Genomic DNA, 1,032,902 nt, shown 5'->3' with positions numbered 1-1,032,902 from the left:
GGCGCTTGAATAATGCACCTGCAAAAACGCCGCGGTATATCGCTCGCAGGAATACGCGCCGGTTTTAGCACAATTTATAAAGTGTTATTATCCCCTTGATAAACTCATCGGTGCGATAATCCCTCGCGGGCGCCGGGACACGAATTCGCGCGATCGAAATTAAGTTATGCAGTAACGCGAACTCGCGATCCATGGTATAATCTCCGTCGCAATTTCAATTGACCCCCCACGAACCTGCCAGATGCGACCGCGGCGCGTGCCACGTCGAGATGAAAGATGAGTCCGCAAGCTCGAGCTGGGGATTCATTGTTCGGCGCAGATCTGGTTCTGTGTAAGGGTAACCATGTGCCTCTCTTTCTCCCCGTTCGAGAGGCGCGGAATAGTCTGTTTTTATTGCCGGCGCAGGTCCGTTCGACAAGCAGGTTGGATGAAACCCGGATAAAATGTATGCACCAGTGGCTCTCAAACTTGAACGTTGTACGGAATAATAAAAAAGAAACCTATATATTTGCAATTTATTTAATCGCATTACCTTTTGTTTTTCATTCCCTTTGTTCTCTACATGTATCAAATAAAAAAATCTATAATTTTTTTAAATATATTCCGATAAATTTGCATAAGTTCGTAGTTTCGATATAGCTTGATATGTAATGCGATTAATTCATAAATGCAAAAGAAGCGCGTAGAGTACCTAGCATTTCGTATCGTTTTAAATTTTCGAATCGAGGGAGAATCTGAAAAATGTTCCCCATACGTGAAAACCTAGATTCGCTCATGAGAGCCGATGTTGTACACCGGTTGCATGCGTAAATCGTAAAGCGAGACGAGGGGACACGCGCGCGTGTTTATTCGTCTCGTCGTCGTCTTTGTGCGTGTGGCCTTATAACGAGGAGCTACGAAGCCACTTGACTGGCAAGACCTAATCCCGGAGATTCTGCTGGGAAAAATTCGCGTGGAAAATAGTGCGGCGCCGCGGTGGAAATCCCGTGGCGCTCGCAAGGGAGAGAATCGACGTGGAGAGCGAACGAGAACCCTTTTACTTTCTGTGAGAATGAGCGTAAACGTTCGATAGGTTATACGAGCGTCCGAGGATTATCGCTATCGGATTTTTTTGCCGTTACCGAAATCTGTGGTGTAACGAGTTCGATCATCCGGTTTGAATATTCAAATTCTTCCGGATTTCCAAACCCGTTAATGCGCTATTTGCCAAACTGCATCGCGGCGCAGTTTACGCAAATATCAGATACGCGGCGGTCACTTGAAAAATCTTATAACGTCCGCTGTTTAGAAAACAAAAAGTAGAGGCTGATAATTAATATCGCGCGATGTAAAATATTAGGAAGTAAACGCGACGCGTGTAGCTTAAAAGTTGGCATTTCACTCCGGGTGTTTACGAGATTAAAAAAAAAACGAAAAAGCAACGTACGAAAAATTATACGCAGTCGAGCATACGGGGCGGGAAAAAGCGCGTAAATGAGATTCTTGCACGTCTCAGTGTTATCACGGTACGTATAGTTGATTACCGGTGTTATGACGCAATAGTTTGAAAAATTGCGAGACACGTAGCCCCGTCCGTCGTACCGAGATTGCTCTCCAGAGCTACAGACGGAAGCGACGAGATGGAAAACGCGTAATATCGAGAAGAGGAGGCCGCCTTCCTCGTCTCTACCCTTTTTCTCCATCTCGCTTCCGCGGCTCGATAAATTACGCTTTGTTAAGTAAGAGTCAGCCGAGTTTGCATAGAAAGAACCACTCGGGTTTCCAGGTGTATCCCCGAGGATTTAAATTGAGCGTCCGTTATAATTTCCCGGAGATACTACTTGGCTCGATTCTTGGAGACGTCTTTTGCACTATACGTACCTACAACGCCGCAGAATGTTTCAGGCATTACAAAAATGCTATTTTTCCATCAAAAACACCACGGCGACACTCTATTTTCCTTAGTCGAATTTTAATTAGACTTATTCTCCCTAGTTATTTTCCTTCTCGTAATTAAATTTCATCGTCAAACATTACACGTATATTCTGTTCTTTAATATTGACATATTTTACACAAACAGTCTTGTAACGTTCTACATTAAATCTCGATAATGAGATTGTAAATTTAATTATCTTTTGAAAGGCACAAAGTTCCCTCTTACACAATTAAATAATCTCTTGCTTGTCTTTTTCGTCGTACCGTTATCCGTGAACGTTTATTCGCGAAAAACTTCTTAATCTTTAACCGTCCGTGATTTAAAAGCTATTCGTATCTCGGCGTTTAAGAAACAAATATCTTTGCTATTTTTATTTATAAAACAGAGCAGATTCGCGACGTTTACGTCATCCGGTATATACGAATTAAATAAGACCGAGCAGACGTTCGACCCTTTTTTCCTTTTTTTTTATTGTCCGACTTCATCCGTTTCCTTTTTTGTCCCCCCTCCCCCCTCGTCCATTTGATTACGATCTCGTTCTTACCGTTGCCTTTAACATCGACCAGCCGTTCTCATCCTTCCGTTTCTTCTCGAGCTTGAATAGACTCGATGAAGCGGCACGTCACGACAGTCGCGACAGCGTAGGAGAGCTTTGAGCTTAAATTATTTATCGTCCAAGCGCGTTACGTGTCGTGCCTCGTCAATGTTTAAAAACTCCGAACGTACAGATTACATTACGCAAACTTTGATGTCGGGCTTTTCAAACGGGCCGGTGATTCTGTGACGTTTACGCTATACGAAATCGGCTCAAAAAGCACGATTCGGGAAACTTGGCAAAATATTACAAATGTATATATCTGCTCCGAAAGGGAACGGATTAAAAAATGAAATAGCTCTCGGCGGTTATCACGCGGCAAATGAAATATTCCGTTTATAACTTATAATAACAGTTTATATACTCGTCAAACGCGTTAATTATGCAAAAATTGCACGCGCAGTTAATGGGTCATAAACAAAGCCGGTAATATACTGCGCCCTCGGAAAATTTATCAATTATTCGTGAATAATCAACGACAAATCGCGGCTAACTAATTAATGAGAGACACTTAGTCAGGGTCGGCGAGCATCCCGGAGAACCGCGCGGTGCCAGATAATATACACGATAACCAGCCGATAGATCAGCTGAACGATGATAATAATTGCGCGCGGGGGCAGCAGACAGCCATTAAAATCCGAACACACGGAGAATTGCTGATGGGTGAATAGGACACGTCGGCGTGTAGCGGCCATGCTCGATAATTGACAACCTATCATTTTAATAAATCTAATCTAAATGGTATTCGATTCGCGAGCAATAATTCGACGACGCGCAGCCTTTCGACAGATATTTTTCTGTCCCGTTCACCGATACCCGATCTTCGCGATCGTGTCTGCGCGTTCAATGAGCGTTTGCGATCTTCGTTTATTCCGTCCATCCAAAATCCCTCGCTATTGTTGTGCCCTACTAGCCGCATTTAGCCGCCAGACAGACAAATCGCGAATAAAGCAGCTGCGGGCAATTAAAAATAATGGGGATCGATTTCATCTGGGGAGAAAATTGCGAAAATAGCCGCCAGTGAGGATGTAGCTTCGAAAGCCCGAAGCATTATTCAAATTGGACGCTCGGGCGACGAGGAGGGCGCGAACATTAAAACATAAAAATTTATTTCGACTGCCTCACTCTCGAAAACGAGACTCGCCCAACCAATCGAGATAAAGTAATTTATGAGATTTTATACGGTGGATGTAATTAACACGAACTAAAGCGCGTTATTACCGCCGCGGCCGGCTTTTTAAAGTTGGACGCGCGGGCGATTGCGCGCCAAATAAAAGCCGCGGCGATATGACATACAAGAGAAGCGGAATAAATATTCACTATGTGAGCGCTCTCGATAATCCCCAGTCGCTTCTGAAGCAGCTCGCGCGGGGGGCGAGGGCTCGTGCGTTTTGCGATTCCGCTCGGCTATATAGTTGCGACAATCGTGATGAATTACTAATCGATTGCACTCCAGAAGACCACGCTTTGCCACTCAATTTCGAAAGATATACCGCGTCCGCGTCGCGGCGTGTCCCGGAATGCGCGGCTCTCCGGAGTTCCGACTACGGATGGAATCAAGGCAATACGTATTCGTGAATCCCGATTCAATCAGGTATCATATCATTGGACCGGGGAAAATTGCTGAGTTATCGGTTTATACTATCCGGGCTTAATTGAAACTGAAAATATAACACGCTAGCCGGGTCCGGGATTATTTAACAGTCTGTATTTATCAGATTATATATCTGTCGTACTTATAATTATTATTATTATTACGCCCGCAGGCGGTAATTTAAATAACGAAAAATTATAATTTTCATATACCCTGTTGTCCGCTCGTTAACAGAACTTTTAACCCAGACGTGGATATAAATTGATCGGAGAATCGGCCCGAATCAAAGATGCGGTTTGATCCGTAATAACGTCGTTGCATCGTATCCGGCTGTCACGTTGTCAAATCTCGACGTCGCGGCACGTCCGTTCTTTAAGCACTACCCCGCGCGAATCCGAGTCTATTGTTTGGAAACTACCGGCGAAGGATTTGATCTCATTCCCAGTTGGAACATGCGCACCGACGCGCACGGCCGCGAATATCGCGCCGGATAATAGACTTTCGCGGAGAATCAGGAATGTGGTATTCAAGGCGCGAGTGTTCCCTATAAATCACATTGTCCGCTGGTGTAATATATGCTGGCTGGATCCGATACCGCCACGAAGGTGGGTAAGTCGGTCATCGGTATCGCGCGGATACTCGGGTATTACCTGTCCTCCCGAGGCGGCGAGCTGATTGCATTTGAAAGTATGATCTCTGTCGCCTCCCCTCCCCCTTCCCCCCTCCCGCCGCGAGGCTCTTTATCAGAGTTTCCTTATTTTAATAGTGAAATAATCTGATCGTGCGTTGACTCAACGAGGGCAGGGCGATGCACGGCAAGGAGCAGCATCTCACTCGACTTTTCCTCAGCGGAGAAAGAAGGGAGATATCCGTTATCGACGAATGAAAATGAATATTAATGGCTCCACGGGACGCGGATCTTAATATGCAAAAGAGGGATACCGGCGCCTCTAATAAACGAGATTTCCGGGACGGTGTGGCGTTGCGCCACGTAACACGGATATCGGTTAAATCTCGGTGCATTCAATAATTACACTGAATAATTGAATTCATGAAAATAACCGCGATAAATTAATGCGGCAACGCCACCGATGGCCGCTTACGCAACGATAAAGATCGCGTCCGGCCGGGCGCAATTTTCGCTCGTGTATTAATTAGATATGCAAGTAATATCCAATTACGCGTCGGCGCGACACGACGGCGATTTTTTTTCCTCCCCGCGTGTTTCCGTGTAAACGCGACGGCGGCGGTGCTTTTGTATTGATCGCAATAGCGCTAAGATGAACGCGTCGCTCGCGCCGTTGCACCTGGCTTATCCAATCCATCTTTATGGCCTTTCTCTTATTAATAGTTTTCTCACCCGCCTACCGGCATTAGTCCCATCGCGTTCTCACGACAAGACGTCGTTAACGTCGTCGACAATGTGCCCGGCGAGCCACGACAGCAGCGCGGTTCAAATCCGAGTTGTTTTGCGAGTCCTTTCAACCCCTCGGAACCTCTTTTCACGATCAATGACACGCCGCCGACGATGCTCCAGAGACTCCCAATGCTTCTTATCTTCGCCAATCGTTACGATCGACTTCGCCGACCTCGGGTTTACGGTAATCTGTGAATCATTCCTCGCCGCTGTGTAGGAGACTATTGCCCGGAGCATTATATTAATTTAATAAAATTTCAATGCGCCATACAGACGGTAATAACATCTTTACTTTCGATCGACTACTCAGGAAGCTATCGATAAAAAGGTCGCTCGGTGAAGTTGTCAAAGATGGCATGGTTAAACTTCTTTGAAATTTCCTCTGAATCTTCTTAATTCAGAGAAGACCCTCTTCAAGATAAACGGCACGCTTCAGCGACTCTCTATAAGCACCTCGGTTACTTTCTACATTTCAATCGACTACGGTTCTACTGCAATTTACGGATCGTTCGTTATCATTTTCATATCGAAGTTATTATTTTCGTTCCGAGATAAATCTGTGCGTCGGCATTAAATTCACTCCGGCTGGGAATTTTTGGCTGGCAGTGGCCTTAGCTGCGAGTGATATAAAATAAAATTAAATCGAACTGCACGAGGAACGTCGAAGAAATCGAAAGTCGTGAAGAAATCGAAAGACAAATTTTTTTTTTTCTTTCTCTCTCTCGTCTTTTCTTTTAAAGTTTTTAAACGATATCGGCGATCCATCAAAATCGCAAATGTGACGTAGTTTTCAAACGGATGTTAAACAAATTGCTGTAACATAGGTGAAGGGACATTTATCACGCGGTCTTTCAAAGTCGCCCTAGGCCGGACGACTTTTCATCGTGGTACGGGCGCGAACGTAAGTGCGTCGGCATCGATCATGCGGCGGCTTGTCGAAGATGTCACCGGAAAGAAGATAGAACATTTAATCAAGAGAAGCCTCTCTGGCCGGGACTTCCCTTCGCCGGAATGTGCAATTAGTTGGAGGCTCGCGGAGACCCGCGTGACATACGCCGCATACCGCCGCGCCGAGCGGCCGTGTTTTCCGAAAATGCCGGCTAACTGCGTTAACACGCGTCGGATATCGGCGCCATCGGATACAGCCACCGGATTGTTAATTCGATGTCGTACGCGCGCGTACGCCTCGTTAGAAAACAATCTCGCTAATTCGCGCGCACCCGCTTGTCCGCGCGCGACCCGTTAACAGCCCGGCATCCACCCCGCTGGACCGTTCGCCGATAAATCGGATAATCGGACCGTACGCCAGTTAACGCGGGCCCGCGGTTCAAAACGGGAAACAGCATCCACGGGCGGCGTGGTAGGAGCATCCGCGAGGTAATAATAGGCGCGATCGATCGGCGGGCCGTCGTTAAAATGCACTCGCGGGGTCTCGCGCACCGATCAGACGACAATTTTCGGTGTATACGAGCTATCTGCTCGGGGACTAATTAATTCGCGGACGCGCTCCTAGATAGGTCGACGCCGCGAACGAGAGGATCGGCGATTGCGCCGTGCCGCGCCGGAGAAAGGGAGACGATGCATAAACCGTTGCATAATGCACACTTCATCGCGCTGCCGCTCGTTTCCCGGACACGGTATCTCGCCAACGATCGCGCGCCGCCGACTTCGGCCCTCCACCTCCACCAGCCAGGACCATCATTGCTCAACGATATACTACCGTACGTCCCATCCATCTATCTCTCTGGCTCGTCCTCTCGTCCGTTTCGGATAAATATCTAGGAGGAGGATTTTACATACGCGGGCGTCTCTAATTTTCATTTCGCATCGATCGTCACGGGGATGTGTGCTCGCTGCGCGTCGCGTGTTGCAAGAACGCGGACGAGCTCTGCTGAATTTTCATCGACCGGTTGTTGCAACGAAATATATTATTTACCGAGGACCACGAGGTCTTTCATAAAACAAGAGCATTATAAGCCGGAAGCCGACATATTGCAACTGTTTGATAGAAACTCTCTCTCCAATATGGATTGTTAACGCGCTTAGCGGAAAAATACAGCATATACGATGTAAGTAGCGCTCGACAACATTCGTGAATTTATTAATCGAGCTTTATCGCGGTAAAGATAAAAGCGCGTTTACCCGAGCGCTCCGTGCAGAAATCAATAGCCCGGTTAAAAACTGTAACTCTCAGCGAAGGAAAGCACGACTTTAGAAATTCCCCAGGTATTGAACCAACTAAGTGACTGCGTATGTGCCCAATAATTAGCTAACCGACTCCGGTATAATCTAACTCCGCCCATGTAATGGCACACGTGTACGCCGTCGTACACACGCGGCGATGCGTGTCGGGCTCTACGAGAGAGCGTGCACCGCGACATTATGTACGCGCCATCCTCTGGTTGTGTAATAAGCAGCATCTCCTGTAATCTGTAGCCCCGTTACCACCCACGCTGTAATCGCCCCCCGTGATTCATCAACGTCTCGTTGTTACGTTCCGCCGAGTGTCTGCGGGCCCAAGACGCGCAATTTCGAAGTCGAATCGACCGAACACTCTTCCCTCCCTGTTTCGCTCGTTTCGTTCCTTCTCGCTCTCGTTAATACCGCGCGCGATTGCACCTCGCATTGTGCCGAACAACGTACGCGCTTTGTTCCCCCGCAAATATTATAAAGTTGACGAGCACCCAATTGTTTATACGACAAACATTTGCCCTGTTTGCGGCAGACTAATTCCGCGTTTTCCAAAATGAGTTTGACTTATTCGAGCGCGATGCTCACCCGCGGGCAAATTCAGCGCGAGTTAGGAATATCCGTTGAAAGGGAGCGAATTTGTTTATGCCCAGAACGACGCGCGTTGCGCGTGTGTTATTTCGTTACGAACGAATTAACGCCTCGATTATATAAACGAAATAGGTTCGTGCGATATAATTTAATAGCAAGGTGGATTCTCGCGGGCGGCGTGACGCGGGGAGGCGCGGGATGATTCATTCGATTGGACCGTTAAGAATCGCGCGATTCATCACGACTATTCATTAGGGGATCGTGAATTATTAAGAGACTCCCTCGACTTTAGTCCGCCTTGCCCTTACCCTCTCCCTTCCCTCCTCCTTTCCTAGTATAATCTGCATAATTCTAGACGGCGCGACTGCCCGTGTTTTATCTCCACTTACACAGAAACACGGAAGACGCCTTTTGAATGGCACGGTAATCGATCAGCACTCGTTCACATAAATTTTCTGTGAACGCTGAGATGCCGGCGCTCAAACGACGCGCTTGCACCGAATATCTCTTTAATAATTTCATCTGAGGCGCGCGGGCGAGCGCGAGCGTATTCGTATCTTTTCATCCTTTGGGACGATAATCCCTCGTGTCTGAGTAGACTCCGTTCGCGGCAAATGGGCCGGAATAGAGAGAATTTTATCAAGTGAGCTCTCAAATCCTTAAAAATACTGCCTTTATACGCGAATGAAGGCCACTTATGCAAGAAACTATTATTTGATCCTGTGTGAACAACGATTTTTCGAAGCTCCCCTTGACTTTTAATACGATACGCGAGTATAAGGTCTTCTTGTTTCTTTTTTTCATTTTTTACAATTATTCTTAAAATGTTTTCATCGCATATTATATTGCCCTTTTTTTTTTTTTTCGCGCGGTGTCTGTCGTAGACGGTTATCCTTTCTTATGTAGAAAGTACCATTACCGCGGGAGACGCAAGTTCGCGAAAAGAAACGGAAAAGGAGAGCCAAAAAAGAATGCGCAAACGGAAGGAAGATCTCGAAAACCAGGTAATTTGCGCTCCCAAACAAGAATTCCTCGTGAAACTTTCAATCCAGTTTCCGTGCTTTCTCGTAAGATACTCTGTATTTCTCTCATGTCGCTTTTGCGAGAATCTCTTCTCCGCGGAAACGGGATCCGACTAATTCATTCGTTGAATGTACTTGAGTTAATCTTTATTAAGAAAATCTCGGCGCACAGAAAAGGATGCATTAGTATTTGATTGCTGTTCGATTTACTCTTTAAAATGCTCGTAATAGTCACAAAAATATCGCAAAAAGTTTTCTGGATGATGAATAAATTATTATAGCCCGAGCTGCATAAAAGATCTTTATGTATTTTTATATAATTGCGTTTTACATTTCCGACGTCTGCGTGAAAAATTGAAACCTCTCGACTTCTCTGTCAAATATTATCTCAATTTTATTTCATTTAAAAATTACTGCCCATTTTCGAAAATACGCGTCGCGAAAGAAATAGACGTGGAACGTGCCCTACTAGCGTCCCTAAAAAATTATCAGCTGACTATGAAGACATCAATCGCCCCTCCGTATTTTCTTTCTCCTCGAAAGGGTACGGAAAATCGAATGCAAATACGCAAACACGGTTCGCTGTCCCTTTTCTCTCTTCTTTCCGGTCGAAGGGGAATAGTCATTTACAGTTTCGGCCACAGTTCGCTCGAAATCGTTGCTTCGAAATCGCCCTCGACGCTTTCGAATCGGGACACACGCGCGCGGCGCGGAAAAGCGGCGAAAAAAAAGAGAGTCCCGACGACAGAAAGGGGAGCAGGAAGAAACCGAAGCGCATTCGCGTGAGAGCAAAACGGACCGCTCCGCTGGCGCTGAGTCACACACAGACGGTCCCCATCAGAGTTGACTCTTTATTAATTCACCATGAGACTAAACGGAATTACTTTACACGCGCGCGGCTTAGCTGGGACGGTCGTTCGTGCTCTAAGTCGACGACAGTTTGCCGGGGCTTAGTTCGGCTTAGCGGCTGGTGGAGGCGAATCTGCGTTCCTGAGAGACGCACCCGCCCGCGATTTCGGCTGTCCCACCCGATTTCCGCGCGATCCCGCCGTAAAAGCGGAAAAGGTAACTCCAACTCGTTGCGCTGTGAAATGTATCAAGGCTCGCCTCGCACTTAAGCCCGTTTAATGAAAGAGAGGCGAAGTATCGGCCGAGATACGCGGGATGTCTGCGACGCGAAATTCATCGAAGTTAGATGCGTGTTCGTAAATCGTTCAAAGACCGTGAACGAGATTTTGATGAGAGAGGGCTGAAAATTGTGTAAACTATAAGACTCGCGAGCAGAGAGCTTTCCCGATCTAAAGAGAATGAATAAAGTCGCTGGGAAATCACGAGCTCGTTTTAAAATAACAAGACGACGATACGAATTTTGGAACGCGAGAAATTCGTCGGATTTGGTTCGTCATGCTCGTGCAGATTTTAATTCACCGTGATGCGGTCATTTCGAATCTTCTCCGCCTGCTTTTGCTTTCGCAACAACTCGCACGTGATTTATGGGAAAATTGTTCGAGTGAAAATTGAGCCTAATCGTTATCTAATGACTAGCTAGTCAATTCGTCTTAAATAAAAAAAACTTCTTTACAAATTGATATGTCGCAACGTTAAGTTATGAGTTAATCTAAACTTCTTTATATAATCCGCCGTAAGGGCAGACCGTGATTGAATTGCCGCGAAGGTCTTCCAGTATTGTTGTTGCCGCAAGAGCAGATCTAGCAACCTGTCGCAGTAAGATGATTTTGTTAACAAGAATCTAAATTCACTATTTTTACTATTTGCCGCAATGAAAGATCTTGCTCGGATTGCCGCGAGGACTTTCCGTCTTGATAATGCCGCAAGTGCATTTTTATCATCAAATGCTCGCAAGAGATATATAACTCTTATTATTATTTCAGTGAAAAACTTCATTGTCTACATTACTACAAATGAACAAAATCCAGATTATAAAATACAGATTTTTGATATTTATATTTTCAATAAAATTGGTTTAAATTAAATTCGCTGTTTTAATATTTTATACAGCACCTTTCTCAACGTTAAGAAATATATCTAATCCGCGCGATCTAACCGTTAGCTGCGAAATCAGAAAAGCTAGATGAATTTTCGGATAGTTTTCGTCGCGTACATCGCCGTGAGAACCATCGCGAAATGTATGCGGCAAACGGGAACGCGGCACACTCTCACGTATATACGTTAGGGGTACGCGTGCACGTCGGAACTCGAGGGAGGGGGGGGTGATGAGCGAAAAGGGGGCATCGTTCATTAATACGCAAAATCCAAAAGTATTCGGCATTCGGCATGGTCACGGTGGTGCCCGTTAGCAGACTAATTGGAATCCAATCAGCACGATTAATCGTTTAACATGCCGCGCGCACGTATCGGAGGACCGGCGGGAAGGGAAAGCTGACGTCCAGTTTAGGTATTTAACGGCGGCGAACCGCCGTCGATGCGTGGGCGTGTACCTCCGGCTATATTTTATGTTTAGTCCCGCTCTCTGCCGCATGCAGACAATCGCCTCCCGGCCTCTCGTAAGTCCTAGCCCGGAGAGAGATTCCCCGCGCGTTATCTTGGGGTGGTCCCGCTGCGAACGGACAAAGGGGAAAAACGGGGTGGCGGGCGCCCTTTTTATGGATGCGCCCCGGCCATTATTGAAGTCTCGACGGAGATGCGAATGCGTTATTGCTTAGACGTTACCACTGGCCCGATTAAGCCTCTCTCGCGTATAATAATACCCATAAATACAAAAAAAAAAAAAAAAACAATGTGCTCGTTTTTCCAAACGTAATAATTGAAAAATTTGCAACCGCTCGCGTTTGTTTTTTTTTTTAAATATTGTACTTTGCTTTTCAAGTAGTTCCTTTGAAGGAAAGGAACAGTAAAAGTCACGCGCAAAAGTAACAAATCATGTCGATATCTTATTTATTGTGCTTGTTCTTTATTGCCGTAAGAACGACCGACTGAAAACCGCGGCTTGAAAAATGACTTTCCGGTGCGGAAGCAGCGCGGAAGAAATCGTCGGCTAATCGTTAGTTCGTCTCGTTTCCGTTGTTTGACGAGAACGTCTTCCGGCCGGCGCGCTAAGTCCTAACTAACGAGACAAGTCGCGATTCCATTGCGACTTCTTCTTTTCTTGGTATCCGTCCCCTTTTTCCTGTAGACGCTATTAATTAAATCCACTCCAGCCCGGGCGTCGCTATGGCGCTCGCGATTATAATTTAAATGAAATCTCGTAATCTCGGAAGCAACCGGAATGGAAAGAAACACCGGGAGAGAAAAGTCAGCCCCGCCGGTGTCGGCCAGGTAAGTTTCCCACTTTCGAAACGGTCGAGCGGTTATACGGGGTGTCCCGGACAATATGCCGCTCCCGAAAACTAGCTGGGAAATTAAAATCGAAGACAAAAAAGTCACGTACAATTTTATAAAATTGTAGACCGTCGTCGAGGGGCCGTAGTTGGATATGATTTTATAAATATCGTCGCTGGGACATGTTTGTCTGGGACACCCTGTACACGCTATACATATTTCAAGAGGAAAATCGGAAAGAAAACGCAGATCTCGGGGTGGAGGATAGTCGCGGCGAAGTTTCCCGCGTCGTGGCGAGGGAAGCGGGGCGAACCCTGCAGTGGTGAGAGTAACTCTTTCTCCACCGCGCCGCCACCCTTCTCGCATAATCCGACCCGCGGAAGGAAAACGTCTAATCGAATCCGACAGCGGAGAATTACTAGGCACGAAGGACAGAAAAATAGTAAAACCACAGCGGCCGAGATATTTGAGAGATCTTTCCCGCTTCGATCTGTAACGCGATTAACGATCGACCGACGCGAACGGATCCAGAGTGCGAACAGGGCTTCGCCAACGACGGCGGTAAAAGCATTTACTGTCGCGTGAACCTTCTTTTATTTTTCGCTACTCGATCCGGCGATAAGCGAATCACCGGCGAATACAAATCGTCCCGATGATCGATCGCCGTCAGCGAGATTTGAAGATTAAAAACACAGCGAAGCGCGGAGCTTCCGAATAATACGCTGCATTCTCCTTATATGCAGATTTACATCTCGTGTTCCGGAAAAAGCATCCGCATAAGAGCAAACAAAAAAAAAAAAGTGCCGCGAACGCGCGACGGAAACTGTCAGACGATAGAAATAAATGCTGACATTTGTGTTATCGAAATCGTAAAAGCAAATGCACCGTGTAATTTAGCGCACACGAAAGAAAGAAAAGTTCAGAGTTTTAATCGAACAGAAGTATTCGATATGGAATTCACGTAATATCACCGACAATCGAATCGCGAAAGTCTTTATATTTTTACTACATTTTACAATGTCCTGTTCTCATAAAAATGATAATAATAATCTACTTGGACATATTGTATAAAAGAGATTATTACGTGCTCGAGAACCGGCGGCCTGATTCGTATAACGAGTCTCAGTTACGGAGAAACAATGGCGACGCAAATAGCAAAGAAAAATCACGAGTATGCTTCAAGGCGGACGTGTAATTACTACCGTTTTGTCTTCGTTGCGCCGTTAAACGAAGAATTTTCGCGACAAATCGCGGAGTTTTGACAGCAGCTCGAGAGTTTTCAACGTGTTACCGTTCTTCCTGCCAATCCGAATCCTTTCTCCGTCGCATGAATTTGATAAGGATTCGTTAACATCCTTTCGGACGGCAGCAACATAAAACTTCCGGCAACTCAATCGAGTCCTTGGAGAAAAAAAAAAAAAAAAAAACTTTACGCATCTGGCTCGCCCGGAGGTCTTGAAAACTTACGTTTACATCATTTATTCCGTAACTCGAGTAGGCGCGTGCCCTGCACGTGCGATGGCTTCCCCGTCAGCCGGGATAACTCAGATAATTTCATCATTTTTCGGAAGAGCCCATGAAGTCTTAACTCCACGTCCAACTAGGTTTCTCTTAGAAAATCACATTGCGGCGGAAAAGAATATTTATCGAGATTCTCGCGTGCCCCGAATCGCTTATCACTTACGAAACGTATAAGTATTAATTTATATACATTTTTACAAAAATTGACGTAATAAAGAGGGAATCGGGTTTTTATGTGCGTTAGCGGACAAAAAAGATTTACGCGTATCGCGTGGTATAAAAGCAAATGATATATCGAGGCAACATTACCCTCTCGCTATTGTCGATGAGAGTCTCCGATTCCAAGGTTTCGCCGGGCGGGCGAGAAAGAGAAAACGTCGAGAGTGGTTTTAAAGTAGACGTGGCGCTACGCGTAATATCGATTCGCGAAGGATGAAAGCCGGAGGATATCGCGCGAAGTGGAGAACGAGTCCTTTGTGTACGTGTGCGTGTGTGTACGTATGCGGGATGGCGAAAGGCTCCTTTTCTCGGCGCGGCACGTACCGCGGGGTACCGTTGCGAGATCCTCGAGGGTGACAATCCGGAGGAAAGTAGGCGAAAGGGGATGGAGGTTCGCGCGGAGGAGCAGGAGGACTGGGTACGGCGAGAGCGAGGGTACGTATCTGCATATAACCTGGTTTCTCACTCACGCGCTCAGGCACTCGGCCAGGTAGCGATAGATGGAACAGGCTCCCACGGGAAGTGGCCCGTTCCGTCGCCGGGTCTGCCGGATAGCCTTGTAGAAGACCGACCACTCTGCTGGGAGCGGACTAGTGCTTCTCAAACACTGACCGTGCCGGCCGCTCCATTCTTCATTATCTGGCTCCTCGTTCGTGTCCGCCATTCTACCGCGTGAAGACAATCTCGCGAGCGAGAAGTCCACGTGCCGCGCAAACATAAACGAAGAGCACCGAAGGCTCCAGCGCGCATAATAAAACGGTCACGCGACACTGAGAGATCACTCTTAATTCCGACAGGGGAAGCTACCTACTTGACCTTCGAGCGAAACAGACTGCGAGAAATAATTCGGTCGTTCGTGCCTTCGGTTAAAATACGCTGTGATTTAGAAATTTTATGGGAAAACCTCTTTTTTTTTTCTCTCCTCTCCCTCTCTCTTTCCTTATTTCTCTCGTGCGAGTCTGGCATAAAAAGAATCTTTTAAAAATAATCCTCTTTCATGTTCAAACTGGTTTGAAGACGTGAATACAGCTCGTCTAAACTCGATGCCTTATGGAAACACCTGGCAAGGCCGTCTAGGTTCGTCACGAAAGATTATTTTGCAAAAAAGTATCGGACAACTGAGCTCGGGAGGCATTGAGAGATGAGATTGTGACAGATGCGGAGCGCGGCAGAAGCCGGGAGAATGAGAGCAGGTGCTAAATTGCAGGCGAAACGTTCTCGTAGATTTTACAAAATAAATTAAAATTTCATTCAAAACGATTTTACAAAAGGAAAAATATTAAATGTATTTCGGAAATAATAAACATTACAAATTTTTTTTTTTTTTCAATTTAGCTACTGCAGCGGACAACAAAAAATATTTAAAGAAAATGTATTTTTCTATATTTTACTTTGAATTAAACTAAAAAATAATTCGTGCTTTACTTTTTTAATCATTTCATGTTGAATTAAAGGTTAAAGTGAATCCACGATAACAAGCGGGATCGAAACTCGTGCGATTTTCCGAGGTGAAACACGAATAATCTGTTTTGAAACTATAAAAGTAGTTGCAGTTATGCATATATGTAAAATACGTTGAATGAAACACTTTTAGCCACAAAGGCAACCCTCCGCGCGCTGATACCGCATTTCAACAAAATCTCGCCTACTTTATCCGACGGTAGACGCGTCGTACTCGTTGCCTCGTTAGCATTTCAATGAATATGTTATATTCATCGACCAAATATGTCATCGACGTGATCGCTTGCAGCTCGTGTGCATCGCAGCCAACGACTAATAAGTCACGGGTTAATGGAGGAAGTTTCGTCTCGCCTCGTAAAATCGTAAACGGGCATGCACTTTATTGATAGAAAATGCAGAAGAGAAAGAGAGAGACGAAGAGAGAGAAAGAGAAGAAAAAAAAAGGGATTTACATAGTGAGAATTAGATGGCGGAAGAGAGAACGAAAAGGGGCGAAAGGAAAGAGTAAGCGGTATCGATATGCACAGGGAATATCGGATATGAGAGAGCCGGTCCAGCAATATCGAGATGAGTTATTGTTCACCGAGCACAATGCACTCAAATACTGAATGAAGCCGGAAAATTGATACAAAAAAAAGAAAAAAAAAAAAGAACCCCGTGCAGCTCTGCAGAAGGTCCTATCAATATTCGGCATCACCTGCTTAGCTAAAGCCGAGGCCACCTTGCCACTTGAATGCGGGGGCTTGTAATAGTTGCTGAATAAGTCGTTGCTGAATAAAGATTTCACGTTGCGCGTGTCGATGCAAAGCGCACGGGCTATTCGAAAATATTGTCGGCTTTCGACAAACAGCGGTAATTGTCCAAATATTGCAATTCTTGTTTTGCCATCGTTAATTGTTTGCATTTTGAAGCAGAGTAAACACCAATTGTGTTATGCGCCGCACGAACCGCATGTGTATAACCGTAAATTGAGCTTAACGTATGAAAAATACAGGAAAATTTGCCGCATGCTGATCTGAGAAACATGCGATGCATATTAGCAAAACAATGGAAAAACAGCGAAATTGATGGGAAACCATTGTTACGCGAATCGTTGTTGCGGTATCGATATTTAGTGTAGTGTAATTTAATTCTATCATTCGGTCATAATTTCTTTCTCTCTTCCCTCTTTTACTTGTCCGCAATTATCGGCAAAATCTGCAGCTCTATTAGCTTCCGCTTTCTCCTTTTTCTCGTTTATTCAACGCACACGAACCTACCTCGAATCATCGTAGCCACGGAAAGAGCTTTTCTTCCTCTTAACGATTACTAACGTCGTTCCGCTTGACGTATAGAAACATTTACGAGTTATTTTAATCCGTCTCCGTCTCGGCATCGGAAACATCGGCCCCCGAATCCTTCTTTATGACCGCCTTTGTTCTTCGCTCGCCCGCGAGTCAAATCCATACTAAATCAGAGTACTCTGTACGAGAAACGTCCAAACGTCAAAGCATCCCGAATCCATTATCGAGGCGAGTGTTCCATCAAAACGGGGTCTAAATTAAGGGAATCCCCATTTCGCGTTTCGCGATCGATAGGGAGGGGAAAAGGGCGGCCGACGATGTAGAGCGGCCATAGTGCTGGCAACCGCAGGAAAACGCGACGACAAAGGGAAATGGACGTGGGAAGAATCAAGGGGGGTTCGGAATCGACGAAGCGTGCCTTCCGTCCTATCCTCCGGTCGTCTCCTCTCGTCCCGCGCCAACCCGGGCGATCCTTCCTTTTTCATCGGCCGCGAACATATAGACAAGAAAATCGGTCGGCGTGTATTGCCCGTCGTAAATCCATCGTAACGAGGTACTGGACACCGAACAATCGCGACGGCATCGAGCGCCGTCGTCTTTTTCTACCTTACAGAACCTTTGAAATAATTTCGCGGACAATCTGCGCATAATTTGTTTTACCTTACGTACGGCTTACTTTGCGCGCGTGCAACAAATGCATTAATTGTATTTTCTTAAATGAACGTTTATTAGCTCGTTTGTAGAAATCAGACGTGCCTCAATCGTTGATATTTCTTTTTCTTTTCTTTCTTTTTTTTTTTTTTTTAACGTTACAGCATCGTACAACGCGTTGATAAAATCTGATAATAAAATAACAGAACGCGACGTAATTCGTTATTTAACTGAAATAAGGGGACGATTCCTCGCGTAAAATCTTTATAAAATTCTTTATATTCTTTATAAAATCAAGCTCTTTCATTTTTTTTATTTTTAAATGTTTTTTTTTTTTTCCTTTTACTTTAGAAAGAAATGATAACGTAGAAAGATATAATCGTCTATGAATGTTTGCACGTGAAACAACTCAAATAATAAGACGGAAAAAGATAATTCCACCAGCTACAAAGTTTTAGAAAGATTTAGCAATCGTGGGCCCATTACACAGTTGAAAAAGATTTTTGCCGGCCGTCATTCCTCTGGGCTGAGAGCGCAAAGTAACCAAACGATTTCGCAGGTGTTTTTTCAAGTGTTGCCGGTAGGTGTTACGCGAGGAAAAAAATGTTGGAAAGTCAGCGAACTTAAATATCCGCACGTCGCACGTCGAATATTCACGGGACGGACAGCGCGGGCTCGACACACATTCGAGGTTTTCTTCCATACTCGTTAAATGGTTCTACGAGAATAGCCTTTTAGTCTAATTCGTCGTATAAAATCCCAATTAAACGCTTGGAGAATAGGGAACGCTCGGAGCCCCGGGAAAGCCAATAGAGAAACCACGTCCCCGTAATCCCTCCCGCGGAAGCTTTTTCGGATAAAGACCTTTATTGGCCGCGAAAGATTTGTAACGGAATAGACCTATCGCAAATTCCCGATCGAAAACGAGCGCCCGTGCGCAAATTCTCATATCCGGCGCTGCCATATATTAGCGTGTCCTTTGATCTCGGACAGAGGAGGCGGCACGAGCCTTCAGCGATATAAGAAAGTGCCTTGGAAATTGCTGTCGATATGAAGAAATATGAACGTGGCGAAACGATCGCGTTTAAGAACAATTTTTAATTTCTTGAACCATTTTCCGACTACTCGAACGTCGACTATAACGAGATCTCGTACAATAACTGTACGATTTTTATTAATTTTTGTATCATTAATTACACTTGAAACCAATTCTCTAAAAACTATTTAAAAAAAAAATAATAATAAGTTTGCTTATTTATGAGTTTTTAATAGATATAATAATTGCACGTGATTGTGCCAGGGTTAAACAACAACAAATCGCGGGCATACATCTTGCCTCTTACGTTTCAGTCTTCAATCTCTTCGACAAATTGTAAGTCGCAGGATCTTTCGAACAAAAAGCTGTCCGATCTCGCAGTAAGAAAGACTCAAGTGCACTCGCGCGTCGGTAGCGGCTCGTTTTTTTACCGAGACGCTCCATTAAACATCCTCAACTACTTCTACTTTTGCACATTTTTTAGAGCTCGTTTACCTCCTATTGTTTCGCGTCGGCTCTTCCTCCGATTCTACTTGTCAGGAAAAGCTTTTCTTCCCTCCGGCAATATTAATTGCAATTAATAAGTCAAAACAATTACGAAACAAAATGAAAGGCGCGAAATGCGTTCGCATCGCGGTCGCGTTCATTATTTTTCTAATTTCCGTCGTTAGTTCCACGACATTGTATTCTCTCTTTTTTTTTTTTTTTCTTTTTTCGTATTATTAGGAGCGAAGTCGCGTACACTTAATTTCTCGTGACTTCTGGGCAAAATATTTCCCGCGAGGGCCGCGCCGTCATTATTTTCTAAGAGAAGCCTGGCCTATCCTCGCGCAGAGCTGCATTACGGACAGACTATATTCCACACCACCTACTAACCGTCAGAGCGTGGCCGGGTTTTCTCCGCATTTAGCACCAAATTATTACGCCCCCCGAGCGTTCTCCATTCTCGCCATTTTACCTCTTCTCGCGTAATCTGTCGCACTGCCGAGCGGAACCGATGCCAAGGGACGCGGTGGCGCGAGGAGGAAAATGAAAATGTAAAGGTGAAACTGCTTCCTGGTTAAACGTCGCGTTTTTTTGACAAGTTTGCGGTTCTCGTGCACCATGCTGTCATTATTTTTCCACGTGGTGTCGTCGCTCTTTTCACGCGCGATCGAACACGAATCATATAGCTGGAATGCTTTGCTCGAATGATTCAACAACGGGTTAAAGGACCCCGAGATTGTACGTGACAATTTCAATAAAATTTTTAACTGCTCATCGTAAAATTGTATTGGACGCAAGAAACGCAGGGAATATTTCTCGGAGCGGCACGGAACGCAGCAATCTCATCTCCTCCTTTTTACGCGGATTAAATCAAAATAAATATAAATGTTCTCTTTTTAACCAAAATTTATTCCGCTCTCCGCGTTTGTCGTTTGAAAAGCGAAACGCCCGACAGGCGATGCATTAAATAAGTTTCTTATACGTATATCGACGTATAATTCGAAAAGATGAATTGCGAAATAAAAACTTTATCAAGAAATGATAAATCATACGTCACCGAGCTTCTATTTAACTTGAACAACTTAAGCTCGGTGATCGAAGAGTCGTTATTATTAATAAGATAAAAAAAAAAATAAAAAAAAAATAATAAAAAAACCGATACGTTAAAACACGTTTTAGTAGCCTGATGTTACCGATTTATCGTTGTCTGGTTTAAAATATTAATTTGACCGACGACGATGGAACTGAATTATAAATTCTTTTCGTATGGATTTTGCATGCAGAGACGTCAGCGGTACCTTCGTCTTTTTAACTCTCAATGCGCTCGCACTGTGCGCGCGTAACGTGCGTTGCGTGCGAGAAAACCCGAGAACGGCGTCGCTTATCGAAAATCTTTTCACGCACTGTACGCGCGAGGATGTCATGAAACTCGACTCATGCATCTTTGAGAAACCGCGAAGTCACTTTGCGCTCAAGAGCTCACGGCATCGATTACCCCGAGTTCTTGTTAGCTATGCTAACGACACTCAGCTACTTCCCGCGCACTTAAGTTCATAAATGTTCTCCAACTTTCGTAATTATTTTCTTTAATCCGTACCTTTATTGTAGATTATCGTCCTATCTGTCATTCGTTTCGTTTCCCCGTAGAACTAACGGCACCGACCGACCGACCGACCCGCTTTAACAGCTTGAACCATTAGGCAAGCCAATAGCTCGCGGAATGTGTTAACCGATGGCTCGCGCGTATCGGGAAATTTACGGTAAATAAAATTCGTATATAAAATATGGGATATACTATATAACATATCTCTTTATGCGTCGCGATGAAATACTTTCACAGAGAAATCATCCTACGTCATGCAATTTCGTTACGATTGTCTCCCTTCGCGAGACATTTGCGATCCACTTGCCGTTCGTATCGATGGGGAAAGTACAGACAACGACTTCTCGATGCGACATCAACCGGCCGAAATAGTCGACTTTTACGAGCGCCCGTGATACGAGACCGGCGTCGCGACGCGTCGCGTCATTCTTGAATTCGTGCGTCGAACTTCTTACTCGACAATCGCATATTCGATCAGAGGCACGTCACATCGAAATTTCGTTTCGACCGTACCTGACGGTCCTAAATGCAGCAGTAGAATTATTAATGAGCTATCCCGAAGGCGTCTTACGCACTGTTGTCAAGAACTTATAAATTCATAATTTATTTCTCTAATATTTTTAATGCAATGATTTTGTAGTCGCGAAGCTAGATAGCAATTTTTCACTCCGATGTAAAATTTTGGTCGATATTGAACATTTGACCCCATTCGTGTCTCCAATTTATAATTATTAATACGTAGTATAATGGAGCGTAAAGTGTTTTCGTGACGGGAAAGACTACGTCGTGGAATGCCTAAATGTTCCGTTTTTCAAGTTTTAAATCCGCCACCATCTGGTGCGGCGAAAAACGGGCGAGCACGTTAGCCGTCAACGCGCCAATCGAGAACGTGCCTGGAACGAGTCAGCGGCTTCGTCGCCGTCATCCGTTCTCTTCGAAGTTACGGTAGGTTAAGCTAGATGTTTTGTCTAGACGAAGGAAGAGGCAAATCGAGAGAGGAAACAAGGGGGAAAACGAGAGAGAGAGAGTAAGAAAGCGGAGGAGTCGAGAGCGAGTAAGACCGAGCGATTCGCCGAGCGTGATATTGGGATCTATTGTTCTAAAGTCGCGACGCCCATAGAGACGAGGAACTATTGTGTGAAGGGCCGGCCGCCCTTGTTGTGCCACATTCGCGGGCATCACAGCCCGGCTCGATTAAAAGGGTGTTAATTGATCCCTCGATCGACGCTTGGATGGCGAACGCTGCCCGAACGAATTCCTCATATCGCCAGCCGGGCGTTTACAAGCGACTTGTCCCGCATTCACCGGCGGTCTCGCGATCGAGATAATTGGCGTTTTTATGATTTTTATTAACGTTAAAAAGTACTGAGTCATGTAAAAGTCATAATAAATAAAAATAAAACCATAAACATAATCGAAGAGATTTAAATATTTCCTTCCTTCCTTAGACATTTGCCGTATAATAATATCGAATAAACTATTTTACTTTATATTACATTTTTTTCTACAAAAACGTAGGATTCTGAATAGACTCTTTGTCTAAAGGAAAATATGCAGCTCGAGGTTCATGATTTTATCCGACCAAATTTAAGCAAAATATCTATACAGCGTCACTTACGACGTAAAGGCGTGCTGCTGTATATGGTGAAAACGTGAGAAGATCTTCGAGATATTCTCTTCCGTAAGAATATTTCGGGGATCGTCTGGCGTAGCCACGTCCGGTTGGAACGTGGCGTTCTAGAGAAATGGCCACTGACCCGATCGCGCGTGTTGCAGAAAAGAACGATTCTGCGACTGCGGCGGTATCCTGGACGAACATATCGATCGATCCTGCTTAGGTCTTGAAATCGCGCGAAGCGTAGAAACGGCTTTTACGCTGCCGACAACCCGGCGTAATACCGCCGTCATTTCGAGAGCCCGCAGTTCCAACCAAAGTGCACGTCGCGACAGTCGTCAAAGTGCGAATAAAAGCAGATTTACATTAATCGCAGCGAGCCATTAATCATAATTATTTTCGAACGCGGCTTTGCCTCAGATCAGAAATAATTAATTAACGATAAATTAATTTGCGTCGCAACATAATGAGAAATTAATTCACACATATTACATGATTAAATATGTATTAAAAGATTTTTTTGATAAGATTTGTCATAAAGTAATTCAGTAAATTCCGAGATAAATAAATACAACATCCGACTTGTTCGAATTCGCTTTCTGTGGAATACGAAATATATATTCCGCCTTCTCTTTCGGCGCAGTTCGTCCAAGATACGGCCAGCGGAAGCGTAACACGTAAATTCGCCTTAAGTATATTCCCACTCGGGCGGACCCCAGAGTTAATAAGCAGCCGAAGTACCGACCAAATTTGTGGCCTCTAACCGTAACGCCACGTCCCGCACTACGTTCGCCCACTAATATGGCTCGCGTACGCGCTCACCTACACGCCACCCACTCAGCTTCCGCCGTGCCAAATCCCCATGCGATACGTTTATATCCTCTGTAGCGACGACGAGCGGCGGCGGTGGCGACGGCGACGACGACGACGGCGGCATGCCAGCCGGTTCGCCAAGACCGGTATATCCTCTTACGACCCTTCGAACTTCCTCAAGTAGGTACGTCTAAGTTTGCGCGGACGGTATCCCACCGGGCCGAGATATCATCCGTTATTAGGGCGTTAATCCGAAATATGCCGGTGCGCCGACACGATTGCAAATTACCTCTAAGGCTCGACGCGACGAGGCTCGCGATCATCTCGAATGTAGGTCGGAACCGTTGGCGTTCGATCCTGTTGCGCAATTAACTACATTAAAATTTAATAGGCTAGCGATCATTCGACTCTTACTCTCTCGGAATGAACGCGGGAGAAAATCGGACGACTCGCGCGTCGTTAGTGACAAAGGAGACGGCGATAACGAGTGTTACATGCAGCTGGTGTTACGGATATTATGCAAATTACGCAGTTACATATGCATTTTAACGCGGAGAAACATTCACGGGATAAATCTCGCCCGGTCTGCCGTAGCACGGGGCTACAATGATAATATTAAGGACACAAATCTAATAGAATGAGTCCACGCGGCATACTATATCAACGTACCAGTGGCGCTGAACACGCCGAGAGAGCCGTGATACATGGCCGTGCGAATCGAGTCTCGGATTATCTCAGGCGGTTTCTATCGCTAATGCACGGTTCGAAGAACCTGGATCCCGGAGACCAAGCCGGCGCGATAGAGCGTAATTAGAACGATCGTGACGCGATGCGAAATGCGTGACAAAGAGCCAAGTAGGCTCTAATCATTCACGTATGATGGAAAACACGACACCGTACGCGATCACATCCGCTGATACGAGCGAGTCACATCCAGCTCTTAAAGGTTCCCATACATTTTTACTCGCGTTATATTTTTTTTCGCCATGGACGATAACTCAGATTGAATATAATTTCGCGGCTATCAAATATTTAGTTTTTAAAATTGTGCAGGAAGAAAATTTGAATTAAGAGACAAAGTTTTTCCGTCGCCTACATTTAACATCACTAAAATGTAAATGAAATAAAAATCCGAGAACTGTGAATAATCCAGCGCGGCATTAATATAAAATTTTTAATCGATGCGTGATGTAACCTCCCGGTGCCGTCCGAATTTAAAGCAATGCGCTTACCGCGCTCTCACCGTTGCCGGCCTGTTTGTATCTGATATTCTTACATCATGGTCACGGTTAGATCAAACGATAAACGGTCGTTAGGGCACCTGCCAACCGCCACTTCGGTAACCCCGACGTCGACCGTCGTGTGCAATGGACACGGTGATGCACATGAAAACCGTTAAGCTCGTATCGCCCCTTAAGTTTTATCTTCCGGTCTATAAAGTGGAGCCACGACGATCAAAAGTTCTATACACGTTTAGAAATTCCGTAAATCAAATAAGCCAGAATAAATATTGGACGTAAATCATTTATGGGAGATAAAAATAAAAAAAAAAAGATTATGAAATATGTCGTTGACTGCGGTACTTAGCAATAATCTACAAGAAAAAAAAATTCCTTTCCACGTTAAAGTAAAAAAATTGATAAAACTGTCCTTTATAGTTTCAAACATGTGTTCGATGCATAAATAAATTTTATATATTCCTGATAGCGGAACTTTGCACGATGCCGTGATAATAATCACATTACATTAGACCCTTCAATTTTCGAATAGCTATTCGATACCTTGGCCGAATTGTTTCTCGAGATATGTCCCTACGTAGTCGAAGTCGTATCAATTATGCATCACACTGTCGACACCCAGACGTCGGAAATCATAAATTATCTAGCAGATAGGGATGTTGAACGAGAAAGCGAACTTGGTTAACGATACCCCGGTGAACCTTAGCAGGAAATCGACGGATTACCGCGTCGTCGCGTTACCATCGTCAGTTATATGCATATGTGATGAATTTCCATTTCAAATATTACTGTCTAATCTAAAATCGATGTAGCGATTTAAAAGAAAATTATTAGAAATCCCCGCGGAGAAAAGCCGTTCAATTTAATCAAGCGTACTTGTCGTGCGGATAATGTCGATTTGATATGAACGATCATCAGGCTAGACAATGCGTAAAGAAATAATCGCGCTATAATCGCGAAGGGTAAAACGCTTTCTTACACAAAGCGCGGAAACCGTGACGGTGCATGTTAATCGTAAGTGGGTACGTCAAGCGAGGCCGGTACGAGAACGAGATGGAGCTAGTCAATATCACCTGCGGCACCTCTTGCACGTTTACCTAATATCTGGCTTTCGTACTAACAATTTCGGTCGACGTCACGCTTTTCCGCTGTTACGAAATTTTGGAAACTTTAAGTAGATCTTCACCTTTTGAGGCACTTTTCGTTCGCCACAATTTTCTGCTACTAGAAAATTTAGGAAACTTTTTGACTATCTTTTTCTTAGAAGAAAAAGAAAAGAAAAAAAAAGAACTCTCTCTCTTTTTACTTTTTAATTATCATTATTCATTGAAACTTTGGCTCATTAAGAGAAAAGAAAAGAAAAATCGTGAGAAAAGAAAAAAAAAAAAACGGAAATATCTTAATGGGAAAGTTAAAATCAAAGGAGTAACATAACTGATGAGTGGGTGGTCAGCGCAGTGTTATATCTCTTTTCCTTATTTATAATCAGGGCGAGGAGACTCGATACGAATAATTCCGCAGGTCACGCTCGACCGCGAGCAGCTCACCGCTCGGGTTTCTCTCTCATTGTGCGTCCCGTACTTATTCTCTTACTCGCCGAGCGACCTCGCGGTCTACTCTTTATCTTTTCTGAACGTCTATGCCCGGCGCGATGCGATGCGTGCGTAGGCCGTGCGACCGGAAGCCTTCGTCACGGCTCGTCGAGCCACCGTTTCGTGGACTCCGTCGTGGAAGAGGACGATATACGCTCGCATGTGAATCGTTCCGAGTGGCGTGCCGTCCCGCGGTTAGATTAGAGAAATCGCAAAAAAGAAAAAAAAAAACTCGAGTAGAAAAGGCGCGTTGAAAAATGCGAAAGTTCTGACGGACTTCCGACGCCTGCGAAATATTTAACGCTCGATCGTGGGAGTTATTATATAATTCGACCGAGAGACCCCGATATAACGCGTATACATTATTATTCGACGTCGCCGAGTGTCGTATCGCGGCGTTACGACGCTTCGAAAGTGAGCGGAGACTCGTTATCTCGAGAAGAGGTCGACGACACTATCCGCTTTCGTTAGAATCGAAAAGTTCTTTCGAGTTGTTTTTTGCCTACACAAGCCTACGTAATAACGCCACTTTTCGTTAGCGTTATTATTACGCACGTAGTATTTTCATAATAAAGCATTTTGCCGCACGAATCTATAATACGGAGCGAGATTTTTCTCAGAGCGAGAGGGCTCGAAATAAAAATAGTGTCCGTTCAACAATAAACTGAAATATGACGCGCGCGTTTCAGTTATTATTCCGATAATATTGCGCGTGATAAAAATATGAACTTTTAATGATTGTTTTCAACGCGTAAATTACGAATGGTAACGTTACGCTGCGAAACAAAGGCAAGTTTTTAGAGACCGTAGGTAAGTGTCCAGCAGGGCGTGTATAAAATAACGTGTCTATCCGAGGATTAAAGTGAATATCACACATTTCTACCGTAACGTACAAAGCGATGCGGCCCGCGTACATTTCGCGCCTCGCATGGCTGAATCGTAATAAATACGGGCAACTGATCCATCACATCATAACGTTATTCACACTATTACGTCTCCCCTTATCTCACGTCCTTGACACACCTGCAACTGTCGCGTGACCGTAAAAAGAGCGGGGCTTCCAAGGAAATACCATAATTCGTATGTAAATCATATACATAATACGACAAATCGCTATCGAAATGGTGAGAATAATAGAATGTTTATTCGAGCGTCCGGATGGAAATGATAATATCCGTTGGTATATTCGAATCAATATGCATACGCAGGGCATCAAGTATAACGTTGCACTTGTATAATTTCACTCTTCTATCGGTCGGAACTTTCAACAACAAATAGGCAAATACAATATTTTAACAACGCTTTCTGCAAGTTAATTTGATTAGAAAAAACTTTCTACGCGAGTCGGTGACCTACTTTGAGTTACAAATGAAAAATTGATATCACCTAGGATTTTACTCGGATGAAAAATTGCGGTTAATCAATTTTTGCAATTTAAATTATATAAATTTTTTACCTCTTTTGTCTCGTTCGTTTTCTACTATCTTTTACATGTACAAATACGTGCGTTCCTAGCTATGAAATGATTGTGTTTAAAGTCCGATAACAAGAATAAACTTGTTGACACGTAATTGTTACGGCAAACGCAAAAGTATTAAATAATTAGTAAAATTTATTTTGTAAAATTTAAATAATAAACGTTTCGAAAAAACTGGACTGTATTAACTTTTGTAATATTAAAATTTTCTATATGATATTAAAGTATTATAACAATGAGGTAACACTATATTTTATACAAATTAAAATTATCTTTATTTAATATTTATTTTTCATGTACTTCTAAAATGTTATACAATAATTGTGTTTATTTTATACCATATAATTTCGATATTTAATACTTATTTTTAATTCTTTATTATAAACGTAAATAAATGGTTGAAACGCAAAATAAAAAAATATTGCGACTATGGCAAATTAAAATCTCTCTGTAGATGCTTATTCCGTCTATTGCTCAACTTCGACCATCGTGATAAATCGATAATTAAATCTGTGATAAAAACGTAGCAATTATAAATAATAGATCACCGATTTCATGGGCCATTTACGCCGCCCGCGCGTATTGAAAAGTTTTCGTAATCATTAACAATCAATTTCGCGCCATTAGGTTAGAAATCCAGAAGAGAACTGCGCGAAAGGAAGAAACGTGTTAAACTCCCCCGTCTTTGCCTCTTCACCGAGCTTCGAAGTGGCACCTCGAACAATTCTCCAATAACAGTAACTACGTGTGTTACTTCAGCAACGAAATTCAGCAAGACGATTACGGTTCACGAACCGCAACCCTTCTCGAGGAATTGTTTCGAACGACGCGGATACTTGATTTAGAGAGACTTCCGAAACACGATCCCACTCGATTCATCCTGCTCGGGAAAGGCTAGGCGGATGGCTACCGACAAAGCCAAATCCGATATCTGGCAACAACACCGGTATTGTCGGCCGTACGTTCGAATGAGACAGTATCGAAGCCGTGGTAAACTACAAAGCGAGAAAATCGCGTCTTGGAAAAGAGAGAGTGGCGCGCAGAAGAGAAGCCTGCCTTCTCTCATCTCTTTATTCTCTGGGCCTTCGTAATCGCCCGTTCCTTCCATTCTCTCATTCGCGCGCGATAAGAGTAAAGTAAGACGGGGAGAACTCGGCGCACGAAGAGATACAAAGTTTATCGGCTTATCTTTTAATTCCACCGCTACCGAAAAATCATTTCCAAGCATTCGAGGAATATTTATTGTAACACCGTCTGGTTTCGTTTGAAATGCTTCTTGAAGCAAAAAATTAATTTCTCGGTTAAAGTACGCTATCTGCTCGGTTCCTCACGGCAGATTAAATCGCCGCGGATCTATATCGATCGTTCGACCTGACATATCGCAACGAGATCGTTCGCAATTAGTCCTCCTATATCGCTTAACCCCACTCGGGCGGAAAATTATACGAGTTTCCGGGTGCCGCGCGGTTTAACGACTTGACTAATACGGATCGTTTGCGGTGTGCCGTGAGCTTAGAAATAAGGGCACACGTTCGCACGTGAGTAAGCAGCAAGATGTGTCCATGTGGGACCACGCGGGGGATACCGTGGACCCCGTAACGCCGCGAGACCACCCATTCTCATCGCGAATTCGAAACTTCGGCAACGCGCGAGCACGGCGGAATCGATTATCGTCGACTGTTACCGCTCGACGCGGAAATTGCGAGACGAAGCCGGGCAGTTTGACAAACGGAAGTCAACCGCGGGACACCAGCGGGATAAATCTTCATTCCTGTTTGCGACCGAGGCCGCGCAAAACCAAGGCGCGCGCATACGACAAAACATCCCGGCGGTAAAGAGAGCATGGACACAGGCAACGATGTTTCACCAGGGGATAGCCGGGAGAAAAAAGCGGAAAGTGGGTGGGCGAGGGAGAACTAGATCGATAAATAGATAGCTGGCTGGAATTACTTGTTTCGTCTTGGGATCAAGAGACCGGCTAGCGTATATAAGAGCTCATGTTCTTCCTCTCCGACCGTAAATACGTTCCACTTTGATCTGTCGGATTTAGGCCGAAGGATATTTGGAGTTTCAACGAAAAAGAGCGTCTTTCTGGATATTCGGTGGCTATCCCCTAAACTCAAATCTTACTAATTTCAGAGCCGAATTTTTTTTTTAAATATTTTAAACATATTAATCATTGATTATTTTTTTATTTCTTCGTTACTCGCACCTGTTCAGAAACCGAAAGGTGTGCAGTGTGGACAATTTGAACGAAAGTTCCGGCTGCTACATCGCTCTTCGTTATATCTTTTTTACGATGATCTTGGGAAGACCAAAAATGAAATAATGGGAAAAGAAGACCTACCCAGAAGTCGAGAATCGTTATTTCTTTTACGAGCGTAGTGAGACGTCGCACGAACGAAAACTCTAGCGGCGGGAGAATTCCCTAGGTTAGCGACTAATTTAAAAGCCATAATGAGCTTTCTTCGTGATGTATACCACATTAGCTCTGTGCTATTCGACCCACAATCGACGACAATAACCTCGTACATTCGCAAACCGCATCATATTGATTTTCCGATGCACGCCATATCTTTTTGATCGCCTCGAGGTTTTATTATTATTTTTATTAAATGCAATGTCATTCTTCAAATTAAGAAAAAATAAGAAATGTTAAAATAAGTTGCTGAAAACCACCGATTAATCTGTAAATTTTTCAATAAATCTCTCTTAGTTTTCTTAGAATTACTAACTTTCCAAGAAAATGCAAATTTTGCAGTTTTATCGTACTTGAGAAGTTTCCGTTTAAATCTTCAAAAAACGAGTGTTATTAAAAATTATGTAACGTACGTATTTAGCAGGCGTTATTTCAGTGCAGTTAAAAAAAAAAAATGATTATCATAATCTCCTTAATTATTGAACTGTACGAAGAAAATTTGGGTCAACGAAAAGAGAGCCGCGTCGATAAAATAAAGTAATTAACAATTAGATAAACCGACGATCTTTTCTATTTTTTCCGTCGCCTACATCATGTTTTTTTCAATTATTTCTCGACAGGGGCGGCGGTCTCTGTGTCCAGTATCCTCGTTCTCATTTCATTCGCTCTATTTGAGTCTCGTTCCGCGTATGTCAAAAAAAAAAAAAAAAAAAAAAAAAAAAAAGACCATCATTGAAGTAGAGGGAGAAACCGCGGTAGGTGAACTCTACCGCGAAGTCCAGCACCGGACTTTGATTAAAACTAAACAGCGAATAAAAATTCCTCGCACAGCACGTACACGACGCGTAAGTCTAGTAGAATTTCTTAGCTGTGACGTACGTCGGTGTTACACGCACGAGATGTCCGACGTCTCCCCCCCCCCTCCTCCCCGTCAAGACTACGGGCGCCGCAATTACGGTGAAAAAGAGCTTGAAGAAAAAGCGGAAGTGAAGCGATTTAATTTGTTTATTCCACCGTTCGCCACTCTCGCTCTTTCTCCTCTCGCTGCCCTTCGCCTACCTGCGCAAAAGTACACTTCTCACTCTTCTCCCGCATCTAACAACCGCCTCCGCGTTATTACGCAAACGAGGAATCTTTCGAGGTCGGCCCGACTAATGAAATGCTGTTTCGACTCGCGGTAGCTGATTCTCTTTGCCCGAAAGAGGATGTCGGCCAAAAGGCGGGATGATGAGAGAGGTTCATTCGTGACGCGCAACAAGAGCTCATAACTGTAGCCGTAGTTATACTTCTCTTTTCGGCCCTTACCAGCCACCGTGCACCACTCCCTGCCAGTACAATACACTCGTATCGACCATTTCACGAAAACAACCTTATGCCAAAAGTAGATCAAGCACATCAAGAGTGCAAAAAAAAAAATAAAAAAATAAAAATAAAATAAAATAAAATAAAATAAATAAATGAATAAAATTGTAAATTTAAATGTACAAAAGTCGATTCTATTGGCAACTCTATATACGATCGGACAAAGATATTCTAAAAAAAACAAATTATTCTGTATATTTTAAAATTTTAAACAATTGAAATCGGCATCGATCGTTTATACGCCGTATACCGCTTTTACAGTAATGCAATTTTTCGATTTCTGAAACTTTTTGTTATTATTCTAAATTAACACCAGCGGACCGTGAATGCGGAACGTCAATAGTTTGAAAGTCAAAAATAGCATTTGCAGCGTATTTCCTTTTACATACACACACGCATACATACTCAGCCTCCCTATCTTTCTTTCCTTTCTCTTTATGAATAATAAAAATAACGTATAAAAAGACTACAATATGGAGACAATGGAAACGAAAATTTCTCAATGTCTCCCGCGGCTGTCTTGAGAAAACCGGTAATAGCGGACGGCGGTTGACAGAAGTGCACGATTTTGTCATTACGAGCCGGTGAAGGAAGGGGTCCCCTGGCCGGACGAGGGCTGCGTTTGGCGCGGAATGAAACGCACCGAGAAAGAACCAACGAAAAGGGGAGAAGCGTAGGAGATGAGAAAGCGACAGTCAGGAGGGAACGAGGTGAGGGGGAGAGAACGATGAAGGCGAAGGTTGGTCTTCGCGGGAAGCAAAGAGACGGGTCCAGTAACGCGTAAAGCGCCATGATTACCCTTGCACCGTAGGCAAAAACTTCGAAGAAACGGGAGTAAATAGGCGGACGGACGTAGCGAAAAAGAAAACGAGAGAAGGTACGACGGGGCAATACTGCACGAGCTGACACGGGATGAAGAAGAGGACAACACGGTCGAGAAGGGGTCGCGCGGTCTTGACTGGAGTTCAACGTACTCCGCGTTGCATCTAAGTACTTTGGCGAATCTCTCTTTCTCTCGCTCTCGCTCTTTAGGTATATATACGTTCCCTCCCCATCTACCCGTCGTACATCTTTTTCCGTGCCTAACGTACGCTGCTTCTACGTACGTGCACAGAGAGGTCGGTATCGGGCTGGCTGGTTGCTCGGCTGGCTGCGAAGCGCCGGCCGGCGCATGTAACGGTAGCCTTAAGCGCGGTCCGCGAACGTGGCTTAGTCCGGAGGATAGATAAACGTATAGTAAGATGGATACTGTCTACGTGTTCCGAGATAGAGTCCCTCGGGCTCTAAACTACGACATGAGAGCGTGCATAAATATCCCTTTACCCGGCGGGAATTAAGGAAAATTTCGGCGATATCGATGGAAGTGTAATTTTTTAACGGAATATTTATTCCCGATTTTTCACAAAATATTTTGACGACGGTGTTATGTATTTTGTAAACAAATTATTATTTTAATTTAAAAGCGATGAGTAATTAAATCTTTTGGGATTACATTTCGTTAAAGCTTTCAAAACATGACAATCATTTGGCGAAAAGAAATTATAATGTATTATACGTTATCGTCGAACGAATCTATTAAAGTCGTACTTATAATTGCCGATTAAGCGAGTGTAATTACCTCTGGAGTATATCGAAGGTAGGGACAGGAACCCGGCGAGGAACAGAAGGGCTGAATAGTCGTTACGTCGTGTATACAAGAAATTGTAGCCCATGGCTGAGAACTAAGAGAAGACGATCCGTAGAGGTTTTCGTCATGAATAACGCACCCGCTGCAGTGTGTCCGCGAAAGCGTAAAGTTTCAAACATGCTTTTTTGATTTAGTAACGAGCAGATGGAACGGAGAGGCGACACATGCACCCGGCGCCGAGAAAAACTTATCGCAAATAACAGTCCAAATAGTTGTTCGTTACGCTGATGGCACGTTGACCGAACACCATATGGAAGTCCGCACCTCTTGCGATCGTACCGAAATGTTTCAGGACAATTGTAGAATCTCCCGTTCATTAATTTTTTAGCCGCTTTAACTCCGTTCCGTTAAATGGAAGGTTTATTTAACCTTTGAAACTCGGATAGTTTTACTTACAAACACGTGAATACTAATATTCGACACTTTGCAATTATTGATAAGAGACATGAGTTCACGAAAAAACAAAGGAAGATAAACGCGACGAAATATTTATACGTATAGTTAATTGGACAAAAACGTTGGAGAAAAAAATTCTAGAAAGTCAGCGGTATTAACGATAATTAAAAAACATTTTAGGTTTGTGGATAACGACACGTAAATGAAGACGATATAAAAAGAGAATCGACGCGCGACATGATATATGCTAAGACACTTTAATTCTTGCAAGAAAGTATTTATTAAATTATTATATTTCGACCTCTGTACGCGGGCAATCATTGGTCCGCAGCGGGCAGCCTATTTCGATAACAACTAAAATTGCCTTCCACGGAAATCAAATTTCCAGCGATACTCTATTTTACTCGCTTGAAAATAAATTACTATAGTTTAGAAAGTCAAATAATATCAGCAGTCTCAATTCTATAAGCTATAAAGTTAACTTTGAAATCAGATGCTGCTAATTCTGTAGAGTACAAAGTCCGTATTTTTGCTTTCGACAGTCTTCGAAGTTTAATCGCCATCAAAGATACGCCTATTTCTTGCTCGAAGAAAAGCAAGCGAAATGTCCAGACCGATAACGACAAAGTAGCGAGCCGGTCGGTTGATAAAAAAGAAAAAGGGAAAAAAAGAAAAAAAAAGTCGACGGATTGTGGGTGGACGATAGGGATCGTTTGAGAAGTAGGCCGCGAGCTTTATTGAAAAGCTGCCTAAGAGACTTTTTATCTCGACCTCTTGTCTTATCATCCGACTTTACCGCGACTTTACTCCGACTTTATCATTTCCCCTCGAAGAAAACGGAACAAATTTACGATATTAATAAATCTTGATCTTTTCGTACTTTTTCTTCGCGCAGCTGAAAAATATTTGTAATCTTAAATTATGCTGGAAAATATGATGCTCGTATAATCCACGAATAATGCAGAAGCAACACGAAAACAAATACTCGCAATGTCGCAGATATAATTATCGTTGCCGACTCACGTTCCCAGCCACTCTCAATCTACCTTGTCGGCTCCTACCGCCTTCTAGTCTAGTCCCCCCCTTTAGGGATTTCTTCAATTGAGTCGAGCATCTGCCGGCGGCAGAGACTCGAGAGAGTTAAATTAGAAGAAACAGGAAAAAAAAAAAAAAAGAGTGGCAAGCGCAGAAACGATGTGATTTCGTAGTTCCGAGCGCGACTTCGTTGAGAACCGACAAATCGCTTCTTGGATTTCCTCTCTTTACCTTCGACTCTTGTTCCCGCCGCGTTTCCGCATTTACCCCGTCGATTCCTGAATCGCGCGGGGCTTTCAATAGATCGCGATTTTTCGTCGGTGTTACCGCGAACGCAATTGACTTCCACGGCACGAAATCCGCGAGAAACCGCAGGAGAATCGCGCGGTTCATCGACCCGCGCTGTCAGATATTACCGAGTTGAGTTTTCGTTTGTTCCCCGATCTCGCTCGCGACGGGAGTTTGGCGCACTCGACAAAGAGCAAACATACGGCCTAGGGCGCGCGATCCCCGGACGAATGTTGACCCGGAGAAAAGCAGAGGGAAAGAGACAAATCGAGAGCGAGAGATAGGATAGAACGAAAGAGACTTACTCGAGCTCGTCGCAGCAACCCCCCGATTCGTTTCGGCCTCCGGCCCTTCCCTCCCCCTCTTCCCCCCCCTCCCCCGCATATCCGGCCCCATTCGCGGAAGCAATGCCGACTAAGCGAGACATCCACTGATTCGGAAACTGTAATCCCTTTTGTGTTCCCGACGACGAGACGAAACAGCGCGCATATCCGGAACGCCGCGCCGCGACGGTTTTCTCCTTTGTTCCCAGGGTGGCCCTCGCATCTGACGACGCAATGCGACGGAGAGGGTGGGTCCTACGCGCGCGAAGGGCTAAGTCTCGCGGATTCTTCGTCGTTAGCAAGGAGGCTCGAGTGCGCTCATAAAAACAGTATAAAAACCCCGCCCGTGGACGCGATTGTCGTAAAGTCGAGTGACGGCAGATCGTTCACTCACACGTAAGTGCGAGCTCTCCCCCCTCCCCCTCAATAATAACTTTTCTCTTCGTTCAATTGGGGAACGTGAGAATTCATGGTGATTAATATTTATACCTCATTTACCGCGAGATATCGCCGTTGTGTGATTCGCAATACCGAAATCTACGATAAAATAGCAAAGTAACGGCTCGTGCAATCGATAACGTCACAGTAATTAATGTATTCAGACAAGGAAAAGTTTATTTGTACACTCGATATTCTGTCTATATTAATTTCAAATTATATACGCTAAAAAATATTGGTTATTCTAATTACCACGGTATTAATATATCGAAGAGATGGCAGTTAATCCGTTTCGAAAGTAGGTTACGATTCTTGAATATAAATAAAACAAAATAAGCTAAAAGCATGTAATTCTGCGAAATTTACATATTAACTCACAAGCAGTAGCGATTTAATACAACACAATATGAATTTACATAGGTCGCATAATTCGCGAATTTCAATAAAGCATCAATTTAATAGCAAAACCTCGTTTCACTTGTCGTCATACGTAATCACCGTTGTGATTTTCGATTAATTAGTGACGCCGCTACCGTAAAATGGAAGCTAACGCCGATGTGTGATGTACATGAACGTGTCCACTCAAAGCTTAATATAAATGCGATGTATAATTAATATACGCATAATACGCAGTAACATCGAGATGCTTCCCTCCCAATTGTCACGAACGAAATGGAATGCATTGTGTCTATTTGATAATAGAATAATCTTATCGTATCATACAATTTTAACGCGTACTAAGAGAAATCATGAGCACGTTTCGCGTGCGCTATTTTTCGGGAAGTCCAAATTCGTGATTATGTAAAAAAATTATGCGACTCACCGATCAGCGTGAATTCAGCGGAGTTGTTGAGTTCAGCCGGTGTCTGTAACATAAAAAAATATATTAATGTAGATATGTAAATCAATTAATAAAATAATTAAAACAAAAATGATAAAAGTTTTTATTTCATAAAGATTTTATAAAAAAAATTTATATTTACCTAAGAGTTGCTCCGCCGATGCAGGATGCCCGTCCCGGGCCTGCTCCTCCTCTCAGACGCGTCGAGTCGTCCTTCGGTGCACAAGTAACTCGCGGAATATTCCATGGCACTCCCGTTATATTCCTCGATCGGCGGAATGAACGACGCCGAGAAGCGGCGTATGAGACCGGCCGCGACGTAATATTCCCCGCGTACTTTATCATTCTCGAACTCCTCAAAAGCATCGACTCGAAACGGGACGAGAACCACGACCGCGACGAAGGAGACGGGCGAGGTACAGATCTCATGCTCTCACAATGGCGATCGCCGGAATCCGTTGAACGACGCGGAAGGAGATGACGAATGAAGCGGGTCGGTAATGTCGGACACGCGGCGCAATTCACGTCGGATGCTCCGTTTTCTCCACCTGCCACGTAACTTTGCCGTCCCGAAGCACTTGTTCTACGCACGAAACGGAGCATAGCGATGAGTGGAGTAACAGAGGAGTGCGGAAAACTATTGTTCGTTCTCGCGTCGACGACGTCGTACGCGACACTATGCTGTCCGCGGTCAAAAGTACACGAGATCGCGGAGCGAATATCAACACGACCACGCACTCGAAGCTCCGCAATAAGACCGACCTTGAGAGATTTCGGCTCTTCGACAGAAAGATTTTGACGCTCATCGTATCGTCGCCCAACTACTGATACGCATAACGCACACAGATACTTCGATATCCGTCTCGAAAAGTGATGCTCTCTGCGTGGCGGATGAGTCTCGACTACGCACTGAGTCGCCTCAGGCCGCTAGGGATCAGGCGATACTTGGAGCGCTCTGATTGGTCGGCGCGCTAGGGACTTCTAATATGGCCGCCGATGTGGCGGCAATGAAAGCGGTATGACGCGGTAAAGCGCGGTAAGGGGATGGGAAGTCGCGAAGACCGTCTTTACCTGTAACATAATAAATTAAACATTAAAATTAAACTGAAACTGAAAATTGCCGATTTGATAATTGACACATTAATGCAATCATCATTATATTAATAATTATTAAAACCAAACGAGAGAACAAATATTATTTAAAATAATATTATTTAAAATAATATTTTATCAAAGAAAAGAAAAAAAAAATACGATCGATAAATTATGTATTTTCGAAATCGAAAACTCCAAGAGTATGCTAAATATGCGAAAGTCTGTGCAAATTAAGATAGTATAGAAACATAGTTGAACTATAATATCGCTGAAAATAATATCGGCAACAATAAAGTCATCCAAACTGTAATACGATGGAAATTTTCGTTTCAAACTTTCGAATGAATTTTCATTCATATGGAAGCTGTAATAGTTCGGGGTTTCTAATTACGTTACACGAAGTTACACTATGGTATACATTCTGCTTTAGTTTCGGAAAAAGAAAGACAATGGGTCGCTATCATTGCCGCGGCAATTGTTACGTCGATAATGACGCTGTATATAAGATTTTTCGCTACGACCGTTTTCGGGTTTTTGTTCTTTACGTGCCTAGCACTTCCACCTATTTCCTCGTTCTTACATCACGCGTGAACGTACACGTGCTGAGTACTCTCGCTGGGGCATCTCTTAACCGCTGATAAATAGAGCAAGTTTCGTGCAACGTGTTGCTTCGCTTTCCTCGTCTCGTTACTCCCAGCTCGCCTAAGTGCGCAAACTTTGGCCTGGATGTGCCGCCACGGGAATGCGGATAGGCAATGGCGCGCAACCAAGGTGTTCTGGGAACAACTTAAGGGGAAGCCGGTGCACTCGCAACGTGGGAGGACGGCGAGTGCGAGCGGAGAAGGAAGTGCGTATGCGCCGGCGATGCTAATGAGGGCAATCAACGATACGGGGCAGCGGGGTTAAGTTCCACGTCGAGGGTCGATGAAGCGCGGAGAAGAGGGACCGAAGTTGGACAGTTTTAACGAAATTTGTTTCCCCCCTCAGTCTTGAAAGTTTTAACATTTTGAGCCTAATCAGATTCAAGCCCTATCTTTCTATCTCTTAATTAAAATAATAACAATAAAAATATATTTTCCAGCACAGCTGCAGATACACGCGCTGTGACTTCGTCAAATCAATTTTTGTAGCGGCACTGGTTTCGGTTATGTAAAATGAGAATTTTGGTTTGAAGAAAAATGAGCCGCGTCGACGACGTAGAATAATTTACGATCAAATCGAAACAAATAGAAGAGATCGGAATTAGAAGTAGGAGCTCTTATGTAGATGGCTCGGTGCTAACGTTGAAAACGAGAAATCCCGAGTTCGAGACTATCTCCTCTATTTCTTCCGATCCTACATACATCATCAATTGAAATGTAAAAGATTTCGAGATAGTAATGAAGCGTGAACAGATGTTAAAGAGAAAAGAATGGGGCTATTACCAGAGAATAAAAAGAGAGGAATATTAACTTATTTTACTTTTCGACTCAAGTATCACAGAATTTCTTTCGAGACGTATCGACGATGTCGTCTGAAAAAATATAATGAATCATCTAACGACCTTTTAATTCTACTCTTCTTGCTTAACGAGCAAGTGAAAAGTACTCGACCGAAGGAAAAAACGGTCAGTGCGCCATAAAGACACTCTGTGACGAAGAACTTACCGTTGTTTTCATGTTAATATTAATCCGATAGTGATAACCTTATTATTCTCAATAATTAATAAATCGTGATAAATTGACTGAATATATTTAATTCAATAACTAATTATTAAAAGAGAATAATAGCCTTGTTTGTACTTATCAGAAACGCACTCAATTTACAAACCAAAACTGTAATATATGCAATTTAAATACAAACCTGATTTACAATCAATAGTTAATTTGCAAAAATATGGCATTTCATATTGTTATGAAAAGACGGTAAAAGTTGTTAAAACGCAAATTTAATCTGATTAAAATATAAATTTTCATTTGTGTGTTTTTCCCGCGTTTTATTTATTAAAAGTAACCTTATTTAATTATAGATAACCAATAACTGTGGAAAATTGTAAATTTTAGTTAACTAAGTGGTCAAGGATTAAAAAATAAAAGTACTTGTACGTTACTCGTCATTCCTCTAACACCTTGTTTCAAACATTCCCAAAAACACAACAGGTATTACTAAACGTACCACAGCGATAGCAAGAGAGCGTGGCGAACAATTTGCTTGACGTTTTAACGACCTTCCGTCGTTCCCAGCCCTTGTAAACGTAAACCGGACTCGATGGGAAACCGATCGTTGGTACAGTGCAACGGAAGTCCTTCCTCAACAACGTTTTCCGTTACATAGGACTCAAACACTTCGAATTACAATAACGTTCGTTCGATTAAAAAACGTTTGTTTTTTCTTAAATTTTCATGACAAAAGAAGCATATAAAAATGATTACATTTTATTTATTACATTTACGTATCCGAGAATTTTCTGAATGAAGTCTGATTCTTTCATAAAGCGTTTGTTCTATTTCTTCAAGAGCGCGAACGTAGCCTCTCTCGAAAGCGCAACAGTATATAAATATAATTAGAGAATCTGATCGAACTTTAGGTAAGTCTATTTAGGACTGCAGGTTTATGTAGAAATAATAGATATCGGCAATCTATTACATGGATAATCGGAGAAATTTAATAGGAGTTAGCACGGGAGAAGTTGGAATAATCTGTCTCTGACGTTTCCTCGCATACTGAATTATCCACTGAACAAATCCAATTTGATTGGGGGGACTTGTGTATTCGCAGTCACTGAGCACGCTCAGCCGATTCGGTCATCCTGTCTCCGCGTATAACAGCAATATCAGGTAAATACGTGCAGAAGGATTTTTGCTCTTGGCATCCGGCCAGGTCGGTTTGTGACCAGAGTCCGCACATAGTATAACTGTACAGACGAATCCGCGGGGGGAGGGGGAAAGGGGAGGTACACCGCGGCAAAGTCGGATAAAAGGAAAAAAGTCAAATAAGAAGAGAGGAAAAAAAAAAAGAGCCACAAAGGTTTTCGGTTGCAGCGACTAGCTGGCTTTTCGTAGCTTCGTAATAGCGTCCGCAACGATGCACGTCTCGCGATAATCAACGAGCGCGTATAATCTACTTGAGCACTTTCTGTCGCAAATCTTAACGTTCTCGACAGCGAATCCTCGTTATGACCCATAACTAAATATTTCTCTCAATTCTGTAACGGCGCATTTTTATTTTTTATTTTTTAATATTTTATCTAAAAGTCACGTTATACGTATAATAAACAATGCGTGTTGTAATATTGATCGTGAAATGCAATCTAATTCGCGCTGGATAAAATAGATATCTCATTATGTATATTTTGCATTATCTCGTATTATGTTATCGTATTCTCATGTAAAATGTTAATTTTAATCGGAATACTTGTGATATTGCAATATTTCCCAAAAAGCGCGATAGGTAATTACATCTCTAAATAATTATTATTTTAACATTTCACAATGCGATTGTTATTTATTGAAAAATCCCTTCGTGTTATGCAATTATTCTGTTTGACTTCAATACAAATTTCCCACGTAATTCGTCATCATTCCGCAATAGATCTCAACATGATAAGATTCGGAATACCCCGGTTTAAGGGATTGCGGGAAAGCTTTCGTTATCGCTCCGAGGGAATTAATCGTTTTAAAACTGCGCTCTACGTGCCGTGAAGCGTAATAAAAGTATCCCGCGAGTTGATACGCGAAAAGCGTAAACTCGCGCTGCCGCGCGCGCTCGTTGGATTTTCAGAAGGTTTTACCAGCCCGGTGAGGTGAATCGTTCCTCCGCGCAAGCTTGAACTCGTCGGGAAAATTTTAGTGCAACCTATGACGAGGTATAACTTTTAGCAGTGCCGCCGACCCGCCGGATGTCTGTTGGCATACAGGAGTTTCGCGAGCCGCTATCAAATACTCCGACAGGGCGAACGAGACTTCCACTTTTCAGTTTCGCAGCGACGCGAAGTGGAGCGGGTTTAACAAACGTTAAATTGGACAATACGATCGGCGGCGACGCGACTAAATCCCGCGGGTTTCTTCCGGCAAACCAGTTCGCGGAGATTTACAAGCCGCGCAGGAAATTATTGATGCGAGTCGAGCAAGCGGCAGTAAAAAGCAAGCACGATCTGTTCTACGCGTCATCGGGACGATAAACGTTCGGCGATTTCGAATTTTCCATTGTGCGCGGCGCGAGTAATCGAGAAATTCATTGATCTCCGAAATTTTTTTTTTTTATACGCAAATAAGCGGATCGTGAAATAGATATTTATTCATTCGGCGCGGCAGCACATAGCTGGATCATCGAAAGAATACGAGGGGATTAAAGATATAACAACACGAATGAAATTAGCTAAATATTTATTTTAGGAGCAATTATTGCGGAACACGTAACGACTTTATTTTACTTCGTACAGTTTATTTAATCGAGAGGATTAAATATACGGCGCACCCTGAAAAGCTTTTTTTCCGCGCGAATATCGCGACACTGCGGAATGTCGCAGCCACGTGTGTAACTCGACCTACAAACGAGTAACAAAAAAAAAATAAAAAATAAATAAAAAAAAAAATACACGAATCGCCGCACACGTTTAGCATTATTCTTTCGTTATAAACTGTTCCAAGGTGGAGTCTTTATCCGTATGTGCGATTGCAAGCGTGGATGATTTAAATGAAAGCGCTTATTACTTTTTAGTCCGCCGTTTACGGGGCAGTAATCTTCTTATAATTCCCGGTAGTTACTTTCAAAAACAATTTCACGTCGCTTTTACCGCGCGACATTGTTCCTCTACGGTCCATGCCCGATGCGAAAACCCGGAGGGCTATCAATTTTTTTCGAGAGCTCGTAGCACTTGAATCTCGCTGCTCTTTCGGTGGACCGAATTTTGATCCACTTTGTAGGCAACGGAAAAAATAGAGATAGAGGAGATAGTCAGTTTCGATTTCTGGATTCCTCGTCTTCAACGCTAGCCATCAAAGTTTCCACTACTAATTTCGATCGCTTCTATTTGTTTTCAAATAACTATAAATTACTCTGTGATATCGACGTGCCTCTTTTTCCCCTCTATATATTTATGTATGACGCAACATTAAAAAAAATATTATTTAATTTTGGATAACAACTGTCAATAATGTCGAAATATTTAAATAAGTTTGAATTAAATAATTTCTTGCACAGAAATTCATCAGAGCGTGGAATTTCTTTGAAAAATTTAATTTACTAAACTTCGATCGCTGTACCGCCGTATATCGCCATCACGAAGGATGATAAACATAAAACTGCGTTGCAGCCAAATTTACGCGAGTTAACTACGTTGCTTGTAATTACTGTCTAATGGTTGTGCAGCAAGAGACAATGCGATTAATCGCGAAACGCCCGGGACGTGGAAGACGAGAGGCACGCGATCCAGCAGCAACGCCAGCTTCTGCGCCGCTGTCATAAGCTCTAAACACTTTGTTCGAAAATGCCCTAAAAGCTTCCCGCACCTCTCTCTCTCGTTCGACAAATTGGAGCACCAGCCGGACAGTCGCGTCGTCGTTAAAGACTGCCGCGGCTCTCTTCGGGCGTGGCGCGCTTTGCCGCTCGTTAAATTGAAAAACTCGTTAAAAATTACCATTAGAGGTGCAAAGAGCGTGAGCACGAAGGGAAAAAAGGATTCCGTGAATAACGCGTGGGGGGAAATAAAAGAAAAAAAAAAAAAAAAGAAAAAGAAATAGAAAAAGGGCCGTGGACTTATAATCGTCACTGTTTAATGCTTCGTAATGAATGATACTCCCGCGATACTTATCGTCGCTTAAACTTTGTGCGAATTATTACAGCCAATATAATTAGCGGAATATGGCGAGGAGAATTTATTGAATCGTCGGATTAACGCGCTGATTTGAATATTTACTACTTCCGCTCGAGATCTTTATTGGAAACGTAAATTGGGATTATGGCAGAACGTAAACTAATCGGGGCGGGAGAGGTGACGGCGCAACAATCTTTCGATCACTATTCGATTGCGATAGACTGCTCGGCATAATTACCCATCGAAGCGCTGTCATTCGGTTACATTACGAACAGATGGGAAAGGGAAAGATAAATAGGCCGATAGACGTGGGGAGGCGAAACCGACCGAACGAGGGGAGGTATAGCCGATCGGGTGACGAGGAATGTGATTGGAACTGACCACCGGATACACGTGGTGGGTCAAGTTAATTAATCTTATCGCTAATTAATTTCACCTGGCGCGCGATAAGCCGCTTCCGAACGAATAACGTGGAAATCAGCTGCGATGTGACTCGCGGGGTGAGCACGCCCCCCGCGTGCGCGTGGCTATATCGCCGCGTCCGCCGTTTTGTTAGCACCGAAATAGATGCATATAATATATGCCCCTCGCAATGAGAGGACTCGGAATAACACTTTAAGCATTATACGGCTGCCACGCGATAATACTCGCCACCACATTAATGTCCGTACGAACGATAATTCCCATTTAATAATTACCGGTGGCATGATAGCGCGCGCGAAGCCCGGGGCCATAATTACTACGCATCGACGGAGTACATCCCTGCCAATAATGTCCACGAGCACTATGGGGGATTGCTTAAATACGACTATGGATAATATTTTCATTAGCTTCCCCATTACCGAATTAATTAACGGATATATGTCACCGAGGAGGAACCGGGCCGAGAGAAAACGGAATTGACAGTAAGATAAAAACTTTTTCGTTCTTTTTTATTACGCTAGCTTCACTTAAGATAATACCGAGGGTACTTAAGATTTCATATATTTAATATTCATAATTTAGCTTTAATATAATTAACAATAAGATTTTACAATAATGGACCGCGACGTTGCTAACTGATTGTTTATCACTGTCAGAGATTCGGAAATAAAGTAGCTGACCAAAAGTTTCACTCGCTAAGAAATTTAACGGCGGATATCGATTAAACGGTAAATGTCGGTCTTCCCCGGTGTTTTTCTCTGAAAATAAATTTATTTGCCTTTGAGTTTTTTCAAACAACATTTAGAGGATTACTGCCACTTTGTTCTATTAATTGTATTTTGGCATAAAAAAAATTTATAATTTAAATAAAATTCATATTATATTAATTACACGTGTGCGCGGTATACAACTAATCGGGTGGTATTATTAAAATGTAGAACCATGCTGTTCTTCCTATTGTAAATATGAAAAGGAAAACGTTGGTCGTGAGTTACCGCGGCATCACGAAATCACATCCGCGAAATACATTCAGCAGTACAGCCGTCACGTTTCGTCTCATAAACGTCGTACGTGCACACGTTTCAATTTCAACATTCTCGATTTTACGAAGACCCAATTTTACGAAGAGCTAAGAATACAATCGCCAATAAATGTGAAAACTTTTCTCGTTGTATACTCGCGATATCTCCGTGACATCTCGTTTTTCGTAGCGCGAGAAATCGGATTATTATCAGAAAAAAATATTAAATTCGAGCGCGTAGAAAATAACTATTTTCGAGCTAATCGATACAATTTTTTATTTATGCCAAATATATACATTTAATATTTTTTCATTCAATCTAAATTAAGAATCCATTTCTTCTTGTATTTCATTAAAAGTATAAATTGATAACTGACATGTAAATTTTATATTAACTTGAATATATTTAATGTGCCGTTCCAATGAGCGAGCATTTTACTGTGAGCTATTTCTTCGTCTTTTATTTAAATTACTAGAACAAATCATGCGGCGCGCTATTTTTCCAAAGATCCCAACTGCAAATTGAACTAAACCTCAAAACTTCCTTGACAGATAACGATTACTCCCGTTTGGCACGAAGCGAGTCCAGCGAGAGGACCAATCGGCGTCGCGAAAAAGAGGTAACAATGTTTTCAAGACAAAGAGGCAAAGTCAGTGAATTCGATTCTATTCTTGCCAAAAATTTTATTAGATTGCAATGAAACTTCTTCTCTATTATTCAATTTTGTATTTGAATTTATTTTAAGATTAACGCGGATATAATTTATACCGCTACGTGACAAGAGTGACAGAGATATCCGGATATTTTTATAATATCGCTGCGAGACTGACGCAAATTTAACGATGAGAGGAGCGGAAAGGTATCATTGCACTGTAAATATAACATCGAAAGCGATATCGTTTTCGCACTGCAGTGACACTTTCTGGATTGCAAATTCCATCTCTGGAGAGATGTCCAGGGCGAATCGTCTACCTATATCTCCCACACTTCCGCACGTTCACCTTTGCTCTTTCACCTTCTACCTTGGTTGCATCTTTCGCTACTCTTCTTGCGACCGGTGGCCTTTGTCGTGTACGTTATTACAATCGCGCGTCCGTTTCCCCCCTTCTCCTTTCTCTTTCGAGATACACGCAAACACGTGCGCGTCTAGACGCGTGTACGTGCATATATCAACCCGGGTGACGGGTTACCCGGTACTTGCCCGTAATACGTATGAATCACAGAGTTGCCGAGAAAGCGCTCGGAGGTCTGGGATTACGCATCCCTGCGTACTCTCCGCGTTTCTTACGCTGTCCCAAGAGTGTCGGCGCTGTATAATACACGAGCGGTGCCGTGAGCAAGCTAATAGACGGGCATACTACTCGCGTGAGAACGCACGAAGGTTATTTCGCCACCGTTCCCCCGTAGTCGTCAACTCCTCGTCGCGGATGGGAATTATAGCAGCGCGACATCCCGGAAAATTCAAGGACATGACTATCTCGTTTCTCGCGCAGCTACATGTGACGCGTAACTTCGCGACCGATCTCAACTCGAGGCGATCGTGACAAGCAATCGTATATAATCGTGCGAATATATGTAGCAGCTGAAACTTGCCTAAAGGATAAGAGAACCGAATTCTTTTCGTACGTTATTTGAATACTATACAATTATTTTTATATATGCATTAATTTTAGAAAAAAAAAAAAGAATTCTTTTGCGACAATGATATAAGTTATTTGAAAAAGCAAACAATGGTATTTGTGGTTTCAAATTAACAGTTCGAATCGATCATCTCAATGTATATATTTCTTTAACTTTAATGAAATTTATTAAATTTAAAGAAATTATTTTCTCAGTGAGTATATTCTGCAACGTATTTCATAACTGTCACTTTATCTTTAATTTGCGGTTTTATGAATTTAATATTAGTCGAAACGGTTCGCTAGCGTGAAATCGATAGTAACAGCAATGTATAATTGTTCGCAGTGCAAACGTATCAGATGTATAATTTTTTTGTGTGTAGATTCACACAGATTATAATCGGTTTAATTGTTTCGTTCTCCAAAAAAATATGCATACATAAAATTGTGAGTATTCAAAGGATTTACAAAAAATTCTTTTTAATTTTCAAGCATTCAAAAATATCTCTGGACACTTTTTTTCAACGGATGATTAAATAACTGTATTTAAAATAATATAATAAAAGTACAAAATTAGATTTTTTCACTATGCATTTTTCAGAAACAATTAAGAAAGCGAGAAATTATTTAACTACAAATTTATTGTAGGTGTATATTTTGCAGAAAGAAAATTTAGAACAAGGGAAAAATAGTCTCGTCGAGAACATAATAGAGTCGTTTACGATTAGATTAAAACAATAGAAGAAATGAAAATTAATAGTAGGAAGCTTTGATATAGCCAGGTGTTAGCGTTGAAGACATAAAATCCCGAGTTCAAGATCGATTATCTTTTCTATTTTTTCCGTCGCCTACAATGTTATCATTATTTAAAAAAGTTGCAATTTTTTCTCTTCAACAACGTTCGAAAATTGATTTAAAATGACGTGTGTAAGAAACCACATGCAGAATTATGTGTCACGCGCGATGCAATTTTGAAAACTTAGGGCGTCCTACGTTAAAGAATCAGCGGTTGAACCCAAGCGTTAATTTGTTCGCAATATGCGAAGTAAAAGCATAATGAACCATCTTCGCTTAGTAACAACGTATAACACGCGCGAGTCCGATTAAGAGGCAAACTTTTATTCCGCGAAACTGCGTTTCAGCCAACAGCTGCCGATCACCATATTGAATTTCCGATTCGCGCACGGCCGTCAAAGATGCAGATTAACGCGTAATGCAAAACGCAAATGCGTCAGCGCCGGAGGATATAGATCGCCAGCTTCAGTTTTGCATTTTTAGGATACGTTGCGATTCGCATTCGTGACACATGGATTTATACGCCAACGCTCAAACAATGATTGAAAGAACTCTACGGCCATAAATAAACGAAGAGCATTCGCCTACAAAAAGATTAGTCTTTAATAGAAATAATGATTTTTCGTTCTCTATAAAATATAACGTAAATTGTAGTAATTTGGAAAATAATTCTTTTAAGCACGATATACATATACATATATTCCCAACATTATGTTCATTTTAACGTGCAGATAAACATCTTTAATTAAAAATTACCTAACGTTACTTCGGATAACACTTAATTAAATTCAGCGAGCGTAATCCGAGGACTATACACACGCGTTAAAATAGGAAATTAATTTCAGTGAGTATCAAATCAAAGGCAGAAAATATTACGTATTGATGCTTTCGTTATAAATGCTGTAAGATACGTTTAGCTGTAACATCGATAATACTGAAAATTACTCTCGTTGGAATTATAACGGCATTTCAATCCGCGCATTCAAAACATACGCGAAATTCGCACTCGCATGTTTGTGTAACGGGATTACGCCGGAGTAATATCGCTGTCGATGCCTCGCAATAACGCCGAGACTTATTGTTCGCGATCCTAACACTATTTTGTGCGATAGACGGCGCGATTGAAAAAAAAAAAAAAAAAAAAAAAAAGCGATGAAAAATGTACGCGGAACAAGTTTAAAGCGCGGAGCGCTTTCCTGTAGTCGATGCAATTTGAGCACACGCATATTCGAGTGCGGGACTGTTTCTCGCTCCCTTGCCGCCTCTCTCAATTGCCTCGCCGAAATACACGGCGAAAAACGCAATTATTCCTACGTGCGCGGTTATCAACGGCACCTGCGATGCCACGCGTGATTGTAGACGAGAAAATGTTGTTTCGAGTTCGGTAATTCTATAATATCGTGTATCATCTATTAGTTCTGGCAGAAGCTGCATACACGCAGTACCTGATGTAATTAGTTATTATATGAAAATATTACAACATTCCTTAATACGTGTAGAAATATTAGTTTTTAACATATTTTTATTATATCGAAAATATCGTTAATCTATACTACTGAAATAAAAAAAGAATGTCGTTTATTCGCCTATGCGTCTACGTGAAAATATTACGCAAAAAATGTTAACTTTGCAGCGTAGAATTAACGTTTTTAAATATTTGGTACCTACTCGACACTCGTTCTTGTTATTCTTAATATTCTTTTACAGATGCGTATATACTTTGCGAACGAACAGTGATTGCGAACATTCACAAACATATCAATCGCTGCAAAAATAACACCAGCGGCCGAGGAATGTTCGCGCGCGGTCGCTGTGTTCGTTTGCAAAGTGTATACATACCTTTAGACGTACGGAAGATGCTGTTGATTTAGAAATGCAATAAAGGTTGTAACTATGGAAACCACGCGAAACTGGCGATTTTAGAAGATACCGTAAAAGGTAGCAAAGGGAGAAAGAACGGAGGAGAGATAGAACGGAGAAACGAGCTAGAGAAAGTGGAGAAAAGAAGAACAGAAGGAAGGAACAAAGCACAGAGGGAAGCAATTCCGACGGCAATTGTCCGTAAGCCGTGCAAAGATTGCGGACCAATTTCCGCCCCTCCGTGCGTGCGCGAATTTATTTCTTCTCTTCTTTCTACTTCTTCCTTCGTTCAGAACTTCTTCTGGCAGCCGCAATTTCTATGGCAGCCATAGTCTAGGACGAGAAGTCAACCACGAAAAGGGGGGAATCATTATATATTTTTTTATAAATATATTGCGGTAGTACACAATAATACCCAGCAATATACATAAAAAAAAAGAGGAATATATTAAAAATACTGAACGATATTGAGCTAATGAGCGACTGACAGTAAAATAAGAATACTGGGAACAATATTATCAATAATAAGAGAGCGACACAATGATAATACAGTAATAAAATGTACCGTACCGCAAAAAACGGCAATCACTTTATAATTTTTTAAGTAGTAGTTGACCCCTCGAACGTGTCCCAAAAAACTCGGGAAATTTCACTTTAAAATACGTAGCCATTGTGTAAGTGCACGTGTACGTATGCATAGTAGATGTATCACATCGACGGCCGTCCAATGACTATTCGATGTTTTAGCAGATTCCGAATCTAGCAAAGTTTCTCTCTCGCTCGCTCTGTCTCTCTCTTTCGCTCCCTCGTTCGCCCGGTAGTGACCAAGTTCCGATTAACACGGCAATCTCGATGTTCCAAGCCGGTCCCGGGCGTTAACTGAATATCCGAGCGTGCAAATACGTCGCCCGTCAACGCGTCGTGCAGCAGCGCAAAGTAGGTGCGGGATGTAGCGGGTTTGTGTCGATCTGAGGCCAGCCGATTCGCCGATGGCAATCACGAGCACGAAGAAATTCAATTTATCGGTACGGTCCTTGTCGCGGCGCAGACCGCCTCCATCGAAATTCCCTCGGGGCTCCTGTCATCGGACTTTAACCTCGAGATACATTCGCGTGCTGCGTTATTGCCGCACGTTTTCATTTACTTTTATTTATCTCCTGCCGGATTCGAGCCAATCGCGAGCGTAATTGTAACAGTTATGGAGCAAGAGTGCATCGAGGAAAGAATTAATCGAACAATCTCGTAATATCGCAGTAAAAGGATAAGCGGTCAAGTTCAGAAAATAACGGGGGGGGAAAAAAAAAGGAAAAAAAAAATTGAAAAAAAGTCTTCAATTAAGAAAGAGCCCGATGTGCCTTTCTTAAATATTATTGCAACGTAACATTTGCTGATAATAGCTAATTGAGAGTTCTCTCTCACCGGCTTTTAATTTCATGATATTTCTGATAGAGTTATCAACTAGATTTATTTTTCCAACAACAAAATATTACGGAATATTGAATATTGAAAAATATCTCTACGTGTCATGATTTTTTTTGTCTAGATTAATATATTGTATATATATTTTTTATACACAATATATAAATTCTTTCATTGTATCGAAGATTCGTATTTTTCGGGAAAAATACCTCAATCCGATAGCACTACAGCGTAGCGGCTTGATCTAGTTGATAGGGATGTATCGTTTCACGTACGACGATCACGCGGTGGGTACACGGCTATGTGATCGCAAGATCTATAAGCCGGCTGATCACGCTGATGCAGAGTAAATTCGACAGTCTGCGGAGACGGAATATTCGGCTGATCGGGATTACCGATGCGACGTCGGGGCGGGATGCAGAAACGGATCGAGATGACGTTAACGGCTACGGCAATCGCCACCGGTCGATATCGATTTATTCACAGATACCGGAATATGTCGGTCAGAATAGGTATGCCGCGTGATCCCGAAAGGTGTGTGTACAGTTCGCAAGCGAACAGCGAACGCGAAGATCTTTTTTTTCTTACGTCACTTTTCAAATAAGCGATTCGCACGAGATAATAAATAAATAACAGTATGCGATAAGTGTGATCAGAATGCATTTATGCAGCAATACGTCAAAATCGACGTATCGATTACACAAACGTTTCTAAAATAAATCTCTAGAGCGTTTTCTAATAATGTGAAGTATAAACGGCATTCGAATATTCGTCGTCCTCAATAAACTAACAATAAGATAATTAAAATTATATTAAAACATGTACGATATTTTTTTTCTTTTTTTTTTCCTGAGCTTTAGCAGAACTGTTTTCGCGTTATCGATCTTGGATTCGAAGTAGGTGTAGCCGACGGAAAAGTTACGCGTCGCAGAAGCAGTCTCTGGAAAGTCTTTTCTCAATCGCAACTAAACCTTCGGAATGAACGGTCGGGCCCTCTTAAAGAACCACCCCCAGAGATTGGCTTTAAAATTTCCAATGGTCATCCACAAAGGCGTGATTTTCGAATTTATGTCTCCCGCGGGATGTATCTTTATCGTCGCCACCGCTTCCGCGAAATTCACGAGGGTGCACTTGCATATGTACAACGCGGTCTCTCCGTTTATACGTATAAGGAGAAACTAGAGTTCGTATGACAGAATGTTCCTAGCAGCGAAGACTACTCTCCTCGTTTGCGTTAACATTAATTTAAAGTAGTTCTGAATGATACACTAACAGTGAAATTGCTCGTACTTAGAATCTATCGCACGGAGATCGTCATCGAGAGTGAACTATGTAAATTTCATTTCAGCAAACTCCCCCCCCCCTCTCCCTCCCCCTTTCTCCTCTCTCTCTCTCTCGCGGATCCGCTTTCCTCAATTGTTTATCTCGTATTTTCCCGTTCTCTCCTTCTCTTTCCCTATCTCTCGTTCTCTTGCTCTCTCTTTCAACAACCGTCCACTCGACGACTTCGCTCCGCAAATTGCCAACATTGTGCGAACTTCCGCTAATCCTAATCAACGTCGTCGGAGTCGACGTTGTAGCATCAATGTGGCCTCTCTCGAGTTTCTCCGAGTTTATCGATGCACCTGAGCAAGACTATGGCTTGTCCACACCACTCTTGCCCCAAGAGAACTCTCCTTTTGCACATTTCATTTCAACGGAAATTGCTAAATTTGGCCCGTGGCGGTCGTGGTTCGGATTATAAACGTTTACGTTAGCGAATATGCATAATGTGAATAAGCTCGTGGTAATAATTACAATGCATCGCGTTGTAATTGTAAGTTTCTCCGGTGAGAAATAGTAGCCCTGATCGAACGTGAGAAAGTCCGTTTGCTCAATGTGAATAGCGGTACACCGATGATCGTTCGCGAGAAATTTTTCTGAAGGAATTTTTTTTTTTTTTTTTTTTTTTTTACGATCTGAGTGCCTTTTGTATTGCACCTCTTTAGGGAAACGCGTCTTCGACGCGGGGTCTCGCGAAACGCCCGGTCGGACTAATGAATATCTCGTCAAAAAATGAACTGATTAATGATTATAATGGTTATAAATGAAAGGGTTCACCCACCGTTGAGCGGAAACCTGCAGAGAGGACACTTTGCTCAGCGGTGGACCGGCTTTCTTTGGTTTGCCTTTCCCAAACGTAGGGCACTTCCATTAGATATGTTCAGGGGCCGGCAGTCGACAGTGTGTCGGAGGCTGTCGGTACAGAGACGAGGAAACCGTAACTTTTTCGAGTAAACCTCGTATCCGAGATAAATGGGAATGAGAAAATTACGATCGCTACGACACGCGAGGGGATTTTTAATTACATTAAGTAATTGTTGTGTTGAAAATAGAAAACAAGCCGGCAAATCGAATTCCCAAGAAAGAGTACCCTGCTGCGAATTAATAATAAAACTTATCTTGTAAAAAAAAATTTCACGCAGTTTTCGCAGATCCGCTTAACCGTAATCCGGGGGTAATAATTAAATAACTCCGTAATCCTGTTGTGATGTCTCGACATTGAAACAGCCGGCACAACCAGCGGATGTGCGAAACACTGTATACGCTCACGGGATAGAATGTTCTTCACGTAATAACGAACTAACTGCATTATTCCTGTAACGTGATTTAATATCTTGGCACAACTGTACGTTGCCAGGAACGCAAAGACAATCCTATTACAATGCGCCTGGCAAGTTCCAGTTTCATGTATCAAGGTGAAACAATGGGATCGAGGATTTCGTGGGATCTTTATGTATTTGGTGCCGGGGCAAAATTCCCGTTGCATCCAGCAACTTATCGCCGAGAAGAAGGAAAACGGTTCGTGAGCTCGCGACACGATGCTTCACGGCGACTCCGCCTTCCTCGGACGCGGTACCGGTCATTAAAATCAAACGGGCAAACGTGCAGGCTCGGTTAAATTTATCCGCGAAATACTGAACATTCCCCGCCTCGTGGTGGAAAATGCAGAAGGTCGTACCGCGCTATACAGTCCGTTCGTGGTGCTCGTTTATAGGGCTCGTCGCCGCGTTATATTATCACGGTCGGAGAATTACGAGCATCGTCCGGTCGTGTGCCATTGTAGAAGCTCGTCGAGGCAACCTCAATTTCGATCAAAACAGAGCTGAAACTTTCTCCAAGTCGAAAATAATTTGTTTTCGAGGCTACAAAATTAGATTTAACGAAAGAAGTGACTCAAATATAAATATTTTATCGCGTTTATAGAGTAATAATAACGTATGATGAAATATGAATAAAATACGCTTTATTCATATTAAACTAAACAGTTTTCTAGTAAACGTGCGTTAACTGTTTTTACAAAATATTAATATTGAAAAAACACGATAATATTTTTACAAAATCTAAATTTTATTTTATTGAAAGCAAAACTCTATAGAAAAAAATTTTATTATGTTTTTAAGATTTCCATATAAAATATATTATTTCCAATTTCATTAACAATAACGGATTTATTTTAGGTTTATGTTGTGTTTTATTATTTTCTTTATTACTGTTCTATTTTTCATACGATACGTTTTTTTTTTTTTTTTTATAAAAAAAGCTTCTCGTTTTTTACGTTATATTAATTCATATTATTTTCTACCGTCCACAAAAGAGAGTGCTTTCTATTCCTTTTTCCTGCGAGACAGCTATCTTGTAAACTTTCTGACCGTTCCTCGGCATATAAGAGCAACGCGTATAAGACTCCCGACTTTCAAGGATTCTCAAAAACGCCAAGCGCGAAGGGTCTTTTTTATTATATTAAATTGAATGCCAAGATTCCTCGCGTTCCTCATATCGATCTCGGGGCGCGTCGCGGACACGTCTTCGAGTCGGACGTCCTTTGCCGGTGGTCGCGGAGTCCCTCGGCAAATTGTTCGGGAAAGTTTATTCGGGATCTCCGGGAAGTGCGGCGCGCCACGCTATCCTCCGGGGAACCGAACTTGACGCGCTTATCGCCGCTGGTTTTCCGGGGAGGAGGGGGGAGGGTAGGACGCCCGGGCGTCGGCGATTCCGGCGGTAGCGGGCAGTTTTTCTTTCCGGTCGGCAACTAGATGAGCCACCGTGACGGGCCCACTTTTCCCGGATCCGTTAAATAGACGTGGAGATCGACGTGCACACGGCGCGAATATAGTATATGCGTGGCCGCAAATATTTGCGGAGCGCTTTCGCCAAGTTGCCGCACAGCGAGGCAGTTTCTGCCCTCCTCCGCGGGAGGAATCCGTTTGCCTTTACCAAGTAATCATTGGTGTATCTCGCATCACTGGCGAATCGATCGATCGGCGCGGGGAAAATCGGCGCGAGGCGACTCCGCTCAAGTCCGCCGTCTCGACAAGTTTCACGCGAAAACGTGGAAAAGATACCGTTGCTTTATTGATATCGACCGGCGCGGCGCGCGAACCCCGCCGTTAAACGTTAACGTCGCCGAGGGCGACGCAACATTTAATTTTTACATAATGCAACTCGGCGTCTGAATTTTCGGGGAACGCTTTTAAGGAGGAACGCTCTTCCTTCCTTATTCTCTTCCTACTTCGAAATATCCTGCACGAATATACGGCTATTAGCATCCTTCCTTCGATATGAATAATGAACGAAGTACGGATACCTTTTTTTTTTTTCTGGATGCAGCGTCTTCGTACAGATCCGCCTTGCTCTCGCTGGCAGTGCAGAAAAATCGTGAAACGAGGAAAGGGTGGAGAAGAAAAAAAGCGCATAACGAAACGGGAAGGCACCGTACGACACTCCGGAGAATCGTTTTTCCTGCCGGATACGGAGTATACGCATTAAAGGCATTTTGATATTATGCAAATGCGATTAAGCGCGCGGAAGGTAACATGGCGCGTTGTCGTTCCCTATGGTCTCCTCACGGGATACTTTCAGAAAAAGCGTCGGCACCGCCGCCGTGCGACGCACCGTTATCGGCCCGGTATTCTACGGGTAAACGCCGGAGGATTGCACGGCGGTTCGCGTAGCTACGAGCATAAAATCGTTCCGGCGTATGGCGGCCGCCCGGAGATAGCCCACACGTAAAAATCGCCGCTCCGGATCTGCAAATCGTTTCCGCGATAATCCGTCCGGCGGTGTAAGGCAGGGACGAGGAGGAGGCTGCCCGGGCGAACTTTGATCTCTTTCGCGCTTGAACGTGCTTTCTATTTGCAAATCGCTCCAAACGGCGTAAGCAACGCGCGGTGGCTCGAGGAATTTAATTTCAAAGAAAAACGCACGGAATTCTATTGGAATAATGACATTTTAAAACTATTGGAAAGAACGACATTTCGCGACATGTATTTTCTCTGCTCTGTTTCTCCCTTTTGCACTCTTTTTTGTTTTGTTTTGATTTTTTTTTTTTTATTTATTTCAAAAAATAAAATTCTTCTATTTGCAAGTTCATGCACCTTCTATCTCCTCGAAATGTCACGGTGTAAAGATAACTGCGACTGGCAGCCTTTCAGACAACTACATCGGCGAACAATTACCGGCATGTAAACGAGTTCTCAACAGTCAACAAGTGCTAGCCTCAACTCTATTGGCCAACAACAAAGTTTGAGCGGAATTCTTTGTTACCCAACTAGGAACCGATGTAAATAGCGTACGGACGAACCCAAATGTTTAGATGCGCTTGGATATCCATTAACTGTATCATAATGTAATACAAGTCTACCTCTGCAAGTGAAGCTTCCCATGTACTATCCGCGTTAATACGCCGTTATATAAATGCAATTGATTTCCAAGAATACTTCTGTTACAAAGATTTTTTTTTTTTTTTTTTTTACATTTTCCTCCCATTTCTGTTCTTTTTCTTTTTACAAAATTCGCAGTCGTTGGATTAATACCATGCACATTACCGTCGAAGATACAGAAATAACGTACGTAACACTCTATTTCCCGAAACCGGGCTAATGGAACGACGATGGTATAATGTTTGGAATAACGCGTCAGAAAGCAGTTTAACAGTTACGGTAAGCGTGGAAACCTTTTGCCTCGGACTACCGCACGAATTTACCCGGGCAAAATATTATGCATATATATAAATATATTTATATATATATATATATATATATATATATATATATATATATATATATATATATATGTGCATGAACGTGCACGTGTACGCCGGAAGTGGATCCTGTAATGCGTTCGTATCGATCAACGGTACGTTATGGGACGCGTAGGATATTAGAATACTTCGCATAACGCTGGGGTTTATACGGAACGCCCTGTACGCGTCCACATACGAAACGCCAACATTCCATCGATGCCGAAATGTACCTATTACGACGACCACGAGCCCGCGGCTCGTGGCCGCAGCCATGGGGCTGGCGAATCGCGGGTCGAACGTGACCTAACCAGACGCTAACCTCGGGGTCAAAACGGGCCGAACGTCGAGCTGAAATAAACCTCGCGTTCGTACGCGCGTTATCGGATTTAGGAAAATGCGACCGCGGTCGTGCGCAATACAAAAATCAGCCGTGCCGGAGCCACGGAGCTCCCGAAGCGAGCTATGTCCAACACGTGCACGGTCTACTTTAAGTACGGCGCCGTATTTAGGGTGCACCTTGAAATTTATGGACCTCGCCGGCGCATTTCCGCTCCGAAATCCTCATACGTGGCACTGCGGGGGAGGGCGAAAATTTACCACAGCGAAATAGACGATTACGCCCTCGTGTATTTTTTTTTTCCTTTTTTTTTTCTTTTTTTTGACGGGAAAACGGAGCCTCTCGCCGACATGCGATTGTTCGCACGTGAAAATGTTCTCTATAGTTAATTACGTATGGAACTTGAGCCATTGTATCTCGAATTACATTTAATAAGCGTGGGGCTTTCATCTCGTCCCGAGTAAATCTCATTGTCTGAAATAAAATTCGGCGAACACGTTGATTCGATGGGAAAACTCTCGGGCGCGTTGCGAGGCCCGGCGACGATTTACACGGGAATAAAGTTACACGGTTCGTTACAGGCCGGGGCGCTACGGCGACGGCGTGTCTTAAAATACGACGCGACGCACGCTAAACCGTTAGATCGTAACTTGACACGTGCGACGGGGGTACGCGAGTTCAGCGGGAGATAAAGGTGGAAAATCTGACGGTGCGTTGCGGTTGCGAGCCAAACGTGTTTTCCCGTTCGTTCGCCGCTGCAACGCGCACGTGCGTTTGCCATATCACCGGGAACGAAAGCGGAATCACTTATACGTGCGAATCGCCAGCGAATTAATTGAAGACACGCTCAGGCGCAACTGGCGCAAGTCGAACCACGACCGCGCGTCAAACGTTCCGCGAAAATTATAACCGAGGCTCACACGTGCACATCCGGTTCGACGTCCGCGTGTTATTGTCGAGCACGCCGTCAATCAACGTTCTCGCAGCTGAAACGCGCCGGTTTACCGCGGCGCAAGGTTTATTCTATTTTCACTATACGCATCGGCGTTGCTTATGCGACGGCAGGTAAACGTACTGTAAAAGATATACAGAGGGGCCCCGTGTGTGTTCCGCGCGATAGCACGCGTGTTTAACTTTGGCGGAAAGCCCCCCGGCACCCCTCCCCCCTTTTGCGCGGAGCGCAAAGGTAAGTCGATGGAAGAACCGGCGGCGCGGCACCGTCGGCTGCATAAAGTCGGAGCAATAAAAATAGTTGTAAAAGTCGGGCGTATCTCGGCTCAATTTATGCTAATAGAGTTGGCCCTGGTCTGGTTGAAGATGCATTACGTTTATCGCGCCGTGCACGCTCCGTGGAAAACGGAGCCGCGAAGTCGCGCGCGCGTAGATGAGAAGACGCGAGCTTTGGTGACCGCGCGTCTCGCTTTTTCTCTCTCTTCCTCCTTCCGCGGGGCTAAATCGATCCGCGCCTCGTTCCACGCGAAATTCGCTTTCACCTTGTGCTCACATTCGCGTCGGCTTAATCTTCGAGCAGGTGCAATCGTACGCCGCTTTCTTCGCGCCGCGAGACCGTCTCTACGTCTTGAAAATCGGCAGGAAATATTCGCTTTTTTTTTTTTTTTTATTTTCGCGGAACGTCTTTTTCTTATCTACGCGCTCCAGTCTTTCCAGTCTCGTAGTTTTAAATTTGCGCGAGCTGAATATTTTGTAACGCGGAGCGTTAATTTTTCGTGTCGAGTAAAGTACATTTAATTTGCAACGAGATTTAATTTCGTTAATTATTCGAACGTGTCGCGTGTTTTCTTATATCTTTTTTTTCACTGGTTATTCCGTGTAATTGTCACGTTTCGAGCTTGCGTTAATCTCTATTTTTTCTCATTAAGAATGATCACGTCAATCTCATTTAAAATCGATATAATATCTCTACGTGGGCACGTTCGGTGCAGGGATACCTAACGGCTGAACTGCGCCGTTCGCGAAGATGTCGTTTCCGCGAAACTGCCCGCAAACGCTGTTGAGTTTTTCCATTGCCCTTCTCGGAGCGGTTGACCTAGATGTAAAGGCCCGCCGTAGCGTATGCCTGAAAGGGTGAGGTCGCAGAGGTGCGCACGTTTGGGATGTTGCATCGTAACAATAATTGTAATTGCAAGTGAATTGCGCTAATTTAAAACGTTTTTAGAATGTCGTCAAAATTTGCGAGCGAAAGAGAAAAAAATATAAAAAAATAGCAGCTCGCATTAAATCGAGGCAGCAATTACGAATAACTCGTCAAAAAAGCGTGAAAATTTTTTCTTAATCGGGATTTTACCGAGCGTTTGAAAGCGAATATGCATACTAAAAGCGGGTTTAATACCCTACGGAAAAAATATATGTTCGCATAATGTAATCGTCGCTCAAAATGGGAATAATGTTAATTCCAATGTTTATGGCGCAAATAACGGCGGATTAAAAACGGATGAGACGAGTGCCTTTCGTTCGTGGCAAAGTCGACCGAAGTGCATTGGCGCATCTGCGCGCAGAGAGAAAGAGTGCGCTAGACCAGGCAGAAGGATAAACGTGACGGAGAGGAACGGCGGGAGAGCGATGCGGTGATTTGTGTATCCGCGTTAGGCGCGGGATCGATGCGGCCATAATAATTTATCGTCGTAAAATATTGTCTCGCCGACGACACAAATGACGCGGAAAAGCCCGCGGTAAATCGGACGAGATCACGCGAGCGCGCGCAACCAGATATCGCGTGTCGATCGCGCTCGATTCGATTTGAATCTATTTGCCGCCGATTCGTTCGGCGCGTGACTTCGAGTACGTGCGCTGTGCGACATGGAAACTTATTGAAACACGTTCGACGGGTCCGAATAAAATACCGCTTATCGCGCGGGGAACTCCGTCGCTAGTGTCCCGCGGCTCGCCTGATCGAATCACGCCTGAAATTACGGGTGATCGCATGGCACCGCGTGTGCAATCTTAGCCCGTATAATAATTTAAAATAAACTTCGACTTCGGTCGATTTTAATTTGAATTTCACCGAAGGTGCACGTCGCGCAATAAAGATTTACAGAAATTGCTTTTGAAAATAGGAATTTGTTAGAATTCTATTCGCGGGAGTCGCGAGCGAATATACATAACAGTTAGAGCGCCCTATATATTTGCATTTATATGCAGCATGTATTATGTATTCATTATTTTAATTTAAAACAATATTCGTTCGTTAAAGTCTCTTTCTTCGCGGCGAAAATGTAAGTGAAACGTTATTAAATATCTTCCTCACTCGGAGCAATTCAAAGTCAATGAAAACGGCGGTAACGTTAGTGACGATAGTGACTTCTGTAACTCCTTCATTGTCAGAGGAGTTACGACAAACCGTACTGGCTGTGAGAACAATCGGAGAATTACCGTTGTCGCCCGTCTTGTGTCGACTATTCCTACAACCCACCCTTCCTTCTACTCTCTCCGTCTGTCTCTCTTTCTCCCCTTCATTTTCATCAATTTTCCTTTTTCTCTCCTTTACTTTTGGGCTAATAATTTCTCTATCGACACAACGTAAAAAATGTGCCGAATTATTCTGAAAAATTAACTCTCTCTAAAAATATTTACTTTACGAATGTCAATCCAGAAAGGTACAAATGTGTTCATTCTTATTTGCTCGGAGATGCTCCTGATCCGATAATTGACGCGATAAGAACAGCACGGACAGAATCGAGCGGCGCGTGGCAATAGACGAAAAGAGCGCGGTGCTCATTCTCATTTTCGCCCACTTACGATAAGACCGGTACTTCTGATAACGGTGGAAAAAAGATTCCGCCATTAGTATGCGCTCAGTTCTCTCGCAGTGGAAGGAAAAGAAAAAAAAAGAAAGAAAAGGGGGAGGGCGGGGGGAACAAACGTCGGCGCGAACGTGCACTTAGCAACGCGCCAAGCGTGTCGTAAAGCGATCGCCATAATGTCGTCTGAAATAGAGTTACGGACATTTACGCGCTTCTGCGCGCACGTTTCGTCGATATGAAAACGACTTATCAAAGAGTTACCTTCTTCTTTTATTTTTTTTTTTTTGGTAGGAAGAAAATTTGGATCAAAGGAAAAAGAGCCGCGTCGATAGCATAGAGTAATTTTCAATTAGATCATAAACAATAGAAGCGATCGGAATTAGCGATAGGAGCTCTGGTGTAGATGGTTAGGTGCTAGCGTCGAAGACGAGGGATCCCGAGTACGAAACCGGCGGACTGTTTCCGCTATTTTTTCTGTCGCGTATATAGTGGTTCATTAAAATTCATCACCGAATCGGATTCCGAAACTGAACCTGCACTCAAGATAAGTTCACATGAATCGATACAGAATATACCTATGCCATTCGTGTCACGAAATGTGCAAAAATGAAAATGCAGAGAGAGAGAGAGAGAGAAAATTCCAAAAATGCTGCACAATATAAATATATTTGGTATAAAATATCTGATCGTATGTCACTTTAGTTTAATCTACAAAATACCCGGTGGATTAACGCACTGAAATCAGCAATCGTTTATTAATATTTTAATTATTTTGAAAAGCAAATAAATCAATATTCATTAAATAGCTATACTAGTTATTTCAGATACTATATGTATGTTACATGAAGAATAATATAATATATAATTTTTTTTATATATAAGATTCTAATATAAAATTCCTAGTAGAAATTTGATTCAAAATATTTTAGCTTATTACAAAAATAAATAATAAATTTGTTACTTGTTATATTCCTCGCAAATAATTTTAATAATAAACGTCAATTAAATTTAGTGGCATTCAAAAATTCAGTGCTAAATTAATATAAAAAATTGTTTGCTTTAAGATTAATTACTTACAATTAAATGTATGCGAGAGCCCCGGCTGTTTTGCCGATATTTTTATCTATCGGCGCGCTCTCATATTCTCTGTTATGCAATTTTTGTAAGAATTTATATCTCGATTATTATTAGAAGTAACGCAAAAGGGCATGGAATTTTTTTGTTCGATTTATCAATATCTATCATTCCACGAGTGTCGTCGCAATAACCGTGGGACAACCTGTGTAATAATTGTAAGAATCAGATTTAAGACTATTTTATTCTTTTAACTATTGATAGCAACAACGATCGCGACGTCAACAGTGACGGTGATCGTCTCGGAATTAATCGTGGCACTCTGTCGAACCGTTTTTTCGGTGAAAAACCAACAGCGAGTCGTTCTATAAGAGTCCAGGTCCATCTCCGCGCGAGTTCAGTATCAGTTAGTTTCCGCGAGCACTACGAAGCGTGTATTCCGCGAGTTAACGTGTATTCCTATAACCTATTTTACCTTGCAAATGCAAAAGCGTTTTTCTATCCGTTCCACCGCATATATCGAGATTTTATTCGATTTAACTTCTTTCTTTTAATATCCCACGCCATACTTTAGCTCGCAAACGGCTGCGTTTTTCGCTACCCCTTTCTCACTTATTACGGTTACTAACCCGGCTATGTATAACGCTGTGCATTACGGTTAACACCGGTCCGCGCGGCACTTTACGAACAAATTACGACCACCCGGTAGTTTCTACTTTGCTCTAATCCTCTCCAACTTCCAATGCAGATTTTCCAGCGATGTCTCTCAGAAGGCAGAAAGATTCTCTTAATCCTTGCTAACGAGGAATTGGCCGTTGACTCTGTCACCGTTATAGAAAAATAATCGGAATAAAAATGGCATATTTTGATCACAATATTATTTAAACTTTGTAAAAGAGAGAAAGAGAGAGAGAAAAAAAAGGATTATTCTACGTATCGGCGGATATGATGTCAAGAGGATTTTTCTTTTGAACGGCGTCGAAACCTCGTTATCATTTAGAGAGCATTCTAACTCGAAAGTCAAGATTTCCCCTACGTCCAAGTGCGTTCTATTTTAGTATTATGCAATCGTATAACGCGCACGTCATATAATAAATGTGTTATGGACGCTACTTCGTTACTGCAAGAGAATATAGCCTGACGCAATCGCAATGGGGTGCAATACGGTATCTCGCGACGCGGTAAGTGCGCAAACTCGAGGGTTGCGATCCCAGCGTGATGCTCGATGATAGATAGAAGACCCTGAGGCAACGGCACCCTAATACAATGGCAGCTCGTATAAGCGTTGCCTCGGTACCCTATGGGAATAGTAAATGGAGCGCCGTGGGCAACGAAACGGCCCCGGCCATCCCGCGTTCGATCTTTGCGCGTTGGCCAGCGCTTTTTATTTTCGGCCAACAAGATCATCGCAATATTAAACTCTATTCCACCCCTGCGCGTTTTCCTCCTGTGTACAAATGCCCGATACTTTGTCACCGTTTTATGTACGATTCGAGACCCCCGCTGATCGCTCACCCGTACGATCGAAGAGATCCGAAAATATGCTTTGAAATAGCCGTATTAGGTACGCGATCGTCTATATGCGCGGTTTCATAACCAAAGTAGTCTTGTATTGCGAAAATGTACACGCGCGGGGTACCCAGGCCGAATTAAAATGAATACCTCGCTTTCGCAAAAACAGGAAAGCGCTGTAGTGGAAAAGAATATCCATTTCACAATCTCGACTAATTTCTCAACGAGAACTAAATCCCATTTCGGTTAAGGTACGGTTTCCGCGGTATTCTGTGTATAATATGCCTGTGGCTCTTCCCGAGTGTCAAGCTGCGTCCGCAGTCGCGGCCACGTGGTTATGTCGTGCGCGTTAAAACGTAACGGAGAACGGTATCAAACGTTAAAATGTCTCGGACAGGCGGTAATAACGTGCGCCTCGACACCGTGGACCGGCATACCGCCGACACGCGGACGCGCAACGTAAACGAACGGTACGGTAGGACAAAGGGGGACAGTGGTAGCGCGCGCTTAATGAAAGCCTGCCGTTATAGCCGGAAACTATACGCGAGATTACCGCGAGCCGCGTATCTGCACGGAAAACAGAGACTTGCGAGATTATCGGACGTATTAATATTGTGAAAGCAATTTCTACGTCGTTGCGCCTCGGACAAAGACGCCGCCGTTAGCGATGTTGTCGTTCGCACAGAGAGGGTAAGGGGATCAACCAACACGACCGGAAGATACGGGGACGCTGTCGCAGCGTTGATGGATAAATGGATCTAATGTGGCGCGTAACACCGTGCGCCACGCTATGCGTCACTATCTCCGGAAAAAAAAAAAAAGTATTACGGGAGTCGTCATTGATTTCTACTTTCCGTCGTTTAACGTTCTATCATTTTGCTTTTTTCAACCCCTCTTCCCACCCCCTCGTCGGGATTTGACCCTTATATTTCTTGGATTCTTTTGCTTTTAATAATATATTTAATGAAACGGTCTGCCCTATCAAAGGCCGGCATCGAGCCACGCTTGACTGGGGATTACTAAAGCGCAGAGGTCGGTGAGGTTTCGCCGTGAGCCTTTCTACTTCGGTAGCTTAAAATGCATTTGAGCCGGGTCACTTCTCCTGACAATGCGGATCGCGAAGTGGGCGGGCGGTTTTGTTTAAATTTGCCTACGCTGTACGCGTAAACAATTCCACCGTTTCGATATCGCCTAAACCAAGCCGGCTGGAAAAGCTCGTTTCAGACCTCGCGACAATTCGCACCTTGGTAACTATTGACCTGGCCAACGCTGGAAACTTCTCCGGCAGGCTTTTAGTGACGGCACGGGAGATTCGTAATTCCCAATCGTAGGAAAAATCGCGTCGACGTTATCCCGAATGCAATTCGTTATTCGACGGCAGCAGCGTGGGGAATTCCGTAGAAATTCCGCAGTCACTTCGCTCTACTTCCTGGAGAAATCGGTGTCTCCGTATATCCGCGTTGTTCTTCGAGAGATTTTTCCTTTTCTTTCCCCGGCACGAAACGAATCACCTCGAAGCACACCGCATCGCGGCGCGGCGCGGCGCATCGCATCGTAACGCTTACGGAAGTCGTACGGTGCACTCGAATCCACCCTTTGTACGCATCGAGATATCTCGCCAACGCTTCACAGTAGGTAAAAATATTCCGTATAAATCCCGCGGCAACATTGTGCACCGTGTATACCCGAAGCGACCTGCATAAATGCGACTTTCGATGCCACCCTCGTTTACATTGGCCGCCGCCGTATTCGCGATATTATCGGTATTCTATTCGTATTTACTGTATACATTTGATCGACTAAAACCGACTCTACCGCTTCGCGTTTAGGCTTCGTGAGTTTTCGCACAGTTTGAAATATACTTTTTTAAACAACAGTAAAATTAGTTACATTTGCAGTTGGGAAACAGTTTTTATTTTAACAAAGCGTAGTAAAATAAACGTTTATGTAATTATACGATAAATTTCCCGGCTTAAAACGTATGTTCTTTTCATAAATGTGCTAAAAAAAAAAAAAAAAAGAGTACGTCGACAGGTTAGAATAAAATAACTAAAAGTTTACCAGCGACTCCATAAATGCGTTAAGTCGTATAAATTTGTGAAATAAATGTCTAGAGAAAAAGAATTGACGAACTGAGTAAGATCTTCTGTAATATCTTTTTTACTTGTTTACTACTTCCTCGAGTAAGTTGTTTTGATACGGCCATTCGCGTAAACGAAATGTAATATAAAGGATGAAACTGTTTTACATTTTATCTTCGGTTCGTGAAAGATCCAAAAGAAACCGAAATAATCTTGTTTATGATGTAACGTTGTCAAACGTCAAATCAATATAACGAAAATATCTTTCCACGCTTAATTTGAGCTTTCGATCCCCGTTGTCAGATAGATAAAAGATAGAAGAACGAACATCATCAATATGAGAGAGCTTCCGTGTTTTTTATTTAACTGGTTTTTATACTACCCATCAAGTTCGAAATAAAGCGGATGCCAGTCGCTGACTGGTTTTCGCATAAATTATCGATCCTCGGTTCATATATTCGCACGACGCGAAAATGGATGTGAAATTCGAAAATATATCAGAGAAAAAATTTAGCATGTTATTTGGAAATATTTCCTATTATCGTTTTTTTTCAACAATTGTTTCGAGAAATTAAAAATATAAAGATGTAGGTATTTTTTATATAATTCAACCGAGAGACTAGTATAACTCGCACCTAAATATCGTTACTGGATATTGCCGGGGTGTCATCGCGTGTTAAGAAGCTTCGACGGCGAGCAAGATTCGTTGTCTCGTGGAGAGATCGACAACACTATCCGCATTCGTTAGAATCGGGAAGTGTTCGGGCATTTAAAACTATTGACCCGCTGTGAAAAAGAAGGAAGCACCAGAGGGAGACCAGATAAAAAGACCAACTCCGCGGAAAACGGGGCTATTTCTCTCTCGTGGAATCGTAAAATAAATAGAGACGTTACTAATTCGCACTTTGACCTAATTATTGCTACCTGACACAATTCAATCCGAGGTGAAAACCAAGTTCTTTCTTTCCTCGCCCACACATGAAAATGAAACATTTATTACGATCTCGACAAAGAGATTGCCGTCAGGCGATCATAAATGAAGAAACGAGGATGTAAACTCCGGGCGTGCATTTTAGATTTGTGAGTACGTCTCGGCGCGACCGGAAACAGGCGAGTGTCATAAATTTGGCTGCGGGCGGTGCGAATGGCTCACGTTTCTGGATTCTATACTGGCGAACACATCGTCCCGAACATAACACGTTGGTGTGCTCACTCATAAATGATTACGTCTTATATAAAAAAGTTCGCGTATAGAATGCTATTATCGTCATGGAAGCGCAGACAAATTCAAAAACTGGAAACGATGACGCGGTGAGTCGTCAAGAGCTTGGATAGAAGAGATGCAGTGCAAAAGTATCGGACAAGTTAAAAGACCGGACAAAAGAGAGAAATCGAAAAGCCGATGAAAGTGAAACGTATAAAATTCATGTGAATAAAGAAAGAAAACAACAAGTGAGACATCGGACAAAGCATATTACTTATATTGTAAAACAACGAAAATTGTAAAAAAAAAAAAAAGTTTATCGCGTAAAATTTATGATAAGTTGAATAAAAGAACAAGAGCCCTTCAAATTAATTGCTCTCGATTTTATGATACGTTGAAAGAGATGCAAATGTTAATTACAGTCGTGAAATTACCGAATAATTTTAACGAGAGATCATTCAGTTGACTTAACGGCTGAGATTTTTCTTTTTAATTAAAACTCAACATGTTAATAATTCTCGAATTAGCAGATATAATACTCCTGATTTTCTTTTAAGTCCTTACTCCATACCGTAATGAAAGCGTATTTGCTTTCAAATACGTTTTCCTCTTTGCATATGAAAAAAGTTACATCTTCGTCAACAGCGCGTTTCGCTGCTCTTACATTTCAAGAAACTTAATTCGAAATCACTATCGCATAAAGGTTTCTTGAATAGTGACCGTAATATTTCGCAGATTGAATTTGGGTTAAGTAAATCCAAACAGCTATTTTTATTTTAATTCGTTTTACTTTCGAAATGAGATAAGTGAATAATTAACGATTTTCATCATTTATTGCAAACGAATTATAAAATATTATAATTAACCCGCTGTTCATAATGTTTATTTCTTTTTATGTAATTAATTTTGCTACATTTCTGTAATATCGTGACTAGGTATTTTCCGCGCGTGATTTCTCTTTATCTCTCAATAATTTTCTTTTTACTACATTATTCGATACATTCCCGTTATTTCCGACCAAATTTGGCAAAAATATGTATCGTGAAACTTTCAAGTAAAGCGTTCATATGCGAAGAGTTCCTTGTATGAGCGCGTTTGTCATAAAGTCTTCTATTCACGGTAACTTTCGAGAGTCACTTTCGAAGCCGGACTCGTCCAAGACCTTTGCAAAGCTGAAACGTCTGCAGCAATCGTAAACAGATTTCTTGTCGCTACATTTATTATGCACGAGAGATGTTTGCCGACTGGTCCCGATCAAGATGTATCCAGTGCATTTCCGAGATATTGCAATGGAAAAGTTTCTCCTACGATTGCGCATAAAGACGTTTATTGAGCACCAAAACAGCCCAAACTGCAGAATCTTTTAGACAGTGCCATATTAAAAACGAGAGAAAGAGAGAGAGAGAGGCATGGCGCAGACTATTTTTTAATTATTATTCCGTTTTCACAGCTTTGTACATGTGTTCTATGCGTGTCGAGGTGAAATATCAAACTCACGCGGCAATCGAGGGTGGAACAAAGGGTAAGCGAGACTCGACGAGGGAGCTTCCAGCTTTCGGCGTTACCCCACTGCCGTTCGGTGTAAACATTTACCGATCGTACGCAAAGCCGGTGCCGGTGGCTGTAGGTTGAGCAAACTCCGCAAACTGAATATATATATACAATATATATGTATATATATATATATATATATATTGTATATAAATATACATATATATATATATATATATATATATATATATATATATATACAATATATATGTACATATATGTACATATACGATCGCGCATCGGTGGATTATCGAGGAATCGTCGTCCGGTGCATACGTAAGCGCCGTGATTTGGTAGCGTGTCCATTGTTATACCGCGAAATCGACCTTCTATCCACAGGGAGCGTCGAGGGTCGGCGAAATGAAATAAACCTACTGGCAAAACAAAGGGCCCTCGTACGTGCGTACGCGCGTCTCACTGGCGTAGAGTCGAAAAAATAATCTTGAAGGGTGCAATGGGAACCGCGTTTTTCTTATCGCAACAATTTTTTTCTTTTTTCTTTTCGCCTTTTTTAATATTTTAACGTTACACCTTTTCGTTTTCCATTTACATATCGGTAATAGAATTATACTTTAAGAATTTATTTCCCCCTTGCATTTGTTTTCTTAACTGCTTTGTGTACGTATCTGCGCGCAAATGCAAAGAGAACTTTGATAAGCTTTGCGCGTAATCCATAAAAAATAAGCACGGGGTGGCGGATGGGGAGGAAGTTAACATAGCGTTCTCTCACACGACGATACTTTCAATGTATTACCGCTTAAAGAAAAGTTTTAATAGGCGAGCACTTTTAAACATGACGGAGCCTTGCATTCTTAATAATGATGAAAAAAAAAAAAATCCCTATTGTTGCAACTTTCATACTTTATCGATGTGAAATACGAACGCTGTTTAAATAACGAGGCTACGTATAATAATCAAATTCTGAAATTGTTGTAAGCCTTCGAATGTGCCAACTAACTATTAAGTGATTAACGTTCAAGCTTTTAGCGGAGACTATTAGAACATAAAGTTCCATTTATCATTTATATCGCTCATCAGAGCATGATAGACCAGTTACATAGGCTATTTCAATTACTTAAAATTATCAGAATTTTTAACACGCCATTTTTATAGCTTTATGGAAAAATCTGTAATTTTCAGATAATATCTTGAAATGTTACAAGTTAAAAATGTAATACTTGATATCACCGTGAAAGAAAATTTTATATTAAAAAAACGCCGTCAGTGTTTCACTTATAAATACATACGTACTACAAGAAAAATAATTTAATATACTTGCTAAATGATTAATTTTGCGTCTTTACTTTTTGCAGGCAACGGAAAAAATAGAAGAGATAGTAGGTCTTGAGCTCGGGATCTCTCATTTTCAACGCTAGCATCTAACCATTTCTCGATATGCAGCCGACAATAATTTATTTAATTATTCGATATCACGTACGCGTTTAAATATTACCTCTGCTTTCGTCATATCGCAAGGAACTCGGAAAGGAACAACAGTGTCAGAAAAATTAAATAAAGAATAAGCGAAGGCCGTGCGATTGGTTAAGTCACGAATGTCCAGCTTTCCATTTCATTTGTCGCATCTGCGATAGTGTCGCGTGCGAAGTAGCGATCTCGCGACAAAAAAAAAAAAGTGCGGCGGAGTTGTAGCTTAACTACGAGAGTACCTATCGCTAGAGACACGATTGGATCGTTTCGAGGAAGCTCGCGCGTGGAAACCGTACGTTGAAGCGTGGACAAAATTGGCCGCATAAGTGGTCAGTAAGGAAGAAGGAGAGAAAGAGTGAAAGGTCCGTGCTTTTCACTTCCTGGCGACCTAAGTTCACGGCGCAGCACGTTTCTCTTCGTCGACCTGAAAAGAGAATGACAGAGGGGGCACGAAAGACAACCTCAAATTGCTCTTATCCACCTGCCGACGTTCAGCTCGGCCTTTACAAATGGACTGCTCTTATCCCATTTTGTCGAGTGCAACGCGCAACGGCCGAAGTATATCCGGAGATCGTGGCCGATGATCTATAGTATCGCGGGGATCCCACACCGCGGGATAATACAAATAGCTGCCGTCTTGCCTCTAAATCGTACGCATCTACTTCGTCCCGCCACGAGACACGATCAAGACTATATTTCGTCGCGACAAGTATTATATAACTTCGCGCGCGTTTGATTCTAATAGATAATAAATCGCAGGCACCGTGAAAGACTCGAGGCTACTATCGCTCTTGTAATAAAAATAAAAAAAATTTTTAGATTCAAAAAAAAGAAATTACGAGGAAAAGTATTAACTCCGGAACGATTAACCGACGTGTGACTGATAACACGAGACTTTTAAAGAATTTTATTTTACGTTCTATCTTTCGGATATACGAGATATTGAAAATGCTTCCTCGAAATTTGCCCGTATCGTTTTAACTCCGGTGATCGATTCGAGGCAATCGAGTCAGAAGTACTCTCAGAGAATAGTCCTGCAGTTACGGCACGCACGAGAGTCTGCGAAACTTGGTGCTTGAGACGATTCGAGCAGCCGCTGCAAAAGTGCCGAGATCACAATCAGACACTAGGTAGAGAAGGCGCTCTAAACTGGTATACTCGCCGTGGTACGAATTCTATTTACGACGGGCGTCGGGAAAACGCGGTCGATCCGTTTCCGCTTCATCGACGAAACCGGTCTGGGATTATTGACGACCCGGGAAAGAAGGAGAAGAATGACGGCTTCCTAAATTAAATTCATTAGGAAAAGTAATTGAAAGAGGTCGGCGAGGGCACCGATCGTTTCTCGATTTAGCCCTGCCAGTAAAACCGACTTCGAGTGCCACCGCTTCTCGAAGCTAGGACAATTTACTAGAAGGTTTCACTGCCGGTGCATTCGGTTTTCGCTCCGTCGCGCTGTTCGCCCGAATCCGCGAGATTTTCCAAGCCCAATTCGACGTACACAAGGTGTATGTACAAGCGCGCACATGCAGCAGGAAGTATCGCGATAGCGCGCCAGGTTTTTCTTCGAGACCCTGCGCTGCAATTTTACTACGCTTCCGAACGCTGTAACTTGTACCGTCCGCGAGATCAAGACTCTTCGAACGTTCCTCTCGAGTCGTTTGCAATAACGGATTCCGCTACACCGACGTCGAGCCTTCCGTTTCGCAGCAAGTGTATTGAACTATGACAATCGATGCGAGAATTTATTTTATATTCGCAAATATTTTTTTTCTCTTTTTTTTTTCTATTACATGTTGCAATAAATTACCGTTTTGTGCCGATGACATAAATAAATATATCAAAACATTTTTCTTTTTATTATCCTGCATTAATAAATCTAATTTGGTTTGCGGGCATCCTATTTTCAACCATGATAAAAATGACCATAATTAACTATGATTAACAGCCACGATTAAACGTCAAAATGTACAAGTGTCCGAATAATTTTCCGACCGACTGCACGTAATTTTCAGTTATAATTTTGTGAAATTAAACTTTCGGAAATTCACCACGATATTATTCCAATCGCAATTAAAAAATGAAAAAGAAACTAATAATAACACGTTAACGTATGTCTGAGTCAACTGGAAAGCAATAATCAATGATCAAATACTTTTATAACCTCGTTACAATTGTATTGAATTATCGGAAGCAAAAAATAACCTTCTTTTTTCAACATTTTAATTAATTTCTCCATATGCCATTGCGCAATTTGATTTGCGAAATAATACGTGGATGTAAATCTTCTTGACCTGTCGTAAAAGAGCGAGGCATTACAGTGCATTCAGAAACTGTTCGAAGAGATCTGAAATTATGCTCTAAAATAGTATTCACTGAATTATTAAACGGCATCCTTCGGACAACTCTTTCATTATATCTTTCGGTTCTCAACACTTTTCGAACAGTTTCTGGATGTAGGACTAACTGCGATGCCTCGCTCCTTTTGCAACATCGCGGCAACTTTTCGGGCAGTTCTTAAGTTTTTGTTAATCGCTTTAATACCACGTCGTCTATCGCGATTACTTGATATTCGTGGACGGCCACGAGAGTGATTTAAATCGATACGAACTTCGTTTCTTATTGCTTTACAATATTTTTAACTGAACTCTTTGCCATTCCAAATAAACTTGATCTCTCATAAATTGAATTTTACTTTTTCAGAATAAAATACCGTTAATAGCCGTATTTCGAAATTTGTATTCTTCCTTTTACGATTTATTTCGAACAAGTTTATACCCAAAATTGGTGTTAAATTGACGACACAAAACTCAGCGTGGGAAATTGTTTATAAACTGCATTCGTATTCGACAAAATCCCACGCTGGAAAATCTGGTGTCCGAATAATTTTGTGACATAAAAAATTCGTTATTTTATGGTTTTAATTTAATTTGTAGACAACAACAAATAATAATAAAAAGTTTCTTGTGGTATTATTATCTACATGTTTAATGCAATATTACATGACGTAGGAACATATGTCAAAAAATAGAGATTAAATGCCAAAATTTATAAACGTCCGAATAATTTTGTGACCGACTGTATATGACAAAATAAATAAATATAAATTGTTTAACTACTTTTTTCCGATAATTCGATTTAAATCATTTTATTGCCATCTTCAGCGTTTCGATGGGAAGGTAATATTTTTTTTACTCATTAATGTAATATTTAAAGTCTTGCGTTTTTTTTTACTATCAAAATAATAAATTACGTGCACAAAAGATTTAAAGGTAAGAGATGTCCGCGTGCACTCATTAGAAAAGTTTCGCACCGCGTTACTGTTTCGTGCCTCTGTAAACTACAGCTGCGCCATTAATCTTTCCAGCTAGGCAATTTGTCTGACAAGTTGTCAAAGCAAAAATCTCGATAAAAACTCTCATCATTTTTCAGTCAGATCGCCATTTTTTTTAAATCCGAACTACTATTAACGAGAGTAATACGTTAATACGTTACGCGAGAACAGCGTGTATAACAAACTGCGGCCGCAATATAAATGACAGGTAAAAGGATATGGTTCGCATTTAGACGTAAGATATATAACTGACTATAACTGACTGAGTTGAAATAGATGTTGGTATGAAATACGTGCACGCGCCGAGTCGCATGATAAGAGACTCCGCCAATCCGCTTTTCGGGAGAAGAATAGTTTCCAGCTGCTCGGCCGAGATATTGCTTAGCGACGAAGAAGATGTCGTGGATTGTAAAGGATTGCGACAGGGCTCCACTTGTTGAATCGTTTCGCTCTTCCGTTTTGAAAATTCGCCCGCGCGGTACGGTACGCTCTCACGGAAATTCCTTTATCCCGCGGTATATTCGTCGTAACGAGATCGCTTTGGATGGCGCACCGTCGTATGCATACGCCCTAATTTCGAATCGTTCGTGTCTTAGCCGAGTAAGGAGGGTATTCCCAGAAGAAGAGATTTCTACGGAAAAGCTATTCGCAGCCTCTGGTTATTTGACGAGTAACCATTACTTCAGAAACTTATGACTGTTCGTTATCCTATGAATACTCATTCCGAGAACTTGGAACGATCGTTAAATGATTTTTGACACGGAAATATCGATGCATTGATCACGCGTCGCTGTTTCGTGCCCTTCGACGTTAATTCTCCGACGGCGATGTCGTACGCGAAACAGAGAGGGAGCCGAAAAAGTTTGAAAAATATCGAGCATCCTAAATTATGAAGATAACGTTCAGGAAACTACGGCTACGTAAACTATATAAACTGTAAATTGGTGCTAAAATGCAGACGGTGAGACCGGGTAACAAGGTGCTCCCGTGTTGGGGCTACCAAATAGCGTTAATTGAAATTTATGAAAGTGGTCGCGGGAGACGGCCAAGCACGTACGCGACAAGTATAAAAATAAAAAGTATCACGAGGTTTTCATCCCTCACTCGCGTGAGAGCTCAAGCCGCGCTAGAACAATCTATCGCGAATTCTCCACTTTTTTTTTTTTTTGCGCCCTCGTTGTAAAATGCACCTGTTTCTCATCGGCGTGTATGTTCGAAAATAGCGTGGCGTCTAATATATCTCTTTCAGTAAAATTCGCGGTATCACGATAGATACCTTCATTATTCAAAATATATGAACAAAATGATATGTACGTTTATTACGTTAAAGTGACATGCACGAGGCGGTTTGGTGCTATTTAAAAAGAAAGTCTGTCAGTATCTTTTCTCAGTGTTGTTTAACGTATTTTTTTTTTCTTTCTTTATATATCGTATTTTGCTTGGCAAGCAACCTCATTAAATCTTTAGATAGTTTAGATGTATCCATAACGGTTGAATCGATGCTAATCAATCACTGTCGGCTTGCGCAACACACTATCGCCGTGGCAAAAACGACGAAGAATAATTAACCGCCGCTCGAAACATCCCTCGAACGTTTCGGAGATTAAGGTTTCATAGAGATCACGCTGTTAGGAGGAATATAGGCGAAGGTTAATGAGTGGTCGTCAAAGAAGACAAAGACAAAGGTGGAAGATCTGTTGATAGTGTGGCTAAACCGGGCGACAAGGACGGTAATTTAATCAAGCATTCTATGCGCGCTGAACGTGGACATAGTGTTATTGTTACACGGTAAGTGATGGAACATGAGCGTCAATTATGGAACTTAGACCAGATCTTAGACCAAAGTGCAGCATCGCAGAATGCTACGCTGATAAAACCCCAAAGGCAAAAATATATCGTTATTTGTGGCACCTATGGTGTTCCAGAAAATACTAAATCAATTAAAATTATTCTGATAAATTACGAAAAAAGGAAAAACATGAAATATTTAACGTCAGGATTGATCAATGTGCTCCTAGCGAAAATAAAGCCGCAAGATCTTTTCTATTTAAATTACAAGTTATAATTCTCATCCAAAACGAAATCAAACTTTATGCTATCTTGACGTTTTATTCTCTTAACCAATTAAGCCGATCAATATTGCAGCGAACACTCGGTTTAGCAAAGTGAAGACGGAGCGCGATAAATTGTACATTACATATTTGTCATCGGGTTTATAAGCTATACTTTACGCGAGCTAAGTTATTTTTTTTTTCTTACAGATTTATTTATCCTTGGACAAAATGCAAAAAAAAAAAAAAACCTCAAAAAGCCTTCTCTTCGACAGCTGACGTTAACAAAATAAACGGAGATATCAGTTTGCGCTTTAAAGTAATTATTCTCCCTGACACAATTCCATCTGCGGCCAAAACTATTTCTCTCCTACATAGGGATATATTACATTATAAAATATGAATTTCGATCTTAATAAAAACAAATATAATGCGTATTGCTTATTGGATAAAATAATAATTCCCTTGATTGTTACATTATTTAATTTATAGATATTAATTTAAAAGAAAATTTATATGTCTCTCTTTCTCTCTTTTAATTCTTTTTTCTGATAAAAGTTCTTGTTCAAAGCGATTAAAAGGATTGAAGTTGACAAAAACAAAAACAAAAAAAAATCACAAATTGGAACAGTTTAAACAATTTTAGTTATAATAAATTAATGATTGTAATTACGCGTGCAGGCGTTACTTTGCACAATTGTCGTATAATTATAATACGTCCCAGCTGTAAACATGTTATTTTTCAACCCGTATTATTGCTACGCGAGCTTTGCTTGCTCAGTTCATTTTTGTAATTTCACATTTCCACAATGCTACGAACCACCAGCTATGTAACTTCGGATCAAAGACGTAAGTCTAAACTACTCCAAGCGAAGATTTACGGGAACAATACGGGCTATTCAAAACGGTAGAACGATTTCTCTATCTCGTTAGAAACTTTGTTAGAGGGGAACTTCATTAACGCCGAAATATGTAGCAGTGCATGACTACGTTGAAACATTTTCTAATTAATCCGTCAACTGCATTTCTACGAGTTGAGCGTGAAATGTTTTGGTGCGTCAAAATAGTCGTCTCTTAAAACGTTTTTGAACCAGAACCGAAAGGGGAAACTCCGAGAGAGAACGTGTTAATATTTTACGCGTTGATGTTCGTTTGAATATTTTATTGGGCTGTCCGGTGCATGTGTTTGTAAACGTTTCAACGTATGACTGGCCTTAATTTTATACTATTTTACACATTGCCAATATGTGCAACGTGCGCGCAAGCGGCCGGTATATAAAAACCCTTTATATGTAAAATAACAAATAATCGTGAAAGCCTGTGGTTTTGACCTCTCGCGTGACGCCGCAGTATGCATCAGGGCGTAGATAAAACTTAAAGAATTCTAATGTAGATTCTAATGAAGATTATTATGCGACGGAAAATACGGCATGCCTGTATTTTTCAGATAGGAGCAAAGCGACGAATGTGCCGTTGCATACCTAAATGTGAAAGTTACGCAAAAGCGCGTAATTTTGTCTGATTGTGAGTGAAAAATGCATTCATTCTCCAGCGCTTCCCTCTTTTACATTACTGCATATTTTCTCTTTTCCTCTATTATTTCGTACACGTAGTTCGCATGTTGTTCCAAATATAAGAATGCGTCTTGAAGCGATATTTTCTGCGTTATAAAATCAACGAGAATTAAAATTAAGTTTCACAAATTCACACTTTCAACGTATCCCGTGAATCAAATCGCGCGTTTCTTTTCTTTCTTTTTTTTTTTTAAGATTACTAGAACAAATCATGTATGTGCGCGCTATCTCTCAGAATATTTTAATTGCTTTTCTTTTAAAAAATTAAATCGACGGTTTAATCTGTTACTTTACTTATAGAAGTAATCTAACGTCGATCACGATTATTCAAATATTGTCGCTAAAAGATTCAACATGTTAGTTTTGGATCGGATTTATATGAGATATAGACGAAAAAATTAGTTATTAATAGATTAATCAAAAAATTAAATCGACGGTCTAATCTGACATTTTACCTCAAAACCTTCTCCTTGACAGCTGACATTTACTCTCGCTTGGCACAAAGTGAGAGCCAAGCGAGAGAAGCAATCAGCGTCGTGGAAAGAGGCAACAATGAATTTAATTCTATTTTTGCCACAAATTATTTTAGATTTTTTTTTACTGTTTAGAATTTTAAATAGAAAATCGAAAAGACTGAAGTCGTACGCGTCGAGGTTTATCGAAATGAGGGACAAATTTACTAAGAGGTACGTCATATTTGCGTGAAATAACGAGACTAACGAGAGAAAAAGAGAGCGGCAAAAGAGCTTGCGAAGACAGGACTGATACGTATGTCCACGTCGTTCCACGACGCTCGTCCAGTGAAATCTCGTTTCGCGGATCGTAGCCGTTTCGGTACGGCGACGTGACGTACCCGGCAAGTTATGGTACTTTGCAGTAAAAAGGAAAAGATAATGGAAACTGGCAAATAAAGTTCGCGAACAGGACCAAAGAAAAAGAGTTAATCCGTATATTTCGTACGACAAGCATACGCGATTTTCAAAGTCGCACTTCCCGCGGCTTACACACGGCGTGGCACCCTTCGGAAGGAGACAGATCTTCGCTTTGTATTTCCCGAACATTAATTTAATTTATTTAGAAATCACGAGCATTTGTAGGAAGAAAATTAAAGTCGTGGGTAAAAATAACCGCGTCGATACCATAAATTGCTAGGTGCTAGCGATAAAGACGAGAGTTCCTAACCCGAAACCGATCGTCTCCTCCACTTTTTTCGTCGCCTACACCTGCGGATATGTTATATGCATCTAAAGTCAAACGTGAGAATTTTTTAATAGAAAAAAAAAAAAAAAAGAGAACTATTTCGCTTTATGTTGTTACAAAGGACGATTGAGCCGCCGACGTATCAACACAACGAGGAAACTGTTTACCGTCGTCGAAAACTTTGAATTGCATTTGTGCTACGATCTCGCTTCTGCAGACTCCGAGGCAGGCTATCAAACGGCAATGTCGCCGAATGAACGAAAAGTACCACAAAGGGGACGAACGGACGAAGCTCATCGATCAAGGGGGATCAAGGGGTCAACGACGATACGCCTTTGGCGCAAAAAGGACGTGCATCGTACAGCACGTTCACGTATCTCGGCGCCCCCTTCGTTCCGGGGAGAGATAAAACGCGCGAAAAGCCGAGTGCGGCACACTCACTTAATTGCGCACGCTACGCACACGTGTACGTACGCTAACGCATTATGCTAATCACTCGAGATTTATCGCGGAGACGTTTAAGAGTTAAGAGATTAAGTATGAAATACTGCCGCCTCTGCCGCCTCCGCCGTCTTCTAGAATATCATATGCGCGACGAACAGCACGAAAGTCTTGTAGGACAGGACTTAAATACGACGCGCTTAAAGCGCTCGTTGCAATTTTAACTCCCAATTTATTTTCCCGGGATTTGTCGAAGGAGAGGAAAGAAAGCGGGCTGAAAATTATTTATCAATTCAGAAAAAGCGCCGCGCTGTATAATTAAATGTGTAAGTCGCGTTAAAAAATGTAAACTACATTTTTGCCGTCACAGGGCATATCCATTTATTTGTACAGAACGTCTCTCCGCAAAGTGTAACCCACATTTTTTATTTTTCTATTATTTTTTTTTTCCCCTCCCGATTATTGAAAACGGCGAGTAAAAGTTGCGAGTCCAGCGTGAAAGCGCGAAGATTTCTTAGTCAAGCACCACGCGTTGATAGTAATCAGCGAACGAAGAAGAAGCGAAATAACGCGGTGACACGCGAGAAAAGGAAAAACGAAAAAAGGATGGTAAAATAGCGAGAGGCGCGGGGACGGGAGAGAAAAATGCGGGGTGCCCGCACGAGGGTTGTTATCGATATTAAACGAGCCGCGTGTCGCGCGCTGCGCGACTCCACCGTGGGTTCGTGTCGGCTTGCTATCGTAATAACACGCTGCCGTGAGCATACGCGATGGGGGTGGAGAACGGCGTCGAGCCGTGAGGAGAACGGGACCAACGACGGCAAGTAAACGAAGAAACAAGACTGCACGAGTGCGGGGCACGCGCTCCGTTTACGCACCGTAATTGACGCTGATTAATGCCCGCCGCAGTCGAGCTTTGATTTAATTCAATTTCACCGAAGCTTATCTGGTTGCGTCGCGAATAACTGTTGTGTCAATAATGGGTAAATGAGAACTAAAGAGATGAAAAAAAAAAAGTAACCGTAATTTCAAAAGCATTTTAAAGCTCCAGAACACTTTTTTTATTATACAAAAAGAACCGGGGAGGTAGCTAAGAAAGGCAAAATTTCGTTTTAAAGTTCCGATTAAAAGTTTTGATTAAAGTAATTTAAAGTAATTTCCAACGCGGCTCTATTAAGGATTAATATAATGCACTGGGCGAGATAAGAAGAGACAGTTTAACGTTTTAAAAATAGTGCAAGATATATGAAATAATTAGATGCTTTAAGAAAAAAACATTTAACGCCCGTAATGTTTTTAGTTTAAATATTTTTTGTGCCAATCACAGATTAATATTTATTATTGAACAGGATCGTGAAATTATAAATAAATTGCATTTCATTAGACGCAGTTCAATCTGTTCAGAGTTAAAATAACGGCGAGGAGAAACAGAATGGGGATGGTAGTCGAGAAGAGGAAGAACCGTAAGAGTTTAGAGACCGGCGAGATAGAGTATACACATTAGCCATTTACCGCTGATTAAATTTCCGGTCGGTGCGCGCACGACAAACAGTACGAGCGACGCGAAACGTTCAACGTTTGACAACGTCGTATAACGACAACGTTCGTCACTTAAAATCAATCACGGTCTAGCATTTCGCGCTGTCCAGTTTTAACGGGTCCCAAGCACTTGTAATATAACGGATAACGTAGCTAACAGTGATGCCGAGAACCGCAAACCTTTGTACCGGCTGTAACTACGGCATTTCAATTGCATACAATCGGTAATCGTTGGTTTTGAAGCATCACTAGTTTCGCGATTATAAACTTCCTTTACTGGAAAGTCGAGAACGAACGCTGCCCGTCGAGGGAGCACTTAATACCGCGCCGGTTCGTGCATCGAGGCGGTTTTTGTGCATTTGACGAGAGTCATCACCGAGTCTATTAATTTCGATGAAAATCGACAAATAAAAAGTAAGACGAAGGGATAAAACGTATAAAATCAACGAAATATACTGCATTGTTCAAGCACCGAGGTGCATCGCTACCTTTCTAATGCCCTGTTACCACGATCATAGCCGACACGATCGATTCCCGTCGTTCATTTTTCATGGTGAATGATAACATAAATGTTAACGCAAGGGTAATGAACTCAAATACGTCGGTCTAAACGTAAGCGATCGGCGTTTGCGAGTCGGCAAATCGACGGTCTGCATACACGAGTAAAACGCCCGACTCTACCTGAAAGATGCACCCGAAGGGAGAAAAGTTCGCAGGCAAATGGGGAGGGATAGATACCGTAATGGCTGGAATGCTTCTAGTAAACTGGCTCGCAAATTCGAATCTATTTGTAACGAAGAAAGAAAGAGGAACGAGAGGAGAGATAAAAAGAGGCGCATTTATTATTCTCCCGAGGGGCAAGCTTTTCTCAGAATTCAAGAAAATGCCGTGACAAAAGGCTTCACGTCAATACAATCTAAACTCACTTTAACGAAATTTAAAATGATTGCCGGGCAATATATTAAACGCGGAAACAAAGTGGAAGGAAGAGAACAAACCGCGAAGCGCATCTGCGCGGCGTTTGACGTTGAATATTAAATTAACATGTGATCTATGAGCGCCGCGCCATTATCATCGAGCGAATTTATCATCCTGATCGAGATACTGTAATCTGGCCGCACTAAATGCAAGAACCGCTACATTTATCAATGGATACCGCGACTGTCACGATGGTGTCCCGACGACACGTCAAATTATACGACCGCCGCAACATTTCGCGATCTCGCTAAGTGCTCAAGCACGCGTACACGACTCTCGAAAAGAAAAATCCGCATGGTAAGATATGTGCATATATCCGGGACATAAATATTTAGATTCGCCCGCGATTTCCATAGACGGACCACGCGGGCGATATATTCAACTGGCTCGAGAGCGGCGGTTACACCGCCGTAGCGTAATTTTTCTTCCTTCGCGAAAACGAAACGATCGTTGTTGCGCGTCGCGATGAGGAGGGAGAACAAGTAAGACGGAGGAGAATCCGATGAAAACACCACTCCGAGATAACGTTCTTTACGGTGCAATCTCGAGGTCGGCGGAAAAGAGGAGCGGCCTTGGTCATTATGGTGGAACAAAAGACCGAAGGAAACTATCGCGAAAACGTTAACCGGCGGAGACGACGACGTCGTCGTCGTTCCGTGATTCGCAAGATACACGGCGATGTGTACAAGCGAGAGCCAGTTGGCAGACATGTTCGCCGACAGACGAGCGTCTTTCTTGATAATTGACCCGTTATATGTTACAACACCCTACCGTAGGAAGAAAATTTGGGTCGAGGGAAAAAGAACCGCGTTAATCACATAAAATAATTTACGATTAGATCAAAATAAATAGAAGCGATCGGAATTCGAGACTGATTATATCTTTTCTATTTCTTCCGTCGCCTACCTACATCAATATTTGTATAAAAAGTTGTCATTTATTTCGGATTCCACGTTATTTTTCGCCAAGTATTACTAATTGTAATATAGTATATGTATATTAAACCCGACCTACGTAAGTAATTAATGTCGAAAATATTAATATGATCAAACAATTAACAAATAAATACTTTTTTTTATATAAAAGGTGGGATGATAAGTCGAAGGAGGAAACTTTTCTCCGCATATTTATGTCACAGATGCATAGTTAATTTTACGAGATACTTCGAGTGGGCCATTACATGGATATTGTTTAACATTCAAAAACAATTAGGTATCTAAACACGCGAATATCCTATTAATTAAAGCTCTCGATCTTTTATGTATCGCATTAAAAGCGTGGATATCTAATATATTTTATGCATATCGGTAATGTTTGACATATCGATTTGCGCTTATCAGCCTTTGTTTAAAACGTTGAGCTTGCATAGATACGGATAGAGGCTAAATGCGGCGCAAAAAAGTAATTGAACGCGGTGCGCTGTTCTCACTGGTCCCCAGACGCAATTAATCATCGAATATCGCGGATACGTTCCTGTGTTATTTATCGCCCCTTTGAAATGCACGCATTGAATAAATTTCTTATTCATGCGACATGAAAAATTGCCGCTTAATAATCTCACTCGGGCGCAATACTGACATAGTTTCTCAAGAGGATTCCTATACTCATTTGGCTCTAGCTTTGAGCAGCCTTAATTAAATTTTCTTCTAGATTTCTCGCGACAATAAAAGCCCGCATTTTTTTATTTATTGATTGAATTTAAATTAATTAGGTCTCAAGCTATCCTTTCATTTGATTACGTCTCGTGTATCTCCCGCAGGTCACGGATATGGAACCCATAAAAGGGAAATAACAATCATATGATACGCAGATGACGCAATTAATATCTCCAGAAATGAAGACAAATTGCAGACTGCTGCACCGATTTCACCTAACAGCCGAACGATTTAATAATAAAAATATCCGTAAAAAAAAACAAATACTTTTAAATACAGCAAAAGAGCTCATTACGATGAAAACTGGCTATCGACGATCAGATCAACAAGCATCTGAGCAGAAAATCTAAAACTCGCATCTATAAAATGTGCATCCGGCCTATCGTGACCTACGTCGCGAAAATTAGGGATGACACGCGTAAAACAAAAGTTGTAGCGCGCATCAATGAAATAAAAGTCCAGTGAACTATCAACGGAAATAGCCTGCGCGATAAAATGATACCCAACACGGAAATAAGAAAGAAGTGCGAAACACAAAATGTGGAGATGAATGAGAAAAAGTCGCAGAGAATAGAACGTGCATGTAGACCGCATAGACGACGACAGAATCGCAAAAATAACTCTGGATAGAAAACCAATACAATCTAGAATGCCACCAGAAAGATCACCGAAACGCTGAACGTCGACGTCTCAAGAGGCGAAGTAATAGAAAAACAAGCTACACACAAGCCTACATCAGGAGGAAGAATTAGAAGAAGAAAAAAAAGAAGAGTATCTCGCGCAAAGAGCAACAGGGATAAGTTCTTTAATTGAGTTTCACTTTAGCGTGACGTAAGTGTATCCATGTAACGTGAGGATAATCCCATTTTACTGTTAATGCTCGTTGAATAGTTTTGCCCCAACTTCGCGACGTCGCTATATAGAACGAACGAGGTGCGGAAGGGCAAAAAGATGGGAAAAAAGGAGCGAGGTGCAATCGTCGCGGTCGGTTTAAGAAGAATCGCTGGCGCCGGGCATTCCCGACGACGTCGAAGCGAGAATAGTGGCGAGGAAGGCGTAGAGGGACGAAAAGAGGTACGCGAGCAGGAAGTACGCCCTTTCCTCCAGATGGAGAAATATTACAGTCATTATCGCGGTGCCACGAAAGTTTGGCCGAGTCGGTCCTTTCCTAGCCGGTGAACGCGGGTGCGCGCGAGAAAAGCTGGCAGGGAAACTGTGTTTTATCAAGCGCGACTCACCCCTCCCGCACATAATATCCTGTCGATGTCTCGTCACCGTGTTACCGTCCGACAATCCATAAAAATAACTCAATTGCGCGAGCCCGTCGGTCTCGGGAGAAACAAAAGCTCGCAGCGAGCGAATTACCAATTCCGCCGGTTTATTGAAACTGTCGTTTAATGGAATGATTTTCTTTGCGCTATAAAACCTTGCGCAATTCCCACTAACGCGACTCTGCGCGATTGTATGAAAAAATTACCGTCGGATATTATCTCCCTAAACGCCGCGATTTTCATTAATTGGCGGCCGCAAATTCTAAATGTTCGCGCGTTGTTATTAATTTAAAAAAACCAGACACGCGGTTCTGATTAATGCGAGAGATTTAAGGCGTTCGAAAAGATGTTAAATTTATTTTAAACTTTAGAATAAAATTCTATGTTTTTAATTATCTTCATTTTATGTATGTGTATTTTAAATCGAAATGTACAACGCAAACGCAAGTGTGTATCTTGCAGGTGCACACATCGCCTATCAGATATTTGATATAGTGGATATACAAGTGTAGAATTATCCCAATTAAAAATATTCTCAATTTGTTTAAAAAAGCTCTCGTCCATTAAACGATTCGCCGCGAACGAAGAGCAAAATTGTTTCGAGCCGAAAGAATCCGTCAGAACAAATGTCATGTAACTTCGATTCTTTATTTTCCCGCTTCGTCATCTTTTACGTTAAAGTTTAATTTTTTTTATCACGTAAAACGCAATCGAATATACAATATGAATATGAAAATACCTGTTTTCAATACTGTTTTATTGTTGTAAATAGATTTGATTGTTAATATAGAAAAAATTATACACATGTATAATTGTTAAAGTATTATAAAATATGACAAATATTTTTGTGAAATAATTATCTCAGGTACATGACAAAATGTTCCGATCAGTTTCTAACGCAAAGTATAAGTAAAATACAAATATTGTGGCACAAGTAATACACATATATTTAAAAAACAAAATTGATAATAAGTAGAATGCGTTTGTGAGATTTCACACGATCCTAATTCGAAACACGATATTTCCCAGATAACAAAAATTTTCTTTAAAGCATACGCAATTATTCTTGCGTGATATAATTACCCGTACGTAATGTACATAAATGTATATATATATAGTTTTTAATTAAACAATATAACTACGTTCAATAATAATAATTAGTTCATTAACATAATAATAATTATACTAAATTTTTAATTACACGTAAAATAAATTTAACTTTGTAAAATCTCACACACTTTTGCATTCTAATGTGTTTGTAATGTTCAATGAATAATACTTCTTAATTTTGTCTAACATGCACTCGTTATTTTAAAATTATTATATGAACAATTTATAATTATATTTATACATAATTTAAGACCTTAGTTACGTAAAAAAATTTTTCATGAAATGTAGATTTCAATTTATTATTTATTTTTCTTTAATTATATGCGTACTTTTCAGAACAATGACATTTTATTCACGTACTAGTTTAAACATTTTTATAAAAGCGTATGTATGCATATGAATATGTTAATATAAAATTGAAGCTTGTGTGAATACATGTAAATACTAAAATTTTTAGCAAATCTAAAATACTACTTGAAATATATGTATATCATCTACATAAAAAATTACATTTAATAATACATTTAATAATACATTAAAAAATTAATATAAATCTACACGTATACATGTAACACCTAACAAAATGTTCATGACAAATATTATAAACGATAGAAACTGTATCGTACTAAATTAAAAAAAATATTTTTTACGTAACACGTCATAAAAATTAAATTTCGTAAATAAATTAAAAAAAAAATTTTAATTACTAGACTTTCATTGAACATTAATAAAGACTCATATGTATTAAACTCACCGGTAACGACGTGTAGCGGCGGAATTATGTCGATGTCACTGTAACATAAAGATAAAATTTCGATTAGTCTACTATTTAATTATTTCTGCAACTGTTATCAAGACAATAAAATAATCGGAATAAATAGGAAAAAAAAAAACTATTAAAAAAAAAAAATTATATTTACCTCAAGGTTGTTCCGCCGAGGCCTGAGTCCACCCTGGACCTCCGCCTCCTCTCAGGATGACACTGGACATTCACAATCCGATCACTTCCTTTCTTGCAGTATCGTACACTCGAAAAGTCCTGAGCTCTCGAAACATATCCTAAAACAAATCGTACGAAAATAGTCTTTTTTTCCACGAGAAAAGCCGTTACGCGAGAAGATAATTATTTCACTATTGTGGCGTAACGTTTTGCGTTTTCGTGTCTCGAACAAAAGCGTCAGTTACTAAAAAAAACCGCACGAAAGTCTTTATTCTAGGCATGGCAACGCGTGATATATTCAACTCGGGCTTATCCATGTGAATAAAATAAATAATAAATCAAACGTAACGAATTAATTACCAACACTTAATTCTGCTGATGCTCGATGCTCGTTAGTCCTGATTTTATTCTAGACGTTTCGGACTGTTTCTTCCCGGCACATTCACAATTCCTGCACAGAAAAATAAAGTTCTAAAGTCAGTTACAAACGAGGTTCACACTTTCCGTGGCTGCTTCTCTACGACACTTCCAATCTTAATCGCGAATCCTAGGAACAATGACGATATACTAATTGCCTTACTCGGTTGCGCACTCCCGATTTGATCTTCCTGGTACACGACGAGGATGCTGTTGCGTCGCGGTAAGGGCAAGTAATGCGAAAATTACAGATGGCGATACGTACCGGTGAACGAAACAAGCGATGCGGACGAGACTTCCAACGGCGAACGGAATCTCGGGATCGACGATGACGCTACACCTGTTGCACCACTTCCATCTACGTGCACTTGGCGTTTTACTCGACGGAGACGTCCTCGCGGTTCGTCGTCGTCTCAACTGCTCACGATGGCACGCTACGATTCGAAAAAGCATTGAGAAACGACGAAAGCGGCAGTGGACACTCGCGGGTCACGATATTCGCGAAGTAACGAATGCGGACGTCCCCGCACCAATCCCCTCTCCCCCCCCCTCGCCAACCGACTGATCGAATGCGCTGAATTATTCGTGGCTCGGCTCGAAAAGGGGTAATCATTGCACAAAAGTCATACTTGAGACCGCTGAGTGATAAATATTTTAAGTATATATTTACGCGTCCACTGCAATCGTTCTTACTTTAAAGAGTCGCGACGCCGCGGTTCCTTCCTGCCGGTTCTTTCCACGGCCATGTTCGTCACTCTAGAGTCTGGACGAAGAAACTCAGCCACCATTTTAGTCAAGTTGACGAACTACGACGAATTACAAATTGACGACTAACTACCGAAAGGTCGTCCGACGAAATATTTACTTGGAAAATCAAGCTACTCGCTTCCCGTGAATTACCAGATAATCAGCAAGCAGGCTTAAGTTCGATGAACGATCGACGCTGTTGCGTTTCAGTCGCTCGTTTGCGAGTGCGGGTCTCGTGCGTTCTCTCTCAATCATACTGCTCTCTCTGTCTTTTTGGCGGTCGCGGGACACGTACGTACTTCGTTGCTTCGACTTGACGCACACCACGACAAGGTCACCCACGCTAGCTGCGTCGTCGCAAAACGAACGCAATGTCAGCCGGTCAGTATACACTCAAAGGCAGATATGGCAATTGCTCCGACGACGGCGGCTAGCGTACGTGACCTTGCCGTGGTGTGCGTCGAATCTCACACGAAAAGCGTGCGTACATATGTCGCGGAGCGCCGATCACCGAGGACTGAGCGGGACTGGCCCCCACCGCTACCTCTCCCGTTCTCGGCGGTGAAGGGAGGGGATGAAGACGGAGAAAATCACATACGCAAGCCGCCGTCGTCGCAGCTGACGCCTTATCCGCCTTAACATGTACATGACGTCACCTTGAATTACGAACTGACCATTTCAAGTAAAACCAGCTGACTTCTCAAAGTTCTCAAGATCGTAATGTACCCCAGGCGTAGAAAGTTTTGACCGTAATATCCCGTTATGGAATAGGTGCCATAATTAATAAAGAAGAGGATATTGAAAGCTCGGAAGGACGTGTCGACCGAAAGCATCGTAGGACTGAGGTGAATAATTGACATATCGTTTTGCACCTTCCGCGCGAGGACCGACAGCGTACGTCGTATGTGCTCCAGCTCGGGACGAGGTGGGACGAAGGACGTGGCGGGTGCATTTATTTAGGCAGCAGTCAGCGCAGTTGCTGGTCTAGTTCAGAATTTATCTCTTTCTGTCTTAATGTGCAAGAAGAAATAACCTCTAAACTAGTGCACTAACTGCGCTGACTGCTGCATAAACGAATGCACCCAGTGCGTAGCCTAATCGGTTATCTCTGTAATGTACACCGGCCTCCCCCGCCCTTCGCCTAGCTTTAATTATTCACCCGAGCATCATCTTGACTGTATGCACAGCGCCCAGGATTCCACGGACGAGTCGCACTACGATACGTATGTATACATCGATAAAAATTCATCGCGAATCCAATTGGCGTCAGAGAGACTCGTTCAGAAGACCATCGCGATTCTGGATGGTTCTGAGCCCAGAGCAGGCTTCAATTTCAGTCACAATTGAACGAATCTTGCGATATACTCTGTAATTGTGTAGCTAATACGTTGAATTCTTAACATTAAATAGGAAGTTTGATATTTTTTGTTTCGAAAAAAATGGTAAATACATACATTTGTATTATTCCACAGATCAGTATGATGAGTTGCAGCTGAAAGATGAAGGTTTCAAAGGGATATTGATGAATCCGAACGTTAAAAAGACAAATATAGACAGTGTAAAGACTATATTTTATAGTTTTGTCTGATTGTTATGTCGACTTTTATTCTTAATATGTAAGTATATAAGTACATAATAATATTTGGCTTCAATAAGTTGGTTTTGATTCATTGCTTTACTTTTAATAAAAATTATTTTCTATTTCTATTAACTTAAATTAATTAATTTTTGAATTATATTAATTTTATTACAGAATCTTTTTTGTTTCAAATTTTTTTTACAATGTTAATTTTAATAACAAAATGTAAAATGAGAACTACCACGAGAACTACTTAGAGCTGCAGTTAATTACTGAAAAGTTAAATACAATTAGTTAATTAAAAACTATGTACTTTCAGAGAAATTAATCAAATAATGCACGATTAGCTTACACAAGATAAAGAAGCCACAGAAACATTTTACAAGATTTTTAATGAGTTTAGAATTAATTTTTTATTTGCGAAAATTTAATGAATCCTGTAGTATCAACGCTAATTCAATCTTTAAAACTGGACAACAATAATTTGAGATAATACAGTTAATAAAGCATGTAAACTTTTTGTTCTTTCTTTAACTTACTAAGTACACGAGAATTTAAACTTTTAGATCAACTAAATATAGCAATATCTTGTTAAATCTAATTTCATATATATTTTGTCGTTATGTACCTAGGTCAAATAAATCCTTAAGTAAATTAAATTTTTTTTTTTTTTTAACAGGAAAACCGTTTTCGTTTGCAGTGAAAACGAAGGAACAAAATAGTTTGTTTCCAGTCGCACCGTTACTCTTCTCTCTATTGCCGAAATGAGTAATCTCGCATCGCGAAACAGCAGGTCCGCCCCGGCGGCCACATACGAACCCCCTTTCAACTCTCAGACACGCTTTGTTGCCTTCAGGTCTAAAGAACCGCTCGTCCGCATAGCTCGAGAATGCGTCGTCTTAGACCGCGTTTCACGGGTTGAGAGAGACCCGACGTTGTGCCCGCCTAATTCGAAACTACATATTTAATCCTGGGCAAACTCTTCGAGGGTTGCCCGGGCAACCGGCAAACACAAAGAACCCGCCAGCCGCGAGAGACTCAAGAACTCGCGGTAGCGGTTGCCAGCAGCCCTGAGGAACTGCGTAAAGTAGAGTACGAAAGAGGCCCTCTGAACCAATGTGAATGACTAGCAACGGCAACATGAACTAAAGAAGCCTAGAAAAAAAAGCTAGGCTAGAGTACAAGCTATTGTCTTTTGATTCTCATCTGCGAGATAAAAATAAAACTTTGAATTTCTCGAACATCTCGAGGAATCTTAAAGATCGTCTTCAGGAATCTATACTTAATGCTCTTTCAATTTTAATAATAGTAAATATATATTTCCATACTTCTAACGTTATCAACATTATTTTTAAAGAAATTAGCAAACATTAATGTTCTGTGTTTTAGGACTTGCATATATGAGACTCGAGACACGAAGCACCTGTACGATAATGCACTATTGGCGAGCACACGCGCGGCGCCATGACTATGTCTCGAAAGTGTGAGAGAGGAAACGCTGATGGCGCGTGGCGAAGGGTAAGGAGCTAAAAGGGTTGCGAGCTATGCTGCTCTCTGGCGTAACCCTTTTCCCACATTACCCCGTTCTTAGACGAGATGCGCGAACCAGATGTCTGCTCGCTCCTTCGTACGTGAGCATGGTATAGCCACTTATACAAACACAAGTATGCACGTGTATGCACACATACGCGCTTATAACGATAAGACCTCATACATGCGTTTGCACTGACAGAGACTGCGAGGTTTAATCTCGGCCCGATGAGGGCTGCAATTTTGCGGAGATGACCGACGCCAGTGCAACCCTCTCAAGGTGGATTACAACGGGATGGATACCAGAAGACGCTTCGAGGAAAATAATATGTTGTCACATAATCTACGATCAGTTTAGACTCATAAAGCATCAGTTAACAAAAGTTAATAACGTAAACCGCAAAGAAAAAAACCGAAGAAAAGAATCTTCGCTGGAAATTACAGTGAGTGACTATTCACGAATGCTATTTTTAATCGACGGATAATTACAACATTTCTATGCAGTACTTTATATAATTATATTATATTAACTCTTAGTTTTAAAGAGTGCAAGAAACATTTACCTTTAAAATTTTTTCTTATGTCAAATCACAAAGTTTTCTTCAACATTTAATCTTAAATACATAAATAATACTTTAACTCTTTAACAGAATTTTAATTTGATAAGGTCTTTAATATTATAGTTTTCAACTCTATGCTTACGATATCTTGTTGCATAAACAATATAAATATTTTGTTATAGTGATAAATTATATTATGTATAACTTTTATTTAAATAAATAGAAAATTGAAATGTGCATCGGAGAGTTAAGGGCTGAAGCAACGGTTCGCAAAAGACGTCGCCCGCACGCAACAGTATAATTCCTTCCCAACGGAAATTCGTTGTCGTGATGCAAACAGCAGACGCCGCCACCACTGCGAAGTCCGATAATTGTTTCTACGGTATGGTATTGTCCCGAGTCCACCATATTTTCATAAAACTACCGTGCCCTGCCGTGAACTGCCATATATTTATTACTATTATTAGAGTACCTTACAATTAGCGGAGATGGCGGCAACTTTCCTGAGCTTGGCTCGGAAGGCTCCCGGCCCAATGATCATATATATAACATTGCAATATAATGTAACAAAGATCAGATTCAGTGCAAAATCAACACGAATATTCTCTCTTTTTTTTTTTCGATAACTTTAATATATGAATTGTTACTTGCAGATTATTGTATAATTAAAATTGTAATTTAAAATACGAAATTAATTTTGAATATAACTGAAAATAACCGCTATTTCACATTACTTTAATTACTTTAATTTCTTACATTAAAATAAATGTAATTTTAAATTTAAATCTAGATAACTCTTTCATAAACGGTGCAGAATATTTTATTATTATTCTGTTTTTTTTTTCTTTTTTGTTCATATTCTTTCTTAAATGCAGTGCTTTATTTTTAATAACACAGAGACTTTTAATATGCGTAACATAGAAATAAATAGTCTTTTTGTCAATTTGATTTTTGAGATCTATGATAAAGAGAGAAAAGGAAAGAGAAATATGCAATGTCTGATTGATATATATATTCATATATACATATATACGTACAAAATATTTATATATATATATATATATATATATATATATTTCAGCTTGGACATGGCTATGTGATTTTCACGCAACGATGCAGCACCCTGTGAGTGGAGGAATATTCTCATCCATCAGAGCAGGATACTACGTGTACGACATTAGCAGCACTTAACGTACACGGAGCGCTGATTCAGATGACGGAACAGTCCAATAACGAAATCTTCCATCACAGACGACACTAATGCCGCGAGAAATAATTGGATTCTCTGTAATTCTGTCGCCGATGGCCTAAACGACATCCCAAACGACGCACCGCAGAAACGGTTGCTGCCCTTCTTGATTAGGGAGGATCGACAACTTCTGAAAGCGTAGGATCAATAACGAGCAGCAGCGGAACGATAGTGTGGACCATCGGAAAAGACACATTCGTATCAACCTCGACGATTCTGCGAGATCTTCTAAGATGCTCGATTGGTGGGTAAATACGACCATTAGTCGCGGATAGGCTACACCGTTCGCGGGATCAGGGATTAGTGGAGACATTAGGAATAGATTGCCGATTTGCACGGATCCCTACGGTGCTCCCTTAGGATTAGAAAGGATTACGCGCGGGTTAGGCCTACGATCCGATCGAGATTCCGATGTTCGTGGAGAGATTGGGAGCGTATCAGGATAATGACCTCGACGTAGAGCATTCCGACACGGCGCCACATCTCTTTTCTCTTCCTCCTCCTGCTCCTCCCGGTTGGTTACTTCTTTTCCTTAGTATCTATTCGTGCGAATAAAAGAATTATGGGGTCGTTCAATTTCTTTTATACTATTTATTTAATCACATGACTTTCTGATTGCTATACATGCGCATTTTTGTTAGAAAAGTTTAATTATTGCGCTTATTATTTTACATTTAATCTTTAAGCGGCAGAATAATGAACCCAAGTAACCAATTTATATTTTTAAATATAAGTTAATTATAAAATCGAGTTATTATTAGACTGGAGGTATGGTTGGTTTTAACGTTACGATCCGGATTACCATGATGTATTCGCGGTGTCACTTTAAGACACATTGTAAAAGACACGCGACGATAAAAAATGTGGTAATGGCATAAAGTAGCATCGAGCAAAGGAAAATAAGTGCACGCGTAGCATACAGACGTTGGAAGCTGAGAACCCGCGTTCTACGGATCACTTTTAATATTTCCGGTGATATCTTTATCCTTATCTGCCTCCTCTTAGCTCGGCCGGTTGAACCTTCTTCTCTCGCACGGTGATCAGGTACGCTGGCGTCGTCGAAACTTTTCCAATCGGGCCGAAAGTTTGTTCCGGTAATTAAAGCCGCATGAATACTCGATGGGCTTACCTATGTCGGTTACTTTCGCCCTTGCTTACTTTTGGGATCCGTCGGAGCGAAGAATAGTTAAAGACGAATCGTCAATTTCGTTCGTGTCCCGTTTCTGACCCGGCTCACGACCATCTTTATCGCCGAGAAAAAGACGGGAGGAGGAGAGAAATCTCCGTTTCCGGCTCCACCGCGCTCGGCAGGCTGCAGATCCGGCCTTTCGTCACCGCCGACTATTTTATGAATCAGTAATGAGGAGTATAATTTGATGTAAATCCACGCCGCGTGTCGCTCGCTGTAACAATGCCATTTACAATTCGCTCGCTAATAGCTAAATAATGTAGTTTATTTGCCATTAATATTAATATTAATCAAATAAAACCAAATTTATTCGCGATTGATGGAGTTAAATCGAAAATTGATTGAGCTTTTTTATTGGTAGAAGAAGCTGACCGGAAAAAACATATCGAAATTGTATTAATTAAATCCGCTATCATTTCCGTTGTGTAATAATATTTGCTACGTAGGTTAATATTAATATATTGATAAATTAGTAATAACGGCTGCGAGCGTGTAAAAGAGCGAACGAGTTACGAGGATCAAACAGGTCGTATCGTATCAATATCGGCGGCCTTATCATCGCGACCGATATTTGTTCTTGCTCGTTGCCCCTTCACGATTACTTTCTTCCGAATGGGATTCGTTTCGCTTCTTTCTCCCCTTTTGCATGCGCGAGTTACCGCTATCGCGGCGCGGCAAAAGCTACGTTAGCTGCTCTCTCCGCTTCTCTCGGCGACCGCGGCAGTTAGATTAGGCGAAACTGCTTAAACTGCTCCCTAGACATCCCTTCATTAGATTCCGCGCAGCCGTTACAGTACCACGTGCTGCGAGAACCGAAGCTACGCCGTTTTGCTCTCTCCCGGTCGTCGTGTGCCGCTCGGTTGCATTTCGAATCTTCGATCGGTCGTCCTCTCCCTCGCGTCACGCTCTTCGCTTCCCGTGGCCGTCCCGAAGGATACGTCCGAGGATGTACGAGCAATTTGGACGCGTGCGCTCTATTTGGCCTGAACCATCGGGAACGAATCGTTAACTCTCAGATTCACGTTATTTCTTTCTTTACGTTGAAAGTAACGAAATGTTTGCGACTGCGGAATACGCGAATGCGCTACCGCTGCCAATAAATCGCGAGCAACGTACACAGATAAACATCTACTTTGTAAAAATAATGTACATTTCGGTATGGCATCGTATAAAAGGGGGAGGGAGAAAATAATTGAGCAAACCGGAATTTTGTGTTCGAACGTAAACGCTGATGATTCTAATTATTGGTAAAAACGGCGTGTTCAGTCGAAAAAATACATTTATATTCTTTCGGAGTTTTAATACGCTCGGATAAATCTGCGAAATTCATTTTCGCGTGTAGTACAAATGTCAACGAGCGTACTGTGAAAATGTGCACATTGATACATTTCTACGTGCACTTGTGGATTGTATATTGAGAAATTAATGGGCACAATGTGACTTTATTTACATATCTCTTGGTAACATTTGTCATCACGCATGACAAATATTACTGGGTGATTAATTAATAACTGGATACAGTAGAATTATAACGTTTTGAAAACATTCTGACTTACAAGCGGGGAAAGATTGCATCGGCGATGATACAGTTCGGTTAAAATAATTTTAATTTTTCATGTTTAGACGAACGAAAAGAATCACGCGATAAATAAAAGAACATTTTAATGTTGAATATTAAAGACTATTTAATTAACCGCCATCGTGTTCAGGCGTCACGAGCGCCACGTCGTCGAAGCTCAGCGACGGTCGCGGGGGGCGATAGATGACTCTAGCGCGCCGACCAATCAGAGCGCTCCGTGAATCGCCTGATCGCTCGCAGTATACGCGTCCCGTTCCGCAGTTGAGTCTCAACGGTCGCGTAGATCGTTCGTGATCAGGCGATCGATCGTGGTTCCGGGTGAGGCGCGAGAAAATCGCGAAGACCGGTCTTTACCTCGAACATAAAAATTAAATAATTATTATTATGGAACATAAAAATCAACTATTGAGATTCACCGGCCACGCAGAGAGCGTCACTTTTCGAGACGGATATCGAGGTATCTGCGTGCGTTATGCGTATCAGTAGTCGGGCGACGATACAGCGAGCGTCGAAATCTTTCTGTCGGTGAGCCGAAATCTCTCAAGGTCGGTCTTATTGCGGAGCTTCGAGTGCGTGGTCGTGTTGATATTCGCTCCGCGATCTCGTGTACTTTTGACCGCGGATAGCACAGTGTCGCGTATGATGTCGTCGACGCGAGAACGAACGATAGTTTTTCGCACTTTTCTGTTACTCCACTCATCGCTCTGTGCCCAGTTTCGTGCGTAGAACAAGTGCTCCGGGACGGCAAGGTTACGCGGCAGGTGGAGGAGCGTCCGACGTAAATTGCGCCGCGCGTCTGACATTACCGACCCGCTTCACTCGTCATCTCCTTCGGCGTCGTTCAACGGATTTCGGTGACCGCCATTGTGAGAGCTTGAACTCAGCACCTCGCGCGTCTTCTCCGTCGCGGCTGAGATTCGCAGCCAGTTTCAAGGAAGTGACTTTTTAGGAGCTCGAGGAAGACAAAGTGAGTGGGGAACACCTCATCGCGGCCCGTCTCATCCGCCGTTTCTCGGCGTCGTTCGTCCCCGCCGATGGAGGAACCAACGGGAGTGCCATGGAATATTCCGCGAGTTACTTGTGCACCGAAGGACGACTCGACGCGTCTGAGAGGAGGAGCAGGCCCGGGACGGGCATCCTGCATCGGCGGAGCAACTCTTAGGTGAATATAAATTTTTTTTATAAAATCTTTATGAAATAAAAACTTTTATCATTTTTGTTTTAATTATTTTATTAATTGATTTACGTGTCTACATTAATATATTTTTTTATGTTACAGTCACCGGCTGAACTCAACAACTCCGCTGACGCTCATGCAGATCGGTAAGTTGTTCTAGTATTTTTAAATTCGTACATGCATCGAGCTACTTTGTCCGTTTAAACCGTAATGCACAACTGTTATGTTATTATCGTGTAATTTCTATCAACGGAAATTATGAAAACGCTCTCTTCGCACATTACCTTCATTTTCATTCACAACATTATCTCCATATTTTTGAAAGTTTCGGAGTTGATCCAATTCTCCATCGCTACCGGCGTTAAACACTCCATTATTGCGCTTTTTATATACAATGGATTATGTTTGCTTTTATCGATAACTACACATTTTTTTTTTTTTTTTTTTTTTATTGAGTTATTCGACATTATGAAAGAGGTCGATATATTATCCAGGCAATTTTCCCCAAATGAGGTAATTTTCTGTTTTGCCGTGACCGAAATATTAATACAACATAAAACAAATGTCGAGGTGCATTTGCTGTTTCTCATCGACTATTCTAGCAATTAATATAATTTGATACATAATGCAAGCGTCCCCGGTTACTTTACGCCACTGTCGAATTTTTCGTCAGTTTCAATCTGCATGTTCATTTGTGTTTCTCTTAATTAACATACAATTATGTTTTTGTTTACAAACGCACGTACCAAATTCCCAAGTTATTTAGCTTCCAACGTTAATAACGATAGGTACATACATATGTATATATCAAAATAAGAAAATTACGTTTTATTCCATACATTATTTTCTGCTTCAATTTATTGTAAATTATTTCAACCATTTTTTTTTATTTAAATGAAAACAGCGTGCCCGTAATAAACCTTACTAGTTTTATAAAATCGATGTTACAACGTAACAAAGTGAAATAGCACAATTAAATCATTTATAACCTTTTCCACCACACGACCTGTTCACTGTCCGCGTGAATAATGATCCGTGTCAATGACGTATAACTCCGCGAAGTATGAATTATCGTAGACGAGCGGGTTTGAAACATACGTCGCATGAAATATACATATGTACGTAATAATAATAATAATAATACTTAAAGTCTTAATACTTATAATTCCCGAGCGGAAATAGGGTGGGCAAATTATCATTGTTAATACGTTAAGTAGCTAGAACTTCTTCGGTTACGGTCCGTAGGTTACATCGACGTAAAAATCCCTTTCTAGCGAAAGTTCCGAACACTCTTCGGGCACTTACCGCGATCGAAACTCTTCGACATCAACCGCGCCGATCCCGCGTCGATCGTACTTGCCGGGCGAAACGAGCGCGTCCGTGTTCCGCCGTAACTACGAATCGATTCTCGTTTTTCCTGGCTTCTCGACCGGAACGAAATCGGCTCGCCATCGTGCCGTGAACGCCCCATTGCATTTAGCCGAGAAGGAACCGCAAAGAGTACGACATCTCGCCGTCCCTCCAACATCCGGAAAAATCGGCGGCAATGGCGTAACTAGGTCCGCGTGACTATAAGACACTGAGCTATTTAAGAGCGTTCTCTTTTCTCCCCCCGCGCTCCCTTTTTGCAAGCCGCTCAAGTTTATTACGATTAAAACAACAACGTTAAGAAGCTAATTAATGCCTCGCCATACATATTGATGGGCGAATTAATTTCACTCTTCTAAAAGCCTTGCGTCCCAAGCGCCAGCAACTCTTTTCTCCCTTCGGTCCCATCTACGCCATTGAACGTCGGCTCTCTGGCGATGCGGAAAAAGTTGACGGCTCGTTTTGTCTACGTAGTTAGGTGTCTTCCGATGAGCAATCTTGCGGCCACGCATCGTTACGGCAACGTTTCTAGCTGCGGGACAATTGCACTCTTGCGGCGCGTGTAATGATCATGGCATAACTCGCTGTAGACGAACGCTCGCTCGACGTGCGAACAGCTCGAACGTGTGTGTAATCTCAGAAACGTAATATTAAATTAGCCGCGTATTTTTTAAATTTTGAATATAACTCAAGCTCGGAATACCTCGCGCCGAAATCTTTAGCCCATCCGAACGCCGTGGATACGAGATTTATTATGAATGACAAAAAAAAAAACATCTATTTGCAAAAATATAAAAATCTTTGGCACATCTCGATCGTGGGTAAGGAAATAGAAGGAGAATATGGCGCGTTGGTAAGTGGATTCGTTCCGAATACGGCATCTCGGAGATATATGTATGTATATGTAAAAACCATGAGCACGCTCCTCGAAAACCTTCGTGAGACACGTTACGAAGAAACTCGAAAATAGAAAGAGTTGCGCCGGGGGTAACGTCCAATAAACCGTGCCGTTTCTGACTCGCGAACGATGAATAGCCCATTTTTAGGGTATGCAAAGAATGAGATACAATCTGCTGTTGCATTTTCGAATGTAGATTTAATTAATAACATAACTCACACGTTGAATGTTGTCGGTAAATCTCTTTGTTTCACGGGCTACCGTACCGAGCGTTAAAACTGTGATTTCAGCGAATTAATCGCGTATCTCTATTTCGCGAATAATTGAAAAACGTAGGGCAGAAATTGTCAAGTTGGCGAGGATGTAGCGATATTGAATTTGGAGTATTGGCGAGACGGTGGGTCCTCATAGAAAGCAATACTTGGTGACAGCTTGACAAAGCATGCGAGGGAGGTTGATAAAGAAGCGACGTAAATATAATAAAAAGGGAATGATCGAAGGGAATTAAATTGGAATATAAATTTATGAAAATGACAATTTTGCCATGCGCATAAATAAAAAAATTGTAATTCGTTTTTTTTCTTTTTCCTTTTTTTTTTTTTTATTTTATTTAACATTGTGCCAGTTAATCGGTGATTTAATTTTTCGCATTGCGACTCCCAAATTCTCAATTTCCAGTTTATTTCAGTGAAAGAGAAAGAACCATTTTGCTGCATTATTTAACTATTTTAATCTGGGAAGCGCAGCACGCAATAAGCTAATGTGTTTTACTTAATCATTTCTAACTTTAATGGATATTCTCGGCGTAAAAGTTTTGGCGAAAATGGAGGGTTCCGAATAACACTTTACACTCGACGCCGTGTCAAAATATTTTGTATCGCGCGGGAAAGAGAGCATTGCGTATTGTCACGAGTTCGAGACTCTTTGTATACCGTCATATAACGTTAATGGAACGAGCGTCTCGCCCGTACACACGAATAAGGCGCATTGCAGATGATAGCGCACGCTACCACGCCGCTGCCAAGTACATGTAAAAAAAAAAAATAGTGGAAGCGAGCTAGATATCATTCTTTGATCTCTCAGTCTTCGCATCGCTGCCTTTGTAGAGAATCGTGATAAAGTTTTCGACGATTGCGCGCTACGTAGATCAGCCAGCTCCCTTTCTCACGTTTTTAGACGCCGTTGCTTTTATGTCGCAACGACCGCGCGGAATTGCGCGCCCGTGATGATAAAAATTTATGGAGATAGAAGTAAATTGACATCCCCCTCTGGTAGGCGGTGCCGTCGCTCTCTTTTCGAGGAATCGTTAACTTTCAAGCGGAATAAAAGGGTAACGCAACGATAAAGGTAATTGATGGGATCGGTAACGCGTCGAACATTAATTGGACGGAGATACGTCGAGGGAAGCGCGTCGGGTGCGAGAAATAGTTTTATATTTCTCAACTGGGCCGCGTGGCTACGTATTGCGTGAAATTCTATTGGGGTTGAGGAATATTACGCGACACTTGGTTCGCGGTTGGTTTGCTTTATTTCGAGCCGCGCATGCAGCAATGTGCACTCAGGGTTTAGTGGATGCAAATTTCTTGCGACGGTAGTTTTCGGTCAGCGGCACAACGTTACCTAGCTCTATACCTAAATCCGGCGTGCCGAGAACCTATCTAACTAGCTCATCAATTTCAGATACCCTCGGTCCAATGTGGCGTGCGCTAATTGCATTTGCTTCTGTGCCGATACCCCGTGCCAGTCTCCATCAGATTATTGTAATTATTGTTATTACGAATATCCCTCACGCGTAATTTACGGCGAAATAGTTTGAATTACGGAGGCCCACATCAATTATGTGTTACCGCGTCGCGGCGGCAACGCTCATTGGAAATTGAAAATTTTTAACGCAATGCTACGTCGACGTTATTTCGACATTAAATTATGTACGTCAATGCGTCGTCCACGCGGTGGTGTAGTTTATGCCCGCGCGGTCGGAACATTTCGATTAAATGATGTGGCACTTAATCGCCACTACCATTCTTCATTTCTCTTTAACGCTCATCTTTAAATATAAATATGCAGCAAATAACTCATGAATCTACTATATGTATATTTGATATTACGCAAGTGTTTCGTAAAATCTATTTACTTTTTAATTTAATCATGGACGCTTTCTTTAAACACTATTGTTATTACTGTCTGGAAAATTTCTTCAATTTAAAAAAAAAAAAAATGCTTTTTAGCACTGAAATTCAATGGATCGAGTTCGATTAAATTTTTTCATTAAATTAAAATAACGTAAAATCACATTATTCCCGATAGAAAATATTTCCATAATTAGATATTCCATAAAATAATCACAGAGGTAAAAATTGAATTCAAACCATTTAAAAAAAGCCGTAGTTGAAGGTAACCGCCGAGTTTTCGTATGTATGTATGCAGAGCTTTTTTCGCGTTGTCGTTGCGCATTAATAAAACTAATTTTCTTTTCGTTTATACGCGAAGCCCGAAACTCTCTTAAAGCGCGAGCACGTGTCGTCGGCGAAAATGTACAACAGAAAGGTCGCTTTCGCGTCGCAATCATTTCGCAATTTGTTTGAGGCGCACGGAGTCGGAATGTTTCCTTAATTGTCAAGTACACGGTATCCTCGACGTAATGTCTCACGTGGCAAGCCACCTGCGCGAATTTGCAGGCCCGTAAACCATCTAGCTACTATCGTCTTTGAGATGCTTTGAACCGATCTCACGGTAAGAGTATTGAATTTGCATGTTATTTGGTAGCGTGTAGTTCTACGGTCCTTGTGAGCCACACGACCGAGAGACTTCCTTCCTTCCTTCCTGCCTGCCTGCCTGCCTGTTGAAACGGCTTCTCGGACCGGATATTCAGGGCCCGCGGGATACCAGGGTATCCGCGCTACAATCCGCCGTTCCCCGACGCGACCCTGTCGCGGATGTGTTTCGTCCCGCTTCGTTCTATCCGTAAATCTCGCGCGTTCGACTCGCCTCTGTCCTACCCGCCTCGTTTGTGCCATTAACGAAACAACGAGGAGCATCGCGGTTCCGCTATATTTCCCTCGACGGCGATAGTCGTTGTGATTTAGTGTTCTACATCTTGTAGAACAGCGAGAGAAAGAGATAGAGACGGAAAGGGAAGCAAATGCCGCTAGACGAGTTCGTTCGCTCGTTTACTTTATTTCGACGAAACGGGCGCGTACACTTGCCGCCAACACTCGTTCGAACTCGTGAAAAGGATAAATCTAAATCGCAGCTACCGGGTATACGTTTCTCGATCGGAGTGTAAATTGTGCTCCATACGAATGCCGAGCGGTTTCTAAGTGCAGTTGCAATGTTACACACAATCTAAGCCGGCGGTGTATCGCGCACTCCGGTACTTTGCACCACGCCGTCGAAAGAGGTATGGCGATGCCGTTATTCGCCGAACAATAATGCCACGTAACCATCTCTCTCCCTCTCATTCTCTTTCTCGCATAATACATTTCCGCCAAAAGCTCCGTGATTGCACACCGAGTTCTGGTCACCATCGGTGTTCTATAATTACATTATTAAGCTCGTGACCTTTCTCCGCGACGTCGCTCACATTTTCAAATCCGCCAACTCTTTTTTCTCCGATCTGAGCACAGACAAGCTTGGCTTTATATTTCTAAAGCTTAACAATTATTTAAAATATTGAAATATCTTTTGTCTATTTTATTGCATCGTATTATAAATAATTCTTTTTCAGTAAAAAATTAAGAAACGCATTGGAATCAATCATGTAAGAAAGATTAACTAAACATAGATAAAGTACTTTTTAAAATATATTTTTGAAACTCTTAACAGAAGTCCTACAAATGCATTGTAATATATAAATATTACGAAAATGAAATATAAATTATATTAATAATATTTAAAGCGAATAGAGTGAGTTTTCTAAAGAAATGGTTGTTCCACAGTTTTTATTATAAATATTTTATGCATTTTGCATCTTTTTTGTTTTAGTATTTTTGTGCTTTATTATTTTTAATTTGATTTTAAAGTACACATCAAATGACATTTTTTTAAATTAAAAATTAATTTGTTTTTTTTGCATTTATTTGTTACTTCTCGTTGATGCATAATTTTTTCAAACTAAAACTCTTTTTTGGTTTCATATATAAATCACATTCTACGTTAAGAAAGTAACTTTGTGAAAGTTTAAAACTTCCTCACGTCTGTTTGCATTTGATCTTTGACTATTTCTAAATTATTCAAAAGATATTTCTATAATCGTCGCATATTGACAAGACGCGTTCTGTCTAATCAAAGATAAAAAATATATCCTAATCCATCCCGCGTTGCCCTCCTTTTTTTTTTTAAGATCATCTTCATCCATTCCGTTTTATAAAACTCTAAAACACGAAAATTCCAGTTGATAATCCTTTCCGTTCGTAAAGCCTGCTGATTTCTCCTCTCGCCCGTTGACGTTATTCTATGTGACCGAGCTTAACACATATTACGAAAGACTTATTCCGACTTTTGAAGTCCCTGAAATCGGCTTTGGGAGGGAACTCGCTCCGTCTCTCAGGTGCTCAATTATCGTCCGACGAATTCCGAGTCGCGGCTTGGTAGTGAAATTTTTAATAAATGTCACCCGTGAAATGATATGAATGAGGAAACCTGCGGGAACCACCGTCCGTAAACCGGTATAAAATCACCGGAGGTTTACCCAGCCCGGTACCCCGTACGTGGAACGCGCGCGTCGAGCAAACCGGTTCCTCGGACGATCGCCTATAGCTCTACGGATGTGTGACAGGAGTCAACGTCTTCGGGATGTCCCCTGCGCCCGTAATCTTCGTCGTCGTAGCGAGAAGAAGCGCACAAGCACGGCGCTTCTTCTCGCTACAGTGAATCTTCGGAAGGAGTGGCTGTGCAAAGAAAGTACGGCACGCCCAATTCGCCTTTATGCACGAAGGCTTCCTTAATGCCCGCTCCGAGTTCTTCATCGCGAGAAATACGCGTTGCATATAAGCGGCCGGATTACGAGGGGTACCGGAGAGCTTCACGTTTTGAATAGGCAAATAGGTTTACTAAATTCCGCGGGATTAAGCGGACACGAGTAAATGAAGCGAGAAGCTAAGTAAGGAAGCTATGTACACACAATTGTGTATGCTGCTAGATACGCAACCGCTGAATCCGCTTCATTAATTTACGCCACGTAACAATTAAACCTTCATAACTTTGCGGTACGTAAATTGCACGTGTATATAACGTAATTTTCATTCTATTAATTACCGAATAAACCTATATTTCTTCTCTAGTAGTCGTTATCAATAATAAGCACTTTCGAACGTTCGATATTAATCAAATAGCACCAAGCTCTCTTCAAGATTACCGGCTTCGGGTGGGATGTTATTTTATTTTCAAATAAAATGTTTCAACCGGCGCAAAAGGGATTCCGTTTCGTTCGATCGAAATGCCGGGGCGCATTTTACCTGTCAGCCTGTTCTCACAGTATCTTCGATGAAATATTGGGACGTAAACCTTTTTATAGGATAACTTAACCAAAGTGTCCTTTGAGCATCTATTTTTAAAGATATTTCAACCGCGCGATATATAAGGCGACAAGATTTTACAATAAAAAATCATCTCGTAATACATGTTACGTACATTCGGCTGAGCAGCCAGTTCTTTATTTCGAACCGAGTTATTAAATGTGCAAATAGCCAACGGCGGACAAATGGCGAACCGTACGATAAAAAAAAATAAATAAATAAATAAAAAGAATATAAAAAAAAAAAGGGAGAAGAAGAAGAGAGTAAAAACCCGGTAAATAAATTGAAAGTAGCGGTGGCGTCCGACCGAGAGAAAGAGATTTAACGTGTTTGGACAATAATTATTTTCCACGTCGACGTAATATCACGAACTGTCATCAACGATAGCAACGTTATGAAAGCGCAATTGCAAATTCGCGAAAGTTGCAATGGATGCAAAACGTAATACTGATCTTCGCCAGACTGTCGCGTAGAGTTTCCCCGCGACAACGTTATCGCAATCTTCATGACGTCGGAGGGAATTTATAATAAAGCGATTAATCCATATTTCATATTGCTACATCTCGGTCCGAGATTCGCGCACACATATCGGAATCACGGCGGAGCTTTGAAAAGTTTAATTACAAATTCTGATAGGAATATCCTACCCGACCGGCCGGCTCTGATGATATTTCGCGCGCCAACGAGCGCGGAAAAGTAAGCAAAGTAACCGGAGCCTGAAACACGCGTAACAGAGATTTTCCCCGTCGGAAATTTCGTAGCGCGAATTTTATGAAAGAAAATCCGGCGACCGTTTCCGCGGCGCGATTTGCATACGCTATTTTTTCGCGGACAAAAAAGCTATTTGACGTCTGAATCCGCGATTTGAATGTCGCCTTGACGTCAACACGACGTTACTATAATGTCACCGTCGTTTCACGAATGGACTGCATCGGTCATTTGCATTCCCGGCTGCCATCCGCGCATATTATTCCGCCGGCTTTTTGTCCCTCTTCCACCTTCGAAAAACCACGTATCTGCTTTCGTATTCGACATTAATTTAATACTCCTTTTCCACCAGCGGGGCAGCGTTGTCAAAACTTTACGTCGTAACACTCGTCATTCCGTTTTCAATATTCAGAAAATCCGCCCCTCGCGCGCGTAATTAACCAGCGGTGAAATTATCGGCCGTTTCGATTACGACTATTTAACTGTTAATTTCGCGGAAGGCGAACGAGTCCCGCGTGCTCGACATAAGTATATAAAACGCCGATGCGTGTGACAGGATATCCAATAAATACTCGGATAAACATGGAGAGAGAAAAGAGGAAAAAAAAAAAAAAAAGAGTCGATTAATTGGTTATTACGTTTACGCCAACATTTCTATCGCGAATATGGGCGCTCGGCATTGTTACTTCCTTTCATGCCTCGTGATGCCTCGAATTTATACGCGAATTTACGCGGGTGTCCATTAACTTCGACAATAGATGAGACTGTGTTCACCGCGCGGTAAGACCCTCGAGATTCACGGCCCATCGTAGTTCAGCACGTCAGACGCCGCGGTTTATAGTATTTATCGCCGCTTTCTACGACCCAACAGTCCGATCAAGATTACGGAACGTTTTTCCCCGCCGTCTTTCCGCGAGCCGGAGGAAGCGCAGCAGCTTCGGAAGATCGATGGTTATTGTCGTTGATTACGGTTGTGCGAAATGCAAAGGAATCGGGAAGGGGGAGGGATTCCGACGAAATCGCGCGTCGCGTTTTGCTACGGCGTGTTTACAGGTTGCGTCAAAAGTACGTACGTTTCTTCGCGGTGACTCCGGGTTTAAAATAATATATTTCCCGAAAGTTTTTTTCCCAGCGCAACATTATCTAAACGTTTTAATGTCCAAGGCAACTCGTTGAGTTAATGTCTGTTAACGCGAGTTAATTAAAATGGTCATTCAACTACGTGTACTCGCAAAAAAAACTTTTTTTTTTATTATTATTTTTTTTTTTAATTAAATCCAGAATTTATCAATCCAATACTGAAATATTTTCGCGTATACTCTTGTCACCTTAAGCTTTTATCGTTAACGATTGAAAACAATTCGAGGTTTTTGACGCGGCCTGTATGCATGAATATAGCGGACCCTTTATTACGTCCGGGCAGAGCGGCCTGTCGCGATGCAAAACCACCGGGTAATTAACGTAAAAGTCGCGAATACGGTTGCCTGTACGCTTCATGACGATCTGATACGCGGCTCGCTCGCGACGTCTCTATTTTCGCCGATTGCGGTTCGCGGCAAGAGGACGGCGATGCAAATTTCACGCCGCAGTTGCGTTAATTGGTGCAAGCGAAATCGACGAGTCATCGTCATACTGCGCGCGTGTCAAAGAATACTTGCGGGTATCTCTCTTTCCGTGCTTTTTTTTTTTTTTTCTTTTTTAAATACTTTCCGCCCCGCATCGCGTAACAACAACCCGGTTGCATTTCATTTGCGCTTCCGGCGCACTCTTTTTAATATCCACGCCGAGTTATTCGCGTGGCGCGGTTTTACAATTCATACGCAGGCGATGGTAACGGCGCGGCGGCAGCCCCCAGCGGGGAGCTCCAGGTTAATTAAATTTACCGACCTCTCTACCCTATCCCCCTGCCCTCCCCTTTCCCGTCACGGCACGGTTTCCGTCTCGTTAAGGTTACGACCTTCGCGTTTCATCTTGGCAAAGCGACAATCCGCGTGACAATTCGTTTCTCCCGTTCTACGGAAGTCGGCGCACCGAAACCCGCGCCCACCCCTGGGATCGCGAGCGCAAGTCGTTCTGCATTACAAAGCCGACCTTCTTTTTTTTTTTCTCCACTCCTTTCCATCCCTTTGCTCGCTGCAGTTTCCCATGCTCTCAGATATGCCCTCTTCCTTTCGGGAAATGCCTTTATGCGACTGTTGATAGGACGAAACGGTTTCTGTGATCGACCGACGTAAAATCGCGTTCTTCCGTTTGGTTTACTACTCGATAAGACGCTCTCCGGCCAAAAATAACCCCGTCGTTTTCCGTCGGTCGCTGAATAATTAAAGCGTCCACGGAGAGAGTATTAGAGTTCACTCGGCTACGATATTCTCGGGGAATAAACGGGGCATGATGTCAGGCGGTTTCTTAAGAGTTATTGTTCGCGCGTCGCGTGTGAATGGAGAGAAATATATATACATTTCTCGCGCGCGGGTATGCAATTGCTTCCGAGGATTAATGATGGAAAGTAAGCGGAAAATTATAAAGAACAACGCGCGAAATATTATTTGCAAGCGGTGTTTATCTTAAATTAACCGAGTATTAAAAACGGATAGTAATTGAGTCGCCGTTTCCGTACGATTTCTGTAGTAACGCGGTAGACAAAATTGCCGTTGATATTCCCGCTGATCGTCGGCCGAGTCGAGCAAGCAAACGAGTCAAATTATCGATCCAATCGACGGCAGGTTCGCATCCGAGGCGAGGTTTCCTCGATGACGAGGATATTATTAGCTCAACGGAGGTTCGGGGTGACGAGCTTGCGCCAAGGAGGCGGCTGCTTCCGCTCATCCGTAACGCTATCGCTCACACTTTTCTGTCCGGAGGAGCGGAAGCGCCCCGGAAGGGCGACCGGTGCCGGTGCATCCGGTATCAAGCGTCTTTCTTAGTCGTCGACGATTAGCGTCGCTTTGGGGATTGTTGTCGGAATTCATCCAGTCGAAACGCACTTATCTCGCTCGAAGAGTTCCAACGACTTCGTCGGGCAGCCTCGTTATCCGGATAATAATACAGAACGTCGAAGGAAAAGCCGGAGATATGTATTTACCGGCTATCGTAATGCGTCCTACCCTTTTGCTACCTTTGCTCAGAGTAGTGCCGCGTTTAAAAGTCAAGAATTTATGAAAAGTTGAAAATTTTCAGAAATTAAACTGCGAGGCTACGGGTGAATAACAAAATCTTATGCTTTAGATGAATTCCAATGAACTTCGGTGAACTTTTAATTCGAAAATTAGTTGCAAAGACAGTCCGAGTCTTAAAAATTGCGAGAAAGATGTTTAATTCCTTTTGAGAGAACTTGTTTTTTAATCGTTTAAGTACGCTGAGCTATCTTTTACATAAACGTATAAAAAATACGTTTTACATAAAATACTTCTCAATTATTCCTTCGATTTTTGAGTACATGGATTTATGCAAACAGTTTTCCAGCTTTTCCAAAAATACTCAATTAAGAAAATAGTATTATTTTACTATTATTTTTTTATATTACTTGCGCGATTCGATTGTATCCTTCGTTCAAATACCTGAAAATTAAGAAAAGAATAAATGAAAGCTTTGAAACGTATCGACATAGACAAACGCGTCAAGACCAAGGAAATGAAGGCCCTCGCGAGACTCCTATCGTCTATCTATTTCACCGGTGCCCCACAGGTATTCATTGCCGTTGCTTTTCTCGCATGGCAAACGGAGAAAGGAGAAGAGAAGAAAACTAAGAACGAGCGTTGTTTTCCGAAGTATGATGCGCGGTACAACAACGGCGAGTACGTCTTTGCGTTCATTCCGCGACCCGACGCCGTTATTGCTCCGGCAAACTCTTAAATACTCTGAGGAGCGGAACTTTTAAATTCCAATAAATATTTAAGTTCCTCAGCGTTCCAGCCCGCCAGCGGGGCAACGCTCAGACTCTCGTTTCGTTGTCCCTGAGTGCATGTGTCACGAACCGCTATATGTATATATACATATATATATGGTAATATGTATATAATATATATATATATATATATATATATATATATATATATATATATATATGCACATACATATATATTTGTACAAATGTGCATCGATATGCCGCGCCGGTACGCAAGCCTCCACGCCCGATGTATGGGATGTACATAGCACGTGAGTGTAAATAGAGACGTATATGGTTCATTGGTATTCGTCACCGAGCGTTTACTCCACCGCCAACGGTTACGCTGTTCGTATCGAGTCGTTGCTCGATGCATAAGCTTAACCGAGCGTTAATCCTTGAAATTCCGCGCTGGTTTCAATCTTGCCGTTGAAAACCCATTAATTGTGAAGCGCGTATTGCTAATGCATCTGCTTTCCTCAAAGGAGCGCGTCAACGATATAATAATGCGTCAGATATGTGCGCGCCTCGTTGGAAATTCGGATGTTTCGGAATTATCGGGTTCACTACGCTCGTGGAATTTTTTTTTTTTTTTTTTTTTTTTTAACCGCGCCTCGGGAAGAAAATCCTCGCGATTCAATATTCCGCGCCAGTTACCCTGACAATTTTGTGCTAATGGAGATATCCATCTTAATGAGAACGCTTGAATCTGATACATTTATAATTTAATTTGCTGGACGCATTTCAATAAACAGCTCACTTTAATTTTCTATAAATATTTCATCTGTTACTATCACGGTTAAATCCCCGGGCCCCTCCCCCTCTACCCCCGGACGTGTCTTCCAACGGCGGTGCTTTCGGAACGCTATGCGCATTCCGGGTGCGAATAAATAAAACGCGTGAGCGTATGCACGCGGCCGGGGCACACATGCAGACAGATAGACGCACGTAAAACGCCGGGGACGTTTATGCGAAAGAAGGGGGGTGGAAAATGCCGGGTACGCGACGCGCTCCCGCTTTCTCATACGGCAAAAGTCGCTGACCTTACCTGCAGTCACGCGCGGGAACAACGTTCTTCGAGGCATCGAACGTGCGCGCGTTTAACGCGTTCGAAGCCTAATGCTTCGTGGGTAGAATTGAATTTTAACGACGCATCTCTTCTTCCGCACCTGTTTGGAAACCCGGAGGACCTGAATCCACCGCGCACTTAAGCGGCTACGCGTTACCACGCGATTAATATTGCAGGACGCCCGACTCCTTACGCTTTAACGTAGCGATCTCGTGCTGACAAAACGAAATTCGAACCGCAAACACGCGCGGCGCTCGCCCGACCTGGACGACGCGAATTTAACGTCTTCGGGGAGAGTCAGCTCGCGCCGTCCGTTATTTTTCATCACTCGGCCGCTGATTATATGCAAATTTTCCCCCTTGTCCTATTCTCGGCGGGACAGCGCGATTTTTTCGCCTATTTATAACGATGCGTGCATTAGCGGGGCTCGGGATTTGTTACAGACTAAGTGGCATGTTGCTCTGTACACTTTGCATGCCTTTTATGAACGTAACGAGAATATTCGAACGAGTGGTTTGCGTGTTTCGCAATCGCTTTGTTTTTTCATTAACCTCGATTACTTCGTGCGCGAGCAATATTGTAAATCGTCCAACGTCGTAAAGGATTTCTAAAGAGATTGTTAATATTTTCGAATGTGCACCTTACAAACTCGTGAAATATCGCGATAAGCGCGACTTTCATTCCATCTATTTTCATTTCGTTATCCCCTCCACCCCCATCTGCTGCACTTTTCTTAAACTTGAATATACTATATGTATGTAAGAGCGAATAATCGTGCTCCTGTTTTTCATTGTCGGTTCGTACTTTGCCAAAATATTTCACGCGTATTTTTTTTTAATAATCAATATCCTGCAGTAACGTAAAGTAATTAATCGCGAAAAAAAAAAAAAGAAAAAAAAAAAGGGATTTAATAATTTTAACTTTAATAAACTTTACATGAAGCCGCGACGTGACAGAAATAATATATTTGCCGCATTGATTTTTATTTCCCTGCTATCGCGTACGGGCGTTTCCGTTAAATACGTATCTGCGCTGATATATTAGCCAGGATTCTTGATATTCAATGATTGCATTTAGTTGGATGACATTTGAGTATGACGATGCGGCGACCGATGTCGATAGTAATACCCCTATGATTTATACACCGATCGAATTTGCCTATTCGCCAGATGATACCGTTTATCCGCTGTCGCGGTACCTAAACGCTCGGGGAAAGCATCGAAGAAGCCGTGCGTTCTGTTACGGTTAACAAATCGTTGCCCTAGCCGTCGTTCTCTGTTTCTCTTCCGTGTTTCTTTTTTTTTTTTTGCGTCGCGTTGACCTCTCACAGGTGCAGCGGTTAAACAACCCTACGCTTTAATCGTCGACTTTCATCGAGTTTCCGGCCGCGAATGATTTTAAAATTTCCCGTATCGTGTACACTCGGCATGTATTTCGTGGCTTATCGGCCGTCCGAGCGAACAAGCGGCGTGATAGCGCGTGAACCAGCGCGAAACCTCGAACCAGGGGTCTCGTCTCTCTTTCTCTCGCTGAAACCGCGCGGGGGTTCGGGTTCCCCGATGACCGGCAATCTTTATTAATTACACCGTCGTAATTGGCAGGTACTTCCGTCGGTCCCTCTCGCGATCGGACAGCTAGTTCGACGCATCGCGTCGCGCCAACGAGATCTCGCGCCGAACACGCGGCGCTTTTTCCTTCCTTGTCTGCCCCACGTCCCCGACACGCCAGCTGTGTTCTCACCAGCATGGGTGTAACGACGGTCTTTAGCCCCCACATCCCTCCCGTTACCGCGCGATCGTTGCAACGAAACCTTACGGCTAGGGCCATTTAGGCACGTGAGCCTCCAACGACGTACCGTGCACCAACGTCGTCGCGTAATCACAATGGTTAGCGCGATTGCGATCGGCTAATGACTGAAAAAGTATACCCTCGTTAAGAAATACCGACACGATCGGCCGGCCGAGCACTCCTCGATCTTTATTCCGGCTCACGAACGTAAAAATCAATTTCGGTCTGCGAGATTCAGCCTCTCCCGCCGAAAGTCGACCGCTTATTATTAGATTCAACTAATACCTGCCGAGGATGAATCGTCGCTCATTACCGTTAAGCGGCGGCGCCGCTAAACAATTCCGGACAATAAATGCATTTTGCACGGCGGAATAATAAATTCCCGACGATCGTTATTAATCAAACGACGCGCGGAGAGCCCTTATGTCCGTTTGGTTGCGTTAGATTGCGAACGCCGCAATTTGCAAATTTTCATAGCTATTGATTATCCATAAATGAATTACGTTCGTGAATAATAATTGAAAAATACGATTCTACAAATGAAAATTTGCGCTTGTAAAACTTTTTATTGATATATACATTTATATTCGGATTAGCTTGAATTTCACAGTGATTTTCACAGCGCAACGGGAATTTCGCGCTTAACGATTCGTGTAATCCTCTTGAACTTAATTACATTTATTAGCGCTAATCACGATTAACCAAATTATATCTCGGGACGTACCGCGGGTAGTCTTGCACGGGCTAGAAAGAGATTAGCGTTAATCCAGAGGGTTAATTAACCTCGATTGGCCGCGATCGCGCCTTCACGTATTCGAAGATAACCTCCGGTTATTGTTATTTGGTATAACCCATTTTTCTCGCGATGACAATCGGTCTCTCGTGCTCGGCTCGCGACATTATATCCTCACTGCAAACATCGGCGCTTTTTGTTCCGTTGAACGCGACGATAAGCGTTCCCGGGCGCATTTTATCCACGAGTCGCGGTTAACCCCCCCCTTCCCTCGCGGAAACCCCCTCGCGACTCCACGTAACGTGTGCCAAACGCGTCGCGCGAAAAGTGCGGCTCACCGGACCCGCGTATCTGAAACAGAGGCTCGCGTCGAATAATTTCACTTTGCGGGCCGCGATAAGGACGCGAGTGCATGTTACCCTAGCCGGTATGATTGCGGAATCGCGTGATACGCCTCGCGCACCCGCAACCTTCTCCTTCGGCCGCGAGCTCCGCTCGTGACTCGGCCTTTTCGCAGTCGTTGAAAGCCGGGACGGAGTACGCGAAGAAAAAATGAAGAAAACGAACAATTCCGGGAACGCACGTCGTTATTTCCTCCATTTTTCCCCCCTTCCGCTCTTTTTTCTTTTTTTTCGTTTTCTTTTCATTTCATTTACTTTTTGACGACGACGACGAAAATCGCCGGTTTCGTTCCCCTGTCAGCTTCGCGTTTCGCGTACATTAATCGCGATCAATAAATTTCGCGGGCAACGTAAATCACAGATATGAGACAGCGCTATGAATTTTGAAATTAATGGAAAGGGAGCTTTGTACGACGTGAATGATGGCAACGACGAGGACGACGACCACTACGATGTCGAGGGCGATGTGAATAGTTTGTGCCAGGAGTTCGTTTGTTTCTTCCTACTTTGTTCCTCCCGTCCTATATCCTAGCGGCTCTTCGAGCGAGTTTCCTTGGGGCGAAGCCGCGAGGGATTTGTGAGTCTCGCGGCGTTTGCTCGCTGGCACACAGCGATTGAATTTCCGATGTAACTGGCTAACCGCAATCACCTTCCACCGGTTTGGACGGGAGAGCCTTTCCATCAAATATTTGCGAGTCGCAAGGCGATCCCTATATGGATAGCGATCTTCAGCAGTTCTCTCTCTCCCTTCATTACTCCGAACGGGATACTGTTGACTTTTTATTTCTTCCCTCTTACGGTTTTGCGGTTAATAATCTACATTCATTTCCGGGTAGAAGTTACTCGGCGAGCTCGCCCGAGATCATTTAATTCATACCGCCTAAAAAAATCATGTGTTCCGCGGAGAACGATTCCGCGGCGGTGTATCACACAGCCCCGAGGATCCCTGGGCGCTGTAAAGAACCGGTATCAGTCGTAATATCGCGCGCGATAGAATGGTAACGTCGCGGCGATAAAAGAACAAACGACCGACGTAAAGACGAAGGGGCGAGAAAGAAAGGCGGATCACGGGCGAATTCGGCGAGAGGAGTCTGAGCGGGAGGGAAAGAGAACCGAGGGCGCATTCGCGCGAGGCGGGCGCGATTTTTCAAGGCGTAACGCCGTAAATATTCGCAAGCCGAGACGAACGATACCATCGGTGGCAGAAGGGCGCGCGCGTATGCCGCGCCGCAGCCGGCATATTATTAGGGCGCGAACTATACGAGCCGAGGTATCGCGTAAAATACGCCCGATACCAATAAATCCGCGAATGGCGATCCATAAATACCTGACGGTACGTGCGAGGAGGCCCGCGAGCGAACGACGAACGGAAAACCGGCTAGTTGGCCGACGGCCAGCCGGATATTTTCGTACTCGCCCGCATCCCGGATTGCGACGTGGCGCGAAGGGTAAGGGGGTGCCTCCGGTGATGCATCCACCCTTCGCGCGTCTCTCTCGGCGCGGCGGAGAGAGAAGGAAAGATAGAGCATTGACTACTCGGTCACTACTTAAATCACTCGCGGAACGTATCTACCGCCCCGGCGAATCTAACTAGATTTCCGTGAAAAACCGCTGGCGCGCACGTGAGACTCGACGGCGGCGTCGTCGTCGTCTTTTCCACCGCGGAGATGAAAACCAAGGCTCGCGTGTCATGCAGTTACGCCGCCGCGCAGTTTATTCTTTTTCTCCTCTTTCCCCCCCGTCGTTCATCCGCGCCGGCAAGACTCGTATACGATGCGTGCACGCACGCACGTACGCGCGTACGCGCGTGTAAATTTCCGCGAGGCGAGGCTGCTGTACTTTCGCATCCGGCGGACGCGCGCTCGCGCGCGCGCGAGCTTTACGGAAAACGAGTTATCGTTTGGGAATTTTCCGAGCCGCGGCTTATGAAGCGTCTGGAGAAGGCGAGCGCCGCCTGAATTAAAGCGCAACGTCGTCTCGCGGCGAGAAAGCTTAAGGAAATTTTTATATAACATAGTGCCGAAAGAATTATTACGCTGGTTGCTTATAAAATAGAAGAGCAGACAAGGGATGTACAAAGGCAGATGATTGCATTCATTCTTGTTAGAAAACTTTCTGGGAGGAAACTTTTGCGAAATTTCAGATATAATTTTCGCGAAAAAAATAGCTCTTTAAATTCACGCTCTTTCTCTTCCGTCGGCGCTTTATGCGTAATACCATGGTTCACTGTTTGTCGAAGCAACGGTTTAAAAAGAACCGGCGCGACGGTTTAAAAAGAAATGCATCCGACTCTTCGCGCATGTTTGATACGGCCGCGAAGATTGCCACCGATATCGCGAAATTCTAATCTCCGATTAAATCCATTCGCAATAATCGCGGCCAGCCCGCGAGAGTCATCGAGAGGATAAGCGTTAGCCTTCTCTCACCCTCTTCCTTCCTCTTCCTCTCTCGTTTTCGTTCTCTCTCTTTCTCTCTCTCTCGTCAGAGGAGGACGACGACGGTTTACGATTCCAATTACGCGGGATCGAACGTGGATACCCCTCGTTCAATTAAGAAAAACTAATTTTCTCACTGCGAAATCCAAACGATTGTCGCAGCCTGCGCGTATGTTTTTTTCCTTTTAACCGGTAATTCGCACGGACGGCCGCTCTCGTCAGATTAAATTCGGCGCTTATCGTATTACTACGCGCATGGTTAATCTCTTAACACACTTGGAAAGAAGACGCGCGAGAGCAGCATTCGGCTGCTAAAGATCGTTTGAGCTCGTTCGCGCGACACCGCCGCGAAACTCTACGTAGAACTTTCCCAAATAATTCCGCGGCGACGAATAACGCGTCAAACAGTCGAAACCTGAAATATTAAATATTTGCAAAGTTTTCAGGTGAAAAATTTTTAATTTCCTTCTTCGATATCTAATCTAACTCTCGACCTACATTGAGAAAACTGCGCTAATTAAAATTCATATTCAACATGCGCCCGCAAGGTATATCGGATCGGCTTATAATAGCCAGTTAATTGCACGTTTTATCAAGCTTAAAGAATAATCTATGTTATATTAGCTTCGACACAACGACGCGTATGCTGTTGAACATTTATAGTTTAATCCCATAATGGAGACGGACGGATCCATTCTCGTGTATGGCGATCGGCCGAATTTCGGCCATGGCTCCAATTAAATGTCGCTCGGAGGAATAAGTTCGAACCGGTGGGAAAAAGGATAGGGGAAAAAAGGGTGAGAGAAACAAGTTGACCGTACTAAATCCGATATCCTGCGTCCAGCTACTCCACGGAGATACGTCGATATAAACGTATAGGATTTTTATCGGTATCCCGCTCAGGATTGGCACGGCTCTGGCCGATACGACGATCTGCCATTAGTTACGTCTGGGATACACGTCGAACGACGAAACGCGGAACTCCGGGCCCGACGATAAAAGTTCGTAACGTAAAAATACAATTTGGAGGAGAGTCACGGGGGCTTGCCCGGAGGATAAGAACTCCCGAATAAATTCTATCCCCGTGCGTTAGCGACCAAAAATGTCCGGGATACTGGCCACGTGTTCGGAGTATGTGACAGATTTATGTTGAGATTTATACCCTATTCCGCGATGCTAATCAGGTGAAGACGCGACTCGCCGATGTTTCAGATAGCAAGATTCACGTTTACGTCGGAGGAGTTATTCGCGTGTAGGGTCAGTAGATATTAGAACAAAACCTTAAAAGCATATCTATATATTAAATAGAATAACATTTTTTTTCTTAAACTATTGCGTGTTGAATATTATTTTTTGCTGCCATATTTTTAAAAAATAACAATGCTTATACGCCAAAAATTGAAAAATGCGATCGAGTGTAATTAAAGTAATCGTACCACAGAGACCAAACGTCATCCAATATTTATTGTATACAGTTTTGAATTACACGGTCGTATTTATATATCATTATTAACTCTTTTCTCTGATAAACTTGGACGCAAGGTATTAGCAACAATTATTCTGTTAAATGAGTTAAAGCAGATTTTGTAACTCTGACTACACCTGCGTTTGCTCATATGGTAGTCATATTCCATGAGAATCTCTCTCTGGCGGGAGCTATCTTCTAACTTAAACCACGACGCATTTGTAGATTAAAAGCAGCAAAAAATATGGAGGCCGATATTAGTCTTGCTTTTTTCGAGAGAAAAAGGAAGAAAGAAAACTCGCCTCAAGGCTGGTCCTCTCTATTCCAGTATTCTTTTCCACTCGCTTATATTACTACTCTTTTCTTGAATCTTTGCTTGGACTTGATACGATCCCTCTACATTCGCCAAACAAATTCTCGTTGTAAATCCATCGCGTTTCATCTATTTATATGTAAGTATAAAATTGTACGGTTTTTCACCGAGTTTTAACGTGAAATGAATGAATTAAATATATAATTTATGTAAAGAAAAATATAATAAATTTTTCAATCGTCTCGGTGCTATGAATAGCAGAAATTTATATTAACGCAAAATAACATTATTAAATTGCTATTTAATTATTAAAAATAATAACGTAAAATACTTGTCACGTATTTCTTCTTTATTAATTTCGCTTTAATCGGAAATATTGATTTAAGTTTTAACCGGTTGAAATGCATAACGATGAAGAGCGATCAGGTTGACCGTCTCGTTCGGAAAACTTTCCGGTACATCTGATGGGTTTGCAAATAAATAGCCCGATGCTCGAGCGAACCAGTTGACATAGCACATGTACGTGGACGTACCGGGGAAATCGATCTACCTCTCCGCGAACCTATATTGTTCCTTGCCTCTATCGTTCTGCCTCGAGGGTGGGGGAGAGGAGGTTTTTTTCCTCTTTTCACGATAGTCGCGTGTTGCTGTTTAGAATGAATGAAATGCGCGGAAACGTAGATGGAAAGGGGCGAGAGGAAGAAAAAATTAATGAAATGCAGTTCGAAACGCGCGGCTTTACGCCGCGATCGATCGCCGCCGAAAGAAATAGAAAAGAGAAACGGGGGAAGAGGAAACGTTTCACGCGACCAATCGCGATATTACGACGGCGCGAGAGATGAGCAGTCTTTTCGCGCAAAAGGCCCGCACAAAGGAATCGATCCTTTCCTCTTTATCTCGTAACGATCCTATCCAACCACTTGATTTCACCCTAAGAAGCAGTTACGAAACTATTTCAATTTCTTTTGCCAAAGGTCCTTCCGGCGCCGAGGATTTCTTCGATATTTCCCGTGGATTCGGCATTCTCTACGGACCACTTTATCTCGGCACCCTCGGCCCACCCTCTTCCTCCTTACCGCTTGTCCTCCCGCCCTTTTCACACCTCGAGCGACGCATATCGCCTCCAATCGAGTCGCGAGAAACTGGCGCGCCTGCTGCTCGATAACATGGACGTTCGCGTTACGAACGGATCGCCCAAAGAGCACCAATATCCAGATCATATTATTATTGCCCTAGTTTCACATCCTTCATGTTTCCGATACGATTCCATCAGAATTTTATTGGTTTTAAACAGTTGATTGACGCTACACGTTGCAACGATTCATTAGCCGGCAGAGTTTAATATAAACGTTCACAAGGATATAACCGAAAAATCGAGAGCGCAAAATCCTGCGCGGTCCTGTCATTTCCTCCCGTTCGGTGTTTTAAATATTAATCGACGCAACGTTTCACTAAGTTTAGATGAGGTTCCGAGAATAAATTACTTGACGAATTCGAGAACGGTATTTCTTTCACGACGATTCGTCCGAACGTTATATTTCCTCCCAGCCTTTGTATTTCCAACTTTAAATATTCTCGGCGACTAAGTTCGCAGCGAAGGCTCTCTTTGAAAATTTGCCAAAACCCTTTAGTTTAGAGTGTTAAATAAATCAGTATGCATGCCTCAATTTAAATTTTCGCGAAGAAAATCCGGCCAATATTCAGGAGCGCCGAAATTTCAGCATTATCGACGGTTTTATTTTAGCATTATGTTACTGAATAATTTATAGGATTAGTAGAGAAAAATATAAAAAACGCTACACCGGGGAGTGTTCTTCGAAAGGGCAACGAATTTCTTTCTGGGTGAGATAAATGATATTTTTTTGTACGCTCGTACTTGCTACAGTTTATTTCTTTGTTAACATCAAATCCACTTAAGATTCATTTAACGATAGCGCCGCGAACTATATCATTAAGAATATACTAGAATTATACTGACAGTTTAGTTAGTAGCAATTTAGGTCGAGAATATCTCTAGTTGTCGCGAAATACTTGCAGATCATCTACTATTCCGGTCGTGTACTGGTTATCGGAATACGATTAAGAGCGTGGTCCAATTTGCAGGGTGCAACCTGTGACGACGCCGCAATAGCCGAAAACGCGAACGTATCAAATGATACGTTCCGAAGTTTACGCAATGACGCTTATGGCTCTTATAAAAAGAGAGAACACCTAACGCATCGTTTCGGCCGCGGTAATCGGCCGTTTCCCGACTTCTTTCGAGGTGGACGCGAGACCAATTATCATTCACCCCTCCCTCCCCCTCTCCCCCCACGAATCTCCGCGGTCGGGCTGCGATTTATGATTTTCAATTTATACAAACGCGATCGCGCGCGGTTTAATGGGCCATTTGCCGCGTTTGCATCGACCGGCAAAACGTAATTAAGACCATCCTGAAATCCCAGCTAATAATACCGAGGGGTGGAACGCGGGTGGCAGGTGGGCCCGTCATTGCGAAATATTTGCCCGACCGGCTGTTTGCCCGTAACCGATATCGTCATCGACAGTCACGTTTTATCGCGTGCATTATTCGTTCGCGCGCAACGCGCGCGCACGCATGCAGGCGATTGTCCGGTGTTGGACGGCCGCAAAGTGCACCGCTTGCACCGTCGAAGTTAGTCCGAAAATAATGACGGTTATGAAATCGGGATTATACGGAGCGGTCAGGCGCGCGCTGTTACGCCGCGCGCCGTACTCGCGATACGAACGCACGCGAAATTAAGGTCGCTCTTCAAATTTAGCTCGTTGCTGAATTCACGCTCGGACAAAATGCCGTCTGCGCTCGTTCCCTGGCTAGTTACGCGTCTCTTTGATTTTTTTTTTTTTTTTTTTTTTTTTTTACCCCGATCGCCGCAGTCCACCGTGTTCAGAATAGTCGCGCCAGCTTTGTCAGAACGTTTTTCAACCTGTGCGAAAAAATCCGCTTAAAACCATGTTAATCCCGCGTGAACCGAACCCTCAATTGCGACGTGCGAATTACAGATGTGCCGGCTATAATCAAACCCTATCTATGGTGTCGTTCTCCTATTTCAAATCTCTCGTAGGGCAGCTTTCGATCTAGCGCGGAGATGCCCAGCTCGAGGCCGGAATTATGTTGTTATATCTCCGCGTGCCTTCGATTATAAAATTACGAGCACCCTCCTGCCGAGAGATGCACTCGGTGGCGACCGAGTCGTCGTCTACCGTTTGGACCGAACGTTATCTTCGACGTAGCATTGAACGTCGCGGCCAGCCCGGCCGGCCGCGTGACGTCCCGATTGCCGCAACGCGATTCCGACACGACGCAACCCGCTGTTGTTGCACGTCCCCCTATCGCCCGCGGCGCGTTCGCAATTTACGTAATGCATCGTTCTCCATAAATCCAACGGTGGAAAGAGGATCGACGGTGCGACGCGATGGACAACGCCGTCGCATGCATCACAGATTGAGAGCCGACCCGCGGAGATACGAATGGCCTTTTTTTTTCTCTTCTTTTTTTTCTCGTTTTGGTTTTTCTCATTTCGCTTCTCTCTGTCACTCTCTTGCCAAACAAACTGCTGATTTTTTTCGCAACCGACGATTTTTGGCGAGAGCGCCCGAGCAAATACGTCCATGCATTTGTTTCGCGAGTGTGCATTTTAGGCGAGACGTGTGAAGCACGTCGTCGGGAATTCATCAACAGTTTAACGGGCCGAGCTAACAGTTTTCATCTCAATTGGCGCACCGGTATATTAATCCTCTCGTTAATCTTTTCATTTCATCCTAAAGTGCATTTTAAAGCGTTCCATTTAAGGCATTATCTCTGCCGTAAAAAAAAGAAAGAGAATTACCGTAAAAAATTCTCGCACGCCGCCGACTGGCATTAACTTTTACGATACGTCTGATCGATAGTTCGCCGTTACGTGATAACGTGAAATCTGACATTTACTAAATTGTGCCGGCTGTTATCGACATGGGGGCGAATTGGTCGCGGCCATCTCGCGCTTCAACTTCGTAGGGATTAAAGGAGGAAAAACTCAACGGCGGCTTTTGTCCGCGTATATCTCGGAAACGCGCGTTCCCGCAAGACGGTCGCCCTTTAGAGCCGGTTATAGGGTCTATTTGACCAAGTCGACGTGTGTGGCACCGGACCGCGGGACAATCGGCCATCGAAAATGCAGCGCTCTGAGTGATACCCTCCCGTACTGTTTAAATATAAAACGCGCATATCCGGCGCAGTGACGCGGAGCGGCGTGAATCGCTTCATGGTTCACAGCATGCGGCTGTGTTCCCTTCCGCCGTTCGTTTCCGCCGAAAGCTAGCAATTCCGCTGGTCGGCGGGTGTGCAATACTCGTGGATCTTCGGCGTGAGTAGTTTGACTTCGCCGCGACGACCGCATTCCCAGCGGTGCATACGTAAAAGATTCACGAGGAATCGCGTGTTCGACAAAGTCGCGAATTATTGAGCGCGTTCACTGTCGAGAGAATCTAGGGAAGGAAACGAAAAACGATAAAGGAGCCTCCTCCCTGCCCTTCGTCGCGCGAGAAGGAAAATGAAAAACCTATCCGCGTGTTTTCTTCTTTTAATTTAAGCAATTTTTATTTTCAAAGGTAGCGTGAAATTGTTTTAAATCACCCAAGAACATTTCCCATTATTCAACGTTATCAAACGTAACGATTGACGTTGTAAAAAAAAAAAAATATATATATATATATATATATATATATATATATATATTTGGGCCTCACCGTTTCGACGCGAAGCAGCGCAGTTTCACGTAACCGTGACATAATAATTAGAAAACCGAATGTCGATATGAATGTTGAATTTCGAAAGTTTGCCTTTTATTCCAGATTTTAGTCGGAAATTGTTTCTAACTTGGATTGCATTCTATATACATATATTGTAATCGACAGTGTATTTGCATCGAGGCGACGTCGCGTGTAGCTTCTGATTATGGGTGAGTGGTTACATCGGTTCTGATTAAGAGCCGCTTACCGTTGCTCGCCGTCTGGAATACCGTACCATTCTAGTATTCTGCGAATCAAGCTATTTGTACTGATTCGGTACGCCTTCCTGTTGCGCGCTTATACCGCTTGTGCCTCGCTACGTAATTTGGTAGAGAACGTGAGGCGGGTACGTGGCACGTTGCCACGAAAGCGAAGCACTATACCCTTCCTCGACTTCTCGGATCTCCCTCTGCGCGTGGTGCTTTTGTCGTTATTCTAGCCCCTGAGTGTTATGCAATTCCACATCCGCAAAATTGCGCCGCATTAACTTATGGACAACTCTCTTTGTCATCGGCGACCGAACACGACGTGGCGATATTATTTTTTAAAGGTATTGCCTCTTAAACGTAGCTCCTCTCTCGCGTTTCGCCGCGAGACGAGCAGACGGGAATTAGTACTTTTAATGAATATTAATAATCGTGTGCGGTTATCTTCATAATTATTAGACGGCAACTCGAAGAGCCTCCGTTATTCCTTGACAACAACGCGCTCATCATTTTTCACCGTTAACTAGCGTACTTAAACGAGAACTCGTTAAATACTCGCGATAAAGTGATACATAAAAAAAAAAAGAAAAGACGTATATATCGCGTTATTGGAGGTAGAAGCATTTAGTCGGGATAGAAACAAAGGAAGAGCAAAGATGCGAAAAGAACCAACTGCGAGATAGAACTATTTAACGTAAAGTCACTTTGGCCAAAAAAATCTGCGAGTACTAAAACTCCATCAAAGATGAAATAAAGTACTGTCTTTGCTGGAAACGCGGAAGGAAAAGAGAGAGAGACTGAGGGAGGGAGGGAGGAAGAGCTAGCCGTAAGTCCTGCAAGTTCTTTGGCACTTGGACATTTTGGAATAGGTCGCGCTTTAATCCTTCAAGAGAGTTAAATCTGGAATTTTAAGAATTCGCGCGAATTCCGGCTCAGCAATCTCGACAACTGCAAGTCGCTTCTCTATCCATCGCCGTCCTCTTCCTTCTCCTCTTCGGTGAGCTTCCCATCCCCCCGTCACGATGATGCGGCGGTCCAGGCGTATCCTGGACAGGAAATTAAAAAGGACCACCCGCGGATGTTGGTTGCAATCTCACGAAATTCCGAGGCGAAAGCGATGATGCGAGGCGAGACTCATACTTTGTAGTACCGCCGGCTGCATCGGAAGACGCTTCTCTCATATATCGATGTATCGATTCGAATATGCTGGATAGGAGTGGTTATTGCCGAGGGAAGCTCTGCTTTCCTTTACGTCGCGCGAGCACGCGTTTCATTTTCCCCTTTTCTTTCTTTCTCGCTCAACGTATGATTGGTTATTTAACATTATATTCCGCGATTCCATTTATTTTTTTTTTTTTTATTACGGCACTTACATTCACGCTTCCACAATCGTACGAATAAATAGAGCATTTGCTTTTTTCCTTGCACCGTTGTCTAACTGAAAGAAATTATACCGGTTTTACTTCCTGTCCCGAGTCTCTGTAGCTCATATACATATAAGCACAAAGCCATCAATTTACGGATCTGCAGGTGCATCTGTCTTTTATCTATTACGTATCTCTATGTTTCTTTTTTTTTTTCCTTTTGACCATCGCGCTTCCTCGCAGGCGTTATAGAAGATACACACGGGTGAACGTATATCACGTTTCACGGCATTAGACACGTTTAAAATGCATTATTTAAAAAATAAAAAAAAAGTTAAGAAACGCTCAAGAAACTGACGATGCGAAAGATATGCCGTTCATGCACAGAGGATACCAATTACGAACGTTGAATATAATTATCGGAAAGATTTATTAGAAAGCATTTGCGGCGCGATATATGTATTAAGATTCAAACTTATATATTTCAAACACCCCAATAAGTTTCTTGTATAAAAATTTCCGCTTAACGTCTCGGACGATTTTATCACGCAGTTCGCGCGCGGATATAGAGCGCGGAAGTGTTAACGCACGGGTTTTGCGAATTGTTGGGCGCATATTTTAGCGTCTTTTTCGCCGCGGAGCCGGGCACACAGCAGACGTTCTCTTCTTCTCTCTTTGCGGCCACCGATCGCTGCATCTGCCGTGCAGATATCGTCAAGATGAGGGGGCGGGACCCGGCTGTTATTTCCAAGTCTTTTTGCGTAGGCGCTTTGCACGGTACCTACCATTATCTCGATGTCTTTGTCCGACCGGTTTCGCGACAGCCCCTCCGTCCTTGTTTCCCGGGTGTCTCTTGCAAAAAAATCTCGCACACGTGTTCCTTTATGATCATCTCCGGATTCGCCTGCCGAATCGTCAGACGAGTGCAGCCCGGGCGTAGAAAACGCGCGAATCGACCGCGTTAACTCTTCCCGGACGTACTTAAATAATATTATTTATCCTTTATCACGCCGGCGCTCGTTATAAAATTAGCCGGAAACGATATTCATTTAACACCGTGATACAGGTTTTTTTTATCGAGAAGTCTATTACAGCAATTATGTTTGTATAAATATGTTGCACTTTACGTTTGAAGTTTCAGTATGCGCTTGAGCGTATGATAGACAGATAGGCATTATAACGGGAAGGTAATAATACGTAGGCAGGCGTTATAATAGGAAGATAATAATAGCCGGAAGGGTATATTAATTCTGACTGATGCGATGAAGATGCAGAATGCCCTATTAACGCACGCTTGAACAAATTTGCGTCTAGCTCTGAAACAATCACCGGATACTCTTCCAATCTCGTCGAAGGGGCCGGGGGATTAGGGTAGCCTTTCGGTTGTTGATTGTCGTTCGAATCGTAGGCAAACGCCTTGGGCGTAGATCCTGGACCGGGACGCGTAACGATCGAAACGGGTGCATTACGTCGGAGGGGGATATCGGCGGGGGCAAGTAGGGGGCACCGCTAGGAACAGAGACAGGGGCCGAGGGCACGAGCAAACGGAATGCCATAAATCTCATGTAAATTCGGCCTGCTTGATTTGCAAGCACAATGCCAGACGATTCTACCGCCTCCGGCAACGCGCGGATACGCCGTCTACGTGCTCTCCTACATACTCCCCGATCGAGTTTCGCGATGACGACGACCACGTCGTTTCGGCCATACCGGGTGTCTCGTAACGCGTGCTCTCGGCTCGTCAATGCTTCGAATACGCGACCAAATGGCAATCACGGATATAGCGATGAATAATGAATTTTATTGTAAATGATACACGAGTTTACGAGAAATATGCTTATGAAAAGTACGATAATATTAAATATATTAAATTTAATAAAATTATTAACTCAATCGTCGCTGGTATATTAAATTATAAACGTCTATAATAAGATATAATTCGGGACAATGTTTAAATTATTAAATATATTCAATGAGGATTTTTATATTTTATTGAATACAGACGTACACGTACACGTATTGAGTTTAATATAAATTTATATTATTTAAAATGAAAAAGTTATTTGAATCGGACGGATTTCTAATAAAATTTTAGCAGTATTTGTCACGGTTTGATGCCAATATTTCATATTATTTTTACATTTATGATTTCACTCTTAAAATCATCTATATAAAAAAAAATGTAAGTGTTTGTTTGCTCATAGTCGCGAATCTTCGAAAGTTCTTCACCGATTTGCTTTGAAATTTTGACACGAGGTTGCATTTGAATACTTTCGTATTTCTATATACCTATTATACATATAAATGTCATATCTAAATCCACAGCAACAGCTAATAATATTAATTATAATATTATGTCACTCGCGAGTAATAAAATTGAATTAAGATGCATCACTGTCGTCAGAAAATCGTGCCGCGCTAAAACTTTATCTCGATAATTGTATGGCATATTTAAAAGTATTTATAGCCCGTATAATCGACTTTTGGAACTTCGCTTTTCGAATATCTTTGAATTACGTACGTGACGGCGTTATTCATAGCGTTGCCGTCGTCGATCTCGTTTCACGCCAGCGGGAAGCCAGGTTCGGACGTAATTATCGCGGCGAATCGCGCGAGCAACGGAACCGGCTGATAGCCACGAAATAGCGGCGCGTTAACGTGGAAACGACTCGTGCCGGACGGCGCGACGGCACGTGAAACGGCAGCGAAGCGTCGGGACGGAACGCGTCGCAGTATTTCACGTCGTTGCACCGCCACCCTGGGCTGAGGACGATCCTCGGGCGGTTAGGTTGGTGGGCATATTAACGATCGCCGACGCGACGTGGCAAGCACCCCGACGCGTTAAAAGGTCCAGGTTCGTCGACGAGCATAAAATCGACCAGTCTACTTCCCTGAAATATCGTCGTCGTCGTAGAACCAGGTAAGTTCACGGCGACGACGACGACGACGACGACGGCGGGCGTCGTCGCCACTTCCGCTTTTCTCGTCGTACTCAACCTGGCACGCGAGGCAAGGCTGACGACGAGCACAGACACGCCTCGCTTCCGTGCCGTTTACCGTGTCTCTACGCGTCGGTCACGGAGAGACGCCGCTCCCGAGGGACCGAACTGATCTTGCTTCGGCTTCCTCGTGTCGCACGCGCGCCACGCCGTTCTTCCGGTCCGTCACGTTCGCGGGAATACAATTTCAAGTGAGCTCCGCTTTCTCGTGCACCCCGGAATTTGTAGCACGAGGCCCCCAGGGGGGAGGAGGGGTCTCTCACGACGTATATACGAAGTGTCGCGGGGCAATTCGCATTCTCGTCTCATTTGGAATAGCTTTGTAACTTGAGCGCCGTAGAAGGAATAATTTCTCTGATTAACCAAGGTTTACGCCGGGACCGACCGAGAGTTAATTTGAAATGGATCTTTGCCTTTGCGGCAAACTTGTTAGTCCGCATTTAGTTTCGCCGAATATTTAGTAATGAGACGCAAGAGTGATAATAGCGGCCATGTAATAAATCGTCTCCGTAAAGGGATCGATCCGCTTGAATTAAAATAGTCCGAGGTGAAAAAATTTGCGGTGTCTTTAAAACGAAGTATAACAGTTATTAAAAAAAAAAAAAAATATCGCGTAAAATAAAATACATAAAATATCTAGAAATATATCGCTGACGGCATTACGATGTACAGACTCGAGACATGGCTTGGACATCAATATTTATTGGTGTACATACATGATTTTGGTCATTCGTTAACGCCTAGTAAAATATGATTAGATAAAAATAGGAAAAAAAAAGTCGACAGTCATGTGTGATCGAGTATAAGTCTGTTTGATAATAATTGAATTATTCGATGATACAGTTTCATTCGTTATACTCACAGTGTCGTATTACCGTCAGCATATAGAAGAAACCGCGGAAGAATACGTCGTGATAAATTTACGAGTCGCCTAGTTGGACGCCTAGATGCGGACACGGGCACCTGTAAAACGGCACCTGCGACACGTGTGCCCGCGATGAGTAGGTCGGGACGATCGATGAGATCGTTGGAAAAGAACATACATGTATGCGTCTTTCGGCCCGAGCAGGAAAGAGGAAGGGGAAAAAAAAGGGTGAAAGAAAAAGAGAGAGAGAGAGAGAGCGCATGGGACGGAAGGGTATTAGCTTGTATCCGCGAAGATACTCCACGTCGCGTCGCTCGGCCATCGAAGTCGACTGGAAATCGATAACGCGGATATCGAACGTCCGCCATGCAACTACGTAACAAGTTAATGAACTAACGTCGATGCAGCGGCGAGCGTTGAATTACGCGATTCGTGCTCGAGGACGTCGATATTATTGGAAAAGTGAATTTATTTCTTCTGACGCGCAACTTTTCTCGCGACCGTGCCGTGTCTCGGAAAATTCGCGGGCTCGAACGAGGGACTTCCCCTTTTTCCTCCTCCTTTTCCTCCCGCGGGCACGTATCGCGCTGATATTCCTCCGCGATCGTAGAGGATAGAACATTTTTCGTTTCCGCGGTGTTGGTAAATTTTTATGGAACGGACCGCAGATAGCTTGATCAACCGAGGTAATCAGCAGGTAATCTCTGAGGAAATAGTTCTTATCGGTTTCCGCGAGTTTCCCCCGTTCAAAAATATGAGATACCACTGTTAGAAAATCCGAACGGCAGCACGTTCGTTCTCACTTCGTGATCGCTCCTATTCCTACTGGTAAACAATTCTCCTTCGTTCTTATCGGCGCATCTTTCTCGAATCTCAAATTTCAGAATAACGTCAGCTAGCACGAAGAATGTGATTACGTCGCGGAAAATAAGCCGACGTGCGTGAATTTCCACCAAAGCTCTTGCCGGTGGAGCGTATGTGGAATAATCCCGTTGTCCCTCTCTCCGTTATTTTCGCGCTTCGTTTATCTTTAAAAGCTTTAAAAATATGGTGGAGTGACCGGGCGGCTGGTACTCAAGTGGCGTTCCTTTCGGGCGGAGATTGCACGGCGATTTGCCGAAATTGAAAGCAACGGCATTACACGCTCGATTACGGCACCTCGCTCGCTGTTAGAGTAAATGACAACGGGAGATAGTGCTATTTGTTCTCACTTGGCGCTGTAAAGTGTTCTTCAAGCATACGCCACGGTGGACCCTCGTTGAACGTTCCCGTGAGATATTGTCATAATTATCTCGTTTTCAACCGTGAGCGTGTGCTCGTCAAGTCTGTGTGCGCTCTCGCGCCAATTATCTCGACGGTCTCTCTGTAATCATCCGGAGTATACGCAACGATGATCAAGTGTCGCGCTACTGTTTCGATCGAAATCTTCGACGGGCACCATGCTGGTTCATTGTCCATTACGTACTAACCGACCGTAAATATCTCGCCAGCTGGCACGTCAATGAGTTCCGTAACCGTTGAAAATGCACGCGTTCGCCTTATGTCGCGACATTAGCCCGGGCGATTCTTCCAGGATGTTGCCTAACTTGCCGCGACACCTCGACGTCATGTCGGCGCCGATGTCCGATCCGCCGAGCAAGTTTCTCTCGTCCTACCGTGCCACCTTCGACCGACCAATTAACGTCGAAGCTGCCGCTGGGTATTTAAGGCCTCGTACCGGACTTGGCGTGACCGGAAGGACAAGTGACCGAGGTCGAATGGCATCGCGCGCCTACCGACTCCCAGACTTGCGTTGCCGCGGTCGACAAACCTTGCCTCTGTAATTATTCACCTCTCTTCTCGCATTCGGTATCGTTCGTTTATCTTAGAAATTAGCCGAGGCTCGTACACAGCGTATTTAAAACGTTTAAATTGTAAGTCGAAAGTGAGGACAGAAAATTTATCGTGTTTTTTTTTTCTTTGGTGGGAGGGAGAGAGGGGGTGGGCAAGTCTTGTCCCTTGCGCGTTAAAAATTTTTGTAGTTAGTCGCAAATCCAAGTTTTTCTCACCTTCGCGCGATAATAAGATGATATACTCTCGATGCTCAAAGACCGTTAAAAATTCAAAGCGAACCTAAGCATACAACCGGAAAGTGTCCCCTGATTTATGAAGAAGACAGAATCTCATTATCTAGTGTTATCACTGGCAACACCGTGAGAAGAGGAGAAGACGACGGCTCGTTTGGTTCGCGTCTTCTTCTCTCGTGTCTTTATATTATATCTGCACGGCGGACGTTGCTACGGAGAGAGAACGTCGTCTTGACGAACGTACGTCGGTGTACGTGACTCTAACGTTGTCGGCTTTATCTCAGGATAAGCCAACGTTCGCACCGTGAGACCGCGTATAAAAAAATCATTGCACCGATGTGACGAGCCGGTGTTTCAGTCTTCATCTCTCTCGAGAGTTTCTGAGGCCGAGAAAATATAGCACAGGCAACGCGCTGGAAAAAGAAAAGAAAAAAAAAAAGGAAAAAAAAGATAATTAGAACATTGCTTGTTAACGCATAGAAGAAGTATAACGGTCTGATCATTGATGGCTGCTGAGTTTACTTAATTTTAGTTAACCGGAATTAAAAGTAGAATTTCAAAAACCATAAAGTCGAAAAAGAAAAATAATGTACCTACGCGTAATTTTGCATTTTATTTCAGTTCATGTTTGACTTGAACCTGATTGCGAACTGTTATTTAGCGTAGCTTACAATTATAATTGTTCTTTTATACATTTTTATAATTTTATATATAAAATTTATAATAATTTTTATATTATCTGGAATATAAAAATTTAATGCCTTCAGTCAAAAAGGTGATTTTTAATGCTTTTATTCACGATTTTCAATGCATTTAAAAGGATTGCGGTGTAATACGAATCATGAGTGTTGTTGAAAAGTAACAATCGCGCAAACGTTAGCTTTTTTGAAAAGCATTAATTTTATAAAGTTTTTGTTAAGGTGGATTTTACCAAACATTTATTAAAATAAATGTTATATTATGTACAAACAAGAGGCTTTTACAGTAATAACTATGTAATACAAAAAACGTTAATATATCGTATACATATATTGAGAACACAAATTTATATGCTCTACTTAACTCGAATTTGTTAAATATATATTATTGAAATATCTGAAAACAGAAATGCAGTCGCTTGCAAAATGTAACAGTTACAAATCCGCGTAACGTATAATATTTTCCGTTATATAAATGTATAAAAACACAATAGCATATATAACAACTTCTTTTATTATTAAATTAGATACAGATTTTTACAAACAATATTGTATACGTTTCCTCTCATAGATGCTTTAAAGCTCGTTATTTGCGAAAAAAGAGAGATTATAATATTTGTTGATTTATAAAATATTTAAACCGTAATGCATTTAAATATTTTATACTATAAATTAGTTTTATTCATTTTTTATTCCTTTTTTTTTTTTTATTTGAGAAATTAACACTTCGAAATACGAGGCGACGTATAAACATCGCGAAAAGGAAATAATCAGCGCACCTGCAGAAGTGTACGATTCAAGTTCAATAATATTTTACGTAAGATTGGCGAATATGACGGATCGATATCAGTGCTGGCAAAATAATATAAATTTCCCATTAATCGATAACATGGCATTTGCTGGTGTAGTTTACACCGTATACAAAGCCATTATAAACATTATTTGAATTGTTTGAGAGTCAACAGGTTATAATGGCATTGTTCGTACAACGTATCTTTGCCGCGCGCATATTGGCCTTTATGCCAACTGGGACTGAATTATCAACGCGTAGCCATGCAGAAATTTATGTCATATACATACTGAAGGCATTATACTATCGGGAAGGTAAGATCGTTAGAGAAACTTTTACGCTACGCGTGAAAAATAATTTCACTCGAAGAAATCAGTTCTGAAATTAATGACTGAATATCAGTTGAAGGATACATTTTTTTTATCCGTATTTTTTTTTCTGCGGTAATTAATTTTTTAATCCCTTTTAATCGACGTTTTGAAAGAAAGGATTAATCCTTAAATATCGCAAAACGGAAATGAAGCGTGAAAGAGTATTCCGTATGGTTTCGTAATTAGTTAACGCGTATTAGCACTCAATTGCGTATCGAATAATGGAAAGCAATAATAAGCCGCTCGTATTATGACCGTCCAACGAAGCAGTGGTGTATCCTGTATTTCTTATGTTTTAAGGTGGGAGAAGTAAGTCGAGCAGAATTTATCTAATGTAAAATTTAATTATTTCGTTGCATTGTTCTTTACGGTTCTACGAAGAAAGTTAGTAGCGCCGAAATAATTGTCCACGAAAATGGTATAATATCCTAAAGTTATTTTTACCGGTTCACGCCGCAGTTCCGCGCAGTGGGCCAATTATCGTAATTTTGCCTTAAAGCGAGGCGCGCACGGGTGCATCCCGTGAATTCACGCAAATCTATAAAAACGATATGGCGCGCACGCGGTTAGGATAAGCTGAGTGAGCGAGGTGGGTGCCGAAATCGACGGGGGTGATGAGAGAGAAAGAGAGAGAAGGAAGTTTGAATAAGAGAAGATAGAGTTGGGTCCCAGCCAGGCCCGCGGGTATAGCTGACGATTACGACGTGGATTACGGCCGAGAGGATTCTTAGGTAACTTCCGCCCTAACGTTACCCCCCCACTCAAGCAGCGATACTCCCGATCCTGGATTTTCTCGATTACCCGAAGCCGAATTTCATCTCACGACGTTGTGCGCGCTTGCACGTCATGCGATAGGATCTCCGCAAAGCGATTTCACCCGTGTACATCTTATCCCGTGAAACGAGCCGCCGTAATTTCGCGGCGAATATGCAGCGCTCGTGAAATCGAGAGCCGAACGTGCCGTGGATCATCCGAGGATCTTCAACCTATCGTGGAAGTTCCTCGGGTTTTGTATTTATCGACTTTTTTTTTTTTTTCTAAAAGAATTTCTTATCGTTTGCAACTTTTCAGAATCCAAAAACTACTTTTTTTCTTTAATTTTTTTTTTCCGTGTAGATTGATAAAAAAAAAAAAAATGTTTAACTAGCACTGTTTAAAAGATACAAGATGATTTTATAACCGGTGACATTCGATATTTTGAGCTCCTTTTTTCAAGTCGATTGATCTCGAGAGTCGATGCCAAGTCCGTTGGGAATTTTTGATCTACTTTATTCGTGTCTCGAGATAAAGTGCATCGCGAGCAATCGTCTTCACATTGGCGAGATTGGCTGCATTTTAAAGTCCCACAAGAAGCGACTCGCCCATCGCGTCGGGCCAGCCAGCCAGCCAGGCAGCATTCGTCTCCGTTTTTCGTATTTTTCCTCGAGTTTCTTTGTCCATGCGGCTTAACGACACTGCTTTCAGGATAAACCCCGGCAAGCTAGTTCGTTTAAGACTAAAAAGCCCCTCCTTCGCGTACTAATTACCGCGAACCGTCCGGCTTAGTCTCTCGTTCCTACTCCCTTCCACCCCTCTTGCTCTCTCCGCTCCGGACAGTAAAATAAGAACACAGACTCCGCCCTTTGTAACGCTCGTTTGGACGAAATTCTGGGCTTTTCCGAGCGTGCCCCGCGAGCATACCTATTTCCTATGACTGCATTACAATGGGCTTAGGAATGAACAACGCGGAAAATGGCGGAATACTCTGATTGTCCAACGTAAAAAGTGCAATTCAGCGATCAAGCTGATTCCGCGAGCTGATTACATTTTCACGGATATTTCGACGGCTAGCAATGAAACGTGCATATTCTCTCGACCTCTCGCTCGCGAGACGGCTCGGCTTCGTCCCCGTGATTTCGAAATCACTCTCGCTCCACGCGAACGGCATAACGAGGGGGAATTGTCTCCCTTCCTCGAGAGCCGCTTTGTAATCGATCTTGTTCCCTCTTCGTAAGAGTTTCGACGGGCGTGTTTGACAATTCGTAAGAAACGAGCTTACCGAGGTATCCACGACCGTCCCGCAATCCTGCGGGCCGCAACGGCGAAAGGAAATCTCGCCAAGTGCACCGACGCACGCTCAATTCGTTGGTGCCGCATTCGCCCCGCGATTGCGCCCGGCATCGCTAAAGCGATTACGCTTACGCTTAATAAAACAACAGTCGGATGCATTTAACGAGAGACGCTCTGCTACTGGCGCGGTAATTTCCACGTAGCCCCTTCTCGCCCACCTCGTCCCAGCCACCGCGCCACTATCCGCAATACACTCGAAGGCGGATTTACACGATTCATTTTTCATGATCATCCCAACTGAATCGTTTAAAGTAAATAAAAAAAAAAATAAAATAAAGAAAAAAATAGCAACGGAGAGATATCGCGAACGGTAACTCGTAATGAGAAAGCGTCTCGTTGCGAGTAAGTCAACAGTCGAAACGAAAAAAAAAAAAAAAAGAAAAGTTGTAACTCGAATCGTACCGGAGGAGAAAATCATTTCGAAGTGAATTTCGAAATATTGAATAAAATTCCACTGTCGAGAGAAATGGAATAGAGTTTAATGGTCGCTTCGTGCATTAACTTGGCGCGATTTATTTGAGACGTTCGTCGAAATGATAAGCGTAAATTCGCCTTAACCGGTGTATTCCCCGAGTATCCTCCTTCATCCCTTCGCCGGTCCCTACTTCCGCAAATGGCACGTGCGTGCTCGAAAGCACTCTGTCGACCTCGTTTGGTAACGTCGCCGATACGCGGGCTCTTACGAGCCTGGCGCGGGCGTTTCTCACGAATGTCGTTCGGATATCAAATTAGTTGGCCTCGGCATCGGTTGTACGTACGCGCTCCGCGCTCGCATGGACAACGCGCGCCGATTTTCTCGATTATTCGAAGGGAATAAAACCTCGGGGCTGGCTTTCAAACTTTCCGCCGATATTTCACGGCAAATCGAGCCGCAAACGAATGAGGCACTCGTGGCGAAGTAATAAAATGGAGCTTTTGCGAAGAAATTTGCTTTATGCGGAGCGTAATTACGTGGCCGCGTATGCGAAACGCGTGCGCGCATGAATCGCGGGCAACATAACAAAAGTCAGGCTCTAATTATTGTAATTTAATTAATGTGAAAAGCGTCGCGGACATTCGATACATATTTCCCGAAACAAAGGCCATATAATTTTCGTAACGCGATACCAGCGAGTCGCGCTGAAAGCCGGGGCGAAATGCGTGGCTGCGCGAACGGGGAAAGAAAAATATCACGAGCTATCTATAAACTATAAACGCGTGACAGAGGCACGGCGTTGTTATCCCTTCGGGAGCTACGTCTTCAAACAGCATCCTCTTCCGCGTCTAAATATTAATACATCCGGGCTACATAGACGGTGGGTCGTGTAATTGCATAAATGTTACATTGTGTCTAAATATTGTCGACGCGACTCTTGTCTTTACACTAGAAATGCGCGTCGTCAAGTGTAACTGACCCCGTGCACTCCTTGGATTCCACGAGCACGATCGATCGCCTTTGACGACCCTTTCTTTCACCGCAGCTTTACATTGAGACAAAGAATTAGAGAATTAGAATAATGAGAGAGTGGGACGGGAAGAGGATTAAATGCACGCTCGTCCGCTCCCGAGAAAAAGCGACGAACAAAAAGAGCCGCGTATTTTTTTCCCCCTTTTTTTTTTTTTCTTGTCGAGTTACTGTAGGAGTGAATTAATGTTCGCACGTCGAGCATCGAAGGGTAAAATACAATCTTTTCTACTGTCGCACGCAATACTTGGTCCCGCGGCGTATCGCGCGTTGCGTCGTCCGTTCCATTCCGCCGTAGTGCATTGTGCCTCTCGTCGCCGGGGCTGCTTTCTCGCACGGAGAGAATGAAATTTCGTTTCCCCAATAGCGGGCCGCGAGCGAAGCAATATGGTAACCTCGAGAGATGCGTTAAAAGCCGTTCCGCGCCCCCCGGGATTATTTTCTTCGCTGTCAGGTAGCGGTTAATAAAATGATTGCGCACGTGGTCTGGAAAATATACGAGTATTATACCGGCTGAGCGGGAGCACTTCCTTGTCGCACCCGACAAAAGGCGTCACGGTGATATATCCTAAGGTTGCCTACACGTCGTCGCTCTTCCCTAAAGCGGCGGATGCTTTCGGAAGATGATTTCGTTAACCTCGACGATTTTATCTTGCGGCTCCATGTATTTCCGCGCGCCGTTTTAATTCGCGTCACCTTGCGAAAATTTCGCGAGCCAACGCGTATCGTTCTCTCGTCCGTGATCGATATAATTACATTTTACAATCAAATCCGCTGCGCATCTTTTCTTGCGAAATGAGACGAACATCGGGATCAGAGCGTCGCTCTCGTACTTATCATAGATAAAGGTGGAGTCGTTGCGAACGAAGGACCTCGTTGCGCGTTTAACGTATATGTATACAGATACGGTCGTACGCATCTCGTATCTCGTATTTACGTACACGTGCACGCGCGTTACCCGCCGCTATTAGACGAATAAAACTAAGAAACGAATAGCTTGAAGAACCGGGAGAGTGGCCGTTCTTGAATATCGCGGTGTTTGCTGGAGAATTTTGAGTTCTTCATATCTTTCAATAATACGAGTGGAAAAGTAAAACCGCGTCGTAACCGTAAAAGCAAGGGAGCAAACCGGGCGTGTTCTTGCGGCAACGAGATCGACGGTAGCGAAAGCCCAGCTTTATGCCGTCAGGAGGGGTTAAGAGCAAGAATAAACGTCGTTGAAGCTTGAACACAGTTGCGTAGAGCAGCGTAAACGCGACCGTTGGACAAACGCGGCGTCCCGAGGCAATGATCTATACGGAAGCGATAACTAAGGAATTCGTATTTTTCCGTCACCGTATCGCCGAGTCGTTAAACTCGTTAACTCTTCTAGCTCTCGCACACTGTTATATCAGCTCGCTCTTGTTTTTCCTCTTTCCCCCGATTTCTCAATCCTTTTACGAACGGTAAAGACCTAGAGACTTGATCGAATTCGAAAAGCGTAATATGAAATTGATTCTTCTTTCCGAGGTGCTAATTCAATTTCATTCTGATCGAAGGATATTCTTACTTTTGCATTATTAATTTAATTACGTTCGATATTAAAATCTAATCGATGTCCGTTCGGAAACTAAGTGTCAAATATTATTATATTAACGAAATTTAATTAAATATATTTTTAATATGTAATGCTCGATCGAACAAGTGTGAAGATAGAAAGATTTCTATATAAAAAAAAAAGAAAAAAAGAAATTGGTGTTACGCATAAATTGCTGTTAATGGATCGCTTTATTGCGTTACTATAATTCCGTGTGATTTAAGAAATACATTTTTAACAAACGGAAAAATATTCGGATTATTTTTGGGGCTTGCTCGAACAGCTGTTTTTTAACGACGACAATCTCGAAGTCGCGAAAACAGGTATTCGTGCGTCTAGACGATTGTTTTTGTTTTGGGAGAGACGCTTCGAGCTCGCCGAGCGCATCTGTTTACATTTTTTTTTACATTGACTCGTCGAGCTAAGTGCTTCTGAGAACTCAGCGCGAGAAGGACAGCGTTCGATTGACGATCGACTCTATCGCCCGTCTCGCTCTCTCACGTGGTTTTCTCTCTCCCTCCAAGGGCCGAAATCTTTGACGGCCATCTTAGTCTAGTTGCGGAGGCTTGGGCGCGCGGACGTGTTGCTAATCGCTCCGCAATTACGGGTATTTTTTGACCGCGGATAGCTTAGTGTCGCGTACAAGTAAGTGTCGACGTCGTAGACACGGGTACGAACGATCATTTTAGGTACGCCTGGGCTATCCTGCTCATCGTTTCGTGCTCCGTTTCGTGCGTCGAAAAAGTACTCCGGAACGGTAAGATTACGTCGCGAGCGGAGGGCACGAAGCGTCCGACGTGAATTGCACCGCGCGTTCGACATTACCAACTGCTTCACTCGTCATCTCCTTCAGCGGCATTCAAGAAATTCCGGCAACCGCCATTGTTAGATCATGAGATCTGCACCTCGCCCGTCATCTTCGTCGCGTTCGCGGTTCTCATTCCGTTTCGAGCCACTGCTTTTTGAGGAGCTTTTGGAGGATAAAATGCGCGGGGAACGTTGGATATCGCGGCTCGTCTCGTTCGCCGTTTAACGCCAATTCTTGGTACGCGTTCGTTCCGCCGACGACAATCGATCGATGCCTTCCGGCACGATGACTATAATTAAACTTTATATTTCTTTTTGTTACAGATGGAAGCAGTTGCACCCACCGTCGTCTACAAAAGCGTCGTCACCGCCGATTAATAATTATACGAACCGCAAGCCGGTTCGTCGGTCGTACCGCGAATTCCGTAAAATGTTCGGGCGGAATTTTTTGACCCGCGATTTTTATCTAAACGCGAGTGCCGAATGTGAAACGCGCGAGTAAAATCACGGTCGGGGTGTTCGCGAGTTACTTGTGCGCGGAGGGATGACTCGTCACGTCCCATCTGAGAGGAGGAGCAGGCCCGGGCAGGGTATCCTGCATCGGCGGAGCAACTTTTAAGTAAGTATAAATTAAAAAAAAAAAAAACAATATTTTTTTTAATTAATCTTATTATTTAACTGACATGACTACATTATTTTCTTTTTTATGTTACAGCCACCGGCAGAATTCCTCAACTCCGCTGAAGCTCATGCAGATTGGTGAGTGTTATAATTTTTTTTAACATTTAATAATTAGAGTTAAATAATATCTGAAAAAATTCTTACGCTTAAAAAATATTGCGCGCGTGGTTTTTTTTTTTTTTAAATTAAACAAATAATATCGTCCGCCGTTAGTAAAATTTAACGATAGCGTTGTGTCCGCTGTGGGTTTAACGGCGAGCGTTGCCGCGTTAAAAAGAAATGATAGCTCCGTGACTTGATCAATGACGCGTCTTGTCGTCGGCGCTCAAGCCCGCGATGGATGGATTCCTGTTCTCACTTCCGCCCCAGAGAATGTATTTTAGCGGAGTCGTGTGTGCCAAGGGATAATAGTTTCTTTTTGTATTCCGTCAAGCGTAGTTCGACTCTCCCCCCATTTTCGTCTGCCCAGAGACGATCAGACCGCGTTGCTCTGACAAATTGATCGTGCAATACGAGAGGGTGCATAACGATCCATGAACGGGGGACTATAAAATGCGCGAGCGCGAATTTTCTATCGATTCCCAGGCAGAAACGTCACGTTCGAGAACACTATCTACTCGTCACGTGTTTTTATTCGTAGCAACTGAGTGATCCCATTTATCATTTACGTGAATTTTGATCGAAATGCGTTTTAGAAGCCGCGCCGATAATTAAATCGCGCCGAGTATCGAAAATTTTATTTATCCCCGATTAATACATACAATAAAATCGATAGTCACGTGCGACCCTGCTGCTACGCGAGTATTAAATCTGTCCGGAGTTTATTCTATCCGACGTCAACCTCCTGGTCCTTTGTAGCAGCGGAATTTTCCAATTTAAACTCGGTCGCGAAAACTTTTTGAGTTTCTGTGCTAAATTACGGGTGCTCGATAATCCGCTCTTCGCTCTTCAACGGGACTGCGGAAGGAAATAGGCCAATTTTTATTCTTTTTTTTTTTTTTTTGCGATCTTCGGAAACGTACGAGCGGTAATAAAAGATTTCGAAATAGACGGAATGTACCGTGCATTACGAACATTTAGCGTGCATCATTTTGCGAACGTTAGAGCATGTCGTTCGCGAAATTTGCGTTTTTAATGGAACCGCGCACGAACGCGGAAGATTCCGAATGAATGAATGAATGAATGAATGCCTTCGTTCCGTGTATTTTATCGGTCGTTTTTCCTTTTATTTATTTATTCTTTTTTTTATTTTTATTTTTATTTTTTTTTTATTTTTTACTTTTTTTTTTTTTCCCCGGAACGTGACCATACGCGTTACGGCGAGTTACCGCTGATTGTAATTCCCCACTGACTTACATCGTGCATAATATGCGAATGAAGCGCAGGAACAAAAGAGTTCTCTCCTTCGGCCGGGATTTTTTTCTATCGCTCAACTTGACCTGTATTTACAACTCGCGTGTAATTTGTTACGATTTACTCGGATATTTCGAATTCTTGGCGCGGGTTTCCAGCGTGATTCCGCACAAGTCACTTCCGCCTCAACTTTTTCCCCCCGATTGATTTTTCCGCCGCGCTCACGGCCGATATTCCGACGTATTGTCCAGAGATTGAATCTTTCGCCGGCAGCTAACACATACGCGACATATGTTGTACTGGCCTCGGCGCACCGAACGTTACGGTTAACAGCGTTACTTGTCGTTCAGAAGTGACGTCATTAACGACTTTCTCCACCTCCGTCGATATGTGAATTTTTTTTTCCCCTCATTTTTTTTTTCGAGCGCAATTGTCGCGAGTACGACAATGTACTCGCGTCAATTTAGACGTCGGCTGTCGCTAATTAATCACGCCGCGATTATTTCGATCGAACCGTCCGTGATGGGCTTTCGAATTTCGCTACACCCCGTTCGTTCAATAATGAGATTATCAACGAGATAACACAACGGATTTATGCGGCATAAAAGATTCAGCGATGATAAAATATGGTGTCGTCGATTCGGCAACGATCTCGTAACTCTGACAGAAACCCGATGACACGGTGTGTTTCCAGTGAATAAAGATATCAAAGTCGTTACGCGTTATTGATATACGATCGGGAATTTTTTCCGTACGGCCGGTCGTTTGCGTAATTAATCGGCGAATCTCAAAAGCTGTCAAAATCAACATGTTTTTTTTTTTTTTTTTTTTCCTTCTCTAATTACGGAAATATTTCTTATGTACCGCGCAAGCTCGGTTAGCATCGGAGATCCTGGGGCGCGCATCGTCCATTACTCGCACCGATAATTTATGCGTGTGATGCTATGTAATAATTAACATAATAAGTTTCGGTTCTATTTACAACGCAAACCCACGCGGTGTTAATTGCGCCTGCACGATATTTCACGCCATAAATTTGCAGCCTGAACGATTTCGGAACGATGCATTTCACGCTTAATACCACTACAGCGCGTGAAAATCAAACGTGCGCGGATCGGGATGATAATTTCACTGCTAATGGCAGCTAAACGATACCTGGAAACACATCGACGGAAGCGACGCGATAAAATGTACGTTTGCGAAAAAATGTTAAACCGTCGGATAGTTTCTACATGTGCATGTAATTGCCGAGAAAAAAAAAAATACGCCCGTCGTGTTTTCATCTTCTCGGTGCATCGTTCTCTCACCGCCCCCGGCGGGCTTGGAAAAAAATCTATCACCGCTCGCGTGTCTATAAAGTCCAAATCTATATTCAGCGGAATTATATTCGATCCCGCGCCTCTTCTCTCGAGACACGAATCAATCTTCCGAAAGTTACCGCTGTCCGGAGCAATAGTTTCCAGCGCGATATCAATTCTCCCGGACAAGGTATCAATCCGTCGTAAGCTCGCGAAACTGATAAAGTATCGTTTGAATGAGACACCGGGTGAGAACGTTCATTCCCCCGTCGGCGTGACACGTGCAGCTCCAAACTAATACGCCCAAGTTATAATGAGAATATCGTGCACCGCCTAAAATACAAAATAGAACCGCCGCGGCCTTTTCCCCGTCGCCTCGACGCTCTTAGTTTCCCGCGATTGTGCGGGAAAACGCGCGAATAAAAGCGATTTACTTATTCGTCGCCGATTCGGGAGAAAAGCGAGGGAGAAACTTCCCTCTCTATGAACGTCGCCCTGACAAAGCCGCATTAACGTTAACGTTGAGAGAGAGAGCGAGAAGAGATTACGTAATGACGCGGCATCACCCCGGATATTTACTAGCGTATGAAAATTTCGCGTAAATTCTGACCTACATGCGTGAATGTAAAACTCTCCGGCGCCCGTCGTTCTCGCGAAACGATCCTTAGCGTTACCCTACTCACCTTCCACCGCCTTTTTCTCGGTGTTACTTTTCCCTCTTAGCATGCTCCGCTCGTGGCTTTACCGCCAACGACGTCGAAGAAACACGGTTAAGTGCGCCGGTCACAAAAGTGCCGGTGGCGGTGCGATTCGCTCACCGCGACGCGACGCGACGCGGCGGAAAGAAGACGCGCGGGCAAGTAACCTAATTCGAATCCGGAATAATAACGAGCATAAATGAGAAAGCGGCGATATCGGAGCGCGTAAACAAGCGAATTATTGACGGCCAGTTGTGAACTTACCGCGGATTTTTAATGCGTGTAAACACGACGATTACGCGGGGAGCTAATTGGCTCGAGTTTCGCGTTACATTAATCTCGGCCGGGTCCAAACTTGCGTTCGGCGTGTAATTCTATTTGTTTAAGCACCGCCCGCGTCCGCCGGACGAAAGTCCCGATCGATAATTACCATGCTATCTGGCGGCGTTTTCGTTTTCCGATTCTTTCTGGCGGCAAATTATCCGGAATTGCCCGGATAAAGGGCCCAGGTACGAGCGCGCGACACCGCGCTTGCCCGGTAATTACCGTACGATCGTATCTTCCACACCTTCCAATTTCATCTGAATCCCGACCGACAATCGTATTAGCGAGGCGAGCCGCACTGCGAGACCGATGGAAATCGCGCGTCCATCGATTCCGTCCGCGATGCGCGGTTTAATACGGACGATAGCCTAGCGGCGTACAACTTTATTACGGGCCGTAATAAAGTTACGGGGTGAGCTGACAGCGCGCGACGGCGAGAGAGGGTTGTTTCGTCACTGGCCGACATTAATCCGCGCGGATTCCGCATGCACAGGGTGACGCATAGTCGTTCTAATCACGAAATGCCTTTCCGCTCGAAGCGCATTCTAAAAAATGTACTTCGTTCGATAGATGACATTCTTTCTCGCAACGTGGAGATTTAATCAATTCTCTATCGATTATCGGCGTGTGCGCTTTAAAAAACATTCGGGATATCTACTAAATACACGTTCGACAAGTTACCGATCACCGTTCGTTTATTTTTTTTATTTATTTTTTTTCTCCCCTCCCTATTTTTCTATCGTTTATTTTGGCCTCGGCAAGTCGAAACGCGTCATCGCCTGTCGATATATTCGCCGGCACGGTCAACGCGCACGTAATTGCGAGGCACGAGGAAAGCGATCCTGTTATTGTGAATGGATTCACGGCGCGCTGATCATTCTTCGATACTACAAATACCGCTACATTTTACGCGTTTGTTTATTCGTGACCTAGATATACAAATAGATTCATCCACGGGAACACCTCCGAGTTTATGGCAATATTTTCCCGCAGTGAATCGAGCAACATCGCGAACAACTTTACCTCGCTACTTCGATTTCTCTGATTGTTTGGAAAACAAGCAGTCTCCTTTGCATCCTTAAAACAATGCTATAATTCAATTACGGCGATTAATTTTATGAGATTTCTCTCGCAAACAATCAGGCGCATTTAACAAATGATATATCACGCGGCAAATTACATTTATATAATTTATCGAGTCGCTTCGGGAGTCAATATTTCTATTTTCATAGATGGTTAATTTTTAAAATAATACAGACCTCGTTTGTCCAGTAGAATATATTTGAGCTGTCGTCGGCGTACGTGCGATTTTTATTCCGCTATATTTTCAAGCAATATTTATATAGACGCAAAAAGAAATTAAACTAATAACCTTTTCTGAAAATATTCTTATGCGCAATATTTTAATTTTATTTCAACTGTCCGTCCTGAACTTTGTTGTTCGCGATTGTAACCGTAAACATCTTTTTCACCGGGTGTTAAGACCACGTAGAGTGAATTTCTTATTTCTTCTTTTTGAACGGAGCGCGCTACCGCCTTTGGTACCCAGGTCGTTCTCTTGCCTTCGCACGACTGTCTCTGGGTTTTCGCATTTTCCGCTAGCGTAGCTATTGTTTGTTTATGAAATTATCCGCGACCCAATTGGCCCGGGCGGCTTCGTAGAGCGGCTGATCTTTTGGTCGGTTTACTGCAACCCCGCCAATGGTTGGCAATGTAACGCCGTCGTTTTGTAGCATTGCCAGAGACCCGGAGCATAGCTCGAAAGACAACGTAAAAGTGGAGAACACCTCGGCGAATGTATAAGGTGTATCGTGACCGTGAATCACGTTTAACTAGCATTTCGGGATGTATCTTTATTATACGTACATACATTATATATTACACACGGATAGATAATTCTTTTTTTTTTTTTATCCATTTCTATACGAGTTTATCTTCCACAATTTCGGATAGATTGTGCAATCAAAATATTTTAAAGTAAAAAAAAATTTAATTAACTTGTTAGAAAAATTAGCAATTTCTTGAAAATATAATGTTATAGACATCTGAAAGGTTCTTTTTTTTTTCTCGTCGTTTTTAAATAGTCTCGCTACATCAACGTTGTCCGTTTCTTCTCGATATACCAAAGTTTAATATATCTATAACCGCTTATCATATTTTTTAACCGTACACCGCGGAATAGAAGACGAAAAGTGGGTCCCATGCGAAAGTGGCTCTCGTGCATATTCTTGCCTGAGACAGAACGACAACATTTTTACCCTCTTGACGCTCGGTGCAGATATCGATTTGTATTTAATCCCCGCGATTGTAATGAGCAAATATAAGTCAGTTGCGACCATTACGTGATACGATCACGCTTATGTTCGTCCGCCTCTTTTTTTTTTTTTCTTTTTCCCCTCTTGACGTTACTTGCCGCGCGCACACGATGATACTTTTCCTCAGCGCAGAAGCCATCGGATATGGTTAACGAGTTCGCTCGACGCAAAGTCCGCGACTGAAAACTTTTGCATTGTAATATGAAGACGAGTCTGCTATCTACCTTGTCCGTCCCGATGCAGTCTCCTTCTATATCTCTCAAAGACTCTCGAGCGCATCTTCCTCCACGCTCGTCACCAGTGACGGATTTTCCGATATTTCTCTTTGGGACTTCCGTTACTATATCTCCTTTATTTTAAAGAGACACGCATTAATTATGAAAAAGGCATTAAGAGCAGGATATTTAATCTTGACGATGTGATAATCGTATTTTACTAAAATATTCCGTTTTTTTTTAGGCTTTTAATATTTTAATTTACGTAAGACTTTTTATGATATTAACAGGTATGACTAGTATTATGCCTTTTGAAAAATATAAGTCTTTAATTTTTTTTTTTAATTCTTTTTACTGACATTTTACGATTGAACGTTGCGTTAACTAAGTTCGCTACTGTTGACCTGCCGTCTCCTTTTCATCGCTGCCTTTACGCGCGCGGTGACGTAAGACACTCACGATAATTAGGCACGGCTCCCACCTCTCAGGTAAATACCGTTGAAAGTTCCGACATCGTAGGTTCAAATCTCAAGTAGATTCAGTGCGATACCTCTCTTAATCTCGCCCGAGTCTCCCGTTAATTTTCGAGTAGATGCTCCGGCGCGAGTTGCACGGCCGGGCGTCGTCGTTAAGCGTTCTTCAGGACGTAACGGCGTCAACTTGTACGCCTTTCTTGGATGATAGAACACGGACAGGCACGTTTTCCCTCTCCGTCCCGTCTCCCTTGCTCTCGCAGTTTCTATTATCCGTCCCATTCGTCATGAAGGCTTTGTCGCCCTGATGCGGGTGTGTCACTTGCGTGCGCGAGTCGTAAATCTCGCGCGAGGTGGTGTCAGCAACGGAATCTTCAAAGTTGTTCGTTGTCAATTCCAACTCTGTCCTAGACGAGCAAAACAGCACCTTCCGCCGCCGGGTTTTGTCGCAACAAAATGCAAGAATTGAAGTAATTGATGACGCGAGATCGAGAAACGCCAGACCGCCGCGCCGCGCCGAGGGGGAAGAAAAAAAAAAAAACGGAAAGCATCCAAGAACTCGTTGGCAACATTGCGCGCGTAAAATTACTTTTCGCGTATGAAATACAGGATTTATTAGTGCGCAGTAAGTTATAACCTCAGACGCGTTAACAGTATTAAATTTCGTTTGTTGATTAAAGTAAGTGTGTGGTTTATATTTGCGTGCGAAAGGTAAGCGACTGCTATGCACAGCCGTAAGCAATCTTAATTAATTAATTCAAGGGTGTGGACGTGTCACGGGATTGTCCTACTATTAGGTTGCCGCGTTTTAAGCGTACGAAGCTGCTTCTCAAGGAAACCGTTATTAAATCTTTTCCCGAGAAGATGAGATTTCTCTCTTGCTCGAGTATTAATAGACTTTTTAATGAAGACGCTCCTAACAGTTGGACGCTAATCCAGTTGCAGTTATATTCCCCATTAGCGTTCTATAAATACGGCGTATTGATAACGAACGGCCTTGAACGATGCGTCGTCCTGTGTAACGTAATGCAAAGGCCACGATACGGCGATGTTCGTTCACGCGATGCAGCATGCCCTTTAAAAGGCAAATATTTGTCAGATAGAGCAGAAGGTTCATCGATAAGACTTTAAGTATTAGCAAGCACGCGAAATACTCGGAAACGTCGGGACGATTCGTCGCGAGAAAATTCTAACGTCGTGAGACGTTAGTTGCGGAGAATCGATTTTCCCGCGACGGGCATACTTTGCGAGCTTTGTATTTTAACTTTGCTTCGTTGTGACCGATCGTACGGCACGGTCGTAATCGAATACGTATCGCGAGGAACGAGACCCACTTCGGCGAACGCGTGGAAGTAGTTCCGCGTGAACTGCAGCCCTCTGTACGAAGTTCTAAACAGCCGATAATAGCAATCTATTAATCGCATATGTAGTCGACGATCGATGGGACTGTAATCCGCGGATTACGGTCGGCTTGCAGTAACATATACGACCAATAAAACCCAGCTACACTGTTGTACAAAGATATCAATAACGGCGGCTAAGTGGCCATCTTAAAAGCATCTCACGTAGTTTTCCGTTTGTTAAATATCTCGGTGGGCAAATGCGCAAAATGGGAACAGTTTTCGTTGAGCGGGGTTTATGGAAACAATAAAAACGGCTCTTGTTACGGAGGTTTTTAATTTATTTCAGTTATATTTATCTCGATATATTTTTGAGCAAGGTTATGATTAATAAATTGCAATTTATTAATAATTACTTCGTGGAGAAATACATGCCTGACACGTCGGGGGGTTTTTTTTTTTTTACTGTGCTAATTTTAACGTAAAGGCGAAAAATAAAATTTTCTTTTTTTAAATTCGTTGACGAAAATAAAAAATAAATTATCTGGATTTTTTGTTACTATTTCTTTATTTCGGAAATACTTGAGTGCTACATTTATTTTTATAATATCGAATTTCTGTACTTTATTAATAGTATTTTATAAATATTTAATTACAGATTGCACATGCTAAAAATTCATATTTAGTAAATTAAAAGTGTCAGCAATATCTAGATTTAAACCAAATAATTGGCATGAATTTCGAAATTGAAAATAAAGCGGGAGTAATGGAAATGATTGAGAAAGGCAGTATATTACTATTAATTCTGCTATTAATTTAAAAAATTGGGACAACTGACCATGACGTTACAATTATCAACGGTATAATTTTACACAATAGAACTGCAACCAGACTTTTGCAATAGAATACGGTTACAAGTAGAACGTATTGTCTATATGTACATTCGCCAAATTTTCAAATATAGGCAATTATTAATATTAATTAATATGCATAAATATATTCGTTATAATAGAACCTTGTTTGTGCAGAAATAATAAAATAATTGCAATATGTCAAGTTAAAATTAAGCTATAAATATTATAAATAAAATCGTTACTTCGCCATTTGACTGTAGCTTAATAAGAGCAAATTATAAACGTTTCTTTTAATAGAGGCATCAAATTATCGATACGAGAAAATTCAAGTTTTTTTTTTTCTCATCTCACATTCGATTATATCTCGAGAGTTTCTTATAAAATCGAGGATTCTAGGAAGGCGGAAAGTAACGAGAGAACGACGAGTAGTTCAATAAGTAACTATAGACTATGAATCTCTCGATTCTATTGTTTTCGAGGAGCACGAGAGGCTCGAGCGCTCGTATGACCATTCAAGACTTTTGCGATTGTTTCCCCTTTTAGGAACAACCGGAGTGTACGTCATAATCCACGCTTAATGAATCGTACAATTATTCTAATTGCTGCTTAGTTAGCCATCGATTATTTTATTGTTATTAATGCATTTATGTCTGTTTATATCTCTCATCATTTAATCAGCCTATTATATGACATTTATATCGTTTAAACACGCCAATATAATATTCCAGAACAGTGATTCCCAAATTTTCCTTCGGCAAATTAGTTTTATTATACATATATTGTATATTGCTTTTATCGAGAGGAAAAAAATATTAAAAAAAAAAAAATTACGCGTAAAAAAAGGATATTAATTTTATTTTTCAAACTAAAATAAAAAACACGTGTATTTGGAGCAAACTTTTATTTTTACGTGAATTGAAATGTTGTACTTTATGGGTTTACGAATCACTGCCGAATACCTTTGTCTATGTCAGTTCATTTTCACGTTATAGCCAACTGAAACAAACCCGTTGACTAGCTTTATACTACTCGACCGCTAATTATTTCGGTGAAAACATATTGGCAGGAATGTATAACAAAGCGTATCATGCCGAGAATCGCTATCAAGGCGGGGTCGATTTCGGAACGTTATTACAAGAGAACAGTTGTCGGTGGCAATCGGATTTTTTTTTACGATTTTCTAACTGAATGGCGCAATCGCGCGCCGCGCGAATACTGATGAGGCCAGTAACAATAGAACTTGAAGGGAAAATTCTCCTTGCGAAAGCCGCGGGTCTCCAAAAGTCGGCGAATGCCGGGCAAACACGTTGGTAACCTTCAGCAATCGTTTGCGTTAAGTACACTTGAGTCGGGTGGAAGTTACTGCGAGAAGTCGCGATTCCACCTCGCGACAAGCTATTATTTATTGATCCACTCCGAGCGGGCGGCATACGGTTCTTTCTATTTATTTCATTCGAGTCAACAAGACTCCGCGGGATCCATCAGGGGGTTTCATCTACAAGAAAATAACTAGGAATATTTATACCGCATTCATTGGAAAGTCTACAATAATCCGCCGCGGTCTCGCAGCCTCGATTTCCTTTCCTTCCCTCGCGTAGACGGAATTGAATATCGTCGAATTAAAATACGGCTCGATACGTCGAATTAAGGAATGTTCGGGAGATAGCCCGAGCAAACGTTTTCGTCGCGATCTGTTTCCGCGCTGTGAGCGATTTTTGCAAGGAGGTGGATTCACCGTCTGTGATGCGGTTCAGTGACCGTCGTCGTTCAATCTCCAGGCAAATTGAATTTTTTCGGAGATCAAAGAACGCGATATATAACCGGCGGGACGAGGCAAAGGGAAAATATCCGCCCTTTAGGCTTACGGTACGGGACGATCCTCTTTTATGCGGAACGAAACTCTCGTCTCGTCGATGCACCGGAAGGAACACGAGACGCCACCAGAAACGTTCTGGTCCGTTGGCGGGTCCCCATCCAGATTATCTTGTCGAGGAACGCGCGCGCGACACTTGACATTCCCGATGAAAATAGCGATTTCAAGCCAAGCCGACGCCGACCGGGGGCGAGGACCAGGGACATTTGTTACGAAAATGGTCAAACAAATCGATATCCCAATTGTCGCGGCAATCATGCCGCGAGTTCGTCGCGCCGCGCCGTCGTGTCGATTTGTGTCGCCAAGCCGATTTCATAAAACGGGCTCTATGTTTATTAAACACGGTATCCCCGGGGAACGACGTAAAATTTTTCACGATTTTGTGCCGCGCGACCGCCGAAACGCGGTGCCATATATATACATTTTTACATTGGTTTTTAATAGTTATCGCGACGTTTTGGAGTTTCATCGAACAATAAATGGCATGGCACCGCATGCAATTTTATTCAAATACGTCAGGCATTGATTGTCAAGTGTTGATATTTTTTTTTTTTTTTTTTTCTCTTTATATTTTTAGCCTGTTTTTAAAATCTTTATCTACACGCGGACTGCTGTTCGGCAAAGCGAACGATAATAATTATGATTAAAATCTTTCCGGATAAAAGCGAACGAGTTGTTATCCGAGCAAATTCTACCGTTCTTACTTTTGCCTCGCGAATATACGCAGCTCGGTTTCCAGTACGCTACTTCTCATTACACGTTTCAACGAAGGCATATATAGGTATCCGCTCTCTATTCTCCCCTCAACCGAATAACGTTTGGTACCCGGTATCCCATTGAGTGGCGCACGGTGCAGCTTCCGATGCTGATACTATTGCCACCATTGTGAGCGCACCTGCCTGGGTCCCGCCGAAGATGCGAGAAAAGAGCAAAGCCGGGATATAGTCGGTAAATTTGCAGGACAGCGGCGCGAAAAATCGCCGTATTTCAACAACAAAAACGAAAAAAAAAAAAAGGAAAAAAAAAATATTGCACCGCTTGGCGATTACGCTAAATTCGCGAAAAATTAACGCTTTAGAAAACTGTTGGCAATTTTTATCACGATTTTTCTGCTCTTTTTTAAGCTACTGCTGCCTTCAGCGACACTTGACACGCGCAATATTTTTGATCACAATATTTTTCAAAAATTATTAAAAACTATGTCAGAAACACTCTTTATAATGGGGTCGCGTTTGAAATATTTTTATTCTAACCGAGGCAACACGCGTGTGCGAATTAATAAGACGCACGGATTGCCGGAGGTATTAATTATTATCGTCGAGAGTCGATAGTCAGATAAACAGGCACTTAGGTTTACGAGAAACGCAAGTCGACGCGGTAAAAAGTACGGGCGTAATGTTAACAGATAATTTCCGAAATTGGATTTTAAATATCACGTCCTAGGTTCCTTAACGTGATAATACCAACTTTTGACGTCACGTCGTGCTCGGCATATCGTTCGAGGATAAGTCCGCGATGCGACTAACAAAACGCGCCAGAAACTTATTCGCGATAAAAACTTATCGGGCCGCTACGCCACGGTGCACAAGTAAGTTGTTGCCGAATTCGGCGCGTTCTCAGAGAATTTCCTATGCCGCGAGTCGGCGGTGGCGCGGGCGGCGGCCTCCAAATCCCAAACCGAAGCCCCGAGAGAAGCTCGTTCAAGTATCGTGCAATTTGTAAAAGTGCATCGGTGCGCGAGTCCATCGTCCAAATGAAAAGCGAACGCTACGTGGCGCTCTTACACCGCCTTCCTACCATCTTCGCCTTTTACGCCGTTTGCTTCCTCGTGTACGGATCGAGTTAATTAAGGAATACCTTTCACGTCGAAGCTAATACTCCCCGCATAGATCGAAAACGGCGGTCTAAACGCCGCCTGCAGATGGGAACAGTCGGTATAATTTGTTAAGTAACAATAGAAGCGCTTAACGGTACTCGCCTTCTTATTTGATTGAGAACAGAAACTTTCATTTAAATATTCGTTACAAAGGCCACTTGACGCGAGATATCTTTGGACAGCTTTTTAAGGCGACTCCTCCTTGATGGAATTCATTAATCTCCTAGTAATTTAATTTTTGCACAATTATATATTAATATCGTTATTATTCTGATTCGCGAGTATATATTTTATTCACGCGCTTACCGTTGAAAATAATTCTTCAAGTTTACATAAACGCGCGAAATAAGGATTATTGATTAGATTATTACAAAGGGAGAAACGCACGTCTGTATATGAAATTTGCGAAAGGTGTAGGATTTGAAAATAAAATAATTAAATTACACAATATATTTTATTGAATTACATTAAAATTAAAAAAAAAAAAAATAAGAAAAGTAGATCTCGAGTCGGGACTTGATTGAAAACGAGAAGTGTCAGGGTTCGTGAAGATGCGAAAGCGAAAGCAGAGGACAATCAATGAGTCGCGCATAACAGCTCAGACCGGTTTCATCATTGCGCGCGGGAATAGTCATCTTTTCGCGACTTGCAGCTTGCGAAGGCAATTTCCAATTCTTCATTGTCGTGCACGATGGTGCCAGGGACGATGGGCTGGATCTTTGAACCTGTCCCATCACCCGGTCGTTAATGATCGGGTGCTGCGATGCTATTGTTCCTCGAGTGACGCTTTCTCGATGCAGAGGACGCGATAACAAGTGCCGACTGATGCGACTGGCGCGGGAGGATATAAAACAGACAAAGGAGGGAGGGGAAGTAGGAGAGGCGAATGGTAAAAAAGAAAAGGAAAAAAAGGGAAAAAAGGGGAGAAAATTGCAACGAGGCGACTTTGTAATCGCGCACTTCCTCCTACGATGCCATTAACCTAACCGGGCCGTTCTCACGGGCTATTAATACCGCGACTCACTATACGCGGAGCTGCGCTATTTAACGTGGCGCGGAAGGAAGCTATTGCGGAGTCGCGACGTACAAACATTGACCTTTACTCTTTAAAGCGCTCTCATTCAAGATATTTCTCTCAGCCACCGGGGATTATATTAGATCGTACATTTTCATTATTTTATTTATACCCCCACGATCGATAAATGACTATTTAGTTATTTAAATTTCAACCGTGAAATAAAAAAATTAATTTGACGTTTGAGATAGATTAAAGTTTTACATTCATCTTTATTTTCGTCGACGGATGCAATTGGACACAATCGCAAATTAAAAAAAAACATCGGCCCGTCGAGTTTCCTGTTTGTTCATCGAGAACGCCGTCAAGATGATCGCATGCGTGCGGAAACTCGTTCGCGTAAGCATAAGCACCGTCGCGATGACTCGCGGTATTTATCGTCGCTGAACGAGTAGGGTGCGAGCGGTAATTTTGCGAAATGACGGTCTCAGGCACGCTTCGTCCTTCCCTCCGTTCGTCCGTCGTACGTGTTTCGCACGACCAGCGAAACTGAGTTTTCTGATCATCCGGTGGAAATTCCCGGGATATCGCAAACGCAAGGGAAGCAGATAAATCGGTAGAAATATCTCTAAGATCTCTTAAACTTTGACGAATGTACTCGCCGATACCGAAATCCCCTTCCCCGAATATTCGAAACGTCTTCGTTTTCTAGGCGAGTCTCTCGCGCTGCGGAAAATTGCGAGACGCCGCGTCGACGCCGATGAGATACGCGGCGAGATAAAGGTGCTTCGTACGAAAAAATTCCGTGGGAAGAAAATTTTCTGTTTGCGCACAATGGTTTGCGTCGCGAATACTCGGATGAGAAGGCGAAGAATCTCGCGGAGCTCTCCTATTTCTCAGACGATACAAGCTGGGTAAGTGGAGTGCTGATACTCGATCGTCTCACATACCCTCCCGTGCACTCGACGATTCGCGCAGCCGGAACCCTATTCCGTGCACGTTTCATGAATCATAGATATCGACAAGGGTATCGACATTATCCCGCTAAATCATTTTACGATGGTGCCTCGCGCGAGATTGTACGGTATCGTCTTAATGAAGCGCTTATTCGTCTTGGCGCTTTCACCCTTTCTCCATCGATCACGTATCGTAAAGCCGAAGTGATCGAGGTACCGTCTAATCGCGCGCCGCAAACGACACCGAAAGCCCGAATTACCGGCGTTACCCTGCGCTCGCGCGCCCATAGATAACCGACTGGTGTTGCTTAATGAGGCTAGCCGACCAGATCTAGTTTCTAACCCGGATGCGGCTCATGTTCCATTGACCGCGACGTTATTGGCTTTCTAAAGACCCGGACGATTCCATAATTTTCATTAAACCACGGCTATTTTCGCAAGCGGGACGGGGATAAATTTAACGAGCGTCTGCCGCGATCGCCTATCCGGTTGCCGTTTCGTGCGCGTGCACGCTTCTCGTTCCTAGCCGGGCGAAGAAACAAGTTCGAAAATTCACGTCTCTATTTATGCAATCAGGGAGAGAGCCGTCCTGTGAGCGCACGACATTTTCTTGTCTTACCGCGGAATTGAAACGCACGCACGCTCGTCCCACGCAGGGCAAAGAATACGTTCGCTTCACTTAACTCACGTCAGAGCCGAAGTTACCGCTCCAGACGGGAATCTATATGCCGGCAGTTTGCGAGCCGCGCTGGTCTTGTAAACGCGATAGCATCGCCACGCGTCACGTCAGCGAGACAGCGTCTCTTTCCCTCGTCTTCTTCTCATTCTTTCATTCTTTTTCTTCCTTCCTCCCTCGCTATATTTGCCTCGCGATATCCGGTAGTTTGATCGGGCTACCTCGAATGTCAGAACTGTCGAAAGGAAAACAAACCGTATATCTGCGTCGTTCGAGTTTAATGCGCGCCAGTGGCATCGTCCGCCCAAGCACGCGACTATCGTATAGAGGGAGAGAAGAAACCGTCCGCGATAAGAATTCCTATGTATAGCACGTACTGCACGCGCGACGATGTCCACTCGGACTGTCCGATACACCTGGCTCTGTCGCCGGCCAAATTGAAGTAAACGGCGAAACGTTGCAGTGTCGGGAAATTAATTTATCTGTCTTCAATTCAATCCTATTATCTCGGCATATTTTGCACTTTCAACACGAAAAAAGAAAATTGATTTAAAATGCAGCTTGAGATAATTTTGCTCTTGGCTTGAAAATTTAATGACGAAACGACTTCGTCGTGGTTTTCTCTCTCTCTTTTTTTTATTTTTTATTTTTTTTTATATTTTTTTATTTTTTTTTTATTTTTTTATTTCTCACGTTATGCACAAACGAAATCCGTGAAAGTTTGTGGAAGTCAAAGGCCTCACGTCACTTTTAAATACCGTCAAGCTGGTTCGGCTTTCCGTCTATTGAACTTGTAAGCATGAATGTTAATGGCGTAACTAGGATGAAACTAGAATACGATGAAGTAATTCGATATTATGCACGATCATTAAATCGCGTTGTTCGTACACGATGTATAAAACGGAAATGGATATTTCGAATGAACAAACGACTGAAACGTAATTGACTGCCATTGTTTAGATATCTCCGGCAATGCTTCGCTTTAAATGTCACAAAGCAGTAATATATGTCCCTTTTAACGATCCCTGATGGGCACATATATTTCACGCGCGACCGCACACTTTTTTTTCTCTCTCCGGCCGCGATATCATTAGTGTTCATTTATAAATTTCTTCGACTTTTATTACTCCACCCTTGGAAAGGAATCGATACATAAAACAAACTGTATTCTTTATAACTATTTCCGGTGATTTTTGAACTAATTGAAAATGCTCGAACTTTCTCTGTAAATCCCGCAGCATTATGCGCGACGACGAAATAATAAACACGCGGAGTAGCGACGAAGAATAACGAAAGACGACGGTAAAAACAAACATAAATTATCCACCATTATTTCGCCGGATCTGCTCGTCGTATCTCGATGGCGCGTTTCAAACATGCGTGTGCAATCTAAAAATATCTTACGTCCAGCTCGTAGATATCCCAACGACCGCGGCGCAGGTCGAGGAGATCGAATTCGGTGTCAAATATCAAGTAGACTAACGTAGCTTTCAATTAATGCGGCCGCGTACGATGAACGGTCTCTCGCGTATGAAAAAACGACGAAGACACGGAGCGAGAAACGGGCGTTAAAGGGAAACGAAAGGAGATACCGCGCGAGACCGGCTGCGTTCGCGAATCGCTCGATTCGCGTATTCGCTGCGAAATCGAACTGCCATCGGCTTCGAATCGGCCGGCGCGAAACTCGACTGTAATTGGATTTCGCGCAAAAATTTGATCATCCAGGAATTATTTTGGGATGGACCGTTTATTTCTAGCGCAAAACGGAGTAAGCTATCTCGCGCCGGTTTTCAAGCGAACGGAACGAAACGAAAACGAAACGCTGTTTCATTAAAACAGATTTCCCATTTAACTCGCGTAAAGTTTTCATTTCGCCACTCCTAACTTATTTTCTTCCCGCGAAATTATATAACGATGTACAGCCGACTGGGTCTAGCTTAGACACTCTGGTTGATCGTGCAACCTACCGCGATGCAGGTTTCTATAAAGCCATTAACAAGCCGCGTGCCTATCAGAAACACTCTGCCCGAGAATTAACCGCATGCCTTAGCGCGGAATCAACAGGACCGGCTTGTTCGAACCGACATACTCTAGTATTTGCCACTATTGTTCGTGCATATATGCACACGCTGTGGGGTTCGGCCAGAGGCGCGAAAGGTTAATACCGACGCCACTCACAATAGGCCTCTATCAAGGCGTTCGATCTCGGAGATGCTCTTCGTGTTTGAAAAGTCAAAAGACCACGAGGCCGCATATCCTAAAAAAATAATGTAAGCCCGTGAGCGTCTTCGCAAATAATTCGCGTCTTCGCGTTTTAAGATTTTTCGTGAATCCGTAAATCCCTAAGACTACAAACTGTATTTTTGTATGCACAAACTGCAAGCTGAGCCTTTGAGATCCCGCGAGCCCAGATGTTTTTATTCATAACTCCGGTGAATCTATTTTCTTTTTTAATGAATTATTTTTTCCGGTATAATATTGGATATTGCAGAAAATATTTATAAAACTAATATTACGTTAAAAGAGAAAAAAAAAAAAAATGTTCAAGAATGCTACAAACGAATAAAATATTTCGCAAATTTATATCAACGCAGACGTATATTATTTTTGAGTTAGTAATGTAATTGATGAAAAGTTGCACATGCGAAACATTATTTTTGATACGACCGCACTAATATTAACTTGTTAAAACGTATTATTGCAATTGCATGTGTAAAATTGGAAAAGAATTTTTTGACGTTTCTTTTTAATCCTTCTCTCAAGTGACGCTTGTCTCACCGTTATTGAATAGCTGTTAAATTATTTTTAAAGATACCGCTTTAAAATAATTCATTAAATTTAATAAACTCGACGAGCTGGCTTTTCTTAATTCTCGTTGAGTTAATAGTTTATGATTATTTTATTTATTCCACTGGATAAATAAATCTTTTTAGTTATATGCAAAAAGTTTGATTAGCGGACAGTTTTGAGGTTTCGTCGTATATATAGTATATGCACTTCTATAGATAGCTCGTTCGTAATGCGATTTATCTAATTGTGTGTTCTATCTACGAAGAGGCAAGAAGGTTGGAAATAATGCTCGCGGCTTGCACTGCGCGCACAATACTCGAAGGAAATCACCGCCTGAGACTTTAATTCCTCGATTATCCTACATTGCCCCGTTAGAGGATATTGCTGGCGTTATGCAGCTTCTACAGGATAGCTTCTAACCTGCTTGTACAGCTTCTCCTTGGCGCAAGTCGCAAACGATTCGGTACATCTGATCGTGAGATATGTTTATGTCTCTGTCCCATTCGAGTAGGGTGCCAAATTCGCGTCGTTGAATAAAAACAAACGTATAAAATTCCATTTAAAGGAAATATATTTGTGATTGTGGATGTGCCTATGCATAAATTATAGAAAAATTGAAATATTAATGTCAACCAAAGCGGATTTTATACATCTCCCGTGTATTTCTTGCATTATGTATTTCGGAAACGATTATTTATAGATTGCAGTTGCAAAAGACTGAAATGTCATGTAATACGAGAAAAGCTAAAAGAGCCGGCAGATATTATACTACATTATTTGAAGATTCTCTCGCTATTCGTTTTACCAATCGCAGAAAAATAATCGTACTTCCTGTTAGCGAATCAACGTATGACGTTATCCCACGGGGCGTAGTATCGATAAAAAAAAAAAGAAAAAAAAGAATCGCTCAGAATTCGTAAAATCGCAAGACGATCTCGGCGAGGGTGGGAGCTTTCTTTACCCCCCCTCGTTTCTCGTCGGTCGTAACTACTTCCTCCATCTGCTTGTCGCGAGATTGCGTGTCTCGCGGCTAAACAAGTGCGACGCGTCGGCGTTATTATCTCTTCGAAACTTATTAATTACCTAACTTATTTCTGGATTAACTCGAATAGCGGTTTCTCTGGCGTTAGTCCGCCCGGTGCTACAACTCGTTCTGGAGCAAGATTGGCCCCATCCGGTCGGGGCGCTACGTATTGCGCGTATATAGCCGGGCGATTACCCGCGGCAGTGTCGCGTTTCCGGTACCGCGTCGTTTTTTTTTTTTTTTTTTTTTTTTTTCCTTTTTTTTCCTCTCTCTCATTCCCTGTTCCGAGTAATGGAAACGTTTGGGAGCAACGATTCGGTTCTATCTTTGCCGATTCGGATTGAATTGCCTTTCCGGTTATCGTTGGTATTACTATCGCAGTCGTTATCCCCGTCTTTCTCCTTTATCTCGTCGCTTTCCACCGTTCGCTCCATCTATACGTCGTTGCTCGTTGAGAACGCCTTGTTACTAGGTTCCCGGAAAATATTCCGACGTACGTAAGCCTTCCGGACCGAGGAGGCCGTACAACGTGCACACAGAAGACCTATAAAATGACGAAACAGCGCGCGTTACAACGCGGCGCACGCGACGAATGACGACTCGGTTCATATGAAACGGAAATCTTTTTCCAAACGAGTGGAGAAAAAAAAGAGAGTAAGAAATACTATTAGTAGTGTGCTATTAACGCAGTTGTTACAGAATCCTTAAAATAATCGTTACTGATACTTTTATCGCCGGTTATTCAATTCAATAATTTTAACCGAAAGCTCTTTTGCTTCTCCGGCTTACGAAAATTCAATACATCTATCTTGCGCTCGGATTTTTTTTTTTTACCTCCCTCCCGTTTACAAAAAATTCTTACCGGGGGCAAAAATGGATTTAAATATCCTTTACCCCCTCCACCCGCGTTTAAAAAACACTCGTGAATATACGTCGCGCGGGTACGTTTCATTACAAGAACCAGCGGGAGTTGTGCTCGGACATTTTTAGAGGTACTCCGCGCAATCCCGTCGACACGCGGACGTCCGCGCGCGCATTGTCAGCGTCTTGTTAATCCTCCCGCATCGTCAATCTTGTTCCGCCGATGCAGCTTCCCGTGCGCTCTCCTCACGGTAACACGATACGGGGAGCATCTCGCGTGCGCTGAAAGCGAGGTCCGCTTGGGAAAAATCGCGATACGCGGAGAGAAGAAGCGACCCGCGGTGAGGTAGCTACGGCAAAAAGACCGACGACTGTGCACCTCTGCCGGTTGCGGTGACATCGTACTTGACCGAGATACCGATACCGCATGCAGCTCTCCGCCATACTCTTGAATCTCATATGGGCGTTTCCCGGCCTCGTAACGCGGCCCGATACGCTCGCGTAGCGTCGAGTACCGCAGGAATACGCGGACAAAGCGATATTCGCGACTCAAGTCTCGCTCTCACGCTGGTTTCACAAATTGTAAAACACGAGTCGGGCGGAGATTTTTCTTCCTCGTCAGATTCTCCGGGGACGGAAAGTTTTAAATTAATTATTCGTAAATACGCTCGCGCCTCGAGCGATGTTAAACATATGTTAATGCGACGCTGTAACTCTGCTGTAAATTAAAGTGACCGGCACGTTAGCCGGCTGAAAAACGTGAAGCCAGCTATCTTTTTTCCTTTTTTTTTCTTTTTTTTTTCTTTTTTTTTCCACCCCTCTTTCGGTGGCACGGCACCATTATCTTTTTCTCTGCGCTCAAGTTATTTAAATGTAACAATTATTTGTGAATATGACAGCGAATATTCGTCCGCGTAATTGATATTTATACAAGAATTACATTCAATATTGCATTCATTGTTATCGAGGTATATTTCGAATGGGTCCGCGAGCAATAAAATTTCATCTCCATATCGTAATACATAATATTTGTCTGATCTCGACGCGCCATTGACATTCAAGCCGATGTTATCCCCGTTAAATACTTAATATCGAAACTTTTTGTCGGAGAATAGCCGCGAGAAATTGTGGCGATATTAAAATCACTGGTAACGAAAAGCCGATTTCAGGAATTAAGAGAGATCGTCGAGAGGTAAAAAATTCTCTTTCCAGTGAAAAGCATTTGTTATCACCCGATCATCGCTCCACGAGAATCGAACGCGATACTTCCTCGAGATCGAAAATACATCCGCGCGGTCTCTCGTCCGCGAAACAAACTCTTGGTTCGAGAGCGATAGTGCTTCAACAACGAGGCGTTAACGAATAATCGGAGGCTGCTTTTCATTTGGAGGCGATGCACATAGCGGCGCGGCGCGCTTAATTGGCACGACGGTGTCTCGTTCGCTCGCGGCTGCAAACCGGCGCGCGCTAATAAGCGAAGCGCGGCCGGGGGTGAGAAGCTCGCTTAGCACATCAATTTAATTTTTAATTTCCCCGAGCTCTTACCGTCGCCTTTTCTCTCTTTCTCTCCTTCTCCGGGGCGCCCTGGCCGCGTTCCCATCTGTCGCGCGCGATACACGGTCACCCATTCCGCATCCGTAATGACGTAACGACGGCCGCATCTAGTTGTCAATAACGCCGTATATATATCCGATAACTTAATTATTCCGCTATACGTTAGGCGCGGCCTCGAAACAGCCCGACGCTCTAAATCGATCGACGTCTCCCCCTCGAAACGGGAGGACGAATAAGTAAATTAGGTCTCTGTATGCAGAATCGCGAAGTATGGATCCGCGCGTGCATTACTCACCGACAGCGCCCGGCCGTTTGCACGCAAATAACGTAGTCTAACATGCGTACAACGTGTAAATTATCTGTCGCGTGACCGTAATACGCGCGGACATGATCTATCCGTGTAGCATCGAGATGTTCGAAATTCAAATAAACTTCAGGAGGGCCTTCATCGATATCGATCGCAGATCCGACCGCACGAGTAATTGCCGAGATTCGTTTAACCGTGGACTCGTAACTATTCGTTGTTAAAAAATAGAACGGTATTCTTTTTCTATAACGTACGTATAATGAATATGGACTTGTCCTAGGTGCGCAGGTGTACCTTAAGACGCGAGCGGTGAAAAATCTCGGTACCGTCTCGTAACCTATTTCCGTCAATATTAGTTAAGACTGATTGAAGTTTAATTGCGTTCCCTCCCTCTCTCATCTCGCTCTTTTTTTTTTTTTCTCCAGCGATATAAAAAAAAACCAGAAATCGTTTAAACTTTAATTAACTCTTTAAGCGCCACTGAGACGGTTCGATTGGAAAATAATTAATTACCGTAGAATGAACTGGGCGCGCGCAGCCGAGTCTGCTTCTGGGCGCGCGATATCGAAAGGTGGGTGTCAACTTTCGGACGGTAATAGTCGAATTTCGAGACTCATTGCTGACAATGATCGTCGCGTTCCGCGCATCTGCCGCTCACGAAATCGCATCTCGCCCGAGTGTAACGTCGCGCGGCATTCGCGATCGTTCGAACTTGAAGAAGTTTTATGCATCGGTATTCCGGTGCCCGGGCACTCCGCTCTTTTCACTCATTCGATCTTAAGAGCGCTTAAGAGTCGGAGACAGCTTAACGCTCGGGTTACAAGCTTCACGTGGAGCTCAATAGAAGCAAAAGGTTCGGGTCGAACAAAGCGCTCGTTCATCAGACCCTCCGGCAATGGCCACGTTGTCCGATGGTAAATAATCTGGTGGTAATAAATCTGGCAACAAAACGCGCGCGGGGAGGAAAATACTTTCGTTCCTTCTCTCCTCGCGACCGGCATTTTCTGTTTCAACCGGTTCTCAAAGAAAACCGCAAATATTTATCCTCCGTACACATGGGATTGAATATTTCGTCTAAAAATGCGCCTTGCGATATTTGCGTTAGATTTTGCGGAAAGGACAAAAGAACCGTCATTAACGTAAAGTTTTATAGTTTTATACCGCGGCACTCCCCCAGGTAAGGTAACACGCGCTCGAAGATGTTGAACTTTTGCAATCTTTCCGAAAAGATAACTCTTCCCCTCTGCCAGACATTTGTTTAAGAAATGCTTTTTGTAAAAATTGTTTTTATATTTCCCGTATATGACGAAGGTGCATTACGCTCCAACTAACGATCTCCCGAGGTGTCATCCGTCGCGTTCCGCTCTCCTTTTAACCGTGGCGAGTACGAAAAGTGAGGAAACAACGTCTGGGCAAAAATCGTCCCGCTGAGTTTATCTTCGCGATAAAAGTTTACCTTTCGTTAGACGGAAGTGCCTTGGTTTCAGAAGGCACTTACGTGCCGCGTATCCCGCGCGTTTCTTGCGCGCCCCTCCTCGTCCGTGATTCGCGAGAAAGTACGGTCGACAATGCGGTTCTCCCCGCGGAAAAGCGAGCAAAATCCGCGGAGCCAGCCCAGGGGATAGCTCCCTTGTCTCGGACAAAGTCAAATATCGGAGCGCGACGCCGGACCCGAGTTTTCCGCCGGCTCTCCCGTTACTTACCCCGGCCTCTAATTACAACGTAACTTCCCGACGACGACGACTTGGATGCCGACGAAAACGATGCGGGCCAGCGATTTATCGCGCTCGGCATATTGCCGAGATATTTTCTCGCCGAATCTGGCTTTCTCGGAAAGGCGGCGGCGACGGCGGCGTCGGCGGTAGGTAACTTCTCCCCGCTGTAAAATACGGCTTTGAGCGAAAGCTCCTCGGCGAAGAGTGTCCAGGGATCGGCGCGCTGCTTGTACCCTTCTCTCTTTTTCTCTCTTTTTCACCCCGCTTTCGCGAGTGAAGTCTACGCGGATCCTTCCCGCGCTAGGAAGCGAAATGCGAGTTTGCCAGGGCCCTCGGGAAAAATGAATGAAAAATATTGTCTTGGACACAATGGCCCCGAATCCGTGACGGGATATCCTGAGCGCCGGCGACCGACGCGGAGGGTAAGATCGGCCACTAAGATGAGGCGGGCCGGGGTGGAGGGGCCTCGACCGAGGGTGGGTAGGTGGTTGCGGCAGTAAGTTATAGGCTAGGATTACGAGATTGCCGCGAGGGGATTACGACGATGGGCTCCTGGGACGTCCAATCTCAAGGATAAACACTTTCTGACGTTCTTACGCTCAGCCGGGGCTCCCATCTCCCCCTGTTTAGCGCCGCACTTCGGCCGTTTCCCCCCCTCGGCGGGTATCGCCGGGCGCTCCCACGTCCTTTGTCCTCCGTCTCGCACCCACCATCACCTCGCTTTCCGCCTTCTGCTTATAAAGAGCTCTCGCGGGTAGCCGACTGCTTGCGAAAACTCATTTCCCCTGCGCCTTCGTCACCACCGCGCCTGGGCTCCTCCGTGTTTTTGACGTCAACAGGCGCATCTATCGAGAAAGGTTCGGAAAGGGCGCAAATGAAGACCTCTTTCGCGCTTTCGACCCCGAGCGAAGGGACGCGCTTTTTCGGTGAAGCGTTTGTCAAATATTCGCGTGACAAAGGCGAGGAGGAGGGACGTAGTGGGGTAAAGGGCGGACGTTGAATTTAGATCAGATTATTTCCAAGATAGTACTGGGATTTTGTGATTAAAATGCCTCGCGCAACAAACCGCGTTTCTCTCAACATACAAACGCTCTTCGGTAATGGAGCAATGTCCGAATTTATTATGTATTTGATTTCGTTCGCCCGCACGTCTGTTTCGAGTATTTCGCATTCGCTGCGCGAACAGATTGTTTGGTAGCTGATCCTCGCTAACGAATCAGAATCGATTTATTAATAATTTAGTTTCCGGCATCTCCGCGAAACATTCCGGGAGCTAATTAATCCATTCTGCGGAAATGTAATATTCCGTTGTACCTATGCGCTCTCGCGCGGCGAAGTAGATTACCGCGTAAACCGATGCATGCTAACCAATTAATATTACCGCATTTAACGATCACACCGTTCACTTAATATTTCATCAGATTTCAATCGAGTTACCGCGTAGTATGTATATTTCAACGACGATGATTTCTCGCGACGTCGCGTCGCCCATGAAATATATATGCGATCACAATTTACGGTAACGAACCGAACGGATTGAAATTAATTTTTCTCGGCGAAGGTGTTGGCGCGATTCCTCCTCCCCCCCCCTCCTCTCCCCCGAGACGATGCGGTAGAACTATCGTTAATTTGGCGCGGTAATTTCGCGAGCCATCGTTCACGACTTTCGGCGAGCAGAATGGGTGGAAAATGCGCTTTGACGGACTCGGGGATGAGGGGGAGGCCCAAACCAACCACCGCGACCAAAAACTTTCTTCCACCGCGAAGAACCATTTCCCACTACTTTTACTTCGGCTCCTTTAGCACCTCCGGCAGCACGTCTTCACCCCCAGCTCGCTCGCTCGCTTTTTCTCTTTCTCTCTCGACACCCTCGCCATTCTCGACGGAACTACAGAAGTTTAGGAGAGATGCGCCGGACCTACGAGTTGGCTCGTTCTCGACTTAACCGAGCTGCCGATATACCCAGGCATAATAATTTCCGCGCATTCGCGCTGGGCTTTTCCTACGGGGTCTTAGAGCGGTGAATTCATTAGGAAGTTTCCACGCGGGCGTGCATCCGGCGAGGCCGCGCGCGAGAATTTAAATTCAACGTTTAAAACTGGTATTTCTTATAAAACCCCGCGCGCGGCGCGAGGATATATATGAGGCGGAGGAGGAACGGTTGAGGCGCTGCGAAGTGCCGATGACGAGAGGGAGGAGAGAGAGAGAGAGACGAGGAGGGAAGGCGCAATTTATTATTCCACGGCAAAACTCCATCAGAGCAAGAATGCGCGTAGCGCGTATATAAATATGTCTGCAACGTATAATAAACGATTTTCACGGAAGAAATGGTTTACGCACGAAATTGGTATGAAATAAACAACAGTATAGATTACGTATAGTAATATATATTTCCATATTAACCAATGAACTTTTATAATATGTTATTGAGATTACAATAAAGAGGTGAGGCACACATAATCGATATTCTTCCACTCGTATAATTCTTCGAAAAAGAGTACAATCGATTCTGCTTTTTATCTTTTAGATTCTGGTTAAATTTAGGTGACGGTTTTGTACGCTGTAACGATTATAAAATATTTCTGCAGACAAAAAGTGAAAGCCACTAATAATGTTTTGTTGATTATTAATCTTCATTAGCTAAATTCAAGACGATACATAAAATACGAAGTCTACAACTAATTACAATTGCGGATATCTCATTATACATTTAATACATGGCAAAATATTTTATAACTCTTTTTTTTTTGGTTGCAAATTATTAAATCGTGAATAATTAACGTCGATTTTTGGTAAATTAAATAAAGCGTACTGTCGAATTTTAATCAAAGACCGATAGGTATATAATATATTCGTTATTTAAAACAAATGTATGCATAACAAACGAGAATAAAAGTTGAAAACGATTATATCGCAAACTCCCATAAAATCATTAGAGTTTTAAGACCGATGGCGAAGTTCGTCGAAATGGCAAGGCCGTAAAAACATTTGCACCGGGAAAACCATAGCGGTTATAAATTTTTCGAGTCGATACGGCGGCTTATTGACTTTATTATAAATATGACGGCGCGGGCGAACAGCGGCGCGGCAAGAAGACGCGGCGGAGAGAGAAACAAAAAGGAGGATGGCGAATCGCGGAAAAAAAGGGGAAAAAGAAAAGAAGAAAAAAAAAAAAGCGTGGCGAAGGAAGTAAGAGCGAAAGCAGAGAGTGTCGCGGAAAAATGAGGATGGACGGAGGGAAAAGCGCCGCGGCTAGAAAAAAAAGTTGGAGAGATCGGCCGCGCGCTTAGAGCCCGGCTCCGGTCTGGAAGACGCTATCGCGTAAGTTGCTCCGCTTGCAGCTGCGTAAACGCCAAGACTACGTAACGACGTAAACGCAATGCCTATAAATAAGGCGCTCGCGGCTAATAACCGGCAGCAGGCACAGCGGGCACCACGGCCGGGCAATCCGTTTAACTTCGCCGTTGGCGATCGTGCCGTAGCTTTATAAAACGATTCGCACCCCTTGGTGGGCGGCGGGTAACGTTGCCGACTTTCTCCCCGAGGAAAAGTCAGCGAGCGACAAATTATTAGTTACGAGAATTAAATCCACCGATACGGAGTTATATGCCGGGGAGAGAAAAGATTTTTCCCTTCCCTTTTTTTTCTCCCCCTCCGCCTTCCTTCTTCTCCGTTCCCTCTTGCTTCTCCTTATTCTTCTTATCTTCATTTATTTAGCGCCGTCCAATAATCTGTTGATTAAACTCCGAATTAAAATTTCGAAAAGATAAAGTTCATCTGAATTTGAATGAAGAGTAAAATCTTCCTCTTTACTTTTTTATCGAATCTCATTAACTTAGTTCACAAAGCTGTTGTATATCGGTCGCTTGTAATCCGAAAGTTGGAAATACCTCGACATTTTAATTAAGAAAAAAATTTGAATTAATTTAGAAAAAACGTGTTATTATAATTGATATGGAATTATATGTATGTATGTATATGTACGCGCGAAGTAAGCGACCAAGAATGCTTACGTGAATATTTTGTGTGGAGTTTGATTTCCACTCTTCCGAAAAAAAAAAAAAAAAAAAGCGAAAAGATATTGCAGATCGATTCGATAAAGACAATATGAATGAAGAATACTAGGGGGGGAAAAGCTGTATTTACGGTTGTCGCTTATCGGGCATATTTATCGTATGACGCTACATCCAATAGGATAGGGAAACGACTGCAGGATACAATAAAGCTGAGTAAACACGAGTAAACAAATGTAGTGCGCGATGTTTTATCTCGCACAGGTGACGAACGATCGTCGCCCGCCCGAGAGGCGGACGACGCGGGATCTTATTGCGTAACGCTAAAGCCACAAAAGATTAGCTCCCGCGAGCTCGGGGAAGGAGGTTCATCGTCCGCATTGATCGCGCGTCCGTATCAGCATTGCAAATCATATTAGCTTTGACCGCGAGATTTTCCCGCGCCGTTCCCTTGGCTTTTGCGCGAGGCTCTTTTTGTCTCGCGGCTCTCGCGGATCCTCAGGAAATAACGTATCTTACTTGCCGGTGCTAGAACCCGTCGAGACTTTTTCAATGTGCACACGGAAACGTTACCCGGGCGATGTCAAAGAGCGCGCGCAGGCACACATTAATACCGCGATTAATTGGAGCGGTCGTATCTCGGGTGACGGCAAGCGGAGGCTTTCGGCTCTTCATCCACTCAAATTAAATAAGGAGCCTCCTTTATACGCGCCGCTCTCTGTAAATGGCTCACTTAAGCCCTGATCATCCTTTTGTTATTGCCGACGTTGTAGTTTTCCGCCGTTAACGAACCCGATGTCGAATAATGACGAGAATCCAGATCCCGATCCGTTGTGGAGGCGGCTTTAAGCCTTGGCATGCTGAAACGCTGTAACCCGGCCCCCGTAGGTGTGTACATACGTGTGTACGTGATGTGAGTTGAATATGCTGCGGGATGCGGGAGGAAGAGAAAGGGAGATAGAAGAAGGTTGGAGGTAAAGACGGAGATAGAAAGGCCAGGGGCAGAGGGAACGGGGAACGGTCGAGAGACGAGAAGAGAGAGAGAGAGAGAGAGAGAAAAACAGCTGAACGTTAGGTAGGTAGGTAGGTAGGTTGGTTGGCGAGTGAAAAGATAGGAGGGAAGAGAGGTACCACGTAAGGGAAAGGAAGGCAAATGCGTTGGTAGGAGCGGTAACCGGCTCGACTGGAAGCCAATGGCGTGAAGCGAGCGATTTTCTTCTTCTTCTTCTTCAGGGTACAAGGCCGATCTTCTCTGCGCGTCGGCGTCGGCGTCGGCGTCGGTTTATTTGGACGCTCTATTCAAGTCAGCCCCGTAAAAAAGATTGTCGTATCGGCTCGTCGTCACGTCTCTCGAAATTTTCCCTACAGGTATCGGTGGAGGCTGCAGGTACATCTTCACAGCTGGAAAATTTTACAATCGCTCCTCTGTCTCTTTTTTTTTTTCTGCATTCTTTTGTCTCCGGAATGTCCGCATATTTATTTATACGCAGAGATACGCCCAGGTGTAGTTGATGCAAAACGCGCGCGTTATTTCCTTCTAAACTTTCATGAAACGGAAAAGAATGATTTTTAGTGCTCATTCGTTGCACGAATGGCGCACTATTCGTAAAGCAGAATGTGAAAGTAGGACTAATGCCCGACACGGGGGCACACGTGCGGGATACGTGTAAGCGGCGCGCGTGCCCTGGTCGGGTGTGCGCGCAATGCAACCGCGAATGTAATAACATCGCGCCGTTATTACGCTAAAGAGCGGGCGGATTAATATAAAGATGGTCTCATGACTCCGGACCGGACTTCCGGACAGTGGTGTGATTGCAAATGTAATGAAACGCGGAGTATGCCCCGCGCGCGCTATCAGAGAATCGGGCGTAAAAAGGGCGCGCGGGTGTCTGCGTGTACAAAAAGGCCACCTCCCCCGAGTCAAATAACTGTAGTCTTTGTAAAGGTGGTTCGTATTCGTCGCTGAGCAAATGAACGTGTCAGCCGCACGAATAGCGCGGAACGTACGGCGCTCACAAACACACTTTGTACGATGAATTTCGTAACAGTCGGGCAAAACGCGGTATTGAATGAAAATGTTCCGTGGCTCTTGCAAAGGACTTGTCGCGAATTGTAATTGGTCGAAAGTATTCGGCCACGTGCCGGTTCTGCACAACCGCGGTCGCCATACATCAAGATACGTATCGAAGGCAAGAGAAAGAATGGAAGTACGAAATAGCGGAAACAATTTTTTTTTCTTTTTTCTTTTACGTTTCCGCGAGAGCTCAACTCTTTTCAAACTAAACAAATAAAATTTAAATTAAATTAACTTTAAAGAACGCGACGAAACACAAAAGTTTTAATATAAATAATAATTAACGATCAGCTAACTATGAACATGAAAGTTAAAGTGTAACAACTTCTTTTTTTTTTAGTTGAAAATTAATTTTATATGGATAAACAAAGTTGAAAAGAAATGAAATGGAAATGTAAAATAAAAACTGGAGCGATAACGTTGTAGAAAATTAAAGCGAGAAAATACGCGTTAATTCTATAAAAGTATATGTGCGATATATCTATATTAATTAATAAATACGAGTCTTTTTTTATATATATAAAGATGCACGAGAGTTTCGCGCGCGTATAAAAAGACAGAAAGAGAAAATGTGAAAATCTCGTGTATTCTACGCCACTGAAAGAAGTGGGACCGGTGTGACTGGTTCGCAGATGCGAGACCCTCGCGGCCGCCATTCTCGACAACATGTGGTCGAAGCCAGTAGCCGATCGCTCCAAAGTTAAATTCCTCGTTATTATATCGTCTCGAGGAGGCGAGAGGCCCCGGAAAAAGGCTGTCGAGCTTCCTGGATAGGCCCTGCGTGACTTTTAAATAGAGAACGGTCCAAATACGTTCCGCGTTAGAGCGGATCCTACCTACCTCCAATTACTCGCCGTTATTTCTTTATTCTCGCGGGCGTTTATGCAACGTGCTCGCGTCTTAAATTAGACCAGGTTCGCGCGAGGCGTCGGTGCGCAAAAGCCGTCACGTTTGAACTTAACGATCGTCGAGCCGACAGATCGAACGATACGTCGGCGTTTCCGTTTTCCTCGCACGTACAACAGATATTTGTGTTTTTTAAATGGTTATTAGGTACGCCGATCACCGCCGCGGAGGACTTCCCCCCCCCTCTCCTCCTTCTCTTTCTCTCTCGCGACCATTGATATTTAAATGTTTCGCATTCATCCGAACGTTCAAGCGATATTCATTTCCTGGCTTCCGAAATTCAAACGCTGGAAAATATCACCTGTGTATCGCGCTATTTGTCGAAATGACGTGACGCCGACGGTATCGTTGCTCGCTCATCAATTTTTCGATATTTCCCGGGTGAGAAAATATTCGGTAAGCGTGTCACGCAAAATCCGATTCTACACTCATGGCACTCACGTGTGACGGAAAATCGGATATGTAAGATTATCTCGGTTCTCTTCGTCGGGATTGCTTTGAGGAAAAAAAAAAAAAAAAAAAATGACGCGAACGAACGTAAATAAAACCTGCTTTTAATTAGTCTGCACACTCGTGCCTTTTTTTAAAGCGCGTTATTTATTTATTTTTTATGTTTTATTTTATTTTATTTTTTTGCAAGGCAAAATCAGAATCGGCGTTGCGTTACAATAAAACAACACGACGTTCGCAATCTAAATGAACCTCAGTTTTTAGAAAAACATTATTGTGTTTTGACCAAACAGCCGAGCACGGCGGAATCGAGACAGCTCGGGCTAAATGCGATTCAGCAAACTTGCCTCTTTCTCCAGCCGCTTGTTTGTCTAGCGCAAAATCACGTCAAAGCCCGCTGTCGTTCCGCGTGCGTAAGCGTTAACGACGACGGTAACAATGCGATACGGCGGGTGTAATCGAATTTCGGCGACAAGGATTCGTGACCAACCTTCGACGTCGATATTTTTAACGGGCAATTATCCTTGTTTCTTTCGCGTATAAAAAGAACGAAAAAGGGAAAGGTAAAAAGCGTTCGAGATGTCCGGTCACGTAGAGGATCCACCGGCTGAATACACGTTGGAAAATAAATGCGGATCTCGGAAATAAATACGTAGTCGTGATGGCACGCACGTTTCGTGCTGTCGAATATCTCGAGGGCAGCGGGGAACGTGTTCTCTTGAGGCCGACAAAACCGAGAAGGTCGGGGTCGAGAGGTAAACCGAGAGCGACTAACTACGAGGGCTGGTCTATTCTCACGTTTCGCAGCTCCGGGGCGCGCGCGGTTGAGACATTCGAAATTCTCGATAACCTGGCGTGAGGGCGAATTTTACGGAGGCTTGAACCCTCGTTAGGATTGTAGCGCGATAGAGAAGCTTAGAATGGCAAACTTGGCGTACGAATTTCGCTTTGTTTCGCAAATCGCAAATCGCGGCGCGCAAGAACTCGAAGAAAAGGCGAGAGAGAGAGATTTCACGACCTCCGCCGCGGGGACGCGAGCTCGGCGGAAAAAGTTGCGATTCTGACAAACCATCGCGCGATTCGTCGCATCATCGTAGCCGTACGTGCAGCCGCGCGCGTATGTGCGTACACGAAGGGGGAGGGGGGGGCGGGAAGCGTGCCGGAAATCTGTGCAACAGGTGGCATCGACGGCCACTGCGGTACAGTTTCGTACAGTTTCGAAGGAGCATTCGATGGACGATGGCAAGGGCAGCTTCGATCCGCGCTGAATTAGGCGAGATTAAGCTAGTTCCGTTACGAGATCACGTCGCGGGAATGTAATCGTATCGAGAACGGATCCCTCTCGCGATTACGAAAGATATTGGCCGTCGCATACCGGCGTACCGCGATATTCCGACTGCGTAGCCGCGCAAGAATCGCGAGGACGGAAACCTTGAGGCGGAACGGCGAAACCGAGCGTGAAGCTGTCCGGCGCGGAATTATTGAACGTGAATCACGGGAACGGAGAAGCGCTTTTACGTAAGGCATTCTCTCGCGATTACGCGCACGGCGCAACGACAGGCGTCGTAAAAATTCCGAGGTCGCGCTGGAAGACCGATAGCTGTTTCGGATTCAACTAGCTCCCCTTCGCGAGCCGTTTACCGTGCCTTCGATCTAGATCGTCGCACGAGGACGCCGGCGTCGCATTTAATAACGGTCGCCTTTCACTTCCGCTCCAGGTTGGAGAGATCGGCGTTTATCTGTCTTGAGACGATTAAAATTGCGCGATAGCGAGTCACGGGCGGAAGCAAAATGATAAATTCTCGCCGATGAGCGTTATCTTCGCCGCGAGGCGAGAACCGGCGCGCGGGCTTCGAGCGCCCGTTCTCTCTTCACTTCCGCCCGTCTTCGTGCGTCCCTCCGTTCTTGGTTCTACGACCTAAAATCGCCGGTTTCTTTCGCGAGAGAAGAATGGAGAAGGGACGGGACGGCCGGGGCATCTGGCGTCGTCCGCGTATGAGTATGTCCCACGCTCTCGCCCATTGTTCGCGGGGATACGCGCCGTTCGAGAGGCGCGCGAGTATTTCCCTTCGAAGGAACGCTCTTCTGTGAAATACCGTCCGTCGAGAGAGGAGGCGGTTTTTAAGCTTTGGAAATCGCTGCGAGTGGCGGCCCGGCGGAAAGCTTTGACAAAAAGGGCCAGATCGGACACCCACTAGCCGATTGTGAGAACCGATCGCTCGCTCGCCCTACGGAACGCGGAGGGAACAGTGGGAAAATTTTTCTCATCGAGTTTGTGGGCGACGCCCGCTCGTAAACAACCCGTCCGCGTATACGTATAACGTCGGACTCACAATTAGTCGATCGGGGATAGTATCGCTCGAATTCGAATTTCATCCGCGCGACGATCTCTTTAAATTTAAAACGAGGGGCTTTTACACCGAGGAAAGTTTTCCCGGCATAGATCAACTTAGGAAAATATTAAATACAACGATAAATATTAATTACGGTATTATCACAAATTAAGTTACAAGAGCGTAGTAGTAAGGCAACGGCGAGACCTCCGAGTTAATTTCGAGCGAATTTAACTTGGACTGTGGAAGTTATTTAAGGAAATTTCCGTTTAATCTACGAGTCCCCACGTATTATTACCCGCGGCTCCCTGTGTCCGCGTGCAACGGCAGTCTTATTTCGAACGTCCGCAAATGATGGGAGGGAAAGCCCTCTTGTACTCTGCGGGGACGTCGTTCTCGCCGAAAAAGCACGCTGTCAATTCGCCCGTCGGCCCGTAAAAGGACAGGGCCGTCACGCGATTTATCAAAGTAAAGCGATGAGATTAAAGTTCGGACCGGCGTGGACGGGTGGCGAAGGGATGAGCGACGATAATGTAAAAGTGCAGGAGGAACGACGTCGTCGCCGTGTCGAAAGTTAGCCGGCGTCGCCGCGCGGGCAGCGACCCGCTCTCCGTCTCTCCTCCGGCTTCACCGCGTAGGAGAGTACCTTACCCGGCGCGCTCGTTTCGTTGAGAGAGACGGGAGAGAGAGCACGCGAGCGAGGCACGAACCAAGTAAGTAGAACACGGACGTAAAGTCGTTATCGAGCCGAGTAACCGGCGGAGAAGCGGGCGGGAAGGAGTTGGGCTTATCGCTCGCGGGCAGACTCTTTGACTTCTATCCTTGGCGGAGCGACTTGGCCGATTAGCGTGTCACGTTTCGACGACTCTAGATCCAATTATAAGGAGAGACGCGGAGGAATAGAGGAGCCGGGTTTCTAATTTCTCCATCCCTCCCGTCGATCCTATAATACTGTTCAGCGTGCGCCGGCTACGGGATACAATGCCTCTCGTTACAAAGGATTAACGTAAATTATTTCCCTCCCTCGATCCGGGTGAGGATTACGCCGGGTCCATCGATGTATCGCGCCCGAGGTTTGCGCCGATCGATCCCGCAAGAGAAAGTCCCTTCGGTCGGCGGTAGCCCGCAAAAATCGCGCGGCAATTTATTTGCAATTAACGATTTGCATTTCTCGGCGTGTCCGCCGTCAAAAGATGGAAATCCGTCGCGGTGAGAGGAACAATGCGCCGCCGGACGTGAATTGATGATCGCGCCCGTGCAACCGAGTGCAACGTCAATTGAACCGTCAACCCGAGACCCGTCCGGTCGTCACCGATCTTCGGTCACTCTCCGCGCCACGCCGCCTGCGACTCGAGGTATCGCGGTGTATATCGCTCCGTAATCCAAATCGACGGTGATTTTCACGGCCTTGAACGAGAGAAGCCGGATCGTGCGCCGCTATGACGCGGAGGCATGGTTAAATTTAGCCGCCAACGTCTCTTAGGAAACGTTGAACCCAAGACCTTTCCATCCCCACTCGCGGAGTCTGCCATCGTCCCCCTTTTCCGTCCTCTCTCCCTCGCGCCGTCGCGTCCAGCGTCTCATCGAGTTCCCGTATCCCCCGCGGTCCATTCTCGACTCCCCCGTTCCCGTCCCCGGCGAGCGAGGGTGGGCCATAGCGTTTTCTCGTCTAGTGTTTCTCTTTGCGTCCTCCTCCTCTCGCCCTTCGCCCGGCCGGCCGTCTACTCGACGAGCATCACGGATCCAGAAGCGTGCAGACTCCGCCGCTCTCTCCCGCCGTGAGATAAGCAGTTTGACGCACTCCTCGTGAACAAAGTGACGATAACGCGCAGCCGACGTCGCTCGCCTTTTTTCCGAAGGCGCGCACACGCTTGGGAGCTTCAATATTAAAGTTTTATAGTTTTGCGACGCGTAAGAGAGCGACTCTCCCTCGCACCTCCATCTGCATATCGGTCTCTTCTTCTCTCGCGATCAGGTTCCACCTCATCTCTTTTCCCATCTCGCTCGCCCCGTCTCTCTCAACTTTCGACCCGCTCTCGTTTTCCCCTCGCGTAACGCTCTCAGCCTCCGACCGTGTCTCCTCTTACTCAAGGGTGATGCATTTTTTTGTCGGCGACGTCTGCGCGACGCGGCGTGCCGCGCGGTCGCTCGAAATGCCGGGATGAAAGAACTCCTTGTTAGTTTCCGAGCTTTCGTTCCGCGGCGGCTGCGAGCCGCGCGTGTCCGGAATGCAGCGGCGTTTCGCGGAATATCGGTGGGCCGTTCGTCACGCTGACGCACGTTAGTCCGGCGGAAGCGGCCATCGTCGGGGTCGGCTGACACACGGTTGTTGGATTAGTGAAAGTCTCTATTTGCGAACTACGTTAACCGACTTGCTGCGAGCCTCCCGTTCTGCGCGATCACGCGTGCCCCCCGCACGCGAAATGCAGACGTGACGGTGCAGGACGCTTGAATTTTCCAATCCGCATAGTTACGCGGTACTTTACGTAACAAAATAAATCCCGCTAAAATATGACGATTGCGGAACGGCCGGGAAATTACTTCGAGTTCGCGAAAGTGAAATCCCAAGAAATAAAGCCGGATCACGGGGAAAAGTTATAAGAATGAGAATAGTTATGGGGAAATAAGTCCGAAGTGGCGGAATCGAAATATTTCTCGTTAGTAGCGAGATTGATAAGATCGACGACAATAAGATATAATACACCGCGAAATAACTCGTAGAAAAATATGAACGGAACCGGGAGGGGAATTATCTCGAGTTCGAAAAAACGAAATTTATCGGGGAAACAAGCCGGATCGTTGAATAAGATCCATAAGTCTGAAGTGTCAAACTGTCGATATCAAAATATTTCATTCCACCGGTTGAGAACGGGAATTAATAGCGTCCTTAAAATATGCGTAGATCTAATAGCAAAATAAAAATGTTCAAACTTCAAAACGTTCCGCCGCTCGCGACGCTTTCAATCTTATTACCGTGAAGAGTTTTATTTCAATTTTGCAGACGGGACCTAATTTTTTTTTTCAAAACTAGCGAAAGACGATTAATTATAAAGAGACAGATGTACCGCGCTTCTTGATCTATCCCGGCAAGTTTTCGGAAACAATAAGTTAAATAATTGAAGGAAAGCCGCGCGAACGTTAATGAATAACCCAGAGATGTCGAACGTCAAGAGAGAAATCGCATTTCCCAGACGAATTTCGGAATGTGATTTACGACGCCGTGATATAAGAGAACGTGCGAGTTTATACTCCCCCTTTTAGACTTGGAGAATATAACTCGGCTTTAATGAAGATGTATGGCCGAGGAGTCAAGAATTATCCGAAGGAAGCGATGATGCGATATAATACGTCGCATTAACCCACACCGTATTTTTCACATACAGCATGACGGTTTCGCGGTAGCTCTTCTGACAAATACCGTCAATCGAGTATTAATTATAAACAGAATTATAAACGAAATCCGTTCCCGTTGCATTTTTCACGTTTCTAATATTACTCATGTTTGCTCGCTACTCTCCTGCCTGTTTTTTTTCCCCTCCGTGATTCTTAATCATGTTGCACGCTACCATATACAATTATAGGAAATCAGAGATTAATTTTATCAATTAAAAAGTCGACGTATTCGCAATTCAATATGTATATTTATATATTTCGCGGACTAATCCTCTTTAAAATTCGTTGGAAAATATCTGAATATTATTGCGGTCAAAAAAAAAAAGAAATAGTACAGTGCCGTTATAATAAAATCAGCGGTTACCGTTCCGTCTTTTTCTCTGAAATTATAAAAACGTATCTTCGAAACCGGCACCTACGCCTTTCTTGTTTCCGTCGTTTATTAAAACGTCGAATAGCGAAACGTATTATTTGCGAACTTTTCGATCTCTGGGTCCAGTATTAAATTTATTTTCGACGGGGATAATTAGTATTGTCTCTCAGAAACGAATAAATCCCGATTGTAGAGACATCGAATAATTTTTGTTAAAAAAAAAAAAAAAGAAGAAACGGATTGGAATTATTATTCGAGGTTTGTGTCGTTAACGATTTTGTGCCACGGACGTAAAAATTTAAAGGGAAATAGCAGCACTCACGGTTCTCGCAGGTAAAATGGATCGCCTTCGTAGTAAATACGGGTACGAGCGAGCATAAGATGTAAAGGGGGCCCCTTACCCGGCCTTCCTCGCCTGGGGCCAAGACAATGCCAGCCAGCGTCAGAGGCTTAGCCGGTTCTTGACGCTTTGCCAGGAACGGCGCTAAACCTCTTCAGGTCCACGGTCGTCGGTATGTAAAACGAGCTCCGGCACATTCCAAAGAGCCTGCCGCGAGCAGCAAGCGCGGTATCGCTTGCCAAAACAATGACTTTGATGTAAGAGTTGCATAGACCCGAAGTTCTAGCGAAAGGCATTAATTGATCGCCGCTATTCGCAGCGACGTGAAAGCGAATCAGTTTCCAATTTCCGCCGGTTTCCTTTTTACCGCGAATGCCAAGTCGAGGCGATCCAAAGCAACGAATTTCGCGCCGCGAAACTAGTAAGCAATCTTCGCCTGAGGATATTACAAACGCTTTACTCGTGCATTACTTCGGAATATCGCGATTTCCCTCCTCCTTTGCGAATCACGATTTGACACGCGATAAGAGGCACTCCGCAGCGAATCGGCAGGGTTGAATGGGTGATATCAACGCCGCTTATAAAGCTTTGTAAATATGCAATTTACGATATATAATAGAAATGGCAGAAGTTGCGAGGAAGCCGGCCCTGATCGCAAGGCCCTAACGTCTGTAGCAGGACCCCGGTTGCGGTACGTCGCACAACGTTGCCGTGCATTCTTGAACAGCGGGTCAGTGAGGGAGATCGTGGAACGGCGAGGAGGGAACGGGCGAGAGCGGGGGTCGCTTCGCGCCAGGTAGGGTTCACGGCAACGCGTGGAGAACGGAGCCGTCGTATACGTGCCCGCGGGGCCCAGAGCCCGCTCGACGCGCGATGTTGCCGTCTTTCTGATGACGCCACGACGACGGGGCCCGCTAGATAGCCTCTCGTACGATCGGGGCCCGCGTGCTCGCGTCGCGATGCACAGCCATCGGCGACCATCTGCTGGCCCTCGGGGCTTTTGAATCGCCGATGGTTGGCGTGACTCGGCAGCCGCAGCCGCGGCCGCAGCCGGGGGACGAGATCGACAAGTTTCGTGCCGTGGCCGGGATGCTGCGCGTGGTTAGAAGCCATCTTGGGATCATCTCGACTCTCCTACCTCCTATCACGCTCTCTCTTTCTTTCTCTCTGTGTCCCTCTGCTTCTCTTTCTCTCTCGTTTTCGAACGCATCGCGAAGGGAAACGCACTACCATTTCCTGCGATCGATGGCGCGCTGTCATCAGGCGATGAACTTTGCCTTTTAACCCGTCCCTACTTGCGCCCATTTAAAACTTAGGCTTCGACGAAGCGATTAGACGCGCGACGTCATTAACCCGTCGAGCGCTCATAACCTGGGAGCCGTTTAAATTTTGATGGTACGAGGGTACTTCCCATCTCGAAATATCTCGGGTAATTACCATTGCGGCTCGATGTCGTCATTACTCCGGAAGACGTTACCTCTCGGTTCTTGTAATTTTTTTTCTCTCCCCGCTCCTCCCCTCTTTCCTTTGCCCTTTATGACACGCCGCGGCTATAGAAATGGCATCTTCGTGTCGCGATTATATTTATAACTAGATCGCACGGTTTGAGCGCCGTGTGTGCTCGCAGAAGACGAATACAGAGGCCTTAATCAGCCGTTAAGTATATCACGTTAAAAACACTGGGGAAGAAAAATAGGGTCATAGGAAGTACACCTGAGGCGCACGGCGCACGGCGCGGCCACCCCCTAAGATAAAAATGGAAATTGCACGACGGACGGCGCGATGATTTTCCGGCGGATAGTCGCTGATAAAAATAAGACGGTATAAACAACACGAAGAAAAACAGCGCGTTAGACCACCCTCCACGGCCTCTTATCTCATCCGCTCCGAGTTATGAAATTTTCTAGTGCTTCATCGCCGCGCTGTAACTCTCGCCGAGCGCATTGTCACTGTTTGCCGAGATAATATAATTTCGTGGCAGAGTGACTGGAATAACGGAGGAGAGGAGAAAGGCCGGGAGAACGAAAGGGCCGTGGGTGGGCGGGAGGGAGGACGAGAGACAGCTTCAAGGTATTATTCAGCAAAGATGACGCGGTCGGGCGCGACGCGTGGTCCGTCCGTGCGATTCGATACCGAGGAACTTTACGATGATTCGGCACAACTCGATCTTCGGACGGGTGTCGCCGCGGCCACGAAAATCGACGCATATGGCGATGCGTAAAAAGATACGGGTTCAGGTGTACCGTTACGTCGTTGAGGCGAGACGTGCTCGATACAAGTGTGCCATGCGCGTGGAGAAGGTCATCGCGTTCATCGTGTCGCTCTTATCGCGCGGATCAAAACTTTAGATAAATGCGAGGGATCCACCGCCGTTTTAAAGATATATTAGAAAGGCGAGATACGACGTCGTGAGGTAATATTCTGTTTCGCGAAGCTAATAATTTTTCTGCCCGGGTATCTTCCTGTTAACCGCAAACTTTTCCTTCGGACAGAAAAAAAAAAGAAAAGAAAAGAAAAAAAAAAAACTTTTCGCGATAGCTAGTCGGTCAAAAGTTGGAGCGGCTATTAAAGGCGGTTGTTTTAACAGCCGTATAAACAAGCGAGGCGCGAACAATGTGTCGGGGTGTGAGCAGAAAAAGAAATTTGTCGAACCTTAATTTTCTCGTGAGAGAATATTAATTTTGCATTAACATTCCCTCACGAGACTCTTGCAAGACGCATCGTTGTTAATATGTAAACAGCCTTTGGCAAGTCTTGCCACGCATGCTTCTAATTTATGTACAAGTTTGTACATGAAACATTGGGATAAGGCAAGGCTTAATTAGCAATCTAGAATACGTTATGGAAGCTCTCATTGGAGAGAATTTTGTCCAAAATCAGCACGTGTGCGTGCACGACGCGTTTGTCTTATTGATTCTTATTAACTTTTGCGCAATGTGCTTTTAATCTTCAAATGAGAACTTTTCATTTTATTATTATAGCGAAAAAGTGATTTAAAAGAATATTATTAGACTCAATACATCGCGGTTTAATAAAATAACTTTCGTGCTTTGATTTCTCGATATTTAATGCAATTAAAATAATATTTTATTATCTATAATTATTCCCGCCAATCATAACTTAATACTTTGAATAATGACTCGTATATTACCTCGTGTATTAACATATGCGAAAGCGCATGTACGAGAATATCATATCTTAATTTATATATGTAGGTATAAGGTAATGTTGAACTAGTCTTTTCGCTTAATTCACTTTTTTTTTTAGCTTGATTATTGACATTATCATATCCAGTGTAAACATAATAATGAACCTGATGCTAATGAGATGAAAATGAGATGAAAATGGAAAATGGTATTAAAATTGAGTTGTATAAATAGTCAGGAAAGAGACGATATTTAATGACATTAAATACTTGGTAGCGATATAATCGCGGTATTTTACAACGTTGCATATGAATTTCTTACTAAGCTTGCTTTTTGATGAAAATTATTTAAGTACATTTATTGCGTCATTGTTATAGCTCGTATTGTCCCAAATAATCAGCCATAAATATCGCGATTATTAAACTTTTTTTTTAAATATATTTCGAGCGAGAGTTAATTAAAAAAAAAAAATTTCGTCGATTGTGCGCCAACAAAATGCAGGGTTAATTAAAACGGGAATCTTACATATTTTGAAAACGCTGTGATCGATGTACCTATTTTGGTATCGCCGGTCGATATCTATAACAGTTAGAATAACCATCGTTCGCACCGGCGAGCGAATATATTTCGCGAGATTCGGCCGGCGCGGCGAATTCGTCGAGAGGTCATTGTTACTCGCGGCGAGTGCGAATCGAGCGATTGCGAAAGGAAGAACGGTAGCATTTGCGAATTCAAAGCCGAGCGCAGGATTCGCCCCGTCCAATACGCGAATCGGAACGCAATTGTTGCCGCCACAACTATGCCAACGATGCTTTCTCTCTCTTTCTATCAGAGGGTGCCTCCACTTTCTCATCGTATAGGAACCGTAGTAACGCGGGCAGATGCTTCATTAATACGCCGATCGTGAATTGTTACCATTTAATTAAATCGCATTTTCCGCGCGCTTTCCATGACTCCCGCGGATCAGGAGCAGAGACTGCTTCGGCGGTCCGTAATTAAAACTACGGCTCTTGTCCCTCGCCTCGTTTGTTCGGCCTCTGCGTCCTCCTCTCTCCTTCCCGCTCGCCGTCTCTCTCTCTCTCTCTCTTTCTCCCTTATCGCTCTCCCGCTCCCTTCCTCCCTTTCTTTATCTCTCCCGAACGACGATAATGAAGTCGCTGACATCAACATCGATCGATCCTCTGGACGGAAATGTCTATCCTGCCTGCAAAAAGTTACGAGATCACGGCTAGGCTTGACGCGCCCTAAATAAGCGTGATGCTCGGCTCCCAACGATGCAGGGCCTCCTCGTCTTCGTATTTCGCGCGGTACGTTTGCAAAACGTTTATGGACTTTTCAATATCGATAAAACTTGGACGTTTGTAAAGTGTTAACGGGAATTACGTTGGAAATATTCACCGGGAGGGAAAGCGACGGAAAAAAGAAAGACGGATAACCGCGAAAATCGCGGGAAGCATCGGCGCGCGGCCGAATTTCGGGGAAATTATACGTTTAAACTTTCCAAGAATACGGCCGCGATATTTCCGTAATTCGCGATCGAGCATAAAGGGATTTTGATAATGGTTGTACTAATGCCACGGACCCTTTTGAACTAGGCTGCTCTCCACGGAGAAATTTTTCGAGTTCAAAAGGCCGCGCGCACCGCGTTTGCAGCTCGCGGCGTATGTAAAGCCAAGAACCTCGTTCAAGGCCAGTGGAATGCATCCTTTTAGCCCGAAACTTTTCACTCACGAGAGTTCCGAACGCACGAGGTACGGCTAGCCGCTTTCGCGTGTAATATATGTTAACTCACGTAAAGACCCTTCGTCGTCGAAATATTTATCCCGCGATGCAAATGCGACGAGTCCGCGATATATATCTCGAGACTTATTACGAGTAACAAAATAAATTCTCCCCGCCGAGCTTTTTCGTGCCTTTGCCGCGGCGAATCTTCGATATAAACTTTTCAATATTCCCACCGTTTATTCTCTACGGACTTTTATAATATCGGTTTATGCAATATCGTCGCGGTGGAAAGCGCTTTCCTCGCGCTCGTGAGCAACCGCGCCCTTTCCTTACGTATTATCGGTTAAACCGGTTCGTAATAATAGATCGAAACTCTTGGACTCGACCGATCACGGCCACCTTCCTCGTGTACGACCCTTCCACCCTCCCCTCCCCCTCCGAACTTCGCGCGCCCTTTCGAAAATATATAGCGCGAATGTGACACGTTGACAATTTTATTTCCTGGATTTTATTTCCAGGAAGATGATGTATCGGAACTATCGATCGAGTGGCGAAGCGACTGGCGAAAAACGGTAAATGTCGCTCTCTCGCGCGTGCAGCCGTACGGATACGAGAGGACGGGAAAGAGGGGAAAAAGAGTCAGCGGAGAGACAAGACACGTGAAGACGGTCTTTTCGAGGAAGGAGGACGGAGGTGTGGGGAATCGCGCATTGCGCCGCACGCCCGGGTCAAAAGTACTCGGCGGGGTAACGAACCATCGTCGATGACGACCCGGAACGTATTATATTTGTGTGCCGATTGCATTGGCGCACTCGGCCGCTCGCAGTTATCTCTCTATCGTCACCGCGGCGCGGGGCTGACCTCGAAGAAATAAAGACTCGATTGTGCGACCCCGACAGACAGATCTCTCACAAATCCTCCTCCCGGCGCGACGTCTCGCGAGATACAACATCTCGACCGGAATCTTCGTACAATCGTGAGTATTCCGAAGAAAACTTGAGGCTACGAAGCCACGTATGAAATTCTCTTTAAAGCTTTTTACTGCAAATATATTCGCGAGCACCGCCAAATCTCGCGGAATGCGCTCCATTATAATCGTATCTGCCGGAACATCCTAAACGTAACGTTGGGATTAATTTTCTAAAAGTGCTGCGCGCCACCGCAACGCGCAATTTGCATCGCATGGATTTTTTCTTTTTTTTTTTTTTATTTTATTTTTGTCAATTAAGTGCGCATTTTTTTTTTTTGTTCCTTAACGGATGCTGTGTATTTAAGCCGAATAAATACGCGTCGTAGTTTCAGAGTCGTACGATAGATTGGACGTGCGAGCGCGTTGGAGGTTGGAGGCAATAACGGAGACCTCGGCGTCGACGTATTTCACGCGCGACAACGAAATATACTAATCCCTCGCGGTCGCAAATGGGCTTAAAACCGCGCTCGGATATTACGCGGCGCGATGCTCCGCGTGCAGCCGGCCCCGGCGAGTCGAGTTGCTGCAGTTAAGCGGGCAAAGGCGCGTCTGCCGATATTTAATCGCCCGCGAAATCGGCGCGACGGCCCGAAGCCGCGCCGGGCGAGCAAATGACACGTAATAGCCGGCGGTCGCCACTTCTGACAGGAGTCCAAAAATTGAAGCGCGTCAGCCGGCCCCCGAGCGAAAATCAAAACCCGTTCATCGAGCGGGTATTAGCGTAACTTCAAGTGGCGATAACGCTGCTTCAACTTTTCCCCGAACATTTTCCGGCGTATCGTTGATTATTGACCGATGCCAACGGCGCGGGTCAATGTAGCGCACGCAGACAGCCGCTCTCCGCGCGGCTGGACTCCCGCCAGATTGCAGCCGGGCTATCGACATTCGAATCGCGGCGTAACTTACAAACAAGGCAAATTATGGGCATACAATTATCGTCGAATTCGAGCCTCGACGAAAAGCGGCCGATCCACGCGTGTGCGAAACTTTCTTTTCATTCACTTGCGGTAATTTCTTAACAATTATTTCTTTACACGGAACGCGGGGGGAGGGCGGCCCGGTCGTTATCGCGTTACAGACGGCAAGTCAGGCACGCAATTATTCCGCCTTACGTTATTCTGTCTTATCCCTCGCGCGCGAATGTCGATCGGTCCGCCGCGCGGGAGACGCGGGGGAAGCGTGTTACCGCAGCTCGCAAATCCGTCCCGTGCGAGCAGCGGAGAGCGATAACAATGGCGAGAAACTGCGACGAGAAGTGCGCGCGCGGGGGAGCCGTCCTTTCTTTTCCTCTTCGCGCTCGTTCTTTCACCGCTTTTCCCGGCCCGCTTTAGCATGACAATCCGAACAAATTGGACGGCTCAATTTGAGCGAATTGCAACGGCAGGTTTCGGGCCCCCGGCTTCTGCCGCGCGCCGCGATCTGTCCTCCGTTCCGCGTCGACCCTCGAATACGATCTCGCCTCGCTGCCTCGAATCAAGCGAAACTTGCCCACCGCCGTGCAGGCGCGGTCCGAAAATCGGCATCGTTAAAACGAACGAACCGCACGCACTTCGTCACGCGCCAGGGCGCGCATAATCGGCCGCGATTGACTTTCTATGTACGCAGCTAATTACCGGGCGTTGATCAGCGAGAATTCGAAACGATACGCGCGCTCAGTTAAGCCCGCTCCCGATTCGAATCGTCACGAATAATACATCTCCCATTAGGCGAATTAGGATCCAGGGCGACTCGGTTAAAATCGCGAGTCGATATTTAGGCATTGATCATGAACACGTCACCCCACAAATTCGTACGAAGGTTATCGAGAATTACTTACATCGTTATTTATTGATATCTTATAATGTGCATCGTTACATTGTTATTATCTCGGTTGTCTTATCAATTACGCAGGACATTGATTCTTGTCAATTAATAACATATTGTACGATGAAATACGTCTGGGCTGGGACGTTAATTATTTATAATTAGAAACTATTTGCGTATATAATGAAGCGCGTTACTTTTACACGGGTTGGTAAAGAATTAAAAATTTTAATTATTGGAATTTTATAATGAATGCATTAGCGTTATACGGAAATCCGCTAATGGACGCAGGATTGAGGACTTACATTATGAAAATCCGGCGCGTCAGTCTGGCTTTAAAAAAAAAAAAAAAAAAAATTCGCTGGACGATATCGAATTCGATACCACGGGACGATGGTATCGAATTTGTTAGCTAATTGGGTGAATAAACAACACTATTCCATGAATGACTGTGATACATACTTTATCGCTGTCGAATCGAATCCGTTATTTGTCGAAATAGTTAATTATCTATCCCGGAATTGATTGACTGCCGCACGAAGCTCGAAGCTTCACGCTTTAGGGTTACGACGCCGCGACGGTCTTGTTTCGCGAAGCTTTTTGCCAAAAAGTGACGCTTTCTCTCGGAGCGCCGGTGCCGAGAGCATAAACGAAGCTGTAAATAAAAGTACCGAGTCTCTCGAGCAGCGTCCGCGAGTACCGCAACGTAGCTGACATAATTGCTGGCAACGTTTCGAAGATAAATTTTGTTGCCAAGAATATCCCACGTTGTCATACCGAATTTACTTCTATCGTTAACGAGACGTCGAGTTCACCGACGCCGCCGACGGTTTTCGGGTGATTCAATATTATATACACGTATTAAAAGCGAGGCTGATCGAATTAAAAGAATTATAACGCGATTTTGCGACGCGGGGAAATAAAAGTTGCGCCGGAAGCCCTCGACGGTGTTTTCAGCGCGCGGGTCATAACGCGCATCGATACAATCTTTTAAAGTAAACGGTGGAGAGGCGACAGTAAGAATACAAAAGTTTCCTCTCCCGCATTGTACGCAAACTGAGTTTCCAATTTTTCGGCAACTTTTCTTTGATGTTTATCGACCCCGCGACAGGGAGCAAATATTTGTTGGCGATAATGTTACCAGTACACACGCACGCACACACGTACACGCTCGCCGGCGTCGGGTGGTACTTTGCACATATTTGTGGACAGCGCATGCCAATGCACGTCGGTGTGAACATGATTGCGATGCTTTGCGCGACGTGCCCTCGGTGATGGAAACCTGCGGCGCTGATACTCCGGGCAGGCCCTTTCCATCGTTTGCGATCCGACAGGGCGTTTCACGAAACAAAGAGAAAGCTGGTTCCGCGCGGTGTCCGAAGATTCGGGCGGGCTAGCCGGGCAGGTAGGCGAAGGGCAGGTGGGCATCTCGGAGATTACACGGGGGCGTTAACGCTTGTGTTTTCAACGAAATACCAATTTCTGCGGCGTGGAGAATAGGAACACTGTATTTTTTTTTTTTATTCTTTTTTCCCCTTTTTTTTTTAAGACCCTATCTCTTTTTTTTCTCGCCTGCTTCTCGGGACCAAATTACGCATCCTTTGTTCGCGGAAGATAAATAACAACTCGTTTGTAACCCGAAAGATTAAACTCCACCACAGACTGGCGGTGATCAACGGAAGATGCGACGACGACACGCGGCGCTCTCGAACTACGACCCTAATAAACGCGGCGTTACGTAATAAACGCGTCCTCCGCATTCCACGGGCGCATTCCTCCAGGACGTGGTGCAACGTAAAATGGGATTGTCGCGTCGGTAGCGGCGGCGGCGCCTGTGCCCGGATTATTTTGAACACGTTTTCGAGCGCGAGCCTATCCCCGCGCATCGTAGTGCATTGTTTTATAATAACGTTGCTTTCTGCGGCGCGATGAAGAGGCAAAATTTTTATCGTCATTATTTCCTCATTAAGATTGTTTCGGCACCGTCCGAAATTTATCGGATCGGGGTTGAATTTACATGATCGCGACCACCGGCGTGATCGACATTCTATGATGAGCCCGCGCGGCCAATGCAAAATACAGTTTTAATCTCCGCGACGGTTTATCATTTACCAACGGCGAGACCCCGGTGCATCAAACGCTAATTTATGCTATCGCGCACGTCCGAATTCCGCGGCTACAATCGACAACGAAATAAGCTGCAATACAAACATAATACATATACGTATGCGTGTGCGTTTGTGTACGAAGAACCCATTTGGTTGGCCCCCGCCAAACCTCACCCCCGGGGTGTCGGCGCTATCTTTCCTCCGAATTGCGAATCTATGCAAATCATACCAGCGGAGTCTTCTATAAAGAGACGCTTTTATTTAAAATGGAAGGGGGGAGGAAAAAAAAAAAAGCGGGAGATTAATGCATAGAATCGGCGAACGAGCCGGCTGTATTTATAAAACTCTTTCGAGTTTCGAGATATACACGTATCTCGCGTCGAAATTGCAGCGGGACACGCAAAAATGCTAACCACGTCGCGGTGGTAATATCGAAATATCGTCGTTCCGCTACGTCGATACGTATTTTAAAAGCGTGCGGTATTTTCGCGGTTATCAAAACAAGCCCGGCGCGAAAAAGGAGAAGCGTTATTTCTTTCCGACCGGCGGCGACGTTTTCTTATACGCGCTGAGGAACGTCGCGATCTCTCCCGCTCTTTCGCGTCTCATTGTCGGAAGGTGGATATTCCGACTGCCGCGAATTCGCAAACGGCAGCGCGGGCTTTTATCGCGGTAGGCAGTGTTATTATGGGCGCGATCCATTAAAAAAACCCGAGGGGCGCCGTGCAATTCGGATGGGGCCGCAGCCCGTATGCGCTCGCAGCAGGTTCGCGCGCTGCCTCTCCGCGATGGTACAGACGGTCGGCCGAAAATGCTTGGTGGTCCCTCGAGTGGAGAAGCCCGCGGGAGAAAGAACCACCTGCCGTAGGGATCGGTGGGGGCAAACTGCCGTCGTGCACCTCTACCCTCGTCCCCGTCGCCCCTGCCCCCCTTATTCGCTCCTGCGCCCTCGACCTCGCACGAGATGGGGACCCAACGTTCACCGAACACCCTTCTGTCCCTTTCGTCCCTCCGCATGGGTATCCCCCACTATTTAACCGCCACCGCCACCGCCGCCGTCGACAGGGTTGGCTCGCGTTTCGTTCATACCCAGGGCAAGAGATATCTTTTACTCCGAGCGAAGTGAGTTTTAAACGTGAAAAAAGAGCCGAGAGTTTATTTGAAATTTTTATCAAGTACTGTGGGATGACAAGTTGAATTTTTTATATGCTTCTTGATTGAATATATTTTTTAGATGCCTCTAAAATTGTAGAGTTGCGCTTTGAAAGCGCGAAGTAAGACGGTTCGGGTGAAATAAAAGGAATTACGATTACTTCAATCACGTCTTCGAGAATTTTATTTCTTTTGGTACAGCTAGTGTATAATATATATAACATTAATAGTTGGTCGATGGTTGATACAATGTTAATATATCTTAATCTGATTATAATAGAATTAACGTAATTCGATTATAATACAGTTAACGAATGTAATTCATTCCGATAGTGCTGATTAGATAAACGCTGAAAGAGGATAACAGAAAATTGCGAGGAAGGGAAGTGTAGATATCGAGAAAGAAATAAAGCGAAGGGAAAACTTTTTGAAAAGCTTCGCGTATGAGCGCAGACAGCAGATAAGTCTATTATCCCATGTCGCTCAACTCTATACATGTATTAAGCAAAATTGGCCGGAGCGTCTATTACGTAATTAAAATAATTAAACTCGTTCAGTCGCAACGCAACCATATGGGTGCCGATTAGCGGACTTAAATTAGAGAATTATGTAAATTTCAACAAAATTGCCTTCTGCCAAAATTAGCATGTCCAAATGTAGACGTCGTTATTGCTAGCGTGTTACGTATTTCATTTATCGTGCAATTTCCTACCGCGCTCATACCGAACGATATTTTTAATTGACCGCGTCTTTATTAAAACTTGACCGCGTTAAACGTTACCTCGCGAGTGCGTCGCAAGCGCCTCGATCCCTTTTACTTTGCAGAGACCCGTTCGGATTGCTTGCATATTGATGCACGCATTAATTGTGAATTGATAAAATTAAATTATAATAACATTAACGTTTCCATCGCGACGGGATTAATTTATATTGCATAAAGTGCAGCGTTCTGCGAAAGGAAATTACTAAATTCGATCAATTAATTGTTGTGCTTTGACGTTCGGTTGTATAAGCATCGGTTTTCCTATTCCTGCAATAAGCAACGCCGGGTGTAATTGTGCAATCTCTCCGTGATATTGGACCCCTCGAGAAACATGCTTCGTACCGTGAAACGCGACCGGTCGTGGAAGGTTTACAAAAATTTACCGCCTTCATTAAATTTCAGCGTCGTTTCAAGAGGGCAAAACGTAATGCGCTCACTCATTCTCTCTCTCTCTCTTTCTCTCTTTAGATAGCCAGAATGCACTATTACGAGCGAGTTGAAGTAGTTCCTAGTGTCATCCAAGTACTTGACTCGCCGGTGCATATCTCAAGAGGGACCATATATGCGCAGCAGAGACCACATTTCCCCGAGGCCCTTATTTAAAGCCACTTTGTGACACAACGAGATTAAAACGCGACGGAATAACAACGCGGGGCTTGGGAAGAAATCGTACGCGACGGAAACGGCGGGGGAACTTCTTCTCCCCGACATCCGTTTTCTTTGTCGCTCCGGGAGGATTCGCGATTTCGTCAAAATTCTCAGTTGAAGTCGTGGTGCAGCGCGGTAGGACGGGACGGCGGAGTTAGCGCCTCTTGCACCTGCATTCTGGCAGCCGTGCATCCGGCTCTGGCCTGTTACCACCACCGTCTCCGCCGACGACGTTGCACTCGGGCCGCCACGGACGGTTGTAGTACGACGCGGCACACTATGCGTGGCGGCACGGGTGATGTGTGGAGGGGACCGAAGATTCTCAGGTGGGGGTAGCAAAAGGCGCGATGAGATCACAGGCTCAGTTGCAGTGCGACTGTCGAGAAACGCACTGGCGGTGTCGACGGGCTCGCGACGAGTTTCCCAGTTTCGGTTCCGCGCCAAGTTGGGTCATAAGGTTTTCGCCCTCGATTTCCGGCAACGGGAGCTCGCGAGAGGAAAATTAGCCGGCCCGTTTCGCCGGACGATAATCCTTCGTTGAGAGGAGGAAAAAAAAAAAAAAAGGAAAGGACAGAGGGAAAGGTAATTTCGCTCGACGGAAAACTATCCTCGATAAGGAACGAAGAGGAGAAGGAGGCGAAGAGTAGAGGCGCGGCGAGGGGAGGAGGAGGAGGCGGTGGACCCCGATTTAAATCTCCGACCGCAGAAAGCCATTAATACCGTCAGGTGCACGCGGTCCACGCATACGTACACGGGGTATCAACGTAGCAGCACGGACACACATCCGCCGCCTCGTGCGGGAATGGAGCTTCATCCCCGTGCGCGCAGTTGAGCGATGATCGCGCGCGAATCGGCCGCGAAGAGCGCGTCGCCGTGTCTTTCGCCTGATGCACCGTCGGGCCGCAGCGTCAACGCTGGCGTAAAACCGCCGCCGGCCGTGTCGCCGACGTGTACCTACTCGCGGACGACGGATTCCGGACGGTAGCGACCGACGACGGGAGGAAAAGGGGGCAAGAGAATCTCGACGTGGACGAGGAAATGACGATGCGGCGTGCGTGCCCGCCTGTGCTCGTCGTCGCGACATTTTTGCGTCACTGGTGAACGTCACTCGGATATGTTGTGCGCGGGTGGTGTCACGAGCCTGTGAGAAGTAGGTGCGTGAAGAAGGCCGCGTGATAAAAAAAAAAAAAAAAAAGAAAAAAAAAATACGTGATAAATTACTGACAGGTGCGTTTGTTGCTCGATCGCTGCCAATCGTTCCGGCACGATCGACGTGTTTCCCCGCCGCTTCAAAGAGGATATACGCCGTGCGCGGAGAAAAACACGAGTGTGTGAAATTGCTGTCCCGCGCGTGTCGAGTTACTCCGCGAACTCTTCATCTCTCCGGGGTATAGCCATGGATAGAAAGCCGAGGATCGTCAGCCGCCGCACGCGGATCGCGATAATGAACCTATTGCTGCTCTGCACCGGTGAGTATCCCCCGGACGTGGACGAGGTTTCCCTAACGAACGCGGACGCTATGATTAAAAACTAATTCCGTCGAAACACGGGGCGGCAGTTAATTAATCAACGATTCAGGCACCGCGGGCTCGTCCGAGCCGGTCAGCCTCGGCGCCGCTACCTCGTATAAATATATCGGATAAATTGATGATGCTGCGGCGCGCAGCGCAACACGTACGGTTTTGCGGGGCGAGGGGGGAAGCCAGGGGGAAACCGGATTCGTATGGATTGCGTGGGTCGCGGATTGTACGTACGTACAATCTACAACGGCGCGCCGCGCCGAGCCGCGCGATGCATCGAGACGTCGACGTCGGGCCACCCGTTTTGTTTCATCAAGATGCTGCACCCACGACGCGACGGTTCGCGAAACGTTATCATTCTTACGTGGATCGGCACGGCTACGGCATGTAAACGCTAGATCGAACGAAAAGCTGGGACTAAAAGTGCCTCGAGCGGCGGGTATAGAAGGGTAAGGTGGATGCGCGGAGGGGTGATTAGGGCGCGAACTTATCAGCTGTGCCCGACGACGTAACTCTTTCCGCGGAAACTACGGAAGATATCGGGAATTTCACCGTCGCTATCGAAACGAAACTAGCCCCAACTCGGGTGCCGCAAATCGATGGGGGACAAAGGCGAAACGACGTAGACCGCGCGAAAGGGAACAGACTGGATATAAAAATCATGAGCGGAGGGACCGCCAAGTGGCGAGTACGACGAGGGGGGGTATATCTCCCAGTCGTTAACCGCGTGGAGGAAATCTGACGGTTCGCGTTATAACCACATCGACTGCAGGATCGATTAGGAAACGCGCGGCGCGACAGAAATATCGTCGGGAGCACAAAAGAGCGCTTTTTCCCGTGTTTTCGCCGCTTCTTGCCTTTCCGCGCCGAGATATATGGCGGACTCTTAGATGGCGAGATCGACGTGAAATCGGCGCTCTGGAAACGCGGTGCCCGCGGGCGACTTTCGGAGATAATCTAGATCGCCTGCCGTGCAGCCAACCTCATTCCACTCGAATTGACGATCAAAGAAAGATCCTCGCCGACCGCCACGGCGGATTCTCAAAATACTTGGCGTTGCAAAAGTGGACGGAGAAAAATTTGTAATCCAAGGACGAGCCGCGGGTATGCGGTCACGCTGCCGATCTCCCGGCAGCAAGTAGTTTCACGGAAGACTGCCTCGGAACGCGCAACCAAGCAGCATCGGCATGACCGCGATCAGTCTTTGTCAGGAATAATGCAACTGAAAATAATAGCAATTTGTCCGTGTAAAATTTAAGGTTTAATCGGGCCGCTTAAAATACACTTATCGCCACTCGAGCTGCAGGCAAAATTTTTGCGATCCCTCTATCAGCTTTCGCTACTTTCATTTCCTTTCGGGCTCGTCTTACTCTCGTAAATGAGCTGCTCGTCTCTTTGACGGAATTAAATGTCCACGGTGATAAATCTTGGAAACGCTACCTTTAACCTATGTCGTCATCGATATTATGTAGCGGTGCAAAATCGCGTGTTAATACTGCATCAACGTTCTTAACTCTCGGACGTGCATCTTCCCTCCTCTGGGACCTTTAAGCTGCTTTCTCAGTCAGTTTCACTTTATTCGCTGCTCGAGCACATACGAAAAGCCGCATTTGCTACTTTGCGGGATTAAACGCAGACTCCAATCAATCGTCTTTGCAATTATGGGAAAACTTAAAAATACAAAAGCATCGAGCGTGGAATCCTGTTTGTAAATCTCACGGCTAAACATCGCGTGGGAATAAAGGGCAAGTTTGCTCGCGACTATACAACGCTCGTGGGTGCCAGAAATGCAGATGCGTCTTTGCCGTGCACATCGATGTAAGATGTTACACAAGATCGGCCCTTTGTGGCATGTCAAACGCGCGGTAACCCAAACAGCCGCCGGTTTCCGCTTTAATCACTTCGCTCTTGCCTCTCGGCTCATCGTGCGCGGTGGCTCGCAACGAGAATTCGCAATGTTACAACGGCAAAGTGAGTGGGGAGGGCTGATTTGCATACGCCCAAGGTTATGGGTCTCCGTACCCTGCAGGCGATAAACTTGAGTTTTTTCTCGCGGAATCCCGGCGGCGCGGCCCGCGAGCCAGGACGCCGATTTCGCGCTCGCGTTCGTGCCCGGTCGTATATGCAAGCGATCGCGAACCGCAGTCCCTTTTACCGCGATCCGGGCACAGTTCGCGTGGCCGCACACAGAGGTTTAATTAGCGAGGCGGGGGAGAGGGAGGGGAGAGGCGTAATTAGGTGCGGGGGCGTTGCATCGGAGCGCGGCGCAGTTACGGGCGATTACGTTGTTACGCGCGTTGTAACCGACAAACAAAGATCGAGGGTGGCGGCACTCTCGGCTAGACTCGGAGGGCTTGCGAGGCCGGCCCTCGGAAGGGTCGCGCGCCGCGCTAACGACGCCCGCCTGCGTCAAACGGCCGCTTCCCACGAAGAGATCCGCGATTCGAGCCGAGCATTATCGCGCCGCGGAATTATCGGAAAGTAATTAACCGCTAATCGGCCCCCGAGATGCGGGAGGGGATAGCAGCCGGGATTGGAAATCGCGATGCTCCTTCTTAACGCAGGTGATACATTTACCTCGCGAGGGAAGGGAGAACGAGTTGCGTTTCGAGTACGTTTACCTGCGTTTCGTCTGAAATACGATAGATTTAATCGCGCTGGTCACGCAGGCTGGTTTGCACAAGTGTCTTCGAAATAACATCTAAGGTGCTTTAAAAGTAGCGCCAGGGAAAAAAAAAACCGGAGAAAGAGAGAGAGAGAGAGAAGTTTATCAGATGAATGTCTCGCAGAGTATTACGCCGGTTAATTAAGGGAAAAAAAAGGCAAAGAGAGAGCTATTTGGTTGAAGACAGTCAGTTACTGGGAGATCGGCGGACATTTACCGGCGACAAGCGTTTATTTAAAGCGACGCGGCACCGAGTAATCGATCGACGTCTTTGCGGCGGACCTAATAAATTTCCCACTCTTATTGCCGCTGCTTTTCCCTGTCGTGCGCTTCTAAGCTGTCTGTCCACTCGATAAATTTCGACGACGCTTTTCTGCAGCAGCAGCAGCAGCAGTAGCAAGGCACGCGCGCGCGCGCGAGCGTTTCTTTAACGCGTCCGCGTTGCAACGCAGGTGCGAGAGCACCGTTACCGCTCCGTTGTTGCATTACGAAAAGAAGATTACGAGCGTCTCGGTGTTAATGGCACACAGGAGGGCGCCGACGTACCTCTTCTCCTCGCGCGCGCGAAATATAAGCGATTAATGGCCTTTGTAAACGACCCCCTTATTTCTTGTCGTCGCGGGAGTAACCCTGAGTTATACTCGCCGCGAACCGCGGGTCTCGGCTGAATCAAAAATTATTTACCCCGCGTACGCGGCGATTACGCGAAATATCGCCTCTTTATTGCGCCTTATCCATCTTTATTTTCAATTCCTGGGCGCGAAGGAGGGAAAATCGCGCTCGCAGGTGGATTTCACTTTAATGGAATTTTAATTCGAAGATAATCTCCCCGGGAAAGATTTTTAACGGCGAATATAAAAATGAAAATTACGACGAGTCGCCGCCCTTTTATTTTTTTTTTCTCTCCTCTCCCATTCAAACGTAGCAGTTTGAATTGATGGCTCTTCTAATTTCGCGCGTGAGCTCGCGGTACGAGGAAGACGAACGATTTCACTCAATCAGGATTAGGAACGATAACCGGCGATCGTTACTGATTAAGGGATGCCTCGGTGAAGACGCCCGCCGGCTATCGTTACGCAGGTATTATTCATCATGGATTTTCGGTATTCTGTCCGCCTTAGCGTTACTACAATTCCACTGTGCTATCTGTTCTCTCGGCTGATCCCGCGCCGGTGAGAGTCAAATATTTTCACTGTATAGCGAGGTCTACATTGATACGGCCGGCCCGGAGCGTTTTCTCTATCCCGAAAATGGTGGCGGAATTAATTCTTTATATTACTCGACGGAAGAAAGGCAGGAAGCGGAATGAATGTCGGGGCGAGAGAGCGCATTTGTCCGAGGTAAACGCGCACGCACGTACGGAGCATTATTTCGTTCGCGCTCGGGGGTCGAGACTGTTGCAAAAAAAAAAAAAAAAAAAAAAAAGAGAGAGAGAGAGAAAAATATTCCGTATCCGAGCCGTTTTCGAATCGTTTCGCACATCGCGCGCGTACACCGATAGCTGCTGGTCGGCTCGACGAGAGAGAACGGCTTGTAACTTTGGAGGTGAGGCGCAGTTTTCCCAACTTTCACCGTACGTTTCGCACGAGAAGATATTGCAAAGGTTGAATACTGCAGTATTGAGTAGGCTGTTCAACATCTGCGTTACTTCCCGCGGCGGGAAAAAGGCGAGCTTTGTCATACGATGCGTACCGAGCGCGCTCGGAAATCTCGTATTTTTCCGCGCGGAGTGCGCCGGGGGTACTTTAAAAGATTGGATATTAAAGCAAACTCTTTTGTCGCGTGGAATCGCAATTTTTGCCCTCGGAATTAAATTAAACGCGAGAACCGAATATTCGACCGGATGAAATAAAATTCTTTAATACCTCAGATTTAAAAAATGTTTTTCCCTCGATTATCCATTTACAATGTCCTTCTCTCTCTTTTTGTCCCTCCGTCGTGTCTATTTTTTTCGACTGGCATGCGAAATTAAAAAAGAAAAAAAAGAAAAAAAAAAAAAAAAAATCGTTAATCCAGTTCTCTCGAAATAGCTTATAGCATCTATGATTGATAGAAGGCAGGCGACTCATTCTATGACACTCTATACGTCTTGCTTTATACCTCACCCATATGGTCGATCCCGAAAGCCGATGAACGTGCTGGTATATCGCGTTTAAAGCATCAAAAGCGAGGGCCGGAGAAGGAGGGTAATATGTTTGGCCGTGTGTTCTTTCCGCCGAAGGGGTGTGCACGTTTTTCGCATGCGTTATGACTACGACTCTCATCGTCATATTGCTCGGACGTACGAGGGCCAATATCGCGCGGCCGCACGCGGTGCAGGAATGCCTACGGCGATGATATTCGACGCGGTGAAATAAGGTTCGGCTGCCGCTGGCCACGACGCAATGTTATTGTCGCGTCGCGAACATTAAACGATTCGCTTTGTTGTGTCGTGCCCACGGACGCTGTTGGGCGTGGATGAAACGCAGGGTATCGCGAAAATATGCTCTCGTCAAAGGAGATTGATTGTAGGTAACGAGACCGTTGCCTTTTCAAACGAAATTCGAAGGATATTTTTTTGGGCGGGTGGTCACAAATGCAAAGGCTCGGTATAATGCAGTTTATGCCGCGTAAGAAAAAAAAAAAAATAATAATAATAATGCTTGATCGTTAACTAGTCTGGTGAAATTATTGTATATATTTCTTTTGGTCACGAAATTAGTTAATGATCGGTATTGAAAATTAAAAATTTATTATGAAATTGTTTTCCGCTACATAGGTACATACGTATACAAATCGAGGAGCGGGTTAATATTGCATTTCAGATCAAAAACAAGAACGAGAGAAACTAGTCGAAATGTAGTTGCAATTATTTTAATCCGCGTAGAATATAAATAAATATTGCGCGTTATATTTGCAGGTTCTACCATTAAACGCGTGGATCCGTCTCGTGTTACTTTTCCAGCCTATAATGTCATACTAGTTTTAATTTCACACTACGTTATCATACTATGTTACTCAATACGTGGCGTCACATAATACTCTCGTTTGAATATTTCGTCGATATGAATACTTTACGTTCTTATTATTATATGACATTTTTTTTACAAGCACGAAAAAAATTTATGATTCATACTATCATTAATTTGTCGTATAATGCAACGTGGCTAAACTTGATCGCTCTTTAAATTTATTTTTTTTCTCCAAAAAAAAAAAAACGAAATCGAAGTATGGGCGGTGAGGTAGAAAAGTGAAAATACTCGAGGGCGATACGCGAAGAACCGTCACGTCGGAGAGACGGCCTGATCGACGTCAGTCACGTGAAGCTATCCGTTCAGCTACGGCCATCCGCGGAATAAACCCGATCTTATAAGCCGGGCTTTTCTAAATAACTAAAATCCATTAGCGGCGCACGTTCTGGCAAAGTGGAATAAATATGTGCGACTCGTCGCCTGGACGAGAGATCGCACAGAGGCCCGCGGTATTATCGAAGCGAGAAGTTTACCTTACGAGAGAACGATAGTCGCACGAAGGAAATTCCCTATATACATTTTCCGCGCGAGGGAGCACCCAAAGGCACGGTCACATTGCGGCGTGACATAACAGGCGGGTGGCACGGAAAAGACTGCGAGACCACGAGAATTTCGATATTCTTTCTCCTTTGTTTCTCGGAAACTTCCCGTTCGATTCTGTATCGCGGGGGCCGTTTCTCGCTCTTCAATCAACACACAAGCCCGAGATAAAAGGAGAAAAGGATTGTCGAGCGACTTGACGACCCGCGATTAAAATAAAAACTTTTCCCGCCCGCGTGCGCCGTCAATTTTAACGCAGAACCGATTAAAACGCCGTCGTAAACGTCTCGTTATGTTTCTCGTAAAAAATTTACTACGCTGACGGTAATGCGTATTGATTACTCGCGTTGCATGAGAAGATCTTTTCAGAGCGTCATGTGATAGTGCACAGTTGCCCGAGCCGAGCGTGCGAGGAACACCGGTACATAAACAATTGATTTCTGGCATCGATAATATCGATGAATAATATACCTCTCGAGGTATTTACCATGCGCGATGCCGACGTTCGTTCGTTCGTGCCCGTTTCGCGGCTCTTTGGCCTCGCGTTAAAGGCCGATCGGCACGTTTCGCGATTAATACTACAGGATGTTGCAGCACGCATCCTGCATCGTGTATCACGCACCGCGTTCGATACGGCGATCGACGCGACGAGCCGGTTACTCATTTAATTTGTTATTGCTCCCGACTGAAAAGAATGTATTAATGCGGCCCATTTAATTGCGTCAAAATAATTTCATATTTGTATCGCGCACGGCGCGCGCGCGGGGCGGTACGCCCCGCGCTCGGAGAGAAGCCCGTTTCTCGCAAACACGTCACACGAGCGAAACATATTATGTAGGTCGCGTTATGAAGGGGATGTATCGGTACAAGTTATTTTTTTCACGCCGCGAGATACACACGAAAAGTTCACCGGACAGAAGCCCAACTTGAAATCCAATTATTCTATGCCCTAGTCTCCTTGTACTTGTATGATGAAAAGAAAATTAAAACTTCCACGGTGGAACTTTATTTCCACCGGCTCGTAATATTCCAAGACGGAGGGGGCGAAAAAATTCTATTAAAATTAAAGTTGACGCTTAGTGCAAATATGTACAGGCGCGCGCGCGCGCGGAAATCGGGAGATTAATTCCGATCGTTAACGATCCCCGTATCGGCTGCGGTTCCGAAACCCCGGCGGCGAGCTGATTTATGGAGGGCTGCGTAAACCGCCGAAACGTAAGGACTCAGAAACGGCGACCGTGTGTAGTATTAATCTGGAACGGATCACGCCGGGCGCCCCACACCCGTGCACGGTCACACGTACGTGTACAGAGGCAACGACATTAATCCGTCGCGTGCCGCATGCGAAGCGACGTCTTGGATAAAAAAGTATATATCGCGTGCATTCATTAGCAGGCATATTAATGTGAAAAAATTGCCGTGCCCGCCCGGGCAATCGCTTATCGCCCCCTGCGTACGTAAACGAGCTTAAACCGGCGTAATCGTTGATCGAGATCGCGCGGTCGCTCGACTTTCCTCGCTTCGCGATTACGCTCGCTCTTGTTCTCAGACCGGCCGCGATTTATCGCGAATGTATCAGCCCCCCCCTCCCTCCCCCCGACTAAACCGTCGCGCGTTAATGGGCTTTACGAAATTGGCCGCCGCTTGGGTTGAGAGATGTTTCTCGATTTTGACACCCGCGACGAACTACCTCCGCAATCGAGCTGACGCCGACGCCGCTAATAATTGAGAGCGATTAATGGAGATTATCCACACGGCGCGATTGAATTAATAATGGAAATTTTGCCGGGATAATGGTCCCCTTTTTGGGCATTGCGAACAACTCGAAGACCGATTATAATTCGCGCGACAAATATCCGCGTTCATAGAAATCGTTCGAAAACTATAATCGCCTGTTAATTTGCATTACTGCAAATTACTGCTGGGAATTATTATCTAATAACCGGGCATTACCCGAATTAGTGTACATATTTTTGGTTTGCGGCTTACACGCTCCCCGCCTTTCCGTCCAAATATCCAATAATGATTTAATGCAATTAACGCAATGAGCAAACTACGCTGCAACGGCCGCGATTGCCGTTTTGTGTGACAGATTCGCCGGCGATAATTTTCTAGACGGTAGCGTGAGCCCCGCGAGCAAAAGGCTACCCTCCCCCCTGTCGTCGTCCGTCCCTCCCCTGGACCGTGTAATTCGTCATTGCGATAACGCTAATTTGTTTTCCCTGGCTCTCATTATACTTCCCGTCGCTTACTCAAACACATTTTGCCGTGTGTCTGATGGCGATTCCAGATATCCGGTAAGTATTTGGAAGTCCCCGGGATCGTCGCTGTCGATCGCCCGCCGTGTTTGCCATGCTCGTGTAGCGTCGTCGTCTCTCCCGTCCGCCCGCAGGCGGGAATAATATTCCTAGCGGAAAATTCATCGTGGTTCCCTGGCTCTCTCTCTTCCCCTCCCTCCCCAACCCCCCTTTTTCTTCTGCACGAAGGCGGTTTCCATCGGTGCGAGAAATGACTGTGAGAATTTCGAGTAACTTCGCCTCGCGCTCTCGAAAATTTCGAGAACGCGAGCGCGAGCTGCGGCCTTCGTTAAGGGCATCCCCAAGTAAATAAAGTGAAACGCCAAGTAATTTACTCCGCGATGTCGCACTCCTTTTACTCGTCATCTTCTACATTGCGCGGTGAGTAGGTTTACTTATTTTTGTCTGAAACGATATTTCGAGCGTCTCGCTTATTTTTATTTTTTTATTATTACTTTTTTTTTTTTTTATTCATTTTTTTGTGCCCCTTCCTCGGCAAAATTCACGCCTTACGACAACATCTGACACGGAAATCGCAGACGCACAGCTGATTTGTATGCACATTTGTTTTTCGAGGGCGACGCGAAAACAAATTTAAAAGACGGAGGAAACTCCTCTCGTGCGCCTTTTTACGCGACCGTTTCGCGTGGCGTAAGCTCAGGTGTAAAGTCGCAAAGTGACGAAACATCTTTTCTCACTTTAGAGGGGACACGTATATAGATTACGTCGATTGCGCGGCAGTCGCGAAGGAAAAAGACGCGCTGACAGTCACGTCGACGTCTGGCGAGGTGCGCGACTCCCTCGCTCTCTCCTCCTTTGTCTCGCGATCGCGAGTAACGGAGTATAGCTTCAGCGAGTTTACGTCGAGAGGCGTATACTCCTCTTCTTGCTCTTCGCGGAGCTCTCGTCTTGCCGCCGCCGTCTTCGTTCCGCCCCGACCCGCCTCGCGTCCCGATCTTTTGTCCGCCAGACCGTAAATCTGTCCGGAAAACAGTACCGCCGAGCGTACATCATGCCAGGCTTCCTTATTAGCGCAATGCACCACGGCATTGCCCAAGTCCCCGCGTATACCTCGCCGTTCGAGCGCCGCCGTCTTTTCTTTCCTCTCGCGTTGCGAAACTTAATTGCACCGGCGCGGGCGCAGCGCGTCCCGACGTCGCAACGCTCCCGACTTCCCCGGGCGCTTCGCGGTTTTCGCGCGACTCCCACCCAGCCGTCGAAAGACGCTTTCGTCTCTCGCCGCGGCTGCTTTTCGCGTGATTTAGTGCGACCAAGCTGCGGCACGCTCTCGCCGGAGACCGGCGCCGTTTCCCGGGCGGCATTGGGGAAGATAAATTTAGAAGGGGGGGATTCCGGAGTGTATTAAAACTCGATTAAATTAACCGACGTCGGGGATACAGTGCGCGAACGGAGAAAGGGAATTTAATTTCGGTATCGTCATATTTCACGAATCTATTAAACGTCTAGCGCAGCGTGTTTGTTTTGCTCTCGCATTGACGGTTATCTAATTATTGGATTTGGAAATTAATTATTAAATACCCAATATATTCAGAGACAATTAGAATAAAATTATGAGGCGCGGTATAGTCGAGCAAAGAGAGAAAGAAAGAGAGACGAGACAGCGTACCGAGTTATCAAGGCCGCGCCAATCGCAGCGACGTCAATATTATTGAAATTCCTCTTTTTTTTTTTTTTTTTTACGTCTTCCTCGTGATTTTCCGCAGGCCAGCCCGGCGCGGTGACTTTCCAGCGCAGGAAACGTTTCAACATTCGCTACGGTTTTAACCGTGCGACAATAAATCACAGTAGAATTGCGTTCGGAACACGACACCACGTGGCATTCCTTCGACAACGTGTTGAATTTCACTTCCTACGCGGGACAGGCGAATTTTGACCGTGGAAACAGTTTCTGTTAACGAGTGGAATATTGCTCTGCGCGAACCAAACGAAATTTCAGGTTGCGAAAGCTTCCCCTCTTCGGGTGAGCTCCCGGCTAATTTCTACGAGGAATTTAACGCGACCGGCAATGCTTTTAAAGAGAAAAAGAGAGAGAGAGAGAGAGAGAGAAAAAAGAACTAACTCTGCGTTTAAGAAGCTCGAGTGATTTCGATCGCAATTCGAAATTATCGATATCACGAGAAACCAATAATAAGATAAGTGCGAAGCAAATAACTCGTAACGCAATTTCACTCCCCTGCTAGGAGCAGAAAAGCTCAGCCGAGAAAAATACAAAGTATTGCGCGCAAGCTCTCTCCTTGTATTGTGCTTTAAGCTAAATACGAAAGATATTAAACTCCTCTTCTTCCCTTTTCCGCGCCAGCGCTTGGCGGATAACGCTCGTAAGATCGCTGTAAGTCACGTAAACGTCCGTTATCCGAAGTTCTATCTGCGCGTTCTTGTAGATCGCTTCCTTTATCGCCTGCCACGAGATAATGATTTCTACAACTTTTTCGCAGCCCGCCCCGAGTAACACGTCGCAGAAATTGCCTTCGCGTCGAAATTGCTCTGCCCAGAGGCTGCCGCGATGGCCGATCGATGCACACGACCGCTTTTACTTACGCCAATTGGCTAATCTTGTGTCCTTTTAATATTGCACGGTGTGTCGCTTGGAATATCGAGTCGCTTTAAAATCGCGCGCGGCGTCGTCTTGGAAATTCATATGCCGCTGGCGCAATCAGCGAAACGTTCGCGTTACACTCCAACCATTATATTGAGTCACCTGAACTTTGTGCGGCCTGATTTCAGAACTAATATACCGCACGCTACTTCCGAGATTAATTTTGAAATTTAACGCTCGGGGCGGGAAATTACACCGCATTTTTTGGCAGATTTTCCAGACCTTGGTACGAAAAAAAAAAAAAATAGAGAGAGAGAGAGAGAGAGAGAGAGAGAGAAAGAGAGATGGGAAATTAATTCCGAATATATGTATGAATGCAAATGCGAGCACCGCGAATCGAACAGCGATCCGAGCATTCCTCTATCGGATTTTTTTTTCGTTAATTCCTATAACTATATCGTGAATTAAAATTTTTATCTGTAAAGTAATTTTTTTCTCTCGCGTCTCATTACCATTCTCTCTGTGAAACGTTGGGACAATTTCTTTGGCGAGAGAACCGGACGAAGGGCCGCCGAAAAAATCTATCACGTACGCGGTGCGTTGTGTGTCGCCACGTCTTGCATTATGCAGTATTAACAGTTTCGCAATTGGCACACCGGTGAGTAAAGGTGTGCGCCCGTGCATGCACACGATCGAACACCCACGAGAGATCGGTACGATTGTTGTGTGTTAGCTGCATGACTAAGCTGTATTTACGCAAGTCCATATTGCGCGTAACCTCGTTATGCCACGTTATACAGGGTGTTCCAATCTCATAGAAAAAAAAAAAAAAGAGAAGGCGCAACGAAGTGTTTGCCTTTTTAACGGTGGATCTCTCGGGATAACGTTTCGCGATAATGACTACAACAACGAGCGGTCAATTAAAAAGATGTTGCGGGGAATAGCCGTCTCTCTCTCTCTCTCTTTCTCCTCTCTTTTTTTTTTTTCCAATTTTTGTTCGAGCGGTGCGGCGCGCGGCGGTTTTGGATCATCAGTGGCGTAAAGTTTCTGACGAGGACGCGCGGTGCGAAGATGAATCTCGCGACGGGAAGCGACGGGGACGTCGCGCGAGTTATCCGTTATGCATTACGCGCTGTCTTAATTACTCCCAGCCCTCAGGTGATATACGCGGCCGGCTTTGTTCATTTGTGCCGCGGCGCACGCAGCCATAAATATCGATTACCGGGATATAGCTTTGTGTCTATCGGGCCATTAATTTGTCGAAAGTTTGTTGTTCCGCAGCCACCGAGCGTCACGCGCCGCGCAAATTGTTTGCAATACCCCGCGAATTCTGTGCCCCGCGTAGAATCTGCGCACCGGCGGTTCGCGGGCGGCATGACGCATCGTAACAAGTCTCGCCGCCGTGACAGCACAACTAATAGAACGGCTCGTAATAATTTCCGTTACGGCCGAATTGATGAATTTAAGCGTGTTCTTTGGACCGTCCGTCGACAAAGGACGCCGAGAGGAAGAGCACGCCGCGGCGACTCCTCTCTATTATATTGATACTGGACCAATGTCAGGCCGCGACGTCGGGACACTACCGTCGGCGATATTACTTATACGACATCGATATTCGACGTACGAGAAATATACCGAGATAATTCTTTTACGTTTTGCATAACGCGAGGACGGTGTCGCGCGCCCGCACCGCGTGCCACGTGTGACGGTACGTTTATAATATTGTCGTATGCTTAGAAGTATATAGCGGGTCGTTCGCGCAGAAATGTAATGCTCTCGTATGTATACATAGTTCCCTACATAGCTCGTCATACTTTTGACGAGAGCGGACGCGCAGTTATGCGAATCGGCGTGCAATGCAACATGCGACCGTTCCTCGCGGTTAAGCATTCATTATGGAAGAAAGTTTTAGCAAAGGAGACGCTCGCGGAAAGGGGCAAAACCTTAATTTAGATCCGCCGTCGCGCAATTGACAAAAAGGCGGAAAGCCGCAAAGTAAGACTACAAAGGGACGATAACGAGAAAGGCGATTCCGGGGGCGGACTGGAATGAAGGGACGCCGACCGGAATCGGGGGTGGGAAAGAAGCGCGCAACAATAAGATATATTATAGGGGCTGGCGCCGGAGCTCCATCCACCCCGTTTCTCGCGGCACGCATAATCGCGGCATAAGCAGAAATCTCGGAATATACGAGACCGTCCTTTGGAACCATTTTCAGTCGCAGGCAGGTCAATTGTGATTTAAAGAATTTTTTTAAAAAAAACCAACCCGAGAGCCGTTTATTCCGAGAGTAAAAAAAAAAAAAACTTTGCAAAGTTTTTCCGCCGAACGGACGTAACGTTCGCCATTGGATTTCCGATCGTTTCAATCGCGTAGATATTTAATATTGATGATATAAGACGTTCCGATGTGGAAATCGACGATTGAAAAGGCCCGATAACTGCGACCGGTAGAAGTGACGAATGGTAAAGGCGCCGACACCCTTTGTAAGTCTTTGCTCCACTTCTTAGATCGATCCCGGTACGGTAAAAAAGATTAATGCGCCATTTTTAAACGGCCGTATCTTGTCGCGAAGAAATCGGTGCACGCAACGCGTAGCGCACGCAAAGCTCCGGGTACTTTCGACGAAACTTACTTAGAAATGGATTTAAGCAAAAGTAAGAGTCTCTTTGAAGAAAATGTAGAACAGAACGAAATAACCTGGCGAAGAAAGTTGATTCTGTCAGGCAACATAACTCACTCGTTCGCGGAGCACACTACGTCACGGTTTAAAGTCGCCCTGAAACCGTCTCGCGACGACAAATCATGGCAACACTTGCAACATATCGCGCGCGAGAGGACGAGTGGAAGATACGCGAGATATACAGAAATCATACGTACGAAAATATAATTCTCTGAAAAGCTCGGCGGAGTATCGATACGGAAAGAAATGAAAAAACCGGCCTCGCCATCTGGACTGCCGCGCGAAAAAAACAAAAAAATTGCCATTTTTTCGCCAGCTCGAGCCATTAGACATTTATATCAGTTCGATGGAGGGGATTTTTTGCCCTCGGTATTTTAGATCACATTGATTTTTCAAAGAACAACGTTAAATCCGAAAGATGATTAAATTTTGCGGAACTTCCTCTCTTGATCTTTCATATCCCATCTAACTTCCTTCATTTTTCTTCTTCAGCCTTCACAACTTTTAAAAACCCAAGGAAAAAAACTGCCGATACCGTTAAACTGGTTTAACGTTGCCTTAGTGATCAATACTCCTCCAATAATAATCCATTACTGGCTAATAATCGAAACTGTGACGTTCTATTTCGAAAGTAGACTCGCGTTATTTCAAGCTGCAATATTGATACAGTGCCAATGCTATTTAATGATACCATTTCTACGTGAAAAATTGAACACGATTTTTCACTTTTAATGTTGTAATCCAATATTGGTTATTGCATTAATAACAATGAGATAAAGCATTATTTTTCTCTTATTTTCGTTGCAAGATATGAGGAATTCAAACAAATTCTTCAAAAATACTTTTGCGCTGTAAATGTTTCAAGCTCTTCGACCGCGGTTAAAAATCGCTGGACCTTGCTCGGCGTTTAAAAGAATAACGTTGTAGTGGCGCGTTTTCGAGACGGCTACGAATTCGCGAGTATTAGCGAGGGCGAAAGAAGGAGGAAAGGTTCTGTTTGGACGGCGAGGCACGAAGAAGATCGGGGTAAAATAATAGGACAATACACATCACGATGAATAGATATACGAGCGAATTTGTCGGACGAGCGAACGGACGTGCGGACGGACGGACTGATAGGTGAATAGGTAAATGAACGAGTGAGCGGAGAATCAAATGGCTCGTAGACGAATAAATCGAAAAGAGGCAAGATAAACGTTGCTGCACGAAATACGAGTGGAAAAGAGAAGCGGCAGGATGCTCCAACGTGTTCAAACACAAAATGGCGCGCACGGCGGAAGAGGATGATCCTCAATAGCGTTGACGAGTCGAGTCGACCGGCGGTTTTACCGTTACGCGACCCAATGACGGGAGATACGTTCGCCGCGAGAAACGTGGCCGCTTCCACCATTCGACGCCGATAGCACCGGTATAACGTGAGCGCGTACTCCGCGAGCGTTGCCGCATCAAGTAGGCTCCGCCACGCATCGTACGAGTCGTAAAAGGTCAAGAGATTTATTTCGTCGAACGGCGTTTTCACCGAGGAATCCTCCGACGTAAAAATTTCTCCGAAAAGATTCGCGATTACGGGGAGCGAATTTCAGATTTAACGTTACTTCGTACTTCATTCGGTGCTAAGGTGATAAAGTTTAATTATTTATTACCCTGCGTCTTTATCTCGAGCTTATTTAAAACGTTTTAATTTCTCGAACTTGCCTATTTTTACTTCGCGATTCTGAATCACTCGTATTTTAAAGTTACCGTCTCGCTATCAATTATTAACATCGATATATCGGATACAGAGACGCAGTCTTGTTCGCGGTGAATCAGAAAATTCCAGCTTGAATGGGTGAGCTCGTGGGTGACTGCAGGGGCAGGGTAAGTCCGACAGGCAGATGTACAGCTGAACTCAACTGACTCGTAGGGTTCCTATTTGAATATACGAAGCCGTGACAAGACGTACGCCGCAACGCACGTCATAAGCTTCATTGTTGAATATCACGAGTTTCCTTTATGGGAGCAGTCGAGTAGACAACATCCCTCGGTTCTATTCAAACTTTGCCACACGTTTCCGTTTTTTTTTTTTGTTTTGTTTTTTTTTTTTTCTTTCTTTTTTTTTTCTTTTCGTCACGTAGTCGTCAATTATGATAGGGTGTTTAGTTAATTTTGGTTAACGGCGACCGACGTCAGATAGGTCCACCGTAAATATCGCGACATTTGGCGGTCAGGACATTGCGGCACTATTATAGTTTTCAACGTCACCGCGCTGTGGTATTCGATTTTCGCAGTGATTTGTGCCGACATTCGATGTTACGTTATGATAGCGAAACGCTGTACGCTGCGTCGTGTGTGAAAATCGATTTTTATAATGATAAACCTGCCTGCATGCAAAAATCATCTGATAGATATATGAAGACCGTTTCAAATTCGCGCATTTTCATTCGATTAATGTTTTCGTTGATGTTAATAAAACTTTGGCCTTTTTTTTTTTTTTGAGGGGAGGGAGGAAAATTATCACGAACAAATTGTTAATTCGAAGAAAACGCATGATTTAATTTACCTTTTAATATTATCCAACATTTATCGCTTAACGATCTCTTGAGTGGAAATAATTACGAACGGAAATATCAATGACGTTTTTGGAACAATATCTTTTTTGTTTTACGTCGCCGTTCTCGCTCTCAATTACAATTAAATTTTTTAATTAAAACTGAATTTTACGTACGTCTCTTTTTTAATTTATATTAAATATTATCAAAAATTCATATTTGATAATTTTTGCCATTTATATTCGCTGAACAAACGTAACGATGCGATGGGAGAAGTGGATGGGAATGACGTGTTGTTTCCACCGTTCCGCTATGAAACGTACAAACAGCGCTAGAATGCTGATATTTTTTTTTAATTTCTTCTAGAAAGATATAACAATCAAAACTTGTAAATACTTACGCGTACGGAACAAACGCTTTTTAAAAATAGAAGACATTTAATAACTATTTGCACTGTTAAATATGCGAATTTTTTTTCTTTTTTTTTTTTTTTTGTAAAAAGAGTTTTTTTCCTCTGTTATCGGTCGCCGTTTTTATATTATGATATTTTTTATCTTCTATTACAGTAACAGTAGATACAACACATATTGGTTATTCACGTGTACCTTCGTACGCAGTATATTTTTTATGAAATGTATTTTAGCACGAAATTTTGGAGAGAAGAGACAGAGAAAGAGAAAGATAGGAACGTGCTCGTTCAATGCTCGCGTTGAAGCGCACATTACAATGATGCGTCCCTACAGACGTACGCAGGGCATTAAAGTTGAATACGCATTCCATTGTAACGTGGACGAGTTAATACGAGTTATTTTGAAGTTATAAAAATTTCCGTGCCTTTCCCGACTCGCTTCTCTCTTCCTCTCTCGGAAGTTAATCTTTACGATCGTCATCCTTCACGCTTTAATTGGGTAGTTTTGGACGAAAACACGAACGAGGGTAAACCAATTTCTCTACGGAACGCCAGCGTCCCGGATATTCTCTAACGGTACTGCCGCCGCCGTCATCGTCGACGCCGTAAAGACAGGAATTCACGCAGACTCGCAGTGCGACTAACCGTAGCTGGCGACGAACCGTTTTCGCCCGTTCATTATTTCGTAAATGCGACACGGCGCGGAATATCCGACGCTTTTCGCGTCGCTAAATGCCGGCGTATTATTCCCCTCGCTTGCTTTAATCATGCTCGGTACGTACGGCCCTCGTCGACAATCGGTATTGTCAACGCTCCGGCGAAACGGCACGCAGCTCCGTTAATTGCGTAAAAGGTGAACTCGCAGCGGGGAGTCGGTGAACCCAAAAACTAGGTTGACTTCCGACAGGTAATTTGTATCGCCATTATCGCGGTCCCACGCACAACTGTTTGACGCTCGCCGGCTCGCGAATTTATTCCGTCTTAATGGAAAATGTGTGTACGAGCGAAGCCCGCGAAAGCTCCGTCGATGGAGAGGCCGATCGATTCTTACACATCGAGCGTCTCTCCCGCGGTCGATTTCCTCATCGGGTCACCGGGTTATCGGGTTACCGTCGGGTCGATCGATCGTTAATGCTGTCACCCCGCTCGTGGCTGTAGATAAAAAAAAAAGAAAAAAAGTTATTAAATATGAAATGCGCGCTTAAAACACGTACGTCTATCCGTTTTTTTTTTTCCGATAGAAATTTTCTGTGCGATATTAGTTTAGTCGATTTCGATGTCTGTCGTCGCTTTAACGAACTGAACACTTTTTTTTATTTTTATTCCAGCACCTGTCAGAGCGCGCGTCGACGAGACGCAGATGGACACGCACGAGGGCTCGACGGTGCAGTTGCAGTGCCGGTTCCCACCCCCGCGGGAGAACGTCACATGCTTCTGGCTGACCCACACGAATAACAATCTCGACAACGCGGCGATCGAGAACCGCTCGCTGTCGCCGAATTATAAGGTGTACATGAATCTGCAGGAAGGCCGCTACGATCTGCAGATCAGGAACGTGTCGTACGAGCGCGACAACGGCAAGTACGAGTGCCGGGTGAAAGTCAGCAGCACCGGGACCGATCTTCACCGCAAGTATATCACGTTGACGGTGCTGAGGGCGCCGGGACCACCGTCGATATCGCCGACCTCCGCGCCAGCCACGGAGGGTCAGAGGCTCGAGCTGGAGTGCAACACCTACGGTGGCAGCCCCGAGCCCGAAGTCAGGTGGTACCGCGGCAACAGCAGCGTGCTTCTGCACACCGGGAAGACCCTGGTGATCGAACCGACGCGGGAGGACGATCGGGCGCGCTTCCGGTGCGTCGTGAGAAATCGAGCGATGCGCGAGGGCGAAATCCTGGACGCTTCGGTGACGCTCGACGTAAACTATTTCCCGCGCGTTACCGTCGGCCCGGAGAACCCGCTCAAGGTCGAGGTGAACGGCACCGCGACCCTCAAGTGTCACGTGGACTCGAAGCCGAGGGTGGGCATGGTGCGCTGGTGGCGAGACGGGAGCTTCATCGCCACGAACTTCGAGCACGTGATACCGAAGGTGACGCTGCAGGACGTCGGCAAGTACACCTGCCAGGCGGACAACGGGCTCGCCAAGCGCGCCGACGCCTCCCTGGTCCTGGACGTCCTCTATCCGCCCACCGTGTCGATCGAAGGCGATAACGTGAGAGTCGCCGATGTGGAAGACAGCGTCACCGTTCACTGCAACGTATCCGCCAACCCGCTACCATCCGTGATCGAGTGGTTGCGAGACGGCCGGCCGGAGTTCAGGCAGGCCGGGTCGATTCTGCGACTGACTCGTGTCACCGCAGAGCACGCTGGCAATTACACATGTCGCGCGGTGAACACGATTCACCCTACGGGCGGCGAACGTAGGAACCACTCGGCCTTCTCCAGCGTAACGATTCGAGTACGGCACAAGCCCGGTCCGGCCAGAGTGACCCCGGACTCGCCGGTCGCCGTCGAAGGTTCGCGGGTGATTCTCACGTGCATGGCCAGTCCGGCCGGCTACCCCGAGCCGCAATACAAATGGTGGAAGGAAGGTGAGAGCGGTATGATCCCGATGCCGGCTCCGTCCGGCCCAAAGTACGAGATCGATTCGGTGCACCTCGGCAGCGAGGGTACCTACAAGTGTCACGCCATCAACGAGATCGGAATCGGCGAGGCCGCCTCTGTCAATCTGACTGTTCACCAGCCGCCGAAAATTCTTACCAAACTGCAGCCTCACGTCACGAGAAAGTAAGTAAAAAAAAAAATTAAAAAAAGAAAAAAAAACATTGTTCGTTCTTATCTCATTTTTTTAATTAAGAAAATATTTAAATTTTTATTTAAAAAATATTATTTTAAATAAAGACTGCGAATAAAAAAATAATACATTAAAAGATTGTTTTCTGAAATAAATATTTTTAGAGATATGTATTTCCTGCGCGCGCTTTGTACATTTCATTCGAGATACGACGAGAAATAGCAATTTATTCCCTCCCTGACAATTCGCTTTTTACAAGACTGTGACGTATTTTCTTCATTTCCTTTGCCCTTTAATTTTCAAGTCGTAAACGTTGTTGATGTAATTGCGCAAAGTCCACGAACTTAACGTTTACTTTTTTCTATATATTTCTTCCATAAACTATGCGCTCGGCGAATAAAATAGCTTTGCGGGTAAAACAAGATATATTTTCTGTCCTAATAATGTAACATCTTCTTGCTTATCGCAGGGTCGGCGAGTCGTCGTTCCAAGTATCCTGCGTAGCGCAGGGTAAACCGCGGCCTAGCGTGCGCTGGCTGAAGGACGATCAAGAATTAACGGCCGACGAGAGGCTCTACAAAGTAATTACGACGGCGTCGGAGGGCCACGGTAGCGTAATAACCGTAAATTCCACCCTGAGTTTTCTGGGTCATGCTCGTCCGCAGACCGACGAAATCGTGGCGGGCGATCGCGGAAAATACACCTGCGTCTTCGTGAACGAGGTGAAGAAAGCTGAGTCGACGATGATGCTCAAGGTGGAGCACGAGCCCATAGTTCTCCATCAGCACGGCAAGGTAGCTTATAATCTCCGGGAGACCGCCGAAGTGGCCTGCAAAGTCCAAGCTTGGCCGAAGCCCGAGTTCCAGTGGAGTTTTGGTACCAACGCCGCGACTCTTCAGGGCTCATCTAGCGACGGCCATTACGAAATCACCACGACGAGCGACAATTACGACGCGTACACGTCCGTTTTGAGGATGACGAATATTCGCGAGTCCGATTACGGCGATTACACCTGTCGCGCCGCGAACGCCCAAGGTAGCATCATGTCCACCATCAGGCTGCAACCGAAAGGAGCGCCGGAGAGGCCGACCAACATCACCGCCATGGAGGTTGGCCCCACCTACGTCGTCCTCTTGTGGCAATTGGGTTTCGACGGTGGCCTACCCATCACGAAGTACTTCGTTTCGTACAGAAGAGTCGCCGGTGGTGACGAGATAGTCGCGCCGGACTGCGCGCCTCCGCGAGGCCCGGCCGGTCAGTGGCTTGAACTCGATTGCCGGCGATCGAATCCGTGCAACGTGACCAATCTGGAACAACATCAGACTTATACTTTCAAGGTGAAGGTCTACAACACCAAGAATCATTCGGATTATTCCGACGAGGTGTCCGCCACGACTGCGGTGGCCAAGATACCTACGCCGCTTAGGGTGAGCTTCGATCCGGAAAGTAGCACCCTCGCTATTAACGTGGGTGCTACATGCTTGGCGCTGGTGGCTTCTATCGAAAAGTTTGACGGGGGCTCGGATAGTTCGTGGCGAATCGTTGACGAGTGGCCCCTTGAAGTTCTTGGAAGTGCACCTACTCAAAGAGAGGGAGTATTGGACGATCCCGAAGCGGCCGACTCGGAACCCCGACTGAGAGTTAGGTTGTGCCTCAAAGCTGACCGGCAGAAATGCGGCGAATACGCGGAAGCCGAAAGTAAGTTTGTTTTACATGTATAACGTAATTGTAGAAAGTATTTATTAAATGTAATTTTAAATATATAACTTCTTAATTATTGAATTATTTGAGAAAATGGAAAATTGTATTATTAATAAGTTTGAAATATGATAATTAATTTGCAGAGTTAATATCGCTTTAATATTGATCAACTGGAACAATATAATTTTGAGATACATATTTAATAGTTTAAGTATATGTTAAATAATATAAACTTATAAAGTCAGAACTTAATCACATTTATACGTAAATCTTTTAATAAGAGAAAGAAAAACATAACTTTCTTGACAATTTAATTTTTTTTTTTTTATTTAAACGTCAAGAATATTTTATTTGACATTTTTATTATATAAAATTTTCATCTGTTAATTATTATTTCTCTCGCAGTTTAAATACAAACCGTTTTAATGATTCAAAATAAATTTTGAAAGCAGATACATTTTTGTTTAATGAACGTTTGCGCCAGTTAAAAGTTATATTGCCCCTAGCTTATTAACAATGCAAACTTTTTTAATAATTAAAGAATTATATACTTTAGAAGGAAGGAATAATTTAATAAAAGCGTTTTTCTTCTGACAGTTATTTATGCGGCTCAGTGTTAAAACGAAAATTAGTTGAAACTAAGTTATTTTAGTATTGTATCTTAGCTGAGAATTTTTATCAATTCAAGTGTTCATTTCCTTTTTCTCGTAGTTGGACCATCCTACATCGCACAAGCCGGTTCTCTCGGAACGCCGACTTTAATCGCGCTGATAGTAAGCGGAGCAGTTTTTCTACTCTTCGCGGCTTTGTTGCTGCTGTTTTGCCGATGCCGGCGAAAACACGCGACGAAGGCAAAAGATTACGAAATGGACTCGAACGCGTACGTATTTGAAACTAAATGTTTGCCGTAAATGAAAAACGCTAGACATAAGCGAAAAGAAAAAAAAAAAAAAAGAAAATGCGCGTTGCTTTGCGTGGCTCGAATGTGAAGAAAGGCACGGCTTTATTGAATTCTTCCTTTTATTTTGTAGCGTCCGACCGAGCCTTGTGGCAGGTAACGGCCAACAAACCCAACCACCGCCACCGTATTATGCCGAGAACAAAGCACTGGAGCACAGCTTGGATCACGCCTTGGCTTTAGAAGATTCAAAGACGCCCGCTTATTCACAATCCGGATACGGTTACCATCAACCTAATCACAATATCAATGGTAATTACCGTCAAAAATAATTTTTTCCAATTAATCTCTTACTCGTCGTTATTTGTAAAAATTTATCGAGGTGCAAATACGTAACGTTTCACATTTTTCCAGGCGTAAATATGGGCTACATGGACAACAGCTATTCGAATTCCAATAACGGCGGCTCCGTCAATTCGCAAGATTCCATATGGCAGATGAAATCAGCCGCAGCAAACGGTGTTAACCAGCCGTACGACCTCGCCGGCTACGGTACCACGGAGTCTGATTACCCTACGCACCCTCATTATCTCCCGCAGCGAGAGGATTACAGGGAGAGCCATAACTTGAGCCGGCAGCAGTTCTGCACCGAGCCCTTCGCCACCGTCGTCAAGTCTCAGAAACACGTCGGTGAGTACTAGCCGGCCTTATGATCGTTTCACGTGACTCCCTTCGTCCAGCTTGCCTAGCTTCTAATGACAGCGCCTATATTGCCGGTGTGCGTGCCGTGTTGCGGCGTTATAGATTATATCATACGTTACATCGATCTTCCGCGCCTGCACCGCATTGTTCCGCGATACCTTCCCCGACTTCCAAAGAAGTGAGTTCGTTGTTCGTTCCTTCCCCTGCCACCGCCTCTGTTGTTCTCTTCTTCCGCGATCTCGTAATTCCGTCTATTAATCGTCTGTTGTATTTCTAACAGATTCGCCTTACGACGTGTCGGGCTTACCGTACCAGGAGACCTACGACGAGGATACGAAGCCGCCGCAACAGGCAAGCCTTTCGTACGACGAGAGCCTCGAGTCCGGCTATTCCACACCGAACAGGCGTAGAATCATCCGGGAAATAATCGTTTGAGACCTGCCTACCGGCTCACGAGCCGGAAACACGCGTACTACCTGGCTATAGCAGCAGGCCCCCGTTTGCCATACGGTAGCGCAGCAGCATCCGCATCACCTTTATCACCGCCATCGCCATCGTCACCGTATGGAGATTGTCCTCGAGAATCCCTCCGTGTCGCCGATCGCGACGGCCCCGGCGACGACTACGCAAATGGGTCTTCCGACGCGTCCGCCGCACCACTTTCCGTATCGCGCGGCATATGACGTAAGCTTAGGACGTAGTCCGTCGTCGTTGTTGCCTACAGAAGACTATTACGCAAGAAATCGTCACGCGTTAACGCCATATGGCGATGTAGACGGCTCGCCGGCACCGGTAACGGTCCGGCGAATCGACAAATCTGGATTGCTGGAGATCGCGGAAACGGATCTCGTTACGTGTCCCCGTCCCTGCGTACTCACCGGCGCGGAGGATGTGCGAGCCGTATCATTACGCGTCGATCGCTCTGGTCTGCTCGAGTCCGTTCCCGAAGCCGTCGATCAACTGGAGGAACAGAACGGCGGCGCGATAACGAAGATGCTTGACGAGGCCGCGGGGGTGTCGCAAGGGGAAACGTTAGAGGTGGACGCCGACGTGAATCCTTGCGTGTTCGAGAGTAGTTGCCTGCTAGAACGGCCGTCATCCTTGGAGGGTCAAGCCTGTCCGGATGAGGTCGATCTTAAAAGCCATTCTGCGGATTTCAAAGTGCTGGGTGAAAGCCCGCGAGCTCAACTCGACGTTTCCAAAGCCACGGAGAGGCTACCGCACTTGCCGTTCTCGCCTTCCCTGCACCGTCTACGGAACGATCCCTCGAGAAAATCCCCGTTGAATGCCCGTTACGTGGACGCGGATTTGGCCCGCGGATCACGGAATCAAAGATCTCCGGAGTTCACAGCTAAATGTACTGCTGTCAGTTCTATTTCCGGAAAGCCCGTCAACGCGTCGCAGAGTCCAACTACGCGCGAACGATCGCAAGCGGCATGCACAAAAAACAACGTTGATTCTGTGTCAATCGATTCGAACATTACAGTGGTTGACGCAAGCAAAACGCCTCGCGAATCGTTACTCGCAGGAGAAGACGCTGAGAAACGGGAAGACGATCCTCCGGGCGAGGAGAGGGCCGAGGCGGAAGGATGCGAGCACACGACCGTCGAGAGTCTCGAAGAGGCCAAGGTATCGTTCAAAGGGTCCAACAAACTTCTCGACAACGACAATGTTCAGACGCTTAGAGTGATCATTCTGTCGGAACAATTGTGAAAGTGCTCGAGTGCAATGGTTATAGGCAGTGATATCAGTACGTGCGCGAGTCCTGGCGTAGAAACCAACTGGAGGACATCAGGGATGCGGTCTCTACGAAATTTTTGACTATCGATTAGAAAGATAATGCATTCTGCGCGATGTATGGATGTTGTTAATTTGATTAACTAACTTCTGCCGATATTTGGCTCTAGGCAATTAAGACTTTAAAAACAAATTTATTGTTTAAAATATATGTATTTTCTTTTTTGTTGAATGTTAATCGCTGTCTCGAACAAATTTTCAAGAAGTCGATTTTTTATCATTGTGAAACGTAGGCTCGACTGCTTTTATGCCACTCTCGAGATTGATTATTTTACTATTAACCTTTGAATTCGGCTGTTTTATCAATATTTTACAATGTTGTTAATTCTAACAATTAACTGCCATTCCGGATTCAATGCGTTAATTGCTACACGTTTAATTAGTCAATCTCGACGAGTCGCACGAGGACGTTCCTCCATACGACATTATTACACGACATTATTTTGTTAAACTTTATTGATGATCACGAAACTCATTATTTTACTGCGTCTGATTGCAATGAATATTACGTTCTTGTGCGTCGTGACTGAATATTTTTTTCGCCGAGCATATTTATAAGAAATGCGTACACTTCTCGTGAGACTGTGTCCACGTGCGTTCTCCAAACATGGTGTTTAAAGTACCAGGACACGTCGATTTCCGGCCACTCACGTGAGAAAGAACGTCTTAAGTATAAATGAGAAAAGATATTTAAAGAACGAGGGCAAGTCGGACAGAATATCTCGCCAGTCGATGACGCGCGAGAACTGTCCGACTCTGCCTATCGTTGAAAGACGCGATGCGGCGTTCGATGCATTTTATACTTTTATATACACGAGTGTGAGGGTAACGCGCCGTTTCTGCGGACGACGAGCGATCACGGTTTACTGTGTCCGCGCCGATCTGAGTTTATTATATAAATATATCGGTTGAGCGGCGATTAACGCCGCCGGTTTTGTAAGTACTAGGAGTAGTAACAAGTAAGAGATGAGTTCTTTCGCGGGAGAGTTTTTTGGCCGAGATCAGGCCGGTCGGGCTGAAATCGGCGAGGCGATCATTTCGACGTTATCTACCTCGTGACGGAACAACCCGGCAAGCCCGAGCGAGCCCGAGTCGAACATCCAGAGAATGATTTCGATCCTTCGAACATCATTTCAGGTCTGTTCCTCCCGGACTCGCCCGTGTTAGCCGGCAGGACGACGGCGCATCGAGTTGTTTATCATTATAGCTGTAAATAATCGAGCGAGATCTCTAAGGTACTTAACGCGAACGTAAAAAGCCCACCCCCGCTCTATAATTATATTCGCGCCGCTCCGCGAGTCACGAGTTGGACGCGACGAAGGAGCGAACGAAATCTCGACGACAACGAATATTCGCTGTTTCAGCCCGCGATACTTCGGACTAACGATAGATAACTTAAATGTAGTACACATATTTTTTTTTTCTTTTTATTTTTACGTTCGTACGGATTCCACGCGCCACTCCGTTTTACAGTTGCACTCGGCGCGTGGAAATTACGTGCGCGGCGCCTTTTGTTAAATGTTTATCTCCTCCCCTTTCTCCCTTTATTTTTATATACGTATATCATCCCTTTTTTTTCGTACCGTCGATTGAACGCGCTGGTAAAGTTTCGTTTCCCTTCGCTTGCGCGACAAACGTGAAAATATAACGGAATGGAGCACAAACGCAGCTTTACTGGTGACCGTATTAAGATGATTGATTGTGACATTGTACGTGTCGGCATATGTTCCACTTTTTCGTCGTAGATTTTTGCGAACACTCCGTAGCGTAATAAATTGTAAAACGTCCGTCTCGGTCAGGCGTTGTCGCAGTTTAGGAAGCAACAAACAAACGTTTGGCTTTTCTTCGCCAAATTTCGCCGACTGCGCGTTTCCTGTACCAACCCCGCTCTCCCTATCCCCCCTTTCCCCCATTTTGTCATATCTTCTGTGGTCTCTTGCGAGGGACGGTAAACGCAGTGACTTGACCGCGCGTTCGTTCGCATATCGTTTGTGATCTCATTTACTTGTAAATGCAATTTCGGAGACATTTGCGGTCGGACGATCGCGTCTCGACGCGTCGCGATTGCGCGTTTCGCTTATTACGGATCGGCGTACAACACTGTGTCGGCTCTCCGTGGCCATTTAGTCTCGTGTACCACGACGTAGACGCAATTAGGAAAGAGAAAGGACACGTAAATACTTTAAGTATATTCCACCGAAAAACGATGTCGTGCTGCACGTACTACGCGATCGTAACGAGTCTTGTTGGACGTAATTTTCTTCGCTGATTACTTCGCTAATGAAATACGACGGTGTTTATCAAGTGTGAGGGACGGTCAAGGCATCGCTGCCCGCCCAGCGGTAATATTTCTATTTTTTTTTTTTTTGTTGCCATTCGTCCCGATTTTCCCCCTCTGATGTATCTTCTGCCGGAGAATTCGCTTCGCCGACACTAACGCGCTATCCAATATTGAAATGTTTCGTTTCATGCGCGGAAAAAAAAAAATTTTCATTTCTTTCTCTTCTTCTCTTTCCTCGCCCTTCGTTCAGTGTTTCCTTTTACAACTACATTTCGCTAATTGTATACGTTTTATCTCGTCCTAATCTCTTTTTCGTTTCGAGTTATCCGATTTAATTGCATTTGATTAGAATTTATTATTGATGTTACAAATATTTCTTTCATTTTCTCGCGTTGCGCTGTATATATATATTTTTTTTTCTTTTTTTTTTTTCATCGGCGCGCTCTAAGACACTTGTCACCAACGTTGAAAACACGCTGAAAATCTCCTACTTCCATGTCTTTCACAGAACGAAAGTTAAGCGCGAACGTTAGACTTCACGCTTCCTGAAACGCGCGTTTTCACATACAAAATATAACGGGATCTATTCGTTTCTCAGCACAATTACTTGAGCGATACGAACGACATTGCTCTCCTCCTCGAATACCACGTAAATCCTCGGCCGCGATGTACGAGAGTAAAAAAAAAATAGAGAGGAAGAGGGTCGTGGTTGCGGAATGCCGGAACGAACGGAAAAAGAACGGGGGGAAAAAGTAGTCGACATATTTTTGCACAACGAAAAATCGTAGAGGGTACGGGTACGTTAAACACGCGTATGTAAGGACTGATAAATTTCGGGAACGCCAACAAGACCGTGTTCGATCGATTTTCGCTACCTTACGCGCGAAGGAGAACAAGAATTACCCTGATATTTTGTACATAAGACATAGCGAAGAGAGTTACAGAATGCGAGAGAGAGAGAAAGAAATAAATGCGTGCATGTGAGCGTACAAGTATGCTTGTTACAATAAGGAAACAAAAAATACGAAAAGATAAAAAGAAAATGTTATACGTTATAAGAAGATGATGTAACGGAGACGAGCATCTAAGTTGTAGAGTTTTTCCCCTCCTCGAATAACGCGTCGCTCGCCGAAGTAGCTGTAAATATGAGGACGTACGTTTCTCTAAACTATTCAATAGACCCCTCGATGTGGAGCCGAAGACGATGTATCTCATTTCAAGTCGTCCACGCGCTCGACCCGGATGCGCGGTGGATAAGAGTATCCGGGAAACGAACGAAGGAGCGGGGAGAAAAAAAATAAAAAAAAAAAAGAGAAAAAAATTGGGAAAAAGAATGCCTACGAGTGCCGGATGCCAGTTAGGACGACGGCAGATCCTTGACGGAGGAGGCTTTATCGGCTCTCACCGGTGAAGCCGGTTTCACGAGAACCGCCGAGTCCTCGTGCGATGATCCTGGGTGCCGGCCCGCGTGCGCCATGTGCTCGCAAGGGCTGATCGACAGCGCGCGCAAATCCGCCCACGTGTCGCGCCGCGCGCACGTGCATGCACACGTTGCATCCACGAGAGACCCGTATATTAATACCCATTATAGTTACGATATTATAATGAATTATTATTTGTACAAATTTTATGTTGCAATATAAAATAAACGATGAAGCGACGATCTACTCGTGTTCTTGGTCTTTTTTCCTACCTCTCATGTTGTGTTCTCTTGCCTCGAGTCGGCGACTGCGAAATTATATTTTTTTTTTTACAGTAAAGACTTATCTTTCGATTTTTACTTTTTAATTGCAATATTTGTATCACGTTTTGCGTTTCAAACTGTGGATTTTCAGGCGAGCTTTATATCACGGAGGGATCGAACTATCGAAAGATGGTTGGTATAATCTCGTCGACCACCGGCGGGTCGAGACATCGACTTTGAGGGTGGTTCGATGGCGCGAGCTTGCGCCCTTCGTGGCTTCCACCCTCTAAGCGTGCTCGATAAAACGCTCTCTGAGGCTTTTCGCCCTGTGTGACAGCCCTTGTTTTCCCTTCGGTAACCAAGGCTGTATTTTACCAGTCGCGACGCGAAGCGGCCAGTGAAAAATGCTGCGCGAGGGCGGTTCGTTACCGAAAACAATCGATAAAGGATGAGATTGAGAGCCGGTGGCACGTGGATGCCGCGTAGTGAACGATATGCTGTCGAAATGCGAGAAAAAAAAAAAAAAAAAAGGAGGTAAGTAGATATTGCCGCACGCTACACGCTTCTATCCGTCGCGCCGAATTATGCAGCGCGCCTCCAACGTCACGAAATAGCCATTTCGACGGGCGTGAGGTTAAACCAAGCATACTCATGATCTTCGGAAGCTCGACAGTGATTCTAATTCGTTTCGACCGTAATAACGTTACGGAGCTAACTCTACGTGGCAACATTATCGAGCTTTCCCGCGTTCTCAGTCGAATCGCGGACACTGAGTATTATAAGTAATATTGGTGAACATACTGTACGTAACGCGAAATATATAATTCCATCCCGCGTTTCATCTAGACGCATTATTTCCGCGCGAATAAACTTTGTTTCTTTTACCTCGACGAGTGTAGAGGTAAAAAAAAATTTCAAGTTTAATATAAGCTTACGATAAACGCTTTGAAATAATTAATTAATAATTGAGAAGATAGAATCTTTCACTTTGTAATTTATCGATTGATTATTCAGTTTAATCGTCGTTTACTAGGAATGTTGTCGGTTTACTTACCGAAGAATGTCCGTGCTGTTTCTTGCCCTTGAGATATTCCCCCAAATTGATTTTCAGCGGCATAATAAGAGGCAACGCGACCAGGCACCGATGATCCGCGTTCTAGTAGCGTGACCGGCGTCACCACGTGGCACATCGTATCGCTGCTGCAAAGTCTTAATCTTGTGATTTGCGGCTCTAAAATCTATCGCTCGCCTATTTTTTGTGGCGAAAGACATTTATTCGCGCTATTATTTCCGTATGTGCGGTCAGTGAAGTTAATAACGACCCGAGGATATAAAAAAATACGGTGACTTCAAGAGGAAATCCTGGTAGCGATAAGACGCGAGACGAAAAGAAGCTATCTAACTCGTTAATCGATAAACTCGTCGATGAAACTGAAAGAAATGCAGCGTCGGAAGATATTTCTGAATTTTACCGATTGCAAGCCAAGCGTTAAATCGTGCCTTCAGCTTCGCGACGATGCTCGTACGAGTCGTCAAGAATTTTGATAAACGAATTTAAGATTCGCGAAACTTATTTTTATCTTTTTTTTTTTTCTGTTTTTTCCAACTGAAAGAGGCAACAATAATGAACGGATTCCAACCATATCCTGTGATCCGGACATGGTCGGTGGATCATATTTGTACGTATTCATATAAAATACTTTTTTTCGCTACGAAACCACACATCCTACTTTATTTTTTTCTTTTACTTAAATAATATCAATCACTAAATACATTTATATTGGGTCTATCCGTGTTAATTGCCGATAGATTTCGTAATCTTTTACCTCTGATTGTCTTGAATATTGCGTAAAAATCTCGTGTTATTTTCTCTCGTCGAGAAACTGCCGCGGCGGCGACGACGCTAATCCTTAAGAAAGTTTTCGCTGTTGCTTTTTTTTTTCTTTTTTTTTCTCTGCCGTAAAAAGATTGCGTGATCGATCTCGGGGGTAAGATAATAATAGTTGCCAATGACACTAACGTGTATAACATGCCCCAGTAATAAGAGATCGATGTCCTGGTATACAGGAATATATTCAGTTAGTACTGAAGTGCACGCCGTATCGCTTGGTTACCGCGTGTGACATAAGGTTATTAATATTGGCACTGTCAATATCCGATTACGCATACGATATCCGAGAAGTCTTCAGTTATCTAGAGATAATTTAGATCAATTTTGTAGTGTCACTTCATTATTTCCTTCGTATTCTCGCGTCAACGCCGCTTGAAAGTCAAGGTCCGTACTTCAACCGGTCATTTAACGTCAATTTATACAATCTTAATATCTATCGTATGTCTACAGTCAATATTAATGTTAAAAAATATATTATTCATCACCTCTGCATCGTTATAATTCGTAAACGGCTTGATTAAACTACTTACGTCTTTGATTTCAAGATATATCTTCCGCAATTATTTAAACGAATAGCAAAGTACGCAAAACGGTAGAACAAACTGACTGATCTTAATTAACTCTCTGCTTTCCTTCGATCGACCGATCGAATTTAATGCATTTCCAATGTAATCGATAAACAAATTTAATTACCTGCAGTCACTGCGGCGAATTAAATAGGTTTCGCTTGATTGAATCGACGTAAGTGGTCTCGGGCGCGTAATTATGCTACTCGAGTCGTCGAACGGGATTCGAATTAGCTTGCGAGGCGGTGATTGTTCTTGGTGTTTACTTTTGCAGCCGATGCGCGGCGAGAGCGTCTAAACAACGTGATCGCGAGTGCCGCAGCTCCCGATTATCGACCACGGATGCAGGCCCACCATGGTCAAGGCGCAGCCGCGACCCAGGCGCGGTCGCCGCGATCAAAGCTGTCGGATTTGCTCCACCTCTGGGTCAACAACATCCGACTGTTCTACTCCTGCAGGCTAGAAGACCTGCCGTCGCAATTGCCCGGCGCGATGGGTAATCTGCAGAGCGACAGCAAGAAGAAACAAAAGAAGAGGGAGGCCCCGCCGGTGCCAGCGTCCACGTCCGCGGACGTCGAGCCCGAGCCAGCTGAGAGCCAGAGGAAAGATAAGCGGGAGAAAGCGCCCAAGGCACCGGAGAAGCGCGACGAGCCCCAGGAGTCGATCAGGATCAGCTTCGAGAAGGTCCACACGCCGGGACACGTCAAGAGACCGGCACCACCGCCTCCACCGATCGTGGTGCTATCCCAGGTAAGCGATTATTGTCTTTGTTTTAGAAGTTATCGATTCGCATGCTTTTTTGTAGACGAGATTTTTGGTTATTTCGTTCAATTTTGTACGTTGAAGTATATATTGACGTACGAGTAAAGATATATCTCGCGAGGATGAGACTGGAAGGAGGAATGGCCTCGGTCGAACGATAGGAAAAAAAAGGAAAGAAAAAAACATTTTACGTCATTTTTTATTTTAACTTGAGTAACTGTTACAGCGTATAATAATGGTTTTGTAATTAGGACACGCAGGAAAGCGCGGAACCCGAATGTCGCAAGGATACCGCAATAACAACGAAGCCATGCGTGACGACGACGGAGTCTTTCCGGTCGAGTACGACGGCGTCGACGTCGACACCGGCCCAGACACCGACGACCCCGCAAACGACTCAGCTGCCTCCACTGCTGGTGACCGATTCCTGGCGCCTGGCGAACAAGGGCCTGGTCGTGACGGAAATGCCAACACCACCCAGTCAAGAGTCCTCGAGTGACAGCGTCTTCACTGATCCCGGCGAGCTCACCATGAGCCCGGTCACCGCGAACACGAAACCGGAGGTAGTTAAACGTAAACCGACCCCGGATACGATTGACAGCAAAGAAGACAAAGCTTCGTTTACGATTTCGAAGCACAAGAAGATCCATCTCACGGTGTTGAGTCCCCGAATAAGTGAGAATTATTTTGTTAATTTTGTAATTGCGTTTTTCTTTTTTTTTTTTTTTTTTTTTTTTGCTTTACTGAACAATCGTTAATTATTAAGAAACGAATTAATGATAGTTTGTGAATAAAGTTGCAAAAATATGTGTGGAAAAAATGTGATAGCGATTTAAAAACATATTCGCCTTTTCTCTAACAAATATGTTTCATTTTTAGGCGTAACATCGAGCGAGAAGAACGCGATATCGGAACCAATTCCGAGCATATTGAGACGACACAGCACCTATGAGTCTCCGATAAGTGAAGGCAGAGTATTGAGAAGAGTAGCCAGCTTAACTTTGGATCGGAATAGCGCTAAGAAAAAAAGGTGTTGCAGGAGCCTTACTTATCAGAAGACAGATTACCACAAGCAATTCGGAGGTGAGAAGAATGAAAGAAAGAAGCAGAGATTATTCAAGAGACACAAAATCATCGTTTCACGATTTAATAACGTTCTTATAAAAGCAAAAACACTTGTAAGACGTAGGCACCGGTTTTCGTGAATCTAAGACATAAAAAAATGAAGCACCGCCAAGAATAGAACTTTTATAAACTCGCGTAAGGTCACCGTACGACCTAGTATCCATCACTCACTGATGATTGTGAGTTTAATGCGAATCTTATCTCGTGACGGAAGAAAAGACGCGATAACGTTACGAAGAGTAAATACAACCGCGATGATATACCTTTTGCTCGTAATGACGTAATGCATCGAAGGCGTTAAAAAAAAAAAAAGAGTTGCGAAGCGTAGTAAAATCGGTAGATAAACTGATAATCGCAAACGCAATCGACAATTAAGCAGCATGCAACGATAAGCATAATCAGCTCTTTCATCGTTGGCGGCGTGGATTAGACGTTTTTAAACAGCCACCAAACAATCTGTATCATTTGTACTCGAGGTCGTAAAGAGTGATACGCGCGATACGCTTGCTTACCGATAAGTCTTATCGATAGGGCGGTTCGCAAGGTTCGGTTTGGATGCCCGTGCTTTCCCGTACCCGTCTGCGAACGAGATGAAGCAGTTTCTCGCGAAACGGCGTGGCAAAATATTTGCGGCCGAAATAAAATCTGTGAAACGGTCGCGATGTGAAAGAACGTTTAATAAAATTCTGACCCGAATGGACGCGAAATTGAGGTGTAACTACGGGAAGAAGAGGAGTGCTTGTGCGTTCATGCGTACATTTGCGGAAAAGTATAAAAAGATACCGGATTAAAACGGCGTAATCCTTTTAATCGTAATTGATGACGAGTACGGATGACATCGGCAGTTTCTCAAATGAGAGAGAACAGTAAGTTCTCTTGCAACGTAATCGCTGTTAAAAGGTTGAGCGTTTGCAAAAGTATCCACAATCGTACGATGTTTATTAATGTGATCTCTCAAAAATGTTCTCTTAGAAATTGCATTAGTGATAAAGTGATTAGAAGATAAGGTATATATAAAACAGTGATTTCTGAATATAAAACAAGATAAGAACTACACGTTGATAAAGAATTGCTCTCGTTGCTTTTATAACATGAATTGTTAATTAAGATAGATCGCAAGTTTGTAAAGATACAAGTGATAATACTCTACTCATATGAAGTTAAGAGAAAACTGTTGCTCGTCCAGAAATTTATTTCATATCTGTGAACACAGTTTATTAAGCGACAGTCAAGAGAACAAACATATTTTTATTTCTCGGGAAAGGGGGGATTGCTGAGTTACATCTCAGTAATAAAAAATTAATTTTATATTTCATATAATTAATGGAATTTTCAGAAGGAGGACTGCCAATTTCTTTGATCTCCGCATTATCAGACAAAAGAGCGAAGGAAAACTTGACATCTCTGGTAAGATTCTGATTTTATTCTGACAGTAATATCAAAGTATCTGTTACAATTACTTACTTTTGGAATTTTTTTATTTAATCAGATAGATCGGACAGACACCTGCGCAGATGAACTTTACTCGGTTAAAACTAAATCGAGCCAAATCTGTTGTGAACACTCCATGCTTAAAAATACTCATTTATACGAGGAAGAAGTGCAGAAGTTGAAAGATGAGATCAAACGATTACGCGAGACATCTGCGGACCGTCAACTAAATACAAGGGTCCAGTCTACTCAGACATCACCGAGGAACTTATCACCTGTTGAGAGAAACGCCGCAGATTTCGATCAAGTCAAGATGACTCTTGTGCTTTCCTCGAATGTCGATCAACCGTTGTCACATTGCAATCAAGCAAAGGCGCTGGATGAAAACTTAACGCCGTATCCAACACCATTGCCAGCGGAAATACTCTCGAAAAACAACTCTACCTCAATCTCGGCGTTTTACAGCTCGCCGCCGATTCCGTACACTTTTGCTACCGAACCAGTGCGTGATGGCGAAAGAACAGTTCTATCATCGTCGACAATATTGACGGACGTTCCTAGGATACCAACACCACCGCCGCCACCTTCCTTAGTGCAATTACCAAGTACATTTTCATCCTTGCCGCCTGCTCCGTCTCCGCCACCACCTACCCCGAGTATCACGAATACGATACCTATTCCTCCACCGCCGCCTATGCAAGTTATCATCAGTGCAATACCTCCACCGTCTCCTCTGCAAAACATGATACCACCGCCGCCGCCGCCGCCTCCTCCACCCTCGTTTTCGTTAAAGCCCGTGAGTATTGAGAGTGATATACATCCTCCGCCGCCGCCGCCACCGCCTATGCCTCATCAAAGTGCAACGTGCGAGATATCTTTACCTATGAAAATTCCCCCTCCACCACCGCCACCGTCTATGGCTATGTTGAACTCGTACGGGATACCTCCTCCGCCGACGTTACCTGGAATGACGCAAAGTGGTCCACCACCACCACCGCCGCCACCACCGCCGCCAGGTATGCCTATGCAGGGTGGCATACCTCCACCACCTCCGCCTCCCATCAGCGGTTCCGGTGCAGGTCCTCCACCGCCGCCTATGGCACCTCCGCCACCTCCGGGGGCAATGGGACCTTGTCCTCTACCCGCACCACCGGTCGGCGGGTGGAATTCGCCTAGCAGAGCCAGTAGGTATCACAATTTCAAAAGTACAGAGTACTCTCGATCGTTCCCCTTTGTTAATCGAGAGTACGCTGTACACTTTTTCGGCTTTAGGATTCTGATATTTGCACCGCGTAACACAAGTGCCTTGCTTTTGTAGTTATGCGAAAGCAACCTTTAAATCCTGACGTGCCTATGAAACCACTTTACTGGACGAGAATTTTAGTACCAGTTACTGCGACCGTTCAAACTTCAGTAGAGGCTTCAGATTTGTCACCCCAGGTAAGCGGAAAATAAAAATTATATAAAAATAAAGAATACATTCGAAAGCGGCCATGCACCGATTTTATTTCAACTTTGCAAGTAAGTTTTATTTGAATAAAAAAGAATTATTCTAAAAAAATTTTTTGCGGCTCAAAAGTTAAGCCTTTTTATTTAGTCATTCTTTATATACAGCTAAAAATAATTTTCTTTTTCTTATTTAGGTGCCTCTGTGGTTAGAACTTGCAGAAGAGGAAAATTTAAATATGAAAGAATTCGCTGACTTATTTTCGCGGCAGGTGAGAGAGAGAACTACAACAAAGAAAAATGAAGGAACGCCCAAAAGTTCTAAGATTCAACCAGCAAAAATATTAGACTCGAAGCGTTCAAAGATGGTAGGAATTCTCGAAAAAAGTTTACACATTGACTTCAGCGAGATCGAAAATGCGGCCTATAATTTAGATACAAGCGTAATTAGTTTAGAAGCGTTGCAACAGATCTACGAAATTGTAAGTAAATTTTAAAATAAAAATTAAATTAAAATTGCATAATATACCTAATTTTTTTTATATTTTTTTTATAAAGACATTCTTTTTTGTCAATTTTAATCACTCTGATATCTTTCGATTTATAGAAACCAACGCAAAAAGAAATAGAAGAAATTGCAGCTCACGAAGAATCTTATCCGGACGTTCCTCTCGATCAACCGGAATTATTTCTCAAACGATTAGGTGGGATAAAGCATTTTACCGAAAGAATAGCCTGCTTGATGTTGCAATCGGAATTCCAAGATGCAATATCATCAGTGTCATATAAATTGAACAATGTGCGAACTACCTGCGATTTTTTAATTAGTTCCGAACCTCTGAAGAAAGTAATGGCCATTATATTAACTTTGGGCAATTACATGAATGGCGGAAATATGATGCGCGGTCAAGCCGACGGTTTTGGCCTGGAGATTCTTGGCAAATTAAAAGATGTGAAGTCTAATGTACCTGGCGTCACTTTGTTGCACTACGTCGTTAATGTGAAACTGTCCCAAGAAAAAGATCACAACTTTGACGAACTATTGCCTTTACCTGTGCCCGAACCGGCTGATGTAGAAGCTGCATCCACAATAAAATTCGACGACATCGCTAAGGAACTAGATAGATTAGACAAAGAATTACAAGGTAAGTAACATTACGTATAATAGATGTACGCAAATAATTAAAATAAATTAATTTTTTTTTCAGCGTGTGCACAAATGTGTAATACAATCGTGGAGGCAGATCCGTCTACGTCCAAAATATTTAAGAAAAAAGTAGACGCGTTTATAAAGAGAGCGAATACTGAATTGACGAGTGAAAAGGAAGATCTACTGGAGGCTAAAAATAAATTTAAAGCTGTGATGAAATTCTATCAGTTTATTCCCAAAGGATCCACCCTCGACACTGCAGAACCTTATGATTTCTTTAATCTGTGGCTTGGTTTCTGTCGTGACTTTAAGGTACAACGCAACGTCTGAAATTACATACTAGCTTATGGTAAACGAGCAAATCATGACGGATTTTATTTTTTAGGATATCTGGAAGAGAGAACAGCAACGAATACGAAAGGAACGAATAGAGGAAGCTCGTAAGAAATTTAAAAACAAACCTGAAGTTGTGAGAGTAAAATTAAATCCTCATGGATTGAAAGCAAAGCTACAAAAACTTACACAAAAAAAACAGACTCAAAGATAGTCTTATTAAAATGTCCATAAATTGTTAACGATTGACGGTCGGTTTAATATGCAGTTTATACGTACATTCATACTCGCTAAATTTTCTATAAATAATGGAATTCTATAAGTAATTCTTTTAAACATTTCAGCAAAAGGAGTTTAATTGTATATTAATTCTGTAATATACATTTATTTATTATTTTCGACTTGAATCGAAAGTGATGACATCGCAAAGTGCGAACTTTGTATAATTTCAAAGCAAAAACGAGGCTGTTTTGCGCAAACTGTTACATTGGTTATTGTACAGAAACTGTTAAAAATTTATTTAAATTGATTAGAAAACTTTATATTTAAACTATTTATACCATGCGAGAAATTGCTTTTCAAATATAAATTTCGAGTTGCTCAAAAATAAAAAATAAAAACGAGGGTATTTAAATTAAAATTTATAATTTACCATTGCACAGAAATATTAAAAATACTTAAATTCACGCAACGAAATGCGATCGATTTTTATCCAAATATCATATGGATCGCGAGACGTCCTTATATAAGCAGCCAAGCGATAAAATTTTATGTTACACTATTATATTAAGCTACGAGTGCACTTTTGCATAACGCGTATGCGTAAAGAATACGATTGATTCAATTTCGTTATGCAGTAAATATATAAGAAATTGAACTAATCATATCTCTTATACATACGCGTTATGTGTTATGCAAAAGTGTGTGCTCGCGGTTTATAGTTGTTACAGACTGAAACGTTAATAGTGCACCAAAATGATATACTTAGACATGTTAATGAAATTTATTAATTATTAATATATTGATAATCCGGCGATAATTTTACGGGTATTAGTTATGAACTACTATTCCATCACAATGTCACTCCGATTGTGAGTGATTTAGCAAGAGCATATTATCATAAAATAATGTTCAATAAAAGAAAGGCGATAAACAAAGTCTGCTCTTTTTAACTGTATTTTCGTTGTTTGAATTCTATGTAACGTAGAAAAAAAAAAAGAGGAAACTACAAAAGATTGCAGGAAAAATTAAAGAGGATATATCTATATTATAAACGTCCATGATAATTCTAGAAAAGAGAAACTTTGTGGCTTTTTGTAATGCATATTTCTTTCATCACTTTTTCTATTATCGTCTAAAAAATATCGAAAAGGAATATTTGTTATAATAATCATCTTTGATTCTCGATAACTATTTATTTATTTATTTATTTATTCGTTTATGTTAATTTATACTGGATTATCATGGATTAATGAACAACAATGTATATAGTACGTTATACAAGTAATTATACAAATTATTGATGTTATTTAATAACAATTCTTTATAAAAAATAGAAAAAATATATCTTCATTAATATCTCATATTATATTTATTATATTGTGTCCCTAACAGCACATGATATCATTTAAACATTTTCTAGTCATACTGTGAATTTCTTTAACGGGATACACTCAAAGAGGAAGCATTTTCCAAAGAGACGCAACGAACTTTTCATAGGAACATTATTATTTAAGTAGACTTGCACTAGCAATAGAATCTAATATTTTTACGAGCGTGCTCGCAACAAGAGAGCATTTTTGTGATCAACATTGCGACTGAAGAACGTTGTTTTTTAAATGTAGTCGCGAGTAACAAAAAGAGGAACAATAAATATGATTACACGTGTGGTTTGACGTTGTATTGTACAATAAACATTTTTAGAATTATAAAGTGACATTATAAATTACACTCAAATAAATAAAATATCAAATAAACTCTAATTAAGGTGCAAATACACATCGTGTTGACACTGATTTATAAGACAATGTACCAAATATATTTTTATATTACTTTACATTACTTGAATATACCTATTTAATATTTATTAATTACTTGTATTACATTATTATATAATAGAGCTTTTGCATTGGTGGCCCATAGAAAATCCATGTGGTTAAAGAATTTATATGGAACTTCTTTCAGAAGAATAACGTTCGGTAGATGCCTATATGTTTCAAAGACATTCTGACAAATAAAAAGATATGAGAAACAATCAAATTAATAGTAATAACTTGCGGAGTCCACACGCGATTTATATATGTAATCTTACCGCTTTTGGAGCAAGCAAATCATTATTGCCGTAGAACAAACATAATGGTACAACAGTTTTGTTCAAGTCATACATTATTGGTGTCACCTGCTTGTATTGTTTGTAATTTCCGACGTATTTATAATCATAGCTTTGAAATTTATCTGCAGCAATCAATTAATCATTTAAATTTCGCTCTCCCTTTTCTCTCTTCCTCCTCCCTATCGTCTTTTTTCTTTATTATGCTATACTAGTTCACACCATTTATTTTTAAAAAGACAAAGGCTACTCACGTGTAACAAAATTCTGATAAAAATGATATAATGTTTGTACAGAAGCACCAGCTGGAAAATATGATAATATTTCTGGAAATGCGGTCTGTAACAAATAACTTAATTAAAAACAATTATATTGTATTTTAAAATATAAATTTTATTTTGTGCTTATACGAACTAATTATTTTTATTTTATTTATTTCACAAATTTTATTATTTAAAAAAAATGAATGCAGTGACAAATTTATAATTTATGAAAATGTAATAAATTAAAGATATTAAACATACAGTATTAAGTAGAACCGGATCAGATCCGAAGATTAAAAACATTAATGAAGCGCAGAAAGCTTGGGTAATTGCTTTATTTGCACAGAGTGATCTTCCCATCGTGATGCTCTTTGACGATAAAGGAAGTACTTCATATATTTTATTTGAATCTAGAAATTCCTAATAAATAAATATTAATAATATCTCGTTTATTAATTAAAGGTGTAATAATACTAAAATAATGCTAAAATTACTTTTTTATTAAGGCAAGGCTTTATATACCTTAATCTTCGGTATTTTATTACGAATGTGGTGCACTGCATAAGATACTTCTTTCCACATAGCAACTGGAGCAAGTAGAATGCCTAATTTTATTTTTGCATTATATTCTGGTTTCACAGATAACAAAATAAATAATGCAGTAGTTCCCATCGAATGACCGACATAATGCAGAGTTTTTTGTTTTGTGTAATTGAGTACATAATCGATCATGGCTGATAGATCTTTCGTTCCTAGCTCATGAAAACTAAATGATAAATGTAACTGTTATTTTTAATTCAAACAATATATTTTTTAAATAATTTAAAGAAATACAATTTTACCTAAATTGCCAAAATTTTTTATCTCGTGGAGATAGTTTTACATGTGACCTACAATAGGAATTTCCTCTGATATTTCCGAGCCATATGTCATACCCTTGATCAGCCAATAAAAATGCTATAACATAAAATTATCAAGTTCTTTATTCATATTATTAAATTATAATTATAATTATAATTTTATAATTATAATTTGGATAAAAGCAGTTGGATATGAACGTACCGATCAATCGATTGTGAAATATACATTAGCAAATGTCAATAATTAAATATCTTTTGTTTAAAAGACTATCTGCAAATATGAATATTTGTTTTATTCACTCAATTCATTCTTTTTAGCGACGTTATTGAGATAATAATTAAAATATATCTGTTCTCAAAACTCTTTTATTTTTTTGGTATTTATACCTTGCTTAATTTATTTACTACAAAAAACGTAATTATATTTTCTATTTTTTAAGTGTCCTAAGAAACATCATTTTTTGTATTTTGTAATTTTACTTTGCTGCTTAAATAATAAAATAATTTTGAATCTAATTAACAGTAGTACATTATTCGATTGCCACGTACCAAGATCTTTATTAGGACCGATCGTCACCCAAGAATCAGATGAACAAAAGAGCCCATGTTGAAAAAATACAACTTTTTTTTTTCGTTGATTATTAATAATTAAAGGACTTCCCGATATTCTGTGTATTACTAAATTATAACCATCTTCTGTTGTGACGTAATGTTCCTCTGCGGAATAATTGTATCTTTCTACCAAACCAATCTGCGCAAATATAGAAAAAGAATCTAACGTTTTTTAACACTTCTCTTCCAATATTTTTAATATTTTACATATATTAATATTTGTTACATAAAAAAAGAAATTTCTTTATACTAAAATATTTTTTACATTGCACGTATTAATTTATGTTATCAAAATAAAAATTGGTTCTTCTTCTCTGTTGCAAAAACTAATTTTGTAAATTTTTAATGAATATTTATTTTAATTTATTATACTTACTTAATTTAATGAATACTATTAAACATAAAAAAAAAAATATAATTAATAAATAAAAGATAATCTTGTTGCACTTACAAAATCCAATGTGGTTACATTATTTATTTCTGTTTTAACTTCAATCGATTTTCTTACTCTTATTAAACCCGGATCATTAAGAAAAAGATAGTTTATTATTGGTTTCCAAGGGGATGCAAAGTCTCTCCAAAAATTTAATTTTGCATCCACAAGCGCTTTACTTAGCATAAGTATGATAAAAATAAATTTCATATCCATTCTTATTTTTTAATTATAATTTTTACAAAGCACTAAAAACACACTTTTGCAATAACAAGATAATTCATTTTCAAAAACGACTTAAAATCTTTTGATTTTTATAATGTCTGGAAACGTTAACTGTTACATACAGTGAATAAAGTGAAACTGCGAGGAGCAGCTTCAGTTACACGTTATATATTTATATATATAGCAAGCATGCATATGTATGTGTGGCCTTATATAAATTCTAAAAAGCGTTAAATTTTTTATGATTATTTATAGACATTTTGACAATTAATCATGAAAGGTCAACGCGAAAGAGACGTGACACTCGATAATAGATTGCTGCTTCATTAATTATGGTTAAATATTAAAATAAAATTAAAAAATTCGTATTTAATATTTAATACTTAAATATTTGTATTTTTTTATCTTACTGTTTAATGAATATCTATAATTAATATATAACTCAATTATTTACAAATAATTTATTAATATTTTTTCTGCTGCATTCGTTAATGTAATTAAAATACCTAAATTTCTGTTAATAAAAAGAAAGATTAAAATAAAATTAATTATATAGGTTTTGCTATTACGATACTTTATAATCGCTATAAAATTTGGTATAGGTGTATTTGGGATATGCACTCATTAAAATAAATATGTGCTGTCGATGTATCAACGTTATCCGCAATATATCATTTGTTTTGCAATCTCTGAGGCTGCTTTGTGGCAATCGAATTGTGCAAATGTATTTTTGTGTCGTGAATAATTTTTCAAAGCATTGTTGGGTAATGCGTCGTCTGAATCTTTGCTTAGTTTCCTGTTATTATTTTATTACATTCGTGTTATTTAAATAAAGTAACATTATTACCATTTTTGCGAGTTACGGAGGTCGAGTCGCAGAAGAAAGCAAAGCAGTCATATGTTCTTGGCGCAAAAAGAGAGAACTAAGAATCAGAGAGCCCAACTCAGAGAGCCCAACTCGGAATCGCAGCTTCCACGCGTACAAATACAGAGGCTCGTCCGTGTGAAATCAGCGCTTCGGCTGCCGTCGGATAGAAGAAAAAGTCAGAGTCTGGCCTTTTCTTCTATCCGACGGCAACCAAAGCGCTGGCCTCACACGGACGAGCCTCTGTATTTGTCGCGTGGAAGCTGCGATTCCGAATTGGGCTCTCTGCTGAGAATATATGTCCGCGCTTTTCTTTTAGTCAACCCCGGCCGAAATCGTCGAAGAAAGAAGGGAAACTGACTCTGTACAATCACATTTTTAGGACACGGTGTGCTACCTAGCGACGCGGCCGCGAGGTATTCTTTGAATCGACGTTCGCGTATCTGTGTAATCTATGGCCGCGGTGTGCGTGTGTACCGCAACACATCCTTGTTCCGGCGGACTTGCTTGTTAGCGACCAGTATGGAGTGGTTATGCGTGTCATTGTTCATTGATGACAGTTCTCTCTTCGACATTTCTCTCTCTCTTTCCAAGATTATTATAATGACAATAGGATTAGTATAATGACAGGCGTAGAAATATAAATAGCACGACAAAATGTCAACGTGCTTTATACCCAACTATCCAATAGAGGTAAATCGTCCAAGTAAAATGTCATTTCGCACTGAACAGGTAATCGCTTTTTTTTCGCATATATTGTCGCAATGAATTAATTTTGGAAGAGAAACGATAAGTTTTTTTTATATTTTCTTTTGTCATACATACGTACATCGTGAATACGCATATACAATTTATTCAACTTGCGCTTGTTAGACATATAACTTATACCAATTTTGTTTTTTATAATATCGTGCTTCGTAGAATTTTTTTTGATATATTAATATGGTTTTACTAATTGCACGTTGTTTAAAATAGTATCACGAAACGAATTATTGTAGAGTCAGCATTGTACTGTTGGATTTAATTAACTTTTTTACGACTATAGAAATGCATAGGTTATGTTAAGTTAGAGGTAATACGAGTTTTTATGTATACATATTTTTGATCGTAATATGTTAATGATGTAGTAAATTTTTATTTAATTTCTACAATCTCTAAAAGTGTAGATAATTAGTAATTATATAAAATATAATATATATATGTCTATGTATATATACTTTAATATTAAGGATATTAAATAATTACAATAAACAGATTTTTTATTATTCTAGTGTGCAAGATACTATGAGTAGAAGTTTCTAATTGAAAGTGAAAATAACAGCATTATCATGGAGGAGAATGAGGTATACAATGCTACTGTCCCATCTTTCTTTGGGATTGAATCAGCATTTTGGAATTATTCTGATCATGTCATCTTGGATGATCTTAAAATGGATAGCAACTTTATATGGTTGCTATGTTCACTAGTATCTGCCATATCCTGGATTGTTTATATTGCTTATTATAACAGTAGAGTGGCTGGTTATATATTGACAAAGTTGTTAAATCGATTTGTTATTAGAGATGGATATGTTAAAGTTGGTAAGAAAATATAATTATTAAAAAAAATTGACTAATTATTTCTGAATATTAATTTTACTTTTGCTTTACTTTCAGGATCTGTTACACTAAGTGCTTTAAGTGGGAAAATAATGTTTAGGGATATAGTTTATATTACAGCAGATTACAGTTTGAGAATTCAGGATGGTTGGCTTATATTCAGATGGTGGAGAAGCTATGTCCCTAAGGATGTATCTGAAGGTAATTTTTTTTAAATATAATAATACAATAAGTTTTAATACAAAATAAAATAATGGTATATCTCATAAAATTTTTTATATTGCAGATCTTTCACATTCTGACACACGGCTATCAGTTATGTTAAATGGCTTTGAGTTACATGTTTACAATCGCTGTCAACTTTATGCACAATTAGAAAAATCTTTTGGTCTTTCGCCACAAATGTTTCCTGATGAGGAAAGTCATAATATAAATAGCGACGATTTAGATGGAGAATCTATAAATAACGCAGCTAATGAAACTCGTCATTCACAAATTAACGCAATGGATGTATCTCGCCATGTTGATAATATTAGAAAGAAAGAAGCGCATGTAATTGCACGTACTTGGAGAGATTTGATACCAGTCATTAAATTAGATATTTGTACAGTTAGTAACAAATTATTTTAATTTTACTTGGTATTTATTTATGAACTTATAAAATATAGCTGTAATGTGCTGCTTTTTTTTTTTAGGGAAGGCTGGTATTTGGTAATCGATTAGTACCAACGACATTATCAATAACAGTAGAAGAAGCACATTTTGTATATTCTACAAAACCAGCAGCATCTAGGCACGATCATTTTATGCATTTTACTAAATGCAAAGCTGAAAACTTTAAAGTTATTTTGGCACCTAGTCCTAAATATACTGGAATGGTTGATGATCCACCCAGATATATGGGAGAAGGTTTTGTTGTTTTAAGTTCAAATAATATGGAAGTTTATTATTATATGGATGAATCTGGTGTCGTGCCAGAACATCCTGAAATGATACAACTAGTTAATGGAGACATGGTTGAAGCAATGCCTCCCATATGGGGTATCGATATTAAATGTGGAAAGGGCACAGATTTCAGTTATGGCCCATGGGCTGATAGACAACGAGAGCATTTATTTAAATTTTTCTTTCCTAATGATTACCACCCATTGAAAATTACAAAATTGCCTAAACCAGGAGATAAAAGACAAGTTCAATCGTTTGACATTAGATTATCAACATTAAATGAGGCAACGATTGATATACTTTTTAGTAAAAACAGAGAAACGAATGCTGTTCACGTCAACGTAGGACCAGGTTCATATTTAGAAATTACAATGCCATGGATAGTATTACAAGATGGTTATACGACAAAGATAACGGGTCAACTTCTGCATTTGGAAGCTACAACTAGTCTACAATATCGGAGTCTAGTTGAAAGTGAGACCTTGGAATTTGGAGTAAAGTGTCATTATCCTATCAGATGGAACGATCATCAAGAATGGACGTTAAATTTAACTGGATGTAAAGCAACTGCTAATTTAGTTTATTCGCATAAAGATTTTTTTCAAGATATGATTAATGATTGGGCAAGTAAAGCGAGACCCGATATTTTACATTTTGTTCCATATACGTGGAAATTTAGTTTACTTTTAAAAGAATTTGAATTAATTACGCTTTGCAATGAGTACAATTGGATCGATTGTTCGTCTCAGAACCAAGAGAATGCGCACATCGCTTTTTGCGGAGAGCTTTTTGATCTCTCATTTGATCTTCCATTTATAGACTTTTTACCTGTCACGATACCCCTACGTTTTTGGATTCAAGGAGAAAGTGTTGATCTTTTGTTTTATTTGCCAGAAGTGAATACCAATCGAATTATTTTATTATCATTAGATAAAAATGCAAAGATTATGACACGTGATGGATCTCATAAGCATTTGCACGAATTAAATAGAGGAAAGAAATGGAGAAACTTTTGTCAAAAGGAGTCGGGATGGGTTGATTGCTGGTCTGTTCCAATCGTGGCATTAAGTATTAATTATATTTATCATCTATGTCCACCTTTAGGTCCCACTCCGCAAGCTAATATAACAACTCCGGAAAAAGAGGAAATTCTTTTGTCTCCTATGCGAATTCCTAAGTCTAGAAAATCACCGGGCTTGCAATGGGCAAGAAATGGTGCACAAAAGTTTGATCCACAATCCATAGCGCCTGATAAAGTCAGTGTTGAACTCGAAATTGGACCATCTACATTAATTTTATACGGATCTTTGTTAAAAAATTTTATGCACTTAAAGGAGAATTTATTTGGAGATTATCAAATGTTTACCGATATGCAACAAAGTAGAAATACTTCAACTGCAGAAAGAAATAAAGATAAAGATATACAAAATAGCAGTATTGAAGCATCCATGGAAGATGAAGAAATTAAATCTAAACCATTTGATCCGAGAGATTATAGACCGTTAGAAGTAACTGTTGGTGTTACTATGCACGACATTCAAGCTCATCTTATTAAAAATTGTAATGAAAACGATCCCCCGTGCCCGGTAATACTTCTGGAACGTTTTGGATTTGAAATGAGAAAAGGTTATCGAGAAACGCAACTTCAATTACTCCTTTCTCCTGCTATTGCTTTAGTTACAGATAACGTAACAAGATCAAATAAAGAACGTCATCTAAATCAGGGACATTTAATGTTAAGTGCATTACAAGTAAGAGGCCATGCTATGTTTAGCAACGAAGGAAGAAGTTTGGATCAGGAAACATTGGAGTACGCATGGTTGATCGAAGTGCAATTAGGCAAATTAAGCGGAAAAATTACTTCCCCTCAGTTACATCATTTTGTTGCATCATTAGAGACTTTCCTGTTAATGGCAAAAAATACCGAGAACAGTTTGCGCCCACCTAATTTACCTTTTCAATGCCATCATGGTCTTGCGCCACTTCAATGTCCAGAAAGTGATGTTGATAAGCATTATAGGTATAATTTTATTTTTTTAATAAAAGATAAACGTAAAAAAAAATGTTAATAATCTTCCCCGTTATTGCTATTAATTTCTATTATTAAATAAATTTTAAAATTACAGATGTCCAAGTTCCGAGGATATAAAATATAGAATGACTAGACTGTCTGTAGACGCTGTTGATTTATATCTACAAGAAGTGGGTACTGCCATACAATTTTGGATATCTCCAATTCGTGTTGCTACTTGTAATCTACACGGACATCAAGTGAAATCGGGCGTTACCGCTGTTTTACCTACAATATCTATTCGTCAATTTATGTCTGCAGCAGATTATTTTGCGAATACAAGTAATACTAACACAACTGGTAGTGGTAGATCTCATAATAATGCAAGCAGCCGAATGTCAGGTATTTTTTTTTATTGCTTAACATTAAGTTCTTTAATTTTTTAATAAAGAAAATTTTAATAAATTTTTTTTACATTATAGGAAATGGATCAGATATATGGCTTGAAGTAGGATCAATATCTTTAGGTCCAGTTGTTTTAGAAGCTGCAATTTCTCTTCCAACTCCAGAACATAATTTACATTTAGTACAAAATAAATATTTAAAAATGCACGATGAGGCAACGAAACGTTTGTGGTTTCTGTGGCCACAAGAAAGTGGAATAAAGGCAACGAAATGTGGTTGTATTGGAGGTTGCGTATTCTTTGGTAATAACCGGAATGGACCAAGATTTTTCAAACCAAGCTATCATGATTTTCAAGATGGTACTAACATTGCTGCCTATAGGTAAATGTTTATCTTTACATATATAAATATGTTTGACGATTTATTCAATAATTTTATCGTATTAGTACATTTTTTATTTTGAAAAAAATTATTTTTATTTATAGAATTCATGAACCTGGTAAAGAGAAAGGGTTTGGACAGTCTATTTTACACGATGGGCAATTGGTATTCCATACACCACCATACAGCTTGCAAGATATATCTTTGCAAGATGCAAGTATTCCTGTGACAGGATTAAAAGTAACTATCAGTCAAGATGAATCACACGCTCTGAAAAAAAATATTGAACGTCCAAGGTCTGTGACCGATCACGAAGAAGAAATCATTAGTACAAAGTTAAACGTTGCATCTACAAGTCCATTGATATCCAGCGGAGATAAAAAATCATTGGACAGAAGATTTTCTTATACATCGATGCGGTAATCTTTACAGAGATCTTTTTAATTATTTTCAGATTTTCAATTAATTTTTAATTAAATAACTAATTTTTTTTTACATTGCATGATTGTAACTTAAATTTGGACTTAAAAGTTATATATATATAAGTTATCTAAAATTATAATTTTATGAAAAATTTTATAAATATCTTATAATTATTTTTTGTAGTGGACCGAATACGAAAGATGTACCATACTCTCGTTTAATTGATGCTAGTCCTGTAGCACAGTTACCTCAAAAATTAGATTCTGATTCTAAACTCAATGCAGAACGTAGTAAATCTATTTTAAGTGTACCAGAAATTGAAACTGTACCCAAAAGTAGTGTATCCGATTCGAAATTGGCCGTAGATTATTTTACTGCGACAGAAAATGTAGAAATACTTGAATCAGGTAGTCCGCAATCTTTACCTACTGTTCCAACTGAATTTAATGTCTCTACACGTTCAAGAAACGGTGAAGGAGTGAATATATCGGATTCTCATCATTCATTATATGCTAGGACAAATTCAGAAGAACGATTAAAACAGGAGGTGAGATGTACGAGATATATCAAGCGCGTAAAAAAATTTTAATGATATTACAATTGTTCATTATTTATATTTTTAGGTACAACGTACAGTATCCATGTCGTCTGAAAATCACTCGGAAGCGTTTTATTCGGCCGATGAAGACATGAGTCACGGATTAAGCGGAAGTCGAACGTCCAGTCTACGTCAATCTATCGTCGGTTCTGGCTGTGTTTTAAACCGCAATGATAGTATTAAAAAGAAATTTTCGTCGGACTTGTCTATTGTCGAAAGCTCAGCCAATGTCAATATCTCGGTGACGGATAAAGCGCATACATTAGAAAGAGCAAAAACGCAAATATTAAATACAAAGAGAAGTCCCAGAATTAATAGAAACACTAGTTTCCAAAATGAAGTTGATCAAACTGAAAACGGCGGTCTGCAAGATTCATCAGATAGCCATTCAATATCATCTACAAGTTTTATTTCTGCCGTATCCTCGCAAGAAGATGTCACTCTCGTAAATTTACACATGCAAGTGAATAAACCGATCGTAGATTCACCGTTATTAATGTCAAGTTATGTCAGCCACTTGACACAGGTAATTTTGATTAAAATTAATTTAATTCTATATTAATGTTTTTACAAATGTTACTAGTCATATTAAAAAAAAAAAAAAAACATTTTTTATGCAGGTTCGTTGTTCAAACTGGAATCAATCGTCATTACCTTCGGGCGGTGATGCTTTTACTACTCCCGTATTTCAACGTGCAGAGGATGGCAGATTAGTTTACGTTGGTGGACGATATATACCTAAACTTGAAACTGTCACCGAAGGCTTTACATCATTGAAAATGATTACACGGTCCGATGGTTCACCTGTCGCAAGTTCATCGAACAAAACGCCTACGCATCCTTATATGTGGGATGATATATCGATAAATCGAACGGAAGGTACTGTATTATTATTATATATTTGAATATACTTTTAAGAAGTAAAATTTTTTTTACGTGCAATTAGGTGACGATCATGCAATGCATAACGAAGAAGAATTATTGGCGATATTACATGAAACCGGATTACGCACAACGGTTATTGTTAAATTTAAAGGAGATGTCGATATTATGCTAAGCCCTATGGTTCTGGAATCATTTCAACGATTTATTGACAGTATTATACCAACTTTAGCTAGTTTACATCCGTTGACAATTTTAAATCATCTTCACAACGAATGTATAAGCAAAGTAGAGGATGCTAATATTTTAAAACAGGATCAAAGCTTATCGTATTGGAGTCAAATTCAAACTAGTTCGAAACGATCCACAGCAGAAAGGAATCTTAAAAATGGTCAAGGTGATGATGAATGTTAGTTTTTACAATATATTTTCATACGCAAATTAAATTGATTTGTATTTATATGTTATTAATTTTTTTGCAGGCAAAATTGCACTACAAACGAACGTTTATGAGGAAAGTATTACGACACAAATACAAGGCAGTATTATTTTACCAAAGGTAATAATTTTACGTAATAATTATTAATTAATATACATATTCATATATATATATATATATATAATTTTTTAAGTTGCATTAAATTTTTTTTTAGTTGAATTTAACATTGTTACAAGCATCTGTCGTAGAAGAAATTATCTCGTTCTCCGCGTTAGAAAATATTCGGGACTTGACGTGTGTATCGCTATTTGCAATTTGTCTCGATGATGTCACTGCAAGATTCTACCTAGGAAAACAAGCTCGGGAAGTTGTTCAAACTTTTCATAAACCAGCTGCATTACCGAATCAGAAGAAAGTCAACAAAATCAGTAAAGCGTTTTTATCTGGACATCAAACTACATCAGTAGTGGCTGACGTGGGAGGAGAAACAGTATACATAGAAACGTCAGAAAAGCAACAAGAAGAAATTATAGTTACCTTAAATATTGGTAAAATAAATTAATAAAGTATAAGTCATTAATAAATACGTACATACATATATAAGATTAAAATTTTTTTTCTTTTTTAAAGGTAAAGCACATTCTCAATTAAGAAGGTTGAGAAATGAGTCTTCGATACTGAAAGATGCAGTAATAACTGCTATACCTGCACATTATTCGAAAGTACTATTTACTTGCACAAGAATTACATCGCCATTAAAATGTATTGATTATTATTTGCATTATCCGATGGACGAGAAAGAAAAGTTGAACGTATGTAGATTTATTTTTAAATATTATTTTAATAATTATTATATAAATATTATAATATTAATAATTATTAATATAAAACATACAACAACTTACATCTTTTAAAAACAGGTCGGGCCACCGCAAGCTACCGAAGAATTTACCATGGGAAGTGGAGAAGACAGATTAGGATTTATTATGTTTGAATGTGGTTTCGAAGGAATTAAATTAAAAATAGTAAAGAGATCTCAGTTTGAAAAAGGAGAAAACGGTGATAGCGATAAAAAGAACGAAGCTGAAGTATTTTGCGCAGACAGTGTTAAAAGCCAAGATGAATTAGATAATAATACTGCTGGTAAAAAAATACTATGATTCAATGATATTGCATTAATATTACGTTTACTTAGTTTATTCTGTTTTTAGCGTCTGCAGCAACTACTGCAGAGGCAGAAATAAAACCGATAAGTACGTCTGCTGGGACTCAAATGAATATAAGCGCTACGTGTACCAGTCTTACGTCTAAAGTGGCAAATGGTAATACTGTATCATGCGTCATTGAATTAAAAACGGTATGGTTCAATTTTGCTGCACCTCCACGTACCCCAATAACGAGAAAGATTGATTATACGAGATTAGATTGGAATTTGCTTAGTACGGCATCGCCAGCAATAAACGCGTGGATGAATCCTAGTAATAAATTCGCAATTCGTATCGTTCATATGTTTAGAACGATGTATCGAAGATCTACCGCAATTGTTGCCTGCCTTATGGCGGAAGCATTAGATGTACAAGGAATACATATGCCTTTAAAAGTATGTAATATGATTTAATACACTTATGATAAAATCTTATATGTATACGTACTGTATATGTATATATATATATATATAATTTTTTTTAAAATACTAATTTATTAATACTTGTTCTTTTATTCAGAGTCGTTACGGAAGATTAACACCTTTAGCGAAAACTTTGCAAGAAGATCCTTCTTGTCAATTATGTTCTATATTACAGAATTACGTATTATTATCTGAAATCGTAAATATTGAAGCAAGCTTAAAAGAATCTGATTTACCGCTTCTTTCTACACTTCGACAGGTAATAATGGTTAAAATAATTAGTAGATGATACTTATCTTTTATCTTTATCGAATCTAATTTATATGAAATTTGTGTACGTATTATTATAAATTTTAAATTTTCCTACATTATAGGGAGTCATTGTATTAAGCAGGCAATGGAAAAATGTACTTTATACGCCGTTATTACTGGAACATAATTACAAAACGAAACATGTTAAACCATTAAACGTTACGTTTGCAGTATCAGATCCTGATGAGGTAAATTATTTTTTTATACATAGATTAGAAAGGGTTATGACTGAAGTACATGTGTATGATATGAACCTTAATATTAATGTCGGATTTTTTTTAAATATTGGCAACAAAATAATCTATACAATTTTATATTATATTAATATTTTATACACAAAAGATATCCGAATAGAAAATTATAATAGAAAAAATCATAATTTGCTAGGAACTTCTTCTTTCAGCAAATAAGTAAAACAGATGTCGGGGAAGAAATCAATATAAAAAGGAGTAAGAATTGTTCATTAAAGAATATTTTTATAAGATTTGTATGTGACGCAAAAATATAACAAAAGTAGCTACATATTTTTAAAAATAAAACTTCAGACTAAATGCTTAAAAATTTTTCTGATAAAATTGTTATTAAATAATAGTTAAGAAATGCGTTATACATACATATAATTTTATCTATGTTTTTAACAAGTTGTAATATATGTCCAGTGCAGCAATTTTATGTTTTACATATATTTTGATACACATTCATACTTGGTGCAGGTTTAGCAATGTTTGCAAGTATATATATATATATGTGATTGTCTAAATAAGTAGCTATATATATATTTATATATATGGAATAGCTTTCAAAGAAGATTTTTAAATGCTTTTACATTTAAAAAAATCTTTAACCTTCTTCCATAATCGTATTTTATTATGCTATTTTATTGATCAGCTTTAAAATGCTTTTAAAACAATTTAAGTTGTTATAATGCCATAGAAAAAGAAAAAAAACTTTCCTGTTAACTACATGTTAAAATCAGTCGAACATATAATATGAATTTTATGTATAAACTTATAGATTTAGGCTTTGTTGAAGCTATTAAAAAACTATTTTGAGCTTTGGTTTTACTAATAATTATAGGAAAATCTATTGACGGATGGGGAGGGTAGTGCAGGAGATGTTGATGATCAAGAAGTGACAGATGAATGTGCTATGCTCATCCACACGGACCATATGCATAAACACATACATATCAAAGGTGGACAAGATAAAACTTCAGGTATTACAAATTACACAGTAAACATAGCATTATAAATTTTTGTTGGCAAGTTTGGGACAGAAAATTTTATTGCAATTAAAATATTAAAGTAACATGTATAATAAGTTTAATTACTTGTACATTTTTGTGCATATTATTTATTGGTATGTTTTATAAACTGTAATATAAAAATACTGTATAGTTTCTTTCTTTTTTTTTTTTTTAAAGATAAAATTTATAAATTGCAATATATGTATATATCCGTCATTACGATTTCCATCAGAAATTATTCTGCTTTCAATGCTTTCTATTAATCCTATGTATATAAGTGCTTATGTATGTTCGTCCAAATGTCTTTCGTCCTATTGCTCTAATAACTATATTAGTAACTGATTAGCTTGTTAATCCCGTAATAAACATATTATCTTATACAAATGCTTGGCTTTATATGGAAATGACTAGGTATGTGTGGTGATGGTTTGACGGTTCCTGTAAGCTCTCCTCGCGGGAAAGACACGACCCCCATAGCAACACCGGTTCCAGGTCCGGATTCATTTTCCTCTCCTTCTCCACCCGTAGCTCTTCCAAAGAGAGGAAAAACGTTGCAACCAACGCAAGTACCTGCTAGTACACGTGCAAGTATCGTTTTCCCCTTACTCACCAGCGGTGGGTTATTCAATCAAACACGAGAACCAAATAATATAAGTAAGTGAATGAGTTGTTTAATTTTCTTGGTAAATAGTAATTAGTAAATTAATTTCATTTTTTAGTAAAGCAGAACAATAATAACGATTAAGTTATTGTGCATGACCTTATTTTTTGCATATAATTATTATAATACAATTTTATTACACTTTTCTCTTTAATTAATGTGTTTCTAAAGTATTTTCTTTCGACATCTTATTACAGAAACCTTTCTTCATCTTTATTTATAATTATATTTGTAATTATTATTATTCATTAAATTTAATATGTAGACTTATAGTTATCGATTTAATATTAAATTAATTTTATTTCAGGCTACGGAACATTGAGAGAAGAAAAGACTCCGCAAATTCATATTTCACATTCACATCAACTCGGTTCTAATCCTAGTATTTATTCTGGAGGCATGGGCCATGGAAGTCAACACAGCACGGGAAGTTTAGACCAAATTACATCTCCTACAAGTCACTCTACTAAACCCATAAATACAGGGGAAGATCTATATAGCTGGATGGCAAAACAGCAAGAATTTATAAAAGATAATGATAAAGGAAATTTAAAGGGAAATTGGGTAAGTCTAATTATTATTAACATATGTTAAAAGCTCGCTTATCTTTGTTTCATTTTTACCTACATAGGTCTTTCGAACAGAGCAAAAATCTACAAAGGTATATTTAAAAGGCGCAATTCTCACTGTTTTATAATATAGATACTTTATTTTAATGCGAGATTCGTAAAAAAATTTTTTTTTTAGGATTCAAAAATTAATACTATGACTACCGACGACACCGAAGATTCCGATATACAAAGTGGTGCTTTTCTATATCCAATGAAAGATTCTCTAAGATTACTGGATGCACATTTGATTTTTGAACCGCTTTTATCGTCCTTATCCGTCATGCCGCAACAAATGCTATCAGTCATTGGATCAGGAAATGTAAATAATATGTCCTCCTTAGATTCATTAGGTTCAAATTTATCTCTGGTAGGCAGTATGGATACTATGCGTATTGATATAGTCGTGAGCGAATTTGGGAAAGTAACAGATAAGAAAAAAAGTAAGCTTTATTAAAATATTAAAACAAGATCTATAAGTATAGAACATATTATTTGTGAATGATAGATTTATCAATTAATTTAATATTTACAGATAACAAATGTCAACCAAGAAAAGGTACGAATGCAAAATTTTATCTCGACATATCACCGGAAACGCCAGCATTTTTATGCGAAAAAATTGGTGTGGATATCGATATTAAAAAAATGGCCGATATGACAGTAGACGACATGATACAGAAACAAAACGTTCTATATATATCCAGAGGCCAGTTAAAAAAGCATACTAGCACTGTGGTTAACATCAGTTTAAATATACGTTACATAAGTCAGCAAGTGAACATGCCTCTTCTCAGATTATTACATCAAATAAGTAATATGTATCAAAATGTTAAAGAGACACAGATGGAATTAAAAGAGCAACAGCCCGAAGGAAAACGCAATACTAATATAATCACTAATGATAATGTCGCAAAGAACGGCTCCTCATCGAGTAAATACATCTTACATATTATATTTTATATCTACAATTTACTTGGCAACTTATAAAACAACTTTTTTTTTTAGCATCCGATTTACAAGAACAATTTCTTACTGGTGGCAAAAAGACCGAAGCGCCGTTGCTTCGCAGCAGCTTTGAACCAAATCAGTCGAAAGCATTAGCGGGTGCAACCGTACGATCTCGACCGCAAAGTTTTGCACAAAAATTACGAAGTACTGGCAAAAGTGTGAAAGGCTACATTAATTTAAACGAAGGTGTTATTACACCCAGCTTCGGAGCGAGTCCCAGCGGATCTAATTTAGATAAATTCACGGATACAGGCAAAGATAGTGCACATTTAACGCCACGATGCTGGAAAACTATATATTATCTCTTAGATTTATACGCCACTCGCCCGGAAACTAAAACTATCACTCATCGATTTTCGATACCCGCTGATACGGCGGAAAATTATAAAAGCGGAAGAAAGTACGAGATCTTGAACGAAACTAAAGATGTTGATATTGAAAAGGGATTAAATGCGGAGAATAGTTCAACGCCGATTCCTCCCTCGAGAGAATTAAGTTAGTAAAAAACATTTTTTTTCTTTTTTTATGTCTTACTTATTCTTTAAGCTTCGATAACAATTTTATTTGCAGACATTGTGACAGGCGAAAGAACACGGCTGATAATTTTTGGGGTCGCACGAATTCACAGGACTAGATTATTGGCTACTTTAAGTGGCTTAAAACTTGAAGCAGAAATTACTAGTCTACACGCTAGTCTAACTTGTCGCAAGAAATCACGACCAGCGAGTTTAGAATGCAGTATGACTGGACAAATCGGAAGAACAATGATTGTTTTATTGGAAGGCGTTGCTCCTAGTCAGCAAACAGTTGTAAAAGTTACTGTCGGAAAATCACAAGCTCTTTATTCTAGCATTACAAGACGCCAAAAAGATAAGAATAGCGGTTTATTGACTGTTGGTGCTGTAAATATCGATATACCGCAACACCCTGTGGCGTTGCACGGAATGATGACGAGAGGCAGTAAACAATTATCGTCAACGTTACAAGTAAATTATTAATATTAATTTTACACTAATATTTAACATTATTAAGAGAAATGTGCGTAAAAGGGGAAATTATTTTGCAGGAATTAAGAGTTACTAGAACATCATCGAGAATGTCACGAGGCCAACAACAAGACGATGTAGATGCTGTTCCAGGCAGTCCGCATCATTACGCACCAGCTCCTTCAATAGGTATAGAGAAACCACAAGCTGTATCTGGTCTTTTAGAACCGATCGTTATGCAGTTTCACATAATACTACAAAGCTTAAGCATAACTGCGGCACTATTACCATCTCTCCAAGCGCAATATAAAATGGATCAAGTGAATAGTTCCGGCATAACAGGCAGCAAAGCTAAATTTACTATTGATTTACCTCATCATAGTTTGAGTTTCACGACAAAATTGCAAGTGACAGAAGCGAACTTGCCTTCCGAAGCAAGTATCGAATTACCGAAAGTGCACGTTTTAGCTGAATATGTTCAAGATGGAAGTAGTAACTTGAATGATAGCAAATTAGCAGGTAAATAATATATGACTCGTCTATTTTTAAATTTTAATTAATTTTTTTTTACACAAAATTATGATTGTTTTATCAGATGGTGTCGTATTGAGACAAGGTAGCTATCTGAGCGCAACTGCAGATATTGGAGTGTTCGAGCATTCTTTAACGACAGATCTTTTAAATCATTTGGTATTTGTGCAAAAAGTATTTATGAAGGAAGTGAATGAGGTAGTGCAAAAAGTCTACGGAGGTGAAAAGCCAGTACCTTTGTGGCTTGAAGAGGACGAATCAACTAGTTCTACTTTAAAACGAATTTTATTTTCACTAATTATACGTATTAAGGTAAGAAATTTTTTTTTTCTTTTTTTTGCAAAAGAAATCTTATTTTTATATATATGTATATGCTACTTTGTTAGAGATTTGCAATCGGTATGTGTAAATTTAATAATAATTTACACGTGCGATTTTAATTTATTTAAAATAATATCCACCATTATAAAAAGAATTTAATTTAATTTCAGAGAATTCAATTAACTGCAACAACTCCAACGAACTCAGCAGTGCGATTAGAGACCGGTGCAGTAGAATTTCAACTGTCTAATAGAGTGCAAAATGTTTCTGGAGCCACTCAACCTAATCCGTATATGAAATTATTTGGCAAAGCACAAGTTGATATTAATTTAAGCTTGGGACAATTACTAAAAAATGTATTATTTGAAGAAGCGGAGCCTGAATTTCAACAATTTGCTTTTTTCAATACTAGAATAGGATTACGAAATGCATTTCAAGAGGAAATGGCTCGAGGCGAAGACAAAGAAGTAGTTTTAATTACTCTTAAACGTCCATTGATTTATATACAGCCGATAGCTATTGATAAAGCTATACTCGTTTGGTTAAATTATAAAAATGCATATGAATATTGGAATGAAAAGCGATCTAATTTAAACAAAGAAGTGTTAACAGCTACTCAACAAGTATTCGAAAAAGTTCCATTCGGCCAATTAACAAGTCAGCTTAGCGCGCCTCATCTTGGAACGTTATTTTTGCAATTAACAGTCGATGATATGGGTATATGTATACCGCTTAATCCCTTACCACCAAGTAATTTGAGATTAAATAGAGGCCTTTACGACGGAGAATTACGAGGTGCCGTTGTGGTGACACTTGAAAATACGAGCATATCCGCGTGTAGTAGCGGTAGTTTAGTTAGTAAAGGAAGGTATGTATGTCTATATGTATACTATTATATATATATATATATTTTTTTTAATATATTTATATGTATTATATTTTAAATTATATTCTTTTTTTTTAATAGATTTGTAGGATTGTGTTTGAGATTTGCAGAAGACTTCGAAACTTCTTTAGACGATTGGAAACCAGATATGACCGACAGTAACATTATGAATTTATGTGTTGTATCAGAAGGCACGTACGAAGTGTGTAGTAGAACTATTGCTCAAAAACAAGATAAGTCTGGTATGATTTACAAACTTAATAAGAAAAAACAAGTGTTTAGAAATACCTAAAATAAAAATATTTAAGAATATATTCGATTTATTTTTTAGATAATGCTAAATGGATTTTAAACGTTCAATGGCAAATGGAAGGAGTAGATATTCATCTCGATGTCAATGTAGGCCAACAACTATCAGCTCTTGGACATACGTTAACAATGCTAACTGGTTCCGAAGAGGAAGATGATATTCACGTTCCTCCGGATTATGATAGCGACGATGGAGATCAACCAGAAAATAGCACTAGCCAGGTTAAAAAAAAAGTATGGTTTAATTATTTTATTTTTTTGCCATTTATACGCGTGGTATTTGTGCATTATGTTTAAGTAAGTAATGCATAATTAAAAAATATCTTACGTATATTATATGCATATATGTAGAACGGTACATAGCATTTAATTTAAATTTTGGTAGTAAACTGTAGTGTTCACAATTTCAAATCTTATCATTTCAAGATATTTTAATGCTAAATTAAAGTTCTATCTTTTATTTTAAAAAAAATGTACGCATTTACAGGAAAGCATATTAATGAAAAAATCGAAAAATTGGACGGACAGTCTCCCAGCATTTATTTTCGATCCTACACTCGATGCAAAGAAGAGGTCACAATTAATCGAAAAAGAAATGAACGAACAAGCGAAAATTATCAACGATTTGCGATCATTGGGCGCTTCACATGGCACAATTGAGCAAGAAATGAAACGCTTACATGAATTAGAAGCTATGGTATTCAAAGACTTTAGAAGGTATGCCATAAAATTATTTTATTTCTCGCAATTGCAAATTTTGATATGCGAAATATTTTTTCCAGAGATATGATTCAAAAGCTAAGAAGACAATCAGTGAAAGCTTCGGGTATTAAAGGCAAATTAGGACTTGGTAGCAAGCCAAATACCTATCGTTCAAGATCGTTTATTGTACCATCGCCCACGCCAGAGCATCATTTAGAAAGTCCAGAAGATATAAATATGGAAATTAATTCAGCAAACTCGGCTAGTTACGAAAGTAGCCCTAGGAGCGGTCCCAGTCGGTATGTATTTAACTTTAAAATGTATCTGTTTAAGCAATGCTTCTAATTTAATTTTTTTTGTAACTCAATTAAACAGGCATTTAACCTAATATATTATTTGAGAGTCGATTCATTAATTTAAATTTCTGATTATTATACAGATCGGCTTCCTTGCGAGTGAGGGGGCTGGGTGGACCACGAGTTACATTTAGCGATACACATACTATGTGCAGGTATGAATGCAGAAATTAAAATTGTGTTAATAATAACAAGTAAAAATAATTTATAATTTTTGTCAGGCAATCATCTTTACCCAGCGCAAGTTCTGACTTGAGTTTACCTGAAGGAGAATTAGAATGGCCAGAAACTATTGAGATAGAAGGAGAACGAGTTGAGTTACGAAAAAAGAATAGAGATATCAGTTGTACATCTAGTTACGATAGTATGGAGGGAAAGTATGTATTCTTAATACTTATAAAGTATAAGTGCTTATAAAATGTTTCAAGCATTTTCTATTATTATTTTTTTTTTACAGTGCACCATTACTGGATTCGTTTGGAAAAGAGCAAGCTTCATCAACATCATCTCCGTTTATGACATCGCAAAAAACCCAAGAACCTAATATAGATTTCGAACTTGACGTCAAAGTTTTAATTAACAGTGGAAAATGTGTATTGCATACAAAAGATTTAGGGAAAGAAGATGAAATTAAGCTGTAAGTATTTATAATAAATATAAATAAATTATTTTAATAATTACTCGAGATTATTGAGAGATTGGATTATACGGTTTCGAGTAATTAGTGAGTGGGAAATTAAATTCTTTACTATTGCATAGAAACGTCATGGAGGCAGATATCTCTCAAATTTAATTACGCGCGCTTAACATTATCGTATCAATCTCTCCGACAAGCTGTGTGAAAAATTCGAAATTCGGAGTTCGGAATTTGCCTGGTGTGACTAACCTTGCGATGCATTTGAGCAATTTGAGAATGTAGTCACTGAGCGGTCCTAAGCCGAGTTTTTTCGTCTTTTTCACGAGCTAACACTACAATTGCTGCTTTACTCACATTCATATTTACTGCACGAGAAGTCAACGAAGAATGCCGGTAGCAAAAAGCGGAACCGGCAACGAGAGGAATATGTTAAGATATGTCGATCAATCAGCGCTTTGATTTATCGACTTATCGATAGTTTTTACTTCTGAATTGCCGCAGGCAATTCAAAGCGCATTTTTTAAACATATACATATACATATTATACATATATCAATTTATTGTTCTATATTAATTTTAGACTTAAAAAAAAGTAAATACTGTTTGAAATAAAATTTTCATTAAATATATCTTATTTTCTTTTTAGCATGAGTAGAATGAAAAAAGAAAGATCGTGTTCTGGTGGTACATTCGAATTTCAACCCGGCAGTCCTAGTAGCAGCAGGAAACATTTGAACAGTAAAGAAAAGCCGTCAACAACTAGTACATCTCGATTGAAATATTTGCAGCATACTGTGCCTTTGGTAGATTTAACAATTTTTCATATTCCTGGTTTAGATGTTAAGGTAATTTTATTTATCAATGATTATTAAAAAGTTTTATTTTTTGTAAAACTGTTATATGAAGAAAATGGTATTTTACAGGTTCACTACGAATCTAAAACTCTTCCAGAAGAATCATTGTCTCCTCGTGTATCTGCTGAGAACAATTTACTAAATCCAATTACAATGACGATGCTTAGAAAATCTAGTACAAAAAAAGCCAGCCTGTTTGCTTGGATGACTCTTCAAAGCATTCCAGAAGAAACTATTATTAGTCCTCATATTCTCGAATTTTTAGAACAAACCTTAGAGCCAATTCCGAGCAAGAATAATTTTCAGAGTAATGTGCAAACAAACCCTGGCTTTTTGTTGGAAAATACAGAAAATACATCGTGGGCTGCTACTGCTGCAAACAGCAATTATGTCTATGCTAGTTTTCCCGTTGACGTTATAGTATATTTTCATATGCAGCCGTCTACATTCAGGTATATTGGGCATTATAATAAATTTTAATAAGTCAGACATTGATTTATTATTTTAATTAATAAATAATTATTAATAAATTAATATTTTTATAGATTTTCGTGTTTACCAGTTTCACGAGTGGAATGTATGCTACAACTACCATCTCTTGACATTGTATTTTCATCAAAACGTGCCGAGGAAGAATTAATAGAGTTTCGAGAAGCTAAGTCGCAAACATCGAACAAGGAGATAGGCGGATCAGCGATTGGGGGATTATCTGTCACAGGTTGCTTAGCGGATTTTTCCGTTTATATTTTTCATCCATATGGCGGAGGAAAGAAAACAGGATTAAAAGAAGCGCAATGGTCACCTTTATCAGATAGCGAAAGAAAAGATTCTTTGAGTATCAACGTCGAGTTCGTAAAGTTTCATTTGTCAAGAAGCAGAAAATTAAATTTTCAAAATGAACAGCTTAAGAAACTTTCGGACACTAGTCGTGCTGTCATACGATTTTCAAGTATGTAACTAATATATTGTTTATTCATTTATTTAGGTGTGCTTAAGAGACAATTATTTTAATAAATTGTATTTATATAATATTAATTTTCAGCAATTATTGATGTCGGATCTGCCTCATTTAAATACGACATGCGTAGATTGACAGAAATTTTAGCATTTCCAAAGGCTTGGTATCGACGTAGTATAGTACGACGTTTGTTTCTGGGAGATTTAAGTTCGATTGCTGCATATGCCGAAGGAGACGGAATTGCCCCGTTAAATCAAGAAGAAGCGGTGATGGGGAGCTCTTTATTGAAACATTACGAAAGGCATACATGTGATTCATTATCGAAAAGTGCACCAGAAAGAAGTCCCGTATTAAATAGAGAAAAATTGAAACTAACCTTGGAAAATGATATGCCAAGACCTGCGCGATTAAAAGGTATCTATGTGATTTACGTATTTAATAAAAATAAATTTTAAACTAATATTAAACGTTGCTACTTATCAGATATTGGAAGAGGTTGGAGCTTTACCACAGACAAGCAAATATCCTCCGAAATCAAATTAAGAGAAGCCGCGTGGGAGACACTGGTATTATTTGCAGTGAATTTTACGCGCTTAAATGTGCATATGAATATGGGTAATGTAATGGGCAATGTTAGCTGGATGACAAAAGATTTTAGATCGGATGGAAGACTGTCTATTGGCAGTACAGGACATAAAAATTTGTACATCGGCATTGGTTTAGGGGGGTCGAGTTTAGATGCGAAAGGTGGCATAGTCGGTGGAACAATTGAATTAAGCAGAATTGACACTTACAGTAAGTTTTTTAAATAATTAAATACTTATATTGAAAATTGATTACGGAATTTAATTCGCATATTTTTTTACGCAGTACATATTCGAGAAGAACCCGGAATAGAACCTGATCATACAGTGGGATTGAAATTATTTGCGTTAGAATTACGATTGGATTATATGGGAACAAGTGTACTAATGTCTCGAGTGTCTTCGTTAGATGTTACTCTTAGAGACGAATGGAAAATTAATCGCAGCAGTGGTGGTGATGCTTTTATGCCAACCCGAAGGTATGATTTAATCATAATAAAATAATCAAAAAAATATAATTTTTATCAAAGTTAAACGTTTAAAAAAATTTGAATATAATTTTTTAAAAATGTGTATTACAGGCCCGCGATTATTTTTATGCATGGTGATTTGGGTTGGGACCAATTACAAATTATGATCAGTAAATCAACAACTGCGGATTTGCTGAAAATGTTTTACAAACTGGATGAGTTTTTCAGTCAGCAGTTTAAGAGTAGCAAACGAGTATTTAGTTCATTACAGCCAAAGCATCAAAGAATGAATCACAGTAGTATGAAAAAAAGGCAGCAAAAGAAGAGATCTACCGTTGACGGTAAATTCAAACTATTATTCATTAACTATCGCAATGGAAATTTTGACGCTAATAAAATTTATTGTAGGTGGTCCGTGGAATTTAAATCAGACCGCAATATCAGATGCTAGACACCACAGACATTGGCAGAGAGTATTAACTCAAGTAGCTGGTCTTCAATTAGGAAGTCTAAGGTTTTCTTTGCCGTCAACTGGCACTGTTCTCGGGGGTACAATGGAACTTCATGGTTGTAATATCAGCTTAGCGTGTTTCCACGGAATTAATTTTAAAAGCAAAAGCTGGGCTTTGTTCTCATTAAAAGAACCCTGCATAAGTTTCGCTACAGAAGCTCAAGAAATTCCGAGTGTTGAAAGTAATTAATATCAAATAATTTACATTATTTCTATGTCAATGGCAAAAATAATAATTAATCGTTTTTTTTTTTCCTTTTACGCAGCACCTAACACGTATGATGTTCACGTTGTACAGACGTTAACTATCAGTTTAGGTCATCAACAAGAGCAACACGCAAGACATCATTCTATGGCAACTGTGTGCAGATTAAGTCGAAGCGTTTTATTTCCACCGCAATTTAAATCTCTACAGGAATGGTTTCATTACGCGTTTGCCAGTAGTGAAATTGATGGTATGCATAAATATAAAAAAGAATTATATTATTATTTAATTACTTTTGTAAAAGCGTTTAACTTATACTTTTAATTTTATAGCGGTGGATCGATTTCCATGTGTCGAGAGGGATAGAGCGGATAGTACATCTGACGGTAGTAATACATCGCGTGGAAGGAGCACGTCCGCAACATCTGGCAAATTACAAGAACACTCACACACACGGGAAGTGATATTTGCCTTACCTTCATTGCAATTACATCTAAAAACTGAACATTTACAAACCGCAAGAACACCAGACGTTATAGGTATGTATCTTAAATAATATTAATTTTTTAAAAAGATTATTCGATTAATTCTTTAAATATACGTTTCTATAACATTACTTATTTTTACACAAATAAAACGTTGATGTCATATTTTGAGATATAAAAATAAGTATTATAATATGTAATAAATGTGTTCTAATAATATAAACTAACACTAATACACTTTTAATGTTAATATCACGAAATTATATTAATGACTGTGTATCAGTATAAGTTTATGTTAAATCACATTAAGCACAAAGTAAAATATTACTTCCCCTTTCACTGTGGTAATTATCCTGCAATTGGTTTTTTCGTATATTTTTAGGACTTCCTAAGCATATTTTATATAGTAAGTATATGGAATGAAATATAAATTATATTTGGAATGACAAAGAATGATAGAAATTTAGTGTACTTTATATAATTAAATTGATGCTTTAGCGATGTTAGTACTGTCTTGTTTAGTGGTGATACATTTATCTATTAGACATTTGCTGTAATTATTACGTTCTATATATATTTCTATTTACAGGTGAAAAACCATTAGTCGAATGCAGCTTTATAACAGAATTTGAAGATCATATATTTGTTACCGTTGATGCCGAAGCCTTTTTCTTTCTACACGACCTTATTACATCATATGTAAAAGAAAAGGAAAAAGTGGTACGGATTTAATATAAAATATAACTGAAATAACGTTAATCTAATCTAGAAAGAAGTATCATTGTTATAAAATTTCTTATAGCACACAATACAGAATATGGGTGCTAGAGCGCACAGTCCTGAGACACAAGAAAGAAAGAATGTAAATACAGGCAACATGTCTAGCGTTTCCGTCACTTCCGAGGATGAGAAAAAGCGAAAGCAATTTGATCCGGCCGAAATGTTTATAAAAGATTGGCGATCATACAGATGTAAAACATGGCATTTAGAACCAACAGTAAGGTAAGACATTTTAAAATGTAATTTCTCTATTTTTTTTTTCTTTTAAAAAGAATAAAAATCTTTTCCTTTTCTTTTTTTTATTAACATTACTTAAAATAATATTAAATTTTTATCAAGGTTACTTTCATGGGCCGGCAAAAGTATAGAACCTTATGGAATTGATTATATACTTCAAAAATTAGGATTTTCTCATGCACGTACGACGATACCAAAATGGATACAACGAGGATTTATGGACCCTCTAGATAAACTGCTCGCTGTTCTTATGTTAAGAATGGTATTAGCTGTTCGTGAAGAATCATCGGATGAACAGAAAGAATATAAAAGAGAAAAATAATACCCAATTGACTTTTTCAAATAATATATATCTATGATCTCGTGATATGTATTACTTTGGTGCAATAACTGGTAAGGGAAATCTAATACAAGTACAGTGTTATTTACAGTGCACTAAAGTTTATGCATAAAGTCACAGTAAAGCCTATATATAAATTTTTTTTAATTATTTCTTTAAAGTAGGTAGATTTGGCAGTAGCTGATATAACTAATAACTGCAAAAGAACCATAGTGGTTGATAATAATCGTTCTTGATAAAGAACTATAAAACTTGTATTTGTAAAACTGATGTCCAAATGTATGTACAATATGTTTCAATAATATATATATATATATTTGTAAGTATAATTAATAAAATGTAACGACATATATCTAAGTAATTGTATATTACTAAAATAGTATATGCATGTATAATCGTTTTGGATATTGTTTTTTATTTTAAAAGAAAAAAATATTATTTTAATATGTCTTAACTACATTTTTGTAGAATATTTCAAAATTCTCCAAAAATGTGACGTCGTCAAATTAATCACTCATATGATTCGACTGTATTATTTTCTGAAATTTTAAATTAAAATATAATTTTATGCTCAATTTATAAAATGCAGGATGTATTTAGAAATAATTTTTGTGCGCAAATACGTAAAAGAATAATTTACTTTTCATTTCGAATACGTAGAACGTTGTAAAGCGGAATTCAGTATGATTGCGATATTTAATATTTCTTTATCATGCGTTGTTTATAATATGTACAAATTTATAAAATATATTCAATATTATGATATAAGTTGTATGTATGTATGTATGTACGTATGTATACATATATATACTTAAAGATTTAGACTGTAAAATGTGTGCAAGCTGTGATTTCTTTATATCTGTTTGATATGTTGTATATATGTTATTTATTATAATTTGTTTTCAAAGTTTGTGCTTGAAAATTATTTCTTAAAAAACTTTAAATATTTTTTATGCGTTTTCACGATCATTATCGACCATAAAAAGGTTCTCTGGAACAATTTATCACGTAAATAATAATTAAAAAAAAAAAAAAGTTTTATATTGATGTGTAAATACGTGAAAGTATTGAATTTATCCAGTACCATTGCACGAATATAAATATTCTGAAGATAAGTAAGCTTACAAATCCTTTTTAAGGATTTTAATATTTAATTAAAAAATTCAATAGATTGTTCCATGAAGAAATATTATATGCATTTTTGTATAACACATACTACACTCACTCGCAGAATATTTATGACACCTTAGCTAATATAAATCAAGAAATATCGCATCTTTGGAAATGTGAACTTTTCATTGCTTCACGATCAATAGTAATATGTATTGAACATGTATTTTGCTGATGCCCGGAATAAATGTGCGTTTATAAGTATTTTTATTGTTCCTTTTTTTTTATTTCTTTTTTATTTTTTTGCCTAACAGTGCCGCGAGTGGACGAAAGAAACGAATCTCGTGCCGCAAATGGCTAAGAAAGTCTAACTTGCGAATTAGCTACTTTTCTACTATTACTACTTTTATTTTTGCAGGCAACAAGTCTACAAGTAAGACGTAGGACCGGCAGGACTAGACTAGTGCACGTGGAACGCCTAATCGTGATGGGGAATGGGAGTCGTGTAGTTAGAGCAATTCGTTGACATACAGTGTACGATTCGGTGCACATTTGGCACGTCGCGACTTTTTTTTAATTCATCCTAGAACAAATCGTGCGCACGTTTTGTGTGCGCTATTTATCGAAAAATCCCGTTTCGTGCGCGTCATTATAATTGGGGACATTAAATAATTATAATAATTTCTATATGATGATTACATTATAATTAAGTAATCTATAGTCAACGACGTGTTATATGTTCAAGAGACCTATATATATACTGCAAAAAAAAAAGCTTGCGACTTACCAATCTGCATACAGCGGAGTTGTAAAATTCTGCCGGTGGCTGTAACATAAAGAGGAAAATATTAATGTAGATATGCTAGTTAGTTCGTAAGTTTAACAAAAAAAAAGTAAGTTTTTTTTTTAATTTAATTTAAAAAATTAATATTCACCTAAAAGTTGCTCCGCCGATGCAGGATGCTCGTCCCGAGCCTGCTCCTCCTCTCAGATGGGACGTGACGAGCCATCCTTCCGCGCACAAGTCACTCGCGAATGCACTCCCGTAAAAAAATAATTGTAAAAAAAACGCCCGAAAACTGCGAAACTCCCGACACGACCGACGAACCGGCTGCGGTTCGTATAATCACATATCGGCGTGCGGCAGTATTTCTCTAGCAGTACGCAGTAGTTGTCGAGTAATCCTTTCGCGCACTGGACACTCGCGAGATAGTCCACGATACTCCCGACCGTCTCAAATCCTCGAATTCGACACGAGAAACGGGCTACGACGCACGGATGCCTCGACGTTTTCGTTTCGAACTCGCACCGGGTGCTCGCCGTGACCTCTAGTAGTACGCAATAGAACGAGTCACGTAAGCTTGTTGCGAGCTCACGATCAGGCAATCGATGGAGCGCTGTGATTGGTCGGCGCGCTAGAGAAAACTTTCCACTAGCAAACCAGACGCTGCGTGCGCGCAATGTTTCAATTAAATGTTCATTTTTTCTATTAAAATTCTGTATCAAGTGTATCAAGTAAAAAATACATACATTCGTATAATAGTTTTTTGCTGAAAATTATCAAATGTAAAACAGCTTTCTTTAAGAAAAAAATTTAATAAATAAGAAATAACGCATACGCATTTTGTAGTGTCTAGTAAAATAATGAAAATAATAAATTACAATGTAATTATGAATATAAATTTATTATTCGCAGAATGCGCAAGTGAGAACTTAAAAATATTTTTACTTATGTATGAGATATTTCTTATTGCTATACATGATTTTATATAATACATCTATATCTATACTTTATAATAATATAGCTGCACAAATTGTAAAATACAAATATTGTAATAGAACAGCTTACATTAAAATTAATATATAATAATGATGTCCAGGTAAAGAATAAAAGAAAAGTTTAAAATACAGCAATACATGTAAACTGGAACTCACAGATTCTCACGTCATGTGATAATAATCTTTTCTATATCTTATCAACTTGCTTTCTTTATCATGCGCAAAGGTGTTGTAACATTTATATACCCTGTAAGATAATTAGCTAAAAGAATAAATTTAAAAAAAAATTACATATGCTTACGTAACAATATAATTTAAATTAATAAATTAAATTTGCAGATATTTAGCATTTTGTAGCAATACTATACTAATTTGTTATATTACCATTAAATGTATATTACTGTACAATTAAGTGTAATTATATATTACACAATTAATGATACATAATAATCATTTAAATTCCAATTTTTCTACAATACATATTGCAAGTTTGTGTACTGAGCTCTGAGTATATATATATATGTATAGTACAGATAATCAATCGATGAATTATCAAATTTTTCTATAAATTTTGCCTTTCGCTATACAGTATACATGTGGACGGGAAGAATGTTCATTATATATATCTATATACTTTTGGAAATTGCTCATGATACTTTTGAGAATACGTACGAATTAATTTTAATAATTAATAAAGTACACGTGTAGTATATAATAATCTGTAAATGCTTCCTAATAATTTTTCTTTTATTTAGATTATTATTGTGTAAATGTTTATCATTTTTAACACAAGTGTGGCAAAATATGTGCGTGTAAATAACTATCATTAACCATTTACTGTACAACATTTTTAGGAACTCGCACAATTCTATAATATTGTTTAGTATAAACAAATAGTATAGCAATTAAAAATGTTAAAACGTTCAGTTACTTCGATGATATCCATTACTGTGAAAAAGATATATTCAAATTAAAAATAATTTATTAAAAATTAACGATAAATTATCTTCTTAATTCAATAACAATATTATATAACAAATTCCAATATTAAATATTCAATGTTGTTTGTACATAATCATGAAATAAAATTATATTAATGTGCAGGTATGACTATTTACAATCTAAACTCTATAATGCTTTCTCTTTAATACAATATTGTAATAAACTTATTTAATTGCACAGATATCTAAAATGCTGTTAAAAATTAATAATTTCATACGTCACGTTTTATACAATGAGTTACCTGTAAATCAGTATCAGTATAAAAATTAAAACTTGACTTACGTAAAAGGTATGTGTTAGAAATAATAGTATGTGACTAAGATAATTTTGTGCGCGCGTGTGTGTTGTGTGTGTGTATCTATGTATATATACATATATTTGCTTCTGCGTGTCTGTATACCTACCTACCTTATTATCTAAAATTTTCTGCACAATAATGATACGTGTTATATTAACTATAGGTGTAAAGTTTAAATTAGTAAATAATCTATTATATATGCGATGATATACGTATAAAATTCAAGAGTACCGTGAACTATGAAAGCAAAAGACGAGTTACAAAGGCACAAAGGCTTTATATATAATAGAGAATTCTAACTTTTGTTAGACAATTAGAAACTTATAAAGTTTCTTATAAAGTGTGCTGTACAAGAAGGTAATATTCATTGTTCTTCGCAGTCTCGATAAAAGTACAATGTAAATTCCAAATAATCGACGTCATGCTTACTTTTGCAAATATTCTGTAAGAAATAATACGATAATTAAATCATAATCTCTTGTTAAAATAAAAACTGCAGGTAAAAAAATTTCTAAAGTAAATATTTTACGAAGAATATTTTATAAATTATTGTCTCCATTGAAATAATTACCTCTTGAGGTTGCATCATAGGTATTCGAAACTTCAAAGTTTTCCTAAGATAATGAGCGACATCCAGAGGAAAAGATTGATCACCAGGTTGATTATTACTTTCAACGTACTGAGATTGTTGCTGCATGGTATAACTCCAACCACATACCATTGTTTCGTCCATACCATACGGACATTGTTGCACAATTTGCCAATACCACGGCATACCGCTATAAAGAAAAATCATGATTACGACATAATATATCAGAAACTGAATATATATATTCACGAAATGTATATGGATAAAACTAAAAATACAAAAACTTACACAAAATGTAATGTTAAATGCGTATCTGGCATGTGTTTTGACAAAGGTACGATGCAACTAATATTGTTAGGTGTATCTGGCGACGATGGAGAACAATATCTTTGATCCAACGATGTATTGAAGTTTTTTGCTACTACAAATAATTGTGGTCTAGGTTCTGGTGGCAATGATCCTGCAGCGTTGCTCGCGACTTCTCCCCAATCTCCACCACCTGTTTCTCGCCTTGCCCGTTTATGCAAATATTTGTAATTTGTCTGCAAAATATACACTTAATTATATATTTGTCTTCTTTATAAACTATCAGATATGAAAATTTCTGAAAAGAAATCTATACCTCTTTCACAAGAGTCTGAGTGTTAGGATCGGATGGACTAATACCATTTTGGAAACCCTTACTTAATTTTCGTTTTTCTTCATGTGGCATACTTAATGGCTGTTCTAAATGGTCTGCTAAAAATAATAAAATAAAAATAACATAGAATTAAATTTTTTTTTAATAATAAAACGTCATAGATCGCTACAAGTATAAATAATTAGCATGTATACATTAATAAATTTAGAGTATAAGAAACTTACAAATAGACTTCTTCTCTGGTGGATGATCAGGTTGAGGATCTTCTAACTGATGAATTTCAGCAGTACAACAATATATCTAAAATGTTATATTTATTTCGTATTATTACAAATGTATTTTTCTTGTATGTGCAATTAAATAAACATCTGGCGTAACATTAAAATAATATGAATAATTTATTAAATACCTGACAAGGACTTTCGAGTTCAGTAAAATGTGCGGGACATTCTTCAGGTCTTCCTAAAGGAATTGGACCTTTATTAGCAGAAGAATCTATATCTGAGCTTTGATCGTTCTCGTCCACATTACTAGGAACAGCGCCTGCACCATTTCTACTAAGCCAATTCCCCGGAAATTCACTAAAATGTATATATAATTAATATAATATTTGTAACAAGCTTACGATAATATCATTATAAAAAAAAATTTTGTAATATACAAATTTGTAAAAAAAAAAAGTTATATCGTAGTATTATTATTTAAAAAAATTTGTTTTATTTCACTGACTTATTTTTTTCATGTTTAGGTTGAGGGCCCGGATGACTCATTGGATACCACGTTATTTCCTGAGAGTACAGTTGTTGCTTCGTGTGTGGAGGAGGTGTGGTAAGGGAATTACTTTTAACAGATAATCCTCCGTCTAATTCCCTCGTGTAAGATCCTTGTTTAGTATAGAAAGGAGATAATGTGCTATGTAATAAAGAATTATATCGATGTTCATAATTCGAAGTGGTGGACATTGCTGGAGGATGAGCAGGACCAATAGCCAACATTCCGTTGCTCGCCATAGCAGACCATTCAACGCTACTGCGTTTTTGATATTCTAAGAAATATAATGTTGCCATTGCAACTAAGCTGAAAGATGTATAATTAAATTATAATTAAACGTTAAAAAAAGATCGGATTAAAATAAAAAGAAAGTTAAAAAATTACCAAAATGCCATGATGAGTATAAGTATAACAATAATAATTTGAATAAATTTATTACTGCAGAGAAGTTCTTCTTCTCTTTCGAACCTTTTTGTCTTTCCGTGCAACGATGATTTATTATTAATAGATGATGAATATTTATTGCCTGATATACTAGATACTGTGCTAATAGAACTCTTTAAACTATCCCCCCTTTTCAATTTCGCTAATCGCTTATTTATTCTTTCTAGTTGGTCTATTCTCGTTTCTAGACTGTCTGTCACCTACGATAAATTAATTAAAATTAAGTAAAAGATTAAATTCTACATAAAATGTCGTATGAAAATTTATATAAAACTTTTACCTTGCATAATTCCTTGACTGCGCCGACATTCTCCATAAATATTCTCTCTTTATTTACCACTAAGAAGTTTTCAATTCTCTGACCATTCGGCAGAACTATATCACCTGCCGGTAGCACCGCTTCCGGTAGAATTTGTTGAACCTCTTGCGCTATGACGCCAGTATCTTCTTGTTTGATATCTAAACCCGAATGCTGCGCGAATTCCGGAGCATATCGATAACGAACAACACGTAGTTGTTGTACGTTTCGTAATTGTTCGCGCGTATCAACTTCTTGAACGCTTTGTTTCGCTCTTACATCGCTGGGTTGAACGATGTGACCGGTCACCTACGTAATAAATTTAACGTTACATTAATGTGCACATACACGATCCAATGTTACGTCCAATTAAATGTTTAATAATATAATAATACGTAATTAAAAAAAAAAAGTTGCGTACCTTCATATTACCATGTACAACAAGAGCTTCGTCTGGTCTATCGGTATTAATTCCAACTCTACCAGCATGATATACGCTATCTGGAGCTGCTCCTCTCTGCCATCCACCTTCAGCACCCACGCCAGTACCTTCTGATTCAAACTGTCCTGGATTACTCGCCTATAATGTAACGCATCAAAATTAAACTTTGGTTTAAAAATAATTTCATCATTAATTTTTACATACTCTGACAATTATACGTTCTGACGCATGAGCCACCACTTGATAACTGGCTTGATCTGCAGTATGAGCGTGCAATCCGACAACCAAATGAAAATACCTCTGGTCCGGATTCGGTTTTCCTTTCTTACGCATATTATTGCTTGTAGTTTCGCTAAAGTGCAAGCGGCCGACCGTGACTTTCGTTACACGTTCGGCACCTAATTCGAGTCTGTAATATGACATTAGTGGCCTGATTCAATTGTATCTATTTTTATCTAATTTATATCAAAGATTTATGTATTTCATCGATGTGTTAACTTACGTTACGGGATGAAATGGTTTTTTGCTTCTATCGCTTTGACTCTGTTCGACTCTGATCGTTTGCGATGGAGATTCTACTTTGACTCCGTAGAAATGTAATTGAAAACCGCTGATCTTCTTTAGCCCTTCGCCAGTCCTAACAAATACGGCCTCCCCTTGAAGCTGCGCGTGACATGTTATCTAAAGATACAATAGTTTTAAAAAATTATTAATTAAATAAAAATTTATATATAACTTTAATTAAAATTAAATTAAAATTCAAGAAAAAAAAAAAAAAAAGAGTGTTTTTAAGTATGCGATATACTTTGTTCTATTTTTACTTATCGCACATCACTTTTTTACCTGAAAATGATTCTTCTTTTGACATACAAACGCATCGTCCGAATTACTAAAATTAAATCCTTTGTCGGCGTCCACTCTGTAATGCGGCACCGGTAGTTCTTTGAGATTGTGATCGCAAAGAACGTGCCAAGATGTTTGTTGGAAAGGATGAAATCGAATACATTGATAACTGGCGTCGATGTAACTGCTGTCAGCGACTTCGTCGTTATCCAATACCGCGCTGCTACTGCTGCAGCTGTGTTCCACAGTGCCCAATTCGGGTTCCTGGGAAAAAAACAATCGTAAATAATCTAATCTAACAAGCCAAAGTAAAATAAAATAAAAAAAAAAAAAAAAAAAGAAGAGCGATCAAAATAACGAATAAAACGCAAAAGCAACCTGTTTGACATGAATAAGCCCATCTTGGCTGAGCTTCCTCTTTTTCGGTGCGGATTGTAGGGGTGAGTACAGCGTGTTAATACCAGCTGAATTATGTTCGTGCGACAACGGCACCAAAGGTGGTCCTATTTGATTTTGGGCCGGAAGATTCGATGCTCCCGACGTAAGATGGGACGTTAGAACCGGCGTTAACAATAGAGGATCCGTTGTCGTCGCAGGTAACGCTCTCGGAGAGGGTGGTAGCAAATTAGCAGGATACTGATTGTTTTGATGATGTAATAATATCTCTTGCAGAGCTGCCTTTTGATCTGTAATTATATTTGTATGAAATTGCACATTCAAACTTTCATGTAAAACGTTCTACTACGAAAGTACGTGAACTTACGTGGGGAATGCACGTGTTGAGTATCATTATGTCCTGGTGGTGAATACGGCGGCTCGCTTCCGCTGTCCGGTGGACTTTCCGGTAAAGCGTGTCTGAAATAATTGCGATATTCTATAACTTTTGTTTCCCCTGCGTTTACTTCGATAAATGCACAGCTTAAAATGTCTTAAAAGTCGAAATTGAAGAGCCAGTAATTCGTCAAGTTTAATTTCTTATTTTGCGGCTGATACACCGAAAGCTAAGCGTCACACCTATTAATTAATTTTTTGTTTTTTTTTTAGAAAAATCTTCGTTCCTTCTTCGACCCTTTCATCGTAGCGCTTATCATCAACCTTGGTTCGTAGAAGTTGGACTTACGGGTGGACGTACGCCTGCGGATCTTTGTAACCGCCGTTGTTGGGTACCGTCGTAGTACCGGAAGCGCATGCTATCGAAACTGGATGAGCCTGCGTCATCTGTGGCGAAGGTAATCGCGGTGGTGGCTGCTGTTGGGCAACCGGCTGCTGCGATGTGGGTGCCTCGATTCGGCCACCGTGGGACACCGTTCCACCAGCATTTTCGTTATGGGCAAGAGTATCCGCGAAATATCTAAACGCAGAAATTCACGATCTTTCATCCGACGTCTCGCAATATTACTTCGTTTATTTCTTCTTGCCGCGGTGCGCTTAGAATAGCATTTGGCATTTAGAAGTATCTGATATAAGGATGCAGAAGACATTTCGATGGAGATCGGCGATACGTACGCGCTACATTGACAGTCTCCTTTTTTTTTTCTTTTTTTTTTTCCTTTTTTTTTTTCCTTTATTGATCGTAAGAGAGCTGTGCACACCGAGACCGCGGTTGCACGTTAAATTTGCAAAACATGAGATATCGTTATCGTCTGAATCGCAGTTCGATATACGGCGGTAAATAATGCTTTGCATTCCGCGTCTACGTATTAAGTTTTCTCAACTTGCGGAATTCGCGAGAATTGCACGGCGCTATCAGCGCTATTATGCAGCTCTTGTCGATAGAAAAAAGAAAAAAAAAGAGAAAAATTCACATTGATGATCCGCGTCTATGAATTTTCCACGAATTCTCGATGAAAAGGCAATCAGGAACACTCGTTCGATAACCGTTCGCGATGTCTGTCGACCACGTTAAAAAGAGTCATGCAAAATACCTGTTCCGTTTCATTACATAAGCTTGTCGTAATTATATTGTCAATTGAATGGAAATTACTGATTCTTTAAATATAAATTATGATCCTTATCATTGTCTTCTCTGTTATTTTTTTAAGTACAGCTTTGTATCGCGATGCTCCGCGCGTTTATTTCACATTGTTCCATAATCAATACAACTGAGAAAAAAAGAAAAAAAAAAAAAAAAAGAAGACGAGCACTTCTGATTTATCTTCTCTTTCTCCGATCTACGAATTTCGTATAAAATAATTTCGCGTTCGCGTCGCTCCAACTATAAATTTTCTTATCTGTCCAACTAATGCATTTTTTAAATAACATATCTATTGCGTATATTGATCACGATGCATGCACGTGTATATGCACATCGAAATACAAAATCACACGAATAATAAACTGCCTGGGCAATTAAAAAAAAAAAAAAATTGTATACACATATTCAAGATAAAAATATCTGCATTTAGAAAAATGGGAAAAGTGACAGAAAAGTATCATAAAAAAAATTAATATTTCGCATTATAAGACCGACGGTTCTGATAAAGATTTAATACTGTTGGATAAACGGCTTGCGTATCATCCAGAAGAAAATAAAAATGTTTCTTTCTTTCTTTTTTTTTTCCTCGGTTGATCCGAGTCATTGTGCGACGAGCACCGGGAGCCTTTTAATGGAAGACGAGTGCTGGAAGTCGAATTAGTAGGGTTAACGCAGTGTGCTGTGATTCCATCAATTCCGTTCCGTCTGCCTCTGTCATTATATCATTACACCTCTGCGGTTGTTATCTGCGTGAATATCTGTCTGCGGGGACCGCGGCCTGCACGTACGCGCCCGTACGATCGTGTGCGTATAAAGAATGGCTGGATGCGTTTCCTGGTGTACGCGATTACGTCAATACGCGCGGGTCAGGTCTGGAATAAGACACTTTCATGCCCGAAGCCCGGCCGCGAGATGCTGAAATCATTCGAGAGCTTGCGGATCCAAGCGCGTTCTCGCTCGCCCGCCGAGCCGAGAGCTCGGCGACGCTTCGATTCTCCGCTTGTGAAATTTTTCAGCCGCGCGAACAAAAGTGACATTTTGCAGCGGCGCTAACAAATCGATTTATCATCACGATCCCAAGTCTGACGTAACAGACGGATACGATTCTATTGCAATTAATAATGCATGCGATCTCGCGGCTGGTTCGCGATCGAACGAACGAGAGCGTTTTCTGTTTTCTGAAATACGCGATTGACTGAGCGACGCAATCGCGAGTGTCTATTTAGCAGACGCTGAGATTTGTAACGTTATTAATACGTTATTGGCAGGTCAAAGTAACGAACTGAGAATTTATTTTTTAAGCTTCGTTGTAATTCTGAAAAGATCGCTTTATTTAATTGATAATTTTATAAGCCTCCCCCCGAAACGTGTTTACTTTTCGCGTCGATAAGAATTCACGCGACGGTCGCATCTCAAGCTTTCATAGACTGCTCTTACGTTTCTCTAGTTAAGTTGAATTTATCACGAATATTCCCTCTTATCGTTTACGCAAATCATTTCACGCGAATCATTTCACACATTTCTATCGGCGATAAAACAGAGAGCTGGGGAAAAAGACGCGTTTAGTTGTTATCTTTTTCGTTTTGTTTTACGTTTTGTAGAATGTGCTTTAAAAGCGTGGAGCTACATAAATATGTCGCGGAGCGTGTGAGTTAATAAAACATAAATGTTGTCAAAAGTAAACCATTCCTATGATAATCGTCGCTCTGTAGTGGCAGAGTAGCCTGGATACATGGTGTCGAGATGGAGCAATTTAGAAATTTAGCCTGATACATCGTGCCGTTCGCAGGAAACGCGTGCTCGTGCCGCTGGACAAAAGCGTATTATCTGAATTCGTTAATTATCATAATTTGAGAAGGCGCCTGTACGATACAAGCACGTATTATCCTCGCAGAACTTATCATTTTGTATTTTATGCACTCTTGGAACGTTTTACAACGATAATTTTCGAGAGCTTGCAGAAAATTCAGAATATTAAAAAAAATGAAAAATAAAGAAAAAAACAAATAAATAAAAAGCGCTATTAAATTTTAATGCGATTTATGTAACGCGCGAACAGTGCGAAGGTGGCTCGTCGCACATAAGTAAAAAGATTCATTAGTACCGATTCTAATCTAACGAATAGGTTTATCAACGTAAATTGATAAATTGGTATTCGGCATTCTGGGAAACAACAATTCGAGTATTGCGTTCATTGCGCTGGGCACACGCATTACGCACGTGTGACGAACACGCGCGATGTAGGCGTTAACCATGGCTTCCAACAAATGTGGTTAAACTTCATCACCAGATTGAACGCTTTGACGTTCAGGATCAAGTTTCTCATTTAATCATTTTTCTTTCCTTTTTTCTCTTTTTCTTTTTTTCTTTTAATTCTTTTTTTTTTTTCTGAAGCCAGCTTAACACGCGCGATAAAACAGATATGACGGACATGAAAATGACAGTGATACAAACAGAAAACAAAAACGAAGTTAATAATCTTTAAACTTACGTCGCAGGTTGTTCGCTATCGCTGTTGATGAAGTCTTCCAACTGCGAAAAATCCAAGGCTTCGTTGTCTATCCCCCCGACGAAATCACCGCGACCTAGAAAAATGATAAGAAACTTTATATTAACCATTTCAATGCTGCAAAAAAAAAAAAAAAATTATATAGATACGTGTATTCAAATGTATATGTTCTAATAAAAATCCATATTCCGTGACAAAGAAGTTCAAACAACAACACTGTCCTTACGAGTAATATCATCATTTTTGATCACAGCTGATCAAATGATAAGAGCCCATCCGTTTTAATATAACATATTGATGCTACAGTTCTATACAGGATGTAATTACACGAATATCACGCATACAAAACTTGCTATGCGCCTGTTTCGAACGCGCACGTACGCGCGCGCGCGCGAACGTCCGCTATTCTCATTTATTGCGTCACAAGTTGCAAGAGCTCGTGTGAGAGATGCATCTATGTGGGAAAGAGATTTCAAGTAAGAAACAATGCAATTTTATCGTTCCCGATAGTTTTTAGCGAGGGAGAAAGTTGATTTATTGAATAGACACGAACAAATTTCATGGATGATTGCGACTCGAAGATGAGGACGCAGTCGAATGAACAAAATGTCAATGAGTAGGGGAAAAATAGTCGCGGCGGATTTCTTGCAATGGGTTCTTTTTTTAAATTCCACGTTAAAATGCCCGTTTTTAGGCACAATCGCTGGAAATAATTTTTCAAATTTACGCGGATTCTCTCACGGCGATAAATCGCGCACGAGGAAGAAAGGCCAGATATTTTAGGCAACGTTTCGAAAATCTGAAAATACGCGAAACCCTCACGTAGGGCATCATCTGCCTGATCGACATCGATACTCTCGATTCTGTTTTGAAATGTAGAAACGTGGTCATGTACTTGATATACATATACTTAAGCGATTAGGACTACAAGCAAAGCGTTGTAATACGTTACTTCCGGTCAAACATTCATAAACGTTTAAGCGTTGGGAGTCGGAGAGTAAAGACACTTTTCAAGTGAATAACAAGATGTAACGTCGCATTGTATTGTCTCACCAAAAATTCTTTGAAGCAGTAAAGTCATCATAAATCGTCGTATTATTCGTCGTTATTACCGAGAATGCAGCTTTACAGAAATATTCTATTTTTTTCTACTACGAATTAATTAATAAATCGACATATAAATATTACAAGTTAATATTAATTGATAAAAAGAATAAAAAAAAAAATAACGTTTTCCTCGCAATTAAAAAAAAGTTTTTTTAATCAAACTTCTACTTATTTAAAAAGAATAATTTTCGAGCATTTCTTCCTTTTTTTCTTTTTTGCTATTAGCCGCAATAAAAGTTTGCATTTTGAAATAATCACGCAAATAAAGTCTAGAATGTGCATGGCGTCTAGCGTTTTACGGAAAAAGCTGGAGGGGTGATTTAGAAGGGTGGATGAGTCCGTTGCCAGCCAACCCTTTATCAAGATATCGACCAAACACCGCCCCCGTGAGCGTGGTTGGTCGTTTAAGCCTGAATATCATTACGCCAGATATGCACCGTACGCGTAGTTATAAGTTATCGAAAACCGTCGGCATATGCAAATTAAAATAATATTATTTCATGCAATATGAATTTTATCTTTTAAAAATATAATATAAAACGTTTGAGCTTCTATAAAATGCATATCGCTTCATTACCACTGGATATTAGAAACGCGCTAAAAATACGTCGGAATAAAATACCCATTTTATTCATAAATAAATGAGAATTAATTCGCATCAACGCGAAGAAATGTAACTTTCACTGAACGTAATTATATACATCTTTCCTCGTCGTGTAATGCATAGGAATGCTAATTCCAGTACGAAGCGGGCCTCCGATCGCGGAAAACAATCGTGAAATAATCGTGGCTACTCCAATCGAGCCTCGAATGATGTAAAAAGGCTTATGTGTAAAGATGTATGTGGGTTTTCGACCTCTCTGTCTATCGGCTGACGACCACTTTCTCCGGCAAAGCAAATAGAAATGCATCGCCGGCCGTGACTCGTTTATGAAAATTGGCCGGCTTTCATCCTTAGCAACATAATACAGATGAATATAGAAATGTTTATAATCTCGACCCGCGGTAATTCGCACGGCGATCGAAAACAATACCAATACGCTTATATTACTACGCAATTCGTGGTATCCCTGCGACACGTGTATCGCCGGGATCGCATAAACGCTTAAATGAAGGAAGTTAATCGAAACCCAGTTGTCGATTTCCTGGCACCCTTGTTGATCGCAGGGTTGATGCCAGCTGCCGTATCGTGTGCGCAGGGTAAATCCGGCGGAGGTTCCACCTGAGGTCTTAATGATTAGCAGGGTGCAGCATTCTTTTCCGTGGCTATTAAGAGGTTTTTCGAAAAGGGGGGTCCGAATAAGTTGCGGACAGGTGTTAAACTGCTGTTTACGATTACGAGCATGTGGATATTTGTCGCGCAACTTAAGCGAAAACTAGGCTCTTAGTTGAAAGTACCATTATAATGTTTAATTAATATGATCAAACGAATAAATTTTGATGAAGTTAGGATGTAGAATCATCCTCTCGAGTTGAAAATTTTTAATTAAAAAATTGTATTTTTTTATTTATTGTGGAGTTATTCGAAACCCGCGCGTTTTATAGTATAAAGCTGAGTTTCGAAAATAAAAAAGCAGAAAAAATCTATATGTTGCTTATAAACCTATATAAAATCGAGGACAATTAAAAAAAATTTAAGTTATCTTCTAATATCTTATAATAAAAATACTATAATCTATTTCCAAGACGAGTCAAGGAAATAAAAAGTGCGTAATAAATATCGTGCCTATGCTAAAAAAAAATGTAAAATATAAAAAGAACACTCGGTTATTTCACAAATTATCCATTAATGTTCGATTACCTGCCATGTTAAGCAATCGACGAGCGTTAACTTGATTGATAATATTAGCATCTTCGTGATGATCATTCGAATGATTTCGTCCATTTTGATCATTAGGTTGATGCTGAAGTGCCCACGAAAATTCCATGGCGAAAGTATTCAAATAAATCAGTATCACTCTCGAGAAATTGTCTGATGCGTAAGACCGAAATGACACTTCATTGCTACATAATTAATACTGCAAAAAAAAAAAAGAAAATAAAAAAAAATGAATAAACTTACGACGTTTAATTTACGAAATAAATTCCACTTCGCTTGTATACTTTTCGTTCAGGTGTTGCACGAATCTTTTACGTAGCACTTCATACTTTTTCGTCCGTAAAAAAAAAAATAAAAAAAAATTATACGACGGATTATTCGCTTATCACAAATTCGCGATAATGAACGACGACGGAATGGATTAACGAACGTTGTTGGATACAATCGTAATTAATGTAGCGTCAAACGTATCTTTTCCTCCCTTCGAGTCACTCGTAGCTCTGCTTTTCTAGTTGAGTAAACGAAATACAGTAGTCCACGATAGTTGACGTCTTAATCGCGAGTCTCCTCCATCGGAGGGCTCCAATACCTCCACCATGTTCCGAGTAGAGGGGATTTCCTCTTTGGTTGGAGGGCGGTGCTTACTTCGAACTGAAAGGGGTGGTTACACGCAACCCCTTTCTTCGATACGTACCCATCATATATAAAACGTCATGATATGAACTCGAAGATTAATGTTTTCTTATAAAATGTAATTAACGTCATCCTTTTCATACGTATAGTATAAATTTAAATGTGACCGAGAATTGATATTTGAATCACGTTCCCATCAATCTACACACAACTCGAAGCTTGCACATTATCTATAGATATGTTCCCTTAATTTTTGTGTAACTACAAAATATAACATACATCGATAAACTGGTTTTTCTTCTTTTTTTCTTTTTTTTTTCTATTTTTTTCACGATACGCGATGAATGGCAACGCTATCACCGTTATACAAACACAAGTCTGAATATCACGATCGTTTAGCGATGGTACAAAAAATGCATCAGTCCTACGTACGAAACATTAAACAATTAAAGTAAGCCTCGTAGGGGCAATTATTCTATCAGAATTGTTTCGGCAAACACCTGCTGTTTGCAGCACGCCCGTCACTTCTACACCGAGCGAGAGAGCGTGAATCCATTTCTCGTCGCGTGCGTAAATGTTCACGGGTGCGTGTAATCGGCATCACGCATTAAGTGCCCGGGCCGCGTTGTGCTATATGAACCCTCCGTTTATATTGCGATTAACATGACTGGGACCGGGTACACCAAGCGAGCATTTCCCAGGCTCGGTTTTGGTGCCCAGCGTGCTGGCTCGGAAAAAGGGCGACCGATGGTGGCAGACCGATAATATGTTAATGTTTGCTGCAGGTTAAACGGCCGTTTACTTATTCATCCGCTGCCCCCGGACCCTATGTTTACTCTCTGCCATTTCTCGTTTGCGATCCAAGACCAATTGCCTTCGATTTTTTTATATCCCTCGGTTCGACGAGCTAGCCTCACGGGACGGTTTTTCCCCCGCACAAAGACGATTTGTTGCAGCGCAACTTTTAAAGTTATGCACGGTATGCGGCGTGTGTATCACCTGCGAGCGTTGCGCTGTGATATGTAGAACGAGAGTGATCGGCCAGTTACGGTGTCGCTAACGATTAATTAGTCTTGGCTTATATGTAGTATACAGAATTGCAATGTGAATAACTCCTAGTGTCGCAAGGAGGTAAAAAAAAAAAAAATTAATGCGACAATCTGTGACATTGTTACCAAGTACAACTCGCTTGCACAATAAATACGTATTCCTTTTACCGTTAAAAAAAAATTAATAGCTACTACGATTCTTACTATTTAATTTACGTCACTTGGAGATACGAGCTTTTTCCTTTATGTGAAAATACGCTTCTGTAATTTTATCACGTCATCTCGTAGCGATGTTACAGAAACCTGCGAGGTCGTGCCAGACAACGTTTCATTATGACTTACAGAGTTGATGGAATTTGCATACAACCAGTATTGTTGGTTCTTCGTACGGATTCAATTGTTCACCTCGTCATTAGATTTTTATCAAGATTACAAATAATATAGCAATTTTTTTTTTGCGGTATTACGATTTATCGGAAGGTTAAAAAAAATACTCGCATCCTTAGACGCGTTGTCGCCGAAGGTGTTTAAATTAAAAGCAAGTAATAATGCACTTTACGTCGCCGGTGGTATAATTCTAGAAGCCGCGAGTTGTGCCGTTAGATGAATTCTTCATATTCTGTTACTCGCTGAATGCACGTAATTATTATTAATTAAACTGCGTCCGCACAAGGCGCAAGTTTTGCGCGCGCAATTATCATGGTCCGATTCAGGCAGGTATGGAGTAATTAACCGATGTAATGTGTCAAAATGATTTATAATACACGAGCACACGAAACGCCGACGACAAAAAAATAAATAAGAGGAGAAGAAACGCGGAAACTTTCTTTTTTTTTCAGTGGTGCCTTTAAACGATTATTCGGCTCACCTGATTTACGGTAAAATCGTCGGGCGTCGATATCGCTGTAGTTAAGCGTCTTCGCGATTATCAGAGATATCTGTACTACACGCGTGGATAAAAGCCATGATTTCTGAAGCACTAGTTACTCTCACGGCTCGCGTACTCGCCTATCGGTTCAAGGAGAATCGCGAAGGATAGTAAAAGTATGCGGCTGATGCTCCAGCGATCTAAACTGGCCTGAAACGCTTCGCCTCGCCGCCATTTGAATCTTTATAATTAACACCTACGAGTCTCTCATCGATTTCCTTCTTCGTTCCGCGTAAACAAGGCTTCAGCGCGCTAAAAGCGCTCTCAGCGTTTTATTTTTTAATTCGACGGAGCCCGTTAATGAATTAAAATTGTAATTAAAATATAAATTGTAAATAGAAATTAAATCATACAGATATCAAGAAATTTCTCGTTGAATAAAGCAGACCTAATTATATTTTTATTTTCGAGAAGCGTAGACGGTAACACCTGATCCGATAACGATTGTTTTCGAACGGCTACTTGATGCATACGTTCCGCATAAGTTCGCAGTCAGCCATTGATTTGATACTCCGCCGCGGCGATGCGAATTATCTAAAGTTTCACTTTAAATTTGTACAGTGAATTGTTACGTTAGCCACACCTATACCTTTCACCTGACACGTTAGCTTTGCGCGAATGAACGAAACTTGCGCGATTACACCCCGATACTCACTCGATCGCTTTCAGAGATTCGCGAATTACAAAGTGGCGATGCGACGTATTCCGAAGCCTCGAAGAACTCCTCCTCCCCTCGGTCGAATTAACAAATCGTTACTGAATCAAGTAAGTATCGTATTCCCGTTATTGTATAAATTTTTTTTTTATCGCGCGGCTTGAGAGAAAAAAAATTAATCTAATATTTATTATCACCGCGACGTACGATTTGCGTTCGAAATTTCTCGCGTGTGCTCGTGCATTTAACCCAAACGCCTGACCTCATCCACACATCGCTCATCCGTGACACGTTCGCCTACGAACGCAAATGTTATTGCTAAAGCAATAAATATGGTAATGCGTCCAACGTAGGCGTACGTACGTGTGTACATATCTGCGGAATAAAACACGCATGTCCAAGCGTTTAGATCGCCTAGAAGACTATTGGCTCGCGCGCGAGTGTACGTATATATGCGATATATATACGTATATTTGTAAATCGGCCTGTATCGCGGGGAGAGGAGGGCCGTGGACTGAGAACGGGGACGAGCGAGAAAAGTTAGCGTGACTCGGGCGGAAGACACGACATCGGGACATCAGCGGAAAACAGCCGGGGCCATGTTTCTCCCGTAATAGCCACGTTCCACGGTTTCCTACCTCGTCGTGATCGCGAGCATGTTGAACCGCGTCTCATTGTATGTCACTGATATCCGAACCCGTGGCGTATCGTTTTGTTACCGTGTAATAGTCTCCTTGGAGAATTCGCGAGCCTCGTCGCCGGAATCGATAAACTCGTTGGAATTTTTCCGTGCGATCGTAGACGCAAGACCCTCCAACCGCCCCGCGACAAAATGTCGAATGGGAGAAAAAAAAAAATATATATATATGTATCTAAAATAAAATGAAAAAAATTGGCCATGCCGCTTTTTAATGTCGCCACGGATAGTCGGCACCTTGTTTTCTTCGAGCGTAACGCGTTACACGACAGATATGTACGTCGAAACGTGCACCGAATAATTCAATTAAGTATTCATAATCTTCATCGCGCGGTGCGGAAAGAAAAGTCGCTTGATTCCCACAGTGATACGCCCCCTGAACTTTAGCTCATGGAATTCATCGGCTTTCACTAGTTGCGCCACTTTACAATGATACAAATATAAACGTTTTGATCGCAATTGACAATCGAATTTAATCCGAAAACTGCAGGCTCTTAACGAGATAATTTTTAGAAATTCCCGAACCTTTATTTCACGGGTAAACTTAATTTTCTAAATACTTCTAAGTTTCCCTCTTTTTTAAGAAATAGTTGGAAATTAATTTTAAAAATTGCGCGTACGAAATATCTGCCGATAAAAAAATAAATGTCAGAAAAGTATAACAAAAAGCAGACCGACTATTGCGAAAAACTATCTTAATGATTCAGATACTTTTCTCATTACTTGAATGATGCAGCGTTTAAAGGTCATTTTCGAGTAGAATTAAAAGGAAAAAGTTGCGAGTAGAAAGGATTACTTCCTCTAATGTTTTTTCTTCTTTTCTTTTTCTTTTTTTGTTCCTTTTTTTTTTTCCTTTTTTTATATAATCGGCTCGTTCTACATAGAACGTTTATACTTTGAATGAACGCGTCGGCAACGACGGCCCGTAAGTCGCAAAGTAGTTCATACATCCTCTCTCTTGCATTATAAACAATCTCCCATGAAAATCTAGAGCAGCCGGTAAAGTCCGCGGTGAGAGAAAGAGAGGGAATGCCTGAACGCATGCAGCGAGGCTCATTACACGTTACAAATGAAGACATCGCTGCGATTTGGGCTTACAACAGGTTAAACCGATCAATTTAACGAATATTTGACGAGGCTACAATTAACGATACCGGTTGCAAATAACAAAAAGCCGATATGAATTTGATGACTTAGAATCTGCTCTCAATTAAATAAAGGCGAGTGTTTGAGATCGTTAATTATTAGAAAACTATCGTTACGCAACTCTTAATTTACGAATTCTCGAAAAGGAATCTCGTGGAAATATAATTTGTCGGAATTATTAGTTTCTTCTTTTTTTTTTTTTTTCGTTAATTGCCGTAATTTTATGCTCGACAAAACTTTCAGCGATCGGATTCAACTTTCGCTTTTGGTGACAGCGCGATGCAAAAAGTGTATAATATCGGCAACAACTATTGCGGAAAATCGTTAAAATAGTACTCTTATTCGAGTCGGCGCAAGAAAGTACGAGGCAAGTTCGGTAAGAAGTCGAATTCAGGATAAAGATGAATAATATACTAATATTCACGGTACCATTAATCGCGTCGACAGCATTATTATTAACAAGAGAATTATTAATAATACCTGACAATAGTCGTATGTTATACGTACGCATTCTCGCTTCGTAATATCCGAAGAAAATGTATTCGAGTGATCGCGATTCGTGAGGTCTACCAGAATCAAAGGGTCTTGCCATCGATTAAACAAATCGCCCCATTATGCACGTGCCTATGTTTACGATGTTCGCGATATGTTTACTTCCCCTTTTAAAAAACCGCAATGTACGGCGTGGCTTGTACATTTTACGATCATCGTGCAGACATAACGCACGAGTACGTAATATTGCAACGTTTTTTTATTTATTTTTTTTTTATTTTTATTTTTATCAACGGTCGTTCTACTTGACACGAATTAATTAAATCTAAATAAATTCCATATAAATTTTCTTTATAAAAAGATTTGCATTATTAAAAGCCTCGTTTAAAGAGCGAAAAGAAAAGCGTGCATTTTCAGTTTGCTTTTAATTTTTTGTAATTAAAAAAAAAAAAGAAAAAGAAAAGCGCTCGCCGCTCAATTTAAATTCAACGTAGAATAATACGCCGAAAATGTTCTAAAAGATATTCATCTGACTTGCGAAGATCGCGGGGGTTGTACGACGCTTTGATAACACAGTACGCTTTAACAAAGACGAGAATAAAGTTTAGCCTTCTCCTGCTCGATGTTACGAGGAAAGCCCGCGCATGCTCGAGCTTTTCGCGAAAGGCGGACCCGCGAAGCTTTTCATCGGCCAATGCGCTTTCGTGGGTGGCGTAGGAGGTTCCGCAGCTTGCGCGCTGGCTTTCCAGAACGGCCATGCTATGCGCGATAAAATCCCATAACTCATCCGCACGGTTTCGACTATCACCGATAAGGCCGCGGCGATCGAACTCGGGGTTTTCATTATCGTTTTATTCAGGCTCGTTGCGAGCGTTCCTAGTCCAAAATAAATTTTAGGTCGCGATCGATGGCGAGGACTGGCCGGGGCTGCGAAAGTCTCCTCGATACAATCGCGGGGAATTCTAATAAAAAGACCGCGAACAGAACTCGGCCCCGGCAAAAGCGAATCATCGCGGGAGAGCAATTATCTCCGCGAAAGCTTTTCGAAAAAAAAAAAAAATTGCATCGACGAACGGAGGGAAGCAGCGAGACTTTTCGCGGCAAAACGTCAGGAAAACCTTCGCGCGTTCGCCTCGCCGTGGCGCAAGTAAGTAGCAAGTAGTAAATTGGTTCTCCCGGCAACACACCGTTTGTTGCAATTTGCACCCGCTATTATTATATCGAGTGTAATAAGCCACAACTTATAAACCGCTCGTTACTATTTATAAACGGATCGGATGAAATTGGAGCACTGTCTCCATTGTTTCTCATTCCGGAGTTCTCTCTCCGAGATGCGGGTGCCGAAGTGGACGGGACCCCGCGGTGGACCCGGCTGCCCCGGTTTAGCAAAGCGCGAACAAACGAAATTACACGCCGCTCGATTAATATTAATGTTATAACGCCAGGCAGGCCGGAATTAATTATTTATCGCCGTATGACGGCACTTAATGCGCGCGTTTCGTCATAGGTTGCTCCGCCCGAGAAAGAAGGAAAAAAAAAAAGAATAAAAATAAAAAAAAGAAATAAAAAAAAAATATCGAGCGAAACGTTTCGAAACGGCGGGAATGAAATCACGCCGCCGTTCCACATCTTTCTACTAGTCAATGACGCGTTTTATCGCGCTGTGTGCGTACGAGCGAGCGCGTACTACGCACGAGAAACGCGATGCCGTTTAAATATCTCGTGCAGCGTCTGCGAAACCCCGTAACAGCCTCCACCCCGCTCTCGTAAACCCTCTCGGCGAACGGTGCATTAATCTCCATTCGCTCGAAGGATAAATATTCCTAGCCGTCAGGCGCGTATTATCGAAGAACGGGGAAAAAGTAGCGCGGGTCTGAATAAGAGATACGCTTTTTCGTTAATCAGCGTCGGAGTAGAGTAGGATAGATAACTCAAAAAGAAAACGCTTAGCGGCGGCGTATTGTTCGCCCGGGTATAGGTTACCGTGAATTATCAAGCCATTAATTCCAAATAAACGGAAAAGCACGTTCTCCACGCGACTTTCACTATCTGTCTACGGCAGCAGAGAGAACAGTGGAATTGTCGGCAACGGTCAGAGGATAACGTTTCGCGAGAGAAAAAGAATAAAATCTAAACGCGACGGAGGCTTATTAAATAAAAAAAAATAAAATAAATAAAAAACAGAGAGAGAGAAAAGAAAAAAAATTCAGAATAAAAGACTCATCTTCGAGGCGGTGTTCCGTCATCGACGACGTTTCACAGAAAACGTTTTTCTAATTCGAATGTATATTTTTATATGTGTTTTCCATCTCGGATAATTCTTTTCTTTGTGCATACGTAACTTGTCCACTCAAACGTGTCCGTAAGACTTGGCAAGTCGGCGCCGTTGACGCCAGGAGCTTCCTCGTACCGTTGACGAAAGGATCAACGAGATAACGACGCTTTGTTCCCGGCTCGAGCTCGCGCTGGATGAGAGGACGCGTTCATCTTGAAGATCGGAGGAGACATTACACTACAACCTCCGACCTACATAAGGAACGCTACGCGCCGCACTCGTTACAGGTGAATGCACTCGGCGTGGAACGGGCCGCTAAATCGCCAGCGCGCACGAAGAAAACGTAAATATACGCGAGAGGAAACGTACAGCGACGAAGGTCCTTCCTGCCCCACGAGAGTAATCTCCTGCTTTTTAATCTGTCTGTTTATTTTAGTATTCCGCTGATCGCGACGGTCGGCAAGGTCCACGGCGCGACTAAACGCATATCGTTCGGTGAAGGAAAAGAAAGAAAGAACGAACGGAGAAAAATAAGGAAGAAAAAAAAGAAAAAAAAAAAAAAAAAAAAACAGTTGAGGCGCGATTTCAGCGCGATGCATCAAACTAAGAAACGCGTAACAGGTATGCTGAAGGCGGTTTTTCCGCGAGTGGGGAGAGAGCCGCAGTCAAGGCAAAAGTAGGATAGACGTGTCCACGTAAGCGGGCATGACTCTCCTCTTTTAACCCTCCGGAGTCTCTCGCTGGACTAGTACTTTCGAATTGCGATTTCAGTTTCGTATCGGAAGCTATGGTTCAACGGGACTTTCCGGGGCTCGTCGGCACGTATCCTCGACGACGGCCGAGCCACCGGGAAGCGAGAAACGGCCGAGGAGGCTAAGCGCGAGAGGCCGACGGACCCAAAAACCCGGCCTGTTTTTTCGTCCGTCGCTCGGATGATTCTCGTCCGTGACGTCGCGTCTCTCTTCGACGTCCGTCGAGCGACGAAGACGGAGTGGCGTCGCACACAGGTGAGAATTATCTGCGTGTGAGTGGACGGTGGCTTAAGAGCCTTTCGAGATACGCAGGATGCGCCAAGTATCCGAGTACTTTAGTACGAGTCGAGAACTCGTTTCGCGATAACGAAGGATTTCGTGAGCGTATCGCGCGCGTTTACGCCTACAAATACCGATTTTTTTTCTGTCGGCGTTGCGCTTATCATCGGCCTTAAACTTCCAGTACGTGCGTCGTCCGTCAAACATTTTTTTTTTTTTTTTTTTTGAATACGAGAGAAGCAGATTTTCGACCTTAGATATCGAGACGGAGAAATACGAATCTGAGGGAACCGATCTTCAGGGCTTTTACGTAAAGTCGAGAGGATCTATCAAGTGGAGCGACCTGGCATCCTGGCAGCACCGATCGGCTCTCGAGCTTCCTCTCCCACTCGTGAAGCTCCTGCCCGACGATGCGCCGCGTGTTTCGCACGGAAATTCCGCGAATTCGACTCGTGCGTCGGCGGATCGACGACGTTCGCTCGCACATCGAGGAGTAAAAAAACGATGCCCAGCTAAGGCCAGTTTTAAGGTCGTCGCTGAGCTGTCTAAGGGGAATCGTACAGCGGCCCGCAGGCCGGGATGGAAGAAAAAAAAAAAAGAAATACACGCGACATGCGACGTAACGGTATCGGTGTCGAATTCGCGACATTCCAGCACGGCCGCTGTCATCGTGGAACGACGCTTTTGATCCGCGCCTACTATTACGAGCGGAGTCGCGTTTAGAAGGATCTAGTACCGTTACGCGACACGCTCGAAAACGAGAAAACGCCGCGCGAGAGAGCCTACCGTCGCTTCGATCGCGCGAGCGCACGCTCTACGACGATGGGCGAGAGGCAGCAAAAGCTGACGGCGCCGTTCTGCCCCGCGGTGCGACGCTTTCGCAAAACCGTAAAACCGCCCGAGGAGAGGCGAAGAGAGGGCAGGAGGAGAAGGACTCACCGAGAATCGCCTGGAGGGTCTGCTCGTCCCCGTCTCCGATGACATCCATGCCGTCGATGATAGTCGTAGCCCGTAGCCGCTCTCTCGGAGCAGATCAGCGGACCCCATTCCGCGACGTTTGCGCCGCGACGAGGCCTCGCACCGTCGCGACGTTCCGCATAGCCGCTGTCGCTGTCGCCGCCGCCACCGCCGCCGCCGTCGTCGTCGTCGCCGACCTGATCCTGCGCCAATTCGCTTCCTCCTCTCCCTCTTCCGGGCAAAATACCTCGCACGAAAACTCCGTAGGCGCGCTCTCGCCTCGCTTCGCACGCACTACTTCCTTCCTCGGGAATACCGCGCGGGGCGGATCGAACCACCGACTTACGGGCACCGATGCGCGTTAGCGGCAGGTTGTCATCGCGCGTCGAATATACCGTATACGCGGATCGGTTTTCGCGGGTCTCGTCGAATGAACGCGCACTAGCGCAGACGCGCACGTTCCGCTCTTGCTCGCGACGCACGCGTAAGCGCGAATAACGACGGCGACGAGATCACGAAGTTGCACCGTCGTCGCCGCCACCCGCCAGTACGGAGCTATTCCGCGAGTCGCTCGAGTCGCGGTAATCCCGTGTCGCGAACTAACGCGAGATCGGAGAGCCTCCCTCCGCGCACGCTGTATGGCAGGTATAGCGTTTGCCGCGCCGACGGCGGCTACCGTTCGTCGCGTTAAAGTAGTGTGCGTCGAGTCTCACACGAAGCGCGCGCGTAGGTGTGTGTGGAGCACTGGTCACAGGGGTCTGAGGGGAAAGGAAGGCGATCTACACTACTCCCCCCGTACTTGGCGGCCGAGAGAAGGAGAAGTCACGTACGCCAGCCGCCGTCGCCGCTGATCGCAGCAAACACCATATTTGTCTTTTAATAAAAAAAAAAAGAAAAAAAGATTTATGAAGTTAGCTGAAAAAATATGTTAATAATTTTATCAAAGAATTTTGAACAAATATAAATGTAGTTTTTACTGAACTAATAAGATTAAAAAAAAATATTTAACGTTAATCTTTATAATTTATCTAATGTTAATTATATTATTGCAATATTTGAATATTTGTATTTTGTAATTTTTTAAACAAAAAACAATTGCTAGGAATAAAGTTGGAACACTTTGTTACATGAGGAACACAAAAATTAAAATAATTTTTGTACAATAAAGAGAGGATATATCTTTAATTATTTCGCATAATTAAATATAATATGTATGTGTGTGTGTGCGCGCTATGGCAAGTGCACACGCACAAATACACATATATGTGCACAATATTGCATAATTACCTAACATTCATCATTTTATGTTGTATAAAAACTGATTTTTTACATAAAAATACTTACATCATAGCATAAAATAAGATTAATGCAAACAAAAGTATTTTACACACGTGTTTATGTGTATGTTGCTCAATATTCAAGCAATTGCAATATAAAATATATTCATAAAGTATATTTCCGTGTCTAGATACTACATGTAATGCTATATGAAGATATACGTAATTTTTAACACATAACTATTTCAAGAGAAATATATTATTACTGATGTGTACCATACACAGTAATCAACAGTAAACAGTAATGTGAATATTTAGATGTAATTGTGCTTTTAGAATTATTATAAATTTTATATCTTGAATTTATCATTTTACACAGTTAATATACAATGTACTAAAATATTGTTTTCAACGCTGTTGCTACTACGTCTCTTTTTTTTGCTGACTGCGTTTTAGCAATTGTATGTTTGGTAATGAATAAAACTAGAAAAGTATACAGAATTCAAAATCTTATACGATTCAATACACATAACAGTTAAAATCTACCAATATTGGAAAAAGCAGCGAATAACGGTGTTCCAGTTGTTGTTGCAGGTGATGGCTGTTGATCGCCAATGTTCTTTAATAGATTACCTTGCAGAAGACTGTCAAGAGCTTTTTGAACTGTCGGATCGTTTAGAAGAGGAGAAGGTGTAACTCCTGTAGAAGAGGTTGCCGTGGATGACGTTACTGCATTTGATCCTATTAATGATATAATAAAATCAACTCTTACAGGTTACAAAACTATTATATACATTAGTTTTCTTATACAATACTACAATTTTAACACGAAATTTTACTTTTTAAAATATTTCCTACACACACATACACACACACATACATTATTACGATCGAAAAAGCATGTAATTTATACTAAATAATTTTTAATAATAATTTAATAATAATAAATAATTTTTATTAATATAATTGGAGGATTTTTAATTTTTACCTGTTCCCCAAGTAGCTGGTGGCACCGGTACCGGTGTTGGTGCTGAAGTCGGTGGTGGTACCGGACAGGGTTCTATTGTTGTCGGTGCATTTTTACTGCTATTTAAAATATTCAATATTCTCGTTTGCAATTCTGCCTGCTTTGGATCGTTAACTGGCGTGAGAGGTGTTTTTACTGGTAAATCTTTTGCATCGCCCAATTCAACTTGTACTTGCTCCTCGCGTTTCATCTCGAGGTACTTTATAACGCGATCATATTGCAGAACTGTGAGTTGATGATTGTCTGCTAGCATATTCAGAAGAACTTGTATAGCATCTGGATGACGCTCATTTGCAAGAGGCGTATTTAAGGGAACCGAGCGGCCACCGGCTTTATAATTTGCAAAGTCCCGTGAAATCAAATTTATAGCATCCTCAACGGGCATATTTCTGTGTTCTACAATATAACAATGCAAAGCCAGTCATATATTGTATAAGCATACTCAATTTCAATATGATCTGTGCTAAATGCAATATTACCTTGTGGCAAACCGTGTAGAATATTCAGAGTTAAAGAATGATGTTCTTGATTGACAGGTGTAACGACTACAGCATACAAGCAGCCCCGACTCGCTATATTTCCCAAAACACGACCTAAAGGAACATCTTCATTGGGAAATAGCAAATCTACCATTAAGCCAATTTGCTTCAAGCGTAATTCAATATCTTCTGCATATTTCCTGTACAATTAATAATTTATTTAATGGCGCATTTAAATGCTATAAGTAAATTTAACAGTATTTTTATAAGAATTGATCTTACGTCAGTGCTTTATTAACAACAATTATTTCACAATCATTCTTCTCAGCTGCGATGGCAAGATAATCCGACGAACTACTAGTATTCCTGTACAAAGAAACACATTTGGAAAAATTAAATATTTCTTTTACTGTTTTGCACTGTACTTAAAATTAAATTTAAGTATTTATTATTTACAAAATTATATACTTTACCCGAAATTTACATTAATTTCTCTAGATGCAGAACTTTTAAAATCATCAAAACGGTTTCCAGTTTCATTAAATGAATCTCTAACAAAATTATTGTTACGTAGCCTATCGCCTTGTTTAAGATCCCAGTCTCTATTTGTCTTGTCTTCCATTCGGTTAGTTCTGTTAACTGGACTTCGATCTCTAAAATTATTTATATTTGGATTGTTTGGATTGTTTTGATTATTTTTGTTTCTATTCTTTCCACCTCTTGACCCGCGAGGTCTGTGAACACCACTGCCTGTATTTTGGTTGCCTGGATTAGCTTGATTTCGATTTCCAGGCGCTCCCCCTGGCCTATTCTGATTTCCCATTTGGTTATTTCCAAACTGATTGTTAACGTTTCTATTTTGATTTCCATGGCCAGTAACAAACTGATCATTTCCACGATTTAAATTATTTATATTAAATTGATTATTTCCACGGTTTTGAACAGGATTATTAAAATGTTCATTATTATGTTTCCCATTAAATTGATCATTATCATTACTTCCAGCCTGATTTCCATCATCAAAATTATTTCCTCCAGCTCTAACATTTAAATCTTTTTGGTTGCTGCCAAAGGTATTGTCATTTCCAAAATTCTGATTTATTCCACCAAAACTTGGTTTGTTTCCACCAAATGGCTCATTTGCATTACCAAATTGATTATTCATAGAATTAAATTGATTCGATCCACTCATTTGTTTTGCATTTGGATTTCCTGAGTTTCCTCCCCCACTAGATTGATTATCCTTCTTTGCTGGCTTGACATCTGAAAGTTAACATTTAAAAGATAAGAATTGATTTATCTCAATATATATTTTTCTTTTTCAAGATTCAAACAGACATTGATTATTTAACTGGGATTTTCTATTAAAAAATTAAAATAAATAATTTACATTTATCTCAGTGCACTTGTATATTATACCTATACGTCTGCCTTTAAACAGAGATCCATTTTCATTTTGAATAGCCTTTTGTGCAGACTGTTCATCTTCAAACTGAACAAATCCAAAACCTCTATTTATTATCGACGCTATAATAGTGCCATATTTAGCGAAATGCTCTTCCAGTTCCAGTTTTGTAATATCATCAGTTTGTAAGTGGCCTACAAAGATGCGGCTGGATGCGGTAGCAGGATCTTTTAAAAGTCTGGCGCTCATCCTGATTTCATGTAAAAAAATCATTGTGGAGTTACCGACAAATTATTAAGAATCGACGCAAATGTAACATGTACAAAAATCTGCAACTCGTCATGACCGTCGTAACCCGAGGTATCACACGTCAAAACATATCAATTGACATTATTAAACTAACGTTCAATGTGTAAGTTGTAAGCGTTTATTGAATTAACGTAAGCGATCGACGTGACGAGATCAAATATGCATCATTATCGAAACTTACTTCAGGCGGTCTCTCCACAAAATTCGATCACCATAAAAATCTTCGTTGGCAATGTTTTGTGGAAAATATCGTTGCAAGAGAGTCGCGACTCATAACAGAGACATCTTGCCGAAACAACATCGGCGGTGCCAACTCTTAACCACGAATCAACGAGCGAAAAAACTAATGGATCGCGAACCGCGTAGGAAAATTCGTTGTCTAAAGCCGCGAGCATACTCTTCTGCATAAGAACCACCGCACACGAAGTGCATATGACGTGCGTGACAGGATATCCTTCTTTTTCATCAAATGTTGAACAAGAGTAGAATACGATGCATTCGGGCATTCGGGTGATGTTTCTGAATGCAGCCCAGTAGTTTCGTCGAAGAAATCGGGCATGAAGGTGAGTTTTTGAACGCGTTGGCTGCTCGTTATCCTTGAGAGTGCAAGAAGTGCAGACGACGAGTGGCCTCGAGAGGGTTTATCGATTGGTGGAGGCGCAGGAGCATTTCGTTCGTGACATCACGCATAATGGTAACAATGGACGCAATGGACGCCGTGACTTGTGAACGATCCGCTGTGGCTGCCGTCCGCGAGCGATTGTTTACCGCAGTCCAGTTGTCGCCGTCGAGATCTTTTTAAACGTCGCCGCGGCTTGGAGTTAAAAAAGCCGCGCGCGTTCCGGTGCTGTGCGCGAGCGAACACATCGAACAGTTTTCCCCCCGAGCGTGCTTCGTTGTGAAGTGTGTCAGTGAAGGGACAAAGGGTGTCACGTAAGTGTGTGCCGAGCCCTCGGGAGGACTCGCCAGAAAAAAAAAAAAAAGATATTGCGAGGACTTCGAGAAGTAAAGGGAAAGGCAGTGCTGTAAATCACAGCGAGAATTTACGTTTTTAGTGGCCCGAATCACCTTACGACGAACTTTTCTAGATAACTAAAGAGATTTTCGAAAAGAGGGGAAAAAAATCCAGTAGACAAAAGTCTCCCGATAGACTCTTGACACGTGGTTTTATGGGCAAGGGTTGTCACGCTGTAAGAAAAAAAAAATATAAAAAAAAAAAATAGGGGTTGTCACGCCGTAAGATCTGTCCTATAAGTAACCCCCTGCTTGCAGAAAAAGTGTGCGTAGAGGATAACTAACTAAGACCAGGCAATCCAGAAAAAATAAAAAAAAGTTTTCGTGCTTTCAGAGACTCCGTGCCAACGGGCCCCCCTCGTGCGAAAGCTCGCTACGTGCTAGTCGCGTAATTTCGAAGACTGTCCGTAAAACCGTATAGTTTGCATTCTGTCCACTGATCTTCGACCCGAGCCCTCGGCTTCCCCGGTCTCAGGCCAAAGCTGTCATGTGTCCCTGTCGATTTGTGTTAGGCGTAAGAGAGCCGAGTGCTGCCACGGCGCACGTAGGCGCTTTAAGAAAAAGTACTCGGGACAGTGTGGACTTTTCGTTCGATTCGGAATCCCCGAACTATCCTCGCTGTACGCTATATAGTCCCTTGCTACCACATTATTGTCGTAAGATGTACGAGAAACGTCACGATACGTCGTGCCTCTTGCCAAAGTGCCTCCGCTCGGTCTGCGACATAGTCATAAGCCATCATCTTCATTTGTACATTGCAGGACGACTGAACCGGCAGCGAGAGACAGCCCGGGTTAATCATGGGCAGCACCACAGATGGAGACAATCTAAATCTCAGTTGTGGTGAAAACGACAATGGTGATGAGCTGAGAATTGCCGCGGACGAGACGTATGACACTCGTAGCGAGGTTTCTTCCAGTAGTTCTAACTCGGACTCCAGCCATCCGACGATCAGTTCAGTCTCGAGCAAGTCCTCACGCGGCGACAATAAACGCAGCAGAAGAACACGAAACAAGCGAGGTAGATCCAGAGATTCCAAGTCGTCGAGTCCTGAGCCAAAGAGAGCCAGGTCCAAGGAGAGCAAGGGTACCACCAAGAGCTACGACTATGCCACCAAGTTGAATTACTTATTTAGAGATGCAAGGTTCGATGAGGACAATAAATAACTTATTGCATTTTTTGCATTATTAAAAATTGTTTAAGAATATTTAAAAATGTAACTTAATAATCTGTACAATTAATTTAATTTAATTATATGTACACCGAAGAGCAGATACGGCGTTTTCTACGGCGACAGCGGCTAGCGTACGTAACCCGTATGCGGCGGAGGCAGGGAATGAGAGAACGGAGGGAAATCGGTCATCGGCAATCCGGCCGGCGCGGTACATAAATGCGGCACGTGTGAAACTCGACGTACACGACTCTAAAGTCACGTTCGCTAGCTGTCGTCGGCGCAGCAAACGTCATATCTGCATTCCAGCGTGCAAATACTATACATTATCCTATTTTATTTAAATACATTAATTGTAAGATTATATAACATTGCATGCTTATAGAAAGCATGTTTTTTTTTTTTATATGATTTTTAAAGAGAATTATGTTTTTTAAATGTATATATTTTTAAACGATTGCCTAAACTTGGAATAAATATTTTTAAGTCTCCTTTGCCAGATTTTTCATCATCAAATCCAATAATGCGGAGAATGTGACATTATCTAAAGCTAAAGGAGTATGGAGCACGTTGCCGCAAAATGAAGCTAATCTAAATCAAGCGTACAGGGAATCCCGAAATGTGTTGCTAATATTTTCCGTGAAGGAATCGGGAAAATTTGCTGGCTTTGCAAGACTTAGCACAGAATCGAGAAGAGACGCTGGCTCAGTTTCGTGGGTACGCAAAACGAAATAAATAACGTAAAATAAGTATCATAGTTATGATTTATCTGAACACAATTTAATTGTTTTTTTTCCCCTTGTTAATTAAATCATTAAATATTTAAAAAAGAAGGAGCAATATAGCAAAAACACATTTTAGGTTTTACCTCCTGGACTGTCAGCAAAGGCTTTAGGTGGTGTATTTAAAGTTGATTGGATTTGCAGAAAGGAATTACCGTTTACAGCCACGTTACATTTGTACAATCCGTGGAATGACGGTAAGCAAGTAAAAATTGGCAGGGATGGACAGGAAATCGAGCCTAGAGTAGCTGAAGAATTATGCAGATTATTTTCAGAAGACGAAGGTTCGTTAGTTTGTTAATAAATAATATTATAATATTAAACAAATATTAAAATCTTATTTTATGTATTACGGATAAATTATGGATTAATGAATATAAATATTATTTGTGTTTAAAGGAATTGAAATGACGCCTATTTTGCGAAAATCGAAGGAAGCAGGAAAGCATATTGTAAAGTCATCTCGTTATCGAGACAAAAGACCTATAGGCAGTTCTAGATTTGTACGAAGAGGCGGACGGGGACGCAAGTTATTCTTAACTTCAAGATCACGTTTAGCATCACTGGCGAGAGGATCTCAAGATGTTACGGGAAATAGGAACTCTAGAGATCATTCTTACCGATATACGCCGTGGTTCAACCGAGGCGATTCACCTTACACAAAGTACAATTATTTAATATTGGTTACTTATAAAATTAAAAAAAAATGTACAATAAATATTTAATAAATTTTAAAATGACTAATGTAATAACAATAATTTCTTTCAGGGGTTATGGAACTGGATTGGGTGTTGCCGCGGTTGCAGAGGCTTACGTAGCAGATTATATGCGTACTATGCAACATCAGTTGCCTCCGTTACCGCCTTACGCTCCACATCCATACGATTCTCTGCCACCACCTCCCCCACCTCCAAGGTGAGAGTTTATTTAATGCTGTGTCAGAATCTATCACTATTTTTTAAGTATTTGATTCCTTTTTAAGGGGAAGCTAAGCCTTCCTGATAGTTTATTATATTATATATGCATATACGCACACATACATATATATATAATTAAAAGTTTTAAAATAATTTTTTAACATTAAACAGTTTATTTTATCCGATTAAAAAAATTCCCTTTTTTTTTCAGATATTACGACGGTCTACCACTCCCTCCAGATTACAATGCAACCGCATCGGCACTAGAAAAACGTAGCTATGAAAGGAGTGTTGACGAGTTCCTATGGAGAACAGCTAGTCGACACAGTCGACACAGCGATCACCGTTCTTCTCGCGATCATCACAGATATAGAGATCGCAGATAGGGATCTCAAACTTACCGTTATTTTTAAGAATCCGTTGATTCCCAAATCTAATTGACAATGGAATTGGAGATAAAATTCTATTAGAAAAAGTTAAGCTGACATATCATTTATATTTATTTAAAATAGAGTATTTTTGAAAAATGTAATACGAAAATGTTTAATTTATATACAATTAATATATAATACTGTAATACAGTATTAATCGTATATTTTATAATATGAATAATAATAAATATATATAATTTTTTTCTTTGTTATATATATTTATAAAATATGTGTAGTTTTTTAAACAATGTTATATTGAATTTATATCTAAATTAAGCAAAACAATCTTATTTAAATTCAATTGTAAAGTATTAAAATTTTACAGACACATGAATAATTCTGGGAATTGGCGGATTCCATCATATAATTATTATCGTGGCAATTTTGATTTATATCATTTAATTATTATTGATTCATTAATTATCAAACTGCGTGACCACAGCGCGATTCCAAACGTATCCTAATACTGTAAAATAATATAGATTAATTAAGTTTTGTACTGTTGAGTGTTAAAACTTGCAATTCTTTTACCGAGTATTCAACATCTCTGTAATCACGTAAACGAAATGCAATAATGAGATATTTCGCCAATTGAAAAAGAAGGAAAATAAATTGAAATTATATGATATCTGGTCTTTCGTCATTTCTTCGAAATTGCGTAGCTTCGATATAACGGAGAAAAATTTTAATTGCGGGTTCAGAGATATGCTTTGAACCCATTCGATCTTTTTTTTTACTTATTAGGTATTTAATTCGACACGTTCTAACTGAAAAAAGAAGTAGACCCGAGCATGTGTGTTCGTAAAATTAATAAAATTAAATCAGAGGCAACGAATCCGATGATGATTAACATGACTAAATTACCGCTCTTTTTTTTATCGTAATTGAGGAATATTATTTATGCGATTATTAATGTATTATTTTCTTAATTTAATGCATTTATTAACGCTCAATGTGATCCAGCCTCGGTGCTTTATCACGACGTTAATCGGAAAGTATAAAGTACGACTTCTCCGCAGTATACTTCTTCCTAATTCCCACTCTCCGCCTCCATAATCTGAATCTCAAATGTGGGGACGGTTAGCAAGAGTATACTATATGTAGGTATGCACGTATAATATATCATTCGTACAACTGCTCGCTGAAAGCGACACGCGATAATAAAACTCTTCGCTTATCGAGGTTAGTCAAGCTGGTCGGTCGGCATCACGCGATGGCAGATAAGAGAGGTATTAAATTACAAATTTTTTTTTGCATACCATATTTGACTTAATAATTTCGATCCGTATCGCGAAAGCGGCTCTTGTTTCACTTGACCGTTTGGAAATAATGGTACAGGATGTTCCGGTCCGGGTTACAAGAGTCCGAAAGCGGCGATGCTCGAAGGACCGCGCGAGAAACTCCTGTACGTTATCGGTATACACACGGACCCCGAGAAAGCTGATGTCCTCTGCACGGTGGACGTGGACCCCGATAGTTCTACGTACTGTCAGGTACCGCGTTCGTCGAGCGCTTGCAAAAGCTAAGACGGTTTCTCGTTCGGTGACGATGCTCACTTGAACTGCTTGATATCGCAGATCGTACACAGACTGAGAATGTTAGCGGCCGGCGACGAGCTGCATCATTCCGGCTGGAATATTTGCAGCAGCTGTCACGGGTCACCCGGTAAACGCGACACCCTGGTGCTGCCTTGTCTCATGTCGGACCGCGTATATTTCGTCGACGTCACCGATGAGAAGGAGCCCAGAATTAAAAAGGTAATACGCTCGCGTGCGCATTTATTAAGAGACAAAGAACGAGAATTTTTTCATTGAGCAACGTTACGTTTGTCGTTAAATAAATTCCGTTTCGCAAGGTTCTGGAATCCGAGGAGATGCACAAGCATGGGATATCTACGCCGCATACTTCTCATTGCTTGCCAACCGGTGAGATAATGATTTCTACCATGGGAAATCCTAGTGGTGACGGGCTGGGCGAATTTTTCTGCATCGACGCGAAGACGCTGCAAGCAAAAGGAACATGGACCAAGAGCCGCGATAAAGCGATGTTCGGATATGATTTTTGGTACCAGCCGTATCACGATACGCTCATCGCTACGGAATGGGGCGCGCCTAAGGTTTTTAAAAAAGGATTTATCCCAGAAGACGTTCACAATCCCCGTAAATACTTTTTAATTATCTAAATTTAAATGCTTAAGCTGGTCACGCCGATTAAATAAATTGATAATTCGTAGTGGTCTACGGCAGAAATTTAAACGTTTATTCATGGAGTGAACGAAAGCTGAAACAAGTTATTAAATTGGGAGATGACGGGATCGCACCTCTTGAAATAAGATTCCTCCACGATCCGTTGGCCGCAGAAGGATTCGTAGGGTGTGCCGTAACGTCTAACGTTTACCGATTTTACAAGACGGAGGACGATTCGTGGAAGGTTCAAAAGGTAATTCAGGTACCACCGAAAAAGGTTGAGGGATGGATCGCACCTCTGATGTCAGGTATTGCGATTAGGTGCTTGTTAATATGTTAACTTAAAATATAAACTTAAAAAGTTTTTGCAAACGGAAACTCGTCGACATACAAAATTGCAATTTTTTTTTTATTATTCTCTAACAAAAACCTTACGTTATTTTTCTTTTTGTCTCTAGGAATGATTACTGACATTTTGTTGAGTCTGGATGACAAGTATTTGTACTTGTCTAACTGGTTACACGGAGATGTTAGGCAATATGACGTCTCGGATACAAAAAATCCAAAATTAACGGGTCAAGTCTTTCTGGGAGGATCGATATTAAGCGACTCGAAGGTCAGAGTAACGCAAGACGAGGAAAGGACCACTCAGCCCGATCCCGTCTACGTGAAAGGACGTAGATTGTATGGCGCGCCGCAAATGTTGCAACTGAGTTTGGACGGACGCCGTTTGTATGTGACTACGTCGATCTTTAAACCATGGGACAGACAGTTTTATCCCGAACTCCTTAAGTAAGGTTTTCTTCCTTTTTTCATAAAGTAAAATAGAACAGAATATTTGCAATTTTTCCTATTTTCGTATATACGCTGCTATAATGTTCATCGCGTTATTCAGATACGGATCAACAATGGTGAAACTTGATATCGACGTCGAGAATGGTGGGATGCAGCTCGACGATCAATTTCTTGTTGATTTTGGTACCGATAAAAGCGATATCTTACTGGCGCATGAGATGAGGTAAAATATTTCATAATTTATTGCATTGGTTAAGGAAAAATTTCTATAAAAATTCTTATTTTATCATACCATTATTCTTCGTGCAGATATCCTGGTGGAGATTGTACCTCCGATATATGGCTGGCAGAGAAACTCTAACTTTGATAAATATACTGGTGTACATTTAAAGAGATATCTATTTATCTACGAAAGTAATGCAACAATTGAATTTGTAACATAATAATTGCGCACAAATATCTTTCATTGAAAATTATTAATACCTTTCTTTCTTTCTTTTGATCAGGATAAGGAAAAGATATATATTGATTATGGGTAAAAAAAGAATACTCATAAAACGCTCTCGTTTGTTTTCATATTATGGTGCTTATTAATTCTGGCATATTGCATCAAGTAATATAGCAGAAATTGTATATTGTATAAAATTATATATCATGCGGTAAATAATAAATTTTTGTTAACTTTTTTTCATTCAAATTTACACAAATAAAATCCATCTACGCTAATTTAATAATTATTCGTCGAAATATTACATAATATTAGAATTTAATTATAAATTGTGTAACCAGGTAAATTTCGTTGAATTTGTACAAAGTGCGTTGACAGATTTTATTTTTATTTTCATAATAAAGTTTTGTGCCATTTGCAATACTTCAATGAGTTACACAAACTTTAATGATTACTTCAAAATTTGCAATAAACATTAAATTAATTTAAAAAAAAATAAAATAAACCCAAATCCTCGTTTATTACTTCTGCAATATGTGAGAAAATGCTTATCACGCGACACAGCATTATTAAATATGTATTCCAGAGGAAAAAAAAAAAAAAAAGACAGGCGAAACATACAACGCCGGAGAGTAGCAAAGACCCATCGAGTGTCAATGTTGACTACGAAGCTGATGAGTTTTTTTTTCTTTCGCCTGGATCGTTTGATCTGCCGGGCACATTTTTAAAGCCACGCGTAGTACATATCCGTTCCAGAAATAATTTTGCCCCGTTAATTGGTAATCAATTGCGAAGTTGTTAACCCGCTCGATAAAATTATTCTTATTTATTTTTATTTATTTTATTTAGTTTCGTTTAGATGTGCATACGTATGGCACGCACGTCCAATTTTACGTATTATTTTTACGTACGCGCAGATTTTGAATATTTAATTGATATTACATATAACTCAATAATAACAGACTCTTCTTAATTCGTCTGTTAAAACGGATCTTCTATTTTTTGGTTTTTTTTTTTTTTTATCTCAATTAAAAGGTAATGCTGCAAGTAACGTGCGTCTATGTAATCTCGGGTCCTGAATTAATCGTCGAGTATACTCGCATGTATACCGCACGCATATCTAGAATTATAACGTTACATCGATGCAAACCGATCCAAATGTATTAATAAAATCGCCAGGCTTTCTTTTCCAAGCCAACACCATGTGCTGGCTTTATTACACAGCGACGGCAAGCTCGTGCCAGCCATCGTGCAATAAATGTTGACAGTGCGACCGTTTGTCGCAATAATTGTTATCGAGACTTTTATCATCATCGTCGTCGTTGTCGTCATCATTATTATCATCGTCGGACTTCCCGTCAATTTCACCGTCAGCCGAACTTCTTGCGACTACTCTGTTAACATATGGATACGTAGCCGATTCTACATTTCCCTAAAAAAAATTCGTGACTTTCAATAGAATTGTTGCTTGTCTCGCGCTCACGTGAATACTTAACATATTCGTAACTGTCTCCGTGAAAGAAAAGAAGAGAGATATTTGTTAATCCCAAGTTTAACAGACTGCAAGTGCATCCGACCGCGTTTTTGAGACAACTGTAGAATCGACACACGCAGCATAGTGGGTTTTCAATTGCCGCGTCGAAGGGATCGACCCGCGATCAAGATGTAAAACCGACTTGCTTCCCGAATAACATTTTTGCCAGACGCTCCACTACCTGATTTCGAGCGGAGCGACGTAGGGCGACGCAGATACGACGGTACGAATTTGAGTACCGTGTTAGACGAGTATCGATCCATCAAGGCGCGTGAGCGCCAGCCGCCGTCCGTTCAAACCCATGGTGTCCAGCCTTCATATAACAAGGCTAGATTATCGTTGCTCTGCGCTTCGCGTATCACGTATTCGACTTGCTCGGCCGTGGTGTACTTGCGCGACGGTTGTGGATCGCGGCCCTCCAGCTTCATACGTATACGGCGCCACACGTTCAGTGCATAAGCGTTTCGCTCTTGCACGGCTACGAAAAAAAAAATTTTTTAATAGAAAAATAAAATAATAGAAATTAATTACAATACATATTATAAATAAGTGATTTTCATATTTCGTAGGTGTCAACGAAAATGTGAATAGAAGACTATATACCTTTGCCTGTGGTCGGATCTCTAGTTAACGGTGTTCCTTTTCTCGGACTTAAGCATACACTGTCCTGCCGCATCAGTTTACCCTTCTTCCTTTTCTTCTTCTTCTTCGTCAGAGCGCCAGCAGGTTTCTCCACTCCTTTTGTCGAATTTATCTTACGCTCACTTGCAAACTCCAGCAATTGATTATACAAACTTGGCACTTTAATTGTCATCGCCTCCAATTCTTTCTTCATCATCGTACCGCGAGCTGAGTCAAAATTCTCCGCTTCCAATTCCTTCACTACCGCCGAAATGTTCTCCGTAAAGGATCGATAGGCAAATAGATAATTTTGCAGACCGTCAATGTTCTCCTGCTTGGCCATTGTCTTTAATAACGCTCTAACATCTGACACGAGTCGGTGATGCTCGGCGAGTACGTTTTGCAAATTCATTACTCGCTCTCTTAAATAGTCCTCGGTTGTAAAAAGTGCATCTTGCTTTTCTTGTAGCTTTCTTTGAATGTCGATGATCGCTTCGGACACAATTTTTTCAGCCTGCTTCAACCACGCAGGGTCCACGTTGTTTTCAAGCTGCAGCAATTGTACGAGGCTTTCCTCTGCCATGGTAACAGTAATGTTGAGGTTGGCCGTTAGCACGCAGCTCTCTTCCCAATGCTTGATCAGTTTAACCAGATTGGCGTCGTGCGTCACACTCTCCGACGTCCTAGTTCTTAAAGCTTCATAATGCAGTATAGAATTGCACGTGTTCACCACCATTGCGGCTAAATTGTGTTGCCTGGTTAATTTGTCGCACGACGATAAAACCGCGTTATCAAACGCGGACATGACTTCGCCCAGCGCTGGATTAGCACCGGCGGCCCACTTAAGACGTTGTATTGCACTCGAAACAAGATTCTGTTGTTGCTCGCGTGCTTCGCACACTTGTGATTGTAAGCTCGACAATTTCGCTGCTTTTTTTCGTAATTCCAGCATAAAAGTTGAGCGATCTAAAAAAGAAAAAAAAAAGATAAAATTACTTGAGGCTAAAACAATTAAAATAAGCATTGATAACACGCATATACATTATTATATATGTGCTAATTTAAATTTGTTTAAATAGAGAAACAAATAGATATCGATAAAATTTTATAAACGACATTAATTTACAATTAAAGGAAACTTACTTAGACGGTTCATAGGATGCATCGGATTCATTGGATTCATTGGATTCATTGGGCTCATATTCGGCCTCATCATTAGTACATCCTCGTGCAACCAGTGATAAGCTGTATGCTGAAGTTGAAGTCGCTGAAGACTAACTCTGGCTACCTCGGCGCTCTGCTGCGCCAATCTAGCAGCTTGCTTTCGCCGCCAGGCGTTTCCTAAAGTGCTGCTCAATGCATCCGCTTGCGTCAAAACCGAGCCGGAGAATAAACCTTTCTTCACGCAAAGATCTACCATCTTTCGACACAATTCTTCTAATGAGACTTTGCTCTCCGCTCCGATATCTCTCTGTTCGATCTCCGTAGTTACATTCAGGCCCATTCGTTGCAGTAAGAAACACAAGGTTAGCGCCAAAGTCTGTGACGTTACTCCGAGTAATTGTCTTGAAACATAATCGGCCGTGAATACTCTGACGGGTTTGTTAAGTCGTTCATCGTCGTATATGTTCGCCAATCCACCCTTAAACGTAGTGCCGATGTCTCTACACATCATAAAAAATTCTTGTATGGTGTGTAATCTTTTGATGAGAAATATGTCTTCAAGAACTTGCCGGGCCGCCTTGTTAAAAATAGGCGCGGACATCTCCTTTGCCTCGCGAATCTGATCGATCTTCTTCCAATTTATCGGAATATCCAAAGAGCTCAAGGTAGTGACCAAAACGTTACCTTCCATTTGCAATTTTTCAAATAAACCATTAAAACCCATCAGTAACATTTGACCGGGTGTCAAAGTTTCTTCCTGATTCAAATCTTGACCCTCTGCTTGTCGCGACAGTAATGCCTCGAATCGCAATCTCATGTTAGCTACTATATTCTGTATTATTGCGTGCGGACTTTCCATCTCCATTACGATGAATCTAAGATGCATTTCAAGCTGTGCCAGAATGTCACTGAGTGGTATTCCGGTCAGTAATATAATTTCACCAAGCTCGCTTATCATTCGCATGACGCTCGGCTCTTCTGTGATGATGGTTTTCATAGCTTCCGGTAATATAATAGTCTGGAAATTATAGTTGAGCTCCTGCAGACCCTTGTAGATATAATCGGCACTCTTCAAGCACTTGAGTATCAGCGCGATTTTAGGATCGTTATTCGTCTTGTGGTTTTCCGGTATTAGCGTGACAAACTCGGCAATCAACGATGACGTCAGACGCATTTCATCTAAAAACCAATCACCCTCGCGAGACGTAAGATCCACCAAGCAGTCTCCGGCGGATTTGGCGGCGCCTTCCATCATCAAGTATCGCTTGTTCAAGGTACATAACGCGGTAATATTGACACACTCAAATGCTCTTTCCGCGCCTTTCTCTCGTCGCAAAAATCCCGTAATTTGCACTCTCGACTCTGTATACGCCTTTTCGATTCTATTACCAGCTTCCGGCAAACCTTCGGATACCGTCCTTTCGTAAGCTTTCTTATATCTCTCACTGTAGTCGTTCAACATCGCTTCCATCTGATACGAGAAGGCTATTATCTGCTGGACCTGCGGATTACTCAGATTAATTGGACTTAAATTCGCCTCAAATCGTGCCATAACTTTATGACAAGCTTCAACGGTGCCCGAGATTAATAGCTCGTTCGCCCAAGTATGGTAAAGTACGACGCGATGTTGCGAGAGAATGCTGAGAGGATAGAGGCTGCAAATCGCGGAATATTGACTTAACAATTCTAAACATTTGCTTATGGAAAAGGCCTGATCGGTGGCCAATTGAGTCAATTCATTTTCCGACTGTTCGCATTGCACTATCATCTGACTTTGTCCGGCGTTCTGCAAAAACTCTTTCACAAGATCGAACACGACGTGATCTTGTTGATTGGTCAACGTTCCTAATTCTGACAGCCACTGTCCTAGTTGAGGTCCTCGCACCGCTGCCAACGCGATCTAAAGTGAAACAAAAATAATATAATAAAATTTTTTTTATAATAAAATAATATAATAATATGTAATTGGCCGAAGTATTAATAAATATATATAATAATATATAATTAATATCAATAAAATATAAAAGAGACGATAATCATTTACACACACAATTATATTCCGATGGACTTACATTATGCATATTAATCTGTTTCTCGCACTCTTCTATTTTCTCCTTTAGACCCGTCTTTGCCTTCTCGTGAGAGTCTCGAGCTCGCTTGAACGAATTGTATCGCTTCACTACCGAATATAACGCGTGATTTCGACCCATTGCCTGCGCCTCCTTCACTAACGCGAGCTGCTGATGCCGGTCTTGGAGCAAATCCTGACATTGGCGTGATGCTTCGGTCGCTTCGATCCAGCTATCCAAGTGATGGCACAGCAGCGGCAAAGTTTTGGCCAATTCATCTCTGCGATTTCATTAATTTATTCTAATTAAAAATTACAACACAAAACAAATGTTGTTGCAATTAAAATGTAATTTAATTTACCAAATTATAAACGAGATATTAATTAAAAAAAAAAAAAACCAAGCAGTTTAAAATTAAAGATTTTTTTGTTGACTAATTTTAACTCTTTACAGAAAAACCTCAGTAAGCGGATAATAAAAGAAAGCAAAAGAAGAAAAGAACAAATTAACGCGTGTATTTGAAACAGTAGAAACACTGTTCTTTTTTTAAGATGTAAATAATAGAGAAAGAAAAAGATTTCACTCTTCTATCGAGTGAAACTGTTTCCTTTACCGATTAGCCAGCCACTCAGCACGCATTTCCGCCGTTCTCACTGCAAACATCGCACGCGTAAGCTCCTGCTCCAGCTGTTTTCTTCCCACGCCAGTGCATCTCGCCCTGGCCTGGCAAGCGCCGTAACTCGCAATGCTGGTATCCGCACCTGCCCGCCAATCCACCAAAGGATCGTAGACGAACGCCTCGAGTAAGGTGAGTAGCGTCTCGCGGCCTCTACGCATCACTCTGAGAGTATGTTCAGAAGCGAACCTAAATATACCCTAAACACACAAATCACAATTTTTACTGTCACGTTCACGGCTTAGAAAATACAACGACTATTTAATCTCGAATTTTTCTTTCGACCGCGAACGAGCCGTCGATAGCGGCCGATAGGAGGGTCAGTTCTTTACCAGGGAAACCACCAGATGAGCAGATAAGTGAAAACACTCCCGAACAAATGGGTAGCAGCGTGTCGTATCTACAAAAACCTTTCGTATCGATTTAGGCTCTTGTCAAGCGTAAAAAGATATCGTAGTTGTTGCATTGCCATTGAGATAAACGTTCTCGCTCAACAAGTGAATAAAATATATATTCATGCTTTCGCATCTCTCGCGTATGTAAAAACATTAATTGAAGTTTTAAACGTTTCGTAGGCTTACGCAATCGTAGCTCAATGTGTACCTTGGCGTTTCGTGGAGTACCGTCGGAAACTCGTTTCTTTCTATGTGTACGTGCGTGCGTGTGCATGCGAAAGGTAAGTCGCATTAGCTAGTTAATTTTTTTTACATCTTTTCGATGCTACAGAAATTCCTCCGGATTTTATATCAGAGTTCACAATAGCGGCGTAGAGACGCCTTCGCAAGACGTAAATAGCTGCAAATATATATCTTCGGTCTCATTTCTCCGTAAATAGATATACCCGTGTGCTGATTTCTTACTCCTAAAAGAACTTAATTATTTTTATCTAGTGCTACAACGTCACGTTTACTCTTTTGACAATTTTTAAGTGCTCACGTTTTAGCTCGTTTAAGACATCAATAAGTTATACTGTCTAAATTCAAGCTTGAAGTCTTCAAAATTTCAGGCAATTTAAAGTTATATGCTGCTTATTGTATTATTATAAATATATTCTTTCTTTCAGAGTTTTTTTGCAGCGTCATGTTTCTGAGAGAAAACAATGTTGTTGAGGCGAAGGCGAATGCATCATCGCATGCACCGATTTGGTCGATATGCAGCACCGACACGCTGAATAATACCGCAAACCACGAGCAGAACAACCATGTGGTTTGGATCTTGATGGATTCCATTCTATTCGTTGCGATTGTTTTGGGAAATGTCCTGACGATACTGGCAATCGCATGGGCCCGTAGACTTCGAAACGTCGTTTCGAATTACTTTATCCTTAATCTGGCGGTGTCGGATCTCATGGTAGGCGTAACGCTTCCGTACCATTTAGCGTTTTACGTGAACGCGACGTTACACCACAACAAGTCGGTGTGCATCTCGCGCTTCGTCATGTTCTGCTTTGCGTGCGGTGGAAGCATATACAATCTCATAGTAATCGCCATAGACCGGTACATCGCTATTGTGCACCCGTTGAGCTATAACACGTACGCGACCAAGAAACGCGTCCTGCTGACCATAGTCGTCGCTTGGATATGCATCATGGGCATGTCATCGATCCCCATATATTGGAATTGCTTCGACATCTCGCAGATCTGCGAGCTGGAAACGGTATTGCCGAGGTACTGCAATCCCTTGCTATTCTCGTCTAGCTGACACGCCTCTTCGTTCTCTTTCGTATTCGTTTAAAATCTGTTCTGCGCGAAAACTGCGCGCGGCAATGTATTATTTCATCAGTTTTGTTATTTTACCGCAGCTTTACGTGCGACTGATTAATTGCCAGATTATACATCGTTGCTCTTTCGCAGGTATTACATAGTGGCAATACAGATGCCGGCATTTTTTCTCAGCTGGGTGGCAATGTTTATATTGTATTGGAAAATCTGGAGAGAGGCGTATATGCACGCGCGTCGCATGAACTCCGGTATCGTTCCGAATATCGCTGAAAAAAATGATCGCAAAAGTGTACAGGTATAATTTTGAACGATAAAATAAAAATTATAAGTGTAAACGATCAATAGCTACAAATGACAATAATAACTAATAATATTTTCTGATTTTTGAATCAGGTCGTGCTGCTGATACTGGGCTGCTTTTCGATCTGCTGGTTCCCTTACTTTGTCGTGGTTTGCATGCGAACCTTCGGCTGGCGAACGAAATCGATGGGGATATGGTACAAATCCACGTTCGCATTAGCTGTCGCCAACAGCGGAATGAATCCCTTCATATATGCATGGAAGAACACAAATATTCGCAAAGCCTTCCAAAAAATTTTGCATCTCAAATCGCCCAACAACAATTTAAATTCCAGCTTCAAAATGTATTTAGAAAAACAGCACGCCCTCAAAAACCAAACGGAACATGTGCAAGACGATCGTAATGCAAATGGAAACAATAATTTACACGAACATCTAGCTGATCATCCTCGACTCGATCCCGCAGAAGAAAATAGAACGGAAATATAATTTTGTAAATCCTATTTATGTTCAATAAAAATTTATCTAACAGAGAGAAAATTTAGAAAAGTTATTTCATTTTTTTTTTCTACATTTATGTACGTGTATATTTATTTTTAAAAAATTTCCGCGCCCGTAAATTTTTCTTTTCTCCAAAAACTAAAAAAAAAAAAAAATTAAAAATTGCTTAAAATGAAATATATACAAAAAATGCAAATTTATGCAACTAAAAATCGTTCATCGCGCTTCTCATTTCAAGATAATCGAAAATACTGACACGGAAGCGAGGAAAGAAGGATGAAAAATAATGTAATTTGATTGCGATAAATAACTTATTGAGATAAATATTCATTAAAATAAATCAACACTTACTTCAACTCCGGTTACTCCTAAAGCCGTTTTGATATTCGGCGTCATACGGAACGGCACTTTTTCCGGGACGCGTAAGGTTTTCCCTTTCTCGAAACAGACATTGTAATCGATGTGAACGACTTCGCCAGTGTTGAGATCGACGAGAACATTATCTAAGTGCCTGTCGCCTAAACCTATTATGTAGCCAATAATGGACATTACTGCAACAGAATACGAATAGTTCTTGGTAGCTTGCCACCAACTGCCGGCGTTAATACTGCTGCACCAGATCTCTCTAAAACAGACAATAAAAAAGATAAGAAAAAAAAAAAATTAATGTTATATATATGAATATAATATAACAATTACAAAATTAAAAAATATAAAAAAAGAAAACACAGAAAAGAGAAACTCCGATTAATTTAGCTCTCTGCAAGCAGTAAAAAAAAAAAAAAAAAAAAAAAAAAAAAAAAAAAAACGTTAAGTGCTAATTAAATGCTTTACTGTTATTAGCATCTAAATATTCGTTATTCAACAAGATTTCAAGATTAAAAAGTACAATAATTGAAACTAACTTGGCCAGCAGATCCTTCGGAGTCTCCCTCATTAACTCCTCCAACACTTTTTTCAGCACGTGGATAGGCCACTCTTTCCGGTTCTCCAAGCCAATTCCGCATTCTTTCAATAACGGTGTCAGCTTATTGTAAAACAGCTCCGACGGTCGCATGATCGTTGAATTGCCGCCAGTTTTGTTAATTACGGCGCACTCACGTTGCTGCCATCGCTTGTAAAGAATAAACAGCGGAGTCACTCCGTCGACCCATTGAATAAGGCCGGATCTGGGACCCAGCGGGATTACCGAGTAGTGCCGTGCTCTGTAGACCTTGGTATCACTGTTCTTCGACATCATAGTGTTACATATACTGAGAAATTGCATTATTCTCTCGTCCAGATGCAGATCCTCCAGCCCCTTAAACAGATACGTATAAACGTGACCGTCGGATCCGTGAAACATGAGCTTCTTAGGTTTTGTTTTCGTCGGTAGAATCTGAACGTTGTTGTCCACCGACATGATAGTAACGATCCTGTTGTCGATAGCAGCTACGCCCGGCATGGCGATGCAAGTGTCCTTCAGATTAGCTAGAACAGGACTGATATCCGTCATCGACAAAGAATAAGCGGCACGTCGGTGCACGCGCTGCGCCAGCTTGGTCTCCAAGTGCTTCAAGGCCAAGCTAGCCACCTGAGGCTTTGCCGGATTCTTGGGATTGTTGAGTCGATTTATAACTTCCTCTATAGACGCCCCGAACTTTTCTTGAAAGGCCCTCTCGTGCGGCGTCTCGGCCGGCACCGACGTCATAGCTAACAGATTTTCTAGTATAAACGTGATCGGTTTCAAAATGATCCTGTGCTTCTCCGCGATCAGTTTTTCCTTCTCTTCGGCGACGAGCCAGACGTTGTCCTGCACCCGTTGGATCTCGATCTCCAGCTGCTCGAACCGTTTGGTGATCTCCGTGTGATGTTGGCACAACGTCGCCAGCCACAATTCGTCCCACAGCAGCGTGATTCGTCTGAGTTCCTTCACGAGCACTTTCACTTGAACCACGGAGTTTTGAATGCGATTCGAGAGACAGTCGACCAGCTGCGAGAAATAAGAATCCATGAAGCTCTCGTGTTCGTCGTTGTAGACGTCGATCGCTTCCGTCGTCGCTTCTTCGTCGTCCTTTTCGTCGTCCTCGTCGTCTTCTTCTTCTTCCTCGGCTTCTCCCTGTCCTTCTTCTTCATCCTCTTCCTCCTCTTCCTGCTCTCTCTTCAGCTCTTCCGCAGAAACGTTCAAATCTATTGAATTGTCGTTCTGCAAGTTCGAATCGTTGTCCTCGGACTTCTCATAAACAACCTTGTCGTACATCTTTTTCTGGCCGGACACCGCGCCTACCACGGCCGGAAACGTAATTAAATGCGGCGAGTTTTCCGCTACGCGGCACAGCAGCTCGGAGACCTGAGTTCTGACATACGCCTCGGGATGGCTGAGCCTCGAGAACAGCTGCGGTATGATTTCCTTCCACGGCGGCGTTGGAGTCGTCGAGAGGCCGGCCTCGAGCACGTTCTGCAACTCCAAAGCGTGCTTCACCACGAGCCGCAATAACCTCAACGTCGCGGTGATGGTGTCGCATTCGTTACTGTCGATGTTCGCCAATTGCAGATACTTGAAGTACGCGTTCGCCGAAAGCTCGTAATACGAGTAAATTCTCTTCTGCGCCTGGCGCCAAATGTCGACGAGCATGCCGAGGTGTTCGTTGCTGGCGTGACTCAAGACCGACACGTTCCTCAGCTGGTTCTCTATCATGTCGGATGTATTTATATCGTTCGTGTCGATGTCACCCTCGTCCTCGGGTATGGTTTTGTTCTGGCTGAGTATAGAAAAAATGGTATTGAGATCGCCCTCGGCAATGTCCATCGGTAGCAAAGACTGTATATTTATCCGATCGGTATCCGTCAGTTGACCAGAATTCGAGTTGTCCACGATTTTTCGGCCCCACTTGTAGCACCAGGCGGCAAAGCTGGACCAGGCGCGCGGCAGATCTGGGCATTGATTCACACCAAGCTGCATTAATTTACCGATTATCATGTCCGACGTAGGAATCAAATCGATCGTTTCGCCGAACAGCTTGTCCATCAAGCCGTCGTTGTGCACGGCCTCGAATCTGAGCAGTTCTTCTAGCTGTGGATTCTCGTTTACGTTTGCATCTTGCTGTATCCACTTCCCCAGGGTGAGCAGAAGCTTGGTTCCCGTCTCTCGTAAATCAGAGGACTGTTCGCCACTGACGATCGCTCGCGAGATCCCCAAAGCGGTCGCGCAGCACATTCTCAGAGCCTCGCTCGTGTTCTCCATGTCGTAAAGTAATTTTGATAATTCTCTGAACGCGCGCATGCTGCTCTTGGCCCATTTCACGTCGATAGGACCGTCTAATATGCCGCTTGTAATCTCGGTGAAAGTGCAAGCGCTTGGATTCCTTAATCGAATTAGATTTTGCTCCGACTTCAAGTATTTAACCATCTCTCGTTTCGCTAAATTAAAGTTTCCTTCCTTTCTGGCCGTTCTGACGACATGCAGCCGCAGGCTATCCACCTCTGTGGAACCGCTGTCGCACGTTTGATTCAAGTACTCGGACCACCACAAAAATTGCGTTAAAACGTTCGAGTTGATGTCGTTGATTTTATCAATCTTATACAGCTCGAAAACGTTCTTGTCTTTCTTGCCGCGCGATAAATTCTTCAGCCCTGTCGCGGAATATTGGAGCAGTATAGCGTCACTGAGATACTCCGACGGTACGTTTCGCAATCCTTCCTGCATTATTTTAGCCGCGACTTTCTGGCATCCTTCGATAACGCTGTCGCAAGACGAATCGTCAAACGAGTCGTCGAATTCGTTGAGACGAATTCTCAGGGCGACGTTCGTTAAACTGTTGTTACACTCGACTAACGTCTTCGCGCAGCTCCAATTACTTTTTCTTTCCTCGTTCAGCAGGTTCCAATTCATCAACTCGTCCAGTGAGATTAACTCACCGTCCTCGAACTTTTTTAAACAATCCGCTTGCTGCGGAACAATATTCTCCGCGAGCTGCCTTTTCAGAGCGGAATAGTTGTCTTGCGTTAGTATTTCGGCCTCCCGTGACTTCCATTCCATTAATCCGGACCAGTCGCTGACTGCTTTGTAACAGTTGGTAAGTCTCTGCATGCAGAAGCCCAGCACTTGATTGTCGCTCTCAAATTTCGCACCACCCCGGCCACTTTCACTTTCGTCGTTGGTTTTAACGTTGCGAGTCTGCTCGTCGATTATTAGTTTGTACGCATCTACCGCTGACTCGTAACGTCCGGCGGCTTCTTCCATCGCCGCTTTCAGCCACAAGAACTGTTTGTCCTTTCCTTTGATGTACACGTAAAGTCCTTGCAAGGCCTCCGCTTCGCCGAGTGCGACCATCGCCTGTGCCGTCCACAACGTCGCTCTTTCGAACTCGATACCCTGAGTATTATCGGCATTGCTCAAGTCCTCCAATAATCTCTGGCCGTTTCGCAGCGCATTCGTTGCTAGACCTGAGTGTAACGACACCACGCACAAGGCCAGTCGTATGCGATTCAGCCATTCTCTGCACGTCGACTTGTTCGTATGAAAAAATGTTCTGACTGGCTTCGACAGTGGTAAAAGAGCCATCGCACAACCATCGGCCGCATTATGAATCACTCTTTCCAAATGTTCCAAAAACTCGACGAACAGCCGGACTCGAGTATGCTCGTGTAAAATTCGGTCTAAGCTCTGCTTCTCTTTTCTCGCTACGTCTGTGTTGTGGCACGAGATCTCACGTGCCAAAATCTTCAGGGCATTCTCGATCGACGTAAATGTCTCCTGCGGCTTTCCTAAAGAGGTGCGAAGTTTGTTGAGAACGCAGTGTTGCGCCGCCTCAAAACCGCTCCAGAAAAACAGGAACGAACAATTTGCCAGTGCCAGATCGTACATCTTCGCCGTAGTTCCATTCTCCGGTCTAAAGATACAGAAATCATTAGCTTTTCTTTCTTTCTTTAAAATTTAATTTTTGTATTTATTACACGTAATCATTATCGTATATTATTTCAAGAAATTAATATTATAAAAAAAAAAAAAAAGATACTTACATGGCTGGCCAGCATAAAGTAAATATTTCAGACAATGCAGATACGTCGAGGTAATGCTCTTGCAGTAGAAACGCCATGTACGTTTTGAAATGTTGCGCAAGCAATTCTCCGTTGTTGTTACCTCGCATGTGTAATCTTTGTGCGAGCACCAACGTATCAGTCGAGTAAGTCACAATCTGTCGTGCTTTCTGCAATATATTACAATAGACACGGCATAATTAAACATAAAATAAAAAATACAAATTTACGTACATTCAGCCGATAATCGATAAATCAAACGATATACATTGTATGTATAATATTCAAAAAAGTTGACACTTACCTTAGTATCTGAGAATAAATACTGTTTGTTCAATTTTGGTATAACAATATTAATAGGCATACACATTAGCAGCACGCCGTATTTTTCACGGATTGTTTTGTTGCAAGAAGTTAAATGCAATGTCGCTAAGTCGACGATACTCGAGTAAGTTTCTTGCTTCCACACCACATTCTTTGCGGTCATTAGCATTTCGAAGATATTGCATACCGCGATCGCGATATCGTCATTGGTTGTCGCGCCACAATTGATTAAACTCGCAATGATACTCTGGCACTCTTGGGTTACGCTCAAGATTCCAATATATTTCTCAGACTGCACGTAAATCTCTTGCAGCCAAGTGGATAAAAGAAGCAAGGTACACGCAGGCGTGTTCTTGTTGTACGTCTTCGCTATTAAGTTGAAAATTATAGACAAATGACCACTGGCTGGTGACGTGGTTGGCACGTCTAAATTCCCGGGAAACATGTCCATCGGGCGACAAGCGGTGGTGCCCGTTATTAAACTGGAGCTTGGAACAAAATGATTATACCTGTCGACAGTGCACGCGTGCACAAAAATTGACGTTAAAATTTTATATTTATTCATCCGATACGCATAATCAGCAGTAAATTAATATTTAATTTTACGTAAATTTTACCTGGAACAATGTGCATAAAGCAAGTACAGAATATTGTATTGCAAAAACGGGCTTGCTGTTGATAAAGTGGTATCGTACGGTTTTAACTTAACTGCGAGAAGCTCCAAAATGCTAGGCTTCAAAGCCCACATACCGATAATCGAATTACTTGCGTTTGCTGTAAAAATATAAAAATGCATTATCACACGGAACTTGTTTTCAATTATTAATTCAACTGACTTACCTATATCTGAAAGTGCACGTAGAATAAACGTAACTACAATTTCGACATCGCTCTTTGCATATTTCAAATCGTTTAATGGACTATCTATCACCAAAATATCCATGTCAGGAAGTATGAGTCTGTAAGCTATCTCCAAATCTGCTAGTATATAGCGATAAGATTCTTGCAATAATGGGATGTTCTTCAAACTCAGCAAACTGTGATATACTCCTAAACTCGCGTTTTGAATAAGAATAGAATTTCGGAATCTTAACTTTAGCAAGGCCGAATTCTTGCCGAGTAATGTGTGCACTAATTCCAACGGCAAGTTTGCCGATACCTCCTTTATTATCTTAGATATAATGGTTAACATTGAAATAATAGTATCGTCCCAAAAAATGTTAACTCTCTGTAATTGAAGATTGACAAATTTATAAAGAAGCTCGTGATTCTTTGTAACACGACTCTGGAGATAACCGAGAAGTAGGAAGGCGCATTCATTCGCAACTACGATTAACTCTTCCTTCTCTTCGGACAAATTTTCAATCTGTTTGACTTTTAATTCCATTGACCTCAGCACGCTCATTAATAATTGTTCTTTTTCCTTAGAAAATGGAACGTTTCCTTTGTCAGACGCCACCTTAGAATTTGTTCTTTCGTCTTTTTTATTTATAGCCAATATTCTCATTATTTTAATGAGATTTTCTTCGGTAAGTTCATCCTTACTAAAGTGCTTAGAAAGTGTCTCGACATGTTTTGCCGACGAGCTTATATTTCTTACATATTTCACCAAAATTTCGGAGTTATTGGATATTTCGATCCAAGTGTCAGTTTCGTCTTCCAATTCAATCGCTTTGACAACGGTCTTGAGCATCTTTGATAAGCAGTTCGTTAAAAATGACCATTGTACATTGGGAGATGCAAGATTTGGATTCAAATGCTCGGCTATGCTCTTAGTTACTGTATTAAATACAGATATTAGCGATGTAATTCGCAGAATACATTCCCTCGGTGTTGGTGATCCGTCGTCGCCGGGTGATATACGGCCAGATTCGGGCGAATTCAATTCTTCATCGTAACTTTCCATGTCCTCCAAGAATTGACCCAATAACGTCAAAGTAAACTGCAGATCCGCTATCCAGAATGAGCGTAACTTTTGTAAACATCGACTCGCATATACGACCACTGACTTTTGTTGTGTTGAATCAATGTGCCAACCAACAAGTATATCCACGGTATCGCGAAAATGATTCGTAAATGTTTCTGGATAGGAATCTATGATGAGTAATATAGCATCCACAGTCGCTACTAGTAAATCTGCTCTATCAACGTTTTCTAATATTGATTGTAACTGGGACATCATCGGCTGTAACCGGTTATTACATATTATGAATAACATTCATCGTTTATCTCGTACTGAAATACAAAAATAACTTTTTTTTTTTAATATAAGAGTTATTATTTACCATGGAGAATTCTTTCAATTTAGATATCTCGGAGTCCATCTTGAGTGTCTCGATAAGCGATGTCATTAATAAACATTTCACTTCATCTTTATGTTCCAACGAATATTTGTTGAAAATCCAGTCCATATATCTAAAAAAGTATAAAAATTCCGGCGTATTTGATATTGTTAAATTTTAAATACGTAAGAATATAATTAAAAAAATTTTTTTTACATATTTAAATATATTATTTATTTATATATACCTTTTAAAATCTTGTTCTACTACGTATCCAATTCGACCTAAACATTTTGCGACCTGTTGCTTTGCCTCTTGACCAGGGCCAGAATGCAAAAAATCCAACAAACCTTCGCAGATAGTCTCTAAATTCCGTCTTATGTATCGTTGATTTTCCGGTGCGACAATACCTTCCTGCACTTGCTTGCAAAGCGCCATAAGATAATCGTAATCATCTTCGCGGCACAATCGCCGCAAAAGTTTGGAAATTCTAGAGTCCTCTGAAACAAACAAACCTTTTTAAAATGCAAATTTAATACAAAAAAATACATAAATGCATAAGCACCACCACTCGCAATGTATTTGCAACATTACCATTTATTCTTTTATCGTCATAGTATTTTCCCTGTGCATTCTCATGATTTTTCAACGATTCTTGAAACTTGGATCTAGATGTAGGGTGATAGCTGGACTCTGAATTTGATTCACGATCATTCGTGAGAGTTTTCTTAAAAGATCTCCCACGTGTCCCACCCCTGATACGATCTGCGGAGCTACCACCGCGCGCCATTCGAAATTCATTTCTTGGAACACCAGTGAGTCTGTTGTTAATATTTCATTATAAATTCATTATAAATAAATTTATTACAATTCATAAAAAATATTATAATAAAGCACATCTCAAATGCAACCAAAACAAAGAATAAAAAAAGATACCTTGGCTTAAATCTACCAAAGCTGTGGTCTGAAGAGTAGTTGGAATTTCGCTGACAAATAACCAAGGTGTTTCGCGGTACATTAAAATCATTTACACTGTAACCACTTGTTACACCACTACCTTCTTTCTCTATCTCCCCTTCCTGATTTATAGACTCGTTCTGAGTCTCGGCACACTTGGAACCACGTAGCCTCGTGCTAGTATTAGAGTTCCCACAGCTATTCATTACATTACTCTGCAAGTGGTCTGCATGACCCACACTTTAGAAATGTATAACCTGTGGTTATCTAAAAAAAAAATTATTTATTATTACATATATATATTTAATTTATTTTTTATTCAAGATAAAAAATACATGACTTCTTTGTATTTGCCTTAAATAAGATGTTAATTAAATATACATATGTATGTGTGCTCCTTTTTTATCAAAATTCTTTTTTATTACATTTATCAATAAAAGTATGTCTAAAAGTATAGTGTCCTAAATGTTCCATACTTCTTATACTAAATGCCAAATTTAATTTTTACTACAAAATCAAACAATTCTTCAAAATTGGAACTAGCTGGGAAAAAAATTGTAGTATGATAAGCAACTTGTGCCATTAAATTCCTTTTTTCCCCTCTTGCTGTTTCCCTCTATTTCTATCTCGTAGCGATTGAAATTACGCGTGTATCGGTATCAAATATTTATCGTCGAATTTTCTGAAAAATTACGAGCCCCATGAAAGCATGCGGACTCACCGCTACCCCGCAGTAATAAAGAACTTAAAGGGCATTGATCGCTTTCTCAGCTACACGCATGTTGACGCAGCTTTTTCGCAAGCAGCATCTGTTGCTAATAACGTTACCCTCCTTCTCCTCACTCCTGAAACTCTTAGCCGAGCCTTTAGGTAGAATGAAAAATTACTTCTCACCGATCTCGAGGAAATCTCGTGTAAGTGAACGTTCGGCTGAGCAGAATCAAAGTATGATTATTAAACTTGTCACTTGATATTGCCTCGTGAAGATACAAGGGCAAAAATACGAATTCAGAGGTTATGAAAGGACACATCCAGTGTACCGCCTTGGATTTTTATCTCTCTAGATCGTCAGTGTGTAATACTGTGCTGTGCACGCCATGCTCAATGGCGCGAGTCATGTCATGTGTGTGTGTGTGTGGGTGGTGTACTGACCGTCAGGAATGGCGTTTGTGGTACTGCGACGGCGGCCGGCGTACATACGTGATCCTAGCGTGGTATGCTTCGCGCCACACGATGAAGCGCGTAAATGATCAAGATGATCGAGAGAATCGAGAAAATGGGGGGAAAAAGTATCGGGACGCAATTTGAAACGTGCGATAGAAAGAAAGCGCCATAGATTACGCGTTTTATAATTATATATATATAATATATATAATAATATATATTATATATAATTTATTTGGTATATGCTATGCCGGTGCGCGGTGTATGCGGATAGAACAGACCGCGCGCGGTGTATGCGAATAGGAACAGACTAAATGGTAGCGTTCGAGCCTTCATTGTGTGAAGCATGACGCACACTGCACTAGCACACGCATGCTAGCCGCCGGCGCCGCAAATTGAATGGCTTATACATACATATATATGTACAGAAACAGGCTAATGCCGAACGTAATTTTTTTTAAATGCAATGCATTAGTGTATACATTACATTTACACGTTAAATTTTATCAATTTATTGTGTAAATTTGTATACAAGTTCATGTATATAGAAAGATATTACAAATATATATATATATATATATATAAATATATATATACGATACAAAGCACACAAAATATCACTAAAGCTATGTGTATAAAGATGCTGCAAAATTGCTTCAATACTCCGGTAACATTGATTCTGAAAAGTGCAATTTCCAAGTAGATTTATGTGACGTATACAGTGGCTACTTTTAGCAGACACTTATCACAATGCACAATACAAAACATTGTGCAATCTTTTTTTTTTGCAACGACATCTTATATCTTTGAGCAATCGCTTTGTTATAACGTTCTTTAGATAAGATGTCCACATTGCAAAATACATTTTAATGGTAAACTGCATTTATCTTACTATACGAGGAACAATAAATGAGAACACGGTTCATAGTAGAAACTACCTGAATATAAAACGTCTAAATGTATATGTATATATATCATGTACGTCATGCATACGCTAGTAGTCTTACATAGTTTAATCATAGTTATCAAACAATCGTGTATAAGGCATATAAATTCCATTACTATCACTATGAAAGACTTTGTATCACGTTTCGCAAATTTCGTTACCGTTTCTCTTGCGAATACAGCAATTTCCTGCGTAACATTAGTTGTTCCGTTCCTCTTAAATCCTTATTTAGTATTATGATTATTAATTTAGCGACACAACGCATATCTGATGATCTCGGTATTTATAGACAAGGTACATGCAGTTAACAGTCTAATTACAAAACATTTTTTTAATGTTTTTTTTCTTTTTTTTTTCTGTAACATTTAAATATTGATCGTGGTTGCAATTTGTGACAAATTACAACTAATTTATTTTAGACAGATCATAGTTATGCATTGTAAAATTATATCTAGAACATTATTTTATATTATTTTATATGTTACATTATTACTAACTGCAAAGAATAAACACATTATTTTTACTGACTGTAAAATATATGTATATGTGTATGTATATGTTGTATGTGTAAGATATTTAAAATACAAGTTTTTTTTAAGTGCGTGTTATAGTAAAAAATATTTTAGATAAAAATTGTTTAGTATAAAAAGAATTATATAATAAAAAATTTTAGAGAAAGTTAATTTTTGAAAATTAATATAATTATATAAATAATAAATATAAATAAAATAATTAATTCAATAAATTATTATAATTATTTGCAGCTTTTGCATAACTTCTGTCTAAAACTTTTCTTTACTATATATTTTCATAGCAAAAAAGAGCTGTAACACGCTGAATACTCTATTCTGTACACATATAAACTCATACACACACACACACACGCACGCACGCACATACATACAATCATATATATATTATTCGCATCATATGCAATTAATAATCAATTTAAAAATATCCTGTGTGTCTATAACATCAATGTTATATGTATAAGACTATAAATAGCTAATCTTTTTTTATATGTACTTCATATTTATATGAATTATTGACGAAAAATATGATCAAGAATGTTGTATATTTATTTTGCAGTTAATAACCATATTATTTGTACTTATAATGTACCTTAAATGTATTAAATGAGAATTTCACAAACACTGGTCAGTAGGAAACCCTTAAAGTTTCCTTCAAATAAATTTGTTCGAACATTTTCTACTTTGATACTTATCTTAAATAATTATGCTAAATATAAAAAAAAAAAGTATTGAAATGCTATTTTTATCACAACACGTAATTGTTTTTTTGTGCAATATAAAAAAAATATAAATAAAAATTAAAAATGTGATAAAAAAATGATTTTGGCAGTTTAATGAACTATTTTCTGGTAAAAAGGAACAATAATGTGAGTAAAAAAACAGAAAACATTTGTAAAAAAAAAGCTGTAAAAAAACCTGTCATGTTTTAATTAAATTTTTTTAAGTTTAAATGCAATACTTTCACTAACTGTAAGACATAAACATTATTTTATAAAATTACTTTAATATGATAATATTAATGATATTAAATATATGAAATGCTAAGTCTTGCATATAATACGCGGTAATCATACTTTTGCACAAATTGCGGCGCGATAAAATTGATACTTGCACCATTTTTAGCTTTGCTAAACGATATGGTATCCAAATACCGTAAATAGATAAATGCAAAATAATTTTCTTTACCCTACAGGCTATACGACTCCATTCTTTGGAGATGGAAATTTTAACAGGCGAGTCAACATAGTGGTGATACATGGAATCTGCTTCTGCTGATGCATGGCTATGTTGTCGGGAGTATTTGATTCGAAATCCAGAGCTACGCGCTGGGACACAAATGTTAGCAAAGTCAGTATATCGTAACGTGTCCCGTTATCTCGTAATTCCGTGCACAATGCTTGCATGAACCATGACCCGCGACTGGTATTCCTCCAGGAATAATAACCTATCAATTATTAATACCATTTAATTATTTAATAAAAAAAAAAAAATTATACGATTTTTCTTCAGTAAAACATTAAATTTTTCGAATTATTTGATGTTGAAATAAGTAACAATACCTGGAACGGTTGAATAAGCAATAAGAAAATCTGCCTGAGCAGGAATACGGAATGTTGGAACGTTGTGGCCATCTGTTTCAGTACGTTCTTTAAGACTAATGCCTGGATCAAGTTTATCACCCTGGCAGGCTTGAATAAAAAACAGCTTAGGTTTGCCAGCAAGACTCTGGCATTTATCAGCCGTAAAATGGTTCCATAAAGAATCTGCTTTATATGCAGTATCATAAGCATATAATACCCCAAGCTCACCATGACTTAATACAGCTACTACCAGGCAATCATATTCAGAATGATCCATTTCTGCAGCTATAAAAATAATTATTTATTTATTATTATTTCTGGTAAAACTTTTAAAGCCTTAAATTTAACAAACAGACAAACAAGCCAAAAAAGTAAGTTACCTTTTTCCAATTGATTTAATACATCTTTAAAAGTCAAATTGTGAAAATCCTTCACATCAAAACTAAGATTTTTTAGAGAGTTTGACAAGTTTTCACAATCAACATTTGTTCCATAGCGAGGTTTAAGATGTGGAACAGTGAAAAATTCATGATTGAAGATGAAAGCCAAACCACGCTTGGAATGATTCATATTATAGTAAGTGGCATAACGCTGGGTAGGTGCTAATTGTGTTACAGTAGGAGTAGAAACTGTGCTCCTGTAAAAAGAATTTGGTTTCGTTCCACATATTGCAAGCAAAAATTTTGTTATATTAAATTCATAAATTATATATTTTATTTTTATTAATATATATATTTTTGGTATTCCTTGTATGTGTATAAAAAATACAGAAATTAAAAGATAGAAAATATAGAACATAGAAATATAGAAAAATGTAGAAGATAAAAAAAAGCAAAATTCAGTAGTGTCCAAATCATTATGTGAGTGATTGTATATGCCTTTGTATGATAACACGAAACGTGCATACGTGCATCTGATGACGCATGTAAATGATAGTAGACGCGGACGCTATTTTGTATTTACCTGTACGATCCCAAAGCATCGCCCACGTCCAAGCCGTTGTTTACGTTACTGCCGTCGTCGGAAAAATACATGATGTCTCAATTTCGCGTAGAGTGAATGAGATCACGAGAAGAAGCCCTTTTCTCGCTGCGCAATTTCTGCAAGCGTCCCGTCCAAATACCAAATGTTATGCTAGTGGCGCCACTTTCTTTACATATGCGAAAGAGAATGGCTGCCTCGCGACTAACGCAACGCTAGGCCAGTGGTCGCAGATTTTAGACGGGCAACATACGCACATTAGGCACAATGCCGTGTCCGTGTGTGCCCGTAGCGCCTGCTAATGCCTCGGACGCAGAGAGCCCAACTCGGAATCGCGGCTTCCACGCGTACAGATATAGAAGCTCGTCCGTGTGAAGCAAGCGTTTCGGCTGCCGTCGGATAAAAGAAAAGGCCAGAGCTATACAATGTCTGTCCTTTTCTTTTTTTAAAATAAAAAGATTTTGTAATAATTTTATAATTTACTAAAAGAATCCATGCGCGCGTTATTTTTTAAAAGCTCGCAATTACAAACTACGAAAAGAAAATCATGTCTTACCAATCTGTATGAGTTTCAGCGGAGTTCTAAAGTTCTGCCGGTGACTGTAATAACATAAAATAAAACATATTAATGTAAATATGTTAGCATTTAAATTAATGTAAAGATAAAGCTTTATTTTAATAAAGATTTTATAAAAAAGAATTAATTCTCACCTAAAAGTTGCTCCGCCGATGCATGATACCCTTCCTGGTCCTCCTTCTCTTCTCAGGATGTCTGCGGAATGTCGGGTCGGTCCTTCCTTCAATGTTAAAGTACTATCTGAAACAAAAAAATTACAATTAATATTCTGTTCTGTTCGATGTTTTATTAAGCTATCGATTTCTTGAATCAAAATCAAAAATTTAACGAGAAAAGCGGTAACGCGTTCTGAAGCGCGGTAGAAATAAAACGCGGGATAGTGAAATTATAATTAATATTCTGTTCTATTCGATAATTATTGAGCTATTGATTTCTCGAGTTGAAATTTAAAATTTAACGAAAAAGGTGGTTGCGTGTTTTGAATAACGGTAAAGATAAAAAGCGGGATAGTGAATACCCCCCGGTGGGGGTAACACAAGGGGGTAAAGAATATCCCGCGCGATAGTAGGGAAAACATTGAAGGGGTTGGGGGAAGTTTTCGCGGTCATTCTACCGACGACTTTTGACCGCGCAACAAGGTGACGTGGACCTCGCTTGAAGTGACAGTTAGATTCTTGTGTCGGGATTCAAGGTTAATAGGAAGTGTCGTGGACTATCCCGCGAGTGTCTACCGCGGTAGGAATATTTTATATCGCGGCGCGTTTTATACCGGTGCTTCGTGCAAGTTTTGTGTCGTTCGTTACACCGACCGAAGTATTAAAGTGACAGTTAGACCGCGCTTACGTCTCAGGGTCGTGTTTAAAGATTTAACGGAAGTGTCGTGAATATCCCGCGAGTGATCTAGTGCGCGGAGAACGTTATTTTATTATAAAACAAGGATGCTTTTTCGTGATCGGAATATTGTTTCGCGCTTTCGGAATAAAGTAATTCGCGTTTCAATTTATTTTTTAATTGATCGTCGTACAGCCGGAGTACGCGTTATCTCTTGCGGAGTGTCGATTTTCTGTCTGGTAAGACGTGCTAATAGTGTATAGTGACCGGCAATGATGACCTGACTCACTGTGGTGACAGCGGCTAACGCGCGTGAGCTAGGGTGGAGTGCGTTAGGCCTTACCGCGGATCGTGTACGTGAACCTTGGAGTATCGAGAGAAGCGAGAGAACGAGGGAAAAGTTGGAGGAAGGCATCTTCATGTTCTGTTCTGTTCGCGACCGTGCGTGTGAGAGAGAACGCATGAGTGATCGCTAAGAAATCATTATAGGCGCCTCTAATGATTTCTTAGCGATCACTCGTGCGTTCTCTCTCACATGCACGGTCGCGAACAGAGCAGAGCATGAAGATGCCTTCCTTCAACTTTTCCCTCGTTTTCTCGTTTCTTTCGGTACTTCAGGACTCACGTACGCGATCCGCGGTAAGGCCTGACGCACTTTACCCTAGCTTACGCGCGTTAGTCGCCGTTGCCGCAATGAGTCATGCCGTTATTAAAGGTCACTACTATTACATGCAATTCGGGAAACGGTATCTTCTGCTTGAGAAATTCGCGTTACGCCGGATTGTGCGATGCGTATTTTAGTAGTTTTAAATTTCTATTTAAACAATTTTTTCTTGTTTTATAATAATTTAAACTATGAGTCATAGTGTAATAAAGTGCGCGGTGAATATTAGTCATAGTGTTATGAAGTGCGCGGTGAATATTATGTGAGTGAGTGTGAGTGTGAGTGTACAGTGTCGCGTTTATGTATATAATACGGGATGCCGTGTTTAAGTTATTACAAAACAAGGTCGCTTTTCTCGTTATCGGAATATTGTTTCGCGCTTTCGGGATTTAGTAATTCGCGTTTTTAATTTATTTTTTAAGGGATCGTCGTACAGCCCGGAGTATTCGTCGGTCCCTCGCGGAGTGTCGTTTTCTGTTTCGTTAGACGTGACTGATAGTGCGTGCGCTACTGCACGCAATTCGGGAAATTGGCATCTGCTGCTTGAGAGATTCGCGTTACGTCGGATTGTGCGACGCGTATTTTAGTAGTTTTAAAGTCCTATTCGAACAATTTTTTCTTGTTTTATAATAATTTAAACTAGGTATGAGTGATAGTGTAATAAAGTGCGCGGTGAATATGAGTCATAGTGTTATGAAGTGCGCGGTGAATATTATGTGAGTGAGTGTGAGTGAGTGTGAGTGTACAGTTTCGCGTTTTTGTTTATAATACGGGGTGCCGTGTTTTAATAATAATTTAAACTGTGAGTGATAATGTAAACTAACGAGTGATAATTTAAATTATGAGTGATAGCGTTAGGGGTTAATGACAGTATTTCGCGAGAGTTTCCAGTGCGCGAAAAGATGACTCGACGACGACGACGACGACGACGACCTCCCATCTGAGAGGAGGAGCAGGCCCGGGGGGTATCCTGCATCGGCGGAGCAACTTTAAGGTAAGCATTAATTTTTAAATCAAAATCTTTATCAAAAAGAAACTAACATGTCTGAATTAATATTTTTCTATTTATGTTACAGTCACCGGCAACAACTCCGCTGAAACTCATGCAGATTCGTGAGTCGCATGCTTTTTTTTTTACAAATTTCTTATTTAATTGTCTTTATTTCTTTTTATTTTAATTGTTATATTACATATGTTTTAGGTATACTTATATATTTTTATATGCATATGCTTTAATATATATTACTTTCAGAGAAATAATGCTTTTTTCACAAATTCTTTATTTAATTGTCTTTATTTCTTTTTATTTTAATTGTTATATTACATATGTTTTAGGTATACTTATATATTTTTATATGCATATGCTTTAATATATATTATTTTCAGAGAAATAATGCTTTTTTTTTTACAAATTTTTTATTTAATGAATTAAATAAGACAGCTGTCTTATTTCCTTGAATTAAAATACAGGCGCGCGCCTGTATATATATATTAAATATATTTATTTGCACTAATATTAAATTGCTTTAAGTGAAATGATGTGTAGGATGCATCAAAAATTTTTAACCACACCGGTTGTATTTACAGAAAATATTAAAAATATGTACAACCGACAGTCCGCAGTCTGTTTAAGTGGGACGGAAAATTTTTGTTGCATTGCACATAAAAAATTTACATTAACACATTATACCTTGAACATTTCGGACCAAACACAATTCGGTGACTCGGATTTCGTACTAATTAAAATTTGTTAAGACTCGGCGGTGTTACAGAGAAGCGGATCTGCGATAACTACCGGCGACGCCGCGAAAGAACAGGACAGACAGTGTATAGGTCTGGCCTGTTCTTCTATCCGACGGCAGCCGAAACGCTGGCTTCACACGGACGAGCCTCTGTATCTGGACGCGTGGAAGCCGCGATTCCGAGTTCGGTTCTCTGCGTCCGAGGCATTAGCAGGCGCTACGGGCACACACGGACACGGCATTGTGCCTAGTGTGCGTATGTTGCTCGTCTAAAATCTGCGACCACTGCGCTAGGCCTGAAAACCCAGAGCTCTTATTGAATATTAGTTATCACATCCGGTGTGAAAGTCTATAGATCTTCTGTACACCAACGTGACTTTTCTCACGCACGACGCGCGATGAAGACTGCATTTTTTTAAAAGAAAGTGTTGGTGCAGCTTAGTGCAGCTAGCTCAACTAAAAAAAAAAAAGACCCTTTGTTTGTATTCCCTCTATCAACTCCATAACCTAACTTGAAACTTTACGCATGTAGACGATTTAAGTTTTTCAGATTACTTAAATTTTCCAAATAACTCTTCATGCACAATTCTACATTACGAATTTTCAAATGGTGCGTGATTAAATTTGGTGAAATCTTAGATTAACTTAACATAACCGAATTACAAATCTACTTGACGTTTTATAAATTTAAAGTCGTGTACAATATGTTGTAAAAAGGAAATGATATTTTATATATAACATTTTACGTAAATTTTTGCAGTACGATAATTACAGGCAATAATTTAGTACATGTTTTATTATTCTGATACTTCATTAATTTATTTATATCTCAGGTTTTACGAACCAAAGTTGTTGGGTACTGTGGCTAAAGTAACTTCTGTACATTCGTTGTTTATCAGACGTAAAATGCAAATAGCAATGTTGGACGATGAAAAGTTTAAGAATTTGAATGTTTCTGTGCAAGAAGAAATTAATTTGCTCTCTTGGTTACACACTGTAGCTCCTGCTTTTCCAGTAAATAGTTCAAAGGTAGGATTTATGCCTATAACATAATTGTAGATACATTTCAATAAAAATTTTTTTTTTATTTAGGTTATTATAATCCATGAGCCACAGGCGTTTTATAATACACTGTTAGAAAAATGCAAAAATGCCAAGGAAAGAATAACACTCGCGTCTCTGTATTTGGGCACTGGTACTTTGGAGACAAAATTGGTACAGAAATTAATGTGACATTTATAACATAAGTTTTGCAAAATTATTCTCAGTACAAAATTAAAAATAATTATAAATGTTAAAAGTATGAAAAAATAATTCGAGTTAGGGAAAGAAATATAATTAGTTTTGTTAACTATTTTTTTTTTTTTTTTTTTCCTTGAAAGTCATTTTTTTTTTCTCGAACAGGTGAATGTGATAAATCAAGCAATAAATACAAACGGTGGCAATTTGCAAGTTCGAATTTTGCTAGATTACATGAGAGCGTCTCGGGGTAAACAAAATTCCCGAAAAATGTTGGAACCATTGCTTAAAGGCAAATGTGAAAATAATTGCAAAGTTTTTCTTTATCACACGCCGAAGTTACGAGGTATAACAAAAGCAGTCATTCCAGATCGCTTTAATGAACTCATTGGCTTACAACATATGAAGCTATATATCATCGATAATGATTTAATTATTAGTGGGTAAGTTTATAGTCCTGACTGCTATAATTGAGGAATAAAATGCAAAAGATACATTTATATATCTATTATATATTTATAAAAATATCAAACAATTATTTTACATTAGAGCAAATCTCAGCAACGATTATTTCACAAACCGACAGGATCGGTACTTTGTTATAGAAAATTGCAAAGAGCTTTGTAATTTTTATAATGAATTGATTGGGAAAGTGACGGAATTTAGCTTTTTGTTACAACCAAACGGCAATACGAGTTTGAATCCTGCTACAAATTGTCATCCTTATAAAGGATCTGGCAAAGTATTTACCCAAGAAGCAGCTTCCAAGATACAAACATTCTTACAGGATAAAATAAAAAAGAATTCTGATCTCGACAATGGTATATCGATAATTATTTTATATGTTATTAAGTTAAAAAATGTTAAAAAATATTTTACCACCTAGACCAAAATGGGATGTTTATTTCAAAGTCTCAAATTATTTAATTACTGCAGATGCAGATACATGGATATTTCCACTGGTACAAATGGGGCAATTAAACGTCTATCACGATAGCGAAATAACATTAAAACTTTTAAAAACTGCTTCAGCAGGAACGACGCTCAAATTAGCGACTGGTTATTTTAATCTAACTTATGACTACAGTCAAGCTGTGCTCAAAGATTGCCAAGCGACGTGTCAATTATTGACAGCGCATCCTACTGCTAATGGGTTCTTTAGTATGACTTCATTACTATAAAATTTTTTTTTTAAGTCGACGCCTAGCGTTTAAATTGTGTGAACGAAAATTTATATACGATCGTTTGTTAATTTTTTTTTGTATAATTATAATTTATTTTTTATCTTAAAAATCTGGATAAATACAATTACAGAAGTTAATAACTACCTATTATTTAAAACATTTAAATTATCTTATTTTTTAAGATGCCAAAGGAATCGCTGGAGGGATACCAGCAGCATATACCAGAATAATGCAATCGTTTTACAATCTATGCGAGAAGATGAATCAACAAAATAGAATAACGTTATGGGAATTTGTCAAACCAGGTTGGACCTACCACGCGAAAGGTCTTTGGTATACCTTACCAAATCAACAAAAACCTTCATTGACTCTTATAGGTTCACCAAATTTCGGTAATAAATTATTTTTTTTTATTTTAGTCTTAAATAATGAGCTTACAATAAATCATCTCTCTAAAATTTTTAATAAGACTAAATTCAAATATGGATGATTCAGGTTATAGATCAGTGAATAAAGATCTCGAAACACAGATAGCTATAGTGACAAGAAACGAGAAGTTACAAAATGCGCTGCACGAGGAGCAAGCGCGATTGTTTTCCTGTGCTAAACCAGTCACGAGGAAGACTTTTTCACAGGAAAATAGAATACCGCCAGCCTGGATATGCGGAATTGTATTTTTCTTTCGCTATTATTTTTAAAATGTAAACGAATTTCGTATTCTAAACTTATTTAATTCTAGATGTAATATATTGTACACTCACCGTCAGAATTGACGTTTGTGGTGCTGCGACGGCGGCTAGCGTACGTGATTTTGGTGTGGTGTACGTCGAATCTCACACGAAGCACGTGCGTAGATATTCCACAGAGCACGGGTCACAGAGAAATGAGGGGAAAGGAACACGCACTACGCCAGCCGCCGACGCCGCAGCAAATGCCATATCTACCTTTCAGTGTACAATTGAGTACAAATTACATATTAATATTTAATCAATCTATAAACAATGAAATTATTTTCATGATTTATTACCTTCAAGTATTTTTCCAGATTAACAGTTGTTCAAAGAAATTTATTTGTCGTCAATCACGAACGTTTCTTCCTTGACGAAAAATTCAACAACTTCTTCCTCCATATTTTTCGAATCCGAGTCCAATTCATCGGTATCAATATCTAAAAATACACGCATGTAACAATTTGTCAAACTGCCAATAGTACTGTTTTTTCAGTATTAATAATGCAACAATTTGTTAATTACACATTTTCGTAAATATATTCACACATATCTGCGTTCATCGTACAGATGTACTACATCTATTTTTTTTTAAACCATAAATAATTACACACACACAATTATCTATAGTATTAAAAATGTATATACACTACTATTTTATGTAAACGTTTAAAAAGATACTGTATGATATGTATATATAATACTTACTGCAACGTAACTCGAGACGACGCTTCTTCTGATTGTTCCATTCATCGATACGTGTCGTACGATACTCTTCAAATGCTTTCATTAATAAGCAACGTTTCTCGATTAATTCCTAGAAAATAAATCGCACACAAAAATTAAATTTCGTAATATACTGGAAAATGGTAATTATTACAAAGCTATATGTATTAATGTTAGATGCTTATCGCATTTTAATTAAATGCACCTTTGAAGCACGCGTTAATCGCATACGATCTTTGCTTTCGAATTGTGCCGAGTATTTTTTCAAATTCTTTTTTATTTCTTTAATTTGCTCCGCCGTGAGCAGAGTCGGTGGTCGCGGCCGCCACAACAGTTGATTAAATGCGTTCAAGTTCACTCTCTTCAGAATACGACCTTGGAACGTCCATATCCAGTAACCATTATCGACACTGGTCTTCCAGCTGGATACTGCTGTGACGACGTATCTAATAAAATTAATTAAAATGAAGGAAAAGTTAACCTTTGACTATAACTATTTTTCTATACTCAATTTTTCTTATTATGCAATTGTTACTTCTTTTTTTTTGTATCTACCTGCCAGTTGGGTCCCATTCAACGTCGGAGGTTTGATAATGATCGGTAGAATTCATAATGGTGAAGTCGTTTGTATCAATAAACTCCAAAGCGCCAGCCATTGTTGTTAAACCAGCCAGAACAATAAATTGACCGGATGGCGACCAGAATAAATGATTACAAGCCTTTTTCTCTAATCTTTCTGTTAAAAAATTGTAATTTACAAATTTGCAAGTTATTAATTTAATCAGGTAAAAAAAAACGAATTTTTATTATGTGTAATTACTTACTAAGAAGTGCAGGTTGATGACCGTATCGAACTTCATAGAAACTAACATTCACAGTAGGTATTTCACCATGAATAATGGCAAATTTACTGCCAACTGGCTCCCATGCAAAAGCATGAATCGGCTCTTTTATTTCCACGCTATCTACTGGAATTTGTTTCTCCCTCATGTGAAAAATTTCGAAATTGTATGACATTCCCTGTAATGTAAAATATGTATAATTTTAAGTATACTTTAATTATATCGTAATTACAATTGAGCAATTACTAATAAAAACGTTCTACTCACTGTGTATTTTTGTTCCGTCTTTTCCTTGCGTTTAGCAAAACGATCGACTTTTACGCATAGGTAATCACCAGATTTTTGCCAAAAAATTTTGCAGTCAGCCACATTAAACAAGTTCTTATTTCTTATTTCATTCCGACTAAAAATTAAAAATTATTTTATTTTGTTTGTTAATTTACGATTTAAATAAATTAAAATAGATAAAATCGATAAAATAAATAAAAATTACGAAAAAAATTTAAGATTAAAGACTTACTTAGGAATTTCAAGTAAAGTTACTCTCGCGGGAACATCTTTGTCTTCTGGTACCCAGTATGCAAGAATATTGTCTGTTGGAGACCAACTAAAATCTCTGATGCCCGGAATCTTAATACTTTTCTTGTCCAATAAACCAAATGACTAAAAAATTAAATGCATAAATTAATAATAACTATCAAGTTAAAAACTTAAAATATTAATAATAATAAATAATTAATGTTAAAGTATAATCAATTTAAAGTTAACATGATTATAAAAAATACTCACTGGAGTTTCGTAGACACTGAGAATATCCTCTCCCATACGTGCTAAATATTTATCATCATGCGACCAACGAAATATTGGCCAGACAGAAGAACCATCTGGAAAGAACGATCGTTTTTCCTGGCCTGATAGAATGTCCCAAATCACAAGGCGTTTTTGATCTTGACCGAGATCAGTTCGTGGAGTATAGGTGACTAGGTAACGCTCATAAGGCGAGAAGTCAATGCATTCGACTCCTCGCTGGCTAAATCTGGCTTGTTGGGTGAACTGAGGACCACCCCATAAGGCAACACCTAGCTTATGGAAAGTAGATAAATATGTACCTAGTGGTGACCATTTTACATATGTTTCTGTCCAACGCTATAAACAAAAAAAATAATATTTTAGTAATAAATTTAACTTAAATTACAACATATAATTATATAAAAAATTGCATAATAAAATTTATATTACCAAAATTTTTTCTACTTACATTGCGTTCTTCAAGTAAAGTAGGTTCTGGTGCAGAATTTTGCCATATTTGCACTGACACACCTGCTCCATTACCACAAAGAACACAAAACTGATCATAAGCATCTGGTTCCAACAAATGATAATGCAAATCATTAGCAGCCTTAAAGGGTTGAGCTGTAGGTGGCTCCCAGTCCTCTGGAATATCTTCAAACTTCTTAAAATCCGTAAAAAGATTAACTTTAAATGTGTGTGATTTGTCAATTTTATAGTTGTTGGTAGACTTGACTGCAGTGAGAGCATTTAAGTGATTGTTGTATTCCAGAAAAATGTATCTGTCAAAAAAAAAAAGAAAATATTATAAAAGCTAATAAAACATAACTGTAAAATATCCTGTTACATATGTAGCTTTATAATTTATATATAAATTAAGAAATAATATAGACTAACCCTTTAGTTTTGCCATCACTCTCATTCATAGGATAATATTGATTAACTATTGTGCCAAACTTTCCTAGTACTTTATTGATAACAGACTGAAGCTTTTCTAATTTGTCAGGCTCTACACGTGGTACATTATCCACTACAATTACAGACTCTACACCATCTGTTTCTGAAGGTTTCTGCTTTAAAATATCACCAAGCAGATCTGCAAAAATCATGATACAAATATATATTCAATGTTCAATAAAAAATCCTTATTTTTCTAATAAATTTATTTATCTTATTAATATTTTTTAGTAGATTCTAAAACAAGATATCTTGTACTTAAACCCAAGCTGCGTTCGGATATTTATAGCCAGTATACGTCACGTATACCTCAAATATTCAGTACTGACAGTAAATATCGGAACACAGCCTTTATCATCGTTAACTATCTGCGCCCGCCGCTCACAGGGCCATGCGTTATCTTACTGTATCCACGTGTTAGAAAATAAGAGGTTGTGAAAGGAAAACTAGGCGAGACTTACCTTCGTCAGTAATATCATCGATAAAACCCTCGGGATCGCTGAAGTTAGGCTCTTCATCTTCGTTCATCGGATTATCGTTATTCTTAGCAGTTTCGTCGTTTTGCACCGTTTTCTCCGCTTGTGTTTTCTTCGCCATTTTGGATACTTCTGAACATGTTCTTTCACTGACTTTACTCGTACTCATGGCATCCACGCCGCACCATCAGTGGTGCCAAAATTAAAAATATTTTATACCAACTAAACGATAAAATACACTGATTGAGCACTCAATGAACTCTTGCATCTAATTAATATTTTTAGATCTGAAAAAATTTATCAATTGGATGCAAGTATTTATTTAAGATATTTGTAATACGAGAACAAACCATGCTCACGCTTCGCGTGCGCTATTTTTTGAAAGGTCCTAATTCGTGCGCGTTATTATAATTGGGGGCATTAATTAATTATAATTTTTATTTAATAATTACAATTAAGTAACCTATGATCGACGACGGGTTGCTGGTTCAAGAGACACAATTACGAACTACGAAAAAAAATTTTGCGACTAGTAACATAAAATTAAAAAACTTTAGAAGAGAAAGAAAAAATTAATTAGTATAATTTAAAAATCTGTTAAAAATTATAATATCCAAGTTTTTTTTTCATAAAAAGTCTTACACGTGACAATTTCAATTATACTCAACATTTAAAAAATTCGAGAAGTTAGGAAGATAAAAATAAATCTATTTTTGGATGGAATGCGATTTTTTACTAATATATACATGTTTTTATATAAAATAAAAAGCTGCAAACACGTCTCTATCGATCCTAATCATTAATTTGATTAGTTACTTAATTATTTGCCATTTAAAATATGAACAAACCCTGAGAACTAGAAATATACTTCGTATATTATCTTAAAAAACGATTCTGAAATTATGACTATGATAATTCTACCCGCATCTTATTATACCTTTTTATTTCCTCGTCGGTAACTGATGGTACTAAATTGCAGATAGCATCTGAGAAATGACTTAATTCTACAATAACATTGTTTTTAATTCCCGCATTATTTTCTTCCACAAGATAATCCTTATTGATTCGTTCATTTTCTTGATGTTTTGCAAGCATCTCGCGTACAGCGTTGAGCCACGCGTTGGACGAGACAGAATATAAGTCTGCACCGGTAACGTTTTTCGGTAATCGATCTACGACCTGTTCCAATTCCCGTCCGTTTTCTCGGAATTCGAATTTACGTGTCTGCGCTTCCAGCACGCTAAGTTTAGACACTCGATCGGAATGAATACCGACGTAAAGCATTTTATCGAATCTCCCTGGTCGAAGTAAAGCAGGATCTATGAGATCGGGCCTGTTCGTAGCTCCTATAATAAATATGCTGCCAGATTCCTCAAGACCGTCCATCTCGGCCAGTAACTGGGAAACCACGCGGTCCATTACGCCGCCGCTGTCTCCGCTTCTGCCTCGATTTGGTGCCAGCGAGTCCAGCTCATCGAAAAAGACGATACAAGGGGCTGCGGAGCGCGCGCGCTCGAAAACTGTAAGATGAATTAAAATTACTCGTTATTTTGCAATTTGATTAAAGCAAATAATTTTTTCTTACAAGCTTGTATAATAGCTTTTTTATAATTTTTACAAGTAACGTACTTTGTCTTACGTTCTTTTCGCTCTGACCGACATACATATTTAAGACTTCTGGACCTTTAATCGATAAAAAGTGCATTTTATATTCCGTTGCTACGGCTTTAGCGAGAAGAGTCTTCCCGGTACCAGGCGGGCCGTATAATAATAGACCAGATTGTCCAAAACCGAAGGCGTTCAATAAAGGCAACTGAATTCTGCGAGTAATCTCGCGTTTCAACTCTGCTAAACCGCCTATATCCTTCCAATGAACTTTCGGCACGCGTGGAGCACCTTTACTATCAGAATACATGGACTGCATATATTCTGAAAATATAGCTGTGTTATAAAATCCGCATGAAACGAAAATACATAAATAAGAGCCGCTTTTGACCTTACTAAAATTAATTATGAGATAATTGTACCATAAGCACGATCGAAATCTTCATGTTCCAGTGTAAGCGTGCATTTCTTATCATACGACGTTAATTTGCATCGAAATTTTGCTGCGTGCAATAATAACGCTAACAGATCGGCGAATTTAAAATCTGAGCAGAAATTAGCCACTTTTGATAAATCAGCGGCAGTCATTAGATTCCTATTAAACAGCAACCAAGATATTAATTCTGCTCGTGTACTTTGATTTAAATGCTTCACATAAATCGTCTCAATAAATATTCGTTGTAGTTCTGCGGGTACGTCAGTCTCATCCGACGAAGCTATTATAATCAGAGGAAATTCTCGATGTTTGCTGTACAGCGAAGTAACTTCTGCTGTAAAAGCGGATATAATCCTTTCATCTTTTTGCCCTTCGGCAGTTTTACCGAATACCTGCGAAAATAACATTATAACTTATAATTGAAAATCAATATAATTAAAAATAATGTTTTATCTTTTTAACATACTTGAATATTATTTAAATATAATACACAGGGCACGCATCGTTCCGCATTTTTTAACACTTTGCGAAGCTTAGCTTCGGTCTGCGCTGACGTTAAAGTTTGCACCTCTGCAAAGTCAATGTCGAGAAAGTTTAATCCCATTCTTTTAGATATTGCTCGAACCAATTCATGTTTACCGGAACCCCGTGGCCCTTTCACAAGAAACACTGGTCTCACGTTCAATTGGATGTCTGTAAGAATCACACAATAACAAAAAAAATAAGGAACATATCGACAGCAATTATAGTATTCAAATATTACTAATCTATAAGTGGACGCAAAGATTGTCGCTTACCTTTTTTTAAAAATGGCGTAATGCAAAATTCCAAATGTTTCATAGGTTCTGCTAGAGCTGATGGATAATTGTAATTAAGCAATTTTCGTGCATCTTCGTTTCGTCGTAAAAGTGCACTGTTGGGAAACGAGTAAACACGTCCCCGAGGAATATAATCGTGAACTTGCGCTTCCTGAATAAGCGTTGACTCTCCACGTACAACGTAGCAATTGTTAACGCTAATTTTACACCCGTTTCGATTCACTTTTAACGTTTTAACTATAAAATACGCCGTGTAGTTTACCGACGGGCCAGATGAGTAAAATTGACTCTCAGCGTATTCTTTCATGTCGATTTTGAACATATCGTTCACGTGCAAAAATCGGGGATACAAAAAGTAATTTTGCAACATGACGTCCAACGTTTCAGTCGCGTAATCGTATTGATTGGCGATTAAGGATATTCTTGCTTCGGTTGCAAATTCAATAATGTTGTCTTCCAATGGTACTAAAAACAAATCGTGTAAATCATTAATTATACATTATCATTATCCAATTACTTAACATTAATTATATATTTACAGTGTTACAGGTTTAATTTAAAAAAATATCTTTTTATTAAATTTACTTAATTAAGTAAAAAAAATGTGAACAATTTAAAATTAAAATTGAAAATCCGATAAGCCACAAATACTTACGTATGAAACATGAGGTCTCCAACTTTTCGCAGCGAAGAGCGTTTTGCAAATTGCGTTCTGTCGTCTCAGAGATTAAAATAGTGTTCTCATTGACATCCGGGACAAATGTAATCATTAGTTTATATTTCATTAGGGAAGCTATCGAGCATACATTGACCCAAGCGCAGCTCGAAGTGGAGTTCTCCGAGAGCTGTGTACTTGCTACTGCACAGGAATCACAATCAACATATTCATTCCACGTATCCGTAATCTTTGGGTCGTCTAATATACGTCTCAAAGCCGTATCCGGCAATACGATCCATTCGTGATTTAGATTGGACATTCTTTGAAATCTACGGTGCAGATATTCCAAGAAGATGCAGCTCATCACGTAGCGCGAATTTTTTCGCAGCAAAATTCTCGTTAGTCCTTTCACGAGTCTTTTATAATACAATAGCGTGGAAAGCATCTTCCGTTGTACCTCATGCATGACTCGCAAATTGGAATTCTTCGTGTAAACCGTCTAGATTTGCGACATCGTTTTGAGAATTTTTCGATAAAGGCATCGAATCTGAGATTAAAAAAAAAAAAGACAGAATTAAATAGCGAAAAATAACAAGTATATGACGACCTAAATTTGTTTCCCTATAAGTATCTATTATTTTCTATTTAACAGACTTACGTATATAATTATTTTATCTCGCATGCAAAGTGAGAATAGCGCAATTTGAATTTAAAATTTTTTTTTAATACAAAGCGAGATATCGTTCGAGAGATATTAACTTCGCGAGAGTCGTGAGGACAAAGTGCGCGGATTAATTTGGATTGTCATTCCGCGTTATTGTTTTATTTTTTCCGTTCGCGATTGTTAATGCGCGAATTGCAAATGATGCACTTTTTTTTTTCGAGAAACGTTGCGCAAGCGCGAGGATTTTTTATTCACTCTCTCTCCGCTCGTCCTTCTTCCCCAGTGGCACGTTACAAATCATTCAAAATGGCAGTCATTCAAAAATCTCATCCGCCCTACCCACCGAATGCGCCATGTAATGGGTCGGAACGGTATTGGAGGTTACGTTTAAATGTGTCATTTAAATCGCGGCGAGAGGGGACAAAGGCCGAGAGATAAAAAGACAGAGACGCGAATAGTCGATGGAGAAATCGAGAACCGGTCAACTGAAGCGTTATGAATAAGGGATTTCCGTCGCAGCGAACGTCATAAATTATATACGTTTCGCGTATCGTCGCGAACGACCGATCGCGGAAGCGATCGATCTCACGCACGGCGCAGTTGAGGTCCGCTCGGTACGGTTGAGAGCCACTGAACGTACCCAATTTCTGCACGATCTCTAACAGAGTTACTATAGGAACAGGAGCAGCGCGCAGAAGACTTGTCCTCGGCGGATTATCATGCGAGGGTGGCCCCCGTGGTGTTATCGGTAAATTTCGCGTGTTTTCCGGGTACAGGCACGACGGTACGTCGTCTGGTGGTGGTGGCTGACTTAGCTGCCCCCGTGATTGCACGTTGATCGGTGGCTCGATCCGCGGATCGAGACCTCGCCACTTGCCGGCGCGAGGCGACGCGACGTGAGACGCGCCGCAGGAGGCGCGGTGAGACGAGAGAGAAAGAGAGAGAGAGAGAGAGAAGAGGCGAGGCGCATCGAGTGCACCATTGTAGTTGAGGACAGTTAGAACCGTTGGCGGAGATCTCCCCTCCCCCTTTCTCGTCTCTTCCGCTAACGTTCCGAGCCGTTAAAGCGCGAACCTAACCTGATCCGCGGTCCGATAGCGTCCTTATTGGAGATTTCGGAGCAGAGTTTTGTTCGAATTTAAAGGCCCGGGCGACGAAACGCAGGGCCTGTTATGCCAAGCTGCGGTAAGCGAGGGTGTGCACGCGTGCTTGGGTTTGAAAGCGCGGGTTGATTCTCCGCAGCCCCCCCGTCGTCGTCGACGTCGACGAGTGTTGGTCGTTGCACGAGTCTCGGTGATCGTTGTCGCGGGCCCGACGACGCCTCGTCGGTCCCGCCGAGAGAATGATAATATCGTCCCCTATTCCCCACGTATCCGCGCATCCTGCCCCCCCTGTCCCTCGGTGTTCTAATGACAGTTTTAGAGTAAAGGATGTTTACATTTTTATACGTCTATAATCGTATGATCGATTGGGATGCTGCTGAATACTCTTTGGTACTGTTTGCGTTAATTGTGGAACTTTTTGTTGTTTTGTCAGTGTATAAAGAAGTCTCTGAGCGATAAAGGCAACAGAGTCAAAAATGGATCCGGCAACCGTGATTGCTCTTTGTAAGGAGAACATCCAGCCATTAAGGTATGGACGAAATGCTACACAATTGGGAACAGCATTGAGGGCACAGGAGGATGTGGATGCACAACATTTGTTGTTACAAGAGAAACAGTAAGAAATTGCAGGTTTATTGATATTTTTATATAGTTAATAATTATGTATTTTTATTTAGAATGTATGAGGATGCTATTAAGAACTATGAAGGTGAAGACCCTTTAGAGAATTGGTATGAGTACATTCTCTGGGTGGAACAAAGTTATCCAAAAAGTGGTCATGAATCCCACATTGGAAGACTCTTACAACAATGTTTAGCAACATTTGAGAAGGATGTAAGATATCATCAAGATCGAAGATATATACGTTTGTGGATTAATTATGTGAGTAATATCTTATGTACTATTTTACAATGAGTCAGTTGTATGTTATGTATTTATACTAACAGAAAGAACTTGTGGTTTTCAGATAAGTATGCAAAAGAATCCTTTAGAGCTGTACCAGCTGTTACACAGCAATGGTATTGGAACTAAAGTAGCAGACATGTACAGAGCATGGGCTTTTGAATTAGAGCAAATTGGAGATGATAAACGTGCTGATGAAGTTTATATGATGGGAATAGTCGTTCGTGCAGAACCATTTGAAGAAATAAGTCATGCTCATCAGTAAGAATTGTTTTTTATATGATAAAATATTTTAAAGTTAATTAATTTGTTGATTATTATGTAATAAAAAATATAATACTATCCTTTTACAGAAATTTTCAATTTGCCGTGGCGCGTAAAACACTTGGACGTATCGAGGAAAGAAGTGATATTTCTTTATATGAACAACGCCAAGCTTTTAGTTCATTAAAGGCAATAAGAACTGGCAAAAGAGTCGGCAGCATACGAACAGGACATCGCGTACGCGATTATTATCCTGGCACAGTACCTCAAATTTCAATGTCTATGCAGAATACAAAACCTAATTCTAAGATACAAATATATCAAGTAAGATACTTATATAAATAAAAATTATAATATTGTTTAAAACAAGTTCTAAAATATGAATTTGTAATTTAGGATGACATACCTGCAGAAATGAAAACTTCGAGTATATTAGATCATGTACCCATAGAGGATGCAGTGCATAAAGAGAATACCATCAAACCTGGACCATGGAATAGTGGAAGCAAGAGAGGTCCATTAATAGCTCCCACTGTAAAAGCGGGCTTTAAAAGTAAGAACGACAATAAGATATGTCAATTTAAAGCAAAAGATTATTGCAGAAAAGAGATTTATTATTTTATTTTATCTTATTCTTCTTAGTACATGAAGATCAGAGTGATGACCCTGACATGGATAAAATTAAATTATTTCCAAATCATGTACCTTTTTTCGATGGCAGTAAATATGACGGTTTAAGAGTGCCAGTATACGTAGCAGATTCGATAGATCCAAATATTGTACAAAAACCACATTATCCCAAAGAATTAGTTTATGCCGAAAATACTGATCGTAGTATGGAAGAAATTAGAGCACAGCTATATTTGGGAAGGTATTGTGCTTTTATAATATTTGAAAACAAAAATTCGATGTATATATATTGTGTAAAATTATTATTCTTATTATTATTTATTAGTACACTGTCACATATAATAATTATATAATCTGATTTTATATAGAAGAGTGCAAATTCTGGAAAATAAACATGAAATGTCAATGGTTTGTTTACGTGAGACGGATAGAGAATCTCAATCTCAGCTTAATAATTTCGAAAACATGTATCATCTACAAGAAATAGAAGAACAAAAGCTTAATCAGCAAAGAAGAGAAGCTGAGATTAGTAGACAACGACTGCAAGCCGAGCAACAAGAAATGCAAAGACAGCAGTATGAGATTGAGAATCGAGTTTTAGAGACTCAGCGACAGGAAGCTGAACAAAGAGAATTGGAAAGATTAGAAACCGAGAGAATTGAAGCCGAAAGACTCGAAGCGCAGCGAATAGAGGAACAATTAAATTCGCAACGAAAATTACAGTCGACAAACTTTATGCATCAGCATCACACTTCTTCTCTAGCCGTAGACACCGAGGAACATTTACTCGGGCAGAGTCTCACTGTAAATACAAAAGAAGCTATTTCAGTTGTGCAAGGTTTGTGGCAATCTCCAGATGCAGTCGCTACTGCTTCACGCTTTCGTAGTCCTCCTGTTGCACCCAGAATGATAGATTCAAGAAATAAGTTACCGTTTGATATACATATGGATAGCTCTATGACGCAACACGCAATGTCTAGTAACAAACATCATCAAGGGTACAATATGCAGGTTTATAACGATCAAGAAAATCATCAAAGTTATCATACACAGCATCAAAGTTATTCTGGGCAGGACCAACACATTGTTTATGGAAACCATAATTTGCAAAACAGTTATCATTATCAAATGCAGGTAAAAATATTATTATACATATATAAATAACAGATTTTTTTATTTTGCGTGTATATATTTAGATGTAACAAAATATTTAAATAACAGTGAAATGCTTCCGTTTAAACATGATTTAAAGCAATGCCAATTTGTTTTTTTTTATTACAGCAACATCACGAGCATCAAGTACAACAACCACATTCTCGGCAGCACCATTCTGAGCATCAACATCAGCAGCATCAACAACATCAGCAACAAATAATGCCATCCCATCAGCAAATGCACCCTGTGCATCATCAATCCCTTTCTCATCCACAACATTTACAATCGCCTCACAGTCAAATAGTACCACACCACCAACCACACATCCATCATCATCAATCTCCACATAATCATCACCAATCTCCCCATAATCATAATCAATCTCCCCTTAATCATCACCACCAATCTCCGCATAATCATCATCATCATCAGTCCCCGCATAATCACCACGTATCTCCACATAATCATCACCAGTCAGCACATAATCATCCCCATCAATCTCCGCATAATTCACATATTTTACATTCTCAGCAACCTCATCCTCAACCCGTTCACCAACATATGCAACATATGCAACATCCCGTTTACAATAATATGTTACCCAACGATATCGGCTATCAACAGTATCCTACATCAATGGAAGCTTCTATGCTACAACAGAATATAGAGCCACCAAAACATTTCTCTCCTTATACGGATCCTGATATTGAAACGAGCAAACCATACAGAATGCCACCTGAATTGCCCTACATTAAATCACCGGGAATGAATCGTAAAGATATCAAATATCTTGAAAGCGCAGAAGACAAAGAAAATGCTATTGTTGTGGATTATAATGGTCCATTAGAAGAAAATATGATACCCAAATCAGATGAAAATAATCTTTACATTGACGAAAGCTTGGGTATTTCTCCTCTCTCAACTAACGAGACATGTTTTACAGAAGCCTTTAATACTCCGTTAACAACCTCGACACCGATGACTAATCATTTTAAGCCAACTTACAGAATAAAAGATGACTCACAATTTTCAAATCAGAACACTGCGGTTCAACCGTATGTATTAATCTGCTTTTAATTTTTTTTAAATACATAATAAGACGTTTAAATTTTTATTTATATTGAACAGAGTTGCAGAAGCACCTAACGCTGAAGGTGGTGATAAATTAAGTGTAATATTGGAAACTACACGAGAATATGTATCAAGTAGTTCAGGAAGCGGTAATTATACTAAAACGGCTGGATTGGCTTTTGCGTTAACAAGAGAAGACATGATTCCTTTTAAAGAACCACCCGTGGATACAAGTATGTACAAGAGTTTTATTAAACATATAATATAGATATATTTTATATTTTATTTTATTTTTTATTTATTTTTATTAAAAAAAATTTTTTTTTTATTAATTTTTTTTTTTTGTTAAAATATATAAAAATTGTTTAATTTTACAATTATATATAGTTGTAGAAGAGGAATCAAATGAATCTCTGCTATCTGTGAATCAACTTTACGAACAGAAGCAATATGCGCAAATCCAAGCTATGCACGCTCAAAGTCCGCGTACAGTACAACGACATGTAGACCAAATCACATCTGAGATACAAAATAATTGTGATTTAAGAAAATCCATAAATTTAAAACTTGAAGAAGATAATGCAGAAAAAATTGACACTATGGAATGTGAAGAGCATGAACCTATGGAACAAATGGAAGAAGAGTGCTTTGAGCTCCCATCGAGAGATCTAAATCCATTTGATAAAAATTTAATAGCTGGCCTGTTGAAAAAAATAAAATTTCCACAACCCCAGCATGCAGACGGATATAAAAGAATAGATACCAACCTAAATAAATTTGTGCCTTCTATTATTACGCTCGGTCAGTATTTGCACTGCTTTGTTATTTAAGTATATTTCTGAACTTTTGTTTTTTACATTAATGTAATATTTACGCTTGCAATTCTGTAGACACCGAAACATATGATTTGGAAAAGTGCCTTGGAAAAGGAATGTATGGAACAGTTTTTAAAGCAATTAATGTGCAAACGGGCGAAACTGTAGCTCTTAAAACGCAAAGACCCGCTTGGGTTTGGGAATATTATATTGTACGAGAAATAAAAGCACGTCTTACAAATCCACATATGGTACAGCATAATACAAATATAATGTGTTGTTATATAAGTAAATCAATTTTTCTATAATGTAATTTAAATATATATATTTGTTCTTTTAGTTACGCGGTTTTATGGATGTGACAATGGCATATGTGGCTAATAATGGGAGTGTACTAGTTTCAGAATATTCTAAATATGGAACATTATTAGCAGTGACAAATCAGATAAAAATTGCTACTGGCAAACCTCTAGTGGAAAGTTTAACTATTTTCTTTACAATTGAGATGCTTCAAATTGTGGAGTACTTACATAAATGCCAAATAATACATGGGGACATAAAGCCAGATAATTTTTTATTAATGCGATTGTTTGTATTATATTTTTCTCTAATCACATTTTCTATCGGATAAACAATGCAATAATTACTTTATATATTTCTTAACAGACCTACGCAAGATGTGAGACCAACTATACAGCTGATAGATTTTGGATGCAGCATAGATATGAAACTGTTGCCAGAAAATACAACATTTACGCAAGTTATAAAAACGGAAGACTTTACTTGTATTGAAATGCAAACTGGAAGACCATGGACATATCAGACTGATTTATATTGTCTAGCGGCGACCAGTCATTGTTTATTATTTGGCAATTATATGAGAGTATCTAATGTAGGCGGCCGTTGGTTCATTGCATCGAAATTACCAAGGTATATGAATAATTAATATATAATTAGCCGAAAAGAGTCATATTATTTCATAAAATATTTTAATCCTGCGTATATTTTTGTATTTCAGGTACGCAAAGAAAGCTGCTTGGGAACAATTTTTTACAGAATTGTTAAATATTGAATCGTGTGAAAAAATGCCAGATCTAGCGAAATTAAGGAATATGCTAGAAGAGACGTTAGCGCAAATGCCAGAAACACATTCGAAACTTCGAAATTTTGTCAACATTCTCAACAAACGATAACGCTTGCTATATTTGATGATATGTTCCAATGTGTGCATGTATTTAGCAAAGAACCAACGTGTAATAAGAAACATTAATGTTATTGTGCTATTTATTATAAAAGAAGTTAATATTACAGTGAGATAAATATATGTATCTACACAGTTAATAACACACAAGAATGCACTTTACGGCCTGGTTTGTGGATATCTTTATCGATATTCGTTGCTTGCACACAACATTAATTAGGACCATTGTGAAACAAGTTTAATCTCTTGAAATTGTAAAAACTTATAAGATATGAGAAGATTTATGCAGTAGGCATTTTGGAAATATATTTCTTTTAAGCATTTATTTTTAGTTATCTTTCAAACACGTACGTACTCATTACAAGTTATGAAGAAATAATTGTACTATATATTTTTAAAAAATTTACAGAATATTTGAATTTAAAAATTAATAGTACATTACTTGTATGATACAGTATGGATTCAATTTGCAAAAATACTATGCAGAAATGCATGCATACTAAGTACGTAAGTACTTTGTACAGATAATTGATGTACATTTTATCATTGTATAATTACATTTAAACAATTTTTTTAGATGCTTGAGTCTATTATTAACAAATTTTATTCACTTTCTATTAATCTTTAAAAGATACGAGAATATACTATGTCAATAATATTAACTTATTATTCCGAGTATTTTTCTTAAATGTATATTATTATCTACGCAAAATGATAAAATTATTTTATTTCAGCGGTGACGTTATATAAGTGATACAGTCCTAATTTGGTTTTGTGCAAGCTTACTTCCGAGTGTCCACTAAACAGGCCTTTTATGTAGTATATATTTTTAAGTTAAGACTTCCTAAATACATGCGTATGTATATGATAAAAATGTCAAAGATTGCGTTTGATTTTAGATTTTAGATTTTATAACGACATACGAGAACTTTTGGTTGTCTCTGGAAACGTAAACCTTAACATAAATTGTATACATACACATCGGGACCAGTGTATGTGTATATTTAATTAATATATCCATAATGGACAACCTATTGTTCTTGTTTAAAAATTTATAAGAATATGCCTTATTTTAATGGTGTAACTTGAAAAAAAAAAAAAAAAAAAGTTTAGATAAGAGCCCGTACAAAGCTTTAAGATTAAAAACAGTTGACATTGTAAGATACATTTATTAAACTCGGTAACACTAAAATATATATTTATGTATAATTCACATTACCTTTCCCTACTGAAATTGCATGTTATGATATTAAATCTAATTGCATTCTTAACATATATTTTATAATTATCATACTAGATATTACGAAGCGCGCACGTTATATGTATTTGGTCCTATGTTATAAAAAATGTATATTTAATAATTTACGACAATGACTCATTACTATTTCGATTTGCCGTAGCGGTCAAATCTCAACGTAACCGTCTTTGTTCCTTCACTTACCGAATTCCTCCACGACGATATTAGGCGCATCTTGTAGCACGTCCGTTCCCACATGGTTCATAAATTGTCACTTTGGCGCCATGTACACTGAGAGGCAAGTATGGCTTGTGCTTCGGCGACGGTGGTAGCGTGTGTGACTTCGCCGTGGTGTGGGCCGAATCTCACACGAAGCACGTGTGTAGTATGTACGTATGCCGTAGTCAGTAGTGCGCCGGCGCCGAAGACTGGAGGGGAAAGGCGATCCACTACTATCATCGCAGCATACGTGTACGACGCACACCACACCAAGGTCACGTACGCTAGCCGCCGTCGTCGAAGCAAATGCTATAGTGTCTGTCTTTCAGTGTATACTACGAGCTGCGCATAGAAGTAGTACAGTAAACTTATCACGTCGTTATTTATGCGAGTGACTGGCTGCGACCAATGACGAGTCGGAAAGCATAACGCTGGGTCCACACCATAAACCATAACCTGAAAAAAAAAGTGCACCACGCGCGTTGACAAACTTGACAACGGGTAGTAGGATCGCTACGTTGATCGCGTCGAACTGTTACCGCGTCTGATTTAAAATAAATATACAAAAGTTATGACGGACTCTGGGAACGAGGACTCTGTGACTGAGCTCAACACTCAGTTAAATAAATCGATGGTGTTGATGGAGGATGCTGTGGACATGCCGTCTTCAAATCACAAGCGGAAATCGATCACGATAAACACGGAGGCACAACCGTCTAAAAAACCCAAGAGTCCCGCTAAATCGCGTAGGAGCATATTGAAAAAACCCAACAAATCGTTTGACGAAAATTCGACGGCTGACGAGGACGTGGAGATTAACGGCGATATCAACAGATCGACCGAGACAAAGTTCAATGAGTCGTCACAGTCCACTCGAATTTTGTCCAGACCACGCACTGTAAGTAGAACAATTATTTTCATTTTAATTTGGGTTTTTTTTTTACTGCTTGTATTATTTAATTCATATTTAAAATATTTGTTTCTATAAATAGGTATTTGTAAAAGATGTAGGTATACACACATTAAAAAAATACATTAATTTCTCTAAAAAAGTTTTTTGTAATGAAAAAGTTTAAATCTGTATTTTATTTATTTTTTAGCTTGAAGATATAGCTCAAAAGGAGACACTAAATGAGGAGAATGTATCCTCTACATTTAACTTGGAAGATTTATCTGATAGTGAAGAGTTTTGGATAATGGATATCCCTAGATTAGTAAGTGCAATCAATAAAATATTATGATTCTTCTTGATGTTTAAAATTTAATATTATATGTGTATGTACAGATAAATCCACAGGAGCTTTGTGGTCAAACTATAGTTTTTGATGATAAGGCAAAGTTCAAAATTAAAGATGAGCGATATTGCATAGCTTCACGGAATATAAACCATCATGTCACATGTATCTTTAACTCTAAGAAGGGTACTCCACAATATAAGACTGGTAAAAAAAATTTTTACTGAGAGATAAATTTTGTTTCTCTGTTATACAAATGTATTAATACTAATGCTTTCTGTACAGTGAACGTCAAGCCAGTTGGTTTCTTAACAGTTAGAAGAAAATTATCTGGAGCACCTGAAGTAAAGCCAGTTTCTACAGAAAGTACCAGTGTGCAATTTCCAAGTAATTTAAAAACAAGACATCCGCTGCTTGGTGTGATTCGTGAACGTAAAAGAAGATCGAAGAAATTCAAAGCATGTTAAAAATTATAAATATATTATTTGTAAAAGAAAAAAAAAAAAGAAAAAAAAACAAGACAGTTATAAATTCATAAAAATCTAAAAATTTGTGTCTTGTAATTGTAAATTTAATATATCTTTTTAGGAAGGTAACAATATTTAACATGCAAGTATGTGATATAATTCTTATAAATCTAAATATTTTATACTATTGAATTTATTTCGAAATATTAAAGGTATTAATTTTTAGGAGATGACTATGGTTTTGAACGACGGAAGTTTCAATGGTGAAATTATTTCTTTCTACTCAGCCGCGATATACAAACGCGAGCAACGCGGAATTACAAAACAAAACGTGAGACAGAGCCAGTGAATGATACGAATGAACGATCGCGAGTTCGCGTGAATTACAAGATGAAACGATTGATTACCAAGTGCGCCGTTGATCCTTTCCTTACTTACCTCGTGAGGCTCGCTGCTGTCGCCTCCTAGTTATCTCGAAGACTCCTAGAGGACAGGCCGCGGCGACGCGCGCGACATCCGGCCTATGCGCAGTTGCGGCCGCGCACCACCAACTACGGAATCCCGGGGACAGTGGAACACTATAGAAAAATTTCCCAGTAGAGAGAGAGATTGTTAGCGGAAAAGTCGTGAGTCGATGTAAGTAAATAAAGGGACCCGTGCGGGATACTGCGGGCGTTGTGTCGTGGCGACGCGCTGGTGATCGGACTTAGTCGGGCACCGACGGACGCGGCTCGCGTGCGCGAGCGTGAAATACGGACGCGCGACTTCGGATGGGTGTCCACGATCGACGAATTCGTTACGCCAACAAGCTCGGTCGTCGCGATTAAGGTTAAAGTGAGTCAGGGGGAGGTACATTGGCCCGTGGCTTCTCTCGGCCAGCAACCCCCCTAGCGGATAGATCGTAAAATCTCGCCTGTGACGTTCGACGATGCCCGCAGCGGAGCGCCTTCCTGGCGCACGTCGTCCCCGTCGCTCGTTCGCGTTTACATAAATGGGAGGCCTTTCGCTTGGCCAACCGGGGCGCGTCGTCGTAAATAAGATCCTCTCGTGGCCCAGCCTCGTGAGAAACGTGTCGCGCGCGAGAGAAAGAGAGAAAGAAAAACACGCGTGTAGCGCGAGAGAAAGGGAAAAAGATCGAGATCGGCGAATAAAGGACTTCGATGAAGAATCTTCCCTCAACGGTGTGATTCGATAGTACATAAAAGTAGTCCGTCTTCCTCACTCTCGCATCGTCGACACCGTGCGCCCTCCCTACTATCCCTCCCTGTGACCCTCCTCGCGTTCCACCCGCTCTCACCCCGTCCCTCTTCTCTCTCTATCTCTCTCTCTTTCTTTCTCTCTCGCCCACGCTGTCGCCCAAGTCGCGATTTTCCCCTCTTTCGCGAACTCCCGTCGCGAGACGCAGATCGTCGTCCTTGCGTACTCGTGGCCTAGGCTGCGAACGAAGGAGAAAGAAAGAAAGAGAGAGAGGCGGAATTTACGTGTCATGCCCCACCACGCGGCACGCCGGCCTCCACCGCGTTAGGAATCTTGCGTAGGTCTCTCTGTTATGGCGTAGCCAGCGTGCCCTCTCGCTCGCACCCGCTTGACGTTTCTCGCCGCTCTGCCCTCGCGCGCCGGACCTCTCGCGGACGCCATCAACAGCTGTTTCGTCCGATCGTCGCCCTCGCGCGTACGTACGACTGTGCGTTATCTGTCCTAGCGCGAGATAAAGGAAGCTGACTGAAACGTCACTTGAAACACGAGAAACAGAAAGCGTAAAGGAGAGAGAGAGTAAAGAGAGAAAAAACATTTTTTTAACGAGGAAACTGGCGATCCTCCGTACAGGATCTTTTCCCTTCCCCTCCTTTCAACCGATCGGTCGTCGACGACCTCGACGTCATAGTGAGAACAAACTCTCCTCTCCCTCCGCTCTCCTTGAGGCCTCGAGACGTCGACCCTCCGTGCGTAGGGCGTCGCGCGCGCGCGATTCTCAGCCCTCGTGCGTAATCGCGCGAGTATTCCGGTGTGCATGTCTCCTTTGTTCACAGTACCTCGCCATTCGTTCTCTTTCTCCCTACCTGCGCCTCCTCGCCCGTTCCCTCCCACTCTCTCGCCCTCCGTTTCCCCCTCGCGCGCGGTCTCTTTCTCTCGCGCGGATCTGACAGCTCCTGTCAAAACGGAACTCGCGGTTCGTGACCTGTCGTCGCCCTTTCGCTTCCGTAAGTTTACAAGTCCCTCTGCCCTGCTCCTGTTTTCTTTCTTTCTCTTTCTCTCTCCCCCTCCCCTTCCCCGCTCGCACCTGTTTCGACCTGATAAAACAGTGAGAAGCGCGTGGGAGTGCAGCTGAGGACGTTTTCCGACGACTCCGTTTAACGTCTGGCCTTTCTGCGTCGCGTAAAAATCGCACGCGCGTGTCCGCGTTTACGTTTCTGTCGCATCGCGCGCGTGTGGAACCTCTCCGATCGAGACGAGTCGCGTCTCGCGATTTACGGCGACGAAACAGAATTATCGTTTGCCCACTCGATCCCACGAAACGTAAATCGCAGATGGTAATAACGGTTGCGCCCATCTGTTTCAGATCAGACGAGAGTAGCAACGTGTAAAGTGAGGCACTGCGAGCACTGTCAATTACTCAATCACCAGCGAGGTGACGACTTTGTCATGTAAGTAGAACTAGGCGGCACCCTAAATTCGCAAAGTGGTTTAAAAGCCAGTGTATCGCGGCTGGTTGAATGGCAAGGAGATCCGATTGACGTTAATTCGAGTGTTAATTGTATTAGCTACGCATCTCGGCTTGATCTTGTGACTCATGTGCGCTTTCTTTACAGACTTTGACACTTAGATAAATATTCGTGATTTTGCTGTCTTGTGACATTCACGGGATCGGCGAACGAAAATGTCAGTATTGAATCAAAGTGGCGAGGATGCGGTGGAATGCCCTCTGTGTATGGAACCATTGGAGGTGGACGACTTGAATTTCTTCCCGTGCACCTGTGGATACCAGATATGCCGTTTTTGTTGGCACAGAATCCGTACCGACGAGAATGGCCTGTGTCCCGCGTGTCGAAAGGCCTATTCTGAAAATCCGGCTGATTTTAAACCCCTTACCAAGGAAGAAATAGCAAGGTGATCACCGAATTTATTATTTTCACGAATTAATACCCGTAACGATAAATTATTAATTATAAAAATGTATTGTTGGCTCAACCAATTCTACATTAATTTTTTTTTTATTAGATTAAAAGCTGAGAAAAGATTGAAGGATCAACAACGGAAGCAGAGAGTTACAGAAAATCGGAAACATCTAGCGAACGTGAGAGTAGTACAAAAAAATTTAGTGTTTGTAGTAGGATTACCAATGCGGCTAGCAGATGCTGATGTGAGTATTGCTAGCAACAAGGTTTTTTTTATAAGTGATGGACAATACAAAGTGCTCCGTTATGTGTAATATACATTTTAAAATAAGGACATTATGGACATATAACGTTTCGCATGCTTTAGGTTTTAAAGAAACACGAATATTTTGGGAAATTTGGGAAGATACACAAAGTCGTAATTAACCAGAGTACTTCCTATGCAGGGTCTCAAGGCCCCAGTGCTTCGGCTTATGTTACTTATCAAGTGAGTTAATTTACAACTGTCTTATTAAAATGGAATTTTTTCCATAAGTGTTCCCAAATGAGATAAACAAAAGTATTAAATTTGGTAAACGATGTTTCTTCGTGTTGTAATAGCGTCAAGAGGATGCGCTACGTGCTATAGAGGCTGTGAATAATATTGTTGTGGATGGACGGACAATAAAAACTTCGTTAGGAACGACGAAATATTGTTCGCACTTTATGCGTAATCAGGCCTGTCCGAAACCAGATTGCATGTACCTGCATGATCTTGGGGACCAGGAGGCGTCGTTTACGAAGGAGGAGATGCATCAGGGTAAACATCAGGAGTACGAGCGCAAGCTTGTGCAATCGTTACATGCACATGCGTCTTCAGTCCAACGGTATCACATTTATTTATTCATTTATTTATTTGTAAAAATGATAATTTTTCCGTTAAACGCATAAATCTAGTTTCGATCTATGTATTTATATAGAAAACCAACGCCGTCACCACCTGTAACGGGCAGTATTGTTAGGGAAAGTGGAACTGTAAATTCGCAAACTAAAGAAGCTTGGCCATCGTTGCAACCAGGACAAACAAATAGTGAGTGAATTTAACTGTCATATTTAAGTATTATTAGCATATTGAGTGTCACACTAATATTACGTGATATCTTCAAGAGGCCTATATGTTCTATAATGCATTTTAACTTTTTCTTAACATTGTAATAATAATAATATTGAAAAATTTTTTAATATTGACGTTTACTTGAGTTATATTTCTATTAATTTTAGCGTTGTTAGTTACTAATACCTCACGGCTCGACTTTACTACAGAATTGAGTGCCGATCACGAGTGATTTCCGTAGCACCTAATGCATTAAAATAGAAAAATTTTAAGAATTTTTGATGGTATGTAACATTTTGTTTTTAGGTTCACAAATCAGTTGTAAAGAAATATCACCACCTGCGCAAACAACTTCGCAACACAGCAACGTAACAAGCGGAAATGGCACAGTAGCTCAACAAAGTCACATGTCCTCTGGGGTGCCTACGCATCAACAGAATAACAACAATAAGGGTGAAAGTGGTGTTGGTGTACGGCGAGGTAAAAGTAATAGCGAAAGTAAAGCACAGGCAGCTCGTAACAAGCATAAAAATAGTCAAAATAAAGAGAAACATGGTACTCGTACGACGTCGCGATCTGAATCAAGCTCAATCAACACGCAAAGTAGTTCACAGCCTCAAATTACCGGACAAAAGGACGTTAGAAACTTTTCTGCTGATACAAACTGTGAAATGTTGCAAAAATTGGGTAACAAGTGTAAAATAGAACAACAATTGCAGCAGCAGCCACAGCCACAACAAATTAGCAACAAAACATCAAAATTAGTTCAATTACAGTCTCACGAAATTAATGTAAATGGTGCATTTCAAAACGGGGAACGTCGGCATTCAGACAGTGAAATGGATCAACAGCGTGAAGGTAGCACGCCAGCGAGTACAATTTCAAGTACAGAAGACTCGAATGTAAATCATCAAGCTGAACATTTAACTGAATCGAGCGAAGAAAACAGCGGTGCTATTCTTTTGGGTGAGTTATTTATCCTGATCACCATTGCTATATTTTTCGATCAATTGTTAAGAATGTTCTATACTATGTAAAATCTTATTGAACATTGTAAGAAAAAAAAAACAATTGTCTTGACTTAGTTTCAAAGCTTTTTGTTATGTTTTTACTTGACAACACATTTATAAGAATTTCATTAAATTAGGTATTTTGTCAATAATGTCATTATTAAAGAACTTTTTTTTTATTAATTTGGGTTTAAATAAATTGTTTTAATAAATTGTCGTAAAAATCAGAAAAATTGTAGCAACTACATGTGGCATATTAGGAGTAATATTTGTGATCAATTATAGTTTATTAAAAATATTAAAAACATTTACATACAATTTGGTAATGCAACAATTAAAAAATACAGAATATTTTTATATTTCAAATCATGTATAAACCAAATTACAAATATGTACGTGTCATAATTTGTGACTATATTTCAGTACTGTAGAATGAAACAAAACATTATTAAATACTTTTCTTGATATATGCCAAAATAAAGAGGATTCTTGAACAAAAATTAATAGTAGCTTTTTTTGTGTTTTTATGTGTTAAGTGTTATGTATTCCTTATTGATTCCAATAAGAAAAATATTTACTTGAACAAGTACTCTGACAAATAAACCCAACGTGTATTATTTTTATAATTATATTATTTATGTTTTAATAATTGCTTTATCTAAAAAAAATTAATTTTATTGTTTTATTTCATTCAATTTTATATAATTTGCATGTAAATATTTAAAGAAAGATTTAATTTAAATAGCTGTTTATTTTGGCATTGCAAGAGTATATAGAAATGATTTTGATCGCGTTGTGTAGTATAAAGATTTTTGCGTATCACATGTAGGTTCGTCTCCAGCTAGCACAAATTCATCACAAGGTGCCAATCAACCACCACCACCAGGATTACACAATGGATCTCAAATGCAACTCAACCACCGGTCGATTTTTCAGGCGGACAATAACAGTTTTTTCAGTTCAAATACCTTTCAGAAAATACCAGCCACCACCTCAATGCCACCAAATTCTCTCGCAGGTACATAACCTAGATATTTTTTTTTTTATTGCTGTTACTTTATTTTGTGTTTTTTTAAATATTTTTTATATGTAATTATTGTAAAAATTATTAATAAATTTGTATTTCCTGAATGTAGCAAATACAAATCTGGATTGGACAAGCACAGGAGTGGCAGCGATACCGGATTCCTTGCCAACAGTTCATTCTAGCGAAGATTGGCAAGCTGCTTTCGGCTTCCAGCCTGAATCATCTCGAACGAATCACATTATAACAAAACCTAGCCCAACTGATTCGCCGAGAGTAACATTTAATTCCGAGGGTTTCGTAGATGAGGAGGTTTATATAAATGCACCGTACACTGCTGCACTTACAGAACCATCATCTGGTACCTTCACATCAAACTTACTTGTAAATTCATCCACATCTAAGTTTATGACAGACTTTCAACAAAATTCATTACAACAAAGGCTTATTCAGGTGAGCAAATTAATAATCAATTTTTTTTTATTGTGTGTTAAAAAAAGGATAATAAAATATTCTTTCCTTTTTTATCGAAGAAACATAAATTTCTAAATTATTAATGTTAAAAATTAAATTTTTAAGGCGCCACAAACTCAAGAAAATTGCGAGTACGTAAAACAAAACGGCCACGCAACTATAGAAGAAATTCGAAATCATCGTGAAACGGGCTCGGACGTAAAAGCGGATGACGATTTAGGTTTCGATCCTTTCCACGAAACGCAAAAAGCATTAGCAGAACTTTTAGAGGATGAAATGCAGGTACAGCAGCAAAAGATGTTTCAACAGCAGCAACAACAGAGAGAACGAGAAGAGCAAACTAGGGTGCAGCATCATCAGACTCTCGCAAACCTTAACCAACAACATTTTCCACAAGTAAACATTTTTATTAAAATTGTAAAACAGAGAGTTTTTGTTTCTTTATTAGTTTAATTAATAAAATACATTAAGATTTTGTCGTGCAATTTAGTACATAAAATTAACTTATAAATTAAATAAAATTTACAAAATTTAATATTGTTTTAGGTTGCGCACATAACTCATTTACAGCAAGCTCAGCACTTACAAAATCTACAAGTGCTTCAATCGCATTCCCTCTTGTCTCGTCTTCCGCAAAATCTCTTACCAAGCGGTGCACAGAGCCCAGCACAGAGCACTGTTACAGCTAACAGTCTAGGACAACGCAGTCGACTCCCGCCACCAGGTTTTCCTGGTTCTACGCCAAATCACATGAACTCATTTGGTCTCGGTATACCACGACCAGCACCAACGAATAGTGCTCTCTCTGGTTAGTGTTCTTCCAATTTTTTCATCGGGGATCAGGAATCATAGTGCACAGTGCGTGAAGTTTACATACGTATACGATAATCTATCGTAGCCGTAGACACAAAATTAAATTGTCGATTCGCGGATTTTTGTAAAAAGATAAAAATGTAAAGATTTATCGGTCTATAAAGAATCACGAACGTGTAGATTTATATTTGTAAAATATTGCTATTTATAATTTATTGACATTTATTTAACGTTTTGTTTGCAGGAGCACAACCACCTCAGCAAAGTGCGTACCTTCCAAATGGAAGTCCGCTTCTCAACACACAAAGTAATTATTCTATTTTTATGTTTAAATATTTTAAATATATTTGTAATCTAATATTATGTAATTATCTTTTTCTCTACAGCTATCAGCAAGTGCACGGGTGACGCGGTTTATACGTTGAAAGATTGGTGTGAGATTAATAATCAACAGCAGCAGTTTCACCATCAAGCGTTGCACCAAAAAGGATGGAACAATTTCGGACCCATCGCAGATTGGACTTCGATTGATCCGGCTATTGTTACTTCGTCTAGACCTCTTCCATTCCAAACTACCAACGCTTGGCAGTTCTCTCACATTCATCCTTCTCATGTGGTGACTCATAATGCGCAACAGGTGCGAAATTTTGTATATTTTTATATTTTTTATAAACTTCTTTGTTACTTGTTATTATAAAATAGAAAAACATGGTTCTTATTTATTTCGTACGAAATGTATTTTATCTGGATGATGCATCTAAATGTAAAACTATACATGTTTCATGCGCAGGAGCAAAATGCACCTCAGCATTGGGCAATGCAACCACCTCCTGGTTTCGCTGCGCCCACAACTACAGGACAATTGAATAATCCGCAGCCGAGCGCCACCGCACAACCTCACACCAAGCTTATCTCTGCAGGGTCGGAAATCGAAAGTAAGTTGATCGCGATCAAGCTCCGTGCAAACTAATAAAAAGAACAAAAAAAAAAGATACCTTATAATGCGCGGTATCGAGATACATAGGCCGTCTATATTGCAGACCTATAAGTCTAATGCGTGAGGCGAACGAGTCGAGGCGTCATAATATTTCCGGACGTGGCAAGATCAAATCCAGCAAATAAAAAAAAAAAAAAAATAAATAAAGCGACAGTCGATAATGTACGTTTTCCTAACACTTCTATATCTCAACGTTTTATTTTCAATCTCCATTTATTTGTGCGAGTGTATACTCGAATAAAATATTGAAATAAAATATTAGTTAATGCGTACTCTTTTATGGAAACAAAGATTACGTCAATTATCTTTCTTATGATATTATTTTTTTGAAATGTAGCAAAATTTAACATATTTAAGTCTGACTACCGTTATAAATACAGTTTATGTAGGATATGAATTATTAAAATGCAAATGATTAAGATGTAAAGAAATGATCACAGTAATTGCAAGTACATTTCCTTTCTAATTTTTTCTTATTAATATACTATTTATCTTGGAAACAAAAACTGAAAACAAAAAAAAAACGTATTAAAATTGAAAATTAATCACCTACGTTCATAAACTTCATAAGACTAAAAAAGATATAGTAAAACATATATTACTAGAATGCAAATGTAATGAAACTTCCTAAAATATTGTCTAATTTTATATTCGTCATAGTTAAAAAATGTTTTAAATTAAAAGCTTTGTTATCGCATATATAAAAGCTTTATTGTTATATTGAAAGAATTGTTATATATATATACACATATATATACACACAATATATATATGTATATGTACCTAATAATACGGTACTACAAATACATATTTTGCTATTTTATAATATTGCTTTTATCGCGTTGAAATATGATTGGTATGTTTTATCCAATCGTTTTAAGAAACTAGAAGAATTCTTTTATTATTGAGCATAATATAACGGGATATAATTTTACTATCGTTTTAGTAAAATAACGTGGAGTTTTATTATCTTTGCACGCGCGAATTATTTTTGAGTGCGTCATTGACGTGCGTCACCATATATTGTGATACCCGCAGGACGCAAACTCGTTATTAAAAAAAAAATGAAAACAGACTAAGGATTAAGATCTCCTAATTTTAATTTTGGTAATCATTTTAGCGGACATTTTAAGTTACAAATCAATTTTAATAAATACACAAATTAAACAGATTAAGGATTATCTGTACCGATCGAAAAGAATAGCGATATTTCCCATCTCGCGACAAGATCAAGGTCAATGTATCAATATTGATTAAGGAAAACTACAGATGGCTGTTCGAAAAATTGACAACGCGACAATGTATTTTATTTATGAATGCGAAGTGAGAGAAGAAGAAAGAAAAACGAAGGGAATATATTAACACACAATGTGCGATAAACGATGCGAGAGAAATGTCTGAGCAATGTACTACGATGTTCACACGACGCGAATTACGTCGAACGAGAGCTATTCCTGTAGCAGACGATTATCGAAAGTATCTCTGCTATTTTAAAGCCGAATAACGAAAGAACGTCACATACACAAGAGAACGAATGAGATAATAAAAAAGTATAATTATTATAAAATTTAATTCAGTAAGATAATCGAGAAATATACGATAATGCGCAATGATATTATGTGTTGTATTTTCCCAAGTCAAATATCTTCTACATCTATCTTTCCACTAATAGGTATCGCTTCAAGAACTTTTGGAAAAAAAAAATTGATATGCTAGTCATACAGTTTATTGATTCATAATAGCCTAATTATACATTGTAAAGTTTTATTTTTAATTATAATGGCGTTTCAGAAATAAGCATTTTTGACAAATAAAATAGCTTGTTATTATTGCTGTTCGCAACTGAAAGTTTCTTGCGTACATTCGGGATTTTTAACGAATACGTAGTATCGTCCCTTTATGGGATTGTTACTGTCATATATTTTCTTGTTCACAAGAATACAATCTGTTGTGTTAGAACTGGGATAAGGAGGCTCCCTAAAAAAATGAAATAATATATAGCCACAAAATAGCACGAATAATCTCAAGTAGCGTTTTGTTCATACCTTGGAAATAGATCTAGTTTTCTGTATCTAAAAAAAAGGAATTAATTATGCATGCAATATGTCTTATACATTTGTATAATTTAATATAATAAGAAACTTTTCAGAAAAATGCATGAAAGTAACTAAGTTGAACCATACTGAAGGAAGGAACTTACTCTGTAGGAATACCAGGGAAACTGCAATTACTTTTCAATACATCTGTTAAATACTCAACAGATTTGCCATGTGAGCAAGAAACATCCGCAACTAAAATATAAATTTGTTTTATTTATAACTCTATATCGTTTTTTCCCAGTTGTTTCAGTAACACAACAAACTTGAATGGCATTGATTTCTTACTGTTACATCCTGGTTGCCATTTTCCATTATTGTACTGCAAGTCCACATGACCTACATCGTATGGTATCCCAAGAATCGATGTGTGAGCAACGACTATATGGTCAGCATCTGTTTTACAAAGTCTCTCATCGCATTTTCTTGTTCCGAACAATGGATCTGCAGGATCGGCGGCCAGGAGAAGTGGAATTGAAGCGTTTGTTAACTTTTTAATCTCTTTTGCAGCAAAGGCGGACACGTGTGCGCCAAGACTATGACCAATTAATGTGAAATTTTTCAAAGGAACTTTGCACTTATACGTTATTTTATAGATAATTCTGCAAGAGAAAATGCAATTAATTATGTGAATTATTTTGCATAACATATTAACTGTATTGTGTAAGTATTATGTAAGTTAATCTATTTTTAATTACTGCTTTAATTAATATTGAAATTTTTTTTTTTTAGGTGTTATACCTTGCTAAGAATTGACCTATCTCACGAGTATTGCGCACTGCACTAGGATATCCCACAAATTTAAAAATAGGTATCCCTTCAGTACAAGCTCCTTGAGACCAATCCGTCATAAATACCGAGTAGCCGGCCTGTAAAGGTAAAAATTTAGTTTAGCAGATTCTTCATCAAGAATCGTAGTTCGTTTTATTCCTTGCTATGTTTTACAATACTTTTGTATTATTTCATATTGATATAAGACTGTTGATTTTTTTAGGGCCGTTATTATTTCCATTCCAATTACTTACGCTAATATGTGATACTTACTTGCACTAATTCTGAAGTCATATTTTGAAAGGCAGTCGATTTTGGAGAACTGACAAAGCCATGAGTTACAAAAGCGATTTTTTCCGTTGAATCGAATTGTCTTGGATCATTGCAAATACTCTCGAGGCTGACATTTTCACCTTTTATATTACTAAAAATAAAACAAAATTATGGATATAACAAGCACAAGATTGATACACAGATCTTCACAATTTTTTACCTATTGTAAAAGTATGTCGATACCGAGTTAACGCCAAAAATGCAAGAGTCTGAATGAAGCATCTTGCCTACATTCTCTTTCATTCCTGGTCTAGGTTCAGCACGTAAATAAGCACATTGCACAAGAAAAATGACAAGTATTATAGCAACAGTCTTCATCATGCGAAAGGGAAGAATTAATAAACTGTTCGAGGGAAGGTAATAGACGCGGAATCAAGTCTAGCAATAATTAGTGAACTTTTATACCTGCATAAATACGCTTTATACTTTTGCACGCATCTGAGAACTGACATTTTCAACATTGCAACGGCAGCTGTACAAACTGTTCAGCGAACGTGAAAAATTTGCGGAAGTACATTTTACAATATCAATATTATGGCAACAAACGATCAACAATGTAAGTTGCCACCGTGAGCATCTCTTAATTTTACGGCTTGCTTTTATTTCTGACATTATGCTGCATTAAAAGATGACAAAGTACCGTACGGACATTTATTTTGACGTAATGATCTGCCCTTGATATTATTAAATTTATCGGCGTATTATGATGTACGACATGTATGAGGCAAACATGTCTAACTACAAGTTTAACTTACAATTACTTTCAGCTATTTATAAACTATTTGAATAATAATTATAATGTTAATTAATTATAAGTATAGTGGGAAGACACTTTCTTCCAAAATATTTAATTTAAATTCAACGCGCAGAAAATTATTTAACTAATTAGCGTGATTAAAAAAAAATCTGAATCAATCCGTGAGCACGTGCGAAAATTTAAATTTGTAAATGTATAATATACACATCGTGAATATGTCTACTTATAACGACAGTCGTAATAACAATTATTAGGTACTTGAAGTATATTTTCTCAGATATATATTTAAAAATTAAATGCAACCTTGTTATTTATCAATTTATAATTACCTCTCTCGTATCCCTCCTAAAGTCTAATGTCTTGATCTTCATTTTTAGACACCTCGTGCATACAAAATTCGGCGAGAAGCTATATCGATATGTTTTGAACAGAGTCGCAAATCGTCGATCCAGGCCTCGCTGCGAGATGTGCACTCGATCATACCTCGGTCGATAAGGGAGGAAAGGCGAAGCACGAACAGGTGACGACATCGTTGTCACACTCTCGTGATTTCATAACACGCCATTTTCTTTGTGTGAAGCGCTGGAGCGCGGAGGTGTTTTCGCAGGCTGTGTTCCCTGACAAGTTGGCCCCCAGGTAAACGAAAACTTCCGTGACGTCCCGGTCTCCGTTACGTCCTCTCGGCTCTTCTCGCCTGCGGTAATTATAATATTAGCTCGTCGTGCCGCGGTCGACGTGGCTCGCACCCGCCCGTCCGGGTATTATTATTATCGTCGGGCCCTGCGCCCGTGTAACCGAGTGCTACGGTTCTTTCTCTGCGTGTGACAGCTTTCGTCGAAGGCGTCAGGACGCGCGGCCGAGCAAACGTCTTTTCTCGCGCCGCGGCGTCTCGCCCATCTCCCTTATCGCTCTCGTTAAAACCCGATCCTCGCAGATTTTCAGAACGATTCGCTTGACGGATCAACCGCCAGGAGTCTCGGAGCAAAGTCGCCCGTTTGCTCGTTCTCTTTTTCTCTCTCTCTCTCTTTTGCTCTTACTCTCTCTTTCTCTTTCGCTTTAGCGTGGCTTTTTTTTTCTCCTCGGCGAGTGCGTCGCACGTCATTGCCACACGGAGAACTTTTCCTCGACGCCGTTGGATGATTCATACGATCGATCATTACTCCCGGACGCTTGAAGCTCAATTTCCTGGTCGCGTCATTTGGTGACTTTTGTTCGGTGCGCGATAATTATGTGAATAGCGGGGTAAAGGGCACGGGTATAGTGTAATGTCAGAGGCTGATCTCTCTGGTATTTACAGCGCGAGAGGCGATGCTGAATGCCTTTGACATTGGAGATTTTTTGTTTGATACAATAGAACTTTTTTTAAAAAAATTGTTATTTTTTTATTGTTAAAACAGTGGTGGTATTTTCAAATTTTTGAATATTGCAAATTATTGTTGAGTGTTGAATATTTTAATCGTTTTTAAGAATTTAGAAATATATATATATGAAAGATTTATATTGATATAAATTGTTTACGAAGTAATAAATAATAATTTCGCGTGTGCTCTTTGTTCATAAATTATTTACTTGATTAAAGAGGATTCTTACACTGCATCATAGTTAATACAGTTCTGTATTAATTGTTAAGGTTTTTATTTTTTAATTGCGTAATAATCTCTAATAATAAAGCATTTATGCATTTAAGAATAATTTAAAATTGTTTTTATTTTTTTTTATTTTTATTTTTATATATTTTTTTTAATTTGTAGCAAAGAATGGCGTCTCGCAAGAAAGTACTGCTGAAAGTGATTATCCTTGGGGATTCGGGAGTTGGAAAAACTTCTTTGATGAACCAGTATGTCAATAAGAAGTTTAGTAACCAATACAAAGCGACAATAGGAGCAGATTTTTTGACCAAGGAAGTGATGGTGGAGGATAGAATAGTCACTATGCAGGTAATCCTCGCAATTAATTCAGTTTTATTAAGAATTTTTTTCCGATTACATGTACATTTAACGGCGTTTTTTTTTATCCTAGATTTGGGACACCGCCGGGCAGGAAAGGTTTCAATCATTAGGAGTGGCTTTCTACAGAGGCGCAGACTGTTGCGTGTTGGTATTTGATGTGTCTGCTCCAACTAGCTTCAAATCCTTAGATTCATGGAGGGATGAATTTTTAATTCAAGCGTCGCCTCGAGATCCGGACAACTTTCCGTTTGTCGTGCTCGGGAATAAAGTAGATCTTGAATCAAGAGCGGTATGTAAAATAAATTTCGAACGTTTACGAATAATTTAATTTGTTTTTATAGTACTGAATTTAAATGTTGTACTGAATATTATATAAAAGCGTGATGTTTTTATGTAATTTATGATATGCTTAATTTTTATGATTTAGGTCTCAAGCAAGAGAGCACAACAGTGGTGTCAATCAAAGAACAATATTCCATATTTCGAAACTAGTGCAAAAGAGGCTATTAATGTCGAGCAAGCTTTCCAAACGATAGCTAAAAACGCTTTAGCTCAAGAAAGTGAAGTGAGTTTATTGAGTTGAATTAATTTTTTTTTCTTTTTTTTTAATTTACGTTACGTAATTATATTTTTGTCTATATAAATTATAGGTGGAACTTTACAATGAATTCCCGGATCAAATCAAATTGACCAATGACCAAAGAAGCAACGGCAGAGGTGATTCATGTGCTTGCTAGGTCTTGGAACAGTGGTAATATCTCAAATGACTAACAAAGAATGCACAGGTCAGATACATACACGTCACCTGCGCGTAAAGACGCGAAGAATATATTGCGATGAGCTTTATGTGTGCAGGAAGTCACAAAATTTTTTTTCTTTATCTTAATGTGTTTTACACGGTTTTCTTCAGTGTCCATGAAACAGAAATGAAACGTTTCAATATTCGCGAAATAATTTTGTTGAAACAGTTGCATTAGTGCACGTTAAAAAAAAAAATAGTAACAAGTTAAATCCATACGTAAAAGAATGTGTACAAATTATCTCGATATACATACATATAATATATACAATTGTTTTTATAAACGTGCGTGGGGAGTAAGATATATTTATCCGACTTCCTGACCTGATAATGTCGCAATTTTGAATTATGTACTCCCGCTGGACTTGACTTGTCATATATAGGTCCTCTATGTTATTTTTTAAGTAAAGAATTTACATCTCATTTTTAAGTATTGTAATATGCTCTCTTATCGGGTATGGCAAAACATATGAACTAGTTTTCTTTTTCTTTTTATCTACTGTCTTAATAGTTTGGTGTCGATTAATTTTCACCGAAATAATAATAGCTCGAGATTTTTAAACCATATGTAGGAGTCGTTGTTGCACCAGAGAGGATAATATATGGGTCGGGAACACAGTTAGCGGTACACTGTTAGTAAATTATAATAAAAGAATTTGCTCATAATTTGTTAAGTACAATTGCATTTACAGAGGAGCTCTAGTGCATATAGCTTATTATACTTAGACAGAACCGAATAATTGCTATCATTAAAAATGGTTCGTATGAAATAGAACGAAAAATAAGATAAAGTTACTAAGATACTTTGTAGTATTTCTCATAAGATGTTTTAACGAGTCTGAGATCCACGTGAATGGCATGGTGTAAACTCCTCAAACCTTTGTTTTCTATTCAAAAAAAAAAAAAAAAAAAGAAAGAAAAAAAAAACAAAAAAGATTCTCAATTGTTACATATATATATATTGAAATATAAAATTATATTATAAAGATTTTGGCTTGTTGCGCACGTATTATAATGCGAGACATGTTATTTTGTTCGTATAAATAATTATTTTAAACTTAGGGATGTTTGTGTGGCCATCCCGATTTAGGAAGAAGAGAATTCGTTGCAGACATTAAAAAAAAATTTGTTTTCGCTAGATGTTTTACAACACATTTTGCAAAAGAATACTTTTCGCGTTCCCAGACGTTTTGGCGAAGTCCTAAATTCTTCCTCTGAAGCGAGATTCCTCTTCTTGTACCGCGATGCACATCGATTTTTAAGATTTTTTACTGTACATAAAAACAGTAGGATTCCAAGTGCGCGGTGAGTTAATCGTCAATTGTGTGGTCTATCGAACAGTTCTACGCAGACTATATTTTGTAAATAAGACAGCATATATAATCCACTTAGAAAAATTTAATGTTATAAAAATGAATCTTTATATCCTGATAGCCATATCAATAAGTATGCGCTTGTAATATTTTAATTATACTTATAGTCCTCATTAGAGCAGTAATTAAATCTAACAGCGTGTGATATTTATTTCGATGGAGGGAGTGAGCTTTTACATAGTTGGTGCGAGATATGAGGAATATTCACATTAATGTATTTCAGATTTTTGTAGTAAAAAGAAAAAAAAAGGAAAAGAAAAGAATTGATTTGTGCGCTTATTAAGATGTGTTTGAATACTTTAAGGTTTAATCTTTTCTAGAAAAGAGAAAAAAAAAAGAATAGAGCAAGGTAAGCATGCTTTTTCGCAGTAGCAATGTAGCACGATAGTATTATGCATCGCGGTACCGGTAATTACCATCCACAAATTGCAAACCGCTCGTTTCTGTTAATCCTCGGTTGTTTGCCAGCCTCCAGATTATAATTAGACCTTGTAAAACTGCGACTTCGCCAGAGGCTTCTGATACACAATCCCTCTTTTCCTTCTTACGTACGTTTTGCTTAAATCGCACAGTCGTCAGCGGGCATGTTCGAATTAATTACTTTCTGTATGGATGAAATCTTTGACGATTGATTTAGCCAATTCACTGAAAGGTTCCTTGGTCAAGGAACAATCAAATTCAATTACTGATACAACGCCGTTTCTGGGCCACCCTGTGTACATGCAACATTCTAATAAAGTAAAAAAAAAATTTCGCCTGTAAAATATATATATACATATATGCGTACGTGGGGTGTTCCAAAAATCGCGCACGTCTACATTACTTGCCGAAGAATAACAATTGTACCGATAATCTTTCATTGCCCGATGATTAACTTTTAAATGGGGAAGGGGACTTTTGAACAAGGCCTCGAGGCATGCACACGAATGATAAAAGTGCAACAGATTTTGAATAATTAAAGGCGCATCTGGTCGAGATATTTGATATGCTGAGCGTGGTAGACGCGAAAGGCGAAGTCCAATCGAGCTTTCACTCACGGAGAATGGTGGTGGATTTTTAATTTGCCGATGAATTAATAGAAATGGTGTGCGATTTCTGAGACGCTCTGTATATATGACAGCGTAAAGTGTTCGCGCTGTCAGGTGTGCTTTCATGGGTGTCTACGCATATATACGTATGCACGTGTATATAAGTGAAGATAATCATGACCACGGCGATTATAATTAATGATATGTATAATTCTATCGAAGTATGTTAATGATAAATATAATTATAAATAATACTATTGTTATTATTGCTGCCGCTATTGCTATCGTTGCTGTTACTACTTCCACTTGTCCCATTAATTATACGTTGAAGGAAAAAAAAAAAACATTTTTAGTTCACAACGAATATGTAACGCTAATGCTGAAACAACTTTATATAATAATATATATAATCTTGTATTTGAGAAATCATAATTTATTTTAATATAAGTTTAAAAGATTTCTTCGTTATCGTTAAAACAATATAGATTATAACAAAACTATCTTTAATGCGGTAAAATATATGTATTATATGTATATGCATACACATTGAAACCGAGTACAATATGAAAATGGATGCATATCGAAACCGCGCGTTAAAATCAATTGATTTCAGATAAATTGGTTACTCGCTGGAGAAGCCGGACATCTCCGTTACGATGGGTATCGTCCAAGCGCTCATCAACAAACGCGACGAACTCTTCGTGGCATCGGACGATCCTAAAGTACCGTCGTGTGTTCCTTGCCTCGAGAAGATAGACAGGAAGCCCGGCAATCCCGGCAGCTTCGAGGATCTCCATGCGAAAACCAAGGAGCTCTATCCGCAGAATTTCGAGGGCGCGTACTTGTTGCTGAAAAAAATTCTCACCAAGCATTTCAACGTGACTTACAAGATGACCCTGAGCTCCGTGACGCCGTACGGCCTCAAGTTCGGCGTCAATTACGTCGGCAACAAACGAGTAGGACTTACGGAGAACTACCCAGTGATTTCGGGCGAGATCACGCCCAGCGGTAATATGACCGGCAACTTCGTACATACGCTTGGCTGCCGATACAGATTCAAGCTCGCAACGCAGATCGTCGACAAGAAGTACAAAGCATTCAGCTCTGGTCTGGAGTACCGCTCGGACGACTGCACCCTAGCACTCACTTTAGCGAATCCGGACTTCCCGAAGCTGCACGGCACGCTGGTGTTACATTATCTGCAGGCGATTACATCAAGGATCACTCTCGGTACGGAGATCGCGTGTCTTCGGGGCTCCCTGATACCTGGCGGCCAGCAGACAGTGATGTGCGCCGCGTTCAGATACAGCACAGGTCCTACTACGTTATCTGGCACGCTGGGCGAAGCCGGCATCCACGTCTGCTACCATCGGAAGGCGAGCGAGCAGCTGCAGCTCGGAGTTGAGATTGAAACGAACACGCGGATACACGAGTCCGTGGGCACGATCGTGTATCGCGTCGATATCCCGTACGCGGACTTCGTCTGCCGGGGATTCGTCAACTCAGAGACCAGTCTAGGCGCTGTTTTTGAGAAAAGGCTTCATCCGATACCCGGAGCTTCGTTGGTCATAAGCGGCTTTCTTAATCACAAGAAGCAGCAATTCCGCGTCGGCGTTGGTTTAAACGTCGGTTAACATTCTGATTTCTGATCAAGACACGATAAATTTTGACATTCTCTCAGAGATGTGGCCTGCTTCACAGAATGTTACAAGTCCGAAGATATTTTGCCCCCCTAACTCAGTTTTAAGAAAATCAATTTTTCTTTTTTAAGTCTGTTTGAATATTGAGACTTATTTTGTAAACGTAAGTATGTGTACTAGAACACAATTTTGATATCTTTACTTTACGTGACAAGAAACTTTCTACACGCAGAAATTACTAAATATATATATTATTAAATAATATGGAATGTAAATCTTTTTACAATTATATTAGACACAATTATATAATCTAATGAACTAATTTTTAATTTTATTCAGTGTTTTATAGAAAGTAATATTTTTTTTATACTGAATAAACCACGAACACTTTTATAACTGCGGTATTTAAACATTTTAAACAATAATGTTTTTGACGGCTTTTAACTAACGTGTGGAAACAAATAATTTTTTTCTAATCGTCTCCGTTAGCTATTCGCTCATCTAAATTATCCTCTTCCGCGTGCAAGGCCGTAGATTTCAGTTTATCGAAATTTGCTTCGAACTTGTCGTTCAAAAGTCCATTTTCATCGGCGTATTCTAAGATATCACAGATTAACGGTGATTCAACTCCTAAAACGTATTCACACGTTTTTGGTTCCAATAAAAATAGCGATACACTAGATGGACTTGCAGTATGGTTTTCCACGCACTTCAGTTTTACCTAAAAAAAAACGACAAGGGACAAACGTGCATAAAATGAACGAATTATTATGTTTAAGTAAAATTAATAAAACATACTTCGGTTTGCCTAGGAGTTCCAGTCTTATCACAGCTACTTCCGTCGCTGTAAAAGTGCGAAAGGTGTTTCCTTAGCTCTAATGGTCTGGGTTTCTTGTGCGGGTGCGCGGCAATCCATTCTAAATGCTTCTGTTTATCAAACCTACCGAGATTGACAATCGTCTTTGTCCCATCTCGTTCTATGTGATACTGAACGACAGATCGTCCATAACAAAACTCGTACTTCCACCAACCGTTGCCCTAATAATAAATTTGAAAAACACATTAAAAAAATATATTTAACAAAAATTAGAAAAAGAAAAAACTTAGAATTGATACTTACTCCGTGCAAACAATTTTTTCCACTAAGGAAATTCTGGACAGGACTAACTTCGGCAGGACTAATATTCTGATCAGTCTGCATTGCACTAATCGATTCGTCGATACCGGGATGCTTATCCGGAACATCCAGTGGATGTATCTCAACTCTTACTCTTGGCTCGCCATCCTATAACCAATTCATTACAAATAAATTCCACACCGCGAAATAATATGTTCAACATTTATAAAAAGCACCCCATTTCTTTTACTTCATTATGAAAAGGATCGTTACCGTGCATATGTACAATTAATATGTGAACTGCAATATGATAACAGAACTATTTCAATTACATACAAAGTATATATTACATATTATTATCACGTTTCTCATTCAATGCTTTTCTTTCTATGTAACGAAACGTTAATAACGACACATAAACTGTACAATGTATATAATACTAACGAGATATAAGGATAAGAAATTAAATTTTATATAACCATATAACTTTAAAAGGATAATTTAAACATTTGTAAATAACAGTGAACATGATAGAATATGTAGATAAAGAAGGGACAGAGTAAAAATAACATCTGCAAACTAATAATCCTACATAATGATCAACAAGCATTAATCCTGTTCCCATATATGCAAAATATTCTGACCTGGCCCTCCTTATCTACATGGAGGATTGCAAACACTTTCTGCTGCTTGTCATCCTGTGCAACAAATAAAACAGTAAATAAACAGTGAACGAAATAAAACGAAAAAAAAAGAAGAAATCAAATCTAATGTTAAAAATCAAAAAGTTAAAGAATGCTATTATTTATAAAAATTATTAAAGCTTGTATAAAAGCTTTATTTAAATACATCTAAATGTATGTAATCGTCTAAAGAGAAAAAGCAGTGTTCTTTACATTACTCCGTGAAGTTTTCAAATAAAAAATTATCTGCGCAACGCAAGTTACCGTTATTATTACATCATTATTTTTTATACCTCGTTCAATTGACGAAAATTAAAAGATACAACTACTAATAAATATTTAAAAATTATATAAATGTGTTAAATAATATCTCAAGGTAGAAAATAAAGAGAAGAAGACTGCAAATGTCAAATACTTCGCGATTTACCCTCGCTTGTTGATGCTGCAGTTTTAGACTCTCGAGCTCCATCATCATTAACGACTTTGGTTTTTTTGGTGCATTGTCCACAGGCTGGCATGTGATTTCATTTTCTCCAGTGTCTTGCGGCTTGTAATCAGGATGATTGCACAATATCGGCGATAACACGATTGCCTCGTATTCGCAAGACATGGTTTCCTTCAGCGAATATACGTCGTGCTTACCGTGCTTATAACAGACATACAGTACCTTGATAATTCTCGGTTTATTATTCAAATCGCACATACTGCCGTCAGTCATTTCGACTTCGACGTACGGCATATTAATCCCGTCTATTTTCTTAATAGGTATATTTAATTTTCTGTTCGGATTCTTCGCCTGATCGTCGTAATAGGCCGAGAGCTTCGTCTTTTGCGCCTTGTCCAAAGTGCCGAGGTAATATTCTTGCATCTTGATCTTCTTACCTTCTCTGTCTTCGTGATACTGCCGTACATATCTACCGTGGCACAACTCGTAAGTCCAGTATGACTCTAGCTATGGGGCAGAATAAAATCAAGATAATCGAACAGCGTCTATTAAAAATATATTATATACAAAAAGTAATTTCACGAATCTGTTACGTATGAAACGAGTGATTAATCTAATTCAACGATAACGAATGCGTATACCCTATAGGAGCAACTGTTGTGAGCAAATATTGGTTGCAGAAGCTGTATTGGATTCGGGCCGTCGTACGTCTCGCTGAACTCGTGCTCCTGCTCGGTCGTGTCCGGGATGACGCATCTGTACCGTTCGTTGTTCGCAGTGGTAATGAAATACGGCTCCGCGTTGGGATGGGGTTCCTGAAAGAGATAAACCAGACGGAGCACACGCACGAAGGAGATAAGAAGACAAACTACGGCCCCTGGTCGGGAGAAGACCGGGAGAGACGCGAAATCGTCGCAGTATTACTCACCAGCAATTCTACGTCGCTCTTGCCGGGCCAGTTTATCTTGAACAAGACCGTGTCGTCGAAGTGCCGAAAATCGTGCCCGCGGACGAGGGTGATCAACGCGCACAGCGCATTGCAGACGCCCCAGTAGTTTCCCCACATTTTTCCCTCGGTTATTCTATCATGTTTCGATTGCCGCGCATACGGTCATGTGCGTTGAACGTAAACGTGTAATTGACAGCCTCGCGCCTTCGTGTCCGCTCCGGATTGCTCGCGGCACTTGCGGCGGCGACGGCACGGCGGGCGAAGGGGACGCGCGTCAGCTGCTATCGTACACGATATTTCATGCGACATCTAGGGTCCTTGTTTTAAAAATAGATCTCTCTCGGGCTTAGGGTGAAACATTTCCGCGCACGCACACTCGCGAATCGTTCGATGGCAGCCTGCATGAGCGCGCTCGCGCGTTGACGCCAGCAGACGCCGAACTTGCGTTGTTGACACGCACGGTGTAGCAGAGTGGCGGATCAAGATTTTGTGCAATTTATGCTGATTGCGTTGACAAATGTTGCGTTTTATAAACTTCCCATTGTCGTTTTCCGCAAGATACGAAAAAAGGTAAGAGAGGCCGTCACTGTCTTCTCGTAAAGAGATTGATTTTTCGCAATTTGCACATGATCTTGTCTTTGTCTTTCTTACTACAGTGAGCTGTCAGGTGATGGATGCTTACTAGAATGTTTACGCTAGCGAGAAACTTGGGAAGGAGAAAAAATCGCTTCATCGTTTAATTTAAGACGAGGTATTATATAAGTTTTAAATTATAATAAAATTTTGATATATACGCAGGATTTCGATATATACGCGTATAAAAAATAAATGCATATCTTATTACTTTTGTATATTTTATTTTGTTTTAGGAAAGGCTTACAATGTCGCTCTCTTGTCCTTTATTCTACGATATCTGTTACGACAATATTCTTTATGATAACGATAATTATGCATATGCCGAGCAAGTGCCTGTAGACAAGGAAAGTCACATAGACTTTGTCCAACAATTTGTGAAGAATGTTCTTAGCTTTAGCTCTCAGTATGGTGGCAATAATAGCATATCCTATGCTGCTACTAATATAATTGGACCACCTAATCAGTTTCCAAAGTATGGAGATTTCGCGCTAACATTTTCTATGGTACATATATTATTTGTTGTATATGAAAAATTGTCACAACTTTTCTGGAATATGTATTTTTATATTCTGTTTATTAATATAGAGAACTTATGGACCTTGGTGGGATAAAGCACCTTCAAGATTAATTGACTATATGCCACAGAATAATACAGACGTTGTGAGCCAAGATTATATTAGTATGTAGCACACAAATTGAGAAAAAAAAACTGTTTATACAGATGCACTACATAGAATTAAAGATTATTAATTATATTTTTTATTTTGAAGCTATCGAGTATCAAGAAGCCGTATATCCAATTAGAGTTTCTATATACGAGGTATATAATCCCGGGAGTGTAATTCGAATTTGGGCCCGAGATTCCGACAATCGATGGTTTTTATTGTGGAACGGATTACCGCAAACGGTTCCTTTGATGCCACGGATTTTTTCTCCACCTTTACAATCGTGTGATTTTAAAACCAAAGTACTCAGGATAGAATTCAACCACAAATTACTGAAGTATTACACGCATCTCGATGCTGTGAAGCTTATCGGAACGTCGGAATTGATCCTTCCTAAAGATCAATTCCACAAACAGAGTTTAACAAATTTGTTGAAAAGCATCAACTGCAGGTATCCTTGCCACGAGGACATCCATAACTTAACACCGGATTACGAAAATGTACATTCGGACATAATCTATCTTGAGAAAACACTGAATGAACATTGTACTGTGTATAAAAGGTATTACAAAACTGTCATTAAATAATTTTCTTTTTACATTTTTAATAATAAACTTATATTAACGTTATTTCTAGCGATATAATAGCGAATTTTCACAAGAGCAAGTTAATAGGGCCACTTTATTATTATGTGCCGCCTCTTAAGGAAGGATCTAACAGCATGCAACATTTTTTATCAGTAGAACTTACAGAATTCATGAAAGATAAACTTCCTTCGGACGAATCCAAGAAGTCGTCGCATTGCAGTTTTTCTATGCTTTCGGTAAACTATAAAAAATATATTTTAATGATACTTATTATATTCTTTCAATTTATTAAAATTTTGTATTTTTTTTTGCAGGATGAAATAATAATAAAAATATTAAAAAACTTAGACTTGAAGTCGTTGTGTCGTATGAGCAGAGTGAATAAGCATTTTAACAACTTGGCGCAAGATCCTTTGCTCTACACACGTTTGAATCTAAAACCGTATTGGTATATCATTGATACAAAAGCCCTGCACTACTTAGCATTTAAATGTAAATATTTGCAACAATTAGATCTCTCGTGGTGCAGCAACTTTTCTGTTCCGGATCTCGAAAAGTTTCTTGATACTTGTGGCAGTCTTTTAACACACCTGCGATTAAACTGTTGTTCATGTATCGACGACTATGCCATGTTTAAAATTTCAAGGGGATGCAAAAGTTTGAAAGGTACGCATACCATCAATATATTGATGCGTGTATGTGTGTGTATAATTAATGTGTATTCTTTTTTTTCAGAATTAGGTTTACGTAATTGCGACTTAATACATGATAAAGGATTTTCGTATCTTGAAAGTCTTGAATTTTTGGAGTATTTAGATCTTTATAGAACGCATATAAAAACTCAAACTCTTTGCAAGATACTGCGAAAAAATCCACGGATGCGTCATTTGCACATAGGAGGTACGGACAAGAGCCTAAACGTGGACGAAGTCGCCATGGAATTGAAAAATTCGTGTCCAGATTTGGAAAGTATAGATTTATGGAAGGCACATACTCTTACGTCGCAAGGTATCGATGCTCTCGCTGATTGCAAGAATTTGCGAGAAATAGATTTTGGTTGGTGGTACGTATCCTATTGTTTTATTTAAATGCACATTTTATTGCATTTTATATAAATTACGAGTTTAAAATATGGTAGGATAAAAAATTGAAACTAAAACATTCCAGCTGCTGCTTTTATTAAAATTATGCATTTATTAATTTTATAAATATACATTTATATATTATACAATTATATTTTTTATTTGTCTCTGCATATTTTGAAACAATTAATTTTTTTTTTTTTTAATCGACAAGTTGTAATAATATAATTTTTTTTTTTTACAGTGGCAGTACAACCGGTCACGGTGATAGCTTCCGCAGATTACTTTCTTCCTGCGAACACCTGGAAAAGGTTGTCTTGGTTTCTTTTAGAGAGCTTACTGAACGTGATTTGAGAGCGCTGACGTTGTGCAAAAATTTGAAACAGCTAGACTTGCTGGGCACGTTGTCTTTAACGACCGAGATATGTTACCTGTATTTTATGAATTGTCCGAAACTGGAGATGATCGATCTGAACTTCTGCGACAACATAAGCGATTGCTCGATTCAGCAGTGGCAGCAAGAGTATTCGCATGTAGCCGTCAAAAGATTCAACAATACAATTAACGGTATTAGAATAGTAGAGTTTTAAGAATCGGTGAAAAATGCACTTTAAAAAAAAAATTTACATTTATAAAAAGTACTCTAAACGTACCTGTTGAAAGAACGAAAATATCGCGCGGCAAATGAGAAGTATGGAAACTTATACAAAGCTTTGACAGAGTAGTGACGTGTGTTGAATCGTTGTAAATCTATTGTAAATCTATTTTTTTAATAGAAAATCGTATAGGGAAAAGAAGAGATGGCCAGAGACGCGGTGAGAGAGAAAGGGAGAGAAGAAGGCACAGAGAGAAAGACATGGGAGATCCGAGATCCGGTGTAGATGCTGCGGCTCGCGTGCGTGCACCGCGCGCAAACACACGCACGCATGCACAATATTTATGAACCTGTTTTATTTTCTACGAAAATAAAAAGTACTAAGTACAAAGGAAGGCTGTGTGCGTGACGTAATTTAAATCACGTTTTTCGTATTCAATGAAACGTAATCAAATTGTACTTTGCATGTTTTATATTTTACTATAACGGATGTTGATGCTGCAATATCTTTAATTATGTTGTCTTAGGATTATATAAATTAGTTTGAAAAGTCATTCCAAGTATGCAAATCAATATAATTAATTGTTTCATATTTATTTGTGTTAATATTAACTTCAATCTTATTTTAATTTCTTAAATATGTTCTACATTAAAAAAGAAAATTTTATGTGTAACAATTAAGATATTGCGCACCGTCTTATTAATTTTTTTAGTTAAAACGCATAACGCTTCGAAAGTCAAGTTCCGCGGCATAAATTAACAAAAAAAAAATGGCGTTTAAAGGCCGAAGTTTAAGGCTTTCTCACATCGCTCGCGACGAACACCCAATAATCGCGCTGATTTTCTAAATTTTACGTCGTCGCAATGCAAAAGCAGAGCTCCCATTGGATGCCGTTCGTCATCGTCTCTCGTCGCGTCCAGTGTGGGAGAGCCCTGACCTCAGCGATAATTCTCGGTTCCTCTCGGTAGAGGGTCTCCAGGGTGTCGCGGCCATCGACGTCGCCTGGCGGCGACGGCGTAAACGTGAAACGAGAACGACGAGCTACCGATCAGCCTCGTGCGCATGTGTGCGCGGTTGCCGTGTACGTATGGAAGTGCGAGTACCGCGAGTGTGTGTCGTCGACTTCGACGGGACGGACGGGTGGACGTGTTAAGCGTGCGGAAAGTGACCGAGCGGAGAGAGTGCGCGAGGATCATCGGCGACGCCGTCGCGACACTACGTACGTTGGTCGTACCCGCGCGTACGTACGGGACGCACGCGACAGTCCGAGTGAATGGGGAGAAGAAACGCGGCGGCAGGAACAGGCACAGGTACGGAACACCATCATTGTTCCCTTCCTCTCTTCCCTCCCCCGCGAAATTAGGTTACCGTGGCGCGCGACCGGACGGCTGCTGCTCCGGATGGATGCTGCGGGATCGCGTCGAGTGCGTGCCGTGACCCCCGGCATGGTCGGGTGCCCCCGTGAGTTTCGCTCGTGCGTTTAATTCACGCTGCGATCCACGCGCTCGTGTGTGTGCGCTCACGCGCTTGTGCATGTCGGAGTGAGTGAGCGCGCGCGCCGTGGCGTCTGTGCTGGATCTTCGGTGTCTTTCTTTTTCCTCGTGTTTCCCCTCTCTCTTTCTCTTTTTCTTTCCTCGTCTTCCCTTTTCTCCGTGCGAATCTATGCGTGCGCGATCGCCTTCTCGGTACCGAGGGCTGGCAAGCGGTGACGATCGAAGGGGCCGTCGTCGCGTCGTGTCAACGTAACCCACGGCGGCACCCACCGCCAGCACCACCACCGACGCCTCTTCAGTAATTAAACCAAACAAAATGGACACCGAGATAACGATTGAGCGAACATTCGCGCGGTAACCCCCCTGCGTTGCCCCCCCCGCAATCTGTCTCATTTTCTTCCCCCCCCTCCTCCCTCTCTCCTTTTCATTATTCTTCTCCTCCCCCTTTCGTCCCTCCGCGTACCTGAGTGTCTTGTTTTCTTTTAGATGGACCTCGGAGTGAGAGATGGGATCATCGTTCGCACAATCGTGAGTTCTGCTCTCCATACCGATCATTAGTGCCGAAAGTATACCGCCGATTTTCACCTGCATTGTGATTTACGGCGCGACGTGCCGGCCGCATCAGTTTCCCTCGCGCCTGGCTACTTCTTTCCTGCTTTTTCACCTGTTCCTCTTTCTGGAAGGCTTTTCTCACCGCGACGTCTCCGGCGACGCGCTTTTTACTTCGATCGTGAGAAGTGTAACGCGATAGATTCAGAGCATTCGGAAGGCAGATCTTCCGAGAATTCGCGACCCGACACGCGATAATTCGCTTCTTTTTTTTTTTTTTTTAGTCCGTTTTGTTTGTCGGCACTTCCGTTTTCCGCGGAATCTTGGCAATTAAGTAACCGTGCAAAGATCGTGGGTTATCTCTTTTTCGTCCGAGTCGCGTGAAGTTTGTTAAAACTCGAAACGCCGAGGCATGATTAAATCGCTATTTTTTTTTGTCTTTTTTTATTTTATTTCCGCGAGTACTTGCAGAGTTTGTGCACCATCATGTTTACTTAGATACCCCGGAATCTTCCCGTTTCTTTTCGACGACGTTCCGATGCGCGCAATTCGAACGATTTTCAATTCGTCCCCGCGATCGTTTGTAAAAAAATAAAAATTAAGTTTGTACGAAAAACATTCTGGGCGCGATGCGTGACAAACGGGGATGCATTTCTAATAACCGACGGTCGGTGTGATTGTCCTCCGTCGCCTTGAAGTGTTTCCTTCTCAAAGAAAAAAGATAAAAAAAAAAAAAAAATTAAAAGAAAAGAAAAAGAAAAAAAAACAGAAAAAAGAAAAAAAAACTAGGGAAATAAATCGAGCCGAGTGCGGTAACGGTTTATCTCGCCGCTGGAGGCTGCCTGTTAAACTCTGAGGGATCGGTTCGACTTCCGGATTCGAGGACCGTCAGGAGGATCTCTTCCTCGACCCCCGTCGTTCCCGTAGCTCCGGCTGCCATTTGAGCGTGAATGCGCCGGGAGAGACGTATTCGAATCGATACCCGCGGAATACGATTGGTTAATCGAATATCCTACGCGCGGCTATCGGACTTTATAAGCTAAAATCTGATTGGTCCTCTTTCCTTGTGTAATTTCGACTCCTGTCTTGCCGCTACCAATTGCGCGGTGCGCCTTTACCCGCGATATTGAATACCCCGATGCGCGTTGCCAGCGCGGCTCGTCCGTAGCGTTGTTCTTCGTCGTCTTTCTCCCTCCGTCTCTCTCCCGCTCTTTTCCCCGTCTCTCTTTTTCACGATCTCTCTCTTTCTCTCTCTGTCTCTCCTTCTGTCTCCCGCACCGTTATTGCCTATCCTTTCACTAAATTCGCACGGCTCTCCGTGTACACGCACACATGCACGAGTGGATCCATAAATCTGTCCGCCGTAAAGAGAGCACGGGGCACTTTGCTAAGCTGGTTTCCATTTTTCTTCGCATTTCCGACAACAACGCCGTAATTAAAATCCCTCATCGGCGTATTCCAGATTCATTCGCGTCGTTGCTAGTTTGTCCGGCGGAATTGTTTAGGTATTGTTGCAATTATGACTTAGATAGTTGGAGAGTTCTGATCGGCAACGAATAAGGTGGCGTTGAAAATTCATTTTGGACAGGGATTAAGAATTCTAACATAATTTGTTGATATGAAAAAAGTATTAATCATAAGAACTTAAGTAAAATAGAAAAAGAAAAGAATTAATTTGTTCGTACTGAAGAGAAATCTTGGCGCTGTCTTTTTTTTTTTTTTTTTTTTTTTTTGTAATTGGTCCTTGTTTAATGACGACACGTTTCTTCATTTGATTTCAGTGAGAGATAAACTAAAAGACATTATAAAACAAGTAAAGATCCAGATTCGTTTAACAAATTGCAAAGTAAAAGAATCATTCAAACCGCTGACAGCTTGAAATTATTGCTGATTCTCACCATAAATATAGAACTATTGAAAATTATTCACCTTTTCGAGGATTTTTTTTTTTCTTTTTTCCAAAGCGAAGATCGAAGACAAACTGTTGTGAAATATCAATGAGAAAAACTGCGCTATCTCATCTCGTCCTCGTGGCCGGGATGTCCTCCTAGAAATTTATCTCGCGTTAAAAAAATAAACATCAATCAAAAAATTCTAAAATTAGCAGAACGTAACCTTGCAGAGATCTCTGAAAACTGAGTTCTTCTTCGGCGATATTCGTCCCCGGAACAAGTTAAATAAATCCAATTCTTTTTTTTTTTTGCGACGTCGTTAGATAATTAATCGGGCTCGAGGGTTCAAACGGATAACCACGGCTCGGTCGTGTTAACCTGACAGGTGATACCCGCGCATGCTGACGAAGGGAAAGAAAAAGCGTTGTTCGAAACAGCCGGCTTCATCTGACAAAAATCCCACTCGAAGTAGGCCTAAGGGACGATTTTCAATGCCGTCGGCCGATAGTCCCGGGCTGCCTCGGATTACGCGCGAGGGACGTCGGACGTTCTTCTTCGTCGAGGTATACCTGCCTGCAACATTATCGTACAATTAACGACGTGTGGCGATAAGAAAAGCGCGAGGAAGGGAACGGGCCCGCCCTTTTCGAGTCGGCATGTCGCGCTCTCGGAAGCGAGAACGAGTCGCGTAATTAGACGTTCGCGGCGTTTAAGGACCGGAGATCTGACCGTCGGGAGAAGTCCAAGGCGGAGAGGATCGCGGACCCGCGAAGATCGGTTCCCCGTTCGTTTCCTCGTTCCTGCGAAGCTTCGCTTCGCCGCCCCCCCGGTCCTTTCGCCCCTCGCGGTTCATTCTCAAATTCGAGAAGTGTCGGAAGGGGCGCAGGTAAATGCGGGGACGAGGAGCTAACGGACCCTGTCGAGCTGGTCCGTCCGTTTTGATCCGCGCTTCCTATATTCCGCCCTTCTCTCCCTCTCCCCCCCCCCTTCCTCGGGAGTGCGCAGAAAGATATATTCATTTCACTCCGAGTGCGGAATACGCAGGTAAAACGGACCTAAAACAATTTACGAGCCGAGTACGCTCCTCCGGTTGCCGTGTGTGCACGCGCGCGCACATGCGACGGCGACGGATACAGACATACGCTCAGACATGTATGCGCACAATACACCGGGCCGACCGTCGAGAGCCGGCGAGCGAACGACGCGATACCATTGCATGTCTCTGCACACAGCGGCGCGCGCGACGAAGAGCGAGAGGGAGAGACAGAGGGAGCGAGAAAGAGACGGGAGAAGAAGGAAAAAAAAAGAAAAAAAAAAAAGAAAAAAGAAGAGGTCGGGAGATGCGCACGCCGCCAGGTGGTGCGCCGAGCGAGAGCGGTGTGCGGCCTGGTGCCGTCGCCGCTCGTGTGCCCGCCTGCGCGCTAGAGGTGCTCGTTCTCCCGTCCGTAACACACCGGCGACGTTATTACTCCGGGAAGCGGACGCGTTTTACTTTGCGGGCGAAACAGTGGTGGTGCACAGTGCAAGAGCGTGGTATGGTGGCGGACTTCTCTGTCTCTCTCGTCGCGCTGGAACGGGACGACTGTACGGGGTAAGCGATGAGTACTCCGCGCGGCGGGGAGGGACGGGGCGAGCGAGTGAGTAAAGCTAGTCACTTATCGTGAACGTCAACGAGTGAGAGAGATGCATTCACAGACATACATACAGACGCATACGTACGACCGTGCGGCACGGCTGTCTACGGAACGATTTTCGAGCTCGGGGGCACGCGTCTCGGCGTATACGCTGGCCATCGCCGTGGAAATCGCGTGAACGTACGCATGACGTACGCACGCACGTACGCACGTACGTGTCTGCGGGTGTACGCGCGCGCGCGTGAACGGACTGACGGACAGACAGGGTGGTTTTCCGACGAAACGCCGCTGGCGGCGCGCGGCGGCGCGTCCTTTGGCCGCGAAACGGTGCGGGAGCGGTGCGCTCTCTCATCTGGCTCGCTCTCTCGCCGCCGCAAGAAAGTGCCACCGGTGGCGGAGAGGAGGATAAAAAAAAAAGCGGAATGCGGGAGCGCGACGCGACGTGACCACCGCGCGACCACTAATATTTTCGGTAGCGCACTTCTGCCCGCTATCGCAAATAATGATAATCACAGAGGCCCGCGCGATAACGACGAATTCTCTCTGCTCGCCGCGAACGGAAGTCTCTCTCCCGCTCTCTCTCCCCCGTGTCGGTTCTCTCCCTCTCTCTTTCGCAATAATGGCGTACTTTCCGTAGTCATCGGGCCCGTCGTTTCTCTCGTTCGCGCTCTATCTCTCTCTCTCTCTCCGTCTCATTCTTTCTTCCTCTGTCTACCGTTCGTCGTCGTCGTCGTCGTCGCTACCGCCGCCGTCATCGATGCGTCGACGGCGCGACTGACCCGACGCTCTTCCTCACGTGAGAGGGACTCGCCGCGACGCCGATCACGGCGTATGCCATAACCCCCGCCGACGACGGCTTCCTGCTTCGCCGCCGCAAAGACGCGCCGATGAAATACGGGCCGCGCGTGAACGGCCGCGGTGTGCGCGCGCGAGATAGAGAAAGAGAGAGAGAGAGAAAGTACGTAGAGCCTCTCCTTTTTTCTTACCGCCGTTCGTTCGATGCAGTTTCGACCGCTCGCTCATTCGTTCGTCGCTCGCTCTCTCTCTTTCTCGCGCCGTCTCGCTCGCTCGCATCGCGCACGCACACACCGAGTGAGTGTGTATTTTTGTTCGTTTTCCGACGAGACACCAGGAACGTTCTCCTCTTTCTCTCCTTTCTCCCGTTCCTCGCCTTCTCTCCCCCTCCTCCTCTGCCCGCGCGTCGCGCTTGTCAGTGTGTATCGGGCTTGTACGTTGCCCTAATTTTTTGTTTTATCCGTTTTATTCCCTCTCTCATTCCGCCCGGCGTTCTCTCCGCCACTTCGTTCGACGTTGTCTATCGATCGGCGACATCGCGCCGATTTTCGTCCGACGCCAGGGCAATGCCATATTGTTGCACGTAAGGAAGGTATTATTCGCAATTCCGTCGCCGTTTCGGTAAAAGTTGGGCGCCGCCGAGCGCGGTGATACCTCCCTCTTCTTTTTTTTCTTTTTTTTCAATTTTTTTTTTCTTCCACGGCGTCGCGCGTCTTCGATTTCAATCTCCTTTGCCCGGCACCGCGCTCGATAGATTTCATCGTGCGCTGTCACGCGGAGAGGAAAGGAAAACATTCTCGCTCGCGCCGAAAACGTGCGTGCCGTCCGGGAACGGTACGCTGTCAATTCGCTGGAACGTAATTACGAATCTGCGCGGATCCGCGGAGAATATTCTCAAGCGGCTCCGGCGATTTTTCGCGTCGCGTCGTTTCGTTTTATGTTAACGCTCAGTGATTCTATAGACCGCGACATTTAATTCGCTACGCCGGGTGTAGAGGAGGGGCCAGTGCGACTCTCCCGTCGGCACCAGCGATCCTAATTACGCCCTTTACTTCCCTTAGCCCGTCGTTTTTCCTCGGAAAACCACGATATTTCATTCATGACTTTCGCGGAAATTGTTATCGCCCTTCCCCCTCCCCTTTTCTCTGGCGATATCGAGTCGGGAATCGACGAGAGCCGTAACTGTTTTCTTAACAAATATATATCAAGTCACGATTTTTGTCGCGAAGCAGCAAAATGGCAGTTAAACTCTGCGACGCGCCGCCTCGAAATTCCACGATCGCTTTTACGTAATTTTGAATATCTTCTGCATGGTGGTAGTTCCTTCTCTCCCTCGGCGTCCCTACGTTCCCTGGTAAAACCCGTGAATGTTCTTCTCAGTATGCGAAATTATGACATATATATAATATGTAATTTGAAAGTTTCGATATAAAAGTACGGCCAGATGTTGCGGGCCGGGATATATTCCGAGGGGGAAAAGTTATGGCGATTATGAGGAATTGAACCATAAGCGTATAGCTTTTCCCCTTTGGCGTATGTCGCTCCAGCGGAATCGATAGTATTCTAATGTCGCATCGCGCATGCAAAAAAACGCGCGCAAAAAAAAAAAGAAAGAAAAAGAAAAAAAAATACTTGGAAGATATTAGTATACCGGGGTATATGAAATTCGTTTGATTGTTTCAGACAGCAAGAGCTTGAGTTTACCATGGGCACGTTACTGGCTATAAAAAAGATCGTACAATATTCTCCTAAGCCTGAAATGGGGACGAGGAGTCCTTCAGCGTAGACATGGACTACGATCTGTTTGGCGAAGATGTCAGTGGCTCGATGCTCGAGGCTCTTCCTGATCTCGGAGCGAACGATCACTTCGATCCTGCGCCTGCGAATAATTCCGTAGCGGTGTCCAGAGACGGTCTTAATTCCGGCCCTAATGGAGGAGGGAGTTACATTAGCCAATCCTACAACATTTCTCAAGAATCTCCAATCCAAAAATTGACCTCATTCGGCGGATCTGAATTTGGTGGCTCGAATCAATTGCAAAGTCCGTCGCAGCGCAGCATGTTCAACCAAAATCTCGGTACGTTCGATAATAGCGCGACACCTCAGCGTGCTATGGTGCCGGGCGCGTTTCAAAATCAGGCCCGCAACATTGCACCGCAGCAGCACAGGGGGCCTCATCCGGGTAGCGGCGGTCAGTATCCTAGCTACAATGACAATATGTATTCTATGGAACAGCAACACTCGATGGCCAGAGCCAACATGAGTATGGATCCCAGCCAACAAGGTTGGCCGGGTAACGGAAGTGGCTATCCACAAATGCAGAGGCATTACAATCAGATGGCTCCGCAACCTGCCACGTACAGGCAACACATGCCACCACAGTATTCTCATCAGCAAGACCAGGCCGGCGTTATCAATCAAAAAATGCAGCAGCAGCAGCAGCAACAACAGCAGCAGCAGCAGCAGCACTTTGGCCAGCAGGGAATGATAGGCAACATGGGCGTTCTGCATCAGCCGATGCAGCCTGGTACAACCGGCAGCGTCTACCAGCACATGGTCGGCCAGCAGCAGCATTATCAACAAGGCAACTCGGTCGCGGCGATGTATCAGACATCTCCCGGTTACCCCGGTTTTGCTTCGGCGATTCATCAGCAGCAGCAGGCTCAACAACCACCTCAGGCGAGAATGCCGCATCATCACCCGGCGCATCCCACTCATCAACCGCATCCATCGCATCCTCAGCAATATCCGCAGCATACCCCGCAGCATCCGAGCACCCCGCAGCAACCGACGATGGATCCTCAGTATCCCCATCATGCTACGTCGATGTTCAATCAGCCGCAGCATTCGGCGCCGCCACAGCAACAGTTCGGCACGGCGCCGGCCAAGCACTCTACGAGCCCGCAGTATCGCGCTGCGTTTCCGCAGTTGTCGCCGCAAATGTCGCCGCGGCCGCAAATGTCCCCGCGTCCGCCGGCAGTGCAGCAGCAGATGTCACCTCGGCCCATCATGTCGCCTGCCAAACCTTCTACTCTATCGCCGCATCCTCACGTTCAACTTCCTCATCAGCAGGGTAATCAGGCTGGCGCGATGTCAGTATCGCCCTCGTGTCCGCCTACATCTATGCAAATGAATCCAACGTCGCAGCAGCAACAGACTACCTTACAAGCTCTCGAGCAGATGGTGATGCCGGGAGTTTCCGTGTCGAACTCTAGCGTTCCTGCTCCGGATCAGTATAATCAATTTCAAGCACGCCCGCCAATGTCGCAAACGCCGAACGTTCTGCCGCAGCAGCCGACTGCGCAGAGTCCGATGCCGGGTCAGGTTGTGGGACCCAGAATGCCAATGCCCACGCAATGGCAATCACATCCGCAGCAGCCACCACCGCAGCAGCAGCAGCAGCAGCAGATTAGGCCGAATATCGGTGTTAACGAAGAAAGAGGCGGCATAACGGAGCAGTCTCAGGCGCCGATAGTATCCGAACAGAGCGCTCCGATGTTTTCCGTAGCAGGACCTGAGACTGCTGTTCAACATAACGTTGTAGAAACAGCAACAACGACAAGCACAACGACAACGAGAGAGCCGACGGCGGAGAACGTCGTACATCCGATTGAAACCCCGAAACAACCAGAGCCCGAGACCTCTTTGCATCAAACTCAACAGGCTCAACCACCGGACGCGACGGCGCAACTCGGTCCGCAAGTGGATACATCGGCACAAAATAATTCGCAGAACAATCTATCTTTAGATCACACATCTACGGTAGGAAATATACCTACGTCGGCGAGTATATCTTCGATTGAATCGGTGCAGTCTCTTCCTGCGTCCAGCACAAGTGGCAATATGGAGTGCACAAGCATGACTACGTCGTTACAGCAGCAACAGCAAACTACCGCGTCGATTCAAAATCCTGTTTCCGGAATGGAGAATCCGAGTGTGTGCGAGACGAAAACGCCGGAACAAAGTATAGAAGTACATCAATCGACATTGAATAGTACAACACATTCGCAACAAGCAATAGGACAGCAGCAGCCGCAGCCACAGCCGCAACATACTCAACAGCAATCTATCACTTGTCCTCCGCAAGCGCCAGTGCAACAATCTGTGCAACAACCGGTACAACAACCAATACAACAAACGGTGCAGCAAACGGTGTCGCAATCGGTACAGCAATCAGTGCAACAGCCAGTGCAACAGCTTCACATGGCACAGCCGCAGATAGTTCAACCTCAAGCAGCTATACCACCTCCTCAACCGCAGCTGCAATCGCCACAACAATCTCAAATGAGTCAGTCGCAGCCTGTTCAGCAATTGCAGCCACAGCAGCAAATACCTCAATCGCAGCCACCGTCGCAGCAGCAGCCGCAGCAGCAACAACAGATTACACCTGCGCCGCAACCACAGATTCCTCAGTCTCAGCAGCCCGTATTGAGCCAAGCGCAGCCGGTACCGCCTCAACAAATTTCACCGACGTCGCAGTCCCAACTGGGACAATCGCAGTCGCAGCTGGGACAAACTCAGCCTCAGTTGGGACAACCGCAGCCTCAATTAGGGCAGCCGCAGGCTCAATTAGCGCAGCCGCAATCTCAGCTAGCACAGCCGCAACAAGCCCAACTAACGCAGCCACAGCCGCAGTTGGCGCAACCGGTGGCTCAGCAGGGCCCGACCTGTGTCACGCAGCAGGCGCAGTCGACAACGACGACGCCACCGCAGACGCAGCCGCCTCATATTCAGCCTCAGCAGGTTGGCATAATGTCGCAGAGCACCGCGCTGATATCGCCTCAAATTCAACCGCAGATACAAGCGCAGCCGATACAAAATCCGACGTCCCAGATGCAGAATCAAAATTCTCAAGTGACGCCTGGCCATTTAAACGCACAACAAATACCCGCGGTCAGTCAAACTAGCGGAATGGTGTTGCCGTCGCATCAAGCTACGGTTCCCGTGCCAAACTCGCAAACACCGCATCAGGTACTACTAATATTATTGACGTAAAATTAAAATGTTTTATATAATTAATTGTAACAATATATTTTTCATTGATATCAATCTTTAATATTAATTTTTAATTAACAGTATCATTCTGGAGGCGATATGATTACCGGCAGCACGATGCCGAACATGTACAACATGCCGGCTAACCCTACGCAAACTCCAGCAGTCGCGTCTAGCGGTTTCGGCACGTCCTGTACACCACTTACACATCATCAAGAGCGAGCTGCATTACAACAACAATTACAGGAATTATTCTGTATGCCGCCGGGCTCTGAAAATCAAGAAAAGATTGTCGCTTTGCAGGAGAAGTTGCAGGCGTTGCAACAACACGAGACGAATGATCAATGTAACGGTGGTCCGCAATGTATATTACAAACTCCGATGTTTACCGCAGCTGTAGTCGATAGTCCACAGGTAAGTGATTAATTAACAATTCCACGCAGCATCAATTAAAAATTATCTTTTAATAATTTTTATATTAAAAGAATTAATCAATTTTATAAAAAAGCATTTTAAATTGTGACAAAAATATATATAATAAGTGCACGTTATGTTTAAATACAATATTTTCTTTTTGTAAATTTTATTTACGCATATATTTGGACTTTTACATGAAAATAATTATATATTATCTATTAAATATTATGTGATAATAGGTTTCTAGTACTACTGGACGCGGTCGCAGCAAAGGTACACCGCGAACAAAGAAGAGTCGTAAAAAAGCCGATAAAGAGGCATCTGCGCCTACCACTGCCACTCAGCAACCTGAGCAACCTTTGTCGGACAATAAAGTTACTCCAGGTGATAGCAGCAATATAGTAGATAGCGCTGCAGATTCGGAAGATATTAAGCCGTCTTCCGGTGACATGGAAGAGGAATGGACTAAGAGTAGAAAGTCACGATCACCTCGAAAGCCACGCAAACCGAAAGAACCTAAAGAGCCCAAAGAGCCGAAACCTAAGAAGGAGCCAAAACCACCTAAGGAACCGAAATCGCCGAAAGTGGCGAGAAAAAGGAATAAGGATAAAGACAAGGATTCCACAAAACGTAACAGAAAGTAAATACAAAAAATATATATCCTACAGAAAATATATTAATACTTACGTACATATACATATATTATAAAATATTTACTATTATTTTTGTAGAAAAACTAATCAATCTGAGTCCGCTGATGATGAAGTCGTACGCGAGAACGAAGAAACTACCGTTTCGGATTCCAGTGCTGTTAAAGACGCCGAGACGAAGGTCTGTGAGTCATCTATACAAGGTGATCAAGAGCAAGTGGATTCTTCCACCAATGAACCCCTTTTATCCGAGGTAAAGGAAGAGAGTAAAGAAAAAACTAGCACGGAAGACGTGACGGAAGGCGAAAAGAAAGAAGAAAACTCAGAGGCGACTACTGCGACTACCGAAAATACAAGTGGTGGTAGCAAAAAGAAATCTGCATCTAGAAAACGATCGAGTACCGGCGGAAAATCTGGCGGAGGCAAAAGTTCGAGGAGTTCTAAGTAAATAACAGCATTGTTTTATTGGTCATTAATGCTTTAAAATAATTAACGCATATACTATTAAACTTTATTGTTATTCACAGAAAACGCAAAAGTCGCATTGCTCCGGATTCTGATGGCGAGGAACTAGCGGCGACGCCTCCACCATCGCCAGAAGCTGGCGATGACGTAAATAAGCGGCGTTCAGCAAGAAACACTCATCGCAAGAAATATGTTGACGACGTGATGTTGCGATTCTCGGACGACGACGTTCCTATGCAAGAAGCTCAAGTCTCGAAAAAAGTGGGAGAGGGTGCAAACACTTCAAAACCCGCTGTTACTAAGAAGGAGGGTACGGAAGGAGGTGAAGTCGGCCCTAACAAACCTAACTTTGTATACATTGTATGTATTTTTAAACTTTAGTAACGAGTTTATAATTATTAATGCATTTTTTTTATTATTATATTTTATTTATTATTTTATAGAATACGACAGATGAAGATTCTATGGTTGTTCAACATATTTTATGCTCTCGAATGGGAAAAAGGGAAGTTAAACCTGTGGTACCTAAAGTAGAACCATCTCCCGAAAAAAGTGAAGATAAAGAAGAATCTGCAGATAACAAAGATGCGCCTGACGAAGCTGTGAAAAAAGAAGACGCAGAAGATACCGAAAAAGAAACGAAAACTGAAATTACACCCGAAGATGAGGAAAAGAGTGAGACTGATAGTGCAAAGAAAGAGGACGAAGTAAAACCGGAAGAATCTCCTACTGAGTCGAAAACAGTTGAGACTACTGCCGTTGTTGAAACAAAACCACAATTTATCGAAGTAGAAGAGTATTTCGTTAAATATCGAAACTTTTCGTATTTGCATTGCGAATGGAGAACGGAAGAGGAAATGTATAAAGGAGATAAACGTATTCAAGCTAAATTAAAGAGATTCAAGCAGAAACAGCAACAGAACACCAATATTTTTGAAAATGTACTTAGTGTTATATTAATGTGTAGTAATTGTATGTTAAAAATTAATATTAAAAATAATTTAATACTTTTTTTTTTTTAGACTGAGGATGATCCCTTCAATCCAGATTTTGTTGAAGTCGATCGAGTCTTGGATGAAGCAACTCATACAGATCCAACTACCGGAGAGACTGTTCGACACTTTTTGGTCAAATGGCGGTCTCTGCAATACGAAGACTCTACCTGGGAATTAGAAGAAGATGTTGATCCCGAAAAAATAGCTCAATTTGTAAGATTCAATAAGGTGCCACCAAAGGAACAGTGGAAGGTATATGATACATGTTCATTTTTATGCTCATTTTAAATAAAGTTTAAAAACTTTATTAAATTTATTATTTTATAAAATTAAAAATACGTGCAAACGTGAAACTTAAATTTATTATTTTTTTATTTTTGCATATATGTATAAGTTAATGTATAATTTATTAACGTATAATCTTTTTACTGTTTTAGCCGAAAAAAAAGCCAAATGCCACAGCCTGGGTGAAATTAGAAGAATCGCCAGTTTATAAGAGTAATAACATTTTAAGACCATATCAGTTAGAAGGATTGAACTGGTTGCTGTTTTCATGGTACAATGGACACAATTGTATTCTCGCCGATGAGATGGGTCTAGGAAAAACCATTCAGTCCTTGACTTTCGTGGATGCAGTATACAAATATGGTATTCGCGGGCCATTCTTGATTATAGCTCCGTTGTCGACTATTCCAAATTGGCAGCGAGAATTTGAGAGCTGGACCGACATGAACGTCGTCGTGTACCATGGATCGTAAGTATATTGAAACAATATTATTTACACAAGAATACGATTTGAATTTTTATTAATGTATAAATTTATATTACAGTGCGGCGAGTCGTACAATGCTTCAAGAATATGAAGTTTATTACAAGAATGAGAAAGGACAGCAAATTAAAGATTTAGTAAAATTTAATGTACTGATAACGACGTTTGAGATCATTATAACAGATTTTAATGAATTGCGTGGATATAATTGGAGGCTCTGCGTCATAGATGAAGCACATCGATTAAAAAATCGAAATTGTAAACTTCTCGAAGGTCTCAGACAACTAAATTTGGAACATAGGGTACTTTTATCTGGTACACCGTTACAAAACAACGTAAACGAGCTGTTTTCTTTATTGAATTTCCTCGAGCCGCAGCAGTTTGCAAGTAACGAAGCATTCCTGAAGGAATTCGGTAATCTGAGCAGCGAAGGGGAAGTTCAAAAGCTGCAATTATTATTGAAGCCGATGATGTTACGTCGCCTGAAGGAAGACGTCGAAAAGTCTTTGGCGCCGAAAGAGGAAACCGTCGTTGAAGTGGAATTGACTAATATACAGAAGAAATATTACCGTGGTATTCTCGAAAGAAATTTTTCGTTTCTTGCGAAAGGCACCACGTCCGCCAACATTCCGAATCTCATGAACACGATGATGGAATTGAGAAAGTGCTGCATCCATCCGTTTTTGCTGAACGGCGCCGAGGATCAAATACAGCTGGATTATAAAACCGGCGAGAAAGAAGATTCCGAAGCATATTATCATGCTCTGGTGAACAGTTCCGGAAAAATGGTCCTGATCGACAAACTGCTACCGAAATTGAAAGCCAGTGGCCATCGAGTCTTGATATTCAGTCAGATGGTAAAATGCCTGGATTTGCTGGAGGATTATCTGTTGTATAAGAAGTATCCGTATGAAAGAATCGACGGTCGAATCCGTGGAAATCTGCGACAGGCCGCCATCGATCGTTACAGCAAGCCCGATTCGGATCGATTTGTCTTCTTGCTCTGTACAAAAGCAGGTGGACTTGGCATTAATTTAACCGCCGCCGATACGGTTATTATTTACGATAGCGATTGGAATCCGCAAAATGATTTACAGGCGCAGGCTCGTTGTCATCGAATTGGGCAGCAGAAAATGGTCAAAGTATATCGTTTGCTATGTCGCAATACGTACGAGCGAGAAATGTTCGACAAAGCATCTCTGAAGTTAGGGCTCGACAAAGCGATTCTCCAATCCATGAATACCGCCCAGGGTGGCAAAGATCCCAGCAATAAACAATTAACGAAGAAAGAGATAGAAGATCTCCTGAAAAAAGGTGCTTATGGCGCTATCATGGACGACGACAATGCTGGCGACAAGTTCTGCGAGGAGGACATTGAACAGATACTTGAGCGAAGAACTCAAATTATCACTATCGAAGCGGAGAAGGGCTCTACGTTTTCAAAGGCCAGTTTTGCGTGCTCCTCGAACCGATCTGACATTAATATAGACGATCCTGACTTTTGGAAAAAGTGGGCTAAGAAGGCGGAAATTGACACTACAGAGAAGAAAGAGGAGGACGAGCTAGTAATATCTGAACCTCGACGAAGGACACAAATTAAGCGTTACGGTCACGATGAGTCGGTGGTGGATATGTCCGAACTCGATAGCTCGGACGAGAACAGCGACGACGACACGAGCATCGGCCTGTCCGGCAGAAGTAAAAAACGGCGCGATAAGTTCGGCAAGAAGTCGCGCAAGTTCTACGACGAGTACGTGCCACGCGAGGGCGAAGTGGTATACGGCAGCTGGGCGCGCAGCGAATGTTTCAAGGTCGAGCGCGGACTGCTGACGTTTGGCTGGGGCCGTTGGGAAGAGATCCTACAGCACAGCCAGTTCCGTCGCGGTTGGCGTGAGGTCGATGTTGAGGATTGCGCTCGCGTCATTCTGCTTTACTGCTTGCGCTATTATCGCGGCGACGAGAAGATCCGCAGCTTTATCTGGGATCTCATCACGCCCATCGAGAACGGCGAGAAGGTGAAGAACGTGTCGGTGAATACCACGAGCAGAAACAGCCGGCAAAAGAAGAAGAGCCGTGTTCGAGAAGGCAGAGAAACCCGCGGATCGGTCATCAACGGCGGGCCAAGTGACCCTAATCATTGGAGTAACGCGGAGAAGTTCGACGGAGACATCTTTCTCGAGAGCAACTACAGAAAGCACCTCAGCCGGCACGCCAATAAGTAAATGAACAGCTGTAAATTCTTAAAATGCGATAAAAAAAAACTCAAGTCGATTTACGTAAAACTTTTCTTTTAAATAACTATAGCGGGCGGATTTATGTATTGATTAGTAATATTCGTCTTTTGCCTTAATTATTTTCAGTATGAAATTCGTGTCTTCTTTTTAATCGTACGAATTAAAAATTATAGATAGTTATCTATTTAATATTTAATTTTTTTTTTAATATTTAATATTTAATCTTTTGATTATTTACATAGAAAACTTAATTAATTTTCTTTCACTTTACAGAGTACTGTTACGCGTACGGATGCTGTATTATATCAAACACGAGATTATCGGCGATTTGGTTCAACACATCTCCGACGGCGTTCACGTCAGGTAAGCCCACATCGCTCTCCTTCTCTCACGCTTTTTCATATCATAGACTACCATCTATCACGGATTCGTGTATACTCACATATGTGCTTACCACGGAGCTTAGCATAGTTGCATGTGCGATGTATTTGTTGAAACCCTGGGAGCTATACTTGTATGAGGAATGCTCATAGAGCCCGGATCGCGTTGATCCACGTAGCTCTGCGACTACCAAGTTCATTTTTATCATTATATATATATATTTTTTTTTTACATTTTATAATTTAAAAAAAATTTTTTTTATACATTTTTTTTATTTTTTTATTTTTTTTTTATTACCCTTTGCTACTAATACGAAGTCGTTTTTATCTCCCATCCTTGTATGCACGTATTCGATGCGATAACATATGTACACGTGCGACCGCGAATCGCTACGAGAGAGACACTTTTGCACACTTGGTAAAACTGTCGCGAGGATGATCGAATCTCTACAGCGGAGTGGTAAGCCATAGAATTTTGCTAAACAGTGCACTGTAAATCGAGAGGAAGACGATCGGAACCGTGTAGCTTTAAAGTAAAAAAAAAAAAAGAAGGAAAGACTACTTAATGTGTTACACCGCCCTTCTAAAATCTCGTGCGAGATGGGAATATCTCCCTTAATTAAATTAATAAATACTGGTATCGGCACGCAAGTGAATTGGCAAACATTGTAAATCGAAACCGCCCTGCAGTGCGTTGCCGATAGACCCTCCACAGTTGACGGAACGACCGGCGAAATGGTGGGACTCGACGGCAGATAAATCCTTAATAGTCGGCAGCTACAAACACGGCTATGAGAATTACGACCAGATGAGGACTGACCCCGCGCTTTCTTTCATTACAAGCTGTCCTCCCCCTTTCCAGAACTCTCAGAACAAGAGTGCCGCCGAGTGAGTACCTTAGCATATTTTTGTTTTCTTTATACCTCGTTACCTGTTCTCATCTCTCTCTCTTTCTCTCTCTCTATATCTCTTACTTTCGTCTACTTTACGCCCCGCCTAACTGTCCTAACACTTATACCGCTTGCACCGCTTTCTATATATTTACATATAATACTATATATACGCTTGTACGGTTATAGCTTTTTATTTTTCAGCAATAGACCGGCGTATATAACGTTCACTTAAGCTCTCGCTCTTTAACGTCTCTCAATACTTTCCTCGCGGAGTATTGCCGACCTGCGGATGCCGCGCGCACACCGCAAGGAATTAAAAAGACTGAGTCGGAACGATGTCGGGAACACGATATCGTTCTTCTCGAGACTTGTCTGTCAGAGATATTTTATCGCATATATGAAAAAGAGCCGTGCGCATTAAAATAGATCATCTAACTTCGCTGTCTACCTATTTATAGCCGACGTTACGAAACGTCGAGAGAGGAAACGATAAATTGAATCAATAGACGCTATCTTCTTTTTTTTCTGGTTCTTTTTACTTCACGGAATAAAATCTAGACGGGACATATCGCAAGATCAAGTTTCAAAGTTTATCACACGCATATACATGTATATGCAACGAACGAGCGTCCTATTTGTTTTGTTGAAGAAGAAGACCAAGAGGCACTATCCTCAATCTTTTTATTGTTTGCACGATTTCAGCAGCAGCAGCAGGGACGACAACAGTTTGGAAAATGACGTGGACGATGGCGAGTCCCCGGGAATGACCAAGGACTCTAAGGACTCCGACAAGTTTAGTCGAGAAACACCGGCGGATTCCCCCGCTATCTCGAGCAAAGCGGATACGCCGATACCGGAAGCCAGTAGCAGCCACGACGGCGACGGTCTTCTCCCGGACGACGAGAAGACTTGGCCGTCCGTTGTCGATCTTAATACACGGCTGCGCCGCGTAATATCTTCCTACCAGCGAAGTGTCAATAAGAAAGAGGACGTCAAAGTTATCCCGAAGCCCGGCAAGATGGGAATGGACAGCGACGTTATGAATCACACCAGCATGATGCACGAACCGCCTTTGAACATGCAGGGATGGGACCTACAACAATTAGCGATGTACCTTTTGGTTAGTATATTACTATTTTTATTTATATGAATAATTATTATTTTATTTAAAATATATTATTTATTATTAACAAGCAAAAAGATCTACCTCAGGCCACATAGTATGTAATTATCTGTAATGATTCTGTAATATTTGGACTTGGCGTCATGTTTATAGAAGATGGAGAAAAGAGAAAAAATGGAAGCGATTGTGAAGGAACGAGAACGCACTCGCATCGAGGAACAGAAAGCGAAGTGGACCCGTCGCGAGGAGAGCGAGTTCCTACGGGTGGTCTCCACGTATGGTGTCAATTACGACAGAAAGAAGGCCCAATACGACTGGACCAAGTTCAAAAGTATCGCCCGATTTGACAAGAAAACGGACAACGATCTCACGGATTACTATATGTCGTTTAGAGCGATGTGCAAGAAAGTTTGTAATGCAAAAATGAACGAAGAGGAAGGTGCGTTCTTTTTCAATTCTTGTTCTGTTTAATATAATATTAATTCAAAATCATATCATTTATTTTATATTATTTATATAAATAAATATCTTTTTATTTTGTGTGAAGTATTTTACTTAATTGACGTTACAGATTTTACAGATGTTCCAGTGGACCAGCTGAGTCCGGCCAAAGCGAGACAAATCCTTGATCGCGTCGATCTCCTGAGCAAAATCCGCGAGGAAATCCTGTCGCATCCACATCTCGAGGAACGCCTCTCACTGTGTCAGCCATCGGGAGATACGCCGGATTGGTGGCTGCCAGGGAAACACGACAAGGAATTATTACTCGGTGCGGCGAAGCACGGTCTCGGACGTACCGATATAACTATACTGAACGATCCAGACTTCTCGTTCCACAAACTTCTTACGAGAGCAATGTACGCGAGTACACAAACACCTAAAGTAATTGATAAATCCGAAAAAGCAATAAAGATCGAAAACAGAGAGGATATCTTAAAGTTCGACAAAGACGAGATACTCGTGAAATTAGAAAAAGGTGAGGGAACTTTAAAAATTGAAAAAGTTGGAGCGAAAAAAGACAAAGATCAGATTGCCGCCGATAAAAAGCCCGAGAACGCGGAGTCCGAAAAGAGCCAGGTAGAATTAACTATTGTAAAAACGGAAACCAAGCCCGAAGAAAAATCTATTGGTAGTTCGTTGACAATTACTACTGTTGCGAGAACATCGGACGTCGATAACGTCGTTGTGAAGAACGAGGAAAAAAGCGAGCTAGCAATAGAGCCAGTTAAATGCGACAGTACTAAAACCAATCAGACAAGTACTACCAAATCAGTCGAAGAAAATACGGCGAAGGAAATTAGCTCGGAGAGTGCGAAGAGTCCCGCCGTTGTCGAACTCGAAAAAGAAGACAAGGTTGAGGAAAAGGATGCCAAACAGGAAGCCGAACTCGCCGAGAAACCGAATGAGTCGCAAGCGCAAGACATTGCAACCGAAACGACCGAGAAAACTGAGACAGAAGTTAAGGAGAAAGCCGAGACTGTTGAGAAAAGCGCAGAGACTACTGAGGCCGTTATTGAAGATGAAAATAATAAGAACGTGAAGCCAGAAACCGCACCGGCTAAGGAAGAAATCGAGACACAGGAAACAAAGAGTTTAGACGTTACTAAGGAAAAGGCGAAGGCTCCTCAAGTTGAAGATAAATGTAGCGTTCAAGCCGCAGAGTTGAAGGCAATGTTCCCGGACCTAGAAGTGATACAACCGTTGTCGCGACTAACACAAATCGACACTTTTGTCTTACGAGACAAGCCGGTGGAATATAATAACGAGCCTACGGTGATGCAACTTTTGGCGCATGGCTGCACTAACACTAGTACATCGATAAAGTGGCCAAAGGTAAACTTCTTTTTTTAACTTGTTTTTTTATTTTATGTTATAAAGAATTAAATATAAAAAAATATACACTTTTTCTTTATTTAATTATTACTTGTATTGTATTTATTAATTTTACGTTACTTTTCTTTGCAGGAACACGCAATTGAAGCTCGTTTAATGCACATTGTACATGCGATAGAGCATAAGGAATGGCCGGTGTCTGTGAACTTCAGCGCTGGCGAAGAGCTGGAGCTCACGCAAAATGAAAAAGAATGTTCGGAGGTTATAACGATCACCACGGATCACGGGGTATCGAGATCTATAGCGAGCGGTAACAATATGTCCGCTTCGAAGAAACGTAAGAGGCATATCGCAATAGACGTAGAAACCGAGCGAGGTAATTTATATTAATTATATTAATAATTATTTTATTAATTTTTAATAATATTAATTATTATATTAATAATTATATTAATAAATATTTATTATATGTAATAATTAACTTTTCGTTTATTTCTAGCCAAACTTCACGCACTTCTCAACAGCAGTCACTTAAGTACGCCATCGCCCGCACCTCTCAGTAAACCAGTCGTTCTTTCTGGCTCGACTACCTGGGAGATCAACGACGAATCTCAATCTGAGGAATCACGACGTTCTACGCCGGTCCAGCCACCTCCGGCACACCAACAGACGCGAACACCAAATATACCATTCGACCTGAAATACACCGTTCCGGGAAAAACAACCGTCATACCTGGAACATCGAGCACTTTGACGCCAATCGATTTATCTGCCGGGTAACATTCGATAAGATGTCTAACGATATAATTAATATTGCGAATATATCTATAAAATTATAATAATCATTATTTTAGATATCCGAAACCAAGCTCTGACACTAACAAGGATATTATGAATGAAGTGCAAGACTTCTCTATGCCGAATAAAAATAAACAAGTTAGTAGCAATAAAGGGAAATTAGATAGTATGCTGGACAAACTTATGAAAAGAAAATCCTGCGTAAGTATATACTTCTTAAAGAAATTTTAATTTAATTTTTACTTGAAATTGTATATATAATTTTTTTTTAACAGCCGACGGAGGAACCAGTGGTTGGGAAGGAGAAAAAGCGTAGAAAGCTGGATGAAATAGTATTGGGATTGAGCGCCGCGAAGGAACAACAGAGCGGCCACTTTTTAGACCACAGCAAGAAAAATACAATTACGCCCAACGTGACCGTGACTCCGACGTCGGCGCCGATCGGTCTTCCCAATCCCCCGTCGAGTGTCCAGAAGCCGTTTTCTATTACCGTCACGTCAATTCCGTCTTCTCGAGCCTCGAGTTCCTCTTCGTCTGTTTTGCCACCGCCGTCATTGCACTCGCACAAAGATACCTTCTCCGCTTTGCTGGCTCAAGCCGAGCAACAGAATCGTGAACTAAAGAAACAACAGCAACATCAACAACAGCAGCAGCAGCAGCAACAGCAGCAGCAGCAGCAACAACAGCAGCAGCAGCAGCAGCAGCAGGCTTTCAATTCGGCGCATCCGTCTTCCTCGAGCAGCAGTCATCGAAAGAGTTACGAGGCAATGATCGCGGACATTAACAAAGTTGCCGAGTATTCGTCCAAGATCGGCTCATTTTCGCACGAGGCAAAAGTGAACAAGTGGTTGGCGGAACAGACAATGTCGGAACAACTAAGTGCAGAATATTTGAATGCTCCTCGACGACGCCGGCCACGTGTCGACCCTTCTTTGTTAGATTGGAAAAAACTCACTGGCGAAGAGAACGTTGCAGTTATAAATCGATTAACTGGCAAGAAGGTATGTTAATTTAATACATTTTTATTATTATAATCTTTTAAATATTTCTTAATATTGTACGTAATAATTGTACATAAACGTAAAAATTTATATCTATTATTAATTAATATTAAAAAATATTATATATAAAATTATATATAAAATAAAATAAAAATTATATATAAAAATTGATATCTATTATTAATTTATAAGGAAAAAAATTTCTGCTCTAAATACTAAAACTAAGAATTTATTCATCAGGTAACCGGAAGTAAAGCGCCCCAGTTGAAACGGCTCGGAACGTGGTTAATGGAAAATCCAATGTTTGACGTTGATCCGAAGTGGGCAGAACTCGTGAAAGAGCGCGGCAACCTTCCGCACGATTTACAGAAGAGATTATCGGGCAACGAACGCGGCGGCGTTAACAAAGGCAAAAGTCCCGGCAGACCACCTATGATGCCCAGTCCCACGAGCCAGCAGTCGGCGAACACTGCTAACTTAGCAGCCACGTCGATGGCATCCGGCCTCAACTTTCCGCTCGGCAATCTCAATAACTCTCTGCTGTCGGGCCTGTCGCTCGGCAACTTCGACCCGAAGAACCCGCTGCTGATGCCATTTGGCGGATTAACAAACCTGGGCGCGCTTGGCGGCCTGAGCAATCTCGGGAACTTGGGCAACATGAGTCTAACAAATTCGCTGTTTGCCAATTTGGCTGGACTAGGTTTGCCGTCGTTGGCGGGCATGGAGGCAGCATTGAACGCGCAAGCGGCAACCAACAGCGCGGCAGCGGCAGCGGCAGCAGCAGCCGCGGCGGACGCGAATAATCCAGTTGTTAGCTCGGCTGGCACCAGCAGTAGCGGCAAAAACACCGGTTCTTCGTCGAGCATGAGCGCCAGCGGTGGAGGCAATAGCGGCGGCGGTAGTAATAAATCACGTAGTAACAAATTAGATCAACCAACAACCAGTAGCAAGTCTTCGGCTGGTGGTCCATCGTCCTTGTCCGCTGTCTCGTCCGCGAGTCTGCCGACCCCCTCGCCATTCCCATTTCTCTTTACGAATCCCAGCCTTCTCTATACACCGTTGACACTAAGCGGCCTGAACCCGTTTTCCATGCAGTCTGGCGGTGTATCGTCGGCCTACGAGAGTCTCGCTCAATGCGGTTTGCTGAACCCACCGACGTCTAGCGCTTCCACGGTGCGCAAGCCTTCTTCGTCCAACAATTCCTCTAGGCAGCGCGAGACCGCGCCAGAATCTTCGACATCGTCGACGTCGTCGTCCTCGTCGACGACGAAGCGGAAAGAGCCTGAGAAAAAGTCGTCCAGATACTCGGTGGATCCAGCTGTGACTCTTCAACAGTATACAGACATGGCGGCGTTACACAGCGGTGAGGAAAGACGCCGCGTTGAGCAGCAACAACAGCAGCCGCAGCCGCAACACGAAAAGCGAGAAACTGTGGCGGAACCAGCCGACGTGGTGGCGGCAGATCTGTCGGAGAAAAAAACCGACCGAAAGAGCAAGGAGCAGGAAATGAAGGAAGCTTTAGAGCATCTAAGCAGGACCAGTGCCGAACTGGTCACAAGAAACATTGACGAAGCTCCGAGACCCGAAAAACCATCTAGTAAAAGTCGCAGCAGTACGGAAAGTAATCAGAGTTCCGATCAGCATCAGCAGCAGCGATCGACACCGTCTGTGCCGCCTCCGCTTGAGGTCACTCTCGAACCTGTCGCAAAAAAGATGCGCACAGAAATAGAGCCGTCTACCAAATCGTCCGCATTGAGCAGCGAAGTGCCGACAGTAGAGATTGAAGCGGTAACGAAACCGTCGTCAACAACTCCAACGAAGACGACGCAGCAACCGGTGCCTTCACAAGAGGAGGCGTGTAGCGTTGCATCCGCTGAAACGACGGCAAAGAAAGAGGTGAGCGAGGCGACAACACCGTCGTCGTCGTCGTCGTTGTCTTCATCCTCATCTGCGAACGTGACGTCCCCATCGGCGCAGAGTACTAGCGCGAAGAATGATAATAATAAACCCGTAGCTTCGGAAGTGGAGGAGGATGGTAAGAGCAGCGCTAAAGCGCCGAAAAAGGCTCGCAGTGGCAAACGGTTGAGCGTAGAGCCACCTCTGGAGCGAAAGAATCTTCGTTCTAGTGCTGGAAGGCAGGCTCGAGCAGCTGCGGAACGGCAGGCACGAATGGAAGGTGAGATGCAGCACTCCGAGCAACAGCAGCAGCAGCAAGACAGCAGCCACGTAGCCGGCGAGTGAGGAACGAGGTCCCGTAGGGCCGCGAGACGATAAAGTACGACTACCACAGAAGACATCGCCCTGAAAGGAATTCTGTGGGCGCGGTCCACGTTTTCTTTTTCTACTTTCTGACTCGACACTACTCGCACAACGAAGATCTGTAGATAATTCCCTGTTCGACGCTATAAGCGAGCGTGGAGGTGTTTTTTTCTAAACAAATCACGGTAAAAGACGCAAGTGCATCGATAAGGGGCTACGAACATTGGTAGAATCTACCGTGGCCTTTAAATCGGCTCGACTCCTTCGATAACGAAAACGTATGTGAATTAATTGGGGACTCCCTTTAATCTGTGGAAAACAGATAATCATACGTCGTTAGTAACCGAACAGTGTGTGACAGTGCACGTTTACTGAAATAAAACAAAAAAAAAACAAAAAAAAGAGAGCGAGATCTCTCAAATACGAAGGCTGCGATAGTATTTTATCACTCGATACTTTGTGTAGTAATTAATTTTTAATTGCGTAATTACGATACAACAATAAAGGTATAGTTTTGTTAAATTTATTATCTCTCTACTATCTCTTATTGGTTTTGACCAGGGACTGTTTTATATAAAAATATAAATACATATACATACATATGTATATATATATATATAAATATATATAAATATATATATATATATAATAAAAAATATATATATATAATATATATATGAATATACATATATATATATAAAATTAAATTGTGTACTCGCTACTGCGCATAAAGCAATTTACAAGGAACGTAAGACGGAATATAATCGTAATGTAGAGAAAAAAGTAACTACAGTAATAACTTAATAAAGAAAGGAAGGACAATGTAAATATTATATACAATTATGCCTATAGAGACAGTAAGCAATCGTGTACTTGGAAAAGAAAAATGTATATAACGCAGTGTACTTTTAATTACATTAGGTGAAATAATAAACAGCTTCTTTTGTTGTTTGCAAACCAAGGATTCGAATCTCTTATTTAATATCAGTCTACGAAGTATAGGAGAAGAAAGAGTTATTTATTAAAATAATTTTGTCTATTAAATCTTAAAAAAAAAATAGAGAAAATAATTTAAATAAAAAACGCAGAATATTATCATTATTTGGAGTAACAAAGGTGATAATGAACGGTTGACTTTATAAAATATTTATATATTTAACGCAAATTAAAAAATTTTTCATGTCATCACACATCAGTACCGCCTTGTGCGGCTTGAACCTTGTTTAAATCTCTTTCTTTTGTACGTAGAAGTTTTATTTTACGCATCTATGGGTTGCGGCACGATGCGCATATACGCTTTGCCGGAGGGCAGCATCACAGTCTTGATATTATTATAAGAAGCCTTAGCCTCGCTGTCCGACACGCTCGGATCGATCATCACGTCGTCTCCTTTCTGAAACACCGTGCGCACATGTAAAATACGTGTAAAGACCAACGCGATAAGTCGTTGATGACATGTTTCTCTCTCCGACATTCAATTATAAACAGCGGAAAAATCAATATCTCTGAGAACCTTTTGAGTGAATTTATTTTTCTTTCTCTCGAACCTACCCTCCAGTCTACAGGAGTCGCCACTTTGTACTTTTGCGTGAGCTGAAGAGATTCAATCACTCTTATTATTTCCCTGCAACGAAATAAGAAGTTTTAATAGATGTTACACAATAAATTGATATTTGCAAATTGATGTTTGACGATTATTACTCGAAATTCCGGCCGGTTGTGGCTGGGTATAGGATTGACAGTCGCATCTTTTTGGCCGGGTCAATTATGAACACAGCTCGCGCCGACATAGGCAGGCCAGTCTGACTGTCAACCTCTGCAGGATCTAGCATTCCCAACAATGTGGAGAGCTTCCTTGTCTGATCGTCTATAATTGGATATGGAAATTCTTCATCTACAACCTGGCCGAATTTCTTTATATCCTGGAAGCGTATAATTCGATTATTTTTAACAATTATAAGGTTTAACTCTACTGTAGGTGGATAAAATTGATCTATAAGCAACCTGTATCCATTTACGATGGGAGTCCACAGAATTGCAGGACAATGCAATGACTTTTACATTAAGTTTCTTAAATTCGGGCATCAGTCTCATAACCCGTGCGAGCTCAGTCGTGCAGACTGGTGTGAAGTCATTGGGATGAGAAAACAGGATACCCCACCTGAAAATTTGGACGTAGATATCAGACAGGTGGTTCAAACTTTTTAATCAATTTGTCTATCGGGAACAATCTCTATAAAATAATCAACGCTTAAAAAATCATACGTCAGTCTTTGTCTTTAAAAAAACAAAAAACAGATACACACGTTTAACACCTGATAGGTAAATCTACCAAGAAATTAAACAATCTACTATTACATTTAACAAATATATATACGCGAATATATTTGAGGTATCTTCCCAATATTTCAAGCATTTCCAGAACTATCGCGGAATACGTAACATCGACATGTTTCATTATTATCCCTTCTTATTTTTTTTTTAATCTCGCAATCACGTGGCAGGTATGTCTAGGTTACAAATAAAGTCGCAGGATATCTTACGAGTCGCCTAGCCACTCGTGAAACCGGATCGTGCCCATCTGGGTGTCCGCCGTGAAGTCCGGAAATACCTCGCCGAGTAGAATCATTATGTGTCTTTCGCGAAGAGCTCACAAGGTGACGAGCAGTGACAAGAGTGCAGTCCAGCAGCCCGTCGATTCCTCGCTAACGAGCGCGCCGTTCGTCGAGCATTGCAGCATCGAACGTTGCAGGACTTTGGAGGGGAAAATCTCGCGCCGACGCGGCGCGACATCTGCGATCTGATAGCCGAATAATTCCATAACTCCATTGAGCGATGCGAAGAAGAGCAGCTTGAGCGATGCCGGCGAATCGCGATTATTAAAACAGTCAGTAATTTAAGGAATTACAGCTGCGCGTAAGTTAACGCAAATTGCGCCAATTTACAAACCGTGAGAATTAATTTACTAGGTCTGCATGGATTTACAATAAAAATAAAACGTACAATATGCACGTTCTGTATTTGCACATTCAATATTGCGAATATTTTTTTATTTGTAACATTTTATTTTAATTAGACTGATTCTGCGTCATCCACGAAATTGATGAGAGTAGATCAGAGGATGTAGAACATATAAAAGTTCACAGCAGGCATTGTACATGCGTGTTTGTCCATATCGGTCTCTGGGCGCAGTATGAGTCTTCTCTATGTCAGTGAAGAAGGCTGGATCATATCCCACTTGAAATACCTCAACGAGATCTATAAGGAAGTCCGGACTCTGGAAAATGAACTCTGTAATCTAGGCTTTAACAAAATGATATTCGAAATAAATTCCCAGTACTTGAGGCAGAATCAGGTGGCCCAGACTATCCAAGAGCCTCACGACAGCGCCATGCACAGTAAAAAAAAGAGAAAACGATCCCAGCGACTGCCGCAGAAAGACTTAGATGAAGTAGGTTAAAAAATCCACCGTCTTTTTTTATTTTTTTTTTTTATTTGATTATTTTATTATTTGAAAATCGTTTGTGCAACAGGTTGATCGAGTTAAACAGGCCTTTGGTACAATGATGTCTGTTGCAAAGAACAGGGGACTTTTTTGCTGGAACAACTTCTTTGACAACAACGAAATAGCACGTTTAGCATCCATGAAATTTTATCAAGACACTTACTCGGACAAAGACGAGAATCTGTATGGGTCTAATGATATGGATAACGCCATTATATCTGAAGCTCACAATAAAAAATATGTATTTCCAAGAAAATGTATATTTTATTGCTATGACGTGAGAGATATTGAAAAAAAGATTGAACTGAACAATCAATACGATTTTATATTGTTGGATCCACCTTGGTGGAATAAGTCAATCCGAAGGAAAAAGATGAAGTGTGCAGAGGCCAGGTAATCTTCCACAATTTACAGATTAACAAATAGACATTTTAATTTAGAAAGAATACAACTAATGTATAAATTTAATTTGTTATTCATTAAATAAAATTTTGGGAGAAATAATTATGTGTTCTTTCAGTTACAAAATGATGTACAACGACGAATTGATCAAGATACCGATAAGAAAACTGTTACAATTGAATGGCATTGTAGCTGTATGGTGCACTAATTCGTCTAATCATTTAAATAGTATCGTCAACGAAATATTTCCATCCTGGGGCATTACTTACAGAGCTAAGTGGTATTGGATTAAGGTAAATGATGTCTCAGTATAACATTGAGACTGCAATGTAGTAAGCAATTAGATAACAATTGCCACTTTAGGTGACACAAACAGGTGATACAATATGTAATTTTAACTCAGCACCTGGGAAGCAACCTTACGAATTACTGATATTAGGATCCGCCCTGGAAAAGAACAAAGTGAACATTCCTGATGGCAAGTTAATGATCAGCGTACCCAGCGCGGTGCATTCTCATAAACCACCACTCACAGGTAATTAAATTTAAAAAATAAATATATTTCCAACAAACATTTATATTACGATATAAAAAAAAAAAAAAATTTGTCTACGTTTTTAGAAATCATAAAGGATTATCTTCCGTCCGATCCGAAGTGTCTAGAAATTTTTGCGAGATATCTATTGCCTGGATGGACAAGTTGGGGTTTAGAAATTTTGAAGTTTCAGCATTTGTCATTGTATGAAATTGTGGATGAATGTAAAAAGAATGAAAGGAACGTCGCCGATACAAGGAGTGAGCACGAGAGTGAAGGGCAGTTATAAAACGTAAGAGATCTGCAAACGTTATAATAAATATGTAAGTTACAAGACAACGCGTTGTCGATTCTTTATTATAAATTATTTGCATATCTTGCCGATACAAACTTTTTACGATTTGTTATTTAGGTGTTCAGTTCCGTTCTTTATCGGGATCCGATAGCCGTGAGGATTCATCGTCTGCCATCTCCAGAAGTCCTGACCTGCATCCGGCGTTTTATCATTAAATATAAGATTACTCAACCGCGTTCAAGGCGATATATGCTACTCACACATTTGCTCGACGTTGTATTTCGCTGTCCAGTCCAGTTCTTTTTTCGCCAAATCCGTGTTTGCGTACATGGATACTATATCACCCTCTCGCCGTTCTTTTATAACATACGGCACGGTCGTTCCGGTGACTCTCTCGAACGTTTTTATTAATTCCAACACTGTCACGCCATTGCCGGTACCCAAGTTATAAATCTTTAACCTTAGGTGTCGTTTGTGCAAAGCGTTTAATGCTGCCACGTGGCCGGCTGCTAAATCCATAACGTGGATATAATCGCGAACACCTAGAAGTTTAAAGCGTGAGTACAAATCTATTAATAAAGATGCAAATACTCTCTTATTATTATTAACATTATTATTATTAAAATCTTACCTGTACCGTCATCCGTAGGATAATCACCGCCAAATATAGTCAATTCAGGCTTGTGCCTTAAAGCGACTTGAGCGATGTACGGCATCAAATTTGTAAACGGCTTCGTTGGATCTTCGCCGATCAATCCTGATCGATGAGCGCCAACCGGGTTGAAGTATCTTAAGGATATAATGTTCCAGCTCTGTTACATAAAAGAATCGTGAATAAAAATACGTGGGTCGTATGAAGATTTCAGGTAAATTCCATATGTACAGTGGTTTCTTTACGAATACCTTTTCAGCTCTAGATATATCCTTGAGCATTTCCTCAATAAAGTACTTTGTTCGACCGTACACATTGGTGATATTGCCGGTCTCGTGCGTCTCTGTGATGGGCAGCTCTGTAGGCTCGCCGTAAACCGTGCAGGAGCTGCTAAATACAAGCTGAAAACAGCCAGCCGCTTTCATTACCTGCAAAAAAAAAAAAGGGACAAAGGATGACGTGCCGAGTTGCAAAATGATCGAAAGAGCACACGTTTCGCAACATAATCTTACCTCGAGCAGATTAATGGCCCCTATTATGTTGTTTCGATAGTAATGTAGCGGAACTTGCATCGATTCACCGACGGCTTTAATAGCCGCAAAATGTACAACGCAATCTATCTTGTGCTGAAAGTAAGAAATAACTTTTTTCATGGATCCGGATTTAAAAAAAACTCAACTCTAAGCTTTACGCATAACGTGAAAAGAGTAATAACGATCGTCGAAATGTATAATACGGAATCATTAGAGAATATTGTACCTGGTTAAATACTGTCTCGAGCTTCTCCTTATCGAGCAGATCGCAGTTGTAAAATGTGATTTTTTTCCCGGTTATTTGCTCGACTCTTTTAAGCGCGGCAGATTCGCCATCAGTTTCTGTCACGCTGTTCGCAAAGTTGTCTATGGCTACCACATCGTATCCGCACTCCAGAAGCTCGACGATGCAATGACTGCCGATGTAACCGGCGCCTCCTGTCACGAAAATTGTCTTCCAATCTTCCGACATCTTCCCTATTGTAGAAAATTTACTTTTTTTAAATATATTAATCATTCTAAATGTACGAGAAAATTATTAGCCCTCGTCTTTGTAAGATTCGAAACAAATTTAGTTTAACCGTTTAATTTAGTATCTTGTATATTGCTAATTATAAAACAATATAAGTTTTTTTAAAGAAAAATTTATTTATGGAATTGCCTTACAGCAAAATAAATTTTTGGAAAATAATTACTGGTCCGAATTTTGTTTGATAATATTTTTTATTCAATTTTCAACATACAAATTTCTTAGAGCATACTCTAACATCGAGATTTTAAACGCAGATGAGACTTTTATCCGCAGAGACGCACGTTTGTAAGTCGAGAAGTACAGGTGCCTAGGGCATTCACCTTCCTTCAAGTGAACGAAGAGTTCAAGGTCGCCGAAACACGTGGTAAATCAGCGAAATGCGAATGCGAATGCGACGTGCTCGTATCTCGACGAAGTTAAAAAGGAAAAACACATTATACGTAGCAAATATATAAAAAATATTTGTATAGATATAACAAAAAAAAAAAAAGTATCTAAGTACATAATCTAAATCGCATTAGAATTTAATTAAAAAATTGAGTTTTAATATTTTTACTTTTGATCATAGAAATTAAGCGCAGGCTCTTAACGAAGTATTAAACATAAAATAGAAATAATTGAGACCTTTAAACAAAATAAAATTCTTTAAAAAAAAATAACTATAATCAAATTTAAAGTATTAAAAATAAATGAAATAAATCCACAAATGTATACGTGATACAATTAATATCTTAAACTGTAAAAGAAACCAAATTAATGAACTTATTTAAACAATGCTTTTCACGTATGATTGTACGTAACTACACATTATCGTTCTTCGCGTAATACCTTGAACTATCTGTATGTGACACTCGTCATAAGCCATACCTGGTGTTGGCTCAAACAAGTCATCATTTACAAATCTTATGAACGCGTCTGTGGCCTGAGTATCATTCGTCAACGACTTGATCGATCGACGTATTCCATCATCTTTGATCGATGTTACTACTATCGGTTTGTTATTCCAATCCTGTGGTTTTGGAAATTCACGCATTACGTATGTTGCACTATTGCCTCTTATGGTTCGTGTCCACTGCTCAAGAATATCCATATCAATGTACCACCACTTTCGTGAGTCACTAGGTGCATATGCTGGCTGTGCGATATGATACACTATACCATTCGCCGGCGAGTGGAACGATCCTAGTTGATAGATCAAATCAGCTAGCGGAGCAGGCATTAATATGTTTCGGTCTATCCAAAAGTAGTGATCTGGTCTAATACAGCATTGGCGCTTGGTCACGTCTTGAACGCGTTTGAGAATAATCGTCTTCCACATGCGAATAAAATTCTGCCTCGTTATTGGCAGATCTTTGGTTGTTCGTTGTTGCATCTGATCGTAAACCATTCCAGAGAGCGTGTTTTGAGCTTCTACTCGTACGATTCTTGTGATAACGTGGTAGTCGCTGTCCAGCCTGCCAAATCTCTGAAAAGCTTGAGTTTTGAGAATATTTATCTGTGCCATCTGTAGAGCTGCGGGAACGTCGGCGAGGCTGGCGGTATCTGAGGATGTATCTTCCTTAATCTCTCTCTCATTCTGGACCATCTTTGGCCTGGGTAATTCCTACAGTAGGTGGTGGTTTATTAGAGTCACGATATATAATCTTGTGACGTCCATTAATGTTTAGACTTTACCTGTACTTCTTCCATGTTTTAGCATGCACATACAGCGTGATAAACGTCCGTGCGGTCGTCGTAGCTCTCTTTGACTATACTAACCGTCTAGTTGCGGGTAATCTGATGGTGCTCTCTTTTGTTTATCACGAACTATCCGATAGGGTGGCGCACTTAAGCGAATAACACTGACTCAGTAGTAAAAGATATTCGAATTCTTTCTGTTGAATGCCTACGTACTTTTACCCGTATAAAAATCGAGTGTATACAGGGCGCTTTGTTTCATATAATTAAGTTTTTAAGGATGGATTATTTCATAAAATTATTAACTGTTATTGAGATAAAAAAATTTAAATGTGTAGCGTAAAAGCGACAAGGAAGATGCGAGTGAGTGAGTGCGACAGGCGATGGTGCTATTCGCTTGTTGCGCTCATTCTTCCGCACCTTCTTCGTTACTCTTACGCTACACATTTTAGTTTTTATCTCAATAACAGTTGAGAATATTATGAAATAGTATGATTTTTCTATTTGTTTCTAAAGGATCTATTTATTCCTAAGAGCTTAATTATATGAAACGAAATACCATGTTCGTACATTCGTTGAAACTCGTCTTTACGATGTTCGATTTTTTTTTTAAGTCGCTAAATTCGAAACTTAATTCGATGATACTAAACGATATTCGAAACTGCACGGTTGGACGTTCATTTATTTAATGTTTTAAAATGTATTTCCAAATCCATAAACTTTGAATAAATGTATTCATCCAAAAACGATTTCTTTTTGCATTTTAATTAATGCTCGCCGTGCATTAAATTGTTTAATAGAAATTAATTGCAAATAAATCAAGATCTTAATCCATCCGCGTACTGAATTTAATTATCGTTTAGTTTGGAATGTGTTCTTGCAACAGCGATTACTCGGACACGAGAATCTCTCTCTACGAACCTTGACCTTTTCGAGAAATCAACATCCTTGAAAGGAATTTTTCTCATTAGGTCAAGAGAGAATGTTAATTAATATTCGAAAAGACTTCCTGTCATTCTAGTTTAAAACGAAACCGACGCATCGCTTTCAGTATGCTCTGCTCGTCTTATGCGAATTTTTTGCGGCATATATAAATATATAATTATCATTTTTCGTTAAAAAATCAGGCGAGTTAAAATTGTACAATAAAATAGAAGCTCTTACCTTGGTTCAGAATTAGGTATCAAGACAGTTCAGTGAGGAACGCGTTTGCTTTGGCTCCGAAGAACTTCCAGGCACTTTCGCACAGTATCTGACACTGACTACAGCTCTGTCTCGAGCACTAGCCACAGAAGAACGAAGGACTTTATGTCGTGGGACGCGCGAGACATCCCTTCCCCCGTGATGCCATACCGACACGCACACTATGCCCTTCCTGCCAGCCTTGTCTTGCTCCACTCCAGCCGTCCACTCTACGATTCTCATTTAAAGAGTTCCTTTTCTTCCTTTCACGTCTCGCGCCGTGCCGCTACCGCGGCGTGTACGAAATCAGAAGAGGGACGGAGCTCGTCGTCTTTTCGCGTGAACTCGCCGCTTGCAATACAACCGTTATCGGATTGGTAAAGGTAGCGGCTCATCCTCGGTGTCTCGATTGAGCAACGATCCAGCCTTTGGCCGCAGGAACCTGTTTCGAGCAGACTAATAACGTAATCGTGCGACGAAAAAAATTAAAAAACCAGCCGGGAGGTATATCTCGCTCGTCTCTCGAGGAATGTGTCCCGGTTTTCGGTTTCAACAGGCCACATAAGTCGCAGAAAGCGCTTATACCGGGAAGACAGTCGGGAGAAAAATGCATTTTGCGTACATAACAAACGTTGTTCTGTATTTACTGCGTCGATACTACTTGTATTAATTTATGTAACAGTTCTTTCTGTTCCGTATCGAAATAGGGATACAGTTCACTCTCGAGCTCCAGCACCGCTTGGTGGTCATGAGACTGGCATGCTAATACCAGCGATTGTAGCAGTAGTAATTCATCTTCACTCATATTGAGACCTGCAAAAAGAAAAGGCCATTTATTTCAATGTATTTTTTAATTAAAAAAATTTTTTTAATATATTTAGAAAAGAGCAATAATCTCTAATTTAAAAGTGTAATTTATACCGTTGTTCACATTTTCCTCCGCCCATGCGTATTTCTCCAGGACCTGGGCGAGAGATGGAGTCAACCTCTGCGGCGATGGTTGAAGAATGAGTAGTAGAAGTACTCGCGATACCTCGCACCTGTTTATAAATTTTTATATATTAATATTTTTGATTATATCAAATGTACTAATAAAAAAAAAAATTCTGCATTTAACGCAGCCATAAATTTTACAATTATTAATCATAAAGCCATTTTCAGAACAAGAAAAATTGCTTATTCGCATTTTTTTTTCGCTTACAAATTCAATATCTTTATAATAATACCTATGCAAGATAGCATTATAGTTTCCTCTGGCGCCAGCCACAACGCAAGCTTCCACAAATTCTACAAATTCATTAAGTATTTGTAGAGCAGCTATGTAATCTCCTGCAAGAAGAAAATAATATTAAGACATTGCATATTGAAGAGAATAATTATAAAAATTGACAAATAAGATTAAAAGTACTGACCCTGTCTTATATAGAACGACACCAGAGTGTTAATAGCTTTTGATGTGGGAAAAATATCGATTGCTTTGCGCAGTTGTTGGATACCAGCGGGGCCTGGACCCAGTGCTAAGGCTAATTCCACGGATAAACCTGCAGAAATTGTATTGAATCCTGGCTGACTGGTGCATTTGGTCATAGAATGACCAAAGCAACTCACGGCTGCCTAAAAACATACTTACAAGTTATGTTCAGTTCTTTCTTTACATTATTACTTTCTTTATTAAATTGATAATGTATAAAAGAATACTTGAATATTCTCCTGGCCGATGGAGGGACATCCTATATCGTTATCTTTTTTCTCAGCTATAAGAAACTGCCTTCCCGCTTTCACCAGAAGATTTATTTCTGAAGAAACATTTTCCAATGTGCCCTGGCACCTTGCTGCCGTAAACCAGCACAAGCCTGCATACTGCCATAACTCTTTCTGCTCACATTCTGTGGCTAAGGCATCTACAATATATGTATTTTTATTTTTTGAATATAACTAAAAATTAAATTATCATATAAATAACTACATGAGCCTTTTTAAAATAGAATAATTAATTGTAACAAGAAGAGGAACAGAAGATAGACTGAATCATAACAACAAGCCTCTAATATTAAATTCAGAAAGCTTTTAATACTCACTGAATTGATCATATGCTTCTGCAATGTTTGGTTTCCTCAAAAATCGTCTGAAAAATAAAAAATAAAAGTTGTAAGTTATTATTGATATACAATTACTTGTCAGAAATGTATTTAAGACTTACTTTTTCAACTTATTTGAGATATTGTGGAATCTTGTAATGAAGTCTACAGGCTCTCCAATTCCCTGGCCATGACTGACATGGGCCATTGTCTCCTTTTTATTTAATTAGAAACTACATCAGCCGAAAGTTGTAGGCCTCATACTTTCTGGTTCATATTTTCTGGTTACACATATTATAATACATTTAGTCTACCACAGTCTACCAACATCTGAGTTAATAATTAATTCATAATGTAGTCAAGTTAAATCAACTGCATTCATTATTGTGCAAAAAAATATTAATTTAAAAATAATGTAGTAATTATATTGCTTTGAGAAAATGAGAAAGAGAGCAAAATGAGAGCAAGCAAGAACAAGTAAAGGAAAAAAGGATGCAAACGAAAAGAAGTAGATGCAATCGCGTAGTTTTTAAGAATACTTATAAGTTGTTAATTGTAAACTTTGTAACTAAAAGGAACCAAATAAATTTATCTATCTATATTGCTTTGATTTGATGGCTTAAAGATATCTACCTCATTCTTCCTAACCTCAACAAATCCTTTCTTAGTATATATATGTTTCAAATAATTTACTTTATAGTTAAATTAATTTTTTAACTAGTTTCTGTTTTATACTCGTACTTACTGTGTTGCTGACTTTTAATTATTATTTCCTTATGTAATTGCACAAATATATCCAGCCTTGTTAGTTCTCTGGTCCTTCCATAGTCCCATGACAGAAACCAGAGCGCACATTTATTAAGCTTAATGTTATTATTTTATTATCACCTGTCGGTTTTAGAAAAAGCAAGCAGATTAATTTAATAAATTTTAATCTTACTTTACCATATTTCTCTTTATTTCATTTTTATTGTGCCGTATTTTTACTTAATTTTATTTTGCTTTATTTTATTTTTATTATACTGTATTTTACTTAGTTTTGTTTTACTCTATTTTAATTTTATTTTATTTTGCAGTATTTTATCTTATTTAATTTAATTTTATTTTATTTTATTTAAAAATTATTGATTCATTGTTTAGTTATATTACTGTAATCTCCGTCTAACCATGTACGATGGCATGTTTATTGGACTCATATTACCGATCGTCGAAGCGACAGTGGCGGGCTCGTAATGAACTTTTTGATAATTAACAAGAACGTCATCGTCACTTCTGATGATCAGTAGTACGGATCTACACGCTATCGTACATGGCAAAGGTAAAATTTCAGTAGTATAACCAAACGATAAAACATAAAATTTTTAATACACTTTTCCTTTACCGACATACTTCTATTTTAATTAAATGCATCTATTTTAATAATTTCAAGACATATCAATTTTAATTTTTTACAATGTCTATTAAGATAAATAAAACTGTTCATTTATCCATATAATATATAGTCTAACATATTGCAATATAAAATATTGAACATATATAATTAATAACTACATTAATAAAAAGTTTATGTAGATGCCATTTATTGACATTAATTATTATTAAACATTACTACTTAATAATAAATAAATTAGACGTACGTATAGATAAATAACTACTACTAGTAGTATTACCTTTGTATAAAAAAAAAAGAAAAGAGAATCATCGCGAAATAAACTAATTATGATATGATGAATAAGTAAAATACGAGAAGAGAATAATGGTAATAATCAGTCTTTGACAGAACGGTACGTAACTCATCTTCTTTCGCTTCATACGCGTGATATTCTACGTTACACCTTTTAGCACGTGTGACACAAATACATAAATAATCTGTAAACTACCAAAGGGACACGCTATATTTTACATAACCGAACGTTGGCACTGCGCCCGCAGTTTTGAAGATAAAACGAAATGCTGCGGACGATGACAAGAGGATATTATTCGGAGCAGCCGCTTTAAAAACCAGAAGCGGGATCCAGTAGACTGTCGTCTACAATTGGAGTTATTGCCACCGTCACCGAGTTATCGTAGTAGCCACTCGATAACAGCCGTACTGCCGTTATATCATACGCTACGAGCTCCTTTATATCTAAAATTGAAAAAAAAATTTAATTAATTAAAAAAAATTAATTAATTACTTAATTAAATTAATTAAATTAAAAAAATTTAATTAATTAAAAAAAAAAAGAACAATATCTTATTATATTGTACAGTGCTTTTTACTTCTATAAGTATTCCTCGTCATGAAACAGTCACGCGAAATGCGAATAAATATATAAATTCCAGACGACGTGTGAATACTTTTTTAAAATTAATGTTGCCCTATTTAGCAAGCCTTGATTACGTATATGAAAAGACATATTACCAGGTTTAGAGTCAATGCCGCAAATTGAGTCAATTACGTCGAGCTTCGTCGTGTCGAAACCACGAGTGCCTCCAATTTGCACTTGGTCTCGCGGGCTTCTCGCATCGCACTGAAAACGAATCGATCGCGAATAAATGAATGAAAAAGGAATTGTATCGGGGATACAGCTTTACCTTTGTTTGCCACGTGTCAAAGATAATAATATTGAGACACGTACGAGAGTAAAGATTACAAACTGTAACGCGAAGAAAAACATTACATTGTACAATTAGCTTTGCGTACTTTGCGTAAAGTGCCGGTTTCGGTCGGATGAACGCCGTGCGAGCTGCTGCTACCGATTCCGAGAGCAATTATTCGTACGGCACCGGGATAGACCGCCACGAAGGTGCAATTAATTCGTCTGCCATAATTACGAAGCGTGAATGGATCCGTCGTGCTGACTGACAAGACATTGCAGGCTGAAAAATCCGAAAATAAAGTAAAAAAAAAAAAATCCTCAAAAAGAATTTCTAGAAAATAATTCGAAAGAGAATCAGCTTTTTTTTCACGCAGAGTACGTTCTCGGATAATATTACTTACGTCGTGGATTTTTTGGATATCTTGCGGATACCACGAAGCCCTTCCCGCGTACAGGTATTCTATATTGCAGCAGCGCAGCGTTCTGCGAACTTGTAAAAGTCTTTCGGTACCATTTGTTCTTACCGCAGAACTCGCTCGTTCTCTCCTTCATCGATAACGAATGATCGCTCTCGCTCGGAAATACTTCACCATTCAATTCCCATCCGTCGATTACCTTTCAAATAACGATTGATACCAAATTTACATCCTCGAATTATTAAACGTTATCGCTTAATCGTTAGAAAGGGGCATACTTATTAATTTTAATTAATTATAAAATTTACCAGCTCTGTTTTACGTATAATATAAAATAATGAAGTAAATCCCACAATTAAATCTCTTATTCTTATCTTTCTAAATATCATAGAAACGTATTAAATTTTTTACAAATAATATCGAAGCTGAAAAGTCTAGTAAATATCCTATTTTTAAAAAATCGCGGTAGTGAGATTAAAAGTCATACACATTTAATAAAAAATAAAATTGAAATTACAGAAAAAGAATAAAAGGTAATCGTGAGAGTTCGAGCTACAATTCTGATCCATCCTGGAAAATTACAGACGCTACGAACAAAATACGCTTTTGGTCCTGTTAAAAGCTTTCTTCTCGCAGTATTAACTTCTGTGCACATTCGTGGCACATGACATACACCGCTATCGGAGGATTATCCGGGTTTACCCTACAGGAGTTTTCCATTAATAGCAACGGGGAGAACTGAAGTAAGAGTCGCGAGGAAGGGAAAGTTCGCGATTCGATTTTCCCTCCCCCGACACGTGCCTTGTAACAATTCGTTTATAGCATCGTTTACGTCGGTTTATTAAAATGACTTTCGCAATTTTTTGCCCATTTAATTAATGCCGCGAAGAAGCACGTTGCCTTTAGATAAAACCTTCTTTTAATAATTTTTAATAATTAATATAAACGATTACGCACTGCCAGAAGTCCACGATGATCGCAAGGAATGTCGAAGCTATCGAAATGTATTTCTACTACGCGATCGGGATCGGTTAGAAAATAAATTCCACAAACGGTGTCATCATCGGTCGGCGATATATAAGAAAACGGTCCGCTTTCTGAGGTAACGAACATACAATCTGTAACAGAATGATTAATTATCGCAGCAAAGGAGTTTTCACTGATAGAGATTAGACATATTTGCATATCCAATAATAAATTAAGTAATAAAGCGAGAGAAGAAAGGGAAATATACGAAAGTGCAGTCTTGTTTTATAAAATAAAATTTCAATAAAAATGTAGAAGATAAAAGAGCGTCGTACAAATTAAATTGAAAGCTTTACTTCGGCCTCTGCTTATATTTTAATCTTAATTAATTATTTGTTCGTTAAGTCTTGGTCGCATTCAAATTAGGGGATTACGCGGTTACTGTGTAATACCAAATATGCTGAAATTATACATCACGTTGATTTCTCTTGCGGGAACTATGTGGCCCGTCTAATAGTAATTCGATTTCGTGTTATAATGCAATTACCGTATCAAACGGCTCAATTACGAAGGTTACAAGCGATACGCTTTCGTCGCAAAACGCCTGGATCGTGTGCACGCGTAACCATTTTCAAGCGTCTTAAACTGGATTAACATGCTGCATACTTATTAAAATGGAAATTAAACAGCTTATTAAAATGAATTGATGTCCATTTGTATACATTATCCAATTAAGGAAGGTTTCAAAGACAGATTCTGAAAAAGCAAAGTTGAATAGCAAGATAATTTCTATAATCGCATTTAAAGATATATCTATAATCGTTTCTTTAAGATTAAATTTATTACTGTGGAGTAATATGTGAAATAAATAACACTTTTATATGCCGCGCTTAAACGTATCATTCGTACAGACAGTTATACGAGTGATCTGCTTGCATTTTGTATACGTAATTAAATTATTTTTCAAGCGATTGTTAGCAGCAAATTATTATCAAATATTGCTTCAAGTTTCAATTTTAAGTACAAGTCTTGCAATGCTTCTAGGCGTTTAAACAAATAATGATTTTAATGCAATTTATTTCTGCATACTGTAAAAGAAAATTAATTTCACCGATGCTCGTCATGTACGATTGTGTTGAAGTAACAAAAATGCGCGAGAGCCGAAATGATTTATCAAAAGTTTTATTTAAAATATCTAAAATATTATTTGATTACGTGTTACATTATAACATATAATTTATAATTAAATCGTTTACCTGAAACTGGCCGATAATGTTCGCGCGGTATTTCGAATGAAGCTTTCCCTCCCGTTTCATAAGCCAAGATATTGGCCACTGCTTCATTCGTTACCTGAAAGAAATTTCCAAAAAAAACGTACGTAATTATACAAGACACTAATTATTTTATATCAATTTAATTTGAAGGGTTTGCCCACCCTGACAATTTCTAAGATCAGCGATTCTTCAAGAATTTATTTTGAGAAAACTATCGCGTTATATTAATTAATATTTTCTGAAGGCAAGAATAGTCGAAAAAATTTTTTTTTTATTTTCTCTTGTTTATAAAGGAAAGGGTTATGGTGTAGAGTAGGATTTTTTGCATTTGAATAAGGAATTGTTAAGAATTGTCTTGCACAATTTCCAATTTCCGTGCGCATTTATATGACGTGCATAAAAAGGGCAAAGAAAAAATATATAGTAGTATATATAAGGTGTTTAATTCTCATAAGAAATACACCGGGACTTTTGTCTCTCCATAAACTTTCTATACAAAAAAATATATAGTAGTATGATTTTCCTTTTCAAGGAAATAACGGGAACGCGAGCGACGGCCGTATATCGTTATAGTTAAAGGAATCATTAATTCACGTATGGTCGACGGAATTTTCTTTGTCTCTAACAGCAGAGCTCTGCGCTCGCTCGTCTCCAGAAATATATCGTAGATATTTATGCTAGTTGCAGGCGCTATTAAAAAAAAAAGTAATAATTACGGGAATTTAAACCGCGCTTTTACAAAAGCGCAAATACAAAGATAGAATCCGACGGAAAAGTCGGTCAATAAAAAAAAAAAAGCCGCGACATCGCTCGTTGTTGCGTTTCGCTCGCGTGCATCTCGTCGATTCGCGCCGGTGCAAAAATCCCGTAAATTGCACTTTCCACCGCCGTGCTTAATTCATTCGCGCGTATGCGGAGTGAAAAAAAATCCGTTATTCAATTAACATTATTTCTCAACTGTCGCTAGCGGATGTGGGAGCCGCTACAGAAACCGCGTACCCACCTGCCAGATAAACCTGTCTCGAGAGTAATTGCCCAAGTCTCGTTTCTGAATGATAGTCCCGCTGCGAATCGCAATACGGGCGCATTTGTCGCTCGCGGGACGTAAAATAATTATCGCACATCGTTAATGTAACACGCGAGGCCTTTGCTAACGTAAAGTAGCTCGAAATTCTCGCTTGTTCCTTTTCTTCTCGAGTGGAACGGAAAAACTTGAGGACGCTGTTAAATAAACGCGCCGCGCGCGTTAGCTTGAATTTAATTTTTAATCCCATGCCTTTTGTTTAATACGTTAACTCGCTCAAAGTACGGAAATATTTTTTGATCGTAAGAATTAAATATAGAATGGTGTTGATTTTAAAAAAATTATCTCGCATGTGCGACCTTTGTGCTATGAAAAATTATATTAAGAACGCGTAAAAGAAATTTCTTCGTCATCAATTATAAAAATGTTACGGCAAACTTGACTAATTAAGTTTTCGTCTTTGATGCGGGAACTTGATATTTCTCTCTCCTTATCAAAGTATATTGTGTATATATATATTGTATTAAAAAAAATGTCCATTCTTTAATTAGTAAAAGTGACTTACTTGTAAGTAAGGGAATCAAAACTCATTATAAGTTTGCTAATGCCGATCGTCACTTGTACTACAATTAAAAAGTTTCTAATTCTTTTATAATTCCGAGAACCTTTATTTTCATCATTGAATTTATTGTTTAATACGATTTACTATTTTTATCCAGTTCATACATATTGATTTTGCTGAAATAATTGTAATTGCTTTTATTTAGAAATATTCCAATATGACATTTACATTAATTACACTTGTGTTGAATTTTATCTTTAATTCTGTCATCGTTAATTCAAGAACTATTTAAAAAAAATGCGAAATAGAATATATAAATGTAAAATATAGCGTGGCACAAAAAAAAAAAAACAGAATATTAAAATTTATATCGACAAGTAATACGTAGGCAATCATTGTTATAAAACTGTTAATTAAAGAAACCTCTTTAATTAAAAAGTTTGATTAATATACAGTTGAATAAATATTATAAAATTTTTTTATATAAATTCCAATTAAATCTTTCTAATAAAAAAAAAAAATATATATATATATGCTGCTTACTATCTTTTAGTTACAATATTAAAATTCCAAATTATTACCTCATGTAATTGTATTATTAATTTTACATCTTTTAATATTCTTATTGAGAGTGCATTACTCGAAAATATATCAATTTTTATCTACGTTTCAATTCTTTAATTCGAATATTTCCAGTCAAATTTTTTTTTTTAATATCACACATGTGCTTTAATAAGCAAAGATATATACATATTAATAGAGAAAAGAAAATTAATTAATGCATTTACCTGTTGTTGACGGTGTTCGTTGCCAATTGCTGCTTTCGCAGCGTGAAACGTCGCGCCGACGACGATGACGACGAGCAGAGAAACCGACATTGAAATCGACTTGGAGAACATCTTTCGCCGATCGTAAGATCAGGAAGCAAAGTGAAACCAGGCGGCAGCGGGTGCCGAATCAGAACTGGAGCTTCTTCCTCGCGGTTGGATTGGCCTCCCTTTCGATCGTGGTGGAGAGATCGAAGTGGCGGCGTAAGAGATCGTGGGGGTTGCGGCGAGCTCGAGCCGAGCGCGGCAGGTGTTCTGATGGCGTCGCGACGCACGGCGTCCCTCTTATAGCGGCTAGTCCGCACGTCGCACAGCCTCCTCGCGCTTCGTCCTGGCGCGTCCTGCGCGCAACCCCCGAACCTTATTGTTATGCGCTCCACGACGCTCTTCACTATTTGGAGGCGAGGACGGAACGGGCAATTTTTTTTTTTTCCCCCCCGATCTGCGACTAAGCCATTTCACACGAGCGTTTTCACGATTTTTTTAACGTTATTAAAAAAACAACTAACACTCTCAAAACTAATACTTGAAACATTTCCATCATTTATTTATCCTTTTAATTATTCTTTTCTTTTTTCTAATTTTTAAAAATAATCCTTCTTTGTAAATTCGTTAATTTGTTTAATGATTACAAATTTAGCCGGTTTCTTTTAATTAAGAGCTTCTTTCACTTTCGGGAGAAAGATTTCTTTTATAATCGATTTACATGTAATAGAAGATTTTGATAGTGCAATTATGCAACAACAAGTCTCAGTAAATAATTAAAAACTCGCATGGAAACGTTTCTTATTATTTCTCATCTCAGAAAGTTTATATCTGCTAAAATGTTAATTATACCAAGTACATAACGTATACTTGGGTGTATTATATAAGCTTATCACAAACGAATGTCAAAGGGAACAGAGATTATCGACAGATTCTTTCGCAGATGGAAATCACTATCGTAACGTTTCGCGTCAGCAGCTATATCGTATCGTTAGGGGAGTACAGGTTGACATTTTAAATGTTCTTCGTTATTAATGTTTACAACGATGCTCGTCATCGTGAGTGGCACGCGTGTATGCGTGTGTCATGTCAGGATATACGTTCATAGCGCGACGTTAACCGGCAGGAGCACAGGATGTGCACGTCATCCTGTCAGCAAGATAGACGTTAAACGATCGCTCGATTAGCGCACTTTGCCATACATACATACATACATATATATATATATATATATATATATATATATATATATATATATATATATATATATATATATATATATATATATATATATATATATATATATATATATATATATATATATATATATTATTCTAGATATATTGCATACACATGTCTTTCGTTCCGACTCGTCTAGCTTTAATCTCAAAGTTGTAATCGAGATCGATGACGGCGAGGAGTCGACGTCCGTCCCATGGGAACAACGTGACGCAAGGCAACGTTCGTAAGCTTTACAAATGATTTTCCCCGTAAACGAAAATACTAAGGGAAAGCGCATTATTACATTTTCTTTTTACGCTCGAGCTAGGAATATAATTGAGATGCAAACGGGGTCCGCGATGAAAACCGTTATAATTGTACGTGCGATTATTCGATCGATGAGAACTCTTAACAGAAAATCGAAACTAATGTTTTAAATAAGTGTATACGCCGCAAATTATAACTGTGCGCAATTGCAGGCCGTAAAAATATTACGTCGCGTCAACGTTTGACGTTGTAGCGGCGACCTAGATTGTACAAATGTATAAATTTTATGCAATGCCGTCGTTGAGGGCCGCTTAGTCGGTGTTCTTAAGAAATTCAAATAGCTCAAACATTTCTATAGAACGTAATAATTGAAAATCAAATATTGTTAAAGCAAATTTTCTAGTAATATATTATATTACTTTGTACAATCACAGAAAGAGCATTGATACGAGAAATTCAACTAATAATCGCTAATTTATTAATTAACAAATCTATTCTTTATAATATAACTAAAATAGAGAAATTAAACATAAAAGTTATAAATATTAATCGATATTTCAATGTAGACTTTAATTTTCTTATTTTTTTTTTTTTTAAACACACGATAGAACGAAGAAAGTCTATAGTTATGAAAATCACTCTGCTTGACGGTATCTATTTAGATGTAAATGATGGATATTGTGTAAGCGTGCTTTTTTCATAGAAGTTCAACACGAAATGCGACATATTTCGATGACATTGGTGAATAAATAACCGCACAATTTATCGCAACAACCGCGATCGTCACCACGATAAATTACAACGCAAAGTGCTGAAATATAATATGCAACTGATGTAACTATTCGAAATATCGTACTATGTAATATAGTTGCAGAATTTTACGAGCGAATCCGTGCGATACGTCAGTATTAATTGTTAGTATTATTATTTAATCGATGTCATTCGATGTGAATATTAATATTGATTTGTACTATGAGCATCGTCCATGTAAAACTGCAAAAGAATAATTCTAAAGCACGCGTATATGCACATGTGGCATGTATGTACGTTACTCGAAAGGCATTTCAAGTCGTGTACACGCGTACGTGCTTGTAGAAAATAGTAATCTTTTCTTTTCCCTTTTTTTTTTTTCCTTTTCAGATTTCAAAGTCAGACGACGTTCTTGTACGACGGACCGTCTCCTCGCAAGTCAGAATAAAGCGGAACGGTCGACCGGACCCTCATGTTTACGATTAAACGATGGTCATGTGAATAGAAACTGAACTACAAATAATACATTCTATTTATGGGTCTATCAGCAATACAATTTGCCAATTTGCAATTCTGCCCCGAGAGATAAATCAACATGCGGGTTCCGGCGACCTAAAAATCTACAAGCTCGGAAATATTTTTTTTCAGAAATATCAGTTCTCTGCGCTTCGCAAATGTCAACTTTTATAATTGATAACTTCAATTGTTAAATCCGTAAAGTTAAGCTTTGAATTTAATTAAAGTTTAAGATTGAAATTGGCGTAATTTAAAAATAAAGTTCACAAAGAAAAAGCGTTTCTCCGGAAAGTTAGTAAGCGGATAACCCGGTGTAGCGCGTACACCCTTTTAATATTTTATTCGTCAAACGACAAGTAGCGCACCAGGTGATGATTATAAAACGCTTTGCATGATTTCGAACAGTTTATGGCAAAATCGCGCACAAGGATGGCGTCTTAAAAGAAAAGTTTTAGCGAGTTGTAGTACGTGATTATTAATAAAATTCGAGGGCGCCGCTATGAATAATTCAATGTGAAGAAACAATCTCGATTCCGCCGCCTCGCTTCTATCCCCGCGGTATTGCGGATAAAAGTACAATGCGCGTCGCGTCGCGACTTTCTCGAGTGACTTGTACTTGAAGCGTTCCACTTGACGAGGAACTAAGGCCGCGGAGGCATGTACGCCGGATAATGTTCCTCCTCGTTGGGAAACACCTGATGGCTCCTGTCGTGCCAGCCGTCCGGAACGTGGTATAATCCGTAATTGATGCCACTGTGCGCGATCTTCTTCAGACCTTGTATGCTGGACAGTATAAGGGCCATTTTGGCGAGGATCAGCGCCTTGCCGCCCAGCACTGCCAGAAATTGGAAGCCCATCGGCACTAAGATCGAGCCCATCAGCAGCAGGCCCATCATCATCAGCGGGAACATGTAATTTTTACGACGGTAACGACGCTTTCGACCTGGGGGATGCAAATTCGCTAGGATAACGTTAACTCGAATAGAAAGCTGCAGCTGTAAATAGCACGTTTACTCACCCTGAACGATATCGTTGCGCGAGTTTCGCGCGGATGCGTTAGCGGCCGTGTTAAACATATGATCGATATCAATTTTGAAAGCGTGAGTCCGCAGGATGCGTGTCATTCGATTCCAAACAATCTCCGACCAGCTGGCATCCTCTTCTCCCGACCCATCGGAATTATCTCTGTTGAGAATCACTGCGCGTTTTATCATCACGAATATATATCATTTTACTCAAAGGATTTGCGATAATGCCGAGAATTCAGTAATATTGTACATTTATCAAACGAGTACATATAAATATGTTATACGTTAATATTTAATTTTTTCCTCTTTCTTTTACCTTTTTTTTTTTTTTCTTTTTTAGAACTTGTTTCGTAAAATTATCCTTGAGAAAAATACGCGAATGTGAATTTGCAATAACGTTGAATTGTAAATCAACATTATTATAAAGTTTAATGAATTACTCAAACGTATGTAATATTTCCCTCACGCCGTTCGACACTTTGTTGTTCCAAACCCTTCTTTAATTATAAATCGTATATCGTACGCGCGGTATTTCTTAATGTATGATATTCACTGCGTATTTTGCGTAATTTCGAAAAGGCAAAAGCCAGAGATATCTACGAATAATGCAGACGCTTCTTTCCTTTCCAATATTATCAGAGATGATTGGAAATTTTGAGCATAAGATCGAACTTGAAGCATGCGATGGATAACGCATTCTTCTGCAAAATTCAACGAATTCTGATATAACAAATTACAATCTTATTGTAGCGAGCTTCGATGAAATTCCAGCTGGCTTGACAATATCTCCCTGATTCGCATACCTTTAGCCTTATTAACCCTTTATCGGATGGAATTCTATTTCTGATCTACTTCCCTGTACACTGTGCCTATTTCTCTGCGCCTCTCTTTCTTTCTTTCTCACTCTTTCTTTCTTTTTCTCTCGCCCCTTTCCCTCCCTCTTTCTTCTACTTTAATTAAATAATTACAAATTAGAAGAATGAACTCACTTATATTCCGTATAGTTTTCATCGTTTGGATGAAGACGGATTAGATCAACACCGTCGAAAATCGTGATAACGTCATCTTCGAGTAGGCTGTCTAAGGTGTCGATGGCTCTTTGTTGCACGCATTTTCGAAAACTGTCCAACAATTCATCTTGCTCGGAGCTGTTCCGTGATAGCGACGGGCAATTCTTGATTATGGATCGCAATCCCGAATACCATTTTGTTTTATCGTCACAGCCGGACCTTACGACCGCAGCCAGCGCGAGGACAAGTACGTGCAAACCACGAGGGTGCATCTGTATTTAAACGCATACGACATCAATGTGGACACAGCTTTGACTACATTTTGTCTTTTCGCCGTATTCTTTTTCGCGTATCATTCTTGACTTAAAGTTTAACTTTATTCGTTCGTTTAAACAATACACTTTCGTTCATCTGAGGAAACAAATTCTGTAAATACTTTTCAGCATAAATCAGTAAGACAATAAAAAAGTTAATATTTAATTTTAAATACAATTTCATCTTTTATCAAAATTAACAAGTTTGTTATCATGATTTTGTCATTATTATTAATTAATCCTAATACTTTGTATCTATAAGTGACTATAAAAAAATTAATTTTGCATGTTTCTTTTCTCTTAGACTTTTTCAATTAAATTTTTATATATTTATATGTTCTGTGAAAGATATAAACTCGAACAAGTCGAAATTCACTTAAATGTGCCTGTGAACGGCTTTACCTGGGAAAATCTGCACTCCTCTAGAGACTTGTTCACAAACGGACACGTCGCGGTGCACTGCTAAAGACGGTCGTGCGGGTAGCGCATTGCGTACATTTATACGTGCAGAAAATAGACTATGGTGCCGTGCAGGTAGTCATTACGAGTCATCGAAGGGCATCAAGGTAGCGGTCAAAAGGCGGCCGGACTTTACGCTCGACCGACCATTCTCCGCAATCGCTGGCGAATCTATGTTAGTACTTACTGCTCACAATATGACCATCCGGGCATTGCTATTTCTTTTTTTTTTTCCTCGATAGATAGAATTTATTCATTTCCGTCAGGAAATATATTTGTATTTAAAAAATAATTAATATCTAAATAAAAAGAATATACATTTATAACTTTTCTGCGAACACTGTATGATATATTTCTGTTGTACTCACCAAATCCCGTAATCCTTTAATTTAAAAAGTAAAATTATTCTCACAAATTGCTTGCGACGAATTACCAACGCTTTTGCTCTATTAATTAGACGATACACCAAAGAATATCCGACTTAACTGCATATTTTCCGCACAACTGTAATTGCAATTTATCATTAATATTACACATTTGAAAATTATTTAAAACAAAAATAATTAATAATTTGTTATCGCAATTTTAAAATGCGATTGATTTACTTGTACAATTAATCAAAATTAAATAGAATAAATTTATATAAAGAATGCAGATGTATATAAAACCTTTTAAACAATTGCTGCAAGTATGATTAAGTTAAAAAGTAAAAAAATTAATTTTTATTAACTTACGAAAATGCTAGTTAGACCTATTGCAATAGATATTTGCGCAAATTTTATTTATAAAATATTTTTAATTACACATCTTAAATTCAAGTACGTACCTCTTTATCAATTAATGTACAAAAATATTCAGTCTTTTTTTTTTAAATAAAAAATATTTTATATACAAATTGTGCCAAAGACAGAGAAAGAGCAACTCTATCATGATACATGTAATATACACATATTACGTTTAGCAAATGTAAGAATTGTAACTGCACACAGAATAATTGTTTTCTGGCATCGGTTCACAATCATCACGAACGTTGAAGATTGCACTTTCGTTAAATTTATCTCCGCTAACGTGACACTTATTTCTAGATATATTGGAAGTAATACATCATTCCAATAAAGTCCATTCTTCTGAAGAAATCAGCGAGCCTTCTTCGTTGAGAGAATTTATTGAACTGTGGCGCGAAGGCATCGTGTTGGATTTCATTGCGTTATGATTTTTGCATGTATAATCGTCATCGTTTTGGATCCTACTGCAAATCGGCACGTATTTCATATCGCGGGACCGCATATACGAACTGTCGGGAAAATTACCGTTTTGGCTTTCCGAATAATGAAGTGGTGATCTTCGAGCACAATGCGGTGAATTGTTTATCCTGTCGCGCATACCGTTATCACAAGTTTTTAATGTCTGCCCAGAGGTCTGCGCTACATTACTGCTCATTGCTCTCTCAGGGAAGTAGTTAAAATTACCGGATACGTCTCTGACGAAACGTACATCCGTCGTGTTGATATTCACAGACTTATACGATGGTGAATACAGTGCGGCATTCCTGGGAGAGTGAGATTTATTTGTAAAGTAAGAAGTTGAGGGGATGGAAAAATTGCCTATGGCTTTCAAAGACGGTTCAGACTTTTTCGTTGCGGATGTTATCGTTGCAGACGGCATGGAATTTAATGCCTAAAAATTAATTTATATCATCATACATATATTTATACATTTATTCATAATAGAAAATTATTCAACTTACTTTTGGCATACCAGATCTAATACATTCATCTAACATAATATCTTCTTCCTCTTCAGAAAGTCCGACTTTGTCTTCGAAAGGTAAAAATTTTTTTATTACATTTTTCTTTTGCTCCATATACCTTGGTTGAAAAAATGTTGTTGTAGTAGAAGATGAATGTCTATTTATCGTTGTAGAATTTTCTGTGCTTTGTGTTAATGTTCCGATTGACAGAGATGAATTAAATCTTGCCTAAGAAAATAATTTATTTAATGAGAAATATATTTAATATTAATTAATTACTGCATGTGTATTCTACATTAACAGATATTTAAAAAATACTGAATTGTCTTGTTAGTTTTAAAGCAACCTTTGGCATTGCAGATTGTATGTGCTCCGACAAAATTGCCTCATCATCAGAATGATTGAGACTATCGTCTGACAATTCATCGAGGTGTCTTAATGACGCACTATTTGGTGATTTAGGACTCAATATTAAATTTTTATTTCCATGACTTGTTTCAACAGGAGAAGATGACGGTGTGCCGCATTTGTTAAATTTATGTAATAATGCTTCAGATTTTTTATTGAACAGAATACTATTTGTTGGTGGTGGAGTTATTTGCCTTGCCTGTAAAATTGAAATAATAATAAATTAGTTTTAGCAATATTTTTAAATCGGTTACAATACATGTGCACAAATACGAAATATACTTTTTCTTTTAACATTTCGATCTTATGGAAAAGATTAATAAAAATTTACATGTCTAAATTATGTGTTATAATTAATTCAAATTTAATTAAATTAAAAATTAAGTTTTCTCTAGTTTTCTAGTATAAGCAAGTAAGCCAGTTTATAATTATTCTGAAATTTCTGAATAAATATATAAAATAACGATTTAAAAAAAATGAATACCTTAGATATGCCAGATTGAATGCATTCGTCTAATATTTTCTCATCTTCGCCTGAAAGATTGGAATTTTCATCAAATAAATTATTTCTCTGACAACCAGTTTCGGGTAATTTATCTTGTTCACACACAATCTTCTCTATATCCTCCTGTACACTTGGCATTGAAAGTGCAGATAAATTGGATTGAGAGCCTACTGGAGATATATCTGCGGGCGTATCTTCTGTACAGTATACATGTACGGTATCTGAAGCAACAATTTCTATTGCAGTTCTAGTTTTTGAAGTACCAACAGATGTTTTATTAGGCGTTGTGTGCGATTCCAATCTAGTTGGAGAATTTCTCTGATACGGGATTAAAATATTAGGCGACTCCGATTTTTGAGAATTCAGAGATTGTCTGTATCTATAAGAATACACAAAAATATAGAAATATTTTATTTTTAATAACCTAATAAATTATTTTTCTGTATAATGCCTGTATATTACCTGTTGGTTTGCATTCCCACATTAATACAAGCAGCCAACATATCCTCGTCATCTTCATCGCCATCACTTACTTGTTCTCCTTTTATATTATTTTCCGAGGTATTTAGTTTCATATTAAGCATATCTTTTTCAAGCATGTGAATATTTTTATCATTTGTATCAAATTCTTGTTGCATCGTGTGATATGTCTTGGTGGGATTGGATATTTTAACTTCGTCGTCAATTGTAAGAGAGCTTAGACTAGTTGCACTAGAAAATTCAATTGGTGTGGATTCCTCTTTGAAAGTAGCAATGTCGTCTTCAAATACACTATTTCTAGTGATTTGCGGTTTAGAAAATACTGCAAGAAATAAAATTAACTTTCAGATAAATACTTACATTATTACAATTATTCATATGCTTATATTTATTAATATCGCTTACACAAGTGTCGAACTGATGGTCTTACTGTTTCCTCTTGTATCTTCGATATAAATTCTGCATTCTGGGTTTTATGACCGTTACGTGGACTAGGTAAAACTGTTTGTGTGGGCGAATCAGGCAATTCACTGGGCGAGACTACACCACTAGTTCTGCGGCTGAAACATAAATAAAAAATTGCATTACAGTTTGCATAACTAAATAATAAAAATATTAAATAAAAGAAAATTAGATATTTCCTTAAAAATATAAAATAACTAGAAATAAAATATTATAACATTAATACATTAAAATTACCTAAAGTCACTGATCACAGAACTACGATCATCATGAATAGAATATTGTTCAAAACCACTTAATGAACCAAGTGAACTACAGCGCGAAAACATTAAAGGAGTTTCTTCAGCATAATAATCTTGACCACCAAATGTTACCATTTTTCCTAGAATATATAAAGTATTTTTATGCTAAGCTAGGGTTAAAATATATTGTTACATGCAAAAATAATTTATAAAAAATTTATAAAAAAATAATTTATAATAAATAATTTATAAAAAACATATTTTCATATTTTTAATCAGTATAACATACACACCTTCTTTATCCAATACACGTGGACTGGTTTTATTCTCAAAAGAATTATCACTCACTAATGACAATTTGACTGGATCACTGTTCAACTTTCCTTCATCATGCTCATTATTTTCCAATTCTTCTTTATTTGCAGAAGGCAGTAGATCTTCCTTTGATGTAACTTTTGTAATATTATTTTGAGGAATTGTTGCACTATTCAGAGAACTAAATGAATTGACACGTGAAAAGCCACGAGATGTTTCTTCTTCTTCATAATAATTAACTAGCTTTTCTGGAGTTACTTGTCCTGGATTGAGAACTGTAGTATCCTTTGAATTCTCTTCTTCAAGTTCTTTAGTTATTAAATTGTCCTGCTCAGTACATCTAAGTGCTTCAGTTTGTTTAATAAAAGGTATTTTGCTAGGTACATCAATCGTCTTTTTCGATACTTTTTTCACAAGTACATTGTCTTTCACATCTTCCACTCGCAGATCCGACATAGAAGTAGCTGTGGAAAAATTAAAAGGAGTCTCATAGGGTGTTCCCTCTGTACAATAAGTCTTAACTGTGTCTTCTTGTTCACTGCCTGGAAAGTACTCATTGTTTTGCTTTTCTTCTTCGTCGGTGTCGTCTTCGGCATATCGCAGACTGTAATCCGTAGGCTGATCGAGATCGGTTTCCGCATAGTCGCTGAACAGATCGACCTTATTGTCGCGCTTGTCAAACTCTTTTTTCGAAACGCGGCTTCCCTGCGTCCTGTCGCTTGCCAGACGTTGATTCTGCGACACGGCATTTCTCTCGATGTACTTTTTGCTGTAATCGACTGGCTGATCGTTCACGTCCTCATCGTACGTTTCGGTCCCACTTACGTCCATGCTGACAGCAATTGTTTAACAGCGAGACTATTCAAGACACATTGTGAGGTTAAGTCTCCTGAAAGTAAACGATCACGAAAGTAAATTTATAGCAATTTAACTGCCACAACGAGTATCGCCCTGATAGCTTAGGGGCAAGATATCGATTTCAATTTTAACAATTATTAACTGTTAGTAATTAATCAAAAGCGTGTGCACACCGAAGAGCAGATGTGACGTTTTCTACGGCGACAGCGTCTAGCGTACGTAACTCTACGCGGCGGAGACAGGGAATGAGAGAACGGGAGGAAATCGGTTATCGGCAAATCCAGCCGGCGCGGTACATACACGCGGCACATGTGAAACTCGACGTACACGACTCTAAAATCACGTTCGCTAGCTGTCGTCAGCGCAGCAAAAGCCATATCTGTATTCCAGCGTACACTGCCTAGAAAGAGTATATAAATGAGTCGTTACTTTTTTTTAACAAAAACTCCTCTGTATTAATCAAATCGTAAGCACTGTCATACTACGCGGTTCGGAGTTTCTTCCGTATCACAGAGCGGGCAGTTAGGAGAATCCACTGTATTAAATCTGAAAAGACTTTGTCTTAAAAAAGTGTGGCCAGATCCAAGCCAACACATCTCTCTCGATGTATTGCAGAGCTGAAAGCGCCGGGAAGGTTTGGTAAGCGGATTATCTTGGAACTAACAAAATCGATGTAATACAATGTAATATTTTAAAATATTAATAATGTAATATAATTTTAAACAAAGTTAATAATGTGAAAGGCAACAAAAATTTTCCGTCCCACTTAAACAGACTGCGGACTGTCGGTTGTACATATTTTTAATATTTTCTGTAAGTACGACCGGTGTGGTTAAAAATTTTTGATGCATCCTACACATCATTTCACTTAAAGCAATTTAATATTAGTGCAAATAAATATATTTAATATATATATACAGGCGCGCGCCTGTATTTTAATTCAAGGAAATAAGACAGCTGTCTTATTTAATTCATTAAATAAAAAGTTTTTAAAAAAAAGCATTATTTCTCTGAAAATAATATATATTAAAGCATATGCATATAAAAATATAAAAATATATAAGTATAAAACATATGTAATATAACAATTAAAATAAAAAGAAATAAAGACAATTAAATAAAGAATTTGTAAAAAAAGCATTATTTCTCTGAAAGTAATATATATTAAAGCATATGCATATAAAAATATATAAGTATACCTAAAACATATGTAATATAACAATTAAAATAAAAAGAAATAAAGACAATTAAATAAAGAATTTGTAAAAAAAGCATTATTTCTCTGAAAGTAATATATATTAAAGCATATGCATATAAAAATATATAAGTATACCTAAAACATATGTAATATAACAATTAAAATAAAAAGAAATAAAGACAATTAAATAAAGAATTTGTAAAAAAAGCATTATTTCTCTGAAAGTAATATATATTAAAGCATATGCATATAAAAATATATAAGTATACCTAAAACATATGTAATATAACAATTAAAATAAAAAGAAATAAAGACAATTAAATAAAGAATTTGTAAAAAAAGCATTATTTCTCTGAAAGTAATATATATTAAAGCATATGCATATAAAAATATATAAGTATACTTAAAACATATGTAATATAACAATTAAAATAAAAAGAAATAAAGACAATTAAATAAAGAATTTGTAAAAAAAGCATTATTTCTCTGAAAGTAATATATATTAAAGCATATGCATATAAAAATATATAAGTATACCTAAAACATATGTAATATAACAATTAAAATAAAAAGAAATAATATTCACCGCGCACTTCATAACACTATGACTCATATTCACCGCGCACTTTATTACACTATCACTTATACCTAGTTTAAATTATTATAAAACAAGAAAAAATTGTTCGAATAGGACTTTAAAACTACTAAAATACGCGTCGCACAATCCGACGTAACGCGAATCTCTCAAGCAGCAGATGCCAATTTCCCGAATTGCGCGCAGTAGCGCACGCACTATCAGTCACGTCTAACGAAACAGAAAACGACACTCCGCGAAGGACCGACGAATACTCCGGGCTGTAAGACGATCCCTTAAAAAATAAATTAAAAACGCGAATTACTATATCCCGAAAGCGCGAAACAATATTCCGATTACGAGAAAAGCGACCTTGTTTTGTAATAACTTAAACGCGGCACCCCGTATTATAAACGAAAACGCGACACTGTACACTCACATTTACACTCACTCACATAATATTCACCGCGCACTTCATAACACTATGACTCATATTCACCGCGCACTTTATTACACTATCACTTATACCTAGTTTAAATTATTATAAAACAAGAAAAAATTGTTCGAATAGGACTTTAAAACTACTAAAATACGCGTCGCACAATCCGACGTAACGCGAATCTCTCAAGCAGCAGATGCCAATTTCCCGAATTGCGCGCAGTAGCGCACGCACTATCAGTCACGTCTAACGAAACAGAAAACGACACTCCGCGAAGGACCAACGAATACTCCGGGCTGTAAGACGATCCCTTAAAAAATAAATTAAAAACGCGAATTACTATATCCCGAAAGCGCGAAACAATATTCCGATTACGAGAAAAGCGACCTTGTTTTGTAATAACTTAAACGCGGCACCCCGTATTATATACAAAAACGCGACACTGTACACTCACACTCACTTACATAATATTCACCGCGCACTTCATAACACTATGACTCATATTCACCGCGCACTTCATAACACTATGACTTATATTCACCGCGCACTTTATTACACTATCACTCATACCTAGTTTAAATTATTATAAAACAAGGAAAAATTGTTCGAATAGGAATTTAAAACTACTAAAATACGCATCGCACAATCCGGCGTAACGCGAATCTCTCAAGCAGAAGATGCCGTTTCCCGAATTGCATGTAATAGTGACCGGCAATAATAGCATGACTCAATGCGGCAACGGCGACTAACGCGCGTAAGCTAGGGTGGAGTGCGTCAGGCCTTACCGCGGATCGCGTACGTGAGTCTTGAAGTACCGAAAGAAACGAGAAAACGAGGAAAAGTTGGAGGAAGGCATGCTCTGCTCTTCTGTTCGCGACCGTACAGAGAGAAACGTGATCGCTAAGAAATCATTAGAGGCGCCTATAATGATTTCTTAGCGATCACTCATGCGTTCTCTCTCACACGCACGGTCGTGAACAGAACAGAACATAAAGATGCCTTCCTCCAACTTTTCCCTCGTTCTCGCTTCTCTCGGTACTCCAAGGTTCACGCACACGATCCGCGGTAAGGCCTAACGCACTCCACCCTAGCTCACGCGCGTTAGCCGCCGTCGCCACAGTAAGTCAGGCCATTACTGTCGGTCACTGTCACACCAGCACGAAAAATCGACACCACCACTAAAGATCAACGCGTACGACGGCTGTGCGATAATCAATTTGAAAAAAAAAATATTAAAAACGCGAAAATTCTATTCCGAAAACACGAAACAATATTTCGATCACAAAAAACGACCTTGTTTTATGATAAAATAACGTTCTCCGCGCACTAGATCACTCGCGGGATATTCACGACACTTCCGTTAAATCTTTAAACACGACCCTGAGACGTAAACGCGGTCCAACTGTCACTTTTTGATTCTTCGATCGATTCCCGTCGGTGTAACGAACGATGTCCAGAGCTTGTACCAAGCGGAAAATGAGACGGGCCGCGATGAAATGTTCTCCGCGCATTAGATCGCTCACAGGATAGTCCACGACGCTTCCGTTAAATCCTCGATCTTGACAAAAGAAACTGTCTGTGACGCGCAGCGAGATCCAGCTGTTACTTCTTGATCCTTCGATCGATTCCCGTCGGTGTAACAAACGATATCCAGAGCTTGGGCCAAGCGGAAAATGAGACGGGCCGCGATGAAATGTTCTCCGCGCAGTTTATCTTCCTCAATTTATTAAAAGAATTGCTTGAATATGATGTATCTTGATGTATCTTGATGTATCTTGATGTATCGTCGATGAAACTTTTATTTAATTATTACTCCTCAAGGCGCTGACTCATCGAAGTGACCGTGAACTTAAACTTGAACTCCGGTAGAGAACAGTCATCCCCCCTTTACACATCCGTTCCCGACTACGTTTAGGCGCGAAATGAGGGTAGCGCGGTCGTGATAACGGTACTTATGTTGGGGGGGGTAATTATTTGGCGCACTAGGGAAAAAACGTTCCCACCTATCAGGTGATAAGAGAAGGGTTGTAATTGGTCGGCATGGGGATGATACCGCGAGTGTCCAATGAGTGTGAAAAATTTTGTATTGCGACCCGTTTATTTTTACCGTTATGCGCACCTTTTTGGCGCCGTTTATTCCGCTGACAACAAACTTTTTGAAAAATAGCGGATGCAAAGCATGCGCATGGTTTGTTTTAATATTAAAAAAAGAAAATAATTTAACCGGCTATGGACAATTTTTTTCCCGCGAAGCATACTCGTAAAGGCAATTATTTAGACATTTGTCGGTATAAGAAAAAGAGAGTTCGCAGTTTTACAATAAGTTAATCCGTAGAAAGCGAGAGTGATAACGTGCAAAAAAGCCACTCAATTATTTCGACGATTATTGTGAATAAAAATTAGACATGCCGCTTCTCATCCGCGATATCGTAAAGTCAAATAGAGCTTTAGTGACCAGCACGCGCGAGTGATTTTCACATACGCGGTGTAAGACAAACCCCGCCAATTAAATTATATGTAGAAATTTAATCCGCTCATTAACAATAAGCGATCCGATCGATGGCATTCGTTTTAATCTGGAAACGTAATTCTAAATCGAGATTGAGTATCGCATAATAGCTACGCGCATTAAAGCGCGTTTCACCGATGCACATATCGGCAAAAATCATAAATAAATTTATACTCGTTCGCGTTCGAAATCTTTCTCTTCAAGCGCCGAAATCTCTAATGGTCAGTTTAGCCGCGGAGCCTCAGCGTGCGGGTGTGTTGTTAATCGCTCCGCAATTACGCGTGTTATCGATCACAAATAGGACGTTTTCGCAGACTAATTAGTGTCGACGTCGTTGACTCGCGAACGAAGGATCATTTTTGTACTTCTGTTATATCATTCATCGTTCTGTGCTTCGTTTCGTGTCTCGAAAAAGTACATCGAAACGATAAGGTTACTTAGCGAGCGCAGCGCAGGAGGCGTCCGACCTGATATTAGCCGCGTACGTCCGCGACCAACATTACCGACCCGCTTCACTCGCCATCACCGACATTCAGCGAGTTTTGACGATCACCGGTGTCACAGCGTGAAATCTGATTATAAAAGATAAAAGAAGTGACGATAAAAGTAAAGCAGAGCAGTGTAATACAGCGTCAAGTGACGTGAAGTGCTACAACACGTTGGGTGCATTCGTTTACGCAGTAGTCAGCGTAGTTATTGCACTAGTTGAGAGGTTAACTTTGTTCTTCTACATTGAGAAAAAAAAAAAGAGTTAATCTCTGAACAAGTATAGTAACTGGTCTGACTGCTGCGTAAACGAATGCATCCGTCAGGATAATTCAGAAACTGCCAAGGAAGGAAGGAAGGAAGGACGGACGGACTGAAAATAACCTACTCTAAGTTAATCGAAAGCTACAAATGTAAGTAAACTGATAACACGCTGTCATGCGTAGATCATTTAATTGTAATTATCATAACGAATTTATTACAATTAATTAATGCACGTAGCACGCGCATAGTTTCTTCTAATGTATAGAAAAAGAATGAGAAATAATCAGTATTAATTTATGCTGTTTAATTTTACATCGCTGGTTTACATTATTGCATTATGTATAATATTATATTATTATCATTAATTATTTCATAAATTTTTTTGTCACACATAAGTTACACACAGCCTTTTAAGCTGTGTATTAAAAATTTAGCCTCGCGAATTCTTTTGTGGGAGACGAAAAGCAAAACGGAAGAGATGACATTATGAAAAGGTGGAAATTAAAACTCGTCTTCTAACTCGTAAGTAATAAATGCACAAAAATTCTCCTAAATATATGGATCGTTTAACTCAGCAGACTTTGTGATATTTTTATTTTATAGAAAGTACTTAAAGTAGAACGTCTAACAGTGAGCTATTATTACGAAAGAAGCGAAATTCAAGCAATTTTGTGAGAGCCGAATGTTTCCGCAGATTACAATATATCGAGTGGATGTGTTCACGCTGCGTAAGTACCTTAATTAATGAACCTTGCGATGAGTCGAGACGCATGTGTAACAATAATCCATCGGTTAATTTTTCAGGATCCAATAATTATCAGAACTCTTACGTCAAGGACTTTTCCCCATCGAATGCTGGCTACGTTTGCCGTAAGTTAACGCAAATTTCGTAATTTCCGTTCGCTTGTGAAAGCGCTCATCGCACAGTCTCTAAGCCAGCAAACCAACGGCGATCTGGTTCAAAATCATTTACTTCTAATTACATCGGTATTGAACGGAATAATTGAACGGTATGCGCCGAGTTTAATTAAATAAAATTTGATGCGTTCATTAGAAACGTTAAGATCATCGTTAAGTTTGTGAAATCTCGTGAAGCAATATTACGTATCCACATTTTGTAATAGAATTAATTCTTTCTTTCTTTTTTTTTTCTTTTAAACATGAATTTTATGATGCCTTATTATTTCTATAAAATAATGTAATACAAGACGTTTTATGAAAATAATTAATATAAGACTCTTTCTTCACGCAAGATACCGTAACAACAGTTCAGCCTTTCTTAAAACATTATTTTTGTTTTTGTTATTTAGACGACTACAGAGGACTCATTATCGCGTGCGCGTCTTTTTTTTTTATTTTTCGTAAATTACTGTTTTAATTATTTTAGTGTCTTTTGCATTTGGTTAACGACCGATACTTTCTACTCTCGCTCGTTGATTAGGCACTCCTTGCGAGATACAATTAGCACAGGTGTAACGGAGTTCGTGTCGACGTCCGTGAACGTGCTGTGAAAAAAGTCAGTCGCGCGTGTGCTTTCTTCCGCGTGGCGGAACGCGTCGCGGATCGTATCTAAATAGCTTGTACGGGAATACGGGCCGTGAGAACAAATTGGGTAAAGATTATAACGTTTAGAGAAGAGAGAAAAGGACTCCTCGGTTCTTAGGTGTAGAAATCTGTTATTACGTCGTCACGATTCTATCAGCGATATGCTCGTCGTTAGGCGATAACATCGCACGAATCAAAGTAATTGACGCGGTTCCGCGTTTCTTGCGATTCGTAAGACGAAGTTAACAGGCCAGCCAGAACGCCATGTATTTACGTTTCCATATGCACAAATTTTTCTAGTAATTTAAAGACTCTTTTTCTTCTATTAACTTGTTCACTATTATCCACTTTTTTTTTTTTTTTTTTTTTAACTTACTAAATCTATTTTCCGTAATTTATTTATATCCATTTATATAATTCGTGATAAGTATAATCTACGGTGAGGTTTTAATGCGAAAAGATGTGGACATCGCTAATTCTCCGTTAGGAAATTATTACTCTTACTTTATTCTGCATAGCGTTCGCAATATTGTTTATGTTCCTCTCAATTTTTGTAACTATCACGGGAGTAGTTTCGTAAGCCGCTCTATTTTCGAACTTTATGTGTAGACGACTTTCACTATCGGGGCTTACCTTTCTTGACCCGCGTCAATTCTCGCGATGTACAGTTAGTATTAAAAAAAAAGAAAACTTCTTTTTAATATAAAATCTGGCGCAAAAGAATTTTAATCGACATTTAAAATTAATACATGTATGTATAATATTTTAAATCCTTCATATAAACTTTTATTCATTTATAAAAGTGTGACAGATTCTTCATAGATTCATTTAATTAACAAATACCGCCAACGAAGACCGATAAGTATCCATCGGTCTTCAATTTACAATATTATACATTGCAGGTATTTAATATTTAGCAAATCAATTTTTTTAGATAGAATATCGATGCCATAGTAATTTATTCCGATTAACCGCGCGGGAAAATAATGAACGAATAACTTATATACATTTATATCAAAATTAACGCGAAATTAATTTATAATTTTAAATAATCGGCCAAGCCGATTAATGGCTTGATCGAAGCCAATTGTTTGTTCGATCCTTATCTCATTGTTTAATTTAAACGCGGGTTCAAAGCGAAGAGGAAGCCCCATGAGCGATAATTTTACTTTCGATTTACTTACAATTTCACAGCGAAGAAAGTCCCCAAGGTGCAGCTTCCCTTTCATGCTGTATCTGCTGCATATACATATACGCGAAGTTGCAAACAGGGTCATGTCGATGAAAGCCAATAATAATACTTGCGGCGGTCAAATACCACGGTCTTTCTGATTTGCATAAGCAAACGTTATTTCGCGGGTGCCACCGAACGTTAATAAATTTTCGCCTTTGACGAGCTCGAACGACCGACGGTCATCCTCGACGACGTTGTCCCTTTTCCGCGCCTCTCGCTGCCATTTAATTTACGATTATTTTATAGGATAAGAAAACCACCTCTTTCATAAAGATATTTTAATGTCTTCTGTTTCCCGCGGCTTAAACGTGTCGAGCATTATGTACGGCTGCTCGTTTAACTATCGCTACTTCGTCATATTCGACCTCGTTGATTGCACTCCCGTTGAACATGTCGCGGGTACAATATCCTGCGTAATTTATAATCCTTATATGTACAATAGTGCTTTTCCGACTGAATAAAAGACGGTAGGAGGAATACGTAAATGGTTTCTTTCTTTTTCGCAACGAGCACCATCATATTTCCCATATTTGACTTTAATATTTAATTAATTTAATTTACTTTTTTAAATTTTAAACTAATTTAATTTAATTTATTAACTTTAATATTTAATTAATTAATAAATTAAAAAAAACAAAATTATACGCAGGTTTTTTCTAATTCAATAATTAGATTAAAAGCGAGTGAATGTTACAGGTGCCATCGAATATCTCCTTGCGGTAAAAGTATTCCTGAGATTCCGCTTATTACGGAAATTAAGATAAAAGTTCCTCGAGAAAAGTTGATGCTGCGTAGACGACTTGGAATGCTATCGCAGATATAATGCGTACTACGAGGGCAAGATGTGACGCAAGAATAAATCTTTTTGTCGATCGTCGATGCCATTAGAGCGAACGCAACACGTGCGAACGTGGTACCGTTCTGCATGAAAGCGCGGTAACGGCGCATCGTAAATCGTTGTTGTAAGTCACTTGACGAAGATGAGAAGCAGCGAAAGGGACGAGAGCGAGCATAGCTGTTTCAGCAGCGTCCCGCCGTTGCACGCTGTTACGTGAGAATGCAACGCGTACCCACTGATCGGCTTCACGTAACGATTTTATTTTACGAAGGCAACGAATCCACAACGAAACGCTCCGAGTTTATTTTCTAATGAATAATTTCGACGTATTGCCATATATTAAAACTTATAGATTCGTTATCTACAGTAAAAATAGTGTAGAGAAGTAGCTTAGCCTGCAAGTGGGAGACTTTCTCGGCCACTTGCGGCACATTTTCGTTAAATTTTCGAACGGATTTAATTTAAAAATGTTGCTCTTTTTAATGGTTTTATATTATCTTTTAACGCGCCTGTTAATCTAAACTCGTCAACTTAAAGTTTTGCGACACGTTATATATATGTACTTGGTTTACTTGTCGGAGCGGACCGCTGACACGTGCAATATTTCGCGCACGTTGACGAAAGCAGGTTTTTAATTTTAATGTAATGGCTAGTGGCTTGTTACGCACGGATCCCTCCCTCCTGTCATAAAAACATTTAATTAAACAAAAATATTCGCCCAAGGGAAGCCACGTGAGTGTTCTTAATTAAGATACCGATCGCTGACCCGTTTAAAACAACGTTTATGCGAGCGAGCGGTCCTCGGCCTCGAAAAATGGCACGCACCAGGTGAAAATGGTCACCGTGCTGCTGCGAGGAAAGCCGATGGTGGGAGAGACGGGATCGTCGGTTATGCAAAAGGCGAAAACGATCACGTGTGTACGCCGCGAACCGCGGCAATGTCATCGAACTTATATAATGTGTCGCCTTACTTCGATTACACGCAGCCCTCCGTGCGTATCGGATTTAATCCCTCGCGGATGAATCTCCGCGGTACAACATCGCTTTCTACGTTTCAAGGACTTGGCTCTCCGAGGTATCGAGCGTAAAATGTCTGTGTTTGCATATTACCTACAATTTTGAGCACCGAAACGAGCAATTATTTGTCAAACTTTCATTTAGCAAAACTCGAGAGCTGGCCGAGGCCAATGACAACGGACGACGCGTATTAAAGATTAGACTTTCAGTTGCCCCGCATAATAAATTGGCTTAATTAGCTTCGGATCAGCCAAGTTGGAAATAAAAGAAGCGCGATCTATGCCAACGATACCATGCTAAACGAGATCGAGTCGTGTCGATTATCGCTTACACGGAGAGGTATGAATGATGGATTTTCCGCGCGCGGAAAGAGGCGCGACTCGCGAGGAATTCTTCTTTACGCGAGGGATGGCCCGCTCGTATTATAGATAGGCACAGGTGAGAGGGCTCCGCGAGAAGAAAGGTAAGAGGTCTCGCGGATCAGGGATCCCTACCCGCGCCGGCCGGCGAGGAGACGCGGCGATGGACGAGAGGAAGAGTCCGTCGAGAGCTGGCCGAGAGCTGAGTCGAGCCAAGCCGAGGTGCACAGTGCATCCGCCGTCACTTTTCACGGTGGACGAGCGTAATCGGGGACTTCGTCCCATCCGCCGCAAACCGCCCATGCGACACCGAAAATGCTGAAAATTGACCTAAGTATTCTGTGTAAGTGTCCGCATGTGGTCCACGCAACGTGGACTCACTTTGTACGTGGTAACGTGCTCCGCGATTAGCTATCATGTGCCGATTTACACGAGTGGATAGTGTTCGATCTCTCGCGTATCTCGTTTATTTTCATCACCTATCGTGTTAGCTTACCGCCGCAGGACAGGTAAAGACAACCGTGCCATGTGTGTGTTAATCGACGCGTATTTCGGGTCTTCATCGATCAGGATTAAATAACTTTTTAATGACTTATCGATCATAATCGGACACCAAGAGTGAAAAAAAGAAAGAAAAAAAAAGAGAAAAAAAGAAGAAACGAAAGCGAGCGCCAAAGATCGACTCTCTTTATAAAAATTTGATAATTTGCGGTTGACGATGAGACGAATTTAATTAGAGTAAATCAATTAAGGATACGAGTACTCGAAGATTTTTAAATTAAAGATAAATAATTAAAATAAAATATTCTGTCTCTTTAATTAAAACAATACTTTTTGTCTTTGCGCACAAGTCTTTAAAATAAAATAAAATAAAATTATTGATGCGCTCGAATAAATTATCAACGCCTAAGATTTCCGCGTTATTTCGCGATTCTCAAAAAATTTATAAATTGATTTATTAACGTGGCATTACATATTATCTGATTGTAGATAGTGTTTATATTACATGGATGCATACATCCAATAAGAAAATATTGCTAATTGCCGCGGATAGATTTTATCAGGCGTTATGACCGAAGACTAATCGCAAGAGAAAACCGAAGTCGTGAAATATTACTAGTATTGAATTGAAGGAGATTTAATTTATGAAGATCTTTGGCTCTACCCCTTTTCTCTCTATCCGTTACACTCGCGGATATTACGCAACGAGAGAACTCTCGGCCGTCTTACCGGTAGCGAACTCAATCAATCACCGATGAACAGCGGATCCGTCCGTGATCCAGTTATAATTAAGAAAATGCCGCTTATCCGCGTTTCGCTACGTCCATTCATACAAGCTCGATATATGACGTTCACGTAACGTTAGGAAAAACATCGAGGTAACGCGCTCATAAATTAAATCTCTTCATACCATTCAAGTGTTACGCATATAGAGATTATTACGCTTTTTTTTTCTTTTTTTTTTTTGTCGCGATTTCGATAATCCGACGTGCTCACGTGTAGTTAACAAATTTATACGCCGCGTAATTTGCAGCAATTGCTAGAATGATATATTTTTTGCTCTCATACTGAAACATGACGGTGATTTGATTCCACGTTAATGGACATGTATCTCGTGAACGGATGGTAATAATATCATATCACACGGACGCGTTGACTGCTCAATAAAACTTGGTAATTATAGGACATCTTTACGCGAATTTAATAGAAAAAGCTCCCCGCGGTCGGCAAAATGAATTGAATCGGACAATCGCTTTAAGTCGCGCCGTGAAATCCCGATTTGTCTCGGATCTCAGCGGCGATCCGAGTATTAAAACACCGTTGTTTGCGAGAAACACTTTCGCCGTCGGAAATTGACGCCACTAATTACTCGTCTCGTTTCACTGCAGTCGCAAGTTACGCGGCGTTTTCTTTCTCTTTCTCTCTCTCGTTGGTCGCATTGTTTTGCATGCATTTTCTGAATCGTCGCGTAATTAATTCCGCGTAATAAATTAGGCAGGAAAAATAATTCACGGACGGATTCTCGGAGATCAAGCGATTTGTAACACCGAATAAGCTCGCTCTATCACGACCACCGGTCTTCGTTGCGCTCATTCCTCGTGGCCTTTTAATGCCATTGAGAATGGCAGCCACAATGAGAGAGAGCACGTGCGTTTAAGAACATCACCCTATAAAGTGGATATTGTCGATCTTTCGAAAGATTTCACATAATGTTGACTACGGATAATGACAACGAAATTACGAACGACATCGAGCTCCGGCAGCTTTATATGGTAGATACTTATTATGCAGCAACGTCATTTATTGAGCCATACACAGCAATATTTAAAATATTTATAGTTTTCCCTGCGATTCTCCTAAATAACCAACTCTTTTAACGAAGAAAATCTTTATTATACGATCACAAAATAAAAAAAAAATTTTTTTCAAGATTAAAACATTTTTTAAAGGTATATTAATTTTCAATCTGAGTATAGTTTTAAATCTAATCCTCGCTCAAGGGTAGATAAAAGTAATTAACGTTTTAATTTTTTTCTTCTTCATTGCTTTGCTCTTAATGAGAACGATGAGGAGACAAAGAATGCACATTGTAGTCGGAGAAACGGCGTCATCTAAACGATCAGCAAGAGTCCTCGAATCATATTAACGTGCTATGTTGCATAATATTAAATAATGTTGTATAATTACGTAACTGCGTTATATAATGCGATGAGACAATTATCCCGACGTGCGCTCTTCGAAATGCCATGGAAAGAGTCTACTGTCGTCATTTCAAGGGGACAATCTTGATTATTTGCGAGGAACGTGTGATAATGCACGCGGCATGCAAGTGGCATCGGTCGATCTAAGCGCGAATATGAATTATGAGAAAGAAACGAAACTCTTTCATCGCGAAAGATAAATCGAGACTCGTGTTATAATCGACGAGGAAAAAATCCGGGCTTCTCGTGAATCGGCTGCCGAAGATCGTGACGACGGCGACGTTCGTTCATGGTCAATCGCGAATTAACAGCTACCTTGTCTAACCGATTGTAAACCGCGGGTTGAATTTTAGCGTGGCCTCAAAAGTACAATCGCGAGGATGTTCTATCCCGAGTGACCTTTCACGCCACGATCGCACGATTGCGAAATGGAAATCGAACGATATTCAGCGATCAGCGTGACTACATTGCTTCGCGAAGATGAATCGTAGAGTTGGAATTATATTGCTCGAGTACGAGGAACATAAGAATATTTTACGCCGAGATTAATAAGAAAACTTAATTCGGACTTGATTAAAACGTTCGGATTATAATCTGTTATCTCGACAAATTAATATTACTAAATTGCAATGTCAAACGATAATTAATATCCAAATTAAGCCAAAGAAATTAAAAAAATATATTGATTTTTATTTTGAAACATTTTAATCAAATTGCTAAATCCTTTCAATTGTTACGACTGTCACGTAACTTTCGTCGTTTTTTATAAACTCTTTCGTTCGTGCGTAACAGGTTTCATGACGATCTTGTGCATCGTTGAACGAAGTCATGAACATGAAATTCCTAGGAGAAGCTTTCTATCGCGCAGAGCTATCGATGGGACTAGAGGAAGGTTTGTTTTTTTTTACCAAGCGCCTTTTTCTCTAAAACGAATTCGGTTATACTTACGACTTAATTAAAACCACCGTTCGCCTTTTCAGAAAGTACTTCGATCCGAGCGAAGACGGTTCGTTCGACAGTTATGGATCTGCGGGCGGTCATTACGATCCATACGATCGTATAACGGGTGAGTTATTAACGTTATTATTAAGAATCTTAAAAGTCCTGAATGTCTTAAGAAATTTTTTAAGCCTTAGAAATATCTCTTTCTCACATGTTTAACTAATCGTGATTTATAAAGCGCTGCTTCTACTTGCGTTCTAATCATTAAGTGCCTGCCTTTCTTTTGCGACTGCCTTTTCATAGTTTCATACTTTCGACTAAGGTGGATACCGCCTCATTCATTTTCTCGTTATGTAATTATTTTCCCTTCACGCGCGGAATTCTTGCGGCGCAGGACGATAGTTATCTTTCAATTAATCCTACGCGCAGCGACGAATGAAGACGGTGATAATCAGAAGGCGCTCCGCCTGTGCCGCAGTTGACGATTTTAATATGAAAATCTGTTATTTGAACCTTTAATTGAATTTTCTTTGCTACTGTAAAATTACAGAGACATCGAAAGTCTTATTAATTCGCTGTAAATACGTATAAATGCGTATGATTAGTAATTTGTCGTCATTATCGAGTAAATAAACGGGTCGTCAGTCGCGTGAAAGGACTGCGACGTTTGTAAGAAAAAAAATTAATAAAAAAAAGGAAAAGAAACTCGTCACGGATAGCTTATGAAAAACTTTACTGATTATATAGATACAGCAAATTACAAGACGTTATCCATTTGAGCGCGAGCGATAACTGTGAAATCTTAAATATCACAGACGTAACGTGATCATCACGGCCTATTTTCCACAACCTTGATCGGTAATCAACGGTGAAACTCATTACGCGTACTTAACAAATTCTTTTTAACACAATGTTCCCTTCATTTTAATAACAATGTATTATTACGCTAATTACCAATTTTATTTAATTGTGACGATTATAAATTGATGCCTTTTTTGGAGATTTTTTAATTTACCTTTTTAATTTACAAGAGATTAAAAAAAATCGAAGGTATATTCGTGAAAGCTGTGCAAGCTCTACCGTTCTTTTAACAATGACGGAGCGCGAAGCTAGCTCGTTGCTAAATAGCTCGTTAACTTGAAAATAATTTCTAAATGGCATACTTGATTTGCTATAGGTAATGAATATGCTACCTCTCACTCTTTCTTTCTCTTTCAGATCTATCCGACATCAGAAAAAATGTGCCGGGTGAGCCGGGAATCGATTATCCTGCCTACACGACATTACCTCAGACAGGATTCACGTGCGAAGGACGTTCACGTGGTAAATATACATGAATAAATTATACAGTCGACTCATGCCATTTCGCTTATTATTATGCGTTATGACATACCCATAGTTTCGCTAAACGCAATATTTCTATTCTCTATGCATAAAATCCTTTTTTTTTTCTTTTTTTTTATCTTTTTAATTAAAAATGCGAAAATTTTATATTTTACATTGTAACATGTATTTACATATTCTTTAAATTTTAATATAATAGAAAGGGCCTGTGAAACACTAGAATACTCTGACTTGCAATTTAAAGTTTTTTTTTTTACAATTGTTTAAAGTAATAGAGAAATAAAAAAATTTAAACTAACAAAGTATTGGTCAGGGCTACAGATTGAATAAAATACTTTTTGCAAGAAATAATTAAGACATAAATAATAAAGTTATTTAAGTAACAATTTTTTGAAAGCATACTTCATAAAATTAATAATTAATAATCAGTAAATTCCGAGGAATATAAATAAAAGTCGCAATTAAAAAGTCTACCTGATTCCTCAATAGGATATTATGCCGATGAAGCAGCCGGCTGTCAGGTTTTTCACGTGTGTCACGACGTTCTGGTATCCTCCTTCCTGTGTCCGATCGGCTCGACTTTCAGCCAGAAGCTACTGACCTGCGACTGGTGGACCAAGGTTGACTGTTCCGCTACCAGAAGATATCTCGCTTTGAATCACGATAGTTATCAGATTGACGACGACGAAATGATTCGCAACGCGTACGCAATGATCAGTTTACAAGCTTCTGCGGAAGCCGTCACCAAAGATGGCTTGGTAGATCCCGACAGTGGTACGAGAATTATCGACTATTCCGCGCTCAGCGGCAGGACCGTCATGACCTACACGCCTGGATTTCGCAGAATCACGGATTACGCCGCAGTCGAGGCAACCGGAAACGACCTGCCCAGTGGATTTGAGGATTATTCTCAACAGGACGCTCGACAGATCCTCAATTACGATCGTGATTATCAGCAGAAAAGGGTGAACTCCGCTTACCCGGGCAAACCACATTTTATGGAGAACAAAGGGCGTTCGCCCTATCATGCGTCTGCGATAATTCGGCACGATTATCAGGACCGATCCGGCGATAACGAATTTCAGGACGACTATCGCACACCCGATAAGTTCACCAATGGATTACAGACGTCTTACGCGCCCACTGTTCCTACCGTCACCACCACTACTAGGAGATTTTATTCACCTACAGTCCCGACGACCTATCGACCTTCCACATTGGCTTACAGCAAGCTGGATCTGATGGTCGATAGTTCCGATTACCTTTATGCACATAGCAAGAGCCCGGTCACCCCTCCCACGATTACTCATCGGAATGACGACACGAGAAAGATTGATTTCAGAGAGAGTGAAACGAGACGCGACGATCTGAAGAAATCGGAGAATGCTTCGTCATCGAAAACGTATAAAGGTGATCAAAAAAGCGACGATGTTCGCTCCAAAAATGACAAAGTGCGTCCGGCTTTTGAGACGACGTCGGAGACGAGTTTCAGGATCAACGTAACCGATGCGATTGACGAGGATGAAGTATTTAGACAGCAGAACGACAGGCCGGTAATTCAGATTGATAACGAAGATAGCTTGGAATACATCGAGGCAAAAGACAGCATAGGAATTGCTCGGGCGCTCAACAATAATCCTCTCGGCAGAATTCTTATACAGAATCAGAATCTACATCGAGTATCGCAAAGCGAGAGAAAGGATTCAACTACTCCTGTTCTGGTGCAAACAGTTTCAACTTATTCGTCATCAAACTCGTACGATGAAGCAGACGATGTAAATTCAGATGCTGTAAAAGAAACGCACGTTTTCAATGAAACGAGTAATAATCAGTCGACGGAAGATTACGAGGACGTTTCGATCTTGACGACGAAAAGTTTCGGCTACAGAACGACTCCGTTGTTGAAACATTGGGAACAGAAAGACGTTACGCAAGCATCGACCGTACCAATGACTGTAACACCTGCAACGAGTACGACTGAGACAAACGCAGATGAGATTCATAGCGAAATCACCGCTCAGTCTTCGTCTAATAATACTCAAATAGAAGTCGAAGACCAGAATTCGTCGCCGACCGGATCAATCTCTAATTTCAACGACGAGTCTGTGCACAACATAAACCTTAGTTTTGAAGTTCCTCAACCATCACAATTTTTGAAACCTCCGATGGAACGTTTTCTTATTAATGTTCCTGAAGGAACAAGTTATACGTTAATTAATGAGAATTCTGAGACGACGACGACGACAACAGAGATTCCGCGATTTTCTAGCACGTTCAAAAATAACGAAGATCAATCGCCGATGTACGACGAAGTCGATTACACGGACGAAGGTTTTTCAGAGGCGTCTAATCCAGAAGTTCATTCAACCGCTGAAGGAATTACTACGCCAATTCCGTGGTTTGTTTCTACATGGCGCGATCGATCGTTCGTCAATATTCCTGTGACCGATATCGTTCCGCCCATCGTAGACTACAACGACGGCTTCGACGATTTTGTCCCGCCAAACGAACGATCGTACACGGCTCAATTCGATCGCACAGAATCTACAATAAATTCGCAGGAAACATACAATTCTTCGACGACGTCTAATAAAAATGACAGCGAGGCGAATGTCCTGATTCGGCACGACACAGAATCCCGTTTTACAATTAGAGACGCTGCTAGAATTCAGAAAGAATCGAAAACAAATTCTAGATGCCACTTTTTAAGGCAAAATTGCGAGACGAGTCCTGTCACACCTAAAATTGCGGTTTCCACGGCGAGTATAAATGAGAAGACAGTTTCGGTTGGTACGAAGGCGACCACGAGTATTCCAGAACATCTATCCGTTTCGAGTAGCACGGAGAAATTAAAACCGTCTGAAGAATCGGTGACATTTATTCCCGACGATTTTCTGACATCCACCGTGCAATCTCCTTCCAAGATTAATAGCGACATTGATATAGAAGATTCACACTTAAAAACTATTATACCAAAAGGCGTGATTAAAAGTTCCGAAGAGAAAATAAGAGAGACGGCAACTACGACGGCGAATAATTTATTCCACTCGATCCGTCCGGAATCTTTAAAACAAATCGATGAGGCGATTGATAAATATAACTCTCCATATGGAATATCAATTACGGTAAAGAAAAATGAGGATCTAGAAACAACTGCTGACGATTTTATCAGTCGGCTTATCGCTCAACACCAGCGATCGGATTCTACTGGAAAGGATGAACTGAATGATTTCGAGATCGTTAAATCTGTTGAACCGGAAACGGGGAGTATTTTGCAGACGCCAAAATTATCTAATATCAGTCGCGTACTTCCAGAAGATAATATTAACAGCAACAGTTACATCGCCGAAAATGATTCTGCCAATAAATTTAAAAAACCGGACTCAAACATGAGTATGGTGAGTCTTCTCGAATTAATGGCAGAGTTGTTGAAACTGGATCGACTACCACGACCATTTTCGGCGAAAGACTTGAGGAACGTAGACCTGAAAGATTCGTTTAATCTGGAACTCGATGAACCGTCGTACGATACAGAGAGTCCATTATTAAACCCGCAAACTAGAACGACGTACAACATCGTGAATACAGAGACGTCCACTTTCGACGCGTTAAAGACACCTGCTAAAATCGCTGAATCGAAGGCATCGCAGAACAGAAAACTACAACACGAAACATCATTGTCCACGGAGAGCCCCCAGCTGAATCCTTTCCAAATTAGAACGCCATCCGGAAATGCAGATTCTGTATCTTCCCTGGACAACGTATCTAATATTAACGTTGATCTCAACCCGTCCCTTGACGTTTCTTCAAGACTCAACGACAACGCTACGGAGCAGAAAACGAATCAATTGCAACGAAGAAGGATCGCACGACCGCATCGAAAAGAAAAAATTCTAGAACAATTGACAGAAAATTTCGGACAGCCTCTTTATCGCGAGGATTCAATTCGTCAACTGCCCGTCTTCGATTTGCCGCAAGTACAGCGAAGCTTGGACTTCGAGACCGGCTTGCCGATAGAAAATAGCGAAGATGTGACTAGTGAAACTGAAGAGGAAAGTTCAACGGCTACGACGATAATGACAACGACGCAGAAAACGACTACAACGACGGAAGACGTGAAGACTACTATCGAGACGGAATTCGTTCCTTCTCTGGGATTCTCTTTGGATACCAACGAAGGCCGTGAGGAGTACGTTCAAGCGGTCCTTGGAGGATTGATCGACGATGGCACTGGCGAAAGCAGTAGGAATGAATCCAGCATCGAACAAACTAAAATTGTAAAAAATGAAACAGAAGTTGACAGTTGAAGAGAGTTATAAGAAAAGGACGTTTAAGAAGTTTTAAGAAAAACGTATGCGTGTACTGTATGAAAGTTAATTTGATGTTGTAGAAGACTTTAAATTTTATAGAATAAATTACTATTTTATTATGTATTTAAATGTCGGATGAATATGAATATTCCGTTGCTCTTCGAGAACATTGTAACGAGACGTGTTAAAAAATATATTGATTCATTTATATTTTAATTACCGGATTAAAGTTAATTAATATAATAAAGAAAAAATTAGATATATTTTACGAATGTTTTCTCGTACTTGTGCACATAATTTCTTCTCGCACGTCAAAATGTCTTTTTTTTTTTAATGTGACGATATAGATGAGACATTATACGTTGTAAAATACACTTTACTTACAGCAATAGACTTCGACGAACACTCGTAATATTTTATAAAGCGGTCTTGTATAAAAGAACAATTAATTTCTTTAAAATTAAATTAATATAACCTCTTTATACGAATTTTACTGCGTAATCAATAAACGTTTCCTTACTCTTATAAATCTTATACACTCTTATAAATCCTATATATCTGTACAGGCTGCATACACTCCTACAAAAAATCTGTTTTTTTACCATGGCGACAACGATGGCCTCAACGCGTCACTCGCGTTAGTTTCTCACAGAGAGAAGTCTGACTTCTCTCTGGTTTCTCACCGAGCAGCGAACAGTATTTTTTAGAGATTCAACTAAAGCAAAAATATATCTATAGACCGTATACACTCCTACATAGAAACTGTTTATTCGCCATGGCAACGACGATGGCTTCGACGCGTCGCTCGCGTCAGTTTCTCACCGAGTAGCGAACAGTACTTTTTAGAGATTCAATCAAAGCAAAAATATATCTATAAGCCGTATACACTCATACATGGAATCTGTTATTTGCCATGGCAACGACGACGGTCTCAACCTGCCTCAACGCATCATTCGCGTCAATTTCTGCCAGTTTCTCACCGAGCAGCGAACAGTATTTTTTAGAGATTCAATCAAAGCAAGAAGAGAGAAGAATAAAACAGTGCCAATGTTTTTAAAATAATTTGTTTTTCCTTAATATAGTAACGTTATTGTTTAGAAAATATAAAAGGAATCGTGTAAAGTACAATACTTTATACTTGTCATATAAAAATATTAGAACCTATCGATGATATATACGTATTAAATATGAAAAGGAATATTTCTAAAGAAGAAAAGAAAGAAGACGATGAACAGAGGAGTTTAAGTGACAAAGATGACTACGATAAATTATCTGTTTCACACGTAGACTATCGGTATGTATTAATTATTAAAACAAACTATGTTTATTATTCAAAGCTCTTATATTATTCTCAAAATGTATTAAAAGTTATTATTTTATTAAAACAGAATCAAATGGATTCAAGATCGAGTTTTAAAGTTCCTTGGACTGACGGATCAGGAACACTTATTTGAAAAACTTATTAATGTAATTGTTTTTTTTATACGTAATTTAAAGATGAATTTAAATTAATATTTTTTTAAATTATTATTAGGCAAATAATCGATATTTTGAGGACAAACTACTCAACTTTCTTATATTGAATTTATTCGGAGTGACAGATTTAGAAAAAAAGCTAATCTTTTTCTATAAAACTTATGTCAATGAAGTATTTCAGGAGGAGGTTTTATTATGGGAAGAAAGTAAGTTAAAAAAAAATTTTTTGTAGTAAAAAAATTAATGCATATCACGTATAAAAAAATATACGTATTTTATTAATAAATCTTACTATTTTTAAAGTTTAATTGTTAATAATGTTAGGAAAAGTGGAAAAACGTGATGATGATGAGAAGAAAAAAGATAAAAGAAAGAAAAGTAAGAAGGGTAAAGCTAAAAGCAAAGCAGACACCAGTTCAATTGCTAGTCGTACAGCAATGAGTACTAGCACATTACATACATCCAGTGTACAAGACTCCAGTGAGGAAGAGGAAGAAGAGGAGGAAGATGAAGGAGAACAGAATGGCGGTGGCGATTTTATTTCTTATTCTAAAAGAAAAGGAGATTTGAAAACTGCATCTGGTTAGCTACATTTATAGCCTACAATTTCGATGTTTTGAAATTTTTTGACAAATTGATTTGATTTGTTTTTAAAAATAATGCATACGGTAATTAATTATTTTTAGATACAAGTTTTGTTGCTGCAACTGCACCACCGTTAGGAGAAGAGGACAAATACATTTTAACCAAGGTTAAATAAAAGCTAAAATAATACGTAATCTTAAAAGAAACATGATGTAGTTATTGAATGAAGTTGCAAATATTGGTATTAAGTAATTGATCGTAAATTATGTGATCTATCGATGTTGCAGAAAATGGTGGAAAAAGTTCGTCAAGTACCTGTGCTTCACATGATATGTGGCCAAATAGATAGCAATAAAACTGATCTACAGGACGTAACGTTCTTTTATTTTATGCGCACTAGCGACGAGAGTATACCTTCCTTCGACACTTACGAAGAATGTTTAAACGAGATTACGAATTATATAATTGTCGGCTCACTTGACAGACAAGTCTTGTCCTGTTTGAATAGAATTTTAGTCAGCGTAAGCATTATTTTATACAATTACGACCGATTGTGAGTCTATTAATAATTTGTCTTGTCTTAAAAATGCAAATGTAAAAATTAATTTTCAGGTATTTAAACCATTAGTGGAAAATCAATTTAGAGCTCCATATGTTGATGACAAAAAAGAGAAAAATACAAATGTAGAAACTGTAAGTAATATCGAAAAATTAACTTCTGTACTTACGTACGAGTGTTTGCTAGCGTTTATAATAAATTTTAATAAAATATTATTTATTTCAAAAGAACACGAATTTAGAAATACGATTTATCTGCTACTACAATATTTAAAACTTTATATAATTACAGCTATTTTAAAAATTTTTTTTTATACCAAATAACATTACTTTGGTTTAATCATGAAAATTAATCGATTAATAATAACAATATACATTTTTTTATGCAGTCAAAAGTGAGAAGACCATCTCAGTTTGTCACAGGGAACAACTTAATAGCCCAACAAGATCTAAATGCGGAAAAAGCAGATGATGAAGGAAACGCTACACTTTCTATGGTTACTTTGCAAGATGAGATCTCAAAGAGTCAAAAACAGAAATCAAGTTCCAAAGGTCTCAATAAAAAATCCGAATCCTCCATTTCTGAATCCAAGTCTAGCAAATCAATTAATTCGAGGGAAATAAAAAAACAGCCAATGGTCGAGCAAATCAAGAAAGATATTTTAGATTATCTTGACAATTTAATTGAGAAAACGACCTGGTTAGCGTTAATATGATTAATAAATATTTTATTTATTTTTTAATTATATATTATTATCTTTAATAAAACAATTTTGTATTTTAATTTTAATAATAGGACATTGGAACATATCGAAGGCGATATCTTACTGACGATGCCGAAGATTTCAGAACTGAATGACCCTGAATTTACAGATAATATGTTGCTAAAAAATGAAAATATTGTTAAAGAAATGAACGAAACAGTTACGTCGTGGGAAACACATATACAGAAGGTAAATAATTCACTTATTAAATAATATATATTTTTATATAATATGTTTATAATTTTAAATCATAATGCAGCGTATTTTAAATTGTTGAGAAACATAAAAATTGGTTGAAATAATTTTCCTTTAAAGAATCAAAGTTATAAATTAATCAGATATTACATTTCGTTATATTATCAATCAGATAATTGAATCAAACCAGAATAAAGTATTCTGGGGGAAAGGACCAATGGCGGAGCATCAATATTGGGAAAATTGCGAGATTAGATTAATAATGTTAGTTGAACAGTTAAAAACGCCTATTGTTAAAAGAATTCTTGCTCTTCTGGATCAAACACACTCACCTATCTCATCTAACTTCCATCATTATCAGATAGAACTCTGGAATCACTATGTAGAAGCCAGAGATAACAATAAATTTATTCAAACGTTATTGAGATATTTTAAGGTAATTGTATAATTATATATTTATTTTAACTAGAATAATAAACTAAATTAATACTAAAGATCAAATAAAATAAAATAAAGAATACGTTAACAGTTCATTATTTAATAAAAAATTATAATTGTTTAATAACATCACAGTTGATTACCGAATCGGATTCATTTGAATCCATATCGGAATGTATTCCATCACTAATGGAGGGGCTACGAATGCTCTGGGTGCTGTCAAGTTATTATTCTCGTGAAGAGAAAATAATGTCATTAATGGATCGAATATCGTGGCAGCTCTGCGAAAATGTCAGACAGAATTTAGCGATCAATCAGCTGTTTAAAAAATCTTTAGAAGAAATTTTACAGAAGACGAGCATGGCTAGCGCAATGCTGAAACAATGGAAGCGATCATACTTAAAGACCAGGCTGGATATCGAACTATCAGGAAAAGGAGATCGCTGGGAATTCGATCAAAAACGTCTTTTCCTAAATACAGAATACATCGCCGAAGTGTGCAATGATCTTTACAAGATCGCTGACGTCTTGCAAGACTTCTACAACATCTTTGGGCCTGATCTAAAGTCTATCATAAATGATCCGGCACAAATTGACGCTGTGATAAAACGAGTGGACGCGTTAATAGTGCCGATCGAAGGAGCCGACTTCGACATCTTCAATACATTTAACAGAGAAAACTGGGAGGCACTGACCGTATGGTTTTACGAACAAGTAACGTTCCTAGAAGATCAAGCCAAATTCTACATCGACGAATGCTTCACGGTGTTAATCAACGCTGAAAATGCATTGGAAATGTTGCTCAAATTTAAAAACATGAAGACTCGTGTCGCTATTCAGCAGCAATTACTTCGGAAATTTGATATCGTTATGCAACAGTTTACTAAGGAGATCAACACCGTGGAACATATATTTAATTGTGGCAAAGGAGCCCCACCGCTATTGACATATCATCCACCGATGGCTGGAGCCATTTTCTGGGTGAAACAGTTGTTTCAAAGACTACGTAAATCTGTGTTGATTTTTCAGGAAGTAGGCGAATTGAAGCACAGTAAATCTAAGTTAAATGCGTTCAGTCAATATATCGAGCTTGCAAAGCAACTGAAGGATTTTGAAAAAGCAAAATTAAACGCGTGGCTCGACAATGCACAGCTAACGGTAACTACCATTATGAAGAAAAGTGTGTTGAGAATAATACATGTAGAACGAGATTCTCCGGTAGCTTTAACTTTTTCAGACGAGGAACGTGTTGCGAAAGAATTGATTCACGCAATATCAAAAGTAAAGGGTAAAGATACAAGTTCTAATCTTTCGTCTCCGTGTGAATCTGTATTAAAAATAGACAATCTGATGTTGAAACCCAGCACAGAAATTGAAAATGTCGCTGCAGGCACTAAAATTATTCCTACGTTACAACGTCGGGAAGTAAAAGTTGATACTAAAATACCTTTAAAAGACGTTAAAATCGCAACTGTGCCCGACAAATGCGACGCTTGTGCGAAAATCACCTGGCCGGAATTTATGAGCGGAGCTATTTTAATAGAATGTCAACTACGCTTTGAGATTAATTTTGATTGGGAGGTATTCAAGGTTATCAGAGAAGCAGAAGTGATGGAACAATTAGGCTTTGAATTACCCGCAATTATAAGAGATGTTGGAATTCAGAAAAATCGACTAAGAGCGGATATCGACATTACCACAAAGATGATCAGTGAATACACAAACATCTTGGATATGTTGGACAAAGCAGATATACAACTTTTGAAAGAAACTCTACAGGACGTCGAAAAGCATATTCAGCCTGGAGTAACGCGGTTCAATTGGAATTCCCTCAGTATTTCGTATTATGCAACCGCTTGTCGTGGGATATTGAAAAACTTAAACTCTATCGTTCAGCAAGTCAAACAGATAAAGAAAGAGCTTGATAATCGAATCAAATCTGAATTACAATCATATCATCTATTTTCGATGAAAAAAGAAGTCGCCGAGTCAGGAAATCTCTTGCCATGTAAGGTACGTATGTGTAATCTCGAATTAAAATTTAAATTAATACGTATCGGTAAAGCAATTTTTTTTGTAATATAGTTAAACATTAATGCTTTTCCCATATAATATTTACGAAAACAATTTTTTTTAAATATGCTTTTATTTTAAATATTTTAAATAACGGAATCTATTTTATTGTTTAATATATTTAATTACTTTTTTTTATAGAACTACTTTATGGAAGTAAAAAGTCGACGATCTGAATTAGTATTTTCGATGTTAAAGACTTATCACTCGGTTAGTCCTATGCTTATAAAGCTGGAGAGTTTAGTGTTAAACACTTCTACTGGAGCAAGTCAAGCAATGCAGCTTTTATATGAAAAATATGAAAAGAAAATTTTTTCTGCCCTTATAATGTATATATTTTTTTATTAACAGAAAACATTTTTTTATTTAATTTTTTATTTTACGAAGTATTATTTATTTTATTTTCTAGATGTATGGTAAGAAACATGGAAGTTTTAAACAAAATATTAAACGATGCCAAGCCAATCTTTCAAGTGGACGCATTGTTAATAACATCTGAAGTAATATTGCGTCCATCGCCCAATGAAATCTGTAGCACCATTTGTCACGATATGCGAGATCTGCTCGAAAGACTAAAAGAATTTTCTAGATGGATGAATGGAACATGTTTAGAATGCAAACCGCAGAAAGGGGATCTTTTGGAAGATTCAGTTAATTTTAGTTTCTTCGAAGACGTGATGAGTATTCGAGTTGAGTAAAGATTTACATTTGGAATTTAATAAAAATTTAATAATAAATACCTATATTTAAGGTAATTTTATCAGTAAAAAAACTTAAGATTTAAAATTATTGCAGATAGTTAATGAACTCGTAAAAGTGGTTTACGACACAGCATGCAGAATTTCGATGGAATGCTCGCGATATCTGCATAGATGGAAAAAATACAGCAACTTATGGTCATTTGATAAAAATGTGATTTGCGAAAAATTTGCTTCGACAAAACCTACCCTTTTACAATATGACGAAAAATTTACGTTTTACGAAAACATTTTGGAGGAACTCAAAGATGTATCACCTTATTTTGATATAAACAGTATAAGGTAAAGTAATATCGATAATTTAATATTTCACATTTATGGAAATATAAAATCTAGCTTATTTTTAACAAATAAATTTTAAAATAAATAATTTATTAAAGTTAATTAAAGCTAATTTGTGGTTCTTTTTTTCAAAGGATCAACCTGAAACCGCTTTTATCAGAAATCGAGCGTCAAGCGAGAGAATGGAAACAGGTTTTAGGAAATTATCTTCTGTCAGATACCGTATTGGCTATGAGTCAATTAAAAACTCAAATCGAGACTTTTCGTGGCGAAATTGAACTGGTGATTACCGGACTGGATCGTTTTGTATCGATTATGCAGACGATTGCCGAAGTGAAAAATATGACGATCCAAGCCGAGGTGCAATTTCTTTGTTATCAGGAGTCCTTTCAAACCATGCGTACCCATGGAATTGTTTTTCCGTTAGAGGATGAAACAATGGCATACGAATTACAACACGATTGGGAATCATTATATCTCGAAGCGCTTTATAGAGCTTCGACTTTAGAAAGCACAAAAGAAAAGTTTTCAGAGATGACACAAGAACAGATTCAGCAGTTTTTAATTGAGATCGCGACGTATGCTGAAGATTTCGAAATGCACGGTCCCGGAAGCATCGGTGACAATCTTGAACTTGGATTAAAGAAAATAGATGTATGTAAAATTTAAAGAAGGCAAAAAAATGTTTTAATTCTAAATACTTTTTTATATTTTTGGAACAATATTATATTTTTTGGTTATTTTTATTTGTAGAAATATGGCAAGTTAATCAACGAGTTTGAGGAAAAACAATCGAGTTTGATGAAGTTAGAAAATTTGTTCGACCTACCGTCCACTGACTATTCAACTCTCGTTGAGATTCGAACGGAATACAAAGGCATGGAGGTGTTGTACAATTTGTACGAAGAGCAGAGAAACGCTCGAGAGGGTTGGGCGAAGACTTTGTGGGTGGATTTGAATCCCCAGCATCTTATCGAGGGTATGGAATATTTCTTAAAAGAATTCCAACGATTGCCGCAATCTATCAGAAGTATGAATGTCGGCCACGCATTTGAAACCAACATGAAGAACTTCAAGAATTCCGTGCCACTCTTCAGTGAGTTGAAAAACGAAGCTATGCGCGACAGACACTGGGAAGAATTGATGAGAAGAACCGGACAATATTTTGATATGGACCCAGACAGGTGTGCAGATGACGGATAATTAAACGAGTGCTATTATGCGTGCAAATAAAAAATAATCTCATAGGGATTTTAATTGCGAAAAAGAAATAATATAAAATAATATAGAAGAATAATTATTATAACGTGCGCAATGTGCAACGACTGTGAATGTTTTTGTATCTTTTATTATATCGAAATGTTTTAACTTGTATTATTTTTATTCGCGTAATTCAATTGCATTAATGTGCAATATTTTATGAATTTAAGGTATACGTATAAATTAAAAATATTAATATTTATAATATTACACATTGACGTTATAGGAGCAATTATGTTTTAGATTAATATTATGGTATGGAATTTGTGTATAATTTTTTATTTTATGTTAATAAGTATATATTATGTATTATTTTCTCAATTTTTATGACATAGTCTGTTTTAGATCGTGACGAGAGATACACTCGATCGTTAATGGCCAAAAATTTACTTAAATACATATAGTTTAGTATTTATGTTACAAAATTATATTGATACATAGACATTTGAAAATATTTTAAGTGGTTTAAACATGGCTAAAAAAAAACCCATTATAGAAGGGTAAGCTTTGTAACGTGCTTACTTACTCTTAAATATTTTAAGTACATGTATATTATAAAATTAAAATTTTAAAAATATATTAAATAATTAAATATTTCAGATTTACTTTAGAAGATATGTTTGCTATGGAATTGGAGAAGTATCAAGACGTCGCGCAAGATATTGTAATGTATGCTGTAAAGGAGCTCGCGATAGAAAGAGGCCTGAAAGAGTTAGCAGAAGTATGGAAATCGATACAATTTGATGTAATAAAACACTATAAAGGTATTTATTCAAAACCTAAATTGAATTACTTATTGATATTCTTATTAATGTTTAAGTATATGTATGATTTTAATTGAATTGCTATTAATAAAATAAACTTATGTTAATCACAAAAAAATAAATAATTAATTAATTTAAGAAAGACATATAATTTAACGATTGTATTTTTCAGGTACAGAAGATCGTGGTTTTATTTTGGGACCACTCGACGAATTGAATTTGGTGCTTGAAGACAACATGTTGACTGTGCACGGCATGGCAGCCTCGCAGTTTGTCGGACCATTCCTCAACGTCATTCAAAAATGGGAACGCACGATGCACACGATCTCCGAAGTTCTGGAAGTGTGGGTGGACCTTCAGCGAAAGTGGCTGTATCTCGAGGGCATTTTCGTGGGCGGCGACATTCGCTTGCAGTTGCCGGACGAAACGAAAAGATTCGATAACGTTGATCAAACCTTTCGAAAAATCATGACTGACACGTCGAAACGGCTTAATGTTTTAGAGTGTTGCACGATTTACGGTATTTATACAGATACAATTTGTATCTTAGTTATTAAAATTATTTTTTTTTTAATATTTATTATAAAAAAATACAGTAAACTAGAACAAATTAATTGCATACTTTAAACAAATATTTATTTGTTAAATCTTTAGGCCGGAAAGACGAGTTAGAAGCTATGGCGGCAGCTCTTGAAAAATGCCAAAAATCTTTGACGGAATATTTGCGGAATAAACGCCTTATATTTCCGAGATTTAATTTCATTAGTGACGACGAATTGCTGGGCATTCTCGGCAGTGGCAGCCCGATGGCAATTCAGGAGCACGTAGGAAAGATGTTCGATAATCTCGATAAATTTGAGTTGGTGTCAGATATGAACAGATTGATGGCTACGGCTCTCATATCTTGTGAAAGAGAAATTATGGATTTTAGAAATCCCGTGTTCACGGAAAATCAAATTGAAATCTGGATGGGCTTGGCCCTTGAAGAAATGAAGAATTCGAATCGATATCTAACGAAAAAGGCAGTGTACGACTATGGAAAGGTATATATTAAATTGTTTATTCCTTCGCACACAATCTTTCTAAAATAAAAATTTTTGATAATATTTTTTCTATTTTTCTGTTAATTTTTAATGTGTTACTCGAAGATAATTATTAATTTTATAAATTAACTTTTTTTTACAACATATACAGGATAAATCTTAATAGCTTAACGATTTACCATACCAGACGAGTTAACAGTAACAGTACAGTATAGTCGATAACTCGTCTCGTACGGTAAAACGTTTGAGTCATAAGATTTACTCTATATATTACAGTTTTTATAATTTTATATAATTGTAATTATAAATATAGATGCAGATGCCGAGAACTGAATGGATACTTAAGTTTCAAGGAATGATGATTCTCGTAGCTAATCAGATATGGTGGACTGCAGAAGTCGAGAATGTCTTTGACAAGATATCCGAGGGAGATAAACGCGCAATGAAAGAGGTAACGTAAGATGTAAAAATAAAGAATAAATAAATAGAAAAGTTAATTTTTTCTTGCCTACACAGTATTTACAGCAACTCAATACTCAACTAGACGAAGTGGTGACATTAATGGGCACCGGCACTCTTACAAATAACGACAGAAAAAAGATTGACATGGTTCTGACCATCGATGTTCACATTCGCGATATTATTGAAAGTTTTGTTAGAGACAGCATTGTGGTTCCTACTGAATTTGAATGGGAAAGTCAATTAAGGTAATATATTTTTGTTAAAAAATTTACGATGTATCAAGAAATTATATATATACATATTATATATTATACTTTCATAATTATTACCTATAACGAATTACTTTTTTCACACAGATTTTATTGGGATCATGATCTGGATAATGTATGGATAAACCAATGTACAGGCACTTTTAAATATGGTTATGAATATATGGGTCTTAATGGTAGACTAGTCATTACGCCTCTGACAGATAGGATATACCTCACCATCACACAAGCTCTCTCAATGCATTTGGGCGGTGCACCGGCAGGTATGTGAAGCAAATGCACGTGTCGGTTTAATTTATCGAGTATTAGTCAAATATAATAGCGACTTAATTGATCTTAAATGTGTCCCAAGTGTAATAAAACAATTTTATATATTTGTTACATATCATAATTATGAATAAATATTTTTTTTAATGAAGATATTAGGTCAAAATTAATATTTTCGAATTTATTCTCGTTTTAATTATTTATTAATTAGTAGCTGAAAGAAGTGCATCTTAAATTTTAAGGTCCTGCTGGAACTGGAAAGACCGAAACGGTTAAAGATTTAGCAAAAGCCTTGGGTCTCTTATGCATTGTAACTAACTGCGGCGAGGGAATGGATTATATCACAATCGGAAAGATTTTAAGTGGTCTTGCACAGTGTGGAGCATGGGGTTGCTTTGATGAGTTTAATCGTATCGACAGTTCTGTTCTCTCTGTTATTTCGACTCAATTACAAACTATACGCACAGCACTGCAAAATAAGGCTCAAAGATTCACGGTATGTATTCTACTAAAACTTAGAAAGCACGAACTTCTTTACATTAAAATACGAGTTATTTATCATAGTAAATTAACAAAATAACTTAACGAATAATAGAATATTCTATTTGAAATATTTAGTAAATTAAAATATATTAATTTTTATATTTTTTAATATTGCATAATGAATCGATTTTTATTTGTAATATATTTATATTATACTGTGTAATAACAAAAGTATATTTTATAAAAGTTTGAAGAACAAGATATCGCGTTGGACTCGAAAGTAGGGATCTTTATCACCATGAATCCAGGATACGCCGGTCGTACGGAGTTACCGGAATCTGTTAAAGCCCTATTTAGACCAGTAGTCTGCATAGTACCAGATAATGAGTTAATCTGCCAAATCAAGCTGTTCAGTGCCGGTTTCCTAACAGCAAAGCTACTCGCTAAAAAGATGACTGTTCTCTATAAAATGGCAAGCGCACAGCTTAGCAAACAAACGCATTACGATTTTGGTTTGAGAGCACTCAAATCTGTGCTTAATATGGCTGGTCAGCTAAAAAGAACTTCCGATAATTTGGCTGAAAATGTTGTGCTGATGAGAGCCCTCAGAGACATGAACATACCTAAATTTACATACGACGACGTGCCTCTTTTTCTGAGTTTGATTAGGGATCTCTTTCCTGACTTAGATTGTCCCAGAATGCGTTATCCAGATTTTAACGAAGCGGTTGAGGCCGTATTAAAAGAACATGGCTATATTGTTTTACCCGAGCAAGTAAGTTTTTTTTTAATCAAACTAAATTAAATATATCTACTCATTTATATAATAGATTTTAAATTAAAATAAATATTTAATAATACTGTCCGCAGATCGATAAAATAATTCAATTATATGAAGTAATGATGACCAGGCATTCAACAATGATTATCGGTCCTACCGGTGGTGGTAAGACAGTAATTATCGAAACGCTTTGCAAGGCACAGACGCACCTTGGTATACCCACGAAGCTACACATTTTAAATCCTAAAGTACTTATTAATTAATAATAGTGTTGTTAATTTTTGTCGTAAATTTTTTAAATTTATTATGTCTTTCAATCTTTTAATTTGATCAAGGCTTGCACCGTCGTTGAATTGTATGGAAAGCTAGAACCTACGACACGTGATTGGACGGATGGTCTCCTGAGCAGTACTTTTCGCGAAATAAATCGCCCACTAGATTCTGGCAAAGATGAACGAAGATACATACTTCTCGACGGAGATGTCGATGCATTGTGGATCGAAAACATGAATTCGGTAATGGATGACAACAAGCTGTTGACGTTAGCCAACCAAGAGAGAATCAAATTGCAGAATTATTGCAGTCTACTCTTTGAGGTAGCTTAATTTAGATATAATATTGAGTTTTATGTTGTGAAAGACAATTTATGTTTTAATCAAATTAATTATTAAGGTAGGTGACTTGCAGTACGCTTCACCTGCAACAGTTTCGAGAGCAGGTATGGTCTATGTAGATCCGAGGAACTTAGGCTACGAGCCGTATATGAAGAAATGGATACAAGCCCAAAGCAATTCTGACCAAGATTTTCTCCAAAGAATATGCGAGAAATACGTGCACGGTTTAATAAAGTTCATTAACGAAGGAATGTCAGGCCTTCAAGTGGTCGAACCACTTCGGACGATTGTACCTCAAACTGAACTCAATATGGTAACCGCTCGATTGACTTTATCAATTTATCGACAATTATAATTGTAGCGTTGTATTTCCTGTGTTATATTTGCAAAGGACGAGGAAAGAGCGAAAGTTATGTCTCAATTAAAAATTTTAGAAGTCGCTAATTCGCTTTTTTATCGTATTTTATAATTATCTTGTGTGATTTTTTAAGGTAATTCAATTCTGTTACGTATTTGATGGCTTACTGTCATTGTTAAAAGATGATTCGGCAATAAAAAAGTCAGAAGATGACCAAAAAAAAGAAGATGATTCGTTAATAAGCAAAGAAAGGCTTTGGGAAGCAATATGCATTCAAGCGTGTTATTGGTCGTTCGGCGCATCAATTATAAAAAAAGATCGCTTTAAATTTGATGAATATATAAAAAAAATATGTGGACTTATACCAGTGCAGGATACACTTGCTAAACCAGCTACTACTAGTAAGTTTGATAGAATGAACTAAAGTTAACATTAAATTTTTTGATTAATGCACTTTTCTTTTTTATTAATTGAAAAAGAAATATATATTTATATATGTATATTGCACGTTCACTCAGGATATATACCTGTGTCTTTTCCAACCATCTACGATTACACATTTGATATTAAAAAAAAAGTTTGGATAGCATGGAAGTGGTTGGTACCGAAATATTATCACGACAGAGAAAAAAACTTCTCGGACATTTTAGTGCAGACGATTGATACTTTGCGTACCACATGGTTTATAAATCTTATGAAGAATCTACAGAGACCGGTGTTATTGATTGGAGAAATTGGCACATCGAAAACGGCCATTATTCATGAGTTTCTAAGGAATTTAAATCCCGAAAAGCACGTGAGTATAAAAAATAATAATGAAAGTTTTAATAATTAATATAACACATATATAAGAAATATGTGTGATAAGGTGAAAACATTTTATACTTATTAACAATTTATTGCGACATTGAATAGGAACAACTCTTAATTAATTTTTCCTCAAGAACCACTTCGATAGACATACAAAGAATTCTCGAATCGGCAGTGGAGAAAAGATCGAGAGAAGTATTCGGAGCACCGCCTGGAAAGAAATTAGTAGTCTTTATCGACGATATGAATATGCCTATTGTGGATATTTATGGAACTCAACAACCCATCGCATTTCTTAAACTATTGTTTGAAAGAGGCGGTTTTTACGATCGTGGACGTGATCTTAATTGGAAGTATTTGAAAGACATTTGTAAGTATACGTAAAATATTTCTTAAATTTATTGCTTTTTTTTAAAAGCCAAAACATTAATTATAGAAAATTAATTGATATTTTACAATTGCACTTTTTATGCAGATTATTTAGCAGCCATGGGAAAACCCGGCGGCAGTAGAAACGAAGTTGACCCACGATTTATCTCGATGTTCTCAATTTATAACGTTATTTTTCCAACGAAGGAAACTCTCAATTACATTTATACTAGCATACTATCCGGACATCTGCAAATCTTTTCAGAGGTAGTTCAATCTATTGCGAACGGACTCGTACAATTGACGTTGGAGTTTTACGAGGTAATACTTGATAAGTTAAGGTATTATTCTTTCAAAAGATATTATTCTTTAAAAAGAAATATCAATAATGTAACACTATTCAGATAGTTAGAAAGGAATTACTGCCGACGCCGTCCAAGTTCCATTATATTTTTAACATGCGGGATCTCTCAAAAATTATGGCTGGATTGCTTCAAAGCCATCCAGACTATTTTCCAGACATAAAGCAATTTGTTAGACTTTGGAGAAATGAGATCACCAGGGTCATATGCGATCGTCTCGTTAGCAAGCAAGTAATAAATCTTTTTTTCTTTTTTTTAGTTTATTAAAGTTTCATTTTTAAATAGCTTTATTGTTCCAGGACGAGAATTTAATAATTGAGCAACTGAACAAACGAATACGAAATTACTGGGAACTAGAACCTGAAGTGATTCAATACACTTTAAGAGACCCGATGTTTTATGGCGATTTTAGAAATGCCTGCAACGAAGATGAACCTAGGTTTTACGAAGATTTATTGGATTATGAAGCAGTTTACAGCTTGTTTCAAGAGGTCATGCATTTTTTTTTAACATTTTTTAGTTTTAAGTTAATAATTTATTTAAAATACTATTCAAACAACATAAAAAATTTTACTGTTTAATCAATATGTTGAAAAATATTATATGTCTAATGAATATTTGTACTTATAGATTTTTGAAGAATATAACGAAAAAAATAGAACTAAGCTGCAAATGGTTCTATTCAATGATGCGCTTGAACATTTGACTAGAGTACACCGTGCACTTCGAATGCATCGAGGACACGTGCTAATTATCGGTATGGATGGAAGCGGCAAGAAATCTATAATAAAGTTGGCATCTTTTGCTGCCGGTTATCAGCTTTTCCAGATCGTCCTAAGTCGAGGATATAACGAATCGTCTTTTCGCGAAGACATGAAAAATCTATATAATATGGTCGGCTTAGAAAATAAAAAGATTATGTTTATGTTCACATCCGCCCACATTAAGAACGAAGGTTTTCTCGAGCTAGTGAACAACATGTTAACAACAGGCTTTGTACCGGCTCTTTTTAATGACGAGGAAAAAGACACGATTATCACTTTATGTAGAGATGCAGCAGTTAAATCAGGCTTTGATATTTCAAAGTGAGCCATTTTGTATTTTAATTTTGTTTTCGAGTTCTTAAAATACATATTTAATATATAATTTTTCAGAAAAAGCGTCTGGTCATATTTTGGTAAAATGTGCACCACGAATTTGCGGATAGCGCTAGCAATGAGTCCATTAGAAGATGCTCTACGAATACGATGCCGCAATTATCCTGGCTTAATTAACAACACTATCATAGACTGGATGTTTCCGTGGCCACAGCAAGCTTTAGTAGCAGTTGCAAATGTTTTTCTCAGAGATGTAAGCATAGATAAAACGACGAAGGAACGTTCAAACATTAAATAAGAGATATTTTTTTCTTCTAGAACCCGATTGTACTACAAAAATATAGAGAAGTGATCGTGAATCACATCGTGTATGTACATACATCTGTGTTGCAATATACAGTGGACTTTGCGACAAAGCTAAGACGACGAAATTATGTCACGCCAAAGCATTTCTTGGACTTTATTAATACTTATTTAAAATTGTTGACAGAAAAGAAAAATTTTATTAACTTCCGCTGCGCGCGTCTTTCCGGAGGTATCAGTTTTTGTAGAAACTTATTTTTTATTACATATTCCTTTATAAATAATACTCGTATTACGTTATAATATTTGTAAAAGTTATATTTTTTGCATTTTTTATTTTTATTCTACAAAAATTATAATTATACATTTTCCGATAAAATAAGCAATTCTTTATTTTTATATAATTTATTGTTTTATAGGTCTGCAAAAAATTATAGAAGCTTCGGAAACTCTGACGGAATTAAATCAAGTTTTAGCTGTACAAAGAATCAAAGTAGATGATCAGACGAAAAGCTGCGAACAGCTGCTCACATCTATTGGCGAAAGCACGAATGCCGTAATGGATAAGAAAAATCTAAGCGAAGAAAAGAGGATAGAAATTGAAGATAAGAAGAATATGATTTTCAAGGAGGAAACTGAAGCCAGACAGGTCTTAACTGAAGCACAACCAGCTCTCGATACGGCCAAACTTGCATTGGAAGAACTTGATAAAGCGGATATCACCGAAATAAGGTATACCATTTCATTAATTAACAACTAATTCGCCGCGTTACACTAATTTTTTAAAACAAGACTAGAAGAAATTATGCGCACGCTATTTTTTAAACGATCCCAATTACGAACTACGAAAAAAAAAAAATTATGAGACTCACCAAACTGCTTCAGCGGAGTCGTAGATTTCTGCCGGTGACTGTAACATAAAAAAGAAAATGTTACTGTAGACGTGCCAGTAAATTAATAAAATTAACAAAAAAAAACGTAACAATTTTTTTTAAATAAAGATTTAATTAAAAAAAATTAATGCTTACCTAAAAGTTGCTCCGCCGATGCCTGATGCCTATCCGAGGCCTGCTCCTCCTCTCAGATGGGACGTGTCGAGTCATCCTTCCGCGCACAAGTCACTCGCGAACACCCCGACCGTGATTTTACAATCAAAAAAATCATATCGCACTCGCGTTTAAAATAAAGCCACGCCAAAAAATTACGTCCGAATACTGTACGAAACTCCCGAAACGACCGACACGGCACAAACACGCAGTCGCTGCGTAGTGCGTACTTTAAAGAAAGGAGACGATCACACGTGCTCTCCTTACACGGATAATGTAGTTCTCGTATCCGCGAGGTTTTCGTCTAACGCAAATGCGAATTACTCCCGGTACGGACACACGTGGCTGCTGTGCAGTGCGTAGTATTACGTGTGGCTCGCGCGACCGCTGGAGAAGGACAGAGCGAGAGTGGGAGTGGTGGGGGAATATACCTTGCGCGCAACACGTATTCTCGCGCTCGCTCTCACCCCGTCCCCCTCCGGTCCCCCCGCCCCGCCCCGCGGCTATCTATTCGTTACTCTCGTTCGATTTAATTGTAATATTTAATTAGTATGTCCAGACAAAGACGGTACTTCTTCCACCAGGTCGTCCTCGATCTTGAAAATCGCGAAGACCGTCTTTGCCTGGACATATTAATTAAATATTAAAATTAAATCGAACCTCAAAATCGCCGACTCGACAGCTGTGAAACAAACCAAGCGAGAGAAAATTAATCAGCGTCGGTTTTAAGCGGTAACGATTAACATCTAATTTACGCGTCACACCAATTTTTTAAGATAGGATATAGATTATGATTATTGCATAAAAATTAGTTGTTTAAATTTCTAAAATGTACTTGTCAAATATTTAACATTAAATTTCAAAAAATTTGAGGAGAAAGATTTAATAGAATTTTAACTAGAAGACGTTAAAGCTAAAGTATGAATAATGATAATTTTAGATCCTTTGCCACTCCGCCTGAACCGGTACAGATTGTTTCGGAATGCATTGCAATACTTCGAGGCGTTAAGGACGTATCGTGGAAAGGAGCGAAAGGTATGATGAGCGATCCTTATTTCTTAAGACATTTGCAAGAGATGAACTGCGATCAGATCACTTTGCGACAACAACAAGCAGTGCGAGCGCATTTAAAAAGGACAGACAAATTAGATCAAATGCAAGCTATAAGTCAAGCGGGATACGGTTTATATAAATTTGTACTTGCTGTTTTGGATTATTGTGCTGTCTACAGAGAGGTATTAATAACACTTTAGTAATTTATCTATTAATTTTTGCTCTTAAAATATTGTTTCTTTTTTATTACAATCTAATCTCTTATATGTTGCGTAGACATTTCATTTAAAATTAAATAATTAATTATATATATATGTTGATAATTAATTTTTCGTTCAATTTAGGTGAAGCCAAAGATTGATAGAGTTCAAGCGCTTGAAACGGAATCTGAAAAAGCCAGACGTGCGTTAGAAAAAGAAGAACGAGAATTGAAGCGATTAGAACAATTAATTCAGGAATTGAACGCGAAATACGATGTCGCAATGTCTGAGCGACAGAATCTTCAGGCTGAAACAGATTTATTACAGCGACGTCTTTTGGCGGCTAATAAGCTTATTTCCGGATTATCCTCCGAAAATGAAAGGTGGCGAAAGGATCTTGAGGTTCTTCAAGACGACATGGAAAAAATAACGGGGAATTGTTTGCTCGGAGCATCTTTTTTGGCTTACAGTGGTCCCTTCTCCTATGAGTTTAGAAATGAAATGTATCGCGATTGGGAAAGAAGCATCTTGGAAAAAAACTTACCTTTATCTAAGCCATTCAATTTCGAAACACAACTAAGCGATGACATTGAAATTAGCAGGTAAATAAAATTGATATATTTATTCTTTTTTTTTATTTTTTTTTACTATAAATATATTTATCTAATTTAGCAAACATTAATCTGTAATATTTAAAATTTTACGATTTGCAGATGGAATTCAGAAGGTCTTCCACCGGACGAATTATCCATACAAAACGGCATATTGACTTTAAAAGCAATCAAATTTCCGGTTTGTATTGATCCTCAGCAACAAGCATTAAATTGGATTAGAAAGAGGGAACAGAAAAATAATTTAAAGATCCTTTCTTTTACTGATGCGGATTTCTTGAGGCAAATCGAATTGGCTATCAAATATGGTCTACCTGTTCTTGTCCAAGATGCCGACGAGGTTGATTCTATCTTAAATAACGTCTTATCGCGAAATATTCAGAGTAAGTTATAAAATTTAAAATTAATTTATAGATTAATAGAACTGCAATGCGCGAAAGCTTGGAAAATGTTTTAATTTTGTTGGTGCATCTATTGTAGCTATTGCAGGACGTACTTTTATTATTCTTGGCGATAAAGAAATAAATTACAATCCACGATTTCGAATATATTTAACAACGAAAGTGTCCAATCCTATGCTGAATCCTGCTTTATACGCCAAGGCAGTCGTTATTAATTATATAGTTACTACAGCAGTAAGTTAAATTTATGATACAATTATAATTACTTAATCATAACTTGTAATTATGATATGATGTATAATTATCATTAAACTAGTATTGTGTTTTATTTAGATAATTTTTTTTTTTTTAATTTAAAAGACTGTCAAGTTCTAAAATTAAAATTTTTATGAAATATTTTTCCACAGGGTTTAGAAAATCAACTTTTATCGGTGGTAGTAAGAACTGAAAGACCGGATATTGAGGAGCAACGTGAAACATTAATTTTCGAGACTAGTGAGAATAAGAATTTATTGCAACAGTTAGAAGACAGTCTTTTAATCGAGATTGCTGACGAACGCAGCATGGTAGATAACATCGAGCTGATTGAAACCTTGGAAAATATTAAATCTAATGCTGATGAGGTGATGAAGAAGCTGTCTCTCGCGAAAGTCACTTCGTTCGATATAAATAAACTTCGCGAAAACTATCGTCCGATAGCAGAACGAGGCGCAATTCTTTTTTCCGTACTGGTTGACATGGCCACCGTAAACGCTATGTATCAATACTCATTGACAAGTTATGTCAAAATATTTATTCACTCGTTACAAAGATCGTTACCAGATTCGGTAATTATCAAACGATTAGAAAACATTATTCCAACACTGACAAAGAACGTTTACGATTACGGCTGCACTGGCATCTTCGCGCGGCACAAGCTGCTCTTTTCTCTGCAAATTTGTGTAAAAATAGAGCAAGGTATAGGTAATATAAATCAAAAACAGTTGGACTTCTTTACTAAAGGCAGCACAGTACTGGAAAAATCGCTTAAACTGAACCCTACTAAATGGCTACCAGAATCAGGTTGGGAGGATATTCTCAGACTGGCAAATGATTTTCCAGAAAAGTTTGAACAGCTTCCCGAAGAGCTACGAGACTACGAAGATGAGTGGAAAAAGGTAAAAATTCAAATCTATTATTATTAATCACAAAATAATAAATTAATTAATGTAATTTAATCGTTTGTACCAATTTAATTTATACTACTGTAAAGATGATTATTATCATTATAAAGTATAAAATTAAGATAAATAATTGAATAATTATAAAACTAATTCTCTTTTTTAGTGGTACGATTCAGACATGCCGGAGCTGGAGCAAATTCCTTGTGACTATACAACGCGATTAACATATTTTGAGACGCTGTTGCTGATACGCTGTTTTCGCGTGGATCGTGTATATCGTGGTATAATTAATTATATTACAAAGATAATGGGTGAGCAATATATCATGCCGCCTCACATGAGCTTCGACATGATTTTCAAAGAAAGTACATCGACCATGCCTGTCGTTTTTATCCTAAGTGCGGGTTCAGATCCCACTTCAGAGTTAATAAAATTAGCCGATCGGCACGGCTACGGTGGAGGAAAGTTTAGATACCTTTCGCTGGGTCAAAATCAAGACAAGGTAAGATAAAAAATATAACATAGAAATTTGTTTTGAAAAAGTTATGACTTGCGGGTAAAATTTATTTATATAATAGATCGCGATGGAATTATTGAAAACGGCGATAACGAGGGGTCAATGGCTGATGCTCCAGAATTGTCATTTGTTACTATCTTTCACAAAGGATCTAGAAAAGATTGTGGAAAACTTAGAAAATCCTCATCCCGACTTTCGCTTGTGGCTCACTACAGAACCCACTTCTGAATTTCCAATTGGAATACTTCAACAATCTTTGAAAGGTATAGCAAAAAGATGTAGTTATACATACTTTATATTTTTTTATTAAAATTTATTTGCAGTGGTGACGGAACCACCGAGTGGATTAAAGCTGAATTTGCAGAGCACGTATTTGAACATGCGACCGCAGATTTTAGAAAGCTGCCCTCATCCTCTTTACAAGCATTTGATTTACGTTTTAACGTTTTATCACGCAGTTATTCAGGTAAGCGAATATTAAACGTCGATAAGCACGTTCGAGTTTCGAAACAGCTTTAATAAAATACTCTTAACGTCACAGGAGAGAAAAAAGTATAACAAAATTGGATGGAATGTGAAGTATGATTTCAACGAGTCCGATTTTAATGTGTGTGTTACTATCTTGGATACTTATTTAACGAAAGCGTTGACAATAAAGGAATCTAAAATGCCGTGGAATAATCTGAAATATTTAATTGGTGAAGTAAGTTTGAATTGCACATATTATACTTTTTTTTTTACCAGTACAATTTAATTAATATGTTCAAACGTTTTATAATTATTCTGAATTTTGTTGTATTACTTTTTAAATTTGAAAACTTACTGTGTGAATAAATATTTAAAAATAACCAGGTAATGTACGGCGGAAGAGTGATAGACAGTTACGATCGTCGCGTTTCTAATACGTACATGGATGAATATTTCGGTGATTTTCTCTTCGACGAGTTTCAACCGTTTCACTTTTACAAAGACGACTTTGTCGATTACGTGATACCGCCAGAAGGAGATCGCGATGATTATTTACGGTTTATTGACGAGCTGCCGCTAGTGAACAGTCCGGAAGTATTTGGATTGCATCCGAACGCAGAAATCGAACACTTTACGCAGGCAATTAAAAGAATATGGAGACATCTTATAGAACTTCAGCCGCAAACCGGTACGAATATATTATTCATTTTCTTCGGAATTTTATAGAATACTTTTTTACTTATATTGATCGTAGCGTTGTAATAAAATTACGATATATAATTTAAAAAAATATTTATAGCCCGCTTGGATAAAGAGAGTTAGTACTGCTGAGTTAATTTTATCTTTCAATAAAATACAAAAGCATTTTATATAAATAGTGTAAAATTTTTAGCCGTAAGCGTCACCGGTATCAACAAAGATGAATTTATCGATAATGTAGCAAAGGAAATCTTGGCAAGGATACCCATGCCATATGATATTAGTAAGGTGAAGAGAAATTTTGGTGTGGCCGTGACACCAACTGCGATCGTTCTGTTTCAAGAATTGGAGAGGTTTAACAAATTAATAGAAACGATTACAAGAACGTTGCACCAATTGAAAAAGGTTAATAGACCTTCAATATTTAAAAACTTTCGTCTATAATATGTAGATTTAATTTAAATACTTATATTTAATAGTTTCAGTACGTTAAAGTTTAGCAACTATTTTATAAATTAAATAATTTTCAATTACAGGCATTTGCCGGTGAGATTGGAATGGATTCAGTACTGGAGAACATTTCTGTGGCGCTTTATAACGGTACTCTGCCTGAAAAATGGGCCAGATTGGCGCCAGATACTCAAAAGAATCTTGCCGGCTGGATGGACCATTTTCAAAAAAGAATAGACCAATATACGAACTGGGTATGATTATGAAGCATTATAAACGTAATGTTATTCTGCGATTTTGCCAATGAGTTAATTTTCTTATATCGAAAAAGCGTGTCAGACCTTATTTAATTTGGACGAATTTTGTTACTTTTAACGAAACTATGTAAATATATTCATCTGTAGTATATTACTGAAAATATTAGTGAATGTAAAATAATTTTTTTTAAGAAAAAAAACCAGCAAGTGACGCGTGCGTTTTGTTGTTCCGTGTAATTAACAATTATATTTTTTTATTAGTCTGGTGCAAACGAACCCGTGGTACTCTGGCTGTCCGGCTTGCATGTCCCGGAAACTTATCTGGCAGCTCTAATGCAAATGGCTTGCCGCAAAAATAATTGGCCTCTCGATCGTTCCGTCATTTATACGACTGTGTCTAAATTCTTTAAGCCTGACGATGTGGAAGAAAGACCCGATCAAGTGAATGACATTTATTATATTAATATTAGTGCGTTATATTACAATATCACCTGTTTTATTATTCTCGTTTTAAACAGGGCTGCTACGTGTACGGATTGTATTTAGAAGGCGCCAGATGGGATATGAAAGAACATTGTTTAAAAAGATCGTATCCGAAAGTTTTGATTGAAGAACTGCCAATATTAACTATCATACCTACTGAAATTCATAGATTGAAGTTACAGGTATCAAATTCACGTATTTACTTTTACAATTGCTATTAAAAAAAATTTTTTTTTGTTTTAATGGTACAATTTACTTTAGACAGAAAGATTTAAGCTATTCATATTTTTAAGTATTTTTTTTTTAATTAATTAATTTACGGAATTAGAAAATACGTAATTATATTTTTTTTTTATGCAGAATACATTTAAAACTCCCGTATATACGACGTCGAATCGGCGAAACGCCCTTGGTGTTGGTTTAGTCTTGGAAGCGAATCTAGCAACTCGGGAACATATTTCACATTGGATATTTCAAGGAGTTTGTCTTGTTTTAAATACAGATTAAAATGCTCTCGAGTTCGACAAGAAGAATTGAGAATCGTTATATTTTACAGTATCTTTTATGTATTAATCAAATCTAATTATTTATTATTAATTCTATTAATGTAGTCAAGTGTGCATTCAACATTTTAATATTTAACAGCGTTATATAATTAGTTTTATATGAAAATTTTTTAAATTATTATTTTGTAAAAATAATCAAATTACTTATCGTTTAATCCGCGATATTTTAATTGCGGTAAACATAAATTGTAAAACGAGCTATCGTCAAACTCGTTTAAGTTTTGCCATTTTACCCACTGATCTTTTTGTAAGATTTCGGCATTTTTTGCCTTTCCAACAAAGTGGGGATCCACAATTAACAGGTATACACTTGGGTTTCCAATATGTAATCCTACTATACATTTGCTGGAGCAGTCTCTGTCTCCACCCATCATAATTGGACTGCCAAATTGCTCAAAGTGCCTTTTAATATTATCCACATGATTTATTAAGTCCTTTCCACTTGAAATGTGAATTATCTTGCTCAGAACATTGTAAAGTTGATTTAAAACAATGCACACCTACAATATATGTATAATCAAAATAATGTTTTGTTTAATTTAAAATTTATTACGTATAATAAAAGAATTAAACTGACTTCGAAACTTCCTATCCAGTCTCTTGATCCAATAAATGTTTTATCTTTATCCTCCACTGTGACAAGAGTCTTTTGTATTTCATTAATGCTTGGAACAATCTTTTCTAAGTTCTCATTACTTATGATCCATGAACAGATCGTTTGCAATGTTCTATATCCGCATCCCCAACCCTGAAAGTAAGTCGTATCTATTTTAATAATTTAGAAATTTTAATTTATCCCAATCAATGACTTACCCTGTCGTTAAAACCATCGCAATTGTAATGCCAGAATTCATAATCCCCTTGCACCAAAAATATTTTCCCATTAATTGGTAAGACAAAATTTTCGTGAACGTTTTTTAATAAATAACTTGAATAATTAACTGTCATTTTTATTCACGTATCATAAATTCGAACAAGTACAAATAAATTGTCATTTTGTTCAAATTGTTTCTAACCTTTCTCTCGGCTTTGCGGCGACGGTAGCGCCGGGAGCGTTTGGTAAGCGGCTTATTTCGAAACCACCAAAATTTATGTCATCGATCTTTCTAACCTTTCTCGATGTATTTGCGACGGTGGCTTAAGATTCGGGAATTGTAAATCGAGATCCGTATAAAAAGGAAGATCGTATTAAAGAAATCAGTTTCTACAAATTTTCTATAAATTTTCAATTTTATAAAATTTCTCGATCGAGCTTCTCAGACTCGATCGACTACTCGATCATTCTCGGATGATGATTTTAATTAATTTTCGCACATGCGTAATAAAGCGCCAATCAACCAAGGTCTAGCTGATCCATACTCTCTTATATCTCCACCATACTCTCCTCTCTCGTCGTGACGTCGTGTGTGAGGGAGCGGATCGGCGGCTGGTGTTCGTGCTGTTCGTGCGGGTGTCGCATTCCGGGCGTTCCACCACTTCCACCTAATCTCGAAGAAAAGCCACGGCCACGCTTTACTCGAGATCTAAGTTATCAAGAACGAACGACGGTTGCGATGCTCGCACGTGGTGCATAAACCGGCCCCACGTTTACCGCGTTCCTTGCGACTGAAAAGCGGATGCTCGTCTCTCGCACGTCGTGCGGGGTGTTGTACGAGCTCACCGGCTACGTGGCGGAGTCAACGACGACGACGACGACGACGACGGTCGTGGACGACGGCAGCCCGCCGATCCACGCCCCATCGATCTGACTGATTTTTGCGATCCGGTCACCGAAAACTTCCATCATTCCGTCAATAACCGTGTGCCGACCCGCAGGGTGGCGATTTTCCGATAAGGTACGTAGTCAATTTTACAACAGATGCTAGTCGACGCCGAGAGGCACGAGAGCGAGACAAGAGTCGATCACGTGGAAATGCTCATTCGCGAGCGATGACTCACGTCTCGTTCCTTCCTTTCTTCGTACTCCCCTTTTTATCGTGAAGGGATCTTTGCGATAGTTGCGTAACGATATGCAGGTCAAATCGCATAGAGTTTCATTTGCTGGCTCGTTCAGTTCAAAGTTCACTGATTACCATTGTTGTCTGGGTGGTCCTTGTGACTGCCAATATGTCTCACTTTGGAGCAAAGAAAGCCACCCTTTCTTACTGTATATGGCTCCTATCTCTATTTCTGTACTCAATTACATGTGTAACATTTTTTAATGATCATATATAACATGTATAATTTTTTATTAAACTATTAAAAGTATTTAAATATGATATAAATCCTCTATACTCATATATGGAAAATTATATAAAAAAAAAAAACTAGGAACAACTGCTGAGATATTTAAGCTTGCCATGTTCAAGATATTTTTTTATACTTTATGTAATGTTATCTGTGTACTCATTTAACTATTTATACATTTATATAACTAATGCATATGGTTAAAATTATTTGATTACAAAAGTTTACACTTTCCTGAATTTTGTGTTGTTGTAGAAAGAGTTTTTATACTTTTATTATAAAAATTGCTGCTATTGATTAACTTTCTTACCGCTTTGATAAGGCAATAAGAGGCTGAAGCTGCACATAGTAGCAAAGATAATTTCATTTTGCACCTTTTATAATGCATGCTACAAGGATTCTGAACTTGTAATTCTCATTTTGCTTATCACAGTTCAGATACGTTCAATTGGATTCAAATCCGCAAGTTAAGAAGAAGGGGATGATAAGCTGTATCATAAAGAAACATTCTTTAACAATGCAAGCAGGATGAAGTCGTTACTTTACAAACATTATTCCAAGTATAGCTTTTATCGAAATATTAGAATAAAATTTAATTATATTTATTGGAATACAATTTTTGTATCAAATATCCGTTTACACTTTAAGTGTTTTTTTTTTCTGTTTGATAATAAAATAACGAGCAAAAATTAATACCTGAAGAAATATTAAAGTTTGCTACTTTAATTTATGGTTTTTCACATTTATGTCTTTCAACAAACTAATTATTATTAATATTATTTTTACGACATATGTCAGAACTTTTATCTCTATAATGATGATAAGACATTTTTCAAATACTTCTGGCCATATTGCACCACATGTTTTAACATCAATGTCTGCAGAATGGCCAATAGCCATATTTACTCGTATCTCAAGACCTATATTATCTCACTCAGACCAACACTTCTTCTTTAAACCAATGAAAGCCATTGTTACGTTATATAAGAATTTCTTTATGTGAATTTATTTAATGAAACAAATATTAAATATTTCTAAGAATATATTTTGTATTCAAAATTCAATAAGACGCGTACATGTTTTGTACACGTATTCCGGCGTATTGTACTGTCTTAAGATATTTTTTTATTTTTTTTTTCGTCTGAAAAAAATATGTACCTAAATGTTTCGGATCGTGTTATTGATTTTTATATCGTTGAGTGATGATTTTCATTTTCTTGGAGGAATTTCCATGTTATTTTTAGCTCCGGATATTAAACAGTAATAATTTGATTTGTGATACGTCAATCTTTGATACAGCACTTCGGATAAATTAATCAATCATGCTACATAGATTAGTGGCGGTATTTCCCACCCCCCAAGTGGAATTTGACACTTGAGTAAGATTTATATTATCCTTCCGATCTAATTCGGTTTCCTGATGAACCATCTTGGTTGTCAGATAATTTTGTATAAGTAGTCTTAATACACCACGCAAAGACAGGCTGATACTACTTATCTTCTTCATATAAATAAAGGCCTAAATAGTAGTCTCGAGTGCAGTATCGTTCCGATTTTCTGTCCGTTCAGATCGCGTTAAACGAAACTTTTTTTTCAAGTATACGCATATAATATAATGCGTTCTACGTTCCAAGTTCGCGAATTATTTACAATTTACTCTCGCTTTGTACGCATATAAGAAACGCGATAGAAGTAGACGCGAAGAATTAGAAACGTTACCAAAACCACTCAACAGTGATATGTTTAATTATTCCAATTTGTGTGCATAAAAGAAACGAGAATTACTTCCCTTCAGGTAGGATCTAATCACATTTCACAATGTTCCACAAAGACAAAATAACTGTTCGTGTGAATGCATTTGTTAAAGCCCGTGTAAAAGAATGAGCTAATTAAATTTAAAACCTAAACTTTTTTTTTCTCGTTTAATCTACATGTCATTTTAATATCGCAGAAAATGTTGAGTTTTATTGACTCTGATAAAATTAAGATAACCGGATAAGATAAAACTTCAATCGATATGTAATAGAATTATTACATTATAATATAATTTATAAATATATGTTTAAACAGGCGTTTCTCGTTTTCTCAATAATAACGTTATGGAAAATTCGAACTGTTTTACACTTATATTCACTTTCTTTTTTTTAATCATATAACATATGGTAATATTGATACTTTCCATACGATAAACTTGATTAATATTTTATTTAATTCACTCGGAATATTTATTTTTCTCTTTTCAGGATTCAATCTGCGATAGACTGGTCGACCAGTCTGTTCGTGGGTGCTTGAATAACAGCAACAACTGGAAGTTGGCCTTGAATGCAGAGCCCCCGTGGCTTTGCTAGCACCCCTACAGTGATCTTGTTTTAATCTGCCTCCTCACGACTCATCCGATTAGCATTGACAGCTGCCTCGTACGTTTTTGTTATATCAAATTTATTTTGCATTATAAAATTTTAAGCTAATACTTATATCTAATTTTTAAACTTACAGTTTGCTGCCTAGCACCTTACAGAGTACTAATTAATTCAATTAAACTCAATCAACATGAAGGTAACAAATCTAGATGAACGTATTCACGTCTTGGACAACGAGTCCAATGTTACGACCGTTATCAAAGATATAGCAATGAGTGGTTTACAAGAAGACGCTTTTTACGTATTGGATATAGGAGATATTGTACAAAAACATCAAATCTGGAAAGAAAAAATGCCACGAGTCGAGCCCTATTATGGTAAATAATAAAACACTTGAAATTTTACGATTTTACGAATTTACATATACGATGCACAGTAACTTATACAAGTTTTTAAATTTTAGCTGTGAAATGTAACGATAATTTGATCGTCCTTGAAGTATTAGCAGCCCTTGGAACCAATTTTGATTGCGCATCTAAAGTAAGCATTATTAACTGTTAAAATTTGTATTACTACAGTGATAAAAATACGCTTTCGTTTAGTGACATTTTATATAAAAATATATAATGTATATTTTTACTTTGCAGAATGAGATAAATAAAGTCCTTAGCCTTGGTGTCGAGCCTTCAAGAATTATTTTTGCTAATCCGGCCAAGCCAGCTTCACATATTCGTCATGCTGCTGCAGTTGGAGTAGACACTATGACAGTGGATAATGAAAGCGAATTGCACAAGATTAAAAAACTTTTCCCAATGGCTAAGGTATACGTCAGATTTTTATACGTCGTATTTTTCAAACGGATGTTATTTTTTCTTAAAAGTATATCATACTAATGTAATTTCTCATTTATGCAGATTGTTTTGCGAATTCGTTGCGACGCCGAAGTAGCTCAGTGTCAGCTCGGCATGAAATTTGGTTGTGATCCGATACATGAAGCCCCTAATCTTTTACGCCTTGCTTATAACTTGGGCCTGAACCTTGTAGGCTTCAGTTTTCACGTTGGTTCTGGATGTCAAGATGCACCGGTATTTCTTCGCGCTATTCATCACTGCAAGATCCTGTTTGATATGGCTACCGAACTTGGTTTTAACCCGTATCTTTTGGATCTTGGTGGCGGTTATCCAGGTAATAAAGGCACGAGCATTGATAAAATCTCCGAAATTATTAATGAAGCTCTCGACGAATATTTCAACACTGACGCCGTGCATGTGATTGCTGAACCGGGTCGTTTTTATGTGGCATCTGCATTCACATTGGCAACAAGTATTCATAGCAAACGTGCTATACGCGGAGAAGAAAATACTAACGCTATTACGCACAACATGTATTATATCAACGATGGTGTTTACGGATCATTCAATTGTTTGCTGTACGATCACCAACATGTAACTCCTATTCCTCTGAAGAATGGTTGCGGAAAACTGATTCCTTCAAGCGTATGGGGTCCAACATGCGACGGACTCGATAAAATTGTTGAGAACATAATGTTACACGATCTAGAACTCGGCGAATGGATGATTTTCGAAAACATGGGGGCCTATACATTGCCTGTTGCTTCACCGTTTAATGGATTTCCTGTTCCTAAAGTTCATATTGTTGCTGACGAAGACATTTGGCTTTTATTAAAGGACGCTCTACCTTTAACTGAAGATCACTTTGTAATTGGCAACACACCAACTAATTTGCGACTCGGGCTAGATATCGGAGGGAATGATATCGATCCATGGAAGGATACTCGTTCAATAGAGTTAGCACCGCCAGAAATATTAACGGAAACTTCTAATGCCCCGGCACACTTTATTTTTGAGTATGTCGAAACGCCACTGAATTAATTTGAATATTTTATGAAAGTTTCATAAAATTGAAGATACATGTGTGTATTTCAAAGCGGATCTAATTATTTAATTAAAATAATTTTAATGTCTTTTAATGAAACGGAAACAAGTGAGTATGCAAACATAATTCACAAACATTATTTCTTGTTTATCTCTTTTGTTTTAATTTTTTTAAATATTGCGTATATATAAGATTTGTTCTCAGAAACTGCACCATTGAACCGGTGCGGTAAGTTAGAGTAAAAGAAAGTATATTTATTTTACTTTAACTTATTGCATTAGTAAGCAACAGTTTAGTAATGCAGCTACTGAAAACAAATCTATATAATTTTACAAACAGCTACGCATTGATTTTAAGATAGTTCGACATATAATCCATTTTTTTCAGATAATGCTTTAAAATTAAATCTTTTGTTTGCTTTTATTAAAGATACATCTATTTTATTAATTATTAAGAATTATAAACTAAGTAGAACGCTAAACGTATGCATGCGTGGCTCCTCCGACGTGACTATCAAAAATTAATATTCGTGAATTGCGCAAACAATTATGATAGATCTTTACATATTATGATATACGTGTTTTCATGTATATTATTAATGTAATAGTTTCTACGTAACGTATTTCGAATTATAAAAATCAGTGAAGAGAACTGCTCAGAAGAACCATCTTGCTCATTATCTTGTCTTCTTCAGAACTTTAGCGCATTTAACGCAAAGACAAATACTATAACTCGTCTTGGGCATATATTTATACACAAAGTAAATATGAATTTAATAATAGAAAGCTTTGTCATGCTTGCTGTATATGATAATTGAGGCGGTCATATATAAAGTGAACAATTTTTTTAAAAAGCTTGGTAGGATATATGTATTTTAATCAGGGCATGTTAACGCATATTTTAATTTCTTTTTCTTAATTGAAACACTATTAAGGAAAGGATTAAAAACATGGTTTTTTTTTTTTTTTTAAATTGACTGTATGTGTGTATCGTATCGTATACAAGACATATAAGTGCAGTTTATAAAATATTTGCATCAAATAAATATAAACTCTGTAGGGATTGCTAGGAACTTTTTTTGCGGCATTGAGGCAGCTGTCACAAGAATCTAAGAAAATTAATTTTTCATTATTACTCTATTATTATCATTATAATATTATTGTAATTATATAATTATTGTCAATCAAATATGATTAATCAATTAATAAATGTAATACATTGTAAAATCAGAATATACAATTCCAAGTATATTATACTTATTGTGTTTACCATTTCAACACATTTAGTGGGCATAAGTTAAAATGAAAAATATGTAAATATGCAAGAAGAATATAGAAAAACGATCCTCTCGTTCTCACTGACATCGAATCGAAAATATTACGATTGTACGATTCATTTTGCATGCTTGGTTGTAAGGAACATTTAATGAGTGATTATTTCCGGTTTTATCTCTGAAAGATATAAAGTTTTCCTCTTATCGTTTTCTCTTTTGTAAATATGCATGCTTAATTACTCTGTGTTTTTTTTTCTCCCTTTTTTTTATTCTTATTACTCGGAAATCAAGAGATATTACCAACAGTTAATTGGAAAAGATTGCGGTATTTTTAATAGAAAGAAATAGAAATAAAAAAGTAATCACACACGGTGCCTGTGCATAGTTTCGCGGTATGCCGCGTGTGCGTAGCGTGATTTTCAATTTAGCGTGGACGGGACGTTGGGCGCGAATAAAACGGGGAGGGAAATATGTGATGTTAACGTCACAGAATCATTTACAAGAACAATGATGCTTGAGCATCAGTATAATGTACTAGTACAACATATATGTTGCGATTCCGCGCAACAGAAAGATGACACATTGACCGCTCGATCACGCCACGTTGTGCTGCGCGAGATATTATGAGGATGTTCTCAGTACATTACGTATTGAGAACGTATATTCACAGAACGACTGGAGAATATTTGCACAATATCGTGTGCTGTTAGGCTTTTATTTCTAATCACTTAATAAAATTGTTTATATGTATATAAATCATGTAATCTTAGAAATTAAAAATCACAGAGGAAAAGAGAAGTATTATTTTTCCTAATAATTTTTTTTTAACGAGCAAATAAAATTCTATGACAAGTATTCTTTGAAAATTGGCATAAAAATACACTATGTTATTAATAAAAATGTTAATTCTTCCTATTAAAGGCAATTTATACGCGCTCTTAATTCTAAAATCTATTACAATCGAACTTTACTATTATTATTAATATCGGAATTAAATAAATTTCCTATTTTCAATTTTCTTCATCTCTGCTTGCTATCATAAGATATAACGTTTTGTGACAACATTTTGTTACAAGATAGAAATAAATATAATATTAATTATACGCTATTAACGAGTAATAGTAGGCATAATAATTAGATGTCGATATTTTATTTACATTTTAATTTTATAAAGTTCATATAAAGCATAGGATAAGATCATGAAATGCTCATGAAACTATTATAGAAATGGAAATTTAATGTGCCAGGTATAGAAGTGCTAAAAATAGGAAATTTAATTATACTGGTATCGCAATCTAATTTAAAAATCATTTAATTACAAGTTTAAGTATTATGCACATACGCAATATAAATATATTTTATATACATATTTATATTTAATAGGTGTATAAAACAATGTTTCGGATGTGCACACGTTCGCACATACACTCATGCCTACACATATGCATTCCCTTTGAAACAATTCCTCTCCTTTCTACATGTGTAAATCTGTACATGTACGTTTTAAAACAAATATTTAAATTGTTATTGTTTCCAGTAATCTCTCACGTGTCATTGCTTGTTCGATATTATTCACAGTCTACTTTTCGTTTCTTAATTAAAAAGAAAAAAAAAAATCACTACTTATATGACTAGAATCCGAAGAGACTTTTTAATATTAGATGTTTCTGGTAACGAGATAGCCCACTTTCTTAATCCTATTAACAAAACTGAGCTAGTGACTAGTATAGCCCCGCCTATAGAATATCGATTTGGTATTTCATTAAAAAAAAGTACTTGCCAAAAGAATGCAAAGACAATGTCTGTGGATCTTGCTATGGCCACTGGACCAGCTTGTTCAATTTGAAGAGCTAAGGTCAACAAAATTTGGCCTGCGAAACTAAATAATGCAAGTGCAACAACTAAGAGCCTATCGGTACCACATTGCGGAATACACAACGCACCAATTGCCCATGATATAAGAGTAGTTTGAATTAAAGCGAACGAACCGAAGTTTGTCATTATAACAGAAAAGTGGAGACCTTTCAATGCACGTAACAAAACATATGCATTTGCACCAAATAAAGTAGCTGAGAAAGCAGCCATAGCACCCCATAAGTCTGCATGTTCTGGTTTAACATGGCCATCCGAGAGAGATTTTACAGTATTACCAAAAATTAAAGGCGGCCGCGTTATCAATACCACGCCAATCAGAGTTAAGCATACAGTGAGAACGTTAAATAAACCGCAGGGCTCTTTCAAAAATATCCGGGCAAATATTGCGACAAACACAGGAACAGAAAATACAATAACTGACGCATCGGCCAGTGGCATATGTCTGAAGGCATAAAAGCTCAACATAAGCCCCGTAGTACCGATAAAACTTCTCAAAATAAGAATTAATCTACGTCCCTTTGGAAAAGGGTGTTCACCTTTATAAATCACAATTGGTATAGCTGGTAATAATACCCCCACAAATCTGAAGACTGCCATTTCTGTTGGATTTATCTCCACGAGACTCTTTACAATCACGCTACATAATGAGAAGAACAAAGACGAGAGTGTAGCTAATACCAGACCCATATAAGGACACGATTCGCATAATAAAATAGAATTTTTTTTTTTATGTTGATCCATTGTGGTACTTTCCACATCGGTATTTACTAAATGTTGCAATTCCACACGTTCCGACATATCTGTAAGAAACACAACTCACATTATAAAGAACATTCTCACATATTTACACATGTAATGCGACACACAAAAAATAAGAAACAATTTTTTTTTTACCACAGAAGATAATTTTGATAATAAACTATTCTTGCTTTTAACTTTCTTAATGCTATGACAAATGTTCTTTCAAGATTAATTTATGCTATAAAAAAGGATTTTGAGTATAAAGCGTTGTTGTACATAAATATAACTTTATTAAATGATTACACGAGAGAAATAATTAATATAAAAGAACTTATATTATATTCGAAATAAAATCTACTATTGGTGGTACATAGAAATCCATAGGTAACCTACAAAAGTAATCTGTGTAGAAAATAAATAAAAATTATAGATTAGAATGGTTATTAAAAAAATTATTAAAATAACTCAACAAACTCATGATACTTACTGTTACTGTCATTATAACTATTATATTTATTATACTATTACTTTCCTGCTATTTTAAAATTACTGTGACAATGATTGTAATTGTGCATCAACCCCCTCTTATTATTAATAATTTTTAAAAAAGCTCAAACCCATTCATTATTATTATAAATAAGTAAAAGGTAATGTGTTAAATGATAGAATTGTAAATTCTTCATACTTTGACATATAGAAAATCTCGTTGACACTCACCTATTAATGTTTGTATTTTGTCAAACACGTAATGTATAAACAATCATGAAATTATGTGACAAGTAACCATAAAATGTAGCCTAAATGGAGAAGCAAAAAAAAGAAAATAAGCAATCAGGATACGTTTGATAAATGTTCAGTATCATTAAATGCATGCTCATGTCTTATACTTAATTGCTAATTGTCATATTTCAGCAGTTTTGTCGTACTTTATGCAATTGGGTAAATGTCAGGCTCAAGAGCTGTGCTGTCAATGAAACTTTCGATAAAACTAGACCACGTTTTGTGCTCCTCGCAGGAGTCACGACCGCTATATATATTTTAGCAGCCACATGTGAATTATATACTAATGAAAAAAGTCAGCGATCGTTACTTCACATTCATAACTCACGATTACTTTACTTAAAAGCCTCTTTTGTGATATATTTCTATCTTTTAAGGTACTGTCTCGTACGTCGTCTTGTATGTATGTACGTGAAAAATGATAGTAGTAACTTTTGTTCACATTAATATTATTCATTAACACAATGATACTTTACCATTTAATAGCAAATTTATTTATTTTAATTGTACTTTCTCGCATTTTCTATCTTTGAGATAAATTTTTATACACTTTTCGGAGAAAGACAGAAGGAACAAGAAGAGCAGCTCTCTAAGTACAACAAGCTTGTCTCACTCAACTAAGGTATGTATGTGTTTTATGTACGTTACCGTCAGGAATAGCGTTCGTGGTGCTGCAAGGCGGCTAGCGTACGTGACCTTGGTGTGGTGTACGTTGAATCTCACACGAAGCACATGCGTAGATATTCCACAGAGCACCGATCACAGAGGAATGAGAGAGAAGGAGGGGGAACGCGCCTTACCACTATTTCCCTCTCTCTCGGTCACCGAGTGCGGGGGGGTGTAGTAGGCCGCGTTTCTTCTCCCTCATTCCTCTGTGACCGTTGCTCTGTGGAACATGTACGCACGTGCTTCGTGTGAGATTCGACGCACACAACGCCAAGGTCACGTACTCTAGCCGCCGTCGCAGCACCACGAACGCCATTCCTGACGGTAAGTGTCGAAGTATTGACCAATCCGATTGCACTTAGAGCATTGTGGTGCGTTCTTAAAGCTATTTGTTTTCGTTCATTCGTTGCTCAAGTTTCAGGGTTGCTCCATACGGTTTCTATGTGTATTTTACGATCAATTAATCACTTTATCAAATTTTAATATAAATTTTTGCTGGTATTCAAATAGAACGGTATAATTAGTCGGCGCAAGTTACGTTGAATTGAGATTAGCCGCCTTTCTTGCGTCTCAAGTTTTAGGTTAGGTTGAAGTCCCCGCACATTGAACATGACGAACGATATTTAATAAGAGGTCTTTTCTCTATCATGACTGATATAAAATTAAGAAATTAAAATAAATAATTTTTTTTAAATAAAGTACAGCTTGTACCTTCTAGGTATATTATATGTTATTACTGTATTTTATTATTTAATGTCGGGTTTTCCTTGAATTAATACATGCGTCAGTTATCACGCGTATTACGAAAAAATATAGAAGTTCGAAAACAGACATGAGACTGAAGCCAGCGAATAAACCAAGCAGACCACCGAATGATGCTGAAATATTATTACACATTAATTATTTTTTTACATAAAATTATATAAAAATTTATCTTACCGAAAATATTACGCCAATTATAATTAACTGACCGTCGATACTGAAAAGCGACCAAGTCGTTGAAATATATGTGCACTAGAGTATGATTGTGCATACTAATAGCGGTACCGTTACTGCAAAAGAATAATAATAATATTGCAATAACACATGTAACAGCATTATTGTTAAAATGACGGTATTAATTTAATATTTTATATTTACGACTAAATTACTTTTTTTTTTTTTTTTTTTTTTTTTTTTTACCGAGAATTCTTTGAGAAACGGCCATTATAATAGTAAGTTGTAGTGTCGATGTTTCCATAAGAACTTTCAAAAGGATAATAATACAAGGTACAATCTGGTATACACCCGCAAGGTGATTCATTTATGTTGTTTATCGTTTTCAATAGACTTATAACAGTTTCGTCCATCGATGGCCATGAAGTATCAAATAATGCTGTAAAATAAAATACATATTTATAAAACTCGATGATCAAAATCAGATTGATAATTTTAATTCACTGCTATATTATGTTACTCACATTTATATTTTGTCAAGCACTGAACATCCTTAAGATTGCATATTCTAGTACCTAAAATAATAATAATTTTATTATTAATTTTATAAATATTTAATATAAAATACATTAAGAAGCAAATTATTTTTTCTTAGTTATAAAATATACCAAGAAAAAGTAATCTCTGTCCTTAAAAGCTTTAAAACAAATTCCTCTTACATAATCCGCCAACTTACTGTTTTGTGGCACGAAATAAGGGATGCAACCGCATTTTGCTCTTATGATGGTAGCTCGACATTCAGCGAGACAATTGTGATACGAGTATGCCGAATAAGTTAAGTTTCTCTCTTTGACGTTTGCGTATAGAATTTTATCCGTTTCATCGTTGAGTATGCATTTTCTTGTAGAAACTGGCATATCTTTCATCTCACGTTTCGCATACGTTTCTGTGGGATTAAGGCTTATAAAATGTGTAGTATTTAATCTGACTAACTCAATTTCGGTATCAAAATCTGGGTAATCAAGTGCGTAATGTATCATGACCTGTAATAGCACATTATAATAAGTATTAATTATTAAATTTCTAATAAAAAAGAAAACCAATTATACCGGGGAATATAATACAAAATGTTGTTGCATGAAACTTTTTGTTGATCTGTTAAAATTTAATGTAATGTATTGTAAAAATTAGATTTTTTTATACGGGTGTTTGAATTACCTTTATTCCATATGCGCCAATAGTTGGAGCGTGATAATTATTTGGATCAACATTTATTACTATGCTCATACCAGATTCATATCCACAAGCGGCAGATCTTTCCACACTACAATAAAAATTCACATTAGATTGATTAAAAAAAAAAATGTATATATGTATAAAATATATATCGAATATTTGTATAATGCAGAATTGAATATTGATATTCACAAGCTTTTAGTACTTTTTACTTCGATATAAAAAAAAATAGAATATAATAATAAAAAAATTTTACATTTTTTGTGTAAAGCTTAAGAATTTCTCTTTTAACTCTGCAGAGATAATACTCATACTTGTCTAATGCTGGTGAATTTGGAAAAGTGTAGTAATTAAAACTGCAGCACAGGCCATTTCGTGATAAGCTTTGCTTAAAATATTTATCACATTGATCAGTTTTGCCTTTCCACTTGCACATTGTCAATAAAGTGCTGCAGTTTTGTGTTATCTAAAAGAAACGATTAATTTTATACATGCATATACATGATTAATGTTTTCTATACATACCAAATTCATTACATTAGGTATAGACAAATGGTTATTGTCTATAATGTCTTGTAAATAAGTTAGATTTTTCTGAACGTCGTATCCGAATATTCCTGGCAGTAATAATTCGTTCATCAGCCGCATTTCTTGAATTAAATAATTTTTCGAAACATTGGCTGGCGTTTCTCTGATGAAAAATACAATCGACATATATTAAAAAGAATAATTTATTTACACATAAAAAAAAAATATATTATCCTATCTAAAACTAGCTTGGCTTGCCATACCAAGTAGAAGTAAACGTCAGCTGTTAATGTTACAGCGTGCAATAAAAAAATTAAAAAAAAAAAAAAAAAAAAATATTCAGGCTATTAGATTATTTTTGTGGCTTAGTCGAACACGAGTTTTCTAACAACGACGACTTGGGGAGCTCGAAAGTAACGGTTGAGCTCGAGAATCGCGAAAAAACATGCTCGAACGTCGAGCACGACACTCTTCTACTTTGAGGGAACATACCTCAAGCTCAGCAAGTACGTAAAAAAAAAAAAAAAAAAAAAAACGTAAACAGATGATCTCGCCGTTGAACTCGACGCTTCGACAATTCCGCTCGGACTGTCCTCGCGAGATGGACAGCGTTCAATTGACGATCGAACTTATCGACTGTCTCACTTTTTTCGCGGTTCTCTCTTTCCCGCCAAGGGCCGAAATCTTTGACGGCCATTTTAGTCTAATTACGAAGACCCAGGCGCGAAGACGTGTCGTTAATTGCTCCGTGATTCGGAGAATTTTTGACCGCGGATAGGATAGTCTCGGGTACAAATAAGTGTCGACGTTGTCGACTAAGGAGCGGACAATCATTTTTTGCACTCCTGTGTCATTCCATTCGTCGTTCTGTACCTCGTTTGGTCGCTCGAAAAAGTGCTTCGGAAAGAGAAGGTTATGTCGAGGGTGCAGCGCGCGAAGCGTCTAACGCGAACGTCGCCGTTGTCCAGCGTTTCCGACTCGCTTCACTCGCCATCTCCTTCAGCGGCGTTCAGTGAGTTCCGGCGACCGCCATTACGAGAGCGTGAGGTGATTTCGCGCCTCGCAGTCTTCTTCGTCGCGGCCGAGATACTCATCCCGTTCCGAGCAGCTGATTATTGAAGAACTTGAGGAAAATTAAGTGCGCGGGGAACATTTTACGTCGCGGTCGTCTCGTTTGCTTGGCGCTAGTTATCGGTATCGTTCGCATTGCCGATATGAACTGATCGAAGAAGCAAAAGTGATCTCGCTGTACGTACATTACTTTAATCGTAAAAAATCGCCGCGGTAATCCACCGTCATTTTTTCAACTCGGTCGTTCGTCTCGCGAGTGACACAAAAAAAAAACAGAAGTGTTATATACTGTTAAGTGATTTTGAGTGCTACAAGACGTCAGGATCATCCAGAATACTGCCAAGTGCCACAGAAAGAAGGAAGGAAGGAAGGAAGGAAGGACGGACGGACGGAAGCATAAAAAACAACCTAACCTAACTGGAATACACAAATGTAAGTAAACCAGCACTAAATACTTACAAATTTTCCACAAACTGTTTCGTCAGATTGTAAGACATGCGATTGATATCGCATATCGTTATCGCGGGAAATGGGAAGTTCCATATTCCATGATGAGTTGTTTCGATGACAGTCAAAGTAGGATGGGTGGCAAAATAAAGCCAAGCCATTTTCATTAAAACGATAGCACAACCTAATGATACAAATACTATAATCGCCCAGATAATCCTATAATAAATAACGTTAATTAAATAAATTAAATATTTTAATTAAATTATATAAAATCAATTTTAATTCCAATAATTTTATATTCCAAGTCGTAAAAGAATGTTCGTAGAAATTGCTTTTCTTTTTTTTTTCTCTCTCTCTTTTCTTTGAAGATTTAATTTATTGTCGAACACTTTTATTCCACTCTTTCCAATCATGATACATACCGCTCTGTCATAGAACGTTCACTTTGACTAATGTACTTGTAGCCATGCAATCCGGTGTTTTGGCAAAACTCAGCTGCCTGTCTTTTCAAAATGCTCCAACATTTTGCGTTCACGTTCGATACACGTTGTCGAGATTGCGTCCTATCACTTTTCATTCTTAACACGATTAATTATTATAAATAAATGTTAATATTGCACAACAAACACAATTGGCAAACGTCATGCCAGACGATGACGCGGGAGAATAAGCGGAGAGACAGTCCGACACTTCTTCTTTCACAAATACACTGACGTGTTAACTGCTGTACGTACATTATCGGGCGAAGTTAATAACGAAAGTACTTAGTGCAATAGCACATGTGACGTGGCATAAAAAATTCATTCGACCTTCCGTCGATTGGCGCACGATAATTTTAACTTTTTCCAGTTGCGCTGATTTTATCTGTACAATTAATTATTAATAGATAAAAATGTCAAAGCAACAACTAATACGTACATTACAAATTCTCGTGCCAATTGTGATTATGTTCTCTCTTCTTTATTATCGTTTATTTATTTTTCCTTTCTTTTTTTTATTTTTTTTTTAATTGAAACGCTTCGTTTATATTTCGCTACAATAAATTGTTTCTCTAACATTGATAAGTATTAGCGATAACTCAGCAGGGAAAAATGATAACGTATACATTAAGCGCTATTAAGCACTACCGTTGTCAGTATCTACGCATATATGCTTTATATGATATGTGCTTTTATTCACAGTTTATTTTTCTGTCGGAAAAGGTAAATTTTTTTTTCCTTTTTTAAATAGAGCGACAAGGTTTCTCTCTCGAATATATGTGTAAAGTTTTAAATTGAAACTTATCAAACCACTTAAAATTAGGCTGCTACTCAAATCAGTTCGGGGATGTTTGAAACTATTTTAGATTTGAGACTATTCTCTCGTTCTGCATAAAAATTAAAAATTAAAAATTGAGATAAATTGTTTTTTTTTTTTTTTCGTAACGCAGTATGTCAATACTTGTCCCGTGTAATCACATAAATTGCGACTTGACATCGGTAAGCATACGTATCAATGAATCTTTATCGAATCTTAGCCAAGGTAATGATGTGTGCCTAAGCACACGGCATGCCCGGCGGTGTTTAGCACTTTATCTACCTCTTCGAAGTTATTAATGACTCTTGCTGAGTCAGGCGACAAAGCGAAACGCGAGCGACGCAATGACGATCTTCAAAGTTTAATATCCACGCGAGCGAAGAGTCGCTTCTAGTCGACTAGTTGCCGAGTTCTGCTACTCATGGGCTTCTTGCCGGGTGTATATTCATCTCGATATATTATTGAACCATTTTGTACCCAATATCTCTCGACGTGCCGAGGGAATCTTTATTTCGGCCGGATGTCAGAGACAAGTGGTTGAGTCATAAGAGAAATTTAAAAATCAATTTAAACGGAGACCGTAGCTTGGCAAAGTGGTGCGCTGGTAAACAAGTAGCTCGCGTTGAACGTATCGTTGAATTATATTTTACAATCGATAGGCAAAAATCGGTAAATAAACTCATCGGTGATTCAATAGATTTTTCAGGTCGATTCGAAACTAGTAACGCTAATAGGATAATTTTAATTATAAAACAATTTATTCCAGTGTCGGTTTTGTAGAGAAAATTACTGTTCCGGGAGAGAGTATAATGCTGATGAATGGCGTAACAATGTATTATGCGTTCCCCTGTCAACCCCCTCGTGCGTTAACCGCAAACCCTTTCTATTCACCCTTCTTCTGCTAACAATTCGTTAACTGCTATCGAATTGACTTCAACCGGTGGCTTCGGAGTTACGGTCATTAGAATGTAATGAACTTGTCATTTGTCGCTTAAATGATGATTGTCCTTTTCCGCGATGCATTTAGTTTAACAAAATTAATTAGTACAACAAAATATATCGTGCTTTAGTCTATAAATAATTATAAAATTTTTACGGAATAGTTGCATATTTTTTGTTTTTTTTTTTTTATAAAAAAAAAGAACTTATTTCTTTCTTTGTGGAAAAAGTTACGAATATTAATTTGAGAGGAACAAAAATAATTTTTATATTGCAAAGCTACGTACGCCGCGGGGTGATAATTTATTAGTAATAAAAGTAGATGCCTATGTTCGTTGAATGAGTCTCGCGCATTTTGGTGGAAGCATACTTTATTAGAATGCGTCTTAATCGAACGTTCTCACTTGATGTGACATTCGTATAGATGAGACCTCTTCGATTGCGAATACCTCGATAAAACCTCCTTTGCGTGGATTAGTTCGCTCAATCAGGAAATATACTCGGGAGGGGACTCCCCATAAAATCTTCCAGCCCATGCAAACCCCTATGTATGCCTACTATGTACACCCTTCTACCTTCTATGTGCTTCCCTTTCTTCATTCTTCGAACTGCACATACGTCGTCAGATAACATTTGACGATACTTTCTCTTCTCTCTTCTTCTCTTTCTTGTCCTCCCCCTCCGCCCTCTTTTTTTCTTTCTTTCTCTCTCTTGCGTATTGATATTGGCGAGTTATATTAAATATAAAAAATAAATAAAAAAAAAAAAAATTTTCTACATTTACGTGTAAGAAAAAGTCTTTAAGTATCTAACGATAGGTATAAGTTTTGAAAGAATTCTCGAGACATTGGAGACTGATTCAAATACGTAATCTAATAGTTAATTTTCTTGAATATGCTAGACTCACTGAGTCTCTCCTTTTTTTTTCTTCCCCCTTTTTTTTTCTTTCTTCAAGTTCTCGTATATATGTACGAAAATCTTGCCAAGAACTGAGAATCCGGGACATGGCCTGGGCGGGACCTCAGTACCGATCTTTTAATCGTAACTCGCAAAACTGGATACCACGTAGGGAGATCTATTTTACTATTCCCGCGGTAATACTACGGCGAGCTTCTAACGATTTAAAAAGTAACGAGCAGGGAGGGAAAATTTTTTAAGCACACGCGACACGCTGCATTTATAATATATCACGTCATTGATACACACTCCGCAAAATGCAAACTCGTCACCTAACGTCAGGTGCAAATAGCGCGGGATTACGGATTACATTATATACGAACGTTGTCGCGCATACACACCGAGATAACTCGCGATGTAAAATCGGACAAGGGATCGCTGTAAGCGGTATGGTCAGCCCGGCATAAGATCGGATAATGTGTGGACACTCGGTGTTCTCCGGGTTGCGCAACGGCAGCGAACAGGTCGCCGAAAACGCGAGCGACTAAAGAATGAATATTCAACAGTAAACATCGGTAATGCTTATGAAGGGTCCGGTCCAAAAAGGGTTCCGGCGCTGCTGAGCACTCGTTGACCCGACGCGGCGCAACGGCGGCGAGCCGACGCGGTACCCCGTGACTTGTGCGGACCTCGCTACCACCGACTGAGAGGGATGTTGTTTACGATATTACATCTATAATACCAGTCAAGTAGCCAGCGTCCGGCCAACATCGCCGTAATCTCCTCTGCGCCAGGACCCGCGGCTCTTGCCCAGATACAGCACGTCGCACTAGAATTATAATAATGTTCGGCGCGGTCATGTGCACTATCACATTAACCTTTTCTCAAGTGTTGTACAAACGAAATATCCTCACGTGCATATCCAAGCTTTTTCGGGCTCGTTAGAGTATGCTGTGCAAAGTAAAATATATATACTTTAGTTAAAAAAAAAAAAAAGAAATTATATAAGTTGTCTTTAATTTTACTTTGCGGTCGTTTAGTTGTATTTTGTAATTCTTTTATTTTATACGTTTTTGTTTTTGAGAGGGGGAAAAAAAATTGCGAATTATCTAGATTGATACTACGTATACGTTAATTTATATTTAATTAATGCAATGATATTACCAATGCCGGACTATCTCTTGCAGCAGTTGGTAGCCGAAGGACAAACATCTCGCTACGGAGGGTGGTCGGTGTTTTGATTCTGGCTGTTATAGGGAAGGCATATATCACCGATTCACCCCCATTGCTTATAGAAGGCAATAGTTAGGGTAGTAGAATGCCGGGAGGACCACGCGGACTTGCAGAATTTATTACTCTGCCCGATATATATGATTATTTAAATCTTTTTTTTTTTTCGGACCTCTTGTCGCATCGCTCAGTATTACGAGCGTTTCGAAATTATCACTCGGTTGAAACTCGCGACGAAACTGCGCGCGAAATTCCGAATGACATTCGATAAAATCGTCCAAGCCACGGGCTGAAACCAGAGACGCATTTTGTTCGTGACGAAAATATTTGAAGCACAGGGGAGTACATTTCACGCCTAATTTCTCGCGAATTCTATGCTGAATATTCCTCGTTTTCGATCTCATGCGGGGCCACGTATCATTTATTCCACAGGCGTCGGGAATTCTCATCACTCGCAGGTGGTCCTCGCTTCAATGTCAATGTTTTATATCGTTTTAACAAACGTTTTTATTAAATCTTAATTTTAGAGAACTTTAAAGAAAAATCTTGCAGCCTGAAAGTCTTAAAAAAAATAATACGTATACGTAGTATCAATCTAGATAATTCGGACATCAATTTTTTTTTTATTTAACTTGACGGACGGTAATTATTATGTAATTATAATTTCCGAATGCATTCAACGAAACGAGTTGAAACTTAAACATTGCTAAATGTAAAACAGTTTATATTCCCTGATATAATCAGTGCTAAGTATGCCCCTGACCGTCAGTGTAATTTACTGACTACATCTGAGATTTTTTCCACTGATTCACATTTAGAGAGTGTGTAAACAAATGCTTTTCGAGGTCACAATTGATTTTAATTTTTCGGGCGAGTATTTTTTTTCCTTTTTTTTTTTTTTCTTTATCGGTGTCGCACAGCACACGCACATACGCAACGGCGTGGTACGTGTGCATAAACGCGGGCCTAGAAATTCATTAGGGGTATCTGATATTTCTGGTGGGTGCTTCGCGCTGGAATAAATCATACGTGCGGGCGGTCGAAAGCGTTTTGCCTGTACGCCGAGCTTCTTTCTCAATGCACACGCGATCTATCCGTTTTATCTCGATCGTAACACGGGAAGGGATAGGATAGGGTGGCAGGATACGCAAGGGCGAGTGCGAGGATAGAAAAAAACTAAGGGGAAACGAGGAGAAGGGGAGGAGAGACAGAGGGTTAGAGAGAGAGAGACGAATGGGGGGGAAAAAAAAAGGGGGATGAAAAAGGAGAGAGGAAAATGCGTGTCCTCCAAGCAGCACGAGAACGAGAAAGAGGGTTAAACGTTCGAACGTGATCCCAACTTAAACCGATCGTGGACATCAAGCAAATCTCGTTACCGAACTCGATCGTCCCCTCCACAGCCTCTGCTACTCCTTACGCGTGGACATGTCGAGGGGCGGTTTATATACTCGACTTGAGCAGGAGAACCGTCTAAGGAGCTTCTCATTCCGTCGTTCGATCGACTCAATCTTAGCAGCATTCGTGATCAACGAAGCGTGCCGCGACTTCCTAATACCCCTATCTGTATAGATTTGAAATTAATTTTGATATATATCGCGTGATTGAAAACTCTACCGCGTTTGATCATAACTGCAAAGGCAACGGACGAGTCTTTTTCTTTTTCTTCTTTTTTTTTAAAAGAGAATCGAGGGAGAAAATCCGACTGTCGTACAAAAGGACTCTAATCTCGCGTATAAGATAATAGTGACTTAGTAATAAATTTAATATTTTTAATTTTAAACATGCGGATGTAAAGTCGCTTTTGGTAATTTTGAAAATAAAATTTCTCACGTCTAGATTAATTAAGTAAATTAAATGGGTAGCAAGGGTCGTCTAAAATATACACGGGGATGTGTATTTATGTGTGATTCACTCTATCGATGTGGATGTTATCAAAAATTGAGTTTACTTTCTTCTTTCTAAGCGGTAGATTATAATAGATAGAAGGCGCACGTCAAAAGTAGAGACAGTCGAGAATACGAAGTACGGCCGTCGACTATCCTCGATCGAGAAGAATATATTTTTCTTCTACTTCTCGCGGGGGTTGAAATAAAGGGAGAAAAGGGTGTTGCACACGTTAACGGGGAAAAGGCAAAATTTTGCGCAAAAGGCACGTCAAGCTGCGTTTCGTCGTTTCGTCATTGGGGCAGAGTCGGTCAGTTTAAAGGCAAAGGAAAGAAAGGTACGCGTGAAACGGTAGCATAAAGGGCCGTCTCGCAACAAGGCTAATCCGCATCCCATCTCAGCCCTTCTCAGATCGAACCATATCACGTAGCGTAGTATTCGTGCCTACAGGCACGATCCCGGTGAAAATTCGCATACTTATCATGCCTTTCATACCTCACCCACGTAAAGAACAAAGGTATACAAATTGTAATACTGTAATTGTAACAATAATATCAAATTATTTCGTGTCAATATTGAGCTTTAAAATTAAAAAAAAAAAAAAAAAAAATTATTATTCCTGAAAAAAGTAATAATAATGAAAAGTTAATACATTATAAAATATCTCGCAATTTATTAACAAAATTCCGTAAGAGTACAGTTACGAAATCGTCCGCGGCGGTCAGGTCATCGTTAATTACAACGCTCGTGTTACATATATTCATTTATCTATTTGATCGCTACTTGTAGAAGTAGAATCCCTGCACAGTTCGGAGCCAGTCGTCACTCGGTCAAGATTGCAGGAGACTCAATGACGACCGAATAGGGGTGTCCCTGGAGTGGCGGAAGGGTGGGAACGAGGACAGAAAGTAGGAGGTGAAAAGAGGGAGCGAGAGACTGTTAGAAGAGGGTGGACGCGAAAAGAGAAAGAGTGTGGCTAGTGATTGGATTACAGTCAGGGAGTCCCTGTGGACTCACCAAATGACCGGGACAAATTGCCCCTCGCCTTCGGGAATACTTATATATCCAGCGGTGATCTCAAGCTTCACGTGTCTTCGCGTAGTCTCGTGAGTGACTCTCTTCACGCACACGGTTCTACTTGCAGGCGTATTCAGTATCTAACGGCGACAGCGATAGATCGCTTTACACTTAACGCGGGCTATTAATACGGGCGATTAATATTGGATTGTCGCGAGAAATCTTTTGCCGATATTCACAGTTATTATTTTGAGTATTCTCAAGTTTATCTTCCGGTATTCTGCGGTTAGTGAAATTATTTATCAAGCATTTATGAAGCATTAGCTCTAAAGTACTTTTAATTACGTTATGATTATTTTTTTTTACGTTTAGGCGACTCTGGGTTTAGATTTAAGATGATGGGTAATAAATGTTATTATCCGGCAAAGTAACACGAAATAAATTACGATATTCTGTTATGTCTTACACGAAAAGAACACAATGAGGATTTGATTCTAAGACAATCGATAACGAGGCGCGGATAAAACGCGGTATATTCGAGTATAATAAAGGTACCAGCAGCGATTAGCTTGGCCATTAAAGAGAGCGAAGGCAAGAAAACGTTATTACTTGGCAAGAATCGGCCGTGTTATCTCTGCACTCAATTAGACCCGTAAAGAATAGCTCATTGGTCTTCTTTGGTTCTAGTATGCCGCGCGCGGTCGCGCACGATTATCTCTTTTAGACCTTTCTTTCTCAACGAACGCCGTCACGGATCGAGTCATTTTTTTTTTTTTTTTTTTTTGTAACGAACATCTCGCGTAAAGGCGTAACATTGATTTCGCAGGTGTAAACTATCATCAATTTGCAAACAATATGCATTACGTGCATACGAATACATATGCAAGGCTAATTATTTTATTAGTTCACTCGGTGAATTTCTATTCGTCCTAATTTCCGGGTCAGCGGCTTGACAAATCGTCGTTACTCAATCGATAGAGTATAGTATCTAGCTTCGGCAATTAAGTCGCAGTGTCCTTTTCCCGTGAGACACGCCGAAGGAGGTGGTGAGGGTAGAAGGATTTACTGCTGTTTAACCCCCGGAAACTTCTTCGATAAATAAGCCATACAAGCGTCGGCATCCGTTCGCAGGAGGGCGACGGAACAGTTTGTTGTCCCAACAGAGATCTGATTGCCCGTTAGTGGACTTAAGTTAGCGCCAGTTCTGACTTTCACGGATTCTCACGGGCGAAAGAGATTCGGAATACGAGACGGAGAGAGATTTTCAGAGAGAGAGAGAGTGAGAGAGGGGAGGGGGGAAGGGGATGGAAGAAGAGAGTAAAATCCCTTCTCGTTCGTAAGTGAAAGAACTGAATTTCGTTTCGAGGAGGAGAGGTGAGCGCAAACTTCTGATTAGCAGCCTTCTTTGTCCATTGGTCCTCGAGAGAACGGACAATCGTCTAATTTACCAGCCGATTCAATTTCTCCTCCTTAGTCACTTATTTTTCTGCTATCGCTCCCTCCACGAAGAGTCATCTCTTCCCCTTTCGTCTCGCAATCAATCCAATAATCATATCGCGTTTCTTCTCACATGGGACACGAGTTTTATACTTGTTTATTTTTATAAAGTTGTCTGATAATTATTTTAAAAAAAATCTAAGAGTGTAGAGGTAGAGCGAACCAAGTCGAGTCAAGTTTTATTTACCACTTCGTAACTTTTGCGATAATTAACGAATTATGAATCGTTTAAGATTAACAATTTCATATCGAGTCCATATCGTCAAGCGCGTTCAAGCGCGCGTCGAGATACAATCGTCCAGTCACTACCGCCGCCACTTTGTCGAATGTTATTATCAAAGATATTGCGGGACGCACGGAAAGATTTAGTTCAAGCTTGAAAAAAATATATTTAATGATTAAAAAATAAAATAAAAATAAAATATTAAAAAAGAAAAAAAGAACTAAGCTACGTTATGCATGTTTAATCTCTCCGCCATGTTATTCGTAGTTTATATAACATTTCATAACGATATTAGAGAATGCCAGACAAATAAGAGTGGAAATATGAGACGCATAGAAAACGCGCGTGTCCGTCGATATTCCAAGACTTCAGATTGAACCTGAAATATGTCTGCGGTAGTAAATCCTATCGGAAACGCTGTACCATTTTACCCCTTGGCAGTCCCGAATCGTATAACTATATAGGGGTTGACGTGATCTCTCAAAGAGGGGCCGAAATGTTGGAGCGTCGAGTGTATGCGAGATCTTAAAGTTGCACGATAGTCTTGAGACAGGTTTAATATGGTGGCAGTCACTTCCATATCGCTTATGAAATCCATACCTGATACCGTTTACGCTTTGGAAAAACAAACGTTTTGTCGGACAAAAATTTGTAGACTGACTTTGTCATTCTTAAAAGAAAAAAAAAAACTTTGCTGTTCGTGAAAAAAATTTTACACCTTTTAAAACGTCGATCTTTTTATTTATTACAATCGAATACATTGAAATAATTGTAATAACGATAGTCAGTTGTGAACAGTTTAAATATAAATTGAAATATTAATTCTTGAATTAATTTTAATATGAAAATAAATTTTGCTTCGTAAGTCGTCGAGTTTTCTTTTTTTTTAAATTGTTGAGGAGAACAATGATTCTAAATTGCTAATTGCATCTTTTGTTTTTGTCGTGAATAGAATTTACACATTCTTGTAAGCGTCCTCTCGATCATCACGTATGCGGCAGGTGTAGTAGAAAACAAAAGAGCAATACATCTCAACGAGTTTGATAGTATATTGTTGCTTGGTATGTATTGTCCTCGGCATGGCAGGTCCACTTGATCACGATCCAGCAGCACTTGAGTTTTGTTCGTACATCAGATAAGATGTCCATTAAAATTCATGCAGTTCACCACGATCGTCGCGTTATCGCCGACATTGTCGCCACACGACATTGTACTACGCTCCTTATATTGTTCCAAGTCGAATTTCGAAGTAAAATCAACATATCGCAATCCGATATGTTGATGCAATTTAGTAACAAACATTCGCCCACGTCTTCCGTTCGAATTAAACGCGTTTGAAGCACGATATATGATAAAACAGTACGATATTCCGTTTTGCGTCGAATTAAACGAAATAAAAATAAAATACGAAGCGCGCACGGCCGGAAAAATTAATTATTATATGTACAACGTAAATTTTTATTTTTTCTTCTAATTAAAATGGCACCAGCTCGGTACGTAAATGCCGAGCAGTGATAAGGCGATTTTACATCGGGTGTTATTTCTCGAAAAATCGATTAAAAGAAGAATAAAGTAGAGGCAAGACCGAGATAGAGATAGAGACAGAGAGAGACTCGATAGCGATAGCGAAAGAGCCCATCCCCGTCTTCGTCGTTACGACTATAAAGAGAGGTGGATCGGAAGATACGGTGATTTTCCCTTTCTTTCTTCTGTCCTTTCTTCCACATCTCCAAGGAGTAACTAACTGAACGAGAGTTCGGATAGGGGGTGTTAAGGTAATGCTCCATTAGTATGTGGCGCCCGTAGTAACACCATCATATAAGATAGTCGAGCTGCGGCTTGTTCTGGTCATCCCTTTTGCCCATACCTATCTGAAACACGCTCACATTCACGCGCCGTGACGGCGAGCGAGGACCTGTCAATAGCCGGCTTGTTACAGCGGCAATGATCGGCTTAACTAACGGGAAAGATCCGTCCAGACGCACTAGATTTTTTTTTTTTCTTCTTTTTTTTTCGGACGCTGGACACGCATGTCAACAGTGTCTTCCCTTTTATAAGGCTGCCCGTCGCACTCGTTCTAATTCCAGTCTCCTTCCTTCCCGAAATCTATTTCTCGCCGGGCGATACGAATTCTAAAAAGGAAAATCAATCTCCGTAAACGGTAGATTATTTACACGCGGCGCGGTTCGTTCTCAGCCGGCAATAATTGCATCTTTTCGTAGAATTTTTTTTTTTAATTTTAATTTTAAACTTTAAATTATGAAAAAGAAAATAATTACGTAATGATATAATAGAGTTTTCGGAATTAGAAACTTATTTATTGTATAATTTAATTATATTTGTTATATATATGTGTAATAATATATGAATATGATATCTCGTCTGTCATTATAGTCACTTAATACTTGATACAATATTGCACGATATAATTCGATTGAGAGTGATAAAAAAGATATTACAAGTGCTATACAGTTGCTTAAAGGTGACAAGGATTGAGTTCTAAACGGATCATATGAGACTTGTGCGTGACGAAAACCTGGGTTGCTTATCGCTCCGCGACATCGAGTATTGCAAGACCGCTCGTGATCGCCATCTCTGTCGCCTTTTTTCTAAGAATCATCCAGATAGCTACACTCATATTCTTGCATCATGTTGCTATAACAATCTTGACGGAAAGTATTCGTTTAGCTAATGAGATATCTTCTTGTTTTGGCTCAAGAATTGAAACGATTCATTTGGTAATTTTATATCATAAGACTTACATCGACACGGAGCGCCTCATTATTACTTAATAATTTTTTAACAAAAAGATCAAGCGGCATAAAAAAAAAAATTCGTAACACTCGGCATACTTATATCATTCTTCTTCTTCTTCTTCTTTATCATTTGAACTTGAAGCGTCGCTGAGAAAAAAGCGAAAAAGTTACGGTGTACTTAAAAAAAAAGTAATAAAAAAAAAAAGAAAAAAAGAGTAACAGCGAGAGAGAAAGAGAACGAGGGTGAGTGGAGTATCAATTCACTTATCTCGGTTCCAGCAATAAGGATGCAAGTCACCGGGCGGCAGCCCTCGGGCGCGGTAGGAAGACATTGATGTGAATTAATGGCAGCTTAAGTTATAGTTAGCGTCTCAATGTTCTGCGTGTGTAAAAGGGGAGAGAGGTAGGGGCGCCCACGGTTCCGGCGGTATTAATTAACACGACCCCAAAATCTCCTCTTAACCTCTGAACTCTCGCGTTTAAACGGTACTGTATCATGGATACCGTCTCCCTGTTAAGAAGCTGAGGGGGGCGAGAGAGAGAAAAAAAAAAAATAAAAGAAACGACGAGAGAAAGGGAGAGGAAAGGATGGCCTTATAAATATAATTTACTCATTCGCTCTAATATAAATTCGGGGTGTCTGTTGCGCAATGATAGACGATTACGGAGCAATTTGAAATCGCGCTCCGTCGCGTGAATATTTTATTGACCTGCTCTGATCCGATCAGCAGGATGCTCTCGATCTTTTTTTCGTTGCCACGCTTCTAACTAAAATTCTACTATTCGAACGTTAATTATTACAATGTTTTTGAATTTTCTAAATTAATATTATTACGCGATACTTGTGCTTTAATTCCGCATTAAGATAAGACGTAGGATGAAATTAATTAAATGAAGTCGAAAGTTTGACTACGGGGAGGGAAGGTTTTAAACGCGCAAGAACGCCTTCGAAAAATGAACAAGTTCGGCTGAATAAAAGCCGTTCATCTCTCATGCGAAGAAGACTGCTTCGCCGCTGGCCGGAGACAAAAAGCGAAATTTATAATCCGGAAAAACAATTATGGAGGTCGCGATCGAACGTCAGGGTCGCCGCACTGGCAAAAAGCGACTAATACCTATCTCTGGTTTGATTTATACGTTCGCGGGCAATGGATCGCGCGGCCGAATGCTGGAAGGGAAACGGATATTAAATAGAATATTAGAGATTTAGCGTGCAGGAGACAACAGAGCGTTCCCAAGCCCGGTCGATCCTAGTAGTCTGCAAAACGTGTCGCTGGATGCAGAGAAGTTATATAATATTGTACATACATGTATGTATATGTCTCTTATAAGTCTCTACATATGCGCGAAGGCCAAGATACGGTATCGGCGAAAGTCACGGTGGTAGGGGATGAAGGCAAGGACTGCCCATTTCAATAAACTGACCGCCATAAATCGTATGTGCTACATACCGTGGAGCACACATATACTTACATATATTTACATGTGCCACACGGCTGCCCACTTGCGACATTCGCATTCTACAAGTTGCATCCGCGACGCAAATCTAAAAAGCTCTTCGCATATGAAAAGCGCGATTGTTAATTTTCACGAGCCCTCCCCCTCCCGTCTCCTCTGTAATATATACGTATGATACATCAATTTATCTCGGCATTTATATCCGTGGTGATTTACAAATATATTAAATCGAATGGCGAAACGAGCAAATGAATAAGCAAACTATAAATTAAAATTTACAGAAAAACTCTTTGCATACATGGATATGCAAATTTCTTTTTAGCACCTTCCGGTTTTCGTTTCTATTATTTTTCCTTCTGTCGCGCGAGCCTCTTTGCGGTCAAGTAATAAAATCGGACTGCAGACAATTTCGTCCAGCCTGGACGAACGCCTTATTGCATGTAAAACATTTATGTACCCCTGATATTGGCCAACTCCTACATTGGCTCGGATTCAGCGCGCAACGTTTCCGCAATCTTGCAGATAATAACAATAATAATTGACAGATTGTTTATATAAATTTTATATTTAATAACGCGTGCGTAAATCAAAAATATAATTGATAAAAATAAAACAAAAACAAAATCGTGCAAAAAATCGAATCGTATAACGCAGCGTTCTGCGCTTGAAAGATTATTTAAGCTCTATTTAAAAATAACACTCGCCTTTTATGTTGCATTCAGCATCACAACGTATCGACGCATCAATATGACGTTTAATAATTGTATCGAATGTCGCAAAGCTCGACATTAATAACACGTCAGAAGTCAGAACGTGACATTACATGACGTCGCTCGATCTATGACAAGTGTATTAGCCTTGTTAAAGGGGGAGAATTGTGTAACTCGTTAAAAATAAAGGCGACTTTTCGGGATATTTTTAAAAAGAAATAACCCGATGTGTAAATTTTTTTTTCTGAAATGACATTATTCTATTAATGAACATTGTTACGTGCTCAACGTAGAACGTGATAATTTACACATATGAATGCAATGTGAAATCAATTTGAAAGATTAATTTACGAGTCTCTATAAAGTCAGTTATACATGATATGATTCGATTACGATGCACGCGGGCACATATACGCGTGAAATTATGATCACGCGTGTCGTTTCTCCCGCGACCCTCGGAAATGCTTCAAGATTGTGCTGAAAATTCGTTTCACTTTACGGACCCTATCTCCCTTCTCTCTAAAAAAAAAAAAAAAAAGAGAGAGAGAGAAGTAACTCGCCGCTCGTTCGGGGATCGTTTAAACGCCCTTTAGAGCCTACTTTAAACAACTCGCTAGTCTCGCTACCGCTTCACCGCAATAAATCAAAGAAACTCGATTGATACACGCTGCTAGTTCTAATCGACCCTCGTTCTTTTCCTCAAATTATATTAAACATACGAATCAGATTATTGCGCGGTTCCTACATATTCAACTATGTATAACCTGATTATAAAAGAAATTTTTTTACATTTACATTTATAAAAAAAAAAATATTTTAAGTCTGTAATATAAATCCAGTAGCTCAATTGCGAATGACACGGGCAAAACTTTTATCGTGTCTTTATGCTAATAAGAAACTTCCGCGGCAATCGAAACAATGACGGTTCGCCAGTTGTCTTCTAGCAGTGTCTTTCGGGTTTTTTTTTTCTTTCACCCTCTCTCTCGTCCATCCATCGGCCCATCAACCCCCCGGGGGTTGGCCACTACGGCGATCTCGCAATAATACTAAAAAGATAAGACCTCCGGGAAAGAGAAGGGGGCGCGATGGTGCTGTCCACCCTTCGCGAACTATTACTCCGAGGCTAGGTGGCCCATAAGCTACCGATCTTACGTCGATGGACCGTAGGGAAAGACGCGCACATGTATCCAAACACGGCTCCTCACAATGGAGCGATAGCGTGTACGACGGGGTCTACCCGCGTGTCGTTGTATGCTGCGCTAATAATGGGCGGACGAGCCGATCAGCCAGTTGACCGTGACTAGATAAAAAATACTGCCTGACAGCCGACCACCCTCGGGCTCGGACCCGCTCTCGCCGCTTACCCTACGCATATAACGCCGGAGACCGAAGTAACAAACTGTCGGGCTGACTCTCTAGGGCAGTTGTCATGCTAATCATGTGCAACTTTGTGGGATGCGCGTTAACGGCGGGGACAGTTTGTGCCGGAACCCCTGAAATTCCGAGAGAAGAGGCTGGGTTGTGCGAATCGTAAATTCGTTTCTTGGCAATGGCAGCAAGGAAAAAAAAAGAAAAAAAAAAGGACTGATCTCGTAATCGATACCGCGCAATCGTGCAAGGTATATGCCGATTTCGTGCACAGATTCTGCTGAGATCTGACGAAATACAAGTATTTTATTTTAATGTAAAAGATTATTCGACGTTCGTAAAATTGTTGGTTCTTAAATGTCGTCTTTTAGTTTTTTATTTCATTTTTTTTATATATATATATATATATTTTTTTTTTGGTTGTTATGTACAGTGCACGATCGAACGCACGTTGTTTACTACGCGGGATGCTATCAATCTGCTTGTATCACCAATCGAAGCGATCGGAAAATAGAATCGAACGAATAGAATAGAACGACTTCCGTGTGCAGATAACTTGCTCGGGACGCATTTATGTTGAGTTTGACTTATGAATTCTCCCGGACGGTGGACGATGGGCAGCCGCCTATCGATATAATAAAATAAACTGTCAGCGGCAGCTCGCATAAAAATGCTAAAGAGTCTCACCGTCCGCATTACCGTGCAGATGTTCTATAAAAGAAATTCGGAGACCATTGGGCATCTTCATCGATCGACTTGGAAAGCTTCGACGTTCATTTAATTAAAAAATAAATCTTTTATCCCAATTATTCCAATAAAACAATATCCATGAACTAAACTCCAATTTTTCAAAAATTATATAAATGTCAGTCACGTAAACGAAACTTGTCGATGAAGAATTAACGAAAAATAATAAAAATAGGGATACGTAGAAATAGAAAACTTCTCTGCTCCAACTGCTTTTTATAGAATCCGGCTTTATACTACATATATGTATAATCGGTATTTTTTATTAAAATATTTTTCCAATAGCAGCGACATTACATTACAGCAGCCACGTGCCTTTACGTGCGTTAGGATATGCTTAAAAGTGTTACAGCCGCAGCACTCACATGTGCATTGCACGATACGCGCCGGTCACTCCGCGGGACATCGTAGCGATGATAAACGCAACATCGATAATATCACCCACGCTTTTCCTGCCTCTGTAAATCATTGCCGAAACATTTAACCTTGGCGTCACACATGAGATTAAGTTCACGAACCGCAGCGTCGGTAATTTATGCAAATGTGCGGTGCCCGCGGTAAAAGAACAACAAGCGTAACAATATACTTAGTTATTTAATATATATCTTATCATTAAATTGCATTATTATCATACACACGGAACGTAATATACAATAACAGATGTGCAAGGAAGCCAATTTCTTTATATCGCACATATTACGTATCATATACGTATCATATTCTTATTTTACTTTTCACTTCTACATTTTGTTAAAACTACAACAAGCGACGGGTTTCAACTAAAACATTTCTTTTATATCGTAATTACGGCCTTTTAAAGAATTACTACTAACGAGATCCTTCGCGGTAGATCGCACGCGCCGTCATAAGGAAGGAAACGAGACGCGCGATGAGGGAAAGAGTCTTAAAACCGTTAACGATATCACTCGTCAATCACGCTGACGGTCGGTGACTGATGTACAGATGAAAGAGGCGAAGAAAAAGACAAAAAAAAAAAAAAGGAAGGAATTACACCGGCGTAATGCCGGAAAATGCGATCAACTCTACCGTCAGGCAAATACACGGAGGAGCCTTCCTGGCTCGCGATTCGCATGAACGATCGCGAATCAAATCACCGTCTACTTCTATCGTCGCGATGGCAAAAGCAATTCGATCTAGGCGAATGAGAGAGAGATTTCCGCGTTGCCTTCGCGAACGTATAATTCGAACGTCGAGTCAGATTCGAAATCTGAGTGCCAAGCATACGAAAAACGTACAAAGTATTCTTTTATTTTATATAAAACGCATTTAAATATACATCTGCAATATACAAATAATGCTTATAGAGAATAAAAATAGATTTCTTCGACTGTCTTCGAAAAATAAAGTTGCCAGTTAAAAAAAAAAAGAATATTAAAATTTGTCTAGCATCGGTCGTCTCGTGACTGTCCGGCGTGGATCATGTATTTAAATAGATGTATGAACGTTTTTCGCCGCGTACTAATCTACTATTGTGTTGTGTGCCGATCTTACGCAACGTTCGACTGCCGAATTCGTCGAGCAAAACCGGTTCTCGCCGCCCGCGCGTCCTTCGTCTTTGCGAACTTGGAGCACGAGGCCTGCAGGCCAGATGTTAACACACGCTCGCACTCAACACTACCGCGACGGTCAGCGGGCCCGGTCTCGGCAGTCGAACGCGCGTTAGATAGGTCAGGACGCGTAGTAAACTAGTACGCGGCGAGAAACGTTTAGATATCTAGCTTTTCTAGCTCGTTATTAGTCAGTAACAATTATTTAGTAATTTCCACTCGGGTGTATCGTTCCCGTTTAAACCGACGCTGATTGATTCTCTCTCGCTCGGCTCGTTTCACGCCAAGCGAGAAGTTAACGTCAGTCAAGTTCGAGATTTCAGATTCGATTTAATTTGCAACTAGGAGGAATCTTTTCGAAAAATAGCGCAACGCGAAGCGTGCGCAAGGTTTGTTTAAAATAAATTTTCGGTATGATATTCGATACGTTAATGAAAATAATATTTGGAGTATGCATCTTATATCTCGTTGAACTTGGTATCGAGGTATCGAGGTATCGAGATACAGGTATCGAGACAGGAACGTAGCGAATATACACAAACAATACAAACAATGGTCGGCCTTCGGCTACGCGCGCGGCTTAGGCTCACGCGACTTATTTCCCCGTCCTTACCACTTCAGTTCTTCTCTGTAGTCCGAAAAGATAACACCGCGCGTGATTTACCCCCCTTGTCCTGTACCACCCCAATTCTTTGCCGTAGCCCGAGCAGATCGCATAGCGCGCGGAATGCGCATATAGCGGAGCTCTATGCATGTGATCAAAGTAATTATATTCGATAGACGACGATGTCGCAGTTGTAAGTCAACTTCTACGTTCAATGATTCTTATGCGGGGTATATTTATAAAGATCGCACTTTGCACTGAATGCTTATTAATTGTAACGTAGCCATTTAATTCATGGTATCGCGTTTGCTCACTATTATATTGTAGTATATTAATCACTTGATTTTATAACGTTCTAAAGTAAGTTTTCTTTGGGTTTTTATCGCGGTAGATGAGCCCAGTGTTTCAGGATTGGTTTCTAATGAAAGTTATTTTTTTTGTTTCAGGTGGAATTTCGAAGGAACGCATTAAAGTCGCCGATGTTAGTGGTTGTTCGGATCGTAACGGATTCATCGGTTGTTTTTTCGTCTTTTTCTTTTTTTTTTCCCGAGAGTGCCATTTGTTCTCAAGCGAACGGTTTTAATTGATGTGCCTGTTTGTTAGCTTTCGCGAATTAAATTCACGTGGTCGCGATTTTCGCGAGTGTTCAATGTGTAAGGATGGGTCCATCTTCACGAACCAGACATTCTGAGAGAAGGAGGAGGCCTCGGAAAGGCATCAGGCCTCGACGGAGCAACGTTTTGGTGAGCACATTTTTTTTTTATTAATATAGAATCAATAAATATGCAATATTTATCGAGATTTCTTATAATTGAGAACTTAATAATAATTGGTAGAGAAAAAGGTTTTAAATTTTAAAAAGATTTGATTTTTTTCCTAATCGTGTTTGTACAATTAATTTAATTTTTTAATATCTGACTGAACAATTAATTGCGCCATTAAATGCACGTGAAATCTATCTGTTTAAAACAGTGAAGATTATTTTGAGAGCACCTTTAATATAATTTTTATATTTGTATGTTACAGTGTCATCAGAACTACGTTGCTGCATAACTCCGTCGCTGCGCATCGAAACGGTGAGTAAAAAATATTTTTGTATACTAACGCTACGGCAACAGCATTAAAATGTATAAAGCTATAAAAAATAATATTAATCCGTAACTTGTAACACGTTTAATGCGCGATATTAAATATTAAATATAATTAAAACGGTACTCCGAAAAATATTAAGCGACACGACAACCACATCGCTTTGCACTGTCAAACTATTATAATTCTTTGGCAACAGACATTTACTCTCGCGGTATGAAACGAGAACCAAGCGAAAGTATTGTATTAATCGACGTTTGCAGAAAAGCTTCCAACGCATTCAATTCTATCACGGTTTTTTTTTTTTTTTTAAGATAGGAAAAGGAATGCAAAGTAGAAAGAAAATTTACACAAATTATCGCTTCAATTTTCGGGTGGGAAATTTTTATTTATAAATAAGATAAGTAATAATATTTCTAAATGTAATATAATATATGCCTGCCTGCCTTCGGTATAAGTACAGCCTATTCATTATGACGTTCAACCAAACGTTAATGCAACACCGACATTTACGCGATCGAAAAACTAATTATAATTGTAACATGTAAATATAACAATTTGTTGTTCACTCAACAATAAAAACTTTAAATAAAATATATATGCAAAAATTATATATTTATATTAAAATGTAACATAAAGGTACTAAAATATGTAAAAACTTAAAAAGTTTAATCGAGAAACGAACATGTAAAGCAATAATGATCCGATTTTGTTTCTTCGCGTCATATTCTCTTCAATTAACTTTGCTATTACTACTGTAACAGTTTTGTTCGAATTAATCAGCAGTTCTGTTAGGAAACAGAATTAAAAATTAGAAAAAAAAAGAAAAAGAAAGAAAAAAAGAAACTAATTGTTAGACTTTTGTTATTTTCAAAAAATACATATGTCTATGCAAGTTCGCCGAGAGTGTAGTGAACCAATGATTGCAATATCGTTTGCAATATTGATATATCGCGCTGCTCTAGATTAAAAATACCAGTTTTGTTCTAATTAATTTGTATTCGTATCTTCGCTTTTATTAAAAACGTTTATATACAAACTTTACATCTAAATTAAAAAAAAAAAAAAAGAAAATAGAATAAGCAATTATATCTGATAAACTTATTTAATAATATATTACATTAAAGATTTTTGTATAAAACTAAGCTATAATAGTATTTAAAAAATTTAATTATTATCTTTAACAATTTTGGAGAAAACAACTTGATTATGTACAATAAATATATCGTTTAATATATTGTACACACAGGATGCACTTTTACACGCGCACGCAAGCATGCACACACGCACGCACGCAATAATCAGAGTATTCTAGAGTTCTCTTGCCCAACCATAAATGCAAATTTTTTGAAAATATTCGGTAAATAGGTATTTGATACATGGCTTCTCGATATGCAACCTAACTTTCTTTTTTTTATACCAAATGCCAAATTGATATGATGCGTGTATTAAAATAAATATCGAAATACTGGTATTGTTATCTAGATCGGTATTGCAATCATTATAAAGCTGCCTTCGGTATTGCAAGAAAAAACACAAGAAGCAACGAGCATAAATGAGCGAATAAAGTAATAAATAGCGGTTATAGTTTCTCTGACGCGTCTGGTAATTTTTTATTTTTTTTATTCTTTTTTATTTTTTTTTTTTTCTTCTCGAAGAAATCATCATTGTTACCCTACGAATGATTCACGCCCCGTCCCTTTTGGTCGTTTGCAAAAGCTGGTGTCGCCGATTTTCAGTTCCTCTTAACAGGAACGGAGAACGCGGCGCGGAAAAGCGAATGGCATCTCGGCACCCCGTGGCTGTTTGACTTAATTTTATGAGGGGTGGTCGCTCGGAACGACAAGGGCAGCATCGGAAGGGTGGAATGCGCGGTAACGACAGCGGTGGCGGTTTAGCAGATAAAAATTATTCGTTTAAAGTCGAGAGGGAAGCGCTATAAAAGTGCAGTTAAGAAGTTATCCGAAGGAGCGCTCGTAGATTCTTCTCCTGCGTTTATGCATGATAATAACTATAATTGAATAAATAATTGTGTTTTATACACCGAAATTCTGAGAAATTAAACTAACTTCTATACCGTGCGCATAATTTTAAGCTTCTTCTCTTGAAGAGACTTTATTTAATCGCAGTAAAGGGATGCAATGTTTTTGCATATAAAAAAAAAATTTTTTTTTGTAATTTTACTAAGCTATATCTTGAAGAAACAAATATAAGGGCTATAGACCAGATTTTTGTCTCAAAAAAATTGAAAGAAATCTGAGAAAAGAGCTAAATTAGCAAGAGAAATCGAACGTTGCCTCTTACTAGAGATCTTACTTTACTTGGAAAGGAAGTATATACATATAAGTGTATATGTATGCACGTGTGCATACCATGTGTACGTGTATTTCATGTACGAGCCGAAAAAAAAAAAACACCTGATATTTACGATCCAGCTGATCGGGCCGCTCCACTCGCAGATCAGATCTCACTAAATCACCAGTTGGTATACGCCTAGGAAGGAACTGGCCGCTTCTCCCCCATAACCCATAGGCGACCATAAGGTTACGATGTACACTGATGCGAATGACGAAGAATGGAGGAGGAAATCGATGAAAAGAAAAAGTTGACGTCTTATACTGCCTATCTTTGGCACGCCTTTCGAGAACGACGTATCATATCTGAAAAACTATCCACGAAATAAAGATCTGTGACATAATGCACGTGTTACAGTATACGTATAATTAACATTCTTCATAATGCACAATAATAAGCTTGCACGGTTCGAAAAAATTAAAACCATTTTCAGAGGTTCCCCGCGACGCGTTGAGAAAGTTATATCGAGAGTAACATTCGGTGTGCAAATTAAATCACGGTTTACACAATTTTATTTTATTTTTTTAATCGTTAGTCTGTCGAAAATTAAAGAATCAAATTGCGACGACGAGCTTGTCGATCGTAAAAATGTGTATGCTGTAAAGGGGAAATAGGGGTAGTTTGATCTGATTAGCAGGCATCGATCGTCTTTCGAGCCGATTATCCGACTAGGTCAGGGTGGCTTTCTTCTAGGTTGTGATATCCGAAATTATAATTGTATCCTTTCACGTAGGTACGGATAGCACGTTTCCCTCGTCTATTTTATTTATTCGTTCATGATCATACATACATGCGCTCACGTACACGCACACACATACTTATATTGCATGTCTCTACATGTGACCTACGTGCCACGTCATCAACCATCGCAAACCTACGTCGTCATCAGAAGTGAAAGATGCTGGCATCGCCGAATCTTTCCTTTCTCCACCTTCTATACGCAGTGAGAGTAAACGTGACGTCACCAACTTAAAGCTACCGAACGAAATGAACGTTATCGAATTATGTGTATTTTATACACTTGCAGTGGGACGTAGAAGCTAATCAAATTTTAATAAATTCTTTTCTTTTCCATATTAATTTTCTGTAACAGACATCGAGTTCGAAAGATATAATACTTTTGTACAGTATTTTAATTTTCGTATATTAATCCTTCACGAGAGGCGTCAAAAATTGAAACGTGAAAATGCACGCGGAGTGTAAATTACACCCCACATTATTATTAATTATAAACAATTAACTAATTGTTATTTTCTGCTTCTGATTTAATACTATTTATTGTTGTACACATTTTAAAATACACGAAATAAATTAAATTTTAAACTAGTAAAGGAAACTAAAGACACTGAAGGAAATTGCACTAAAGAAACATTTTTTTTTACATGCGATATTTAGAGAGAAAGAAAAAAATTGGGGTGTAAAAACGTTCCAGGTGCCCGCTGAAGGATTAATAATACTTTTTACATTTAAATTCATAATTTAGTAATAAATTTGTTAACAGATTGTATTTTTTTTTAAAAGATGACGTTTACCTCACGCGCGTATAGTCGGTTTTTTTTATTATTTATTGTTGCAAATTCAAATACTTGCGGGCAAGTGAATGCGTAAGAGGGAGGGGAATCATTGACAAAGAAAAAGAGGGAAATTTCTGAAGCAGAGGGGTCATTGTAGAAGATAGAGATAAGCCACGATGCCATAGCGTGACTTGACAATAAAGCTCATCTCACATCCGGTTCATTCTCGAGGTTCCTCTTCTCGTTAGTCCACCTGTTTCGACACTTGGACAAGATAGCTCACTAAAAATTTATCTCTTATAAAGAATTTAATTTACAATAATTATTACTAAGACACTTTTTGTAACAGAAACGATTAAAAAAAAAAAACAAATCTGTGATTGCAATAGAATTTACTAATGCTTTACTAATTTGCAATTAAATATCCATAAATGAGCATCATTTTCGGACAATAACACAGTTATTATTTAAAGTAATTTACATATTTAAAATTGAATTAAATAATTTTGAAATGTTTTAACACGAGGGTTTTTTAGAACCTTTGTAATTAAGCTTATCATAACGAGAGAGGCAGAGATCTGTTAAAATAGACGAACGGTCAATCTGTCAAGTTGACATGTGACATCTGCCACGGGGATTCTATAAGGGTCGAGTTATTGTCAAACGACCCTTGACAAGTCTATTAAATCCTCATTAGAACTTTATTCTTCTCCGTGTCTGACAATCGTCGAAATTTCATACATCTTTTGCATCTTGGCATTTAATTTAATATGTTACGTATTTTCTATGCAATCCTTGGATTTATTAAAAAAAAATTCTTTTTTCAAATTTTGATTCGTCATTTACAAGTAATAAAGCTAGCTATATTTACTGTCTTTTGTAAAAAAAAAAAAAGAAAAAAAATATTAACATAAAATAAAATATTTTAAGAACAAAAAAAATATTTTAATTCAGTATTTGTTAATGTACGTACATTAACGATTTAGAAGAAATATGCGATATCTAGAATTTCCCGTATGAACTTGTAAAGGGCGGGTTTTGGCAATCCTGGCTTTCTCTATCTTACTTTCAACCAGGCTGCGGGTTTCGGGAAAGAGGTGAACGTATTGTTTACCGACGTTCCATCCCGATGGTTTCATCGACGAGCAGCGATGTCAGCAGAAATGACGTTGCAAATAAAGTAAGGGAAGCGGGAAAGATCGACGGGTTCGTTCATGAAATCGCGCTCTGCGTGCTCGTATTTCCAAGTAGCAAAGCCGGTTGAACATTTGCGCAATCCAGAAATTCATTCGTTACTATATCACGATAACAATTTCGATTAGCCCATACCGATAATTTGCGTCGTACATTTCCAACATGCATAAATTCGTTTATTAATCTCGTAGCGAGTTTTATCCCTCGTTGGATATTAAATTGTTTATCTCAAATTGCAAAGACAAAAGACAAGAAAAATTTATTTTCGTAAAAAATACGGCGGACAGGATAGTACAAAAAAAAAAATAAAAAAAATAAAAATAAAGAAAGAAAAAAAGAAGAATCGAAACAAATTTTTGTTTCTTTCTAAATATAAGCAAGTTACACTGTGCATTATGACGTTACGGTCTACGTTTAATACTTACGGTAATAGAACAGGGTTGTTACTCACCAGGGGAAGAATTCATTGACACATCGAATGACTCTTCAAGTCCAACAAGCGCCTCCTCGGCGCTGTCGATGTCACAGATAGACTTCGGGGCTTGCTGGAGCTGGTTGGTGTTGCGGCTGTTGCTGCTGCTGCTGCTGCTGCTGCGAGTGCGACTGCTGGCTTTGGGTTTGATGTTGCTGCTGCTGCTGCGTCATCTGCTGCTGATGATGATTATGACTGTGATTGTGATGATGATTCTGTCGCGTTCTCAACATATCGTATCTTTGCTTGTAAAGGTCGCGCTCCTGCTGAATCCGCGTCAGTTCGATTTTCGTGCGCTGAAGTTCGTTCTGCAAGTTCCGATTAGTACTCTCGAGATCCTGCCGTTGCTGCAGCCTCTTGCTACGACAATTCTGAGCGTAACCGCGATTCTTTAATGTTCGACGTTTTTGTTTCAGCCGCACAACCTTCGCACACAATTGTAAATGTAATTAAAATACAGTTTTCTCTTTTCTTCTTCATATCCTTAATTTCTACGCGTGTAGCTTTGTTTAAATTCTAAGTTCTATGTGTGGTTTTGATTGAGAAATATTTCATCCTACGCTGTGTCGTGTTATAGTTTTATGCGTTCGCCAGGTGTTTACGTGTACACGAGCCGCTTATTTGCCGGATTAATCTCCGAAGGTGCGAGAACGTCTATCGTTGTGCGAATAGAAAATAAAAGATTCTTTTTTTTTTTTTTTATTTTTATTTTTACTCACCTGTTCTCGTGGGCAACCGTGAAGGCGTTTGTTGAGCTCGCGCACGGAAAGCGACATCAAAAGCTCGTCGTCCATGAGTTCGTCTTGAGGATTCGTGCCGTTGCAATTGGAGTACAGGCCGTTACCTGAGCGGTGAACTGGCGTAGGCCCACCGGCGCTGCACGAACTCACGGAGCACACGCTTAGCGGTCTGCCCGGCTGTATCGATAAGCCTTGCATGCTATCTTCCATCCCTTGCATCACACCACCCGCGGGAAGCATGCCTCCTCCCGGTCCCGGGCCATTATAATACTCTAAGTGACTCGACATCGTCAGATACCCTCCTGCAACAACAACAATTCACCCCGCAATTAAAAAAAACAAAAAAACAAATTATTTCGAAAGAGCAGCGATAAGCGACGGAATATCAAATAGATAAAAAACGACGTGAAAAATATATGTGCAACGCGCACGTGTTGAAAATTTGATCGCCGGAATTAGTACGGAATTAGAGCGATAGTTCCGTTCTCTAAAATCTCCGTCGACGGCGGAATTGCGCTTGACTCACCAGTGTGTCTGGTAGGTCGCGGCAAGTGCTGCAGTTCCTGAAAGTGATGGTGCGCCGGGGTGGTCGACCACGGCTCGTGATGGGGCTCCGGCTGCTCCTGGGGACAGTGGGGCCTGAGGTCCAGCGGCTCTTGTCTCAGGGACTGCGTCAACCAGCCCATGCCGCCGGTGCTCACTTGCATCTCCTCTTGCACCAGCGCTGACGGCTGCTGCAGCTGCAGCAGTATGCCGCCGCGGTCGCGAAGATCGCGGGCATCGCGGGAGGAGTCCCGGTCGCCGCGGTGAAGCTGCAACGGCGGCGGCGACGCCGACACCGGCGGGGTGTCCGGCGGCGTCCCCGGGTGCGAGAGCGTCGTGAGATGCGCCGCGGCGCCGGGGGGTGCCTTCACCAGGACGCCGTGCTGCACCTGAATGTGAGGCTGACCGTATAAGGGCTGCTCCAGCTCGTGCGCGGGCGGCGTCAACGGTGCCAAAGTTAAACCCTGCGACTGCACCTGTCCGGTGAGTTGCACCACACTACCATTTACCATCATCGTCGGCGAACCCATTCGTACCTATAAAACATTAATTTTCACCGATATCAACGTTATACAGAATAGTTAATTTTTTAATTACGTTGGTAAACCCCCGAAAATCGATAGACGGCACGGAAATATTTGAGATATACGTTTTATATTAAATGACGATATTTTTTATCGTACGATAGGAATTTTTATTTTGTAAGTTTAATGAGAAAGAGAGAGAGAGAGAGATTTTTTTAATAATTAAAAGTTATATACTTTTAAATTGTCGTCCAGTATAAAAATATGCAGTTTCGTTGTTGCGCGCAAATTTTAGGCGAAACACGGTCATAATTTCTCGCGGGAAGATAAAAAAAACCGGTCGTTTATTTTATTCCGTTGCAATGAGACGAAATTAATCATGTTGTTTTTAACATCACTTAAAAATTACAAATCGTGCGGAGCGCTTTCTCGCGAAAAACAATCGTGCATCAGCGTCACTCGCAAAAATCGTGATTTATTTACTCGTAGCTTACGCGCAATAGATTACAGAACACGTTTTGTTCAAACATGGCGCACATACTGCGCATTATCACATACTCCACTCTAGATGATAATGTAATAACAATATATTTATGCATAACATTAACATTTATTACTTTATTATTTTGTTCTCTTTTTAAAACAGTCAACATAATTAAAACAAAGTAACGAAACAATTAAACAGAAAATTCCAGACTTCACCGAACTCTTTCCCTACATTTAAATAAAGAAAAAAAAAACTTTGTCAAACCTAAGATAAATGCTTAAAAAAAAACAAAAAAAAGAAAAATCCTCATCTCTCTCTCAGACGATTTTAATTTCCAACGTAATATAAAATAAGTAGAAAAATACATTGGCTCCTTTCGCACTTGTAATTTTTCTACATCTTATACGTATAAAACATATTTTCTGTCGCATATTATAAAATTTCTTGCGTTTTATTCTTATTTTACTCGAACTTAGAAAGGAGCTTAGAAACATGAAATCTTCTTAAATACGCGCTGGGGGGAGGGTCCGTCGCGCGTCGAGATATTTTTGCTTACCTCTCGCTTGACATCGGCGGGGTCCAAATGATCGAGAACAAATTCCTGTACGTACTCCCTTGCTAGATGGTCCTCGGCTTCCATCTTAACCTCGTCAACCTCTACCTCCACCTCCTCTACCGTATCAGTCGCGGTCTCATACGTAAACGTCTCTTGTCCGTCGCCACTGCCACCGCCACCGCCACCACCACCATTACAACCTCCACCACTCGAACAATTCGTCACCGTTGTCTGTTGCGTTGTGACCACCTTTTTTGTTAACACTTTGACGAGCGAGTTTATCGAACACCCCGTCGATAGGAAAAACCTAGATCGAGAGACCGTCCCGTCTCACCGATCGGTGAACTTAGACAAGATTGTTTTCGACGAAAGCCAGCCGCGAAGAATCTGGCGCGGATGATATTAAATTAATTCACCGAGAGGAATTAAGAGGCTCCGATTTATTATTAATTCATGTCAGCCTCGTGATTTTATCATTGTGCGTAATTTTTCCGGCTCCGCTATCTTCATTCGACTTGACTTTCGAGGGATCTCGGGTTGATTTTTTTTATTAATTATCCTTTTTTTTTAATTATTTTTACTTGCTCGCTTAGGCTTGAATGCGAGGAATTCTGTCGATGCGAGGGAATCGGTTTATGTAATGTTGGTATTTGAAAAATCGTGCACATCAGCGGCTGCACGTATTCACAAATGAACTTGAGCTCTTCGGGGAGATAGAATGACGTTGTAACGACACCGTTGTCACTAGTTAAATAAGAAGTCGCTTTCTGCATGAGAAGACAGTCGATGTAAATGCGATTAGCAAACGTTCCTTAGAGTTTACCCTTTTGAGTGCGCACTAATTAATTAAAAAGACACCCCCGCGAGATGAAACAAATACCGCTTAATTTTCTCACAAATATAATTAAAAAAAAAAATTTTTCTCCGCGATTATTAGGATAAAACACTGTTAATTAATTTTCAACAACAGACGTTTCACTAGCAATCCCATACACCATCGGACTGTCGTGCACTGACACTTCGAACACTTTTCCCGCCTAAAAGACGTCCAAAAAGTTTTGGCACTTTTCACCAGAAAAAAAAAGTATCTCGCCTGTATCGTTATCGCACAATCGGCTAATCGTGATATTTACGTTTCCCTTCTGCAGCTCTCGGATGAGATTGAGGAAATCTTTCAATTAGCAAGACGTATCACATTACGGAATCGAAAGCCATCGACTCCACCCTCCAAAATCGATTCGCAGATCGAATAACGCCCTCTTTACTTTTGATCCCGCATGCTTATACACTATCACGCGTTTTTTCTTGTTGTTGTTTTTTTTTGTTTTTTTTTCTCCTTTTTTTTTCCCGAACTTGGCGCTTGTCAAACGAAATCAGCGAAAGCGCAATCAACGAATAAAGAGTAAGGGAGGAAGAAAGGAGGAGGGAAAAAGAGAGAGCGCTTTTCGCATGGAAGAAGAAAAAGAGATCGCGTAACTGACAGCAGTAGATACGCCGTCTGAGTGGTGACTGGTCGGCTGTACTCCGAGAATAAGAGCTGATCATGCTCTCGTGCGCAGGACAATCACGTCAGCCACGGAGGGCGTGACCGTCCTCTATTTGGCCCTCCACCTCGCACAGGGATTGGCGAGTCCTAGATTGCGTCGCCATTTGCACACTCCTCCCATGCGCCCCATGGACCGGCAGTAAATCTCCCTCCCTCGTCGCCGCGCCACATCGCGGATCCGGTCACTCGAGAAAGAGGTGTATCCCATTAATTTCTGAAATAATTATTATATATACGCGCGCGAGCTCTGCCTCCTCTCTCTCTCTCTCTCTCCTCCGTCCGCCATCTCACCCCCCCGTTCCTTTCTTTCTCTACCCTCCGTGTACCCGCCCCCCGGTGCAACCAAGTCCGCTCTCTCCTTCTTCCCTACCCTGGGACCCGGGAATACCGCGTATCGCGGTTTTTCTCCTCTTTCCTTTTGAATTTCAATTTACGATCGGTATGGGTGATCTTTTATCTAGCAACCGCGATTCTCGATCTAAACGCGGCACAATTTTCCGCACGGACCGTAGCCGAGGGGGCGGAGACGGGTCGTAGAATGTCACATCTACGTCACGTCAAAGAGAGGGAGGGGAAACGGGAGGAAGTGCAAGGGAGATAAAGGAGCCGAGTGTCGGATCGTTGATCGTGTCTGGTTAACGAGATATTGCCTCGCGTGCCTGGAAATCTCCGTGCATTCAGAAGAGAGCGTATTTCGTTCTCGTAGAATTTAAAGCGTTTGCTCAACGATTAAACGTCGCTGGAAATTATTTCAGGATTTCGAGTCATCTTCTACGATCCGCGCTGAATAATTCGGTATTCTGCTAATAAAGTCGTGTTGCTCAGCTTTAAACGCAATGGTTATAAAATACAATTAAAAATAATCGACACTAAAGTAGAATTAAAATTAAAGTACGTGATACTAAATTATTTTTTTACAACAAAACGTTACATTTTTATTTTTATTTCTTTTGTGTTTAATTTATAATTTATCACTGATTATTTCGGTGTTACGTACAAATTTGAGAACCATAATTCAGATTTACTGAGATATTCTATTATTTCTCGATCGATTTAAGTGGAAGGTTAAGCGCCTTAAAAAAAAAGAAAAAGAAAGAAAGAAGAAGAGAGAAAGAAGGTTTATGTGAAATGGGTGCAAATCATGAACTTCGCATCTAAATAGGTTTCCACGTTTACCAATCTATTTCCCTGCTTAACACAATTCGTTCTACATTTCGTACCCATTTCTGGAACACCACGACTTTAAAATGCTTCATGAATATCAAATTCTCTTCTTTTCCTACGCACCTTTTTATATCGCGACGATTTTTAACTTTCACAAAGTAAGAAACGTCGTATAGTATGAAATTTGCTTGATCCAAGTTGACAAAAATATTCCGTCGATTCCATAGAAATAACTTGTCTCTTTCAACGTTATTTTTATTTAAATTAATGTAAATGTAATTTAATATAAAATTTAATTTGAACAACAATAAGAAAAGATACGTAAAGAATTTTAATTTCTATATAAAAAAAAAATTCTAAATATTCGAAGCGAGAAATAAAAATCAAGAAGTCATGTGCAAAAAACTTCTTTTTTTTTTTTTAACTATAGACAAAGTCGAGCACTTTGCTAAAATAAATTATTAAATTATCAAGAAATATATTGTTAAAACACAAAGCAGAGAAATGATACATGTATGTAATTGAATGAATTATGCATTTTGATGACTAAAACTTAAAAAAAAAAATACAACAAGTTTGATCTCGAGCTTTAAGATCTATCTCTGCTTTAATTGTATGAAAAAGAAAAATGACAAAATTTCACGAGGCAGAATTTCGTAGATTTTGACTACAAAGCGTCATCGTCACCAACGTGATCAGTCGTCGAGTAAGAACTCGAAATAGTAACGAGCGAGTAACGATAACTTTGGCCATTTTGTTGAGCGCGAGGAATTTGTCGACGTTGCAATCCGACATCCTCTGCCCGCCGTTTCCTTTCCGTTCTGGCTTGGCCATTCGTTCGCACTCGATATATTCGCACACCATTCGACTTTTCAGTATAACGAGTGTCGGAAATTTTCCACTCACTGCGATGCACTAGTTGCGTAAAGCGTGAAGCATGGCGCGACCGCGGCATACGCTTTCTGCCTTAAATAAAATCTTACCGATATAGGGAAATTTATTATATACGAAAAAAATTAAACATAAAGCAATTAACGTTTTCGTCGGCGTCCCTTAATAAAACGGTTATCATTTATAATAATTTAATATTTAATGCCAACACTTGATATCGAATGCACGTGTCGAATTAAACAACACACAACATGGTGGAAAATATAATAAGCAAAAGGAACAACAATCTAATATATTTAATCGTAAAAAGAAAAAAAATACATAGACACACACACACAAATAGATGTGTATAAAAATAGTGTCGTTAATAATATAATATTTTAACGTAGATAAAAAAATAATTAGTATCCAACGTAGCTGTTACGCGGTATAATAGTAATGTTAACGAACGCTAAAGCACGTCAGTAATATCTGTATAAATAATGCTAAGCGAAATGAAACGGTCTAGTTGACTACAATCAGTATACCACTGTATTCTCCACCATCAGGCCCTTCCATTAATTACAACGCGGTCACGTGCGTACGCCCTGCGATTCGTTATGCCCGTTGAAGCGCATAATTGAAATTGCTAATAGCAGTGGTTTCCTTGGCGCAAAAAGTGTCATAATTTCTAATCGATCCGATCTAATAATCCGATCGTACATTCTAATAGTTTCACTGCTAATAATTTTTTTTAAACGTAACAACACATAATAAAGCACTAGTGCTTTTTCGAATGCACGCAATTAATGTAAATACAAAGAAAAAAAAAGAAAAAAAAAAAAAAGATGTAGAATTGCAATTTATCTAAATTTAATATCGATTTAATGTTAATTTGAGAGTAATCTTTCATTCATAAATTAAGCAGTCGCTAACTGTAGCTAGTTTTTGCGACTTTTAAGAAGGGTAACTTTAAGAAGGAATTTCGAGATGAGACTCGCAGGCGAGATTAAGGCTATAGCTACGGCTGTCGGAATCGGAAGTAAAGGTGGTGGAGGACGGGAGGCGGGAGAGAGGAGGTATGAGGGAGAGTGCTGAGCCAGCATAGCCCGCTTGCCAGCCTGCACATCGATACCAACCAGTCAGCCGGCAAACCAACCTATCTACCAATAAACCCACCTCTACAACCGACAGAAAAATTTTTCTTCCCGCAAAAAGCGCGTTGCCGTACGCATTGATCTAATCGTAAGTGCAATTGGAATTTTACACGTCATTCAATCGGCTCGTCGACGTCCTCTCGCCAAGTTACCCCGGTGCTTTTTAATAACGTAATAATTTTTCGAACATTTGCTCCTTCCTCCTGAGCGAAAATATCGGAATTATAACTTTAATTAAAGAAAAAAGAAAAAAGAAAGAAAATTTATCTTTGAATAAAAATGTTTAAACATGTATACGTATTAATAGAAAAAATTACAATTACGTAACGTCTTGTTAGGTCTATAATTATATCGTGCCATGTTTAGAGCAAGATACACGTGGCAAATATTTTCGGATTGATTTTTTTTGATATTCTCTATTTTTTCACTTACACTTTTTCCTGTTTTGTGATGAAGATCACCTTGTGCAGCTACGCCACGAGAGACCTAAGGTTATCGTTCGATAGCTACATTATCACACTTGACTGTCGCAATGGAACTTTTAAGCCTATTTTAGACGATCTATGAATTCGCAAATTCTCTCGTGAAATCTCTATTTCTAATTTGATATATTTTTTTGCTGCGTGTAATAAATTATTATATTTGATAATTATATAAAGTAAATTTGAAACTTTTGCTATCGTATAATTTATGTTGCAAATTATATTTATTAATATATTTTATTTAAATATTTTTTTTATCTAGAAGGTACGCTCTTTAGCTAAAAAATACAATAATAATAAGTATTTTTTTAATCCATAATGTATGCGAGAAATTATGCGTAGAATGATGTTCCCACTCGTTGAGACTTTTTTTTTTTAATTTTTACAGTAGAAAATGTTCACGCTGATCAGCCAGGCGACCTTGCATATACGCGCGTATGTCATGGCGCGAAACTGGGTAACGGCATCCAAGCACGTGTTAAATTTTTGCTTTAACAGCCGCGTTTATCGCGAGAAAAACAACTTGTTCGCCGAGCCAGCATTATTAGTCGTTACAACAATTGCTCTTTTTGTTAAATTATATATTAAATTCTCTCTCATTACCATTTGATACGAATTTTAATATCAAGTTAATATTTTTAGCGAGATTTTTAGCGGAAGTAAAAGTTAAGCTAAAATTTATCAATTTTAATTGTTTTTTTTTTTTAACGAGTTTCTTTACTTATTTTTTATACTTTTTTATTATCTTAAACAAGGCTTGAGCTAAATTGCTTCGTTTATTTTAATACAATATAAATAAAAGTTACTTAAAAAATTCCGTATTATAATTAAAATTGAACGGTTTGATTAAAATACAGCATTTCAAGCTAAAATAAATTACGTTACTTTAATTGAACTATTACTTAATTATTAGATACTTTTACACTTGATCGCGACGAAGTTCAGAACTACTTTAATTACAGTCGGAAAGATTTTTAATCATCGGCAGCGTAGATAACATTTGATTGCTCTCGGACTGATAACGATGATCCGGGAATAATTGAGGTACGAATGGCAAACAGATTCTGCACCCTTCTGAACATGGCACGATCTCTTCATTGTCATCTGTCATCGCGCTCAGAACAAATGATCGTCTCAACAGCGAACATACACATACATGTAGACAAATCACTCGAGGATTATCCGTCGGAGACGATAGACAGAGGAGATAGGGGTTGCGGTTCTCGAATGCCTCGACTAGATATTTGATCACTGTAAGATTTTCAGTATCATATAACTTATACGATCGCGTGGATACTCGCGACTGTTTATTAATTTATTTAATAATAATGAACGGGCCTGAGCCCTTTTAAAAAATAATAATATGAGAGAGGGTCGGCGCACAATTCCACTTGCAGTAATTCTAATGGTAGGTGCAACAAATGTAATCAGGGTGAGATGATTGCTCTAATAAGTAATTGTTCAAGCTAGTCGCAGTTGAGTGAAACTACAATATTTTTAATTATTCGCTCACGGCTCTCTTTGACGCAATTATTTGACTGAATAAAAAAAAAAAAAAAAAAATGGAACTGCCGAAATTGGGAGATTAAATTTTTTTTTTCTTTTTAAGAATAATTTTCAAAGTTATCGCAGATATTATTAACAATTTGTAAATGCGCGTAAATGTATATGACGCGAATTAAAAATTGTCGCAGGTAGAACGAACGTCCGAACGTTTATCAGAAATAAATCAGACCACGAAATCAGAGGCGTAAAAAAAAAGCGTCACCGTCCATTGACGATTTGACTGCTATTAAATTTAATAGTTGTAGAAAAGATGCATTCGATCGCTGGGTTCCCTACGAAAGCTCGTTCTTCACAGGGGGTAGCTTCACCCTCCTTTCCGCTCCCCCTCCCCCCTCTTTCTAAAACAATAAAATTGTGCCATTAATAATGACCAAGTGACAAATACGATGGAACTTCCGACGCCGGCCGGAAATAGCTAAATGCGTCGCTTTTCCAACCCGCAATTCCAATAAATGTGCTCCGCCGTTTTTCGATTTGCGAGATCCTATAGCATTCTATATTGTCCATCGTTTCCTTCCGTTCCTTCCTCTTTTGATATACGGCGCGTCTAACGGTTTACCGTAATCACTGGGGTGCGGGAGATTTGTATTAATTTATATATACATATACAACGCAGATATACCATACATATATTACATCTTTTCAAATACATATTCTTATTTCAAAATTAATTAAACGAATACAGCAACAGAATTCGGTTGCACGCGTCTTTACAATTGACTCTTACTACTGGATCGTACGCCCGTTCAAGCCGAGTCTCGTAACGAATCGTCGTAAATTAAAACGCGACACATATTCACGCGTATGTAATCGTATTAGAAGTACGACGAATAAAACGCGTTCTCGTGTAAAACACTGGTCCCGGGCAAAGATAGACGATGGTCTCGATGATACGCATGTGTACGTCGAGCCGTAGGAGTTACAGCCCTTCCAGCGATATCGATAATGATTCTCACTCCGCTACACGCATCGTGGAAGCAGAAACGTTTCCTGGTAACGGATTATTAATAACCGATGCTCGCAACGCGAGCTCTTGTAAGCCAATTGCTGATGCCACGTTGGTGCAACGAGAAACGTATCACGTCACGCGCATTGCGTCGCGCTGTATCGCGTTGCATCGCGGCGGATCGCATCGCGATAGCTTGAAAACGGCGACCTTCGTGCACCCGAGATTGCACGCGCGAGGACATTTTTGCGACGCTTTTCTTAACGCCCCGCGAATAGAGACGGGAGACGGGGGGGAACGGCGAAGCGAAAGGCGAAGGCGGGAAAAGAAGGAGCACGCGCTTTGATCTTCAACTTTGATCGCCCCTACTCATGCCTCCGCATGGTCCATCTATCCCGACGCGATGTAGAATTAACATACCACTTATATATTTTTTTAATTGCTAACAAATTTAATTACGTGTCTTTTGAACGCGCGTTATTATTATTTATTGCCAGCGTACGCCGCGCGCCTGTGAAATAATAAGATACCATTTGAACGTGAGGTACATAAATTGCTGAAACGTCGGGATATACATATAATATATATTTTTTTTTTTTTTTTTTAATTATATTAGTGGAGAATTTACTATAAATATGACATAAATATGGTAGGAAAGTTTTTTAAAAAAAGAACTGAGAGTCTTTTAAGGTCAATCCTTCTTGCGTCCAATCCAAATTTCTGTTGCGCAGAAAACCAAGTGACATCGCGGTAACGCGAGTGAATCACAGCGACAAGGCAGAACTCCCTGGGTGTCAGGTCGCATCTGGCATCCACAATCAACACTCCACGTAGCTTCAGTGACGCCACGTCCGGTCGTGTGTGCTGAATAAGCAGAAATCGCGTAACCGAACTCTATCCGCGGGGAACCATTTCAAAAAGAGGAGAGATATACCGAAAGGCACGAAGCACGTGTCAAATCGGAAGATACGCCGTGTCGGAACGCGAAATAGATCCACGCGAGACAAAAAAACAAAAGTATAAGCCGTATAATAATTTAGCTCTTTTAACAGGAGTCTAATCCGCTGGGTCGAAGAATCCTGGAATTATCCAATCTCGTATAAAAAAAGGAAAAAAAAAAAAAACATTCTTTCATAGCTGTAATTTTTCGCTGATTTATGCGACAAAAGAGTTCCTCGCGTTTGGAGGATCAGATTGAAATTATATTTTTCTTGATTTCAAAATATATCCTTCGGTTAAAGAAATTAATTCAAGATATTTTTCGAATTAATAATCAATCTTATAACTTTCTGCATTATTATCACTGTATGATGCAATAGGTTGCTATACGTGGGAATTCTAATCGTGTTTACGTTGCATGGTACGAATAAAAAAAAAAAAAAAAAAAGTATAACAGCGGTTATTATACGAGCGTGTATAAGGTCGAATTGATTACATTACTCGGGTCTTTAATCGCCTCTATAATATGACGTCATTTATTTCATCTCGGCTAATGAGATTGCATATGATCATTGAACTTCGCGCGTGCGAATCGGAACATTGTAACATATTTGAAGAGATAAAATTGCATATATCAAGAGGTTATCCTCTAACGAAAAGACTGAAAAGTAACTCTGACTTTTTGTATTTGTTATACACAACAATCTCGTAAACGGTCGTTTATCCTCGCAATTTTTAATCACGATCCGAGAGCTATTTATAAATGAGACAAGCACACAAAATACCCCAATCAGCTTTAAAGTATTCGTTTAATGCAAAATTAAATTATCTCGACGTTTGCGAGAAAAAAAAAAATTATTTTCCACAAAATGTAATACACAATACCAGCTAAAAATTCGGAAGCACCAAAAATCAATGTAAAAAATCGTTTAATTGACAAAATTAATAATTAAAAAGATTACTCTAAGCATACTTCGAACAGTTTAAACCCAAAAATTGTAAAAATAAAGAAATAAAAAAAAATCTCCGCTGCAAAAAAAATCTTTGATTCTAAAATAATCGTAAGATTATGCGATCGAATGAGTCTTAAGTTTTTAAAAATATGAAAAAAAAATTAAAAAAAAAAAAGAAATAAAATCCGAGCCTATTTCGATCATCTCCGTCGCGTATAAGGTCAAAAAGCAAGATTACGAACGGCATGAATCGAGATAGAGGCAAAAGGGTTAGGCGAGCAAACATTGTTAATTTGCACACGGAAAGCCGCTTCGACCCCGGGCAGAGGGTCAACATTACCGCGGTTACCGTGTATGCACGGTAAATAGTCTGCGCTCTTCTCTACACCCTTGTACACCCTGTACGCGCTCGGACCAGCGCTGAGTTTTCAGTCGTGCCTGCCCCCTTTAAAACCGACCTAATTGTCTAATTGGCAAATAAATCTCATTGTTTTCCAATTCGTGCAATCAATATGCACCACTTGGCTTAACGCGGCCGTTCTTTCAAGTATTTAGCGTAGCGCGAAATTTTTTTCTCGAGGATATCCCGAAACCGCTTTTGCCGGTTCAACGAATCAAAATAGATCAGCACGATCCGAGTGCTTGATGCCGCAAGTGTCAACGCACATGCATGCATAAGTATTGTTCGAGCGCCCGGCGCTCAAAGGGGCAAATGTCATTGAATGACACTCTCGAACTTGACTTTTGTTCGCTGCAAGCACATTCAAATGTGAGGTCAAACGCGAGATATTAAATATATTTAGTTGACGCGTACAAAACGCCTGTGAAACCATAATACTTTGAAATTGTCTTTGATATAATTTTTAATGTCCTTTTCGCGTATTTTAAAATTGAAATAATTGATATAAAAATTAAAATTAATTTTGATCTATTTCGCGCGTAAAAAGCTTTTGTAGAGAATGCTTCTAATACATCTTCCTGAAATCGGAATTCCTATATACAGCTTGGAAAATGAACTACTGGTATAGTAAACTGGATGGAGACGGAGTAGAACGATTATCGGACAATAGTTTGTTAGTGACGTTTACCTGTTATATTGTTCTCTGAGAAACGTGGATTCAGCTTTAGCGCGCCTATTATTCTGTTGCCTTCTGTTAATTACGTGGTATATCTAACTCATGAAATAGAAAAAAAAAATCACTTTACATCTTTTAATTTTAATTGTTCTAAACTATAATAATACATTAAAAAAAAAGTTTAATAATTTACATTTCCTTAGAAATTATTATAAAGATAAAAACGAAGAGTCGTCTGGTCAAAAACTACTTTTCCGCGATACCGTTTGATTCTCTCGTTTGGCATACGTCGCGTTACAAAAATAATCTTCAGCTTAATTTTTATTATTTTATAAGTTTTAATTACTACCCCGAATTTGCAACTAATGGATTTCTATGTATCATGTGTCTAACTTTGCGTCAAATTGATTTCTATTACTATCTCAATTTTTTTTTATTAAAGATAAAAAGGGGTACAGTAGTACAGGGGGTGGAATCTCGGGTACAACCCATTTGGTCCTGTATCGCTACCCCCTGATTTGCTGTCGACAATAGTGGGGTCGCGTTTTGGGATTTCTCGAAAATTAAAACAAAATTTTAATTTATCGCTCAAGTTTTTATGATACCTCGCAGGAAATTTTAATTTTATTTTAATTCCCGAAAAATAAGATGCTTAAAATAACATATAAAATACATAGGTCCGTAATGTTTTTTTTTAAGAAAGAAATAAGGATAAAACGCAAGCATCTCGCAGTGTCTAGTTAATATAATTTTTTGTTAATGTGAAAAGCTTGGAAAATCATGTTTTTAACATTATTATTTCAAGAAAATCATTGAATTGCTTTTTACTGATAAATATCTATCTCTAACTAATCATAATTCATTAAAAATACTCTTATTCGCGTAACGTTTTTTTCTCTTACTTATACTATTAATTTATATTGTTAAAAAATATTAACATATTATATTTTGAATACGACGTTTTCTATATATATACAATTAACTTTTTAATACAACATACCAAAGTAAATGTAAAGTTTTGCTGAATCAATAAATTAAATTATTGATCAATAGTTAGCCATTTATCTGTAATATTTTCAATTTGCTTAAAAAGAATTGGATTCCTAAGACGAATTTTCAATTCCAGTTTTCCTCCTGTTGGTTTTCTGCCATCCATAAGCTGAAATATCATAATTAATTCTTTCATTCTTGTTTGTACAAAAGATATTAATAACATCAATAGAAATTATGAATTTAATTACTGGAAAAGAATCGTGTAGGACGCATTGAGACTCTAGAGGTTGCAACTTAACCATTACTGTACCAAGCAAACTATCACTTCGAAAGAAACCTCTGCAACATAAAAAGAAATTTATATATAATATTTTTAGACATATACAAATAAGTATATCCTTTTAAATAAATATATAAAATATATTGCAAATGTCCAAGAAAAACATAATTAAACCTTATTAGATCTGATTGGATATAAACAAAATTGAGATCCGACTTAATCTAATTAGATTTAATCATTTTTTTCTCGAGTGCATAAACACAACATAATTAAAAAATTGTGTAGACATTTAAGTACACGTTGTTACAAATTGCTCGTGTAATACCACAGAATTCATAATATCATTTGATGTATGACAATAATTTCATATATAAACATGCACAGATGCACATAGAAATCATAGAAATCCACAAACATAATAATTCTCACATTTAGACATTTTCATTTATATGTATATTATAAATAACTACTGTATATAGTACTATTGCTGTTTTTAAAAAATAACAAAAATTTATATGTTATATTTTAAAAGCATTAAAATATTTCTGCTCGTATAACTGCATATTCTACAAAGATATAAGGTTGTCATACCTGGGATGAGTGCAACACAGGATGGGATTCAGCGAGCATCTGCAAACAACGTTCTACTTTTTGGATATAACATTCTCATATGATATAATAAATGTACATTCCTATATTATGTCATAAAATATTAGTGCATATATGTATATATTCGGGACAAAATCCTGAATTTTACGTGTGTGTATTAATTTCATATCTACTATAAATTAAGTTGTTAAATTTTAACTGTTCTCATCTATTATGTACAAAACGTTAATAATTTCTATTTTATTTAATACTAATTACAGGCGACATTATGTATATTTACTCTACAGATAATTATTAATCTATAAATCTAAAAAGATAATTTTTTATATATTTTACTAACATATACGATTAAATATACACAATGCACATGCAAACATTAATTCGTTTAAACATATAGATTGGAAAAAAGAAATTATATAATTACCCTTTCGCCCAAATTTCACATTTCAAAGCGTGGCGCTTAAATGCTCTCTGACATTGTCTAGAAGTGCGATTTATAATGCCATTTAACAAGAATACACTTTGGTATTCGGGATTGGTAGTATCTTTGATCGTCGAAGTTCTTTCCACAGGATGATTATCTGACGGAAATGGAAACTCACATATTACATACGTATCTGCCTCCCGAGAATAACTAATTCCTCTAATAATAGAAATTTCTATATCGCTCTCGTTTAGATCCGTGGAACTCCTAAAAAATAGTTTAAAAATTGTTAATCTTAATTAAATCCAAATATTATACACATTTGATAATATATAAATTTTCTGCAATATATAAAAACTTCTAGTACAATTAATTTTTTTTAACTCATATAAATATCTCAATGACGGTATATAAAAAATTAAATACTAACTGTACTATTTGGTAAGTTCTTGTTTCATAATGATGTTGTGGTGGTGGCAATGAGTCACGCTTTCGAACTCTCAACATATCTAAATCTCGTGTGTAACTCAATGCCAGCCGTTCCCATTTGTTGTATCCAGAAACATCTCCTAACGCTTTAGAATGATCTCGTGTAGACAAGCACCACTGTAAAATAATTTGTATTACAAAAAATGATAAATTGTATAATTATAAATTATAATTTTCGCAATTAAAAATATTTTAAATTAGTAGTAATATAGTATGCCAATTTTAAAGTATATAAATCTTTTTATTATATTAAATAAGTTTTTTTGTAGCTGTATATTATTTATTACCTTAATTTGTTTGACTAATTGTGTTTCAAGGTTTTCATAAATTTTATCATCCGTTCCATTCGAACCTTCCAAATCATCAGAAGACACTAATACGAAATTATCATCTTTTTCAGATGTACTGAGTTCTACTTTTTCAAGAGGCGACAATGGAATCGAAGTCATGTCGACAGGTAAGCCACCTTTGCTAGCTTCAATTAAAGGTTCTATCCCTTTCGCTTGTCTTAAATAGTCACGTGCTAAATCCATATTCCCATCCTTTTTCGCATTCAAAGCAGCTTGCTTTAATTCACGTTGCCGTAACTGTAATTGTAGCATTTGCTTTTCTGCACGTGATGTAATCCTTTGATTTGGTTTCTGTCCTAATAATAAAAAAATAATAATAAATGTAAAAACCTAACCGACGTATATCTCGGAGTTACTGTATATTATTATAGAAATACATTCTTATTATTTTTTTACCTGTTTGAGGAGGAGGAGGAGGAACGGTTGGTCTCGGTGGCTTGGGTTTGCTTACACTAGTATTATCAGGTAACTCTGGTTTAGATGCGGGTTGACCGGTATTGTCGTTATTTTGTGAATTCAATGATAACGGTGAGAAGCCTGGTGGAACAGGAAGCTCGTCTAGAGGTACCACTTTTCCTTGCATGTACATCTTAATAGCGTCTTCAAATTGTTTGCAAATTCTACCATATCGTCGTGCTTTAGATGTGTTACCCTCATCTTCGGCAGCTACTTTGGTTCTTTTATACATCTCAAGGCGCTCTTTAAGAGCACCTTCAATATTCTCGGGTCCATATTTTGCTGCACCATCTTCTAATATAAAAAATTATTTTATTAGGTTTTCCTTTTTTTTTCTTTTTAATAAAAACTTTAATCAATAAAGAACAAACCTGTTCTTATGTACAATTGCCTATTAGATTCCTAACTTACAGTATAATATCGAGGTCCATAAAAAAATATGTACCTGTAGAAGCTTGCTGTTGCATTTCACTTTCTTCTTTTGCAGCTGGTGTTACAATAGTTGTTGAAGGTAGAATCGGAGTAGGTGGCATATCTGATAAATCAAGCTTTTCACCTGCAGCGACTGCAGCAATAACTATATCAAATTGTTTTATCGTTTTCACATATTCTAGCGCTTGCTCTTTGTTGCCTGCCTTTTTCCAAGCAACTGCCGCAGTTTTATACTTCTGTTGCTGTGCTTTTAATTTATTCAAAGCTTCTTCATCAACTGTGACATTCGTTGTTGGTTCAGAAATAGTATTATCATCATTTAAAATTACATTTGATGTCTCAATTGCTTCATTATCTTTTATCGGTGGCGTTTCTTCTTCTAAAATATAATAAAAAATAAAAATTAAAGAAACTAAAAAAAAAATTATCGCAAAATAACGAGCATAAAAGAATATGTATTACCTATGTTTTTGACAATAGGTTCAGTAATAGCTGAAGAAGGCAAAACTGGAGGAATGTCAACTTCGTTTATACTTTGACCTGATTGTGCAGAGATTAACATCTCCTTTAACGTTTTTATACCTCTGTTATATCGTCTAGCTTTACTAGTTTCATCTTTTCTTTTTGCTATTTCCTCAGCTATTTCATAAATTTTTAGTCTCTCTTCCAACGTTTTGATCAGTTCTTGCATAGAATTATTTTCCTCTTTAGTTTCAGTGGATTTTTGTTCTGCTTCTTCTTCATTTTCTTTTATCATTAGCTCAGGTGTTTTTGCCTTTTCTGGTTCATTTCCTGTGAGCATATTTAATTCTTCCTAAAACACAAAAATAATGATTGATATAATCAAATTTTAAATTATATTAATTAAGAGTAACATAAAATTGTTTTATATTTCATGATATACCAATAATGCAGGATCATCTTCTTCAGATGGTTCTTCATCAGAATTGGTATCTTTCATACAATCAGCTACCATCTCGTCCAAATTCACATCAGCTTTGCGTGTAGCTATGTATAATATTTATATCATCATTAAATTATAAATATTACATTAATATACAGGATATTCCACTTTAAATAATTTATTTAAATTTCTCAAAAACACTGTTAAATAAAAATACAGTGAGACACCTTGTATGTACGCGTACACAATCGCATACATACATACTACAAATTAGCCACAATATTAATAATAATAATGCATATCACTGTTACATAAAATTAACAATTTATAAAGTAAACTTACCATTGCGTCTACTTTTATAACCTATATCATTACCAGCTGCTAATGCAGCCAATTCAGCTTCCAAACTTTCGTCATTATCATCATCATCCATCATACCACCATTAATGTTGCCAATATCAATATCAGGTACTTGAAAAATGCCATACTACATGAAACATTGTAAGATGCAAAATAAGAACAAATCACATTTATATACGTATATATATATTTCTAATGATCGACTTAAATTTATAATTTAAACTACAATCATAAATCAATACAAAACATTATACCGATTTAAAAAAAAAAAAAGAAAGAAAGAAACTTGTACAGTATATATATTCAACAACAAAAAAACTCATACCTGTTCCAAATCGCCGGCTGTCCTAGACTGTTTCGACGGGGTTTTTTTCTTACCGAACATCTTGGCTCGTTAATCGTTATGCAAATATTTAATTAACAGTATCGAAAGAAATGAAAGGGTCGAAGGCAAAATTTACTGCGATTGCTATGCTTTAAGTGCTGTACGTGTACGATAACGCGCGCTGACGCACATATAGACACGGATCACACGGACACAGTCATGTCATCACTATTATCATCTGATCAACGGCCACGTACAATAAGTGCATATAGTAAGGAGACCAGAGGCTCCACTTTGGTCAAGGTCCGATTAATTTGATCCGAGAACCGACTGAACTGGCATCCAATTGCACCCAATAGAAGTGAAGTTTCATGCGAAACGAGTCCTCCCGGTGGATCCTCCACGTAGTAAACCTAATTCTTTAATTACATTAATTGTTTTTACTGCCTCGAGCCACTTCCGCGATTGTGCACCTGCAGAACGATCTTCTTTTTTTTTTACGTGTTCTTTACCTACCTTTACGGCCTTTGCTTCTCCCCTTCTATTCTTTTGCTCGCGCGCGTGTGTGCGTGCGCGTGTGTGCATGTCACCACACGCACAAGAATGTGTACTACTGTGTAGGCAAAATCAGGTGAATTTAAATTGCGCAGTGAAATAGTAATAGTGCGGCAATAACATATGTGATATATAAATAAGTAGGTTGTATTAAGCACACGAGGATATTTCGGACCCGTCGGACGTGCGTCTTTCAATGGTGACAAATAATAATGGCAAAATCCTAAAAGAAGTATGCTAACCTTATCTATCTCGAGGGCGATAAAATCTTTTCGCGTACACATGTGTCATGGATTATCTTAACGAATATGTGATACACGTTATCGCGTTGTTCTTTCTGCGCCGTTTCGATATGTGTGCGATTAATGTATCAAAAGAAACGCCAGAGCCCGTTTTACATATCGGAGCACTTAGCCTGTGACGCGAACGTGATAGCCTCGATGCTGGCTGCGTGCTGCCAAGGATATTTTTTCGCTAAGGAACAATGAGTTGGATACCGAACGGCCATGTGCTGAAGAATTTCATCAAGCAGCGATCCCGAGACTCGCCGCCAAAGGATGTCGATCCGTCCGCATGCTACGACAGCTTTCGCAAACATTCGCAGCAGATTTTTGAAATCATTCAGCTGTCCTTAGTAAGAGCAATCACGCTTGGAGCTTTTGCTTTCTTTCGAGCCTTGTAGGTTTTTTATTATTTATTATTTGTATATTTTTTTTAGCCTCCTAAAGGGATACCTAGTCAAGATGATGTACTTGGGGTTGTTAATAATGTTGACCAGATGGTGACATTTCTGATGTTAGAACTGCAGGATTCAAATTTACATAATCATTATCAGCAGAATAGCACTGCAACGCATTCTCCATGCTTAGAGTATTTATTAAGTGAGAATTTGCTTGTTAAATTGTACGATTGGAGTATACATACAGGAAGGTGTGTTTTTTATTTTTATAGTATATTCTTTGTACTGCATATATTTTTTATTTATTTATTCGTATTTTATATTTAATGCTCTTTTATATTTAATTTTTTAAAAGTAAATTATATACATGTAGTTCTATGTAGTTATTATATAATTATTTTATACGTATGCATATATGATTATTTTACTCAAATTATTTTACAGATTTAATAATGCTGTAAGATTGGAACAAATAAAGTTATATGAGTTATTAGTTTCGCACAGTGGTGCTCTTCTTGCACACGAGCCAGTTACAAGGCCACTTCTACGATTGTTAGAAGAATGTGCAATTGACGTTATGCCATTAGAAGTAGAGAAAAAACTAGTTGTATTGTTGAATCAGCTATGTGTTGCTCTGATGCAAAATATGGCATTACTCGATTTGTTCTTCCATCCAACTGCAACTACAAAAAACAAGTAATACCTGTTTGTCGTAAATAACGTTCTACCGAAGTGTATAGTTCTTATAAATATAATTAACAATTTCAGATTTATTATATTTAATCTATTAATTCCCCACGTACATCGGGAAGGAGGTGTTGGTCAACAAGCGCGAGACGCTATGTTATTATGCATGTCACTGTCGAAAAAAAATGATGAAGTTGGATTGTACATTGCTGATCATTCTAATATATGCCCTGTAAGTAATACAATTAATATGTTTTTAAATGAGACATGTTTGCAAAGATATACACAAAATTTGTATAAAATAAAAATTTGTAAAATCGTCTGTATTTATCCAGGTATTAGCTACAGGATTAAGTGGCCTTTATTCTTTACTTCCAAGGAAACTTGACATTGAAACGGATGACTGGCATCAATTAACACCGGATGATGTGAATGACTTACCCGCACTCACGCAACTCATGAATTCCCTTGAATTTTGCAATGCAGTTGCACAGGTGGCACATCCAATGGTACAGAAACAGTTACTTGAATTTTTGTATCAGGGTTTTCTGATTCCCGTTATGGGTCCAGCATTGTTACAAGTGAGTACTCGGCTCGATAAAAAAAAATTAAAATACACTTAATAATTTCGCTTTACCGATATTTTATAAAATATACTTATTTTAATTTTTTGAAAAATAATTTTAGACGACCATGGAAGAATTGGTCACAGCAACAGCTTATTTTGATTTGTTTCTTCGATCTGTAACCGATCCCGGCTTACTACGATCACTTGTTAGATTTTTATTAGAAGATAATTACGATGACTGCAAAATATTGGATAATTTAATACAAAGGATTTCTTCTCGATCAAAGGTGAATAAAAAAACCGTTCCTTCTTACAATTTATTTCGTAGAGTATTTTATTAATATAATTTTGTTTCTAATGTGTTCTTTTTTTTCGTTTAGTTGTGCATAGTTACTCTGGCATTATTTGAAACCTTGGTTAATTTAAATTGCGAAGATGTTATGTTGGAATTATGCTTGGGTGCGTTAAATCCATGCTCACATGTAATGCTTTCTCAACGTAGCCGACTAAGAGATATAGATCCTTTTGGACGTGCAGCAGAAAAATTTTTATCTTTGACTCCGCGTTGCTGCATACTTACATCGTTGGAGTCACAACCGAATTCTTTACCTAGCGTCGCACCATCTATATTTGATAGACACACGTATACCACAAGTGATTCTATGACATCGTTACCAGCATCCATAAATTATGGTACTAAATTATCAGATAGTTTATATGGAAATTATCATGCATATCTCTGTGATGCCAGACAAAAAATCAAAGCTTGCCGTATTGCTTGTTCCAATTGGTCTTGCCAATATGATGGTAATTTACCTCAAAATAACGATACTAGTAGTGTAACTACATCGATGGATGCTAATGTTATGTCTGAACAATCGCGAAAAAAAGCAGAGGAAATTAAAACCTTACAAATGATTAAAAATTCAATAAGATCATGTAAAAATGATGAAGATGCATCATTAGATAACGTATTACTTAATATTCAATCTTTATTAGAGGGTAAAGATTTAAACAGCAATAAGCCTAATATTGAAGGTGATTTTAATTTAGACCTCGCATTATCTGACGATGAGCAGAAGCAATTAGATGCCGATATTGCGGAACTGTTAAACGAAAATATCGAAATCACAGACTATCCAGAGAAGACTTGTTTAGATAAGAAGGAACCCGATAACATAAACGATTCGACTACAGCTATGAATTCGTTTATGTCAGCGGGTGAGAGTAGCGGCTATGAAAGCATCGCATTCAAAGGATCGCCAGAATCTACACCTGATAACGAGATCAGCGAAGGTCGTATGAGTGAGCATGAAGAAGCGCACATTTTAATTAAGAAAGAGACTGATGATATCGCTATGCATAATATTAAGAAATCAAATATCTCAATAATTGTGGAAACACCATTGAAAAAATCAAATAAGGACTCTTTATACCGACAAGACGTGTTTAACGGAGAGCCAAATGTCGGCATATTTTTAGATGTAATTTTACGGAAACTCGAATGTATGACAAGCAATAACTTGTACGTCAATTTGCATCTTACGGGCCTCATTAGCAGATTGGCGATATATCCACAACCTTTATTGCAATCATTTTTGCTAAACCATTCTCTTGTATTTCAACCCAGCATTAGATCTTTATTTCAGGTATATATGCATTATATTATATATTATATTAAATATATATTGGCGATTTATAAAACAAAATAATTTTTTTTTTAATTTGTATTGCAGGTACTTGCTTCATTAAAGCATAAAATAGATCAATTTCTTTCGAAACATAACAACGTAGATTTATTAGTTGAACAAGCAAGATCATTTTTGATTAATCGGGAAAATAAATTAATAAATGCGAGGAAAAATGTCATAGAAGCTGCTGCCCAATCTTCATCTGTTAAAAGGCATTCTTTGGCTAATGAACCGTTCTCAAGAGGTATTATTTATTTCTTAAAAAAAAAAAAAGAAAAAAAAACGTAAAGTTTACGCGTAGTCGATAAATTGGTAAATATATTAATAAACTCTTTCATTTTCATTAATCATATTTTCAAATTTTACATGCTGCAAGTGTTCAAAAGATGTATGTATTAATATAAAATATTTTTTCATATATGTGACATAGATATAAAACCAAATTACTATATCAACGATATTTACAGGGGAACCAAAAAGAAAAAGTTTGACGTTGTCAATAACACAATTACTCAGACGAACTGGTAGTACAAGTTTGGGTCAATCAAATTCTATTACCCAGCCGTCCAGTATATCAGAAGATCAGCTACAAATAGTTGGATCTGGATCTAGGTAAACTATTTTAGATTTTTTATTCCTTGTTGCTTTGTTTTATTATATACAAATTTTCTTTTGATACAAAGATATAAAAATCAGTATGTAATATATGTGTATATGATATTGATTAAACTTAAACTCAATAGGTATAGAAAAACTTCATGGGAATCGCCAAATGATGTGAGCCCAGTACAAAATGTCGTACTATGTGCTGTTATATTAGATGAATGGGTTAAAGAATTAGCTGCAATCACTCAGGAGCATGCAATTATGTCCCTTACAGATGGTAATAGATTCAAATTTTAATATACAAATTCATAAAAGTATAAAATTTACAAACATTTGAATAAGTATTTACTTCTTACATATTAATCGTAATGCAAAAATTAATTTGGTTATACTTTATTATAAACGAAAGTGGTGAGATAACAAAATGTTTTAAATATAAATTTTATAATATTTTGCGTTTAATACGTTCACAATTCTACATTTGAAAGTATTACTTCACACTAATGTGTACCTTGAAAAGTTTACTTGTAGAAACCCTAATGTGATTAATTATATAAATTGTATATTGTATAAAGAAATGTATTATAATAATAATATATGATATATATACACGTTTGAAAACTTATAAAACCGTGAATTTTTGAAAATATATTTATCGTAATAATATATTATGTATTTTAATAAAGTTAATCTTATTATTAATTACTCTGTGCACATACATAAATACACTCATTTGATAATCAAATTTATTTTCGTTTAATGGGGTAGGTTTACAAACTAAGTTATTATGTCAAAATATACGTTACCGTAAATAATATATTTATTACAACAAATAATATATTGAAAAGTTTAAAGTTATTTTATCATATGAAAACACACATGTATACATAGATGTAACTTATATATTAATTATTCTCCATGTCCTGCAGCCCTTCGCAATAGCACATATATTTTTTCTTTAATCCAATCCTTATTGTAAGGAGCATAAGTGTTTGTTGATTTTTGATACACAAGGCATGATAAATCTGTTAATTGATCGACGAAATCGAAAAGCTGACTAATGTCATAAGTAATAGTTGGAGTGTTTGGATTTCGTCTCTTCAAATGTTCTTCATAAATTTTACAAACACCTAATAATAAACAAAAAATTGCAATTTCTTGTAATACATTATCTCTATTTTTTTTTTATTTCTTAAAATATAGAGTAAATTGATTTTATAATATTCATTACTGGCAACTAATATTCTTATCAAAAATTATGTGTATAATTTTCATTTTATAATTTAAAAACATTTTTCTTATTAGTTTCTAACTTGAATTTGTAATATAAAATATTATTGTAATGTAGCATTACCTTCCATACATTCATTGATACTTTCATAATCTGAATATGTTCTTGTTTCAGGTCTGACCCCTGGTTGTACTAGCAGTATTGTATGAGACTAAAATCAGGTAAAATTAAATTGAATAACATAAACTTTGTAAATACCATTTATTATAAATTATGTATGAATAGTAATTAAACTTATGCTTCCATTGGTATATTTATAAAATGAGAAAAAAAGAAATGAAAAACTTGTTCAATGTTACAAAGATATCAAGAGAAATTAATTACAGTTTTTCGTATAAATCAAAAGCTATACTTTCTCAACTTATCATAAGCCTATTTGTTTCCTCCTTTTATCTACGTTGTCTAACTGGCCATAATATTCAGTTGATCAGTGGACTAAATATAAAATTCCATACGAAACAAAAAACGTCTCGAGCATTCTAAAAAACTTTGCTTACCATTTTTCTATTTATGCTCCGCTGGCCGAGTATCAATCATAAAACCCTCAATCGGAATAATAAGATAGGATGTTTCCTTTGAAAAAAACGAATGCCTGAAATCTTCCGATATCGAAATGCCAAGAAGCAACACCGTTTCAAAGCTACAACCGTCAACACATAACACTTCGAGTCCTTTGAGATTCTTTGATAGTTTGTGTATTCTAGTAGTTTCGGTGTTGAAAAAAAAGAAGTATCTGATCCCCTTCTCTCTCTCTCTTTCAGCCTGCCATCTAAAGCAGTATTCGAAACTAAACAGAATGGCTCCTACACATGGAACGCGGAAACGTGCTCGTCGCGAGTGCGTTTCATGTGTAGGAGTCATGCTGTTTAGTTTTAAATATCCCACGTAGATGAACAAAGCTCAGTGAACTTTTGTATCTAATTGATGAATATTTTCAGATCTTAAAGAATATTCCAATCAGATGTAAGAATTCACTGAGCTATTGTTCGCTGAACGCATCCAGTGACGCGCAGTAGCCAATTAATTGACGCGACAGGCGACGAACCTGTCTAGTCTTGCTATAATATTACGTCTATGGTCCCGCGTAAAATAATACTTTCAATAGTGTCGCAGTGAAACGGATAGAAGTTATTCTGTAGAAAAAGAAGAAGAAGGACAGTGAAATATAACTTATCAAATAAGTATTATCTTTTTATCACATCAAATTTAGCGCATAAAAATATATTAATTAAGAAAGAAAAACAGAGTTTCTTCTATATATATATACATTATGGATAAAAGAAAACTGATTAAAAGTCGTTTGCACAAAGATGTACAATTAGTTAATCAGTCATTAGAGAGAACTAATTCTATTGATTATAAACAAACAACGCAGAAACAGAGCGAAGAAAAATTATCAAATATGAAACCGTCAACATTAAAATCCTTAAACATTTATTCCAGAGAAAATAGTTCTTCTGTTCAAAGGAAAAGAAGCTTTTGTGATTCTGAAAATGATCTGTCAGATCCAGATGAAATGACTAGTGCCCCTAAAGTTTTAAAGACTAACGCGACGATATCGAAACGTCAAAGCCAAGCATTGGCAAATATTTCTTCTACGTCAGATTCACAAGAAAATACACCTTTGTCAAAAAATCCTCTATCCATAACACAAAATAAATCTTCAGATACTGCAAACCCATATATGGAAAAATCAATTACACAAAAGCATAAAACTACAAGTCTTAATTTATTAAAGGAAACTTCCAATAGTAATGTTTCATACAATGAGCTTAGTGCTATGAGAAAGAAACAAACTAAAGCTACACTGGATAAAGATGTATCAAATCATATTACTCAAGATATTAATATCAGTCACAGCTCTTCTAGGAATGTATCTCAAGAATCACTTATGAAAATAATTACTCAATCTCATATTACTCAGAGAAAGAGAGATAAGCCCAAGGATGTTCAATCTATAGATTCAGAGAAGCATGTAGCCAACAATAAAGAATTAAAAAAATTGACAGCTAATCAGAAACATCTTTCAAGAAAGCAAAATTCCCATATGTTTATTAATTTTTTACAGAAATGTGGTATTATATTATCAACTGATAGCACACATACACTTAGTAAGTTTCTTTATTTTAAACATTTTTTTTATTTATTCTCTAATTAAAAATAAATTTGAAAATACATGTTGAAACTTTTGTTTGTAGATATTCCTCCATCTATTGTCAAATCAAAAATGAAAAAATTATTAAATACAAGTCAGTATCAAAAAAAAGATATAATTGACTGTATAGAGGAGTATGTAAAAAATGACGATAATTTTGAAAGAATGTTAAATGATATGGAAATATCTAGTGATCATAATTTTGGTGTTTTGAGCAAAATAACTCTTGCAAGAATTCTGTTAGAAGTTACAGAAATTCAAGCAGATGTATATAATATCTTCATGTCGAAACTTAATGAATCTATTCTTGTAGTGTAAGTAATAAATTATTAGGATAGTACAATAATTGATATTATATTAATTAAAGGGAAAACCTAAATTAGTAGACCAAAAACAAGATAATTTTTTAAGAATTTTTTATGATGAATTTATGATACAACTTCGATCTTTTTTACACTTTTGCAATTGTAATTTTTGTTTAAAACAAAAAACTAAAAAGATTTAGAGAATTTAAACATTTTTGTTCTAAAAAAACTATCGATTTATTAAATAAATAAAGCAAAAAAAGATTTTTTTGACCTTCTAATTAAGGTGTTTCTCCCTCCCTTAACAGTAATATTTTTACGAATGTATTTCATACTTACAGAGACACTTTAGAAGAAGTACCTTGGGCTGTACAATTATTACATCAATTTCGTTTTTTGGATACTATAACTGATATTGATATATTAAATACAAATATACAACAGTTGTTAGAAACATGTCCACAATGGTTTCAGCATGAATTAATTTTATTTTTACCCGACATTTTGTCAGACGCTCAGCATCAGATTATCACTGAAATTCTAACTAAGATATTAGAAGAAAATAGTGAGTTGATGAATGTAATTTTGAGTTGTATTGCGAGTTTTAACCTTAGCAAGGAATATTTGGAAGAATATAAAATTAAAGTATTACAATTGTTAAAAACGAATATAAAAATAGAACTTGTACCAAATGTTATCAGGTAATTTATAATTAATTTTAAATTTATTGTTTTATTTGTGCTCTTATTGCTAGTATTTTATAATAACGATTTTAATTATATTGCAGATTTCTTCTTAATGATCATGTATCTTCCGACATTGTTCAACAAATGTTACTCGTATTACGTAAAATAGAAATGCAACCTCTTGCTGGAGATAAAGCTGAAGACTGTTATAAAAATCAAGTACAGATAGTTAAAACGTTGAAAATGTGTATGCTATTAACTAAAGACGTAATAGATACAGCATTAACAGTAATAAAAGACATTAATAAAAATCCAAAACCATTGGATTTTATTATTTTATTTTTGATATGCTCTGGAACAATAAGACACAAAAATGCAGAAAATTTATTAAAGCAAAATATACGTTGTGGTTTTTACAGAATAAGTTTACTTCATACACTTTATGATGATTACAAAGAGGTTTGTACATATCATGCAAATCCAAAAATTTATGCACTCTAATTTTTTTTTTTTTTAATCTCACGATTTAAAAAAATTAACTATTAAATAAAAATAGAACACTATCTACATACATTCAATTTTCTTCAGGTTGTTCGAGAGCTACAATCGTCAATGTTGCAATTAGCGACAAGACTGTTAAAATCTGAAGAACATGTATATATTATTTTCGCAATAGAATGGTTTCGATTGCAATTTCTTAGTCAAAAAGAAACACCGTTCAAGCAACGTGAAATTATAAAGAATACTATTCTTCTTATGGGTAATAATGATCAAACTATGAAACATGCACTGACTGTACTTTGCAAAATGGCAGAGAATGCAACAGAAAGAGATTGTTTAGTAACACACTGTAATCATTTGAGAATTTTAGTAGAAAAAATAGATTGCTTTAGACTACAAGAAGTAGGAACTTTAAGCGATTTATTACATGGATTGTGTCTAACTGATGACTCTGCTTCAGAATCCTTACGAGAGGACTTATTTATATTGTTACAGAAACAATTATCTACTGCTAAACCTATGTAAGATATAACTTTTAATATAAAATTAATATAAAATTATATTTTTTAATTGTTTTATACTGTTAACGCTGAATTAATAAATTTCAGTACGAAATGTAAAGGTGTCATGGGAGCAGTAATGGCAATAAAACATTTAGCAGGGAAAACTGAAACATGTGATCAAGCTCTGAAATTATTTAGTACGTATTTATTTTACTTAATATTAAATTATATTTTACAGAGATAAAAGATTAAGAAATTTATATGACAAAATTTAATGTTCTTTAATATATTGAACATGACGCATTGGTAGATCACAAACTGTTTCTAAATAAATATACCAAAAATATATTTTTAAAATCGGTAATATAAATTTTTTTTACAGATAAAGTAATGAAAAGCGTTAAAAATTGCTGTAAATCGCAACCTTTATTTTACGATCAACTAGCACAAGTAATTGAACAAACTGAGTTTATCAATATTAATTTTGTCGAAAAAATTAATACTTGTATAGAAGATAATTTTGTTAATACATATATGACAGATAATTTAGAACCCAGGTAATCATATAATTTTATGTATAATAGTAAAATTTAAAAGAATGATAAATCTAAGTAAATAAATTTTTGTACGTATTAAAATTTTTTAACAGGGAAGATTTAGCACCTAAATTTGGATTAAATAAGGTGGAAGATGAACCTCAAAATTGCGTATTAAATTTTGGAGGTAAAAAAGATGGCCCTATTGCATCGATACTATTTCGACTTCTTAAGACATGTTGTATGAAGCTCAGTAACTATGAAGAATTGGAAGCTATAAATGTTCTTTTGGGATGTGGAATGTTAATGCCACAAAACTTTGATATACCAGAATCGTCAACATTAGATCTTATTATATGCGGTATTAATTGGTAACTATTTAACTTTCTTAAATGGTTCTTTTTATGGCGCATGCTTTCTGTATTTATAGTATTTTGTTAATCTTGTTAGGATTATAAATTACAAGAAATATATTACAGGTTGAGAGAAATAATCTCAGGCTTTGTAACACAAACAGATCCTTTAATGCGAAAACAAGTACTAAAACGTTTAGACACTTTAATATATTTACAAAGTGAATTTAATATGTTATTAACGTTATGTGATACCAAGTACCAACCACCACCATGTTACTTCCATTATTTTCCGTTGCCATCTTTTGTAAAAAGTGAAAAAAAAATTAGCAAAAAGGGAAAGAAGTCTAAAAAAGAAAACAAAATAAGTACTTATGTGGTAAATGAAGATGAATCTTGGGAGACAGGTTCCATATTGTGTTCTAAAAATCCAGCATACTTTAGAAAATTTGATGCAAAGGTACATTAAGAATTTTACATAATATATATAAAACATAAATGATTGGAAAATATTACATCGTGATATTATTTAGATAGCCTATCTCTTGGACGTTAAAATAGATTTACAATCTGAATCATCACAATCTAAAAACCAAGTTATATCAATAAAACAAATATGTTTTATTGTAACAGAACTTTTAGCAATATTCGAAAGCAAACCCTCTGAATATTTTGTGAAGGATTTAATACATTTGTTACCAAAAATCTGTTCAAAATTGGATGAAATTGTAATCAGATTAAGAGAAGATGACAATTACAATTTTCGAAAAGGCACGAAACTATTATTGCATCTTCTCACTAATATTTTTAATTGGAAAGGATTTTCGAGCGTAACATACAACACATTGTTACGAGGTATTTTTATTAGCTAATTCTGAGAACGAGAAATAATATTCATATTGTATTCATATATTAGTATATCTTTTTAGAGGGACTACGAACTTTGGCTCGACAAGTCGATGAAAAAAACGCTTTATTGCGGTCTTGTAAGGAACTTGTTGCAGAATCATATAAATATTTTGAATCATTGTCAGATATTTCTACTGAGATAACATTAGCTACTGCTCTCGTCAATATGTGCCAATCATTAATGAAACATTCCGAGACTTACACTCAAGAACATAAGAGTAAGCATGGTAAGTGATATAAAGAAAGTATGTATAAAAAATTTTATAAATTGTACAAATTTCTTATTATTCGTTATCGATTGATTTTAGCGAAATTAGCACATGGATTTCTTTGTTTGGAATGGCCTGAAGATATACACACTAGTTTCCAATATAAATTATCTATAATCCATTTGTTAAATAACTGGATAGATAATGAACCGTCACCGTTAGAAGTAGTAACAAAAATTTTGGAATGGTTGCCAGAAGAAATCTGTACTTCTGAAAAACCTGAAAACTCTTTAACAAGATTACCTTCTATAAAAAGAAAGAATTTTCACTTGTTATACAAAAAATTATTTGACGGTTTAATTAAAGGTATTAACGTATCATTATCAATAGCTGACTCGTAAGTGTTATTATTTACTTATGTAATACACATAAGAATTTTTGTCAAATTTACTAATTAAATTTTGTATTTTAGAGATCCAAAAAGAATCAAAGTATGGCACAATATCGCTTCAAATGTTCAAAAACTTGCACAAATTTGCAAAACTTTGAAAGTAAAAAATATCATACAACAATTTTTACGGTACATGCCACTAGTAATAAAACAATTTTTAATTACTGGTATGCCAATACTTGAACATAATCTGAAGTATCAAACAGACAACGTAACTAATATTTTAAAAATGATGCAAAGTAAGGAATATATTTCATTTATTTAATAATTTTTTTTCTCGATCCTATTATTACATACAGAGTGAATTATAATGAATGAAAATAAATCATTGCCGATCGAACGCTTCGTATATGTATAGAATTACACAGCGTTAACTATAGTTCAGTCGGCAACTGCTTCTATCAATTATGATTCATTCTGTATACTTGGTATGTTTTTAGGTGGTACACGGTACTTACATACAGTATGTTGCGATTGCTGCGAAAAAAAGAATTTACTACTGTCTAAATATGTTCCTGCAGCTAAATCTATAGTAGAAAAGTTACTTTATAGTGTCAAAGGAATGTTAGTCCTTAATGATAGTGCGACAGCATTTTGGATGGGAAATCTCGTTAATAAAAATTTAGATGGTCGAGAGATTCTTTCACAGGTTTTTTATTTAAATTTTGATTTATTTTTATCATTATATTGAAGAAAACAGAAGTTTATTAATAAAACTTATTATTTTTTTTAGACATCATCGGAAGAAACTCCTGTATTCGATATGAACAAAACCTCGGAAGAATTAACAAATGTATCGTCTGAAATTGTGGAGTCTGATTTAGATGAAAATCCAGTAGAAGATACAGACGATGAAAACGATGATGATTTATAATTCTACATTGGTGAGAAAAAGATAATACTCTATAAAAGTTAATTATATTAATATTACTTAACATTATGGAAATAGTTTGTGAGATAATATAAAATGACTTAAAGTCATTTAAACGTTAATACATGTTACATATTAATTTATTTTCAAATTGTTGTCGTTTCCACGTAAAATCAGGCATAAGAGTTTCTTCAACAAACGTTACATTGTTTGCACCATCAATTAATAATATAGAATGTGTCCTTGTGCCATAATCTTTTCCCGAAATAAAAATAGAACTAAGATTTTTATATGCCATCGGACATCTTCTTTGTAATTCGTCATCTGGTAGGCATCTGCAATATGATACATTATACGTATACACATAAGCATTAACTGTTGGTATTAAAATTTAATATAAATTTACTTTTTCTTTGATTTTAAGAAATAAATAAGTTTTTCAATTAAATCTTCTTGCTTAGATGTATCTGCATCTTGTATAATACATTTAAATTCTTCTTTTCCTGTTTCAACTTTTTTATAAGGGTGCTCTAATCCACCATTACCAATACCTATAATATCACTAGTACAAATTTTTTTAGGACCAGTAGATTTTGTACTGCTTAAATAATGCATATCGGTATTGCTGGAACAAAATTTTTTAAATAATTTTCCATTTTGCAATGTTTCCTTGTTAGTCACTACTGACTTTAAATTTTACATTTAACTAGTATTAGAATTTAATAAAAGCACATGAATATTGAAACTTATAATATTAACTATTATCTACTTACTTTAAATTGAAGAGAACCAAACAATAAGGATTATATGGTTTTTCATTAATATTTTCTTTATGCAAATCATTCAAGTATGATTCTATTGAATCATTGGAAGTAATAAAATTACTTATTAAGAATCCACGGCCCTTTTTTGATGCATCTGTTACAACTTCTCCATTAATATTTAAAATAACAGCAGCTTTTCCTTTCAGTGATAAAGCTAACCAGGTTCCACCTTCTCTTCCAGGTTCCATATCTGTACCTAATAATTTCAGATAATATGTAACAGTTACAATTACCTATGTAGCTTTATAAGAATGGAATCTTTGCTTTAAATTTAATAATATATCTAAAGTTATTGAATGTCTAAAAAATTTTAATAGCTACTTCGAATAAGTGATCGATATTTTTATAATACCTCCCAAACATTCAGGATATTGCTCCCAATAGTGAGCGGAGGATGCAGGACGCTTATACACTTCATCTCTATTTGATACAATTATCAATCGATAAGATGTAGCATCAGCACTTGGATTACGATAAACAAATAAGATGCACATAGCTAATCACATTCGTGCAGATACTTGTGCACTTGCTCTTTCCTTTCGATTCATAAATTTGATTCTGTTCTTAATTGAAAGACAACGATGTATTTTATTCGCTAAGAAATGCTGAATAACTCATATCCGATAAAGTATTTATATTGTTATGCTTTCGTTTTGCGGTACTGATAACGCTATCAGATATCTTGTTCATAAATTATGATAATGTTATATATCGCACTACCGTAGATGATTGTGCGGTAACGTATTTGCTTTGTTGTATTGTTAAAAAAAAAAAAGACATTATAAATCCCTCAGTATAGAGAGAAAGATAACCTCTGGAGTGAAGTATTAATGCAACAGATTTAGCTGCGATGAACAAACCTGTGATCTCGCTTATTCTTTTATCCCGCAACTAAACACGTTCTTTTTTTATTAATATTCACTCGAGAGGATATTTTTCTCTCTATGTATAAAAAAAAAATACATTTAGAATTAACGCAGGCAGTTCAGTTTATAAAGGAACGAGCCCGTAGCAGCTCGAAATCGACGGCTTTGATTTGTGTCGAGGATACCACGATGTCCGGCTGTAGTTCTAGAGAGACAGAGCTAGACATGGCATACGTCTGCACTCTTCTAGCAGCCGACGCCGGCCGAGGCTGGCGAGCGCACACGGACACAGCATCCTACTTCGTATGCGTACGTTGCTCGTCTAAAATCTGAGTTCTGTGACCGCTGGCTGCTGACACGACACCGTGACAGTGATCACGCCAACGCATCGGGTGCCGCTTTGCGTTATCCCCGAGCGAAAATCCTCGATGTGAGACACGCGACTCCGGACCAGCTTTCATCTCCCGCTTCGTCTTCCGAGGAGACTCCGCGATGACGATGGAAGTCCGGCGCAGGCGAGCGAAACCGCAAGAAAATAAACATGACGCCGACGCAACAGCGGATCAGCCGAGGACGGTTCAGAGGGACGAGGTGAGCCGCGACGTTTAAACCTGAGATGTTCTTTTTTTTTCTTGGTAGAAGTTTAAGAAAACCTAACTGCAACGTTGTTAATACCGATAATTTTGAAGTCACATTTGATTTGGAAAGTATCTAACTTAATTAAATCATTTGTATAATTTCACGTAAATGTAATAAATTAATTAACGGGAAAAATGTTTTTGAGAAATTAAATTCTCATACGTATATCTTATTATTTTGTTAATCAATCGAATTTTATGACGTTATGCCGATCTCTGTATTTATTTTCATTTATTGCAGGCGAATGGACAGACGGATCTAAACACTTCGATAGAGAGTGATAAAGCAAGTCTATCATATTCCAAGTCTAAGCAGTTTTTATCGAACAATACGGTGCGTGCTCGAATCAATATCAACTTGGAAATCGATTTAATAGCGACAATTTTACTTATCACTGGCATTTGTACTCGTCTCTATCGTCTCGAGGAACCACGCAGTATAGTGTACGTACGCATACATGGGTTTGCAAATGTTGTAATAATTCTCACTTTCTGTAATTTTAGCAGAATAATTGTTTACGATCAATTTCTATCGATATTTATCGGTTTAATACGTCTTTGTTTTTTTTTTCTTTCCAGTTTCGACGAACTACATTATGGCAAGTACGTTGGACTGTACATGAAGCGAACATTCTTCTTCGATTCCCATCCACCTTTAGGAAAGCAATTAGTCTCTGCAGCAGCCTATTTAGCGGGATTTGATGGGCAATTCAAATTCGATAAGATTGGAAGTCTTTACAGCGATGCAGTTCCTTTGTATGCGTTACGTTTAGTGCCGGCAATATGTGGCAGTTTACTGATTCCTACGGGATATTATCTCGTTTTGGAATTGGGCCTAAGACAATGGTCTGCAGCAATCGGCGGACTTTTACTTTTGCTTGGTAATATTTTGAATTAAAAAATACATTACACAGAAAATTATGCAACTAAGCTGACTGTTTTAATTTTTTCTTTTTTAATATTACTTTACAGACAATGCATTACTGACGCAATCGAGATTTATTTTGATGGAAAGTATTCTAATACATTTTTCGTTGCTGGGCTTGTTGTGCATCGTAAAATTTCGGAAAGTTATGGATCAACCGGCGTCTGCATCTTGGTGGATATGGCTGATATTAGGCATTGTAAATTTAACATGTGCACTATGGTATTATTTTTTTTTTTTTTTTATAATTTATTTTTGATTGAACGTAATTAATTAAAACATTTCTTTTCAGCGTGAAGTATGTTGGATTTTATTCTATGGCACTCGCACTCTTCTTGATCTCTCGTGATTATTGGTCTTTGCTCTCAAGAAAAACTTTGTCAAATACGATCTTATGGATTCATCTCTTGCTAAGATTCGTCGTCTTGATTGCCGTTATTGCGATCGTATACTTGAGTATTTTCTATGTTCATTTAGCAACACTTTCAAAAGCAGGACCGCATGATTCAGTGATGACAAGTGCGTTTCAAGCAAGTTTGGAAGGAGGACTTGCCAGTATTACAAAGGGGCAGCCTCTGGAAGTGACACACGGCTCGCAAATAACTCTTAGACATACGTACGGCAGAGCCTGTTGGTTGCACAGTCACAATCAAGTGTACCCGTTGCGGTATCCTGACGGTCGCGGGAGTTCTCATCAGCAACAAGTCACTTGTTATTCATTTAAGGATGTTAACAATTGGTGGATTGTCAAAAAGCCGGACAAGAACGATCTAGTGGTAACGAAACCCAGCGAGCCTATTCGGCACGGTGATGTAATTCAATTAGTTCATGGAATCACGAGCAGGGCGTTGAACTCGCACGATGTTGCGGCGCCAATGACGCCACAAAGTCAAGAAGTGTCATGTTATATTGATTACAACGTGTCTATGCCGGCTCAGAACTTGTGGCGGGTAGAAATAACGAATAAAGATAATTCCGGCGACGCGTGGCATGCAATTCAAAGCCAAGTACGATTGATACACGTGCATGCGAACGGTGCCGAGTTTGCGTTAAAGTTTAGCGGCAGACAATTGCCTGATTGGGGTTTCAATCAGCATGAAGTCGTGGCAGATCGACTAATGGACCAAACTAATTCTATATGGAATGTCGAGGAGCATCGGTATACTAAAAGTGACGATCAGAAACAACGGGAAAGGGAGCTGATTAGCGCGGAAATGATACCGTTACAGGCGACTACTTTGAGCTTCTGGGAGAAATTCGCAGAACTGCAAGTAAAAATGTTATTTGGCGGCCAAGAGGGTCAAAATAGTCACATGTATTCAAGCGGACCTCTGGAGTGGCCACTGATGTCCCGCGGGATTGCATATTGGGTGTCTGTCGACAGCAACGTGAGTTGGAATATTTTTTTATCTTAATTCAATTCAATTTTTTTTTTTTTTTTACTTTTGCTGGGTTTTATAAAATAAAATCTATTGTTTTAGGCACAAGTACACCTTTTAGGGAACATCGTAATTTGGTACTCTGGTACCATTTCTGTAATCATATATGTAACGTTATTAATATTTTATTTAATGAGAAGAAGAAGACAATGTTTCGACATTCCAGAGAAAGAGTGGGAAAAGTTTATTAATAACGCTTACGTACTGTTAGCTGGATATTTTCTTCATTTTTTACCTTTTTTATTTATTGAACGAACTTTGTTCTTGCATCATTACTTACCAGCTTTCATTTTCAAAGTTTTATTAACAGCAGCCACAATTGACCATCTATATTATTTAATTGGGTATGTTATGATTTTCATTAAGAATAAAATAAACTTAAATGCAATTTTTTTTATATATAAAATAATTACGAGTTTATATTTTTCATTTTAGCACTCATCGTCCAGCGTGGGGTATTTCATTGTATACCGTAACATGCGGTATCATCGTATGGATATTTTTTATTATTTACGTGTTTAAGAAATTTATTGTATTTAGTTATGGAACATCAGCTCTTACTGCCAAGGATGTGATAAAATTAAGATGGAAAGATACCTGGGATTTTATTGTACATAAAACGTGAAAAATAGCCAAGTTTTAAACATTATAAAATCTGCTACATGACATATTTTTAATTAGAACATTATGTATTGAAACACATGATGTTTACAAAACAAATATTATTAGTATATTTTTATGACAAGATTTATCAAATGTTATTATATAATACGCATATACGCATGTGAAAAAGTATTTTGTTACAGTGGAACAAAAACGTACCACGATCATGGAATAATGGTATAACGCGGGCGCGGTGAAGTATTTAATTATATTATAAAATGTTAAATATACAAATTTTTTAATAGACTGATTCCATTTTATAAAATGTTTTGTTATTATTGAACAGAATATGATATTATAGATATCACAATTTGTTAAAAAAAAAAAAAAAAAATTAAATATATTACATATTTTTTCTAATTATTAATTTAAAATATTTTAAATTTATAACAAATATAATTATAGCGTAGAATTGTAAGTGTAAAATTTTAAGTTATAAAGTTTTTCTTACTTCTTACAACATTGTATTTTTATATTGTTTACAAGAAAAATCGGAATATGAGAAAAATTTGTATGTAAGATAACATAATAAAAATATTTTAAATAGCGAAACTAAAATTTATCTTTTTGTAAAAGTATACACGTAATACAAAAAAAAAAAAATTTGTACATAACACATAAACTATATTTTTACAACTAGAATCAATGAGTATATTAATGCAATTATGCTGTTTTAAAATTTAGAATGAAAGACATCGATAAGCTTCTAAAAAAATCTATATTTTGTTTTATTACTATTATAAACTTAAGGGGAAGCTAAACTTTCATATTTTACCACTTATTCGTATTTCAAATCAATCTTCGGATTGGTTTTATGGAATTAAAAATCCTTTTCGAGGATTAGAAAACGTACACAAATTTATCTATCTAGCGTATTTTTAGCTTCCCCTTAAAACGTGTACATAATTTTTTTATCTGTTTTCTAATTCGTTGCGTTAATGATATGTGAAAACTATAGATCGAATAAGACCGTCGCGAATTGTATGTGCATCATTACCCACACCAAACGAGAAGAACACATTATCACAGGACATGTTTTGGGAGCAAACCCCTACTGGATACCATCCAGCCTTATTGAATACCACGCCAACGCGATAAATCTGTTAAAAAAATATCTTCATGACATGACATATAATTATATGTATAAAAAATTAAGGTAACGATTATTTGACAAAAAGAAATTTTTTTGTTTTATATAAAGTTTACTTAATGTTTAACTAAGTTTATGCAGTAAAAAAAGAAATAAATAACAAACCTCATGCCTCTGAATATAAACCGGTCGGTTGAAAGTAATTTCCACGAGAGCACCAAAATTCGCTTTGGTAGTAAAATGGGTATATGTCAATCGGGTATCGTCGCAATCGAGGAGATGAGCGTATAAAATTTCAGTATAAGATGTATCAGCGTCTATAGCGCGAGTGAAATTACTCGTCTACAAATAAAACAAAGAGATATACGCAATGGATATATGTGCACAGTTATAGATGAGTATAATTAATATATTAATATAATTATATAATGTTTAATTTCTAACTTACCGCTGCAATTTGCGTAGGAACCTGTACACCCACCACACATATATTTTTATCCACGCTGAACGTGACGGAACAATCCAACACATTAGTATTCAGACAATCGGTTTGCTGAACCACCTGTCTGAGACAATAATACTTTGGTCCCTCGCGTACGACTACCGAAGAGGTGTTGGGTAAATTTCCAGAATCTTTGTTTATACTTGCATCCACCAGTATCGGCGATGTGTTTCTCATAGCACTACTACTAGATTCCCCGTCATTCATAAAGCCAGAACGTAAGGGAATATTTAAACTACCGTACGGAGTAAATATGTGTCTCGAAGTCATCACCTAAAAAAGGTAATGTACTATAATGTAAAATTTAAAGAATATTAACTAATGAAAATACAAAAACTATATAAATGTAATAAATGTAAATAAGACTGTGTAAGAATAGCAATATATATGTGTATATAAAATCTTACAGGAAGTCCCAGACTCGTGGAGTGTCCCATACTTGCAGAATGCCCCATACTTGTAGAATGAATCTTGATTGGTTTTGCTCTGCTGTTCGAATTAGTACAAAAGCCTTCAGGCATGGGAGTTTTATTGCCAGTACACAGTATGTTCATTAATATAGCAAAAGCCTCGTCTTTTGTGAGCAATGGAGACATGCCGGGTCCTTCCGCGAATTCTTGTGGCGTCAAGCTTAGAAATCTTATTTTTAAAAAGGCATTTCCAATGACGGATTTTAGAGACTTTCCATTGGCCGGATCAAGAGTCTTTCTGGCACATTCTGATTTCGCCCACCGTTCCAGAGCAGTAAATAGTTCTATCTCGGAATTGATCTGTAAATCATCCTGCTCCAAGACCTTCAGAAGTGTTCCCAGTTCTACATCCTCCCAGCTAGATTCTTTCAGCACTTCATCCGTCTTAGTGCGTATGATTTGCAGGCATTTCTCCATTAATACAGGCTCCTCGAAAAGTTTAGCAAACTCATATGCCCTACATGCTTTCTTTGGTGAAAGGTCACACCACAAATACTTTGTGCACTCTTCCACCAAGGATGGCAGCATGTATTTCTTGGCGCAATAGCATAGTTCGCACGCCAGTTCGAAGGAGCCAAGCTCAACTTTATCTGTGTATATGTATTCCAGCAAGGCCTTGAACGCTTCCGGCTGAACGTCTCTTATCGGTATCGGATCGTTCTTTTCTGCCATGCCGCCGAAAAACATAGCTTCGAAGACCGGACTGGACATGGCCAGGAACAGCTTGTGCCCTTTGAGTATCTGCTGCTGGGGTTCCTGGCCGACGATAAAATTGCAGTCGGACCATAGTCCGGTCTCCAGCAGATGCTGTCCGCGCTCCGACAGCTTCTGCTTGCTGGTCTGCCAGTCGCAGGGTAGGCTCATCTTCGCGGCGGCCGTTACATGTACTCCAACCTGCAACGTAGAGACTAAGAGTTAAGCGGGGAACCGCCGAGGAATCACGTGCCAGGAAGCGGCCCGCTCGATGACGTTACATGCTCACCTATTTCTGTAGAACCCGCGTTAGCGCTATAAATACAACGCGCAACAATCAACAGGGGCGACGGGGAGAAGAGTAAAAGGCTGTTGCGGCCGGAGCGGAGGGTGCACGCGGGGGAGACGTGCCAGCCGGTTACCCACCCGATGGACGTCCTCGACACCGACCGAGCGCGCGTCCTCTCGTCTTTCCCGTCGCTCGCCGTCAGTTCCCAAGTGCTCGCGCGCGTCGTGGAAGTAGAGCCCGTAACGCTACGCCATCTTAGAAGACCGAGAGAGCTCCCACTAGCCGCGAATCGCGTTGCCACCACCACCCGGTGGTGACCACCGTGCCGCCACCTTTTCGAAGCTCGACTGCCAGTCTCCCCCCCCTGAGCCCCCCGCTTTCCTTAGTCGGTCGAGACGCTTTTCGAGGCGATTGACGCTTCTTGCCCCGTGCCGTCGCTGTTCCGTTCCTGACGATTCTCCGCGACGCGGCGACCGCGACGTTACTCGCGCACCCTTTCCCCCTCCGCCGTCCTCTCCACGGCGCCCAGCGGGTAACGGGTAACGCGCAAAGCTTCCTCCGGCTGATTTTCAGACCGAAAACGTTCACCGCGGCGATCGATAGTCTCGCGACGGCCGGAGAAAGGGTCGCGGAAGTGCCGTCGCGAAAACGTGGTGTTGCCCGGCCGTTTCTCGCGTCGCGACGTCGCCGTGAGGAGGCGTCCACGGCGCTGCATCGCCCGGAGGAGTCCACCGCTGACACGAAAAGAGGAAACAGACGGAGCGTGGTAGGAAGGCGGGGCGGAGAGAAGGACGAGGAACGCGAGGTAGATTCTTTATCGGTAGCTGAGGACGACCGTTGTGAACTGGCCGAATGGCGCACGCACGGCTCAGCTGGACGCGTACACCCACCGTGCGCCGCGCAAAGTAATGCGCCTGCCGCCCCGGGGACTCCTGCGCTTCGGATGACAGCGGCGCCCGTTCGACGACGGGACGTGGGCTGAGGTACGTTGGCACCGGTACCGGGCGCCTCGACGGCCCTACGAGGTGGACGCGAAGGGCGCCGAGCGTCCTAAGAGTCGAAGCGGGCGAGGCCCGTGCGCGCGCGCGCGTTTTGACACTCGCTCGCTGAAACCGTCACCGTTGACGTAACCTCTCCGAGCGCGCTGAAGCCTCCTCGGCTTCGGCCCCGAGGATCACCCCCGGCATGACGCAGGGATGCCCGCCGCTCTTTGTCGTTCTCGCTAGTTACGCGCGCGCCAGGCTGAGTCACTGCCCGTTTCAACGGGCACATACTTTTCCGCGTCTCGCCGCCGGGCCCCCGCGAGGCCACGTTCACGCAAACGTCCGCGCGAGTTCCACGAATATCTGCGCGGTTACGGGCCAGCGTGATTCCCGGCTGTTTGCTTTACCTTGGCGCTGTAACGCTGTGTTCTCCTCACGTACATATATACATGTATATATATTTTGCATTACATAAGAACCGAAAATATTGCCAGCCCGTATAAACGCGCGCTGTCCCCCGCTTTTGTATCTCCCGCGATGTTTATAAGATGTTCCTCTCGTCACTGTTAAAGAATAAGGAGAGCGACTCGCCTACGGTTTTTCGTAATTTCATTAGAGATCTTTCTGACGTTTGTACATATTTTTGTTTTTCTAGAAAGCATGGAGTGTCCATCGGGCGTCGTAGTTACATCTCGCCCGAGTCGATGCTGCATTTAGCCAGTTACGCTTTGATAATCTTTGATGCAACAGTACCAGTACATTTTTGAGGCACAGTAGTCCAAGCTCCTGTAAGGAGAGATGGATGCGGTGTGCGACGAGGACAGGCGGAGACGCCTGCGAGCTCTGGAGGAGCGCATAAAGGATCCCAGAAGTGTCACGAATATCGACTGCTTGCTGGACACGGTGCAGGCTCTGGTAACAGATTGCGACCACGCAAGTGTGAAGCGCATGAAAAATATAGAAGCCTACATGAACAGATGTACGTATCTTCTTACATGTGTGGGCTTATTGGAAAATATATTTGTCAATTAGAAGCTTCGACAATTGTGCTACATTATATTTATTTGTATCTTTGTAGATGACTCCGTAGCCCAGGAAATCTATAAAATGCGAATGCGCACAGACGACTTTACTTTGATAAAAGTAATCGGTCGTGGCGCGTTTGGAGAGGTGCAGCTAGTTAGACACAAATCCACGCAAAAAGTTTACGCCATGAAATTACTTAGTAAATTTGAAATGGTGAGGAGCTCGCTCGTTTTCATTTCCATTCATTTATCGTGTGTAAATATTTCCGTTTATCCAGTTTTTACCTTATCTGCTTAGATTAAGAGGTCGGACTCCGCATTCTTTTGGGAAGAGAGAGATATAATGGCTCATGCAAACTCACCGTGGATAGTTCAGCTCCATTTTGCGTTTCAAGATCAGAAGTACCTCTATATGGTGATGGATTACATGCCGGGTGGAGATCTGGTAAACCTGATGTCAAATTACGAGGTACCGGAGAAATGGGCAAAATTTTACTGCGCCGAAGTAGTCCTCGCATTGGACGCGATACATAATATGGGCTTTGTTCATCGAGATGTGAAACCGGACAACATGTTGCTTGACAGGCATGGTCACTTGAAACTCGCTGATTTTGGCACGTGTATGAGGATGGATGCTGTGAGTTTTCTATTTTACAGCTTATTTTAAACGTCACGCGAGAAAAAGCGATAAGATTTTAATAAGAAACTTTTTACAATTAAAAGATTTTAAGTTTAAAAAACAATTTTTTTTAAATATGTTTTTTTCTTCTAATTAATTTTTTTTTAACTATTTGATCGTTTATCTTATAGGATGGTTTAGTACGGTCAGATACCGCGGTTGGTACACCCGACTACATATCTCCAGAGGTTCTGCAGTCGCAAGGTGGAGAAGGAGTTTATGGCCGCGAATGCGACTGGTGGTCCGTAGGTGTTTTTCTATATGAGATGTTATTTGGAGATACGCCATTTTTTGCCGATTCTTTGGTTGGCACGTATTCGAAGATCATGGACCACAGGAACTCGCTATACTTTCCTCAAAACGTTGAGATATCTCATTCGGCAAAAAATTTGATATGCGGTTTTCTCACCGATAGAACGAAACGCCTGGGTCGCAATGGCGTTGACGAAATTAAAAGCCATCTGTTTTTCAAGAACGATCAGTGGACTTTTGACAATTTGCGAGAATGTGTACCGCCGGTAGTACCGGAACTTTCCGGAGACGATGATACCAGCAATTTCGATGATGTTGACAAAGAAGACGGACCAGAGGAGAGTTTTCCAGTACCTAAAGCTTTTTCTGGCAATCACCTGCCATTTATCGGGTTTACTTACTCAGGTGATTACCAATTAATGGTTTCTTGTGGTAAAGAATCTGTGGACGGCTTAGAGAATCACGTCAACAATGGTACTACTGACGATGTGAAGATCTCGCAGTTGGAAAATTTGCTCGAACGCGAGAGGCGGCAAGTAGAAACAATGGAGTCGAGGCAGAAAGCATTAAACGCGCAATTAGAGGCGATGGCATGTCGAGAGGTCGAGCTACGCGAAGAAGTTGGCAGAGCAGATAAGGAGCTGACATTACTTAGACATAATTATAAAGAGGCGCAACGCAGAGTGGAACACGAAACTGAGACTCGTCGTAAGGCGGAATCATTGCTTGTAGAAGTAAAGAAAAAATTTGATGAAGAGCAGACGAGGCGAGTGCGAGATGCCAGCAATTCGCAGCAAACGTCCGAACGGGTAACGTCGCTGGAGAAACAAATCAAAGAGATGCAATGCAAATTGGAGAGAGAAACGGAAACGGTTACGAGAATGCGCAAGCAAGCGACGGAGATCACTGTGGCGCGTCAAACCGCCGAGCAAATGGCAAATGAATTACAAGTTGCCAGAGCTCAATTGCAAGCACAGCGAGATAATTTGCAACAAGAAGTTGCAACTCTTCAGGTAAAATATAGTTTCTGCTTATTTTTTATTATTTATAAATAAAAATAATACATAAAATTTTAAATAAGAAATATATTTTAAAGATACATTTTTTTTACGCGAAATGCTTATTTTATTGTTTAGGGTCAACTTTCTAAAGAACGTAGTTCAAGATCTCAGGCGTCGTTACTGACGGCTGAATTGGAGACTCGTCTCTCTACTTTGCATCTGGAATTAGAACGTAGTCAAGAAAAAGAAGAAAAGGCGACTCTGGACAATAGACAACTGACCGAAAGAGTTTCCGCGTTGGAAAAAGAAGCTGCCAGCTTAACTTTAGAACTGAAAGCCGCACAAGCCAGGTATAATCAAGAAGTTGTAGCGCACCAAGAAACGGAGCGTTCACGCATTCTTTCCAAAGAAGAGGCCAATTTGGAAGTTGTTAAAGGTATTTGTTTGAAATTTTGCATAGTAATAAAGAGGCATTGTATTTTTGATGAAGTAAGTTTTATTTTATTCATGCAATGCAGGGCAAAAGAATGGAATTTTCGAAGGTAATTTACGTGAATCGCGAATTTACGCTTTTATCCTGCAGTATATTTAAATTATGTAATTTTATATGAATATATACTAACTTTTCCTTATATTAATTATTTATTCCTTTTTCTATTACTGCTGCTATTTTTATAATGACAGATTTACGTATGTATTTATTTTAATTTATATCTACGAATTTCAGAAAGTTTATTTCCACTATTATTTATATTTTGTTGATTTGTTAAATAGCTCTACAAGCAAAACTGAACGAGGAAAAAAGTGGAAGACAACGTGCGGAATTACTTGCGCAAGAAAAAGAACGTCAGACGTCAATGCTATCTGTCGATTACAGACAGATACAACAACGATTGCAAAAATTAGAGGGTGAGCACAGGCAAGAGATGGAGAAAGTCAAGGTATTGCAGGGCCAAGTTGAGCAGGAGCAACAGAAAAGGAATGTTCTACAAACTGAGCTAGGTCAACAAACGTCTGAAACCGGCAGGCTTCGTGCTCGCGAGCAACAGTTGGTCGGCGAAGTTGCTCAGTTGAGAGAAGCCAAACGGCAAATAGAAGAGGAGTTGCATCACTTGAAAACGCAAAGAAACATTGATCAGCTCCAAACGAAAGAATTGCAAGAACAATTGGAAGCTGAAGCTTATTTCTCGGTAAATAATTAAAATATGAATTATTATTCATATAATTTTTGATATAATTTCAATTATTAGTTTGAATTTTTAGAGAGTTAGTTTTTATCTTTTTTTTTTTTTCAGACTCTGTACAAAACACAAACGCAAGAGCTGCGCGAAGAGTTGGATGAGAAAATGAGATTGCAGCAGGAATTGGAAGAAGAACGTAGTTCTCTTGTTCATCAGCTCCAGTTGTCCTTGGCACGCGGTGATAGCGAGGCTCTAGCTAGATCCATAGCTGAGGAAACTGTAGCTGATTTGGAAAAAGAAAGGACTATGAAAGAGCTCGAATATAAAGACGGAGTAAGCAAGCATCATCAGGAACTCAGCGCAAAAGAACAAATTATAAACAGACTTAAAGAGAATGAAAGTGAGATCAAGAAATCGGTTGATCAGGCTCTAAAAGAGAAAGAAGATTTGAATAAACGGTATAAGGAAGTGCAAGATCAACTTAGTAAATCACAGTCCAACGTAGAGGAAATGGAGAAGCTGAGTAGCAAGTTAAAAACCGAGCAACTATTAAAGCAGCAAGCGGTTAATAAATTAGCTGAAATCATGAATCGAAAGGATCTTTCATCGAGCGGGAAAAATAAGAATAAAGCCTCCGCTGCAGATTTAAGGAAGAAGGAAAAAGATTGTAGACGCCTACAACAAGAACTCACTCAAGAGAGGGAGAAGTACTCTCAGTTGTCAGCTAAATGGCAGAAAGATTTGCAAGATATGCAAGTAAGTGGTATATTATTGTTTGCGTCAAAATTAAATAAAGATATATAGAATTTTTTAAGTGAGTAAAAAAATAATTTTTTTTTTTTTTTAGGCGCAACTCGTGGAAGAAAATCAAGCGAAGCTAAGACTGCAGATGGAACTTGACTCAAAAGACTCTGAAATAGAAACGTTGCAGATGAAAATTGCATCATTGAACTCAGAAACTGCAAGTGTCTCGTCTATTGAAAACGACGATGGTGAGGACTCGGTCTTGTCGGAACACGGTACGATGAGATTGGAGGGTTGGTTAAATGTGCCAAATAAACAGAATATTAAGCGGCACGGTTGGAAGAAGCAATACGTCGTTGTTTCTTCCAAAAAAATAATTTTTTACAACAGTGAGAACGATAAAATGAACGCCGATCCAGTTTTGATATTGGACTTGAATAAAGTTTTCCACGTTAGATCTGTTACTCAAGGTGATGTTATCCGAGCTAATGCCAAAGATATACCCAGAATATTTCAGGTATCTACATTTGTATTTCTTTCTTCTTTAAATTAGCAGAAATTTGAATACTTACAATTTATTTTTGAAAATAATTTAATATTTAATAGAGCCATTAATTCTACATTATTTAATAATTAATATCGTGTGCAGTTACTCTATGCTGGTGAAGGTGAAGCAAGGCGGCCCGGTGACGAAGGAAATACATTGCCGGGTGTGGATTTACCGCAGCTCACGGACAAGCCTGGAACTCAGTCGCTGAAAGGTCATGAATTTGTGTCAATATCTTATCACATGCCGACGACCTGCGAAGTTTGCTCGAAACAACTTTGGCACATGTTCCGGCCTTCACCGGCCCTAGAATGCCGAAGTACGTATTGTGCCTGTCGTAATTGTCATTTATAAATACATTGCTTTCGCGCTTTTGTGTGTAACGTAAAACATCGTTATGCATAGGGTGTCGCATTAAAGTTCATAAGGAACATTTGGATAAGAAAGAAGATGCCATAGCCCCGTGCAAATTGCACTACGATCCGAACAGTGCCCGCGAGCTACTCCTGCTCGCAGCGAATCCTGAGGACCAGAAGTACTGGGTCTCGCGGCTGTCCAGACGCGTCCAGAAATGCGGCTACAAAGCGAATTCGCACGTGGACGGCACGGGACAGCGTATTTCGCCAAGGTAGCGTAGCCGTGATGCTGCTCGACGTGAGCGGGGACTAAGTAGCTCTCTTATTTTGTGGCGTCGCATGATGTGGGTGTAGAGAGGTTAGACTCCTTTAATTTTTCTTTCAACTTTTATTTACATTTCTGACACTTTCCGCTTTCAATGATTGTGCAAAACTCGTTATATGCAAAACTGAAATATTAAAGTTACGGATGCAAGCACTGTTGCATCGTTATGTGATTATATTTGCCGTACAAAAATTAGAATTTTTTGACTAGAATAAAAAAAATTAATTGTTACTTTATAAAGTAATATTAATATTTTTTGTTATTAGTTATTGTATTTGTAGTTCGGATTTTCAAGATCATTTAAAGTAATGTCGTAAGATATTAATATAACTATGATTGATTTACATTTAAGTGGAGATCAACCTCCACTTAAAAAAAAATGTACAGTGATTGTTGTGTATTGTGAAATATTGTCACACGTTGCTACGTATTTCTAATGTATTGCACGTATTGTTAGTAATGCCTGTTTTATTGTTGTACAGCAATATATTTACAGAAAAATGTGCAATGATTCCCACCAGTGGTTGACCTCTCGATAAAAACGGACTGTGAATAGAATTTATTTTTCTTTAGTAATAAATTAAACATGATAAACTTGTTTTAAATTTAATCCAGTTTATTAGAAAACGTTCTGTGTTATAACTTATGTTATTGTGCATTGAATATAATGAAAAGTATTTTCCAGATTAGCGAATAATATACGTACGAAGACGTAAAATTCATCAGTTGGAAAGAAAGATAATTATTCCTATTATTCTTTGATTTTGTATATACATATTAGTATAATGCATGCCATTGATTTTTTATGTGTAATCATTAAAAATGATGGTGCGACGATATAAATTTGAAAAAAGGTGTTAAAAAAATGAAGTGTGAACTGTTTGAGACTAGCATGCACATCCACATTTAAATGTTTTACTGCACAAAATGTCGAAAAATTAGCTTTCTACATTTATCATGAAATAGATTAGCTTACACCTTTCAATCTGCATATCATTTAGTTATCTTACGCTTTCAATGCTTTTACGGCTTTAACTTTGCAAGAAATTTTTATTTGTGTCTTTTAATTCAGCTGTACTTGAACAACAATTACATAAAACAATTTTTTTTAGGGAATCCACAAGATCGACTTTAAAGCCATACTTATCGGTGCAACAACGATCAGCAACTTTGCCAGCAAACGCCAGTATGGGAAAATGATCCTGATTGATATTGGCGATTCTAAAAAGACTCCGCTCACAATCTGACGTCCCGCTAACGATACCTGCAAGGACGTCGGGCCATCGTAACAAACTACCACGTCGTCGCGTCTGGCGTATACGTAGATTGTCAGTAATTTCCTAGATCGAGGGTAATCTAAGTAACGACCGCAATCGTAACGTTACTGTTTGCAGCTAAGAATAAGTAAATTCAAGTTTGAGAACTGTTGGAGAAAACAGGGTTATTTATACACCGGGTGATAGATGAATATGATGGGATCGCTATGTGACCATCTCTACGCGTTATTGTCATTTAAGAACGATAACGCAAAATCACGCAGATATGGTTCTTCAGAATTGCCAGATTGTTTTATCGCGAGCGACGATAAAGTAATGTAATAGTTTTTGTACTTTTTGTACTTTGTTCTCGATATTCACGATAGACTGCGGAATGTTCCTTCGTAGGATCCAATTTCTGCGGTAATTTCCTAATTGGACTCAACTGTACGCACATTTTTTACTGCCTTTAATAACGACTAACGGCGGGTCTCGATGGAAACTTTTAGCTTAAGGCATTTTTTTCGATGCTTTAAATCGGAATTTCGAAAACTTATAGCAAAGGATATAGTATTTTGAAATTGTTTTATGTGTACATACATGTTCTCCGAAAATGTTCTTCATGAATGTGTGTATTTAGTAAGTATACACGCGGAGCTCTTGCTTTTAACGTAACTTGCGTTTTAGGGCAATGTTAGTTAACATTTTGATATTCAAGATGTTTTCGGGCAAAAATTATGTTTTTTTTGAGGGAGGTGTAAATAAACTGAACACGCGTTTAAGCATCAATGTGGGGTTTTTTAATTTTTTTTTTTTTTTTTCTTTTTTTTTAATCGAAATTTAGCATTTAACTCGGTTTTGCGGACACTGTAAGGAAGACACAATATTACAAGATTGACACGCATGTGGCGCGCATAAAAAGTATGCGAATACACAGCGGTAAATGCCAGCTTGTATAGTAGAGATAATGATTACGATTGTAAGAATTTTTATTACGACGATATAAAAACTATTGACGTCCGCTATATCGACAGAAAGAAATAAATGAAAAATGAGCGAGAGAGAGAGAGAAAGAGAGAAAGCGTGCAAAAAGGAAAGAGAGAGAGAGAGAAAGAAACACTGAAATAATGAATTAAGAAAATCATGCATAATTAAGAAGTTAGTTTCGTCGTGGTGCCATACAGTTTGGCCATTCTTGGCATCAAAAAGAGAGATGAGAAAGACAGCAAGAAAAATTAAAAACATCTTTTACAACCGTCTTAGATTTTTAATATTATCTGTGTTCTTTTCAAAGAATATCCACAGAACGTTATAGCATGTCAAGGATCGTCAGAATGAAAAGAACATACATCGATGTCAGTTAGCTAACTGTAGGTGACTACATACTCACTCTCCACAAATTAGAACTGTAAATATTACAATTGAATGATTCTTTTGTTTTTCTAGAAATTAAATCTAAGAAGATGTTCGTCTATATTTCTGAAAGGTTTTTTTCTAAAAAAAAAAATTGGTTTTCGTTTTTCAAGATCAATGTTTTAGTAATTAGTTAATTTTAATTTATGGATGATCTAGAAAAGAACACAGAATCAATGATCTGATTTGAGTTAAGCGATAGTGGAAATAAAAAACAATAGATGTACATTAATCAAATATTCATTACAGCGAACTTCGGTTAATATTCAATTTTAGTTATAATCCAGACAGAGAGAAGAGTTTGCTTATGTTCATTTATTAAAATATAATTAAACTGTGTTTCTCCATGAATTATGACTAAAATTTAAAAAAAAAATGAAGAATTGCGGAAGTTAATTAACGAAAACGCAGTCGGCGTTATGGCTCTAAGAATTCAGCGAGACGTTTCTCTAATGGTGCTCCTTTCAATTTCATTCATCCTTTTGGTTTAACGACGCAAAGAATGAGCGAAGAACTGTCGAAAGTTTCTTATTGCGGTAATAATTGAAAATTCAAAAATACAAGGGAGAGAAAAAGAAAGGTGCATATTGAAACCGAAAGAAAATACCATCCGATATACTGCCCTGTGCCTTCTTCATTATTTCGGTCCTCCATGAGGATGGATATAGAAGAAAACTGTCAATGAGAAAAAGAAAAAGATGAATGAGGATGAAATAAAAGTGCGAATATGTGTGTATGTGTAGTACGCGTGTGTGTGAAAGAAAGAGGAGAGGAAGAACTTGTTACAGCATATTTTATTATTGTTTAGTTATTTACAATCTGTATATTATTAATTAATATTACGATTAAAAGTATTTTGTAGATAATATGTGGCTCTATTCAGTGATACGTTTACAACCATCGACCGCATAACTTTGGAACTCTATTTTTTTTGTGAGAAACATGCTTTTAAACTTTTAAAGAATTTAATTATACTGCAAAGTAATTATACTACGATGGTCTTAACAGCTGCTTTTCTTCTGGATTCAACACGAGCGAACGAAGCTCATTTTGTAAAAATAATTAAAAGTCCTTTATGATTATACTGTCAATCTTAAAATGCAGTATTATCGTGATTGAGAATAACTTCTAAGGAAATGCCTTCAACACATGGTAAGAATTATATTTGTTTTTTATTTTAAAATATATTTCATTTATTACTTACACATATTATTGATGTCTGACCATTTGATTATTGGGACGTTGACTTGTATTACTTGAAGTTTTTTTGATGAAATAAAGGTGCTTTGTAATTTTCTAGCACATATTAGGTTATCTTAACTGTTTGTTTAAAAAAAAAAGCAAGCAGATTAATTTAATAACTTTTTTGCTATATTTTACTTTATTTTATTTTTAATTTGTTGCAATTTAACTTATTTTGCATTATTTTAATTGATTATATTTTTATTATGCCGTATTTTATCTTATTCAACTTTATTTTATTTTATTAAAAAATGTCTGATTTATCGTTCTTCACCCCGGGCTGTTACGACGTCGAATCGTCCGAAATCGTCGAAAAAGTATCAGGAAGCATTAGGATCATAGGAGGAGTAAGTTGGTGGCACGGAGAGAGTCATTTACCGCCCATTCTTGGTTGGTATTGACCAATCAAAAAATAGAAATTTAAAATATGAAATATTAATGAAATAAAATTAAATAAGATAAAATACGGCATAATAAAAATATAATAAGTTAAAATAATGCAAAATAAGTTGAATTGCAACAAATTAAAAATAAAATAAAGTAACATATGTCAAAAAAAGTTATTAAATTACTCTGCTTGCTTTTTTTTTAAACCAACAGTTAAGATAACTTAATATGTGCTAGAAAATTGTTAATGTACTTTTTAATAAACTAATCTCCTTAAAATAAAATTAAATCTTAACTAAGAGAGCTGAGGATTTAAAGAATAATGCCAGTTGCAGGTTAGATTCATTGAAATTTATTTTGGCTACATTCGAAGTCCTGCGTGTGAATGAGATCGCGTGAGACCAGCATGCAAAAACAATAAAACACGATGCAAGAACCGAATAATCCATGACGATCGATTTCAACTTTCGAAAATGTTTTCGTAACATTACGTACGAATATGTTTCCTGAATAATACGCTCGATCAAATATCTCTATTCGATTACGTTTTCATAAATTGCTCTATGTATGGACTAATCGCTTTTTGCATATTAGATGATCTATTTGGATATGTAACATGTTTTTCGTTTTCCACGGTCATTGCACTTTCTTCGCTTTCGTTAGCATTCGGTACCTTTTCGCTTTCCCTCGCGCACATTGTGTCATTTAAGAAAGTATGCATGTTGACTTTCTTCATCATTTGCGATAGATAAAAACTGGTTTATCGTTTTGCCGATATCTCGTGCGGCCAAGTCGTGGCGACGAATTTATGCACGTAGGATCTATTTAATCAACTTATTGCTTCTATTGGTGGATCTAGAGATCTACCGAAGCAAGGATATACACACTCGAGTATTTATGGAATCGTTGAATTAATAAATTCTACAGATAGATTTGTAAGTTACGGAAACTTTTGTCGTTCACAAATCGTCTCCGCATAAATAAATTAAACACAATCTTACGAAATGTTACCGTCACATTAACGCACGCGTGAATGACTTACATTGGACGACCAGAACAAAGCACTTTTTAAATAACAAGTATAATTCTAATACGGCAATAATATAAACCTTCGGTATATGTACAATAAAGAGAAAATCCGTTCTCGTGAATAATGCGTTAATGACACGCTATTATTTAAAGGCGAATAATCGATACACTCGTAGACACATGCATGCATGTCGTGGGACGTAATCAGAGCTTAGGGGCTGAAAGCGAGTACAGGGGAAATAGATAAAAGGAGATGGAGAATCTCAATGTGAGGGTACGTAGAATTGTTGCTTTGCACTCACTTGCACGGTATGCACGTACATAAAATTCTATTTCCACGGTAACGACGAAGCTGTAAAAACTCTTTGGAAAATCAGAGATAATATACTTGCTGTTCTCCTTATGCTGGAGAACGGTGGGAACGTCCCTAAAATCTGTGGCACTCCTTTTCGCTCGGAGTTTAATTTTCGACGAGACTACGCAGTCTCGTGACGAAGGATTATTTTCTTACGAGGGCAACCAGGCCGCGATTCAAATGCGTCAATTTTGGTTTCATCGACAGCTTCGTCGAAGCTGCGGAGGATTGCTGATGATTCCGATTTGCAGTTTGCTGCACGTTTTGTTGCTTCTTCTTTAATGATTCTTGCTTAGCACCTCTGTATAAGAAAATTGTTTATGTTTTAGTTCGTTTATTACATAAATCGCATAGCCAGGATATTAAATTTTACTTACAAATAACGAGTGAGATCTTCTACATCGACGAGCATCGAATCTTGCTCCATATGCAAATCATCTCTCCTTAATAATCCTTCAACGAGCGCTTCGTTTAATGCAGCAATCCTTGCGTGCAAGTCGTTTGCTACCACTTGCAGCTGTGCGACATTTAATTCCGTAAGAAGAACACGAGATAGCCTACGTCTGTCTTCTCCTAATTGTACACCGACCTAAAAATAGAAAATTAAAAAATGTATTTCTGTATAAAAAAAAAAAGTAAACGTTTTAAAGATTTTATTGTTTTTCAGGGATGCTGATAAAATTATTAGTGATTTTATCGAATAACAAAATAATGGATTAATAAATTAGAGATTCACTAACTTTTTCCAAACTGCATCGCACCATCTCAGTGATGGGACTCTGTTTCAACCTCTGCCTCTCCACTTCCATTTGCATGTGTGCCATTTCCTTGGCTTGTGCCAGAGCCATTCGTGCTTCGGTCTGCAGTCTGGCTTGCCGCGCGAAGAAATCAGCCTCATCGACCGGCGGTGTTGAATTAGCGCCCGTATCAAGTCTTAGAGACGGAAGACTCAACATCTGTGGTCTCGTTGGTGCCTGCTTTCCACCGAGTTGTTTCGAACCGAGAGACGTAGGCGTGGATCCGGAAAACGAATCATTTTCTGAACCAGGGGATTCAGTGTCCGATGATGTTTCATTCATGAAGCAGATCTGGAGGTTCATTCCTGTGGAGAACCAATTTTATTATTTGTTTTACGTGATATTATAAATAAAGTGAAAATAAGATCTTGTACAAACCGCTTTGAAGACGCGACTGGAGACTCGGTTTTCGTCCACGTTCGGCGCGCAAATCTTCAGCGTCAGGTCCCATCGCAAGTCTTCTCCTGATCTCCTCGCGATCGTTTCGTCGCTGCAAAAAACCAAGTTACGTTAGTTTTACACATTTATATGTAGATACCGATTCCAACTACGATAATAGTTAAACGCTATACATAATTGTTAAGTATATCGATAATGTGTACAATTTAAAAGTCGAAGGACGCAAGTACACGTGTTTGCACTTAAATACTAGTTTGAGAACTTTAGTTTTTAAAAAAATATGAGTCGAGATAAAAATCAGACAATATCATATAATATTAAAAATAAATTTAGATATCTCGTGACGTTTGATACATATTGGTGCTTTCGCTAAACTTTCTCACACGGTCCTTTAATACATTTGTCGAACTAATTCACACCTGTAGATCAAATTCGCCTCGCACAAGCCTGTCGAATCGCGTAATCAAATCTTCTCTTTCGCAGTCAGGCCTCTCTAAATTCTCTTCCTTTGTTTCATTCGCTTCTTCAGTTTCGACAATCGGTTCTGTGGATTTATCCATTTCCATGGTAGTTTTCCTTTCATCATCTTGACGCCACTTTCACAAATTAATACCTGTTACTTTCATGAAACGCGTGACATTGCTTTATTTTTTTTTTTCTTTTTTTTTTGCGAAAGGCGATAGACTTCCGTAAATTTAAATATAAATCGAATACGTGTTATAATAATCGGGAAACTGTTCAAGCAAATTTCTCAAAAGTTGTGAAATGCTACGTAAATCGATGTAACTTTTTACGTTTCGCAGATAAAACAATGTAAGATAATTGTAGAAGAACTTGCTTCTGCGCTAATAAAATTTGCTTCTTTATTAGCCCCGCGATTTCCGTGACCCACTTTCACGGCTTCGTCGGTCCGGAACCGTATCAAATAGTAATCAGGTTCGCCGAACCTTTCTGTTTCAGTAACAACGTAGACAGGAGTTTTGAATTGGTAAATTTGACATATGCGAGCCCGACAACCCAAATGCAATACCGCGGCCGCTCTTTGCACAAGTCGCATGCACACGGAACAAGCAAGCGATTGAGAAACGTAATGATTCCTTACATCTTGCAATTAAATTCAGACGTCTTATTATATTTTAAATTTTCCGAGATATAATGCCAATATTATTAAATTGTTCCGGCATGTAAAAAATATTTTTTAAACCGTAATTGACGCAACAAAACTCTTTTAAAGAACCGAAACTCTTAGGAGTGCTAGCGCGCTATCGCCCTTCGCTCTTCGCAACCCTTACACAATCCAAATCGTCGTCGTAAGTAAATGTGTAGAGATCCGCGACGAATCTCGAGTCTTTCTTGTAATGCTTCCGCGACTTGTTGCTGCTACCCATGATCGAGCACCGCCTTATTTCCGTAGGCCAGATCTTGCTTGAAAATTTCGATCCGCGTCTCTCTCAAAGACTATTATTTCATCCCTCTTAAGAAGCTCATCGTGCCGCTCTTCCTCTTCCGTTTACTTCGCCGATGAGTCTTCTTTCTTCCTATGCTGCCGCGAATAGAACTGTAATTTAGAAAAATAATCACTGATCGGATTTAATCGAGACCAAAACTGTCGAGCAAATCCGACGCCGAGGAACGTGCGACTTTGAACGCGCGTGTAACGAAGGCGAACCGAAACTGCAAGGCGAATCGAGAGAGATCCTTCGTTAAGGTTTGCTAGCCGCGGAGGAAGTGTTCAGCGGCGATGGTAGCGGTGGTGGTGGCGGCGATAGAGGTGGTCCCACGTATTCGTGCCTAGAAAGACTTCTCCGGGGATTCTTGGTGAAAGTGCCGGACAAGAGCGTGCGTTTGTCGGCCGTAGCTTCCGAGTTCCGGAAAATGGTTGTAGATTCGTATCCACTGCTCCGCATAACGCTTACGACAGTTCTCAGAACAAGCGGGACGCCGAGATGCATTCTCGCATTCAATGCGCTTCCGTTCAAAAGTAAAACTTTCAAACGTATAACATAAAAGGCGATGACGCAATATGTCGGTCTCGCAATTGATTGCATTTCGTTTTATACGCTGCGCGCGATACAGAAGCTATTTTGTAATAAATAAATATTATCCGGAGCTTATTGAAAACTTTTTATTCCACCTGGAAAGGGAATATCGTACGTAAAAGTACTTTAAACTTAATGCACTATGCAAAGTACATCGTCAGCCGCGTCGGCTGTAACAAAAGATCGTTAAATCATCTTCGGGGTGTCCTGCGTAAAATGTTTCAGTTGACTGATCATGCGTTACTTCTGTACCGTACGCGGTTCAGTATTCGGAGCACGATGCTTAATAATTTCCTCGATTTAGAAAAAAAGTCAGGAGCTATCATCGTTGAAAACAAGACAATGGAAAGTGCCTACGCACTGTAGGCGAAGGAATCGCACATTTTTCTCGTATTAATCGTAAAATAAGTACGCGTATTTAAACGAGCGATTTGTTTGTTATATTTTATCGTTGTACGCATTCACTGGAAGCCATCGAGTTTATCAAAGTTTATCAGTTGTGCGAAATAAATGATCACTCGACGTTAAATAATCAGACTTCTGTCTTTCAAACGTTGTCTTTAGTCAATTAGCTTTCTCGACAATTTTTGTAGATCAAAGTTTCACCAAAGCGGCCTTTAAAAAATATTTTAACTCTTGAATCTTTCCTTTCTCATTACGTGGGTCTGCTCAAAGTTCCCATAAATCAATCATATCAAATGTACAATATATGGCGTCCGCCTACTCGCAGATATTTATGTAAAACGTATTCGACTCTTCGGTAATTGCCGGATACATTCAAGAGTCCGCAATACCCAGACGAGATATTGAGATACGAAGACGTGTGTGAATGAACACGAGATTCATTTCATTGACCCGAGAGTTCTGGTTAATTTAAGAACTCCATTGTATAAGAAAAGAAATATTGGAAATCAATAGAATTACGTATCAAGGAGTAAATTAGTGGATAAATAAAATATTACAATTTTTTTTATAATATTATCTAAAAATGTATGATATGTAATGATTAAAAATAATTTTAGTTATATGTATAACACGTAAGGAGAAAGAAGTGATTTGGTATTCGTTTGAATTTGAAATATGAATTCATAATCGTGTTACAATTTTCAAGTGCCGTATAAAAAAAAATAATTGTTAATTAAAATGTGAGAAAGAATGTTGATTACTCACCCGACGTTCCTCCTCACGTGCAGCTCTGAGATGTGACTCAATCGCGTCTAGATCAATTTTTGGCATCGCTGTTTCGATATTGTAAACGTCGAAGCCACCTTTAAACAAATGTAAGAAGATGTTAAAAGTAATTATTTAAAAAGAATGACATTAATAGATTTATGTGAAAACATACTTGTAGTAATTACAAAATCGCAATCGTTGATAATGCAAGAGTAATTATGTTTTCAATTACTAAAATGCGAGTCAGTTAATTACCTGACTCGTCGTAGAACAGGCTATAAAAGGTATTGCTTCACGCCAAGCGAGAGTCAACGTCGGCTGTTGAGTCGAGGGATTTGAGGTTTAATTTAATTTTAATAATTAATTAATGTGTCCAGGCAAAGACGGTCTTCGCGATTTCCGAGATCGAGGACCTGATGGAAGTATCGTCTTTGTCTAGACATACCAATTAAATATTACAATTAAATCGAACGTGAGTAACGAATAGATTGGCGCGGGGGTCGGGGGAAGGCGGGGGAGCGAGGTGAGAGCGAGCGCGAGCATACGTGCCGCGCGCTAGGTATATTCCCCCACCACTCCCACTCTCGCTCTGTCCTTCACTAGCGGTCGCGCAATACACACGTACGTACTACGCGCTCACGGCAACCGCGTGCTCGTGCCGAAATTAATACGTATTTCCGTTTAACGAATACCGTCCGACACAAGAACTATCTTCTCGTCTTTATTATCCGTGTGAGGAGATTACGCGAGCACGTAATTAGAAGAGCACGTGCGATTCTCCGTGCGAGGAGAGCACGTGTCGCCGCCGGTTCGTCGGTCGTTTTCGGGAGTGCCGCTAATTATCGCGCGTTTTTTCTTACGATTATTTTTTTACGGGAGTGCGTTCGCGAGTTTCCAGTGCCGCGGAAGGATGGCTCGTCACGTCCCATCCGAGAGGATGAGCAGGCCCACCAGGAGGCATCCTGCATCGGCGGAGCAACTTTTAGGTAAGCATTAATTTATCTAATAGAATCTTTATTAAAAGAAGACCTTTGCTTTTTTTTTTATGAATTTTTTGAAACTAATATACTTGTCTACAATAATATATTTTATTTTATGTTACAGACACCGGCCGAATTCAACAACTCCGCTGTATGCAGATTGGGTAAGCCTGTAACCTGTCTTCTTTTTCAGGATTTTCTTTTTTCAGCAGTGCGAAAAAATAACGCGCGATATAGTGTTCAGTAAATTTCGCGACAGTAGAATCACGGTCGGGATGATTCGCGAGTGACTTGTGCGCGGAAGGAGGACTCGTCACGACGTCCAAACTGAGAGGAGGAGCAGGCCCGGGGGGCATCCTGCATCGGCGGAGCAACTTTTAGGTAAGCATAAATCTTTTAAAATTAAATCTTTATTAAAAAAAAAAATTGTTACGTTTTTTTTTCTTAATCTTATTAATTTACTGGCACGTCTACATTAATATTTTCCTTTTTATGTTACAGTCACCGGCAGAACTCTACGACTCCGCTGAAGCAGTTTGGTGAGTCTCATAATTTTTTTTTATTTCGTAGTTTATAACTGTCTTTTAAAAAATAGCGGGCGCTTGGTTTCTTTTAGTGTTCATTAAAAAGAGTATAACTTAATCATAAAAATGTTCATAAAAATTGTAGAAAAATGTACTGATAACGTATTTCGTTCTTCGAGAATTTCTGTTATACATTTTTCAAAATAGTAGAATAAAGAGAAAAACTTACCAGATCCATTATCGACGTCAACTCTGCGTTTGTCGGAGCGCCTTTGAGAATTAGAGTTTCGCGTTTGTTGTTGCTGCTGCTGCTGGCGGCGTTTAGCTTGGTTTTTGGCCATTTTTTCCTTCTTCCGGGCATCGGCGCTGGACGCCTCCGGAAGTTCACGATCCAACAATTTGTTAGTGTCCACGTGGTCCTTGGCGATCGAGGACGGTCGTAGTTGACGTATATTCTCAATCGACTCCATCGCGACCACGTCCGGTACCGATTGCGCGTATTTTTCGAGATCGACGCCGATATCACGGCCGATGCTCGACAGCAGATCGATTTCCTCCAGCTTCGTGTAGGTTGATCGCTCCTCGGCGAAGTCCTCGGAGTAGTCGCTGTTGCTTTCCGACTCGTCGTCGGCCGAGCCGCCCGTCGACGTCGTCGTCACCGGCTGACGGTTGCCTATTTTGGACCGATCTGGGTGAGGCAGCTCCTTTGCCTCGCGTATTAAATCGATGTGCTCCACTGCGACGTCCTCCGTCTGTGCGCCCACACCGAAATCATTTTCACGTTTAATCGACCGTACATGAAAGCGTCACAAGTCAAACAGGCGCGATACGCTCAATAACAGGAAGTAGAATTAGTCGCGGCAGTAATTGTTATGCAAATCAATAATGTCATACTAACGTTAATGAGATCTCGAACAGAGAAACAATAAGAATAATTAAATAACTATTTAAAAAATAACTTTAATTTATCTTAAATTTGTTAAGGTTGTTATTTCGTAACAATTACATTAAAAAAATAGAAAAAAAAGAAAAAAAAAAAGTTTAAATGCCGTAATTAAATTTAAACAAACTATTTGAGAGGATCACCTTAAGGCTCACCTCGCCGATCTCGCTGGTCTTTCCAGAGTCCAAGATCTCCTCAATTTCGGGAAATTGCAAACTTTCGTTTACGCTGGTGGTTAATTCTACCAGTTCAACTTCCACGGGCACCTCCTTTTCACGTTTATCTTCCAAAATTATTTGCGACAATTCAGGGGTATGTTGATTCACTTGGTTAGCCAGACCTTCCTCTCTCTCATCTAGAAGTGTTAGATGGGTTTCCGCTTCAACGACGTTGTTGACGACAATTTCCTCCGGTTCCGACGTAAGTGTCTTCTTCTCGGACTTCGAGACTTCCACGCTCTTCACGTAGTTGATACACTTTTCCGACGGCGGCACCACAGCCTCGTACAAAGAGGTCACAGTCTGGAATATGAAAGAGCAGTGATAATGCCCGAGAGGCAGCACGCTTGTAGGAGGATGCCCGATTATTTTTACGCGTTGATAACTCGCGCCGACTGTCGCTCGGCTTTCAGTGACAGGTTTAACTTATTCATTCCGAAACGAATACACATTGCTACGGCATGACTCGCGCAAGCCAAATTGGTCGAATTTTTTTATCAATAATGAGTGTCAACGTTAGAGAAGCAATTAGATTTTTTTTTTTTTCAATTAATAGAAACAGATAAAATTAAATATTTACTGACGATCCAATGTGCAAATGTTTGAAAACGAAACGTACGCTTCGGATGAACAAAATTTAATCGCAGATACACGTTTTCGTTAGCCGTTAAAAAGAATTTTTTAACTTTCACGTTTATAACACCATCGATCATCCTTGTGATCTTTCACGCAACAAGTATGGTAATACTTGTACAAACAACAAGTATTACCTGTATATTGAACTTTGGCTTCTCGTAAAAAATCTTGCGGTCATTACGCTGGCCGCAGAGATGATTGATGTCGTCGATATTGTTGTTGTACTCGTTATCGTCGTTTTCCGGCAACGGAGCTGTCTCGGCGTGTTGAAATGGTGGATAATCGGAACAGCTATCGTGCTCGTCCTCGGTTAGGTCGGTGTCCGACAGTAGGGAAGGCGCCAGGTGCTGGAAGCCAGGGTAGTTAGGGTTGACTATGCCGCGGCAACCCGTTGGCAAGTTTCCTTCCTCGGACCAGTCGGACCACTCGGATGGCGTCAGCTCGCGCGATGAGTTCTCGTGCGGAGAATTACGTCCTGTAACATTCCACAGTTGCGTTTGTCTCAGCTTTGACCGAATAATTGAGCGTTATAATCCGTGACTCATCGTCATCGCGTCGCGCTGGTCAACTTGCGGGACCATTGGTCATTTCTCGCAACCCAAACGTGACGATCCATACAATAAGACTCGTTATGCGCGCAGTTGCGACATAGCTTAAGTTCTAAATTATTATAACATTAATTCGGTTAATTATCGTTTGAAAATGCTTCGATTTTTGTTTCTTTCCCTCGAATATATTTCTCAAGTCGTAGAGTATAATATATTTAATATCTTTGATCAATAAAACCGTAATTATCGCGCGTTACAAGATAATTATCAAAAAAAGGGCGCGACATGGCCGAGCAAATGATTTTCATTGAACTAAAAATCTCTTGCGCTTTACGGGTAGTAGTTAATGTCAAGGATGTGTTATTAATGGCAGCCAATAGAAAATATCGAAGTTCGTCACACGTCGCTTGTCGCGCTTCTGCAACGAAACCTTCAGCCATCATTGTCTTCCAATAAAATCCCAGAGCATACTGGAAAAAGCGTTATTTAAAAGTAGACCAATCAATTCCTCAATAAAAGCAATAGTGGTAAACGGAATTAAAAAATCCAATGATTCGCGTGTGCCCGTTTATTATTCGATCTAGATATCTTTAAAAAAAAAAAAACCGTATATGCGACAAATATCAGCGTTTTACCGTATCACCTATCTCAGATTATTTTTTATCACATTGAATATTCCTTTACGGATTGCAGCGTAATTCAATCGCATTGAGAAGGCCTTTTATCTCTTTCCAACACGATTAAATTCTTCGTGAAACAATTGGAGAACGAAGGGAGCTCACCTTCGTAATCGGTGAGGCTCTCGACGGAGCTGCTGCTCTGTATCCTCAGCTCGGTTAGATTGTTGTTTACGTTGGCAGATTGTTCTTCGACCGTGCCTAACAACACAGGTCTTTTACTTATAAATCGTCATCTTTTCCTCGCTTTTCTAAATTCTTTTCTTCACAGCATAATTTCGATTCAGTATTCATAAGCAAAACAGAAAGGAAGAAAGAGAGAGAAAGAGGTTGCGCATTGTGTTGAAATGCATTTAAAGAGAATAATCGGCTCTTTAAATTGACATTCCCCTTCGCGCTCACAAAATGCGCTTACCTTCGTAATTAGCGAGACTCTCGGCGGAGCTGTTCCTTTGTATTCTCGGCTCGGTGAGATTATTGTTGACGTTGACGGATCGCTGTTGTGTCGACGGGCTGCTTTGCTGCACGTTGTCGCGTGCGATCGCTAAAGAGGACCACGTGGTGGTATCTTCGGCCAGCCGGAAGTCCGACGATTCGTCGTCGTTCGGATACCCCGGCGGGGAGTTAGCGGCCGGCTCCTGGCTCGCGTTCTCGTTGCGATTACCGATCTCGACGCTCCGGCTCGGGCTGTGCCTGCGGAGCTGGCTGCAAGGAGAGAGTAAGAAATGAGTCCAGGTGGATCGATACTAACGTCGGGTATACCGTTCGGGCTCGCAGATGCCGAGGCGGCATAGGCGGCAGCACGCCTACGGCCGTCTTCGAGACGGATCAGATGTTTATATTTAGCGTAACTTATGACAAGGAAATCATCAGGATACCTGACTTAGCAGAGATTGACTGACATTCGTAGTATGATCGGCGTAAAACAGCACGGTCCGTGAAAACTTATGTATATATCGCGTACATTAAATTGCCTGGCTCTAGATGAAACGTGTGAATAACAAAAAAATTAATTTTTAAATCAAGAAATAATTATCTAAATTCGTAAAAAAAAAATTTATTCTTTTATCTAATTCTAAGCATAGCGCATTGTAAAAGAAAGCGGTAGACGTGCAATTTTTTAATAACTAAAAGTCCTTACGGTAAAAGAGCATGTCGATAGCGGAAGTCGTTCAGAATGCCTTACGCTATAGAACAATTCTGATGTAACGGCTACAAAGCCGGCACTTCAGAAGCATATTACGTAATAACATGGGTCATAAAGCGATGGTTTTTCCCACCCGCGAGAATCGCAGTTTCGTTTCTCGGCGATTTGATACGAGGTATTATTATTCCCGTGTAGCAACGCGTGGCCACCGGTCCGGCGATTAATTCCTCCCCCGAGCGGTTTGTCCGAAGCTCCGTCCTGCCCCGAGGATACTTACTTGTTGTTCAGTCCACTGGGATGCAGCGGTACCGAGACAGACTCCCTGAGCCGCATGTCGATTGATCCTCGTCTGAAAAAGAATACGTGAGGCTGGCTTAATTCCATCGTCCTCTCAGACGGGGCCGGGCAAACGGACAGAGGGAGAAGGAGGCAAATTTCGCGCGCGCACTTCGACGCCGATCGCCGGCCGCCCCTCGCGAGCGTAAGAGAGACGGAGCAAGGGAAACCGCGCTGAGAATCGGATTTTCCACGCAAGGGACATCCGAGAAGGCTGCCAATCGAGCGGAGTCGCGAATCGATCGCACGACACGCGCTTAAACTCTCACCAGCCCCTTCGACAAGGGCTCGCCGAGGAAAAAAGGGACTCACCGTCTGCCATGTTGTCGCCGCGCGCAAGTGCTTACGTTCAGCCCCACGGTTTATCGACTCGCGCGACGACCGAACACCCCCTCTCCCCCCTTCCGCCGTCCCGCCCTGCCGTCCACCCGCCACCGTCGACAGGTTCGCCAACTCCCCCCCGCACGCTTCTGCTCAGAAACGGCTGGCATGCTGAGCGTTAATCGTCGGTCTAGTTAAGTTTGTTCGATATGCTTTGTAATAAATGTTTACGCACGTTATGAACGCTGAATTTTGCATTGCATTGCTGAGATTTTTGCGCGATCGACTGGGATTTTCTCAAAAAAAAAATATTTCTTTTTATATTCCCAGATTTAATTAATTTTTTTTTTATTCTTAATTTCGAATACCGCCTTTCTACAACTAGAACGACACTGTCGTTTGCGTATAACGTTATCTTCGTCCCGCACGTGTGCGATAATCCTTAGGTAGCCCCGAGGCTGCTAGTCTTCTTAATCGCTTTCATCTCGCTTTCCGATATTCCACCAAGTATTTATTCACACACGTGAAATAAAAAAATCGTACCACGCGCGATTCCATAAAGAAATTTCGCAGCGTTCTATTTTTCATATAAAAGCCGAACGCAAACAATTATTTAATTATTATTCTCTCGAAAAAATTTATCTTGGATCTACTTCGAGCTTCCTCGAAACCTTCGCTGCTTCTTTTTTTTAGATAATTCGGAACAAAGATTAAGCTCTAATTTAATTCGTAAATTTTCTTTTAATTTAGAACAACTATTTTTTTCTTTCTTGAATTAAAAGAAAAGAAATCTTAATTCGTTAGGTGGAGTTTATTTCCGAATTATATGAATAGTTGATTCGCTTCCAGCCTCGATTGATCTCGTCGGCGATGCGTTTCACTTGACGTAAGCGGCAGTCACGCGTCGATCGATCGATCCGCGTCGCGACGCGCGTCGTAACGACGCTGTTCCTTTCGTTCAGAACGAAAGGGCGCCGGCGACGCGTGCTTTGTCGCGAATTTTGCATGCGCGTTTTCGCTCACCGTTAAGATGCATCACGTCGCGCATGCATCACCGCGCTCCGTTCCGTTTCGAGGCCCCCGCCTCGTCGAGGAACGTACATGTTAAAATTCGATCGACTTTTGTACACGAGAGAGGGATAAAAACTAAATAAAAAATAATTTTAGCAAAAACCGAGGAAAAGAACACGGAAAAAAAATTCACAGATAAAGAAAAAGGATTCCGACCGAAAGAGAAAAATCAGAAAAACCAATATTTCCCTCTGATATCTGCATTTTTCATTACACACGTTAATAATTTAGAGATAACGCTGATTTATCTATAGAACATTTTCCTTCCCAAAAAATACGTTAGTTTTCTATTAAAAAAAAAATATATATATATATTTATATATAAAATAAAATAATGTATTTAATAAAAGATGACTCGTTGGTTTTTCGATCAATTTACTAGATGATATTCATGAGAATTTATCTAGGATGAACGAGAGAACTTTCCGCGAATAAAGACCTTCTCGTCAAATTTTATCGAATTTTCGTTAGATAGATAGGCGCGGCGCACGTGCTAAAGTATTATCAGTGCGATCACTTGGAACAATTGGAAATTAAGTATGTCGTTCGGCTTACTCACACTTTAGGGTCGATGAATTCAGCAGCAGCTTTCCTCCCGCAAAAAAGCTCTCTTCGATGTTCTTCGAACGTCGATTAACAGGTCCCTTAGCAGAAATGCCACTAAGTTTTGCTAAATTTACAGCATTCGGAGTAGACGCTAGCGACTTAGCTCATAGTAATACAAAAGGAAGCGCAACAACGGGTCCCCGTGCGCGAACGGAGACGAGACTGAGGCCACGGTGTCAGCGTTCAATGTTTCTCTCCTTTTCTCCTTCTCTCCCGTTCATTCTGCGATCACCGCTCTCTCGTTTCAACCAGAATCCTCGCCTCCGCCCTGCTTCTCACCCTCGCCGTCGTGCATCAGTTTTACCCCTCGCGACAGGAGATAGACGCACGCGCAAACCTGTCCTCGCCGCAAGGGTTGCCGACTCGATTTGTCCTCCCCTCCTTTCGACGCGATTTCACCCCTATGAGAAAGCGAGAGGCCACTCAAATTATCGACCCGATGGTCGATCTTGATTCGGGACCCTGGGAGTCGATGGCCGGCACTTTGTCGCGCCTATCATAATTTTACCTTCCAACAAAAAAGAAAAAAATATTGAAGAAACATGTCTAAGCATTCTAACAAAAATCAACTTCATATATATATACATTTTTTTTTAATATTAAAATAATACCTAAACTTAATTACAAAGTCGCTTGGGAATATTATAATGCGTGAGATAAAAAAATTTTTATTTACGATTTAAAACTAATATGCACGAATGTGCAATAAAGAAACGTTTAGATTTATTTTCTTTAATTTAAGACTTTATACTGTACAATTTATTTTTATTTAATCAAATTATAACTAACTTGAAGGAGGTCTTCAATACATATGTAATTTATGAATTACATTACATCCAATGTTACTTTGTTAGTATCACGTTATTTGCATTTTTTTATTTGCGTCTATTGCCACCACCAGCCATCATGGTCAGGACTCGTATAAAGATGTTCAATGTATCCAGGTAAATCGAAATTGCGCTACAAGAATAAAAACATCATTAGAATCTTATGCAACATATAAGATAATTTTTTTAATGTAATAAATATTTAGTGATACCACGCTTTTATATTTCGTAGATTATCTCCTTTTGTTTAACAATCAATTCATAATTATTTTATCCTTCTCTCTTTGATTACTTACTTGTTAATCGGATCGTATGGCCTATCGATATTGTACATCGGATAAATTTCCGCTTGTTTGATGATTTTCTGCGTGTCGTAAAGTAGGAAGCCAGAGAACAATAAAAGACCACCGTAAAGTGCTATGGAATATAATCCGGATCCAAGAACGGTCGTAGGCGGAAGAAACATAGAACCGATACTGCTGACAGCTACCACGCCAAGACCGATAGCCAGTGGGCCACCCATTGCCAGAAATTTATCGCTGGGTGCGCAAACGGCGACTGCTGACAAACCACCGACTATCCCAGCGGTATACCAAGCCGCTCGAAGAACCAACGGTCCACCTAGGAGAGTCAGAGGCGCCACGACTGCGCCTAAAATACCGGTGTGCACTAGCCAGGCTACATGTTTGCTGCTAAATCCTTCTTTATACGGTAGTCCCCTCACAACCATGCCACTGCCAATCATTGCTGCCATTGTTACACCTATGGCAATCCATCCCTGACGCATCATTAGATTCATCATAGCTGGAGATCGCAGGCACATAGCTGCGGATGCTGCACTAGCTGCAACGGACGCGCCAAAGTACGCATAGGTGGACTTTATTCTGTCTTTGACATATTGGGGCCATAAGCTGTACAAAGAAAAATTCCAAATTGTTTGTAAAAAGATAGGCAGTGTTTTATAATTAATTATGTAAAAATATTAAATTAGAAAAAAGCTGCTTACTGAGCGCGATCTATGGCGCCTGTTTGCGAAGAAAGACCTAATCCATAGTAACAAAGACCACCTAATCCAACCACTGCTCCTCCGGCAACCGCCGCTTTCCCAATATTGAATGCTGCAAAATATTAATCACATATCAAAATAATTTACGCAATTGTCATTTTTATTTCAGTAACTTTTTTTCTAATTAAATAATTATTAAATCTATCGAGGTATTGTATTTCTGTATGTATTTCTCGTATGTAAGAAAGAATATTTACCTGTTTCACCAGCTGGAGCCGCTGCTTGTTCGACCACGGTGGCTCTCCTCCTTGCGGATCTCGTGTAGGAACCGCGTCCATCGTTAACAAATAATCTCGTGATCTGGCCTTTGGACAATCGCGGCGTCGTCAGCACGACCGGAGCTCGGACGAGTGACGCCAATCCGGGTGAAACCCGGCAGAGCCTCGTCGCTAACATCCCGTTCTTTCAATTTCCTTCGAAGTTTCTAGATAGTTCTGTAAATCAAACAAACGTGTCAATGCGCCACGCGATCGTTTGTCATGTCGAATTTTGCGTTTACGTGAAGACGTCGCGGCGAAAATTTTGCAGATCCGAACGGACGGAAGGATCGATCGTCAGGGAAAGAAATATCGGTTGAAAAGTTTCATATTTACTCACATGATGCAACACGGATGTAATCCCAACGCGACTGTGCGTGACTGCTTCACGGCGTAGAACTTTGTAGAAATGACTGTCGCCGGTGTTCAGTGTGTTGCCAGATGTCGCCACGTACCGGTTGACTATAGAAAACCGGTCCACTTGCGTAGTATTGGTTGCACTGGTAGCGCTAATGGACTATTGTTTCGTAACGTTCATAGCGAAAACATTGAGAGATTTGGAAGCGTTTGAAAGCAGCAGCTGGACCGCACCAGAAATTGGCGCTAAATGTAACGCGGTGCGCGAGATCTTAATTTTTCTAACTTTTATACATTTAATGTAATACGTTGTTTGCGCTTACTAAAAGCAAAATTATATTTAAGATCTCGAGGTGATCGAAACCGACACGCGATGTCGATTTAGTCGATGGTGATGACGGTCCCGGAACAGTATTCGCAACGTGGATTCATTTACATCCAATGATGCACAAACAGAACAACGAAGTGGGGGAGAAGAAAGATGATTAGCACTCGAATTGAATGAGAAGGAGGAGATGTGACTTTATGGCATAACATTAGAGAGCTCGTCGCCAGTGTATTGAGTTTCCGATGCGTGAGCTCTGTTTACGAGAGATTAACGATGTCCGCGATAAGTAAAGTGAGTATTTTTATCGATTCTTAATCTCGCACAGTTTAATTTACTACATACTGATTGATTTTTTTTACTTCAAAATTTCAGGCAACAGGTGGGACCTGTTTGAAAATATACTTATCTTTTTTTAACTCATTGCCTCAGCTCATTTCTTTAATGTATTTATCTTAACATATGTTATTATTACCATTTCAGCTAGATAAAATTTATCTGATAGCTAGAGTTTACCAAGAAGTTGCAACAATCAGCCCTTAATCAAATATTTATTTATCTATAAACTTATTTGCTTACTTTTTATTGGTTGTTTTATAATTATTTTACATTTTATTTATTATACAATTTCTTATTTTATGTTACAATTTATTTTATTTTATTTTTCTTGTTTTACAGACAATACTTTACTCCTATTGGCGAAGTTCCTGCTCTTGGAGAGTAAGAATAGGTGAGTGAGATTAGAGTGAGGACTTAAATGTGTTTCTTTAATGTTAAAATATTTATTAATTTTAGTGTTTGATTTTTATTAATAGCACTGAATTTCAAAGAGGTATCATATGAAATAAGACCTATTGATATAGTGAAAGGCAATGGAGAACAACATTCTGATGAATTTTCTCAGATTAATCCAATGAAAAAAGTTCCTGCACTTCATATAGACAATCTTACTCTAATAGAGTCTGTTAGTAAATTTTATACTTCTATAGCTATTTATTATTGTGATTGTCTTTCAGAATTTATATTAATTAATTATTTTTATATTATAGATGAATATTTTGGAATATTTGGAGGAAACTAGACCGAATCCTCGATTGATGCCAACTGATCCTGTTAAGAGAGCTAGAGCGAGAGAGATTTGTGAAGTAATTGTTAGTGGCATACAACCGTTGCAAAATGTCAGTCTTCTGAAGCATATTGAAGACAAACGCAAACGAGAATGGCCGAAATATTGGATTACTAGAGGATTTACAGGTATTCCAGTGATAGGAAATACTAGGGTATAAAATAATAAAAAGGAAACTCGAAATTCTTTGAAATAAAAAACTGTATTTAACATTACGACAAACATGTAATTGTAGATGTACATATGAAATAACGACTTATGTATATATGACTGTACAAATATTGATAATATTTTTTTTCAGCCGTGGAGAAGTTGTTATCATCGAGCGCGGGCAAGTATTGCGTCGGCGACGAGATTACGTTGGCTGATTGTTGCTTGGTACCACAGATATATAATGCACGAAGGTTTAACGTTAATTTGGAGCCGTTTCCCACGATTCTGAAGGTAGACCATCATTTGGAAAATCATCCAGCTTTTACTGCAACTCATCCCCGTAATCAACCAGATTGTCCACCCGATATGAAGAACAAGTGAAGAACGACAGTCTTTTTCTTTAGCTTTTTACGTGAGTGAAAAGGATCGAAGGTGTGACATCAAGTGGTATAAAAATGTTTAAAAAACTTTGTTAAATCGAATCAAATTTATTATTAATATTTTTCCGCGATACAGGTCGATTCTTCTCGCTTGGCTTTGTCATGCGAGAGAAAATGTCAGTTTGGTTTTAATTACTTCATAAATTTTAATTATAATTATTTTTCTGCATAAAATAAACTTTTTTCTAAAACACTTCATAATTATGATCTTCGTGTAAAGATTGTTAATCGTAAAAGCTAATTCGCAGCAGTAGTTTTATTTATTAAATATATATAACAATTTTTTGGAACATGTGGATCTCTTCTGTGTATTATCTGTTTGACTATACATATATCGGCGAAAAAAAATGCGGGAGTTGTGATGTTAAGATCGAGTCAGTTGACTTCCAGTAACGAGAATGGCGGTTGAGTATTATTACTACCTCATTAATTAATTAAATTAATTTTTTTTGTTGATATAAGAAGTACAAAAGTGGTGATCACTGCCGCAAATTACCGACAGTGACAGCGGTGGCTCGTAGCGAATTTTCTCTGAAATTCCGCTACAAGTCGCCACCGATAAATTGAGATGGTGATGGGAGTAGATCGCCACCATCTCCATCGGCGAATCGAAGTAGTGATGGGAGTCAACTGACGCCAAGTCAGTCATTCTATGTTTTTAATTCGAATGTTCGAAATGTCGGTGTCAGTAGTGAGAAATTAATTCGAATGTGATTAAAGTTGCAGAGTTTAAACGACTGAGCGGGAATATCGTTAGCGATTAGGACGGAAAGCGGCCGATATACCTGCAAACGTGCGCCGAGAGAAATCGACGATTGGCCGCGCAACTCGCCGGCTTTAACGTAACGACGGACGGAGCTGACGGAGAGCGGGGTGAGGAACGGCTGGCAATCGAATAAAAAGGGGGAGGAGGTACGATTTCGCGCGTTCGCTGCAATTCTAAATTACTTCTGACGGATTCGGCGGCATAATACCGGAGTCGCCGGCCGGATAATCGAGTTGGACGAAAGGTGAACGCTGCCCGTGAATAGCCGACGATGTCCGTGATGGGTAAGGTGAGTGCTTGCTTCAGATTTAACCTTCTCTTGATGCAGCCAGGTAGACAAGTCGACGAGCGCTGGGGGGTAGAACGAGAAAGGAAGACGGGTCCGGACTAGCCCGCATTATGTGCCGGTAGCGCGTTATTTCTCCTCGATGTCTGGAACTAATTTTGACGTTCCGGAAAATTTCGGAGACGCATATCGTTACGTATAATCTCAATCAGGCTCTTAATAACCGCAGCCACGCGAAAGTAAACTACATTCATTTGTGACTGACGCGCGTCAGCGATTGTTGCTGGATGCAGGAACGCTACGAATCCAGTTTTGGTTTTCTGCTTAAAAAGAAAAAAAAAAAAACGACTCAACAAAGTTTATTTTTCATCGGGCTTTAGTAGCACATAATGCATCAAAGTTATGACAAATTGATAAGAATCTCTAGATTTTCTTTGAGGGTTTTGTTATTTATGAAAAATTGTACGAATAAATTTTGCAAATTTCGTGTACTCACGTTATCTTATTTTTCTAGCCTGTGCTTTACTCTTATTGGCGGAGTTCCTGCTCCTGGAGGGTAAGAATTGGTAAGTGAGAGTTTTAGTTTTAATTGTAATACAAAAGAAAAAAAAATTTCAGTGCTTCTGTGTTTTATAAACTACTTTACTGTTGCCAGAAGCAAAAACTTTCTGCCAAAATTAATCTTTTTGTAAAACACTTAAGAAAGAACTGTTTTAATTTAAATATTTTTGCAATTTAAAATGTTATTTCATAATTGGTACATTTTAAAATTATGTTTCTATTGTTCTTTGACAGCGTTAAATTTGAAGGAGATACCATACGATATAAAGCCCGTTAGTTTGGTGAAGAGTGGTGGAGAACAACATTCTAATGAATTTCGCGAGATTAATCCAATGGAGCAAGTTCCTGCGCTCCATATCGACAATCATACTCTGATAGAATCTGTGAGTTATAAATATATTTAGATATTTATTTTCTCAGCATTTATAATAACGATATAATATTATAAAACTATAGCTGAATATTCTACAATACTTGGAAGAGACTAGGCCGAATCGACCATTGATGCCGGCAGATCCTGTCAAAAGAGCTAGAGTGAGAGAGATTTGTGAGGTAATTGCCAGCGGTATACAACCCTTGCAAAATCTTGTTGTTTTAATTTACGTCGGAGAGGAACGTAAAAAGGAATGGGCGCAACATTGGATCACTAGAGGATTTACAGGTACTGTTTATTCTTACGAGTGTTGCAGTTTAAATGCTAGAAATATAGAAGTTATAAATAATTGCAATAATGTTGAATATCAAGATTGCCTAGGAAAACATTAGATAATAGCAAAACCGTCGATGGTATTAAAAAGAACGACACACCTAATCGTTAATATATGTATAATACGAAATAGCGATGTTGCAATAACAGGTTTAAATACATATGTATATAATTAACTATTAATGACACTGTTTTTCAGCTGTGGAGAAGCTGTTGTCGTCGAGCGCGGGTAAATATTGCGTTGGCGACGAGATTACATTAGCGGACTGTTGCCTGGTGCCACAGATATTCAATGCGCGAAGATTTCACGTTGATCTGAGACCGTTCCCCACGATTTTGAGGGTAGATCGTCATTTAGAACATCATCCGGCCTTCACTGCTGCTCATCCCAATAATCAGCCTGACTGTCCACCCGAGGCGACCAAGTAGCAAGCGAGGCAGACCACCCTTTTTCTCTTCTAATCTTTTAGAAGAACGGAAAGAGGTGGTCTGATATCATGCAGTTTCATAGTGATAAAAGGTGAACGAGTTTCGTTGCATTCATCTGCAATGCAAAGTTTTATTTTATATATATAAAAACGTAAGGTAGTAAAAAATCAGTCAAGTAACAAATAATCCGTCATAAAAATTGATTAACTGTATCTTTAATTATACGAATGGGTCCAATTGTTGGAATAATAATTATAAAAAAATTAACTTTTATTTATGCGTTAGTACACTGCATGAGTTACATTCTGATAAAAATATTTATGCAGTACAAAAAAAAAAATGAAAGAAAAAATTATTAGAGTAATACATTTTCACCTTTTGTCATTAATGAACTGTGTATTAGCACTGAAATGGCTAGCGGCGCTACAAAAACAAATATGTCAGGTAAGAATTTTGATTTAAACATCCTGTTGCAACGCAATGCCGCTTATTTTAAAACAAAGGTAAACGCCATTTCTATATTCATGAAAGAGCGAAAGGAAAGAGATATTATTGGCCTATTTTTTTATTTTGTTACGTTTTCTACGATTTTATATGATCGAAATTTATCTTTACGCGGTATTTCTACATGATATTTTGTAAAGATATATCGACCTATTCTAAATAGGTTCTGTTGAAATCAAAAGTTTAATTTTTATATACGTATTATAATTTTTTTTTTTTTTACTTTGTATTTGCTTATAGTATGTATTGCAAGGAGAACAAAAGATGTCGCTATTAAATTCTAGTGAATACCACGAAATCTTCGGTGGTATGTAGGATAATGTTTCGTATTTATGTGATACGAAGTACACGCAGACAAATTCAAAACGTGAAGTGATAAAATTCGAAGGGGAACGTGTAATAAGGGAATGCGCTCTGCTCAATATCTCCCAGAATACCAACCAAAAGTACAAATTGCATATTTCTTTTTATATCCCCAATTTTTAAATATATTAGATTTGTTCGTTTTATTTACACGCACATTTAATCTTGAGCATTACTTTATAAATATTTTATACTGAGGTATCCACGGCTTTCACTCTTTATAAATATATATTTCTTTGTATTCCAAAATAATTTAAAATGGAATAATAAATTAATTAAAAAAAATATATATATATTATGTTGAATCAAACCTAATAAAAACGCAAAAGATTGAGTTGCGTTATATACATTGTAACAAAACTTTAGAAAGTATAAGTGCAAGTGAAACGAACGAATCTTCTTTTACTACAGAAATTAATTTTTAAGTCCAAATAACATTCCTTTAGAAATGAACAGGTGTATACTAACGATGTAAATCATTTTTTTAAGTAAAAGAAAAAACTGTCTTATTGTGTAACTATAGTTAAATAATCTGTGATTTGTGTTGTGCGAAACTGAAATTGTTTCAGTAAACTGCTGCAGATGTTAGAATGTGCCATTGAGATACCGTTTTATAGTACAATCGCGAAAGATTCCAAACGCAGACGTGAAATGCGTGTCCGCGCAAACAGAATCAAAGTATATATTTATGCTCTACGAATAGTTTTCCAGTTTGAGCATAAAAATAAAAGATACTAATATTTTTCACGAATCTTTTTATAGGATCGCTCATTGTAAAGCAGTTGTTATACATAGTTCCCGTATGTGCTTCGAAAAACTTTTATACGCAATACGTATATTCGTCAAAACTCAAGTCAAATTATGTAGATATCGAACACGACTGATCTGAAACCAGGTAATCAAGTTTCACTTGGCATTCTTCCTTATTGCCGCGTTATCCCTCTCGTCCTATTTTATAAACAGCACATCACGATTGCATTTGTATACTCGGATAATTACCATTTTTACCGTAACATCTCGATGATTTCTCGTATATCGCGCACGTTGTGAACTGCCTTTTCGAGACTTCGATGAGTACTTCTTCCATGTAGCCTCCAGCCTTCGCAGTTATTTTTTTATAGGAGATATAATATCGTATAATGAAGGTATAACGCCTTCGCGCGCTTTCTGACGGAGGATATAAGGATTAAATATAAGAATATGTCGCAACTTGAAACCATTGTCCTACGTACAGTATACTCTTAGGACGGGTAAAAAAGAAAAAAAAGAAAGAAAAACATTCTTTTCATGTCTGCACATTCACACATAGAGGTATATATTGTAAACGGCCGAGTGAGTAGATAACATGTATATAATCTTTGTACGAAGCAGTTTTCTCTCATTTTCGCTCCATACAAATATCCGATAAGATTGTTGTTACGTAAATCAATCAAAATCATCGACAAGCGCTGCGTGTCTGCTTCATTTATCAGTATCTAATGTAGATTATGTGATTTGTAACAAAATTTCTACCAGCGACAAATAGTTATGTAAAAGCGGAAAAATTGATTTTATCGAAAACGAGCTGTGTTATTGTAGTTATCGGTAGCTCTTATATAATATTAGATATCTAACTCCGGAATATTACACCTCGTAAGATGCGATTCGACTTATAAATAAACGAAGAGAGAAATTCGCTCTTTAGTTGCAATCCCGAAGCTCGATTCACGAGAAGGGAGTTATAATTTATTAACTTATTGCGGCGTTATTCGGTTCGCAGGAATGTTTGTCTTCGATTTAAACGAGAAAATTATTCGTGATATTTTAATAGCAATAGCGAATTGTATCTTATATCTCTGCGCGAGAGGGAAAGTAATCCTTTCGCTCCCGCTGCTCTTCCTCGCTCTTCTCGCTTCGTAATTTTCTAGATTTGTAGATGTTTCGTTCGCATATTATCTTTTGTATCGGAATCTCGATTTGGTTGATTATTTGATTTTTATCTTTAATCATAGATAAGACCGTACTCGCTTCCGTTAGTCCTCCGTAATCCCATAGACTCCTCTTTATATAATAGGTCTTTTCTCGTTTCTCAACGAGCCGGCGTGTCGTCAATCATGCAATATGTGAGCGGGGTGTATAAAATAATTGTAACGATTCGAGTGAAACCAATTGTTAGTACCGAGTCCAAAGTAATTATATTATGCAAAATCAAAATTTTCTGTTAGGTTCTAAATAGGCTCTTAGATGGTATGTGACATTTTTGCTAGAGGACGAGCACAAGATCGTTTAAGCGAGAAAGGAAAAGTTGCATAAGGTGGTAACCCGGGACACGTCGATCTTGCGAAAGAGTACGGTGCGCGTAGGTATTTTGTAAGCGAGAAAAAAAGAAATGGGAAAAAGAAAAAAAGAGAAACGATCGCGCTATGCATGTTCACGCCGCTTATAGCGAATAAAAGATTTTGTGTCGATAGTGTATGTATAAGTACTTCGTAGTAGACTCGCGAACGAATAAAAAGAATAAGGAAAAAAAAAGAAAAAAAAAAGATCAAAACAGTAAGTGCATCCGTCGCTGTACACTTATTACTCGAATAAAGAACTGAGTTTTGTCTGTACCGACGGGCTATTTTACTGCGCATTTAATGCAACGAGAACTTGCAGTTATTTCTTTGATCTGGCGAAATTTTAGATTAAGAATTAGAATAAGATATTAGAATAAAGAATTAAAATTAAGAATTAAAAATCAGTTTAAAACTTACCCATTAAGAACTGCGTCGAACACGCTTTGTCTCGTTTCTTCGCTGCTCCGGAGTTTTCTTTTCGGGCAAAAAAAAAAAATAAAGAAATCTGATCAGGCAGATCAGTTAAAAGCATAATGACTCGCGACTACGGCGGAGATCCGCTAGATATACGCGCGCAAGAGCTCGAAATAAATTATTTGGGTCTGTGTTAATTATCCGTACAAAAATAGCTTTTTATTTGTTACTTTTTCATTTTACATTACATGTCGTTCTCTCTTTATCAGAAGCTCGATAATAAGATCATTCAAAATAGACCGATAATAGCTCGATCGCCGGCCCTCCGTCCGGCTAATATCACCTCATCTCCGTTTTATTTACAGATAATTCGTCGTGTAAAAAGAAATACAATCCTTCGTTTCTTTTTTTCTTTTTCCTTTTTGTCTTTTCTTCTTTTTTATTTTTTTTTTTTTTTTTACTGACTAGTTAGAATAGCATCTCTCATACGCTCGAGATTGCACGCCTAGCGGAATGTAAGAGAGAAAAAAGAAGAAAAAAAAGAAAAAAAAAAAAATTAAGATGCGCGTATATCAGCTAATTGTCGTTTGCGTGCTCTTCTTTACGAGGTTCGCACATCATGCGAGTGTACGTGTTATATACAAGAATACAGCTGTTCAAATATGAAAAGTCGCGTGTACGTGTGTGTGTGTACGTGTGTGTCTGATATGTGCGCCTGCCTGAACACTTTATCTCGTCGCATTTAGGCGATCGGGTTGAGCTTCCGCAAAGGCCCCGTCGTCCACGAACGGCGGGGGAGCTTTTATTTAGAAAAACGTCTAAATAAAATCCGATAATATTAATAATATCAATAACGAATTCGATACAACGTTTCCTTAATTACCTCTCTCTAGAAAGTCGAAACTGAAAACTCTTGATAAGCGCTACATTCTTTTCGGGAACGGTTTTCCTTTCCTTTCTCTCTCTCTCTCTCTTTCTTTTATTTTTAGATTTTTGTCAAAATTCGAAGAGGGTCGGTCGTCGCGAGTTTAACATTTGCCAACAGGTGATCCGCATTCGTAACGCGACAGAGAAGACTCGCGGCTGACCCTATGCGAATTTCCACAAAATTACAAATTGCGTTCCAAGCCGAACAGCACGTGAAAGGGAGACCAGAGAGATCCTGATGAATGAAGAACAATGAACGCGTATGACGTGATCATACTGCGACACTGAATGGATCAATGGATGGATGCTGGCCAGGTCATGAAATGAAGAACAACAGAATGCATTTAATGAGCGATTGTTTATTATGCTCTTATTATGGTCACTTTTTTATGTCATACAGGTAACGATGCTTCTCAATGAGTGAAAATAGTTAATATATCATGTTTGTCTGTCTGCTTCTACTTTCTCTCTCTCTTTCTCTCTCTTTCTTTCTTTCTCTCTCTCTCTCTCTTTCTCTCCTTTGCTCTGTTTTTTTAAATATAATTATTCAACATTTAATGGAATAAATTGATGATGAAAGAGAATAACAATTTATGGATGCAAATAAATGTGGTTAGAGTGTAAAGTAGTAATATTAAGTTTAGCCCTTCGGAAAAAAGAAAATGCCTGTGAACTAAATTATACTTCATCGATAACAATAAGTGGTGCCCAAAAGCGGTCACGTCAGGACAGCAGATAATTGATAAAACTTCATTGACGAGCGAAAGTGCAAAAGTAAAGCGCGTACCGTCGCTCCGTTCTATATATATATGTATATATATATATTTTTTTTACTTTTTCTTTTTTATTATTTTTTTTTTTTTGTTTTTTTTTGATCAACAAATAGAGGTCTCGTTATCGAAGCCTTTACGAGCCGTACGAATATGCGTATCTTGACAGTGTCGCGCTTTTGTCCGCTCACTGGCAAGATCGTGCCCTTCATTTTCCCTTCTTTTGTCCATTGTACATTTCCTCGCACACGATTCTTTGCAGGTATGTTAACATTTCTCTGCGAGAGCCGTCCGTGGTATCGTCGATCATTCGGCTTAATCACTTTCAAGCGCGAGCGCTACCGGCAAATCTCGCGGGAAACGGGACCGCGTGCGGCGATAAAACGTGGGCTAATGATTAACAATTGACACCCCGCACCGACGGGCTTCCTCTCGCGTGGTAGTCGGAACAATAATTCACCACGTGAGAATCGCCGACGGTGGTTCCCTTTCGTTAGATCGCAGCCACGGATCCGGGAGAGATCGCACGGGTGGGTGAAACGACGATGACATTTTTCTTTTTTTTTTTTTTTTTTTTTTCCGGCACCCGCGTCGAGCTCTCCCGATCGGCGTGGACCGTAGATCAACCGTATCACGGACGTTCTCCAGCCTATCGTGTACCAACGATAAACCGAATTACAATCTTTCGCCGCGTCCTTACGAGCTTCTCCGCTCACTCGTCTAAAATATATCCGTACCTTCCGTAGAGTTACGATTATTTTTTCACTACTTAAAACTTATCGTTAATATCGATAATCTTAGCTCTTTCTTATCTGAATCGCAATACCCTTTTTTTTTTTTTTTTCTCCCACCCCTCCCTGTTCGCCTCATCCTTTCTCGCGGTGAGGCTACAGGCGTACCTCGGAATATTTAAAAATACGCAATTTTGCCCATTGCTCGTAATGCACCGTAGTTCTCGTGTCGTGTCGACAAGAAAAAAATAAAAAGGGGGATAAAAAAAAAAGAAAACTAAAAAACAAAAAAAAACAAAAAAAATCAAACCATGTCCGTCGTGTGTACACAATTGCGGGACAACAGGATGTGTAATGAGTGACAATGGATCTAGTCGCGTGCGGCGTAAAACTTGGATAAAACGCAGGATGAGAAGAAACGCGCTGCCATGTGTGTGAGTATATGTAGGTGTGTATGCATGTCTCTGTATGTGTTCCTTAAATTACTTTATAGCCGAAGGAATGTAAGGTACAATACTTGATCGTGATTTCACCATCGGTGCGAGACGAATAAAATCTCTATGGTACCTTCGCAGCCAGCTGCACTCTCCTCTCTTCTTTCACCCTCATATATCTCGATTATATATATTTTTATGTATATATATATAATATATATATATATATGTATGTTATATCATGGAAGATAACGCTATTTTCTCCCTCTTTCTCTAATAATTCATCGAGTACATCGTAATTGCGACGCACGGAAACTTATCGTGAAGGTAAAACGCAAACGCGCGTTCTCTCTTTCTTTTCTTTTTTTTCTTTTCTTTCGTATCGGTCTGTAAAATTTCCTATTCGCGTGTAAGCATGCACTTTTGACATTCTACGATGTGTATGCGTTAGTGTGTGTGTATGTACGTGTACGTGTTCCATGTGTGAACGAATTGCGAATGTATGGGATGAGAGCACACGCGCATCCACGTGCACTTGCGATTCATATAGCAATGTACGACTACTTATACTCGACAAGGTACTCAATAGTCTCCTCTTCCTTCCTCTCTATCTCTCTTTCTCATTTCTCCCTCGCTACTTAATGTTATTTAACTGTGTTTCTTTTAACTCTCCATTTTAATCCCCGAGCTGCTATGTGCTACCGTCTACCTCGACAACAATGATCTCACGTTCTAGCGTCTCGTAATCCTTTCTTTTCTCGTGTGTGGCATTTTTTTTCATCTTTTTTTTTTTCTTTTTTACATTACGCTTACCCAAAAATAATATACCATATTAACAGCCTAACTCTATTAATATTCTCACTTCCGACAAAATAACATTACATACAATTTTGTACAACCCCCTTAATTATTTCGTAACGAACGCATTCTAGTGACCGCGGACATTGTAACGTTTTGTTACGTTTTCGATACATAATTTTCTTTTATATATATATATATATATAAGTATTATATTACTTTTTCTCTCTCTTTTTCTCAATCGAAGATGGCTTAACGCACTATCCCATGAGAATGTTACTGACAATTAAGAAAATGAAGATATCGTGATATGAGAATTATCTCGAATCGCGTTTAATCGAATGATTTCCGAGTTGCCTGTGTGATCTTCGATAACGTTATCTTTATATTTTCGTACTATATAAATAACATCGTCTCTGCTATTGTCAATCAATGCGATAGGATGCAATAAATAAACTCTTTTTTTTTTTTTTTTTTCTTCTTTTTCTTTTCTTTCTTTTGACATTCTCTATAGCGATATCTTAGTGTAACATGTCTCAACGTTATGCATATGTGCATGCAGACGCATATGTATAACGTTTTACATTAATTTTCTTGGCTCGACAAATCTTTGCTCTATTATTATTATTTTTTTTTTTAATTCTTTTTCTATATATTTAAATATTTGATTATAGCGAACAATTGCAAAACAGTGGCAGTAAACTAATAATTAGAGAAAAACTCTTTACAGAGATAAATGCAACATTCTTTCTGAATAAGCAATTATTAACGACTTTTTCAACAAGTTATTTATACGATACGTGCCTGTATGTTTTCTATTTTTCTTTTCCTCCCCCCTGTTATTAGTCAATCGTATATAGGCCTTCAATATAAAATTTTCAATACAACTTTTACCAAGATTTTTAATACCAATGCAAGTTTACTTAATGATCATTGAATTTGCCTAGCTTTTGAAGTAAAATGTAAGAACAATCAAACTTTTCCTCAACAGCAATCGCGCGCGACGCTTAGCTTCAACCCGAACATTTTTGCCAAATTATTACGCACGTACGTGAATCGGTTTGAACACTGCTGCATCTCTGACTTTAATTATCATAAGCCGCCGATCGGTATCAAATGTAAAATAATCCTCAAATTGGGCGTATGTGACCATGTAAAATCAGGAAACGCGAACGTGTAACGCAACAACGTTGGAATCGAAGTCTACGTTAAATAACATCTCTCTCTCAATTTGCAGCGGTCAGTGTATTACATGAAGCGTGGGCCGTTACTTTTTCCCGTATCAATATCTCTCGTCACTCTCGACTCTTTCATTCTTTCTCTCCCGTACCTCCTTGGCTACTATAAGAATCTGTATTTTCCACGTACTGCAAACTAAGAGCAGGTGTATAATAAAGTATTTCGTAACATGCTCCATAACGACGACATTCTTTAGTATATTGGCGTGAAATAAAACGATATAATCCGACTTTTACTGAAAACGACCTGCGTGTGTCGCGCAGAATATATACATCTTTAACAACACGTTCTCTACTATTAAACGTTAACAAGTGTAGGATGACCATTGGATCACAAGGGAGGGAAATGTGTAGGGAGGGATTAGGGAAAGTTCGATATGGCACTAAAGGGTGGAGTGCGGGTGACACGCAGAAAATCCTAATCTTTTTCTTTTTTTTTTCTTCTTTTTTTTTTTCTCTTTTTCTCTATGCTTGGCATAAAACGCGATTCCGAATGCGTTTTCCTCCATTTCTCTCTCCTTTCGCATCCGGATTTAATGGAGCTTTAATGTATGGAGTGTGAAATGGACCGATGAAAAGTACGATGGAACATGATTTTTACGATGTAGCCTAACACACACAGCCAAGTAACGTGACACGCGAGTCACCCTCCGCGCGGCGACGAGTGTCAATTTCAGTTAATAGTTACTGTAACAATAGTCATAATTAGAATTGAGGCGAGTCAATGCAATTCCTACAGTTCCCTGATTACTACGCTACACCTCCACGTTTTCTTTAGATATATATTATAATTTATATTTAATATTTAACTTTTTCTTCCTTAATTCATTCTGTATATTCTTATATATGTTCTCTAATATACGAGCGTACGCGCTGTATATATATATATACACATATGTACACACACATACACGTGTACATATGTATATATATACATATGTAATTATTTTCTTCTTCTTTCTTTCTTTCTTTTTTTTTTACCTCGGATAAAATCGCTCATTTATTGTTAAGTTATAATTTCATTAAAGAAGAGATTTAAGAAACTAGCTACACACAATCTACGCTTAACTGTGTCCTGCAGTTACAACTATCGACTGGCGACGCGATGTGTACACGTGTGTCGTTCATCGCGCCGCGGTCCTCGCGCTTAGCAGATTTGCGAACGGAGAAATATATCTTAAATCTGTACAAAACAAAGCGCTGAAAAAATAAGACTCTCCTAACAAGGGCGGGTGACTGCCGGTCTATTGTAACATCGTCCTCTCGCTTAAACAACTCGTAGGTAACATTGACTGGCCGACCAATACTGCTTTTGCCACCTTGTGCAGATGCAGCCGCTGCGTCGATATCGTTTCAGAAAATCCTCAACGATGCGCGTGCAAAACTTTCGTCCTTTCCGTTCCCGTGATCCCAATTGAAATCGAATCGTCCTATTCGTGACCGAGTATACGCCAATTTTCTCTGAAATGTAGCAAAAATAAGCGAAAAATATTTTCCACGTCTTCCTTCGACTACCGATCACGTAATGGTTGAATAAGAAATTTAAAGTGGAACGTTCTGTCAAAGGCGACTCTTTCCTTGGAATCGTTGGCTCGGAAAGGACTAAACCATCCTTATGGCGAATCAACATCACATTACATATGATTGAATAATTTTGTCACCAATACATGCCCGTAATTTTATATATATATATTTTTTTTAATATATTTTTTATAATACGTACAATGTATTGCAGCACGTCGATTACCGGCTTAATATTCGTGACAAAATTATCTGTTTTAATATTGACCGCACACGGGGACTGATTTCATGCAGCTTGAGTTTACACGCGAAACTGTGTACTTGTTGACGTTATCGTTAAACTCTCGGTACTATATAATATGTCAAAGATACATACACATTTACACACATATATGTATATATATATATATACATATATATAAATATATATATGTGTGCGTGTATATGCATATATATAACACATGCTAATGCACTAACACGCACATTTATGCTGTTAAGCAACATCGGAAAATTCTGTCGAAAGTGTTACTTCGATAACGATACTGCAATTTATGTTTCATTTAACTGCGTGGATATTATGGTACGTGATAAATCTCAGAAATAGGCCCGGCAACGTAATCACGCCTTGGAAAAACTTGCTGAGATTATTCTCGGATCTTGAAAAATATATCTATACCAAGCGCTTCGCGATCTGAGCTTCGAGGAATTGATGCTAAATCCAATCTATTGGAGATATTTCTGAGACGGTTTTCACTGCGTAAAATTAAACAGATTGCAAATTGCTAGTCAACGCTTTAACTGCTATCGAGGTAACAATTTCGACGTAACTCTGCAAACTCTACGCATAATAGCATCGATGTGATCACTAAAATGTAACAGACGGTACACTTTAAACAACGTTACAATAAGAATACTTATGTTAGACTGGCTGATTGCGCTATGGCCTCTATATAATAATCGTGTGCTTCTTTCATTTGTATTTGATTCTTACCCGGAATATTTGCAAGGAGATTCGTGTTCCACGAATTATACGCGCTTTACGTAGGAAGGGAATCGGCTTCTGATCTCCTGTCATCCCACATCACATTAACAATACGAACACATTATTGCACGCGCAAGTGTGCTCTGTAACATGCTTAACCAGGCATGTTAAATTTAATTGTGCGCCGACAAAGCTCTTGTTTCCTTCCTTGATCTCTCCTTGCCTCGGCCGTACTTTTTGCATGTCGTCGCAAGCACTTTATTTTACCTGCGCAAATAAATCCTACAATTGTATATTCTATCAAACGTAGCTCGTTTTGTGTCATCTTTCATGTATAGGTAGCTGGTATAATATACTCTTTTTTTTTTTTCTTTTTTTTTTGTTATTTTTTTTGTTTTCAGCTTTCCATCACAGCTAGTCTTATACATTATCTGCTCTACTACGGAATGTTTTAATATTAGATAACCCGTAACCCTATCCCTAGTTTAACGTGGATGCTACCTACAAGTTGTTCGCTAGAGAGAAACTTTTTTTTGCACCTTCCACCTCCTCCTCCTCGTCATTCATCTATTCCACTCGCTCGGGTATTGCGTTTCTACAAACATGTACGTTTTAATAACGTGTGTCATTTGTACCAACAGGCGATGTATATCACAAAATTAGTATGCACACTCCGCGTTAACGAAGATACGATACGATAGGATGCACCTACGATGATTGCTTCTTGCAAATTGTATCGTTTGAGCGGCGCTAGGATTTACTGCGTGACTATTGCGAATATACGGCAACGGTGAACGAGTTGGAGATCAATCATGATCGAGGACTCCAGTTCCAAATCGAAAAGAAGCGATCGCTCGTGCGAGTGATAATTTCTCTACGATCAGGAACGCAGTCGATGAGTGAACTTCAGATGAAAATTGATAAATTTGCCGTCCAATCTCGTTTACCTGATGTTATCGGATGAGGACTACACAGCTATTTCTCACAACTTCGACAATGAGAGAATATAAAATAAAAGTATTGATTCTCGGACGATAACTTTACAAATTCGCCACATCTATCTGCGAATAAATTAGATTATTAGAACGATAAATAATATATAATCGTGAATAAGAAGGACGAATAAATAATATTAAATCTAATATACAACGTACATATTTGTAGTAATGGCAATGTAAAACTTTGTCTGCATCCTACACATTAGCATCGTTCGTCCTACCGGCAGTCAGCCAGGTAATATTCGTAGCCAACTATAATAGAAGAAGATTTTTAACGCGAGAAACAGTGATAGCCAATCTAATTTGATGACCAGAGAATGCATGACGATGGTTATATTTCTATATATTAATCAATATGTAATCAAATATATTATGCTGCCGTTAGCATTAATAGCACGAAGGCCATTAGAACACACTAATCCATAAATTAAATTAACACTATATATATTTATATATACATATATATATATATATATATATATATATATATATATATATATATCTATTTATGTTTTCTTAAAATTTTAGAATTGATCTATCTACAGCAACCTAGTTAATTATTTCGTAATTTGGTAATTTTTTCAATGCTTGGGCAACACAGTGAAGTTCAATTGATAATAGTTCACATAGAATTTATGAACAAACATAAATCTGTTTCTTTTCTTCGCGGACGCAAATATTTTATCAACAATTTTTTTTAATATCATCTCGCATATGTGCATATGTACGTATATAAGCATACATACATACACACATATATGGATATACATATACATATATATATTATATTTATATATACATACATATACATATTATTTATAACTTATTTAACATTTTTCCTTTTTTAATAATCTATAATATTTTTTCTGTATTATTTCTGTATTATATATATATATATACATACATATATATATGTATATATATAGTGTATATGTATATATCTTTGCGTAATATATTATCGTAATTATCCCCGTAATATTTATAAATGTACAAGTCATTGTTTAAAGAACGGTGGGTCAACACCACCAGTTATGAGTTAAATATGTCTGTGTGTATACGTGTGTGCGTACGTCTGTATGTGTGCATACGCGAACGCATACACACACACACCCACACACGCACGCATACACTCATATATAATTATATATTTTATCAACGTTCTATGCAGCTAACATTTCAATAATCATTTTAACTAAACCCATTATTGATTACTACCTAGCTCGTATTACCTCTTTTTATGTTTTTGTTACCTACTCCCGCAAAAAAAAAAGAAATATTATAAAAATTTCTCATAACAAATACCTTTTCCTTCGATCAAACAACGAAAAAACATAGATATATCTGACAATTTGTTTAACCAATTCTAAAATCATTCAATGACCGACCGGCTCGTTTCTTTGTGAAAAAGCTTCCCGATTTATTAAAATTTTACGCTCGTCTCGCGTAAACAGATATTTTCCATATAAACGAAAATACACAACGTGGTTAATAATTAAGATCTTTTAAGATACTTTAATCGCGTATCAATACGTCAACGATAAAATATTCAACATCTTGGGCAAATCATTTAAAATGTACGAAACTACATATGTAAAAAAAACTCACGCGTAGCGAGGGAAAACGATTGAAGAAACACTCATAGAGCTATTCCTATCAACGAGGATTAACTTTAATCTCGATTTAACTTATCTTTACTTCTTTCTAATTGTAAGATTTAGCACAAGATAAAAAATAAGTTAAACGGAGATCAAACTTAATCTGCGTTGATAGAAATGGCTCATATACAAATAAAAGACTTCTGAAAAAGAGTTTTAAACGAACGAATGTTCACGTCACTTCAAGAAAGCAAACGCTCATACACACTACTTTCTCCCGAAAGGCACATAATAATAAATTCCAATGTCAAGTCCGATTAAACGAGATTAAAGTAAAAAAAATATATATATATATTATATAGATTTTAAGATAGTCAACTGACGATCGCCTTAGATAAAAGAGGAAATAATTAGACTAAAAGTTCTACATAAATAATGGAACAATTACGTAGATTATCATCTAATAATAATGTTATCTAACGTGATGCGTAAAAAGTATTGCTTAGTCTAGTGAATGCTAGCGCAAATAGATTTCCATTCCTTAGAAATATACGTTAAAAAATAACAACGGTTGACGTTAAAATCTATATATAGCTCTGTATATATATATATATATTAATCTCTTCTAAGCGCTACGAAAACTTAAATGAGGTTCGTTCTGAGATGAAGACTTAAACGCTTTGGAATTAAGAATATAACTTGGCAATAAGGAGTTATCCATTTTTTATTCAGCTGGACCAGCCAGCAGCACATTGTAAATATATAAATATATGTTTATATATATATATATAGAATAGCTCTCACTTTGGATATATATTAAACTTCCAGCCAAGATATTTCTGCATTATACGGGATGTTTCAGAAGAGATTTACACACTTCTAAGACTCGAAATTTGAAGTTTTAGAAATCTGTAATTCTTACTTCATGAAACATCCTGCATATATTAACTCTTTGGTTTTGCCAAGATATTACTCTATACCTGGTGAATGAAGTAAATAACGTATTTTGCAAAAGCGAGAAAAATCCATTAGTCTAAGTATTTCCTATCTCGAAAGACAATGCAGAATGTTGATCATGGAATTCCTGTCTCAACATTTCAGTTGACCAATCGACGATTGATTCAGATTTAAGTGCCGTTTTAAACATCGAGTTCTGTATGAGGTGATCTCTCGATTACGGTGAACGTGTCCCGTAAGAAAAACTTGAGGATGCAATTATTCAGACAAAAGTCTGTCTGTTGAGAAGAAGCCGTATTTCCGAGTGTAACGTAATGGTCGCTGTGAACATTTGTGTGACTAAGAGAGATGCCGTAATCCGTATATTCCAAATTCGATAACAATTATATAGTGAATTACCTCTATACGGTAATACGCTATAGATAATAACAATTAGTTACTCGTGGCAACTTTAATGCGATACGCGCGTGTCGTGTGTGATAAAGCCCCGTAATGTGGTGTATCACAGAACAATCGTAGTAGTTTATATATCGTACAACATACATAATATTCATATATGTATAATATATATCATAATAATCTTAAAAGATAGATAAATGTTGACGAGCCATGATGGATGTATGAACGTAAATGATGCGACAATGCAAGCGCTATAGTGACGACGCAGCGCGATAGATGACAACGGGCGGTAAATTGACGATAGACAAAAATATATATATATACATATGTATATATATATACATACACATATATATATACATATTTATATACATATGCATGTGTGTCAAAAGTATAAGAGGAGAGAAGAGAATCGCCATGTTCGGGCGTACTCTCTCTTCTCAGGGTGTGAAGAGGTGAACAACGGAGCTCAATAATGGGGATGAACAAGAGAAGTGCTGTACTTGAAATCAATGGATCATACTGGCGATGGCATTCTGACGCGCTCGCTTTGCCTCCTCTTCACTGATCCTCTGCTCGATCAAGTACTGAGCAGTGTTGATCGCATTGGGATAACCCGTGATAGTCACTATGCGGTTCCTGGTACCAGGAGCGAACATGCCCTTCTTAGAGATTTGTATGTTGGCGCCACTTAGGTGCTGAATCTCAATGAGGGCACGACCACCGGGTCCCAGAATAGCTCCCACTATAACCTCTGCAATTTCTATGTCTACTTTCTTGGTCTCCTTGGTGTTGGCGTCTACCTGTGTAGGACTCTTACTTACAAGTGATAACTGGTTAGTGCCCAGGCCAAACGAATTGTTGTTCAGATGTATCGCGCTGGCAGCGGTGTTGTTCTGTCGAAACGGATCAAACGGCTCGTACCGATCAAGGGTGTTGCGCGGTGTCGGCGAAGTAGATCCGATCGCAGGGACAGTCCCTATCGGTCCGAATACACCACCATTGTTGTTCGATCCGTTCGCGGTAGTCGTACTGTCCATTGGATTGCCCAAATAGCTCATACTCGACGGCATCCCGATCCCCATTCCGAGAATGTTGTACTTTGCGAGGGTCGCAATTGCCGCGAGGATCTCTGTGGCGGCAGGTTCGGAAAAACCTGTTGTACGTAGATTCAATTTTATGTGTTCTAGTAGCTGCGTCGTCACTGGTGCCGTTCCGGCAGTGATAGCCGCACCCAGGTTCAGATTAAGACTCAAACCCGCACCGTTCAAGAGACTCACTATAAAAAAGGGGCAACCACCGTAGTTACTAATTGAACATAATTAAACGACCGTATACATTTTTAATTTAAAAGATTTTTAATTTTTTATTTAGTTATATTTAATTTAATTTAATTAAAAAAAAAAATTAAGATTATAAACGTGCGTTTACAAATTTATATATATATATGAATATTATTATTGTTAAAAGACTCGTTAACTAACCTGTATTTAGACCAGCTGTAGATGTGTATGTAGGAGTGCTTGTAGGAGCTTGAGCGTATGGGCTGCCTGTAGGATTATAGTTGGCAACGGGACCACTTACGTCCGCATAACTGACATTAAGACAAGTTCCGCTTTGCGGATCGTCCGCCACTTTTGCTAAGATCATGTGTAACGCCCTATGATTATTTTCTTTCTCACCGATAACTGTTATACATCGCTCTTGAAGGGACAGGTCTTTAGCCTTTTGACTGATTTGAACGTATGAACCAGATTCTTCTTTAATTTGTTTTATATAATTTCCAGCTTTCCCTATTATCATTCCCGCAGTGCTGTTAGGCACTAAAATTTTGACCTGAAATAGCAGTTAAATCTAATGTCACTCACGCGTATATATATTATTTTTTTTTATAATTATTATCTTTTCACAAGAAAAATTACGAGTAATCAGTAACAAATTCGCATTCTGTTTAAAAATGTTTTAAATTTAATATTTAATTAACAAATTAAAAGATAAAATTAATAGAACTTGCATTTCGTAATACGTCTCAATAAAAAATACGACAAAAATGTTTTACAATGTCGATGACAAGATTTCAATCTTATACCTGTTTGTCTCTCTCCGCAGTGGCTTTACCAGAATCAAAATCAACCGTGGTTTTTGAAGTAAGATCAGGCTTCTCGCGTATTTTATCCATGATAAACTCCATGACCTCCATAATAGCATCTACGGTGCCCGTGATAAGACATACCCTCTCAGTAGTTCCTGTAACGATATGCAAGATATTAATCAGCGAGTCAGGGCGATTATATGAACGTGCGAAGTGTGCAAAATGCAATGCATACCCGGATAAAAATCATGAGATTTAGACATTTTCACCCTTGCCCCCGTATCCTTTTGAAGTTGAGCAATTGTATCTCCACCTTTCCCGATAATGGCCCCAGCCGCCACGCCGGGAACCAACACTTTAAGGTGATACGTTCCATCTCCTCCTGTAAAAAAAGCCCCCCCATTTTCTTACTCTTGGTCATAAAAATGGATAAAAAAAAACAGAAGTTTTTTTGAAATTATTTTAATTTTTATTTATTAATATCCGAGTACAATCGTTCTCCTGTTTTCAGAAGGTGCGCTGTCGCAATACGAAGAACGTCCAGGCGTTGCTCAGTTAATCCGGCCGAGCATCTTACTCGTCAATTAAAAATCACAGCAGCGTCGACTTTCTTGACCCGCGAAAATCAGGATTTCCGGTCCACGATAATTGTCAGACTCCGTGGCCTTGACTTCGCGTTCGCATGATCGAGATCGACCGAAGATGATTAAAGGAACTTGGGGGAAATCGCAGTCAAATGACGTCGGTGGCCGTTGGTCAATCCAGCGACGATAAAACAAAAATGCCCAGCCATGCAGAAACGAGCTTGTTTAATTAACCATTATCGATCAACGTTCCGCATCGAGGAAAGAGAGCTTTGCGATCGGCGCTAGCGTCAATTTATGCAGGCTGCAAGAACGCATTGACGGGAATTATGATAAAAAGAACGAGCGTGATGACTCCGATTAAGGATCGATTAAGAAGGTCGAACGCGGATAAGGCGTATCACGCGACTCTAATCACATCGGTAATTCCGATTAGGTAACTTGACTGGCTCCGCCGAGTTTGTACTTGTTTAAAGTTTTTGTACGGTGTTCGACTTAACGAGATCTTTTTCGCGGATACATTTTTCGACTTGCGAGCACGGTTATGTCATTTCGGTGTGAAAAACCGGTCGATCACGGTCAACGGCGGCGAACAATAAGTCAAAGGCGAGGGAAAGACTGATGGTTTTTAAGACGAGTTTCGTCACGCGACCGGGTAAGAAAAGAAAGAGGGATAATCACGGTCAGAGCTGCGAGCGAAGACGTTGGTTTTTCGAGGCCTTCTATCGACGTGGCCTGGCCCCCGAGGAGACGCGGAGACCCCGGGAGCGTTGCGGTTAGCCGAGCGAACTCGGCTGTGGGGGCTTTGTTTTCCAGAGTGGACGAACGGTAAACCGGGATCGATGCGACGGGGGTGAAAGGGACGAGGCGCAGCGGGAAGTTACGTGTGCGGAAGGCAAACAGCTGTTTGACAGATGGAGGCCCTGCGCGCTGCCTCGGTTCGGCTCGGCTCGGCCCCGCTCGCTCGCTCGTGCGCTAGCTGGCCCGGCGACCTTGACCCGCCAACCTCCTCCGCGGGTGGAGGGACGCGCGGGTGGGTGCGTGCGTGCGTGACAAACTCACTCACCGATGCGCCACATCCTAGTGGGCGCCGTGATTGTGCGCGCGGATGTCAGCGGCGGAGGCTTTCCGACGACGGCGACGACGACGACGACGACTGTGGCACCGCGTCACGGACCCGCGGCACGGAACGGAGCGGAAAGTGCCGTGACGGGCGCGCGCGTGCGACGCACGGCGGTGGCGACGATGACGATGCCGATGACGAGGACGTAGCGGCGCGGCGGGAACGTGCGCCGCTATTTCCGCGATGCTTGCGCGACAAAGTTGCAGAGTCACCGTAAGAGCAGCCACCGCCGTGGAAGCGGTTCTCCATTAACGACGTTCCGCAGGCCGACCGCCCACACGTAGCTGAGCAAGAGGGAGAGCGAGGGGGATGAGGGGAGAGGGAGGGGAGGAAGAGAAAAAGAAAGAGAGAAAGATAGGGCGGGCGGAACGTCAAAATTCAAAACACTACGTTTCCCGGTGGGTACGTCGTCGGCACTCGGACGCGTCCCAGGCGCGCGACTCCGCGGCTCGGAGAGGACGGAATGACCAAGGGAAAGAGAGAGGGAGAGAGGAAAAGGAAAAACGGGGCGACGAGGCAGGCGGAAGGAGACGTGGCACGGGCGAGGATGCGCGGCGCGAGGCGAGGCGAGGCAAGGCGAGGCGAGGCGAGGTGAGGCGAGGTGAAGCAAGGCGAGGCGCTGTGCACCGCGATGCTCGTCATACGTAGGCCCCCGCGAAGGTGGGAAACGAAAGGGAACGGATCCGTCGTGTCAACAGAGACGACGACATCGACGACTACGACGGGATTGTCAAAGGCGCGCGCGGCCGAGAAAGGGTGGGAGAAAGACGGAGGGAAGAAAAGGGTCGGAAGTTGCGTGTCGTCTAGCCCGCGAGGATGCGTGAGAGGGAAGGCTTTTCGGACGAACGTCGACGAGCGACCGAGTGAAGTAAGTCGCCGTCGCGGAGAGAGCGACGTCGTCGACGGGGAACGTTGACGGTTGACGCGCGACACCGACGGGGTCCGATCGTAATTACCTGATCCGTAGTGCGACCTCTTGGTCGCGCCGTTCTCCGCGTCGCAGTCGAGCGGCCGCTTTCTGGAGTCCGCAATCTCCGGGGAGGGACACGTCTCCATTCCTGAATCAGCGGCCATCTTGGTCTCGCTCGTTGCGCGCACGTAACTCACACACGCGCGCACCCGCGCACACACCCGCACGGCCCGCGCGCGTCCACACGCACGGCCACGGGGAGATGACGGGGAGCAGACGGCACACAATCAAGGCAAATGATGTACTCGCGCGCTCTCTCTCTCTCTCTCTCTTTCTTTCTTTCTTTCTTCTTGCCTGCTGATCGGTGGAGGGACGAGGTTGACGGGCGCGCGAAGAGAGAGAGAGAGAGGTGGAGGCGAAGAGCAGACGATGCTCGGTCAGCGGGGGCAGGTGTCGCGGACGAGGTGCCAGGCGCGGGACGTTCCGCGTTCCCGGAACACGGGCGATCTCGGCGACAGGTCGGGAAAGGAGAAGAGGGAGGCGAGAGTGGCGGCGGGCACTCACGCCACGGGATTCACGCGCGCACGCACGGACGGATGGACGAACGGGCGAACGTGCGGGCGAGCCAACGGACGACACACGCGCTCGCTGGGTGCCGCGTCTCACTGGCGACTGCTCGCGGCTCCCTTGCCAACCAGCTGGTTGATACTCGCGCAACTCGGTCTGCCCTCGCACACGTACACCTCCTCTCCGTCTAACCCGCGCTTGACCTACCGCTGCTCCGTCTTTCTCGGCCGCGCGCGCAGTTTCTCTCCTTTTTCCTCGCTCTTTGTCTCTTCCGTCGCTGGTCCTCAGCGCGGGCTCCGTTCGGCAGCGGCGGAGCGAGCCGAACGTAACCACGAGTCCCTCTTTACCGCCCCGTCGAGAGTTCGACCGACCGACCGACCGACCGACCGACTGATCGGACGGATGTTTCCGGCAGCCCTCGGTGTCCCACGAAGCCGAGCGTTGCAACGCAGCGTAACGCAACGCAACGCGAGCGTTACGTAAGCCCGTGTGCCGCGGGGGATATAACGGACGCGATAACCTGCTGGCGCGCTGCGTCGTCCTGCGCGCCTCCGCCGACGCGTCTTCGAGATCGAATTCACGGCGCGCGCACCCACCGCCGCCGTTCGTCCGCTTTTTTTAATTATTACCGGTGGCCTTACTCCGCCGTCCTCCTGCAATTTTATCGCTAACCTTCCCGATGCGACAAGCTAATCGCGCGGACCACGATCGGAAACTAGCGATACTACTCGATCGCACGACCGCGGCGTACTTCACTTGGCTGAACTCGCGACGAGCAATCTTCGCCGCGACCTTTGCGCCTTTTTTAAACGCGATAGCGTCGCTGGTTGCTGCATCGATGCGCGACACGGATCGCTCTCGCGATAGCGCTCGCTCTCTCGCAGATTCCTTATCCTTGGCGGTCTATTAATGTATCGCGGCAGATATACCTCGGCGGTGATTACGCGCGCTCCCGGTATCGGGAGCAAAGTTCTTTCACAAAGAGCGCTCGCTCGTTCTCTTTTTCAGTCCGAAGGATGCCAGGCGCCATAAATGTTCGCCTCGTCACAGATGCGCGATCCTCTCCCGGCTCTATACGTCGCGCGGCTCGTGTCTCGCCGACGACGTCTCGTCACGAACTTGAAAATCGCACTACTTTCTAAAGTAATAATTATTAATATATTTTTACAGGTACGCTCGCCTGCCACGTACATGATTGACGGGTGGAACGTTTAGATCCGCTGGGAATTTGGCAGCATCGGATGCCAAACTTTTCGACAAAGTGGCAAACTTCCATCAAGATCTAACGCGACGGTAAGAGTGGGTAAATAATAAATTTCATACGAAAATACATTCTTTCATCGTGCTTTATTATTTTCAGGCGGAATTCACATGCAAGGATTGCAGGTATGAGTGAGCTCTTTTAATTTCGCACAATGCAATGTGCGTCGCGGAGCTAAGTATCAGTTACCGATCATTATTAGCTATTTTTCTTCTTCGTTTTTTTTCTCACGATTAGTCACGATACGTGTATAGCACCTGAACGCAAGATGTTGACGTGAGAAGCCCTCGCACGCATCGACGCTGAAGAATGCTGTGACATTTTACGACGTTACTCATTGCTCGACGTGCACGCGAAGAAAAATGATTGCCGACTCTGACGATATTTTTAACGTCGGAAAAATGTAATTACTCGCAAGTAGTTTTGCACGTACGTCTGTATCCCCGGCTGATGGGCGACGTTGATGGGATAATCCAGAGCGATCCGGAAAATTGAAGCGCGAGTCGCGCACCAAAGTAGGGCAGGACGGTGTACCATTTTCAAGGTTTCCCCGCGAAGCGGGGAAAAAAAAAAAAGTGGAACGGCGAGAATCGGGCCTTTGGTTCATGCATACGTAATGTCGCGGCCGCGTATTATGCGTGTCTAAACGAGGGACTGGAGGGAACGAGAGAAGAGAAAAGGAATTCCTTGGTAAACGGACGGTGAATTGAACGAGCGACAATTCAACGCGCTCGCTCGAATCCAAAGCTGCGACAATCTTTTTTTTTCTCTTTTTTTTTTTTCTTTCTCTTTCGAAATGTCAAAGCGACTATTTACTTCGGTTTCATATCGAGCGATCGGTTCATTCGGCCGCGAGTTTGTAAGACGGAAGCATGCTCCTCGCGACATTCTACGACATATCACGACCTCCGAGTCGCGTTATCCATTAATTTTCTGTACCATTATTGGGCCATTAATTCTCCATTCAATAAAGTAACGCTTGTGAAACGTAACGAGGCTGATAACGCCGATAACGGCCGACCGTTAATGCATTTCGAACGAGGACGGCGAGAGAGAATATCTTCTACTCGAGGAGAAAGAACGCCTTTTCGTAAATGAACGCCGTGGTCGATTGAGCATTATTACTCATCGGCTCGGTGGTTAATAACGGATCGTCAGCAAAAGAAACCTTTTAATAACTTTTTTGAATCTTTTGCGCGATTGGCTAACGATTGTGGAATTTTTCTTTGGTTGCGTCACTTATACATCCGCTTAACACGAGATTCTCTTCGTTTATCATTCCCGATGTAACGTAATAACTCTGGCCAACCGGTTTAATTACTCGGATTTTCGATCCCATCAACGCAATCGGCTACACAGAAGCGAATAAACGTTAAACGTTTCTATTTAAAGAAAAAAATTTTCTCTTTCAGATTCACGCTTGAAATATTTAAATGAAAATCCAAATCGCGGACCGCCAGCTTGCATTGAATAACTAAATTCGTTCGAGCTACTCCGAAACTTGTCGAAGCAACACAAATTCGAGGAAGCGTTCATTGAAAATTCAATATCAAGGAAAAGGAAATTTAAAAGGTCTCTGCGGTATACCGATCGATAGCTTGACTCTTACGGCGCTGTGAACTCGAGATGATTGTATGTATGTACAACGAATTCCCGTCTCTTATCTAATCTCGCTGTTAGGCAAACTTCGAACCGAGTTACAATGTTTAATTATATTGAAACATTTAATATCCCTACGCTGAAGGGGACGCCGACAAATTTTCGCCATTAAAAATATTAATATTAAAACCTATGTTACTTAAATTAGTAATTTGTAAAAAATATAATATGTTTATATTTACTTTGCCTAATAGATATAATAGGCGTCCCAAGCTCGTCAAGATTCCCGCTCGTGGATACATCGGGATTTTAGATGCACGCCGCATGCGCAAAAGAACATCACCGACAACGAACTGCTTCGAAGGCTCCGAATGCTCCGCTCCGATACCCTCTCCCTGCGATACGTGTCGTCGTGTCGCAAGAAGCTTACAAGTATGTATACATGTCCCATGCATATCGTACGTCTCGCCTAAAACGAGATTAGGAACACCATGCTCGTTGCATGATAACATTGGAGTAGAACGCAGATAAGAATAATCGCAATTCTAATGATAATTATTCGTAGTGTACAACAAATCGTAGCGAGTGGAGACGTTCCTAAGCCCACGTGAGCTTAGACGAGAGGACGTTTTTAACGAAGGTTATGGGATAATTAATATCATCGCCGGGGTGTCTCATTCGCCAGGAGTATGGGAAACTTTGTGGGAGACATCGTGATATGGTACGTTCTTAATTTCGACTTTGCCAAATGCCAATTAGTTTTATTTTTATTAAATTGAAAAAATATAATATGTATATATTATCTTAATATTTTAATTTTAATTGTGCGCATAAGTTTCGTGTTTTCGTAACCGCATAATAATAAAAAGAATTTATTTTACAGCTTGCTGCTGTTACTTTCAGTCAGTATCATATTTGGAACTAGTGAAATTATTAAATTATTCACTAATAATGGAGAAGAAATCTATAAATCATCTACATATAACTGGGTGGTTCGATTATGTTTGAATCTCTTGGGATATTCCACTGTGCTGTTGCCAGGTTGCCTTATATACAAATATGTACGATATACAAAATATATTCAGAGGAGTGGTAAGAATCAATAAAAAAAAAAAAAAAAAAAAAAAAAGCACTTACATGGTATTTATGATATATTTTGATTTAAGAAAATTTATGCAGGGAAAGGCTGTATTTCCAGACTGGTGCATTCATGCTTTGTGGGACACTGTGAAACAGGTCTCTTAGATTCGCCAACTTATCCTAATGCTTCCAATCATATTCAGCGCACTTTTACTCAAGATGCTCTACTCCTGATGTATTGCTTCTTTGGATTACAAATTAGTTATTTAACATGGGGCTATTTGCAGGAAAAGATAATGACACAGGTGCCACGCGAATTTTTTTTCGTACAAGATAATTGAATGCAATGTAATTTCTCAATTAATTTGAGATAATTTGTTTGTTTTTGCAGGAATACGAAGACGCTTCTGGCAATAAAGCGCGATTTCAAGATTCGCAATTTTTGGTGTTTGTAAATCGCATTCTTGCTTTTCTGATGTCAGGATTATATTTACTTGTCCAACGTCAGCCACAACATAAGACGCCATTGTACAAGTATGCGTTTTGCTCTCTATCAAATATCATGAGTAGTTGGTGTCAGTATGAAGCTTTGAAATACGTCAGTTTTCCATCGCAGGTAAAAAATGATAATTGCATATACTTGACGGTTTAATGTCTCTATTTAATAATGCAAATCTTTAATAATATTATTATTTTATGTCTTTTTTTTACGTAGGTTCTCGCTAAAGCCTCCAAAATTATCCCAGTTATGATAATGGGAAAAATAATTTCACATACGACATATGAATATTACGAGTATGTTACCGCGATTCTTATTTCTATCGGAATGACGCTTTTCATGTTGGATAGTTCTGATCAGAAAAACGGTAAGTTTTATCAAATATACAATAAATTTTAGTTACATTCGATTAATAACTGATGGACAAACATCTTTAGATGGGGCTACAACACTCTCCGGTGTTATTTTACTGGGAGGTTACTTATTATTAGATAGTTTCACAAGTACCTGGCAGAATGCACTTTTTACAGATTATGGCGTGACTAGCGTACAAATGATGTGTGCAGTTAATATGTTCTCTTGTATGTTGACTGCGATGTCTCTATTTCAACAATCGAGTTTTCCATTGATATTTTCTTTCATGACAACATATCCTAGGTTTATAATTGACTGTTTGCTGATTTCGATTTGCTCAGCGAGTGGCCAGTTGTACATTTTTTACACCATTTCAAAATTCGGATCAATTACGTTCGTTATTATAATGACTATTCGTCAGGGTCTGGCGATATTGTTGTCATGCTTGATCTATCGTCACGAGATTACCGTTGTTGGAATATTCGGCATACTATTAGTATTCGGCTCGGTATTTTTACAAATTTACTGCAACAATCGATTACGTGCAATCAGAAGACGTAGAGCCGTGGCGAACAGTATAAAGCATTAAGAGCTGTATTATTTAGGTAGAAATGCAGTTTTAATTGTCATAGCGTTAGAGTTCTATCGACTGTTTACTGTAATTGTCATAGACTAGGATATATTCTGTCATAGTAGACATTGACTGTAATCGTGGACGCTAAATTGTAATCTTTTATTTATAATTAAGACTATCGTAATCTTTCCGTATACATCGATATGACATATACATATATATATATCTGATATAGTTTTGATTATATAAACTTTGAGAAATATTTATTATAAGTTTTATAGTCAATGTATGTCGCGTGTATTTGGAAAGGTAAGTACTTGATATATGTGATTTGAAAAAAGAAAACGGCATTATATTATTATACGGAGGAATGTGTGTTATGCCACATATATTACGGCGTAGTATTGTACTATTTATTTGAAAAATATTTATTTTGATATAAATGCGTATACACAACAAACATACGTGCGAGTGTCTTACCGATTTCGTCGAGCGTTGAAATACTTAGGCATAATAACATATAATTTTTTTTTTAGGACTTAAACATTAATTACCACTGAAATATGAGACTAGTTTCAAACGGCAGTGTTAACATTTTTGATTATATAAGTCGTAGTATAAAAATCTGATTGCCAGTCTTTATTCTTTATAAGTATCTGTGACAAAGATAGCGTGTAGAATTAGATCGATATCAAGCTTCAGAGAAAGCAGTGTGATACTTTCGCTTAGAATTATTTCTTACACATACGGATATATTAATAATAATAATAATAATCTTATACAACAAGAAGTCTTATTATGTGACAAAATAATGATAAGCACTTTTATTTTGACGAATTTACGACACACGGAATGAATTATTAAGCAAGTGTAAAACGTGGAGTCATTGGACGACTAGAATATTACAAGCGGACACCAGTCATTTCACAGGATTCGACGGTCGATAGATTGCTATAAGGCACATAATTGCGGTGAAGATCTCGGACGCTAGCAGGACCAACTGTATGCTGCAGAGGATCACCTCCAATCTGAGTACATAGTACTGAAAACGCAGGAAGTAGAGCGTCGCCAGTGCACTGGGAATGGTCAGGATAATTCCAATGAGGATCGGCAGCCCACGCTCGGTCAGGTTCCCTTTCCTTCCCAGATAAATCCTGCCGCTTTCGGTAAGGATTAAGAATAACAGCAACGCAAACTCCAGCAGGGTCTTGCCTCCGCCCGGCGACGGCAAGTTTATGGCCTTGAACATGCCCATGCACAGTTCACACACGGCGAACATGCCAAAGTAGAAGGAGTTGAGATACATGAGAATCTCGTAAGTCAGCGAGGAGTTCGCTACGGTAGGCATAGTCGCACCCGGGTTCTCCGGATCGCCGCGGGATAATTCGGAGGAAGCCGGCTCTACGAGTCAACGCACCGTTCAGCGTACGACATTGTTTGTGCACCTGGCACTCGACTATTAAAGTCGATACGACCCGTATCCCGAAAGCGGAGCAACGGGCAATTTTCTTCTAACGCTTCATCCCCTCGTCGCGCGCAACGCACCTCGTCTTAATATATCTTCGCCGTACTAGCTCGTTTGCACCGCAAGGGAAAGCGACGCGATTTCGCGGTACGTCCACGTTTATCTGTAAATTTATTTATATCACTGCGAGCGCGACGCTGCGCAAGCTCGGACGACGCGACGTTACCGTCATCAAGAAAAAGTCATTTCTTTTTAGGAAAAAAGAAAAAATTATATACATATCTAATCGCTGCAATTTTTGTAGTCATAATTAATAAATATTTATTTTTCAGAATTTTCATTCTGGAGGCAGGACTTGCAGTAGGTAAATTAACCTCCATTGGTGAAATTATCCAAGCGATGTACGAGTCGAACGCAAGAGGACGCGCGATACGTCGCGCATTTCAAGTCGAACCGCGTACGTCGCGTCGCGCGTTTCGTTCCCGCAGCGAGGACTCATTTCAAAGGGATTATTCCGCGCGAAACGTAGTTCCTGCCATTATCAAGCCTGCGGGACGCAATTGGAAACCGTAACTTTGAAAGATGAGTCGCTAGAAGTCGTGAGGCGCGACGATGTCGTCGCCGAATCTCAAGCGTTTTCTCACGGGTCTTCGTCGCCATCAATGGCGTCACCGTTCCGGAAGAGGACATCGCTCGCATCCGAAGACGACGCATTACGAGCATCCCAATCGGCCGGGTGTAATCAAGTACAATTTCGTCTCGGTCTTGGTCGGCTATAACCTTGGGGCGCGAATTCGCAAGCCGCGAACGGTGAAGGTTGTCTGCAAGAAGGAAGAGGGAGTAGAGCAGCGAGAGGGCGGCTTTCTCGCGGAAGCGCGAGATACGATGCTCGTCTTGGCGAGGCTTGCAACTGTAGCCTGGGTTATCACCGGCCTGCTGGCGATGTATCTGATAACGCGCCTGACCCACCCGAGCTCGTTTCCCACTGTTCTGCGCAAAGGTAAATCCAACATAAGCAAAAATGCCGTTGATACATTAGCCGATTGCCGACCAATTCGAGCGACAGATACTTTCGGTATCAACTGCGTCTGCAATGAAGCTCGTATTTTGCCAGCGGAGACTCGTCGGCATAATCTGATAATACGATGCCAGCAGAAATCGAATATAATCTGCTAACGTTCGATTTTTTTTAGATATATTTTGATTTATGTTTTTTTTTTAAATATTTTACATTATATATTGCGTCCGATAAGTGATTATCGGCTACGTGTAACGGCGGCGTATTATATTTTGCGGAAATCTGCTTTGGGGTGCGCGAAACGGGATATTTATTTCGTATGCGCAAAAGAATCTCGTTGCAAGAGACGATTTGGACTTAAATCGCATATTTTTACAGGTATCGAGTTTCTCGGCCCGATTTTCGTCAAGTTCGGCCAGTGGGTGTCGACGCGGCGGGACATCTTCCCGCGAGACGTCTGCGACGCACTCTCGCAATTGCAACGGAACGCGACGCCCCATCCCTGGTCGTTTACAGAGCGCCTGCTCGTCGAAACGTATGGATCTACCTGGCGTAAATTATTCCTGAGGTTTGACGACGCGGGACCGATCGGCTCCGGATGCTGCGCACAGGTATTTGGCTGTTAAGTAATTAATTTCACCGTAGAATAGAGACAAAATTGCGTCACGAACTTGCGCCGCATTTAACATTGTTTTTGAACCGATGGGCAGGTGTACAAAGCATGGGTCGACTCGAACGCAACGTTCACATCGAATTTTCAGACGTCGCATTTCATGGAAAGTAAGCTAGAAAGCGATTTCATCTTTCCCCTTGTCGCCGTGATAGAAATTGTGCAGGCTCGTGGTAAACGCAAGGTCGTTTTCGTTATCGTTTCGCACGGAGCGAAGCATTTACGTGGCAGACATTGGGCCTTTTTTTATAAATTTGCATAGCAGTATTAAATGAACCAGAGAAATCAAGCCGATCACAGGCCTAAAATAGATGTAGCGTAATATATTGTCGAATAGTCCATTTTTTAACATCTACGAATTTTTGTTTTTCTTTCTTTTTTTTTGTTTCTCATGGAAGTTTCAAACTTTCTTCGTCACGCTTTGCTAAAAGCCAGCACCGCATTTAGAAAAGAATAAAAAAAAAACTTATATAATATATCAAGGAAGTATTACATAGTTCAGTAATAAGAAAAAGAAACGGATAAAAATAGGTTCTGCTCTATGATTTCATAATCGCAATAACGTATAATCTCTTGAATTTATTCGAAAGTGGCGGAGCACAACTTGTCAATAGCCGTAGATGACGAAACGAGACGAGATATGTATTGATTATTTCAGACGAAATTTACGATAAAATCGATGACTTCGCGCCCGCCGGTCCGTGTGCCAGGAAATTGCAAGCCGTAGCGGTAAAAGTGTTGCATCCCGGAATCAAAGGCCAACTCAAGTACCTCCCCTTTGAAATATCGTGCAGATAATTCTTAGTGGTCTTTCCCGGCAGCGTTGAATTGCGTGGCCGATGAAAGCCGCGGACCGCGGATGTTTATTACTCGCGCTGCAAGTACCGGGTGTTTCGTTTAAACTTTTTACCTCAACGAGAGGATCGATCGATTTCGCAGATCTCAACTTAATCTTTAGAGAGCACAAAACTTGCAGCGGCGTTATCGATTCGTCGTAAAAGTTCTTTTTTTTATTTTTAATCGTTAATTATTCAGGAACTCTCGTGTTGACTTGGAAAAATGTTTAGCTTTTATCGAACGTGATTGACGTGGAAAACTATTCCGTGAAATATTAGCTTGGTAGCAACGCAATATATATTTGCTTCAGAAGAGACATCGCGGTAATGCGCGGGCTTTCCAAGTGCGCGACGTACCTTATTCCGAAACTGCACTGGCTCAGCCTCACGGATTGCGTCGATGAATTCGCCCGTCTAATGGAAAACCAAGTATACTTCCCACGATTAATTTTTGCCCGCAGTTGTAAAACGAGAGAGAGAGCGAAAACGTAGCTCGGATTTATTTTGATTTATACGAAGGTCGACATGCGGCTAGAAGCCTCCAATCTCGCGAGATTTTCGGCCAACTTTTTGAAGAGAAACGACGTCACGTTCCCACGTCCTTACGCGGGCTTGACCCATCGCGAGATACTCGTCGAGAGCTTTCACGAGGGTACGCCGATATCCGATTATCTCGAACACGACGACGCTGCGTTGCAGCGAAGGCTCGCCAAGATAGGGATCACGGCGGTCCTAAAAATGGCTAGTATAACTAACTCTTAACCGTCTGCGTCGAAACACGGATTCCTGAAGGACCACCGCGTCACAAATCAGACAAATCCAGATGTAATCGCCGGGTTTTATAGAGGCCCGACCGATTTCTCATAACGACCTGTTAGACCTAGTTTTGATCGAAAGCAATAATGCTCGCGGTCTGGCCGTAGGTATTTCGAGACAACTTTATTCACTGCGACCTGCACCCGGGCAACATTCTAGTCGAAAAAGCGGTCGTCCCGAAGGCGAGCCTGTTCAACACCTTTCGGCGGGTCATTACCCTCGATTACGTGGCGCATAACCCACGCCTGATCATACTGGACTGCGGCCTAGTCGTATCTCTGAATGATCGCTGCCGACAAAATCTCCGGGACGTTTTTTACTCGGTGTTAATGAGAAACGTAAGCCCGGGGAAGATAACGTTCACTTTTTATTCACGCACGCTTCCTGCTTGAGCTTTCTTAACGGGGAACTCTTAACGGAGAGCCGAAGAAGAACACGTTAATTCTTCTTTTTCTACTTCTTTTTTTTTTTTTTCTCTCTCTTTTTCTCTCTTTTTTCTTCTCGTTACCAAGGCATGCTTTCCTTGGTATTTTAATGGGGAACGTAAACCATAGGCGGGACGCCTATTTTTATTCGAAGCATATCCTTTCCGGTATCCAATTTTCTCTCGTGCATTTATTTTTTGATTTTACACGTAATTAATTTTGCTCGATTATTATGATGTTCTTCGTACGTTTTTACGTTTCTCGACCGACCAACGGAAGTTTTACCTTAAACAAAAAAAATAAATTAATGTGACGCAGGGAGAAATGGTGGCACAGCATATCCTGGACCATAGTTCGTACGCGACTCCCGATCCAGACGGCTTCAAATCCTCGATAAAGAACATCGTGGAGACTCATCTTCGCAATTCGTTTAGAAACGTTAGTAAAAGGTATATCCTCTCGGCAGCCAAAGCGACGGTGTCGTTCCTCGCGTATTTCCATTCACCGCTTCGTCCGTCGATCGATATTATCCCACGGATTGTTATTAATTTTTTCGTTTCGCCCGCCGTCGATTCGCATTGCTTCACGGAATCGATTTCCTATTTTTATTATTACTTAAACGACCGTGAGCGCGCGGGATCGTTGCGCGAAGTGCCGTTGGCGCTTCAGCCACATCGAGTCGTCGTAGCGCGAAGAAATAAATACAATAATAACAACACCGCGAATGCGAATGACGTGATTATATAGCGGGAGCTGTCGGATACGCGATTCAAGATCGCGCGGATTCCATCGAAATCAATCGGCCTCGAAGAATCGCGCTGAAGAACGACGACGCGTCTACAAGGCGCAATTACGAGGCGCGATCGCGAATATTAACACGTGCGAAGGGCGGACGAAGCCGGTTTCTCCTCCCGGTATCGCAGCGACGTTAATGGATAATCATTGCGATTTTAAAGACAGACGTTTGCCGCGGGAGTTAGGCCGCGAAAGGAAGCTCGGCGGGATTTGATCGTCGAAAGGGGCGGGCTTAATCTCGGAGGAATCGAACAAACGTGAGGTTTGCCCGCTTAAAGAAATAATTGCACGTCCGTCCGCAGGTGAACGTGAGTACCGTTGTGTCGGAATTATTCTCCGCGATGGTCCGTCACCGGGTGAAGCACGACGGGTCTTTCAGCAACGTGATTCTCAGCGTGATGGTGATCGAGGGCCTCGGCCGATGCCTGGACCCCGACGTCGATATGCTCGCGGAACTTCTGCCCTACGTCCTCGTCAACGGGGTGCGCGGCGAGTAAAGGACGATATATGCCCGAGTCGACTCTTCGCGATGTAATTTCGGGAAATATCCATAAAGCCAGCCGCTACTCGCACGCGGTTACGCAAATTTATTTCGCGTTCTCATTACTTCCTGACGCGATGTGCTGCGCGGGTAAACATCGTGTACATTAACCGTAGGGAATGAGGTACGGTTCCGGAACGAGAGGTGCGGGCGAATTCCATCTTTAATAATGCTAGCGGTCAGGCGTGATCCGCAAAGAGAGGAAGAGGAGAAAGGACATGAGAAGGAGAAGGGAAAACGCAGAAAGAATTCTCATAAAAAAAAAAAGAAAAAAGAAAAAAAAAATGAAAAAAACCACCGCGCCGTGTGATCGCGACCGACAGAATTCCGGCGAGTGATCGGCGCGTGATCACTTCCTGGTTGGTCAGCCAGGCTACTGGCGCGACGCAGTATACACGTGCACGCGTACACGTGCGCACACCTGTGCCGGCCGTTTTCTCTTTCCTTTTTCATTTATTGCGAGAAATTTTATTATTGCATTGTATTCCATGGCAACTCATGAATCAAGTGTACATTGGCTTTTTCGTTTATGTTCTTTTTCATGTTACACTTTATTTATATTCATATATTCTTCAGGCGTCTTCATCTTTTACTTTTTTTTTTGTTTTTTTGGGTGTTTTTTTTTCTTTTTTTGTTTGAAGGCCGGGGACAGGAACTTGATTAAATCGCGATTATTTCGGGATCTCGATTCTCCGTTTTGTAAATTCTATTTTTAGACGTATTCGACGTTTGTGCCTCGAAAAGAAGAAAGATGGACATGTAACGAAGGCAAAGCTGAAGAGTTAATTTTTTGCTTGTTTAAGATTATTCTCATTTACGTGAAGCGTTAGTTCGAATACGAAATGTCAAATAATCTTCTGTCTCCTTTCCCGAAGACGTAACGATAGAAAAGTACACTGGCACGCACGCACACTAATTGGGCAAATAATAAAAATTCCAAGCACCAAGGTGCGAGAAGTTAAATGTGATTTGTCGCAATAGAACAGAAGGCCAAGCGAAGGTCAGGTACAGATCTGTTCCCATTAGTTGCGCGATCTTTAAGCAGCTAAAACTAACCGTTTTAGTGCGGTCCATCTCTCTTTCACACGCGACTCGCTCAACAAATCCCGAACCTACGTCCTTCTTCGTAAAAGAAATAGGCTTCCTTTCGCCCCGTGGGACTCAAAACGGAACGTGATAATTAGACGCGGTTAAGCAACGCACATGGCCAACTTTGAAAACCAGTTTTTTTTTTTCCTTTTTTTTTCTTTTCCTTTTTTCCTTTCTTTTTTCTTTCCCTCTTTTATTTTTAGCAACAGCCTTTTCAGACGGGTGTCGCAGACGTGCCCGCGTCCCGCACGGTGAAATGTAACTTTAACGAGAGGGACGCTCGACAATTCGGTGTCCCGAGCAATTTCCAAGCGCCCCTGCCCAGTTGTTGCCGCTCGGTCTCGCGAATGATATATTTATACGGCCGTTTTAGACACCCCGCGAAATATCGCGTGACGCACGGGAGATCCTTGCGGGGAAGTGTTTTTCGTCTCGCGACTTTTTCGGGACGTCCGAATTGTGTGAGCAGCAAAGTTACGATTTTCGCAGCTTCACGTGAGACACGCACGGCTCGGCCCCGTCGTGGTTTATTTATGCGTGCAATTATTCCGCGCCGTAGGAACAGATGTTTACGTATATACAGGGTGTGCTTGGCCGAGTGTGCTTTTTACTCCTCTGTACGAGAGGACGAGTATTGTTTTTCATAATTGCATCGTTAGAGACGATCCTTTTGAATTCGAATTAATTTCCGCCTTTCTTCTCGCTCAAAAGTGGCAGAGAGTTGACAATTATTTTATGCTCGTCAGGAAAATATTAATAGTTTTCTGTAATTGCTGCGTAATTAATTTGAACGTGAAAATCAAATTGTCTTATTAGTTGTAGCAAGGTATACGTAAAAGAATATTCTCAGCTACAGCTGTCACGTCGAAACCGGCCAATCTGTTCGGTCAGAACACCCGATACTTTATCTTTTTTCTCCGCTCTAGAAGGGATTCCCTTGTCCTTATTCACGCTCGGAGCTAAAAATAGCCGCGTTCGTTAAAGCTGCAGGTCTGTGTAAATCTACCTAACTCATTGTGCTGCCCTTTGAGGCGCAGGATGATGCGACAGATGCATTCCTTTTTTTTTTCTTTTTTTTTTTTTTTTTTTTTAATGCAACTACATTAATGGCGCGAACTAACAGCGCGGCGCTTAGAAATCAGCAGCTACGTTAAGGAAAAATTTGCGCGTTTGTACAAAGTATATCGCACAGGGAGTAGGAGAGGAAATAATAGCAATTAAAATGTTTGAAAAGAATTAAAATCGGCTCTTCAGAAAAAGCGACAACGATTCTGGCGACAATAAAGTCTTTATTTTCATTTAAAACAGGGATGATTTCTGATAAGCTTAGAAATCGGATACGGTTTGTTAGTCCGCAAGGGAAATTTATCAGATTACATTTAGCGATAACGAGACGAGATAAAAAAAAAAAAAAAAAAAGGGCGTTAACGGGAAAGCAGGGGGTTAATTAAATCCGCAATTGCAAAACTTCCCCGGTCGGTTGGGCTGAATCAACGTTTAAAAAGGAGGTCGCGTTAGATCGTAGAAAATGATTGTGTCACTTATTAATATCGCCGGTTATTTTGCGTTCTGCGACGCATTTTTGTACCTACTTATGGAAATTTAGCTCCGGCCAGACATACGCAATCGAAGAAATACTGACGCGCGTTTCGCATTCGAAGATTAAAGTTCGCGCACGCCTGCTCGCCGATATTCGCCCGCGGTCCCTCGCGCCGGATCGAAATTCGCTCGAGGAGACAAGTAACTGGCAAAAAGAAAGGTACCGAAAGTTGATTGATATTTCAAGTAAAAGCGTGATCAACGGCATGGATAAGCTCTGCACGTGACGTCATATAGAAACGCGATGGACCTTCGTGTCCGGCAGCTTTACGGTAGTTTTTTTTTTTTCCGTTTTCTTCTTCTTTTGTTTTTTCTTTTATTTTTTTATAATAAGTACACGTTTCCCCGTATATCACATCCTCCGCGGATTGGTCCATGCCGTCTCGACGCTCGCTTTTACTTCGTTTTATTCCATTCGAATAGAAACGAGTTCCGATCGACGTTTCATTCCACGTATTCACGCCCTCTTATGCACGCGATAGAGCTACATCATTTCCCCCTGACCCGGTCTAGCCCGTTCTATGCGGCCGTCCACTCCGGACAGCGGTCTCGTGCTGTTACGAGCGACGGCGGACAAATATCTAACCCTTAAATAGAAAGAGGCTGTCCCGAAGTCCACCGTCCCTTCGGCCTCCTCAAACTATTCTTCAGGGATCAGTCGGAATAACTGCGTTTCTTAGTAAAAGCGCTCGAGCCCTCCGAAGAACGGCTTGAGACCGAAATTGCCGGCTTTCACGGGCTCCTTCGGCCGAGCTTCCCTTATCGTACCACTTTTATATTCCTTTCGGAGATGTTTTCTATGAATATTAATCTGCCGGTTATAAAAATTCATTTGGCAACTGTCCGTGAGACGCGCGGAGGGTCCTCATCTTCGGCCTCTCGTGAAGCCTCACGTTGGGCCGCGTTCTCCTTCCCTTACCGAATTACCGGATTTGTTCGCCGCCGATGGTTACCGGCTACTTCCAGTTTTTAGACCGTCCAGATAAGCCGTCTTCAGGTCTATTTTCTGCCCGGTATAAAGGACAGTTTGCTCTAATCTCTTGCTCCGGTTTCCAAGTCTTGCTCGGTCTTTAAATTCCGATCTCGCTTTAGTCCCTCTTGTCGGAGTTGTTTACGCCCTTCGTGGACACGACGCCGGTTGTTCGAGCCGGTTGACGGCCGTTACGCATGATCGCGCAAATTCATCGCCGAGACGGCGAGATCGATTTGAAGGCGTAAATTAGATGCCGTCTCGCGCGCGTCCGTGAGTTCTTATTCGAGAACGCGCGCATGTGGTGCTCCTTGATACACGGGAGAAACGTGTTGAGATTGATACTCGTTTCAGGGCTATCAAATCCATTTGCCAATTACCTGCAGACCTCCATTTCCAGAATACAATCTATTCGAGCACCACTCCGTGCGTTCTTGCGGCGCTATCTCGAAAGAAATGGATTTCGGCTCTCCGATTCGGGGAGAATCGGCGGTAAATGAAAGCTCGGATAGATCTGAATAGCAATAATGTAAAAAAAAAATGAAGAACCTTATTTGCGCTCTTGATAGACCTCGAGTCGTCCTGCTTCACTTTCTATAACGTTATCTTTCTATTCATGACTGTTACGGCTTATCTAATCGGCACAGCCTCAGATAATTGATTACATGAAGGGGTCAACAATACGTTGTTCGCCGCGATAGCTTCCCGACCCCGGCGAAAATTTTTACGTGCCGCCGTTTTCGTTATTTCTTCGCCGTTGTAATTAACCCTTTGATCCTGGAGCGAAAGAGATACGTTAGGAGGTCAGCTTTGAAAGTCCTATTTTAATTACGCAAATACAAGAGATGGAAAATACGGTATAGCGCGTAGACGAAGCAGAAATGTGAAGGTAAAGCCGCGCAGAGGCAAAGGCCTTTATTCGCGGATAGAAAGGACAAAAGAAATGGCGGAAGTTTAACGGTGAGAAGTTTAAATGGCCAGGCGGATGTACGCGGTGACCCGTTGGCTATTTCTGTCCAAGACAAGAACGGCAAAGGCAGAGGGGGGTGGTTACAGCATCCCATCTCGCGGCAACGGGATGCCGAGAATCTCCCCCGGCCGAAGGCGACTCGCATCCTCCTCGGGGAATGTTCAAACGCCATCTGCGATCCGTTCCGTCATCCGGAACCCCCACTGCGGGCATACGGGTTCCCACTGGATCCCATGGGGCCCCACCATCAGCGACAGCCAACCATGTCGGGGGAACGGGGTCCCATACTGGTCGTAGGACGACGGGGCACGTTTACAGAGAGAACAAGAAGATAAGAGAATCTGTCTCCAGAGACGTCACGAGATGGAGATGGACCAGCGGATATCGTCGGCCCACGGCTTCTCCGCGAAGAAGCAGAACGAGCGAGAGATAGAGAGACCGACCCCCCCGTCTTACCCCGTTTTCATTTTTTTTTTATTTTATTTTATTTTATTTTTTTTTAAAGGGGGTATCACGGATCGCGGCCATTCATAAATCCGATCGATTCAGCGAACAATGCGGCAATTAACCGCAATTAAAATTCCGCCGGACATACGCGCCTCCCTCTTTCTTCTTCTCTCTCCTCGCGGCAATCTCGCGGCATCTCTCCCCTTCGGCCTCCGTGGCTGCTGCCTCCTTCGTCTTGCGCCACTCTTCTCACTTGTACGTCCGGGTCGCGGGCTTGTTCCCCTCTCCCTGGGGCCCTCTCTCTTCCCTCTTTCTTCTTCTTCAATCTGTCTAGCTGTCCTCCTCCTCCTCTTCCTCCTCTTCATCCTTTGCTCACTCTTCTTCCACCTCCGTCTCTACCTCCACCTCCATTGCCGTCCAAGATCTCTTCCTCCTCCAACCCTGTCACGCTTTCGGAGTTTTTGGAAAATACGAGGGTTCCCGAGGAACTTTTTGGGATCAGTGCTGCTGTGGCTGTCCAACGAGTTGGTACACAATACCATTCACTGTCGTCATCGTTGTCGTGGCAGTTCCAGCGACGAGCCAGTGGCCGCTTGCCGACACCTCAGTTTCCTTGATTCGCTTCCGCCAAAAGTTCGCGCGCGGCCCTCACGTTCATCGCCGACGGTTACGACAATGCGCTTCAAGCCCGTAAGTTATTTCCAAGACATCACTCAATACCTTGCCCTAGCGTTAAAAGAAAGAAAAAAAAAAAAAAAAAAAAAAAAGTAGCTGCGATTTCTTTAAAGAATTGTTGTAAGCTTTAGCTGGGAATGTTAGACTCGAAACTACATGTCCTCTTAAGATTACTCCCGAGAGAATTAATTTTATATTCCTCTCTTTCTCTTTTTGTTATTTTATTTTTTCTCTCTGTGGAAAATTATATTTTTAATCAAACAGGAGTTTGAAGGATTAAATTTACATGCCTAGGAAAATGGTAAAAATTTCGTAAGAAATTTGTAGCACGAGATGATTATTGCGGACCTAGGTTAATCAATAACATTGTGTCAGATATTTAACACTTGCCAAGCAAGGCGGTTAACTGTAGAAATTTTGCATGTATGCGGCTAATGCACATGTTTGTGCCAATCGGTTCAATGATTATCTAGCGCAAATGCATTAGAATAATATATCGTATTAATAGTCTTACATTTAAATGTTAAGTGTGGCCATTTAATATATCCGTCGCTCCGTGTGAATTCTGTGAATCTGTATTGCATTTAAAAAGATTCGAAGATCGGGATAAGCTTTAATACCGGCAAGTTAGTCGCGTCAACAATTTTTTCAAGTCACATTACTTCAAGCCTTCTATTAATATCGAACACCGTCTCATTTCTTAATTAAATTTCTTATCGTGCGATCAATCAATATACAATTTTGAACTGAAGTTATAATTCAAATCTTCCAAAGGAAAAAAAAAGAAAAAAAAAAACAAGGAGAAAAACTAATCACCAAGCTAGAATATTAAATTTAACGAGGGCGTTGGAAATTTTAATGCATTTTGTCACTTGATCGCTTCAAGCTCCGATATTGTTGAACGCGTCGGAAACGACAATTAACTCTGATAGAGAGCTCGGGGAGGAGAAGAAGTGCGCGAGCGTCGATCGATCGAGGAAAAGAAAAAGAAAAGAAAAAAAAAAAAACACATTCCGATCAGCCTTTTTGCAAGAACACTAAGACGAACGGGCAACGTATTCGCGTGCTCGCAGTTCTGTTTTTACGCGCGTACATCGGAGAGCGAGCGTATCACGGCTACTACCACCTGTGGCACGAGCACGCGAGGCGTTCCGCGGATTTCCGGGTCCGGCGCGCGTACCGTGAAAGAGACCGCATATGATCGGTGCAAGTAGACCAGACCGGACCAGGCCAGACCGGACCAGAACGCGGTGAGCGAGAAGAGAGAATTCGGCGCGGATAAGTCGCGGCCGTCCGGGGGAGAGAGAGACTGGTGCGCGGCGCGACACTACGCGTACGTGTGCACGTATGTGCGTGAGCAAGTGCGACGACGTAGGCATGCCTGCGATTTGCTGATCGCGATTACTGCGAACGACGGGACGACGAAGCGGCACCGGAGGGCCGAGGGCGAGCTTTCGTTCGCGGCGCGAGCTCGCGCGCCATGGTAATCACGACTACGATCGCACGTCGCGCGGACTTGGGTGCCAAAAAGTCTAAATAGCGTCATCTCGGTGTTACGTTGACGAAGCCCCGACCGGGTCCACGTCACTTTCGCCAGCTCGCTTCGCGGACGCGACGCCGAATTGATATTATTTCGGCTTGTAGTTTTCTTGAGGAGCTTTCAACTTCCACCGGTTGAGAGTTTAACGCCGCAGACCGCGGTAGTGCGCGCGCGACTTGTTGACCTAGGGAACCCCGCGCGGTAAACGGAGGAAGAGAACGATGCGGCTCTGCGCGGACCCGGCGCGCCGTAATTTCGACAAGTTTGTGTTCTCCGGGAGCGGCGCGGTAACGAGCAACGCGCGTCCCACGTTTGTCCACGTGTAACCACGAGAACGCGACGGTGACTCTGACAGTTGACAGCTGATGCGAGGTAAGACACGTGCACGTGCCGGGAGTGCGAGCTCGTCGAAATTGCGCCGGCGTTCAGTTTGAGAAAAGAAAAAAAAAGAAAAAAAAGAAGAAAAAAAGAGAGAGAAAGAAAAAAAATGTTGAGAAAGTTGCAAGTGAAACTGCATCTTGTTGACATTTATTAACAATCCCCGATCAAATTGAGTGTCCGGTTGAGAAGCCTAATCAAAAATTATTTCTGACATTTGACACAACGGTGCGCGCGTGATTTCTTTTTTTTTTTTTTTTTAATCGAATACACCGAAATGCAATAATTATTCGTGGGCCTTATCGAGCGCAAAATATCGGCGCGAAGCCGCCGATCGTTGGAAAAGTGACAGAGGACGTTGGGTAAAAGATGTGTATAAACTTTTTCCACGCCAGTTGCGGGGTACATTACCCGCGTGTCCGAACAGCAAAGTCTTTGTTATTGCTAAGTGAGGTGTTAGACGGTGACTCCCCTGTTTATAAACTTTTCCGCTTATTGTATTCTCGTGAGCATCTCTCGCGATAATTGGTGGCATCCGGCTGCATTCTCGGCCGCCTTCTTACGTCACGAGCTTTTCCGCTTTCGCGCTGGGACAGAAGCGCTGATTGAAATCTTGAAAGAGGCCACCCCCGATGCATTCACCTCGATTATCTTTTAACACCCCCGGATGGAAGAGGAATTCCTTCCCGGTAGCCCTTCCTTTAATTGCGAGGGACGGTCGGTGGCGAGCTCGAGACGGTCCATCGTTTTATTTGCAAAACGTTAAGTGCCGCTGATAAACGGCGATAATTCGCTTGATGACCGTTCGCGGCGATTACGAAGATCGAGAGGGGTGGACCACGGCGAGTTTATTCCTCGTCGCAGCTGAGTGGCGAAAGTCATGGTGGCGACGGGGAGATTTGAACGAGCGACCTCCGCGCTTGCTCCAAGACACCGGGCGGAACCGCTTCCGCGTAAATACGCGCCTCCGCGAATTTCCGTCGTTTCCTATTTTTTAGCCGCGGTGAGAACGAAACGAAGTACGGGTCATCGGGTGAAAGTAAAATGATCACGTTTCCGATAAATAGGTCAATTAATTGGATAACGTTTTTCGCGACTTGCTACTTGGGCTGTGCGGTCGTCTGGAGTTCGCGTTCCTTCTGGTATTTCGACCGCGAGTTCGGGGTCGGGCTCTGTTCATTTCTCCTCGTGACAAACACTTGCTCGAACCGTCGGGGACGACCGGGCGAAAAGAACGGAAGGCTGGAAAAAAGGCGAGTTCGCGTAACATTGTCGCGCGCGACACGCTACTCGTCCGCGGTATCTCTCGGTAACGATAAGGCGCACTCGAGAACGACCGATTGGCGTTTCGCGAACCGTTAAAGAGCAAAGAGCCGCGTCGAGGAGCGCGATTGAAATCGCGGATGACACGGGGTTACGCGAGGCACGGTCGTCGCCGGCCGTGGCGGGAGCGTAATTAAACCCGTCTCGGCATCTCGAGATACGCAATTCTGTCCGCACGTGAGGAAAAAGTGCCGAGTAACGTTGAGCAATAATGCCCATGATTGAGCGGCGCTCCCGCGAAAGTGGATAATAGCCGTAACTGTATCATTAACGAGCCGCGCGGCGCGCACACGACCTTTTATCCATCTCTCGCGCGCTTAATTGACGGGTGCGGCGTTCCAGCGAAAAAGACGAAGAACGACGAAGCTGCGAGATCGCTTTGGGATTAACGCGACGTTCCGATGTTGGGACCAGCATGGGAGGAAAAAAAAAAGGGTCAAACGATGGATCGATTCTCCGCGCGGTCCCCGACCTGGCTCGTCTCGCTGACGAGACTTCGAAGGGAAGATCGTTACGTCACGGTCGCATTTGCTCGCGAGATTAGCCGAGAGGATATCCCGCGGCGGCTTTTCACGGTGAAATTCAAAATTGCATCTTTGAAAGAAAAAAAGAGATAAATCGCGTCTCGTCGCGATTATTTCTCTCGCTCTCCCTCGCGCCTCTTCTTTCTCGCCTGCTTCTCGCTCGCGCTCTCTCAATTGCTCCCCTCGGCAATAATCCTTTATTTACTCGTCGGTGGCGACACGCTGCCATTCCAAAGTCTTCGCACACAATCATCCGGCATTGTTATCATCTGCGATGCCGCGGAGGCTGCGCGACGGCGGCGCGACGACGGGGCGCGAAACTCGCTCAATCACCAGCAGGACGAAAACAGTTTGGTTGATTCTTATTAATTAATTAAACATCATCGCGTCGCGTACAAAGAAGCTGAGAAATCACGCGGCTCCGAGCTTGTTTAAGATCCATATCCGTTTAAGTCGCACGAGCGGGGCCTTCCTCGACGTTTAACTTTCTTCCCTTATCTTTTTTTTCTTTTCTTTTTTCTTTCTTTTTTTCTTTCACTTTTTTTTGTTTCTTTTTTTTCTTCGCTAAGATAACATTCCTGCGTTGTCACCGCGGAAAAAATCGAGATCCCGCGCGAGAAACGTGAAAGGGAAAAAGAGAACGAAATGAGCTTTCGACAGTCGCGACGAGCACTGTCTTCTTTCTTTTAGCGTGGGACTGGTTCCGCGAGGTATCCTTCGCTCCGCTCTTTATTATACCTTTATTAGAGCTTTGATCCAAAGCACGATCGTTGACTTAGCGAGCCGTGCGAGCTAAGAATAGCTCTATTCGTAAAGCCTGAGCGGGGGAACAGGTTTGACCGAGAAAAATAGGTGAATTAGATAACTGCGCGGAAAACAGACGTTCGCGAATAGACGAGGTGAAAACGGCGAAGGCGGAATGGTAGAAGCGGCCTCTCCTCGAATCGCACTCGCCGCTAATTGCGGTAATTCTTTCCGGCGGTTTTCCGCACTTCGCCGCGATAAAGAGGTCGGACCTTGCTCCGCGGAAGCCCCTCGACCTGTTTTACTACGCGCGAATGCAACGACGTGGAAGGTTCGTTGACGAATCAAATGTCGAATCGGCACTTAACGTGCCTGCCCTTTTTCCCATCGACTTTTTTCCCGAGGCGTTCGCGGCACGGAGCGACGCGGAATACACCCGGCGCGAAGTAAGAGGTAAATAAAGATCAGGATCGCGTTATTGGGAAGAATGCGGCCTCGTCAGAACGCGACGATCGCGTGCACCACGTTCTGCGTTCCTTGGCGGATACCGATCCTTGAGCGGCTCCGGCGACGAGGAGGGAATGGGCGTAACATCGTATCGGCGACGAAGACCGGCGTTCGCGTTAGCGGTCCGCTTAATTAAAGCCGTTAATAAGATGGGACAATAGCCGGCCGGAGGTACGTGTGTCCCGTTTATATGGAAACCGACGCAAGAAAACCGCCGTGGAATGCGGTTTCCCCGGGTGTTTTCCTCCCTCTCTTCCCTCCCCCGTTCTCGGCGAAAATGTCGTGTTTTTGCTCTCAGCTCTCTTTTTTTCTTTTTTTTTTTTTCTCCCCGTCCTTGGGAGACGAGTGACAAACGATTTATTGTAATTCTTCCAAAAGTAGCGTAATTATCTTAATCACGCTTTTTATTTACTCCGCGGCTGACAGGGAGACCGCGAAAGATACAGCGAGAGGTACGCGATAAGAGCGAGAGGAGGGGAAAAACGCGTGAGAATGCGCTTGAATAGATTCCACCGTAATTGCACGTTGAAGTATCGCTGGTCCACGGTGGGATTCGTTAAGTTCAGAACTGGTGCCGCGCCGTCGTGTTCCCCAGAGGTGGATCTCTCTCTCTTCTTCTTTTGCGCGGTATCGCAGTTGGTTGACGACTTCTGGACGCGCTAATGTCGAAACAGCGACGATATCTGCACGTGGACTTATCAGCCAGATCCTTCACCCTCGGATTCAGTACGGCACTGCGGTACTCGCACAGTTACACGGTTATCGTACACACTATGTTCTTCCCGATTCGTGTAACAGCTCTACGTCAGTGACTCAGAATCAGGAGGAGAGGAGAGGAAAAGTAAAGGAGAGAGAAGCAAGAGAGGGAGACCGAGGATCATCAGGGCAACACCGGGAGCGCGTTATCGGCGAATTGCAAATAGAAGAATCGCACGATCCGCAAATAACACTGGGGCACTCAGTCAGTCGCAAAAAGATTCATAAACGGTCGCTGTAACGCGCACCCTTTACCTCGTTTCAACTCGGTATTTATCTCCGTCTATTTCTCTCTTTCTCTTTTCCCTCCCTGCCTTCCTTTTATTTTTTTTTTCCTTTTTTTTTTTTTCCTCGATAAGAATCGCCGAGGGAGATACGCGATGCCCATTGTCGTCTTCGCGCCGCGCGCGGTTCTCCAGTGTTGATTCGAAGCGCGAACGGTACCCTCGGAACTGCGCGTGCAACAGGTCGGGAAGTGAAAGAATAAATAAAAAAAAAAAAATTAAAAAACAGTATAAAAATGCATTTCGCGCGAGCGGGCAACTCGAATTGGTCCCGCGTCGAGAACGAGAGCCCTTCCTCTTCTCTCTAATCCGTCTCGGTGCAGGGATTCGACTGGAGGATGCTGCTGTCCGGAGCGTGGTTCGAGACCATCGCAGCGGCGCTGCTCGCGATCTTGGTGCTGGCTACCGGCTACCGACCACCCTGGTGGTTCTGGACCAGGAATTGCAACGCGAGCGCCGGTAAGTTTGCAGACTCTTCCTCACTCGCGATATCGGTCAATGTCTATAATTGTACGTTATTCTTTTTTTTTTCTTTCTCTCTCTTTCTCTCTCTCTTTTTCTTGATTATTTTTTATCGTTATCAAAGTGTCATATTTACGTAGAATGATAAATTAAATTGTCTGAGAGATTAAACTGGGAAAGAACGGTCTGGAGCTCTCGATCGCTCTTCGAGCATGCCTTTTTCTTTTTTTTTTTCCTTTTTTTCTCGTTAAAAGCTAACTTGGTCCTTTGGCAATTTTTTTTCAGACACGGGCGACAACAGTAGAAAGTTCAAAACTGCACGCGATGTGCCGGGTCCGTTTGCTCTGCCGATTCTGGGTACCAGGTGGATATATTCCCGCTTCGGCTACTACAGCATGAATAAGATCCACGAGGCGTATAAAGGTAAGGAGTTTGACTTTTGCTCGCGTCAATAGGCAGCGTGTCACTCGTGTTAGATTGTTAGATCTCGCCTTTGGTACTGATAATACTTTATGGTTTGCAACCGAATGAAAGACGGGGAGATACAGAAAGAAAGAGAGAGAGAGAAGAAGAAGCATCCGCAGAAGAAGAAAGAAGTAACGCGTGAATACGTTCGTATTATATTGCTAATAAGTCTACTCGTTTCGCATAATAACGGATTAACCGTTCCGATTAACTGAGCCCGCGATTGCACGCGGGTCTGTAAAAAGAAGTCGCGATCAAACCGGGACGAGGGGGGAAAAGCGGACGTGTCTTTTTAGAGGGTCAGGGTCAGAGATACTCCAATCTTATCGCCGCGCAAGTTGCCGTAATTGCGAGGAACGTAGGAAAGCGAGCAGCTCCTGGCGAAATGTTGCTTATGTCATCGCGTTGAAAGTTAACTTACGTCACGTTGATAAAGCTCGCGCGGTGAAAATTAATTTTTTTTTCAAACGCCTCAGGAGGATAGCGAGCAGCCAGGAGGTCATAGCTGATGGGCGAAAACTCGCGCGCTTTATCTTCGCACGCGTTTCTCTTCGCGTATGAGAAAGCATAAACGCGTTGAACCGAGAGCTCTGCTTTCGGACGGCACATCCGGGCGGCATACGGTATTTTAACATGGCTCGTTATCCCGTGATTCAAGAGTAGATCTGAATCGGCGATACGGGCCGCTGTGCAAAGAGGAGGCGCTCTGGAACTGCCTCGTGGTCTCCGTGTTCTCCCGCCGCGACATCGAGGCTGTCCTCAAGCGGGGCTCGAGGTACCCGCTTCGTCCTCCGCAGGAGGTCATATCCCACTACCGGCGCTCTCGGCGTGATCGTTACACCAACCTTGGTCTGGTCAATGAGTGAGTAGCCGCGCTCCGCCGATTACGCGCCGCGGTATCGAGGTCAAGTTTAAGGTTGCGTCATATAATTTCGGCCCGCTTCGCCGAGCTCACCTGCTCCGCTCATCGGACCGGTAGACACTCATGTAACGCTACCATTAATTAATATTTATTTACACACGCTGATTTACATGTAATCAATTTTTTATTTTTTTTCTTTTTTTCTTGGCATTTTTCGAGTTTTAAATTTAAAAAATATATAAATAATAATAATTAAAGATAAAAATTACTACAGTTGTAAAAAAAACAAAAAAATTGGAGTAATGTTAATTGATTGATCGAAACCGCGGAGGATTTTTAGGACCGCGAGGACGATCGAATAATCAATGTTTAACTTCGACAGACAAGGCGCGACATGGCAGAAGCTCCGGGCAGCTTTAACGCCGGAGCTCACCGGTGCCGGTACTGTATTTGGCTTCTTCCCGGCGCTCAACATCGTCACCGACGGATTCATCAACCTAATCCGCGAACGCAGAGCAAGTCGCTTCACCGTGAAAGGTTTCGAGGAACTTGCCTACAAAATGGGACTCGAGAGTAAGTCGCCGTGTGGTTTCGCGGATTTTTAGAAAGCGCCGAAATAGCGATTTCTCAATTCGCGCGTACGTTTCACTTAATTTCATAGGTTCGCGAAACTTCAGATCTTCAAGTAAAAACAATCTGGCCGCAGGCATCTACTAGAAAGATATATCTTGTTTCTAATTTCTTTCCTTTTGTTCAATCGGTGAGAAGCAAAAAGCCAAGTACTTCTCTTACGCGTATCAAAGTTACAACTTTCGACTCGTATGAACCCACTGTCTTGATTTTTTTTCTTAGGTACGTGCACGCTGATCCTCGGACGTCACCTGGGCTTCCTAAAGCCGGATTCCAGCAGCACGCTCACGAAGAGATTAGCGGAAGCGGTCAGGATCCACTTCACGGCCTCGCGCGACGCCTTTTACGGCCTGCCGCTTTGGAAGTTGCTGCCGACATCCGCGTATAAGCAACTAATAGAGAGCGAGGACACTATATACAAGTACGTCATGCGTACATGCAGCCAGTGTCCTTGTCTTCTATTAATTATTGATTAAAATTAAATCAAAAGATCGAGTCGTCTCGTCGCGCGACGAAATAAATACTAAATTCTATAGCCAGGCCGCTGAACTTATTTTCATGACATTGCCTTACATTTTAGAATTTTAGATAGATAAAAAAGAAAAAAACATAGATTTGTTCGTATTTACAGCGACGAAGAATTTTATCTTCCGCGCCGAGATAAGTTAATAAATATATTTTTCCTGTTTGCGCCGAATCACATTTGATAGTTCGAGACGGATCTAAGAGATTAATAAAGTCAATAGTTAATAGTCATTCTCTTATCGTTTTTTTTTTTTTTCTTTGCTTAGCATTATCTCGGATCTCGTAGAGACGACCATGCTCGAGAAACAGGACGATGCCAGAGACGAGTCCGTCGAGGCGGTCTTTCTCTCCATTTTGCGGCAGAAAGATCTTGATATGCGAGATAAAAAGGCTGCTATAGTGGACTTTATAGCGGCAGGAATACACACAGTGAGAGAACCACATTGTACTAATTATACTTGCCGTGCGATTATTTTGAATTTATCGAGTTAAATTATGTTTAAGTGATATGTCGCACCCGAAACTTTAAAATTATTATATCTTTGAACCGTTAGATCGCGCAATTGTTAATGCAGTTAATTAGAGACAGAATCGTCGGACGTTTGCAGCTAGGCAACACGCTGGTATTTCTTTTCAACTTGATCGGCTGTAATCCTGAAGTACAAGAAGCTCTTTACAACGAGGCACGAACCTTGGCTCCTCCCGGCTGTGACCTCACGGTAGACGATTTGCGAAAGGCGAAGTACTTACGCGCATGCATCACAGAATCTTTCAGGTTTTTAATCGATAATATTTTTATCACGTTTTTTTTTTATCTGTATTTTTTCTGTCTAGATATAACATTACATGTACAAGCAAAAGAATATTAATATTAACTATATTAAATTTTCTAGAATCGTACCGACGACACCTTGCATAGCTCGTATATTAGACGAGCCAGTGGAGCTAGGAGGCTATCGCCTTGATTCCGGAGTGAGTTTTAAGATCTCTGTACTCAATCGCGAAGAAAATGCAGTTACTTACAATTTTTTTCCCTCTTAAAATTCTTTTATTTTTGTTTCTTTTTACAGACAGTGGTACTGTTGCATACATGGATAGCCGGACTGAGCGAGGATAATTTCAAAGACGCGGACAAGTGTCTACCGGAGAGATGGTTGAAGCCTATGGTACCTCATTCGCCGTTATTAGTGGCTCCTTTCGGAGCTGGCAGAAGAATATGCCCAGGAAAACGCTTCGTGGAGCTCGCGCTGCAGCTTATTCTAGCTAAGGTAAGTGAATCAAGTTAATGAAATATAAAAGAAATATAAAAATGAAAATTGTAATGAGCTATCAGGGTTGTCACAATTGTCCTCGCCAGATCGTTCGAGAGTTTGAGATTGTCGTCGAGGAAGATCTCGGTTTACAGTTCGAATTTATCTTAGCTCCGCAAAGTCCCGTGTCGCTCGGATTTCGGGATCGTGAATCGAGAGCTGAGATGACCTGAACGATTTTTATTTACGTTTCATCGGTGACTGTTCATCAAGCGGTGAATGTTAATCGAGTGAACGAATGATCGTTTGTCGAGTGAAGCACAGGTTTCACCTTTCTTTTTTTTTTTTCTTGTCTTTGGCTCGAAATGAACAGGTCCGAGCGTACTTTTTTCATCGATTGATTTCCGAGCATTATTATTTTATTTTTCGTATCCATTATCTGTAATATTTTCTTTTAATTCGTTGAAAGGAACTCCGTTCGTCCATTAAGGGTATACATCGGTTACTCTTGCTTGCGATATTTAGAATTATGGAAGCGTAAATAATTGGGATCTTCTTATTTTTTAAGACATTGACGCACATTGCTTGCAGTGCTCCGTATCCCTAGTTCCAATCTTTTTTGCAGTTATTGATAATAACATACTTACTATCCTCGTTTTTTTTTTATTATTATTATAGCAATAATATATATATTGCAATAAAATAAAGCTACATAGTCCGGAGTGTAATAAAGTATAGCATGTTCTATGTCCTTTATACTTCTGATAAATTAATTTAAGGAGATGCGGTAGCGATGCAATTGCAAATGTGTCTGTGAGTTCCTCGGCCACTCTATTTAGTTTTATTCTCATGATAACTAGCGATAATAGTTAATAAATTAATTTATGTATATACAGTCGAAAAAATGTTGATCTCGTGCTCGTTATATAGAAACGTTTGGTACATGGTGTAATGTTGATTTATTTATTAATGATTGTAATTTCGTTTTTCAAATTGTCATTCTATATAGCTCTAGCGAGATCGGCAGCCGGGGTGGCCGAATTAACTCGCGTCGAAATTATAGTAAATTACGGTCACGTTTACGGTGATTATACTTTGTCAACTAACAGCAAGTTTGATTATCATAATTTGTGGTTATTTATTTCGAAGCTGTGCAATTTTCATTCGTGATGAAAGTAAGACGATCCTGATACTATCTGTCTGTCGATTGCGCGCACCGGCTTGACTAGCCGTAGCTGGATATTATGTTTACATTATATTTACCGTAAAAAAGATTTATACGCAACGTAGTCCGCTGACAATCGAAAAAAAAGGTCGGTTTTTTTTCGAATTATCACGCTTCTTTTGTTTTTTTAGAAAGCGCCGGTGCCAAATTACATTTGAAGAATGATCTCATTAAATATCTGTCGGAAGCGCGACTTTTCTTTTTCGATACAATTTGAAAATGGATCGCTAATGAAAATGATAGTTGAATTATATTTTTGTAAATAAAATATGTAGATATTTCTTGTTGAATCTAATGCATAAAATATATTCCAAGTATATATATAGCGAAAAATAGTGCAATATGCGAATTATTTTTGTTTACGGTTATTCAACAAACTTGATTTACGTTCTCTTCTTTTTCGTAAAGTATATGTATAGTTAATTTAATATAATAAGTTAATTTAATAATGTCGCGCGATCTTTCGTATCGAATTTCGAATTGCATCGTTATGTAATATGTTAATTTATTTATCAGACATGTATTCTACAATATATTTATCTTTGTTAACGGTAATTATATAATATATCGTACATGCATTAGTCGAGTATGTTACATACACCTTATAAATACATTTACTAGGCTACTGAAAGGAAAAATCCCTTAATTTGGCGCCGGAGATAAAGGGATCGGGACGTTCCCTTCAAAGTTTCCTTGGTCATGTGGGTATATCGTGCGCGATACAGCTAAAGAGATTTGATTAATTTTCTCTTATTCGAGCACTTGCATTGTTTGGTGTGGTAATGGCGTGTAATTAGGCGATAGTCTTACTTATTTTGGTTTAACAATTGTGAGACGACGTAGTAAGCGAGAATAACAGTTTTCATTATCTAATCTTGCATTATCTCCCACTTTGCGATAACATTATCAACACCCTCGAGCTGTCCCGAACCATTTCGAAATCATTATCCTTGCGGCTTAATTGTGAGTTATCGGACTCTGAATTCTGCTAATCTTGCGTAATGAATTGTTAATTCTAACGCGATTGTTAATTTATTTTGACTTTAAATTCTTCGATACGATTCCTTTGTCAGCGAGGGTCATTACTTGACCATAACTTTGACGCTCTTCGGTAAATTTGGCGTAGAACCCTTATTTACGCTGGCGGCAGTCGGCCTCATGAAACTGTGATTCTTTGAACCGGCTCGCGGCTGCATCAATCTGCCCTTCGCCACGGATGCTTTATCACCGGAAAGAGCTCGACTTCCCAAAATTGATTGCTGACCGATACTGCTTCCGCTGCTGCTGCTGCGCGAGGATATCGGCCGTCCCCTTGTGACCTTTGGCATGCCAGTTACAACCTATCAATCAGTGATAAAAATTATGTTAAAAATTTCTAGGAAAGCAACAAGGATTTGGTTAAGAAGAAAGCGGAATTGGAATTATCTGTATCGATTAAATAATATCAACCTCGGGTGTTTTTCGAATGTTTCTCGCTGCTGGACCGACGCTACTTCCGCTGCTACTGCTTCTACTGGCGGGGATCCTGCTAACTCCGATCTGACGAGGATTTGGTCGTCTCTTGTCGACCGTATCTTTTGGGGGCGAGCCGTTCGACGGATTGCTCTTTCTCAGATCGTTGGTCAGCGCGCGAATAGCTGAGGTGTAGCTACGCAAATGCGCGTGATTCGCCGCTAGATTTCTCACCGTGTTGACGGACGTCGCGCTGTTTAGTGAACTTCGCGAGCTACGCAAGCTGCTCCTGGACCCGGAACGTTGCACTTCGCCCCTCGACATCCCCGCATCGCTCAGTAGGATGACGTTTGAGCTTCTTTTCAGGGACTCGGTTTTTCTTAATGCGGGAGATTCGCGCTTCACGCTCCCGGTACGCTTTGGTAGGAAACTCGACTTTTCCGACGCGTTTCTCGCGGCCATTTTTTTGTCAAACGCGTTATCGGAAGCTGGTTTCAGTAATTTGTCAACAGATGATCGTCGGGTGTCTAGATCGTCGTTCATCACCGTAATAGTGCTACGTTGGCGTTGCCCGCTACCGTATCCTCTCATTTCTGCCGGCGAGCATCGCGTCGAATCGTGCGTGTCGGTTTCGTAATTGCCCGAAGACGTTTCCTGGCTTAAGGTCTCCGAAACGAGGCTTTGCGTCTCTTCAAAGCCTTCGTCATTCAGTTCCTGATCTCTGCCTTTACCGGAAGACAGCGGCGATGACGTTACACTTATGTCGGGGATGAATCGGCTGCGGAACATGGGGCTCTGTCGAGTTACCGATCGTTCACGAGCATCGTCTGCAGTTTGGACATCTTTCAGTTCTTTCACATCTTGAATAGACTTCAAATCTGTGCGTTTCTCTTCTTCGATTTTGGGCGCGTCCTCCTGCTCGTTTTTTCGATCGCGCGACGAACTTGCGCCTCGCGGAAAACCGTTGGCAATTTCTTGGTCCTGATTTACTTGGCTAGGTGGATTGCTGGTTAAACGCACTGCCTCCTTCACCTGGCTTGGATCGATCATGCTTCGATGACGCTCGCGACTCGTCACCGCCCGCTCAGTGAGCATTGCAACCGGCTCACGCGGTCGTGACTCCTGCATCACCGGACTCAACACGGTGTTGGTCACCGCTACCACTGGCGGAGGCTGGCTGACTGGAAGCCGCGAGCCTCTGTGACCCATGGTCGTCGGTGTCGTCGTTGTTGTTGACACCGTACGTGATAGATGTTGGAGATCCTCGCCGGACCGTGCAATCTCTGCGAGCGCAGCATCGATATCGCGTGACAGTGATAAAGAAGCGGTATCACGCCGTTTCAGCTTGTTTTGCCAAACACGTAGCATGGCATCCGCGTCCTCGCGACGCACCTCTTCGTCAGCGAGAGCGAGAGTACTAGGTCGCTGCACTGTCAACTTGTCGTCGCAAATCAATTCGAGGCTTGAGACGTCTTTATCCGACTTGTCTTTGTCCCCCGCGGGCTCCTGAGCTTTCTTATACCTACGAGTTCGCCGCGTTGCTGAATATCTGTCGAAGTTACCTAAAAAGATCGAGATACATTATTTTAAAGCAGAAAGCAAGATATTAGAAATAATATATATTCTTTCAAAATTACCTTTTCTTTAAAAAAAAAAAAAAAAAAGATGTTAAGGGTACGCATTTAATTATTTATTAGTATATTACAACATAGTTACATGTATTAAAATACACGGTCGGTTTCGCTGCGTTTGACAAGCGAGACACTGCCGTGTCTTTTAATATATATTTTTTTAGATTTGTACTTACCATTACCAAGATCCGCGGTGGGGTCGATCGGCTTTGATATCACCGTCTTAGTTTCTCGATTTTGAATAGAACTGCTGCAACGTTCCCTCTTGCAGGGTTCCTTTTCCACGGGCTTTATCTCTTTCGGCGGGGTGAACAGCCGCCTAGTCGCCGGCGGCGTCTCGATGTTATCCGAATCGATCTCAATCTTGTCGCTAACTCGTTCCTCGTCCGAGGACTTTCTGCTGAGCTTGGAAAGTCGTCGGGTTGCGGGCATTTGCGTTCTAGTGTAGGGCTGCCGAAGATAAATCGTCAATTCATCGTGAGTATCCAAATTTATTGCGTCATTCATCTTGTTTTTCTTCCTGTCTTCTTCCCTGATTGCCTGTGAACGCATAATTTGGTTCTTTAAAATTTTAGAATTGTTTAAATACAGTTCGCTAGTCCTCTGCTTTTCTAGCTTTGCTCGATAAACTTCTGCTTAAACTTACTTGCAACGTGCTCGGCATGAGTGCGTTCTCCGCGTTGTGTCGCGATTTAAATCTACGGGAATAACGTGGATCAGTCTCCTCCGTACTATTTAATACGTTTAAGCTCGATTTTCGCCAGGGAGACTTATCTTGAGACGACAACGGTTGAACTTCTGAAATAGACGATGCCTGTTTAATTTTGTTATCCGAATTAATCGCCTGATGAATTATTATTCAGCTCGTTTAAAATTATTAAAATACATTTATCAATAAAAGCGCGAAAAATAAAATTACAATAAATTTATAATTTGTATGCACCTTCAATGGCTTCCATCGTACGCATCACATCCGTCTTCTCAACAGATGGTCGCCAATCATAAATTTCGGAGAACCCTCCTCTTTCAAGTCCGGCTTGGTCCTCCGCTAAGGTGTTCATTGTGCAGCTCTTGCCTTCACTTTCTGTAATTGAAAGCAAATTCTTATATTAGAAAGCCTTATTTGAAAATAAATTACGTTAATTTTTTAATTAAGCTTTTATTTCAAAAATTGTTTGTGAAAAATAAACTCGATCACCAGAGTCTTCGAATGATCGTCTGTTCGTTTGATGCAATTGCTTCGCTCGTTGTTGAAGCTGCTCGCCTGCACGATCCTCTTTCTCGTTCTCCGAGAGCCACGCCTCGATCTTCTGTCGCCAAGCCTTACTGATTTTTACAAACAAAAAGAATAAAATAAAAATTAAATATCACTAAAAATTTCTGTTCCTCAAATATTTCTGTCAAGTTTTTAGATATAAAAATAACTTCAAGAGTTATTTAATGAATACAAATTGTCGATATTGACTTACCCTGTTGGCTTCGCTTCCTCCTCTTGCAGAAACGGTTTATTTTCCGCGAGAGGCGATGGTGAACTCGGCCGTTCCCGATCTCCCGAAAAATCAGCGTTTAAGAGATCTCCTCTTCTCGATTGCCCGCGAGCTCTTCGCGCCCACGATCGATCTTCAATATTAAATAATAATTTTATTTTGTAATAATAACTGTAGTTGTACTAGAAAACACGTAATTAACATTATTAAGCACCTAAACTTCCCCATGATTTTCTCTCTCGTGCATTGTCCTGTCCGGACGTTCGTAAAAAGTCCATCAGATTTCCGTCGTCATCTTGACAGGGTATTCTACTCCTGCGCCGACGGAGCGTGCCATTAGGCGTGATATCTGTTAAATAAAATATAACACATGTTACAACTCTGCCGTCGAAATTAAAACCATACATGTATCAATAAATGCGAAACGCGATTCTATTGTTAACACTAATTTTTTATATTAGGATACAAAAATTATGTAAGAGACCTGGTGAATATGTGTCTTCTTTGGTAGGCTGTTGATCGGGACCGCCGGAACATGATCCTAAACGACGTCGGATACTGGGCGATCCAATGATCGAGACATCCTCGTCCGATGTGCCGCCGTTTTGCAATCTCCTTATCTAAAAGTATTAAAAATATCAGAAGTAAGTGTTGAATACTAAACGAATATATATTCGGTTTTACCTTGGCTTCGCCGCGATTATAATTCCTTTGAGGTAAACCTTGAAGATCAAAGAGTCCGTAATCCATCAAGTTAGACTCGGATTCCGAACCTGGTGTTTCTGCTTGACTGCTCACTGTACATTAAACGAATATTGAATAAAACTAATCTTATGCATTTGTCGATAGGCACGGGAGAGGGAAAAAATTTGACGCAAAATACGCGTACTCACACAGTCGTTTTCTCGCCATGAGTTGCTCCTCGCGTTGTTTGCGCCGCGCAAGGACTTGCTCTTCTTGGATGCGCCGTCTCTCGTTTTCCGCGATCGCCTGATTAAACTTTTGGCAGAACTGATGGAATATCTTGAAACACTCCTCAATTTTGAATGTGTTGGTGTCCTCGCAAAAAAATTCTGCGAGTGACCGTCTGACTCCCTCGAGCTCCTCCATGTCTCTCTTTAATTGAGCCATTTCCTGCTCGGCCATCTACAGATTTGAAAAAGAAATTTTATTCGTATTTTACCGCTTTCTGCTAAATATTTTTATCGCGCATATTTGATATCAGGTTTAATTCGTTACTTGAAGAAATTGCGCCATTTGTTCCTGTATATCACTTTCGGTTGAAGAGAGCTGAATCTGGTTCTTAATTTTCTTGATTTTCGTATCCAAACTATTAAATTCGTTGGTCAGTTGCTCGATCGTCGTTCTAATAAAAAAAAAAAAGAAATAATTATAAGAGTAACGTTTCTTTCGCCATTATTAAAGTATATGTAGTAATCCTTACTTCGTTGCTGCTTCGAGAGCAGTCATATCTTTTGCAAAACTTAATAAATCCTTCCGCTTTCTCTCGGCTTGCTAAAATATACACAATTTTAATTATAAAAGCATATGTTTCTCCAAGTTATCAAGCTGAAATATATACACATTCGATTTCACTCAGTCGCATAATTAATTAATAATATCGTACCAGTGCTACGTAGTGTATCAGATTCATTCCCGGTTTATTCGCGCGAATCTCTGTTAACTTCTGTAACGAGGAGAGTTTCACTCCCGCTGCATTTCCAGCGTAGCCACCCTGTAACAATCGACTTACGTTTATCTGTGTTAACTTAAAACGTGAACTAACAGTGACGAATAAACACGTACCGAGTTGAGAAAATTACCAGCAACCAGAACCATGTACAATACTTCTTGAAGAGGTTTATTCGTCATGAGGTCCTCACCAGCCAGTATCATCGAGTTAATACTGGGTTCCAAGTAGCTCATATTCGCCGCGAACTCTTCTTTTAGCAGCATACACTCGATACGTAATTTGTAACTACATGTGATCACGTCATTTTTAATTTATCGAAAGATATTAATTTTTCTTTAAATTTAGATATAATAAATCATTACTTTGGCACTTGAATAAGCTGCAGAAAGAACTTTTCGGCGTTGCCGAGCTTTGACCTGTCGCCGTCGAAGCTCTTAAGCATCTCGAGCTCGTCCACCTCCGGCAATATTTTCAGCAGACCACGTAACTTTTCTGCTCCGATGTCGTCGTGGCCACCTTCCCTGATCAGTTGAATTATGTCTTCGTTCGAACTGCAAAAAGAAACGTAGATAATAATAATAAAATTAAATATGTACTTTTAATAATTAAGATAATTATCCGTTGACTTTACGATACCTTCGAAACTGCTTCAGGAAAATGTTAACGTTAAGACTCCTTTTTCCGTCGAGTAATGCAATCTAAATTAAAAAGAAAAAACAATTATATGACATATATACATGTAAAATTCCCTCGTTCTTTACCGCGAAAAAGAATAAAACGAGCAACAACCTCCGTCGGTTCTCGACGACGTCTTTCGACGTCGATGCCGGTACCAAACGAAGTCGAATAGGTCGTCGGCGGTACCATCGGTGGCACCTGCTGGCAGAACAAACCCTCCATCTCGGCCCAATCCACATCCGCCATCGGGGAGTTCTGGTGTTCGTTCGCGACGAGCGACCAGATGTTCCGCTTGCCAATCACCTGCGAAACAATTAAGTAATTTAAAAAATCTTTAAAAGCATCAATAATATTTTTTTGAGTGACTATTACCTTGTGATTAGGTATCTTGTTCCAGTTGATGGTCTTCATCTTCGCTCGCGGGGTGGGAATTTCTTGCTGAGGCAACAATCTGGCGTGATTGTTGGGGGGCTCAGGGGTAGGTACGCGTGCCACGGGGGACACACGCAAAGGGGGTGGTAACGGTGGTTCCATCGGCGCGTCAGACGTAGCGGCATTAACGAAAAGCGGCGGCGGCGGCGGTGGTGGTAAAACAAATCCGCTCGGCGATGTTAGTCCAGGTGCCACCGGGATCGGGGGTGGTAACGGTGGCGGTAAGGGTGCCGTCGAGTTTCCGTTCGTTGGCAACGACGCTTTCCGCGACGTTCCGCACGTCTGATCGGCGCCGCGACAATGGCAGCATAGATTCGTCTAAAATGTCAAGTTATAGATTTTTATTCAATTACGAAAGAAGCGACAAGTATATTTCGTAGAATTAAAAGCGTCCGGTTAATTATCGTTCGCGAAACTGTATTTAATTGCATTTTGGAGACTCATCTGATGCTTATTGTTAGTAAAATTCACAATTGACGGAAGGAGCGCGGGTAAGTCAACATGCGCGGACGCGCGCATCGTGATTCATCGACGTGAAGCGTGGTACGGGTTTCTTCTTTTATGGACTCGCGTCTTTCGGTCAAGTACGGTCAGAAAGTAAAAGTACGTCGCGACTGTTACGTTAGCCGTGCGGTTGACATTGACGACGATACCGGCGATCCGCGGCCACGAGGTTTCAGCAGATCTGATGTAACGCGGGTGCCATCTCGAAGCGGGTTCCCTCCGTCGTCAAATATGTCACCGTCGATTACACAATCAGCGAAAGTCCGAGAAAAACAGTCGTAAGTTTAGAGCCATTGAATTTACATACTCTTGAGTGTCGCTCACGGGAAAGGATTGCGAAGTGATGATCCTCACATTAATAATTCTTAAAGAGATCAGAGATTAAAAAAAAAGAAAGAAAGAAAGAAAAAAAAAATGCTGGTATTTACTTGAAGACTAGGCGACCTCAGCAGTTTGGTAGCATCCTCGCGGCTCTCGAGCAGCGTGGCTCGATGCACCAGAGTCTCCGCAGTGTCCCATGCTAGATCGCTGGCGGCGTCTTTCGGGTCCAGGCGCAGCAGATGCTGCAAGACACTCAGAAAGGGTATTTCCTGCGGAGTGTCGGCGACCTGTGTGGAAGTGCTGCGTTTTATCAGACGTCTCTTACACCCTCACATCGATTAGAAAACTTGAAATAAATTCCGCAAAAATTGTACGGCAAAGAAGTTGAGTAGATGATCATTTAATAGCGCGACACGCGTAACCACGCGAGGAGAATTAATTTTTTTTTTTTCTAAGACTTATATTGAGGAAATAAGGAGAAAAAAGAAAGGTGCTCACTTGACCGAGGATGGCGTAAAAAACATCCACGTGAGAGGAGAGATCGATGCCGGGCGGTCCGTGGTTTGCAAGTTCCTCGTCGGTCTCTCGCTGATCGTCAAAAGCGTCCAGTTGCACCCTCACATCCGGCGCGTGACTCTTCCTGTAAGAAACAATCGCTGTCACTCTAAATTTGAAATACTTATTTTCTTCCTGGCATATCTTTTTTATTTACCGACTCGCGAAAATTCCTTGAAGATTCGATTTTTCAATCCAGTAATTTGCTTTCTCTTTCGTATTTTTTCCAACTAAACGATATGACGTATGAAATAAAGAGATCTTTGGGGCAAAAGTCTAAATGTTTGCATTCAAGAATAGTTAACAAGCCGCCGCGACAAATGCCGCGGGCGTCGAGTCCCGCACGCGAAGAAGTAGCGATCGCAAACCAAGAATCTACGAAGAACGCGCGCTTCACGAGTCGCGGAGCTTTCAAATAGTTGGCGTTCCGTGGGCGCTTGTGCGCCTTCGAACAGCACGGAAATAGTCGCCACGGATTTCATCGTTAATTCTCGAATCCAATAAATAGATCGGACTGCACCGACGAAGCATTCTAGGTGCGCTAAATCGTGACAGGGCAATCGTTCGCGACACCCGCGGTCCTTTAAGCCATTCGACAGTTCCTGCCGGTAAAGATAACGTGAAACCAACATCTAAAGAAAATCTATAGAAAAGTCTGATAAAGATTGAATATCGGAAAAGCAATGTACCAACTTGGTACCAGATCGTCACACCGAATAAACGCACTGCGCGGCATTTTTTTTTAATTTTAAGAACGTAGACACGCGGCACAAGAGACTCGAGCCCCGAGATAAGTCGAGCATCCAGAACGATCTGGGTAGCTTCCAGTTAGCGTCCTACCGAAAGAGCGTACCAAAATACTCCGGCGGTCCAATCCTGCCCATCGATCTTGACTAGCCACGAGCAAAACGGAGAAGTGGATGAGAGCACGAATGCGAGCACGGCAATGACTCACGGAAAAGCGATGTCGGCACGCTCAGCGTGAAGAGAAGCAAAGGAGGAGAAAATTTCTTTTTATTTTTCTATTTTTTTTCCCTTTTTTTTTCACGACGCTTTCTTCTCTCCCCTAAAATAATCGAAATCCTCACGTGCCGCTCGTAACAAAGCGGACATCTGCGAACTCGCGTCTCGTCGGGCTAAAATGCCACGACTTGGATCACGCGAACGGTTCGCGTCTACGAAGTATCCGAAGTGGTGAACGGGCACTTTAATTCCGAAAGCACACGCGAGGCATTCCGATTTCCCGAAGTGAGATAAGTCGCCGAAGTCGCTTGGGAAAGATCCGATAAATATTTCTCTGCTATTCCGCGGGAACACTCGTTGGTCTATTCTGTGCGAGACCTCGGCTACCATGTAGGTCAACGAAATCTACGAGTCCGTCGTTGAAGTTTCATGCTTTTTTCTTTTTCTCTCTCTCCCTCTCTCTTTTTTTTTTTTTTTTAGCTTACCGTTGATGAATGAAAGTTCCACGCAGGAAAAGAAGACGAAGAGGGAAGCATTCGCTGATTACCGAGATCCGAGAACCGGAGATAACGAGGAGAGCGCCGGCCGGCCGGCGCGTCGCGACGTCGAATGCATTTCTGGCTCCAGCGCGACGCGAGATGTGCTCGCAGGTGCATCAGCGCCGGTAAGAAGTTAAATCGGGATTCCCTCGTTTCCTCTTTCTCTCCGATGCTGCGACTCTTTCTTACCTCGTCTCTCTATCCATTTTCCTTCGTTCACTATTTTCTTTTTAATAATTCATTTCTTTCTTGTTTCTTTCTTTTTTTTTATTTCATCGACTACTTCATTAAAAAGCGAATTTTCAAGGAACTTTTAGAAGCGCCTGTTAAAGACGTTTCTTTGATCGGAATTATTTTAGTTTCGATTCGCTCTTTTGTATAGAACAAAATGCAAATCGCGGTATTGTAATAATTGCAAACGAATCTGATCGCTAATCTACTTCGCTCGCGTAAATCCTGTTAACGACTGTTTACTCAAAAGCGTCAGCTTCGATAAGTGGGCGAATAATAATCGCGATTACGGACGGGTTAGCTTTATCGGCGAGCTCGAGACACATTCTCGGAAAATATCGCTTCAAAAGAGGACGATTTAATTTTAAATTCGTGAAATAAATGAGAAAATTGAATTAATTATTTTACCGCAGCACTTTTGTATTAGACCATTATTTGGATTAGCGCATGCATAGTGAATCGGCGTTCGCCAATACCGCCGCGAGACGGGATCCTCCCTTCGTTAGTGAGCCAATCCTCCGTAATTACGTGATTATCCTCTCGTGAGGCATTAGATAGTACGCGAAGGAAGAGGTGTGGGTACAATAAAGCGTCCTTTCGTAACGTTCATTATTATTTATCATTCCACAGACGTTAAGGTGTTAATAAGTTAATACCGTGAATCCGGGTCGCTTTAGTGTACTCACCGCAGCTCATTCAGAATCGGCAGGAGCTTCAGGCCTGCAATGGAAATCACAATCGTGGCGTCAGTGCTGTTTCTAATCGATCTAACATATAGTGGACTCAAATCGCTCATTTCATTCTTGCGACTCTCGCCTTTTACGCACGACGATTAGAAAAAAAAAAATGGTATCAAAAACGTGCGCGCAAAAAAAAAGAAAAAAAAAAGGAACGGTGGGTTTAGCTGTCGAATTTCTCCAATTAAGTTGTCAATGTAAGGTACAAGAATCACGGATTTCAAATGTCGTGTCACGTTAAGTCGTTCCGTTGGTCGTTCGTGTAAAAGATCTTTTTGAGAGAAGGCGCGACTGTCAAGTAGTCAATCCCGAGGCGACGAGGAAGTTGCGCCTTAACGGCATCCGCCGTGAAGACTCGAGTGCCGCTCTCCTTCACTCACCGATGAACTCGTTGCGAATACGTATTCGGTCCTTGAGCACCGGCGTCGAGATGACCAAACAATTTATAAACGCCAGCAGAGCTGTCTGGTAATCCTCGGCCGTCGCTTTCTGTAGCTCGTCGACCACGACTCGCAATCGATAGCGCTCGCCCTTTCGCTCCTGCATTCGAACATGGGTTTAAGTTCGAGGTTTAGACCCGGAGTTATTAATAACGCGCCGCTTTACGATTCCAAGAAACGTTCGCGCATATCTCGAGATAACGACGCTTCCGTTAGCCGATAAAGGGAGGCCTTCTCTTGCCGCCTTGCCGGAATGGGAAACCCTTTTCTGATTTTTACGCAAAGGCCGAAATCAAAATTGATCGATTGAATGATCCGTGGCGCCCTTTTCCGGACGCGACCGCGAGAACCCCGATGATCATCTGTCGCCGGCATGCAAATCGCGCCGCGCGGCAAAAATGCGTTTCGCAACGCGGTGGGTTTGCGACGGGATTATACAATGGGCACGTTACGGCACGGCCTCTTGCGCACCGTAGCGCGTGCATCGGCTTTAACCAGGAGTATATTATTGCACCTTCGTCCTTTTGTTCACAGAGAGACCTTGAACCGTGACTTTTACCTAAGACGCAACGGTGATTTTACAGCACGGCCAGCTTCTTCGGCATTCGAAATGCCTGCTGGCGACGTCTCGCGTGTCGTATTGGCATTCGGCGTGTCGCCCGCAACCGCCCGATTGCAATCGAAATTGTAATCGGGCGCGGGAGAAAAGAGAATTTAAAATAAAATTTAAAAAAAAAGAGAAAAAAAAAACGCTTTCAGAAACGCTCACCTGATATATGTGAAGAGTGTCGATGGCTCTCTGTCTGCCGTCTTGGCTGTAAACGCACAGTGCCGACAGCAGCTCCACGACTTGCTTCTTCACGGACGAGCATGCCGTCTCCAACGCTGCAATCGTTCGGACATAGAGGCGTTAATACGCGGCATGATCACGCGCGATTACGGAATCGGGAACGTCGGGCAGTTTACCTGAGGCGAGCTTGACGCAATAATCGGGATTGTCCACGATGTAGTCGAGACCGACGTGGGAATCCATATTGGTCGCATCCGCGGATGCTGCGCTTCCAGTCTGCAACGATACAAAAAAGGAATTTTCACATGTTCGATCTCGCCGTATCTTTACCTTCATTATAATTTACAATTCTTTTTTCTTTCTTACTTTTTTTTTTCTTTTTCTTTTTTTTTTAATATTATTTTAATTTCTTTTTAATAAAAAAAAAAGTCGGTTTACTTTACAAATATTAACCGCCCAAAGTTGGACGGTATCTGACGATTTATAGCTCGTTTGCGATAAACGCTAATTACCTCGCGGTGGAGCGCTTGTAAAAGGAAACGGCGCTTTAGCGCACATAATTCTTCTTAATCCACTGTTAAAGCGAGACGCTACCGTGCTAGGATAATGCGCGTTGTAACACCAGTTAGGTTTCGCAATGGGCACTAAACTTACCGTAATTGATGCTCAATGACGTCCATAAAACGCCTCCTGGGTGTTTGCGTTAAGCTGCTCTCGAAGTTAATAATCCTTCAAGATTAATCCTATTTATTGCGTCGTAACGAAAATAAAGTTTTAACGGGGGAGAATGATTAAATTTTATTTTTCTATTTAACTGTGTTTAAAAATTGAAAGTGAAGCGATCAACAGTCGTTACGCTTCGTTCTTTTTTTACATTCATCGTAGTTGATTCTCGTCTTTAACGAGGCGATTAAAAAACGTTTGACGGATCGAGCCGAAAGCTCGCGATACCGAGTTAAAAGTGTAAACGCAAGAGCGGAGATATAGCGCCGGCCATCCGTCACGGTTCTAGACGACAGCCGGTCGGATTCGAGAGACAAGCCTCCTCTTTTTGCCTCTCGGACTGTGACTCAATCGCGCAAAAAGCACATTTCCTAGTCACTGTCTGAGGACTGTGATCGCTTTGTATTAAAGCGTGAAAACGCTTCATTAACGCCGCGAAGATTAATGATTCTCGGGATCGGTTTCGCCGTATCCTTCTCTCTCTCTCTCTTCCGTAGTAAAATTTACAGTGACACCCTAAGTGGCTCGAGGTCGCGAGGTCTAGGTTGAAGTTCAACCGTGTCAGAACTAATTGCCGATTATTATTAGAATTCCCGTAACAAAAAAATTCAACAGGTAGCTGTATATACGCGCGTACGTATATTGCGTGGCCACGTCGCGCCGGATGCGAACAGTTAACGGTAAGAAGCGAGAAAGTCGCTGACGCCAGCGGTGACGGAACGAAGGAGCGAGAGTGCGTAGGAAAACGGAGAAAGAGCCGCGAAGGAGCGGGCAATCGATAGCGATGGGTAGCGACAAGACTGACGCCCATTTTCACCGACTTGAACCAGCTTTAATCTCCTTTAAACCGGGCTTAAATCGCTGTACTCTTTTCTCGCAATTCTTGTGGCTAGAAGAAAAAAAAAAAGAGCCAAAAGGTAAATGAAACCGCGACTGAAAGCTGGTCCAAGTAATAGAAAATCTGAGCAGAAGGTAAACGCTGCGAATTTCAATCAACGCGACCTGATAAAGCGTCTCGTTTCCGGAAGGAGCCTCGGAAGAGCGGAACGTCGCGCTCAATCGGCCTCTTTTCGGCCAAAATAAATTGGTGAATTGAGAGGAAGGGACACCTCGGGGTGAGAGGAAATGCTAAGGGAAAGACCATAGGATTGCGTCATCACGCACGCGTGTGCCTCGTATCTCGCGCTAAGTCATGCTTAAATATAGATCGGTGGGACCCACGCGGGCACGAAGACGAGACCAGGCCGGGCCGAACGGAACGAAAACCTAGGCCGAATATAAATGCAGCCAGGTAAAGGCCCACGCAATGATTCACGCGAGTGCACCGTGTGTAGACTAGGCACGCGAGCGTGCCAGGTATACGCGTGCGGGAGAGCTTCCTGCGAGTCATATCGCTCCTCGGCGACCTCGAGGCGAATGAGCGAGCGAGCGAGCGAGCGAGTGCGTTTACGGGCGCTGTCCATCTTAGGAAGGCCGCGGTTTCGAAGTGCAAAAAAAAAAAAAGAGCCAGACACGGCGAACGGTCTAGTTTCGTTTTTTATCCGGATCGCGCTCAACGAACTCGAAGATGATTCTCGCAAATTGAATCGTGGACCAGAGAGTCTTGGACATCCCGATGAAGCTGAACGGTTCTAATCAACGATGCGTAAATTAAACATCGTCGAGGATTGTAATTAATTATAGATCTCGCGGTTTTTCTGAGTAAAATGTTTGCAAAAACGTTTCTCTAAGAAAAAAAAAAAAAAAAGAAAAAAAAAGAGAAGAAGGCGGGATTACTTGGGACGGATCGCGATCGGCAGGCGACTTGACGATAGCTGCTAATTGTGGGCAGCGTAGGAAGAGACGATCGAGCACACACTCGCAGGCTGTACGCACCGACGCCGTGCGTGTAAGTAAAATGGCACTCGCGGCGGTCGCAGGATACCATATCGGGCACCTGGTTGACCTCGTCTCTCCTCTCTCTCTTCTGTCTCGACGGTTCCCGACCACTCCGTCTCCCTGAGATCACACGTCGCGCTCCACCCCTCCCACGTCTTTCACTCGCGACAAAAGAGGTTTCGGCTGTCGCCAATGTCGTTCCCCGGCTTCGAGAGGAGCGCGATCGGCGCGATCTTGATTTGACTTATCTCGCGATCCCGTGAGAGCTCGATCGGCCCCACAGCCCGTTCTCCGGACGACATAGTCGCGAGATTTCGTGGCTCGAACGGCGAGCCGCTAGGAAAATTTATCCGCCGCCTGAACTAGTTTTCGTAAAAGGGAGGAGAAAGTTATCAGCTCTTTTGCATTACGACCTAATGTGAGACGAGTCGAATGGAAACGGCTGGAAAGTCCCTCGGAACACGCTCGTTATCTTGCTCGGGGATGTAATTGACTCGCGACGCGTTTGAAATTATCAAACTGGCACGTGGACAAACGTGCGGGACGATCATGAACGAATCGTTTGGTTCGCCAGCTCGCAGGAACTGGCCGGCGTTTTGTTGCGTTAGCGAGAAAAGGCGTACACCCCAGGCGGGTAAATGGATGGCCATGTACGGACGTCTTCACGCTCGATTTTCTGTTCTGTTCCCCTTGTTCGTCTCATTCCCACGTTTTTTTTTTTTTTTTTCGTGCGATCTAAACGCGTACGAGCCGCGGGTGATATTTATTTTCCAGTCCGAGATACGCGTTTATCGGTTCACGCGACAATCGGGAGGATCGGTCGAGGGCAGGCATCGACGTCTCCTTATAGGGCGCTAACCGGAGCCGGTGTAAGGCCTTTTAGATCCTAACCTGGGCCACTCGAAACCTCTTAAGGGGTGGCCTTGACCTCGCGATGAGTTTGGGAGAGCCCAAGGCTTAAAGTCGTGCTAGTTTCGACGACGTTAAACCGATCGCAAAATGACGAGTCGAATTCTTCCTTGCTTTTTTCAGCGTCTCGGCACAGGCGAGGAAAAACTGCCTAATTGTTCTACATTTAATCATATACATTTAATTACGCTAACAATAAGCAACGTGAAAAATAATGTGGATATAAAAAAAGCTTTACTGGAATCGTCTAAATAAATTTTTTCTTGCTCTGCGTTTCATTAGTAGTGCCGAATTCCATTTCGCGAGGTACAGTTTATGAAGCTGCAAATTAATTGAGACGAACCAAACGCTAGTTGGCAACGACTGGATGCCCCGGTAGTGCAACAGGTCGTCCCACGTGTTCAGGCTCGGAAAAGACGCGCGAAGAACAGTAAAAGAAAGACGGCGATCCTCGGAAATCCGAGAATTGTCATCGAAAACGATTCGTTGATCGCTGCGAAAGCCGACGGACGAAAGCCGACGATGGCATTACGCGATCGTCCTTGCCGGGAGCGAAATAAAATGCGCGATCGGGCATTCTAGATCGTCGGTATTTTTAATCGCGCACGTGGCGGCTTGTTAACGATATGAAAAACCCGAGCACTGCATCAGTAAACCCTTTGACCCGTCACGATCCGGATTTGACGATTAATTATGCGTCTTCCGCTGTTAAGTTTCTAAAATCGACATGCCAAGTCTAACGTCAAGACACTATTCGATCTAAAAAAAAAATAAACGTAATAAAGTTGTAACTTTTGAATCGCGTATTTTAATCTACATTTCCAATAATAATGAATTATTAAAAGATTAAACGATTCTACATTCTCACTTTGATCGTAATCACCTTGTCGTAACGTGGTCATGGTCTCCACCGATTGGGAATAATCGTCAGGATCGTCCCTTCTCCCCCTTCACTTTTACTCATTACTAATTTTATCTACGATTTATTAATTACTTGACTGATACGTCTTTGGCGACAGAGAAAAAAAAAAAAGGTCGAGCCGCCGCAAATCGGGCTGATAAATAAAATTGCTTATTATACCGTTATCGCTCGCGTTTCGATTACGTTTGTCCATTTCGATCCGTTGAATCGGCGCGTTTGATTGAGATACAAATCGCGATCGCACACGCCGATACGCGACGCTGAGTAATATATCACACGGGGAAAAATCCTCCGCCATTCCATAATTGTATGTCATTAAACGTGGATGCTGGGTGAGTAATTGACGTACGTTGACGTGCAAGACGTTTGCAATCGATGCCCAACGACAACGAGTAAAAGACCACTCGAAATTAAAAATAATTAAATTTAATTCGAGTCTATTCAATTCGGTTTAATTTACTTTAATTAAACTCATTGGTTTCTGTCTCCAATATAATTACTTTATAAAATTCTTGCATCCTTTTAGTTTTCCCAAACTATTGTCGAGTTTGCTAAAAAAAAAAGCAAGATTTATCGCGTTTTTTAAGAACGGTTCACTAAAACGTGCAACGTATTTTTTTTATTTCTTTTTTATTGCAGCTAGAGCTGCAACATATAGAGAAAGATAAGCAATTATTGCTTCGAGTTAATTCTTGTAGATCGCTGTGCGTTTAGGGCGTAGCATAAAGCTGCCGGCGTTTTCCCGTCGCGTTTACATTCTGCTTGCACGATTTTATTCCCTCGATCTAACGGACTCTCTCCTTCCCTCCCTCTTTCCAAAGGCAAAATAAAAGATCGGATGGGATCAAACCGATATATATCCACCGCGTCTCGCAATCGCCGGGCATGATTATCGCCGCGCGGCGCGCACTCGTTTCTAAATGCCACATTTGTTTACCGAGTGGCAGGGTCGGTTTCACTTTTAGAATTCAGCCATATAAAATTAAACGACGTGAGTTGCTGCGCTGCGAAGCAAATAAAATAATGCACTTCCGTGCATATATCAATGTTTCAGTCCGCGGTAATAAAAACGAAGACAAATGCGATTTGCCTATTCCGATACAATGCGATACGGCCTCAGCCAGAAACAGCTCGAGAGTTCAATCGCGCGCGGTAGAAACGTTCGAAAGACGTACGTATACCTTTACGTTACAATTAGAACTAACTAATTATTATTTCCACGTCAATCCAAACGATTTAAACGGAACGTTAATAAGATTTATGGCGTAATACGGAGCGCGACGTGAAAGTTATTTTACCACGATCTCCTCTTCGCGGCCAATCGAATATCCGCGATATCCTTGCGTGTTACATGCAGTTAAATAAAGAGAAAAAAAAAAATTATTACATGTTTTACCCGTGATCTTCTTCGACTGCGATCTCCATCGGCTCGAAATAAATCGGAGCGGCCCTGTTCACGGATCAGTACCAACGCCAGCGGCACTAATCGCTTATCGCTCGGTGAAACCGCACCTGTGCAACCACGGCGCAAACGTTGGCATTAATCTCCCTGGGAGAACTGTCCCGATACCACGAAAATCGCGGAGGTCCGAAAACGCGAGCGCGCGGAGAGGCAACACCTGTGCGCGCGGCCGTGGAGGCATTAAAATCACCGCGCGGCGAGAATGGCCAGGCTCGCTCGCGCTCACGCCGCACCCGAAATCGCGCGGCAAGTTTTCACTTTCCTTCGGCTGAAAATGCGATACCCGACGTGACCCTGCGTTCCATTTACCCGACCCGCCAAGTCCGTATCATTTAAAGACCAGAGAGCCGTTCAACACCGAGCGGGCGCAGCGGGAACGTGAATGTACCGTCTGTGTTACTAGGACGTCTCGCGGCAAATGTGATTACTCGCTCTTGAAAATAGTTAAGTTTCACTCTTAAAAAAAAAAAGGAAAAAAAAAAGAGAGAAAACCACGAGGCTGTTTTTTCAATCTTCCGAACGGTCTTGCATTTAATTCAGATGTAATAATAATTCTACTCACACGCGAAGTAATTATTATAGTTGCTTCTGATGATTGTGTTTAGAATCGGTGCTCTGTAGATCTATCTCGGATTATCCCGCAAACCTTATTCGGGTTTCTAAAACGTTCGTCAGGTTCAGATAGAATGGTTAAAATCAGGAAGTATAAGAATGCAGAAAAAAGGAACGTTGATGGAATCGGAGGTCTCACCTGGTTAGTTTTGTCATCGGAGCAACGCGAGGACTCCCGGGGCGACGGCGCATCGCCTTACTGGCATCCCGAACGACATCGGAGCGAGACGCATGCACGCACTTTTTTCGCCGAGCACTGATTCGCGGAAACTGCGTTTCAGAAGCCCGCGAGGACGCGAGGCCCGTCGCAATCGCAATCGCACGCGCGATTCCCGTCGCGCGCGTGCGCGTTAGATCCCCCTCCGCTGTTTAATCGACACCGGACTCCGATCGCTTTCCCTTCCCCTTCGTTCCATGCGCGATCAAGCCCTTCCTTTCGCTCTTCCACTGTCCGGCGTGCCACCTTTCCCGTTTTTGCGACCATCGGCAATGCTCTTAACGCTCGAAACTTCCTGAGGAAAGAGGAAAGGAATTAGGCGCGTAATAATCAGGGATATCGCTGATGAAAAACTGGAAAATGGAAATGGATGAAAAACAAGAGTAAAAGCGGACGTAGAAACACCCTCCGCATGTATATATATATGCATATATATATATAAATAAAGTTGTATTATCATACTTGTACGGAATATACACGGACTGGCCGCTTTGTTGACAGGATTAGTGAATTAAACCAATGCATTAGTGATAGTTTAAGTTCGGGCCTGATTCCGATCGGTCTAATTACGAGTCACAAAATTAGAAACGTTGATGGAAGTTCGACGGCTGCGTTGGCTGGGCCGTCGAATAAACCATGCCTGGTGGTTGCTGATGGGTCATCGCGTGGCTCTGGTGCTGATGGAACTCAGGAGCACCATGCGGCCCGTTCAGTCTCACCCGTTTCGCGTTCTGTCCGTGATTGTGATCACCGTTACCTTGCTGCTGTTGGTTCTGCTGTTGCTGTTTCACGAATACTCGGATGAGCGACAAGGCGACGTTCAAAAAATCAGTTCAATCCTCAACTACCATATAGCGACGGAGCTTAGACAGCGGCAAAGTGGGCTTCACTCGCCTTGCCACTGCGGCGGTCATACAGGGCCGTTTGAACAATCGAAACCATATTTTTTAAAAATGTAGAAGATATATAATTATAAATACATACTTATTTGGATATTACAAACTATGTCTGTATTAAAGTGGTTATCTTATTATAGTAGTTGCGGCTTAAACCATATAAAGTATATGATATAAATGCTCTCAATATATCTCGGAAGTAATTACCGTTTGCTGCTGATTTTGCCTCGCTTTATTTTCAGTTTTCTCTTCAGTGTCGTCATCCGTAAGAAATTCTCTCTTGGGATAAGGAATTGGGCATCCGGCAAATATGCTACGATTTCATATTAAATATAATTTAGCAAGATTATTGACCGACGAATATAAATTATTGCAATGTAAAAATATATTAATAAATTCGTACTCTTGTGTTGGCAGTGGCTCTTCTTGAAAGTAAGCATCTTGCATAGAATGCTCCGATGTGATACGCTTATTCGGATCCATCATTAAAAGTTTTTGTAACTAAAACAGCGAACACACAAGAAAATCACATTTTTCCGGGTTACTAATGAATTTCTATATTTCTTTTTTTAATATATCGTACCAAATTAAATGCCTTGCTATCAGGTTTAATTTTATGTCGATCCATATATTTAGTAAGTGAACAGTTTGCATAACTAAAAGTGAATAAGAGAATTATATTTAACACATAATTATTTGCAACAAAACAAGTACGTTGTGCTTTTTAAAACGACAAACTCACTTGGATCTTTTAAAATCTCTAAGTAACGTGGGATGCTCTGGCATCTTTTTGATATCCTCCCAATCTTTTTCCAATGGAAATCCCATGACATTGAATATCCTAAATGAAAGGTTGTTTGCGTCATTCTCTTTAATATAAAAAACAAGTGAAAAGTTGTTGCATTCTTACCTATCTAATTGATCGTGATGGTATGGATTACTAGTTTTAATGTCTTCTTGTCTACAATGAAATATGGGTTCGGATGTTAAAAGTTCCGCGAAAATGCAGCCGATAGCCCATATATCTGCAGTGGCAAAATTTAACGTTTACTCTTCATAAAAACAACTTTTGTACTAAAACGTAATAAAATATAATTTGGTATAGACAAACCTATAGCTTTCGTATAATGTCTGGCACCTAGAAGTAATTCCGGAGCTCTATACCAAAATGTAACTACAACAGGATCTAAATCTGCTAGAGGTTTTAAAGGAGCATTAAATAATCTAGCAAAGCCCATATCGGCAATTTTTACACGCCCCCGTTCATTTCCTTCACCCATTACTAAAATATTTGCTGGTTTCTAAAATAAAGAGGTAACATTATACCGTATGGGCTATGTGATGTTAATAAAAATAAAAGGAAAATATATCGTGACAATTACCAAATCTCTATGAAGTACCCAATTGGAATGTAAATAATGAATACCATCTAAAATTTGATATAATAAGGATTTGACCATGCCTTTTGGGACCATTACCGGCTTTTTATTAGCTTTCGCTGCTCTATGAAATTTAATTATATGCTGCAAATAATAATTTCTTTAAAATAGTGTGCGTTCGTTTTAAACATTTATGTCTTATTAGAATTACAAACATACCCATAAATCGTGTTCAGCAAAGTCGAACAGCAGCCAAACTTTACGGTCATTATGCGAGAGAAAAACACGAATAAGAGTAATAACATTAACGTGTTTTAATTCCCTGAGTAACTAAAATAGAAGTAAATAAGTAAAAATTTTCCTATCGTTCTTTGCTTTCGCATTGCTTAAAAAATGACGAAATAACTTACAGCAATTTCCCGACATGCTGACATCGAAAGTCCTGTACCCTCAATTTGCTTAAGGCCAAAGTCTTTTGTATCAGGCCGAGACTTAAGTTCACTGTCTGAAACTCTGTAGAAAAAATTAAAAAATATATAGATAGTACAATTGACTTAATCGGCATGCACATATCCAGATTAGATTAATTGGTATATGCAGATGTATAGAGATAATAACCGAATATCCTTGAAATCTTTAACAAAAAAATTAATTTAAATGTACAAAAATAATGTATATTTGCACTCATGTGCTACATTGCCCATTTGAAACTTAATGCAGCACATGAAAAAAAAAAAATGTGTCTTTATTTGGTGGCAATCTCTACATTGAGAACATGCTAAATCAAGAATCAGATAATTGTATTGAACGCCGAATGCAAATGCAGATAAGATAGACGAGAAATAAATACGCCTTCTCGGCATCGAGAAATCCTCACTAAACGTCGATTTCTAGGGGCAATGGGTGCTTTAAAACAAAAGAAATTCGGATACTGAGACGCTTGGGGGAACGAGTCAGTGTCTTGGATTACCCGAAGGATGCTGTGTTATTGAATGTGAAACGATTTACGTGAAAGGTAAAAAATTAATAAGGACTTTACAGGAAGATGGCCCAGAAAGAGAGTGAGAGAGAAAGAGAGAGAGTGATGTGAGTGAGTGAGTGAGTAAATGAGTGAGTGAGTGAGACAGACAGACAGACAGACAGAGAGAGAGAGAGAGGGGAGGGGGAAAGAAAAAGAAACTTACCCTTCTTTTCTCCGGGCCTTATATACGTGTCCGTAGGTTCCTCTCCCGACCTTACAACCCTCGAACTCGAACAGATCCTCGACCTTCGTGCGGTCTTTTTGCGTCTTCATCTTAAATTCGTAATCCATCATGATTAGCGTAATCGAGACAATTATCAACTATAAACAGACATTTTTTTATCACACGTGTGCATACACATGAGCCCCGAGAGCACACTACCGCACGACAAACACAATCAGTGTCGGAGTCATCGAGACGAAGACGTCTGAGTCATCGAGAATCGGAGGGACTCTTCGAAAAAATGGCAGCGCTGCCGTCGGCACGGTCGCTTCTCCTCGCGTTCTAAAACTCATCAAAATAATCTCTCGTAATCTACGCTCGCCGAAAGACCAAAAAGCATTTCCTCCACACTTTCCCACAAAAGAATTGTATTCCTACCTCCGCCTAGCTGCGCTTTTCTTTTCATTCCCTATTTCGCGTAATGCGCGAAATATACGCGCGACGAACGACCCACCGTGGGTTTCACTGCGTACGCCTGAAAACTTCCGGCGCTTCGATACGTTATCGTCCCTCCTAGGTCCCTCCGAATCCACCGTTGTCCACCGTCTAGCTCCTCCAACACCGTCGGTGGCTGCGAATCGATTATCAGCTGTTTATCACGGCCAGTCGCAGAACTTGTGCCGCTCGCGGACAGTTGTTCGTGGCCGGCCGAGTTGCATCGACGTTACGCCGCTAGTTTCACGACGATGTGCAAATTGCGCGCGCACGTACGCGCGAGCGGTTGACGGAGACGTAGCACTGCGCAATCGACACGGCGACCCGGCGTTTCTCCAAGTATCCTCGTCGGCTGCGGTTGCGGTAGCCACAGTGCCCGACGGCTCGCACAGCGGAATCCATGCACGCCTCGACCGACTCGCAAAGGCCGCCTTAATTATCACAACGACGCCGTCGGCAACGTGAGTCCCAGCGCAATCGCGCGTCTCGATTTTATCTCGCCTACCGATATCACGGCACTTCTCTCGAGAGCAGATAATCCCGCTGCGTACTACTGCACTTGACATTTGCGGTAATTACGAAGCAAAATCTCGCCCTCGCCCGAGGAGAACAGGTCAAAAGTTCTAAAATCCTCGTCGGAAAATTAATTAAGTTACTTCCTCGTAATTTGGCCAATTAAATTTTCCCTTTCTCCTCGGGCGTCTTTCATCTCGTAACGTGTATTTTAATTGTATTAGCAGCAATTAATTTTACTTTCGCGGTTAAATTAATGTTCCAAGCACACGTGCTTTCTTTTGTTGCTATTATTACACTCGTTGCGACGTGCGCGCATGAACATAATCTGACCTTTACATCATTAACATAAAAACCTTGTCTATTCGGTCTTACATTATTCCAGATAATAGCCGCTTGTGTAACAATGACTAACGCGCCAGTGTGCCTCCGTAAGCGGACGGAAGATTTATGATGGGATGAAAGATATATGTGCTTTCCCAACAAGTTTTCAAGAAGACAAAGTCGCGCAGAATCGCTCTTCACGTACGAGCTGTGATTTATATATCGTGTAAATTCTATACGCGATACGAAAAGCATCCGCATAAAAAAAAAGAAATAGATACGCAAAGTGCAATTCGAAAGACACGTTCACTTAGCGGCGACTGGCCTACTCGAAAGCTCGATGTTCGTGGCGCTATCATAATTACGTTGATAATTACCTCGTAGAACGAATGAGCGGAAATCAGTAAGCCGTTTGCGATCATTAAAGTCGTAAACTTTTTCTCTCCATACGTTTTCTTTCACGCTTTTCTCGAAATGTAAATTTGTCGGGTCTAAAATGTTTTTCATTCTCTCTTTTTTTTTTCTTGTAGCTTAAGAAAAGGAAAAAAAATAGAGCCGTATCTCAAAAACGTCAAGTCATATACCGCACGATGGATTTATCTTTGGAAAATTGTTACAGTCGCAGGAAACGTGGACGCCGCATATTTCGCGGAAACGATTAATAAGCGATGCTAATAGTCGCGGTAGTCACCTATCGCGCAAATAATTTTATGTAATCGTATATAAAAAGTCTCGCGTGGCGAGGAAAAAAAAAAAAAAAAAAAAAAGAAGCCTGCGGCCTGCGTTCGCGACGATCTCGCCGAGCGAGAAATATCGGAGTAGCAAGAAGTGGAAATCGTTCCTTAACATTGTTAACAGTTAATTGGCGAAATGTTTTTGCGCAGCGGCCGCTTCGTAGAGTCCCGCTTTCGTTTCGCGACGTGTGCCAGAAGACGGCGACCTAACGCAATCAATTAATACGCGCTTCGCAAGCTTTGCGTAACGTTATTGTTTCTCGGCGCATCTAATCTAAGCGGTGCTACGTGCAACGTACTAATTTGTCCGCAAGAATCAAGTCGAAGCATCTTTGTTGCAGGCCGCCAGTCGATCTGGATGAGGAATCTTATCCCTACCAGACTGTCCCGCCGATTAACATAACGTGCACGGAGTGAACATCCGGGAAGTGTGACCCCCGAGACCTAATGATCGAATCCGACAACCGGTGTTTTTTGTCGTTTGGTCTTTTCCATCAGTCGTGCGAACGACGAATCAATATGGATCGCACGTACGTCGACAAGGAGACCGGGGAGGATTTGATACATTCGTACTACGATTGTGATATTTGCCGTTCGACTGATTCGACGACGGTGAACGATGCGGAGACCGGCGAGCCGGAAGACAGCCTCGTGGACCATACGGCAGTAAGGTGTCACGTTAGAAAAGTCCCGTTTCAGGTACTTGAAAGATATTCTTTTCGCTTAAATATTTCCAGCTTGCACCTTCGAGTCGTGCTGCCTTACTCGCGCTTTTCATTATCTTCATTCTACCCAGGTGCATACATAATTCATTGCCATTTTCTGAAAACATTTATATATCTACATAAATCATATTTAAATATGTATTTCAAATACAAAATATAAGTTGCGTAGCATAAGTAAATCTATTTGAATGTCATAAATTATTAATTTATTTCAATGAATAAAATAAATAAGTTTCTTTGTAGATACCAAAAGAAGTAAAAGAAAAGGCGACGAAAAGACGCCATCATATGGAACTGGAACCGGTACCAACGGGTGCTTCTTTCGGCCAGATTAATCCTGTCTGTCTATTTCTACCGGCAATTATTTACTTTCGTTGGTTCCTCGCTCTATTGATGCTATTCGAGGTATATATTACTTATATTAAAATTAAACTTTATTATTCTGTGTAAAAATGCTCAGGCTTGACGTTTTATGCATTAAGGTCGTTCTGCATGTGTGGGCACATCATAAGAACAAGACTCTGAAAAACGCCAGTGTGTATTTTCGTTCACCATTTCACGACATATCGGCCGAATTCTGTGCCCTTTGCCAAAACGAAATGTGCATGAATCGCGTCGGAAAGATGCATCAGATTCGAATGCATAAATTTCTGCGGCAATGCAATTACATGAAAAGAGTTGTAACGTGACTGACGCAAAGCTAAGTATTTTCAGCGTCGTGTAACTGTTATATTTTACACAGCACAGTTATATATATGTAATTTGTTTTATATATCCATTGCGTTACATATATTGTTATATATATATATTACGATTGTTATATTTTTATTCTTCTTTATGGTGATATGTGACGATAAAATATTAAATATTTTTATAATTGTTTTAAGTTTTCTATTAAACATATAAAATTTAAAATATAAGCATATATGTTTAAAAACGTTTACAACATCTTTTTAGTCAAGATTCATAAATTATAAAATAGATTATTGTATATAGTTTGTTCTTTTTCGGTCATTTTAAATTTTTCTTACGATGGTTAGCGGAGAACTGTGTTAGTTTTTGTTTTGTCTTATATATTAAAATAAATGTTTATAATAAATTAGCATATCTTTATTCACATGTGATAATATAAATGATAAAACATACCTTCGTCGTCCGATTTAATGTAATAATGAAAACTTATTTTGATAAAAAAATAAAACTATATTTACCTTACAAAATCGGATTAAATGTAGCGTGTTAAATTTATTATTATTCAGTCTGTTATTGGATTCCGTAACGCTAGAATCTCCTTGGTTGCAATTTTGCAAATAGTATTGAAGTCTGATTCGATATAAACTCTCCAAAAACGACACTTGCTCCAAATCAGTGCAGGATAATTAGGACTTTGTATTCCCTGAAAGATACGAGCAACAGCACGACCTGTGAATTTAGTATCTCTGTAACGTAGTACCAAATTGCGAACATCACTTGCGATCTGTTGTTCGTTTGTCATTTTGTTCTGTGAAAAAAAAATAAAAAAGTAAATAGACCACTAATTTAAATTAAATTCAAACTGGAAATTATAAATAATTTACGATTGAAGTACATACTTGATAATTAATATCGAGATCACTTAAAGAAGAATCTGATTGGAAGTATTTTCTGATAGTAGTTTTAAGTTCCTCCGACTTTTTCATAATGTCGTCATCCGAGACTAAACAGTCTTTAATTGACGACATGCTGATTTTATTCAGCGCAGAGGATATTAATTCTAGTTGCTGCAAACACGAGGATTCTTGAGATTGAGTATGTGCGATCAATGCATCGAGTGCCTCATCTAATTCAATGTCAGTAAGATCGCCAGGTGCTCTCACGCGTAAACCGAGTTTATCGTACTGTACAGATATAGCTGAACGTTTCATTCTTCCATCAACTGTAAAACAAATTCGTGTAACATTTATACAAATGCTTTTGAAAAGAAAAAGAAAATTTCTCAAGTACTTTTACCTCCTGTTTGCCATTCTAAACTCTTGAGATGACTTTTTACCACGCCGCTGTCCCATCCGATAGCTGATGCAACATCGATCACTGGAAATTCTATAAGATTACTATTTTCATGTGAGATCCCGTTTTTCACGTCCAGCGCTATTGCCATCGCAAGCGGCGGAGACTAAAATCAAAATCATTTGTAATATTTTTTATATTATTCTTCTTTCGTCATTCTTTTTTTTTCTTTTTTAATTAATGTTAAAATTGCAATTTCGAAAAATCTTACAGATTGCGCGGCTAGCTTGAGAGCTTGTGGTCCTTTATAACTTGAAACACGCGCTCGAACGTATGCGGACGATAGCACAGTAACGAATTTCTTTGGATGTAATTCGAGATAGCATAATAACGTTGAAATTGTTTCCTGCGTAATGTCAAGAGCTTGAACGGTTTCGTCGATCGGAAGAGCAACTTCGTGACCAGGACATCTTTGACCATTTTTGTTCATCTTTGCACAAGAACAGGGAATAAAAATTCTTTGAAGTAGATGCCTAATCGTATGTCTGTCGACACCATTTGCGTGTATATGTCTGCGTAATTCCCATTTGTCACTGTTTTGCTGTTTCACACATAATAAATTAATGAATTAAATTAATATAGGATTAAAAAAATAGTACGACAAAAATTAATTAAATAGATTACCGTAGAATTCAAGAATAAATGGCAATGTGCTGTAAGATTATCCCTTCCAGCACGACCGACTTCTTGCACGTATCCTTCGAAGGTGCCAGGCATATTGTAATGAATGACGGCTCGAATGTCCGATTTATTAATACCCATTCCGAATGCAATAGTGGCAACCACAATTTTAATTTTCCCCTTCATAAACTCTTTCTGCACAAGCTTGCGTCTGTAAGCTGTCATACCAGCGTGATACGCCTCGGCTATTTTAGATATCCTCGAATTTGGCTCGGGATTTCGTGAATCCTGTCGGATAAAATATTTATATTTAATATAAAAATATTTCTTTAAAAAAAAAAAAAAAATACAATGGAATTTTAATCAAGTTTGGACGCTTACCTGTAGCGTTGTCCTTAACAGTCCTGCGACCCTTGCACACTCCTCTCTACGAATGCAGTACACTATCACAGAATCACATTCGCGGAATCTCTCGCTTCTCAATAGCGCGATCAAAGCTCGATCCTTGTTCTCATCTTTCGATACCGTTAAAACGAGATTCTTAGGCAAGGGTACGTCCGATATAACGCCGGCCATGCCATCGTGTATGTTTAAATGCTTTATTATACTTTCAGCTGTCGAGTTTGTGGCAGTAGCTGTGAGTCCCAGAACGGTTTTAACTTTTAACTTTTCTTTCAGGACCCGGCAAACCATCAAGTAAGAAGGTCGGAAATTGTGCGACCACTGAGAAATACAGTGAGCCTCGTCGATGCAGGCGAACGCAATTGGCGGTAGCTGCCTGAGCAAAGCGCCGAAGCCAGTGGATTTTTCGCCGGCTACCACTGCTTCTGGCGATACTAGCAGAATATTTACTTTACCATCTTTTACTAGCTGCATCACTTGTTCTCTTACTTTCGGCGTCTGGCTGGTATGTAGACACGCGGCGTACAGAAACGAAGGTACGCCGGTTACTTGGTCGTCCATCAAAGAGACTAGCGGTGAAATTACTAAAGTAATACAACCAGAACGTTGGGCGTACAAATACGCGGGCAGCTGATAACATAAAGACTTCCCAGAACCTGTCGATAGCGTTACCAGAGTAGACTGACCGGATAGGATTCTCATCACTGCCTTTTCTTGACCATCACGGAAACTCTTGTGACCAAACATACGTAATGCTTCAAAAACTTCCGGGGGAGTTTCGATTAGACTACCGTCTTCGTTCACGTTATACAATGGATCAATCGCTCCCACTTGAGGCTGTATTAATTTTGATAGCAATTCCTCAGGTACTTTATGTCTCGAAGTTAACGCAACGCTTTTTTCGTCGAAATCCGGAAAGTCGTCAGTAAATAATTCCGCCAAGTCTTCTTCGTCCTGCGAAGCCTTCTCAGTAAAGTAGGATGGTCTTTCGGGAAGCTGCTCAATTTTATGACTGTGAACGACAACCGCTTTCTCATTTGCCATCTTTTCAGCTTCCTCCAAGGTTGGAAAATTTGAGATCGAGTCATCGATTTCTTCCAAAGGTATGAGAGCATCGCCTTTGGAAGCCGAGCAGTTTTTGGAGAAATGCCCGGACTCACCGCATTTAAAGCATGCCATACCATTTTTTTCAATTAAATCAGCCGCGTCTAAGTTCCTCTCACTAGACGCCAGTTCCTTCTTCCTTTGTTTCCACTGGTTCTTTTTATATTTACCAAAGTTAAAGTTCTTCTTGCCTCGTACAAATACCTTTTTCTTCAGATTTATCCTGACGAAATTATCATTCATCGTTCCGGCAGCGATTTTTTTCTCTAGCTTTTCCTTTGCAGACATTTTCGTGCTCGATGTTGAGGGTCTCGAGGTATCTTTTTCCATCTCATCGATGCAAACAGATTTGGTAAATTGCGTGATAAGATTGCCAGTTCCAGTTGTAATCTCAAATCGAGGAATCGTTTCCAACGATTCGATGCCATATATCGGAATATTTTTCATTTCCGAGCCTGAATCTTGCTTTTCGTCTTCATTTAAATTTGATTTTCTTCTGGAAGATCTCCTTTTTACATTGGACTTTTTGTCATCATCTTCCCCTGTTTTCTTTTTATTTCGTTGGTTCGTAGATTTCGTAGTGGTACGTGTCCGTGTAATATTTTTTGCTCTGGCTTTAGTTTTTTTATCTTTCTCCTCTACGTAATCGGAATCCGAATCATCGGACAATACTTGCTTCACTTTTCGACGTAATACACGTTTTACGGATTTTTCATCAGACAAATCCTCTTCGTTTTCACCCGTCGATTTTAAAATGCCCGATTCAACATTCGTCGAATGTAAATTGCTTATGTCTTCATCAATCTTAACTGATTCGTTTATTACATTTATATTTGTTTGAATATTATTAATTACTTTGTCATTGTCAATTTTATTTTTCTCTCCATCTGTATGCAATACATTAAAACTCCTGTCGATACAGGAAGTCACCTTAGACATATCGCTATCGTTAGTAATATCGTTAGATTTAATTATGGTCGAATTGTAATCAGTACGAATACATTGCCGTTTTTGGGGAGGACCATCTTGGTCCCCCAGTCTCTTAAAGTTTCTAATACGTTTGTTTTTATTCTCTTCCTCAGACTCGCTATTACATATGAAATCTTCTTCATCGGATAAATGGTGCGGTGAAATAGAATGTGCAGCAGGAATCAAAGTTTTCGGAGAATAAATGCTAGATTCCATAGATTCTATTCCAGAATCGCTAGTACCTGAAAGTCTCTGAGAATTATGAGGGTTAAGTGTCGTCATGTCTAAATTTTCTTTCGCGCAACGCTCTAACCAGCCCGGATTTAAATTACGATTTACGCCAGTCACATGGCCGTCTGCTAGCTGTTGAACAGCACTAATGGAGTACGGAACAACCAGCTTACTTTTTTCAAAAGTTACTTTTACCGATTCGTCAAAAATAGATTTTGTTTCGTTGCTAACTGCGTTTGTATCGTCCTTGCTGTCAGTAGTCAATTTATCAGTGCTATCAGATTTGCTTTTTATCTTGGCAGATGACAAAGACTTTCTTGGATTTCGCTTGGTAAATGTTGAGCTCTCAAACTTGTTTCTAGATAATTGGAAAGAGGAAGACCGACCAACCAGCAAGGGTTTCCTTTTCGGTACCTCTTTATTCTTGTTCAGATGACTGCCCCAGGTTCCTTCAGAACTTGTTGAACTCAGCTGATTACAGGAATCTTCACTTTTATTTGGACATTTAATATCATAAGGATCTATGTTTTCTGTGTCTTTTGTAGCTTTGTTTGGACTTGAGTTCTTATCTTGCCTTGAGCTGTTAATCACCTTTCGAGGCGACTCATTCGAGATATTATCTTGTACATCGTCACAGAACGTGATATCGGTAAGAGTTTCCTCGAGTGCTCGTGTTTTTAATTTCCAATATATTTTATACGCCTCTTTGATGGATATATCTGCTTCCTTTATGTCATTCTAAAATTCACAGTAAAGAAAAATAATATATGTACGTCGCATGCGGAATATCCATCACTAAAGCAAGCGTGAATATAAATGCAAAAATACCAGATGGCTACATTTAACATCGATTACGATAAAATAAACAAGAACAAAAGAAAAACGTACCTTGTTAGGTTTGCGTCCGTATTTCTCCATAAAATCGCTCTCCCATCGCTTCACGCGAAGCTTATTCTTCAAGTACTTAGTTTTAAAAACGGGATCTTCGAAAAGCTCCATGTTATCGAAAAAGAGAGCCCGTACGGGCGTTCAGGTCCAAGCACTGCCAAGTGAGTTCGAGGTTAGATTTTACTCACCGAACGAGTCCTTCCCGCGTAAATGCAAGGCGCGAGACGACGAGTCAATGGTCGCGCAAAGTTAAACCGACAGTGGGACGAGGGTTTGAAGATTCCATGGAAAAACTCGGGAGGAAGAACCGCGGAGGAAGATAAAACGAAGATATTGAAAGTACCGGACGGTTGGTGTTAACGTATGCACCCGCGAAGGTATCGAAATAGCGCGGGTCGCGCGCGGGTCACCTGTTGGGAAATCAAGGTATCCGAAGATTTCGAGGAGCGTGCCGGGCGTGCGAGGGAGGTGGCGCCGCTTAGTGGCGCAGTTGCATAACTCAGTGGCAAGTAAGATGGCCGAACTGTGGTGACGGGTCGTGGTATGCACCGCTGGTGGATTCGCGATCACGGCGCAGCGCGGATGGCCTAGCGATGGCCGAGTACAACATCGACATCGGCAAGCTCCCGGAGGATGTGCGGGAGAAGCTCGCCGAGCTGGACCTCGAGCTGTCCGAAGGTGAGTGAGTTTTCTTTTGACTCGGCCGAACGCAATGCCGATCATCCGCCGCCCCTCGCGGCGCGAACTTGGCCCTCCGTCTCTCGATGTCTCTCTCTCTCTCTCTTTCTCCCTTGCTCTTTTCTCTTTCCGTCGCACCGTTCGCGTCTCTCTCGCTCTTTCTGACTCACCCCGTGCCACACGGAGATAGAATCCCCTAGAAACCCCCCGTTTGTTGATAAAATCGATAACACCTTACGGCCGTTGCCGTCTCCGTTCCCCGTGCAAGGACTCGGAAACCCCTTTTCCTCGGGAATGTCCCCGGCGACTCGCGGCGTCGTCCTCGCAGATCGATAACAGACAAGTGTTATTTAAATTCACTCGGTGGCACGGGCAAGAGGCGACGGATGAGTCGCGAGGGGGGAGGGGCTGGCCGAAAGGGAGGAATTTTTTAAACCTCGCTTACCGCATCGACGTCCCGCTCGCGGTCAGTCAAACGTTTCCGTTTTTCGGAAAAAAAATCACAATGGCCGTCCATCCCCTTTTGATTAACCGAGAAGTCCCCTTTCGTCGCGTTCGCGTTTTGATTCCAGCCGCTCCTTTATTCGCAGCTACGAACCGGCGTTCAGCGTACACGTTTCGTCACGCCGTGAAAAAGAATGGTCTCTGGCCCACGTCACGTCAGAAAATTACAACGCCGGCAGGTTTCGCCTCGCCGCGAGTGTGTAACTCACCGCGGGAACGCGGTTATTTGCATTCGTAGTTAGGACTGCTGTAAAGAGGAAGCGACCGGTTTCTTCGAGTCGCTTTCCCCTCCGTACGGCAGGTGTCCATCGGGAAATGTCGCCGTTTATCCGCGCGAGGCTCGCCGGTGACGCAACGGGTAATTAAAAGGGGCCAGTCGTCAGTTAAAACATGTCCTGTAAGTCATCCCGTCAATTACGCGCGCAATTAATTAGATTAGATCCGCGAGGTTTAGACTTGCTAGCTGATTGCACGCGCACTTATCCCTTTTACTGAGAAAAAAAAAAAGAAAAAAATAAAGAGAGAGAGAGAGAGAGAGAAAAAAAAAATATACCGAGCGGTCAAGCGAATGAGTCGTTAATTCGCTAAAATGTCACGCTTTTTTTTTTTTCGCTTTTTTTTTTTTCTTTTGTTATCGATTACGTTTGGTTGACTTGAAGACAAAAAAAGAAGAAAGGTGAAAAAGTTGTTTGGTTGTTATTTTCGCTCTCGGCTCTTCCGATTATCGATAGATACAACTCCGAATTCTCAAATCTCAAGCTTCTCATCGCGGTATCTGCGAACGTCACGTCAATTAATCATTAAGGTCATCATGCCCGGGCCGTAGTCGCTCGCGAGGCAGAGACAAGCTCGGCGATTGAACGGCCGAAGGAAAACGCAATTTCTTGGCCGAGTGCTTGGTCAGGCGAGCACGTGGCACGGGTGTAACGTAAGCGGCTTACGTCGTCCAGCTGTAAATAAGACCTGAAAGTCTACGTCAGCGTCGTGCATCCGCATTAATAAAGAAGAAACGCCTCCATCGCGCATGCTGCAAGACCCCAGCAGCCTTACACCGAGCTTCTCCGTTGCGGCAGATCGCGCGTCTGCCTCGGGGCAGTACATCACTCGCTTACCTGTTCGTCTGTCGGTGATATTGATTTTTCGGACCGAAAAAAGAAAGAATAAATAAATAAAGAAAAAAAAAAAAACGCCGCTTATACGACGTTTCAAATACCAAAGACGTCGTAGCTCGTTTACTCTCGAGATCGCGAGTGTTTTTTACTTCATTTTATTGGGTAAAAAGTATCGCGGAATTCAGGCTTTTATTCCTACCGAGAAAATGACTAATTCGTTTCGAAAGCATTTACCCACAAATGTAGATCGAGCGTTCGAACGTGGCACGGTACGATAAATAAATGTAACCGAGTGTAAGAATGCCTGGCTTGCATTCTTGATGAAAGCGAAAAGCGGTCGGGTCTTGCAGATGATTCGGTTTATTTTGTAACGGCGCATCGAGCACTCCTGGATTAAAGTGTCCCAGTTTAATTTAAGCCGTAATGCAACACTTATTTTAGAACTGAACCACATATTATCTACGGTTAAAGAAAACGACTTTGCAATTTATTAATTTTTTTTATAGTAATAAACCCGCAAATGCACTAACGTATCCCACTCTAAACCGTTCCCCGGTTCTCTTAAAAATTAAACGTGATTATTATATTTACAAAAATAAATATCTGAAAATAAATATCTCCTTCAGTCTCTCAAACGCTTTAAGATTAAGTCATCCAAAGTAATTTGAAAGCGGTCGTGCTCGCCGTGGCATTTTTTTCAGCTGGACTTACCGCGCGACGTGTTATTAAATCATTTAGTTCCCGGTGCGGAAACCGGAAATCGACTGCTCACCTAGTAAAATAATAGAAAGTGATAACCCACGGTCTCATAATTGCCGTGTCATTAAGCCAATTAAAAGCAACGCGCGCTCGCCTTGACGACCGTCGGTGATCTCGCGCGTCATTGCCGCTCGATTTCTGGTTTATGATTTTTCGAGATCGAGACGGCGGCGACGCGCAACGGAAGTGGAATCGCGAATCGGGAACGACTTGATTAATCCTCGCGACACTTGTTGCAGTTTCGTTACGCCGATGAACCGCGGGGGTCGGGACGAAGAGCCCGGAGTTGATTAGCCGCGACTCGATCGCACGCGACGCAGGTGCAGCAGCCGCGGCATCACCGGCCGCTCCCTCACGTATCGTTTGTAAGATCAAGGCCGCCGTTTCGTGGGTAAACGTCCTCGAATCGCCTTGAGAACCCAATCTGCTTCGTAGACTCTCCTTCGCGCTTATCGGCACCATTGTGTGGAGAAAGAGGAGAGTGTCCCTCCTCCGCGCGTCACTCCGACAATATACGATTGTACTTAATGGTCCACTCTGCCGCACAGGCACCCGGGACCCAGCGATATCAAGTATCCCCGGTATGCGAGGCCGTGATCCTCTACGAAGAATTTGTAACGGTTAGAATTTCGATCGTCTCGTGTGAGAACGGCGCTCCGCGCCGATTATAGAGAAACATCCCGGGTGAAATTATATTACGTAACCGAAGACGCGCGAGCTGGCGGAGCCACGCGGATGTATGTCCCGCGCGGCTTAAAGTATACCTTCAGGTTTTTTTTTTTTTTTTTTTTTTTTTTAATATCTTACGGCGATCGATTCGATCGCTGTTACGCGGGCTTCTTACGTCCGCGATGTTAATTTTAATTCTAACGTCACTCGTTTATTAATTTCTTATTTATAAAACGTAACTGACGCCAGCGTCTCGCGATGGATCTTATCGCAGAAATATGCCAAGTCCGGCTCAGAGAGAACTAGATAAGAAAGTACGAAAAATGTCGCGGTACAGCCGTTTCGCACCGCCTACGCGTTCGTGATCGAAGCCGTGGCTGAAACGTTCGGCTTGACAAGACGATTGAAACGTAGGCGTGTCACGAATATTATTCGCAAAAGGAGTAGTTCGGCGTCGCCGGGATACGTCGATTGCTCGAGAAATTGAGGAGCGGTGGATTTGCAAATTTACGCCTTTTACCACGAAGGGAAAACCGCGCCGAGTGACGGGCCTTTAGCTCGCATTCGACTCCTCCGTTGCATTCTTTCGCGATCGACGCGAAATGTACCGCGGGGAATATCCCTCCGCGGGGATTCGAGAATGAGAAAACGAGACCTGATATGGAAGGAAAGGATTCGCGGCGCGGTCGGAGAGCTCGCGAGCTGGAATAGGGAAAGGAGCGTGTAACGTGGCGATAATTATTTATCGGCATGCCCGCGCCGTATCGCCGCGGCTTTTATTAGCACCTCTGGACTGTAACAATCCCGCGAGAGGCCGAAACTCCGGTCGACCCTCGTAGTCCCACCTAAAGAATCTCTCCCGCGGAGGGAGGCGAGGATCGCGAGGAATGGAGAGTCGAGATCTCGAGTGGAGTTCGGGCGAGAGGCGGGAGAGTGGGATGCTGCGAGAAGCGGAGGGCAGGCGAGAGTGGACGGACGGCATGCCACCACCACTCCCATGGGTGCCTCTCCTGCTCGCTCTCACCTGATCTTCGCTCGCTCGTACCTGCACGCGCTCAATCCTCTCACCTACTCTTCCGTCTAGCAAGTTTTACACGCGCGAGCCGGCTTCCCACCCGTAGCTCAGTCTCTCTCTCTCTCTCTTTTTCTTCCTCCGAGGTCTCCCCGCGCGCGAAGAGAATCGCCGCGAGTTCAGCGAGTTGTAGAGTCCGCGAAATGCCAGTGATTCGACGCGACTTGGAGTACGCGCCTCGACGCCGCGCGAATTCGAACGCGCGGACGCGCGTCGAGCCGCCACGCGATCCCGAAGCGTGCTCGGTTTGTGCCCGTGGTATTGCCGTGCCCTGCCGAGAGAGAATTCCGTTTAATCGAAGCGATTCGCGTGGACGCGAGCTGGCTACCTTGCGTGTTCGCGGGACGAGTAAGAGGCTTGCCGATTGAAAGCGAGTAGAAAGGGTTTAGTGTGCTCGCGAGTGAGCGAGGATAGTGTATTTTGAGCGCGCGGAAATCTGCGAGCGAAGTGCCCGTTAAAATAAATTTTTTGTTAAAATTTGGTGACCCCTAGCTGCGGTATAAAAATTAACAATCGCGTGTGCTCGAGTTAAAATACAGAGCTTTAAAGTGCGCGTCGCTAAATGTAGATTTAATTCGTCCGGCGTATCTTCTCCGCCGACTAAACCGAACGATCGGTTCGATAAAAGCCTTTCCTCACACGAATTCTCATCCGACGTAGAGAATCGCGCTTGGATTATCGAGAGATCGCGTGGAGAACGGCGGAGGAGGAGAGGAAAAGGGGTGAGACCAGAACGCCGTAATCATCCGAGGGCGGAGAAAGTATCTGGCGAGGTTTCAAGGTGCTTTCGTGGCGGTTAAACCAGTGAGCGAGATGTCCGAAGGAAACCAACACACGGTCGACGAGATAAGAATCGATTAAGGAGCAAATAATAGCGCGCTTTAAGAGGAAAAACATCTGGGGCGTCTTGCCGAAGTAATCAAGCGATGATGTTTAACCGAACGACGAGTGGGTGATACTTGCGTCAATTAAAAATCGTACAGGTTCGCCTGAGAACGATCTCGCGTTATCCGTGCGAATGATATCCGACGGTAATAATATAATGTAAGAAAAAATAGCGATTACCGAACGAGTCTTCGCTTGCATGTGAGAGTAAATCACTTTCTCGGTACCGAGTGCATTGACTTTAAAGACGCTCGTGCGATTCGCGTTGAATCTTTTCGTATAGAATGATCATTCCGGTCGAACCGAGGGCGCAGAAGAAAAGGGAAGAGGAAGGCAATGAGGAAGAGGGAGGAGGAGCGGCGGTGGTGGCGGCGCAGCAGCACGGCGTCGAAAAAGGAAAGCCACGCTGATCATCCACGACTGGAAGACCTCGGCGTTGCACCTTAGCGGGCCTTAGTGCAACGGAGAGCAGAGGGAAAGAGAGAAAGAGAGAGGAAGAGGAGGATACGGATAGCGAAAGGGCAGGGAGGGCAAGAAGAAAAGAGAAACAAAGAGTAAAGGGACTGTAAGAGGGAGAAGTCAAGAGAAGAAAAGAGAATCCATAAACTCACTTTTCTTTCAACAAAACGCGCTGTTTCGTGAAATTAGAATTGCCCATCGACCGTACGAATTTTGCGGGCGTATCGATTAATTCGATAATCGATTGTTTTACCGCGCGGATGCATCCGATACAATTTGGCCGTGTAAATCTGTAGCAGATTCTGCTTCCGCGAGTCGCGCTACCCCATGAGGCCCCTCACCTTCGAGAATCTGAGAAGGCTCGTGAGCCGCAAGAAGGACCGCAATGAGCCCTCCTTCAAGCGCAGCGAGTCCTTCAAGAGGATTTCCATTAGGAAGAGCTACCTGGATCGGGGCAAACGGCGGAATCGTCTCCAAAAAAATCTGGAGCCTGTCGTCAATTCCCCACCGCCGGCAGTGGCGAACGAGAAAATCGTTTCCCAGCAAATTAAAGAGCAGGAATTAAAGAAGGATCAAGAGCGTTCTCTCAGCCGCGACTCCATTACCTACGACGAGTGGCTTCAAGGAGTCAGCTCCTCTTCCCGCGAGAAACTCCACGAGAATCATCTCGAGTCCCTTCAGCATTCGAAGTCGAAGAGCGGAAAGTTTTCGAGGCACACCGACACGGATTCGATCACCGAAGACTTGAAGATCCTCGAGCTCGATGCCTCGCCTATTTTAACGCCGAAGTCAAAATCTTTTGGAATCGTCGCGGAGCTGAGTCAAGACGAGACGACAGATGGTCACGATGCTATTTGGACTCAAGAATCCTCCGTCGAGGGATCTCTCAGTGTCAGCATCAGTCTCGGCAGGATATGGAGAGACGCAGTGCCGGTGCCGGTGTCAGTTCCGGTCTCTGTTTCGGTCCCGGTTCCGGTCCCGGTCCCGGTCCCGATATCGACAGCCTCGTACTCCTCTGTCTCGAACTCGTCGGTTCATCATTCTCTGGACAGTGCTCTGAAAGAGAAAAAACCGCAGCCAACCGTTGCGAGAACGGTTTCAGCGCCAGAGAAATCCGTCAGCAAGGAAACTTCATCATCTTCGTCCTTCGGTTTCTCTCTTAGAATTGCTAGATTCGCTGATTTTAGGCCAGGGTAATTAACTTGTTCTTTAACGATCGATCAGTGAAAGTGAAAAGATGACGTCTTCTTTTTGTTTAAAAATCTTTTAATTGTCGTTAATTAATTAATGATGACACTCGCAGTATTACAACACTTTCCTCTTATTATTTTAATAAATATTCTTTCCATTTAATTTGTAAATTACAAATAAATAGAAAAAAAAATCGTAATTATTAATTACATTGCTGTTGATGTTCGTGGCGAAATAAATATGTCACTCGTATTTTTGGAGCAACTTTCACTGATCGATCGAGTCGTGAATCGCGCTGTTCAAAGACCAGGCGATTGCAATCGAATACTGCTTTAGGGTTACGCGAAACGGTCTCTTTCGTCGGAAGACGCCAAAGCCATCGCCAAGTGTCAGCACCGAGGGTTACTTTAAACGAACGAGCGCATCTAGACATTCCAATTCTCGTCGTCGAAGTAGTAAAAGGACCTCTCAGCGCGCCGGCAAGAAGAGCCAACAGCCCGCGGCTCGCACCAGCAGTCCGGTGTGGTTTGTCCCGCCCGAGAGACGTCGTTCACGACGTCAGCGACGAGTATGGCGGGAAATCAGATACTTCCCCGACGAGGAGGGTCCGGTCCTCGAGAGAATTAATGACTGGTCGTCGAACGTGTCGGACGATCAGTTTGACGACCAGAAATTACTACTGTCGGGTGACTTCAACGAGCGTCGCGAGGACGACGCCTTCAACTCGATCGTTTCTTCATCCTTGGGCTCATTCTCGGCGACGTCGTCCTCCTCGTCGGCCTGTCCGGCTCCGAAAATCAGCGACTTCAACGAGGACAAGCTGTTCTCCGAGGAGTTGAGGACCAATGGCCTCCTGGTGCGCGGAGCTACGTGGAAACTTTCTTCGAAATCGACGGCGGCGATGATACCATCGATCTTGGCGCCGACGAGAACGATCGCTTCCGGAAATTATTTCGCCAGCAGTCAGTTTCTCACCTTTCTCGCCAAGGACGTCGTGGAGGAGAGGTCGAGAAACGAGAACTCTAGCGCGGGCTACAGATACCTCTCGTCCACCGACAGCGAAGACGACGTTCGCTTCAACGAGCGCAGAAAGAATTTGCCGCAGCATCGGCAGCAGTACTTAAAGAGACAAAAATCGGGACTCAGGAGGAGGCCGCTGCGCCGAAAATCGCAGTTGAAAAGAGCGTCCGGTCAGCCGGTGTTCCTCGTACGCAAGTGCTCGTCTTTGAGGAAACGTCCCAGTAAGACTTGATTTTTAATTCCGGAAGTTGTACAATCGTGTCGACGACTATTTGATTTTCTAACACAACAGGTTTTTCGTTCGCGGATTACATTTAGAAACAATACCTTGCCGTAGACTCGATAATCCATATACGATCTCGAATTCGCAGATCGTATTTAAAACTCTCTGAATAACAGGCGACGCAATTGAATCGCTGCGATTACGACCGTGCTGAATCTATTTATTCCCCGTTACCTCCACCGGCAGCGTTAATTACGCAACATATTTCCCGCGATCGGTTTCGATGAGCTCGTTGCACGAGCACGAGCCTGCACGCGTATCGTTCAACGTGACTCTTACTGCGGTTTCACGCTGCCTTGAAGGCTAAGCCTTGCCTGCAAACAGCGCAGAAATTCCTCGCAGCTTGTTTAACATTGAGTCGCAAAATAAATTCTCGTTCGATCGCGTACTGCGCTACGTATCGCCCGCGGCTCCATCCACTTTCGGTATTTAAATATATATGCAAGCGCACATGAAATTGAAGCGCGAATCGTACACGTGCCGTACGAAGTAAAAGCGTTACGGCCCGAAGCCGAGTGAAATTTTCCCTCGCGGGCCTCGCGTTAGTTTTATTATTAAATCGTTGACGTAAAGACAAATATGGACACGGGCCCGGACGCCGGGGAATCACTAACGCGCTGATTAGCATAATCGCGGTGGCCCGGTTTCGTTTCGCGAACGCGGAAAAATCCTGTCTCGGCCGTTAGGATCGATTCTTCGGCGTTTTCTCGAGTTACGAGGCGTGACGAAAGGCGAGTACGCTAACCAGTTTTACATCGGCCGAGCTGCATCAGCACCGGTCGCCGGCAGCCAAGCGTGCATCGATCTAAAATTCAATGCTGAAAACGTTCGTTCAATCCTTAATAGGAGTTATTCCCGTGCAGAATCCCACCTGAGCGCGTATCTGCGTCGCTGATCCAAGATGCCACCTTTAATAAATATCTTTATTATATCGGTTTGTCGTGTTTAATCGTTTTATCGTGAATGCGGCGGACATAATGACCGAAAGGTACGCGTGTTCCTCGTGCCGCAAGCAATTTGATAAGCCGAGCCGCAAAGTCGAATACCAACGATTTTGTCAATCGCGGGTATTGCGAGACGAGCTGCGGTGCAACGTCTAAATTAACGTTATTTCTCAAATCAGGTTACTAATTAAGCGCTTTCCGCTGTTGCAGGAGATATTACGCAGAAAGGCTATGAAAAGAAACGGACGCGTTTACTTCAGCCGTACGCCTCGAAGCAGATAGGTGAGTGTTTCGCTTTTCCAGAATTCATTAAGACCCCCGCGAGCAGAGGCAGCGCGAGATATCATCGCGCATTACTTCGCGAAGCGGACGAGGAGTCAGCGACGTGAAAATATTACTATCGGCCCACATGTTTAGCCTCACACACGGTCGATCCCGCGATGTATAAGTATATTACGTTTCAAAGCGAGACTTTCTGATAAGACTTTGAATTCCGATTGAAATAAAACCTCTGTTATAATTTGCTCGGCGACGGTTGCATTAATTATCCCGTGACATACGAGAGGAAAAAAAAAAAAATGAAATTATTCGCCGTGGTTTGATTGCTTTCCAAACGGAGAAAACGACTCGTCTGCTCCTGGCTCCGGCCTTTTTTATCTCCCGCCGCGCATCTCTCGGCTCGCGCGCCGGTTGCATCATCGGGACGCGCAACGGGCTCGCAATATCAATCGCGTTCCGATTCTCAGGAGACACGCGCCTCATTGTGCGCACAATGGCAAATGCAATCCGCGGAGGAGGAAGAGGCGAGACGCAATCCTCGCCGCGGCACGCGTCGCTTCAGCACCTTGCGGCGTGCGTATACCTGCTGCCGTCGTCTTGCGTCACGCGAGAAAATGGAGAGAAAATTGCGGCGTAACAAGAAAGACGCCGTCATCTCGACGTGATTTTATTCTGCTTAGATTTTTTTTTTTTTTTGTAATCTATTTGTTTTGCCTTTTTACGTCTGCCACCTTGAGCGGGATTACCTCGAGTCCCGCGAAAGTCGTACGAGAACAAATTGCGGCGCGGATCGTCGCGTTTTTCCGCATCGCTTATCACGGGCGCAAAGTGTAACGCGTTTCCGAGTCGCCGACCGTTACCGCGACTGTCGTGACCGCGAACGTAAAGACCCACGGTCTTATCGCCGCGAATTACCGGAGTCGGAACTGTCCGGGCACGTTACCACGCGTCATTTGCTGGTCCACAGCAGGCTGCATTCCGCGGACGCGTCTCTCGTCGATGCACCCCGTTGACCGTCAATTAAACCCTTTCGCCTATTTTTCTTTGCGTCCCTTCAATGATTTCGGTCGGAATTCAATACTTAAAGTAGCTCGAATTAATTTTTTTTTTTCATTTTTTTTTTTATCATTTTTGAAAAAAGTCAAATAACTTTCTATTAAAAATTGGAAAGATATCTCATTAAAGTTAGATTATCGTGGAGAACCGAGGAAGTGCACGGCGATTTCGGTAAAATTAATGAAAAGAAAAAATTTTTATAGACTTCCAAAGTCTCCGAAGCTAGTAATCTTCGCGATTCGAGTAATTTCGCGGTCTCCCTCGCGTCGATTTAAGATTTTCCCTACGCTGAGGCGAGGTCTTCAGTCGGAATTGATAGCCAACGTACAGCATTAGAGGATCTCGTGCATTTCCATGGAGTTACCCCGTATAGTTAGACGGACGCGCCTTTGCGCCCGCAGCTGCGATCGGCAGAACCGCTGCAATCGGCTTGCAGTTTAACTGTACCTGCACGCGGAAGAAGCGCTTCCGCGTTATCCGCTCGTTATATGCTACGTGCATCTGCCATTGTCGTGGACGCGAGTCGAACCAGCGACAGTTTTCTACTACCTGGTGCGGCCGTGCCGAGTAACGGCAACTCCTTTACAATATGCATATATAAATCATTCGGTGAAGCTCGCGGGAAAAAAAAAATACAATTAATATTCTTTTTATCTTCCTCTTTATTTATTTATTTATTTTTTTTTTTCCCTTCGAGATAACGTGAAACATGAGCGAAATTATTGCCTCCGTCGTTTAGCAGCGCGTCACTTCCGTCGCGATAACGACGCAAGGGTTTTCCACCGTACGTGGACTGCGAAAGATTATCGGTTATGAGCGACGAGTCGAGATAGAGCGATCGCAAGGTGGACATACGGGTGCTTAAGAGTCGGAACGCATTGTGCATACGCGCTTGTGTGGATCGCAGGGGCTGGAAATGGTGTTGGTGGAGGAGGTGGTGGAGACAGCGGCAGCGGCGGCGGCGGCATTGGTAGAGGGCTGGAGAGAACGGGTTACGGAAGCGGAGGAGGCGATGGTGGCTACAGCGGTGGCGGCCGACCGCAGCCACGTGCACGACGCACGCAACGGCGTGTCACGCACAACGAGAAGCGCTATCACTCAGGTAGCGCCATGCACCATGCAGCTCGCGAGCAGACGTTGACGCGATGTTATTGATTGTTTAATGCCGCAGTTCTGCTTTGATTTTCCAACTAGCCTGTCGCCTTTGTCGGCCAGTCGTAGAATTGCCTCGTAGAGAATCGTCCGATAGCTTTTTTTCTTTTTTTTTACTATTATTAATATTTTTCCTTCCTGACTAGACTAGAGCACGGTAGAGTTCGATGATCCACGCGGGATCTCATCCCTGCGTGCTGCTTCGTGCTTTCATCTCTGTATACGCACGCATGCGATTACGTGCACGCGACACGATTTTGGCTGCAAGAATGACGCAAGTTTCCTTTCCCTCGCACCCCTATGTTGAAACTGATCTCAGCGAGAAACTCCAACGACGATGACTTACCTTGCCCCAGTCTCTCGCCACGTTTTATCTGCGTGCTGTCGTTTTCGCCGAATTTTTTTTTTTTTTCTTTTTTTTACAGAAGTAGATATGAATTCTACGGAATGGTAACACTCTCCCCCGTTTTCTACGCACTATGGAAAACTATCAAGAGCAAACGAGTTTCATCCGTCGTGCCACTTGCATTTCTCTCTCTTTTTCTTTCTCTTCATGTGGCTTGCCTGCTTACTCCATGTCTCTCGCGTGTGTTGCCTCGAGACGCTTTTGCACCTTTAGATACCTTTGTAATTTGACATAGCCAGGCGGTAGCCGAGACCGGTTGTTCCACCTTCGGGTGACTCGAGATTGCAGCCAGCCGGCTGGTCTGCCATCCATCGGCATTCTCACTATTCAGCCGACTGCGTCGTGTTATCCGCGAGCGTGCAGCATTTCCATTTTTTCACGCGTCCCTCGTCGACGGAGAGATTTCTCGCGTAGATCACTCGAGGATCCCGCCGCATTTCGCGACGGAGATCTCCTCGGTCTCGCGATAACAGACTCCCGACGTCGATCAGGTATTTTATTTCTTTGCTTTTTTTTTCTGTTTTTTTTTTTTTTTAATTTTTTTTTTACATAAAACGCGGCCCAACCGCACTCGACATCGTTCGACATGTAGTGCGTGGATAATTGACGTAATAGTATCATCCGTACGACTCTTTTGAAATAACACCCGGCAATTATTCCAACTGAATCACGCCACCGAGCGGCTCTCCTCCTGCCTTCTACACCGAGCCACAGGTGATCGATACCACATTCACGAGAGACGCAGCATCCGATGGTGGAATGACCGACCAGCCGTCAATGGCGCAATTAGACGATTATCCCTCGCGTCCGGACAAAATGACGCCCTATCACGGCACGATAGATTCCGAGGAACGTGGCGGAGCTTCGGCAGCGCTTAATCGCTTGGAGCTTAATCCCTAGGAACCGCAAATGATCCCAGGCATCCTTCCTCCGCGCTTCGGTTCAAGGACGGTTCCGCGGGGTCTCGGTTCCCGGGGATCACGCGAAATGGTCGAGTGCTCTCGTTGCTCGATCTCGGAAAGTCGCTGAAACCGACTCGGTTGATCGGCGATAAGGTAAAAGAACAAGTGGACCACTTCGATGCGTTCCAAGGCGAATGGGGGACCAAACGACGAATCTCGCGGCGAGCCCAACCCTTCGTAGCCGTCCCTTCTTTGTCTATGTGCCGTTGTTGTTGTTGTGTTGCATGCAGGCGGCCGACTAGCACCCGGAGGAATCGCCAGTCCCCCGGGTTCTGGCGGCTCCACAGGGAACACCGGGAACTCGAACTCGAACTCGGCTGCTGCGGCGGCGGCAGCGGCGGCGGCGGCGGCAGCTAGACGCGGTAATCGCAGACTCACACGCAATGAGAGCCGTTATCATTCCGGTGAGTACGCCTTTGGCACTAGATATACAAAGATCGGGTAGCAACAGTGGGTATATTGGCAATTTATTAACTCTTTTGCCTCCCCCGCGCTATGCGAAAAAAATCATTCCACTTGCTCGAACGGCGGCGACAGACACACTTTCCTTCCCGTGGACATGCAGCGGATGTCGTTAAGACTATGAGGAGACTAGAAGGAGACGCTGCTTTAAACATTTATTTTATCTAAACGACGTTTGTTGCATGGAGAACCGTGATTTAGGCTTTCATCGTCTTGATTTGACTTTGTCGATTTTATCGCTCAGCTTTTGTAGTTTTTTTTTTTCTTTTTTTTTTTCTTTTTTTTTTTTAATTAAGTTTACGGAACTTGACGGCTTATTTGAAGACACCTCTCGCGCCTTAATCCCTAACGAAAATGAAAATGTCATTCCACTTGAGAGCGCGGAAGAAAAACTCGTTTCGTTTCCAAGTGCCGATAGAAAGGTTCATTTATCTTAACACAAAGTGCAGGCAATCTTCCACCTGGTGGCACCGTTACTAGTTGACGTCGACGGAGTGTATCTCGTGAAAGATAAACCGATTCAGGAACACGCGTCGATAGAGTCGTGTACGAGGCATCTCAAGGAAATATTTTAAAGAAACATTCACTTGGAAATAGAACTCGATGAGACAAATATATAGATGACGATTTTATCTAAATGACGATTATCAATTTTCTTTCTTTGATAACTGATGAATGAGGTATAAATTTTTATGTGCATTTTTCTGAGATGCCGGAGATTTTTCTGTTATGCCAAGATTTCGCATTGTTAATTTAAGTTTTATAGAAATAAATTAGATGACTAATATGAATAATGAACGAATAGAATGAATAGAATAGAAAATCGAGTAGCTACATGCGAGACACCCCGTATGGGTCGACATACGTGATGCGAGTACCAGCCTATAACGAGGCGCGTTGCATGATGTCGTAATAACGATATGGGTATGCCTCACCCGGAAATATGTGGTAGCCAACTCAATGGCCGAATGCTACCTGTGTTATATTGCAGTTTACGCGCTACGGCATCGGCCGCATGGATGCACCTATCGCAACCGGAAAATGTAATTCCATTTTAATCGCGAGTCCAGGCGTAAATAAGATTGTGTGAATCCGAGGAATCCAAATTGCTTAAAGATCCGCTAGGTTCTTAACTCTACAACAGAAATAAACTCCGAATCAAAATTAAAAATCTGATTAATATTTTATTTAAAACAAAACAAATAAAAAATTAAGTATTAAGTATATCGATAGTGTTCTAATTTTAGAAGAGTGCACGATATTTTGAAATAAAGTAATTAAAAAAGAAAAGAAAATTGTTCTCGGGCTAATGTTGAAATTTAAACGAGTCTGCGCTCACCTTGCTAATGGCAGCATGGCGAAATATATTTAATGTACCTTGATGTTTAGAATGCTAGATGAAAATTACGTGTGTCGTATTTGCAAGTGGTGTCTACTCGCTAACTTTAATTTGTCTGTTTAATATTTCCAAGCCTGAACACGTTTTATTCCACGAGTCTACACACATTCAGCATGCATCCTCGTCATAAGCACTATGTTAAATCGTCGGTCAGATAAAAACATACGCGACGTGTAATGAGCATGAATACGTCCGTATAAATAGCGTCGGGAGGTGACGAACGGATGACGATGCGGAAGCGAGACCATCGGGAATCTGCGGGTCTGCACACGCGTCACCCTCGTCGTTCTCCCTGTTGTGCATGTAAGTAATCAAGTCTTATGTGTTTAGAGGTGCGCCAGGAGGCGGTGCAGCAAGCTTTGGCGGCGATGCAAGGTCGGCCGAAGCCGTCCTTGCCGATGCCGTCTAAAAGGACCTCCGTCATGGCCAGGAGCCCCGATCGAGAGCGACGCGACAGCGGCGAGTCGAGCAGCGACGAGGACAGCGTCGTCACCGAAGAGAGCCCAGGCGCGGGTGGTCCAACTGGTAAAATTATCATTAGAGTCACGTAGACTGGTAGAATAGTGAAAACCGAGGTAACGTTTCTTGCTGCCCATTGCGCGCGTCTATTTCTATATAAAATACGTGAGGAGACTGTAAATAATTGGGATATTAATTTATGTCGATGAAAAGTAGATTAGCGAGCGCATAGAGTAAATAATTATAATGATTTTTTTAGTAAGAATTGCGCAATATGGCGAATATAATTTTATTTATCTGTTTAGAAGAAAATAATGAATGTAAGGAAACGATTCAGGTACCTTGTGTGCCACGGAGACTTCGTTAAATATTGCCATCGCGCGGCCTTGACTGTTTCCGCCGGACGACATGCCGATAATCAATACACATTATTTTTTTTCTCCATGTAGTGCTTCAAGATTCCGAACCTTTTATTCACCAACAGCCTGGTGGATGCAGTTCGTGCATGTGTGCGTGCCTTCCATCTGAGAAGCACCGGGTGGGACGGAAGGGTCGGAATCTTGTGGCATCACGTAAAAATTGAATATGTGACTGAATTGCGCTCTGAAACGTGAAGAGACTTACGTGCGCGTGACGTGATGGTGGCGCGAAATAAGTTGTTGAATAATTGCAAGTAATGAGTTGCTTTCGACCTTGATAGGCACCGGTCTTTCGGATACCAGCAGCACCGGTTCCGCTCGCGACACTCCACCGCCTCCGAGACCACCGGCTAGGAGGCCTCCTGGCGCGGATATCACTGACATCGCCGAGTACACACCGCACGCCTACTGCAACATTCAACCACCGGACGTTACTCATGTGACGAGCAGCACACCAGTTGGGCAGCAACAATCGGCGACGCGACGACCTGGCGCTGATCGGGTAAACCGTTACGCGCATGTGGTCGAGGATCAGAACAGTACTGGCACTACCGGTCGCTGGAAAGTTTCCGCGAAAATCCAACAGCTATTAAACACGCTGAAACGGCCAAAGCGGCGGCCGCTACCCGAGTTTTACGAAGACGACGACATTGAACTGGAGATCGCGGCGAACCCGAAAGATCCAAATGCACCGAAACCTGAAGGCGGCTCCATGACGTCGGCGGTCGGTGAGGCGCTGTCAGTGCCGTCGGGTCTGCCACGTTCTCTCGAAGCCGCGATTCAAAGGTGAGTAACTGTTTAATAAAAAATTTATTCCACGAAGACGTATATTTTAACAACTGACGAATCTATTTCTAATACTCAGGTACGGTTCGGCGACGTATAAAGCACCTGTGGCTACCGTTTTGGATCCTAACGGCAAACTTTGCGTAACGCTTACATATGGAAAACTGCTCAGTCGCTCTCACAAGATTGCCTATACCCTTCTGAATAAGGCTCTAAGTCGTGGTGGAGATTGCTGCTTGAAACCTGGCGACAGGATCGCCTTAGTTTATCCGAACAACGATCCGATCAGCTTTATGTGCGCCTTTTATGGCTGTTTACAGGCCGGTATCGTACCAGTGCCCATCGAAGTACCTCTGACCCGTCGTGACGCGGGTTCCCAACAGATCGGTTTTCTCTTGGGAAGCTGTGGAATTCAGGTAAATGGCGCACTACTTGCCTTGTTTGTCAAACAACATTTCTTGCCATATTTACATGTTTAATTAGCCGTGCGAGTTTTACAATTTGCATTACAATTTGCATTAATATGCAACGATAATATCGTATTTCACCTTGAAAATCAGTAATGTGTATTTTAACATCTTAATATTTTCAGGTGGCGTTAACTAGTGAAGCATGTTTGAAGGGTTTGCCGAAGACAGCAGCCGGCGAAGTGGTAGCTTTTAAAGGCTGGCCAAAGCTGCATTGGTTTGTTACCGAACATTTGGGTAAAACGCCCAAGGATTGGCTGCCACCACCACGGTTAACCGATGACACACCCGCGTATATCGAATATACTACCGACAAGGATGGCTCTGTGATGGGCGTGACTATTACCAGAGCGGCGATGATGTCCCACTGTCGCGCTCTCACGCAAGCCTGCGGCTACACCGAAGGGGAAAATGCCGTTTGCGTGCTGGACTTCAAGCGAGAAGTCGGCCTCTGGCACAGCACATTGACCAGTGTGCTAAATGGCATGCACGTCATTTTTATTCCTTATGCTCTTATGAAAGTCAATCCCGCTAGCTGGATGCAGATGATCACGAAACATCGTGCCAGCGTCGCTGTTGTAAAGTCGCGAGATCTTCATTGGGGTCTATTAGCAACTAAGGATCACAAAGACGTCTCTCTGGCGTCGTTGAGGCTGCTACTCGTTGCAGATGGTGCAAATCCTTGGTCTCTCTCATCCTGCGATCAATTTTTATCGGTATTTCAATCCAAAGGGCTCAGGCCGGACGCTGTTTGCCCTTGCGCTTCTTCGAGCGAAGTTCTCACGGTTTCTGTAAGGAGGCCAGGGCGTGCAGGAGTAAATGCGACTGGTCGTGGAGTTCTTTCCATGTCCGGTTTAAGTTACGGAGTTGTTAGAGTAGATCAAGAAAATTCTCTTACGTCATTGACGCTGCAAGATTGTGGACAAGTTATGCCCGGAAGTAAGTATTTCGTTATATATTAATTATTTTTATTGATTAATGAATTTCAATGACGATTAATTTTACATTTTCTTTACAGGCATAGTAGTAGTCATCAAAATGGAAGGACAACCATTTATTTGCAAAACGGACGAAGTGGGCGAAATTTGCGTACACAGTGCAGCAACTGGTAGCCAGTATTGGGGCCTGCAAGGGCTTACCAATAATACTTTTAAGGTGTCGCCCTTACAAATCGACGGTGCTGCTTTGGGTGATGTAGAATACACGCGTTCTGGCTTGTTGGGTTTCCTTGGTCCTGGAGGACTTGTGTTTGTCTGCGGATCGCGGGACGGTCTTATGACAGTGACTGGCAGGAAACATAATGCCGACGACATTATCGCCACCGTGCTGGCGGTCGAGCCAATGAAATTTATCTACCGTGGTAGAATTGCCGTTTTCAGTGTGAGAGTTCTTAGGGACGAAAGGATATGTGTTGTTGCCGAACAACGGCCTGATTGCAGTGAGGAAGAGGTGCGTTTTACACTTAAATTTTACTTAAAGAAATAAGTGCGTTAAAAAATTAATTTTCCCATTTTTAAATATTTTTCATTACTTTATGCAGAGTTTTCAGTGGATGTCCCGAGTGCTGCAAGCGGTTGACTCGATTCATGCAGTAGGAATATATTGTCTTGCCTTGGTACCACCTAACTATTTGCCCAAAACACCTCTAGGCGGTATTCATCTCTCGGAAACAAAACGCCGTTTTCTTGAAGGTGCTCTTCATCCGGCTAATGTGCTCCTGTGTCCTCACACATGTGTCACAAACTTGCCAAAACCACGCGAAATTCATTCAGGTAAGTAAAACAAAATTTATCAGCAGGTATTGCGTCGATATCTTTTTGATGGGACTGATAGATATTGACGTAAACCTACATTATAAAAATCATGCAAATGCCTGGAAGCATTCTCGTAAAAATACCAAAGATTTTCTTTCTTTTCTTTTTTTTAATTATATTTAATTTGGAAATCCAACAAAATTAGATTGTCATATTTAGTATTTTTAATGTAGATACGATTCAGAGTAGTCTATCAAATTTTTTTTTAATTGTTTTATGTATGTAAATTTTTAAAAGTAATAAACAAGAAAAAAAAAGATTAAAAACGTACATATGAATGTATGCGTATGCGTGTGTATGTGAGAAGGAAAAGAGAGGACTAGTAAAAAAATCGAGAAAAACGTACTGATAATTACGTTACCCTTTCTAGAATTATATTTGCATAGCACCCTGAAATTTCATGTATCTGTAAAAATTGTTAGTAGGCTTCTGAAATCTGGCACATACTTGCATGGTGTCTTGATAACATCCTATTTAAAAAATCCGCGTTAGATTGAATTCGAATACGTTGTTATCGCTTTTTCGCGATGCACATTGGTCTCTTCGCTTGACTTTCGTGCCGCGAGAGCATATGTTAGCTTAATTTTTATTTTTTTGTATATTTTAATTACCATTAACTTTCCGCATGCAATATACTTTTCCCCAAAACGCTTCATAAATACTCACCGCGCAAAGATAATTCGCGACAGCAGATAATTTTATCTACTGAATATATAATGAATTTTCGATACGTTCGGAGTTCCGATATTCGTGTATTATCTGCTCGACTGTCGGAAAAAGAATGCGGGAATTACGACTTCATAGTCGCATCAGTTGATACTCGTCACTACTTTGATTAGCTTGATTTACCAGTAAAGATCGGCTCCTGGTAGCTCGAATTTTCGTCGACGATAATGACGTTGCGTTTCAGAATTTTCTTTAAGCTAATAGAAAATTTAAATTTACCGCGCAACAAATTAAAATTTTTTATTAGTTTCAAGAAAATCTCAGAACGCGGCGTTACTATCGTCGACGGCAATTCAAAGATTTCAAAGTGTATCGGGAAGTCGAGGTAGTGACAGGACTCGATCAACGCCAAAGATATTTGGAAATTCAAGCATCCATGGATCCAAAGATTTACGAATACGGATTTAAAGCGTGTAGACCTGTGGAGCCGAAGACCTATGAGCGCTTGTATTGTTGGCTTCGAAGGCGAAAACCAGATTGCTCTAGCTTCGACTTTTCCGGCCTCAGTCAGGAGAGAGTGTGTGAAATACTCATTATTGGGTTGAGTGTTTGTGTTGGTTTACTAACGGAATGGTGCGGGGGCGTGTAGCGGGGGATTCTGTTGCAGATGTCGGTCCAGCCAGCGTTATGGTCGGAAACATCGTCCAAGGCAACCGGTTAGCCTCTGCGCAAGGACGAGATATGGGTGTCCTAGACGAGGATAGTGATAATGCCAAAAAGGTTTGTAAAACTGCAGGGTGGACCAAACAACATGTCCCGTTTTTTCTAATTTCTTACTCGTATTTTTTTAGAAACGACATGTTGTTTGAAACATTCTGTATAAAGATAGAAATTTAAAAAATAAAAAAGAATATTTTTTATCTTTATATTACATTGTTATTTATCTTTCAGTACCAATTTATCTCTGAAATTTTACGATGGCGCGCTGTCAGCACTTCGGACCATGTGATATTTACGTCGTTAAATGCGAAAGGCACCGTCGCTACCTCATTGTCCTGCTCGCAGTTGCACAAGAAGGCAGAGAGAATCGGAAATTTACTTTTGGATCGAGGAAGGGTCAACACAGGGGATCATGTAGCGCTCATTTTTCCACCCGGTACAGATCTGATCTGCGCATTTTATGGTTGTTTGTACGTCGGTGCAGTGCCAGTAACTATCAGGCCACCTCACCCACAAAATCTTCAAACAACCTTACCTACTGTTCGCATGATTGTGGACGTCAGCAAATCCGTCCTCGTGTTGACTAACCAGAATCTCCTTAAATTGTTAAAGACCAAGGTAATTAAAAATATTAAATTACTGTTTATTAAAAATGCAATGCAATGAAGATGTGCGGTTGTTACTAAACGATATTGTTTTACACAGGAAGCGAACAACGTGGTCGAAGTGAAAAGTTGGCCGATGATATTAGATATGGATGACATGCCAAAGAAGAAACTACCAGTGATGTATCGGGCACCAACTGCGGAGATGCTGGCTTATCTTGACTTTAGTGTTTCAACAACGGGCATGCTCGCCGGTATTAAAATGTCTCACGCTGCAGTTACTTCGTTATGTCGTGCCATGAAATTGGCGTGTGAGCTTTATCCCTCCAGGCACATCGCTCTCTGTCTGGATCCATACTCGGGCCTCGGTTTTGCCTTATGGTGTCTCAGCAGTATATATAGCGGACATCATTCTATACTTATACCGCCATCCGAAGTAAGTATCGCTATTTTTATATTGAATGAACGCATCGATTAATTTGATTTGTTATCACTTTCAGGTGGAAGCAAATCCTGCACTCTGGTTGTCGGCGGTCAGCCAGTTCAGAGTAAGAGATACATTTTGTTCGTACGGTGTGATGGAACTGTGTACTAAAGGACTCGGCTCCTCTGTTCACGCGCTCAAGGCGCGAGGCGTGAGTTTAGCATGCGTAAGAACGTGTGTCGTTGTTGCCGAGGAAAGACCACGAATAGCGTTAACAACGAGCTTTAGTAAACTATTTTCTGCACTTGGTCTGAGCCCGCGCGCAGTTTCAACGTCATTCGGCTGCAGAGTGAACACTGCCATTTGTTTACAGGTAAAATTAATTTTTTTTAGTGTAACCTAAATATATCTAGTTTTACGTTTTTTTTCTGTATTCTCTTTCTTTTTTTTTTTACATATACAGGGAGCTTCCAGTCCAGAACCTTCGACAGTCTATGTAGACCTTCGTGCATTACGTAACGATCGAGTATCTTTGGTGGAACGAGGCAGCCCACATTCTTTATGTTTAATGGAATCGGGAAAATTGTTGCCCGGCGTGAAAGTAATTATCGCGAATCCCGAAACAAAGGGCCAATGTGGTGACTCTCATTTAGGCGAGATCTGGGTACAATCGTCGCACAACGCAAGCGGTTACTTTACGATTTATGGCGACGAGAGCGATTACGCTGATCATTTCAACGCGCGACTGGTTACTGGAAATACAAGTGAGGTCTATGCGAGGACCGGTTATCTTGGGTTTTTGAGAAGGACCGAAAGCGTTCAACAGTCGGTGATTAGCGACGTGCCCGGTGATACTAATAATGTGCCCGAAGCTGATCTCGTCCCAAGCGATCCGGAACTTCATGACGCCGTATTCGTCGTTGGCGCTCTCGACGAGGCCATTTTGCTACGAGGTATGCGCTACCATCCGATAGACATCGAAAACAGTGTTATGCGATGTCACAAGAAAATTGCAGAATGGTAAGTTCTTTTAAAATCTTATTTAATTTAAACAGTTTTAAATAACTTACACTGTATAATTATAAATCTGCTTATTTTTTTTACTAGCAATTATTAATTAAATGGTACTATTATAATTTTTTTTTTTTTTCAGCGCTGTATTTACATGGACCAATCTTCTAGTGGTAGTGGTAGAATTGGACGGTAGCGAAAGCGAAGCCCTCGATCTTGTGGCTTTAGTAACAAGCGCTGTACTCGAAGAACACCATTTGGTGGTCGGAGTGGTAGTTGTAGTGGACCCCGGTGTGGTACCCATTAATTCGCGCGGTGAGAAACAACGGATGCACTTGCGCGACGGCTTTCTCGCGGACCAGCTCGATCCTATCTATGTGGCGTACAATATGTGAACGGTGTGTGCGAAAACAAGTTCTCACCCTCTTCGTATTCCGCCCTTTCCCTCGCCGACAATTCTTATCCGATATATTGAGACTGCAGTGGAACTTCATTTACGAGGATTTACGTCAAGTATAACGATGGAGCAAACGACTTTAAGTAAGAGTTTTCTAGTTTTTATTTGTTTTATTTTAGTTTAATTTGTGTATTTTCTATAAAAGTCTTTATCAAACCATACATATTACTTCAAACTTTTAAAATTTCTAAATCTATAACTCATGGTTCTGATTATCAGATTTCTAATTCCGCATATTGTATAGATCCTTCTTCACATATCCTTACACCAAAATACCAGGATCCATTTCATTCAGTTATTCGGAACAAAAGATTGAAGTAAGAGAGTAAATGAACAAAATTATCACGATGAATGAAGTTCTGCTGTGTATTAAGGAACGTTAATGCACTTCAGCAAATATTCCTGATAAAAGGTATGTATGTACAAAGTTGAAACTTTTATATTCCGACTGCCACAAATCTCTGAAACTGATTCAATCGAAAAATCAGTATTACATTACATATATTATATACCATAAAAATCAATTAGAAATCAGTCGATGATAAATCGAAAATATAGATAGACTCGTTAGCTCATTAATACTCCGATATCCAGTAAAATTTTTGCTATGAGATATTCGTTATCTCTTTCAATTGTCGACAGTTTTGTGATCTAATTCTACAATATTGAAAAGTGAACACAATTTCGCTCTATTTAACTATTATTTTCAAAAGAACGAAAAGATTGTGTAAATTTTCACAGTATATACAGGTAATACGCACAAAATTACTGTTTTATATAATTCTAATCAAAGTCTTTGTACGTTAAATCGTAGCACACTTACCTACTGATGTACTTTTACATTTATTACGTACAATTTTGCCGTATAAAACAGCCTCTCGTTGATGGGAGCAACGAAAGACTTTGTTGCGAAAGCAATGTGACAATATTTGTTCACAATCATCTTTTATGATTGTTAATCTTACGTGTTTTTATGATAAAGCAGCAGTCGAATTTAATAATCCCTCAGAATCTTAATCGATTTTTTATCTTCCCTAATTTTATCCGCACAAATATTATAATATTGATTATAATTACGGAACTAGCTCAAACTCTCTCGTACAAGGATGTAGGTACTTCACGTAATATCGACTTTAGGGCTGTAAATTTTTTCACATTATTCATACATTTGATTGTCCGAAGTGATTTATTGAAAAATTCGAAGTGTTAAACAGCATGGCCTATTATACTATATAGACATAAAGATATTAGATTAGAAACAATTTTAGTAGAAAAAAAAGACGAAGATTTAATAGAAAATTGAATACAAGGAAATTTGATATTAACATTTTGTACAAAAGAAATATTTAAACAATTTTATACAGAGACTGATTGAACTTCTGCGATACAATAAAACTAGAGTAAAGGAAATTTATTTTTTCTTTTTTTTTTTCTTTTTTTTTTTCTTTTTTACTTAAATTTGATTTCTAAAAACGAGACATCCAGCCCGGAAGTCGATCGTGTGATTGATTTTTCCGACGACTTATTTTATTAATCGATACCAATTTTTTATAAACATTATTTTGTCAGTGTAATATACACACATGGCATAGTGGATTTATAAGCGCTTGCAGAATATAATGATCACACTGGACTTTCGATGGCTGTATACAGATGGCTTTTTGTAAATACCCAACATTAGAATGAGGCATCTCTTTTTTTTTTTTTCCATGCTTTCCTGTCTTACGTTCGCTATCTTTTTCTCTTTTATTAATATTTTATTAATTCTCTTTTCTATTTCTTCGTTGTTAAGCCATCGTGCCATGTTACCTTGCATTACTTCCGCATAATTATGCACGGAAAAATGCATGTTCGTAAATAGCCGCGTTAGCACAAGCTCGAGTGCACTGATAACTCCAGATAATTAACCGTCATTAGCGTTTTGTATTGTTCCCTTTTCTCTTTCAAGTTTTAATTTATTGTAACTATATGTTAATGCACTAATTATAACGTAAACGCAGAAAAATACGTCTTAATAACACAAGTATTCATCTTAGTCAATTATTTAATCGTAATTGATCTCATCTTGCTCTTGATTGTATCACGATTTATATATCTAGTGTACAGTTACAATTCCTCGTGAATTCTATTAGAAATTTGTAAATATTCTTAGTGAGCCTTTTAAAAGCCATGTGTGATCACATGCTGACATGTTAGTGCAATTGGCGTTTAAATAACAAGTTTAACTGGATGTCGTTAAATATTAAGTAAACGATCACGCAAACTTCGTCTTGTATTTGCAGCACGAGAAAGAGTTTTACAGAGTCTTTTCTACAGAATTTAAAATTTGTTAATGTCGAATCCAATGCAAAATGCGTTATAAACGTTCTCGCGAGAAGTCAGAAATCAACTTTTTATCCTTCCGAACGAAAAAGCAATTCTCAAAAAAGAGATTTGTACGCGAGAATACGATTAGAAAATATTATGAGCTTAGAAGAGGCAGATATTTTCTAGGATACTAAATACTTCTTTAGCGGGGATCTAGATTTTGAAAGATTTTATATCAAGCGCGGATATAAGGACGGATTAGTTTCTTTCTTCGTGCGCGGGAATTATAATAGGCAAATATTTCTTCGAGGAACATAGGTGGAATGTGCAATGAACAATTTTCACGCTGAACCACACAGGCGGGTGTAACAAAATATCGATTGCAACAAGTCGTTGGATAACGGGCGCTTATATTCTTTGATCCTCGGCTATATGGATTTGTGGATAAACGTAATCACATTTAACCCTTTCGCGTGTGTGCGATTATATAAGGGACGGTTTTATAGAAACTTCGCCAGCAGGTGTTTGAAAATCATAGATCATAAATTGTAGACTTATTAGAAGGCGAAAGGGTATCGTGTAACAAATTACTGGGCCCTCGGGGGGACTTTTGCAGAGTTTCCTTGAGCTACTCTCATATCTGAAAGCACTCTATTAAAGTATGTATATTGAAGTATGTGCGATTAATTCGTTAACGCTCAAAGATTTTTTTTTATCTCAAATTTCGTGGTGATTAATAACTCGAAATATCGATAGAATGATATCGACGTTAGAAATGAAAAGGGAAAGAAAAATTGGGAAACGAGAAACATTTGTCGTTGAGCGTTAATGAATTAATTAATCTTACGGTTTACATAAGATGATCAGAAATGTTGTTTCTATCGAGCGTATTTAATTTTAGGAAGAAACATCCTAAGTCGCGCACAAAAGCGTAAGGCGATTCTCGAACCCGGTCAGGATAAAGTATAAATATGAGATATATAAAATAATCATTTATACTACGATGCATACGGATAATCGACCCGCAATTTATCATTATACAATCACTATGATGCAACTTGAAGAGGAGTTTTATATTAAAAATGTTACGTGCCACTATATAATACCAATAACAATTTTGGTTGATTTTATACGTAATCGTTATGTTTTTATCCTACATCGGACAGGTACGACCGATGCGTGAGCTAAAGAACTTGTCGATCGAAGGGCTCTTTGCGTAGCCCTTCCGGCGCAAATCAGAGTAATGCGAAGACGAGCGTGTGTACAAGGATGCGTGTGTGAGATAACTTGGTTGTACTGTGTATAAATGTCGATAATTAGTTGATAGGAATGTAGCATAGCGTGTTGAAACGCGTCGTGCGGGTGAGAAGAACGGGAAGAGGATCTGCAGCTAGCGTAAAACGCAGGGGTTCCTGGACTCCAATCCTGGCGAGCGAGTCTGGAGTCTCGATCTGCGAGTCGCGAAACCTGGACCTGGCACTTGGTCTAAGGCTGTGTATATAAAATAACGCCCCGCGTTAGAATTTATTAAGGTATAGTTTGTACGTTGAGCTATATATATATATTATATATATTATATACATATTATATATATATTATTATCATCACGAATAATATAATGGTCACTGTGTTTACCAAGCCGACTGGTATCATGCCTCATGTATCACATTAAACGGACATATTAATATTTGCTTGTTCGTAGCCATTCCCGACGGCGCCTGGTCCTCATTTCTTTCCACGATCCATCCGCCTGATGTCACGTTTACCTCGAACCATGAGCCATCCTGAAAAAATGTCAAGAGGACAAAGACTCGGCGAGTTTAAAGGTAAACCAAAGATACGATATCGCGGGCGATCGTTAGATCATCGTTTCGGAGAAACGCCTTGGGAGTGTTGATTCGAGGAAAATTTCCAGAGAATTACCGAAGCTGGAATAAACAGGATTCGCGAGAAGTCGCTTCGAGGTGACGTGCGGCAATGCAATCGGGGTTGTTTTCCCCGAGCGTCGCGAGGGATGGGAGGAGAGGGCATCGTTACGTTGATCCCGCAGCTTTGCATAAATACATATGCAGCGAACAAAGCGGAGGCGCTCGGAGTGCTTGCTGCAAATGCATGCATACGCGATGAGCGCATAGGCCGCGCTGCAATCTGCATATCCCGGCCGATAGCGGCGGAACGGGAGAAAAAAAAAAAAAATGGAACGGAGCCGCGCGATGTATATTCATTAGCCCGCGCGAATTCGAAGTTTCCGGCTGTTCCGCAGCGATCGATTGGCGCGGCAGTCGCTACATACATTCGCGCCACCAACTTATGCGGCGTAACAGTGAACGATACGCGAAGTTGGGAGGCGCGATAAACTGCTCGACGACAACCGTATCTTTTTCTATAGAAAAACTGTTCGCAACTGCTGTAGCTGTCTTTTGTCTCGTTCTCGGCGCTTTCAAAGGGTGAGAAGAACGCGAAGGAATGAATATCTACGACAGAAACGTGAACAACGGTCGGACGCCTTGCTGAATTTTTCGCGAGTAAGAACGGCGTTATTTCGTTTCAGGGACATGAAGCATACCTCGCACGAGGCTGGAAGCTTGATGGAAAATTGACGACGAGCTGTAGCACCGGGAAGGGCCGCTGAAGGGAAAACAAAAAAGAAGCATCACGCGTGGAATCGAGAAAGGGCGCCGGCGCGCGAGCGGGGCGAGCAAAGCGATTGGCCGGCCTGCCGGCCGGCCGGTCGCTCGCTCACAGAAATTCAATTCCCGCTACTCCTTTCTCCCGTCTCTCTCCGTTCCTCCGGCCACGTCGTGGAGCGAAGCGAGCGAGCGGCGAGACGAGCGAGACGGATGTAGTTTCCCAAGGGACGCCCGGCGCCGTCAGTTTGTCAACGGCGTTGCTCTCGTGCGCACGCTCGTCACGTCTTCCAGCGCTATTCGGACGAAACGCGATAGCGGAACAGCACGGACATCCGGGCGCGTGTGCCACCCGCCTGCCCTGTGGAGAGAAAGAGAGAGAGAGGGCCGGAAGTGCGAGGGCGAGACGAAGAGGAAGGAGTCGCAAGCGAGGAGCGGACTGCGGGCACGCTGCTGCCGGCCGCGCGAGCAGCGGTGCGCGTCGCACGATCGATTTGGAACCTAGGTACGTAGATCGCCCGCCTGCCCGGGGTACGTCAGGCTCGACCGTGCGAGGCCTCACGGGCCGCATTCGCCAACGGGCCCTACCGTGGCCTCCGCGCGACAGTCCCTCCGCGAAATGTAGCCTCTCGCTCATCCCGACGTTGATCCGAGCATGAATTCATAGACGCGCAAATGAGGATCGATTCATAACAGCGACCACCCTCTCGGGATGAAGCGTGCTCGCGGGCTGTTCACTTTTCGAACTTCGTGTACAGAACTGCTCGAATGTCACTCTAATTTTGTTATCTCATTTGGCTTGCAATATATTTGCAGTTTGCTGCTTTACGTTAGTCTATCTAGCGAGTGAACGGCTCACGTGCACGTTGTTAGTTGCGGTATGGAAAAATCACCCTCTCTTTCTTTTTCCACTTGTGTGAGCGCTAATTTGTGTTTGTTTTTTTTTTTCGAGCACCGTGCCAATTATTGCGCGACATAATTGCCGATTTTTGCGTTACGCAAGAACTCTTCCAGTCAAGGAAATCCTTTTTTTGTCACGCTGTTGACGGACGAAATCGTTCGCGATTGTTTGCGCAGGAATCGGTGAGAGGAACGGAATATTCGATCCACGTCGGCACTCGTTGGAATATACGCGAAACGACGGCACTTTATCGGTCAGGACGATAAGTGCGAACAGATAAAGAAGCTCTTCAGTTTGCGGGAAATTGGAAGGGACAATAAATAGAACCGGCAACGTTTAACTATCTCTTCCCTAAAACTCGTAAGGACGAAAAAGAGAAAATCAATAGATAGCGCTCAATATTTAATCGATTAGCGAATCACGTGAGTAAAAAAATTAAAAATAATCAGTTAAAATCAATTGAAGAGATTTTCAGGACGTTTAACTGTCGAAGGAAATTTTAAGTTGAACAAAGTTGGCTTTGCGCATATCGCGGCGGACGGTGGCGAGACCAAGAAAGCGAGAAAGGAAAACAAATAGAATAGAAACAGACCACTGTCGTGGGCAAGGTGGATGAGGGGAGGTGCGAGAGGGGGTGGGCTCCTTCTATTTTCGAACCGGGTTGATGCGAGTAGGCCCGCCGCGTTTTCTGAGCTGGGGATCCGGGCATTATACAACTTCTTCCCGCCGCCGTACGCACACTTATTCATCGTGGTTACTTTATCCTGGGACAGTTATGACTGATGGAGCGATCCGCGCTGGCCCGTGCCGGAATGGCATAACAACGTGGCCGTGATTAGGCGAGACGAGACGAGAGGCACGTGTCACTCTCCTGTCGCCAGTAAGACGTAATTTCGAATTCATTGAATACCTACTTCACATTTTTCCGTTTTATCTGGAATGCGAGTGAATTCCGGAGCGTTGGTATTCACGATCATATCGAGCCCAGTTGAGAATCGGTTCGATAAAAGTCATGCCGTTGGTCATACCATTTATTGCCCGACAATCTAATCGAATTCTTCTAAACATAAACCAGTTCCATCATTCTGCACGTGTTATAAAATTTATTGATCTCACAAAGCCATTTAGGTACTAACGTATTCAAGAATGTTATTTTTAAAGCGAGATTTTAATTGAGCTTGTAGTCCTGGCCGAAAGTCCGGTAAACAATTTGAAACTTACAATGAAAGAAAAAAAAAATCATTTTTAAAGGTTACAAGCTGCACAAAAATACAAAGGAGTAGAATCGGTATTAATTTTATTCTACGTGTGGAAAGAGTGTTTGTCTCACATCTATAAATTATCATAGCCAAATAATTTTTTTTTTAAGAGGTCCATAAAACAAGTTTGATGTTACCTTCAAACTTAATGACTGGTTTCTCTACTCGCCGCACGTTGATAATCGCTGCCGGAGCCTTTCAGTGTGCCGATTTTTAATGTAAAATATTTATGCCGGCTCACGTGCGCCAGCTTGTCCGTTGCTTATAATAAAAATTATTTATCGACATTTGTTTGTCAATAAAAAAAAAAAAAATGAAGTTGACAATTAACAGCCGCCGCCAACGCGTGAGGCGCAAGCGTGTTCGCGTTTCAAGCTCAATCGTTATTTCGATGACTTTCAGCTGGGCTGCGGTTTCTAAATTAAGTCCGTCAAAGTTCCACTTTGGGTAAACTCTCGCGGGCCACTCTCGCCAATGCCATCGTCATCGTTTCGCACCATTTGATCGTTCGCGCGTCTAATCATCAAAGTCACGAGGCGATCTCGCTTTCAATGAGCTTAATCGCGCACGCGACGTCTCGTGACGATGATTCATCGTCTTGGTGAGACGTCGAGCACTACGGTGACTATGTCCTTGTTCCCCATATGGATGTTCGATTGCCAGTTCAATTGCATGATCCCAAAAACGAAGCGAGCCTTCTTAAAAGGACCGTCCGCTTCGCATATTCTTTATCACAAGCTACGAAGGCTGACCGCCAATTCTATGAGTAGACATAGGGGTAGTAAATTGTAGGATACAAACATCTTGAATGAAATAAATTTTTAACGATGTGCAAATTACGAAAGACTCGCTGTGATGCATTTGACAACTCTATGAGAAATTAAAGCGCGAAATTAAGAAGCCATCGGGATGACGCTGCATACGTAATTATTATGACGACTACTTGAAACGTGGACATCGTACTAATTGCGTCGATTAAACTGTCACTATAATAAGTTATCGTCGATGTGATTTGATTATGAAGAGAAAGAGAAAGTATCTAAGCGTTACTATATCGTTTCGTAAAAAGTAATACAATAGAAAGAGCGTGATTTTTTTTGTTTCATGGATTGATTCCTCGGAAGTAACTTGTTTTCGATCCGCCAGCTGTAAAAGAAATTTGCAGAAAGTTAACATGAAGCGATGGGTTATGTATTTATGATAGATGAAAATGTTTGCCCGTGTAGAAATGCTCTCGCACCGATTCGAAGAACTGATTTCTCCCGAATGAAAAATATCTGCCGGTTAACCAGTGGCTGCGAAAGAGAAGACGAGAGAGAGGAGAGGCCCCGCGAGGCTCATTTTCGTTCTGCTTTTGCCCGTGGAATTTTCCACGACAAGAGGTTTTATGATCTCTGTCGGCAATTACAAAAGGAACGCGCGGCCTGTTTCTTTCTGTCCAAGATGCGAAATGTCGCCTGGAGCACCACGTCGTACCACGTGCACGCAGACATGAGGGACACAACACGTGCGCGAGCGCGCACACATACACGAGCGAAACGTATCGAGCGTAGCAGCAATTTCTCTGCCGAGGATTCTTAAAGAGGAACGCAGATATTTAAAGAAGATAAATTATTTAACGCTTACGTTCACAAATAAAACTATCTTTGTATTCTATATATTTTAATAGTTGCCGTATGTCTGCGTTAAATGTAATTCCGATTCCATGAAACCAGGTCGAAAACCTCTTCGGTTACGTAACCTTGTCCTACAAAGGAGATGCGAGAAGGGAAACATAGGTATTCCTTTCTCTTGCAAGGAACAGTTTTGTATCTCGCACGCTTGCGGGATTTCGGAAGATCCTCCCGCCTTACCCACCGTCATATGATCGCAATATTCACGCGAGAATAATTTTTCTCTCGATTGTCTATTGTGCAAATAAATGCGCTTTACGCGAAGCAAATTAAAGAAAAAAAAAGAAAAAGCTACAATGAGGAGTAATTCGAAGAATACAATTATTATTAGAAGTTGTCTGAAAATCAATACCGTCTCTTGATAAATCTTGCACATCTTGCAAGATATACTGGAAATGTTGGCATGTTATTAAACGTGCAATATCTGTATGCATTTACAACATGCAACATTAACGATGCTTTTCAATAATTGACGTCTGCGATAATATTAATAGTTCCCGTACATATTTTATCTGAAACATTCGGATAATTTAATAATCCGAGCTTGGTCGTAAACCTTGACTACTCGCGTGAAACGTTCATATATACGCAATATGCATTCAGTTATTTATCTTTTCTTTTTTTTATTATATCTAATGCCGACATTTTCGATCGTACTAAAATGTCCGTATCTATTTAATGAAAATATAATGCATGTATATACCATCGATTAATTAATAAAGAAGATATTAAGTCTTAACTTATAAATGTTCTTTTTTTTTTTTTTTTTACATTATAATCCTTAAAGCACGTATATGTAGATTCGTGTAAAAAAATAACTTTAAAATTTTTAAAGATCTTTAAAAAAGAAATACATACTTATATGTATAATATAAAAGTTGTATATTACATCATTTTGCATTCGTACTTAGACTGATGTAAGACGCTTTTTATACTTATCTAATAGAAAATTCGATCGATCGCTTAACAACCTCTAGACATATTATTCTTGCATTCGCTCGATAACTGTTTCAACGTTGTTGAAAATTTAATGAGACGCGTCCAACAGGAATGTCGCGCATTTGTGTTTTGGATACCGCTCAATAAGCTTAAAATATTTTCTTTTCAGTTACGCATACGGTACGGGGAAAATTGTCGACTGACTCCGCATGTATCAATTAGTGAATACCAATGAAGAAAATGGAGATTTTTCCCGAGGATAATTTACATTACCTCGTACGATCCACATTGCGTACTTCCACGAGAGAATTGCGGATAAAACTTGACGTCGGATAAGAGTAAAAAAAAGAAGAAAACAAAAAGAAAAACAAACAGGCGCCTCGGAGACAATTAAGAAACCTGACGTAACGTCACAGCGGCAGATGTTTTATTTACAAAAGGATCCGTCTTTTCGCCAAACAGACTACGACAAATGGGGGAGCCGGGCCGGTTCTTGCGGCCAGATCTTCTCATTGTGATACCGGAATAGAGGTTTAAGGTGTCCTCACGCTAATGCAAGAATCAAGCATATAGCAAGTCAACATGTGCATAGTACCTTTTTAAAGATTTCAAATTGAAAGTTGGACGTTCGGGGACATTCGAGCTAAATAAATAACACCTTTGTGTCGCAAGATTTAAAACATAACGGCACCCGACTGCTACGCGTACAATCGACTGGAACTCGAGACGAATGTAAAATAACATAAGGACTGTACGTAGGTAAAAATACACGATATTTTTACCTGTAAACGTAACGCGACGCAATTATTTTTGATTCGCACGAAACAGGGACCAATGCCATTGTTGTGAAACGATCTTTAAATCGACATCTATATATATTCGCACGTACTGCATGTCTATGCAGTCTGTTGTTCAACAATAAAGCTGATCGTCGAGTTTCTAGGGCTATTGTTACAAAGTCCGAGAAGTATAAGAGGCGTCAAAGAATTCTGCGCAGGGACACGGAAGTAGAACGGAAGGTATTGCCAGTTTGCGATGCGTTGATTAAGGAACGAGGCACGAGAGTTTCGTACGCGATTCAACAAGAGAGAAAGAGGAATTGCGAAAATTGCGCAACATTGTACAGAAAATCGTACATAAATTTATACGCGCGAATTAACACGTTGATTTACAGAAAGAACGATTATCAATTGGACCGAGCTGTTGATGCAACCGTCCGTTGCATCATTGCGGTAAAACAAATACGAAAATTACGTGTCAACTAACGCGACAGACTAAATTATGTTGATTGCCGATACGAGCGTGTCAAGAAACGGATAGAAAAGTGTCGGGTGTGTCGATTACATCACCGCGTTGCAACGCGCAAACCGAAGACGAATAAGAAGATTTGTTAACTGCGCCTCGAGGCGCGATTTCCAATGCATTGTGATAAATTGATAAGCGATTAATACATTTATATAGAGATGTGTGTTTTGTCTTGAATTGCGAATTGTTAATCGACGTTCGAATTGTATGAAAATGTCACATTGACGGGTACTATCGCGGTGTCCACGTACGCGAGACATTCGTAAATACTAAGATAGATATTGAAACTACCGGTAGTCATCGGTCACTCGCGACAAGGTATATCTCATTCTTGACGCCGGTCGCGGCCGTGCCGCTCGACGACTCCTTGCGATTGTTAGTCCGCCAACGAGTGCTCGCGAGATCACTATTCCATCGTTTCTCCCCGGTTTTCTGCTCGAAGATCTCTTCTTTATTATCGAAAGATTTTCCCGTTGAAAATAATCTCTAATTATTACATAAAATAACTTGAATTATACAAAATATGTTTGACGATAGCACTTTCGGTTTATAAGCAGCTATATTTTTATATTTGGTGAACCAAACCGCATCCGCTTTTCTTTTTCATTAAAGAAACTACGTTTGCTGTAATTTTTTTTTTTTTCTTTAAGAAAATTTATTATTAGTGCCATTTATTTCGGCTTTGATTTAATCGCGATCATGTAACGACTATGTGATTATTTCAGCAGCCAACAGAACGGAGCTGCCATCACAGCGATTACTCCACATGTGGACATCGCCGTCACAACTCAGGATCGGCCGGGCACCCAGGAAAAAGACACAGCCTTAAGCTGCATCAACAGCTGCCGCGGCCGGTGAAAGATGGAAAATACCGATGGGTCCAGGAGGAAGCTCTCTTTTCTCGGTTTCGGCAAGCGAGTATCGGTGAGTAAGACAATTAATGCACAGCGCGACCTTAAAAAAGAGCAGAGGGCTAAGTTAAGGGAAAAATCTGTTCGGACTTGTGTGCCGAAGCGAGCCAGCGGCGTATCGGATAGTGTATCTAATAACTGTGTGCCGACAAACAATATTCCATATCGGGATTGGTATGCACTTGGACTTCTGCGATAAATGTATATCGCGTTACTTCAATGACATAATATCTTGCTTATCTAGACACCAACATGCAATTACCACAACTATTCTTAATATCATAAATTCTTCCGTCCGCAAATCTTTTATTCGATCATTTCTTCCGTAAGTTATCAAGTTTTAACAACTAGATTTTTGTTGGACCAAATATCCGTTTTCTTTTTCTTTTAATTTTGTTTTTTTTTTCTTTTGGACGATCTTTTAATAAAAAATTAAGAAACAATTATCATCGGTTTTATTCTTTTACGGGGAGCGTTTCTGGAACGAACAAAATTTATAAATAGCTATATAAAATTATTAATAATCGCAGCTCCCAACGATCAGCGGTTCGTCATCGACTTAAGAGCAGCGCGTTTAGATTTTTTCTTTCTTCGTTTTACTTCGACGTAATTAAAGGATTACGGCGACAAGACTAAATGAAGAAATTCGATCGCGTTTCCAGCACGTGTTATCGCTCGAATCGAACGTAAGCAGATGTAATGGGGTTTCCGAATGAGTCACTACGATCCGTGTCACACATTCGCGTATGCGAAATGAGTTGCGGGTTGTATTGTACGAGTATGTAGATACAAGGGAGCAGGGACCCGGCGGTCCGCGCGAAATGGCGTGCGAATTATCGCGTTTCATCGCGGTTGTCTCTCGACTCCGACATGGATTCGTAAAAGCGGGACGACCTCGAGCAGGACTGATTGGCCTGATTGTTGACGGTCACGGGTCAATAACCATTTGACACCGTGTGCAGCGAGTGCGGATCGCACGGCACGGGCTAGAAACGCGAAACGGCACCGCGGCACGTGACTTCGATCGGAAGGAAAGTTGCTACTGAGACCGCCGCGCTAAGCTCGCCGTACTCGTTCTGAAAAATTCTTTACGACGCCAGAGAGTTGTAAACCTCGCGAGAACTGATATCAAATTATCGTCCACGTGTCGCCAGATCGCCGCAACCGCACCGTGCACACCGTTGCATAAGCTTGTTAAATCGAGCTCAGATGCGCGGCGTCCCTGCGAACGCGAACGATCATCAGCGGCCGTATCAGCATCAAACCGCTCGTAAAGCATCGATCTTGTGATTTCTTTCTTAGCGAAACGATGTCAAAATCGTTTCCTCAATGAGATTCCCAGTGAGTTCCAGCGCGATACTGATTTTCAATTCGTGAAAGGCCGCGATTAGTTTCGTCCTGCTGACCTGAATCGAGCGATCGAACGGCAAAGTGTCGCCCCTCTTTTGCCTTTACTCCTTTATACCTTTCGCGAGCAGGAAGTCACCTAATAGAAACGCAAATTAGGCGAAATGCCCGGAAATTTGATTCCATGTGTTCTCATTTTTTCATATCTTACTTTTTATTTTCTTTTTTTCCTTTTTTTTTCTTTTTTTTTTCTTTTATGTTGACTGTAATCTGAGACTGAATGATGGAAGAACGAGATTTCTTAGAATAAGCTTGCTTATTCGGTGCTCCTCCGTTACGGTATTGTCTTATCTTACATCGTGTGGGATTTAAACCGTTAACGAGTTCGCCGACGTGCCATTCAAGCGCTTACGCAAGGTCGGAAGCCGCAAATTCGATTATCGAGAGCAGTGTCAATCGTATCCCCACAATCGCGTAGCTCGATCGCCGCTGGCATTGTAAGTGCACAGGTGGACCATTTATGTCGGTGCGCGTTTATTTTTAAGGCAACATTTTTATCTATGCTTCCGACAAATTTCAAGGTAAAGGTTTCCGTAATTTCTGCATCGTGATCAAGGTGACTGCGCGCTTTTTTCCATTCGTCTTCTTCCATCCAACGAGATGACTATACGCTCGTTTAGTTTATTATGCAACCAAAGCTTGTACTAAATCTTGTTTAGCAATTTGTCTTACAAGTTCGAACAACTTCAAAACGTAAATCACTCAAACGCATCGTTACTCACCCTCGTCGAAGCATTTTGTTAATTTAGCAACTCTTAGCTTCTTCAGCTAACAATAAACTTTGTCGTTACTCGCAGCGTTATAATTAATAGGACACTTTCAGAAAGTAGAAAGACTCACAACCGGTTTATTGACGTTCGTGCTTCTCCTTCGTCTTCTCTACCTTTCACGTATTCCCTTGCGGTCAGTTGCCCTTCGTTTTCTAGTCAAGTTCAAGGTCGGATGTTCATTTAACTCGCCGCGCAGGGTTGGCCGCGCTGGTCTTGAATATACTCGCCAGTGCGGAAGACTGCAAAATCGCGTGCGCTTTTAAGTTAAAGAAAGCCAATCGCTTAAGTTTTAATGCCCATCAATTTAACGTGATAAAAATATAATTTAATGGACGTCGCTTCGATGTAATTTCGGTGGATCTTATTATATAATTTTATGTAAGCTTTAAATAGACGAGAAATTTCATTAAATTTTAACGAGCACACTCCGTTCTAATTGATCAACGAATAAATATTGTCTGAAAATACGGTATAAATTAAAATTGTCTTCAAGGCGTTTTAAAACGCTAAGTTTAAATACCGACAACTCTTTACAAAAGCTGAAAGAATATTTTTTAAATTAAAATGTTATTAAAAAAAAAAAAAAAAAAAAAAAAAAATAGCTGACGAAAATACTGAATTTCCTCACCTTTTTTTTTCACGTCCAAAATTCAATTATATTCCCGTATCGCTAAATTGCAGAAATAATCGATAAGAAACGATTGTCGGGCAGGAAACGAAACCTTCTGTTCGTTAAATACCAAGCTCTTCATCGATTTACTCTGGCGGCATTTGGGAAAAAGGTCATTGCTGGCATAAACTGGGGAGGCTGCGGTGTAGGTTCAAGGCCGATCGGAGCAGGAAGCGAGGAGCACACGTCAAGCTGAGAAATAGGAAGACGCGGTCGATGATGGAAAAGCTTATTCTCACATGTCTCTAATATCTCTCACGCGATCGCAGTTACAGCGTAGGCGGTGATAATGAAATATTGAAACACGATGCGTTTCCGATCCATTCCGTGGTACCAATGGCTCCGATGATCAGCGAGCAAAAACCGATTCTACGTATATAATTTTATTAGAAAGCTACATTTTACGGCCTTCACCGCCGTTCAAACAATGTTGTAGCCTCTTCTTGTTCTTTCTCGTGCGCTTCTCTGCTAATAATAATCGATAAGTCTCTGTGACCTAGGCCCATTCGAAGTTAAATTACTTGACATTTTTCCTCCTCTTTCATTACTCCTGCAATCTACTATTTAATATTCAGCGGAGCTCCTCTTACGTAGATTCCTTCTCCGAATACGATTTTTTTTCTTTCTTTTCTCTGGAGATCTGTTTTATTCGAGCCCGTGTATTCTAGATTTCACGGCCGATTGACACTTGTTGCGTCCGCTAGCCTTTGCGCAGTCAATCATCTGTAGTCTTTCCGTGGTGAATTTGATTCCAAATGCGTCGAGACACCGGCACGTATGCCTACTTTTTTTTTATATTTTTTTATATTTTTTAATATATTTTTTTTTATAAAAGATTCGATCGGAAAATCTGAAAAAAGAAAAGAGCCTTTCGTTAGAAATTACCGATTGTTAATTTGTTAGTTCGAATTTATTGAGATCGATTTACATTTTATTTATCAAATTAAAAATTGCTATAATATAGAAAAACGATATTATTAATATATGTTTTTTGGGAAGCTGGCAAGTTCGAATATTTTTTTTTTTCTTCACAGAAAGATGTTTGTAAGAACCGGTGGTCCCATCGAGCTTCAAAGGATTAACTGTAACTGTTAGAAGCTGCGCACTCCAAAATGCATGAGCATTAGCTAGGAAATTAGTTTACACGAAGGGAAATTGAAAATCCTGAATTTGAAATCCTGATTAATCGAATGAGTAGGGGAAGGAAGAGAGCGGAATGGAGGGAAGAGGAAGGAACGAAGGGATTGCTCCTCGATTGAGCGTATGGGGTTTGATATCGATCCATCCCTCCCACGGACTGTCGTGTGCATTTCCCTCCACCAGTTTTCTCCTCTTTCTCTCTCCCGGTCCGGCGGGCACCACCCTCCGCCCTCAGTTTGGATTCCTCCAGCTCTCAGCGCCGACCGGCCGGGTTGTCACTCGGCCCGGGATGCCATGCCCGAGGCCACCGCCGGTTCCTCCGGGAAGTCGTTCCTGCAGCGGGCGCGGGGCAAAGTTCTCCGTTGGCTACGACGCTCTCTGCGGACGACACACCAGGTGAACGTATTGTCTCGTTCCTCAAAAGGCCGGTTTTCGCGTCCACGACTCGTGCGTCCGAATAAATTATCTCGCAAGAAGGGAAAAGTCCCACATTTTCCCGCCTCTCTTTTCCAGCTGCTCTCGAAACGTCCCTCGACGGTTTATTCAATCGTTGTTTAGTCAATTATAATATATATAAAGATATTTCAAACTTCTGTGACGTGGGTTACTGTCACGCGGACCGTGAAAAGCTATCAGAAACATCAATCCGATTAGATGGATAAATTTCGTAACGCTTCAATTTTACGATGCTTTCAATTTTATTTATTAAACGTTTCTAGACATCGAAATTAATGGCATTCGAATAGTTTATTAGGGCCTCTTCGAATATCTGATAAGGGAGATGTTTTAAATATCTCTTAAACGTTTGTCAATAACGTTAGAAGCAAAATATAGTTAGATAATGTGTAGAACATTTAAGACACGTTATATAATAATAATTCTTGTATTTTTCAAGAGTAGCTTTCAACGTTATTTCGATTATTTTCACTTTTTATTCATTTTGCTATCATGTTTTCTTTATTAAAGTCGAAAGTCAGATCATTCATTAGCCAAACAGATGTTAACTTGAAAGAATATTAAACACGTAGTAATATTTACTGCAAAATTGTTCTCATTTATTTTTTCACATTGTTGTAATAGACAAGCTTATATTTCTCTGTATCAACGTATGTGAAAATAAAAAGAAAGTATACTCGTAAAACTCCCCAACGTAATTTTGTCGCAGAATTAGAGCACTGTACCGCGTAATGAAACCACGAAGTTTTCGAACGAACAATCTATAGAGAAATGAATTTCGTGAATGACTGCACAACGTTCATTTTGATGATCATGCCAGATGACGTGCTAGATTAATTCGGCGTTGCTTCAGGATATCTGTTGGCGCGGCGCATAATGAAAAAGTTTTTCAGTGCGCTTTCCTCTTTTTCTTTATAGTGAAACGACCAACGGTATACTTCAATATTGTTCCAAAGTTGAAATTTGTTTCGAGAACGGCAGCGAATTTTTCGCAGTGAAAAAAAAAAGTTTCACATCTCAGACTTTATTGGGAAAACATATTTACTTCTGTGCCGTCGCATATCCATCGCATACAAACCAGGATTTTGGACAATATAGAACAAAGTACGAGATCGATTCTGTCTCTCTTCTTTAATGGCTCTTTGACTATTGTGAATAAGCGCTTGACCCGAACGTGCACGTTAGCGGTATATTTTTAAGCCTGTATGAGAATGTAAAACCCGATAAAAATGAACCTGAAAGCGAAATTCCATTATAAAACGAGATTGATAATAAATTTATGCATGGCTGATGCATAGTAATTAATTATATACAGTGCCAAATTTTTTTAAAGGTGAAAAATAAATTTTTTTGTAAATAATTTTTTTTTTTTTAATTAAATATGATATAAAAGCATCCATAAAATCTATACCTCGTTTCATAATTCAAACATTATTCTGCCACCATTACCCATTTTTGAGATGTCCAAAATAACTCGATAATGTGTATTTTACCCTCGAGATAACGCTAATAACGTACTTGGTACTTGTGAAGATATGTTGCTCTCTGTAGAAATCGATATCTGTATTCTGAATTGCATAGGTAGAATGGCCTAGGGCGATTAATGCGATTATCTCTAGCTTTTACGTATCTAGAATGCCCTAAAAAGGATCTTTCATGATTCTTCGATCTTTAAAACGGAATTCTCGTAGAGAAAATACCAGTAATTTTCATATACCTATATTATACAACGTTGTCTTTCTTTCGCGACATTTTATAATTTTTTTTTTTTTATAAAATTGAATTAATTTACAGCGGTGCGGTAGCGTTAAACATTAATGTACATATTTATTTCATTTATAGATCGACGGACATGCCGCGGAAACGGGACCAGAACTCGATGAAGAGATGGAGAAGGTTTTTGCGATGGATGCCGGGGAGAAGTTCGACGTAGCCCGGCTTGGGTCACCCTCAGAATCAGCTGGCTCGGATCGAGATCGTGATCGCGGACCACCTCGATATGGCGGCGATCGCGATTTCAATCGTAAGTCGTGTTCTCGTTTTTCAACATTATTAATTTTCATCTCTTCGAGAAATAAAAGTAATGAAAACGATATGGTTCCCCAGAATACCGCAAAAGAAGTTACCCGCATCCGCACATGCCCTTAAAAAGCCTGCATTCTAGATCTATGCGACGACACCTTTCACCGTAAGTTACTGAATACAGTGTAAGAATATTTTTATTAAAATATTAAAGCCAGAGAAAATACGTTTTACAATTTCTTTTTTTTTTTTTTAATATTCTTAGCGAAGGATCGGCGACGGAAGGTTCCACTGAAGAAGACCACAGCAATTACCAAACAAAGAACAATGAGATCCAAGAGGTTGATGGGATTAATCGTAGCAGGTTGCAGTCGATTGTCACATCTGAAGGCGAAGTCGACGATGAAACAGTGGAGGAAACCGAAAATGTTGGGGGCAGCGAGAACGAGGCGCCAATTTCGGAGAGGGCAGCTTCTGGTTTCAGCGACTGTTCAACTATTGGCAGTCCGAGGGTACAGTTTGAAAAGATCAAGGAAGAAGATGTATTAAACACGCAAACAGAAGAAGTGCCAATGAGTACCGTCGCGAGCGACCTTGAGGAAGATCGAAATCGCCGACGCCACCAGAAACATGAACATAAGTAAGTTGATTTGATATGATGATTTACAAAGAGCGATATATATAAGAAAAAAGAAAAAAAAAAATCTTAATTAACACGTTAATTTCAAACGGGAACGTTTATTTTTTTAATGAGTAAAATAACATCTTGATGAGAATATGGGGTCAAAGTAACTCTAATTTGAATATCGTGTCTGCATATATTACGTGCACGGATCCTCGATATTTTAAGGGCGAAAGTTTAAAACTGGCGGTCACATTTCATGTCACAATTTTGCGGACTCATATTTGCACTGTACAAACCGCGCAATTATGATCACGAAACGACCGACCTTTATTTCGTACCATTCCGAGCGATGAGCTAGATTCGGCAGCGTGACAATTCCGGTACTGAACGGTACCAAGTCGGCCAGTTGGCATCGAAATTTATGAGATGAAATGTGCTAAAAAAATGCATGTGTACTTTGGTCTACATCATGTATACTTTGACTTAAATGTTAGTTTTATTTAGAAGAAAAGTCCAGTTTTTCTTAAAAAGAAGGAATAAGATTTTTCTGAATCTTATGTTTTTTTTTTTTTTTTTTTTTTTTTTTTTTTTAATGTCTCGTAAGAGAAAATATAACGATTCACGTAAATTTTTCTATTAAAGACTTTACACGAATTCTATTATTGACTACTCTTTTAGACGTCACCATCACAAATCTCGTAAATACTCTTTGCAAGAGGATCCGCAATGGCGAAAGCGATCGGGAGCCGGTCTGACAGACAATTCAAGCTTGCTAACTCGACGTGTCAGCGTTCAACCAGAAGAAGCGAGCACATTACAGGAACTCGATATCGATGATTTAGAGTCGCACCGTAGTGATGATCCTCGTGGTATGCGTCGGCATAAAGCCGCTCACTCGGTGGTGCAAATTGGCCGACGAAAAGAAGGCGGTATCCCTCATGACACCTTCAAGAAGATGTACGATCATTCGCCGCACGAAGTGTTTGTTCAATTAGACGAGCTACATGGCTTAGGCGAGGAACGAGAGTGGCGAGAAACGGCTAGGTGGATTAAATATGAAGAGGACGTTGAAGAAGGTGCTGACAGATGGGGTAGACCTCACGTGGCTTCCCTCAGTTTTCATTCACTGTTGAATCTTCGTCGTTGTCTGGAAACTGGCGTGGTCCTTCTCGATCTAGAAGAAAAGGATCTGCCCGGTTTGGCTTACAGAGTAGTCGAACAAATGGTCATCGAAGAGCTCATTCTGGCTCAAGACAGACCGGTTGTGATGAGAGCGTTACTGCTGAGGCACAAGCATGTACACGAGCACGAACGTGGATTCCGATTCGGCGGCAAAAGAAGCTACTCCACCAGTTACACCAGTCTCCAGGTAATCGTAATGATAAATCTTTTTGTAACATGCATCGTGCGTACGAAAACGGCCGATTAAAGATTTGCTAAACTCGCTTCGAAATTGCTTGTGTTAAGAAAATAAAAATAAAATGATGGTAATCTTGCGCAACAGGTAATAATCGTGTTTACAGGCTTCAGGATTGCTACCTAAATCTAAATTAGATTTGATGAATTCCATCTCAATTTAAACTGGCAACCTTAGGTTTGCACGAATGTCGTGGAATAATCGCGATGGCTATAATGAATGCTGACGTATTTTAGTTGTGTTCGCGTTTAAACTCGAAAATAAATCGCTTTTATATGAATGTAATGCAGTTTATGCAGAAATATCGAAGAGATCATCTGCAGAGACGATGTATCGAGCGCGATCAGTAGTGAGTAGTCGTAGCGGGTGGTAGCGGGCAATAGGTTTAACTGACAGTGCTAATATTGTTTCCACAGTCCATCTGGCTGGAGGAAGAAGATGCTGCGCGGGAAGCTGCTGAGAACCATGTAACCAAACATGTAAATCTCTCGTTTCCCGAATCAAACGCAGTTTTTTTTTTATTTCTATTACTCTAGTCCTTCACTCTGTTTGCTCGCATTTCTCACATGAATTTTTATGTACTTTACAAAAGTAAATTTGGCATGAATCTACGAAACAATAAGTATGTATATGTATACACACATATATATATTTGTGTGTATGCATACATATCTTGATCTTGCAAAAGCTCTTCATTTAAATACTGACTAAAGACTGTCTCAAAATATGAAACGACAATTTATTGAGTCAAACACATAGTGATATAAGATATTAATGAAAATAGTTCACTGTAGTTGTATAATCTTTGCATAATTTCATTATTCTTAATATTGAAACTAGTACTAAAGCTTATTTAAGTGTGCGGAGTCAGTTTTTTTGCTTCGTGTTCTTACTTTTATAACAAACAAGTGCCGCAATATTATTCCGTAGCTTAAATTAGGACGACCGCAGTGCGTTCTTGCAGCTTGTGCAGTTTGTCCATTGTGTTGCGTCTTCACGGGTGCTTTTTTAGCACGACTAGTCCTAAATCAGCCTAGGCTAAATTAATTCTAGAAATACTCGTCTAGTGCCGTTTGTCGATCGATAGCGACTACAGACGCTTATGATCGCACTTTGATTCATTACAATTTTATTCCTACTTGTTAGACTTTTTTGCAAATTTTTATTTGCGGAACAAATCACCAAGATGTGACACATTTTTCATAATGTACATAAAATATCAACTCTTTAAACATTTTAATATGAAAAATCTCTTTATGTATTATCATGCATTCGTGTGTGCATTTACGAATATGCTATACATCAGTTATCTTGCTTTAGAATTTTAATCGTTTCTACCACAAGGATATTTTTATATGGCGAGATGCTTACCTTAATTAATATCTTTTATAATTATAATATACTTGTGACGAGAAAAATCATTCTTTTCTTATCGTATATTTCGATTATACTTAATTTTCATAAACTTGAAAGATTAATCAGCTTGTTTTTTTTCTGGAAAAATTATTATTATCTTAAACATTTCTTTGTAGTTAAACAATATCGTGAAATCAGAAGAACAATTGTTTAATTATTATATTTTAATCAAAAATACATTATATTCGTAAATAAGTTATTTATTTTATCATTCATTTAACTTCATAATTATTTTTCACTTATTTCATAATTTATTTTTTTGCTTTAGAAATTAGTAATTAGTTTTAATTGCTTGATAGCACAGATTGTTCTAGTTTCAAGATATTGAAAAAGAATTGAATTTGTTAGTCTTTTTTCGGCGTAATTAAAAATTTTTTTAATTGTTTTATAAAAATTTCGAATTTATCCCGACAGAATCTGCAAGACGCGAAGCCGAAGATCATTTCATCGAACTTGGCGCTCGACAGTAATCACACGGTGGTCGATATGAAAGAAGAACAAACTTACATGAGCAGTAGCGAGGATCTGAAGAAGACTCACAACGACTACATCCTCAAGAGAATTCCAGCCGGTGCTGAGGCGACAGTTGTACTTGTCGGCGCCGTTGACTTTCTGGATCAGCCAACAATAGCCTTCGTACGATTGGCCGAAGGTGTATTTATGCCGTCCATCACGGAAGTCACGATACCCGTCAGGTTCATGTTTACTCTATTGGGGCCAAGGAACGCAGACTTGGATTATCACGAGATAGGTCGGTCAATCTCCACTCTGATGGCAAACACATCGTTCCACAAAATCGCTTATAAGGCTAACGAAAGGCGAGAGCTGCTGTCGGCTATTAACGAGTTTCTGGATGATTCAATTGTACTGCCACCCGGGGATTGGGAGAGACAGGCTTTGCTTCCGTTTGATGAACTTAAGGCTAAGAGCGAAGCGATCAGAAAGCGTAAGGCCAAGGCGCTTCAAGAAAAGAGCAAGCCAGAAGAAAGTGAGGCAGCTGTAAAAAAGGGTAATTAAAAAAATGCTTAAATAATTAAATATTTAATATTTCCATTTAATATAATTTAATATTAAATATTTAATATTTCCATTTAATATAATATAATATTAAATATTAAATATTTCCATTTTTAAATTTATCTCTTGTTATTTCGTTCTTAATTAATTATTATTTATATTACGTATAATAGCTCTTCTTGCCGGCGAGGGAGAAAAGAAACCACCGGAAGACGATGATCCATTGCGACGTACTAAACGACCGTTTGGCTGCCTCATCAACGACATTAAACGTCGCTACCCGTTCTATTTGTCTGATTTCACGGATGGTTTGAGTTCGTCCTGTCTCGCAGCAGCTATCTTCATGTATTTCGCCGCGCTGTGCGGCGCCATCACTTTCGGCGGCCTGATGAGCGACAAGACGCAAAATGTAATTGGAATTTCCGAAACTTTAGTCTCCGGTTCGTGGACAGGCGTAATAATGGCGTTATTTGCCACTCAACCGCTGGTAATCATCGGCACGACTGGTCCTTTGTTGCTTTTCGATGAAAGCTTATACAAATTCTGCCTGGCAAATGAGCTCGAATTTCTCACTGTACGGGTATATATTGGCATCTGGATGGGTATCATCGCACTAGTGATCGCCTGTGTCGAGGGTTCGGTTCTTGTACGACTCTTTACCCGTTTCACCGAAGAAATTTTCACTGGATTAATTTCTATTCTTTACATTGTTGAAACATTCATGAAACTTTACAACTATTTCGTACACAATCCTCTTCTCCATGAATACAGCTTTGGGCCCGACTATAACGACACGATTTATCCACTATATGTTACTGAAATGAAAGTCACTAAATCGCTGTGGAACGGAACTGAGGAGACCTTACATTTGGAGGAGATTCGCGAACTGGTACCTGGTCGTAATAAAGCCGGACGGCTAATCAATCAGCCTAACACAGCTTTGATGTGTACGATTCTTTGTCTGGGCACTTTTCTGGGTGCCTATTACTTAAGAATTTTTCGAAACAGCCATTATCTGGGCCGTAGTGCTCGAAGAGCCTTCGGAGACTTTGGTGTGCCTATTAGTATCATCGTCTTTGTTCTAATTGACTATCTATTTATGGTAAAAACGGAGAAGTTGTTGGTTCCCGAAGGACTTTCTCCATCTGTACCAGGTAGAAATTGGTTCGTATCTCCCTCTGGATCCGTACCTCTTTGGATGATTTTAGCTTGCGTGATACCAGCTTTGCTGGTTTACATTTTGGTGTTTATGGAAACTCAAATATCAGAGTAAGTAGATTTGGTTATTTTAATTACTAGAGACGACTCACATTTTGAACTAATTGCAATTGTTCGTTTTTCAGATTGATTATTGATAAAAAGGAACGTAAATTGCGAAAGGGCAACGGCTATCACATGGACATCGTGGTAGTTTGTCTAATGAACGTAGGATGTGGTCTGATGGGTGCACCTTGGTGTAGCGCCGCATCTGTACGCTCTCTCACTCACGTTTCCGCCGTGACTGTAATGTCACGCACCCACGCGCCCGGCGACAAGCCGCACATCGTCGAAGTGAAGGAGCAACGAGTGAGCGCTCTCCTGGTCGCGATACTTATAGGCCTGAGCGTACTTATGGCACCGTTGTTGCGACGGGTACCGATGTCCGTCCTTCTTGGTGTATTTCTCTACATGGGCGTCTCGTCGACGAACGGCGTGCAATTATTTGACCGTATCAAGCTATTTTTCATGCCGGTCAAACATCACGGCACAGCAAATTATGTACGCCGCGTGCAAACTAAAAAGATGCACATCTTCACTTTCATACAGATTTTGTGCCTAGCTGTATTGTGGATTGTCAAGAGTACTAGAGCCGCCCTGGCCCTGCCCTTCTTCCTTATTCTGATGATACCGTTACGCGCTCAGATGAGCCATTTCTTCACCAATACGGAGCTGCGCGCCCTCGACAGTAAGGAACCCGAGCACGAAGTCGAAGACGAGTTGGACTTCTACGAGGAGGCTCCTCTACCTGGTTAGATTGTGCCTTAATCGAATATTCGCTATCGTGGCGTATCTCTCTTCTCTCTTTCTCTTTAAATTCGTCCAAGATATAGTACCTATCGAAATTATTTATATACCTATTTCGCATCAGGGTCATCAAGTCCTTATATAGCGTCGATTTGCTAATACAGAGAAAATTATATTTTCATTAAATTATGGAAACGCGTTTACTGATAGGATCTATCGATAGAGAAATTAAACGGTATCATATAATGCAAATAAATATCTAAAACAATGCAGTAAGAATTATCCTCAGTCGAAAGACAGTTGGATTTTATTTGCACAAATTGTTTTTTCTTTTATGTTTTACAGTTTTTATTTTCTAATTTTTCGAACTTAATAGTGCACGAATTTTCATTTTCGTTTATAATTATTAATACTGCATTGGCCTATACATTTTAATTGTTTAAAAAATTTTTGTAATTTTGTTTTTATTTTTTTTATATATATATATTTAAAATGATTGCCTGATTGCATATTTTGAAATGATTGAGCCACAACTGGTGCCTCTGAGTGCCTGATATTTGCGCCTGACAATGTAATGCTCAGGAGAAGTTTACGTAATGGCACATATAAGAGTAGTGCCAAAGTGTTATGAAGACAATGTTTGGCTAGTGATGCTTTTCGAGAGATAACGTTTTCGTAAATTGTTCCTTTCTCTCTTCCTTTCATAATAAGACACATATTTAATGTAAGAAAACATGTAATTGCCTTGAATTTTATTCTTCAAAGATGTGTATTATATGACACAATTTGTGAATTTTTGCATGTTCCAAATTATTAATTCTTTAGTACGCGATATAAGTCTCAAAATTTCTTCTTTCTTTTGTAGAACTGTGCTTCTACATATATATATATGAAAAAAAAAAAAAACATTTAACAAATTCGTGTTTTAATCTTAAAGTTAAAAGTTTTAATGATCTTTGCTTTGATAAATTTCACAATTGCTACATATTGTTAAATTTCTGGCTCGTACTTACATATATATGTACATATCTTTATAGCAGCAAGTACTTACAAAATTTATATCTTTCACTATAAAAATAATACTTAAAAACCTGTATCTCGTTTACTTGCACAAGTGCTTATTCATAACTGCACTTAAAAATGGGATAGTTGTTATATTTTTATATCCACACGTTAGATTCATAGAATTTCAATTTCTTAAGGATTTATGCATCCTTGAATTCTGTGAATACGGATTTTCCGTAAATCTTTCAGTAGATACTCCTGCAAGTCGACAAAGTCGAAACTGCAACATTTTATTCATTCTATTTACTTGATCAATACGTCCTGCAAACTCCATTGAATAAGTATTCATATATTTACTCGTAAAAACATGATTTTAACTCATTCTTACAACGTGAAACCTAAGAGAATTGATTCGCGCGCGCGTTTGCGAGCAAGACGAGGCGATCGATGAACGCTGTAATTAGAGCGGTTCAGAATTATCGTAAGACATAAAAGGCTGGTGAATGAAAAAGGAAGAGTTATATTTAAGAAGAATAAACTATTTTCAAACAAATAGAAAAAAAATATATATATATAGAAAGAGAGAGGATACATCGTATTTTTATTCGTATTAGAGTATTTTACTAAAAACTTCCGTAAAGTCGTTTCCGCTTGTTACAAGTCGATTGTTAATTAATCGATAATAGAGAGAAATCTATAGACAGAATGGAAGCGATATACTTAATCATTGTGATAGCAAACAGAATCGCTCGAAAACAAAATGGTACAACCGAGCACTTAACGTTAGCGACAAAGTTTACAATACCATTTCTCTAATTAGATGTTCAATCGATCCATAGAGCATTATCGATGCACACGTACGCGCGTACATACACACTTATATGCGTTCCTATCGTCGTTGATATTAATATTGTAACAAAAGATTATTGAAGCGAATTGTTACAAGAAGCGATAGTACGGTTGTACATAATCTAGTTAACGTACAGTATTAAAAAGAAAAAAAAAGTAATAATAATTAGCAAATAGATAATAGACAGTAGTCGATTTGCGCCTTAAATTACTGATCAAAGAAATAAAACATATTTTAATTGTATTCTATTTGTACGTGTCTTATTACCTATACCAATTTTTTTCTTTGCAACTAAAACTTCGATATGTAAAAGGAATGTATGCTCGAATACTCGATGTTGAGAGAGAGAAAAAAAAAGAAAAGAAAAAAACTCTGTTATACGATCCGTATTATTTGTATCTACGGTTCTCTCATTGTCCTCAACGTGTTAGTAAACTGAAAACGGAATTTTAATGAAAGTCCTACGCCTTTCTACATACGCGACGTGATGGAAAAATCATTTCCTATGCAAATAGTGTTAGAAAAATTCCAAGCACTTTTTCTATAAATAAAAATCGTTATTCGTACCGTAATCGTCATTTTAATGGCTTCACCGCGAAGATTAGTGCCTGCAGCATTAAAGCTCCTCTCACCTCGGCCATTGGAAAGTACTTTATTGAATATCAGGTGAGAGCGATTGTAATATTTTTGTTATTCAAATTAAAGTTTTATAAATGGAATATGATAATTTATTAGAACTCCAAGTCCAAGAACTCCGAATAACTTTCGTGGAGAGAACGTAGGAGATGAAAGGCTATTGTCACCGTTCAGTGTAGATACTCCTAATAGGATCAAACTACTCAAAGACGGTCTACCGCAGAAACGTCGCTCCCTGCTCGGAGTTGGTGCCTTCGGCACAGTCTACAAGGTCTCTTACAAAGGTGTCCTAACGTAATTTTCTTTAAATAAATTATATTACTAAGTACGTCAAAGCTAATCGTATGAGGAGCAACGAAAATGCTATTTACCGTCATTATTGCTGCCTTAGGAAATCAAGTAGCAGCAAAAGTAATTCCGCGGAAACAAAACGACGATGAAGTAATAAACTCGGAGAGACACGCGACTAATCTGCGACATTCTAACATCGTGAAAATATTAAGTATAGAACAAGGAAATAGCTTGTCGTTGATAACGATGGAGCTGTGCAGTACGTCATTGCAGAACAAGTTACAGGAATCAGCTCTGTCGAAAGAGGAACGGGTTTCCATTTGGAGGGACGTTGCTAGCGCTCTTCAATTCTGCCACGATTCCGGAGTGATCCACGCAGATGTCAAAGCAACCAATATTCTTATGGCAGCTAATGGTCAAGCTAAACTCACTGATTTTGGCAGTTCCGTGTTAGTCGACGAACAACTGGTTTCCATCAGTCCGCGAGTATGCACGCATATATTAAAAAAATTTTTATTTAAATCAAAAAATAAACATAATTATAAAATATAGGCATACTCAACTTGGATTTCTTTTCTTTTCTCAGGGTACACCGGGTTACACAGCACCAGAAGTGCTTCGAGGAAACGTACCTACATTCGCCGCCGATATTTACTCACTAGGAATTGTAGCCTGGCAAATGCTGTCGAGAGAAGTGCCATTCCATGGATTACATATCCATACCATAATATATATTTCTGTAAAAGGTACGCGTCCTAAAGACGAAGGTCTCGACGACGAGTTCGCTGGAAGATATAAGGAACTATTCAGAGCAGCATGGTCGCATAACCTCGAAGACAGACCTTCGCTCGGCGAAATAATCAAAAGACTTGATCTTTTGTAGTCAATATTTGAGATTTATTTAATCGAAACTTAGCTTAAGTTTATAAAAAAATCTTACTTGTACGAAGGAGCTTAACGTTTATATTTAACGTACTTAGAGTCTCGTTCAAAGTTTCTTTTACGTTTCTGGCATCTCGCCACCAGGCACCAACTGTAAAAAAAATATTAATCGGATATGAAAATGTATCCTTTGCTTTCCTTCTTACCAAAATCTTTTTGTAAATAAAGTTTCTTTCAAAATTAAGCAAATAATAACCATTGTAATGTTGCTGCCGTTAAGAAGAATCTGATCGAGCTTTGTAACTCTGCGGCCTTCTGGAGTAGCTTCGCTTTCCGTTACATCCTCCAGTAGCATGTTAACGAAGTCGTCGAAACCCTGCAACGTTCCTACGATCTCCTTATCATTTTTCATAATAATATGTATCCGAGAGCCGATACACTTGTCAACCAATTCTGCAAATGAATACAATTTTATTTAACGCCAAATTGTAAATCCAATAAACTAATGTGCGAGTTTTTTTTTATTACTTACCTAGTGGCAATAACGTAGACGGATTTGTGTTAACTGATGTAGCCATTATTTACGAAAAACAATTACGCAACTCATAAAATATTGCAAATTGCAATAATCACCACTTTAGACGGCGGCTTGATAACTGTTGACAATTTCGTAATATCGCGATTTACCACGAACTATCTTGTCGATAAGTTTGAGAACGTTCTCTCTCTATCACGACCGTTCCTAAACTTATCAAAAATTTTCATGGTCCGCGAACAGCTCGACAGAGGTCCCGAGTTCACGTTCGAAGTAACCTGCACCGATTCAAAGTTGATCGTTCTCTCCACTCTCTCCAGTTTTCTCTTCGTCACTCATCGTATCGAAAGGAAGGAAGCAAACGACGCTTTAGTTCACGTAGGCCGGAAATAACAAAACGAAATTTTCACACGCCTAACTTACGCGCTGGAACATAATTACAATCGTGGCACTTTGCAGGTTTCGCATTACAACGCTTCTCGTGGCTTCTCCTGGCTTCTCCCCACCTCAGAAGAAATAGTCAGCCGCGTGATCACGTCGACGATCTCGACCTTACTTACGTCCTCACTTCCTCTCACCGGCTCATCGGCGTCGCATGGTCTTGGGCTTCGTCTCGATTTTTCTACAAATTATTTGCAAATTAATTATGGCGGAAAATAAGGAGCGTACTTTTATCATGGTTAAGCCGGACGGCGTGCAACGTGGTTTAGTCGGCAAAATTATTCAGCGATTCGAAGAGAAGGGTTTCAAATTGGTTGCCATGAAGATGGTGTGGGTAAGTCGCTCGCACTTGAATTCACTGTGCTCTTGTTTAAACCTGCTTGGATTGACCAAAGACTTGCAAATATATATTACATGGCTCTTAGAAATATATTGGGAGAATTTTAAATTTAAGTTTATAATTGGTTATAAGCATACAATATGGACTTGAAAATGGGAATATATTGAACAATGAGATGCACACCGGTGTAACAAATTAAAAAATTAGAATTTATACATATGCTGCTTGTAAAATATTGTTTTTTATTAATTTTGATTGACTTTGTGATATTTTTGACTAGTATGCATTTATATTTTTTTTACATGTGTATTTTATTTTTGATATAGCCTAATGAAGATCTCCTGAAGCGTCACTATGCTGATTTGGCATCAAGACCCTTTTTCCCAGGTTTAGTTAAATACATGAGTTCAGGACCAGTTGTGCCAATGGTAAGTTTCTTTTAAAGACACTACAGGATAATTATAATTAACTTGTTCATATATTTAATTTTAAATCATATCAAAGTTATCTATTAAAGAATTGTAGTATTAATAAAATTTTTATTTTAGGTCTGGGAAGGATTAAATGTTGTAAAGACTGGTCGTGTGATGTTGGGTGAAACAAATCCTAAGGATTCTGCGCCAGGAACAATTCGTGGAGATTTCTGCATACAAGTAGGACGAAATATTATCCACGGTTCCGATGCTGTTGAGTCAGCTAAAAAAGAAATTAATTTATGGTTTGGCGAGAAGGAAGTAATCGACTGGACCGTTGCGTCTGAAAAATGGATCTATGAATAATTATCTGTGACGGCGAGTGGAAGCCTTTCAAAGAATATAATGTTCTTATAATCATTCTTAAAAAAAATGTCTTCTTAAACCTACTGCCATTACACAAGTAAATTTCAACAAACTTATTTATAAATTTATAAAAATCGCTTTAAAAACTACCAAAAAGCTATCACACATAAAAAAAAAAAATTATCGTAAAAAAAAGTATGTTAACATGAAAATTTTTGTCATAGAAAATGTTATTGCGAACAAACACCAAAATTTGTGAAGTAACTTTATTCTATATAAAGAATAAGTACTAGGAGATATAATGTTAAATTATAGAAATGTCATTTAACGATAACTGCAAAATATCTAAAGATAAAAACAATTTTTATTTATAATTTTTAAAAAATTATATAAATCATATATAATTTATGAATTTTTTTTATGTGTACACGCGTGTACGTATCAATTATATTTATGCAGTTCGTAAATTACGTGAGCAGTAAAATGGTTTCTATGTTATAGATAATTCAACAATTCTTTATCACAAATATGTAATAAAAATATGCCTTCTTTACGAAGTGTATTCTAATTGATTGGATTTGCTACAGAATATAGTTCCATAGTCTTTTTTTTTTTTTTTTTTTTTTTTTATAGTATCCCTATGTGAAATATTAATTTGTGGATTCTCCAAGAAAAGAACCGCACGCTGGGCAGTAATGCTTTTGAACTAAGCAAGAATCCATGCAATAAGGACACGGGGTAAAACACCAGCATCTGAAAAAAAAAAAAAAAAGAAAACAGAGTTAATCGTACTTTTTTTCGATAAAAAAAAAACTCGTATTTTGTATATATTATATTTTGAAATCTTACAGAAACAAAAAAAGACATAGCGCCATCAGATGTGTTTTCGTGTTTGCTGCCGATTCTACGCGTGTAGTTATATTAGCGTGGCAATGTGGACAAATCAGATGCTGGCTTTCCTTGCCAAAAGCCGTCGCCGTTATAACGTGTACTGTAGCTGTAATCACATAGTATTAAATTAAACTTTAGAAACGTATCGTTCGGATAACGAGATGCATTACTTCCTCTGATAAGACTATTATCTTTTCGTAATTTGACACTTACGTGAAGGCATCGACGGCTGTGGCATTGACGGTGGTGGTTGCGGATGAGGATACATCGGTGGTTGCGGATTAGGATACGGTTGTGATGTATAACTCGGTGGCTCCATTTTTTCCATTAAAATTATTCGACCACTTCGTTATCTAATTGTAAAGAAAATGGAAGATAAATTATTATTTTATTCTAACATATTTATTATATAATAAATCACTTGTTGCACTCATCGTATTCTACGTAAAGCTACTTGAAATTTCGTCAGCAACGGTGGCGCCGCATTTTAGGATTTCTCGGGAACTAAAGCAGACTCGGGAAGAGCTTCAAGTCAAATTTAAATTTTCTGCGCGATTGTTTTTAGCACCGCGCGGGAAACTAAACTTCGTTTTAGCTTTTGAGAAATCCCAAAACGCGGCGCCGCCGTCGCCGACGAAATTTTTAGACAGCGACGAGAGCCGACTGTTATCGTCAATTGTCAAATTCACTCGATCAAGACAGTGATGGAAATTAACTGACGCGAAATCAGACATGTTACATGATATATTTATCATTTTGTAATCAAATAAATTATTAAGAAATTCGGAATATATATAATAATGATAAGTCTTTATCTGTCTTACATATAATATTATATATGACAATATATATATGACTCATTATTTGCAGAATACATATCACGATAACTAATCATAATCTAAAATCATTTTTCTTTAAATTGCTGTTCCAGCGAAACAAATAAGTTAAAAATATATTAGCTGAAACTGCTGATAAAAAAAGGAATGAAAAAAACACCTGCCTCACAATTAATGTTCTAATTCTATTTCGGGAAAGTATTGCAATTCCGGTACACCTATGATACATACATCTTTAAGAATTGATGTCGAACCTTTTTATCATTACGCAGAATAAAGCTCTATCAAGTGCTGTTAATGATAAGCTATCGATTTCTAAAAAAAAGAACTCAATCCGTGAGATTTCGTGTTACGTATATAATATGTACACACGTGCATGTGTCATAATATGACTCATACGTTGTATTAGTTTCAATGTCATATCAGTTAAAATTGTATCGAGAATAATGATATTACATCATCTGTTCACTTTTACAAAATCGTTATCTATGTTAATATCCGGTATCCATGTATCTCACTAGAATGAACGTTTCATTAAAAAGATAATACATACATGTTCTTTGTATTAATTTTTTGTCACCATAATATATAGACAGTAGAAACCAAAAAGTAAAAAAAAATCTGAGAGAGCTTCATACGGAAAAAATATATCTCTCGGTTTACTTAAAATTTAGTTACCACGCCATACTGACATAGAACTATTTTACTTTTTCTAAGAATGAAAGAATGCCGCAGCTTTGTAATTATATAAAATGTGCGTCGTGAAATCAAATATATTTTTGATACGTAAAAAGATGTGCGAGTGGGCATGTGTCCTTCGAATAATCGATCTGTTTGATATCATCGATTAAGTAAAATAACCATTGGCATCACCTTTAGCAAATTGCCAGCCACGTTTCAGTATAGATAACTGATAAGGAAAGTCGAACACGCTTCGCCTTTTAAAGACAATCATAAAGTTGTGACTCTAATTCATTTTTACTCACATTCTGCATTTTTTTTTTTTTTCCTTTAATTCTTTCACTCTTTTTTTTTTAAATTTCTTTTTTCCTCTTTTGACCTCATGTTTTATATTAATACGCCTTGATTTAATTTTATGTTATTTAATTTTCACCTAAGAATAATTGTAAGAAAATATAAAAGGTAGAATTTTTTCACGTTTTAGAACTAAATTATTGTAAATCATTCTTGATTTTTTTTTCAGGTGTGATTTTTTTTTCTTTTTTCTAAATAAACTCCGTTGAAAACTATTTTTTTATACAACCAGTTAACTGTATTTTTCAATTTCTCTTCAATCTAAACTCTAGTTCAAATTAATGAATAAACGTACCTGTTTGCACAAAGAAAATCCTCGTTTGAGAACGCTTACAGTACAGGAACACACTACTAGAGTTATCAGCAACGGTTGCAGAACATGTGAGGTATGTACTGCTATGCTGGTCCTATATATCAGTTTCTCTCTTCGAAGGTGGGATTCATTTAAGTGGGAGTATGCATTGGCAAATAAACGAACAAACATCACGATTTCGCACTATGCTGTTGATCGAAAATCCAGAAAAAGAAGCAATTAAAGAGAAAAATTAAAACCATCTCATTAAGTCGAATTTCACTTTAACTCCATAAAAAAAGTTAAAATAAAATATATACCTATGTTTTATCATATATTTAAACATAGACATCCCATTTAATATCTTTTTGTACTCTAATTCGATGCATTTTCTACAACAAAAAAAAAAAGAAAAAAGCATTTTGTCAGAGGAATATTTCTTAAAAAGTAATATAATATCAATTATTGAAAGCAAATAATTCTTATTACAATCACAAGTCAAAATCACTTTAATTTAAGCTAGCTTTAACTTGACCAGCGGTCATTTTAATAAGTAGAATTACTTACAACAAGATTTCTGACTTTATTCATTGTGGATAATCTAATTATACCTCATCTAGTACGAATAGATAAGGTATAATGCGCTCTCCTACGCTATCTTTAACAAGCAATTTCAAAGCGTAGAAAGAAAGAAAAACGCAGTCACACAACAAGAAAATGGATAATTTTCGTAGTCACAGCACGGTTGTGATTGCCAAAGGAGCGCGTTTTCTTTTTTCTACGTGCCCACTACACTTTATCCGTCCGAACGAGATCAGCATAATTGTAATTAAACTTCACTTTCGATAAGTTCCTTCAATTGTACTTGCCGTGCGAAACATTATTAATCTCTAAATATGTCAAGTTTATCTAAAAATAAAAATAATAGTAATAATACAGACGTAATAAGTTAAACTTGTTGATTAAGATAATCATAATATAATTGAAGAGTACATTAAATTTCGTGGATCTTGCGAATTGTTAAAATGTAATATCGTATTGTGTTATAGTGTTTCTCATATACTTCACAATAAGCAATTATTTGTCTTACATTTCAGAGAACGGATTTAGTACACAATTATGATAACAGATAATAAGATAAGATATGATTGTAATAGAACATATGTATTATTTTATTTTTTTATTATGAAATTGTAGTAATACTACAGTTTGTATTTAATGTTATACGAATGTATAACATTAATTCTTAAGAAATTTATTAATTTAAAAAACATTTAGAAACTCTTTTAAAAAAACATGTTTTATTTTATATATATTTTTATTCACGTAATATTCATATTGAAATTTCCTACATTTTACAACATTATCATAGTAATAGGATTGTGACATGTTAGCAATTTGGTCTATTTTCACTACACAAATAGTGAAAATTTAAAGGACTGATTTTCTTATTCGTAAACAATATAATATCGACAAATGACGAAAAATTGTCACAATTTAAAATGTCTAATTAAGTGGCAATTATCCGACAATACTTATAAATCACTGTCTTTTTTCGCAAATACAACAACCGCAGTGACAACAATAAAACATGAAAAACATTCGTAACAACATGAGAAACTTTCAGAATACACAGAATATAACGTTTCTTTATTATATTATCAATCTAAACCGAATTTCTTTAAAATTACATTCTAAAATAAGAAAATCGTAAAATTCAATTCCTTTAAAACCCATTTATACATTTCTCTAATAAATATTAATAAACTTTGCAATTGTTTTTAATAATTAAATTCCTCTATATATATATATGTATTTATTCGTAATTCTCTTTAACTTATTTTATATTCAATTCCTATTATAGATAAAAGCTATACAGAATTTCTGAAATCTGAAGCATAAATTTCACTACAAAGTTTCTGCAAGTTACCAAGAGAACAAAAAAATTAAAATTATATCTCGTCTTTTATATTTCACAAGGTATCTGCATTTTTTTGTAATTTGTTCTCAATTCATAATCTAGAAATAGATAAAATCACGATTGAATCGCTAAAAACAAGAAGCTTTAAAAGCATGTATTAAAAGCATAATTTCTTCCAATTTTAGGAAGACTGAATTTATATATAAAGTTATCTGTTTTTTTATTATAAAAAAATACAACCCTCGACTTCCGACGAAGTTTCAGACAAAAAGGAAACAATTAGTAACGATTTTGTTTCATTTGCAATTAAAAATAACTATTGCAAAGATTATTGTGGAAGAAGTAAAAGGACGGGATAAATATATTTGTGTCGTATTTGTTACGTACAAATAATTCATTGCGATTCATCAGTCTTACTTGTTCCTGAGGAACGATCAAGCTTACCCTTTGATTTTCGTCCGAGTAATCTACGAAAAGAGGAAGTCCATCTCGAGCGGGCAAGTCCGTCTCTTCCGCTCGTACCTTGATCGTCAATTTCATTGCAGTCTAATGACTCGCTGATATTTCTGCTTTTACCACTGCTACTACTAGTACTGCTGCCGATATTGTCGAAACATCGCGATCTACGATCTCCTATCTCTGAGGAAAATCTATAAAAAAAAAAAATAACAAAAAATCAATTATAAAGAGAAAATTAATGTGGCAGTCAATCATTCCTATCTAAAAAAAATGCGAAGGATGGTATTATTAAAATATTAATTTTTAATAAACGAACCCTGAATCCGAAGAAAAGGCCCTGACTGCATGTGGGACGCTAGAAGTGGCAGACGAAAGAGAAGGTTCGGCTATCGGAGTGCTCGGATATGCATCATCGTCGTAAGCGCTATTACTGCTACTAGTACTGCTGCTGCAGCTACGGCTGTTAGTACTGCCATTACTGCTACTATCGGCACTGGAGTCATCGATGTAAGAAATTTCCCGGTCGGCAATGGATGACGACTCCATTTGAGGAATTCTAGTCGAGCAGGCCGACGACATGCTAGGTCTTAGCCAATTACGAAGATCCTGTAAGGGAGTTTGAAGGCACTGCAAAAGATTCCCACTGCAAAGAACAAAGTTTATCATTTGAAATCGATTTATACAATACGTTCGTATGTTACGATACATTTACGGATCCCGTATACATGTAGCATATAAAAATCCTTGCTTTTATCCCATAAAAATTTTGATATTACCCACTTGTCATGATAATTATCAATGTCAGCAAAGGTGCGTCTAGCATATGTGCAGATGGAACATCGGCGACGATTTCGGCAAGACGTTGCATGAAACGTCGCGGCACTTAAATGACGCGTTGCGTGTTTCAATGCGATAGTTTCTTTCGTTAACGCCGCAACACCTTCTTCCCGACGGTGTCGCTCCGCTCCTAATTCGTCTTGTTCCATCCTCAGTCTCTGCCGCAATATCTCATTCTAAAATTGAAAGAATTCTCAATGCCGTGTGTCATATATTAAGAAATAAAGAAATGTATGCAAAAACAGAAAAAAACAATTTGCAATTCCAATTTTACAAATGGAATGCACATGTGTAAAGTTAAAGAAACGAAATCTTTTTAAGATAACTCACTTCTCTCTCCAATGTGTCTCTTTCGATACGGATAATAGTGGTTTGACGAATAACATCTTGGCGTGCTCTTTCGAGATCTCGCCTTGTGACTTCGTTCTGCTCGAGTTGCATTCGCAAACGACGAAAAGCCATTTCCCGTTGTTCTTCCAATTGATGCTGTGCTTTCATGTAGCTATCTCTCTCAACCATGGCTCGTTCAATCTCCTCTTCTAGCCGCAAACTCCTCTCCAGCTGCAAAAAGAGCTCGTCCTCCTTGCCACGGAGTTCCGTCTCACATCCTTCGAGTCGTCTTTCCAAATGCCTTCGAGCTTCCTCCAATCTATCTCGCTCGGCCTGTAAAAGAAAAATTTCACGTTAATCTTGCTACTTTTATTTCAATTAAAAAACATAAGTTATATGTCATTACATAAATGCGCTATCATTATATTAGCATATAGAATATTAATTTTTTAAAAACACAGTTTATATAAAACACATACGATATTATATGAACTGTGTATAAATTTGATTGAAAAGTTTTTAGATCCGTTAAACAATTTTCATTCCACGGAAATTCGTTCTGGCCTTTCCGTTAGAAATTTCCGTTCCAGAAATACTTTGAACGATTTTATTCAGGTGATTTTGCATAATCGACACGAGTGTGCTTTGATAATCGTCAGTGACCCAGGTCTAGCTCGACTTGATGCGATTGCATGATACGATGACGCACACTCAGCATTTCCCTTCTGCCGCTTTTAGTTCTGTCTAGCGGTGGCTAGTCAGCCACATTGTAGGTCAACTAGGTAGGTGAGGCAAGGCTGAAGAGGTTGATGAACGCTAGCTACGGCGCATCGAGAATGTCAGGCTCTCCTGGCCTGTAGATCTTACGACAAGGAACAAGAAGATGGCAAGCTCGAAATGCCAAAATAAAGTTATATAGATTAATCAATATAATCATACCAAAACAATTGTAATTAATATAATTGCTTGCGGAGAATAAATTTTTTAATTACCTATTTATTGGTATTCATTAAAGTTCCTCTCAATCAAAACAAATTGACTAAGCTGTAATATTATAAAATAGAAGGAAACTGCTAATAATAAAACTGCATAATCATACGTTAAAAATACTACTACTTATCGCGTTTCATTAATAAAATATTGCCAGAATTATGTTATCGTTGACCTTTGATTCTTAAATTATGTATCTTATCTTTTATCGATCAGCACGACTTGTTCAACGTATTATAACGTTCATGTAATTTAACTGTACAAGCTTTCATGGAATTAAATGACGAGATATAAAGCGCCAGAAAAACAGGATGCCACAAAGAAAAAGAAAAAAGAAACATCGGCTTCGGAGCTCGTGTGTCAAACCGCAATCATTTTTCAAGTCCACGCCTCGTTCGATCTCGGAGAGAAGTCTTATGTGGGAAATGAGGTGAGAAATGTCAATCTTAAAAAAAAGTCCCGTAATAAAAAAATGAAGCGGAGAACGTATAAAATGAGCAACGCCGTAGCTGCAAAATGAAATAAAAGGTAAGCTAACTGTTCCATATTTCTCTTGGCAATCTCTTTAAGTCGAACACATTACCATCTACTATAAAATAACGAAGAAAATATTAAAGCACAAAGGAATTAGTCTTGTTGTACAATTAAATTGAAAAGGAAGTGGAATAAAGTTAAAGAGAGTTAATAATATATTTAAAATTGATATTAAAGTATTGTAAAGAGATGGTGAAAATACGCAAATAATAATTGCGAGAGCTCGCCAAATTATTTCAACAATAAGTAACAAAATGTACCGTGGGAATAGGCGTACCATGGCTGTTCCAACAATGGGTTAACTATCGCGATTTAACGTGAGAAAGTACCGGTGCAATTCTCCTTTGTTGTATGTTATAAAATAGCACAAAAGCACGAAGCGGTAGGTGGATACCAATTCATTATAATGCAAATAGTATTAAATAAATTCAACAAATAAAAAAAAAAAAGGTGCAGTGACGAGTTTTGACATATTTCTTTTCTAGGAAACTATTTTTTATTCTTTCACGAAGAATCACTCTCTCGAAGAATACTTCTCACGTTGCATCGAATTCTTCGAAGAATCCCATATTGAATTAAAATTTTTTGTTTGTGAGGTAAACACTTTCACATACCTTGATCTCATGGTAGCGTTCCTCCAAGTAATAAGCAACACTTTTCGCTTCCTTGTATTTTTCCGCCAGGTCCACATATTTGTCATAATGCCTCTTGAAAAGCACGTACCTGTAAAAAAAAAAAAACAAAATTATTACATACAAAAGAATACATAAAAAAAAAAATTTATAATATAAAAAATTCGACTCTCTATCAAATCAAGTGTAACATACGCGAATACGCGTCTCTCATCGTTTACGTCGTCGACATGGATCGCAATATCAGCCATCTGCTAAAGATTCGCGATTTATTCCTAGCAATTATCCGGTGGAAGAAGCGAAACCGGATGTGCATACGCTTTTATCCCGCTTCGAGCCCTTAGGCCTTTGGATTTCACGTCTCGTGTTCGAAATCGATTTCACCGGCGTGACGAGAGGCTTCCTCTCCGCTTCTCGCTCGTTCGCTTGTTCGCCCGCTCGCTCACTCGCTCACGTTTCCCAGCGAACTGGTCCCTGCGAACTTTCGCTTTTACGCGGCCGTCGTTCAGGCCGATTTGGACTGATTCGTACGCCTCGCAGCCAGCCAGCCAGCTAGCCAGCGTTCCGGTCGTCGGTGTACACACATTTCTTCCGGTAGTCGACAAGCGAATGGGATCGGACTAGCTGGCCCCACAATACTCATCTCGGACCTTCCACGAGTTGCAAAGAGCGAAAGTCACCTGGGCCCTCCGGAAATACGAAGCTCGCGCCAAGGCTACGGCGTAGACATTCGATAGTCGATGACATAATCATCAGGAACTCTTACGTTCCATGCGCATATATTTTTCTGACAACTTGAAACCTACTCATGCCGAATCTTTTTGGTGCCGTCCTCGTTAATTTTATTAGCTTTATTACGAAATAGTAAGGAGCGATCAAAATAATATTTAATGTATTCTGTTGAATAACTACCACTCCCGGAAGCCGCTCCCGATCGTTTAGAAAAGAAATGACGCTTGCTTCCGTTTCTTGATTGCGACGATGAGCAGAGCATAATGATTTCCTTGTGATATCAAGGCCATTCTTACGTCGAGAGTCGAGAGTAATCGAAGACATTCTAACGTTAGAACAAATTTAAACTTTACAAGAGTACATGAAAATTATTAGTAATATATTTTATACTGACCTGTACAAATCATTCTCGGTGACGATGTCGCGAATTGAGTCCTCCGGGTCGACTGGTATTCCCACCGCTCTGGAGGACGACGAGAGAATGCGCCGTGACGGTCCGGCAATGCCAATAGCCTCGTCGTAGATCCCCGAGTCTCGGAGGGCACTGGCCGCGATTAGATCGTCCTCGGACGCCGTGGTCGGTAAGTCGACGCAAGGGCTGGGTGATCTGGAAATTGCGCCCAACAGATCCTCGCTGCGCGAATGGCGCATCTCCCTCGCGCCATATCTATCGGTCCTGCGTTCCATCTATCGTTTCTTAGTGGTAGGTGCGGCTCCTAGAGGAAGTGCCACCCTCGGCGGCGATACTCCCATCCGGACGATCCCACTACGCCAATCGATCCTTTCCAATCGACGCTGAAATCTTTGCTCCTAATTCAGTCAGCTGATTTGTTGCGCGAGATACCGTCGGAGCGCACCCTTCTAATAAAATTTTACCCACTTTTGCACTATTGATTATCTCGCCGTTTAAACACTCGAATAATTAAAAGTACCTTGGGCGAAAAGAAAACTTCCGTGTTCGATTTCCTTAGCCTACAAAGCCAACGCTGTGCATTTTCTTCATCAACCAGCTTTATGCGGTGTGAAAGAAATCGACGATACTCGTTATTCGCATAAATGCGTGAAATTTCAATCGATATTACTGATTTCTCGCAAACGGTTCCTCTTCAGTTCCCGTCGACCTCGATATTATCCTTTTTCCGCCGTCTTCCTCACGTACACGGAATTATTTTTCGATGTGAGCGCTTCCTTGTTTCACACCAGCCTAACTTCACGAAATTTCACCCTAGAGAAAATTTCTTTTGTAACATATGCGTATTCATGTATATATATATATATATTCTCAGATCAAACGCGCGTGCATTATTCACAAACACAGATCCTTACGCGAATTCTCTTGTGAAACCGGACTCCTTTGCTTCGCATTAATTCCAGATATTTATGCACACTCGATATGCACCGTAAAAACGTTTACGTTAGCAATTTAACGTAGTTCAGCAGGCAGTGATGGGTTTCTTAATTCTTCACTGGCACTGATGTATACTCGCACACCGATACGTTGATAGCTGGTCGCGCTTTTTCGCAATTACGCCAGGTAAAATCGTAGAAATCAACAGGATCGCTTCTTCTACCCGCTTCGCTCTCTTACCTCCTTCGCAGAGGTAACGGACCTCCGGGACCAGGATTCTCCGTTACGTCCGTCAGCGCGTTAAAACGCTTTCCACTTCCTAAAACGAGTAGACTTTATGTAGCCTAGCGAACATAAAAGCGACACAAAAACGATTCACCTTTACAATTCCCGGAGTCTCGAATATTTAAACATAAAATTTACTTTTATAGTAGAACGATAATACACGCAATAAGAATGGCGAAATAGAGTTACTGTTGTTACATTAAAAATTCTATATAAATCAATCTTTTTTTTTCAGAACGATATAAAGAAGGCAAATTTTTTTTTTTTTCTTCAACACTGGCTCCAAAATTCTTGTTACCTTCTATATTTTCAGAAGCAGCATATAAACCAGGAACATCAACGAACACCATTTCTCTCCGAGTGTAACGTTCGGAGAGAAAGAGAGAGAGCTGTGAGCGGAGCACCATCCGTGGGTCGATTCCCCAGTGTTTTCAAACACGATCAGCTTAGACACACGCACGTGTCAACGCACACCTTGTCGGCGAGCACTCACACCCCAAGGATGGGGGCACTCAAACGTTCACGAGGTCGATCGCGCGCGATCGATGATCCTCGGCCCTCGACACCGTCGTCAGGCAGCCATCTTCGGACACTGCGAAGGTGCGAGCTGCGAGTTGTGCTCTGCTTTTAGGAGATTCACCGAAACGGCAAATTCTACCTACAGATCATGCGCGAATAATCCACCTCGGTGCGACTAGGGGCGTCCCATTGACCACTCCGTGCGTTCTGCTACGCGTCTTACTCTCGTCATGGATACCGCGTTCACCGCCAGCCGAAGCTCCGAGTGTTAACCACCGATCGGATGGACTGCCGCTTGTGGTCCACCGCCACGCCGCACCGGTCTCTGTCGGCGAGCGAATCCTTTTTTCGCGCTCTCACCACCTTTCCCGCCAGCGAAGCGCGGAGCGTCCATAGGCTGCCATAGTTCTTTCTCCTCGAGAAGGTGGCTGAGGGGAAGGGAAGGCCTCTTTTACACACCTATACTGTTCACCGCGTTCACGTATCGCAGGGCTTGCTTTGCAAGAATAATCCTGCGCTCATAGTTCCAGCATATGGCCTCTGCTCGCTCCAAATGAAGATAAACAATTCTAAGCTGCCAAAAAATTATTTTCTCACTAAGTTGCATATAAGTAAAATACAAATCTAAAATGTAAAATGTAAGACACTTGTTACAAGAGCAATAAATGCAAATATATAATACCTTCTACAAAGAAAAATAATTTCTCTTTACCTATTGAATGTTGTCCAGAAAATGTTTCAGTTTCTTTTTTACAGCTCGATGAATAAGCAACAATTAAGATGCATACGGAAAAAGTGGCTATTAATGCTTTTCCTTGCCAGGCTTCACTTCTAATAATCACTTGAGCCTTAAGCGAATATTACCTACATCTTGATCTCTCCCGCGGCGAATTTATTTTGGAATATCTGCAGAAAGAAATCGGTGCAATTAGGCTTCGTTATTTATTAATCGCTTTCCATGCGACTGCTCTTACCAATTAGGTTATCCAGGACCGCGCGGTGGCCTTGGCCTCGTTTTCCCAACTTTCTTCGGAAAAGCAGCTGCGTTTTTTTAACGAACAATTGGAGAGGTTAGACTCTACCCGATCGCGACCGAGCCTCTTATCAAACGGCACGGCGACGGTTGTTTGTTTCAAGCGTCGCCAACAAACACGATAATGGCGATACTTATCGAGCAGATTCGACCTCGCGATCTTACCGTGACGCAAAAGTCTCCGACATTAAAAAAAATCTCTTCGAGTCTCTTACAGCCTGATAAACTCATCTGAAGTCTAATTTATATACACCCCGTGTAAATATATCGTGTATATTAATTACTTCTTGTATACTTTTCCTAGAAATAAAATAAAAAAAATAAAAAAAAGGTTGAACACCGGACAGTTAATTACCAGCTGATATTAGTTTTAAGAAAACTTACATTTTACTTTTGCCTACTTACTGGCTTATCTGTGACAAGCAAACCAATGTTCTGATATACATATATAAATCGTCGAATTAAGTTAATTTTTAGTTGTCTAATTAGCAAACTGTGCAGGAACTGCTTTTGAAAAACGCAGCCACGGTCTTTTTCTTTTCAGATGCGCAACTGTGCGTGCGTCGATCGGTTTGAAAAATGGCAGACGTTGCAAGTGCTGCCGTACCTGCCGCTAGTTCGTTCGAGTCGTTCGAGATCGTTCGAGTCGTTCGTTACACTCTAGGAATTCTAGGTTATTCTAAATTTACAGCACCGCTGCGACGTCAATTTTAAGTTTAAACAGATCGACGAAAGTGCATATATTTTCTAAATTACAGCGGAAGTATAACACGATGGAGGACTCCACTAAATGCGAGGACACCGAATCTGGTAATACAACTCCCGCATGTTCTCAAACGAATCCTACGTGCTCGGACATAAAGTCTTTAGTAGACAGCAAAAATACTCAGGTACGAGTGGTTCGCGGTACCAAAAAGTTGAAAACCGACAACGATCTCGGCAATGTTGAAAAAAAAGGTGAGTTAATACAGAATGATATATATGACATATTCTATTAAGTAATATTATGATAAAATGAAGTAATGCAACTTCTTTGGTTAAATATAGATGCAAAGGAGGAAGAAACTGCAGAAGTTAAAGTAAAATCTCTCAAACGTTCCTGCGAATTGTGGTCTCTGGAGGATAAAAATACCTTCTTCAAAGCTCTTAATGAATATGGTAAAGATTTTGATGCTTTACAGAGCTATTTTCAGAGTCAAGGCAAAAAGAGAGGTCTTTCAGATATCATGATAAAGAATAAAGAGCAAATTCGACATTTTTATTACAGAACATGGTTGAAGATATCGAAGCACCTAAAATTTTCAGAAGGTTATTAAAATACTTATATTATTATTTAAATTTTAATTGATATATGATTCTATTAATATAAATGCATTATAATGACTCTATAAAACATGTTTCTATGTTTTTACATGCAGATGTGAAAAAAACATCCCAGGAATTGTATGGATTAATAAATTATGGTGAACTTAGAAGAAAATTACCACGTATTCATGAAAAAGTTCATTTAAGATTAAATGAATTGGTCTACTGGGGATCTACACAAGTCAGACTTCGAGGGAAAACTATGAGAATTAAAACACCAATATGTAGAGCACTTAGAAAGTTAAATCAGTTAGAAGGTACCTAAACATTTTTTTACATATTTAAAAATTACCACAAGTCTGTACAATAAATAACATACAATTCTTTTATTTATGAAAGTATTAAACTAAAAATATTAAAAAATTTTAACACTTTTTTTTTTTACAAAAATTGTCTTTATAATATATTTATTTTATTAGATTGGCAGGAAGAAATTAAATTGCCATCTAGAGTAACGATAGAATTACGACCTCGTAATAATATGGCATGGTGGCAAGTACAAGCAGCATCTATGAACCCGAGAGTTCGTACATTGCTCCCTATACAAAGACGTCTATCAAGTTTGTTAATATTTTTGCAACAACGATGGCGACTCGCAAAATATACCACAGTATCCTTATCTATTCAATGAATTGTATTTTGTACCGTCTGTATCATACAAATTTTTTTAATTTAAATTTTTTATACTATTCCTTAAATATTATTTAGTGTTCCACTGTGGAAAATCTTGTAGCTAACGATATTAAAGATATTTGTTTGTTACGAGTTGCTCCACCAGAAGGATGCAAAATTGCATTACCGATGGTTAATCTTGGAGAATATCTCACCAGTAATAGCGTTAGTTTAAACTCGTATGAAAAGCGTCTCGGTCTAAAAAGTTCAAAGGAAGACTTGTTGGGATCTGTTCAACATTTAAAAGGAGTAGGAAAAAAAGGCATTAAGCGGTATAAATCGGATAAAAAAATCGTAAATCGCACTGATGAAAATTGTACACTGCCAGATATCAGCAGCGACGTGGATCTTTTGGAAACAGGAAGCAGCATATCTGAGAAACCGGCTATTATAAATAATACAGAAAAAGCGTCGCCAGAATATCATTCAGAACCTAACAGATTTCCTGGTAGAGAAACTATCGAAAGAATTCGAAAAGGTTGGAACATTGAAGAGGCAAATACAATAACCGTAGGCGATCTCTTTTTAATGGTGCGTAATATTATAATAATTATTTTAATCAGATAAAACATATAAAAATGTTATTTCGTTCATGTATTATTATAAAAAATATGTTATAATTTTCTGTACTTAACAGTTTGGTCGTGAATCAAAAATTATACTTGAATATTGGTGGGATTGGCCACCCAATGAACAATACACGACTGATTCAACATCATCGGGTATTATGCGTGATAACAGTTTATGCTTGGTTTTACAAAAATTATTGTCATTGGCGAAACATAACTATGGAACAAATAAAGTAAGACATGACAACAATTTTGTATTTTAAGGCAATTTAACTTTTTATAAAATATCTGTTTAGGTATACGATAATACGTCAGGAAGTAATGAAACGATAATTTCATCTCGAGTTCCATCTATTAAAGAGTCTACATTTAGAAGGCCTCTCATCCCACAAACGTATCACAAGATCGGCACAGCAGACGCATTTAAAACACAGCTTGATGTAAATATTACTTTTAAAATAATATACTACGAGAATTAAATTTTGATAATGTATGTTTGATAAAAGATATTAACAGTGAAAATTTGCTTTTTACAGAAATTTAAAACCCGCTTTTGTAAACGAGGTAGAACAGTGAGACAGAAAAGTCTCGTTATACGAAGAGTACTGCCTATTGTATCTGCGTCGAATATGCCGTCGGAAAATTTGACAAGTGATGCGAGTAAGATTACTAGCGGGTCTTCATTATGTCAAATGCAAACCGATAAAACAACAGTAAATACGAACGAGGCTCAGGAGAAAACTTTCTTAGATGTATTAGAGGCAAGCGGAGATGCAAAAAATTCCAATTCGATTATTACTAGTGCTACTCAAATTCTTAAAGAAGGTGAAAATCAATGGTTAAATAGCGAGGTAATTATCAATAAATATGTATGTACATCTATAATGCGTAATTTAAAAAAATATATTTTTATATGAAAAATTACTTCCCACGAAAATGTATTGAATTTTAGGTTGCAGATTTTTCATTAAGCAGTTTCTTAGGCCAACTTGAATCGCCTATGAAAGGATCACAAAGAAGCCAAGCGGGTGAACAAATTATGGAAGATGCTCGTCCATCTTCTGATGTAAATATAAATACGTAAACTTACGTTACATATTACCTGATTTTTATTTTACGTTTTATTATATCTTGTTCTACAATGATATTTTAGGTTGTATCGCATATGCAATGCCTCATGGGTGAAAACAGTGTAGACTATATGGCGAAATTTGCAAATCTTGCATCTCAAATGGGTTCTGATGAAAATAAGTGAATGAATTGGCAAAATTGCCAAAAATTCATTATCTTTACTTTTCTTTTATCACGTAAATGTAGTATTTTCTTCATATGACGCCTGCGATAACAGATTAGAGAGACTCTGATTACAAAAATCTGAAAATTACTTCGTACAATACAGAAACTTAATTATCATAAATAAAAAAAGAAGAAAAGTAAAATTTGCATACTGATGACTTCCGCAAGCTATATAATGACGTAAACATTTTGCGTTTCCAATCGAGGGACAGAAAACCAAGCAGATGCCTCGTCCTCTCTAGGTAAATGAAGAAAATATGAATATAAATTAAAGTATTAACTAATTTATATATTATCGTATAATTATGGATTTTTTTTTAAATATAATTCGATAAAATCACGTGCATTTATTTGTATCTGCATTACATTTTTGGAGAAACACATGCAATGTAATCCAAGTAATCTCCAATTTGAAATTAAATTATACATAATAATGCAATATTATAAAAATACGCCAAACGATAGATATACATAAATGAACACTATAGTACCATTACTTCCGTTAACGTTTTATCACGTTTGTTCCTTTTCCTGAAAAGAAACCGCCATAAGCGTTATCTTGACGATAACTATCGTCGGGGCACTATAAAATATCGCTCTAAAAACATCCTTTTTTTTATTAGTTTTTCTCATTGTACTGTGTTGCTTTCCGATTTTGAGAAAAAGAATGGCAACAATAAATTTAGAAATACCACTAAACTTTATATTACTATTTTTGTAACGTATAATTAAAAAAGAGGAATAGTTATTAAGGAAAAAAAAAAAAAAAAGAAGAAAAACATGTTTTAAGAGAAGATATTTTATATGTGTCTAATGCACGTTTTTTATTGGATTTATAAAAGTATACTTAGAGCTCGAGTCTCTTATATTTACGTCGTTTGTATTACGTTACTAATATCGTGTATACTTTAACAAGCCGATAATGAGTGGAACGTCCAGCCGCAAAGACGTCTGTGTTCTTGGAAGCAGAGCCTACGGCCTTTTCCCCGACGAGTTGCGAAATATACATCAAAGTGATTCATAGCGCTTACGTCCGCATGACCACTACCACACGCTTAACGAGGATTCGTGTTAACTACAGGTATAATTATGCGTAGACGTAAGCAACGTGTTCTTTCATGGATACCTTTCCTCCAATACTCGATTGGTTATTCAATCAAGCTGGATATTTCCAATTAATCGTACGTAATTATGTCGATTAAATAAAATAATGGAGTTTTCCTCACTGAAGTCGATCTTTCGACATGCAATGCATTTAAAAGCACGCTTAGCTGATTTAAAATCTTGAAAAAAATATTGCAAAAGAATTATATTTAATGAAATTAATTTAAGAGATATATATATATAATAATAATAAATAATCTGGTAAACAGGATGTAAGAAATCGGAGTAAATAATAATTAAAATAATGAAAAAAAAGTATATGGTAATATAAACATATTTAAGAAATACGTAATTTAATAATTATCGTAAAATTACTAATATCTGTTTATTTCATCATTTTACTTTGCAATTTTATTATATGTATATACATATCTAACTTTGTAATATTTATATTGCAGGTGCTACAAAAATATTTACTGCTACTATTTTATCGTGTATTGGCGTATTCTTGTAAATTATGCATCGACTTGCTTTGTAAAAAATTCATAAATCAATGGAGAGAAACAAATATACTACGTCGCAAGGAAGAACTCGGCAGTACCGACGTCTGCACACATATTCACTGCGTATGTATCACCACATGCTATAAATAAATGCATGCATAGGCGTCTGCAGCAAAATACGGTAATATTCTCAAATTTCATATAATCATTTCGCTTATTTACATAGTTTAGTTTATTTCCAACATAAAACGCCTACGATTGAAAACGTTCTTCACTTATTCCAACTAAAAATGTTGCCTCCCGCTTCATGAATGAATAAAGATTACGTATCTCGTTTTCAGTTCGACCTAAGCGGCGGAGTAATTGATTGACTGAATTGAGAGATGAACGGCCGAAAAAAAAAGAAAAAAAAAGATAATCTGCTTTGAAAATACCGACGCCTATGAGACGTAAGTAATCATTGCGTCAGCTATCGCGACTCGACGTGGTGATTGGCCGTGGCTACGGAGCGGGAAATCCCCGTTGAAACCTGCTCGACCGCGGTTGTCCCGCTGCAGTCTCGTGCTTGTCTTCTTCGTCATTCCCCGAGTGAGGACCTCGTGCTTAGTTGCATGGCAGAAACGCGCTGTGAAGCATCGTCGTTATCACCGTCGGAACGATTGAAACAAAGCGGGGACGTTCTTCGTTTTTTTTTAACTACCCTGATTCACGAAATGACAATTTCTTTTTGCGCGACACCGGTACATTCCTCGTGAATTACCGCGCGATTAATTGCCTGTGCATCGTACACGATTATCGCGTCGATTTATCGTCGCGACGCGCAAGTTTATTTGCACTAACGAGCGCGCCTAATCTGCCTGATATTGTCGGTTGAGAAAATTACGGTGGCAGTGCCCAGTGCCGTCATCGCATCAAAAATGGATTCGTTTAACGGCTACGATAGAAGCGACCTGTCGGAGGTGAGTCTAATGAGAGCAGGCAGCGTGCAACTTGACGCTGTCTTTTCTCAAGCGCCACGATTCATTCGCGTGATCTCGGTGTCTCTCCCTCGTTCTTTTCGTCTTATCCCACATTTCTTTTATCGTTCGTTCTTCTTTCGTCGCTCACAATAAATATTCATATTTTTTCTCATATCTACCTCCGGCTTTAATCCTTTGATTACAAAAAGCGTATATATACGCTTATTAAATTTATTTCAAAACAACATATATGGCAGATAAATATATTTTACTTAACTAGAAGAAATTATTTGCGCGCTGTTATTCAAGAAATCCTAATTCGCGCTCGTCATTATATTCGGACTTTAATTAATTATAATAATTTCTTTATGATCGCCAGTTCATTTACATTTGTATCTCCCGGTTATGTTATTTTTCATCCTTCCGTCCTTTCTTCCGTGGCAATATTCTGAATCGTTCCGACGTGTTGTAGCACTTCAAATCGCTTGACACTATATTACACAATTTTTGTTTTAATAATTACTTTCATTAATCAACGATCGCTAACACCGTCACTCGAGAAACGGACGATCGAAAGAATGACGGATTATCGCGGCGATTTTTTACGATTTTAAAATTAAGAAGCGCGACGATCATCTGTTGTATAAATTTGTACTCTCGATATTCATAGCGTTACTTCCGCCGGGTCTTCACTCGAGTCGTTCTCGATCTCGACACAGGAAACTGGCTACGATGTAACTTGTTCGAAACGAGATGAGAATCTCGGCCGCGACGGAGAAAACGGGCGAGGTGCAGATGTTAAAGCCAACTCGCCCGGATATTCGACCTTGAAAAAGCTGATTGTGCGATTAAATTTCTTGAGTAACCCGATTATTCAAATTTTAAAGCATATTTATGGCCCTAATCTGAATGCCGGTAACTAGCTTACTGTCTCAATCTGAAGTGCGTGTACATACATTAAGATACATAAATTATAATGTTAAATGTCAGATGTCGAATTTGTAATTTGGAAGAATTCGTTCTTTCGTAATCTTTCTAACTTAAAATCCTGCGATTTCAGATGTATCCGTCGTTTATTAATTTACACGATGATGAAAGCGACCACTTGCTCTTGGATATGGATTCCTTAGTTCCTAGACGAAGCAATTTCTTAACTAACCGCGGCTGCGAGCCAGCCAAGAAGAAATGTTTGTTGGGTAATATATAAAATAAAATAAAAAAATATAATATCATATAAAATAAACTTGTCACTGTAAGAAAGCAATAATTCTAATTAACATGCGGTCTGTGATTTTTCTGAAACAAGCGATGCTATTTTTCTAAGTTATTAAAACAAAAAAAAAAAGTAAATTTATTTAAGTTTATTCTATCTTTTCTATTTTCTCGCTTGCTTACAGTGACTTATGAAGATTTGAGTCTACTGCTTACTACAGACTGGTCTGCGTCGTCGATTGCTGACGTAGCGATAGACGGCGATAGTCGCTGGTGGGGGTTTCCCGGGACTGTTTAACATTGATGTGTTGCATCGATTTATGGGAAACCGCACCGGTTTTAGCATTTAATCGTTCGATCAAATCTAAAACAACATTTTGCATTTAAAACGTATGCGTCTTATGCGGTTTTAAGCAGCGAATCAAACTGGAATTACTTGCAGAGATCTGATCTTTATAATATCTTTTTGAAGGTGATGAAAGCGAACAGATTGATGGCACCGGGTGGTCCGACAAACCTATCAGAAACTGGTGTCAAGAGGAAACCATAAATTGGCTTATGTCAGCTGCGTCATATATAGGTCAACCTTACAGCTCTATTCAGCACAGCCTGGCTGTGCCTGGAAAAGAAATCGTTACTTTTACACGGCAAGATTTCAACAATCACGATCCTGTGTACGGAAATCGATTGTACGATCTTCTTCACTCGCAACGCATATCAACTCTTTGTACGTAATGAATTTGGAAAATAACTCGACGCAAAATAATTATGGAATGTTGCAAGTCTAAAATATCAACTTTTTGTACAGTGCCATCATTTGATACCATTCAACCACAGTCGGAAGATGAATACGCGCGAGTCAATTCTAGCAATATATCTGGTAAGATATTAAGAAAAAATAATTAAATAAATTCAGAAGATAACTGACTCATTAGCTTTTATAATTTTCGTCTCTTCTTTTAGATGCAGAATCAGATAATAGCATTGAAATTGCAACCAAGAGATTACCTGGCAGACCAAGGGTATTGAAGACGAAGAAAAATCGTAAGTACACTCATAAAATATTTTTCAATGCATATATTAAAAAAAAATGCATTATATGTCAAATTATAAGATTTAATTCTATTTGTAGCTGCCAGTCAAGGAAAATTATGGGAATTTATTAGAGATTTATTACGTAATAGAGAAACATGTCCAAGTTTAATCTGCTGGGAAGACTATTCGCAAGCCAAATTTCGCTTTGTAAAGAGTGACGAGGTAGCAAAACGTTGGGGATCACGGAAAGGAAATACAAAAATGACTTATGAAAAACTCAGTAGAGCTATGAGGTAATAATAATAATTTTCAGTGCACTAAGAAATAATTTACACTTATTAGTTATTAAAAAAAAAACGGTACTTTTTAGGTATTATTATAAAAGCAAAATCTTTCTACCAGTACTTGGTCGAAGATTAGTCTATCAATTTGGACCAAATGCAAAAGGATGGCAAACTGATAACCCAAATTTTCGACACTAAAACGATGTAATTAAAAAAAAAAAAAAAAAAAAGAAAGTTGTGCAATTTATCATTAAAATATCATTTCTTTGTACTGATTGTCGTTTGTATATATTTGTTATTTATACATGAAAAATAGAGCACCTTTTTAACTGTCATGAACATTCTTATGCATCTAACGAATTTTTAGAAATAGTGCAATAAAAATAGAAATACTTAGTTATTTTATCTATACATATAAAATTTATATTAAATGTACCATAATGAACCACATATTAAAAATTATTCTTCTATAAAAAATACCTTTATCTTCGTCTTTTTTTTGATTCCGATGACGCGTTTAATGTCATCTTTCTTTTTCCAGGCTAGAAAAAGAGAGTATTCGTCAATAAATTTTTTTTAACGGAATATACAGAAATTGGAAATAAAAAATGCATTCTGTGCTTTACGCATTTTACACGATTTAAATAATATAATTAAATGTATATACCTTAATTTGGGAGTCAAAATCTTCCGTTATGTCAGTCTTCTTTTTTGACGTATTATTTGTACTTTGATCAATATGCGGAAAGACAAAATTTCTTTTATTTATAGCATAATTGGTTGAATCACCTTGTTTTGCTAATAAAGCTATCCTCGCTAACGATTCTTCCCCTCGAGTTAAAAGCGAACGTTTTTTTATAACATTCTGCAAAGTTCACAATTATGTGTAAATGCGTTAGTATTTTGATCAATTAGTTTAAGAATTAATAGCTAGTTAATTAAGTAAATTGATAATCTTACAAATATCGTCTGGGATTTTTTTCCAGTATTTGGTCCATTCAAGAAATCTGTTATACTCCGCGGCATAATCGGTTCTATATTCTCAGAAGCATTTACTTTGTCGGGAGAAGTATCTTGTTTTTGTGATTCATTAGTTTTGATTTTTCTGACTGCTTCCAATCCGAGTTTAAAAATTTGACTGTCGTATAACTCATCCTCGATTTCGTTATTACAATTTTTCTGTAATATATGAAATACATTTATGTAAATATATTTTTTAAGCATGCTACGTAATTATTGTTGCACAAATAAGTTTTTTACCGTTCTTTCCTCAAGAAATTTGTCTCTTTCGTGTCTCAGTTTACTCCACTTTGCTTCTTCCTCATCTTCTTGCACATCTACCCAGCCATCATTTTCATCAGATATTTGTGGCATTTCTGTATCTCCTAATTTATCTAAAAAGATTATGGTATAATTAGTTATTTTATATATATATATTAAAACATTGTACATCAAATATAGAAAATTAAATCTTATAGAATATCTTTAAAAAAATTTCTGATAAATCATACCTATATTTTTCCATTTAAATTTACGTTCACGTCCATTTCCATCAGTGTGTAAATCGCCGTCATCAAATAATAACTCTTGAAGCAACCTAACGTCCCTTTTATCTTCATCAAGTATTTGTTTCATGTGGATTCTTTCTAATTGATCCTTTACTTTATGCTCATCTATATCCTCGTCGTCGGCTTCCTCGAATTCTAACTTATCCAAATCCTTCTCGTCTTCATCAGCAGAATCCCAGTCGCTTTCACTTAATTCTGCTTCTTCTTCTAAAAAGTCAGCTGCAACTTTTTTAATATTCTTTGCCGATGTAACTGTCACTTCATTTTCCTCAGAATCATAATCAATGTATTGCACCTCCTCGTCTTTTTCTTCATTTTCTACATCGGAAGATTGAGAATTTTCTTCTTCCGAATCGGACAAGTTGAGTTTTATTACCGGACGTTTCTTGGGTTTTAAAAACGTATCTTCGTCATCATCATCCGAAGAGACAACTCTTAAATTTAATTTTGAATTTATTGCATTAACTTTCTTTTCTCTTGAACAATTTATAGAATTGGAATCTTCATCTGAAATCAAGTTTATACCTTGAACTATTTTGTCATTTATTTTTGAATTTTCCGATTGTTTAATATCAATTAGTTTCGCGTTAGAATTTACAGAACATAATTCGGGTTTACGCAACTGCGGTATTTCATCGGTATTTATTTGTGAAGATAAATCTGAATTAATTTTTTGCGTGGATTCAAATTTACCGGAACATAATTGCATAAGATATTCATCGTCAATAGTTTCTCCAGTATCGTCGAATAATTTTTTTCTTAAAATAGTTTTATTGTTCGTGTTGCTTAGATTTTCAAAAAGTTCGTCACTTTGAGTGTTTTCTATAGAAAGAAACTCGTTCTTATCAATTAAACATTCTGATTCCTCCAAGAAATTTTTTTTATTTGAATCTAAAGTAGTATTCAATACACTTAACTGTGTTATAGGCGAAACCAAATCGAGCATACTTGGTTTTGTTAAAGGAGTTTTACACACCTGACTCCTTGTGACAGCTTCTGCATGCGGCTGACAAGGAGGAATATTGCTTTCATTTTCACTCATCCAATCGTTATCTCCACAACGTGTTTTAAATGCATCAACGTTATCATTTTTAATCTCATCTCCATCTTCATCCTCATCATCATCATCGTCAATTTCCTCTTCTTCTTGGTCACTTTCTGCCTCATTTACATCGTTAAAACTTGTCGACTGTTTATTATATTTTACAGAATCCGTATCACTTTCGTTACATCCGTCATCTGTACTTAAATCCTCATCGTCTGTAACTTCAGCTTCATCATCTGCAAATAAACATTTACTCCTTTTCTTGTCCTTAATACAAACATCATTCTCCTCGGGTTCGCTTTCGTCACTATTACTGTCACTTGATTCGTAACACAATTTTTCTAAATCATCATTTTCTTCTTCCGCGTCGAATGTTTCCTCTTTCTGTGCTTGCAATTCCATTTCCTTTTGTTTCCATTCTTTATTACGCTTTAAAGTCATTTGTAATTTCAGATCCTCTTTTAAGCGCATTAATTTGGCTCCAGGCTTATTTAATTCGGAATTATCGGTATCAATAGGCGCTTTATATGGAAGTATTTCTTTTACTGGAAGAAGGCCATTCGGCGTATTTTCTAAGTGTATTACACTTACCTCGGTGTTATCATTTTGTTTTTTCGTATTACTATGTTTAGAAAAAAACCTATTTAGTAAGGTATTAACACGATTTAAATTTGGTTTTACATTATCTGTTAGATCGATAATCATACCTGGCGAGCCTTTTAATGTAACTTTCGAATTAGACATTAATGCCGGTAATATTTTTTTATTCGATAAAGATTCATCTGCAAATTTTGGAAGTGGTAAACCTTGTACATGACTATCGGACTTTTCACATTCTTCTGTTGTAGAACTGTCTTGGACCTCTGATCGAATTTTGTCATTAAAAGATGATAGTGATACATCATCTATTTCAAGACATTCGTCTTCCTTTTCGTTGTTTCTATCCTTTACAAATTCCGTGCGGTCGTCAGAATTTGCACACGCAGCTCTATTCAATGTATCACTAACATTTTGAAATGTTTCAGTTTCTTTATTGTAATTTGTGCTATTAAATGTTTCTGTAATTTTATTTTTATCTTTCTCATTCTCGTTATTAATACAACTTTCCTCAATCAAAGAGATTATAGCAGGTTCAACTATTTCTTTTGTTTTTTGTACTTCAGAATTTAGTTGAAAAATGTCATTTGATTCATTTTCAGACGTATGAAATAATTTTCTTGGTAAACTAGACTTTAAAAGATTTCGATTACATTCATTTGTTATCTCTTTTAACGTTATACTAGGTTTATTTAGATTATCGTTATCTATTAAGGAAAATGAGCCTGTAGTTTGATGATCTACTTCATTAAAATCTTTTTGTACAATCTCTTGCACGTTATCTTGAGAATCTTGAGTATTTGTTTTAATTTCTGAATCTCGAGTACACATATAATCGATATCTGTTAAAGCCTTTTCTTTTTCATTTACAATGGAAGAAACTTTTACATTTTTACTAAGATCAGACACAGATTGCACATCATCTTCTGAATCTGACGATTTATAAAATAGTTCTGCCTCTTTTTCCTTTTCTGCAAGAATTTGGCTTATTATTACAGATGACATTTTAAGTTTCACTGCTGTTGAAGGTGCTTTTGGAAGATCAGCTGATATTATTTTTCTATTTAAAAATTCTTTTAATGTACGCTGCTTTGGCCTATGATATGGTAAAGAAACTTCTGACTCTCGTAATAAACGTTGAGTTTCACTATGTATTTGACGCATTGCTTCATCTTTAGAAGCTCTTATAGAGCCCTTTCTTTTTTTTATCAATTTTTTTTTAATATTTTTATTTTCAGACGTTTCCTCAGACGTGACGAAAATATTATTTTCTACATCTTTGTCCGATTCTTCTTCTGATTCGGAATCTATTAATGACTGATAATTTTTAGTATTTTTATTTTCAAATATTTTCTCAGACATATCAGGAACATTGTTTTCTATATCTGTGTTTTCTTCTTCTGATTCAGAATCTAATAAAGCCCGGTAGCTTTCAGTAGTGGAGGCTACAATACTATAAAGCATTTGAGAGGAATTATTACTCTCATTTGTTTGTATATTTTCTTCAGATTCACTATCTGTTATTCTCCTTATGCTTTTATTTTTTAAACTACTTTCATCTTTTGTAATTTCCAAGCATTTAGGCGATCTTGAATGACAGTTGTCACCAGCAATAAAAGAATTTTTATTTAATATTTCGTTTGAATTACTTCCTTCAATGGAGTCATCTATGAGACTTGATTTCGTCAACATTTTAACAACATTGCTGCTATTATCTATATCACAGGATTTCTTATCAAGTTGCAATTCGTTTTCTTTAGTGGATTCGCCCAAATCGATCCCGTCGGTTGGTCTTTTATTAATCGTGATACTAGAAATTTCATTATTTTCTAACTTCTCTTGATCACTGCTCTTTTCATTTGACAACATGGGTACATCGCGAACGTCATTCGAATTATTTTCAATGTTACTTTCATCGTGTTCCTTATTATGTGCTACTTGTTCATTGAGTTCTTGAGTAATTTTACAGCTGCTTACCTCATCACGATCTTTCCCATCGTCATCTCTTTCGCTCGAATAGACTTCTGTGAGCGAAGTAGTCGTCAGAGAAGATACGATACATGCCATCGCCAAAAACGTATGATTTTATTCGTTTTAATACAAACTGAAAAAGGAATTATATAGAACGGAAGGAAATCGACGCTGTGTTAAATAGCAAAGGAACAAAATACAAAATTACAGAGAAAAAAAAACACTTACAGCAATCACCTCATTCCGTGACTTATTTCGTTACAGCTGACACCATGCATTCGCAGCATTTGCGCGCCCAAATGACGAATGCAACCATTTTGCGCACGCTCAGAGTAAAAAGCAGGCTAGCCGGCATTGCCACTGGCCGGAGGCTCCATCTTCAGATGTCTCTAGCTTACCCGGACATTGGTTATCAACATCGGTCACTTGAATTTGACTTCAGGGAGGTCGGCCATCTGCTTTAGCCGCAGCCAGAGCCACGTCATATTTGTGTGCCGCTGACGAGCGAGCTGCGCGAGCTGGCTCTGTAACTCCCCACGGGTTTTTTTTAACGTAAAATCATATCCCCGCGACCGCAAACATAATGAATGGGTTCCGATTGTTGGGCGATCTATCCCATCTTTTAGCTATTATCATATTACTCCTCAAGATATGGAAAACACGAAGCTGCGCCGGTGAGTGAACCGCCTTGATCGTTTTGTTCAGGGACGCGCGTGTTCACGTCAATGCTCGATGCGTTACGAGCAAATACCGGTGACGTTTCTCTGATAATCTGCTGATAATATTCATCGATGTTCACAGGTATCAGCGGCAAATCGCAGATTCTCTTCGCGATTGTTTGTACCACCCGTTATCTAGACCTGTTCACCACATTCATCTCGGCATATAACACACTCATGAAGATCGTATTCATTGCTACGTCTTTCGCTACGGTCTTCTTGATGTATGTTAAGTTCAAAGCCACCTACGATCATAATCACGATACGTTTAGGTAAGGTCCAAAATTAATTTTTTAACAAATACTTTTACCTTGGACGTGATAATAAATTTACTTTCTGTTGCAGAATTGAATTCCTGATTTTACCCGCATTTGTACTAGCTCTGCTGATTAATCAGGAACTATCTGTCCTTGAAGTTTTGTGGACATTCAGCATTTACCTAGAATCGGTGGCGATATTACCGCAATTATTTCTGGTGACAAAAACAGGCGAGGCTGAAAGTATTACCAGTCATTATTTGTTTGCATTGGGATCATATAGAGGCTTGTATCTGTTCAATTGGATCTATCGCTACTGGTCTGAGGGTCATTATGACTTAATTGCAATATTTGCTGGATTGGTGCAAACGGTTCTTTATTGTGACTTTTTCTACCTCTATATTACTAAAGTACTCCAAGGCAAGAAGCTACAACTACCTGCTTAGCTTCAATCAAGAGTATTGTCCTCTTGCATCAAAGAAACATTCAACTGCCTTTGTGGCATCGCCAAGTTGAGACAAATGTGGGCAATCCTAGGAGGCTCGCGCAACGTATACAGTAGTATACGTCTTTATTAAGCATCAAATGTCTGGCAGTATCCTTTCCACTTTCTTCCTTCCTTCCTTCCATCGTATCCTCGTATGATGCCATGCGCCGCGTCTCCTTTCCAGATGAGAGTCTAAGTTGCCTATATTATTATAATTTTTTGTGTACTTTATTTAAAATAACGTAAATCACGAGACTAAGACAGATATCTTAAAATTCAGAAAGCCAGCTAAATAGGAATAAAAAGGAGAACATAGAACCAGAATTTTCATTTATATTTACAGTTTATATCGTTGTAACTGTCAGTAATAAATATAGTTAATAATATGAACATAGTTACATTATAACAATATCTCGTCAACATTGATCAGAAAGTCTGGTTGTGTCATAGCGATTTAAGAACGCAAATTAATATACTTTACCAAATCGGTAATGTGAACCGCCTCACTGAGAGTCGTTGAACGATTTTTTACATGTACAATGCCATTTTTAAGACTAGTCTTATCCACCGAAACGACGTACGGTATCAGGCACATTTCTGTGACTTGTTCTGTATTCGTCAATATAGTAGAAATCCCTTTCATCCTAAGCATATTATTTAAGTATAAGACAAAGCGATTTAAAACTTGTGGATCTGAATCGGTCTCAGTGTCCGATTTTGCTATGTGAAACGTGGTTTTGTATGGAGACAACTTAGGATGAATATGAGGTCTATTTGATTCATCGATTAAGTGGCTGTCGCAAAGTAACGCCAAGCAGCCCCAATCCAAGGAAGCAATATGCTCAATCATATGCACGTCAGCAGCGTTATCGTTATTATTTTCGGCCTGTAAATAAATATCCCATTTAAATAATCTCTCTCTCTCTCCCTCTCTTTCTATACTTTTCATTACGTACTAATAATTATTTATTTAAAAAGCGTTATACCTGAGGATACAATTTGCGTATGCCAGGATAATAAGTGATCGTTTCCGTGATTATGTTTCCAAAGGGGAACTGAGCCTCTATTTCCGTCACGTCGAGATTCTTCGTCTTTTTCGCTTCGGCAAGCACGAATCTCGAGGGGTGCTGGGCAAGTTTACGCCACCAAACTTTGCGTTCTCTTTGCTTTTTATGCAGTAAACTCTTTGAATCCGACGCATCAACAAATATGTTAATTTTAGCGGTTCTATGGGATAGGATTTTATTGCTTTTCGGCAAGAGTGACTCATTCCATACATTCTTGGATGTTGCAAATGTGGCAAGTGCAAATGGCAAGATGTTATCCATTGAGTTATTTCGTAGTAACTGCAGTGTATTTGAGATTACATCGCATAAAAATACGTTATACTGTGGCAACGTGACGCAATGCGAAAACCACTGCTCTTCGAGATTTCTCAACAGCAACTTGCCCTGAGGTCCATATAAAAACATCCGATTTGACAAACTAAGGAAATGTGTACCAATAGTCTTTAATATGATCTCCAAACTCATTATTTAGATTAACTTTCTTTCTCTTTTTTCGTCGTCAATGGCGCTACAAAGTATTCTTCCTCTACCACTGCCGCGTTCTTCAATATTTCGTTCTGATTAGCGTTCTGCTGGGCCACGTCGTCCCTCAGATGAATGAAGTCCTTCTCCAGAATACTGTACATTGGACTCACCGTTTCGTCGATATGAACCTTTCGTAATTTTTCAGCAAATGCTATTGCTTCCTCCAGCACTTGTTTACTCTGCCTATAAAATGGTCAAGTTTCAATAAAATAAATTTGTAAAACGAGATTTAAATTATCAATTCGCTTTCTAAATCAAGATTAGGTTATACTATCGCTCATTATATTTTTTATATGTTCCCATTTGTTTGATAAAATTTAAGAATACCCGTACTACCCGTTTTTATGTATCCTTGAAACTTCTAATTAAAAAAAAATTTTGTAATTTAAAATAACGCTTACTTGTACTCAAACCCAACCAACGCCAGTTTCTCAATTTTCCTAATCGTCGCCTCGTCAATAGCTGGTCCTTTCTCACCGCTCGATCGGTCGTAATCGACACTGTTCTTTACTTCGTTCTCATTCTGTTTTTTTCGCCGTTGATGATGTTGCTGTCTCGCAAGTACCGGTGAAAAGCAGTAAGCTCTTAAATATTGAATAACGTTACCTCGACGCAGAGAAATGACACTTCCATCAAAATATCTGTATGTTAACCCAATTCGCAGCAAAGCCATGCTCGACTACAACCGGATAACCTTGGTGTCGATCTGACTCGTCTGTATTTCAAAATTTCAGATTAATTAAATCGTCAGATTTGATATATTGTCTTTGTTTCTCTTAAAATGCCTTTTCATATACAATGCGTTGATTGGCTGCAAAATAATGTAATTGTCGGGTTTCTAAACAATTTCTAAGTTTACAGTCAATCAGCATGATTAACAAATCGTACGAACACGGGCGACGAGCTACGCAGACGCACTGCGCAGTTCATTACCGCGTATTTCACTTGTTTAGAGATCGTGGATTGGAGAGTACTTACAGTATGTTTTCTTCTAGCAGATTCTAAAGAGGGGTGAAAAGCGACAGCGTTGAAAAAAATGAACACGTGAACAGATTGCTACTTGCGTTAGCTGTGATTTATTTTGCGACTTGTAATCGTTATTTGGCGCCTTTACGACAGTAATTCCGAAGTTTTTGAGGTTTTTTACTTTTCTATTACGGTAAGTTATACTTTGTTATTATGATCTTATTAGTGTATAAAAGATAAGATTGAGAGAGAGAGAAAAAAAAATTATAGTACGATTAATAAGATTTTGTAAACTTGCATGGAAATAGCGATTTAACATAACTTTTTAATGTTTATTAAAATGTTAAATAAACCAACAGATTGCAACAATGGATGATAGTTTGGTAAATAGTATTATGAACATGTACAAATCAACTGATCCCCTTATAATAACTATACCAGTGCCTACTTGTCGTAAACGGATAAAAGATGACAAATGTACACTAAGGGCCAGCAAACCTAGCATAGAATCTGAAACAGACTATGTAGAAGAATATATAAAGAAAGATAATGAAGAATATATTATGGTGATTAGTATTAAGTATTTTTTTATTATTTAATATAATATAATTTATATAATACTAATTTATTAAATTAGTATTAAGTGAAGTATTATACTGTATTCTACATTTAATTTATCTCATTTGTCATTTTTCACAGGCAAAACACAATATGATCTATAATGTTAATGATAACATGGACAATATATCAGATGTATCAGGAGCTACAGCTGTTTGTAAGGGAGATACTATTCATCTTTACAGAACATACAACTTTGCTTATCGGCCTAACAATAATTTACCTATTCTTTCTGTGAGACATAAAATTGTATCCATGATTGAGAGCAATTCTATTGTTATTATTCGTGGTTCTACAGGCTGTGGAAAAACAACACAAGTTCCACAATTTATTCTTGATTCAGAATTCGAAAAGAAGCAACATTGCAATATTATAGGTATTTTATACATTTTAGAGTGATTTTACTAAATCTTCCAATAAAATGTTATTTTAATTTTATCAACATTCTGTGCAATGTAACATAAGATTCTATTAATATTTTACAGTAACACAGCCAAGACGTATTGCAGCTTTGAGTATTGCAAAGCGAATCAGTGAAGAGAGAGAGTGGCCTGTTGGTACACTTGTAGGATATGAAATGGGCTTAGTCAAAAGTGTAAGCCGTGACACTCGTATAACATATTGTACAACTGGTGTCCTTTTAAATAGGCTTGCAAACAGAAAGCACATGATGGATTACACTCATGTTATATTAGACGAGGTTCACGAGCGCGATGAAGACATGGATTTCCTTTTACTCATAGTAAAAAAATTATTACGTACAAATTCTACAATGGTGAAAGTTATACTGATGTCTGCAACTATCGACGTTGATAAATTTTCTACATATTTTACAACGCCCATAAAAGATCAACTTGTACCTGCTCCTGTTATCGATATACCTAAGGGTAGCCTTTACAATGTTTCGATATATTATTTAGACGATTTGGGTATTTTGGGTACTGTAAGTATATTTATTTTTTGCATGATCGAGCGGGATATAAAATAGTCATTTTAATATTTAAAAATAAATTCTTTTTTACTTTCGAAATAAAAGAAAATATTGCCCAACAGAAGTGTTCAAGTGAAGGGTTGCTTATAATTATTCTAAATATTAAATATGAATAAATTTTTTATTAATATTTTGAAATAAAAAATTTTAATTTTTTTTTTTTTTATTATTTTTGAGACTAATAGAGAAGCATTTACTGAAACGATATATTGTGTTTTCGGACAGATGCCTGAAGTAGATGTGGAACCAAAATTTACGACCGAAATGGCAAACTTTGCTGCAAATGCTATACTTGTTTTTGACGGTATTGATGCAGAAAATAAGAATAGTAATGATAAAGCCACTGTGTTAGTGTTTTTACCAGGATTTAGCGAAATTGAAGAGTTATATGGCGTACTTTTGTCACAAACATACGAAGAAGCAAAGTGGGATATAGTTATCTTACATTCATTAATCTCGACCGAAGATCAAGAAAAGATATTTAGTAAACCACCCAAACATTTTCGACGTATTATACTATCGACGAATATTGCTGAAAGTAGCCTTACTGTGCCTAATGTTAAATATGGTATGCTGTAATAATTCGTCCATCGTTTGATTTACAAATTGACTTAAATGCCACACAACTACTCTATAATTTTTATACTTTCTTTTATTCACAGTGATTGATTTTTGTTTGACAAAACTTCTTGTTACTGAGGCTGGAACTAATTATCAATGTTTGCAACTTTGTTGGGCAAGCAAATCGAATTGCCAACAACGTGCTGGTCGTACAGGACGCGTAATGGATGGTAGGGTATACAGAATGGTGCCGAGAACATTTTACGAGGTGAGCATAAATTTTACAGCAAAATGTTATTCCCAACTTCGACTTAAATTTTTCATATTATATTACAGAAAGTATTGACCGAAGAACCTGTTCCGGAGATGCTCAGAGCTCCGCTTGCGAATGTAATTCTTAAAACAAAACTGTTAGATATGGGCGAACCGAAAGCTCTTCTCGCTCTTTCTCTAGATCCACCCAATCTCAGCAATATACGTAATACTGTATTATTATTGAAAGAAGTTGGTGCATTCCTTAATAAGGGCATGGAAGAATTTGACGGAGATTTGACGCCACTGGGTCGAGTAATGGCCTCTCTTCCGTTAGATGTACGTGTGTCAAAGTTAATTATTTTGGGTCATCTTTTTGGCGTTTTATCGGATGCGATCATTATCGCGGCCAGCATGACCGTCAAAGATATGTTTAATATTGGATTATTTGAATTGGAAACAACCTATCATGAAAAATTGCATTGGGCAGCTAATTCTGACAGTGATAGTATAGCTTACTTGAATGCTTTCAAAGTGTGGCGAAACGAAAAAGTCAAACGTCACATAAAGAATCCTAAAGATGAAAAAGAATGGGCGCGACGTAATAGTCTTCGCGTGAGATCGTTACGTGAGATGGATGCCTTTATAAATGAAATAAACCACAAACTGCGTGATTTTGGTATAACAGATACGATGGGCCCCAAGAAAGACGCCTGGGAAAACGAAAATCGTATCTTTATACTTAAGTTTATAATTGCTGGTGCATTTTATCCCAATTATTTTGTTAAATTTCCGCACAACGTAAATGATCGTAAGCGAGATATAGAGAAAACGTTGGCTTTACGTAACGCGGAAAATACTGTTTATTTAACTGGTTGGCCAGTGAAACAGCCTGGCTCACTGTACTCAAAGAAATTTCAAGAGATATTTTCACAGCATATAGGAATTAAAAATCGTGAGAACATAACTGTATCTTTCGACGGATCAAATCGCGTTTATATTGAATACGAGACAAAAAATCGTGCACCAAACGATTACACTTTCGTTCGAAATTGTATCAAGATGAGACATTCCCGGTATCCAATTAAGGTAAACTTGTTATGCGAAATGGACGCTTGTCGTCGAGCTGAAGAACTGGGACTAACAAAAGATTACGGAAGAGTTCTGTTTCAAGATTCCAATTCGGAGGAACAACCGTACAAACGATACATGTATGACGAAAAACCATACCCGGATATACCAGAAGAGTCTGAATGTCGAAATACATTGAAATTACAAGGTCCCTACTCACCGATAGAAATTGAACTGTCTCATTTAGTAACCATAGGATTGACGAAAAAAGTGACTGTGGAAGGTTCATCGGTAAATTCTGTTCTACTTGACACCTGCCCAAGTAATCCAAAAGAACTGTTTCTGGTGGCACAAAGTATTTCACGAGATGTCAATAATACAGACCATCTAAGGCTTCGAAATACAACTCTCTTGCCTACTGTACCCGGTCTTGCAGCACTAATTGTTTTAATTTTCACACCGTATATGGAATTACGACGTAGTCCAATGGGAACTTATTACACAGGCGCTTTGTGTGGTTTGGGGTACAATAGCATTACAGAAAGAAGCTTATTTCCAGAACACGATCTAGAAATCTTATTTGACGTCGAGTTCACAATAAACGATTTGCGAAAAGTATGTTATTTAATATTTAAAACTTTTACATTCATGATATTTTAATATGTCTATTCTGAAATATTATTTTGTTTTAATTGTTTTACACACATATAAAACAAAGTTATTAACAATATTATAAATATTTTATTGACAGATTAACAAGTTGCGCCATTGGATGAACGTTGCAATGCACTTTAATCACAAATCTGAAATTGTAGACGACGAGGAACATCATGATATGATTATAAATTGTCAGAATCAAATAAAGTGTGCGTTTAAAGATGTGATATTTAAAACCCGTAAAAGTATTGAGCCAGTTCTCGTGAGTAATTTTGGCAAGTGGAACCGTTACGATGAGACTCTATTTCTCGTACCTTCTCGGAAAACATCGGGAAAAAGTAATATATACGGTTTACATAAAGCATTAGAATTGAATGAAAGGAATGACCAGCTGGAAGAATTGATCAAGCATCTATTAGAATTAGAGGCTTTAGCTCATCAGTAAGTAACGCATTATTACTTCAATATTTCGTTAGTAATTCTCAAAAAAACAATTTATACAATAAAATATTTTTTTTATGCGTAGAGATCCTCTTGAGGTGAGCATTGCACCTGTTTCCTGCAAGTTGTGCCAAGTGACAGTAACGGGCATTATTAATTTACGTGCACATTTATGTTCTACCAGACATACTACAAAGCTACAAGTGATAGACACAACTGTCGAATTTGGAGAAAATTTGCAAGATCTTATGGATAAGTTGAGAATATAGATTTTCTTCAAATTATGTGATAATGTTCATATAATAAGTGAATATAAAATTTGCATTTATTTTTTTAAATGGTTTTTTTTATTTTATTAAAAAAATTTTTTACTCGTAATATCGTATACTCTTATATGAATAATACCAAAGTTAAGATACATTTTATAATAAGTACAATATTAGTTATTTTTTTTATATCTAAATGTTTATTATATATTTTTTATAACTAAATGTTTAAGTTTTTTTTTATATTTGATATCAAATTAATTTTGTGATAATAAATACAATAATGTACAATATATCCTTTATTAAATTTCTAAGACTTTTTTATATACTTCCTTATTTATATGTTCTTCCTTATTTATATACTTTCTTATTTATATATACCTTATTTATATACTTCAATATTTTATACCCTGCACAAGAAAAAATGAATAAGTGTTAAAAATAAAAGTCTTTTGTTAAAACATACGATTCTATATTTCCCGTTGAAGGTAGCGAGCTCCAGGTTGCGTATATAATAGTCTACCAGGTACATTGGGAGCTGAGCCGCTCACGTAGGTACCGGGAGATGGTGGTGGTGGTGGTGGATATGAACTAGGTGGTGGTTGAGGTGCTCGTACAGGATAACCTGAAGTAATCCCACCTGTTTTCGCACCCTTAATACAAATAAAAGCAGAAGTTTAAATATATACAAGCCTGCCTTTTTTATAATGTATTACAATACAACTTACGAAAGTTATACAAAGTAACTTTCTAAATTACTTAGCCAAATTTTATTTCGTTATAATTTAAGGAACTTTTTATGTACTTTCTAAAACCACAAAAGAAAATTAAAAGAATAAGTTTAAGAATTACTTGAGGCGGTTGCTGAATCGGGATAGCTCCTCCGTGAACAGTGACATGATTTGTCGGTCGTAAATAGAACTTGTCTTCGCCGTAAGCACCCTTGTGTTCCATTGAGTGTAAGTTAGTTACATAAGCTACAAAATGTACATAATTATATTTATATGTGATTGCATTTTTCGTTTTTGTTTGAATATTATCTTAAAAATTAATATTCCTTCTAATTGTCACAGAATTTTTTTGCTTTATTTATGCTTTCTTTGAACTTAATAATTTTTAATGCATCTTTTGTGATAACATATAAAAATTGATATTAACAAAATAAACCGTATTACCAGTTTGATGTGTAGCTAATGGCGCTCTACCGCCCGAGAGATAAACGGGTTTAGTTTCTGAGGATTCGCGAGATGGTTGTGATACAGGTGCGGAATAACTGTAAACACTTTGTCCTGCAGGCGTCGAATAAAAATTCGATGCGGAGTATTGATTATTTTCTGTCGAAAAAGAAAAATAATTAAGACGCATAATTAGACAACGAAAACAATGAAAAACACTTCGTACATTTTACTCAAGAAAGTTATGAAAAAATAAAAATACACTTACTGTTCCAAAGAACTGCCCGAGCGTCACCGGATCTTCTGGCAGCTTCTTCAGATTCTACAAAAATACAAATATGAAGCACCAATGTTCCATGCAGGGAATATATTATTATTTAAAAAGTAATTTTTATACTTACTAGGAGGAGGTGGATTATAACTTGGAATAGATGGTGGCGGTTTATAACTATATGCACTGTGATATGGGGATGCTGTGGGTGGCGGTGATGGAGTATGAGTTCTTTTTAAAGTTCCCTAAAGACAAAATAATAAAATGCAAAATTTACTCTAAATAAAATGCAAATTTTACTCTAAAAAAAAATGCAAAATTTACTCTAAATAAAAAAGTATATAAATATACATCGCCGAAAATGTTACTCACACTTGACAGTAAATGTGTTGGTGTGCCAACTGTAACCTTGTAGAGAGGACTACTGCTGCGCGCTAGTGGTAGAAACAGTTGCTGGTGCACTACTCTCGGACCTGTTGCAGGATAACCTCCCACTGTTGTCGAAATTTCCGAGCAAACACTGAGAAACAAAATTTCATTGTATAAATATATAACGTTTAGTATACACAATTTTTCCGATACTTTTTTTAAACACTGTAATTACAAAACAAACCTAGTTTCTTTTACAAGTTGTCGCCTTTTATCATCCTCATTTAGAACTCTCTTCAACTGTAAAAACAACTCATGCTTTTCAGCCTTCAACTGAGCCAATTCCTTTTCTAAGTTCGAAATTTGTGCTCGTGTTTCACTTAGCGTCATCACGTCTTGCTTTTGTTGACGCTCTCTTTCTTTACGTAAACGTTCTTCTTCTGCATCAGCCTCTTGTTCTGAAATATGCAAGATACTGTTAAAAAAAAAATTTTAATAAATTTTTATAAAAATGCGTAAAAAATAACTAAATATATAAAAAATAACTGCATAGTTTTTTATTTATTAAAAAAATTGGAGCAAACGGTAAATCCACATATGATACATGCATTATCGGAATTATTTATAACAAAAAAAAAAAAAATTATTTATAACAAAAAACATTATAACAAAGAGAAATAAATCTTTAAGTTAAGTACCTTGCTTCTTTCGTTGTCGTTCCCTCATAATGTGAGTCTTTAGAGCCTGCCACATTTGTTCATTGCGTTGTGGGGGTCCGACTAAAATCGCTGGCATCTTTTTGGCAGCGCCTAACAATTCCTCGTTGCCCGGCGTTATGTATTTATTGTATTACCAGTAAAAGTCAATTTTTTTCAGTCGTCAGTCGTATTAATAGCGATTTTTGGATTCTAGGACAGCTTTAAAGTCTGTTTCTTTCCCAGATATACGTACACACGTACTGGCTTCACTAGCACAAACAAGTTTAGCTCGTTTACCTGGAACAAGTTTTGGAGGCTACGTTTATTTTCATGGCATTCAGCATCTAAGATGGCGCTATATAACTGTTGAACAAGGAAGTTTCATCATCTCTTATTTTATCATTTATGTTTCTAACACGGAAGCACAGCGCACACAGAACACGGAAGTGACGGAGAAAGACAGGAGGACTCCGGCTGACTCCGGCATTGGCTCCGGCTGACTCCGGTATTGCTCCGGCTGCCGGCATTGTGCTTCGTTCGACAACGGATAACGGACGCGTCTCTTGTACCTGAATGAGAGGGAAGAGCGTTTTTCTCATTAACAATTTTTAATCGAGGTATCTTTTTTTCTGCGAAGATAGTGTATTCCGCGATGAATCCCTCCGAGCCAAGCGGCACCGAGACTCTCAGGTACAATGAGTTCACATTGGATGACACTGAGATAAGGTTATACGCTTACTCTTGACAACAGTAGTTGACAGATCCAAAGCCCTTTAAAATTTCCACCGTGCGCTTCCAACACGCGTTTATCATTCTCACAATTAGTTTGCATCTGATGTTCGTTTCCTTGCATGCCTCTTGCTAACGTACGCGATCTTTTTTTTAGCTCCAAGATGAAGGATGTGATCGACGTTCTCGCGATGCAACGCGAAAAAAGAAATACTTTGCAAAAGAGCATCACGATCGATTACACTAAGTCTAACGACGGTTTCACAGTCTCCCGATTTATCTTTGAGTGTGGTATGTTGCTGTAACAATGATGTTTTCAAAGCTGGAAAATTGTCAGATAGATTGCATAGCCCATTGAGTTCTGGGATTATAGCAAGCTCGTTTGGTTACAGGTTTAAAGTTAGATGCTCACTCACTGACGATAGCCACTGCAGCTACATTGTACCATAGATTCATTAAAGAAGCAACGCCACAGGGATATGATCATTATGTATGATAACTTTTATTTTTATTTATTTAAAACTAAATAAGTTTGTCTGTAATAAAGTTAACTTTTTATCTTTCAGCTGATAGCTGCAACCTGTCTTTACCTAGCTGGGAAAGTAAAAGATGACACACTAAAAATAAGAGATGTAATGAATGTATCTTACAATACACTTCACAGAGGATCCCAGCCGCTTGATCTTGGAGATCAGTATTGGAGCATGAGAGATGCTATTGTTCAAGCAGAACTCTTGATCATGAGAATGCTCAAATTTCAAGTCATGCCTGTGCATCCACATAAGGTAAACTGCAAACATTAATCGAATGGTAGTAATATATTTTTTTGCTCGCGGTGGACGCACTCTGAGACTCGCGAACCGCATTTCGGTCGGCGAGATGTTTCCCGTCGTTAAAGAGCGATCCATCAGCTGTTTGTTGAATCGATATCGACAGCAGACTTCGGTGACATCCTTGTTCGTGCGCGATCACATTACCTATTAAAAAAATTTGTAAATAATTCTACTGTGTTTTGTTACAGTATATGCTTCATTATTTGCGATCCTTGCAAGCCTGGTTTGGCGAAGAGGAATGGTCCAAGTATCCGGTCGCCAAAACTAGCATGGCATTGCTACAAGATTTTCATCATTCTCCAGCTATTCTTGATTATCCACCGAATTTAATAGCAATAGCTTGCATTAATTTGTCATTACAAATTTATGGTGTTGTTGTACCTCTTATGGATGAGTGCGATCAACAGCCGTGGTTTAATGTGAGTACATACGTAATGCAGCATAATTTCATATTTGCTTACATTAATACATACATTTTTTTCACAGGTATTCTGCAAAGATTTGGCAAGAGATAAATTGTGGGAAATCATGGAAAAAATCATGGCGGCATACGATGATGAACCTGAAACGAGAGACAATTGAAAAACTCTGTCTTCTATTACAATAATAAAATGTTTTCCATATCTTGTAAATTGTCGTAATTGTCTTACATAAGCTCTTAATTTCACAGGTTGTAGTTTTTATTATTTTTTAATTTATTAAAATAATTGAAGAATGTAATCTTTAAAGTCTTTTTTTTTTAATAAATGGTAAGAGAATAAATTTATAATTAAAATATACTTTAACGTAATTTCGAAAGCATTTTATTGACACAATAATGTATTTTGTTAAATGTGTTATTTATTTTGAATTCGTGTATGTTTTATACATACACTAGTACAAAAATAAATATTAATATTAAATGTCTTTAACGAAGTAAAATATTAAAATCTTTATTTCTCTTTAAGAATTATTTATTTACTTACTTTATTCATAAAACAAGACTTCTTCTGTACATCTTTTCAAAGTGTCTAATGCAAGCATGATATCACTATTATCCAGACTAGCAGATATACATAATTTAAGACTAGGTCTAGGTAAAGTTCTTTCGGCTTCCAGGTAAACAGGCAGTATAATCGCTAAGCTATATTCTATACACCTTTTCGAAATTGCCGATAGCAATCTTTCTTCGATGTCACGTTCTTTCTGTTCTCTCAAATATACATGTTTTAAAGGCGATTCCGCAAAACTCGAGCATACCAACGTTGGAATGTCTTTGAGACCTTTGTCTACTAATAAGGCGTTATTTTTCAGAGATTGAAATATTTGTGGATTATTTTCGATCGTGTCTAGAGAAGTAATAGCAGCAGATGCTAAGAGAGGTGGTTGAGACGCCGAAAAACAATAGCCGAGACCAGATAAACGTTGATGATCAATGACAAAAGACGTTCCCACACAAAAGCCTCCAACAGTTCCTATCGCGTATTCTAAAGATCCTAAAAAATATAAACAATTATTATACATCGTCATATATTTAAAAAATACTATATTAGTAGAATTATTTTTTTTACCTATTATTATATCTATTTCACTTCTGGGAATGTTAAAGTATTCGGTAACGCCTCTCCCGTACTGGCCAATAGTACCAAACGATATTGACTCGTCAATAAAGACTCTCAGCTTGTATTTTTTGCAAAGCTCCAATAATTCGGGCAGAGGACAAATCTTTCCCGTGTTTGTGTAAATTCCTTCCACAATTAAAAAGCGTTTGGTTTTTGCAGCTTTTTTGGGACGTCGCTTATCTATTTCTTCTTGCTTCATCAAGAGATTGCGTAAATCTTCGACATCGTTGTGTTTAAAATATTGAATGTTCCCTCGCGACGCGTCTAATCCCTTTTGTATAGCAAAGTTAACTTTCTCGTCAACGAATATCAAGTCATTGCGCTTGCAGTAAGCTGGGATCGCCGAGGACACGGTGACGAACCCGTAGGAGTAGATTATCGCTTCCTCCATGCCCATGAACTTAGCTAGGCGGTCCTCCAGCTCAAGGTGAACGTCAACGGTGCCGTAGAAGCCTCGAGGCCCGCAAGATCCAACGCCGTACTTTTTAATCGCTGCTTCGGCACTTTCTATCAGCTCTACATTATCGCCCAAACCCAAGTAGTTATGTGTCGCTAGGTTCAAGCAGTTTTTGCCGTTCACTGTCACCTGCTTTCCCACCCTGGAGGTAATGTATCTGGGGAACAGCGAGGGATGATTCTTTGGCGTTTCCGGCACAAGAGATTCAGGCTGCCACTCGGCCAACTTACGCTCCACCAGCTCCCTCGAGGGCACAGAATCCTGGCCATTGCTCCGCTTTTTGTTTATGTACCACACTATACAAAGCACGAAGATCGCCTCCAACAAGGTGTGATAATGCGGCAGAGTGTTCCGCAGCATCTCCACCGACTCAACGAACGGGAGTTCCGTGTTCATATTTTTTGACTAACAATTAGCAGCGTGGACACCACTTTATTTAATAATGAAACGTAAAATAGCCAGATATTAGTTTATGTGGCAACGGCAACGGTTGATAACGATAAGCTGAATTATCATTACTCGTGGCAGCCTTCGCACCAATTAAGTTAAATTCAATCTTTGAGTAATTGGAGATTGGAGTACTAACACGTGGTTGCGTAAGTCGAATGATGAAGCGTCCGAGTAAGCGTGTTAGCTGGTGTTAGCACACTGTTTATGCGTCAAAAGATTGACCAATCGTGTGTGCAGTAATATTTCGCAGCGGCACGGCACCCACTTGCGGTAGACACTGAGTTGTGCTGCAGTATCTAGCTCGATCGAATGATGCAAGGCACAGTGAACCCTTAAATTTCTTTGATTTCTTTTAAATTGTAATTTAACATTTAAAGGAGCAGCGGCGTCGCGCCGCTAGAAGGGCGAACGCGGAGCAACACGAAGCTGCTGCGGTCTCGCTCATTTATTGACACGTCATAAATCTCTTTCTCTCTCTCTTTCTTTTTTTTTACACGCGACGACATCTGGCACCGACACGCGACAACCGGTGGAACGTGTATTTTGTTACTGTAGATAATCTCCGCTATAATTTTGTTAGGCATAATGGAGCACGAAATGCAACGTTACTTAGCAACTTATTTACTCAACTACCACTCAGCTACGAAAAACCATTCACTAACATTTAACGAATAATTTTTGTAGGTGGTAAGTGACACAGCAAAACCTGTTTGCGTCCACGGCGATCGTTTCTGGTATATTTTGTTGCTGAACGAAATTAAACAAAAGATGGAGAAAATTAATAAATCGCCGTTGGAATCTCATCGAGAATTTCTGGACATGGAGACTGACGAAGAAGATTTTGATCGACAAGGTTTTTTTTAATTTTATTTTGTTTAGACATTTCGGTATTTGATTAATCGATTAACAAAAATTGGGGTAATTAATCATTAATTAATTATTTTATAATATAAAAAAGTATTTTATAATGTTTTAGAGAGTCCTGAAACTGAAGAGGAACTCGCTTTCGAACCGGTCAAGCCAATCTTCAAAGAACACGATTTAAATAAACTAGTTAGTGTTTCTTTTATCATTCTCTATTTAAACACATTTATATACACGGGTCAGTTGTCATAATTGAATCATATTTCATTTCTTCTGGTTTTTTTTACAATATTATTTATCTGATAATTTAATGTATTTTTTTTTTTTTTTTTTTTAATGGAAGTGAAAGATCTTTTATCTTTATCTAATAGGTATATAAAAATAATTTTTTACACCTTGTTTTAGGTGCAGTATGTAAAGGATCTCACAATTTTTCCTTCCATCAAAGATGAGGACTGGAAGAATTGTTGTGCTATGGTTTATGAGTATTTTGAAAATCCAGCTTTCACATTATTATGTATATATTTTCAAGCTGATACACTGAAAGCGCAATTAAGCATCCCAGATAATGACCAGGTTGATTTTGTATATTTCTTACGAACACCTTGGCACGTATTTACAGTCGACAATTTTCATACCACAGTTGCATTTGGCAGCATCAATAGCAATGCAATGATGTGTGTGTTGAGAGTAATGGAGAATATGTATACAACTGTTGCACGCGAGAATGGTGAATGGCCAGAAAGTATCCTTTTTTTAACGCTTAATCTTTTATAGTCATTTAATATTACATTATTAAAATAAAAGTTTTTATATTAAATTGCATTGGTTCTGAATTCTAAAAATAGTAAATAATTGATATTTTTTAAATGCCAGAATTTTTTTTTTCTTTAACAAAAGACAGTTATCAGAAATAATCTGTTTTTTAATCTACACAATTTTCTAATGTGCTTGACTGAGTGGGTTTACAAACCGATCGGTTTGATCAAGTTGTACGTACCAGCAGAAAGTCTCGCCGATATTTCCACACCATCGAGAAACGAAAAGCCGAATTTATTAGAAACCGATAGTTCGCGTGTTTCTACTGAAACAAAGAAGGCATTGATAGACAGATTCGAAAGAACTGTGCGGTATTGGATAAGACAAATACGACAAGTATTGAAGAGCACATCGACAAGCAAAGATGAACAAACCATATTTAATATATTGCAATATTGGATAGCGAGATGTTAATTTCAAATATTACTGTACTTTATGTAGTTATATAATTGCAAACTGTTAATGACAATTACGTTTACTATAAACTTACAGTTCTGTTTCAAAATAATTTATGAAATATTTTATTTACAGATTTTAATTTGTGCTGTTTGCACGATCAATTGTCAAGCGTGGAAATTCAATCAATATTACGTCTATTAGAGAACGTCTGTTCGCCGAGCGTGCATGCTTTTCAATTTTTGACACTAAAACTTCGCGAAGAATTGGAGCAAGCAGCCTCAAATATCACGTACCTGAAAGTTCTATCAGAAGCTTGTGATAATCTGAAATGTCTGGATGACGTTGAAGGGGCTACAAAGAAAATATTTTTTATAATATTGTTTATCTGGACGGAATCTCCATTTTACAACATATTGTATTGTTTTCGTTTTTATCCTCATTAATGTACCATTAAGATGTTTAAATAATTTTTTAAGTTACTTTATTTACAGTTGATATACATAATAGTTTAATGTCTACTTTGTCTGAAAATTATTTTAATTTCTCGTAAATTAAAAATGACATAATAATTATATTTTAATTTTATGTATTTTAGGAGCAATATAGAAGTACTTTGTCAAGCTGTAAGTACTCAAATAGTACATCAATGTAAGAATTATATTGATTTGCAAGTAATATTGGAAGGACAGGCGGAAAATGGAATAAACATACTTTGGAAATGTATTTCTTGTTGCCAAACGTATAAAATGATATATAACGAAGTATATGAAATTAATATGTTTGTGAAATAATTTTTAATTAAAAAAAAATTCGATTATCTATCATCTTTTTTGTAAAATTTATTGCAGGTCATGAAAATTACTGCCCTCATTCAATCCAGTAATACTTGGGACGTAAACGAACGATTAATATTTAATTATATTGATACGTTTGTGCAAAGATGTTACGATATTATTGAAATATGTGATTCTTCAATAGTATTCGGAAGGTAAAACGCAATAGAACTTTGCATATTTTTAAGTCATATATATTAAAACATTAAAATTGAACTCAGTACGTATACCGTTATACAAACGCACGTAATTTCAACAGGTGCAATAAAGTGGGAATGATTGGCGGCCCAAGGGGTATCGAGTACGATGCTTACTGTCGTCAAATAGAGAACCTATTTTATGAAAGCCTTGACGAAATCAAATTAATCCGCGACGATATTTTGAATCTTACAAAATCTTCATGGCTAGAAAATATGCTGAAGTTTAGAAAGTTTGTAACAGAATTGGAAAGCATGGTTAAAAATTTAATTAACTGTATATTCGAAGAAGTCAGGAATGTTGAAGAAGGCATTGAAGCTATTTATGCTTTACAACGCTTTAAACATAAAGAATCATTGCGAGATATATTGTTCAAGAAATGGTTGCAGGTAAGAAATAATTGTTTTTATAAAAAAAAATAAGTTGGAAATAAAAGTAAATATGCAAATGTATATATTATTTTCAATGTAAATGTAGCAATAAATATTTAATGTAAGTTTTTTTTTTTAATTAACAAAAATTTTTTTTTTTAGGTGTGGGAAATATTTAACAAAGAAATTGAAAGTTATAGCAATGTTCGAATTTTATTCGAAACAAAATATATACCTTTTCAATGCTATACAAAAGACGCTATTAAAATGTGCATTAAGCAATATTTAGAACGATTGTTCCATATGATGATGAATATGTCTGATTGGATAGGAGATTGTGCAGCTAAAGAGTAAAAATAATTTTTAATATGCTATTAATATTCCATTATATATTATTTTTATGTATGTTTTTTTCCAGGTATATATTGGAACGGTACGAACATACTATGCGCTTTGTGTGAGACTCGACGCACACCACGATATACATTAATTAAAACTACAAATTTATATTTAAGATAAAATATTTTAAATATATGCATGCGAATTATTTTGGATTTTGCGTGTCATTTTTCACGAGAACCGTAAACCATCCGAACGTACCGAGTCCCTGAATTATTACACGAGCTTTGATAAGATCCTATTTATTAATATTTAATTAATATGTCCGAACAAAAATAATTTTCCCGCGTCTTACCTGTAATCACCAGCGATCGTGTTCTGGCTACGTCCTCGGCGACGATCAAAGGGTGATAGAAAACTTTAGCGCGTCGAACACTCACAGCACTCCATGGATCGCCTGACAGCAAGCTTGCAACGAGCTTACGTAACTCTGCGAACGAAAGGACACTTGGCCACGCGGAGATCATCGGTTTCGTGACGAAAATGTTGAGGCTTCTGTATGTGTCCTCTCTCAAGGTTTATCATCGTGTATCTGTTTAGTGAAACGCTGTGATTGGTCGACGCGTAATTTCCCTAGCGCGCCGACCAATCACAGCGCTCCATCTATCGCATGATCGCGAGCTCGTATCGGACTATGTGGACTCGTGCTACTGCGTGCTGCTAGAGGACACGTCGAGCACGCGGTTCGAGTTCGAAACGAAAATGTCGAGGCATCCGTGCGTCGTAGCCGGTTTCTAGTGTCGAATTCGAGGATTTAAGACGGTCGCAAATGTCGTGGACTATCACGCGAGTGTCCAGTGCGCAGAACAATGACTCGACAACTACTGCGTACTACTAGAGGTCATGGCGAGCACGCGGTCCGAGTTCGAAACGAAAATGTCGAGGCATCCGTGCGTCGTAGCCCGTTTCTCGTATCGAATTCGAAGATTTGAGACGGTCGGGAGTATCGTAGACTATCTCGTGAGTGTCGTGGACTATCTCGGAAGTATCGTAGACTATCTTGCATCCGCCATCGTCAGAACGTGAGATCCGCACCTCGCGCACGTCTTCTCCGTCGCGGCTGAGACTCTCAACGTGTTTCGAGTGATTCATTTAAAGAACTTGAGAAAGACAGTTCGGGTTTAAAGAACTTGAGAAAGACAGTGCGGGATTTAAAGAACTTGAGAAAGACAGTGCGGGATTTAAAGAACTTGAGAAAGACAGTTCGGGATTTAAAGAACTTGAGAAAGACAGTTCGGGATTTAAAGAACTTGAGAAAGACAGTGCGGGATTTAAAGAACTTGAGAAAGACAGTTCGGGATTTAAAGAACTTGAGAAAGACAGTGCGGGATTTAAAGAACTTGAGAAAGACAGTGCGGAATTTAAAGAACTTGAGAAAGACAGTGCGGAATTTAAAAAACTTGAGAAAGACAGTGCGGGGAACGTTTCATATCGCAGCCGTATTTCGTTCGCCGCTTGGTGCAAGCGCAAGGATCAACCTGACATCCCGAGGACATCCTGAGAGGAGGAGGAGGCCCAGGAAGGGTATCCTGCCCCGGCGGAGCAACCCCAGGGTAAGTATAAATTTGTCTTTGGAATAAAATGCTTTGAATGTGATATCTATAAAATAATTCTTTAATTTGTGTGTTTCAGATCAAGAGAAACTCCGCTGCTTCGCATCGATTAATGAGAACTTAAAGTGCCGTGCGCCGATATCAGTCATCATACGAACCGCAGCCGGTTCGTCGGTCGTCTCGGGAGTGCCGCTAGTTTACGGACGTTTTTATACGATTATTTTTACGGGAGTACGTTCGCGAGTTACTTGTGCGCGGAAGGATGGCTCGTCACGTCCCATCTGAGAGGATGAGCAGGCCCACCAGGAGGCATCATGCATCGGCGGAGCAACTTATAGGTAAGCATGAATTTTATTAAATTATATCTTTATTAAAAAAAAATTTTTATCTTTTTTTTTATTAATCTTGTTAATTTTTCGGCACGTCTACATTAATATTTTTCTTTTTATGTTACAGCCACCGGCAGAATTTTACAACTCCGCTGTATGCAGATTGGGTAAGCCTGTAACCTGTCTTCTTTTTCAGGATTTTCTTTTTTCAGCAGTGCGAAAAAATAACGCGCGATATAGTGTTCAGTAAATTTCGCGACAGTAGAATCACGGTCGGGATGATTCGCGAGTGACTTGTGCGCGGAAGGAGGACTCGTCACGACGTCCAAACTGAGAGGAGGAGCAGGCCCGGGGGGCATCTTGCATCGGCGGAGCAACTTTTAGGTAAATATCAATTTTTTAAATTAAATAAAAAAAAAGAACTTTTACTTTTTTTTATGTTAAACCTATGAACTAACTATCATGTCTACATTAATATTTTTCTCTTTATGTTACAGCCACCGGCAGAAATCTACAACTCCGCTGACGCTCATGCAGATTGGTAAGTCGTACAATTTTTTTTCTTGTTCGTAATTGGGTCTCTTGAACTGATAATACGTCGTCGACTATAGATATTTAATTATAATAACGCGCACGAATTGAGACTTCGAAAAATAGCGCACGCGAAGCGTTTGTTCTAGTAAACTATAAAAAAATAAAGTTGCGCATGTGCAATAAGTAGTATAGGATTACGCTGACTACGGGCGTTTCTTCTTTGTCGTCTGCATTGTCTGTAATGGTATCAAAGCGGGCGCCTGACTAAAAAATGACTAAAATCCGTGGTTACTCGCCGATCGAGTGGTGCTGATGTTCAGAGGTCGATACGCACGACCGACGACACTGCCGGAGAGCCAGGAATGCGTTGCTCCTGTCGATGAGCGTATCGCTCTATCGCTCGTTGTTTCTCGTGAGTGTCGACAAAGAACATTTGCTCACACTGTGCCAGGGCGCGACTTATAGTCACGACTGTTGAATTAAAATAGAGGAAGTTGCGCGAACTTTTGTTTACTGAGGCTTTAAAATTGCGCGGTCGACGAGAAATTTGCGCCGAACGATCCACGTACGCGAGAGGTTATGCAGCGGATTCGAGAGAGATTGAAAACGTCAAGGTACTCTTATGTGTTGACTATTTGATGTGAACAAGAAAGAGAGAGAGAGCGAGAGAGAGGTAAAGAGGGAGAAATCTCACGGATAACGCAGAGACAAAATCTCGATACGTAGTTTGGCGAGCATTGAGAAAACGAATTCTCTAGGTGTTGAATACTTGAACTCTGAATCAGCTGATCAAAGAAGTTACAAGGTTTGTCTAGGTCTGTCTAGGCTTTGAACGAGTGCTTGTTGAGTACACAGATTAATAGTTGACAAACGAAACTGCTCTTGCCAAGATAATTTTGTCACCATTGAAATAAGTATCGGGTATCTTTAAGAGAATAAGGTAAACAAGTCTTAAGTTCGAAAATGTCGACGAATAATGCAGCTACGTCGTTGAGTATGGGCAGAGGTAGCAATAATCTACAGAACCGTAACTTGCAAAGGTCTACTCTTTTGAAAGTGGTGATTCTTGGGGATGGCGGGGTTGGAAAGTCCTGCCTTATGAACAGATTTGTATCGAATCACTTTGACGAACACAGTTTTCACACTATTGGTGTAGAGTTTCTAAACAAGGATATCGAAATCAACGGCGAGGCATATACGCTACAGATATGGGACACAGCTGGGCAGGAAAGATTTAAAACTCTCAGAACGCCCTTTTACAGAGGTTCAGACATTTGCTTACTTACTTACGCGGTAGACGATAGGACAAGTTTTAAGAATTTGGCACTATGGAGATCGGAATTTCTCAAGTATGCGGATGTTCAGGAGGGCTCTACTTTTCCATTTATTGTTGTTGGTAATAAGGTATGCTGTGAGAGTCAAAATGTGCAAAAATTTTATCGAGTAGACTTATCTTGTGCTGTAAAGTATTCCTCTCTTTTGAAAGGTGGATGTTCCTGAATCCGAGAAACAGGTTTATACAGAAGAAGCTCAAGCTTGGTGTTCAGAAAATGGTAATCCTCCCTTAGTTGAAACATCGGCGAAAGACGCCACTAATGTCGAGGCAGCTTTTGGGGCAGCGGTTGATGCGTGGGCACGACTGGAAGCTAGGTTAGAGCGACCTTTAGTGGAAGACACTGTCGATCTCTCTAAACAGCAGTCCCAGCATCGTACGAGCTGCTGTATGCCCGTTTCCGGCGCTGAGTAGGTCATGGCTTGTGATTCTAACAATTTATTTTTGTGTTCTAACGAAGTAATGCATGATAAATTTTTTTTCAAGATACACAGATTCAAATAAAAAATAAACACATACGGTCTTTATACGACGTAAATCAATATTTTTACAATCGTGAAAGTTTTCTTTATGTTTGGAAGGAACATCGTTATTGAACTCGTAGAAACGGTGCTTACTCAATTTAACATCTGTAAGAATGTATATTACACAATATAACTGTAAGAGGGTTTTTTTGTTTGATCTGTCTTATTTTTTTCATATTTAGAGCGAAAAGTACAATTTTTTTTATAGCCTGTAAAGAATCTGAATGACTGTTTGTTGAAATATTTCAAATAACTGTAATCTTTTTTCACAATTCCTTCGGTTTCAGATACATTTTTACAAATTATATATAAAATATCGAATTTTTATTTTTGACATACTTTGTTTTTAGGTCTAACAAAGTAATTTGAAGAGAATCTCTTGCCTGTCTACAATACTCTCTTCATTATAAGGCAAACTTTCTTTGTTGACACTGGAATTGCATCAGTTGTGTGTAAATGGAATATTGCTTTAAGTTTTTTACTTAAACCAGTTGAGAGTTCTAAAGAATGAATCATATAGGATATTATAATATTAACAGTAAAACAGCGCTTTTTTTATTGGCTAATTTATATTCGCCCTTTTTACGAATCTCAACGAAATATTCGAGCCAGAGAGATCGTATATAAGATGAATAACATATTGTGATTGATCTTTCCAAAATACAACCGTAAGATATAAGATCAGGTTAAACGTCCTTATTATATCAACGCTTTGTGCAGCTCTTAAGCTACTAACAGTATTTTAAGTGTCTCATACACCATTGGCTTGTGATAAAATAATAATGACGATAATAATAATATTAATAAAAAAAAAAAAAAAATAAGAATAATAACTATGAATTAATTTACAACGTAAGAAATAGGCATAAATTGTAATTTTAGCTTTGTAATCTAAGTTTGCCTTATCCTCGCGATGTATATCTGAGAACAGTGAGAAACTTTATTTAAGGAAGATCTTGCTATGAATACTCAGTATTTATATGTGAATTTGACGTTTGTACAAAATGCAACATATACTTGTTTGTTCTTGGAATATAATACATTCAATTAACGATTTTCCTATAAATATTACGAGAGATGTGTTATGAAGCTTTTTGTACGGTTACTGATACATATAATGTGTTCCTGTAACTCTACGTATCTCATTTAGATGGTATTTGATTTTTTTTAGAAATGCCTCGTATACAGAGTACAAGGAAAAAGTATGTAATGATTTTTTAATAGTTTGAATTAATTGCGTATGAAATATGCTGGTGCTTTTTATATATGGCTATATATAAATTTATAATAAAACATAGAACGTTAATAATAGGAATAAGACGTTAAGCGCATAAAATTAATCATATCAAGGTGATGATCACCTCTTAATTATCATAAATCCACAGGCATTTTTATGCCAATCTCTATATGAATTATTTTTAAAGCAATACTGCTGCACGTATATAAAGATCTTATTTGTGGAAAAAACGCGGGTATCGATTGTTATATTTATTATTTTTACATATTTAGTAAAAAAAGACCATTTCTCGTATATAAATGACTTGTGTAAAAAAAATATATATATGTATACATATACATATATGTATGTGTGTATGCCTTAAGATTTTATAACTCTAGAAATCGATTTTGCAAGAAAAAGAATTTACACTGTGCTTGTTTAAAAATTGTCATATTCTTGTAAATCGGTTAACATGACCCTTTCTCTATAAAAAAGAATTTCTCCTTTACTTGTGTACGACAAGAATATTTTATAAAAGTATTTAAGTAAAAATCAAGAAATGTAATACCTAAGAGAATGAAACAGAGTTTATAATATGGGGATTAAAAAGAGATAAATTGCAGTTTTGACTTCGTCAACTTCCTTCCCTTTTTTTCGCATGTGAGATTGTATTTCACGATACTTTACATATGCAATTTACATATTAACGCGTAATAAAATACGTTAATGTGTTGTTGTAATGGTATGTTTTTACAATTATTTAAAATAATTAAAATAGACTCTAAACTAAAACATACTCTTTCCCACGTATTTGCATTGCTGATGTGTAACAAATATTTTTTATAAAAGAAGAACAATAAAAACGGATGATAGAAATCTAAAAATGGGAAGAAGTATGCAGATTGGACAATATATTCTTAAATGAATATTTCTTTAATAATATTTACATTTATTATATTTATAAGCATCTAAGATTCAAGCTCCCAATAGTTCTTTATGAAATTATATTATTTCAAGAGACACAAAAGTACTATAATTATTTTAATAAATTGTGTTCTGTTTGTATGTAAAATATACGTACATAAAATTCTAAAAAATGTTTGATTAAAGGTAACTTAAATATGATTGGCATGTTATCTTTTTAAGATAAAAATCAGGAATTATACGAAGGAGAATAAAAGCTAAACTACGAAACTAAAATAAATAGTTTCCACTTTCTGTTGAATCCTGCTTTATATATATTCACTGTATATCATGAATTAAAAAAAACATTAATTCTCTGTTTTCTCTCGATGTCCAAAAGGCAATTTTCCTTTTTAATCTTTGTCCTCTTATTAATTTTCTTATTTTCGATAGAACGCGGTCGCACGCGCACTTTTGCACAAGTACGGAAGAGCAAATTAGAGTAATTAACTAAATGCTAATGACAATGTTCTGTAACGTCTACGATCACTGATTTTTTCCAACCGAATAAAAAATAACCAATCGCAGCACCCAATACTACGGCACAGCATAGCCAGACGTTGTAAGTCATGAATATTAGCATCAAAAAGTAAGATAGAACAATCTGTATGATGTGTAGAAACGTTTGAAACACATGCATCCAGGACATCATAGTCGGCCTGCACAGATAAATACAACATATTACATTCGAATCAATTCAAAATTTTAAAAACATGCAAAACTCAAAATGACTAACAAATTTACGAACATCCACTTATTTGTAAAATAGTATAAAGAACTATTAGTAATTATATTATAAAATTATTGACATATTGATAGATTATATTAAAAACATATTTGACAAATAGTATTTATCCGCGCCCGAAGGAAAAAAAATAATAAAAATTACCCATGCATTTTAATTCGGATTTGTTTAATAAAACAATAGCGTTATTTACAAGCTGGATCATGTCAATTAATGATACAATCATTAATGGACCAGGCGTAATTCTGAAAAAAAATCTCAGTGCCTCGTAAAACTTTACTTACGGTTGTTTGTGGATTACTTCGCCAACCATACTAGAAAAGCAGATTAACGATTAGACTTACAAACTACGCATGTCATTTATATATACTATACTTGCTCCTTTAAAAGTTTGATCCCGCAAAAAAATGTTGCTTCTTTCTGATTATATAATATCTATTAAAATGCACTCGTATGACACCTCTTAAGATGCCATTTTCTAGACTTCTTTCTCAATTATTAATATAATAAAACAACATTAATAAATATTCCTATACGAGTAAGAATGATGGAAAAGCAAGGCTTGTTGCGAGATCATCTATTAAAAGAACCGTGAACGTCAGAGAGCTTACTGAACGACCCGGTTGTCCTCGGCCACTACATTCTTTTCGCTAGGCATCGTAACGCTCCTGTACTGCAAGGCATTGTACGTTTTCCAAAATAGATACTCTCGGTAATATTTTAAACCCTCGTAGAGCGCGGCCATGATAGCGATGCCGATCATCGAGCCGATAAGGCCGCCTATCGACGAGATCTTCCAATTCTCGAACAGCACAAATTCACAGAAGCCGGTGTGGAACGTCATCTAATTGTGTGAAGAGTAGGGTAGTTAATGGCACTGTGTTTCGAACGACTTGGGTCATACGTACCGACATACCGTGCATGCTCATCCCACTGCATGCATCGCTCGTCGAGGCCTCGATACTATGATGCATGCTGCCGTGGTCCATGCTGCTGTGGTCCATGCTGCCATGATCCATACCGTGATGAGCCATGTGCATACCGTGGGAAACACTCTCCGTACTGTTCATCATATGATGATCATGGGACATCTGGGAAAAAAAAAGAAAATTTAATAAAAAAAAATATTAATGTGATGATTATTTCACGAACGACGCAGCGTGTGATAAGTGACCATTGAAAGAAAAATCAACGTGTATTTATAAACAAACTACATCCACCGGGAGCTTGAGTTATATCGAGCAACGATAAAGCGTGATAAGCAATTAAAAATAAATGATAATTGAAGAAAGCGATAAACTGCTAAAATTTTTCGTGAGGAATCTATCTAGTAATCTATCGTACTAATAACGATAAGGATTTGTATCACTCATGCGTTTACACTGTCGCCAATGGGTTGTATAAATGGATATTTTATTTTTTTTTTTTAATGAGGGCAACTAACAAGTATCGAGCACGGAAAAGTCAAGTCGACGTTTGGCTTGTATCTGCGGTCTATGTCATGCTTGGTGAAGAAAAAAAAAAAAAGTAGCATGTAAACCAACGGATAAAGATACCTTGTGGACATGTGCGTTCGCTCACGCGTGTTGCTCGGCTCGCATAAGCATCCATTGTTCCGATTTTTTCAATGAAACGAAACACGGCGATGAAACGAACGAGGAGCTGAATTTGTTATCGTTACGAGTGTTCTCGTATCGTTAATTTTTCCGCCGGCTATCTTGGCGAGGTAACATTGTGCCAGGTAACTATCTCGACTTAATTGCGTAACACGTCAAAGTACGATACACATCAATAGTTTTCGATTAGGATTGCTCAATTCTCACGAGCGCATCCCGCTAAATAACACGTAACGAAGTCCCTGGATTTAATTAAGAAGTAAACGAAACAACAGTCGCGAGGAACAAAAACGTTCCGGTTTAGATGAAAACCAACTCCGTTATCTGCCGGTAGTTTAGCCGCAGTAACCCCGATTAGATTTGATAATTGTGACGAATGCTGGTAAAAAGAAAACAGGACGTTTTGTTAGTCCGGAAGAAGTACTAAAGGAAAAAAAAAAAAAAAAAAAAAAATAACAAAGATAAGAGCTTTGTTTCTTTGGTAAAAATAAATTTACGAACGAAGTTGAAACGATTAGAATAGATAAGCAATGTTTTGGGTCTGCATGTATAATTTTAAGCGTGCACTTTCGAAAAAAATCTCTCAAGTTAAACTTGATTTTTCGTTTGTAAGCGTTTCGATTAATCAAAACAATATGCTACGATATTTACACGAAATTTTTGAACACGAAGAATTATATTTTGCTGATAAAAAGCTCTTCTAACACTATATATAACTATTTAAAAAAAAAAAAAAAAAAAAAAAAACTTAAGGCAATAGACTTAAACAAAAGTGACGTCGATACGCGATCAATAATTAACCCCGTGCTGCAGGAATCTCATATTGAAATACCAGAAAATTTCCGAAGAAGATGGGCATCATAAGCTCGCCGGAAGCAGGGCAAGAATTCTGATTATTGATCAATCGACGTAAATTATTCTCACGATAGAACCGTGACGTTCGAACGGATTAATTCTAGCGTGAAGCCAATTCGTGAAAGTAATATGAAAGTACCAGAAATTGTTACGTGCGACGATGTACGGTAAAATCTTATTGTAACAACTTCGAATCTCAAGAGTGGGTCAAAATTTCCTTAATTTCTTTTTTTTATTCGAATGAGGAAATTTTTTAAATAAATTAATATCAAACATTTCTACGAATAAAAATTAGAGTTAGTTCGAAACGAAAGTCTGCGATATATTTTACATTCGTGGAGCTTTACTTCTGAATGTTTGTTACGTAAAAATTCATCAAACAGATTAACGGGAAATGTCAATCAGTCAAAGACCTTGCAGGTGAAAGGAAGTGCGAGAATACGACATAGTATATACAAGAGAATTCTGTTGCCGAGAAGTTTCGTTACATTAAACCGCGCATAATATCGTGCAGGCATGCATGCGATGCTATATCAAGTCTCATTACGGCGAACATTTCTGCGCTGTGTTCCTTTAATGGTATCCATTCCGTTAAGAACTCAATTCTTAACACACGCGGTTTTGCAATTGCAGAATATTTTTCTGGCACACGCGGTTTATCTCCGTCTAAATAATACTTAAAATTTCTCACGCCTTGCAGTCTCAATTTACAAATTGCGTTAAGTCGATAGGGTTAATGTGAAATTTAATGTGAAACTTGGGAGCCCAAAGAAAATCTCCGAATTGTTAAATGGAGATGCAACACTTTTGAAAGCTCACATTTTCAGATCCACTAAAAGCCATTTCTACCAATGCGCATTAACTTTAATCTCGGTTTAATAACCTTTTTAATCTCTTTCGTATTTTAAAAGCACTCGAATAAGACAAAAAGCGAGTTGAATCGAGATTAAAGTTAATCCATGCTGGTGGAAACGGTTGTAAGTGCCAAGTGGTTTCTCGTTGCGAGACAAAGTCGAGGCAGACTCTGGCCGGCTGTGACAAATTGCGGTGCAAATATCATTCGGAGATTACGCGAAACTGCCATTAGGTGACCCAGGAAAAAAAATCCAGTCTCGTGGGAAGGAGGTCAAACACAATCGTGATTAATTACGCAATATTATGATGTAATGCGTTGAAGTAATTGTATAAGAAATGCAACACGTCGATCTACGCTTCGCTTCGACACGTTACTATCGTTAGATGATATATTATAACTTCCCGACTGAGGGTTCGTGATATTGGTTGCAATTGGATCAATGACGGTGAATAGCCATCAATTAGCACGTCGCCATGGGGTGTAGAGCACATGCGGCGAATAAATATCCGCCGTAGATTCGCGGTCTCCCGTTTTATTTAATTGTCTGACAATGAGCGGCGCGACCGCCCTGGCGACAGGTATACGCTTTCACCGCCAAGCGAAAGGGAAACGTTTCACGTTCCTCTTCATCTCTCTTTCTCTCGATCTCGTGATTTCGGCGAAATATACCACGGTGGTGGAAAATCCATTACGGGGTTACGGGAACGTTCACTCCATCCGGGACTGTCTCCTGGCGAGATTGTAACATATGTTACACCGCAATACGAAAAAATGCGATAGCGGAAAAAGATTTTTGACGATGACGATCGTAACGATACATCCGCGTCGAGAAAACCTGTTTTACGGCCGACTGCTGTGATTGAGTAATTCATGGAGATTACTCGCTTCTTTTTAAACTGCGCATCTAGCCACATCGCGGATAAAGAGTATTCGGTTGAAGACATGGATTGATAGCGAACACTCCGAGATACACGAGAATTTTCGAGCTTGCAATGTCGGAATACGGAGGATGTTCGCCGATAAATTCGTCCTTACGTACTAGGTGGAATCTCCGGAGTGTAAAAATTGCTCGAAAGCTCGTTCCGCTGGAGTTATCCGAAATCGTTTTGCACGATAGCACACCCTTGCTTAGAGAAAAGGCTTCTCTCGGCTCGTCACTCTCTCAGGGGGAGATAAGAACTTAGCCGAGTAGAAACAAACCGGTGATTCATCCCTCTGCGAATTAAAAAAGACAGACACGAAACCACCGTTCGATGAAATAAAAAACGCGTGATCCGGACGCACGGGAGAAATGCATACGAGGGTATACGTGACATCATTTCGGAATCATGTTACTATTAATCGCGAAGACGTTGCGGGTCGCTGAACTTGTTTACTTTTCACGGTGAGCGAGGAACACTGCGAAATACACGGATTTTATTTATTTCGACCGATCTAGAGAAGTTTGCTCACCTTTGCGAAGGTTATGTCACGGCGCTCGATGACCAGCTAGCCTAATCGAATCGAGCGAAGATGGAGAGGTACGGCGAATTCTGCGAACGTTAACTCTTTCTCTTCGTTTGCCGTCTTGAGCACGATCGCACAGTCAAAGTCACTCGCGAGTCCGTCCATTAGCAAAAGCAAACTGCACAACTTTCACCACATCGTGAAGCTCGCCGTCCACCGCCACAGAGCTACACTCGCATCGAGAGCCGCTTTCGATTCGCGAATTACTGCCGCGCGAGGCTCGCGCGCTGCTGTACGTCTACGATTTAAGTCCGTTACGCCGCTCTTGTGCGTCGAGCTCTTATTTCTGACGTCACGAATCAGCTGATAATCATGCCGAGGGAATGAGAAATGAGAAGTATGCCATCGATCGCGTGCAGGATGCATATAGCGATCGGGAAAAATTTTAAGAGCGCACCGAGGAGATGCCGCGAGCGGACAAGAGACTTGCGAGGGTGAAACAGGATAACGCGGAGTGAGATGCGCCCGCGCTGGACTTTCTGCTGCAGCAGACACGCCTGAAAGTATATCCTCCCACACCAATTCTTCGTTTATTAGCGTCAGATAAATTAAGATAACTAACATTGGCATTCCGCAGTCCCGATTAACAATACAGTCCGTCATGGGTGAGCGAAACAATGTTAATTTGCTCCCTTTCCAGCACGGCGGTCGTGCATTTCCCGATGCTTTTGCAAACACCATCGTGAATGCTTATTAATACAAATGTAGAGAGTGGGCCGAGCTATTTTTGTTCTATCACCGTCTGGCCTCGATGTTGACAGTCCTCCCCTCAACTCAGGCGCACTCCGATGTCACTAACTAATTTTGCATTTCCAACATGGACCCAGATCCCATAGAGATGGCAAACGAGGTCAAGAGCAAGGTCATACTCCACTGGAACTGCAGGGGCCTTGTAGAGTTTCCAGAAGTGATGAGACTTCACGGCGCTCATGTTCAGGAGATATACCTCAAGTGGAACAAGCTCACCACTCTGCCACCCTGGATCAATGAGCTGTACAATGTAACCAACTTGTACATGTATGGTAATCGGATCGAGGAGCTGCCCAAAGAACTCGGGAGGATGGATCAGTTAACAGTGCTGGATCTGAGTGCCAACAAGCTGCAGGTGATACCTGCCTGCATTGGCAATTTGAGCAATTTGAAATCGTTATCCTTGAACGACAACTTTATAGAGAGACTGTCGGTTGGTAAGTTTGTCAAGATCACAAGATTACTGTGGGAAAAGATGACTTATTGACTCACATAAGCAAAACGAAAACAGAACTAAGCCAACTGAATAATCTGGAAATACTGTCTGTCTCGGGAAACCAGCTCGTCGCATTACCGGAATGGGTCGGCTCTCTCCCAAAACTCCGAGAGCTGTATGTAGATAAGAATCAATTGAAAGAATTACCCAACAGACTGACTATAGCCTCTGAGCTCACTGTAATTTCTGCATGCTCAAACAGGTTGTTACTTATATTAACATTTTACAAAATATTCTATTTATTAAATTAAATTTAAATTTGTAGAAATCTAAAAATTAAATTATAATTAATTTGTATGTCTGAATTTTGGTTCAATATACGTTTTTTTAGGTTGACATATTTGCCATTGAATGGGTTCCTGTCAGCTCCTTGCATTCGATTTGACGCAAATGAGTATTTAAATTATATATCATATCCGCTTCTACAGCAATTAATTTCGCAATTATATTTAACGTTTACTTATGAGAGAGATTTTTTGGCATCCGGGTAAGCTTGTTAAAATATCAATCAGAAATAAATTATGCGCGGATGAAAAATAAACCTGAACAATTGTTTTACTTCTAAAATATGTATATAAAGTAATTTACAATTTATGTGTATATGTATATTTAATCACAGATGTTTTAAGACGCGCTATGACACAAATGTGTTAAGCACAAATATAAAATTGTACATAAAAACGAAGGACTTGTTTCCGATGAACCACGATACTATAATCAAATTGCCACGGCAGCTGTTAAAAGTCCACGAGGTTCACGAAAACGTCACTTGCTCCCTGTTGGAATTAGCGCTAAGAAAAGTTTATACCGAGAGGTAATCGAGGAGGAATCTCTTAAATAGGAATTTTGCCTCTTTTTTTTTCGCACAAATATAAGTATCTCGTAATTTTAATACAAGTATATTTCAGGTATAGGCATACGCTCAATACGTCTGGTTTTCCTGAAAATGGCTCTGTGACAGTGCTCTATAAGCCACTTTTTAAAAATACCAAGCTGGACTTTATATTATCTACAAACTATACTTTGTACAATTTATTAATGAACGGACCCACTAGCATTTGTGTAAATTCTCAATGCCAGCAACCGATATTTACAGAAGCATGGATTATTATCGATATCCACGATCCCATAATATGGTGCATAATAACAATCGCTCTGTGTTGCAGCAGAAGGTAGTGTACCAAATAATCATATAACAATTAAATGTACTAATTCATGAGTTTTCTTTAAATTTTCAGTTGCGCCGTTGCGTTTGCACATTCGAGTGCAATGAATAACCGCGATTGGCACTGCGTCACGTGATGAATTTTCCTTGTAAAAAATTTCATTAATAATAGACTCTACCTCTGTATAATAAAATATTAGGCAATAAAAAGTTGTCTGTTGCGCGTTTAAATGAAATCTCTGTGAGTAGTTCGTAAATTAAATCTCTAGTTTGTTGCAATTGTAATTTATTTCGCAACATTGCAACTATTAATAGCGACTATAATGCCCAGTAGAAATTCAACAAATTTTTCGATATAACAGCGAATTGAATTAAATTAAAATATAAAATCGTACTTTACGTAATTTCTTATCATTATTCAAGACTAGTTTCATTAATAACATTATTATTTTTATTAAAATATACGTTTGTTATTTTGGCTTGACGTAATATATAAAAATTATAATTTTCTATTTTGCGGTTTTGAAATCGAATTGCAAAAAAATATTATGCGACTTTTTGCTTTACGAATAATAACTTAATTCTCTATTCAAGCGACCAGTAGATCTAACGCCTTATCACGATCGAAGTTACACTTTACTAATGCCGTGAAAGCTTCGTTTTCGGGAAATCCTAAATCTTTCAATGTGCACAAAGTCTCACAGTAGGTTTTCGCCTTTGATTGATCATGCTCCGCAAGAGTCAGCGTTGTTTCAGCACAATCACTCGAGACGCCAGTCTCCACCAAGGATTGAACGGCCAATAGATACTCTACGATTTTTTTTTTATCCGCACCACCTAGCTCTAATACCGCACGCGCCACTCTGCATTTAGGAAATCCCATGTCGTTTAGTTGCACAACTAATTTTAAATCATTCTCAGTCATGTCTGACAACAAATCTACCAGTGGTTTCGTGTGATCTGACGACGTCAAATTGTCGTGTCTTGTAGTTGTAGGAGAATCGCTGTCTGGACTTTCTAAATCGGGCCATGGCTTCCAGTTCTGTAGGAAGGAGAAATTGATTGAATTAATTACGTTATATATATATAAATAAGAAAAAAATTATTACCTCCATAACAGGTCGTTCCAATTCTTTCTGAAGCTCCTGCATTATCACTGAAACGCTACGATGATTTTCGGTTGTAGGTGTATCTAATTCGGTTTCGTCGTCCACTTGATTATCTACATCAATTTCCTCCTCCTCCTTAGATATTTCGGTCGTATCATCGATCGTAAGTTCGTTTATAATGTTCTCTAATTTTCCCGCGGGTACCCACTGCGATCTTGGTTGCAAAACCTGTATTCGAAAAGTGTCGAGCATAAAATTAATTTTATTTAAAACGCGGTTTAACAAAATGTATGACGAAAGCTCTCCAGTAACCTGTGCCAATTCCTCCATATCGTTGATGGTTTTCAATTCCATGTTATCGAAAGGGCTACTTGTGTCATTGTCAAAATCAGCATAGTCCAGACCTCCATTTGTTTTAACAAGATCCTGGAGGTCGTTCACTGGAGGTAATAGAGGCTGTGGTGTGAGTATCGTCGTTTCGGGAGCAGGTGGTGCATTGATAGACAGCTGCTTAGTACAATTTAACGGCGAAGGTGAGGGAGGAGATTCCTCTTTCTCTTTCTTCTTCTTTTCCTTCAATCGAGCCTGACGCGCTTTGTTGCAAGCTTGTCTAGCTTTACGCCATTCACACATCTGATCATATATCAGTCAATTAGAAATAATTAAAAAAATCAGAAATTGATGCATTTGGAAACTTTGCATGTGTTGAATATTAAAGTGCATAAGAAACTGCGGTAAATATATAGTATAACGCCCCCACTTTGGATTTTCTTCAAATTCGGAAAATGTGTTTGTTTTAATGTCTTTTTACTTTCCTAAAAAGGAAAATCGTCGCTCAATTCTTCTTTTTTATAAAAAAATTTTTTAATATCGGTAAATAAAAAAAAACAAGTTTATGACTTTAAAAATACCGCGCGTGCATTATTTATTCTCTGCTATATGTATAAAGCAGAAAATCGTTATTTACAATAGAAAAGAAATAATAGAATGTTTCCCTACTTTATACATACACATAAAAAAAATTTTTAATAAAAAAGAAGAATTGAACGACGATTTTCCTTCTTAGAAAAATTAAGGGACATCAAAATAAACATATTTTTCAAATTTGAAGAAAATCTAAGGTGGGGGCGTTATACTATATATTTACCGAAACTGCATTTTACCTTCTCAAGCACTGATTTCTCCAGGCTGAAATCATATACCAATTTTGATACATCTGGCAGTCGGTTGTTGTATGCTGCTGGTAGACCAATCTTTCTCGGTGGTTTATAAGCCTCTGCGATTTTAACGTGCACCCCGTCCATATAAGACGCAACCAGGTCGCATTGCACGAAGGACCTAGCCATCAGCTTCTCCAAGGTAGACAAACGTCAAGGAGTAAGTACCTACAATAAAGAGTTGTTTTGATCGATTGTTTTAATCGAATTATATTCTAACTTTCGAAGTTTATTTACGACTTAATTAAATGCCGGACACTCTTCTCTTCCTCCCTCTTTTGTTGCACAGCTCGGAAACCGCGAGATATCCCTTTTACGTTCGAAATGGCGAAGAAAACATTCCTGTTTGACAGGTTCTCGCCATGACGAGAATACCGATTAACAGCGACAATAACAAAAGAGATTAAAGCAGAAAGATCTATCCGTACTTAATATTACCGATTTTTTTCTACGTTGTTTTCTTAATACTTTTATTTTCTATTTTGATACGATTTCTTTTCTAACCCTTGCACGCATGAACTTTAACGGACAACTATCGATTTCAGAATCATCGGTGGCAAATTTTTTTTTTTTAATTTTTACTTTGCTTCCACGCAAAAACACGTCCGTCGAGTGTATTTTTGTCAAAATTTCGTTATTGAGAGTTAAACAATTACCTACAACTTATTTTTGATACAGAGACATGTATTTATGTTTTTACTCCATTGAATGTGTGTTATGTAGATGTGCATAGATCTTATATTCAGCGCTGCTCGTCACATGATTCCGTAACTCTGATTTTAGATACATCCAGAAGAATAAGCCAATCAAACGCAAGATAAACGCATGCGACGTCGTCGCGCGGTGATAAAAATATTAAAAAAAAAATTATTAATTATTTTTACAGAAGAAATTTAATACAAATGCAAGTTCCCTTTTTAAAATATTTATTTTTCACTCAATACATTAAGCGATAAATTCATATGGGATTGGTGCAAGCAAAATAGGTGCCTCTCGTCCCGATACAATGTGGGCCTTGGAGGGTTCGGCAGGTTGTCTCTTCAACTGGGCACGAACATTTGTTTGCTTTGCCTCTTTCCTGAGCCTTTCGTTCTCTTTGACTCGTTTGAGGAAGTCATCCCTACACTTGGAATGGCTCAGATGCTCGATGCGTAGATTGATTCTCTTAGCGATGATGCGTCCTCGAACTCTTTTGTTAACAATGACTCCCAGAGCGTGTGCCGTCACGTTAAAGACACGGCCGGTCTTACCATGGTAGTCTTTATACGGCATTCCCTTTTGCACTGCGCCATTCCCTTTGATGTCTACAATGTCACCAACTTTGTACGTCTTCATGTACGTAGACAAGGGAATGGTACCATGTTTGCGAAACTTGCGGGAGAACAAGTCTCTTGTACCACGTCTATAACCCTTTGGGTTGGTCATGGCAATGCGTTAATTTATACCTGAAAAAATAACATTGTATAAAACTCAAGCAACAAATTTTTTTTATTTAAATCTAATAATAGAGTCACATTTTACGCGTCACGTTAGGATTTTTCTAATAAAAAATACGCAACGTGTAATGTGTGAAATTGTAACTCAGCGGTCATCCAGATAAAATTTGATGTAATGAATACTTTAATTCGGGCTAGAAGCAATCGTGTATCACGAAATAAGAGTAATAATTATTTTCAACTTACGAGAAGGTAAAATATATTTATACGGCTTGAATCGCAAAAGCTAACCAGAGGTAACCACAAAATATTAACAAGCATACAGTACACAGACAGGGGTTGAGGAGAAACTCACATTCGAGAGAAGCGACACGCTACGAGTTGATGTGAAATTAACATTTCTTTAAAGTCCGATTTACATTACTGTAGTAAGCTTCAGGCCGTGAGCATAATGCTGTCAATATCGAAGCTTAAACAAGTAAGAGACTTAAAAAATGTGCAAAATTAATAATATTTAATCTGTAATCAATGGATTTGAGTGAAGAGGAGAGTGGAGAGCAATAGAGAATCATTCGAAAGAGACGAAACTCGCGGCGAAGCGCGACATGGTACGAAGACAGTCGAAGATGTTCGAAAATGAAGGAGAGTGGTGGCGCACGGCGCCCTCTGACGCTTCGTTGTCAGTCGCAGCAGGGAGCGCGCAGGAGGTGGTCTGTCGTGGTCTGCCGTATACGCCATATTTGTTGTTGTCGTCGATGGGGGTAGCGGTAGGCCAGCCTCGAAGTTTCGCGGACTCGGCTCGTTGACGGCTGGGCCCGCGATAACGGTCGGCGACGATCACGGGAAACGGTGCGCGCGTGAGAAAAATCCGCGACGTGCTCGCGGAGTCGCGGAGAGCATCGCGGTGGACGATTCCTGGCGCGCGCGAGCGCGTTGGTGTGTGCGTGTGTGCGTCGGTCGAACGGGGCCACGGGGCGGGTAGAGACGGGAGGGATACGTGCGTGCGTGTGTGCGCGCGCGCACTCTCGGCCGAGAGACGTCCCTTTCGGCCCGCGAAGAGCGTAACATCGATGGGGCACCGTGACGGCTCAGCTGTCCTGCTCCGTGCCGAGTGCGCCGCCGTGCGTGTGCGCGTGTGCACGCGCGTTTGTGTACTATCGCCGCCCGCGTCAACAGTCACGCTGCTTACGCTCGGCGATGCCCTGTTAGCGTCGCGGCGCGTCTGCCACTTGTAAACGGCCGCTGGGGGCTGGCGAGACGACGCGCGCTGACATCCGGACCTCCGGACGTGGACTTCGTTGCGGGATTAGAGGTAAGCGCGGAGGAAGGATTCTGAATGTTCATGCGCGCGCGTGTGTGTGTGTGTGATGTTGCGCGTGTGCGCGCTTAGGATGCAATTCGAATGCGCGTTCGCGTGGCGGATGCCACAAGAATTTCGGTAGATTCGTAGGCACAGAAAAAAAGGGCGATGAAGGGGGAGAAGGAAGGGGAGGGGGCTGCCGTTGTGCATGGGGTCGGGGTCGTTGTACGTTCTTGACGCGGGGTCTGTTGACCCTGGCCAAGGTCCTCGCGGTTCATGGCTGCGTCGTGTCGACGCGTCTACGCGCGAGATGCACCTCTCGCGCCCCTTCCCCCGTACCCGCGCGCCGTACACGTCGCTCCCCTTAACCTAGTCCAACAATTCGTCGCTTGACTCGCGAGTGCGTCTCCCTCGCGACTCCGCGCCGAAGATGGAGCGGATTCCGCTTCACGCGCGAGACGGGGCGCCGCGCGTGTGATCTCGCGCTGCCCGAAAAATCAATACCGCCGGTTTGTCCGCGAGGTAACGCGAATCAGCTGTTTCTGTTTTACTCGAAGGACCCGCGAGAGACGCGAGACCTCCGCGCCGTTCGCGGCTACGTTTACACGGCGCGCCGCGCCGCATGCTTCTCGTACGCGCGCGCCAGTCATGGCGACGGTTTCCCGAAAAACTTGTTGATTTCCTCATTCGTGACCTTATTCCGGCTATCTCGCCTTCTACCATCGCCAGACGGAGGACGACGAGACGGCGTCCTCGCGAAATTGTTTCACGGACCAAGTCGTCGCCGGAATTACTTCGTTGGCTCCCGCAGAATTACTCCGATTATTTCGGGTACGTGGATATCTTCAATTTTTGCGTTTCGAATTTTGTTGAAATTGCATTGCGCTGTACGAAATAAACTGTTCGTTACGCGACTCTGAAATTACTTTTAATCCGTTCGTTTCCATGACCCTATTCCGACTGCACTTCGGCCAAATATAACAAACGACCTGGTCGGTATCGCGAGCCTTTTGCGTACCCCGGCAACCTTCGGCGGGATGGAATCGTTTCGAGAAACGGCTCTCCTTCGATCGTTTTCTTCCTTCTTCCTTGTACGCTGCGAGCGCGTATTTACTCGAGTAACGAAGAGCCGCAAGGACGTTCGATAATGAAATACGATTTCTTTTGATTGCAGGTGTTTAAGTACGCGTTGGTGAAGTCTGCGCCGCTACGCGATCGCGCGAACGGGACTCGGCGTGGTGGCGGGCACGGTGGCCGGTAATCGCCGAGGACGCGCTCGTAGTTTCGCGTGTGCTGATCCGCACGGCAATTAAAACTGGCGGGCAACCTGGCTCGGTCCTCCGGTAGCGGTGGCGGCGGCGGCGGCGGTGGCGGTCGGACCGGCGGCAGAGCTGGAGGCAGTAGTAACAACGGAGCCGCCGGTGGCAGCGGCGGCAGCGGCAACGGGGGTGCCGGGGGTTCGAGGAACGCGGGGGCTGCTGGAGCCGCCGGCGAACCCGGGACCGTCGCGGACGAAGCCGCCGGACCTGCCGGCGGACACCTGATCGAATGGGAGGAAAACGACCGCTTCTCCTTCGACGACTCCGACCGCTTCGAGGAGGACTCCTTGTGCAGCTTCAGCAGCGAGCCCGAGTCGCTCTGCAACAACTGGCGGGGATGGAGGCGACTGCCACCGACGTTCGGATTGTCCAAGAAGTCCTGCGAAGGTGAGTCCACCTTGTTTCACCTGTTGTAGTAGTTTGAACGATTGGGGTAGATCGCTAACTAAAATTATGATGTACGTTAATAACTATAGAAAGAAAAGAAAGAGAATGTTTATTTATGCATTTATTTATAAAAATATTTATTTATGTTTTTGATTTATGTTATCGATTTACCCTAACAGATTTGTAATATATTGGAGATTTCGCGATTTGCATTGACAAGAGAGGTGATCCTGATAGATGCGCGAGTGCATCCTCGTGGATGAGCTCAGAACCGGATTTGGGGCGGGTTTTGTCGCGGTGTTACTGTATGTGTAGATAAACTGTCTTGGTTTCCTGGCAACTTTGCGAATCCGTCTTATTGCATCGCTTTCGTATCGCGTATCGCGTTCGTTTACGAATGAATCAATGCAATAAGATCGACACGCGGGCAGTGAAAGTATTTGAATCCACTTTCTCGTTGCAACGCTTGTACGCGTCGCGATAGAAAGCGAGCGTGCGCATTTTTTCTGGCTGATTTATTATTTTTAATTATAAACTCATTTAAAAAGAGAAAACAGATGTATTATTTAAAAAAATCGTGCACGTGCCGCTGATATTATTTGATTTTATTCCACAAAATTAGATACCTTTATAAAATACAATATAAAATATATTCGCTTACTTTACGCGTTTATAATTATTCCTGAAAAATAACAATTAGCTTCCTTTATTACGCAAAGATAATTAGCGTTTATTTTCGCATTAACGTTAGCCGGTTGTACGACAACAAAGACTTTCCCGTTGCCGTCTCATATTTTTCCTCATATATCCCGGCGGCACGAGATGTCGGTCGCGCGTGTAATACCGTCGTTTGAATTTCAATTGCATTATTGCACGGCGAGGCTTCAGACTGAATTTGCAACGGTCCGCTCTCCGTGATCGATCCGGCTGAAACGTGACGATAGGGCAAGCAGGAACGTCTTCCTTCCTTCGGCTCAGAAGCTTCCGGCTTCTCTCATTTCGAGAGACGTGGGATTGAAATACAAATGGAAACCAACGGGACTTGGAACGTTCCCCGCGTTAAAGGCTGTCGGCGGGATGGGTTTGCGCGCGGGTAAAACTCCGCGATAACGTTAAGAGCCGACGGCGATGCATAGACGGGCATTCGCTGCCACGCGAACGATTATTTCAGCGGATTATTTGTTGCGCTACGTCCGCGCGTCATCGTCGCGGCCTGATAAAGAGAAAACGCGGCGAGTGCACGGCGTTTCACCGCCGCCCGTGTGGTTTCCGGAGTCATCATTCGTACGTTACGACTACTCCGCGGTCGTCTTTCGCGAAAGGGTCGCGGAGCACGACGTGAAACACGCTATGTTGCGCCACGAGAAGGCAATCCCGATTGTTCGCGCGTATCAGTCAAAGTCAGTAAGTCGGAACGAATTAATTTTGCTGCCTTGCGATTGAAGTATTACCGACGATAAAGGACCGCTCTTGCGACGGGATCTTATTTTACATCGGCTGAAGTAATATGTACATACGAGCGAAAGGTTTTTTTTTTTCATTTTTTTCATCTAAATTCCGTGCGATTAAAGTGCATTGTTAAAAATACCTTAGCCGCGAGTCGGAAGGCGCGCGCGAGTCGAATACAAAATATTTTAGATCCGCGAGTTTCCCTTTTTGTTTTTTCCTTTGTTTTTTTTTTCTTTTTCTTTTTTAGCAATACGTGCACGTTAGTTTTTCACGGAAAATGGAATTATCCGCGTATATACAATCATGCAAATTACCTCGCGCAGTTTGCAAACGGTTTTCCCAGTTTGTGTGTGGACTGAATGCATTAATGCAATTTTAACTTTCTCACACGGGCATGCCGAGCGCCCGATGCTCGTTCCCTTCGAGGATAAATGCAAATCTCCGCTGCTCTTTTCTACATTTCCCAAAGCTTTGAAATTGTCGAACTGCGCGGAGAGCGCGAACGACATTTGAAATAACATAAAAAAAAAAAAAAAACAAAAAAAATAGAACCCCTGCCTTCGCGTTTGTTTATTTAATTCTCTGCGCGAAACTTCCTTTTACCAATGTCATATTTTACAAAGAGCGTATTTTACAAAGTGCGTTAACGCTGACGACTAAAACTTTACACAGCAACCGCCGTTCTTCTCTCCCGTGTCTCCCGTGGAAAATCATGATCGCGGCTTCATTAAGAATTAAACGGGCTTTCTGCGAAGTTTAATAAAGACAGAAGGCGCGATATTGAGAACTTTCAGGAAACTTTCCGTTCTTCGCTTTTAAAGTGGAGATCACTTTTAAAGTGGAGAAGAATATGACGTTCTTCCCGCGCAGATAAGAGAAATTGTTTGCTAGTTGCCTTTAAAAGTTAACGACGCGCGCATGTGTACACTTATTATCACATTGCCAGCATTACGTGTAACCTCTGCCCGTTGTTCTGCGATATGACTTGAATAATTATTTCCTTTTCTAACGAACGCCGCGAGTCGTGAAGCACTCTCGCGTCTCGCGTGCGTATCTATCGTCGATCTTTTCCACTTGTCGGTTTGTGCCCGCGCGAATCCGTGACTCGTGCGTGCACGGTGCATGGGCGGTTGCATCTTCGCGATCGTGTCAAGGATGAAGGTCCCGAGATACCGTAGGCTTCCGCGCGCTGATCTCGCCTCGTTGGTAATCAGTTTCGCAAATTTAAGTAGATCGGCGCCAAGCTACGCACGAACGATGGCCTTTGCCCCCGCGCGAGATTCCGTAGAACGCGCGAATTTCACGGCGGGCTGGGAGGCGAGAGTCCCTGGGAAGCGCATTTCCAGCTGCGATACGTACGCATCCGTCCGGGTACGCGTGCACGTAAGGTTCCGCCTCCATGTAAATCGGCTCTCGCATGCGGGCGTTGTATTCTCACCCCCTCATCCCGCTCTCGACGTTCCCTCGCTTTCCTCGGCAACTGCGGATATTTCGCACTTGAACCGTGTCGATCGACGATGCACGTCTTGCGGGTGACGTTTTCACGCGAGATTTCACGACGTTGCGATATCACGTCGAAATTCCCCGCCATAGATTTCTACATTTTCGAGACGCGTTCGGGGTGCACGTTCACCGCGTTAAATAGGTTTCTCGCTAAGGGATTAGGAAGACGAGCGCTGTCTTGCGGGAACTTGAAATTCTGCCGTACGGGAAACTCTCGTGGCCGGTGATTGAAACGTGGTCACCGCAGTCAATTTCTCTCGTATCGCGAACGTAACTAACCTGCCCAACTATCAGATTACAATCCCGCCGCTATTGTACCGTGCAGCACGCTGATTAGAGAGTCGAGCACGGGCGCGTAACAGCTCTCTGCGTCCGCGCGCGTATTGACATTAGGCTCGAGATTGATCCCGCGCAATGAATTGCCGGCGCTTATCAAGCGGTTTTTAACGCCGGCAGCGATATACGGTGCAGCCGCGAGCCTATAATATAAATCACACGCGCGTATCCCGCACGTAGGATTTAGCCCGACGTTGATCGATGAGCCCCGTCGCGAATCAGCGTTCGTACGCGGGCATTAACGCGCCCGAGTCGTCGAAGCAATTCGCGTAACGAGATATCCGCGAGTCGACGAGAGGCGAAACGCTCGCCGAACGCGCGTTACCGGCGACTGTCTCGCGTATTTCACGGCGCGAAGTTTCGCCGTTATCTAAAAGCCGCGCGAGAGAAAGCTTCCCCCGGGTGCTCGACTTCGTACCGCTCGCCTCCATTACGCGGACGAATTGAGACGAGGGAGGAAGCCTCGAAGCTAATTAAATAGACGGCTGCGAACGGGGTCGCGCGGTCTCTCTGCCTTCCCGAACGTTGCAACCCGCTTCTGCGAAGAGCGGCGAAAGGTTTCGCGCGAAATCGCGCCGAATTACCTGCGTGTCTTATCTGCGCCAGACGCGTCGGGAGTAATCGACCGTCGCGAAGGACGCACGCACGGATGAGAAATATTGGCCGGTGGAAGTATCGGCGACGGGGAAATGACTGCCTCGCGTAATAATATCGATCGGTGTAATACCCGGCCCGGCGAAATTCCCGCGACGATGTAAAGCCTTCGCGCGTCGCGGAAGCTACCGGCGTATAAGTGCCCATTACCTGCTATACAGAACTAACGTAGAACAATGGAGCGGCGCTTCTCCCCTACGTAATTACTGCGCGGCTCACGTTCGAGGGCGAGGGTCTTTCTCGTGCCGTTCGCCTAGGCCCAGGGGTGCACAACTCGGATATTAGCCTGCCGTAAGTCGTCCTACGGTAGCCCTCGAGGTAGCTCTCCGGCGGATACGAGGCTCATGCTCAAGGCGGTACGGGATGAGGTATTACGCTCGCTCGGCTTTATTAAACCGGTTGATTTTACGTTGTTATACTCGGTATCCACCGCGCGCGTCGTGGACTCACGCCGGGAGTATGAAGTCGATCGATTGACAACGGAAATGACGAGTAAACGTACGAATTATGGTTAGTGCCGTTGATGACAACGATCCCGTAATTAATAGAGTTAAATCGTCATCTCGCGCGCAGGAGCACGTCTGCAACGAGAGTAGATATTTGAGATAAAGCAGGGTGGAGGTATTAAATCAGGCTTTTTCTTTAATTTTGCAAAGATAAAAATTTATATTTTATTATAATAATCAATTTCAAGGGTCCGGGAAAGATTTTGAGATTTTTTACAAGCGCATCGTATGTCGCACACTTCTGGCGTAGGTGTTGCCTGCCACCTTCTCGTACAGTACTATAATACGGGCATTAGAAAGCGTATAGGTTCACGTTCAGTACGTCGTACACGTGCGTCCGCCGTCGTACCTATCCGACTCGCGGCTGCAATTACTGTTCCGGCAACAGATGCGCTCATTCTCGTCCGTGTTGCATGTTTCCGATAAGTGTCTTCTTAAGATACGACGTGCGCAAAGCTGACGCGATTACGAAGATAATCGCGAAGGCTCCGTCAGGCCTATCACTTTTCTCTCGCAAAATTAATTTGGCATGTACAGCGAAACCAAAGTTAAGTAATTTCGCGAGAAAAGTTTCATTAAATCTCGTGGCGCCAGTTATCGGACGTCGGACGTCGCGGATCTTCCTCGTAGCCCTCGTCGCGTCAATAGAAAACTTTATTGACTTCATTCCAGAATACAAATGCAGGAACGGTCCACGTTTTTTTTTTGTTCTTGTTTTTTTTTATTATTATTTTTTTTTAATTTTTTTTTTCTCTCCAATGAATGATCGTAACAATGGGCGAGGTGTAAAACGGCAGCGGCATATTAATAAATTTTCATGCGGCGTTGCGCTGAACGTTTAATTTCCTGAAAATTACGTTTTCGCTATTATCGTAATTCCACCGTCCCTCCCAGCGAGCGTATCGATTTTTCCTTTTCCCGAGCCGGCGGCTTCGCCGGCACATCACGAATGCGTTCGGCGTGCGCATATCAATATTGACGTGTAGGAAATTGAAATAAATTATTCCTTGTTACGTGCGGCGGCAAGAGCGTTGCAGATAGCCGCGCTAATGGGTCAATCGATCATTCGTCCGTATAGGCACAGCAATCGAACGATTTGCGCGAAAGATATTTGATTATTTGCACCTGTATAATTCGAGGGCGAGACTGCATCCGCGATTCATGCGCGCGAAATCACGACGACGGCCACGTGTACGCGGCATCTTATAAATTCCTCAGACGCGTTTTCTGAGGGCGTCTCCGTTCTCGTGTTTTACGACACGGCGACCCTCGACTCTTTTACATTTGTCTGCTGACGCCCCACGAAACCTTAGCTGGATAACCACCTCGAGTGAGAAACGGGAATAACGCTACGTGGAAATGTGACGCGGTGGAACAAAGCGCCGTTCCCCGCGTCGCGAAGATCGTCTCGAAAGTCCTTAAGGACTCGTCAGGTCGGATGAGAATGAACCGCTCGAAGCGCCTTCGTCGTGAATTTCTCAGTGCAAACAAACTACTTAATGGCTATTGTTACGGACGTACCGGCGGGCTCAGTCGTGCAATTTCTTCGTGCCGTCCGAAAGTCACGGGGAAAAATCGAATAAAACAGTCCGCAGAAAAAAAAAATTTTTATCCTTCCCGCTCGTCGTCTATTCGTTGAAATACATGATCTGAATCGCGAGTAGGACGCATAATTCTCTTGAGAGATTTTTTTTCTCCTCGTAATTATCTGCGTCTCGCCGACGTCTTCGGATTACGTGACGATTCGCCCCAGTCGAATACGTTAACGCGAGTGTAATACGCGTGAGGAATCGCACGAATCGCGGGGTTACCTTGTAATCCAAATATTCGCAACTTCATTAAAAATATTTTACGCCTCCGAGTCTTCTTTTGTGACGAGAAACCGCGCGGAGGACTTCAACTGAAACAGGACGTGTCGCGGTAACTTCTCGTCGCGCTTCTCCGGCTATCGCGTATCACGGGCGTTAACAACGAGCGTTAACAACGCACGGCCGCAAATTTGATTTGCCGACAAACTTCGTCTTCGAATTCTCGCCTCCGCGACGAAAGCCGTTCGCACACACGGCTCGCACGGCGCAGTATTACGTCCCGAAGCGCGAACAAATAGCCTCCGCCGCCTTGTGAGAGAGGACCAGAAGGTCCGCGGCACGGTGCGGCGGTGTTTGGTGTATCGCTCGCGTATTTAATTACCGGGGTCGCGTGACGACGTGGTCGTCGGTGAAAAGGTGACGGGCGCTAACACTGTCAACGGCCCTTTGTGCTCGTTACGACCGCGCGTAGTTTGGGAGAGTCGTTAGGACGAGACGCGCGCCCGCCTCTTGTCTCCGATCCGGCCATATATTCTCCCGTAGTTATTTTCGTTATTGACATTGATTGCAACATCCTTCCCCACCCTCCCCTTTCTCGAATTAATAGCGTAATCCTCCGCGAAACGTTAAAGCGTATCTCGTAATTGCCCGCGTGCTAACCGTTTCTATTTTGTTCGCGCAAAGTCCCCGAACGCGGCGACGATACCATCTCTTTCGCGACGCTTATTCGGCCTCGTCGCGTGCATTTTTACGAGGCGAAGAAACGAGGCGAACCGTCCAACACCCAGATCGAGCGGCCGTCCGTTTCGTTCTGGTTTCCTCGAAGGGCAGACACTGATCGATGCAAATCGCGTGGGACTGAGAATAATGATGCTCTCTTGCATGCACGTGTCGTTGCTTCGTGTTCGTTATTGAATTAAAAAAAATTTTTTTTTTTAATGATAATAAATTAATAAGAAGAAAAGTTCCCAACGTTACATAACATGCGACATAATCGTTAATGAAAAAAAAATCCCTCCCATATAAAACTTTAAATTATTTACAATTTCGATAACATGTATTTTAATTGATAACAAAATCGTCAAGCAAGTAATGGATTTTGAAACCGAATGACGGAGATTTTCGTGCAAGCGCAAACCGAAAAGTTTCAGGTCGAAAATAATAGTACAAAGATATATTTCGATTCGTATTTATTAATTATTTAGTACAAAAATTAGACGCTCGTTCCGAAATGGAAAGTGAAAAAAAAAAAAAAAAAATGCAGCTCCCTCTCATTTGCGTCGCACGCGTCATCGTGGCGCACTTTAAACGAGGTGCAGCGGGGTTAAACAGAGAATAAGACAATAACGAATCGCCTACCCGTTTTGTCGATGACTCTGGCTCAGGGTCGGTCATTGCACTTTCGTGATCCGGGTATAACAAAGAGAACGAGTTGGGTAAGACGGGTCTATTATTCGTTAGGCTCACGACTTTTGGGCGTTAGTATTTACTGCCGTCTTCGTACGATAAGTATCTTTATACTGCACACGAGGGACGCCCGTCGCCGTTCGTTGTTCAATAGGCCGCGAGGAGTTTCGCATATTTTTCACCCGCGAATACATTCACCGCGATTGAAGCGCACTTCGCGATCGCACGGGAAAAAAAAAAGTCCCGCCGTTGAGAATCGAAGTTTCGCTCTTCCATGAACCTCCGACGTTTTATTTTCGAGATAAACGTCTTTCCGCTTTCTCGTAAAAAAAAAGAAAGAAAAAAAAAATTCGGAGGTATTCCGCAAAGTTTTAGCACGAATAATAGAGTCGATATGTCACCGTTCGTATCAGATGTCCCGTCTAATGCTGTCAGAGATTTGCGTGGAGGAAGAAATAAGAATTCACGTGCATAAAGCACATTTCTCGTGCGCGCGAGATGCTTGAACGCCGGCCAATATTGTGGTACTCTTCGATTACGGGAATAGTAAAACAGGACTGTTTGTGTCACGGAGCAGGCCACAAAGTTCGAATCCGAAGAAAAGCGCAGCGGAGATAGGGCAGGTAGTCGGGCTCCGACATCCGGTTTGCCGTGGAACGAAGTCAATGCACCTGGCTCGCAGCATCGGACCGATCCTCGTGAGCTGTCTCCTTCTTACGCAAGCAGCGCTATTCCTCAGCTCGTCTCCTCGTCTCTTTCTCCCTCCTTTTCTTTTCTTTTTACCGGGACCCACCGAGAAAAACGCTCTTCGATGTGGGATAAACGGCCGATGGTCAAGCCGCTCGAATGTTGCATTATGCGCATGCTGCTGCACGGTGCTGCATAAACATAATTTTTTTTTTTTTTTTTTTCTTTTTCTTTAATACATCGAATATGCACTCGCGATAGCGCCATTGTTCTTCGCTTCAGCCGTGAAATTTATGGATATGATACGTCTCTTGGGCGTCGCGAGTAATTCGACACGGCGTTTCTCTGCCCGCGTCCGCGGTAACGCGAGAGCAAACGCCCTTTCGCCACGATGTACTGGAAAAACTCGGTCGTGCGAGGACAGCATAATGACGACGTATAATGAGCGCTTTGCGCGCTTCGCGAACGAAAAGAGTGCGGCGAGGAGGGCTGGCCTGCTTCGGCAAGTCGCCGCTAAATCGCCGATCGTTATCGATGGGAGATAGGGCGAGAAAAAGCAATGGGCCTGTAAAAGTAAGAGAGTATCACGAGTCGAAGGAGATGGTCGAATGATGCACCGGAGGGAGGCGGCCGTGTGTCTCTTTGTGAGGTTCATGGCCGGCTCCTTTCAGGACCGCAGGATCGATGCTGCGAGGAGATTCACCGGCGAGAAAGGGGACCGCGGCCCTTCCGTTCCCTCGTTCGTCCTGTACTTTTTTTCGCTCAGGTCAGGAACAGGGAAGGTGAGTCACAATAACAAGCTGAACGAGGTGTAAGGCGGATAATGATGACAGAAAGAACGATGACCGTACCGGAAAGTCTCCTAACTGCTGTGTGACTCGTCTACTTTTCGTCTATATATCGTGCGCCACGCTGAGCGCCCTCGCCGAGTCATTGTACCGGCATTTAATCGAGAGACGGTCACATTTAAATACCAACGTGCCTTTCTGTTAAATACCGGCTGAAAAATGCGATGAGTCAGGTACTGTACATGCAAGCTCGACGAATTTGTCCGTCCGCGATATTTCGTGCGAGTATAAGCTGACAGGGGATCTCGGACTTCGATGCAAATTATGCATCTACGAGTTACATACAATCCTCAACTTTTTTTTCTTTTTTTTCTTTTTTTTTTTAATTTTTTTCTTTCTCTCGCGCGGCAATTTAATTTTGACAATGTCGCTCGCCTGCACTTTTCGCTGGCAGCGTGCAAGCAATGACCGTACAAGATTTTACAGAACCCGTACAAGACCGCGGGAATAATTCATCATACGTTTGTCGACGGCGTCGAATTCGAGTTAGTATCTTCGGCGTGGCATCGCGAGATTAATAGCGACTCGCATGGTTTCCGGCTTGCTCGACCCGTTCGAAAATAACGCTGCGACGAGAGACAAAGGGGATGAGGCCGATAGAAAACTAGATCGCTCTCGCGAGTTCGCTTTGTTTCGTCAGGTCGTTTCTCTTTTTTTTTCTTTTTTTTTTATTATTTTTCTTTCTTTTTTTTTTCCATTGTCGTCATAGACGTAGATTAGGGGAAGACAAATGTCGACAATGTGCCGCGTCAGGCGGGCACTAAGCGAGCTTGTTTTGATTCATCGCCAACGCAAATTGATTCACCGGTTAAAAATATTGAAAAATATATCTCGCTCCTCATCCCCGTTCCCGCCTATGCTCGCGCGGATGATTAAATGCCGCAATTCTTACGATGTTTTGCGCGCACGCGAGGGTAGTTGTATCGATCGGACACCCGCGGTGTCGCGTTAAAGCCACCTTCGTTGAATCTACGAACGCGCGCTCGTACTCCTGTTACAGACGCGTCGTACGCGGAATCGAGGGATATATTTCGGGGGATTTAATTGCGAAGCGCATACAAAATTTCGCGGCTCAAAGGAAACCGTGTCATTTCGGATTCAACTCGTGGATTATGTTTTATACACATTATGTTTTGCGGAGAGGGAAAACAAAAAAAAATGTGCACGTATGCACGATGTTCTCGGTATTACGCCGATTTTGCATAATTTACTCGTAACTTGCCGTCGTAAGACGCTAATATCGGCATTTTACGTAGCGCATTAATTTTCTTAAAATAATCCCGCTGCCACGTGAAAGGCAAACCTTTACGTGTCCGCAAATTGCGGTTAACATGAGAACTTAGCACGAAAACGCTAATCGCAAACGAGAAATTGCCGGAGCGCTAATGTATGTCACACCAATTGTCTGCACATTATCGTTATCATCGTTCTAACAATTACAGTCTCTTTATTAGACTACACTTAGCTAAGAAAAAAAAAAAATTGCAAAACAAAAAAAAAAAAAGTAATACACGTATAACGCACGCATTATGAAAATCCGAGATAATCGATAAGAAGTTTCAATCGAATGCACTCCGCGTCGAACACGTAGATATTCTTTCTCTCTCCGGTCCCACCCTCGTTTTCTCAAGAACAAATCGATGTCGGCCGGCTATCGTCGCGTCGGCGGTAGCAACAACTCGCTCGCGTGCTCACGCTATGAATAAGTGATTGCTCCTTCGAACTTAAACGCGAAAAGTCTTGGCCGTCCGAGTCGCGCACGTGCACGGTTTCTCACGGTGAACAGAGCCTCGCCGCCGTTGCGCGTTTTTTTTTCGACGGCCGATGCCGCTCGAGGGCTCGAGGCGATCGCACGCGAAGTCCGCGAGAGTGTACGGCCCCGGCGTGGGAGAGAGCGAGTTTTTAAATAATTTGTATTAAAATTACGGCGCGGAAAGAAGTTACTTCGCGAGCAGGACGAGCCGGGGGAGGGAAGGGGGAGGAACTGCCCGTTTTCAAGCGCTCGGATAATGCACGACAAAATCGCACGCGAGCGCTCTCTCGGCGCAACAACGGCGGGTGGCTTGTCCACGTTTGCGGTCGTTTCGGCCTTCTATCCTCATGCAAATTCGGTGGCGCTTAGGCACACGTGAAAACGGCGGTCGCTTTATTCACGAGGTCTCGCCGTAAACGCGGGAAATAAAAGGAACCAGCTGCGATAATAAATAACCGGTCGGCTTCGACATAGAATTTCGCTTCCTCTCTCGAATTCCGAACGGCCACACGAGCCTCTCGCACATGCCGCGAAAGAACAATGAATTGCTCCACTTTTTTTTTTTTTTTTTTCCCTCTCTGATATATCGGCATCTGATATCTGCGCGCGAGCGACAACGATTCCACGTTAGAATGGAAGTATTAATCATTCAGGAAAGACGTCGACGTTTTCTTCATTTACGTTAACGTGAAAACGAGAATCGGGCTTGAAAATCGTTATCCCGCTGACTTATGTATTAGTGTACCGCGTTAATTAACTTTTCTTTTTTATTTCGAGATACGGATTTTTTCGTCGACATACATAAATTAGAACATTTTATATTTTGTATAAGTAATTGCGATTAGATTAGGTTTTCATAGCTTGATCATGTGTCTCTCTGATACAACAGCATTTCCTGGCTATATTTCATATTGTAGATAATGATACGATTCTTTGAAAGAAAATTTCACGAGATAACCTCTGACGATACGTGCATCGGGCAAACTATACATTTATCTTCAACGATATTATACGACTTCAGCTCATTTCCGAATGACTAATTGTACCAGCGATTTAACTCATTAAAAGGCTGAATTGTGGTTCGTTTCGGAGAAACCGTCAGGCATTAAAAGATGTATACGAGAGGTATATCGTTTGTGAAAAACCACAGTAAATAATCCTCGGACTTGCTCAATACGAACTTTTTGTGCACGTACACCTTTATTAACGAGCGTTCATATAGGGAAGGTAATTAATTGAATTTTATGTGAGAATAAATAATAATTAAATTTGTAATATGAAACAAACGACGCAACATTGATAGATTAATCAGTAAAAAATTAAAAAAAAACAAAAGGAGAACTCACGTTAGATCTCTGCAATTTATTCGTGATTAATAAGCGTGTGAGTGAATAACAGGGTTCTTATCTTAAAAAGTTGGTGCGTAACGCAAAAAATTGCAGAACAAACCAGGTTTTTTTTTTTTTAATTTAGTAAAACATCTTAAAAATAAAAATAAATGCGATATAGCAAGGCGAAGCTTGGATTAAGCTCGGTCTCGTTAGGAACTGTTTTGTAGCCATCCTGTTCGTCTAGTTCGCTCCGGCCTGATGCACTAAAAATACTCACGGTAACGCTTTATGCGACGACGTGTTAACGCGAATGGGCCTCCGAGTCGGTTGCGGCTTTGTTGCGACTCGCAGAGACCCGGTCGCAACGGCGACAGAGCCTGAGTTTCTTTGTGCACGCGATCGGCTTTAGTAAAGCAAGGAAAAAAAAAGGGTCGCAAATTAAAAAGCAATTACCTTAAATAAATTCGTCCGAGATTCTGCCAACAACGGGATTGTTTGACTTCACTTTTTTTTTTTAAATCGCTCGGATCAAACATGCGTACGGAATTTAAAAGAAGATTTCGTCTATAGGTCTTTAGAGATATTTTGAGTTTGCACGAGGTTCGTTTTCAGCAGTATTCAATTTCAGGCTACCGCGTCGTTTTTCTTTGTCGCTCGAATTTATGCAATATTTATTAGTCGGGAGTTTTAAAGGTTAAGGTTGAAGATTCTCCCGTGCGCACATCCGCCGCGTATGAAAGCACCGGGCGTGTAAGGGCGAAATTCCATTCCGACCTACAACAATAGCAGTGGCAACGACCGGGGCCGGGGCGGATCAACGTCGTTCGATAAGATTATAGCGCGGCCGACGGCGGCGGGGCAGCAGGTGCAGGTCGAGAACGGCAACGTAGGTCTGGCATAAATTTTAATCTCTCGAGAACGAGGTCGCTGGCCGCCTGTTCCAGGTGTTTTGCCGACGCTGAAAATAAAGTACGTTTTAACGAGCGGGAAAACGTCTCGCGCCGCCACGCTTCTGCGCGAATGTCATACACGCCGGTGTCCATTACGCCCCGGTACACGCCGACTTTGTCGTGTTCCTAAGGGTGGCGCTCTATTTTCTGAAATTTAACGTTAACTGGCACAGCCACTCCGAGTTCTTGCTGAAAAGAATTTCCAGTTTCTCGCGCGCGGGCAAATGTTAATCGAAAAGAAGTGCCTGGGTGGTACCCACACGGCGATTCCGAGGCCTTTTGTATTTCGTTCGCCAAACGAATGAGCAGACAGGAAAGAGCGAAAAAAGAAAAAAGAAAAAAAGGGAACGCGGATCGATCGAGGCTGTATTTTCACGTGTGCTGGCGGCGATGTCGATACAGGATTGTGCGAACGATGCTATGAGAAGATTGGTATTGACACAGGCTGCCGGGATCTGGTATAGGTTTGGCTGCGAGAAGAGTCTCTTTCGACACCTCAATATTTTTCGGCAGGGGAAAGAAAAAGAAATTTACACACATGGCTTCGTATATTACTGTTTTATCACGTCCTGCCGTTGTTCAATGATCATCTTCGCGCATCGCTGAGTCTTCGATAAAAAATCCTTGAAAGATTTTGAAAAAAAAAAAAAAGAAAAATAATAAATTTTTTTTTTTTTTTTTATAACGTTAAGTATTCTAACTAAAACGGAGTTATTGTAACTCGAGGAAGTTGAGAGCTACTACAACTGACACCGCGACGCTCGAAATTTCCATTTGTACGAGATGCAGATACGTTGATTCATAAGTAATTCTTCGCGGAGGAAAGAAGAGGCTTTCAAGGATCTTCCTGAATCAGCGTGTCTTCCTAAAGAACGAGCAAGAGTTCTTCGTGGAAGTCTCTTTATGCATGAGTCACACAACATAACAGAATCGGCGCGTTTGCTCCGATGCAGCTAGCCCGTGCGAGCTAAGCGATAAAGTTAATTAGAGCTAACGGTAACGCAATAAAAATTAATTAAGGGGAGAAGAGAACGGCAATTAAGTTGAATAAATAAAAAACAAAAAAAGTTAGGAGCAAGTGGGGAATATAGTTCTCAAGTTTTTAAACAGCTGCTCGCGAACTTTCAACAAATTATTGCGAATTTTATGAAAAGCCTTTCTCGTAGAATCCATTAAAACGTCTTTCTTATCTCATTTTATCAGGGAAGACACGCTGTTTCTCTTTTAAGACCGAGGTCTTTCAATCTACGAGTGTTTTAGTTCCCACCGCTCGGGAGAGTCATGGCGATTCGGATTTCTCGTGAGTCATTGCCTCCTACATTTTCGAGCAGCTGCGCCTCAACTTCCTACCGCCGCATTTAAATTTTACGGTCCCGACCCGGGCCCCGGCTGCGACGTAGAGTCTACAGCGGGAGGGCTCAATTTGAAAGAATTAATTTACGGCTTAACAAAAGGATGGCGCGAGCACGTGGGTCACGGGCAGCGAGATAAATTATTAGAGAAACGCGTTACAGGGTTGGACAATGGCGGTTCTACGATCACGGCGTTACGCCGCTTTCGCTTTACGCCCGCGAAAAGCGGGAACAGTTTCTTAAATCTTTCCCGTAACCGCGTGGGAAATTTACATTTTACTCTCGTCGTTTATGCGCGGAGGATGTGCCCTTGGGATCGCATTACGTTACATTTTCTTTCGAAGGCCAGAAAGCAACAAAAGTCGTTTGCGTAATGCAGCATGTAATAACGCCACGTCGTACATTATAAAATGCGTGAAACGTTTTTAAATCGAACAGCTAATCATTTATGATGTTGATCGCGCATCTGTATTACGGACAAAGTCAAGACTGGGTTGTTACATTTGAAGATGTAACTTTATTTTATTACCTACCTATTTAATCGATAATTAAATTTATTTGATTAACATATTTAAAGATGTACATTTGTTTCTTGGAGGTCGAGTCTGATTACTTATCGCAATGAAAATTCAGCTTGAAAAACTTGACGTGACTCTTTTGACGCGCAACATACATTCAATTAATTTTCTACTCCGTTACCAATTCGTTCGTCGATTCGCTTTCACAAAGCAAAGAACTCTCTCGCCCTCTCTCATTACTTTCGGACTTGTCGGAATGAATTCGCGATCAAATTGGCTAAATTTGACGGAAGACGGAGGAAACGAACTGGATCTCATTTGGAACGGAGCTGAACTCGTTGAGCGATACTCTGTCTCATCACGGCGCTCCTTTTCTTTTCCTCCAGACTTTCTATCGTCTATCGCGCCGCGACTAGTTCAGGTACAAATCGCTTCTCGGTAAGTTTCATTCTCCTCGCGGTCATCGACGCGATATGACGCCGTCGTATGATATGGAAGGGGAGGGGAAAAGAAAAAAAAAAAAAAGATTTTCCTTAGTCAAGCCCGAAGTTATAATTGGCAATTCTTGGGAAATCAAACGTTCTCGCGCGAGGCATCCGGGGAACGTCGAAGCACACGCGCTTTAACGGCAGACTGTCGCGCTCGGTTCATCTGCGAATTTAATTTAATATAGGAAAACTGTTAATTAAGCCGGGGGCAACGAGAGCGCGGGCAATATCTCGCGTCTGAACGCAACACATCCTTCGTACGCGCGCGCAAGTTTTACGGCTGGCCCAAGTTAACAAGATTGCATCCGCGCGAGCAATATCGGCAGTAGTAAGCCGAATAATGGGCTGCGGCGGGGGTGGCACTCCAGATGTGTATATTTAAATTATTCCTGCGGAGTGTATCTCGCAGGGTACTCGCGGTATACGTCATGCCGTCGTGGAAGATGATTAATATGCCATCTCTGTCGGCCGCGTCGTCGCGATTTCTCGCGCGAGCGCGAGAAAATTGACATCACTTATCTCGCGAATCCACCCGACCCGCTTTGAGAAAGTGGTCCCCGCCAAAGGGGAAGCAATCGCGAAAAACGCGGGCGCGACGCGCTCCGCGGGTTTACGGACCTCGTTCGAGTCGCGGCCGTTCTTTGCTCGTCGCTCTTTTCCTTTTCCGAAAGACCGACGGTCTCCCTTTCGCAATCTCAATAATTACTATTCGCGAGAAGGAAATAGGGCGAGAGGAGGGAAAAAATACACCGGTGCAAACTGAATTGGACGAAAAGTTAGCGAGGAGACAAAGAGTCGGAGCCGAGGGGAGACGAAAGAGCGAATAAAGTAGAAAAGTGGTTGGCGCAGTTGAAGAGAGGAAAAGAGAAAGAGAGTACGCTCATATTGAGATGTATCCCAGTATCTGTATCCCTACAGTAAGAGAAAGATAGCGAGCGAGAGAATGAGAGAGGCAGAGAGAGAAAGAGAGAGAGAGAGAGAGAGAGAGAGAGAGAGAGAGAGAGAGAGAGAGAGAGAGAGAGAGAGAGAGAGAGAGAGAGAGAGAGAGAGAGAGAGAGAGAGAGGAACCGCGTTGTCATGACGACCGTATCGATCCTCGCGGGTCGCGAAGGTATGTACGAAACGATTCGCAGTTAGCAAATTCTATCCTGGCGCGTTAATACGAGTAGGCTCTGCTGGAGTTGCGAGTTGTGCCACACATCGAACCTCGCATATCCGCACGCGATAGTTACCCGGGAGTTAGACGAGCGAGAGCAGAGCGCCCGGGCCCAAGCCGCAAATTAATTCCCGCGTCCCCGAGGCGAGTCGTCGCCCGTTCCGGCTCCTGCTCTCGGCTCTTAGGAATTCGTCCTGGGAATCCGATGCAATTCGGTTTGACTTACAACGTCGTACCGTATGGAAATTCAATGTATTGTCATGCTCACCGGCGTCGGAATCTCGCGGGACGTTAAAAGCTAGGATTCCGCGATGAAGAACATTATTATTCAGGAGAAGAAAAAAAAAATAAAATAAAAGAAGAGCACGGTAGAATAATTTGGGCAATAGCTTCTCGAATTTTCACGGCGACGCTTTCGTCGCGACAAGTCTTCGCGTAGCACAAACCGATGGAGAGCCAGCAAAGATGCATCGGATACACGATGAACGGTCTCTCGCCGATTACGCGCGCTTCTCGGTGTCGCCAGCGAAAGCAAGCGCGCGACGAAACTGGAACGGTGGAATTAAATAACATATCTTGACAGGTGCAACGGCCGATCCGGCGATCAGGCCTATTCCCCGCCGGCTGTCGAGGCAAGGTTGCACTTACGCTCCAGGTGCAAAACGTTTTGCTTTCCAGGCCGAAAGCATATTTTTCTTTTCCGAAATTAACTTTCAAGCCTTCGCTTTGATGGGATCGTTAAGCAAGCCGATATCGGGGGAGTCGGGTTAAAACTTCCTTTCGCGAAGATAAATTATCTTCTTATCCTTCTTATGTATAATAATATATACATGTATAAGGTTAATCGTTGCCGGCGTTTTTCAAGAGACCGGCTCTTCGTTTAAGATTTACCTTTGCGTATTATATTATTACGTTGCCGGCGTTAATCGCCGCGAAACGAGTCCCCCATGGAGAAAACTAATATTGTTATTATGAGCGTAATTGCACAAACGTCATAATGCACGTCGCGTGAAAATGCCTCCGAAGCTTATTTAGCGCGGGCTAGGGATAACGAGGTCGTTGAACTTCCCGCATTTCCGCCGTGCGACGTCACCGTCGGCATTATCGCTTGAAGGATCGTTATCCTCCTGTCGCAAAATCTCCCTACGTAAATTGTCGATAGAAAAGACAACAACCGTGACTGACAAGGAGCCGTTTGCGCAAAGAAGGAGGGGGGGGGGCAAACTTTCCGTGAAATAACGTGGTCAGAAGATCGATAGGCGGTGAAGGGTTACGCTTGCCGGAAAAATTTGACGGGATCGCCGACGTCTCATTTAAAAAGGATGTTTCCATTTGCGCCGCCGATGATCCGCGCGTGATCCAATTACCGCGAAATGGTCGCCGCGGCTCCGACAATTTGGAGCTTCGATGCTTACGCAACTATCGGCGGGGGATCCGCGGATAATTCATCCCCGATAAACCAGCGTCGACCCCGTTTACGCTGCGATCGATTTTTCACAAACCCCGCGCCCGTAAACCGAAGTGGAATTTTATTTCGCGCGATTTACGCTTGACGGCGACGCGGGTAACTTTCGGTCGGCGAAATCTATTTATATCGCCGGGCTTCCTCGTCTCCTTTCTCGTACCCCGCGATTGTCCGCGCAAGGTGCGAAATTATCCGCGTCTGCCGAGGAGGAATGCCGCCGGTTCGTAGAACGCCTTCTTCCAGTTTGACTAGTCGCGCTCGGGCGCAACAAAGGGCTTCTCGGCGACAGACGGTGGATGACCTGCGCCAGGCGATCCGGTGTTTTCACAAACGCCGACACGCACACGTGTGCAGAGCGACGCGTGGTCCGGCCGCAGAGTCCATTTAAAGATCACCACCTTAGCGGGAAGTGGAAAAAAAAAAAAAAAAGTGACAGGTCTCTTGTGCACCTAACGGCGACTGTACCACATGGACTCGCGGACGAACGTCCGCTCGTCCTCTGCTTCGTGCCGCATGAAACGATGTTTAAACGAAATTTGTTGATTTTTCATTAGCCGTCGCGGATAGTTACGACGTTTCTGTTAGTTCGAGTCGGGTACTCGCGTTGTTATTAATCTCGAAATTAAACGAGATGAATATTCATTTTCGTCAATGAATAAATTTAGGGATTCACCGATCTTTATTTGATACGTACCGTTTTACTTTCGCGTTTATTTATTAACATTATGCATGCGCATACGGCCACTTTTTCCTGGATAGACTTTCCGCGCGCCAATAGACTTTGCAAGATTTTACTTCCAGATTATCCTGACAGGTAATCCCGCCGGAAATAGCAGCCACTTTTCGCGCAGACGGGCCGTTATCCAGCCCGGCTCGCGTGTGAGCGTTTCATATTTAAGGCACTCGTTTCCCGTTCGGAACGTTGGAATCGGCGCCCGCGTATCCTCTGAAAAACCGGAAAAAGCTTCGATACTACTCGAGACTTTCCATTCGGAAATCTCGTCGCTCTCGTTACTTCGGCGCAAGCTGCGAAAAGACTGAGCGTCAATTTCGCACGTGACGTCTGTGAAGAAAATTGAGGATCCCTTTTTTTATTTTATTCTCGGGACCCGGATATACCGTACCGTGTCCTCGATTTGCCTGGATTCCGGCATACCGGAATCCGACGATTCGCGTACGAAAGTTACCTCTTCCGGGGTCTTCATTTCGCGGTGGCGGCGCCGTAAAGTTTTGTTCCCTCGCGCTGCGAGCACGCGGTCGAGTTTCTCCGCGCGGCTGAATGTTTGCCGAGAGACGACACTTCCTGTTGACGCGCGACTGCACGTACCCCTCCGACAATACGATCGTGTATCGGATAGGAAGGATATCGATTCGCCACGTCTGGGATTCGCACTTTTATCGCGATATAAAAAAATACGCGCGTGCTCCTCCGAGGAAAGGAGGACGTCGGTCGCGATCTTCCGTCGGATATGCGAGTGCAGCCTCGCACGAAGACACGCGAGACGACGTAATTTCGCTTGCGGTCGCGCGACGCGGCCGTTTGCCGCCGGAAACTGCATGTGCGACGTATAATTAAAGTCAGGAATTTTGCGTATAAACCGCATGTGCATGCGTCGCGTTCTGTTCGAACCGGGTCTGCGCTCACAAAACACGACGTGGTTCTAATTACGCGCTCAGCTGCATAAATTCTCATGAATCGATGAAGTGTGGATTAAAAATTCGGCGACGTCGGCGCGATAATGCCCGAAGCCAATGTTTCAATAATTATTCAGAAACACTCGCTTGAATTATATTTTAATAAACGCAGAAATCGTTTTTTTAAATCACAGATAGTTGTTTTCGAGAAATATTATACTTTTTTTTTTTTTTCTAAAGAGAAAATCGTTAGATTTATTTGATAAGAGATTTAAGAGAGAAATGACGAAAAATGATGAATAGGTTAGCCAAAAGAGTTTGAGCGAGGGATATAGAGAAAAAGACCCCGTCAGCATTCTGCTTTTTTTCCCCCTTTTTTTTTTTTTCTCTCGTCATGCACCGAGATGAAGTATCTGGTATTTCCGATATCAAGCAATTTTGCACTTTGTGCTTCGAAAGCACGGGGAAAATATTTTCCACGCGTTCAGAGATATTTAATATACATATTTGATATACGTGTTAAATGTTCAGATCGTCGATTTTGCATTTAGGAAAATCACATCGTATTTTATTATATTAAAAAAAAATTTTATTTTACAATTAACGATCACGTCCCGCCGTGCGTTTTCATATTTTACGGCAGCCGACAACAATCGGTATTTTAATGTTCGCATTTTTTTTCAACGAACAATTTTGCAAACGCGAGCTGCAAGCTCGAGCTTTCAACCGTATTTCCAAGAATATTTCCAGTTTATTCGTGCGCGCGGTGAAAGTGTACTTTCGCGAAAATGTCACACATCGCAACTGAGCAGAATTTGTGAAAATGAGAGTCCCAGGACTCGTATTCGCCTGACATGCGTTTCGTAATTGTGAGATTGTCCTGACGAAGACAAATGTCGAGCAGTGGTAATAATGTATCGTGTTTCGTCCACCTCGAGTAACTACGCTGTATATATCTCAGATGCTCGCTCAGATGTAGGTACATGTATACATATGTGTATGTAGAACCGGACTAACGTTGGGCGTAACTTTTTTTTATACTCCCTCAAGTTCAAGATATCAGTTTTGAATAGAAAATAGTTAAAATAAAACGGAAACTGGCAGGAATAATTAAGATAAGCTACAAATTTATGGAACGGGTAAACGTGAAATTTCACATATATGTATATCACGACGAGCTATATTTCATATCAATGGCCACCCTCCGGCTAAGGGAATCGTCCATTCTATCGCAGGGTGTGGACGTGTCTTTGTCTACGTAAATTTCAGCCTTCAGAAAATGTCCGCGCCTTTTGCCGATCAACCAAGACATTTCGGACTATCCGATAACGTTTTATTTCGAGACGAAGTGCATTTCTCGTATCGATATCATGCACCGACGAAATTGGCTTAATGGTTGATCATTGCCATTGAGAGATTTGCATACACCGGCGAGAGGCTTTTGTATAGATACGTAATGACCTAAATGCATAGGAGCCGCCGCGGTACGTTCTCGGCGAACGGAGATGAGAGGCATCGCATTGATGTAAGAAGATTAATGAAATCGGTTCTGCTCGAGGCGAAGCGAGATGCGGATTCTGCCGGCGGTATGATTTTACGGGAGCTCTCCGTACGCGAATGCATGCCGCCATTGTGCAGCTTGATTAATGCGACAGATATGATCGATAAGTTTCACAATCATCGGTGGGTAGCTTCTGAAGGCAGTGCTTACCTTTTTAAAACTGATGAGGCCTCGATGGCGGTTCTTAATCAAATTTCGATTAAACTTCTGTTCTTTATATAAAAAAAAAAAATAATTAAAAAAAACATTGTTAAATGGCGGTATAAAACAATTTAAAAAATAATCCACGTGGCTTTTTTTTAATTAATTTCTTTTTGTATAAATAACGACGAAGGCGGTTTATGACAAATACACTGAAACTCATCCCACTAGTTTTACGCGCCGTTCGTCAAGATGATCTCTGGGCAACGGAGAGAGATCTTCACGCGGGATTAAATCGGCTACACAAAATAGCCTTACGTATGGCAACGTGACGTATCGCATTACGGCAAAATGGCTCTTTGTCCTCGTTTTCGCGTGGCGAGGGTGGGCGACCTTTTTCAGGATGCAACGACAGAAAGGGATTCTGAAATATGAGTAGAAGGCTGCGCCAGAAAGGTCCTCTGTACACATCTTCGAGTCTTCGCCGCTGCACAATCGCCATAGCACGCGATTATATTACATTCTTCCGTTTTTTCTTTTTTTTTTTTTTTTTTTTTTCTGTACAACATTTAACTTTGACATTTTAATGATAAACCGTAATATTCGAAGCGAAACTGCGCGAGTAGATTGATAGTAATTACGAAATGTCGTAGGATTTTAGGAAATAAATAAAGATACAATTTAATTTTTTAATTTAGATTAGGTCACACCGTCAATTTAATTTTTGGACTATCTTATTTATCAACCATTTTTTTCCAATTTTATCTCATCTACATATTTTCAATTCAAAACTGATTGAACGGTTTTGAACCTCCTAGGGACGTTATTAAAAAGATTATATCCGACGAATGGCAAATTCAGAAATTCATGTTGTCGCATTAACGAAACTCGCTTTACAGAGAAAATGGCCATTGACCTTTTCGAGCAAACACTTCGAAAATCAATTTTATCGACAACCATTGCTTTCCAAAACGACCCCGTTTTATTTCCATAATGCTCGGTGAATCTACTTCCGGTCCGGAAGAGCCATCTCGCTCGACCGCAAATTCAATACCGCCGTCACCGAGGCCTCGATAAAAATCGACGAGAACATTTTGGTCGATGGAGAGGACGGGATACGTCGCCGGGTGATATTACGCTCAACTACGGAAAGCTGCCGCTTCTCTGCCGGAAGTACCACCATCGGGGCAATCCGCGAAAAATCCCAGGGTGTGAGATAATCTATAAAAAAATAAGATTTATAACTTAGTCCGCGAGGATCCGAAAGCCATACAATACGTTAGAACGATATGCCCTTTAAATTTCCGTCTGCAACTATATAGCGAACTGTCGATAATTTAATCAAGAGTCGCCTGACGTGTGCATGCACGAGAACAATATTTTACAATTCGAGGAGCGTTATGAGCTAATAAAACACCGTCCTAAAGCGAGATTATTCAACTTTACGCGTTTATTATTGGACGATAAATTCTTTCGCATTTGCTTTCTCGCGCGAGCTCATCGACGACGTGGATACGATGGCGCAGTACCGGAGATAGAAGGATGCATGCCGAACGTCGCTCGCGTATATTATCCGCAGCAGACAGTTCTCACGCGGCAACGGGGACCGGCAGAGGAATAAACAATTTTTATGGGGCGAAGATAAAAATTGAAATCTCTCTCGCGGGTGCCCCTTTTCATACGTCCTCCGCGCCGTTTTTCGGGCCGCCGGCGAATATCGATCGTCGAGGTCGATGCACCGACGTTGCGCTACGCGAAATTCATTTTCAGGGAGATCCCCTCTCGGGGAGGCGTTCTGGAAATTCACGACTGGAAGTAACGGGGTAGAGTAAAAATGTCAATCGCGATTGCGGGGAAGTAAAAAGACCCTTTTGTCGCTTCGTATCGCGTCGATACCCGTTGAAAGGCGCGGCGATATCCCGCGCGCTGTCGACACGCATTTCGATTCCATTCGCCTTCCCGTCGCGCTTCATTTCGGCCCGCCGCTACGTGAAACGCGAGAGTTTCGGATGACCACGTACGCGCGTTGCAATTCCGCGTGCAATATTTATTTCAGAGCGCATTACCGCACGTCGCGCGCTTTCCCCGGCTCGCTCGTTACGCCGCGCGGGCCCTCCGAAGCTCGGCCGCATTTTTGTATATTTCGCGACAAGCGATTTTATTGTCGCATTCATCATTAGCTCATACTTGCGAAGTCACGATCGCTATGCTGCAAAAACGATTTTAATTAAGCTACTCAATACTGTCTGAAATTCCTGGCATTTGTAAGGTATTTCATTAGCGTCGCTCAGAGGATGAGAGAACGCCGGCAGTCGAGCGTTTGTTTCCTACGAGGATCCTTTGTAATAATAGTTCATGCACGCTGCCGTCATCTCGAAGAGCGTAAAAGCCCTTGTTCCTAAAGACGGGAAGTATCGCAAGAAATACCCGGTGTCTTTGATAACGGGAGCAATTGCACTACGCAAATGCGCCGAGATAATCGGATTTGCAGCTACGCGTACATTTCTTCCAATTTATTTACCTTCTGATACGCTATTTAAATATCGCCTTATCTGATGCGTCATCATTAATCTAATCTGAACTATATAGCGCCACGATAGATTCGCGATATCGTAGGCGAGTGAAATCTATTACGAGCCGTGCTCAAAATAAAATAGTTAATTTTTTCTTTTTTTTTTTTTTAATTTAATTCCTTTTTTTTCTTTCTTTTTTTTTATTTATATTTTTTTTATTTAACGTGAGGCACCCACCGAGCGAGATCATAAGAGTTGTGAAATAGGATTGCTCTCAAAATACGTACAGCGCGAGATCGCGCTTCTGAACCTCATTCTAAAACAATCTAAACGCGCAGCTGCTTCGACTTTTATGAGAAGCAACTTTGTAATATATCTCGCGGGAGGGCTTCACGAGGAGAGGGAAGACCCGCGCACTGCCAGCTGGGAAAGCCGCGCGAGGAAAGGCATTGTTAGCTGGGAAACAAAGCGTAAGAGCGCCGTTATTTTAGGTGGAAATTAACGGGACGGCGTGCGATTATCGATTTTCGTTCGTGCGTTCCCGCGGGAAGTAGTGCGTAAAACGCGCTACTACAATATGACAAACACCGGTCGATAGCTTTAAATTGTTTTCGAAATATTATTTGTTTGAAATTTGTAACTGTTATACGGGGGAGGAAGGGAGGAACAATTTATTTACACGGTCAACACGTACCTGTTATGATAAATCAATTTAGCACAGTGAAATTTGCAAGATTTTTGTTGTCACAGTAGATTTAATTTACTGTTGTTTTTTTTTTTCTCTCTCTCGCTCTCTTTCTTTTTCACGTGAATTCGGAAGCGCTTTTAATATAATAAAATTGACGGATAATTAAATTTTTGCGTTTGCTTCCGTAACGATTTCCAACGCACGTTTCAGGCAGACACGTTAAACCGTCGACGTCGATAAAAGTTTTTCCTCGGACGCTTGAAAGATAAAGAAGAGTTGTTCCTTAGGAGCCGGTGACGTTCCCTACGTGCGGCTCGTCAACTTGCATTATCTCGCGCGATTTGTAGACGCGGTTCCGGGGCGAGGTCTCGCGAAAAGCATCTCCGGGCGTAAAATGCTAGGCAGATCGAGCCGAGTTTAACATGCTCCGCTAAATGCGCGTCCGCTGAATAATGCACGGCTCTTTTATTCCCGTAAGCAACGTTTTCCAGGCAGGAACGACTCGCGGAGGCGTAGCTCGTGGGTGCGGCATGTTTTATCGTTCACCATCGCTATGAAAAAGACCGGTGTGTCCCGGCAAATCCTGGTCACGCGAATGGATAAATCTTTTTTGATGCCGGCGACGCGACGTCGCAAAAGGCTCATCACAACGAGCCATTTTCCAGAAGAATCGCCTTGACAGAGTCCGCCAAAAGTTCTGTGCAATTTGATAGAAAATCAAATCTCTTGTGACAAGAAAAGAATCTTTTTATTTAAAAAATCAGACATTTTTCGTGCTAAGCGATGCGATTAACGTGTAAGAAAGGGAGAAATAAAAAGATATTAATTTTGCACGCTTTAAATTTAATCTATTATATATATAAATTTTAAAGCGCGTAAAATTATCTAAATCTAAAGCTAATTTATACGTAACGCACCAATTTTTTAAGATACAAGACTAGAATAAGCCAGGTTTTTTTTCTTTTATTTTAAATTTAGCAAAACATCTTTTGGATTGGTTTTCTTTTGGAAAATAAAAATTTAATTGTATTGAAAAATAGCGCGCACGCATGGTTTGTTCTAGTTTATATAAAAAAGGGTGAAAATAATCAACTTGTGTTGCAAGTCGAAGCATGAAAGACGAAGCTTTGCTGCCGAAAAAAAAAAAAAAGAAACAAAAGCAGGAAGTATGGAAATGCTTACGCGCATAGCGAAAATGAGCGAGAACAAGAGGGCATTACGCAAATGAGGAGAGCATGGATGGAAGTGCTGGAGCCCGGGTTCTCGTTGAGAAAACAACGGTTAATGCTGGTGGTTTTAATAGGAAAAGTGTCTCTCCTCTCCGTCGTGGAATTTGAAAAAAGGATTAAAGTCGGAATAAAATGGATCGAGGGTGGTAATGCGCGTTAACTCTCCGAGGCACTTAAATGCCTCCTGAACATTAAACGTATCTTTCATATCTCTATCCAATTATTTTTGTTATTGATCCGCAGGACCTGGCGGATCAATATTCTTGCGAAAAACACTTTTACATTTACACTTTTCCTAACATTTAATAAAAATGTAAAGTTTGATTAAAAAAAAAAAAAAAAAAAAAAAAAATTACAAGTGATGAACAATTCGCGAGTTGAGGTTCTAAAAAATGAAGCAAGTTCGGGCACATTATTTTTTAACGACCTGCGGCGCCAACGAAATATATTCGACGATTATTAATCATTCGGTATTTAAGTGACAAAGGCGTTAGGTCTGGGTTGTTTAAAGCGAGCAGCGAGGGATCCGGAGTTGGAATTTGTTCACGGTTAAAGATTTCTAATCCGCAGGAGTGCGCGGCGTAATCGAACGTGGTCGTTTAGCAATTTGTTGTTCCACGTACTCATCGATGTAGAATCGACGAGCGCGTGGCTCGCACAATGGCTTATAATGAACGCGTCATTCTCGATGTATGGCACTGGCGCACGGTGATTCAACCGACTAACGAAGAGTTAGTTAATCATCATACGCGCGCGAGCTGCGAGGAAAGTCACGCGGTGCCCTCGCAATGCGTTTCATTGCGCGGTAGAAAAAAAAGATTACGAAACGGGACTTCCGTTGCGTCACGTTGCTTTCCTCTTACGCGTACTTTTGCCGATCTCTCGCCCGGCACGAGAGAGCGTAACGAGAGACGCGCGAACTTAAATTGTAGTTTATCAAGACGGAAAGTTGTGTAATCCGCTTAGGCCGGCATCGGTCGAGTTTTTCGGCCGCGCCGTTTCTCGCGTCGCTCCGTCATGAAAAGTTTCCTCCCAATTTGTACGCCGAGGGCCCCGACGTTCGAGCTCCGCTGGAAAATCCGCGTGGCCGACTTTCCTCTATGGCGAACGTAAAACTTCCCCCCTTCATTCGATTTTCTCCTTCGCAAACACGGAGCTGATTCGAATATTATACTTACGAGCCGCGTTCGCTGCGATCGATACGCAAATAGATTCTATAAAACAATCTTATCAGAAAATATAGCATATGTTCTGGACGTTAGTTTTTTTTTTTTTTTTTTTTTTTTTTGTACGCTCCGAGAGAGAGATATAGATACATTTTTAAATTCATTTTCCATAGAGAGGTAATTACGATTCTTTAATATTTCAGATACCCGCTTATTGTTCTCTCTATTCATTGTCCGTGTACATTATTCAATTTGGGTTGAAACAAAAGGCGCGCACGGTCGGTCGCGTTATAAATTATTATATCGAAGCCGCATTTACGTCGAGCCGCGAACTCCTTTTCCTAAATTCTCTTTGAATGACGCGAAGTTTTCGACATGTTTATTAAGTAATGAGAATATCAGCGTTTCCCGGGGGAACCTCTTTAAAAATCGATTTAATTCCCATTTAGGTCTTTTTACCGCGCGTTTTACGGCAAGATCTCACGTCAGAAGACGACGTTATCGATCTTTTATCAGGAGCCGGAGCTCTCTTCAACCGCGAAGAGAAACCTCGCGAAGAACGAGTTGAAAATTTGCGGTAAATGGGCGCGTACGGCGGTTAACGAACCGTTACCCTGTTCCGCCGGTCAACACGCCGATAAAGAGACACTTTGATGTCCCCGTGACTGCACAACGACTGTTAGATCGATCACTTTTCCGTGCTGTTCGTTACTTTGTCCGCGGGAAAATAGAAATAACCGGAGGCACAACCAGTCAAATGCTCGCGAAAAAAAAAAAAAAAAGACAAAAAGAGCTGTGCGGGAAATACAATCGCCCCCTTGGAAAATAAATCCCCGTTTGATCCTTTGAAGCGCGATGCGTTTCACCTTTTTGATCAATGCGTCGCTCTGCTCTTCGCGATTTCTCCCATCGACTTGCATTCAATGTCCATCGGTAATACTATAACGGAGAGTGGTTAATCAAATTGCGCCGTACAGCAGCCACTTTTGTACGCCTCCGTGGAGAATACCTACACTTTGGTCGCGCGATTGGAAATATATTCACCGGCTACATGGCGATCGTTCACGATTTTGGCGCGGGTGGACTTTTGTTCCTCGCAAGTTTCGTCGTAGAACAAGATTTAAGGGCGAGACGTGCGAATCCCGTCCCGGGGCGATAAGAGGCGCGCTATATACGAAGGATGTGATTAGTATGCCGGCGGATTTTCCCGTGACTCGCGAGACCCGCGATGCGACATTTATCCAGATATCTCCCCTCACGTTTTTCGCGACAAAAAGACGACGGCCCCGCTTCGCGCGTCTGGATCGCCCGGAGTGTGTTATATTTTCGAAAACGTTAACGTAACATTTCGCGTAGTCACCCTCCGTTTGAACCGACGAAATAACAATCCCCGCCTGCGGAGATTCCGCGGCGATTCGTTTACGAATCCGGGCAACATGATTCCGCGCTCAGCCGTATAAAACCGACCGACGGAATACCGTCGGTGAAGATAAAGGGGAGAAATATTCTTCCGGGGGTGTCGCAGCAGTACTGCGAATCGGTGCGAACTCCGTGCTGCGTAATGGCCAAGGCGGATAAGGCGAATCCGGAATTAGATGCAAATTTTATCCGCTCGCCGAGTATTCGGGATTGTGTCGGGGAAGTTTAAAAGATAGCGCGGCGCGGTCCACGCGCTGCTCCCGCGGTCCGAGTATCATTTGCGCGGAAGATAAGCCCCGGTCGACGTTTGGCACGTGAAAGCCCATGAGCTTTCGAACATCTAAAAAGGAACACGCTTGGAAAGAATTCTCGTTTCGTAAAAAGGCGCTAGCGGCCGTTCTTTTTATCGCGGGACCACCGCGCTTCCTAGATTACTGTCTACGACGCGGTAGAATGCGCGCTTTATTGCGACGCGATGATTATCGCACCTCGAAGGCTCGTCGGATAGCCGCAATTCTAAGTAGCAATCGCATTAGGCTGCCTACTGCGACAGTGGTACTGTGGCTTAATGCGATTGCTTAAGCCCGACAGTTCGATTATCCTATCGTACTTCGCGCCGATCCTATTTGCCGCATCCATGAAACGCGGAGATCCGAGTGAAGTCGAGAGGTTTCCGCGTGTGCTCTCGATTCCGGCGGAAATGACGTTACCGCGCTGCGGCCTATTATTAATGAAAATCCAATTTTTATTGATTGAATTTCAATTTTGATTGTCGGTGATCCGATTTTCGAGGGGGAGGAACAAGTGTGTCGCTCGCTTTTCGAAAACAGTCAAAATGTTTATTTCGCCGTTTACAAATATATTTTAATAAACTCGTCTCGACGTTATTACTAGCCAGGCTCGTTATTTTAGTTCGATTGGCCTCTGAAACATTTATAACTATTGAAAAGTTCTTTAGTCAACCGCCCGGAGGTGTGAAAAATAACTAGCCGACAAAATATCGATACATTTTTCATTCCGCAAATCAAAACAGCTTTATTTTTCTTTTCCGCTCTCTTTTTTTTTTTTTTTCTTTTTTCAACGAAAACCATTTTAATATTTAACGTACGGCAACGTTTTATTAAATTAAATTGCAATCTGATTGACGTCAACTCGATAATGCCTCGCTTTTTCCGTTCGATCGGTCAAGTTCCACGTGGAAAAAAAAAGGCAACGCGGAGCAATGGAAATTTTTGCAAATTGTCGGCTCTCGGCGCCGGCTCTGCCATCCGAGAGAATTTCTCGACGAGCGACGGCGGTTGTAGCGTTCGTTGAAACTGAAGGAAATTACATTGCGCGGGAAAACCGCGAAGCTCGTTACGGTTTCCGCGCGAGAGAATAAAGGGCCAAAGGGGGAGGGGAAAATGCGTGGTACTTTTCATTCGAGCGCCTTCTCATCGACGCCACGTCGTTAAAAAAATTTCACGCAGCGAATCGCGCGCGAGTTTCCGCGCCGACGTCGCGGTTGGATTTTCTAAAGCGCGTGCGAGCTTGGCACGTAAAGCTACGACGTGCACGAGCGTTCATTCATTAACCCGGTGGAATTATTTTCGGCACGGCGAAGAGAGGCACTTTCTCACCCGTTTGCGCCTCGCGCTTCTCGGCGTTAAGGTCGATCGTGAATACGTGGCGTCTTCGCGTCTACCGCGAAGAACGAAGAGTCGCGTTTTCCACTATCGATTCGGCGACATTACTTTCCGGGACAGTAGGCACTCTTGTTTGAAACTCGAACTTGAGCTCCTCCCGCCGTCCATCCGAAGATCGATAAAGCGCCGAGCAACATCCCGTGGAAAATGTGTGTCGGTCGCGCTGGAAAAATTAAACCGCGCACATATTACGATCTAATTAAATTACAGAGACGATTTTTCCAGAAAACCTAATTGATAGGTCGAACAGTTTTCACGTTATTTATCTTTGATACCGAATTACTTAAGCATCTCGTGTATCTCTTTGTAATGTATCGTAGAAGCCGCGCAAATAAGAACGTCATTCATACAAGTTCACGCGAGATGGGCGGTAACGATGATTGATGCCATCGATCAATTGCAATTATCGCTAACGAACGATTCCTTTCGGCATTAGCCGAGTTATTCCTGGCGCTTCTGAACTTAATCAACCGTGGAGTTTGGTAGAAAAGCCCTTTCTCGAGCCCGCATTACGAGACGAATCCACTTACCCTTCATTGGCTGCCTCAGCAATGGAACCATAAAATAACTTGAAGAATAAGTACTTATAAGATTAGTATTATGTACCGCGCTATAAGATATAAGCCGTATATTTTTTTTATGATACCAGGCAAGGATACAAACGAACGAATGTCGTATAACTCTTCTATCATTTTAAAACAATTTTTTTTTTAATCGAGAAATATTAATTAAGAAAAGTATTTTAATGATTTTTTAACGATCTTATGAGCTTGTCACTTGCAATGAAAAATTGTGGATGCAAGTATTACAGTCAGGAAGAATAATTTAGTTCGACTTCGTTCGTCTCGCAATGGAAAAATAATGTCTGAAATGTCTCCGGAGACACGTGCATGCGTTGATAATTATTTCATGCTTAGCGGGCATTCCTGAGAAAGCTGGCGGTATTCCGAGAAGATAGCTCTTATTTTCTCAGGCGTTGGTGCCCACCTTACCTTTCGGAAAAATCATACACGCTAGCTCGCAAACTCATGAAATCGTGCACCCTCGTTAGGAACACGGGGGACGATAATTAGAGAATATTGCTGTCGCTGCTCAGCGACGAACTATTTTTCTGCACGAGTCCGGTGCGTGTCGTAATTGTGAACGGAGACGGAAAAAGAACGCTGCGCAATTATTCTTCGGCCGTGCAGCAGCGAACATACGCGAATGAAAAGGCAGAGAAAGTTGCTGCATTTGTCACAGGCGATGCCGCCGACGGTATAATTTTTTTTTTTTTTTCGAAACTTCTGAGTGACAGTCGAAATGAATTTCTCAACGTTAATTCTCGTAGCTATGGTCAATAATTTATTATTTGGTTGCAGATGGGCAGCAAGCGGTGCCGACGCTCTGCGAGCTCGCGGCACGATGCGTCGCGTCTCATATTCCCTTCGAGCTGGTGGAGCACTTCTATCCTCCGGTACCGGAGCAGCTTCAGCTGAGAATAGCTTTCTGGAGCTTTCCCGACAACGAAGAGGACATACGGCTTTATTCGTGTCTTGCGAACGGTAGCGCGGATGAATTTCTTCGCGGCGAACATCTATTTCGCGCGAAGACCGTTAAGGAGCCTCTACAAATCGGTAAGATGCGCCGGATCAGAACCTTTGAAGTTGATATATTTCTGTAGCAGAGAAGAAAAACCTTATGGAACTTTATCTTTTTAAAAGTTAATTTATCTCCTTTTTTTATGAGTTAAATATTAATTAGCTGTATAAGTATTAAATAATAAATTTTCATGAAAAATTGAATAATGCAGTAAAAATGTATAAGTACGCAGGCAATTTTTATAAAACCTAATCAATTTTTTATTGACCATTTTGTAACATACATATTAAATTGTTACAGGATTTCATCTGAGTGCCAGTGTAAATTCGCAAACGAACGGGGTTAGAGCACAGTTCAACGTTGCTGTAACCTTTGATCGACGTAGGATTACATCATGTAATTGTACCTGCTCCTCAACGGCCTATTGGTGCGCGCACGTCGTAGCTGTTTGTCTGCACAGAATACACATGGTATGAGCATATTAATTTCAGAAAGATTGACGTCGAAATAAAAGAATGGAGAAAAATCTAAATAATTAGTGCAATAAAATTCTTTAATATTTTCTTTTTAACGTTGTTTATATAACATGTGTTGTACAGTAGCGAATAAATTGTGCATCCTCTCTTTTCCACTTCTTTCTCTCGATTAACGTAAAAAAGCAGATTGTTTAATTGTTGCGCACTATTTTTTCAGCCAACACAAGTATGTCTGAGGGCTCCGGTTAGCGAATCCTTGTCGCGATTACATCGGGAACAGCTCCAGAAGTTCGCTCAATATCTCATCAGTGAATTACCTCAGCAGATTTTACCCACTGCTCAACGACTCCTAGACGAGTTGCTATCGAGCCAGCCAAGCGCTATTAACAGTTATTGTGGAGCTCCAGATCCGACCGCTGGAGCATCCGCTTATGATCAAACCTCCTGGTACTTAGATGAGAAGACATTACACGATAACATCAAGAAGATTCTTATCAAATTTTGTGTCCCGGCTCCTATAGTTTTCAGGTGAATAACGGAGCGATAAATTGATCCGCGAATGCCTTTGCTTCAGTAACAATTTAATATAATTTATTTTGCATTAATTTTTTCAGCGATGTTAATTATTTAAGTACTACCGCGCCTCCAGCTGCTTCAGAATGGGCGTCGCTTCTACGACCACTGAGAGGTCGCGAGCCGGAAGGCATGTGGAATCTTCTTTCTATCGTGCGCGAAATGTTTAAGAGAAATGATCGCAATGCCATACCCCTGCTAGAGATAATTACAGAAGAGTGTATGGCTTGCGAGCAGATTCTTGTTTGGTGGTTTAACACCAAAGTCGCATTACTGAATGGCACTGGATATGGCAGCAAGCATAATATGAACAGCAACGTCCACGCTTCTCAGCACGCGTGCTCGTCTCTATGCGACGAAATTGTCGTTCTCTGGCGACTGGCCGCTTTAAATCCTGGTTTATCGCCGTCAGAGCGTGAGATGTTGCATGCTCAATTTATGGCTTGGCACTTGAAGATCATAGATAAAGTAAGCATTTTACATTCGCCTCTTTATTTGTTTCTTCGATAAATGCAGCTTTAACGAATTTAATCGTACTCAGGTCGCCAAGTGTCGCGGCAGTTCTGTGCCACACAACTCGCACAACAGAAGTAACAGCTCGCAAAAGGATTCCTTAAAACATGATCTCGCAGTTTTTACCGGATTTAAGTCGGCACTCGAAGCTTGCTACCTTGATTGGGATGAATACATCTTGCCTGGAATAACATATACTGCTGAGAACAATCCTATGTATCACTGTCCTTTTACTTGTTTCCGACATGCCGGAGATACAAGGACGGAGGTTAATCAGGTTGGTATCTTAAAAAAAAAAGAAAAAAAAAATGAAAGAACAAAATCAAGGAATGTACATTTTTCAGGTAAATTCCAGCTCAGCGGTATTGAATTATCAACCGCCAATTTCACATCACCACGGCCGACGGCCGTTGAACGTTGGTCTTGTCGAGTTTAGTTATTTAGACAGACGACGGCTGAATCCACGTGAATTTCCATTATGTTCGAGAAGCGGAGGCGGTGATGGAAATCGCAGTAGCGTCAGCTCCGAAGGTTTCTGTGAAAATGACACCGACATTCCTGATATATCTGAGTCTCAAGTTCTCAGACAAGGTTGTGCTCAATTAAATAATTGCGGCGATACCGATTCGCAGGTTTGTATTTTTTTATTTTGCATTAAAATCTATCACACGATTAATATATATTTTACGACGTAATCTCAAATGTTACGATATTATTTTAGGAAGGGGCTGGTAGCGAGTCATCTTCCAACAGTAACGTTAGTATGAAGAACGCTCAAGGCTCGGACAAGCATCGCTCAAACGCCTCGTCCGAGACACATAGTGATAGTAGTGATAGTAGTAATAACAAACCTGCTTGCGAGAACTCTAAGCGCAGTAGGATGAATACTGCGGAGTGTCGTGATAAATCGCGCGCGGCTGTGCCCAAAGGGGTCGGTGTTAAGAACGAACAAGAATCCGATCAAGAGAAAGAAGCTGGAAGACCATTTAAAGACGAGAGCTCCTCATCTAGTAGTGATAGTCCTTCTGGTGACGAATACAATGTTTATTACTACGATCCAAAAGCTGTTACCAATAATAGTAGCCTGCCGAGTAAATATGCTAAAAGCAATATGCATACTGCTACTACTCAAGATGCCAGTTTAGTTCTAAATAATTTAAAGAAAACGGAAGATCCTTGGGACATTTTATTCGCGCGGGCAGAAGGACTTTACGCTCATGGTCATACGAGAGAAGCTTGTATTATTGGAGTACAGCTAGCTGAAGAACTTTTGGCCAATCCTCCCGATCTTATGATTGAGGGACCGCCGGTACCAGTAAAGAACAAACGAAAAAGGGTATATATAATCTTACGACACATTTTTTTGTAAAAATAAAAGTTATGCGATAAATTATTAAAATAAATAAGGTGTTAAATAAAATTTTGATATTACAGCAACATGTAAATCCAGCATCGCATCAGGTAACGTGTCTTGCGTCAGCTACTTTAGCTAAATGTGGATTTCTCTGCACGGTACTTGCTGAAAATCCAGAATATCACAATCTGGCGTTTCGCGTGGGTCTTTTTGGCTTAGAAATGGCGAGACCACCAGCAAACACAAAACCTTTAGAAGTGAGATTAATAGAACAAAATTAATTTTATTCTATGTTATTTACAAGATTAATAATAACTTTTAACTTAATTAGGTCAAACTAGCTCATCAAGAAAGCGAATTGGTAGGTTTGCTAAAAAGAATTCCTTTGGGACCGACTGAATTAGCTATGATAAAACAAAGGGCCGAACAATTGAGAGATGGAGTTATGAAATCAAGAGGTCACGCGTTGTTACCTATTATGTTGGCTAGTTTCATATATGATGCACTCGATGTACCAAGTACGAAATTTTTCTCTTAATAATAATATGTATTTTAAACCTTTTATTAATGAATATTTAATTTAACTGTATTTATATATTTAAATAATTTTATTTTTTTTAAAAAACACAAAATAGAAATATATGAAATATTTTTAGGAGTGAAACTACCTGCAGAAATCGATCCGAATCTTGGATTTGATGCCGCTGTAGCTGTTTTGGGATTGAAGGCGAATGTAAGCGAAGCGGATCATCCACTTCTTTGTGAAGGAACTCGTAGGCAGAGGTAACGTTTATATTAGTAAATGAGTATTAGTAGTAAAAAAGTATCAGTAAATACGCGCGAACGTGTGTTCGTGTGTATACATATATACATTAATGTAACGGCATATGTAATCATTTTATTTTAGAGGAGATTTGGCTATTACTTTGCTCGTGCATTATAAAGACGATCCTGTAAAATTGGCCAGAATAATGGATAAATTACTGGATCGAGATGTTCATCAACTTATCAAATCACCTATTCTCAGTAGTTATTATACTTCTAACCCACCTACAAAGAGTGAAGTAAGAACTTAAGATATTTCTTATAAAGCTAAACTTAAAAAATTTGTAACATATAATAATATCTTGTAAAATTTTAGATGGCTCGATTTGTTCACGACGAAGAACGTTCGTCTCCTTTAACTGGAACTGACAATGGCGGTGAGAATATCATTGGCGCAAATAGCAGACCTCATAGTAGTACAAGCGCAGAACTAGAGGGTGGTATGAGTGCATTAAATATACAACCACAAATAGTGCAGCCACCTGTGCCTATTAGAACTAAAGAAACACGGTAAGTTTATAAAAATAATATTATATTAATACATAATTATTTATTAATATTTATATATATATAAATATTATATATAATATTAAAAAAATATATAACATATATAATGCGTTTCAACTCAAGTTTGTTATTTTTTTTTTTTTTTTAGATATAAGAGCAAAAGACTATATCCGTCTATTCCCAATCAACCATCAGAAGCAAGCGCACACTTCATGTGCGAGTTAGCTAAGACTGTCTTATCGAAAGCTGGTGGTACTAGTTCAACTTCATTATTCACTCAACCATCTACTAGTCAAAATCATCATGGTCCTCATAGAGCACTTCATATGTGTGCTTTTCAACTCGGTTTATATGCTCTCGGTCTCCATAATTGCGTAAGCCCGAATTGGCTAAGTCGTACATACTCGAGCCATGTGTCCTGGATAACTGGTCAAGCAATGGAAATTGGAGCTCCCGCAATTTGGTTTCTCATTGATAGCTGGGAAGGACATTTAACACCACCAGAAGCTGTCAGTATAGCTGATAAATCTTCGAGAGGTAGCGATCCAAATATGGTTAGAGCAGCAGCGGAGCTTGCTTTGTCTTGCCTACCGCATGCACATGCGCTTAATCCTAATGAAATTCAGAGAGCTATTTCTCAGGTACGCACAGTATAATATACATATAGTAAAATATCCGTTTAAACAATTTATGACATTTTTTAGACAATAATTGTTATAAATGTAATTTTTTTTACAGTGTAAAGAACAGAGTGAAGCAATGTTAGAAAAAGCTTGTGTCACAGTGGAACATACCGCAAAAGGAGGAGGCGTTTATCCAGAAGTACTTTTCCAAGTAGCAAAATATTGGTACGAATTATATCTTCGGGTAAGTTTGAACGACGAAAATTATTATTTTGTGACATATATATACTGTTTTCAATTATTTATTATTATTATTTATTTTTTTTTTTATTATTTATTAATTATATTACATTTCTTTGTTTTTATCTTGTAGCAAACTCCTGGCGGAGATCAGCAGGATGAAATTCCTCATGATCCTCTACAATTAGATCTCAATGGAGTATTATTAGTTGATCCAGGACCTTCTGTTGATTTAACGAATACTCAAATAATGCCTGGACCGGCGCAGACAGTTGTTGTTACGAGCACGCAGCCTCCTCCCCAGCATTATACTCATCCAACGATTACAACTTTGGCGCCTTTAGGTATAATTAACGATTTTTCTTTTTTTTTCAGAATAATTAATTAATTTTTTTAATATTATATTATAATATTTCTAGGAGTTGGCATGCCATACGCTATGAATCCATATAGCTTTGTACATCCTCATTCTATCGCGACGTTCAGTGGTCCGATGCCTTCACATAGGGTTACTCTACCACCCGCACCGCACATGCAAATGTATCATCCATTTCCACATCATCCTGGACATCCTCAACATACACCGCATCCGCATCATCCAGCTCCGGCTGCTCCACCCCCTCCTGGACCGTATTACACACCGCAACCTCCGCCAACGCCAGGAACGCGTCATTTGTACACAATGCAACAACCTATACCAGTAAGTATTATTTTATTATTTATTTTTAATTTTTTTTTTTATTTATTTTTATTAATTATTTATTTTTAATTAATATTTTATTATTTATTTTTAATTAAGTTTGTTCTTTATGTATTAGAAATATAATTTATTAGAATTAAATTAAATTAAATTAAATTAAGAATAAAATAAAAATAATTCTATTTTGGCGTAGGTTCAAGCAGGCGTTGCAGGCCCTCTTCCTGGACAAAACAGCTTACCTGGACCTGTGATAGTTAATAGCCAGACACAATCTATAATATCAAATGTGAGAGCTCAGCCTCAGGTACTTTCCAAAAATGTAATATAATATATTTAGCTACGAACAATTGTTAAAAATGTGTTTTTATTGCAGGTTCATAGACAAAGTCAGACGTTTAATCAGCAACAATTACGGACTCTTATCGCTGCATATCGTGTAGGTATGCTAGCGTTAGACACTTTGGCTCGCAGAGTACATGATGACCGACCTCAAGCCAAATATGCACGAAATCCGCCCTATGGAGAAGATGTTAAGTTCTTACTCAGAGTTGCAAAACGGCTTGGTACGCAGTATATGCATCAACTCTGCATCTGTGCTGTAAATAGCATTGTGAGTCCTTTTGTTCTTCATCATGTTGCATTGGAAGCGGCTCAATATCTTGCTAGAAACAATCCGGCACTCATCGTACAGCATTTGAGATCCGGTTTGGCTCCGCTAGTACACAAATGTCAACAAATGTTAGTATAATTTTTTTATATGTTGAATCAAGTCAGTTAAGTCATTGCATTAAATTTAAAATAACATGTACATTTTAATTTTAGGTATATTCAGTGCATGCATCAAAAACTATATCATTTAACAGCGGGGGATTACGAGGAGTTTGCTAGTATAGTTTGTGCAGCAAGGGCTGCTTTTCAAATAAATCCTGAAGGAAATACTCAGTTCAAAGAATGGTTGCAATCGATTAAAAGGTAAATCACTGTAATTTTTTTTTATAATAATGGCTACAAATAAAACTATGCAAAGTTAATTATTTTTTTTTATTTTTTTTTTTTTACACAGATCTCAGTCTTGTAATAAGGAGCTGTGGACACAGATCAATGCGGCGCTACAACAGACCGGCAAATGACATAGGACGGAGCCAGGCGTGACGTGGCTCACTTCCCTTCCTCCTCACCCTCAACCATCCTTGCCGCCTCCACCACCGACAACTCTCGTATTACAGCATCAACATCCCTGTCACCCCCATCCACAGAGCGTCGTATGCGTTCACGGGCTGGCTACAGTCAATAAGCTCGCTTGGGATAAAATCTCCATACCATGCATCATTGAGGAACCAGCGCATCAGCTGGCACCACCCCCTCAACATCAGATAACTGGATTACCAGGACCATCTGCATGGCAAGAACCAATTGACAACCGTGGTTCTCAAGGGATCAATAACAGAGACGAACGAGATTTATCTCAAGTTTAGTTAATGTATCTAGAAACGCGTGAGTAGTTGATGACGATCAAGATGATCGAGATGATCAGTTGAAGATATACGAGTTATATTAGGTTTAATATGAATAAGTGAAAATAGCTTAATGTATAAGCTTGTGTGTTAAGTTTTACATGTATGCGTCATTGCCGGCATGATAAAATTTAAAAAGAAATGGTGAAACATTTTGTGCACTGATTTATAAAAGAATCTTTTGCATAAAGTGATATGTGTATATTATATTAACGGCCATGAATCAAAATTCATGCTCTGACTTTGAGTCATATCGGACGTGCGAGCGAGTCATAAAGTATTCCTTGCATTCTTTTATTCAGATAAATTAATTCTGAGTAAGCGAATAAGGTATGTAATTGGAAAAATCTGTTTAAAAAATATTTCTTTCTACTTAATTTATTATTTTATTTGAATAACAAGTCACTTAAAACCAATCATGAAATATTTATCAATTTAATTGCATATATATTTAGTTATATATGTTATATGTTATAAATATCTATGAAACATATATTTAATTGTTAAAATATTTAAAGGTATAAAACTATAAAACATTATACATTATAACCCTTGTATGCTATAATTAACATTTACTTTAAAAAAAATTTAAACTTTAAAATAATTATTAAGTAAATATTATAAATATAAAATTAACATTTTTATTAAAAATTATAACTAATTTGTTTAACACTATCTTATTATCTATATGTTTGTTTTAGCTGAACTTTTAAACTGTTGCAATAAGTTAAAGTAAAACAAATACATTTCTTTTACTCTGAATGCACAATCGTGCACTAGTTTATAAGCGCAGCAAAAACGAACAAATCTTATGATACGTCGACATAAGAATTAGCAGCAAAAAAAAAAAAAAATAAAATAAAATAAAAAACAAAAAAAAATAAAATAAAATAAAATAGATTAAAAACTGTTCTGTTGAGTGTATTCGTTTACGCAGCAGTCAGAGCAGTTGTACTTATTGCACTTGTTCGGAGTTAATCCCTTTTTTTTCTTAACGTAGAAGAACAAAGTTAATCTCTCAATTAGTGCCGTAACTGCGCTGACTATTGCGTGAACGAATGCACCCGTTTATGTTACCGTAAAATTAAAGCGAGATGTTCAGAATGTTTACGAAACGTGGAGTGATGTTGCTGCTACCATTTATCGCTCGATGTAAGTTTATTTTTATACTTTTGCACTTGAAACTAGTATGTAATAGATTTTAGTCTGTATTCAACCGGATTCGCTATCACTTTAAATTTTATATGTGCATGTTTACTTTATGACTCGTACGATTAACATAAAGAAAAACAATGCTAATATGTGTATGTACGCTAATCAGATATTGATCATGATACATTGAACATCACAGAATTTCTAGTGATGGTGATTCATAGAATCATCTTTTACATAAGAATGATGTATATATATTATATTAATGATCAAAAAATCAAAATTCACGTTTGGATTTTGACTCACGTCGAAAGGAACCTTGAATCATTTTTCGCGAAATCATTTTAGTTAATTTCGCATCTCTGGCCGCAATTAGATAGGAAAATTTTATTTTCAATGATAGATAGAATTAATCTTTTTCTTATTTTATTTTTGTAAACAAATGACAAATTTATTGAACACAGTTTATTTATGTTACAATAGTAGAACAAAATTCATATATAGACGATAACTACTTAATACTATATTGAAATTTCGATGAAAGTACGTAAGTTTTACTGTGTTTTAGTATTTTTTTTTACTAAACTTTATTTTCTACTGAATCTTTATATTTTCTTCCCATTTTCTTTTATTTCATCTTCCTATATTTTATTTCATTTTTCATTGCAATTGTAATTTATATTATATACTTGATCGCAACGTCTTATTTGTCATTATTGATAGATCGTAATCGAATTGATCTCTGTAATTTTTAAATTAATTAATTTGATATATATATACATATATTATAATATATATTATAAATGTATATATATATATATGTTATAATATATATACATATATACATATACACACACACGTAAATAAAGGAAAAAAAAAAAAAAAATTACAGCCGACATATCAGCTACAGTGTTGAGCCGTCTATTTATGCAACACCAGCCTCTGATGAAATACATCTGCAGAAATCTTGTCTTTGTTCTTTTTGTACCTCGTTTTTACGTGCTTATTATATCCATGCTTATTTTTATCTTTATTCTTTAATCCGCGTTGCCTTCCTTTGCTGAAAAGTAAACGAATATTGTCACTTTTACGATTGCTCTGTGAAGGATAATGAACACACACACTTGTAAATGAAAATTGTCATATGATTTTAATATCATACATTTGTCATATCTTATTTTTAAATCGACCTGTTGTGCTATCATAGTAAAGATAAAGAGAGATTTCTTGGTTTATATTAAATGTGGTAGCCTAAGTAAGCGTTAAAAATATTAAATAATCTAGACACCGTGACATAAACGGTAAGAAAGAAAAGAGAGAAGATTTGGCTGTACTTCCAAAAGCGGTCGCGCTCAGATCTTGGTGAAATTTCGTAAATGGGTCCGTTTGGATAAAAAGAAAAGAGAAATATCTTGAAGGGATTTTTTTACGATTCAAAAGATTAACCCTTTTCTTCCAGTTACTTTTATATCTCTTACATGGAACTAAAATACAAGGAGATTCGGACTGAGTCAAGTTACTGATATGATATTACTTCTTATCCAAGTGGGAACCTATTTACAAAGTTTGAACAAATACGGAGCATGGGCCGCTTTCGGAAGTGTTGCCGAAGATTTATTTTTACTATATAATTAAATGCTTGTAACACACGCACGAGCAACTCGTCGCGCGAAGTACATTACAAGATAAACGATTGTTATTGTTTTTTAGTATGAACTCTGAACAGTGCCTCGTCAAAATCTATGCGAAACACTTTCCACAACCCGAGAAGACGTTCTATAATTCTATGATATTGTTCACTGTCTGTAATTACAATGTAACCGTGCATTCTTCATTAATTCGACTCGTAGCTCGTAAAACACCGAAGTTACATCGTTGCGGACGCGTGTCCGTCGCGATGGCGAGGTCTTCAAATCCACTAGTTAGTATCGCTCGTTGTGCTTTGTTGTGTAAAATAGATTTAACGAAATAACATGTACATTACTTGCACGCGCAGTCTACATTTGCCTTAGAGAATCGAATCTCTCTCCAGAATGATAATTAACAAGCACACGATTAATCTGATTAATCTCACTGGCAGAAGTCGTTTCTGCGTCTTTGACATCTGGCGATTGACGCGTTCGAAAAATGGTGAATAAAAATGGTATTCTACTTCGGCGTGTTGCAACGCGTAATGATAACGCAGCTCACATTTCTAAAATTCTTTTTCTTTTTTTTCTTAATTTTTTTTTTTTTTAACGGCGTTTGAGATAACCCCGAACGAGATTGAGAATGTCTACACATTCGGAGACAATGTGAGAAGCGTTACGCAGACTAAACACATACGTGGAGCATTAAATGGCACTGCCACTAATTTACGATATCGATAACGATTTTGCGATTTGAGAAAGCAATACCAAAAAGTGTTTAACAACGTCGTGACATTGGTGCTGCAAGACGTGGACAAATATATTCCTCACAATCACGTAATTGAGGCTGCGCTTCAGTGCTTTCCTTTCAGAACGATGTAATATATAACTCCTTATCACGTTTTATCTTTCTTTTCGGCATTGATATCTCGAGAAACTAATTAAGACCAATTTTTAGCGTTTCAAAAAGTTTCTTCAAGTGAGTGATAACCGTTGGATTTTGTCAACTAATTTTTTTTTTTTCCCTCTTTTTTTAAATATTTATTTTACAAAGTGGAAAACTGAAACGCTGCATCAAGCCTTAACCATTGTGATTCCTTCTCCTCACACAGGCAGTTAACAATATCATACAAATACTTCGCGTCACGATCAAAAGGATCATGGATAAAATTTGAATAAAAAAGAAAAAAAAAAGAAAAAAAAAAAAAAGACGTACACGCAGCACGTTTCGTTCGTACATTTCTTATGAATTGAACAGCATCTGTTAAATGATTAAAACGTCGTCGTAGTATTTTATCTAGATACATTTGTGTATTATGCGTATAATTGATAACGATGTGCTCGTAGAGCCGCGCGCGTAGAAACGTCTCATTAGCCTACTCGTAGTTAGAGGATTTTTAGCGGTAGAAACTACGGTCCATATCCCACGAAGAGAGAACACACAGGACGAGGGAAATGTCGCCCTTCCGCGATGGACATATATATATACATATGTACTAGGTGTATTTAAGTAATAGAATATACGTAGATTGCTAGAATATATTATCTATTTTACGTACCGTAAGTTAAGACGATGTATCTCTCACTTGGGTGTTTAAGCCGCATGGAAGTCAATAGCGATCTCTTTGCGAGCGTCGATTACTGCCCGACGCGACAACCAAAAGTATATATTAATTGATTTCGAACAAATTCGAGCGAGCTGAAAAATTTCCTTTCCGCCGCGCGCTTGCTCGAAGCAATTAAATTGAAAATAAAATGCCCCCGCTATAATTTACGGTACGTTCTTGTAAAATCTAAATCTTTTCTACATCCTTGTACGTGAAAGGGTCGCGAGGACACGAACGAGGACGCGTGTGTCCCGATGCTATGCGAATAATATTGTACAACACTCGCGTGTCTCCGACAAGGAAAGAGGAGAAATCTTCAAGGAGCAAATTGATGACATTTTCACGCGATTATTACAAACCAGCCGACTTTCGATCTCTTGAAAAAGGAGGAAAAAACAGTTGGGCTAAAAAGAGAAAGGAAGGGAATCGCATCTCTTGCGAAGAAAAAAAAAATAATAAGATCTCGAGAAAAATTGATTTTTTTTTCAGAGAGTGAGAAATTTGATCATAGCTTAATATTGACATCGACTACTTCTATTTTTTTTTATTGCATAATTTAATTTTGTCACGTTGTTGAGACCTTAGAGCATATAATATAATATAATATAATATATTATATTATATTATATTATATGTGCTCTAAGGTTGAGACATGCAGAATATCCTTATCTGTCATCATTTTTCCGATTACTTGCTCAATTCATATTGAACCTCGTTAGTTTGATAAACGTGCCGATAGAAAATAAGTTACACATATGTAATTAACATTAATACTTTTACCAAGCTCAGGCAGGTAATTGAAAGAAGAAAAGCTGCGATGTTAAGAAAATGATTCACGTGATATAGAGATTGCAGCAACGTTGATTATCTCTTCGGTATTTGAAACCGTTCGGTATTTGAGAAGATGAAAGCGAAGAAAACATTCCAGGTTGAAATTTCTTTCATTTCTTTTTTTATCGAAAGTAAAATAAAAAGCGTATTTCTTTTATCGGCACCGTCGATAAAGCAAGACGTGGGTCATTGTTAGTGACGGTAGAAAGCAATTAGTGAGGCTTTCCCTGGAATTTGAAAATGCGTGTGATTTCTAGTATTTTTTTTCATAAGAAAAAATCGCGAATAGGACGCCGATCTCGTCTATCGCTTGATAGGACAGTAATTATTACTCTCGTAGTTCGTCTCGACTTGATCTTACGTTTATTCTATCTTTACCTCGTAAGTGTTTAGATTTATAATTTTGCCGTATATTATGGGAATATTCGTACTGTAAATATATGATCTGTGTTGCCGCTCGATCGCGATTACGAGGGACACGACATTTCTCTCGATGCGTGATAGAAGATTCGGCGAAATCGCGAAATTCGATCTCGCCGAGTATATTTTTCGATGAATAACAGATTTTCAGAGATCTAACGAAATTTGAAGTCCCTACCCCGGTTTCGAAAAGTCGAGTCCTTGTCGTGGTACGATCCAGCGACGTCGTAGTAGTTGGCCGATCGCTCCTGTCGAAATGTAATACGTAAGTTTTAAATATAAGATCAGCCCGTGGCTTTATGGAGATAACCGGACCTACGAATGCTGCACGGAGGATTCGCGGTCGTGAAAGCCCGAGATATTGGTCAGCGCGTAACAGCGCAAATGTAATTTAATAGTTAAATCTGATATTCTTAAGGAAAGCGGCTTCTAAGTCTCCACATCGCCGCGCTGCTCTTTACAGAATAACATAAAAAAAAAAAAAAAAAAAAGAAAAGCAAAAGCACGTTGATTGTATAAAAATGCATTACGTCGTTGAGCGATAATTTCGCTGTCAAAGTCGAATGCCGCGTTGTCTACAGAAACCATCCCTTCGGACCCAAAATTACCTTACCTACCCCGCAGATTAACCCAAAAGTCAACTTACACGAGGAACGTTTCGAGATGAAGAAGTGTTTGAGAAAAGGTGTTACTGATTAATATCGGGCTTATAACGTAGAATTCCTGACTTTCGCGTGCCACGTAGGATAGGCCTAACACTCGGCGAATCCGATCGTAAGGAGGAAGATAAGTGATTTTGATATAAGAGCCTTGATAATCCGCTATCGGCATTGATCTAAGACTGTCGGGCTATGATACGCGCGTGATGCCACAATTATCGTTTCGCACGTGCGGATAAAACTGTTAGGCCTATCTTGCTCCCGATCGACATTGTCATTTTGAAATATATTCGTCATGATCATCGTATAATATATATATCAGGTTTATTCTTCAGGTCATCGAGTAGAGCGTAGAATTTTTCAACTTCTAGGTGTTAAAGAAATATTTTATAAGCCAGCAGGAACATATGCATATTATATCTATATGCAGACACGTATATGTTATATCTTGTAAGGGCATTATGCGTGTGTGTAATATATACTATAAATAAATTAATTAAAAAAAAAAAAAAAATATATATATATATATACATTCAAATGTACAATTTTACATCGTCGTGGATGTATTGTTATAGATTAATTGCGTAAGGGTGGCCTCGTCACATTTTCCCCCAACCAAAAAGCACGCGGCCACTGTCGCTTGTACTTTTTTGCGAAACACGCGTAAGAGTATATACATATATAAATACACATAAATATATATAAAATATGTCATTATACTCCCGCTGAGGTACTTATTATGGCTATTACGGCATGGTAATCGTGAATGTTGTGGAGTGGATCTATCTATAAATCCGTCGATCGTTAATGTAATCAAACGTGTTCTGCGTGACTTTTAATAGAACACTTTAAAATTCACCACGGCCCATTTTTCTTCTTTGCTCATCTCCACCTCAATGTCGGTCGGAAACTGCCTCGTCGCGTAGCGTATTTTTATTTAAACATTAAAGAAAATAATAACGATAACGAAGATTATAAGAAAAAAAAAAAAAATTATTATTTTCTCATGTCATAATTTCATGTAAAATTTATAATGTGCTTTATTTTTTTTTTAAGGTAAAGCAAATTACTAACATTGTTTAATTGACAAAATATGGTTTTTATTAAAAAGAAGATACATGCTGCTTGGTTTATTATCTTCTCTCATCTCGTCTGCAAGACAGTTTTAATAGTAAAAAAAATATTCTCTCGCTTACATGAAGCATTAACCAGAAAATGTATAAGTTACATATACATAAAAAAAAGAAAAATAAGTATTTTTATTAAAAAATATAGACGAGAGTCGTTATGAAATAATAAAACGAGACTACATTTCGAAGCAGTCGTGGCCGAGTGGTTAAGGCGTCTGACTAGAAATCAGATTCCCTCTGGGAGCGTAGGTTCGAGTCCTACCGACTGCGAAGGGGATTTTTTTTACTTTCGTTAATAAATAACAGTTACTGAACGAATATCTAATGGGCGAATAATTAGGTGTTTATTAAAAAAAAAATTTTTTTAGATAAGGCTGAGAAATATATTAATTATAATGGTGATTACAAATCTTTCGTAACCGATATGTGAATGCCGAGATGTTTTTATTACGAGTACGCAACTTTAATAACGATTGCGTCAATGCGTCGTATTTGCTGTATCAATTACTGATATTTTCCGCCTGAATCAAGATAATTCGTATTGATATAACGTGGAACCGAGAATGTCGAAATTTCAGATACGAACGAACGATAATCAATCACAGACGGAAGACGGTAGTAAATTATGAAAGAGAACTTCCCTGCGATTTTCGATTATTCAAATTGGAAGCGATACTGCCCGCAATTACAGATAAAATCAGCGTACGGATAAAACTTGCCACTATGTATGCCGCTTGCCGTAATAGCCTGCGATGTCCTTACGTAAAACTATTACGAAGCTATTTCTCAGCGCGACCAATGGAATGATAACGGATCAATAGCTCCTCGACCTCAAACGTATCACTCGAGTGCGAGCGCACCTAGAAATAACTTCTCTATTCTTATTTGCCGAGCCACGAGTACAATATTTGATCACGCGAACGAGAAAATATCGGCGGAAGGATGAAACTTGCAAGCCTCGTCTCGTATCTTCTCGTCGCGGCCGACGTCGCTCGTTCGAATTTTTATCGGGAGCCGTACGTCGATAAGGCGATCGAAGGGATCTTGCAATCGATCGGTCGTCGAGATGTAATTGTCAGGATTCGAAGGCACGATATCCAGGATGGAGCGCAACGTCTACTCGACATCGTCGCCCGGAACGTCGCAGTGACATGGCCATCGCAGATCTTAGTCTCCAGAGAAATGAGATTTAATTTTCAATTGAGAAGCTTAGCTTCTTCCCGCACTCTGCTGATTTATATTTTCGCGTCGAACGACGACATCAGCGACGCGGAACTTAACGCCACGCTGAACGATATAGATTTAATATCGCATCCCAAGCACATGCCGGAGCTTTTGCTAATGATCGGCTCGAACAGAGGTGCGTTGAACTGCCGACGCCAACTCAAGTATTTATGGGACCGAAAGGTCTTCGATGTGATTATCTTAGAAGTGTACTTCCATCCGCGGTACTCGGAGCCGACTTTCGTGGCTGTACACCGTTTCAATGGATTCAACGATGATTATTCGAAAATCACCGCGTACAAAAGCGAGATCGAGTGGTATCCGAACAAGCTGCGGAACATGTACGGCGGTATCTTCAAGGTGATGTTTGAAGAAGTACGTCCTTACGGTACTCTAGAAAACGGCACGGTTGGCGGACTAGCTAAGCTGTTCATGGATGCGCTGTCGAACGCCGTAAACGGCACGGTGGTGCACGCGAAGGACTTGCGAGAAACCGAGATGAGCTACAATGCCGAAGGGCTCGTGTACGAGGACTGGTACGGCACGCAACACGAGCACACCGTCTCCGTCGGCGATGACCGGGTCTGCGCGCTGGTTCCGGCGATGCCGGCGGCGAGGGTCCTAGTCGATTTTTGGCAGATCATTCTCACGATCCTGTTCGGTTTTCTGCTATCGGGGGTGGTGTGGTGCGTCTCGCTGGCAATGAAAGTCAGGAAGCGGGTGCGCGACCCTCTCAACACAATCGGCATGTTCTTCGGCATGCCGCCACTTCGCGGACCCCGCACCCTCATGGAGAAGGTCCTGTTCGTCGCCGTGACGATTACCGTGGCGGAATATACGATTATGTTCCAAGCGGAGCTGCTCGAGTTCGTGGTGGAGTTCACGGTCAGCACTCGCGTCTCCTCCTTTCAGGATCTGTACAACACCGGGCTGAAGGTGGTGGTCTCGCCGGTTGTGTACGACGAGCTCACGACCACCGAAGGACTGTCCCCTGATTTCATAAAGAGATTCCTTAATTCGCCCGAATACGAGCTCCAGAACAAAGGCGGCTGGGTGGATACCTCGAAGGCTTACTTTACGTCCGAGATCACCGGCAAATTGGCGGAGACCAGGCTGAAACGTCGCGGCAGGCGGCTCTTCAAGCTCTCCAATTTGTGCATCTTGTCGCATTACCGTGTGCACAGGCTCCACGTGAGATCGCCGTACAAAAGTGAAATCGATAAAGTTCTTCTGTCGCTGACAGAATCTGGCTTCGTGGATAAGTACGTTGAAGATTTCTGGAGAAACGATAAATCGGAACGAAAGAGCGAAAAGGAAATGATTCTTAGCGATTATTCGGTGTACGTTGCCTTCTTCGTAATTATCGTGGGTCACGTTATATCGTCTATTGTGTTTTTAGGAGAAATAATAGCGGGCCGGCTTTTGAAAAGCAAACATCTTACTCTTTTTTGCAATTGCTGCAAGTTGAAAATACCGAAGCATTCGTAAAAAAAAAAAAAAAGAAGTGCATATAAGTACGTATATTCATAACGCACACATTTAAACAAAATAAATAATATCAACAAAAACATAAGATTATTTAAGATCTCAAATAAAAATTTACCTGATTAAACGTTGTCACACGCTTATCTTATCATCGTTGATCGCTTATCATTGCAATACGTAATCTAGATTATTCAGTATAATAGTTACAATATCACAGGAATATATAAATAATTGTTGCTTTAAAATTGCTTGTGTAGAAAAAAAAGTGGGTTGAGATCACGGAAAATATTAAAAAAAAAAACATTAAGATTAAAAAAATACGATAATGCTAAAATGTGAGATAAGATACTCGCAGCTACCTAATACACAAGAGTGTATATTTTAATGCACTTTAATGTACGAAGCTTCGTAGTTCAATCATGATAACACGTTCAAAAATAGATCAATCAAAAGATGTTAGATTGCGAGTGCCCTGTTCGTTGAGAAAGAGAGAAGTAACGCGGAATATCATCTCATGTAGGACGTATATGGAACGAGCTAAGTGACAAATGTTACGAATAAGAGTACGGGGTACACGGAGCATGCACGTTGAACTTTATTTAACCAATAAAATTCTACATAACAATTTGCAATTTGCATTTCACTTAAGATTTGACACCAATAACGCGGCAGAAACACGCCCGGCAACTGGCACGGCGTCAGTCTGCAACATCGCGCGATAAGTATTGAAGTTTTTTTGTGCGGTAAAATATTGTTCGCAACCTCGCCCCGAAGCCTATTTTCGCCATGTAATCAGATCTTATAAAATTAAATAAATAGTCGGCGAAATAAAATTATAAAGATAATAACGTCTAAGACAGATAACAATGAGATAAAGCGATGAAAAAAAAAAAAAAAAAGAAATATGTATTAAATGAAAAATACGAAGCGATAAAGTTTCCACACGCGGATGACCTAAAACGAAAGAGTTATTCGTTTCGATGTTTATCGCAACCGCCACCATTACAGTTTGCATAAACGACGGATAGGATCGCGTTATTTTACGAAGATATGTTAATTGCAATGACTCGACAAGCCGTCGCGCTTGAAAATTACTTGGCAGTGAGTCAGCGGAGTAAAATACCACTGAACGTCAGTGGGTCTAGGTGGATACATCTCCCTTAAGGTCGGTAGCTGGTTTCACGCCCGCACAGTGGAAGATTTGTAATCGAGCGAACGTGACTTATGTTTGCCGCGGACGATATCGCGACATATCGCGGGATTGCTCTTGTCATTTAAATCATTCGATAGCGCGTATCACGTGTTACGTATCGTTATCATCGTCGTAACGTGCGTGCCGCACGTGGATTTCTTTATCACACGACGCTTGATATTTGCCGATGGCAGTACTAGCCACGATTCCTATTAATATCGCCTGAAACGTGCACCGTGACTCGCAAACGATGAAACAAAAATACTCTTTAAAAATACACGTTTCTTAAATGTTCTTCTCGATATTTAATGCCAAGGTACAAGGTTGCGCTAAGCCTAAAATACCCAAGTCTATAATTAATTTTTTTCTTTATGTGACACCTTTGTAATACGTAATATCAATACGACGGCTGGTACAATAGTAAATTTAAGCAGCTTAGCCCTCCCCATTTTCTTTTAGCAAGGTATTCAGCTTTAATCTGAATTTCAAAATATAGAAGACATTTATTGAAACGATCTCAGCAATCAGGTTTATATAATTCTTATATTTACAATAAAGAAAAGACCATGTTGAAATGTGAATAATCAACTAGTGACGCACAAAACTGTGTTGAAAGTGGGATGTCGATCACTTGGAGGGAGAATCTTTGGTCCGACACGCTTGCGCATCCCCATATTTTTTTACCCCCGCCGACGCACTCTTCCCTCTATATATGACGTATACAGGTTGCAGCATTTGCTTTTGTCTGCATCCGCAGTAATCGTATAGAAATTCTTGAGCTACGTTGGATCACGTTACATCACCGTTGAATTACGCTCAGGTATGGTTATCAGTAACAATAAATCGCGAACAAATCTCTTTTTAATATATTTTTTTTTTAATTTTTTTAGAACAGAGTAGTTAAAAAAATTCACTATCTTCTAAGTATAAAAAAAAATTGATATATATATTTTTCTTTAATTCGTTACTTTTTCATATAGCTCCATTTGAAATCGATTTCTTTTCTGCTAAAATATTAAGAAAGTTCTTTTACTTATTTTATATTTAATTGGATGCTTATATTTCTTTTTTCGTTATAATTGATAAAAGGTCGGGAGGTCTTGCATTTTCATTAACGTAGTGTTAATCACGAGTGATAAGCTCAACTACGGAACAAAATTAATAGGTCTTAAATAAAGTAATTCTTTGTCAGCGTTTGCTATCGCAGACCGCTGATTAACGAATTCCCTAATTAGCGATATTTAAAGTTTCATTAAAAAGAAATATTGTACTTTTACTTTATTCGTACTTTATATATTGACTCAATACATTAATTAAACAATCTGTTAACGATAATTACTGAGCGTTAATCGGTAGTTATTATGACATATAGCAGCCTATTCTCTTTTGTAAGCGAGGCTCGAGGTCAAACGCGTACGGAAATACTACTTGCACGTAGTAATCACGTGCATTTATCGGCCGCCGGAAAATTACTCTTTGAAAGTCTCATTAAATACACGGGCGTTTATCAATTTGACTGTCACGCAAACTACTTTATTTGCGTAATTTTCAAATCAGAATTTGGCAAATTGGAGATAAACGTTTTTGTAGACTCAATCGTTTGTACATTTTAATTTTCTTACAGATATAATTAGACGATTCCACCAAAGACTCTACTATGGCGGAATCTCTCGAGCAAATGTCAAAATCTGACACTATAAGGCTTCGCGATCGTTACATAGGGTAAGTGATATTTATGAGCTGTGTGAAATTCTTAACTTTGTAGGATTAAAAATAAAATTACATCTCGCTCGTTTCTAGTTAACAAAGCGTCGTCTTAATTGCTCGCGCAATACTGTGACTTAGTCTGCAACTTTTATATGCAATGTAAAAATACATATATTTTTAGATAAAAAAAAATCATTGTTGCAATAATTTCTCCTGCTTCTAGACAATCGTGCAAGTTGTTTTACAAGTCAAATCCGTTGAAAATCGTGAGCGCCGAAGGACAGTACATGTACGACGAGAAGGGTAATCGATACTTGGACTGCATAAATAATGTTGCGCACGGTAGGTACTTCTTATTTTTTTTTAGAAATTTAATTTGTTATTTCTGTGTCTTGCATAATTTTAATTAAGAGCAATTTGTTTTTTACAGTTGGTCACTGCCACCCGGACGTCGTGCGAGCCGGACAGGAACAAATGGCCTTGTTGTCCACGAACAGTCGGTTTCTTCACGACAACCTGGTGATATGTGCGAGTCGACTGGCGTCGCTTTTGCCAGAACCGCTGTCCGTTTGTTTCCTAGTAAATTCCGGAAGCGAAGCTAACGATCTTGCTCTCCGCCTTGCTCAGACGCACACTAAGAATAAGGACGTTATTACGCTGGATCAGTAAGTTTCTTTATCACAATTACAAACTGTCTTCATTAATATTTTTCGTGTGCGTGTGCGTGGGTGTGCGTGTGGTTTTTTTTTTCTATAATATCCCATTGAATTCTACACGCTACGTCACGAAAGTTCCGGCAGATAACGAGACGAATATGGAATGATCTTCCATTGTTCCGTTCCTACTCGGATCTTCTCGACGTAAGCGGTGGCTGCGCCTCTCGCTCAAATATGCTGGATATTTCAGGCTGCGTTAAACACTCGCTCAGGAAATCACTGCCAAAACTAATCAGACCGATTTGTCTTTTGCTTGTTTGCAGCGTCTAAATCGACAGGGACGCGGGCGCCGCTTGATTTGGAGAGAGAACGAGATCAAGCCGGGGCAGATCCGGGGAAATCGGATATGGACATCCGATTCTTTTCGTCGCGGCGGAAATAGAATTCGCCGGCATAAAGATCTTGTCGCTGTTTTAGGTGGCGTAAGTCTCACGACCGACGTACATGCCAACACGTATGATACGTAATCTATATTTATTTTCTCCTTCTATCGGTGAGGACGATGTCGCTGAAATGTTGGACTGGACTTATCCGAGAGAGAGAGAGAGAGATAAAGAAAGAGAGCGCTAGGCGATAATTCAAACGAGAATGCAAAGACAAAGCGAGGTCACATCTAGCGCACACTTCGTCAAAGTCGAGCGCCGATTCGCAAACCATGCAAAGTTGCGGGAGACATCGTGATGATAATAACACCCTCGTTGCTGATTGTACCGAACTAGAAAACTGATAGCGATAACACCCTACGCTTGTGCTCTAATTATAAGAAGCAGCTACTATTGTTAACTTTTCGCTTTGTCTTTCCGTTGACGCTGATAGCTAAGGGCAGCTCGGGTCCACACGAATTAATAATTACTTCACGTCTTTGTTCGAGCTTATAAATGAGTAGCCTTCGGCAACTACACGGAGACGTGCGAATATCGTAGCCATGGTGGGGTCATTGAGCGTCTCCGGCAACAATGAGAAAAAATTCTAAAATAGAAGTTATATTTTCAGGGACTGCTCTCACTCGATAAAATATTTATTAAATATCGCAATGAATGATCCTTAAAAAGCTACATTTGTAGTCTTGCAGTGTCCCGAAGAAATTAAATTTCGACAATTGTAACGGCCAGAAAAGAAATTTCTGTTTACGCTTATCTTTTTGCTTTTAGCGCTTATCACGGACATTTGACCACGATAATCGATATCTCGCCATACAAATTCAACAAGCCTAACGGCACCGGCAAAAAGGATTGGGTGCACGTGGTAAAGTATTCCGAATTATCAAAATTTATCTTTACTCTGATTAGTATTATTTCATATATTTTTATTATCGCGGCTTTTCCCTTTCAGGCTCCTTGTCCGGATGTGTACCGCGGAAAATATCGTGCCGCTGATTACGTCGACGAGGATCTCGGCGTTAAATACGCCGACGACGTCAAACAAATTTGCAAAGATATCAAATCGCAAGGACGTGGCGTTTGTGCCTACATCGCGGAAAGTCTTATGTCGGTCGGCGGACAGATTTTGCCGCCGCCAAATTATTTCAAAAATGTATACAGGTAAGAGTGTTTTATTAATGTACGCATACGCATTACGGTACGAAGCAATGGAAAAAAAAAAAAAAAAAAAAAAAAGATAAAGCTAATGATAAAATTAATTTCAGATACGTACGTGAAGCAGGAGGAGTATGCATCGCGGACGAGGTCCAAGTCGGTTTCGGAAGAGTCGGCAGTCACACGTGGGCCTTCCAATTGTACGGCGAGGACGTTGTACCCGATATAGTCACGTTGGGCAAACCCATGGGCAATGGCCATCCCGTCGCTGCTGTCATCACGACGCCAGAGATAGCGCGTAGCTTCTACAATACTGGAATTGAATATTTCAACACGGTTAGCTTGTGAAAACGTTGATCGAGGGCAGCGTTCCGAATTTCGCTTAAAATATTTTTATAACAAAAGTTTTTTAAAAATATTTTGAATTATTTTGTGCATATTTCAGTATGGGGGAAATCCCGTGTCCTGTGCAGTGGCAAATGCTGTAATGGAAGTCATAGAGCGTGAAGGCCTTCAGGAGAACGCCTTGAAGGTCGGAAATCATCTAATCGCGGAACTGAAAAAAATGGCAAAGCGGCGGAAGATCATCGGTGACGTGCGCGGGGCTGGTTTGTTTGTGGGCATCGAATTAGTACGTGACAGAATTAAAAAAATACCGGCGACAGCGGAGGCGAAGCACGTAGTGTCTAGGATGAAAGAGAAGAAGATTCTTGTCAGCAGCGATGGACCCGACGATAACATTCTGAAATTGAAACCGCCAATGGTCTTCACGCTCGAGAATGCTAATCTTTTCCTGTCCGTACTCGACGAAGTGCTCGAAGAAGTCGATATTGATTTTGAAGAGGTGATTTGCATCTCGCGCTTATTTAGATATGCACGCAATTATCATAATTAGTTTACTTTATCAAATTAGGTATAACAATAATGCATTAATTTAATATAGCCAGAGAAATTTATTTCAAGCAAAATGCATTTGTGAAATTTTTTATTAATGTGACTTTTTGAAAAACGATGTAACAAGTGTAACTTATTGTTTTAGGAACCGGAAGCAACTACGACCATTATCAAAGCAACAATCTCATCTATAGAAGTAGATAGAAACACCACGAAACTGAAGCACAACGGAAATTCGTTATTTGTTCGCGCTAATTAATAATCCATTTTATATCAAAAGTGCCAATTAAGACAAGTGTATGTAAAAAGTATTATTATTTTTAAGATAAATGTTATATCTTTTATTACAATATATTTTTATATAACTGTATTGGAAATATATATAAAAACTAAAACTATTTTAGTAATATACACGTTAAATACTAAAAAAAAAAAAAAAAAAAAAAAAATACTTTAGTGTCTTATAAAGCGAGTTATTATCTGTGATCCGCCAAATATTAAACCTGAGTTTTTGAGATAAGAAAAGCATTAAAAAGACGTTCCAAACAAAAGTTACTTAATTTTCAGTGAAAAATAAAAATCTTTAATAAAAAGTTGGGGTTTTAATTTAAAAAGAAAAATAAAGTTGCAAGTGTTTCTGAAAAATTTAAGTGGATTCTTTAAAATACAACACTAATTACAATTTGCTACATTAATATTTATTAAGACCAGTTTAGTTCTGTAAATTATTAATATTTTTAATTCCTTTTCTTATCTTCTTTAATTTAATTTTATTAAAGTGTAAATTCATGAACAGATTGGCTCTTTCGTATCTAAATATAAATTCTTTCACCAAATACAAATTCCCCGTTTTGTGAAATATTGTTTTACGCTTTATAACTTTACGGCAATTTAAAATATTTGTGATACACATGTCCGAGACAAAAGGATTTCAACAACCGAAGGCTAACGAAAACGAATAGCCGTTTCATATATGTAGTGCCGTCATGTTAGTGCAATTTGCATTCTTATTGAAGCACGTTTTCCTTTATGCTTTTATTCGCTTATTTTAAGGGTTTATTTTGATTTTGCACACATATAAAATGAACACAGATACAACAAAATGAACGAATAATTATGTGGAAAATAAGATAAGAATGAGTAAAAGAGAAAATGTAAAAATAAAAATATCTACGATTAGATTAAGTAAATGAATTATCGCACATGCAAATAAAATAGAAAATGACGTTAGAAGTTTGATAATAATTTATGATATTTTATAATTAAGAATTTATTAAGCTATATTATAACAATTTATGAGACTCTTGATAAAGTAATTATTTTAATAAATATGCATCTATGCTCATCTCCCCAGTTACGTCACATATTCTGCATTAATATCATAAAAAACGTAATTTTAGCACTCTAAAACTTTGAATTACAAAATATCACCCTTTTAAAAATAATTAAAAGTTTGCAAAAAATTCGAGGATATAAAGGTTTAAACTCTGAAAGAGTTATTACATTCCTAAACTTAATACTCATTTAATAAAATATTTAATTGCAATGTTGATTGCGATCCTTTACATTAACAATATTAATTATATTTTAATATTAGTATATTATACTTTTTACTTATATTATAGAAATAGAAAAAAAAAAATTTCCGCACAAGTTTATCATAATCTGATATAAAAATGGTTTAAAAAATACTTTAACAAAAATATTATTTACTTGTAAACTTTCTGATCGCGTAATCGTTATTAGAAAATATCTTCATAACTAATACCGATATCTCACGACGTGGATCAAAGTTTGATACTTTTAACTTTCACTCTCCGTTGGAAAATGTATGAAGTTCACATTACATCCGCCGATATTTTTTAATTCTTTGCCTTTCGCAAGCGTTTTCATTCATGATAAGATATAAAAAAGAAAAAGTGAAATTGCAATTAATGGCATAGAATTTGCAATCATTAAAGCAGCAAATATTAAGCAACACGTGTAGAAATTATTAAGGAATCGCGAATAAACACCTTTCGTTCCTCTTTATTTGAGGAAACAATCAATTTAAATGAAACGTAATTATAAATACTAGAATATATGATAACATAACAAATTAATAAAATAATTATGCATAATAAATCTTGATGAATATTAAATGAATATTAAATGTTACGTACATTTATATTTTATGCATATTTCTAGTTATTATTTTAAAATTTAACGAAACAAATGCGATGTAACGAGAACTTCACATTTTGTTACATTTTAAAATTAATTACTAGAAAATAACTAATTAATAGACATCAATGTGTTTTGATCGATCGATAAAGTTAATAATATCTTCGTGCGAAGTCAAAGTTCTGTCCGGAAGTCCGATGGCACGACCTCGTCTTTATTTTTTTTTTTTCAATATGCCGCGGATGTCATAAGCGATCTAGCTCATGGAAGGTTAAAAAAAAGTTTGTCACGCGTGTTTGTCAGTCCGTGAACGATACTACTTCAAGTTTGAATCTGTGGCCATCAACAGGTCAAGCTGAGTTGGCATGCTCCTGTATATAAATTCATTCAAAAAGAGAAAGCTTTCATTTCGCATTTGGAGTTGGCCACCACATAACACCATGTGGTTTCCTGTCACCCTTCTTCTACTTGGTAAGTAGATATCAACTTTACACGTAGTAATAATTTCAAGTGTAACACATATTATATATATAAAAAAAGTTCTTGTCAAAATCTAAAAACCGATGTAAAATCAATTAATTTTACAATTTACACAAACTAATTGCTACGAAAATTGCTCTTTCACGTTTTGCATACCTTTATTATTTATCATTATTTTAATTTTTCTAATTCGTATATAGAAATTAGTACAACTTTTTAAGAAAATGTCGTAAGAAATTAAAAAAAAAAAAAAAAAAAGAAAGACACTTTTTCAAATATTACATTGTGAAAATTTCTATGTGACAGTCGGCGTGGCTGTGGCCTCACACGACCATGGGTGGGAAACGCAGACCGAGTACCGATATGTTGTACGCAGTCGGACATTGGCGGGCCTTGACGGGTTAAAGCAACAATATACTGGACTTCAATTGAAGGGCGTACTCACCATTCAAGTGAAATCACCGGATACGTTGCTGGCGAAGCTTTCCGATACGCAGTATGCTCGTATACACAAAACGTTATCGGACGGTCCGGAGACCAAGATCCCTGAACAGATGCTGGACTATCAGCCACTTTCCATGTCAGGAAAGCCGTTTGAGATCAAGCTGAGGCACGGAGTGATCCGAGATCTGAAGGTCGACCGTGACGTTCCTATGTGGGAGCTGAATGTTATCAAGGGCTTCGCGAGCCAACTGCAAATTGACACTCAGGGCGAAAACATAATATATAGGAAGAGTGCTCAGATTCCCGAGGACGAAAATTCTTCTCTCATGTACAGAGCCATGGAGGATTCCGTTGGCGGTCTCTGCGAGGTTATGTACGAGATCTCGCCAATGACAGAGGACTCTCGTGAAGATATGCACCAAAGGATATCTTTGCCGCAATCGCACAACTGGAAGGTCAAGAAGACGAAGAATTACGAGAGATGTCAGCAGCGACAAATTTATCATCACAATGTAAATGATCCAACCAAAAAGTCCAACAAGCAGGATGAAATTGTTTCGGTAAGTTGAATTGTAATTAATTATTATATATTACGTTCTATTAAAAAGAAGAAAAGAAAAGCGATTTTACTTGAAATATATTTGTGCCTTTTCTACGTTTGATTATTCAAGCTATTATGTGCAGATAATTTTTTATTTCTTTTCGTCTTATTATCTTTTAATCAGCTGATAAATTTTATTTACAAAACTTATTTGAAATTATGTTTTTTACAGCAATTATCCACATCAAAAATGATCATTTCGGGTAATCTGAAGCGTTTCACTATTCAATCTGCCGAAACGAAAAATGTGATTACTGTAAAAACTGAACCATTTAATCCGACTGCCTATGGCACTGTCTACAGTACGATAAAATTAACTTTGGTAGAAAAATCCAACCTCTCCGATTCTCTAAGTCTGGCTGAAAAACTTGAGCAAAGCAATCTCGAGTCGACTGGAAATCTAGTCTACGCATATAATAACCCGTTCTCTGACACCGAGGGCCGAAAGAAACTTCGTCCGAGCACCAGCTTGAGTTCCCTGGAACGTCAATCTAGCAGTCAATCGAGCGATTCTTCTTCTCAGGAAAATAATTTGTCCAGCGGTTCATCCAGCAGCTCGTCCAGCAGCAGCGAAGAACAAGATACTTCTAAAATGCAACCTAAAGCACCATTGCGTCAGGCTCCGAACGTTCCGTTTTTACCTTTCTTTATCGGCAACAAAGGTAAGGCTATTCTAAAGTCTGATCAATTTAACCCTGTGGAACGTGCTCAGAATATAATCGCTGAACTTGCTCAATGCATAAAAAGTACTCCTAATCTGTCATGTGGATACTCTTTGGAGAATTACGTGAACTTGAAGAATCTTCTTCGCACCATGAATTACGAGCAATTCGGTGAGCTAGATGACCGCGTAAGGCATCAAAAACAGGGTGAAAATGAAAAAGATCTTGCCTGGGCTGTCTTACGTGATGTCGTCTCACAAGCTGCAACTGGACCCGCTTTGTTAACTGTCAAAGATTGGCTAAAGAATGGACAACTGAAAGGCTTAGAGGCGGCACAAGTTATCTCTCAAATTCCAAAGCAAGTTCGCGAACCAACCGAGGAATATCTCAAAGCGTTCTTCGTAAGTATTTGTCTATAATAATACTAAAGATTTATTTTCCATTACCGAAGTGTTTATTACATATACGATAAAAAAAATAATATACGCAGAAATAAATAATAAATTAAATTAAATTAAATTAAATAAATTAAGTAAATAAAAAAATTAATTAAATAAATAAAATTAATAAATTAAGTAAATTAATTTAAATTTTTTTTATTTTTGTACAGGAAATGATAGAAAGTTCACAAGTAAAAGATCAGGAACATGTGAATACGACTGCGCCCTTAGCATTTGCTGCATTGCTCCATAATAGTCTTGACAACAACAGATATCCGAAATATAGTTTCGGCCGTATGATTCCGAAAAATAGCGAAGATGTCGACCGCTATATATCAAATCTGATTAATCAACTAAGAGAAGCCTTCCAAGAGAAGAATAACGAAAAAATTCAGACATATATCGTGGCACTGGGTATCACTGGCAGTCCCAAGATCTTGTCGGCATTTGAGCCGTACTTAGAAGGCAAAGAACCGGCGACGAAATTCCAACGTGTGCTCATAGTGACCGCCTTGAACACCTTGGGCAAACTCGAACCGAAACTGGTTAAACCGATTTATTTTAAACTCTACGCGAATAAAAACGAGGACCACGAAATACGTTGCATTGCGGTACAGCAATTGATCTTACTTAATCCATCTTTAATTACGTTGCAACAAATTGTGGAATACACGTATATGGAGCAGGACCCACGAGTAAACTCTGCCGTGAAAACCACGATAGAGAGCATCGCTACTTCAGAGCGACCAGAATTGCGAGATCTTGCTAGGAAGTGCAATATCGTAAAATCACGATTAAACTCGAAAATTAAGAACTTGCCCTCGGTAGGCTACTACCAGGACGTACACAGCCTGAATATCAAAGGATTGCTTTTGCAAACTGTTAGCGGCGATGATAGTCGAATTCCCGCTTATGCACGCCTTGGGCTGAATACCGCTTCTGATTTGCTTCGACAGCCTGGTATGGAAATTGGGTACGCGGTGTCGAGCATCAGGCACTTCCTCGACAAAATCACTAAGAGGTACCAGCAACGGAGTAATGAAGAGTTAACCAAAGAAGAATCATTGCAAAAATCGCATATAGAAAAGATCGCGCGCGCACTCAACATGCGATACGAACCTCAGGAACAAATGGAAGGAATTGTCTACACCAACACGCCAGACAGCTTTATGTTCTATCCCTTCGACGATAATACAATTGAAAAGGCTTCCCAAAGTGAGTATCTTAAAATTTCAATTTAAAATTATATGCTTTTTAGAAATATAATTTGTATATTAATTTGATTATTACATAATGATATTATATGTATAGATAATTATGTATTATTACATTACAGTGATGAAGAACTTCATGAAAAAAGAGAACATGAAATTAGATCATTTTTATAATTACGAAAAGACAGTGAGCTTCCCAACCGAAAACGGTTTACCGTTCGTTTATACTTCGGAGTCGCCGATATTCGTGCAGCTTCGCGGCGAGTGGAAAAAGGAATCTCCCGAGAGAAATCAAGGCGTTATTAAAGTCTTTTTATCTAATCATGCGCAGAAGCGATTTGGATTTGTAGCACCGTTCGAGCATCAGCAATACATCTCAGGTATCGACGACAAGCACGTCGTAAATATACCAGTAGAGTACGAGGCTAAACTCAACATGCAGCAGCGCAAACTTGCGTTGAAACTTCGCCCGAGCACGCGGGATGTTCGATCAGAATCTGAAATCTTTTTATTACACAAAAGCACCAATCCGTTCACCACGCGGCAAGACATTTTCGAGATGCAACCCGTAGCTCTGGATAAAAATACGCATCAAGTACTAATTAATAGAAAACAAAAAACGACGATACAAAACGGCATGTATTCTGTAAAAGTGGAATCCGACGTCCCAGAGATGGAAGAAAATTCAGAGAAGGGTGTCATTGGAAAGCTCTGGCAAATGCATCAACATACTAATGGTCTGTATAAGAAAGTAGAAGGATTCCTGAATGCCGAGCAAGCAGCAGGAGCCGAAATTCGCATCGACGTCGCTTACGACAATAAAGATGTCAACAAGGTTAATAAGAATGAACAACAGACTTTCCCTCCGAGTTCTTTGAAACAAAATAGCGAGAACAGAAGAGAAAAGATTATGAACGGACTCGGCAAAGATCTCAAATCGGGTAAGGTCCATGTAATCGACATTAATTACAATATTCCGATGTCGGAAGTGCAGCACACTGTCAGCATTGGATCAGTGAAAAGCGACGCCGACAGAAAATCCAAGGCGTTTGTTTATTGGAATTCGCAATCGCAAAGCAACGAAGAGAAGAACTCCGAAGCTTATTACATGCAGGAAATGAAACATTCGCCGGTTACCCCTCTAGATTTCGACTTTATGATGCAGAACGAGCCAAAGAAGGAGCTTAAGGCCGAACTTGTATTTGGAAAAAACCTTAAGGAAGGAACCAGATTCGTTTTAACCGTAAATGCAACGCAAAGTAATCAAATGAGAAATGCAGTGCAAAATTCAAAAATAATGAAAGAATGTTGGCAAGAGTTTGAGAAAGAAAACAAAGTTGCACGTGTCTGCCAGCAGGCAATTGAGCTTGCTCAAATAACGGATCAGTACAACATTTCGGTGGACCTACCTGACACTATTCGAGATTTAGTCAACGCAATGGTTGAATCCGTATTGCGAATCATAAGCAATGTATTTGGACACTCTGAAGTACTGAGCCAACAGATTCGATCTCGCTCATTTGACGATCTTAAAGATATGATGCGTGAAATAGTCGAAGTCGTTCTCCGTTTCTTTAATAAACTACGTGGAAATGACAATGTGGAAATAACAAGCACGAAGGACCTCGAATCAAAGCGCCTCAATCTGAAAGTTAATATGTTACCCTCTAATGAACCGAAAATGGCCATGCGTACTCAGCGATTCCTCCCTCATTACATGTCAATGTGGAGAAACATTGAATCACAACGGCAATGGAACGAACACAGCATGTTACAATATACACAAGAAGAAAGTAAGTTGTAAAAATTTTTTAAAGAACAATTGATATTTTTTAAATGTTGAAAGCTTAAAGTAATTTTTATTTACAGTATAATTTTATAATTAAAATTATAATTATTGCTATACTAATTAAAATAAAATAAATTCCGTTAAATATTATTAATGAAATTTTTTTCACAGATTCGTGTACGCTCGACAAGGATCAGATCGTTACTTTTGACAAACAAGTATATCCTATTTTCCTGGGACCAGTTCAGCACGTGTTAATGGTGTCTTACAATAAGGAAACCTCTGAGCCTCACAGACATATGTCTATGACGCAATCTTCAATGGAAACGGCTGTTTTAGCTGAAGATAGTGACGATGGCAACAGAATAATTACTTCGTACTTGAATGGCCGAGTAGTAGTACTGAGAAAGTCGAATAATCAGCTTGTGGCTACAGTTAACGGAAAGACAGTCAGAGTAACTGAATCCAACACCCACGCAGAAAGAGACGATAACGATAAAGTCGTTTTCGAAATCTATACGCTACCTGGTTCTAGTGGCGACTCACTCAAACTTGTCTCGTACACATATGACTTCAGCATCGTGTACAACGGCCGCCGTGTTCAAATAGTAGTAAGTAAAAACATGAAAATTGATAATATTTATTTATAAATTACAACAGAAAATAGTAATAATCGAAATAAATTTATTTTCAGGCGAGTGACAGGTACCGCAACGCCGTACGTGGTCTTTGCGGCAGCTACAATTCCAATCCCAAGACTGATTTCGTTACTCCTAGCAACTGCCTCTTGTCGAAACCCGAAGAATTCACTGCGACGTATGCTTTAATTAAGGAGGACAGCCGTGGACCCGCTGTTGAGAACAAACGAAAAGCTGAACAAGCTGAATGTCGACCGCTACCGTCGCAGAAACCTTGGCATAGAAATATTATCAACGACCGAGAAGCAGGCAGAGCATGGACAGAGAACGAAATGTGGGGCTACCACCAGAATAATATAAAGAAGCAACAAAATCGTCTTCGGCAAAATAAAAAGCACAATCAGGAGGAAGGAGCCCGGCCGAACGATTTAGAGAGAAACAACATGATCTATCGCACAAGAGTTGTTGAAGAGGGTGGCGAGATCTGTTTTACTACTAGACCTATACCAGCATGCCGTGAGGATACCAAGCCTACGGATAGGAAATCGAAGAAATACGATCTTTATTGCGAGGAGAAGAACGATGAATCTGTAGCAAAGAAAAATAGAATTGAGGATGGCGCCAATCCAGATTTTACTCGTAAACCTGTTAGCCGGTCGCACATGTTCCAAGTACCGATCGCTTGCAGTGCCGCATAATCTAGGACTACCACATGGATATACCGATCGTGCATACACAATTGACGACTTGATCTTTTTTTATTATCTATTTTTTTAAAAAGTTGCAAATATATTGTAATAATTGCAAGAATGTAAGCAAGAATAAAGTTGAAGCCTTTCAACGTAACCGTGCTGTTAACAACGTTGGCCAAAAACATTGGCTATACCTACTCAATTTATCCGAAATGAACGTAATTTATTCCACAATCTTTATTTATACTTTGGATTTTTTTTAGGTAGTCAGGGATTATTAACGAACTGAGATAAAACCAAGATAAAGTCGGTGTCCTAAATTTAACGAATTCTGATTCGCGCCTTTCGCTTTGTCCTTCGTTATCTAGACTATCATAATATGTTTTTTCGTTCTTACCTTATAATCTCGTACACTCTGAAACGTTCCAGAAAACCTTAGGTATAAAATGATGTGATCAAGCGACTTTGCGGCCAGTCGCTAACGGTAGTACCACAGTCGTGTATCGTAGCATTCGCAGTTATAAAGCTGCTTATTTTGTTCGCTTTGGAGTTTCCTGGATGTAGTGCACGGTTTATGTGAGTTTACAGTGTATTCGCATTAAACGTTCTTGAACAGGAGCTGTAACATAAATATTCATTTATTTTCCAATTATTTCGTATAATAAAAAGTGCATTATTAATTCAGTATCATTAATTATAACCAGAACCTCCGTACATAGTAAAATTATTATTATTTTGTACGATTAATACAGTTCAAAAAATACTAAAATAATAATAATTACATAAATGTATCATTAAAAATAATGTAGACGTTTAGCGATTATAAAATATTATCAACGACCTATTATGAACTTATGTATTTGCCAGCTTGCTGTTTGTCGATTGAATAACGGGAATTAAATGTATGTTATGAATACACTTCTGTGAAAGATTACGAATTTTCATGTAAATGTTATGACTTAAGATACTTAACATAAAAATATGATCAATAATAAAATCGTTCTTTCCATTTTTATCACAAGAATTTTGTGTGAAAAAAAAATTATATAATTTCTGAGACTTTTTAATACTGTGAACATTTTTGAATTAATTTTTAATCGTTCTTCGCTGTCTACGATCTCCTTATTATTATATATTGAATATAATAAATATTAAAAATAAGTTTATTATACCTTCAAGAAGTTGTTTTTCGTAAGAATCACAAAATAACGTATCGTAAATTACTTTTTGTTGAATGATCGGTGAGCTGAATCACATTTTCAAGCGAAGTCATTGTCCTGTTTGAAAATATGACGCGCGGTATGACCATTTTGTCTTCAATTTTCCGAGTATATTACAATTATGGCAAATTACTCCCAATCACACTTGATTATACTATGTACGGATGTCCTAAGTGTAGTTTTAGAGTACAAGGTTAAAATAATTTATCACGCGTGTCACGGAACAGTACAGTTTTAAGTTCACGTTGAAATCTAAATCAATGAACATTGCATTGCGCGGGTCAAACTGACATGACACATACGAAACGTATATAAATCCGATTAAAGAGAGGGAGCACTCATTTTGCACTCGACACTATTCGTGCGACATCATGTGGATGTTTTTAACTTTTCTCCTATTCGGTAAGTAGACGTCAACATTATAGATAATGTTAATTACTATGAAGAAAATTGCGTTGCAACGTCTTTTCTTTTAATGCATATTTAAATAAATTAATATTCTTTACTGTGTGACAAAGTAAGTAATATTACTTTAGTAAAACTCAACAATTTATTACATATTTTTTGTTGTTTACAATTTATTAAAAATTATGAAAATATGTTGCATCTTTTATTGCTCTCATATATTTCTTATTAATTTTTTTTTTTAACAGGTTTATTATTTATTAAAATATGTAAAAATTGCAATTTTTTTTTTATTTGATTTTTCTTTTTCTTTCTTTCATTCTTTAGTGCTCGGCTCGGCTGTAGCCGAACATGATTATGCTTGGGAAACTGAAAATGAATATCACTATAAGTTGGAAGTTCGATCATACGCGATGGTGAATGTATCTGATCAACTTTCCGGGATTGTAATAAAAGGTAACGTCATCGTTCAAGTGAAATCGCCAGACACATTGCGTGCCGTGATTTCCAAGCCGCACTACGCTCCCATGAGCGCAGTGGCGGAAGGAATATTGGAAGATGAGATCAAGAAGCTTGAATTTCACAACCTTCAGTTGTCGGGAAGACCATTCGAGATCAAACTCAAGCAAGGGGTGATACAAGAAGTGCTGGTCGATCAGGATGTGCCTGCTTGGGAGGTTAACTTGCTCAAGAGTGTCGCGAGCCAGCTGCAAATTGACACTCAGGGCGAGAACGTAATAGCTAGCAGAAATACTCAAATACCTGGAGATAATCTGCTAACCGGTACATTTAAAGCCATGGAAGATTCTGTCGGAGGCAAATGCGAGGTCGTTTATAATATTAAGCCGTTGCCCGAAGACGTTCTTCATAAAGAACCGGAAATAATACCATTGCCAAATCTTAGTAAAGATGACTACAAGCGTTATCATTATATCAACGTCACGAAGACGAAGGATTACGTTAATTGCGAACAGAGAATGGCTTATTATTCTGGTATTGTTGGTAACATGAATTGGAAATCGTCGGTCAGCGATCAATTTTATACGGTAAGTTTTTTTAATTGATAATCACTGTCGCTCGATTTTATAAAAAATTCTACATATAAGTAACTAAGTATTATATCGAAGAAAGAATTTGGCGAAACATTTTTTATTTTTTTTTTTGTTATTATTTTTATGCACATTTGTTACAGAGATCGTCTAAGAGTCAAATTATTATATCGGGTAATTTGAAACGTTTCACTATTCAATCGTCCGTATTAAAGGAAAGGATAAGAATCACTTCTAAAATTGAAAATTCGTTTAATGGCCATTTCCACAGCCATGTAAACTTAACTTTGGACAGTGTGGGCAAGATATCCAGCCTCATACCTGAATTCGACAATCTCGTGTCAGTCGGAAATTTAATGTACACTCACAACAATCCGTTCTCTACCCAGAGTAAACAGAGTGACGGTCAACGTTCGTCGTCAGCTTTCAGAAAGCGTAATTCTAACAGTTCTAGTGAAGAAAGTCGCATCAACGATGACAGCAGTAGCTTGGATTCCAACGACGATCGAGATTATTTGCAATCAAAATTAACAATACATGATCCACCGGAGAGTTCATTGTTGCCTTATTTTGTCGGATACAAAGGTAAGAGTATCCAGAAAGTTGAAGAGAATTTAACGGTAGTGGCGGCCCGCTCGATCGGTTGGATAACCAGTAAATTGGAGAACTTTCCTACTGAGATCTTAGAGGAGCCATACCATGAAATCTTAGACCAATACACTGTTCTGGTTGAATTGATTCGTACCATGAATGTCACACAGATGACTGAAATCGAAGATAAACTGCCAGAGTTATTCAAATTTGATCCTTATAATAAATTTTCCAACAAAGAGGATCAGAAATTATTTGGGCAAACCGCATGGGACGTATTTTGCAACGCTGTCGCACAAGCTGGGACGGGTCCTGCTCTCATTACCGTCAAGAATTGGATAAAAAATAAGAAACTCGAGGGTCTGCAAGCGGCAAATATTATTTCGCGAATTCCCAAAGCCGCCCGCGCGCCTACATCGGAATACATCAGAGCGTTTTTTGTAAGTATTGCGGTATTATTAAAAAACATAATCGTGCAAGAAATTAAGAAATTTAATTTTTCCAATCTCTCGTTGTCATATTTGTATCGATAATTATAAATTGTGTGTAAAGATTAATTATAATATTTAATTTTTGCGTAGGAACTGATTACTGACGAACAAGTAAGAAATGATAAATTTTTGAACACAACCGCGCCTTTGTCGTTTGCCGAATTGGTTCGTTACAGTCAAAGCAAGTCAATTATGTACTATCCAGTTCCCGAACAAGACAATGCACTTCTGGAAACTTATATTCCGTATATGGCCACTCAATTAAGACAAGCCATTAGAGACAACGACAGTCCTAGGATACAAACGTATATCATGGCATTGAGTAATTTTGGTCACTTTAAAGTACTCTCTGTCTTTGAACCGTACCTGGAAGGAACGTTGCAGGTATCGAAGTTTCAACGATTAATGATGGTCATATCGTTAAACAAACTGAGCGAAAACTTTCCGAGAACCGTTAGATCCGTTACCTATAAAATATATGAGAATACGTTGGAAGCTTACGAAATACGTTGCGCAGCAGTTTACGTGTTAATGAAGACCAATCCACCTCCAGGCATGCTAGAGAAATTGGCGGAATCTACTAATAAAAACCAAAATATTCACGTAAGTTCTGCCATTAAGACTACTATAAATTCTCTCGCTAATTTGAAGCTACCGGAATTACAAGATCTCGCTAACAAAGCACGTATTGCTGCGAGACTATTAAATCCTGATGTCCATTCTAAAAACTACACGCGGAGCGCTTTCACCGAGTTGAAAATACAATATTTAAACATTGCTCAGCTGGCAATGCTTCATACGATTGGCAGCGAGGACAGTCATATAGATAAAAATGAATACATTGACGTATATCAATCTTATGGTAACATTAATCTACCATCCTCAAGACTAGCATATTCAGTATCAAGCATAAATGACCTATTGGATATATTTGGCCAAATATTCAATAGAGGGACCGATGAAGCTGTAATTATCGAAGACGTAATTAACAAGCTTGGCTTTAAACCCGAAGATTCGGAACAGTTTGAAGGAAATATTTATATGGACACCATGTTTAATTCATTTTTCTATCCCGTTGATAATCGTACCTTTGAAGAATTATTTAAAAGTAAGTATTCTACGATTTGCCTGATAAATTAATTTTTTTTTATATTGTCTACATTGTCTACATGTACAACAACGTTATTAATAAATCATTTATCGTTATTTGTATTACAGTGGTTCAGACTTATGCACCGTTGTTTAAAGAAGACCAAGCGTTTAAAACCAAAAACTTTAATAATCTTTATCTCTATGATATGACGCTAGCATTCCCGAGTGAGTCCGGCTTTCCATTTATTTATACCGTAATGATGCCGAAATTAACAAGAATTAGCGGTGGAAGATCCATTACACATATAAACACGTTAAATGAAAAGTCTATGGAAATAACAGTGGCAGGCAATATACTGTTAAGCGAAAAAATTCAAAGCAGAATTGGTTTCGTAGTGCCTTTCGAGCATAGACACTACATTGCTGGTACCGATATCAATGTACAAATGTTTATACCATCTGGTTTAAGTTGCAAGAAAAGAGAAGGAAAAAACAAATTTGAGTTCAAGATAATTCCAGACGAATCTTATCGATTTGGTACCGGGCTTTTGGCGATTCACCACAGCGTTGTTCCTTACACTTCAAGACACGATATTCTGTCATTTAAATCCTTTTTTAATAACGATACACTTATAATATATCTGGAAGAACCACATAAATTAAATGTCGCGTTACCCGGTGGGTATTTATCTGTATCAAGTGAGTATATTAGTGCTGAAGACTCGCAAAAAACAGGAATGGAAGCTCTGAGCCTAATTTATAAAGCACTTTTTGCTAATAAGAACGCCTATTATAAAAGAATCGACGTATTTTTCCGTCTTCCACCAGCAGAAGTAAACGTAACTTACGCAACTTTTGCCATGTCTGGCAATGGTTCGCAGGTGACAATTCCAGCAACAATTGACCATTCGCCAGAGAGCGAAGAAAGAGCAGAACAATTTTTAAATGAAGTCAGCAAAGATGTTTATTCTTCCGTTAGTTCTGTTTACGATATAAGTATTTTTAGTGATCAGATTTATCAAGTTATAACTATAGCTTCCGCATATAGTCACGTAGAAGACAAGTCTCAGCTTCTCTTCTATTGGAATATGCAATCACCAGAAGGAAGAGTCTTTTCAGAAATGTGCACTGTTGGATACGAAAAATCATCGCGGGTTATCCCTTTAAACTTTGAGAAAGCGCTCGTAGATACGCCGTTCTCTGAGCTAAATGCTGAAATACGATTTGGAAATTGTACAACTGGAGGAGAAACGATCATACTTAAAGGAAATTTGACTCGCACTGATGATGTCAAGAGCAAGGCAATGGCATCTAGGATAGTTGAAAAATGTTGGGAAGAGAAAAAACAAGGCGACATTTGGCTGCCAAACTGTCAGAAAGCCAGCGATTTAATCAGAAAGAAAAATTATCTGAAGATGTCGATAGATACGAATTCGGATGATTTCTATATGTATGCCAACAACCTGATTTCTACATACAAAGCGGAATACAAACCCGCAATAGGACTTAATAGAGGAAGACCATACTGGTTTGGAAACAAGAACAAAAAGACTATCGATTTAGAAGTAAAAGTACTTCCTGATAACAAGGATGTGGACATTGTATTGCGCACTTCAAGTAACAACGACATTTCCCTCTCTTTCTCAGATATTTTTGAAGAAGTACCTAACAATTTAGTAGAAACACTTTTCGAGGAAGACGTTTTAATGAATCGTAAGTTATAGAGTTTTATAAAAAATAATTTAATAAATATTGTAATTAAAAACAGATTTAGTATTAAGACTAAGAACTAATAATTTCATATTATAATCGCGATTCTAAAAAATAAATGTAACTTTTTTTTTTTCTTTACAGCTGTATGTATCCTCGACAAAACTAAAGTTGTTACTTACGACGGTAAAGTCTATAGCTTAAAATTAGGTGATTGCTGGCACGTGATGCTGACCACTTATCCGAAACACAATCCTAATAATCCCGAACAAACTTTGGGGATTCCGAGATATAAGGGGGTGATTGTCATGGCACGAGAAATGATTGACGGCAGCAAACAGATCCGGATGGTCTTGGGTGATCAAGAAATTCATTTACAAAAACTGAATGATCGTCTCGAAGCTAAGATTAACGATGAGATAGGTAACTTCTCTCGTAACGAGAGATACGTGGATGAAACTTTCGAAATATATTGGCTGGACGGAATGATCGCAATTTTCTCGGCGGAGTATGAAATCTACGCTGTGTACGATGGAATACGTATCCTATTTGAAGTAAGTACGGAAATAAAGCAGTTGTATTGTAACGTAAAATAATTTAACTTTATCTGAGCATGTTATATGTTAAATTTAAATGTAACGAAACGTATTTTTTTGTTAGTCGTCCAACAAGTACATGAATTCCATACGCGGTCTTTGTGGTAATTACGATATGCAGCCGGACAACGATTTCATCACCCCGAAGAACTGCATCCTGACGAAGCCCGAAGAATTCGTCGCCACGTACGCTTTGACTCAAGACAACTGTCACGGACCGAGTTTGTTGAATAAACGAAAAGCTGAAGAATCCGTGTGCGTTCCGAGAACGTACCATCCAAGCGATGTTATCAGCGATATTAATGCGGGACGATCTCCGTCTAGACGCAGGGGACATCATTAGAGCAACTGATATTGAAGATTTAACATAAAGTACAGCAATTATACTTCTTATAGATATACTTTATTTTATTAATTGTAATTACATAGGAAAGAAAAATTAAAGTCATATATTTTCATGATATTATTAACATATATTCCTTTTTTTTTTTTTTAACTATTTATATTTTTATTTTAACTAAATGTAGAAATATATTTTACTTAGTTTGTGTGGTCATTAATGTAGGACCATGTGTGTCAGGATTACAATAAACTTCATACCAATATACTAAAGCTATGAAACCTATAGCTAGCACAAGCATAAAAGCTGAAGTTACGAGTGCGATTTTCAGGCTACTGTTCTTCGTTTGCCGTGTCCTTGACACTACGTGGAAGTCCCGTGACTGTAATAAAAAATATTCACAAATGTTATGTATTGCAATAGATAAAGCGATTGCTAAGTTTACCGAGGTCAGTACGTCGCGCGACCTTGCATTTAAGATTAATTTATTTTTTCGTTATAGCCATTTATAATTAAAGCTGCATACTAGAGACCTCATTACGAAGAGACTCGACGCGAAATTTACGAATTATTCATACCAATTGGTAACTGTGTCTCTTTCCCCACCTTCTCTTTATCAATTAACTCAAATTAATGACAAACAAGTGTAGACTTTGTTATAATTTATGCTCTTAATTGATGTATCATATTTCACATTTTCAGCTCCCGCGTTAAAAGTATGTACAGAAAAAAAGACGAGAAAGAGAGAAAAAAAAAAAAAATCAAAATATGTGATTCTCTCACCGAAATTTCGAGATTCTGCGTCTTTCGGATGAGTTCATCCAACCTTTCGCCTCTATCAATCAACTTTTGGACTCCACTCATTAATATGCGACGTACCTCGATCAATTCCTCTTCCAGTTTCGAGGTCAGATTCTTACAACCGTTACCCTGATTATATTCCTCCTAAAATAATTCACACTTTTGTAATTCATCTACGAATTAACGTTATAAAGTCATTTTATCACTAACAATCATTTTTTGTAACGGTTTCGAAAGATCATCTTCTGCGAGATTGATCAGATTTTTTGACAGATCCGCCAACGGTAATTCTTTATACGCACTCCGCAGTCTCTGCAAAAATATTTGACAGCACGATTCTACCCATATCGCTAATGAAGGGCAATCCACTTTTGACGTCAAGCAGACATAGTAAAATTCTCCAATCAATATGTGTACTGTGTATCTGTGTGGAAGAATTAAATTTTATATTCGTTGCAGCATGGATAAAAGGAGAACGGTAATATGACACCTTAATCTTATCGCGGGTTAATTAAAGCGTTGCGACCTATCACACTTATTCAATGATTTCAATAAATAATATTAAAAAGGAATAAAAAAAAAAGAAAGAAAAAAAAACTGCTTTATACTATGTAACATATCTTGTAATTTAATCCACACTTGTGAAAAACAAGTTTGGTTCGCGAAATCTGCAGCCCGATTGGCAATGTACGTACAAAACTGATTAGGTTATTTTTTTTTTTCCTTAACGCCCATTGTTCTTAAATTAAATTCAAGAAGAATTAAAGTATCTTACTTATTTTTATTGACGCTGATTTTATTGTCCTCGACGGTCCTTAGATCATCGACGGTGCCAAGGGCGATAGTACGGTATATCGGATTTGGATCCACGGAATAATCTGCAACGATTTTGCAACCGGATTTCTCTCGCAAGGCCACCGTAGCGTAGTGTATGGTCCCGTTCATTTTGATCGGAACCGAGGAAGGCATCGAGGTTGGACGATGGGCGACAACTGTGCTGTCAGACGATGTATCATTCACAGATGCCAGAGGCGGCGAATATCAACGTTGTCGGTTGTTTACGCGAGTTCCGATAGCCCAGTGAATAAGTTTTGATAAAGCCGATACGTACGCGTCATGTATTTCGCGTGTTATGTATCTCGCGAGCATATCGCCAGCGCGAGAAAGCTACATAAGATCGTACTCGCGTTTTCATCACTTATTAAATTGTTAAATATCAAAAATAAAAATTAAACATTAAATTAAATACTTCACAACATTTAGTTGCTTAAAAAAATATAACAGAGTGTTGTTCCATTTATTCACATATGTATATTAATCCTCATCCGCAACCACCGGCAATCGTCTTCGGGTTAAGCGACACTCAGGGTCCTCTGCGACAAGCCAAAAAGAGATGGGTGACTCCTAGCGCGCCGACCAATCACAGCGCTTCATCGATCGCCTGATCGCGAGCTCGCACCGGAACTACGTGACTCGTGTTCCTACTGCGTACGGCCATGCGGTTCGAGTTCAAAGCAGAAATGTCGAGGCATCCGTGCGTCGTGGCCCGTTTCTCGCGTCGAATTCAAGCATTTGAGACGGTCGGGAGTATCGTGGACTATCTCGCGAGTGTTCAGTGCGCGGAAGGAGACTCGACACGTGCTACCTGAGAGGAGGAGGAGGCCCAGGAAGGGTATCCTGCCTCAGCGGAGCAACCCAGAGGTGAGTAGTATCAATTTTTCTTCTGAATTACGTTCCGAATTATATTCTTAATCTACAGTATATAATTTTGTCCTTTATCTCTTACAGATCAAGAGGAACCCCGCTGCTGCGCATCGTTTAGTGAGACATTAAAGTGTCGTACGCCGATATTAGTAATAATACGAGCCGGAGCCGGTTCGCCGGTTATTTCGGGAGTGTCGCTAATTTTCGGGCGTTTTTTGTACGATTATTTTTTTACGGGAGTGCGGTCGCGAGTATCCAGTGCGCGGAAGGACGGCTCGTCACGTCCCATCTGAGAGGAGGAGCAGGCCCGGGGGGCATCATACATCGGCGGAGCAACTTTTAGGTGAGCGTACATTTTTTTAAATAAAATCTTTATAAAATAAAAACTCTTATCGTTTTTATTTTAATTATTTTATTCATTCATTTACATGTCTACATTAATATATTTTTTTTATGTTACAGTCACCAGCAGAACTCATCAACTCCGCTGAAATTCATGCAGATTGGTAAGTCGCATACTTACATTTTTTTCTGTTTTTTGTAATATCGAAAATGTTCTTCTATTAATATTATCAATATAATATTCAGCGTTATAAATTATTTTAAAGCGCGTTAAACTGTTTCGAGCGGAGATACACAAAAGTCGCGACCGGGCGGTACATATGCGTACTGTACGTGATCGCCTTGGTGACAACCTTGGCGTAAAATAATCCCGAGTTCTTTAGTCCGCGGTCCACCTACGCTATACACAGGGCAATATAAATATAAAATAATGCGAAAAGTTGGGTGGGTAATATACTTAACATATATTCAACAGTAAAGTAATCTATAGACTTTGAAAACGTATTTTAAACGCTAGAACCAATTATAATTTCTCCCAACATAAATTGACTTCAGCCTGATCTTGTTTAGCATTAGGAAAAAATATCAAAAAATGAAATAAAAGTAAACAGCGAGATTAAAGATTAATCGATCGCATCTGGCGGACACGAGTATTAGATAAGCGGATTTGAGCGGCGGGAATTATTCGTATCGGTGAAAGGTTCGCGATCCGCGGACGGTGGCGCCTCCGCTAAGTCCAGTACTAGAAGTCGCGGTGACCGCTCGTGGGTGGCGGCAGCTGGTGGCGGCGCAGTTAATCAGTTGCCTCGAATAGATCGCTGCGCGCGGCGGACTGCGCGACCGTTCCCCCGTCCACCGAGGAGCCGTCAGTGTGCGCGCCGCGGAGAAGCAGAGAGACAGACATCTTGTAGATAAAATTTAGCGGCGTGGTGCCTCGACCGCGAGTGTCGGTGTTCGCGGTTACGTGTCGCGGTGCTTCGTGTCGTTACGGTGTCCCGGTCCACGTCGCCGTCGTCGCCGTCATCGTCGTCGTCGCCGCCGCCGCCGCCGTCGCCGCTGCCGCCGCCGTTCTACTCCACGTCGTCCCCGTCGCCGCCTTCACCACCGCCGTCGCCGTGGCCAGCGCTGTCTCGATCGTCACCGTCCTCGTTTTCCAACCGTCGCCCGTAATCGTGGTGTGAGTGTCGCGCTCGCGGGGAGACTCGCTCTCCGAGTCGTGTCCAACTTCATTCCTGTCAATCGAGTTATCGTCGTCGCCATCTAAATCGGCCATCGTCGCTACCGCTGCCGTCGCCGCCGCCGCAGTCGTTCGTCGTCGTCGTCGTCGCCGTTGCCGTCGTCGTCGTCGTCGTCGTTTGTCATCGTCGTCGTCGTTACCATCGCCGTCGTGCAGCTCACGCGTGGTGGTCCAGCGATCCCGAAGCGAGCCCGCGAGCTCGCAGAGCCCAACGGGGATCGCCTCCCCTTTCCCCTCTCCTCTACCCGCTCCCCGTCGTTCGTCGATACTCGCGTGCACCCGCGAGTGCACGGTCGCGCCTACCCCTCGCGCCCCCCTTCTCTCCCCGCACGGGGTGCGAGAAGGGGACCGCCCTGAGAAGGAGACCGAGGGAGCGGAGATCTCGGCCGGGACAGAGAGAGAGCAGTTCGTCTCCCCCTTTCTCTCTACCTCCCCTTTCCCCTTTTCTCTTTCGCGTCGGTGGCTCCGTCAAGAACGCCCGTGAACAGTTCCTAGGCACCGATGTGCCGCGCCGTGCGATAACTTGATTCCTCTCTCCGCCACCCTCCCTCCCTCCCTCCCCCCGTCCGCAAGTCCGACCGACCGACCGACCGACCGACCGACCGACAAACCGACCGACCGACCGACCGACCGACCCCCCGCCATCCACGTCCGTACTCTCCCTCCCGGCAGCGTATTTCCGTGCGCGCGTGTGGTACATGTGTGTGTGTGGCGGCCGCGCCGGGCTCTCGAGGTGAAAATACCGCCCTCTCCTTCTACCCAACCCCTCCGTATAATACGGTGAAGGTGGCCGCTATCTCGCGCGAGTAACAGCACGCGAGGGCAAGAGGGAGGCAGAAGAGGTGGACGACGACGCGAAGGAGGAGAAGGTGGAGAAGGACGTGAAGGATAAGAAGCGGAGGAGGTAGGACGAGCAACAGCGCGGGAGTGAGGTGGACGAAAGCGGAAAGGAAAATACCGGGGCGGGCGGAGCGCGCGGGGCGCCGTGCGACAAGGACAACGCGAGGAGGGCCAGCCCGACGACAAGAGACCGAGAGAGAGAGAGAGAGGCGCCCACTCGTCATTTATCCTAATACAGCATGACCTCCAACAACTCACAGAAACTCCCCACGACGGACCGAGTGATCAAAAGTAAGCCAACGGCAGCAAAGCCGATATAAGTTTCGCATCGCGCGAGCGACGGCGCGTGTGAATGCGTGCGTGCGTGTGTGCATGCGTGAGACCCGCTTTTCCGGCATTCTCGGTCGGTAATGTCGCCGTCACTCGCGCTTTTTGCCTTCACATTTATACTGTGTTTCTTTTTACTTGTGCTCCGATCCCGAGACGGCTCGCGAAGCCGGCGAGTTCGTCCGTCCGTCCGTTCCGAGTTATCTAGATTCTAACAACGCGAAGCATAGAGCGATAGAAAGAAAGAGACGAGTGCGTGAAAACGGAGGATCGTGCTCGCCGGTTTTCGCGTGACGCGCTCCGATTCGCGAGATGCTAGCGGCATCAAAACACGCCGCGTGCCGTGCACGCGATTGATTTTCCGCCCGCCTGTTCGGCGGCGCCATTTCTCTATCGACTTGGCCCGGTGGTACCTCGCGGTCCCCGCGAGAGCGACGTGAACCTCGCCGATCGTTCTCCGCGAGAACTTCGCGACGAAGATGAGACCGCGAAACCGCGACTCGCGGCACCGTGAAATCTCCGATCCCGGTGCAGATGCACTGGATAACCTAACCTCCTGGTCTCTGTTAACCCCCGCGAACTTTCCCCAAGGGGTCGCGCCGCTCGGCCAGCCTCGTTTTCCGCGGGGTCGAGGAACGCCGATCGTCTCGACCGCGCGCGGCTTCTTCGTCCTCCTCAGCCCCGCTCGAACAGCTGACGCGTTACGTAGGCACGCGTGCACGCACGCACGCGGCGTGCGTGCGCGTTAAAGCGCGACGCGAAGAACCTCCGCGTTAAAGAATTCGATGCCGAGGCGTCTCCAGACGCAGCCCGCTTAAAAAAAAGTCAAGTGCTCGCTTATAGACGTTTCGAACTTGTTGCATATTCGGCAGCCTTTATTTTTTTTTTCCCCCTTCTCGCGAGACACAGAGAGGAACGAAGTCTGACGTAGCGACAACGCCAAAGGGCGTAAGGGTGGGTCGGGTGCGGTGCATATGTCACCGAGAACAAGCGTCGAAAACGAGACCGGTTTACAACGCACAGGTGACACCTCGGGTCGTTAACCTTTCTCACCGAGTGGAGCTCCCGTGTTTGCGCTCGGTTCTTTTTCCTTCTCTCCGTTCGCTTTTCCCTCGGTTTTCAGCCTCCACCTCTGCCGCTTTCTCTCTCTTTCTCCCCCCTTTTTTTTTTTTCCCCAGCTACGGTTTAATCGAGCGAACGCCTCTGCGACGTCGCACTTCCGGCTTCCTACGGCGCTAACGTGACGCTCCGATTCCCGAATGGGTGAATGTAGGTCACGAAATTGACGAAACGGAAGCATGCGCGCGAGCGGCTAAATATTTTAGCGATACCGAGAAGCGGTCTTTCTCCCCTTTTTTTTTTCTCTCTCTTTCTCTCTTAACTCGCCTTTCACCGCGAGCCTCACGCGGCATAAATAATTATCTAATCGTCCATCCAACTTGACACTTTCAAACACAGCGGCCGAAAATTTATGCGACTTTGTTTTTACGCCACGCGTTTATTCGCCGCGAGTTTGCTCATCTCCGCTCTTCGTCTCGAGCTTCTCTTAAAACGGCGACTTAGTCGGAATTATAAAATGTAACGTAACCCGAAAGCGTTGGATAATAACTAACAATACTAATTATACAAATTGAGAAAGACGTGCGAAAACATTGGGCGAGAAAAGGAATCAAGAAATAAACTAGCTCTTACTTTCTAAAAATGTCGATATAAATAATACCGTCTATAATATTTTTTTTAACACTCTTTTTATAAGGCGCGATCGCACATTTTACGGAAACGGGTCGAGGGTAACTCGTGACGTTCGCGAAAAATCGAATAACGGAGCGAATTAAGTTTGAACGCGGCTGTTGTCAAGCGTTGCGTCCACTTTTTCTCCGAGATATCGGGAAAGGTTGAGAACCCAGAATGATGTGTACATTAGAGAGAAGGTCGTTTTAATTCGTGCCGTTTAATGCGGATATGCGAGAATCTCGAAATCGCTTTAACTCACGCTCATCGTAATTGGCATTGCTGCACAAGGGGTGTGTAACTCCGTCGTCGCGCGCGCGGCGTACATCTCCACGCGAGAACGCTCGTGGCTGCGTAAATAATGTTTCACGGTCATAACTCATTGTCGCGACGCGAAAATGTCGTAATTTCTGGCGCGCCTCCAGGAGCGCCGCGACGATCGGTGATCTTTAATCGCCAACTTTTCCACGTTCCCGTGCCTCGCGTCGTTCTCCGCCTCGCCTCGCCCTCTGCAAACGACGATAGTCGTTATTCGCGCTCTGCTTTCTCTTTGCCCGATCTCGGATTATCCCAGCCACCTTCGAACGCAAACGCATTAAACGTAATCTTTCGTGGCAAATGCATGCACCTGTCTCGGGAAACGCCGGTCTCGTGCAAGCACGCCCCTAATCGTTTCCACTCGAACGTGCTAAATCGTAAGGAACGATCTTCGGGCATGGCTTATCTTCGTCTTCCTCGAGACGCGAATAAACGGAGGAGAATCTTTCGTCGATTGGCGGTCTCCCTCCCTCTCCCCCCCTTTTCCGCCGGGAGATTTATCCTTTTGCGTTCAACTTTGGAAACGCCGTTCGAACGAGGCCGCGCAGCGTCCCGACGTAATTTATTCCGCGAACGTACACTCGTAATTTCGATGTTTCGCCGCGACGAGATGCGGGGATATACGGTACAGTTAAAATTCAGGTCGCCACGCGTTTTAAGATGTTTACGTTTGATATTATAAACCGCTTTTCCTTAGCTCTCGAGAGGGTGCGATCTCTCGCGCGTATGCAAAGCATTCTTGCGGCATCTTTTTTTATTCGTATCCTCTCGCTCTCCTTTTTTTCTTCTTCGAGAAAGAGTTTAGAATGATTAAATGTTCAACGTTTTTAATGGCGCTAGCATTTTTTTTGAACATTTTTACCTCGGAAAGAATAAACTTCTTGAGTTTCGTACGATAAACGGAAACTGGAGCCCCGTATCGCCGATGACAATCGAAAGGGTCGCCGCTGAAAGCCTCGCGATTCTAGTCACCGGCTGACGGACCGGCCGGCTCAGCTTGAGATTATTTTAGGAATCTGACGACACGAGACGTGGGGAGGCGTCGCGTCTCCTCACGTCGTCAATTACGTCTCCGGTCGAGCGACTTTCTTTCTTTCTCGCGGGGACAATTACCGAATTTAAAAGGCGTCGCGTTACACCGGGCGAGATCTCGCGTTACCGTGCTAATATTTTTCCAGCCTAATTGCGGCCGTTGTAGTCGCGAAGGAGCGTCTTCAAAGATTGTCCCATTTTTTTTTTCTTTTTTTTTTTTTTTTTCTTCCTTTTTTTCTCCGCGGAAATTTATTCGCGGGACCGCGCTTTAGACGGCGACTTGCGCGAGATGCGCTTCGATCGGTCTTGCAGGAAGAGAAATCTATCCGGACGTAATCCCGGCCTGTCCACGTCGGCCGCCTGGATAAAAATCCATCGGGATATTTATGACAGTGCACGCCGTAAAACGGTAATCTTGACGAAGATTAAACGTTGCTCGCGTTCAATAAAGAAATTCTTCCGCGGATACGTGGTTTTGATGTTTTCCGTGTAATGCAACGTAATCGATACGCTCCTTTTTTTTATTTTATTTTATTTTATTTTATTTTTGTGAAGTAGCTCCGATGAAGTGTTGCACGTGTGAGTAAAGATGTTCGCGAATCGGGATTATATCGATTTTTCTTTCTTATCGGCCCGTGGCGATCGAGACACGTGTACGCTTCGACGTGTGAAACACAGTCTTGCGAATAATATATGACGTGCGTCGGTTTACGTGACGTTTCTTCTCGCGTCAGGGAAAAATTACGTACGGCGAGTCACGATATTCTTGACCCGATGCATACTGATCGCGTTAAATATGCAGAATGCCATTGCATTTCTGCCGCGCCCGTCTATCGCTTTGTTTCTTGTTTACCATTGATAAATAACTCGTCGTAGCGGAAAGACAGACAGCTGTATATACATTTATATATTTTTTTGTTTTTTAATTAGGCCGTAGATTTCGAATTCACGCACGATCTATATTTCAAGCTCACCCTTGAGACGGCGTCTCCGCGAACGCGATACTTTCGCGTCATAAAAGCGAAGGATCATAATTCTTTGATTGCTCCGTTTACTGCGGAAACCTTGAACTTTATTGAGCGTATTTAATCAGTACAGTTTCCAACAAGCGATTCAATTAGAATAAAAAAGAAAATCAATTGCCCCGCATCCTTCTGGCGCGAGACGCGTAGGCGACGTGACTCGCGAAGGGAACGACAACGTGGGGATCTTATGTTAGACCACCGACGGATGATCGGTCGCAGTGGCTCGTTAAAGTGAATTATAGACGCTCGTGGAATCGTCTTTAATTAAAAAAAGAAAAAAAAAACCGGCGGCCTTCTACTCTTGTTTCGCGGTGACGAGCTCTCGTCTCTTCCGCCTCGCTCGGCACGGACGGATTTTTTGGCCGCCAAGGACGCGGTCTCTTTCCAACGAAGGCCGGGATTCGCGCGACGATTACGCGCGATTTATCACGCGTTATCCGCGCGTTAAATTTGCCATTCGCTTGTGGATTATGACTTTGCGTATTTGCACGCCGTTGTACGATATCCGATGATATATGCGCGCCGGGATATTGCAATGGCGTTGTGGTCGCTTGTTCGCCGCTGATAACGTCTCGATGGTCTGCGTGTTATTTGCGTTCCTTTAATATTTAGCTTATTAACTGTCATTCGAGTTTAATTTGCACAAACAGCCGCGTTTCGAGCCGCTGACGTAGAAAAAACAAGAATCTTAATTAAATTCCCGGTGCATAATTAAGCGAGATGTGATCCGCGCGATATTACTTTCCTCGACAAACCTGCTGGTATTTGCCGAATCCGGCGAAACGTCGGTGATTAGTAATAATTTATAACTTTTCGAGGGGCGTTGCCCAAGTACGGCCGGCCGTGAGACCGACGGAATATTCAGTATTGTACACGTCACAACAAGGCTGTTTAATATAGCGTATTACATAATAATTGTCTTTCGCGGCGGCGTCGATGAATGAACTCCGATGCGTTTACTCGGGAATTAATGACATCTACGACTGCGAGAGACACGCTTCAAGATCATTATCACGAACGCGGATTCCTCCATCTTACATTAGAGCCGATCTTATCGCGCGTGCGAGTTCAAGCGTCTGATTAACGTCGCGATGCGCGACACACACGTGCGCGGCCGTAATCGCTCCGACTCCGCAGATTCCTCGCGAACCATCGGCGTTTGCACCGCGATTAGCACCGACGGCCGCGAAATCGTTCTTTCTCGTTAGCGCCTGACGTTCGTAGGTGACTCCGCCAGCTCTAAAAAATCCCGCAGGTTTTAATTCACGGTTCTTCAAAGCTAGCTCGAGGGTACGCTTTTCCGCACGATTTTAGGGAGCTGCCGCGCAATCGGCTTTCGCTTACGCTTCCACCCCCGTGACATTTCAATTTCTCCTAAACGGACGGAGTCTCGGGATCATGCCGTTCAATTAAATATTCCCTCATGAATTTTCGACGTCAGCGGCGCGCGGTCGATAGCAGTCTTCCCACAGTCCCCGGCACACGTCGTTCGTACGTAACGATAACGATATTACCAGTTCTCGTCCGGGGGCTTCGCAAAATTCTCTTTCGCGGAAGCGGTGCCTACAGCCGGACATTTACAGCCCCGGTACGTGAATATTTAGAATATGAACGCGCGCACCGAGCGCGACCGAAGGAGGAAAGAATCGTTACTTTTGCTTTCCCGCGGCTCTCTCGGGGGATCAGAAATAGCACCGACTCGTGCGCGATCTTCTTTATTCCCTTTTAAACGGGTACCGTTTAGATGCGACGTCGCGCCGATATTATTCTTTAATACGAAACGTTACGCCGGGGCATCGCACGTGCGATACTTTATCGAGTGTTTTAAAATAATAACGCGGCTTTAGAGGTCGAAGTGTTGAGAATGAGGATTTATCTGCAGATAAAACGCTCTCGTAAACGGATGGCTACCGCTCTGAGCTATTCCAAGGAATCCATCATTAGAATGATGATGGCTCTGAACACTCTGTATCGCTCGCTGGTCCGCCCGTTCCCTCAATCGTCGAGTCCCGCGCGACGATGGCTCGTCGTCGGCTTACGAACTGCCGGGCGGTGTGTAATAATAGACGCAAACTCTCATTTGGCCGGTCGGCCAACTACATTTGGCTCGGCCGCGGTCCACTGTTCGCCTCGCGGCGGGTTCGGCTGGCCGGTGGCGAAATTTTTGTTGATTTTACGAAAGAATAAATAAACAAGAGCCCGGCTCTTTTTCACACGCGCGGCCCTAATTCTTTCAGTCGTTGTCGAAGTTAGGCTGGACCCGGAGAATTTTATTTTCGTTGACGCCGAGCCGGTTGAACCTCCGCCTCGCTTCGCGATGTTACTCTTTGTCGAGCAGGTGAAAAGGAATGGGGAAAAACGGTCGTATCAATCTCGTTATTTTGTTCTCCTAATCTTTTGTTGTAAGAATTAAAAAGTGTCGCGAGGTATAGGGCTTTGTTCGAATTATTGCGTTATTAAAAAGAAAAAAAAATAATAAATAAATACATAAAAATTTCTTGCGTTTTGTACTTAGAAAAACTATTGCATAGTCGTGCGATTGTTCGATCAGGGGTTAACGATCTTCTCTTTTTACGATACTTTAATTAAATTTCTTTCGTCTTTCGGGCGTACGAAGCAATCGACTCGCATTAATCAATTATTGAACTAAAATAAACTTTCTAAGCGTTGTAAGAAAGTTAAGATTATTAATTTCAAATGCATTTATTTTGTTATTTCTTGTAAAGTGTATATAAAATGATATTTGGGGAGTTTTTTTTTTTTTTTTTTTTTTTTTAATTTGGGTTGAAAATTGTCAGTAGTTAAATCGGTGTTGTGTTTAGGAGTTGGTCGGACAATTTGTTACATTTCATTACAATGAGTACTCTGTATTCTGCGGCGGGCATGTTGTAAGCAAATGTACGCGCTACATTACGGTGACGTAGCGCGCGCGGAAGTGCGTAAACAGTCGACACAATGTGACTCGCTAATGCACGTGCACGTATCCGTTTATCGGAGTTCCGTCGAAGTATCTCCTTGCCGGAAGCCCCTAAAATTCTCATGGAAAGTTACATCACGCTTCCACGTGTCAGTCTTTCGATGGCTAAAAAATGAATGCGCTCGGTGCTCTCGGTCCATTCTGCGTGGAATAAATTTTCTTTTTTTTCTTTCTTTCTTTCTTTTTTTTCTTTTTTTTTTTTTTAGAAAAGCTCGGGCAACTATTACTTTTTTCTGGAAATCGTCTCTTTAAGATCGAATAAATCTCGACGTCGGGAATATTGACTGATAAAATATTCACCGTTATTGTCGCACAAAGCAGAAATTCGAGATATTATGTAGCAGGGGTTAAACGTCCCCGCAATTAAGCCTCGTAATTTCCCGGTGTATAATTATTGCATAGTGAATGTCCTCGCTGTTTCGGACATATTGTCGTTTGCAAACCTCGGCGCGATCGACGTTTTCAGAACGTAAACGAAGGACCGGCTTGTGTTACGCATACATAAATAAATTGGCGGTCTGAGATGAGAGCGGGCAGGAAATTAAAACCCTCAATTAGTGCAACCTTGTAACCTTGTCAGCGAGTTCCTCCTACGGAGATCGATACGGCCACTATATATACATATATTGTATATAGAATATAAATGTATACATGTATATTTATCTTGTCAAATCCCGTTAACACTGCTGAGAGCAGACCGACTCTTTAATTAATTGTGTTACTCGGTTACATTTCTGTGAGAAAAAAATAATTAGCAGGCGTAAGGGTTATCGAGGAATGGAAAAAAAAGTCGCGTGGCAATAACATTGATATCTGTCTGTTCCTTGTTTTTTTTTCCCGTTTGTCTCACATTCTAAATGCGCAAATCCGTACGCGAAGCCGCGCTAGTCCGGTAAAACTGACCTCCGATCTCTCGCGGGGATGGAAAATCGCGCGTGAAACGAGCGAGTCGCAAAATTAGAACGTTCTATACGCTGGAAATAAAATTTTATATTTACGGTGATTAAACTGGATTAGTCGATACAGCTGTACTCTCGCAACGGCGAACGAACTTTAATCCCGGTCGCGAGACACGATTTAAAAAAATTTCCTTTTTTTTTTTATCTCGAAGCCTGCTGCTCCGCAGATTTTTCTCTTTCGCAGAAACAACGAAAAGAGCGAGTTCAACTTTTCGCTACGCGTTTTAATTCGATCGGCGCCAGTCGTTCGTCCGGATTCTTGACTTCTGTTCAGATTTCCGGCGAATATCTGTCCGCGCGAATGGAAAGGTCGTACCTCCATTTAGCGTATCGCGTCGTCTCCGCAACGAAACCAGGCCAACCGACGCGAAGGGCGTACGAATTCATTATGTGGCCCGCTTTTCAGCCGCAGAATATCCAGATCGAAGGCAACCACCCTGCTCGGCGGAATCGCTTTTCCACTTTTTTCCATCCGCGGGCCACGGCTGCCTTTTTAACGTGCGCTCTCACAATTCGTATTCGATACCTTCGTAGGTACTGGGGAGGGAGAGAAAATATACAACAGCGGTTCATTTGCGTGTTCTAAGCCGGAAGCAATTTGTTCGCCATACCGTATTCCCAAATAGGATATCCAACTTCAATTTCGGAGCAGATTTCGCGATTAGCTAATTTATTAATAAGTATTCCGATAAGAGGAGGAAATCGTATTACGTGATATAAAGTACGACAGTTTGATTATACTCGGCGATGTTAAATGTATCTAACGTTGTGGTGTTGGTTGTAAGATAATTAGAGAAAGAAATAAAGAGAGAGAAAAAAAAAGAAAAAAAGAACCAAATAGATTCATCGATTGTTTTCTCGGTGCATTTTCCGCCACCTCTCCTGCGAAATTAGTCTCGTGCAAATTAGCCTCGTGCTCCACGTCCGAAGGAAGCACGGATATCTGACGATCGCGGGTCAATGGGTCTTGGCGAGCGAGCGAACGAGAGGGTTGCCTCCTTTCTATCACGGCAATTATCGGAAAAGTGACGATGGCGCCCTTAAACGATTTGAGAGGACGGTGAATTGATTTCTCGTACAACATATTTTCTTCGTTTTCGTGCGTCGCTCTCTCGCTCCAACGACGGGGATAAATAACGTCTGGCGCCCTTTTGCGCGTCCATCATATTTCCGCCGGCGTTTTGCTCGACCCGCGAATTCGTGGGGGCGCTAACGAACTAATTGTCCCCGCGGTTATTTTCTTCGCTGTCCTTTAGTTTGATCACCTATTCTGCACCGGTGACGTTTGAATTAATCCTTGTCACATCTGTAGTTTCTTTACCGCGTCTCTGACGCCTCTTCTCCGACACGTCGATTAACAACGGTGGTGCGAATGGCTTTTGCGTTTTGTTCCCAGTGGCATGTAAATAATCTCGACAGTGAAAAAGTCAAAGAAACGAGCGCTGGCGCTGATTGCATCGGCGATGTCGATAAAGCACCTCGAGTTGAAAAGTAAACTGTTTTTCTTGCCGTTCGACTTTCTATTTACCGTTACGTAACGTGCACGCGTGATCGCACGATAATTTTTTTTTTTTTTTTGTTAGGTAACTGTCTTCTGAAAATTAAAAATTATTAAATTGAAATTGTCACGGAGGACATATCTCAGAATAACGTTTCTGTGACTTCGTTCAGTACCAGTAGCATTGAACATCGTCAAAAATTAATTCTCGAATCGCTATGAGATGTATCAGGGATCTCTTTCTCATTACGCGAAACCGCGGACGATCGCTTTTTCAACCCCCCTAGATTCATGCATCAACAGGTGAATGATCGTTCTTAGTTTTCTGCGGTGCGTGTTCCCTTCTGGGCAACGGTCCTTCTTTTGATAAGCGACGACCGGGAAACAAGTAACCTTTTTCTCATTGTTGGTCGAAATGACGGGGATACCCATGCCTTTGGAGAACGACGGAAGGACGGGACGGGTCGTAGGGGGCGAGAAGGTTGATGGAGAATTGAAGGAGACGGAGGGAAGATAGCGCGAGAACGAGATATTAGAGGGTGCAAGGAAAGAGATAGAGATAGATGCAGAGAAAGAAAGATAGAAGGAGAGGGAGAGAAATAGAGAGAGAAAGAGCGAGAGAGAGAGAGTTGGAGTGAGTGAGCGAGCGAGAGACGGAGAGCAAGAGAGAGACAGGCGGGGCTCGATCAATACTCACGGCCAACCCCGTAGTAACGCATAGATTACCTTATTCATAGCGTATCGTCGTGTGTCCGCTGCTTTCCTACGATCTATATTTAACGGCGAATTAGAAAAGAGAGCTCGTGATTTCAAGGGAATCCACCGCATACCTTTTGGCAGTCCCTCGAGGTCTCGCTCGGCTCGCAATTCCTTTTTTCCACTTTTGTCTAGAGAGACGTCTCGATGGCGCTCCGTGCTGCACGTATATGTATAGCTGAAATTGATTATTATTTCTGTACATTTCTATCGCAACAAAAATATGCGCGAGTCGAAGTGTACGTGTACGAGCTTCATCTCCGCGATCGTTATCGTTGAAACTGTTTCGATGTAACATCGTCGCATGTTCAATGACAGTCGCATAAATGCATCTCGCGTGTTCGAGCTTGTCGTCGTTTTAACGATCCGAGTGGCAGAAATCCAATCCCGATCTTCGTTATAAACAATAGGTGAATTAGCGCGCCGGAAATCCGTTCTTCAAATACCGTAACCGATTCATTAGCTCGTCCACTTTCGCCCTTCCATAAAACCGAGTCCTCGTTCCTTTGATTATGTAAGCGCATTTAAATATCTTTAAATAAGTTTATCTGCATAAATGTCACGGTGAGAATTTCCATAAGAATTCACACCCTTTTTTTTTTTTTTTACTATCACCGTTACATGTGTATCTTTTTATATGTATAATTATTACTGTTTATACGAAACAAAACGCGCGACGCGTCCTCGGATTATATCGCTCGCTTAGATCGAATGAAAGATTTATAGCGGCGTCCTGTATCTCCCGGCAGACTTAACTAACCGGGAAAAGGTCGGGGGCGGTCGTCCGCGGGATGAAACGTATTATTTCTCTGTACTAAGGGTTTACGCATCCCCACGGGAAAGGCGTCACGAGCTTCGTGCATCAGCGTGTGTTTTGCATAAGATAAATAAAGCGCCGTTATGCACGCCGCGAGATGGTAGAGTTTGTAATGAGCGGGAGCAAGTACAAACTATCAAGTGAATTATCAGGGAAACGGTTTTGCCGCGGTGAACAATAGGACGTAGTTTAAACAACTTTGCCGGGCGCCGAAGAAAAAGAGTTAATTGAAATACCGATTTGTAACGCGATACCGGCGGCTGCGTCAAATTGGATGTATCTCCCGCGAGCGTTTATTTCCGCGGCAATTTTCTTTGGCGGGCCGACGTTTGTGCAGAGCACCGAAACTTCGAGGGCCCCCGATCCATCACGTCTGTCACGCGTTCGACGATTTCGGGAATATGGAGTTACACGACGGCGCTTCGAGAGACGTATCATCTTAAGGGGGTTCTTAAAAAGTGGCTTGTCCTTTGGGACCGGGAACGCTTTATCGACACCGCCGAACGAGAGTTCGACGAACTCGCGTTTCCTGCGTGCTCGGGGAGGGAGGGGAAGGGAACGACAGAGGGTAGAAGAACAGAGAAAGAAAAATTGCATCCGGTTGCCTGCCATAAATTTTTCATTTGACTTGCAACTTCCATCGTTCGCGTCCATATCCCCCGGATCAATTCTGGCCCTCCCCCTTCCCCCCGCCCGTCGCCGTTATGCGTCGCCGATGCTCGCGTTTACGCGTATAAGCGATAAAAGGAATCACGGCGCGCTCGTTATATCTGACTCTCGCATCGCTCTCTTCGACATAACGATCCGTCGGTTAGGTTGGAAGTCGCCGTCTGCAATGACTGTCGTCAATGTTATGTAAATGTCACTTTGCAATACTTTCGTACGTTAAAAGAGGTCTCGCACGCAAGAAATATAAAGACGGCGCTGGAAAGTCGACCTCGAGAAAATATTTCTGGCACGCTTTCGATAATCTTTAAACTCTGGCTGCTTTATTTATTACGGCCTGTCGATATCAATTCGGCGACGAATGCTAATGCGTGCTTCGCCTTTTTTTTTTTTCTTTTTCTTTCAATTGCGCAATTTTTTTCGAGCATTTTCCGCGTGTTATTTCTATTCGGTTTTATCATTTCTAGATTTTCTATTATCGAGACAACGACGAACCGCGACGGGTCGTGGCCTCGTTTACGTTTACAATTGCGCTCGCGAAGTCCGAGTTAAACAACTTTATTTTCGTACGACAGTTATGATAAATACAAAACGCGTAATGGCGATTTAATAGAAAGTCCGCATCGATCAATTTTATAGTAATAACATTTTTACAACGATATACTTTTAATTATACGTGTTTACAACGGAGAGAGTGCGTTTTCGAAGTAACAAAGTGGATTTTAAAATAATTATCTCGAGTATCGTGTTACTGAAATATGTTATTTCTTAATCACGGGGCTATCTGCGCGCGGTCCACAGATAATGCGCTGACGCTGAATCTTGATAAACCCAGGGTTATCGGCGTAGTATCAAACATAGTAAGCAACGTTGGGCGGCAAATAAAACGCGTCCTCAATTTGAGAATTAATCTCACCTACTTATCGGTTAACATTTATATTCACTCTTGCACAATTCACTTCTGTGTTATCCGACAGGCGTTACTTGTCGTTTCACGTTCTCGCGTTACTCCAGGCGCGTCTATTACGAGCGAGCATAAACATTGCAGGCGTATTAATTGAATTTTCGATATAATAAACTGTCCTAATTTACGCGCGTCTATCACTCAATTTGCCCGGATGAGCGTTTCGCTGAATGTTTCAAACGCGCGACCGGAGCCGTTATAAAAATGCCGTGAGATTTATTATAATTCAATGCAGATCGGTGGATTAATAAGTTCGGGATGACCGGCGATGATTATTGGGGACTTAAGAAGCGGAAAAGAGCTCGGCGAAGTTTGCCAACTGCGCTCGCGCCTCGCTTGATATTCAATTCGCGTTACCGCGACGATTGGCCAAGGAAACATGATCGAACTGTATAATAGCGTCGTCCAACCCTTTCATCGCGCGTTTCACCTCGCTTCTTGGCTCGTCCTTGGTTATATCTGCACCCGGGTATAAATATGCGCGATCAATTTGTCTTTTAACGTGGAAAGGGCATGCATCTCGCACTCTCTGTCCTGCCCAGGGGGAGGGTAACCCGTTCCCCGCGCGATCCTTTCTTCCATTCTGCCTTCTGCACGAGCACTTCGTACGAGAGCAGCCTCGAGAGCCACTCTCGCGTTTTCCCCACGACTCCTCCACTCCGAGTGGAGGCTATTTTTCTTTATTGCAGCCCGGGTCTTCGCATCTTAGCTACGTGTCACTGCCCCTGCAATGACCGCGCCGTTTCCGACAGCCCTCCTCGGGATAACATCTCGCCCTGGGACACCCTATTATCGTCAGAATGCGATTGACATCGCGAGATTATTTTCACGATCTTATCTAGTAACTTTTATCGCCGGCGCGGCGTCACGTATCTCGCGCCGCGTCCTCGTCCACCGTTCGCGTCTCTGTTTTTATAAATGAATGTCTGTCCATGCCACGATACCCAAAATAACCGGATTCTAGCGCAAACAAGATTTAGGCGTCCATGCCAATCGTCATCTAGGCGGCGTACACGTGAAGACGATTATTTTGCGAAATAGAAGGCACGCGCGCGGAATTGCGGATGGTTATTGCGACTCGAGCGGCATTATGTCGCCGTGATTGCGCGAACCACGCCGCACGTGTGCAGTCGCGTAACGCGCTACCGGCACCGCGAAAATGCGCGCCAGATGTCGAGCCCGCGGTCGAATTAGCACTTTTATTGCCCGGACATTTTTTCACCCCGCGCGTACAAGCCTGCCGCCGGGGCTGTCGAATTTTCCCGCGGACCGAAACGTCCCGCGTTTGGGCGAGATGCTAAATTTCCACGCGCCGAATTTGCATATCAAAATTTACGATCGCGGGACTAGCCAAACTTGACTCTGCTTTAAGTATACGACGCGCTCTTTTTTTTTTTTTTTTTTCTTTCTTTCTCTCCCTATCTTTCCTCATTTAAAATTATCATTCAGCAAATGACCTTTGCTCAAATATTGAAATTTATAAGACTGAATGTATAAAATATTTACACACTTAAGAGAAACAAATTTGTTTTACATTATATAAGCTTAGAATTTTATAACGTTTGGCGCGACAAAGAATTATAATGCATTAATATGAAAATTAATATAAAAGTTTGTGCGTTTGTCAGGACATGAATAATTCACGGTGAAGTAATACGGTATCTGTCTGAGGTGTTTTATTAGATAAATGTGTCTCTTAGTACCGTCTTAAAGTGGAAGCAATACATTTATTAAACGAAACTTCGGTTTTTTTTTTTCCTTTTTTTTTTATCGTTATCGCCATATTAACCCCTTTCAGATGACCGACGGTGAAAGGTCACCGCTCAATTTACACGAAAGTGTCGCTCCCTTGCCAAGTTCGGTTTCAGAGAGGAAACGTCACGAAAATTGAATTGGCTCTTCTCCTATCTCTCTCTTTCCTATGTACCGGTCTACGTTTCGCCATTTCCAACGTTTCCTCGTGTCCAGACGGATTAATGCCTCGGAAAATCGAGAATCCGCGCCTGAGAAAACCGGATATACTCGCGTCATCTTCAAACTCGTTTTTCTCGCTTTTTCGCTGTTACCTTCTGGCCGATATTGATGCGAAACCGTTTTCTCGAAATCATTCTCAATTTGTCTCTTTTATTATTATTATTTTTATTATTTATTTTTATTTTTTTTTAACGAAAGAAGACAGTCCATTATCGTATAATTAAAAAGAAAATTCAACGGCGGTGGGTATTAACGTTCCGAAAAAATGACATGAATTTCGAACGTGCAGGATTATAATATCGTGAATGCATAATTCGAACATATTACGCTAATTAAAGACGTCAATCTCAGGACGTCGGGCCCGCATGGTGGCGCCTTGCAAAATCTGTGTCAGATTTTGCGCTCAGCCTCGCGCCGCGAGGCGATTCTAATTCGATAAACATGGTCGTGCGGAAAACAGAGCGGCGCGCGTTCCCGATCGAAGGTTAAATTATTTTCCGTTCTTGCCGAGCCACGTGATTAATCATCCCCCGCGCCGAGGGCGGCAGGCGAGCCTTCGAAGATCGACGTTTTCGGCTTCGGTGACCCGGAATAAGAGGGCCCTGGCGCCGATGATCCGAGGGGTCCTGTAAGTTCGATCGGCCGTGGGGTTTCGATCATCGGGCTCGATTCTGTCCGTCCACTCCTGCCATTCGGCCTCGGTCGACCCGCGATGGTCGACTAAGCCGTGGCGAACGAGATGGTTCTTCATCCTGCGACGCCGTACGCGCTCCGACAACGATCGATACGCTCGCGCCAGCGTAGTAGAAAAGACGTCCGTCTCTCTTTCTCTTTCTCCCTTCCTCCTTCCTTTCCCCGTAAGCCTGTGTCACGCGAACGTTGCAATTCGAGAGAACTCGTGGATCGGATTAAGCCCACACTTACCGATCCGTCTGTTACGTTTTCTTTTTAGACGATGTGGGATATTTACGGAAGATCCTCCGCTACATTCGCATTCGTTTCTCATCCCGGCGGGATCTTTCGAGAAATTAATCTTCTCTTGATGCAACTTGGGGCTCTTATCCTTTCTTAATTAACATTTCGCGTTCCGGCTTTAAACGTAACGAAGTTGTAAGAGCGCGGGCTCGGCGAGCGTTTTAATCGCACACACGAATCCACGGGAATTAATATTGCACTCGCTAGATCCGAGCGGTGAATTCCAAGTTGTTTCAGCAAAAGAAACGTTTTTGTCATTAACCGCCGAGTTAATCGACAAAAATCAAGCTAACGCGAACGAAGACCGGAGAGAACAAAGCAAACAAACACGAACGAACAAATTTGCTTCAGCAATCGTAGAGTACGGACCTAAATTTGCCTCGGTGAATTCGTTCCATCTTTTATCGCCACGTCAAAGGTAAAGCGTTCTCTGTATTTATTTTATCCGTAAATAATCGCTTGTGATTCGTTCTTCCCTGCTAAATCGGTCCAAATCCATCTTTGGGAAAGTCCGCGCGTACTACAAATACATTTATTTTTATTTTTTTTTCTAATTAATTCGGAATCGTTTCTCGAATTCACGTTAACCGATATGTGGGATTTCTCCGATAAATTAGGAGCTTAATGTCGATTCGCTGATTTATGTAACTTGCGGCTGGGAGAAAGAAAGATTAAGGGACTAGGTTTATCTGTGATCTTCTCTGGTTAATTTTTTTTTGGTTCTTTTTATTCTTTACCGCGGATCAAACAACAGCGACAGCGTGCGCAAACTGAATTTCATTTTTCCCACCTTCAATCGCCGTGTCGCGCCGTACTTGCCGTAAATGCTTCATGCATTAAGTGCACTCTGTGTGATTCATCTTGCCCGACAGGAAAGCGTCTTTACGACGCGCAAGTTAACGAGTGTTGATCTCTTCTTTTTATTATTATTATTATTTTTTTAATATGGGTATATCCGATATACTATATCGCTTCTCGAAGAATATCGTATCGCGTATACGGGAGTACCGTAATAATATAATAATAGGAAGCCTTTGCGAAGGTGCGCCGTAAGTAGTTCTAATCCTCTTCCGTAACCAAACTTCTCCCTGTCCTTCGTTACGTCAGTTATCGCGTTACTCGCGATTCCGGCATTTACATATTTTCGCAGTCACATCATCGTTAATTCGCGACGAGGGGAGAGAGAAAGCTCGGACGAAAGAGTAAAAAAGTAATTTCATACTCGTCGCTTAGCTCTCGTTTTTTCCTCCCTCCCCTTTTTTTTTTTTTTTTTTTTTTTTATTAATTTCGATAGGACGCTCGCACGCTCGTTTTAACCATGCAGACTCGTCGATGCGTTTGTAACGAGTCGTTTCATTTTTAACATCGATCGACACTCTCCTCCCTCTTCTCGCAGCTTTACTCTCTATCCACTCTCGGGCGATGCAGACACAGCGCTGTGCATCGGATGTGCATATAAACCGGGGAGCACATCTGCGAGCCCGCCACGTTTTTCTTTACTCCGCGGAACGTGAGAAACGTATCTCCAGACATGTGCGACATATTTCGAAGGAATATTCACGTCTCGCAACCTCAAAGGCACGAAAACGCATGACTTTCTGCAACTTTGGAGTTCTTGAAATTTCTGTTCTTCTTTTTTTTTTTCATGCATTTAAGAGAACATTAATTATTCTTGCGAGATACTTTAGCGACTGTATTACTTAATTAAAATATGTTTAAAATTTTGTAAGTTATATTTTTTAATAGAACAGAACAGAACTTTCGATTAAGAAATCATAGTTATTACACTATAGTTGGGGCACGAATAATATTAGGCACGTGTCGACTATGAACTGGCGGGATTATGTTAATTAGAAATAAACACCAGCTATTTTCTCGTCCGTGACTCACGCGCCAATTAAATCCTTAAGCGTTACGACAAAGCTCATTAAAATGATTACTACTTAATTCTCGACTGAAACATATTAAGACGCTGGGCAACAGTTTTATATTTCTCTCTGTCCGGTTTACTAATTAATTTATAAACAATATCACGAATCGACTTGCATAAATACCGCGTAAAAAAAAAACTGTACGAAAAGGGGAGGGACGCAAAGTTTCCTTCGCGTAAACTAGCTTCGAGCTTTCTCTAAAACACTACTTCGTTTGCATATCACGCTTCGTAGCTCGTCGTCGTGATATTTAACGAATAAAGCAGCGGCGCAGGAACGACGATGCGCTGCTAAAGTTCGAAAGGATTCTCGGATATTTTTGTACAGCAAAGAAAGTCATTTTCAATTTGCTCGGATTGCAAAGCACCGTGGTGGCGATCGTCTTTCTCCTCTGACACCTACTTACCTATCCGGCGCGAGTAAATTATTGCGAAAGTACGCCATTCGTGCCAGAAAGACCGATTCCTGGTGCCGCGCCAGAACACCTTCGTTCTCCGCGGAAATCTTTGTGTTCTTCGTTACGGCTGTCGCGACAGAAGATATCTCTCGTCTGTCCGATGAGAGGAGATTGCGTTCTTGTCCGGTTAACTTAGCTTAACTCGTTATCGGTACGCGACAAGTGTGTACAAAAAATGCAGCAATTTTTTTTCTTTTTTTTTTTTTCGTTGAGATAAGAATAATTACCGAGTTAAAGCGTAAAAATTATGGTCTTGGTTACGATTAATTACCGTGATTACAGTAGCGATAATGCTCGTGGTATTTTTAAGTTACTCTAGAAACTGGATATCTTCTATTTTCAATGCGTTCATAATGACGTAGCTGTTACCACATCACACTTTGATAATTGTTTTCGCGACGTAAAACGTTTTGATTAGTGACGTAAAGTGATCAGAACGCACGACGATGCAATATTCAACGCGGATAGAGGCAATAAGGAAAAAAAAAAGAGAGAGAGTGGGAAAGAGAGAGGACACAAGAAGGAGAAGAACGACATTCGCGAATGAGAGCTCTTCTTCGTTTTGGCTTCTAAATTTAGCTGGTTATGAATGGATCGGCTTGTCGCCGATACGCGACGATGATCCGCGTGTTTATTTAAGTTGAAAGCTCGCGACACGATGAGACAGTGTCCGAGTTTAAAATGAGGACCGCGAGGACTTGGGGTATTCCACTTTTCACGAGATTCGCAATGGAGAAACGTATTTTGAAATAATTGTTTTTCGAGTCTAAAGTTTTTTTTTTTTTTGTGGAGATGCAATTTCTTCACTTTTCGTCTCGTTCTTGTGATCTCAGAGCTTGGTGGAATACGATGAAATGTATTTGCAAATAATTCGCGGGCGCGTCCTTCCCTCGGCTAATGAATCGGGCTTAATTGCCAGCGTGCAATCATATTTAATCGTAATTAATCGTGCCGGGCGGATGTTGATTGTAGCCGTAGCTCGCTGCGATTTCGTATATCGATTCGACGCTCACCGAATATTTGCATACGCCTGATAAACGAAGCGAAGGATAGCGCGGATCCACTGGCAACCAATACTTAACGTTATGAATGGGAGATGATTATGAAAGACAGGTTTCCGCGCGATATCGGACTTTCGCGAGAGCGCTTTGTTCCGGATATGCGAAGAATCGCGTTAGTTTAAAAAAAAAAACGACGGCGCCGTTTGGAGCTGAAATAACTCGAGTTAAACTTTCGGAGAATAAATCGTTAAATTATTGATTTAACGAGGTACATCTGTAGCGCGATTAATTATCCCGAAATAAATAACATTTAAAGACGATCGGTAAGATCCAGTCACGTGTCTCGCGAAGTACGATGGATGAATATCCATAGATATCGCATGGACCGTTTCCGACGACTGTAAATAGAGCTCGAATCTTGGATCGCGGTCTCGGTGGAACGGGATCGATTAGTCACCTCCTCGTCTCGTTTGGAACCGTTCCACGCACGCTGGAAACGCGTCTCTGATATAACTACGCGTAGAGAATCATTGACTCGCGTCACGTCAACCATGATCCAAACAGATACTTCATGTTCTCACAAAAGTTGAATCATCGCCGGCGAGTACGCGGCGCTGCGGATCTCGAGATTATTTCGGCATTTAAATTCACGATGATGTAACATGACATTAAATTTCCGTGGAAGAAATGGATGAGTAATTAGTCACGCGAGAGTGGATATATTAGAAGAGATAGAAAATTAGCCTCTTCTTCGCTGGCTATTTTAAACTTTAAACGGCACGAATAGATAATAGAATTTTTTCGCTGCACTTCACCCAGGGAGTGCCCGATTCTAAGACAAATGATTAAAATGTAAAAACGTTATAAATTATTTAAATTATAGAAAAAAAAAAAAAAAAAAAATTATGGCACAAATTAGATACAGTAAACATCGTGCGAGAATTTCATCGCGTTTTGACATTTAATTATTTCAATTTTTTCTTTTTCTTTTTTTTTTTTATTATGAGAGCAGTCATGCTAAATGATTCGAATCATATTACAATGTCGATCTTCGTTTCTCCCAATTCGAATAAGGCCGCTCGTGCTTTTTCCTTCTTTCCGTCCCGCCACGCCCTTCCTTTCGTTTCCTGCCGGTCGAAAGCTTCTAAAGTTCAGGAGTCAAAGCCGGCCGCGGCGTAACGGCGTCAAAGAGCTCTTCCGTCACTTTCTCGTCATCGTCGTTGCCGCCGCCGTTTCCATCGTCGTCATCAAGTTTCGAAACGGAGTTCCGTGCTTTTATCACACTTCCCGCGATACACGCGCCTACGACGTCGCGGTCTCGCACGCTCGCGCGATCGAACTCGCCGAATTCGTGCTCGTGACCGAGCAGATTCTACCTCAGGGTTCGATAATGAGAACAGAACACGAAGCAAAGGCTACGTTTACAGGCGCACGAGATTCGAAAGTCTTTACGTACAGCGTAACAGCGGTATATTTTAACTGTAATCTGCGTTTTTTTTTTTTTCTTTACGACGTTATTCTGATTGGCTCGCTTCGATACTGCGTGGTTTTGTAATGTGAAAAGTCGGCCGTTTTTTTCTTTTTTCTCCTCGACGCGGGATTTTATTTGTCCGCGTAACGCCGAACGCGGTTATCCGGAGACGAGCCAATTCAAAATCAATAAAACTTGATCAGGCCGTCGCGCTATTCGACCGGCGCGTCGAAAGTGCACACGGTACTCCGGGACCATGAAACCATTATCGCGTACGTACACACACGTACAAGTAGCCTCTTCCGCACATTCAAAACCATACACGCGCACGCTTTACGGGTATGCAATTTACGTGCACCTCTGAACTGAAACTCGGCGCAACGATAGATAACAACCTTTTATGTCATTAGCTACTGCCAATGGCACGCAATTAAAAAAAAAAAGTAGAAAAAAAAGATCAACAGCGAAAAGCTTGGAAATAAAATCCAATAGGTTATTATCAGGTGAAATTTTGTTAGTCGGCGCTGAAAATTGTGACCGCACCAGTGTACAATACGATAATTGCTTTCTTTGCAAAGGTAATCTCATGGTGAGAGGAGAAAAAAAAAATATACTGCTATCCCCGGATAAGCGATGTAAATTTAATTATCTGCAGACGCACTTTTATTTGACTATTAAATAGAGAATAAAAATTAAACGCTTGACAACGCCGTGTGCTCTTTCGGTGAAGACCAAACGCCGAGACGCGACTTTCTTCGTATTAACTCGATTAAATTTTTTTGTCGCCATGCTTTTACCGTGCCGGGAGGGCAGACCCGGAGATCGTCCGTCGCGAGATAATTGTAAAATCGGTGCTTCGTAACGAGGTAATTAACGCGGGGTTATCGTACGCGATTATCGTTCAATATTATTGCGAATACGCATCGAATCGGACCGCTCCTCTATAAACGCAGGCGCACATTTCCATCTTTGTGATCCGATTATTGCCGGCGGTACAAGATTATTCCGCGCGCCTTTGTTTGCAAAGCCCGCGACGGAAATTCGACAGATATTATTTACGTATCTTTCGGTCGGAGCGTAAAATGTTAGTTCGACGTTCCATTAAATCGGACGCCGGGGCCAAGCCGAGCTAAACCATTTTCGGCAAAATGCGCTTCTCTCGTCGCACGTCCACGTGCATTATCATCCGTGATTATCCGAATAATTCATGATGAGAATGGAGCATCAGTCCCGCGTGTGCGTTTAGTTTGCAAGGCAAACGACGCTATGAATTCTCTGTTTACGCCGCGATCTTTGCCGACGCGCAAGAGCGTCCCCGTCGTCCGTATTCGTTAACGTCGCGCTGTTTGATTTACACGGGCTTTACCGCACTTCGCACTCCGCCCGAAGTTATAACGTATCGCGTAAAAAAGTAATACCGTAATGTATGCGCTCGCGCTCCGCGGCGGGCTAAAAGAGAAAGATTATCGGCGTGAACAATGCGCGGCTCTCCAGGATCGGCGACCGTAATTGATCACCACCTGGCTTGTGCGACAATTTGAGAGTCAGCTGATTTCTTTCGCGGGCAAGTAGATCGCGGCGCTCCGCCGTCGTTCGCTCAACGTTTGACAGCGGCAACGCGATTATCGCATGCATCTCGTGCGGCGGATCGACGTTATTACGTAAATGCATGCGCGTAAATCCACGTAAAAAAAAAATATATATATATATATAAAAAAAAAGAAAAATGAGTGCGCTCGGCACACCTTCTCTGACTTCGTAGTTTCGAATTTTTCGATGCATACGAGATACATCTCTTTACGAACGTATGTCGCAAAATAGATCTCGCGTTACAGCGCGAGTTAAAGCGTAGAAATCCAGCTTTCGCCCCGCAACGAAATAACTATCTTTCACATACGCTTTATCCTCTTACCTTTCTCTTGGTTGGGAGGCCGCGCTAGGACGCGGTCTCTCTGTTTTTAAGCTGACGTTATTACCTTGCGTGAAAATGCGTTTTGGGGATGGAAAAGAAGAGCCGTAACTGGATTGTTTGGAAGAGCTCGTTAGTGCTGCGATTAAATAATCGCGTTTATCCGCGCGGTTATTACGCGACCTAGAATCGGCGACGTCGACACGCCGCTGACATAGGGATCGTCGAAGATTATTCGGGGCTTAGTAACATTGCTGTTATGCAAATAAAGCGTTAACCGGCCGTGCGGCTGCATCTCGCCGGCCGCCTTGATCGAATCCTACGTCGTTTCGCTTACGGCATTGACCGCCAACGGTGCGGCTGATAGTCGCGCATAACATCGTGCGGTTATAGTCACGTGGAGATGAATGCGGCGGCGTTCTCTCCAGCAGAAGCAGTTGCGAAGCGACGTAATCGATACAATCTCTCGCCCTCTGTCATTCCTCCGCCTTCCTCGCCCCTCGTCCCCTTCTTCTCGTCTCATTCATGACTTAGGATTTATTTAGCTCGATGACTCGATTGAAAAGGAAATTATTTAACGCGCCTGCCGGGGTCGCTCGATCGGTCCGGCGGCGAGGATTACGAAGGAAAATGGTTTTGTCTCACTGTGTTTTCCTCGTGCCCCGCAACTTTTCCTCGTAAGAGCGAAACACGAGGAAGAACGCGGGGACTAATTCTAAGACGCTTCGGCGAACAAACTTTCCATCTGCCGTGACTTATTTATCTTTACCTTGTTTTTGCACCGCCGCGGCAAAGAGGATAAACGCGACGGCTTTTTGCTATCGTTCTTGACGGAGTTCGGCGAGTGAATAAAAAATTCCAAAGAGCGCGACACAGAAGAGGGGGGTGGGGACATTTTTTAAAGAGCAGCCTCCGAACTCGCGGCATTCACTGACGCGCGAACGTTGGGCTTAATTAACGACGGGGATGCAATCGTAAAAGCCGCCGCGCCGTAACGCGCTTTAAAGCGTTTTCGCGATGATAAGTAAGGCAAACGTTGTTTCGATCGGGCGTATTCGCGCGGTGTCTCGTTGGACGTTCCACGCCCGAGTTTAAACGTGTCAACGGCGGTGGAAGGCACGTGTATCCGACGCGTACAGATAATTACGTGTCAACACAAGTACACGGGGCGCGCTGTACTTAGTGGCCCGACCCGTTCGCTCCGTACCCGCGACCTTTCGTCTCGACCGAAGTCTTGATGCACGGGCGAACAACTCGCGCTCGGATGTGATTCCGCGCGCATTCACCTCTCTCCGATTCCGCGATTATTTCCGTTCGAGCATCAGTCGGATATTTGTATTTAAGTAACGCTCTCTATTCGGGTTTATGCAACAATTTACATAAGCATGGAGGATATGTGGGAGAGCGTGGGAATAATTTAAACCGGGAATCATTTATGAGATCTAACAGCGCGCAGTAGTGAGTCCACCTGACGCCCCGTGGCCAATCTTGCCTTCGGCGTGTATAACGTTACCTGATCCATTACCATTATCTGGTAATGCTCTCGTTTCCGTTTTACGCCATATATTGGCAACCATCCAGCTCGCGCGCCAAGCTCCCGCGATACCTGTAAGGGCGAAGTATTCCAGCGAGTTTCAGTATTTGCATCGATTCAACAGTAAGAAGATACGAAACGTCGAAAAATCCTTTTCCTCGCAAAATGGGGGGAGCTCGCAAAGAACGACAGGAAAGAAAATCGGAGTCAAGAACAATAGGTAAATTGGCCAAGCCAAGAGTGTCTAGCTCGCGGCGAGGTGTCTAACGTCTCTCGCGATACATTTTCGCCGAGTCCGCCCGCGTCCTGTCTGTTTCTTGTCAATGGCTCACGGGCGCAGGTGCGCCGCTTAAGACTGTGGAGTCCTCGTGGCAGTAGCGAAGGTAAACTCTATCCACTGTTCGCCATCGTATATCCGTTTTGTCGTGGAGCGAACAGGACGAGAGGTGCGAGAGAGAGAGCAAAGGGGGTGGTGAGGGAGGAAGCGAAAGAGAGAGAGAGAGAGAATAAGGGGGCAGGAGAGGGATAGGCTACATGGCAAAGCATAGCGCAGCATAGGCAGCTATCGTGAGGTACGCGGATCAATATTCCGTCCGGTCCATCCTCTGACCCCATATATATCTTCTCTCTTTTCCTCTTACTTACGTATCCCACCCGCCGTCGCCGTCGCCGTCGCCGTCGCCTCGTCTTTCTTTGCCTCTCTCGTTATACACCCTCCCTCCCTTCCCCCGCGCACGTCACCCCTCGCTACGTCGCTTTCTTCGCTTTTCAGCGCCGCGCCACTCCACCTCAAATCCATGGCCCTCCAGGCGCCGCTGCATTACGGCCGCTAAAACGACGTCGGTATCTGCCCTTTTTCCTTTTTTCCTCTTTTTCGCGTATTTGTCCTGGTACGTGGCCTCGCGGGCTTAGTCGCGGTTAATTTCTTTTTTTTTTTTTTTTTCTTCGACTTTGAAACCTCTCTCGGCAATCTAGCGCTTATACCAACGACACAAAAACATATTATTTATTCATTGATGATTGACTGTCATTAGACAAGAAAAAAAAAAGAAAAATAAGAAAAAAAAAAGAAAGAAAAAAAAAAGGAAAAAGATCGAGAGGAGCGTGCAGTTTACGATATGCAAATTAACTGGGTTTTGCTTCATTTTCCTGAAGGAAACTTATTTCGTTTAAGTAATAGCGCCAGCACTTCTCTCAGCCGGCAATTGTCCGCGCAAATTAAATGTTCTCATAGAGATAATGACCAGAGAGATTGCGATAGATTGTAATTAACGGGGAGTATAAATGTCAAAGGTTATTTATAAATCATTGACACGCTGTTCAACAGCCAACTTCTGTATTAAAAGAACTTTGCAGCTCTGTGACTTCGCTTTTATACATGGTACGCTGAGTTGTGCCTCTCGCCTCGGCGACCTATATATCCTCCCTATCTTAATTTATCATGTTTCCACCCTCTCATTCGTTATTTCGTTTCCGCTTAACCTTGTGTCGCTCTCTTCCCGTAGAAGGGATGATGCGGCGTCGTCATCTCCTCTCTAGCTTTTATTGACCATCGGGTCTGCACCGAGGGTCTCGATTGTCGAGCGGTATTAAGGTGTTGCCTCGCTCCGGCAAAGTGCTTCTTTTCATTCTAGCTTCTCGCCTTATTTTTTATCTTTTCGATCTTTTATAGACGGGGAATATAGACGGGATTGTAGTCAATTAAAATCACTTACCGTTCGCGCTCCACGTTTATTTAATATTCAATATTTTTTTTAGCAAACGTGCAGTACATATATTTGCATACGTATGCATGTGCAGTTCTCTCACACCTGCAGTAATTTTTTTTTTTTTTTTTTTCCGCCTCGCTGTCTTCGTGTCGGTTCGAATGGTCGCTTATCCATTCACGTCCATCGAGTCACCGTCAGCCCGCTACTTTCCTTTCGACGTATGCCTGGAAATGGCAGCTGTCGCATCCGCTGTCAATTATCGTGTCGCGGATTCTAAAAGGTTGGCTTTACAACCACATCGATTCCGGTTCGACATTGATCGTCGCGCATCTATAGGCTCCTTTTCTCATTTCGTCTTTTCCCCGTGATCGGATTTAGTAATAATAGGGACGAGATTACACCAAGTTTATTAGCGGGGGAGAGAAGAAAAAGAAAGGAAAACAAAAGTTGACAGGATTGTCGAAGATCGAAGATTATTAATGACTCACGCTTCTCTGCGCAAACGCGTCATTATTTTGATATTAGTTTTTCCCAGCGCGATGATATTTCCATTCCGAACTTTTCAGCCGAGAGACGATCACAATATTATAAATTTATAACATAGCCCCGCCGAAAATGACGACGCTTGTCAATTCAAATCGAATCCGATCTGATAGAAGAAAGATTTGGAGCCGAAATCTCGCGCCCGTACATGATGTTTTCAATCATTAATATTCGTCGCTCCGGTGTAAGTTTATCGAATTATTTCAAGTGGGTCGTGAAAAACTGGTTTTGACGTTCTGGATTATTTAACAAGCTACTATCGGCTAAAACAATCTCGCGCAAACAAGTAAGAAAAAAAAGAAGAAAAAAAGAAAACGATTCTTTTTCTAATAATACCGACATCAGCGATATGTTCGAACGCGCAAAATCACATGAAATATAATAAGCAACTATCGGCGAGATATCTAAATATCACATCTCGCTAAAGTTGTGTCGTAAATATAACTGGGCGACGTATTCGCGGCGTTGACACGAAGAGGTTCTTTACCGTGTTTATATTAGGCGCTATTCTGGACAAAATCAAATTGCCAATCACGCGAACGACACGGCCGATAGTATGGAAAATTCAGCGTGAAACGGCTCTCATTGTCATCGGAAACGTCGCGCGCCAGTATCTATCGACGTGATTGGTAGATTTCAATCTGCGAAGATTGCACGCTGTAATTGGTAGATTCCTCGTTTGCATCCAACTCACGGGAATTTGATAATTAGAGCTCGCGCGTGAATCAAACCTTAATGCGAAGACTTTACCGTTCGATCTTTATGAAATCTGGTTATTATTTAAACGCTCGCTTTAATAATTTTATTTTATTCGCCGACGTTAGAAATGCGATATATTTTTTACATATATTATTGGAATCGAAATTCTGAGATCTTGCAGAGCTTCCAGTCACATAGCCACATTTCAGAAGTAGAGCAAAAAATTTTGCGCTTATAAGAAATTCGGTTTTTTTTTATTTTTTTTTTAATTTTTAATTCTCACTTTAGGGAGATATTCCTTTTTAAAGAGCAATTTTTTTTTTTTAACATTAGCTGGTAGTCTAGATACGCAGAAATAACACAGTCGTTTACGATGTAACGTGAAATGAAAATAAACACTAAGTTAATTGTGCATTGTTCACGTCGTAATGAGATTCTAAAAGGATTACACGTGTGCCGAGCGTGTCGCGTCATCGGTCGACGGGTTACGCTACACATTCACGTCGCCGAACAACGAGCTTCGGTATTCCGCTTTGCGGAAATTTCACCTAAACGTTTGTGCGATGCGTTTCGATCCGGCAAGTGAAAACAAGACGCCCTCAACAAGGCGATTTTACGCTCAATTAAGAATTTAAACGTGCAGATGTGGCATCGACTCCAACTCTCGCAAACATTTTCTCGATCGTGTTTCTTTATCGAGACATGCACGTGGCGAATCGGGCAGATACGTTACCTGCGAAACGTTTATTAATTAATTGAAAATTCTTTCCTGGAACGTAGTAATTTTGTTAATTTACAAAGTTGCGCATAGCATTCGTATTTTCATTTTGCCTCGGATATTTTTGCGGATGATCGACCTATTATTTTATACCGGTGGCAAATTATTTATTAAAGGCTTATTGTTATTACAAGCGGGTTTATAATTATGGCAATAAAGTCGAGTGTAATTACTCCACTGTAAGTAATATCGTTCGGATGCATTTGAAATATTCGCGTAAACAAATATATAGCCGTCCTGTTTTTAGTCGCGTTTACGCGAATGTAGTTTCTGTTTTCTTTTTTTTTCTTTTTTTTTTTCCTTAATATTTTTATATTTTTTTGTTGTTTCCTCTCTTTTATTCTATCGAACGCACAACGAGATAATCGTTCGACTTTCTCAAATCGCAAAAATTAATATATCTTCGGCGATCTCGTCCACATTAAAAGTATATCCAATAAAGACCGTTCATCGAAGTAAGCAATTAAATATTTCTCTCGCTTCTGAGAAAACGGCAGCGAATAACGCGCCGATGCTTCGCTATTTTTATGTCGCGAATCTTATTATTTCACAGCGAAACGAAGGTGGTGTTATTGCTGCCATCTAAATAAGAGAAACGAGAAATGGTAATGAAAATAGTTTCCTTTACACGACGACATTATCCGCGACAGGATAGCAATTGCTGCGTTTGCGCGCCAAAACTTTTAAGGGGGGAAGGAGTTTCTTCAGTTACCGGCGGGCCACCGTCGCGATTGCGAAACGCCGTGCTTAAGTCGATTTATATTTAATATCCAGGACGAAGACCGTCCTGTGCAGCACGTTGTTATACGATATTAAAGCAGCTCGCGGCGACATTATTCGGGAGGGAGAACTCGAGTAATTTAGGGCACGTAATTAATATCCTTGCGGTCGTACGTCCATACGTCTCGCCCGCAGTTGATCGCTATCCTCCCGCAGATACGCGACGTAAAAGCATCCCTCGTTATACGTATATACATCGGTATAAGACTTGATTGAACGTTTTCCCCCAGTTTTCGCGGCGCGGCCGAGTTACCAGGTATCGACTTTCGAAACTATCGGTTACCCGAGCTTTTCCCCAGATTGAATATTCAAATTAGCTGTTGTGCTCGAACCGCGGAGAAATATATACGCTCTTCCGGGCTTAATTTCGAGTGTAATGCCGACCGGTTATCGTGAGAGATCAAAGGTCTTGGAGAGAACAAAAAAAAAAAAAAAAAAAAGAAAAAAAGGTTACCGCTCGAAGGCAGTTTCATGCTTTGTCCGCGGGTCTCGCGATACATTTATATCTTTTCCTTAATGCGCCTCCGCATCCGCTTACGTCCTGCTGAATCGCGCAACCGCGTGCAGTCGATAAACTCCACGGCGAAACGTTAAGACGGGTTAAGGAGCGCTTTGCATCCTATCTGAATAGATAAGCTTTCAGACGTAATTACTCGTTTCTCTTTATTCTTCGGGACGATTTTACGGAAAGACTCCCTCCTGCTGAATCTGAATTCAAACGGCAAGTACATTCGCTGTAGACAATCGGAAAGATTACTATTTGATAAAGTGAATATAAGTAACTCGTTTGCGATGAAAAATATATCTTCGTTCAATTATTAATTCGATAATTTTCTCGAGCAAGATTGAGAACGCACGAGAGATTTTAAGCTTTGAACAGCTCGGAAATCGATCAATCGCGATTATTTTGCGAGAACAGTAGAACCAACCGTTGAGACGGTAAATGGCAGTAGGTGAAACTGATATTTTCTTTATTTAGGCAGTACACGAATGTCTTCGTCTTTTAGCAGTACTGCTGTAACTATAAATATCATGAAAGTATTAAGTAGTGTTCGAATCTTAAAAATGCGAAGTAAGCTCGGAAAGTTTTAACGTTTAGTGTCTCCCGCGTTACGTTTTGAGGTGGAGAGGGACAGATATTATTTATTTCGTGTACTTAAAAAATTACATTCGATCAGGACAATTGATAAAAAGGCACACCCGTTCAAGGATCGTCTCGATCAGATTTCGTGAGCTTTGAAAAAAGAAAAAGAAAAAAAAAAAATATACGTTCCTTCATTGTACGATTTCTCATTTGCAATGGATGAATGTTATCGTCCGGCGACTGGTCATTTTTTGAAATGCAACCCGTCGCCTTGTGTGACACTGACAGCTTCGGAGAAAGTATTCACGTGCGAGAACAATGACGGGTGCGAATGTAAAACGCGGGCTGAAGAGGACGTGAATGAACAATCGGTGGATAACGACTCGCAAACGTCCACTCCGTCGTGCGTTTCGAAAATGGATTACACGCTGCCGAAATATCTCAGTAACGTAAGTCCCGCGATCGAAAAGCTTGTACGAATGATGAACATGCCAAGTTTAATAACGTCTCAGGGCTCGTCTAATGACTCGTCGACATCGGCAAATTGCATTTCTATGCCGGTTTATCGTTGCGGCGACAACTTTGCGGAAAATTTTGCGGTTTCCATCACGGCCAGGGAACATTTGGATATATGCTTCTCGACCCCGAAACCGTTCGTCAGCACTTTTAACGGAGACGAAGGCGCGAAGGATAACGCGCGGTCGAGGACGAAACAAACAGACGTCTCGTTATCTCGCGTCGACAAGGGATCTGCATCGGGATGGCAGGAGATCGCCGATTTGATTTCAAACGGCGAGTCAGTCGTAGATTGCGAGGTAAAAGAGATGCCGCAGATATATTACAATCAAAACGGGAACAAAATAATAACGAAATAATAAATGTATACAGGATATCATCTACGTGTCCGAAGGGTATTTTTTACTGATGGAGTCCAATAGAAATCGAATGCGGGGAGCGTTTTCTGAAAGATCGCGAAGAGATTCTAAAGACAGCGCTTTCAGTGATCTAGTAGAGTCCGATGAATCATTGATGCACGTGGACGAGGAATAATGCAGCAAAATTCAAAAATAGCTGTGGCGGACGTTAATCTTATTTTTTTTTTACTTCTTTGAATCAGGTTTTATAACTTTAAGTAATCGACTGATGTAAAGTATTAAATTTTCTATCGACTAATTATAGTATAGAGGGAACGTATTATAATAATATATAGAAGGAAATATTGCATTTATTAAAACATTAAGACATTCTTTTATATATGTTGAGCGAAAATTAATATATTCTATGATTTCACTTATTTATCATGTACGACATTAATTTTTAAAAAAATTAAAATTCTTCGAATTATTTTAATCACTGTAATAAAATCAATATTTTATTAATTAACGTTATATATATATTTTTTTTTATCACGGTTCTAAAACGTATGTAATTAAACTAAGGTAAAAAGTAAAGTAAAACGTTAATAAAATTAATAAAGTAAATGCAAACTGTTGCTTAATAATTTATTCTGCTAACAGAACGTTATAATATATATATATATATATATTTTTTTTTTTTTATTTACATTGTATCGAGCGCCGAGCGCTCGATATGATATAACTGTTTATGTTGGCATTCCAAGGTGTATTTCTCCGACACGATATTCCTTTCGGAGTCGGTGTAAACGGACCGGCGAGACAATATTCGCGCAGTTATTTCCAAATTGATTTGCACATTGTGCAAGGTAATCCGTCGCGTTTCACACCGCGGAAAGTCGACGCTGTTAAATTACCAACGGCCGTGAAAAAGTTATGTAGCGCGAGTTACTTATCGGCGATCTATTTAAAAGGGAACGCAAAGTGTGCGGAATCAGGTTTTTGTGTTCGATATCGCGACAGGTGACAAGGTGGACAGTCGTATTTTGCGTCACGAAGTTTCGGGAGAGCTTTAGGATACGTCGTCGCCTCCTGGCACGGGCGACCATTCGCATCGACCGCATCGATCGCATCGATTGTTTCTACGATTTCAATGTCACTCGCGAAAGACGATTTCTATTAAACGAGAGCCTTCGCGACTATTCAGTTTCCATCATGTCCGACGACGAGCAGGATGTTCGCGCGTTCGAGAGATCAATATACGTTACTCCTCCCAGCGCATTACTCGCCACCGCGACGGATTCTTTGAACACGTGCTCGACGCCGACTGTGACGTCCGAGAGTGACGATCACGAGATTTTTCTGGAAGAGGCTGAAAGAACGTTGTATTTCACGCCGATGATTAAGAGCACCTTCGACAATTGGAGACAATTGAACTGTTCCGAATTAGTGGGTGAATCTCCGATGCACTCTTCTATAGTGACGCCCACGAAGCTGATACCCGACGGCACCAAGCCGGAAACTTCACCCTGGGAAAATTCTATAAGCAGGATGTTTAGCATGCTGAACTTGTCGGACACGGTCCTAATGGACAACGGGAGCTCCTCCGAGACGGCGGGTACTCTCGAGGAGTCATCGGGGCAAGTCTCGCATACTGAGAGCGCGGAGATGATCGCGACGAAATCGCGGATCGTCGTCAACCACGACGGAATTTCGGAAGACGCAACGAGAGACGAGGGGACGGACGATTACTCGACCATGAAGATAGTTGTGTCGCACAACAGTTCGTCGTCGAAGGTAACCCCCGACAGTTCGATCGATCAGCTTCCGTCACGTGAGATGGAACAAAGCGACTGCCTGTGCCGAAAGGACGCGGCCGTCGGTTCCGCAGAACCGAAAACAAAGAAATGTACTTGTCATCCCGTGGACGCTAAATCAACTCGCTTGGAATCATTAGTCGAGGCTTGCGAGTCGTCGGAATCGAGCACGTTCGACGAGCTGTACACCCGGAACGTCGAGCAAACGCAGCGTAATCTACATCTAATGATGGAGAAGCAGCAAAAAATCGGCTGCTTCGGCAAGAAGAAGAAAATAAACATAACGCAGCTGTGCCATTCGCAGCAATCGACAAAGTCTACGAAGGAAAATTTTAAGTGCGTGTACACGAAGGTGGTTTCACCGATAAGTGCGACGATCCCACCGAAAATCGTACAGAAGAGCCCGTCTCTGAAGCTGCGCTTTTCAATCGTCGGTAGACAGTCGCAAGTCCAACGCGAAAGACCCAATCCAGGTAGCTCGTTTTATTAATTTACCTTGCCGAGAAACGGTCGATCGATGATCGTGGCGTGTCGTCTGGCAATAACAACCTTGAGTGCCATACGTTTTTGTATCAGTCCGACCGTTGTAGCGGGATATTTCGATGCCTCGTTGTTGCCCACCTGTTACCTGTTTCCTCGTGTGAATTAAAACTTTTATTTATCGCACGCATTGTTTTAACACGTGCCGATGTAGATAAGACACGTTTAAAATTAAAAAAAAAATATTATAATAATAATAAAAACAGCAAAAAGAGGGAGGGAAAGAGAATTGCTGAGACGAAATGGTAATTTGTCGTTAATTTTAGCAGGCGATTACCGAATACGCGGCTTTCGAAGTGTTTTGTGATTAAGATCGCCTTGAGGCGTGTTGTAATGGCTTTTCAACACTTTACGCCGCAAGGCAGTTCGCGGACGGAAAAATCCGTCTTTTTTTTTTCTTTTTTTTTTTTTTTTCACGTCCATTGTTTTCTCAGCTGCTCCGCTGTCTGCATCTCGCCTGTTCGAGCACCTAAGCAAAGATAAATCGCGCAATGCGCGATTAATGATTTTACGTTGCGTAATCGTCGCGCGCGTCATAAACGAATAGCAAACACCGTGCGTTACACAATCACCTTGCGCGATCGTTCGAAATTAAACGCGTACACATGTGGATACAGATTTTTATCGCGTCTCTGATGATACCGCTGTGCCCGAGACATTCTTTCACCCGTGCTTTCCCGCGACATCGTGCGAAGAGCGCGGGCGCAAAGTGGAGCAAATGGAGCGTGCACCGGAACGTATTTTACACCGCGACGCAGCGAGAAAATGAAAATGCGCGATTCTGGCTCGCTGCGTAATTCTCGACGAATGCCAACCGCGATGTTTAGAGCGAACGAGAGAAGACCTCGCAACCGTAAATCAAGGGCCGGCAGCAGCGCGGGAAAAACGAGATTACGCTTCTTAGCGCTCGCGACTTGGTGAGGCGTGCACATACTCGATAATTCTTCCGGCGAGGCGAAGCGCGGCGGGCGCGCTTTATTTTGCGCGTGAAGTCGCTCGATCAATATTTAAACACGATTGCCGAGTGTGTACGCGCCGATTTATCGGACGAATCGCTTTGTAGCGCCGCTTGTATCTCGTAAAAAAGGACACTTAATTGTCACCTGGGATTACGACGAGCGGCTCGGTTGTAATTAATGCCATTACCATGCGAGATCGGGAGATAATCTGCCTCTCTTATGCAAAGGCTTACCCGACGAAGGGAAATTTGCAAAGCACTTTAGAAAAAAAAAAAAAAAAAAAAAAAGGGGGGGGAACAAAAAGCGATTACGCGAAACTGCATATTTAATTTTTGCGAAGAGAAAATAAGAAATTGGCGTTGCAGTCTCAGAATATTTAATATATTTATATATTTTCGTTTATATGTATACTTTTGCATTTTTTCTAATCATAAATTGTTTACGTTTTTTGTTAACAGATGTCCCGTTTCCACCGTCGCACAAAATGACAGTGGCAGAGGTTTTCGACGAACGAACGGGATCTCCGCGGCCGGAGGTCCTGAAGCAGCACTTTATCCTCGAAGGTAGAATCGACGAGGCTGCGGCTCTTCGTATAATCAACGAAGGAGCCGCCCTTCTACGTTCGGAGAAGACTATGATAGACATCGAGGCTCCGGTCACCGGTGAGTAGAAATTCAATCACCCTCGTTTTTCCTGGTTCCCGCTTTAATTTAAGCCTTGTCCGATCGCTGGGAGAGCGATCCTCGGGGTGGCGTGTGCTCTACCGTCGCGCGAGACTGTCTCAATTAATTGGATATAAGATATGCGCGGTTTAATTGAAATCGAAAATTTGGTCCGCCGCTCCGGTGCCCCGGTCGTTCCTCGATCAATTATCCTTGAATTAAGTTCGTTGCGACGGCCCCCTTTGTGGCGTTCCCGTGATTGTTCCCAGAAGCACGGAATAGGAGAACGTAATAAATCCCACCCTCGGCCATGTCGGATCGATTCGGTCCCGTTTCCTTCTACGCTTTCCATTCACGGCCTCCGCTAGCCCGTCGTTATCCTTTTACGCACGTACCATTGGAAGTTGTTATCTTTCGCTTCTCCGCGATATAAAGTCGAAGCACGATAGGACTAACAAGCCGCGCACTTGAGGATAATTTTTTAAAAGAGTTTCACCGATTCGTTACGGAGACGTCTTTAAAACATCAAGGAACGCCGGCGTTCGAATCCAAGATGAGAGGAGTTTCGCATAAAATAATATTTTCTTTGGTGTCCGTCTTGCTTTTAATCGGCGAGGTAATTGTCCCATTACGTCGGAATCTCGATAATCGATCGAGGGGGAGCTGTGAAGTATCAGCTTTAACTCCCCGATAATTATGAATCTCTTCGGTGGAGAGACGATTATCATGAATTACATTTAATTGAGATACAGAAGGGGCATTGGGTTTTATTTATTTGCGAGGGAACTTTTTCGACGACGGGTAGCAATGCAGTTTCTGATAACATCTATCACGTCGGCGTGTCGCGTGCACGCGCGCCCGCGGCTGCTGCTGCAGCAGCATATTTTTCGCGCATACGCCCGTTCGCGTCGGAATCGATGGTCAGCGAATCGGCCTTAGATTTATTTCACGTCGATCGGGGTAGCCGGCGGGAATCGGTCATCCCTCTACCCGTTCGTTTCGCACGCTTTTTTCGCTCCTTCGGTGTCCGCGTCTGCCATTCGTCGTCCGCGCGTCTCGTGCATCCTTCCCGCGGCGTAATTCATCTTCCCGCTCCATCTCCCTCGCCGTTCTGCCCCGTGCTGCAGATTCGACGACCTGGCGCACCGCAATTTCTCTCTGTCGATCCGTCGCTTTTCTTTTTCTTCCTCCGCGCGCTCTCGTGTGCGACACGTGTGCCAAAAGTGAGCCGGGAAAGTAGCTTACGGTATCGGTCATTATCTGCGACAGACCGGCGACGAGAGCCGGGCGGATGAGGGCTCTATTAGACACATACCCGGATCACTTCGAATTCCCTCGACAGTCTCGGAATTTATGAGAATTTGGCCGAGAGAAGAGGTACGGATCGACGCGACGTTCCAGTCTGCGAAATTCCGCTCCGCCTCGAGCTTCGTTAACTCGCTTGATGAACTGCGGCGTGTTCTGGAAAACGGGGTGGGAAGGGGAGGAAAAAAAGGGAGCTTAAACTGGAACGAGAAAAGAAAATGCGAAGCGCGCTGACCTATCGAAAAATTAATTAACGGTTACCACGTGCTCTGCATGAAAGATTGATATGCATATTTCCGAAATTGTTTGCCGAAATCATTCTTAGAGTTGACGACATGTCGATGTAGTTTTCTCAATAAAATAAGCGTAAATAATTACCGAAAAATTCGGGTTAACACTTTCAGGCAATTTTTTTATTATTATTATAAATTTTTTTTTTTTTTCTTTTTAATTTCTTCGTAAGTGTGCAATTAGTGAACGAATGACTTTTATCGAGCGCGACTCTTGGATTGATGGTGAGGATTGCGCCTGGATAATTGGCCGAAGGACGGGCAGGCATATTTGAGTCTTCCTTTGAAGCGACCGGGTTTCTTTTTAGTCGTACGGCTTCTCGACGCGTTTCTTTGATCGACGTATAACCCTCGATTGTTCTCAATCACTGGACGGCTAAATCCTCACACGAATAAGTTGTTCGCAGAACGGGGTCAGTCAATCGGATGATGGCAATTTACCGCTTAGATCTTTTTTTTTATTTCTAGCGCGGCCGTGGATTATTTTGTGCCAAAAAAAAATTAAAAATAAAACATATTTTAAATATTTAGTTACTCGAGCGTCTTTGATGTTCTTAATAAATCTCGATGCTCTCGAAATAAAAGTACATTTTTAATAGCCATTGAGGTGAACCTACACAATCGAAAATAATATACCCCGGGTCTTGATAGTAGGTTTCTGTTGGACCGTTAATTAATTACGTCCGGGAATACGTCTTATAGTTGAGACGCTTTAATTGCATATTAACTGTTTTATTTTTTTTTAAATTTCTTTTTATTGTTTGTTACGTTTTTTAATTTAAAATTACAACATCGCGCTTTTTATATAACCAGCAAGGTAATTTATTGCTTGATATCAATCTCTCAGGCTATAAAATAACATCTTAAAAATTAATTTATTAAACTTTATTATTTTAATAATTTGAAATAGTATATACTTACGTGTAATAAAAAGATCGGAGCTAATCGGCGTTGTTGAAACTTCTCGTAAAGAATTTCTTTACGATTCGCGGCCTTCAGCAAACTTCGCGGATATTCAAATTAATGATAATGAGTTGTTCAAATGTTAACCGAATGGGATCTCCGTCGGCGATTAGTGCGTTTCTTTGCGTCATGAAGAAACTACCATTTCTACGTCCATAAAGCGAAGTGGCTCGTTTCAGCTTTCCGACTCCGCTCCCTTTTTTCTCGCCAACGTTATAAGCCGCCGCTGGGTGAAACGGCGCGCTACGATAATCGCTTCGACGTTGCATTAATATTTTTTTTTTTTTTTTTTCGCCTTCTTTCTCGTTTCTGCAAATTTTTTCCGCTCCAGAAATGAGTTCTTTCGTTAGGCGCGCTCGTAAAGCTTTACTGTTCTCGCGCTTGTGCCTCTGTAAAATTGAAGAAGTGATCGGGAAGTTATCGTCAATTCTGAAAGTTAATGCCGGTCGTTAAGGAAAGGATTACCTTGGCAAAAAAAAAAATGCGAAATGGCTTCCGTTTAACGCAATTTAACGCGCTTAAACGTAATTTGTTACTGACCGTACTTTTATTATTTAATATTAATATTAAATATCGGTGATGAGCCTTTTTAATACGAGTCTTTCAATTTGATTTTATATATTTCAATACATCGACGTTTTTAATACATCGTGGAATGAATGAAAGCATCGAGACAAAACGTTCTAAATCTCTGCAACTATTCGCCACGCGCGATTTTATAGCGATCCCGATTTTATAGTTTGCCGAAACAATTTCTGTTTGTTCGCTAAGCGATCGAGTGTCGTTCCGCTTCGAGCTCCACTCGTTCGAGCCCTTAAATAAAGGTTTAATTTTGGTAACTCAAATATCGCCGAGTTATTCGGCGGTCGCCGCTCGCTTTCAGCGGGATTGTAAATTTGCGCTCGATCAGAAATCAAATTGCTCCGTTTTCGTCGCGCCCGTCGATAGCCAGTCGTCTAAAAAGGTCGTGAGACATTTGCATCGAAGGAGTTTATCGACGTCGAGAGAATTCAGGAGTTTTTTTTTCCAATTTTTTTTCTCACAACTTCGGTATGAAAAATCGAGGCCGCGATCTCGAGACTTGAAAGGGAACGTAGTTATCTAACGGTGCGCTATCTTAATTGTCTTCCTGCCTTGTCGTGGCAAAATTGATACGCAGCCGGAAACATGGTTACGCGAGCGCCGTGTTGACCGAACTCGGGTACCGAGTGTGTATAGGAACATAAATTATTCATACAAGTGCGAGCGACGTGGGAGAGGAGGCGAGGAGGAGCGGCAAGTACTGGATGGAACACAGTGGCAATATTGTTCGGCCTCTATAAAGCATATCCTAAAAAGCATTAAATGTTTATCATCTGTCGGCGCTGCCACATTTGTGTTGTCCGTCTAAATATTGAACTTCGTTGATAACCCGTGAGATAGGAACAGGGAAGTTTACGATATAAATATATGTATTATATATATATTTTTTTTTTTTATTCCATATCTATTTCTGACCGCGCATTGCCTGCAGTCGCGCACAATCGCGCATCTTTGTTTCGATCGAATTAATAACGCTTAATAACTCTTACGAAACTTAACGCCGCGATTGCATCGCACACGTGCCTGAAGCACAGCCGTAAATTTAAACCGCGACGCGGGGAACGGAATCAGGAGTGCGGGGGTTAAATACCGTGACATTCGTATAAGCATTTCGGCGGTCGGGGCCACCGCCGGAGTTTCGGAGTGGAAATGGAGTTCCTTCGCAAAAATGCCCCGTGCGCGCGTTCGCGGACCATTAAATTCGATCTAAACGTACGGACGCACGGAACCCCCAGGGATAATTGCTTACACGTTGATTACACCCTTACACGGAACGGAACGGGCGTGGCGGCCGTTTGCGGGGGCGAAAAATCGAGCAGCTTTTACTTGCTGACGGGGCTCCATCCCCGCACTCTTTTTTTGCGCCGAGCGATAATACTCCGAGTTAATACGAAGGGCGAGAAAGCCTGTGGCGGTTCGGATAAAAGCCCTCGGTGGTCTGACGTTTCAATAATGCGCTCGTCCTCCGGACGAGAGAGGGATTTTACCCGAGAACTATTGTAGCAAGCGATGGCTTTCCACTCGCCGTCGCGAGTTTACGCAACGGCCGTGCCGACCGAGTTAGACTCGTTCGCGGCACAAAGCGGTCAAAGTACAGTGACAAAAGTCTCCGGCGCGGCGTGTCGCGTACGCGAGCGGTATGTTATTTAGAAAACTTCCCGATGGAGCGCGAAGGATGCGGAGTCCACGAGGACGTTTCTCGGAGCATTAGAGAGGGAAAGAGAGAAGTGTCTTTGTATTATGCATAATATGTAGATTGTTAGACTATCGACTCGACGGCGAGCGAAACATCGCTCGCGAATGTTGTCCGCCGTGCGGAGTCGTTAATTATCTTATTAAATGATAACGGGGCGAAGTATCTACGCCCGGTCGATGGCGCTTGTCGACCCGGCAGGAAGTTTCCCCCAATTTTCTCCCTTAACGCGTAACCGAAGCTCTTGCGGAAGCGGTGCCCTTAATACTTGATGCTTTAATGCATACGTAGTGTCTTATAGTTGATACTTGCACTCGCGCGCGTTGATATCTGCATCCACCTCGCCTTAAGTCTGTTCTATATCACTGCAGTATAATGCACAATTTATCGTGCGTAAGATAAAAGAATTTTTCTGTTACATTTTACACGACTTGTGCCTGCGTTTCTTTCTCGCGGAAGTTAAATTCAACCTTTTTAAGGTTTCTAAACCTACATTCGCGCGCACATGTTGCGCGTTCGCGTATTCTTAAACCAGCTCGCGAGAGAAAGATTCACATTGAAATAAGAACATCGGGCACATAAATGCAATTCTATCTGGTAATATAATTGAAATATTAAAATTGTTATTCGGTTGTCGCGGACGAGGGCAACAAAACAGCGAAAGCCTTTGTATCGTTGAATCGGGCGGACTGCACTTTGCGTCGGGTTTCCTTTGCGATCGAGCCGGTACGGGTAATTCAATAATTATGATTTAACCGAGGCGTCTCCCTTGAGACGCAGAAAGGAAGTCGGCGAAAGTGGGCAGATGGTGCAGAATCGATTTCCCAAGCCGCTGCTGATCCGAATACAAATTCCGTTTGTGCGGCTACGCGAGGCGACGTGTTCGTGTAAAAGGCCATCCTGGGAGACACAGAATTCTCGATTGGATCGCGAAAGGTGGGCGCGAAGCCGGCGACGGATCGCCAGGTTTATCATTTTTTTTTTTTTTTTTTCTCCACGTGAATGCGGAAGAGTGCGACATTTGATCTCCGATCGCGAGCAGAGATACAATGTACGCGCGCGAACTTTTATGCACCGACGAATGCAAGACCTGAAATCGATATTCCTCGCACCTCTCGATATGTGCGATTCCTCGTAGCGCCAATTGTTACGGGCTACAATTTCGTCGCGAATCCACCCTGGTATCGTGGCACAATACGCGAGAAACTCGCGAGTCTCATTTGAGTTAATTTGAATTTTAACGCGGAACGATCGTGTCGTTGCACGAAGGCGCAGTCTTTCGTTGGAAAAATATTGCATCTCTCCGTCTCGAATTTAGAATTTCGCCGATAATTACCCGTATTGTCAATCAACAGATATTGACGAGGGACAGCGGCCTTAATTATTTATTTAATCCGCGGAACCAATTTACTCGATCGGGGGAGGTATTCGGCTTTATCCGCGCGCCAATTACGAGCTTAACTCGCGCGTCAACCGAGCGGACACAAGAATAAATTAAAAGAGGCGTTCTTTAACACGAACGGTCGCCTTACTTATATTCGGTACCTCGGCCGGACATATTATCCCAGAGATAACACTTTGTGAATTACCGTGCTCTCGGACGAGAACGAGAATCGCTAAAGTTCCGTCCGCTATCTGCAGAAACAAGCGCATTTTTAAGTGCACTTCGCGCCGTTATTGTTATTACCCTGAGATACCGAGAAAAAAAAAAAAAGAAAAAGAAATTATTTTGCAACCATCGCTAACAGTTCACGTTCATGAAGGATCTTCAATTAACGAGCGACGCGAAAGCTAAAATCGAACTGTTTTATATATAAACGGCACGAGATTGGCAAACAGACGCGATCAATGCTGCTGGATTAACGATTACGAGAATATTATTTGCGAAAAGGTAAATTAAACGGTTATGGAGAAGCGTTCGTATAAAATATAACATAAATTTACGCGAAATATACGTTATCAAATCTAGTAATAATATAAAGTTATCGATACTACGTAAAATCGCTTTTAATTATATGCTTGCTGAATTTTAAAATAAAAAATAAAGCAACATTATTAACGCCGGAGAGAGGTTGGAAGAGAGGTACACGAGGTATATCGATTTGACAAGTTTTCCGCGCAAGTTTCATGGTTACGCCGCATTCTTCTCTCTCTTAAGGGCTGTAAAGCGGTTAGCAGTCGTTCTCGTATAAACGCCGCCGCGAACGCTCGACTTAGACGCGAGAAAGAAGTAGCACAGGAGATGCCAAGTTCGGAATGCACCAAGACGCAGCGCCGCGCAGAACTAGGTCGGCTGCACTTTCGAAAGGCTTTTGCAAGCGGAACGCTTTACCCTGCGAACTATTTTCCAAAATTACCGTCCGCGATCGTAAAAGTATATAAGCTCGTAGTCGGCAGAATTTGCGTAGCGGGACTTTGCTGTAAAAGAAAAAAAAAAAAAAAAAAAAAAAGGAGATGATGTCTATCTTTAATACAGGCAAAGAGCATTTCCGCCTTTATCTCTTCTTAAGTGGGAGGTCTCGAGAATGGCAGATCAATCGCAATGTATTTTATTAAGATTCTACTCGACGGATGGCAACAATAACTCGCGATTTGACTCGCAAAAGACACCTCTCGCTCGCTCGCTCGCGCAACGACGCGCTTGAAATACGTCAACGTCGGCAGAAAAAAAAAAGGAGCTCTAGCATAAACGCGATGCCCAAGTATAATGAGTTTTCAGAGTGGCACAGTAAACGCCGACGGACAGAAGGAGAACCGGATTATAGCACAGTAAACGTCTCTTATAGATCGTCAAGCATCGCCGTTGCACGTTTCTTCTTATGACCGAACTATTCGTCGTTTGTTATTAACATTTAACAGCGGTAATAAAATGTACCGTGCGACGGCCGGGAAACGTACAACTATATACAGATATATTATTCTTTAAAACCGAATACGAAATGCGTAGTTATTAAATCGTTAAGTCACGAGACGTGGAGCGTTCCGTCTACTTTTATTTCTTTCGCAAAGTGTGTGGAATATTTCTCACTACTTGCTCGAAAGTTAGATTGTTTCCCTAACTTTAATCTCATTTTCTTGCGACCGTAGTTTTTTTTTTTTTTTTTTTTTTGTGATAATTAAAAATAAAGACTCCTCGAAAATTGGACGAAAAATAGGGAAGTAATAAAAAAGAATATCAACTTTTAAGAAATATTTTCTTAATTCGATTTAATTATGGAAATCTCGCGAGACAAACTTGTTCTCTCTTTTTCTCAAAGGATATGCGGTCGGGCGGAAATGCGTTTCGTGCAGGTATGCGACGGAAATAAAAACTTCTCCGTATAAATTTGTGTGTGCCAGGCCCGTTTTATAACGAGCGAGCGATGGCATCTCGGCATATCGCTCATGCAGACTGTAATAATTAAGAGTAACCGATTACGCGATAGTCCCGCAGATGTTATCTGGACGGGTTTCAATAACGCAGTTCGTGACTCTTTTTCGAGGTTGAGCTCACCTTGCCGGATGTATCCTTGGACCTTGGCGTTTCAGGCGAGGCCAAGGACGCGCGGAGGGACCCGCGGACGCGATTCCGCGATTTGGCGAACGACATCCGGCGATGCATCGCGCGCTAGTTTCACAACCAGCGAGCACGATTGGGAGCACCGTTGTTTCGTGTTCGCGTTTGCGTTTTATTGGCCGCCAGGACGTGGGGGTGCCACCCTTTCTCTATTTCTCATCGTTCTTTATTCCCTACCGTTTACAGGCGTCGCGAAGAAAAATTGCATCGCTCGCTTTTCTACATATACATTTTTCCGAGACATTAATCGTTTCTTTGAAATAGATCGCATCGCGAAAGAAAAACCTTTACCATTTTCGCTTGTTAGGTAAAATAATGAGAAGAGGAAAGAATCGACGATACAATTCTATATAAACAATCTCTGGGCCTGCAATCACGGACGTTAAATCAACTCTTTTATTTTTTTTTTTTATTTTTATATTTTTTTTTATTTTAATTATCGCGCATCTAAAATTTTTCGTCGATTCGAATCGCTAATGTGGTTCGCTGACGACGGAATTGGTCCAACGGAGAGAGGGAGAGAAAGATCGACATCGCGACGCCGATGAATTTATACGCGAACGGCCGTTTCTTACGGTTCGTGAGGCAAAACTAATGCGGTTAATCGAACGTCGCCAAGCGAAGCGTTCTCCGTTCAGAGACGCGCTCGTTATCTCGTGATTTCGATATCGAAGCGGCGAAAAGGATCGCGACAGATATTAATTCGAATAACAATGAAGAAGACTTCGATAAAATATGCGTCACTACAATTTCTTCTTTGTTCTTCCGCATATTATATTTAATTTGTTTTATCAAAACCGCGTCAGGAGTGGGAGGACTTTAAAGTGCTCGCGGAGCAGTTTATTCTTTTCTCTCTTTCTTTTCTTTTTTTGTTTCTCTGGGGCAGCTCCGTCGAGGGCGGGCTTACGTTATATCCCGCGAACGCGACACGCGAGGGTGCATGTACTCCCCCGTAGATACGGCTGCCAGAGATAAGAGCCCCGTAACGGGTGTCGGGAAAAAGAAAGCACGAATCACGAAGAAACCGCCCTCGCGTTCAAGGGTTGCTTTCTCCCACTCGCGGATATCGGGGGGGGCCTATGAAAAATTATTTAGTCCTTAACTTTAATCGAGGCTTCAATCTGTGCCTGTCACAGTTAAGTCTCTTATTTACGAGTGAAAGATACGATCGTAATCGCAAGAGAAATATCGTCGGGGAAATACAGGGAGGGAGGAGAGAGCAATGGCTCCGTTTCTTCGCAATTTTTCCGTCGAATCTTACATTTCTGATTGGTACCGTAATTGGTAAGAGGCATTTCGCCAATCGGAAAAATCGAGAGAGTCGCAACTGTCGCGCTCCATTTGTCGCAGAATTTCGTTACGTTGTTATACGTCGCCGCGGCGTACCTACTTTAAGGCCGGCTCCGTCGCGACGCGTTACGTGCAGCGAATTAACGGTCTCTATCGCTGTGTGCAGATATTCCGGGAAACCGTCGCTTAATCTACGTGCCGAGCGACGTACGGCGCAAATAAAATTCCGACGTGCGATCGCGCGGATCTCGGCGGCCGGTAATCCGGCGAATTTCTTTTCGTGTACGCCGCGAATAAATCGCACGAGCGATTCGTTAGCGCGGTCGGGAAGGCCGGCTAACAGGCGGCGGGGACCGAGTCTCGTTACTACGGTCGCCCGTTTCAACACGCAATACAATCTTCGAGAAACGGGTACGACGGGAACGGCGACGATAGCGCGGTGTAACGAGGCATTTGAGAAAAGGTAAAGTTACACATCGCTCGGAGGCACCGATTTATCTCGCCGGTGTCCACCGGGCACACGTAGTCGGTCGCGTTTTATCTCGAGGAATTTTTAACGGGCTTTAAAGCAGCATTTAAGGTTGAAATTATATTCAAAAATTCAAGACAGTCGATCCTCCAATCTTCCGGACCGTCCTACTTAGAAACGCGACACGCCAAGTGTTTCTACGCTATTAAAGAGACGTCCTTAATTTATTTGATCCCGTCGCGTTAATTAAGCCGCTGGGTAGCTACTGAGGACACTCGAGAAGGATTTGGTTCGCGTTATAACCGAGGACGTGTATCGACGGCAAGCTCTTTCTCCCTTGAGAGCAAGAATTTCACTGTGCACGCACGATCGCTCTCTTTGAAGAAACAGTTCGCTATTGCTGGCGTGTATAATCGCGACGAGGTCGCCTCCGCGGATCTATTTAAAATGAGAAAACGCGTATTCATCAACGCGCGAGGCCAACGCGGCCGCGGAAGATCATTATGCTCGTTCACGAATCGCACGAAGATGAAAATGTCTTTCGCCAGCGACGTATGGATGATAGGGATCAGGTTATTTTATGGAACATTAGGTGACAGGAAAACGCATTAAGAAAATTAAATTAAACATATTAAAGGGTATAAAAAATAACGCAAATAGCGAAGTAATAAATTTCAGCAACGTTTATTAATATATATTTCTTTTTTTTTTTACAATTATTTTACATATCGAGGCGTATCGATCATTTTTCATATCTCTTTTTCTCTCTCTTCGTCGCTTCTCGCTCGTGCCAAGCCGAGTGTCACGAGCAAATTTACTAGGCTGTGTTATTCAGCTAGGAAACGCCGGTAGTTTTACAACACTGTCTACTCTAGAATCTGTGCTCCACTTTAAAGAAGATTCGCCGATTTCGCGGCGCGAAGCAGAAACGTGGACGGTCACGTTTCATTATGACCGCGGTTGCAACATGCGCATCGTTACCTAGTTACTTATGCCAAATGACATAATGTGCGAGTACGTCGCAAGTGTAATTTGCACGAATCATTGGCGAATGAAATAAATTATTCCATTTGCTTGTAATTTGCGGAAAGAGAGAAGTGTCGAGGAGAGAGAAGGGGTAGATAGATTTATTACCGAGAGTCGAAGATTGCGCTTGAAAAATCGTGTCGATTTTCTATTCCCTATCGATCGCGATGTTTCAGCAATAATAATCACCGGTTGCGGCGATAAAACGTTTCTCTCGACTGAAACAGTATCGGCGGAAAAAAAAGCTTCTGCAAAAGCTCGAACCCCATCGTATGTTTTCGAAACACACGCCTTTTTTTCTCCCGTACCGTTTATTTTTCGTCCCTTTTTTCCGACGTAAAAAGGCTCGGGGAACACAGAGGATCGGTCGAAAAATTTTCTAGTCTGTTTAAACATTCGTTTGAATTAACCATTTGCACGTTATCCGCACAAAATACACTGCGCCGTGTATTATTTTTAGTACATTGTTTCAGGGGTGAATTATCTTATTACCTCGCGTTTCTCTGCATTTTTTTTCTTCTTATTCTCGCAATTAAAATTGTTAATGGAACATTCGGGTGACATGAAAAATATTAAGCCGGCCGCTGTTACCTTTGTGAAAAATATTCAAGATAAAAAAAAAATTTTTTTTAATAAAAAGAAATATAGGAGAGCGTAAAGTTTATACAATAAATGTAACACGGGCAGACGCTTTTATGTAATGGAGATGCTTTGATTAATGTGCAACAAATGTGTCATTTTAGAAATAATCTTTTTTTCCTTTTTCCGTCCGGAGAGCTGCGGAGCAGACCGCGCGAATTATTTTTTTCTCGCGACACCGTCCGGCCGCTGTCTCCGATGTTCATCGGCTGTTGGACGCGTTTCGCCCGGCTCCACGGTCATTCGATATAAACCCGGCGGCGTTTGATTACATTTCAGCCCGGCAGTTGATTCGGCCCTTCGCGTGCGCCTCGCGCAATACGGTAGTAAAAGGACCGCACGCTTGTGTGATGCGGTAACGGGAAAACGACGCCGCTCGTCGTTTCATCAGAAACTACCCTCAGGTATCAGTCGGTCCGCACTTTAGTGCGCGCTCAGAGGTTCTCATTGATCCCCTGATGTTTTCTTTCCCTTTCCGTCGCTCGTTTTTTCCTCCTGCAAAAACTCCAAATTAATGTTACAAAAGCGAGCTTAGAAGGGACGGAAGAGACCAATGCTTAATTTAATTTTTTTACCTCGTGTTATTTATTTATTTTTTTTTCGCGAGCGATTTTACAAAATCGGTAGTAGACATAAATGATCGAATGTTCGGCGATTCGCTCAAAACCGTTCGTGTTTGCTTGCCCTTGTTTGCTCGACGTAGACCCGGTTTAAGGAGCATATTTAGGGGATCGGTTTCTCTTTTCGATTAGAGATTATCGCGAAGATAATCGCTGAGAAGCTTTTACGCGCTCAAGGCTTGTAGGTACGCGTTTAATTCTCCCGTTTCGCTTTTCGTGATATCACCCTTCGGCCTACCCTTCGGTAATTTTCTTCCCGGGGAACTCTTGCGCAAGAATTGATGTGCGCCTTTTACGTGTTCGGTGATTAAGCTACTACGGGTGATGTGTCACCGAATGGTAACTCTCGACTCCGCTGTCGGCTATCTGGAAGAGGGAGAGAGATGAAAAGGGACCAGAAGTGCCGCCGGGGTCAAGTTGACTCGCTGCGAAGCGATGGAAGGGTCGTTCCGCCAAAGCGAAGAGACACAACCGCGGCACTCGCTACGACGATGGGAGAAGGATCCAATGTTGATATAGAAATTGCCGCCGGTTCATCGAGGGTTCTCGGGTAGACGAATAGTCCGGTCGTCGCGTGTAAAATCGGCGGTTAGGTGGCGCGAAAGCGGAGAATCGACGGTAGGTCTGGCTTGAACGAGATGACTTTCAACATCGAGTCATACATTTGCAGCGGCTGAACGGGATCGCGCAAACGAGAGAAAGAGAGAGAGAGCGCGAAGCAAGACGCGAAAGCGTTACGTACTTTCGATCGTTCTATTTATATCGCGGACAATCGCGCCTCCTCTTTGATGTGCGCGCTGCCGATCACTACGCGTGCCTATCTTTAGCATCGGGCTTGCAACTCCGGCCGAATACGCGTAACTTATTAACGGAAGAACCCCCCTCCCCGGCACCGTTCTCGGCGAGTCGCGAATCGCTTGAAATAAAATCGCCACGCCGTCTTTGGTCCACGGCACGCAGACAGGCGCTAGCCTCATTTTCTGGCACGCGGACTTATTACGATATGATTTAGTCTGCCGATTAGGGAATCGAAATCCGAGCCGATCGATCGGTTCGGCCGCACGCCAACGGCTTCTCTAGATTTCTGCGGTTATCTCGATAAAACTAGATGCCTGGTTATATCTGCCTGGCCACTTCAATCGAATGATAATGCAATAATATTGTATTTCAATAACACACGTGTAACATGAGAAAACGGTAATAACCCAATGTTGTTTTTAATATTTTACAATATAAATTTCCGATATTGACGCATGCATGTAACCCTATATTAATCCGCGGAAAATTTCATCTCCAATGCAGGGAAAATAAAGTTCGAGGAAGAAATTTTTATATATCAAAAAAAAAAAAAAAATTAATAAGAGCGAGCGATTTGCTAATGGAGTAATATGCAGCTTTATTCCAAAACTGCATTATAAGCCGATTAACCATTTTTGGTGATTTTTATTATTATTATTTTTTTAAGTTGCTTTATTAAGATTGTTTAGTTGAAAGATAATGCAAAAGACACGAATTGTTTTCTCTTCCATTTTTACAATTACATTCATCAACGTGCTTTATAATTATGTCTTTGTCCGTAATACACGACAATTTTCGGGTGAAAAGGATTACAAAACTGCCTACAACTATTGTGTAATCCTTGCTTGCGGGAACTTGTTTGTATTCAAGAGCGTGCAGAAAATGAATTTATAATGGAATGTATCGGACGCGTAATTCCGCGCTCGTTTGTAATATTCTGGCGTGCGCGTCGCGTTGGAAAATCAATCCGCGATCCCTGTCAGACATTAACCCGGGATTTCACAGCGGTCGGAGCAGCAGCTGTCTCTCTCTCTCTCTCCCTTTGGTTCGGACATTAATCGATTCCGCGACGATCCTTTCACGCAGCCAGATTGTAGATAAACGCGCGATACGCGTCCACCCGCCGTTGACACTGGCGCGCACGCATTATCGGTCCGCATTATGCGAGCTGTGACGCAGTCGGGCGGGAGATCCGCGTTTAAAGGGGAGTTTACCCTGTTTGTGAAAGACACCAGGTGAAGCCGCATATCGGCAACACGATCCGCGATAACGCGCTTAAACGCAAGTCGCGTCACGAGCCCCGGAAATTTCTGCTTCCTCGGCGGCGAAACGCGTCGCAATTTAAGTCGAGGGGCCATCGATGAAACCCATCGGCGCTGCATTACGCCTGTTACATTTTATTCCATCATCTCGTCGCGGCTATTATTCCCCGTTCATTTGCCCGACTTCCAGCAGCGCCGCGCTTAATTAATCTAACGTCGGCGTTTACGAGTAGTGCGTAAAAAAAAACCTGCGGGATTTGGACTCGCGATGGTAAAAGCCCCGACTGCGAGTGAGCGCCGAGGCGGTTCGTTATACCCGAATTTGCTCTGGCGATCCTTTTCAGCCGCCGTGAGAATCAAAGAGAGCGAAAAATACTGACAGCGAGAAGCCATAAAACTGTGAAATTTTCGAAGGTTCGTTACACTAATTTGCTGGCCCCTTTTTAATTAAATAAATTCTCTCATTAAATCATCGGGCGTATTTTTCACGCTATAGTTACATTATAACGTGGATTTCTAAGCTGGGGCTAAGAATAAAACTTAATCAAACTAATAGAAGCGAACAAATGATGTCTGTGTTAATTTGCGTGCGCATTTAAATTTGAAAGTGAAAAATACGTGTATTAATATTTAACGCGTAATTAGCGTACGCGAAGAACAATATTTCTTCAAGAGGTTTTAATGCTTTGTTTTGGTCAAATATATTTTTACGAATTTTTGTTAAAAAAAAGAAAAAAAAAAAGTCTGTCGCCCAACGGTGTGTTAAAGTCTCTCTCGTTTCGAGGTGCAGGTTTGCTTTAACAGGCGGAAGCCTGGACGATCCGCGATCACTTTGAATTTCCGAGCCCGCCCTCGTTGTATTTTTTCTGTATCCTGACCAAGAGGCAAGAAAAAAAATATCTAAAATTGCAATGTAGAGAACAGTTACGCGAGGTTGCCTCTGGCGCTCGTTCCGTCAGATTTATCTCGCTAGTGTACACGCATCCCTCTTTCGTTCGCAACCACGAGCACATTGTTTTTCCTAGCAAAGGTATCGGTATTTACCACAAAAACCGCCCTCAGCAACGGCGGAAAGCGCTTAAAATTATTCTATTCTTTTCTGTAACGCTTAGCGAGATTAAACGAATCACCGAACGCGTTGACCCTCGAGCTACGAAGTAATAGAAAAATCGCCCGAAGAGCAATTCGTGGATAAAGTCTGAAGTGAACAGCTTAGAAAAAAAGAGGCTCGTCTCTTTTAGATTTAGGAGCGTTTTTCGCTACGTAAAATGTCGCCTCGATCTCTTCGGTCTCGTTCCGTTAAGCTTCGCGGATCACTGAAAAATACGGTAACGTGGACAGCGTTGAAGTTATGGCGTCGTTGAGTCGCATGACGATCGCCCTCGAACGGTCAGGATCCCCAGTCACCTATCCTACGTGATAGAAATACGAGAGAATGTCCTAAAGGCTCTCTTGGGCGGAGCACGGAAAGTGCTGGAGCAGCATAAACTGCCCCAGGCACTGACGACCGTTGTACTTACAACCTGCTTAAGCTAATTGTAAGAGTCGTTCGGGGAATTTGGCTGGCGTAATAGCGCGCCGCGTTTCAGCGCGACTTCCACGTCCGAGTTACGCGAGCTCTGACGTAATGCGAAAATTAATAAAGTACAGGTGGCCCCGAAATACATTCGGGAGACAAAAGATCAGAAATTGCTTCGATAATTCTGCCCCAATTACTTTACCGAGGATGAAATGGCGAATAATACAGACGGCGTTACGCAACGAAACAATTACGCGATATTAAACGAACGAAATTAGCTGCATCATTTCAAGTTCGAGTGATGTCAGCTCGCAAAATTCGTGCTTTTCGGATAACAACAGATGAAAATCTCATTTTTCTCTCGAGATGTGTCTCGGAATATTGCGCTCGAATTATTTCGAATTCCTTACACCGGCCGTTGTTTTTTTTTTCTTTTTTTTTTACGAAGAGAATACACATCGACGAAATTTAGTTTTCAAATGTTTCGCACAAATAAATGCGCGTGTGCCAAAATGCTTGCACGAGATTGCGGTTCTTTAGTGGCGAAACTAGCACGCGGGTGCCGGCTCATCGTGTAACTTAAATTGTCAAGCTCCGTCTCCGGTGTTTCATCGCGGGGCAAAGAGGAAAGGGGGGAGGGGAGGGGAAAGATTTATATGATCACGAAATAATCACAACCGAAATAGCTCCGAGCTGCCTAGCGAGCTCGCATTCCGGCATCCGCCCGATGGCGAATTCCCCGAAGAGATGCTCTTTACTCTTTTCCTCTCTGTTCTTGCGTATTGAGACTTGTAAATAGCCGTGATTGCTTTTGGAATCCCGATGCGCCAACTGGAGTTACTGGTTTTTTTTTTTTTTTCTTACCTTGCTATTAGCGTAAAAATATAACCGCGCGCGTGTATAAGTTTTGCATAATAAGCCAATCGTATTTTTCTTCTTTTTTTTTTTTTAATAAGAATCCCGAAGATATTTATGAGGACAATTTTTTATTTCCTAATAAGTCACTCGAGCATCTTGAAAATTCAACATTTACTCCGCGTTGCGTTAAAAAGTCATGTTTCTTCTCGAGATAAATATTTCTCAGGCTTTATCATAACTCAGTGGGATAGATCTGTTTTTTTTTTCTTTTTTTTTATTGTAAATGTTTTTAACATTAGACGGCGAGAAAGCAGTTTTATCGTCTTATTTGAATTTCATACATTTTTTTTATATACATATATTTGAGCATACAGATATGGTAGAAAGTGTAACATTTTTATTTTCGGAAATACGAGAATATCACTGTCGGGGAAAATCATTTCACGCGAGGGCGTTTCGCGACAAAGGCGGTGGATGTTACAGGAATACATTTTATTCCCCGTCGCAATCTTTACGGTTTACTATTCCGCGGTGGCGGCGGCTGTCGTTATCGATGGTACCAGTTAACGAAGTTGCAGCCTCTTCTACGGTAAGGGTGTTCGCAGCAATGTGGGTTAACTGTATTGCCATAGAACGTACGTTTGTTGGATTACGATGCCGGCGTTACATCCGTACGTGGCTCGAATCTCTTAATAAAGTGCGCCCCAATATCCCATCCTCGCCGGCGCGGGACGGCGAGCGCGGGATCTTCTCTTCCTCCGTTCTAGCGGTTCGGCTGTAGATGCAATATGGAACGCTCGTCGAGGGGGCGGTAAGCTCCCCCCTGGGAAGTCGCCGGGGTGAATCGCGACACGTAAGACCCGTTTATCGCCGGGAGCCGAACAGACCGCGGCGATCCTCCCGCATTATCCCGCGGCATCGGGATAAACACCGTGAAGTATAGCGCCCTATTTACCGCATCCCCCATAAATTCTAGCTCTCCCTTATGATTTCGCGGCGTCTCGAAACTCGACGAGGTCGTTTTACGCCGTGGAAGGTAACGAGTACCCGCATCTCGTCAAGAGAAGTGCTTCGACGTACGTTTAACGCGAAACACGCCGTGTTTTCCTTTTCGCGATGGCATCACTTGCCGTCGTCGCAACGATGAAGTGGTCGCCCGGCCTGGTAGGTGCACCGAGGGGAGAAAGGGGGCGTATGAGTTTATGCACCGCCTCGGAATAGCGGCGTAAACAGCACGCGGATCGATTTATATGCGGCTAAGTAAGTGCATTTTTATGCACCGTTTCACAGCCGTCGTCGTAGCCTTGCAATCGGTTACTTCGTTTAACGCGCCGCCACGGCCTGCCCGGTTCTCCCCGCGGCGGACGTTGTCCGTGAAACGACTCGTACGTGATGCCCACTTGGACCGGTGAGGCCTCGCATTTGAATTGCGTTTACTCGACCTACATTTTTCGTCGTAAATACAGCGGGAACGTGTACGGATAAAAGAAAGATGTATCTGTCAGAGTAGGAGTGATAAAAAGCCTAGGAGAAAAAAAAATACGGCGAAAAAAGAAAAAAAAAAAAAAAAAAGATAGCGAAGAGACAAGATCGGAAAGTGCACGGTAATACACGCATGTGTGTGTGTCGCGTGTATAATGTAGTCGTGCAAAACAATGACATTTGTCGTATAATGACCGTGATATAACGACCGCGATACGTTTTCCCGAAAAAAAATAGCTCTCCGATCCGCGAATGCGGACGGGTCGTAAATTTTACGGGCGAGATAAATTGGGACGGAAAACCGTGCGCGCTTTTGAAACCGCACCGCGGCCTTCCACGATGGCACCGTTCTCCACTGTTTAACCGGAAACGCTCATCGATAATCAACGAGAGAGAGCACGCGAATGCAATCCGCTTTAGCGCCAGGATGAGCAGATTGTTGAACGGCAAACGTAGAAACCAATTATTAAATACAAAAGTCAGTGGCGGCCACTGCCCCGCTTAATCGGATTATAAAAACGCGATGCAACGTAATGTCTCGTCGTCGGCGCGCATCGCGAGCTCCCAATCGCCGGCGGGCACGTTAACCGAGATAACGACCGGCTCATCGTGCCAGCTTTGTATAATAAACGTCACAATTAAGAGACAAGAATAGAGAGATTGATAAGACGGCGAAACACCTCGGCTTAAAAAGTTTTTGAACGAGCTAATAAATCGCTTTCTATTTTCGTAAAATGTCAATCCCGCGGCTGTCGATATGCCGCGTATGACGAGAGTGATTCGTCGAGATATATCTCTATCTTGTGGCAATTTCGTGACACCCTCGCCGGCAGGAATTCGGGTGGGCGACGGATGAAAGATGGCCAGCAAAATTTCATCTGTTATCCCGGAGCGCCTTCGCGCCTTATCCTATTTTATAAATCTCGGAAGCTCCTTAGCCGAGGGGGAAGACAAATTTCCGGAATAATACTGGAACGTAAACGGGTGATAGGATCTTGGCGCTCGATCGAAGCTGGTTCACGTTACTGGCTACCTTCGCATCTCGTGTTAATTGCCCTTCGGCATGTCATCGGCAATGTTAATTCGTGCTTACTTAGCGACGATCCTTGTTGCTGCGAACCGCCACGAATATCCGTTTAATTCACTTTGTGTCGACCGAGAGAGAGAGAAGCAGGGAGAGAAGGATCGTCTCGGAGAACTGAAACGTGCGTGTCGCCCTTGAAGCTATCTTCATTCCCAAATGAATTCCTAGGTGCGAGTTTGCGAACTTCCGGGTGTACGTATCCGAGCAATAGTCCCGGTAGTTTCGTGGAAGTTAGTTATTAGCTTACGGTGAAAGGATTCAGGTGCGCGCGGGGGCTGTAACTTACTTTAGGCAACGAGTGAAAAACGATTCCGCGTATCGCATAACAATGCCAGACGCCTCGCACCGATCTCGTTTCGCAGACGCGACGACGTTACGTACCTCGCGTTTCGGGCGGGTATCGACTCGCATTCGATCCGCCGCGATAACGTATACGATTTAAATAATTAGATCACGATTGAGAATACATTGTGCACATAGTGTACACTCTATAAGCGGTGGTTTCCGTGAAAATTTAGTTGGTTTACGTGCAACGCGTGGACGCATTGGCGGAGACCGAGTCAATAGAACGGTACGTAACGTCGTCAGGTCACCGTTGGCTAAGCCAAAATTACATTCTTGCTTTGCTCGTGCTGTGCCCCTCGGTATCCGCGTGGCGAATAATTAAACGCCGAGAGAAAGAGAGAGGAAGACAAAGAGGCAGAGAAACGGAGAGAGAGAGGTAACTAAACCAAGCCGATACATTTGGGGATTGTTTGAAATATTTAGACTTGGTTTGCGGCAGTGCGCCAGTGCCATCCGTTGCTGAAATTACTACTTGCTAGAATCCCAAGATGCGCTCCCAGCGAAAAATGGGGACGTCGGATTATGAAAATTTGAGGGACAAAGAACGCGAAAATCGCTCGCAAGCGAATCGAAGATATACATTAAAAAGAAAAAGAAAAAAAAAAAAAAAAAATTATGTGGCGAACTTTTTGAAACTCGACGACTTAAATTTTACATCTCTCCCACAATATATTTATGTTATATTCACTCGATTTAGCGGACGGCAAACGATAAACCAAATCGATAACAGTTCTTTACAGTGTTTCCTTAGAGGTGCTTTCTTGTTTGCAATGCATCATTTATTTATGACGCGACACCGCTCGCGCTTCTGTTTGCTCGTCACAGAAAACATTAGGAGTGGAAAAAGAGAAAGAAAGAAACAAAAATGACGAAGGTGGCCGGTAAAGAATAAAGTTTAGTTTCTTCCCGTTCTTTTGTGCAGCCCAGAGTAGGTTCCTTCCCACGCATTCCTCGCAGCTCGACTTTTAAAGCGTAGACGAGCCGCTCGAGTTATCTCATTTTCCGTAGGAGTCGTTAATCCACGTAATACGAAGATCGGCGATATTATGCGAGATCAACGGAGTTGCAGAGTCGTAATTAACATTTGTAGATTCCCGCGATTCTCCAGGCGTGATTTCCCCACCGCAATTATTCGCCGGGATACAAAAGATGGAGGTTACACAATCGCGAGATTGATAATTCGAGCGTTTGTAAAGCGTCATTATATAATTCTGCAAAATTAACGGGGGATGTCATCAGCGTTCGCGTGCGTCGCGTTCCTCAGGTCGGGCCATTCGTCGACCCTATCCCCTTATTTCGCCTCCTCCCGTCCCCGTCGTGTCACATACGAATCCAAATTTAATTATCCACGCAGATATCCATCCGCGCTTTCGCCGTCAGACTGCCGCCTCATATTTCTCTGCTTTACGCGCGTTGTCCCAGTTTCTGGGCCAACCCGGCATTAACGCGAGATACATCGTCGCGTGTTGAACAAAAAGTGTCGTCGATGTTATTCGCCGGCATCTGCCTTTGTTCCGCGATAATATTTTATGTAAACGCCGAGACTCTTGCGTTTTCTCTCTGCAATGGCGACCGTTTTATCTCTTAACCGCGTTATAAAAAAAAGTTTTTTTTTTTTTGGAAACCACAAAAGCGGAATTGATCGCCGGCGCGCAGCCAGTGTTCAGTGTTCCTCCGATAGTTTTCGCTGGGTGGCGGTAAACTAAGTTCCCAAGTCGCGGTGTGTTTATGGAGTTTCATTTATCGTCGTGTGTACAACAGTTCGCCGTTCTCCAACGTGTCGCACTTTCTTCCCCGTTACACTCGTTTCTTATTCTTAAAAATTCTTTCGTCGCTCGTTTCTTAGCTCTACCGCGTTGTCCGCTGTCACGAGTTTCGAAAATTACACGGACACTTGAAAATAACGTCGTGCCCGTCGAGCGAAAAGCGTTTCGAAAAGCGAAATAGGAAGAATAGGATAAAAAAATAGCACAGTTCCACCGGCACTTTAAATCTTTTATCTTCGTTGCCATTTTGCCTTACAAATTTTTATTTAATGAATCGCACGGTATAATTGCGACATTCGTGTGCAAAAATATACTTTCGTCCGTTCCAAGCGACTTTTTTCAATGTGAAACAATATTGGAAATGAACGACGAGCAATACCGCGTCAAAGTAACTCCGACGTCACTCCAGGCTCTGGTCGCTAATAGTTCTCGGTTTCGAGAACTTGAAGTTTCTCAACGTTTCCCGCTCCGTCCCGTATCCTCCGCGACACGGGAGCGTAATTTCACTTTGAAACGTTCGCAAACAAGTTTACCGACTCTCAAGGGTCGCTAATGTCTATATATTCGACGCAAGATGCGCTTTAATCGCGCTATATTAATCGCTCGCTCGGGTAATTACGTCTCACTTTTCTTTTTTTCTTTTTTTTCCGAACGGCGCTTTTATCCCGCCCGTAATTCGATGCACTCTGAAAGAGTGTCGCATGCGGCGTTACGTAAATCTCGGGGCCCCGGAAAACTTTCTGCTAATTAGTTCTTCCCCAGTTTTCTCCCACCCCGCGTCTAATTCGGATCTACTTTTGGTTTCAGTATGCGGCGACATTCACGGGCAGTTTTACGACCTGATGAAATTATTCGAGGTGGGCGGTCCACCCTCCTCGACCAAGTATCTCTTCCTCGGCGATTACGTGGACAGGGGTTATTTCAGTATCGAGGTGAGTACAACGATCTTATTGTAGAAAATGTTACCGATCATTAAACCGCCAGGCTGGATACGTACACATACAATCGCTAATTACGAGTTAATTATATTTATATGCATCGGGGTAACTGAATACAAATACCGCGAGCATAAATGAAAATTTATATGCCTTTACTCCGACCGCCGGGGGAGAGAAAGCTTTATCTCGGAATTATGCGAGAGCACTCAATCATCGGATTCTGTAATTAGCGCATGTCCTAATTAATTAGTTATTAAATCGCCGGTTCGCTCAACCGCTTATCCAGCTTAAGAGAAAGCGTAAAATGGTTAATTCTCTTAAAGGCTCGCTTTGATATTATTCGATTGTTGCAAATATCCCGACACATTCGCAGGTAGATTATTAAAGTCGGACAAACGACAGACTTTTCAGGAAATTTCCGATTTCCAGAGACAAACATTTAATTTCTAATATATTGCGTCAAGTATATTAATCATCGTGGTTTATTTCGCGCGACAGTTTATTTGTATTCTTAGCACATCTCTACTACGTCTCCTTTTTAAATATGAAAAACTCAATCTTTTTGTTAGCCACTATTCTTCTTTAAATAACTAGATATTTTTTTTTTTTTTTGAGTCTTTATTTTGAGCAGAGAGAACGATCTTAAAAGTTGAGACGGAGAGATTCTTGCATATACATACAAAGCACGTGTTGTTCAAAAGTATTGCGCACGAAAGTATTCTCTCGAATGTAATTTCGAAGCATGCGCGAATAATCAACTTTGATCCGACACGAGTAGTCTATTTTGCGAGATAAAATTTTGTCACGGGCGAGCACGTTTCATGTCGAGCATAATGCAATATTCCGTCGCGCCACTAGGAACAAGAAAATGCGCGAGAGGAGACCCCGGAGTAGCGGCATCTCGAATGGCGCACCTCCCGCGACGCCCTCGCAGCCCGTGGAATTTTTACGCCGTAAAGTAACGAACAATTTCCTTTCAACGAATTTCGGAGGGCAGTGGGCGACTGGGAGAGAGAAATGGCAAAGTTTTAGTACGATCGTTCTAAACCGCGCGATACAGAGAATGCAATTTCGCTGCGACGACGCGTAGATATCTCGAACACGATACAATTTCGGGAACTCTATTTTTGAAGGAAGTCGATGGTACTGCAAGTTCAACATTGATCGTAAAGCTCTTGTATATTTTAAAGAGCAACGTCGTTCCTTGGAAACTTGCTCGTCCGTTTTAATTTACCCGAAATAAAATGCGACTCTGAAAGTAAGTTTTATTTGCAATTTTTTTTGGGGGGTTTTTTTTCTTTTTGTTCGCGTATTGATTTATTTTGAAAAATAAAGAACGACCGATACTTGCAAAAATATAATTTTTAACTTGTACCAAAAGCGACGACTATCTTGCCGCGGCAATTCACCGGGTGCGGAAATTTGCGGAAGAAATAGGGGACAATCCAATATTGTACGTGGTATTGCACGTGGCGCGTTGCGTACCCAAGATTTAAATATATTCTCCGCGAAGTACATTTCGCAAGACAGCACGCGGGCAAGATGGCTCCTTTTAAGAAAATCTCTTGATATATTCCGCGGCTGCCGGTATTCAGATCGAGATGCGTCTTCGCGGATTTCCTGAATAATGCAAGGCGCAGCGTGTCGTCGTTGTAAAGCGCGCGCGGATTGCCGTCAGATTTATGACTCTCGCAAACGAACGTCGACGGTCCGAAGCCGAACAGACATTTCTAATCAAACTGATGGACCCGGATACAGCGGAAACTGTTTAAAATCCGTCGGCAGCGTTCGCAAACAGAATGATACGATATCGTAGGGTTATAATACGGTTTCGCGCGGGCGTTCCTTTTGTTCGAGTCCTTACTCGAATTAGAGAGAGCCTCGTTCCTGTGAGCACGAGCAACGTTAATTAATTACTTCGCTTTCTTCATTAACTTTATCCTCGGCGAAGGAAAATAAATTATTTTTTTGTCATTAGCAACTGCGCTGCTACGTAGCTTTTGTTTCCTCCGCTCGCGGAACTAAAGATTCCCCGACGGTGCTCCTTCACGAAGGGTAATTTTCCTGCAGCGCACGAGTAGTTGTGGATTCGATTGTATTTACGAGCACGCTACGTGGGAGCCCGATCTATCCGCGGGAGACACGGGAGATGGTGCGCGATGGTTTCTCTCCTTTATCTCTTTCCTTATCTCACGGCGCGGATGTTGGAGAGTGGAATATCTCGCGGAGAAAATGGACCGTCTTCGTTCGTTCGTAAATGGTATTATAAATCGGTCGGAGCTTGCCGCGCGCGCTTCCTCGGTATGTAAGGGGTTTCTGTCGCTGCTCACGTTCGGAGGATGCTCAATCCTTCAAGGATGCTCCGTTCGATGGCTCGCGCGCGGAGAGAGGATTCCGCGTTTTAAGAGGATACGCCGGAGAAGTGGGTACGCAATTGCGAATCCTACCTTTGCATATGTATATTTCCCCATGCACGCTCGTACGAGACGCACACGCGGTGTCGTTAAACCTCGGAGATCGATATTTCAAATCCGACGCCACTTTTGACGGCAAACGCGAAATCTTTTCCTCGACGTTCGGCGAAAATCTTTCTTCCTGCGAGTCCGGATACGAGGAATCCGAGCTCGAGGAGAAGACGTGGACAGGCTCCCGTTCTCCACGATCGTTCGTTTAGAAAATCTTATTCCGTGTTCTTTCGAAATTACATTTCTCGCAGAAAGAAAGAGAGAGAGAGAGAGAGATTTTAAATTCTCTCGAATAATTTCTCGCCCTCGTAAGAGGATACGATCGCGCAGTTTAAACGATTGGACGCGAAAAAGCGAAATATCACCGAGCACGAATGAAAAATTTGTAAACGCATTTGTTTTCAGCTATCTGTTACGCTCTGCGTAGATTGTTTTAAGTGCTCGAACGATATAGACGTTCAGTAATTGTTCATTTAACAAGTCTCTTTACTGCGTCAAGGAATCTTCAAGTGATGTCGAGGGGATCGATATCAAAATTCTTATTGGCGAGATCTCGAGAGAACGGGGCCGAGAAATTATGAAAACATCGGGAAATATTTGCAAAGATAAAGCAGCGTGTTTCTAAGTAGTACAAATCTTTGTTAAGTTGGAAAAAGAAGTTTCAATCGGCGTCTTGACTGGTATTTCAGTTGAAGAGTTTTAAGAGCATTTCTCAGCGGGAACGTCATTGTAATATGAACGTAAAAGGATTCTCCGCCTTGAAGGAGATATTAATTCGGACGAATAAACCACTCGAGTTCAAGTTAAAAAAAAAAAAAAGTTATACTCTCTTGCGCGCTAAGTTGATCTTCGTAGCCACGTGCGCGTCCGCGCGATCGCTGTGTAAGAAGGGAACGATATCCGATATGCAGGGAACGCCGTATCGGATGCGTTCCGCTCGCGAGCCGCGGCAGAATCCGAAGGACGAGCGCGTTATTTCGTTACAATGCCAATAAGGGCCCTCGCGTGTAATTATAGCGGCCGGGGCAAGGCGAGAGCGAGCAGCCGCTCCGTTGGCTTCGTAAAGAGAACGGCGGAAGAAGGGCCGCGGGTCGCGGGGGAGAAAAGGACAACGGTAGACAGCCGATCGGGTCAGCGGGGAGAAAATAATTGACCTCGAAAGTCTAAGAAAAAAAAAATTGCCAGCACCCTGGCTTTCACGGGTAGACGGGCGCGAGAATTTATCTCTCTCTCTCTCTTTCTTTCTCTCTCGGAAATTCCGCGCGGCGTCGATGCAAAATCGAAAAAACCGTGTGTGCATCGGATACTCGGCCGCTGACGCGTCAACCACGCCGATCCTGCGAAACGCGAAAGCGGGAGATAAATATCCATGTAACCAAACCGTGTGACATTTCTTTTCCTATATCCGGCGAACCGAGCCGCGGCGCGACGTTGGTAGCGCCATGGTATCGATTTGATGCACAAAGGTTAAACGTTCCGGTCCAGCGGTTTCAATCGCAATCACATCTGTTTCACCTTACGTAAGACCACGGCGCTAGAATATTTTTCAACTTTTTCCCGGAGATCCCTCTCTCTTTTACGATCCGCAATCGTGGATGACTGAGGAAGGGCTTCTCGGATGTCTTTTCCTGGACGGATTGAGCGAAGATTACCTTCTTAAAGGAGAAAATCGATTCGTGAATAACAATGTCGCGCTAACTTATATTTTATCTTTAACCGTGCGTACACGTTTCGCCGGGAATACCTGTGAATTGTTCGGTTACTGCATTTATTATAAAAAAAAGAAAAAAAAAAAAAATGACATAATATCAGTGAGCTTTAATTTTATTTGGAAATTGTAGCACTTCCAAAAGTAAATTTTCGAACACGGTGAAAAACAGAAAAATTTATTTAATAAACAAATTTAAAATTTACTATCAATTCAAGATTCGACGTTCGAAATAGCAGGCTAAAAAAACCTTATAAGAAGGAAATTGAATTTCACCAAATGATTTGGCTTGAAATTGACGCAAAAATTCGCGGATTAAAGGAAGCGCGCTAGATGCTCTTTGCATATTGATGACGGCCAAGACGTGCCCAGCTGTTCGGACATCGAATTTGCCAGCGCGCGAGAAAATTGGTAGCGGGTGCGCGCGGTATCCGTGAAGGTTTTAATCCGCATTGTTCGTACGCAATTAAGCCTGTTTAAAACTGCCGCGTCACCCGTGATTATTAAACAGCCGCGGACAACGAATACAGGGACAAATGTTAGCCGCATAAAGGGTCCGACGGGATCGCCCTGCCCCTTCCTGCTTCCACCCGAAACCGTGTTGGAGCTAATGGAGTCGTCATTACGGCCGCCACATTCGAGCGAGCGAGCTAATTAGCGCGGGCACAAAATTCGTGCGAAATCCGCCGGCTCGTTCGTTAGCTACGGCCATTGCCAATTTAATGCGGGTCAGTGGTCCGTGTATTACAATGAATAATATTAATTAGTGATGCATTCGCGCGTAACGCGCCTCGCCTCGATAACAGTCGAATTCCGACGATCACAATCGTTTCAGCAAAGAGGACTTTGAAATTCGAACTCTAATTGCACAATAATCGACATGGAAGTTGCAGTTGACAAACATTTTATATCTTTGTTATTTTATAACGCAAGTTAATCTCGTAACGTCTTACTTCTATCCTGCAGCAATTTATCGTCTCGTACGTTTTATTATTTCCCGTTGAATTTCAACGAATAATTATCACGTTCGTTAATAATTTTTCATCTTACGTGAAGCAAACATGTACCTTGCGCAACTCTAGTCACTGTCCAGCGCGGACCATGTATCTAAATAGATATCTAAAACGTTTTACGCCGCGTACTTGTTTCTGCCACGCAAAAAAAAAATAAAAAATAAAAATAAAAAAAAAAGAAACAGAGAAAGAGAGAAGTCACGGCTTTGGTCCATCTTTCTTGGAACGACGCGTCGATTAATAGCGCGTTAAATTATGAAGCATTCTACGATATGCAATCTGCCAGCGGCGCACGTCGCTCAAATTCATGTCGTCGTCGAAGTTCTGCAATTAAAGCGGAGGAATGTCGATCAGAACCGGGAGATCTTCGAGCGATTGGAGCTGCTTGACGAACACTAACGAATTGTTTCGATTTAATTGGAGGATCGCGACATTGCCGGCATGGTACAATCGCAAGCCAGTTCGAACGTTTATGCCTTTGTCGGTTATTTCATTTACCGTGATAGTGCATTCTTTGTCGTTCGGGCGGATATTACCATAGGCTTGAAAGGCTACCGGTCGTTTATCAAAAACTCTTCAGGGTTTCAGGTTAATTAAACAGTCTGTTTATTGATAATTTATTGAAATATACAATTTAATTATCTGATAAAAAAAAAAAAAAAAAAAAAAAAAACGTCTCCGTCATTATATATCAGCGATGCCTCGTTTCGAGGCTTATGCTTTAAAAATTATTTCGAGACATATTACGTCAGGGGGAGGGTGATTATCTGTAACAATGTATTATACATACGTATATAGGTATATTAATTTATATTTAAAGGTTATGCAACGATCCTGGTGTTAGTCTTACATGGTGAATTACCTGGGTGACGCCCACTTTGTTTTTGTTTCAGTGCGTATTGTACCTGTGGGCGCTGAAACTGTGCCATCCCACCACACTTTTCCTCCTCAGAGGTAACCACGAGTGCCGTCATCTCACGGAATATTTCACATTTAAGCAGGAATGTAAGTAATCCTCCTCACGGAGAAGTTAAGCTTTCCTTATATTTATATTATATCTATGATTTTTAAACACACACACACCGTAAACGAGCGGCCTACGGCGAGGTCGCGAGTACTCTCTTTTGCTTCTTAGAAAATTTGCGGGGAGAAAAGGCCGTCAGACTCTCTTTCCGATCTCGAAATATTCATTTCCCGCATCGTTGAATCTTTTACGTCGCTTCGCGCAGCGCGAGCTTTTTACCCCGCGGCCCGCTTTTGTTTCGTGCCGTAATAAGAAATTATTTCCTATTTAATAATTCACGACTCAGATTAAGTTTCCCATTCTCCGCGTTGGCGTTACGGCGGGGTGTTGCCTTATAAGGTGAATTAGCGGCGATGAAATTTATGTGGCTCATCTACATCGCGAGCTTCGGCGCCCGACGTTGCATGTGTGCCACAATTAGAGTCAAAGTAATGTGGCTTTTATGAGGAAAAAAAAAAAAGCTGAAAGCTAGTTAAGCGAGGAAACGATTCTCGCAAGCTTCTAAAATAAGCGTATTTTTCACGAATTGGAATGTATAGACGTTAATTCGCCGCGGTTAATTACTTATTAATCAACTAAAACAAACTATCCTCGCACGTAAATATTTCAGATAAGCATGCAGGAAAACATATTGTTTTGTGGAATATTATTGAAATATAATATTGAGGATATATTTGACCTAATTAATGGAATTCGCGATGAAGCCAATTTATATTGCTGGTACTCTTTACATTTTTTATAGCTCTGCATTTTGTTAGTCTATAAATACGCCGTCGCGTGACAACGTGCGAGATAATTAATTCTACAATCTGCTTTTCCGTGTACCTATTTTTTTTTTTGTCCCATATACGAAAGGATTACTTCGTTCAAATAAATAAAATCGGGAAATTATGTTAGGAGCATCCGTGGTAGCTAATAAAAAATGCATTGTGCTTGCACAGTGTTATAATAAGCTGCAAAAAAAACGAGACTCGATCGTAACGATAGCTGGGTGTTACGCGTGCGATATCGACCTAGCGACCCTTCGGCCCTTCGATCACGCGCATCTCGGCGTCGAGCACGATTCGCGAGAGCTGCTGAGCATCGCGTTTTCCCGATGCCAGGAATACTCGCGATCATCTTCTCTCAGTCCCGTCCAAGTTCGGGCTTGTTTACAACTGACGGGCTTCGGGATTATTACGTTAATCGTGGGAGTTTACGTTACGTGAGCTCTGCCCATCTTAATACAATATATATATATACAGTCGCGAACATTGGGAAATCCAGATTCGCGGCGTGTTTAATGTCGGATCGGCGTCCTTCCGCTTGCATCGCGCCGGTAAAATAAGATCGAAAAAGTCGGGAGCGATCGTCCTTGGCCAAGATGCATCTCCGACGACTCCGTCGCATTTAATTCGCTCCCGTCGCACATAATCGCGAGCGGGCCGTCGCGCGAAGAAACGACACGTCGCGCATCACCCGGCCGTTCCCGTCCCGTCGCTCGCGCCGTAAATGTTATAACGACACGGCCGAGAAAACCGAGGAACGGAGCGCGCGGGGGTGCCTTGCAAATACTCGCAGGTTGACCTAGTATCGGACAATTTTCCGCGATCGATACACTTTTCCGCGAGACGCCGCCGGCTTCTGCTGCGCGAGCTTGCCGAGTTATGCGTCGCGGGGGGATGCACCGACGTCTCTGTGGACGACAGATCCCGCAAGTTTTCCCGAGATTCGCCTCTTTAGTTCGGCGGGTCTGATTAATACGCCGGTAATTAAGAGGACGTCGAGTCGTGTATTTTCAGACACTGGGAAATAATGCATCGCACACTTTTTGCCAGCGGGGTATTAATATCCGTCGAGTGTAAATCCACCCCGACGCTTAATGACAGCTCGATCACGAGCGTTGAATATAAGCTCGTACAGCGTTTTTTTTTTTTTTTTTTATCCGACTCTTAGAACGTTTTACATGTTATTCTAGATGTTATCAAATATTTTACGTCGTTGTACCCCTCGTTGTCGTTGCGCTTTTACGCCCGCGACTCCATTATTATTGTAAACGTGAAAGACTCGTTACTCGAGAGTGTCATGTGCGAAGACGACGTTTTTGGAGAACAGTTCTAATTTCCGCGTGTATCCGGAACCGGGGTAACGCCATTTCCGCTCGCGTTTCGCACATTAAGCCGCTCAACGGCGGCGAAGCGGAGGAAAAGCAAGGCAGGCCTTGTTTGAAAAATCGCTCGTTCGCGCACGCACCGTGACCCCGATTCGTGCCGTTTAATAACCGCGATAACCGCGAAAATCCCAGCGCCAGCCGGCGCTTTAATCATCGTTTCAACCGGGCTTTCGCCGTGCATTTATTGGCGGTACGTTCGGGAGCGCCGCGACGACCGGCGGGCGGGTGCACCCGCGTCTCTCCGCGTTTTCTTCTTTTTCGCAGCGCCTATTTACGCGGCCTAGTTACCCGCCGCTATTACGCCGGCATTTACGTGCCGGCCGATCGAGAAAATTGCGATTATCTCCAGCGGCTCCGGCTTTTCCCTCGCGATACGAAGTCGCGATAGCACGCTCGCGTAGAAACAGGAGCATATTCGCCGGCTATTCTTTTTTTTTTTTTCTCTCCCTTTCTCTTTCCCTTCCTCTTCTGTTTTAAACGACGGCAGTAGAAATTCAACCTCGGGACCCGGTAACTTCTAGGGTGTCGTGCACACTTGTTTTTTTTTGTTTTTTTTTTTCTTTTTTTTATACGAGGTAAGGCGAGGGCGTATTGGAGATCACGAGTAGGTGGAAGCTCCCTATCGCTGCTTATCTAAAACGTATAATATTGCAGAAATGCGGCAGGTTGCGATAATATATCGACCCTACCCCCGCATTTTTTTTTTTCCTTCTCAACGTTTTTTCTACGTTCACCGCGCGCACATTTTTCCGCCAATTCGGGCAACAATGACGCGAGAAAAATGTAACGCGCTTAACCGTGACGTATAGAAAAGTTCGATACCGGTTCTATCAAGATAAATGCTCGGTTGCTCCTTGCCGCCATATATCTCGGACACCTAAATATATCATTTTTACAGCACCGCCGTGTCTACCGTAATGTACGGTAGATGCTTCAGTTCCGTATGGAAATCTTAGAATAAATAGAGCCGCGATTTTAAGAGGTTTTGGGGAAAATTGTTTGAAACGTCGCGTCTTTTTCTAATAAAATTTTATATTTTACTTTATATTTATACATATATACATATATTTAATTGAAATTTGCGTGAAAGAGCGGCTCTTATTCCGCGTCTCTTTGTTTTGGCGCGCGATGTTGCACAATAGTGTCGCAACCGCGTTTCATCTGGCTCGGTCTCGCAATAAGCGAGATGCTGGAAACTAACGATCGCGCCTCCCGAAGGCCGCATGCCGCAGCTCGGGCTCGAGAAACGCATTATTCCGAGCGGATTCTTGTCGCTCGCGCGTTTCTCGCGCAAGAAGCCGGGACGCGGTGGCCGCGCGCCAAGATCGTGCGGCGTGTCTTTCGAAATACGTTTCGCTGCCAAAAACGATCGTTTGTTCGCAAACGTGGGAGACCTGCAGAGCGAATGCGCAATTAATTCGCTGGCGGTTTCGCCAAAATCGTCTTTTTCGTCGCGCATCATATAATAGTCACGCGTGTAAAACAAAGTGCTTTCTGAAAAAAAAAAAAACAATCTTACGTGTCTCGTCAAATAAATGTAGTACCTGTACACTTTACAGTAATTAATTATTAATTAACTCACCCGAGATTCTTTTTAATCTCTTAATTCTCAACTCTTATCAAACTTCTGTATTATTTGTAACTGTTGCTTTTCCGTATTTCTTAGCAACTTAATTACGACACTGTACTCGACGAGTTTTTTTTAGACGCCCCGACGGTGTCTTTCTTTATCTCTCTCGTTTAATAATCTCGAGACATGAGAGGTCCGCCGAGCCCGTCCTTGGCGTGATATTACGGACATCCGCTTCGCAATACTTCAATCTGCAACCCCAAAGAGAGCTCCCACGTCCACCGGGCGGCCGTTCATTTGCGAGATCTCGTGAAAGTCCTCGAGTGGCAACCGACGAGACGATCCGTTTAGCCTCAGCGCCGACAAATCTTTATCCTGTCGAGATTACTCTGCTTTATTGGTAGGAAATCCTTTTCGCGCGTCACCTCGAACGGCGAATCGACGATCCTCCCTCTCCCACGCGGTAAATACATGTTGTTTCGCGTCAACATTTCCGAGGTCGCGCTTAACAGGAAACGTGTCAGAAACAGAGAGCGATGGCTCGAGCAAGAGCTTCTCGCGAAATCCTTCCGAGAGTTAAAGTTTTACAATTTTCATGTGAAGCTGCGTCATACGAGTTAGTTATAAAAGTAATCAGAACTTGGAATCGAAAAAAAAAAATAAATAAAAAAAAAGGAGGGGAAAGGGAGAAAAACAAGGGGGAGGAAACGCGGAGTTTGCTTCGCTCCTGAAATGAGACAACAATTACCCGACTTATCTGCGGGCGGAGGCGCGGTTTATCGCTCGCGCGAAAGCCGGGCCGGGGCTGTCGGTTGCACTCGTGACGGCAAGAGGCGCGCCGCGCTAAATTTCAGGAACACAGAACAGGCGTGGACGATCAGCCGAGTCCTCCGTATCCCAGGGTGTAACCATTATTCTACGAGGGCTGCGGGACGTGAAATAGAGCCCCCGTGTGTGTCCGCCATCCTTTTTACGGGTCGAGAACCAGCCATGCGTGCTTCATCTTGCTCGCATGGGTCTTTCCTCACGACTCCCTCGCGTCGCCTTTATTTCCTTCTCCTCGGCGCTTTCGCCCAACGGCGGATTAGACGTGTCGACCCCAATCTCCGCGTCCACGTCTCGTTTCGTGAAAGTGCCGCCCGCATAAGAGTAGCTGAAGGCGATTCTCGGACACGTTTGCACGATCGTCGTAAGCGCCGGAACATTAAAAAACAAAAAAAAACAAACAAAAAAACACTTAGATGCGAAATCTTTTATTTTAATCTTGGCCCTACTTTCTTTCTGCTTTCAGGTAAAATAAAATACTCCGAGAGGGTGTACGACGCGTGCATGGACGCCTTCGACTGTTTGCCGCTCGCCGCCCTCATGAACCAACAGTTCCTTTGCGTACACGGCGGCCTGTCGCCGGAAATTCACAATTTAGAAGACATTCGCAAAGTAAGTAAATTTAAAGAAAAAAAAAAAAAAAATTAGTTGAATAAAAGCGTAGAAACAACGGTATATATATTTCTAAACACTACATTTCCGAACAAGAGCAAAGCTTCGATGAAAGCTTCGAAGCTCTTGATCGATATTTATTTTTCGCGACAGCTCCAGTATTTCCAAGTCGAGCCTTTACGCGAATAATTTTCGCGGAAAATCACGGCGTGTCTTCCGACGGCGTTCAATCAATTTGAACTTATCGAGATCGCTTTTTCGCTATTTGACTTTCGCGAACTTCCGCCGGACGACCAAGAACATCGTCGCGAAAACTATCTGGGACGAAGCGTCCCGTCTTAATAAGCCGCGATCGTTGATAATTGGCATCTGGCCCTCCCTCGCCCCCGCCGCTCCGTCGAGTACAATTAGCCTTGATATTATTTCTCATAATCGTGCCGAGGCCAATCGTTCGATCGGCGGTGAGTCCAATGACACTCCGCCGCGCGCCGGAAGCGAACCAGGGAGAGCACCGACGTGCTGCCACCTGCTCTATCGATCCATCCACCTACGCCTTTTACCTTCCTGCATTGCGTGCGGCACACACGGGCGTGCGTGCGGTGCACGCGTCCCGATCGTACGCGTTTCTACCGGCCTCGGTACCTTCATCCCGCCGTTCCTGCGGCGATCGTGAAACTCGCCATCCCGCGCCTCGATCCGTCTCACCCCGCGGGCAGGAACGAGATAAGCTCGCAAACGAGACTCGTCAAATACAGCCAGGTCGCAATCGTCGGTCGCGTTTTCGAGATGGTTTCGTTGCTCCTGTATCCCTGAAAATCGTCGACGTTACACGCGATAGAAATCTACCCCCGACGCGTCCGCGTCGGGCAAAACTTGCCGGATAAATAACTTCGTCGCTACGGCCGTTCAAGCGGCGGTAAACAGGAAATGGATTTGCTTCTTTTGAGATCTCTTCGCGCTCTCCCGTCGCGTTGGAGTCGGTTCGAAAGCTAACGCGCGTCGCGTCCCGAGGGCTCTCGCGTTTCACGGCTGGCAATCGAAATTTCCGAGTGACACCTCGTATTTCCCGGCTATCGACGTGTCTCGGCCGACACGCCCCAGAGGCAACGGGAAACGATGGAGCAGTTTCGTGTTTCGTCGCGCTCGTAAAAATTTGCGCTATTTTCATATCATCGGTGCCCGATGGATCTCCGCCGGGCGACGTTCCCCGTTCACCTCGGTACCCGGCCGAGAAGATCTCGTTCCGCTTTTATGCGGACGTTACTCGTAAAGATATATACAACGAGCGTTGGCGAGATAGCGCTCGAACGCGAAACGGAGAGGATGATGAAAGAACGCGGCGATCTCATTTAACGATCGGCAGATCTCGCCCGGGCTTGTCGGCTTAATCAAGGGGAACGACGCGCGATTACAACGATGCGGCGCCGTAAAACGATGCGGATTAATCCGTCCGACCGTTCCGGCAATTTGCAACGTGACATGTTCGGAATAAAAATTCTCAGCGGGGAAAGGCGCACGATTCCGCCCGGGAAATATAATGAGGAACCCCCGCGGATGTAAATGGGGACCGTGGAAAGATTTGTCTTCCGGCGTTCAATTAGGGTAATCCAGTTTCCGCCGAGATAAACTTCAGGATAGATCATGCAATTATTATCGTTCAACCGCTGCTAATACTTAACGCCGAGAGAACGTCTCGCGAAGACGGCGATAAATATCGTCCGCCCGCTCGCGCGAAGTTCTCCGCGGGTGAATTTATCATCGATGTAAGTTCTAATCGAGGCCCCGCGATTTCCCCGTCGCCGGCTTGGAATTTTCAGCTCCCTGTTTCATTGCCGATACGGCTTTTTATCACCGGCGCTTCGCGACGTTTGATATGGAAATCAACCGTCCCGGTTGAGCGATATCGCGAATCCTTTGAGGGCCAAGAGCCCATAAAACGTGACCGTACGCGCGCGTCCTGCACCTCGGAAATGCTCCTCAGCGTCGCTTTAACCTCCTTTCCGCTTCTCGCTGCGCGGATGATCGTTCCTGAATCTTTAATCGCGGCTCGCACGCACGAGATGCCACGGGACGAGAAAACAGAGGAGGGACTCGCGTTACGATGTGAAAAGTATTAAAACATTCGTTCGTCAACCCTCCTTGAAAGTGGCAAATAAATCATGAGGATACTTTTAGAGCGGCACGTCTTCAGAAGACGTGAAAATCGCGACGGATGGGTTCGCGTAAACTCCGCGAGGTACTAAAATTCTACAAAGTCACGGAACGTGCGTGGTTTAAAGAAAAAAAAAATTTATGCTGCTTTTGCGAGAGGTTTTCTTTTTTTATTTTTTTTTACTCGTTCTCTTCACGAACAATTGGAGCGGTTAATAGTCCACTTGAAGGATTCGCCGAAATGAGCCTCGCAAAACGATCGGCGTTAATCTCGGAATCGCGCCGAGGTCGTATATCTGCATTAAAGCCGTCCAATTTCGTATTGGTCGCATTAGCTTCGTTTAATTTATGGAGCAGCGGGTGGGGAGGGGAGGGGGAGGGAGGGTGAGGATAGGATCGTGCAAAGCGGCGCGTGCATTTTATCGGCTGAAAACTTGCGATTTATGCGATCGTGTTCCGGGGCCGCTTTAAATAGCGGGCGGCGAGCTCGCGCTATCGCGCCGTTATTAAGTTAATCGCCTTGCACGCCCCGCATGCGCGTGTATGCACGTGTATGCGTGTCACGGCGCGAACCCGTTTTAACGAGAGCAATAATAACAAATCGCGCGCGAGAGAGCAAAAAGAGAGCCGGCGAAGAGATACGAGGTAAGGTACGCCGGGGCAATCTTGAAATCCGTCGACCCGGCACGGCGTTTTCTTCGGCTTGTTCCCTCCGAAGACCGGGGGGGAAGAAGTAAAGGGGGATGGGGGAAAACTTGAGAAACCAGCATTGCGAAGTTTCCACTTTAATCTTCAATCAGAAACGCAATTAGTATGTATATGTGTAGAGTACATTTATGTAACGTGAGGTGAAGTCTCCAATCTGAGAAGATTCCCGCAAATATCGTACGAGTAGAAAAGATATAGAATTCGTATCTCTACTTTTATTATTTAAATGAGCGAGACGTTAGAACGCTGCCTTAAATGCTTTTAGAATTTTAGCGCGTACCTTTAAAGAAATTTCCATAATATTTCGAAGAGCTTTATCGTAATTTCTTTCTTTTTCTTTTTTCTTTTTTTTTTTTTCTACTATCACATGTCCAACCCATGGCGGAAGGTTTTATCGCATACATCGTTGCCGTCGGATTATAAAATTGTAAATCACGTTTATAGAAATTCGAAACTGCATAATTTTCTGCTATTCATCGTGCCGACGCCAGTAGATAAACATGAAGCTACTCACGCATACAGCACACGCACACGTTGGTCGGTGAGATACAAATCGTTCTACAAACTACGTTCCATAAATATTTAAAAAAGTGATACGAGTAGTTGTTTACTTCCGCGACGGAAGGTATTTCGCGATTCCGCTCGCTGCTCCGATCGCGACGTAAACGACCCCCGTGACATGTTTCCGTATTTAGAAAAATCCGCTGCGATCGAACATAAATGGACGGGCATGCCTGGCAATTAATAATCTCCCGAGGCTTCCCTTCGCTCACTGTTTAGAAATAATCGACGCGAAAAGAAAGAAAAAACAACCGTGCGATGAGTGCCGGCAACTCTCCAACAATCACTTTCGGCTTAGAAAATTTTTCTCAAATTTTTATAAATATAATTATAAACCCGAGAACAATGTCTCGCACGATAAAATGGTGGACGTTTCGTTTTGTTAATAGCACGGTGAACATTAATGCAGATATAAAAAAATATATCTGGATCGTTTCCCAGATTTTTATTAACATTTTCTACGGAAGTTAACGCAGCGGGATCCCCAAATAATTTCGAAGCGTTCTGAGAAACAGAAATGAGACTGAAGAAAGGGAAGTGGAGGAGAAGGCTGTATCTACTCTTCCAGATTACAAACCATTTCTCGAGGGAGATCGCGCGATAGTTAACCCACTTCTTGCTCGTCCTTGTCCCATGATCGCCCAGCTTCTTTCCCGACGTGAACAATCGCGGAAAACGAGGTTGTAGATACAGCGAAAGACGGAAGGAGAGAGAAAGAGAGAAATAAAAGAATGAGAGGAGAAGAAAATCGAACGAGTCTTCGTTCCTTTTTCGATTTAACATTTATCGCGATTTAGTCGCGCTATCACGAACGCTTTCACCGACCTCTGGTTTCCCGAAATCGGAAAACGATCGGAAGCCGGTAATTGCAAGGACAAATGCTTGCAGACAATTTTCGTTGTTTCTTTCCATGATAATTTTTTAAAGTTTCGAGACAATTTCTCGTGTCGTTGTTTCAAGCTCTTTGACTACGGCGTTTCGATATGTCCTGCACCGGGAATACATATGTATATTAATATCTTGCGTAAAAAGGACGGCAAATGAAATACGAAATACTTTTTTTTTGTCGAATCTTTCTTTTATTCGCTTACGTTGTACAGCTGCGTTATGGAACATGTTAATTTATAAAATCGTGATCTACTTGCACGCGCGGCAAGCAAAGAGAGACGTAGCGCCATGCAGTATGCAATAGATACTTTTCCTTTCTCTCCTCTCCTCTTCGTTATATATTATTCCGTGTGTCCCGGTGTATAAAGGCGTGTTTTGCGAGGATCGGTACAGCGATATGAATACCAAATGACATCGTGGAACAACACGGCGGCTTCTCGTAATTCCTTTCTCGCCGTATCTACACGCCGTGATGGTCGCAAAAACCGAGCCACTAAACCCCACGGTGTTTGGCTGCCGGAGCCCGGATCCATCTCGCAGTGGTGGGATCAACGTCTGGACGGGCGAAGTTTTATATAATCCGCCGTAAGGCGATCGCGTCCAGGGGGGGTCGGGCTTGCGGGCTCGCTGGCGAACTTGCCGCTTTAATTATGCATCGTTAAAGCATTTACTGTCGCCTCGCGTATCCCGGGCCTGTTCTCCACTTCAGTTTACTTTATGTCACAGCAACAAATTAAAATTACGAGCGCCAAGTGTTAAAACTACGTTCGAGATATTCCTCGGCAAATCCTCGAACGTTTTTTTTTTTTTTTTTTTTTTTTTTATTTTTAATTCTCCTATTTTGTCGATCGACAGGAAGTTTCGATTGAACGTTAAAATAAATAGAACACTGTTACGTGTTTTTGTTACCGTGGCGAAATGATGCGCGTAAAACGTTTTAGCTCGCAATTCTCTTGAATCGTCGGACTGCCAATTGAAATAGACGGATTGCACGCGCGGCGGCGTGCGAAATAAATGCCAGAACAGGCCGACGTTCACGCTTTAACGCGAATCCATTTCGGCACCCTCGACGCCGATCGGTTTTCCCTCGGCCGCGAATACCAGCCATTGTATCGCCGTGAGAAAGGCGCGCGCTATCAGAAAACGTTGACCCGTCCGACGGGGATCACGATCGCTAATTATTTCCGTTAATTAGTATAACAACCGCGCGCCCCGGGACTTCATTAACCTCGTTCGCGGCTCGGTCGTCCGAATGGACCAGCGTTAATGCATTATTCGCTCTTTTCTGCTTCCTTCACCCTTTTGCCTTTCCTCCTTTTCTCTTCCTCACTCGTCATCTTTGTGCGCCGAAACTTCGCACAAAGACGACAATTGTTCGCTTCCTCGCCACCGAGAGAGTTTTTCTTCGACCGCGCACAAAGGTGATCCGCTTAAAATTCTCAGTGACGAGCATCCGAGCCGCGTCTTTCGCCACCGACGCCAGAATATTCAGCGTGACCGTGTGACTAACGAGCCAAACTACGGCGAAACTTTCGGAGAGCTCCCGGGATACGGCGATTATGCCGCAAAGTGCTCCGGGTGTCGTGTCGAGAGGGACCGTGCGATGATACGCGGGCAATCACGCGTAATCAGCGTAATCTCATTATCGCGAGTATATCAAGCCGTCGCGCGGGCATCAAAAATCACGGGGCCGAAGTCTCCGCTTCCTCAACCGCGCCCTGGATCGCTATCGAAACGAACATCCGCGATATTTTTTGGGGGGAAAAAAAATGGGTAGAAATATCCCGCTCACCGTTCCTCTCGGAAGAGAAACTTAGATTAGGGCGTTTTAGTTAATTAGAACACATTCAACGTTAAACTTCTGCCGTGAGGGTTGCAGCAGCTTTAGCTATCGCAGACTCTCCGCTCCGCGGCCTCTTTCGTTCAAGTATTTTATTTTAAGGGACGTTTAATCTAGCGACTCCCGACGATCGGAGATGATTTCGCCCGATGAAAGTCTCCTCTACTGAGCGAGAATAAATTCATCGGAGTAATATTTACCGGAAGATCGTTCACGGGTAAGAAAAACGTTGGCAATAAAACTAATGATTTCGAGTTGAGCCTGCACATGCGAGGACGAAGGGCCGCAGGCGAAGGTTTTTTTATTTTATTTTTTTATTTTTTTTTTTTCTCTCTTTTTCTACGGCATTTACGTTCGAGCTCTCATTCGCTTTCCCGCTTTCATGCGCTTTTCTCCTCGATAGCGGTGAAAAGAGGCGAGCCACCGCGTTTATCTTTGATCTTCGCAACGTGCTTTTTCCACAGATTATTATAAATCGCGGATTTGCGCGGTCGGTGCGGATAACGGAGGCGAAACGCGATTAAACACGCGTCATCGCGACGGTGGTAGGCGCGGGGTGAAAAGAGACGTGGGCGGAAGGGGCAGCGATTGAAAGGGATCTCCACGTGGAAACCGCGTAAAGGATACCGTTGAGATACACTCTCTGTGTGATATACGACACAAAGCGTGGCCGCCTGTCCGAGGTATCGATCGGCATCGGCGCGAGCATCGCGACGGCCGGCGGCGACCAGCAACGGCGAGGCGGGAGAGAATTGCACGATCCGGCGCATTTGCAGAGCGAATCCATCGGCCGAGACAGAAAAAGGGAGCGCGGGGAAAGGAGGAAGGGCTTGGTGGCGAAGGGCGATTTTTCGCCTGTAATCCGCGGACGATGTATAATACCTCTCAGGGGCAAAGGAAGCGTTCCATTAAGGAAATGAGTCGAGCGTCACGTGGAATTACGTTTGTTTCGTTGCCGCGAAACGACGTCTTCGTCATTCCCCGAATCCACTCCTCCGTCCGGTCTCCTATTTCGCTGCCGCCGTCCCTTTGCGAGCGCGCCACTGCGGCGACCGCAATTTGCCCCGGAATCCTCGTATTTTTAATTAATGTTTCTTTCAAACAAAGCGGCGTGATCAACGAATCGTCTCGCAGTTCGCGGATAGTGACGACAGATATCGCGCGATCCTGAATTTCATTATTGCACGAAATAATATGAATGTAAAATTCTTTATTTAAAATTTAATTTAGAGACGCGTCTCTTCTTTCTTCTTTCGCACTTCAGCGGAGATTTATCTCTTACGTAGCTGCGGAATTTAAGATCGATATTACACGAAAGGTAGCACGAGAGCGGGGCAATAAAGCACAATTACGTATCATTATAATAGACACTGCAAACATGATAGGATACATAAGGCACGCTCGCTTTACTTAATGCTACCGCTGTCATTATCGCACACTAACTGCTCATTATATCGTAATAAACCCGCCAATACCACCCGCGTGTTCGCGTAGAAAGGGGTCACGAACTTATGCGAACCCATTCGACGTAATTACGCTACCTGTTACATGAAACTCGTAACCGGCATCAAGATCACGTCGCGCAAACTTGGACTAATCGCGGAAGATAGAATGCGACGCCAATAGCACCGTAGGGGCACTTACGTATAAAGCCAGTAATTTAAAGTTTCTATTAACTTTTATTAATTTCTCTAAACCGTAGATCGTGTGAAATATTTCCTTCTATATTGTAGTTATCTCGAGTATTTTTTTTTTTTTTTTGGTTTGTTTTCTTTTTTTAATGGAAAATTGATTTAATATCTTCAATTTAAAAACAAACATTAGTTTTATTTCTGTAACTTGAGCTCGATCGCATTTCAAATTTTTTTATACTGTAAATTACATTTATAGGAATATTATATTTTATTATATTAAGAGATATTTTTTTATATGCGTCATTTACCTCGGTTAAATATTTAGTGAATGAAACCACCTGAAACCAGCTTTAACTTTGCGTTTTGGATTACTCCCAAGCTGATTGCAGTACTACATGAAATACATTTCATATCGCGCGTGGAGGTTGAAAAAAAAAATTTAATTAAACCTATTTAGAAAAAAAGTTTGACGGTCAAATCGTAACGATATTGCGAAAACAGACAGAGAATCGATATCGCTTTATTAAAATAAAAACTGTAGCTTCAAATTTTACATTTGAAAAATTTTAGCGTAATAAAATACCGTAGCTAAATAATATTAAAAAGAAAAAAAAAAAAAAAGAAAATCTCCCTCGAAGTTTATAAATAACATAAGCAGCAGTTTCTCACAATCTTCGTCCTCAATATTTTACCGCGTTGATTGCACTCCGAAAGAGATCGAGAGAGACCGGGAGAGTGTTTGCGACGACGAGACGTTTCACGTCGCGCGAAATACCTATCTGCTCTCCTCTCGGTGGCATTCATATTCATGGAAGTCATTAAACGCGATTTCCGAAGGCAGCCGAGTTGATGGGTGCGAGATCGCGCCGGCGGACTTTTCTCGGCGAGATTAGATCAACGGAACAAATATTTGAGAGCTCGCGTTGCGGCGAGACTCTGTCTTTGCGCCCTGCGTCTCACCCTCGGCGTTCTCTCGATATCCACTCCGCTCGAAAACTCGCTCGTCCGTGGAGCAAGAAACTTTGCCGTCCAAGTTTTCGAGCCTTTAACATCGATTCGCGGGGAGTGGCTCGACTCTCGACCGCCGCTCGAGAATAAATCCGCGTTTGCGAATACTTTATGACTTTGGAAGCGAAGCGCCGTCATCTGTTCAGTGTCTGTCAAATAAATAATCTCTGTAGAATTGGTGAACCGGGGTACGTATCGAGGCGGTTTATACCTCGCGCTCATAAGGAATTCATATAGTTGGATTTTTCGTTAACATCTCTCTCTCTCTCTTTTTATTTTTTATTAATTTTTTTTAATTACTTTAGAAAATTGAGTTCGTTAACATAATTTAACGTAATTTTTCTATGTGAATTTTTTTTTTTTTTTTTAAGGAGACACGTATGTAGTCTAAGCCGGCACTAAGTAAATGTCAAGTGGTATCGATACGACGGGATCTCTCTTCGTCGTACTACCAACATTGAATATCGGATTTCAATGTTTAGCGATTTAGCAGCGGCCAATAGACATTTAGAAATCCGTGGTGAGCACATTGTTGTCAAGCTCGCTGGCCTAATTAATGCAATCTGCAGACGATCCAGCTCACGTGTTGTACCCTTGCGTTCGACGCTGTCGCGATACGTAAACTCGCGGGCAGAGTTGTCGCCCCAGAGACTCTGCAGCGTTCGATGCACATTTCGACGCTGTCAAATCGCTGTCAAATTATAATTCAATTCCAAGTTCAGATTATCGCGTTCGTCCCCGTCTGCCCTCTCCGGCTCAGACGTCGAGGTGGTCTCCCCCCCCCCTCTCCCGTAAAATATCGAGGTGTCGTCGCGCAGCGGCTGTATAAATCTGCGGTGACAGCGCGATTCCGGGATCAAACGTTACGACATATGGGCGCGATGTAACCCGTGAATGGAGCCGTCGCAATTAACCGGGGCCAATCAGAACCACATAAATTTCGCGTGTACGGTGTAACGGAGCAGCTAAGCTTCCAAATGGGATACAGTCCAAAGTGCAAACTGACTGATCAGCCCAATGTGAATTCGGCAAAGCCGACAATGGCCCCGTACAATTACGCTGAAAATTACGCTGCGTTTGCGCCGGCCACCAGAGCGCTACCAGTTAATTCCTTGAGCTAATTCGATCGATGTTGACTTGCTGTTACAGCTGGACAGGTTCAAAGAGCCGCCGGCGTACGGGCCGATGTGCGATCTCCTCTGGTCAGATCCTCTCGAGGACTTCGGCAACGAGAAGAACGCGGAGCATTTCTCCCACAATAGCGTCAGAGGTTGTTCTTACTTTTACAGGTGAGTGCTTTTATACCTTTGCAAGTCTAGACCGCCGATCTTTACGTCGCAGCGTCCTCATTTTTTAATATTAAGATATATTTTAAATGTATAATATAACGATAACTCCGAGTATATATTGAATTAAAATCTTATCGGAGTAAAATCTGTTTGGACTCAGCAGAATAATATAATTCTATGACCCGTTTGCTTTCTTCGAAAGTTTCCGGAAGATTTCGCTCTTGTTGCTTGCAACTTTGATAAAATTATGAACGCCTAAATTGAATCGAGGAATCGACGGTGGGACTTAAGAATCGCGTCTACAACGATCCCGTCTCTCCTCGAAAATCTTGCATTATTGAAAATTTAATAAACGTAGCACACAGAGAAAGCAGATGCAAAAACTGCTTGGATTAAAATTGCAATATTTCATTAAGCCGCGCTGCCAATAAAGAGTGTTAAAAAGAGAATCCGTATAATTGGAAATATCATAAAATGCAATTACAATATTTTCCGTCGGTGTCGTCGATATATCGGCGAGGACACGTCGATACCGTGGTGTTAACATAGTAATAAGGGACGTATTAGCGTGGAGGGGAAAGAAAAAACGAGGTCAACACCCCGCCGTTGCTCAGCAGCGGTCGGAGTTCTTTTTGCCGTGGAAATACGATATGCTTGCGCGATACATCTCGCGGCTGTCGTCGCCCGGTTCTCGTTTTTCCCTTTCGGCCAGCCCGTTAATTCTCCCTCCAACGGGTAATTATCTCGCCATCTGTTTGCGAGCCGGAAACGCGCCGGACATATCCCTCCCGCGCGATCACGCGCCGTGAAACGAGGTAACTTCGGGTTTCCCCGGGTCCTTCTAATTTCCCGGAAACTCTGCCGGAGGTTTCCCTTCTTCGGCGAACTCTTTCCACACGACGTTTGAGCTCTCGTCGCCGTCGCCCTTCGTCAACGGTCACGTTCGCGGTTTTCCCCGGGCGCGAGAATTAATAACGGCCGCGTTATACGACCGTGTCAGCAAACCGCGGACACGACAGCTCTTCTCGCGGATCCGCTAATTATGTGAACGGCCGCGCGCTAATGAGCACCGAGATTCGTTAAGTGTCAGCCGTATCGCGTGCGCGTCCGTAACGCCTTCCATTCACGACTCGAGTACGTGCGACGTGACGCGTGCCGGACCTTCCGCGCCGGATTAAATCCCGGAAAAACTCATTTTTATTCCCTGCGATTCCTTGGGGCATCAAATTAAATAGTATCAAATATTTTAACCAAGTGATTTCTGTTTGACGTCAGCGCGGACGTCTTAAATTCAACAGCGAGGACACGAAGGAGAGCGGAAAGGTGATTTATCGAGGGTGATTTTCATAATCAAGCTGTTGATTGATATACACACGCGGATGTGGCAATCACGATAAGATAATAGCGGCAGCGCTATGAAGACGTACCGGATAGCTGCAGTCCATTAATTTCTCATTTTCGATTCCCGCATTATCGTGTCTCGGGGCCCGGGATAGGTGCACGTGCATTAAGTTTCACGCGAACATAAATCACATCTCGCGTCTCGAGCAGTATGCAAGTAGTCCGGTGCCGTAATCGCCGGCGGTCGTCCGACTACACCGCGACTCGCACCACTTAGCCCGCCGAACGTCCGACTCGTAATGAAGCTCCTGATTAGCCCGCTTCTCCCTTCGACCCCTTAATGACCCCGGGGGCGTCTGTGCGCCGTCTGTACGGCGAGTGTACGGGTCACATCTCGCCGCCGCAATATTCTGCACGTTAAATAAATCATCTTATCGTCGCACCGTGAGAGTGTGCGTATTCGAAGTTAAGATTCAACGAACTCCGGCGAGATCGATACCGGCCGCATTGGCGAGCGTCGCGGTTTTCGAGAGATTTTACCTCGTCATTAATCTCTGTCGGCGCTGCGAACGGGTCTTAATGGCCGTTAATGACCATGTCGCGACACGACGCAAACATTTCTCACAATTCTTGACCGGGTGGGGATCGGTCGCGGCCGAGCGAGAAAAAAACGTCGGCCCTCCCTGCGTTTTCGGCGGCCCGTCGTGTTTATGCTTTTAACAAATTAGCGCAAAAATTAATTTGATTTTGATGCTTCAGGAGCGCCAACAATCCTATATAAATTCACGGAATTGCATACAAAAGTTGCGCCAGTTGTTCTCGACAAGTTAAGATAGATCGTTTGGCGCTCGCGCAATTGTTTTCAACGCGCTTGCCAAAAGACCGCGCGTTAATCCAGGCCGCGATTTGAAGATACACGATTTCCTCGGTAGAAATTTCGACAGCTGCCTGGCGAACGATTCTGAAACGCTTCGATACGATTCTCGCCGCGAAAGTCCCTCGGAAAAAAAAAAACAAATCTTGGACACTTAGCTTTGGCAAGTTTCGATGCTCGGGCCAGTATTGGCCCATTTATCGAGCATCGGCGTTTCTTACGTACGGATAACAGGCCCGTTTATTTCGCCGCGGCAATTTCCGTGGCATTCGTTAGTGCTAAGTAAACTTAATAACAAGCGATCTAACTCACGCTCGCTCGTGCGCTCGGGTGGCTCCCTTAATCACAGTTATCGTATAATCGGGCACTTTCCCAATCTTAATCGTTCGATAATGTCTGCTCGCAGTTACGCGGCGTGCTGCGACTTTTTGCAAAACAACAATTTGCTCAGCATCATAAGGGCACACGAGGCTCAGGACGCCGGATACCGCATGTACCGAAAGTCTCAGACGACGGGCTTCCCGTCGCTCATCACCATCTTCAGCGCGCCGAACTATCTCGACGTGTACAACAATAAGGTAAAAAGAAACTGTCGCGCGTGAATTGTACCGCGTCAGTCACATTGGCCGTAAACTTTGACATTAATTTAACTGTCGCGTTTATGGTCGGTGCGAGCCGTCGTTCGTTTTATGACCCGTGGACCGTCTGCAATCTTAAAGTCCCGATTTGCTCGTTGTGCCCGCAGGCAGCAGTTTTAAAGTATGAGAACAACGTGATGAATATCAGGCAGTTCAATTGCTCGCCGCACCCGTACTGGTTGCCCAATTTCATGGACGTTTTCACATGGTCCCTACCATTTGTCGGTGAGAAAGGTAAGTCATACCGCCGAACCCCGCAAATTCCGCTTGCTCCTGTCAAACGTGCATCGCCCGTGCGATGCTTTATTTTATTTATTAACTAGCTGCGACAATGCATCGAACGAAATTAATCGATTTATATTTTGAAAGAAAGATAAATGTCAAAAAGAATTTTTTTTACGTAATTTTAAATTATAATTATATATATTTTTTTTTTATAAATATTACATACGAAAAAGTGGTAGCATAATTTATTGAAAGCCACGCTGGGAGTTTAATGGACGATTTTTGTTTTATCTTTCAGTCACAGAAATGTTGGTGAACGTGCTGAACATTTGCTCGGACGACGAGCTGATGAGCGACGGCGATGACGCGCTGGAGGAAGGTAATGTCTATCATTTGTCTCTCATCTACCACCTTAATCTGTATACTCTATTACTTTACAGACATTTCGAACAAGATCGGCTCAAACTGGTCGCTCTTATATCGTGATCAGAGTCTCTTCCCCTTTATCCCTTTACATCAGAATTGTTTCTGACGCGTTTGATTTTTATTTATCTAATACAATATTGCTCGTCGAAAAATCATGCGAAACCCTAAACGAAGAACCCCTCGGTGTTACATACGTGACGAAAACAGCCCGTTCTCATCTCAGCCGTTTGGTAAAACAGAAAAGCGCGCTTTATTTAGAACGCCGCGATTGCGCAAGGAGAACACGGTAGCAGTGAGTAATTTTTCCCTTGCTGCTTGTTCGATTTCGCGAGATATGGTTCTCGAGTTATATCTCGTCTTTGGTAAATTCATGTCGTTTTGAAGCACGATACGATAGCGGCGGGAGATGAGACGCGGTTTCAATCCTGTCCGTCACCTGGAGGACGGTCGGACGGACGAGCACGAGATAAGACGGCTGAGATTCCGCTAAGATCTGGAATCTCTCACAAGCTCCGACACGATCTAAGAGAGGCCATATCATCTTCGTGCACCGGCGAGAATGCGCGGATTCATTCTTCGCGTTATATTGCGTGCGTCCGACCGATAGAAAAGAGTCGGAGACGATCTAACGATGAAAAATGAATCTTGAATGCCTTGTTCCGCGAATCGTCGCATTCTCCGCCGAAAGAGGAAGATCGATCGTGCGCCCGAATTGAAATGGTTCGAGTTTCGCGAACTTCGCCGCTGAACCGCTCGTGTTTTCGCGACAACGAGAAAGAGTTTTAACTTTTCGTTCGATCGCTTTTAATTTAACGCAATTTCGGACACGAGCCGTAAGAATTCGAAATGTTACGTTTTTTTTCCTCTCCGGTTTGCAAATTTCGCGCACACGATCGATCTGCCGGTTAATTTTCACCGGAATTTCTTCGGTCGTTCGATTTCGGTATCTGTGATTTTTATATATTCTCATGAATATCCCCCCATGTTCGCGTAATTTTGCTGATATACCCCTCAAATTCGTCTTCTTGAACGCGTTAAAGTTATATATGACAAAAAATTTTTTAAACGTACCGGCATACGATTTTTTATATATTCATTGAAAGAACATTTAATATAAAAAAAAAAGTGTCTATCACCTCGCCACCCCCATGCCACGATTTCACTCTTTAATTTCCAGAGACAAATCTTGAATTTGTTTTTCTGTTTGCATTTTCACTCGCTGCACGGACAGATGGTAAGAAACGCAGCTCGATTCTTCTAGACGTCACACGATTAAGAGCTTCATTGATTATCATTAATTTTTAGCTAATTCATAGTAGTTCTCTCGATGTCGAGTTTATCTCTCTCTCCGTTTCTCTTTCTATCTCTTTTTCTTCTTCGTATTTTTCTTTCTTTGTTACTTCTTTTCTTTTATTATTTCCTTTATCTGTAACGTCGGAAGGAAGTACGTACGTGTCTAACTCTTCTCTTTTCTTCTTTATTCCGTTCTGTATAATATCCATGCGCGTGATATATACTTATGTACATATACTATATATATATTTACTATTTTTCTGTATTTTTTCTTTTTTTTTTTTTTTTACTTTATTTTTCATCGTCTGTTTTATAGTACTTACGATTTCTCACATCGACGTATGAGATTTTCACTTGTTTTTCTTTCCCTTATTTTCTCTCTTTCTCTCTCTCTTTCTCTCTCTTTTTCTCTTTCACCGTATCTGCTCCATATCTGCTCTTCTTGGCGTTTTTATTTTCACTTCCCGATTTACGTATATTACATGTATGTGTGTGATACATATTCGACGTGTCTCGACGGCACATAGCCTGGATTTTTACATCTCTTCAACGGTAGACTTTGATTTTCTGCATCATTATACTCATAGCATTTTCACCTTCTTCTCTCCATACGTTTGTTCAAGATGGCACGATCCCTCTGCTTGTTTCTCAAAGCACGTATGACTACTTCGCGAAGGTCTTGAGTTTCACGAGTTCAAAGTACTTTTTCAGTCTGAACTTCGCCCGAGACCAATCGGGCGAAGGAGCGAATTAAATGCCATCTTGCGCATCGCGCGTTAATTCACGCATGCATTGCAGAGATCAAGTAAGATGATACCACGAAATCGTCATTCGACTGCATCTTAATTATTTTCCGACGTTGTCCCGGGACTATCTGCGGATCGATTTTTATTTGTCATTTCGTTTGCTCCGATCGACTCTGCTACTCTGTCCGAGTTCCATAGTCAATTTCAATTTCACGTGTGTCACGTCCATCCCGCCCTTACTGATCTACTTTATTACTTTCTTTTTCTTTTTCGTATATCTCACGTATGTGTACGTATGATCACTTTGGCCCCTCGTCCTTACGGATAGCTGGAAAAGAGAAATTAAGACCTTTTCCGGATAATCGGCGGATGGAGCTTGCGACCGGTGATAATCGCGATCGGCGCGGGCTCAGCTCTCGATCACCACGAACGTCAACGAGCCGCGTGTCATATATTTTTTACAATATCGATCCGTGTCGGTTGGCTGCCGTCGATTAATTTTATATTCGTCCACGTGTGTCCGAGAAGGAGATCCCAGGTTAATTCGTTCCCGCAGTTCGCGGCACGTCGGAAGGTCAGATCGATACAACGTCCGATGTGGACAACCGCCGTGTCTAACAAGCATCCATCCACCGAACTGGGTCCAAGCTCCGAAAATCGAGCAGCACCCTTTTCTCCCTCCTGACTGAAGCCGTCTCGTAGAGAACGCGCTCGCGAGAACGTTTTCCCGGTTGTTGCGGCTAGGTCGATGTGATCGAAAAAAAGTAAGAAAAAAAAGAAAAAAAAAAAAAAAAGAGTTCAAACAGAGAGTCCCGGTGTTTCGATCAATAAAGATACCCTCGGCTCCTTCCACCCCTCTATTCTCTCCCCCTCGGGTTTCGCCTCCTTTAATTATCGCGAGAGATATATGCGCCGCCCACAACCCCCTGACCCCTCTCGATCAACCTTTTCGCTCTTGCCCACCCCTTTCTCGCCCCCCAACCCCCACCCCCAGCCCCCAAAGTTGCACTGACTGTCTTTTATATCGTACTCCTTCTCTATTATATTTGTATCAATCACACTGGCCTTGGACTCCTCCTATCTCGGCACGACACTATGCTACTACTACCTCTACTACTTCTACTACTACTTCTACTACTACCACTCAAAACTCCGATCGTTCGGCATACCGCAACCCCCGTAAAGTCGCAGCCAAAGTCGTTGTCCAAAAAAAGAATGGTAAGTCCCCGTGAGAACCGACGACTTACTTGAAGAGCCAAGATTTTTTACTTCTTTTTCGTGCGTGCCAAGAGTATAACCCAACGAGAGTTTTCTTCCTTTTTGTTTTTTTTTCTCTCTTTCGTTTTTTTCCTTGTTTCTTTTTTTTGTTTCTTTTTTTTACACTACACTGCATTTGTGACAAAGTGTATGATCTTAACCGTTTTCGTTCCTTTTTTTCCTTTTTTTTTTCTTTTTTTTTTTCTTTCCGTTTTCCTCTCTTTGCCAGTGTTCTCTCCTACGTTTCGGTTCCGTTCTGTTTGCGTCTCTGCGTTTTTCGTCGCGCGGGCGCGTCTCGTGACGTGCATTCTGCCGGAACAGCCGCATTCTTACACGCGGTTCTCGCGGTCGCGCAATATTTCCAAACGACATGAAAATATCCTCCAATTTGTGATGCGAGGGGATATGACGAAGTTCTTTAATGAACAATTTTACAATTGACGCATACGTACGTTAACGATAATAATCTAGCAATAAATCTTGTTATCTCTTATCTGCAATTAATACGATTAGCTTCTCGATATGCAATTTTCAAATTAAGTCCGCGGTATGATCGACAGATAAAGGGGTAACATTATAATTTAACGAAAATTATCTCGACCGGCGTATGGAAAATTTCAATTACTTATTTTCCATTATCATCGTGGGCACACTTTTATTTCGGTTAAATGCCCCTCGATAAAGAATTGTAATCGGTGGCACCGGCAAAACGACGTCGACACGAGCGTGTTTCGCGCGGAGTATTATTTTCTCGTATGCTGAGTTGACTTCTCTCTTCGTTCCTGTATATATACATATATCTCTGTCTATCTGTATACTTACATATTTCTATCTTTGTCATCATCTTCTATTTCCTTTAACGTACCGCATAACCGTCCCTCGGACCCTCGGATTGAGCTAACATTACGATCGTCCATTAATTGCCGGAGAACACGCCGTCAAACGCCGTTTTCACATCCGTTCCCTTCTATCATCTTCCGTTTTGACACCGATTATATTGTGTTACGCATTATCTTTGTGTCGCACATTTTCTCGTATTACATATTGAACTTAATCGTTATGATATTTTACGTTTTTTTTTTTTTTTTTTTTTAATTTTCTTCCACCTGCTTGTGCTTTTCGACAATCAAGTACGCCGTGTTAATCGTTAATCGTACTTGGAGATGAACTTATTACATCGCCATCGCGATATAATATTTCTCGCAAGACAAGGGATATCGCAAGGCGCGACGAGATTCTCTTCCATCAGATTTCGCCTTTTTCTCGACCTACCGCGTTCTCAGATTCAAAATAACGTGACACGCAAATGCGCGCGACGGGAAATACGGCCACTCTTTTACACGGTCCCCGGGCTCGAGGAACCCGTCACCTACAATAACAGCAGCAGATTTACGTGAATTTACGTTCGTCTCGAGAAGAGCTTCATAAAGCTCGGTGGATTAGTCGAGAAAGTTTGGTGAACATATACATGCCATTCGACCCTTCGCTCTCTTTATCTCTCCTCGGTTTCTGCTTACAATTCTCGCTTTCTCTCTCTCTCTCTCTCTCTCTCTCTCTCTTTAACCTCCTCTCTTTTTGCCTTCTCCTCGCTCTCTTTCGCTCATTCTGGGATTTAGCCGGCGAATTTCCGCATTGCATTCGTTATGGCATTCGCGACACGGTTTTACGACTTCAAAACCACCCTCTTACCCCCTCCGGCGATCCTTCCGGCCTCCCCGGCAATATCTAAAACAGCCGCCGCGTCCTCGTCTCGTTTGAGTTTTGCTCGTTTGACTTGAGTTCGGTTTATTTGCGCGCTTTACGATGCAGCGTGAGATATTTCGCTCTTATACGATCAGATTGTGTGTGCGCGTCCGCGCGCGAGTGTTTGTGTGTGCCGCTTGCTCGTTCTCTTAACAACGTCCAGCGAGCGTACATTGGACACTCCACTAACAATGCTTCCGGTTTTACGAGCGCAGCCGGCTGCGCCCGGACCTGCCTCGTCCAATACATCTGCAAGATTCCTCTTCGCCGGACCGGAGTAGTCGATAGCACACCGAGCGACCTCGGGCCATCTCCGGGCAATTCGAAGAATAATATTCGTCGTCCGTCCATTTGCTTGCGGAATGCACACATATATATATATAAATATATATTCGATATTCCGGCGTAAAATACTTGGCGAGAAATATTCCGTCGAAATTCGCTTTTATTTTGAGATTTAGAATTTTCAGACAACGAGCGGGAGATTCTAAACTCGAATTCCATTGAAATTTCTATCGCGGGTGCACAGTTCGAACAAAATTGCAAGAATAAATTAACATCTTTTCCTTTCTTTGTTAAATGGTCTTTCTTGCGAGAATAAAATATAATTGTTTGAAAAAATATTAAGCAACGAAATAATGAAAAAAGAAAAAATAAAAAAAGAAAAAAGTCAAACCGCGCGTACGAAATGTAATGTGTGACTTATATGTTTCGAACGCGTTAACCGTGCCTCGGGAGATTATTAATAGAAATATCTGGTGATTATTGGATCAGAAGATATTGAAGCCAGACGATTGTTGTCATAACATCTGTCAAAGCTGCGCGAGCTTCTTTAATTTCTTATCCGGTCACGCGGTATCGAGCGAAAAGCCGATACGCTCATAATTCGAATTACACGCGCACGTCACTGTCGAAAGTCGTGTTTAATTAACTAATCGCGATCGACAAGATCCTCGACAATTTCCGGCGAGCCTTGAAAGCCCGGCCTGCAGAGGGTGGCGCGCCGTCCACGTAGACTTTTCCAACTCCCTCCGCGTCTCCTCTCCGTGTCTCTCCTCCGCAAAACTCGGCGAAATCCGGAGCGAAAGAGGCTTTCGGTTGCTCCACAGGAGGCCCGGGAAGGAAGGTATATTCGATCGATAGGACGCAACGAGAGACTCCGCGAGATAACGAGGAAAGGCCGCGCGGAGCATCGATCAACCGGCTACCTTTCGAAGCGCGTCGAGTTCCATCGGCATCTTGCCCTCTACGCCGACTCGAGTCAATCGTTCATTCCTGCGTGCATTCCGGCGCCCACGTGAGGTCTCGTTGCGATGAGCGCGAGCTAAACCCGCGCTGGAAACAATTCCCCGAGCCAATCGAACCTAAGCCAGACCCGGTTAAATCGAGATCGATAGCCATCGCGCATACCGGAGGCATTAGGAAACAATGATCAGCAGTTCGTGAATGCAAATCGTTTATTCCGTTATACGAATCTCGCACGACTTAGGAATCTCCGCGGTCCAAACTTTTATCTTTAATTTCACGACAATCGGTTAGCTGAATAATTTTTATTAATTTTTTTTTTTTTTTTTTTTTTTTTTCTTGGAAAATATTTATGAAATTATCTTACAAGATCTTAAGTGCGTTACGGTGGATAATTGTTGTCGAAACGACTCGTGACAAGAAAGGGTTTTTTTTTTTCTTTCGGTCACGTAGGAATCAAAGACGAGACGAAATAAGGCTTCGATAGATGCGCTTAAATCATACGAAAGATTGAGCTCGACGAACGATTTGACATCACTCGTCTCAGATTTCCGCGGGAGAGCTTACGTAACGCAGGCTACGGCTGCGCAGACACATTCTATTGTCAAGCTATTCGTTACTCTTGACGTTAGATATCTTCCCGGTCTCGTTTCCGAGGTGAAGAAAGATAGAAAACGACTATAACGAGTTACAGGTCATGGAACAAAAAGAAACGTGGCGGCGGAGGAGGGTTTTCACGCGGGGCCATTTTTCACCTTCTCTGGTGAACCAGCTGCGACGTCGTTCGCTTTCTTATACATATTTTCCGTTCTTCTCGAGTTTCCCCAATGTAAAACCTAGTGATTCTTTATCTCGTTTTCGCGTACTTCCACGACAATCGACGGAAAACTCATCGCGTCCAGAATAAATTCATACGGTGACGTTTAGACTTTTCGCGACCGGCAAAGTTAATTCTATCGAGACGTAACCATTCGTGGTCTTTATACATCTTCGCGATTCAATTTAGAATTAAAATCACAATCCTTGCGTCCGGAATAAGTTACGAAATTGAACGTAACGATCCGTGAGAGGTTGGCGGATTAATTTCCGAGGATTAATCCTCATTTGGCATTCTCGGGCGTCTCTCTTTAGTTGGCCAGCGCGAAGCGATCCCTCGTCACCGTGTTCTCGCGCGTCCTGATCGAAGTGAGGGAAGGTTCCTCCTCTGTGTTACTTTATTTTTACACTCCACCGAAGCCTTTAATAAGCAAACTATTCAACCACGATATTCCTCCCGGCCTGTCTTTATCCCGCGGCAGTCGCGCCCTTCGATGCCGTCGCCGTTTCGCTCGCTTTTCTTTTCCTTCCCTCGCTAACCCCCCTTGGTCCCTCGCCTTTCCGGTCCCCGATCCTCCGCTCACCGACACGAATACACCACGACCTCGAGAAGAATTCCAAGAGACGCGTTGCGCGTACATGTCGACTCACGACGCGTCGTACCCTCCGTTGCACAAAGCTACCGGACATATTTTTCCACTCTACGATGAAAAAGTCACCGGCCAACATCGGGCATTAATTTCTCTCACTTTCTCTCTTTTCCTCCTGCGAACATTTTTATATTGTAACCTCCCTCCCTTTCTCTCTTTTTCTCTTTCTCATACTTTCTTTCTCACCCTCCGTATACACTTCGACTCTCACTGTCACTCTGACCTCACTTTCTGTTTTTTCATTTTTTTACTCACTCTGTCTCTCTCTTTCTCTCTCTCTCTCTCTCTCTCTCTCTCTCTCTCTCTCTCTCTCTCTCTCTCTCTTTCTCTCTGTCCCTGAATCTGCTCGTTTGTTATCGTCTTTATGCTTAAGTTACCTCTTTGAGTTACGTTGAGTACGTGTATCCTTTACTTGACTCGGTCTCCGTCAGCCGCCGAGCGTTTTATCTTTTGATTACCAGTTTTCTTTTGCGCATGCTATAGAGTATACTTAGGTCTTCTAGATTTAACCGAGCGAACTATAGTACTTAATATTCGCGCGGGGATCGCGAGAGGATCACGCTCGTCAGCTTAATGCTAACGTTAAATATGAGACAGCGGAGAGAGTGCTCCGCGCGACGGCCAGCTGTATTCTCGAGCGATCCTGCGAAAATTTATTAATCGACTTCTTTTTCTCTTAGACAGTTGTTCCAGGAAACTTCTATTTTACGACGTTGCGCTGTGTACAATAATAATCTCACGCGATTACGATCGCTGCGTCACGTCGAGAGATTACTTCCAATCTTACCCTCGCCAACTCACTTGAGAGTTCGCGAGAATTTTCGGCAAAAGGGGCGATTTAAATTATCTCTCTTTTTGTAAAAATTTAACCCTCGAATTTGTCGCGATGTATACGGAACCGATCTCTTCCGATTCGAGATGAAGTAATCTCCAACGTGTTCGAGTTTGCCGAGGGCGATCGTACATATTAATGACCCGCGACAAACTTCGAGCAATCCAACGCTATAATTGTATAATGAGAGTTTCAAATACCCCGAATATTTTATCGCGCGCGGTTAAAAGTTAAATGTTTTTCCCTCGACGGATTAATTTAGTCCTTTCTGTCCGGAGTGCGTTAAAATTTCATTACCTCAATCGGCGCCGAAGTATCCCTTGTACGTTCGCCCAAGTTTGGCAAATCTCGGCGCAGACCGAAGTCATCTTTCTCATCCCTTAATCGATTGTTTTCTTTATATTTGCAGTATTTGTGGCCTTAAAACGGTGATACCGCAAGCGTAACCGCGCTCGTTTACGGGAATTTCAATATCGGCGAAGTCGCTCGCGCGCGCAGTGATTTTTGAGCGTTAATTCAAGTCTATTTTGCGAAATACCGCGTATTCCTGGCGGGAATTTCCTGCTTCAGCGCGATGAATTTTAATGTGAAACGTTTCCCACGTTCGTCACAGTCATGGTGGCATGATACAAGTGCTCTTTCCCCAGAGAATTTTCTCGTGTCGGTTCAAAATATGACATGGGCAGTTCTACCTGTGATTCTCCGGGAATTTGTTTCGTAATTACACGTGGAATACGTTGAGGGGTAAACAGCGTATTCTTGCGGAAAGGAAAAAACAGAAAAAAAAAAATACCGCCATTTTTCTCGTGAAAAATAGCGATGTCACAAAGCATTCTTGCTACATTTACTAAGCGACTTCGCCGATTTTTAAACGCTTCAGTAGCGGGTTAAATTCTTCAAAAAAGTATATTAAAAAAAAAAAATAGAATTAGGAAGAAAATATACAAAAAAATTTCTTTAAATTATTGTTCTTGTTGATTAAGGAAGTTTAATAAATAACGCAAGCGTTTCAACGTACGTATTGCGTCAAGTCCGCTCTAATCCGCTACTGAAATAGAGTATAATCACATGACTAAAAATAAAAAAATAAAAAAAAAGAAATAAGAAAAAAAGAGACGATATAACGACAATAATAATCGTCTAACGCACATGCTTGATTGAATGCCACTTACGCTGTGCACACTTGTCTTTTCTTGTCTGTTCTATGTGTTGTTTCCTTTTGCGCCATAATTCTACAACCACCTCATCGCGACCACTACCACCACCAACCACCACCATCACCGACACCAACCAAACAACCATCCGCAAACTGTCAAAAAAATTATATATAAAAAAAAAAAAAAACGTCTTCCCGTACGGAATGTGATCCGAACAAACCGACCAAAAATCTCCACCACTCTCTATTTCTTCTCTTCGGCCGCATTTGACGCTGCTCTCACATTGTTGGTTACTTCTGTCCTTTTACTTACGTCCACTACGCTCAACCATCGGTAAAACCAACCATGGGCGCACCATGGCCACCATGGTAACCCGATGGTAACCCGACGGTGTCCGGTCCGAATACGACCCCACCTACCATCGCGTACGGTGAGTTGTTTTTTTTGTTGAAAGTGCGAGTAAGAAACTACACTCTACTATCTTCCTCTGCTCTGTCTCTATCTCTATCTCTATCTTTCTACCTTTCGTGAATGACGAGCCTGCGGGGACTTGACGTCGTTTACCGCTCTCGCCCTCGCGAGTATATGTATACGATTTAACGAAAGCGAAGCTCTCCGAGTAACGAGATTCGATAATTACGAAATGTAAGATAATTCTCCGGGTCGCCGAGAGAATTAGTACCGATCCTCGCATTAACGAGCGATAAACCTCGTTAACGGCCGCGAATCGCGCTCTGCTTACCCCGTGCGGGAATTCGCAGGGTTGGATTACAAGGGGAGATTTCGGTCGCGGGTTTATTAGTGCAGCGGCGTTCAGTTCCCCGGCTACAGATCGTCGTCCACGATTCGAACGCAGAATATACAAATAGGAATATGTCTAACATCCAATGGTTCCCAATTAGTCGCGTTGCTCAGTCATCGTTAATCCTCGACTGCTATCACGTTGAAATTTTGATCGTCAGAACCGCAACGTCACGATTCTTTCGGCTAATTAATATAAATATGTTTAAAATCATTAAATAACTTAAAAAAAAAAAATTTTTTTCTTTTTAATAAATTTGTGATACGAACTTGATAGGAGAAAAATTCAACGTTTTTCGAGACGTTACCCATCGGATTCGATTCCAGCGTAACAGTCGGGGATTAAACACTCGCCATTGGATATTCGATCCTTTCTGTTCTCGATGAACGATCCACGTAAAACGAGACATAGGCGTCGCATTTCTGCTCAGTTTACATTCCTACTGGAAAAAAAAAAAAAAAAGAATAGACGAGAGGTTGTTACATGCGGCGGCGCCTATGACTGGATCAGTGTCGAAGGCCCGTCGTTGCGGAAATGAGCGATACGTTCGACCTGCATTCGGAAGATCGTTTGATATCTCGAGCCGACTTTGATCGCCGATCTGACGGTATCGCGGCCACGTGGGCCGGCACGTGTATACATCGGCGCGCAATGCTGATACGCGAGATAACGGCTATCTGTGTCGCGGCGTTGCGAGAGTAATTGGATGAGGCAAGGCACGCTTGTTTCGCAAGTCGGTTCGACCGATAATAAGCGGGCGGCTTCAAAACTGCTTTTGGGAAACCCGATAGAGCACCAGTGTCCCAGCGCTGTTACGTTTCGAGCACAGGTACACGAAGCAAAGGGCGAATCGAATCAGGTCGACCGGATCGCTCCAAGGACCGTTTCCGCCGTATCGGACCACCCGGCAAATTATTTCGACGCTCGGGAAACCTCCGTTGATCTCTATCGCAACGCCACCGAGATTTCAGCGACGTTTTCGGTTTCACGTCCGTAGATTTTCGCGGCCTCTTCCATCTCGATAATTGACGGACACGTCCGCCGATTTGCGAGAGGCGAATAGTCGCGTTGAGTTTTACGGACGGGGAAACCCGTGATTCTCGAGAATATATACGACGGGCCTGCGGCATGTTCAAAACTCGGTGCCAGACTCGACTGCGTTTTGATAAATGTTAGCTCGGTAGACAACTGTCGCAACGGCGTGCACGCGAAAATAACATCGGATCGCGTTACACGCGGCGATCGTTACACGCGGGTCATTTACGATCTTCTCCGCTTTCGGGAAAATCATTCCCGACGATCGATTCTCGAATAAATCCGGTTAATTTGCCGATTCCTTCCCCGCGTTACCGTCACGGAACAAAAGCGCTCCTGGGTACGAGAATTCGCGCGAGGGCTTTCGGCCGGGTACCAAGGGTTAAGTTACTGTTTCAATAATTCGGATCAGGCTTTATATACGACACGCGATACGTGTAATTAGAGCGTCAAAGTTCGCGGAAGCTCGCCTACCGAAATATCATTATTACCGTGGTACGATATCGACGAGAGTGGTCTGTCGTTTAATTTTGCCGAAACGCGGGATTTGTGGGAACCGCCCCGTGAAAGCTCTCCCTGAATTGTTGCCGCGCGAAAGCGCTATCACGCGCTTGCTTGCGTCATTCGCGACACATGATTCTCAAATTACGCTATTTTCGAACACCGAGCCGTTGCGACAGAGTACGTGTGCGTAACCGTGCGCTGAAACACATAAATGTATAGAGAGCAAAAGGCTTGATCTGTTGTATAAGTTTGTAGTTGACGTGTGTTATACACGTCGTTGTATGTGCCGCATCCTCTCCGTTTTGTGAGCGCAGGATCGTCCCCGGAGCCGTTGTCGGTCGGCTCGATCGAAAAGCGACGAGTGCTTACCCGCTTCCTCTTCTCGCGCAGCTTTTCGCGAGCCGGGACATCGCGCGAGTTCCGAAACGTCGCGGGCGTAATTCTCCAAATTCCAAGCAACCATTGCTCACCTCGCTCAAAGACCGAACGTCTAATATTTGACGTGCCTCGGCCTCCATCGATCCTCCCCCGCGAGGGCGAGGGACGGCGACGGTTTTCGCCGTTGACGAATCGTACGCCCCGGCCCCGAGTCACCTTTCGCCGATCGCGATTTCCCGCGAGGAATCCCGGTCTCTCAAATTTCGTGAACTGTATCCGGATAATAAACTGCGAGCGCGGCGGAATAATCTCGTTACGCGAAAATTGCGGCTAAAACCTGATATCCGTTTTCCCCGACGTGCTCCGCGCGACGACGTCGTCTCGTTTCCGCCGATAGGCGGAATCTCATAACCGAGTGGCAACCGCGAGGATTTCGGATTACGCGAGATTGAAACGCGGGGAAACGCACCTGCGCGCGGCGCGTTCGACTAATTTCCTCGCCGATAACACGGCGGCGAGGAAACTCACGACTCTCGGCGATCCGATCTCGCCTATTAATTATGGAAAATGTCCATTTAATTGGCCCGCGACGCGAGTAACGTCGCTGATATTCGCCGTGGCTCGGCGGCTATTTAAGGAATCCGTTGATTAATCCATCAGCGACGCACCTCCGGGTCTCGGAGAGGCCGCGAGGCCGGTCCAGCTGATCTCCGTCACTCCCGTGATCGATCTGCGTTTCAGATGGCTCGCCATCACCGAAAACAAAACGGCCGTCGCACGGGGTCCGAGATTTCGCAAACGACGGGAAAGATTGAAATTTCGTTTCCGATCGCGAACTGACAAATCGAGCGATACGTTACTATGACGGCGGTCCCTAAGACCGCGGGATCCGGCGCCGTAAATCATTAGAATACCGGCGTCGCGCGTGTTTCGTCGGCGCGCGAGACGAGAAAACGACGTCGATATTTTCGGCATGCGTCGCTTCCGATCCGTCCGATTTAGCTGGGGTCGCGCGAACGGGGCGAAATGCGTCGAGTTTTTTTTTTTTTTTCTTCGTTCACCGAACGGAGCGATGAACGAGGTAGAATTTGTGTGTGAGCGTCGCGACAGAACCGCGCGATTAGGATAAAAATAATGTAGGCCCCGTCCTCGTAAATATGCTCCGCTGTTGCTTCAACGAGTTGCTGTTTAGTCGTCGAAACTGCCGAGCTGAATCTTCCTAACGTGAAAATAACAGGGGAAAAGAATGATACGTGCGACATTTTAGCGCCCTGATAAGAAAGTAATTCTCGCGGGGGAAAAAGAGCGAATTTTTCGCGATTGCTCGCCGATGGAAGATTTCAGCGGCTGTGGAACGAGTCCACCCCCCTTTTCCCACCCCCCCGTTCCTCGTTAAGGTGCAATCGATCGAGCGGCAAGGCCCGACCGTTGCGTCAATTAACGAGCAAACAGATAAACTGACGGCTCGACGCGAAAGAGTTGCTGCCCGGCGAACGTTCGCGTACCTCTAATCCATCGAGGAGTCGCTTTGCCGTAAAAAAGAAAAGAAATCTTGAACCTCCGCCGCGAATTTCTTATTCCGTTGGTCTCGCGGTTTTTCGCGGAAATCGTAGCCGATTGGTATCGCCCCAGGTGGTCCCTTCGCGGTCGACTCGATCGCAAACTGAATCGGCGGTCCGCGCCAAGTGGCCGTGACTCTTTCGCGCTGGTAACGAGTCCCGAAAAGGTAGCAGGCGATTGCCGAGGCAAAGTGGTAACGATAAGAGTTCGTAGTGGCCGATGGTGCGTACGTTTCGCGCTTTGTACAGCATGCGCATGCCTCTTATTCTCCCGCATCAAGTCTGCAATATCTTGATGTGTCTAAATACACTGTACACAGAGATACACGCCCACACACACGCAGATATATATACAAAGAAATACGTTTTTGCGAAAAATGTCCACCCTGCATTTACGCACGTTTACGCAGCTTTTTTTTTTCCAGTGTTACGCGCGTTCGCAGTCACGTTTTCGCGTTTTTCTTCCCGCTTTCCGCCGGCGACCGGCGTGAAGAGTGCGTAATTCGCTTTTTACCTTGCGAACGCGACAAAGCACGTTGCAATGCTCTTTTTATGTTTCTTCTGTTACGTGACTGCTTGTACCTTCCCTTCGCTCGTAATGTGCGCAAACTTTTTGCCTGTAGTTTGGCGTGTTGTCTTAGCGTGATCTGATGATAATAACGAGTAATTATTAATAACAATAATGTATCCCGCTCCCGCGGTAAGCTCTGTGATACGGATAACGTAGTAGTCAACGTGCGATGGTCGGAATCATCGCAAGCGATTTGCAAGCGCGGCGAACGAACGCGCGGCAAATCGGTGACGAAGCAACGTAGCGAAGCCATCGAGCCCTCTTGATCAAAAAAAGCATTGTAAATTAATGGACTGGTTTTTGTATCATTGTAACCGTATAACGACCGTCGATCTCGACAAATACTTTCGTAACGCGGCGTTAAATTCCTGCTAAAAATAGTGGTCGCTTTACGCTCGCTTTAAAATTTTATTTATTAATTTTTTTTAATTACGAGTTTATGCTGTACGTCGAATTATGATATTATTAAATTGAATCAAAACGGCTCCCTGGAGTTTCCTTCGTCACGTTGACTGTCGCTAAATGATATAGGTACTAATACCTCGTGGCCGTACAAATGCCGTAATATGCGTCTCTGATATTTATAGGTGCAGCAGCAAATCTACGTAAGGAGGTGATCAGAAACAAGATTAGAGCCATTGGGAAAATGGCACGGGTGTTCTCCGTCCTGAGGTCAGTGAACGATAAAAGCAGCCCGTCTCTAAATACCGTAAACATGTTCTAAATATGTCGCAGCCTGTCCCTAAATACTTGAATGTAAAAATAATACGCGGCGTAAGCTGATAAAAACTCTGGATTATAACGGCGAATTAAAATGTGTTAATTAAACGATAAAATAAGTACGCGCGTTGCGTAAAAGGTTGCATGCAACTTTTTTTTACGATTTATATATGTAAAAAGAATTTAAATTATTTAATTATTATTGTAACGCAATTTTAATCCCCGTTTCACAGAGAGGAGAGCGAGAGCGTGCTGCAGTTGAAGGGCTTGACGCCGACTGGAGCTTTGCCGCTCGGTGCATTATCTGGAGGCAAAACCTCTCTGAAAAACGGTAAGAATTTCGTCGAAAAAAAAAAAAAAATTGTTATAATATTCGCTCGCAAAGTTTATTTAAAAACGCAATGAACTGTACGTGCATTAAATTACCATTTTGCGGCGCAGGGAACGGAAATATCGCGCATATTTCGATTATTCGCTGATTACGAGTTCGCAGAACTGTAATCGCGAAAGAGGAAAACTCTTATTATTATTCAGCGTGTCTCGACGCTTGATCGGGCTTGACATCTTTTTCTCTCTTTGCGCAGCTCTCCAGGGTTTCTCGCCGAATCACAAAATTACCTCGTTTGCCGAGGCCAAGGGTTTAGACGCCATAAACGAAAGAATGCCACCGAGGAAAGACGCACCGCCTACGCCGGTGAACGAGGAGAAATCCGTGACAAAGCCGCCGCCTCCTGCGGGAGACAAGCGGGACCACAACATGCCGCAACCGCAGTCGTGAGCCCCACACTCGTCCAATCAAGGTATACACGCTTGAGCTATCCGTTGATTCTATATGTCGGAAAACCGGGAAAGCCTGGCTTGCCCAACTTGTAAGGGCACCTATAGCACGACGGTAACCATCTCGTTTTCTTAAAACATGAATCGTAAAATATTTAAAAAATATCATTACGTTCGAGGAGGGAGGGAGAAAATTCGATTCCTTGTTAGTCAGTTTTTTTGCATTTATTATTATTATATATGTATATTAACATTAATCCTTTTTCTGAGTGAAAGACCGCTTAAACTTGGATAATATGAATTTTTTAGCCATCGATTTATGATAATCTGCCACTCTTTCGCAACAAAACCAGGTACGAACGTTTTTCAGATGGCGGATGGATGGACGGGTTTTAAGATCCCGGCGCTATCGCCTCCACCACCGAACATTTTCAAACCCATTGTTCGTCTCTCCCACCCCCCCCCTCGGCTATTACAACCAGTGCGCCGTTCATCGAGGAGTCAGGAAGAACCATCATCGTCGCAAGATGAAGTACAGGAACGGACGGACGGACGGAGTCGTGAAGCGATTTTTCGTCGATGCGATTTTCAACGAGTATCGGTCATCGGTCCCGGTGCGCGCATAACGAAAGCAGCAGTCAAGAAAAGAGGACCGCGTAAACATCGAGAAACGTCCGGCCGGGCGTTTTGTAGCAGGCCTCCTCTTCTCCGAGGATTTACCTCCGTATCTCTTTTTCGAAAATGCACTGCGACTGGAGAACGAAAACGTTAGCCTCCCTTCTGCGATGAACCGCGCGCGCTACGTTCCCCGATCTCTCGCCGATCGTTCGCTCAGTTATTTTCTTTCTAGCTTTCTCTTTCTCTTCTTACCTTTGCTCATCTCACCTCTTGTCGCTAACTCGTCGCTTTTCTCCTCTTCCCAATATTCATGAAGGTGTACCTCACATGTTTCTCGCGGATTAATCGACTCGATGTACATATGCACGCGCATGTACGTACGTATCAACGACGAGCGGAACGTAGAGAGCGATATATCTTTTAGGTAGATTCGTTTGCACGTCGAGCGACTCGCATGTTCATTACAATGAGGAGATTTGATTCGCTCGACGAACTACTCGCCGTCTTCGCCGGGCACTATTTCTCTCTCGTGTTTTTTTTTTTTTTTTTTCTATCTATGGCGGAAAAAACGACGAGAGACAGAACGAACGGCTCGCGCGCGGTTGTCTATCTTAATGAGAGGAATCGCATAGACAGTGTGAAAGAGAGAGAATGAGAGGGAGAGAAAGATAAAGAAAGAACGGACGAGCGGTCTCCGCCAAAGAAACAAAGAAGGCAGCTGGCCTGTCGTCACGGCGGAGCTTCCGATTTTAGGATTTTATTAGGTTCTTAAGATGTGTCCGCCCTGGGTGACGCGTAAGGGCATCCCCCGCGCCACGGGGTGGGGTTACTTAAATCTTAAGTCAAAACTAAGCTTAGGGCTAAGTCGTAAATTATATATGTATATATATATTTATATAATATATAATTATATATATATATATATATATATGATATCGGAGAATTTATTTAATATACATAAATATTATAAATATATATTATATATTATTATTAATTATTATTATCATTATTATTAATTATGTAATCCGAATACCGTGTTTTTCGCTGCCGCGCGTGTACACGTCCGTCACGATCGCACGAAATAATTAACGCGCGAAAGAAATGTACGTCGAGCGCGCGCAACGTTTCCAAATACACTCATTACGAGATGATTCATCTTGGCCGTTCTGCCCCGAGGATTTTTTCGGCATTCTCGTTCGTGCGATATTCAAGGAAATATCTCGTTTTCGTTGTATTTTTAATCCAGGGAACTGCGCACGGCCATGTTCTTACACGCAAGACGTTCGTTATCTGTTAAGTTAAGTTATTGAAGTGAATCTCGCAATGGAAAAATTGTCCAGCTGGTCTCAATAGTATTTTTCATTAACTGAATCGGTTACGATATCACAAAAGTTTCGCTCGTATTACGCATCGTAGTACCGGGCTGAAATATATTATATGTGATCTCTGTGAACTTCCGTTTTATCGCGTATTTTGTGATATTTTAGAAGATGAGTTTTAGAACTACATATACCGAAAACGAGATAATTTTGAATACCTAGTACTTTTTTTGACGAAATATCAAGAAAGTACTTAATTTTGCATGAACGAGGATTTAAAAGATGCAAATACATATATATATACATATATATATGTATATATATCAGTGAGCTATGACACATACGATCGTTTAAACATGTGATGCATATCTCTTGCCTCCAACTAGTCGCACAAGTTTGCTAGAAAGAACCCTTCAAATTGAAACGATTACCGGCACGCCCCGGTAGAGCGATTGTAACATGCTATCCGGGCGTGAGCTCCGCCAATAGGCTCGAAATTAAAATCCGATAGTAGGTCATAATGGTGCTGAAGAAACGCGCAGGCTAGCCTAGAGTTAAAAAAGGAGAAGACGGTGCATTTTTAAAGGGAAGCAACACCTCGCGTTACGCGTGCAAGAGCATTATCTATCTCGAACTTGCGGTCGTGTTTCTACCCTGACGTAATCCTGAAAATAATTGTACTCTGCTTTTATCCAGGGTCAGAAGTGGATCTTTGCCGTCAATTTTATGAAATGAAACGGTACAGAACGGCCGAGCGTGAGGAAAAAAACTCGAAATAACCATGAATCGCCGTGAAATGACGACGTGCCGTAAATGATTTCGTCATAAAAATGATATATTACATTTTTGCGAGTTACTTATTTCGAGGAGTGGATTCCACGGGGAGTTATAATCGCTAGAGAATATTTAAAAGGAAAAAATAAAAAAATAAAAAATAAAGTTTCTCGTGCGAGGAACGAACGCGATCGTCGAGACGCTTCCGCTTCGATCGTCCGCGCTGTCACGCGCTCAATACGCTTTGTCGCACGTGACGTCTCGAAAATAATCAGAATCGAGGGCGGCTACTCTCGTTACTCGTCTGTAATATTTATAGTAATAATCGCTCGCGGTCGTATCGCGGGGTTTTGTCGTCGTTTTCGCTGTTTTTTCTACCTCTTCTCTAGAAAATCGAGACGTCGCGTTTTAGCGAGCTGAGTCAGCGCCGGTGAGCAGCGCGGAAGATCGTAAGCCCAATCATATCGAATATCGGGAAGGAGGAGAAGTATAAAGAGATACGAGGCAAAGAGCAGCATCTCTGGAAGCCGAATTGCGGCATCGTCAACGTGTTACAGTCTGAAACATAATAAAAGTAATGAAAGAATATTATAATAAATGAAATAAGATATATATCTCTTTCTTCTCACTACGATATATAATATACAGTGAATAATAATTCTATCTCTCTTTGCTACCAAGTTGTACTTATTCTTAATTAATTTACTTGTACAAAAGAATGTGTTAAATAATAATGAAATATATAATATACACGCAATTATAAATAATACATATTATAATTATAAATATAAATATATATAAATATACATATAACTATAAAAAGGAGCACTACGATATATACAGGATGTCCCAGAGCTATCGTCGCTTCTTTCATCCGTGGATTCCCTCACCGATTCTTCCTTGAATATGTAAATGCTCATAAGTATCGTCGTTTAATTCTCGAAACTCGAGTAAAACTTGAAGGAAAATTTTCGAGGTTCGCTTACAATTCGGAAATAAAAAAAAAAAAAAAAAACAAGAGGTGCCATATCTGTTAGGAGCAAAGTAATCGATTCCAAATCGATCAAAGAGCTCGCGGATGAAAGAGACAACCACAATTCCGGGATATCCTGTATACACACGTGTATACATATATATTACAGTGTTGATTATCTGATATTACCGCATCATTATGATTACAACGCGATTATTCATTTTAATTGACCTTATTATTGAGATTGTCACTGCTGTCGCCGTTGCAATCATCGCTACCAATCGTCGCCGTTATCACTTGTACTGTCGCTATCGCGAAACACGAGGGCGCATCAGCGATTTTCAACCTGAGACGACACGCGGGTCAAATTAATAAAATACGCATGTGCTATATATACACATATATACATTTACAATTGCGATCGTTGCTTGCGCTACGATACGACGTGGGTGACGCGATAATGATGATTGAAGTCGCTCCCGTCGATTCTTTGGTTGTAGAAGCGATCCGTTCTACGAATGCAAGGAGAGTAATTAACGTGTGAACGCGAAGAACGAATTAAAGGACTTCCCTTTCGCATACACCAACTTTCACGGACCATCCACCTTTCGGAAGACAGTCTTGACTTGTGCCTTGTTTAGACGTTTCCAATCATTTCCAATCAACTCGCGCTTCGATTCTTACGCGTCCTACACTCGAACGAGCCCACCTTCGACGTTGTTCTTTAACGAAAGATATACTTGTCGAACCCGGTGCGATCGCGCGCGTCTCCGCCTTTCTTTCGAAGAAATGGATCTTCCTCGGTCACTCGTCGCGGATGGGGAAATTGTCTCCTCGCGCATTCTCGACGGCGTAGCGTGAATTCTTAGAGTTATCGCGACCGTATTAATTAATTTTGTCCTGAGAGCTGCGGCGTTATCTCGGTTTCACAATCTGTCCTGCGTCCAGAACGACCCGGCAGCATGCGATCACCCCATCAACGCACGGACATCCTGTTCATTTGAAAATACAGTGCCGACAGTATGCGTTTTATATCATAGGTGTAACACGGAATCGCCATATGTAGAACGCGAGTTTTGGGTCGCTCTTCATGCACGTATGCATCGAACAAAGTGGAGGGAAAAAAAAAAATATATAAAAAATCATGTATACACGCTAGCAGTCTGCGACGACACGTGCGTGATATGTACAGAATGTCTCGCGAATAAATTATACTCGTAAGCTCGTGGAAATGTTCAGATCTGTTCTCATTTAAAAGTAATTTGTTTTTTTTTTTTTTTTTTTACTTTGACGGATATTTTATAAAGTTTGAATTCAAGAGCTGTTATTGCGATATTTTTCAAAAGATAAAAGCGTTTTAGATAAAAGAAAAAAATCGTCTTTGGGTTTCGCAAAGAATTTCTTTTTTCTTTTTTTCCAACGAAATAATTTTGATGAAGTAATTTGCAAATAGCGCCACGCTCTGTACGTACAAACGCACGGATAATTAGATATTATATATGCAAAATTTGTATATCCCGTGTTCATTCGCATAAAAAGCCTCGTTTCGCATACATACACATTTATGATAAGTAAACCGTTTACAAGCGGCGTCTCATTATCGTAACGGAATCATTTAACTTTGAAAGCGTCTTTCAGGGGAGAAGCTCGCGCTTTTGTGCAGCTCAGCGCAATCTGCTGTAACGATCCTCGTTTTCCTTTCCTTTCTCCTTTCTTTTTTGGTTTCGCAAGCGACTGAACTAAAGTGCTGTGTGTGATTCTTCGCGGCTAAGTTGCGTTCCGTACGCGAACTCGATGGCGTATCGTTATCACGTGTCCTTTAGCTTTTACGTTAAGCATTTGTTTTCCCCGATAAGCGGGGCTTATCAAATTCGAGGTGAAACGATTCTCGTTATCGCGCGAAACCGCGCAAACTTAAAAAATAAAAATTCGCGACAATTTGCCCGATAAATTGTAAATGCAACGGGGAAACGTTTTCGCTTCTCGTTAGAAGTGTTGCGCTTTTGGGTCTTTATCGTGCAAACATATATCGCGAGATTATCGTTATCAAATTTATTAAGATTGCCGAGTTTCGCCGAGTTTTCTCAACGGCATTCTTCGAGCTTATCGTCATCATTTGTCTTTTATCGACGAACATTTCGGGAGCTACGCCTATCGAGTCGCGTCGAACGCAGCTAATCGGACTTCACCGAGAGACAATTTTATATACCTGTTACGACTGATTATTATCGTGTTGTACATCGCTAAGGACAGCGAGAGAGAGAATACGTGTACATGTATGTACATACACATGCCCGCACGCGCGCGTATGTATATATATCTATGTAGTATATTGTACTGTTACGCGATTGTTTTGTAATTATCGTTATATGTCCATTGGCTGCTTGTTAACCGACGGCTAATTATCGCTGAAATCGTATGTACATATCGAGTTTTAAGAAGGGCACACGGGGAACGTGCGGGAAAGGGGTCAATTGCACCGCAACGAGTTAGCCGATTCTTTTTTTTTTTATTTTTTTTTTGCTAGAGATTAACTCGGATTAGCGGTCCAAAGGGTCCTTCGCTTCCTCCTCGCTGCGATAAGAGAACAGGACGAGAACGGGCTACTTGGGTCAATTAAAGAAACATCCGGGATAACATTTTTCTAAAACAGTTATTGTCACTCGCTGAATTTTCGTTCATTTTCACCGATTAACAAACGACCCGGGTTCTTTTTTTTCCTCCTCCGATTTCAAGTGGTCCCTCCGCGTCTCACGTGTAAAAGAGCGAAACTCGTTCGTATATTTTGTTCGAGAATATTTGTTAATGACGTTTCGATCCTTTTACCTAGCCGAGCCTCGCGCGCATAATTGATTGCGATTAACGAACGACGTTGGTGCAACTGACCACGTACGCACCGTGGCCCGAATTATTTAAGACGTTCGCCTGCATATCACTTGCACGATTGTTTTCGCAAATGATGCGCGGAAGATAGATACCTTGACGCTCTCGTTAACGAACGACTGAAAACGAAAAGGGAAAAGACGCATCCCGAGAGAGACACGAAGGGATTGGGTTCTTTTAGGTCAATCATTAACGTCACCGTTAACTTATTCTGTTGTGGAGAGTGATTATCTCTCATTCATAATTCCAACGTTCCGCTTGTATCCGATCGAGAAGCTCGAGTGTAGGATTGTTTCTCACAAGTGTTACCCATTTAATCTATCTCTATCTCTCTCTCTCTATCTCTCACTCTCTCTCTCTCTTTCTCTCGTTCCTTTTCTAATTATTTATTTCACGCAGCAATATCTGCGAAGCACGGCGTGATCGCATTTCCCTATTTAATAACTGTACCTGTCTAAAGCGTGTCGTTTAATTAAATCTATTTTCTACGCTCTGTGCCAGCGTCGTGTTTGGCGTTTTACATGATAGATAAGGGTCTCAGAATCGCGCGCAAAAACCGCATAACATTGCGGGCCCGCAATTATGGCCGCAAAGAGAGAAAAAAAAAAGCCACATTGGAGATTACGCGACTTTAACTCTTTTCCAAACCAAAAAGAAAAAAAAAGAAAAAAAAAAAGGAATATGTAGCCTTAGAACTCCGTTTCTCTCGTTCCTTTCACGCGAGCATCGCCCGGTGGATGTGACGTATCTTCTTGAAGATAAAAAAAAAAAAAAAAACAAATCGTACAGAAAAATATAATAAATGCAACGGAAATGTGTGCGTACGTGTGTATGTGAGTGATTCCCATCCAATTTTTGCAGATCCGACGAAACGAGATTCGTGTTTCGTCGTTTTTTTTAATTCGTTAGACCTGTTGATGATTAACGTTCGAAATTATTAGCTCCTAAGCCAGAGATATCCTCAGAAGCAACAGTTTCTCTGACGGGAAAAGTGCGGCGAGAACTAGTCGCGAGACTCGCGATAAAAATCCTCCGACTCTCGTGGCTTACCTTTTCCGCATTGTTCTTTCGTAATACACGCGGGGAAACGTTTGCGGTAAGTAATTGTGCTGATACGCTTGAAACGTGCGTCGAAACCTAACTTTGGAAAATTTTATTTAACGAAACAACAGCTCGACATTTTCAAAGAAAGAATTTTCTTTTTCCCTTCTTTTTTTTTCTTTTTCGACCAAGTTTGGGATAGAAATACTTTTACTTTCAGTTCGCCCACACTGCGCACGTCGCGCTAAATAATTCCGTATCGTAAAGGAAAGAGAGAAAGAGAAAGGATTCAAGGAGATGGTCCTTGGTGCACATCCATCCGGGCGGCGTCCGTCAGCAAGTGCCGCGAGAGCACCGCAAAAATTGAAACTTTGAATTAATAAATGATTCTCGCGGCGCTCGAGAAATGGCAATTCAACGACGATGGAAGAGAACTGTACATATACGTGCGTTTATTATTACCTACTTACTATTACGAGACTTACTTCTAAGAACTTTTGGCTAAAATACTTTATAGAAGCGAGACTCTAACCGCGCGTGGAGAACGATTTGAAAAAGAAAAAAAAAAGAAGAAGAAAAAGAGGACTGCATCGCGTACGTTGTTTAGCGCCATTGTGACTCTATCCCTTTCTTGAAAAAAAATAAAATAAAATAAAATAATAAAATAAAATAATAATAATCAGTAAGCATGTACACGCATGTGTGTGGCCCACGTGTGCGTGCATGTACATGCTTAAATTCGTTTATACATACGTATACATGACACGCGCGTATATAGACGCATCGGTACTATTATTATCATTATTATGGTTACACGGTTCTTATCATTATTGATATCGTCCTCACTATTATAATTATCATTGTCGTGCGGAGGAAATACGATGAGTAATTATTATAAAAGAAAAAAGAAAAAAAATAAATAAAAGGAAGTCTTACTTATACATAATTATAAATACGTCACGACGATATATTCGTAATCGATTAATTATTACGGTAACGTAATGACATTATTATTACTATTATAAATAACACCCTATTCCCATCTGTTGTGAATGTTTACGTTGTTTTATGATATTTAGAATATTCTAAAAATAAAGTCTATAATTTCCACGAACTCGCATCGCGTACGTTAAATATTTCCCGTTTGTTCGATATACTTTTTAATTGCCGAGCGTTAATTTTGGAAATTTCAAACATTATTCATCGCCAGGAATAAAAAATCAGGGGATTATCTGCAGTATTACGTAAGTAAAACGATAATGGTTTCGATATAATGACATGTGTAATTCTTTAAATTTGTCTGAGAGAACGATAAGATAATGTACTAGTATTAGAGGCAACCTACGGTTGAATATCACTAATTAACTTAAGAACGCAGTAATTTAATAATCAGCTTAGAACTAAATTTATTGCATGCATTTATATTGTATATATAAAGTGCCGCGCCTATTTTTTTTTTCTTTTTATATATATATAAAATTACTTAATTATAAAATTGTGTAATAAAGATCGTTAGCGAATAAAAAGTAATCATTATATTTTTCAATCGAAATAACATTAATTCTTTCATAAAAAAAATACAAAAAGCGGCGTCAAAGCCAACGCTATAATCGCTTTGAACTGATTGCACGATTAGTAGAGTATTTTCAGGGGCTACGAAGAAAATCTCGACATAATTTTCTATTGCCGTCTGAATATATCGCTCTTTTCTTTTTGCCCCTAATTGTAAACCTAATGATTTCTTTTTAAATCAAGGCAGCGATATGAAGCGTCCCTCTCTTTTTTGCATTTCGGCCTGTTTGAGCCATCGAGCAAGAAAGAGTCGGTAGGCTAGTGTCGGCAATCTCTCCGCCGAGGCCGAGGCGGCGAGGTTGCGGCGAGCGACTCCGACGAACAAAAGCGATAAATAGAATAGCGGCGCGAGCGGTGGAGCGCGGCGATTGTTCACCACGTCACGCTCACGCCTTTGGTGGGCCAGGCCGTGCTGCTGCTGCGCGGGAGGTCCACGTCGCTCGTCGACGACACCGAGTGCGCCGACGGAACGTCCGGTACGGTCCAAGAGAAATCGGCGTGCGCGGGCAACGAATATGTGAGCGGACGCGCGCTATCGTTATCGGTCAGTGCGTCGGTGGAATCGGCAGAGCGAGAGAGAGACGAGCCAACGTTTCCGGCGCGTATTCCCATTTTCTTGGACGCCGAGGGAGAGAGGCCCTTCGCGGTAGAGTCACCGAAGATGTCATTCGAGGGGAAGTACAACGCAAAGAGTCCGGGTGAGTCGACATTGGAGCAGCGGAGCCGTCGCGCCGGTCGAAACGTTTGTTTTGGCTCGTCGCTTCCGCGAGACTGTTGCACATCTCCAAAACCGTGACCTACCAGACGCTAACTGGCCCAGTCAGCCCAGTGTTCGATTTCTGCTGAGCCTACGCATCGCTTGTTTTTTTTATTTTACGTCGCGATCGCATCAATGCGTCCGTCGTATGGTGACGTAAAGAATAAGACACATTACATATATAGCGCTGTTATCTTTAGAGCGTATCTGTCCCTGACAATCTCATCGTTAAATAACGCTAATGGCATGCTAATGAATGTCACGGGGATTGTTATCTTATTGAGTACCTGTGATTTCTAGCGGTGAAGAGGTTAATGAGGGAGGCGCAGGAGCTCCACGAAGCCACTGAAGAGTATTATGCGTCTCCCCTCGAAGACAACCTGTTCGAATGGCATTTTACGGTGCAAGGACCACCGTCTACAGACTTCGAGGGTGGTGTTTATCATGGGAGAATCTTGCTGCCACCAGAATATCCTATGAAACCACCTAATATCATCCTGTTAACAGTAAGTTAATGTCGGAAACACGTCGTGTATATATTGGATCTGTTCTCAGTTGCTGCACTGCGAAACTCGTGCACACTAGCGCAATAAGTTAGAATAAAACAAATATACGTTCTTTCACTCTAACTTACTGCACCCGTTTGGCATGCAAAGACTGAGAACAGATCTGTTAAGTACATTGGTACATATACATTTTCTTTTTTTAGCCAAATGGACGTTTCGAAATAAATAAAAAGATATGCCTGAGTATCTCAGGCCATCATCCTGAAACGTGGCAACCATCGTGGAGTATCAGAACAGCTTTGCTGGCCCTAATAGCTTTTATGCCCACACCTGGAAGTGGTACAATTGGAGCATTGGACTACAGCACAGAAGAACGACAGAAACTTGCTAAAAAGTACACATATAACCAATAATTATACAACATTGTAAACAATTATGCAATGAATTTTTCGTAATCAAACTTTACTTTTCAGATCGCTAAACTGGCAGTGCGATACATGTGGTAAAGTTGTAAACTTGTTATCCAAGAACTCTGTCAAAAAACCCATCACTGAGGAGGAGCAAACTATGTTGAAAACAATCGCTCTCAAAGTAAGCGGTTACATTTGAAAAATTATTGCTGCACAATATACAATTGTAATGTTGGAAATTGTAGAATGTTGAATTTACAAAGATTTAATAAATGAATTTGTAAAATATAATTACAGGCTGATGACTCACTTACGTCAGAGCTGTTATTCGCGGATAATACAGGGAATGTGCCTGAGAGCGAGGTGCGACATCGTAACATCGAACCGACTTCAGTAGAAAATGCAGACCGCCAACAGCCTGAGATTATTTTAAATCGCGTGGAGACAATGTCCTCTTCGAATGATTTATTTTGGAGTATTCTTATCGCTTCTTTAGTGTCCGCAATTATTTTGTTGATTTTACGAAGATTATTTCTTGTTTAACTTATTTGTTTTCTTGCAAAATATTAAAATATGAAAATTTTATACACGTTTTATGAACATCATTTTTAAGCTTACAGAAAATCTGTATGTATATTATAAATTATTTGATTTTTCATGAAAACGTGTGTAATACATAACGAAAGTATATGCATTAGTATAATTAGTACATATCCATGTTATTCTTACGAGTGAGATTTATCTTACACATCTTAAATACTTTATTAAAATTTTATCCTGAAATAAGAAATTACAATAAATTTCCAATTTGGTGATTAATTAACATGTACTAGTCGCTTGCTTTTGTTAAAAGACTTAAGTAACTTTTGTTAAAAAACTTTAGTATTCAAAAATAAATCATTATTCAGCATTTATATATTTTATTTTATTTTTTTAAATTAAATAATTAGTATTAAATTGTAGATTTGATTATAAATTTTACTGTATATTACTCATAATTAATAATAAATTTTGTTTATTTTGATAAATATTATCAAGTAATTCTTACGTTTACCTATATATATTTATATTTAAAAATTAATAAAAATGTCTACAAATTTACATAATTATATTATTTTTTTAGTAAGTTTCACATCATGTAATATATACAGCCTAACATGACACTTTACATAACACTATTTTGTAATAAATATAAGCTATACAAATGTCTGTGCAATTCTATAGCTTTCATACACTTTTCATATGTGTATAGCCACGGTAATAAGATTTAATGTGTAATATAATCTATTAGAAGAAGAGGATGTAGAACATGGACTTCGTCTATAAATTCGTTTTTTATGTACATAAAAATATAATAAAGTAATTATTTATTAAAGTATATATAATATAAATATATTACTCTGTAACATTTATTACAAACTGTAATAATATTAAGTTCCACGTTTTCACATCCCTTAAATTTTTCAATATTATTAAATTTATTTGATTCTTAATGAATTTATTACAGGTTTATATTTTACGATATAATAGTAATGTTTTCAATTGATATTAAATAAAGTGTAAGTAATACAGTTATAAACTATAAGAAACTTCATAATTTATTATCTATGTTAAGGCATTCTACATTCATTATTTACAATAACAACTTTATCTTTACCTGCTTTTCATTACAATAAAATAATTACTATCGAAAACTTTCTTTTTTTGTACGTTTACTATCTTTCTAAATTGTACGAGCTGCTGTGTTGTATCTTAAAATGCACGTATCTTTTTTTATCTAATACAAATAGCTTGAAAATCACATAAAAAATTATGTGAGATAAAATATAATTTCTCGTATATATCTCTGTAGTTGCATTATTTAAACGATCTATTGTTTTAATGTACAATATTACTTCATGTGTCAAAACAAGTCGTTTGAGTGCGTTTATATATTAAAAAAGTTTAAAATATATAAGTAAAATATGGCACATAATTTTATTTTGTAAAAAATAATTTATTGTCATACGGAAGCTGCATAAAGCAAAACCAAAATTAGAACTTGATGCTACTAGTATATAATTAAGTTTAATTTAAGCAAGCAAATACTTTACTTTAAAAATTGAAAATAAGAAATGTATCTTACATCTATGTGTACGATAGTATTTATGAATGCACTGCAAATGAATTTTCTTGATTTGACAACTTGACGAAATTCTTTTTTGTGCTGTAGATTATAAAATACCCTCTAAATGTAAATATTTGTGCCAAATCTCTGTATTCGACATATTCTTAGTTGTATAATACACGTTTTTAAAACGATATAAACATAATTATATTGTTTCAAAAATAGTAACATTGAAATAATGTAACCTTTTCATAAGTAGAGATTTTAATTTCATTTGTTTCAACTCTATCGCGAATGTTTATAATACAAAAATACAAACAGTATCCTGTCAATTATAATTAAATCGTTTATCAGCTGGTATCAGCTCCAGTCCACTCACCTGTTTCTTTTAGAGCTTTGTCTGTTAATCTCTCAATTTCAGTTAAAAGTTGTTCGGTATCTAGATCGACACATACTATATCAGGTTCTACTGGATCCCATTCTAAACTATTTGGACTCGAAACTCTGGACCAAGGAGATGCCGTCAGGCTAGAAGGCTGACTGTTATCACCTGACTGTGTCAAAGAATACTCGGTATTTTCTTTTTCATTTTCCATCATTGGTAATGGCATCCCTGTTTAAATGTGATACTGTGAGATTTGTAAAAATTATATATATCCAATAATAAATTACCTTCGTGTTCCCATTCAAGGTCCAGTGATGATCCTGGAGTAGATGAAACGTAGGCCTGCTGTTTCATCAGTGTTCTTGCATCCAAGACTTGAAGTGACATATCCAAACCAGAACTAAAAATAATAATATAATTTATTAGTCTTAAAACATATGACAATTCAAAGAATATTATTCAGTTTAAATAATGATGTATTCTACCTTGTAGAAGCATCATTTCTGGAACTTAATCTGGTGTACTTATTGCCATTTCGTGACCATCTTCCATCTTCCAATAACTCAAAAGTCACAGGAACTCCATGTTTTTTCTATTTACATAATTATATATATATATATAATTTTATAATGCAAATCAAGAAATTTTTTTGTACAAAAAAGCCTTTACATTCCATAATGTTACATCTTATGTTAAATAAAATGTAAGATATACATTTACCTTGAATCTTTTTAAAGAGAGAAATGATAAAAGACTGTCCAGTAAGCATGGTAGATAAATTTTATGTTAATGTCATGGATTTAAATTATAATTAAAAGTTAGAAATTGACTTTCAATACCTTTTTGATCCTTTAGCTTGGTTTTTGTGCCCTTCCCTGTCCATAAACTAAAAATAAGACAGCCATTATTGTCTGCTAACACATAATTTTTAAAACAAGCATGGATTTTATACCTTAACTTGTTCTTCTTCTGGAGAAGACATTCTGGTATGCCTTCGATAAAACCTGAACAGAACAGTGAACCAACAAATTACAATATATTTTTTTTTTTTTACAAGATTTTATTCATTTGGGACTTGTGATCTTAGTTGTATAAAATTATAAAATCATAACTTAAACACCTACAGTATTGCGAATCAAACGGCTTTTTTATTCAACCGCGCTCTCGAGAAAGCCTCGTGCAATGTTTAAACGATTCTCTGTGAGGTATCCCGGTAGCCAACGTGATTTCAATCGCACTTGGTCCAATTCTAACCTGTATGGCACGGATTCTGTGACTCTCGTTAAACAACGGCCAAGACAGGCTCCCATGACCTGCCAGCCCACGGCGTCGCGCCGTCATCTATTTGATATGAGTGTTCGGATGCCAGCGTTTAACTCCACGTAAGACGTGAGGACGGAAACGAGAGTCTTTTCACTATGGAACTGCCCGGCATCAACGTTGGTGACTCAGGACAGTCAGGACTCAAGTGGACCATGCTCGCCATGTGGGACTAACGCAGTGCTCGCAGATTTGGTACGACGGCAACAGACGCACACAACTGTAGCTTCGTGTCCGTGTGTTCGGTCGAGCTCGAGCTGTAGAAGAGAGCAGAAATATATTTCTGATTCTCTCGTCTTTCAGCTATAGTCGGTGTCGCACAGTCGCGTCTGTCGCGGTAGCCACGGTTACTTCGATGCTTTCGATGAGAAAAATTTGTCGCATGCTGAATATAAGCAAGGCAAGAGACGGAGTAAATTGTGACAGCTACCTATGTAGGTGTGGAACCAAAATAAATCCCAAACACTTAATATTACGTTAAAATAATAATATTTAATTAGTATATTTCAAAAAAAAGAAATTATTTAAAAATTAATTACAATTTTTACAACTAAATTAATATACAACTAAATATAAAACAAATATACAACTAACATTCTTAATAATATTTAATAATTAATTTTCAAACTTTGCTTAGCATTTTTTAAATAATATATAACATAAAAAATTAATAACAGCAAAATGATTGTCGAACGACGATGTGATTAACTGGATTTAAACTGTACAATTTTTTCGTTCTTATAAACATTTCGCTTAGTTAATAAATGGATAGCTCAAAGAGGAAGTAAGCGATTTTAATAGTTTTTTCTTAAAAACATTGGTTTTAGGAGTGTTTTTAACACAACATTAAAGAAAAATGATATAAATAAATATTTAAAAAGTTATGCAAACAATTAATAATGTAAAAAACTAACTCATCGGATTCGGTGTCGGACGGTGCTGAGAGTGACACCGTACAATTTTTGGCTCGAAATTGTCATTTTCCTTAGTTAATAAATGGATATTTCAAAAACCGAGTGTCCGATTTTCGTAATTTTTTGTTTGTTAATATGACAGGGTTGTTCAACTTCCGATTCCGATGAGTAACTTTTTTGTAAAATTGTTTAAACAATTTATTTTACAAAAAAGTTACTCATCGGAATCGGACGTTGAACGACCCTGTCATATTAACAAGCAAAAAATTACAAAAATCGGACACTCGGTTTTTGAAATATCCATTTATTAACTAAGGAAAATGACAATTTCGAGCCAAAAATTGTACGGTGTCACTCTCAGCACCGTCCGACACCGAATCCGATGAGTTAGTTTTTTACATTATTAATTGTTTGCATAACTTTTTAAATATTTATTTATATCATTTTTCTTTAATGTTGTGTTAAAAACACTCCTAAAACCAATGTTTTTAAGAAAAAACTATTAAAATCGCTTACTTCCTCTTTGAGCTATCCATTTATTAACTAAGCGAAATGTTTATAAGAACGAAAAAATTGTACAGTTTAAATCCAGTTAATCACATCGTCGTTCGACAATCATTTTGCTGTTATTAATTTTTTATGTTATATATTATTTAAAAAATGCTAAGCAAAGTTTGAAAATTAATTATTAAATATTATTAAGAATGTTAGTTGTATATTTGTTTTATATTTAGTTGTATATTAATTTAGTTGTAAAAATTGTAATTAATTTTTAAATAATTTCTTTTTTTTGAAATATACTAATTAAATATTATTATTTTAACGTAATATTAAGTGTTTGGGATTTATTTTGGTTCCACACCTACATAGGTAGCTGTCACAATTTACTCCGTCTCTTGTCTTGCTTATATTCAGCATGCGACAAATTTTTCTCATCGAAAGCATCGAAGTAACCGTGGCTACCGCGACGGGCGCGACTGTGCGACACCGTCTATAGCTGAGAAACGAGAGAGTCAGGAATAATATATTTCTGCTCTCTTCTACAGCTCGACTCCGACCGAACACACGGACACGACTGTTGCTTTGTGTGCGTGTGTTGCCGTCGTACCAAATCTGCGAGCACTGGACTAACGTCACTTTCGTTGAGCAGCTACACCATTTCAACATGACGGCCGATCGTGCTGCCTCCACCCTGATTCATACACGTGTCTCCGCCATCGTGCGACACCGATTTTATGGTTTATGGTCCCTCTCGTGGAAAGGAAATGTAACATCGGCCATCTTGAGTTTCTTTTACGGAGAAGAACTTGTGGAATACAACATGAGGTTTGTTCGCTACGATAATCTTAACACCTTATTTTGACAAGTATTGTGGTCAAGCACGCTTAGACTTGCTCTGCGAATTATTAAAAGCCGGCCGCACAAGTGTAGACGTGAATTTTACGATGAAAATTTACGGGAAAATGTTTTGGTCGCGTTCATGATTTGTCGAGCACGTGGAGAAATTTATTCACGCCGTTCACGAAATATGTTGATGATACATTTTACAGATTGAATTTCGAGAAAGAAATGCTTTCTTCTCGATGGATACTCGCTCACAAATGTGAGCAACGATAAAATTCAAAACTATACTAACCTCACTTTTATTCTTTCAGCTCTTTGAAGTTACAGAAGAGGCTAGCAGCCTCTGTTATGCGATGCGGCAAGAAAAAGGTCTGGTTGGATCCGAATGAGATAAACGAAATTGCGAATACGAACTCTCGTAAGTTTTACTTTTTTTTGTGGGCTACTCGTAATTATAATTTGATGTTTTTTTTTACGAGAGTTGTAAGAATTTATAATTAAATATCTACAGGAAAATTGTTATCACACTATTACGTTTTTAATTTGTAAAATAAGATTTATGTGCTTATTAACTTTTTTTTTTTAGGACAAAATATTAGAAAACTGATTAAGGATGGTCTGATCATCAAAAAGCCTGTTGCTGTACACTCGAGAGCTCGAGTTCGCAAGAACACTGAAGCTCGGCGCAAAGGTCGTCATTGTGGCTTCGGTAAAAGGAAGGGTACAGCCAACGCGCGTACACCGCAAAAAGTATGTACATCACAGTTATAATGCTGTTGTTTCATTGCTTTCTGTTCTATTAATTAAAAAATTTATATGTTTAAATGTAAGTGTTATTAGTAGAAAATCTGTGTAACATTTACATTCATTATATAGGATCTTTGGATTCAAAGAATGCGTGTTCTTCGTCGTCTCTTGAAAAAGTATCGCGAAACGAAGAAAATCGACAGGCATCTATATCATTCGCTGTACATGAAGGCTAAAGGAAACGTTTTTAAGAACAAGCGAGTACTGATGGAATTCATTCACAAGAAAAAGGCGGAAAAGGCACGTGCCGAAATGCTGTCAGATCAGGCCGAGGCTCGTCGTACGAAAGTCAGGGAGGCCCGAAAACGCCGCGCGGAACGCATCGCTTCGAAAAAACAGGAGTTATTGCAGTCGTATCAACGTGAAGACGATGCCGCGAAGAAATAACTTGCGTGATGTATCTTAAGGAAACTTATATAAATAAAATAAAAAGAGAAAATAAAATAATTAATATTGTTTTCCTAACTTTAAATAAATTTAAATCAATTTAGCTGGCACGTTTATAAGAACAAATGTGACAAAATTAAGGGAAAAGTAACATTTCTTAAAAAATTTAAATATGAAAATATATCTTTATTAATATATCTTTTTAAATGGTTCATTATAAATTAAAACAAAATTAGTTTATTGAGTAGCAAGCAAAGTGACTTTTTGGCCTGTCGTACGGACGTCGTGTTAGTTCGCCGACGTTAGCTTTCCTTTAACAGATAATAAAGAAAAAAGAAAACTTTTTTTTATATTTAAAATAAATTTTTCGTTTATCTTAAAAATTGCATTTATATTATTAAATGCAACTGACAATAATAAAAAGATAAATTATATATTTTATTAATATATATAAAAAAAAGAAAAATAAAGATACCTCCCCGACGGGGAATCGAACCCCGGTCTCCCGCGTGACAGGCGGGGATACTAACCACTATACTATCGAGGACTCTCGATAATATAGTTTCAGCATTACGGTTTAATTTTACTAATTACATCTTATAATAAAAATGTGAAATGTGTGTACCATAATATTTTAAATATTGTGATCGTACGCTTCAAAAAGTAGTTTAATTTTAATAATTACATTTATAATAAATATAAAATGTATATCTTATAAAATTTTAAATATTATGTTCGGGTTTCTAATTTAAAGACATATTACGATTTATTTTAATATATTAATTTTTAATTATTTTCATCTTTATAACGAAAGATGTATTTACTATAAATATATTACGCCCGCATTAATCCTGCGCGAAACAAACGTTTGGCTGAATCAATCTCTTTGTTTCTCCTTCTAATTTACTCTAAGTAACTCGGCAAAATGGAAAGCGCATTTTTTAACAAGTTTTATTTAAAAATCGACAGACCAAAGGAAAGCCATTACTTATAAAAATAATCAAGGTTTATGTATTAATTGTAACAATATTTTCAGAATCTCTTGTTTCTGTTTGGACATTGCAATTTTTTGTCTCCTTTCTTCGATTTCTAATTCAAGCCTCGCCTCACGTTCCCTCTTTTCCATCTTAAATTTTTCCTCTTCCAGTTGAATTCTTCTTTCCTCCAGATGAAACTGCCTTTCCTGGAATTGTATTTCCTGCTTGTGTCTTTCTTGCAGAAAATGCAAAGTCGATTTTTTCAACGTATTGTGGCGGACTTTATTCCTTATTGGACCACTTGTTCTCGATGGCGAGGTGTTTGGCGATCTCACGGGACTCCCTGAGGTTAGAGGAGTTGACGACGAAGACGAAGACGATGAACTTGGCGACGGTAAAGCAATTGGCAACAAAGTAGAAGACATAAATGAGGAAGGTACAGACGTTGGTTCTTCTATTATTACTTCTAGCGTATCGGAAATGTTCTCTAAAGCTATATCCCTTTGTATTCTTGACTTCTGCACATTACAGCTCTTGCCGGAGCGTCGAAACTCTTTTTGCAAGTCTTGCACCTGCTGGAGGAGCCCCTCTTTCTCATTGTACTGTTCCTCAGTTCCTGACCTAAATATTAAAAAAACAACCTGTTATGACGCGTCTTATATAATTGACGAAGAGACAAATTTTTGCTTACTTTCTGAAGTGCGCTCGACCCTCTCTGGCCCAGATCTTCAGCAGGTGATCGACGTGCTCTTTGACGCAACGCAAACTAAAGTTCTTTTGGGTCGCGTTCACGACTCGCTCGGCGACGGTCTTCCACCTGTCGCTCTCCTCGTACGGGTTCAACTTCGCAACCTCTCTCAGGAGCACCAGGTCATCGAGAATCGTGAAGCGAAGCCGCTCCGGTTTCGCCATCGGGCCGCACTCTCATACGAATCCCTCGGCCGTTACTCGCCATGCAGCAGTCTTCGTCGTGGTCTTATTAAAAAGCGCGAGCACCCTGTTTTTCCTGTAGAACAACACAGCAACATGGCATTGTCGAGGTAGGATATCGCCCGCAGCGTACGACATACCTAGCTTCTGCGACAGAAACCCAACATGGCAGACTCGACATGTGTTTTACACATATATGTAATACTACTATTGGCAGCAATCAGCATGTCACTCGCACACGAATGTGGAGCACTCATCTGCACTCGTCTCGCTCTGTTTTCGTTTCGTCTGGTTTCGTCCGTGCGTTATCGATAAGCGGTTCGTATTTTGTATAAATGAGAGATTTATTTATTCAAATGTTTCTATACGCATAACTGTTGAGCTCTTAAGAACGCCATCCGCAAAATTACAGAATTTTGCAAGAACAGAGTGATTGTGATCCATTATAATTTAGTGTTTATAACATCTGTAATGTTTTAGAGAATACCGGTGGATTGACTATGCTATGAGTTTCGTTTCAATAAAGTAATTGCCAAGATATACTGCATATTTGAAACATCTTCCTAAATAAGTACTGTTTGTATTAACAGCAATCTACTATTAAATAATATTCAATCTCATGAATAATAAGCAAGGATTTATTGCTGTACATGTTGGTATGTAGCTATTTACATATAATTTATAATTGATTTTTTTTTTAATTATTATTTTATTATGTTTTTTGGCCATAGGTGCTGGACAACATTCAGCTTCACTCAAGGAAAAGTATCAAAAGTTATGCCGAGATGCATGCAAAGTGGTAAAATTTTTTCAGTGATTTAATTGACTATGATATAAATATATTTTATTTTTTATTCGTTGTAAATTCTATATCTTTCATATGTTGCTTTAGGGAGCTCAAAGTTTGAAGTCCAATGGCAATGCATTGGATGCAGTGGTTGAAGCAGTAGTTGTATTAGAGGATTCTCCTATGACAAATGCTGGATTTGGGTCAAATCTTACTTTAAATGGAACAGTGGAATGTGATGCAAGTGTAATGGATGGTAGCAATTTGCAGTATGGTGCTGTTGGAGCAGTCAGTGGAATAAAAAATCCTGTTTTGTTGGCAAAGAGATTGTGTGAGCAGCAATCCATTAAGTTTGCATATGGTAGAATTCCTCCTAGGTAATACCCAAATTTGTTAATATTAAAAGTCATATTATGAACACTGATAAATCTTTTTTTTTTTCTTTTTTTTAGTTTTTTAGTTGGAAATGGAGCTCATATTTGGGCACATGAGATGGGCATACAAATTTTACCACCAGAACAATTAATATCAGGTACACAGTATTAGTATAAGAAACATTTAAGTTTAACAATGTGTATATGAATTGTTACATTATTAATGTACTTTTTATTTATTGATTTAATGTATTTCTTTACAGTGAGAGCCCAAAAAATATACAAACATTATAAGAGAAAAGTAGAAGGCTGTAGTGCAGAAGTTCAAAAGGTATGGGAAAGTTTTCTTAGTTTGATGTTATGTAGAATTTACTAAATTATTGCTGTTGTAGTGTGCTAAGAAAAGAATGGACACAGTAGGTGCAATATGTGTTGATGACAGTGGAAATATTGCTGCTGCTTGCTCCAGTGGTGGTATAATTTTAAAATACCCTGGAAGAGTTGGACAGGTTTAATTTTTTTATTAAATTAATATTTATATAATTTAAATTTTTTTTACATATAAATTTTGTTCTTACATTATCATTGTTTTCTTAATTGTATAAATTTAACTTTAGGCTGGAGTATGGGGTTGTGGTACCTGGGCTTGCAAAGATACTTCATATTCAGTAGGCACTAGCACGTCAGGTTGTGGAGAACATCTTGTACGTACTTCTTTAGCACGTACAGTTGCAGAAGCTATTTCAGATACATCTTGTCCAACTACGAGCTTACATCGAGCGATGAACACGGATTTTATCGGTATGTGTCATAAATTTAATGATAATTGAATTCGTAAAAACAGCGAATTTTATTTTCTCTTTAGATTCAAAATTTCTCCATGGACTTGAACAAAAACTCGGTGGCGTTATCGCTGTACGATATTCTCCACAAGAAAAATTAGGCGATTTTCTTTGGAGTCATTCAACAAATTCCATGATAATAGGTTACATGAATACATGTGAACGTGCACCAATGGTATATGTTCCATTAAAAAATTTGTAAAATAATTATTAATATGAAACGTAAGAAATTGTTTTAAAAAAAACTTTTTTTTTTAGAGCTATATGTCAGCCTTACCATCGCATGAAGTAGGTAAGAAAGCTATTGTCGAAGGTGTTTGCTTTAAGTTAGCGGAGCCTGATAAAGTCTGATAATAATTGTGTGCGACATATATAATACGCTTTAACAAACAGTTATTATTTATAAAAAAAAATACTTTATAAAGTTTTTATACAAGTCATATTCATTTCATGATAATAAATACATAGATACTGCCGTACTGAATAATTTTCCATGATAAAACAATTTTCCACAATAAAAATATTTTCCTAAATTTTATATTACATTATACTGTACTCTAAATTTTATTGTGAACCATAATTTATATAAATATAACAATGATCATTATTAATATGTACACATATATAATAAATCCTGTTAATAATTTGAAATAATTTTTCGTTTATATTATAAATATTTTATATAATTTTATAAAAAAAGATAACTGATCTAATTTAGCTTTAAATACATCTGATTCTTTTATAATCAGTCAATATATATATCTTAATTGATAAATATGTACACGCTCGATAAACTGACTCAACGGAATTTCGATCATCACGATCGTAATACTATGATTTATATTAATCTGATTTCCATGATTACTTTGGTAGAAAACTATGTACAAATTATAAACTGCCTATGTCGTTAAATCGCTTCAATTTTTCCGGAAATACGTCTTTGAATAGCACCGGATCTGCACGAAACTCTACCGATTCCAATGGCATAGTGCCATAGATGGAAGAAAATTTGTTTATACATTGTGTACGTTCCACCATGTGTGTCAAATCTGCAGACAACATTTCAGTATTGGTACATTCAGGACATCGGAATTTCTTTTTTGGTGTTACCTATAAAATTTTAAGCAATTTTTAGACAACGACACGAAATTGAGTGAACATTTTACTTACTTTTAACGGAGCTTTTCCCGTAATATTCGCTACTAGAAAATTCATTGCAATGTCTTCGCAATTCATATGTTCGTCGACCCATTCTTTAATATCTCCGGGCATTGCTGTAGTATACATATAATTCCAATACTGAAAAACATTTTTTTTTTTATCATAAACTTTCATGTAATAATTGTCTAATTTAATACTCGTATGAGAAAAGGTATAATTTACTTGGTTGGGATTAACTTATACATTCTCGAGACGAGGATAACAGGAAAGGATAGTTTTCTCGCTGGAAAAAATAAAACTCAAGGATTTTTATACTAATATGGCCTAAAATAATTAATAAATACAAAATAAGTGCACAATTTTGAATAAAGAACAGCATATGCTATTTGTAAACTCAATACTAATTTACCTTATGATGAAAAGATGCCCCTGTTAAAACCATAGAAATGCTGTTCGTCCATTCACTTTCATACTTCCAACAATTAGTACTATTATCCCACATATGTAAACGAGATGGAAATCCAACGATTCTATCTGGAAATTCTCTCCAAACCTGTACCGATATACAAAGTGTATCGAATATACATTTTAATTCAATTAATATTAATATTAAAAGATATGTATGTGGGTCATTTTTGAAAAATGACAAATATTTTAAGCGAATAAGCAATACCTCGTAAGCGAATTCTACTTCATCAGCAGTCAACATAATAATATCATCGTCTATTGATAATACTGCTTCAGTTTCAATCTCATCATATGGATAAAAACGATTAGATAACTTATTTTCCTTTGTTTGTATTACTTTTAATGGCTTGCTCACTTTTGGCCATCTATTAGCTAGAATATTAAAACATTAAATTATAAATTGTGAAGATGTGTGTATGTAAAATTTAATAGTTAATTTAATTAAACTAAAAATATTAAAAAGTCTTACAATGCGGTGGATCTTTATGTTGATTATTCCAAATAACTAGAACCTTAGATAAGCTTGGTACCTTTACAAGTTTATTAATTAATAAAAACAGTAACTCCAGTCTGTCATATGTTAATATTACGGCAGTAAAACCACGTGTTTTAGGAGCAGTTGTCGGCAAAAAAAGTGGCGAAGGTTTCCCCTGTAAAATAAAAGAAGCGATTATTTAACATAAAAAATGTTTTTAATGTTAATATTAATAATCACCTTGTAGAGTGGTACGTTCCAATACGAGTAATCTCGTGTTAAATGTGGGAATACGCGGTCTGCAAGTACTTCCAGTGTAGTTTCGGTAATTTTTTCCATTGAACTGAAATAACGATCATAGAGCCATGCATTCTGTTCCTGCATTTCTGTGACGCGTTGATGAGATATTTTTTTTAACAGCTGTACTGTTAATAAAATGTCAACTTCACGTATAAAAACAGCAGCCCTGTTCACAAAAGATAATTATGAATAAAATAAATTAAATATTTAAAAATACAATAGCAATTATTAAATTGTGATGCATCTTACTTGGTCCAATCGATTACATCATAAAATGGCATCATTAGAGAATCTGCTATAATCACAGGTATACAGCCAGCAGCCATAGCATCTAAAAGTGAACTTTGAGCGAGTCTAGCTCCACGAATTATCAGACAAAACGTTGCTGTCTAAAAATAAAATCTTATTTTAATTAAGTTTTAATAACAGAAAATATTCTGCATTGATTGCAATCATATTACTTGAAGGCTATCAGGATACTTGTATATATCTTCTCCTATGCAACGTTTTGTATTATTCATTGGATTCAAATGTAGGCATGGGCCTAATACCAAAATATCTTTTGGATATGTTGTTTTTATTTCCATCAAATCTTGCTCAAAAGCTGTATTAATGTTGATTTGTGAACACATTACTAACCATATCCTAAAATGCAAAATAATTATTATAATATCTATAATAAGAAATAACAGTATGTAGTATATTACCTTGTATTACTATGATTTGTTTTCAGATTATTTACAAGTGGACTGTACACTGGTAAGCTAACATCAAAGCTAGGCCTATGTGTCAATGAGGACATTCCAGCACCAGCAATTATTGCTTTCCCTACTGGTATATCAATGACTGTGTTATAATCTGGCACACTTCCAGGTACCATATTAAAAATTAGATGATTTTCCCCTTTATTCCAATAAGGTAAGGTTCTCAATGCCTGAGAGACTTCATGTAATCTCAGTCTATTCTGATTGAGTGTGTCAATAGAAGGAACAAAAATACATGCTTCATATGGATTAGGAGTATAAAATTTACTATTGATAATAGCACTCAGAATTTGATAGAATTCTTTTGTCATCTGGCTGGTTATTGGTCTATTCATAGAATCTAGGTATACTTTAAGTGGATAGACATATACCAGAAGTTTATTCCCTTGACTGCCGCATCGGTATACATTGAAACAAGTAAAGTATGTACAAGAAGAATTAGTTGCATCTGGCATACTTGAATCAGCAGATAATGTTTGAATTGGCAAAGCATTTATATTGTTCAGTGTTATAGGGATATGCTCAAAATGTTTTTGAGTGCTGCCAAATTTAAAAATATGGTACACTGAGATCAGCACAATGAACAGTGTAAATACCAATAAACATATCACAAAAATATTGTGATAATGGTATGAAACTCTGTTGGTTTTATGGGCTATACGTGTCGGTATTACCATCTCTTTCTCTTTTTTTTTTCTTATGAGATATGACAAAATTATGTATAGTTCTATCTCAATCTTATTCAAATATATAACATTTTCCTGGAATAATATTAAATGCCTGCACTAGATAAATTTGACACATAGAAAGTCATTACACATAAGTATTTATCTCAAAATGCATAATTAAAATAATTCTGGTTGTCAAGATCGCACTTTCCTTCGTTTCTTATTTATAAAATTGTCACCAGACAGATAAAAAATTAAGAATATTTATGTGACTATGTATAAACTGTTGTCATGGTTTGACAGAAATCATATGAGGTTACATTCCTACAGTTAAAATTGTTCGCTTCACTCGCGTCTTCTGCAATCAGCATGAAGGTTTATTCATAAACAATGAGCATACTAAAGAATAGAAATAAACCACTTATAATATTTTTTTACGCGAAATTTAATTCTCTATTCTCTTGTAATTAAATTATATATAACAAAAGATAAAGAATTGTCATCGTAAATATAAAAAAAAAATTTTTTTTGAACGTTCCAGAAGAAATTTGATAGGTCCTACCTTCGCATTGTGTAACGGGCTTTACGCCGCAGCCTGGAAACGCCACCATTAGGGTCGCCCGCGAGAAAAGAATATGGCGGCGGTGACAGGCTGGTGACAATCTGATATCTGGGATGGGCGTCGCGCTAAACGCAGAAACGTAGGCCGTTTTTTTTCCCCTTTTCGTGATGATAATGAGCAGTGATACCGCGACGTATGAACATGGCGATCATTTGACACCGCGGTCGTGCTGCGATCCGAACGTGCCGCGGATACTGCCACTGCTCGAGATCTTGCGGGGGTAGCGATACCGTTTGGTATCCAACTAACCGTCGCCGCGTCACGCGAAGGTGCCCGCGAGGAGGTCGCGTAGAGATTGAAAAGAGAGAGAGGATATCTCGCGCGGCGTTTCCACGTCGAGAGGCGCATCGCCAACGGCCCGGAGGCTGCGGCGCAACAGCAAGGGAAGATTGACACGCGTCAGATGCGTTAAAATGGCCCGGGAGTACGATCATCTGTTCAAGCTGCTCATCATAGGGGACAGCGGTAAATATGTATGCGCGCAGCATCACCATGCGGAACCGCCCGCGGTGACGATTCCTCGGAATCGTCGCTGGACTGCACTCTTCCGCTTCACGCATAACCTTTGTTTCCGCAGCTATTTGCCTGCCTCTCTCTATCTCTCTTTCTCTCTGTTTCTATATATACCTTTCCTCTTGTCTCGCAAATTTCATCCTGGATGCGGAAGTTGCGAAGAAGCTACGAGAAAAAGAAATAAAAAAAAAAGGAAACGGACGGAATGTTGTGCCGAGCGTTGCCAGGCGAGCATTGATGCAGGCTGATCATCTGTCATTACGCGGTGTTAGTGGCAGTTTATTAAATGATGAGCCCCGACAATGGATACAAGTCGGGGCTGACCATTGCACCCACCGGCGTGCGCTTGGATTTTATGATGCGAAAATTGTTCTTCCTGCACGATGGATTTAGAACGGCGGATGATAATGCACGTCGCGATAATTGAAACCTAAAAATAACAAAGAGATTAAATATGATAATTTTTGTTTTTTTTTATTATAAGTAAAAGTAACAGGTTGTGTGAGGTAAAAGCATTTTATTTTTGGAATGATGTTGAAATTTAAAGAAAATGTATCGTTATTTACTTATTTCTTGTAATTAATCATTGTTATGAATCATTGAATGTATATGCTATTTTCTCTTATCTGCTTTTTTCTTTCTTTCTTTCTTTCTTTCTTTTTTTCTTTCTTTCTTTTTTTCTTTTTTTCTTTTTTTCTTTAATATTAGATATCTGTGTATCTTATTGATTAAATAAACTTTCCTTTTATTTAATTTAATATAGATGAAGATATAAATTAGCACAGATAAATGTAATTAACGTAATGAAACTTAATTAACTATGTGATATGAAACATCTTGTATCAGATCTACATGGAAATATGTGCTTGTTAAAATATAATTTTATCATGAATTTTTTGTCACATATCTTTGTTATATATTTTAAATAATTTTGTGTGCATAATATTGAAAAAAATTTTTTCTTCTTGTTTAAAGGTGTAGGTAAAAGCTCGTTGCTCCTGAGATTCGCGGACAATACCTTCAACGGCAGTTACATAACTACAATAGGAGTGGACTTCAAAATACAAACTGTAGAAGTAGATGGTGAGCGAGTAAAGCTACAAATTTGGGATACCGCTGGACAAGAACGTTTTCGGACAATAACTTCAACTTACTATAGAGGAACACACGGCGTTATAGTTGTGTACGATGTGACCAGCGGTGATACATTCGCGAACGTTAAGCGGTGGTTGCATGAAATCGAACAGAATTGTGATGTGGTTAACAGGGTACTTGTAGGTAATAAAAATGACGCACCTAATCAGAAGGTGGTGTTAAAGGAAGACGCGCAAAGATTCGCAAATCAAATGGGAATCCAGTTATTCGAAACTTCCGCTAAGGATAACATCAATGTGGAGGAGGTATGCGCATCGGTTTCTATTTTATTCTTACTTTAAAATTATAAAGTTATAAAATTTAATTAAAGTTTTCAAAATATTTTACGATTATTTATTTATCATTATTAGACAATAAAATTATTTTATAAAAATTTAGAAATATTTGAAATTGAATAAAATTGATATATATTTTATAACTTTGAACTGCAAAATAACAGTAATGGGTTACTTGCAGATGTTCATGGCAATAACGCGACAAGTGTTGCAGACCAAAAAAGAACGTAAGGAGCGGCAAGCCATACAGACTAATGAGACAGTCAACTTGAGAAAAGGCACAAAACAGCACAGGAAAAAATGTTGTTAGCGAGCGTTGTATAAATGCGTTACTCCCTATAAACAAAATATACTTTGATACGATAATTAGGACAGAATAAAACAGAGAGCATGTGTTAGTATTACAAGCGGACATGAGACGCTGGAAACCCTGATATTTTCTAACACTGAGTTTTGTATTCCAATTACAATACCTAAGATTATATCTTAACTAAAGTATACTTTTTTGACATTAGTATTTAACATAATAGAATCGAAATGTCGAACAAGCGCGTAGAACTTATTTAGTAAAAATCATGGTCTGTGCGGCATTTTTTTTTAACATGTCAAATACTTTTGCGTGCTATGTTGAAAGTGTGTGGCCTATTCATTTGTAATACGGAAGGGTAACTCTCATTCACACATATATACATGTATGTTAAAAAGCCGTCGTTTCATATACACATTTTGTACACAAATGCAATTCATATCACATAATCGTTAAACAAAAACTAACGAATATCACTATAAACATCTTCCGTTAACTTTTTTAAGATCATTTTTTGATTATTGTAAAATTTTGCTGCATTCAACAATGAGTTACCATATGCTAAATAAGTCGTGTTTAGAACGAGTAGGATTAAAGTTTCTTGATCAAATGGGCGACGAATATTGTCAGCTGGTCCAAATAATTCTTAGGGCGTTTTAGTAAAATTAAGGTTCCTGTAGTTTAATGATGCTTTTTAAAAGATTCAACTGAATACATATGGATTAATATGTAACGACATTACAAGCGGCACGATGTGAAAAAAGGTCGCTGTACGAAAGCTACAAAAATTGCTTAGTTATGTGAAATTCAATATACTTCCTGTCGTAAGACTGTCAAAAAATTTCAAGACTAATTAACATGATTTATTTACTACAGCCACATTTACAATGTATTTTGTATTTTGTAAAATTTTATAATCAGCTATAACAGATTCTTATTTAAATCTTTTTAATTGATGGTATTTGTGAACTAATCTAATTTATACGTTAAACAATGTTTAAAAGCACAATCTTAAGAAAATTATAAATAATATAGTATAAAATTGTCAGAATATGAGCTTCTTATAAACTTTCGAAAACGATGAATGTGTTAGCCAGAAATATCAATTATATATCATTGCTTCCAAGATATTGGAATGCGCAATACTTATGTCGCGTGCATTATTATACATTAATAAAACATTGAACAGTATTATCTCATTTTTTGATTCTGTATATGAATTTAACGTTTCTTTAATGATTTTATGAAAATGAAAAACTTGTGAACGTCCGAATTTTATATACTCAAGTATATCAATACGCAGATACTTTAAATTGTCCATGCATTTACGACGTATACACACATATATACATTCATACATATACACGATTAAATATTTATTGCAGAAGGGTAGATAGCAAGATGAGATAAAATATAACAATCGGTCATGTCCAGCTATGACAGAAGCTGTCTGTATTAATCTGTGATAATAGTTAAGATAATGTCGCCAGCTGCCACTGTAATATCGCTGCGTGTCTACTTTTCGCTCCCATTGTAATTAATATCGCTATTATTTTTTTCTTCTTTTTTTTTTCCTCCTTTAGTATCAATTACATATCTTCCTTAGAGGCAATAAAGCGACAACCTATAATGTGTACATACATACTCTCAACTTGCCAGTTTTAGTGGCATATTCATGAAGTATTTCAATCGCGCATATTCAATCTTGTTTACTGTTATACAGTTACAACGTTGTAATATTATTATATATATATGATTATAAATAATAAATAGAAATCCACATGTACATATGTATCGAACAAGTATCGCCCTCAATCCTACTTTTTCACGTTTAAAAATGTAAATGTGTAGCGAAAGCATTAAATTCACGCAATTCGAGCAAATAGGTACGGCGAGCTCAGAGCTACGTTGTTTGATCGATTCGGGTAACGCTAAGATTCGAGCCGTATCGTATTGAATCTGCATAAGTTAAAACGTATTATCTCTTATTTGTGCGCAAAGAGAGATACTGGCTCACATTCGTGACCCGTTACTGACAATGTCCCTTGCCAGAATGCGATTTCGAAAATCACGAGGCATTGTGTGGGTATGTGATCCAGATATCGAAGCAAGGAAAAAATGAGTTACGTTCGATAAAATACCTAATAAATAACGAAAAAAGTATTCTTATCACCTACAATTTCTACCAAACTTTTGAAAAGTCTCCGAAGACGTGAACGTCTACGTTACGCCCGCCTACGATGCATCAGGGGGTGAAAAAAATGAAATAAAATAAAATAAAATAAGGGTACAAGCCAGGAGAGAAAAAGAAAGAGTCGTCCTGGTGAGGATTTAGCATTATTCGGTATATCGAGCGCGAACCACGGCATTCCGGGATTTTGGCAAGCAAGAGGTAGGTCCCACGCGCAATGTGGTCCGGGGTGTACATGGGGTGCGCGCCGTGTGTCTCTCACCCGTCTTCCCCCGGGTGCTCCTCTGCCCCCCGGCCGTCTCCCACCTCGCAACGAAAACTTAAAAATGCCGCCGCAGCGCAACCCGAATCGATATTCGCCGGTGCCGTCACGTGGCACGGTTTCGAGCCGCGTTAGCCAATGGAAGGTCGCGGCGAGCGAAGCTCCCTCCGCCGGTCCTCCACTGGACGACGACACGACATCTGCGTTCGGGTGGAAGGAACAACAGTCCGCGGCTGGTAGCGCACCGGTTCACAGTAGGCGATGTTCCGCTCTGCGGGCGGTCCACGTTAAGTGACCCCGACGCACACGGCACACATTGACGTCGACGGGCGTTCAACGGCCAGCGACGGTGCCGACAGCAACGACGACGACGACGGTGAAACGAGAAGGACGACGAGGACGACACGTGAACGAGGAGGCACGGCGCGCCGTTGCTTAGTGCTGTCGCCCCTTTCGGCACGCGCGTGTAACGTTAGCGCACGCATATCGTCGTATGTGTGCGCGTAGCCGACGTCTGTGTGGTGCCCTATCGTCCGCCGGAAGAAGCGCGCGCGGGGCCGCGACTCGCGTTCACAGGCGACCCCGTATTTACTCGTACGTGCGACCCACCGTGGTGGTAGTTGTCTCTCTCGCGTGCAAAAAGGAGTTAGCCAGTCGTCGCGGCCACGGAACAGAGTGAGAGAGTAGAGGAAGTGGCCGTGCTGGGTGCGCGACGAAGATCGAGAACGCGAGCGGCGTGAAGCGGGGCGAGGTGGAGCAGCCTGGCGGCGTAAGGAGTGGAGGTGCGAGAGAGAGAAGAACGGATACGCCGGCCGACGGAGAGAAAGAGACCGAGCGGCGAGGAGGAACCAAGGAGTCCAGACGGTACGTGATATAGTGTTTCTGTATGTGTCGCGCGTTAGAATGGTGCTTTCGTGAAAAGTAACTCTCGCGGGGACGAGCCGACGTCGTGCGTGGTGTATGAATATAGGCGCGAAGCCGTGTGTCGTCGATCGCGCACCCTGCTGCTCTTGGACGTATATCGGTGATCCGTCTGAGCCAGGCGGTCGATCGCGAGATTAATCCCAGCCGGCGGTCAACACGTCGTGGATCGCGCGCGCCGCGTCGACGCGGTGATATCACGGCGGCAGTCGCTGCGTAGTGCGGCGATCGATATTTGCGATCGATATCGCCGACAATTCTCGTGGTTGCGCGGATACTTGACATCGGGGACGCGTCGCCGTTGCGGGACGCGAAAGCGCGCGCGCGCGCGCACGTTCGTTCGCGCGGAAAAACTCTGATTATGCGGCGGGCGAAGTCGCGCGATAGCCACCGCGAGTGGCGAGGATCGGATTAGCCAGGAGGACGGAACGTCCGGCGCGGACAAGAGAAGCCAGGGAAGGAGGAAAAGAAGGCGAGGGAGGAGGAAGAAGAAGAACGATTTCAAGATAGAGGGAGACGATCACCGCGACGGACAAGGACACGACGAGCGCTCAACGGTCGCTCGGTCGTCGTCGGTCGCCGCGGCGGAGTCGCTGCGCATAAGGCTTCGCCGCGCGGCGGCTGCGACGGCAGCGTCGTCGCCGGCGACGGCGACGGGCTCGCGGTACGACGAGCACGACGACGCTGTAACCGACAACGACGACGACGGCGACAGCGACGACGATATGGAGGAAAGCCAGCTGCTGATGACGGAGCTTCCGTCGCCGTTAACGTCAAGCGCCGGCCGTGGGGGCACCACGCTGCTCCACCGTCCTGGACATTATTACCACCTGCATCAGCCGCACCTGGCGATACCGACCACGCAGAACCAGGCGATCCTTCAACACAACTCCGGCGGCACGGCGGTCCCGCACTACGGCACGGACGGCAATGGCGCGTGTGCCGGCAGCGGCGGTGGCACCGCGGGAGGCGGCGCGACCGCTGCCACGGTCGCTGCGGCCGGTCTCCAATCCTATACTACCAACCAAGGTGGAATTTCCTCGCGGCACCAGCTGCACTCGCACCAGGCGCACCAGCGCGGCTCCGCGACTACGCAAGGCCAGCCTGCCGCCAGCACCCACGTGTCCTCGCTGTATCCCGAGATACTCGCCCTTATCTTCAGTTACCTAGACGTACGCGACAAAGGAAGAGCCGCGCAAGTGTGCACCGCGTGGCGCGATGCCGCTTATTATCGCTCTGTCTGGCGAGGAGTCGAAGCACGGCTGCATCTGAGGAAACAGGCGCCGGCGTTGTTCGCTAGTCTGGTACGACGTGGCGTCAAGAGAGTGCAGGTGCTTTCCCTGCGGCGCGGCCTCAGCGACGTCCTCAAAGGTGTCCCGAACCTCGAAGCGCTCAACTTGTCCGGCTGCTACAACATCACCGACATCGGCATCACGAACGCCTTCTCGCAGGAGTACCCGTCCCTTACCGAACTCAATCTATCCCTTTGCAAGCAGGTGACGGATGCCTCTCTCAGCAGGATAGCCCAGTACTTGAAGAATCTCGAGCATCTCGAGCTGGGCGGCTGCTGCAACATCACCAATACCGGCCTGCTGCTGATCGCGTGGGGCCTCAAAAAGCTTAAACGGCTCGATCTGCGGAGCTGCTGGCACGTGTCCGACATTGGGATCGCTCACCTCGCTGGACTGAATCGCGAGACCGCCGACGGCAATCTCGCCCTGGAGCACCTGAGCCTGCAAGACTGTCAACGACTGAGCGACGAAGCACTCAGGCACGTGTCCCTCGGTCTCACCACCCTCAAGTCCATCAATCTGTCGTTCTGCGTGTGCATCACCGACTCCGGGGTGAAACACCTGGCGAGGATGTCGAGCCTGCGTGAGCTCAATCTACGCTCGTGCGACAACATCTCCGACATCGGCATGGCGTATCTGGCCGAAGGAGGCAGCCGCATCACCTCTCTCGATGTGTCGTTCTGCGACAAGATCGGTGACCAAGCGTTAGTGCACATCTCCCAGGGTCTGTTCAACCTCAAGTCCCTCTCGCTGTCCGCCTGCCAGATCAGCGACGAAGGTATTTGCAAGATTGCCAAGACCCTGCACGATCTCGAGACCCTCAACATCGGCCAGTGCAGCAGGCTCACCGATCGTGGGTTGCACACCGTCGCCGAGAGCATGAAGAACCTCAAGTGCATCGACCTGTACGGCTGCACGAAGATCACCACCAGCGGCCTCGAGCGGATCATGAAGCTGCCGCAACTCAGTACGTTAAATCTTGGTCTGTGGCACGTGCGGTGATGGCTTTTGCCGTTGCAAAGTGCTCCGGATGAACGCTGGCAACGTATTCGTCGCGTCCGCGACGACAATCTCACGCGCCGAACCAGGGATATCATCGTCTTCGCGGTGGTAAGTTCGTTGCTGTCGATCCGCTCACGATTTTGGCGCCCGAGAACCAACCACGTCTTAGACATCTTCTTCGACGAGTAATGTTTAGCTTGTTTCACCGCCCGAGACGAGAATTCCTCTTTCTCAAGGGGGAAGTAACCGCTCGTTCTCGAGGGGCACCGTTTTCCAACCGAATGGCATTACGTCCCCCCTTCGAGAAGCGCTTCCTTTTCTAAAAAAAAAAAAAAAAGTAAAACAAGAAAACCGACCGTTTTCATACACGTATTACACAAGCGCGTTTGCGCGCGCTCTCTTACACATACACACACACACACATACACACACACATTTTTGATTGTACTTGATCGTCGCACGTCAAAGACGATCGCTAGATTAATTAAAACGATGGGCTCGATGAATCTCAAACTCCTCGGTTCGATTCTCAGCTCGTTCGGCCCTTCGAAAATTTAGGAAAAGAATAAAGAAAAACGAACGTCGCGTCTAGGGTTTTCTCGCTTGTTGCTTTTGCGAGGACTAGCCAATCTTCGACTACACGCCAAAGATTGAAATTAATATGATTTTAATAAGTTCAATCTGTCGTGTTGAGAGCGCGTAACAATAACTTATCGCCGATCATCGCCGTATATGTTGCATAATAAAGAACAATTTTCGGTGCGTCAAATTTGAACTTTGCGAAATAATGGCATCTTCGCTCTTGAAATTAATTTCCTTCTTATCGCAATATTTTTCTCGTAACATCCGGTACAGCATGTCGATAAGTCAACGTGATGATTACACGTCTATGCATCTTGAGCAGAAAATTATATTATACATATATGTTGGGTACTGCGAGAAGTAAGTATATACGTGTGTATTCTGAAAAGTACATGTGTGGATTTTTTTTTTCTTTCTTTTTTTTAACAACTCAAATTGTAATTCAAATATTGTCAGATATTAATTTATATATGTATGCATTAATTTATATAATTAACATATTTTATTTATAATTAATATATTAATTCATATAATTAATATATTTGCATACATATATACGTACGTTTTATACATTATAATAATATTTGAATTGTAACTTGAGTTTATTCGTACGGGAGAAATATATTACGACTTTCGTACTTTGTTTGGATGTTTCGGACAAAAAAACTCGCGACTCTTTAGAGAAGAAATTTATTAAATTTCCAGTTAATCTTATTTTAAAGTTAACGATTGCAACACGTGCAATACGAAAGCGCAATTTCTGCGAGATCTCTATGTCTTTCCGCCAACGAGCTGTTAAAATGATGATAATATGTCTTTTTTAGACTCGTGTCCCCTCGTCACACGGAGTTTACCTCAGAAGTTTATATCTGATATATTGAAATTCTTATTCTTTGTTTGTCCAAACGATATTGTACATAAAATGCCGTTCTGTCTCCTTATTTTAGGTAAAATGTCTAAACGCGTATAAGCACTTTTTGTTGATTTTTCGAAAATATTGGAAATACGTTTGAAAAATTTTGCAATACTTTTATCGGCCCCGAGTTCGAAGGATTCAAGATTGTTGTAGCATCGTTGCCTGCTAGGAGAGCTATGCGCTTTTTGCAATAGCGTGTCCTTGGTTTGTTCCGCGCTTCTTAATTTGCATAATTTGCATAATCTGCATATTTGACGTAATAGTTCATCTATCGGGTGTGATTCAAATTTCACGATCTATGAGCAATCGTTATATTCTAAACGAGACGAACTCGCCTGTGGCTCATTTTCTTCAGGAACTGCATTATCTAAACGAGACGAACTCGCCTGTGGATCCTTTTCTTCAAAAACTGCATTATGAGCAATCGTTATAATTTTAACTGTAGAAAAAAAATACAACATTTTCCACCATTTTAAATGTTTACGGCGTTATGTATTTTCTGTTAATGGAAGACATTTATATTATGATATACGGGAAAAATACAGTTATGTAATATGGGATATACTCCACTGTGTCATCGGCGAATAACACCCTAATACTCGTAAAAATCGCTAAAAGCATTTTTAAACGTGCCAGGAATTAAGCAATATTACGTTTCGTTCCACGAGCCGCGGGGCACAAATTATACATATCTTCTGTTTTCGCAGTATAAAACGACTGTTTTATATTTAGCAAGATTAACTACCATTAAGTTTATTTCATTTTAATGAATTAAGTAATATAGCTTTTCTTTCTTTATTGATTTCGTTAAGTATTTCTTATCCGCGAGAAAAGTTTACTGATGAAAGATTAGCTCGTGCATGTAAATAAGTAGTAAAATCGAATAAAAATTTATATCTTAAATTATAGTAAGGCACATTTAATTACGTTTTTTTTTTTTTAATAGATGAGCAGGTACAATACAGCATTTTTTAATTATTGACTCAATCGTATTTCGGATTTCATTGAAGCACATGCCATAATTATTCTTTGCCGCGTATCTTAAAGCATAGTTGGCACAGTATTTTTTTTTATATACAATGTGGAATTAAAAATGCATGTTATGCAAATTAACATTTTCGTAATGCTACTGCTAATTAACGATGATGAAAAACTATTTTGGAGACGAGTCTCTATTCTATATAGATAAGGATAAAGAAAATAAAATTAAGTTAAAGAAAAAAGCAAAGGGTAATTCATATTAAGAGAGAAAAAAAAAAATTCAAGTTGACATATAATTAATTTTTGATAAAGTTGGTTACTTGTTTCGAAAGCACATCTTTGTGTTTTATGAAATCAGGTAGTTTTCACAGTAAAAGCAAAAATTAAAAGGTTAATTGAAAATAACGTGAATAATCGTAATGCGTTATTAATTGTAAATGAAAATTTGATATAACGTGAATGTGATTCAACTAATCGCGAGAAAGTAAAACGTAGTTCGTCATACTTCGTTCTGGTAATTGCGAGGGATGGTGGCAATGCTAAGATTGCACGTGATACTTCTGGGCTATTCAGGGACTATAATCATCCTTGCTCGCTCGCTCAACGCGTGAATTGTTCAGGCATCAGGATGCCGCATCGCCAAGATTAAAACCGAGTTAGCTAGACGATCTAATTGGTTCTTAAATAAGTATCATTTTATTCGCAGCTCTTGATAGCAAAAAGAAAAATATGAAAATAGTTTAAATATTTTTATTTTTGAATGCACATTTTTATTTCAATATTCGCCGTTTCCGAGTTATCGCTCAAACAGTACTATTCGCGTTGTATCGACCATAATACAATTTTCTTTGGAATCGGGGTTGCAGCGTGGATTTCCAGAAATAATCTATAAATTTTTTTTTCTTTTTTTTTCTTCTTTTTCTTTTTTTTTTCACTTGGTGGTATTTGGGGAACTCTTGCAGTTCCCACTAGGTCTTTGCCTCGGAGGCATGTCCCTAAATTATACTTTTCGCTTGCCGGAATATCTTCGTAGTCTGCTCTGCCTTCGAATCTGTCTGACAGGCTTGAGCCTCAATAATTTTCAGTTTCAGTTTGCATAGCAAATTATATATTGTCGTAATTCACTAGCGTTTTTTTTTTTTTTTTTTAATAATATTTCTTATGGATTTGTTTCTGATTATTAATTCTAAAATCAATTCTAATGTAGTTTCAGTTTGTATCCAAAATGTTGCATCTTCCATTGAATTTGTTACGATATCTTTTATAGCTTGGTATAATTTAATTTCTGTATTATTTGCAAATATTGGTGGCGTTTGTAGTTTTGAATAAAATAATTAACATTCAGAATATTTGCGAGATTTGCTCGTACCATTTTCTCTCGTTACATTTTGTTAAAGATTTACATGGATATTTTTCTTGTAAGAATCCAACTAAAATTTTAGCTATCTTCTTCGAAACCTGAAGTATCTAATCTCGAAGGGGTTCTTCAACCATTCGCCACCCGGGTTACTTTTATTTACCGATTAATTTTCATATAACTACATCGCATTATTTTAAATTCAAGTAATCAGTTTCCCTTTTGATTTTATAAGAATAGATCAAGTTACTCCCTTCGTGTTTCATTTATATTTATTAACGGTCAGGTCCGCATCGCGCGATAAATAGCTGCGGGACACTTGCTCCAGGAATGAAGTGTGGCGTTAGCGTGTTCTCTCGGTCGTTTCCCACGCTTATTTATTCGAAGCGACGCGAAAGTCGCATACTTCGGGTCTTTGTAGCTCCGTACGTGGAGATCGAACGTTCGTTCGAGGAAGGAAAAAAAAAGGAAGGGCGAGGAGGAGGAGGAGAATCAAACCACCGGTGTACGGCATGCGTGCGCGGCTCGCTCGCTTCTCTCTCCCGTTCCTTTCGTGGAACCTGAACATTCTGCCGAAGAAGCGGCGTGGAAGTTGCTGCTCCGACCGTGTGTAAAAAAAAAAAAAATAGGTGTTCACCGAAAGTTTCTCTTCCCTTTTTTTCATCTTCCTCTATCCGGCGTCGCCAATGTGCGTGCCTCCCCGTTACGTAGGAGTTACCATGCGCCGCATATTTTGCCAATAGACCTCGCCTGTCCTCGTCTTTGCTGGTTTTCTGCTCTTTCCTCGGATGAGAGAAGCGATGCACGAGAAGAACGGTAAACGACGCCGTTGCGTTCGCCGTTTAACCGCGCAAAAACGTGTAGGAAATTCAGTCAGAGTTTTTGCAAGAGCGTCATCTGCATAATTGAAAGAAAAATTATTATTTTGGGAGGAAAAAGAAGATATGAGAGGGAAGACGAGGGTTTAAAATGCATATATCGAGTATTTTATGCAGTATTGCGCGTTTATTAAGTGATTCGGGTCGATTCTTTGTCGTTAGCCAAGAAGTGGGGAATTTTAAGGAAATAGCTTGATTATATCATTTTCAAAAAAAACAAAAAATTTATTCCGAGCGTGGTGAACAACAGAGATCTCGTAAGGTCATCAATTTGAAGTGAACTTGTAGCGTCGTTCGTTGTAATCGCTGTTCGCTCAACGTAGGAAAGAAAGAAAGGGTGCGAATGTATTAAATTCCTTTACAAACCCGCATTATTTGTGGGATGATTCCGTGTATCAAGTTACGTCGCTTTCACAGGCGTCACTTGTTGCCATTAAATTCCTCCTTAGTGGAATCTTTGGGTAATAACCCAATAACAAACGTCAAAAGCAAAGAAATGTACGTACACTCTCTCGCTGTCACTCCCGTGTCACTTTCTGTCTTTAGATCTCTAAGAAAGATACTCGGAAAGTATTCCATCACATAATCCGCTCGGTGCTACTGCCACATTTTGCGTTATCCTTTAACATTCTCGGTCGCGATCTCTCGCACGAGTCCTAGACACGTTTCTCAGCGGAATTTTCAAGTGGTAGAAAAAAAAAATCAAAGTTTCAAGATAGTTACGCATATATTAATAACCATCGTTGTATACAATAAGCGGCATCGGGATTTTTTTTGTTCATCGATTGATTTCCTTACAATTTCTCTGTCCCTTCTCGGCTCGCCTCAAAAAATTTATATACGTCGATCGTCGAGATCTTTCAAGCCGACACTTGACCACGCACTTCGAGCCGTGCTACATAAAAGTAAACGATTTTATTCCAATTTGCGGCCCACAAAGATAAATTGCGCGTGAAATTTTAATAAATATGTATTTATTTCGTAAACTCCAATTATTATCGAGTCCCGGAGACCGTTCCACTCTGGCCGTAAAGCTTAAACTGTTATTGATCATTATTAGTTATTTTTAATTAATCAAGTGATTAATAAATTGATTAATAAAAAATATTACACTTATTACGTGTACATTGTAGATCACTTAAATAATATTTTTCGTTCTACGGCGGCGTGGTGGGCGGGAAAGGGGCGCGGGCGAAACTTCGATTTTCAGCGCAAACAAGTAATGAGCATTTTGTGACAATAAATCACAGGCCCGTGTGCGCTACGCACAAAAACGAAACGAACCAATTTGACGTACTCTCTTTCATGCCTTTTCGTTCCAGTTCCATCGCGCGTACACCCCCAGCCCGACGCGAAAATATCAGTTCATCGATTGTTTTATGCGCAGTTTTACGACTTGCACCTCTCGGTAATAAAACGCGAGAGACCCACGCGGCACGTACATCTGAAAAAGGGCGCTCGCTATTTATATGTCGGTATCCGATGAATATTCGCGCGTGCATTTTCCCTTTTCGTAGGATCTTATTTCCCGACCGCGACCACTTTGGAAAATTATTATCCAGCAGTTAAAAAAACAAGTTTTTCTTTCTGTTTTTTTTTTCCTCAAAAAATTCGCTTCTACAGCTCTGTCCGTAAATGGAAAATTTTCTTGTCGCTTTCAATGGCGATTCGCGAAGCTGTTTCAGCATCGATCTCGATCGCGCTCGCATTGTCCGTTCGTTTGCGCGCGGCGCGCGATCTCGTTTAAACGCGGTCTCGCCACCCACGCATCCCTCCGACGGGATAACGGTCCGCGCGGTACACCCTGGGACAGATCGGCAATTTCCAGGAATCGAAAGGAGAGCGCGGCGGCGACGGAGCGCGATGCAACTCAGGTAGTTTCCTGCATTCATAGCCGCGCGCCGATGCCCGTCCGCCCCGGAGCACCCCGCGCGCTCCGTGATGAATATCCGTGCGGGTTCCCTCCTCTCTGAAGGCAGTTCTTCCCTTTTCCCTCCCCGTGCCCTCCGTCGTTCTCCACGTCTCCCGGCCACCGGTTCACCCCATTCAACCTCCTCCGTCCTCACCCGCCCGTCCGCCCGGGCTTGTCCTTTGTCGTCCACGACGCGCACAATGCCGCGGCGTCGTGGTCCGTGGTATGCCTTCCTCCTGCCCTCTCTCCTCCCTCTGATCGCTCTCTCTAAGGTCCTTCTCTCCTTTCCTTCGGATCCGCGACTCCGTGAAAAGGACTTAATCACATGCGGCACTAGGGATTTGTCCCTTTTCGCCAGGTAGCGGCGTGCGTGCGTGAGCGCGTGCACGAACACGGAGGGAACGGGGGCACCGCGCGAGGATTTCACGGGGGCCCCGATTGTGCGATCACTTCTACTCTCGTCTCTTCCCGCCTCCTCCGCGCTCCGTCAAGCCCTCCGCTCGAGTTCTCTTTCTCGTCTCTTCGTCCCGGGGCCCCGTTTCGGGTTTTCAGGAAAGGCCGGACGGCAGGTACCTGCCTTCTTTTGTGCCGCGCGCGTTTGTGTGCGGCGGCACATGGCGATTCCTTACACGCCTTTTTGGAGCCGCGTGTTCCCGACATTCCCGATCGAGTGTCTACGTAACTGCAGGGCTCCGAAGGGCTCCGGTGCACCTAGCGTTTTTTTTTCCTTTTTTTTTTCTTTTTCCTCCATTTTTTTTCGTACCAGATTGCCGCGGAGTTGCTCGCAGAAACGATATAAATTCGCTCGCTTCACGGATCTCTCTCGAAGCGATATGAATTCTCTCGTTACGTGCGACTGTTTGTGATTGATATGTCATTGCATTTATTTGCTTGCGTTCGTGAGTAATTCAATCTGCCAGATATATGTAACGTCGTACTCCGGCATTTCGAACGAGTCGAATTATTCTTTTAAATTTCTTACATCTTTTGTGTTTTCTTTTCTTTTTTCCTTTTTTTTTCTTCTTTTCTTACGCCGACTTCCCGGCGACATTATTAATGTTCTCCGGCAGAATTCCAACAAAAGAAAAAAGGGGGAAAAAAAAATCGGTATTTGCTATCTATCTATTTTTATTTCACTTATTATATTATTCCACGGTCGTCTATATTTGTTTGTACCTTCGGAGGTTACCGAAGGATTGTCGGGAAGGAAAGCTTTTCCAAACCCACGTGTACGGCGACCTTTCCGCGTTCTTTTCAAGATAAAGAAATATATTTTTATAACATTCTGCGTATCTTTTTATCCGACAGGGCAAATCGCTACGGCTCGAAAGAAAAATCCCGTCGCGGCCGACGATGAACGTTCTCGCTTTTCGATTTTGACAGGCAACCTCGCCGGCTTTGTACACGAGGGGAGGGGAACGAAAAATTAATTGCCAAATATTTGCAATTTGGCGTATGAATATTATCAGCTTGCCCGGTATCGAACATTATTCTAAAAGATGAAAGACCTTCGGCGAGGGAAAAAAAAAAGAAAAAAAAAAAGAGGAAAATACCCGAAAATCTAAAGTAAAATTTGGTGTTAATTTGCATGTAATTCGCCTGGTATGCAATACCGTATTAAATATCGTATCTGTTATTCCCTTTGTTGCAGCCGTCGTTCGTTTCGCAACTCAATACTCTCTCCCTCTCTTCTCTTTTTTTTTTCCGCGCAAAGTTCTGCGTAAATCGCCCGAAAATCGCGCGAGACGTCGTACGCGCGCAATTATCAACGTAGGATGGGGGGCTGCACTTTTTTTTTTCCTCCCTGCCCGGTATCGCGGCGATATCGGGACGGGGATCGTAATGAATATTCCTTTAGCGACACGTGTACAACAACACGTCGAATAAATTAATGCGGGCTGCATTTCCATGCGAATATGTCATCCGCATTCGCGTGGCCGCCGCCGCCGCGCGCGAATATCGCTCTCGCGCCGCGTGTCATTTTATAATGTTTGTTTCGCGATCGATCGGACATAGTAGCGCCATTTACAGGAGCCGGGCGACGGCAAAGGGTAGCGGCGCGCAACAAATGACGCGGACTAATATCTCATGATAATGAAAACCCGAAACACAGCGCGGCGCGGCGCGGTATCGCGCGGCCGATCGCGATCTTTGATGTCGCGTTACCATCGACGCGCGCATTTCATTTTAATGTATTTATCCCGATCCAATCCCGATAATTGAAGGCTCCATTTCAATAGCGGCCAGCGGCACCGCCTCCGCGTATGAAAATTAGTAACGCGAAAAGAAAATGGGCGAAGCGGCGGGGGGGGAGGGTGGAGGAGGAGAAAAAGATTTCAAGGCGAGGGACTTTCGTCGAGGCGCGTTCGAGCTCGGCCGCGCGTGTATTTTACGAGGATATCCCATTCCATTCGCCTCTTCCGGACTTTTTAATATCACTTTCGTAATTCGAATAACGAGATATAGCAGTTTTAAAGCAACGTTTTTTTTTTTCTTTTTTTATGAATGGAGTTATCTAAACAAAATCGCGAGCCTTTTAACGTAAGCGTAATGATATGTGTGCTGCAAGCAGATAGCGCTTTCAATAGCTCAACAGTGGTGCGTAATTCACCTGCATGAGACGGTAAAAAAAAAAAGAGGTACACGCATGCAAATTGCAAGCAGGCAATAACGCACTCGGTAGACCGATCGGTTAATAAATATCCATTCTATCGCATTGTTCTTAAGCGTGACTTTTGGAATCAATTGACGTGAGAAATGTATGGAAAATAAGCGATCGAAACTAGCCGGCGGGAAAAGCTTGCTTTTGCGTGAAACGCGGATTAATTCATCTCCTGAGCCTTTCGATTCAATTAATTCCTGGCTCCTCCCGTGAATCTGCATCTCGCGGTAAGAAATATATCCTTTACGTTTAGAATAATTGCTGCGTTTTACTCTTTTTTTATTTTATTACTGCTAATGAAAATACTTTTTGAATAATACCATATTGCAAATTTCGAGAAAAATACTTAATTACATTATCGTCCGAATTATTTTTCATTAAATCCAAACGCATTAAATGTCCTAAGGAAATCCTAGAACCTTTCGGGGAAAACCGCAGCCGTTTCGGTCGTTTGTTCCGTGCTCTGCCTATGCGTGATTATGTGCGTGTGATAGTGTGCTAGTGCACATGCCTTCATACTCGGCGCACTCGGGGGTTGCCAGACAATGAATAACGAGGCAAGGGTTGAAGGGAGAGAAAGCGCGAGCGAGAGAGAAAAGAAAAGATAGAGAAGGATAGAAAGGATCAGGGGAAGTCCCACATCTCCAATCGATTACAATAGCACCTAACCTAGGGTAGCGAGAAAAGAGAAGACTCATACGAAGGTCCCTGCCTACATCTCTCTCTCTCTCTCTCTCTCTTTCTCTTTCTCTCTTTTCTCGGCTCCAACGAGAGCTCCCTCGCCTCGACGACGACTACAGACATTTTATCCTTCCTTCTCTTTACCCCGAGCCGTCTCTCTTCTTGCATCTTTCGCCGGTGGGCTTCGGCTAGTCTCGATTTTCGTCGGCAGTACTCGCGCACCGAATTCCCCCTCACCTGCCGTCGGGAATGCATGCAATCTTCGTGCGTGTTTCCCTTGCTCCCGCGCCTCCCGCCACTCCTTCTCGATCCCCTGTCTGGTCGCTCCGTATACAAGTGGATACACCACCCTTGTGTGTCATGCGGCACGTTTTTAAACCGGACACATAGTGATCCCTTGTATAACGCGCGAGCTTCTCGTACGTCGACTGGAGGGCGGGGGCAAATTTGCGAGAAACGAAGAATAAATTCTGTTTTGTCATTCTGAAGATTAGACTTTCGGCATTTGAAGCTAACGCGCGTTGCATATAAAATTTGTCAATTACTCACCTTTGCTATATCGATCCTTGCTAACCCGCGATCAACTTGTCTATCGAGACTATCGAGCGCGATCGAATTTAGTCTACCAATTTAGTCTTCGATGCAAATCTGCATGATCTTAGCCTGCACTTTTTCTATATTAAATTAATTATACATTTGTTTTAAAAATGTTGAACTGTCGAATTTTGTCATTCGATCAAGTTAAATACGTCATTTTTTCTTTTTTTTTTGTTAAAAAAATTTTTTTTTTTTATACCGTGTCGATTTAAAATCGCTGTAGAGTATATCGAGACTATTTCTCACACGACAATGCATTTTCGACGGATCCAGAGACCGTCGGGTCTAGGTAGACGGTTGAAATTCAGGTTTTCGAGACCCTGCTCGCAGGCAGACGAGCTTGCCGTCGGTCCTCCGATCCCACTGCTTCTAAATACCAGCCGCCTGTACATTCCGGTACAGACCCACCCAAAAATTTTCAAATATATCGCAAACATGCCTCGCCCGATTTTATTGAAACACGACGGCCCGAAATTCTTAAAAACCCTCAAAATTAAGACCACTTGAAACAATTAAAAGAAGATTCAGACAAGTGGCATTCATACGGCAACTACTTTGCTGGAAAAGCTTATCAATATGCGACACATAAATAATGCATGTGTTAGCCAACATATTTTTCAACATCTTCTAAACCTGAATCAAAATTTATTTCATATAATTTCTTTTTACATCACAGTTAAGTACGTTAAATATTTTTGACGATAAGAGACAAATAAAGAAATATTACTGAACGAATATCGAGCTATCGGAATCAATGAAAAATTCACGTTTTGTTAATAAAAGGTAATAGTAAAATTTACATTACCAGAATACGCCGCGGAGCCGAGCATATTATCGACTCTTACAGACATTTAGTTTGAAATAGAATTTAAATCTTCAAATTCTATTTTAATAGAGGTAGCGTTGATAAACGTGGTATTGTTGAATCGATTACATTTTTTTTTTCTTTCTTTTTTTAACGCAGTCAATACAGTTTCTGTTTTTGAATTTGATGATTTTGGATTTTAAGTCCGCTGCAATATTGTTCATATAAATATGTTAGCAATTAATAAGATTTATATACAAATCGATATTAAAAATATTTTATTACAGAGTTACAGCATCAATAATCTATTAATCAAATTTTTTCTTATCGATTTTGTAACTGTATTCCTCAGCAATTTTAACGGAAGTAAAACTCCGTTATTGTTCTCTATTATTAGTTATTTCAATTTCTATTTTCAGCTTTTACTTGTTTAATCTTGCTAACATTTTTTTTTTTTTATGTTTTATTTTGATATCTATTTTATAATGCATACCCACGTGTCGGTTTGTTGAATTGTTCTTTTCCACACGCACGTTATTCTTTCTTCAATTTTCTACAAATGCTAATTATCGTGACGAAGTCTAACGAATTGAAATATGAATAATCTACCTGAAAATATTCATACGTCCTGCGATTTGTATAATTTATGTCATTGAAACATTATCATTAGTAATTATGACAAGATGAAAATAATTCTTTACGTTCTTCTAAACTTCAAATTATTGAAATGCCGATAAACTTTGAAACATCCAACGAATGACGATATCAAAAGGAAAAATATATTTTTTTTTATGCATTTAATTCAATTAACAATTTTTAATTTATGTAATCAAGAACTTTTTATGTCGTACGTTTTAACATTTTGTTTTTCCAAATCTTCAATTTACGAGATTAAGACTTGACGAAATAAAAGGGATACGTCGGAATTAAGTTAACCAACCCTATTTACGTTGGTCATTGTAATCGCTATTGAATTTCTTTAATTTTGCGCGATAAACCCGTTTTATCCAATTGGAACTGGTATTATATCTAAGGCGATGGTAATTTTCCCGAAATGTTGACGTATCGTTTAAATATCATTTCCCTGACATCAGGATGCATACGACGTGAAAAAAAAAAAAAAAAAAGTACGTAACCCATAAATATTCAACGAACGAAACGCGTCGCACACTGAAACGAATGCATAATGACCGTAACTAACTGCAACGATGATCGGCGAGAAAGAAGGAAGTGCGAAAGTAGGGAGCAAATAGGAACGAAGAGAGACAAAAGAAAACCCAGAGGCGGAATACTCTAGCGGCTTAAGCTATTTTCGTTGTTCATTGTTATAAGCTTTTATATTAAAGAAAAAAAAAAATAAAATAAAATAAAGCAAAAAGGGAAACGAATTTTTCTGGACGAGAGTGTTGTTTTAGCGCGCCGAATTCGTGATACGATTGCGTGTTTCGGAAAAATGCGAGAAGGAAGGAATGGATGCGTACCATTATGTGTGATATACCTGCGTATTAATTAATTACAGCTGCGTAGATTATCGATCCAAGCGTAATGGCGTATACATCTGATATTGCGTACATACGCGCTAATCCGTCGATTTTTTTTTTTTTTTTTTTGGTTGATACGGCTACGTTTGTACGTTGGACAAAATTTTTTTCCTCCCCCTTGTTGATTTACATCGATACTGTTTCTGCCAGCTGCGTACGATCGAGAACGATTACTGGAACTCGACGATCGTGTAACGAAATCATTATACCGCCATTAGCATACGTGCAACAAACAGATATATAGTTGTTTCAAAATTGACGAAAATACGCTAAATTGTTTGATGAAATTCAAAATGGATTTTCTTACAGATAACAATGTTATTTAACGAATGAAATGTTGATTAACGAAGGCTCGCACTTCGAACGATGAAATTTCTCTTTTTTTTTTTCTTGCGCTTCAGAAAGTTATTATATATATATATTTTTTAAAGCAATATGTCAATTCTGGGACATTCTATATGAGATACACTTTAATGTGTAAGCTAATGTTTTTGTTCATACAAGCGGATCGATCGTCCTCGACTTTGTTGTCGTCGTTAGCAGGGACGGATCTTCGTCGCAAAACCGTTTAAGGTTTCCTCAATTTCCGTAGTCATTTTCCTTAAATTTTCTTGTTTTTTATCTGGCAAAGTTACGTCGATAACGAAAAATGAGATATAAAATAAATTGTATTCCAACAACGACGTTTTCGAAATTACGCATATATAAATTGTGTGATAATTATTAATTTAATGAATTAATTTTGGTTTGTTTAGTAGGGAGAAAAGCCTAGATTAGGTAGATTTGTAATCTATACATTTTATATTATAGCAGTCCATGTGTCAAATGATTAATTTTATCCGTCCTTGCTCAACGTGCAGCAGCCACAATCTCGGTTTAATGCTAATGTGTCACCTAATGTTTGCGAATAGCGCGAAGGCTTTCGCTGGCAAATAGTTTAATTGACAGGATGCCAAATGTTAGTTCTAAGTAGTCTCGTAGCGAACTGCTCGCTTTAAACGGGTCTTTTCGCGCGGACTTTCCGCACCGTCGTAGTTCCGCGTGTTTTTCCTGTCGAAAACGAAGGAGCGGATGAGGGCAGCCACGATCGGTTCCGAAATTCTTATTTCGTTTCGTTAAAATTCTTTTGTAAGCTTTCATCGAGTATGGAAGCAATAAATATGTGTTGTCTCTAGAGATAACGTTAATTACTCCACTATCAACGGGTTTTTTTTTTTTCTTTTAAAACAAATTCTTTTTTTTTTAATATTTTTATATACCGGGAAATATTGTTTAAAATAAAAATACATGATGCATATTTATTTTATTTATCGCGAATCTGTCTTATATTTATCTACAAATTTATCCACACAGCGGTCACGAGACGCAGCTATATTTTTTCATAAACTGCATTTTAAATGCGATGCAAAATTTATTATTGAAAATCAATGTTGAGACTATTAAATCGGACCAGAACAGACTAGAGAGGCTCGAAATTTGAAACTTTGGTCGAAACCTGTTATTATTGTTATCGCGAGCTTTAATATAGCGTGTTATTCCCGATAATGCGTGACTTCCGAACTTGTGCTACTTGCAAAAGACGTGACTCACGAAGCTTACCGTGTCGACTTCGGAAGAAAATTTTATTTGTACCACGAGGAGACATAATTATTTGCACGGAGTTAGTTAAATTATTTTTATGCGGAAATTATTATTGTATTCACGCTGATGCAGTTACGAAAACACGAGTAAAGCGCAAATTTTTTTTTTTTTTTTTTCTTCTTTTTTTGTGCGAGGTATCAAAAGGCACGATAAAATATCAGAAATAGAGAGACCGAAGTTTTCATATACGGGACTCAAATTGTTGCTTGGGAGCTTTGCGCGTTTTATAAACGTTCACACGAGTTATCGCGGTAAATGTACCTGAAACGATTGCGTGAAAAAATATTTATTCCGTGTGTTTATCCTGACACAGTTTTTATCTGTATTTGCTTTTTAGATATATGTATGTGTGTGCACTTATACATACATACACATATATATATCCACAGATTATTACAGATAAAAACCCATGCAACTTCGTTCTTTTGTGTTTTTCCGAAGTGGCTGTTGTAACTAAGCTTTATCAAGATAAAAGTGTGACACGTCACTTTTAAAACCTAAATTAATTTAAAAGAAAAAAAAAGAAAAAAAAAATTGCAACATACGGAAAGAGCACCACTTTTTACAATTCGATTAAGCTCTCTATTACAATGTTTATTAATTTTATCAAGTGGTACTTTCTCTCCTTTTCTCTCTTTTCCTTAAAATTAAAAGAAAGAAAAAAGAAAAATGTATGACTTCTTTCATACACGACTGACGCGTCGTCCTGCGATTTTATCATTACACTTTACCGATACTTATTTTAATCAAATATATTTATAATTTCAAGTCGCGACAGTCGTAGTTAATGCACTTGGCGGTCGTGTTACAATCTTTCAAATCAGTCAATTAATGTATCTATCAAGCGGCTTTGGTGAAATCGTTTTTCGATCGGTATCGCGCTCGATTTATCTATCCATCCAAGCAGCTTCTATTTGTAATACTGCATACGATTATAACCGGTATTCGAATTTTGAAGTGATTGATCGAGCCAGACTTTTGCCAAATCTGGACGACCGAGAGTGGACGAAACGATCGCGCGATACTGTCTTTTTCCCGCCCTTCGATTATTCTGTTCGATAAAGTAAGTAGCTTACATAGGCCACGTGGAAAATACCTCCAATGTTTGAACACATTGTAAGTAGCTTACGTACGATAGGCCGCGATAAAAATACCTCGAACGTTACTACTGTACTGTATGCCTTAAGGTCCAACATCGAGGCCCTTATTCTGTCTCTCTTAACGGCGTAGCCGGTACCAACCACTGTTAAGAGACACGAAATAGGAGCCTAACTTCCTTTCGACTTTCTCCTGAAATTGCAAAAAAAAAAAAAGCAAAAAAGAAAAAAAAAAGAAAAAAACTTTGATGCCTTTCGACCTTCCTCTTCTTTTCTTTTTCGTCCTCCTTCCGTTATTGCATTTAACCGATCAGCTGATTTCCGAGAGAAAAAAGTTACGTGTGTCGATCTGCGTCGACAATTCTTGTCGGTATCGTGTAGAATCTTGTAACTCTTATTTTTACACGCGACACGTATTTCTTTTATCGGACAAAATATGATAACGGAGTATTTCATAAATATTCCTTTAATCCCCGTGTCTGCGTCGGTGTGCCAGCAACTGGTTTATGTTTTGTTCCGGGCAATCAATACTTCTAAAGTAAAATGCAACGTATTCGATTAAGAGATTACAAATGCTCTACAAAGATTTCGCGTATAATTTAGCGAAAATTAAGCGCGGCGATTCTCCAGCGATCTCTCTCTCTCTCTCTCTCGCTTCTGTCTTTCAGGTACGCGTGAAATAATTTCCAGCGTTTATTCCGAACACGACGAAGATCGAGAGTCGTGAGGTGCATCTCCCCGTAACTGTAACGTCAGAAATTGAATTCGCTTGAAATTATAATTCTCGCCGGCCGAAGCGATCGAGCCGCCGGCAATAAATCGCGATCGAGACCTGGGCCGGGTGATCGTTACGGGCGATGGGCGCGGGTCTTCTCGATCTTTCTTCAACCCCGGGAAACACCTTCGCGCCTGTAATCGGTTCGACCCGAGGAAGCGGATGACTCGCGCTTCGCGAACGGATTTTAACCCTCGTTCGCGCGTCGCTTCTCCTCTTTCTCTTCAACCCCATGTCCCGAGCGAACCGTATCGTGCTGGTGCGAAAGAGGAAATGCGATCGATACCGTGAGAGAAAGAGGGGAGCGGAGGATAGGAGAGAGATCGAGCGATTCGTACTTGAAGCGAGACACGCGACGATGCAGCGTACCATCGCGAGGCTGGAAACTTAGCTAGAGATATTCGACGGCGAGGATATTTCGGAGGTGACCGTCAGGATCCTCCGAGGTTTCCTCTCTGGTTAACATCGTTAATAATACGTATCGTATTTTACCGGAGAATTAACCGAGCGTTCGTCAAAATCCTGAATTTGCACAAATCCTTCGAATCTTATTTCCGCCTCCCCCTCTTCCCCCCTCCACCTTCCTCTACTTGGGAGGTTCGTCAGGGCTCGAGAGTTTCTTGCGAAATTTTAGATCGCCGAGAAACCAACGTGAAGCGGATATTTCAGTTTAAGGCTCTCGACGACATTTGTGTCAAGTAGAATTTACCATCGCGCGTGCATACGTGTGCGTACGCGTATGCGTGCGCCAAACGTGCGTGCGTATGCGCACGTGTAGGCAATATGTATGTGTGTTTGCATGTGGGATGAGAGAACACGAGCGGAATTCGGCCTGCTGATCACTCCGTCCGCGACAGGCACACTGTAATTATATGCATTGTAAATACTCAATTGACGAAGTACGTTAGGCAAAAACACACGTACGCATCGCGTAATTGTACATATTAAACATGGAAAAGATATTTGTTAAATATAGAATATGTTACGTTTTTCAAGAAGCCACGATGTTTTTCATTTCTGGCCTCCTACACGACGAGAGAATTGCGAAAAAGAGAAGCATTTTTCTTTTCTTTTTCCCCTCCGTTCAGAAACTTTCTTTAATTTTCCTTGCGCATTTCTGACATCCCGACGAATCTCGTTATCATATATTAATGCGGACTAATCATCGTTCTTACTTATTTATGAATTTCCTGATTAACGCGCGCGGGGACATATCAGTAAACAATTTTCTTTTTTTCAGATGTCGAGGAAAATATATTGATTAAAAAATATTGATTTTGATTAGACAAGCTGCGAACCCCTCGGAAGATCATCCGTTCTGAACAAGAAAATCACTATTCCCCATTATCCTTACATTCGACGTAATAAAGATCAGAAGAAGAGAAGAAGATACTCAAGATGTATGCGAGGTAAGTGCCATTACCTTCCGATCTACATTGTTAACATAATCAAACGGCATAAATCTAAAAATACAACGTCGAGTGAAATAATGTATAAATTTATAGGACGAGAAGTAATTCCTACGCGCCCAGATACAACGAGTATAAACGAAACAAGAGGAGGAGGGAAAAGGTAATTCCCGTTGATTAACTCGAGCAACGTTGCAAACGGCGGCGGGCGCGATTAAGTCGAATACTTATTATTACTTAATCAATCGGCGAATTAAACGGTTTTACCGCGCGCGTAGCGCGGCAAAAAACGGAAAAAAGAAAAAAAAAAAAAACAAGAAAACGCGCTTTTAAGGCGGTCCGCGTCTAATGCACGTGCGTGCACGCGGCGACAATTAGCGGCGCGATTAAGTGCGCCGTAAACGCGCGCTTCGCGCAATTAATACGTGACATTTTAAGCAAAGATACGCGCGCGAGAGTGTTAAATTCCCGGCGATCGAGACGCGCGCGCGCGCGCGTTTTACGACACGCCGTTAATGTAATTACGATCCCTCGCGGCCGGAAGTCGGGGCGTCTATATCGAATCCTAGGGCGACGGAATAAAATGTATTTCATTTGAAATTAGCACCGGCCTGATTTTGCCCGTGCGCCAAGCAGCCACGCTGCCGTCCGCGTAACCTTCCCGTGCACGCGCGTACGTACGGGGGCGGAAAATTAATTTGCGTTTTCATACAACCGCGATCTATAATGGAAGCGCGGTTCGGTATCGATACGCTCGGGTTTCACATTCGAGGGCTCTCCGCCCGTTTATATAATTTAGACGAAATAATAGGAAACACGCTCTTGTTCCCTCTGTCGGTCTCTCTGCTCGGTGGCCGAATTATGCGAGTCCCGCGCATTACCTGTCCTGATCCGACGCGAGGTAAGGCGCCAGTGACACGAAGGTAGCACGGGTTGAAAAAGGGTGGTAGGCGACTGGGACGTATCGATAAGGCTAAAAAGGAACGGGGCAAAAGGATAGGAAGAGATAAATAGAGGCCGGGGGAAGAGATGGACCGAGACGGCTAGAGCGGAAATAGGAAAGAGATAAGAAAAGATAGAACGATAGAGAAACGGGGAGGAGATAAAAAGTGAGACAAAGAGAAGAAGGGCGAGGTACCGGGCGGCAATAGAGAGGAGAAAAGGAAGAGAACGAGGGCGAAAAAAGAGGAAACCAGCGGAAAAGAGAAGAGAGAGAGAAAGAAACAGGAAACGAGGCTCTCTCTCTCCGCTCCTCTCTTTCAGCCTCCTCGGCTTCTTATTTCTCTGGACATGCGAGGCGGTTTTATAGAAACAAATGTATATAGCTACGATTATAAAAAGATGATTACTGTTTCGGGCCGCGAGGAACCGAGACATTAATCTTTGCCGGCTCGCCGGCACCGAGTCGATAGTACTCGCTCGCAATTATCGATCACGCCAAGGGCACCCGTAAAATCGGTCATTTTATGTGGAGCAGAGCAGAGCAGAGCAGGGAGTGGGAGGAGGGAGGGAAGCGAAGCGGAATTTCGCGCGCGATATGCCGAAAGATTCGCGCTTACATTTCGCTCGCTCGCGTCCCGCCCCGTTTTATTAAAGTAACGTAATCCACCGCGCTACGCGCGGTGAGTAAAAATTATGGCCATTACCTGCATTATCGCGTATCAGGTTCCACCGGGCCACGCCCGACCGCTTATTAACTTCATTAACTAATCAGGATTTCGAAAGGTGCGTGTGCGCGCGGGAAAGCGCAACCGCGACATTAGCGTAACGCAACACACATATCTGACAAAATGCAAATCGATTTCACGCACCTGCGTGCGGTGATTGAGAGAGGCGCTTATCGATCATTCCTCATTTCCACCGGCCGAAGGCGAGAGCCGAGTTGTCTTGGGGCTGCACCAAAACTTGCACGTACGTCATCGAAAAATCGATACTTCAGACAGTTTGGCTGGCGCTCTAAAAAGGCGCTAGAGACAATGGCGTTAATAATTATTAAGTGCACTTTCGAAGGCGCGTATCCGTACCCACGCGTCGAAAACGTACAAATTTTCGCGATGGAAATCAATATCATTATGTGAACGTTGCACATTATGTACGAAGGCAGTTCATAATAAATAACATTATATGCGCGAAAATAATTAATATCGAATATCACGGGATGGAATCTCTCAATGCTAGATTCTCAAACGAGTTTCGAGTTGATCTTTCATTAAAATTTGGTACGTCATCGCTGCCGTCGCGACTTCTCGGCTTCCAATATTCAATATCCCGACGATTAAGCATCAAATGAAATTTTCTGTTAAGGCAAAGTCGAAGTTAAGTCTACTTAAAATTAATCGAGTGCCAAGGTATTCTTTATTTATCTTGTTACACTCGCGAAGCTTAATTTGCGAGAGCAATTTTCAATAACGAATATATTTGTAATTAAGGGCGTCTGGAACGTTGCACGCTGAAAAAGAAAAGGCAGGAACGCTGGATCCAAAACGCTTAATAAAATCGAATATATATTTTAAAATATATAATTGCTCGCGTCGATTGAATATTACCAAAGTAGATGCATAAATATTTGATTGAAATTTAGGTTTGATGAAATCGATTGAACGTAGGGCGTGGAATTTTTTTACTTCCCGAATACGCGTCACGCAGTTATTTTCTAGACGAAAATGTCTTAAGAATTATTGAGCGACGGCTGTGTGCACGTTTACATAAACGGTGTTAGTGGAGCTTTGCATGCGAATATACGTGGAGGAGTCAACAGTGAACTGACAATAAAAAGGAAGTGGTCCACGCTGCCCTTGGACCTTAATAATTTAACAAGAGGGGACTGAGACCCTTTTAACTATAATTTCCTCTCGAAAAAGATCCGAACGTTTTCATAACGTAACGAAGTCATCCCGGAATGACGGATGGTGAATTAAAATAATAATCCGGGATAAAAATAGTGCTTATAAATTTTTTTTTTTTTTTTATATAGGTGCAATAGAAAAAAATTTTAATGCTTTTATTAAATAAAGAAAATGTTATAAATTAAGCACTGAACGTACAGTTTTGTATTTCTCGGGCGTAATCGCAATTGCAAGACTTGTACTCCAAGTCTGGCATCAGGGTGTAGATAAATTATATTCTGAACTCTTCGCGTCGTTGTATCTTATCACATGATGTATTTGTTTTATGATACGCGTAGAATATCTTGTTCTTTAGTAATTTTCTAATTTACTTTATTTAGTACAATTATTCCGTAAGAACATTCGATACGATTTCAGCTCGGTCTGTATAAATACAATTATATATTACATTTCTCGGATGGATTTCACATTAGACATGTATGTTGTACTTGTTGATTTATTTTACTTTCGAGTTACTTGCAGATATTTATTTTGTGCAAGAAAGTCTCGGTGGAGATCTCGGCGCCGAGTAATTCGCCGTATCGTCGAATTGCAATCATAACGCACGATTAATAACTATTTCGCTGATCCGTTCGAAAATTAACACGTCTGAATTCTTTTTTTTTTTTATTCTTAGAAGTTGATACATCGCGGTTTGCGATTTAAAATCCGCGTAACTTGATACGAAAGAGGCGTGAGGTTTAACGTACACATACCGCGAATGATAAAGCTATCGCGGACTTATCACGAGTAACGCGTTTATCAGTCTGGGCAAAGTTGCTTCGGAGTTGAAAACGTATATCCAAAATGTCGTCATCGCGTCACAACAACGGATACCGAGATGTAAGTAATATCGATAGAAAATGTTGCACAAGGCTTACTCCTCCGTTCGATTATTGTACGACGGTGATTATTTTATTATTATAAATCATTTTAAAGAAGACGCGAGTATACAACAGTCGAGGAAAGTAACTTAAAGAATAACTTGAAACAACATAAGTTCCAATTTTAATTCACTCGAGAAATCTATCCGCGAAAAAACGCGCACCCAGCGCCTAGCATCGATTTAATTGCAAAATTCATTTGTTTAAAGATACGCGTATGAATAAAAACGTTCGAGACGCATCTCCTGCATCATAAACTAATATAGAAAACATACGATACATATATTGCGCCAGTCTAACACGTTTACCATACATAGTAAACTGATAATTTCGGATATAATGGAAGTTAACGGATTTTGCAATTTTTCCCCGATTTTTCTCGAATAACCAAATAGAGCTGCAAAAATGATTTCCACGCAAATGTAATGGAGAACAATATTGCGCATATGCTGCAAAAAAAAAAAAAAAAAAGAAAAAAAATGCGCGTATAAAAATACACAAGAATATCCCTTTAGGGAACAAGCGATTTAGATTGAATGTAAATAAAATCTATGCCGTTTTTTGCACGACATTTGCTTTATTGCTAAACAATACCGACTATGTGTGCGAAAAATATTCGTCCGCACAGCGTTCTGAAACTTATTCCTTTTTGCTTTTTAATTGGTATTTCTGTTTTCTTAAAAAAAAAAAAGGTCTTTTCATCTCTATCTTTTTCTAGTACGTAAAAATGCTGTCGCTCACTTGGTTTCTCTACATCTTCTTGTACACCCTTTACACGTTAATGCCAGGCATTTGATCGCCACAATTAATTTCACATTTCCGACATGCGCAAAGTTATCGTTTTTAAGTACGAGCTAATTGCTTTATTTAACATTTATGTCATATCCACGAAATCTGCCTTTTGCCCCAGCAGGCCGAAACCTCGTGTTAGGCTGTTTTTTTTATTTTTTTATTTTTTTTTACGAATAAATAAATGTGCCTGGGCGAAAGGCGCGATCGCGCGCAAGAGAGAGGCTCATTTTCAACATTTTCGAAATAGTTCTTTGTGGAATGAGCGATTCGATTTCAACGTGATAGAAAAAGGCGCTCCCGCCGCCGCCTGCGGAGCATGCACGCCGACGTTCGTCCATTATGGATCTTACGTCACTCGGACGCTCGCGCTCGGCTCCTGACATCGGCGGATACATTTCGTGGAATTCTCGTTTCTCCGGCTCTCTTTCTCTTTCTCGCTCTCTCCACCTCGCTTCGCGTAATCCCGTCTCTTTTCCTCTCCAAGTGTTCGTCCCTCTTTGTGCGTCCGTCTCTCGTTTCCATTAACTCCGCGCGGCGTTAATATATACGTATTATATTTATTCCCCGGTATACGGGCGAGGAGGACACCAAAAGCGCGAGAATAGCGTTTCGTCCTACGTTTCGACAGTCCGTATGCGGCGCGGGATACGCGAAAACCGTACCCCGTGAACCCGGGGAAAAGGGGGTGGACGGAGGGTACGGTGGAAGAGGGTGGGAAGGATACGCTAACCGTACGTAATACAGCTACGAAAGAGAGAATACACTGAAACACACTTGGCGAGACCGAAGACCGAAACGAAAGACACGCCGGAAGCGACGAGACGCGCCCGCCCCCCGTGTCCGCCGAACGTGTACTCGGGGTTCCTGCGAGACGGGGGCTGCGGGATGACGCCCATACTCCCCAGGTACCGCGAATACGGCGGATGCGGGACGAGCGCGGTTTCGCGAGAGAGCGATACGACGTATTAGCTCCGGGATTAAAAGTGTTTCTCGCGGAGGCTTTCGTATTTCGAGCAAGTCTCCACATATCGGATTTCGCGAGCGCGAGTCGTAAGCCTCGCAGAAATTTCTCTCTCTCTCTTTCTCTCCTCTCTCTCTCTGTCTTTCTCCCTCGCCTATGACCTATGGCAACCGCATTATCCGTTTTGACGCAACAAGATCCGTTTGTCAACGCGTAACACATCCGCGTAATGGGACTTGCAACGAAATATTCTCCGCGGAAGCGTACTCTCGCCTCTCCTCTTCCTCTCTTCCCCGCAAATTATGTAGGGATCCATCATCGAGATCTCGTTTGCGGCGGCGGTGGGACCCCCCCCTCTCTCCGCGTTAGGGACCGCTTCTTTCGACAGCGCGCTACCGTCCGATCGAAACGCGGCTGCTTTTCCGGCGACGATTCCGGAGTCGCCCTTGACTACGCTGTACGCACGATTCTAGGCCGCCGTGCGCTTTCGAAATCGCAACGAGCCGCCGCGCGGTCGAAACACGTCCGTTAAATTCTTACGTCACCGTCGCGAGGCGATACCGCGAGTTGGCGTTCGCCGCCCGCGATTGGCAGCTACATCGTGAAGAATTCTTCGAACTAACCCGTCCACGGATGGACGGGTTCCTTCGCCGCGCTCCTTCGCCCCCTCCCTTCCCCCCCCTCGCGCTACAGTTTTCATTTCTCTCTTTCTCTCTCTCTCTCTGTCCTTCCGTCTATCCAGCCGTTCTTTTCTGAGCCTACGAGACTCAGCGCCGGTAGGTTAGGTGCCCCTTTTTGCTTCATTGTACGTTCGTCGGTACGGTTTTTGTGCACATCTTCCCCATTCCCTGCCCCCCCCCTCGGCCCTCGGTCCCCCCCCATCTGCTCCGCTATATCGCCGGTCCGCCGCCTCCACCTACCTCCGGACCGCCCTCTCACCGGCCCACCCTATGCCCGAGCGCTCGCTTTTTCCTATTTTTTAACATTTTCTTTTCTTCAATGCCTTAAAATGCAAAAATAAACGAGACCCGGCCGGCCGGGAAAGGAATTGACCGTCGCGCGGCCGGCCGGGATTTTTGTAGAATTTACGCGACCGCGGCGAAAAAAGAAACTTCTCTCTGAGAATGTCGGCCGCGGTCGGGCCCGTCGAACCAGAGAGAAATTTTCTTTTTGCGCGTACTCCCGAAATTCCGGCCGGCGCGCGCCCGCGGCGGTGCGCGGACAATACGTACGCCGCCGCGGCCCGGAGCCATCGTCTCTGCCCGTTCGCCTCGTCCTCTCTCGCTCGCGCTCGCGCACGCGAGCCACCCGTCTCGCCCTCGCCACGGCGACGACCGTCCCCTTCCCGCGCCCGACCGCGCCCGCCCGCCACTCCACGGCGATCTCCTTGTCGCTCGGCGTCGCCGGCGGCGCAACTATTGACCCAGCCCGAGAACGCCGTCAACACGGCCGGCCGCGCCAACGTCGACGTTCGCGGGACCCGCCGTCGTCTCGGCCGCGCCTCCCCGATCGTCAACGCCGCGATTCTTCCCGTCGACGACGAGCCGCGTCGTCGCGACCACCGATCGCAGGCGAGATGGACGCGGCCCGTCGCCGCGCCGAACCGACCGCCCGGACCAAACCATTCCGGCCGAGCTGCGTCTCGCTCGCACCCCGGGCTCTCTCTCGCGCCCCCGGCGGCCCACCCTCGCTCGCTCTCGCTCCCGCTTCTCGTCGCCGCCGTCGCCGCCGCCGCCGCCGCCACTGCGACTCGCACTCACGTTCACTCCGCGCGCGCGCTCACTTCCCACTCCGCTGGCGCACTCGCGCTTCCCCATACCCTCCGAGCTTGCTCGTTCCCACTCCCCCGGTCGCTTTATTCGTCGTGAAACTTTTTATGTTGTATATATTAAAGGGAACGTATCAACCTCCTTTCCGTTAAAGCGGATGACGCCAAATTAACCCGTGGCGCCACTGTGCCGCGTTTCTCGTTGCCGCGTTTTTACGCGATCGCCATCTCGGAGTGACTCATCGCGGGGGAGGATGATCGGTAAGTCGCGGGGAACTCTCGCTCGAGGTGATCGACGATGGATCAGAACCCGGATTCATCTCGCTATCGTCCTTCCGCGGCGAGACGTATCGAGGTGTCGCGTGGCTCCCGGAAGAGAAACCTTTCCGAGGATGAATTCTCGTTCGCGCGGAAAATACGCTCGCTGACCGAGCCTCGGTCGTCGCGTCGAGGTAAGATCGACGTTCTTTCTTTTTTCCTCTTTTTCTTTTTTTTTTTTCTTTCTCCCTGCCTTCTTCTGCGCCCTTGCGTGGCATATATAAGTAATTATGCCGAAAGCGCGACGCAACCCTCTCGCGCGCGCGACGTTCGACTGGAACGCGGTCGCCTCGTTTTTCAATATTCCTCATATTTTCCTTAACTTCACCAGGGGAAACGAGAACGTCGCTCCTGATAATGCAATCCTGACGATTAGAAGTGGAGATAGGCCCGCATTTGCGAAGAAGGAAAAATCGGAGCCGGCCCGGAAAACCTAACCTAGCTAACCTAACCAGCGCGGTAAATAAAAGATTAAAAAAGAAAAAAGTATTTCTGAAAATGAGGTTAATCCGTTGAAATTAAATTTGATGAAATGTTCTTTTCATTTATTTCAGCTGGAATTTTGCGGTTTATTTAAACACAAAAGCGCGGTATTGGGGACAGGGCGTAGCAATATGGACAATTACCCTATTTAGGGTCGGCTGTTTTAGTTTCTTGATAAGCTCCACCTGACAGGTACCCATTATTCTATAAAACGCAACATTTCTAGAACATTACGCGAATATTATTAACAGCTAGTAGCATTCGTAAAATAAACAGTCCGTGCGTCTTAATTCATTTAGAAAAAGAAAAAAAAAAAAATTGATAAAGAACAGGCATGAGTCTAATTGATAAGTAAATCTTATCGAGACGTTGGAATATTCAACCCCTAGCTCAACATACGCACGATATAATTAATCGTTAATTATATTATCGTAAATTATATTAATCGTTCTTCGAAGAGAAAATTATTTTGCGCGACAAAAAATTAATTCGCATACACCTGCGTCCATCGTGCGCTTGTCCACGTTCGTTATCTTCGAGTCTACCGACTGCAATGAGCGCTAAAAAATCGAATCGCCAGATATACATTTTAATTGCTCCGGAGTTGGCGTTCTTCGGTCTGGCTGGCCAACGTCGGCGGCACCCTTGAGCGAAAGGGTTCACCGAATTTCGCCGAGTCACCTCGATATTCTCGTATCTCTCGCCGCCGTCGCACGGTCGGGACCTTAAGGGCCGGCAGGTGAAAGTACCCCCATCGGGCGTGCGAGGAACTCTCTTTTTTTTTTTTTTTTCTTCTTTTTTTTCCCCCTCGACCGTTCCCGGTCCCTCTATTCCGCTTGGCTCCCCTCTGTAGTCGCGTCCCTCCGCATCGGACCGGACGTCGCTCTTTCTCGCGCGCGCCTCCTCTTTTTTTTTTTTCTTTTTTTTTTCGGGGCGAACGATCGGGAACATGTGGCGCGAAGGTTAGCGAGGCGCATAGCGTCGCGTCGCGTGCGTTTCTCTCCGTTACGTTTACTTTCGTCGTGCTATGCGCCCGCCACCGGCGTAAATACGTTGGAATTTATGACGCCTCGGTAAGATCGTTTGCGCAATTCGACGGGATGACATAATAATACGTTGCGCGCGTAGCTTCGAGCACGTCTCTTCGGAGTTCCATCCGGCCGCGGAGGTGTTGCGAGAAAAGAGAGAAAAATCGACGGTCGCTGACCGATCTTGGTACTCGAGATCCTCCGAATTCCGCCGCGGAACGAGATGCGGCATGTTCGCCGGCAACTGCTGGCCGCTCGCCGATTGGCAACTTGACGCTGAGCGTGCCCGTAATAACGGCCGGTATAAAAAGTAATAATCGAGGGCACGCGCGCGCCCACAATTCGAGGCGCATTCCCTGCGTGCGCTCCGATTATCAACGCACACAACGCGTAGTCCGCCGTGCGATTTCGGGGGCGATAATTCCACCCGAGGTCCGATCGATCCTGGAGCAATAATTCTACCGGGCAACGCGCGAATGGCTTTTAAGTATACGTTCCTCGATTCAAATATACATATGAGATAAACAACAATCGACTGGCAAAAGCGAGCGCGAGGAAAGAGCTTGCACACGGTTGACGAGCTAATTTTGTTGGCCTATCTTCGACCACGTGAAAGTTGAAGAGAGAGACAGATATGTGCGCTATAAAAATTCCTGCGTTAATTAATAGTAATATTTAATCCTGTCTTTATATATCTATTTTTTTTATTTTTTAATGTCTATATTCTTATCTTTTTCCGTCATTGTATGTCACATGTGAGTGTACGTGAAATAGAAATTAAAGAGGGAATTAGATATTACGGTTTAAAACATGCGGTATTAATATTAAGTAACAGTTAAAAAAAAAAAAAAAAAAGAAAAGTTTTTTTAACGGGAAATATTACCGTTTAATTATTTCCCACGTACGTATGTTTCACTTGATTACGTTGTATTTTTAACTCGTAGGTGTACGGCGACGAACGACGTAATTTTTCAGCGACGCATTCGGCACGCGCTGCGCGGTGAATCGTTGCGATGAAATTCGGCTACGCGCGCTTTAATCTTCGTCGCGAACTTTCGATACGTGGCCGGCATCCCTAATTCCGATCGGTCATCCGCCGATGCCGCCGTTGGGGGCGTAAAAATTCTGCCCCGCCGTGCGTTTTTATTTCCTCCCCCTTCCTTCGTCTCTCGCTCTGTTTTTGCTCGTCCTCTCCGCGGGGGTGAATCGCGAGAGTTCGCATTATAAATGGGGAAGTTGGGCGAGAGAACGAGAGAGAGAAAGAAGGGCCGCTGTTTTAACAGCAGTGCAATTCCATTTTCCTCCGCTTCGGGATACAAAACTTTAAAAGACAAGAAAATAGGAAAATTTGAGAGCCCCGGTATCTTCGGAGAGCTGTACGTTCAACAGAGAGCCCCGTCAAATCTGCCTAATTTTAAAACTCCTATCTTTTCCAGAACGAAGGGAGGAGGAAGGGGGAGGGAAATGGAAAATCGCGATCGAAATAATGTTTTAATGAAATACAAAGATATTAAAATAATATTGGATGTGCTCACGGTGTAAAAAGCAGTTGCAGTTTTCAGTTTTAGAGTTTCTTCTGGGCAAATAGAATTACACGGCTAAAAAAAAAAATAATAAAAAATAAAAAAACGCCCGACGTGACTTTGTCCGAAGACATTATCTTACATTATCGCGAATACGTTAATTGTTATCGGGAGATATTCTCGCGGTGCATTACTCCACGTTGCTATCGCCGCCGCTATTATAGTCAGCGTGTGCACGTGTGTTATAGCATTTGTATTTTCTCTTCTAATATCTCATTTTATATTCGGTTTTGCCCTCGAATTTACAAGTTTGATTTTACCGTCATTTTTTGTCGACGATCATGAATTAATAAATCGCATTATTGAATCTATTACAGTCGCGAGCCGGCGAATTTCCCGCTGCGAGTGTATTGCGTAAAGTGAAGAGTGCAATCGACGTATGACACAGGAAAGCTCCTGAATTACTTCCGACTACTGTTGCAGATGTGATTGCGGCGGAAGATGCATCGGTGGACGTCGCGGGATATCGCAAAACGGTGAGTGATAAATGTTAATTATTATCACGATCGGCGTATTTCTTTCAGCTACGTTTTTCATCGCATTGACTTTTTCCCAATGTTATTCTCACAATCCCGCGTATATTAAATTAGAAATTACACAATATTGAATGTACGAGAAATTAATATTCATTATTCGCGTTAAAAATGAAATAATTATTCTTCGTGAAAAAGATTCGCAAGTCTTTAACACTTTCTTATATCTCATATCCACGCGTCTCGCATCCCCGTGCTTCACGTGTACACTTTGCAGCCTACACGCCGCATCTTCATACCTCACATTTCGCATCTGATATTTTTATATTCCACACAAACATATATTGCCTTTTATATTATGCCTTCACGCACGGCCTAATATGTGCACCCGTACACGTACACAGATAGATTTTTATCCGACAAAAAAAGCCCTTATTAATTTCAATCGAATTTGAATACTTCAATATATTAATTATTACTTATAAGAATAAGTAAACGAGCTGACGTACGAATTATCTACGAAAGACCTAAGATTTTTTTTTTTTTCTTTCTTTTTTTTTCAAAATTCTTTTTTCAACTTTTGAACAGGCGGTGTAAAAATTTCGTGCTTCTCGATAGAAATAATTCCGCGACACAGCGATGTAAGTGAGTAACGATATAAAGTTTCTCATCGCCGGTAAATAAATAAATAAATAAATATTATGAGCGAAATTAAAATTTATCGAGCGACCGGCCGCCGAGTGAACACGTTATAAGGTCACTCGGAATTTATTTCGTTGCGTTGCATATTATGCAAGTTGACGTGCAGTTTGATAAAGAGAGCAAGAAAGCAACGGCTATATTTATCATCGGCGCGCAACCGTTGTGCAACCGTTCAGGAATACGCGAGACCTAGAAACGCGCGCGGGGACCGAAACACTTTTTTTTTTATAAATTATTATAATAAGTATTATTTTTTTTTTAGTTGCGTATTCCGAGTGATTTCATTATTAATTTGCCAAAGCGTCTTTTAAAAGAGGGTTCGTGTAATTAATTTTTTTTCGCTAGCGAAACATTTTCGTTATGAAAGAAAAGTACTGTAACGTCATTTATCGCATTGCTCCGAGTGTTTCGGAAACACTTCCCGGCGAATTTTATAAATCTCCCGTGTTCTGGAAAAGTTAAGGACTTGGCTATAAAATAAATAATACGGATAACTTCATCTCGGTTGTATATTGTTTTTCTATTACACGTCTACGCCGCTCTGTATGTAATAAAATGATTGTTGCGATGGGATTGAAAATAGCTTTCAGCTTTTACAAACGACATATAATAATGTTATAAATCCAGTCCTGTGAAAGTTTGATAAACGCCCACCTTAAAACCACGCCGGCGACATCGATATTCCAGGTCGCCATTAACATATTCTTCAATGTTATTATTGTTTTACGCGAAATCGTAGAATGTATTTAATAAATCATCAGAGAAAAGTACGCGAGATCCCGCTCGTTGCGCGCACATCCCAAAATAATCTGTGCGTATGCCGTGACAGAAAGAGAGCCAAAGGGAAAGAGAAACGGAAAGGGTGAACAGGGAAAAAGAGAGATGAATGAAGAGACAGGCAAATAGAGAGAGAGAGAGAGAGGGGGGAGCGGGGAAGAGAGACAGAACCACACAGCGGATCTAAATTCCGTGAATAAATGATATTTCATTAGGGCGAACGAACGAAACCGGGGCTTTGTTGCGAAAACGTCACTGCGCGCTAGCTGGCTGGCTGTCTGTCTGTCTGTCTGTCTGTCGGTCACGCAATGAAAAAAAAAAAGAGCCAGAGAGAGAAAGAGATAGAAATGAAAAAAAAAGGAAAAAAAGGAGCGTACGTTTAACACCGAAACCGATTTTCGCGTTCTCCGCCCGTTCAAAACGGAAGGCCGGCGACCCACGCGCACTGGATTAACTTTAAAAAGTACACAAAACCGCGTCGCGCATTCTTTTTTTTTCTTTGATCTTTAGGAAAGAGAGAGAAAGAGAGAGAAAGAGAAAAAGAGCGTGTACTCGCGCGCGACGCGACTCCATCCCCTTTAAAGCGAGTTTTTATTTTCTCCGCGCTACGCGCTTCCATCCTCTCTGTCTCTCCTCTGCACTTTTCCTCTCCCTGTGATTTGCTTCGGAAAAAAAAAAGGGAAAACGATTATCTCCGTCACGACAAATAATCTCGCCTAATTTCGAAAACCGGGTAGGAAAAAAAAAGGGGAGGTAAAAGGGTTCGCGCATCGACGTCGATAAAGCTTTAATTCTTAAGATACAAGCTCTAAGGTTTTCGAAAAATGCATTCTTTTGGATTTTTGTTTTTGATAAAGAATAAAAATGCTTCAACCAAAAGGAAAAGAGCGCACATTTTTCTTTTTTTTTTTACTCGTCTCTCTTCGCATTTCTTTTCTAACAACAAGTTCATCCTTTTTGTAATGATGATTCGCGAGAAACTGCGCATCGTTGTGGAAAAAAATATTAGTTAAGAGTTGAACAAAGCGCTTGTTCCGTTCCCTCCTCCCGCGCTAATTCCGTAACGCAAAAATTGAAATCTGAAAGCCGCGAAATTACTTCGCGTTACATCGCATTATCCCGGTGGGATACGCGCGAACGAAACACGAACGGAGTCGTGAATTTCGCGTAACTCAAATTATTCGCCTCGCATCCATATACATTAACGCGTATTCGCGTTAGTCTTCTTTAAAGTTAACGTACGAGTCGTTTTTGTTACGAAAATGGCATAAATCAAATTTTGAAGTGCGACGAATTTAAGACCGATACTGGATAACAAAGCTGTGATACAATTATTTCTCTTTTTTTTCTTTTTTTTTTTAATTCCTATAAATGGTACTAAAACACTTACAACAGTTTCGAATTGCATCTTCGGGGTCTTAAAGAAAATGATGTTTGATTTTCATTTTTACATTTCTTTAAAGACGCGAAATAAAAATTATTTGTTAAATGTCCGACTTAAAATTTAAAGAAAAAAAATTTTTTTTTTAAGATTTACAACTATTTTCCAAGTAAAACGAAGGTAAATTTTGTATTTTGAATAAACACGCGGGACAGAATATTTAGCGATTATTTATTTCGTAGCAAGTTAAACATTTCGAGTGGCGAGCGACTGAAGCGTACGCTCTTCATATTTGTTCGGGATGCAGCGTATGCAAGGCCGTCGTGCGTGTTATCATTCACGCGGCGAGATTCGAGCGAACAGGCACAAGCTTCCTCGTGCCATCGCGTTACTTCTAAAAACGCTGATCGCGGCAAATAAAAGACGTCAAACGCGATTATCTCCTACAAATAATCGGCTACTGTCGTTTGCGCGATTAAGATCGCCAAGATAACCACATCTGTACATGAAATAAAATAATTTCTTTTAACTATTCGAATGCATCTTGAATTCGCTAATTTTTATGATTTGTGAGGATTACACAACTTTGCATTTTTTTCTTTTTTTTTTTTTTCTTATTCTTTCATATTGTTTTATCGTGGCGATGCCAATCCAATAACAAAGTGCGCTTCTGTGATTAGCATCACGAGAAATCGTGCAAAGTGCCGTCGTGCGATTATTCTATTCCGATGATTAGTACGCGCGATTGTAATTAATCACACTTTCGCGTGTGTTGCATTGTCAACTGCAAATAAATCGTAAGAGACGATTTAGGCGTTTGGAAAGTGACAGAGCGGTTATAGGATTAAAAAATTAATTTTTGGGAAATATTTGTTACTCGCAAAACTACTTAAAATTATTTTACGCTGAAAAAATTTTTTTTTATTAAAATATTAATTATTCTGAGCTTTGTTGCAATTGGGTTTTTTTTTTTTTCTTTTTGCCTTATAACTTCGACGTTCAATAGTTTTAATCTAGTTATAACTCCGTGACCGCGCGTCGTATCGGTTAAATGGCATATTTTTTTAACTTTAATAACTTTAAAGTAATAGATCCGCAAAATATGTCCTCAGAAAACTTCGATTGAGAACAGTATAGAGATATATTTTCATTTCGTTATAATTTTCTGATTCTGGATATAATTTTAAATTTGATTTATTATTGAAATAATTATTTATAAAAAAAAAGAGGAAAAAAAAAAATTCTGCCAAATAGAAATGCATGTTCACATAGTTTTTCGAATATAACACTTTTACTTTAATTCTTTATACTATTTAAATCTTTCGAAAAAATTAAGATATTCAATAAAGGAATCCGTATTTTAAATCTCCACAATCTATCTGATTTAATTCTACAATCAAAGCTAAGGAAAATATCAATCGATTTCTAACTTTCGAGCATCTCGTCTAATACGATCGATATGAGATTCATGCGTTAACTGCAAACTACTTTAGTTCCTTCTATCGAGTCTTAGAAGTACAACTGCAGGACTATAGATAAATACATAGATTGTTATTCGTAACGTTTTCGTTTGCTGATTCCGCAGTCACGCGGAACGAAGGGGTTGGCAAGCCGGTCTTTCCCTCCCTTGACTCGACAAGGGAATATTCAAACGCGACGTCGCCTCGCAACCCACCCCCGCTGAATTCTCCTGTTTATAATTTAGTCCCACGTCGGTTTCTAGGTGCTCGCAGATCGAAAGAGGGTGGGCTGAGAGAAATGGAATTCGCGAAAAAATTTTACTATTCCGTTTATACAACGTTAATACGTGCGAAAATATGTTCGGCGCGTTGCCTTTCATTGATTTATTTTCACCGAAATTGTTTCCTCTAATAACTGGTATTGCAATAGCATTTAACGGAATTAAATTAATTCACAATATTATGCCGCGGTGGGCAGTCTGGGTACTCCTTTTTTTTTACAATTTTCCCTTATTGTATTTTGAGAGAAAAAGAAAAGAGGTCTTAAGCCTGTGTAATTATTTTATTTTCGCCGGCGAATGCGGCATCGAAAACTCGCGAGCGATAATGACGTCCGCTGTCTCTTCCGTCAATGCTCGGGCTCTACCCGGTGCGAAATCAGCTTAAATCAATAAAACGTGTATTTGTATAAACAGTCATTCCAAAAAATCACCGACTGCACTTCGATTACAATTCGCGGTTTGCTGAGAGCTCGGGATAAACATCGGGAATAATTTGTCTCTTTCGGACCGGGTAAACTTCTCTCGCGACAACACAATCGTCACGCGGCCGACGTCGTATGCACACCTGATCGATCATAGGAAAACATAATTTCATTACGAGCCGGAATATTATTTCCATTAGAGCGTGCGCGCGCTCCTATTTACACGGCCCCGCTCGCTCGCTATAGTATAACAATAACAATGCGGTAGAAGGTGCATACGTGTGCATCTGTGGGTGCCTGCACGTGTGCACGTGTGTGTTTTTGCGCGCGCGAGCTCGCGTCGCGATAATCCAAAATTCAAAGGAAAGAGAGAAATTTATTAGACCGGGATGCAGTCATTTGTGTGCGTTAAATTTTTCAATTTCTAGAAAGTCGTGCTGTTGACAAAACTCTGTGTACTTAGCGCGATCGCGGTGGCAAAAGGAAAAATTCGACGTGCTCGAAACGGGCGATCTTCGCGGTGGCGTATGATTGTCTGCGAAGCCCATGCACGACGGCAATCAATCGACCTCCGGCGAGATCCGTCGAGATTTCCGTGACTTAAACATTTTTTTTTTTTTTTTGGACTCCACGACGTCTTCTTCGCCGGGAATGTAAAAAGGGGATTTACAAGCTCGACTTTCCGAGATTTTTTTCGCGCGGGCTGAGGGCGAGATCGATAAAACTTGTCGCGCGCGAGTGCAGATTGAGGTAGGGCGCCCGACTGTTCTTCCATTTCGAAATTATATTAAAAAAGCCGGCGCCAATTTTATTATGTACTTTCACCCCCAGAAACGAGAGAGAGAAAGAGAGAGATAGATAGAGAAAGAGAGAGAAATAGGGACGCGCAGTGAAATACAAAATAAGATTCTATCTTTTCTCTTCTAACTCGATATGGCGTAAAATTGGAGAACGTCAGTTCTCGCATCACTCGGGCGCATTAGAATATAATAGGCGGGGCTTGCAGCTGTGGGTGAATAATTTTTACGGGGTTAATTAAGTTGCAGGACACCTAGAAACACCCTGTTCCTTCGAGAAGAGATGACAAAAATGATACGTCCTAGCCGATTTTCTCGCCAAGATCCCTCGCCGGCCGGGCGGAAAATGTTCGCCCGGCCGGTATCAAAAATTCGCAAAGGCAAAATCTCGCGAGCGAACGACGCAAATTAACGTCCAGCGAACCACCGGCGGTCTCATTAAGGTAGAGAGCGTGCGAGAGAGACAGAGAGGGAAAGACGGAGAATTCCGTGTCTCTCGTCGGCCGAAATAACCGATCGATTTTGCACGTAATGTAACCCTATATATTATCCTGCGACGGTGCACGAGGGTGCCTTGAGATTTTCAATTGAATGCGTCACAGGACGTCCTTCTGGGCTTGGCGCGCTCGGGCTCTCCCCCGGCCGCGCCGGCCCGCGACCGGAAAACTATTGTCGCGGCGCGCGACCTGCGATATTTTCCATAATTACCAAAAAGTCGCGGCCGCGGCCGATCTCGCCGGCAACGTTGCGCCCTTGTCCGCCTCTACCTTCTCAGAGATAAGTTTTTAATTTTCGAGGCCCCGCCGGGCGGCCAGGTGGGCTGCGGTCGCGGTGCTCGCGGCGCTACTTCCGCCGCCGGTGCGGACAAACATCGTCGCCGGGAAATGTTTCGTCCGGCCGCGGGCGGGCTTCGTCCGCGATTTCGCCCGCGACGCGATCGCGAGCGGACGGACGGACGTCACCGGCGCGTCCGCGTGGCCTCGCGAGGAACCGGATGATCCGCGAATCGGCCGCGAAGACCCGCTCCGCGTCGGCAGGTGCCGGCCGTGACCCGCGCGCAGCGACAACACTTCTCCGACTGGCGCTACGTATGGTATATTAGGATTAAAGTGGATCTCGCGTTGCGCTCCGTTCCCGGAATAAAGGGAATGCCACGATATTAAAGCCCACGAGACAGGGAGAGCTACGGCGGTGTCCCGGCGGGTGCGCGGCGGCCCCGAAATACCTGACGGACCCTTCGTTCCCTATCCGCCTGCCCTATCTACGCGACGACGTTCTCGCTCGTCCACGAGAATCCCTTTCGTCTCGAAGAAAGTCGCGGAGGGCGCGAGCGAGGACGCCCAAGACCCTCGGACAGCGCGAAGAAACAGAACGCGCTCCGAAATGCATTTAAATCCCAGACCTTATGGAAAACATTATTTATAACTCTCGCCGTGCCGGCACCCAGCTGGTATCAGTTAAACTCAACATCTGATAACGAAGACAAAACTGATAAAATTACTGCGCCGGAGAGATATTTATATTGAATGCAGCGAGTGCTACAGTTTTATTCGACGGGAAAGGAGAGATTTCTTCGGGGGCGTAGATTATCGTTTAGGTCGCTCCAGCCCGGGATGAGCTCCGGAAGATGATTCCGGACGAGCCGACGCCGACGTACCCGCATTCTGGCTTTGAGAAAGCATATAACGAACGCGCGGCGTTTCAGCGCGGCCACGCACAGGGCCTGCACGTCGAAAAGTCCGGGGTCCTCGTCCTGGGAGACAGATAGGTGACCCAACTCGCAAATGACGATAATCGCACGACCGGTAAGCTCCGGGCGGAAACAGCGCGGTGGCCATCGGTATATCATAAATGCATCGGTGCCGCGTCACGCGGGTCGTAGGTTACTAATGGGCGAATTAATTAATTATTAATTTATTCGCCATTATTTATTAATGGATACTGACGCGATTACGGGATATATTTGCGTCGCGATTAAAATCCGCCGTCCGAGCGAATTTCGCGCGGATTACCAGCCGAAAAATCGGCTCACCGCCGATTGATTATGTGGCTGGGTTCAATTTTTCTTTTTTTTATATATATATTTTTTAATTTTTTTTTTTCTTCTACGTGGTGACATCGTAAATTTCTTTCGCGCGCAAAACCGGCGCGTCCTCCGTCTCGGGTTTGCGCTTTTTAAACTCCGACTTGCGACGGCGCCGTGCGAGATATAAGCGCCTTCGCGTAAGTAAATTTTGGAGCTTATTGGTGTATCGCTGCGATGTAACGTTACGCGAAATTGTAACATAATTTCGTTAGTATTACGCTGCATAATTATACGCTAATGTAACGCTGTTTCCTCCTAATATAATGTTACAGCGTAATAAAATTCTTAAGAAACTTATACGTACATCATATTACGCATAGCCGCGCAAGCCAGGAGAGAGAGAACGGGTTTATTCTACCGTAAATAATTACGGTGCTAGCTAACATTCTCGCCCCGAACGTTATTATAATATACGAGATAAAAAAGGGGGAGGGAGGGGAAGGGAGAGGGTGGACTTCCGTTAGAGTTGGGCGCGATGAATTTGGATAAAATACGATTATAAATTGTCGCGATGTGTCCACGTCGAAATTCTGACAAATGCTACTTTCCGAAAAATATGCGTTTCGCACGGCACGCACACCTAAATTTTCATTTACGATCGCGGCGTTTTTTGATAATATATCGGGGCATTAATTGAATTCTTTCAGAGGTTTCACGCGAATAAAGTTTCACGATAAAAATAAGTAAAATGTCGACGTTTTCGCAGATGAAAAAAAGCTGTGGTATATTTTTTTTTTTTTTTTTTTCACGTGATTTTCGAAATACACAAAAGTCGTGATCGAGTATTGTGTATCTCTTACACATTTCAAAAAGTACTTGGGGAAGAAAGAATTCCGCAGGCCAGGTAGTCGGGCTCGATGCTAATTGCGGAACGCTCGTATCAATATTCGATCGTATCGAGCAAAGAAGCGATCGATAACAAAGGGTTGTTTAGCGTCGATATTCGCCGTCCGCCGGTGTGATATCGCGAGATGTAATTTTTAACGGGGGACTCAATCATTTTTCGAAACGAATATCGGGTTACCGCCACCCACCCCCTCACCCTCCATCCGCTGGTGTTTCCCCGGCGATTGTTAGAATATTTCGTTTACTGGCAAAAAGTCGTGCTCTCCAGAGGCGAGTGGGATATCGCGGGTACTTCACTTTGCGGTACTTCCACAGTGTCGAGAAAACTTTACCCTGCCCCTCCCTCCTCTCAATCTCCTTTTCACTCTTTCTCTCTCTCTTTCTTGAACATGAAATATATAATTTAATTCCCAATTTTTTTCCAGTTACATTACTCATATGATTTTACGTGCAACATTATCTTTGTCGATCTATTTTTCATATTTGCACTCTCCTCTTTTTTTTCTTTTTTTTTTTTTCTTTTTTTCCTTTTGAAAAATGGCTTACTCGTAGAACTAGCGCGTTACTCAACGTTCAATATTCCCTCTCTGCAACCTTCTATAAATTCTCTTTATAAATTATATAACTTAAATTTTACTTATTCCTGCCACATTTTTCTCTGTACTTGTGCTTACGAATCTCTCCCTCACGCGAATCCCTTTCTCCCTCTCCCTCTCTCTCTCTCTCTCACTTTTCGATCTCAAAATTTCTCTTTCCCGATCGGCTTTTCTTAAAACTTCAGGGCACGGGCACGAAAAATACACGGCTCTCGATCCCGCAGTTTCTACGCTGTATAATTTAAATTTATTTATTTGACGTCATATATCACAATTTGTGTTGGCCGATTTTTTTAATCGTATATATTTTTAATGACGCCTTTTGTTATTAAAGGGGATTTTTCGTGCCGACTGACTTTAACTTTGGTCGCAAATGTCAATTTCGAGACGACTAAGGACAGGCGGGCATGCCGGGCGGCGGAGCGCTATCGCCGCGGAAAGTAATTTCGGCAATACATCTCCGTGGAAGTTTCTCCGGTTTTTGTTGCTCTCTGAAAAATGGCTCCAACTGATAACGCGGATACGGTATACGCGTATACGTGCACACAAATACATACACACACAGGGATGAAGATATTATTTCATTATATTCCGCGTCACGCTCCTTCTGAAATTACGCCTGGGGCTACGCGCCATTCGTCTGTTTCTCTTTCCCCCTTTCCTCTCTTTCTCTCTCTCTCTCTCTTGCGTTCTGCATCATTTGTACACGGCCAACGCGAACAAATATGCCGCATTAAACATGAGCGAGGCGTTTGAGAGTTTTCGAGTTCGAATCGGACGTAAAACATTATACATAACGGGTCCAGGATCGTCCGGTTTTCTCGCGATCAATTTTTCACAGCGTCGAAAATTACTGTCGCCGGACTTCCTGTCGAACGTCGCCGGGCTATGTCGCGAAATTTTTAATTTGCAACGTTAAATATCCCGCAACGAGGCCGTCCAGCCGAATTTACAAATGTTAAGTTAAAATTGGCCGAGCGATAGATTGCCGTCGGTTATTCGTTGAACTCTCGAGGTGCGATTTTAACGAGGTCTCGAAATTGATTTCGAAGAACGTTTAGGTGGACGGACGTAATTCGGAATATATAAGACGGCGCGGGGCTGATCGCGTCCGCGAATATTGCGCGGATATGGTCTTTTGAAAGCTGAAGTACGCCGGATGAAAGAGAAGCGCGCGTAGAAGGCAAAAATGATTAAAACGCGGCGGGCGCTATTTATCGGCAAACATGCAGTAACAATGTTCGATGTCGCCGATAATGCGTTGTTACGGGGTTACGAGGTTTTACGCCAAAATACGATAACAATAAAATCACCCGTGGTTACCGTATCGAACTCGATTACACTTTACATCGGACATTGTGCTACCGCCCAATAGAGTTCCGATACTGATTTCGTGGTGCATGTTAATTGATCTTCTTGTATGGAGGGAAAAAAAAACACACGCACGCACACACCCCCGCATACAAACAAAATATATGTTTTTAATCGGAAATGTTGGCGAGCTTAAATGATCATACTTTCGATATGCGGAATTTCCTGTTAAAATATTTCGCGCTCGTGCACCGAAATTGTACCGCTAACGGTTCGCATTAACGAGAAGGAAGATTAATAAATTGACGTTCTTTTTAAAGAAATAACCGATTAAAAAAAAAAAAAAAAAATCTGTCGCAAAAGTGGATATTCGAATCAACCAAATAATACAAGTACGGTGAAAAATGCAAATATTTAAGCTCCAATAGTTCTTGTTACTTGAGATTAAGATTTTTTTATTTAATTTTGTATAAAATTACAAAATGTCTCCAGTTAGTTACCACGCTTTCTGATAATCGGATCTGTATTCTCGACTTGCAGCGGGCCGCGGACGCGTGAAAATTGCTAATGAACCCACTTCCGTTTGTTTCTCGAGACGTAAGAAAGCGTATCCGGGGAAGGTCGAAGGGAGCCTCCTGAGACCGAGCCCTTTCGCGAGCCGCGCGGCGCGTTTCCCGGCACGCGCCGTATTTCGCGCGACGCTTTTAATTTCGGCGAATTTCAAAGGCATTTTTGCGAAGGACGGGAAGCGTCAGTTAAAGAGCACGAGGGGTACCGCGACGGAGGGAGGAGGGAGGGAGGGAGGGAGTCGGGAGGGACGGCAGGTGGGACGGGGTCGGGTGGAGGAGAAAGAGGAGAGGGAATCGTCGATTGGCTTACATGCCACCTGTAGCACCGCGGGAATGCGGTCGACTCGCGCTCGTTGTGATATCGCTTAGAGGTCGGGAAGGGATTCATCAATAAAGTTTACTATTTTTCCGATATCGTTTTTCCAATTCTATAAATCGTCGTGTGCTCGGCCCCCGCGGCTCGTACACAGCGGCCGCGCGCACACGCACGCACCCACACACGTTGCGTACGGTGCCGTGTGCAGCGACGTATCCGCTCGCGCGCCTCGTTCGCGCGCTGCCATACACACGGCACCGCGGCCGTGGAGCCCAGTTATGAATGGCCTACGTCGGTTGACGTTAATCTGCCACTTCATCTCTCTCATCCAACCTCCGCGCGCGCTCTCTGTACCGCGCCAATCTCACTCCATCCCGCCGTATCCCCGGTCCTCCTCTTCCTCCACCTCCTCATCCGCCACCCTCACACGCGCCCGCCTCGAGCACCCCATACCCGCGCGCCCTTCCGCGTGCGCTCCATCCCCCAACCAATTGTTTCGTCGAGGGAGCAAAAAAAAGAAGGAACGCGAGGGAGAGAGAAAGAGAAGGGAAACGACGGGACGAAATAAAAAAAAAAAAGAAAGAAAAAAAGAAAAAAAGAGGAGAGCGAAACTCCGCGCCGACGAAAAAATGCTTCGGCCCGTCCGTCCGTCCGTCGCGTTACATACGCGTGGCCACCAAATTAAATCGCTCGTTGTTTCGGTCGCACATCCGTCCGCGTGCGAGAAAAAAAAAGGCGCGGGCGGGTGAATGGGGTGGGGATGGCATTCATGGGGTATCTTGAAACGTGTGCGGACCGTTTTGCAGAAAACGCCACAGGTTTTGCGCGATCCGCGTGTTTCAGCGGCCGCGGGCGGGGATTTTGATAATGATAAATTGTACGCTTGAACTTTCTACCCAAGAAGCGAGACTTTGTTTGCTTATTACAACTCGATAATCGTACCCATCCACCCACCGAGTTCCTCTAAATACGATGACCGAGTAAGCTCGAGTTAGATCGGACAATCACTTTTTCTTTGCAAGATAAACGGCGCGTCCCGCGTAGTATCGCGCTATCTAATTTCAATTTTCTTGCGTCTCTCGAATTTAATTGTGGCATCGTTTGCCGTACAAAGTTGAAAAGTTTTGATGAATTCAAAACCTCTATAACGCAATCCTGATAATGAAGTCTTTGACGTACTTTTCAAGCCGGCTCTAGTGTTTCGCGAAATTTACGACTCGCTTGGTGAAATTAATTGTCGAACATTTTCAAGTCATCCGCGCGGGCGAAATCACCGGATTGTTAAAATTAAGACGGGAGCCTTCGTGACGGTTCCAATCGGCGCGTTCGTTTGGCAAATTAAAAATTCAAGGCCTACGGCGCGCGAGCTGCCGAATAGGAGCGCTTTCGCAGGGAAACGGCTGGTTTAGCGTCGGTGGTCCAGTAGTCGCCTCTCCCGAAGGATCTCTCCCGATCGGCTGCCCTGTAAGATTTATTTGACGACACGAGGGTGGAAAATGTAGACGAGGGAGGAAACGTGGGATTTCAAAGGGAGCGCGACCATTCATTCGGTGTAAGGTTCGAAGTGGAGGAGAATTTGATCGGGAGGGGAAGAAATATTTTATTTTTAATTCCTGTACAT

The 1,032,902-nt window shown here is 40.6% G+C and overlaps 94 protein-coding genes, 4 long non-coding RNA genes and 2 other non-coding genes across 212 annotated transcripts; 55 read left to right on the top strand and 45 right to left on the bottom strand.

Annotated features, from left to right (window-relative positions):
* The first annotated feature begins 87,302 nt into the window (after positions 1–87,302).
* Positions 87,303–96,878, top strand: LOC139106976 (uncharacterized). Of its 3 annotated transcripts, none has more exons than XR_011546444.1 (9): positions 87,303–87,550; positions 88,178–88,321; positions 88,964–89,592; positions 89,674–89,924; positions 90,017–90,257; positions 90,598–90,756; positions 91,456–91,867; positions 95,341–95,553; positions 95,671–96,878. It is a non-coding gene; the product is annotated as an uncharacterized lncRNA (long non-coding RNA). The 3 variants fall into 3 exon arrangements; XR_011546446.1 differs by having other exon boundaries at positions 89,674–89,948; XR_011546445.1 differs by lacking the exon at positions 87,303–87,550 and adding an exon at positions 87,595–87,928.
* Positions 96,879–186,933: 90,055 nt separating this feature from the next.
* Positions 186,934–216,667, top strand: Ed (hemicentin protein echinoid). The gene is made up of 7 exons (XM_070664491.1): positions 186,934–188,092; positions 206,162–207,620; positions 208,097–209,325; positions 210,040–210,208; positions 210,360–210,538; positions 210,641–210,916; positions 211,209–216,667. The coding sequence occupies exons 1-7, from the start codon at positions 188,020–188,022 to the stop codon at positions 211,361–211,363; spliced, it is 3,540 nt and encodes a 1,179-aa protein (XP_070520592.1). The 5' UTR covers positions 186,934–188,019; the 3' UTR covers positions 211,364–216,667.
* Positions 216,668–218,007: 1,340 nt separating this feature from the next.
* Positions 218,008–227,446, top strand: LOC139107143 (formin-2). Of its 2 annotated transcripts, XM_070664490.1 has the most exons (13): positions 218,008–218,212; positions 218,304–218,369; positions 219,422–219,897; positions 220,161–220,584; positions 220,789–220,992; positions 222,371–222,441; positions 222,524–223,649; positions 223,784–223,905; positions 224,109–224,393; positions 224,519–225,056; positions 225,120–225,373; positions 225,447–225,645; positions 225,739–227,446. In XM_070664490.1, exons 1-12 carry the CDS (start codon positions 218,116–218,118, stop codon positions 225,606–225,608), a joined length of 3,825 nt encoding a protein of 1,274 aa, XP_070520591.1. In that variant the 5' UTR covers positions 218,008–218,115; the 3' UTR covers positions 225,609–225,645; positions 225,739–227,446. The 2 variants fall into 2 exon arrangements, with proteins under 2 accessions (XP_070520591.1, XP_070520590.1); XM_070664489.1 differs by having other exon boundaries at positions 225,447–227,446.
* On the bottom strand, positions 227,280–231,065 carry LOC139107145 (gastric triacylglycerol lipase-like). Of its 2 annotated transcripts, none has more exons than XM_070664494.1 (8): positions 230,964–231,065; positions 229,396–229,597; positions 228,829–228,943; positions 228,509–228,752; positions 228,248–228,406; positions 227,978–228,062; positions 227,706–227,848; positions 227,280–227,620 (listed from the first exon to the last, which is right to left on the bottom strand). In XM_070664494.1, exons 1-8 carry the CDS (start codon positions 230,964–230,966, stop codon positions 227,471–227,473), a joined length of 1,101 nt encoding a protein of 366 aa, XP_070520595.1. In that variant the 5' UTR covers positions 230,967–231,065; the 3' UTR covers positions 227,280–227,470. The 2 variants fall into 2 exon arrangements, with proteins under 2 accessions (XP_070520595.1, XP_070520594.1); XM_070664493.1 differs by lacking the exon at positions 230,964–231,065 and adding an exon at positions 229,910–230,935.
* A 405-nt stretch (positions 231,066–231,470) lies between these two features.
* Positions 231,471–255,655, top strand: Tweek (transmembrane protein KIAA1109 homolog tweek). Of its 3 annotated transcripts, XM_070664486.1 has the most exons (51): positions 231,471–231,713; positions 232,253–232,562; positions 232,638–232,781; positions 232,867–233,189; positions 233,276–235,545; positions 235,652–235,938; positions 236,019–236,322; positions 236,427–236,741; positions 236,929–237,292; positions 237,369–237,869; positions 237,964–238,222; positions 238,290–238,634; positions 238,708–238,784; positions 238,879–239,212; positions 239,295–239,476; positions 239,585–239,807; positions 239,876–240,264; positions 240,389–240,550; positions 240,666–240,791; positions 241,681–241,819; positions 242,261–242,503; positions 242,818–243,074; positions 243,142–243,171; positions 243,258–243,561; positions 243,654–244,052; positions 244,127–244,624; positions 244,700–245,115; positions 245,196–245,634; positions 245,711–245,958; positions 246,138–246,835; positions 246,935–247,095; positions 247,185–247,396; positions 247,650–247,879; positions 247,945–248,163; positions 248,304–248,375; positions 248,442–248,597; positions 248,678–248,857; positions 249,504–249,702; positions 249,781–250,163; positions 250,257–250,660; positions 250,754–251,083; positions 251,153–251,464; positions 251,540–251,732; positions 251,835–252,064; positions 252,132–252,416; positions 252,501–252,689; positions 252,772–252,978; positions 253,307–253,330; positions 253,514–253,644; positions 253,727–253,926; positions 254,044–255,655. In XM_070664486.1, exons 2-51 carry the CDS (start codon positions 232,310–232,312, stop codon positions 254,261–254,263), a joined length of 15,066 nt encoding a protein of 5,021 aa, XP_070520587.1. In that variant the 5' UTR covers positions 231,471–231,713; positions 232,253–232,309; the 3' UTR covers positions 254,264–255,655. The 3 variants fall into 3 exon arrangements, with proteins under 3 accessions (XP_070520587.1, XP_070520589.1, XP_070520588.1); XM_070664488.1 differs by lacking the exon at positions 253,307–253,330 and having other exon boundaries at positions 231,472–231,713; positions 247,185–247,384; XM_070664487.1 differs by lacking the exon at positions 253,307–253,330 and having other exon boundaries at positions 231,472–231,713.
* Positions 255,656–257,896: 2,241 nt separating this feature from the next.
* LOC139107125 (myelin regulatory factor-like protein) lies at positions 257,897–280,178 on the bottom strand. Of its 5 annotated transcripts, none has more exons than XM_070664451.1 (18): positions 279,753–280,178; positions 266,964–267,057; positions 263,618–263,848; positions 263,261–263,352; positions 262,876–263,183; positions 262,498–262,761; positions 262,157–262,335; positions 261,859–262,063; positions 261,634–261,792; positions 261,195–261,521; positions 260,855–261,114; positions 260,429–260,776; positions 260,109–260,280; positions 259,924–259,999; positions 259,682–259,797; positions 259,348–259,601; positions 259,042–259,249; positions 257,897–258,912 (listed from the first exon to the last, which is right to left on the bottom strand). In XM_070664451.1, the coding sequence occupies exons 1-18, from the start codon at positions 279,799–279,801 to the stop codon at positions 258,835–258,837; spliced, it is 3,420 nt and encodes a 1,139-aa protein (XP_070520552.1). In that variant the 5' UTR covers positions 279,802–280,178; the 3' UTR covers positions 257,897–258,834. The 5 variants fall into 5 exon arrangements, with proteins under 5 accessions (XP_070520552.1, XP_070520551.1, XP_070520550.1 ...); XM_070664450.1 differs by lacking the exon at positions 279,753–280,178 and adding an exon at positions 269,890–270,071 and having other exon boundaries at positions 259,682–259,794; XM_070664449.1 differs by lacking the exon at positions 279,753–280,178 and adding an exon at positions 269,890–270,070.
* A 768-nt stretch (positions 280,179–280,946) lies between these two features.
* Positions 280,947–284,759, bottom strand: Neos (nuclear receptor coactivator protein neosin). Its single transcript, XM_070664454.1, has 7 exons — positions 284,449–284,759; positions 283,973–284,208; positions 283,027–283,816; positions 282,836–282,919; positions 282,554–282,753; positions 282,036–282,470; positions 280,947–281,788 (listed from the first exon to the last, which is right to left on the bottom strand). The coding sequence occupies exons 2-7, from the start codon at positions 284,205–284,207 to the stop codon at positions 281,583–281,585; spliced, it is 1,950 nt and encodes a 649-aa protein (XP_070520555.1). The 5' UTR covers position 284,208; positions 284,449–284,759; the 3' UTR covers positions 280,947–281,582.
* A 197-nt stretch (positions 284,760–284,956) lies between these two features.
* Positions 284,957–289,210, top strand: Ythdc1 (YTH domain containing 1). Of its 3 annotated transcripts, none has more exons than XM_070664456.1 (7): positions 284,957–285,200; positions 286,043–286,425; positions 286,953–287,169; positions 287,314–287,518; positions 287,634–287,898; positions 288,003–288,149; positions 288,363–289,210. In XM_070664456.1, the coding sequence occupies exons 2-7, from the start codon at positions 286,082–286,084 to the stop codon at positions 288,535–288,537; spliced, it is 1,353 nt and encodes a 450-aa protein (XP_070520557.1). In that variant the 5' UTR covers positions 284,957–285,200; positions 286,043–286,081; the 3' UTR covers positions 288,538–289,210. The 3 variants fall into 3 exon arrangements, with proteins under 3 accessions (XP_070520557.1, XP_070520560.1, XP_070520559.1); XM_070664459.1 differs by lacking the exon at positions 284,957–285,200 and adding an exon at positions 285,239–285,457; XM_070664458.1 differs by lacking the exon at positions 284,957–285,200 and adding an exon at positions 285,239–285,944.
* A 195-nt stretch (positions 289,211–289,405) lies between these two features.
* Positions 289,406–292,234, top strand: LOC139107128 (methanethiol oxidase). Of its 2 annotated transcripts, XR_011546469.1 has the most exons (9): positions 289,406–289,811; positions 289,921–290,075; positions 290,160–290,339; positions 290,438–290,741; positions 290,816–291,076; positions 291,227–291,560; positions 291,664–291,786; positions 291,873–291,977; positions 292,070–292,234. XR_011546469.1 is itself a non-coding variant. In XM_070664455.1 (8 exons), the coding sequence occupies exons 1-8, from the start codon at positions 289,796–289,798 to the stop codon at positions 291,922–291,924; spliced, it is 1,425 nt and encodes a 474-aa protein (XP_070520556.1). In that variant the 5' UTR covers positions 289,406–289,795; the 3' UTR covers positions 291,925–292,036. The 2 variants fall into 2 exon arrangements, 1 of the variants encoding a protein (XP_070520556.1); XM_070664455.1 differs by lacking the exon at positions 292,070–292,234 and having other exon boundaries at positions 291,873–292,036.
* Positions 292,235–293,004: 770 nt separating this feature from the next.
* Positions 293,005–310,325, bottom strand: Nonc (serine/threonine-protein kinase Smg1). 2 transcript variants are annotated; one of them, XM_070664447.1, is made up of 16 exons: positions 310,074–310,325; positions 309,159–309,446; positions 308,817–309,043; positions 308,470–308,722; positions 308,226–308,355; positions 306,781–308,125; positions 306,558–306,714; positions 305,921–306,449; positions 305,599–305,786; positions 301,503–305,468; positions 300,949–301,222; positions 298,013–298,275; positions 297,403–297,679; positions 295,310–297,230; positions 294,149–295,132; positions 293,005–294,023 (listed from the first exon to the last, which is right to left on the bottom strand). In XM_070664447.1, exons 2-16 carry the CDS (start codon positions 309,383–309,385, stop codon positions 293,839–293,841), a joined length of 10,926 nt encoding a protein of 3,641 aa, XP_070520548.1. In that variant the 5' UTR covers positions 309,386–309,446; positions 310,074–310,325; the 3' UTR covers positions 293,005–293,838. The 2 variants fall into 2 exon arrangements, with proteins under 2 accessions (XP_070520548.1, XP_070520549.1); XM_070664448.1 differs by lacking the exon at positions 310,074–310,325 and adding an exon at positions 309,901–310,060.
* Positions 298,480–300,620, top strand: LOC139107130 (histamine H2 receptor-like). The gene is made up of 4 exons (XM_070664460.1): positions 298,480–298,751; positions 299,139–299,742; positions 299,929–300,091; positions 300,190–300,620. The coding sequence occupies exons 1-4, from the start codon at positions 298,721–298,723 to the stop codon at positions 300,583–300,585; spliced, it is 1,194 nt and encodes a 397-aa protein (XP_070520561.1). The 5' UTR covers positions 298,480–298,720; the 3' UTR covers positions 300,586–300,620.
* A 506-nt stretch (positions 310,326–310,831) lies between the features above and the next one.
* On the bottom strand, positions 310,832–314,664 carry LOC139107131 (caspase-1). Its single transcript, XM_070664461.1, has 4 exons — positions 314,366–314,664; positions 313,783–314,039; positions 313,382–313,687; positions 310,832–313,266 (listed from the first exon to the last, which is right to left on the bottom strand). Exons 1-4 carry the CDS (start codon positions 314,434–314,436, stop codon positions 313,016–313,018), a joined length of 885 nt encoding a protein of 294 aa, XP_070520562.1. The 5' UTR covers positions 314,437–314,664; the 3' UTR covers positions 310,832–313,015.
* A 3,580-nt stretch (positions 314,665–318,244) lies between these two features.
* Pgs1 (Phosphatidylglycerophosphate synthase 1) lies at positions 318,245–321,790 on the top strand. Of its 3 annotated transcripts, none has more exons than XM_070664111.1 (8): positions 318,245–318,807; positions 319,031–319,226; positions 319,290–319,412; positions 319,602–319,879; positions 319,986–320,257; positions 320,373–320,597; positions 320,803–321,012; positions 321,116–321,538. In XM_070664111.1, exons 1-8 carry the CDS (start codon positions 318,776–318,778, stop codon positions 321,316–321,318), a joined length of 1,539 nt encoding a protein of 512 aa, XP_070520212.1. In that variant the 5' UTR covers positions 318,245–318,775; the 3' UTR covers positions 321,319–321,538. The 3 variants fall into 3 exon arrangements, with proteins under 3 accessions (XP_070520212.1, XP_070520210.1, XP_070520209.1); XM_070664109.1 differs by lacking the exon at positions 318,245–318,807 and adding an exon at positions 321,666–321,790 and having other exon boundaries at positions 318,987–319,226; positions 321,116–321,321; XM_070664108.1 differs by lacking the exon at positions 318,245–318,807 and having other exon boundaries at positions 318,987–319,226.
* On the bottom strand, positions 321,628–325,326 carry Eif3b (eukaryotic translation initiation factor 3 subunit B). Its single transcript, XM_070664107.1, has 11 exons — positions 325,124–325,326; positions 324,603–324,801; positions 324,175–324,487; positions 323,706–324,062; positions 323,437–323,579; positions 323,184–323,319; positions 322,899–323,094; positions 322,630–322,810; positions 322,280–322,520; positions 322,057–322,165; positions 321,628–321,788 (listed from the first exon to the last, which is right to left on the bottom strand). The coding sequence occupies exons 1-11, from the start codon at positions 325,305–325,307 to the stop codon at positions 321,688–321,690; spliced, it is 2,160 nt and encodes a 719-aa protein (XP_070520208.1). The 5' UTR covers positions 325,308–325,326; the 3' UTR covers positions 321,628–321,687.
* Positions 325,327–325,399: 73 nt separating this feature from the next.
* Pex6 (peroxin 6) lies at positions 325,400–338,166 on the bottom strand. Of its 3 annotated transcripts, none has more exons than XM_070664104.1 (7): positions 337,903–338,166; positions 328,653–329,202; positions 327,977–328,462; positions 327,646–327,872; positions 327,166–327,571; positions 326,768–327,067; positions 325,400–326,658 (listed from the first exon to the last, which is right to left on the bottom strand). In XM_070664104.1, exons 2-7 carry the CDS (start codon positions 329,119–329,121, stop codon positions 326,045–326,047), a joined length of 2,502 nt encoding a protein of 833 aa, XP_070520205.1. In that variant the 5' UTR covers positions 329,122–329,202; positions 337,903–338,166; the 3' UTR covers positions 325,400–326,044. The 3 variants fall into 3 exon arrangements, with proteins under 3 accessions (XP_070520205.1, XP_070520204.1, XP_070520206.1); XM_070664103.1 differs by lacking the exon at positions 337,903–338,166 and adding an exon at positions 329,960–330,089; XM_070664105.1 differs by lacking the exon at positions 337,903–338,166 and adding an exon at positions 329,314–329,852.
* On the top strand, positions 329,946–336,784 carry LOC139106958 (uncharacterized). Of its 2 annotated transcripts, none has more exons than XM_070664099.1 (15): positions 329,946–330,067; positions 330,856–331,038; positions 331,100–331,304; positions 331,390–331,586; positions 331,679–331,913; positions 331,986–332,142; positions 332,232–332,460; positions 332,588–333,353; positions 333,501–334,429; positions 334,503–334,678; positions 334,833–335,246; positions 335,336–335,511; positions 335,601–335,848; positions 335,927–336,190; positions 336,279–336,784. In XM_070664099.1, exons 2-15 carry the CDS (start codon positions 330,899–330,901, stop codon positions 336,451–336,453), a joined length of 4,311 nt encoding a protein of 1,436 aa, XP_070520200.1. In that variant the 5' UTR covers positions 329,946–330,067; positions 330,856–330,898; the 3' UTR covers positions 336,454–336,784. The 2 variants fall into 2 exon arrangements, with proteins under 2 accessions (XP_070520200.1, XP_070520199.1); XM_070664098.1 differs by lacking the exon at positions 329,946–330,067 and adding an exon at positions 330,298–330,504.
* A 1,739-nt stretch (positions 338,167–339,905) lies between the features above and the next one.
* On the top strand, positions 339,906–349,759 carry Cnot4 (CCR4-NOT transcription complex subunit 4). 2 transcript variants are annotated; one of them, XM_070664101.1, is made up of 16 exons: positions 339,906–340,255; positions 342,180–342,264; positions 342,430–342,727; positions 342,839–342,980; positions 343,103–343,222; positions 343,336–343,601; positions 343,695–343,804; positions 344,135–344,794; positions 345,668–345,856; positions 345,975–346,315; positions 346,442–346,732; positions 346,883–347,144; positions 347,394–347,456; positions 347,536–347,786; positions 347,940–348,084; positions 348,190–349,759. In XM_070664101.1, exons 3-16 carry the CDS (start codon positions 342,498–342,500, stop codon positions 348,195–348,197), a joined length of 3,078 nt encoding a protein of 1,025 aa, XP_070520202.1. In that variant the 5' UTR covers positions 339,906–340,255; positions 342,180–342,264; positions 342,430–342,497; the 3' UTR covers positions 348,198–349,759. The 2 variants fall into 2 exon arrangements, with proteins under 2 accessions (XP_070520202.1, XP_070520201.1); XM_070664100.1 differs by having other exon boundaries at positions 347,940–349,759.
* Positions 349,760–349,856: 97 nt separating this feature from the next.
* LOC139106968 (phospholipase A1-like) lies at positions 349,857–351,858 on the bottom strand. The gene is made up of 7 exons (XM_070664118.1): positions 351,507–351,858; positions 351,287–351,437; positions 350,984–351,111; positions 350,531–350,844; positions 350,347–350,437; positions 350,192–350,218; positions 349,857–350,123 (listed from the first exon to the last, which is right to left on the bottom strand). Exons 1-7 carry the CDS (start codon positions 351,665–351,667, stop codon positions 349,973–349,975), a joined length of 1,023 nt encoding a protein of 340 aa, XP_070520219.1. The 5' UTR covers positions 351,668–351,858; the 3' UTR covers positions 349,857–349,972.
* Positions 351,859–352,598: 740 nt separating this feature from the next.
* Positions 352,599–357,506, top strand: Rab7 (RAS oncogene family member Rab7). Of its 3 annotated transcripts, none has more exons than XM_070664128.1 (5): positions 352,599–352,739; positions 353,855–354,040; positions 354,123–354,341; positions 354,480–354,617; positions 354,703–357,506. In XM_070664128.1, the coding sequence occupies exons 2-5, from the start codon at positions 353,861–353,863 to the stop codon at positions 354,787–354,789; spliced, it is 624 nt and encodes a 207-aa protein (XP_070520229.1). In that variant the 5' UTR covers positions 352,599–352,739; positions 353,855–353,860; the 3' UTR covers positions 354,790–357,506. The 3 variants fall into 3 exon arrangements, with proteins under 3 accessions (XP_070520229.1, XP_070520230.1, XP_070520231.1); XM_070664129.1 differs by having other exon boundaries at positions 352,664–352,802; XM_070664130.1 differs by lacking the exon at positions 352,599–352,739 and adding an exon at positions 353,613–353,733.
* A 128-nt stretch (positions 357,507–357,634) lies between these two features.
* Positions 357,635–359,110, top strand: LOC139106970 (mitochondrial import receptor subunit TOM40 homolog 2). The gene has a single exon (XM_070664121.1). It carries the CDS (start codon positions 357,909–357,911, stop codon positions 358,884–358,886), a length of 978 nt encoding a protein of 325 aa, XP_070520222.1. The 5' UTR covers positions 357,635–357,908; the 3' UTR covers positions 358,887–359,110.
* A 16-nt stretch (positions 359,111–359,126) lies between these two features.
* Positions 359,127–362,355, bottom strand: LOC139106966 (endoplasmic reticulum lectin 1). Of its 2 annotated transcripts, XM_070664112.1 has the most exons (7): positions 362,066–362,355; positions 361,779–361,952; positions 361,120–361,644; positions 360,654–360,707; positions 360,013–360,177; positions 359,691–359,930; positions 359,127–359,613 (listed from the first exon to the last, which is right to left on the bottom strand). In XM_070664112.1, the coding sequence occupies exons 1-7, from the start codon at positions 362,201–362,203 to the stop codon at positions 359,365–359,367; spliced, it is 1,545 nt and encodes a 514-aa protein (XP_070520213.1). In that variant the 5' UTR covers positions 362,204–362,355; the 3' UTR covers positions 359,127–359,364. The 2 variants fall into 2 exon arrangements, with proteins under 2 accessions (XP_070520213.1, XP_070520214.1); XM_070664113.1 differs by lacking the exon at positions 360,654–360,707.
* A 98-nt stretch (positions 362,356–362,453) lies between these two features.
* Fbxl4 (F box and leucine-rich-repeat gene 4) lies at positions 362,454–366,046 on the top strand. The gene is made up of 10 exons (XM_070664106.1): positions 362,454–362,656; positions 362,743–362,837; positions 362,956–363,225; positions 363,308–363,401; positions 363,493–363,949; positions 364,024–364,210; positions 364,289–364,640; positions 364,710–365,037; positions 365,301–365,623; positions 365,833–366,046. The coding sequence occupies exons 3-10, from the start codon at positions 362,968–362,970 to the stop codon at positions 365,997–365,999; spliced, it is 2,166 nt and encodes a 721-aa protein (XP_070520207.1). The 5' UTR covers positions 362,454–362,656; positions 362,743–362,837; positions 362,956–362,967; the 3' UTR covers positions 366,000–366,046.
* A 681-nt stretch (positions 366,047–366,727) lies between these two features.
* Kis (chromodomain helicase DNA binding protein kismet) lies at positions 366,728–391,788 on the top strand. Of its 8 annotated transcripts, XM_070664091.1 has the most exons (21): positions 366,728–366,962; positions 367,632–367,673; positions 373,699–376,986; positions 377,092–377,424; positions 377,667–378,067; positions 378,159–378,521; positions 378,605–378,902; positions 378,986–379,483; positions 379,565–379,789; positions 379,975–380,291; positions 380,368–382,524; positions 382,814–382,903; positions 383,611–383,808; positions 384,516–384,933; positions 385,090–385,375; positions 385,508–386,769; positions 386,902–387,145; positions 387,269–387,545; positions 387,624–387,768; positions 387,843–388,568; positions 388,809–391,788. In XM_070664091.1, the coding sequence occupies exons 3-21, from the start codon at positions 373,804–373,806 to the stop codon at positions 390,807–390,809; spliced, it is 13,422 nt and encodes a 4,473-aa protein (XP_070520192.1). In that variant the 5' UTR covers positions 366,728–366,962; positions 367,632–367,673; positions 373,699–373,803; the 3' UTR covers positions 390,810–391,788. The 8 variants fall into 8 exon arrangements, with proteins under 8 accessions (XP_070520192.1, XP_070520191.1, XP_070520193.1 ...); XM_070664090.1 differs by lacking the exon at positions 367,632–367,673; XM_070664092.1 differs by lacking the exons at positions 366,728–366,962; positions 367,632–367,673 and adding an exon at positions 370,982–371,177 and having other exon boundaries at positions 384,519–384,933.
* Positions 391,789–391,957: 169 nt separating this feature from the next.
* On the bottom strand, positions 391,958–393,564 carry Prx6a (Peroxiredoxin 6a). Of its 2 annotated transcripts, none has more exons than XM_070664126.1 (5): positions 393,371–393,564; positions 392,832–392,988; positions 392,529–392,749; positions 392,341–392,451; positions 391,958–392,220 (listed from the first exon to the last, which is right to left on the bottom strand). In XM_070664126.1, exons 1-5 carry the CDS (start codon positions 393,454–393,456, stop codon positions 392,205–392,207), a joined length of 591 nt encoding a protein of 196 aa, XP_070520227.1. In that variant the 5' UTR covers positions 393,457–393,564; the 3' UTR covers positions 391,958–392,204. The 2 variants fall into 2 exon arrangements, with proteins under 2 accessions (XP_070520227.1, XP_070520226.1); XM_070664125.1 differs by having other exon boundaries at positions 392,379–392,451; positions 393,371–393,557.
* Position 393,565: 1 nt separating this feature from the next.
* Mettl4 (Methyltransferase like 4) lies at positions 393,566–397,272 on the top strand. 4 transcript variants are annotated; one of them, XM_070664117.1, is made up of 8 exons: positions 393,566–393,743; positions 393,904–394,278; positions 394,361–394,725; positions 394,853–395,027; positions 395,098–395,269; positions 395,356–395,561; positions 395,682–396,121; positions 396,214–397,272. In XM_070664117.1, the coding sequence occupies exons 2-6, from the start codon at positions 394,021–394,023 to the stop codon at positions 395,556–395,558; spliced, it is 1,173 nt and encodes a 390-aa protein (XP_070520218.1). In that variant the 5' UTR covers positions 393,566–393,743; positions 393,904–394,020; the 3' UTR covers positions 395,559–395,561; positions 395,682–396,121; positions 396,214–397,272. The 4 variants fall into 4 exon arrangements, with proteins under 4 accessions (XP_070520218.1, XP_070520216.1, XP_070520215.1 ...); XM_070664115.1 differs by having other exon boundaries at positions 395,356–395,592; XM_070664114.1 differs by having other exon boundaries at positions 395,356–396,121.
* LOC139106971 (UDP-glucose 4-epimerase) lies at positions 395,567–403,398 on the bottom strand. 4 transcript variants are annotated; one of them, XM_070664123.1, is made up of 10 exons: positions 402,964–403,397; positions 402,341–402,499; positions 402,219–402,265; positions 401,947–402,041; positions 396,976–397,221; positions 396,729–396,842; positions 396,468–396,644; positions 396,196–396,376; positions 395,825–396,106; positions 395,567–395,755 (listed from the first exon to the last, which is right to left on the bottom strand). In XM_070664123.1, the coding sequence occupies exons 2-10, from the start codon at positions 402,424–402,426 to the stop codon at positions 395,664–395,666; spliced, it is 1,320 nt and encodes a 439-aa protein (XP_070520224.1). In that variant the 5' UTR covers positions 402,427–402,499; positions 402,964–403,397; the 3' UTR covers positions 395,567–395,663. The 4 variants fall into 4 exon arrangements, 2 of the variants coding, with proteins under 2 accessions (XP_070520224.1, XP_070520223.1); XR_011546443.1 differs by lacking the exons at positions 395,567–395,755; positions 395,825–396,106; positions 396,196–396,376; ... (1 more) ...; positions 396,729–396,842; positions 396,976–397,221 and adding exons at positions 397,454–398,884; positions 398,956–399,107; positions 400,123–400,953; ... (1 more) ...; positions 401,367–401,469; positions 401,553–401,754 and having other exon boundaries at positions 401,839–402,041; positions 402,964–403,398; XR_011546442.1 differs by lacking the exons at positions 395,567–395,755; positions 395,825–396,106; positions 396,196–396,376; ... (1 more) ...; positions 396,729–396,842; positions 396,976–397,221 and adding exons at positions 397,454–398,884; positions 398,956–400,953; positions 401,062–401,180; positions 401,367–401,469; positions 401,553–401,754 and having other exon boundaries at positions 401,839–402,041; positions 402,964–403,398.
* Positions 403,399–403,781: 383 nt separating this feature from the next.
* Crh-bp (corticotropin releasing hormone binding protein) lies at positions 403,782–410,286 on the bottom strand. The gene is made up of 7 exons (XM_070664120.1): positions 409,831–410,286; positions 407,439–407,532; positions 406,174–406,334; positions 405,202–405,415; positions 404,905–405,080; positions 404,623–404,731; positions 403,782–404,346 (listed from the first exon to the last, which is right to left on the bottom strand). The coding sequence occupies exons 1-7, from the start codon at positions 409,939–409,941 to the stop codon at positions 404,213–404,215; spliced, it is 999 nt and encodes a 332-aa protein (XP_070520221.1). The 5' UTR covers positions 409,942–410,286; the 3' UTR covers positions 403,782–404,212.
* An 872-nt stretch (positions 410,287–411,158) lies between these two features.
* Positions 411,159–416,196, bottom strand: Osi23 (DUF1676 domain-containing protein Osi23). Its single transcript, XM_070664124.1, has 4 exons — positions 415,363–416,196; positions 414,626–414,918; positions 413,627–413,793; positions 411,159–413,551 (listed from the first exon to the last, which is right to left on the bottom strand). The coding sequence occupies exons 2-4, from the start codon at positions 414,916–414,918 to the stop codon at positions 413,250–413,252; spliced, it is 762 nt and encodes a 253-aa protein (XP_070520225.1). The 5' UTR covers positions 415,363–416,196; the 3' UTR covers positions 411,159–413,249.
* Positions 416,197–416,376: 180 nt separating this feature from the next.
* On the bottom strand, positions 416,377–421,065 carry LOC139106960 (adenomatous polyposis coli protein). Its single transcript, XM_070664102.1, has 9 exons — positions 420,869–421,065; positions 419,560–420,470; positions 419,262–419,406; positions 418,968–419,122; positions 418,545–418,884; positions 418,062–418,461; positions 417,516–417,776; positions 417,167–417,397; positions 416,377–417,096 (listed from the first exon to the last, which is right to left on the bottom strand). Exons 2-9 carry the CDS (start codon positions 420,410–420,412, stop codon positions 416,524–416,526), a joined length of 2,958 nt encoding a protein of 985 aa, XP_070520203.1. The 5' UTR covers positions 420,413–420,470; positions 420,869–421,065; the 3' UTR covers positions 416,377–416,523.
* Positions 421,066–424,611: 3,546 nt separating this feature from the next.
* On the top strand, positions 424,612–440,626 carry LOC139106888 (uncharacterized). Its single transcript, XM_070663944.1, has 9 exons — positions 424,612–426,058; positions 426,306–426,431; positions 426,513–426,637; positions 426,714–426,779; positions 429,385–431,245; positions 434,397–434,496; positions 434,585–434,670; positions 435,765–435,869; positions 436,380–440,626. Exons 5-9 carry the CDS (start codon positions 431,218–431,220, stop codon positions 440,195–440,197), a joined length of 4,137 nt encoding a protein of 1,378 aa, XP_070520045.1. The 5' UTR covers positions 424,612–426,058; positions 426,306–426,431; positions 426,513–426,637; positions 426,714–426,779; positions 429,385–431,217; the 3' UTR covers positions 440,198–440,626.
* A 1,400-nt stretch (positions 440,627–442,026) lies between these two features.
* Positions 442,027–464,626, top strand: Dhc98d (Dynein heavy chain at 89D). Its single transcript, XM_070664848.1, has 49 exons — positions 442,027–442,258; positions 442,363–442,427; positions 442,549–442,782; positions 442,874–442,954; positions 443,209–443,519; positions 443,616–443,772; positions 443,951–444,214; positions 444,352–446,229; positions 446,431–446,618; positions 446,699–446,978; positions 447,085–447,329; positions 447,464–447,983; positions 448,083–448,513; positions 449,190–449,353; positions 449,526–449,873; positions 450,008–450,396; positions 450,710–450,847; positions 450,913–451,103; positions 451,215–451,390; positions 451,637–451,890; positions 452,125–452,652; positions 452,748–452,906; positions 452,994–453,254; positions 453,331–453,585; positions 453,764–454,031; positions 454,149–454,426; positions 454,546–454,810; positions 454,916–455,130; positions 455,214–455,402; positions 455,471–455,662; positions 455,802–456,256; positions 456,326–456,521; positions 456,587–456,803; positions 456,991–457,303; positions 458,558–458,852; positions 459,015–459,472; positions 459,584–459,864; positions 459,962–460,116; positions 460,290–461,039; positions 461,209–461,547; positions 461,624–461,825; positions 461,886–462,028; positions 462,104–462,265; positions 462,415–462,718; positions 462,923–463,134; positions 463,266–463,433; positions 463,698–463,877; positions 463,955–464,101; positions 464,280–464,626. The coding sequence occupies exons 1-49, from the start codon at positions 442,114–442,116 to the stop codon at positions 464,424–464,426; spliced, it is 14,193 nt and encodes a 4,730-aa protein (XP_070520949.1). The 5' UTR covers positions 442,027–442,113; the 3' UTR covers positions 464,427–464,626.
* Ufsp1 (UFM1 specific peptidase 1) lies at positions 464,095–465,774 on the bottom strand. The gene is made up of 3 exons (XM_070664847.1): positions 465,299–465,774; positions 465,063–465,233; positions 464,095–464,985 (listed from the first exon to the last, which is right to left on the bottom strand). Exons 1-3 carry the CDS (start codon positions 465,431–465,433, stop codon positions 464,626–464,628), a joined length of 666 nt encoding a protein of 221 aa, XP_070520948.1. The 5' UTR covers positions 465,434–465,774; the 3' UTR covers positions 464,095–464,625.
* A 71-nt stretch (positions 465,775–465,845) lies between these two features.
* On the top strand, positions 465,846–472,222 carry LOC139107320 (ornithine decarboxylase 1). Of its 2 annotated transcripts, none has more exons than XM_070664839.1 (6): positions 465,846–466,320; positions 468,955–469,128; positions 469,208–469,448; positions 469,535–469,611; positions 469,719–469,892; positions 469,986–472,222. In XM_070664839.1, the coding sequence occupies exons 3-6, from the start codon at positions 469,262–469,264 to the stop codon at positions 470,961–470,963; spliced, it is 1,416 nt and encodes a 471-aa protein (XP_070520940.1). In that variant the 5' UTR covers positions 465,846–466,320; positions 468,955–469,128; positions 469,208–469,261; the 3' UTR covers positions 470,964–472,222. The 2 variants fall into 2 exon arrangements, with proteins under 2 accessions (XP_070520940.1, XP_070520939.1); XM_070664838.1 differs by lacking the exon at positions 465,846–466,320 and adding an exon at positions 467,720–468,506.
* On the bottom strand, positions 471,614–476,409 carry LOC139107321 (solute carrier family 35 member G1). Of its 5 annotated transcripts, XM_070664843.1 has the most exons (3): positions 476,113–476,278; positions 475,574–475,653; positions 471,614–474,915 (listed from the first exon to the last, which is right to left on the bottom strand). In XM_070664843.1, the coding sequence occupies exon 3, from the start codon at positions 474,911–474,913 to the stop codon at positions 473,864–473,866; it is 1,050 nt and encodes a 349-aa protein (XP_070520944.1). In that variant the 5' UTR covers positions 474,914–474,915; positions 475,574–475,653; positions 476,113–476,278; the 3' UTR covers positions 471,614–473,863. The 5 variants fall into 5 exon arrangements, with proteins under 5 accessions (XP_070520944.1, XP_070520947.1, XP_070520943.1 ...); XM_070664846.1 differs by lacking the exons at positions 475,574–475,653; positions 476,113–476,278 and adding an exon at positions 476,285–476,409; XM_070664842.1 differs by having other exon boundaries at positions 475,574–476,278.
* A 162-nt stretch (positions 476,410–476,571) lies between these two features.
* LOC139107118 (sodium channel protein Nach) lies at positions 476,572–481,346 on the bottom strand. Of its 2 annotated transcripts, none has more exons than XM_070664439.1 (10): positions 480,946–481,346; positions 480,533–480,739; positions 479,000–479,165; positions 478,789–478,940; positions 478,457–478,562; positions 477,975–478,281; positions 477,763–477,813; positions 477,485–477,677; positions 477,274–477,354; positions 476,572–477,180 (listed from the first exon to the last, which is right to left on the bottom strand). In XM_070664439.1, the coding sequence occupies exons 1-10, from the start codon at positions 481,098–481,100 to the stop codon at positions 477,087–477,089; spliced, it is 1,512 nt and encodes a 503-aa protein (XP_070520540.1). In that variant the 5' UTR covers positions 481,101–481,346; the 3' UTR covers positions 476,572–477,086. The 2 variants fall into 2 exon arrangements, with proteins under 2 accessions (XP_070520540.1, XP_070520539.1); XM_070664438.1 differs by having other exon boundaries at positions 476,573–477,180; positions 477,242–477,354.
* LOC139107123 (uncharacterized) lies at positions 479,612–522,702 on the top strand. The gene is made up of 4 exons (XR_011546468.1): positions 479,612–480,505; positions 499,164–499,460; positions 499,744–499,793; positions 522,086–522,702. It is a non-coding gene; the product is annotated as an uncharacterized lncRNA (long non-coding RNA).
* Tj (traffic jam) lies at positions 500,820–510,015 on the bottom strand. 4 transcript variants are annotated; one of them, XM_070664443.1, is made up of 5 exons: positions 508,192–510,015; positions 506,608–507,160; positions 506,061–506,383; positions 505,321–505,649; positions 500,820–502,474 (listed from the first exon to the last, which is right to left on the bottom strand). In XM_070664443.1, exons 1-4 carry the CDS (start codon positions 508,273–508,275, stop codon positions 505,392–505,394), a joined length of 1,218 nt encoding a protein of 405 aa, XP_070520544.1. In that variant the 5' UTR covers positions 508,276–510,015; the 3' UTR covers positions 500,820–502,474; positions 505,321–505,391. The 4 variants fall into 4 exon arrangements, with proteins under 4 accessions (XP_070520544.1, XP_070520543.1, XP_070520542.1 ...); XM_070664442.1 differs by having other exon boundaries at positions 505,321–505,712; positions 508,192–510,014; XM_070664441.1 differs by having other exon boundaries at positions 505,295–505,766; positions 508,192–510,010.
* On the bottom strand, positions 519,014–524,766 carry L(2)gd1 (lethal (2) giant discs 1). Of its 4 annotated transcripts, none has more exons than XM_070664433.1 (12): positions 524,513–524,766; positions 524,170–524,314; positions 523,828–523,931; positions 523,386–523,737; positions 522,937–523,302; positions 522,432–522,782; positions 521,973–522,331; positions 521,627–521,802; positions 521,197–521,463; positions 520,755–520,793; positions 520,132–520,222; positions 519,014–520,049 (listed from the first exon to the last, which is right to left on the bottom strand). In XM_070664433.1, the coding sequence occupies exons 1-12, from the start codon at positions 524,570–524,572 to the stop codon at positions 519,930–519,932; spliced, it is 2,430 nt and encodes an 809-aa protein (XP_070520534.1). In that variant the 5' UTR covers positions 524,573–524,766; the 3' UTR covers positions 519,014–519,929. The 4 variants fall into 4 exon arrangements, with proteins under 4 accessions (XP_070520534.1, XP_070520532.1, XP_070520536.1 ...); XM_070664431.1 differs by having other exon boundaries at positions 522,432–522,785; positions 524,513–524,655; XM_070664435.1 differs by lacking the exon at positions 520,755–520,793 and having other exon boundaries at positions 524,513–524,764.
* A 470-nt stretch (positions 524,767–525,236) lies between these two features.
* On the top strand, positions 525,237–531,043 carry LOC139107114 (FHIP family protein AGAP011705). 3 transcript variants are annotated; one of them, XM_070664428.1, is made up of 12 exons: positions 525,237–525,701; positions 525,786–525,997; positions 526,191–526,442; positions 526,515–526,665; positions 526,769–527,014; positions 527,121–527,288; positions 527,382–528,650; positions 528,738–528,936; positions 529,069–529,080; positions 529,160–529,304; positions 529,436–529,575; positions 530,704–531,043. In XM_070664428.1, the coding sequence occupies exons 1-12, from the start codon at positions 525,552–525,554 to the stop codon at positions 530,736–530,738; spliced, it is 2,979 nt and encodes a 992-aa protein (XP_070520529.1). In that variant the 5' UTR covers positions 525,237–525,551; the 3' UTR covers positions 530,739–531,043. The 3 variants fall into 3 exon arrangements, with proteins under 3 accessions (XP_070520529.1, XP_070520530.1, XP_070520531.1); XM_070664430.1 differs by lacking the exon at positions 525,786–525,997 and having other exon boundaries at positions 525,568–525,701; positions 530,704–531,042; XM_070664429.1 differs by lacking the exons at positions 529,069–529,080; positions 530,704–531,043 and having other exon boundaries at positions 529,436–530,003.
* Positions 530,097–531,295, bottom strand: E(r) (enhancer of rudimentary). Its single transcript, XM_070664446.1, has 3 exons — positions 531,087–531,295; positions 530,653–530,740; positions 530,097–530,428 (listed from the first exon to the last, which is right to left on the bottom strand). Exons 1-3 carry the CDS (start codon positions 531,087–531,089, stop codon positions 530,208–530,210), a joined length of 312 nt encoding a protein of 103 aa, XP_070520547.1. The 5' UTR covers positions 531,090–531,295; the 3' UTR covers positions 530,097–530,207.
* Positions 531,296–531,459: 164 nt separating this feature from the next.
* On the top strand, positions 531,460–538,071 carry Fancd2. Its single transcript, XM_070664426.1, has 15 exons — positions 531,460–532,700; positions 532,788–533,058; positions 533,391–533,750; positions 533,837–534,194; positions 534,324–534,757; positions 534,845–534,936; positions 535,122–535,296; positions 535,389–535,646; positions 535,755–536,088; positions 536,162–536,483; positions 536,558–536,764; positions 536,846–537,143; positions 537,219–537,436; positions 537,638–537,846; positions 537,931–538,071. The coding sequence occupies exons 1-15, from the start codon at positions 531,860–531,862 to the stop codon at positions 538,069–538,071; spliced, it is 4,518 nt and encodes a 1,505-aa protein (XP_070520527.1). The 5' UTR covers positions 531,460–531,859.
* Positions 537,836–539,995, bottom strand: Tango2 (transport and golgi organization 2). The gene is made up of 4 exons (XM_070664444.1): positions 539,245–539,995; positions 538,842–539,088; positions 538,475–538,693; positions 537,836–538,403 (listed from the first exon to the last, which is right to left on the bottom strand). The coding sequence occupies exons 1-4, from the start codon at positions 539,384–539,386 to the stop codon at positions 538,187–538,189; spliced, it is 825 nt and encodes a 274-aa protein (XP_070520545.1). The 5' UTR covers positions 539,387–539,995; the 3' UTR covers positions 537,836–538,186.
* Positions 539,996–540,097: 102 nt separating this feature from the next.
* On the top strand, positions 540,098–543,927 carry Rt (Protein O-mannosyltransferase rt). The gene is made up of 7 exons (XM_070664436.1): positions 540,098–540,349; positions 540,638–540,840; positions 540,976–541,277; positions 541,369–541,543; positions 541,614–542,709; positions 542,803–543,104; positions 543,196–543,927. Exons 1-7 carry the CDS (start codon positions 540,251–540,253, stop codon positions 543,383–543,385), a joined length of 2,367 nt encoding a protein of 788 aa, XP_070520537.1. The 5' UTR covers positions 540,098–540,250; the 3' UTR covers positions 543,386–543,927.
* Positions 543,928–544,122: 195 nt separating this feature from the next.
* On the bottom strand, positions 544,123–546,791 carry LOC139107117 (uncharacterized). The gene is made up of 5 exons (XM_070664437.1): positions 546,468–546,791; positions 545,423–546,379; positions 544,962–545,288; positions 544,679–544,855; positions 544,123–544,523 (listed from the first exon to the last, which is right to left on the bottom strand). The coding sequence occupies exons 2-5, from the start codon at positions 546,347–546,349 to the stop codon at positions 544,359–544,361; spliced, it is 1,596 nt and encodes a 531-aa protein (XP_070520538.1). The 5' UTR covers positions 546,350–546,379; positions 546,468–546,791; the 3' UTR covers positions 544,123–544,358.
* Positions 546,792–546,930: 139 nt separating this feature from the next.
* Positions 546,931–557,095, top strand: LOC139107112 (Rho-associated, coiled-coil containing protein kinase 2). Of its 2 annotated transcripts, none has more exons than XM_070664427.1 (12): positions 546,931–547,450; positions 548,106–548,429; positions 548,529–548,689; positions 548,774–549,112; positions 549,286–550,419; positions 550,543–550,843; positions 551,182–551,597; positions 551,703–552,344; positions 552,436–552,849; positions 552,982–553,198; positions 553,285–553,507; positions 554,673–557,095. In XM_070664427.1, the coding sequence occupies exons 2-12, from the start codon at positions 548,249–548,251 to the stop codon at positions 554,758–554,760; spliced, it is 4,116 nt and encodes a 1,371-aa protein (XP_070520528.1). In that variant the 5' UTR covers positions 546,931–547,450; positions 548,106–548,248; the 3' UTR covers positions 554,761–557,095. The 2 variants fall into 2 exon arrangements, 1 of the variants encoding a protein (XP_070520528.1); XR_011546467.1 differs by having other exon boundaries at positions 546,932–547,450; positions 553,285–553,593.
* A 1,099-nt stretch (positions 557,096–558,194) lies between these two features.
* Schip1 (Schwannomin interacting protein 1) lies at positions 558,195–572,285 on the bottom strand. 6 transcript variants are annotated; one of them, XM_070664587.1, is made up of 12 exons: positions 571,611–572,285; positions 569,601–569,672; positions 568,592–568,881; positions 568,282–568,377; positions 567,086–567,426; positions 566,241–566,618; positions 565,384–565,906; positions 563,648–563,745; positions 560,418–560,529; positions 559,983–560,344; positions 559,620–559,831; positions 558,195–559,543 (listed from the first exon to the last, which is right to left on the bottom strand). In XM_070664587.1, exons 2-12 carry the CDS (start codon positions 569,654–569,656, stop codon positions 559,387–559,389), a joined length of 2,625 nt encoding a protein of 874 aa, XP_070520688.1. In that variant the 5' UTR covers positions 569,657–569,672; positions 571,611–572,285; the 3' UTR covers positions 558,195–559,386. The 6 variants fall into 6 exon arrangements, with proteins under 6 accessions (XP_070520688.1, XP_070520689.1, XP_070520686.1 ...); XM_070664588.1 differs by lacking the exon at positions 571,611–572,285 and adding an exon at positions 569,972–570,041; XM_070664585.1 differs by lacking the exon at positions 571,611–572,285 and having other exon boundaries at positions 569,601–569,964.
* An 88-nt stretch (positions 572,286–572,373) lies between these two features.
* LOC139107206 (growth hormone-inducible transmembrane protein) lies at positions 572,374–574,283 on the bottom strand. Its single transcript, XM_070664622.1, has 5 exons — positions 574,148–574,283; positions 573,748–573,984; positions 573,491–573,602; positions 572,781–573,395; positions 572,374–572,617 (listed from the first exon to the last, which is right to left on the bottom strand). Exons 2-5 carry the CDS (start codon positions 573,944–573,946, stop codon positions 572,533–572,535), a joined length of 1,011 nt encoding a protein of 336 aa, XP_070520723.1. The 5' UTR covers positions 573,947–573,984; positions 574,148–574,283; the 3' UTR covers positions 572,374–572,532.
* A 9-nt stretch (positions 574,284–574,292) lies between these two features.
* Positions 574,293–576,401, top strand: LOC139107214 (probable maleylacetoacetate isomerase 2). Of its 2 annotated transcripts, XM_070664634.1 has the most exons (6): positions 574,293–574,424; positions 574,510–574,783; positions 575,168–575,219; positions 575,305–575,453; positions 575,539–575,743; positions 575,917–576,401. In XM_070664634.1, the coding sequence occupies exons 2-6, from the start codon at positions 574,766–574,768 to the stop codon at positions 576,147–576,149; spliced, it is 657 nt and encodes a 218-aa protein (XP_070520735.1). In that variant the 5' UTR covers positions 574,293–574,424; positions 574,510–574,765; the 3' UTR covers positions 576,150–576,401. The 2 variants fall into 2 exon arrangements, with proteins under 2 accessions (XP_070520735.1, XP_070520736.1); XM_070664635.1 differs by lacking the exon at positions 574,293–574,424 and having other exon boundaries at positions 574,502–574,783.
* Positions 576,402–576,554: 153 nt separating this feature from the next.
* On the top strand, positions 576,555–582,645 carry LOC139107215 (probable maleylacetoacetate isomerase 2). The gene is made up of 5 exons (XM_070664636.1): positions 576,555–577,263; positions 577,775–577,826; positions 578,056–578,204; positions 578,278–578,482; positions 578,727–582,645. Exons 1-5 carry the CDS (start codon positions 577,246–577,248, stop codon positions 578,954–578,956), a joined length of 654 nt encoding a protein of 217 aa, XP_070520737.1. The 5' UTR covers positions 576,555–577,245; the 3' UTR covers positions 578,957–582,645.
* Positions 578,476–599,262, bottom strand: Pasilla (RNA-binding protein Nova-1-like protein passilla). Of its 6 annotated transcripts, none has more exons than XM_070664602.1 (6): positions 598,661–599,258; positions 596,233–596,379; positions 595,995–596,152; positions 595,390–595,741; positions 594,730–595,184; positions 578,476–579,071 (listed from the first exon to the last, which is right to left on the bottom strand). In XM_070664602.1, exons 1-6 carry the CDS (start codon positions 598,776–598,778, stop codon positions 579,033–579,035), a joined length of 1,269 nt encoding a protein of 422 aa, XP_070520703.1. In that variant the 5' UTR covers positions 598,779–599,258; the 3' UTR covers positions 578,476–579,032. The 6 variants fall into 6 exon arrangements, with proteins under 6 accessions (XP_070520703.1, XP_070520702.1, XP_070520705.1 ...); XM_070664601.1 differs by lacking the exon at positions 578,476–579,071 and adding an exon at positions 584,804–588,914 and having other exon boundaries at positions 598,661–599,259; XM_070664604.1 differs by lacking the exon at positions 578,476–579,071 and adding an exon at positions 584,804–590,223 and having other exon boundaries at positions 598,661–599,256.
* Positions 599,263–599,888: 626 nt separating this feature from the next.
* On the top strand, positions 599,889–604,563 carry LOC139107201 (adenosine 3'-phospho 5'-phosphosulfate transporter 1). 4 transcript variants are annotated; one of them, XM_070664611.1, is made up of 11 exons: positions 599,889–600,474; positions 600,542–600,567; positions 600,680–600,845; positions 601,855–602,074; positions 602,296–602,473; positions 602,607–602,762; positions 602,925–603,133; positions 603,221–603,426; positions 603,513–603,737; positions 603,837–603,987; positions 604,058–604,563. In XM_070664611.1, the coding sequence occupies exons 6-11, from the start codon at positions 602,731–602,733 to the stop codon at positions 604,561–604,563; spliced, it is 1,329 nt and encodes a 442-aa protein (XP_070520712.1). In that variant the 5' UTR covers positions 599,889–600,474; positions 600,542–600,567; positions 600,680–600,845; positions 601,855–602,074; positions 602,296–602,473; positions 602,607–602,730. The 4 variants fall into 4 exon arrangements, with proteins under 4 accessions (XP_070520712.1, XP_070520710.1, XP_070520711.1 ...); XM_070664609.1 differs by having other exon boundaries at positions 601,855–602,078; XM_070664610.1 differs by having other exon boundaries at positions 600,542–600,845; positions 601,855–602,078.
* Positions 604,564–605,331: 768 nt separating this feature from the next.
* On the bottom strand, positions 605,332–605,956 carry LOC139107222 (transmembrane protein 216). Its single transcript, XM_070664648.1, has one exon. The coding sequence runs from the start codon at positions 605,894–605,896 to the stop codon at positions 605,468–605,470; it is 429 nt and encodes a 142-aa protein (XP_070520749.1). The 5' UTR covers positions 605,897–605,956; the 3' UTR covers positions 605,332–605,467.
* Positions 605,957–606,087: 131 nt separating this feature from the next.
* Shd (cytochrome P450 family 24 subfamily A member shade) lies at positions 606,088–628,917 on the top strand. Of its 2 annotated transcripts, XM_070664592.1 has the most exons (13): positions 606,088–606,160; positions 606,346–607,013; positions 607,410–607,642; positions 623,244–623,379; positions 623,668–623,805; positions 624,511–624,709; positions 625,092–625,282; positions 625,562–625,760; positions 626,131–626,293; positions 626,473–626,639; positions 626,758–626,836; positions 626,935–627,132; positions 627,222–628,917. In XM_070664592.1, the coding sequence occupies exons 2-13, from the start codon at positions 606,626–606,628 to the stop codon at positions 627,345–627,347; spliced, it is 2,217 nt and encodes a 738-aa protein (XP_070520693.1). In that variant the 5' UTR covers positions 606,088–606,160; positions 606,346–606,625; the 3' UTR covers positions 627,348–628,917. The 2 variants fall into 2 exon arrangements, with proteins under 2 accessions (XP_070520693.1, XP_070520694.1); XM_070664593.1 differs by lacking the exons at positions 606,088–606,160; positions 606,346–607,013; positions 607,410–607,642 and adding an exon at positions 617,884–618,776.
* On the top strand, positions 609,771–612,274 carry LOC139107225 (uncharacterized aarF domain-containing protein kinase 2-like). Its single transcript, XM_070664652.1, has 2 exons — positions 609,771–610,216; positions 610,876–612,274. Exons 1-2 carry the CDS (start codon positions 610,103–610,105, stop codon positions 611,068–611,070), a joined length of 309 nt encoding a protein of 102 aa, XP_070520753.1. The 5' UTR covers positions 609,771–610,102; the 3' UTR covers positions 611,071–612,274.
* Positions 628,828–647,854, bottom strand: Form3 (formin 3). 4 transcript variants are annotated; one of them, XM_070664569.1, is made up of 27 exons: positions 647,438–647,854; positions 647,249–647,345; positions 640,969–641,068; positions 640,772–640,887; positions 639,943–640,102; positions 639,512–639,545; positions 637,036–637,177; positions 636,645–636,824; positions 635,653–636,030; positions 635,392–635,583; positions 635,239–635,300; positions 634,965–635,153; positions 634,716–634,887; positions 634,537–634,644; positions 634,354–634,424; positions 634,149–634,275; positions 633,803–634,055; positions 633,594–633,706; positions 633,394–633,529; positions 633,124–633,258; positions 632,892–633,042; positions 632,621–632,748; positions 632,366–632,506; positions 632,069–632,220; positions 631,599–631,962; positions 629,789–631,353; positions 628,828–629,679 (listed from the first exon to the last, which is right to left on the bottom strand). In XM_070664569.1, the coding sequence occupies exons 3-27, from the start codon at positions 641,033–641,035 to the stop codon at positions 629,422–629,424; spliced, it is 5,394 nt and encodes a 1,797-aa protein (XP_070520670.1). In that variant the 5' UTR covers positions 641,036–641,068; positions 647,249–647,345; positions 647,438–647,854; the 3' UTR covers positions 628,828–629,421. The 4 variants fall into 4 exon arrangements, with proteins under 4 accessions (XP_070520670.1, XP_070520671.1, XP_070520672.1 ...); XM_070664570.1 differs by having other exon boundaries at positions 647,249–647,854; XM_070664571.1 differs by lacking the exon at positions 647,249–647,345.
* A 94-nt stretch (positions 647,855–647,948) lies between these two features.
* Positions 647,949–651,359, bottom strand: Cdk8 (cyclin-dependent kinase 8). Of its 2 annotated transcripts, none has more exons than XM_070664607.1 (11): positions 650,975–651,359; positions 650,201–650,303; positions 650,010–650,120; positions 649,794–649,934; positions 649,523–649,712; positions 649,322–649,436; positions 649,154–649,252; positions 648,995–649,067; positions 648,815–648,912; positions 648,619–648,724; positions 647,949–648,297 (listed from the first exon to the last, which is right to left on the bottom strand). In XM_070664607.1, the coding sequence occupies exons 1-11, from the start codon at positions 651,103–651,105 to the stop codon at positions 648,097–648,099; spliced, it is 1,368 nt and encodes a 455-aa protein (XP_070520708.1). In that variant the 5' UTR covers positions 651,106–651,359; the 3' UTR covers positions 647,949–648,096. The 2 variants fall into 2 exon arrangements, with proteins under 2 accessions (XP_070520708.1, XP_070520709.1); XM_070664608.1 differs by having other exon boundaries at positions 648,167–648,416; positions 650,975–651,344.
* A 269-nt stretch (positions 651,360–651,628) lies between these two features.
* LOC139107218 (uncharacterized) lies at positions 651,629–654,642 on the top strand. 3 transcript variants are annotated; one of them, XM_070664643.1, is made up of 4 exons: positions 651,629–651,930; positions 653,382–653,739; positions 654,009–654,170; positions 654,248–654,642. In XM_070664643.1, exons 2-4 carry the CDS (start codon positions 653,488–653,490, stop codon positions 654,452–654,454), a joined length of 621 nt encoding a protein of 206 aa, XP_070520744.1. In that variant the 5' UTR covers positions 651,629–651,930; positions 653,382–653,487; the 3' UTR covers positions 654,455–654,642. The 3 variants fall into 3 exon arrangements, with proteins under 3 accessions (XP_070520744.1, XP_070520745.1, XP_070520746.1); XM_070664644.1 differs by lacking the exon at positions 651,629–651,930 and adding an exon at positions 652,026–652,040; XM_070664645.1 differs by lacking the exon at positions 651,629–651,930 and adding an exon at positions 652,131–652,532.
* Positions 654,643–654,853: 211 nt separating this feature from the next.
* Positions 654,854–660,433, bottom strand: Recq4 (RecQ4 helicase). Its single transcript, XM_070664575.1, has 7 exons — positions 660,027–660,433; positions 656,814–659,876; positions 656,436–656,720; positions 656,023–656,352; positions 655,755–655,917; positions 655,358–655,680; positions 654,854–655,266 (listed from the first exon to the last, which is right to left on the bottom strand). Exons 1-7 carry the CDS (start codon positions 660,135–660,137, stop codon positions 655,021–655,023), a joined length of 4,521 nt encoding a protein of 1,506 aa, XP_070520676.1. The 5' UTR covers positions 660,138–660,433; the 3' UTR covers positions 654,854–655,020.
* Positions 660,434–660,532: 99 nt separating this feature from the next.
* Dip2 (disco-interacting protein 2) lies at positions 660,533–687,140 on the top strand. Of its 9 annotated transcripts, none has more exons than XR_011546481.1 (18): positions 664,991–667,357; positions 667,692–668,596; positions 669,813–669,884; positions 671,845–672,039; positions 673,688–673,861; positions 675,649–675,843; positions 676,478–676,982; positions 677,062–677,398; positions 677,575–678,388; positions 678,468–678,898; positions 678,990–679,221; positions 680,579–680,709; positions 680,881–681,267; positions 681,355–681,690; positions 681,755–682,051; positions 682,142–682,698; positions 682,832–683,229; positions 683,391–687,140. XR_011546481.1 is itself a non-coding variant. In XM_070664560.1 (17 exons), the coding sequence occupies exons 1-17, from the start codon at positions 666,492–666,494 to the stop codon at positions 683,082–683,084; spliced, it is 6,669 nt and encodes a 2,222-aa protein (XP_070520661.1). In that variant the 5' UTR covers positions 664,983–666,491; the 3' UTR covers positions 683,085–687,140. The 9 variants fall into 9 exon arrangements, 7 of the variants coding, with proteins under 7 accessions (XP_070520666.1, XP_070520661.1, XP_070520667.1 ...); XR_011546480.1 differs by having other exon boundaries at positions 682,832–686,112; positions 686,355–687,140; XM_070664560.1 differs by having other exon boundaries at positions 664,983–667,357; positions 680,597–680,709; positions 682,832–687,140.
* Positions 687,141–688,187: 1,047 nt separating this feature from the next.
* Ae2 (Anion exchanger 2) lies at positions 688,188–710,115 on the top strand. Of its 6 annotated transcripts, none has more exons than XM_070664580.1 (10): positions 688,188–688,585; positions 694,883–695,081; positions 701,354–701,534; positions 701,618–701,699; positions 701,799–702,173; positions 702,837–703,527; positions 703,992–704,054; positions 705,406–706,000; positions 706,182–707,277; positions 707,352–710,115. In XM_070664580.1, exons 2-10 carry the CDS (start codon positions 695,019–695,021, stop codon positions 708,019–708,021), a joined length of 3,816 nt encoding a protein of 1,271 aa, XP_070520681.1. In that variant the 5' UTR covers positions 688,188–688,585; positions 694,883–695,018; the 3' UTR covers positions 708,022–710,115. The 6 variants fall into 6 exon arrangements, with proteins under 6 accessions (XP_070520681.1, XP_070520684.1, XP_070520682.1 ...); XM_070664581.1 differs by lacking the exon at positions 688,188–688,585 and adding an exon at positions 693,889–694,084 and having other exon boundaries at positions 694,886–695,081; XM_070664583.1 differs by lacking the exon at positions 703,992–704,054 and having other exon boundaries at positions 688,191–688,585.
* LOC139107224 (U6 snRNA-associated Sm-like protein LSm5) lies at positions 709,922–712,457 on the bottom strand. 2 transcript variants are annotated; one of them, XR_011546486.1, is made up of 4 exons: positions 712,209–712,457; positions 711,933–712,129; positions 711,735–711,827; positions 709,922–711,579 (listed from the first exon to the last, which is right to left on the bottom strand). XR_011546486.1 is itself a non-coding variant. In XM_070664650.1 (3 exons), exons 1-3 carry the CDS (start codon positions 712,252–712,254, stop codon positions 711,795–711,797), a joined length of 276 nt encoding a protein of 91 aa, XP_070520751.1. In that variant the 5' UTR covers positions 712,255–712,457; the 3' UTR covers positions 711,670–711,794. The 2 variants fall into 2 exon arrangements, 1 of the variants encoding a protein (XP_070520751.1); XM_070664650.1 differs by lacking the exon at positions 709,922–711,579 and having other exon boundaries at positions 711,670–711,827.
* On the top strand, positions 710,392–712,191 carry C-mos (mos protein). The gene is made up of 4 exons (XM_070664624.1): positions 710,392–710,533; positions 710,603–710,787; positions 710,895–711,280; positions 711,381–712,191. The coding sequence occupies exons 1-4, from the start codon at positions 710,451–710,453 to the stop codon at positions 711,675–711,677; spliced, it is 951 nt and encodes a 316-aa protein (XP_070520725.1). The 5' UTR covers positions 710,392–710,450; the 3' UTR covers positions 711,678–712,191.
* On the top strand, positions 712,455–714,328 carry Awd (nucleoside diphosphate kinase). The gene is made up of 4 exons (XM_070664646.1): positions 712,455–712,589; positions 712,671–712,986; positions 713,319–713,420; positions 713,541–714,328. The coding sequence occupies exons 2-4, from the start codon at positions 712,807–712,809 to the stop codon at positions 713,769–713,771; spliced, it is 513 nt and encodes a 170-aa protein (XP_070520747.1). The 5' UTR covers positions 712,455–712,589; positions 712,671–712,806; the 3' UTR covers positions 713,772–714,328.
* On the bottom strand, positions 714,118–716,933 carry LOC139107223 (cell death-inducing p53-target protein 1). Its single transcript, XM_070664649.1, has 4 exons — positions 716,829–716,933; positions 714,876–715,015; positions 714,621–714,768; positions 714,118–714,524 (listed from the first exon to the last, which is right to left on the bottom strand). Exons 2-4 carry the CDS (start codon positions 714,988–714,990, stop codon positions 714,422–714,424), a joined length of 366 nt encoding a protein of 121 aa, XP_070520750.1. The 5' UTR covers positions 714,991–715,015; positions 716,829–716,933; the 3' UTR covers positions 714,118–714,421.
* An 854-nt stretch (positions 716,934–717,787) lies between these two features.
* On the bottom strand, positions 717,788–726,937 carry LOC139107196 (J domain-containing protein DDB_G0295729). 3 transcript variants are annotated; one of them, XM_070664597.1, is made up of 11 exons: positions 726,830–726,937; positions 726,387–726,745; positions 726,125–726,318; positions 725,192–725,986; positions 724,587–724,927; positions 723,655–724,485; positions 722,511–722,619; positions 720,373–720,705; positions 719,986–720,218; positions 719,522–719,848; positions 717,788–719,396 (listed from the first exon to the last, which is right to left on the bottom strand). In XM_070664597.1, the coding sequence occupies exons 6-11, from the start codon at positions 723,945–723,947 to the stop codon at positions 719,141–719,143; spliced, it is 1,551 nt and encodes a 516-aa protein (XP_070520698.1). In that variant the 5' UTR covers positions 723,948–724,485; positions 724,587–724,927; positions 725,192–725,986; positions 726,125–726,318; positions 726,387–726,745; positions 726,830–726,937; the 3' UTR covers positions 717,788–719,140. The 3 variants fall into 3 exon arrangements, with proteins under 3 accessions (XP_070520698.1, XP_070520697.1, XP_070520699.1); XM_070664596.1 differs by having other exon boundaries at positions 723,655–724,927; positions 725,192–725,981; XM_070664598.1 differs by lacking the exons at positions 723,655–724,485; positions 724,587–724,927; positions 725,192–725,986; ... (1 more) ...; positions 726,387–726,745; positions 726,830–726,937 and adding an exon at positions 722,724–723,626.
* Positions 726,938–727,027: 90 nt separating this feature from the next.
* Positions 727,028–732,403, top strand: Crm (cramped chromatin regulator). 5 transcript variants are annotated; one of them, XR_011546485.1, is made up of 14 exons: positions 727,028–727,118; positions 727,204–727,402; positions 727,493–727,753; positions 727,864–728,067; positions 728,230–728,420; positions 728,519–729,013; positions 729,120–729,284; positions 729,348–729,491; positions 729,588–729,902; positions 730,004–730,117; positions 730,205–730,589; positions 731,264–731,528; positions 731,910–732,135; positions 732,296–732,403. XR_011546485.1 is itself a non-coding variant. In XM_070664594.1 (10 exons), exons 1-10 carry the CDS (start codon positions 727,219–727,221, stop codon positions 730,304–730,306), a joined length of 2,175 nt encoding a protein of 724 aa, XP_070520695.1. In that variant the 5' UTR covers positions 727,050–727,218; the 3' UTR covers positions 730,307–731,253. The 5 variants fall into 5 exon arrangements, 1 of the variants encoding a protein (XP_070520695.1); XR_011546483.1 differs by having other exon boundaries at positions 727,050–727,402; positions 731,264–731,428; XR_011546484.1 differs by having other exon boundaries at positions 727,050–727,402; positions 731,910–732,077.
* A 50-nt stretch (positions 732,404–732,453) lies between these two features.
* On the top strand, positions 732,454–735,921 carry LOC139107209 (ETS homologous factor). Its single transcript, XM_070664625.1, has 7 exons — positions 732,454–732,913; positions 733,974–734,109; positions 734,598–734,852; positions 734,934–735,005; positions 735,089–735,169; positions 735,258–735,453; positions 735,531–735,921. The coding sequence occupies exons 1-7, from the start codon at positions 732,872–732,874 to the stop codon at positions 735,640–735,642; spliced, it is 894 nt and encodes a 297-aa protein (XP_070520726.1). The 5' UTR covers positions 732,454–732,871; the 3' UTR covers positions 735,643–735,921.
* Positions 735,847–741,080, bottom strand: LOC139107189 (claspin). The gene is made up of 6 exons (XM_070664576.1): positions 740,854–741,080; positions 736,956–740,758; positions 736,705–736,838; positions 736,405–736,623; positions 736,112–736,309; positions 735,847–735,986 (listed from the first exon to the last, which is right to left on the bottom strand). The coding sequence occupies exons 2-6, from the start codon at positions 740,719–740,721 to the stop codon at positions 735,927–735,929; spliced, it is 4,377 nt and encodes a 1,458-aa protein (XP_070520677.1). The 5' UTR covers positions 740,722–740,758; positions 740,854–741,080; the 3' UTR covers positions 735,847–735,926.
* A 1-nt stretch (position 741,081) lies between these two features.
* Kdelr (ER lumen protein-retaining receptor) lies at positions 741,082–742,474 on the top strand. The gene is made up of 3 exons (XM_070664642.1): positions 741,082–741,299; positions 741,427–741,616; positions 741,690–742,474. The coding sequence occupies exons 1-3, from the start codon at positions 741,209–741,211 to the stop codon at positions 742,045–742,047; spliced, it is 639 nt and encodes a 212-aa protein (XP_070520743.1). The 5' UTR covers positions 741,082–741,208; the 3' UTR covers positions 742,048–742,474.
* Positions 742,475–742,542: 68 nt separating this feature from the next.
* Positions 742,543–743,620, bottom strand: Dnapol-gamma35 (DNA polymerase subunit gamma-2, mitochondrial). Its single transcript, XM_070664623.1, has 2 exons — positions 743,075–743,620; positions 742,543–742,974 (listed from the first exon to the last, which is right to left on the bottom strand). The coding sequence occupies exons 1-2, from the start codon at positions 743,618–743,620 to the stop codon at positions 742,543–742,545; spliced, it is 978 nt and encodes a 325-aa protein (XP_070520724.1).
* Gatc (glutamyl-tRNA(Gln) amidotransferase subunit C, mitochondrial) lies at positions 743,583–744,624 on the bottom strand. The gene is made up of 2 exons (XM_070664647.1): positions 744,082–744,624; positions 743,583–743,863 (listed from the first exon to the last, which is right to left on the bottom strand). The coding sequence occupies exons 1-2, from the start codon at positions 744,351–744,353 to the stop codon at positions 743,629–743,631; spliced, it is 507 nt and encodes a 168-aa protein (XP_070520748.1). The 5' UTR covers positions 744,354–744,624; the 3' UTR covers positions 743,583–743,628.
* Positions 744,625–744,643: 19 nt separating this feature from the next.
* Positions 744,644–749,655, top strand: LOC139107191 (probable ATP-dependent RNA helicase spindle-E). Its single transcript, XM_070664584.1, has 9 exons — positions 744,644–744,839; positions 745,006–745,212; positions 745,346–745,640; positions 745,750–746,207; positions 746,481–746,823; positions 746,918–747,084; positions 747,153–748,754; positions 748,891–749,237; positions 749,323–749,655. The coding sequence occupies exons 2-9, from the start codon at positions 745,015–745,017 to the stop codon at positions 749,504–749,506; spliced, it is 3,594 nt and encodes a 1,197-aa protein (XP_070520685.1). The 5' UTR covers positions 744,644–744,839; positions 745,006–745,014; the 3' UTR covers positions 749,507–749,655.
* LOC139107205 (G protein pathway suppressor 2) lies at positions 749,562–752,291 on the bottom strand. The gene is made up of 8 exons (XM_070664621.1): positions 752,017–752,291; positions 751,563–751,776; positions 751,322–751,469; positions 751,080–751,194; positions 750,947–751,000; positions 750,679–750,837; positions 750,356–750,480; positions 749,562–750,156 (listed from the first exon to the last, which is right to left on the bottom strand). The coding sequence occupies exons 1-8, from the start codon at positions 752,111–752,113 to the stop codon at positions 749,974–749,976; spliced, it is 1,095 nt and encodes a 364-aa protein (XP_070520722.1). The 5' UTR covers positions 752,114–752,291; the 3' UTR covers positions 749,562–749,973.
* A 161-nt stretch (positions 752,292–752,452) lies between these two features.
* Positions 752,453–754,298, top strand: Koko (cyclin Q). Of its 3 annotated transcripts, none has more exons than XM_070664628.1 (6): positions 752,453–752,633; positions 752,903–753,036; positions 753,138–753,235; positions 753,312–753,530; positions 753,767–753,997; positions 754,065–754,298. In XM_070664628.1, the coding sequence occupies exons 2-6, from the start codon at positions 752,910–752,912 to the stop codon at positions 754,158–754,160; spliced, it is 771 nt and encodes a 256-aa protein (XP_070520729.1). In that variant the 5' UTR covers positions 752,453–752,633; positions 752,903–752,909; the 3' UTR covers positions 754,161–754,298. The 3 variants fall into 3 exon arrangements, with proteins under 3 accessions (XP_070520729.1, XP_070520728.1, XP_070520727.1); XM_070664627.1 differs by having other exon boundaries at positions 752,453–752,706; XM_070664626.1 differs by having other exon boundaries at positions 752,453–752,742.
* A 67-nt stretch (positions 754,299–754,365) lies between these two features.
* Spt-i (serine palmitoyltransferase subunit I) lies at positions 754,366–756,531 on the bottom strand. The gene is made up of 2 exons (XM_070664606.1): positions 755,129–756,531; positions 754,366–755,053 (listed from the first exon to the last, which is right to left on the bottom strand). The coding sequence occupies exons 1-2, from the start codon at positions 756,030–756,032 to the stop codon at positions 754,545–754,547; spliced, it is 1,413 nt and encodes a 470-aa protein (XP_070520707.1). The 5' UTR covers positions 756,033–756,531; the 3' UTR covers positions 754,366–754,544.
* Positions 756,532–756,821: 290 nt separating this feature from the next.
* LOC139107195 (uncharacterized) lies at positions 756,822–760,098 on the top strand. Its single transcript, XM_070664595.1, has 10 exons — positions 756,822–756,939; positions 757,063–757,139; positions 757,356–757,695; positions 757,855–758,178; positions 758,301–758,583; positions 758,764–758,929; positions 759,017–759,156; positions 759,261–759,588; positions 759,733–759,920; positions 759,989–760,098. The coding sequence occupies exons 1-10, from the start codon at positions 756,855–756,857 to the stop codon at positions 760,029–760,031; spliced, it is 1,974 nt and encodes a 657-aa protein (XP_070520696.1). The 5' UTR covers positions 756,822–756,854; the 3' UTR covers positions 760,032–760,098.
* Positions 759,963–845,792, top strand: LOC139107185 (vitellogenin-3-like). Of its 2 annotated transcripts, XM_070664568.1 has the most exons (8): positions 759,963–759,970; positions 839,088–839,149; positions 839,465–840,162; positions 840,376–841,266; positions 841,476–842,520; positions 842,642–844,312; positions 844,480–844,919; positions 845,003–845,792. In XM_070664568.1, exons 2-8 carry the CDS (start codon positions 839,119–839,121, stop codon positions 845,642–845,644), a joined length of 5,418 nt encoding a protein of 1,805 aa, XP_070520669.1. In that variant the 5' UTR covers positions 759,963–759,970; positions 839,088–839,118; the 3' UTR covers positions 845,645–845,792. The 2 variants fall into 2 exon arrangements, with proteins under 2 accessions (XP_070520669.1, XP_070520668.1); XM_070664567.1 differs by lacking the exon at positions 759,963–759,970 and having other exon boundaries at positions 839,006–839,149.
* Rab9 (RAS oncogene family member Rab9) lies at positions 762,603–765,075 on the top strand. 2 transcript variants are annotated; one of them, XM_070664633.1, is made up of 3 exons: positions 762,603–763,789; positions 763,872–764,128; positions 764,593–765,075. In XM_070664633.1, exons 1-3 carry the CDS (start codon positions 763,349–763,351, stop codon positions 764,609–764,611), a joined length of 717 nt encoding a protein of 238 aa, XP_070520734.1. In that variant the 5' UTR covers positions 762,603–763,348; the 3' UTR covers positions 764,612–765,075. The 2 variants fall into 2 exon arrangements, with proteins under 2 accessions (XP_070520734.1, XP_070520733.1); XM_070664632.1 differs by lacking the exon at positions 764,593–765,075 and adding an exon at positions 764,205–764,386.
* Ctr1a (Copper transporter 1A) lies at positions 766,085–772,183 on the bottom strand. 4 transcript variants are annotated; one of them, XM_070664637.1, is made up of 5 exons: positions 771,949–772,182; positions 768,078–768,260; positions 767,781–768,013; positions 767,454–767,483; positions 766,085–767,083 (listed from the first exon to the last, which is right to left on the bottom strand). In XM_070664637.1, the coding sequence occupies exons 2-5, from the start codon at positions 768,258–768,260 to the stop codon at positions 766,882–766,884; spliced, it is 648 nt and encodes a 215-aa protein (XP_070520738.1). In that variant the 5' UTR covers positions 771,949–772,182; the 3' UTR covers positions 766,085–766,881. The 4 variants fall into 4 exon arrangements, with proteins under 4 accessions (XP_070520738.1, XP_070520741.1, XP_070520739.1 ...); XM_070664640.1 differs by lacking the exon at positions 771,949–772,182 and adding an exon at positions 771,536–771,856; XM_070664638.1 differs by lacking the exon at positions 771,949–772,182 and adding an exon at positions 768,726–769,224.
* Positions 772,271–774,649, top strand: LOC139107203 (leucine-rich repeat-containing protein 28). 4 transcript variants are annotated; one of them, XM_070664615.1, is made up of 8 exons: positions 772,271–772,505; positions 772,580–772,607; positions 772,830–773,189; positions 773,264–773,450; positions 773,580–773,735; positions 773,868–774,062; positions 774,157–774,420; positions 774,487–774,649. In XM_070664615.1, the coding sequence occupies exons 2-8, from the start codon at positions 772,604–772,606 to the stop codon at positions 774,548–774,550; spliced, it is 1,230 nt and encodes a 409-aa protein (XP_070520716.1). In that variant the 5' UTR covers positions 772,271–772,505; positions 772,580–772,603; the 3' UTR covers positions 774,551–774,649. The 4 variants fall into 4 exon arrangements, with proteins under 4 accessions (XP_070520716.1, XP_070520717.1, XP_070520714.1 ...); XM_070664616.1 differs by lacking the exon at positions 772,580–772,607; XM_070664613.1 differs by having other exon boundaries at positions 772,580–773,189.
* LOC139107204 (ubiquitin-associated protein 1) lies at positions 773,779–777,478 on the bottom strand. 3 transcript variants are annotated; one of them, XM_070664618.1, is made up of 6 exons: positions 777,168–777,379; positions 776,977–777,081; positions 776,686–776,907; positions 775,835–776,155; positions 775,523–775,750; positions 773,779–775,455 (listed from the first exon to the last, which is right to left on the bottom strand). In XM_070664618.1, exons 3-6 carry the CDS (start codon positions 776,866–776,868, stop codon positions 775,003–775,005), a joined length of 1,185 nt encoding a protein of 394 aa, XP_070520719.1. In that variant the 5' UTR covers positions 776,869–776,907; positions 776,977–777,081; positions 777,168–777,379; the 3' UTR covers positions 773,779–775,002. The 3 variants fall into 3 exon arrangements, with proteins under 3 accessions (XP_070520719.1, XP_070520721.1, XP_070520720.1); XM_070664620.1 differs by lacking the exons at positions 776,977–777,081; positions 777,168–777,379 and adding an exon at positions 777,400–777,478; XM_070664619.1 differs by lacking the exons at positions 776,977–777,081; positions 777,168–777,379 and adding an exon at positions 777,396–777,477.
* LOC139107241 (large ribosomal subunit protein eL21-like) lies at positions 777,649–778,539 on the bottom strand. Its single transcript, XM_070664675.1, has 2 exons — positions 778,422–778,539; positions 777,649–778,184 (listed from the first exon to the last, which is right to left on the bottom strand). Exon 2 carries the CDS (start codon positions 778,162–778,164, stop codon positions 777,685–777,687), a length of 480 nt encoding a protein of 159 aa, XP_070520776.1. The 5' UTR covers positions 778,165–778,184; positions 778,422–778,539; the 3' UTR covers positions 777,649–777,684.
* Dora (zinc finger SWIM domain-containing dorado) lies at positions 780,773–822,089 on the top strand (the record flags this gene model as incomplete). The annotated part of the gene is made up of 21 exons (XM_070664235.1): positions 780,773–781,181; positions 812,791–813,045; positions 813,311–813,480; positions 813,704–814,014; positions 814,101–814,527; positions 814,601–814,849; positions 814,917–815,204; positions 815,294–815,908; positions 816,007–816,183; positions 816,258–816,444; positions 816,583–816,709; positions 816,834–816,990; positions 817,068–817,261; positions 817,407–817,899; positions 817,997–818,125; positions 818,255–818,465; positions 818,541–818,821; positions 819,015–819,125; positions 819,195–819,559; positions 819,644–819,793; positions 819,885–822,089. Coding segments are annotated over 21 exons (5,373 nt in total), but the record flags the coding sequence as incomplete, so codon positions are not given.
* Positions 827,951–828,032, top strand: Trnas-aga (transfer RNA serine (anticodon AGA)). Its single transcript has one exon. It is a non-coding gene; the product is annotated as a tRNA-Ser (tRNA).
* Positions 832,287–836,971, top strand: LOC139107240 (alanine--glyoxylate aminotransferase 2-like). Its single transcript, XM_070664674.1, has 9 exons — positions 832,287–832,483; positions 833,288–833,385; positions 833,594–833,712; positions 833,801–834,035; positions 835,238–835,331; positions 835,419–835,627; positions 835,732–835,957; positions 836,067–836,465; positions 836,661–836,971. The coding sequence occupies exons 2-9, from the start codon at positions 833,321–833,323 to the stop codon at positions 836,772–836,774; spliced, it is 1,461 nt and encodes a 486-aa protein (XP_070520775.1). The 5' UTR covers positions 832,287–832,483; positions 833,288–833,320; the 3' UTR covers positions 836,775–836,971.
* A 1,309-nt stretch (positions 845,793–847,101) lies between the features above and the next one.
* Positions 847,102–853,266, top strand: LOC139107187 (vitellogenin-1-like). Its single transcript, XM_070664574.1, has 7 exons — positions 847,102–847,260; positions 847,591–848,309; positions 848,456–849,343; positions 849,485–850,502; positions 850,613–852,199; positions 852,341–852,750; positions 852,857–853,266. Exons 1-7 carry the CDS (start codon positions 847,230–847,232, stop codon positions 853,133–853,135), a joined length of 4,932 nt encoding a protein of 1,643 aa, XP_070520675.1. The 5' UTR covers positions 847,102–847,229; the 3' UTR covers positions 853,136–853,266.
* A 6-nt stretch (positions 853,267–853,272) lies between these two features.
* On the bottom strand, positions 853,273–855,334 carry LOC139107212 (uncharacterized). Its single transcript, XM_070664631.1, has 4 exons — positions 854,709–855,334; positions 854,144–854,357; positions 853,916–854,077; positions 853,273–853,514 (listed from the first exon to the last, which is right to left on the bottom strand). Exons 1-4 carry the CDS (start codon positions 854,900–854,902, stop codon positions 853,329–853,331), a joined length of 756 nt encoding a protein of 251 aa, XP_070520732.1. The 5' UTR covers positions 854,903–855,334; the 3' UTR covers positions 853,273–853,328.
* A 113-nt stretch (positions 855,335–855,447) lies between these two features.
* LOC139107045 (uncharacterized) lies at positions 855,448–856,232 on the top strand. The gene is made up of 3 exons (XR_011546459.1): positions 855,448–855,634; positions 855,722–855,980; positions 856,100–856,232. It is a non-coding gene; the product is annotated as an uncharacterized lncRNA (long non-coding RNA).
* A 1,571-nt stretch (positions 856,233–857,803) lies between these two features.
* LOC139107041 (serine/threonine-protein phosphatase 2B catalytic subunit 2) lies at positions 857,804–963,673 on the top strand. Of its 7 annotated transcripts, none has more exons than XM_070664269.1 (14): positions 857,804–858,347; positions 892,600–892,803; positions 915,158–915,282; positions 921,368–921,479; positions 926,512–926,657; positions 936,597–936,736; positions 939,358–939,529; positions 939,697–939,823; positions 940,113–940,193; positions 943,465–943,497; positions 955,416–955,500; positions 955,782–955,879; positions 956,133–956,348; positions 956,696–963,673. In XM_070664269.1, the coding sequence occupies exons 1-13, from the start codon at positions 858,296–858,298 to the stop codon at positions 956,324–956,326; spliced, it is 1,569 nt and encodes a 522-aa protein (XP_070520370.1). In that variant the 5' UTR covers positions 857,804–858,295; the 3' UTR covers positions 956,327–956,348; positions 956,696–963,673. The 7 variants fall into 7 exon arrangements, with proteins under 7 accessions (XP_070520370.1, XP_070520364.1, XP_070520363.1 ...); XM_070664263.1 differs by lacking the exon at positions 857,804–858,347 and adding an exon at positions 889,868–891,115 and having other exon boundaries at positions 955,425–955,500; XM_070664262.1 differs by lacking the exon at positions 857,804–858,347 and adding an exon at positions 889,868–891,115.
* On the top strand, positions 885,587–889,461 carry LOC139107043 (uncharacterized). The gene is made up of 3 exons (XM_070664271.1): positions 885,587–888,420; positions 888,484–888,786; positions 888,860–889,461. The coding sequence occupies exons 1-3, from the start codon at positions 888,187–888,189 to the stop codon at positions 889,019–889,021; spliced, it is 699 nt and encodes a 232-aa protein (XP_070520372.1). The 5' UTR covers positions 885,587–888,186; the 3' UTR covers positions 889,022–889,461.
* Positions 963,674–965,806: 2,133 nt separating the features above from the next.
* Positions 965,807–968,284, top strand: LOC139107042 (ubiquitin-conjugating enzyme E2 J1). The gene is made up of 5 exons (XM_070664270.1): positions 965,807–966,203; positions 966,563–966,768; positions 966,972–967,162; positions 967,242–967,359; positions 967,476–968,284. Exons 1-5 carry the CDS (start codon positions 966,167–966,169, stop codon positions 967,719–967,721), a joined length of 798 nt encoding a protein of 265 aa, XP_070520371.1. The 5' UTR covers positions 965,807–966,166; the 3' UTR covers positions 967,722–968,284.
* A 372-nt stretch (positions 968,285–968,656) lies between these two features.
* LOC139107044 (uncharacterized) lies at positions 968,657–971,162 on the bottom strand. Of its 2 annotated transcripts, none has more exons than XM_070664272.1 (7): positions 970,925–971,162; positions 970,623–970,674; positions 970,510–970,556; positions 970,391–970,424; positions 970,156–970,262; positions 969,958–970,070; positions 968,657–969,898 (listed from the first exon to the last, which is right to left on the bottom strand). In XM_070664272.1, exons 1-7 carry the CDS (start codon positions 970,978–970,980, stop codon positions 969,636–969,638), a joined length of 672 nt encoding a protein of 223 aa, XP_070520373.1. In that variant the 5' UTR covers positions 970,981–971,162; the 3' UTR covers positions 968,657–969,635. The 2 variants fall into 2 exon arrangements, with proteins under 2 accessions (XP_070520373.1, XP_070520374.1); XM_070664273.1 differs by having other exon boundaries at positions 970,795–970,933.
* A 1,883-nt stretch (positions 971,163–973,045) lies between these two features.
* On the top strand, positions 973,046–974,502 carry Rpl19 (ribosomal protein L19). The gene is made up of 4 exons (XM_070664499.1): positions 973,046–973,230; positions 973,560–973,666; positions 973,835–973,998; positions 974,125–974,502. Exons 1-4 carry the CDS (start codon positions 973,070–973,072, stop codon positions 974,440–974,442), a joined length of 750 nt encoding a protein of 249 aa, XP_070520600.1. The 5' UTR covers positions 973,046–973,069; the 3' UTR covers positions 974,443–974,502.
* A 415-nt stretch (positions 974,503–974,917) lies between these two features.
* Positions 974,918–974,989, bottom strand: Trnad-guc (transfer RNA aspartic acid (anticodon GUC)). Its single transcript has one exon. It is a non-coding gene; the product is annotated as a tRNA-Asp (tRNA).
* Positions 974,990–975,370: 381 nt separating this feature from the next.
* Positions 975,371–976,565, bottom strand: LOC139107149 (putative uncharacterized protein DDB_G0271982). The gene is made up of 3 exons (XM_070664498.1): positions 976,490–976,565; positions 976,111–976,425; positions 975,371–976,040 (listed from the first exon to the last, which is right to left on the bottom strand). Exons 2-3 carry the CDS (start codon positions 976,329–976,331, stop codon positions 975,443–975,445), a joined length of 819 nt encoding a protein of 272 aa, XP_070520599.1. The 5' UTR covers positions 976,332–976,425; positions 976,490–976,565; the 3' UTR covers positions 975,371–975,442.
* Positions 976,560–978,831, top strand: Tasp1 (Taspase 1). The gene is made up of 10 exons (XM_070664497.1): positions 976,560–976,667; positions 976,830–977,005; positions 977,081–977,148; positions 977,242–977,513; positions 977,589–977,668; positions 977,774–977,841; positions 977,903–978,019; positions 978,128–978,311; positions 978,376–978,527; positions 978,611–978,831. Exons 2-10 carry the CDS (start codon positions 976,969–976,971, stop codon positions 978,701–978,703), a joined length of 1,071 nt encoding a protein of 356 aa, XP_070520598.1. The 5' UTR covers positions 976,560–976,667; positions 976,830–976,968; the 3' UTR covers positions 978,704–978,831.
* On the bottom strand, positions 978,729–982,871 carry Sotv (exostosin glycosyltransferase sotv). Its single transcript, XM_070664495.1, has 10 exons — positions 982,751–982,871; positions 981,464–982,281; positions 981,218–981,401; positions 981,006–981,145; positions 980,697–980,922; positions 980,451–980,631; positions 980,187–980,353; positions 979,923–980,066; positions 979,523–979,651; positions 978,729–979,462 (listed from the first exon to the last, which is right to left on the bottom strand). The coding sequence occupies exons 2-10, from the start codon at positions 982,195–982,197 to the stop codon at positions 979,241–979,243; spliced, it is 2,127 nt and encodes a 708-aa protein (XP_070520596.1). The 5' UTR covers positions 982,198–982,281; positions 982,751–982,871; the 3' UTR covers positions 978,729–979,240.
* Positions 982,872–983,033: 162 nt separating this feature from the next.
* On the top strand, positions 983,034–986,251 carry Rab35 (RAS oncogene family member Rab35). Its single transcript, XM_070664500.1, has 3 exons — positions 983,034–983,275; positions 984,299–984,723; positions 984,935–986,251. The coding sequence occupies exons 1-3, from the start codon at positions 983,224–983,226 to the stop codon at positions 985,061–985,063; spliced, it is 606 nt and encodes a 201-aa protein (XP_070520601.1). The 5' UTR covers positions 983,034–983,223; the 3' UTR covers positions 985,064–986,251.
* Positions 986,252–987,749: 1,498 nt separating this feature from the next.
* On the top strand, positions 987,750–993,935 carry Ppa (Partner of paired). The gene has a single exon (XM_070664496.1). It carries the CDS (start codon positions 989,160–989,162, stop codon positions 990,726–990,728), a length of 1,569 nt encoding a protein of 522 aa, XP_070520597.1. The 5' UTR covers positions 987,750–989,159; the 3' UTR covers positions 990,729–993,935.
* A 22,141-nt stretch (positions 993,936–1,016,076) lies between these two features.
* Positions 1,016,077–1,021,019, top strand: LOC139107154 (uncharacterized). Its single transcript, XR_011546473.1, has 3 exons — positions 1,016,077–1,016,629; positions 1,016,725–1,016,845; positions 1,019,582–1,021,019. It is a non-coding gene; the product is annotated as an uncharacterized lncRNA (long non-coding RNA).
* Positions 1,021,020–1,032,902: the final 11,883 nt, after the last annotated feature.

The sequence above is a fragment of the Cardiocondyla obscurior genome, linkage group LG12 (assembly GCF_019399895.1).
Source record: "Cardiocondyla obscurior isolate alpha-2009 linkage group LG12, Cobs3.1, whole genome shotgun sequence".
In the NCBI taxonomy this organism is placed as follows: domain Eukaryota; kingdom Metazoa; phylum Arthropoda; class Insecta; order Hymenoptera; family Formicidae; genus Cardiocondyla; species Cardiocondyla obscurior.
The sequence above is the reverse complement of the archived record's forward strand: the minus strand, read 5'-3'. Positions and strand labels throughout refer to the sequence as shown.

What these genes read in the sequence shown, in the direction of transcription:
- LOC139106971 (XM_070664123.1), bottom strand. Translation starts at nt 402,426, where the DNA reads ATGGCCCATGTCAGTCATGGCCAGGGAATTGGAGAGCCTGTAGACTTC. An exon ending in ATCTCAAATAAGTTGAAAAA is followed by an intron (nt 402,266 to 402,340) that starts GTAAGTCTTAAA and finishes TTTATTTTTCAG; the next exon opens with ACGATTTTTGAGGAAACCAA. An exon ending in TCCTACGGATGACGGTACAG is followed by an intron (nt 396,107 to 396,195) that starts GTAAGATTTTAA and finishes TTAAACTTCTAG; the next exon opens with GTGTTCGCGATTATATCCAC.
- LOC139107185 (XM_070664567.1), top strand. Translation starts at nt 839,044, where the DNA reads ATGCTCCTGTATATAAATTCATTCAAAAAGAGAAAGCTTTCATTTCGC. An exon ending in TGTCACCCTTCTTCTACTTG is followed by an intron (nt 839,150 to 839,464) that starts GTAAGTAGATAT and finishes TCTATGTGACAG; the next exon opens with TCGGCGTGGCTGTGGCCTCA. An exon ending in GCCGCCGTGTTCAAATAGTA is followed by an intron (nt 844,920 to 845,002) that starts GTAAGTAAAAAC and finishes ATTTATTTTCAG; the next exon opens with GCGAGTGACAGGTACCGCAA.
- Cnot4 (XM_070664100.1), top strand. Translation starts at nt 342,498, where the DNA reads ATGTCAGTATTGAATCAAAGTGGCGAGGATGCGGTGGAATGCCCTCTG. An exon ending in GCCACCAAATTCTCTCGCAG is followed by an intron (nt 345,857 to 345,974) that starts GTACATAACCTA and finishes TCCTGAATGTAG; the next exon opens with CAAATACAAATCTGGATTGG. An exon ending in TACAACAAAGGCTTATTCAG is followed by an intron (nt 346,316 to 346,441) that starts GTGAGCAAATTA and finishes TAAATTTTTAAG; the next exon opens with GCGCCACAAACTCAAGAAAA.
- Kis (XM_070664090.1), top strand. Translation starts at nt 373,804, where the DNA reads ATGGACTACGATCTGTTTGGCGAAGATGTCAGTGGCTCGATGCTCGAG. An exon ending in CTCAGCCGGCACGCCAATAA is followed by an intron (nt 382,525 to 382,813) that starts GTAAATGAACAG and finishes TTCACTTTACAG; the next exon opens with AGTACTGTTACGCGTACGGA. An exon ending in CATCGATAAAGTGGCCAAAG is followed by an intron (nt 386,770 to 386,901) that starts GTAAACTTCTTT and finishes TTTTCTTTGCAG; the next exon opens with GAACACGCAATTGAAGCTCG.
- LOC139107201 (XM_070664611.1), top strand. Translation starts at nt 602,731, where the DNA reads ATGGGAAACTTTGTGGGAGACATCGTGATATG. An exon ending in GTGGGAGACATCGTGATATG is followed by an intron (nt 602,763 to 602,924) that starts GTACGTTCTTAA and finishes TTTATTTTACAG; the next exon opens with CTTGCTGCTGTTACTTTCAG. An exon ending in ACGTCAGTTTTCCATCGCAG is followed by an intron (nt 603,738 to 603,836) that starts GTAAAAAATGAT and finishes TTTTTTACGTAG; the next exon opens with GTTCTCGCTAAAGCCTCCAA.
- Form3 (XM_070664570.1), bottom strand. Translation starts at nt 641,035, where the DNA reads ATGGATTCCCACGTCGGTCTCGACTACATCGTGGACAATCCCGATTAT. An exon ending in CAGCTTATTCAAGTGCCAAA is followed by an intron (nt 634,888 to 634,964) that starts GTAATGATTTAT and finishes GATCACATGTAG; the next exon opens with TTACAAATTACGTATCGAGT. An exon ending in TCATGCCGAGCACGTTGCAA is followed by an intron (nt 631,963 to 632,068) that starts GTAAGTTTAAGC and finishes ATGCGTTCACAG; the next exon opens with GCAATCAGGGAAGAAGACAG.
- LOC139107112 (XM_070664427.1), top strand. Translation starts at nt 548,249, where the DNA reads ATGGATGCGGTGTGCGACGAGGACAGGCGGAGACGCCTGCGAGCTCTG. An exon ending in AAGCTGAAGCTTATTTCTCG is followed by an intron (nt 551,598 to 551,702) that starts GTAAATAATTAA and finishes TTTTTTTTTCAG; the next exon opens with ACTCTGTACAAAACACAAAC. An exon ending in AAGATTTGCAAGATATGCAA is followed by an intron (nt 552,345 to 552,435) that starts GTAAGTGGTATA and finishes TTTTTTTTTTAG; the next exon opens with GCGCAACTCGTGGAAGAAAA.
- LOC139107125 (XM_070664449.1), bottom strand. Translation starts at nt 270,016, where the DNA reads ATGGAATTTTCGTGGGCACTTCAGCATCAACCTAATGATCAAAATGGA. An exon ending in CCGCAGGCGTACGTCCACCC is followed by an intron (nt 263,353 to 263,617) that starts GTAAGTCCAACT and finishes CAATTATTTCAG; the next exon opens with ACACGCTTTACCGGAAAGTC. An exon ending in ACCAGAGAAGAAGTCTATTT is followed by an intron (nt 259,798 to 259,923) that starts GTAAGTTTCTTA and finishes TATTATTTTTAG; the next exon opens with CAGACCATTTAGAACAGCCA.
- Neos (XM_070664454.1), bottom strand. Translation starts at nt 284,207, where the DNA reads ATGAGCGCCAGACTTTTAAAAGATCCTGCTACCGCATCCAGCCGCATC. An exon ending in GTTGTTAATAAAGCACTGAC is followed by an intron (nt 282,754 to 282,835) that starts GTAAGATCAATT and finishes TTAATTGTACAG; the next exon opens with GAAATATGCAGAAGATATTG. An exon ending in ACCAGCTACTTGGGGAACAG is followed by an intron (nt 281,789 to 282,035) that starts GTAAAAATTAAA and finishes TATCATTAATAG; the next exon opens with GATCAAATGCAGTAACGTCA.
- LOC139107044 (XM_070664272.1), bottom strand. Translation starts at nt 970,980, where the DNA reads ATGGGAGCCTGTCTTGGCCGTTGTTTAACGAGAGTCACAGAATCCGTG. An exon ending in CAAGCTAAAGGATCAAAAAG is followed by an intron (nt 970,425 to 970,509) that starts GTATTGAAAGTC and finishes CTTACTGGACAG; the next exon opens with TCTTTTATCATTTCTCTCTT. An exon ending in AGAAATGATGCTTCTACAAG is followed by an intron (nt 970,071 to 970,155) that starts GTAGAATACATC and finishes TATTATTTTTAG; the next exon opens with TTCTGGTTTGGATATGTCAC.
- LOC139107189 (XM_070664576.1), bottom strand. Translation starts at nt 740,721, where the DNA reads ATGGCATGTATCGTATCTTCTCTGACGACTACTTCGCTCACAGAAGTC. An exon ending in AAAAATCCCAGACGATATTT is followed by an intron (nt 736,310 to 736,404) that starts GTAAGATTATCA and finishes TGAACTTTGCAG; the next exon opens with AATGTTATAAAAAAACGTTC. An exon ending in ATTTTGACTCCCAAATTAAG is followed by an intron (nt 735,987 to 736,111) that starts GTATATACATTT and finishes CTCTTTTTCTAG; the next exon opens with CCTGGAAAAAGAAAGATGAC.
- Prx6a (XM_070664125.1), bottom strand. Translation starts at nt 393,456, where the DNA reads ATGATTCTACTCGGCGAGGTATTTCCGGACTTCACGGCGGACACCCAG. An exon ending in CACGAGTGGCTAGGCGACTC is followed by an intron (nt 392,989 to 393,370) that starts GTAAGATATCCT and finishes CCAAATTTTCAG; the next exon opens with GTGGGGTATCCTGTTTTCTC. An exon ending in CGACTCCTGTAGACTGGAGG is followed by an intron (nt 392,221 to 392,378) that starts GTAGGTTCGAGA and finishes ACGGTGTTTCAG; the next exon opens with AAAGGAGACGACGTGATGAT.
- LOC139107145 (XM_070664493.1), bottom strand. Translation starts at nt 230,107, where the DNA reads ATGGATATGAAATTTATTTTTATCATACTTATGCTAAGTAAAGCGCTT. An exon ending in ATGTAACCACATTGGATTTT is followed by an intron (nt 229,598 to 229,909) that starts GTAAGTGCAACA and finishes ATATTTGCGCAG; the next exon opens with ATTGGTTTGGTAGAAAGATA. An exon ending in ATAAAATACCGAAGATTAAG is followed by an intron (nt 228,407 to 228,508) that starts GTATATAAAGCC and finishes TTTATTTATTAG; the next exon opens with GAATTTCTAGATTCAAATAA.
- Ythdc1 (XM_070664456.1), top strand. Translation starts at nt 286,082, where the DNA reads ATGGGCAGCACCACAGATGGAGACAATCTAAATCTCAGTTGTGGTGAA. An exon ending in TACTTATTTAGAGATGCAAG is followed by an intron (nt 286,426 to 286,952) that starts GTTCGATGAGGA and finishes CTCCTTTGCCAG; the next exon opens with ATTTTTCATCATCAAATCCA. An exon ending in CCACCTCCCCCACCTCCAAG is followed by an intron (nt 288,150 to 288,362) that starts GTGAGAGTTTAT and finishes TTTTTTTTTCAG; the next exon opens with ATATTACGACGGTCTACCAC.
- Ae2 (XM_070664577.1), top strand. Translation starts at nt 699,179, where the DNA reads ATGGGGTTTGATATCGATCCATCCCTCCCACGGACTGTCGTGTGCATT. An exon ending in ATGCGACGACACCTTTCACC is followed by an intron (nt 701,700 to 701,798) that starts GTAAGTTACTGA and finishes TAATATTCTTAG; the next exon opens with CGAAGGATCGGCGACGGAAG. An exon ending in TGAGGCAGCTGTAAAAAAGG is followed by an intron (nt 706,001 to 706,181) that starts GTAATTAAAAAA and finishes TACGTATAATAG; the next exon opens with CTCTTCTTGCCGGCGAGGGA.
- LOC139107212 (XM_070664631.1), bottom strand. Translation starts at nt 854,902, where the DNA reads ATGCCTTCCTCGGTTCCGATCAAAATGAACGGGACCATACACTACGCT. An exon ending in ATCAGCGTCAATAAAAATAA is followed by an intron (nt 854,358 to 854,708) that starts GTAAGATACTTT and finishes TCTTCCACACAG; the next exon opens with ATACACAGTACACATATTGA. An exon ending in AACCGTTACAAAAAATGATT is followed by an intron (nt 854,078 to 854,143) that starts GTTAGTGATAAA and finishes GAATTATTTTAG; the next exon opens with GAGGAATATAATCAGGGTAA.
- LOC139107321 (XM_070664846.1), bottom strand. Translation starts at nt 474,913, where the DNA reads ATGTCGGAACGTGTGGAATTGCAACATTTAGTAAATACCGATGTGGAA.
- Cdk8 (XM_070664607.1), bottom strand. Translation starts at nt 651,105, where the DNA reads ATGATGGATTACGAATTTAAGATGAAGACGCAAAAAGACCGCACGAAG. An exon ending in ACATTATACGAAAGCTATAG is followed by an intron (nt 649,437 to 649,522) that starts GTTTGTCTATAC and finishes TTGCCACTGCAG; the next exon opens with ATATATGGGCTATCGGCTGC. An exon ending in GGCAAAATCAGCAGCAAACG is followed by an intron (nt 648,298 to 648,618) that starts GTAATTACTTCC and finishes TTCGTGAAACAG; the next exon opens with CAACAGCAGAACCAACAGCA.
- LOC139106960 (XM_070664102.1), bottom strand. Translation starts at nt 420,412, where the DNA reads ATGGACGTAAGTGGGACCGAAACGTACGATGAGGACGTGAACGATCAG. An exon ending in ACCATCAGTTCGACACTTGT is followed by an intron (nt 418,885 to 418,967) that starts GTAAGCGATATT and finishes TATTTCTTGCAG; the next exon opens with TATTTTCTAAACCGCAAATC. An exon ending in GTGGGAATGCAAACCAACAG is followed by an intron (nt 418,462 to 418,544) that starts GTAATATACAGG and finishes GTATTCTTATAG; the next exon opens with ATACAGACAATCTCTGAATT.
- LOC139107320 (XM_070664839.1), top strand. Translation starts at nt 469,262, where the DNA reads ATGAAGGTAACAAATCTAGATGAACGTATTCACGTCTTGGACAACGAG. An exon ending in ATTTTGATTGCGCATCTAAA is followed by an intron (nt 469,612 to 469,718) that starts GTAAGCATTATT and finishes TTTACTTTGCAG; the next exon opens with AATGAGATAAATAAAGTCCT. An exon ending in AACTTTTCCCAATGGCTAAG is followed by an intron (nt 469,893 to 469,985) that starts GTATACGTCAGA and finishes TCATTTATGCAG; the next exon opens with ATTGTTTTGCGAATTCGTTG.
- LOC139107203 (XM_070664613.1), top strand. Translation starts at nt 772,820, where the DNA reads ATGGACCCAGATCCCATAGAGATGGCAAACGAGGTCAAGAGCAAGGTC. An exon ending in TATAGAGAGACTGTCGGTTG is followed by an intron (nt 773,190 to 773,263) that starts GTAAGTTTGTCA and finishes AAACGAAAACAG; the next exon opens with AACTAAGCCAACTGAATAAT. An exon ending in AGAAAAGTTTATACCGAGAG is followed by an intron (nt 774,063 to 774,156) that starts GTAATCGAGGAG and finishes AGTATATTTCAG; the next exon opens with GTATAGGCATACGCTCAATA.
- Fbxl4 (XM_070664106.1), top strand. Translation starts at nt 362,968, where the DNA reads ATGTCGCTCTCTTGTCCTTTATTCTACGATATCTGTTACGACAATATT. An exon ending in TCGCGCTAACATTTTCTATG is followed by an intron (nt 363,226 to 363,307) that starts GTACATATATTA and finishes TTATTAATATAG; the next exon opens with AGAACTTATGGACCTTGGTG. An exon ending in TGTGAGCCAAGATTATATTA is followed by an intron (nt 363,402 to 363,492) that starts GTATGTAGCACA and finishes TTTATTTTGAAG; the next exon opens with CTATCGAGTATCAAGAAGCC.
- Awd (XM_070664646.1), top strand. Translation starts at nt 712,807, where the DNA reads ATGGTCTTGGGCTTCGTCTCGATTTTTCTACAAATTATTTGCAAATTA. An exon ending in TTGCCATGAAGATGGTGTGG is followed by an intron (nt 712,987 to 713,318) that starts GTAAGTCGCTCG and finishes TTTTTGATATAG; the next exon opens with CCTAATGAAGATCTCCTGAA. An exon ending in CAGGACCAGTTGTGCCAATG is followed by an intron (nt 713,421 to 713,540) that starts GTAAGTTTCTTT and finishes TTTTTATTTTAG; the next exon opens with GTCTGGGAAGGATTAAATGT.
- Schip1 (XM_070664585.1), bottom strand. Translation starts at nt 569,707, where the DNA reads ATGGAATTAAGCCAGCCTCACGTATTCTTTTTCAGACGAGGATCAATC. An exon ending in GAGTCTCGCTAATTACGAAG is followed by an intron (nt 568,378 to 568,591) that starts GTAAGCGCATTT and finishes CTGTGTTGTTAG; the next exon opens with GCACGGTCGAAGAACAATCT. An exon ending in TGACGTCGATAATGGATCTG is followed by an intron (nt 563,746 to 565,383) that starts GTAAGTTTTTCT and finishes ATTTGTTTAAAG; the next exon opens with GTGGCTTCGACGTTTACAAT.
- Tasp1 (XM_070664497.1), top strand. Translation starts at nt 976,969, where the DNA reads ATGAATAATAAGCAAGGATTTATTGCTGTACATGTTG. An exon ending in ACCAGAACAATTAATATCAG is followed by an intron (nt 977,669 to 977,773) that starts GTACACAGTATT and finishes ATTTCTTTACAG; the next exon opens with TGAGAGCCCAAAAAATATAC. An exon ending in GATGAACACGGATTTTATCG is followed by an intron (nt 978,312 to 978,375) that starts GTATGTGTCATA and finishes TTTTCTCTTTAG; the next exon opens with ATTCAAAATTTCTCCATGGA.
- Crm (XM_070664594.1), top strand. Translation starts at nt 727,219, where the DNA reads ATGGAGGACTCCACTAAATGCGAGGACACCGAATCTGGTAATACAACT. An exon ending in GACTCGCAAAATATACCACA is followed by an intron (nt 728,421 to 728,518) that starts GTATCCTTATCT and finishes AATATTATTTAG; the next exon opens with TGTTCCACTGTGGAAAATCT. An exon ending in CATTTAAAACACAGCTTGAT is followed by an intron (nt 729,492 to 729,587) that starts GTAAATATTACT and finishes TGCTTTTTACAG; the next exon opens with AAATTTAAAACCCGCTTTTG.
- Dnapol-gamma35 (XM_070664623.1), bottom strand. Translation starts at nt 743,620, where the DNA reads ATGAGTTTGGAGATCATATTAAAGACTATTGGTACACATTTCCTTAGT. An exon ending in TACGCAAATTGTATCCTCAG is followed by an intron (nt 742,975 to 743,074) that starts GTATAACGCTTT and finishes ATTTATTTACAG; the next exon opens with GCCGAAAATAATAACGATAA.
- Rt (XM_070664436.1), top strand. Translation starts at nt 540,251, where the DNA reads ATGACGATGGAAGTCCGGCGCAGGCGAGCGAAACCGCAAGAAAATAAA. An exon ending in GAGGAACCACGCAGTATAGT is followed by an intron (nt 540,841 to 540,975) that starts GTACGTACGCAT and finishes TTTTCTTTCCAG; the next exon opens with TTTCGACGAACTACATTATG. An exon ending in GGGTGTCTGTCGACAGCAAC is followed by an intron (nt 542,710 to 542,802) that starts GTGAGTTGGAAT and finishes CTATTGTTTTAG; the next exon opens with GCACAAGTACACCTTTTAGG.
- Sotv (XM_070664495.1), bottom strand. Translation starts at nt 982,197, where the DNA reads ATGGTAATACCGACACGTATAGCCCATAAAACCAACAGAGTTTCATAC. An exon ending in ACAAATCATAGTAATACAAG is followed by an intron (nt 981,402 to 981,463) that starts GTAATATACTAC and finishes TTTGCATTTTAG; the next exon opens with GATATGGTTAGTAATGTGTT. An exon ending in GATGTAATCGATTGGACCAA is followed by an intron (nt 980,923 to 981,005) that starts GTAAGATGCATC and finishes TTTTGTGAACAG; the next exon opens with GGCTGCTGTTTTTATACGTG.
- Tj (XM_070664441.1), bottom strand. Translation starts at nt 508,275, where the DNA reads ATGGAAGCCGAGGACCATCTAGCAAGGGAGTACGTACAGGAATTTGTT. An exon ending in GCGACCTACCAGACACACTG is followed by an intron (nt 506,384 to 506,607) that starts GTGAGTCAAGCG and finishes TTGTTGTTGCAG; the next exon opens with GAGGGTATCTGACGATGTCG. An exon ending in ACGGTTGCCCACGAGAACAG is followed by an intron (nt 505,767 to 506,060) that starts GTGAGTAAAAAT and finishes TTGTGTGCGAAG; the next exon opens with GTTGTGCGGCTGAAACAAAA.
- LOC139107114 (XM_070664428.1), top strand. Translation starts at nt 525,552, where the DNA reads ATGAGTTGGATACCGAACGGCCATGTGCTGAAGAATTTCATCAAGCAG. An exon ending in GCATTAGATCTTTATTTCAG is followed by an intron (nt 528,651 to 528,737) that starts GTATATATGCAT and finishes TTTGTATTGCAG; the next exon opens with GTACTTGCTTCATTAAAGCA. An exon ending in ATAGTTGGATCTGGATCTAG is followed by an intron (nt 529,305 to 529,435) that starts GTAAACTATTTT and finishes TAAACTCAATAG; the next exon opens with GTATAGAAAAACTTCATGGG.
- LOC139106966 (XM_070664112.1), bottom strand. Translation starts at nt 362,203, where the DNA reads ATGTGGGGAAACTACTGGGGCGTCTGCAATGCGCTGTGCGCGTTGATC. An exon ending in TGCAGCATCAACAAGCGAGG is followed by an intron (nt 360,708 to 361,119) that starts GTAAATCGCGAA and finishes TTTGTTGCACAG; the next exon opens with GATGACAAGCAGCAGAAAGT. An exon ending in GAACTCCTAGGCAAACCGAA is followed by an intron (nt 359,614 to 359,690) that starts GTATGTTTTATT and finishes GTTTTTTTTTAG; the next exon opens with GTAAAACTGAAGTGCGTGGA.
- Koko (XM_070664626.1), top strand. Translation starts at nt 752,669, where the DNA reads ATGAATCCCTCCGAGCCAAGCGGCACCGAGACTCTCAGGTACAATGAG. An exon ending in TTGGATGACACTGAGATAAG is followed by an intron (nt 752,743 to 752,902) that starts GTTATACGCTTA and finishes TCTTTTTTTTAG; the next exon opens with CTCCAAGATGAAGGATGTGA. An exon ending in CACAGGGATATGATCATTAT is followed by an intron (nt 753,236 to 753,311) that starts GTATGATAACTT and finishes TTTATCTTTCAG; the next exon opens with CTGATAGCTGCAACCTGTCT.
- LOC139107118 (XM_070664438.1), bottom strand. Translation starts at nt 481,100, where the DNA reads ATGAAAAGTGATAGGACGCAATCTCGACAACGTGTATCGAACGTGAAC. An exon ending in GAACGTTCTATGACAGAGCG is followed by an intron (nt 480,740 to 480,945) that starts GTATGTATCATG and finishes TATTTATTATAG; the next exon opens with GATTATCTGGGCGATTATAG. An exon ending in AATTCACCAGCATTAGACAA is followed by an intron (nt 478,563 to 478,788) that starts GTATGAGTATTA and finishes TTTTTATTGTAG; the next exon opens with TGTGGAAAGATCTGCCGCTT.
- Dhc98d (XM_070664848.1), top strand. Translation starts at nt 442,114, where the DNA reads ATGAGTACTAGCACATTACATACATCCAGTGTACAAGACTCCAGTGAG. An exon ending in AAAATACAAATGTAGAAACT is followed by an intron (nt 442,955 to 443,208) that starts GTAAGTAATATC and finishes TTTTTTATGCAG; the next exon opens with TCAAAAGTGAGAAGACCATC. An exon ending in TTGGATTAAAGAAAATAGAT is followed by an intron (nt 447,984 to 448,082) that starts GTATGTAAAATT and finishes TTTTATTTGTAG; the next exon opens with AAATATGGCAAGTTAATCAA.
- LOC139107196 (XM_070664597.1), bottom strand. Translation starts at nt 723,947, where the DNA reads ATGGAACGCAGGACCGATAGATATGGCGCGAGGGAGATGCGCCATTCG. An exon ending in AACGCTACCATGAGATCAAG is followed by an intron (nt 720,706 to 722,510) that starts GTATGTGAAAGT and finishes TTTCTTTTACAG; the next exon opens with GCCGAGCGAGATAGATTGGA. An exon ending in GCCTTTTCTTCGGATTCAGG is followed by an intron (nt 719,397 to 719,521) that starts GTTCGTTTATTA and finishes TTTTTTTTATAG; the next exon opens with ATTTTCCTCAGAGATAGGAG.
- C-mos (XM_070664624.1), top strand. Translation starts at nt 710,451, where the DNA reads ATGGCTTCACCGCGAAGATTAGTGCCTGCAGCATTAAAGCTCCTCTCA. An exon ending in CTACAAGGTCTCTTACAAAG is followed by an intron (nt 710,788 to 710,894) that starts GTGTCCTAACGT and finishes TTGCTGCCTTAG; the next exon opens with GAAATCAAGTAGCAGCAAAA. An exon ending in TGGTTTCCATCAGTCCGCGA is followed by an intron (nt 711,281 to 711,380) that starts GTATGCACGCAT and finishes TTCTTTTCTCAG; the next exon opens with GGTACACCGGGTTACACAGC.
- Pasilla (XM_070664599.1), bottom strand. Translation starts at nt 598,778, where the DNA reads ATGGCCGCTGATTCAGGAATGGAGACGTGTCCCTCCCCGGAGATTGCG. An exon ending in GAGGTCGCACTACGGATCAG is followed by an intron (nt 596,380 to 598,660) that starts GTAATTACGATC and finishes CTTTTTTTACAG; the next exon opens with GAGGAGATGGAACGTATCAC. An exon ending in ATCTCATGATTTTTATCCGG is followed by an intron (nt 596,153 to 596,232) that starts GTATGCATTGCA and finishes ATATCGTTACAG; the next exon opens with GAACTACTGAGAGGGTATGT.
- Eif3b (XM_070664107.1), bottom strand. Translation starts at nt 325,307, where the DNA reads ATGAGTACGAGTAAAGTCAGTGAAAGAACATGTTCAGAAGTATCCAAA. An exon ending in TCAGTGTCTACGAAACTCCA is followed by an intron (nt 323,580 to 323,705) that starts GTGAGTATTTTT and finishes TTAATTTTTTAG; the next exon opens with TCATTTGGTTTATTGGACAA. An exon ending in AGACGGAACAAAAATACACA is followed by an intron (nt 323,095 to 323,183) that starts GTGAGTAGAACG and finishes TTTACATTACAG; the next exon opens with GGAATGTCATACAATTTCGA.
- Tango2 (XM_070664444.1), bottom strand. Translation starts at nt 539,386, where the DNA reads ATGTGCATCTTATTTGTTTATCGTAATCCAAGTGCTGATGCTACATCT. An exon ending in ATATCCTGAATGTTTGGGAG is followed by an intron (nt 539,089 to 539,244) that starts GTATTATAAAAA and finishes TGAAATTATTAG; the next exon opens with GTACAGATATGGAACCTGGA. An exon ending in TTCTTAAAATCAAAGAAAAA is followed by an intron (nt 538,404 to 538,474) that starts GTAAATTTATAT and finishes ATCATATTGCAG; the next exon opens with ATGCCTACCAGATGACGAAT.
- Pgs1 (XM_070664109.1), top strand. Translation starts at nt 318,987, where the DNA reads ATGTTTTATTATTCTGATACTTCATTAATTTATTTATATCTCAGGTTT. An exon ending in AATGATTTAATTATTAGTGG is followed by an intron (nt 319,880 to 319,985) that starts GTAAGTTTATAG and finishes ATTTTACATTAG; the next exon opens with AGCAAATCTCAGCAACGATT. An exon ending in TATAGGTTCACCAAATTTCG is followed by an intron (nt 321,013 to 321,115) that starts GTAATAAATTAT and finishes TGGATGATTCAG; the next exon opens with GTTATAGATCAGTGAATAAA.
- LOC139107131 (XM_070664461.1), bottom strand. Translation starts at nt 314,436, where the DNA reads ATGTATTTTTCCGACGACGGCAGTAACGTAAACAACGGCTTGGACGTG. An exon ending in GATGCTTTGGGATCGTACAG is followed by an intron (nt 314,040 to 314,365) that starts GTAAATACAAAA and finishes TTCTTTTTACAG; the next exon opens with GAGCACAGTTTCTACTCCTA. An exon ending in TGCTTATTCAACCGTTCCAG is followed by an intron (nt 313,267 to 313,381) that starts GTATTGTTACTT and finishes AATAATTGATAG; the next exon opens with GTTATTATTCCTGGAGGAAT.
- LOC139107149 (XM_070664498.1), bottom strand. Translation starts at nt 976,331, where the DNA reads ATGGCGAAACCGGAGCGGCTTCGCTTCACGATTCTCGATGACCTGGTG. An exon ending in GGTCGAGCGCACTTCAGAAA is followed by an intron (nt 976,041 to 976,110) that starts GTAAGCAAAAAT and finishes TTTAATATTTAG; the next exon opens with GTCAGGAACTGAGGAACAGT.
- Ed (XM_070664491.1), top strand. Translation starts at nt 188,020, where the DNA reads ATGGATAGAAAGCCGAGGATCGTCAGCCGCCGCACGCGGATCGCGATA. An exon ending in CGAATACGCGGAAGCCGAAA is followed by an intron (nt 209,326 to 210,039) that starts GTAAGTTTGTTT and finishes TTTTTCTCGTAG; the next exon opens with TTGGACCATCCTACATCGCA. An exon ending in TACGAAATGGACTCGAACGC is followed by an intron (nt 210,209 to 210,359) that starts GTACGTATTTGA and finishes TTTATTTTGTAG; the next exon opens with CGTCCGACCGAGCCTTGTGG.
- LOC139107041 (XM_070664262.1), top strand. Translation starts at nt 890,041, where the DNA reads ATGTCCGACGACGAGCAGGATGTTCGCGCGTTCGAGAGATCAATATAC. An exon ending in TCGACGTGTACAACAATAAG is followed by an intron (nt 939,530 to 939,696) that starts GTAAAAAGAAAC and finishes TTGTGCCCGCAG; the next exon opens with GCAGCAGTTTTAAAGTATGA. An exon ending in CGTTGTCCAAAAAAAGAATG is followed by an intron (nt 943,498 to 955,415) that starts GTAAGTCCCCGT and finishes TGATATTTATAG; the next exon opens with GTGCAGCAGCAAATCTACGT.
- Nonc (XM_070664447.1), bottom strand. Translation starts at nt 309,385, where the DNA reads ATGAATAGCTGTGGGAACTCTAATACTAGCACGAGGCTACGTGGTTCC. An exon ending in TGACGATAAAAGAATAAATG is followed by an intron (nt 308,723 to 308,816) that starts GTAATGTTGCAA and finishes TGTTTGTTTCAG; the next exon opens with AGGACTCTAGAATTTCCAAA. An exon ending in ACGTGCACTTTCAGATATAG is followed by an intron (nt 306,715 to 306,780) that starts GTAAGTCAGTTG and finishes ATATTTTTACAG; the next exon opens with CAAACGCAAGTAATTCGATT.
- LOC139107191 (XM_070664584.1), top strand. Translation starts at nt 745,015, where the DNA reads ATGGATGATAGTTTGGTAAATAGTATTATGAACATGTACAAATCAACT. An exon ending in ATAATGAAGAATATATTATG is followed by an intron (nt 745,213 to 745,345) that starts GTGATTAGTATT and finishes CATTTTTCACAG; the next exon opens with GCAAAACACAATATGATCTA. An exon ending in TGCCGAGAACATTTTACGAG is followed by an intron (nt 747,085 to 747,152) that starts GTGAGCATAAAT and finishes ATTATATTACAG; the next exon opens with AAAGTATTGACCGAAGAACC.
- LOC139107206 (XM_070664622.1), bottom strand. Translation starts at nt 573,946, where the DNA reads ATGTTAGCGACGAGGCTCTGCCGGGTTTCACCCGGATTGGCGTCACTC. An exon ending in GGCTCCAGCTGGTGAAACAG is followed by an intron (nt 573,603 to 573,747) that starts GTAAATATTCTT and finishes AATATTTTGCAG; the next exon opens with CATTCAATATTGGGAAAGCG. An exon ending in CCATACGATCCGATTAACAA is followed by an intron (nt 572,618 to 572,780) that starts GTAAGTAATCAA and finishes TTATTCTTGTAG; the next exon opens with CGCAATTTCGATTTACCTGG.
- LOC139107223 (XM_070664649.1), bottom strand. Translation starts at nt 714,990, where the DNA reads ATGGAAAAAATGGAGCCACCGAGTTATACATCACAACCGTATCCTAAT. An exon ending in ACAGCCGTCGATGCCTTCAC is followed by an intron (nt 714,769 to 714,875) that starts GTAAGTGTCAAA and finishes ATGTGATTACAG; the next exon opens with CTACAGTACACGTTATAACG. An exon ending in CTATGTCTTTTTTTGTTTCT is followed by an intron (nt 714,525 to 714,620) that starts GTAAGATTTCAA and finishes TTTTTTTTTCAG; the next exon opens with ATGCTGGTGTTTTACCCCGT.
- LOC139107195 (XM_070664595.1), top strand. Translation starts at nt 756,855, where the DNA reads ATGGAGAAAATTAATAAATCGCCGTTGGAATCTCATCGAGAATTTCTG. An exon ending in AGAAGATTTTGATCGACAAG is followed by an intron (nt 756,940 to 757,062) that starts GTTTTTTTTAAT and finishes ATAATGTTTTAG; the next exon opens with AGAGTCCTGAAACTGAAGAG. An exon ending in GGAGATTGTGCAGCTAAAGA is followed by an intron (nt 759,921 to 759,988) that starts GTAAAAATAATT and finishes GTTTTTTTCCAG; the next exon opens with GTATATATTGGAACGGTACG.
- Gatc (XM_070664647.1), bottom strand. Translation starts at nt 744,353, where the DNA reads ATGGCTTTGCTGCGAATTGGGTTAACATACAGATATTTTGATGGAAGT. An exon ending in TTGGTTGGGTTTGAGTACAA is followed by an intron (nt 743,864 to 744,081) that starts GTAAGCGTTATT and finishes ACCATTTTATAG; the next exon opens with GCAGAGTAAACAAGTGCTGG.
- Ctr1a (XM_070664637.1), bottom strand. Translation starts at nt 768,260, where the DNA reads ATGTCCCATGATCATCATATGATGAACAGTACGGAGAGTGTTTCCCAC. An exon ending in TGAGCATGCACGGTATGTCG is followed by an intron (nt 768,014 to 768,077) that starts GTACGTATGACC and finishes TCACACAATTAG; the next exon opens with ATGACGTTCCACACCGGCTT. An exon ending in GAAGTAATCCACAAACAACC is followed by an intron (nt 767,084 to 767,453) that starts GTAAGTAAAGTT and finishes TTATCTGTGCAG; the next exon opens with GCCGACTATGATGTCCTGGA.
- Recq4 (XM_070664575.1), bottom strand. Translation starts at nt 660,137, where the DNA reads ATGGAGCTTTTCGAAGATCCCGTTTTTAAAACTAAGTACTTGAAGAAT. An exon ending in TTTAGAATGGCAAACAGGAG is followed by an intron (nt 655,681 to 655,754) that starts GTAAAAGTACTT and finishes TTTGTTTTACAG; the next exon opens with TTGATGGAAGAATGAAACGT. An exon ending in ATCTCGATATTAATTATCAA is followed by an intron (nt 655,267 to 655,357) that starts GTATGTACTTCA and finishes TTTTTTTCACAG; the next exon opens with AACAAAATGACAAACGAACA.
- LOC139107143 (XM_070664490.1), top strand. Translation starts at nt 218,116, where the DNA reads ATGAAACTGAAAGAAATGCAGCGTCGGAAGATATTTCTGAATTTTACC. An exon ending in ATGGTCGGTGGATCATATTT is followed by an intron (nt 218,370 to 219,421) that starts GTACGTATTCAT and finishes TTACTTTTGCAG; the next exon opens with CCGATGCGCGGCGAGAGCGT. An exon ending in GGTGTTGAGTCCCCGAATAA is followed by an intron (nt 220,585 to 220,788) that starts GTGAGAATTATT and finishes TTTCATTTTTAG; the next exon opens with GCGTAACATCGAGCGAGAAG.
- LOC139106888 (XM_070663944.1), top strand. Translation starts at nt 431,218, where the DNA reads ATGCTGAAAATTGACCTAAGTATTCTGT. An exon ending in AATTGACCTAAGTATTCTGT is followed by an intron (nt 431,246 to 434,396) that starts GTAAGTGTCCGC and finishes CGTGCGTAACAG; the next exon opens with GTTTCATGACGATCTTGTGC. An exon ending in ATCGATGGGACTAGAGGAAG is followed by an intron (nt 434,497 to 434,584) that starts GTTTGTTTTTTT and finishes TCGCCTTTTCAG; the next exon opens with AAAGTACTTCGATCCGAGCG.
- LOC139107215 (XM_070664636.1), top strand. An exon ending in ATCATACTCTGATAGAATCT is followed by an intron (nt 578,205 to 578,277) that starts GTGAGTTATAAA and finishes ATAAAACTATAG; the next exon opens with CTGAATATTCTACAATACTT. An exon ending in GATCACTAGAGGATTTACAG is followed by an intron (nt 578,483 to 578,726) that starts GTACTGTTTATT and finishes ACTGTTTTTCAG; the next exon opens with CTGTGGAGAAGCTGTTGTCG.
- LOC139107043 (XM_070664271.1), top strand. Translation starts at nt 888,187, where the DNA reads ATGGATGAATGTTATCGTCCGGCGACTGGTCATTTTTTGAAATGCAAC. An exon ending in TGCCGAAATATCTCAGTAAC is followed by an intron (nt 888,421 to 888,483) that starts GTAAGTCCCGCG and finishes ATAACGTCTCAG; the next exon opens with GGCTCGTCTAATGACTCGTC. An exon ending in AGTCAGTCGTAGATTGCGAG is followed by an intron (nt 888,787 to 888,859) that starts GTAAAAGAGATG and finishes AAATGTATACAG; the next exon opens with GATATCATCTACGTGTCCGA.
- Rab7 (XM_070664128.1), top strand. Translation starts at nt 353,861, where the DNA reads ATGGCGTCTCGCAAGAAAGTACTGCTGAAAGTGATTATCCTTGGGGAT. An exon ending in ATAGAATAGTCACTATGCAG is followed by an intron (nt 354,041 to 354,122) that starts GTAATCCTCGCA and finishes TTTTTATCCTAG; the next exon opens with ATTTGGGACACCGCCGGGCA. An exon ending in TAGATCTTGAATCAAGAGCG is followed by an intron (nt 354,342 to 354,479) that starts GTATGTAAAATA and finishes TTTATGATTTAG; the next exon opens with GTCTCAAGCAAGAGAGCACA.
- LOC139107224 (XM_070664650.1), bottom strand. Translation starts at nt 712,254, where the DNA reads ATGGCTACATCAGTTAACACAAATCCGTCTACGTTATTGCCACTAG. An exon ending in GTCTACGTTATTGCCACTAG is followed by an intron (nt 712,130 to 712,208) that starts GTAAGTAATAAA and finishes ATTCATTTGCAG; the next exon opens with AATTGGTTGACAAGTGTATC. An exon ending in ACGGCAGCAACATTACAATG is followed by an intron (nt 711,828 to 711,932) that starts GTTATTATTTGC and finishes TTTTTTTTACAG; the next exon opens with TTGGTGCCTGGTGGCGAGAT.
- LOC139106958 (XM_070664099.1), top strand. Translation starts at nt 330,899, where the DNA reads ATGGATCCGGCAACCGTGATTGCTCTTTGTAAGGAGAACATCCAGCCA. An exon ending in CAGAACACTGCGGTTCAACC is followed by an intron (nt 334,430 to 334,502) that starts GTATGTATTAAT and finishes TATATTGAACAG; the next exon opens with AGTTGCAGAAGCACCTAACG. An exon ending in ATTGCATCGAAATTACCAAG is followed by an intron (nt 336,191 to 336,278) that starts GTATATGAATAA and finishes TTTGTATTTCAG; the next exon opens with GTACGCAAAGAAAGCTGCTT.
- Pex6 (XM_070664104.1), bottom strand. Translation starts at nt 329,121, where the DNA reads ATGCATGAGGTACAACGGAAGATGCTTTCCACGCTATTGTATTATAAA. An exon ending in GGAGACCTCATGTTTCATAC is followed by an intron (nt 328,463 to 328,652) that starts GTAAGTATTTGT and finishes ATTTGTTTTTAG; the next exon opens with TACCATTGGAAGACAACATT. An exon ending in TACGCCATTTTTAAAAAAAG is followed by an intron (nt 327,873 to 327,976) that starts GTAAGCGACAAT and finishes TGATTCTTACAG; the next exon opens with ACATCCAATTGAACGTGAGA.
- Mettl4 (XM_070664117.1), top strand. Translation starts at nt 394,021, where the DNA reads ATGAGTCTTCTCTATGTCAGTGAAGAAGGCTGGATCATATCCCACTTG. An exon ending in CGCAGAAAGACTTAGATGAA is followed by an intron (nt 394,279 to 394,360) that starts GTAGGTTAAAAA and finishes TTTGTGCAACAG; the next exon opens with GTTGATCGAGTTAAACAGGC. An exon ending in ATGAAGTGTGCAGAGGCCAG is followed by an intron (nt 394,726 to 394,852) that starts GTAATCTTCCAC and finishes GTGTTCTTTCAG; the next exon opens with TTACAAAATGATGTACAACG.
- Ppa (XM_070664496.1), top strand. Translation starts at nt 989,160, where the DNA reads ATGGAGGAAAGCCAGCTGCTGATGACGGAGCTTCCGTCGCCGTTAACG.
- Crh-bp (XM_070664120.1), bottom strand. Translation starts at nt 409,941, where the DNA reads ATGTTCTCCAAGTCGATTTCAATGTCGGTTTCTCTGCTCGTCGTCATC. An exon ending in ATATCCAAAAAATCCACGAC is followed by an intron (nt 405,081 to 405,201) that starts GTAAGTAATATT and finishes CGGATTTTTCAG; the next exon opens with CCTGCAATGTCTTGTCAGTC. An exon ending in AAACCGGCACTTTACGCAAA is followed by an intron (nt 404,732 to 404,904) that starts GTACGCAAAGCT and finishes ATTCGTTTTCAG; the next exon opens with TGCGATGCGAGAAGCCCGCG.
- LOC139107218 (XM_070664643.1), top strand. Translation starts at nt 653,488, where the DNA reads ATGATCGAATCCGACAACCGGTGTTTTTTGTCGTTTGGTCTTTTCCAT. An exon ending in TTAGAAAAGTCCCGTTTCAG is followed by an intron (nt 653,740 to 654,008) that starts GTACTTGAAAGA and finishes GTTTCTTTGTAG; the next exon opens with ATACCAAAAGAAGTAAAAGA. An exon ending in CTCTATTGATGCTATTCGAG is followed by an intron (nt 654,171 to 654,247) that starts GTATATATTACT and finishes TTATGCATTAAG; the next exon opens with GTCGTTCTGCATGTGTGGGC.
- LOC139107240 (XM_070664674.1), top strand. Translation starts at nt 833,321, where the DNA reads ATGGCGGAATCTCTCGAGCAAATGTCAAAATCTGACACTATAAGGCTT. An exon ending in AAAAGGATTGGGTGCACGTG is followed by an intron (nt 835,332 to 835,418) that starts GTAAAGTATTCC and finishes TTTCCCTTTCAG; the next exon opens with GCTCCTTGTCCGGATGTGTA. An exon ending in GAATTGAATATTTCAACACG is followed by an intron (nt 835,958 to 836,066) that starts GTTAGCTTGTGA and finishes TGCATATTTCAG; the next exon opens with TATGGGGGAAATCCCGTGTC.
- LOC139107214 (XM_070664634.1), top strand. An exon ending in CTCTTGGAGAGTAAGAATAG is followed by an intron (nt 575,220 to 575,304) that starts GTGAGTGAGATT and finishes TTTTATTAATAG; the next exon opens with CACTGAATTTCAAAGAGGTA. An exon ending in ATCTTACTCTAATAGAGTCT is followed by an intron (nt 575,454 to 575,538) that starts GTTAGTAAATTT and finishes TTTATATTATAG; the next exon opens with ATGAATATTTTGGAATATTT.
- Rab9 (XM_070664632.1), top strand. Translation starts at nt 763,349, where the DNA reads ATGTCGACGAATAATGCAGCTACGTCGTTGAGTATGGGCAGAGGTAGC. An exon ending in TTATTGTTGTTGGTAATAAG is followed by an intron (nt 763,790 to 763,871) that starts GTATGCTGTGAG and finishes CTCTTTTGAAAG; the next exon opens with GTGGATGTTCCTGAATCCGA. An exon ending in ATGCCCGTTTCCGGCGCTGA is followed by an intron (nt 764,129 to 764,204) that starts GTAGGTCATGGC and finishes TTTTTTTTCAAG; the next exon opens with ATACACAGATTCAAATAAAA.
- Shd (XM_070664592.1), top strand. Translation starts at nt 606,626, where the DNA reads ATGTCGTCGCCGAATCTCAAGCGTTTTCTCACGGGTCTTCGTCGCCAT. An exon ending in GATCCACGAGGCGTATAAAG is followed by an intron (nt 623,806 to 624,510) that starts GTAAGGAGTTTG and finishes ATTCAAGAGTAG; the next exon opens with ATCTGAATCGGCGATACGGG. An exon ending in TGCAGCTTATTCTAGCTAAG is followed by an intron (nt 627,133 to 627,221) that starts GTAAGTGAATCA and finishes TGTCCTCGCCAG; the next exon opens with ATCGTTCGAGAGTTTGAGAT.
- Rpl19 (XM_070664499.1), top strand. Translation starts at nt 973,070, where the DNA reads ATGACGGCCGATCGTGCTGCCTCCACCCTGATTCATACACGTGTCTCC. An exon ending in CTTGTGGAATACAACATGAG is followed by an intron (nt 973,231 to 973,559) that starts GTTTGTTCGCTA and finishes TTATTCTTTCAG; the next exon opens with CTCTTTGAAGTTACAGAAGA. An exon ending in ACGCGCGTACACCGCAAAAA is followed by an intron (nt 973,999 to 974,124) that starts GTATGTACATCA and finishes TTCATTATATAG; the next exon opens with GATCTTTGGATTCAAAGAAT.
- LOC139107187 (XM_070664574.1), top strand. Translation starts at nt 847,230, where the DNA reads ATGTGGATGTTTTTAACTTTTCTCCTATTCG. An exon ending in TTTAACTTTTCTCCTATTCG is followed by an intron (nt 847,261 to 847,590) that starts GTAAGTAGACGT and finishes TTCATTCTTTAG; the next exon opens with TGCTCGGCTCGGCTGTAGCC. An exon ending in CTTTGAAGAATTATTTAAAA is followed by an intron (nt 850,503 to 850,612) that starts GTAAGTATTCTA and finishes TTTGTATTACAG; the next exon opens with TGGTTCAGACTTATGCACCG.
- LOC139107222 (XM_070664648.1), bottom strand. Translation starts at nt 605,896, where the DNA reads ATGCCTACCGTAGCGAACTCCTCGCTGACTTACGAGATTCTCATGTAT.
- Fancd2 (XM_070664426.1), top strand. Translation starts at nt 531,860, where the DNA reads ATGGATAAAAGAAAACTGATTAAAAGTCGTTTGCACAAAGATGTACAA. An exon ending in ACAGATAATTTAGAACCCAG is followed by an intron (nt 535,297 to 535,388) that starts GTAATCATATAA and finishes ATTTTTTAACAG; the next exon opens with GGAAGATTTAGCACCTAAAT. An exon ending in ATTATATGCGGTATTAATTG is followed by an intron (nt 535,647 to 535,754) that starts GTAACTATTTAA and finishes AATATATTACAG; the next exon opens with GTTGAGAGAAATAATCTCAG.
- LOC139107117 (XM_070664437.1), bottom strand. Translation starts at nt 546,349, where the DNA reads ATGAGCCTACCCTGCGACTGGCAGACCAGCAAGCAGAAGCTGTCGGAG. An exon ending in TTCCTACGCAAATTGCAGCG is followed by an intron (nt 544,856 to 544,961) that starts GTAAGTTAGAAA and finishes TTTTATTTGTAG; the next exon opens with ACGAGTAATTTCACTCGCGC. An exon ending in TTTATATTCAGAGGCATGAG is followed by an intron (nt 544,524 to 544,678) that starts GTTTGTTATTTA and finishes TTTTTTTAACAG; the next exon opens with ATTTATCGCGTTGGCGTGGT.
- LOC139107205 (XM_070664621.1), bottom strand. Translation starts at nt 752,113, where the DNA reads ATGCCAGCGATTTTAGTCGGACCCCCACAACGCAATGAACAAATGTGG. An exon ending in TCGGGCAGTTCTTTGGAACA is followed by an intron (nt 750,838 to 750,946) that starts GTAAGTGTATTT and finishes CTTTTTCGACAG; the next exon opens with AAAATAATCAATACTCCGCA. An exon ending in CGATTCAGCAACCGCCTCAA is followed by an intron (nt 750,157 to 750,355) that starts GTAATTCTTAAA and finishes ATTTGTATTAAG; the next exon opens with GGTGCGAAAACAGGTGGGAT.
- LOC139107204 (XM_070664620.1), bottom strand. Translation starts at nt 776,868, where the DNA reads ATGGCTAGGTCCTTCGTGCAATGCGACCTGGTTGCGTCTTATATGGAC. An exon ending in AGAAATCAGTGCTTGAGAAG is followed by an intron (nt 776,156 to 776,685) that starts GTAAAATGCAGT and finishes ATATATGATCAG; the next exon opens with ATGTGTGAATGGCGTAAAGC. An exon ending in TGGAACGACCTGTTATGGAG is followed by an intron (nt 775,456 to 775,522) that starts GTAATAATTTTT and finishes TCCTTCCTACAG; the next exon opens with AACTGGAAGCCATGGCCCGA.
- LOC139106968 (XM_070664118.1), bottom strand. Translation starts at nt 351,667, where the DNA reads ATGATGAAGACTGTTGCTATAATACTTGTCATTTTTCTTGTGCAATGT. An exon ending in ATAGGTCAATTCTTAGCAAG is followed by an intron (nt 350,845 to 350,983) that starts GTATAACACCTA and finishes TTTCTCTTGCAG; the next exon opens with AATTATCTATAAAATAACGT. An exon ending in ATGGCAACCAGGATGTAACA is followed by an intron (nt 350,438 to 350,530) that starts GTAAGAAATCAA and finishes TTTATATTTTAG; the next exon opens with TTGCGGATGTTTCTTGCTCA.
- Ufsp1 (XM_070664847.1), bottom strand. Translation starts at nt 465,433, where the DNA reads ATGACAGTTAATTATTCAAGTTATTTATTAAAAAACGTTCACGAAAAT. An exon ending in GCGATGGTTTTAACGACAGG is followed by an intron (nt 465,234 to 465,298) that starts GTAAGTCATTGA and finishes ACTTACTTTCAG; the next exon opens with GGTTGGGGATGCGGATATAG. An exon ending in ACTGGATAGGAAGTTTCGAA is followed by an intron (nt 464,986 to 465,062) that starts GTCAGTTTAATT and finishes CATATATTGTAG; the next exon opens with GTGTGCATTGTTTTAAATCA.
- Tweek (XM_070664486.1), top strand. Translation starts at nt 232,310, where the DNA reads ATGGAGGAGAATGAGGTATACAATGCTACTGTCCCATCTTTCTTTGGG. An exon ending in CAGTATCAGATCCTGATGAG is followed by an intron (nt 240,792 to 241,680) that starts GTAAATTATTTT and finishes TAATAATTATAG; the next exon opens with GAAAATCTATTGACGGATGG. An exon ending in TGGACAAGATAAAACTTCAG is followed by an intron (nt 241,820 to 242,260) that starts GTATTACAAATT and finishes GGAAATGACTAG; the next exon opens with GTATGTGTGGTGATGGTTTG.
- LOC139107241 (XM_070664675.1), bottom strand. Translation starts at nt 778,164, where the DNA reads ATGACCAACCCAAAGGGTTATAGACGTGGTACAAGAGACTTGTTCTCC.
- Kdelr (XM_070664642.1), top strand. Translation starts at nt 741,209, where the DNA reads ATGAATGGGTTCCGATTGTTGGGCGATCTATCCCATCTTTTAGCTATT. An exon ending in GAAAACACGAAGCTGCGCCG is followed by an intron (nt 741,300 to 741,426) that starts GTGAGTGAACCG and finishes CGATGTTCACAG; the next exon opens with GTATCAGCGGCAAATCGCAG. An exon ending in CATAATCACGATACGTTTAG is followed by an intron (nt 741,617 to 741,689) that starts GTAAGGTCCAAA and finishes TTTCTGTTGCAG; the next exon opens with AATTGAATTCCTGATTTTAC.
- Osi23 (XM_070664124.1), bottom strand. Translation starts at nt 414,918, where the DNA reads ATGCACCCTCGTGGTTTGCACGTACTTGTCCTCGCGCTGGCTGCGGTC. An exon ending in GAAAACTATACGGAATATAA is followed by an intron (nt 413,794 to 414,625) that starts GTGAGTTCATTC and finishes GATTCTCAACAG; the next exon opens with AGATAATTCCGATGGGTCGG. An exon ending in GCGCAACGATATCGTTCAGG is followed by an intron (nt 413,552 to 413,626) that starts GTGAGTAAACGT and finishes TGCATCCCCCAG; the next exon opens with GTCGAAAGCGTCGTTACCGT.
- LOC139107209 (XM_070664625.1), top strand. Translation starts at nt 732,872, where the DNA reads ATGGATTCGTTTAACGGCTACGATAGAAGCGACCTGTCGGAG. An exon ending in ATTGAAGACGAAGAAAAATC is followed by an intron (nt 735,170 to 735,257) that starts GTAAGTACACTC and finishes TTCTATTTGTAG; the next exon opens with CTGCCAGTCAAGGAAAATTA. An exon ending in AAACTCAGTAGAGCTATGAG is followed by an intron (nt 735,454 to 735,530) that starts GTAATAATAATA and finishes GGTACTTTTTAG; the next exon opens with GTATTATTATAAAAGCAAAA.
- LOC139107128 (XM_070664455.1), top strand. An exon ending in ATAGTTCTACGTACTGTCAG is followed by an intron (nt 290,076 to 290,159) that starts GTACCGCGTTCG and finishes TTGATATCGCAG; the next exon opens with ATCGTACACAGACTGAGAAT. An exon ending in AGAAGACGTTCACAATCCCC is followed by an intron (nt 290,742 to 290,815) that starts GTAAATACTTTT and finishes GATAATTCGTAG; the next exon opens with TGGTCTACGGCAGAAATTTA.
- Rab35 (XM_070664500.1), top strand. Translation starts at nt 983,224, where the DNA reads ATGGCCCGGGAGTACGATCATCTGTTCAAGCTGCTCATCATAGGGGAC. An exon ending in GCTCATCATAGGGGACAGCG is followed by an intron (nt 983,276 to 984,298) that starts GTAAATATGTAT and finishes TCTTGTTTAAAG; the next exon opens with GTGTAGGTAAAAGCTCGTTG. An exon ending in ATAACATCAATGTGGAGGAG is followed by an intron (nt 984,724 to 984,934) that starts GTATGCGCATCG and finishes GGTTACTTGCAG; the next exon opens with ATGTTCATGGCAATAACGCG.
- Spt-i (XM_070664606.1), bottom strand. Translation starts at nt 756,032, where the DNA reads ATGAACACGGAACTCCCGTTCGTTGAGTCGGTGGAGATGCTGCGGAAC. An exon ending in TGAAATAGATATAATAATAG is followed by an intron (nt 755,054 to 755,128) that starts GTAAAAAAAATA and finishes TATATTTTTTAG; the next exon opens with GATCTTTAGAATACGCGATA.
- LOC139107130 (XM_070664460.1), top strand. Translation starts at nt 298,721, where the DNA reads ATGTGTACGTGCGTGCGTGTGCATGCGAAAG. An exon ending in CGTGCGTGTGCATGCGAAAG is followed by an intron (nt 298,752 to 299,138) that starts GTAAGTCGCATT and finishes TCTTTCTTTCAG; the next exon opens with AGTTTTTTTGCAGCGTCATG. An exon ending in CTGGAAACGGTATTGCCGAG is followed by an intron (nt 299,743 to 299,928) that starts GTACTGCAATCC and finishes GCTCTTTCGCAG; the next exon opens with GTATTACATAGTGGCAATAC.
- LOC139107225 (XM_070664652.1), top strand. Translation starts at nt 610,103, where the DNA reads ATGGTGGCACAGCATATCCTGGACCATAGTTCGTACGCGACTCCCGAT. An exon ending in TTCGCAATTCGTTTAGAAAC is followed by an intron (nt 610,217 to 610,875) that starts GTTAGTAAAAGG and finishes GTCCGTCCGCAG; the next exon opens with GTGAACGTGAGTACCGTTGT.
- Dip2 (XM_070664559.1), top strand. Translation starts at nt 666,492, where the DNA reads ATGAGGCCCCTCACCTTCGAGAATCTGAGAAGGCTCGTGAGCCGCAAG. An exon ending in CGAGAAGCGCTATCACTCAG is followed by an intron (nt 672,040 to 673,687) that starts GTAGCGCCATGC and finishes TGTTGCATGCAG; the next exon opens with GCGGCCGACTAGCACCCGGA. An exon ending in ACACTGCCATTTGTTTACAG is followed by an intron (nt 682,052 to 682,141) that starts GTAAAATTAATT and finishes TTACATATACAG; the next exon opens with GGAGCTTCCAGTCCAGAACC.
- LOC139107042 (XM_070664270.1), top strand. Translation starts at nt 966,167, where the DNA reads ATGTCATTCGAGGGGAAGTACAACGCAAAGAGTCCGG. An exon ending in GTACAACGCAAAGAGTCCGG is followed by an intron (nt 966,204 to 966,562) that starts GTGAGTCGACAT and finishes TGTGATTTCTAG; the next exon opens with CGGTGAAGAGGTTAATGAGG. An exon ending in CTAATATCATCCTGTTAACA is followed by an intron (nt 966,769 to 966,971) that starts GTAAGTTAATGT and finishes TTCTTTTTTTAG; the next exon opens with CCAAATGGACGTTTCGAAAT.
- LOC139106970 (XM_070664121.1), top strand. Translation starts at nt 357,909, where the DNA reads ATGGGTATCGTCCAAGCGCTCATCAACAAACGCGACGAACTCTTCGTG.